At 42.3% G+C, this 1,153,433-nt stretch overlaps 10 protein-coding genes, 5 long non-coding RNA genes, 3 other non-coding genes and 4 pseudogenes across 48 annotated transcripts in view; 11 read left to right on the top strand and 11 right to left on the bottom strand.

Moving 5' to 3' along the window:
* CXCL13 (C-X-C motif chemokine ligand 13) overlaps positions 1–3,803 on the bottom strand; it is a 6,427-nt gene extending 2,624 nt beyond the window's left edge. The window contains exons 1-2 of the mRNA XM_061420563.1: positions 3,681–3,803; positions 1,969–2,101 (exon numbers count right to left, since the gene is read on the bottom strand). Coding sequence (XP_061276547.1) covers positions 1,969–2,101; positions 3,681–3,744 — 197 coding nt within the window. The 5' untranslated portion in view covers positions 3,745–3,803. The remainder of the gene's footprint in view (positions 1–1,968; positions 2,102–3,680) is intronic.
* Positions 3,804–57,387: 53,584 nt separating this feature from the next.
* On the top strand, positions 57,388–57,858 carry LOC133249177 (endogenous retrovirus group K member 7 Pro protein-like). Its single transcript, XM_061419241.1, has one exon. The coding sequence runs from the start codon at positions 57,388–57,390 to the stop codon at positions 57,856–57,858; it is 471 nt and encodes a 156-aa protein (XP_061275225.1).
* A 44,485-nt stretch (positions 57,859–102,343) lies between these two features.
* LOC133250114 (UDP-GalNAc:beta-1,3-N-acetylgalactosaminyltransferase 1-like) lies at positions 102,344–103,927 on the top strand (annotated as a pseudogene).
* Positions 103,928–140,085: 36,158 nt separating this feature from the next.
* LOC133249741 (uncharacterized) lies at positions 140,086–411,746 on the top strand. The gene is made up of 3 exons (XR_009737078.1): positions 140,086–140,104; positions 408,093–409,058; positions 410,918–411,746. It is a non-coding gene; the product is annotated as an uncharacterized LOC133249741 (long non-coding RNA).
* Positions 177,939–178,662, top strand: LOC133250016 (solute carrier family 25 member 16-like; annotated as a pseudogene).
* On the bottom strand, positions 286,984–296,469 carry CCNG2 (cyclin G2). 2 transcript variants are annotated; one of them, XM_061420549.1, is made up of 8 exons: positions 296,145–296,469; positions 295,018–295,155; positions 294,133–294,270; positions 292,446–292,696; positions 292,240–292,318; positions 292,061–292,159; positions 289,766–289,971; positions 286,984–288,420 (listed from the first exon to the last, which is right to left on the bottom strand). In XM_061420549.1, the coding sequence occupies exons 2-8, from the start codon at positions 295,153–295,155 to the stop codon at positions 288,297–288,299; spliced, it is 1,035 nt and encodes a 344-aa protein (XP_061276533.1). In that variant the 5' UTR covers positions 296,145–296,469; the 3' UTR covers positions 286,984–288,296. The 2 variants fall into 2 exon arrangements, with proteins under 2 accessions (XP_061276533.1, XP_061276535.1); XM_061420551.1 differs by lacking the exon at positions 296,145–296,469 and adding an exon at positions 295,248–295,338.
* On the bottom strand, positions 349,996–370,369 carry LOC133249742 (uncharacterized). Of its 2 annotated transcripts, XR_009737080.1 has the most exons (4): positions 370,132–370,369; positions 360,196–360,452; positions 356,164–356,820; positions 349,996–351,693 (listed from the first exon to the last, which is right to left on the bottom strand). It is a non-coding gene; the product is annotated as an uncharacterized LOC133249742 (long non-coding RNA). The 2 variants fall into 2 exon arrangements; XR_009737079.1 differs by lacking the exon at positions 370,132–370,369 and having other exon boundaries at positions 350,012–351,693; positions 360,196–361,050.
* On the top strand, positions 369,480–408,259 carry CCNI (cyclin I). 2 transcript variants are annotated; one of them, XM_061420561.1, is made up of 7 exons: positions 369,480–370,028; positions 376,580–376,736; positions 394,989–395,117; positions 397,889–397,963; positions 398,114–398,254; positions 398,810–399,040; positions 406,712–408,259. In XM_061420561.1, the coding sequence occupies exons 2-7, from the start codon at positions 376,623–376,625 to the stop codon at positions 407,153–407,155; spliced, it is 1,134 nt and encodes a 377-aa protein (XP_061276545.1). In that variant the 5' UTR covers positions 369,480–370,028; positions 376,580–376,622; the 3' UTR covers positions 407,156–408,259. The 2 variants fall into 2 exon arrangements, with proteins under 2 accessions (XP_061276545.1, XP_061276546.1); XM_061420562.1 differs by lacking the exon at positions 376,580–376,736 and having other exon boundaries at positions 369,495–370,028.
* Positions 411,747–413,442: 1,696 nt separating the features above from the next.
* On the bottom strand, positions 413,443–550,526 carry SEPTIN11 (septin 11). 8 transcript variants are annotated; one of them, XR_009737077.1, is made up of 11 exons: positions 510,634–510,825; positions 459,350–459,464; positions 448,757–448,952; positions 440,486–440,672; positions 436,430–436,591; positions 433,851–433,947; positions 432,296–432,464; positions 424,505–424,637; positions 422,339–422,526; positions 416,329–418,820; positions 413,443–413,600 (listed from the first exon to the last, which is right to left on the bottom strand). XR_009737077.1 is itself a non-coding variant. In XM_061420554.1 (11 exons), exons 1-10 carry the CDS (start codon positions 510,658–510,660, stop codon positions 416,372–416,374), a joined length of 1,299 nt encoding a protein of 432 aa, XP_061276538.1. In that variant the 5' UTR covers positions 510,661–510,825; the 3' UTR covers positions 413,443–413,600; positions 416,329–416,371. The 8 variants fall into 8 exon arrangements, 7 of the variants coding, with proteins under 7 accessions (XP_061276538.1, XP_061276542.1, XP_061276541.1 ...); XM_061420554.1 differs by having other exon boundaries at positions 416,329–416,396; XM_061420555.1 differs by lacking the exon at positions 413,443–413,600 and adding an exon at positions 414,165–414,252 and having other exon boundaries at positions 416,329–416,396.
* On the top strand, positions 439,189–439,713 carry LOC133250015 (small ribosomal subunit protein eS24-like; annotated as a pseudogene).
* Positions 550,527–550,595: 69 nt separating the features above from the next.
* Positions 550,596–558,557, top strand: SOWAHB (sosondowah ankyrin repeat domain family member B). Its single transcript, XM_061420552.1, has one exon. The coding sequence runs from the start codon at positions 550,973–550,975 to the stop codon at positions 553,304–553,306; it is 2,334 nt and encodes a 777-aa protein (XP_061276536.1). The 5' UTR covers positions 550,596–550,972; the 3' UTR covers positions 553,307–558,557.
* Positions 558,558–577,804: 19,247 nt separating this feature from the next.
* On the bottom strand, positions 577,805–577,876 carry TRNAA-UGC (transfer RNA alanine (anticodon UGC)). The gene has a single exon. It is a non-coding gene; the product is annotated as a tRNA-Ala (tRNA).
* Positions 577,877–632,770: 54,894 nt separating this feature from the next.
* LOC133249733 (uncharacterized) lies at positions 632,771–634,979 on the bottom strand. Its single transcript, XR_009737075.1, has 2 exons — positions 634,524–634,979; positions 632,771–634,252 (listed from the first exon to the last, which is right to left on the bottom strand). It is a non-coding gene; the product is annotated as an uncharacterized LOC133249733 (long non-coding RNA).
* A 6,576-nt stretch (positions 634,980–641,555) lies between these two features.
* On the bottom strand, positions 641,556–970,757 carry SHROOM3 (shroom family member 3). Of its 6 annotated transcripts, XM_061420517.1 has the most exons (11): positions 970,347–970,757; positions 854,936–855,090; positions 699,356–699,487; positions 682,365–682,496; positions 672,430–675,628; positions 664,904–664,977; positions 660,604–661,410; positions 658,857–659,363; positions 656,662–656,812; positions 646,512–646,784; positions 641,556–642,554 (listed from the first exon to the last, which is right to left on the bottom strand). In XM_061420517.1, the coding sequence occupies exons 1-11, from the start codon at positions 970,512–970,514 to the stop codon at positions 642,186–642,188; spliced, it is 5,967 nt and encodes a 1,988-aa protein (XP_061276501.1). In that variant the 5' UTR covers positions 970,515–970,757; the 3' UTR covers positions 641,556–642,185. The 6 variants fall into 6 exon arrangements, with proteins under 6 accessions (XP_061276501.1, XP_061276500.1, XP_061276503.1 ...); XM_061420516.1 differs by lacking the exon at positions 970,347–970,757 and having other exon boundaries at positions 854,936–855,331; XM_061420519.1 differs by lacking the exons at positions 854,936–855,090; positions 970,347–970,757 and adding an exon at positions 821,694–821,871.
* TRNAG-CCC (transfer RNA glycine (anticodon CCC)) lies at positions 714,155–714,227 on the bottom strand. Its single transcript has one exon. It is a non-coding gene; the product is annotated as a tRNA-Gly (tRNA).
* LOC133249732 (uncharacterized) lies at positions 839,990–863,121 on the top strand. Its single transcript, XR_009737074.1, has 3 exons — positions 839,990–840,458; positions 854,392–854,577; positions 862,591–863,121. It is a non-coding gene; the product is annotated as an uncharacterized LOC133249732 (long non-coding RNA).
* Positions 970,758–978,374: 7,617 nt separating the features above from the next.
* On the top strand, positions 978,375–1,061,700 carry CCDC158 (coiled-coil domain containing 158). 12 transcript variants are annotated; one of them, XM_061420528.1, is made up of 24 exons: positions 978,375–978,595; positions 985,281–985,323; positions 993,857–994,000; positions 997,813–998,030; positions 1,002,345–1,002,454; positions 1,002,568–1,002,895; positions 1,003,252–1,003,328; positions 1,004,263–1,004,373; positions 1,005,439–1,005,553; positions 1,012,657–1,012,776; positions 1,013,679–1,013,876; positions 1,015,477–1,015,959; positions 1,017,926–1,018,115; positions 1,019,920–1,020,072; positions 1,022,856–1,022,968; positions 1,026,283–1,026,411; positions 1,027,405–1,027,485; positions 1,028,249–1,028,374; positions 1,042,180–1,042,337; positions 1,046,978–1,047,037; positions 1,050,145–1,050,212; positions 1,055,487–1,055,645; positions 1,058,662–1,058,761; positions 1,061,442–1,061,700. In XM_061420528.1, the coding sequence occupies exons 3-24, from the start codon at positions 993,931–993,933 to the stop codon at positions 1,061,560–1,061,562; spliced, it is 3,288 nt and encodes a 1,095-aa protein (XP_061276512.1). In that variant the 5' UTR covers positions 978,375–978,595; positions 985,281–985,323; positions 993,857–993,930; the 3' UTR covers positions 1,061,563–1,061,700. The 12 variants fall into 12 exon arrangements, with proteins under 12 accessions (XP_061276512.1, XP_061276510.1, XP_061276509.1 ...); XM_061420526.1 differs by having other exon boundaries at positions 1,027,393–1,027,485; XM_061420525.1 differs by having other exon boundaries at positions 1,026,283–1,026,441.
* On the top strand, positions 1,021,497–1,021,603 carry LOC133250181 (U6 spliceosomal RNA). Its single transcript, XR_009737285.1, has one exon. It is a non-coding gene; the product is annotated as a U6 spliceosomal RNA (small nuclear RNA).
* Positions 1,061,701–1,062,898: 1,198 nt separating the features above from the next.
* Positions 1,062,899–1,069,165, bottom strand: STBD1 (starch binding domain 1). Its single transcript, XM_061420536.1, has 2 exons — positions 1,068,826–1,069,165; positions 1,062,899–1,066,326 (listed from the first exon to the last, which is right to left on the bottom strand). The coding sequence occupies exons 1-2, from the start codon at positions 1,069,019–1,069,021 to the stop codon at positions 1,065,518–1,065,520; spliced, it is 1,005 nt and encodes a 334-aa protein (XP_061276520.1). The 5' UTR covers positions 1,069,022–1,069,165; the 3' UTR covers positions 1,062,899–1,065,517.
* A 9,240-nt stretch (positions 1,069,166–1,078,405) lies between these two features.
* LOC133249176 (small ribosomal subunit protein uS12-like) lies at positions 1,078,406–1,083,669 on the bottom strand (annotated as a pseudogene).
* Positions 1,083,670–1,086,511: 2,842 nt separating this feature from the next.
* On the bottom strand, positions 1,086,512–1,121,161 carry FAM47E (family with sequence similarity 47 member E). 4 transcript variants are annotated; one of them, XM_061420511.1, is made up of 8 exons: positions 1,120,926–1,121,160; positions 1,116,042–1,116,393; positions 1,114,037–1,114,176; positions 1,107,268–1,107,418; positions 1,100,632–1,100,832; positions 1,094,189–1,094,344; positions 1,089,317–1,089,394; positions 1,086,512–1,086,908 (listed from the first exon to the last, which is right to left on the bottom strand). In XM_061420511.1, exons 1-8 carry the CDS (start codon positions 1,120,997–1,120,999, stop codon positions 1,086,828–1,086,830), a joined length of 1,233 nt encoding a protein of 410 aa, XP_061276495.1. In that variant the 5' UTR covers positions 1,121,000–1,121,160; the 3' UTR covers positions 1,086,512–1,086,827. The 4 variants fall into 4 exon arrangements, with proteins under 4 accessions (XP_061276495.1, XP_061276499.1, XP_061276496.1 ...); XM_061420515.1 differs by lacking the exon at positions 1,100,632–1,100,832 and having other exon boundaries at positions 1,120,926–1,121,161; XM_061420512.1 differs by lacking the exon at positions 1,089,317–1,089,394.
* On the top strand, positions 1,090,136–1,097,008 carry LOC133249728 (uncharacterized). Of its 2 annotated transcripts, none has more exons than XR_009737072.1 (2): positions 1,090,136–1,090,540; positions 1,096,738–1,097,008. It is a non-coding gene; the product is annotated as an uncharacterized LOC133249728 (long non-coding RNA). The 2 variants fall into 2 exon arrangements; XR_009737073.1 differs by having other exon boundaries at positions 1,096,723–1,097,008.
* Positions 1,121,162–1,153,433: the final 32,272 nt, after the last annotated feature.

Raw genomic sequence — 1,153,433 nt, 5'->3', positions numbered from 1 at the left:
TCACTACCGACTGCCATGAATTTTTCATAATTATTTGCAACTTTTGCTTATATATCTGGTTAAAATTCAGAAATGTAGACTCTGGTGAGAAGATAAATTTTTTTCACTTTAAAACAATTAAGGTTTAAGTAGAGAAAATTAGAGTGTATTACTTCCCCTGGTAGAGAGATGAGAGACTTGACTCATAACAGAGAAACTGGTAATAAAAAAACAGAAGAAAGCCTCTGTTCTCTAGACCAGGGGTTCCCAACCTCTGGGATCTAATACCTGATGATCTGAAGTGGGGCTGATGTAATAATAATAGAAATAATGTGCATAGTAAATGTAATGCACTCGAATCATCCCAAAACCATCCCCCAATGCTGGTCGGTGGAAAAACTGTCTTCTATGAAACCAGTCCCTGGTGTCAAAAAGACTGGGAACTGCTGCTCTAGACAGCCAGAGGAATTACTCCTAAATAGGTCATGACTATACTTCACATCTCCAAGTTGGAGGGCAACAATCACGGTTTAGTCAGAATTTTTATTGTCAATGATAGTACTGAAATGTAATGTCTTTCTAAAGAAAAATCCCTACTTATTTTTGATATCCCATGTTTCTTTATTACAAGTGAAGCACAACTAGTCTGAAACCCAAAGCCCTAATATCAAAATGGGACAAACAAAAAGCACTGTGCTTTGTCATTCAGTCGTGTCTGACTCTGTGCGACCCCATGGACTGTAGCCTGCCAGACTCCTCTGTCCATGGGGATTCTCCAGGCAAGAATACTGGAGTGGGTGGCCATGCCCTCCTCCAGGGGATCTTCCTAACCCAGGGTTTGAACCCAGGTCTCCCCCATTACAGGCAGATTCTTTATCATCTGAGCCACCAGGGAAGCCCAAAAAAAAGTAGCTGCTTACAAATATTTCCAAAGGTTAAAGCAGCCAAGGGAAGAGTTGCTAATGAAAGCCAAGCCAGGGCTGCCCTGAGAAGGATGCTCTGACTGTAGTTCAAGGTGCTGCGGGGCACCTTGGTTCATTCAAGGTGGATCCAGGAAGAAGAAATCACAGTTCTAGGCAGTGATAGTTAAAAGATCTACAAGCTCCTTTAAAAATAGTCAATCCAACATTTGCTGACCCTCTCCCATCTGAAAAGAAAGGGATAAACATCAGGAATAGGGAAATGAATAATGTCTGATTTCTATCTGTAAAGAACTTATTTTCTGATGGAATGAAAGAGAAAAACAGACAAACCAACCTGAATCTTTCAATACAATGATGCCGAATAATTACAGCTAACAGTTGCTGAACATTTATTACTCTGTCTGGCACTGTACTAGGGGCTTTACATGCAATGTTTGTCTCATTTGATATGCCGTGGAAAATGCCCTAATAAAGGAATCTACAGATGTCTCTGGGAGTACAGAAAAGGGCTTATTGAAAGAGGATATACCATCACAATAAAAGAAAATGTCTATTAAATTTCTTGTAGCCATTGCTGTCCCCTTAGCCTAATTTTTAAAGCAGAGTTAGGGGTTCACAGTTGACAGAACCTAAAGGATGATTCCATAAGATAGACAGACATTCTGACCAAGGACTGATATGGGTACTTATTCTCTTGCTCTTTAACTTCTAGGGAACAAATTTTCTGTTTCTGCTGGCAATTGGAGTTTGACGGAATAGAGAAGAATCTTGGTTCTGACCCTGTCTAGTGGTATGCCTCAGGGCAGTTAGCTAGCTTCCCTAAGCCTCAGTTTCTGCATTTGTAAAGGAATGGTAACAACAGATATACCTGAAAGGGCTCTTGAAAGAATACAGTGAGTGAATGTTCACGAAGCATGTGAGTTAGCTAGGACCTCACCCATACCCCTGCAAAGTATGTACTTAACAAGTTTTACTGATTCTCATTATTAGTTTGAGAATTAATTGCTAGTAATACTCCAAGTTAATCACTTCAAGGAAGCATACATTATTTTTTATTGCAACTTACATGATTTCTGTGTTTGGACATCCACGCCCACGGGGGATGATATTAAGTCTTTCAATGAGACTAATGGGGAAAAAGTTGACAGTCTTTCGAATGCATTTACACTTTAAGTTTGTGTTATTGGTCTCCAGAACACCTATAAACATAGAATCAGTTATTTTAATCCCTTTGGCATATAATTCACAACTAGAATTAATCGGTAATCTTTCATACTGTGCATTTGAAGATTTAAATATTTCAAGTCAATACTTCCACCCATATGCCTTTAGTTTGTGAATTTCTGCTTGTCTTGGCTTATTTTCAAACATTTTCTATCAAAACCTTAAAAATAAAATCAGCTTTTTAAAAATACAATACCTATTAAAATTTGTGACATCATTATATTGGTACTCAGGTGGTTGCCCATATAATAAAATTTGAGAATGGCCACTGTGGGAACTAATAACTCAGTTATAATTCATGCAACATAAAATTGATCAGTCTTCACTCCTAATACATAAAAAAACAGAAATGAACTAGTTAACTGAGTCTCCCAGAGCATTATCAAGTTTTAACCCTATCGAGCTCTTTCTTATCATTACCCCCTACTCTCCGAACCCGCCCTCTTTCTCTAAGGAAATACCATGAAGATATTTTTTGTTTTTGTTTAATCTGTTGGTCCTCTAACTCAGATGCAAATCATTATCAAAAACTACCAATTATAAACATTCAACTGTTTGTATTCAACAACAAAAAATGTACTCATTACTTTAATAGGTAACCTGTCTTATGCATTTCAAGGAATTCTACTTTCTTTAACCCTAGTGCCCACCACTCCGCTGGACACAGAATTGCAAATAAAGGAACCAGGCTCTAAAGGTGTTACACTTTAGTGGGGGAAACAAAGAAACAAAAACTAAAGTATCACAGAATGCTGTATTTCCCCCAAGGTCCAAACTGCATGAATGAGAACAGAGGACTTTGCCAGCAGCCATGGAAAAGCTTCATGGAAGGAGAAAGAGACGAGGGTCTTAAAGAATGAAATGACGTGAAACAGGGTTAAAATCAGGAAAAAATATCCCCACATTTTAAGAACAAAAACTGGTCCTCTGCACCTGAACGAAGTATCTTATCCTACACATGATAATTCCTGGTGGAATCTGATGATCCCTTCAGTTGCATAAAAATTTATCTTTTAGCTAGATATTTACCTATTTACACAAAGAAATCCTCCCCGTTTAGACTTGGAAGTCTGCTTCTTGGCAGAAGTGTGTACTTGAGGACTCCTGTTGTACTTACAATGTTTCATGTCAGAGCTGACCCTAAAACATTGTATTAGACTATCCCTGCAGGAGACCAACGGGTTGGAGTCAATAGCATTTGGTCAAAAAGGGGTAGCGTTGAGAGGCAAAGTGAAGACGAGATATTTGGAAAAAATGAGTTATAGGCAGAGAGGCATCTGAAAAAGGCCAGAAATAGGCTGCTGAGTGTCAGTCCCACGGACCTGGGACCTCCAGCATCTCCGCCTTCTCTGGACGACAGTCTTAACAATACAAATGTTTCCAGCCTCTAAGAGTTAAATCTCTGAACACCTTACTTTTAGAAATCTAGGAGCAGTTGAGCAGTTTCCCCCACTTCATTCACACTTCCCCTCATTATCTGATTGGAAAAAAAATTGAAATGGCTGAAGACCACTTGAGCTCAAAGCACAAATGATAACAAGCGAAGGTTCTCACCATGGACAGGAGAGAGGCTGAAGGCCAGCAGCATAAGAATCAGAGCTCCAGGGGTGAACCTCATTCTGCCTCAAGGTGGAGTTCAGACTTCAGCTTCAGATCCACACTGTGGGTTCTCAGCCCAGAGACTCCTATTTATTTAGACCAGTAAAGCCCTCCCACTGCCTTTGTCTCCAGGAGGTCAGCTGCATCATCAGTTTTAAAAGCTCCCCAATATGCTGAGCTTGCTTTTTTTTTTAAACCCCTCTTGCAAATTTTATGCATTTGCTTCAGAGCACTAGTAGTATAATAAAGTATTTCTTGAAAATGTGGACTCTAAATGGCAGGGATGTTGCAGGAATTTGGAGATGGAAGAGAGGGAAGTTTGGAGACTCCCCGGCACTCTCTCTGTAGGTTCACAATCAGGGATTGTGGCTTTGCTTGCTGCTCTCAGTGAAGGGTCAGTGGGCTGTCTCAATGGCATCTGAATATATCCTCCAGGAAATCAGAAACTTGTCAGGCACATCATTGTGTTTCTAGCACCTGCAAGCTTTTCTAACCTTTGATAGGTGCTCAGTAAATACTTGTAGACATAATGAATATCTCCTTATAGACAAATCCCTATGCTGACTAGGTTACTGTTTTTCTATCAGACTTTACCACACCTTATTTCACTATCTGAAATATATGATTATTTATGTAATCTCACCATCATAGAAGTCCTGGAAGAGGACAAGTGGGTATCCCCTCATAGATGTGGGTGTGTCTTGAAGGGAGGAGAATTTTAATAACAGCTCTGAAAAGGAGAATCTTTCTAGCTCTTGTATGCAAGGTACTGACCTTGAGAACCGGGTGTCCGTGGAGGGCATCATTAAAATTTCATCAAGTAACTGAACCTCATATTACAGTCTGTTTAATAAAGCATGTGTGCAGTTTGGTTTTGATCTGGCCAAATAGCCTATGGGCCTAATGAACCCACAGCTTTAACTCGCTTGTTAGAGCGCTTTGATTAAAGAAAAGAAAAAGAAAAATATGTGGGCAAAGGCTGATCTGTCCAGGAGCACCTCTGGGCTGCCTTGGAAGTCTACAAGTGTGGATGTGTGAACCCAGAAGCTTGGAGCCACTGAGAACTCAGAGGTTTGGTCCTCCTGGTGTGGCTTCCTAATTAATTAATTTGATTTTTGCTACTCAGCTCTGTGGATGTTCATCATGTTAGATGCCCCAGAGTGTATGGGATGGGGATGATAGTAATGACATACAGCCTTTGTATGCCAAGCAGTCCTCCAATTGGCCTAAATGACTGTGGTGACCAGGAACTCATCAGTCTTGAGTCAGCCCATTTCACTGTCTGGGCAGTTCTAGTAGTTAGAATTGGAGAAGGAAATGGTAACCCACTTCAGTATCCTTGCCTGGAAAATCCCATGGACAGAGGAGCCTGGCGGGCTACAGTCCACAGGTTTGCAAAGAATCACATACGACTTAGTGACTAAACAACAACAGTTAAAAAGTTCTTCCTTCTGTGCATATAAAAGCCACTTCCCTACTATTCCAGTCACTGTATAATACTAATTCAACCGCTTATCACTGTATGAAAACAATTGCTCTTTCATGTGTTGGGACTCCAAATATTTGAAGATCCGGTGTGTGAATTGGGCCTCCCAGGAAACAGATGCTGAGATGGATGTTGGAGAAGAAGAAATTTCTTTCTTCCTTTTTTTCCCCTTGTTGACTAACTCCTACATGTGTGTGTTAGTTGCTCAGTCATGTCCGACTCTTTGCAACACCATGAACTGTAGCCTGCCAGGCTCCTCTGTCCATGGGGTTCCCAGGCAAGAATACTGAAGTGATTAGCCATTCCCTTCTCCAGGGGATCTTCCTGACCTGGGGATTGAACCTGGGACTCCCATACTGTGGGCAGATTCTTTACTGTCTGAGCCACCTGGGAAGACCGACTAACTCCTAGGATAGATCAAAGTGGGGAAGAGACAGGAGTGGGTTTGCCCAGTGAGGCAACACTCGTCTGATTGCAACACTGATCTAACAGTCTGGGACAACTCAACGGGAGATCCCAAGAATAGACTGCCCATCAGATGAGCTCCATGGTGGGCAGAGATCCAGCCCTACCATCCCCTCTACCCCGACACTGGCATGTCCAGTCACTGGCAGGGGCTTCTCAGAAGCAGCACGGTCTCTGGTAGAAAGCTGAAGCAGAGCCTGAGGATGTTGGCAGCTGGAGATTGTCGGCTGACTGCACTTCTCCCAGGTGGCCAGCAAGGTGTTTCTTTGAGGGAGATCTGAGCAGTGAACTTCCAATGATCACTCCACAGGGCTGTGAACTGGATGTTAAGAGTACAAAGTATGGAGTCACCTGGTCAATGACTTTAGTTTGCTATGCCTCAGAATTATCAGTTTTCATATGAGGATAATACTAATTGTAAAGGATTTTTTTTTTGGAGAATAAAATTATGTAGTCTATTTAGAATTCTTGACAGAGTGCGTGGCACCTAGAATGTGTTCAGTTAATGGCCTGTCTACCCATCCATCCACCCATTCATCCATTATCAGTAGGTTTAACTTTCACTCTAAAACCCAAATCAACACATTTCAAAGGTAAATATCCTTTTAATCTATGACAGTTTGAAGCTTTCTCACCATATTTTTTCCAATCATTTATCTTCAGAAAGATAAACCACCAGCTGGATTATCTTTTTGAAATCTGTTCATCTTTTTCTTTGTTTCTCCTAAAATCATGACTGCCCCTCCTTCTGTCTCACTCACACACACTCTTGCATGTCTGACTCTCTCACACACACGCTCTTGCATGCACACATCTAAACACCACACTAGCCCAAATATAGCTTTGCCAATACAAAACAGAGGAAACTCATCACCTCCTTTGTCGTAGGCATTGTTCTTCTACTACTGCATCCCTTGGCTGAATAACATTATTCTGGTCATTTATATTGAATTTTCAGGGAATTATTTGTTTTTCTTTTGATGTGATCAATTTCTAACTATGTCTCATTCATTTCACTTGTGGCCACTTGTGCAATTTGAATTTGGGACCCAATGTAGGAGTTTTCCATTTGCCCCTGTTATAGAGATTGTATATCTCCTTGTCAGAACAAAAATGAGTGATGCTGACAGTAACAGGAAAAGCATAGGAACAAAGGTAACTGAAAGAGAACTCTGAATAAATCTAGGAAATTCCACAGTTGGCTCTTACTTAAAAAGGACTGTCAAGGAGCTAATTTCACAACAGTTCTAAAATCTGATTTTGTTCCTTTTATTGTCCAGAGTTTGGGATTTAGTGTATACTGACCAAAGAAACTTTCTACTTGCCTGTCCCTAGATCGGATTGGAGAATGGGCAGCTCTTTAGTAGCCAGATGGTTCTAGAAGTTTCAAGTCAAATTCTCCATGATCTCACTTACAACAGGGATATACATTTCAAAAACTTTGAAGCCAAGAAGAAAAAATGTTTTGAAACCATAGATTTAGGGCCCACGTGAAAATTTTTTATTTAAAAAGTAATTTTTGTAGATACCTTTGTTTGAAAACATAAAAACCTAACTCGGTTTATATCAAACCTGATTTCTTATGATCATATATATACAAACTTAGGGAAAATGAGAAAATGATAGGGAGGGTTTTTTTTTTTCTCCCTGAGTTTGAAATCAAACCAGATTTTCTCTCAGACCCAAGGAAAACTGGGTAGTTTTGAGTTATTGTTGTCTTGTCAGTTAGTCATGTCTGACTCTTTGCGACCCCATGGACTGTAGCCTGCCAGGCTCCTCTGTCCAAGGATTTCCCAGCAAGAATACTTGAGCCCCTTGGTACTGAAATTGTGGTCCACAGACTAGCATCATTCGCTTTGTCTAAGAGCTTGTTACAAAGGCAGAATCTCAGATCCTACATTTTAACAAGATTCCTAGGTGATTTAAATGCAACCTTAAAGTCTGAGAAGCACTGATCTATATTGCATGAGCCATATGCAATATACAAATTACCTGCAGAGAAATGTTTGCACAAATCCTCTCCTCAGGGTATGATACTCAGATCCCTTAGTGAAAGTGGACAGGACAGACAGACTCACTGATGGCTAAAGGCACATCACTGACAGGTACAAGAAGGGAATTCTCTCTCAAGATATCAAAAAGCAAAATGAGGGACTTGGCTGGTGGTCCAGTGGTTAAGACTTCACCGTCCAGTACAGGGGGTGTGGGTTTGATCCCTGGTTGGGATCAAACAGAGAACAGAAACAATATTGTAACAAATTCAATAAAGACTTTAAAAATGGTCCACATCAAGAAAAAAAAATCTTTAAAAAATAGCAAAATGTCACTAAAGAGACAGCATGATTGGTCAAAGTACCTACCAGTCTAGCTAGTTAAAGGCATTGATCAGAGGATCCAGGGCAGAGTTTAAAATGATTCAAGGGATAAAATTCTGGTAATTTTTAAGTAGCTTGTAATATCATAGGAGACAAATGCCATTGTGACCAAATTGAGAGCATTTTCTTTCATGCCATTTCAAAAGCAACTCGACTAGAAAAGAGAAACTTTCTCTATTAACTAGTGTTTTAACTTGCTGCACATCTGACATTTAGCATAGCAGGAAAGTATTGCAGCCTAGCAGGTAAGAGCTCAGGTTCTGAAATCAGACTCATCTGGGTTTGCATCCTGACTCCAAGACTTACTGCCTTATGCTGTCCCCATGGTTCAGTTCCTCTGTGCCATTGGCACTAGTAACAGTGATACCTTCTTGGAGAGACCTATAGGGGCTTCCCTGGGGCTTCCATGGTGGCTCAGCTGCAGGAGACCCGGGTTCAATCCCTAGACCAGGAAGATTCCCCAGAGAAGGAAATGGCAACCCACTCCAGTATTCTTGCCTGGGAAATCCCATGGACAGAGGAGCCTGGTGGGCTACAGTCCATGGGGTCGCAAATAGTCGGACACAACTTAGCAACTAAACAACAGCAACACAGGGAATCTACCAATGATGGAAAAGTGCTTTGCTCAGTGTTTGGGCAAACAGTAAGCACTCAATAAATGTTAGGTTTTTTACCTTTGTGAAAACACAAAAGTTTATTGTTTTCAATTTGTTCTATTGTGATAAGAACACAACGTGAAATCTATCCTCTTAATTTTTACATGTATGATACATTAGTGTTGACTATAGGTACAATCTGGCCCAGCAGATTTTCAAGTGCTTATTCGTCTTTTTTAAGAAGCAACTTTGGCTTAGTTTGTGAGTCAAGCTCCTGACATGAATTAAAATGTCACTTAGGTTTCCACTGGACACATGTGATTTCTTATATAAAGGTTCTCTTGCCAAGAAACTGTTCCCCACTATACACTTTGAACAAAAATACTGATCTCTTTTCCCTAAGAAGCCACCAGTGGAGGCTTATATTAGCTACAAATGTACTGAGGTTTTATCAATTGACTGTTTTGCCTTTTGCCATCATTTTCATCTTGACGGAATTGCTTATTACAGCCTGTTATAAGGTTGTTTATCAGAGAATCATTTCAATACCCGTATTTGAGGAAAAGATATTCTCAAAGGTAATTACATTCACATTTCAAGTTTTACTCAAATTCATCTCACACATAGTGAATCCCAGACAAATCTAAACTGTCTAAAGTTTTTTCCTCTGTATTCGGCTGGTGATTTTTCCAGAAGAAGACTGCTAGGTGGCGATGTTACTTACAAAACCAGCCTGCTGAAAGGGAAAGGCAGGCCCACCAGTAAAGATCCTGCCGTACTGACAAGAGGGATGTGTTGCCTGTTATTTCTGTGTTCAAAGCATTATCTGACTTTGGTTGATTGCTTTTTAAAGAAATTAAATATTGTGGGTTTTGAGACTTTCTTCATTAGGCTGAAATGTTCCTCAGAGAGGGGAGAAAAACCCCTAAAACTCTGAAGTAATCCAACAAATTCTGGGCCCTGTCCAACTTCTTGGCCCTGAGATTGCAAAATCAGATTGTGCATCAGTTCTCTGGCCTGCAGTCACGTTAGGCCCAGCAGCAGCTGAGTGTGAAGCTTCTGTGATTAGAAAGTTTTCTGAGAACAGTGAGGCTACCCCCTACCGATGTTAAAGTGATGGTCAAGTTTTCCAGCTCAGCCCAGTAAGCTGTAACAAAAAAGTCATTCTCTTTCTGCTGTAAAGATTCTATAATGAACATATTAACTCATCATCTGCTTTTTTATCTTTGCTTGTTGTTGTTGAGTCGCTAAATCATATACAACTCTTTTGCAACCCCATGGATTGTAGCCCACCAGGCTCCTCTGTCCGTGGGACTTCCCAGGCAAGAATGCTGGAATGGGTTGCCATTTCTTTCTCCAGGGGATCTTCCCAACTCACGGATTGAACCTGTGTCTCCTGCATTAGCAGGCAGATTCTTTACCACTGAGCCACCAGGGAAGGCCTTTATCTTAGCTATCAATACATTTATGTTATCACCATGTATGGATGGGGTTCTGGATGCTAAGAATAAAAGTCAACGGTTTCCAGAAAGAGCACCTTTATTTAACTTAGAAGGTTTTGGTGTATCACTCTGTAATGTCTGCTGTTCTACAGCCCCAGGTGTCTCTAGATAATCCTCTTGTCCTTATATTCCTTTGTCAGTGTCTCCTCTTTGTCTAACCAGACTTTAAGATTCTCTTCTCACTGTGCAGTCTCCCCCAAGGCAAGCTTGTCTCTTCCATACTTCCAATTTAGATGGACATCCACTCACATCAGTATCTATTCAATAGCCTGGTGGTCATGGCTACATAGAGGCTGCTGAGATTCCTCTAACCAATCATATCCCAAACTGAACTTAGTTTAAAATCTGCTTTACCTGCAGTATTCCAAGTCTGAGTAAATGATACCTAGTTGCTCAGAAACCAAGAAGTCATCTTTAATTCCTTCCTCTCCCTTGTTGTTGTTCAGTCGCTAAGTCCTGCTCGACTGTTTGTGACCGCATGGACTACAGCATGCCAGACTTCCCTGTCTTTCACTGTCTCTCAGAATTTGCTCAAACTCATGTCCATTGAGTTGGTGATACCATCCAACCATCTCATCTTCTGCTGCCCACTTCTCCTCTTGCCTTCAATCGTTCCTAGCATCAGGGTCTTTCCCAGTGAGTTGGCTCTTCAAATCAGGTGGCCAGAGTATTGGAGCTTCAGCTTCAGCATCAATCCGTCCAATGAATATTCAGGGTTGATTTCCTTTAAGATTGATTGGTTTGATCTTCTTGCAGTCCAGGGGACTCTCAAGAGTCTTCTCTAGCATCACAGTTCAAAAGCATCAATTCTTTGGCACTCAGCTTTTTTTTGGTCCAACTCTCACGTCTGTACACAACTACTGGAAAAGCCATAGCTTTGACGGTATGAACTTTTAATCCCCATTTTTATCTCCAAGAGCAGCCACTTGTATCTGGCTTTGCCTACTTTCCTCACTTGTATCACCACCCCTTACTCCAAACCACCATTGTCAGAACTCCTGTTCCATTCAGTTCAGTCTCTCAGTCGTGTCCGACTCTTTGCAAACCCATGAATCGCAGCACACCAGGCCTCCCTGTCCATCACCAACTCCCGGAGTTCATCCAGACCCACATCCATCGAGTCAGTGATGCCATCCAGCCATCTCATCCTCCGTCATCCCCTTCTCCTTCTGCCCCCAATCCCTCCCAGCATCAGAGTCCTTTCCAATGAGTCAACTCTTCTCATGAGGTGGCCAAAGTACTGGAGTTTCAGCTTCAGCATCATTCCCTCCAAAGAAATCCCAGGGCTGATCTCCTGGCCCATTAACTGCTCTCTTTCCATCTCCCTTCTGACCCATTTCCTACACTGCAGCTGGAATCATCTTTTCAGGACACAAAATTGATTATGTCATTGGTATTCTAGTAGCTTCTCACTGTCCTTATATGCATCAGCCCTTCTGTGGATCCTGGCATTCTCTGCAATTCCATCTCTTGCCTCACTCCCTCGCTCTCCACCCCACCTTTCAAAAGACAGACTTGAGGACCCCTTGCAATCCCTTTCACCACCACCACCCCCCCACTAGGAGTCTGAAGTTCACAGGTTAACACCTTTTTAAAGATTTTAATTTTGTATTCCAAATGAATACTTCCTTCATCATTGGCTGTACCTGGATATTAAAAGTTTTTTCTCTAGCCCTATTCCTATGGCTTCAGTTATATTTATTCTCAATAACAGTGTGTTGTACCAGGGCTGGAAATGATTTACAATGTTGTGTTAGTTTCCGGTGTATAACAAAGTGATTCAGTTATACATACATATTCTTTTTCATATTCTTTTCCATTATGATATATTACAGGATATTGAATATAGTTCCCTGTGCTATACAATAGGACCCTGTTTTATCTGTTTTACATATAGTGGTTTGTATCTGCTAGTCCCAAATTCCCAATTTATCCCTCCCCCCTTCCCTTTTGATAACTGTAAGTTTGTTTGCTATGTCTGTAAGTCTGTCTCTATTTTGTAAACAAGTTTATCTGTGTCATATTTTAGATTCCACATATAAGTAATACTATACGATATTTGTCTTTCCCTTTATGACTTACTTTACTTAAGTATGCTAATCTCTAGGTCCATCCATATCACTGCAAATAGCACTATTTCATTCTTTTTATGGCTGAGTAATATTCCATCATTTATATACCCGATATCTTCTTTATCTAACGTCTGTCAGTAGATATTTAGGTTGTTACCATATCTTGGCTATTGTAAATAGTGCTGCTATGAACTTTGGGATACATGTATCTTTTCAAATTAGAGCTTTCTCCAGATACATGCCTAGGAGTGGGATTGCTGGATAAAATGGCAACTCTATTTTTAGTTTTTTGAGGAATCTCCATCCTGTTTTCAGTAGTTACTGTATACCAACTTACATTCCCACCAACAGCGTAGGAGCATACCCTTTTCTCCATACCCTCTCTAGAATTTATTATTTGTAGGCTTTTTGTTTCATTTTTAATTTATTTTTAACTGGAAGGAGATTGCTTTACAATGTTGTGTTGGTTTCTGCCATACATCAACATGAATCAACCATAGGTATACACATATCACCTCCCTCTTGAACCTCCCTCCCACCACATCCCACCCTCTAGGATGTCACAGAGCACCAGGCTGAGCTACCTGCACTATAGAGCAACTTCCAATTAACTATCTATTTTACATATGGTAATGTATATATCTCAATACTACTCTCTCAATTCATTACACCCTCTCTTTCCTCCACTATGTCCAGACATAGATAATAGGATTATGAAAGTGAAAGTGAAGTCCCTCGGTCGTGTCTGACTCTTTGCAACCCCATGGACTGTAGCTTATCATGCTGCTCCATCCACGGGATTTTCCAGGCAAGAGCACTGGAGTGGGTTGCCATTTCCTTCTCCAGAGGATCTTCCTGACCCAGGGATCGAAACCGGGTCTCCCACATTGTGGGCAGATGCTCTACCATCTGAGCCACCAGGGAAGTCCTAACAGGAATATGGATATATATATATATATTTTTTTTTTTTTCTATTGCCTTGGGAGACTGACTTAAGAAAACATTGTTACGATTTATGTCAAAGAATCTTTTGCCTGTGTTCTTTTCCAGGAGTTTTATGGTGTCTTATCTCATATATAAGTCTTTAAGCCATTTTGCATCATTTTTGTGTATGGTGTGAGGATGTGGAATGTGGATATTTTTGAAGTTTAGAGTCGGCAGCACCCTGCCTTCCTTCTACGTTCGCGGTGGAGTGTCAGTCAACTTGTCACCGCCCCACCACCACTGTCACCAGCTTCCAACTCTACTGCATTGATGCTCTCTTTCTTGCTGTGTAAGGCATCTTGCTCAGACTCCATAACATCTTTTTGCCACTTTTTTGTTATTCAAATAATCTTTGCTCTGTGTATTGAAAAAATTCGGTATTTGTACAATTCAAAGCGCTTCTGCTCTCTCCCAGACAGTGAAAACTTTGACTAGAGGGGCTTGGTCTGGTAAGCGAGGCACAGTCTGGAAGTCCTTTACCTCCCCCGTTCCTCTTCCAGGCTTGTGTGCCTTGTCAGGAAAGGCAGACGAAGGCTGGAACCCTTATCTTCCATGGCAGGGTGGCAGTCCCCACCCAGCCTGTTATTCATCACTGCGTCTCTGTTATGGATGCTTCTCTCATTGTAGATTCCCGCTGTGTGGCAGGGCTGGCTCTCTCAGGGACACCCTGAGGAATCTCCTTCATGCACAGACGTAGCAGAGCTGACTCTGAATTAACTCCTTCCACAACTCTTCAGCCTCTACCACAGGGTCACACTCCATAGCCACTTGTTGCTGGAGTCACCTCATCCCACGCCAGCCCTTTTGGAGGTGGCATACTGGTGAGACAACTGAGCCTGGCTGTCTGCTGCAGAGTCCACTCAACCCGCAGAAGGTTAAAGGCTGTTGCCATGGCAACCAGTGAAAAAGCAGGCTGCCTTGCTGGTACCTCCTCTTTCAGCATCGTGTTTCCCCTTTCTCTAAGCTGCAACAGCATCAAGCACCCTGTCTGTTTAGTGGCTTGCCAATGTTCAAAAGAGGAGAGAGAAGAGCATTTTTTTATATACCTGGCAACCTTCTGAAGTTCTCTCCTCTCTCCTGGTCTTCCCCTTAAATTCACTGGAGGTGAGAGGAGGAGAGAGTGTTCTTTGATTATGTTCTTCCTGGTAGCCCTTGATCAGATGGTTGACCATGATGCTGGTGGTACTCTGGACATAGAATGGAGCTACACAGTGGATCCTGCAGGCTGCCCACCCAACATTCACTCTTGTATTTCCATTTTTTAACAGAACCCTATTGAATTAGAGTATTCAACCTCTTCCACATAGCCATGCTCACCAGATGAGCTATACTGGCCCTTAGGGGAAAAGCTTCCTTATCTTAAGCCAGTCATGATGATTCTACTTTTCTAAATCTGGGGCCTGAGAAAGACATTTTAACTCTTAAAATCGAGATAGTGTGAGTGGTGGCTTCTTCCTGCCTTAGGACGTTGTCCTCAGGCTTTTTCATGAGATCCTTTCATGAGTAGGCTATTCCAGGTGTCATATCCAGATTTAACAAAGACAACACATGGAGGAGTTCCTTATCAAAAGAATGAAGACATTCTTACTGTTTGAGACAAAAATCTTTCTTTATTGTTAGAGCCATTTTTAGCTGCATCTTTGGCTTCTTAAAAACATATCCTGATGGACCCATGTTCTTTTGCTTGCCAACTTTAGATCTTAGCCCACGTCCAGGACACCAGAGAAAATGCCCCAGTATTTCTTGTTATGGTACCTTCTGCCTGTGTCAGTGATATGCAAAAGCTTGCTTTTTTCCTAAAAAATATGCAATGATTTTTTGAGTGTGAGAAAGTCAATAAAAGGGGCAGCATGGCGTGGTCAATTCCTCATCCCTACCCAGGCTGAAAGACTGGGATGACTAAGAGGGTTGGAATGCCAAGTTAAGGAGTACTGTTAGTCGCTCAGTTGTGTCTGACTCTGCAACCCCATGGACTGTAGCCTACCAGGCTCCTCTGTCCATGGAATTCTCCAGGCAAGAATACTGGAGTGGGTTGCCATTTCCTGCTCCAGGGGATCTTCTCAACCCAGGGATTGAACCCTGTCTCCTGCATTGCAGGAAGATTCTTTACCATCTGAACCACCAAAGTTGAAGAGGCTGTGTGATAATGACTTTGGATACAAGCGTGCTTGTTTGGAGCCCAGGGGAAACTGTCTTAAGAAGTGGAATGGAGAACTGGGGAGAGGGCCAGTCCCTCTAAATGCCCCGCAGACAGTTGTAATGCTCTGAGACTCTGCAGGCTCAGGATGACAGACCAGTATCCTCATAGAAGGTCCTGGCAGGACAGCAGTGATGCATCTTGATACAAAGTCCAGAACAAATATTGCAACAGTTTTTGCACATCTCCCTGAAGCCAGTGGGGCGCTCTGTGGGGCAGCAGCCCTGTAGACACGTGGCAGGGTTAAAGGAGTACTGACATGTGCACCGTTGTGTTTATGGTCAGAGGTGCTGGCTTTCACATCTTTATACTAAATTTGTCTATGGGTCATGAACAAGAGAAGCTTAACTGATATCACCTCTTGGTTCTTTTCTATTTAGGGTGAACTCAGTTATCGTCATTAATTCAAGTGTCTATGTTGGGCCCGATGCAATGTGCACGAAAGACATGTGGTCCATACCTTGTGAAAATCAGCCCCAAATTTAGCACCTCTGTCGCATGCACTAAGCTCAGTGCATCCTGATGAAGAATCCAAGAGCATAAACTTGGATTACTTTCACTCAGGATGTCTCAGGGGGGTTGAAATGTTCTAATTCCAACATGTTTTCTTAATTATAAAGGATAAGCACTTTTAGCAGAGAACTCAAAAGCAGCTGCTGCCCACAGTAGATTAAATGAGCAGAAATTGGAGTTACATCTGAGGACCTTCTACCCGCCTCAGTGATACGCAAAAAAAAAAAAAAAAAGGCTTTGTTTTATGGGCACCAAAAAATAAAAGGAATGTGTTAGTCAGTGTTATAAAACAAACATTCTGGAAAATTAGAAGTTCTAATTTGTGATGTTTGCCAGTTTCCATGATGTAGATACTCCCACCATGGTCAATTTCAAGCTACCCAAGGGAGGTGGTAGAAGTGGAGTGGGGACTGACAAGCACCATTGGAGCATCTGCCCAGCTGCCTGTCCACAAAACCAAGAACTGTTTGTTTCTAGCTTTGGAAATGAAGTGTTTATTCTGTACCTTTAAAAAAAATAAAAGATCGTTGATTTATTTATTTGGCTGTCCTGAGTCTCAGCTTTGGCACTCAGGATTATTTTAGTCATGGCATGTGGGATCTAGTTCCCTGACTAGGGATTGAACCCAGGCTCCCTGCACTGGGAATGTGGAGTCTTAGCTACTGGGCCACCAAGGAAGTCCCTATTCTGTGCTTTGACATTCATCTTAGCAGGGCCTGGGCAGGCTGTGCTGCCTTCTGAAGGTGGACGGCCAGAGGGAAGTTCTGAAGCTGTGCCACTGCCTATAGTGCTGTGACAAAGCCGACAAACTGGACCATTTGATTCAAGTGTCAGTGGAGTCTCTGATCAGCCCACTGTCTCAACATTTTTTATTGCTGTCTCTGTGGCAGACACAAGTCAAACCTCATGATCTTGTTCTCCAGAGACATGGTGCTTCCCAGGGCCTTTGCCTTGAGCTCCTAGGACCCAGGTTCCAGGGCAGATGGAGAAGCGTGGCCTCTGTGAACCTAAAGCCAATTGTTGAAGAGCTCACTGTTCTGCTCCTCTTCATGACTCACTGGAGTCTCCCGAGATACTCAAACCAAACCTCTGTAACTCAAAATCCAGCACCCTAACCATTAGGCTGAGCCCCCAAGCACTTGTGCTACAGTGGGTTTGCCAGGAGGCTGATGTTGGTCTTAAGCAAAGGTATGCTGCTATGATGTGGTCTTCAGTATGAATCCCATGTCACACAATGGTGAGGCAGACCTTTTGCCAGTGCTCCAGAGAGTGACACTCCTCCTTGATCCCCTTCCCAGCCCAATCTCTGGTCTTTATGACTCCATGGACTGAGGCCCACAGTCTCCTCTGTCCATGGAATTTTCCAGACAAGAATACTGGAGTGGGTAGCCATTCCTTTCTCCAGGGGTTCTTCTCAACCTAGGGGTCAAACCTAGGGTCTGCTGCATTGCAGGCAGATTCTTTACCATCTGAGCCACTAGGGAAGCACCTATCTCTGTGTTAGGAAGATCCCTGTCCTCTTACTTCCAAGCACCTGTCTATCTGCTCCCACCTCTGGGGCAGCACTGATCCTCCCCACTCTTTGCTCGTTGCAGACAGAGCTTTTTGCCCAGCTTGTAATAACCATGATGACATGTGTTCCTTTATCCAAGGATACCCTTCATCTACAAACATGGCAAGGTTTTCACTGGAACCAGGAGATTTAGATGTGAGAGCTCATGGTTTTTGAACTGACTACTTAAGCTCTGATCAAATTTTCTCATCTACTATAAATGGAATAATACCTATCTTCACAGAGGAGCTTAAGAGCCTCTTGAAGAAGGTGAAAGAGAATGAAAAAGCTGGCTTAAAACTCAATATTCATAAAACTAAGATCATGGCATTCAGTCCCATCACTTCAAGGCAAATAGGTGGAGAAAAAGTAGAAATAGTGACAGATTTTATTTTCTTGGGCTTCAAAATCACTGTAGGTGGTGACTGCAGCCATGAAATTAAAATATTCTTGGTTCTTGGAAGGAAAGCTATGACAAACCTAGACAGCCTATTAAAAAGCAGAGATATTACTTTGCCAACAAAGATCCACATAGTGAAAGCTGCGGTTTTTCCAGTAGTTATGTACAAGTGTGAGAGTTGGACCATAAAGAAGGCTGACTGCCAAAGAATTGATGCTTTTGAATTGTGGTGTTGGAGAAGACTCTTGGGAGTCCCTTGGACTGCAAGGAGATTAAACCTGTTGATACTAAAGGAAATCAACCCTGAATATCTATTAGAGGGACTGATACTGAAACTCCAGTACTTTGGCCACCTGACGCAAAGAGTCAACCCACTGGAAAAGACCCTAATGCTGGGAAAGATTGAGGGCAGGAGAAGAAGAGGGTGACAGAGTCGATGGTTGGATGGCATCACCGACTCAATGGACATGAGTTTGAGCAAACTCTGGGAGATAGTGAAAGACAGGGAAGCCTGGCGTGCTGCAGTCCATGGGGTCAGAAAGAGTCAGACAGGATTTAGTGACTGAACAATAACAACAAGAACAGGGATGGGATGAGAAATTAATACGGGACTTCCCTTGCGGTCCATGGTTGAGATACCGCATTTCCAATGCAGGGAGCCTGGGTTTGACCCCTGACTGGAGAACTGCATCATGCATGCCACAACTAAGACCTGGCCTAGCCAAACAAAATATTTTAAAGATATCTTATTAAAAAATAAAAAATTAATTATGTGAAAGTGCTTCATAAAATATAAAATGGTTTTAAATGTTGCATGTTTTACTCTCTTTTTCATTGCTCCACTTAGACATTTCCATTAACTTTAATTCCTGAGGTCAGCTTCCTCAAAGCTGCATGAGTTTGTCAGCCTTGCTTTGGAAAGTTAGATCTCAAGGGACTATCCACCCATTCATTGTGACAGCATTAGACAAATCCCCAATTTTGGTGTGATGCCCCACAGAGGGCACATCCAGAAGATGATGTGAGGCAGTGGTTAGTGCTCCCTCTTAACTGTAAATTGAAGATGATTCTCTCTCTGTCTTTTCAGGCCTAGTTGGTGCTAACAGTGTTTGAGGTTTGAAACAGTTTTGTTTTGTCACCAAGTGATTCATAACAGCCACCACCAGGGAAGTGGAGCAAACTTTCAGTTCCTCCCAATCTCCTCTAGTGAAGAATTTCTTGTTTTGTTAATTGGGAAGAATGGATGAAGGCAAAGAGTTGCCTGAGATCACAAAAACCCAAGAGAATGATGAATAGAGCCTGGAGATAGGAGAGAAAGATCTAGGTGAAAACCTGAACTCTGCCCACGTGTTTGTAATTTATGAACCTCTCTGGATTTGCTGAGAAAAGAAGAGAAGCAAAAGGCAAAAAAGAAAGGAAAGATATACCCGCCTGAATGCAGAGTTCCAAAGAACAGCAAGGAGAGATGAGAAAGACTTCCTAAGTGAACAATGCAAAGAAATAGAGGAAAACAATAGAATGGAAAAGACTAAAGATCTCTTCAAGAAAATTAGAGATACCAAGGGAACATTCCATGCAAAGATGGGCACAATAAAGGACAGAAACAGTATGAACCTAACAGAAGCAGAAGATATTAAGACATGGCAAGAATACACAGAAGAACTGTACAAAAAAGATCTTCATGACCCAGATAACCATGATGGTGTGATCACTCACCTAGAGCCAGACATCCTGGAGTGTGAAGTCAAGTGGACCTTAGGAAGCATCACTACAAACAAAGCTAGTGGAGGTGAGGGAATTCCAGCTGAGCTATTTAAAATGCTAAAAGATGATGCTGTGAAAGTGCTTCATTCAATACGTCAGCAAATTTGGAAAACTCAGCAGTAGCCACAGGACTGGAAAAGGTCAGTTTTCACTCCAATCCCAAAGAAGGGCAATGTCAAAGAATGTTCAAATTACTGCACAATTGCACTCATTTACATGCTAGTAATGTCATGCACAAAATCCTTGAAGTTAGGTTTCAGCAGTATGTGAACCGAGAATTTCCAGATGTAGAAGTTGGAATTAGAAAAGGCAGAGGAACCAGAAATCAAATTGCCAACTTCCATTGGAGCATAGAAAAAGCAAGAGAATTCCAGAAAAACATGTACTTGTGCTCCCTTGACTACGCTAAAGCCTTTGACTGTGTTGATCACAACAAACTGTGGAAAATTCTGAAAGAGATGGGAATACCAGACTACCTTACCTGCCATCTGAGAAATGTGTATGCAGGTCAAGAAGCAACAGTTAGAACTGGACAGAGATAAATGAAATGGTTCCTAGGGCTTCACTGGTGGCTCAGATGATAAAGAATCCACCTGCAATGCAAGAGACCTGGGTTCAATCCCTGGGTTGGGAAGATCCCTGGAGGAGGGCAGAGCGACCCACTCCAGTATTCTTGCCTAGAGAATCCCCATGGACAGAGGAGCCTGGTGGGCTACAGTCCATGGTGTCACAAAGAGTCAGACATGACTGAGCAACTAAGCACACACACCACCAAACTGGGAAAGGAGTATGTGAAGGCTGTATATTGTCACCCTGATTATTTAACTTCTTTGAAGAGTACATCATGCAAAATCTGGGCTGGATGAAGCACAAACTGAAATCAAGATTGTCAGGAGAAACATCAACAACCTCAGATATGCAGATGACACCATCTTTGTGGAAGAAAATGAAGAGAAACTAAAGAGCCTCTTGATGAAGGTGAAAGAGGAGAGTGAAAAAGTTAGCTTAAAACTCAACATTCAAAAAACTAAGATCATGGCATCTGGTCTCATCACTTCATGGCAAATAGATGGGGAAACAATGGAAACAGTGACAAACTTTATTTTCTTGGCTCCAAAATCACTGCAGATGGTGACTGCAGCCCTGAAATTAAAAGATGCTTGCTCCTTGGAAGAAAAGCAATGACAAACCTAGGCAGTGCATTACAAAGCAGAGACATTACTTTGCTGACAAAGGTCTGTCTAGTCAAAGCTATGGTTTTTCCAGTAGTCATGTATGGATGTGAGAGTTAGACTGTAATGAAGGCTGCGCACTGAAGAATTGAACTGTGGTGCTGGAGAAGACTCTTAGCAATCTCTTGGACTACAAGGAGATCATACCTGTCAGTCCTAAAGGAAATCAGTCCTGAATATTCATTTGAAGAACTGCTGCTGAAGCTGAAGCTCCAATCCTTTGGCCACCTGATGTGAAGAACCAACTCATTGGAAAGCTCCCTGATGCTGGGAAAGATTGAAGGCAGGAGGAAAAGAGGGTGACAGAGAACAAGATGGTTGGATAGCATTACTGACTCAATGGACTTGAGTTTGAGAAAACTCCAGAAGATAGTGAAGGACAGGGAAGCCAGGTGTGCTGCAGTCCATGGGCTCGCAAAGAGTCAGACATGACTGAGTGACTGAATGACAACTGGATTTCTTCATCTTTAAAGTAGAGCTAATGATACTGTAATGTACAATTAGCTGCTCAGCCTCCAAAATTCCTTGTTTTGAAGAAAGCCTCTATTGTGTGAGTCTTGGGGGGCTGTAAGGTCTCATTTCCGCTCTAGAATCTAAAAAGGGTCTGGTACTCAGGGCATAAGACCCACGAGGGCAATCATACTATTTCCACCCATAATTTGGAGTCCTGAGAGATTCGAAGTCTGTGACTTACCTGGACTGTTCCTGTGGCAGGACCTTATCATGGCTCCTGCTGCCCAGCTCCTCATAGCTGTCCCCCGGTTCTACAGCCTTCTTTGGATTCCAGGACCTTTCAAGGTCCTTTCAATGATTTCTTTTCTATTCAAGACAGCGAGGATTGTTTTTGTTACTGTGTATATTTGTTACTGACAGCTTAGACCTCTGTGTAGACAGATACTATTTTCTTTTTATAGATAAGCACATTTGGAGCTCAGAGTTTAACTGATTGGTTAAAGAAGAACAAGCCCTCAAATCTAGGTGTCCTGATTCCAAAGTCTATCATTCACCATATATGTGTTGCACTCTGACTATGTGCCAGGCTCTTGCTGATATGAGAGACCTGGTACTGATAACACAGAGAAGAAACCAGTGCAGGGCTGTGCAGAGTGTGGTATCAGGACCCTGAAGGCATCAGGACCATTGGAGCACTTACACACATGTGGATTCCAGGGTTCCACTTATGGGTCAGGATGTCTGGGGGTCAGACTAGGGAAGTGGCATGTTTAATAAGCTCCCCAGATGATCTTGGTGCTTGCCAGTATTTGAGACTCCTTCCTAGTATTGTTGGTAAAGAATCTGCCTGCCAATGAAGGAGACATGGGAGATGCGGGTTCGATCCCTGGGTTGGGAAGATCCCCTGGAGTAGGAAATGGCAACCCACTCCAGTATTCTTGCCCAGAAAATTCCATGGCCAGAGAAGCCTGGCAGGCTTCAGTCCATGGGGTTGCAAAGAGTCAGACACGTTTGAGCACACACACCACCCTAATACTGTAGCACCAGCCATAAATAGTATGAGTGTGCTGCTGCTGTTAAGTCACTTCAGTCGTGTCCGACTCTGTGTGACCCCACAGATGGCAGCCCACCAGGCTCCCCCATCCCTGGGATTCTCCAGGCAAGAACACTGGAGTGAGTTGCCATTTCCTTTTCCAATGTATGAAAGTGAAAAGTGAAAGGGAAGTCGCTCAGTTGTGTCCGACTCTTCACGACCCCATGGACTGCAGCCCACCAGGCTCCTCCATCCATGGGATTTGCCAGGCAAGAGTACTGGAGTGGGGTGCCATCGCCTTCTCTGAGTATGAGTGTAAATACATAGTAATAGTATGAGGCAGGGTGCATTCTTATGGGTACACTTCACAAGGTATGATATAGCTTTTAATATGACCTTTTCAGTCATAAAACAAAAATACTGCCCATGTACTGGGAGTCAGGGACTTCCCTGGTGGCTCAGCGGTAGAGAACTTGCCTACCAATGCAGGAGATGTGGGTTCGATCTCTGGGTCAGGAAGATCCCCTGGAGTAGGAAATGACAACCCCTCTCCAGCATTCTTGCCTGGGAAATCCCATGGACAGAGGAGCCTGGCAGACTACAGTCTATGGGGTCACAAAGAGTGGGACATGGCTGAGCAACTAAACCACAGCAACTGGGGCGTGGAGAGTAGGACTGCACATATGCTAAGTCCTGCATTTCCATTGCTGTCTTAGTCCGGCCACACACTGAATTAGTGTATGTGATTTCTGCAGGAGAGGGGATAATCCTTTAGCTACTGTCTTGCCAACTGATCTTATGTTAGCTGTTTGGTTTTAAACCCAGTAACAGAAAAGGAGGGAATTGCAGTGTGCCTGTGTCCATGGAAAATACATTCTTTATGCTTTCCAGAGGCAAATTTATGATCAACATTTTGATCCTGTGTTTTGCTTTATTAAATTATTATACCATGTGCAATTCTATTTTGAATCATTTATTTTTTTAAAAAGAGGAATAATGCTTGTATTGGCTGAAATTAATGAACGGTTCAAACTTTCCATAAATTGCCTCTGTGAATCCCCCACGCCATCAGCTTCTTTGAAGTGGGATGGTAACTTGACTAAGCACTTTTGACCTTGGCCCACACATTGCTCTGCTGGAAGAAAAAGACTACGCTTTACCTTAGATTGCTTCTTCCTCCTTTAGAAACTGGTTTCTAAAGACAAAGTAGAGAAATTCTCTGAAAGGACATTTCTCACATGTATGGTAAGTAGCTGGAAGTTTATATATAAATTTTGGAGGTTAATCTCTTCTGCTTTAAAAATGTATCTTACCTATCCTGGAGCCACTCAATATAAAGGTCTCTGACTTGGAACTTCCCTGCAAATCCCAGATATTGTGATCACACTTGAATAAAAACTGTCATTTATGTGCTTCAAATATTAATAAATTGCACAGAGTACCAAAATGAGCCATCAGCTTGTGGTATATATGAAAAATCTGAATACAGGAAATGTATAGGCAAGTGTTTAAGAGAAGAAAAATGTGAAGAGTGCTGTTCTGATAGAGGCATTGGTAAGTATCTGCATGTTATCTATTGAACTGAATGAACGTCTCCCTAAATTCCTATGTCTATTTGATGGAAGAGATTAAGCCAGTTGAAAACGTGAACATTTATCAAACTCTTTATTGTAGTTGTTCAGTCACTAAGTCATGGCCAACTCTTTGCAACCCCATGAACTACAGCATGCCAGGCTCCCCTGTCCTTCACTATCTCCCGGTGTTTATCAGGTTCATGTCCATTGATGGTGATGCCATCCAACCATCTCATCCTCTATCACCCCTTTCTTCTCCTGCCTTCCATCTTTCCCAGCATCAGGGTCTTTTCTAGTGAGTCAGCTCTTCACATCAAGTGGCCGAAGTATTGGAACTTTGGCTTCAGCATCAGTCCTTCCAATGAATATTCAAGGTTGATTTCCTTTAGGATTGACTGCTTTGATCTGCTTGCTGTCCAAAGAACTCTCAGGAGTCTTCTCTACCACCGTAATTTGAAAGTGTCGGTTCTTCGGCACTCAGCCTTCTTTATGGTCCAGCTCTCACATCCATACATGATCACTGGAAAAACCATAGCTTTGACTATACAGACATTTGTCAGCAAAGTAATGTCTCTGCTTTTTAATGGGCTGTCTAGGTTTGTCATAGCTTTCCTTTCAAGGAGCTGCTGCTGCTGCCAAGTTGCTTCAGTCGTGTCCGACTCTGTGCAACCCCATAGATGGCAGCCCATCAGGGTCCCCCATCCCTGGGATTCTCCAGGCAAGAACACTGGAGTGGGCTGCCATTTCCTTCTCCAATGCATGAAAGTGAAAAGAGAAACTGAAGTCGCTCAGTCCTGCCAGACTCCCAGCGACCCCATGGACTGGAGCCCACCAGACTCCTCCATCCATGGGATTTTCCAGGCAAGAGTACTGGAGTGGGGTGCCATTGCGTCTTTTAATTTCATGCCCGTAGCCACCGTCTGCAGTGATTTTGAAGCCCAAGAAAGTAAAATCTGTCACTCCTTTCATATTCTCCCTTTTTCTTTCCCGTGAAGTGATGGGACTGGATGTCATAGTCTTACTTTTTCGAATGTTGAGTTTCAGGCCAGCTTTTTCACTCTCCTCTTTCACCCTCATCAAAAGGCTCTTTAGTCCTCTTTACTTTCTGCCATTAGAGTGGTATCATCTGCATATCTGATATTGTTGATATTTCTCCTGGCAATCTTGATTGGAGCTTGTGATCATCCAGCCTGGCATTCCATGATTTGCATATAAGTTAAGTAAGCAGGATGACAATATACAGCCTTGTCATACTTCTTTCCCAATTTGGAACCAGTCTGTTGTTCCGTGTACAATTCTAACTGTTGTTTCTTGACCTGCACACAGGTTTCGCAGGAGGCAGGTAAGGTGGTCTGGTATACCTATCATTTAAGAATTTACCACAGTTTGTTGTGATCCACACAGTCGAAGGTTTTAGTGCAGTCAATAAGCAGAAGTAGATGTTTTTCTGGAATTCTCTTGCTTTTTCTCTGATCCAGTGAATGGTAGCAATTTGATCTCTGATTCCTCTGCTTTTTCTAAATCCAGCTTAAACATCTGGAAATTCTCGGTTCATGTACTGCTGAAACCTAGCTTGAAGGATTTGGAGCATGACCTTACCAGCATGTGAAATGAGTGCAATTGTGTGGTAGTTTGGGCATTCTTTGGTATTGCCCTTCCTTGCGGTTGGAATGAAAACTGACCTTTTTGTGTCCTGTGATCACTGCTGAGTTTTAAATTTTTTCTGATATATTAAGTGCAGTGGTTTCACAGCATCCTCTTTAAGGATTTTATATAATTCAGCTGGAATTCCATCACCCCCACTAGCTTTGTTCATAGTAATGCTTCCTAAGGCTCACTTGACTTCATGCCCTAGGATGTCTGACTCTAGGCTAGTGACCACACCATCATGGTTATCTAGTTCATTAAGACCTCTGTTGTATAGTTCTGTGTATTCTTACCACCTATTCTTAATCTCTTCTGCTTGGCCCTTATCATTTCTGTCCTTTATTGTCCTATCCTTGCATGAAATGTTCCTTTGATATCTCCAGTTTCCCTGGAGAGTTCTCTAGTCTCTCCCATTCTGTTTTTCCTCTACTTCTATGCATGGCTCATTTAAGGTGCTTTCTTTTCTCTCCTTGCTACTCTGTCAGTCTTTTTAAGGCTCCAAAACACAGTCACCCTGAAATATCTGCCAAATGCCAAATCCATATCAAGCAGTTGCTATTTGACCTTGAGGTCAACAAGTAGAACTGTGATACAACTTTCAACTATTTCCTCCACCCCACCAATGAGCAAAGTCAGGCTCATGCAAGCACTTCTGTAAATTTCAAAATGTATATGGTCTATGATAATCAGCAGCCTTTCAAGCCACATGAGTATTAAATAGAAATTTAGACAGATTGAAAGTAAAAGTGGTTTAGAGGAAATTGCTTAAACCATGAGGGATAGTTTTCCATTCTGGTCATTGTAAAAGGGAACCTGATCGTCATGTGATTGACTTACCTACCTACACCTTCATTTAGTGGTTTTAAGGGTGGTAAGCCATGATTGCATAGAGTGTTCAGTTTTGCTTTTGTTTATATATGTTTGAGATGGGAGGGTTGGGGGTGAGCAGAACCTATGAAGTTATCCCCAGCAAAGAAATGGAAAAAGAGGCTGCATGAGAGCAGATGAAGAGAATGAGAATGAAGCCAGATCCACATTCCAGGCTAGAGAGAACCCAGAGCTCAAAGGACAGAATAGCCAGGCAGTTAGTTCGGGGAAGAAACTCCCTTGTTGACATATGCATGTGCCAAGGACAAATAAGAGAGGACAGGCTTAGAAATAATTCTTCTGGTGTGTCCTCTCAGTTGGCACGAGTATTACCGTCATATAACGTATAAGGTTGAACATCCATAAGGCCGACGTAAGCTGACTGGGGTAGGAAATCCTAATGATGCTTAGTTATCAGAAGTGACTCTCAGAGGTGGGCAGCAGGTTTGGTACCAGAATCCCTGGGGGTTGGGACCAATCAACTTCCCCCACCTGCCCCAAACATACTGATCCATCTTCCAAATTGTAGCTTGCCTTAGGGGTAAGAAACAGTAAAGTATGCACCCAAATTAACAGTAGAATTTGATTGTTCACTAGAATATTTTCTATAAAGACTACAGTGATGGAAAGGGGGAACAGCCTTCTTGGAAAATTAATGTTGGAATCAAGGGTGAAAATAGGAAATAGAGATTATGAAAAGGAAACAAAACACCCTCCCCCCACCCCCGTCATCCGTCCTGGTGCCCTACCTCACTTCAAAACCCTTTCAGGAGTGGAGATGGGGCTGAGAAGGTAGACACAAGTGCTTATGCCAGTCCTAACTGAGGGCTGCCTCCTCAATCCAGTTCCTCTGCAACCACGAGCAGAAGTTGTCCTTGGCTTGGCCTTCCATCCCCTTAGATCCCCCTACACTGCCATCATCCCCTTACATGACCCTGTTCCCCAGGCCACTGGACTGGGACTTCATGGTCCTTGTCCTTGGCGAGGAGTATCAGTAGATTTGAAAAGACAGAGCTAGACTTGAATCTTGGTTCTGCCACTAATTAGTTTTCATGGCCTTTGGTGTGTTACTTGCTTTCTTGACACTTTGGTTTTATGACTTTTAAAATGATAGTCATGGAAAAATCAAGTGAGCTGAAGTGAAGTATTTAATGCAGTGCCTGGCATAGCTAGCAAGCAGCCTTTGTGAAGATTCCAGTTAAGCAGGTACCGGTCTCCCTCCTTTAAGCCATTATTCTACCAATTACCCAACTCCACTGTTGCATCTTTAATCTTTAATCCAAAGATGCATTAAAGATTTACTGAGCATGGCCCTGACCATCAGAATAAGGCCCAGATTCCCTAACAGCCAGTCCCTCCCATCAGGAAGTCTCCACAAGCCTCCTATCCTTATCCATTAGAGGGCAGACAGAATGAAAACCACAGTCACAGGAAACTAAACAAACTGATCACATGGATCACAGTCTTGTCTAACTCAATGAAGCTATGAGCCATGCTGTGTAGGGGCATCCCAAGATGGATGGGTCATTGTGGAGAGTTCTGACAAAACGTGGTCCACTGGAGAAGGGAATGGCAAACTACTTCATTATTCTTGCCTTGAGAACCCCATGAACAGTATCAAAAGGCAAAAAGATATGACGCTGAATGAAAAAACTCCCCACATCAGTAGATACCCAAAATGCTACTGGAGGAGAGTGGAGAAATTATTTCAGAAAGAATGAAGAGAGGGAGCCAAAGTGAAAAGAGCACCCAGTTGTGGATGTGACTGAAGTTGGAAGTAAAGTCCAATGCTGTGAAGAACAATATTGCATAGGAACCTGGAATGTTAAGTCCATGAATCAAGGTAAATTTGGAGTGGTCAAACAGGAGATGGCAAGAGTGAACATCGACATTTTAGGAATCAGTAAAATGAAATGGACTGGAATGGCTGAATTTAGTTCAGATGACCATTATATCTACTACTGTGGGCAAGAATGCCTTAGAAGAAATGGAGTAGCCCTCATAGTCAACAAAAGAGTCCAAATGCAGTATTTGGATGTAATCTCAAAAATGACAGAATTATCTCTGTTCATTTCCAAGGCAAACCATTCAATATCACAGTAATCCAAGTCTATGACCAACCACTCATACAGAAGAAGCTGAAGTTGAATGGTTCTATGATGACCTACCAGACCTTCTAGAACTAATAACAAAAAAAAAATATCCTTTTCATCATAGGGGACTGGAAGGCAAAAGTAGAAAGTCAGGAGATATCTGGAGGAATAGGCAAATTTGGCCTTGGAGTACAAAACAAAGCAGAGCAAAGGCTAACAGTTTTGCCAAGAGAACACACTGGTCATAGCAAACACCCTCTTCCAACAACACGAGAGATGACTCTACATGTGAACATCACCAGATGTCCAATGTAGATTTCAGATTGATTATATTCTTTGCAGCCGAAGATGAAGAAGCTCAATACAGTCAGTAGAAACAAGACCAGGAGCTGACTGTGGCTCAGATCATGAACTCTTTATTGCAAAATTCAGACTTAAATTGAAGAAAGTAGGGGAAACCATTAGAACAATCAAGTATGAGCTAAATCAAATCCCTTAAAATTATACAGTGGAAGTGACAAGTGGATTCAAGGGATTAGAGCTGATAGAGCTCCTGAAGAACTATGGACGGGGGTTTGTGGCATTGTACAGGAAGGGGTGATCAAGATCATCCCCAAGAAAAAGAAATGCAAAAAAGCAAAATGGTTGTCTGAGGAGGCATTACAAATAGCTGAGAAAAGAGAAGTGAAACACAAAGGAGAAAAGGAAAGATATATTCATCTGGATGCAGAGTTCCACAGAATAACAAGGAGAGATAAGAAAGCCTTCCTCAGTGATCAATGCAAAGAAATAGAAGAAAACAATAGAACGGGAAAGACTGGAGATATCTTCAAGAAAATTAGAGACACCAGGGAGATATCTGGAGTGAGAAGTTGAGTGAGCCTTAGGAAGCATCACTACAAACAAAGCTAATGGAGGTGATGGAATTCCAGCTAAGCTGTTTAAAATCCTAAAAGATGATGCTGTGAAAGTGCTGCACTCAATATGCCAGCAAATTTGGAAAACTCAGCAGAGGCCACAGACTGCAAAAGGTCAGTTTTCATTTCAATCCCAAAGAAAGGCAATGCCAAAGAAATTTCAAACTACCACACAATTGCACTCATTTCACACGCTAGTAAAGTAGTGTTCAAAATCCTTCAAGCTAGGCGTCAGCTGTATGTGAACCAAGAATTTCCAGATGTTCAATCTGGATTTAGAAAAGGCAGAGGAACCAGAGATCAAATTGCCAACATTCTTTGGATCATAGAGAAAGCAAGAGAATTCCAGAAAAACATCTACTTCTGCTTCATTGACTATGCTAAAGTCTTTAACTGTGTGGATCACAACAAACTGTGGAAAATTCTGAAAGAGATGGGAATACCAGACCACCTGACCTGCCTCCTGAGAAATCTGTATGCAGGTCAAGAAGCAACAGTTAGAATCGGACATGGAACAACAGACTGGTTCCAAACTGGGAAAAGAGTATGTCAAAGCTGTATATTGTCACTGTGCCTATTTAACTTAAACGCAGAGTACATCATGAGAAATACTGGACTGAATGAAGCACAAGCTGGAATCAAGATTGGTGGGAGAAATATCAATAACCTCAGATATGCAGATGACACCACCCTTATGGCAGAAAGGGAAGAAGAACTAAAGAACCTCTTGATGAAAGTGAAGGAGGAGAGTGAAAAAGTTGGCTCACCATTTGAAAAATGAAGATCATGGTATCCTGTCCCATCACTTCATGGCAAATAGATTGGGAAATGATGGAAACAGTGACAAACTTTATTTTCTTGGACTCCAAAATCATTGCAGAGGGTGGACTGCAGCCATGAAATTAAAAGATGCTTGCTCCTTGGAAGATAAGCTATGACAAACCTAGATAGCATATTCAAAAGCAGAGACATTACTTTGCCGACAATGGTCTGTATAGTCAAAACCATGGTTTTTCCAGTAGTCATGTATGGATGTGAGAACTGGACCATAATGAAAGCTGAGCTCCAAAGAACTGATGCTTTTGAACTGTGGTGTTGGAGAAGCCTCTTGAGAGTCCCTTGGACTGCAAGCAGATCAAACCCATCAATCTTACAGGAAATCAACCCTGAATATTCATTGGAAAGACCGATACTGAAGCTCTAATACTTTGGCCACCTGATGCGAAGAACTGAGTCATTGGAAAAGACCCTGATGCTGGGCAAGATTGAAGGCAGGAAGAGTAGGGGATGATAGAGGATGAGATGGTTGGATGGCATCACTGACTTGATGGATATGAGCTTGAGCAAGCTCTGGGAGTGGGTGATGGACCGGGAAGCCTGGCGTGTAGCAGTCCATGGGGGTCACAGAATCAGACACGACTGAGTCATTGAACTGAACTGAACTGAACTGTTGCATCTAACTCTGAGGAATACAAGTATTTGTTTCTACCCAGTATCCTGCAGGACTGTGAGTTCCTGCTGAAAGAGGTCAAAACCTTATGGCTTTGTATTCCTCACACTGCAACCCGTACTGTCATCAGTATAAGTTCAATGAAAGTGTCTTGGATCCCCATGGTTCCTCTGCTGACTGAATGCATAAGTTAATGAATAAAAGGGGAATGGTGGTGGGGAGAAATGAAACTAGAAGTCTTTATTAAGTGAGTGGAATGTTCCAATACAGCATCCTTTTCTTGTTTTGACGGTTCAGCAGGGAAGACACCAGACTTACCGGATCTTATTCTGAATACTGTTGACTAGCTTGTGGGCAGAGGAAGTCTAGGCTGTGTTTACTTTTAAAGAGCTATACAAGGAAGCCTTGGAATTTCCACACGAGGCAGTTGAAATAGAAGTGACTAAGAAATAGAAGCCCCGTGCTGCCGAGACATGGCGCAGTTTCACATTATCTATCATCAGCTCTAGAGGTTGGAGTCTTCTTATATTTCAGCACCACCTACTGCATCTGGGTCTGCTGACGGCAGGTTCTCTTGATTTCCTTGCGAACACAGAGGATTTTTATCTTATTTCATTATTTTTTATTGAAATATAAATATATATACTTACAATATTACATTCATTTCAAATAGACAACATAATGATTAGATGTTTTTATATGTTGTGAAATGACCACCATGATAAACCTGGTTACTATCTGTGCCCATGCAAAGTTATTATAATATTATTGACTATAAGGTATTTTACATTCCCGTGACTTATTTATTTTATAATTGGGAGTTTATACCTCTTAATCTTCTTCACCTGTTTTACTCATCCTCCCATCTAACAACCAACAGTTTCTTCTCTGTATCTATGAATCTGTTTCTGTTCTTTTTGTTCAGTTGTTTTGCTTTTAAGATGTCACACATAAGTGAAATCACATAGTATTTGATAGTGAAATCAAATACAATATATAGTATTTCACATTTAGGTGAAATCATCATATATTATCTGATTTATATCACTTAGTATAATACCCTCTAGGTCCATTCATATTGTCAAAAATGTTAAGATTTCTTCTTTTTTAATGGCTGGGTAACATTCCATGTGTGTGTGTGTGTGTGTGTGTGTGTGTGTGTGTATTTACATACCATATCTTCTTTATACATTTATCTATTGATGGACATTTAGGTTGCTTGAATATCTTGGCTATTGTGTATATGCTGCAAAGATATAGGGGTGCATATATCTTTAAGAATTTATTTGTTTTCTTCAGGTAATAAATTTTACTTTACTCAGAAGTAAAATTGCTAGATTATATGGCAGTTCTATTTTTAATTTTTGAGAAATCTCCATAATGTTTTCCCTGGTGGTTGCACCCCACCACCAGTGCACATAGGTTCCCCTTTCTCCACATCCTTAACAGCAGTCGTTACTTATTGTCTTTTTGATAATAGCCATCCTGACAGGTGTGAGGAATATCTCACTGCAGCTTTGATTAGCATTTCTTTGATGATTAGTTATGTGGAGAACCTTTTCAGTGTCTGTTGATCATAGTTATATCTTCTTTGGGAAAATGTTTGTTTAGGTTCTTTGCCCATATTTGGATTGGATTGCTTTTTTTTTTTTTTGATGTTGAATTGTATGAGTTCTTTGTATATTTTGGGTATTAATCCCTTATCAAATATGTAATTGGCATAATATCTTTTTCCATTCAGAAGGCTGATTTTTAAAAAAATACAGTTTCCTTTACTGTACAAAAGTTTTTTAGTTTGATATAGTCCCTTCTGTTTACTTTTGCTGTGTTTCCCTTGCCTGAGGAGACATCAAAACATATTGCTGAGACTCAGGTCTAAGAACATACTGCTTATATTTTTGTTTAGCAGTTTTATGTTTTCAGGCATTTTATTTAAATCTTTAATCCATTTTGAGTGTATTTTTTTACATGATGTGAGAAAGTAAACCAATTTTATTCAGTTGCATGTAGCTGTCTAATATTCCCAACACTATTTATTAAAGTGACTGCCTTTTTGCCATTGTATATTCTTATCTTCTTTGTTGTAGATTAATTGACCATGTAAGTGTGGATTTATTTCTGGGTTCTCTATTCTGTTCCATTGATCTGTGTATCTGTTTTTGTGCCAGTACCATACTTTTTTTTTTAAATTTATGTAGCTTTGTAATATAGTTTGAAATCAGAGAGTTTTATATGTTGAGCTTTGTTCTTCTTTCTCAGATTGCTCTGGCTATTCAAGATCTTTTAAGTTTCCACACAAATTTGAGAATTATTTGTTTTAATTTTTGGAAAAATGCCATTAGAATTTGGATAGGGATTGCTTTGAACATATTGATTGCCTTGGGTAGTAAATTATTCTAATTCATGAGCATAATATATCCTTCTATTTGTTTCTGTCATCTTTAATTTATCAATGTCCTACAGCCTTTAGAATTCAGATCTTTCATCTCCTTGATTAATTTTATTCCGAGGTAATTTTTATGCAATTGTAAATGGGATTTTTTTAAAGTAATTTCTCTTTCTGATAGTTTGCTGTTAGTGTATAGAAATGCAACAGATTTCTCTACATTGATTTTGTATCCTGCAACTTCACTGAATTTATTTATTATTTCTAATAGTCTTTGGTGGAGACTTTAGGGTTTTCTGTATTGTAGCATCATGTTATCTGCAAGCAGTGAAACTTTTACTTTTTCCTTTCCAAATTGGAGTTTTCAAAATTTCTTTTTATTTTTTGTCTGATTGCTATAGCTAGGCTTTTCAATACCATTTTGAATAAACATAGTGAGAGTTGGCATGATATCTTGTTTCTGATTTTCGAGGGTACTTTAAGCTTTTCACTGTTGAGTATGATGTTGGCTGTAAGTTTGTCATACATGGACTTCGTCATGTTGAAGTATGTTACCTCTATACTCACTTAGTTGAGAGTTTTATCATAAATGGATATTGAACTTTGTCAGAAGCTTTTTATGTATCTATTGAGATGATCATAATTTTTATTTTTCAGTTTGTTAATGCAGTATGTCACATTGACTTATTTGCTGATATTGAAACATTCTTGCATCTCTGGGATAAACTCTACTTGATCATGCCGTGTGATTCTTTTCATGTATTATTGAATTTGGTTTGCTAATTTATTTTTTGAGAATTTGTATTATGTTTATCAGTCTGTAATTTTATTTCTTAGCAGTATCTTTGCTTGGTTTTGGTATCAGGGTAATGATACTCATAGATCAAGATTGGAAGCATTTCTCACTGTTCAGTTTTTTGGAATAGTTTGAGGAGGATAAGTGTTAACCTCTTGTTAAATATTTGGTAGAATTCACCTGTGAAGCCATCTGGCTCTAGGCTCTTGTTTCATGAGAGGTTTTTCTTGTTTTTTTTTAATTGCTGACTCAATCATTACTGGTAATTGGTCTGTTTATATTTTCTATTTCTTTATGAACTAGACTCTCTATTCTTAGAAGTTTCATACATTTCTACAAATTTATCAATTTCTTATATGTTGTTCAATTTATTAGTTATAATTGTCTATAATAATCTCTTTGATCCTTACTGTAACATTCTTGTAAAACTGGTTTAGTGGCGCTAAACTCTTTTAGCTTTGTTTGTCTGTACAACTCTATCTCTTCTTCAAATCTGAATTACAGCTTTGTTGGGTAGAGTATTTCTGGTTGTAGGTTTCTTACTTTCATCCTTTTAAATATATCATGGCACTCCTTTATGGCCTGCAAAGTTTCTGCTGAAAAGTCAGCTGGTACACAGGGATTTAAATCCCCTGTTTGTTAAATTCTCTTAAACTCATATTCAGTTGACTTGGCATGAGATACACAATAAGCCTTGTGTAAAAACCAGACCATGATATTGCATGACATTGCATGACCAGAGATTCTAAAAACCCTAGCTGAAACTAAACTAAAAACTTTAGATGAAAAAAAGAAAGCTGCCAACATTTTGGTTTTAATAACAGCCCTGACTTCCCTGGTGGCTCAGACGGTAAAGCGTCTGTCTACAATGCAGGAGACCAGGGTTCAATCCCTGGGTTGGGAAGATCCTCTGGAGAAGGAAAAGGCAATCCACTCCAGTACCATTGCCTGGAAAATCCCATGGACAGGGGAGCTTGGTAGGCTACAGTCAATAGGGTCTCAAAGAGTCAGACATGACTGAGCGACTTCACTTCACTCACCAAATTTAATCATCTTGTTCCTTTAAAAAACTTGGAAATATGATTCCATTGTGTCCCTTCGGGAGCAGGAAGAGCAAAGCCTAGCCCAGGGTGAGTCATCTAGGAGGCCATTGGTGCTGGCCTGGGCCTCATGTTACAAAATGTGTCCTTTAGACTTTCACCTTAACTTCAACTGACACCCAGGACAGAAGTGACATCCTTGTCTGTGACATCCTTGTCACAGACACCCAGGACAGAAGTGAAAGAAGCCATTTTCTTTTTCATGGAACTATGCAATTTTCTCATTATGATACTACAGAACCTGAATAATTCTTATCAACCACTTCATAAACAGTACAGTTATATTGTATTGTTTATATGTTTTACATGTATTAATTTATTAAATATAAAAACTTAAAATACACTCTGTTTTTGTAACCTTGTTTGCCAGTTATTTTACCGTAAATGTCCAGTTCTAAGAAAATATTCTTCTAGTGAGTGCAGTGCTCAGACGCTTAGTCGTATCTGACTCTTTGTGACCCCATGGACTGTAGCCTACCAGGCTCCTCTGTCCATGGGATTCTCCCAGCAAGAATATTGGAGTGGGGTGCCATGTCCTCTTCTAGGGCATCTTCCCACCTCAGGGATCGAACCTATGTCTCTTATGTCTCCTGCATTTGCAGGCAGACTCTTTACCACTCGTGCCACCTGAGAATGAGTATCTAATTATTAGCAATCATTAGTCATGGATTAGGTTTAAATGCTGCAGATCTGGTGCTCACCGGATGTGACAACTTCTCTTCTCCTGACCCTTTGCACTTGAATGCAAGGGAGATGGAGCAAATGAAGAATTTCCCCCACCATCAGTGTCAAAGACTCTGTTAACTAGACTACCTAGCTATCATTTTTGGTGTGCATTATGGGAAAAGCTCATAAAATGTGCCCCAGGATGTTTAGGAATCAGTACCACAGTTTCCTGGACAGTAATAGTAGCCAATGGTGTGAGCAAAGAAAGGCAATGCCAAAGAATGTTCAAACTACTGCACAACTGCACTCGTCTCACACACTAGCAAAGTAATGGTCAAAATTCTCCGAGCCAGGCTTCAATACTACATGAACCATGAACTTCCAGATGTTCGAGCTGTATTTAGAAAAGACAGAGGAACCAGAGATCAAATTGCCAACATCTATAGGATCTTTGAAAAAGCAAGAGAGTTCCAGAAAAACATCTACTTCTGCTTTATTGACTATGCCAAAGACTTTGACTGTATGGATCACAACAAACTGTGGAAAATTCTGAAAGAGATGGGAATACCAGACCACCTGACCTGCCTCTTGAGAAATCTATATGCAGGTCAAGAAGCAACAGGTAGAACTGAACATGGAACAACAGACTGGTTCCAAATAGGAAAAGGAGTACATCAAGGCTGTATATTGTCACCCTGCCTATTTAACTTATATGCAGAGTACATCATGAGAAATACTGGACTGAATGAAGCACAAGCTGGAATCAAGATTGGTGGGAGAAATATCAATAACCTCAGATATGCAGATGACACCACCCTTATGGCAGAAAGCGAAGAACTAAAGAGCCTCTTGATGAAAGTGAAAGAGGAGAGTGAAAAAGTTGGCTTAAAACTCAACATTCAGAAAAATAAGATCATGGCATCTGGTCCCATCACTTGATGGCAAATAGACAGGGAAACAGTGGAAACAGTGACAGACTTTATGTTTTGGGGCTCCAAAATCACTGCAGATGGGGACTGCAACCATGAAATTAAAAGACTCTTACTCCTTGAAAGAAAATTTATGACCAACATAGACAGCATATTAAAAAGCAAAGACATTACTTTTCCAACAAAGGTCCATCTAGTCAAAGCTATGGTTTTTCCAGTAGTCATGTATGGATGTGAGAGTTGGACAATAAAGAAAGCTGAGCACCGAAGAATTGATGCTTTTGAACTGTGGTATTGGAGAAGACTCTTGAGAGTCCCTTGGACTGCAAGGAGATCTGACCAGTCAATCCTAAAGGAAATCAGTCCTGAATATTCATTGGAAGGACTGATGCTGAAGCTGAAACTCCAGTACTTTGGATGTTTTGATGTGAAGAACTGACTCATTGGAAAAGACCCCAGTGCTGGGAAAGATTGAAGGCAGGAGGAGAAGGGGATGACAGAGGATGAGATGGTTAGATTGCATCACCAACTCAGTGGACATGAGTTTGAGTTAGCTTCGGGAGTTGGTGATGGACAGGGAGGCCTGGCGTGCTGCAGTCCATGGGGTTGCAAAGAGTCAGACATGACTGAGCTAGTGAGCCGAACTGAACTGAATGGTATGAGCACTAGACTGCTCTGCAGACCTTGGGATTTATCAGGATTTAAGTAAACATTTTTTAAAAGTTATTTTTCTTTAAATATTTCTGACCCACATGACCTTATGGCCCCTTCACATCCATGCTTGGAGAGAGATTTTAAATAGCCAGAATACTAAGATTGAGAGTTTCATTGAATAAAGAAGCCAATAGCTTTGGCAAAGCCTCTGCTTTTAGTGAACCAATAGGGAATTCTGGGGTACAGTGATGTTGCAGGCTGGTGCCCCAATACGTGTGACTAAAGGCACTCTTTTGGAAAGCTTGCAAGAAGTCATGGGCTCAGCCAGCTACATGTCTTTTCATTTTGAAGTCTTGGGAGAGGAAGAATTTTTAGAGCATATACTAGGTTTGGGACAGGTATAAATAATAGTTGTCATTAAAGCAGCTTTAGGATTCAGGGTGATTAGATTTGAGATGCTTGGATTACAATGCCTAGTATATCTTACTATTGCTGTTAAGTTAAACCCAGAGGAAAGAAAGTAGATCTGAGCATCCTACTCGTGTCCTCCCATGCGCCTCAAATGTAGACGTCCTTGACTGCATTTTCCATTTCCTTTCAGGCAGTCCTTTCCTGCTCACAGCTTTCCTAGGTCATCAGTACACTGGATATTCTGAGCCAATAACAATACTTCCCCTCCCCTCTCTCAGCTGATTCCTCAGCATTCTTGTGCCCCAGAAAGTCAATTTAAGCCATGGCTTCTGTCCAGTAAATTTTTCCATACTGTTAAAAATGTATCTTCTAAAGATAACTCAGATTTTTAGAAGGCATTGGAATGATTTAGAGTAACTTTATTTTCTCTCAAATTGTGAGGTTATTTTGATTTCAGTTAGCAAGTAAGGAAAGAGTATTAATTTCTATATTCTCTGCATACTAGAACAATATCAGCATAAAATTATAGAAGGCCTGGAATGGCCTTCTTCCCTATTCTTAACCCATATTCAGTTTCATCAGCTGTCTAATAAAGACAGGGTATGCTAGTGGATTTAAACAGGTGATACGAACAGAGCTGTGTAGTTAGAGAAGTGGTTGGAATACAAATTCTGAGTAGCCGTCTATTGTGGCCACACCAGGTTTTGAGTAATAATATATAAAGACTCCATGGTCAAGGAAAGGTCTTCCCTGTAGTTAAGTTCTACCCTGTAGCTCAGATGGTAAAGAGTTTGCCTGCAATGCAGGAGACCAGGGTTTTATCCCTGGGTCAGGAAGATCCTCTGGAGAAGGGACTGGCAATCCACTCCGGTATTCTTGCCTGGAGAATCCCATGGACAGAGGAGACTGGCAGGCTACAGTCCGTGGGGTCACAAAGAGTTGGACATGACTGAGCAACTAACATGAACACCAAGGTCATGGAACAGTATTATTGGTCTGTTCAGTTCAGTTCAGTTCAGTCGCTCAATCAATTGGCCTGTATGTTGGCTCTTAACTGGAATGTAGTATCCTGAATCAGTGACATGGGATGGCCCTTCACCATAGGACCCAAACTAAATCAATCTCAGTGGTATTCTTGGCCCATTTTTCGTGTGTCCTACCTTGGCTGCCACTTACTTAAAGGCAGAAAGTGGGAAATAAGGGGAGAGGGTGTGCTGTGTAGTTCTTTAGCTGGGTTTACTGAAACTCAAAACAGTGCAAGAGAAACCAGAACAAACTAGCAAGCAAGACAACACAGATAAACTATAACAACAAATAGCAACACGCAGCCTTGCCTTTGAAGAGTACATTTCAGGTTGGTGGCTCTCCTCGGTGCCTACATTACTTTTCCCAGGTGCCTTCCCATCATGGCCTAAAAGGGTCTTCAAGGGAGTGACTGCCTAGTGCTTTCTCAGCTGGTCAGGTGGGATGCTCCACAAATGCTCCATCATAATTTGTATGCCATTTGATCTGGGAAAATAACAGCAAAGCCCTATAGCCTTTGAGTCCTTTTCGCAACTGCCTCTGGTGTCCAAGGAAGGGACAACTCAGTATCACCAGGTACACAAGAAGTGCTGTCCAAAGGGGCCTGACTAAAGTGCTAAAGGGATAAAGGGGAAGGAGCAGCTCCTTCTGTAGAGGTTGAGGGGCACAGACAGGAACATTATTATTTCATCTCTTTCCTGTCTTTGCTGTCTGAGGCAATGGCTTGAACAGTGTATGCTTGATTAATGTTTCTCAAGTCATGAAGGTGGCAGGAACAAGGGAGCCAGGAGAAAACTGGCAGATAAAGGACAGAAAGGCATCTCTCAGGGACTTTATATTCCTGTCAAGCTGCATTCATCCCTGTTCAATTCCCAAAGGGCTGAGATTTGGGCTGAAACCTAGCCAGATGGTCCAGATGGACCAAAAGTGAGCTGTAAGAGCAACTCTTATTCTTCCAGATCACAGCCTAAGCTGGATGCTTTTCTAATGGCCTGCTTAATCCAACTGTGGTTCTTTCTTGGTCTTCTGACCTAGGGAGAGCTAAGGAATGAACCTGTCACAGTCTGAGTACTCCATGTATCTGGAGAGAAGTTTTTCAAGCCTTTGTTCCTTGCATCAAAAGCTCCCACCTGACAATACCATGATTGACGGTATCCTCAGCCATGACCTAGATATGAGTACAGTTGGCTCTCTGTACTTGTGGGTTCTGCATCCATGGTTTCAACCAACTGCAGATTGAAAATATTCAGAGAAAGAATTCCAGAAAGTTCCGAAAAGCAAAACTTGAATTTGCGGCTTGCCAGCAACTCTTTATGTAACATCTATATTGGGGATCATAAGTAATCTACAGATGGTTTAAGGCATAGGTTATATGCGAGTAGTATGCCCTTTTATATAAGGTACTTGAACATTTTCAGATTGTGGTCTCTGTTGGGGGAGTGGGTGAGACGGGGAGTGTCTTAGAACTAATGCCCCATGGATACCAAGGGATGATTGTATACCTTTCTTGAGTGTTGGAGGAATGGGGAGAAAGCCTTGAGATTTTCTGATGGTTGGATCACGTCTCACACTCTACGTTCCTTCTGTTGATTTCACTGTCTAAATTTTTATGGAATCTGGTGACCATAAACTCTCACCTGTCCTATATTAATGGGCTACTAACTGGAGCCTCTCTCTCTTCACTGGCTCTTGTACCAATACTCCACAAAATGCAGCAGAACCATTTGAAAAATATATTGATGTGATGTTGTCATCTCTCATCTATAACTTTTACTGTCTTGCTATTGCTTTCAGGATTAAAAAAAAAAAAAAAAAAAAACTCCTACCATGACCTGGAAGACCCTGTCTAATCTATCTAGCATCCTTTTCTATTCTCTTTGTCCCTCTGTCATGCTTCCCACATTCTGGGATTTTTTTCTACGTGGAATGCTCTCTCGCTCTCTCTTCTCCCTTCACTTTCTATGAGAGGATAAGTGAAGGATGAGCAGAAGTAAACTGAACAAACACAGCTTCCCCAGGAACATTTTTTCTGATCCTGCCACCCACTTCCTTTTAGGTCACTTTCTTTATTGTTGTGTGGTCTCTAAGAACCATGCTCTTTCTTTTGGAATTCTCGGCAATTGGAAATTATACATTCATCCAATAACCCACCAGATTACAAGCTCTATGAAAACAGGACTTGTTGTTGTTGTTCAGTCACCAAGTCGTGTCCAACTCTTTGTGACCCCATGGACTGCAGCACGCCAGGCTTCTCTGTCCCTCACCATCTCCTGGAGTTTGCCCAAGGTCATGTCCATTGAAATTGGTGATGCCATCCAAGCATCTCATTCTCTGTTACCCTCTTCTCCACGGGGCTTAGCTTGGTTTATCATTTGATGAATGAGTGGGTCAGCCTCAATATATACAGGGAGGGGGGTAGTTCTTGAGGGAGATCTTCGAAATATCAGAAGCATTCTGACTGGAAAAACAAAAGAAAGCCCACATTCCACCGAGTTTTAAAACTACTATGTTAAGGGAGTAGATGATAGCTTTTTTTTTTTCTTTTCTATTTTTCTACATTTTCCAGGCAGAAAAAATGGCAAAGCATTGAGAAAAGTAAGAATTGAGAAAAGGGCATTCGATTTGATGACTTGCTTCTCTTTCCTAGTGATGTTTAATAGGTGAGTTTCAGTAAAGTAATAAAAGCCAAAACTGCGAGCAGTTTAAGGAGTAGGAGGTAAAGAAATGGCAGTGAATATAGACAGTACTTGACAAGTTTGTGGGTAAAAAAGAGGAGAGACAAAGCCACCAACTTGAGTAAGTAGCAGAATCAACAGAAAATTGTTTAGTTGAATGAAATTTTTTATGATGATAGAGACAGAAAAACCTATAGACTGAAGGGGAAGAAGCAGTGGAAGGAAACTGGAGGTTTATAAAGTTTTTGTCCTGAGATAAGAGGAAGGTACATGACACCTGAGAGGTTGTTGTTGTTCAGTTGCTAAGTCATGTTCGACTCTGCAATCACATGTATTGCAGCATGCCAGGCTTGCCTGTCCTTCACTATCTCTGGGAGTTTGCTCAGATTCATTTCCATTGAGTTGGTGATGCTATCTAACCATCTCATCTTCTGCCATCTTCTTCTTTTGCCTTCAGTCTTTCCCAGCATCAGGGGCTTTTCAATGAGCCGGCTTTTCTCATCAGATGGCCAAAGGATTGGAGCTTCAGCATCAGACCTTCCAGTGAATATTTGGGGTTGATTTCCTTTAGGATTAACTGGTTTGATGTCCTTGCAGTCCAAGGGACTCCCAAGAATTTTCTCCAGCATCACAATTCAAAAGCATCAATTCTTCAGCACTCAGCCTTCTTTATGGTCCATCTCTCACATCTATACATGGCTATTGAAAAAACCATAGCTTTGACTATACAGACCTTTGTCAGCAAAGTGATATCTGTGCTTTTTAATACACTGTCTAGGTTTGTCATAGCTTTCTATGACAATGAAATTAAAAGACAGAGCAAGGATCTTTTAATTTCATGGCTGCAGTCACCATCTGCAGTGATTTTGGAGCCTAAGAAAATAAAGTCTGTCATTGTTTCCCCATCTATTTGCCATGAAGTGATGGGACCAGATGCCATGATCTTAGTTTTCTGAATGTTGAGTTTGAAGCCAGCTTTTTCACTCTCCTTTTTCACCTTCATCAAGAGGTTCTTTAGTTCCTCTTCACTTTCTGCCATAAGGGTGGTGTCATCTGCATATCTGAGGTTACTGTATTTTTCTGGGCAGTCTCGACTGCAGCTTGTGATTTATCCAGCCTAGCATTTTGCGTGATGTACTCTGCATACAAGTTAAATAAACAGGGTGACAATATACAGCCTTGACATACTCCTTTCCCAATTTTGAACCAGTCCATTGTTCCATATCCGATTCTAACTATTGCTTCTTGATCTGCATACAGGTTTTGCAGAAGGTAGGTTGGGTGGTTTGCTATTCCCATTTCTTGAAGAATTTTCCACAGTTTGTAGTATTCCACACAGTCAAAGGTTTTAGAGTAGTCAATGAAGCAGAAGTAGATGTTTTTCTGGAATTCCTTTGTTTTTCCTATGATCCAACAGATGTTGGCAATTTGATCTCTGGTTCCTCTGCCTTTTCTAAACCAGTCTTGTACATCTGGAAGTTCTTGGTTCACAGACAGCTGAAGCCTAGCTTGAAGGATTTTGAGCATTACCTTGCTAGCATGTGAAATGAGGGCACTTTGACCAGAAACTAGATAAAACAGAATATTACACAAGTTTTGTTGCCCAAGGAGAAAGGGAAGGTGGCAAGGAATAATCTCATAACATAGAAGGCATCTAGCCTTGTCTGCTGGGTTCATACTTGAGAATACAGAGGCATAAGTGACTTGTCAATGGTCAGGTAGCCTTCCAGTGACTACAGCCCAGGACTGGCTACCAACCTGTGTCCTTTCATGCTGCAAGGATACCCAGGGCCCTGCAGCTGAGGAAGATTGCCCTGCTCTGTACCTAAGAGATTGTTCACACTTTAGGTGGCAGATTCAAGAGGAGGCTTGTGTGTGTGTGTGCAGTCGAGTCTGACTCTTCGCAATTCCCTGGACTGTAGCCCACCAGGCTCCTCTGAATGGATTAAAAACCATGCTAAAAAGTGTTTGTGTAAAAAGTGGTTACTATTCTGAATAACAAAACTTGGGATATGCCCTCGCTGGAGTTCCCAAATTTCCTTTAAAATCATAATTTGTAACCTAATTCAAGAGGTATCGTTAGTAATACAACTAGTTGAATGTCTACAACCACTCTAGCCATTGTGTTTGTGGGTTCACGGGTGATTGGTTGATACATTTTATTCACTGCCATTTAAGAGATTTATTTACGATAAAGGGGAATGAGGAAACATGCTCTAAGATTGGGAGATGGAGGAATAGAAGACTCTGATATAGTTTTGGGTATTTTATGTGCTAGGGGGAAAACAAAAGCTACAAATTGAAGAACTTTCAAGGGCCTTGATTTTCACATTTCATATTCTAGGAACTTATTTTTATAATTTTCTAGAAGGTTATGATGGTAAATTTTATGTTATTTTTATTTTCTCACAATAAGATTTTAAAGTGGGGGGAAGGTATGGTATTGGAAAAAGAAACAGCAATGTTTTGCATTATACTTGGTCTCTTTTCCAGTCTATATTATCTGAAGCTACATTGCCAATTAGTGAGTCAGTTTTGTGCAGTGGTTCATCGTTATAACAGGTGTGCTTATTAATCCCCTGAATGGACTGGTAAACAAGAGATAGGGAGACACATTTATAGTCCTGGATGTTCTAGGAAATTCTAAATGTACATTTTCTAGTAAATAATTAGATTGACCCAGATGGCCACACACTTTTGGCTCTCCATAAACACTGCTGACACATATTTTAATAGAACTATATCAATAAGAAAGGTGGGCTTTCATCAAACTTGAGCTGAACTATGCAGAAGTCCATCTGAATCATAAACAAAGGTCTATGAATTTGACATATAGGCCCAGATGTTGAAGAGTATGTGGGATAGGAAGGATTTCCAGGAAGATATTGAAAAACCACATTCCCATCCTCACAGAAGTCTTTTCAAGTTTAGTGGGTTTTGTTCATTTTACTGGAAGCTCTGTGTGTGTGTGTGTGTGTGTGTGCTCAGTTGTGTTTGACTCCTTGCAACCCCAGGGACTGTAGCCCACCAGGCTCTTCTGTCCATGGAATTTCCCAGGCAAGAATACTGAAGTGGGTTGCCATTCCCTACTCCAAGGGATCTTCTCAACTCAGAGATGGAACCCAAGTGTCCTGCAATGGCAGGCAGATTTTTTTTTTTTTTTTTACCACTGAGATTTATCTTCTCTTCAGAAACATACATATCCACTTAGTGGACTATAATTTATCTAAGGCCAAACCTGGGTACCATTCTTTCATCAATTTCCCCACATCTTATGACCATCAGCACTTTCTTCTAATTCCCCAACACAAGTTAGAAAGTGACAACTGCCAGGACAGGTACAGAGAATTACTTAGTCCCCCTTATATACTAGACTGTGAGTCCTTTGAAGACAGACTCCTTTGTGTCTTACACAGACAAGATGGTCAAATATTTGTTGGTGCTGTAAGAAAGCAGCTGCTGCTGCTGCTAAGTCGCTCCAGTCATGTCCGACTCTGTGCGACCCCAGAGACAGCAGCCCACCAGGCTCCCCCATCCCTGGGATTCTCCAGACAAGAACACTGGAGTGGGTTGCCATTTTAGAGGAAGGGACAATTCATTTCAGCTCCTGTGTGAATGGAAGGTCAGAGCCACTTTTTCCTGAAAAGCCTTCTGAGTCGGCCCTGTAAGGATTTTCTTTTTTTCTTTTTTACCTGGTACAAACAAGTAAGAGAAATGTTTCTTTTTCTTTTCTTTTTTTCCAGTAGGCAGGGTGAGAATATGAATTTTATTTTGTTTTTAAGATAAAATACATCACCTGTTCATACTGCTATTTTCTATTCAGTTTCAAGATCATGGAGATTTTTATCTACATTGTTCTTTTTTATATATTTATTTATTTTTAATTAGAGGATAATCACTTCACAATATTGTGATTGTTTTTGTCATACATCAACATGAATTGGTATTAGGTATACATGTGTCCCCTCCCTCATGAACCCCACTCCCACCTCCCTCCCCATCCCACCCCTCTAGGTTGTCACAGAGCACTGACTTTGGGTTCCCTGTGTCATGCATGGAACCCCCACTGGCTATCTGTTTTACATGTGGTAATATATATGTTTCAATGCTATTCTCTCATTTCATCTTACTCTCTTATTCTCCCACTATGCTGGGAACAAACTCAGCTAGTGAGCAAGCATTTGGCATAGGAAAGATTCAAATATGTTCTGCCCAGAGCTCCAGAATCATCAAACACCAGTATTACATTCTCTCTAATGACCCAGGTTGAACATGAGTTGTGTTTGAAGTGACAGTCCAGCTACAACAGTGGTTTTTAAACTTTTATCTTTTGCTGCAGAACTTGGTCTTTTTGCAAACAAATTTTCACCCACAATCCCTGTATTTAGATTGATAGTGATAATGTTAGTTGCTCAGTCATGTCTGACTCTTTGTGACCCCCATGGACTGTAGCCCTTCAGGATTCTCTGTCCATGGAATGTTCCAGGCAAGAATACTGGAGTGGGTTGCCATTCCCTTCTCCAGGGGATCTTCCTTACCCAGGGATCGAACCCGAGTCTCCTGAATTGCAGGCTGATTCTTTAGGGTCTGAGCCACCAGGGAAGCTTAAGCCAGGTGGAAGTGCAGCTGCACAGGTGGCAGCAGGAGCCCAGCCCCACCCTCCTCCCTGCCCCCAAGACATTTGAGCCGCATCAGCTGAAACGCAGACTCAGCGCAACAGTTGGAAGCCCACGGACAACCTGATGCAACCTGGTAAAAATCCAGGGAAAATATGCTTATAAAGCAGAATGGACCCAGGAAAACCCCACACAGGCTCCGCACGGTCTAGAGCTGTTGCATTTCTGCTGCCCCTCCCCCACTCTTTGGGGAATGCGGAACTGTGGGCGCAGGATTGCATCACGGCCGCACAGCCTTTCCCCTGCCCCTCCTCCACTGGGGGCCTTTCAGCACAGGTTCTGCTCATCACACCTCTCGGAGTCAGTTATTTCTCTGGGGACGGGAGCTCTGTGTTGTAATTAGGAATTTAGGCTCTGAGTCTGCCTCCGGGCTCTAGGACTTGCTGGGTGCATTCTCTGGGGACGGGAGCTCTGTGTTGTAATTAGGAATTTAGGCTTTGAGTCTGCCTCCGGGCTCTAGGACTTGCTGGGTGCAGGAGCTTAAGCACTGCGTTCACTCTCAATTTGTCCTAAATTTGCCACTTGGTTGTTGCTGAGTCAGTCACGTCTGACTCTGCGACCCCATGGATTGTAGGCCGCCAGACTCCTCTGTCCATGGGATTTCTTCCCAGGCAAGAATACGGTTCACTATAGGGACAGTAATAGTACATGGTCTGTAGGGTTGTTGTAAGGATTAAAGAGGCAAGGACTGTAAAAACCTTGGAACAGAGCCAGGCACAGAGTAAATGTTTGGTAAATGCTAGATATTGATCTTAGGTGGCTTCAGCTTGCAATGGCTTGGAGCGGGGCTTGGGTTCCCAGCCAGAGGTTGAGGCCAGGTCACAGCAGTGAAAGCACCAAATTGTAGCCACTTGACCAGTGGTCAGTGACAAAGGCCCTGGTCCTTTGGCTTTGTAGAAAAGAATTTCCACAAAGATGAAAAGTAGTGAGGCAAGTAAAATATTTATTAGGAGGCAAAAGAGTATAGTACTTGTGGATAGATACACGGGCAGGCTAAGAAGGAGAGTCCCTGAGTCTCACCCTCATGGTGGTTTGAATCACTTTTAAGGCGTATTTCTTCTAGGATTCCTTTGGCATCTCTTAGCCAAGATGGATTTTACAGAAAAGGCATCTGGGTAGAGCATCCCTTGACAGAACTCTTCTGTGGCCTCCAAGAAGCCTTTCTGCACATGTGTGGTCAGAGGGCTCCTGACTTCATGAACGAGAAATTTGTGGTCTGGACAGGGCCCAGCCTCCTTGCCCTAATTGTTCTGCTATTCTCTCATGTTGGAGTTTCAACTCACAGGAAATGAACCCTGGGGGGCCCATCTACCTCCTGCCTCAATTAGAAAATCTACCTCCTGCCTCAATACCTTTAGGAGCGCAGTTCATTTGCCTGCATGATGCAGAAAAAGTAGCTCACATGGCTTGTTTCTTTTGCTCCTAATTTTCTGGGTCACCTGACCTTCCTTGCTGGCTTCAAGCCAAACGTGTGGTTGCAGCAGTCACAGCTGTGTGTATTCCCATGCATGCATCAGTTTGAGAAGCATTGGAGCTCATCAAGTGCCACTACTTTCCTCCTGCTCTCTGTGCAGCAAATCTTTAATGACGACTCCCAGAAACTTCGAGCAACTCCAGCTTTTGTGGGTTCTATAGCGCTTGCGTGCTTAGTCTTGTCTGACTCTTTGTGACCCTTTGGACTCTGTTCATGGGGTTTTCCAGGCAAGAATACCAGAGTGGGTTGCCATTTCCTCCTTCAGGGGATCTTCCCAACACAGGGATTGAACCTACATCTCCTGTATCACAGGCAGATTCTTTACCCACTGAGCCACTAGGGAAGCCCTTGTTGGTTCTAGATTTCCCCAAAGATACTTTGTTATTCAACCTTTATAGTGTCACAGCCAGGGTCCATGGGCAGACAAGGAAAAGCAGGAACCTCCAGACTGACAGGAAACCACACATTTTGGGTGATAATTTTCCTGGAAGCAGAAAAGAAAGGTGAAAAAAGGTGGGATCCTCTTGAGTCATGAGTGTATCCTGTTGCTCATTATGCTCTCATTACAGTAAATTTACCCTTGCAGCTAAGAAGTACCCATCAGGCACTAACGCCATGATACTTCTGATCTAAATTAAATGAGGATGAAAATCTCTCATCCCCTTGGGATGATGGAGCTGGGATGAAAATCAGGGAATACAATCCCCCCATCTCCTCCTTCCCCGGGGAATATTCCACCCCTTCATTTGTACACTTCTCACGACCAGCTTGCCAAAGAAGCCTGGAGCAGCTGTTCCTCACCTCTTCTGCCTGCTCGCCCTCTGACACCGTATCCTTGCTTAAATAAATTCTCACTTTACTTTCTTAATCTCCCTGCTTGTCTCCAAATTCTTTTACATAGAGGCAAGAACCTTAAATTCACCAGGAACAGTAGTTCTTTGAGCTGGACTTCTTTTTCTTGCATCATTAAACTTGTATTAAACAATTTCAGGACCCAGTGCCAAGGGGGAGCCTGGGGTGGCTTGTTCACAATAATTAAGGATTTGAAGGCAATGACCGCAGAGAATTAAATCAAGTGCAGGGCCCTTCTGTTGCATGTCCGTGAAGCAGACCCTGAGTACAAACGCCACCATCTTGAAAGCCTTTATTTTGTTTATGCCACAGTCCAGATGGGATATTCAGTTTACACAATGAGACTTCCCTGATTTTTATGCATGAAAGCTTGAATGACAGAAAGCATATAGATATTATATATGTGTGTGTGTATACAAAACACTTGTTTATTCCTTCCACAGAAAATAGTTGTAAACAAGAGGCAAGAGAGTTTATCTAAAGATCTAGATGACAGATTCTTATAGAATTAAGAAAATGATGTTTTCTCTCTGCTGGGGAAAGAGCTCAGCTCTTTTTCTTGGATTGTCTCGTGACATTTCATTTCAATGAACACCCCAGAATCTCATCTTCAGCTGGCCCCGGTGTCAGAACATGATCTCACTATTCTTAAAGGTGTTATTTGCTCGTTATTTATGAAGAGGTTGGCTGTTCATTGTCAGTACTTTTTTCACTGTGCTATGAGAGACAGCCTCATAGGAAATGAGCTGACACTACTGCTCTTAATGGTGACTCCCCCCAGAGGCAGATTAAATCCTTATCTCCCTCTCCTGAGATAAGGATTTAATTATCAATAGTTTATTGGGAGAGGCAGCAAAAGAGGGAAAAGAAGGCAGCCCCAAAAAAGTTAATTAAGCCAGCTATCCCAGCGATTGATTAGAAATGAATCACATCCAATGATTTACCAATGAGATACCATGGACCACCGAATTATCTCACCTGAGGGCCTTTAAACTCAACGCCCATCAGTCACTGATTGAGAATTGCTGAGGGGGTCTGGGCTAGATGCAGCCAGGGCACTCCGGGATGGGAAAGGTCTCAGGGACAGGCAGATGCTGGCAGCATCTGCTACATACTCAATATTAAGTTGGAAGGCAAGTCTACATTGCAAGAGAAAATTGGAAAGCAGACAGCTTTGGGTGCCAAGATCAGCACTACTAATTAGATGCAGAATGACATGGAGTAAGTTAGCACACAAGCCTGTTTTTCATTTATAAAATAGAAATATCTCCACTAACCTACCTTTAGGGTGATCTGGGTGATTAGAACTGTATGAAGCATCAGACATAACCATTTCTATCGAGAGTTGTCATTAAATTGTTTTTAAACTAGTGTTTTTCAAACTAATACATTCATAGCATTTACTTGAAAATCTTGTTAAACTGGAGAGTTTGATTCAGCATACTTGGATAGGGCATGGGGTTCTGTATTTCTAGCAAGCTTCCAGGTGATACGGATACTGCTGTTCCATGGACCATAGCTTATGCAGTAAGATTTTAAACCATTCTAAAAGTTCTTTTTAATCACTATATGTAGTAAACTGCAAAATGTTTTCTCTGAATCCTTTGAGTTTCATCATAGCAAAAAAAAGAAGAAAAAGTTTGATTGTGTTTGTGACAGCTGTTAGCCTTATATGAAACATAACCAGCTGGGTTAATCACCACTATAAACTTAACTGGGGTTCCCAGGGCAGTGTTACACAAGAGAGGAAGTGCAGAATGAAAAATATATAGGATAGATAAGGATTTCAGTGTTATGGGAAACTTAAGGGAAAAAAATTGCATCATTATTAGAGAATGAGGAAAAGGAAGAAAGCCCAAAGGCCTATTTCTAAGCAATCCATGACACTAATCCAAAATTAATGCAGTGTGCTTTGAGATGTCTCCTATGTACCATCCATTATGTGGTGTAGTTATGTACGAGAATGTGTGTGATGTTTATAATCTGTTGAGGGGAACAGAGATACCCACGCAAAAACTAAGCAGTAAAAATGTGAATAGATAGTTCTCCTAAGTAGGAGAGTTTTGTTAGGCACAGGAAGGGTATTTTGGTCTGGAATACCTAGGAAAAGTACAGTTGGAAGGGGGATTTCAACTGAGGCTTCAGAGGACAGGTGAGTCTTGGGTTCAAAATGGGAATGCATAGGGAAATGGTCATAACTAACAAAATGGTTTTAGAAAATGTGCCTCAAGGTATTGTTTAGGAATCGATGATGTCAGTAACAGGGCTTACTTTTGAACTGCAGCCCACAATGCACTTACTGACCTTCAGCTGAGGCAGGCAGAGGTCAAGAAACAAGTGGCCAATAGGTGTATCACACTAAGAATGTGAACATTGGAGTCAGATCTTGGTTGACACTCTAATTTCAGTAAGAACTAGCTGTGTGGCTTGGAAACACTGTTCACTCTGCATCTTCTTTCTTATCCATAAAATGATGGTTTCATGTTTCTAAATAGGATTGTAATGATCATTAAATGAGATAATCTGTGAGAGGTCGTACATGTGTATTCCTGAGCACAGGGCCTGGTTCATATTCAGTGTATGAAAAATCGTATTTTTAATAGTACGTAACATGGGCTGCCATCTATGGGGTCGCACAGAGTCGGACACGACTGAAGCGACTTAGCAGCAGCAGCAGCAGAAGCAACATAACCAAAGCAGAGAGGAAACAGGCCAGCAAAAGTTTGTTAAAAAGAAGAAAGAAACCTCATTGTGGTCACAGCTGTGTGCTGTGCTTAAGTCACTAAAGTCATGTCCATTGCGGTCACAGCAGTGCTTATGACCAGGAAGTTCTAGGAGGTGAAGGGGGTCACAAAGACTGGAGTACCGAGATACCTAGAAGCACATGGCTTCAGTTTATTCATCAATCACGTGCGTGCACACACCCCCTCCCTGCCCACGTACATTTTAATCCTTCCATAGAAGAAAAGGGTGGGTGAATGGCTGCTAGATGTGCTACCCAAATCCTCAGGAATAAAGATGGTATTGCCCCACCACACTAGGGGTTCCTTCTAGCCAAAGAAAGCCACCTTTCTCACAGTCACACCCCGTTCTTGGGTGGTCCGTATCCAGTGGCTATTGGTGCAGGGAAGTAAGCTGAGCAACAGTGAAGAACCCTGAAGCATGAGTCTATCTTCAGAAATTTCCACAGGGTTGACTGAAGCTTCATTTAGATGGCATCACATCTCAGTTCCTCCTTCTTCCCAATTCTGTTTCCTTCCCTTCCACAAGTGATGCACCAAAGGGCTCTCCCTAATAAACCTCCTGTACGGTCATCTCCATCTTAGAGTCTGCTTGCTGGAAAATCAACCTATGACAGGGGGCACTGCTGGTGATAACTGGAGGGTATGTAGCTCTTGGTTATATACGAGGTGGGAGTGTAGGTATCAAGATGATCACAGCTAATGAATTTGGTTGATATACTGACACAAGAAAATACATTAGCTGGTACCAGTTTCCACCATTGGAGAAATATGAGGGAAATACTGATTTTAAAGATAATAGAAGTGGGTGACTTTTCTAACTGTTGAGGCTTTGGAAAAAAGATAAACTCGGGATGAAAGGGAGAGTTTCTCATATAGAGAAGCTCTAATGTCTTTTAACAAAAGAGCTGAGAAAGTTGAAGACAAGACCCTGGAACTGGCTAGTTCATCAGAGTAGCCAAATTTCAATAGAGGTTAAATTCTCAACCAAGGCAGATCTGCTATGCCGTGGTCAGGGCCCTGCTTGAGTGAAAATAAGACCCTGACGTGTGGGATGGGCAAATGCATTGGACTGATACACTCCTCCCTCCCAATCTCAACTCCAGAGTCCCAGGAGCCCTACAGAAGTAGTATGCTCATCCCTAGCCATGGTTAGCACCTTCTCTTTTTCAAAAATGATGCAGAAGCTTTTTCCTTACAAGACAGCACCTCAGGATCTGGCCCTCCTGACCCACTTGGCCACTAGGTCTACAACTATAGGCTGCAGCCAACACAGCCAGAGGCATGCCGGGCACGAGAAGGGAGGAAAGGGACTATATCTCAAAGGATCTGCAGGATGTAGTCATCTTGTATAAACATGAAAAGTGAAAGAAAGTGGTCACTCAGTAGTGTCCAACTCTGCGACCCCACGGACTGTAGCCTACCAGGTTCCTCCATCCATGGGATTTTCCAGGCAAGAATACTGGAGTGGGTTGCCATTTCCTTCTCCAAGAGATCTTCCTGACCCAGGGATTCAACCCATGTCTCCCACATTGTAGGCAGACGCTTTACCATCTGAGCCACCAGGGAAGTCCTATAAACATGAAACTGGAAGATTATAGATGAGGTTGGTTTCAGTGGATGCTGGAATATTGCTTGAACCCAGAGTTTATCAATTGGAGAGACTCTTCTAGGATATGTGATTTAAAATTATGGCAAGGAATAGCATGAGATGGTGCAAACACTATCCTAGGGTAGCTCTGAAAAGCATGAAAAAAAATAATAGCTCACACTGAGTGGGCAAAGAAATACCAGAGTTGTCATGGAAGCTGGTAGACAAATAAAATAAAAGGCTGAGAGAACTACAAATGCCAGAGTGGGTACAGTATGTAATGCTGGAAATGCCATTATAGAATTATTATGCTCACTATAATAGGACATCTCCAACTCCCACGTGCTCACTGTGGAGGACCGGTGGTGGCACTTCACCATCTAAAGCCTACTCCGCCCTCCAACTGTGGGGGGCATGGTTCTATCCCTAATCAGGGAACTAATAGCCCACAAGCCATGGGGCATGGCCAAAAAGGAAAACTGTATCCCTGGGGGGAAAGAGGGGCAACTTACATAGTCCTACCGTGCCGGGAGCCGGTGAGGCATTCCGCTCGTGACAAAGGTCATGAGGAAGGAGGCTCGGCATACGCAAAGGCGGGATCGAGCCTCAGGAGTCCGCCTGGATATTCTCGAGCATTTTCCCCCAAAAAACCAGAGTCTGCCTACTTTATTGCTTTGTGCTCTCACCTCTGACTTTACTGGGGGCTGTCCCCTACCACCATCTCGCTCTCTCTGTCAAAGAGTTAACTTACAGCTCCAATTAATAAAGTTCCTGGGCAATTAGGAGTGTTTAACTCCAAACCCCTCAGATGGCTCTCTAACTCGCCTGACAAGTTTACCCGGACTCCTACAGCTATGCATACGATTGTTTACAGTCTCCCAGCCTCAAGAGGCACGGGAAGCTTAAGATATTCAAATAGCTTAAGAGCCTCTCAGAGAGTTAGAAACTGTCAGAATAAACTAGTAAAGGATTTCATTGATGAGCCAATGCTTGTTGCCAAGTTTTTCACATCCCCTGAATTGTATCCTTGAATATGTATTAATTAATAGTTGGTATGTAGAAAAAATTAGTAGTGGCCTTGGTGTTAGTAACTTTAGACCCTTAAGGTAATAAATTCTTTTCTTTGTTGTAAACCCATTACACATCCGCCCTATAGGAATGCAATTTTATCTTCGGAAGATGGCGCCAAACCTTAAAATAATTACTCTTAGAGAAAATAAGTCTTTGTTGATAAGTCCTTGTCAAGAGTCATAAAATGTTAGTAGGCCTTCTGGCCAGAAAATGATGTAAATCACCTAAACCATTTGTATACGGTAAATTTGCAGGAAAGAAACCCTGGTTTTTGATAAGAATCAAAGACTACTGACTTTGCATCCCCTATTATCCTCTATGTGTAACTTAGGGTATAAAAGCCCCTGTTAAAAATAAAGCTATGGGCCTTGCTCACCAATGCTTGGTCTCCCCATGTCATTCTTCTCCTTACCTTCCGGCTGAAGTCTCCATCTGAGCGTGGATATCCTCTGCGACCACTTATTTGCCTGGGCTTCTAAGACCCACTCGAGAAGGTGTCTAAGGTGGGACACCTTCCGCTATTCGAGAGGGCGCCTGCGGCCTCCGTGGTCAGAGCTAACCTGGTGTCACAAGTTATATTGATTTTCTGCATAAACCAAGCTACTCAGCCTCTTTTCTCCACTGAATTTTCCTACTGAGCTATCCTCATTCTATTACTCTTTATATCTCTAATTACCATTTGAATAGGTCGCCGACGCCGTCTCCCCTTCAAATACCCTGGATCAGCCGGGGCTGCTCCTCGGCAGGTGGCGCCCGATACAGGCGTTTCGAAGGTAAATCCCCAACCCCATTCCCCCAGTGTTGGGTTTTCGGGACGGATAGGACCCCACTTAGGGTGCTGCAGACCCCCCTGTAGAATAGACAGGGAGAGAGGAGTGGGAAGTGTTGAAAGTGTTGAAGAGTTAGAGAGAAAAAACGATTTCTAAAAAGGCTGACAAAAAAGGCCTAATCTTTTGATAGCTAAAAGCAAAATCTTTTACTATACTTAATTTTCTGACATGGGTAATACTGAATCAAATGAAAGACAGCTCTTTATAGGAGTAATTTTACAGTTATTAGGTAAAAGAGGAATTAAAGTTAAAAAATCTGCTATTCAATCATTTTTTTCCTTTGTACAAGAGCACTGTCCCTGGTTTCCAGACGAAGGCTCTGTTAACTTAGATGTCTGGGAGAAAGTAGGAAAACAGCTAAAAACTTACCATGCAGAACATGGCTCAGAAAAGGTGCCTAATGACGCCTTTTCCTTATGGAATATTATTAGAGATGTCTTAGACCCTGCCCCAGATTCAGAAAAAGTACATCTTAAAAGGGATAGTGAAGAAAATGCTGTAGTTAAACCTACCCCTGAATCTAAAAAAGTAACCTTTAAAGAGGAAAATGAAGTCGAAATTGTAGTTAAACCTGAAGAAAATGAGAAAAACGAAGACCCGCCTGACTATCGGCAACTAAGAAAAATGTTAGCAGCCATGACTACTCAGGAACAACTTAAAGATAGGGATGAGAAACAAGATCAGCCTTCCCCAAAAGGAAGAGAGAATTTAGACGAGATAACAGCTAAATATCACTCCGATGAAGATCGGCATCTCTTAAACAAAGATGCCCCAAAAGGCCTAAGAGAAACTTCCCCTGTCAGGCCATCAGCTCCAAAGAGTTTAAGGGAAACGTCTCCCATCAGGCTATATGCCCCCAGGGACTCCCAAGAGACCTTCCCAGTTAATCCATATGTAACTTCTGCATACCAAACAGTTCAAAGAGCTCCAGAGTACAGAGCAGAGAATATAGAACCTATGCCATTGCCACCTCCCCCCATACCACCTCCCATACCAAGCCGTACAGGTCCTATTAAACCCACATTGCTGCCACCTCCCTATCGAAGTGGGAAAATTCCAAAATCGATCCCACGGAGATGGGCCTCTTCTGCCCCTGGCGAGAAATTCGATCCCCAGCTTCAGGCTTGTTTCCCTTTAATTTTTGACAATGATGAAAGAGAACAAAAGGCTATCGACTGGGAGCCTGTTTCTTTTCAATTGGTAAAAGAACTTAAAAATGCATGTATTTCATATGGGCCTAAAGCCCCATATACGATGCAGCTAGTAGAAAATTTAGCAGGTCAATGCTTAACACCTCGAGAATGGAAATCAATTGCTAGGGCCTGCCTGTCCGGAGGATATTTTATACTTTGGAAATCTGAATATGATGATCTCACTCGTATATATGCTTTTTCTAACCAAAATGGAGACTTTACACATATCACTGAACCTATATTACTTGGTCAGGCCGACTACCCCTCGTATGACGAACAGATGAAATTAGATAGAACTGCTATACAACAGGTGGCTGATTGTGCCTTTACTGCCTGGTGCTCATTACCCGATGGTATGGCATCAGGTGCCGCTCTATCTGATATTAAACAAAAGTCAGAAGAGCCATTTGAAGACTTTGTCTCACGACTCTCAGAAGCTGTCCAGAGAATAATTTCTGATTCTGAGGCAGCTAAACTGTTAACAAAACACTTGGCCTTTGAAAATGCTAATTCTACCTGCCAGGCTATATTGCGCCCTCTTAGAAGAACTGGATCTTTAATTGATTATATGAAACAGTGTGCAGATGTAGGACCGTCAATGCTACAGGGTGTTGCGATAGCTGCAGCAATAACAGGGAATTCTTATCAGCAGGCAGTCCAGTCCTTTTTTACTAACAAGAATAAGCCATCACAAAGTGATCCCAATAACCAAAGCAAGAATGCATTCCCTAAAACTTGTTTTTCCTGTGGCCAGGAGGGACACACTTCTCATTATTGCCCTCAAAGAACACCCGGTTCTTATCTACCTAATCCGGCCCAACCAGCTGTGTCTGCTCCACAAAACCCTGCCCCCCCGCCCATGAATGCTAGGTCTCTTTGCCCTCGCTGCCAGAAAGGATATCACTGGGCAAGGGACTGCAGGTCAAGACTCCACAGAAATGGAGCCCTTTTAGGCCCCGACCAGCAGTCGGGAAACGGGTTGAGGGGCCAGCCCCAGGCCCCGACAACGATTGGGGCAGACTCACTGAATCCATTCATCCCCTTCGTTCCGTCGCAGAGCTCATCAGAGCAACCCCAGGCAGCACAGGACTGGACCTCAGTTCCACCACCTCAACAATATTAACACCAGATAGCCGCACTATAAAAATCCCTACAGGAGTTAAAGGTCCGTTACCGACAGGCCTGGTAGGAATTATACTAGGCAGAAGTTCTTTAGCTATACAAGGTCTTACAATTGTTCCTGGAGTAATTGACTCAGATTATACAGGAGAAATTCAGATAATGATTTCACCCCCAACTAAAACTTTCCAAATACATCAAGGACAGAGAATAGCCCAACTTTTACTCTTGCCTTATCATAATGCAATTGGGCAAACAGCCATCCAAAATGAAAGACAAGACAAAGGATTTGGGTCTAGTGACATGGTTTTTTGGATAACAGAAATTACTAAAAAGCGTCCTATGAAATCTATTCTTGTCAGTGGCAAGTCTATTGAAGGGCTATTTGACACAGGAGCACATGTTTCCTGTATTTCTGGGAAAGACTGGCCCAATTCCTGGCCCACACACACTACTGCAAATAACTTAGTGGGCATCGGGAGAGCTCCTGCAGTAGCCCAAAGTGCAAAAATTTTAGACTGGCAATTTGAGGATACCCGTGGAACATTCCAACCGTATATGATTCCTTCGCTGCCCTTCTCGCTGTGGGGGAGAGATGTGCTGTCTCAAATGGGCATGTTACTTTTTAGCCCTGATGATAAAGTAACTTTTCAAATGCTACAAATGGGCTATGACCCTTCAAAAGGTTTAGGTAAACAGCAGACAGGAATAACTGAGCCAATTTGCCCTGCTCCTCTAAAGTTCCGTGCTGGATTGGGGTATACAAATTTTTGATGGAGGCCATTGTTTTTGCTGCCGACCCCATTACCTGGAAATCTCAGGACCCAGTGTGGGTAGAGCAATGGCCTCTGACTAAAGAAAAACTACTGGCAGCCAAAGCGTTAATTTCTGAACAACTAGCACTGGGACATATTGAGCCCTCCAATAGCCCCTGGAATACTCCTATTTTTGTTATTAAGAAAAAATCTGGCAAGTGGCGACTTTTACAAGACTTAAGAGCTATTAATGCCACTATGGAAGACATGGGGGCCTTACAACCTGGGCTTCCTTCCCCAGTAGCCGTCCCAGAAGGATATAATATTATTGTAATTGATTTACAAGACTGTTTTTTCACCATCCCCTTAAATGCTGAGGATAAAAAGCGATTTGCCTTTAGTTTACCAGCAGAAAATTTTAAGCAGCCTCATTTAAGGTTTCAATGGAAAGTGTTGCCCCAGGGAATGAAAAACAGCCCTACTCTATGTCAAAAATTTGTTAATGCAGCTATAGAAGATATTAGGGCTAAATATGAACAACTGTATATGATTCACTATATGGATGATATTTTAATAGCTCACCCTGGTAGAGCTCATTTACAAACTGTCTTCCAAGATTTGACCCAGGCATTAACAGACAGAGGCTTAAAAATTGCCCCAGAGAAAATTCAAGTCAATCCGCCCATAACTTACTTAGGACGGGTTATCAATTCAGAAACTGTGACTCATGCCCCATTAAAATTGAGAAAAGATCACCTTGTTACTTTAAATGATTATCAAAAACTTTTAGGCGACATTAATTGGATCAGACCTTATTTAAAATTAACCACTGCTGAATTAAAGCCTCTTTTTAACATTTTACACGGGGATCCTGATCCAACTTCTAAGAGACAATTAACTGCTGAGGCTCAGGAGGCCTTAGAAAAAGTGGAAGCAGCTTTATCTGATAGCTATGTAAAAAGAGTTAATTTACAAACAAATTGGCAATTCCTCTGCCTGGCTACTCCAACACCACCTACGGGAGTTTTATGGCAAAACGGCCCCCTAGAATGGGTCCATCTCCCCGCCCAGGCTAAAAAAGTAGTGGCCTCTTATCCAGGACTGATAGCTACACTGATATTGAAAGGGAGAAAACGTAGCATTGAATTGTTTGGTAAAGAACCAGCAGAAATTGTAATTCCATATAATAAAGAACAACTTGATGCTCTTCTAATGTTTGATGAGGATTGGCAGATTGCTATCGGAAATTATTTTGGCCAAATTCTGCATCATTTACCTTCACATGTTTTGCTAAATTTTATGTCTAAACACCCGGTTATTTTCCCTGTTAGGTGTAAATACTCTCCCATCTCAGATGCTCAAATGGTTTTTACTGACGGTCTGCTAATGGCAGAGCTTCTATATTTACAAAAGATCAGCGTAAAGTTTTACATACGCAGGAGACTTCAGCCCAGAGAGCTGAACTCACAGCTGTTATAGAGGCTTTTGTTATGTTTGCAGAGGAGGAATTTAACCTTTATTCTGATTCTCAGTATGTGGTCAGGCTGTTTCCACACATTGAGACTGCGGTTCTACCCGAGAACAAAACTGCAATATTTCACTTGTTAACTAAACTGCAGCAGCAAATTTGGAAACGAAGCCGAGCATATTTTATTGGCCACATTCGGGCTCATTCTGGATTGCCTGGACCTTTAAGTGCCTTAAATGACCTGGCAGATTCACTAACTAAGGTCACAGTGGCTCCTGCTTTTGAAGAAGCCTGAGCTTCCCATTCACTCCACCATCAAAATGCTACTGCGCTAAGATATCAATTTCAGATTCCTCGAGAATCTGCTCGGGAGATTGTTCGTTCCTGTTCTCATTGTCCCACTACTATAAATAGTTTACCTATGGGAGTTAACCCTCGCGGTCTTAAACCTAATGCACTCTGGCAGATGGATGTAACTCACATCTCTTCATTTGCAAAATTGTCTTTTGTTCATGTAACAGTAGACACCTTTTCTCATGTTATTGTTGCAACTGCTCGCACAGGGGAAGCAGTTAAAGACGTAATACAACATCTCTTTACTTGTTTTTCATATATGGGTCTGCCAAAAGCCTTGAAAACTGATAATGCTCCTGCTTACACATCTAAGTCTTTTCAGGAATTTTGTCTAAAGTTTCAAATTAAACATAATACAGGCATCCCTTATAATCCACAAGGACAAGCCATTGTGGAAAGAGCACATCAAACGTTAAAAACACAAATTCAAAAACTAAAAGAAGGGGAGTTTAAATATAGTTCTCCCCATCATCTCTTGCAACATGCTCTTTTTGTAATAAATATCTTAAATACTGATTCAGCTGGAATGACTGCAATGCTTCGCCATTGGTGCCCGGAGCAATTGAATGTAAAACCATTAGTTAAATGGAAGGACCTCCTTTCTGGACAATGGAAAGGTCCCGACCCATTGTTAACCAGCGGTCGAGGATATGCTTGTATTTTTCCACAGGACGCAGATTCTCCAATTTGGGTTCCAGATAGATTGATTCGCCATGTCTCAGCCTCTCGGATACCGGGTTCCACGGCCGCCGCGACCCCGAAAGAGGAAAGGGCCTCCTCTGCCTTCATTCTCCCCGCCAGCACGGGAAACACCACTGACATCGGAGCAACTGACATCAGGGATCCCAGATGAGCAGGGAATGGATCCGCCCACCAAACAGATGTCTCAACTTCACATACAGGATATTGCTCCCTCCGATCCTTTGCCTCACAAAAGGGGGTCAGGCCGCCTGACTCAGGCGACCCGGAATGCCTCCATACCTACTTGGGGACAAATAAAAACACTCTGCCATCAGGCACGGGGAATAACCTCTTTGCAGGGCTCTCCAACCTCCCCTGAGAAGATGTTTATTGCTATGCTTGCCTTATTATCTTGCCAGGTAAGCGCCTCCTCCCCCACTCCTGAAAAGTATTGGGCTTACTTCCCAGATCCTCCAACCCTTCAAGTAGTTACCTGGAACAGTGACCCCCTATGGGTCCACACAAACCAGCCTCAGTTACTGGGAGGGTCATATACTTCCTATACCACAGACGGATATCCTATTAATTTCAATTTTACCTTCAAGGGATTAGCAGATGACCTTCCTGTTTGTTTCAACTTCCCCAGTGATATAGAAAGCTTTATTATTCCCCCTAAAGAAGGATGTGTCGGAGCCTCTAAAAAGGCAGTTCTGACTCATTCTCCGCCTCAGGTATTGAACACAGAGGGCGTCTAGCGCTTTGGATTTTACAGGCTCGTATGCCTGGGGCCCTTGATCCCCACGAACTTATAATCCATAGACCCCCTCTTGGATATCCAAGTTGTTATAATACCGAGGCTTCAGATGCCGTATGGAACACTATAGATGATCGTACAGGGTATCCGATTGGAAATCTTGTACTTATCGTTTAAGAGCTCATTATAGAATACCGGGAGGAGGGAATTACATGATTCAAGATTGGAGTAACTCAGACCTAGATAGGAGCCCATTGCCCCTTGATGACTTTCCCAGCAGATTTTATAATTGGAAGAAAGAATTGGTTTCTTGGCCATTAAGCATTACTAGATGGCATAATAATCGATTTGTTTCACCTATATTGTCTTATACAACTAAGAACAGAACGTTTTGGCAGCCAGAAATTTGGAGGGCCCTTGCTGCCACTGCTTCCATTTCCTTACTCCGTCCAAATAGCAATTCTACTTAGTCTGTTTTAGCTTGTGTACCCTCACCTTATGTTTTTCTCTTTACTAATGACTCCAAAAGACTAAATGTATACATGAATTATTCAGGTGGACCTAATATAGTAACTTGTGAACAATGTATGCTTTCATCTTGTTTGAACCCCCAACATAATGTTTGTTCTTTTGTTGTGTTGAAACGCCCACCCTATCTCATGATACCTGTGTCTGTGGATTCTTATTGGTATGATAATTACGGTTTGGCTGTATTGCAACAACTGCAGGATTTAATGCGAACACGACGGTTTGTGGGCTTACTTATCTTGGGAATAGCAGCTTTGATAAGTGCAATTACTTCTGTTACTGTGGCAGCAATATCATTGACTCAACAAGTACATACTGCTCAATATGTTGATTCTATGTCCAAAAATGTTTCTTTAGCATTGGAAACACAGGAAGCTATAGACAGAAAATTAGAGATGAGGGTAGACACCCTAGAGGAAGCAGTAATACATATTGGGACTGAATTGCAGGCTTTAAAGGTGAAAATGGCATTGTCCTGTCATGCTGACTACCGGTGGATATGTGTAACACCCCTGAAAGTAAATGAGACAGATTTTGAATGGGAAAAGATTAAAAACCATATTTCAGGTATCTGGAACAGCTCTGACATTGGCTTAGACTTAGGGAAACTTCACAATCAAATAGCAACCCTGGAACACTCCCGATTAGATTTTACTGCCGCTGGAACAGCAAATGATTTCTTCCATACTTTCTCTAACTACATTTCAGGAAAAAATATTCTGTCTACCTTCCTTGGCTATGCTACGATGGCTGTTTTAATTTTGCTTCTAATAATCATTCTTCCTTGTATTGTCAGGATTCTTCGGCAGAGCATTCAGAGGCTCGCGACTGAGCTACATCTGGCTGTTTTAAGAAATAAAAAAGGGGGAGATGCCGGGAGCCAGTGAGGCATTCCGCTTGTGACAAAGGTCATGAGGAAGGAGGCTCGGCATACGCAAAGGCGGGATCGAGCCTCAGGAGTCCGCCTGGATATTCTCGAGCATTTTCCCCCAAAAAACCAGAGTCTGCCTACTTTATTGCTTTGTGCTCTCACCTCTGACTTTACTGGGGGCTGTCCCCTACCACCATCTCGCTCTCTCTGTCAAAGAGTTAACTTACAGCTCCAATTAATAAAGTTCCTGGGCAATTAGGAGTGTTTAACTCCAAACCCCTCAGATGGCTCTCTAACTCGCCTGACAAGTTTACCCGGACTCCTACAGCTATGCATACGATTGTTTACAGTCTCCCAGCCTCAAGAGGCACGAGAAGCTTAAGATATTCAAATAGCTTAAGAGCCTCTCAGAGAGTTAGAAACTGTCAGAATAAACTAGTAAAGGATTTCATTGATGAGCCAATGCTTGTTGCCAAGTTTTTCACATCCCCTGAATTGTATCCTTGAATATGTATTAATTAATAGTTGGTATGTAGAAAAAATAAGTAGTGGCCTTGGTGTTAGTAACTTTAGACCCTTAAGGTAATAAATTCTTTTCTTTGTTGTAAACCCATTACACATCCGCCCTATAGGAATGCAATTTTATCTTCGGAAGATGGCGCCAAACCTTAAAATAATTACTCTTAGAGAAAATAAGTCTTTGTTGATAAGTCCTTGTCAAGAGTCATAAAATGTTAATAGGCCTTCTGGCCAGAAGATGATGTAAATCACCTAAACCATTTGTATATGGTAAATTTGCAGGAAAGAAACGCTGGTTTTTGATAAGAATCAAAGACTGCTGACTTTGCATCCCCTATTATCCTCTATGTGTAACTTAGGGTATAAAAGCCCCTGTTAAAAATAAAGCTATGGGCCTTGCTCACCAATGCTTGGTCTCCCCATGTCATTCTTCTCCTTACCTTCCGGCTGAAGTCTCCATCTGAGCGTGGATATCCTCTGCGACCACTTATTTGCCTGGGCTTCTAAGACCCACTCGAGAAGGTGTCTAAGGTGGGGCACCTTCCGCTATTCGAGAGGGCGCCTGCGGCCTCCGTGGTCAGAGCTAACCTGGTGTCACGGGTTATATTGATTTTCTGCGTAAACCAAGCTACTCAGCCTCTTTTCTCCACTGAATTTTCCTACTGAGCTATCCTCATTCTATTACTCTTTATATCTCTAATTACCATTTGAATAGGTCGCCGACGCCGTCTCCCCTTTGAATACCCTGGATCAGCCGGGGCTGGTCCTCGGCACTACCGCTGCTGCTAAGTCACTTCAGTCGTGTCTGACTACAAGTACTCAAACTGTATAATCAATAGAAGTCAAGGTTGACTTGTTGCAAGGTTGACAGCAGTTTCTCCAGTGTAGTCATGATCCATCACCCAGTTTCCAGGTCTGAACCATTTTTTAGGCCTGGAACCCAAAAGCTAAAGAGGTCAGATACTAACAATTTTGCAACACCATGACAAGTGCACGCAGTGATGATTCCCCTAATCTTTCCAGGTCACTACATAAACAAATGTACCTTATGAAAGAGGACCACTGGATAGGCTCTGAGTTAATATGATGCCCAGAGATCTGAAGCATCATCGTTTCTCCATTAAAAATGGAGCTATATGGGAGTCAAGTAATAAATGGATTCAATGGATAAATCAACATTTCAGACTAAAGATTTGTGTCTTCCTAATATGCAGGAAAATCATGTTTTTAAAATTTCTTTCTTTGATTTTCCTTTTCTTAAAAATTTGAAATGTAGTTGACATACAACATTATGTTAGCTTCAGGCATACTACATAGTGATTTGACATTTGCTTTCATTAAGAAAATCAACACAATAAATCTAATAACCCTCTTTGCTCATACAAAGGTATTGTAATATTATTGACCATATTCCGTAAACTGTGTATTACATCCTTGTGGCTTACTTATTTTATAACCAGAAGCTTATATGTCTTAATTCCCTTCACCTATTTCTTCCAACCCTGGACCCTCCTTCTGTCTGGCAAACATCCATATATTCTCTGTGTCTATGAGTCTGTTTTTGTTTTTTGTGTTTGTTTTTGGATTCCATATATAAGTGAGATTGAATGGTATTTCTCTCTCTCTCTCTCTGACTTATTTTGTAATGGTACCTGAAAGTGAAATTGCTGGATCATATGGTAGTTCTATTTTTAATTTTCTGAGAAACCTCCATATTGTTTTCCATAGTGAGTGCACCAATTTGCATTTCCACTAACAGTACACTAAGGTTCCCTTTTCTCCACACCCTCGTCAACATTTGTTTTGTTGGAGTTGTAATATTCCTCCTCTTTCTGGGACATCAGCCCTGGGGTATGTGTCTCACATCTCTGCCTCTCCTACCCATTTTGTTGTGTATCCTTCTTTATATCATTAGTTACGGAATATCTTATCTGCTAGTCTTCAGATCGTTCTCATAGATAGTTGTTGTGTAAGTAGTTGTAGTTTTGGTGTGCCCGCAGAAGGAGGTGAGTTCACGTGTCCCTACTTTGCCATTGTAGGGAACCTCCATTTCCCATTGACTAGGATGGTAAGAATCTTCTAGATTCATCTTTAAATTTTCTCATATTTTATGTCTTTACAATATGAAAGATTCCTTCAACTTTATATTTTAGGATTTTGTAAGCCTATTTTTGCAGTGATTTTAAAAATCAGCTTTAATATCTATTTTAATGTATAGTATGATATATATTCATCTGTGTATCTACCAGCCAATGAAGCTATTCCAATCAAGGTATGATATATTTCTATCACTCCCAAAAGTTCCGTCATGCCTCTTTATTATCCACATCCACCCAGACACAAGTAATTGTTGCTCTCTTTTCTGTCACTATAGTTTTCTAAGAGGTCACATAAAAGGAATCATGAAGTACCTATTTGTTGGTGTCTGGCTTCTTCATTCAGCTTGTTTTTTAAATCCACAGAGTGTGTGTCAACATACACATTGATTTTTATTATCAAGCAGTCTTCTATTGTGTGGATGTACCATTTGTTTACCCATCCATTTGTTAATTGACATTTGGGTTGTCCCTAGCTTTAGGCTACTGTGAACAAAGCTGCTATGAATATTTATGTACAGTTGTCTTTGTGTGGACAAGTGTTTTCATTTCTTGTTGGTATTTACTTAGAAGTAGAATGATGGGTCACATGGGAAATTTCAGTTTAACTTTATAAAGAACTGCCAAGTGGTTTTCCAAAGTGGTTGCACCACTTTATATTTGAATCAGAAATGTATAAGAGTTTCAGTTGCTCTAAATTCTCATCATTGGATATTCTCAGTTTTTGTTTCTGTTTTTAGCCTTCCTATGGATTTATAATAATATGTCATGGGTTAACATGTTTTTCCCTGATGCCTAGAACTATTGTGCACCTTTTCATATATATATATTGGCCATTCTTATATCTTTTTTAAGGGTCAAATTATTAGTTTGATTTAAAAACTGGTTCATTATCTTCTGATTATCCAGCTGTAAATATTCTTTATATATTCTGACACAAGTCCTTTATCAGATATATGTAAAGAATATATTTTCTACTAGTCCATGTGCTTCTTTCTTCATTTTCTTAGTGGTGACATTTGAATTACAGAAGTGTTTAATATTTATAGAGTCCACTAATCTTTCATATTTTATTCTTTACTGTTATATCTAAGAAATATTTGTCTACCCAGTCTGTGAAGATGTTTTTCTATGTTTTGCTGTAAAATTTTTTTAATTTTTGCTTTTACATTTCAGTTTATATTCAATTCAATTACCTTTTACACTTGGCATGAACTAAGAGTTGAAGTTCATGTTTTTTATAAAATAATCCAATTGTTCAAGCACTACTTATTGAAAAAACAATCTTTTTGTCATTGAATTACTTTGACACATTCAATTCCTTTAACAAATATAGGACTATTAAAACTGTTTGTTTCTTTTTATGTTTTATGGCTGTGTCTTTCAGAGAATTTGTCCGTTTCATATTAAGTTGTCCAGTTGTATAAATTTGTTCAGATTGCCTCCCTTTTATCCTTTTAAGGTCTTACAGTGACATTTCTTCTTTCATTCCTGATCTTGATCATTTGTATCTTCATTTTTTCTTGGCTAGTGTGATTAGAAGTTTAATAATTTTTCAAAAAACTGGATTTTGGTTTCATTGATATTTTTCCCTTGGTCTGTTTTCTATTTCATGATTCCATTCATATTCTTATTATTTCCTATATTCTACTTAATTTTGATTCAGTCTTTTTTCCTAGCTTCTTTTTTTTTCTTTTTTTTTCCCTAGCTTCTTCATGTGAAATCTTGCGTGTTGATTTTAGACTTTTATTCTTTTCTAATATAAGCCCTTAAAGCTCTAAATTTCCCTCTAATCAGTGCTTTATCTATATCCTACAAATTATGTTGTGTTGCATGTTCATTATTATTCAGGTAAAATATGTCCTAATAGTCCTTGTGATATATTGTATCATACATGTGTTATTTAGAAGTGTGTTGTTTGATTTGCAAATATTTGTGCATTTTCAATATCCTTCTGTTATTGACTTCTAACTTTTCTGTTGTGGTCAAAGAACACATTCCATATGATTTCAATGCTTTAAATGTCTTCGGATTCTATATGGTCCAATATATGGCCTGTTTTGGTGACTGATCCATGTGCATCTGAAAATAATATATATTCTGTTGTTTTGGGTGGAGTGTTCTATCAATGTTCTATAAATATCTAGATCAAGTTGCTTGATATTACTGCTTAATTCCTCTGTATTCTCATGGAATTTTCTTTATATTCTATCAATTACTGAGAGAAGAGAGCTGAAATTTTCCAGGTGTTGTTGTAAGTTTATCTATTTCTATTTCAGTTCTGTCAGTTTTTGCTTTGCGTATTTTTGAAACTATAACTATTTACATGCACATTTATGATTATTATTTCACATTTATAGTGAAATGACTCAGTTATCCTTTTGAGATTTTTCTTTTTATCTCTAATAATATTTCTTATCCTGAAGTATCACTCTAGTTTTCTTAAAATAAACCTTGCAAGGTATAAATTTTTAATCCTTTTACCAAAATTGCCAAAATTATTTATGGTAGATTTCTTGTAAACAGCAAATAGTTGGATTTGGCTGTACTCTTACTCATTCTACTGAGTACTTTGTGTTTTGTTTTATAGCTACATTAGGATTGGCCACATAAATCACACAAAACTAAGGGAGATAGCAATTTCTCTGTAACACTGAATGCAAGAAATATGTGCCTACTTTTCCAAAAAGTAATAGCAAGTTAGTTTCTTTTCTCATCAAGATTAATTAAGAGTACCAATACTCTCTGTTTTTATGACCCTCCTGCCCCAGTGGTTAGGAAAAATGGTGGAGACTGTTGGTTCTTAATACTTTGGGATGTCATTGCCATTGGTCTTTGCCCAGGCCCACACAGCTCAGTGGAAAGCTGCCAGCTTTGGTGAAACTTTGTTGTTCCCTCCCCCATTGCTGAACTGAGACATGGTCCCTCCACAGGAGACTGTAAGGCTGAGATGATTAGTGCTTTCCTTGGGTATCCAGGCAACCATCTTTACCAGGGATTCCATCATCTTTAGTGAACTTCATGAGAGTGAACTGGAGTCTTTTTCTCCTACTTATAAAGCACAGCCCTGAAGAAGGGAATGGCACCCACTTCAGTATTCTTGCTTGGAGAATCCCAAAGACAGAGGAGCCTGATGGGCTCAGTCCATGGGGTTGCAAAGAGTCAGACACGACAAAGTGACTAACACTTTCACTAAAGCACAAAGCCTTTATCTTTCTCTTCAAATTAGCTATCCTTATACATTTTGGCTTCTGCAGTTCAGGGGAGAAGGTTGAGGCTGGATGCAGAGAAAAGTAAATATTTTCTGATTTATTTTTTCCAAGAAGAGTCCATGCTGCTGCTGCTGCTGCGAAGTTGCTTCAGTCGTGTCCAACTCTGTGCGACCCCATAGACAGTAGCCCACCAGGCTCCCCTGTCCCTGGGATTCTCCAGGCAAGAACACTGGAGTGGGTTGCCATTTCCTTCACCAATGCATGAAAGTGAAAAGTGAAAGTGAAGTCACTCAGTCGTGTCTGACTCTTAGAGACCTGAAAGAAAAACCAAAAAAGTGCACAAGATACCAAATGAATCTCTCACCAATTCAACTGTTACATCTTCAGGGTAAACAAAGTCATGAGTCATTCTTCACTGAGTCATAAGAAAATGTTTAATAAGACTGAGCAGGGATAGACTCTTTTTATGAAAGCTTCCAGGGCAACCCAAGTCAGCCATGAACCAAGCCCAAGAATGTACTGCCCAATAATGGAAGGAATGACTGTGTTGCTGACCAGGGGAGAGTGGAATCGTGCTGTGATCTAGAGAAAGTCTTCCCTCCTTCCTTCCAGGAAAAGCCTGCATGGGTCACTCTCATGCTACTGTCTGCTTCCCTCTCTAGTGAATGAACTGTGTGTTCAGTGTTATTCAATTTCATGGAAACTTTGTGTTCAAGATCTAAATAGAGAAGAAAGCATGATGAAAAAGAAATAACATCCCAGTTTTTGCAGAGGATGGAGAGAAACAGCTGCAAAACAAAATACGTCTGAGGTGGCTTTCTGTCTCCAAGAGGAGATAAAATGAACCATGACCATGACCATGAAAGATGGTCATTTGCGTTTGTCAATCCTCATTTAAGCCATACTGAGCTTCAAACATCTGAGTTAAATTCACTCATTCCAGTCCATTTTAGTTCGCTGATTCCTAGAATGTCGGCGTTCATTCTTGTCATCTCCTATTTGACCACTTCCAATTTGCCTTGATTCATGGACCTAACATTCCAGGTTCCTATGCAATATTGCTCTTTACAGCATTGGACCTTGCTTTTGTCAGCAGTCACATCCACAGCTGGGTATTGTTTTTGTTTTGGCTCCATCCCTTCATTCTTTCTGGAGTAATTTCTCCACTGATCTCCAGTAGCATATTGGGCACCTACCGACCCGGGGAGTTCCTCTTTCAGTATCCTATCATTTTGCCTTTTCATACTGTTCATGGGATTCTCAAGGCAAGAATACTGAAGTGGTTTGCCATTCCCTTCTCCAGTGGACCACATTCTGTCAGCCCTCTCCACCATGACCTGCCAGTCTTGGGTAGCCCCACAGGGCATGGCTTAGTTCCATTGAGTTAGACAAGGCTGTGGTCTGTGTGATTAGATTGACTAGATTTCTGTGATTATGGTTTCATTGTGTCTGCCCTCTGATGCCCTCTTGCCACACCTACCGTCTTACTTGGATTTCTCTTACCTTGGACGAGGGGTATCTCCTCACTGCCGCCCCTCCTGACTTGAACATGGAGTAGCTCCTCTTGGCCCTCCTGCACCTGCACATCCACCACTACTGCGGGCAGGAATCCCTTAGAAGAAATGGAGTAGCCCTCATGGTCAACAAAAGAGTCAGAAATGCAGTACTTGGATGCAATCTCAAAAACGACAGAATGATCTCTGTTTGTTTTCAAGGCAAACCATTCAATATCACAGTAATCCAAGTCTATGCATCAACCAGTAACACTGAAGAAGCTGAAGTTGAACGGTTCTACGAAGACCTACAAGACCTTCTAGAACACCCAAAAAAGGTGTCCTTTTCATTAGAGGGGACTAGAATGCAAAAGTAGGAAGTCAAGAAACACCTGGCATAACAGGCAAATTTGGTCTAGGAATATGGAATGAAGCAGGGCAAAAGCGAATAGAGTTTTGCCAAGAGAACACACTGGTCATAGCAAACACCCTCTTCCAAAAGCACAAGAGAAGACTCTATACATGGACATCACCAGATGGTCAACACCGCAATCAGATTGATTATATTCTTTGCAGCCAAAGATGGAGAAGCTCTATACAGTCAGCAAAAACAAGACCGGGAGCTGACTATGGCTCAGATCATGAACTCCTTATTGCCAAATTCAGATTTAAATTGAAGAAAGTGGGGAAAACCACTAGACCATACAGGTATGACCTAAATCAAATCCCTTATGATTATACAGTAGAAGTGAGAAATAGATTTAAGGGCCTAGATCTGATAGATAGAGTGCCTGATGAACTATGGAATGAGGTTCGTGACATTGTACAGGAGACAGGGATCAAGACCATCCCCATGGAAAAGAAATGCAAAAAAGCAAAATGGCTGTCTGGGGAGGCCTTACAAATAGCTGTGAAAAGAAGAGAAGCGAAAAGCAAAGGAGAAAAGGAAAGATATAAGCATCTGAATGCAGAGTTCCAAAGAATAGCAAGAAGAGATAAGAAAGCCTTCCTCGGTGATCAATGCAAAGAAATAGAGGAGAACAACAGAATGGGAAAGACTAGAAATCTCTTCAAGAAAATTAGAGATACCAAGGGACGTTTTCATGCAAAGATTGGCTTGATAAAGGACAGAAATGGTATAGACCTAACAGAAGCAGAAGATATTAAGAAGAGGTGGCAAGAACACACAGAAGAACTGTACAGAAAAGATCTTCACAACCCAGATAATCACGATGGTGTGATCACTCACCTAGGGCCAGACATCCTGGAATGTAAAGTCAAGTGGGCCTTAGAGAGCATCACTACAAACAAAGCTAGTGGAGGTGATGGGATTCCAGTGGAGCTATTTCAAATCCTAAGAGATGATGCTGTGAAAGTGCTGCACTCAATATGCCAGCAAATTTGGAAAACTCAACAGTGGCCACAGGACTGGAAAAGATCAGTTTTCATTCCAATCCCAAAGAAAGACAATGCCAAAGAATGCTCAAACTACGGCACAATTGCACTCATCTCACACACTAGTAAATTAATGCTCAATATTCTCCAAGCCAGGCTTCAGCAATATGTGAACTGTGAACTTCCTGATGTTCAAGCTGGTTTTAGAAAAGGCAGAAGAACCAGAGATCAAATTGCCAACATCCACTGGATCATCGAAAAAGCAAGAGAGTTCCAGAAAAACATCTATTTCTGCTTTATTGACTATGCCAAAGCCTTTGACTGTGTGGATCACAATAAACTGTGGAAAATTCTGAAAGAGATGGGAATACCAAACCACCTGACCTGCCTCTTGAGAAACCTGTATGCAGGTCAGGAAGCAACAGTTAGAACTAGACATGAAAGAACAGACTGGTTCCAAATAGGAAAAGGAGTACGTCAAGGCTGTATATTGTCACCCTGCTAATTTAACTTCTATGCAGAGTACATCATGAGAAACGCTGGGCTGGAAGAAGCACAAGCTGGAATCAAGATTACTGGAAGAAATATCAATAACCTCAGATATGCAGATGACACCACCCTTATGGCAGAAAGTGAAGAGGAACTAAAAAGCCTCTTGATGAAAGTGAAAGAGAAGAGAGAAAAAGTTGGCTTAAAGCTCAACATTCAGAAAACGAAGATCATGGCATCTGGTCCCATCACTTCATGGGAAATAGATGGGGAAACAGTGGAAACAGTGTCAGACTTTATTTTGGGGGGCTCCAAAATCACTGCAGATGGTGACTGTAGTCATGAAATTAAAAGACGCTTACTCCTTGGAAGGAAAGTTATGACCAACCTAGGTAGCATATTCAAAAGCAGAGACATTACTTTGCCAACAAAGGTCCGTCTAGTCAAGGCTATGGTTTTTCCAGTGGTCATGTATGGATGTGCAAGTTGGACTGTGAAGAAGGCTAAGCGCCGAAGAATTGATGCTTTTGAACTGTGGTGTTGGAGAAGACTCTTGAGAGTCCCTTGGACTGCAAGAAGATCCAACCAGTCCATTCTAAAGGAGATCAGTCCTGGGTATTCTTTGGAAGGAATGATACTAAAGCTGAAACTCCAATACTTTGGCCACCTCATGCAAAGAGTTGACTCATTGGAAAAGACTCTGATGCTGGGAGGGATAGGGGGCAGAAGGAAAAGGGGACGACAGAGGATGAGATGGCTGGATGGCATCACTGACTCGATGGACGTGAGTCTGAGTGAACTCCGGGAGTTGGTGATATACAGGGAGGCCTGGCGTGCTGCAATTCATGGGGTCACAAAGAGTCGGACATGACTGAGCAACTGAACTGAACTGAACTGAGCTTCAGACCTGCACAGTGTCTAGCTTGGCAAATACTGAACATCACCATTAATATTGGCAGCACACAGACTAAGTCACTTCATGTTCGACTCTTTCAACCCCATGTACCGTAGCCCACCAGACTCCTCTGTCCTTAGGATTCTCCAGGCAAGAATACTGGCTTGGGTTGCCATGCCCTCATGGTTATGTAACAGATGAGATTACTTATAGCACAGTACATGTGTGTCACGAGGTACTTGCTTGCTCACGGGCTACTCTGTGCGGTACACCTGTATTAGTGTCACCATGAAAGCCCTGGCTGCTGCTGCATCAGAGCTACATTGGAGCAACATTATGGTTATATTATATGAAATTATGTTATGGCCATGTTATGGCCACCTTATGGTTATGCTATGGCTGCTGTGTCAGCCAGGAAAGAGGCTGTGTTATGGCTGCTGTGCCAGCCAGGAGAGAATAAACGTGCCTGTATTTCCTATGGCTCCTCGAGTCTTCTTCCAGCCTCTTAGCTCAAGCCTTGCCTATCCTGGGTTCAGCAACAGTGTGAACAGCAAGACAATTGGCATTGCGGACAGGATCAGCCAGACAGATACTATTCTCCATAGTGGCTGTAACAGTTTACATTCCCATCAACGGTGCACAAGCTGTCCCTTTTCTCTACGTCCTCTCCAACACTAATCTATTGGTTTTTGATGACAGCCATCTAACAGGTGCAACGTGATATCTCACTATGGTTTTGATTTACATTTCCTTGATGATTACTTGAGCACTTTCTCATGTACCTGTTGGCCATTTGTGTATCTTATTTGAAAAAACAAAAATCTATTCAGGTTCTTTGCCCATTTTAAAATCAGATTATTTGGGTTTTGGCCATTGAGCTGTATGAGTTTTTATATGTGTTGGTCATTAACTCCTTATCAAGATATGTGATTTGCAAATATTTTTCTCCCATTCTATAGTTTGCCTTTTCATTTTGTTGGTTGTTTCTTCTGATATAGTTATGCTTATTAATTTTTGTTGCTTGTGATGTTATATAAAAAATTGTTACTAAGACCAATGTAAACAAGGAGCTGTTCCCCATGTTTTCTCCTGGGGTTTTTATGATTTCAGGTCTCACGTTTTAAGCTTTTAGCTCATTTCAAGTTAATTTATTATTTTTTAATTTAAAAAATGTATTGAAGTATAGTTATTTACAATGTTGTATTAGTTTCAAGTATACAGCAAAGTGGTTCTGTTTTGTTTTTTTTTTTTTTGCTATACAGTAGATCCTTGTTGGTTATCTACTTTCTGTATAGTAATGTGTATATGGTAATCACAAACTCCTAATTTATCTCTCCTCCCTTTCTGCTTTGGTAACCATAAGTTTGTCTTCTGCGTCTGTGGATCTATTTCTCTTTTGTATGAGTTCATGTGAATTTTTTTTTTTTTTTTTTAGATTCTACATACAAGCGATATCATGTGGTGTTTGTCTTTCTTTGGCTTACTTCACTTAGTATGATAATCTCTAGGTCCATCTATGTTTTTGCAAACAGCATTATTTCACTCATTCTTTGGCTGAGTAGTATTCCATTGAATATACATACTGCTTCTTTATCCAGTCACCTGTCAATGGACATTTAGGTTATTTCCATGTTTTGGCTATCGTGAACAGTGCTGCTACGAACATAGGGGTGCATGTATCTTTTTGAATTGTAGTTTTGTCTAAGTATATGCCCAGGAGTGTGATTGCTGGATCATATAGTGATTCTACTTTTAGTTTTACTGTTTTCCATAGTGGCTAAACCAACTTACATTTCCACCAACAGTGTATTAGGGTTCTCTTTTCTTCACACCCCCTCCTGCACTTGTTATTCGTAAACTTTTTAATAATGGCCATTCTAGCTGGTGTGAAATGGTACCTCACTGTAGTCTTAATCTGCATTTCTCTAATGATTAGTGATGATGAGAATCTTTTTAGGTACGTACTTGCCATCTGTAGTCTTCTTTGGGGAAATGTCTATTAAGGTCTTCTGCCCATTTTTCAATTGGGCTTTTGTTGTTGTTGTTGAGCTGTATGATCTGTTTGTATATTTTGGAGATGAAGCCCTTGTTTATTGCAAAATTTGCAAATATTTTCTCCCATTCTGTAGGTTACCTTTTCGGTTTCTTTTTTCTAATGGTTTCCTTTGCTGTGCAAAAGCTTATGAGTTTGATTAGGTCCCACTTCTTTATTTTTGCTTTTATTTACATTGTCTTGGAAGACTGACCTAAGAAAACATTGGTACAATTTATGTCAGAGAATGTATTACCTATGCTCTTTTCTAGGAGTTTTATGGTGTCACATCCTATGTTTAAATCTTTAAGCTATTTTGAGTTTATTTTTGTAGATGGTGTCAGGCTGTGTTCTAACTTCATTGATTTACCTGCAACTGTCCACCTTTTTAAGTACCGCTTGCTGAAGAGATTGTATTTTTCCTGCTTTCTATTCTTGCCTCCTTTGTCAATGATTAATTGACTGTAGATGTGTAGGTTTATTTTGAGCTCTCTATTCTGTTCCATTTATCCATATGCCTGTTTTTGTACCAGTACCTCACTGTTTTGATTACTGTAGCTTTGAACAAGGCTGGAAGAGCTATGCCTCCTGTTTTGCTTTTTAACCCTCAGGATTGCTCTAGCAATTCACGGGCTTTTCCTAGATATTTTATTCTTTTTGATGTGATAATAAGTGGGGGTGTTTCCTTAATTTCTATTTATGATCTTTTGTTGTTAGTATATAGAAATGCAGCAGATATCTGTGTATTAACTTTGTATCCTGAAACTTTGCTAAGTTCATTGATGAGCTCTAGTAGTTTTCTGGTAGCATCTCTAGGATTTTCTATGTATAATATGTTATCTGTAAACAGTGACAATTTTACTTCTTCCTTTACAATTTGAATTCCTTTTATTTCTTTTTCTTCTCTGACTGTTATTGCTAAAACTATGTTAAATACAAGTGGTGAAGGTGGACATCCTTGTCTTGTTCCTGATCTTAGAGGAAATGCTTTCAGGTTTTCATGGTTGAGTATGATGTCAGCTCTGAGTTTGTCATATAAGGGCTTTATTAGGTTGAGGTATGTGGTCTCTATGAGCACTTTCTGGACACTTTTTTTAATATAATAAATGGTGTTGAATTTTGTCAAAACTTTTATCTGCATCTATTCAGATGATCATTTGGTTTTTGTCCTTCAATTTGTTAATGTGGTGTATCACACTGATTGATTTGTGTATATTGAAGAATCTTTACATCCTTTGGATAAATCCCACTTAATCATGGTGTATGATCCTTTTAATATATTGTTAGATTTGATTTGCTAGTACTTTGTTGAGGATTTTTGCATCTATATTCATCAGTGATATTGGCCTAGAATTTTCTTTTCTTATGGTATCTTTGTCTAGTTTTGATTTTATTATGTGGTGGCCTCATAGAATGAGTTTGGAAGTGTTCCTTCCTCTGCAGTTTTTTGGAAGACTTTCAGATAGAATTTGTGTTTGAAGCCATCTGGCCCTGGACTTTTGTTTGTTGGAAATTTTAAAATCACAATTTGAATTTGATTACTTATGATTGATCTGTTCATATTTCATTTCTTCCTGGCTGAGTCTGAGGAGATTGTACTTTTTTAAAGATTTGCTCATTTCTTCCAGGTTGTCCATTTTATTGGCATGTAGGTGCTCATAGTAGTCTCTTGTGGTCCTTTGTATTTATATAATAACAGTTGTAACTTCTTCTTTTTTATTTCTAATTTTATTGATGTGGGCCCTCCCTTTTTTTCTTGATGTGTCTGGCTAAAGGTTCAAGGTTCTCAATTTTGTTTATGTTTTCAGAGAACCAGCTTTTAGTTTCAATGATCTTTTCTATTGTTTTCTTCATTTGTATGTCATTTATTTCTGCTCTGATCTTTATGATTATTTTCTGTCTTTTGACTTTGAGTTTTGTTTGTTCTAGCTCTAGTTGCTTTAGGTGTAAGGCTAGGTTTTTATTTGAGATTTTTCTTGTTTCCTGAGGTGAGCTTGTATTGATATAAACATCTCTTAGAACTGCTTTTGCTGTGTCCCATACATTTTGGATCAAAATGTTTTCATTTTCGTTTATCTCTAGGCATTTCTTTATTTTCTCTCTGATCATTTCAAGCTAGCTTTTGTGAGTGGCGTAAGACAGGGGTCAGGTTTCATTCTTCTGCATGTGATTATCCTAACACCACTTATGAAGAGACTATCCCTTCCCTTGAATATTCTTGGCTCCTAAGTCAAATATTAGTTGACTATATATGTAAGGGTTTGTTTCTGGTCCCTTAGTCCTCTTCCATTTGTCCATGTGTCTATTTTTATGCCAGTGCCATATTACTTTGATTACCAAAGATTTGCAGTATAGTTTGAAACCAGGTAGTGTGATTCCTCCAACTTTCTATTCTTTCTCAGGATGGCTTTGGCTATTGGTGGTCTTTTGTGGTTCCATATGACTTTTAGGATTGTTGTTGTTGTTTTCTATGAAAATGTCATTGGAGTTTTGAAAGAGATTGTACTGATTCTGTGGGATGGCTTTGGGCAGTATGGAGTCTATGCTGTTAATGATTAAGCTTTGGTAGTTTTTCATGATAAATGCCAGAGCTGAAAGATAACTTTGAAGTTACTTGCTTCAAACCCCTCGTTTTATAGATTCAACTAACGGATGGTGAAAGTACTGCTGTTTACTATTTATCCTATCCTGGCTCAAATTTAGGCATCCCAACTCTCATCCTGTTTACTTTCCATCATTACTGAAAGAAGGCAGTGTGTAAATGAGACTCCCAACTGTGCTGGTTGTCTGCCAATCTCCCCAGATGCTCATTCCACCTTGCTTACTGCCCCAGGAAGCTGATGTACATAGGCTGCTTCAATGGGATCCCTTGCCTTGTGATTTCCAACAGAGTTTGACCATTGCAGGGGTGGGTAGGGGCAGAAGATTCAGGGAAGAGGGTGAAGCCAGGGTATTTATTCTAACAAGCTCTAGAGTTATTTATTGCTGCTTAACAAACAATCCCAAATTTAGTGATATAAAATTACTATTTTATTAGGCTCACTAATTTTGTGAATCAGGAATTCAGACAGAGCACAGTGGGGATGGCTTGTCTCTGCTCCACTATGTTTACGGTCTTATTTGGGACTCAGTGGTTAATGTGGCTTCACAGCTGGGAGCTTATTATCTAAAGATATGTCCACTCATGTGTCTAGCAGCTGATATTAGTTATTGGCTGGGACTTCAGCTGAATGTATGGCCAAAATACCTCCATATTGCTTCACCATTGACCTCTCCACCTGGGTGAGTTTGGGCTTCTTCACAGTATAGCATCTGGGTTCCAATAATGAGGATCCTAAAAAAATAGAAACATATTTGGGGGAGAATGGATATACGTATATGTATGGCTGAGTCCCTTCACTGTTCATCTGAAACTATCACAGCTTTGTTAATTGGCTATACCCCAATACAAAATGCTTTTAGTGTTAAAAAAAAAAAAACAGATAGAAGGCATGGTATTTTTATATTCTATCTTTGGGAGTTGCACACTGCCACTTCCATCTGTTGGTCAAGGCACACACAAAGCTCTGCGAAGATTCAACAAGACAGAATAGAGATGCCAACACTTTATGGAAGAAATATCAAGGTCAGACTGCAAGAAAAGCATGAGGGGTGGGAAAGATTTTGCAATCCTGTTTGGAAAATAACAGGTCACAAGAGTGAGATCTGAGGACTAAGTCTGTATACACAAATAAAGCTTAATTAGAAAGGCATGCTTAACAGGGAAAGAAGTACATTATGGAATTTATGAAAATGTAGAAGAAATAGTATATTATAAAACTGTTATTCAAGGTACACCCAGGGCTTAAAAATAAATAAATAATTGAATTTAGAACAGAGTCCCTAAAATAACCCACAGTTCTTCCTGTTCTTGACCAAATGAATGTTCTTGACCAAACTGTGTCCTCAGAAAGCACTTCTTTCCTCCCTGTTCCTGGCTCACTCCCTCTGGAAGAGGATACTGTGAGGACAACATGGGTGGAGAGATCTCTTGGAACAGGAAAGAAATTGGTCAGTGCTTCCCCTTTTACAACTGCAGTAATCTTGCCACAGTATGCAAAGCAGTCTTTGAGGGTAAGAAGGCGAGATCTACTTCTTCTGGAATAATACTAGAAAGAAACTGCTGTTTCCATGAAGGTTTTCAGAAGGTCATCAATAAATATGAAAGTCCTGAAAACAAGGGTCCACAAACGTATATAGCTCACTCTACGTATGAGATTTGTTCTTGCCTGGAGAATCCCAGGGACGGGGGAGCCTGGTGGGCTGCTGTCTATGGGGTCGCACAGAGTCGGACATGACTGAAGCAACTTAGCAGCAGCAGCAGCAGGTATGAGATTATAGAAGAAAAAAGATATTTAGGACCTATTTATGGCCCAACCCCATTATTCTACAGGCATGGAAATTGGAAATGAGGGGATAAGTGACACATCTAAGGTCCACACTGCTTGGACTTCTGCCATTTATGACAAAGCTGAAATAGGTCCCAACTCAAACTCCCCACCATTCTCAGAGGTATATATTTTAAATTAAAGTTTGTATTTTGAGATAATGCTAAATTCACATGCAGCTAAAAGAATAGTAGAAATCTCATGCTGTCCAGTTTCTCTCAGTGATAATATCTTGTAAAACTATAGTGCAATATCATAATCAGGATACTAACATGGATGCAGTCAAGATGCAGAACATTTCCATCACGGCAGGGGTCCCTTATGTTGCCCTGAAATAATCACACATACTACTTCTTGCCCCACCCCCTTCTTAGCCCCTGGTAACCATTCATTTGTCCTGTATTTCTATTATTTGTCATGTAAAGAAACTTATTTAAGTAGAATCATACAGTAAGTAAGCTTTTTGAGATCAGTGTTTTCCACTTGGCATAATTCTCTGGTGATTCACCCAGGTTGTTGTAAATCAACAGTTTGTTCTTTTTATCACTAAGCATTATTCCATGGTAGTATTCCAAATTCAGACTTACGAAGAGAGTATGGAAAACCACTAGACCATTCAGGTATGACCTAAATCAAATCCCTTATGACTATGCAAAGGAAGTGACAAATACATCAGGGATTAGATCGGATAGAGTGCCTGAAGAGCTGTAGATAGAGGTTCGTGACATTGTACAGGAGGCAGTGATCAAGACCATCCCCAAGAAAAAGAAATGGAAAAAGGCAAAACGGTTATCTGAGGAGGCCTTACAAATAGCTATGAAAAGAAGAAGCAAAAGGCAAAGGAGAAAAGGAAAGATACCCATTTGAATGCACAGTTCCAAAGAATAGCAAGGAGAGATAAGAAAGCGTTCCTCAGTGATCAAAGCAAAGAAATAGAAGAAAACAATAGAATGGGAAAGTCTAGAGATCTCTTCAAGAAAATTAGAGATACCAAGGGAACATTCCATGCAAAGATGGGCACAATAAAAAACAGAAATGATATGAACCTAACAGAAGCAGAAGATATTAAGAAGAGGTGGCAAGAATACACAGAACTATGCAAAAAAGATCTTCATGACCCAGATAATCACATGGTGTGATCACTCACCTAGAGTCAGACATCCTGGAATCGAAGTCAAGTGGGCCTTAGGAAGCATCACTAAGAACAAAGCTAGTGGAGGTGATGGAATTCCAGTGGAGCTATTTCAAATCCTGAAAGATGATGCTGTGAAAGTGTTGCACTCAATATGTCAGCAAATTTGGAAAACTCAGCAGTAACCACAGGACTGGAAAAATCAGCTTTCAATCCAATCCCAGTTCAGTTCAGTTTAGTCACTCAGTCATGGACTGCAGCATGACAGGCCTCCCTGCCCATCGCCAACTCCCGGAGTTTACTCAAACTCATGTCTGTTGAGTCCATGATGCCATCCAATCATCTCATCCTCTGTCGTCCCCTTCTCCTCCCACCTCAATCATTCCCAGCATCAGGGTCTTTTCAAATGAGTCAGTTCTTCCCATAAGGTGGCCAAAGTATTGGAGTTTCAGCTTCAGCATCAGCCCTTCCAATGAATATTCACGACTGATTTCCTTTAGGATGGACTGGTTGTATCTCCTTGCAGTCCAAGGGACTCTCAAGAGTCTTCTCCAACACCACAGTTCAAAAGCATCAATTCTTTGGCGTTCAGCTTTCTTCACAGTCCAACTCTCACATCCATACATGACCACAGGAAAAACCATAGCCTTGACTAGACAGACCTTTGTTGTCAAAATAATGTCTCTGCTTTTTAATATGCTGTTTAAGTTGTTCATAACTTTCCTTCCAAGGAGTAAGCGTCTTTTAATTTCATGACTGCAGTCAACATCTGCATTGATTTTGGAGCCCCCAAAAATAAAGTCTGACGCTGTTTCCACTGTTTCCAATCCCAAAGAAAGGCAATGCCAAAGAATGCTCAAACTACCACAAAATTGCACTCATCTCACATGCTAGCAAAGTAATGCTCAAAATTCTCCAAGCCAGGCTCAACAGTATGTGAACCATGAACTTCCATATGTTCAAGCTGGATTTAGAAAAGGCCAAGGAACCAGAGATCAAATTGCCAACATCTGTTGGGTCATTGAAAAAGCAAGAGAGGTCCAAAAAACATCTACTTCTGCTTTATTGACTATGCCAAAGCCTTTGACTGTGTGGATCACAGCAAATTGTGGAAAATTCTTCAAGAGATGGGAAAACCAGACCACCTGACCTGCCTCCTGAGAAATCTGTATGCATGCAACAGTTAGAACTGGACATGGAACAATAGACTGGTTCCAAATCGGGAAAGGAGTTTGTCAAGGCTGTATATTCTCACCCTGCTTATTTAATTTATATGCAGAGTACATCATGAGAAATGCTGGACAGGAAGAAGCACAATCTGGAATCAAGATTGCTGGGAGAAATATCAATAATCTCAGATATGCAGATGACACCACCCTTTTGGCAGAAAGCAAAGAAGAACTACAGAGTCTCTTAATGAAAGTAAAAGAGAAGAGTGAAAAAGTTGGCTTAAAGCTCAACATTCAGAAAAATAAGATCATGGCATCTGGTCCCATCATTTCATGGGAAATAGATGGGGAAACAGTGGCAGACTTTATTTTTGTGGGCTTCAAAATCACTGCAGATGGTAAATGCAGCCATGAAATTAAAAAATGCTTACTCCTTGGAAGAAAACTTATGATCAACCTGGACAGCATATTAAAAAGCAGAGACATTACGTTGACAACAAAGGTCCATCTAGTCAAAGCTATGGTTTTTCCAGTAGTCATGTATGTATATGAGATTTGGACTATAAAGAAAGTTGAGAGCCAAAGAATTGATGCTTTGAACTGTGGTGTTGGAGAAGACTTGAGAGTCCCTTGGACTGCAAGGAGATACAACCAGTCCATCCTAAGGGAAATCAGTCCTGAATATTCTTTGGAAGGGCTGATACTGAAGCTGAAACTCCAATACTTTGGCCACCTGATGGGAAGAACTGACTCATTTGAAAAGACCCTGATGCTTGGAATGATTGAGCTGGGAGGAGAAGGGGACGACAGAGGATGAGGTGATTGGATGGCATCATGGACTCAACAGACATGAGTTTGAGTAAGCTCAGGGAGTTGGTGAAGGACAGGGAAGCCTGGCGTGCTGTAGTCCATGGGGTAGCAAAGCGTCGGACACAACTGGCCTGAACTGAGTATTCCATGGTGTGAATGTGTCACTATTTAACCATTCACCAGTTGAAGAACATCTGGTTGCTTCCAGTTTCATGCTATTACAAATAAACCTATAATAAACATCATATTCAGGTTTTTGTGTGTAAACGTAACCTTCCTTTTGGGGGGATTAAATGCCCAGGACTGCAATTGCTGGGTTATATGGTAGTTGCATATTTAGTTTTTCAAAGAAACTGCCAAACTGTTTTCCATGGTGGTTGTATCTTTTATCTCCCCACCAGCAATGTGTGAGTCGTCTAGTCTTTCCATATTCCCACCAGCATCTGATATCATAGCTGTTTTTTATAGGTGTGTAGTACTATCTCTTTGTAGTTTTCATTGGCATTTCCCTGTAGACTAATGCTGTTGGCATCTTTTCATAGGCTTAGTAGCCATCTGATTCTCTTCTTTGGTGAAATGTATCCAAAGTGTTTAATACGAGCAGTGTATCTACCCACTCTTCCATTCATCCTTAGGGTCTTGTTTGCCAAAGTTCCTCTTTCACGAAAGGAAACAAAATTGGTCACCATTTTTGGCCCCACTGGCCTCTGTCAGCATTGTTAGCATGTCAAACTCTTCATATTTGACTAGCAAGCAAACAAAATAGCTCTACAACCAATCTGCTTGTTTCCCCACGTGGCTGGCTCTTTTCAAGTCTTGGCTTCAAGACTGCTTCTTCAGAAAGACCTCCCTTGATTCCTTAAGCTGATTCTCTGTTGGTCTCTCTTGTAGCTCGGTTTTCCTCCCTGATATGAACCCCAGTCTTCAGTTTTACTTATCGCTTTGCTTGTCACTGTCTTTGCCTACATCATCTTACATAAACACCATCCGTCCAGGGACCTTGTGTCTTTTCTCACTCGAAGCCTTAGCACCTGGGCTGAGCGCCAAGTGTGTAATAAATCTATAGATTTGCTGAATGAATGGGTACAAGTCAGTGTCACTTTATCCAGGTTTCAAGTTACCACAGACTTTTCCCCCTTCAATGTATTTCCTATCATTTCCCCTTTTTATTTACCTATAGTCAGCACCATCACCAGCCTTAGGATTAAGCTAAGACATACATCATATTTTACCATGTAAAACACTTAATAGTATGAAGGTCTATTTTAGATTATGTTGGCATTTAGTCACTAAATGTATTTCATGAATATTTAACATAGAAAAAATTTATTTAGTGTATTAATGTATGTTATTTGGGCTTCCCAGATGGTGCTAGTGGTAAAGAATCTGCCTGCCAATGCAGGAGACATAAGAGACACGGGTTCGTTCCCTGGGCTGAGAAGATAGCCTGAATGAGGGCATGACAACCCACTTCAGTATTCTTGCCTGAAGAATCCCATGGACAGAGGAGTGGGTTACAATCCATGAGGTCGCAAAGAGTCAGACACAACTGAAGTGACTTAACATGCACACACTTATGTTATCTGGTGCACAATCCAATTTCATAAACTCAAAATGTTTATGTATGATTGAATATATACAGGAATATATACTTTAGTTTCATAGACTGAATTGTGTCCCCTCCCAGATTTATATGTTGAAGTCCTAACTGTAGTACTGCAGAATGTGACTGTATTTGGAGAGGTATTACCCTGGTCACTCAGCTGCTAGAAAATCTGCCTGCATTGCGGGAGACATGGGTTCAATCCCTGGGTTGGGAAGATCCCCTGGAGAAGGGAATGGCTACCCACTCCAGTATTCTGGCCTGGAGAATTCCATGGACGGTATAATCCATGGAGTTGCAAAGAGTGGGACACGACTAAGTGACTTTCACTTTCACTTTAAGGTTAAATGAGGTCCACTCCAGTACTCTTGCCTGGAAAATCCCATGGATGGAGGAGCCTGGTGGGCTGCAGTCCATGGGGTCGCTAGGAGTCGGACATGACTGAGCGACTTCACTTTAACTTTTCACTTTCATGCATTGGAGGAGGAAATGGCAACCCATTCCAGTGTTCTTGCCTGGAGAATCCCATGGACAGAGGAGCCTGGTGGGCTGCCATCTATGCGGTCGCACAGAGTCGGACACGACTGAAGCGACTTAGCAGTGAGGTCATTAGAGTGTGTGCTAAACCACAGGTGTCTTTATAAGAAGAGGAAATTTAGATACAGATACACACAGAAGGAAGACCTCATGAAGACATAGGGTAAGACAACTAATTACATACCAAAGAGAGAGGCCTCAGAAAAAACAACCCTGCCAGCACCTTGATCTTGGACTTCGAACCTCCAGGACTCTGAGAAAATTAACTTCTGTTATTTACGCCACTCCGCCTGTGGTATTTTGTTACGGTGGCCCTATCAAACTGATGCAAATGATAATAATAGCAATATGTGATGGTAGAATTATGGGATTTACTATTTGATTCTCTTTTTTAATTTCTATAAAATTATCTACAAATTTTGTTATTAAAATTGTATTAATGCTACCCTACCCTGAGCCAATAGATGGAGCTGGTCTGAGGTGAAACAAATGAGAAAATAATAAATGAAGAAGAAACAAATTGGCTAATTAATCCCCTTGTCATTGAGGAATATGAAAATAAAAAATCAAATTCATAGACGAAGTTGCTTAAGCCTTTAAAGTCTTGGTCAAAAGAAAATGTGCTACTGAATGGTTGGTCCTCTGACCAGAGTATGATCACCCAGGTAAAAAGGGCTGCATCCCTTAAGGGGATCTTCAGTGTAGTCTATGGCACAGTGCTCCAGGGATGGTGTGTGGAGCTTCAGACCCTTGATCTGAGGCTCCCAGAACAAACTAACCATATACATTCCTTACAAGTTACTTGGAAACAAGTTCCAGACGCAGCTGCCCATGCCAAGAGGGATGATGGACGTCGGCTCTGGAAGTCAACCAGGCAGTAGAGTATGTGGGACTGACACATTTAACCTCTCACCTCATTAGCAGGGTCAGTTTGGTCATACATCTTCTTTCACTTCCTTGAAGAAATATAACTGGCCAAGAGTAGCCAAAGATGATCAGATAAAATCTGCTGGACTCAAGGACCTTCATCAACTGGGCCAATCCTCATTTCACAAGGGAGAAAACTAGGACCCCAAAATGCTCAGAGCAGGGTTCACAGTGCTCACACATGTGCATTGAGAATATTTATAGCAGTCTACCTCAGTCTGAAGTTAGAGATAAAGACTCCTCAGAGACGTACCAAGCCTAACATTTCTCATGCTATGAACAGCACTTTGGATTCCCTTGCTAGGCCTTGTCTAAGATCTCAGAGGGAAATACATTTAAGGGATGTTCCAAAATTAATTGCTTATCTTATGACTTTGGGCTAGAAGTTAAAATCCTATCAGTACTACATCTGGAAAATATAAAGAGATTGATTAACAGCTGGAGAAATCTCTACTATCACTGACAAGTAACTCACTCTCACCAGTGAATATTGTTCAGTGATTACTCTTTTGAAAGATTATTTCCTCTCCTCAGTGTGCACAGGTACAGGTACTGGTTTTACAGTACTCTGGAACTGACAAAGCAGGGAGCAGATTCATCTGAGATCCAGGTCCAAAGGATTAAATATGTACTTAATTACCATGTATTTCTACCATATATACTGTCTTAGGCCTTATTTAAAGGAAGTACAAGGATAAAGGAATAAGTGACACCAACAGAAGGAAACAGATGAATCCAAAACAGGGAACATTTTGAGGAACTGACTCATTTTCTGCAAAAAATACGATGGGGAAAAGTTGGGAAAAAGACAACAATATGCAAAAGACAGCAATCAAATGTGACGTGTAGACTTTATATCTGATGCCAAAGAATTATTAATAACTTGATTAGGTATCATCCTGTACTGTGGTGAAGAGCTGCAAACTAAAGTATGCAAAGGAGAAATGACACAATGCTTGGTGCTTACTTTGAACTACTTTGGCAAAGAAAAAGACAAAAGGGATAGTTAAGCTAAGATGGAAAACTTTGATAATTGTTCAATTAGGGTGGTGGGTAATTGTAATTCATTATTCTCTCTAATTTTGTTGATGTTTAAAATGTTTTGTAATAACCCTCCCGCCCTCCCCAAATTCATTGCTTGTGTTTCCAATGTCGGTGGGTTGATTTTCTCCTGATAATGCATTCATCTTGTGGTTCTGCTGCACCATAGGGCCTGTGAGTTCTTTGCATCTAAATGGGTAGAGGAAAGAAGAGAGCAGTGAAATTCACAGGCTCTTTTTCAAGGACATCCCATTAGCAAAAAAGGTGTCCTTTGGCTTCATCTAGATACAAAGTAGTTCCTAAGGGCACCGTCACTTCCAGCTTCTACACTAAGAAAATGGGGTAAAGCTCTTTAATGGATGGTTCATTGTCTCTGCCCCAGGTGGCTTCCTGTGACGCTTCCTCCAACCACCCAGGGATTCTGATGTAGTAGGCACATGGGCCTCAGTAAGTCCCACACAATACAGGGCTCTCCGAACATTTTCTATTTACTCTCCCAAGCTGGTACGTTCCACCTTGGGTCACCCTGTGCTCCACGGAGCAGATGGAAGCTTCTTTGCCTGTGGCTTCAAGTGGGGTTCACGCAAAGGTGGGCATTCCTGAAGGCTGTAAGATGAGGGGATGGAAAGGAGGAGACTGCGGAGCTGAGACTTTGTCCCCCAACTCACCCGCAGGCAGAATTACCACCCTGCAGTTTTGCTGGCTCTCTGTAACCCTTTCTGTCTCTGGATTCTGATAAACATTCCCTCCTCTCACTCCTTCCAGCCTAGGGCCAGTATCAATGCCCTATCAGAATATTACTTTATCCACGTGACTTCTGTATACCTGTCCACACCCTAATGTTCTTGCGGTTTAGACAGAAAGTTGTGTCCAACTCTTTGTGACCTCATGGACTGCAGTCTGCCAGGCTCCTCTGTCCGTGGGATTTTCCAGGCAAGAATACTTGAGTGGGGAAATTCTTCCCACTATTTCCTTCTATAGGGGATCTTCCTGACTCCAGGATTAAACCCGCATCGCCTGCATTGACAGGAGGATTCTTTACCACTGAGCCATCAGGGAAGCCTAACTCCCTAATAAATTGTGCTTTGATTCAATTTGCCTCAAATTTCCATCTGTATTTGCTGGGACCCTGGCTCATACACAGAGGATCTGTGGACAGCATTGTGAAACACCAGGTCAAGGCAGGACATGCCACATCTCCTGGGGAACCTGAATGACACATTGGAACTACAGGATGTCTAGTGCAGCTGGAGCAAATGTGAGGAGTGCCAGGTGAGAATGATGAAGTGAGAGGCATCCACACCATTGAAGGGCCTTTCTCCCACACTAGGTCTCTCTGACAGTAGCAGCAGGATTATTCAAAGAGGCTTTATAGTAACCGAGGTGAGAAATGACAGTGTCAACTGAAAGACAGGAAACAGACCAGAGAAGGAGAAAGTCAAGGTCTTACTCTTGGACTCTACCTGCAGTGTTACTAGAGCTGCATTGTGGACCAGTGAATCCACAAGCAAGAAAAAATCGCCTCTGGAGAGGGAAACAGAGGTGGTAGGTAAAGGAGGAGCCTAGTTTTAGGGATAGTACAAGTTGAAAGGCACTACCAGGACCATAATGTCCCTTATACCACAAATCTAACCTCTACATTGATCACCAAAATGTTAATCTCCAGTTTTGGAGGTTATTTTTCTCCCTCATCAGAATAAGATTGCCTATCATAGGATTATTTGTTACAGCAAAGAAAATGGAATTTTTGTATTAGTCAGCTTTCCTAGGCTACACTTGTGGCAAGTGAGAAATATCTAAAACTGGAAAGACTAAAAGCTAATGAGAAATATTATTTGAAAAACAGCATTAGTGACAGTGTTGCAGAGGCCCAATGTTATAGAGGGCTTTTCTAAAGTATTCTAAAGACACCCAATATATATGCCAAACTGGAAAGAATTCAAGACAGAAAGCTTATAATTCATTTAGTTGGCTGTGCCGGATCTTAGCTGCAGCGCGTGGGGTCTTTGATCTTTGTTTGGCATACAGGATCTTTAGCTGAGGCATGCGGGATCTAGTTCCCTAGACCAGGGATCGAAACCAGGGCCCCTGCATTGGAAGCTCAGAGTCTTAGTCACCGGACCACTAGGGAAGTCCCAAGACAGAAATTTTTATTTCCTCACTTTCTCTCATTCGCTGCTTAGAAACTGACTTTATTACCTCAAAGTAAAAAACTTGTATTTTTCTTCCCTGGTGCTTTAAACAGTAAAGAATCTGCCTGCAATTCAGGAGACCCAGGTTCGATCCCTGGATTGGGAAGATCTCCTGGAGAAGAGAATGGCTACCCACTCCAATATTCTTGCCTGGGAGATCTCATGGACAGAGGAGCCTGGTGGGCTGTAGTCCATGGGTTTACACACAAAGAGTCAGACATGACTGAGCAACTAACACACACTTCATGATCATGTATTGTTACACATTTGCATAATTATTTTCGATTAATTGCTTTGGGTTTTTTTTTTTTTTTGCTCTTTCTTCATTCTGCCTAGAGTATCTTTTGATCTTTTAAAACAGAATCCAACGTCTTCCCCAATGTTCATCGCAGCACTGTTTATAATAGCCAGGACATGGAAGCAACCTAGATGTCCATCAGCAGATGAATGGATAAGAAAGCTATGGTACATATACACAATGGAGTATCAGCCATTAAAAAGAATACATTTGAATCAGTTCTAATGAGGTGGATGAAACTGGAGCCTATTATACAGAGTGAAGTAAGCCAGAAGGAAAAACACCAATACAGTATACTAACGCATATATATGGAATTTAGAAAGATGGTAACAATAACCCTGTATACGAGACAGCAAAAGAGACAGATGTATAGAACAGTCTTATGGACTCTGTGGGAGAGGGAGAGGGAGAGGGTGGGAAGATTTGGGAGAATGACATTGAAACATGTAAAATATCATGTAAGAAACGAGTTGCCAGTCCAGGTTCGGTGCACGATACTGGATGCTTGGGGCTAGTGCACTGGGACGACCCAGAGGGATGGTATGGGGAGGGAGGAGGGAGGAGGGTTCAGGATGGGGAACACATGTATACCTGTGACGGATTCATTTTGATATTTGGCAAAACTAATACAATTATGTAAAGTTTAAAAATAAAATAAAATTTAAAAAATAATAAATAAATAAATAAATAAAACAGAATCCAAGGAGCAGGTATGTAAATTTTAGACAACATGTTACCATCAGGTTTGGCCCTAACGCTAGGGCATTAGAGAATATTTTGGCTTCCTTCATTAATGCAAGGTGGTCCTTTTGTGATTGGGAAAGTACAAGCCTGCTTGCCTACTTTGTGTTGTGAGTATCATGAGTTCAATAAGATTTTCTAAGTTTCTAGGGCTCCAAACACTAAAGAAAGTCTTTTCTACTGCTCCTTTCTATGTTATTTCAGTACTAGATTGGGGAGAGGAGTGATGGTACCAGCATCACTCTTCACTGGACTAAAGTTTGGTATATTTATTTCAAAACATGCTACATTTCTCATTTGAAGGTATCTTTTAAATCTTCAATTTGGCCAGGGTATGTAGCCTAATGGACATGTGCTTTTAAAAATTCAGGCCATGTTCCAAGCTGGAACTTAATTAGGATTAGAGAAGAAATTCAAACCATGTATCAAATTCATCTACTGAAAATGTCAGTACCTGCCCTACTTATAGCCCATGATGACTGGGCAGCTTTAGGTGATCATGCTTGGTATCACATGGCCAGTTGAGTACACAAAGATGGACACCCAGTGAAAGGGCCATCAATCCAAGAGCTAGATATTGATACAGCTCATCTTTTATCCAGGCCATGTTATAATCATGGTCTCTCTTGGGAATTTGAACTAGGAATTACTACCAAGGGGAGGGGATAAACAGCAGTAGCAGCAGCGGAAAGGTTAGAGTTAGAGGTTATAGATAAGAATTTACCTACTTACCAGAGTTACTGGTAAAACACTATTTTATAAACCTGAGGTAACCTTAGCAGTCAGAAGAGTCAAAGCAAGATACTATTCCTTTGTAATATTTCAGTCCTTTACTGTGTATAAAAAGGTTTGTTTAATGTCTAATATGTGATCTATTCTGGATAATGTTCCATGAATTCTTGAGAAGAATATTTTTGCAATGTATTAGGTGTAATGTTCTGTACTTGTTAGGTCTTGTGGGTTTAGAGTATTGTTCTAGTCTTCTATACCCTTGCTGACATTCTAAGTAATTGCTTTATCCATTATATAAAGTAAGATATTGAAGTTTCCAGCTATTATTGTTGAATTTTCTGTTTCTCCCTCTAATTCTGTCAGATTTTGTTTCATGTGTTTTATTTAGGGTTCTGTTGTTAATATAATTATTTTATTTTCATGATGAATTGACCTGTTTATGATCTTACAATGTCCTTCTTTTGCCTTAGTAACATTTTGTTGTCTTAAAGTCTATTTTGCAAGACATTTCTGTAGTCACACTTTCTGTCTTGTGGTTGACGTTTGAATATGTCTTTCTGTATCCTTTTATTTTCAATCAATTTGTACCTTTGACTCTAAAGTATATTTCCTGTAAACAACATACAGCTGGATATTGTTATTTTTCATCCAGTCTCTGCTGTTCATTACATTGTAAGTATTATTATTGATGTGGTTGAAATCATATCAGTTATTTTGGTTTTCTTTTTCTATCTTATTATTATCTTGTTCCTCTGATTCTCTTTTAAAACCACATTTGAATTTAAGCAAATATTTTCTAGGGTATAAATTAAACATTTTTAACTATTAAAAATGGAAAATATAGCCTTTAAAAAAAGCAAGAGGCTTTAACAGATGGCTTCTGCAAACTATTCAGCCATTCTCACCCCCCACAAAAATCACAAAGTGAAATTAGTTCGAGCCAGCCACATTACGTCACCTTGTCTTACCCAAAGTACCCGCTAATTCAAGGATTTCTTAAATTAGATATTCACCATACCTTTGGAGTACAGATTTTAAAATATACGTATAAAACCACATTTAAACATTTAAATGGAAAATAAATGAGAAAATACCTAATTACTCATCATTGCTTCTGGTCAACTCAATAGAATCACTGTTATCAAGGTATTCCCATCATTCCAGGCAAAAACAATATTTGAGGTTACTTACGAAAAAACTGTCGTTGTTCAGTCGCTAAGTCATGTCTGACTACTTGTGACCCCATGGACTGCAGCACACCAAGCTTCCTCGTCCTTCACTTTAAATGCTAATAAATTCATACACTCTTCTGTTTGAAACCTAGATGATGGACCACAATACAGTTTGGGTTCCTGGGAAACAAACTCAGAGATGGAGTCTAACATCCAGGATGTTTATTAAGAAGCACTCTTGAGATTCAAAAGTGTGGAAGGGAGGGGAGGAAGCAAGACTGAGAAAAGGGAGAGGTCTAGCTGTGATACAGGCTCAGATCGTCCCACAGGGAACCTCCGGAGCTAAAAAGTTCTTCAGAGATGTCCTAAGTGGGGACCAGATGGCCAGGTCTGTGTACTCCCTCACAGATCAGTCATGGGATGCAAGCCATGCAGAGAAGGAACATCCTTATGCTGGATGGGTCTCTGCACCTGAACTGCTGAAGGTCCTGACAGCTAAAGACTGTCTCATAAGGCGTCCAGATTTCCCAGGAGTATCCTGATTTCAAGCACTGAAAAATCTCAAGCAAACCATAATGGCTGGGTACCCTACTGTCTGCCAATAGCACTTAGGCAGCTGAGAAAACAAATCTTTCATTAAATAGCAGTGTCCATCACAACAGCTTTACTATTCCCTTGGATTTTAGGGACCTCATGCTGGAGTCCAGTATTTGCCAGAGTTGTTAAAAGCTCCAAGTGTTAAAGGTAATTGCTGTGTTTCCATGATCATACCGACTGAACTTGCTTAGAAGCAAGGAATAACCATAATATCTTCTCTCCTACCTCCCACAGATTGATGATCACATAAATTCAGATCATTTTGGAAAGGACTCAGTGGATCAGGAGACAATACAATATCGAAGTCTGATCCTCTATCAAGTTACTCTGCAGGTGTGTTTCCCCATGACAAAGTCTTCTCTGCTGTGCATTTCCTGCTCTCTGCTGGGCATGGCCTGTCCCTCTAAGACAGCCTGAAAAATAGCAAATATGCCTGGAAACAGTTATTAATATTATATGTCAAAATTTAGAAGAAAACAGCCTGTCATAATGTCAAGAGAGGACAAACTTTATAGTTAAAATTTGCCGTATCTCACTGAATTCGTGATATTTCAGTAACTAGTGATGTTCCTTACCATGCTTAAGTTCACAGAATTGATTTTGAGTTTATAATAATGACAGATGTACAGGTTGATAAAAGAACACGAAACAAAAACTAAATGAACCATTGATTGGTTGACATGTTACGAGAACACCTTTGGCCACAGAGGTGGGAGTTCAGAACAGAGTTTGACTCCCCTTCCTACCAAAGCATCCTGGCCTAGACCACTTCCCAGTGGTTGGTCTCCATTCAGCTCCTCATACTGAACCCAAGAAACCACTCTTTTATGCAATGTTTCTTCCTGGTGAACTGCAAGAGTTAGATCTGAGAAACTCAAGGAAGCAATAATCATTTACTAATAAATAGCTAAGTAACATCCAGGGGAGAACTTAAAATAATGCGCCTCCCAAGTAAACTAGCAAGTCAAGATGCTCAAAACACTTCATTGATGGTTCCTTAAATTCAAGCTTAATTGGCTACCAATAAATGAAACATTTCTATAGCTATGAGAAGACATTGTGTGTGTGTGTGTGTGTGTGTGTGTGTAGGCTTTTGGGAAATGAATATTGACAGGAACTTGTATTATCAATCTTGGGAAGTATGTGCAAAAAATAAAAACATTTTCCCTGTTTGTCTTCTCATTCTTAAGATGATAGATATCCAAATAATTTTCTATTGAAATAACTATGAATGTAACTCAAAATGGTAAGTATATCTACAAGGATGAATCTGCAATTTTCATTAGGTTAATGTTTTTGGTGGTGTTTTTTTGGTTATAGCCTTTCTTTTTCAAACCTATGATTCAAATAGCAGCATTAATTCTAAGACACAAACCCTTTTTAACAAATGCTACCCTACTGTTCATTCTAGATGTATGAATAATTCATCATAATCACTTCAGTGAAAAATGAGCCTGCTCATAACCTTCATTTTTAAGAGATGGAAAATGAATTGTAATTCAGTGAATTTGGAGAGCAATCATTGCTTTTAAAAGGAAAACTAAGTTCTGATATTATAATTATAAGGAGAAAAATATAGAATTGAAAATATTAAAAATTTGCATTTTGGGGTTAGATTATGAGAAACTTAGAATACTGCAAAACTGTTCTTTAACAAGAGCAGAGAACAATCTTGTCTGATGCAGGAACTTTTACTCATTGAAGTCTTTTAAATTTTTTTATATTGAAGTATAGTCGATTTACAATGTTTCAGGTGTACAGCAAAGTGATTCAGTTATACATATATATTTTTTTTCAGATTATTTTCTATTATGAGTAATTGAAAAATATTGAATATAGCCCCCTGTGTGATACAATAGGTCCTTGTTGTCTATCTGTTTTTATATAGTAGCATGTATTTGTTAATCCTAAATTCCACATCACCCCTTTCCCCTCCCCCTGCCCCTTCCCCTTTGGTAACCATGAGTTTGTTTTCTATATTTGTGAGTCTTTCTGTTTTGTCAATAAGTTCATTTGTATCATCTTTTTTAGATTCCAATGGTATTTGGATATGAGATATCAAATGGTATTTGCCTTTCTCTGACTTACTTCAGACAGTATAATCCTCTCCAAGTCCATGCATGTTGCTGCAAGTGGCATTATTTATTCTTTTTATGGATGAGTTGCATTCAGGTACCACATCCTCTTTATCCATGCATCTGTTGATGGATATTTATCTATGTCTTGGCTATTGTAAATAGTCCTGCAAATAGTCCTGCAATGAACACTAAGGTGCGTGTACTTTTCAAATTATGGTTTTCTCCAGATATATTCCCAGGAGTGGGACTGCTAGATCATATGGTAACTCTATTTTCAGTTTTCTAAGGAACTTCCATACTGTTCTCCATATTCATTGAGTTTTAAAGCTGATAAAAATTGAACTTTCTAAAAAGTTAATTTTGTTGATTCGTATCAAGCAATTATATATTGGGAAGGTTTTCTTTCCCTTTTTTAAATGTGGTAAATGACACATAACATAAAATTTACCATTTTAACCATTTTAAAGTATATGGTTCAGTGGTATTAAATCCATTCACGTTGTCATGCCACTATCACCACCATCCACCCTGTAACTCTCTTGATCTTGTAATACTGAAACTACATCTTTGCTTTTAAATAGTAAATCCTCATACTGTTCTCCCCCACAGGCCCTGGAAACCAGCATTATGCTTTCCATCTTGATGATTTTGACTGTTCTAAATACCTCATACGAGTGGATGTAAGTGGAATCATAATGTATTTGCTTTATGTGTGTGACTTGCTTATTTTACTTAGCATGAAGTCCTCAAGGTTTATTCATGTTGTATATACTTCTTTTTTGAAGCTGACTAATATTCCATTCAATGTGTACACCACGTTTTACTTATCCATTCATTTCTTAATGGACACTTGGGCAGCTTTCATGTTTGTCACAGTGAATAATGCTGCTATGAACATGGGTGTACAAATATCTCCTTGAGACATTGCTTCTCAATTCATTTGAGTGTGTGCCCAGAAGTGCGATTGCTAAATCATATAATTCCATTAAAATTTTTTTGACATATTATTTACCACAGCAGCTATACCATTTTATATTCTCATCAATAGTGCACAAGTGTTGCAATTTCCACAAATCCTCACCAAGACTTGTTATTTTCTGTTTTTTGATAGTAATCATCTTGAAAGTGAAAGTTGCTCAATCCGTGGAATTCTCCAGGCCAGAATACTGGAGTGGGTAGCCTTTCCCTTCTCCAGGGGATCTTCCCAACCCAGGGATTGAACCCAGGTCTCCTGCATTGCAGGTGGATTCTTTAACATCTGAGCCACAAGGGAAGCTCTAGTCATCTTAATGGGTGAATATATTATAATTCTCAGATGCAGGGATTCATTTAAAAGAAAACAGAGAAGGAAAACAATGAAAAAGCCAGTACCACATTTGTATAGTATCGATAAGAAAATGTAACTATAAAATGATTCAATTAATATTACTCACATCAATTTAATTATACAGTTGTCAGAGTAATGTGTAATATCAATTAAGAAATATTTGTAGCATGCAGATGGCTCTGTTTCTTAAAAAATAATGTCATAGGGCTTTTAAATTTGTATTTTTTAATTTAAAAAAGGGGATGTTATCTCACTGGTGGCTCAGACGGTAAAGCATCTGTCTACAATGTGGGAGACCCAGGTTCAATCCCTGGGTTGGGAAGATCCTCTGGAGAAGGAAATGGGAACCCACTCCAGTACTCTTGCCTGGAAAATCTCATGGATGGAGGAATGTGTTAGGCTACAGTCCATGGGGTTGCAAAAGAGTCGGACACGACTGAGAGACTTCGCTTATGTCTCCTGCATTGGCAGGTAGGTAGGTAGGATATTATCTCATACATTTGATTTGCATTTTTTTAGTTATTAGTCATGTTGAACATCTTCTCACAAACATATTGCTATATGTTTGTGAGATTGCCATGTATCTTTGTATATCTTCTTTGGAAAAATGTCTAGTCAATTCCTTTACCTATTTTAGATTGAGCGTTTTGTTCTTTTGTTGCGTTTTAGGAGTTATTTATATGTCCTAACTATGAATCCTTTATCAGATATGTGATTTGCAAATATTTTCTGCCATCCTGTGGACTGCTTTTTTATCCTGTTGATAGTATCCTCTGATCCACAAAGCTTTTCATTTTGAAAAAGGCCAATTTGTCTAGTTTTTCTTTCTTTCTTTCTTTTTTTTTAGTTTTTCTTTTGTTACCTGTGTCTTTGGTGTCATATCCAAGAAATCATTATCAAATTCAGTCATGAAACTTTTAGTCTACGGTTTCTTCTAAAAGTTGTATAGTGTTAGGTGTTAAATTGAGGTGTTTGATCCATCTGTCTTTGGTGTTGAGTAAAAGTCCAACTTCATTTTTTTTTTCATGTTTTATCTAGCATTCCCAGCAGTATTTGTTGAAAAGATTGTCTTTTCTCCATTGAATGCCCTTGTTGAAAATAATTTGGCCATATATGCCATTATTCCTGGGATTTCCATTCTGCTCCATGGTCTATGTGTCTTGTATACCAGTGCCATAGTGTTTTGATTACTGAAGCTGGGTGATAAGCTTTGAGACCAAGGAGTGTGAGTCCTCCAGTTTTATTCTTTTCAGGATTGCTTTGGCTATTTAGGGTCCCTCAAAATTCTATATGTATTTTTAGAATTGATTTTTCTGTCTCTGCCAACAGCATCATTGGGATTTTGAGAGGGATTGCATTGAATCTGTAGTTACTTTGGGCTTTATTGAAATTTTGATAATATTAAGGCTTCTAATCCATGAACATGAGATGTTTTCACTTATTTACGTTTTTATTTTTTTGAGCAAAGTTTCATAGTTTTCATTCTACAAGTCTTTCACCTCCTTGATTATGTTAATGTCTAGGCATTTTGTTCTTTTTGATGTTATTATAAATGTAATTATTCTTGTAATTTCCCTTTCAGATTTTTCACTGTTCAAGTATAGAAATGCAACTGACTTTTGTGTGTTGATTTCATATCCTACTACTTTGATGAATTTATCTACTAGTTTTAAGAACTTTTTTGTGAAATCTTTAGGATTTTTTTATACAAAAGATCATATCATCTGGAAACAGATAATTTAAACTTTTCCTTTCTAATTTGGATATATTTTATTTATTTTTCTTGCCTAATTTCTCTCACTAGAACTTCCAGTACTATGTTGAAGAGAAGTGGCAAAAGCAGGCATGTTTGTCTCATTCCTAATCTTAAAGAAAAAGCTTTCAATCTTTCCCTATTGAGTATGTGTTTTCTGTGGGTTTTTCACGTATAGCTTTTATAATATTGAGGTAGTTTCCTTCTACTCCTATTTCATTGACTGTTTTTATCATGAAAGTGTGTTGAATTTTGTCACATGCTTTTTCTGTATCAATTGAGATGATCATGTGTTTCTCCCCCTTCATTGTATTGATGTGGCCTATGATATTGACCAATTTTCATATGTTAATCTGTTTCTGCATTCGAGGAATAAATCCCACTCAGTCGTGGTGTATGATTCTTTCTATATGCTGCTGAATTTTGTTTGTTAGTATTCTGTTGAGTATTTTTGAATCAATATTCAAAAGAAATTTTGTGTAGTTTTCTTGAGGTGTCTTTATCTGGTTTTGGTATCAGGGTTATGATAACCTCATAGGATGAGTTAGGATGTGCTCCCTCCTCTTCAGTTTTTTGGGAAAATTTGAGAAGGATTAGTGTTGTTTAAATGTGTGGCATTTAAATTTATTCACTGGTGAGGTCATCTGGTCCAAGGATTTTCTTTTTCAGGAGATTTTTGATTACTGATTCAATCTCCTTACTAATAATAGGTCTATTCAGATTTTCTAATATTTTTATGTTTTGTGTTTCTATTTGTCCATTTTACCTAGATTATCCTCTTTTTTTTATTGGTATAGAATTGTTCATAGTATTCTTACAATCCTTTTTATTTCTGTAAAATTGATAGTATGTATGTGTTATTCGCTCCAGTTGTGTCTGACTCTGTGACACCATGGACTGTGTAGCCCACCAGGCTCCTTTGTCCATGGAATTCTCCAGGTAAGAATACTGGAGTGAATAAGCTATTCCCTTCTCCAGGGAATCTTCCCAAGTCAAGAATCGAATGCAGATCTCCTGCATTGCAGGCGGATGCTTTACCATCTGAGCCACCAGAGAAGCTCCCAGATTGATAGTAGTGCCCGCATTTTCATTTCTTACTTCAGTATTTTCATCTTGTCTCTTTTTTCTTAGTCCATTTAGCTAAAGATTTGCCAATTTTTAAAATCTTTTCAAAGAACTGACTTTTGGTTTTATTAATTTCCTGTTAATTTTCTATTCTCTGTATTGTTTATCTCTGCTCTACCTTTTTATTTGCCTCCCTTTGATAACTTTGAGTTTGGTTTGATCCATAGTTTAAAGTTAGTTTGTTGATTTAAGATCTTTTAAATTTTTTAATGTTTTTCTAATGACTAACCTACTGGGGTATTGGGAGAATGTAATTAATAACATACATGGATGCAAAGTATTTATAGCTATAAACTTGCTCCTCAACACCACTTTTGCTGTGTCCTATAAGTTTTCAGATGTTGCGTTTTCATTTGTTCCTCAGTATTTTCTAATTTCCCTTGTGATTTATTTTTTGATGCATTGATTGTTTAAACTGTGTTGTTTAATTTGTATAATTTCATGAATTTTCCAGCTTTCTGTATGGTACTGATTTCTAATTTCATCCTATTGTGATCAGAGAAGATATTTTGTATGATATCTATCTTTTTTAACCTATTGAGTTAATTTATGGCCTAACTTATGGTCTATCTTGGAAAATGTCCCTGTGCACTTAGGAAGAATGCATATAATGGAATGTTCTATATAAATCTGTGAGATCTAGTTGATTTATTGCATTAAGTTCTCTTTTCCTTACTTATCTTCTGTCTTTCATTATTATGAGACAGGTATTGAAGCTCTCCGACTATTATTGTAGAACTGTTTATTTCTTTCCAAGTCTGTCAATTTTTGCTTCATATATTTTTATTGCTCTTTTATTAGGTAAGGGTGCATTTGTAATTGTTGTATCTTCTTGCTATATTGAAACTTCTATTAATATACAATGTCCTTCTTTGTCTCTTGTAAATACTTTTGATTTAAGTCTATTTTGTCTGATCTTAATATGGCCATTCTAGCTCTCTTGGTTACTATTTACATGGAATATCTTTTTCCATCATTTGCAATCTGTTTTGTGTCCTTGGGTCTCAATTGTATCTCTTGTAGATAGCATGTAATTGAGTCATGCATTTTTATCCATTCTACCAGTGTCTGTCTTTTGACTGGAGTCTTTTGACAAGACTCTTTTGGCAAGAGTTTACATTTACAAATGTAAATCCATTTACTTTTAAAGTAGTTACTTATAAGATGAGAGACTATTTGAACCTCTGTGGTCAGAAGCAGCACTCAGCAATCAGAGCACAGATCTTCAATATTTGGAGGATAAGGTACTTATTGCTCATCTTGGTTCCTGCAAGCTGTGTGAAAGGAACACATATACAGCTGCCTGCCATGTAGAGGGAGGGTAGGGGTGTGGGTGGGTGGCAGATGCTCCTGTGCTAAGAGCTGAAAATGACCAAAATTAATCACAATTTACCTTAGAAGTCTTATCCAGGAAGTCTAAGCCTTCTACAGATCCCAGAGTTATAAAATATTTACATCAGAAAGATTCTGCCTATGCAATTGTTGGGAGACAGATTCCTAGGGTCCCCTGCTCTTCTCTCTGCTCAGAATCCTTTCTCCTGGGTGAAGTTATATTTAACTAAAATATTTTTCCTTTTCATTCAGACATAAATATCCTTCACTTGGCACTAAGGGAAAACAAATGTAAAACTTGTTTGCCATGTAAAAAACCAAGCAATTTGAGAAGCCTTATACATACATACAAGATAAACATGGTTCACTGTAATCATATCAAATCACAGTCCATTTCTTATTACTGATGAGGTTGGTGTTCAATTACCAAGCACAAAGAAAGCCGAGTGGAACCTCTGGATTGAAGCAGCATGGATATCCAAACAACTCATGGAGCTGGAATCAGTTACTTACTGAGTTTTACATTCTAAGAAAAGATGATGGAGAAAAATAAAGGTGGAAACAGTCTAACCGTGCAATTGTCTGCACTCTTAAAATTTGCTGCTTAATAAGTATTTGATAATGCAATCTAGACAACTTATGGAAACAAATGTTTTGGAAGTACAAGTTGTTTATATCCCCTTAGTCAGCAAATAAGAGTACCTACGGTGTAGTAGACACTGGAGATACAGAGAAAATAGGACAAGAGGGCAATCTCTGACCTCAGGGAACTAATAGGAAAAGTAAATAAATGAGAAAAACCCTAAAGAAGGGAACTCTGTAAATGAAAATAGGGTTAATAGCAGAGAGCTTGTCAGGAAAATCTGACTTTCTAAAAACAATAATACTTGATCAGAGTATAATTACATGAAATACTCTGAAATTAAGGCACTGGATGAAGGGTAGCATTTCAGGCTGAAGATATGTGTGTTTGGGAAAGTTGCAAGCGTTTTGGTATGGCAGGAGCAAATGGTGCAAATGGAAGTATGACAAGAAACAAAACTGAAGAGGCCACTGAACTCAAACCCCAAAAGGCCTTTTAGAGCACGCAATGGAGTCTTGTGCAATTCCGTAGACATAGGTGAACTAGGCTGTGGTTTATATGCAAAGCAAGGTAGGTTAGCTATTATTCACCCTTTCTGTTCTATCCAAGAATATATCTGAAACAGGGCAGGATGTGATCCTGTTCAAAGTTATTAACCAAGCAAGAGGAAATGGCTGAAGATTTGAAGTATTTATCTTAATAATAACTAACTTGTAACACCACGTTGTTGCTCATGACTTAGGCAATAAGTGTGCATTTGAGCTGAGACTGTTGTGGCTGTTGAAAAAGCATTAAAAGGATGACACAAGAGAATCAAGTGATGGAATTTGAGTAGTTGTATATTACCCACCCCATCCTCAGTTTCTTATATCATGTTTCCCAGATGAACCTGAGCAAGTGGGGAAGATGAAACTGGTCATGGGTCTTTTTCCCCCATATCCAACAGGGCTGACTCTGAGGAATCCCATCCTACTTCCCAACTCACCCGGACTATCTTTCCCTGCCCTCAATTTTCTCCTTCCATGTCTCACCCAGGATCATTTAGATTTTTTATCTACTTGCACTTTGACAAGAGAATGGAAGATTCCAGTCCTAATAAACCCACTAGGCAATAGCAGTAGCCTGGGGGCAGGAGGAAAAGGGGACGGCAGGGGAAAAGATGGCTGGATGGCATCACCTACTCGATGGACATGAGTTTGAGTGAACTCCGGGAGATGGTGATGAACAGGGAGGCCTGGTGTGCTGCGATTCATGGGGTCGCAAAGAGTCAGACACAACTGAGCGACTGAACTGAACTGAACTGAACTTGCCCTGCAGAAGACGCCACCTTGAAAAGGACAGCCCCTTAACTCGGAGAAGGCATCTCTGACCTTAGGATGTCAGTTCCCAAGGCTGCCTAGTCAGGGACTACTGTGTTGTGAGTTGAGTGGGTGTAGCTGGGAGGGAGGGATGCTATTTCTTCTGAGCCTCACATATCACCATCATTAGCATGGAAATCATCACTAACATGAACCTCCAGCCTTGGAGCTGTTGAATGTTCATGTATTCAGTTTCTCTCCTTTTGCAGCCTCTGGGCCTGCTGGCCATCCCTGATGTGTGAGTAGTAGGCTTTGAGCCAGTGAAGTGCTGCAGAGTGCTATTTAGGCATTCACACATGTCAGATGATGTGCTTTTATGCATTGTGAACAATTAGTCTGATAATGTGTCCTCCTGAAGCATCCAGCAAGGGCTAGAAGTGGATCAAGCTGTGGGCAGACAGGAAATGTGGAGGCAATAGCTATAGCGGAGGAGATAAATGACACACTGAAAGCTCTGATAAAAATACCCTCATGGAGGGACACCGGGCCAGGGCTGATTGGCAGGGAGGCAGGCAGGGTGGTGCCACCTACTCCTCAGGCCCCCTCCTGAGCCCTGCTGGGGTGGAGCCATGATCAGCCAAGCCCTGGGGCTCTGGCCTTGGCAATGTTCAGCTGCCCCACCAGGGCAAATCTTATAATTAAAGCATGGAATGTGAAGAACAGAATACTTCAGCTGGTACTTTAGTCTCATCTGAAATTCTGCAGGCATGTGTCTTATAAGCAGTATAAGCAGAAGCAGAATTTTAAGCCAATCTGCGAGTCTCTGTTTTTCAGTAGAAATTGCAAGCATTATTTTGACTGCTACTTGCTATCAAATGCTCAGTTCAGTTCATTTCAGTCACTCAGTCATGTCTGACTCTTTGCGACCCCATGGAGTGCAGCACGCCAGGCCTCCCTGTCCATCACCAACTCCCAGAGCTTACTCATATGCATGTCCATTGAGTCAGTGATGCCATCCAACCATCTCATCCTCTGTCGTCCCCTTCTCCTCCCGCCTTCAATCTTTCCCAGCATCAGGGTCTTTTCAAATGAGTCCTTTGCATCAGGTGGCCAAAGTATTGGAGTTTCAGCTTCAGCATCAGTCGAAAGCTCAGTTGCTCATATCAAATGCTCAGTTGGTGAAATTGAAGGTCTTTCACTCAGAAGAGAAAAATCAAGAAGAACCTGAGGCTTGCATGCTTCTGAGCTGCTGTGAATGGCCCCGGCACTCCTGACCACCCTTCCAACTAGGATGTCACTGAGATCCCTGAAATGGGGCCTCCTGCTGCTGTCCCTGCTGAGTTTCCTGGTGATGTAGTACCTCAGTCTGCTGGTATCAGTCTACAATGTGATCGAATGTGTGAACTGAATGTACTTCTATGAGTATGAACCCATTTACAGACAAGACTTCCACTTCACACTTCAGGAGCATTTGAATTGCTCTCTTCAAAACCCATTTCTTGTTATCCTGGTGACCTCACACCCCTCAGATGTGAAAGCCAGGCAGGCCATTATAGTTACTTAGGGTGAAAATAAGTCTTGGTGGGATATGAAGTTCTTTCATTTTTCTTATTAAGCCAACAGGCTGAAAAGGAAGACAAAGTGTTAGCATTATCCTTAGAGGATGAACACCTCCTTTATGGAGACATAATACGACAGGAGTTTTTAGACACATACAATAATCTGACCTTGAAAACCATTATGGCATTTAAGTGGGTAATTGAGTTTTGCCCCAATGCCAGGTATATCATGAAGACAGACACTGATGTTTTCATCAATACAGCAATTTAGTGAAGTATCTTTTAAATTTAAACCACTCAGAGAAGTTTTTTGCAGGTTATCTTCTAATTGGTAATTATCCTATAGAGAATTTTACAAAAAAAAAAAAACCATATTTCATACCAGGAATATCTCTTCAAGGTATTCTCTCCTTACTGCAGTGGGTTGCCTTATATAATGTCCAGAGATTCGGTGCTGAGAATCTATGAAATGATGAGTCATGTAAAACCCATCAAGTTTGAAGATGTTTATGTTGGGATCTGTTTGAATTTATTAAAAGTAGACATTCATGTTCCAGAAGACACCAACCTTTTCTTTTTACATAGGATTCATTTGGATGTCTGTGAGCTCAGATGTGTGATTGCAGCCCATGGCTTTTCTTCCAAGGAAACTACCACATTTTGGCAGGTTATGCTAAGGAACACCACACGTTATTATTAATTTGACATTCTACCCAAAGCCTAGAAAAGGGAGGGATATTTTGTGGAAAGTGTTAACGTTAGACTATGAAATCTCCAACGAAAAACTCGTGAGAAGGTCACGGTCTGGCTTACACAAAGCTGAAACTCATGTCAAGCCTAGAGACTGGAGGATTGCACTTGACCTGTGGTTTATTTTGACAACAATCAAGTCAAGCCTTTTAAAGGTGATATTCAGAGGAATTAAACATCTTATAAAGGAAGGGGAGGTTTTTGTTAATAAAATTAATAGGACCAATAGGACCAAACAATTTGAATATGTCATTCTATAGACTAGAGCTTCTTAAATGGGTTTCATTGAATTATAAGCTCATTTATCCATAATAGCAAAACAGTGTGGAGTATTATTCATTGAGCAATCTAGTCAGTTCAGGGTTTTGTGTATATCTGGATTACTAGTTTTTTTAAATATACCGTTCTGTGTAAAAGAAACTGAAGTTATTTCTGAACAAAATTTAATCTGTTTTTGGTCATTTGGAAAGTATTTCAAGATGTTGCAGTATTAAAGAGTTATCAATTATTATTTAATAATACTTAGAGTTTTGCACTTTATGGATGTGTGAATGTTTTGGTTGTTTCAATACTGTATAAACAGAATAAATTTCTTTTCCAATTACTTCAGTGATGAGTTTATGATGAATAGCTCCATTAATGTGTAGTCATTGTTGCGTATCAATAATCTCTTGGACTTTGATAAATATTTCACCAAGTTAATATAGAGAAGAGTTAAAACAAGAAGGTCAAAATTACTGTCTTGTTTTTAAAAACATAATCCCTGGTGTTTTTAGATGTCACTTCATTTGTCTTATTTTTCCTCCTGGAAATTCGGAGTAATATAGAATGCCAGGTAGCATATTTCCTTTAGGAAAGGACTCTGAAGCCAAAAAAGAAAGAACGAACATGATGGCCAGAATATCATGAAAAGGAGTATCCTATTTCGGTGCTTGAGTTGGAAAGAGAAGACTAATATTTGAGTTGCATTGTTAACTGCTCCATGTTTTTTCTCATTAGCAATCAGTTTGAGAATAAAAAAGAATAAAAAAAAAACACAAAACACTGTTGCTGGTGTTACTAGCTTCACATCAAGAGGAAAGCCCTACTATGTGGTCTAAAATCAATTCTGATTTCCATGTCATAGAGAAACACATTATTTCATAGGAGTGGTAACGTAGGTCACCTTCGACCTGCTGGTTGGTCCAAGAAGAGCACTCCTTGTCCCGGTATTCTTGGGGTTGTGCAGTTTCCTGTTATGTCTGATATGGGACAAGTGATTCTTTTTCTCTGGATTACATGATGGCAAAAGATCAAATCTGTTGGGAGAAAATGTGAACTTGAAAGTATATAGTCAGCTCTTAGAACATTCATACATTTGTAATTTTCCTGTAAAAAAGCTTAATTTGAATTAGAAGTGTTGTAATGTATGATTCCTTTATAACAAGGCTGTTTCCATTTCCCTCATCTCAGACCTGAACCTGTCACAATAAAATCATAAAATAAATGAAATATTCTGTGGAATCTTTCCATGCCCTTGCTAATTCCCACCCATCCAGGAGTCACTTTCTCTAAGACACAGATGGTGGTTATATTTGTAGGATTAGATTTGATTGAATTTGTGTAAGTTTATATTGGTGTTTGGGAAGCTAACTCAAAGAAGTTTTAAAGAGAACTTGTGAAATAAAAGATAGCGTCCCTTCATTTTTAAGACTAAAAAAAGAAGTAAAATGTGAATAATTGCCAAGTTTTAGAAGACTGTTCCTTTTCAACTACAGATTGGTGCTTAATTATCTAAAGAATTAAATGATTATGAAAAAAAAAATTACTCTCATGGGAATGGGCATTTGACCCTCTCCTTCCCTTCTTTGCTATTCAAGAATTTGGGATCACAGACGGAGAGGTTAAACTATATTTAGACTCTAGATCTTCGAAGATGGTATGTACTGAAGTGAAAGTGAGCAGTAGGTGATTGGCATTCTTAAAGGAGTTCTACTGTGTATGTCATGGTAGTGTACAGAATCAGCCACTTTTTTAAAAGCTTTATCTGTTTCAAGTGAGGACAATACACAGCTATTCGGAATCCCAGATTCATAAAAAGCTCATTGCTTTATGTTGGTGCCATATTCTGGAACCTAGATGGAAAAAAAAAAAAAAAAAGCCTTGAAATGCTGATGTATTGTGACATTGGGGGATTTTTGAACTCTTTCTAAGTTACACAATACAGTACTATTAAGAACCGTCCATCAAAGTAAAGATACCCCAGGGACCACCAACTAAGCAGTGAACAGTCTCTTGACCATTAATTGTGACTGCTAGTATTTGTTCCTTTTTATTTTTCTTTTAAACTTAAAACCCAACAATGTTCGAACAGTACCAGTCATCACAGGACTCAAAAATAAGAAAAGAAACTAAAGGAAAATGATACCCAGTTTTTCTCTTGTTTGGCAACAAATAAGCTTCAATTTATAAGGAAGTTATCTTCTAATGCATTAAGTAAAGCAGAGTGGCTTTTGAAGGAGAGTGCAAAAATGGCTGTATTGGTTAGGGTATTGGTCCATCCTAGACGGCTTGTCCCTGTGTGTTTCTAATAACTGGAAAATACCTAGATATAAAATGTTGTAGAAATTGTGGTCCCTGCATGGCCAATTCTTTACTGCCTGAGCCATCAGGGAAGCCCCAACTTCCAGATGTATGCATGAAGTCACATTTTAGTCAAGTGACATTTATACCAGACTGTTTATGCATCTTTCCAGACTGTTCAACTCCAATCTCAACCTTGTTCAGTGGTCACTGCTACTGTAGCCTCAACTCTAAATACTACCAGTCATCTCATCCTCTTCCGCGGCACAGCTTCCATGGTGCCATCATAACAGCACCTATAGAAGATCTCTTATCAGGGTTTAACTTAACCAGATTCATGGAGGCTCTGGCTCACTTGGTAGGTACTTGGAGTGGCCAAGTAACATAGTCTGGTGGTGTGGGTAAGTTACTCTTCTATAGGAAAATTTTGACCAATGGGAGGTAGAAGGGAGTTGACACATTTTACATCCTTCCTCCAGATTCCCTATAAGACATTTCTCAGACCCAGTGGCACTTTTCACATGGCCTTCTCACAGATGTCCTCTGTATCCAAGTGACTCACTATGCATTTTTGTGAATTTATAGCTTGCTTATTAATATACCAGTTTCTAGTATTTCTTTCCCTATTTCCTTTTTCATGTCCCTATGTTGCCCTGGGATGGCAATCTCTAGCATTGTGTTTGCATGCAAACTTTGCCACAGTCTCTTGTTTTGACAGCTAAGACACTTATACTTTCTGTGTTTACCTTAAGTTTGAATTAAATACAATAAGTATGTATGTAATCAACTTTTTATCCCTAGATTTCTCCAAGCTGGGAATGCCAAGAGTACCGAGTCTGTGGTAATAGAAAAGGGATAGTTTAAGTCCATTGGGTATTTAGCTATTCATTAAAGCCATTGCACCAAAGGCATAGCTTTTCAAATCTTGGAACTGATGTGGTAGCTCCAGGGAAAACAAACTTGGAGTTCCCTTCTAGCATGTAATAGGGTCCTTTACTTTGAGATACAGCTGATATTGGTATTAGTTTCCTCTTCCTATATACCAAGAGCAAAAGCTCCCAATTAGGGATACCTTGTAGGAGACTGCTGAATTTGGCGAAGAAAGTGTAATCTTGTCTGTTCTTCTTTCTTAAATGCATGTGCTTTATCAAGAAGTAAGAGACTTCTCTGGTGTCTCAGATGGTAAAGAATCTGCCTGCAATGCAGGAGACCCAGGTTCAATCCCTGGGTTGTAAGATCTGAAGAAGGGAATAGCTACCCACTCCAGTATTCTTGCCTGGAGAATTCCATGGATAGAGGAGCCTGGCGGGCTACAGTCCGTGGGGTTGCAAAGAGTCGGACCCAACTGAATGATTAACAATTTCACTATCAAAAAGTACAGTTTCAATGTGAATTTAGGAAATACCAATGGATAAAACCTATATAAACAAAAGTTTTTTGGAGTCCTCGATAAATTTTGAGTGTAAAGGAATCCTAAGACCAGCAAGTTAATAGATACCTCCAGAGCCCAGCATCAGAGAAGGCAATGGCAACCCACTCCAGTACTCTTGCCTGGAAAATCCCATGGATGGAGGAGCCTGGTGGGCTGCAGTCCATGGGGTCGCTAGGAGTCGGACACAACTGAGCGACTTCACTTTCACTTTTCACTTTCATGCATTGAAGAAGGAAATGGCAACCCACTCCAGTGTTCTTGCCTGGAGAATCCCAGGGACAGGGGAGCCTGGTGGGCTGCCGTCTATGGGGTCACACAGAGTTGGACACAACTGAAGCGACTTTGCAGCAGCAGCAGCAGAGCCTAGCATAATATCTGGAACAAAGGAAAGTCTTGTAGCACAGCCTTCTGGTGCCCATGTGGTGGCCCTTTAACCTACTTCAGTTAACCACTATTTTATGATGCTTCGCAACTTACAAATAGCTAATAAAGAGCAGAAATGCCAAGTTACCATGCATTGCTATGCTTATATATCTTCTTGCTAACAAAACTAGGGAAATTATTACTTTGAGATTTTAATGCTTCACAATTATATATCTAACCTCCTCTACTGTAAGACTTTTTAGTGTTTTTGATGCTGTTTTTCTTGGTACTCTAGTAGTGTAATAAGTTGCTTTCAACTACAAATAGCAAAGGTCCTGATCTAAAAGAGACAAATATTTGGAGTGTACTTTTGCCCAGTAACAAGAAACCCAGAAGTAGCTGGTTGCAGTGTTGGTTTGAAAGCTCCACAATATCATCAAGAACTACAGAGTTTTCTGTCTTTTCTACCAACCACAGGGGCTGGTCAGAGCTATAGGATGACTGCAGTAGCTCCAAGCATGGTATCCTCACCTGACAAAATCCAAAAGCAGAAAAGGAGACTGAGGGTCTCTTCCCTGGCTTCTCTCCTTTTATCAATTAAGGAAACATTTCCGAAATTTTTTCTTACGTTTCCTTGATCATGACTGGGTCACTTAGCCACTAATAAGCTAGTTGTCAAAGAGGCTGTGTAACCAAGTATCAGCCTCAAATGAGTAAAGAATCTGTAGGGGAGTTGAGTACCCACAGGGCAGGCAGTCTACAGTATTTGCCACAAAGGCACATTCATGTTTGTCGCATGAAATTCATGGGAATATATGGTTAAAAATAGACTGAAATAAAGGATGAGACAGTGACTTGGATGATGAATGTTTCTTGGGATGACTGGAGTCAAGTCAAAGAGTAGGACCATATCTAGATTACCAAATCCTCAGTGAGTTTGTAAGCATTTGGAAATTGAGGCAGAGGGAGGTTTCATAAGATGATAGAAATAATGACAGGCATAACATGACACTCCTGATGAAGGGGATCAGAACAGCTAAAGCTCCATGCTCTATCTGTGGACAGGGTAGAGCCGGGATGTTAATACTGAGTTCAATGCCAAATTCTGAGGTCTTCTGTGAGAATAAGCAGATTCCTCTCTAATGAGTGACCAAGAAATTAGCATGTCCAGGTTTCAGTTTGAGGAAAAAAGTATAGAAGTAGTCTGTTTTGCTGTGATGTATATAGGAAAGCTTATTTATAGGAAAAATGAGAGTTCCAGTCAGCAGTGGACACGGTTGAAAGAACAATATCATAAAGATGTGGCTTGGAGGGTGTAGAGAGAAGCAGGCAGGAAGGAAACCAGGATAAACACATGGGCAAAAATCAATTTCCGGCAAGATTTCTACTCCAGACCCTGGCAGGAGTTCAAGAGCTTGAGAAGTCAGGATAAAGAGGAAGCTTACGGATAAATTTAACCAGCTCTATAAGTTATGACCCTCTAGTGTCAAGTAAACCAACTGTAATTTTTGTTTGTTTGTTTTTAAAGTGCGATGATGTTGAACAGACTCTTGCCGTAAGAAGTCAGCTAGCCCTCAGAAAGTGACAAGAATCTAAGCCTGGTAAAGTGCCAGAACTCTCCTATCTCTGTTTATGTATGTCCAGATCATTTTTCTCTGTTCTCCTAGGCTTATTGATGGAATACAGCTACTCCACACTCCACACTTCTTAAGTTTACATTGTTATATTTCCAACCATCCACTCACATGCTGACTTAATTTAATGTTCTAGGAGAATATCTTATTGATCCTCATTGGGTTAGACAGGGTCTATCCAACCTCTAATAATGCCAGGGAGACAGAATTATATAAGTATGGCTTCTATGAGTTTATTCCTAAAATGGGAAGAAGGGACAGTTTAAGAGAAGAGGATTATTAAGTGCTATGCAGACATCACTGGAGAAGGAAATGACAACCCACTCCAATATTCTTGCCTAGGGAATCCCATGGACAGAGGTGCCTGGTAAGCTGCTGTCCATAGGGTTGCACAGAGTTGGAGGCGACTGAGGTGACTTAGCATGCATGCATCCATTGGAGAAGGAAATGGCAACCCACTCCAGTATTCTTGCCTGGAGAATCCCATGGACAGAGGAGCCTGGTGGGCTGCCGCCTATGGGGTTGCACAAAGTCGGGCAGGATTGAAGCAACTTAGCAGCAGCAACAGCAGCGTGCAGACACCACAGTTATCTATTATAGCACTAAAACCAGAAACATTTGAAATGATATGACTTGATATAGCTTTGTCTTCAGGAAACTCTGGTGACTACTGAGGTTGACAGTGGGATTTGAGTCTAACCTGTCCTTACATTAGATTTCCATTTCATGCAAAGGATGACCTAGAAAGAGAAGTCAAACATGGAACAGTTAAATCTAACTCCCAAGAGTTTGTCACCTGTGTCGCATAGAGGAGGAGTTCGGGTAAGAGAGGTGAAGGAGAGGTTGGAAGGAAGGGGAGAACCACACAGACACTAAGAACAGAGGTGATACTGACTCCTTCACCAACAGAGATCTCCGACTGGGCAGTCTTTCTACCACAGGGAAAAAAAAAAAAAATGCATGAGTCTCACTTTAAGGATCATACAATATAAATACTAAAGGCAGAAAATGGTATTTTGGAAGTGGTCAATAACTGACTCCATAATCCTGAAGGTTTGTGCATGCTCAGTCGCTTCTTCTTTTTTTTTTTTTAATTTTATTTTATTTTTAAACTTTACATAATTGTATTAGTTTTGCCAAATATCAAAATGAATCCACCACAGGTATACATGTGTTCCCCACCCTGAACCCTCCTCCCTCCTCCCTCCCCATACCATCCCTCTGGGTCATCCCAGTGCACTACACCCAAGCATCCAGTATCATGCATCGAACCTGGACTGGCATCTCGTTTCATACATGATATTTTACATGTTTCAATGACATTCTCCCAAATCTTCCCACCCTCTTCCTCTCCCATAGAGTCCATAAGACTGTTCTATACATCAGTGTCTCTTTTGCTGTCTCGTACACAGGGTTATTGTTACCATCTTTCTAAATGCCATATATATGTGTTATTATACTGTATTGGTGTTTTTCTTTCTGGCTTACTTCACTCTGTATAATAGGCTCCAGTTTCATCCACCTCATTAGAACTGATGCAAATGTTTTCTTTTTAATGGCTGAGTAATACTCCATTGTGTATATGTACCACTGCTTTCTTATCCATTCATCTGCTGATGGACATGTAGGTTGCTTCCATGTCCTGGCTATTATAAACAGTGCTGCGATGAACATTGGGGTACAGGTGTCTCTTTCCCTTCTGGTTTCCTCAGTGTGTATGCCCAGCAGTGAGATTGCTGGATCATAAGGCAGTTCTATTTCCAGTTTTTTAAGGAATCTCCACATTGTTCTCCATAGTGGCTGTACTAGTTTGCATTCCCACCAACAGTGTAAGAGGGTTCCCTTTTCTCCACACCCTCTCCAGCATTTATTATTTGTAGACTTTTGGATCGCAGCCATTCTGACTGGCGTGAAATGGTACCTCATAGTAGTTTTGATTTGCATTTCTCTGATAATGAGTGATGTTGAGCATCTTTTCATGTGTTTGTTAGCCATCTGTATGTCTTCTTTGGAGAAATGTCTGTTTAGTTCTTTGGCCCATTTTTTGATTGGGTCATTTATTTTTCTGGAATTGAGCTGTAGGAGTTGCTTGTATATTTTTGAGATTAGTTGTTTGTCCGTTGCTTCATTTGCTATTATTTCCTCCCATTCTAAAGGCTGTCTTTTCACCTTGCTAATAGTTTCCTTTGATGTGCAGAAGCTTTTAAGGTTAATTAGGTCCCGTTTGTTTATTTTTGCTTTTATTTCCAATATTCTGGGAGATGGGTCATAGAGGATCCTGCTGTGATGTATGTCAGAGAGTGTTTTGCCTATGTTCTCCTCTAGGAGTTGTATAGTTTCTGGTCTTATGTTTAGATCTTTAATCCATTTTGAGTTTATTTTTGTGTATGGTGTTAGAAAGTGTTCTAGTTTCATTCTTTCACAAGTGGTTGACCAGATTTCCCAGCACCACTTGTTAAAGAGATTGTCTTTAATCTATTGTATATTCTTGCCTCCTTTGTCAAAGATAAGGTGTCCATAGGTGTGTGGATTTATCTCTGGGCTTTCTATTTTGTTCCATTGATCTATATTTCTGTCTTTGTGCCAGTATCATACTGTCTTGATAACTGTGGCTTTGTAGTAGAGCCTGAAGTCAGGTAGGTTGATTCCTCCAGTTCCATTCTTCTTTCTCAAGATCGCTTTGGTTATTTGAGGTTTTTTGTATTTCCATACAAATTGTGAAATTATTTGTTCTAGCTCTGTGAAGAATACTGTTGGTAGCTTGATAGGGATTGCATTGAATCTATAAATTGCTTTGGGTAGTATACTAATTTTCACTATATTGATTCTTCCAATCCATGAACATGGTATAATTCTCCATCTATTAGTGTCCTCTTTGATTTCTTTCACCAGTGTTTTATAGTTTTCTATATATAGGTCTTTAGTTTCTTTAGGTAGATATATTCCTAAGTATTTTATTCTTTCCATTGCAATGGTGAATGGAATTGTTTCCTTAATTTCTCTTTCTGTTTTCTCATTATTAGTGTATAGGAATGCAAGGGATTTCTGTGTGTTGATTTTATATCCTGCAACTTTACTATACTCATTGATTAGTTCTAGTAATTTTCTAGTGGAGTCTTTAGGGTTTTCTATGTAGAGGATCATGTCATCTGCAAATAGTGAGAGTTTTACTTCTTCTTTTCCAATTTGGATTCCTTTTATTTCTTTTTCTGCTCTGATTGCTGTGGCCAAAACTTCCAAAACTATGTTGAATAGTAATGGTGAAAGTGGGCACCCTTGTCTTGTTCCTGACTTTAGAGGAAATGCTTTCAATTTTTCACTATTGAGGATAATGTTTGCTGTGGGTTTGTCATATATAGCTTTTATTATGTTGAGGTATATTCCTTCTATTCCTGCTTTCTGGAGAGTTTTTATCATAAATGGGTATTGAATTTTGTCAAAGGCTTTCTCTGCATCTATTGAGATAATCATATGGTTTTTATTTTTCAATTTGTTAATGTGGTGTATTACATTGATTGCTTTGCGGATATTGAAGAATCCTTGCATCCCTGGGATAAAGCCTACTTGGTCGTGGTGTATGATCTTTTTAATGTGTTGTTGGATTCTGATTGCTAGAATTTTGTTAAGGATTTTTGCATCTATGTTCATCAGTGATATTGGCCTGTAGTTTTCTTGTTCTGTGGCATCTTTGTCAGGTTTTGGTATTAGGGTGATGGTGGCCTCACAAAATGAGTTTGGAAGTTGACCTTCCTCTGCAATTTTCTGGAAGAGTTTGAATAGGATAGGTGTTAGCTCTTCTCTAAATTTTTGGTAGAATTCAGCTGTGAAGCCATCTGGACCGGGGCTTTTGTTTGCTGGAAGATTTCTGATTACAGTTTCAATTTCCGTGCTTGTGATGGGTCTGTTAAGATTTTCTATTTCTTCCTGGTCCAGTTTTGGAAAGTTGTACTTTTCTAAGAATTTGTCCATTTCTTCTACGTTGTCCATTTTATTGGCATATAATTGTTGATAGTAGTCTCTTATGATCCTTTGTATTTCTGTGTTGTCTGTTGTGATCTCTCTATTTTCATTTCTAATTTTATTGATTTGATTTTTCTCCCTTTGTTTCTTGATGAGTCTGGCTAATGGTTTGTCAATTTTATTTATCCTTTCAAAGAACCAGCTTTTGGTTTTGTTGATTTTTGCTATGGTCTCTTTTGTTTCTTTTGCATTTATTTCTGCTCTAATTTTTAAGATCTTTCCTTCTACTAACCCTGGGGTTCTTGATTTCTTCCTTTTCTAGTTGCTTTAGGTGTAGAGTTAGGTTATTTATTTGACTTTTTTCTTGTTTTTTGAGGTGTGCCTGTATTGCTATGAACTTTCCCCTTAGGACTGCTTTTACAGTGTCCCACAGGTTTTGGGTTGTTGTGTTTGCATTTTCATTCGTTTCTATGCAAATTTTGATTTCTTTCTTGATTTCTTCTGTGATTTGTTGGTTATTCAGCAGCGTGTTTGTTCAGCCTCCATATGTTGGAATTTTTAATAGTTTTTCTCCTGTAGTTGAGATCTAATCTTACTGCATTGTGGTCAGAAAAGATGCTTGGAATGATTTCTATTTTTTTGAATTTACCAAGGCTAGCTTTATGGCCCAGGATGTGATCTATCCTGCAGAAGGTTCCATGTGCACTTGAGAAAAAGGTGAAATTCATTGTTTTGGGATGAAATGTCCTATAGATATCAATTAGGTCTAATTGGTCTATTGTATCATTTAAAGTTTGTGTTTCCTTGTTAATTTTCTGTTTAGTTGACCTATCCATAGGTGTGAGTGGGGTATTAAAGTCTCCCACTATTACTGTGTTATTGTTAATGTCTCCTTTCATAATTGTTAGCATTTGTCTTACATACTGTGGTGCTCCCGTGTTGGGTGCATATATATTTATAATTTTTATATCTTCTTCTTGGATTGATCCTTTGATCATTATGTAGTGACCTTCTTTGTCTCTTTTCACAGCCTTTGTTTTAAAGTCTATTTTATCTGATATGAGTATTGCTACTCCTGCTTTCTTTTGGTCCCTATTTGCATGGAAAATCTTTTTCCAGCCCTTCACTTTCAGTCTGTATGTGTCCCCTGTTTTGAGGTGGGCCTCTTGTAGACAACATATGTAGGGGTCTTGTTTTTGTATCCATTCAGCCAGTCTTTGTCTTTTGCTTGGGGCATTCAACCCATTTACGTTTAAGGTAATTACTGATAAGTATGATCCCGTTGCCATTTACTTTATTGTTTTGGGTTCGAATTTATACACCATTTTTGTGTTTCCTGTCTAGAGAATATCCTTTAGTATTTGTTGGAGAGCTGGTTTGGTGGTGCTGAATTCTCTCAGCTTTTGCTTGTCTGAAAAGCTTTTGATTTCTCCTTCATACTTGAATGAGATCCTTGCTGGGTACAATAATCTGGGCTGTAGGTTATTTTCTTTCATCATTTTAATTATGTCTTGCCATTCCCTCCTGGCTTGAAGAGTTCCTATTGAAAGATCAGCTGTTATCCTTATAGGAATTCCCTTGTGTGTTATTTGTTGTTTTTCCCTTGCTGCTTTTAATATTTGTTCTTTGTGTTTGATCTTTGTTAATTTGATTAATATGTGTCTTGGGGTGTTTCGCCTTGGGTGTATCCTGTTTGGGACTCTCTGGGTTTCTTGGACTTGGGTGATTATTTCCTTCCCCATTTTAGGGAAGTTTTCCACTATTATCTCCTCAAGTATTTTCTCATGGTCTTTCTTTTTGTCTTCTTCTTCTGGAACCCCTATGATTCGAATGTTGTAGCATTTAATATTGTCCTGGAGGTCTCTGAGATTGTCCTCATTTCTTTTAATTCATTTTTCTTTTATCCTCTCTGATTCATTTATTTCTACCATTCTATCTTCTAATTCACTAATCCTATCTTCTGCCTCTGTTATTCTACTATTTGTTGCCTCCAAAGTGTTTTTGATCTCATTTATAGCATTATTCATTATATATTGACTCTTTTTTATTTCTTCTAGGTCCTTGTTAAACCTTTCTTGCATCTTCTCAATCCTTGTCTCCAGGCTATTTATCTGCGATTCCATTTTGATTTCAAGATTTTGGATCAATTTCACTATCATTATTCGGAATTCTTTATCAGGTAGATTCCCTATCTCTTCCTCTTTTGTTTGGTTTGGTGGGCATTTATCCTGTTCCTTTATCTGCTGGGTATTCCTCTGTCTCTTCATCTTGTTTAAATTGCTGAGTTTAGGGTGTCCTTTCTGTATTCTGGCAGTTTGTGGAGTTCTCTTTATTGTGGCGTTTCCTCGCTGTGTGTGGGTTTGTACAGGTGGCTTGTCAAGGTTTCCTGGTTAGGGAAGCTTGTGTCGGTGTTCTGGTGGGTGGAGCTGTATTTCTTCTCTCTGGAGTGCAATGAAATGTCCAGTAATGAGTTATGAGATGTCTATGGTTTGGGGGTGACTTTGGGCAGCCTGTATCTTGAAGCTCAGGGCTGTGTTCCTTTGTTGCTGGAGAATTTGCTTGGTATGTCTTGCCCTGGAACTTGTTGGCCCTTGTGTGGTGCTTGGTTTCAGTGTTGGTATGGAGGCATTTGATGAGCTCCTGTCAGTTAATGTTCCTTGGAGTCAGGAGTTCCCTGGAGTCAGGGTTTGGACTTAAGCCTCCTGCTTCCAGTTATCGGTCTTGTTTTTACAGTAGTTTCAAAACTTCTCCTTCTATACAGCACCATTGATAAAACATCTACATTAAAGACAAAAAGCTTCTCTACTGTGAGGGTCACTCAGAGAGGTTCACAGCGTTACATGGAGAAGAGAAGAGGGAGGAGGGAGTTAGGGGTGACCCAAATGAGATGAGGTGGAATCAATAGTGGAGAGAGTGGGCTAGCCAGTAGTCACTTCCTTATGTGCACTCCACAACTGGACCGCTTAGAGATGTTCACGGAGTTATACAGAGAAGAGAAGAAGGAGGAAGGAGACAGAGGCGGCCAGAAGGATAAAAGGGGGAATGAAAAGGAGGGAGACAGATCCAGCCAGTAATCAGTTCCCTAAGTGTTCTCCACCGTCTGGAACACACAGAAATTCACAGAGTTGGGTAGAGTAGAGAGGGGTTAGGGAGGAGACACAGGCGACCTGGTGGAGAAAAAGGAGAGTCCAAAGGGAGAGAGAGCAGTCAAGCCAGTAATCTCGCTCCCTAGTGAAAAATGGGTCCTGAAGATTGGGTTCTTAAAGGTACAAAATTGGTAACAAATACATAGAAGCAAAAATTAAAAATCTAGAGTAGAGTTTGAAATTTCAAAAATACGATGTTGTAGAAAAGAAGAAGGAAAAGAAAGAGAGAAAAAACGAACAAAGAAAAACAAACAAGGTCACGAGAATTAGAAAGAAAATACAGGTACAAAATTGATATCAAATACCAAAAAGCATAAATTAAAAATCTAGAGTAGAGTTTGGAATTTCAGATATACAATGTTATATAAAACAAGAAGAGAAAGAAACAGAGGAAAAAAAAAAGTCACAGAAATTATAAAAAAAACTATAGGTACAAAATTGATAACATATACCAAAAAGCTAAAATTAAAAATCTAGAGTAGAGTTTGGAATTTCAAAAATACAATGTTAAAGAAAAGAAGAAAAAAAAAAAAGGTCAAAAATTTATAAAATATATATATATGAAGTTTGCTGAAGAAGAAAAAAATAGGGTCTTTTTTTTTTTTGCAAAGTAGTAGGTTATAAAAGTGAAAATTAAAGGAACAATAGAGGACTTAAAAAATATTTTTTTTTAATTAAGAAAAAAAAAGAAAGAATGATTGTAAAAATAGTAAAAATATATCTAGGACTTTTTCTGGTTTTGTTGTGAGCATTGTGGGTTCAGTTCATTTTTAGCTAGTTCCTTGGTCCGACTTATATTTCTCAAGATCTATACGTCCCTTCCTATGTAGTCCATAGTAACCACAGGGTTTTAATCTCCGAGGCATTTCCCTCTGTTATAACTTCTTCTGTTTGCTGGTCTCTTCAGTGTCTGGTTTCCGCCCTGACACAAAGGGGACGGTAGAGGACACTTTTTTTTTTTTTTTAGGCTCACTTGTTCAGTCGCGCTGTGGGGAGGGAGGGAGGGATGCTGAAAACAAATAACACTGGCGTGCGCTCGCAATGCCTCAGCCACACTGGGTCTGCCCCCACTCACGGCTCGTGTAGCCACCCTGCCCACACTGCTCGGGCTCTAGGTTGTTCCACCAGGAACAATCCGAGGCCGGCCCTGGGCTGCATGTACCTCCCAGATCCAAGCCACTCAGGTTCAGGCACTCAGGTAGTCCTCAGAGGCGCAGACTCAGTTGGGCCTGCGTTTTGTGCTCTTCCCAGGTCTGAGCAGCTCAGGTGATGAGGTGTTTGGCGAGCGCCAATGCTGCGACTTATCGCCTTCCCGCCACTCGGTTATCTGGGTGTAAAACCGGCGCACCTTCTCAGGCAGATGTTGACCGTCCAGACCCCCAAGAAGTTTTGGTTAGCAAAGAAGTCTGCTTACAGTTTTATAGATAATGTCTCTCTGGAGCTGCGATTGCCCCCTTCCGGCTCTGGCTGCCTGTCACCGGAGGGGAAGGTCTGCAGCTGGCTATCTCTGTTCAGTCCTTTGTTCCGTGCCCAGGCCTGGCGGTGTCTTAGGTTAGGGCTGGCTTTTCGCGTGGTAGATATCCCACAGTCTGGTTTGCTAGCCCAAATTATTTCGCTCAGATAGCACTCAGGGTATTCAGGCCAGATTCTTTCTCTCAGCGATGCAGCCCGTGCCACGCCTCCCTGCCCAGCCCCCGCTTGCCAATGGCGTGTGCAGGCGTCTGCGCTGCTTCTCCGCTGGGGGAGTTACCGTAGGGCTCGCAATCTGCGAGTTTTAATTGTTTATTTATTTTTTCTCCCTGTTAAGTTGCCCTCTGTGCTTCCAAAGCTCAGCACAGATTCGGCAGTGAAAAGGTTTCCTGGTGTTTGGAAACTTCTCTCTTTTTAAGACTCCCTTCCTGGGACAGAACTCCAGCCCTCCCTCTTTTGTCTCTGTTTTTGTCTTTTATATTTTTTCCTACCTCCTTTCGAAGAGTTGGGTTGCTTTTCTGGGTGCCTGATGTCCTCTGCCGGCATTCAGAAGTTGTTTTGTGGGATTTACTCAACGTTTAAATGCTCTGTTGATGAATTTGTAGGGGAGAAAGTGTTCTCCCCGTCCTACTCCTCCGCCATCTTGGCTCCTCCCTCCTCAGTCGCAACTGTCACGTCCCATTGTTTGTGACCCCATCAACTATAGCCCGCCAAGCCCCTCTGTCCCTGGGATTTCCCAGGCAAAAATACTGGAGTGGGTTGCCATTTCCTCCTCCAGGGGATCTTCCCGACTCAAAGATCAAACCCGCATCTCCTATGACTCCTGCATTGCCGGCAGATACTTTACCACTGGGCCCTAAGGGAAGCCCAATCCTGAAGACACTTTTTAGTAAATACCATAGAGAAAACATCTTTTAACTTTAAATTTCCCTGGTGGCGCAACTGTAAAGAATCTGCCTGCCAATGCAGGTGACCCAAGAGATACAGGTTCAATTCCTGGGTTTTGAAGATCCCCTAGAGTAGGAAATGGCAACCCACCCCAGTATTTTTGCCTGGAAAATTTTATGGACAGATGAGCCTGGCAGGCTACAGTCCACTGGGCCTCAAAGAGTCAGAGACAACTGAGTGTACACACACACAAATATATTCTTAAACACGTGGGAGGAAATCATGTAGTAAGATAGCATGAAACAGTGGGGAAAAAAAACCTGGATTTGATATAAGTCAGACTTACATCTTTGTGTAAGACATTAAATAGGTCAGACTTGGAATTCTAGTTAGACAATTTGAGTTACCTTGAGAAATCACTTATTCTTTTTTTATTAAACAAGTAAACTAACAGAGAGATTAAGATCTTTTTGACTTAGGACTTCACATCGTTGTGAGGATCAACTAAATTGTCATAATAGCAGGGGGGAAATAACTGAACTCTATGCATATCACAGTAATCCAAGTCTATGCCCCAACCAGTAATGCTGAAGAAGCTGAAGTTGAACAGTTCTATGAAGACCTACAAGACATTTTAGAACTAACACCCAAAAAAGACGTTCTTTTCATTATAGGGGACTGGAATGCAAAAGTAGGAAGTCAAGAAACACCTGGAGTAACAGGCAAATTTGGCTTTGGAATATGGAATGAAGCAGGGCAAAGACTAATAGAGTTTTGCCAAGAAAATGCACTGGTCATAGCAAACACCCACTTCCAACAACACAAGAGAAGACTCTACACATGGACATCACCAGATGGTCAACACCGAAATCAGGTTGATTCTATTCTTTGCAGCCAAAGATGGAGAAGCTCTATACAGTCAACAAAAACAAGACCAGGAGCTGACTGTGGCTCTGATCATGATCTCCTTATTGCCAAATTCAGACTTAAATTGAAGAAAGTAGGGAAAACCACTGGACCATTCAGGTATGACCTAAATCAAATCCCTTATGATTATACAATAGAAGTGAGAAATAGATTTAAGGGCCTAGATCTGATAGATAGAGTGCCTGATGAACTATTGAATGAGGTTTGTGACATTGTACAGGAGACAGGGATCAAGACCATCCCCATGGAAAAGAAATGCAAAAAAGCAAAATGGTTGTCTGGGGAGGCCTTACAAATAGCTGTGAAAAGAAGAGAAGTGAAAAGCAAAGGAGAAAAGGAAAGATATAAGCATCTGGATGCAGAGTTCCAAAGAATAGCAAGAAGAGATAAGAAAGCCTTCCTCGGCGACCAATACAAAGAAATAGAGGAAAACAACAGAATGGGAAAGACTAGAGATCTCTTCAAGAAAATTAGAGGTTCCAAGGGAAAATTTCATGCAAAGATTGGCTTGATAAAGGACAGAAATGGTATGGACCTAACAGAAGCAGAAGATATTAAGAAGAGTTGGCAAGAATACACATAAGAACTGTACAAAAAGATCTTCACGACCCAGATAATCACGATGGTGTGATCACTCACGTAGAGCTAGACATTATGGAATGTGAAGTCAAGTGGGCCTTAGAAAGCATCACTATGAACAAAGCTAGTGGAGGTGATGGCATTCCAGTGGAGCTATTTCAAATCCTGAAAGATGATGCTGTGAAAGTGCTGCACTCAATATGCCAGCAAATTTGGAAAACTCAGCAGTGGCCACAGGACTGGAAAAGGTCAGTTTTCATTCCAATCCCAAAGAAAGGCAATGCCAAAGAATGCTCAAACTACCACACAATTGTACTCATCTCACACGCTAGTAAAGTAATGCTCAAAATTCTCCAAGCCAGGCTTCAGCAATACGTGAACTGTGAACTTCCAGATGTTCAAGCTGGTTTTAGAAAGGGCAGAGGAACCAGAGATCAAATTGCCAACATCTGCTGGACCAGTGAAAAAGCAAGAGAGTTCCAGAAAAACATCTATTTCTGCTTTATGGATTATGCCAAAGCCTTTGACTGTGTGAATCACAATAAACTGTGGAAAATTCTTCAAGAAATGGGAACACCAGACCACCTGACCTGCCTCTTGAGAAACCTGTATGCAGGTCAGGAAGCAACAGTTAGAACTGGACATGGAACAACAGACTGGTTCCAAATAGGAAAAGGAGTACGTCAAGGCTGTATATTGTCACCCTGCTTATTTAACTTCTATGCAGAGTACATCATGAGAAACGCTGGGCTGGAAGAAGCACAAGCTGGAATCAAGATTGCCAGGAGAAATATCAATAACCTCAGATATGCAGATGACACCACCCTTATGGCAGAAAGTGAAGAGGAACTAAAAAGCCTCTTGATGAAAGTGAAAGTGGAGAGTGAAAAAGTTGGCTTAAAGCTCAACATTCAGAAAACTAAGATCATGGCATCTGGTCCCATCACTTCATGGGATATAGATGGGGAAACAGCGGAAACAGTGTCAGACTTTATTTTTATGGGCTCCAAAATCACTACAGATGGTGACTGCAGCCATGAAATTAAAAGATACTTACTCCTTGGAAGGAAAGTTATGACCAACCTAGATAGCATATTCAAAAGCAGAGACATTACTTTGCCAACAAAGGTCTGTCTAGTCAAGGCTATGGTTTTTCCAGTGGTCATGTATGGATGTGAGTGTTGGACTGTGAAGAAAGCTGAGCACCGAAGAATTGATGCTTTTGAACTGTGGTGTTGGAGAAGACTCTTGAGAGTCCCTTGGACTGCAAGGAGATCCAGCCAGTCCATTCTGAAGGAGATCAGCCCTGGGATTTCTTTGGAAGGAATGATGCTGAAGTTGAAACTCCAGTACTTTGGCCACCTCATGCGAAGATATGACTCATTGGAAAAGACTCTGATGCTGGGAGGGATTGGGGGCAGGAGGAGAAGGGGACAACAGAGGATGAGATGGCTGGATGGCACCACTAACTCGATGGATGTGAGTCTGGGTGAACTCCGGGAGTTGGTGATTGACAGGGAGGCCTGGCGTGCTGCGATTCATGGGGTCACAAAGAGTTGGACACGACTGAGTAACTGAACTGATTCACATTTAGGAATGACCCAGAACTTGGAGGAGAAATGTTATATATGAATGAAAAGGGAAGATTGTCACTTTAGCTAATAGTTGCTTCTATAGCAGCTGAATGCCCTGGGGTTGGGGGTATGGATGGTGAGTACTGAAAGTACGGGACCAGTCTTACCCACACAGGTATCAGCTCTAAAACTTTATAAGAAGTATTTTTCTTAACCACCAAGCAGGCCTCTTTGCAGGATTTTTGGAGGCACAAAACCAAGTAGAAACACTTGCAAGCTTGCGTAGTATAGATGGGACCCACTTGGTCAATAATACAGTTGACCCTTGAACAACTATGGGTTAGGAACCCTGACCCTCCCTGCAGTTGACAATCCACACTTAACTTTACAGTCAACCCTCTGTATCTATGTCTTGGATTCTACCAATCACAGACTGTACTGTAATAATACTAATACAATACTAATAGTACTGTAATACTATTTAGTGGGAAAAAATCCATGTGTAAGTGGACCCATGCAGTTCAAACCTGTGTGGTTTGAACTAGATAAGGGTCAACTAGATAAGGACCTCACAGAACAGCCTGATGGTTTGGAATAGAGAATTTTGTCCTCAAAGACTGAATTTGTGGGGGGTAGAGAGAGGGGGAGGGAAGGGTGGGAAAGCCCACACCCAATGTCTCTGCACCCATTGTGCTCGGAAGCCTGTGAATGGGGATGATGTCCTATAAATAAGTGCTTGGGAACTTTTGGAGCCTACATCTGTTTGATCTAGAGGTCAGCTGGGCCACAACAGGAACATCTAAAAACAAATAGGCTTGTAGTCTACAAGAAAGAACCTTGCCCAGGGAGATCTGTTTGCTGGTCTCAGCTCTGCCAGGAGCTATTTGGGTTTGTTCAGGTGAGCCCCTAGAACCCACTTAGGATCAAGCCATGCATACTTGTTAAGTTTTCATTTTATATTTATAGTCAAGGATTTCAGGATCCTTGCTTAAAAAGTGAGATACTTGGAGTGGTAGAGCTTGAAATACCTAGGCCAACAGAGTCTCCTGTGATTCTCTGAAAAGTTTACTGGCCATAAATAGGGTCTTCTCTGAGAGTATTCCTCTCAAGCAAGTACAGTAGGACCATAGAACTCTCCTCACAAGATGCCTCAGGACACTCTCACCCACTCCCCCAACCACTACTCCATTTTAGTCCCCTTCTAGCACCCGAAGCTGTGGTGACATGAGTGGGGTGTTCACACCAAGATGTTTGGTGAATGATCTAACCACTGGACAGGGACAGGCCCATAAGTGCAATCTTGCTTTGTTTATTTTATAAAAGGAAAGAGGCAGGAAGGGTTGAAACAGGAGAACTGGAGAGGACAGAACATTATGTTTAGAACAAAGGCTTAAAACTCCACCGTGAGCCAAAAGGGGAATCCCACTCTTTTTGCATGAGACTAGTTCCTCTTTTACATATTTGAAACAACAGTATAATTAGCTGAGGACACTGAGCAACCTCAAGGCGTTTGGAAGTCCCCTCTGGCCCCCAATTCAAAAGGAGGCTCTTGATTTGGTTCAAAGTCCTGACCACGAATGTGCTGAATCAGGCTCTGGATGCCTTGTGTCTGCCAGCAGGAACGGGACTCTTGGAGGTACCCATTAGCAGGAAGCCTTATTCATTTTCTGGTAAGGAAAATAAAGGGAATGACCCTAAATTTTGGATTATACAAGCATGCTCAGATGATGGTCTGTCAACTGCTGGTTGTATGGTTGAACTTCTGCTTCAATCATTGCCAACTCTTTGTCAATCAAGGGGCTACATCCTCATTTTTAAAAAAAATATATAAACACACACACACACACAAAGATGCAGTGAAAGTCAGACCCAATGAGTTTTTTTTTTTTTTAAGTTTTTGAATATTTATTTATTTTGGCTGTGCTGGGTCTTTTTTTTTTTAATTTATTAATTTTAATTAGAGGCTAATTACTTTACAATATTGTATTGGTTTTGCCATACATCAACATGAATCTGCCACTGGTGTACACATGTTCCCCATCCTGAACCCCCACCACCACCACTTCCCTCCCCATACCATCCCTCTGGGTAATCCCAGTGCACCAGCCCCGAGCATCCTGTATGATGCATCAAACCTGGACTGGTGATTCATTTCACATATAATATTATACATGTTTCAATGCCATTCTCCCAAATCATCCCTCCCTTGCCCACAGAGTCCACAAGACTGTTTTATACATCTGTGTCTCTTTTGTTGTCTCATATACAGGATTATCGTTACCATCTTTCTAAATTCCATATATATGTATGAGTACACTGTATTGGTGTTTTTCTTTCTGGCTTACTTCACTCTGTATAATAGGCTCCAGTTTCATCCACCTGATTAGAACTGATTCAAATGTATTCTTTTTAATGGCTGAGTAATACTCCATTGTGTATATGTACCACTGCTTTCTTATCCATTCATCTGCTGATGCACATCTAGGTTGCTTCCACGTCCTGGCTATTATAAACAGTGCTGCGATGAACATTGGGGTACACGTGTCTCTTTCAATTCTGGTTTCCTCGGTGTGTATGCCCAGCAGTGGGGTTGCTGGGTCATATGACAGTTCTATTCCCAGTTTTTTAAGGAATCTCCACACTGTTCTCCATAGTGGCTGTACTAGTTTGCATTCCCACCAACAGTGTAAGAGGGTTCCCTTTTCTCCACACCCTCTCCAGCATTTATTGCTTGTAGACTTTTGGATTGCAGCCATTCTGACTGGCGTGAAATGGTACCTCATAGTGGTTTTGATTTGCATTTCTCTGATAATGAGTGATGTTGAGCATCTTTTCATGTGTTTGTTAGCCATCTGTATGTTTTCTTTGGAGAAATGTCTGTTTAGTTCTTTGACCCATTTTTTGATTGGGTCATTTATTTTTCTGGAATTGAGCTGCAGAAGTTGCTTGTATATTTTTGAGATTAATTCTTTTTCAGTTGCTTCACTTGCTATTATTTTCTCACATTCTGAAGGCTGTCTTTTCACCTTGCTTAGAGTTTCCTTTGTTGTGCAGAAGCTTTTAATTCTAATTAGGTCCCATTTGTTTATTTTTGCTTTTATTTCCAATATTCTGGGAGGTAGATCATAGAGGATCTTGCTGTGATTTATGTCAGAGAGTGTTTTGCCTATGTTCTCCTCTAGGAGTTGTATAGTTTATGGTCTTATGTTTAGATCTTTAATCCATTTTGAGTTTATTTTTGTGTATGGTGTTAGAAAGTGTTCTAGTTTCATTCTTTTACAAGTGGTTGACCAGTTTTCCTGGAACCACTTGTTAAAGAGATTGTCTTTTCTCCATTGTATATTCTTGCCTCCTTTGTCAAAGATAAGGTGTCCATAGGTGTGTGGATTTATCTCTGGGCTTTCTATTTTGTTCCATTGATCTATATTTCTGTCTTTGTGCCAGTACCATACTGTTTCGATGACTGTGGCTTTGTAGTAGAGCCTGAAGTCAGGCAGGTTGATTCCTCCAGTTCCATTCTTCTTTCTCAACATTGCTTTGGCTATTCGAGGTTTTTTGTATTTCCATACAAATTGTGAAATTATTTGTTCTAGCTCTGTGAAAAACACTATTGGTAGCTTGATAGGGATTGCATTGAATCTATAGACTGCTTTGGGTAGTATACTCATTTTCACTATATTGATTCTTCCAATCCATGAATACTGTATATTTCTCCATCTATTAGTGTCCTCTTTGATTTCTTTCACCAGTGTTTTATAGTTTTCTATATATAGGTCTTTTGTTTCTTTAGGTAGATATATTCCTAAGTATTTTATTCTTTCCATTGCAATGGTGAATGGAATTGTTTCCTTAATTTCTCTTTCTATTTTCTCTTTATTAGTGTATAGAAATGCAAGGGATTTCTGTGTGTTGATTTTATATCCTGCAACTTTACTATACTCATTGATTAGCTCTAGTAATTTTCTAGTGGAGTCTTTAGGGTTTTCTATGTAGAGGATCATGTCATCTGCAAACAGTGAGAGTTTTGCTTCTTTTCCAATTTGGATTCCTTTTATTTCTTTTTCTGCTCTGATTGCTGTGGCCAAAACTTCCAAAACTATGTTGAATAGTAGTGGTGAATGTGGGCACCCTTGTCTTGTTCCTGACTTTAGGGAAAATGCTTTCAATTTTTCACTATTGAGGATAATGTTTGCTGTGGGTTTGTCATATATAGCTTTTATTATGTTGAGGTATGTTCCTTCTATTCCTGCTTTCTGGAGAGTTTTTAATCATAAATGGACGTTGAATTTTGTCAAAGGCTTTCTCTGCATCTATTGAGATAATCATATGGCTTTTATTTTTCAATTTGTTAATGTGATGTATTACATTGATTGATTTGCAGATATTGAAGAATCCTTGCATCCCTGGGATAAAGCCCACTTGGTCATGATATATGATCTTTTTAATGTGTTGTTGGATTCTGATTGCTAGAATTTTGTTAAGGATTTTTGCATCTATGTTCATCAGTGATATTGGCCTGTAGTTTTCTTTTTTTGTGGCATCTTTGTCAGGTTTTGGTATTAGGGTGATGGTGGCCTCATAGAATGAGTTTGGAAGTTTACCTTCCTCTGCAATTTTCTGGAAGAGTTTGAATAGGATAGGTGTTAGCTCTTCTCTAAATTTTTGGTAGAATTCAGCTGTGAAGCCATCTGGACCGGGGCTTTTGTTTGCTGGAAGATTTCTGATTACAGTTTCAATTTCCGTGCTTGTGATGGGTCTGTTAAGATTTTCTATTTCTTCCTGGTTCAGTTTTGGAAAGTTGTACTTTTCTAAGAATTTGTCCATTTCTTCCACGTTGTCATTTTATTGGCATATAATTGCTGATAGTAGTCTCTTATCCTTTGTATTTCTGCATTGTCTGTTGTGATCTCTCCATTTTCATTTCTAATTTTATTGATTTGATTTTTCTCCCTTTGTTTCTTGATGAGTCTGGCTAATGGTTTGTCAGTTTTATTTATCCTTTCAAAGAACCAGCTTTTGGCTTTGTTGATTTTTGCTATGGTCTCTTTTGTTTCTTTTGCATTTATTTCTGCCCTAATTTTTAAGATTTCTTTCCTTCTACTAACCCTAGAGTTCTTCCATTTCTTCCCTTTCTAGTTGCTTTAGGTAGAGTTAGGTTATTTGTTTGACTTTTTTCTTGTTTCTTGAGGTATGCCTGTATTGCTATGAACCTCCCCCTTAGTACTGATTTTACAGTGTCCCACAGGTTTTGGGTTGTTGTGTTTTCATTTTCATGATTTTCTATGCATATTTTGATTTCTTTTTTAATTTCTTCTGTGATTTGTTGGTTATTCAGCAGCATGTTGTTCAGCCTCCATATGTTGGAATTTTTAATAGTTTTTCTCCTGTAATTGAGATCTAATCTTACTGCATTGTGGTCAGAAAAGATGCTTGGAATGACTTCAATTTTTTTTTAATTTACCAAGGCTAGATTTATGGCCCAGGATGTGATCTATCGTGGAGGTTTCCATGTGCACTTGAGAAAAAGGTGAAATTCATTGTTTTGGGGTGAACTGTCCTATAGATATCACTTAGGTCTAATTGGTCTATTGCATCATTTAAAGTTTGTGTTTCTTTGTTAATTTTCTGTTTAGTTGATCTATCCATAGGTGTAAGTGGGGTATTAAAGTCTCCCACTATTATTGTGTTAATGTTAATTTCCCCTTTCATAATTGATAGCATTTGTCTTACATGTTGTGGTGCTCCTATGTTGGGTGCATATATATTTATAATTGTTATATCTTCTTCTTGGTTTATCCTTTGATCATTATATAGTATCCTTCTTTGTCTCTTTTCACAGCCTTTGTTTTAAAGTCTATTTTATCTGATATGAGTATTGCTACTCCTGCTTTCTTTTGGTCTCTATTTGCGTGGAATATCTTTTTCCAACCCTTCACTTTCAGTCTGTATGTGTCTCTTATTTTGAGGTGGGTCTCTTGTAGACAGCATATGTAGGGGTCTTGTTTTTGTATCCATTCAGCCAGTCTTTGTCTTTTGGTTGGGGCATTCAACCCATTTACGTTTAAGGTAATTATTGATAAGTATGATCCCATTGCCATTTACTTTGTTGTTTTGGGTTCAAGTCTATACACCCTTTTTGTGTTTCCTGTCTAGAGAATATCCTTTAGCATTTGTTGGAGAGCTGGTTTGGTGGTGCTGAATTCTCTCAGCTTTTGCTTGTCTGTAAAATTTTGATTTCTCCTTCATATTTGAATGAGATCCTTGCTGGGTACAGTAATCTGGGCTGTAGGTTATTTTCTTTCATCAGTTTAAGTATGTCCTGTGATTCCCTCCTGGCCTGAAGAGTTTCTATTGAAAGATCAGCTGTTATCCTTATGGGAATCCCTTTGTGTGTTATTTGTTGTTTTTCCCTTGCTGCTTTTAATATTTATTCTTTGTGTTTGATCTTTGTTAATTTGATTAATATGTGTCTTGGGGTGTTTCGCCTTGGGTGTATCCTGTTTGGGACTCTCTGGGTTTCTTGGAGTTGGGTGATTATTTCCTTCCCCATTTTAGGGAAGTTTTCAACTGTTATCTCCTCAAGTATTTTCTCATGGTCTTTCTTTTTGTCTTCTTCTTCTGGGACTCCTATGATTCGAATGTTGGGGCGTTTAACATTGTCCCAGAGGTCTCTGAGGTTGTCCTCATTTCTTTAATTTGTTTTTCTTTTTTTCTCTCTGATTCATTTATTTCTACCATTCTATCTTCTACCTCACTAATCCTATCTTCCACCTCCGTTATTCTACTATTTGTTCCCTCCAGAGTGTTTTTTATCTCATTTATTGCACTATTCATTATATATTGACTCTTTTTTATTTCTTCTAGGTCCTTGTTAAACCTTTCTTGCATCTTCCAATCCTTGTCTCCAGGCTATTTATCTGTGATTTCATTTTGTTTTCAAGATTTTCAATCATTTTCACTATCATTATTTGGAATTCTTTATCAGGTAGATTCCCTATCTCTTCCTCCTTTGTTTGGTTTGATGGGCATTTATCCTGTTCCTTTACCTGCTAGGTATTCCTCTGTCTCTTCATCTTGTTTATATTGTTGTGTTTGGGGTGGCCTTTCTGTATTCTGGCATTTTGTGGAGTTCTCTTTATTGTGGAGTTTCCTCACTGTGGGTGGGGTTGTACCGGTGGCTTGTCAAAGTTTCCTGGTTAGGGAAGTTTGTGTCGGTGTTCTGGTGGGTGGAGCTGGATTTCTTCTCTCTGGAGTGCAATGAAGTGTCCAGTAATGAGTTATGAGATGTCAGTGGGTTTGGAGTAACTTTGGGCAGCCTGTATATTGAAGCTCAGGGCTATGTTCCTGTGTTGCTGGAGAATTTGCGTGGTATGTCCTGCTCTGGAACTTGTTGGCCCTTGTGTGGTGCTTGGTTTCAGTGTAGGTATGGAGGCATTTGATGAGCTCCTGTCGATTAATGCTCTCTGGAGTCAGAAGTTCTCTGGTGTTCTCAGGATTTGCACTTAAGCCTCCTGCTTCTGGTTTTCAGTCTTATTTTTACAGTATCCTCAAGACTTCTCCATCTATACCACACCGTTGATAAAACATCTAGGTTAAAGATGAAAAGTTTCTCCACAGTGAGGGACACCCAGAGAGGTTCACAGAGTTACATGGAGAAGAGAAGAGGGAGGGGAGAGAGAGAGGTGACCAGGGTGAGATGAAGTGGAATCAAAAGAGGAGAGAGCAAGCTAGCCAGTAATCACTTCCTTATGTGTGCTCCACAGTCTGGACCGCTCAGAGATGTTCACAGAGTTATACAGAGAAGAGAAGAGGTAGGAAGGAGACAGAGGTGGCCAGGAGGATAAAGCGGGGGATCAAAAGGAGAGAGACAGATCCAGCCAGTAATCAGTTCCCTAAATCAGTTCCTTTGTGTGTTCCGGACTGTTCTCCACAGTCCGGAACACACAGAGAGAGTCACAGAGTTGGGTAGAGAAGAGAAGAGGGAGTGAGGGGGAGGAGATAGAGGTGACCTGGTGGAGAAAAAGGAGAGTTTAAAGGGGGAGAAAGCAGTCAAGCCAGTAATCTCGCTCCCAAGTTAAAATGGGTACTGAAGATTGGGTTCTTCAGTTCACTTCAGTCGCTCAGTTGTGTCCGACTCCTTGCTACCCCATGAATCGCAGCACGCCAGGCTTCCCTGTCCGTCACCAACTCCCGGAGTTCGCTTAGACTCATGTCCATGGAGTCAGTGATGCCATCCAGCCATCTCATCCTCTGTCGTCCCCTTCTCCTCCTGCCCCTAATCCCTCCCAGCATCAGAGTCTTTTCCAATGAGTCAACTCTTCACATGAGGTGGCCAAAGTGCTGGAGTTTCAGCTTTAGCATCAGTCCTTCCAAAGAAATCCCAGGGCTGATCTCCTTCAGAATGGACTGGTTGGATCTCCTTGAAGTCTAAGGGACTCTCAAGAGTCTTCTCCAACACCACAGTTCAAAAGCATCAATTCTTCGGTGCTCAGCTTTCTTCACAGTCCAACTCTCACATCCATACATGACCACTGGAAAAACCATAGCCTTGACTAGACAGACCTTTGTTGGCAAAGTAATGTCTCTGCTTTTCAATATGCTATCTAGGTTTGTCATAACTTTTCTTCCAAGGAGTAAGTGTCTTTTAATTTCATGGCTGCAGTCAACATCTGCAGTGATTTTGGAGCCCCCAAAAATAAAGTCTGACACTGTTTCCACTGTTTCCCCATCTATTTCCCATGAAGTGATGGGACTAGATGCCATGATCTTAGTTTTCTGAATGTTGAGCTTTAAGCCAACTTTTTCACTCTCCACTTTCACTTTCATCAAGAGGCTTTTGAGTTCCTCTTCACTTTCTGCCATAAGGGTGGTGTCATCTGCATATCTGAGGTCATTGATATTTCTCCCGGCAATCTTGATTCCAGCTTGTGCTTCTTCCAGCCCAACGTTTCTCATGATGTACTCTTCATAGAAGTTAAATAAGCAGGGTGACAATATACAGCCTTGACATACTCCCTTTCCTATTTGGAACCAGTCGGTTGTTCCATGTCCAGTTCTAACTGCTACTTCCTGACCTGCATATAGATTTCTCAAGAGGCAGGTCAGGTGGTCTGGTATTCCCATCTCTATACAAAATTGATAACAAATATCAAAAAGCAAAGATTAAAAATCTAGAGTAGAGGTTGGATTTTCAAAAATACAATATTAAAGAAAAAAAAGTCAAAAAAATTATAAAATATATATATATATGAAGTTTCCTTTAAAAAATAGGGTTTCCCTTTTTTTTTTTCAAAGTAATAGGTTATAAAAATGAAAATTAAAGGAGTAACAGAGGACTTAAAAATTTTTTTTAATTTTTTTAAATTAAAGAATAATAGTAAAACTGGTCAAAATGAATCTAGGACTTTCTTTGGTGTTGTGGGCTGTGTGGGGTCAGTTCATTTTCAGATAGTTCCTTGATCCAGCTTATATTTCTCAAGATCTATAGGCCCGTTCCTAGTAGTCGGTACTAACTACAGGGTTTTAATCTATTGCATGTGTCACTTCCAAGGAAGTTCCCTCTGTTTTAGCTTCTGTTTGCTGGTCTCTTCAGTGTCTAATTTCTTCCCTGACTCAAGGGGGCGGTGGTGAACACTTTTTTAGGCTCACTTTTTCAGTCATGCTGTGAGGAGGGAGGGATGCTGCAAACAAGTAACACTGGCGTGTGCTTGCAGTGTCTCAGCCACACTGAGTTTGTCCCGCTCATGGCGTGTGTGCTTTCCCTGTGTACACTGCTTAGGCTCTAGGTTGCTCTGCCAGGGACTGTCTGAGGCCGGCCCTGGGTTATATGCACTTCCCAGGTCCAAGCCACTCAGGTTCAGGTACTCGGGTAGTCCTCAGAGGTGCAGACTTGGTTGGGCCTGCGTTTTGTGCCCTTCCCAGGTCCGAGCAGCTCAGGTGACCAGATGTTTGGCAAGTGCAGTCGCTACGACTTATGGCCTCCCCCATCCCTGCCACTCGGTTTTCTGGGTGTACAACTGGCGCACCTTCTCAGGGAAATGTTGACCATCCAGAATCCCAAGAAGTCCTTGTTAGCAATGAAGCCTGCTTGCATTTTGGTAGATAATGCCTCTCTGGAGCCACAGTTGCCCCCTTCGGGCTCTGGCTGCCCTCTCCTGCCTGGAGGGGGAAGGGCCGGTCTGCAGCCGGCTAGCTCTGCTCAGTCCTTTGTTCTGTGAGCTGGCCTGGCAGTGTCTTAGGTTAGGGCTTTTCACGTGGTAGCTATCCCACAGTCTGATTTGCTACCCCGAGTTAGTTTCCTCAGATTGCCCTCAGGCCGTTCAAGCCCGGTCCTTACTCTAAGCAATGCAGCCCGCGCCTCCCTGCCCAGCCCCCACTTGCTAGTGGCAGGTGCAGGCGTCTGCGCTGCTTCTCCACTGGGGGAGTTACCATTGGGCACGTAATCTGTGGGTTTTAATTATTTATTTATTTTTCCTCCCTGTTATGTTGCCCTCTGTGGTTCCAAGGCTCCCCACAGACTCAGCAGTGAGAGTGTTTCCTGGTGTTTGGAAACTTCTCTCTTTTTTAAGACTCCCTTCCCAGGACAGATCTCCGTCCCTACCTCTTTTGTCTCTCTTTGTTTTATATTCTTTCCTACCTCCTTTAGAAGACAATGGGCTGCTTTTCTGAGTGCCTGATGTCCTCTGCTGGCATTCAGAAGTTGTTTTGTGGAATTTACTCAGTGTTCAAATGTTCTTTTGATGTATTTGTGGGGGAGAAAATGGTATCCCCGTCCTATTCCTCCACCATCTTAGCTCTCATGAGACCCAATGAGTTTAAAAGAAACCTTGCTTGAATCACTATCTAAACATTTGAAATTATGAAATTACATTAACATATCATAACCTTAGTTTCTACCCCAAATCTTCATTCTGAGTATTGTCTATCTAGAGACTTATGTAGAGCAGCAAAGAAGTAAATGTTGCTTCCAATCATTTGAGAAATTAGATTTCATAGGGTAGAAAACTCGGGAGAAATTGACGGATAGAAGCAAGGCAACTTGAAAGGGACACCAGTAGACCATATGAACATAGTGGTGGGCACATGGACTCCTCCAAACGTGAAAGGGCTCATCTAGGAACAAGTGTGCATCCCTGGTGGAAGAGCAGAAACAACTGTTCTATCTGGGAGAAAAAGATAGTGTCATTTGGGGTACCACATCCAACTCCCAAGTTAACTGAGTCCCCAGAATATTGTTCAGTTGGCCGTACCCAAACAAACTTTTTGGCCACCCCAATAAATTATGAAAAGGGTAGCAAGAGATCATGGTTTCCCGTGAGGGCAACTGACATCACACTTTTGCTCATGTGTTCCTGATTCTTTTTTATTATCTATGTTAAACAGTATCCTCATGGGTATGCTATTTTGTATGAATCATCCCCAGAGATGACTGTGGGTCAGGTCTCCCTGATGGTCATCCAACCTTTTGCCCATTATGGTCATTATACCCACTTTGTTTAGAGGGTTAAGTGTGGTCACTTGATCTCTGCTCTTCCTGGATCCTATCATCCCCATCACTTTCAGGAAAGCATAACAGCATCTCTTACTGTCCATAACAGCATCTCTTACTGTCAGTTCTAACTCATAGAGCATATATTTCCATCAAGGTTGGTGCCCTTTTACTGGTACACTCATTATCACTTTGTTAAACAGAATGTCCTGCAGACCTGGCTTAGGAACATGATTAACTCTTATCAGTTCAGTTGCTCAGTCACGTCTGACTGTTTGTGACCCCATGGACTGCAGCAGGCCAGGCCTCCCTGTCCATCACCAACTCCCAGAGCTTGCTCAAACTCATGTCCATCGAGTCAGTGATGCCATCCAACCATCTCATCCTCTGTCGTCCCCTTCTCCTCCTGCCTTCAATCTTTCCCAGCTTTGGGGTCTTTTCCAATGAGTCAATTCTTCGCATCAAAACATCCAAAGTATTGGAGTTTCAGCTTCAGCATTAGTCCTTCCAATGAATATTCAGGACTAATTTCCTTTAGGATTGACTGGCTTGATCTCCTTGCAGTCCAAGGGACTCTCAAGAGTCTTCTCCAACACCAAGTTCAAAAACATCAATTCTTCAGCACTCTGCTTTCTTTATGGTCCACCTCTCACATCCATACGTGACTACTGGAAAAAAATCATAGCTTTGACTAGACAGACCTTTGTCATTGTTAAGTCTTTTGAAGTAGATCTGTTTTAGCACTATTCCTTCCTCAATAGGCTATCTGGGCAGTCCTGCCATCCCTACGTCATTCAATATGGGCTGTCGTTTTTTCTATGCTTCCAAAAGCCATCTAGCTCTGTCACTCAGTGTTCTTTCTAGGACATTAAGTCCTGTGTCAAGGGAGAGTTTGTTTATTTTGACCAAATCCCTCTTATCCAGATTTATATTCTTCCTCAGCTGGCCCTGGTGGCTCAGACAATAAAGAATCTGTCTGCAACACAGTCCCTGGGTTGGGAAGATCCCCTGGAGAAGGAAATGGCAACCCATTCTAGTATTCTTGCCTGGAGAATCCCCAAGGACAGAGGAGCCTGGCGGGCTACAGTCCATGGGGTTGCAAGAGTCGGACATGACTTAGTGACTACACCACTACAGGTCTGGTGGGCAGGAAATTAGGTGGGAACAGATGCTGAGGAGGGCAAGTGTCTTATCAGGCATGCATCTCATTTGAGGCTTCTGCCTAGTCTTCAAGGAAGGGAGGGAATTCCACCTTTGAACAAAGGGCATGAACTACTTCTAGAAGCCCAGAGGGCTCAGAGGGAACAGAAGATTCAAGTTTTTCAAGTCCATCTCCACAGATACTCTCATTCCAAATCTCAAAGTCTTATGTGCTTGCTCAGTCACTTCACTCATGTCCACTTCACTTTGAGACCCTATGGACTGTAGCCCCCCAGGCTTCTCTCTCCATGGGATTCTCCAGGCAAGAATACTGTAGTGGGTTGCCAGACCCTCCTCCAGGGGATCTTCCTGACTCAGGGATCCAAGCTGTGTCTCTCACATCTCCTGCATTTGCAGGCAGGTTCTTAACACTAGCACCACTAATCCATCCCTATTAGGGGCCCAACTTTGGTGCAGGATTCTTTTTTTTTATTTTAACTATTTATTTGGTTGTCCTGGGTCTTAGTTGTGGCACACAGGCTCTTCAATCTTTGTGGCAGCACATGGAATCTTTTAGTTGTGGCTCATGAACTCTCAGTTGTGGCATGTGGGATCTAGTTCCCTGACCAGGGATTGAACCCTGGCCGCCTGCATTGGGAGCATGGAGTCTTAACCACTGGACTACCAGGGAAATTCGTGATATAAGATTCTTGATGAGGCAGGAATTCAAACTTTTCTGAAGTTCTGCTTCTGATAAAATTAACTCCTGTGTTTGATTTTCAGCTATAGTTTAAAGACTAGGCTGAGGTAAATGAAGCCCCTAGGGTACAATTTAAGGAGGTGCTCATACTCAAGGTCATGCAAGTACTGATGAATGACCTTGAGTGTAAATTTTGTGCCCTGTGGACCTCTATTACCACCCTGGCCCTGACCCTGTTCACCTGTATCTGCCCTTCAGCTACAGAAGATATGGGTCTTTTTAAATGTTGTTGAGGCCATCTGACTCTTGAACCTTGCTTTTAAATCATTGATGAGTATATCTGAATCTGTCTTTCTTTCTTTCTTTCAGTTGCTAAGTTGTGTCCAATTCTTGCAACCCCATGGACCGTGGCCTGCCAGGCTCCTCTGTCCATGGGATTCTCCAGGCAAGAATACTGGAGTGGGTTGCCATTTCCTCCTCCAGGGGATCTTCCCAATCCAGGAACCAAACCTGGGTCTCCTGCATTGCAGGCAGATTCTTTAATGACTGAGCTATGTGGAATGAACATTTATTGCTGTCTCTACTGTAACCCCTCAAACGCCCAAAGCACTGTGCCAACTGAAGCATCCCCTTCCATCCCTACCTCATTCCAGTTAGTTTTAGCAATCCCATAGCTCCAGCATGCCAGGAACTATTACCATGTCACATTCTCAGTGCCATACAGACAGTGAGCAATCCAACTTCAGAATCTTATCCTTAGGGTCTGCTTCCTCTACCAACTGTCTTAGTTTGAGTTCCTTAGAAGCCGATCTATAGTGGGGATTTTTATGTGATTAATTGGGTGAGTATTCTTAAGAAAAGAGAATGAGGGAAGCAAGATAGAGCAGATGAAAAAGCTAAGCAAGAATGCGATCTCACTAGAGTCTCACTTAAGTGCAATCCTACAGGAATTCTGAAGCATAAATTGCACTGTAAAACTGGTTGCACCTCAAGGCAAGGGGACTGGCCTTTTATGCCCTGAGCTTGTCTTTGGCTAAGGTCTGGCCCAGGTGAGGGGCTGGAAAGAGGGAGAAGGGGTAGTGCAGCCTCCTGTGGGTTTCTGTTTGCCCAGAAGCAATTCTCTGGGGAAGGAGCAGCCATGAACTTCACTGGCCAACATTCAGAGCATCTGGTGAATGGGTGCACAAGCCAGTAAAGGGACAGAGCACCAAGAGGATCAAGAACACTATCCACCTTAGAGAAATTATCTGTGTGATTGAAACAGAGGGCTTCTATTATACCTGAGCTTCCCTGGTGGCTCAGATGGTAAAGAATTTGCCTGCAATGCAAGAGACCCGAGTTCGATCTCTCATTGGGAAGATCCCCTGGAAAAGGGAACAGTTACCCACTCCAATATTCTTGCCTGGAGAATTCCATGGACAGACAAGCCTGGCAGGCTACAGTCCACGGAGTTACAAAGAGTTGGACGTGACCGAGTGACTAATACAATAACACAATTATACCTGGACTATCAGAAACAGTACTAGTCACAGGACTTATTTCAGGCTTAACTCTGCCATTAGCTAGCTGGAGGACCACTTTGGCCATGTTGTTTGACCTCAGTTTCTAAATCTTTAAAAATTAAAAAGAAAATACAGCAGACTCAGAGTTTTGCAGTGATTTCTAACTTCATTGCTTGTGGTGAGTGGGATGGATGTGCTGTAGCATCACAATCACCAAGACTCTCATCTGTGACCCATTGGGCAGGGATACAGGTAGGAGGGGATGCAATGGCTCATGCAATGGACAGAGATATCAGGACAATGATAAGTTTAGGGACCATGGAACCTGTTGGTTAAGTGACACTGATGCTCTCAAGGAAGAAAATGACAGATTCAGTTCAGCTAACTACCAACTTAGTCTGAAAGCTAAAGGGCCTCCCCAAGCAGCCTTTAAAGAAAGATCAGCTTGAGAGCAGACTGTGATGAAAACCAGATCCAACATCTGGTTATACAAGAGCAGAATTATAAACTTGTTAGGGAGAGTACTATTTGCCACACAATAGGCCAATTATCAAGAGACAAGTTGTTGGGATAAGAAATAATGATTTTATCTGGAAAGGCAACAAACTTTCTTTGGGGTCTTGTGCCCCCAAAGAACCCTCTTGCCTGAGTTAGAATTCAGACTCCTTTTGTACTAAAAAGGGAGGGAGTAAAATCAAACAATTCCTGGTACCTCTCAGCCTCTGGAGGGCACATGTTAGTTTCTTCTGCCTGCAGTGATCACAGGTGGGTCTGGTTTAATGCTCATTACCTGGGAAGCAAGGTTCCTAGAAATGGGCTATTATGTATAATTTAAGCTTAGAGGCAACACCCCTTTAGATATTAACTGGTAACAGAATACAAAGGGTTCTTCTCTGTTACAAACTTACAGTCCCAGAAAATTGCATATGCTAAAGTCTGGTCCTATGAGAAAGGAGTGAGTAAAGACCTGTGATAGGAACATCTAGAGGGATGCATTTAAGAACTCCCATCCCCACATTCCCCTGAACACTCGGGATGGTAGATTTGCCCCATGGCTCCCTGGTGGAGCATATAGAACCCCCACTAGCTGGAAACATGCAAAGGGCTCACCTGAGGCAGATGCCTTGCTAGATAATGCTTGTCCTAAATGTTGATTCCATCTCTCTTCATGGCTTCTAGACCAATAATGAGGATCAAGAGCCAGCATGGCCCAGTTAAGGAGGTACTACCCATGCTTCAGGAGCCAGAGCAAGAGAAGGCTCTGTAGCATATTCAGATTTGGCCCTTCATCTCATTGCCATGGGAATAAGGTTGGTTGTAAAATGGGGATGGGTAAAAGTACCAGAGAGTCAATATTCCCAGCAGTGGTCCTCAATCAGTGAGGAACAGAGGCAGATGGGTGAATACCCCCAGTTTCCTTGTCCCTCAGTAGAATGCAGGTGCATCCCAGGCAGTTCTTTGAGGGTCTCTAGTGGGACTCAACCCCAGTTGCCCACAGTAGTAACCCAACTGCTAAAGCACCTGTTGTTTGTTTGTTTGTTTTACTCACTTCCCTGTCTCATCTTTTCTCTCTTCACTGTGCTTACTGGGATCCCCTCCAAAATAAACTAGAGCTTCAAATCCTTGTCCTGGCTTCTGCTTTCAGGAGCACCTGGTCTAAGACTAAGCTCGTAGTGTCAGGAATTCAATGAAGGAGGGGAAATAGGATGAGGTGAAGTGAAGAAGCAGGTAGAATCCTGCAGGGTTTATAGTACTTTATTTTTTATCTGATTTACAGTGCTGTGCTAATCTCTGCTGTACAGCAAAATGATTCAGTTATATACATACACATTCTTTTTGTAGTATTCTAAAAGCTTGCATTTAATTCTAAGAGCAATGGGAAGTCAGGATATGTTTTAAATAGACAGATATCATGAATAAATTTAAGTTTCTAAAATAAGATTATGCTGGCAGCTTTGAGGAGAATTGTTTCAATGGAACCATAGTGGATGCCGGAGGGCCAGTTATGGAGAAATGACGATGCTGAAGTGAGAAAAGTGGCAGTGGAGAGAAAAGAATGAGCTGATCCTAAATACCTTAGAGTTAAATTCTACAGGACTTGCTGATGGACTGGTTATGAAGACCAAGGGATAAAGACTGTGGCATTCATTGAAATGAGGAAGATGGGACATGGTATGCTTCAGATTAAATATATCTTCTCTATTCTTTAACTTTTCTGCCTAAATAGGTCCAGAGTCCAGGAACTTCTGGCCAGATTGAATTGGGTGGGGTGTGAGAGTTCAGTGGGTCTTCCCAAGTGGTGCTAGTGGTAAAGAACCCGCCTGCCAAACAGGAGACACGAGACGCAGGTTCAATTCTCTGGAGAAGGGAATGGCAACCCACTCCAGTATTCTTGCCTTGAGAATTCCATAGACAGAGGAGCCTGGCGGGCTACAGTGCATGGAGTTGCAAAGAGTCTGACATCACTGAGTGACTAACACAACAACAACAAGAGCTCAGTGGGCCCTGCCCGAACTTCTTTCAGAAGGTGGAGAGTTAAGTGGGCTGCAGATACCTGTGTTAATATTTTTTTTCTGTCCTACGTACTTCCTAGGTATAGTGATAAGACACAGTTGCCTTCCCCAAGTTCATGTTATTATATAATTACAATTTCTTCAGGACAAAAATAGTTGGAAACTTTACCTTGACTCTTAGCCAAGTTATTCCACACAGACTACTGGTAGTACATATTCTAAGAATGGGAAAATAATTACAAACTGACCATGTTCTCTTCATGCAGGAAGAGGAACAGTCGGTTTCCTGGATAGCACAGATGGCTCGTACATTATTAACCCTACAGGGCAGAAGGACACTAGAAAATAGTCCAGAAACCACTGCTTTCTAGGCAAAACACAGAAGTACTTCAAGCAGTCTGCCTCCCCAGCCAGCTGTTTAAGCCTCCCTCTCCACTGGATCCATGATATCCTGATTTCACAAGAAAGAAAGAGTTCCCTTTTCAACACTAGGGAAGACAACGGTCCTGCTGGCATCAGCTATCAGCCAACAATCACTTATATTTCAGTCACTAGAGATGTGGATTAAATGGATAGAAATTCTAGAGGCTTAGACATAGGAGTGGTGGGCCATTCAAGAAGCTCAGCTTCTGGAAACTTGTAGGCATTCACACATGTAACGTTCACTTCGGTGGATCACACCACCCATGGAGAGGTTGGGGAGAGAAGGGCTGCTGCAAGACAACCCCCAGTGAGCTGAGCACTTCAGGTTCAATCCCTTTCAGGATTTCTTTGCTGTGTGGTGCAAAATGGCTAATACTGAACTCCTAGATGACTAGGAAGAGGCCAAACACTTCCCAAAGTCAAACATGTGTTCTTATAGAGTAGCCTGAACATCCCTACGGAGAATCAAAGATTGTCCTCAATGCAGCCTGAATTGCCCAGACGCCTGCCCTCAATGGGGCTAAGATCTCATATCACCCATGGCCCAGTCAGTTGTTATTCACACTCTTTTCATTCTCTGCTACTGAAATGAGTATCAGAGCTCACATTTTATGGAACTGGACCAATCGCAGAATGACAGACCCATTGGTTACAACCCCAAAATGCAGCAGAAACTCAGGATGCTATTTAACTTCACCATAGAACAGATGGCGTTGCTAGGCATATCACGGACATGGCAGATGCTGGTCTTAGATCCCACTCTGCATCCCCCGATCTCTTCCAAGCTGGTCTGTGGCTGCAGTGGGCAGCCTCCCACCTCAAGCATCTTGTCTGAGCTGCTCTGCCTGAGGGTTTTCTCTGGTGCTAAAGGTGCTTGCCTGGAAGCTCCAAGGACTGAATACTCCTCGGGGTATCCCTCAACGGATGACGGATGGAAGTCAGTAGAGAAATACTGCAGCCCTCCCATCCCTGGGTAGGATACTTCTGAGGCATAGTATTGGCAGATGCTCAGTGAGTCCCCAGGGGAATTGAACCATGGTTGCTACCCAGTATCCTGCTCAACTGTATTGGCTTTCCTCCTGTGGTAAATAACACAGTGTCCTGATCCAGAGATTCAGACCAGCAACTCCAGATGTCAGCACCTTCAGGATCTACCTTAGTCTCACAATTGTCTCATTTGAGGTCCCACTCTTCCTGGGAAGCCTAGAGTCTGACGACTATGTGAGATGAGCGTACAAAAGTGTGACCATTTTGGTGCCATTCAGGCTAAGGCTTTGGGCAACATTTGCTCCAGAACACCCTCCCAGGCTGGGCTTGGCTTTGTTAGGCCTGCATCCAGCGTGACTGCCCAACCCCACGTCCCCTTCCCTTTTGCAGGCATTGATCCCTAAGAAACATCTTACACCCCAAACTCTGCCTAGAACCTGCTTCTAGGAAAAAAACAGTCTGCAACATTTTCCCCGTCTTTCTACTCACACGTTCACTTCTGCTCCAGACACCACAAATGTACACCACCCTGTACTCAAGTCTGGTGGGAACTCAGACTAGAACCAGAAGGAAAGAGAAGGGTCCTCCCTTGTTCCTGATCTCTCCATGTCTCCTGCAGCTCAAGTCCTCTTGACTTTTCTCTCGCCACTCCTCCCCACCTCCCTGAAAAGGTAGACTGGGGATGAGTAGCCCAGCTTGTTCCTTTCCGTTTGGGAGTGAGGCTGCCCACAGGAAACGTGTTTTCCCCCATTCCTGCCTCTGTCCGTTTTCTAGAAGTAACTCATGATTTAGAGTCCTATAGTGATCAGTGTTGCTGGAATAGCTAAGTGTCTAATTCTGGGCCTCGTTTTGAGATGCCCACTTTCCTGCAAATCTAAGCCACTTTTTCCCATACTTGGCTTTTCAGTAGGAAAGATGGCATTTTGCCTACCGCCTGCTGGCCCTTGTTCTGTTTATATATTAAGAATTCAGGCAGGAAAGAAAAACATAATTTGTTAGGTTCCACCAAACTCGGTCACTCATCTAGAGAACAAACTCCAGCTTTGTTGTGAGTCACCTGGATTGTATCCAGGCAAGGAGGGTGTGATGGCCGTGAAGGTGCCTCACTCTGATGTTCCATCAAGAAACCAGCTGCGGGGACTTCCCTGGTGGTTCAGTGCTAAAAATCTGCCTTGCAATGCAGGGGACTTGGGTTTAGTCCCCGGCTGGGAAACTAAGATCCCACATGCCATGGAGCAACAAGCCCCCAAGTCACAACTAGAGAGTCCACGGGCCATAAGGAAAGAAAAGATACCACAGGCTGCAACTAAGATTCAATGCAGCCAAATAAATAAATATTTTTAAAAAGAAAGAAACCAGCTGCAGAAAACATAGTTGACTGGCAACCCCAGCTGCTACCTTCTGGATCTACCATGGGGATCACCCAGAGGTCAGGGGTTCTGAGGCTTCCGAAGCCGATGACAGGGCACATCAGGAGTTCTGAAGCCAGCCAGTCCTGCCAGATGCAGGTTTCATCTCACAGGCAACTTTGGCTCCAGAACCACATCTGCCTGGTCACAAATTGTCAGAGCTGTACTGCAGGCTAAGAGGCTCTTACTAACCAATGCTTGCTTCCCTCTCTCCTTTCACAGGTGTCATGTGATGGTCTGAAGGCTCTCCTGCATACACCTGCTTCTTAGTAGCTTCTATACATCACCATCCCTTGACCGCCTGTACCCATTTTTGCCCTTCCCACACCCTTCCTCTCTCATAACCATTACTCTAACAATGTGTTTGTTTTTGTCTTTTGTTGTTGTTTTTCATTTATATTGCTTTGTTTTTTTTAATGAGGTCTCTTTATACACACCCATATCCTACCTAGAGAGATAGCCAGCTTTGGTCTGCTATGGCACTTCTCTCAATTTCTCTTATGCACAAGGAACCAGGGAGCTCAGAATGCACTTTTGGGATTCAGTAGGTGGAGGCAATGTTGCACGTTGGAGGAGAACTTCCCTGAGTGGAGTCTCCTTCTGCAAGTACCCCAGCAGGCAGAGGTCCACAGCTCTGGGCAAGAGCTATCTTGAGGACAGTGACCCTCCATGACCTCTGTCCTATGGGAAAGTGGCAAAAGATCATTTCAGGCAAAGCTCCTCATCTCTGAAGGAATGGTTTAAATGTCACTTTAGCTGTTTCACAACCTCCTCCAGAGAGAGTGTCCCTTCTGTAATAGACGAATAGATTCAAGAGGGGCTGGTGGAGCAGAAGGCTGGCTCTATCATTGAAATGAGAAACCAGAGTGGAGCTGTCCATGTAATAACTTACACATCCAGTAATGAACTTGGTTAGAGCAGCATCCTGTGTGGAGGGCAGCTTCCCTGCTATCTTCCATTCTAACCATTCAACCCAGTTCCCATCTGAATGGTGTCCCATAGCTTTAGTATTTTCACAGTATGCCCCTTAATCTCTTTGGCTTTGTTAACATTTTATCACTATTCAGTCTCCGCTTGAGAGAGTTGCCAGGGAGATGTTGTCCCTCCCCCTCAGCTGTCCATGCACACAAAGAGAGAGACATTCTTGCTCCAAGCTAGGTGCCATCTTCCCCATCTTATCGTGAGCAGAAAGAGCCTTGGCCACATGTTTCTTGTTACCTAATCATGGCCTGTGTAAAATTCAGATGTCTTGAGTTTGAATCTCCTCTGTTTCTTCTGAACCATGTATGTTTTTGGATTGATGGAACAATTTATGGAGAAGCAAGATCATCACCACTTGAATGTCATCTTAGTGTGACCACTGCGTGTTCATGTTCAAAGCAGACCAACCATAAGTAGAATATCTGGGGACTCTTGTTTCAAGGTTCATGGAGTATAGATCTATTAGATTTATTTTGATTTTGAATGATTTTAATCTGACATAATATTATTCCTAAACAGGAGCAAAAGTTATTGCGGTATCTCTTGTGTTCTCTAGACCAATCTCTTAATTTGGGGGCCCCCAAAGCAGACTATGGAGGCTAGAATGCAAGTTATTTAAGAGGTAGACAGAACCGTGATAGGACCATGGGGAATGGAAACAAGGAAGCAAAGTAACCAATAAAGAGCATATATCAAGCCAGAAACCACTGAGGGCAACTGGAGAGTAATGTCAAGCAGGAATTTTGTGCCCTAGTGGCCATCATAGTTTGTAGTTCACTGGGACCTTTTCTGTATTATCAGGCAAGAGTGCTCCTGCTTTGGAGACCAGGAGTTCTGAAATAGTGGAGCGATGAGAAGATGAGATTTGTGAGGATGAGATCCATCATGTTTCCCAGTGAGATATTGGAGATGATGATGAGTAAAGCCATTTCTGCTTCCAATTCTTGGCTCCTGGTCCAAATGTGCTCCCTGTTGGAGTCACCATGCCATCTAGAGCTCTCCCAATAGTATGTGCAGTTTATTCTGGAGCAAGGTACCTCATCTGAGCTGGAACCTCGGTTATGCCTTCAGTAACCCTTTCCAAAGCTCTCTGAGAGAGGCTGATTCTGGGTGGTGCAGTGTCGTGTACCTAGGGAATCCCATGATCAAGGCTCGCTCCCATATCTCCTTCACTGTAATAGGAGACCTTGGTCAGATACTGTGTTGTGGGGATCAGGAACTCTGTGATACTCTGGAGAGTGATGCAAAATGAGGTTCAGAGGGCAAGAAAGCACACCCACAGCAGGAGTGTCTTTTCCTGTGAGAGTGATTCACATGTTTTTCTGAGACAGAAGGGTTGAAGTGTAATTGATTTGCCTCCAAATGACTGGTTGGTCTCCTTGAGAAGAGCTCTATCTCAGGGGCTCAGTGTTGGTCTGTGTTGGCAGCAGGTTGGACATTCAGAAGCAGCAATAGCAGCAATGGCCTTTTGAATGAGAATCCATGTTGCTGGGTCCACTCATAGCCTCCTTGCCACTGTGGGCCCTCTGTCTGTATGCCTATGTGCTGTGTCTGGTTTGGCAAATGACAATGGTTAACAAACATCAATCAACTGGCAGAGTCATTGTGGCTCGATCTGGGGACAGGGGAAGCAACTATGACTTTTTATTGAGGTAACCACCATCAGCCTTCTTCTCATTTGTTTGTTCTTCTTCTTATAGGTAGTGATCAGTGCCCTCGTTGATTCTCCTGTATATTGCTTCTATGAATGCCATGTTCTGTTACATATCTCAGAACTCTCAAGGTCATTTCTGCATGGCTGTCATTCCAGCCTTGCCTGGCTTTGTAATAATCATGGCACCCTGACTTTTGCTGGTTGAGGGCTGCCACTTAGCCTCTTTTGCTTCAGGAACCCCACCGTTCCATTATCAGAAATGAGCCAAGATCTTTAAATGTTCTGCCTAATGTCTGTAACTAGCTTTCAGAAGAGTGACTATGGGGCTTTTTACTGAGGCTGGTGTCCCTCTTGCCAGTAAACTACTAATGACCTTGGTGAAGGAGGGTCTTTTGAACTGTTCCATGGGACATCATTTCATGTTTCTAGGTAGGTCTTTTATCATCACAAAATCGATTTAATCCAGTATGCCCATGGGCTGTCCTTGGGCTTTATTAGTTCCTTCTTCTACTGTCTGTTATTGCAATTAAGGTGTTTCAGCTTGACTCAGCATGGGCCCTTGCATTTTCCAAGCTTCTAGAAGCCACCATGGAGAAGGCGATGGCACCCCACTCCAGTACTCTTGCCTGGAAAATCCCATGGACAAAAGAGCCTGGTAGGCTATAGTCCATGGGGTCGTGAAGAGTCAGACATGACTATGGGGTCACACAGAGTCAGACATGACTGAAGCGACTTAGCAGCAGCAGAAGCCACCATAGAAGTAAGTTCACCATCCTCTGAAGCCCTTACCAGGGTGTTAAATCCAGTATCAGTGGTAGTACCACCAGTCAAAAAAAAAAAAAACAACTCTCCCTTATCTTGTCTAGTGACCTGGTTCTCTAGATCAAGCACTCTCAAGCTTAAATCTAAATCCATGGTGCTCTCCTGACCCCTGCCAGTTCTTGGCTAATTTGCACAGGCCCATTACCTACCTGGCTGTGTTTTGCTTAATCCCAGGTATCTGCCTGGCTGCCAGAGGAAAATGACAGCACACCTCTGTTGCCTTACGGAGGGTGGGGGTGGGCTTGGGATAAGAGGTAACTCTCTTTATAGGAAAGGGAAGGGTGGGCTAGCCACAATCTGAAGTCTCTAAAGAATTCAGGGGATATGAGGAATAACAAAGACCCATCCCATACTAACGGTCTCAAGTGTATACAACCAGGTCTTGACCTTGGTATAAGAGAACTGCCTCTGCTGAACATTCCGTCAGCTTTGTCCTCTGTGCTCACTGCGTCTGACTCTTTGCGACCCCATGGACTGTAGCCCACCAGGCTCCTCTGTCTATGGGGATTCCCCAGGCAAGAATACTGAAGTAGGTAGCCATTTCCTTCTCCAGGGGATCTTCTCGACCCAGGAATCAAACTCACGTCTCCTGCACTGCAGGCAGATCGTTTACCGCTGAGGCAGCTGGCTTCTTGGCAACTCTAACTATGAAATCCAGAGTTTGGTCATCTACTTCTTTTTCTCTAAGGGCTTGTGGAAGGCAGTAAGGGCCTTTGGAAGCTTCTGAAGTTCTCTGGAATCAATCTCACAATTGATTTTTTTTCCCCTTCACACTTTTAATGGGTTGTTCATTGCCTCAGCTTGTCGCTCTCTCTTTCTAGTGGCTCACTGTGACTTAGCCCCAACCAGACAGTGCTATTGTTGTTTTTATTTTCTTTCATATCTACCCATGCCTGCTTCTCAAATGGTTAAGATTTCTCTGGCTGGGAGAAATGCTACTAGAGCATTCGACTAAGTCAACCCGGAGAATACTTCAACAATTGGGCTGCTACCTGTGCACAGACAGGAGTCAGCAGACTCCCAGTCAAGGGCGAGATGGTAAGGACTTTGGGGCTTTTTGAAAACCAAACAGTATCTGCAACTCTCTTGTTTTAGTGCAAAACTAGGCAATATGGAAACGAATGCATGTGGCCAAGAGCCAATACAACATTAAAAAGAAGAAAATAGGTGGTTGCATCATTCCAACTCTATGACTCTGGTAAAGGCAACAGTATGGAGACCATAAAAAGATCAGTGGTTGCCAGGAATTTGGGGATGAATAGAAGAAGCACATGGGATTTTTAGGGCAGTGAGACTGTTCTGCCTGATACTATAACAGTGAATACATGTCATTATACCTTAGTCAAAAGACATTGAACACACTGCAGAAAAAGCAAACCATATTGTAAACTATGGCCTATCTTTAATAAGATTGAGCCAGTACTGCCTCATCAATTGTAACAAAAACACTGCCTTAATGCAAGATGTTAACAATAGGGTCAAGTTTGGGGGGAATGTGAGAGGATTCTGCTCGATTTTTCTGTATACCTAAAACTGCACCTTAAAAAGTCTATTAATTTTTAAAAACCTGAAGTTTAATTAAAGACTTTTGCATACAGATTAAAACAACAGCAAAACAGGTGGCAGGTGGAATCTGGCCCTTGGGACTGTAGTTTGCCCAACCCCCCCTCCCCAAACCTTCCCCCCCCACACACACACACCCGCCCCACATAGGTTGTCCATGTGTGACATAACAACCAGCATAAGGTTTGCATTGCCAGCAGGGAAATGAAGGATCCAGTTCCCACCACCTATCTTGCTTTCTCAGACCATCCTTGATACTATGTCAGTTCAGATACCCTGGGAAAGAGACACTGAGATGGAATTTACAGTGTAAGAGGCTTATGGGAGGAGCAGGTAACACCTATGAGAAATGGAGGGGGAGAAAACAGGATTGGCAGGGAAGGTTTTTGCACCACATTACATAGCCAGAGAGATGTTGGGCAACTCAAGGGGACTCTGGAGCCAAGATTATACCCAGAGGAGGTGGCTGCTCAGAAATGGCCAGGCAGGCCCTTGTGTTTGACCTGTACTGACCCACTGGCTGGGACCTGCTTCAATATGGGGTTAGATCCCAAAGCACTGCAGAGAGACTGTCAGCAACTGCTCTCCTCAGAGCTCCTTGGTAAGCTCTTTCTTGAAAGGTCTGAGATGGCATCCCCAGGGCTGTGGAGGGTGCCAGTTTCTCTCTTTTTTTTCTTTCCAATTTCACTGAGATATAATTGACATGTAACACTGTACTACTTTAAGGTATACCACATAATGATTTGGATATGTGTGTCTACTGGAGAATGATTACCGCAATCATGATTATGTAATACCCATCCTTTCACACAATTACAAAATTTTTTCTTGTTATAAAAACTTTTATGATCTACTCTCATAGCAATTTTCAAATATACAACACCGCAGTACTAACTGTAGTCACCATGCTGTGTATTACATCCCTGGGAGTTATTTATCTTATAACTGAAAGTTTATGCCTTTTTGACAACTTTCACACATTTTGCCCATGCCCTGCCCCACCCCCTCCTGTCTGGCAACCACACATCTGTTGTTTCTATTAGGTTTTTGGTTTTTTTTTTAACATTCCACATAGAAGTGATAGCATACAGTATTTGTTTTTCTGTTTGTCTTTATTTTACTTAGTATAATGCCCTCAGGTCAATCCAGGTTGTCACAAAAGTCAAGATTTCCTTCTTTTTCATGGCTGAATAACAGATGACCCTTGAAAACATGGGTCTGAACTGTGCTGATCTACTTATATGTGGATTTTTTTCAATAAATAACCATGAACAGAGAGGGCTGTTATACACAGATTTTTTAATTAATTTATTTTTTAATTGAAGGATAAATGCTTTACAGAATTGTGTTGGTTTCTGCTAAACATCAACATGAATCAGCCATAAGTATATATATGTCCCCTTCCTAATGAACCTCCCTCCCACCCCATCCCACCCCTCTAGGTTGTTACCTAGACAACCTAGTTGTTACCTACTCCGTTTGAGTTCCCTGAGTCATACGGCAAATTCCCGTTGGCTCTCTATTTTACATATGGTAGTATAAGTTTCCGTGTTACTCTTTCCATACATCCCACCCTCCCCTTCCTCCCCAACCCTGCCCCCATGTCCATAAGTTTGTTCTCTATGTCTGTTTCTCCACTGTTGCCCTGCAAGTAATTTCATCAGCACCATCTTTCTAGATTCCTTGTATATGCATTAGTATATGATATTTGTTTTTCTCTCTCTGACTTACTTTCTCTGTATAATGCACTCTAGGTTCATCCACCTATTTAGAACTGGCTCAAATGCATTCCTTTTTATGGCTAGTAATATTCCATTGTATATATGCTTCTTTATCCATTCATCTGTCAATGGACATCTAGGTTGCCTCCATATTGTAGCTATTGTAAATACTGCTGCAATGAACATTGGGGTACATCTGTCTTTTTCAATTTTGGTTTCCTCAGAATATATGCCTAGTAATGGGATTGTTGAGTAACATGGTGGTTTTATTCCTAGTTTTTAAAGAAATCTCCATACCGTCTTCCAGAGTGGCTGTATCAATTTACATTCCCACCAACAATGAAAGAGGGTTCCCTTTCCTCCACACACTCTCCAGCATTTATTGTTTGTAGACTTTTCGATGATGGCCATTCTGACCAGTGTATACACAGAGTTTTGACTGCAGGAGGTTGACACCTCTAACCCCCATGTTGTTCAAGGGCCAGCTGTTTTCCATTGTATGTTTTTTCACTTGCTTTTTACCCATTCTTCTGTCCATGGATGTTCCCGTTGTTTCCATGGCTTGGCTACTGTGAATGATAATACAGTGAACATGGGCATGCAGATATTTCTTTGACATAGGAATATCGTTTTCTTCACATATATACCCAGACATCAAATTTCTGGATCATAGAGTAGTTTTTATTTTTTAATCTCATGTATCTTATTTAAGTCTCTGTGTGATCATATATCTGAAGTGAATCTCTTATAGGCAGCATAATTGGATCTTTTCAAAAATCTATTTAGCCATGCTATATCATTTCACTGGAGAATTTACTTCATTTACATTTAAAGATGTTATCAATAGGAATGGACTTACTATTGACACATTGTTCATTATAATGCCTTCATTCTTATTCTTTTTCTCTTCCTTTGTAATTTAATGATTTTTCTGTAGTGGTATGCTTAGATCCCTTTTTCTTTATCTTTTGTGTATTTTTTATAGATTTTTACTTGTGGTACCATAAAGCTTATATAAAATATATTTGTAACAGTATATTTTAAGCCAATAACAACTTAAGTTTGAACACACAATATAGCTCTGTAATTTTACTTTTCCTCTTCCATGTTTTATGTTTTTGATAGTACAATTTATATCACTTAGCCTTATATAGCCATTAACAAATTATTGTGGTTATAGTTACTTTTACTACTTTTTAGGTTTTAATCTTCATACTAGATTTATAAGTGATTTACTCTGACCATTACAACATTAGAATATTCTGAATTTAACTATATATTTACTTTACTGGTGAGAGTTATTCTTTCATATGTTTTTCAGTTACTAATTAGTGTCCTTTAATTTCAGTTCAAAGATGTCCTTTTAATATTTTGTAGGGCAGGTTTAGTGCTTGTCTAGAAAACTGTCTTCCTTCAATTCTAAATCACAAGTTTGCCATGATAAGTATTCTCAGTTGGCAATTTTTCCTTGCACTTTGATTACATCATGCCACTCCCTTCCAGCCTGCAAAGTTTCTGCTGAAAAGATCAACTGATAGTTTTGTGAGGTTCCCATATATGTAACAAATTGTTTTTCTCTTGCTGCTCTTAAGATTCTCTCCTTGTCTTAACTTTAGTCATTTAAATCATAACATTTCTTAGCAGAGTCTCTTTGTGTTTTCTTATTTTAAATTCTCTGGGCTTCCTGGATCTAGATGTCTGTTGCCTTCCCCAGGTTAGGGAAGTTTTCAACCATTATTCTTTAGGTAAGTTTTCTGACCCTTTCTCTCTCTATTCTCCTTCTGGGATCCCTATAATGCAAATGTTGATCCACTTGATATTGTCCTGCTGCTGCTGCTGCTAAGTCGCTTCAGTCATGTCCGACTCTGTGCGACCCCATAGATGGCAGCCCACCACGCTCCCCTGTCCTTGGGATTCTCCAGGCAAGAACACTGGAGTGGGTTGCCATTTCCTTCTCCAATGCATGAAAGCGAAAAGTGAAAGTGAAGTCGTTCAGTCGTGTCTGACCCTCAGCGACCCCATGGACTGCAGCCTCCTAAAAGGTCCCTTAAACTATGTTCATTCTCTTTCTTTTTCTTTTTTTTGCCTGCTGATGAGATGAATTCCTCTGCCCCATGTTCATGTTTGCTGATCTTTTCTTCTACTTTATCTAGTCTATGGTCAAACTGCCTCTATTAAATTTTTCAGTTCAGTTATTATATTCTTCAGCTCTGTGATTTCCAGTTGGTACTTTCTTATATTTTCTCTCTCTCTTGAAATTCTCACTTTGTTCATGTATTGTTCTCCTGACATGGTGAGCATCTTTGTAACCATTTTTGGGACTCTTTATCAAGTAAATCACCTTTGTTTCATTAAGGTCTGTTTCTGGAGTTTTATCTTGTTCTTTTGTTTGGAAAGTGTTCCTGTTTATTCATTTTCCTTGACACTTTGTGTTGATTTTTTCACTTTAAATAAAACAGCTACTCCTCCCAGTCCTAAAGGAATGGCCTTATGTAGAAAATGAAACTTATCAGCCCTAGTCCTTAATTCTCTCTCAAATATTTGTGGTTGTTTAAACTGACTCCTTTGTTTTAGTGGCTCCCAATATTTTTGAGTGTACCAAGACCTGTCAGTGTCCCAGAGGGAGGATCTCAGGCAGCACCTACATGCTGGTTGATTGGAAGCTGGAACCTCAGGCAGCAGTTTCTAAAGTGTGCGAGTAGATCTCTTTCAGAGAAAGACTGGGAGCTGGATGTTTTTGTCTGCTCCCACTGCACTGAGTCCTAGGGGAGATAGCTGGTTAAGAGCTGATTCTTGTTGGCTACTGTCCGGTGGGACCTGTGAACAGGAGCCCCACTGGCTACCATAGCCATGTGATCAAAGAGTGCATCTTCTGGCCAAGAGACAGAAAAGTCAGTGCTCCAGACATATGCAAAAGCATCTTTCAGGAAGTTATTAGTGACCTGTAAGAGGGCAGAGAAAGGATCCAGAGATGGCTCCCAGTGGCCTCCCTGGTCTCCAGAGACAACCTCTGTCACCCTAGATGTGTGCTAAATTAGGAGATTAACCCTCAGGCTGTACTGTTTAAGAATGCAAATAGGCCTCTTTCAGGAAAACACTTCAGGATGGGCATTTCTAATTGCTGCCTCTGTACTGAGCCGATGGGATGTCCACGGGGAGTCCTCAGGGGTCTGTTAAGAACTGTTTGTTTGCTATAATCTGGTGCACCTCGTGGATGCAAGCCCTATTGGCTTTCTGAGCTAGGTATTTAGGGGGGCCTCCATAGCGCTTCCCTGGTGGCTCAGGTGGTAAAGAATCTGCCTGCAATGCGGGAGACCTAGGTTCAGTCCCTGGGGTGGAAAGATTCCCTGGAGAAGGGTATGGCAACCCACTCCAGTATTCTGGCTGGGAGAATCCCATGGACAGAGGAGCCTGGCAGGCTACAGTCCATGGGGTCGCAAATAGTTGAACACGACTGAGTGACTTTCACTTTCATCTCCCAGGTGGAAATATTAAAAGTTGGGCCACTTGATGTTGGGTCTAAACCATTCCACCTCAGGGAGAAACTGAAAATTGGAACCTCCCTTCTGATTGCAGGGTGGAGTTTATGGTGAGTATGTTTCATCCTGTCCTTTTTGATGTAGGTTTGTTTTTGTTTTTGTTTTTTTCCTTATTCACCTAATGTACAGGAGCCACTCAGTTTCTGGAGGTTTTTTCAGAGGAAATTGTTCTGTGTGTCTGTGGGAAAACATGAGTTCAGGAGCTTCTGATGTCACCATCTTGAATTGGAACAGTCAACTAAAAAATAGTCACAATATGAAAGTAGAGAGTTTTTTATTTTATTTGGTGGGATTGTTAAGAACTCCAAGCCCAGGAGACAGCATCTCAGTAGCTCTTAAAAAACTGCTCTGAGGAGGCAGGAGAGGGAGTCTGGCTACATAACAGTTTGCAACAAAGGGGACAGGCAATCTGAACATCAAAGATTATTCATAAGTAGTGAGAGCTGGACCGTAAAGAAGGCAGAACGCCAAAGAATTGATGCCTTCAAACTGTGGTGCTGGAGAAGACTCCTGAGAGTCCCTTGGACAGCAAGGAGATCAAACCAGTCAGTCTTAAGGAAGATAAATCCTGAATATTCACTGGCAGGACTGCTTGCTGACGCTAAAGTTCCAGTATTTTTGGTCATCTGATGTGAACAGACGACTCATTGGAAAAGTCCCTGATGCTGGGAAAGACTGAGGGCAGGAGGAGAAGAGGGCATCAGAGGATGAGATGGCTGGACAGCATCATTGATGCAATGAACATGAATTTGGGCAAACTCTGGGAGATGTGGTGAGGAACAGGGAGGCCTGGTTGTGCTGCAGTCCATGGGGTCACAAAGAGTCGGACACGACTGGGCGAATGAACAGCAACAACAGTAAGGAAAACCGGATATCAAGCTAAGGAATTTAGCATTCTTCTATATATGGGAAGACGCAAGCCTCTGGCTCACTGAATTCATTCCTTTCATATGCACTTCAGCTATCTGGGGCCAAATCCTGTTTCCTGCCCCCATAAGGGGTGGCAAGTGTGGGGCTGCTGCTTGCATCTGCTCACCAGCTCCTCAGCAATCATGGTGAGGGGTGGCTGGATCGCAGGCATTGTGTTCCCTTTGGGGAGCCCTCATTCACACTGAGAGGCCAGAAATCACTGGTGTCTGTCACATTTCTTGCCTACCAATATGGCAGGAAATATTGCATTTCACAGAACTCTTTGCACAGGACACCAGTTTCTTAAGACAGTCTCCCTCAGCCTTTCAACCAGAATCATATAATCCTAGATCTACTTTATAATTGAGGCAAAAACTACCCTTTAAAAGAATGAGAGAAGAGCAGCTGCAGGGGGCAGCAAAGACAGGGTAGACACCAGAAGTCACCATTTTTTTCTATTCTTTTACTAATGGAGGAAGCTTAAAATATTGAACGGAGGTTCCCTGAAGTCAAGAATTATCCTCATCTCTAGTCTCTTCTTTCATCACTGAGTGATGCTTTACGGTGGTTTATAGCTCATGATGTACTTTTCCCTCACCCAGTTTTTAAAATTATAGGCTGTCTTTTCTCCTGAGTGATCCAAATTTCCTGAAGCTGGGGCCTGAGTCTTAGTTTGGGTTTTCCTAAAAGCTGAACCTGAAATAAGAATTTGGGATGACATCCTGTATAAACTGCCCCACACCTGGAAAACAGGAGTGTATGAAGGGAAGCATCAGATAGGGATGAAGGAAGCGCCACCTTGAGGTGCAGTATCGAAGTCCATGATCCAGCTTGTCACCCTTCTGCAAAGGTATGCTTCTCAGTTGTTCCTGAAAAACAACTTAGCTCTTCCAAGCTGCACATAGAAAAGGGTCTGGACTGGCAAAAGCCAAGCTCCTCAGAAGTCCGGTGTGAGCCTGGGGAGCACACTGCCAGCATGAATAAGACATAAACAGCTCCTCAGGTGTGAAGTCATAAGTGGCTGAGAGCATGTACCATGGGCATCTGGAAACTGCTGTGGCACACTTGCCTAAACTGTAAATATTCAAAATAGGTCATTCCTTTGGTTTAAAACTGTTTTGTTTAAGCAGAACATAATGGTGCATGTAAGGAATGCCACATTGTCTGGATGTGAGCTGCCGCAGTGGCTTAAGGAATCAGAGTAAGTTCAACAGCTTGGCAAGTTAAGGTAAATGTGAGGACAGGGTATTCTGAAAGCAAAGCACAAGAGACCCTTGATGTATGTTTTATTCAAATCTGGCCCGACAATGGGGCTTTCTAAAGTTACTACCAGGATACCCCTAAAGACCCCTTGAGTCACTAATTGCACGACCAATTAAAATTTCCTTGTGTCCTTGGGGGCAGACTATTTTGCTTCATTGTCTGGCTTTCTGCTTGGTGCTGGATCCTCCCCTAGGGGCTTTTCCATTTGCCTGACAACCATCTGACTCTGAAATACAAGTATCTAAGGTCAAGATCTGGTCTTCCATCTTGACATGAAGAGAGAACAGTACCTACAATGGGCATTGCAGTATTTTGGAGAGGCCTCAAGAATGACTGATAGTCTACAGTTGGGTGTCTAGAATGACACCCTGTGAAGAACTGCTAGGCTAGGACTGGGAGATGGAGCACCAGTTTCTTCAGTCCCATTGCCCTGAGCACAGTTCTGTGTCAACACAACAGTGCAGGTTTATTCACCTAGGTTTCCTGATCACCATCCAGTACCTTCTCACACAGGAATGTTACACAGAGTTTCAGTTCAGTTCAGTTCAGTCACTCAGTTGTGTCTGACTCTTTGCGACACCATGAATCGCAGCACGCCAGGCCTCACTGTCCATCACCAACTCCTGGAGTTCACCCAGACTCACGTCCATCAAGTCAGTGATGCCATCCAGCCATCTTATCCTCTGTCGTCCCCTTCTCCTCCTGCCCCCAATCGCTCCCAGCATCAGGGTCTTTTCCAATGAGTCTTTGCATAAGGTGGCCAAAGTATTGGAGTTTCAGCCTCAGCATCAGTTTACTAATGTTCAAAACCCCTACAGCTTAAAGTATGAACCCATGGGACCTGAAAGAGTATATGGGTACAATTTCTGCCTGCATAAAGTAGACTGTAACACGATGTATGAACAAAGTTCACTGGACTGAATCAGGAGTTCTGGGACCCACAGCAAGTCCAGCTCTCAGAGATGACTTACTTTGGACAAATCATTTACTCAGATGCTCCAGATGAGGTTGTCAGTGTTAGAACAAGTGCCAGCAATCACTGATTACCAAATGGAGTTAAATAAAAACCAGTTTATAAGTATAAACCACTATTTTTAATAAGTATTGAGACTTTCTTGGTGGTCCAGTGGTTAAGACTTTGCACTCCCAGTGGAGGAGGTCTGAATTTGATCCCTGGTCAGGGAACTAGTCCCATCACTTCATGGGAAATAGATGGGGAAACAGTGGAAACAATGTCAGACTTTATTTTGGGGGGCTCCAAAATCACTGCAAAATCACTGATTGCAGCCATGAAATTAAAAGATGCTTACTCCTTGGAAGGAAAGTTATGACCAACCTAGATAGCATATTGAAAAGTAGAGACATTACTTTGGCAACAAAGGTCCATCTAGTCAAGGCTATGGTTTTTCCAGTGGTCATTTATGGATGTGAGAGTTGGAGTGTGAAGACAGCTGAGCACCGAAGAATTGATGCTTTTGAAGTGTGGTATTGGAGAAGACTCTTGAGAGTCCCTTGGACTGCAAGGAGATCCAACCAGTCCATCCTAAAGGAGATTAGTCCTGGGTGTTCATTGGAAGGACTGATGCTGAAGCTGAAACTCCAGTACTTTGGCCACCTCATGCAAAGAACTGACTCATTGGAAAAGACTCTGATGCTGGGAGAGATTGGGGGCAGGAGGAGAAGGGGACGACAGGGGATGAGATGGCTGGATGGCATCACCGACTTGATGGACATGAGTTTGAGTGAACTCCGGGAGTTGGTGATGGACAGGGAGGCCTGGTGTGCTGCAATTCATGGGGTCACAAAGAGTCAGACATGACTGAGTGACTGAACTGAACTGAACTGAACAGGGAACTAGACCTCACATGCCGCAACTTGAGATCCACATACCACAACAAAGATCAAACATTCTGTGTGCCATCACCAAGATCCAGTGCAGCCAAATAAATAAATACTAAAAATATATATATTGATATTATATTAATAAGAAATGAAAGTGAAAGTATGAGCCACTCAGTCATGTCCAACTCTTTGCGGCTCCCAAGGACTACAGCCTGCCAGGCCCCTCTGTCCATGGAATTCTCCAGGCAAGAACACTGGAGTAGGTAGCCATTCTCTTCTCCAGGGTATCTTCCCAACCCAAGGATCAAACCCAGGTCTCCTGTACTGCAGGCAGATTCTTTACTGTCTGAGCCACCAGGAAATAATCAGCACCCAAGGCCATTAAGTATTAGTTTTTAATAAGTAAAAGCATATTTAATAAGTATTTTAAAACCACTGTTTCATAATTATAAACCACCATTCTAAGTTATTTTCTTAGACTTATTTCTTAGATAGTTTAGTTTCTAAGAAAGTTATTTTCTTAGTTTAGTTTCTAAGCGAATCACCTAAAAGTTTACTGGGTTTATATTTTAGAACCAAAGTTGCTATGGTATAGTAGGTTGTTTTCTTTCTGTGGAACATAATATCTCTTATCTCATAAAAGTCCTCCCCTCCATCACCACCATTTCCATTTTAGTAGACCCCCAAAGCAGTGCATATAAGCCAGGGACCATCATGCTTTTGGCAAGCAGCACCTCCAAAGAAGAGGGATCCATACAGAAAAGATTGCTGAACTACAGTAAGGAATACCCCTCCCAAGGCAAGTAAAAGAGGTCACGTGCCTTAACCAGAAAGCAGAGATCCAAGAGGGTAGGGACAGTCTATGTCTTACCCACCTGTTTCCAGCTATGCTCATTCAGTATATGTTTGGGGCATAATCTATTTTGCAAGAGTTATTATTGTTCTTCAGTTGCTAAGTTGTGTCTGAGTCTTTATGACCCATGGACTGCAGCATGCCAGGCTCCCCTGTCCTTTACTCTCTCCCAGAGCTTGCTCAAATTCATGTCCATTGAGTTGGCAATGCCATCCAACCATCTTGTTCTTTGTCACTCCCCTTCTCCTCCTGCCCTCAATCTTTCCCAGCATCAGGGTATTTTCCAATGAGTTGGCTCTTCACATAGGGTGGTCAAAGTATGAAGCTTCAGCATCAGTCCTTTCAATGAATGTTTAGGATTGATTTCCTTTAGGATTGACAGGTTTGATCTCCTTACTGTGCAAGGGACTCTCAAGAGTGTTATCCAACACCACAGTTCAAAAGCATCAGTTCTTCAGTGCTCAGGCTTCTTTATGGTCCAACTCTCACATCTGTACACGACTACTGGAAAAACCATAGCTTTGACTATACAGACCTTTGTTGGTAAAGCAATATCTCTGCTTTTTAATATGCTATCTAGATTTGTCACAGCTTTCTTTCCAAGGAGCAAGCATCTTTTAATTTCATGGCTGCAGTCACCATCTGCAGTGATTTTGGAGCCCAAGAAAAGAAAATTTTTCACTGTTTCCACTTTTTCCCCTTCTATTTGCCATGAAGCGATGGGACCAGATGCCATGATCTTCATTTTTTGAATGTAGAGTTTGAAGCCAGCTTTTTAACTCCTCTTTCACCCTCATCAAGAGGGTCTTTAGTTCCTCTTCACTTTCTGCCATAAGGGTGCTGTCATCTGAGTATCTGAGGTTATCGATATTTCTCCTGGTAGTCTTGATTCTAGTTTGTGCTTCATCCAGCCTGGCATTTCGCATGATATACTCTGCATATAAGTTAAATAAGCAGGGTGACAATGTACAGCCTTGTTGTACTTTCTCACTTTGGAAGCAGTCCATTGTCCAAGTCCAGTTCTAACTGTTGCTTCTTGACCTGCATACAGGTTTCTCAGGATGCAGGTAAGGTGGTCTGGTATTCCCATCTCTTTGAGAATTTTCCACAGTTTGTTGTGATCCACACAGTCAAAGGTTTTAGTGTAGTCAATCAAGTAGACATAGATGTTTTTCTGGAATTCCCTTGCTTTTTCTATGATCCAGTGGATGTTGGCAATTTGATCTCTGGTTCCTCTGCCTTTTCTAAACCCAGTTTATGTATCTGCAAGTTCTCAGTTCACATACTGCTGAAGCCTAGGTTGACAGATTTTGAGCATAATCTTATTAACATGTGAAATGAGTGCAACTGTATGGTAGTTTGAACATTCTTTGGCATTGCCCTTCTTTGGGATTGGAGTGAAAGGGGAGCTCAACAGAGCCATGTATGCTGGTGTTTTGAAATGCGGTCCCCTCCACATTGCCATTGACAGAACCGGTCTTTCCTCTGGCCTCCCTGGGATTCGTACTCTTCTGAGACCTACACCTGTTAGTCCAACTCTTTCCTCTTCTCTGGTTTATGTTTGCTCTGCTTTGGCCTTTCAGCCTCTCCTCTCCTTCTTGGGGTCCTCTGTTAGTCAGCCTCTGATTGGGCCGATTAGCTTAAAGCGGCCCTTTTCCTCCCAAGAACTATGTATCTTTACCCATAGTTGTGGGACCCCAGATGTCCTAAGACTGCATGAATCAGTCACATGCTGATCATTTCTTCCCAGGAAGCCCTCTCAGAAGCTCCCCAGTTGCGGCTCCATCCAGCCAAGGTGTCTCACGGCTCTGTGAGCTCTGCTGTGTGATTAGACACTGCCATCTCCTGGTCGAAGCACTGAGCCTGGTCCCAGCTGGTCTGTCCCAGCAGTTAACTCTTGGGCTTGTTACGTGCTCCCCGTCTACAGTGCTAGCCAGAATTGAAGAGATACTCCTGACCCCACCTCCCCACATCTTATAAGCCTTATGACTTAGAGAATTACTGCTGGTATTGCCCTGTGTTGTTGTTGTTCAGTCACTAAGCTGTGTTCAACTCTTTGCAACTCCATGGACTGCAGCATGCCAGGCTGCCCTGTCCTTCACTATCTCCTGGAGTTTGCCCAAACTCATGTCCGTGGAATCGGTGATGCTATCTAACCATCCCATCCTCTGTCACCCACTTCTCCTCCTGCCCTCAATCGTTCCCAGCAACAGCGTCTTTCCCAATAAGTCAACTCTTTGCATGAGGTAGCCAAAGTATTGGAACTTCAGCTTCATCATCAGTCCTTCCAATGAATATTCAGGGTTGATTTCTCTTAGGATTGACTGGTTTAATCTCCTTGCTGTCCAAGGGACTGTCAAGAGCCTTCTCCAGCACCACAGTTTGAAAGCATCAGTTCTTCGACGCTCAGCCTTCTTTATGGTCCAACTCTCACATCTGTACATGACTACTGGAAAGACCATAGCTTTGACTATACAGACCTTTGTCAGCAAAGAGATAGATATCTTTGCTTTTTAATACACTGTCTAGGTTTGTCATAGCTTTCCTTCCAAGGAGTAAATGTCTTTTAATTTCAGGCAGTGACTGGCAGCAGTCACCGTCCGCAGTGATTTTGGAGCCCATGGAAAGAAAATCTGTCACTGCTTCCACTTTTTCCTCTTCTATTTGCCATGAAGTGATGGGACCAGATGCCCCGTGGGCCCATCTAAAATCCATACCTCCCTCAGAGTCCAAGTATATCGTCCCCATAGAGGGACATTGACTTTGGATCCAGACCTCATTGTTTTGTCATCAACTGAGCTGGTGAAATGAGTCATCTGAAAGGGATCTTAAAATGCACTGTTTTAATTTGGATGCATACTTGTCTTCATGTGGATTTCTAAGCAGTCTGTCTTAGTAACCAGGGTTAGATCAGGTTTTTATACAGTAGCTTTTAGAGTTAGCTTTCTGATGGATAATTCCATATAAATAGAAAACAATCTCTTGTGAAGTTGTTAATCTGTTTAGTAGATAAACTCCGCCAGGCATAAAAAGCCTACTTTGCCAAAAGAGAAACTAGCTAAATGGGATATTCAACATCTCTGTTGAAGGTAAGGAGCTGAGACCAAATGTGCTAAATATCCTCTGTCATCTAAACTCTTTAGCTGAACCTGTAGATACTATCCTCTCTCATTCTTCATTCCTAGACTTTCATGGCACAGGGGATCCTCATGGGCGGAGCTAGCTCTTTCCTGGCTTCCCTGGTGGCTCAGACAGTAAAGAATTTGCCTGCAATGAGGGAGACCCGGGTTTGATCCCTGGGTCCGGAATATCCCCAGAGAAGGAATTGGCAACCGACTCCAGGATTCTTGCCTGGAAAATCCCCTGGACAGAGGAGCCTGGCAGGCTACAGTTCATGGGGTCCCAAAGAGTCAGACACAACTGAGCAACTAACACTCACTCACATGGAATCACCAGCTCTATTTCAGGAATTCACTCAGGATCATAATAGGGAAAGATTTCTGTTCCTTTGGTCAGAAATAACCAGATACCCAAGGGCAGATATAGTCCCTGAAACCAAGCAGGCTTTCAGGAATTAAAAGAAACTGCCAGACGTGTGTGTCTAGAACTGGGTAAAATGAGCCTTTAGCCTGAAGGTCTAAATGTATAGGAAGTTCTTTCCAGCTTATAACAGATTATTCAGTAAACTTGGGACATTAAAAACTTTGCCTTAGCCTGTGTGGACCTCCAAGTCTATCCCGAACAAAAGAGAGATGGGAATTCATCTGGATCAGAGGCTTCAGTTAATCTGCTTAGTTACTACGATGTTGGGTATTAACTATACCCCATGCTCATTTGATTCTTTGAAGGACTGGATAAACTTTGAACAAGCAAAACAATTCTCCTCTGCACCCTTAATAGAGATTAATTTCAACTTACCTGCTGCCGCTTTCCAAAAGACTAATTGAGGAAAGTGGTATTTGTGAAGAACTGATTAGTGGTTATGCAGCACATCCAATTCTTGTTATTCTACATTCCAGCCTCAGATTGAAAAGAACCCTCATGTACTTGGACGATATTTTCTTGGCCTCTCACACAATCACGTTTGCTGTGTTATATTTTGGTGTCACGCCTTCAGCTTTCATCAAGGGATGCTATTTAAAAAAAAAAAAAGAAAGAAAGAAAAAACAAACCCAGGCTAATGAAATCCCTCACTGTCTTTGCTCCAGGAATATGGAAGAGGTTGCTCACTGTATCCCTTAGCTCTTGCTCTAAAAACGTCCTCATGAAAATTGTCTGACAAATTTGCCTGCTCAGAGAATCTTGGCATCCCTTAAGTAACAGGCATCATTTTTCCTCGGTTGATAAGAGTGTAATAAATAACTCTTCTGGTACGTTGCCAATCAGGAACTTAGAGCCTTATTCAAAGGTCAGAGATGCAGGCACCAGTGGGAGGATATGGCTCATCTAGCCCTGATGGGGTTGTTTCCTCTATGGGGTTGGAGACACCAGACACAGGAGGCTAAAACATCTTGCTTTGGGCTGCCCAGAATGAGATCTCAATTGTGAGGCTCCTGAACTAAGTGATCATCAGAGATCATTTTGGAGGAATCTTTCCCTGCTAGTCTATGAAGTTACTGATATTGGGGCTTGTACAGGGTACACCATCAAGGTCCCTAGCTTGTAGCTATGTTACACTCTCCATAAAGGCCAAGTTATTGGCCTATCCCCCACAGGTTTGTTTTGGTTTTGTTTGTTTTTGCCAAATATTGCAGGGAAGAGGACACTGATTTCTAGCTATTTGCAAATGTACTATCTCACATGTCCCTGGAATAATTATCTCAAGTTTTTCTCCTCACCTGGTCATTGCAAGCTGCTGCTTTTCTGTTACCGATCCAGCTGTCTCTTGGTGACCCCCATGACCGTCTTCCTCCCAAACTCAGGAAGGCAAAGCAACAATTACATGTCAAAAATGCCAGTCTTGCTACTCAGTAGCAGGATCAGAATTCAGACCAAGGCCCTTGAATCTGGGGCCCCATGGTAGAGGCTGCTGCCCTGCGTCCCAGCTGCTCAGGAAGAGATGTTTCCACAATGCCATTTTTGACACCAAGAGGATATTTGTGCATTCCCAGCACTCTTGTCTGTCTCCACATGGATCTCACCTCCACCCGCAGAAGTACTCCAAGCCTCCTTACTTCCCCTAGTCTAAAAATACATCTCATCCCTCACCCCAGAATTAACATGGAAATGTCTTTCCCCAGTACCTAGGACTCATGGTATGGCCTCATGGGACTACTGTGGTGTGGTCTTGTGGCATTGGGCTTCCCTCATAGCTCAGTTGTTAAAGAATCTACCTGCAAAGCAGGAGACCCCAGTTCATATTTCTGGGTTGGGAAGATCCACTGGAGAAGGAATAGGCTACCCACTCCAGTATTCTGGCCTGGAGAAGTCCATGGACTGTATAGTCCATGGGGTCGCAAAGAACTGGACACGACTGAGCGACTTTCACTTTTCACTTGCATTTGTGGTACTTTGACATATTTCCCCAAACCTGGATCATTCCACATTGACTATGGTTAGATTGTTATCCTACAAAAGGTCTCCTAGAGATGGATCAAGGTTTCAACAAAATAGAACTCCAAGTATGTAAATGTTTATATGTAAATCCAATACTTCCTACCTTAAGTATATCCCAGTATCAAACTATTATGTGATTTTAAATTGATCATTATACCAACTATGATTTTTTTTTTGGATCATAGTTTTGATTTGGATCATAATTTTTCAATTAGTACATTGACATAATAAGCAAATTCTAACACAAGAATGAACACTATTAATCTCCATCATAAGCTTGACTGCCATGACCCCCCCAACAGAGAGTATCCTTTCAAAGATATTCCAAGTCTATACAATTTGATTAATAAGTTTTTATTAAAACCTTGTAAATTCATGATGAAATTATTGAATTTTCTGTAGTAAGGTCTAACTTTAATATCTTGGAATGGGATACTTCCTTAGCAAGAGTAGCTGACATAATTATTGGCAACCAGCCTGTAAAATTACACAGATATTATTTATGAACTGGTCAGTTGTGGTAGCCCCATCATTTTAGATATCCTTTGCCTTTTATCACAGTCTTCTTGATTTCATACTTTGGCATGCATTTTCCAGAAGATTAAAATCTTTAACTTACCCTTAGGGCTTGATGAGTAAATGAACAATAATTATAAAATATACTTGATTAATAGAGTTCATCCAAAAGCAGAGTGGTGCTCAAAGTTAATTTATCTGGAATCACTTTAATGTCTCAAGTTGTGTAATATGAAAAAGCAATGTGGGTTGTGATTCTTATCAACATTTTGTTATTGCCTGATTAAATACCAAGCAAGCCCTAGATTTAAAGAGATGCCAGTTGATGATTAAAAGCAATCCCACTGTCTAATGAATTCCACAACCAAGTTAGTTTCCTCTTGAAATATATACTCATGGGATTAAAATCCCCTCAAAGCCAAGTCAGTGATGGAGCTACCATCTTGTCCCCACTATCTGGGACAAATAACCCTTGGTCTTCCTCACACTGGATGTTCTGGCAGGATAAGCAGGGAGGTACAGTAGCTCAACGACTCTTCAGTAGCCTTGCCAAATTTTCCTTAGAGTTGCACTCAGTTTAAGAAGCTTCCACGCAACCTTACTTCTTTCCACAGGAGATTAGACATGCAATGTAGCCTACTGGCTCTCTCAGCTTCATCCAGCTCTCTCTCCATTTTCTCTGATAGGCGTTTTCTCTAATGTCTGACTTCATCCATATATAGTGGGCTATGTCACATTCTTCAGGGTGTCCTTCATGCACTTCGTGTCTCGGGTCATGTCCTCATGACCTCAGATCCCTTTGAGCCAGACTGTAACCCTCTGGCTGCCACTCTGACCATCTGCTGATGACAGTGATTGTGTCCCCTAGGTTTCTGATGCTTATGCACTATTGCCTGCCTCTACTGTTTCAAAATCTGATCCTGCTCTTTGCTCCCAGTGGCGCCAGTCTTAGAGTGGCATCTCCTACTGTCAACTCTGGCTGGGGCAGCCACTACCGAACTTTTTAGTGATGCTGATGCCTTCCTCATTAGCTCATACTCAGTGCTTTGGTAGACAGTGTCTCCACCATGCCATCCTGTGAAGCAGTTTAGGCTGGCTGAAACTCTTCAAAGGACTGACATCTTTATCTGGTCATAAGGGACCCTGATGCTACCTAGGGTATGACTCGAGGGAACGACACAAGTGCAATAGTAATGAATGACCTGGAGGTCTGGCTGTCTATTTTGCTGTCTGTCCTCCAGCCGCATTCATACTCAATCCTAGTTGTACCATTCCATCCATTCAATCCAAAGAATTTGTGGGTTCTGGTTTAACCCAGTTTATGAAGGGCAATGTTGGCTGCATCGTCACTTGATATACCATGTTAGATGCTCTGTCTACAGCGAGGCCCAATAGTGAGCCAGAAGCTGTTTTTCAAACAGTAATTCTCTGCTGCAAATAACCTTGTCCAGAACCCTAGTAGACTAGGTTATGATTCTCCCATTGAGGCTTATGTGAATTCCCCATGGCATCCTTCTGGCCCAAGAAACTTCCTTTGGGGTAGAGTTCCCTTTCTCCCTAATCAGCCTAGCACTCCCCAGCTGGGTTATACTGTGACTGAAATCTAATTGACTGAGTATAGGTCTGGCAGGGGGTTGGGGTTCTGCACCATCATGAACCCCATTAATTAATCTTTAATAGGGAAGACTGCCCCTGGAGAGGGAAATGGCAGCCCACTCTAGTATTCTTGTCTGGAGAATCCCATGGACAGAGGAGCCTGGCAGGCTATGGTCCACAGATCACAGGGAGTCAGACACGACTGGGCAACGGAGCACAGGGAAGACTGGAAATGTTCTGCAGGATCATGGGTTCCCAGGGATCCAGGAATTTGAAAGTGACCCCATTCTGTCCCAACCAGAACCTTGACCTTGGTCTTCCATACTTGCCTAGCTGAGAACTGAACCTTCTTTGGAGCTCTGCTACCTTTATGATTAAGTCCAGGGCCTGGTCCTCCATTTGCTCTGCCTTCTGGGGGTGATTCAGACGGTAAAGAATCTGCCTGCAATATGAGAGACGTGGGTTTGATCCCTGAGTTGGGAAGATCCCCCAGAGGAGGGCATGGCAGCCCACTCCAGTATTTTTGCTGGAGAATCCCCATGGACAGAGGAGCCTGGTGGGCTACAGTCCATGGGGTCACAAAGAGTTGGACATGACTGAGCAACTAAGCACACAGTGCTGGTGAAAGAGAAAAGAGCCTCTTCAAAAGCTAAGTGTGAAAGCCAGAAGTCCTCTTTATAGTATCTGATTATGGATTAAACACTCAACTTTTGGTTATTTTCCCAAAATACTAATTGTGTTTAGCAATATGTGGTTAGTATTTCCCCATATTTCTCAAATGCCTGATCCAGGGCACCCACTAGTTCATTTCCTTCCATTTCACCATCAGTGAACTTTTTAACAATTTCAGCCTTTGAATAATTCAGCCTTGCACCAGGCGTTATCAGTACACTGCCTATCACCAGTGATGGAGTCTGTACTAGTTTTTAGAACTGTTGTAACTGCAAACAGGGCGGCTTAAAACAACAAGCATTTTATTTTGTCATAATTATGGAGGCTAGATCTGTCCAAAAGCAGTGTGTCATCAGGGTTATATTCCCTCTGAAGGCTCCTGGGAAGAATCCTTCCTTGCCTCTGAGTTTCTGATGGCTCCAGATGTTTTTGGCTTGTGGTAGCATCACTCCACTCTCTGATTCTATCTTCATATGGCCTTCTCTGTGTCCTCTTTGTCACTGGATTTACAGCCCACCCTAATCTACCATAATCTCATCTCAACCCTTAACTAAAATTATACCTGCAAGTACTGTTTCCAAATAAGATCACCTCCTGAGGTTCTGAATGAAGATGAATTGGGGGACAGTGTTCATCTCACCACAGGGTCCTCATGGCCAGCTGGCTGGTGACAATGTTTCTTAGCACTGACTTTCTTGGATCATTCCTGGGGACCCAACTTGCAACAGCTGGGTCCCCAGGGACATAATATGCTATTACTATGATACAAATAACAGCATACAGGAAGTTTATTAAGTGTTGCTCTTAAACTAAACACATGGGGAAGGGGTGGGTAGAAAGAAGGAATCGGCATAAGGGGAATTTGGACCACCCTTGGTTATATAGCTTCCCTGATGTCTCAGACAGTAAAGATTCTGTCTGCAATATAGGAGACCTGGGTGTGATTCCTGGATGGGGAAGATCCACTGGAGAAGGGAATGGCTATCCACTCCAGTGTTCTTGCCTGGAGAATTCCATGGACAGAGGAGCCTGGCAGGGCTACAGTCCCTGGGGTCACAAGACAGTCAGACACGGCTGAGTGACTAACACTTTCACTTTTCACTTTCATAGTTTCGAAAGGCCTCACCAGTGTTCTCGGGAATCTCTGAAGCAGAGAGGATCCCTTGCTGTGGTTCTGAGTTGGATCAAAGAGGCAAAGGCATTAATGAGTAGGATAATCGGTCATTGAATGTGGACTGTTCTAGGGAGACTGTGCTGTCAGAGAAACTGCTTCTCTTCAGGCAAGACTTCAAGACTGACAGCTGAACATTCTCAGTAGTGGGTGAAAAGTACTTCACTCCTGAAGTACTTCTGGGTGACATAGGACTCCACCCACTATACCTATCGTTGATCAAGATTAAAAATTAACTTATTTTATAAAATTGAAATATTTTAGGCTATTGTTTTCATTTCCAGAAAGATACACCAGAAGGGGGAAAAACCTAAGAACTCTTGAAAAGAAATGAATATTAGATGGATGAGATGACTGAAGGCAAGTTTTGAGACATACACATTGGAAGGTGGAGGGAACACTCACCCAAAATGGAAGTTGCTCCACCTGAAAACTGGGAGGATGGAGATTGCGCACTGGTGATAGAGGAGTTTAGGGGAAGGATATGGGAGATGCCTTAGCACCTCTTTCTCTGGTCTGTCTGTCTCTGAGAAAGGTATGTGCTCTCATTTGTTCTGCTTCTCTATACCATAAGCTTTTCAGGGGCTGGACCTTGTTAGGGAAACCTGCCAGAATCCAGCTTAGCCTATGCTGAGTGGGTAAATGTAACTTTGGGTGCAATATTTGCAAGTCTTTTTGACCAAAAAGCTAAACTGCATTTCTCCCAACAGCTTTATCAGCTTAAAAAAAAAAGATTAAAAAAAAAAAAAAGTAATCTCTACATCAACCTTTCTATGTCCCAATCTGTTCTGAAGTCAGGTGAAGAAGAGTGGTTCTATTCATAGGTCCCTCCTTCAAACTCCTACATGGTCATCAGTATTAGTGATGAAAGAAACACTTTCTTTTCCTTTTCACTTTTGAAACTCTAAAATGTTGCTGTAGTGAAAGTTGCATCTCAGTCCAATAACCATGTGTATCCACTCAGAGTGAGGCACAGACAATTGAGCCTACTTGAGCTTGAAAAGTAGGCAGGGACTGAAGAGTTTTCTCTCATCAGCTCTATAAATCATTTGACACAGATTCTAGGGCAAGCTTCCAGCTATGATTCCAAAAGCCACACCATAGATTTTCTTTTTAGATACAATCAAAATAACATTATAATTAGTTTCAGGTGTACAAGGCAATGATTCGATGTTTGTGTATATTGCAAAATGATCAACACAATAATCCAGCTAACATCTGTCACTATACATTGGTACAAAGAATTCTTTTCTTGTGATGAGAACCTTCAAGATCCACTTTACTGCTGCTGCTGCTGCTACTGCTGCTAAGTCGCTTCAGTCTTGTCTGACTCTGTGCGACCCCATAGACGGCAGCCCTCCAGGCTCCCCTGTCCCTGGGATTCTCCAGGCAAGAACACTAGAGTGGGTTGCCATTTCCTTCTCCAGTGCATGAAAGTAAAAACTGAAAGTGAAGTCACTCAGTCGTGTCCAACTCTTCGAGACGCCATGGACTGCAGCCCACCAGGCTCCTCTGCCCATGGGATTTTCCAGGCAAGAGTACTGGAGTGGGTTATCATTGCCTTCTCTGATCCACTTTACTAGCTACTTTCAAACAAGCAATATAGTATTATCAACTATAATCATCAGGCTATAAATTACATCTCCATGACTTACTAACTAGAACTGGAAATGTGTACTTCTTGGCCCTTTCACCCATTTCACTCACCCCCACCTCCACTCTGGCAACCACCAGTTTGCTCTGTTTCCATGAACCCAGGTCTTTGGTTGGTTGGTTGAAGATTCCACCTGTAAGTGATAACATATGGTATTTGTCTTTCTCTGTCTGACTTATTTCACTAAACATAATACCCTCCAGATCCACCCATGTTGTTGTAAACTACAAATTTTTATTTTTTTATTTTTGGATGAGAAGTATTCCATTGTGTATGTGTATATATGTGTGTGTGTGTGTGTGTGTGTGTATCTTTTTGAATAAGTGTTTTCATTTTCTTTGGATATATACCCAGAAGTGGAATTACTGGGTCAGATGGTAGTTCTCTTTTTCATTTTTGAGGAAACCCCATGCTGTTTTCAACAGGGGCTACACCAATTTACATTCCCACCAACAGTGTACAGTTTAGTTCAGTAGCTCAGTCATGTCTGACTCTTTGAGACTCCATGGACTGCAGAATGTGAGGCCTCCCTGTCCACCACCAACTCCCGGAGTTACTCAAACTCATGTCCCTTGAGTCGGTGATGCCATCCAACCATCTCATCCTCTGTCATTCCCTTCTCCTCCTGCCTTCAATCTTTACCAGCATCAGGGTCTTTCCCAATGAGTCAGTTCTTCACATCAGGTGGCCAAAGTATTGGAGTTTCAGCTTCAGCATCAGTCCTTCCAATAAATACTCAAGACTGATTTCCTTTAGGATGGACTGGTTGGATCTCCTTGCAGTCCAAGGGAGTCTCAAAAGTCTCCTCCAACATCACAGTTTGAAAGCATCAATTCGTTGGTGCTCAGCTTTCTTTATAGTCCAACTCTCACATCTACACATGACTACTTGAAAAACCATAGCTTTTACTAGGTGGACCTTAGTCAGCAAAGTAATGTCTCTGCTTTTTAATATGTTGTCTAGACAGTGTACAAGGGATCCCATTTATCCACATCCTTGCCAATGTTTGTCTTTTGTGGTCTTTTTCATGATAGTCATTTTGACAGATGTGAAGTAATATCTCATGTGGTGTTGGTTTGCATTTCTCTGATAATTAGCAATGTTGAGCATCTTTTCGTGTGTCCATTGGTCATCTGTGTGCCTTCTTTGGAAAAATGTCTGTTCAGGTGTTTTGCACATTTTAAATTGTGTTGTTTACTTTTTTGAAGTTGAACTATATGAGCTTTTTATATATTTTGGATATTAACCCCTTATCAGTAATATCATTTGAAAATATTTTCTCCTTGTCCATTGGTTGTCTTTTCATTTTGTTAATGGTTTCCTTTGCTGTGTAAAAGCTTTTAAGTATAATTAGGTCAAATTTGTTTTTTATTTTTGTTTTCTCTTTGGAGAAAGATCCAAAAAAGATCTTACTACAATTTATGTCTAAAACCTATACAGCATATTAAAAAGTAGAGACTTTACCAACAAAGGTCCATATTGTCAAAGCTATGGTTTTTCCAGTAGTCACGTACGGATGTGAGAGTTGGATCATAAAGAAGGCTGAGCACTGAAGAATTGATGTTTTTGAACTGTGGTGTTGGAAAAGACTCTTCAGAGTCCCTTAGACAGCAAGGAGATCAAACCAGTCAATCCTAAGGGAAATCAGTCCTGAATATTCATTGGAAGGACTGAAGCTGAATTTCCAATACTTTGGCCACCTGATGAGAAGAGCTGACTCATTGGAAAAAAACCTGATGCTGGGAAAGACTGAAGGCAGGAGGAGAAGGGGATGACAGAGGATGAGATGGTTAGATGGTATCACCAACTCAATGGACACAAGTTTCAGCAAGCTCCACAAGATGGTGAAGAACAGGGAAGCCTGGAATGCTACAGTCCGTGGGGGTCACAAAGAGTTGGACATGACAAAGTGACTGAACAACAACAAATCCCTACCTATGTTTTCTTCATGAGTTTTATGGTTTCCAGTCTTATATTTAGATCTTTAACTTGTTTGGAATATTTTTGTATACACTGTGAGAAAATGTTCTAATTTCATTCTTTTACATGTAGCTGCCTAGTTTTCTCCTCAATACTTAGTGAAGAAACTATCTTTTCCCCACTGTATATTCTTGCATTCTTTTGTAGGTAAAGTGACCGTAAGTGTGTGGATTTATTTCTAGGCTCTCTGTTCTGTTTCACTGATCTGTGTGTCTGTTTTTTTCCAGTACTATACTGTTTTGATGACCAGAGCTTGGTGATAGAGCCTGAAGTTAGGGAGCATGCTACTTCTAGCTCTGTTCTTCTTCAAGATTCTTTTGCCTATTTGGGAGTCTTTTGTATTCCAAACAAATTTTAAATGTATTTGTCCTAGTTCTGTGAAAAATACTGAACCACAAAAGACCCCAAATTGGCAAAGAAATCCTGAGCAAAGTGTCCAAAGTTGAAGGTATAATCCTCCCAAACTTCAGAGTATACTGCACTGTAATAAAAGCGGTGTGATATTGGCACCAGAATAGACATACAGATCAGTGGAACAGAATAAAGAGCCAGAGATAAACCCACACACCTATGGTCAATCAACCTATGACCAAGGAGACAAGACTATACAATGGAGAAAAACAGTCGCTTAAAAGGTGCTGGGAAAACCAGACAGCCACATGTAAAACAATGAGATTAGAACATTCCCTCACACCATATACAAAGAAAGATACACTCAAAATGGTCTTAAAGACCAAATGCCATAAAACTCCTGGAGGAAAATAGATGGAACACTCTGACATAAATCATTAACAATATTTACTTGAATCAGCCTAAGGGAAAAGAGATAAAAGCAAAAATATACAAACGAGATCTAATTAAACTTAAAAGTTTTTGCACAAAGGAAATAATAGATAAACAGCTCAATAACAACCACAAAAAAAAAAAACGCAATTTTTAAAAATGGACAGAGACCTTCTGAGAAATGTCTCTTCAGAAGACATACAGATGGCTAACAGGCACAGGAAAAGATGTTCAATAGCACTATTAGAAAAATGCAAGTCAAAACCACAAGGAGGTATTGCCTCATAACTGTCAGAACAGCTATCATCAAAAAATCCGGAAACAACAAATGCTGGTGAGAATGTGGAGAAAGGAACCATCTTGCACTGTTCATGGGAATGTGAATTAGTGCAGCCACAACGAAAAACAGCATGGAGATTCCTTAAAAAGCTAAAACTATAACAGCCATACGATCCAGCAATTCCACTCTTGGGTCTGTATCTGGAAAAAATACAAACACTAATTTGAAAAGATACATGCACCCCAATGTTTGTGGCAGTGCTATATACAATAGCCAAGACACAGAAGCAATCCAAGTGCCCATCAATATCTGACTGGATTAAGAAGATGTGGTATATATGACATAAAATATTACTTAGCCATAAAAATTGAAATACTGCCCCTTGCAGTAGCAAGGATGAACCTAGACAGTGTTATGCTTAGTGATATAAGTCAGTCAGAAGGGCAAAAACTGTATAACCCCACCTACAAATTCATATGTATGTGCAAAACAGACTCACAGATATAGAAAACAAACTTGTGATTACCAAAAAAAGAGAAGGAAGTGGGGAGGGAAATATTAAGTACATGGGATTAACAGATACAAACTAATATATATATATATAATAGATAAGCAACAAGAATACACTGTACAGCATGGGGAATTATACCTATTATCTTGCAATGACCTATTATGGCGTGTAGTGTGCAGTGCTAAATCATTATGCTGTACACCTGAAACACAATATTGTAAATCAACTATACTTCAATTAAATTTTAAAAATAAAGGACAGTAATGGATTGTAATGCACTGAATTATATAAGCACATACTAATATAAACACATTAGAGAAAAGAAAATGCCTGCCCTTATAGTTGAATGCTGCTGCTGCTGCTGCTGCTAAGTCACTTCAGTCATGTCCGATTCTGTGCGACCCCATAGATGGCAACCCACCAGGCTCCCCCATCCCTGGGATTCTCCAGGCAAGATCACTGGAGTGGGTCGCCATTTCCTTCTCCAATGCATGAAAGTGAAAAGTGAAAGTGAAGTCGCTCAGTTGTGTCCGACTCTTAGCAACCCCATGGACTGCAGCCTACCAGGCTCCTCCATCCATGGGATTGTCCAGGCAAGAGTACTGGAGTGGGATGCCATTGCCTTCTCCGTTACAGTTGAATATCAACTAATAAATGTAGAAGAAATGTGAAAAATACCAAACCATTTGGCAACCATTATAATGCTGATTGATTCAAGTAGGAATTGTCAATAGATGCTAGGGCTGGTGGGTAGATATTTGAAATTGGCCCAGGACCCCATTTCTTATTAGAAAACTTACCACAAAGGACTTTCCTGGTGGCTCAATGGTTAAGACTTTGCCCTTCAATGCAGAGGGTGTGGGTTTGATCCCTGGTTTGGGAGCTAAGATCCCACATGCTTCTCAGCCAAAAGTCAAAACATAAAACAGAAGCAATATTTTAACAAATTCAATAAAGATTTTGAAACTGGTTCACGTTAAAAAAAATTTTTTTTAATATAAATCTTCACTCAAAATACTTCTCAATTGCTAAGGAGGAAATGGCAGGCTTCTCCCTGTGTAAATTCACCAGACACCAACTTGAGCAGGTGATCAGAGTTAACATAGACAGTAGTGGGTGGGTCAATGTCATGTGCCTCCTGATGTGATAAACTGAGAAGAGCACACCATCACTTCTGAATAGTATTTTCTATCAGTGTTGACATCCTAATATAAAGCCACAATGCAACCATTCATAAGTAGGAGAGAGTCTTTGTATTCTAGATTTAGAAGTGAAGGTGCATCATGTTAGCAACTTGCTTTCAAGTGGCTCAGAAAACAAGTAATGGCAATAGATATTCATATAAAGTTGCTTACACAGCAAATACATTCATAATTGGGAAATCTTGATGAAAGGGATATGGCAGTACTTTACTGTCTTTGCAACTTTTCTGTACATTTGAAATTTTAAAATTTACTGAAATACCTTTTTAAAAATCATATTTGTAGTATAAAATGGTTTGATGATTGACATTTTGACAAGGAATTGGAAAAACAACTGCATAGATTTCTAGGTGGGAAAGTACATAAAAGTACTATTTCTTATGGAGGGCAGTTCGTCACTATCAAATTTTTAAAATGCATATACACTTTGACTCAGTAATTCTACTTTTAGGAATTAATGCCACAGATGTATACATCTATGAATATGGGATATACTTCAAGTTGCATAAAATGCAAATAATCAAGTACAAAGTTGTGTGAAAATATAACCATTTGTGTGAAAAAGGACCCATGCATGCATATTTACCTATAATTACTGATAATATCAGAATAGAAAAGAAGCTGGTGGCTAGGTGGCTAAAATTAAAAAAAAAAAATCGGATATAGGAGAGGTGGAGAATTGCGGCTGTTTTAGAATTGGTCTTAGATTCTACCTCTTCATGGGAGGAACTATAATTTCCCCATCCCTTGAATCTGGACCTTGGCCAGTTGAGTGTGGTAGAACTGACAGTGTGCCAAGCCTGGGTATTAGACCCATGCAATTTCCATGAGAACTTGCTCAGGGAATCTGGTTGGAAGATGAAATACATAGAATAGAGCCAATAACCCCAGCTGAGATCATTCTTGACTAGCCAGCACAAGCCAGTCACCAGACTAAGCCTAGCCAGGACCAAGTGAACTGCCAAGTTAAACCCAGCAGAACTACCCAGTGGACCCATTCTCTTGTGATCATAATAAATGGCTGTTTTAAGCCACTAAGTCTGTGGTAGTTTTTAATACAGCATTACTGTGGCAACAGATTATACCCAGCATGAACGCATTCTTATTGGGTCCTAAGTGAGCCTTGGTATCTAACATTACTTACATCCTGCTGCAAATCTAGAAGTACTCAATTTTTCCTTGTCTTCTTGGCAACCAGGCATGGGCACATGACTGGGCCCTGCTTTGCTGCATCCACTAATGTAAGTGTCAAAATTCTCCAGTGCCTTATTTCTTGGTGGTGTTGTTCCAGATATACTGATTGCGGAATTGCCACCCACATGAGGTCCTAGCCCTAATGCATTTATCTTCAGTTGACTCTTGTGGGGAGCTTTCAGCTCTGCCCCTATTTACACATTTTCTCAGCCTGATGCTTCTGCTCCTGAAAATAAGAAGGTATTAAGTAGCTCATGGAATTAAGTTTATTTTCTATTTACAAGGGCCAGTGGGCCTTTTTGCTTTTAAATGGAGCATCATTCATTTAGATTTCTGAAGTTGATTAGTCAGGAATTTGCTGGTGTGGACAGTCCAAACTATCACACTGGTGAAGTTAGAAAAAGAAGGTAGGAGAGAATTTTAGGAATGGGGATAGTATTAATGTTCCTCTATGTTATTTTCCTTTGAAACAAACATCTCAATTACTATGATACAGTACAAAGCAAGAGAGACATCATTTATTGTTGTCCTTTGCAATGGAAATACACTGTACCAAGACTCAAGTCCTAGCAACCTTTTACACTAGGATTGACCAGGATTCAACCTTTGAACTCTATCTTTAACCCATTACTTCAGGATTGTTTTGTAAATTTTAACTACTCTCACACTTTCCTGAAAAGCAATTTAGAATCCCATACACTGAAATGCCTTCTATTGTCCCTGAGAAAGTGCCTTGGACATGGATATATCAAGTAACTCTGGAAATCTTGAATCAGACAAGAAATTGGCTAACTACCAATTTTCCCATCTCTTGGCTAACTTTGTTTCCCAATTAGTTTGAGGCTCAACAGAACTAGGACCCTGGCTAAGTTTCAGCTGGCATTGATTCAATCTTTAAATCTCTCACATCTATCCTGTCTCATCCCACAGTTTAGGCCCTCATCTTTCAGCTAGATGATTACTGCAACATGAGACAAGATTGGAGGCAAGAGAGACCGAGTTTTTTCAGGGGACAGGCCTTCTGTGATTTGGTTTTTCTTACTTCCCACTGCAACTCCTCCCAATCCCAGGATAGAAAATAGACATTTGTCTGATTGTACCAATTATTTTCAGAACACCAAGCGCTTACATCCTGTTCCCTATGATTAGCATGCCTTCCCTACTTGAAAAATGTCTACTCATCCTTCAATTTTCAACTCAAGCATTACAAGCTATGTCCATCTCCAAGCAGAAAAGACTCTTCACCTTCTCTTATGGCCAAGCTATCCATTTAACCCTATCCCTACTGTAGAGTATTAACTTCCTTGTTGTCGCTCCCATTGTTCAGAGTTCTTTTGTATCCCCCTTACATAGGCTAATGTACTAGAGTACTCAGATTATGCCTATGGGCAGCCTTGGATAAATAACCAAGAAAAGAAAAGGGAAAAAGGAAGAGAGGAGAGAAGAAAAGAATCTGAAGACCCAGGGCCTCAATTCTCTATTCCAAAAAAAACTTGTAATGTTCATCCTCCCAACAAAAACATCCCTGACGTTTAAGAACCATACTTAGCAAAAGAGTGACAAGATGAAAATACATGACAGTTACTGCCTTAGATTTCAAAAATTACTCAAGGCATCTATCAATCACATTAATGAGTCCATTCTTCCTTATTAAGTATATAAGCTGAAAGGCTGGCAGCGTTTCATGGAAATTTTATGATCACTGGCGTCAGACATGGTTTAAATCTGGCCTTAGATAAATTTCTTGCCCTCTGTATCTCTCAGTTCCTTGAACTGAAAGGATTGTATTGCACTGCTAGCAATCTTTCATACATACATACACACACACACACACACACACACACATACATATCCTTAAATAGTTTTGTAACTTTTCCAGTGAACAGGCTTACAAGAGCAATGAATTGGGCACAACCAAGATTTTCATTACATGGAAAAGTGTTTTTTTTAATCACATTGTCCATACTATCCAGTTTTATATAGCATTTAAAGAATACTGAAGTATAACTGAATGTACTGACTTAGAAACCTGTCCATGTGTTCTTTCATAGGAAAAATATTGAACATATGCAATTACAATCTTATTGATCATCTTGAAAAATATCTGTATATAGAGGTACATGTATATGTAAAGTGCTTAGGGATACAATCATCAAGACCAAAGTGTGTAATACATGAAGGAGGAAGAAAGCACTACCAGAGAAAAATAATTTCAATAAACAATTCTATTTTAATTGATATAGTCCATTCAAGATGCCATAGCAAAATACCACAAATTGCATGGCTTATAAATGGATATTTTTCACAGTTCCAAAACCTAAAGCACCAGCATTGTCACATAGCAACTGCCAACCAAGAAAAGTTTACCCAGCAAAGTTATCCTTCAGAAATGAAGGGTAGATAAAGCTTTTCATAACAACCAAAAGCTGAGGGAATCCATCACCACTATACCTGCCTTACAAGAAATGCTGAAAGATGTTTTTCATATTAATATGAAAGGATGCTAACTTCTAATGTAAGCTTATGAAAGTATTCGTCACACGTGTAGAGGCTTCCCTGGATGCTCAGTGGTAAAGAATCCACCTGCCAGTGCAGGAGGCATGGACTCCATCCCTGATCTGGGAAAATCCCACGTGCCATGGAGCAACTAAGCCCATTCACCACAACTATTGAGCCTGCACACCCTAGAGTCCAGGAGCTGCGACTACGGAGTCTATGCACCCTAAAGCCCATGGTCCACAGCTAGAGAATAGCCCCCATTCATCACAACTAGAGAAAAGCAACAAAGATCTAATACAGTAGGTCTAGTGCAACGAAGGCCCAGTACAAAAATAAATACACACACATGCATCACACTGGTAACACTAAGTATATAGTCAAATTCAGAATACTTTCAATACTATAACCACGTAACTCTAGTATGGCAGTTAAAGGACCCTTGTGGCTCAGAACCTGTCTGCAATGTGGGAGACCTGGGTTCTTTCTATCCCTGGGTTGGGAAGATCCCCTGGAGAAGGGAAAGACTACCCACTCCAGTATTCTGGCCTGCAGAATTCCCTGGACTGCATAGTCCATGGGATCACAAACAGTCAGACGTGAGTGACTTTCACTCACTGCCCTACCTGCCAGTCAGTCAGTGCCCTGTCACTGCCCATTCTGGCCATGGCTAATGCCCTTGGGTTGTAATTTGACCAAAGCTCCCAAGGCAGCCCTGGTTTTGGCTAACCCATCTCGGCAGCTGGAACTTGGAGGGCCCACTGCAGTCCAGGACTTCTGGTTTTGCTTCTTCCTGGCTAGAGGTGTTGCAAGATGCTGTGCCAAAACACTTGCCCCTGTGGATCAAGTAAAAGTTTTATTACAAGCTCACAGTCAATGCTAAAAACATTCGGAAGTATTTTCTGCATTGCCTGCTATTTCCCAAAGGATGGATACCTTGGATTGTATTAATATAAAGGGATTATTGCAATGATGATCTGAATATTTCCCTATGGTGCAATCCAGTTTATCGCATTTGAGCATGATGGAACATTTACTACTACAAAGCTGAGTTTCTGGTCTGTACACAGATTAATGGCTGGATCTGTGGCAGGTTTAACGGCAGTTATCAGTACTTACCCTCTACACATGGTTATAGTACACCGAACACTCCAAGTGAAAGAGGAACATACTTATACAGGAATTAGTCATGCTTTCAAAATTGTTTGAGCAAAGGAAAGTGATTACCTTGTATTTTACAGAGGCCTGATACCTGCTGTATTGGGAATGGTTCCATAGGCATGTATTTGGTTGGTTGCTTGCTTTTTTCCTTCTGGTACCTTTCCTGTGCTCCTTACATTCTTGGCAGAATTTCTGATAACAGTAAGTCCCCTACATACAAACCTTCCATTTGCAAACTTTCAAAGATGTGAGTGTGTGTTCACATGTCCAATCATGTTAGTTCCTGTGTCTGGCGTGCATTGTCACATGTGTGCATCTTCTACAAGTGGTTGTGATCACGTGTACATCACTGTGTAGCACTGTAGAGAGTACAGTAGCACAGTATCTTTAGTTCAAGCCCAGGATGTCTAGAAGCAAGCATAAAAGCAGCGGTGATATAGCTGGTACTACTGATACAGCTGGTAAGTACTGTACTGTAAGATTAAAAATATTTTATTTTTGTGTTTTTAAGTGTATTTGTTTGCAAAGTTTTATAAACCTATCATAATACCGTACTACTATATAGCCAAATATATTAGTTGGGTACCGAGGCCTACTTTGTTGGACTTAACGAACAAACTGGACTTACCAATGTGCACTCAGAATGGAACTCATTCATTTGTAGGGGACTTGCTGTATCCTAATGTCTTTGTTTTGAAAACTCACAAACTTACATTGCAGTGGTGTTACTGGAACAAAAACACAGAGTCGTTGTATCCTACTCATCTGTTGTATTCTTTGGTAATTGTAGTTAGGAACTGCTCCTTCAGAATTTGAAAAGTGCCTTACCAGGAAGGTGACTATAAAGTATGTCTATGGACACCATGGAATTCAAAGGGATCCTGGTTTCTCTCTTAATTATACCCACTGTGTTCTTCCTCACACAGTGGCTTTTACAATACATGAACTTATGAAGCAGTTTTTTCACCTCAACTAAAAAAAGTTATGATTTCCTTAAACTCTTTGAGAGAAAAATGAAATCTTAATTTGTGGGAAGAACATACTTGGAGGGAGACATTTACCCTGTCACTGAAAACCACTGGTATTTTAGCACTTGATTTTTTTGTTCATCATAATCAAAAGTGCTTACTATGCTTTCTGATGCTGAAAGTTATACCTTGGAATATTGGGGGGGGCAGGAATTTATAAGCTGATGCTGGCTAATCAATAGGTTAATTGAAATCATTTAAAAGTATTATTTGGAAATAAGGTTAATTTAAAATGGGATTTAAGAGGTTGCCATTAAGGTTACTTAAAATATGAAAACAGAGCTACTATTATATGATCCAGCAATCTCACACCTGGGTATATACCCAGAAAAAACAGCTAAAAGATACATGAACCCCAATGTTCAGCACTGTTTACAACAGCCAAGACATGGAATACACCAAGTGCCCATCAACAAATGATTGGCTTAAGATGTGTTGTGTACATATACACCTACACATATGTATGTGTGTATATACATACAATGGAATTAGTATGGATTTCTCCAGTGGCGCAATGGTAAAGAATTTGCCTGCCAATGCAGGAGATGTAAGAGATGCGAATTCCATCCCTGGGTTAGAAGATTCCCTGGAGGACAGCATGGCAACTCACTCCAGTATTCTTGCCTGGAAAATTCCACGGACAGAAGAGCCTGGCAGGCCACAGTTCAAGGGGTCACAAAGAGTTGAACATGACTGAGCACACACACATATTAAATATATACATGCATACAATGGAATTATTACTTAGCCATAAGAATGAAATATTGCCATTTGGAGCAACATGAACAGATTATCATGCTAAGTGAAGTAAGTCAGAGAAAGACAAATATTGTATCACTTAAATGTGGAATCTAAAAATGATACAAATGAGTCCATATACAATACAGAAACAGACTCAGACAGAAAGGAAACTATGGTTACCAAAGGGGAAAGGGGAGGAGGAAAGGATAAATTATCAGATACAAACCAGTTCATATAAAATACATAAGCAACAAGGATTTACTGTATAACATACTGAACTGTATTCAATGTCTTGTAATAAGCTAAAATGAAAAGTAATGTGAAATATATAAAGTCTTTATATATATATTCAGTTTTTCCATATATCTGAATCATTTTGCTATACACCAAAACTAGTACAATATTGTAAATCAACTAGATTTTTTTTAAAAAAGTGTTACCTTTTTCTTTATCATGCTATTCCAAGCTTTTAATTGTAATCATGATGTTCAAAGACTGACATTGGTTCTTATCATAGACGGGCTTGGTTATATTGCAGCAGAATGAAGAGAATTGGAAATTTAAGGTATATAAAACATAGCTTAAAGCCAACATTGAACTATTATTCTTAATATTGCTCTTATGTAATTCTGCTGTACTCAATAAAAGGACATTTTCTCTTAATTTCCTTAATAAAAGTTGTATTGAAAAAGTAGCTGTGTAGAGAGACTTAACATGATAGCTCAGATGGTAAAGAATTTGTCTGCAGTGCAGGAGATCCAGGGTTGATCCCTGGGTTGGGACGACCCCCTGAAGAAGGAAATGTCTACCTACTCCAGTATTCTTGCCTGGAAAATTCCATGGACAGAGGAACCTGGCAGGCTACAGTCCATGGGGGTCACAAAGATTTGGACATGACTGAACAGCTAACCCACACAGACTCAACAATAAGAATTTTCAGGTATTGTGCAAATGTTATTTCCAGTTTCTATGAGTGATTTAAAGGTGTTTTTTAAAAGTCAGTGTATTTCCCAAAGGCAATAAAAATATTGAGTATCTTTGCTCTTGAAATAGATTAGTTATAGATTTGTTTTCATTAAATATTTTGGTATATACCAGATCATCTAAGTCCACTGTAAAATACCTACTAATATAGATATGAACATCAAATAATGTTTCTAAGCATTATGTCATGATACATCAAATAGTTCTTCCTTGTGAAAGAATTTTAGTGCAATATAAACTTAAGTAGAAATGCAACCCACTCCAGTATTCTTGCCTGGAGAATCCTATGCACAGAGAAGCCTGGCAGGCTACAGTCCATGGAGTAGCAAAGAGCCAGACACGACTGAGTGACACACACACACACAGAAATGTAAAACATGATTTGAATTGCTATCCTTTGTATTAAAATGGTTTAAAATGTGAGAATTCCACTTATTGTGTTGAGTTCTTTTTAAGTTTTATTATAAGCATGACAAAAATGCAAGGGAGAACAGTTATGGTTTAGGCTTCAGAAATAGCAATTTATAGTTTGCTAATGTTAATAATAAAGCTCAACATTCAGAAAACGAAGATCATGGCATCTGGTCCCATCACTTCATGGGAAATAGATGGGGAAACAGTGGAAACAGTGACAGACTTTATTTTTGGGGGCTCCAAAATCACTGCAGATGGTGATTGCAGCCATGAAATTAAAAGATGTTTACTCCTTGGAAGGAAAGTTATGACCAACCTAGATAGCATATTCAAAAGCAGAGACATTACTTTGCCAACAAAGGTCTGTCTAGTCAAGGCTATGGTTTTTCCTGTGGTCATGTATGGATGTGAGAGTTGGACTGTGAAGAAAGCTGAATGACGAAGAACTGATGCTTTTGAACTGTGGTGTTGGAGAAGACTCTTGAGAGTCCCTTGGACTGCAAGGAGACCCAACCAGTCCATCCTAAAGGACATCAGTCCTGGGTGTTCAATACAGGGACTGATGCTAAAGCTGAAATTCCAATACTTTGGCCACCTCATGCGAAGAGTTGACTCATTGGAAAAGACTCTGATGCTGGGAGGGATTGAGGGCAGGAGGAGAAGGGGATGACAGAGGATGAGATGGCTGGATAGCATCACTGACTTGATGGATGTGAGTCTGGGTGAACTCCGGGAGTTGGTGATGGACAGGGAGGCCTGGCGTGCTGCAATTCATGGGGTCGCAAAGAGTCGGACACGACCGAGCAACTGAACTGACTGACTGAACTGAATGTTAAAAATCGTAAGTTGAAAGTCTTATTTCTGCTTCAGTTTTTATTTTTTGCATAAAATATTTTTGTCATACCTTGGTAAGAAACTAGATAAACTGGTTTCATTTGCAAACTCTTAATTTTAAAATAAATATGTACCTTTGTATGATTTATAAGTGGATCTATACATAAAAATACATGCGTTCCTAGAACTATTTTGTATATTTTCATTTCTGGGTTACAATGTATCTAAATACTGTTATCAAATCCTTAGATAATTTAAATGTATAAAATAAGTATCTCAGGTTACCAATTAAAGGACTGCAAATTTTTAAAATAAAATTTTACATTCTGTGTCTGTTACAGAATACATAGTATATTAAAAATAAATTTTACTCAAAAAGGTCAAAGGACAAATATATGAATAGCTATAGCTACGTAAGTCTTAATAAAAAATATGCAATATAAAAAAGATGTAATTTGTGAAATTAAAAACGGAATGTGTTTGGGGGAAGTAAAAGGGTAGAGTTTTCATATGCGATCAAAGTTAAGTTGCTATCAGCATAAAATAGACTATTATATCTATAAAATATTTCAAGGAAGCCACGGAGTAACCACAATAAAAAAACCTGTAGTAGATAAACACAAACCTATAGGACACATACACAACATAAAGAGAAGAGTATCAAAGCATACCACTATGGCAGATTATCAGTTCAAAAGGAAGATAGCAAGAGACAAACAAAAAACTAAAGCACAGAGAACAGTTAACAAGATGGCAACAGTAAGTCCTGACCTACCAATAGTTACATTAGATGTAATAGATTATTCTCCAATCAAAAGGCACAAGGTAACTGGATGAATTAATAATTTAAAAAAAAAAAAAACTAGACCCAAACATAAGCTGCCTACAAGAGACTCTTCTGCTTCAAGGACATATGTAGGCTCAAAGTGATTTCATGCAAGTGGAAACTGAAAAAGGAGGGTTATCCTTATATCCAACAAAACAGACTTTAAGTCCAAACTGTAACAAAGAAGGTCATTGTGTAATGATAAAAGGGTCAACCCATCAGGAGGCTGTAAGAACCATAAATATATACGTACTCAACATCAGAGAACGTAAATACATTAAGCACACACTAATAGATACTGAAGCTGAAGCTCCAATACTTTGGCCACCTGATGCAAAGAGCCAACTCACTGGAAAAGACCTTGATGCTGGGAAAGATTGAGGGCAAAAGGGGAAGAGGGCAGCAGAAGATGAGATGATTAGATAGCAGCACTGACTCAATGGACATAAATTTGAGCAAACTCCACAATAGAGTAGAGAATAGAGAATCCTGGCATGCTGCAGCCCATGGGATCACAAAGAGTCAGACACGACTTAGCGACTGAACAACAACAGATATGGAGGGAGAAATAGACAACATACAATAATAGTAAGGGACTTCATTACCTCACTTTCAACACGTGGTAAGTCACAAAACAAGTCCCAGAAAATTTTAAAACATTGAAATTATACCAGCTATCTTTCCTGTTCACAATGGCATGACTAGAAATCAACAGGGAAACTGGAAAATTCAAATATGTAAAAATTAAAACAGCCTTGAACAGCCAATGTGTCAAAAAAGCAAGAAGTTAAGAAAATCTTGAAATGTATGAAAATGGATACATGTTCAAGGAGGGGAGTATATATTGAAAAATGCTTACATTAAGAAAAAAGTCTCAATTTATTACTCAATGAACTGAAAAAACAATCAAAGCCCAAATTGAGAAGAAAATAAAGATCAGGATGAGAGTAAATAGAGACCAAAATAGAAATTATCAATGAAATAAGAACTGGTATTTCAAAAAGAAACAAAACAAACCTTTACCTAGTCTAAGAGAAAAAGGAAGGTTCAAATATGACCAGAAATGGGAGATATTACAACCAATACTACAGAAATATAGAAGGTCATGAGCGACTACTCTAAGCAAAAATGTGCCCAAAAAACTGTGGAAACCTAGAAAATTAAGGGACCTGAGTCCCGCGGACTGCGAGGAGATCAAACCAGTCAATCCTTAAGGAAATCAGTCCTGATTATTCATTGGAAGGACTGATGCTGAAGCTGAAACTCCAATACTTTGGATGTTTTGATGTGAAGAACTGACTCATTGGAAAAGACCCTGATGCTGGGAAAGATTGAAGGCAAGAGAAGAAGGGGACAACAGAGAATAAGATGGTTGGATGGCATCACCAACTGGATGAACATGAGTTTGAGCAAGCTCCAGGAGTTGGTCAAGGACAGGGAAGCCTGGTGTGCTGCAGTCCATGGGGTCGCAAAGAGCCAGACACGACTGAGCAACTGAACTGAACCTAGAAAAGCTGGATAAGTTCTTAACACACTTAAACAACCAACCAAAACTACATAAGAAATAGAAAATATGAACAAACCAATAAAAAGGAGACTGAATCAATAATAAACACAGGAAAGCCCAGGACTGATGGCTTCACAGATGATTTCTACCAAACATTTAAAGAATTAATGCCAATCCTTCCAAACTTTTTGGGAAAAAAAAAATTTCTAAAAATGAAAACTCATTTTAAGAGGCTAGCATTACCCTGATACCAAAGCCACATAAAGGCATACAAGAAAACCACGGACCAATATCTCTGATGAATACAGATGCAAAAATTCTAAAGAAAATATTTTCAGACCGAATTCAAGAGCACATTAAGCAGATTGTTCACCATAACCAAGTAGGATTTACCCCTGGGATGCAAGGATGGTTCAACACAAATAAATCAATAAATGTAATACAGCACATTAATAAGTGAGAGACAAAAATCATAAATTCATCTCAATATATTCAGGAAAAGCATTTCAGAGTTTAACATCCTTTCAACATTAAAAAAACACTCAAAACTTGAGCATATAAGGAACATACCACAACATAATAAAGGCCGTATGTGACAAATCCATAGCTAACTTCTTATTCAATGAACAACATTTTAATGCTCAGCTAAAGCAGGTCTCCTTGCGACCCCATGGACTATACAATCCATGGCATTCTCCAGGCCAGAATACTGGCTCCCTGATACCTCAGTTGGTCTTTACCTATAATACAGGAGATCCCGGTTTGATTCCTAGATTGGGAAGATCCCCTGGAGAAGGGAAAGACTACCCACTCCAGTATTCTAGCCTAGAGAATTACATGGACTGTATAGACCATGGGGTTGCAAAGAGTCAGACACGACTGAGCGACTTTCACTTAAGGCAGGTCTGCTATGCTCAAGTCAGGGTCCTGTTTGGAAAAATACTATCCACATTTCCCCATCCAGAGTCCCTTGAGGGGGTTGGTTCTGCAGACCCCCTGAACTCTTAAGTACACAGAGGTGGCCCACTCTTCCCTAGTAAGAACTAGCACTTCACACTTGAGCACTGTCACTAAGGCCATCAGGAATGTGTGGGTACATGGGAAACCAGCATCGCTCAGAACTTCCTTCTCCTGCAATATGTGACTTTGTTTGAAAGTCAGAGCTGATAGTAGAAGTAGTGACATGGCTGGGATCATATCTATCCATAGGGCAATAGCCCCTTCTAGTAATCAGAAACTCGGGGTAAATGTCTAGGCCACCAGGCAAGTGGTCTAATCCAGCAAAAATACTAGCCAAAGGGGCAGGTAATCTAGAGTGTGTAGTAATGGAAGGAAAATGATGAAAATTATGTATGACCTTGGGACCACATGCAGCAGTGAGGGTTAGAGCTAGTCTACTGACCCTGTTACAGGTTTCCCCCCAAATTGTGACCACCTTGTACACTTCTCACATCTGTTTGAGTCCCACTTTAAGTTTATCCTTACCTGTCACATCTTCAGGATGGTTCTTGGACTCTATCTAGAAGATGCTATGGGCATCCCACCCACATTCAGTCGAACACTTTTTTAGCATCTCTGTCTCTCCCAGTCTCAGTATGCACTGTTTTCCTGGTGTCCACACTCATCTCTCCCGATGCCTGTCACTGGACTCTGGTCCTGGACATGTCGGCAAGTTTGCATCCTTGTGTTGGCCCTTATCCAGTGATTGCTGTTCAGCATGGGCCCACAGAAAGAAAGGAAACTCTGTGTAAATATATCCATATTTACACATGTATCGATTTAGTATATACACTTATGAAGTTATGCATTGTTAACATGAAATACAGGTTTATCAGGGCATCCTGTATTATGTGGGGCTTCTCTGATGGCTCAGTCAGTAAATAATCTGCCAGAAGTGCAGGAGGTTTGATCCCTGGGTTGGGAAGTTCCCCTAGAGAAGGATCTTATCTGGCAACCTACCTTTCAGTAGAACTAAAGGTTCCCACTTTCTCCCTCTCTCACGACCTTATTAACCATCGGCAAACAATTTGGCCAATTTCATAGCCCATTTGTACCTCAAAGGAGTATGTAGGTACCAAGAAGGGCAAGGTCAACATTGAGAAGTTTCCTAGAGGGGGTGATGCTTGCCTTTTTCAGAATGAGATGATAGCACCTAATTTATCGGGTCAGCATGAAGATTAGTTATGTTTATGTACATGGTAAATGGTATACATCTGAAAGGTTTAGCCATTTCTTATTTGGCTTTTATAGCATATCCATCTTATGGCATTTATTTACATGGCCCTCCTATTGCAAAGAATTTGAGTTGAATCTCCTTAGTTCAGGGTAGTGAACTAGTACACTGAAATGAGGGCTGTTATAGCTCAGTTGGTAAATCATCTGCCTGCAATGCAGGAGACCAGGGTTCAACTCCTGGGTCAGGAAGATCCCTTAAAGAAGGAAATGGCAACCCACTCCAGTATTCTTGCTTGGAGAATCCCATGGACTGAGGAGCCTGGCAGGCTACCATCCATAGGATCAAAAGGGTCGGACACAACTTAGCGACTAAATAACCACAACCAAGATCACCAGCAGTGTTGAGATGTGGTTCCAAACACCAGTCACAGAGGCACCACTGAGAAAATCTTGCCCTCCCGGTTCAATTATCTGCCTTGAAATCAATGCATATAGCAGCTCCTGAGAATCGAGGTTCCTCAAAGGAGTCTGGTGGTGATTTGTCATCCTCTACCCTCTTCCCATTAGATTTCCCTTTTACCATCTTAATGTTATCACCTTCTGACCAACAACTTTCTGCAGCAAAATTCATAAAGTCTGGGCAACAATCATCATGGCTCAGGTTTAAGAATGACATCAAGACCTTCTGAGCTAGTCGTCTATCAAGGAGAAGATGAAATGATGGTTCATTCATACAACACAGTACTGAGTAGTATGTAGTTCATACACAACACTTAAGGAATAAGCCACATCTTCATTGAAGAATGATCATGATATATTGAGTATAAAAGGAAATTACATTTTAAAAAGTACATTGTAATTAAACTTTTGCAAGTTAATTCTTATGTTTCTCAAATCCTTTATGTTCATTTTGCATTTGCTCAGTCGCCTGAACCATGACCTTAGGTGACCTTTTGACAACTGAACACCTGTTGAGAGGGATGGGGAGGTAGATAGTGAGAAAGGAGGGACTTTGAACCTCAAGAGAGAAATTCATTAAGCTTTTCTACAAAGAAGGTGTTGCTTTTCTAATTCTAAACTTTTGATATAAAAATACTCATTCTGACTGTTGCCACAGATGTTCACATTCTAAAGTATGCTGTTTTCAGATAGGAACTTAACACACTGTGTGCTTAGGTACTCAACTCCCATCACTGGCAAAATAGAGAAATGTATATCACCTGATTGTAACCCTGGCATCATTCCCTATGAGATGGTAACTCAGCAGAATTGCTTAAGGATTTTCAGGAGTATTCCTTGAGCAGTCATCACTGTAAATGTTCAAGTATCACCACAAGATGGCAGAAAAGGATTAATCATGGGACGCGGGTGCATGCTAAGCCGCTTCAGTCGAGTCCTACTCTTTGTGACCCCATGGACTGTAGCCCACCAGTTTCCTCTGTCCGTGGGATTCTCCAGGCAAAAATACTGGAGTGGGTTGCCATGCCCTCCTCCAAGGGATCTTCCTGACCCAGGGATCAAACCCGCATCTCTTATGTCTCCTGCACTGGCAAGCAGCTTGTTTACCACTAGCGCCACCTGGGAAGCACAGCCAGTGCCAAAGGCTCAGACCTGTAAGGTTATAGAAATCCTTTTCACTCTCCTCTCTGTGTGGTTGGAATTACTCTTATTGAAAAAACTTATTTAATCTTGGAAGTTATGTACTTAAACAAGAGCATGTGTTCATTATGGTTCAACCAGAAAAACAGCCAGTAGGAGATATATATTAAGGTATTGATTGCAAGGAAATGAGTTATACAGTGGTAGTAAGGCAGATCCAAAATCTGTTCAAACTCTGTCCACAGACATCTTGAGAAATGTCTCAGCTCTCAGATCATTTAAACTGGTTGAATCGGGCTCATAAGATTACCTAAAACAATCTACCTGACCTACAGACAACTGACTGTGGAACTTTAATTACTCCATAAATCACTTGCTTGTTTTTGCTCATGTTCAGTGATGTCCGACTCTTTGCGACCCCATAGACAGTAGCCTGCCAGGCTCCTTTGTCCATGGGGGTTTCCCAAGTTAGAATACTGGAGTGGGTGGCTATTCCCTTCTCCAGGGGATCCTCTAGACCCAGGGATTGAACCCTTGTCTCCTGCGTCTCCTGCATTGGCAGACAGATTCTTTACCACTAGTGCTTCCTAGGAAGCCCTACTCTATAAAAAGCTGCACAAAAACATCTAATGTTTAACTGAACAACTGGGGACTGTAGCCTGGCCAAGTTGACACACCGAAAGACCAGCATAGTCTACCCCTTGTCAATTCGGCACAATACAGCTGACCCTTGAGCAATGTAGGGGTTAGGAGCAGCCACACTCCGCCCATTCAAAAATGCATATATAACTTTACAATCAACCCTCTTCACTGCAGTTCTGCATCTGCAGATGCAACTAACTGGTGATCATGTAGTACTGTATGCATGTCTTCAGTACTGTAGTATGTATTTAGTGAAAGAAATCTGAGTGTGTGGACCTGCACAGTTCAAACCCGTGTTGCTCAAAGGGTCAGCTGTACATCACTTTAAACCATACTAAATCTTGAGTGACATCACCAAAAATGACAATGTAGGAAACTCCACTCTGTCCCCCAACAGAGGTCAACCATTAGGCAGCTATCCATGAACACACAGCTCTCGGAGAGCTCTGGGGCCCACTTAGCAGCTTTAGTAATACAGTAGAACAGAAACTTCAATGGTAACTACACAAAAAGAAAGATGCTTCCATCAATCCATCCCCCAAGCTGGTGTTGCCCAGCATGAAGTGCTAAGTCCTCAACTAGAGTTTCCCTTGCTGGGAAATGAAAGCAGGGTGAACCATCAGTTTCTGCAGCCTTTGGGGCACTGTACGAATGTCCCGCTCCATCCCACCCTGCCCAGAGACTGGCAGACCTGAGATGTAGAGACAGCTAGGAACAAAGGCAGCAGGTGCTGTCAACAACAGCCATGCAGCAGGAACAATGGTGTTCTCAGGGACCTGCTCTGCAGACAGACTCAGCTGACTTCACCACCGAAGAAGCTGACAGCCAGCAGCCTTTACAGAGCCCTGCAGATTCTACCCCACAAGAAGTTTTGTTGGCTGATGCAGCTACCCAAGCCCCTCCTTGCTGCCCTAGGGGAAGCTGGGACCCACACCAGCAGACACCCAAAAGTCTCTGCAGCCACACAAGCGTAAAACGCCAGCTGCCTGAGTTCCTCCCTGCCCTCACCAGAGACCAGCAGTTGGTTCGGGCTTGTTGTTAAGTCCCTCAGTCGTGTCCCACTCTTTGCCACCCCGTGGACTATAGCATGGCAGACTTCCCTGCCCTTCACTATTTCCGGAGTTTACTCAAACTCATGTCCATTGAGTCAGTGATGCCATCCAACCATCTCATCCTCTGTCATCCCCTTCTCCTCCTGCCTTCAATCTCTCCCAGCATCAGGGTCTTTTCCAGTGAGCCAGCTATCTGCATCAGGTGGGCTGTGTGTAAATAAAAGAAGCCAACCTGAATCCCCCCAGAATGACCCCCACTGCCATGCACACACTCAGGGCAAGCCCTCCAGCTGTACTCCTGAATGCCACCACCCTGATGCCTGTAATAAGCCTCCACAGCTGCATGCGTGCCCTGATTCGGGGCGTGTGAGCCACAGGTGAGTGCATGGGAGCCAAAGCCCCCTGAAGCTGCCTGTGGGCCTTCTGTACCTGGCTGGCACCACTGCGCCCACCTGTAGCGACCCCCTCCAGCCATCACCTGCACATCCCCAGCCCAACACAGGTCACCTGCCTCCACTGCAGTAGGTGTGACCTGGGCAAGGCTGACAGCCAGGGCCCTGTAGCTGCCAGTGAGCCCAGAGCTGGTCCCAAGCCTTGCTGCCCCATCACTATGGGTTGGTGATAAGACAGAGGTTTAAAGGCCTGCAGCTGGCGCCTTGCCACTACATGGGCACATTCTGTGGGCCCCCGCAACTGAGAATGTACCAAGCACTGGCTCTGCAATGAGTGCTATCTACTCTGGTCCCTGGCTGCCAGACACGGAAGTGCCCTTAGACCTCTGACAGTGCTGCAGCCTCAGAGAGTCCCTGCAGTGCGTGTCAAGGACCCATCAGTGATGCTGTGGATCCCAGCCAAAGAGATATCAAGCAGCAGAGGAATATGTTCCAGACAAAGAACAAGATAAAAATCCCAGAAGAACTAAGTGACATGAAATAAGCATCTACTCCCAAAGAGTTTAGACTAAATAAGACAAAGAACTTGGGAGAATGAACGCACAGAGTGAGAAGCTAGACGTTTTAAGAGTCAGAAAATATAAAGAATAACCAATTTAAGAATACAATAACTGAAATGAAATACACACTAGAAGGAAATAATAGTAGAGTAAATTAAAAAAGAACAGATCGAGTCATGGAAATCACTACCACAGGACAGAAAAAAAGAACAAAAAGAAATGAGGACAGTTTAAGAGACGTCAGGGACAATATCAAGGGGACTAATGTTTGCATGAAACAGGTCCCAGAAGAAGAAGGAAAGAGAGAGCCTGAGAAAATATTTGAAGACATAGTAGCTGAAAATTCCCTAACCAGGGAAAGGAAAGAGTCACCCACATCCAGGAAGCACAGACAGTCCCATACAGGATGAACACAGTAGGAAGACCCTTTGGCCCCCAGAATTGAGAGGTAGGAGCTTGAGCTGTACTGCTCTTCATCTCGCCAAGAGACAGACCACATCATCTCATGAGTCAGAATTGTTACAGGCATACCTGACTGACCATCAAGAAGCTGGGCTACTTTTACATGATGGGAGCAGGGAATAACGTATGTTAAGCCCAGGCGACCCTCTTGACCATCTCCTCAAACTTCCTTCCCTTGCCTCACTGTAACTCAGGTACGGTCAGCAGCTTGGGCTTGATAAGGACCCACTAGTGAGGGTTCAGACCACACTGATGATAGTTAGGGTCACACCACACCAATCTTTCGATGAGGTGAGAGCCAAGACTGAAGAGAATTTTGAGAGGAGAAGGGAGAAGACAGGTAGCAGTTGTGACACAAGATCAAGCCCCCCAAGGAGAGCTGTATGTCACCCAACTCACACACTCTGAAAGGGAGGAGTTGGGAACCATGATGGGCTGCTCTGCAGACCTGGTAGAGAAGTGGATCTGTGAGCGCAAGGGGGCCTCTGGTGACCATCAGAGCCACACCCCGTGGGCTGTTTCCAACCAGTGACCGAGTGCAGCAGGGACCTGGGAAAGATCCCTCCCTGGGAGACCTGGGTCTCCTATGGGCTCATTTCTGGTCTCTTAGTTGCCATTGATGACACCAAGGCACTCAGTATTGCAGCACAGTCTAGCTGACTTCCTATCCAACATTTATTCCCTCTTTCCTTCACAGGGTTAGACCTGCACTGTAATTGATGGCTCCTACAGATACTCCAGTTCCCTCTGAACTTCCACTGCAGGCTTGTTTCTCACCACAAAAAAAAAAAAAAAAAGGTTTCCAAATATCAATCCCCTCTTTGCATCTACACAACACAGATTACAGAACAGTATAAACATTTAGACCCCACTTAAAATACTAACAAATATATAGAAGACACCTTTATATCTGTATAACTTATGCCTGCAGATGCCCCCAAAGCTGCTCCATTCAGAGAGACAATGACCACCAGGGGAGGGAGGTAGCAGGGATACTCCTGAATGACCTCATCACTGTGGATATTCATTCACTCCATAATGAGGGGATAAGCCTGAGATAAGAATACTTCTTTCCCAAAGTTTGTCAAGAATAAGGATTAGGAGATAAGGGAACAATTTGCCAAGTTTCATCATATTTTCTTGAGTCCATTTCTTTTCGATTCTTCTGTTCTTGCCTTCTCATGTTCCACCATATGCAATTTCATTTTTCTATTGACCCAGACAAGCTACATCAGGGATGGTTGTGAGCTGTCAACTTGTGGCAGCCATCAATATCTCCATCCTGCCTCAAAAAGAGGCAGATCACTGAGCATCTGAAATTTAAGTCGCTATAGGACTCAGCCATCAGACCAGGGAAGCCAGGACTCAGATCTGTTTCTGTAGATAGGAGGCTCACTGGATCCAGGTTGACTGTTACCTAGGCAACTCTATAGATCAGTGCTAGCACAAGGGTTGATGTTAATATCCATGAGATTACTCAACTAATCCTCTCTTTGGCATACTTTTTTTTAAGCTTTCTCCTTCCTTGCTGTAAGTTTTATCATTTCTAGACAGAAGTCCTAGAAGTAGTAGTGGATTTCTAAATTTTCTTGACTTCATTTATTCATGACAGACTGTTTCCAAAGCACTACTAACTACCTCGTCTCAAAAATGGCACCTATGTTGGTAAACTCAACTGTAAGCAGGATAGCCATATGGACATAGAACTTTTTATATTGGCCTTAGAATAGATTTTCCAGCCTCTTTTGGGTTTTTTTTTTTTCTTTCTCCCCTGACCCATTGTGACTTAGTCTGAAAAGCCTTTAAAACACATTTCTACCACTTAAATCCCCAAATTTAAGTTGCAAATTGGTTTTAATACTGCAAACAATGGATAAATCCAGTTTACTCAAATACCCACATCTTTGTGATGGTCCAGTAAGCTCTATCACTTAGGATTGTTTTGCTTGCAAGTGACAGAAAAGCCCAATTATAATTTCCTTGAGACAGGAATACACTGGCTTACAAAATGAAGGTTCAAGGTGTTTGATCCACTTGAATCAAGACATTAGTTTTTCCAAGAACCAGACAGCTTTCTTTCCTCATCTCTCTTCAGCTCTCAGTGGTTTTTCACATTCACTCCTCAGGGTCCACATAGGGACCCACATGAGACCCCAGCCTCCCACCTTCCAGGAAGCCCTCCCTTTCTAACAACAGATGCTCTAGCCTTCATTATCATTCAAATATATTTTCCAAAAGGCCTTCTCAAAAACCAAAGTGGACCTTTCCAGCAATCTCTTCTTGGATTATAGGGGCTGATTACACAGCATGTCCCCCACCCTGGGTTAGTCATTGTGGACATCGTCTATGGGAGGGAAAGTGGACACTCTAATGAGCTAGTCATACCCATGACCAAGACTAACAGACTAGATTGAAACCAACTCACAACTTAGATGATTTCCTAAAACAAAGTCAGGGATATATGTGACTAAAAATGTGGGAATAAACATGGAGGAAGGATCTGACAAGTCTCTTCTCTAAAACACAAGCTCAGTAGGATGGCTGGCCTCTGAGTTCACACCTCCTATCTCCCTGAGGTGATCCCACTCTGAAAAGCCCAGGTCTAACTTTAACATTAACTCTCATCCTAAGGGCTTCCCAGGTGGCCCTAGTGGTAAAGAACCCACCTGCCAATGCAGGAGATGCAGGAGGCACAAGTTTGATCCCTGGGTCAGAAAGAGTCCCCAGAGGAGGGCATGGCAACCCACTCCAGTATTCTTGCCTAGAGAATCCCATGGACAGAGAAGCTTGGCAAGCTACAGTCCTTGGGGTCTCAAAGAATCAGGCACGACTGAAGTGACTTAGGATGCATACATTCATCATCCTTTGAGACCTGTTGGTTAGCCTCCATGATCAAGGGCAAGGAGACAAAGTCTTAACTACCATTTGGTATTGGTTTACCTACTCAACGACATGAAGTTCAGCTTTATGATCTATTTCTAAGTTAACTGGATAGGAGCAACATAGCTCAGCAACACCTAACGAAATTATAGATAAACTACAATAGTTACTGTGAGTTCTCTCATTCACGTGGCCCGAAAGATGACCCAATAACAAAATCTGCAAAACATCTCAGAATAAAGCTTGCATTGTATTTCCAATAACTTTCCCAACTACACATCCAGCCACTTGACCAGTTTTACAGAAGACTTACCGAGTTTAAACCTATCACACCAGGAACTGAGACATAGAACTAAGAGGGAAAATGTCTCAATTTCAACTACAGCTGGATCAGGAACTGTTAAACTAGTTGATAACTCCTGATCCCCTGGGCTGAAGGAAAACTTGAAGATTCAAACTTTCCCTCAGAGGTAAGCAGGTTTCTAAGCCTCTTGGGGGGAACTCAGCAGTTGGCAACACAGCTCTAAACTTCTTACACTTCACGCCCTATTCCAATGTCTACAGATCCATGTCCATACCAAGAGGGCCCCTGTAATAGACATAAGAGCCAGATGAGAGCTGGCAAATATTAATAGTTTGGGCACATGTAAAGGGAACTGTGAGACAGATACAGCCAAGGTCACTTTCTCTGTTCTGCCACCCTTCACTGGGTCCTAAGGAATCTCCTGTGAACCCTGAGGGCAGACCCTAGACTTGCACTCAGGCCTCTGACCCTCTTGCCCACCAGGAACAGGAAGGAGGACTTCTCCCTAACCATGAGGCAGGGTCATGTCCCATGAGTACCCATCACATGGAGGTGCTGCCCAAGGTTCCCTGACCTCCTTCAGGGAATGAGCTGCCTCATGTCCTGTGAGGTTATCACATGTTACACCCAACATGACTGTACCCTCAGAGGGCCTTGGTTTCTCCAAGGAAATCTGATATTCCTTTCAGCTCCAGACCAGAGAGGGAAAAAAGGCATTTAGTCGCATCACGTCATAACCGACAGTGAGCTTCCCACAATAGCTTCTGATATGTTAAATCGAGTATTTAAAAACACAACTAACTCTTGCCTTTTTCATTCCTCACACACCTTCTCTGCCAAGGTTTAATTTCTGCTAAGGACCTCAGATCTCAGACTTCAGGTCTTGATGCACAGCAGGTAGTATTCATAATGGTGCCGGATGAAATCGCCACATTCCAGTGCCACATGCGTGGATGTCGGCGGTGGCCACTCTGTCCTAACAGCCAGTAAATAACTGAGACTGAAGAGGAAAAAAATAGACGATCCTTCTTGGATGGTCTCAAGAGAGGGAGGTCCAGGGCAGACTGCGACCCCCTAGATTGGAGAGACAGGTAAACAGACGGAGCTCCTTTTCACATGAGCAGGGACTCAGGGGAAAAACCCAGGGAGAACCAGCAGAGGGAGGAAAACCTGAACTATACTTGATCAATTTCTGCAAGTTCAGTGCAGACACACTTGAGATTTAAAAACTACAGTGGGACCCAGCCATAGGAGGTCTTCAGAATATCATGAGATTTCCATGGACAAGTCAATGGGGTTGCAAACAGTCGGACATGACTGAGTGATTTTCACTTTCACTCTTCTCCACAGGACCTCAGCTGGGTTCCCACCACGAAAATCTGAGTACAATCTGCTCTTGTGTCTGGCAGGGAAAGGAGAAAAAGCCATTTAGAAAGGTCAGTGCATTCTGTTAATAAGACCTATGCTCAGGAAACTAGTACACCAGATTCTCACCTTCACATGAGAACTTACGTGACCCAGAGGGAAATACCCAACTCCAACTCACTCAAGCAGCTTGGTCCACCCTCAGAGGGAGAAAAACTACTGGGTAACTCTTGTGAAGGTCACAGTTCCAAAGCACAGAAACTGAAACCCTTAGACCTCATCCTATGATAAGGGAATACTTCTCCCATTTGTTACCCGACTAATCAAAGTTCTACTCAGAGTATTTTTACCCCGTACATCATATCTTGCTATCACACACACAAAAACTGCAAGGTATAGTGAAAGACAAAATGATATAATATAAAAGATAATGTGTTTTTTCTTCTATCTATTATACCCCCCTTTTCTTCTGTCAATCCTCTGCAAGGCATGGTTTCCACCACATGGGTATTCCTCAGAACAAGCTTTCCAGAGAAAAATCTACTCATAATGGGCAACACGTGGGCACATTGGACCTCAAAGTAGAACAAAATCCTGAGAATTTCAGCAACAAAACCAAATCATTCTTAATTCTACAGCAACACTAAGATATGAGACAGTGTTGAAATCTTAAATTCTATCAAGAAAATGACTTCATTATTACAAGAAAAATGAAAATGACTTTCAAGAATAAGTTCAAAAGCTATAACATACACCCAGAATCCTGCTCCAACAAGCCCTTCCTTTGGAATATTCTACAGAACAATCTTCAGAGCAACCAAAATGACTCTGAGATGCCAATATTTAGACTACAGATGGTCTCCAACTCATTAATACTACAGTTACACGTGTGTTCAGTGGAAACCACAGAATGAACCACTTTCCCTAGTCCCTGGAAGAAGAAAGTAATGAAGATATCCTGTAGTTGCTGAGTTAGTCAATTAACTGTACCATTTCCACAGAATGGATGAGGTCACAGTTCATTTACATAAACATCTGAACCTGACCCTGTTGAATCTACATACCCTGAGTGTGCACACCACAGATATATGCCCATCCCTGTGATGACCTGGAGAACCACTTCCTGAAGTTACAAAGCCTTAAGAGGAGTGGCTTCCTGAGCAGACAGTGCAGATAAGACAAGCCCCAGACTAGCTGGGAGAGGCCTTTCAGAGATACTCAACCTCAAGTTGAACAGGGTCATGTAGACTCAGCACAGTTCAACACTGTATTTCCTGTCTTCGTCTGACTGTTGTCCAAGATCTTAGCGGTTTAGCCTCATGTCCACTGGGTATATGATGCAGCTGGTTTCAAATCAACATTTCAATATCTGCAAGACCATAACCAAATTATATTCTATTATTTGGTATTTGGGTTATGAATATAGTACTGTAGCTCTGGAACAAAAGACAGAAGAGCAGCTTTTCTCACCATTTTACCCTGTGATCTGCTAGGAGAGGAGGTGCTTTCTTTCCCCACAACTTCAGGCCCTGCAGGATTAGTGGTTCGGAACCCCCAAAGAGGAAGACTTCCACCAGGAGGTACAGGATGGGATCCAGAGACCTAAAGCCATAATTGGTCAGGCTACGGACCTCATGCCAGGAGGCAAGTAGACCAAAGGAATGGTAAATAAAGCAGAGGTCACTGACCCTGAACATCATGAATAAACCAGCTTCTGCTACACAAAGGGGGACTGTGTATAGACTCGTTGGGATTAAGTGGCTCTGTTAGTGAGACTGGTGACAAGTACATTTATGCAGGAACCATCATGTGATTAGACAAAGTAGCCAAGTGCTTGGATGCTCTGTGGATATGTAATATATGTGTCCTCATATGAACAAACAGAGGGACTGGCAGAGGATCAAGAGGGATATAAAATGTGTAGTTAAAGAGGGAGATGAGTATCGATTGCAGTCTAGGAACTCATCATGGCAGCTGTGGGAATAGGGGCTTCTCACACTAATCACCTTATTGTCAATTTCCTTGTACAGGCTGGTTCCTCAAGTCAAGAGAAGAGAAGTGCACTCAACATGGGGCACAAGTGGTTCCAAATAGAATAGTGGTTCCAAAAGTGAACCAAGTAGACTGAGCAGATACTCGCTCCTCCTGCTGAATTGCTCAGCCCACCCAGAGGAAGCCTACAGACACGTCCACATGCCAGTGTTCCCTGTGTGTCTGTTCTGCCACAGGTCAATGCTGTGCAGGGCAGGCCAAGAGTCCTGGAGTAAGTGGCCCAGCAAGAACCCTCAGTCAGTGAGGAGAAGTAGGTGGCCTTCCCTTTCAGAGTCTGCTAGATCATTCCTCAGAATTGTTCCAGCAGAGGTGGCCCAAGTGACCCCCAGTGGTCATTCCACTCGTGTGTGTAGTGGTTGACCTGCCTTCCCTGATTTGCTTTCGAAACTCTGTGTTTCCTGGCATCACCTTCCAGGAATTGACTTGCACCCAAATACTCGTCTCTCCTGGTTGCTTTTTAGGAAACCTAACTAAGCAGAAGTGAATCTGAATTGATTGATGATAATTAAATCAGGTTTTAACCCAAATGTGACTCAAATAATTGATATATTTATCTGGGACTCAAAGGTAGAGGTCATTTCAAAGGTAGAGGTCATTTGGCCATTTAGAAATCAAGGATGCTATATTTTTCCTAGCCTAGTAGAAGAATCATAAGCATGCTAGGCCTGGCCTGTCTGCTTCTTGCCTGTCACATCCAAGTAATCAGTCTCATGTGAGTCTCATATGAGACTGATTACTTGGATATGCAGATGACACCACCCTTATGGCAGAAAGTGAAGAGGAACTAAAAAGCCTCTTGATGAAAGTGAAAGAGGAGAGTGAAAAAGTTGGCTTAAAGCTCAACATTCAGAAAACGAAGATCATAGCATCTAGTCCCATTACTTCATGGCAAATAGATGGGGAAACAGTGGAAACAGTGTCAGACTTTATTTTTCTGGGCTCCAAAATCACTGCAGATGGTGATTGCAGCCATGAAATTAAAAGACGCTTACTCCTTGGAAGGAAAGTTATGACCAACCTAGGTAGCATATTGAAAAGCAAAGACATTACTTTGCCAACAAAAGTCCGTCTAGTCAAGGCTATGGTTTTCCCAGTGATCATGTATGGATGTGAGAGTTGGACTGTCAAGAAAGCTGAATGCCAAAGAATTGATGCTTTTGATCTGTGGTGTTGGAGAAGACTCTTGAGAGTCCCTTGGACTGCAAGGAGATCCAACCAGTCCATTCTGAAGGAGATCAGTCCTGGGTGTTCATTGGAAGGACTGATGCTAAAGCTGAAACTCCAATACTTTGGCCACCTCATGCGAAGAGTTGACTCACTGGAAAAGACTCTGATGCTGGGAGGGATTGAGGGCAGGAGGAGAAGGGGACAACAGAGGATGAGATGGCTGGATGGCATCACCAACTCAATGGACATGAGTCTGGGTGAACTCCGAGAGTTGTTGATAGACAGGGAGGCCTGGTGTGCTGCAATTCGTGGGGTCGCAAAGAGTCGGACACAACTGAACGACTGAACTGAACTGATGTTCATTTAGGAGACAAGGGCAATTGGAACCCTGAAGATCAAAGAGATCAAACCTATGTAAGCAGAAAAATCACACAGAAACCAGAAAAACATGAATGCTTGGTTATACAAAGCTAAGAAGATGGTCAGGCTACAGAGGAAGAATTTCAGCACCTGTCCTTAAGTCCGAATGTTCTGTATGCAGATACAAGAATGGAAAGTAATAGATCTAATAGCACCTCAAATTACAACCAGACATTTGAAGAGGTAGGAAATATAAGGAAATCTCAAGAAAAGATCATAGGACAAAGGAAAGGAAGATCAAAGAAGGATCATGTCCTTCTTCCAAGAGTAGCCACAGACTCTGGTACACAGATCTGTCCTTTCAGTATCCATAGGAACCAAGCTTTGGACTTGATCTCTACTGCAACGGGAGTGCCTGGCATGTATCCCACAGGAAGTGTCTGCATAGCTAGTGGACCTCAGTGACTCCTTCATGAGCACCTGTTCTTTCCAGGTAGAGACTGCTTCCCATTCCCTTCTATGGTAGAAGAATGGCCCCCCAAGAGGTTTACATCCTAACTCCCCAAAGCCATGAACAGATTAGGAGACATGGAAAGAGAGAATTAAGGCTGCAGTTGGAATTAAGGTTGTTCATCAGCAGAGCACAGAACAGGAAGATTATCCCACATTATCCCAGCTGGAAGGTACAGAGTCCTAAAACTAGAAGAGGGAGGCAGATGAATCAGAGTAATGGAATTAAGAATCTAGACCAGCCATCACTGGTGTTAAAAACAGATGCGGCCAGGAGCCAAGGAACTCAAAGCCATTGTAGCTGGACAAATGAAGAAAATGGATTAATCTCCCATCTAAAACCTCCCAAAAGAATGCAGCCCTGCCTACTTATTCGTTTTAGCAAAGTGAAACTCTCCTCAGACTTACACACAAAATACTCTTTGTAGTTTGGTTCTACTTTGTGGAAATTGAAGTGTACGCATAGAACATCTAGAAGGAAAGAAAGAGGGTTTCTTCTAGATGAGAGAATTGGGTTGTCTGCAGAAAGAATAGGGAAAAACTACATGGTTTCAATCCCACACAGGATAAGTGAAAAAAATACAAGAAGGTAGGCAGCTAAATAGACCAAAGCAAGTGAACTGAGAGAAATGTGATACACTCATGTCTAGTAGTCCTAATATAAAAAAATATTACAAATAAAATGTTTAACGTAAAATGTCAAAGGCCTGGCATAGGTCATTTTTAAGTACCTAGTAAGCACTTTAAAAGCACTCAATTTCCTTGTAGCAGAATAGTCTCATTTCAAATTGAAGGACAGAAAAGATTAGAGAATGATGCAGAGTAGTGGCTTGCTTTCAGAAATTCTTAAATGCCCTGGTAATAGGAATGCATGAGAAGTTACTAAAGAATTGGAAAGTGCACCTACATTTTCAACATTCCACTCAAATTCCTCCAAATACTCACCCAGATATAATAGAGATCAGGTACAGTCTCTCAGAGAAAAACACAAGGACACTCAAAGTTTCCACAATCATACCAGACACTACACTGCTATGGTAGTAAAACAGCTTTCTCAGAGAACACTTCCAGCAAAGATGAGGACCTAGTGTTCTTGAGGAGTCGGAGTGGCTTCCCTGAGGGTAAGAATCTAGAAATGGCTAAGTAACCAAGAGCAGTGCAGTTTACAGCTCATTCACTGCACAGTGGATCATTCTCCCTATAGGAGTCTCCATCAAGTGCTTCTACTTTTGAAAATAGTTGTCTCTGCACAGAGATTAGATCTCCTCTCCAGATCTTCCCTTGGTAGAGAAAACCATCACTCCCCAATATTCCCTGCTAGGAAACCCAGGAGTTCAATCAATGAGTTTTCCCACAGTGGCTACACCCACCACCAAATTCTGCTGATTACACCTCCTACTCAGTGGGCCATCACTTCTGCGGGTGCTGCTAATGTTCTGCTGTGGTCCCTATGTGGGCACTGCATCTCTTCTTAATCTTTTCTGCTTCTGTTAGGTCCTTACTGTTTCTGTCCTTTATCATGCCCATTCTTGCATGAAATGTTCCCTTGATATCTCCAATTTTCTTGAAGAGATCTCTAGTCTTTCCCCTACTGTTTTCCTCTATTTTTTTTTTCATTCTTCATTTAAGAAAGCCTTCTTATCCCTCCTTGCTATTCTCTGGAACTCTGCATTCAGTCAGGTATATCGTCCCTTTTCTCCTTTGTCTTTTGCTTCTCTTCTTTCCTTAGCTGTTTGTAAAGTTTCTTCAGACAACCACTTTGCTTTCTTGCATTTCTTTTTCTTTGAGATGGTTTTGGTCACTGCCTCCTGTACAGTATTATGAGTTTCTATCCATAGTTCTTCAGGCACTCTACCAGCTCCAGTCCCTTGAATCTATTTGTCACCTCCATTGTATAATCATGGGGAATTTCATTTAGGTCATACCTGAATGGTCTAGTGGTTTTCCCTACTTTCTTCAGATTAAGCCTGAATTTTGTAATAAGAAGCACATGATCTGAGTCACAGTCAGCTCCAGGTCTTACTTATACTGATTGTATAGAGCTTTTCCATCTTTGGTGGCAAAGAATATAATCAATCTGATGTTGGTATTGACCATCTGGTGATGTCCATGTGTAGAGTCATCTCTTTGGTTGTTGGGAAATGGTGTTTGTTCTCTAGACAAACTTGTGTTAGCCTTTGCCCTGCTTCATTTTGTACTCCAAGGCCCAACTTACCAGTTATTCTGGCATCTCTTCTTGACTTCCTACTTTAGCATTCCAGTCCCCTATAATGAAAAGGACTTCTTTTTTGGGTGTTAGTTCTGGAAGGTCTTGTAGGTCTTCATAAAACCATTCAATTTCAGCTACTTTGGCATTACTAGCTGGGACACAGACTCAGATTACTATGATATTGAATGGTTTGCCTTGGAAACTAACAGAGATCATTCTGTCGTTTTTGAGATTCCACCCAAGTACGGCACTTTGGACTCTTTTGTTGACTATAAGGGCTACTCCATTTCTTCTAAGGGATTCTTGCCCACAGTAGTAGATATAATGGTCATCTAAGTTAAATTCACCCATTCCAGTTCATTTTAGTTCACCGATTCCTAAAACGTTGATGTTCACTCTTGCCATCTCCTGTTTGACAATTTCCAATTTGCCTTGATTCATGGACCTAACATTCCTGGTTCCTATGCAAATTGTTCTTCACAGCATCAGACTTTACTTCCATCACCAGTCACATCCACAACTGGGTGTTGTTTTTGCTTTGGCTCAGTCTCTTCATTCTTTCTGTAATTACTTCTCCACTGATCTCTAGTAGTATATTGGGCACCAACTGACCTGGGGAGTTCTTCTTTCAGTGTCCTATCTTTTTGCCATTTCATACTGTATGCAGGTTTTCCTGTATTAGGGCTTCCCTGGTGGCTCAGACAGTAAAGCGTCTGCCTGCAATGCAGGAGACCTGAGTTCGATTCCTGGGTCAGGAAGATCCCCTGGAGAAGGAAATGGCAATCCACTCTAGCACTCTTGCCTGGAAAATCCCATGGACAGAGGAGCCTGATAGGCTACAGTCCATGGGGTTGCAAAGAGTCTGACACGACTGAGCAACTTCACTTTCACTTTTTACTTTCACTGTATGCAGGTCAGGAAGCAATAGTTAGAACTGGACATGGAACAACAGACTGGTTCCAAATAGGACAAGGAGTATGTCAAGGCTGTATATTGTCACCATGCTTATCTAACATATATACAGAGTACATCATGAGAAACTCTGGGCTGGATGAAGCACAAGCTAGAATCAAGATTGCGGGGTATTACTCAGCCATTAAAAAGAATTCATTTGAATCAGTTCTAATGAGATGGATGAAACTGGAGCCTATTATACAGAGTGAAGTAAGCCAGAAAGAAAAACACCAATACAGTATACTAACACATATATATGGAATTTAGAAAGATGGTAACAATAACCCTATATATGAGACAGCAAAAGAGACACTGATGTATAGAACAGTCTTATGGACTCTGTGGGAGAGGGAGAGGGTGGGAAGATTTGGGAGAATAGCATTGAAACATGTATACTATCATGTATGAAACGAGTCGCCAGTCCAGGTTTGATGCAGGATACTGGATGCTTGGGGCTGGTGCACTGGGACGACCCAGAGGGATGGTATGGGGAGGGAGGAGGGAGGAGAGTCCAGGATGGGGAACACATGTATACCTGTGGCGGATTCATTTCGATATTTGGCAAAACCAATACAATATTGTAAAGTTTAAAAAAAAAAAAGATTGCCGGGAGAAATATCAATAACCTCAGATATGCAGATGACACCACCCTTATGGCAGAAAGTGAAGAGGAACTCAAAAGCCTCTTGATGAAAGTGAAAGTGGAGAGTGAAAAAGTTGGCTTAAAGCTCAACATTCAGAAAACGAAGATCATGGCATCCGGTCCCATCACTTCATGGCAAATAGATGGGGAAACAGTGTCAGACTTTATTTTTCTGGGCTCCAAAATCACTGCAGATGTTGACTTCAGCCATGAAATTAAAAGACGCTTACTCCTTGGAAGCAAAGTTATGACCAACCTAGATAGCATGTTCAAAAGCAGAGACATTACTTTGCCAACAAAGGTTCGTCTAGTCAAGGCTATGGTTTTTCCTGTGGTCATGTACGGATGTGAGAGTTGGACTGTGAAGAAGGCTGAGCACCAAAGAATTGATGCTTTTGAACTGTGATGTTGGAGAAGACTCTTGAGAGTCCCTTGGACTGCAAGGAGATCCAACCAGTCCATTCTGAAGGAGATCAGCCCTGGGATTTCTTTGGAAGGAATGATGCTGAAGCTGAAACTCCAGCACTTTGGCCACCTCATGCGAAGAGTTGACTCATTGGAAAAGACTCTGATGCTGGGAGGGATTGGGGGCAGAGGAGAAGGGGACAACAGAGGATGAGATGGCTGGATGGCACCACTGATTTGATGGGCGTGAGTCTGAGTGAACTCCGGGAGTTGTTGATAGACAGGGAGGCCTGGCGTGCTGCGATTCATGGGGTCACAGAGTCGGACACGACTGAGCGACTGAACTGAACTGAAGTACAATATCTAAGGACCAAATCATGGTTTTCATGTTGGCAAAAGTTGAAAGGTAAGTTCCTTTTTTTTTTTTTTTAACTGAAAAAAGAGAAACCTCTGTTAGCATCACTAGTAGTGGTTTGGTGAAGAGAGTGATGTTACACTTGGTAGGTGAATACTAACTCTAATACCAAAGCATCTTTGATCCACACTACACGTGCAGCAGCCTTGACAATGCATCTCTGGGTCTTCCTACTTAAGGGGGAGTAGTTGAGCCACAGCTCCAGCTGCCGCTCTATAAACCAGCTTCATGTAAAAGATACGGTGAATATATACTCATTTCTGGGCAGTGGGCAAAGGCCCAGCCATCTAATCAGGATCTGGGTGGAGAAGGACGGAAGATTAAACAAGATGTAGGGAAGGGCATGTGGACATTCAAAGTATGCAGATGTTCATATCCACTACAAAGTACCATCACAGAAGAGGCATACTATGACCAGACAGAGAAAATGTCTCTGCCTGTTGACATCAGCAAGCCTTCAATGGGCAAATGAATGCAGTGGTCATGATTGCAGACATGGGGGTACTTTAGCACTAAACAACAGAGCTAGACTTTCTCTAGAACATTTTGCCATTCCCTCTGAAAGTCAAACTGGTCAGGCAATGTTTGAGCTCTCAACATGGCAGGATTTGTAAAGACTGCCAGCCTATAACTTGTTAGCAAGCTAACTACTTCAACTACATGGAGGCCTTTCCATTAGAGAAAAGCCATATATGAAGCCACCCACGAATGGATTCCTAATCTTGATGTGGGTTAGTATTTCCTGCCTGTAGAGCCTCAAGCAGTACTAGTCTCTGGGGGCTTCTGCAATGCTCCAGCCACAGGCACATACCCTATTAAAGAACACACCTTACCAGTTACCAGTTCAGAAAAAAGAAAGTACAGAATGGGCCCCTGATCATGGAGTTCATGGCTCTATCACAAAAGAGCACTCGGAAGAGACTACCCTTTAAGTAGAAAGTTGAAAAAACTTCAGAAAGCTTGGTAGATGCACTAACTTAGGTAACCTAAGTTGTAAGTTTAGGATTGTCCTTTAGGAAGCAGCCTTTACAGTAAAGAGCATTTATGTGCTCTTGTATCCCTACTAGAAAGGCCTTTAGGGTCCAGTAATCAGGAGGTAAAACCTTGACCTGTCTACTACCCCTCACTTCAAATGACATGAAGGGGCATTTCATGAGTCATTGTTGTTGGCAAAACTGACTGATCAAGAGGCTGGGTTACATTTACATGATGGGAGCAGTGAGTAATGTGTATTGAACAAGAGTGATCCACTTTTCAAGTGATCAGACTTCCTTTCCTTGTGTCACTGTAGCTCAGATGCAGTCAGCTGTTCAGGCTTGAAAAGGGTCTACTAGTGAGGATTCTGGAGAAGGCAATGGCACCCCACTCCAGTACTCTTGCTGGAAAATTCCATGGACGGAGGAGCCTGGTGGGCTGCAGTCCATGGGGTCGCTAACTGTCGGACACGACTGAGCGACTTCACTTTCACTTTTCACTTTCATGCATTGGAGGAGGAAATGGCAACCACTCCAGTGTTCTTGCCTGGAGAGTCCCAGGGATGGGGTCACACAGAGTCGGCCACGACTGAAGTGACTTAGCAGCTTATCAGTGAGGATTCACGCCCTACAGATGATACTTAGGGCCACACCACACCAATCTTCAGATGAGGTGAGAGCCAGAACTCTCTTCAGCAGAGAGTTTTGAGGAGAAAATGGAGAAGAGGCCTATCAGTCCTGACCTAAGACCAAGCCCCCAGGGGGAGCTGTATTTCACCCCACTCACACCCTCTGAAAGGGAGGCCTTGGGAACCATGACGGGCTGCTCTGCAGACCTGGTAGAGAAGGGGATCTGTGAGCATAAAGGGGGCCTCTGGTGACCATTGGAGCCACACCCCATGGGCTCTTTCCAACCAATGACCGAGTGCAGCAGGGACCTGGGGAAGGTCCAACCCGTGGAGACCAGGGTCTCCTGAGGGCTCATTTCTGATCTCCCAGTTGCCATTGATGACACCAAGGCACTCAGTATTGCAGCACAGTCTAGCTGACTTCCTATCCAACATCCCTTCCTTCTTACCTTCAAGCGTTAGACCAGCATTAAGGTTATGGCACCTACCAATATTCTGGTTCCCTTTAAATTCCCACTGCAAACCTGTCTCTCAACACAAAAAAGTTTCTCATCCCATCTTGGCATTTGCCTCTTAGAGAATGTAAACCCACAGTAGAATTCTTCAAACCTCACCAAAATCTTAAGCAGCATATACAGGACAAAACTATATCTGAATATATTGTACCTGAAGATACCCAGTCACTGGGACAGTGACCACCCAGAGCAGGGGGGTGCAGGTGTAACTCCTGAATGACCTCATCACTGTGGATATTCATTTATCCTGTATTGATGGGATGCCTGAGATAAGGATACTCCTTTCCCAAAGTTCCTCGAAGATAAGGATTAGGAGACAGGGGAACAATTGGCCAAGTTTCCACCTCACTGTGCTTGGGTCCAGTCCTTTTGGGTTATTCTGTGCTTGTCTTCAGTTTTCATCAGGTGCCACTTCATTTTCCTATTGACCCACGTTAACTCGCAACCACCCCAGATGTAGCTGTCAACATGTGACAGCCATCAACATCCTCATTGTGCCTCAAAAAGAGGCAGACCGTGGACATCTGAAATTTAAGTGGCTAGAGGGACCCAGCCTGACCAGGGAGACTGGATCAGAGCTGTTCCTTTAGATCGAGGCTCACTGGATCCAGACTGACTGATAGCTAGGCAACTCTATAAGACCACAGCTAGCACAAACCCTGGTGTTAGTAACCATGACATCACTCAGCTCATCCTCTATTTGGCATCTGTTGTTTCTATTTGGGGGCTTCCCAGGTGGTGCTAGTGGTAAAGAACCCTCCTGTCAATTTGAGAGACTTGAGACATGTGAGTTTGATCCCTGGATTGGTCAAGAAGATCCTCTGGAGGAGGACATGGCAACTCACTTTCTATTTTAAGATTTTTTTCTTCCTTGCCTCAAGTTTCATAATTTCTAGACAGAAGTCCCAGAATCAGGGATGACTTCCCAAGTTTGCTAGACTTGTATTATTCAAGACACACTGTCTTTATAAAAATAGCACCATTATTTGTAAACTCAGTTATAAGTAGGATAGCCTTATGGATATCGGCTTTTTAACACTGGTGTTGGACAAGACTTGCCAGCCTCCACTTGAGGGCCTTTTCATTCTCCCCCTGCCCCATTGTGAACTTACTCTGAAAAGCCTTTAACATACATTTCTACTACATATCCCAAGTTTCTTAAGTTGCAAGTCGGCTTTCATATTGTAAACAATGGAATAATCCAGTTTATTCTAATACCAACATCTTTGTGATGGTCCACTGAACTCTGTCACTTAGGATTATTTTGTTTGCAAGTGACAGAAAACCCCAACTATAGTTTCTTTGAGTCAGGAACACACTGGCTCACAAAATGAAGAGTCTAGGTGTTTTGTCCACTGAGGCTGAATCAAGACATCAGTTTTTCCAAGAACCAGACAACTTTCTTTCCTCATCACTTCTCAGCTCTCAGTGGTTTTTCATATTTACTCCTCAATGTCAACATGGGGGACCCACACAAGACTCCAGCTCCCACCTTCTGGGAAGCCTCTCCCTTCCTAACAGCAAATGCTCTAGCCTTCATTTTCATTCAAATATATTTTCCAAAAGACCTTCTCAGAAAACAAAGTGCACCTTTCCAGCAATCTCTCTGGGTTGTAGGGGCTGATTAGACAGCATATCCCTCCCTGAGTTAGTCACTGAGGACATCATCTGTAGGAGGGAAATGGGACACTCTAAAAGTTGAAGCCAGTCAGACCCATGACTGAGACTCACTGGGACTGGAAGGAAACCAGGGAACAGATGGTTTCCTAAAACAAAGTCGGGGGTGTGTGACATAATGTGGCAATAATGTGGAAGAAGGATCTAGCATGTCTCCTCTCTAAAACTAGCTCACAATAGGATAGCTAGCCTTCTGAATTCACACCTGCTATCTCCCTGAGGAGATTCCCCTCTGAAAATCCCAGGTCTAGCTTTGACATTAACTATCATCCTTTGAGACCTGTTAACCTTCATGATCAAGGACAAGGACACAAAAAATCTTAACTACCTTTCGGTGTTGGTTTACCTACTCAAAGCCATGAGGTTCCATTTTGTGATCAATGTCTAAGATGATTTTGGATGGGGTTATCATACTGCAGCAATACCTCCTAAGGAAATTGTAGATAAACTACAGTAGTTACTGTCGGTTTGCTCATTCATACAGCCCCAAAGATGACCCAGTAATGAAATCTGCAATACATCTAAGGCAGAACAGTGACATTCAGCCGCTTGACCAATTTCAGAAAAGACTTGAGTTGAAACCTATGAGACAAGGAACTCAGGCATAAAGGTAACATAAAATTTCTCAGTTCCAACTACAGCTAGAACCATTAAAACAGCTTGACCCCATGGGATGGAGGCCATGTGAAGTTTCAAACCCTCCCTCAGAACTAAGGCTTTCAACTGTCTTTTGGGAACTCAGTGGTGGTCTAGGAGACTTAAGTTCCATGCCCAGTTCCAAAGTCTGCAGATCCAAGTCCAGCTCAAAAGGATCCCAGTAACAGGCATAAGGGCCCAGACAAGGCCTAGCGTATAGAATATCTCAGACAGTAGTAAAGATAACTTGAAACAGATACAGCTCACAGCCAAAGTTGCTTCCTCTGTACTCCCAACCTGCACTGGTCCCAAAGAATCTCCTCCGCACCCCTGAGGGCAGAGCCTCAACTTGCACTCAGGCCTCAGACCCTCTTGTCCACCATGAACAGGAACAAGGACTTCTCCCTGACCACGAGGCAGGGTCATGTCCCACATGTACCCATCACATGGGGATGCTGTCCAAGGTTCCCTAAGCTCCTTCAGGGAATGAGCTGCCTCATGTCCTGTAAGGTCATCACATGTTACCCCCGACCGGCTGTACCTTCAGAGCAGGGCACCTTTGCGTCTCCCGCAAAAGCTCGTCTTTGTTTCAGTCCCTGCACAGAGAGAACGAGAGCACACAGTCCACCAGGCTGTAACAGAAGCTATTCTGGGAGGAACCCTGCTGATATGCACAAATATTTTCAAAGAAAGTCATCTCTTTGACCTGTCTACTACCCATCACTCCAAACGACACAAAGGGGCATTTCATGAGTCCCTGTTGCAGGCAAACTATTGGCCAACTATTCCTTCTTTAGTTCTTCACATTTCTTTTATTTCAAGGTTTATTTTTTGCTGAGGAACACGGATCTCAAGATTTTTGATCATGGAACACAAGCAGTTAGTATATTGAAGCTGGTGGAAAAAGAGATTCCCACATTCCAGGGCCACATGCATGGAGACTAGAGGTGGCCACTCAGTCCTAACAACCAGTAAGATACTGAGAAGGAAAAGAAAAAGACAGTCCTTCCTGGATGCTCACAAGAGGGGAAGGTCCAGGGCAGACTGCTGACCCCTAGGTTGGAGAGACACCCAGGTGAATATTGGGAGTTGCTACACTTGGGCTTTCTAGGTGGTGATCATGGTTAAGAACCCACCGGTCAATGCAGTAGATGTAAGAGATGCGGGTTCAGTCTCTGGATGGGGAAGATCCCCTGGAGGAGGGCATGGCCACCCACTCCAGTATTCTTGTCTGGAGAATCCCATGGACAGGGGAGCCTGGCGGGCTATAGTCCATGTGGTTGTAAAGAGTTGGATGTGACTGAAGCCACTGAGCAGACACGTGCAGGCACTGCCCTTGTACTGAGAAGCCACAGGGAGAACCAGGAGGGCGAGAAAAACCTCGACCAGTCCCTGGAAGGGCAGAGCAGACACCCCTGAGATTGAAATACTCCAGGCACTGAAATACCCAGCTGCAGGGAGCCCCACAATCTCATGAGGTTTCCTTGCAGGACACTAAGTTCCCACAGCAACTGCCTGCAAAAAAAAATTAGCTCTTGTGTCTGGCAGGGATAGGAGAAGTGGAACCAACTAAAGGAGGTCATAGCACTCTGTAAAGAATATAAGAGAGCTTAAGGCAGATGGTTCTATAACAGAGCCTGGACCTACTTTTGGCCAAAGGCAGAGAAAAAACATCTTCCATGTTAGTCCCGACTTCCTGGCTCTAAGAAGAACATATTGATCTTAGTCATTCTGTACAAGCTCCAGAAGTGACATTTGAGAGGAACGCAGACCACTGTTGAAGTGTTCTCTAAAATGGTCCCCCAAATTGGAATCCTACAGATGTAGTTCTTCTGCAATAGTTTCTTGATTCCCTAACATTAAGTGGGTTAAGTACATGGCAGTTGCAACCTGCTCCCCTGAGAGTCTCCAAATCCTACTGGGAATAGGACTGACTCTAGTTCCCACGTAGCTCCTTTCTGCCCTGCCAGCATCCAGTAACGAGCGCTCCAATTCCATGGTGGGGGCTCTGTAGGAAAGGCAGGGGCTCTGGGGAAGACACCTGAGCTGAGCACACCCCTGTGAAGAGCAGGCCAGAGACTATGGAGAATTCTCCTGTTCACAGAGTCGCTAGATATGGAGGACTTGGAAATGCACCCCCAGATCTTCTTCAAAGAAGGGGTCTTCCAGCTGCTGAGCTGGATGGCAGCTGCCTCCAGTTCTCATCTCCCTCAGGGTTTGCTTCACCCCAAGGATGTGCCGTCCCCCTGACAGCCCACATCCAATCCCTGACTGCAGAGCCCAAATGACAGCCATTTCAGGCCACTGTGGGGCAACTCTAATGGGTCATATACATGTTGATGCCCCTCTGGGTCCAGGGTCAGTGAGGACCAACACTGCCAGTGTGAGTAGCGGGAGCTGAGTGTCCAGATCACCACACTCCTACCACTAGAATATTCAGTAATGGAAACTCTATACCTCTCTCTTCCATGAGACCTGAAATACTGTAGATGCGCTTTCTGCCCATGTAAACTTCATGGTGTCTATAAAACCACTCTCAACAAGTCAGAACTGGGCTGTACACTTAGACCAACACCCGAGCTCAATTAACTTAAGATATTTACCTCTCACTTCCAGACTTAGTAACATTTAGATTCTAACCTCCTAGGCTGTCAAAAAGAAAAAAAAAAACACCAGGATTTTACAGTATAAAAACTACTCTAACTCATATAGAGCACTGTACTAGCATTCTTAATTTTCCACCCTCTTGGGAAGAGCTAAAAAATTTATTCTGAATCAATAGAGACATCTCTTCCACAGAGATACTGCTAACAATCTGGATTCACCATGCATGTTTTGTTTTAATGATTGGCATGTCATTCTAATGAAAAGTCACTGTGCAAACAAAATGCACCTGGAGGAGCCTGGGATGCGGGGGTGGGACCCCAGTGAGTTCAGCTGTACACAGCACAGCACTGGGTGGCACTGAGCTGCAGTCTTCTGTTTCCCATCACGGGCCCCACCTCATGCTCCCGTGGCTTAATTTGCTGTACTTTATCCACAATTTTCCCCACGTGAGAGCATTGAATGAGCTCTGCTGCTGCTGCTGCTGCTAAATCGCTTTAGTCGTGTCCAACTCTGTGTGACCCCATAGACGGCAGCCCACCAGGCTCCCCCATCCCTGGGATTCTCCATGCAAGAACACTGGAGTGGGTTGCCATTTTCTTCTCCAATGCATGAAAGTGAAAAGTGACAGTGAAGTCGCTCAGTCATGTCCGACCCTCAGCGACCCCACGGACTGCAGCCCACCAGGCTCCTCCGTCCATGGGATTTTCCAGGCAAGAGTACTGGAGTGGGGTGCCACTGCCTTCTCCGAATGAGCTCTAGAGGATAAAAAACTCCCATGTCTGTGGAAGTGTTATATTTAGTAAATATCTGAAAGGTAGATGTATAAAAGACATTTAGCCACACACTGAATTCCTTCTGATGCCACATTTTTTTCTATGTTTAAGAGGAAAAGTTGAGTGATGAAAGAGCGTTGGACTCTGTGGGAGAAGGTGAGGGTGGGATGATTTGAGAGAATAGCATTGAAACATGTATATTACCATATGTGAAACAGATCACCAGTCTAGGTTCGATGCATGAGGCAGGGCGCTCAGAGCCGGTGCACTGGGACAACCCTGAGGGATGGGATGGGGAAGGAGGTGGGAAGGGGGTTCAGGATGGGGGACATGTGTACACCTGTGGCTGATTCATGTCGATGTATGGCAAAAGCCACTACAATATTGTAAAGTAATTAGCCTCCAATTAAAATAAATAAAAAATTTTTGAAAAGGTGAAAGAGTTGGTTTTTTGAAAAGGAATCAGACTTCTCAAGCATGGGTGCTTTCGAAAATGTGACATCCTCTGCTACAGTGACACTATATAGCCACCCGTCTAGGTGCATCCCATTGTTACCTAAGAGCTCGCTCCTCCTCCTCAAATCCTTGGCTCTGCTCTAGGCTTCAGAGGCTATGCCCACACTGAAGTGTTCTTTCTGTTAAAGAACTTCAGCTTTGCATTAGTACCCTGAGAGTCAGTTTCCTTTTAGCTTATGCTTCATTTTTTTCCCCTCCAAAACCACCTCCATCCATGGTTGTATAACCAGGATATCCTTTAGGGTTGAGGATTCCCAGCCTCTGGGATCTAATGCCTGATGATCTGAGGTGGAGCTGGTGTAATAATAGAAATAAAGTGCCCAATAAATGCAATGTGCTTTTAAAAATATAAATAAATAAATAAATACAGTGTGCTTGAATCACCCCGAAACCACCCCCTGCCTTTCCCTCCATTAATGGAAAAATTGTCTTTCACGAAACTGGGCCCTGGTGTCAAAAAGGTCAGGGACCACTGCCTTAGGCCATCATAGTCAACCACACCCCGCAAACCCTCCAGAAAGCTGCCCAGCTGAGACTTTCAACTCAGCAGCTCAAGGAACACAGCTCTGCTGTGTGATCCAGTGCTGCCATCTCCTGGCCAAAACACTGAACTCAGTCCTAGGATGTTAATTCCACACTTGACCTTTGGGCTTCCCGGGATTCCCCAGTCTGCTCTGCCAGCTAGGAGGGGAGAGGAACTCAGGTCCACCCACATCCCATGAGGCATAGAACATCTTACAGTAAATTAATAGCAGCTTGAACCCAGAAACCTCATTGTTTTTTTGATTCTTAAGTCATTTCCCTCACTGAGGAAGATGATCATTATATATTGATCCCCTGGTCAGAGGAGCCAAGTGAAGGGGTCAAGAGAAGTGCTCTCTGGCTTTGAGGTGTGGCCTTGCCATCACAGGGACTTCCCTGGTGGCTCAGATGGTAAAGAATCTACCTATAATGCTGGAAAACCAGGTTCGATCCCTGGGTCAGGAAGATCCCCTGGAACGGGGAATAACTATCCATTCAAGTATTCTTGCCTAGAGAATTCCATGGACAGAGGACTGTGGTAGGGTATCGTCCATGGGGTCCCAAACAGTCGGACACAACTGAGCAACTGACACTTTTTCCCTCACATAGAGTACAAGCTACAGTCAGGGTCCTTTGAAGGTAAAGTTGATTCCTGAATGATAACATATGGAAAACAGATACTTTGATGTAAAATCTGATACAAATACAGAGCATCTCTTATGGATCTGACTGCATAGGTGACTTCTGCTTCCTCCAAAGACAATGAAAGGCAGCATTTCATTACTACCTAGGATCAGAGGATCTTCTACCAGGTATCTATCTTAACCAAGGCTGAGTCTTTAACAGCCCACTACATATAAGTTCAGTTTGAAATGTAGGTACAAAGGACTTTAAAATAATTTTTTTGCACCACATCAGTAACATCAGGAATTTGCCATGCCATCATTGGACAAAAGTGGCTTAATGGCAGCACCCCCATGTATATCCAAGCGTCCATTGTAGATGAATGAGCCCAGGCTCCTCCAACTAGACTCATAGGCATGCCTGTGATCTAGGATTCTTCCAGGAACCTAGAAGTTCTCAAGATGGTTTATAGCACACTAATTCAAGAGACTAGATAGGCAGGTATGTTGTATTTCTTCCAAGACCACACAAGTCTGCTTATACCTCTTACAGAAATCTACCCAGCCTTAGAAAGCTCATCTCTCAGGAAATTTGGAATAACCAATTCTGAGCAGCAGGAGGAGGCTGGGCTTCTTTTCCATGATAGGAATAGGGAAGAATGTGTGTGGAAACACACAAGTTTGGGATCTCAATGAGATACTAAAGCTGTGATCCGCTTGGGTATGTCCTTACACTTCTTGCCCCATCATACTTGACACGCTCAGTAGCCCGGACTTGAAAGGGTGTGAATAGCAAGGATTCAGGCCCCTTATGATGCTGATTCTGGTCACACCAGACATTAGATGAGGTGATAGCCAGGAGTGACAAGAGTTTAGGCTGGAGAAGGAAGAAGACAAATATCAGTTGGGACTCAAGAACAAACCCCCCAAGGGGAACTGTATTTCATCCTCTGCAAGGGAGGCCTTGGGAACCATAATGGGCTGTTCTGTGGACCTGATAGAGAGGTAGATCTGTGAACACCAAGGTGGCCATTAAAGACCACGCCTGTTTCCAACCAATGACTAAGTGTAGCAGGGGCCTGGGGAAGGCCCATCCTTGGGAGACCTGGATCTCCTGAGGGGTCATGTCTGGTCTCTTAGCTGCCAAGGCACTCTCCACCATTTCTCCCTTCTTTCCTTCATAAAGTCATACCTGCATTGTTCTAACATCTCTCCTAGAGTCCTCCAACTCCTTCTCCTCAGTTTCCTTTATTTTTTTCTAAAAATTTTCCTTAGTGAATCTCATTTTGACACCTGCTCCTCAGATAACAAAAACAGTATACAATTTTGGGAGCTCAATGAAAGACTAAATCTGTTTAATACTTTCAGCTGTGATGACGAGTTTCTGTGTCCCTGTAGTTGTCTAGAAGGCTATTTCATTCAGAGTGAAGAAGATCATCTATCTAAGGCAGAAGAGGAGGCCAGGCGCAGCTCCCAAGTTACCTTGACACTACGGCTATTAGCTTTACCCCATACTGCTGTGTTATTTGAGGTGTGTGGGTCCTCCTTTGTAAAAGTTATTCTCTACCCCTTCCAATCCTAATATTGTGCTATTGGCCACATTACCACTTCACATTTGCACATGACCAATTATCCTGGATTCTTCTGTTCTAGTCTGCTCATTCTATCATCTGCCATTTCTCTCTGCCATTGACCTGATCAACTCATGCCTTTCCTGGGTGCAATTATCTACTTGTGGCCATCCCCCTCAGTGTCTACATCCAGCTACAAGAAGCTAATCACTAAGTATCAAAAAAAGGGGCTAGAGGAACTCAGACTGACCAGGGAAGCCAGGACTCAGATCTACACACTCAGGTTGGAAGCTTACTGGATCCAGGCCGATGGGGCCCTAGGCAACTGTATACCTTCAATGCAAGCACAAGGACCAGTGTTATTAGCCATGATGTCACTCAGTTAATTCTTCATTTTTGTTGGATGTTTCCATTTCAAGCCTTTTCCTTCCTTGAAAACTTCTGGACAGAAATACCACCAGAAGTGGTGATAACCTCCTAACTTTTGAATCATATCCCTCATGGCACTCTTTGAAAGCATCATCTTTATCAGATCAGATCAGATCAGTCACTCAGTCGTGTCCGACTCTTTGCGACCCCATGAATTGCAGCACGCCAGGCCTCCCTGTCCATCACCAACTCCCGGAGTTCACTCAGACTCATGTCCATCGAGTCAGTGATGCCATCCAGCCATCTCATCCTCTGTCGTCCCCTTCTCCTCCTTCCCCCAATCCCTCCCAGCATCAGAGTCTTTTCCAATGAGTCAACTCTTCGCATGAGGTGGCCAAAGTGCTGGAGTTTCAGCTTCAACATCATTCCTTCCAAAGAAATCCCAGGGCTGAATCTCCTTCAGAATGGACTGGTTGGATCTCCTTACAGTCCAAGGGACTCTCAAGAGTCTTCTCCAACACCACACTTCAAATGCATCAATTCTTCGGCGCTCAGCTGCCTTCACAGTCCAACTCTCACATCCATACATGACCACAGGAAAAACCATAGCCTTGACTAGATGAACCTTTGTTGGCAAAGTAATGTCTCTGCTTTTGAACATGCTATCTAGGTTGGTCATAACTTTCCTTCCAAGGAGTAAGCATCTTTTAATTTCATGGCTGCAGTCACCATCTGCAGTGATTTTGGAGCCCAGAAAAATAAAGTCTGACACTGTTTCCACTGTTTCCCCATCTATTTCCCATGAAGTGGTGGGACCAGATGCCATGATCTTCGTTTTCTGAATGTTGAGCTTTAAGCCAACTTTTTCACTCTCCACTTTCACTTTCATCAAGAGGCTTTTGAGTTCCTCTTCACTTTCTGCCATAAGGGTGGTGTCATCTGCATATCTGAGGTTATTGCTGTTTCTCCTGGCAATCTTGATTCCAGCTTGTGTTTCTTCCAGTCCAGCGTTTCTCACAGGGTGACAATATACAGCCTTGACGTACTCCTTTTCATATTTGGAACCAGTCTGTTCTTCCATGTCCAGTTCTAACTGTTGCTTCCTGACCTGCATACAAATTTCTCAAGAGGCAGATTAGGTGGTCTGGTATTCCCATCTCTTTCAGAATTTTCCACAGTTGATTGTGATCCACACAGTCAAAGGCTTTGGCATAGTCAATAAAGCAGAAATAGATGTTTTTCTAGAACTCTCTTGCTTTTCCACGACCCAGCGGATGTTGGCAATTTGATCTCTGGTTCCTCTGCCTTTTCTAAAACCAGCTTGAACATCAGGAAGTTCATGGTTCACATGTTGCTGAAGCCTGGCTTGGAGAATTTTGAGCATTATTTTACTAGCGTGTGAGATGAGTACAATTGTGCGGTAGTTTGAACAATCTTTGGCATTGCCTTTCTTTGGGATTAGAATGAAAACTGACCTTTTCCAGTCCTGTGGCCACTGCTGAGTTTTCCAAATTTGCTGGCATATTGAGTGCAGCACTTTCACAGCATCATATTTCAGGATTTGGAATAGCTCAACTGGAATTCTATCACCTCCACTAGCTTTGTTTGTAGTGATGCTTTCTAAGGCCCACTTGACTTCACATTCCAGGATGTTTGGCTCTAGGTCAGTGATCACACCATCGTGATTATCTGGGTCTTGAAGATCTTTTTTGTACAGTTCTTCTGTGTATTCTTGCCATCTCTTCTTAATATCTTCTGCTTCTGTTAAGTCCATACCATTTCTGTCCTTTATTGAGCCCATCTTTATAAAAAGTGGCAAATACACTGGTCAAGACAATAATTAAAAAGGACAGTCCTTTGGCTATAGGATCATTTCTTTTTTGTTGGCCTTGGCATAGCCTTTCCAGCTCCCTCTAGTGAATCCTCTCTTCTCTTCTCCTCCCCACCCCATTTTGAACTACTAATACATAGTCTGAAAGTCTTTAGTATTATGCTACTGCCTAACTACCCAAATATATTAATAAGCAAGTTGGCTTTGACATTGCAAGTGATGAAAAATTGGCTTATTCTGATACCCACCTCTCAGGGATATTCTACTGGACTCTAACTGTTGGGATGTTTTTGGTAGCAAGTGCCAGAAACTAATTATCTTAAGATAGGAATACATTGGCATGAATTGAAAAGCCTAAATTTAGAGTTGTCTCCACATATGACTGGTTCAAGTGGCTCCAACTTCTGGGAGGTTTGAATTTCCTCCTTGATGATAACAAGTATTCTACCTTGTTATCATTCATGTATTTTTTCCAAATGCTCCTCTTGAAAGTGAGTTGTTCATCGTCAGCAGTATTTCCTTGGGTTTATAATTAGTGAATAGATAGCATACCCATTTCTGAACTAGTCACTATAATCATGGGTATATGGGTAGGAAAATGGAATAAGCTGCAGACCTATGCCCGAGAATGACTAAGGTTAGAGGGAAACTGGGGAAATCATTTCCTAAAAGAAAATCACGGGTATGCACGTCTGAAAAGGTGGAAATAGATGTTGAGGAAGGATCTGACAAGTTTCCTTTAAGACTCAAATCCAGAATAGGATAACTAGCCCTCCAAGGTCACGACTCCTTTTTCTTGAGTTCTTACTCTGAGAATTCCAGGTCTGACATTAGTTATTATTCCTTAAGAACTGTCCAATTTACCTCCCTGATTAAGGGCAAGGGAACAAAAACAACAACAAAATGCTAGCTAGCCATTTGGTGTTTATATGCCTACTTAGAAACACGATGTCCAGCTTTATGAACTATTTCTGAAATGATTTGGGATGAAGCTATTATACTGAAGACAACTTCCTAGACAGCTAAGGAAATTGTGAGTATTAATGTATTCCAATAGTTACTGGAGGTGCTCTCCTACTTGACACCAACCCTGCTAAATGACCACCAACTGATTCTGCAGTAATACCTCCAGGGCAAAACAGCAATTGTATCATATGTTTAGTAAGTTTCCATTCGGCAAGATTCTAAAGACTTGTGAGTTGAAATCTATGACACATTGAACTCAGGCATATAGGCCATTGGTAACGTTTGTCAAGTCCAAGTGCAGCGGGGACCAAGAACTGTTGAACCAGCTGATTACATTCATCCATGGAATCTAGAGATAGCAACTTCAGGATTCATACATACCCTTCCTCAGACATAAGTGGTTTTTATACCCTCTTTTGGAGACCCAAATATCGCCAGCCCATTTTCTAGGCTTCTTGCACTTCATGTCATGCTCCATTGCCTAGATTCATGTCCACACTGAAAGGGCCTCCATGGTAGAAACAGGGAACAGCTCTGGAGACCACAGAAAACTCTGGAGACCGCTCAGATCTCCTACAATGGGCAGGGTAATTGATGGGTCCAGTCCATGCCCTGTGGTAGGGAAACTAAGGCAAGCCCATCTCTACAAGACACAGGACCCCAGTCTCAGGCAACTTTGAAAGATTCCCTATCAGCCTACCCAAACCTGTTGTACAACTTTATTAAGTCTGAGGCTTTATCTCCACCTAGCTTCCCTCCTTCCTTGCATGATGAGAGCTCTACTGCCTTCTGAGGCTCCTTTCTTCCTTCATAGGAGTTTCCTTCATTGAGGTTTTGCCCATCCATTTTCTCCTAGGATTTTACTTCCAGGATATCTCCAGTTTTCCCCTAACCTTAGCTCAAGACCCTATAAACAAGTCCCTTATACATCCCTCAAACCTACAGCTTTAGGTACCTGGCTCTGATAGAGACTGTGATCCTAAATTCTAAGTCTCTGCCTTATACAAAGTACAACCCATGCTGACCTATTCCAGTAGCTCACATCTGGAGATAAAGAAGTACATAGATGATGGGGGTGATTCTAAAGCACTGAGAAGATGAGATCAAAGTTATGGAGAGGCCAACAAATGCATTTCATGTTCTGCTCTAGTGTCTGTGGATCCATGTCCATACCAAGAGTCCTAGTAGTAGAAATAAATGTGTGGACTACATTCAAGGGCTGGTAAGTGGAAACAGCTCAGGCACAAGTGAAGAGAACCATAAAACAGATCCTGCTTATAGCCAAGGACAACTCCAGCCCCCCACTCCCTGTTTAAGTACCAGGAAATCTCTGTACTTGGTCAAGGCAGAGCCTAGAGTTGCACAGAGGCCTTGGGCCCTGTTGTCCACTAGGGAAGAACTTCTCCCTGACCACTAGGCAGTCATGTCCCAAACCTGCACCACCATGCTGTAATACAAAATGCTCTAACATGCTTCATCTCACCAGTACTGCCACAAATTTTACACGCAGTGTGGACATGCCTTCAAAGCAGAGCTCCCCAAATCTAGTCTTCTCAGGTCCCCAAACAGAGAGAACAGGAACATTTAGTCCTAGAGAACATTTAGTCCTCATAAGAGACAGTGTTCTGCCCAGATTAGCTTCTGACATTTAAAGTCGGATGTTTTAATAGACAGCATTTTTCATTCTTACCTTCCTTCTATAGCAAGGTTTAACTTCTTCAGTGGATGCAGATCTGACCGTTTTGGTTGTAAAAGGCAACCAGGTGGTATTCGAAATGGTAGAAGAGATTCCGCTTCCCACTTCTACAGATATTTGCTTGGTCATCACAACTCTATCCTAACAAGTTGGAGACCAAAACAAACAAAAGAATACCTTGTTCTTCTGGGATTCACATGAGAAGGGAAGACAGAGAAAACTGCAGCCCCCTAGACTGAGGAGACAACAGGTAATCAGGGAATCCTAGATTGTAAGAGGAGAGTTAAGGGGAAACCACAGTGGGGAGGATAATCTACACTGGTGTTGACAGTTTCTGGAAGTTTAATGCACCCAGTCTGAGAGTTAAAAACAGGGGGACCTAGCTGTAGGAAGCCCTGCAGTATCATGAGGTTTACTACCCAGAGATCAACGCGGTCCCCACAGTTAGGAACTAAGACACACCCCTTCCTGTTTCTGGCAGGGGGAGAGGCAGAAGGTTCATTTAAAACATGCCAGAGCACACTGTTCTTAACAAGGCCTGCCCTCAGGGAAACAAGTACATCAGAGCCTTACTTACTGACCCAGAAGGAAAATACCCAACTCCAACCCACTCAAGCCATCATGTCCCACCTACAGGGGAGAAAAACCACTGACACACTTGTGAAGAGCATAGTCCCAAGACACAGACTTATCAAAACCCTGATACCTAGTCATGTGACTCTGAACCACTTCTCCACACCTCACTACCACGTTACCAAAGTCGTACGGTAATTCCTTTAATCTGGCATATCAGTCTATCACTGCAAGGCATACAAAAGTTAAAACAGAAGAAAAAGCACAAATTTTTACATGGTCTCCCATTTTATTCCCCGACATGGTATGACTTCAACCACTTAGACAAAACCATCGTGACACCTACCCTCAGCTGGAAAAAAGAAAATCTCAAGAAAACTTACTCATGATGGCAACGCATGGTAGTGCATTTCAAAGTAGAACAAAATCCTCTGGGCGCTTCAGCAACAAAGCCAAGTCACTTCACTTCAACAGGAACACTAAGCCAGAAGATAATACAGAAATTTAAAGAAAGTATTACCCAAAGGTTTTGTAGAACAAAGAACTGACTTCCACAAATAAGTCCACAAACTATCATTAACATGCAAGGCTTAGGGACTTCCCTGGCAGTCCGGTGACTAAGACACGGTGCTTTCACCACACAGGGTGTGGGATTGATCTTTGGTCAGGGAACTAAGATCCCCTAGGCTGCTTGGTATGGCCAAAAAAAACACAAGGTTTAGAATGCTGCTTTAACAAGCCTTCCTTAGACTCCTCAGAACAGAAGCGACAGGTGAGAGGCCAGTATCGAGACTCTGGTCCCCTCCAGGGAGCAGTGCCAGGATGGGCACTGAACAACAGGAAGTGCTTCCATATTGGTCTGTTGTCTCCCTCTCTCCCATGATGACCTGCCTCACCTTCCACTTTCTAGTGTCAGTGACCCTGACACGAGATTCTCTGGAAAATTCTCAGCCTGCAACTGATTGAAATTTCAGAGTGTTCAAGAAGATGGTGAGTTAGTTCTCTTCAGACCAGAGCAAGGGACTTCAGGAGTCTACCTGGAAAGCATTGCTTATGATTAAACCTAAAGGCAAGCCTCTGCACCATGAGGGGTCAGGTTTCTAAGACAGGCATGTAGGAAGGCATTGTGTGAAGGAGCAGAGGCAAGGAATCTTACCTCCCACTTATTAGTCTTTTTTCTCCTCTAACCACGGGCTTATAAGGGAACCATGTTAAGGCCACACCTATCTAAGTTCCTGTCTATCATTTCTCTGTATCCCCTCAGCTCTGCTTTTTATGTGACTTCCAAGGCCAGCTCCCATGTTTCTTCCTGAACACTGGCCTTAGATTATCGCACCTGCCTTGCCTAAGATCCAGCTCTCCCTGAGAATTTACACTTTCCAGTCTCCGAATAAAGGGCATATAAACTAATCACTGTCAGAAATATGACTTTGAAGGTCCAACTCACAACTGATGTAGCTTGTAGTCTAGCGCTCCCCCGTGGGATCCAGGTGGATAACACAGAGAACAGGATTTTGCCTGAGATCAGCTGTCCTTGGCTTACATTCCAACCCCTATCTTGCCTCCTGTTCCTTCGATGATTTCTCCTGGGAATACTTCCATAATTACTTCTGTGCAAATCTTTCAAGATCTTTTTCTGAGGAGTCCAAACTAAATGACATTTCATCTCATTTAAAATTCATAACACTCATGGCACTTCTAGTTTGGGAGCTCTACTTCTTTATTTAGTCATTTAGAGAATGAACAGACTAGGAGTTTCCCTTTCTAGCTTCGGGCTTCAGAGAAATGCTTTAAGAAGCTGTCAACACTCAGCCCATACCTCCCTTCCATACCTCATCCCAAATTCAGGCATAACAGCGCCTGGTGATTTGACTGCCAGCAGCCAGGACTTGTGTCTTTGTTGTGAGGGGATGGGAGAGATGGGTTGTCTAAAGACAACCCAAGGGCCTGGGGATTTCTGTCACCCTGGTGACAAGCTTTAGTTCAAAAGGTACAAGTGAGACAGTATCAATACTTTGTTCTTTCCCTTGATTGGAATAACTGAGGTATGACCAGTACTGTCTCCAGAGGTCCTCTGCTATATGCCTGTTTGCCATCTATGGGACTCTGCTTGATGTCACAGCACATTTTCCCTCCTCTTGCCCATCCTACTTCACCACTTTATGGGGTTTTGCCTCATTATGTGTCCTGAACCTTCATGAATTCTCCCTCTAGGGTCTGCTTCTAGAAAACCCAAACTAACGCACACTCCTAATTTTGGCCAGTACTTTCTCTAAGTTTTACACACACAGCACCTGCCTCTCACAAGCTTCCACATATTCCACAGCAGTTCCATCTAAGCAGATGGTGCTGCCAACCACCTGGTCCCTTTGCATCTCAGCACCCTCTATGGGCTTCTGTTTTGTGCACAATGATGTTGCAGCAGAAAGCATGAGCCATTTTCTTTGATACCTGGCAGAAGAAAGTTGTGAATATATTGAGAACTGAAAATGTGTTGAAGTTGCTAAGTGAGTCCATCAGCTGCACCCTCTTCCCAGAATGAATGAGGTCACATCACATTTAAATGGACAAACATCTGAACCTAACACTGCCAGATCTATGAAGGCTGGGGTCTGAAAACAGTGAATATGACCAGCTCTATGATTACCTGGCATATCATTTCCTGGTACTTCCTTTGACTCTGTGGATAACAACAAACTGGAAAATTCTTAAAGATATGGGAATACCAGACCACCTTACTTGTCTTCTGAGAAACCTGTATGCGGGTCAAGAAGCAACAGTTAGAACCTTACGTGGGACAACTGACTGGTTCCAAATTGGGAAAGGAGTATGACAAGACTGTTTATTGTCACCCTGCTTATTTAACTTATATGCAGAGTACATCTTTCAAAATGCTAATCTGGATGAATCACCAGCTGGAATCAAGATTGCTGGGATAAATAAACAACCTCAGATATGCAGATACTACTACTCTAACAGCAGAAAGCAAAGAGGAATTAAAGAGCCTCTTGATGAAGATGAAAGAAGAGAGTGAAAAATCTGGCTTAAAACTCAATTTTCAAAAAAAAAAAAAAAAAAATAAGATCATGGCATCCAGTCCCATCACTTCGTGGCAAATAGATGGGGAAAAGGTGGAAGCAGTAACAGATTTCCTCTTCTTGGGCTCTAAATCACTGCAGATGGTGACTGCAGCCATGAAATTAGAAGATACTTGCTTCTTGGCAAGAAAGCTATGCAAAACTAAGCATTTTAGAAAGCAAAGACATCACTTTACCAACAAAGGTCCATATAGTCTTTCCAGTAGTCATGTATGGATGTGACCATATGTGGACGATAAAGAAGGCAGACTACCAAAGAACTGATGTTTTCAAACTGTGGTGCTGAAGACTCTTGAGACTCTTTTGGACATCAAGGAAATCATACCAGTCAATCCTAAAGAAACTCAACCCTGAATATTCATTGGAAGGACTGATGTTGAAGCTACAATACTTGGGCCACCCGATGCAAACAGCCGACTCACTGGAAAAGACCCTGATGCTGGGAAAGATTGAAGGCAGAAGAAGAAGGTGACAGAGGATGAGATGGTTGGATGGCATCACTGACTCGATGGACATGAGTTTGAGCAAGCTCCGGGAGTTGGTGATAGACAGGGGAGCTTGTCATGCTACAGTCCATGAAGTCACAAAGAATCAGACAAGACTTGGCGATTAAACAACAAATGGCCAAAATTAGTGCTATGCTTAGGGATCAAGCAAAAGTGTTGGTGGCCTTTATATCTCAGTTCACTTCTACCCTCTGGCCCATGAATAAACTAAATCAATACTGGAGAATGACTAGACAACTTCAACAAGTTCAGTTAAGTATTAGTCCTGGCTCCCAAATGGTAAGGTTTCCAGCAGTGCATTTGGCCTATTTCATATGAAGGGGCTGAGGTGAGAATGTACATAACACATGGGCAATAGCCTACCAGCCTGGTTACCAGTTTAGAAGGAAAACTGAAGGATCAGAGACAAGCAGGTATTGGTAGAGGAATATGGATTCATGTGGGAGAGAGCATGCAGAATGAAGATACTTTTATCTCATGTTAATAACACCAGAAAAGTTCCACAGGTCCTAAATAGCCAAAAATGTACAGTAGCTACTACCTGACATTCGCCAGCCTTTGAGTTGAACCATATGCTTGAATTAAGTGGTCACAGTAGCAGAGACACACTCTGAATATGTTTACACACTTCTCTTACTAGAGCCAGGCTCGCTACTGCCTATGGTCATCCAACCTGCCAGCAATAGACATCAATACTGAAACCCTAGATTGTCAGCATTCCTTAATCCCTTGAGTACCAAAATGCCACTCTGTGGCAAGTCAACTTCATTGAGTACCTTTCAATGTAGAGAGGGCCAGAAGTTGCCTCTCACAGTAATAAACATCTGTTCCAGGCAAGAGGTTGCCTTTCAGCCAGGAAGGCTCCATCAGCACCCCATCTTGGTGTTTATGGAATCAAAGAACTGCACATGTCACAGCTAACAACCAGAGGACCCAATTCAAAGCAAAGACAGCATGGGATAGTTCCTGAGATCCACTGGTCACTTCACATATTGAACCATTTAGAGGCTGCTGGCCTCAGTGTTAATACATCCTACTGGAATAAAGCACAAAAAGCAAAGTCTACCACCTCGAAAGCACGTCTCTGCATAGATGTGGTGCTATAGATGTGACATAGATGTGTGTGCTTCCTCCAGGAAGCAGTGCAGACACTAAATCAGAGGCCTAGATGGTGCTTTGTCTCCAAGAAGACAACTAAGCGGGTCCTAGAACCAGGGAGTACCTGACCTACCATCACTCCCAGTGACCCACAGGGGGACTTCAATTCTCATCCCTCCAACTCCTAGAACTGCAGGGTTATAGATCACTGATCACAAAAGGTATGTAGTCTTATCAAGAGACCCAGGATGGGATTCATTGAAATACAAGCTATAACCTGCAATCTGAGTACTTTTGTTCCCAGGAGCCAGCCTACAAAGAGTCACCATTTTGGCAACAAGAGCCATCAACTTTGATCATAAGGATGTAAGGCTGCTATTACAGTGATGACAAAGAATAATGTCTATTTAACTTAGGTGATCTAACTGGACATTTCTCTGTATACCCTAGGCCCAGTTGTAACTGAGTAGGTAATTATGGAAACCCTGGCCTGAAAAGAGAATGGTTTCTATTACAACAGATCCTCCAGGCATGAGGGATTCAGTCTTTACCACCATGACCTGTAGGGGTGATAACAGAGGGAGAGGAAAGAGAATGGCCAGTGGAGGAGGAGGTAAGTATCAGTTACCCTAGAGAGTAGTTCCAACAGTAAAGCTGTTATGCTGTGATGAGTTCTGCCTGCTCATCACCCCACCTGTCACACTCCTCTCAGGAAGAGGGGCCCACACACTGTGGAATTTCTTCCCAGATAAGTATGGAGAAGTGTATGTGTACAGCACAAAGGATGAACTTCTAGAGTTAAGAGAACATGCCACTCAACTCCCCCCTCAATGCAGAACCTGCTTTGAACATTGGAATCAGCTGCAATGTTTCAGGATCTGCTGTAGCAAATCAAGCCTGGGTTATTCTTCCTGGGGAGCAATTAACCAAAGACTGAGCACAGGGCAGTACTGGGGCGTCACCATTTTCGGCTATCCCTGCACCCATCTCCCTCTTAGAATGGCTGAGACTCTACTGCAGAGCCATGCTGCTGTCTCACACCTTGTCCTTCTTCTTTCTCTGGTGTTATAATGAAATGTGAAGGTGTTCTCAGCCTGCTCCTCTGTAGAGAAATAGTGGTTGGCTCAGATGGCAATGGTCAGGCTCTCTCGCCCCATGTTATCTCGTTCGTGCCTCACAGTAAACAATGACTTCACATGGTTATGTAACAGCTGAGACCTTCTATAGCAATGGACATACACATCATGATGTAATGGCTTGGCAAATTGCTACTTTTGGTCGTGTATACCAATATAAGCACCACCTGAAACATCCCTGGCAGCTACATCAGCCACTAAAGAATAAAGCATGTCTGCAGTTTCTATGAATCCTTGTATTTCCTTCCAGCTTCCCCACTTGCACCTTGCCTACCCTGAGTTCAGCAATCAGCAAGACAGTTCGTGTAACTGACAAGATTCCCAGCAGATAGAGGAGCCTAAGGCTCCAATGATTGGATGGAGGAAGCCAGTGCCCACCACATTATATGTGGTACCTGGTGGCCCCAATGGAAGACTGAGAGATGGTGGATGGGTCACCAGATAGCCTTGAAAAGGCATTACAGGCAGTGAGTTCCCATTTGCCAGGCAAACTGGCATATATACTGCTGCTGGCACAATGGGGTGGATTTCCCTGACTGCCCTGGAGACTAATACGGATAGTGTCCTCCGTGATGTTGTGCAAGTGTGTGAATTACAGAGACAGGAGGAAGAACTAGAATATTGTATACATACTCTGGAGCAAGAGATGTGTGACCTGGATGAAGCCAGCACCTCAGACAATGAGGTAATAAGGGGTGGTAACAATGAATGTTATGAGACTGTGGGTTCCTGCTTGTTTGCGAAGACAATCATACAGCAGCAGGTGAAACATGAACAGCCTTTGACCCGGGGTGGGCAGCCCCAAGGGGCCCCCAATGTGACCAAGTACACAATATATTGACCAAGTACCCAGGCTTACCCAAGTCAACTTGGGTAATAAATTTTGGCAGAAGCAAGGAGGACCCCTAGCAATTTGGCTATTGTGACTCTAGGACAGAAGAGTAGATGGTATTGTTTGTTCCAGAGATGAGATAGAACAGTTGGCATTTGTAATCACTCACCCCTCACTGAGACAAAGATTACAGAACCTTAGGCAATTCATGCAGGGGCCACCTAACCACACACATACCTTGGTGGAATGGATTACACTGCCATCTGCACTCTGTGGTCGAATGCAGGAGAACTCCCAGACACTGAGTAAGTGGCATAACTTTTCCAAGTTAACCCAAGTTGTGAGAGATCTGGGCATGAAACAGTCTGTGGTTAACCTAAATACTCAAGGCCCAAATGACGAGCGTTTTACAGGCAGCATTGAGACGCCATTTTCAACAATGCCCATCTACATTTTTCAGGTCCTTACCATATTCTTATGCCCTATGTGGGCCACACCATCTACGAGGTGACCTTGATCGTTGCAAGCTTGGGAGAAGTAGAAGGATAGTGGCAGACAAAGGGCATTAGAAGTGTGAAGACCCTGAAGGGGAGGCCAAGCTGGTAATGGCCCCATCTGGGTCCATCTGGGTCCATGCAAATGCAAATGTGGGCCTGTTTGCTGGCATCGGAGTTGACAAATAAAATTGATAAACAGCCCAATGCTATGCTTCTAGAGACAGGAGCAGCAATGTACCAAAGTGGGAAGCACCCACACAAGAGACACAGGCGGTTCAGTCAGAAGATTACATGGCACCCAAGAATGTTCCTCCGGATGCCCTTTTCCACTCCGAGTAGGGCTCAGGCAAAGGTACCTGCCCAAAGAGCCAGAGCAGTGACCAGAGGCCCCACGTACAGCTTGCAAGTCACTGGTCATCGGCTAATGTACAAAGAGTAATGGCTCTCATTGACACCGTTGCCATATGCAGCCTTATTTATGGCAAGCCAGAAGAGTTTCTCAGTCCTACTGCACGAAGTGATGGCCATGGTAACCACACAGTTAAGGTAAAGGCTATGACCTGGCCTTTGGAAATCGGATGACTCCCTGTGCGGTTGTATGCTGTGTTTGTGTCCCCGATCCCGGAACGTACTGTGGGGAATAGATGTTTTACAAGGCCTAATGTTGCAAACCACTGTGGGGGAATCTTGTCTCTGCGTGTGGTGAAGGCCTTTGCGAGGGAATATGCGAAGCATCCCCCCCAGTTACTGCTGGCACTCAGAGGGTCAGTACCATTTACCAAGTGGCCCTGAAGAAATAGGTGCCATAATTGCTGAGCTGGTGAAAGTGGGCATTGTATGACCCACTTATAGTTCGTTTAACCCTGCTGTGTGACCTGTTGGGAAGCCTGATGTTTCATGGTAAATGACTGTAGACTATAGAGAACTGAATAAGGTGGTGTCATCTATGCATGCTGCTGTGCCATTGATTCACGACCTGATGGACCTATTGACCACAGCATTGAGCACTTATCACTACATGATAGACTTAGCTAATGTCTTTTTCTCTATAGCTAAAGCTGATGAGAGTGAAGATCCATTTGCATTCACTTGGGAGGGACACCAATGGATGTTCCAGATACTTCCCCCAAGGGTACTTGCATAGCCCAACTGTATATCACAGGCTGGTTGCAGAAGACTTAATGAAATGGAAGCAGCCAATTTCAGTGAAACTGCTCCATTATATTGATGATGTGCTACTAACCTCTGACCCTCTTATGGATTTAGAACAGTGGGCACCAGAGCTTATAAAGCATTTGGAATCATGTGGGTGGGCTGTGAATGCCACAAAAATCCAAGAGCCTGGATTGTCCATCGAGTTCTTGGGCATTGTCTGGTCAGGTATGTCATGTCTGGTCAGATGTGTCATGACCAAAGTGATTGTAGATTGGGTACACATCTACTACACATTGGTACAAATTGTATTGGCATGTTGAATCTGCACCAAGCTCCCTGTTGGAGCTGCCATGGGGCTTCCCTGGCACATTCAGACTATAACTGTGACTAATTGGACCTGAAGACAAAGCACCTTTGGGTGAGATCAGAAAATGGGTGAATAGGAGGAGACAAAATGCCTGATTATACAAGATGTGAAGAAATGTCGGAGGTCACTCTTGACCCTCAGCCCTTCCTGCTTCTTCCACAACAGGGCAGTCTTCCCAAGAGTATTTCAGGTATCTTGCCACTGTGATCCCCCTGCCTAGACTTGGCCACAGCAAAAGTATTCTTCCAAGTACTTCATTCAGTTCAGTCGCTCAGTCATGTCTGACTCTTTGCGACCCCTTGAATCACAGCACACCAGGCCTCCTTGTCCATCACCAACTCCCGGAGTTCACTCAGACTCACGTCCATCGACTCAGTGATGCCATCCAGCCATCTCATCCTCTGTCGTCCCCTTCTCCTCCTGCCCCCAATCCCTCCCAGCATCAGAGTCTTTTCTAATGAGTCAACTCTTCGCATGAGGTGGCCAAAGTACTGGAGTCTCAGCTTTAGCATCATTCCTTCCAAAGAACACCCAGGGCTGATCTCCTTCAGAATGGACTGGTTGGATCTCCTTGCAGTCCAAGGGACTCTCAAGAGTCTTCTCCAACACCACAGTTCAAAAGCATCAATTCTTCGGCGCTCAGCCTTCTTCACAGTCCAACTCTCACATCCATACATGACCACAGGAAAAAGCATAGCATTACTGCCCTCAATTTAACCCACCAATCTTACTTTCTCCCTTACAGCAGAAACCCAAGTCTGTAAGACCTTAGCAAGAGTGTTTCCTCGAAACAACCCCTCAGATAGACTCTTCTCTTATGGATTTATTCTGACAGAAGAGTTGAAGACTGAATATAGCATGGGCAGTGGAGCTGTGAACACCATCTTCAACCCACACACTGGCACAGGAAGCTGTTCAACACCCTAAGACCTTCTGAACAGACCAGACTTGGCAATTAAGTCTGTTCTCCAAGGGGATTTGAGTCAGATCCTAGTAGGCTGACAGGTCATGACACAACAGCAATTCAGATGCCAGCTCAGAGTTTGGTGTGCCCTTTGTCTCCCTTTTGCCAGTTGGTTCTGAAACAACTGAAAACTGGACCATGAGTCAGACTACCTTGGTGACCTGAATCAGAACCAAGCTTGGGAGAAGTGGTACCCCTGAACCAGGCTGAGGGAAGCTTCTGCCATCAGCTGGAGTTGGTGAGCTTATCCCACACAAACTGGAGAGGGCACTACTCTGAAAACCAAAGCTGAAAACCAAACAGCTACATATGTCCTGTGAGTTGTTCTCCATCTCATTAACCCAGTTTCTCTTCTTCCCTTGGATCAGACAGAGGAGACACGGAGGTGAGCAACTAAGCAAGAACTCCCCCATATTTCAAAGAGAAAAGGAATTCTACTTCACAGGGACAGCAAAGCCACCCTGTGAGCCACATTTTCTCCCAGTCTCCCAACTCACATGCCCAACCCCACTGGCCAGTTCATGGGACCGCTTTAAGGTACTCTGGGTGCACATCTCAGTGGGTCCTGGGAAAGCAACGCTGACATCACTCACAGTGAAGCCACTGCAGTCAGAAGCCTGCTCACTGCAATTAGAAAGCCTGCAAACAGCAATGAAGACCCAAGGCAGCCAAAAGAACTTCCTGAAAATGGCAGAAATGAGAGGATCCGTCACTAAAATTTGACAGCATTCAGCAGAAGACAAATAACAAATCTCACTTAAAGCTAAGTGACCATTACTGGCCTGTTACACCAGAAAAAAAATTGCTCTAACACTAGATCCTGAGTTAGAGCTAAGAAGCTTTTATCTGTGAAGATGCTGAGGAAACAAAGCCAAGCAGGTCATCTTTCCTGCCAACGCCCCATCTCCAACCACTAGCAGTAAGCATGTTTAAGAATGACTGACCTCCAAATTTCTCTAGCACGCAGAACGTAGTCTGAACTTTTCTAGCAAGTTCTCTTCATGTTCATAGAGATCTTCTCCAATCAGTAGAGCACCTTGGGCAGTGCTTCCTACCTAGTTAGCCACAGGATAGCAGGTAATGTTCCTAGGTACACTATACAGCTCTCTCATTCCTCAAGAGCACTGGGCCTTCAGCCATGAGCAGCTTCATCTCCTTTCCAATCCCCTCCAGTGGGGTGCTACAAGTGAACGGAATCAGTAGATAGATCCATTGCACCTGGAACCTGCCTTCACCCATCAAGTTTGTTTTAACTGTTGCCACAAAAAAAAGACTTGCATGTGTTCCAAGTCAGAAAAGGCCTAAATGAGATGTTTGCCTGAGTTTTTTTCTCCAGGAATTTAGAGTCAGCTGTGTCTAGTGCAAGCGGCTAAGATTGGATGGGACCGACAACCTTCCAACTGGGCATGCGCAAGTGTCCAATTCCTAAATTTTTGATGTCAGGGAACCAAAAACTCAACCCTCAGGCCATTCTAGTGGCCTCATGCAGAGGCTTGTAGCTCAATTACTCCTGCTCAGAACTACAATTACCACGCCTTTCCCCAAGCACCTCCCCCAACACTCATTAAGCTCCAAGCCTCAGATGGTCCTGCTTCTTCATTCTTTATCCCATCAATACCCTGAGCCCTTGCCTTCAGGAAGGAATGTGAGATTTGAGAATGTGAAGGATTGTGAGAACTCTCTTTTCAGGACTTCCCTTGTGGCTCAGCTGGTAAAAAATCTGCCTGTAATGCAGGAGACCTGGGTTTGATCCCTGAGTTGGGAAGATCCCCTGGAGAAGGGGAAGGCTACCCACTCCAGTATTCTGGCCTAGAGAATTCAACGTTTTGGCTTACTGCCTGCAAATCTTGCAAGATCAACCTGGTTCGGTAAAAGGTCCATGTGGGCCTTAATGGCAAATGTTTGGAAAGTGTGGTACTAGAAATATTCTATGGGACTCGGTTTTTTGAGTAGCATGTTATAAATATCTCCTGTGTAGGCTCTGGATTTTAGCCATTCTGTCCTCTCCCCTTTGCTATTAAAAAACCTTATCTTAGACAGCTATAGCTGTAAGACATTAAGTCCTGTCACAGGCCAAAAACTTCCTCACCTTCTGAAATGAGCAATGTTGGTCATCCTCTGCAAAGTAACCTCTATATACTAATCCTGACAACTCTAGCATCTATTTCTAACCAGACAACTGAGGCTTGGGGAGGATAACTGATCTGCCAATAAGTTACACAGGCAGAAGATGGAAAACCTGGAATTCCAGCTCAGCCCAGGGTGCCAAGTCTTTTCTCCTCACTAGGTTATGTCATCTCCCAGCACGGCTCAGACTATTCCTCTGGAAAAGCAGCATCTCAAGAATTCCTATGTAGGATGGGTTTAGGTAGTGGTAGTCTGGTCTGCAGGGAAGTGCACTCATGGCTTGAAACCAAGTGTACATAGAACCATATTAAGCAATGACCAGAGGGCGGGGTATCATGGGAGTGGGGTGGCAGGATTCTTCAAGCCAATCTTTGGCATAATCACTTAAGGAACTTTGGAGACCTGGCATCCAGAGTGTAGCCATCTCTAGGATTTAGCCACTTTGAAATCTTTCCATAGTGAAATCTCAGCAACTTCAGTTCTCCAGTTTTAAAAAGTCCATTCCATATATTTTAGTCCTCTCTCAGCCACTTCAGACTCCAAAATTATAGTTTCCATAGTAGTAAATTAAACCTTAAAGTTGACAAGAAGATAAATCAAGGGAAGAGAAATTCAGAATGTTTTAGCTTTACTTCTGTCCCCAAATTAATGTACAGCCATTTGGTTTTTGTTAAGATCAAACATTCCATATACCTATGAGTATTAAACATTATGAAAGTGTAAGATGTCATAAAGTAATACCTTACTAAAATGTTAATTTTCTTTTTTAAAAGAATCTTAAATATTCAGTCTTTAATTAACCAATGCTTAGATAAATCCGTTCTGGCATATGGAAGTCTAAATTTTTCGGATTGTATATTTTTTACCCAGGGCTTTTTATCAAGATATCCATGCAGGCAAATTCAGATCTGGAATCAATTTATCCTGAAGATAACCATCACTTTAAAGGATATGTTTGTAATTGGCTAGTGATGAAGGACTGAAGATGTATTTAGTACATTTCTTGATTATTTTGGCCAAATTAAACATCCCAGGCCTGCTGTGATGGTTTTAAAATCCTCCATTCTGATCAACATGCCTATAAGAGACTAGTCTTCCTATTATGAGTTATTAAAATGTAGTTTAGTTACATTATCCCTTGTGAGTAGTGTTGCTGTCAATCCAACATAGATTCAGTAAATTAAGGAAATTCATTGGTCATGTTAGAAACTGAGCACTTGAAGTACTGATGGTCAGTACTCATTCCATATCGTTTAGTGACGTTTTCTTCAATATTTTGATTCTGCATGGATCTCTTTAACTGGAAGACAATTTCTTTACCATGAGTGTTGGTTTCTGCCATACAACAACTTGAATCAATCATAATATATATATCCCCTGCCTCTTGAGCCTCCCTCCAACCTCTCCCGCACCCCACCCAACCTGGTCATCACAGAGCACCAGGTTGGGCTCCCTATGATATATAGCAGCTTCCCACTAGTTATCTATTTTAGACATGGTCGTGTATATATATCTTCCCTTGTAGCTCAGTCAGTAAAGAATCTACCTGCAATGCAGGAGACCTGGGTTCAATTCCTGGGTAGGAAAGATCCCCTGGAGAAAGGCATGACAACCCACTCCAGTATTCTTGCCTGGAGAATCCCATGGACAGAGGAGCCTGGCAGGCTGTAACCTACAGGGTCGCAAGAGCTGGACATGACTTAGCGACTAAACCACCAAACCACCACAATGTATGTATGCCAGTGCTATTCTCTCAATTTGTCCCACCCTCTCCCCTTCCCCTGGGTTTTCCTGATGGCTCAGTGTAAAGAATCCATCTGCCAATGCAGGAAACACAAGTTCAATCCCTGGGTTGGGAAAGATCCCCTGGAGGAGGAAATAGCAGCCTCCTCCAGTGTTCTTGCCTGGAAAACCCCATGGAAAGAGAAGCTTGGCGGGCTACAGTCTACACTGTCACAAAGAGTTGGACACGACTGAAGATGAATGCATATGTATGTTTGTGGACTGTGCCCACAAGTCTGTTTCCTATGTCTGCATCTCCAGTCCTTCCCTGTAAATAGGTTCATCAGTATCATTTTTCTAGATTCCTTATATGTGCATTAATATTATTTCTTTTTCTGACTTACTTCACTCTGTATAACAGGCTCTAGTTTCATCCAACTCACCACAACTGACTCAAACTTGTTCCTTTTTACAGCTGAGTAATATTCCATTGTGTATACGTACCACAACTTAATCCATTCATCTGCTGATGAACATCTAGGTTGCTTCCATGTCCTGGCTATTGTGAACGGTGCTGCAATGAACATCAGGGTGCATGTCTTTGACTTTTGGTTTTCTCAGGGCATATGCCCAGTAACAGAATTGCTGGGTCATATGGTAGTTTTATTCCTAGTTTAAGGAATCTACATACTATTCTCCACAGTAGCTGTATCAATTTACATTCCCACCAACAGGGCAAGAGGGTTCCCTTTCTCTGTATTTTCTCCAGCATTTATTGTTCATAGATTTTCTTGATAATGGCCATTCTGACCGGTGTGAGGTGATATTCATTGTAGTTTTGATTTGCATTTCTCAAGTAATGAGCAATGTTGAGCATCTTTTCATGTGCTTGACCATCTGTATACCTTTTTTGAAGAAATATCTTTTTAGGCCTTCTGCCTATGTTTTTATTGGGCTGTTTATTTTTCTGATTTTTGCCAAAATGTAATTTTGCCTATTAAATCTAGTAAGATTTGGCTATAATTTTCTGCTAATTCTAATTTTTATTGGAGTATAGTTGCTTGACAATGTTATGTTAGTTTCTACCATACAGCAAAGCAAATCCAGCTATACATCACCCTGCTTATTTGACTAAAATGCAGAGTACATCATGCAAAATTCCAGACTGGATGAATCACAAGATGGAATCAAGATTGCTGAGAAAAAGATCAACCTCAAAAATGCAGGTGATACCACTCTAATGGCAGAAAGTGAAAAGGAAGTAAAGAGCCACTTGATGAGGGTGAAAGAGGAATGAAAAAGCTGGCTTAAAACATTAATAAAAAAAAAAAAACTAAGATCATGGCATCTGATCCCATCACTTCATGGCAAATAGAAGGGGAAAAGTGGAAGCAATGACATATTTTTATTTTCTTGGGCTCCAAAATCACTGCAGATGGTGACTGCAATCATGAAATTAGAAGACACTTGCTCCTTGGGAGGAAAACTATGACATCTAGGTTTATCATATTAAAAAGCAGAGACATCACCTTGTCAACAAAGGTCCATATAGTCAAAGCTATGGTTTTTCCAGTAGTCATGTATGGTCTTGAGAGTTGGACTATAAAAAAGGTTGAGCACCAAAGAATTGATGCTCTTGAATTGTGGTGCTGGAGATGACTCTTGAGAATCCTTTGGACAGCAAGGAGATCAAACCAGTCAATCTTAAAGGAAATCAACTCTGAATATTTACTGGAAGGGCTATTGCTGAATGGGCTTCCCAGGAGGTGCTAGTGGTAAAGAAGCCACCTGCCAATGCAGGAGATCTAAGAGACACAGGTTCGATCTCTGGGCCAAGAAGATCCACTGGAGGAAGGCATGGAAACCCACTCCAGTATTCTTGCCTGGACAATCTCATGAACGGAGGAAGCTGGCAGGCTACATTACATAGAGTTGGGCTTCCCTGGTAGCTGAGACAGTAAAGAATTTGCCTGCAATACAGGAGACCTGGGTTTGATCCCTCCATCAGGAAGATCCCCTGGAGAAGGGCATGGCTACCCATTTCGTGTTCTTGCCTGGAGAATTCCATGGACAGAGGAGTCTAGTAGGCCAAAGCCTGCTGCTGCTGCTGCTGCTAAGTCACTTCAGTTGTGTCCGACTCTGTGCAACCCCATAGACAGCAGCCCACCAGGCTCCCCTGTCCCTGGGATTCTCCAGGCAAGAACACTGGAGTGGGTTGCCATTTCCTTCTCCAATGCATGAAAGTGAAAAGTGAAAGTGAAGTCGCTCAGTCGTGTCCAACCCTCAGCGACCCCATGGACTGCAGCCTTCCAGGCTCCTCCATCCATGGGATTTTCCAGGCAAGCATATGGGAGTGGGTTGCCATTGCCTTCTCCGAGGCCAAAGCCTACAGGGTAGCAAATTGTAGGACATGACTGAGCAACTAACACACTGTTGCTGAAGCTCCAATATTTTGGCCACCTAATATGAAGAGCCAGCTCCTTGGAAAAGACGTTGATGCTGGGAAATATTGAAGGAAATAGAAGGGGGAGGCAGAAGATGAGATGGTTAGATAGCGTCACTGACTCAGTGGACATGAATCTGAGCAAACTCCAGGAGATAATGACGACTGGGGAGCCTGGCATACTGCAGTCCATGGGGTTGCAAAGAATCGGACATGACTTAGTGACTGAACAATAACAAATACATATATTCCTCTTTTATGGATTTTGTTCCCATTTTTAGATCACTATCACTTTTAGAGCTTTAAGTAAAGTTCCCTGTACTCTACAGTAGTTCTCAGTTATTTTATATATAGTATCAATAGTGTATATATGTCCACACCAATCTCCCACCTCATCCCACCCTCTTCTTCCTCCTTGGTATCCATAGGTTTGTTCTCTACGTCCATGTCCTTGCTTCTGCTCTGTAAATAAGATCGTCTATACCAAATTTTTCAGATTCCACATATGCTAATACACGAAATTTGATTCTTTCTAACTTACTTCACTCTGTATGACTGTCTCTAGGTCCATTCACGTCTCTACAAATCACCTAATTTCATTCCTTTTACTCTATTTGAGGTGTTGGCCTATGATAGATTAGGAACAAACCAGTCCTGCACCAGATAGTCTGAGACACTCATCTGGGGCATGCCAGCCTTGTAACTTATGACAAAATCACTGCTTAGAAAATTAACCATTTTACTCCTGGCATCCCATTAGGCCCAGGTTTTAAAATTTCCACCTCAAAATAGGAGAGTTATTGGGGAGAAAGGGTTTATTAAAGACCAAGTGTGTTTACTCAAGAAGCCAGTGTGTACTGGGCCCCAACCAGCCCAAAATTTCCAGCTCGACCTATCCTCAGGTAATTTCAGCAGATGAGAACAAAGCAACTAGCCTTGAGTGGAAGATATGGAAGGATTCTGTTGGTAAGTATCAATACCAACTCTAAATGCATCACCCTCAGTTCAGTTTAGTCGCTCAGTAATGTCCAACTCTTTGTGACCCCATGAATCACAGCACACCAGGCCTCCCTGTCCATCACCAACTCCCGGAGTTCACTCAGACTCATGTCCATCGAGTCGGTGATGCCATCCAGCCATCTCATCCTCTGTCATCCCCTTCTCCTCCTGCCCCCAATCCCTCCCTGCATCAGAGTCTTTTCCAATGAGTTAACTCTTTGCATGAGGTGGCCAAAGTACTGGAGTTTCAACTTCAGCATCATTCCTTCCAAAGAAATCCCAGGGCTGATCTCCTTCAGAATGGACTGGTTGGATCTCCTTGCAGTCCAAGGGACTCTCAAGAGTCTTCTCCAACACCACAGTTCAAAAGCATCAATTCTTTGGCACTCAGCCTTCTTCACAGTCCAACTCTCACATCCATACATGACCACTGGAAAAACCATAGCCTTGACTAGACGGACCTTTGTTGGCAAAGTAATGTCTCTGCTTTTGAATATGCTATCTAGGTTGGTCATAACTTTCCTTCCAAGGAGTAAGCGTCTTTTAATTTCATGGCTGCAGTCACCATCTGCAGTGATTTTGGAGCCCAGAAAAATAAAGTCTGACACGGTTTCCACTGTTTCCCCATCTATTTGCCATGAAGTGATGGGACCAGATGCCATGATCTTCATTTTCTGAATGTTGAGTTTTAAGCCAACTTTTTCACTCTCCACTTTTACCTTCATCAAGAGGCTTTTTAGTTCCTCTTCACTTTCTGCCATAAGGATGGTGTCATCTGCATATCTGAGGTTATTGATAATTCTCCCGGCAATCTTGACTCCAGCTTGTGTTTCTGCCAGTCCAGCGTTTCTCATGATGTACTCTGCATATAAGTTAAATAAGCAGGGTGACAATATACAGCCTTGACGTACTCCTTTTCCTATTTGGAACCAATCTGTTGTTCCATGTCCAATTCTAACTGTTGCTTCCAGACCTGCATATAGGTTTCTCAGGAGGCAGGTCAGGTGGTCTGGTATTCCCATCTCTTTCAGAATTTTCCAGTTTATTGTGATCCACACAGTCAAAGGCTTTGGCATAGTCAATAAAGCAGAAATAGATGTTTTTCTGGAACTCTCTTGCTTTTTCCATGATCCAGCAGATGTTGGCAATTTGATCTCTGGTTCCTCTGCCCTTTCTAAAACCAGCTTGAACATCTGGAAGTTCACGGTTCATGTACTGTTGAAGCCTGGCTTGGAGAATTTTGAGCATTACTTTACTAGCGTGTGAGATGAGTGCAATTGTGTGGTAGTTTGAGCATTCCCTGGCATTGCCTTTCTTTGGGATTGTAATGAAAACTGACCTTTTCCAGTCCTGTGGCCACTGCTGAGTTTTCCAAATTTGCTGGCATATTGAGTGCAGCACTTTCACAACATCATCTTTCAGGATTTGAAATAGCTCAACTGGAATTCCATCACCTCCACTAGCTTTGTTCGTAGTGATGCTTTCTAAGGCCCACTTGACTTCACATTCCAGGATATCTGGCTCTAGGTGAGTGATCACACCATCGTGATTATCTGGGTCATGAAGATCTTTTTTGTACAGTTCTTATGTGTATTCTTGCCAACTCTTCTTAATATCTTCTGTTAGGTCCATACCATTTCTGTCCTTTATGGAGCCCATCCTTGCATGAAATGTTCCCGTGGTATCTCTAATTTTCTTGAAGAGATCTCTAGTCTTTCCCATTCTGTTCTTTTCCTCTATTTCTTTGCATTGATCGCTAAGGAAGGTTTTCTTATCTCTTCTTGCTATTCTTTGGAACTCTGCATTCAGATGCTAATATGTTTCCTTTTCTCCTTTGCTTTTCGCTTCTCTTCTTTTCACAGCTTTTTGTAAGGCCTCCCCAGACAGCCATTTTGCTTTTTTGCATTTCTTTTCCATGGGGATGGTCTTGATCCCTGTCTCCTGTACAATGTCACAAACCTCAGTCCATAGTTTATCAGGCACTCTATCAGATCTAGTTCCTCAAATCTATTTCTCACTTCCACTGTATAATCATAAGGGATTTGATTTAGGTCATACCTGAATGGTCTAGTGGTTTTCCCTACTTTCTTCAATTTCAGTCTGAATTTGGCAATAAGGAGTTCGTGATATGAGCATAGGGTTAGAGAAATGGCAACCCACTCCAGTGTTCTTGCCTGGAGAATCCCAGGGACGGGGAAGCCTGGTGGGCTGCCGTCTATGGGGTTGCACAGAGTTGGACACGATTGAAGCGACTTAGCAGCAGCAGGGTAAGAGACCAAGATTTGGAAAGGCCCACAAGCAATGAAGACTGTAGCAAATACTTCTCCAAGAACACAGGGAGATGACTTAATGGGCCATAACCTTCAGCCCCATTGTTTTTGGAAACTTGGCTTCTGTTCAAGGACTCAGGCTCTGGCTAGTTAAGCAAGACAGGGTTCCACCACCAATTAGAGCTTTAAACACATCCTCCAACAGGGGGCACTTAATAACCATAGAAAAAGGAAATCTTGACTCAGTTATGAAACCTTGACTGCTTTTGTAAATTTGCCTGAAAACCAGATTGAGAGTGTGTGTTTGCGGGCATGCTCAGTCTTGTCTGACTCTTTACGACCCCATGGACTGTAACCCACTAGACTCCTCTGTCCACAGAATTTTCCAGGCAAATGGGTTGCCATTTCCTCCTCCAGGGGACCTTCTTGGCCCAGGGATTCAATTCTTGTCTCCTGTGTCTTCTGAACTGGCAGGCGGATTCTGAAGTGCGGATACTCTCATTTTAAAGAGGGAATGCTCTACCACAGTGATATTAAATGCAGGGAAACATTTTAAACTGGAGTCGACCAGAACATCCTTGTCCTCTAGACAACTGAAACGGAAAACAGGTAAGCAATGGCTGTCTGCTGAGCTGATTAGAAAGTTACCCAAGCCTTTTTTTTTTTTTTTTTTTTGGCTGCACCAGGTCATTGTTGCAACTCGAAGGTTCTTAGTTGCCTGACCAGGGTTCCAACCCAGGCCCCCTGCACTGGGAGCACAGAGCCTTCATCACCAGGGAAATCCAAAGCCCTCTTAGGACAAGAGGTTCATAGCTGTGGAACCTCTTATTCAGAGGCCTGAGGTCTCTGGAACCACTTTGGAGAGTTTCTCACATTATGAGTCCCATCATCCTAAAGGCCCTCTCTCTTAGTGTCCCTGCTCACAGGGACACAGTCATGAGACTCCTCTCAAAGAGACTGATCCAGAGAAGGAAGTCAGTGCATGGAGCCCATCTTAGAACATGGCAGCTACTTAGCGTGCTGAGTTTTATAAGAATTGATGAGAGTAAATGAAAACAAAATGTGAAATGTCAGCTCATGCTACATTGATTTGTAGTTAATAATGCACGCTTACCATCTTATCTATAATCTTTGAAAGCAATGGAATGCTATTAAAAGAACAAAGCAAAAGTTACCTGACATTTGGGTTTAAGAGAAATCTAAGCTCAAGATTGCCCAACAACTGTTTTTCTGGCTTCTCTTCCTCCCCTCTGTGACATCTGGCAGAGATTCTAAAGTCAGTGATGAGTTCAGAGGCACAAAAATACCTTGGTCTTTATAAATTCAGCCCAATTCTTCTCTTCCAATATTAGGACAAAGTAGACACCTTGATTCACACAGGGTTAAAGTTTATCAAAAAGGACTAAAATAGAGGCACAAAACTGTTACTTGGGAGAAAAGACATGCTAACAAGAAAATTAAGGAAGCAGCTAGGATACGGAAATAAAGGGGTCAACAGACTGGAGGTCATATGGAGACAACCATCGTAGTGGGAGTGAAGTGGGTAGAATTGAGTGAGCTGGAGAGAAGATCATTAAGTGAAACAACTAGATTACTTATTGGGGAAAACAAAGTGCATGGTATTAGTCACCTATTCACAAGGAAATTGAGTAGAAGCTTTCGGGAGTAAGGTTGAGTCAGGCTGAATGAGGTGTTTTGAAAACCATCCCAGCATCTCTTCATTCAATAAAACTAAGTACTTGACTTTGGAATGAGATCTGAGGTTCAAATTCCAGTACCTCTTATGAGGGAGACTGGGCAGTTGGCCTCAGAGCGTCACCTATAAAAGTGTATAACTGTCTGAAACTGAGGAATCGAGATTCATTTATCTGGCAGTGAGCCAGTACTTCAGTGTTTTCTCAGGTAAGTCAGAAGTAGAAACTGACTGTTGTAATACCTCAGAGTAAGATTTCTACATCAGTTCCAGTACATCAGGTGACAGCTACTGCTTGCTTCACTGAATCAGACAGGTATTCTGTAAAATGAATCTAAATCTTACTGTTCAGGAGAATTAAATACATGCATTTGTTAATCATAGATGACAAACATCAGACCTTAACTGGTTTATTGAAACAGCCCAGAGATCTTAGGTAGAGTTAAGCCACCAAAAAATGCAAGGGAAAGACAGCAAGATATGTTCTAAGTTATGACAGATCTATTCTTCCTTATATCTATTTGGTCATTTAGTCTGACACAAACATGTTCATGACTAAGCTCATGACATTTAACCCGTCATCTGGCCACACCAAATTTCTGTTCACATAATGATAGAAACCACACGTTACCCACAGTTGACATTTGAGTCAGTGTACACAGAAGCTGTGTAAGCAGACAGGACATTGTGATACAGGAAGTGACTGTTGTTTTAAGACAACTAGCTACTCACTGAGCAAGACAGGAATGACAGCTTCCCGACTATGTGTAGTTTGGGGCTAAGATTCAGTCTGATATTTATGTCTGATATTATTATTCAGTCTGATTTATTATAATACCTAACCCTTAACTATAACATTCAGTATTAGATAAAAGGTTTGTTCTACAGGCCCATGATAGCAAATCACTGTAAGGGCAATTTAATTGTGTACATAAAGACACTTCCTAGATGGAGAGATTGAGAAAGTGGCAAACTCTAGGCCTCCATTTTTTTTTTTAACTTAAGAAGTGTAAATAACCACTCTTTAGGAGTTACTAAAATCAACCAGTGTATAAAGCTTTCGGAACAATGGTATAAAGGCTCAGCTGCTGCTACTATTGTTTGTTCATATGCACAAATTTTATAATTAGTCATGACTCTGATCTACTGCTCACATAACCACCACGGTCCCATGTATTTGAGCAATGGACATGTGTATAGACTGTTTACAACACAAGGAAAATGGGGAACCAGAACTGTCAATACTCCTTAGTCTTTGTGCCATGCCACACAGCTTGAGGATCTTCCTGAACCTGCACCCTCAGCAGTGAAACTGCAGCGTCCTAACCACCGGGCCACCAGGGAATTCTTCCCACTAGAGTTTAAGGCAAATGGTAAAGCAAAGAATAGAAAGTGAACATAAGAGGTCAAGAGAGGTGAAAGAAAAGGTGATAAGATTAGGCAAGTGTGTAACTAGTAGGAGCATGAGACTGGAACCAGGAAAATGTTATAGAGAACCCAAACAAGAAGGGTCCTATGACCATGAGACCGACAGGGCGTTTAAGATCCCTGCTTGGAGTCAACTGCTAAAGAAGGGTAACTTCCGCTTATGTGAAACCTAGTAGGAATGTGAGCAGAAGCTGCAATCAGTGGGGAAATTCACCATGAAGTGCACTGAAGATAAACATGGTTTCCTCAGCCTGAAGAGGCTCCCATGTGTTCCTTGGAATGTTAACATTGAGTAGATTGGCATGTAAATGGCACTGTTTCAGTTGTCCTACTTTAAGATCATCTGGGAGTTTGTGTCTATTAATCTGATAAATCTTCCCCACCCCAGTGAGGTACAGAAAACTTCAACATTCTAAAACACACCCGATTCCAACAATGGGGATGGAGAATGAGAAGGCACCCAACAGCTAGCACTTCATGGATCTTCCAAACTCTCTCAACAGGTGAATCTGTTCATTCAAGGTTTTAAGTGTCCCCACAGAACCATTGGCTGGACATACCAGCTACCAACCAGGTTACAAACATTCAGGCTATTAATTTAGTACACAATTATAAACAAACCAGCTTTTAGGTTTGTAAACTAAGAAAAAGCCCATTGAATCATGATTTTCAGTATCTCTTTGAAGAAGCTTAAAATCAGACGGGGTCATTACCCATTTACCTAGAGCTTATATATTTTTGGATGAAGCAAAATATTGACCAGACTTCATCTGTTTGCATTGCCTGACCTGAGGTGACAAGCCAGGTATTTGACAGCGAGGACCACAGCAGATTGTTTCTTTCAGCCTGCTAAGTGTTGAGTCAAGTCAGATACAAGTTTGCCCAGTTATCTTAAAGCCTGCGCCCTTTGTGTATTGCTGGGGTTTAGGTATTTACACTGAGGTATTTTCAATAGGCAAGAGCAATTATATAAATGACATTTAAGAACTGCCTTCCATTCCATCAGAAGGTTCTAGCCGGTCTTTGATTTCGTCTTTGAGTAATTAGTTAAATGAGCTCCGAAACACAATTGGCATTTGCAGACTCATTTTAGACCTTTTTTTTTTTTTTTAACTGCCGAAGTAGTGGCCAAAGTTTAGCTTAGGAAAAACATCAGAAGTGTGTCTCAAGACTGAGTAGAAGGGACCACTGTTATTCTATGGAGTTTAAATTTCTAAATTTTTGAAAGAACAAAGTGCTGCCTATAAGAACAGTAACTTCTCAGAGGTTAAGGTAACTTGCCAGGTGGTAGTAACTCTTCCAGTTGCCATGAAATAATTCTTGGTTGTCTCTCTAAGAGCCTAACCGCTGATGACCCACAAACAGCTCTTGCTACTAGTTTGGCTGGTCAGTTGGCTCCTAGTCACAACTTGGCCTAGTCATTATACAAGCTAATGTTGAATTCATTTGGAAGGCGCTTTAAGTATTGTACATAATTTTAAAAACTGAGCCAGACAAAACTAGGCAGTGTTTGCTGAGATTCTTCACTAGCTTTACTATCAGCCACACGAGGATCAATCTAGCATATAGAGGCAGCAGAGTGAGGAGAAATAAGCATCTGAGCTTCCAGGTTAAGAGGAGTTAACAACACTTGGTAAGGTCATGGGATCCTGGCTTCCTTAGATATGTAATGTATATGTAAATAAGAGGCATATGTACATATATGAGGCATATAAGAGGCATATTTGCATATGTAAATAAGAGGTTAAGGCACCTCTTACAAGGTTAAGATCTAATTAACTAGGGATATTGCTCAAGGTTTAGTAACCAGATCAGCGATGTTATAGTAGTAATAACACCAAGTGATAAACCATAGTTATTCAAGTGTTTGACTCCCATTCATGAGTTTTATAGTATAGCTACAGGTCAGAGTGATGTTCCCATCTAGCTCTGATATAACAACGAAAGCTACAATTACCTCCATGTGACCTTGCAATTGGCCTCATGATCATTAGACCTGAGGATTTATTGCATCTGGAGGGTGGCTGGGCATTTGGCACAGAAGGTGTGACAAGGTGTGGACTGCTTGCTTGCAGATATGTTCAAGGTCTAGACTTTAAAATCTGTACCTCACCACCACCTGAGGATACCCCCAGTCTCTCGTGCTCTTCACCCTCACCGTATCTCCTTGATGTAGGTCTGAGGAACAGATACCTTCTGTCTTCTCCACCTTCCTGCTCCAAAGACAAAAGCTTCCTCTTGGGAAAGGTAGATGCTGCCAGTAAATATAAACACCTAGGGGGGGCGAGTGGCAGGGGAGCCAGGCCAGCTGTGCTAAATTCCAGTCCAGGCTGGATAAGTTTAACTTGAAAGAAGTTTTGAGTAAGGAGCTGTGTTGCAAGCGGAAGACATTCCCCCCCGCCCCCACCAAAGGAAACTTAGTTGAGTTAGATATCCATTTACACTGGTCCTTATACAGGTACATCATCTCTGGTCGCCTAAGAAGGTCCATACCCCTGTTGGTTTATGAGAAGTCTCCTTGACACAGCCCATCCTGAAAAGCACACTCCAAGCCCAATTTGAATGTAGCACAGTAGTAAGCCACATGGTTCCTCCGCTGTGAGGAGACTCTAGCCGGGTTTTGAAGAGGGGTGGAGGGTGAGGCCCTGAAGGTAGATATCAAGAGCCTAAGTACTTGATCTATGGGCTTCCCAGATAGCACCCGTGGTAGAGAACCTGCCTACCAATGCAAGAGACTTAAGAGATACAGTTTCGATCCCTGGGTCAGGAAGATTCCCTGAAGGAGGAAACGGCAACCCACTTCAGTATTCTTGCCTAGAGAATCCCATGGACAGAGCCTGACTGGCTATAGTCCATGGAGTCACAAAGAGTCAGACACAACTGAAGTGACTTAGCATGCAAGTACCTGATCTATAGATTACCACCAGCTCAAATATAATAAAAAGGACTTCCCTGGCGGTCCAGTGGTTAAGAATCCACCTATGGGGACACCAGTTCAAACACTGGCCCAGGAAGATTCCACCTTCCATGGGGCAACTGGGCCCATGCACCACAACTTCTGAAGCCCACGTGCCCTAGAGCCCATGCTCTGCAACAAGAGAAGCCACTGTGATGAGAAGCAAGTGCACTGCAACTAGAGAAACTCCACCTACAGCAACCAAGACCCAGGACAGCAAAAAATACATTACCCCCAATTCAAGTTGGAAAATAGTCAAAGATTTCAAAGGTAAGAGGTACTTGTATCTTCCCAGTGTCCTATCCATAGGATAGTCAGGAGTTACTAAAATAAAGCTGTGGAGTGTGTGCTTGGGTCCATATAATGTAGAAGATTCCAGGACAAAGTCTGCCAGCAATAATCAAATAAAGTTACTCCTTGGAGTATGGAAGACATATTGTGGGTGTAGGCTGGTGTTAAACACAAAGGCAGTCATTCTTACAAAGTCCAAGTAAACAGTTTATGTGATTCCAATATTCTGGTTCCTGGGAACTCTTGTTAAAGGGTTTGCACTCAAGTGACAGTATTCAAACTGCATTCTACCTAAGTCATTTTAGACTAGTGTATCTCTAAATGCATGCTCAGTTGCTAAGTTGTGTCTGACTCTGCAAAACAGATGGCAAATGAGGTTAAACAGTAGGACCCAAGGTTATCTTTTACCTAGTCTAACATGACTAGACACTAGCCATTGAGCACTTAAGATGGTGCTAGTTTGATGTGGTATAAATTTAAAACACATACCAAACTTCAAAAACTTAGTACCAAAATAAAGGCTTATTATTTTATATGTTGAACTGCATCTACTGAGTTAATACTAAACTTCAGTGTTCTGTTAATTTTTATTGGAGTAGTTGTTTTACATGCTGTGTCAGTTTCCGCTGAACAGCAAAGTGAATCAGTTGTATGTTTACATGTATACCCTGTTTTTTGGATTTCCTTCTTGTTTAGGTCACCACAGATCACTGAGTGGGCTTCCCAGGTGACAGCGGTAAGGAATCTGCCTGCCAATGCAGGAGACACAAGAGACGCTGGTTCAATCCCTGGGTCAGGAAGATCCCCTGGAGTAGGAAATGGCAACCCACTCCAGTTTCTTGCCTGGAAAATTCCAGTGACAGAGGAGCCTGGCGGGCTATAGCCCTTGGGGTCTGAAAGAGTCGGACGTGACTAAGCATGCGCACACACAGAGCATTGAATTTCCTGTGCTATACAGTAGGTTTTCCATTAGTTATCAATTTTATACATATTGGGTTGACCAAAAAGTTTGTTGTTTTTACTGTTACAATAATAACTCTAGTAGCAGTTAGTTGTCTTTAACTTCATTCAAAACAATTTTGTTAGATTGTATTGTGATGGCTGTCATATCAGCATGTATTTTAAAAAACTTATCAAAACTGATAAATTTATGTGTAGCCATTTTAATATTTAATATGGAATAAAAAAGCTTTATTACTTAAGAAAGGTAAAGATACAACTGAAACCCCAAAAAAAGACTTGTGCAGTGTATGGAGAATGTGCTGTGACTGACCAACTGTGTCAAAAGTGGTTTGTGAAGTTTCATGCTGGAGATTTCTCACTGCAATGTTCCACACTCAGGCCAGTTGAAGTTGATAACGATCAAACTGAGACATTACCTAAAAACAATCAATGCTATACCACGCAGGAGATAAATGACATAATATCCACATCAAATACTGAAAGTCATTTGCACCAGCTTGGTTATGTTAATTGCTTTGATGTTTGGGTTCCTCAGAAGTTAAGCGGAAAAAAACATTCTCAACCATATTTCTATATGCAATTCTCTATTTTAAAAAAATTCATTTTTAAGACAAATGACAGGTGATGAAAAGTGGATATCATACAATAATGTGGAATGGGAGAGATCATGGCACATGAATCACCACCACCACCAAAGGTCGGTCTTCATCCAATGGGGATGTTGTGTATATGGTGAAATTGGAAAGTGAAGTCGCTCAGTCGTGTCCGACTCTTTGTGATCCCATGGACTGTAGCCTACCAGGCTCCTCTGTCCATGGGATTTTCCAGGCAATAGTACTGGAGTGGATTGCCATTTCCTTCTCCAGGGGATCTTCCCAACCCAGGGATCGAACCTGGGTCTCCTGCATTGCAGACAGACACTTTATCGTCTGAGCCACCGGGGAAGTCCCTCTATTGTGAGTTCCTTCCAGAAAATCAATTACTTCCAACATGTACTGCTCCCAATTAGACCAAATGAAAGCACACTCAGTGAAAAACGTCCAGCGTTAATCAACAGAAAACACATAATCTTCCGTCAGGATAACACAAGACTGCCTCCCAGGTGGTGCTAGTGGTAAAGAACACAGTTGCCAGCTGTAAGAGATGAGGGTTTAATCCCTGGGTTGGGAAGATCCCCTGGAGGAGGGCACGGCAACCCACTCCAGTATTCCTGTCTCAAGAATCCCACAGATTGAGGAATCTAGCAGAGTAGCCCCGAGTCAGACACAACTGAAGCGACTTAACACGCACGCGCACTGCCAGCCAATCACTGGCTCCAGTCAGCGGGTCTCACGATCTAGTGTGTGAGGTGGGGAAAGGGGAAGTCACTTGACCTGGGTAGCCTCTCTCACCTCAGGCTTCTAATGGATTCCTGCAGAAGATACCAGCCATTCCTGTGAAACAGAATCACATCCCTGAAAGGGATGGTAAGCAAACTTGTTGGTAATCAAACTGCTTCATGGATCAAAGAATTCAGAGTTGTATCTAAGGCTCAGGTTCCTCTGTGAAAGCATTTTCTCCAGCTGTACCCCCATCCCATTTAAGACCTCAGACTTTTGATGTACCAAGAAACAGACATCATGGAAGCCATAAGACCCAGGGGGTGACTCAGTTCTCAGTTTGATACAGGAATAAAGAAGATTATGCCTAGATAAGGAGTTTCCCTAGGAGAAGCCCGAGAATTTGGAGAAGTGAAAGCCGTGACCACACTTACCAGCTTGAGGTGTTTCCCTTAATAGGAATGATTTTTAAGCACTCAAGTAGACAAGCATCTTTCAACAAGTATCATGTTTAGGCACTTTCAGAAGTATCATTCTCCCCAGCATCGTGGGCATTCTCTAGGCCAGTTTCGACAGTAGGCTAGTAGAAGATTTCTGCATCTGTTCTCCCCTGCTACTCCTACAGTGGGCTTCTATTTTGTCATGTATCAGGATTCTCAAAGTTTGAAGCCATTGGCTTCAATTACATCATCGAGTATTAGCCTCCTACATATAGGTTTATAGGAGGAGTGTCTTGATCACAGACAGCTGTCCTTAAGAAATCCCTCTAAAGAAAATAACAGCTTCTAAGGCACAGGTTTTAGCTCACCTGATTCCAATTTCTATCATTAAATTTTCTCACCTTTGACTATTTTCTTACTATACCCCTTTTCAATATTTAATACTTGTCTGAGTGACTTAATATAATTAAGATAAAGATAGTGTTCAACTAGACAGTTTGAGTTTCCCTAGGAGCTCAGCTGGTAAAGAATCTGCCTGCAGTGCAAGAGATCCCAGTTCAATTCCTTAGGTCAGGAAGATTCTCTGGAGAAGGGATAGGCTGCTGCTGCTGCTAAGTCACTTCAGTCATGTCCGACTCTGTGCGACCCCATAGATGGCAGCCCACCAGGTCCCCCATCCCTGGGATTCTCCAGGCAAGAACACTGGAGTGGGTTGCCATTTCCTTCTCCAGTGCATGAAAGTAAAAACTGAAAGTGAAGTGGCTCAGTCATGCCTGACTCTTATCGACCCCATGGACTGCAGCCTACCAGGCTCCTCGGTCCATGGCATTTTCCAGGCAAGAGTACTGGAGTGGGGTGCCATTGCCCTCTCCAAGGGATAGGCTACCCACTCCAGTATTCTTGGGCTTCCCTGGTATCTCAGACAGTAAAGAGTCTGTCTGCAATGCGAGAGTTCTGGGTTCAATCCCTGGGTTGGGAAGATCCCCTGGAGAAGGGCATGGCAACCCACTCCAGTACTCTTGCCTGGAGAATCCCATGGACAGAGGAGCCTGGCGTGCTATACAGTCCATGGGGTTGCAAAGAGTCAGACACAGTCGGAGCAGGTAAGTACAGCACAGAGACAGTTTGGTGCTAAGACAGATCTGGTGCTAAGAAATGATACATGGCTACATCCAACCTGCTGGAAAGGTAGCCATTGTTCTTTGGTGTCGGTGTTGACCAGCTCTAGGTGAACAGTTAATACTAAGAAACCAAAAAAATGAGTTGAACTCAAAGTGGCCTTGGCAAAACTGAGGAATTTTTGATTAAGGCCTTCCAAGTTGGCACTAGTGGTAAAGAATCTGCCTGCCAATGCAGGAGACACAAGAGATGTGGGTTCAATCCCTGGATCGGGAAAATCCCCTGGAGAAGGGAGTAACAACCCACTCCAGTATTCTTTCTTGCCTGGAGAATCCCATGGATAGAAGAGCCTGGTCAGCCACGGTCCATAAGGTTGCAAAGGAGTTGGACACACTGAAGTGACTTAGCACATACACACACAAGGGTTAGTCAGGGTCTGAGCTTATAAGAGCTGAATCCCAGACAAATTTTAAGAGGAGTCATAAGCAGAGATTCAGGCTGGACTGAGCACAGTGGCCAAAAAGCAGGCAAAATGCACATCATGCCAAAGCTCAGAGGGACATCCACACAGAAGTAGCCTAAGGCATGGCCAAATTCCCATGGGCAGAGTGAAATCCTGTACTATCCCGTGTCTTGTTGTAAAAGTTTACAACTGATGTGATGCTGTTTAACCTCTTCTCTCTACTCCCCAGTTACGGCTACAGCTACAGTTGCCTCCTCCTAATCCATCACACCATAGTTTGATATCTAGAGCCACATGACAGACCAGAAGCCTATGCAGTAACACCACCTATATAGAGACACCAGTTTCACAGGACTCAGCTGCAGTGGAGTCCTTTAATTGACTAGCTAATTAAACAAGTGAATGGCAATTGTGCTGCCCTGTGTTTCTAAGGTGGGAAAGACAAACTTCTCAGTACCCCACTGTTGGTTTGCTATTGGAGGTCAGTATTTTCTTTGCCAACAATCCAGTGAGGGAGGTATTTTGTAGCTCTGAAGGACACTTATGTATATAGGTTGACTTTGTTTCCATTTCCCTTGGTTTTTAGAGTGGTTGATAAAGTTTATAGAAAAGGAGGGGATTGGTAGACAAAGCATACACACCATGTATTTAATACCTTAAAATTCACACTTAGATTTAACCAGATCCTTGGTTCACAGAATTAAGTCACTGGTATACCAGCTTTTGAATTTAGAAGCAGAAAATTTCAACCATAAATAGGTAATTACAGGTGAGAGCTAAGATAAGTAGTCATAAAATTGGTTTTCAGTGTTAGGCAGCCAGAGAGAAGGGGCACGCCTGTCCCCAGGCTTAATCTTCTGGGAGGCCCCCACATGCTCTAAAACCCCTCAGACTCCTTCATTCCCATTTTAACTACAACAGCGTTGCTTGGAAAGGCTGGGACTCTCTCAAGATCCCAGATCTCCTGTCAAATTATATATCAAGCAGACTGCTGGCCCAGAAATACACATTTCCTGAGCAGGGTTATCTACATGAAGCCAAAAATTTTTCTCCTTGAACCTTGCTTCTTTCATGAGTACCATGGAAACAAGATAACCCCCTCCTGGTGAGGAAGACAAAGGTTTATGTCTTTACTTTCAGACTTTTTCTCCACCTTTCCACATTTTTCTTAAGGCAGTAGGCCCAGGTGTTCGATTATAGGATGATTTTTAGCAGAAATAAATGCATGTGGTTGACATACAGAAGCTTCAGTGGAATTTGCTATGTAGCAGTTGTAAAGTCAGTCAAGATAATGAACACAGAATGCTCTTGATGCGTCTGTCACAAAGATGCCCTTTATCCCCATGATATTCATCTTGATAAGCTCAAGGAAGCCTCACAAGCCTCAATGATCTAGGTCACCATCTAACCAGATGAGATTTCCTCACTGCTGCTGCTGCTAAGTCTCTTCAGTCGTGTCCAACTCTGTGTGACCCCATAGACGGCAGCCCACCAGGCTCCCCCATCCCTGGGATTCTCCAGGCAAGAACACTGGAGTGGGTTGCCATTTCCTTCTCCAATGCATGAAAGTGAAAAGTGAAAGTGAACTCGCTCAGTCATGTCTGACTCTTATCGACCCCATGGACTGCAGCCTACCAGGCTCCTCCAACCCATGGGATTTTCCAGGCAAGAGTACTGGAGTGGGGTGCCATTGCCTTCTCCAGATTTCCTCACTACCAACTGCAAAAGCCTCCCCATGACAAGTCACCTAGCAGATGAGTGCTTTCAGGTGAGAATATTTGACACTGAAAAGCCCAAGGTGAAGTGATACATCCACCCCCAACCTCCCCCACATCCAAGTAGAAGGTGTCAGCCCTCAGGTTTTTTATTTTCTTCAGATCAGATGATTGCTGTCAAAAGGAATGTGGTTACGACTAACTCCCTGGTAAGAGGAATTCACACCATGCTTGAATTTCACTTTAGTTCTATCCTTCACTAATAAAAAAGGACAATTTCCTTTCCTCAAAGAAGTCTAATTCAAAGGTGATAATCACACTTTTCTCCCGAGGCTTTCACCCAAGATAACTCAATTTCTAGAGCTGGGAGGAGAGAAGCAAGTTTTTCCTCAATTTCTGGTTACTATAACCAGGAGTTTCTCTCCAACAGAGCTTTTAGGATTTCAAATGAAGGGCAGATGAAAAGCATTTAGAAACTTCATGAAGAAATCAATGTTAGTGAGTTAAGTACAGAAGCTCTAAACCTGTCTTTCATTGAAAGAAGGCTTGTACAGGTGCAGTCGCTTAGTTGGAAATGTGATTTTCCTGAAGTATCTATTATGCTAGAGATTAAATAAGAATAAGAAATAAGTGACTTCTCAGAAAGATTTGCACATAAGAAACTTCAAAATTCAAGATCCTATCTTAAGCTACTCCAAGAACTAACTCCTTTAGAAATCTCTTTAGTAACTAGAGACATCCTTATTGCCAAGTTCAGACTTAAATTGAATAAAGTAGGGAAAACCACTAGACCATTCAGGTATGACCTAAATTAAATCCCTTATGATTATACAGTGGAAGTGACAAATAGATTCAAGGGATTAGAGCCTGAAGAACTATGCACAGAGGTTCATGACACTGTATAGGAGGCAGTGATCAAGACCATCTCCAAGGGGAAAAAAATACAAAAGTGCAAAAAGGCAAAATGGTTGTCCAAGGAGGCCTTACAAATAGCCGAGGAAAGAAAAGATGTGAAAGGCCAAGGAGAAAAGGAAAGATATACCCATTTGAAAGCAGAGTTCCAAAGAATAGTAAGGAAAGATAAGAAAGCCTTCCTCAGTGATCAATCCAAAGAAACAGAGGAAAACAATAGAATGGGAAAGATTAGAGATCTCTTCAAGAAAATCAGAGATACCAAGGGAACATTTCATGCAAAGATGGGCTCGATAAAGGACAGAAATGGTATGGACGTAAGTGAGTTTAGGAAGTTGCCATAAACTCCTAAGAGGCATTTTTCTATCTGCACAAGACAGGCTTCCCTTCTTTGCTGCTGCTGCTAAGTCGCTTCAGTCGTGTCCGACTCCTAGCGACCCCATAGATGGCAGCCCACCATCCCTGGGATTCTCCAGGCAAGAACACTGGAGTGGGTTGCCATTTCCTTCTCCAATGCAAGAAAGTGAAAAAATAAAGTGAAGTTGCTCAGTCGTGTCCGACTCCTAGCGACCCCATGGACTGCAGCCCACCAGGCCCCTCCGTCCATGGGATTTTCCAGCCAAGAGTACTGGAGTGGGTTGCCATTGCCTTCTCTTAGCGTTCCTCAATCTGCTTGCTCCAGTCTCTAGTCCTTTTTCTTTATTCAACCTTCACTTCTCAACTAAGCTAACCAAAACTTCCCTTGAGATCCAAGAAGTTTGGTTCTCTCCGCCCACCATCTCCCTCATCCTATCATAAGAGAACTTCTTAGGACGCAGTAGTCTGTTAAATTTTAGACTATATTTCCCCACCAACCTCAGACCACACCCAATAGCAGCAGACCAACCGAGGGCCACCACCACCGAACTTCCTCTTTTTTATACGCGAAGCCCTGCCTGCTTCTCATGTGTGGACCAATGAGAACGCTCGGAGGTATCTTCAGTTGTACAATTGGTCCCTGACTTCTCGAAGGTGAAATTAAGCCTCCGGAGGCCTGGGTGCAGAAGCTTCTGTTGTTTAGGCTTCCTATTTTAGAGGCACTGCTCACTCCTCCCGCCACCCTTTTTTTTTCTTTAACTACGTTGTAAAGGATGATGATGGTTTAATCACTAAGTCAAATCAATTCTTCGTGATCCCATGGACTGTAGTTCATCACACTCCTCTGTCCATGGGATTTCCCAAGCAAGAATATTGGAACGGATTGCCGTTTCCTTCTCCAGGGAATCTTCTAACCCAGAGATCAAACCGGAGTCTCCTGCTTGGCAAGCCAATTCGTTGTAAAAGACACAGTTCTTAAAGACATGGTTTAAGGAAATTAGAATCACAATTAATATGTGGCTGAATAAAAAAAAAAAATATGGCTGAATCATCTTCCCTTTTAGTACTAAGTCTTAATATGGAAGATGTTTAGTGTGCCTAGAGGAATTTCAAAAGAACTATGAATAGTTAATTGGTCAGACACAGGTGTTAGAGTCAAATTTCCTTACCTGCAGGCAACCCTAGTGGTTTTTATAGCCCACCTGTGTGTATCATTCATTTATTCTTCCATTTGCAAGTATTACTAAGAGGGGCTTCCCCAGTGGTAGCTGAGATGGTAAAGAATCTGCCTGCAGTACAGGAGATCTGGGTTCAAACCCTGGGTTGGGAAGATCCCCTGGAGAAGGAAATAGCAATACACTCTAGTATTCTTGCCTGGAAAATTCCATAGACAAAGGAGCCTGGCAGCTACAGTCCATAGGATTACGTAGAGCTAGACACAGCTGAGTGACTAGCACATTCCCCAGTGGCTCAAGCGTAAAGAATCTGCCTGCAGTGCAGCAGACACAGGAGACTCGGGTTCCATCTGTGGGTGGGGAAGATCTCCTGGAGGAGAAAATGGCAGCCCAGTCCAGTAGTATTGCCTGGGAAATCCCATGGACAGACGAGCCTGGCCGGCTACAGTCCATGGGGTCGCAAAGAGTCAGACACAACTGAGCGACTCAACACACACACACACGTGATTCAAAGAAAGTGAGGCTGTGGCCTAGTGGGGCTTTGGTTCTGTCTGTGCTTCTCAAGCAGTGTGCCAGGGGGTATAAGAATCTTCAGGATACACATGTTTCCGGAAAATCAACTCCACTTGTAGATTTGGGGGTAAAAAGTGTTTTAGGTTAAGAAAATAGCAATCCAAATCAACATAAATAAATGATTTAATTAACAAATAAGGGAGAAGAGACACATCTTCCTTGCAGAAGAATTTTAAATAACGTTTGTTCATACACCCTCATCCAGAAGCTAGAGTTTAACTCCCCTCCCCTTGAGTGTGAGCTGGACGTAGGGACTCAATTCCAAACAGCAGGGTAGGGAAAGGGGAAAATAATTTTACAGTGAAGAAATCTGGCAAACACTACCTTAACCAAATGACCCAGGTTAGCATGGTTATCGGAGAAGGCAATGGCACCCCACTCCAGTACTCTTGCCTGGAAAATCCCATAGACGGAGGAGCCTGGGAGGCTGCAGTCCATGGGGTCGATAAGAGTCGGACACGACTGAACGACTTCACTTTGACTTTTCACCTTCATGCATTGGAGAAGAAAATGGCAACCCACTCCAGCGTTCTTGCCTGGAGAATCCCAGGGACGGGGGAGCCTGGTGGGCTGCTGTCTCTGGGGTCGCAAGAGTCAGAAACGACTGAAGCAACTTTAGCAGCACCAGCAGCATGGTTATATTGGAGTAGCCAAAAAGTTCATTTGGATTTTTCCCTAAGATGTTATATTATGGAAAAATCCAAACAAACTTTCTGGCCAACTCAATATAAGATGTTAATATTAGGAAAAACTGGGTGAGGGGTGTTTGGAACTCTTAAGTGCTTATTCAACTCAGTCGTGTCAGGCTCTTTGTGATCCCACGGACTGTAGGCTGCCAGGCTCCTCTACCCATGGGGATTCTCCAGGCAAGAATAATGAAGTTGGTTGCTATTTCCTTCACCAGGGAATCTTCCCAACCCAGAGATTGAACTCAGGTGTCCTGCATTGCATGTATGTTCTTTACTGTGTGAGCCACCAGAGAAGCCCCCATGGAACTCTTTACTATCCTTGAAACTTTTTGGTAAATCTACAACTCTTCCTAAATAAAACATTTATTTAAAATAATAACAAGAAGAAAAGTGGAATAGATTGTAAAATTGCATGAATTTTTAAGATAAAATGTGAGCCTTCAAAGAAATCTTAAGCTTAAAGCAAACTGCTGTAAACTGTGCCTCTCCCCAACCTTCCCTGAGACACTTTTACATGTTTAGGGTAATAGAGAGCGAAAGTTTGACAAGCAGCATATTTACCTAGATGACTCACAAAGCTGCACAGAGCATGCTTGCAAGGGGGATAAGACTAGACGTGAGGGGTCAGCCAGAATCAAGGAAGGCAATAGGTCAATAGACAGCTACTTAGAAATTGCCTACTTATTCCTGTGATTACTACCAGTGCTTTCTGGGAAGTTACTGTTTTCAGCCATTCACTTTCATCTTGAGTTTTCATATATCTATAGTCAGGAGAAAGGAGATCCTCTCCCATGGTACAGCAGCAACCAAATTACCAAACACACTTGAGGAGAATGTGTTTTTAAAAAACACCTAGGGACTTCCCTTGTGGCCCAGTGGTTAAGATTCTACATTTCCAATGCCAGAGCCCCAGATTCAATTCCTGCTAGTGAAACTAACAGCCCACATGCTTTACAGCGTGGCCCCCCCACAAAAAAACCCTAAAAACAACAAAATACAATCTCACAGTCTCTTTGATGAGGGACAGGATAAGTCATGGTTAAGAACGTGTGTTTCAGAATGAAACACATCTGTGTTTCATTCTGAATTCTATTGTTTACTTGCTCTGTGATCTCACATTAGCTAATCTCTCTAAGCTTCTGTTTCCTCCTCATCTGTGAAACAGTGATAAAAATAGTGCTTAGTGGTAAGACTGTTGTGAGGGTGGATTAGTAATATGAATGAAAAGTGTCTAGAATAGATCATGGTACAAACACATACAGCCCTACTCTCACCCCACTACCTCTCTGTGCAACACTTATTGGCTCATCTAATCCTCACAACAATCCTAGTATGGATCCTTACATTCCACATGAGAAGGGTGAGCCACAGGTGGGTGACTCATTGGCCCAAAATGACAACATACAAGTGCATGCATGAAAGCTCAGTCACTTCAGTCATTTTCCAACCGTTTGCAACCCTGTGGAATGTAGCCTGTCAGGCGCCTCTGTCCATGGGCTTTTCCAGGCAAGAATACTGGAGTGGGTTGTCATGTCCTTCCTCCAGGGGATCTTACCAACCAGGAGATCAAACCTGGGTCTCCTGCAACTCCTTCATTGCAGGCAGATTCTTTACGGTGGAGCTCAGCTCAAACCCAAGCAGTCTGGCTCTAGAGTATCTGCTCCTAGCTAGCGCATTGCATTGCCTCTTCTGTTATCAGAAAGGAAGGAAGAAGAGTACACCTGAAACTCATATAAAAGTGTAAATCAACTCTACTTCAATAAAACACTTTTTTAAGAAGTAAATTTTTTTAAAGCAGGAAGAAAGAAGAAAGGAGACAAAGTGTGCTGGGAGGTGTGAAAAAAGAGATGCCTTTATAAAAGAGAAATGGCCAGCCCTACATTGCAAATGTATAAATAATACAAGCATGAACTGGCAACAACAGCAAATTCATGTCCAAGAGCCATATGGAATAGTAGCCTTTGCTTCTGCAGGCCCAAACATCAGTGAGAGCATTCTCCTAGAAGTTATGTCATAACATGACAAAAGAAAAGCCTAACGAATTGGAGAAGCCACCTCCCTCCATGCTTGCCCCAGTGCTTTCTCAGTTGATCTCCTGGACACGAAGCTCAAGCACCAGATATTCCAGTTCAAACCTGGGCACATGACAATCCTCACTGCAGAGAAGCCAGCCAACATTCCATAATTAATCATCATTCTTCGAGGCAAAAGCCAGCCCAAGCCTGAGGCAACATTCTTGAAGGCTGCCATTGCTCCCCAGCCTAAGTGGGTGACAGCTGTACAAACAGAGATCCAGCTTGGGCTCCTAATTTGCCCACCCCATCTCTGATTTACTATTCAAATATTAAAAGTTACCATCCTTTGAGTCCCTACTCTGAGCGAGGTCATCTACATTCTTTGGTTCACTTAGTCTGGCTTGATCCCCATGAGCTAAATATTGATGTTCTAATTTGTGAATGAGAAAATTCAGGTTTAGAGAGATCAAGCAACTTTCCCCAAGTTACACAGCTAGCGAGAAGCAGAACCAGGATTTAAACCCAGGTTTTTCAAATTCCAAGGCCTTGCTCTTAAGCATTAAATGAACCAATCGAGGTTGTCAAGAAAGTGAGTTTGAAGGGCTGTTGTTTGTTGTTCCGTGGCTAAGGTGTGTCCAACTCTTTGTGACCCCATGGACTGCAGCACATCCGGCTTCCCTATCCTTCACTATCTCCCAGAGTTTGCTCAAACTCATGTCCATTGTGTCAGTGATACCATCCAACTATCTCGTCCTCTGTCATCCCCGTCTCCTCCTGCTCTCAATCTTTCACAGCATCAGGGTCTTTTCCAATGAGTCACTTCTTCCCATCAGGTGGCCAGAGTATTGGAGCTTCAGCTTCAACATCAGTCCTTTCAAAGAATATTCAGGGTTGAAGGGCTGTAGGGGGTGGCAGAGCTATTAACATCATGTGACCCTGTTTTTCTTTTTTCCAGTGAGAGATCCATGACCCACAAGAGAAGACAAAATACTCCTCCTGCCATGGGAGCTGTCTTTAGGGTCAGAGGCACAGAGGGAAAAGATGTTGGGAAAGCACTCTAATTGTTATTTCAACAGCTTTACTTCAATTCTATTACTTTTCAACCAAAGCAAATTGCTCCAGAATCCTAGTCCTACCCACCCTTTTCCTTTCCTGTCTCATTCTCCCTTCCCACCCCCTTACCTCCTACCTAAAAAGGAAATAGGGTTTCTGCAGAGGATAATTCCAATTTTCTTCTCTTTTTATATTTATTTATTTGACTGTGCTAGGTCTTAGCTGCAACATCTGACCTTTTTGTTGTGGCATGTGAGATCTAGTTGCCCGAACAGGGATCAACCCAGGCCTCCTGCTTTGGGAGGACGGAGTCTTAGCCACTGGACCACCAGGCAAGTCCCGCAATTCCAGGTTTCTTAACTGGTATTCTGAGCTGGATGAATTCCAATAGGTTATTCACCAGAACCAACTGCCATCTCATTGTGTTCTGATGCCTGCCTGGATCCTGGACTTATTCTTTGGAGAACAATAGCAGCCAGGGGAACAGGTGGTGGAAAGCAGCTACCGTCCACACCAGCGCAGCAGAAGGACTCTGTGCTGGTGGTCTGCCCTGTGGAAGACTGGATTTGTTGCTCTCTGACTCATCTCAGGCATACCTCATTTTATGCCATTTTCATTTTTTACAAAGGGAAGGTCTGTGGCAGCCCTGCATTAAGTAAGTCTTTTGGCACTATTTTTTCCAAAAGCACGTGCCCACACTCTATCTCTGTGTCATATTTGGGTAATTCTCTCAATACTTCAGCCTTTTTCCTTATTATGGAAGTTAATGGTGATCTGTGCTCAGTGATCTTTGACATTGTATGCCATGCTAAGTCACTTCAGTCATGTCCGACCCTTTTCACCCCTGTGGACTGTAGCCCACCAGGCTCCTCTGTCCGTGGGATTCTCCAGGCAAGAATACCAGAGTGGGTTGTCATGCCCTCCTCCAGGGGATCTCCCTGACCCAGGGATCAAACCTGCATCTCTTAAGTCTCCTGCATTGGCAGGCAGATTCTTTACCACTAGCACCACCTGGGAAGCCCCAGTCTTTGACGTTACTATCTACAAAAAGATTAAGGCTCAGATAATGATTTGCAGTTGTTAGCAATATAGTATTTTTAAGTTGATATATGTACATTGTTTTTTTTAAACACACTTAATAGACTACAGTGTACTGTAAACATAGCTTTTATATGCACTGGGAAACCAAAAAAAAATACGTAACTCGATTTATGGAGATACTTTATTTCGATCATCTGGAACTGAACCCACATTATCTGCAAGGTATGGTTGAATAGGGCTGGTGTTGTTACATATACAGTTATACCATAGCATGTATTTGATCTTTTACAACATTAATTGAACCTCAAAATGTACAAACCTAATTTGGAATATAAACAGATGGAGAACTTTCCAATACCTTCCCATGCCTATGTTTCTATATTCCCTTTTAAAACTGGAAAGCAGCTGCAAGTGATGACCCTATGGATTATAGCTTGCCAGGCTCCTCTGTCCATGGGATTCTCCAGGCAAGAATACTGGAGTGGGTTGCCATGCCCTCCTCCAGGGGATCTTCCCAACCCAGGGATTGAACCCATGTCTCTTATATCTCCTGCATTGGCAGATGCATTCTTTACCACTTGTGCCTCCTCAGAAGCCCCAGCTTAAGCCCTTACTTCTCACTTAATCCTTTATTCTACCCTCCCAACTGTCTTCACTGCTTCCACAGTCCCACTCCACATTGCATCCACAGAAATTTTTCTAAAATAAAAAAATCCTTCTTTGGCTCCCATAATGTTTGGGATCAAGACAATTTATTCCACAGCCAAAAACACAAGTTATTATATTGACTGATCCAGTCTAAAATCACTCATTCAAGCACCATCTGAACACTGGCCCCCTTCAGTCGGTCCTCCTAGCATTTTTCCAATGCTGTTTCTTCTAGTACATCCTGCTGTCTCTATCACCTTTACCAGACACCCGGCTAATTCCCACTCTCCCTTCAAGGATCAACACATTTTTTTGTCTCCTTCAGAAAGCACTTCTTTGCTAGCCTTCCCAAAGTGATTCAGGAACCTCCTCATGTCCTCTCAGAACAGAAATGCTCTTGCACCTCTTATCACAACCTCACTGTCACCATCTGCTCACTTGTCTGTTCCTTCACCGGGACTGAGCTCATAGAAATTAGAATATCTTATTCTCTTTTGTGTCCCAGTCCCTGGAATAATTTCTGGCCAGAAATGGTTACTCAATTATGATTTTTGAAGGAATGAAGGGAGGAACAAATGACTAGCTTGCTATATCTAGAAAAAAATGGTACACTCAAATGATATAATTGAGGAGATTTAAATGAAGGAATTTGCCTGGAGAATCCCAGAGACGGGGGAGCCTGGTGGGCTGCCATCTGTGGGGTCACACAGAGTCAGACACGACTGAAGCGACTTAGCAGTAGCAAATGAAGGAGTTACCGAGTCCAAGCTCTCTCTGCTTACCACACAACAGCACAATGAAGAGAAGAGGTGTTGAGGCAAGGAATACAACTTTATTTGGAAAACTACCTGACCAAGAAGATGGCAGACTAATGTCACAAAATAACCATCTTATTGGGATCTGGATGCCAGGTTCTTTTATAGATCACAGATGGGGGAAAGTGAGGAAACAAAGTAAAAAGGCCATTAATCTTGCAAATATCTCCTAGAATGGCAAGCCTCGGGCAGGGAATGTGTTAATTTCTTCCTTCCTACCATCCACAGGTTGACAGGGTCCTGAACAAAGGCACTTTAACAGTCATGACCTGTATGCAGGTCAAGAAGCAACAGTTAGAACTGGACATGGAACAATGAACTGGTTCAAAATTGGAAAAGGAGTACATCAATGCTGTATATTATCACCCTGCTTATTTAACTTATATGCAGAATACATCATGCAAAATGCCAGGCTGGATGAAGCACAAGCTGGAATCAAGATTGCAGGGAGAAATATCAATAACCTCAGATATGCAGATAACACTACCCTTAAGGCAAATAAAGGTAGTGAAGAACTAAAAAGCCTCTTGATGAAGGTGAAAGAGGAGAGTGAAAAAGCTGGCTTAAAACTCAACATTCAGAAAACAAAGATCATGGCATCTGGTCCCATCACTTTATGCCAAACAGATGGGGAAAAAATGGAAACAGTGACAGACTTTATTTGGGGGGGCTTCAAAATCACTGCAGATGGTGACTGCAGCCATGAAATTAAAAGACACTTGTTCCTTGGAAGAATATCTATGACCAACCAGACAGCATATTAAAAAGTAGAGACATTACTTTGCTGACAAAGGTCTGTATAGTCAAAGCTATGGTTTTTCCAGTAGTCATGTACAGATGTGAGAGTTGGACCATGAATAAGGCTGAGTGCTGAAGAATTGATGCTTTTGAACTGTGGTGTTGGAGAAGACTTGAGAGTTCCTTGGACTGCAAGCAGATCAAACCCATCAATCCTAAAGGAAATCAACCTTGAATATTCATTGGAAGAACTGATGCTGAAGCTGAAGCTCCAATACTTTGGCCACCTTACACAGAGTTGACTCGTTAGAAAAGACCCTGATGATGGGAAAGATTGATAGCAGGAGGAGAAAGGGATGACAGAGGACAAGATGATTGGATGGCATCACTGACTCAATGGACATGAGTTTGAGCAAGCTCCGGGAGTTGGCGAAGGACAAGGAAGCCTGGCATGCTGCAGTCTGTGGGATCACAAATAGTCAGACACAACTGATCAATTGAACAATAAAGTTTAACAGTCAGGCAGAAGGGCAGGATTCTCTGAGGCAGGCCATTATGTATGATTATAATAACAAAAGCAACAAAAAGCAAGTCAAGGGAACACGGGTACACCCGTGGCGGATACATGTTGAAGTATGACAAAACCAATACAATATTGTAAAGTAAAAAAGTAAAAAATAAATAAATACAATAAAAATTAAATAAATAAAAAGAAACAGTTCCAACAGGGAGTCAGAACTGACTTTTCCTTACAACAAAGGGACTATTTGTAAAGGTGTAGACAAGGTAAAGGAAACCCATTAAAAAAAAAAAAAAAAAGGCATATCTATAGTAGGCACAAGGACCACCTCTAGGCCAGAAGTTAAAAGGATAAATAAAGTAGTTCTCAGAACACAGAGAGAGTCACTGAAGGGGAGGACCAGCTGAAGGGGGATGTGGACACATCCAAAACATAGTGACCTGGCATGATGGAAGCTGGGGGAATAAATACCTAAAGTCACTTTCCTCCCATCCTCCAATCACCTGCTGCTTCTTCTCACTAGCCAAACCAATCAGAAGCCAGAAGGCAAGAGATCCAAGGGTATAATCAGCACGGTCAACCTCTCAGGGCACAGAGCAGGGGATGAGGGTGGGGAAGAGACCTGGAAGTGCAAGTGGAAACTACCCAACACAGCTTCTCTTCAACGAAAGAGTCTTTGGCTGATTGGAGAAAAATATATCTTCTTTAAGCTGATAAGAGAATTGGCTCTAAGGAGAAATACTTTGATAAGCCAGTTGTGATAAATACATCAAAAGACTGACACCCAGGTTTCCTGCAGAAGCTACGCCTTTCTCTGGAAAATGAGGAAAAGGGAAAGGTAGTGGGATTGAATGCATTTGGAAGCAAGTTTAAGAAGAAGAGAGGGGATTTCCCTGGTGGTCCAGTGGTCAAGAACCTGCTTGTCAATGCAGGGGACACTGATTCGATCTCTAGTTCAGGAAGATTCCATGTGCCATGGGACAAGTACGACACAACTAAGCCCTTATGACACAACTACTGAGCCCTCGCTCTAGAGCCTATAAGCCACAATTAGAGAGTAGCCCCGCCCCCATTCACAACTAAAGAAAGCCTGCATGCATCAACAGAGACCCAGGACACCCCAAAACAAATAAATAATTAATTAATTATTTCTTAAAAAGCACACACCTAAAAAAAAAAAAGAAGGAAAAAGAGGAAGACGGTGGCTGAGGACAAGGAAGAAAGAAAGAATTGGGAGAAGAGAGAAATCGAATGGAGTTTTCCAAGAGAAATGGTGGGCATTCTCTGTGATCTCTTCCTACGACCATTATGACCCACAGTAAGAATTAGAAACATGACGATGACCTCAGTGTGAATGGAGTTCTTGTGAAAGTTAATGAATGGATTGAATGTGTCTCCATCAAGACTTGTATTGGGCTGCCACAGACAAGGGTCCAAGAAGACACTCTTCTTAGTCAAATAGAGAAGGAACTGGGGTTCAGAGAATTAAAGTGGCTGAATGAAGGCACAGTGTCAGAGGAGACAGCAGGACTCGCCACCTGATCTGACTCCAACTTCTAGGTGTCTCCCTCTACCAACCCACCTCCTTGCATTATGTCTCTGTCATGGACAGGCAGAGGTGGGCACTGGAGAAGACTCAGGTTTCCCTGAATATAGAAACTGTGACTACATAACTCTTATAGTTTATAGACACATACTAATCTAAGGGTTAGAATTTATGGAGTATGTACTCTATGCCAAGGGTTAACTTGTCTAATCAAAGTAACCAAAGAAAATTTCTGTTACTATTCCGCTTCACAGAGGAGCAAATAGATCAGAAAGATGAAGTGCAGAGTTTGAATTCCAAATTCAGACTCAGGCAATCTGTATTTCTAGATTTCTCTCAATCTGTATTTCTGTATTTCTCTCAACAGCAACCCTGAGTACATGTTTAAGCATTTGAAAAGCATTTATACCTTTCGATATGACAACCTGCACATCGAGGTAGTTTTTGAAGCTGAGTTGCTGCTGCTGCTGCTGCTAAGTCACTTCAGTCGTGTCCGACTCTGTGTGACCCCATAGACGACAGCCCAGCAGGCTCCCCCATCCCTGGGATTCTCCAGGCAAGAATACTGGAGTGGGTTGCCATTTCCTTCTCCAATGCATGAAAGTGAAAAGTGAAAGTGAAGTCGCTCAGTCGTGTCCGACCCTCAGCGACCCCATGGACTGGAGCCTTCCAGGCTCCTCCATCCATGGGATTTTCCAGGCAAGAGTACTGGAGTGGGGTGCAATTGCCTTCTCCGAGCTGAGTTGCTACCAGTTCCGAAATCCTATGGGTCTGTTACCACAAGTCTCCCTTGATTTTTAGCCCAATTCCTCGTGTCTTGCAAACCACAGTAGCAGTTGTCTTTTTCACATTTTCTCTCTGAAATAAGAGAAGCAGTTTTGGAATCCCACAGAGCTTCCTCAGGATCTATGTGTTAGAAAAGGCCTCCTGCAAGGATTTCGGTGACAGCCTATCTCAGCACTTGATCCTCTCTGCAAGTGCCCCTCATGTCCAGGAGTCAAAGACAGACAGGTTCTTTGAGAAACAGAAAAGAGGAAGCCTTATTATTCTCTATGATTTGTGTTCCTAACAGTCATTTCTCTGCATTCTTAGATTTTGGTAGTGTTTAATCCCACTCTTACTTCCTCCAATAGAAGTGATGTTCTGCCTTTATCTGGAATGTTCTTGATGGGTACCATGGTAAAAAACACTCGTTTAAGCTTTTCCTTGCAACACCTTATTCATGGATATTAAAGCATTTGTTAACACTGTCCTTACATTTTACATCATCTATGTTCTGATTATGTGGATTATTTCCACTGTATAGATAATAAAAAAATCATACTAAAGAGTCAGAAAGTTCAAGTCACTGGCAAAACTAGAACCAATATCCAGTGTTTCTGACTCTAGATGAGATTAATTCCTTCCCTAAAAATACCCTGGTTTGTTTTTTCTCCATTTGCCCAAAGCCATCATTACCTACAGAATAAATGTCAGTCTTTTACCAAGTACCAGTATCTACTAGGTATCAAATAAACCAGTATTTCATCACTACATGTTAAGGTAAGAGGGCTTCCCTGATGGCTCAGTGATAAAGACTCCGCCTGCAGGGCAGGAGATGCAGGAAACATGGTTTCGATCCCTGCATCAGAAAGATTCCCCTGGAGGATGGCATGGCAACCCATTCCAGTATTCTTGCCTGGAAAATCCCATGGACAGAGGAGCCTGGTGGGCTATAGTTCATGGGGTTGCAAACAGTCAGACACAACTGAGTGTCTGAGCACACATGTGTTAAGCTAAGGGGCCAGCACCAAGCTGCCATTGCTACTCAATATAGTACTGCAGGGAAAATGCATTTACTTTGAAGTCCAAAAGGGAAAAATCCGAATTCCAGCTTCATCATTGATTAGCTTTTAATTGGGGGGTAAATTCCTTCACATCCATGAGTCTTAGTTTTCTGTCACATGGTAGACATTACTAGTTGCCTGTCCAATAGCCATCCCCTGTCTTCTACCAAAAACCTGTCTTTGAGCAGAGCCTCCATGTGCTTAGGTAGAAACACTTGTTTTCCCAGACTCCCTCAGAGCCAGTGGTGCCCACCCTTATGTGACAAAGCTCGATTGGAGCAGTGAGTCATCAGCTGAGGGCTTGGAAAGCTTCACTTCCCCCAGTCAGTGCCCAGCCCTACATCCTCTCCCTACTCATTCCCATTTTCTTTTTCTTCAACACTAATTCATTTCCATTTATTTTTGCATTACATTCTTTCTTGGCTGGAATAACAAGTTAACTAGGTGAGAGTTCTTCCTTTCATATCAGCCAAAAGTACATTTCCAAAAACCCCCTCAGTGCTTCCCCTCTGAGCCTACTGAATCTAAACCTACTGTGAGAGACTGAAGCTTCTCCTGATGCGGTTTCAGAATCTCTCAATTATGGAGGAACAAGTTATACCATCTTCAGATGATCCAGATGCAGTTTCTTTATCTTTCTCTTCCTTGACTTGGTCCTAGAGATGTTCAGTGCCACCTCTGTAAGGAGATAAAGGAAAGCAGTCTATCTTCTCTTTGTCCTTCAGACCCACTCTCAGCTCTTTGCCCCGTGCTTTCTTACCCAGGAAATGGAATTGACAGACTGTATCAGTGAGGCTTTCCTACGTACTCTCCGGCTTCTGGTCGGGGCAATGGGGAACCCTCACAGAAATTAGAGGAAGGGCAGAGTATGAGGTCAGAATATTTTAGTGCCCAGGCTCCTACAGCAAACAAAGACACAGAGTCTCTCTCAAATCACCTTTTTCTACACAACTCTTTCCTTTAGTTTCCAGAAACCATATCCTCCTTCATCTCTTTGGGTCTAATTTAGTTACAACTTTGCTATTTCTGGCTCTGGCTCATTGCTCGGTCCCTTGTGCTTTCCCCACATCCTACCTTTACCTTTGAAATAATCCTTTTAGTAAACCCTCTTTGAATTATTCTAATTAGAATGTGTCATCTGTTTCCCTGAGAACACTGACTGGTACAGATGAGAACATCAAAACAGGCTCTTTTTGCTCCTAAACAGCACCCTCAGATGTCTCAGGCATCCAAGGTCCTCATTCTAAGGCACTGATATCCAGAACACCTCCTGCCACAGCCCAGGAACATGGTGGTCTCCAAACCCTATTCCCGCCCCATGCTTTCTTCAACCATGGTGAAAACTTAACCTTAATTTTCTGTATCCTTTTCCCAAGACCCTATCTTCCAGTGTGACAATTAATGAATTTGCTCATGGGTGCTGATACATTGATGAAAGAAGGCTAACACAATGCTTGTCTTACACACACACACACACACACACACATTACATTCACTACTCCTCTTCCTAGACAGTGCCCATCAGCCTTCATAGTGTGCATTCCATAGCATTCTATTACTGTCCCACATACTATAATTAATCAAACCTAAAGATGTACCTTAAAAGTATAGGCTCTGCTTCATGTCTTCACTGCAGAAAAGCCTCAGTTCAGTTGAGTTCCGTTCAGTTGCTCAGTCATGTCCAACTCTTTGTGACCCCATGGACTGCAGCATGCCAGGCCTCCCTGTCCATTATCAACTCCTAGAATTTACTCAAACTCATGTCCATTGAGTCAGTGATGCCATCCAACCATCTCATCCCCTGTCATCCCCTTCTCCTCTCACCTTCAATCTTTCCCAGCATCAGGGTCTTTTCAAATGAGTCAGCTATTCGCATCAGGTAGCCAAAGTATTGGAGTTTCAGCTTCAACATCAGTCCTTCCAGTGAACATTCAGGACTGATTGTCTTTAGGATGGATTGGTTGGATCTCCTTGCAGTCCAAGGGACTCTCAAGAGTCTCCTCCAATGCCACAGTTCAAAATCATCAGTTCTTCGGTGCTCAGCTTTCTTTATAGTCCAACTCTCACATCCATACATGACCACTGGAAAAACCATAGCCTTGACTAGATGGACCTTTCTTGGCAAAGTAATGTCTCTGCTTTTTAATATGCTGTCTTTGGTTGGTCATAACTTTTCTTCCAAGGAGTAAGCGTCTTTTAATTTCATGGCTACAGTCACCATCTGCAGTGATTTTGGAGCCCAGAAAAGTAAAGTCTGCCACTGTTTCCACTGTTTCTCCATCTATTTGCCATGAAGTGATGGGACCAGATGCCATGATCTTTGTTTTCTGAATGTTGAGCTTTAAGCCAACTTTTTCACTCTCCTCTTTCACTTTCATCAAGAGGCTCTTTAGTTCTTCTTCACTTTCTGCCACAAGGGTGGTGTCATCTGCATATCTGAGGTTATTGATATTTCTCCCTGCAATCTTGATTCCAGCTTGTGCTTCCTCCAGCCCAGTGTTTCTCATGATGTACTCTGCATAGAAGTTAAATAAGCAGGGTGACAATATATAGCCTTGATATACTCCTTTTCCTATTTGGAACCAGTCTATTGTTCCATGTCCAGTTCTAACTGTTGCTTCCTGACCTGCATACAGATTTCTCAAGAGGCAGGTCAGGTGGTCTGGTATTCCCATCTCTTTCAGAATTTTCCACAGTTTGTTGTGATCCACACAGTCAAAGGCTTTGGCATAGTCAGTAAAGCAGAAATAGACGTTTTTCTGGAACTCTCTTGCTTTTTTGATGATCCATTGGATGTTGGCAAGTTGATCTCTGGTTCCTCTGCTTTTTCTAAAGCCAGCTTGAACATCTGGAAATTCACGGTTCACGTATTGTTAAAGCCTGGCTTGCAGAATTTTCAAGCATTACTTTACTAGCGTGTGAGATGAGTACAGAAAAGCCTAGTTGATTGCAAATAGGTTACTGGTTTCAGGCTTTTAATGTTTTTAAAATTATAGCTGACTGGAACACGGAGCTTAGTTTACCCTGGGGCTTGAATAAATACATTTGCTAAGATTGGAAAGCACAAGCTCAGGAAAGACACTGAGTGAATACAGATTGTCACCCTTTCCCAGGTGCAGTCTTTATCTTTTCAGGCCTCAAAGCCATTTTCTCAGTGCACTCAGAGGATGTTGATTTCGTAAAGACTGGCTCACTCTACGTGAGAGAATAAGAAATGGATATGTAAAGCAGAATGCCAACTTGCTAATTTAAATGGGAATATATACATGCATGCTGTACGTTACGGGAACCAGGCAAGAAGTGTATCAGTCAGCTGCAAGTAACAGGAAAAATAAATGGATTAAACCATAAGTACATTATTGTTTAATCAACAAGAAGAGAGACCAGTGTCATCAATATCATTGAAGAGCTATACCCTTTAGCATGTTTATTTATGGCCTCATTGCTGTAAGACTGCTGCTACCCCAGATATCAGTACTGCATGTAAAATCAGAGAACAAATAGCGGGTTGGGGGAGAAGGGGAAATGCTTTCTTTTCATAAGGCTTTACCTTTTTGCCCAGTTAACTTCCCTGAAGCCCCATTGACCAGAATAGGGTTGCATGGTCACACCAGTTGCCAAGGAGGCTGGGAAATCAACAGTGCTCTAGCCACTGTTCTTTATATATATATATATATAATATTATTTATTTATGTTTGGCTGTGTTAGGTCTTCATTTGCTTTGCATGGGCTTTTTCTAGTTGCGGCAATCGGGGACTACTCTTGGTTGCCATGAGTAGCCTTCTCATCGCGAAGGCTGTTCTTGTTGCAGAGCACAAGCTCTAGACACGAGGGCTTCAGCAGTTGCAACACAAGGGCTCATTAGTTGGGGTTCACAAACTTAGTTGCTCCGTGGCTTGTGAAATCTTCCTGGACCAGGGATCGAACCCATATCCCCTGCATTGCCAGGTGGATTCTTATTCACTGCACCACCAGGGAAGTCCCTTTTTTCTTTTATTAATTTTTATTTTGTATTGGAATATAGTTGATTGACAATGCTGTGTTAGTTTCAGCTGTACAGCAAAGTGACTCAGTTATACATATATATACACGTGTATCTCAAATTCTTTTCCCATTTAGGTTATTAGAGTATTGAGCAGAGTTCCCTGTGCTATACAGTAGTACCTTGTTAGTTATCTATTTTAAATACAGTACTGTGTACGTGTCAATTCCAAATTCCCAATTTATTTGTCCACCCCATCCTTCCCCCCTGGTAACCACAAATTCTTTCTCTAGGCCTGTGAGTCTATTTCTGTTTTGTAAATAAGCTCATTAGTATCTTTTTTTTTAGATTCTGTGTATAAGCAATATAATATGATATTTGTCTTTCTCTCTCTGACTTATGAGCTTCTCAGGTGGTGCCAGTAATAAAGAACCTGCCTGCCAATGCAGGAGCCGTAAGAGACGCTGGTTTGATCCCTGGGTTGGGAAGATCCCCTGGAGAAGGACATGGCAACCCATTCCAGTATTCTTGCCTGGAGAATCCCATGGACAGAGGGGCCTGGCAGGCTGCAGTCCATAGGGTCACAAAGAGTTGGACATGACTGAAGCGATTTAGCACCCACTCCAACTTATTTCACTTAGTATTACAATCTCCAGGTCCAGCCACATTCTAGCAACTGTTCTGGAATGAGGGTTGGCATGGAGTAAGAGATATGGACATGCTTTGGAGAGTGTGGCAGCTGTGACGGTGTGCCACACCCATCTCCCTTCAAGGAAGTTTGCTATCCAGCTTCAAGGCAGGCAGTTGACTGGCAGCTTCGAACTGCAGTGCCTTCTGAGTCTGTCACACGTTTGAGCCGAGGCCAGGTTTTCTCCAGGTAGCCCCCAGCCAATACTGTACAAGCTGGGATTACCAGGGTCCATCCGGGTATGCCCAACACAGGACTCCTCTGACCTCTGTTCCAGAGCTGCCTTTTGAGTTGTTTAGAGACTTGTTCAGACGTTCATCACAGTCTGAAGCTCTTCCTGCCCAATCCTGCTTCCCCCACACTCCGCCCTACCTTTCATGGCCATTACCTCCCAATCCACCTCTTATACCGCTAACTCCACCTCAGGAGCTGAACTGCCTAGAGGAGCTGAGCTGACAGCAAAGGGCCGTGTCAGCATTTTTGTTCCCTGTAAGGAAATCTCCATGGAAATCAAACAATATTTGTGCTAAGAGAATACAGAATCAGAACAAGGCTACTCTGACTAATCCATTTTCACTGTGAAGACATTCCTAATGTGAGTGCTCTTTCTTTTCTCAGAAAGGATATCCACACCCCCAGCCTCCCCTGGTGAACACTGGCAACAGCTGGTCTCTGATTCTCTGACTCCCGCCTTTGGTTTCCACTCAAATCATTCCTGTTCTGTTGGCTCATTCGTCCTTAGCCATGCTGATTCCAACACAGAATGCTGTAGCCAAGCCCTGTTTTCTCCACCTTGGGACCCAGAAGACCTTGTTTTCCTTGTTAATCATTTGTTAGCTTACTTTGTTCTGCTTTAAGGAGAATTCTCCCCTCCCAGAGTCAGCTCCCTTCCATTACGTGTGGATTTCACAGTTTGAATTTTCAGAGTTCTGAAAGTACATCCTGCCACTCCCTTTTGCTTCATATGTAGTCCTGCTGTAGACCTTTAAAATAGCATCAGTTCTAGAGTGTGATTTCCTCTGAGAACCCCTCGAACAGCTTCATCTGTTGATTTGTTCATTTGACTTTCATTTCTTAAGCAGCTACTGTGTGACAAGCACTCTTGTAGGTGCTGGCCATATAACGATGCAGAGGACACAGGCACTCTCCCAAGAAGCTTCTGGAAACTGTTTCTAAGTTAAGCCAAGCTAGGAAAAAAAAATTGGAAGATATGAGGTTTAAGGCAAGGGAAGAGTGAATCGCTCATCAGAGCTTTGCTACAACATAAATATTTTAAGCTTTCCAGGCTCCACGAGACATAACATCAGAGATTTTTCAGACCAGCCTAGCCTCTCCACACATGATGGATATTAAATATGGATGTGTTTTATTTTCTGCTGGTCTACACTGCTCGCCAATATCTGGCATCACCCTCATATCCTCTCTGCTCAGAGCTACCTGCCTGAGATGGCCTTTCTCTCACCGGGGCTTGAAAAATAATGCAGCTGCCCACATGGTGCCTACTTCTACACCAGGCCCACCTGCAGCACAGCCCCAAGGACATCTCTGTTAAGTCTTTATCAGGGTCTTGGTTTCAGATGGTATCTGTGCTGAATGGTTTCACCCCATTTATAAATGCTTATCATTCCATTTCCCACCAGAGATGTTTATGTGATCATGTATCAGTTCTGTCTTTCTAAGTGAAAGTTAACAGAGATCAAGATAAACTGCATTGGGTGTGAGCCAGAGCTTAAAACAGACTCAACTGGATCACAGACCAGAGGTGGCCTTTCAAAAATGACAACCAGAAGTAATGATAATCCTCCAGCCTGGGATTTAAGAAACTCTTTCCCAGAAGATCAAAGTCTTGAGTTTCTCTAGCATTTTCTTCTTGACTTCAGAATGAGGATGACAAAGCTCCACTGGACCTCAGAAAGTTACAGAGCCCCATCCCCTCATTTTATAAGCAGGAAAGTCAACTCCAGAGCAATAGAGTAAATAGGTTAGGTCAGACAGCTGTCAACAATCTGGGGCTAAAACCCAAGATTCCTTATTCCCGTTCCAGGTTCTTTCCAACAGCTGGTCCCCGCTCAACCTGCCTGAGCTTGCTGGCTCTCACAGCAAATTCCTCTCCTTTCATATTTTAATCCTCTTTCTTTCATCTTTTTAAAAGCCTTTGTTGAATTTGTTACATTTCTTCTGTTTTATGTTTTGGTTTTTTGGCTGGAGTATGTGAGATCTTAGCTCTCTGACCAAGGACTGAACCCACGCCCCCCATTGCTGCTGCTGCTGCTGCTAAGTCACTTCAGTCGTGTCCGACTCTGTGTGACCCCATAGACGGCAGCCCACCAGGCTCCCCGTCCCTGGGATTCTCCAGGCAAGAACACTGGAATGGGTTGCCATTTCCTTCTCCAATGCATGAAAGCGAAAAGTGAAAGTGATGTCGCTCAGTCATGTCCGACTCTTAGCAACCTCATGGACTGCAGCCTACCAGGCTCCTCTGTCCGTGGAATTTGCCAGGCAAGAGTACTGGAGTGGGGTGCCACTGCCTTCTCTGCACACCCCCAGCACTGGAAGGCAAAATCTTAACCGCTGGACTTCCAGGGAGGTCCCTCTTTCTTTCAGTCCTTTGTCATCTGCAGCTTCCCTCTTCTTTCTCTCTCCACAAGAATTTTTACATTCTTTTTAGTCCTGTGTTTTTCCCTCTTCCTAAATTCGTTGTTTTTTCTGCCTTTGCTATCAGTAAAAGAAGAAAGCCAGTATGCATGTCTATGTTTGTGCCTTCCACATTTAGCACTAAAAAAAAAAAAAAAAAAGCTGGGTATATAGGAAAATTCTGAGCTATCTTTCAAATTACAATTCTATGAGTGTACTATAAAGCCAACTGGAAAAATAATACCAGAAAATTCCTGAGACTTAGTACTAAAGCACTTCTGAGTGGCAGTATAGGTTTTGAAATGATTGCATACGGGTCCTCAAGACTTCAAGAAAAGATATAAAGTCTCTGTAGGGGAATTACAGTCTTCTGTAATATAGTCAGATCAAACTGTAATGGATGATATTAGCTCTCTAGAGTAGCAATAGAAATCAGTGACCAAAGGGAATAAGTAGAAACAAACCTACGACAAAAATAACTAAGTCCCATCAGGTTATCTGGAGAGGGCTGCTTAGGGACAGGCTGATGGACCATATTTCATCAGCCCTGGATGAGACTGATGCTCAGAACCTCCCCAATGTTTGTTCTCAAATCGTGCTCTCCAAGCATGGACTTTCTGATCATAGTCAGTATCCTATGTATCCTGCTATTGGGAAGGGCATGCTTTGGATGGCAGGCATTAACATCCTAAATCCAAGGGAAATCATCTAAGACTAATTAATTAGTTGGTACCCCCACTTCCTTTCACTAAAGGCTGTCCTACTCCATGTTTTAGACTCTAGCTCTGGGCCTGCAGAGCTGAGGTACTGACCTTGAACTCTGGTAACCCCATGAAAGTGTTGCCACCATGAGCTCTGCTATGAAGTCCAGCCAGCTTCCCTCTTTAGCATTTGGGGCCCTGTCTAGCTTCTACAGTTGATAAAATAACAAATAGCATAATTGAGTGGATTTGACTATGGTTGGCTAGTCACCCTCCAAGAGTGGGCAATCTTATTGATTTAAAGAAACCAGGATTTATGGGTATTAATGATCTGAAGAAACAGATAATTCGTGCCACCTTCCCTTTGTGCCATCTTCTTCTAATAGCATCAAGAAAGGAAAGGAAAGTAGTCCTAAAAACCTGCTGAGGCCAGCCCGGGGGTAAGCAAACACACAGTCAGTCCTCTCTGCTCCCAGACAAAGGAGAAGTGCTTTTCATAGGATCCTTTCACTTCTTTCTTGAGCAACCCTGACTGTTCCTGGATCTCAAGAGTCCTGGAAACTGCATTAAAAAACTGTGTCAGGACTCTCCTGGTGGTATAGTGAATAAGAATCCACTTGCCAATGAAGAGGACTTGGGTTCGATCCCTGCTCTGGAAAGATTCCACATGCCATGGAGCATCAAAGCCCTCATAACACAACTGCTGAAGTCCGTGCACCCAGAGCCTGTGCTCCACAGCAAAAGAAGCCACTGGAATAAGAAGCCCACACACTGAAACTAGAGAGTAGCCCCCACTCGCCGCAACTAGAGAGAGCCCATGCAGCAACGAAAATCCAGTGCAACCAAAAGTTAAATAAATAAGTGAAATACTTTAAAAAAATACTATAGCTCTGTAGTAAACCTTAATAACTGACATGGGAAATCTCCACCCTATTCTTTAAAAGAAAAAAAGAACTACGTCATGGAGTCTCAAACAGGGCTCCTGCCCTAAGTCCAGTCGACAGCTGTTAGGCAGCTGCACTATTATGTTCTAAAGCTGCTTGATGTAAGATGCAAGGGGCTAGCTCTCTGATGCTATGTGGACAATACAAACCCCTGTGACAATAGCTGGCAGGTAACATATATCATGAAGACATCTGTGGCATGAGAAAGGACTCATACTGGATAACCTTTAGAGTTGTTGGGGTCTTTTTCCCCATAAAAGTTATGCATTCATTTGCTCAGTTGTGTCCAACTCTTTGGGACCCCATGGGCTGTAGCCCACCAGGCTCCTCTGTCCATGGGATTCTCCAGGTAAGGATACTAGAGTGGGTAGCCATTCCCTTCTCTAGGGGATCTTCCGAACCCAGAAGTCAAACTCAAGTCTCTTGCATTGTGAGCAGATTATTTACCATCTGAGCCACCAGGGAAGCCCAGTACTGTGTTTCCCCTTTTCATGACAAAGAAATGAAGCCATTCTTTCCTTCTCTTCCATTAAAAAAAAAAAAAAAAGGGAAAACAGAAAAAAAGGAAAGGGAAGAACCTGGTAACCTGTACAACAGAGGCATGGAGCCAGGTAAAATGGGACTGCCTGTTATCCCTCACCTCCTTCCCTGACCAGTTGTTCCACCCCAAAGAAAAAAGCATGAATGTCTTCCCCGGAGCAACCAAGATAAATGTCTGATGCTGGAGACAGGCCCAAGTCCAGGCACAGCACCCCTTCTGAGACTTGGCAGCATGTCTAGCCTTTGATCGCCTTTCCTTTGTGGGACACGTCAACCTTGCTCCTCTTTAATGTACAAGATGGGATGAGAGCTCAGGCCAGGCGAGTGTAGCTGCAGGCAGGGCTTTCTCCAGCACTGCGCAAGGGAGGTTTTTGCCTGCCCAGGCTCAGGGGGAGCAGCTGCAGCTGCTTGCCTGCCACATGCTATGGAAAGACCTTCAGTGTTCTGGTGGCTTAGCAAGCGTGATGCCCAGTGGAGGGCAAGCTGGGACTTGGGAGCCAGTGGAAGGCAGGCAGCAGGCTCCTTTCTGAGCCCAGCTGGTGTCTCTGCCCCTGCTATCCATTTCAGTGACACCTTTCTCTGGGTTCTTCAGGAATCTAATGATCCATCCATTCACTTTTTCTAAGTCAATCCTACTTCCACCCTCATCAAAATCCTCCAGCGCGAAAGTAAAGAAACTGTCACTCGTGAGCATTATGAGTGGAAGTGGAAACCCATATAACTTTTCAGGAGAGCAGGTCAACAACATATAAATTTTAAATATGTATTCCTTTGGAATAGACCCAGGAATTTCACTTCTAGAAAGGTATCCCAAAGAAATGACTAGATGGGTAAGCAGAAATGTATGTTCAAGAAAGTTTATTGCTGCTTTAATTAAAAATAATAAACATGGGACTTTCCTGGTGGTTCAGTGGCTAAGAGTCCATGCTCCCAATGCAGGGGGCCCTGGTTTGATCCCTAGTCAGTGAACTAGCTCCCACAAGCCCCAATTAAGAGTTCGCATACCAAAATGAAAGATCCTGCATGCCACAAGTAAGATCAGATGCAGCCAAACAAATAAATATTTTTTAAAACCACTGAAAACTTGGAAACAATGTAATTATTCACTAGAAGAGGACTTTAAGCAAATTACCACACGAGCATAAAATGAAACACTCCATAGTCATTAGAAATAAGTAGATCCTTATTAATTGACACTGGTATATGCCTCAATATATTGTTAAGTGAGTAAAGTGGGTTGTAGAAGAGTATATAGAGTAGGAGCCCACCTATGGGAAAAAAAAAAAAAAGGTTATGTATTTATCCTTGCCTAAAAAGAATGAAATTATAAATGCCATTAAGTTGACAGCAGTATCTCCGAGGTGTAGCATTGTAGGCATTATCCACTTTCTCTATATCGTTTACATCTACATGTGGTTTACATTTTTAGGGAGGAGATATACAAACAGAAAAGATATTTTGATGTATTTTTCAAAACCTTTCAGGAAAATACATTCAATGCCTTCAAACTGGCAACTTGCACTTGTAAAGAGCTTCGCAGTTTACAAATGCTTTTTTTTTTTTCTCCATTAACTTCTTCAGTTCTCACAGCCCTGGGAGGTAGGAAAGTCAAGTCGTAGTATTGTCGATGATAAGCAAAGCTGGACGTAAGTGAAAGTGGTGAAAGCAGACTCTGGAAGGAGAAAGAGCTGGGTGCCCTCCACTTGGGCCAGAGGCAATGGGAGGTTTTAAAGGGAGAGAGAAGATGAAGGGAGGGGAAGTGAGTGGAGGCTCAGTGAGAAAATTCAGTGTTGGTGACTGTGGATTTGGGCAATGTGTTTATCTGGCCACTATGGAAGTTAGGATTCTACCCCCCCCAACCCCAACAGAGACTGGGAGACAGAGACCCAGTCCTTCCTGATGGCTATGCGTCAGTGTAATGGCTTTCGGATCCTTTAGAAAGACCCTCCTGAGCTGTGGGAGGTACACGTCTCAAACCGACAGAAATAGGATTCACAATTCTAAACCTTTTTAAAGAAAGAAGGAAAGGGAGGTCGGGTGTCAGCTAGAACAAACAGAAGATTCTGTAGACAGCCCTGAGCTTTCTTTCCAGCATGCAAGGATGCTACGTTGCTTCAGTTGTGTGCAACTCTTTGTGACCCTTTGGAGTTGTAGCCCTTCAGGCTCCTCGTCCATGGGATTCTCCAGGCAAGAATGCTGGAGAGGGTTTCCATTTCCTTCTCCAGGGGATCTTCCCCAGAGGAACTCAAAAGGCAGCAGGATTGTCCCAGGAATGTGGCCTCGGGCTGCGAGAAGCCAGCTAAACTTTGGCCAAGTCTCTTAGTGTGGGATTTGAACACAGTGTTCTTGCCAAGAGTTCTTGCAGTTCTGAGTGTCTCTTTGCAGATTAAAAAACTAGTTCCCAGAGAAGTTATGGGGTGAGGGCCTTGGAGATGCACCCCACAGATCTCCCTTCTAGAAAGAACCACACTTTCCATAGCCAGGACAGCCTCCACCTGCAGCCCTTTCAGGAAGCCCCTGAGCATTTGAGCTGAAGCCACACTCTTCTTGAATAATCCTGTCAGTGACTGAGCACTGAGGGTGCTAGACCTGGCCACTCCCACCCAACATGGAGCTCTTCTAATGGGCAACCTGTGTTCCCAAGGCCCAGGTTGGCTAAGTCTTGTCAGATTTGCCAGTTCTAGGCTCTCCCTGCCCAACCCTTCTTCCTCCTCATTTCTCATTCACATCCCCCAGCGTATTTATTGCACTTTTTTTCTTTTTCTTTTTTATTGAAGGATAATTGCTTTACAGAATTTTGTTGTTTTCTGTCAAACCTCAACATGAATCAGCCATAGGTATACATATATCCCTTCCCTTTTGAACCTCCCTCCCATCTCCCGCCCCATCCCACCCTTCTAGGTTGATACAGAGCCCCTATTGAGTTTCCTGAGCCATACAGCAAACTCCCATTGGCTATCTATTTTATACATAGTAATGTAAATTTCCATGTTATTCTTTCCATACATCTGACCCTCTCCTCCCCTCTCCCCATAAGTCCATAAGTCTATTCTCTATGTCTGTTTCTCCATTGCTGCCCTGTAAATAAGTTCTTCAGTACCATCCTTCTAGATTCCGTATATATGTGTTAGAATATGATATTTATCTTTCTCTTTTGACTCACTTCACATGTGTTAGAATACGATATTTATCTTTCTCTTTTGACTCACTTCACATGTGTTAGAATATGATATTTATCTTTCTCTTTTGACTTACTTCACTCTGTATAATAGGTTCTAGGTTCATCCACATCATCAGAAGTGACTCAGATGTGTTCCTTTTTATGGCTGAGTAATACTCCATTGTGTATATGCACCTCAACTTCTTTATCCATTCATCTGTCGATGGGCATCTAGGTTGCTTCCATGTTCTAGCTGTTGCAAATAGTGCTGCAGCGAACAATGGGATACACGTGTCTTTTTCAGTTTTGGTTTCCTCAAGGTATATGCATAGGAGTGGGATTGCTGGGTCATATGGTGGTTTTATTCCTAATGTTTTAAGGATTCTTCCATACTTCGTAGTGGCTGTATCAATTTACATTCCCACCAACAGTGCAAGAGGGTTCCCTTTTCGCCACACTCTCTCCAGCATTTCTTATTTGTAGGCTTTTTGATGATGGCCATTCTCACCGGTGTGAGGTGATATCTTATTGTAGTTTCTATTTGCATTTGTCTAATAATGAGGGATACTGAGCATCTTTTCATGTGTTTGTTAGCCATCTGAATGTCTTCTTTGGAGAAATGTCCATTTAGGTCTTTTCCTCTGCACATATGACTTCATCTCAGTATCTACTTCCTGGGGCCCCAAAATAATCACATGTGGCTTGTCCAAAACTATACTCACAGCAAATAGGTGCTTAAATCCTGACTCACACCATAGTTTCTGAATCCCATTAAGGGGAAAACCCTGTTGGAGATACTTGAATTTTAACCACTCAAAATCTTGAGCTAAAGGAAAGACTTTCTAAAGGTAGAAATGACAGAATGAGCTAGAAGAAAACAGGGATGTGAGGGGCACTGAAAAGAGGATGGATTATCAGGGCCTCCCTGGAATGACTGAAATCATGCCAAATGATCTTTTAATTCCAACCAGAAGACTAGAGAACCCATGCAGAGGTGACGCCAGGATACTAACCCCATGCCTTGTACATATTTCAATGACTGTTTCTCACATTGCCTGGTAACTGACGTCTGCTTCTCCCTTTAGAGGCTGAGCTTCTCAGTGGTATGGACTGTGGTTTGATTCTCTATTGCATCCTCAGTGCTTAGAACAAAACTTAGCACATCATAGTAGCTCAATAATAGTTGGATTAAACAATTGAGTCTTAGCAAGGAAATAAGAGGATAGGGACAGGAGTGGGGTGATCATTTTTATAACCAGTGTTTACATAGGTACATATCAGGCACTGTTCCAAATTTTTTAACATGTATCATCATGTCATTCAACCCACACAGGAACCCCACAAGGCAATATTGTAGGCAGTGATATCTGGGAAGCAGACTCTGAGAGAAAGTTTAGGGTGCAGAATATTCATTAGGAAACAGCACTGTGATCAACACCTATGGCAGAGAAGGGAAGGAAGAAACAAGCTTGGGTGGAAGCAACTGAGCTGCAACACAGTGGCTCAAATAGTAAAGAGTCTGCCTGCAGTGCCAGGGACCCAGGTTCAATCCCTGAGTTGGGAAAATCCCCTGGCAGAGAGCATGACATCCCACTCCAGTATTCCTGCCTGAAGAATCCCATGGACAGAGGAGCCTGGTGGGCTACAGTCCATACAGTTGCAAAGAGTCAGACACGACTGAAGTGACTCAGCACCAGCACCAAACCAGCGGCCCAGTAGCAGCCTCAGCTACCCCATGTGCAGCTCTGGGACCAGAATGATCCAGCTGAGTTGTCCTATGTTGAATCAAGGTAACCAAATCTTTATATTGGATTAGCCAAAAAGTTCATTTGGATTTTCCTGTAACATTCTACAGAAAAACCCAAACAAACTTTTTGGCCAACCCAATAGGTCCTCCAACCTCAATCAGTCATCAGATGCAGGTCCTCCTAGGAGGGTATGACTTTGGGTAAGGTTGCTGTCTGGGTCAGTAGTCTCAAAGGGGCTGTCAGTTGAAGGCTGTGTGCCAAAAGCCCTCACAGCAGCTAGGGAATCAAGGCAGTACATTTTCATGTCTGTCCATCCATTATCAACCCCTTTATCCAGCTGAAAAAGCAGGCACAAACACTTTAATAGGGGCTTCTCTGGTGACTCAGATAGTAAACAAACTGCCTGCAATGCAAGAGACCCAGTACATTTCTGTGTCTGTCCATCCATCGTCAACCCATTTATCCAGATAGAGAAACTGAGGTGCAAACAATTTAGCTAACACTCAATCAGCTCAGACAGTGAGTGGTCAAACAAGGATCAAACCCTGACAGTCCACTGGGAGCCTGTGTTCCTGTTTAGTACTGTTACTCTTGACTGAGGCATACTCAATGATAGCAGTGGAAGTAGCCCTCCACATGCCCTAATAATGATGTGAAATCCTAACCTGGGAGAGAATGTGACTTCAGTCTTGCCTGCGTGGAGATTCACCTTTGTCAACTATGAATCGCTGTGATCAGGAATGGAAAAGACACACTGTCCGGTGTGGTACATGTAGAAAAACGTTGATACACGCCCTTACCCAGCATTATGCCAGACACCGTGAAGGATATAAAGGTTTACGAGAAGCTTAGGATTTAGGCAAAAGGATAAATCAGACACACGAAGTAATTATTGGGAAAAAAATCCTAGAACAGTAGAAAGTAAGTAGCAGGTGATTGCTAAGTTAGATAATGGTAAAACAGGCAAAGGGCAAGCAAACCTTTAACAAGACAGTCCTCTGCTGTTACAAACTCCACCCCCTTAACACTGATGACTGTGGGCCCTGGAATGCAAGATCATGATAAAGTATAACCTAAGTGTAAGAGGCACTTGATGTACAAGGATTGCAAAGGGCCCACAAACCTGAGTTCAAGTAAGTTTCCAGATTTTGATGAGACCTCCTTTTTTCTGCCACTATACAGCCTTGAACTTGACATTACCCTGTATGATGAAAGACATTTTAACTCCAGGGTGATTAAAGACATTTTAATTCTAAGTTTTTAGCCACTTATCCTTCATATGGGTGAGAGCACTTAAAAACTGAACAACAGGAGAATACTGTGGTTTACTTTACTGGTATTATCAGTAGGATTTCCTTTATAGGAACGTTTATTTTTTATTATTTCTTTCATTCCAGAACTGCTTAATGAGTACCATCAACACTGAGGTAGTAGTTTAGCACATGGTTTGGCAGACAGATGTGGTTTGAATTACAGCCCTGCTACTCACCATATCTGCGTCAAAGTACTTCTTTAATTGTTAGTTTCTTCATATGAAAAAGTGGGACTAAACAGTTCTTGTCTAGTAGCATCGTGGGAAGGACTAAATAATTCATGTAAGGTGCCTAGAACATATTAAATGAACAGTGAAATTATTTTTTACCAGTAACAACAACAGTAGGAGGCATTTGGCCCAAATACTATACTGGGTGCTGGAGCTTCAACAATGACAAGAAAGACAAACATTCCCTGCCTTTCCAGGTCAGACAGGTAAGATAAGCAGACAAACAAGGTATTAACCACTAGGATAAGAAAAATAGCAAGTTTTATAGAAATATGTTGCACTGGCAAGGAGAGGGAAGTTAAGGTCCAGAAAGATTTCTTGGAAGAAAACACATCATCAGATCCTTCAAAAATATTATTTGCTGTATATTATTTGGTTCTGGACTAGAAAGTAAGTTACATGAGGGCAGGGATTTTGCACGTTGTGTTTGATTTTGTAATATCAAGCCCTTAATGTGGTGCCTGACACATAAGAGGCATTCATACAGCTGGTGGTGAATGAGAGAACAAAGCCACTCCTACGGTGATAAGTAGGAGTTTTCCAGATGAGGAAGACAGGAAAGGTATTCCAGACAAATGCAGGAATGTGCAAGAAGTCACAAGAGGGAGTGAAAGCACAGTGAACGGGAGGAACTAAGACACAACCAGGTGAGATGTGTGTGGATATGGATACCATAAGAGATGAGGCTGAGAAGAGGCCAAATCAAGTAGGGTCTTGGAAGCTGTGCTAAGGAATCTGCACTTGATGCTCAAGAGCAATGGGAAACCAACAAAGATTTTAATCAAAGAAAGAGTATAATCTATGTGTGTTTCTTAGAGTTCATTGTTTATTCTGTCAATACACTAATAACTCAAATTTGAAGGAAAAAAATAGACACCACACATAAGCATCAGTTCAGTTCAGTTCAGTTCCTCAGTCGTGTGTGACTCTTTGCAACCCCATAGACTGCAGCACACTAGGCTTCCCTGTCCATCACCAACTCCCGGAGCTTGCTCAAACTCATGTCCATTGAGTCAGTGATGCCATCCAACCGTCTCATCCACTGTCGTCCCTTTCTCTTCCTGCCTTCAATCTTTCCCAGCATCAAGGTCTTTTCCAATGAGTCGGTTCTTCACATCAGGTGGCCAAAGTATTTGAGTTTCAGCTTCAGCATCAGTCCTTCCAGTGAATATTCAGGACTGATTTCCTTTAGGATTGGCTGGTTTGATCTCCTTGCAGTCCAAGGGACTCTCAAGAGTCTTCTCCAACATCACAGTTCAAAAGTATCAATTCTTCAGCACTCACTTTTCTTCATGGTCTAACTTTCACATCCATACATGACTACACATAAGCATAAGTAGAGGGGGAAAAAAAGTCACCTGTAATCTTACCACTCAGAGATAACCACCGTTTGACTCTAAATAAAAAGCAACCTGTCGCGGTTATCTACTGCTGTGTGAGAAACCACCACAAAAACTAGTGGCGTAAAATAACGAGTCTGTGGGTTAACTGGGATCAGTTGGGTGGTTCCTCCACTTCCTGTGACTTAGCTGAAGATGCTCACACAAGCTGCAGAGCTGAAACATTCCAAGATGGCCTCTCATTGCCAAGAGCCTCTCTCTGCGTGAGCTCTGACATTCAGTAACCCAACCTGCTTCTTTGCAGCTCAGTGGCTGGCTTCTAAGAAAAATAAAAGGGAAGCTCTTGAAGCCTAGGCTTGCACATGCATTGAACTTCTTCTACTGCACATTAGTAAAGGTAAAGCCAGGCACAAGGTTGGCTGAAGTTCAAGGGGAACGGACTCCAGCATTGATGTGAAGAGAACCATGTCTGCACAGGGATGAGAGGACTCATTGGCTATTGGGAAGCTATCTACCCCACATCCAATTTGCTGATCACAAAGTCAGTAAATCTGTGGACTGTTTCTGGTACAAATAATTAGAGAAACTCAGTTCAAAAGGGACAAATGCAAAACACATGGTTTGGCCATATAATAATCTGATAAGTGGGTTGCTTAAATAAACTTGACACTTGGCACGCATGCAAGGGGAAGTGGGAGGCAGGGGAGAACATCATATTATTTAGAATCCAGTGTGCATGTACATCGGAGAAGGCAATGGCACCCCACTCCCATACTCTTGCCTGGAGAATCCCAGGGAAGGGAGAGCCTGGTGGGCTGCCGTCTATGGGGTCACACAAAGTCGGACACAACTGAAGTGACTTAGCAGCAGCAGCAGCAGCAATGCATATACATGGTCAGTCGAGTCCGTCATGTCCAACTCTTTGCAACCCTATGAACTATAGCCCACCAAGCTACTCTGTCCATGGGATTCTCCAAGCAAGAACATTGCAGTGGGTTGCCATGCCCTCCTCCAGGGGATCTTCCCGACCCAAGGATTCAATCTGGGTCTCTTGCATTGCAGGCAGATTCTTTACTGGGGAAGCCCAGTGAAAGAAACTGAAGGAAAATGGCAGATCCTAGACCAAGAAAATGGTTAAAATTGTTGTGATAAATATTCTGGAACCAATACCTCTGTACTTAACCTGAATATTAACTCTTTTGAGTGTAACAGGTGAATGAAACATGTTATTTGTCCAATCTGGCTTCCCTAGGGTCAGATGGGTGGCAACCACAGGATCAGGAGAGCCACAGTTCAGCACCATTCACTGACGGAAGCAGTGAAGTATGTGCACCACATCCTGGGAAATAATAGAATCGAAACCTGAAAGGCTAAATCTCTTGCCAAATCAAGGGGCAAGGATGAGACCAAAATGGCAGCCTTTTCCTCACCTCTGCTGTGAATGGGTCAGGAGACTTGATTTTCAATTTTATTCCTATTATGGGAAGCCACCTTGTTGAGTGGACCAAGAAGGGCTTAATCACGCTCTTGACCTTGTCTGTGAGTATACTTGATAAAGCCTACAAAGGACAGTGCCTCTCAAGTCCCACTTTGATTCTTCATCCCATCACCTTCATCACTTCTTGGATTTCTGCAGGACTCCTGAGTGGTCTCTTCCTGCTCCACTCCATCTCCCACACAGCTGCCAGTTACTTCTTTTTAATACATATTTTGTAGCTCTAGGAAATGGCAAGGAAAAAAAAAAAGACCAGAGAGAGATGTGATGTTCTGATTAGGAAAAGACTTCTATGTCACAACATGGACTTTACCCTAATTGAGAGGTAGTTTTTCAGGACAAATTTGCATATTTGCATAAGATTTGCATATTTAAAAGGATATCAAGGCAGCGAGGGAACCAGAAGAAAGCCTTGAGTCTGACAGATCAATAAGATATGGTAGTATTCCTGCTGATAAAGAGTACAGGTCTGAACCAAGCTAGAGGAAGAATAGTGGCAACAGTAGATACACAGTATAAATAAATGGTGGCCTCCATGCAGGAGGCAAGAGGAAACAAGGGGTCAAAAAACCAAAACATTTTACAGAAGCAGCATTGTAACTCAATGAAGACTTTAAAAAAAATCTTAAAGTAGAATATATTGTCTACTACTTGCCAAAATTACTTGGTAAGAGGTTGAGGGTTACAGAGATTCTCCACCAGGAGGGTAGGAAACCATTTCCCTGTCTCCAGGGGAGAAGAAGTATTACAAGACAACCATATTCAGTACATCTCATTTTCTAACTAAAGAAAACAAAAGCCTACATACCAAACCAGCTGAAGACCCCATGCAAAAAAAACAAAAACAAAAACCTACTACTTGCTTATCAAGCCTAAAGCTTGGAAAAGAGATCAGAAGAGCCAGAAGCTGCCTAGGTCCAGAGTTGACACCCCTGGTGTGCATGTTCACCAAGTGACCTTCTGAAGACAATCTGGCTTGGCTGCAGAAGACTGTACACACCTGCCAACCTGAGCGTTCTGGTCTCCTTGGTATCTGTTGGCTTCACTAGAAACTAACAGGCATTCAGGCTAATATGTCACTCTTTCATTTAATATGAGTTCACCCCAGAGAGGTCAACTCTCCAATGACAGATGCAGTATCTCCAAGGCTCAGGGCCAAACTGCGGTGAGGAAACACTACCTGAGGGACTTGTAGTAACCAAGGGAGAGGGCTCTTCCCGTAGGCACTCCAGGCTTACCTCAAGCCTCCTCACTGAAATAGAGCACGCACTTTTTCACCAGAGTTAAAAATTAAAATGTGACTGCAAACACGGAGTAGCATTTGTTAATATTTTTATTTTGAGTTGTAATCTATTACTTCAAAAAGATTCACTTCAAAAGACATCCAATGGATGTTGATTTACCAGTAAAAAAGTCAGTCATCACTATGAGTTATAATACAGGATACACAATAAATTATATTTACATGCAATGACTAGACTATCACACACACGGTAAAAAAATACAGTATTTTATGTACATTTTTAAAGATTTACACTTTCATATACAGTTTATAAACTTTAAAAAAGTTCTCTGTACAAAATCTCATGTGTACAGAGTTTATAAATCCCTTTTCTTATGGCTGTACCACCACACAAATATGCTTAAAACTATAATACTACAAACACTTAGGTTTCTTTTTTACAGTTCATATTCTTGGCACCCATACACAATACCATTATTTTTGAAATGTGAATTACAAAGGAAATAAAACATAATCATGCAGACTTCTCTAAGAGAAGAAAATGAGATAAAATGTGCTACGAGATCAACATTTACCCATTCCATAGTTACCTAGTTCTGTTCAACCTGCTGCACTGCTTTCATACAAGTACATGCAAAACGAGCAGATTGTGGAGTGCTTTAAAAACATTAAAATAATACTACAGTCTGACAATACTTAAGCATTGGGAATGCAACTATCCAACTACTCTAGTCTGCTGCTTACTTCTGCTTTGGCAGAAACCTCAAAGAAATGAAGATACTACACACTAAAATCACAGAAATGTCAATATTCTAACTCCTACTAAATTTCTAAAGTCTGCATCAGAGAGTACATTGATCATTTAAAAGACAAAAACAACCGAAAAGGTGTTTGACAATTAAGAGTATATTCTCTGCTCTGAGAATGGGGGGGAGGGAGAGACCTAAGAGAAACCGTTAAAGGATCAGCCATCGTGCCTGCTAAGGCAGCACTTCCACACTCCCAATCTGTTTCCATAAAGACACCTGAAAGCTTTATAAAAAGTGGACGCTACACTACTCATCTTTTAAAAATCATCTTGAAAAGTAGTAAATTGAAGGTATCAGCACCTTCCCTCCTCCCCCAAGTAGCTAAAGATCAATGAGAAAAATAAAGTGCCAATGTCTAAAGTATTGTTATTATTTAAGAGGCACGAACCCATTTGATGGCTTAGGATTAAATATGAAAATAGGCCATATCTGATCTGAATAATTGACAGAAGGTAGGTATTCCAGAGTCGATGCAATTCCTGCCTGGATGGGGGTGGACCAGGAAGCTACCTACTCCATTTATTGCTTTGAAACCTGTACACACACTTAAAACTCGGGCCCAGGACAATGAGATTTCTAAGACGGAAAGCACAGTGTCTGTGCCACTTTGAAGCTGAAGAAGAACGTGCACTCTTGATCCCTGTGAGGGGAGCTGCTGAGGCTCTCTTCTCCACAACTCATGTCTTCACAAGAGTCCTCGCTGAAAGGAAAAACAAAGAAGAGAACCCCGTTATTTAAAACACACTCAAATGTCGCACAGGCAAAATTAAACTGCTGAACAAGTAGTTCTAGTCTCAGGATTTTTACATTCAAAATTTAAGCACTACAGAGACGAAATTTAACTTAGAAGGCCTTCCTAAAGGGAAGTCTATTGTAATCTCCTTAGAAAATACAGATTCGCTTAAGGGGTTTAAACTAATTACCTCTTGCCAAACTAATATTCTTTTACCAAGTAATACTAACTAGAATTCGAAAGTATTTTAAGCATTTTAAATCCAATGAAAAGTGAAGTGAAAGTATTAAGCTGCTCAGTTGTGTCTGACTCTTTGCGACCCCATGGATTGTAGCCTGCCAGGCTCCTCTGTCCATGGAATTCTCCAGGCAAGAATACTGGAGGGGGTAGCCATTCCCTTCTTCAGGAGATCTTCCCAACCCAGGGGATCAAACCCAGGTCTCCTCTACTGCAGGCACATTCTCTACCATTTGAGCCACCAGGGAAGCCCTTAAATCCAATAAATACAGACTAATGACAAAGTCCCATCACATGTCTTTCTCGCATCAATAATCTCATAACTGATCTTCTCAAATATCAAACCAAGAGACCAAGAAGCTATTAAAATGGTACTTCTGGTCTTTTCTCCCTACAGCATGAAATGGTCAAATTTAATAAAATTAAGTTCACTTTACTAACAAAAATAAATTCTGAACAAGACAAAGGCATCTGACAAAACTAAAAATATCCTCAGAACTCGGCTGCATCAGTGATGGCAGTTCCCTTTAGTTTCCAGTCATTTAACCCACAGCCTCTTCCCACAGTACCATTTTAGGAATTCATACTAATGTTAAAAGCCCAGAATGCTATTTGCTTGTTTTCTAACTAAACTGAATTTCAAAGAGCAAGGGAGATGGGAAACAATCAGTTTTTAATAAGGGAGGAATGAAATAAGTCAGAGAACAACAAATACAGTATGATGTCACCTATATGTAGAATCTAAAAACAAAAAACAGAACTCACAGATGCAGAGAACAGATGGGTGGCTGCCGGGGGTGGGGGGAGAGGGTGGTAGCTGATGATGGCCAAAAGGTACATGCTTTCAGTTACAAGCCCTGGGGAGGTAAGGATGTATAGGATACTGGTTTCTGTTGTTTTTTCATAAAGTTGGGGTGAGGGGGTAGGATGGTGTACACTTCCCAACTACTACCTATAAAAACTATTTCTGGTTAATTTTCTCAACTAAAGAAATGATGCCATAGAGGTGCGGGCTGTGATATACAAAAATCAGTCTTAGTCTGGGGAAGTCTAATTAGTCAAGGAACCTGCTTACCTTTCACTTTCATCAAAACACCCCCCCTCTGGTATTGTTGGCAGCTCAGGAACACTGTAATAGCTGTTGTGGAGGTTCTGGGCTGTGCGCCTTGAAACGATCCAAACCAGCTTCTTAAGATCTGGTTTGCAACATTCAGGAGAAGAATATTCGGCTAGGCATTTAGAAACTAACTCCCTCCAGTAAACAAACTCGGAGTCATTCACCTGAAAAAAAAAAAAATTTAACTGAAGAGGTTATGACAGTGGTTCCCAAACCTTGCTATACCTTGGACTTACTCCATGATTCTTAAAAAATACTGTGCCTGGCTCCCACCCCCTGATACTTTTACTTAATTGGTATGGGGCGGGGTGGGGGGGGTGTCAGCCAAGATTTTTTTAAAGCTCCCCAGATGATTCTTATATGCAGTCAAAATTTGGTAACCACTGCTTCATGCGAGGAGCACCACAGGTATAAATACTTCCAGAGGATTCGGCCTATTTTAAGAAAACACACTGCTTATAAACAACAGGTCTGTTAATACACCAATTATCAAGTATATTCTTTGATAGTCACAATGCAAAGGAATTTAACAGAATTTAGGTTTCTGTAACATAGCTTTAATTGGACTGCTAAAATATGCATTTACATTAAAATACCAGATATATATGAAAGGAGAAGTTGGAAATACAAGAGAAGAGGAATTTCCCCAGACAGGCACAGTTCCTCCACCACTGGGGAGTGCCCCAATTTATTTCAAGGAATCAATTTTCACTGAAGATTGTTTCCAAATAATACTACTATAAAAGGTTTAGATCCAAATTAATAAATTCGTCACTAAAATAGCAGCTGGAAGTCAGCTGTTAAAATGCTTCACGCTGCATGTACCTGACCACAAACGGATGAGGATTTTGTGTCATCTTGGCTTCCATTTCCACCGAATCCAGCCACATCTTAATCCCCTTGCAACGTGGCTTCTATCTTTCTCCCGACGTCACCTCCTACATCCCAACTAAGCTCCTTCAATTCTCATTACACTGGGCCTCTCACCAAAATTCAATACTCTTGACCACTTTCTTCTTGAAAACCTCTTTCCCACCTGAATGCTTGTACTTATGTACTTCACATTCCTTCACTTGGATCCTAACAGGGAAACTGCCAATACTGAAAACGCAGAGTTTTAACTGACCCCTAAGCAAGGGACTCTGAGGTTTCAACTAATATTCCTCGTGAGAAATTCCTAATCTCAATCTCCAACTATAATTTAGACTGGCAAGAATCTGCTAGACACCTACCTATCAGGCAGGTATGAAAGAAAGTGAAGTCACTCAGTCATGTCTGACTCTTTGCGACTCCATGGACTGTAGCCTACCAGGCTCCTTTGTCTATGGGATTTTCCAAGCAATAGTCCTGGAGTGGATTGCCATTTCCTTCTCCAAGTACCTAAAATCATACTCCTTTGACATTAACTTCTTTGAAATTTCCCTCAATGATGCCAGTATTCGCTACACCGTTAGGCCCACATCTTGGTCGTCCATGACTCCTTATTTCCATGCTTGGCCTCTAAAAACTAGAGTTAGATGCCCTTATTCCTGTTTGTGATTAGCACCTAGACATTCTATCTACAAACCTACCCTGAACTGATTCCCAAACTTTCAGTGTCTAAGATTCTTTTTGGTACAGCCAGGCTCCCAGTCGTCATGCCTCTCATGGTCTAGCTTACTTCTCTGCTAACCAAACTTTCAAGTACATCCTGTTTAGAGACACAGACCCTGCCTTGTGTTCAGTTCCATATTTCTCCAACCAGACCACCAGTTGAAGAAAAAGGACTGTGATTGTTTGGTTTACACCTCTTTCTGATTGAAAAAATTATTAGGCTGGCCCGACAAAGCAGTTCAAAAGCAAAAACGCAGTTGATGTTATTTTGGTAATGCTACTATGGGACAATGTCTCAGTCCTACAGATGTACTGGGATGCTGTTGGTGTATTTACTGAGTTAACTTCTTAGTACGCATTCTAGAACTACGTGTGCAGGACAATACAGACCACTGTACTACCAACTGGCAAGAAGACGAGGGAAGGGATGTCTGAATACAGAAAGCGGCTAGGCTAAGTGATCAGATTCCGCTCCAGCTTAACACTGTCTGAGTTGAAGCTGCATTTGGAGAAGAACATCAACACTTAAGATACAAAGAAAAAATGAATAAAAGTTAAGAGCCCCATAAAGTGTTAATAATGATTAAGTCACCACAGAAAAAATAAAACACCAGGAAGAAAGCTGCTATAAAGAACAAGTTCTGAAGATACTTAATTTACCTTGGAATGTTTTTTAACAAGCAGGAGAATTTCCAACAATTCAATGGATTTCAAAGTTTCTACTTCCAAATTGAGAAGGCACAAAGCTAGTATGGATGGCTACAAGAAAAAAAAGAAAAATAAATATTTTTTAATTCAAAATAGAAACTGAGATATATATAAGTAAGAAATTGACTTACTTTTGCTTTTGAAAAGGTAAGTCGGCAGCAGCAAGCTTTCAGCTGAGCTTCTAATTTATCAAGGCTCAGTATTTCTTTCCTATACAATGAAAAAGAAAGAATAAAATGTTTATTAAACTGGAAGGTATAAAAATATTCACTGGCATTCTAATTCTTTACTTACAGCAAAGCTAAAGTACAAAATTTTCATTTTTAATCCCACTGACCTTTCTGAAGTATGACAAAGTACGATAGTATGGTATAAGTGCAAAAAGTTTAAGGCAGTAGTAGCTTCGAATTCATAGTGCAATTTTTCTGAAATTATTTTTTCCATCCGCTTTATGTCAGAAGCAGTACATTTACATTGGCTAATCCGGATCACGTCATGAGTAGATGGAATATTGCATTCTTCTTCAACTATTCTAGCAGCCAGCAAAAAACAACAGACTCCAATGCAAGACAAATGCTTAGGTTTCACCTGAAAAACAAGGAACAAAAGGTTTCTTCCAACAATTGTCACTTTAACTTCGCAAAGCGGACACTTAAAATACCGTAATGAGCCCCTACTCTTAAGACAGAACATGATCAAACTGCTTCCTTGTATTTACCCTTACATAAAATTAAACTTAACTGTTTTTACATTTTAAGCTGTCTTAACCTCCCTTTAAAAAACAGAAAAAACATTTTGAGCATTTAATTTAAACACGGCTTAAAAAAAAAATTAATGCAAATTCAAAAGCTAGGTTTCTAAATACACTGTATTTCTAACTTACAAAACTCAAAATAGTACAATCTCCCCCAAAATAAATTAAGCCTAACACCAAGAAAATATACTTCTTTGAATATAAAAGTAACATAGTCATCTTTTTATCTTCTTATCTATTTAAGAATCATCCTATGCCTCAATGCAAATTTGCCCCCAGGAGAGCTACTGCATCAGATGTGCAGAGTGGAGCAGATGCAAAAGCTGCCATGGACAGATGGCTGCCCTTTTCTTTTCAGTGCCCTGAAAATTGACCCAGCAGCTGACAAGAATCCTACTGGCAGAAGAATAACATTTTTCTAACAGTTACTGATCGATGTTTTTTTAAATTTATTTTTAAGTGAAGTATAGTTGAATTACAATGTTATACATATATTACTGCTATTCAGCAAAGTAACTCCGTTAGTATACACACATATATACGAACATACATTCTTTTTCATATTATTTCCCATTCTGGTTCATCACAGGATATAGAGTTCCCTGTGCTACACAGCAGGGCCTCGTCATTCATCCATTTTGTAGACACCACTTTGCACCCGCGAATTCCAAACTCCCAATCCAAGCCTCCCCCGCCCCTCTGGCACCCCCCAGTCTATTCTCTTTGTCCTTCGTTCTGTTTCTGTTTCATAGACAGGTTCATCTGTGTCATATTTTAGACTCCGCAAATAAGTGAAATCTTATGAGTCGCTGGTAACTGTTAATAAGACTGTGGCTCCCTGCTTTGAAAAGGTTTCTCATAGGGAAGGCACTAGGTCACCTTTAACATACTGCTATACTGCTATTTGGCATGTTTCAGGTGTTTAAAAATACCTAGGCTTAACAGAAACATACTGGGAAATGAAAATATGAAAATCTTATTTTGAGAGCTGTGTAGATACAAAACACCCAAAAAAAAGTAGTTTTCATTGTGTCACATCTTCAAAGAAAAGTTATGTAGGAGATACATCAAAACCTAAGATACAACAATACACTGACTTTTGTAGTCTCTTAATCTGAACTAAAGATCACAACTCTGATCATTAAAAATGCTTATATATAATAACAAATACATTCATTTACCAAATAGTTACAGAATCCTTTATGCTAGGTATTGTGCTGGGCACCGGTTATTAAAAAATGAAGTTGTGTTTACAAAAATGATTAAATACCTTCATAAGAGCCAAGAATCTGTCTAGAATATTGACAGCCAAGACAAAAGTTTCAGTGCAAGATCCAAAAAAGTTGGTCAAACTCCTCAAATCTTCGACTTTGGCATTTCTCAATCTTGGACACAAAGTGTTATCCGTCTGCAATAAAAACCAAGAGCCAAAGTTTATGCCCGTCTTAGAACTAAAATGGGTAATACACACAGATTCAAAGAAGGTAATTGTTTCACTTAATCTTCAAGAATATGGGGGGCAGAGTGCCATCACTGAATCAAAGTGCTGCAGTTTTTCAGACAGAAAATGTGTATACATCACCAATTTTTAAAAATATACATCACATAATTGGGCAAATCACACAAAAAACATATATACATCATCAGACATTCAGCAACTCAATATACTTCTGGAAGCCACACTTCCAGAGGGTTAAATCAAACAGAATCCAATTCCCTTGTAATGGACACATAGAAGGTTCCTTGTTTCCTTTTATTAAAAAAAGAAAAACCACTTAGGAGTCTACAATACAGAAGTATTGCATAGGCAGAGGGTATTTCCACAAATGACCTGCTCAATTTCCAGGGACTCTCCCACTCAGAAGCCGGAGACTCGGGGTGTCACTTCTGAAGACACACTTCCCTAGAGTTAGCATCGCTCTCGTTCTTGCTAAGAAACAAAACCAATGACCCGGTATTAAGATTTATCGTAATATTCTAGGAAGATCGATTTTGGTCTTAAGAAACTTTGCAGCCTTTAATCCAGACTCAACTAAAATAAAGAAATAAATATGTGTCTGTGTGTGTATATATATATACACTCACATGTATTTTTAAAGTCACCTCCCCAAGCCCCGTTAGCGGCTGCCGCAAGATATCTTTCCTGGGAACTTACCTCCGGGGTAGCCTCGATCAAGCTCAGCCCTTTTTCTCGAGGCTGGAATCTCTGTTCCTGCTCTAGGTAGAGGTTCAACAATCCGAAGAGCTGGACACCTTCGCGACCGGCCAAGTACTCTGCTCCCAAATCCTTCATCTGCAGCAAAGACACCACACACACACAGTTCAGTGTATCCTGGGGTTGGCCGGGGTAAGCGAGGGAGAGCACAAAAGAGCAGGGGTTAATACCTCCAGCGAGGGGCGCACCAGCACACCCCGGCGAGAAGCGGGTGAGGGGACGAGTCACGTCCAGCCGAACCCGGCGGAATCCTCCCCCGCGACCAGGGAGGTGTGCAAGGGGGAGGGGCCGTGGGCACGTCCGCCGGCCAGCGCAGGGTCAGGCCGGCCAGCCCTGGTCTCCCGGCCGTTTCACAAGCAGGAAACTGTACCCGGGGCTGCGGTGTCCGAACGGCCCGCCCCACCTGAAGTCGTGGGGCCAGGGGCTTCTGCCCAGTGGACCGCACCCGGGGCTCCGAGAGCAGCGGATCCCTGGGGTAGGGGCTTTGCACAATGCGGGGGGATGGGGAAAGAAAGTCTCGCGACTGAACAAAGAACCGGAGGGAGGAGACTCCCAAGCCCCGCCCCTCCCGCGGAGCCCGGCTCCAGAAGCCCCTCTCGCAGGAGTCCAGCCCCTAAACCTTCCCCATGAGCATCGACTGCGCCTCCTCGGAACAAAACCGGAGTGCCGGAGACCTCGGTTCCAGAAAGCGCTGGCGGCGCGGCTCAGCCGATCGGGGTCCGGGGGAGGGCAGAAAATCCAGCCCGTCCCGTGCCCAGACAACACCTGTCCATCCATGCCCGATTCCGCAACTGTGCGGAGACGAGGAGCTGTCAATCCAAAATCCACCCCAACGAGCCCCCTGTGACAAAATGGGGGGGGGGGGGCGCACCAAAGAACTGCCTCCAGCTTCCTTGACACTGCACGCATCCCATCAGCATCTCTCCGCCCCCGGGTGCCCACTGCCCCAGGGCTGAGGGGCAGGACGGGAACTGCTCCCCAGGCTGAGGGGTGGCCACTCTGACATCAGTCCCCGCAGCTCCGACCAAGAACAAAGAAACTCTGCAATCCCGGTTGGGCCCACTCACCGTGCTGGAGCCGCGCCTCCACCGGCCCGCGGTGTCACGGTCGGAGGGGACTGGGTGCGGCGGGGGCGTCCGGACCAGTCTCCGAGGTCAGAGACCTGCCGCTTCAGCGGTCCCCCCGGACCGGCATCCGACCCTTCCCACCCCCTGCCACCGGCGCTTGTGGCCTCACAGCCCCGGCTTCATCCTGCTGCCCGCGCGCCCACCCTCCTGCTGGGGCGCTGCACCGGCCCCTTTAGCCCAGGCCGACTGCGGGCTCCACCGCCGCCACCGCCACCGCTGCGGATGCCGAAGCAAACCCCTTGTTTTTGTTTTGAGTTTCCGACGCCCCCAAGGGGGTGGGGCATGTGACTCCCCGCGGAGGGATCCGCCGCTGTCGCAGCAGACTTGGAAAAAGAGTCCCGCCCCTAAGCGTCTGTCTCCAGTCAGCTTTGTGGCTTCCTCGACTCGCTATGGCTTTACCGAACCAATCCTCCCTCTCGGTTCCAGGGCGCAAGATGGAATCTGGGCACCGACTTTATTCGTCGATTGATCCCAAAAAAGAAAGAGAGGGAGTGTTAGGAGCGAGGGGCGGAAGGAGATAGGTTGTGGCCGCATCGCACCTTTTAAAGGTCCCCGATTTGTTTTGTTTTCGCTGTTTTGAAAAGTCCGCCCAAAGTAGCCAGTTCCCTGATTGGATACTGGTGGGGCGAGCAGAATGCTGAAGCTCCGATTCAATCCCGAGTCTCGATTGGCTAACTGATTAGCCCTTGGGCCCTCTGATTGGTTGTTACCGTATCTTGCGCCTCTCTCTGCCTTGGGGGCCTTAGTAACTCTGAGGTCTGGATTGCGCATGCCTGAGTGGACCACTTGAGAGGAATTACTGACCTACCCTCGGGTCTGCGCATTCCTTCCCGCATTTCCCTCAAGCCCCTTGCCTGCACCGGTCTGCGGAGAATCTCACGTTGGGCTCTCACCTCCCCGTAGAGCTGAAACAGCTAGCCTTTGTGACAACCTCTTCCACCACGGGAGGATTTTTCTCCGTTCCTTCTTTGTTTTGTCCTTCAGGTCCATTTTGCATCAGTCAAATTATTGTAAAAATTTTCAGTATTTACTAGTAAAATGCTATCATCTTTGATTTAAAGTTTTCCTACCAAAAGGAAAAAAAAAAGATTTGTAAAACACGATTGGCAAAAAGAGTTGTTGAAACAGGGTGATGCATACAAGAGGGTTTGTTATTCTAGTCTTTATATTTGTGTGTACCTTGAAATTTTCCTGTAATAAAAATAAATATTCAGTGAAAGGACTTAAAAAGTTACCTGTGCACACTGATGGTGGCAGGCAATTGTCTTAATAATAGCACACCTCCTGAGGTTGTACTGTTGTTTTAATGAAGACTTGGAGAGGCTTCTTGGTCCTTGGTCACCTGTAAATTATCATTTATTGTCCATTATAATTAGACTTGTTACTAAGACGAGACACTTCTCTTAAGGCGGGGCAAAAAGCAAAGCAAAGAATGCCTTAGGCCGGAGAAACTTTCACACGGAATATCTCTGAGAGATGTTAAGATGCTCCCCTCCAACATTTATAGTTACTTTCTTTACCTTCTCTTGCTTCCTCCCTGGCCATCTGCTCAACAGGCAAATCAGTAATAGCACATTCTCTTGTTCTACTCTAAATAATAATCAATTGGCCCCTAGGAAGTTGTTTTTCTGCCCTTCTGTATGTTTTCTGTGAATTGTTTGGTTATTTGTAAAATATGGGAAGGCATGTGACAGATTTCACAACAGCTTGCTCTTTTTTCCAGAGCAGCTAAGGAATTTTAGAAATAGATCCCTTTGCATATAAACCAGGGCTAGACATAGCAGCACAGAGCAGCTGCGGGGAGGCCAGCTCCAAGAACTAATCCTGCTATTTCAGAGTTGTGACTTTGTTCACGGTTTTGGAAAATTAATACAATTACATTAAGAGACTGCTTGTGATTAGCAGTTTCCATAATTTTATTCAATGTGTGTTTGATCTATAAGACTGAAAACAACTTTTGTCTGATATAAACTTGCTGGAAATCTATGCTGAAAAACATAAAAGAATGCATGTAACTAACATGGAAAATAGAACTAAGGTTAGAATTACATATATATACATGATAGCTTGTTTTACAGTGTACAAGGAGACTCAGCAAACAGTTCAGAGAGACATAAAAGAGCCGAATGGAAAACATGCACCATGAAAAAGGAGAGTATGCTCTCCTTGAACATGATGGAGATTGTGGACTTTTCTTCAAGTAGAAGGGGAAAGATAGAAGAGGAACATAAAATATAGAATAAGTGATATGAAGCAGGAAATGTAAATCTTCTATGTGGTAGAAGACTTTTTAAATAATAGAGAAGATATAAGACAAAAAGGAAGAGATGGAGATATTGACCTTTGCCTACATCACTGTTACAAAGGTCTACAAAATGTATAGAAACAGTATAGACAATGTATACTATTTATAATTGTGGTTTTATGTGTCTTCTAACAGGCAGCTTCTTGAATGATAAGCGATTCTCTCCAGAAAGCTTTGTAAATGGTGTTGAATTTCCTGCTCTTTAGAGGCCCTGTTCAGTATAGAAAAGACTGATCCAGTTGTCCGATATGGAGCCTCTTGTCCATTTTAGTCCACTTATCTTTTTAAGATAAAGGAAAGCAATCATTAAAAAATAATTAGTCCAGTATTAAATCTTCCTTAAAAAAAAACCTTTTAAAAAATTTATTTTTAATTGAAGGATAATTGCTTTATAATATTTTGTTGGCTTCTGCCATATGTCAATATGAATCAGTCATAGGTATACATAGGCCCTCCTCTTTCTTGAACCTCCCTCCCACCTCCCACCCCATCCCACCCCTCTAGGTTGTCACAGAGTGCCAGTTGGAGTTCCCTGAGTCATACAACAAATTCCCACTGGCTATCTATTTTACATATCGTAGTGTTTATGTTTCCATGTTGCTCACTCCATTGGTGCCCCCCTCTCCTCCGCACCCCCTGCCCCACATGTGCCCACAAGTCTGTTCTGTATGTCTGCATCTCCACTGCTGCCCTTCAAATGGGTTCACCAGTACCGTCTTTCTAGATTCCATATATATGTGTTAATATACAATATTTGGGGGGAAAGAAAAAACAGACCTCTTTTTAACAATGATTATCTTCTGGAATAGAAAATGATACAAGTCTTCTCTTTTTACTCTGCTGATTTTTCTAGATGTTTGTGAATTTTTTTTAATTTTCTTAATGACAGCCTTTCTCCAGGCTCTATTTGTCCTTACCACATTGACTTACTTTACTGCAGCTTTAAGGTAAGTCGCTCACTCAGTCGTGTCCGACTCTTTGTGACCCCATGGACTGTATCCCACCAGGCTCCTCCGTCCATGGGATTCTCCAGACAAGAATACTGGAGTGGGTTGCCATTTCCTTCTCTAGGGGATCTTCCCGACCCAGGGATCAAACCCAGGTCTCCCGCATTGCAGGCAGAAGCTTTAACCTCTGAGCCACCAGGGAAGCCCTGCAGCTTTAGATCTTAGGTATTAAAGACATTCTCCTCTAGGCTAATCAACCTTTATCTATCAGCTGCCTTTCAGTCTTTCCTAAGCTTTCTTAAGGGCAACTTTTCTACATTGTGTGTGAATGCAAAATAGGGAATCAGAAATCCAGCAGTCCTCAAGAAGGGGATTGAGGGGATGTGTCTCATTATAGACACGTGGTCTACAGCATAGTGATGGGGGTGCAGTTGGGTTGGGTGATACTCTATGCCCCATGAAGGCCTGACAGGGAATCAGCCGTCCTCAGTGACATCTGAAACTGTAAAAAGAGAAGATGGGCACAGAGCAGGAAGTAAACAGCAGCAACACCCACGTAGAAACAATGCCTCCCTTCAGCAAAACCTTGACTGGTGAGGAGTGTCCTTCAAACCTACCCACATTTAAGTTTCCACCTTGAAAAGAAAATAGAACATCCCCAAGCAGCTGCTGCCCTGGCTTCCCCAAATGCCTTAAACGTGACTTCCCTGAGCTTTGTAAGACATCAAAATTCCCACAGATCTATCTAGATAGCATCTTTCTTCTCAGAAATGAGAAGTTTTAGATAATACATCCTACTTTTATAACAGATGTTGAATGACTACAACACTAGATGCCAGACATGTTACTAGGGAGAGATAGAAAAACAGATAAATAAAACACAGTCCCAGAATATGCCCTGGTGTATCTAAGGTGTAGGGCAGATGCTCTAGAAGGTGATTGGAATGCCTGATTTGAGACCCAACTTTCCTATTCACTGGAGATAGTACCTCGAACGCTTTCAATAATTTGCTTTGTCCAGAGTGTCAAAAGGGGGATTACCATCATACATGGGACTTTGCCAATGCTGTGACTTCAGGAAGAAAGCAAAGTGATCATCCCTAACCTCATCAAAGGAATCAGGTAGAAAGCAGCCCTACGAGGGAAAGAAATTCAGGATCAGGATGGGAATGCTGACAAAAGACCCCATTTCCCCTTCCCCTCCACTCACTATGTCTAACTCCCTGCCTAGGCTGTTTTCTGTCCTTGAGGGTGGTTTGCAGTTCCAAATTTCCAATGCTTAGATTAACCTTGCTAGCAGAACCTATAAAGGAAACAGGAATGCTTGTCAGAGACAGAAGCATTGGAAAAGCCTAACCTAACTCGGGGTGCCATCTTGAAGTAATTTAGATCTTTTAACCAAGATTTCATTTTTGAATCTGAATTGGAAAGAATGAGACAATGTATAGGCAGACAGTTCTTTTCTTTTCCAAGTAATCAGAGACTAAATCAGTGAAGGGCTCATATATTCTGCTTTCTGACTTTCTCATGGACAAGACTTCAAATCTGAAATTAGCAAATCCAATGTTCTATTTATCCCATAGTGTTTTGTTGCAGTTGTGTTTTAAAAATAGAAGTATGTTGCATCTTTCCGAGGGAGTGTCTGCTTATCTCTGTAAGGGTTCAGTTCAGTTCAGTTCAGTCGCTCAGTCGTGTCCGACTCTTTGTGACCCCATGAAATGCAGCCCGCCAGGCCTCCCTGTCCACCAACTCCCAGAGTTCACCCAGACTCACGTCCATCGAGTCAGTGATGCCATTCAGCCATCTCATCCTCTGTCGTCCCCTTCTCCTCCTGCCCCCAATCCCTCCCAGCATCAGAGTCTTTTCCAATGAGTCAACTCTTCACATGAGGTGGCCAAACTACTGGAGTTTCAGCTTTAGCATCATTCCTTCCAAAGAAATTCCAGGGCTGATCTCCTTCGGAATGGACTGGTTGGATCTCCTTGCAGTCCAAGGAACTCTCAAGAGTCTTCTCCAACACCACAGTTCAAAACCATCAATTCTTCAGCACTCAGCCTTCTTCACAGTCCAACTCTGACATCCATACATGACCACAGGAAAAACCATAGCCTTGACTAGACGGACCTTTGTTGGCAAAGTAATGTCTCTGCTTTTGAATATGCTATCTGTAAGGCTTAGGGATATTTATTCACACGTTGATGTGCTCGGCCTTCCCAGGTGGCACTGGTGGTAAAAAACCTGCCTGCCAACGCAGGAGACATAAGAGACGTGGGTTCAATCCCTGGGTCATGAAGAGCTCCTGGAGGAGGGCATGGCAACCCACTCAAGTATTCTTGCCTGAAGAATACCGTCGACAGAGGAGCCTGGGGGGCCATAGTCCATAGTGTCGCAAAGAGTCAGACACGACAGAAGCAACTTAGCACATACTCACGTTGATGTGCTCAGCTTTGGAACTGGGGGATTTATCGACACTGTAGGGGCTTCCCCAGTGTCTCTGTTGGTTAAGAATCTGCCTGCAGTGCAGGAGACCCTGGTTTGATCCCTGGGTTGGGAAGATCCCCTGGAGAAGGAAATGGCAAAGCGCTCCAGTATTCTTGCTTGGAAAATCCCATGGACAGAGGAGCCTGGCAGGCTACCTTCAATGGGATCACAAGAGTTGGACACAACTTAGCAACTAAATCACTAAACCACTACCACCATCAATACTGTAGAAACCCTGTGAATGACAAGGCTTTTTCCAGGTTAGCCCCTGCCAGCCCTGCTAGCTTGCAAGTGAGTGGTACGAATTATCTCTGAAACCAGAGAACTCAAAGCTCACTTGCCTGTATGGCTGACTCTTGTCTTTAGTATCCAGAGCACCTTCTGTTATGTTGAAAGTCAACTGGGATAAATGGGGTAGCCCTGACAAGTTGTGGAAAGACTAGGTCAGAGCAGGTGCAACTGAGAACACAGCAATTCCTGAAATCAGAGCTGATTATCTCAAAATGGTGGGTCTGTCCCAAAGCAAATATATTTGAAGTAGCCCAGGCTGCACTCTGGGACATTGTACATTATTATTTACATAACACATTCCTCTTTTATGATTTGTCCCAAGAACTATAACCTAAATCAGATACTTCCTGTCTTTTCTTGACATCACAGAGCTATGGGAAGTTGACACAGAAAAGAATCATTTCAGAGACATCTGTTGAAAATATCATCTTATTTCTAAAGGAAATCTTTATTTTCTGTGAAAGTAATTATCCCTTATGTTGATCCCAAATGAAGAAGCAGTTAACATTTAAAGTGATATGAACAAGTAACATAAGCTTAAATTTTGCTTTTGTTAAAATTTTTTTTAAGTGTCTTCAAAATGAAGGTTTTTATTTAACTTCTAAAAAGAAAGATTGCTTTATTTCAAGATTCTCAGGTCTGTTTAATTGCATGTATTATTATGTTTTTTCAACAGAATTCTGAACAAGAAATTATGGCTGCATGCAGGAATGGAACTAGATTTTTTTTTTTTGGTGATGAGCGGGGAGGAGGATTGAAACTTTACAATGCAGAGGGGGTCTCTGTAGGAAAAAGAGAAGAATTTAGAAATGCAAATTAGATATGAAAGTGAATATTTACTTTAAATGAGACAAATCCAGAAAAACTACATTTTCAAAAGCTGACATAGACTCGTGTTCCAGCTATCTGCTGTTGTGTGATGAATCATGCAACACTTAATGGCTTAACCAACAACAATAGATGTATTATCACCTGCCATAGTTCTGGCGTTGGCTGAGCTCAGCTCGCAGTCCTTGTTCAGGGTCTTTCATGAAGTTACGTTCAGATGGTGGCTGGGGCTAGAGTCTCCTTGTGGCTCACTCCTTATGTGTCTCCAGTTGATACTGACTGTGGGCTGTGACCTCAGCTAAGGCTGGTGGCTAAAACTCCTACTTACATGGCTTCTCCACATAGCCTTTCTACTTCCTCATGCCACGGTGACAGAGCTCAGAGAAAACCAGGTGAACACTGTATCTCCTTTTAGGAACCAGACCTGGCAGTTACATAGTTTCTACACTAGTTTTATATTGCTACTGTGACAAGCTACCACAGATATAGCAGCTTAAGACAACATATTTACTATTTTATAGCTCCAGAGCTCAGAAGTTTGAAACTGGTTTCACTGAGCTAAAATCAAGGCATGGACAGAGCTGTATTCCTATTAGAGGCTCCATGGAAAATACATTTCCCTGCCTTTTCCAGCTTCTAGAGGCCACTGCATTCCTTGGCTTATGGCTCCATCCTTCATCTTCAAAGCCCACATTGTAGTCTCTTCAGATCTTTCTCAATTCTGACTTCCCTGCCTTCCTTTTACACTTATAAAGATCTTTTAATTACATTGGGCTCACTTGGATAAACTAGGATACTCTCTCCATCTCAAAGTCAGGCAATTCCATCTTGGGCTTCCCTGGTGGCTCAGATGGTAAAGAATCTGCCTGTAACTCAGGAGACCTGGGTTCAGTCCCTGGGTCAGAAAGATCCCCTGGAGAAGGGAATGGCAACCCACTCTAGTATTCTTGCCTGGAGAATTCCATGGACAGAGGAGCCTGGAGGGCCACAGTCTAGTTGGACATGACTGAGCAATTAACACACACACACCAAATTCCATCTACCTCCCACCTTGCCATGTAACATGACAGGTTTACAGGTTCTGGGGAAGAGGACATGGACATCTTGGGCAGGGGGCATTATTTTGCCTTAATCAACATTCCTTCAGTCACAGCTACAAGTCTGCTCATGTTCAAGTTTCAGGGGGAAAGAATATAGACTCCGCATCTTAATGAGAGGCATGTTGATTACATGGTGAGAAGAGCTTCTGAGATGTGAGATACTGTGGAGATAGTCAATGAAAAGTAAAATCTTCCACACTCACAAACATCAAAGATTGAGGAAATTCCATGATAATTTGTATTAATAAATTTCCTGACCTATGGCTATAAAACTTTTGGTCAATAGTTTTGGCTGCAAATTTTCTGATCACATCTTCATAAGAATATTGTAATATACTTTTCTATGGAGAAAACAAATTTTAGTCTTCCCTAGCATGATGGATCCATTTTTTTCAATCATTGCTATATTAACATATTTCTTTCAGGTTTACAGCTCATTATTGATATCATCTTTCAGTGTCATATCTTTTTGCATTTTCATACTGATATGACACTGAAAGATGATATCAATACTTTGGCCACCTGATGCAAAGAACTGACTCACTGGAAAAGACCCTGATGCTGGCCAAGATTGAAGGCAGGAGGAGAAGGGGACAACAAAGGATGAGATGGTTGGGTGACAACACTGACTCGATGGACATGAGTTTGAGCATGCTCCAGAAGTTGGTGTTGGACAGGGAAACCTGGCATGCTGCAGAACATGGGGTTGCAAAGAGTTGGACACAACTCAGCCACTGAACTGAACTGAACTGAATTGATATCATATGATATTTTAGAATTGACATCTGAGAAAATTTTTATCAAAATTTTTTCATGTTTAAGCTGTAAAAGTTCAGGTCATCAGTGAAGGCTGGCCACACTCATGATTAGCTGATATGTTTCCTTATTGAAGAAGCATATTTTGAGCTTTATGTTATCTTTGTCAACATCAGTATATCAAATCAACAAGAGATTTCAGTATTCTTCAAAATATTGTGATTCCTTCCCCTTCAGTAATGAGACTATCAACCAATCCAAGAGATCATCTATTACTTTTATTAGAAAGTCCCCTCTTCTTTTTAGGGAAGGACCACCTTTAGAATGATCTGGAAAAAAAAATTAGTGTCTTGATGTGCAAGTACATTCTGTTGTTTTATCATGCATTTCTATCACTTTTATTTCATATCTCAATTTTTTAATCAGAATTTTATCTTAGATCTTAAATAAAAATACAGATGTCAAAAGAAGCATCTTTCTTTTACATTCAAATTAGAGGTTTGTAATTTCTCAGTTGTTTTATTGGAATATTCCAAAATGTGTTTCTAAATTTCAAGTAAAGTGGTATGTCCCAAACTCAACTTCCCTTTAGCCAAATTCCCAAAATACTGGTGGACCCCAAGCACTTCCAAACACAAGGGAAAATGGTACAGGGAAATTTGACATGGAGAGAAGCATCAGTCTTGACTGCAGTTAAAATGTCTTACTTTTGGAAAACTCAAAAAAATGCATATGTGAACACTCTGCTATGGCCCCTCCTGAGATCTCAGAAAGAGTATGGGCAATGAGGAGCCCAAAACTACATGTCACTAGCTTCACAATAAATCTACACTTGGTAATAATTAGCTATCTAGCACTGTACTGAGTGATTTACACAAAATGACGTAATTGTAATGCCCACAACACACAGAGATGCAGACATAGAAATCCAGAGAGTTGAAGTAGCTCGTCCCCACAGTCAGACAGCAGTGGAGTCAATAGTCAATAGCAGACAGTCTGACTCTAGGACCCACATTCTTAACCATTACTTTACATAGTGATTCTGGTATGCAGGAAGAAGGAGAATAAAACTGCAAATTGGACATAAGCTTGATCCATTTGTCTATACTTTCTATTAAATTTACCCAAAATGGTTGTGTCAGTAGTTTACATTAAACCAAGGCAATTTGGATTTGGATTTTTTATTTATTTTGACTGTCATGTGCACAGGCTTTCTCTAGTTGTGGTGAGTGGGGTTGCTCTGTAGCTGTGGTGCATGGGTTCTCTTGTGGAACATGGACTCCAGGGTGCGTGGGCTTCAGGAGGTGGCAGTGCATGGACTCAGTAGATGCCTCATTGGCTCCAGAGCAGAGGTTTAGTAGTTGTGGCACGTGGGCTTTGTTGCCCCTGGCAGATGAGATCTTCCCAAACCAGGCATCAAACTAGTGTCCCCTGCATTGCAAGGCAGATTCTTAATCCTTGACCACCAGGGTAGTCCTGGATTTGGATGTTTTATTAGGATATTTAATCAATGAACTATACACCTGCATGCTTTTGTGTGTGTGTTTTCTCTTTTTTTCTTTTATAGCAAGTGAATATATTTTTGAGAAATTTGGTTTCTCTCTACCAAGCAAATCTACCTATCCAGATAGAGACCAGACTTACCAGGATTAACTGCTCTTGCCCTGGAGTTTTGAATTAACATATTCCTAACAAAGCAGGCCAAGTGTTTCAGCATGGTTTTACCACTCAAATCTCAAGAAAGCTGGTAGGAGAAGACTAAAAAGAAGTTTTCTTTTCTGCCTTCCTTTAGATATTCCAGGAAGATGTCTAAAGACTTTTGAACGTCACATGAGTATGTCATGTGAGTAGTTTGCAAATGTCTAGGCACCAGAGGGAAATTGCTATTGTGTTCCTATGGGTCCTGCTAGGGGCTATTTCGCAGTTGTTTGAGCTGTTTTCCATCTTATGACATGGAAGCTTTTTTTTTTTTTTTGTCTTTTTATCATTGAAGATTATAACCAGCAAATATTTTGCCCTATCACAGCTGGTTCTTCTCTTATGTTCTCACCTGAAAACCATCCTTTTAGATGGAAGTCAAGCCCCTGTGATCACTCCCTGCTAAAAATAACAGGCTTGAGCTTTACAGCCTGTGTTGGACAGGAGGGTGGAGATGGGGAGGGGTGGAACAAACATAATACCCAGAAGTTACCAATTTACTTCTGTTTATAGTGCTGTGCAATGTTTGTAAGTTTTTATGATGGACATAATAATATTATCTCTAGAGCTTCTATTTAAACATTTTGGAAATGTGTTGACTCTTTCTGCACAAAGATTAGCCTCCTAAATATTCAGATTTCCATAGCCATGTGTTTTATAAAGGCAGACCATGCTGCTTTTCAAAAGTTTTGTTGCTTCTTTTGTTTATTTTCATAAACATTATCTAGGCACCTACTCTGTTGAGGCACAGTGGTGGAAATTGGAGATGCAAAGTGACTATAGCTGGAAGCTGCCCACAGGGTGCTCAGAGCCCTAGGAGGGGACAGCCCGATTGGCAAATAACATTATAGTGTGATCTGTGCAACCATATAAGTGTGCAGAAAGCATAGCAACAAGATAGGGAGAGAATAGTTATCTCAGTCGGGGGAGGGAGATTAGATAAGTCTGTCCAGAGGAGGAGATTCTTGGCTGCTTCTAGAAAAATTGTTTCTACTGTGTGACTGTGTCTTCTCCCTTCAACTCAGAATGTTATATTCATTTTTTAAAAGGAATTCTGCTCTGAGAACAGATTAGCAGCATCTGAGCCACTCAAGACTACATGTTGCTAGAACTTGCATCTTCAGAATGTACTTTTAACATGGGCATTTCTCAGATATTTGTGAAATTCATTATCCTAACTAAAAGCACTTCATGTTATATTTTGTGACTTACTTTGGCTAAGTTGGAATATTTCCATTTCCCTATAAGTGGATTATTTAATATATTTTATTAGATTTAATATATTTAAATTATGAAGCAATTAAAACATATTACAGAAAATATGGAAAAGGGAAACAATTACATATAACCAAACAATCTAATACAACTAACATTATTATGGTGATGTAATATCTTCTGGTCTCTTTTCTGATAGATATTTTAATTATATCATGAAATATACAAGAGAGTGTATATGTATAGTGTGTGCTTACTTTAAAGGCCATTGATGAAACAAGGGATTGTTTATCCACCATCCAAACTAAATAATTGAATAAAATCTGTACCTTGAACCCTCTGTATACCTTGCTCGGACCACATCCCCACTCTCTCTCCCTAAAAGTAGCCCTAGGAATATTTTCAGTTAATCATTCCCTTACTTTTAAAAATAGATTACTGGGAAATCCCTGGTGGTTCAGAAGTTAAAACTTCCCCTTCCAATGCAGAGGGTGCAGGTTTGATCTCTGGTCAGGGAACTGATCCCACAAGCTTCAGGGTGCAGCCAAAAAAGAAATAAATAAAAATAGATTACTTTACATGGATCCCCCAATAATATATTGTTTAGTGTTTGAACTTTATATAAGTGGAGTCACATGGAAAATACTTTTCTGTGACTCCTTTTCCCCCTTAACATTAAGGTTGTTAATGTCGTTTGTTAGCTTGGGAGAGGACCTGAGTGGGAACCTGCCTGAGAATAAAGGTGCTGTGAGCTTTTGCCACCCTCTCCCACTGCACGTTATGTTTTTGATCTTCATCCATGTTTGCCTATAGCCATAGAAATTGTTCTTGCTATAAAATATTCCATCCTTTTATACCACACTCTATTTATCTGTTCCTATTGTGAATGGACTTTAGAAAAGTTTCCAGTATATCACTTTTATAAAAATTGCTGCAATTCATATTTCCCTTCCATCTCCTTATGCACACATCTAAGAGTTTGTCCATAAAAGATAGCCAGAGATGAAAGTTCTGGGTCCCAAGATATGTACATCTTCAACTGGACGGAGCTGAGTAGCATTAGTTTCCAGCAGTTCTTTGTGAGTTTCTGCTGTAACACAGTTTCACCAACATGTGTTAATTATTTTCATAAAACTTAAAAACAAGGGTCAGAGTGACTTATACCTTTGTATCCTCCTCTTTACATAAAGCCAAGTACAGAAAAGATGCTCAGTAAAAATTCTCTGGTTTCTTGATTCTGGAGAATACATTTTATCAAGTTAAAGACAACTATACTTAAACATACAATTGCTATTTTCATGTATAGGAGAAAGCTTTGCTTTTATTTTTAGATTAATATATACATATGTAAGGAGTAGGAAATGACAACCCACTCCGATATTCTTGCTTGGAAAAATTCCATGGACACAGGAGCCTGGCGGGCTACAGTCCATGCAATTGCAAAGAGTCAGACATGACTGAGCATTTGTCAGCAGCAGTAGCATACATATATATAAACATATATTCAGACATATGCACACAGAGAAACACATAAAAACAGAAATGCTTGTTTAGTAACACAAAACATGGGAGCAAGGAAATAGTATCTTTTCTAAAAAGAAAGAATTCTGAAATGTTTCTACCTTGCACACACACACACTTACAAGCACTGTGAGTAGGCGTGTGTTGGTGCATGTGTGTATGAGTGTGTGTACCACCTTTGATATTTGCATCTGGGAATAAAATGGGTTTTAAAACACTGTCATTTGAACACAGTAATCCATTTCAGAAGCTTATCATTTGGAACCACTGATTAGAGGTTCTTAACTGTCAATTTGTGTAGAAAACCAATTAAAAAGACACACTTTAAAGTGAGCTTAAATATACACCTATCCAACAGAAATAAGGATTTGGTAAGTTACTTTAAACTCTAAATTTACTTCTTCCCTATCTATAACAGATTTTCATCTTCCTACCATCCCCAGAAAATTTTTTTTCAAATGTTGAGCTTTTATTTTTAAACCAGTTTTGTTTAGCTTTGGCCATGCCATGCAGCTTGCAGGATCTTAGATCCCCTACCAGGGATTGAACCCTGGCCATGGCAGCAGAAGCACAGAGTCCTACCACAGAACCACCAGAGAAATCTCAGACCAGTTTTGCTTTTATATATATGTGTGTGTGTATATATATATATATACACACACACATATATACTTTTATTCATTTGTCAAGGCAATCAATTTCAAGATAAACTGAGGTTTTAAGGGTAAAAATTGTGTACTAGTATAATTTCAACATATTTCAAAATCAAAATATAAAAATTTAAATCATAGTTCTAGAAAAGGAATGAAATAAGATTTTTTTTTTTTTTTTTGGCTGTACCAAGAGGCATGTGGGATCTTAGTTCCCCAAGGAGAAATTAAACCTGGAAGTGTGGAGTTTTAACCACTGGACCACCAGGGAATTCCCAAGAAGTCATTTCTTACAGTTCAAGTGCATAATTTTTATCTAAAGTATAAACAGCTGCTACATGATAATACATTAAAAAGGGTAATACAAACATTTATTATGTAATAATATTAAGAATTATTAGAAAAACAATTCTTTTCAGATAACTCAATTGCATAGAAGTTGCATTCCATCAGTTAGGACACACAATAAAATAAGCAGTAGAGAGTATAAGCTTTCCCATTTCACACCTGAGGTATTCTATTGGATCGAAGGTTTATAGTATTATATATGTTTATTTTCATAGGTAACACTTCATGTTTTTAATTAAGCAAAAATGAAGTGTCTGCACCCTATAGGGCCTGAATAATCTGGATAATTATGAAATCCACATTGCATTTTGTACTGTACAGACTTTAACTTCACTATAAATATACATATGCCTGACCTCAGCTGTCCAAGAGTGGAAAGACCTTGCAATGTGAAATCAGCAGACTCAGCTTTGAATAGTGTTCCTGATACGTACTCACTGAGTGACTTCTCAAAGTCTCCACTCCCACATTTGTAAAATAGGATAATAACACCTAACTATCTCACGGAACTGAGATAGTGAATGTTGTTTTTGTTGTTTAGTCACCAAGTTGTGTCTGACTCTGAGCCAGGCTACTTTGTCCATGGGATTTCCCAGGCAAGGTACTGGAGTGGGTTGCCATTTTCTAGTCCAAGGGATCTATCCAACCCAGGGATCGAACTTGCATTTCCTGTATTGTTGTTGTTGTTCAGTGGCTCAGTCCAACTCTTTGCAACCCCATGGACTGCAGCATGCCAGGCCTCCCTGTGGCAGGCAGATTCTTTACCACTGAGCCACCTGAGAAGCCCATAAATTGCCTTTCATCATCGTTATTCAGTCACTCAGTCATGTCTGACTCTTTGCAACCCCATGGACTGCAGCATGCCAGGATTCCCTGTCCTTCACCATCTCCCAGAGTTGCTCACTCATGTCCATTGAGTCGGTGATGCCATCCAACCATCTCATCCTCTGTCATCCCCTTCTCCTCCTGCCTTCAATCTTTCCCAGCATCAGGGTCTTTTCCAATAAGTTGACTATTCTCATGAGGTGGTCAAAGTATTGGCAGCTTCAGCATCAGTCCTTTCAATGAATATTCAAGGTTGATTTCCTTTAGCTTTGACTGGTTTGATTTCCTTGCTGTCCAAGGGTCTCTCAAGAGTCTTCTCCAGCACCATAGTTTGAAAGCATCAATTCTTTGGTGCTCAGCCTTTTTATTGTCCAGCTCTCACATCCATACATGACTACTGGAAAAACCATAGCTTTGACTATGAGGACCTTTGTAGGCAAAGTAATGTCTCTGCTTCTCAAAATGCTGTCTAGGTTTGTCATTACTTTTCTCCCAAGGAGCAAGTGTCTTTTAATTTCATGGCCATAGTCACCATCCACAGTGATTATGAAGCCCAAGAAAACCAGTCTGTCACTGTTTCCATTCTTTCCCCATCCATTTGCCATGAAGTGATGGGACCAAATGCTATGATCTTTGCTTTTTGAATGTTGAGTTTTAAGCCAGCTTTTTCACTCTCCTCTTTCACCATCATCAAGAGGCTCTTTAGTTCCTCTTCACTTTCTGCCATAAGGGTGGTGTCATCTGCATATCTGAGGTTATTGATATTTTTCCTGGAAATCTTGATTCCAGCTTGTGCATCATCCAGCCCGGCATGTCACATGATGTACATAAGTTAAATAAGCATATAAGTTAAATAAGCACAGTGACAATATACAGCCTTGACGTACTTCTTTCCCAGTTTGGAACCAGTCCATTGTTCCATGTCCGGTTCTAACTGTTGCTTCTTGACCTGCATATAGATTTCTCAGGAGGCAGGTAAGGTGGTGTGGTGTTCCTATCTCTTTAAGAATTTTCCAGTTTGTTGTGATCTACACAGTCAAAAGCTTTAGTGTAGTCAATGAGACAGAAGTAGATTTTTTTCTGAAATTCTCTTGGTTTTTCTATGATCCAATGGATGTTGGCAATTTAATCTCTCATTACTCTGCCTTTTATAAATCCAGCTTGTACATCTGGAAGCTCTTGGTTCACATACTATTGAAGCCTACATTGAAGGATTTTGAGCATTACTTTGTTAGCATGTGAAATGAGTGCAATTGTGTGGTACTTTGAACATTCTTTGGCATTACCTTTTTTTGAGATTGGAATGAAAACTGACCTTTTCCAGTCCTGTAGCCACTGCTGAGTTTTCCAAATTTGCTGGCACATTGAGTGCAGCACTTTAAAAGCATCATCTTTTAGGATTTGAAATAGCTCAGCTGGAATTCCATCACCTCCACTAGCCATTGGTAAACCATAAAATGGACAGAGGATGAGACAGTTGGATGGCATCACCAACTCAATGGACATGAATTTGAGCAAACTCCAGGAGATAGTGAAGAACAGGAAAGCCTGGCATGTTGCAGTCCACGGGGTTGCAAAGAGTCAGATACGACTGAACAACAACAACGAACCATAAAATGCTAAACAAATATAAATTATTATTTTTGTGGAGGGGTTCATATTCCAGCTTTATTGTTTAATATCTGAATGACTTATATGGCAAGCTACTTAACTTTTTTAAAGCCTGTTTCCTCACCTGAAAATGGCAGTTTGGTGAGAATTAAGTGAGACAATAGTTTAAGCACAGTGTATGTGGTAAAGGGCTCAGTAAGGCTAAGTATTATTTCCTATTGTTACTTATTTTGTTACCCATTTCAGGAGGAAAATTGCTTTAAGTTGTTCTCCCAATGATTATAACTAGCCATAAGATCAAAGACCTATGCTTGGGATAGACCTGAATTTTTTTTTTAAAGAGACCTGAATTTGATAGCTCACAAGCTACTCCAGAGAAAGAGATCATTTCTCTCTATAGAGCTAACTGGCCAATCTGAAAACTAACCTTTGTTTTTATTAGGCAGCTGGGTGAACCAACCTGGACATGAACTGCGTAAACAAATTTCACATGCCAAGAATATTGTCACAAAGCCCAAGAATCAGCATCAGTATAATGTGACAAATATTACACTCATAGAATGTTTGGATAAGAATTAATATTGCTTGTTTATTTCATAAAAGGATACTTCAATTATGACCTATTTCTTTCTCTTTGCTTTTGTTTTCATGTCGCCTGTCCTTGCAAATCTGTACACCATCTTTCCTTACCACTCATTTCTACAACCACATGGCTTTGCCTGTCCACCCAGTTGCCTTTTTTGCCATGTTTTTCTGAACAAAGATGAACAAAGTGGGTCACCATGGAAAAGAGCCATGTGCTGCTTCTCACAGGCTTAATTCACTTTACTCACTGCCCTAGAGGTCAGACATTTCCAAGATATTTATTTATGATCCCAATACAGAGGAGGAACATGCCAGGGAAACCAGACAGCTGTATGGACAATTCTGGCTCCAAATGATGCTAGCCCTTTGTTTAATGGCTCCATTAAGCAAAACAAAACAAAAACCTAAAGCAACACACAACTGAAAAGTATGAAGTTTTTGGTGTGCTGTAGCATGTGACACATAGAACAAGAGAAATGTACACCAAGTAGTTATCATGTTCTTCCTCCCTCGGTATACAGTAGCAGTGTGTGTTCCCAGAAGCCACTGAATCATAGCGACTGCTGATCTTATCCCAACCACTTGCACAAGTACTAGGAATCAAACACCTGTTTATTTGTTAATGCGACCGAGGGAACTCGATCACTGGGTTCCAATGACTCTAAACTATATACACGCATTGTATTTCAGACCAAACATATTTCCTTTCATTCGTGGGTTCTTGGTGATCATTCCTTACTTGAAAAAAATCAGCCAGATTCATATGCTGCTGATAATTGCTTTTTTGTTATTGTTCTCAGGAAACAATATAAATTCTCTACAAATGCTATCAGCCAATTTGTAAGTTTTAGGAATTGTATGTGGTTTCAATAATTGACTTAGCATTCCTTAGGGGTGCAAGAGAATCAAATAAAGGCATTTACATTAGACCATATCCTAATAGAGGAAATACAATATTAGCATACACATTATGGGCTTCCCAGGTGGCTCAGTGGTAAACAGTCCTCCGGCCAATGCAGGAGACTCCGGAGACAAGGGCTCAAGCTCTGGGTTTGGAAGATACCCAGGAGTAGGAAATAGCAACCCTCTCCAGCATTCTTGCCTGGAGAATTCCATGGACAGAAGAGCCTAGCAGGCTACAGACCGTGGGGTGGCAAAGAGTAGGATATGACTGAGTGACTGAGCATACATGATGCACACTATAAATTAATTATAAATTCTGACCTGTCCAATATGAGGAGAAAGAAGGTTTTCCCTCCTGCCCACAGAGAGCTTATTTGGGATGTTAGGCATGGGGCCAGTATAGAAAATATAGGGGTTGCTCTCTGAGTTAGATGTCAGCTCTCACCATACCTGATAGCTTAAAAAAAAAAAAAAAACACAAAAACATTGATAAGGAGAAAAACATTTACTTTGGCCCAATAAACACTTGATGAACAACTACTCTGTGCCAACCACAATGAACAATGAAGAAAAGAGAAAAAAAAGACACAGACCTTTACAGGTTGGTCAAAAGGCAAGTACATAAATAGGTCACTCAAATGAAACATAGTAAATACTGTGACAGAGGTGAGCACAGGGCCATAGGGGTACAGAGGAGGGGCTAGATCTTCTTTGCTGAATTTCAGAGTCACTAATTCAACAGTCTACTGAACGTCATTATCTTCTCAACACATTCAAAGCAGAACTCAGAAACTTCCATTCAAATAACTTTCTTGCAACACTGCTATATATAAAACAGATAACCAACAAGGACTTCGTGTATAACACTGGGAACTATAAGGGAAAAACAACTGAAAAAGAATATATATGTGCATGAGTATATATTTCTATATTGTTTACATATATATATGTGTGTGTATATATGTATAACTAAATCACTTTACTATACACCTGAAACAAACACAACATTATAATTCAACTAACTTTTGTAGAAAGTAAATCAATTAAATAATTTCAAACAAACAAACCAAATAACTTTGTAGCATACACTGCAGGTGCCCTGTTCATTTTCTCTGGCCTCCAAAGTCAGCTCTGCCTGTATGTGAGAACAGCCCTCAACCAATGACTGAGTGGGTAGATACATAACCCAGCTCTTTCCTAACTCATGTGAAATAACTCTGCTATATACTCTACAGTAGTCTCATTGAATCTCTGCCCATTAAGGACTGTCATGGTAAAAATAGGTCAAGTGAAAAGTGTTAGTTGCTCAGAGTCTGACTATACAGCCCCATGGACTGTATAGCCTGCCTGGTTCGTCTGCCCATGGGACTCTTCAGGCAAGAATACTGGAGTGGGTTGCCATGCCCTTCTCCAGGGGATCGTCCCAACCCAGGAAACGAACCTGGGCCTCCTGCATTGTAGGCGGATTATTTACTGTCTAAGCCCAGGTCAAGTGAAAGGCCCTGGAAATTCCTGTCTTTACCAGGATTGTAAACCAAAGCAATACCTCATATCTGATGGGACCTCAGAGCTGAGCACTACCAGCAACGATTTAACAAAAAACAGGGGTGTGAACCAGAGAATAGGTAAAACCTCGGGAAAATTCAGGGACCTATGTGAGATTCCTATGAGTCAAATCGTATGTTGTGACTGTATGTATGGATTGTAGCACGCCGGGCTTCACCATTTCCCAGAGTTTGCTCAAACTCACATCCATTGAGTCAGTGATGCCATCCAACCATCTCATCCTCTGTCATTCCCTTTTCCTCCTGCTTTCAATCTTTCCCAGCATCAGGGTCTTTACTAATGAGACAGCTCTTTGCATCAGGTGGCCAAAGTACTGGAGCTTCAGCTTCAGCATCAGTCCTTCCAATGAATATTCAGGATTGATTTCCTTTAGGATTGACTGATTTAATCTCCCTGCAGTTCAAGGGACTCTCAAGAGCCTTCTCCAACACCATAGTTCAAAAGCACAAATTCTTTGGGACTCAGCTTTCTTTATGGTCCATCTCTCACATCCATACATGACTACTGGAAAAACCACAGCTTTGACTATACGACCTTTGTCAGCAAAATAATGTTCATGCTTTTTAATATGCTGTCTAGGTTTGTCATAGCTTTTCTCCCAAGGAGCAAGTGTCTTTTAATTTCATGGCTGCAGTCACTGTCCACAGTGATTTTGGAGCCCAAGAAAATAAAGTCTGTCACTGTTTCTACTGTTTTCCCATCTGTTTGCCACACAAATATTATTCAGCCAGAAAAAGGAATGAAATTGGATCAGTTGTAATGAGGTAGATGAACTGAGAGTCTATCATACAGAATGAAGTAAGTCAGAAGGAGAAATGCAAATATTGCATATTAACACATATGTAATCTACAAAATGGTACTAATGAACATATTTGCAGGGCAGGAATAGAGGTGCAGACATAAAGAATGAACTTGTGGACTCAGAGGGAGAAGAAAAGGGTGGTAAGAATTGAGAGTAGCATCAACATATATATACTACCGTGTGTAAAATAGATAGCTAATGGGAAGCTGCTGTATAGTACAAGGAGCTCAGCTTGGTGCTCTGTGATGACTTAGAGGGGTAGGATGGGGGGATGAGAGGGAGACTCAAGAGGGAGGGAATATATGTATACATATAGCTGATTCATACTGTTGTAAAGCAGAAACTAACACTACATTGTAAAGCAATTATGTTGTCATTGTTTAGTCTCTAAGTCATGTCTGACTCTTTGTGACCCCATGGACTGTAGCCCACCAGGCTCCTCTGCCCATGGGATTTCCCAGGCTAGAATACTGGAGTGGGTTTCCATGCCCTCTTCCAGGGGATCTTCCTAATCTAGGGATCAAACCTGTGTCTCCTGCATTGCAGTCAGATTCTTTACCCACTGAGCTTTCGGGGAAGCCTAAGACCAACACTGAGTCCTCAATAAAGCTCCACACTCCAGGGGATGAGTCGGCTACCACACAGCATCACTCTGGTCAAAGTACTCATTTCACAGCCAAAGAGGTGCAGCAGGCAATTCACCACTCATCATACAGCCCATCACCCAGAAGCAGTCAGCTGAATAGAAGAGTAGAGTAGCCTCCTGGACTCAAAATGCCAGGTGAAGGATGGGGTTCTAGCTTACAAGATGAAAATGCTCTTTGAATCCACAACCAGGTGCTATCCACCCCACTTCAGTAACCAAAATAATGTCTTCAGGGATCAAGGAGGAGAAGTAACTAGATCCCCTCAATATTACACTTAATGACCACTTACAGAGGTTTTTGTCTCCATTCTTGCAATTTTCAGTTCTGTCGATGTAGAGGTTTTGGTGCCAAAGGGCAGAATATTTTTGCCAGGACTTACAACACTGGCTCCATTGAATTAGAAGCTGAAACTGACATCTGACCCTTTGGGACTTTTTGTACTACTGGCTGTGCAATTTATACTACTGAAATGACTGAGCCAGGTTACTGAGGAAAAATTGAGTTGCTGCCATACACTGGGGGCTGGGAGGACTACATGTTGAACCCAAGGGGGTTCTCTGAGGAGCCTCTTAATGCTTCCATGTACAATAACGAAATACAATGGAAAACTACAGCTGTAATATAAAGTCAGGACCGCTGAACAGTCAGATGCTTCAGTATTAAAAGTTTAGATTACACTCCCAAAGAATCCTTATCAGCTGAGGTCCCACCTGAGGACAAATGAAAACTAGAAAGGAAGAGAGAAATAATAAATATCAATTATGGCCTTATGACCAGTTATAGAAACAAAGACTATGGCAGCTTTGTAGATTCTCTTCCTTGCTTATTGTGAATTGTGTTTGTGTATGTATACAGTTAAAGACAGGTGATTTTATTCTCTCTCCTTCTCCCACTTATTATTTTACACAAGTTTTGCTGGAGATTAGCTTTACAGTTTAGTCTTCAGTAGAAGAATATTCTGGCTTCCCTGGTAGTTCAGTGGTAAAGAATCTGCCTGCCAATGCAAGAGATGTGGGTTCAATCCCTGGGTCAGGAAGATCCTCTGGAGAAGAAAATGACAACCCACCTCAGTACTCTTGCCTGGGAAATCCCATGGACAGAGAAGCCTGGGGGGCTACAGTCCATGGGGTAGCAAAAGAGACATGACCTAGCAACACTAAACCACAACAAAAGACTATTCAGGCAAGGCAATGGCTGAGTTTGACACAGTCCAGAGGTGGGTAGTTGTTTCAATGATTGTGAGCGAGAAGGAAAATGTGTCTTCATTTATATATAGGAATTGAATCTTTTTGGGTGGAAATATAGAAGATGTATACATGTAGTTGGGTCATTATGGATGCCGACTGGCCAGGAAGCACAGTGCAGCAGTTACTAAGCCATTATACTGTAGCTGCAAGTGCACGCTTCTATACTCTGCTTAATGATGCTGGAACAGGAACCCAAATCACATTTGTGCTTTGCAGCTGGCTTCCTGTTAGGCACCACCACGGGTGCTCTAGAAGGACACTGCAAGGCTGGAGGATAATGAACTGACTTTCTGCATGTGTTTTCTGTCTGCTTTCTGTGCCTTTGAACTGTGCTCTTACATCATTTCTTTACCCTAGGAGCATAATTCTTTTTCCTCCATAGTAGCAGCTTAACTCAGCTGGCTGTTTTTCCTGTACTGGTAAACACCATCCTCAGGTTGTTCCACTTTAGAGACAATGGCACTAGTCAGCAGGTACCTCCTTCTCAGGGATTTGGCTCCCAGCCTAAAGGGCTCCTGTTCCAAACTCAGAGACACTGGCACCAACTGAGCAGGCCCCAAGCTCTGAGTCTCTCAATTTCAGCTTCATGGGCCCCCACCCAATTTTCTAAGTTTTAATAGTTCCAACCTCTTCTCTTTATTTCACCAACCTAGTAGCTGTCTCCCATTGCGCTTCCCGAACAATTTAGCAATTTCCTTTTGCCTTTTCTGTTACCTAGCTAGCAACTTTGTACCTGGTTAACAATTCCTTGTGTTAAATGTTGGTGCAATTTCTATCTCCTGACAGGATACTGACTGATATAGACACCTTCCCAGGATTCCTTCACTTGCTCCCATCCTCCACTCCAGGTTGGAAATTTTTCTCCCATTTTACTGTTATTAACAACAAATCATCACAGAATTTTGTGATTGATTCCTAATATCCCAGCTAAATGGAGAACTTGCTACTCATCTTGACCTCTCTCTTTCCCAACATATTGTCTAGAAAATAGAGACAATCTGTGATTATTTATTGAACGAGAGAAAGAATAATTCAAGAAGATTCCTGTGGAAAGATGACAGAGGAGAGAGAGGGAGGTTGCCACTAGACCAGTAGCTTGCCCATTTTTTGATCTCAGGAGTTCTTTACAGAGTAGTGTACTGGTAAATGTTTAATAAACATTTTTTTAATCTCTATGTATTTCCTGATTTCTGTTTATAAATACGTTCCCCGTGTCCAATTTTAAGTCATCAATATGATGCTACTGAACTCAGAGTTGAAAAGAGATGCTCACCTTGGCTGCTGGGAGCCAGTGCCAGCCAGCCTGTACACAACTGCTTCACACTCAACCTCTCTGAGGACCTTGAAGAACTTTAGTTTATGTGGATTATATCGATAAATACTTACAGCATTAGAAATTAGAACTGAAATATTCTTTAAATTTTCACTTGTAAATTCTATCATAAATAACAATAATAATCCTACTACTTATTAGCCTAAATGCCATTTTTAGAAAGCATTTTTACAAAACAAAAACCAGTTAGTGCAAAAAAGGAGGTGTTGTTTTACATTTTGGCAGTTTTCTTAATGTCTGGATTCCTCGAAGACTTCTCATATCTCCTCAAATATTCATTCCATTATCATATGTTATTTTAAGTATATGAAGAAAATCTGGCCCAACACAGATATGTTATTAGAAAAGAGAGGAATACACACATTTTAATAAACCTTTTAGATAGTTGTCAATATTTTTCATTGATGCTACACTAAAACTCAACGAGCGGCCGTTTTCTAAAGGTTAGTTATAATGTGGAATCTGAAACCACAAAATGAGCTTTTAAACTCAATCACGATAAAATCCACTGGTCTAGCTTGCATTTTGATTGGATCTTTTATTGAGCATGAAACATTGGTCATTTGGAAAGGATTGCTTCACTGAGTTAGGCAGATCTTCAAAATGTTAACATAGTTCATTATATAGAAACAAAAATTCCATTCACTAATATCACCACCAATCTCATTAGTAAAGTCCTTAAGGGTTGGAAAACTATCAGGCTACAAGCTTCCTCAAATTCTTATTTTCACTCCTATTTTTCTCATTGGCAACAAACACTGTCAACTGTTTTCCATGAAGTGACAGTTTCATTTCATGCATTTGTAGTGAAATATCTGCCAAGTGCCCGAGTGTGAATAACCATAGTTTTTCTATCATTTTTTTCCAAGTGAAAATGATGTCCCATAAGAAAAGCAGCTAGTTCAGCTTCAGTCTCAAACAGCCACACAACTGCTTTTACTCAAGACAACTACTCTATTCTTCTGTGTGCAACAGAAATGCTTCATGCATCTTTCCCATTTTTTAAACATAGAATAAATGTTTAACCAAGTGTCAAGATTTAATAATATACATTATTTTATTGCTCCATCAAGGACATTCTTAAAGGAAACTGGCTTTGTGTTGGGGTGGGGTGGGGGGAGGGGGTTTGGTTTTCACTGCGTGTGCATGACAATAAGAAAACAATGACTTCTAGTACAATTTGTGACTGCTGCCTTGAGTCACACTGAGATGCCAGCAATTTTAACCACCATTGCTTTCCACTACTGGTGCAGATGTCAACCATAAATAAGATTGTACCATCTTAGCACTATAATAAAGGTAATTTTGACCCCACAGACTCCAGAGAGGATCTGGAGATCTCCCTAAGTCCACTGACCACACTTTCAGAAAGTGTTGCACAAAACAATGAAAAAACCACAAGTCATTTTGCATATATATAAGCCCCCATACCAATATGAAAGACAGAACATTTCTAGAAAAGGTATCTCCCCAGGTCACTATGCTGGAAAGAAAAGGAAAGAAAGAAAGAAAAGGCTTATTGAGAGCTGTATTAATCAAGGGAATTCTGTCCACGGTTTCTCCTGAGGAGGCAGCTCTGGGCCGCCACGACCTACCATGAGCCCTTGCGGCTCTTCCGTTCACACCCGTCATCCCTATTACCATTCAGCTTGGACTTCGGACTTCGGACAGCTAACATAGAGACTCATAAAAAGCAAGGTGCTATGAGGACAGTAATATAAGAGCTCCTCTGAAACCAAGATTAACTAGCTAAATCAGATTCCTTTCCACAATGTAGAAGGGGGAAAAAAGAAGAACAATCAGCCAGGTGTAGGTGGGGGGAAAAAAACCACCCAGATAAGAAATGGTTCAGTTCAGTTCAGTCGCTCAGTCGTGTCCAACTCTTTGCGACCCCATGGACTGCAGCACGCCAGGATTCCCTGTCCATAACCATCTCCCAGAGTTTACTCAAACTCATGTCCATTGAGTCGGTGATGCCATCCAACCATCTCATCCTCTGTCATCCTCTTCTCCCGCCTTCAATCTTTCCCAGCCTCAGGGTCTTTGCAAATGAGTCAGTTCTTCACATCAGGTGGCCAAAGTATTGGAGTTTCAGCTTCAGCATCAGTCCTTCCAATAAATCGTAGTCAGGGCTATAAAAGGGCGGTGCACCTGTGGTTATGACGCCCGGCTTCCACTGCAGGGGCACAGGGTTCAATTCCTGGTGAGGCAAGTAAGATCCTCAGAGGTGCACGGTGCAGCCAGAAAAAAAAAAAAAAAAAGGCAAAACCAAAAAGAAAAAATAAGCAAAAATCTGAAATTCAGGTCAAGTTGGGAAGACAAATAAAATTACCACTAAATTAAAAAAAAAAAAAAAAGGTCACAGACATTCAGAAGGTATAAGCTAAAGCTACAAGAAAGGAGACAAAATGAGTGAAGAGAAACAGCGAAGGAGGGAGAAGGGGGCTGAATAGACCATGAGCAAGTAGGTCAGCAAAAGCAGTAAATACAAAGAGGAACCAAGTCACCTAATAGTGTAAGGTCAACAAATTTCTGCTACTGAGTGGCTAACAAGAAAATCCAGTTCTTAGAGTTGCCAAGCCAGGCCTCAGCTCTTAGCTGAGATTCCTTCTGTCTATTAATATCCTTCCAAAACCCCACTGTTTAAAATAATAATAACTTGACTCTGTTCCTTGTATCCAGTGGAACTTAATTACCACCTAACTACTGGGAAGACATCATTCTAGATGCTTTCACATCATTATCTCAGTTTTAAACCATATTTCTTGACTTAAGCATAAGTACCAACAACACTCCCACACATCAGGTGAGTTGGGAATTAGCAAAGTTGATGTGATTTTCACGTTCCATCAGCCATAAAATACAGAGGCCACAAGCCAGAAGAATTTGTTGCTTTTTCCTCCTGGTTCAAAATGAGAAAACAAACTATAGAGCATTAAGATGATAAGAGAAAAGGGTGTATCAAGTTGAGATTCCTTTAATTATAATTTTTAAATACAGGTGAATTAAATTAAGCAAACAAGGGGACTATAACACTGCAGAGGGGACTCAGAAACATAATGGGATGCTCAGTCTCAGAAGAGCCACGCCTGAATTTCTTCTGGGGCTCTCTGTTTCTCTCTGTGTAACCGTCGCATTGTTCTGTTCCTGCACCCTGGCTTTCTCTGTTGCCCAATCTGTCTGGCAAGAAGTCTACCCACACCTCCTGAGTTTGCAGGTCACCACTCTACCTCACAAGGAAATTGAATTAATCTTCTCCTCCCTCTCTTTTTTCTTCCCTTTACTCCTCATTCACCTCAATTCCATATTTATAGGGAAAGTGCTCTGATTGTTCCAGATTGGGTCAGATAATCATCATTGGTACAGTGAACTGCAGCTGAGAGGCAGAGTGAAGGAAGCACCATATATGAAATGAAAATGATCGTAGACTAGCAAGGGGGTTGGGGGTGCTTGGTCTGGTCTTAACACTGTGGATCATCAGAATGGGGCAGTTGGGTAGAGGGTGGGTGCTTATTGTTAGTTGACTGATTCCAAAGAATGACCACTACAAAGGGTTAACCATTTGTCTCCACCACGTTAAAACAAAACAGCTCTTAAGTGATTCCAAATGGATATGGCTGCATCTCATGATGTCCTTGGAAAAGGACATTTGAGAGCCACTACCATCAAAAAAAAAAAAAAGGCTGCTGATCTCCAGCAAAGTCAAAATGTATTTTGAGAAATCTCTCCCTTTGCAGATTTCCTCCTACCATGTACTTTATGATCTCAGCCACTTCATCATTCAACATGGGTAGATCATCCCCTACATAATACCCTACATCTCCGACCTGTTCTTTATTTTTTCCTTTCACTCAAGCAAATCTATCTGTTCTGTATTATACTCTTTTGCTCCATTATAGTAGCTGCAAAAGTTACCTGTGTTAGAGCTTTAATGGTCTAATACTGTTAACCATCCCAAATAAAAGAAATGTAATAAACACACAGATATAAATATAAGAAGCATAATTTCTTACTTTAGAGGAGTGGTTCTGATGGTAGCAATGACCTTGGACTAATTTAAGAAAAAAGATACATTAAGAAAGAAGGTCCATCACTGGGCGTATTACTTACAATACAACCCATTTCTGCTAAACTGTGGGGCTTGATACTGCGTTCTGTTTCCTTTCCAAACTGGTAATCTTGTTTTCCAGACCTCGTTTGTAACTGCTGTCTCTGTGCTTTCAGATTATAGCCGTAATACTGTGCTTTTTGTATAATAAATGACATTGTAAACCAGAGGCACTAAACACAAAATCCTAATGAGGCTGCATTTGTGCAACAGCTTCTAATGCCCTAAAGAATGAAAAAAAAAAAATCAGTTTTTAATGAGCCCTTTAGAGAGTTTTCAAAGATGAGCGGTTTCTAAAATTTGCAGTTCCTGTCCTCTTAAAATGCAGATATACAAATGTCCAGTAAGAGCTGTTTTTTTTAAAGGAAACATTAGTGTTCATCTGCATTTTAATAAGTATTACGCTACTGTCAAAATATTTTCAATTAAAAATTAAGTAGTACCCACCGCTTTCAACTCTCTTCATTTAAGGGGCTGCAGATCATCGTAGAAATTGACCTACTTAATCTAAAATTCTGCCTGTAACGATGGTACAGTAACCAGCAAGAGGAGATTATAAATTATTCTACCAGACCTTCCAGCTCACTCTGTCAGCTATAAAACCTATCTCCAGATCTTACGCTTTAATTTTTCTCTCACATACAAAAAGGCAGTGGGTCTCGATGGTTGGACAATGGACTCAGTAACCAGACTTCCTACTTTCAAATCCTTCAGCCGACAGTTGGGAGATTTGGGGAAATTTGCTTGAGTTCTCTGTGTCTCAGTTTCCTCACCTGTAAAATGAAGGTAATAGTAATTTCTATGGATATATTATTGTGACAATTAAGGCCAGGACTGAGGCTTCATTCTCTATCCTTGTAGAGGCCATCTGAGCAAGAATCCTGCTGAATCAGTTTACTGAAAATTTCCCACTCTTCAAAGTTTATCATTCTGTCCTGCCTTTAGCAAGAATTCTGTCAACCCTTCTCACATGATTCTACTTAACGCTGATGATTTCTCCTAGTAATTTTCCATACACTAACCCCCATCCTCCAACCCCCATCCTCCTGCTTGGCTATAAATCCCCGCTTGTCCTTATTGGAGTGGGAGTTGGGTCAGAACCTCACTGAGTTAGCCTCCCGGGAATGAAATCTGCCTGCCTGTCGTGAATAATTTTTTCTTTAACACTGCCCTGTCTTTGTCTTTAAATAAGCAACCATCTCTTGGGCAGAGTGGGAGGAGAGGCACGTTTTGGAGATGGCTCCAATATTTTAATCTTGTCTCTAATAATCTAACCTCATTTATTAATATTTAAGGTGTTGGTGGCAGAACATTCATGCCTTAGCTACATAGGAAACTGGAAAAGAAAAATGTGGTTGTTTAGAGGAATCAATCTGTGAGGAGAGTTAGGAGAATGGACAGCAGGAGCTACCCTCACCATAAAAGCTGGTATTGTAAGAAAAATATGTTTAATTTTAATAAGGGTGGCATTGATGTTGTTCCTTATCATGTCATCACAGTTCATTTGTTGAAATGCATGGATAAGGAATGCAATGGCTGAATCTCTTACCAAACATCTGATTGGAGGTTTGCTCAGGATGATTGCCCCAACAGTAAGATCAACAGTTTCCCCCTTGAGAGTTTTTATTCCACTATTCTATTCTATAATGAGAAAGGGAAACATTTTTTTTTACAGAAATAGCTTTTAATGATGCCACAATTGTGCTGAAAATGCTAAAACACACATCATTCATGTAGCTACATACATATTTATGTTCTATTCTGTCAGTCCATTCCCCACAGAATATCTCTTAACTGCCAAAAAATAGTCACTGAAAGGTCACATTGAAAAACCAGTCTGTTCAGTCTTTAGAAGAAAAATGGAGAGAAGGTGGGGTAGCATACTCAGTGTATGTGTGCTCATAGATAGTAGAAAATGCTGGGGTCTTTTGAGTTTGTGCAAACCTATGCAGGTTGTGCTGTGCACTGTCATGTCCGACTTTTTGCAACCCCGTGGACTGTAGCCCACCAGACTCCCCTGTCCATGGAATTTTCCAGGCAAGAATACTGGAGTGAGTTGCTATTTCCTCCTCCGGAGGACCTTCCTAACCCAGAGATCAAACCAGCAGCTCTTACAACTCCTGCATTGGCAGGATTCTTTACCACTGCACCACCGCAGACCTACATAATATTCCTAATCCTATGCTAGACAATGCATCTAGGAGGTTACTCTGTAACCTAAAGAAACACCCGTGTTTAAGATTGGCTTTTATAGATGAAGAGCCTGGGAAAGGGGTTCTAGTACATGTACTTTATTGAGTGAATATGTTCTTTAGAAAAAGCTGGAGGGGGGAAGAAGCAGTATGGGAAAGAGCTGAATGAGGATATCTTCCTAGGTTGAGTCTGGGAAGGAAGATGAAAGAGAGGAAGTGAGTCAGTCCTGGTTATTCTTGGACTGGGATACTCCAGTGAAGTGGCTCCACTTGGCCAAGGTCAAGACTCTGGAGAAAGTCACAGGGATGAGCCCTCGAAGCTGTGAAGGGTGTCTGGGCTGGGCTGCAATGCATACCACATGGCTGTTCATTGTTCTGTGATGATTTTTAACACATGACGATAGGAACTTCATTTTGTGCATTCTTTGTATCCCTGGCACTTATCAGTGCCTAGCACATGGTAGGTTTTTAATAAGCTGTTTCCTTCACTTAAATTACATGGAGAGCCTCCTATTGAATTTACATAGTGACTTCTCAAAAGAGCCATCTAAATTCAGATTTGCTTTTGACTCCTGTGGAATACATTGTGTTTTCCTTCATGCCCTTGTCACCACCCTGGCTGCTTACATCGGCCAGTCTCCTCTGCAGATCAATGGGAGCGGAAGGAAGTGTGGTCTTGTGGTTGAAAGAGTAGCTAGCTTGAGAACCCGGAGATCTAGCCTCATGTCTTATTGGATGCTTTAAAGAAGTCACTGAACCTCTCAAAACTTCCCACTTGGGGAAGGGAGACCTACACGGTCTGTCTTACTTCCGTTTAGCTACTTCTGTCTGTTTTACTTTGCTGTTTAGGTTAAAACCTTTAATGTTACACATTGTGAATGAGAAATCTCTAAAGCACCTTCCTGCTGGAGAGAGAAATCTGGAAGTTGTGATGTTTAGAGAACGGATTCCTGGAGTCCTAGAATCCTGAGATGCTGGGCTTGCATGCTCTGCTGTGGGAAGAAAAGAGCTAAGATTCCCTGGTGGTTCAGCGGTAGAGAATCTGCCTGCATATGTAGGAGACGTGGATTCGATCTCTGGGTCAGGAAGATCCCCTGGAGAAGGAAATAGCAACCCACTCTAGTATTCTTGCCTGGGAAATGCCATGGGTGGGAAGAGCCTGGAGGGCTACAGTCCATGGGGTCTCAAAAAATTCAGACATGACTTAGCGACTAAACAACAACTAGCTTGTCTTGGCTCATTCACCTTAATGCATGTGTGCTAAAGGACCTCATTTGGTAGCTACAGATGTATGAAAGTCATTCAGTTGTGTCCGACTGTTTGCAACCCCCATGGACTGTAGCCCATCAGGCTCTTCTGTCCATGGAATTTTCCAGGCAAGAATACTAGAATGGGTTGCCATTTCCTCCTCCAGGGGATCTTCCCAACCCAGGGATCGAACCCATGTCTCCTGCATTGCAGGCAGATTCTTTACCGCTGAGCCACCTAGGAAGCCCAGATGTATAGAAGTGGGCAAAGAGGGACGTGAGGAGTGGAATCTGATGAAGTTACTACCAAAGGGACATCACTCCCTTAATAGAGAGGCTGTTGCTCCTCTTCAAATTCCTCTTTAACTCTCCTTTAGATTTCAACCAACATTCTCGTAGATGTGGAGAAATTATCTGGTAACCATTTTCTCCCTGTCTGCAGTCAGATGACTGCACACCCACTGAGTAGGGATCTGGCTCATGGTCAAGAAAGTCCAAACTTTTCAAAGGAATGGAAATAGGTTGCCAAAAATGATGGTATTGAAACTGTAACTGAGGGTATTAAATCATTGAAAACTAGGGAATAAGGACCAATGAGGAAAGCACAAAAATCTTGTTGCGGAGGATATATAAATTCAAACACTCCAATGGAATTAATAGCCTAATTAAATTGTTTGCTCACAGATGACATCTAGATTAAACTATGAATTAATGAAGGCTTTTATAACCACAAATTATACCTGTCATTTACCTCATGGATAATCATCTGGCTCAACCAGAGCTGAGGAAAGTTGGACTTGGGGGGAAAAAAGAGGAACTTTGGAAACTGATTTGGGGAGAGGATTTCTGAAGCTGACTCTGAGTGTGTGTGTGTGCACGTGTGTGTGTTCACTATGAACACAGCTAACTCTGTGAAGCGGGAGGGAAAGCTGGGGTGGGGAGGCAGAATAAAGAGGCATACGATACTTTAGACATAAATAAACAGAAAGTTCATAGACCTCTACAGATAAATCTTCAGTATTTCAAAAATTCTCCTACATTATTATCTATTCTCTTCTCAAGGGCTAAGTAGAAATCAGATACTTCTCTCTAGAAATTGATGCTTACAGAAGAAAACTGCACAACCCCCTTATTATACAGTGGGAGAATCGGATGGAGAACTCTATTAACCTGTCTACTGCACCATGGTAGGGCTGGATGGTAAACAGGTTTGGGGAGAGGAAAGTTGATTTCTGTTGGCTAGTCCCTTCTCATGGATGGGGATCTTACCACTCAAGAGATTTCATTCCTTCCTTATATCACATTCACAATCCAAATCTTCTCCTTTCGTAGCCTCTAATTTGCCTCAGAGAGCTTACTGCTCAGGAATGGGTATAGAGATACCAACAAACAAGTAGGACATTTGAGATCATCCTGGCTTAGTGTCAGGGCTCTAGGTCTGAAAAAACATCAAGGAGAGAGGGAATATGTAGAAATTTAGCAGTGGCATCATAGTTATTTTTCTTCTCGTTCCTGGGCACACAGGAAAACTTCCTAGCCTCCCTCAAAGTTCATTTGTGGCCATGCACAGGGTTTGGCCAACGAACGGGAAATGGAAGTGATGTGTGTCATTTCCAGCTTTCAACACTTGAGAGCATGTGTGAATTCACTCAACCCCTGCTTTAGTGTCTGAAAGTCTTGTGTTCCAGGTGGAGTAGCTGTAAGGTGAAAGCCGCCTGCATTTGCAAGTCATCACTTGGAAGGAAGCTGCCCGGAAAAGCTGCTGAACCTGCAGTAGGTTCAGCACATGTGAGTTGGGTGAAGTTTGAGGAGCTGTTTATTGCTGCAACAGAACATAGCTTCTCCTGACTAATACCGGAAAGGATACAGAAAGAGGTATGAGGAAGGGCTCAGAGCCGTCCCTGCTCGCCTCACCACTTCCCAGAGCCACAAAGAAAGGGCCTGTCTTCTGGAAAAGGAGGCATTAAAAAATATCCACAGAAGGTGAACTTGAATATACTTCTGTATTGTCTTTTTAAAAATATTTATTTATTTATTTGGCTGCCCACCAGGCTCCGTTGTCCCTGGGATTCTCCAGGCAAGAATACTGGAGTGGGTTACCATTTCCTTCTCCAGTGCCTGAAAAGAGAAAAGTGAAAGTGAAGTCGCTCAGTCGCGTCCGACTCCTAGCGACCTCATGGACCACAGCCCACCAGGCTCCCCCATCCCTGGGATTCTCCAGGCAAGAACACTGGAGTGGGTTGCCATTTCCTTCTCCAATGCATGAAAGTGAAAAGTGAAAGTGAAAAGTGAAAGTGAAGTCGCTCAGTCGTGCCCGACTCCTAGGGACCCCATGGACCGCAGCCCACCAGGCTCCTCCGTCCATGGGATTTTCCAGGCAAGAGTACTGGAGTGGGGTGCCATTGCCTTCTCCTTATTTGGCTGCACTAGGTCTTAATTGTGGCATGTGGGATCCAGTTCCCTAACCAGGGATCAAACGCAGGCCCCCTGCACTGGGAGCACCAGGGAGGTCCCTCTATACTGTCTTTTACAATAAAAATATACTTCTTGTGTCATTTAAAAAATTTTTTTAAAGTAGGAAAAAAAGGTTTGGGGTAGCTTTGAGAAGAAAGCTTTGTGGTAAGGAATTTGGAAGACTGCCACCAGCCCTCAAAAATGTCTCTTGCATTTATATAAAGATTTATTTGGGTTACCAAGTGCCCGTTTGAAAAATGACTCAGTGAGGCAGCATAAACAGTGAATTCCTGCAGTGGTATGATTAAAATCACAAATGCTGGTGGTTGCTGACTGAAGACACTCAGCCTGGGTCAGGTCCACTGGGCAGATTGACAGCATAGAACGCCAACTCACTCTGGGTGGAAAAACCTGACTTTTGTTCCCTCACAATGATAAGCAACAAGACCCAAAACTCTTTCAGTAAAATGGGATGGTTTGTGTTATGAAGTGTATTTCTTGCAAGTAGCCTGAAGTGCTTTGTAGAAAGAGAATGTTAAATAAGATAGTACCTATTAACTAAGTGCTGCTGACACAAAAGATGTGGGATGACTACTCTTCTGAATAAATCATAAGAAATCAGAGAAGCTGGTTTGCATGCATCCATTGAAACATCAGTTCCCTGTTCTCTAGGAAAATGAACTTCTTTGTTCATGCTGTCGGTGACACCAGGAACTGAATGAGACAATAATGAAATCAGTTTCATAAATTCTGCTTCATAACCTTGGTAGCCCCATGGGGCTTAGACACGCCCATCAAGTCTGCCACATAAACATACCTTCACAGTTGAAACATTATACACTACCATGTGCAAAATAGCTAGCTAGTGGGAAGTTGCTGTATAACACAGGGACCTCACCTGGTACTCTATGATGACCTAGAGGGGAGGGATGGGTGAGGGGGGGTCAAGGGGGAAATATATGTATGTGTGTATAGATATAGATGTAGATATAGATATAGCTTCCCTGGTGACTCAGATGGTAAAGAATCTGCCTGCAGTGCAGGAGACCCAGGTTTAATCCCTAGGTCAGGAAGATCTCCCAGAGAAGGGAATGGCAACCCATTTCAGTTTTCTTGCCTGGAGAATTCCATGGACAGAAGAGCCTGGCTGGCTACAGTCCATAGCGTTGCAAAGAGTCAGACATGACTGAGCATCTTCCACTTCATAGCTGATTCATGTTGTTGTACAGCAGAAACCAACACAACATTGTAAAGAAATTATCCTCCAATTAAATTTTAAAAAATCACCATACAAAAGTACCTTCACAGAAACTTCTATTTGTCACCAAATACTCAAGAGAAAGAGGCCCAGATAGAAAAGAGAATCTTGAGTTCTCCTCTCACCCCACCCCTTGACTTCCTCTGCCACCTACACTTCCTAAACCAGGACAACCTCTGTTGTCAGTCACCGAGTCTCCTCAGTGATCAATTGTTCACACATGGGTAGGAACACGGTGAATTTTCCCTGTAAGCCTTTTATCTCTCATTGTGGGGCCATGTCCGTTTGACCCTTGTTTGGGGGATTAAAGGCCTATGAAATAGCATGAGGATTATTAACAGGTTGATCTAGAAATGGAAACTAATCAAGATCATTTCATGCTGTTGTGGTGGGGTAAAACAATCACAGCTCTGCCAGTTTCTCTTCTTCAAGTCATCTCACTCTCCTAAATGGAGACCTAGAAGGCTTCCAGGAGGCCTGTCCCCATGAGACTGTTGGCGGTGGCCACACTTTTTCCCTTGCCCTTCATAGATTTCTCTAGAACATCCCTTCTTCTAACTCCAGGCCCTCCCTTTTCTTAGCCTCCTGAGCAGGAGTTTGGGCTCCCTTCCCTACTTTCAAATTTTAACATTTCCCCTTCCTATGCTTTTGGCTCAGACAGTAAAGAATCCTCCTGCAATGCAGGAGACCCAGGTTCAAGCCCTAGGTTGGGAATATCCCCTAGAGAAGGGAATGACCACCCTCTCCAATATTCTTGCCTAGAGAATTCCATGGACAGAGGATCCTGGCGGGCTACAGTCCACGGGGTCACAAAGAGTCGGACATGACTTGAACGACTAACACACACCCTTCTTCCAAATTTTAACATTTCCCCTTCCTAGGCTTTTAAAACAGAGCTGGATACTTCACTTTTTCTAGGAAGCTTGATTTTGTTTTCACTATGGAAATATATTTTCATCCCACCTCTTTTCTGAAATTTTGTAAGGCTCTGATTTAATAAGGAAATGCCCTAGGTCACTCAGTATAATAACTTGAGTTTGTTATTATTTTTTAAAGCCTCATTTTAGGATTCACTCATTATTAAAGGGCCTCAGAGTTCCCAAACTCCCCAATCAAATGTGTACACATATCATCACACTCTTTTCGCATATTGTGAGGACACTTTCATTAAGCCTGAGTAATTATACTGAAGTTAAATTGGTCTGAAAGAACAGAAACTGTGACTCACTCAGTACTTAGACCCAATTCTGACTTACTCTGATAAAACAAGTATTTGTTTTTGATTCTCCATCTGTTTCTGTGTTACATCTAATTGTCTCCAAAAATGATCTGAATTTTTTAGAAAATTCTTCCTAAGATTTCCATTGAGTAAAATTGATTCATTGCCTATGTTGTAAATTTTTAACTAATTGAAGTAACAAATAGCAATTCCTTTAAGTTTTCTAAGTTTTTATTTTGGGAACTAAAACTCCTAAAATTAGATGGACTGCTGCTGCTGCTAAGTTGCTTCAGTCATGTCTGGCTCTTTGCGACCCCATAGATGGCAGCCCACCAGGCTCCTCTGTCCCTGGGATTCTCCAGGCAAGAATACTGGAATGGGTTGCCATTTCCTTCTCCAATGCATGCATGCATGCTAAGTCGCTTCAGTCATATCCAACTCTGTGTGACCCCATGATGAGCAGCCCACCAGGCTCCTCTGTCCACAGGATTCTCCAAGCAAGAATACTGGAGTGGGTTGCCATTTCCTTCTCCATTAGATGGACTAATGGGTGGTTTTTTAAATTTAAAATATCTTAATGATATAACTATTGAATATAACCATCCTGATGGTTTCTCTGTTGCAATTTTAAGTTGTTGATGCTATTTGAGTAGCTTGAAACCTTCATGGATCTTGAGCAATGTACAATGCATTGTAGGTTGAACATTGATGTATGTAGTATCATTTATAACCAATAAAACAAGAGGCTGTATTATCGAAATATTTAGGGTCATACAGAATAATACATAGGGTTATGCAAAAACTGGACTTAGCCTGAAGTTTCCTCCCCTCCATTATCACACTAATAACATGGGATGTTAACTAGGAGGTACAGCAGAAGAACTGGGGTTTTTTTTTCCTCTATGTTCCTCTCCTGTGAGTGTTGAAAAACCATGAAATGGTCAAAAAGGAGACAGCAGGGACTTCCCTGGTGGTCCAGTGGTTAAGAATCTGTATTTCCAATGCAAAGGATATAGCTCCAATCCCCAGTGAGGGAACTAAGATCCCATATGCCGTGTGGCAAGGCCAAAATAAAAAAGAATAAAGAGAAATTACATATTTTAAAAAGGGAGATGGCAAGAGAGGTTAGAAAAAACAGAAGTTGCAAGAAATACAAATTGAATAGCGTATCCCTTAATTAACCAAATAAGTGAATGCAGTGGAAAGTGAAGTGAAAGTGGTGTAGACTCTTCATAACCCCATGGGCTATACAGTCCATGGAATTCTCGGGCAAGAATACTAGAGTGGGTAGCCATTCTCTTCTCCAAGGGATCTTCTCCACCCAGGGATCGAACCCAGCTCTCCCACATTGCAGGTGGATTCTTTACCAGCTGAGCCATCAGGGAAGCCCAAGAATACTGGAGTGGGTAACCTATCCCTTCTCCAGCAGATCTTCCCAACCTGGGAATCGAACCAGAGTCTCCTGCATTGCAGACGGATTCTTTACCAGCTGAGCTACTAGGGAAGCCCAAATGCAATGGGGGTTTCCTTTATTAGTTTGCTTGGGCTGTCATACAGAGTACGTCAGATTGGGTGCCTAATCAACAGAAAATTATTTTCCTGCAGTTTTGGAGGCTAGAAGTCGAGGATCCAAGTGTTGACCTCGTTGGTTTCCCTTGAGGTCTCTCTCCTTGGCTTGTAGTCTGCCTTCTCTCTCTGTCTTCGTATCATTTTGCCTCTGCACTTGTCTGTGTCCTAATTTCCTCTTCTTAAAAGAACACAAGTCATATTTGATTAGAGCCCACTCGAACAGGCTCATTTTAACTTGATCATCTATCTTTAAATAGGTGACTTTAAATCTTGTCTTTGAATATAGTCACATATGAAGTACTGGAGGATAGGACTTCAACATATACATTTTAGGAGGTACCAAAGCTCAGCCCACGACAGGGTCCTGTCCAAGCCATCTGTTGAAAACCACCAAAAATTCCATTTATCCTATGCAAATCATCTTTTTAAATGCATCAAAGAACTGAGAGGTTAAAAAATTATACATATACACACATGGGCCAAAACCCAAAGTGAAATGAGAAACTAGCCAAATAAACAAAGCAGTGAAACTGGTTTCACTTTGAGGGCACTTGTCAAAACCTGGTGACTTTAAGCACCTTAAGTTTTGATTTTTCTGTAATTTTAAGGGAGCAAAGAGGAGAATAGAACCTACCCAAAGTGAGGAGTCTAATTAAAGCGCCCCTAAACCAAAGGGATGGACACCCAATGTAAGGTGAACTAGAAATAAGCCAGTCCCCTACTCATGCACCAGTTCATGGGATCACAAGGAGAACTGTCACACTTAAACCATGGCATTGAGTAGAGGGAAAATTATTCCTTCTAATCATACAGTTACAAACCAGCCTCAAGTAGTTCTCTAGCCTGTATTTATAATTCTTCTGTTGCCCATAAACCCATAAACCCTAGAATTTAAACTAGTCTGAGCTTGGTCTCACCCCAAGGTGTCTGGCAGAAGTGTTCTGTTATTGACTGCTGGATAAAATCCATGTTCCTCCCAACTTGGTATCATACACCAGCAGGATTATTGTACTCACAGAGTCTCCAGGTTAAGAATTTGGAAAAAGCACAACACAGACAATTTACTTCTTCCCCCAATGTATCTGTTGGCTATCAGAGAAGACTTGAAGACCAGGAGGTGACTCCAAGGCTAGAACTGTAATTACCTGTAAGCTAGTTTATCTGAAGTTCTGGTGGTTGATACAAGTTGTTGGCTAGGACTTCAGCTGAGAATTCTCTTGGTGAAAATACCTAGATTTGATCTTTCCATTGGCTACATGGGCTTTCTCACAGCATGGTGGCTGCTTCAGAGTGCAACACATCTATAGACAAGTAGGGTTAAATTGTTCTGCCTTTTATCTCCCAGCCTTGGAAATCACATGGAATCACTTCCATGGACATTACAGATCTTCCCAGATTCAAGGAGAAAGAACAATGACTTCGTTTCTCCATGGGAGGAATGTCAAAGTCACATTGTAAGAAAAGCATGTGGAATGGGAGATATTGTGACTGCTATCTTTGAAACCTAAAATTCACCATCCAGAAGGATATGAACCAATAAAAAAGATACCAGCTGACAGTTTTAGAATTAGCCATGAATTCCAAGCCAGATATATAAGAGGAAATCCAGGCCTAGATATATCATAGTGTGGCAATCCAAAAACAAAGAAAATATTTAAAAGTCTATCCTTCCCAGGAGTAACAATTACACTAACATCACACTTCTCAGCAATATATGAGAGTCCTAAGGCAGTAGAATAATGTCTTCAAAGATGTCATCCTGAAATTATAAACCTGGCAAAACTATCATTCAATAATGATGATGAAACAAACACATTTGCAAAAACAAGAATATGCAGAGTTTATCACCAATATATCTCAACAGAGGATGGTCCAAAAGATTGAAAGAAGAAAAGTGAGTTGAAATGGAAAGACTAAAATGCAAGGATGAATGGTGAGCAAAGAAAGTAGACAACTCTAGATAAATATTGACTGTGTATTATAAAATATATTCATATCACATATAAATATATTTAACTATAAAACAAATATACCCAACATAAATCAGGAGAGGGTAATTGAGTAAAATGTTTCAAAGATCCTCCTCTTGTTTAGGAGGGAGTTAAACATTCAGAAAACTAAGATCATGGCATCCGGTCCCATCACTTCATGGGAAATAGATGGAGAAACAGTGGAAACAGAGTCAGACTTTATTTTTGGGGGCTCCAAAATCACTGCAGATGGTGACTGCAGCCATGAAATTAAAAGAAGCTTACTCCTTGGAAAGAAAGTTATGACCAACCTAGATAGCATATTCAAAAGCAGAGACATTACTTTGCCAACAAAGGTCTGTCTAGCCAAGGCTATGGTTTTTCCAGTGGTCATGTATGGATGTGAGAGTTGGACTGTGAAGAAAGTTGAGCGTTGAAGAATTGATGCTTTTGAACTGTGGTGTTGGAGAAGACTCTTGAGAGTCCCTTGGATTGCAAGGAGATCCAACCAGTCCATTCTAAAGAAGATCAGCCCTGGGATTTCTTTGGAAGGAATGATGCTAAAGCTGAAACTCCAGTACTTTGGCCACCTCATGCAAAGAGTTGACTCACTGGAAAAGACCCTGATGCTGGGAGGGATTGGGGGCAGGAGGAGAAGGGAATGACAGAAGATGAGATGGCTGGATGGCATCACCGACTCGATGCACAGGAGTTTGAGTGAACTCTGGGAGTTGGTGATGGACAGGGAGGCCTGGCGTACTGTGATTCATGGGGTCACAAAGAGTCGGACACGACTGAGCGACTAAACTGAACTGAACTGAAAGATACTATTGCTGCTGTTGTTTAGTTGCTAAGTCATGTCCAACTCTTTGTGATCCCATGGACTGTGGCCCTCCCAGCTCCTCTGTCCACGGGATTTCCTACCACTGAGCTACCAGGGAAGCAAGATGTTATTGGGTTGGCCAAAAAGTTCATTTGGGTTTTTTATGTAATATCTTATGGGACAAGCCTGAACAAACTTTTTGTCCAATCCAGTACATGATAACTTTCTAAAGTCACCACTAAAATAATAGAAATGGAATGAATAAGATAAGAAAAATCACTCAAGTATTCAAAAAAATAGTCAAGACAGGAGGAAAAAAAACATAAATAGTGGGAGACATTATCTAAAATAACATCTTAGAACTAAATCATTCTGGTAATCTCAACAAATATAAGTAAATGGGCTAAATGCTCCATTTAAAAGAAAAAACCCACAACCCAGCAGACTACATAACAGCAACAAAATCCAGCTATGAGCTGCTTACATGTTTGCTGGCTCTTCTCAACTCTATCCTGCCTGGCTCTGGGGTCAGCTCTATGCTCTGCATCCCTGGAAATCTTTCGCGGTCTAACTTCTGCTTGGGTTTGGCCAGCAGCAGATAGTGGTAATAGACCACAGGTCAGGAGAAGAACGAAGTAGGGTATCAGTTCCCCTCGTTTCCCTCCCTGCCAGGACAGTGTTTTTCAGTGGTTGTGTTATCTCTACTGAAGACCACTGATCCTGCAGGTGCCCCTCTCCCAGTAACAGTTTATACTGGGTTCCACTATTACTGTTCCCTTTCTTTGACCTTTTTGTGCTTATTCCTGTTTCTAGTGCCTGGGTATGTCACCGTCTTTTATTGGTTCCCTTAATGCTGTCCACACCTCTGTAAAGAATTTCTTCATTAAATTGTCTTCAATTAGCATTTTGAGTGCACTGCCTATTTCCTGCCAGGATCCTGACTCACAGAAGGAGACACACCTAAAACATAAGGATTCTAAAAGATTGACAGTAAGATGTTGAAAATGTTATAGCATGCAAATACCAACCCCCAAAACATTAGACTTTAAGATGAAAAAACAATATGAGATAAGAGATACATGATGAAAAATTCAGTTAGTCAGTGATAGAGCATTACTATCATAGCATCAAATGATATGAAGTGAAAAAAATTGAGAGGAGAATTAAATAAATCTTTCAAACCTAGAGTAAAAAAGATAAAAATGATCTGCAAATAACAATTTGTTTTTTTAAAGTACACTAAACATGGAGACTTCCCTGGAGGTCCAGTGGTTAAGACTCCATGCTTCCACAGAGGAGACATGGGTTCAATCCCTGATCAGGGAAGTAAGATCCCCTATGCCATCCAAAAGGAAAAAAAAAAAAAAAGTACACCATACATTTGAATAGCTTTATAAAAGGCATTTATTTTTCTAATTTTATGTTTTTTAGAGTAATATAATCCTTAGTTTGTATTTACCTGAGCAGAAATTGGTTGGCAGCAGAGATAGGAAAGCAAAACTGTGGAGGTGGTCAGAAGAAACCAGTTATACCAGAACACAAATGGACAAGAAAATGGTAATTTATGATAGAGAAGCTAAAAATGACTAAATAAACAAATGGAAAAATGTTCAACCTCACTAGCAAAGAAACAGAAAATAAAACCATACATTATTTTCACCGATAAAGTTAACAAAAAGTTCTTTTAAAATTAGATGTAATACCCAAAGCTATCTAGGATAGAATAGACACTGCTATGTGCTGCTGGCAGGAGTAAAACTTAAGTTATTTAGCTTATGACAGTTGACCCAATAATTCCATTTCTGGGAATCTAGAAAATAGTTTGAATTAATGATAAAGATTCATGTACAAAAAGGGAATGCTGTTGATAATATACATATTTTTTAAAATAGGAATGCTCTTCTCTTTCTTTTCCCCTTTCCATATCTTTCTCCCTGCCATTCAGTTGTTCACTTCTTGAGCAATTCAACCACAAGCCCATTAGATTGAGGCTATACGAGGTAGGTGTCCCTGTGGGTGAGTTGGGGGAAAGCCATGGTAGCCCTTGTGGAATGGCAGACAAGCACTGGAGAAGAGGGTCACTGTAGTTCATTGACTCAGCTCAGAATGCAAGAGCCCCAGCAGTGAGAGGAGAGCATCTGTGGGAGGGAGAGAGAGAGCCTAGAGCAGGGTGTCATAGCCCAGTCAAGGTGAGGAGGGCATTTACATGGGTGAGAGTGTGGTGGCTATTAGGGAAAACAGTTGCATATAGGGGATTGATCAAATAAGTAAATATACTGAAGATAAGGAAGCCAGGTTTCTCATTTCTAGAGAAACAAGTTACAATTATTACAATATATACAGGCAGAACATAAGAATGAGATATTGGCTTAGAATTGGGGATATTGTTGTCAACTCCTGGCTCTTATAAAAATAGATACAAAACATAAAAATAAACACAGATATAAACACATGTATGTATACATACATAGTCTGTTATGAGTGTCTAGGAACAGTGTCACCCTTATAGCAAGGAGCCCACTAGTGCCTAGATGTTGGTTTCTAAATATTCTTTTCCAGTAAAAGGAACCAAGGCTCTTGAGAGAAACAGATGAGTCCAGTGCTGGGGCAGGGAATGTACAATAAGACTGGAGTATCTCTGCCAGAAAAAGTGAGGGTGGGTTCAGAGAGTAATGGGAACATTTCTAAAGACACATAAATCATTGACGAAGCTACGAGTCCATACTTATTCAAGTGATATAAACAATTGGATGAATTGACTCTTTGAAAAGAAATGACTCTTTAAATATTCTCTAAGTATCTCCATACAAAATATTTATTATTTATAAGGGGGAAGAAAAGTACCTGTGCACTGGAAAAGCCTGGCAGACATCACCTTCATAAAGTTATCAAAGTTAATATCACCAGTGATGGGGCAAATTGAAATCATGTATCTGATAGGGTGCAATGAGAGGAATACAGCATTGCTTCTGAAAAACACCTACCAAAGATGCATGATTGAATCCAATTGTGAGGAAAGATCTAACATACTCACTTGGAGGGGCATTTTATAAAATAACTAACTTGTAATCTTCAAAAGGATCAAGGAAATGAAAATCAAGGGAAAGGTGAGGAACTGTCCTGGGTTGAAGGAAACTGAAGAGACCTGACAACTAAGCATAAGGATTTATTCTGAACTAAATCTTTTACTATAAAAAAATATGGTTTTTCCAGTGGTCATGTATGGATGTGAGGGTTGGACTGTGAAGTAAGCTGAGTGCCAAAGAATTGATGCTTTTGAACTGTGGTGTTGGAGAAGACTCTTGAGAGTCCCTTGGACTGCAAGCAGATCCAACCAGTCCATCCTAAAGGAGATCAGTCCTGGGTGTTCAATGGAAGGACTGATGCTAAAGCTGAAACTCCAATACTTTGGCCACCTCATGTGAAGAGTTGACTCATTGGAAAAGACCCTGATGCTGGGAGGGATTGGGGGCAGGAGGAGAATGGGACGACAGAGGATGAGATGGCTGGATGGCATCACCAACTCGATGCACATGAGTTTGAGTGAACTCCAGGAGTTTGTGATGGACAGGGAGGCCTGGCGTGCTGTGATTCATGGGGTCGCAAAGAGTCGGACACGACTGAGCAACTGAACTGAACTGAGTGGATCAACATTACTTTCTTAATGTTGGTAGTTGTATTAAGGAAAATGTCCTTGTTTGTGGATATTATACACACTAAGGCATTTAGAGAGACGAGATGATTAAGCATCATGTTGGCAACTTATTCTCAAATGATTCGGGGGGGGGAGTTATTTGTTCTATTCTTTCAACTTTCTCTAAACTTGAGATTGTTTGCAAATAGTTTTTAAATGTAGAAACAATCTAAATATCAAATAGACCAGTTCCATAATCTGGGTCCAACTTCTCTAACTTATCTGTCATCGATCCACCAGGCACCCATCCCAACATTCAATCACCCCATCAATGATCTCACATACTACACATGTAGTTCAATTTGGCTTGACCATATTTTGTCTCTTTACACGGGTGAATAGGTTTTATTTCCTTCAAAATTTGACTCAAAAGACTTCCCCTAGAATATGGTTCTCTCTTCCTCAGTGTGATTAGTTGTCCCTTCAGCTCTCACAGCATCTGGGGCTTCTCTTGATCTTACAGGGTGCACTTCTCACTTATCATCATGAATGCACTCAATTCTATTCTTGCCTGAGCTTCTTGAAACAGAGATTATGTCTTCCTTCCTTTTTTTTTTTTTTTGGCCACATGCAAACATTCCCTGAACCAGGGATGAAACCTGAGTCCCCTGCAGTAGAAACACAGAGTCTTAACCACTGGGCCACCAGGGAAGTCCCAGGGACTATTATTCTTTGTCCAATAATCCTCATTGTCTGACATTGAGTAGGTTCTCATAAAACTTTGTGAAATCAAAGGATAAACAAATAAACTCGTCTTCCTGCAAATACAGTCAGTCCTTCCTTCATAATCCATTCCCAATGGAATAGCCAGACTGACTCATGCCTCTTTCTCCTGAAATGTCTCTCTAGGGCTCTCTACAAAGCCTAACATTATGCCAGTTGCAAAAGGAAACTGTTCAGATTCACTTTCATTGAGCAGGCTATGAAGGGTGAATTTGGAGCTAAGAGGCAATAAATTAATAACTAACATAGAGTATATAGTAATTCTTTTAGGATTTATTAATTAATAGAGTATAAAGTACCAAAGACTCTAACTTCAGAAATCCCTTCAAGTACGTTGATATTTTATTAATTAGAACCAGATCTATAAGAATCACAGCATGTATCTGAGCCACTGTGCTTTTTTAATAGACAGATACTACTTGATAAGCCTACGGATTTGGAAATCTCTGACACACCAGCAAGAAGATCACCATTGCTGAGTGTGGACAAATTGAATATCTTTGACTTGTAGGGAAAAAAAACTTCTGATTGTATATTTACAGGACTCTCTTGAGGATTAAAATACTTAACCCATGTAAAAAAGAACTCAGGATAGCAGTCAACACAGAGCAAATACTCAGAACATATTAGTTGTTGATTTTGTAGTTCTTACTGATTGGAGCCACATTCTAAGTATTTATCTGTTTGGCTGTGCCAGGTCTTAGTGGTGGCAGGCAGCACCTTTGGCTGCAGCATGTGGATCTAGGTCCTTGGCCAGGGATTGAACCTGGGCCCCCTGCATTAGGGGCATGGAGTCTTAGTCACTGGACCACCAGGAACTCCCAGAGTCACATTTTAGAACCACATGATATTAGCAATATTCTAGAAATCTTAATCCCTCCATAGGAATGGGGGAACCTGGAATTTGAAGACAAGTTAGGTGACTGTTGAAATAATCTTGGCCTATGAATGGCACCCCACTCCAGTACTTTTGCTTGGAAAATCCCATGGATGGAGGAGCCTGTTAGGCTGCAATCCATGGGGTCGCTAAGAGTCGGACACGACTGAGCAACTTCACTTTCCCTTTTCAGTTTCATGCATTGGAGAAGGAAAGGGCAATCCACTCCAGTGTTCTTGCCTGGAGAATCCCAGGGTCAGGGGAGCCTGGTGGGCTGCCGGCTATGGGGTCGCACAGAGTCGGAAACGACTGAAGTGACTTAGCATAGCATAGTTAAATCGGGGTGGGGTAGGGGGGGAGTACAACAATGAGAACAGAAAGAAAGAACTCTGAGAAGTGAGTTTAAGAAAAAAATAATTGAATTCAGAAAGTAATTGCAGTTGAGGGGTCTAGAAAATGGAGGCATTTAAAAATAACTTCAATAATTTAAACTCTTGAGATCAAGAACTATAGATTCCATTGGAAAAAATACTGACAAATGGGAGGAAAAATCTACTTGAGGAGAGTGAAATCATATTGGATTTGAGGAAGAGGAGATCATTGGAAATCCAAGTAAAATATTTAGTCTAATTGGAGAGATAAAGGACTGCACTTTAGTTAAATGAATAGGACAGCAAGTATATAAAAATTATCTGAATATAAGTAATAAAGTAGTAACAATTGATAAGCTTTCTGCTTTAAAAAAATTGTTATGGGAAAAACCAAGGTTTGACACATCAGGAACACCCAGAGTTAAATTGTAGGAGAAGGGAGAAGAACCAATAAAGGAAAAATGTTCTCAGAAGCAAGAGGAACACAGGCTAGAGCCCTGCTATGAGCAAGATACACTATGTACTCTGAGAGGCAAGATTAGACATGAAAGCAGGCCATTATATAGACTACTTTTAGTAACCTGATGATACATGGCCATCTGAGGAATGCAAAGAAAGCTGATACAAGACCTTCTTAGTAAAAAAAACAAAGAAAAGAATGAGGCAAGGCCATTTGCTGAGAGAGATGGAAGAGGATGTGATTGAGTGCTTAGTTGTGACCTTGTAAGAAAAGATATGGAAGTTTTGAGGAGCGTTAGTGGCTCAGCTGGTAAAGAATCCACCTGCAATGTGGCAGACCTGAGATCGATCCCTGGGTTGGGAAGATCCCCTGGAGAAGGGAACGGTTACCCACTCCAGTATTCTGGCCTGGAGAATTCCATGTACTCTATTGTCCATGGGGTTGCAAAGAGTCGGACATGACTGAGCGACTTTCACTTTCTTTCTTTCTATAGAGTTGTGAGCAAGGATGAAAAAAAACAAAGGATGGCATGCTCCCCCAGGACTAGTGGGCGGGAGAACTATTACCTTTCCCAGGCCTGGAGAAGAGGGAGGAGAGAGCACTTACCCAGAGAAAGCTTTTGGGAGAGGACCCCTTGCAGGAGTTGTGGGCCTTTAGGTAAAGGGATATAGCCAACCTGCAAGACTGGTAAGGAGGAAGCTGGGAGTATAAATGATCTGACCTCATTTTCTCTTGCCCTGTAGATTTCAAGTAAAGGTTGAAACCTTTGGTATCTAGAGGACCAGGGAGCCAGATTGTTGGAATCTCATGGGACAGCTTCTTATGGCACGTGCATATGTACATGCTAAGTTGCTTCAGTCATGTCTGACTCTTTGTGATCCTATGGACTGTAGCCTTACAGGCTCCTCTGTGCATTGGATTCTCCAGGCAAGAGTACTGGAGTGGGTTGCCATGCCCTCCTCCAGGGGATCTTCCCAACCCAGTGATCAAACCCAAGTCTCTCACGTCTCCTGCATTGGCAGGTGGGTTCTTTACCAATAGTGCCACCTGGGAAACACTTCTTATGGCACAGAGGAGGGTAAAGATGGTGGGAAATGGATCCAGTGAGACTTTAAAAAGAGTGGAGAAGTTTAAAAAGAGTGGAGAAGGTTTGGCAATGCCACTGTTAGAATGGAGTTGCAAAGAGTCAGATACAACTGAGCGACAAACACACACACACACACACACACACACACTGTCAGAAAAGGGATGGGGAGCCAAGAGATGAAAAAAAACTGCCAACCTTCTCTAGAAGATCAGATTGATGATAGTCAATACTTTAAAATAAAGGTACTTATAGCAGAAATCAACACAACCTTGTAAATCAAATATACTTCAATAAAATAATTTTTAATTTAAAAATAAAATGAAATAAAGGTAGTTATTTTTATATTATTACAAGGATCACATGTAGTCATTGTAGAAAATTTCAGAAGTATTAAAATCAAAAAAGAAAATGAAAATTACCCCAAATCCCACTCTTCAATGGTAATCACTTCTAATATTTTTGAACACACATCCATTCTTTTTTATACACACAAAAAAATTTTAAAACAAAAGGAGACTACATTGTACGCCCCTGAAACCATCTAAAGTTCTTTGGAAATAATAATAAACAGAAACCAAATCAGATCAACTTAAGTATTGATTAATTAAATGTTTATTGACTGCCTACAATGTATAGAGTTTCATAGCACTTAAAAAGATAGATTGTGATTTTATGGAATTTACATTCTAATGGAGAGAGACATTCAGTTCAGTTCAGTTCAGTTGCTCAGTCGTGTCTGACTCTTTGCGACCCCATGAATCGCAGCACACCAGGCCTCCCTGTCCATCACCAACTCCCGGAGTTCACTCAGACTCACGTCCATCGAGTCAGTGATGCCATCCAGCCATCTCATCCTCTGTTGTCCCCTTCTCCTCCTGCCCCCAATCCCTCCCAGCATCAGAGTCTTTTCCAATGAGTCAACTCTTTGCATGAGGTGGCCAAAGTATTGGAGTTTCAACTTCAGCATCATTCCCTCCAAAGAAATCCCAGGGCTGATCTCCTTCAGAATGGACTGGTTGGATCTCCTTGCAGTCCAAGGGACTCTCAAGAGTCTTCTCCAACACCACAGTTCAAAAGCATCAATTCTTCAGCACTCAGCTTGCTTCACAGTCCAACTCTCACATCTATACATGACCACAGGAAAAACCATAGCCTTAACTAGACGAACCTTTGTTGGCAAAGTAATATCTCTGCTTTTCAATGTGCTATCTAGGTTGGTCATAACTTTTCTTCCAAGGAGTAAGCGTCTTTTAATTTCATAGCTGCAGTCACCATCTGCAGAGATTTTGGAGCCCCAAAAAATAAAGTCTGCCACTGTTTCCACTGTTTCCCCATCTATTTCCCATGAAGTGATGGGACCAGATGCCATGATCTTCATTTTCTGAATGTTGAGTTTTAAGCCAACTTTTTCACTCTCCACTTTCACTTTCATCAAGAGGCTTTTGAGTTCCTCTTCACTTTCTGCCATAAGGATGGTGTCATCTGCATATCTGAGGTTATTGATATTTCTCCCGGCAATTAGTAAGCAAATAAATTATACATAGTATTTTAGGGGGTCATAAATGATGTAAAAGAACAAAGTTGGGGCTGGGACTTTTTTGGTGGTCCAGTGGCTAAGATTTCGCCTTCCAATGCAGAGGGTGTGGGTTCAATCCCTGGTCAGGAAGTTAAGATCCCACATGAATTGTGCCCCAAAAAACAAAACATAAAACTATAAGCAGTACTGTAATGAATTCAATAAAGTCTTTTTTAAAAAATGGTCTGCATCAAAAAAAAAAAAAAAACCTTTAAAAAGTAAGTAAATAAAAAAATAAAGCTGGGGAAATGAATAGAAGCTAATTCAGTTGTCCAGGTGAGAAACAGTGGCTTGGATCAGGAAGAAATAAGGGAGGAAGAGCTTGAGAGCTGGATTCTGGATGTATTTCCAGCAGAGCAGACGGACTCACTGATGAGGGCACACAGGGAGTCCAACTGTCCCTTCAGATGCACCTGCTCCTCCCTCCTGGGCACTGGTGATCTGACCTCCGTGGACCACACACTTCGACTCTCCTATCCTCCTTTGGTTGGGTTCAGACAATGAAGTGAACTGGAGGGCGGGAGACCAAGACAGAAATGTTTATTCGCCTGACACCTGCCCTGCCAGGCTACAGTATGGCAACACTGCCCTTCTCTCCTGTCAGGCAGCTGTCTAGGACACCACAGCTCTTGCTGGTTCTGGTAAACCCTGCTCATCCCTGCTTTGTTCCGGCTTTGGGTAGCAATGGCTTCCCACAGTGATCCCTTTTGGGTGCTTCATCATTCCTTATTACTTTCCCTGACCACAAGGACTTCCCAAGTGGCTTAGTTGTAAAGAATCCACCTGCAGTGCTGGAGATGCAGGAGACATGGGTTTGATTCCTGGGTCAGGAAGATCCCCTGGAGAAGGAAATAGCAACCCGCTCTGGTATTCTTGCCTGGAGAATCAAACAGACAGAGGAGCCTGGCAGTCTACAGTCCATGAGGTCACAAAGAGTTGGATGTGACTGAGCAACTGAACAACAACACCTTTTAGTGTGCTAATTGCATTCTGCCAGGACTCTGAGTGACACAGGATGTGAGAAAAAAAGAATCAGAGATGACACCCAAGTTACTGGTCTGAGCAGCTGGAAGAAAGGGTTGTTATTTGCTGAACTGAAGGAAAACTTGATAGTGTAAAAATGAATTCATGGGAAAGACAGGGAGTAGCTCACAGAATAGAATCAAAGGCAGAAATACAAAGGAGTGGGTTGAAGCCCCTGGCCTGCCTAGAGCTCAGGATGGAAGCTGGCGATGATTGATCAGAGCTTCTAAAGGGGAAAAGGGTTCAAAGCCTTTCATTGAAGGGAAGAGGCCAGATGTAGGCTCTAACTGTTTAAAGGTGGGAACAAAACTATTGATGACTGCTTGCCTGGGCTGTAGCATTTAGCATGCTTGAGGCCTTGAAGAAACTTGATACTGCTAAACTTCCTTCAGTGCATGAGACAACTCTTTGACAAAGAATTACTCAGTATATAGGTTATCGCAGAGTCATGAAAAAGCTCAGCTATATGTATATGTGTAACTGAATCACTTTGCTGTACACCTGAAACTAACACAATATTGTAAATCAATTATACTACAATCTCCAGTACTTTGGCCACCTCATGCGAAGAGCTGACTCATTGGAAAAGACTCTGATGCTGGGAGGGATTGGGGGCAGGAGGAGAAGGGGACAACAGAGGATGAGATGGCTGGATGGCATCACTGACTCGATGGACGTGAGTCTGAGTGAACTCCGGGAGTTGGTGATGGACAGGGAGGCCTGGTGTGCTGAGATTCATGGGGTCGCAAAGCGTCGGACACGACTGAGCGACTGAACTGAACTGAACTGACAATATAAAATAAAAATAAAAAAAGAAAGAAAACTTCAAAAATCAAAATAGATGACAATGAAAAATAGATAAATAGGGAATTCCCTGGCAGGTCAGTGGTTAAGACTCTGCACTTTCACTGCTGAGGGCACGGGTTCAATCACTGGTTAGGCAAAAATATAAATAAATAAAAAGAATTAGCCCAAAACATCCATAGAGTTCAGGCTGAGAACCCCTTCTCTGTATGAAGGTTGCCAAGGACTGTTTCAGTTCTTTTTTTTTGGCCGTGAGGCATGTCTTAGTTCCTCAACTAGGTATGGAACCCATGCCCCCTGCAGTGGAAGCAGAGTCTTAACCACTGGGCCGTCAGGAAAGTCCCTGTTCTCCAGTTTCTATGTCTTAGAAGCCAGGTCAGATTATGCTAGATACAGGGCCTCAAACTTTATTGGAAACCAACTTTTAAAGTGACTGTGGCGAATATATGGGTACTGTCCGAACAGGCTCAGTAAACAGTTGGAAATTTTTGTCTGAGAGCCTGGAGCTGAACTTGACAACACGATGGCCAAGTGCAAGTGGGCAAACAGACACAAAGCCCCTCCGTGTAGTGCAGGTTTATTAATCACTTAAACAGAGTATTCTGTATGTGCTCAGTTTGCAACTGAAATTAATAAGGCTGTAAATCACATTACAGCTTTCAAACTCATGCAGGAATCTTTCCAGGGAGCGGAGAGCTATGGCATTGTCTAATGACGGGTTCTAAAGCAGGCCTACCAAGAAGGCTGCATTCATGGGCCACAATATGCTTTCTGTGTCCCAAGGATTCTCCTGGGACAGCCTGACTTACCTGGAGGAGGTAGACAGACTCACTGGAGAAGGCAGGCTACGCTCCAGACGTGCCTTTGTTCTTAGCACAATGGTAAGTCTGAGAACCCGGGCCTGGCCCAGGGCCAGGGAGGCTCTGAGAGCAGATTAAGAAGGTGCACTCTGCCAACGAGCCTCAGGGCTTAGATGGCTCAGTGGTTTCCTAACATTCTGCCAGAGAGAAATATTTTTCAAAGTCAGAATTTTTTTTTCTTTTTTGCCATTTGGAGCTAGAAAGTTTTCTGTTGAAAATAAACATGATTCATGTCCCAAGAAAGCTCCGTTCTAGAGAATGCTACAAACTTCCTTGACTGACATATCTCCCCAAACACTTAGAATCTGATTTCTGATTCCCAACTCCGAGGTGATGGTTCTTCCCTTTATTTTCCTGGTCCAGGAAGACCTGAATCCTCAGGAGGAACCAGTCTTCGGGGTAGAGAATATGCAGCTGTGTCCCAAGAATTTGAATTCCAATTATTAGAAAAGTGTGATAATATGATGGTTTCCCCCGTCTCATTTTTGCTACCTCTGGAAGTCCCCTAAATTTACTCAAAAGTATTTCCCTGAAGCTATAAAGTCAGGCTTTTCCCCCCTCCTTAAGACAAGAATGTTTTAACTGTAAATATGAATTCTACAGAGATTGTGCTTGAGTACTACAGTTAACCCTGTCAAATTAGTTCTGTAATTCAGTAAACTCCATTAACTGATATTTTTCTATCACAAATAAATATGTAGGTGATTTCTTCAGATATGTATGTTTTGAACTTTATGCATATTAGCAATCAGTTAATGTGATAAGACCATTAATTCACTCACAAAATTGTTCTTAACCCATAAGCCTAAGCAAAGTTTATTTATACTATTATTAAATTGCTGTGGGTGTGCATGTATTATACATATACATATACATAAAAATTTGTGAAACACATGCAATAAAGTACAGTCATCACAGTATTGGAGTTTTTTAACTTAGTCTCACTTTTTACAAGTTACATTTAGTATTCATATGTTTACTCTTATTTTATAATATGGAAAAATGACATCCTTGGGGCATTTTCTCCTTCAAATAATGTAAATATCCTGTGAAATATTATGATATTGATTATTATCTTTGTCAGCTTCTGCTTTTCCTTCTTTACATTGGTTTATTCTTTCTGGTTACAAAACAGCTAAATTAAAATGTAAGTTTATGACAAATTTCTGTTAAACCTTGTATACAAAAATCGTAGTCTTTCTTTCACACAGTAGGAATAACTGAAATTCCTAGTAAATGCACACACAAAAATATATCATTAAAATCTTATTAATTCACTACAATAGTCACTTCGTTCACTTCAAAATGTAGCCTTCAGATTACCAGCAGATGCAGGTGCTAACATGTAGGTTTAGAAACTTACCCCAGAAATTCTGATTTAGTTGGTCAGGAGTGGACCCAGGAATTTGCTTTCTTTTTTATTTTTTCTCTCAGTGTGGTAAGTAGCACTCTTACAACATCTTTTTTACATGTGTGGGTTTTTTTCTAACTTAATTGAGGTATGATTGACAAATAAAATTGCAATATATTAAAAGTGCATAATGTGATTTGATTTCACTTTAATTGTGAAAAGATTCCTACACTCAAGTTAATTAACACATCTGTTACCTCACAGGGGCTTCCCAGGTGGCATTAGTGGCAAAGAACCCACCTGCCAATGCAAGAGATGCAGGTTTGATCCCTGGATTGGGAAGATCCCCTGGAGGAGGAAATAGCAACCCACTCCAGTGTTCTTGCCTGGGAAATTCCACGGACAGAGGAGCCTGGCAGGCTACAGTCCATGGGGTGGCAGAGAGTTGGACATGACTGAGCACGCGCACACACACACACACACACACACACGGCTTATATCACTTAGCATAATTCCCTTCAGGTTCATTCACGCTGTCACAAAAGGAAGGATTTCCTTCTTTTTTTAAAAGGCTGAATAGTATTCCTGCATGTGTGTGTGTGTGTATGTGTGAGTATCACACATACACACACACACACATTTTCTTTATCCATTATCTGTTGTTTAGACTCTTAGCTTGTTTCCATACCTGGCTATTGTGAACATTGTTGCAATGAACATTGCTCTGGCTAGGATTTCCAGTACCATGTTGAATGAAAGTAGTGAGAGTGGTCATCCTTGTCTAGAAATCTGTATTTTAAGAAAATGACTGCATTGTATGCCCAATGAAACTTAAGTACCATTTATTTAAAACATTTCTGTTGTGTTCCTTTGGTCATTTGAAATAGAGAATTAATTTCATACCTAATTTTGATAACTTAATAACTTTATATTCTTATTTTTCTTCAAAAGAGTTTCTAAAACTGTATAGATTTCAAGCCCACAGAAACCTCAATCTACTCCTGCTGTAGGTAAATTTGTAATATATACTTTTGTGTTTCTAAATGATATCCATGGGTAATTTAAGAGAACATGATGGAAAACATGCGAGATTTCAAAAGGAGATATGAAAAAGCAGTGTTCAAAATAAGAAATAAGCCAGGGATTAAATGTACCACATGTCCAGAAGCTGATACCAATTTACAAGCATCTACAGCTGCCAATTCTTGAACATGAATGCGTGAAAGCAGCAGGCAGCAATTATCTGGTCAGGGGAGCAGCTGACCTAATTCCTCCGAAGGATCATCCCCTGGTACCAGTTATGGTAGTTGGTCAGACGATATTCTGCAACAGATGTTTAACTCTTATCATCCCAGGACTAACTCTGTTCAGCCCAAATTTGGACTTGAGTTAAAAACATAAAAAAGATGATGTCTTTTCTAGATCTATTGGTCACCTTTCCACTTACTATCCATTCTAAGAGACTGCCTTCTACGCTTTGGTCATTATTTCAGATGAATCTACTTTCCTGGTTACAACTGCTTGAACCAGGTAGACAGGATTCAGACTGAGCTGACTGGATGTTCTCAGTTCAGAAGCTGGACCAAAATATAGAGATTGAGGCTGTTCATATTGTGCAGAGGAGCTCTCAGCTGTGGGAATGTTGGTGCAAACATGATGCTGTGGCAAATAGAAGCCTCGTGTGAGAATTGGTGAGGGGGAGTGAACCTCAAAAAGCCGTAGAAAAATCAAAAATGCCTGGAGTAGAGGAGAAGGAACAAATGGATACACCCAGAGAAGCAGAGATGAGAGACCATCTGATCCCAGAAGCTATTGGATGACTTTCTCATTCCTGTGAAGCAGGACTCTGTATTCTTCAAAGTATAGATATCCTTCAATAAATACCCTTTCTACCTCTACTTAAAATGCTGAGTTGAGGGAATTTCTGTTCCCATCAGCAGAGATCCCTCATGGAGACAATGGTGTACTTATTAGCCTCCGTTTTCAGAGTAGTTAAGGAAGGAAGCACGCATCCTGTGGAATGTGCTAACGTCTGCAGGCTTCCTGTGCGATGCAGGCAGAGTGCTGAAGCTCGGCCTGATGAGCATCAAGGAAGCAGGAGGTTGAGGGTCAATAGGGCATGAAGCTAGAATAATGAGGACCCCGAACAGGAAGGCTCCCTACCTACAAAAAGTAAAGTGAAAGACATTCAAAAGTATGGAGATTTTAGTTACATTAGCAAAGGGACACATTCAGCTTCAGAGTCTTACTTGTATTGGTTATATCTTTAATATGTTATAGTGTTAATGTACATTCAAGGTATAGTGGCTAAAGAGTCATAATCTGGCTCTTTGTGACAGTACAGAGGTTACACTTTTTTGCAGGGAAGTCAGCATGGTTAAAACTCAGTATTAAAAAAATAAGATCATGTCATCTGGTCCCATCATTTCATGGCAAATAGAAGGAGAAAAGGGGGGAACAGTGACAGATTTCCTTTTCTTGGGCCCTAAAATCACTTCAGATGGTGACTGCAGCCATGAAATTTGAATATGATTGCTTCTCGGTAGGAAAGCTATGACAAACCTAGACAGTATGTTAAAAAGGTCCATATAGTTAAGGCTATGGTCTTTCCAGTAGTCATGTATGGATGTGAGAACTGGACCATAAAGAAGGCAGAGCGCCAAAGAATTAATGCTTTTGAATTCTGGTGCTGAACAAGACTCTTGAGAGTCCCTTGGACTACAAGGAGATCAAACCAGTTAATCTTTTTTTTTTTTTTAACTTTACAATATTGTATTGGTTTTGCCATATATCAACATGAATCTGCCACAGGTATACACCTGTTCCCCATCCTGAACCCTCCTCCCTCCTCCCTCCCTGTACCACCCCTCTGGGTCATCCCAGTGCACCACCAAGCATCCAGAATCGTGTATCGAACCTGGACTGGTGACTCATTTCATATATGATATTATACATGTTTCAATGCCATTCTCCCAAATCATCCCACCCTCTCCCTCTCCCACAGAGTCCAAAAGACTGTTCTATACATCACTGTCTCTTTTGCTGTCTTGTATACAGGGTTATTGTTACCATCTTTCTAAATTCCATATATATGCATTAGTATACTGTATAGGTGTTTTTCTTTCTGGCTTACTTCACTCTGTATAATAGGTTCCAGTTTCATCCACCTCATTAGAACTGATTCAAATGTATTCTTTTTAATGGCTGAGTAATACTCCATTGTGTATATGTACCACAGCTTTCTTATCCATTCGTCTGCTGATGGACATCTAGGTTGCTCCCATGTCCTGGCTATTATAAACAGTGCTGTGATGAACATTGGGGTACACCTGTCTCTTTCAATTCTGGTTTCCTCAGTGTGTATGCCCAGCAGTGCGATTGCTGGGTCATAAGGCAGTTCTATTTCCACAAACCAGTTAATCTTAAAGGAAGTCAATCCTGAATACTCTGGGAGGACTGATGCTGAAGCTGAAGCTCCAATACTTTGGTCATCTGATACAAACAGCTGACTCAATGGGAAAGACCCTCATGCTGGGAAAGATGGAAGGCAGAAGGAGAAGAGGGCAACAGAGGATGAGATGGTTGGATGGCATCATCGATTCAATGGACATGAACTTGGGCGAACTCTGGGAAATAGAGAGGGACAAGGAAGCCTGGCTTGCTGCAGTCCACAGGGTTGCAAAGAGTTGGACACTGCTTGGCAACTAAACAACCACAGCAGCAGCATAGTTATGACTACTGCACCTTGGACTGAGATCAGATCAAAAAGTTTTGCTTTACTTTTTTCTTCCTACCTGCACCCCTACCCCACTCCAAACACTAGTAAGAATATCAGGGGAACTAGGATGGACATTATGCATCTGCCAAAATGCCAACTGCTAGCTCTTTTATTTTTTATTTGTTTAAATTTTAAATTTTATTTTGGGCTGTGCTGGGTCTTCATAGCTGCCCTCAGGCTTCCTCTAGTTGTGGTGAGCAGGGGCTACTCTCTAGATTTGGTGTGTGGGCTTCTCATTGTGGTGGCTTCTCTTGTTGCAGCTCTTGGGCTCTAGAGCGCAGGCTCTGTAGTTGTGGCAATGAATGGGACAGCTGCCCCGAGGTATGTGGGATCTTCTCAGACCAGGGGTCATATGCATGTCCCCTGCATTGGTAGGTGGATTCTTAACCACGGGAACACCAGGGAAATCCAGCTGTTGCTTTTTATAAACAATTTTTTAATAGATCTAGATCATATTAGTGTGGGGCAGAGTTTGCTAATCATCTTCTCAATATCCTTTATCTCCCATACTACTAATAACAGTTTAAGCTTGATGCAAACATACCCAAAGACTGCATAGGAAATAGAATATAAGCAGAACTGATGTATGCAACTTCTGGGCTATGTGCTTCTTCACTCTTACCCCTCCAAATGGGATGGCTTCAGTATGTGATCGTGAGCTAGCTAATTCTCAAGCACAAAAATGAAGCTAACTCCCTAACGATGGGAAAGCAACAAGATGGACAAGGCTCTATATGATAGGGCCTCTGGTGTTTGTATTTTTGAGTATGTTGTTTCAACAGCCTAACCAGTGTCCTAAACAACGCCATCATTATGCAGGCCTTCAGATGATTCTCTCCATATATATTGGCACCTGACATAAATCTAGGAGACAAGCACAGAATATTTCTAGAGAGATGATTGACATCCCACTCTACAGTGAGCCTATATCAAGGGCAGTAGACCGAGGTCTGGGAGTTGAGACAGATGTGCTAAGCCTTCCATAGGATCTTAGAATAAAAGAGTATTTAACAGTCCTTAGAAAAGTGGGAACTCTAAGTATGTCCTAAGAATACTTCTGGAAGTGTGATAAGAGGTACAATTTTAAGTAAGTTCAATATGACTAAACAAGGGACTTCCCTGGTGGCCCAGTGTTTAAGACTAAATTCCCAGTGCAGAAGGCAGTTCAATCCAGTTCAATCCCTTCTTGGGGAACTAAGATCCCACATGGAAAAATTAAACAAGAAGATTAAATAAGGAGAATAAGAAAATAAGGAGAATAAAAGCACAAAATAGTTGACAAGTTACATAGTTTGCTGATGATGATAAATTTTTTTATGATGTTTTGATGTTTCCCTCAGGGAAGAAATAATTTGGGATCTCCAAAAATGTATAACCTAGTAAAGACTTGGAGAAGGCAATGGCACCCCACTCCAGTACTCTTGCCTGGACGATCCCGTGGACGGAGGAGCCTGGTAGGCTGCAGTCCAGGGGGTCGCTAAGAGTCAGACACAACTGAGAGACTTCACTTTCACTTTTCACTTTCATGCATTGGAGAAGGAAATGGCAACCCACTCCAGTGTTCTTGCCTGGAGAATCCCAGGAACGGGGGAGCCTGGTGGGCTGGCGTCTATGGGGTCACACAGAGTTGGACATGACTGAAGCGACTTAGCAGCAGCAACAGCAGTAAAGACTAGAGGCCAAGGTCCTATTAGAAATGCAATAGGAAGCTTTTGCTTTACTTAGAAAAATTTCAAACCAGGCCACTGGAAAATGGTAGACTTGCCTATGAGTTTGGGGCCATTTGCTTCCTTTCTATCTGGTCTACCTCCAATTCTGAAGAACAGTAAGTACAACAAGCCCAGTCCAACACTGGGCCAGATAAAAAACGCCTTCTGAATTAAGAGCTCTATGACTTCCTGGATAATTTCATTCCAGAGGTATACAGAAATTTCTAGTTTTGTTGCACAAAATATTTGTATAGTTGTTCCCAACTTTCCCTTAAAATCAGGATCACTGCATATATCCCAAAAGGCATATACTTGTTTTTGTAACATTATCTCCTGGCTTTGTGGTCACTTGATATGTAGTCCAAGGCCTTGTAGAAGGGCTTCCCTGGTGGCTCAATGATAAAGAATCTGCCTGCAATGCAGGCAATCCCTGGGTCAGAGAGATCCCCTGGAGAAGGAAATGGCAACCCTCTCCAGTATTCTTGCCTGGGAAATCCCATGGACAGAGGAGCCTGGTGGAATACAGTCCATGGGGTCACAAAGAGTTGGACACAACTTAGCCACTGAACAACAACAAGGCCTTGTAGACAGCTGATGCTCAGTAAATATTCAGCTATTTGTTTACTGAGTCAGAAAGAGTTTCACATAACTCCAGCTTTTACTAGTAAATGTAGCTGGCAAAATCAGCTGAAACCAGCAACAGTCTATACCATACCATGCCATGTTTCGATTGTGCCTTTGAGAAATGATTGCATGCTGAGTCTCAAAGAATTTGCTGCTGCTGCTAAGTCACGTCAGTCGTGTCCGACTCTGTGTGATTCCATAGATAGCAGCGTACCAGGCTCCCCCTTCACTGGGATTCTCCAGGCAAGAACACTGGAGTGGGTTGCCATTTCCTTCTCCAGTGCATGAAAGTGAAAAGTGAAAGTGAAGTCGCCCAGTCGTGTCCTACTCTTTGTGACCCCGTGGACTACAGCCTACCAGTCTCCTCCGTCCATGAGATTTCCCAGGCAAGAGTACTGCAGTGGGATGCCATTGCCTTCTCCCAAAGAATTTGAAAGGTACTTAAAATTCACTTTTTAAAATGCCTAGTCTCAGAAGAAGAAACAGAGACTCTACCAAAATGACATCATTTCATCGACTTACCAGGAAATACAACGTGGAGTGGTGTTGCTCTGGCCAGGATACTTCATCCCAGGAGATAATTCTTCCCAGGAGCTTCTCTGAGGGTCTAATTTAGAAAAGAGACTTGACAAAAAAGCTACTCTGTTGCTGCTGTTGTTGTTGTTCAGTCACTCAGTCATGTCCCACTCACCCCATGGACTGCTGCACAGCAGGCTTCCTTGTCCTTCACCATCTCCCAGAGCTTGCTCAAACTCATGTCCATTGAGTCGATGATGCCATCCAACCATCTTATCCTCTGTCACCCCCTTCTCCTCCTGCCCTCAATCTTTCCCAGCATCAGGGTCTTTTCCAATGAGTCAGCTCTTCGCATCAGGTGGCCAAAGTATTGAAAGGACTATAACACCAGCCAAGAGAGGGCCCCTTCTTCACTTCACACCGCCTTTACCTAGACCAACGTAGACATTGACCACAAGGGACCGGATCCAACATCAGTCAGCCACTGAGAAGGGACGATTGTAAGTCCAAACTCTGAGACAGTGACCCCCAAGTGTTGTGCCGAGGTCAGTACACATCTGAAGAGAGCCTGCAGGGCAGCTGTGCCAAAGGAACCAAGCAGATAACAAAGAGATGGGATTCTTTTGAAGACTGGCAAAGAGATCAATTGAACTCCTCTAGGACCTGCCAAGAGAAAAGAAGAATTTGGAGTTCTGGAGGAATTGGGGTGCCTCCAATTATATAGGGGGAGCTCAAAGCCAGAAATTACTGTTGTCATTACATTTACCCCCCAAGCTGCTGTGGAAGATAAGGATACACACTAACTGCAGTGTACTTTACTGAATTTGTTTTTACTGAATTTTTAAATGTAAAACATAGACTTTTACATTACATGTTTATAATAAATGTATACATTTACTCAACAATACAAAAAATAGAGTATTGAGTAGACACTCTACCCAAAAAATCTTTTGAGAACCTTTCCCATTGTTGGTTTTTATACTAATTTAAGGCTTTTCCGGTGGCTCAGTGGTAAGGAATCCAGCAAAGCAGGAGACGGAAGGAGAAGGATTCCATCCTTGAGCAGGGAAGATCCCCTGGAGGAGGGCATGGCAACCCACTCCAGTATTCTTGTTTGGAGAATCCCATTGACAGAAGAGCCTGGTGGACTACAGTCCATGGGATCACAAAGATTCAGACATGACTGAAGCGAATGAGCATGTGTGCACTGTAACTCTTAATGTTAGGCATAATTTTAGTATTATGATAAAGGATCCTGGCATTGTTAGCAGGGAAAATTACATTTTTGTCTCACTTCCTCTGTTTAATGTATACCTAACTTATTGTGGCTCAGTTTGATCCCTGGGTTGGGAAGATCCCCTGGAGAAGGGAAAGGCTACCCACTCCAGTATTCTGGCCTAGAGAATTCCATGGACTCTATAGTCCATGGGGTCACAAAGAGTCAGACAAGACTGAGCAACTTTAACTTTCAACTTTCCTTTCAACTTATAAAAATCAACATATACTCCCTAACATCATTTTATAACTTCAATTTTAATTTAGCAACTAATGAGAAGTTGGTGAATAATCCCTTGGCTTTGGAACAGTTTTAAAACTAAGGCAGTAACATATTTTAAAGTCAGGTAACGAGATACTGATACATACAAGATGTATAAATATAAAAACAACGTTATTAGTAACATGGGCTTGTTTTTTTCATGTGGACAAGATTCCATTTCTATGACCTTAGCTGTAAATTTCTATAGTAGAGAATATGGTGCATATATTATAATGCATGTGGGAGTAGCTGTCAAAGGAAGCCTGTTCTATATTCAACAATTCTCTGAGTGGAAAAAAAAAACTGACTTGGCATTCAAATCAATCTTTTAATATTCATTACTGATTTGTATGTACACTGTAAATTCCTGATAGTGGTCAGGAGGCCAAGTTACAATGGACTTATAAAAATTGATCAGTGGGCCTCTCTGAAAGTCTTGATGGAAAAGTTCTGATATAATGGGAGAAAGGGAAAGTCCATAGAAAACTGCAGTTTCTTTAGCATAAAGCTTGATTTCTCTCACAATACTTCTCCAGCATTATTTTTTTCTCCTTACCCAACACTATTCTTAAACATTCAGAAGACATTTTGGATTCAGGAATGGAAATTATAGAGTAGTGAATTTTGAGTATGTAATTTTTAACTCTAAAATGCAGGTGGTTATATGATTTATGTCAAAATAAGCTGATCATTTTCTAAGATTTAAGTCAAAATTAGCTGGGTTGATGCAAAGAGTACCTTGTATGGTTAGATCTTTCAGAGACCTGGGTTTGATCCCCGGGTTGGGAAGATACCCTAGAGAAGGAAATGGCAATGCACTCCATTATCTTGCCTGGAGAACCCCATGGGCAGAGGAGCCTAGCAGGCTACAGTCCATAGGGTCGGTCCAAAGAGTAGAACACAACTGAGTAACTCAACACTTTCACTTTCACTTTGGATCTTAGTTTCCATTATCATGGTTCAAATGAGCAATATATTAAAAATAACTCTCTGAAATATGCAAAGGAACATAACTAAAAGGGGATCATTCCTTTGGAATGGAGTACTTAGAGAATTTATAAATATACCTCCACGGGCAATCTTTCAAGGCAAAGTAAGAAAACTATCAATATTTCTCCAAGATGGTTTAAGTATAACTTTATTAAAAATAGAACAATTACATAAACTATCAAAATCTCCTATCATTGACATATTTGTGTTGATATAAAAGAAAATATAAGAAACTGATTTTGGTAAAACCTTTATTTGGTCTTTCATGCTATTAATGAAGCCCTTCTCTGAAGATGGAATTCACACTTGACTGAGTTTGTAGGATGATCAGTATAGCAACAGGAGATAGAGGAGAAAGAGAAGGAACACAGAGAAACACTGATGCATTGAATTTTTCCTTTTTTAGGAAACTAGCTTCTCCTCTGAATGGTGTTGATGTCTTTACTCACACAAAATCTGCTCATCAGCTGCTGCTGCTGCTGCTAAGTCACTTCAGTTGTGTCCAACTGTGCGACCCCACAGACAGCAGCCCACCAAGCTCCACCATCCCTGAGATTCTCCAGGCAAGAACACTGGAGTGGGTTGCCATTTCCTTCTCCAATGCATGAGAGTGAAAAGTGAAAGTGAAGTCGCTCAGTCGTGTCCGACTCCTAGCGACCCCATGGACTGCAGCCTACCAGTCTCCTCTGTCCACGGGATCCTCCAGGCAAGAGTACTGGAGTGTGTGCCATTGCCCTCTCCGGTTCATCAGCTAGAACTCACCAAACCACCTAGTGGTGTTATCCACCTGCTGGGTGTTTTGAAGCTCACAAATTATATCCTGCTGTTCTTAAGAAGGAAAGCTGAAAATGTGCTATTATCTAGAGCCCGAACTTTAGCTCCCAAACTCTCTTACCTTGCTTTATATTTTACTAGCAGGTCTCAGCTCCTATATATTTTGCAAATCTGGTTCTGCCTTCCTTGGCAACTTGTTGCACCCCTTGCTCTACGGGTGTTCTAGATTTTGCTCTTTCCCAGGTGGCGCTAGTGGTAAAGAACCCGCCTGCAAATGCCAGTGATGCTAGAGATATGGGTTCGATCCCTGGGTCAGGAAGATCCCCTGGAGGAGTGCATGGCTACCCATTCCAGTCTTCTTGCCTGGGGAATCCCATGGACAGAGCAGCCTGTCAGGCTACAGTCCATAGGGTCGCACAGAGTCAGATATGACTGAAGCGAAGCATTGTTCTTCTCTCCTGGTAGGCTGTATCCATAGATTTACATTCCATATCACTTTCAGATGGCTTCATAACACTCCCCAGCCCACTCCTTATCTGTGTCATGTCCTCAGTGGGGACTCAGACTGAGTAGGTTAAAGAAAAAGTTGGGACCATTGCATTTTTAAATTCTGAGGCTCCACAAAAAAGTTTCCTGCTCTGTGTTAGTTACAAAGAGAAATAGCTCCACCAGCAAGATTGAAACAGTTTTTCTTATGCATCAGCAGCAAAGAAATGACACTTGAACAATATTTATACCTTTGGAATCACCAAGTCCAGCTGGTCCACAAACTGGTTTCTCACCCTCATTTTTGTCTTCTTTCCTGATGTCACATTTCACTGTGGTAGGAGGTATGACTAAAAGGAAACCTTGACGGCTTCCCCTGTGGCTCAGTTGTGGGGAATCTGCCCGCCCATGCCGGAGACGTGGGTTTGATCCCTGGTCCAGGAGGATTCCAGATGCTGAGGAGCGGCTGAGTCCATGTGCCACAACTGTTGAGCATGCACTCTAGAGCCTGTGAACCACACTACTGAGTTCATGCACCGCAACTACTGAAGCCCATACACCCTAGAGCCCGTGCTGAGCAACAAGAGAAGCCACCGCAATGAGAAGCCTGTGCGCCGCAGCTAGAGCATGGCCCCTGCTTGCTGCAACTAGAGAAAAGCCGGTGCAGCAACGAAGACATATCACAGCCAAAAATAAATAAATACAATTTTAAAAAGGAAATCTTGAAATAAGGCATCAAAGGGAAGAAAAGAGAGAAAGGTCCAAACGGGAGAAAAATACTTCTCAAATGAAAGTCATTTCGAAATATGTGAAAGGCAGATAGAGGGCAGGAGGAAAAGGGGATGACAGAGGATGAGATGATTGGATAGTATCACTGACGCGGTGGACATGAGTTTGACAAACTCCGGGAGTTGGTGATAGACAGGGAATCCTGGCGTGCGGCAGTCCATGGGTCACAAAGAGTCAGACACAACTGAACAACTGAACTGAACTGAATTACTGAAAACACATGGACTAAAAAAGGAAAACACTGAAAGGAAAAAATATAATGTTAATAAAAACTATATTTGTCATTTGTCAAAACATGATTGAAGATCAAGCATGATAGACAAATATTCCAACAGACATTTCCTAAATGAATTATAGTATTTCATGGGAACACCCCACCCTTGATGTTCAAGGTTATATTGCTCACAGAGAGCTATTGGTTCATCTTCTTTTTTAACTTTTTAATTTTCTTTTTTACCTTGTTATTTTATAGAGAAGTAAAGCCAATTAACAATGTTGTAATAGTTCCAGGTGGACAGCAAAGGGGCTCAGTCATACATATACATGTATCCATTCTCTCCCAAACTTCCCTCCCATCCAGGATGCCACATAACATTGAGCCCAGTTCCCCGTGCTATACAGTAGGACCTTGTTGGTTATCCTTTTTAAATACAGCAGTATGTACACATTGATCCCAAACTCCCTAACGACCCCTTCCTCCATCCTTTGCCCCTGGCAACCATAATTTCTTTTCTGTGATCTGTTTCTGTTTTGTAAATAAGTTCATTTGTATTATTTCTTTTTAGATTCCAAGTATAAGGGATGTCAAACAGTATTTCTCCTTCTCTGACTTACTTCACTAGAGTATGACAATCTCTAGACCCATCCATATTGCAACAAATGGCATTATTTCATTCCTTTTAATTGCTGAGTGATATTCCATTGTATATACGTACCACATCATCTTTATCCATTCCTCTGTCAACAGACATGTAGGTTTGGTTAATTTTCCTAAGTCCAACAAACTGCTTAGTATGACATTCAGGGCCATTTGTGATCTGGACCCCAAGTTGTCATCTTTGTAGAGGGTAGTATAATTTCATGTGTTGATTTCATGTGTCATCTTGGGTCAGCCATGATACCCAGATACTTGGTCAATGATTATTTTGGAAGTTTTTATGAAGATTTTGTTTGTTTTGGGATGAGATTTATCAACTAAGTTGGTGGACTTTGGATAAAGCAGATTACCTTCCATAATGTGGGCAAGCCATATCCAACCAGTTGAACATCTCAATATAACAAAGGCTGAGCAAGAAGGAATTCAGCCAGCAGACTACATTTGGACTTGAACTGCAGCTCTTCCAGAGAGCTGCAGTATTCCTCTGCAAATTTTGGACTTACCAAGCCTGCATAGCCATGAGCCAATTTCTTAAAATAAATCTCTCTCTCAAAATCCCTCTATATATATAGAAAAAGAGACACAGATGCAGCCTCTTGGTTCTGTATCTCTGAAGAACCCTGTCCAATACAGGTAGTGATAAGACTGTAGACTCTATAATTGGAATTATATGGATTTAAGATCTGGCTCTGCCATTTACTAACTGCAGAATATAAACTGGGAAAGTTACTTTACCTCTCTAAGCCCATTTTCTCTGTATAAAAACAGGAGTAAAAACAGCCCCCTCGATTCTTTAGCCATGGCCAGATTACATGTCATGAAACTTAGATCTCTCTACTCCTTTGTTTCTGCTGCTCACTGGCCTTTATAAATGTTTTTCTGTGCAGTGAGCAAAATGGTTACTTTTCCCTCCATACCTGCAGTGGTTTTAAAACTATGTTCACAGATTCTTTGATACTCTTCCCTTCAAGAGTATCTCCCCTCCTCTTTACTACAGGCTGGATTTACTGAGTTGCTGCTGCTTCTTTTTTTTCTTTTTAGTATTTACTTATTTAGTTGGCTGTGTTGGGTCTTAGTTGCATGTTGCATCATGTCAGATCTTTCCTTGTGGCACATGGATTCTCTAGCTGTGGCGCAAAGGTTCAGTAGCTGTGGTGCAAGGGCTTAGTTACTCCCGAGCATGTGGGAGTTTAGTTCTCTGGCCAGGGATCAAACCCACGTCACCTGCATTGCGACGCAGATTCCTAACCACCGGATCATCAGAGAGGTCCCTATTGATTTGCTTCTAGTAAACAAAATATGGCAGAAGTGACCGTAGAACATGTCCCACATTAAGTTATAAAATGACTGCAGTTTCCATCTGGGTCTCACGCTCTGTCTCTCTCTCACCACCCGTGCAGTCACAGGCGACTGTGGTCACTTGAGCAGCCCTATGGAAAGGTCTAGTGGCAGTCTGAAGCCTCCTGCCCACAGCCGACACTGAACCTGAAAGCAGATTATCCAGTCCCATGATGACTTCAGCTCCTGTCAACAACTTTGTTGTAGCCTTATGAGAGATCCTAAATCATAACCACCCAGCTAAGGAACTCACAGTTCTTGAGCCTCAGAAATGGTTTGAGATACTACATACTTATTGTTTTACACAGCTAAGTTTCAAGGTAATTTGATCAATAGCAAGTAATTTATGAAACTCCAGTACTTTGGCCACCTCATGCGAAGAGTTGACTCATTGGAAAAGACTCTGATGCTGGGAAGGATTGGGGGCAAGAGGAGAAGGGGACGACAGAGGATGAGATGGCTGGATGGCATCACTGACTCGATGGATGAGTCTCAGTGAACTCTGGGAGTTGGTGATGGACAGGGAGGCCTGGCGTGCTGGAGTTCATGGGATCACAAAGAGTCGGACACGACTGAGCGTCTGATCTGATCTGATCTGAATGCCACATTCAAGTCTATAAAAGCCTTTTCTGACCAACATAAAGAATTTCTCCTCTCTGTTTCTTCCCTTGTACAAGGCAGGGAGCTCATGGAGGGTAAGCCATTTTTAACTCTATTAAGTGGGAAAAAATAACCAAACTCAACCCTGGTACATAAAGGGTTAGAAAAGTTAAGCCAACAATTAGTGTTTTCTATGTGTCCTATGCTGGTCTAAGCCTATTGTAAACATTATCCCATTTAGTCCTCATAAAAACCTAGGAGATATACTATTATTATTCCGTTTTACAGTTGATGAAACTGAGGTGAAGTTACAGAGAAGCTGGTTAATTTGCTCATGATCACACAGCTAATAAATATTGAATTAAGAAATGAATGAATACAAGTTTCTTACAAACAGGACCACATATGCTTCTTTGAACCTCATACAGTTTCTAGCCCAATATTCAACTGGGTCTCAAATATTTACTAACTCACTGTCTGCTAACAAAAGAAGCTGATGTATGTGAAAAAGAAGTCTTGGAAACCCTGATTGTGGATAATTTAAATTGATTTCCCAAATATAATTCTTTTCCTTCAGTGAGAAGAAATAAGGATTACAGTAAATATATGCTGTGACGAAACTAAAAACACACTTTGGAAGATGTTTACCTGTCTCTCCATACCTCCCACATAAATGGTTCACAAGAAATAATGTGTATTGGTAGTTTGATTACGTAAGATACACAAAAATATTTTTTGGTGGTTCAGGATTCAAAACAGTTTGTGAGAGTAAAACAGTGTTATTTTAATGGTGTATTTTCTTCCCAAGAACTACAAGGAAAGAATGTTTCTACTGAAGTCTTTTTGATTTATAAATTTCAAATAGCAGCTTCTGGGGCTCCTTTTAGGAAAGCGTGCAACCAATGGTCCCTCCTGGTGAAGTCTTTCTCAATAAGCACTTATATACCAAGAAACCTAAAGCAAGTTTTTATTCAGAGTTGGTCAAACTCTGGACGGCAGCTTGTGGTTTCCTATTTTAGAACTTTTGACTTGTTTTCTCTGAGCACTTTCTCTCCAGTTAATAGTAAGTAGGAGGTATAAACAAACGACAAGTACCTACTGTATAGCACAGAGAACTATATTCAATATCTTGTAATAACCTATAATGGAAAAGAATTTGGAAAAGAATATATATATATGAAACCAAATCACTTTGCTGCATACCCAAAACTAACACATTGTAAATTAACTACACTTCAATTAAATAATAGTGAGTAGGTGGTCTTTTATATTATTTGGTGAATGTGGATTCCTTTTCTCTTAATGTCTATTTGACATTTAGAGAATGTCAAACTTTACATTTGTTTACTTTACTTTTTACTCCTTTACTCCTCTTACATTTTCTCTGTAGAGATTAAAGAAAACAAGTAATTTGGAGGCTGTAAAAAGGATCTTGAAGCTAAACACTAAAGATAAGTAATTATAAGGACATTAAATCAGTTCTTTTGATCTTTTGGGGTTTCTCTTATAGGATGGTACCTTCATAAATTGTCTGCTGAAAACATTACCCTAAAATTTCATTTAAGACAAAGGAGACTAGAAATTTCTCTCTTTAAAGATTAAACAAAGCCTTATCTTCTATATTCACAAAAAGGTAAGCAGCCTGTTTCTAATTATTTTTCTTGAAAGATTATAGATAGCAAACGACTTTGCTCCTCAACTTGTCCTAGATTTCTGGAGGGGGGTCTCACTTCACACTATACTGCATTTCAGAGCAGAGCTTTTATTTTGACAGCACTCTGCTTCGCAGCTTCCTCCTTACTCTGTCACTCTGCACTGGAAGCAAGGCACGTTTCTATTTCAAGATCCCATATTTTAGTCATGAAATAAAACAAATGTAAGAAAATGTTAATAACCTGTTTTCAGGCAGAACTCAACTCTCTAGAAACACAAATATGAACTACTCACTAAAAACTTTTGTTTGAATATTTGTTCTAAGCTTAAAGGCAAGGCAAAAATAACCAGAGGGTGAGTATTTTTGTTCAGACTTCCACACAAGCCAGAAATACCCGTAGGGGAGGCAGTAAAGACTGGTAACTAAAAACACTTCAGACTCCGGAGTAAGACAAGCTGGAATCCTGGCTGTGCCTCTCCAAGCTGTGTGACCCGTCTTGAGGATTTACTTTACCTCTTATTTTATTATTGCTGTTGTTTTTTACTTTTTACTTTACTTCTTTATCTTCTGAAAAATGGGGATGACAAAAATACCTATAGTAGAGGACTGCCGTAGGAACAAACACAAGAGAATGCAATAAAAGTGCTCAGTGCCTGGTACATAGTGAGTAATCAATATATTTCATTTATTAGTACTTAACATGCAGGAGCTTCCCAGGTGGCTCAATGGTAAAGAATCTGCCTGCTAATGCAGGAGACTTGAGTTTGATCCTGGGTGGGGAAGATCCCCTAGAGAAGAAAATGGAACCCACTCCAGTATTCTTGTCTGGGAAATCTCATGGACAGAGGAGCCTGGCGGGCTACAGTCCATGGGGTCGCAAAGAGTCGGATTCGACTGAGCACACACACACACCATGTGCAGAAAGGTAGTTTATTATTTGGGACAAAATATTCCTAAAAATTTTTAATTGAAAAAATATGAATTCCCTATCAATACAGTAGTATTAACTTTTTCTTTATATGCCTTATTTTCTCACAGAATTTCAAAGACTTTTCATTTGTTATAACTTCAATTCATTTTAAAAAATGATATTAGTTATTAATAAAAAAGTGATGGTAATAAAATGTAAATTCTTGTGAATGCATAATGAAGAAAAAGAATGTCCATATTTTTTGTTAGGACAACTGGAACAAGTTCCTTACTTACCAATTACTTATAACTACAGATTAAACTGTCATTGGCAATCTCACAGACAGTAAGACAGTTTTATTAAAACTAAGTTTCACAAAGGCTATGTAATGAAGTAAGAGCTCTTAAATACTCTGGGTTAAATTTTAATTGAGTCAAATCTTCTGCCAAGCACTTTGGCAAACTGGTATTCATCAAAAGCCATAAAAATGCAAATAACCCAGAAAAAAGTTACATGTGAAGATGTTAATTGTTCTTTTTGTTTTTTCCCTTGGTTTTTTGGTAACGGCTTTATTGATATATAATTCACATCTCAGATAATTCACCCATTTAATGTGCACCATCCAGTAGCTTTTAGTAACTTAGAGTTTGCAACCATCACCCCAATCAACTGTAAAATACTTTCATCAAAAAGAAACCCCAAAACTTTTACTCATCATTTCCCAATCACATCTCCATTCTTAAGCAACCACTAATCTACTTTCTGAGGTTTCCCAGGTGGCACTAGTGGCAAAGAATCTGCCTGCCAATGCAGGAGAGGTAAGAGACATGAGTTTGATCCCTGGGTCAGGAAGATACCCTGGAGGAAGACATGGCAACCCACTCCAGTATTTGTGCCTGGAGAATCCCATGGACAGAGGATCCTGGTGAGCCATGGACCAGAGGGTCATAATGAGTCGGACATGAGTGAAGCCACTTAGCACCTGCACAATCTTCTCTTGTCTATAGATTTGCCTATTCTGAACATTTCATATAAATAGAATCATTATGCTAAGTAAAAGCAGCCAGCCACAAAAGACCGCACATTGTTTACAACGGTTATCCATGTTACACCATGTATCAGTACCTCCTTATGGCCAAATATCATTTCACTGTATAGACATTTGACCATGCATTCACAGTTGTGTGTGTTGTCTGTGTTGTCTCCCTTTTCGGTCATGATAAATAATGCCCTTCTGAACATTTACATACAAGTTTCTGCATGGACATGTTTACATTTCTTTTGACTACATACCTGGGAATGGAATTGGTATTATTCTTACAGTACTGAAAATCATAAGCAATTTCACTGTCCAACAAAGAATGGTATTATGCAAAATAAATGTTGCCTATGTAGAAGGAAGACCATGCAGCCATACAGACCATGCAAGAAAAAGGATGTGAGTGTGCTAAGCCGCTTCAGTTGTGTCAGACTCTGTGCAACCCTATGGACTGTAGCCAGCCAGGCTCCCCTGTCCATGGGGATTTTCCAGGCAAGAATATTGGAGTGGGTTGCCATGCCCTCCTCCAGGGGATCTTCCCCAATCCAGGGATTGAACCTGTCTCTTCTGTCTCCTGCATTGGCAGGGGGGTTCTTTACAGCTAGTGCCACCTGGGAAGTCCGGGGTAAAAAAAAAAAAAAAAAAAAGCAAAGTACGACCTTCTTAAAATCCTTTCTGGGTTTCCCTTCCCTGTTCTGTCATAGGGACCTGCCCTCTGCCTCTGACCTCAGAGCTCTCCCCCTCAATTCTCTGAAGACCAGCCACACTGCTTTTAGAGATTTTTTAAAATATCTAAGATCCAGAGTCTTTGCATTTGTTTCCTCTGCTTGTATCACAGTTTCCCCACTTTGATGACCACTGGTTTCAAGTATCATCTTAAATGTCTCTTCCTCAAAGAAACCTTCTCTGATATCCCTAACTAGTCTAGGATTAGGTGTTTCCATAGCAGCCTGCAATTTTCCATCTTAATACTGCTAACTGTTTATTCAGTCAGTGATCAAGTATTGAGAGCCTTTTACATGCAGGAATACACGGTAAAATAAAACATGCAAGACCCCAGACATCCTAGACCTTATATTCTACAGAGGGAATGCAACATACAAGTAAACAAATCACCCTACTGGGTGATTTTAGTTAATGATAATTAGCTCCACGGTTTTCCTCTGTGTTTGGATAGTAAACTCCACGGAGGTAGAAGCTATTTGTCTTAGTTACTTCCAGTTTGCTAGAGCTTATTAGCACCTAGCTGGCTGAATAAGCTAAAAACAAATTTAAGTGACTGTTAAAAACAGGCATATAAAAAACAGAAATGGAAAACACAAATGTAACTACTTCTGTAAACAGTTCAGTTTGAGGGTTTTTTTCCTTTTTCAAAACTTTCTGTAATTCTACTATTCTTTTTATAACTACAACAATTTTAAAAGATAAGCAAAAAATCACTAAAGTCCGTAAAGAAACCCCAAATAAAACACATTTATATGTTATCACACACTCATTAACAGACGTGGTAGTAAACCTACACTGAAATACTCAGATGCGTTGGTTAACAGTATAGAATTTCCTTGGCGCCTTACCAAGTAGGTTCCCGGCTGCCAGCAATGTAATTTACAAAAAAAAGGTGCTTAAGAATATGCCCCCCGCAATTTCCCCGATCTCTAATACACTTGAGAATCTCCCTACCCTGGACGTGGCAGCAAAAAAAAAACAAAAACAAAAACAAAAACCCTGAAATTCTATTTTTCTGTCAACGATGAGAAGAGAACACAGAACTTTTTGCGAGGTCAACAAAGAATGCAAGACTTTTACACAACAGATCGCCGGCTTTTCCCCAAAAGATCCTTTTACAAGCCCCAAAGACAAAAGATGGGCTGGTAAAACTAGGTAGCCCTAGGTTTGGCCAGGAGAGCATCCAGATAAAACCCCACCCCCTACCAGAGCACTCAGCCTGGTCTTTCTTTCCCCCGGGCGCATGCGCAGCGCACTCTCCTGCCTCCGCACGCCTTTTCCAGCGAGACGAGGAGGCGCTTACGTCACCATGCCGTCGAAGAGAAAACCCTTCCGCTGCTCCACGGGAAAACGAGTCCACGCACCTTTAGCTTTCCTTACCCCTCCTCCTACCCCAATGCCAAAGACTTTCCCAGCCCGTTGCCAACATCCCAGCTTTTTGCCGAACTTCTGAGTATGTTCGTTGGACGGAAAAGGCGGCGGAAAGGGAAAAGTGGGAGGATGAGAGACCAGACCAGGGTTGTTTACGGAGAGCGAGCGAGTCTAGGAATCGGTCCGCGAGGGCGGAGCCGAGGAAGCCGGCACTTCTTTCTCTCTTCCCCTCCCTCCCCAGCCTTCCCCGCGAGCGGACGCGGCATCGCCTCTGTCTCGCTTTTTTCTTATTTTTCTCCCCCCTTTCCCCTTCCTTTTTTTTTTTCTTTTCATTTTTTCCCCCTTCCCCCCCTTTCACCATTTCCCCTTGGAGGCGCTTCCCCTGGGCAGGGGCAGAGCCGGTCTCACCCCCCGCCTCTCCCCGGCCCCCGCCGCCCTATGGCGAGAGGGAACCCCCTCCCCACCCGGGCACAAGCGGCGGCGGTTGGAGGAGCGGGACCGGCGGCGGCGGCCTCAGGTCCGGGGGCGTCATGGAACTAATTCGCTGACCAACCCACCGGCTGCAGCCGTGCGTCCCGCTCGAGCGCCAGCTCCCGCGCCCTCCGACCCGCTTCCCCCTCTTCTCCCTCCTCAGTCGGCCCGGTCCTGGTCCCGCGCGTCTCGTCGCCGCGCGCAGAGGAAAATGAGGTGGTAACGGGCCCCCGGATGACCCCTCGTCACCACTTTGAGGTCTACAGTTCTGCCGGGGAGGAGGAGGAGGAGGAAGAAGAAGAGGAGAAGGTGAGGGGCGGGGACGGTCCCCGCCACCCGCGCGCGACCCCCTCCAGCGCCGCGCGCTCCGTCTGGGAAATCTGCCGGACACCCCCCACCCCACCCCTCTCACCAACAACTCGGCACCTGCCCAGTTTGGAAACAGCTCCGCTGGGTTCCCTTTCGGGCCAATTTTTTCCGTCAGCGCGTAACTTTTTTTGTAGCTGCAGCAAATCGCCTCCTAGTGCGCGTTCTAGGCTCCGCGAGCCCGGGGGATACACAAAGAAGGGGACACACCCCCAACCCTAGACCTCAAGGGGCCCGGGGGAAGATCGTTCACTTTGCAAAGCAGGCGGTGCCGGGGACGGGACGGGACGGGGCGGGGCGGGGCGGGGTGGGGGGGCAGATGATGGGGAGAATCTACGGGAAGGCGGGGGAGAGGAACGTTACCCTTGGTTTTGGGTGGTGGGGAGATCTGGCGAAGGAGCTGAGCTTAGAGTTTGCACCCTAAGGGCAGATAAGAAGACCGAAAAGTTGAAGAGGGCGGAAGGCCCTCTGCCGAGCTAGTGATTCCACTGCAGATCGTTTGGGTAGGAGTTGAGAATTAGATACCAAAGTAGTGGAAGAGTATCTTTCCGGAGGTAGGATGGCATTAGACTGGAGATCTTTGAATGTCAAAAGTATTCAACTTTTATTCTGTCGGTGAGAGCCACTCAGCGTTTGAACAACAGCAGTGTGACATGATGTTAATAGTAACACTTGTTGAGGCTTACTATTGGACAAGCATGGTTCTAAGTGGTTTGGAACTTACTGAATCTTAACAGGGGTAGGTGGGTCAGAAACATTTTACAAATGAGGGAAACTGAGGCTCCATAAAATTAATTTTTCCTACTAGATGACAGCCAGGACATGGTGGCCAGAATTCCATCCTAGACAGTTTGACTGTGCTGTACAGTCTGTATCTCGGAAAAAATTAAAGTAGTGTTATCTGCTTCTAGCTTTTCCAGGTCATTTGTGGCAGACAAAGTAGAAGGGAACAGACAAGGAAGAATGGACAGGATTCAGATTTGCTAGTCTGGGACCAGACATGAGAAATTCCGAGCTTCTGAACTAGAAGTTTCTAAATACTGATGAAGAGCAGACCAGTAGAATCAGCGTGTTTGGGGAAGGTGCACTTGGATGGTTTGCAGTTAAACTGAGTTAATTGAGTTTTCATGGCAGTGTGACATACTGGTTTAGAATAGAACTCTCAAATGTTTCTTGGTTAAGATTGGAAGCTTAACGGTGTGTACGTGTTTTATTCTGATTGTATGCCACAATCAAAGGTGAAAAGTATTCACCTTTCTGTGCATGTTTCTTCGTCTTTAAAAGAGGCTTAATAAAAATACAAACTTAATAATGTGCTTCCCTGGTAGCTCAGTCCGTAAAGGCTCTGCCTGCACTGCAGGAGACGTGGGTTTGATCCCTGGGTCCAGAACATCCCCTGGAGAACAGCAAGCCCATGGAGTTGAAAGAGTTGGGCACAACTTGGTGACTAAACTCCCACCACCAAACTAATACCGTTCTTTGAGTTTGAGGAGTTAATATGGCAGTATTTTGAACAATACCTGGCCAAGTGATAAGCACTTAACTATTTTTTAGCTAAGCACTTAATAAGTGTAAACTATTATTATTATTTATTTAGCACAGTGCTGAACTCTGGAGAGTGTTTGCCATCAAGGTTAATAGGAGAGACCATCCTACAGATAATCAGTTATCACAGTAAAGTTATCCACTTCAGTAAACTTAACATTGATACTTTTACTTTTGTCATATCTGTTGGAATTCTCATTATATCAGTTGACCCAAAAGTGACCCTCTCTCTACAGGATCCAGATATTGAGTTTATATCTTATCTGCAATAGCCAGATCAGATACTGCAGTTTCACTTTTCTGTAGGTTGGAAAATCTGGAACATCCCTACGGATGTTCTCCATGCTTGTATTATTTATATCCCATTTTTTTGAAGTTTAAGGAAATATGACATCTTTGTTATGTTTCCCTGTTGTGTTTTGTTTTTTCTGTTGATATGGTGTAGGGCTTCCCTTGTGGCTCAGCTGGTAAAGAATCCACCTGCAACACAGGAGACCTGGGTTCAATCCCTGGGTTGGGAATATCCCCTGGAGAATGGAAAGGCAGCCCACTCCAGTGGCAGAATTCCATGGACTGTATAGTCCATGGGGTTGCAAAGAGTCAGACAGGACTGAGCGACTTTCACTTCACTTCGTGGCGTGTTACATTGATTTCTGAATGTTAAACCAACTTTGCATTCCTGGGCTAAATCCCACTTGGTTATGGTGTGTAATCCACTTTTTATGTTTTCAGATACAGATTGCTAGTATTTTGTTGATGAATTCTGCCTCTGTATTTAAAAGAGATATATATTGGCCTACAGTTTTCCTACTGTAGTCTTTGGTTTTGGTAGCAGGATCATAACTGGCCTTATAAAATGAGTTGAGAAGGGCTCCTCCTCTTTATTTTTTGGAAGAGTTTATGAAGAATTTGTCTTAATGTTTCTGTAAATGTTTGGTAGAATTCACCAGTGAAGCTATTTGGGCATGGGGTTTTCTTTAGTTTGTCTTACTAATTTTATTTTATTTTATTTTTGTCTTACTAATTTTAGAAAGCTGGCAGATCCTAGTGAGCCACCCTGGTGAGAGTACCTAAAGGAATGAAATAAGTTTTGACAAGAGATAATTAATTACTGATTAAAATTAGGTTTAGAAGAAGTCTTAGAACCTCAAGGGTTGAGTCTGTATCCAGTATAGGTATTTCTTCTAAATAACCTCTTGACAGGTGATTATCTAGTTTACACTCGTGTTTCTGAGGTTGATATTTATGTTTACTTTAAATGAAATTATAGTGAGTCTGTTTATCTCAGATTGTGGAGAATTTGAGAAAAGTACCAAGGCAACAAAATTGGAATCTCAGAACATCTCAGCAGAGTATAACAGTAAATGGAATTTGACACGATGACTTTGTTTAAAGAAAGAATGCATTTAAAGTCCTGAACAAAGATGTAATGTTCTCCCCCAACCCCCAAAAAGGCACCAAAAGCCCCCAGCACAATGAGGCGGGGAGGTAGAGAAGTTTGCCTAAGAGTGTACCTTAGAAAGTCTTAAGAGTTTTAGCTGAGCATAAATTTTGTCTCAGTAATTCAATAGTTTCTTTTAAAAAAGTAGCTAGTGATCTTAGAGGGCATTAATAATTAAATTGGTGCTAATTTTGAAGAGCTAAAATCATGTCACATGAGGAACTCTTGAATAGTTTTTCATTTCTGCAGAGGATGAACTGATGAGCACGATAACAGCCTTCAAACATTTGAAGGCTTGATCTTTGAAAGAGATCAGACTTGGGTTTGTTTTGGTTATAGTTTTTTGGTTTTGGCCCCAAGGGCTGAAATGAGCCTTTGATTCTATTTCTGTTTCATCAGGATGCTGCTGTGGGCCCAGTGGGTTACGAAAACATGATATTGATGGATATGATTGCAAAGGAATTTATAGGGAAGATAGTTCTTGGAAGAAATTACCTTTTAGATGGATCTTTCAGGATAGTCTTTCAGGATAGTTTCTATTTTCCACTAAGTTACTTAACTTGTTTCTTTAAAAAGCGCTTCATGCTTGGTATAAAAAATTTGCAAAAATCCAGAAGTTTAAAGAAGCAAAAACAAAATCACTGTCCTGTTAACCAGAGGTAGTTTGCAGTAGGTTAAGCAGTAAGTTAGTGAAATATGTGGGGTGATTCATAGGGAAGAGGATATTAGCTAGAGTTGGGGCAGAGGGAACACAGAAATTGAAGATTAGGCTTGTATATTTTGTTTTTTCAAATTTTAATTTTTATAAAAAATTAGGGACTTTGTTAAAACTAGACATTAAAACATTTTTTTAAAGAATCCCTGGAATCTGAAGCAAATAGGTAATACAGGTACGTAGTTGATAAAATGGAATAGTTATTCGAGGTCTTCAATGAAAAACAGCATTCCCCTGCTGCTTGACTTCCCCACTCTCTTCTCTCCTCATTTCCTAGAGGTTTTCTCATTCCATAGAGGTTAACCACTCTTAGCTTTTTCTCTTGTTATTTAAAAACTGTACTTTCAAATAACTACTGCTGTTTTTTGATGTTTGAGTTTTAGATATTATTTATGTTTTCTTCTGAAATATAAAGATGAGGCTCTCTTTCTGCCTTCTAGCTCCCTCATCCTACCAGTGTAGTTTTATCACAGTGTTTGTGTTGAAATCTCTATTCAGTATTTTCATTATTATTGCTTTGTAAATATTGTGGTATATTATTATATTTCAGTTCAGTTCAGTTGCTCACTCGTGTCTGACTTTACAACCCCATGTACTGTAGCACGCCAGGCTTCCCTGTCGATCACCAGTTTCTGGAGCTTGCTCAAGCTCGTGTCCATTGAGTCGTCATTGATGCCATCCAACCATCTCATCCTGTTTCGTCCTCTTCTACTCCTGCCTTTAATCTTTCCCAGCATCAGGGTCTTTTCTAATTAGTCAGCTCTTCACATCAGGTGGCTGAAGTATTGGAACTTCAGCTTCAACATAGTCCTTCCAATGAATATTCAGAACTGATTTCTTTTAGGATTGACTGGTTTGATCTTGCAGTCCATGGGACTCTCAAGAGTCTTCTCCAATGCCACAGTTCAAAAGCATCAATTCTTTGACTTTCAGCTTTCTTTATGGTCCATCTCTCACATCCATATATAACTACTGGAAAAACCATAGCTTTGACTATACGGACCTTTGTTGGCAAAGTAATGGCTCTGCTTTTTAATATGCTGTCCAGGTTTTCATAGCTTTTCTTATTATATTTTCTTATATTTACTTTCTTGCATAATCTCTTTTTCTGAATTTAATAACCTTTTTTAGTTGCTTTGTTGTTGTTCAGTCACTAAGTTGTGTCCAACTTTTTGCAGCCCCATGGACTGCAGCATGCCAGTCTTCCCTGTCCTTCACTATCAGCGGGAGTTTGCCCAAAAAATCTATCTGCCAGTGCAGGAGACTCCAGAGATGCAGGTCTACCCCTGGGTCAGAAAGATCCCTTGGAATAGGAAATGGCAACCCACTCCAGAATTCTTGCCTGGAGAATCCTATGGTCAGAGGAACCTAGCTGGCTACAGTCCATAGGGTTGCAGAATCTGAGCATGCATGCACATACATGTCCATTGAGTTGGTGATGCCATCCAACCATTTCATCCTTTGTTGCCCCCACCCCCTTCTCCTCCTAGCCTCATTCTTTCCCAGCATCAGGGTCTCTTTCAGTGAATCGGCTCTTCACATCAGGTGGCCAAAGTATTGGAGATTCAGTATCAGTCCTTCCAGTGAATGTTCAGGGTTGATTTTTTTTAGGATTGACTGGTTTGATCTCTTTGCTGTCCAGGGGACTCTCAAGAGTCTTCTCTGGCACCATAATTCGAAAGCATCAATTCTTTGGCAGTTAACTTTCATCAAATCTAATTACGTTTTTTTCACATCCTTCCACAGTGTCTCCAGTTTTCTACATACAGTTAAATCTCTGTGGTTTTCTTTTTTTTTTTTTTTAACTGTAATGTAGGAACATCTCTCAGACTCTCAGATGCTTTGCGCTGATCTAGACTTTGCTTTTTAGACTTGCTCATTTTAGAGTGCCAGTTAACGTTGCATGCTAAGTCACTTCAGCTGTGACCGACTCTTTGCAGCCCTATGGACTGGGGCCTGCCAGGCCCCTCTATCCATGGGATTCTCCAGGCAAGAATACTGGAGTGGGTTGCCATTTCCTCCTCCAGGGGATCTTCCGAACCCACGGATCAAACCCATATCTCTATGTCTCCTGCATTGGCAGGTGGATTCTTTACCACTAGTGCCAGTTACCTTACTGTTGGGCTTTCTAGATTGGCATTGTCAAGTAGAAATTACTGCCTTGATAGAAATGTTCCTTTGCCGTACTGTCTGTCCAGTGCAATATTCACTGTCCACATGCAGCTGTTTAGTACTTGAAATATGGCTAGTGTGACTGAGGAATTTTAACTTTATTCATTTCTGATTTTAATAGCTACTTGTGTAGCTAGTGGATACTCTGTTGGGAAGCACAGTTCAGGATGGTTTCATACTTAAGGGGATAGTTTCATACTAAGTGGAAATGGTTTTTTTTTTTTTTTTTAATGAAGAGACTGTTTAGCCCTTATCTGATTAGATTTTAAACAGGAATATTTGGGACAACTAGTTCTAAAAATTTCTAGTTTAAAAAGCCTATGACTTAGTTTTGACACATTGATGTTTTGATCAAAGTCCAAAGATTCTGTCAATTATATGGTCATGTTTTTGTCTCTCTATAACTGAACTTCAGATTTAAAGGGAGAATGTTTTAGATAACTGATGATTATTGTAAACATTTTAATATATGGTATTTTAAAGAGTTGTAAAATCCTATATTGCCTCATAACATTTTTATTTTATGAATTGCTTAATAAGTACCAACATATTTATACAATGCTACACTTACTATATATGTGTAATTAAATATAGAACATTGTTTTATATTTGCTTTTATAGGTAGCTACATCAAGCTGGGTGGCAGGCAGATCCATAGGATATCATGAAGTTTCCAGGGCCTTTGGAAAACCAGAGATTGTCTTTCCTATTGGAAAAGGCAATCTCTAGGGAAGCCCAGATGTGGAAAGTGAATGTGCCGAAAATACCTACAAATCAGGTAAAGATTTCTCTCTCTTCACTCTAGATAGGTGGCTTTTATTACCACTATTATGTGTAACAGTATCTTGACACTGAATTGGAGAAATATGTATATAAATATGTATATTATAAAGATATTCTTTATATGAGAAAAAATGAACTGTTTGCTATTTTGTTTTATCTGGGTTACACCTTTAGGAATATAAGTATGTCCCTTCCCTTTCCTTGTAGCACAATACTTAGAGTAGGAGGCCTTCTTTATTTCTAGGTACATAGCTCACCTTAGAGGCTGAACATAATCACATCCTTATCTTTAGTGATCAAAAACTTTTTCCTTCATAAATATTAGTAGAGAATTACATAACCTACTAAGGTCGTGTCAGTGTTGAAAACTTCTAGAAAGATAATCACCAGCTTACCTCTTAATTACTGTTGGCTATATGCCTTTTGCTGAGCACCGAAGAATTGATACTTTTGAACTGTGGTGTTGGAGAAGGCTCTTGAGAATCCCTTGGACTGCAAGGAGATCCAACCAGTCCATCCTAAAGGAGATCAGTCCTGGGTGTTCATTGGAAGAACTGATGCTGAAGCTGAAACTCCAATATCTTGGCCACCTCACGCGAAGGGTTGACTCATTGGAAAAGACCCTGATGCTGGGAGGGATTGGGGGCAGGAGGAGAAGGGGATGACAGAGGATGAGATGGCTGGATGGCATCACCGACTCAATGGACATGAGTTTGGGTGAACTCAGGGAGTTGGTGATGGACAGGGAGGCCTGGCGTGCTGTGATTCATGAGGTTGCAAAGAGTCGGACACGACTGAGTGACTGAACTGAAGATATGCCTTTTCTCTTAGAAATTTCATATAATTAGAGTTTTTATTTTTTTAACAAATAGCTGTGAATATGTCTACTCTCCAAAATTTACTGGTATAACATGAGAGTGAAAAACTTGGCTTAAAACTCAACATTCAGAAAATGAAGATCATGGCATCCAGTCCCATCACTTCATGGCAAATAGATGGGGAAACAGTGGAAACAGTGTCAGACTTTATTTTGGGGGGCTCCAAAATCACTGCAGATGGTGACTACAGCTATGAAATTAAAAGACGCTTATTCCTTGGAAGGAAAGTTATGTCTAACCTAGATAGCATATTCAAGAGCAGAGACATTACTTTGCCAACAAAGGTCCGTCTAGTCAAGGCTATGGTTTTTCCTGTGGTCATGTATGGATGTGAGAGTTGGACTGTGAAGAAGGCTGAGCACCAAAGAATTGATGGTTTTGAACTGTGGTGTTGGAGAAGACTCTTGAGAGTCCCTTGGACTGCAAGGAGATCCAACCAGTCCATTCTGAAGGAGATCAGCCCTGGGATTTCTTTGGAAGGAATGATGCTAAGACTGAAACTCCAGTACTCTGGCCGCCTCATGCAAAGAGTTGACTCATTGGAAAAGACTCTGATGCTGGGAGGGATTGGGGGCAGGAGGAGAAGGGGACGACAGAGCATGAGATGGCTGGATGGCATCACTGACTCGATGGACGTGAGTCTGAGTGAACTCTGGGAGTTGGTGATGGACAGGGAGGCCTGGTGTGCTGCGATTCATGGGGTCACAAATGGTCGGACACGACTGAGCAACTGAACTGAACTGAACACATCGTTTATCCCTAGTACCTAGCTTTGTGCTTGGGATAAAGAATATGGCGAATAAATTTTCAGTATGTGTAAGCAAATGACAGTATCTAAGCTTCCCTGGTAGCTTAACAGTGAAGAATCCCCCCTGCAATGCAGGAGACTTGGGTTCAATCCCTGGGTTGGGAAGAATTTCTATCCCCTGGAATAGGAAATGGCAACCCACTCCAGTATTCTTGCCTGGAGAATTCCATGGACAGAGCAGCCTAGTGGGTTGCAGTCCATGGAGTCATAAGAGTCGGACATGACGTAGTGCTAAACCACCACACCATAGGTTATTGATGTCTATGTGCTTTTTCTAATTCCAGCCTACTTTTATCTTCTTTCCCACAAGCTGAAGAAATACATGTTTTGCTTTTAGTGTTACTTAATTGTTGTTTAGGGAAGGAAAATTAGTTAATCTGAAAGCCTTTTATACTAGGACCATTTGCATGTGTTATCAAATACATTTAATATCTTACTTGATCCTTTGAGGGCTTCCCTTATAGAGTCCATAAGATCGCACACACTTGATCCTTTGAAAAAGGCAGTAGTCCCAAATTGCTCAGGATTTCAAATAGTAAGTAGTAGAGTTATAATTTTGAACTTGAGGCAGTTTTCTTCCCATTATACTTTTTATTTTTATATGCTTGTATGATTCAGTCATTCAGTAAATGTTTAAGTATGATATTCTGAGCACTGTTCTAGCATTGGGGATACAACTGTGAGAAAAACAAATTTCTGCTCTTATGTTCTGACATTCTAATAAGCCTCAAAGCTTTATTACATCTGCTTTTAAAACCATTTTTTTCTCCTATTATCTCAAGTCAGCATGCAACCAGCATGCATGATAAACTTTTATAACATGGTCTTTGAAGGTGATTTCTATCAAGATGATAGTATATTGCTATATTGTCACTTATTCTGACCTATTTTTATAGCTATTTTAACAGATATTATTAATGTGTAATACCAGAGAACAGAACAGGATCAGAACTTCTAAGACGGATCTTTTTAAGGTTTTGCCTTTGGTAATGCCAAGTAGAAGCCCTACTTAGTGTTAGTCACTCAGTCGTGTCTGACTCTTTGTGATTCCATGGACTGTAGCCCTCCAGGCACCTCAATCCACAGATTCTCTAGGCAAGAATGCCGGAGTGGGTTGCGATTCCCTTCCCCAGGGGATATTCCCAATCCAGAAATTGAACCTGGGTTTCCAGCCTTGCAGGCAGATTCTTCACCATCTGAGCTACCAGGCAATCCTAGAAGCTCTACTTAGTTCCTGTAAAATGTATGTGGGCTTAGTCTGATGGTGATAGGAAATAAGATAGAGATGGGAGTGAAGAGCTATAGGGGCTTGAGCTGCTTGACAGAAGAACCTCAAGGACACTTACCTGTTCTAATTCTTTTATTTTCTTCTGCAACTCTCAGGGACTGGTTTTCTACTTCCCTTTTCACAATTTCTTCTAACTGTGATTTCCCTCCTTTTTCACTCTTTGTGTAAGAGAAATAGTCTTGTCTCTAAACCAATTTTTTTATTTTGGGGCTTTTTTTTTTTTTTTGGTGCTGGTTAAAGCGGAAAAATAAAATATTTTTAAGCTTTTTCTCCTCTAGTTTTCTTCTCCCCACCTCTACTTTCACCTAAACACTACTACAAGGTCATTTTCTTAAAATTTTCATCTCCTGTCTTACAGTTTAGGACAGAGTAGAGTGGTCACGCAAGAATATATTACACATCTATCACTTCCCTTCAGTTTGCTTCTACAACACTCTGTTCTTCACATATGATAGCACACACTATTATAATTTCCTGATGATTTGACTTAAGTTTCAGTTCAGTTGCTCAGTTGTGTCCGACTCTTTGCGACCCCATGAATCCCAGCACACCAGGCCTCCCTGTCCATCACCAACTCCCAGAGTTCACTCAGACTCACGTCCGTCGAGTCGGTGATGCCATCCAGCCATCTCATCCTCTGTTCGTCCCTTCTCGTCCTGCCGCCAATCCTTCCCAGCATCAGAGTCTTCTCCAATGAGTCAACTCTTCGCATGAGGTGGCCAAAGTACTGGAGTTTCAGCTTTAGCATCATTCCTTCCAAAGAACACCCAGGACCCAATCTCCTTTAGATGGACTGGTTGGATCTCCTTGCAGTCCAAGGGACTCTCAAGAGTCTTCTCCAACACCACAGTTCAAAACCATCAATTCTTTGGCGCTCAGCCTTCTTCACAGTCCAACTCTCACATCCATACATGACCACAGGAAAAACCATAGCCTTGACTAGACGGACCTTTGTTGGCAAAGTAATGTCTCTGCTTTTGAATATGCTATCTAGGTTAGACATAACTTTCCTTCCAAGGAATAAGCGTCTTTTAATTTCATGGCTTTAGTCACCATCTGCAGTGATTTTGGAGCCCCCCAAAATAAAGTCTGACACTGTTTCCACTGTTTCCCCATCTATTTGCCATGAAGTGATGGGACCAGATGGCATGATCTTCGTTTTCTGAATGTTGAGCTTTAAGCCAACTTTTTCACTCTCCTCTTTCACTTTCATCAAGAGGCTTTTTAGTTCTTCCTCACTTTCTGCCATAAGGCTGGGGTCATCTGCATATCTGAGATTATTGATATTTCTCCCGCAATCTTGATTACAGCTTGTGCTTCTCCCAGCCCAGCGTTTTCTCATGATGTACTCTGCATATTAGTTAAATAAGCAAGGTGACAATATACAGCCTTGACGTACTCCTTTTCCTATTTGGAACCAGTCTGTTGTTCCATGTCCAGTTCTAACTGTTGCTTCCTGACCTGCATATAGGTTTCTCAAGAGGCAGGTCAGGTGGTCTGGTATTCCCATCTCTCTCAGAATTTTCCACAGTTCATTGTGATCCACACAGTCAAAGGCTTTGGCATAGTCAATAAAGCAGAAATAGATGTTTTTCTGGAACTCTCTTGCTTTTTCGATGACTTTAGTTTACTGGCATATAATTGGCTCACAGTAAATGTTTGTTAAATGAACGTTTATTATCATTTTTTTATAATTCATTCAGGCTAGAGAAGTTCTTTTATATATTAATAGTACTTTCAAGTACACAAAAATTTTGTTACAAATTCAGGGGAAAAAACTGAAGACTGGTTAAAGTGACATGTACTTTCAGACATACTTTTTTTTAATAGATACAAAGATAAATCTGCCTCAGACTGTTTATATAAAGATGATTTTCATTAGAATTTTGAAAATCTAAGGATCCTTAAAGGCCATCTAATTTTGTGTTTCCAAATGTAGGATCTTGAATCACTGGGCTCCTCGGTGTATGAGAATCACCAGGAGGTGTCCTGCAGATTCCTCTCCCAGACTACTGGACTTGGGTGGCAACTATGGGAATTTGTATTGTAAAAAACATCATGGTTTTGTTATAGCTCAGTTGGTAAACAATCCGCCTGCCAGGAGACCCCAGTTTGATTCCTGGGTAGGGAAGATCCACTGGAGAAGGGATAGGCTACCCACTCCAGTATTCTTGGGCTTCCCTTGTGGCTCAGCTGGTAAAGAATCCGCCTGCAATGTGGGAGGCTGGATTCAATCCCTAGGTTGGGAAGATCCCCTGGAGAAGGGAAAGGCTGTCCACTCCAGTATTCTGGCCTGGAGAATTCCATGGACTGTGTAGCCCGTGGGGTTGCAAAGAGTCGGACATGACTGAGCAGCTTTAACTTCACTTTGTTAATATGTGTTAGGTCTGGGAAATACTGATTCGGTCTAATCACATAATAAAAAAAGTTTTTTGACATCTCTGATAAATGATCCTCTACTTTGTCTATTCCACCGTAGAAAAGCTCTACCAGTTATTGGAGATTTTTTCCTGAATTGAATCTGAAAACTGCTTCTTTCAGTTGGCTATCTGTTGGTTCTAATTCTGTACACTGAAGCAGTACAGGATAAGTTTGTTCTCTTTTGTCTACTTATAATCCTTTTAAGCTTGAAAAGTCCTCTCTTCCAATTATATATCCTTTGTTCTTGAACCATTTTTCACTTGACAAGGTTTCCCCTTTTTACCATCTACTTTTTTCCCCTCTGCATACACTCTTTTTACCATGTTTCTTAAATCATTGATATTCAGGTTGTGCTCATTAATAAGCAGTGGAATGAAACTATTACCTCACTTTATCTTGGCTTGATAATTTCATTAGTATAGCCCTAAATTAAAAAAAAGAAATTGTTTTGGCAGTAATGTCTTGTTGTTGGCTTATTATACTGAACTTGTTTTTAAAACCTTTTCTGTTTTGTTTCTCTGCTTTTAAGTAGAATTTCCCTTATCCTGGATGTACTTTTTAAGTTTTTGACTTAGATGCACTGTTTCATATTTATTCTTAAAATTTTAAATTGTTGACGTTTATCTGTTGATAAATTGATGCTGGCCTATTTTTCTAGCTTTAAAATTATTACCTAATATATTGGAGCTTCTCTGGTGGCTCAGCAGTAAAGAATCCACCTGCAGTGTGGATCCCTGGAGAAGGAAATGGCAACCCACTCCAGTATTCTTGCCTGGGAAATCTCATGGACAGAGGAGCCTGGTGGGCTACAGTCCTAGGGGTCACAAAGAGTCGGACACGACTTAGTGACTAAACAACATCATCATCTGATATATTCAGTTCAGTTCAATCGCTCAGTCGTGTCCGACTCTTTGCGACCCCATGAACTGCAGTACGCCAGGCCTCCCTGTCCATCACCAACTCGAGTTTACTCAGACTCATAACTATTGAGTTGGTGATGCCATCCAACCATCTCATCCTCTGTCATCCCCTTCTCCTCCTGCCCTCAATCTTTCCCAGCATCAGTCTTTTCAAATGAGTCAGCTCTTCCCATCGGGTGGCCAAAGTATTGGAGTTTCAGCTTCAACATCAGTCCTTCCAATGCACATTCAGGACTGATTTCCTTTACGATGGACTGGTTGGATCTCCTTGCAGTCCAAAGGACTCTGAAGAGTCTTCTCCAACACCACACTTCAAAAGCATCAATTCTTCGGTGCTCAGCTTTCTTTATAGTCCAACTCTCACATCCATACATGACTACTAAAAAACCCATAGCCTTGACTAGATGGACTTTTGTTGGCAAAGTCATGTCTCTGCTTTTGAATATGCTGTCTAGGTTGGTCATAATTTTTTTTCCAAGGAGTAAGCGTCTTTTAATTTCATGGCTGCAATCACCATCTGCAGTGATTTTGGAGCCCAGAAAAATAAAGTCTGCCACTATTTCCACTGTTTCTCCATCTATTTGCCATGAAGTGATAGGACCAGATGCCATGATCTTTGTTTCTGAATGTTGAGCTTTAAGCCAACTTTTTCACTCTTCTCTTTCACTTTCATCAAGAGGCTCTTTAGTTCTTCTTCATTTTCTGCCATAAGGGTGGTATCATCTGCATATCTGAGGTTATTGATATTTCTCCCGCAGTCTTGATTCCAGTTTGTGCTTCCTCCAGCCCAGCGTTTCTCATGATGTACTCTGCATATAAGTTAAATAAGCACGGTGACAATAAACAGCCCTGACATACCCCTTTTCCTATTTGGAGCCAGTCTGTTGTTCCATGTCCAGTTCTAACTGTTGCTCCCTTACCTGCATATAGGTTTCTCAAGAGGCAGGTCAGGTGGTCTGGTATTCCCATCTCTTTCAGAATTTTCCACAGTTTATTGTGATCCACAATAACAGTCAAAGGCTTTGGCATAGTCAATAAAGCAGAAATAGATGTTTTTCTGGAACTCTTGCTTTTTCGATGATCCAGCAGATATTGGCAATTTGATCTCTGGTTCCTCTGCCTTTATCTAAAACCAGCTTGAATATCTGGAAGTTTATGGTTCACGTATTGTTATATCCTGGCTTGGAGAATTTTGAGCATTACTTTGCTAGCGTGTGAGATGAGTGCAGTTGTGCAGTAGCTTGAGCATTCTTTAGCATTGCCTTTCTTAGGGATTGGAATGAAAACTGACCTTTTCTAGTCCTGTGGCCACTGCTGAGTTTTCCAAATTTGCTGGCATATTGAGTGCAGCACTTTCACAGCATCATTTTTTAGGATTTGAAATAGCTCAACTGGAATTCCATCACCTCCACTAGCTTTGTTTGTAGTGATGCTTCCTAAGGCCCACTTGACTTCACATTGCAGGATGTCTGGCTCTAATATATTAACTTTGTCATTTTTGAACCATCTGTAGATTTGGTAAATAAATACATCTGTTTTGCCCCTAGGTTGGTTTTTTTCTTTTCCTTAAGTAAACAGTTTTCTTAAAGTATATATAGATCATAGAGTGTACAACTCATAAATTTTCACAAAATGACACTAACCACATTACCAGCACCTTCAGAAGCTCTTCTTATGTCTTATATTTACCATCATCTATCTTTTCCCCACAAAGAAACATTAGCCTATATATATCAGAGATTAGTCTTTCTTTGTTTTGAATTATATTTATATATGGAATAATAAAATATGTCCTGGGCTGCTTTGCTCAGCATTATTATTTATTTTATTTTTTTTGTTGTAACATCTCATCATAGGGATTCATTTATCCATTCTTCTATTGATGGTCATTAGAGTCTTTTTGTGTATGTCTTTTGGTGAACATACTTGTACATTGCTGTTGAGTATGTTCTTAGAAGTGGAAATGCTAGAACCTAGAATATGTGTATTCTCAGGTTTAGCAGATACCACCAATTGTATTACTTACCCCAGTCGTTATACCACTTTTACACCCCATTTTTTTCTTTTTACTCTTACAGCAGAGTATGAAAGTCCCAGGTTGCCCTGTATCCTTGTGAACCTTGATATTGTCTTTTTCATTTTAATTATTCTCTCGTGAGTGTGTTAATAGTGTCACATTGGGTTTTATTTTGCATTTCCTGGGTAGCTAATGAAATTCAGCTTTTCATGTGCTAATTGGCCATTGACTATCTTTTTTGGTGAAATGTGTGTTCACATCTTTCACCTGGGTTCTGTTGATTTCCTTTTTAAATTGTTAGAAGTTTTTTGTTTTGCAGGCTCTGTGTATTATACATATCTTCAGCTCTGTGTATGTTGACTTTTGATAAATAGAAGATCTTAATTTTTAATGACCAAATATCAGAAATTTTTTCCTTTTTGCTTAGTCCTTTTAAAGAAATGTTTGCCTCACCCAAAGTAGTAAATTTTTTTTTCCCTTTGTGATATGATGTGAAGTAGGAGTCAAAAATAATTTTTCTCCATTTAGAAAACCAGTACTATTGATTAGAAATACAGTTTGTGCCACTGCTCCATAATGTATTTTTGTTATTAATGACGTGACTGCTGTATATGAGTAAATACATTTGTGGGTCAGTTTCTTGCCTCTCTTCATTGATCTCTTCACTTCTCTTAAATACCACACTGCCTCAGTTATTGTAGCATAATAATGTCTTTGGTGGCATATACTTTTTTTTTTTTTCCTTAACAGTTGTCTTGGCTGTTTAAAGCCCTTTGCTCTTCTGTATGTATCAATACTTTTAATACACTTGCCAGTTTTCAAAAAACAAAAAAATTGTGGGGTTTTGGTTTTACTGAATCTGTAGATTGATTTGGGGAAGAATGAACATGTTTATGAGTCTTCTAATCCATGAACATAGAGTATTTCTCCATTTTTCTTTAAAGATGGTCTTCAGTTTCTTTTAATAATGTTTGATAATTTAGGTTTATTCCTGGGTATTTGAGACTTGTTGAGGCTATTACAAATGGTATCATTTTAAATTTTTTATGTGCTTGCTTCTGTATGCTGGTGGATTTTTATATAGACCGTACTAAATTAACTAACTTAGTAGTTTGCAGAGTCTCTAGGATTTTCTGTCTAGTATACTCTGTCATGTCAAATGTGAATAATCGTGGTTTTATTTCGTTCTTTCCAGTCCTTACAACTTTCTTTTTTTCGTGTTTGTCAGAATTAGCTAGGGTTTCCAGAATACTGCTGAAGTCTCCATTTGAGGAGAAAGCTTTCAATGTTTTACCATTAACTCTACTAGTTGCTATATATTTTTTAATCTTTATCAGACTAAGAAATTCCTTTCTCTGCCTTAGTTTGCTTGGAGTTTTTTTTATGAATAAGTGTTGAATTTTTATACATCATTGGATTTTATTAACATTTTGGCTAGGAGTCTTCCATCTAAGGTCATGGGTAAGATTGGTTTGTAATGCCTTTATTAGATTTTCATGATAAAGTTATGCTGGCTTTGTAAAATGAGTTGGGAATTATTCCTGCTTTTTTTCCCCCAGTGCTCTCCATTTGTTTAAATTGATACTATTTCTTTCTTAAATGTTGGATGGTTTCACTTCAAAGCCCCTGGGGCCTAGAGATTTATTTGTGGGTAAAACATTTACTAATTAATATCTTTGGTAAGTATGAGGCTAATCGGATCTTCATTTAAATGTTGTCTCAGTTTTGGTGAATTGTGTTTTTTAAGGAATTCATTTCATCTAAAGTTTCAAATTATTTGTATAAAGTTATTCAGAGTATTCTCTCTTTAACATTCCCTTTTTTATTCCTTAGTTGGCATGTGGTTTTTCTTGATCACTCTTTCTAGAGGTCTGTCAGTCTTGCAGTTCTGTTGATTTTTCCCTATTGTACATTCTTTTTTTTTTTTTTTTTTTTTAAGTTTTGCTCTTTTTCCATTATTTTTACTTTTTTTGTATAGTTTTCTGTTCTTTATCTTGAGATATAGATGCTTTATCTCAAGAGAAATGTTTTCTTTTTTAATTCATTTAGTGCTATAAAGCATCGCTGTCTACTCTTACTGAGTTTGTTGTTAGATTTCATATTAGGTTCTTAATTTGAGTTGTTACATGTCTCAGTTCTAAAATTTCCCTTTTGGATTTTTTATAGATTTCATTTCTTTAGTGAACGTTTTCATCTTCTCATCTGTCTTCCTTCCTCTCTGTGTATCAAGTCCTTTTCTGATAATGCAAAGACCAAGATCTTTGTTGTCCCCCTTTTTTTTCTCCCTTGTTTTTGATTACTTGGTTCTTTGTCTTGTCATGCCTGGTTATTTTTGATTGGTTGCTGAACATCATGAGAAATTGTAGAGGCTCTAGATGTTTTTTTTTTTCTGCAGGAGGGTTCAATCTTCCCAGTGCTGGGCAAACTGAAGAAGAAGCTTGAATCCATTGAAGGACTGTGCTGATGGGAGGCTGGGTTGCTGTTGAGTATGGCTTCATCTATTTCTGGTTGTCTCCAACTTCTAGAGAGTAGCCAAGGATTCCAGCGGAGAGCTTGGAGTGTTTACTAGTGCCCTTATTCCTGGAAGGGTGCTACATTCTTCCCTGAGCTCATTCTTACTTTTCAGAGACTTTCTGCTTAGCCACTTAGAGCCTTGTCCTTCCCAACTTCAGAATTTCATTCAGAAGATTAATTAAGAGGAAAATCAGCTGAGTGTCACATTCAGATTTCTGACCCTCCCTCTTCCCGCTAGGTTCTTGGCTCTTCAAGTCACCAAATTTTGACTCTTGCCTTTTAAGACTCCCCAAAACCTTGTTGGTTTCTTTGCTCATACTTTACAGCTCTAGCCATACTCACAAGATGGGCAGATGCCTGAAAGGAGAAGCTATGCAGAGTGTTGACTCATCTCTAATTGTTGCCTCCTCTCTGGAATCTCGGCTCCTCAAGGCCTGGCTGTCCTAGCAGTTCTGATGCCTTTCTGTCAGTGTTAGTGGCCTTTTTAGCTGTTCTCAACTAGAGTGTAGGTTTGCTGCTCCCTACTCAGTCATAGCCAAAAGCAGTAAGGTGATTTTTTTAAAAGGTATTGAACAGTCGTGACAGGAGATGATGTGGGAGCACAGGAAAGTACTTAGCCCAATTTGAGTAATCAGGAAAAGTGTCTGGTAGGAAGTGATGGTTGAAAAAGCTCTTAAAGGATAAATAAAAAAGCAAGTAAAAGAGCAAGAAGTGTGTTTCAACCAGAGGGAGCAGTGATATAAAATACCATTACAGGAGTAAGGAAGAAACCCTAGATAGACGTACTGCTCTTGCGCATTTTAAGGCAGAAAGGGATGGAAGGTGAGTGAGGCTGGAGAGGTAGGTCATAGAGGGATTTGCATGCCCTGCCTGGGGGATTATACTTCATCTTTTAGGTAATGGTGAACCTTTTAGAGTTTAAAGCTAGACAGAATTTGTGTTTTAATAATCAGAATAGCAGAAAGCTCTGTGTTTTACCATGTTGAATCAAACCATTATAAATTCTCTTTGGGATTAGTTGTTCAACAACTATACTGAATTCTCTTAACCCTATTTGAGCAATCCATATAAGAGAAAACAGATCTCTTGATTAGGAAATATGAGTGAGTCTTTGCAAACTGATCTTTTGTGGGAGTTTTTTGGTTTCTGTTAGTTTTGGCTAGTAATGATAATACTAGCCATGCAAGAATGCTTTCTTGGCTCCATTCTCAGATTTTTTAATACAAAGTATGTTAAAGTCCAAAGAGTGTCATGTTTTCTTTCATAATTATTTGCATTATAATTGGTTTGAAAGAACTATTTATAAGTAACATTTTGTAAATTTGTTTCTTCTGGCATCACAAACCACTGGGTATTTGTAGAGGAAGGAAAGGACAAAACTAACGTTTAACTGCTGTTTGCATTCTCTGTGTTTCACACAAGTTAAATCACTTAGTTGTAATATGTAAATCTCTATTTAGCTATGTTCTCGTGTGTTCTACCTCTCCTTACAGCACATTATGTCCTCCTCCTGTGAGACTTCTTACATGTGTTATTTGTTAACAAATAACATGATGTCAAACACGGATAGTCACATTATGTGACTATCTGTAAACATAATGTCAAACACAGATAGTCACATTATGTAATGTAATCTGTTATTTAGGGATTTTTCCCCCCTATATCCGACCTGAAGGTATTGAATTAATGCTGTTTTTGCTCCTTATTGCTCTTCTAGATCACTATTCTTTCACTTCCCTAAAAGCCTACCCACTTTCATCAGATTGTATCACCATCTGCCTCTCCTTGTATTAATTTATTTCATTTTCATTGAATTGTTCGGATGGCTTAATTAACATTGCAATTTTTTTTTTTTGCATTTTTAAATAAAAGCTCCCCTTTGTAGAAATTTAATTTCTCTTGAATGTTTAATTATCTCCATCTAAAAGTTTTGTGGCTGCTTCAGTTGGTTCCCAGGGACCTGTGGGGCTCCTGGTCCAGCTCCTAAAAGTAACACCTCACGGCTCTGTGGAAAATGGAATATTTTAAAACCAGTACCGAGGGACTAGCTGTAGGGCTGTGTCTACTTCTCCCACCTCTAGAGAAGCCATAGATCCAGACAGTATTTTGCTGACTTTTTCAGACTCCTTCTGTGAGAGTGAGGATCCAACTGCTGGCTTTAATATCCTGGCTTTAATAACCTAACTCCAGGTTCCTCTGTCAAGTTGGAAAGTAGTCTCTTTAGGACGTTATTTTCCTGTAACCCGGTATACCCCAAGCATTTCAAGCCCACAACTTCAGTCCCATGAGCAGCTTTATGTTTCTTTTTGATTCATTGAATTGTATCACTAGTTGTTAGAGTATCCATTCTAGCGGTCTTTTCCATTCACCTTGATTTTTATTTGCAAATCTGAGGAGCTTAACACTAGGTTATTGTGTTGACATTAGTCCTGTTGACATTAGTTGACTCCAGGTTGACATCAGTCCTGTCCTTCAGAGTAAAGTTCACAGGTTTAAAATACTTAGTTCTTTTCCTTGCCTTGTGAGTGATCACCCCCTGCCCTCACTCTTAAGACACAAGGTAGTTGCTGTCTTCTCTTAGAGCCTTTTGTCCTGCACCCACACTGGGCCAGGCGCCCTTCCAGTGTCCCCCCTCACCCTGTGCATACCTCTGTTCTCACGTTACCGTATTTTATTAATGATTTCTGATTGTTTGCCTCATCATGAGGCTTTGCTTTAAAGTTCAAACAGGGAGATTGTCATTCTTCATTGTATTCCCATGGCCTGTTGTATGATCCACACTTAATGTTCATTATTATGAACTGAGTTAAATGTCTTGAGTATCAGATGTTTTCAAATTATTGTTCATAGTCTTAACACCACTTTGGTGGTGAGATATTAATATAAAAGGTTGTAAACCATCTTTGTCTCATTTTCTTGTCAGTATTTCTTGTGTAGTATTCTAGAGTCAGTTTTTATATAACAAAAGGAATTGACCAGGAGGCAAATATATATGGCAGCTAACCATCATAAATGCCAGTGATAACTGAGTTTAGAGCTAAATATAAAAATTATGTATGTGTGATTAGTTGGTTTGGCCACAAAGAAATACTTTACTTTTGGGGTCAAAGCTGAAAATTGACAGAGGAGTTGGAATAAAGGAAACTGGCCAGTGCACTATCAGAGGTTACAAGGAGCACCTGGCACTGTTCTTGCAACACTAAAGAAAACCAAGAGGAAGGAGAGAAGGAATTCTAGCTGAAGTGCCTATTTGAGGAGATCCACTGTCAAGATGTACAGCCTTTCATACTTTAATAACTCTTAATGCATCTCTCTGTGATAGAGGAATTAATTTCATAAAGTTGACTCTGAGTGATCAGGAAAAAGGTTTAAGCTGTGGTCTCTGTGCTTTCTGAGGAATGAGATGAATAATATAAAGAGATTTCCATCCAAAATGGTTATGATGGTGAATCCTGCAGTGCTTAGGTTAAACATTTACTTGTTTGGAACCTTCACTTACTGAAAATGGTCTTTTCCACTAATCACGGAGCCATTTCTGTACTTTTGTGTGTTTACCTGACAGCAATACTTACCCACTCCAGTGTTCTTGCCTGGAGGATCCCAGGGACGGCGGAGCCTGGTGGCTGCCGTCTGTGGGGTCGCACAGAGTCGGACACGACGGACGCAACTTAGCAGCAGCAGCAGTACTTACGTATATCTGTTCTATTTATTAGTAGTAAATTAAGTATTACTAGGTTTGTTTTGTTTTTATGGTTCCTATAAAACTGAAGAGTAAATAAATATTGCTTTAAAGTATGTACCTTTTGAAAATTAAGCCTGAATCCAAAACTTAAAAATAATATGTAGGAAGATTAAAATGATAATAGTGTTTGTATAGTAATCTCTAATGATAAATTCAGATTCATTTCCCCTTCAGTATCCTTTCATCTTTAAATGTATATTCATCTTTTGTCCCTGGTATCTTTCATTTATTCCTGTTGACTTTAGTTTTGTTTTTAATGGACTATCAATCTGTTATCATGGCCCATTTAAGATAGTTTAATGTCTGTTTGCTGCCTTAGAAAGAAATTCTCTTATTCTTACTAAATTTTCTTATTCTCAGGAATTGAGAAAACTTAATTCCAAAATTACTATAGTTTGTAACAATGTTACCTAAACTTTAAAACCTTAATTTGATTATATAGATTTGTGGTGTGATGACATCGTGAAAATTTTATTTAATAAATAAGAGAATACTGGATATTGATTTCTATTAAATGCTGTAACTAGTACACTGCAGTTCAAAACAATCAATTCTTAGGTGATCAGCCTTCTTTATGGTCCTACTCTTATATTCATATATGACCATTGGAAAAACCTTAGCTTTGACTTTATGGACCTTTGTTGGCAAAATAATGTCTCTGCTTTTGAAGATGCTATCTAAGTTAGTCATAGCTTTTCTTCCAAGGAGCAAGCGTCTTTTAATTTCATGGCTGCAGTCACCATCTGCAGTGATTTTGCAGCCCAAGAAAATAGTCTGTCATTGTTTTCATTGTTTCCCCATCTATTTGCCATGAAGTGATGAATCCGGGTACCATAATCTTAGTTTGTTGAATGTTGAGTTTTAAGCCAACTTTTTCACTCTCCTCTTTCACTTTCATCAAGAGGCTCTTCACTTCCTCTTTGCTTTCTGCCATTAGGGTGGTGTCTTCTGCATATCTGAGGTTATTGATATTTCTCCTGGCAGTTTGGATTCCAGCTTGTGCTTTATCCAGCCTGGCATTTCGCATGATGTACTCTGCATATAAGTTAAATAAACAGGGTGACGGTAGCCTTGACGTTCTCCTTTCCCAATTTGGAACCGTTGTTCCATATCCGGTTCTAAGTGCTGCTTCTTGACCTGCATACATGTTTCTCAGGAGGGGTATAAGGTGGTCTGGTATTCCTATCTCTTTAAGAATTTTCCACAGTTTGTTGTGATCCACACAGTCAAAGACTTTGGCATATTCAATGAAGCAAAAGTTAGGTATTCTGGAATTCTCTTGCTTTTTCTATGATCCAGTGGATGTTAGCAATTTGATCTCTGATTCCTCTGCCATTTTTAAATCCAGCTTGAACATCTGGAACTTCTCAGTTCACATACTGTTGAAGCCTAGCTTGGAGAATTTTGAGCATTACTTTGATAGCATGTGAAATGAGTGCAATTGTGCAGTAGTTTGAACATTCTTTGGCATTGCCTTTGGGATTGGAGTGAAAACTGACCTTTTCCAGTCCTGTGGCCACTGCTGAGTTTTCAAATTTGCTGGCATATCGAGTGCAGCACTTTCACAGCATCATCTTTTCAGATTTGAAATGGCTCAGCTGGAATTCCATCACCTCCACTAGCTTTGTTCATAGTGATGGTTCCTAAGGCCCACTTGACTTCACCTTCCAGGATGTCTGGCCCTAGGTCAGTGATCACACCATCATCATTATCTGGGTCGTGAAGATCTTTTTTGTACAGTTCTTCTGTGTATTCTTGCCACCTCTTCTTAATATCTTCTGCTTCTGTTAGGTCCATACCATTTCTGTCCTTTATTTTGCTCATCTCTATAGACTTGTGTACTCTGGACATTACATATAAACATGATCATATAATACATGGTCTGTTGTGACTGTCTTCTTTCACTTAACATATTGTTTTCAAGGGTCTTCCATGTTATGGCATGACTGTACTTCATTCTGTTTTTTAAAAAAATACATTTATTTATTTAATTTGACTGCTCCAGGTCTTAGTTGTAGCATGTGAGATCTTAGTTGCAGCATGTGGGATCTAGTTCCCTAACCAGGAATTGAACTTGGGCTCTTGCACTGGGAGCTCAACGTTTTAGCCACTGGACTACCAGGAAAATCCCAGCACTTCATTCTTTTTTGTTGATGAATAAATTTCATAGTATGGATATATCACACTTTATTTATATCCATTTATCAGTTGATGGGCATTTGGGTTGTTTCTGCCTCTTAACTATTATGAATAGTTACTGTTGTAAACGTTAGTGTACAAATACTTGTGAACATTAGTGTACAAATACTTGTTTGAATACTTGTTTTAAAATCTTTTTTGTATATGCCTAGGAGTGGAATTCCTGGGTCATATGATAATTCTGTGTTTAAACTTCTGAGGAGCTGCTAGATTGTTTTCTGAAGTAACCGTACCATCTTTCGTTCTTAGTAGGTGAATGAATGAGGATTCTAATTTCTCCGTATCCTTGCCAGAATTTGTTGTTACTAATTTTTTTTATTGTAGTCATTTTTGTGGGTGAGAGGAGATACTGCCTTTTGATTTTGATTTGCATTTCCCTGGTATGTAATAATGTTGAGCATCTTTTCAAGTGCTCATTGGCGACTTGTGTATTTTCTTTGGAGAAATATCTATTTAGACCCTTTGCTCATTTTAAAATTTGGTTTCTGTCTCTGTTAAACTCTCAGGAGTCTTTGCATATTCTAGATATAAGTACCTAATTAGATATATGATTTACAAACATTTTCTTCATTTTGTGAGGAACCATTTCACTCTTCCCATCGTTTACATGTTGTTTGCTTTTGAAAAGCTGAAGATAAAATAAAGATATTTGCTTTGTTATGACTCTGATAGTAACTAAGTCAACTTTGTACTCCATAGCCAAGTTACACGAGTTTTATATTTTCTATAGTTATACTGGAATGACTTAAATGATAGATTGAGAAAAGAAGTACTTGGGACATTTTTAATTCTCTGATTTCACATTAAAAAAGAGCAATGCTTCATTTACTTTAAAAACTGTGTGAATGACTCAGTTATTTATTTACCAAAGTAGCAGAAGGGTATATATTTGTAAAGTAATTTAAAGTGAGCTGTATCACCCGAAAGTTGATACCCTTTTTTAGCTGATTGAGATATTGATTACTGTGTTATATCAGCATAGGGTTCTTAACTGGGGCCAGTTGTGCTCACCAGGCGACATTTGGAAATGTCTGGAGATATGTAGGTTGTTCTGCTGGAGAAGTATCTAGCATCTACGTAGCTTCGCTGGTGGCTCAGAATCCACCTGCAATGCAGGAGACCTGGGTTGGGAAGATCCCCTGGAGGAGGGCATGGCAACCCACTCCAGTATTCTTGCTTGGAGAATCCCATGGACAGAGGAGCCTGGCTGGCTACAGTCCACAGGGTCACAAAGAGTCAGACACGACTGAGCGACTAAGCACAGCACAGCAACTAATACATAAGGTTTTATCTTCCTTTATCTCAAGTTTGTTAGATTTTGAATAAACTTAGAAACATTTTCTAACATGTAAACACATATTCCATAGCATTTGCTAACCTTTTATAAGTGAGAATTGCAAATATATCTTGATGATAACTTGAAACTTATTCTCTTTTATTTTTTAATTGTTCCCTTATAGAATGTTTCTCCATCGCAGAGAGATGAAGTGATTCAGTGGCTGGCCAAACTCAAGTACCAATTCAACCTTTACCCAGAAACATTTGCTCTGGCTAGCAGTCTTTTGGACAGGTTCTTAGCTACTGTAAAGGTAAATATTCTAGAATATACTTACATACAACTTCTGTTTTAATGGTTTATATGCCGCACCAGGGGCAATTAGTAGAATATTCTACAAGGTGGAAAGGAATGGAAAACCTTCTTAAAGATAAGATATATATCTGTAAGAAGACATGATGTCTTCTATTATTGCTTTAAGTCTTCAGAAATGTTTCCGATTATATTCTGTAAGTATTCATAGCTTATACTTAACCAATGAAATTTATGTCTTTCTTTTATAGCATTGGTAGAAAGTTTAGTCATCTTTTTAACACCTTGAATACTAGTTGTGAATAGTGAATCAGACTAGAAAAGTATAATAAGCCTATTGCATATTTTTCTGTCACTACTTATTTATTGAATCTCTTTTTTGTAGTTTTCTGAACAGCATATAAGTACTTTCTAGCAGCATACATTTGGAGTATAACAAGATGAAAACTGAACTGTTTTACATAACTTTGGTGTTTTTTTGTTCAGTGGCAGTATTACAAATAAGTTTTATGTTATCCCTATTGGTATATCATTGGTTATATGATGTGAAGTCAGTCATGGAGGCCCTTAGCAGATCTAAAGCAGAAAGTCAACATTTATTCAATAGCAAGACATGAAACAAAAAAGCAATTCAGTTATCGTTTGTATCCCTAGGAATATATATATGTTGCAGGAACTATGAGTTCAGTGCTGAGGGTACTGTATTTTTTGTTATTTGGTATAACAAATAGAAGCCAAAGAATTATGGAATGGAAGAATTTGGATGGCCACTCAGTTACCTTTTTATGTTTCAGACCTCTACTTTTGAGAGACTTAAATTATGATGATCCTAATTGCCTGAAGTCTGGGTTAACTGAGATGCCAACAGTTATTTCAGCATCAAGTCCTCCTCCCCTCTCCCTGTTCCCCTGCTGTAGCTAAGCTCCCTTTCACAGAGAAAGATACCATGGGGCCTGATGTTACTAGCATCAGATGCTTACTTAGAGATGGCTAATCTATATTGAAACAATTAATTTAAAATGTATTCATAGTTTAAAGGTGCTTAAAGCAGACCATAAAAAGATTGCAACAAGAATGGAGCCTCAAGTCTAGCTGTGCAGAAAAAGGTGCTATGAACTTTAAGAGTACGGACCTTGAACCTTATCCCAGACCTACTAAATCTGAATCTCTAGTAGGTGAAATCTGAACATTTTTATTTAAATAAAGAAACTACATAGATGATTCTGATGTACATCCAGGATTGAAAATTACTGTCTGTTTAAACAAAAAAAACCCCACATATTTGCTGTTGGGGTTCTTTACAGTACTAAGTTTACTCTTGGTGCCCTTGTTTTGGGGATTTCATTGCCTACCCAGAGTTGCTAACTGTTGGACTGTCTGTAATGAACTCTGATTTCCTCAAGGATATGGAGTTGATACGTTGTTACACAGGGAGAAATAAGAGAACCTGAAAAACTGTCAGAGCCACAAGATCTGACTTCACTTTCTGGATCACTTGTGGTATCTCTGTTAACCTCTGAGACTGTTTTCTCATCTGTAAAGCAAGATATAATATTTATGGCAATGTTTTCTAAACATAATATTCTGATTAATATTAATGATTACTTTAAAATATTGATAGAATTGAACTGGCTTTTATTTCTCATATGGGCTTCCTTGGTAGTTCAAATGGTGAAGAATCTGCTTGCAATGCAGGAGACCTGGGTTCGATCCCAGGTCGGGAAGATGCCATAGAGAAGGGAATGGCAACCCACTCCAGTATTCTTCCCTGGAGAATTCCATGGACAGAGGGTCCTGGTGGACTACAGTCCATGGGGTGCAAAGAGTCAGACATGACTGAGCAACCAACCCTTTATTTCTTATACAGGAAGAGGGATGGAAGATTCCTAGACTGTATGCTACTTCCATTGAGGCATTGGTTATTGACTGGCCTATTTATTAAATAATTAATCAAGGCTAAACTATCATGATTATTCATTTGGCCACACCATATAGCTGTGGGATCTTAGTAACCCAACCAGGGATTGAACCCAGGACACGGCAGTGAAGGCACCAAATCCTAATCACCGGACCTCCAGGGAAATCCCTGTCCTGATTATTTAAAACTGAATTGGCAGACTCTTACTCTACCAGTTGGGTAGAAAGTTATTATAGATACGGAAAACAGGCAAACTCGAGCCCTCCTAAGGGTGTCAAATCTAAGAAAGATTTTCCCCACCGTGATTGATTCTGTATATATTTAGGAGCCTTTCATTCTTATCATGGATTTGAATATATAATTTTTTGGGTGAACGTTTAATTAGAAAATTTGCTAGCATGTCACTTTGTAAAGTATGCAATATAATAGCCTTCATTTTATATTCCTTTCTTAATTCCCCTAACATCTTGTATGTTAATCTTAACTGATATGACAGATAAAATAAAACCAGCTTTAAAAATACACAAATATATTTTTAATTGGGGGAATTTTATAAGTAAAAAAATGTCTTCTAAAATCAAGCTCACCTCTGATGGATAGAAATTAGCTTTGGCTAACTAGCATTGGTTGAACTTGGAAGAGAATGATCTTAGTATTTCCGTAGAGTGTGTAATATGGCTGGGGTTATAAGTTATCTCTGATCCTAGAAAGCAGTGAATGAAAGCCAGATTAATTTGAATTCCACAGGGTTGTGTGCATACTTGCCTCGTCTGCATATCTAGTTTCCAAAAATAAACTCTTTTTAACTTTTTGACAAATCACTGAAGTTGTTTTTTCTCTCTTCCTTGTTTTAGGCCCACCCAAAATACCTGAGTTGTATTGCAATCAGCTGTTTTTTCCTGGCTGCCAAGACTGTTGAGGAAGACGAGGTAACTATTTTCAAGATTAGTCATGTCTCTTTGTTGAAAGTTTTATCCGTTTATTAGCTTGTTTTCTGTTTACCAAAACAAAAACTGAAAAAACGAGTTAATTTTTTTCTGTCCTGCCCTCCCTGCCTCCTCCCCTTTTGCTTTGTCTAGAGAATCCCAGTACTGAAGGTGTTGGCAAGAGACAGTTTCTGTGGCTGTTCTTCTTCTGAAATTCTGCGGATGGAGAGAATTATTCTGGATAAGTTGAATTGGGATCTTCACACAGCCACACCATTGGATTTTCTTCACATTGTAAATTCACCTGAAGTCTTTCAATTTCCTACTTGAGTATATAGTCCTGTTTTAGTAACTTGAAAAGTAGATTGCCCACTCTTTTTGCGGGGACGGGGAGCTGCACTGAGTCTTTGTTGTTGCTTCAGCTTTTCTCTAGTTTTGGGGAGCAGGGGCTGTAGAGCGTGTGGGCTCAGTAGTTGTGGCTCCTGGACTCTAGAGCACAGGCTCAGTAGTTCTGCTGCACGGGCTTAGTTGCTTTTACAGCATGTGGGATCTTCCCAGAGATCAAACCCATGTCTCCTGTATTGGCAGGCAGATACTTTACCCCTGAGTCACCAGCGAAGTCCTTTTTTTTGTTGTTCTGATTTTTAGGAAAAGGAAAATTACTGCAGTTAGCCAAGGAAAAAGTAGAAATTAAGATATATGTCAAATCACTGAAGCTAAAATTGCAAACTTAGAAATTGAGTAATACCTGAGATTACATGAACTTCTGTACATAGCTTATCTAGACATTTAAGTAACTAGAATGATGTTCTTGTGATTTAATTTTAATTTTTTTTTTTTTTTTTTTAGTTCCATGCCATTGCAGTGTCAACTAGGCCTCAGTTACTTTTTAGTTTGCCCAGTCTGAGCCCATCTCAACATTTGGCATTCCTTACCAAGCAATTACTTCACTGTATGGCCTGCAGCCAACTTCTGCAGTTCAAAGGATCCATGCTTGCCCTGGCGATGGTTAGTCTGGAAATGGAGAAACTCATTCCTGATTGGCTTCCTCTTACAATTGAACTGCTTCAGAAAGCACAGGTAGGTGTCAGTCTAATTAAATGGCATTCATTTGTCTCTTACTGGGAAAATAGGGTTAGCAGATAGTTATAAAAGTAAGATATTTTTAATCTTGTAATGGCAGCTTATTTTTAAGGGCAGACGAAGTATTATTACACACTTTAAATGTATAGGTTAGACGTCTTTTTTTCTCTTTTAAAGCCTAGACAGTATTTTCTCGATTCTTTTCATCCCTCCTCTAGGTGGTGGTGGTTGTTTAGTCACTAAGTCATGTCCAACTTCTTTGCAACCCCATGGATTGCAGCACTAGGCTTTCCTGTCCTTCACTATCTCCTGGAGTTTGCTCAGAATTCATGTCCACTGAGTCGGTGATGCTGTCTAACCATCTAACCTTCTAGGTTGCTGAAAATCTTAATCTTAAAAGATAACTAAGATTCTTGCTAATATAGTCTCCATTGATTTTGTATGAAGAACCTTACTACCTATTAGGCTTCATTACAGTACTTCTGTAGTTAACTCATTTTTTTTAAAAGATAAGGCAAAAACATAAACCACAAGAAGTTGCTTTTTAGACAAGCAGATAATTTATTGTTGGCTAGAGAAGGAAGTATTTGGCAAATAGAAAGTATATTCCTGAAGTTCCAGGACTTTCTGAAGTAGTTGCCTAAGGTTGGTGAGTAGCTTTATCTGCAAATTGATATAAAATGTTTGAGGTTGGTTGAATTTTTATCAACTATCTCTATAAAAACTAAAAATTTAGTGGAGAAAATTCTCATTCAAATGAAAATTTGAAATTCAAATGAAAAGTTAATAATGGTTACTCTGTTAGCAACTATTTGGAGAGGATCCTTACTGGTTCTGTTCATGGCATTAAATGGAACCTACGAGTTTAGATCTGCTGCAAACCATACCCCTTAGCCAAATGAGTCCCTAATAAGACTTTTGAGCCTACTTTCCCTTTTATATGTCCCTGTTTGTTCTCATTTGGCAATAGTTATTCTGATTTGTTTTATTAAATTTTATTTAGAGAAGAGACTGCTAAATTCTGAGCATAAAAACATTATGTAATATAAAAACCAACTTCAGCAAACAGCTGCAATCTTTGAGTTGATAAAACTTATTAAAGAATTCTATAAAATAAAAATGAGAATAATACTTGAATTTGGTATTTTGTAAGACAGTAACAGTTGATAGATACAAGCTGTAAAAGCTAACAGACCAAAAAAAAGTTAGCAGACTTATAAAATATACTTTAGGGCAGCCTCTCAGCTCTGAGAATTTCATGCTTTAGTTTGTGAGCAGAGAAGGGCTATCTTTTCATAAAAAGAATGATGATAATAGAGCAATATATCAACTAGAGCTCTATTCCTCTTAGCTGTGTTTTATTCTGCTTTAGCATAGCCCAGCTTGTTCTCCTTCCCTGCGACCCATGATATTAGTGTAATACAGGCTGTTTCTCCATACACAAGGAGATACCTTCTTTTACTTGCATTTGTTACATTGAAATAATTGAGAAATGTTTTTTTCTATTGAAATAATGCTATAATGAAAATAAACCCTGGGAGATAGTTGCTAGTTAGTGAGAATTTTTAGAAAGTAACATCAAAAACTACCACTTAAGGGAATAGTGTGACACAGAGCACTTATTTTGCCTACCTTGAGTGTTGGAAAAGGAAGTTGAATGTTAATCATTTACATTAGACTCTGGAAGTGGGGGAAGGGACATTAAGAGAACCTCCTACATTTTTCATCTTTATTGGAATGAAGGACATAGCTCTAAATGCCTCCATGACTTTGTTTCTGTGCCTGTTTCCAAGTTAGTGCAGAGAAAATTTGCTATGTGAAGAGTTACTAGCAGTGAGAAAGGACAAGCTTTGAACCGTAAATAAGAATATTGTAAATAACATGTATATTCTGTAGCTTTGATGGCTTGTTCTTTGCTGAAGAACATTAGAGAATATGCTTATTCTCTATTGTAAGTCTTCTGGTGCTAAAAGAAAGTGTTCACCAAAACTGTTCTCCCCAGGTATTATTATAAGCTTGGAATTTGAAGGAACCTTCTTAAAAATCAGATTATTCAAACTCTTTATTTTATAGCTGCAGGGCAGAGAACTTGGGATTTTCTCAGAGACACACAAAACTTGGTAGTAAAGAAAACTAGAAAAACCCCAGTGCTTTATCTATACCATAAAAATCTTGAAGATTGTAGTCCAGTGGTTTTCAGTGTTTTCTTTAGAAATAGAACTCTTCCTCACCCGCCTCCCCCCAAATCTTGTACACGCACAATTCCCAAATCCTAAATAGTAAAGTATTACTTTGTAATATGTGTTTGGGGCAGAAGCCTATCAGATGCAGTCCTATTCAACATGGCCTCTTCTCTTTCATAAGCTGTTTGGACATAGTTTGAAAACCACTGTTCCATTGTCTTATATATGTATATAGTTATGTTACATTTATTGAGAAATCTATGGTCAAGGTATTGGGGATACAGTGATTCCAAAAAAAGTCTCTGCTCCATGTAGTAGTCAAGTTATAATGAGGAAGACAGTTAAAAACACACATAAGATCACAAAACTTCAGAGAGTTTGAGACTTGGTCTTAGCAATTCTCTGAAATCCTAGTGGCCCAAATCTGTGCTTAGTCGCTCAGTTGTCTCCAACTCTTTGCAACCACATGGACTGTAGCCCGCCAGGCTCCTCTGTCCATGGGATTCTCCAGGCAAGACTACTGGAGTGGGTAGCCATTGCCTTCCCCAGGCCCAAATATGAGTGGCTCCTTATTCTTTAAGACAGTTATTTTTGCTAAGTTCATCTCTGTTCACATAGGAACACTAAGTCTAGTATCTTTGTAATTAGACCTGTGACAAAGCCATAGTAATATCAGATACTCCTCCTGGATTTCTAGTTGTTGTATAGGAAGTTCTTGCATCAGATTGCTAAGATGGTACCGACATTACTTCTGACATGTTTCCCAGTGTCGTGGTTTGAGAGGACTGCTATTGGTCCATCACAGGCGTCCATGCTGTGAGGGGCCCCATTGTCAGCAGCTCTGCCTGTGTTCCCTCTGAACTTCAGACAAAGTACAGGGAGTGTTTCCTGGTTTGAAAGGCAAGCCTTCTCTTGTCTTTTCTAGTCCCCTCACCCACTGTACTGCCACATCACCACCCCTCTTACCTCTTATGCTACCTTTTGGTCATCATTTTGAGCTGGCCAACCCTCTTTCTTCTTACTCCTCTCATTGCTCTGTTTCTGTGGCTGTACTCATGTTCTCCTCTGATTGATGCCATCTGCCTTGATAATCTCAGGATGTTAAATCTCCCCAGATGAGCTTGGTGGTCTTCCTGTCCCTAAAGCGATAAAGCATCTGCCTGCAATGCAGGAGACCCGGGTTTGATCCCTGGGTTGGGAAGATCCCCTGGAGAAGGAAATGGCAACCCAATCCAGTATTCTTGCCTGGAGAATCCCATGGACAGAGGAGCCAGGCGGGCTACAGTCCACAGGGTCGCAGAGTCAGACACGACTGAGCGACTTCACTTAACTTTAACTTCCTGTCCCTAACCAAGGTCCCTAGTCAAAGTATAAGTTTACCTCTGTGGTGTAGTGTTAAGAGTATGGAGTTCAAGAAGCAGGCCCTCCCCACCAGGTCTTCTAGTCCTTCCTGAAGGTGCCTCGAGTCTGACTCCTTATGGCACTAGTGTTTTCAGGGCTTTGGGTCCATCTGAATCAGTTACATAATGCTATTCCGATCCCCCTTTCCCATCAGTAACCTGTTCGGCTGTCTGCTCTGTAAATGTTCAAGGCTATTTGCCTTACCTCCTTGGTAAGCTGAATTACAGTTCTGTTTGTTTTTCTAGCAAGGGATACTTGAAAATAGTTACCCTTGAGGGAGATGGTCGTCCTAAAAAATAACAATAAATGTTCTCTTGACACTCTGCAACTAGAACATGTTCATTTTAAATCATTCTATGTTAGAGAACTTGTCTGGTGTCTAAAGTTGCAGTAATTCCAGTATATATGCTTATTTTGTTTCTTCCACTGTATCTTAGCAAGGGCCATATTTTATTTTCTTAGAACAAACTCAGGTTGCAATAGAAGGAATTTATGTTGATGAATTACTTTGGACAGAGGATTTAATTTGGGTAGACCATCATTAGATGGTCTGTGTGTGCTTGCATGCTCCGTTGTGTTCAACGCTTTCTGACCCCTGGATATAGCCTGCCAGGCTCCTCTGTCCATGGAACTTTCAGGGCAGTACTGAAGCTGGGTGCCGTTTCCTACTCCAAGGGATCTTCCGGACCCAGGGATCACACCCGCCTCTTGCGTTTCCTGCATTGGCAGGCAGATTCTTTACCACTGCACCACCTTGCGAAGCTTCATTAGATGGTAGCAGTTTGTAAAACCTTCAGTGTCTTTCTAGCCCTGTTTTCTGCCAGTCCTCACATTTACTTACTACTTCCACAGAGAAAGTTTTTAGTGACACAGTCTTCTTTTTACTTGAAAAACATGTTTTTCTTCAGGCTTCTTCTGTGATACTATGCCCAGTGACTAAGGCATTAGAATATTTGTGATATTTTTACTTTTCTCGGCCATTAGTGTCATTCATTTGTTGAAGAACAACATAATAAACTGGGTACTTACTTCTTAGACATAATTTTTTTTACACTGTAGTCTTCTTTCCGTGTCCCAATTCCTTTTTCTCTGTTACCTGTCTTTTGGAGGCTATTTGAAGAAGTGGGGTCCTGGCCTGGAGTACCAGGTGCCTTAAAGAACTCTGAAGCCCCATCCCTCTCCTGTGTGCTTTGTTCCACTGTCTTTGTTTTTTAATTTGGCTGCACTAGGTCTTATTTGCAGCATGTGGGATCTACTTCCTTCACCAGGGGTCAAACCCAGGCCTCCTGCACAGTCTTTTTAGCCATTGGACCACCAGGGAAGTCCCATTCCACTGTTTTTAGCATGGCTTAGCTTGTTTCACATCCCTGGGACATGATAAGCCTTAGCCTACAGTTATAATCTTGAAAGTTATTATATAACTTTTTTTGTTTTAAGAGAAAATAAATTCTAATACTAGTTAATAATATCTTGCCTGTTAGGGTGTTAGCTAGAGCCTTTCAAACTAGGGGAAAAAAATTGGTGAACAAAATACATATGAAAAATGGTCATTTTCATATGTAGTTTCTGGTAATTTCAGACACTGTTACATTTGTACATGATGACTAACACTAGCCTCTCATCTTTGTATACTTTCCTGGGTAATAGGTAATGAGTTTATTTTAATGCATTGTATGATTATTTAAAAAATTTTTGGCCACACCACCCTGTAGCATGTGGGACCTTAGTTCCCCAACCAGGGACTGAACTGTCACCCCCTGCATTGGAAGGTGGAGTTTTAACACTAGACTGCAGGGGAAGTTCCAGCAAGGAGTATATTTAGAGATAAAAAGTTTTGTCACCAAATATGTTCTTGCAGAGCATGTTATTTTCCTTTATTTTCTCTGTGGTGTTGCAAAGTCATACTGTGTGCTACAGGGTTTTTTAGGTATGAATAAGAATTGGTTGAGAAATGTCCAAAGATACCTATAGAATACATCAGCCTGAAAGTGATCGCTGGTAGTTAGTCAAGATAGACTTCCTGGAGGTGGTGGCAGTTAGCCAGACCTGGAAGGAATACATAATACAGTTTCAAAAGGGTAAAGTAAGAAAGGGCAAAATTTGTGCAGAGTAGAGAGCATGTTTGTTTGAAAGGAATACAGAGCACAAATTGGGATATGTTAGGAGGAAATACAGAGAAGGCAATGGCAACCCACTCCAGTACTCTTTTGCCTGGAAAATCCCATGGACAGAGGAGCCTGGTAGGCTGCAGTCCATGGGGTCGCAAAGAGTGGGACACAACTGAGTGACTTCACTTTTACTTTTCACTTTCATGCACTGGAGAAGGAAATGGCAACCCACTCCAGTGTTCTTGGCTGGAGAATCCCAGGGACGGCGGAGCCTGGTGGGCTGTTGTCTATGGGGTCACACAGAGTTGGACACGACTGAAGCGACTTAGCAGCAGCAGCAAGAGGAAATAAGACTGGAAAGGCTTCCCAGGTGGCACAGTGGTAAAGAATATGCCTGCCAATGCAGGAGACTCAGGTTCGATCCCTGAGTCAGGAAGATACCCTGGAAAAGAAAATGGCAACCCACTCCAGTATTCTTGCCTGAAAAGTTCTGTGGACAGAGGCCTGGGGGCTATAGCCCATGGAGTTGCAAAGAGTTGGACATGACTGAGCACACAGCTCACACAAGACAGGAAAAGAAGGTTGGGTCAGATTGTGGAGAGCCTTCTTAATTCCGAACTAAAGAAGTAGATTATTTCTGGTAGGCATTTGGGGTGCTGAGGAATTAAATAGAGGAATTAATTTAAATTTGTGTTGTATAGGAATTTTGACTAAGGCTATAATTGTAGGGAAAGTAAGGCAGAAAGAGACTAATTAATTTAATTAGACTCTATCACAAGATTTTGAAGGCCTTCCATGTAGTCATTGGTGCTAGAAACTTAAATAAAAATCAATATGATACAATGGCTACCTCTTGGGATCTTATAGTCTGTAGTAGAAAAGTGTAAATGGTTAAATAGATTATTCTAACACAGTGTGGTAAGTATGATAACAGCTTGATACAAAAACGGATGATCCTGGGGTTTGGGGTTTGGGAGGGATAAGGGAAGTCAGGGGTGGCTTCAAAAAGGACTGATACCTGAATTATTCTGAAGGATAAGAAGGAGTTGAATTATCCTGAAGGATAAGGAGTTAGTGAAACTTCCTCATTAAACAAAAATCTTAGCAAAAATGTTTTTTGCTAGTGCTGTCAAGCCTGCTATTTGCTACAGAAATACAACTTGTGAAAGGTTTTCATTTACTCTGTTTAAAAAAAAAAAGTTGTTCAAAAATTCTTAGACAGCCTTCCCCATCCCTTATTTAAATTTTTTCTTGCCTCTGGCTGCTTCTCTAAATTCTTAATGGATTTTGTTTATCTATACATTGAATGTTAGTCACTTAATTGTGACTGACTCTTTGCAACCACATGAACTGTAGCCTACCAGGCTCCTCTGTCCATGGGATTCTCCAGGCAAGAATACTGGAGTGGGTTGCCATTTCCTTCTCCAGGGGATCTTGAACCTGGGTCTTCTGCATTCCAGACAGATTGTTTGCTGTTAGAGCCGAAAGCATGTGTATGTATGTGTGTGTGTCTGTGTATATAGATACACACACATATATAATATGTATCTTTATAATATATATATATATAAGGGAGTATATATATTAATATCTAATCATCTGTATTTTGGTCTTCACTAAAGACGTTGGAGGAGGCAAAGAGGGTGAGGTGAAAGGCCTTCTGGACAGGGGAGATAGCCTGAACAAAAAGCAGATGTTAGATATGTATCAGTGAAAAAAGAATAATTTCTACTTTCATGAAGATGTCCAGCATATAATTGCAAATAGAGAATTCAAGTTCCAAAGTGGTTTATATTATAAATACAGATCTGGACACACATTCTAAAAATGATGGGTTAGGCTGGAGGAATTAGATGAGTTGGAGGTAAAAGATGTGAGGAGAGAAGCCTTGGGGGACGGGGCATGAGGAGAAAAAGTGGCTAGCAGAAAGGACAGAGCCACCTCCACTGATTATTTTTCTTTCTCGCCTGGCTCAGATGGATAGCTCCCAGCTGATCCACTGTCGGGAGCTTGTGGCACATCACCTTTCTACTCTGCAGTCTTCCCTGCCTCTAAATTCCGTTTATGTCTACCGTCCCCTCAAGCACACCCTGGTGACCTGTGACAGAGGAGTGTTCAGATTACACCCCTCCTCTGTCCCAGGCCCAGACTTCTCCAAGGACAACAGCAAACCAGAAGTGCCAGTCAGAGGTCCAGCAGCCTTCTGCCACCATCTCCCAGCTGCCAATGGGTGCAAGTATGCCTCTGCCAAACGCAAAGTGGAGGAAATGGAAGTGGACGACTTCTACGATGGGATCAAACGGCTCTATAACGAAGATAACGCTTCCGAAAGTGTGGGTTCTGTGTGTGGCACTGATTTATCACGGCAAGAGGGACAGGCTTCTCCTTGTCCACCTCTGCAGCCTGTTTCTGTCATGTAGCTGCAAGAGTTACCTTCAAGTGCAAACTAAGGTAGACGACTCGGGATGGGAGCATGGAAAACCAGGATAGGCTACGTAAGGTATATATCTTTTCAGGCTGATTTGAAATGAGCCAGAGGAAAAAACCCAGTTGATTTGTATGACTAATTATAATTCAACAATATTTAAGCACTTAAAGACCAAAAAAAAAAGTCTAAAGATCAAAAAAAATTTTAGTAAAAAATTCCTTTGTAGTATTTGTCAGTTCTACCCTTTTCTCTGCTAAAATGTAACGTGTAGATTGCCTTGTGTCAGAAACTCACATTCAGTGTTTTTTTTTAAATTCCAAAATTCCTAGCTAGCAAACCTTGTCCCAGAATCCTGATTTAATTTTCTTCTTGCTTTTGCTTGCTTCTTTGAATACTAAATGAATTTTATGCATGTTGATCTATGGCCTGTTGATGAGGAAACCCTCAAAGTTTATTTTTAGCAATCTAGTGAACAAATTATTTCAGTGTGACAGCCATGTTTAATCCATGATTCAAATACAAATTAATCTGGAAAAGGTACTTCAAAATTGCCCCATACGAATCAGGTGGTAAAAAGGACCCCTGTTACCATTGTTGATTTTTGTCTCCTTTCAATTTCTAGAGTTTGAAAATAAAATTATTTTCAGTTTTTGTTTATCTTAAATTGAAGCTTAAAAGTGGCACGTGATTAAGACACTCTTGGGTTTGTTGAAAGGATTTTTGACATTTGTATAAAAATTTGTGATAAAGACTATATCGAGGTGCTCACTAAAGAAACGTAACAGCTAAAGTTAGGTTTTTTAAACTGCTCAGTTCACTCATTTATAATCAGCAGGAGAGACTCTCTAGATGTTGGGGCAGCTCTGTGATTGGGATCTGTAACATGTATTAACTGAATTCAGTACCCTAGTTTTATGTTAAGCCATTAGGATTTTTCTTGATCAGTTAATCCCCCTGCCTCCCCAACCTACCTGTATTTCTCTTAATGACTTCTGGATTCTGAGCTCCCTGTGCAGTCTGAAGAAGGTATTGCAGTCAGAACCATGTACTGATGATAAAAGCCACTGGTAGCAATAAATGTTGTCCTTAACCTTTTTATCTTTTTTTTCTGCTTGTGAAGAGGTACAAATTCTTGATTGGTTAAGCACTGCTATTTCAACTATAAAAGATGATAAAAATACTAATATGCTTGCGGAAAATAAAACATAAAGGGGGGAATTAAATGTGACTGAGTTTAGGGTTTGACATTATTTTTCCTTCCTTATATTTTCTAACTGGTGGGCTGTGACCTTCCAAACAATAAATTCTTAGCTTAAGGAACTGTGAGGGCAGGCATTTCCCTTGTCTTGATAACCTGTCATTTTTAACCCACTGATTTTGCTCTGGTTTAGCAGACCACAAGTATTCTCCAGTCTGCATTTGACTTTTAAATTCTTGTGGTAGGGTTGGCTACCTGCTACAGTCCAATCAAGGGGGAAATGTCTCCTGACATCGAAGTACAAGGGAGTGAATAGGACAAGGTTCAGCTTCTGACATATCAAATATAAAGCTTTCCAATATCATGAAGTTTTGTTGAACATGTAACTGTAACTTCTAAAGACTCAAATTATTGAAATTAGTCTATAAGCTCTTAACAGGAGAATGTCTCGTAAGCCTATTAGTATTTTGAGGTTTGGCCACTAGATGGTGCTTTTAGAAAAACCATCTTTTTAAGTTTCAGGAGAAACTGGGCTTACTGTGACGGAATGAGCAGTTTAAGCCCTCACCTCTTGTTGCTAAACATCAGCATCATGTGCAGCTGTAAGTTCACGTCACTTAAGCCATGGGAGGCCTGTGCACGTGGGACTGATGGGAAATTACCAAGATCTGCCATGCTGGGACTTAGATGTGGCTAAGTATGTCTCAACACAACAAAAACATTCTAAAAATTAAAGATCCTAATGTTTGGTTAAGTTGTTTGGTCCTGCACCCTAGAAATACGTTTGGGAATACTTGAAAATAGCCAAGTCCCAAAAGCTTGCTGCTTTTATTTTCAGTTGGATTTGACCGATCATAGGACAGAAGGCGATGGCGACCCACTCCAGTACTCTTGCCTGGAAAATCCCATGGATGGAGGAGCCTGGTAGGCTGTAGTCCGTGAGGTTGCGAAGAGTGGGAAACGACTTAGCCACTTCACTTTCACTTTTCACTTTCATGCATTGGAGAAGGAAATGGCAACCCACTCCAGTGTTCTTGCCTGGAGAATCCCAGGGACTGAGGAGTCTGGTAGGCTGCCGTCTATGGGGTCGCAGAGTTGGACACAACTGAAGCGACTTAGCTTAGCAGTAGGACAGAAGATGGAAGTATAGGCTTAAACGTGGTAAAGCTAGGAACAAGGAGTTAAACTGACAGCTTCCCCTCACCGTATTAAGAAGTTTACAGACCTTCCTCTATTTACAACAGAGTTAAATCTTGATAAACTCATAAGTTGAAAATATCCTTAAATCAAAAATGAATTTAGTGCACCTAATCTACTAAACACCATAGCTTATGAACCTCGTCCACCTCAAGTGCTCAATACACTTAACATTAACCTCCAGTTGGGCTGAATCCATTTAACACAAAGCCTGTTCTACAACACAGGAATCAGATATCCTGTGAAATGTGTTGAATCCTGCCCTTAAGTGGAAAACTGGTTCTAAGTCTGTCAGTTATTTTCCTTTCATGAGTGCATGGCTGACTAGGAGCTGCTGCTGCTAAGTCACTTTAGTCGTGTCCAACTCTGCGACCCCATAGACGCAGCCCAACAGACTCCTCCGTCCCTGGGATTCTCCAGGCAAGAGTACTGGAGTGGGTTGCCATTTCCTTCTCCAAGGCATGAAAATGAAAAGTGAAGTCGCTCAGTCGTGTCCGACTCTTAGCGACCCCATGGACTGCAGCCCACCAGGCTCCTCCGTCCATGGGATTTTCCAGGCAAGGATACCGGAGTGGGGTGCCATTGCCTGCTGCTACTGCCCAGCAAAGAGTATCCGTACTGCATATGGCTAGCCCAAGACAAGATCCAAATCCAGAACTACAGTTTCTTCTTAATGTATATCACTCACACCATCACGAAGTCAAACCATATTAAGTCAGGGACCTTCTGCAGTGGTTTGCGTGATGTAAGACCCATGTGTAGTACAGAGACATGCCTCTCCCTGTGCCACCTCTGGGTCGTTGACAAGCTGTCCTAAGAGGTAACCAAGAACATCTTACCAGATAGAGAAGTTTAGATAGCCCACCACTCTAGGTTTTTCAGGTTCTAGGAGGCTGAACCTCTCCATTTCTCTCAACTCAAAGTATGAGTTTCATGGCACATCCAATGTCAAAACTTTTGACCTTACTATGTTATATAACAGTAGGCCAGTGAACTTAAAACTACTGAAAAGCAATCAGTGTGTTTTGCTTTTTGGAATACTATCTCTTGCAGTTTAGCCCAAAAAGGGCTTACCTCTTACTCCCAGTTTGCTGTATGAGGTATACAGAGACATGCAGTTGATAGCATGTGGCTACATCCCCCAGTGCCTAATGTTGGCCTAGTGTAGTATACAAGTATTTGGGGAGAGGAAAAGAGTGGGAAGACGGATGGATATAAAGCAAGGGCAAGGAGAGCTAGAGCTGCACCTCTTCAGCATTCTAAAAGCCCTGTGCAGGGCATGGTTAGGCAGAGTGTAGAACGCTATTGTGCATCCTACCCCCGTCATACCCAAAATTTATTTATTTTTTTTTTGGACAGGAACCAACCTTAAAGTAATAGCTTCATGCCTCTCGGTGCCATAATTTGCAAGAAAAAAGCTTTTCTTTGGTGCCAAGAAAGTTTCCGTAGTGGACTGACAGGCCGTTTCAACTCACAGTACTGCAAATAACTGATTTGAGGAAGACATGAAATCTTCATCTGTACCTCCAACGATGCTCCACTAATGATCAAAAGATCTCATTTATTTACAGCTACCTGTCAGAATAGGCAGGTTGGAAAAGGAGGTGAGCAGATACCCAGGCTTGCAATTAGTCTTTTCATATTAACACATTCAGCCCTAAGGGTGCCACTTGTTGGCTAGGGACTGATGTGAAAGCTACATGGTAACAATCAACAAGGACTAAATACCACAGTCTTAAGGATTCAAATGCAAGGATCTTCAAAGTGAGCCATGTTGCCAACACTGTCTCCAAGGTGGAAAGATGGCAGTCATCTGCAAAGCAAAAGGTTTTGCATAGAACTGCCATTTAAGTACAGTGAAAATTACTTAGTTTTTCAGATGTCCAGAACTGTTTACCCATACAGGACAATGATAAGTAGAAAAGTCAAAATAACTAAGAAGGAAGCTTAGGTACAGTCGATGGGAAAAAGTACAGTCGAGCCTACTGGTATGATGACCTAATTTTATCTCACTCAGCTCAGTGCATACTAATTCAGAAGATCAGGTTTCTCCTTTATACATGTGCTGTGCCAATCTCAAAGAGATCATCTAGGATACACTTTGAGCAATAAGGCAGAGTCTGTAGCTGAAGCAAGGTTTTTTGTTTTTTAAAAGACTATGAAAAATAAAAAGCCTGTTATCAAAATAGGTTCAGCTGGTTCAGTTCTCCCTGTTTTTCAACAATCTACTTTGGGACAAGCGAGTAATGTTTATTTTTCATCTCTCTTAGCTGGTCAGCCAAGAGAACTTGAGAACCTACCAGTTTTATCAACACTTGAGAAAAAGAACCTGAAGTAAACGGGAGGTTAGCTGTGTGCTTGACCTGTGCTGTCCATTACCCACGCTCCCTAGATAATTGAACAGAAACCAACCTGGATGGAACAGCCAGCTCTCTCACCCCTCCCACTAAGATGTCACCATTACACTTCTCTAGCCTGAGGCCTAAAAGGGGAACAGCAGTAATAGATTACACATTTCTCTACTTAAGGACAAAAATACTGCCTAATTTGAGTTTTAAATATTGCTCAAAAAATGTCTTTACAATCTGACACAAAATTTGTTTTCAAAATGAGTGACAGGGTAAAGTTGATATTAAAATAATGAAAGGAGCTTAAAAATAAATCCAATTATTGTGCTTAGTAATCAACAGTGGTTTCACACAATAGGATGTCTGTGTTCAACTTACAAGACTGATAGTATGTCATGCTGTAGCATCAGTTAATGAGTTGATACCCACCCATCCATCCATCAAACCACTGATCACATCTTAGCAGATTTCTATCCTTGCAGATTATAGTGTAATATGGAGGGGACGGCTCTCAACTCATATTTTAACTATTTAATGGCTCAAATGAACTTGATTTTAATAACACGTAATAACAGTGTCTAAGTAAAGGAAGCCTCTCACCAGTATGCTTATCCAGTTAGACTAAATAACCTCTTTCCAAGAATCAAATGATTCAAGAGGCAGGCACTGTTGCTTCATCATTTCACCTTTCAACCAAAGCATATGTTTACCATTCTTAAATAAAGCAGGGAACTCTCTTAAGGATCTTTACCAAATGCAACTCATGCCACCAATATCCATCTGCTATGGGGCTAAAAAATGATGGAAATAAGCAAAAACTATTGACGAGAAATGAAAAGGTAGCAAACTGCACGTTCATGCTTAAAATAGAAATGAGTTTGGAAATTGCACCTTGACTACAAAAATTGCCCCTAGGAGGTGACTGCTGACAAAACAACCTACCCCTGCATCCAGCCCGTCACAAACGAGTCAACATCAGAAGTCACTGACTCCACAGCCAGAAGTGTGTGTGTGTGTGTGTGTGTGGGTGTGTGTGTGGGTGTACTTGAAGCAATTTTCAACATTTTTTTTTTCCTCATTTGGCAAACGTGGAGAAAGCCACCTGGCTGACTGGCAAACGTGCATGAGAACCATTGTTTACAACGCTCCTGTTGTCTGGGACAGGATATGTACTTGGGGGTTTGTTTCCATGGTCCAGGACACAAAAACTGGACATGTGGTAAAGAAGAGCTTCACAATAAATAAAAAGGCAAGCATGGGCCAGAAAGTTATTTTAACGTACCTTTAAATATAAATTGAGTCCCAGAGGCAGAAAAATCACCTACCCAACACTGGCACATTTTAAACATGATTAAGACTTGCAGGTCAAAATCCCAGTGACAGCACTGGGATTTGTTGCTGTATTTGAGATGAGGAGAGCATCTTAAACACAATTCTGTGGCTTAAATGTCACTTAACTTTCCCCTTGAGCTTAAAATTGGCATAATTTTGATACCAAAACTAAGTCTGAATAACCAATACATAAAACAAACTGGCTAAGTAGAAAAAAAATTTTTTTTTTCCAAAACAGAATCCCAAACCCCAAAAACTTATATATAGGATGCAGGTAACAGAAAGAGTCAAATAAAACAACAGTGGTTCCTGAATTTAAAGGAAGGATGCCCACTTCTCTCTCTCAAGAGGCAGACGATCAGCTGAAAAATAAAAATATTGTATCAATAGAACACTCCAAATTTAAAACTTGCAGCCATCTTTGTTCATGCAATATCAAATGTTTAGAAAAATACCCCAAACTTCAAAACAACCCATCAAGCTACCAAGAGGAAGGAAACTGTTGCCCCAATGTTACGACCTGATGGATGGTTGAGGGTCCTGATGGGACTGTTCAGAAGGTCACTCATGGGACAGAGGTCTGGAGTTTACACGAGATCAAGTTTGTGGACCCTCAGAGTAGGGTCCATGCTGTCTTCAGTCCATGAGTTCTTGGGTCAGCAGCTTCAAGAACGTGAGAGCTAAGCAAGATCCCAACACATGGCTACTTTGGGTTTTGGCCCAAGTTCTCTGTTTCATTCAATTTCCTTTTAAGGAGTATTATTAAGTATTACTGTTTTTGGTGACGATAAGTCATTTTAGTAACCACTATGGGCAGTGGTTTGTAAACAGACATTGACAAATACAAACAGCAGTGCAATATTTGACCCAGACTTTAAAAGAACAGGAGGCGATGGTGGAAATGAGGTAACTCTTCCCCAACACGTGTGAACAGACAGCTCCTGCTCTTCTAATGCTCTATGTCCATTAGGAGAGAGTAGGGCTTGTCAACAGGATGGTTACATAAAGAAGAAGCTACAGAAGAGAAAAAAGAAAGGTTCAGATTCAAAGTTGATTCTTAAAAGGCTTTAAAATAAAAAAAAGGAGCTTCTCTACAACAAACTGAAGGAACAGTGGTGTGTCAGTAAAAGGATGATCAGTCGAGGTGGGGAGCAACAGCAGTAGAGCTGGCACCAGAGGCCGAGGAAGAAGAGGCTGCCTTGGATGGGGCGGTGGGGTGCTAATCAGGGTAGAAGGGGATGGGAATGGAGGACAAAGGGTGGCAGAGACGGTGTATGAAGTACAGAATACCACGTGGCAAGCGTCTTGGAGGAGCTGGTGCTGCCCAGATGGTAGCATTTCAAGTCCAGACAAAGCAGGAAAGCATGAGACACTTCCTTCCCTATTTCTTTTATCCAGTATTATAAACATGTGTACATTTGTGTATCAAACAGTGACTAAAAAGAACTCACAAAAGGGCACACAATGTTTGGGTAAAAATATATTTTCCCCCACTTTATGTTCTTGGCACTAGTGATATGCATAGATTACCTGTCCACCACGCTCCTACCTCCACAGATACCAAATGACCGAGCCAGTTTGCTACGGGATTACTTTCATACTTGAAAAAAATGATATGCTTCACACCAATACAATTGTTTTAGTTTTTTAAAAAAGACAAGTGTCTAACATGCAGTTTACATATATGACAATTCTGCATTAACACTGAAAGGAGATTACACAAGTTTTAAAAAACACATTGGTTATTTTCCAACAGCAAAATGACAGTGATCTACAACTACAGTTTAAGGCATATCAGCATATTTTAAAATTAAGGAATAGACAAAGTTCTAATGCTGTTCACAGCTTAATCTTCCATTTATTTAAAAAATTCCCTTCATACCTACATACAATCTAGACTTTACGTCAATTCCCCCTAAAGAGTCATCACATACGTATCCTGTCAATGGAACCAAGACTTCTGGAAGTTGAGACTTGACAACTTCAGACACTTGCAAATGGCAAAGCAAAGGGATCTCAATGCACAGTTTTGGTAGGACCACACAGAGACAGTATGACATGAGTTGGTAACAGCTGAAAACCTGATTCAACAGTCTGTATTATGAAACACCGATGGATATGTCAAGCAAGTGAGGAAACCAAGTCTGTCTGTTTGAGGTGCACAAGATATGAGGTGTTATTGCTGGTGAGATCACAAAGCAGAGAAGGAAGATGAGTAACCTGTGCCCAACATTCTGTTAAATGTTCCCCTGGTTAAGGTGTCCTTTCTGGACAAAACCTTCACCAATTAATAAAGAGCCTAAGCTGGGAAAAGGTCGTCTCTCAACTGCCTGTAAATTCGCATAAGTGCTTTTCCATCACATCCTTCTTGAAACTGTTACAGGTATCTAAAGTCCAGAAGAAGCAAAAGCATGGTCATAATGGTTGAACAAAAGATCTGGGGAAGGGCCAGCAAGAGCTGTCTTGGCAAAAAAAAAAAAAAAAGGTGATCCCTGGTCGTAGTTAGCACAAGGGAAAGATCATTAAACCAGGATCACCAAAAAACTAAGCAGTCATAAAGGCAGTGTAATATGAAAAAAACTTTCTCTTGTTTTTCTCTAGTGGAAGGTAGTAGTTTCTCATTCTAGCTTTACTTACACAGTCAGAACCAAGGACCCTCTGGGACTTCCCTGGGGGTCCAGTGGTTAAGACTTCACACTCTCATTGCTGAGGACTCAGGTTCAATCCCTGGTCAGGAAACTGAAGTCCTGCAGATCACATGGCACAAGCAAAAATAACAACAAAAGAGAACCAAGGACCTTCTGTAATATCCAATGAACCCACAACACTATGTAGAACACAGACTGGGATTGATAATTTCTGACTTCCACACTGACACCAAGGAAAAGTCAAATCTCTGTGTTTCTTGTGAAAAAGAGAAATGTGAGCCATTTAAAACACAGTTTTCTTTCTTTTAAAAAAAGAAAACAAAGGCTACTCCAACCAATACCTCCCTACCCCCATCCAGGAAAAAAAAAATAATTCCACCTATCCCATTTGTTTCTCTAAAAAGCCAAAAAGATCTCAAAGGTTTCTTACTACTGTACTTACATGCAAAGGCGAAAGCACATCCAATTAGATTTGAGGGTATCATTTACTCCGTGCAGAGCCAAGGACTACTGTGAAAAAAGGCACAGATACAGAAAGAAGAGAGGGCAGCAATAACAAACCAAACAGGGCTGGGGAGCAGGGGCAGAAAAAAGTTCAGAAGCAACGCAGTTTAAAAAAAAAAAAAGCTTTTATACGTTTCTTTTGACTTTTTATTCCCTGACTCTCCATGATTTGTTTTTCTGTGAAAAATTTAATGGGGGAAAAAATCAATCAACAATCTTGGAATCAAAAAGTCAGCTGGATGCCTTTCGCGGTTGGGCTCACTTTAAAAAGGCTTTAGCGATGCATGTAAAATGGTCATTTTCAAGGGATGCATTCTTAGGATTTGGAAGTGTATTTCCTGTTACAAGGCACAAAAATGAGCACACAAGCAATGACTGAAACAAGCATACAGCACTAGTATTCAAGCTTCTGTCTGGTGCGCAGCGTCTGAGCAAATTCAGCCCACGGTTAGAATCAGCATGCCACCTGATGTCTGGCTGCTGCACAGCTAGCTTCAGACTAGAATCATTCAAAAACAAAAGCAGAAACACTGATCCAGGAGCTTCTAAAGCCTGTCTTTATACCTCTATTGCTGCTTCTGGTTTGCAGTTTCTATCCCAGCTGAGTTTGAGCTTCCATGAAAACTGATTCCTTGCTTTGCCTAATTAAGCCTAAATCAGTTCATGGAAGCCCATTCCTTCTTTCCCTAAGAGTTGAGGATAAAGAGAAGGTTGAAAATTTACTGAAATCAACTAGAGACTATTTAAATTTTTTTTTAAAAAGTGTGTATGTGTGTTCTGTTCACTTTATGTATGACTTAATGAAGACCCTTCACCAGGGGATCTTCCTGACCCAGCGATTGAACTTGGGTCTCCTGAATTACAGGTGGATCCTTTACCATCTGAGCCACTAGAGAAGCCCATCTAATGGATGACTAGGGAGGGCCAAAAGGAAAACGCAGGGGTGAAGGGTCAGATTCATAAGAAATGTTATTCTTTCAAGTAAGAAGTTGGAGACTATGGAGTCAGAAGCTGGGAGTGTTTGTTTTTATGGGGGTGGTGGTGGGATAACTAAGAAACTGAAAGGATAAGCTTCAAGAAGGAAAAGTATAGAAAAGAAATTAGGTATGCTCCTTTCCATACAAATCTGGAATATGTAGTCTATGTCCTGAAATGTGACTAATTCCTAATTCTTGTTGATGGGACAATGGGTCTTAAACGTAGAGGGCAGGTTGAGCGAGTCTTGGTGAGGCCATTCCTTCAAGACAACTGGATTTGAAAGATCAGATGTTCTATTCCTTCATCCCTCTTTTGGCCAAATATCAAAATATGCAAGGAAATTGGGATGTGAAGTTGGATTTCTGCTTTCTTGACTCATGGGTTTGTGTTATGTCCCTTCCCATTTCTATCTTAAAATGACAAAATCTCCTCAAACTTGTGCTGCAAGATGATACAGTTTATAACAAATTCTCTATTTTAAGTATTTCTGGAAAATTTCTCCTCGGAATTATTGAAAAATGTTACTCAAAGCACTGATATCCTGGAATCAGTCATTAGGCCCTCGCCCTCAGCCTACAGAGAGCAGATTTAGGTGTGTTTATGAAAAGATGGGGTATTGTTAGTAGCAAACAGGTTGCAGAAAGCCCATTAATTTTAGTAGAAGACTCTTCTACTAAGAACGTTGTATGATCAGCCTTGGAGAGGGCTATCTGTGAGAGGGCCAAGGCTGCCCTGACACAAGTAAATATAATCACTGATTTCTTATTACAGGCCAACTTGGCTAGGACTTAAGATAGGGGTTCAGACATGTTTTTAAAGCCATAAGAGGAGACAAACCAGTCTGAACAGATCCACAATCCAGGCCAAATAATGTTATTATAGTAATAATTTAAAAAAATCCATGCAAGGGTAAAAGTCAGGTAAAGCTTACCCACCGTTCTGCCTACATACAAAGCTACCTTGGTTTGGGGCAGGTGAGGAGAAGCAGCAGAAGGCGTTCAGAGCCTTTCCATCATGGAGATGAATAATCAAGAAAAGCAAGTTGTCAGGGCTATTCAGGTTTACAGTTCAGCTGCTGAGGTGATGAGAAGTTTTCCTGTCAGACGTACATGGAGGAATTTAGCCTCCTTCCCTTGGTCCCAAGCAACACTCGAGTCACAGGACAGGCATGCTTGCTGCCGCCACTCTGAACAGGCATAAACGGCAAGTCATTTGCGTTTCCAGAAACAAAGTCCCACTGCACATAGCTTTTGCTGTGACTCCCTTGTTCTATCATTTTCCACCCCCCAACAACATTCAGCAAAATGAGTTAATAGTTATATGGTGTCTGGGGAAGGGGGAAAAATAAAAATAAAAAAATAAAAGGACACAGATGGCAGAGATACAATATTACTGCAAAAGCAGGTGAATGCGGACCATCCTTGGCTTGCCAGGCTTTATGTGAAGCTTGCACTGCAAGTTAAAAAACAAAACAAAAAAGTTAGAAATAATAATAAATTAAAAGAAGGAAAATTAGGAGCGCCAGCACCAGCATTCGGTGATGGTGAATGCTCATGCAATGATTATGGAATCGACAGAAATTAAAACCAAAAATTTGAGTAAGCTATATACTACATGACAAGCAAAAGCAAAATTTTAATACTGAATTAAAGAACACATGGTTAGTTTCCATTTGCAGGTCATTCAGAATTCATGAGTGACTTCTTGAAACCATTACATGTTCTACTGGGAAGATTTGCAGTTTGATTTTTCATTTTCTCAAATAACACAAAACCATGATCTATTCAATTTGGGCATCACAGCAGTACTGAATAGGAGCTGAAAATTCCATTTCTGAGCTGCTAGAGTCAGAGAATAAATAAATATACAATAAATGTCTTTGAACAAATAATTTGGTGGTTGGAATATAGTGGATGGAGGACATGCTATTGATCTATTTGGGAGGGGGAAAAAAAGGACGATCATTATATGGTTACAGCTATAGCAATGCCAGGAGCCTTCCCCCTCTTAGGTATAAAGCAACACCAAGTTCAAGATCCACACGTCTAGTTTTAGGCAAACCCAAAACATGCAACTTCATTCCTTAGCAAGAATCAAAATATGTTTTAAAAAAGAAAAAAAAATGAGTGGATGATTCTGTAAACTGTCATTATCAGATGCCAGGTATAGTTTTAAAATGAGATTTTAAAACTTTCTTTTTGGAATGGATGCGTCTTTAAACCCCCAAACTGCCGGCTGGCAAAGTTTTCAGAAAAGATGAACACTGTCTACTGAACAACTTACCCTCGGGCACTCCCACCACTGAGGTGTAGCCGCGAGCAAGGAAAGTGACTTGGTGGCCAGAGATGGCAGGAGGTGGGGTCCAGTTAAAGGCAGTACCAGGGTTAGTTCTACCTTGTCTGTAATCTTAGGACATGTTATGTGCTCTCATGCCACTACAGGTCAGGGAGGAAGTACAAAGCCTTACCTACGTTAAAGAGGGAGCGTGTCATTAGAATAGAAAAAAACAAAGAATTTCAAACTATTAGAAAAACTTAGTTAAGCTCTGAGGTGGAAGCATAGCAGGTGAATAAACACGCATCTCTTTTTACATTTTATCCCTCGAACAGCTCCCATGCTCCTCCTCCAGCTACACAAGGAGGAAAGAGCCTCCCATGTATTTTCAAAGTACTGTTCTAGTTCCCCTGGTCACTGTCTGTCTGTGGTCCTCTCTAACCAAAACTCTCCACTGGCAGTAAGAGAAGTAATTTTTTTTCCCCACTTTTACACTTCCGGCCTCCAACTGGCAATTGCTTTCACTGTTCAAATGGGAAAGTGAGCTTAAGTTCCTAGAAGAAGTTACCAAAAAGTTCGTGCTGTTGTCAGGCACAAAATCTGGTGACTCTTACACACCAAATTAAGTCTAACCCTATTAATAATAACTGAGAATGTATAAATAAGGCTAAAATAGAATTCACACACACTTCACATAAACTTGAAAAGCATTATAAATTTCTAAGGCCCAAGGCTGGGAAAAAAATAACCTAAAACGTTCTAAAGGATAAGAAAAACCTCCTTACATGGAGAAGTCTGTTATTAGAGAGACTGTTGAAAATGGAGGCACAATGCTCATCAGCTCTTGGAATATTTATTGCTTAAAGGCACATCCAGTATAAATGAGATATCCTTGGAACACTGCTGGTCTTTTATAAACATTTTTAGTCCTAAAACATGTACCTTTATGCACTTTGTGCTTCAGGGTAAGAAAACTTGACTTTGGGTTTCCTAAAACATGAGTCAGCAGCTTTTTTCTATTTCGTTCATGCCTATAGATGTGTGTACACACACACACACACACACACACACACACACACACACACACAACCTATTTTTATCCTGGGTTGGTTTGGATCAACAAGGGTATGATGCCAAATGGCTTTCGTTGTGTCTTCCCTAAAGGAATCACCAATCTCTGACTGCATGGGGATCGTCACCATTAGTGACCGACACTGCCCCCAACGTGTAGAGCGACTACAAAGCGCATTCTTCAACTGGATTATAATCTAGGCAGCTGTCACTCAGAATTAATACAGCATGACTCAATTTTCAGCCCCTGGAGTCCTTCGATCGCTTGGGTCTGTACCAACCCCATTCAACACCACAGCTCACCTACACTGACTACCTTCTATTGCTTAGAAAATCTGCTTGCTCCCCTGCTCCCTTCACACATTGCTTGCTGGCTCAGAGCTTGGAAAGTCAAGGTCTGCAGAGGAGAACTGCAAACTCTCTGCATGTCACTGGAGCAGTGCATGTTGGTTTCTACCACAGACAACATAACAGTATTCCTTGCGGGGGCAGGTCTGCACACTGACCAAGATGAACACCTCACTGCCGTGCTCACTGTCCACTGATCAGACCTGACGACTGCGCAGGCTCCAGCCTGTCTGCCATATTACATCTAAGAACGTAATTTTCTGCCTTCTCCAGTACCAACATTTTTAGTGTTTACTTAGTTGTCAGCCTCTCCCCTGGCACCTTAGCATCTGAGGGTGGAGAGCAAGAATCCTGAAACATGCTCTGAGTTGGCTCCTCACTGCCCTCAGAGGGTCATGTATTAAACAAAGAGGGTGGCACCCATGGGCTCACCACCCGGCCGCCACTAAGGTTTTCTTCTAAGGTAACTTACTGACCACTGTGCTTACTGTCAGACCAACAGTAATTGTCATAAAACAGCACCCTTGAGTCTTTCAGGTGATTTCCATAAAGCTTCAAATTACAGGAGAATTTCAAGGCAGGCCCAAACCCCCCATGGCTTCAGGCCACTGCTGCTGCAATATCATAGGGAGTGATAACTCAGGAGCAGAGTCTGACCCCTCAGCACATTAAATCAAGGCTATATTAAAAAGAAATTTCTTTGTGTGTGTGGATACAGGTATGTCTTGAGAGCTGGTGGAAGTGTCTTAATAGGATGGGCATTTTGATTTCATTTTCACAATAAAACAATTCATCATCTTGTTCAGAGGAAAACTAGTGGCCACTGGCAGTTCTTCTGAATCTTTCATTTTGGGAACAAGACGGTCAATGACTGGCTTCTCAAGCCTTACAAGAGAGAATAGAAAAATAATTCTAACAATCATAACTTTAGGATGCTCTTTCATCCAGAGCCAGGAGGATTGTCTCCAGAGAGTAGTGAAGAGAAACACACTGTCTTCTCGAGAGTCCTAGTATTGGTGCAGAAGATGCTACTGGAGACGACAGGTGGCTCCAGTCCTGATTGCTTGATCGTGTGGTCAAGTTTTAGACATGAGTGTTTGTGTACCCTTTAGATATACTTTAAAAACCTTTATCGTCTCCCCTGCACTGTAGAGAAAATACTTGCTTTTATCTTTCTGGTAACAGACCAGTTTCCAGTCTGCAAATGGGAAAAGTAGAGACATGCAAGAGGAATAAACTGTTAGAGAGCCCCGCTGCGTGGGGGTGACACCGCTTACTTTTTCTTATCCTTGTCTTTCTTGGTTTGCTGGGCCCCAGACTGTTGGGCCTGGGATTGGAGCAACTGGGCGGCTGCCTTCTTCTTCTGGAAATTGTTCACCTCCTCCTCCAGCTCCTTCTTCTTGTCTTCCACTTTCTTCTTCTCTTCTTGGTGTGTCCGCTTGAGGAGGTCGAATTTCTCGTGGAGCTGAAAAGGAGAGGAGGAGAACAAGCTTGAGGGAAGGGCTGGGATGCTTGCTGGTCTAAGGCTGCTTGCATATGTTCAGAAACACACACGTGGTGCTGCCTGTGGTCCAGTTCCCAGAGGGGATCTGGATCTAGGGCTGAACCAGGCAGAGGTCTGAAGAGCATCCTGTGGAGCCCTGTGCTCTATTGAGACTTGGATCCCTTAGGACTAAGAGAAATCTCTGTGCAGTTTTTCGGATAACAGAATACAGTCATCGTAAAAAGCATAAAGAAGAAAATTAAAATCATCCATGCTCCTAGTAAGAAACTTACCTAATGATAAGAGTAGTTCTTTTCAAAATAGATAATACATATTTACTTGGAGACTTATATAATGACTACAGATAGACGTATACAGACTATTCAAATAAAAAGAGCATGTAGAGAAATTTCTGAACCTTGACAAACTAAATTTAGAAAAATAACACAATGCAGAAACAAAAACAGGGGGAGAGGGAAGAAGGGCGGGTGGGGAGGCAGGAAGAGAAAGGGAAGGAGGGACGGAGGGAAACGTCCTCACTGAATGATTCTAGATTTTTTACCCAGCATTCACTTGATACTTAAAGCCAACAGCAAATAAGGCTCAACTTTCCTTTCTCTGCAGCAAAACTATGTTGAGTACTTAGCTATTAAGTAAACTCTAGGTTTTTCATTATCTACCATCAAGGCAAACCTATGTCTTTCTCTCAGTGGGATAAGTGTTACTCAGAAATCCATGAGGCCCGATTCCAATTGATGTCCATACAAACAGACTCATAAATTTTAATGTACCTCAGTTTATCTTTTAACAGGAGAAAATGAGTAATATTCATTAAGCTATATCAGCTAAAGAATTGGGTCATTTTAAAATCTGAACAGAATTGATTCCTTCATTCTAAACTCTGAAAACTCTTACTGTATTGAAAACATTACTTAAGATGAAAACAAATTACTCATTACCATGTGAAATAATTCATATGTCTGAAAATGTTCAGTTATTTATTTTACAATATACTATGCATACATTTAGCAGTATATTTAGGGTATTATGTATAAGAAACAAATACAAATAAAAAGGATACATTTACATTTAATTAAGTGATCTTAAAAGCTTCCACACTACATTAATCTGCTGCTGCTACTGCTGCTAAGTCACTTCAGTTGTGTCCGACTCTGTGTGACCCTATAGACGGCAGCCCACCAGGCTCCCCTATCCCTGGGATTCTCCAGGCAAGAACACTGGAGTGGGTTGCCATTTCCTTCTCCAATGCAGGAAAGTGAAAAGTGAAAGTGAAGTCGCTCAGTCGTGTCCGACTCTTAGCGACCCCATGCAGCCTACCAGGCTCCTCTGTCCATGGGATTTTCCAGGCAAGAGTACTGGAGTGGGGTGCCATTGCCTTCTCCAACATTAATCTAATGGCAACTAAATTAAGTTCTTGGTTTAATTTAAATAATAGGGGCATATATGTTTATATAATCAAATATATGTTTATCTGTGCAGTTTTAGGCAGATTTTGTGTGCTTAAACTATTTTAAAGTGGTAATGATTTAGTGTGTGTGCTTAATTATTAGAAAGAACTTCCATATCAAAAGTGATAGACCAAAAGCTCTAATTTGTATTTTAAGAAACTTCTCAAAATAAAACTAATATAATCAATAAATACTGCTTAAAAATTTTTTTTAAAGAAATAAAAAAGAAATCCAGAAAGCAGTTACCCTGGCCTGGAACTACAAGGGCTTTGGGATCAGGCCTAGAGATATAAGATCTAGCTTTAGTCTTGGCTTTGCTGCTAAGTTGGTATGTGACTGCATAAACCCCTTAATCTTTAGGACACTCAGTGTTGCCATCTGTGAAACAGGAATGAGACTGGCTGTCCTGCTCTTCACACCAGGCTGGTAGGCCACTCCTCTGATAGAATACACGTGGCAAGTGCTTATCTCCTCTGTCTCCCCTGGCTCACCTCTTTCTCCGCCTCTTTAAGTTCAGCTTCTTTCTCCTTCACTCTCATGACAAACATCTGTCTCATCTCTTCTTCTTTCTTCTGAAGTTCTCCCAGAAATTCATTCCTTTTGGCTTCATATGTCTCCTGAAGACTACTCAAAAGCCACAAACCAAGGACAGTGTTGTGAAGTTGCATGATAAGACATTTCAGTTCAAACAATTTCTACCCAACTGCTTCCTCAAAATAGATAAGGCTGCCGCTTACCAGGTTCAGGGACACATAAAATGGCACCATCTTTTTTTAATTATGTGAGGATCAGAAAGACAAGTGTATAGGAACCAGAGATGTGGCAGTAAGCACAGAATAGCACTAATGCTGATGTTGTTTAGTCGCTACTCTTTTGGGACCCCGTGGACTGTAGCCCACCAGGCTCCTCTCTCCATGGGATCTCCCAGGTAAGAATACTGGAGCGGTTGCCATCTCCTTCTCCAGGGGATCTTCGCCATTCAGGGATCAAACCCGAGTCTCTTACACGGGAAGGTGGATTCTTTACCACTGAGCCACTAGGGAAGCCCCTAGCACTAATGGGATGCCTCTTACTGCCCAGGCTGTCTGCTGTGTATATTCACACAGGGTCAGCCTGGGCGGGCCGGTGTCTCCCAGATGAGTACCAGGTGGACACTGAAGACATGATTAGAATTTTAGAAGGTTAGAGGGCGTGTGGGGAGAGACGTGCATTGGCACTGGAGCCAGACAGAGCCATCAGAGCTGGTTTGGGGTTCACAGCAGTTTACTGACTGGTCTGAGGAAGGGCACAGCCTCGCAGCTCAATGTTGTCTACATAAATGTGAATACAATGCCTTCCAGGGATATGATTATGGGAGGTGAATGTGGGCAGACCGAGAAAAGCATCTGACATAACATTAGTGCTGGATAAATGTCATCTCCCCCACTCAGCTCCCTCCAACCCCCCAGTTTAGAAAACAGACTCAGTGAACCATTTAAAGAGACAATAGTATATCTAAAGATATTATAGAAAATTACTACTCTTCAAGTGATATTATGAATTGTAAATAGAGCAGGGAGGAGTTTTACTTTTATTTTAAACCTCATCCACCTCCTGACTGTCTGCAGAACTTAGGGCCCAATATTTTAAAGCAAATGCCATGGACTCAGTTTCACCTCCAAATCAGAACAAATATATTTACAGAAAAAGCACCGTTGGTGACACAACTTAGAAAAACAGACACCCACACCCACTCACACAGAGAAACATTTGTGGGTAAATTACTATTTCTAGCTCTCCCTTGAACTATCCCTAGAACAAGAGTTGTTACAGTAACACAGGTCTGCAGAGCTGTCCACCTTTACCCAGGGACCACTTTCATCCATAGAGCTGGTTCCAAAATGCAGAGCAGCTGCGGATGACCCCAGGCTCCATGTGGAGCCACCCCAGCATTCACACTTGTCCATGCAGAAGGAGGAAAAGGACATGCAAGTTCGGGTGCCCCCCCCCCCCTTGCAGGGGAATAGCAACATACTTACAAATATCTTAATTAGGTTTGTTTCTATTTCTATAATCAGTGCTCTTACTGGCCGCTGAAAAAATCAGTTCTCCTGCCCTCAAGTGTATCAACACTACCTACCCAGTAATGGACAATTAGCAGTCTCAAGTTTCTGGAGGTATATTTGGCTTTCACATTATCTTAGAACACAAAAGCAAGTGTAGCCAACATTAGTGCTGGCTAACAATAGCAATATTTGGACTTGACATTTAAACTCTACAGCCACAGATACAGAGAAATGCATGGGATAATAAAGGTACAAAATAATTTAGAAATTTGATTTTGTTTGCTAGCTTCCAGTAAACTCTTCAACAGCATTACTTGGGTCAGAATTGCCAAAGGCAGAGGATAACCTGTCCCTGCTATTAAATTTTGGGAGGGAACCCAGTTTTTGTTGATTTTAAGATAATGAATATGTCTCCCTTTCCTAACAAGCAGTGGAACACCCACTGGGTTTGCCAAAAAGTTTCATTTGGGTTTTTCTGTTAAGATGTTAGGGAAAAAATCCAAATGAACCTGTTGGCCAAGCCAATATTATAGAAACACTATCAAGAAACATGACCCAGAATGTGTTCCAAAGACCACTAATTTCAAGAAATCTTCAAAAGAAGGGATCCCAGGTTGAAAGAACAAAAGGAAGGTGCAATGTGTGACCCTGACCTCTCTTTAGGAGAGCCCCAGAGTGCAGGGGCTCCCAAGACCTGCAGCACGTCAGCACTGCCTGGGTAGGTTTTATTGGACTTTTCTAAACTCCACTCCTGGAGATGCTGTCTCAGGATGTCCGACAAAGGCAAAGCAATCTGTACTTCTTAAATGCTTCCAGGTGACTGGACAGTAACTAGTATGCCAACCAAGGCTTAAGTGCTCTGAAAAGGCCTTTAGTTTCCAAACAAAACAAAAACCTGTTTAAACTGATTAACTTAGAGCTCTCCAAATCTGTTTCATCATGGAAAGTTTTGTTAAGTGACCCACAGAGAGAATCTCCTTTGGGTAACACTACTAGGAATTCTGAGAACTCTCAAAATGACTCTGCCTTCGCCAGTCCCATACACAGCCTAGCCTAGGCTCCCGTTTTGGGAAATCCATTTTCAAACTGAGTCATGACCCAGTCGAGGGACTTAACCCATCTGTTAAAAAGTTTAGAGACTAGGACAGAAAGAAAAAAAAAAAAAATGCAGTGCAAACACGAACAGCAGATATTGTTTCGTGCAATGTGTATACTGGATCATGATATAGAACGTATTTCATAGTCAAGTTTGCGGCCCCAAGTTGGAAAACGCGTATCCCAGAGAAAGGATAGAGTGATGCTGCTGCAGCCAGATGATCTGAACACTGGCTGCTTATGAGACGGCTGCATCCGGGGACAGGAAGCGGCTCTGGAGCTCTGACACTGGAGATGACAAGCAACATGCTGGAAAGAGAAACCCCACTCCAAGGAGTCCAGTGCAGTAAGTTTCTTAGATATGCATTCACAGATGACACTCCCCAGGCACGTGCAGAAATCCATGTGTGAACGAGAGACACTGGACAGCCTCCCCAATGCCTCCAGCCAGTGAACCCCAGTCTAGAAGGAACTGGCCCTACAGTATATCCACTCAGACACCTAAGGGGATGACACCTTTTGCAATTTTTAGCCCTTCCAACTTCATTTGTAATTGTACTTACTAATACACTTTTCCAAGGGAGAAGTGAACAATATTTTCATGAGGCTTTAAGCCAGCCTGAAACACAGGCTTTTCTCTTCTCATTTCCTCTCAACAGGTCTGAGTAGAAGATGGCTCTGCCCACGGAGGTCAAGGCAAAGGAGAACAAGCACTGACACTCCGGCCCATCCTTCACTCAGGGTAAGTCACGCAGCGCAGCTCTCCCCGTCAGGTCTCGTGGACCACCAGGGGAGGGCAGGCTGGAGTCCCACACGTCACCGCGGTTAGTGGAGGAATGTACACACGAAAATGCGTCATCCTCACAACCACACTGGGAAGTGGGTATTATTAGCACCACACGTTTCATAGATGGAGAAACTCAGACACAGAGGAGCTCAGTAATCTGTGCAGGTCACACAATGAAGAAATGACGGAGCTGGGACAGGCGCCTCGGCCACCTAGCTCAGGTGGGAGCTCACCTCCCACGGCCGGAGAAGCAAGGCTTTGGTGCTCCTAAAAACAAAGACGTCTCAGGGGGCTGCAAATTGTGTGGCCTCGAGAGAAGGGCAGTAAAGCAGCACTATATAGGACCTGACAGGCAGAGCGCAGGAGAGGGTGGTGTTTGGAGGCGTGCAGGAGAGCTGGGAAGAGGGCAGTGGTGTCCAGGAGACGAGCGGCAGAGACAAGACCCATCCCCTCGTCTGTGAACAGCCCGCGCCCACTTCTTCCCCAAATGCCAGCCAGAAGGGGGCCCGGGTATGAGGGACCTGAGTCCTGGGAAGGCACGGGTGCTCTGGCTGGAGTGAAGCATGAGCTCCAAGGCTGCAGGGCAGCAGGTGGGAAAGATGCGGACCAGAACAAGCAGGAAGGGACTTTCCGGGTGGTCTCCAGGCTCCCAGTGCAGGGAGCCTGGGTTCGATCCCTGGTCAGGGAACTAGATCCCACAAGCTGCAACCAAGACCTGGTGCAGCCAAAATAAACATTTAAAAACAGAAAAAGCAGGTTGACACCTGGAGATGTGTATGCATAGTGACAGAGAGAAAGAGTCTGCCACAAGACAAAAGAGACAATACTCTGAATGCAGGCAGGTTGAAGGACAGTACCAGGCACAGACTCGGCTTCTGTGCCAGGGACTCACTTCCAAGGCTCAAATGTGGCCTGTCCCTGAACTCACCTGGCTCCTGGTTTGGTGTAATACTTAGGGGAGCCGCCACTCATGAGCCTCGGCTTTACAGACCTCTCTCTATTTTATGAATGCGTGGTATAAACACAAGTGGCGCCCAGAGGGGAGGGTGGCCTTCACTGTACCCCTGAGAAGGAATTCTCTACTTTGAGAACATAAAAGCCCGGAGTCCTTCACTGATACTCCTTCAACCTCACCCTAAACGCACAGGGAAAAAATGTCTTCTCTGAGCATCCAGGCGTGATGACTTTGATGGTGAAATCCCAGGAAATCCCTCAGATTAACTGTGGCTTTTGCTTTTCCTTAACTGTGTCATCGTTCACGCAGTGAACCCTCAGGGTCAGGCCCACAGGAAGTGCCCAGGAGGCTGGAAACTCCTCCAGGAGAGAGGCTGGGCTCTTTGTAAAGTGGTGGTTTCCAAGGAAAGGAAAACCAAGTTCATTTCGCCTTACAACCTGCCAAGACTTGTGATTCAGAGTTGACTTTTACATTCCAAGGATCTTGCCTGCACCTAGAGGGCCACCTGAGGTTGAGTGAGTGGGTCTCCAAGAGGAGAAACTGCTTCTAGGGTTCCCAGGAACTGAGGTGATGGGAGATGTTTATTTATAGAAGGTCTACTTCTGTTTCTTATTTTCTTATACAGGGAAGACAGTAAAGGTTTTGGTGATACAGATATATTGGGTTGGCCCAAAAGTTCACTGGGGTTTCCATACCATCTTACATAAAAACCCAAATGTTTTGGCCAACCCAATATTATATATTTCCTGCTTTTTTGTCCTCAAAAAGGAACCCTCAGGCCAGTAGAAATGGAACCAAATGGGGAAGGGGAGATGTGTGAATAAAGCATGTTCTCTCCAAGTCTCAAGGACCTCCACCGCCGGACTGGGAGGCCGAAGCAGTGGGCTGTGAAAACCACAGGATACTGGCCTGGGACGGCCAAATGCAAATGAGAGGGACAACTTCAGTGAGTCCAGACTCCTGCATCTTCCCACACATAGAGAAGCACTAAATTCCTTCACTTAGGTTACCTAGTTTTCTTTAATTAACAATGATCACTGCCATCTATGGGGTCGCACAGAGTCGGACATGACTGAAGCGACTTAGCAGCAGCAGCAGCAGTTCAGACCACCTGCCCTTTGTGGCAAAACTTCTATATAACCTGATGGATCCTCCCCTCATCTCCTCAGAGCAGTTCTCTCAGGGTTACTTGAGATGCTGTCTCCTGGGCTTGAAGTCCCACCAAACATTAAAACATAACCCTCCACTTTTAGGATGGGAATATCTTTTTTAGAGCCACGCAGCCACACCTGTTCTTTTCGTTAGGGCTTCTGGCTGCTTCATCCTCTAAGGGTGGAACTGAACGACTGGGGCAGAGACTGCACTGCTCATAGAATCCACCGCATTGATGTCCTTGGGGGCACATTCTGGAAAAAGTACTCCTACCAGATCTTACTATCCCCGGATCCAGCCCAGTTCCTCATTTTACAGATAAAGAACCTGAAGCCCAGACAAGAAGTCCGGTGGTAGCAGGACCAAGACTTGAACCCAGACTGATGCCCCCTCACCCTTCAGCACTGTCTGGGTTTGAATGAGAGTGGAGGCATATGGGTCCCATTGTTCTGTGGTTCCTTCTGTTCCATGTCTATGTGGGTGGCGGGGCGGGGAGGGATGAGGAGAGAAAACCTCTATGAAAAAATAAAGATGGCCTCTGCCACTATCAACTACCATTTTCCTCCAGCTTAATAAGCAGGACTGTGTTGAGGCTATTTTGGGGTCAAGTTTCTATCAGCTGAACCTGTATACACAAAAAGGGATCCTCTATGCTGCCTCAGAAAGCACATTCCCGTGGTGGAAGACGGTCAGTTTCACAAGCCCCCAGGGCAGGACTAAATGGTGCAAACCTGGCTAAAAGTGAACATCTCAGTTAGAAGCCCTTTGTCTGGGGTCTCCACTCATTCTCACAGGATACACAGGAGCACTCTACCAGGAAACCATCCCAGATCTCACAAAACTATCTCTAAAGCGATTCCAAGAAAATAACCTCCTCCCATCCTAAAGGCAGCTCAGATCCCAGGGACAGTCTGCCACACGGCACGCAGGCTGCCTCGGGCATATTTTGGGAGGTAAATGTGTGGCCAGCTGGCTCCTAGACATCCAAGTGTGAGTTACAGGTCAGCCACAAAAGCAAAGGAAAACAGTCTTTTCCAATGAACTGTAGCCCCCAATTGGTACAGCCATAGAACAGACACCTCGTATCACCTCAACTCAAATCCCCATTAAGAAACTACAAGAGGGACTTCCCTGGTGATCCAATGGCTGAGAGTCCACCTGCCAGTGCAGGGGACACAGGTTCCATCCCTGGTCTGGGACGATCCCACATGTCTCAGGCCAACAGGTCCTGAACCTGTTCAGGCAACTACTGAACCGGAGCGCCCCAAGTGCTGAAGCCCGTGCGCCTAGAACCAGTGCTCCAAAACAGGAGAAGCCACCGAAAGGAGAAGCCCGTGAACTGCAACTCGAGGGCGGACCTCGCGCAACACAACTAGAGAAAGCCGGTGTGCAGGAACAAAGACCCAGCACAGCCATAAGTAAGTAAATACGTATTTAAAAAGAAAAGAAACTGTATGAGTTTAGTATGGAAAAGTGATTCTCTCCTGTACCAGGAGGTGGCGAATCTAGCCCAGCAGCCCACCTTCCTCTGCCTGGCTGACCCTTACCCACCACTGGGTTCTCACCGGGCCTGGCCTTTGCTGGGCCACTAACTCTCTGGCTCACAAAACCTGGGATGCAGAAGTGCATGGGGTTGCAAAGAAGCAGACATGACTTAGTGACTGAACAACAACAACAAAACTCTGCATTGATCTCCACACTCTCCGCTTCACATTTTTCCTCTTCATCTCCATCCATCAACGGTGTGGGGAAATACATAACAGACATTCTGTAAGTTATTCCCTTTCCTACTCACTCGTGTTCTTAGAACTGTATGGATTCACTGAAATCTAGTAAGAGCACTGCCAAAATAGGACTGCTGGCAAGGTTCAACCTTAAATCTGTCTGGCAAAAATGAACAGGGCCAACTGTAATGAGCAGCAACACCTTTGTAAATGCCTGAACCAGGTCCTATGCTTCTGTGAGTGTAACAGGGTTCAAAACTCACGCCCATCACTTCCAACTTGGGCAGGTTGTGGTGCCTTCGCTTCCTCGACTGTAAAATGAGGATGCAGGAATGACATCAGGAACATCAGTTACTCGAGGTGATACAAAGTGGTACTGCAATGCCGGGCAATACGTGCTGTTAATCTGCCCTCGCCTGACCCCCTCCCGCTTGGATATCTCAATCCAGTGAGTGTTTCTGTGATGCACCAGCACATCTCAGAGACTGCTGCCTGGGGGAGCTGATTGCTAGGTGCCCGCATACCTGAAGGGCTTGCTGTCAGGGTCAGTGTCCTTGAAGCCCATCTCCTCGAGCTTACAGCGCCGATACAGTTCATAATGGCGGGTGTGAGTCTGTTCTCGTAAATCTTCCATGTTCACACGGATCAGCATCTCTCGGAGTTTCACAAAGTCACAGTGGTTTTCATTCTCCACTGTGAGAGATGGGGAAGAAGGCAGGGAGGGTTCTCAGCAGCCATGTCATTAAGATCTGAAGTGATGCTTCTGAGATGTTGTCACCATGGCTACTGAAACCTCTGAGGTCTCAAGGTCACCCGAGGATCCTCTACTGGATCCTCCTTCCACCCTTAACATAGACAGGATTTCTGACATCGGTGATGACTGTGACTGATGATGAGGGTGACCGCTGAGTGCATACTGACTGCTGAGTGCAAGGCACCCTAGGAGGAGCTCTGCAAATACTGTCTCGACTCTGTAACAATTCTGCCAAGCAGGCTACGTGACTCCTGCCCCCCAGATGCAGAGCATGGTTCTGATGAGCAGGCTGACCTCCCAGACAGATGGAGCAGAGTCTACATCCAGACCTTGTCACATCTGGCAATTTCTACCCCTCCATGCTGTCAGGACCTGTACAAGGCAGCTTTTATGTACCACCTCCTTTAATTTTACCAACAACTTGTTGCTGTTGTTGTTCAGTCACTAAGTCGTGTCCGACTCTTTGCAACCCCATGGACTACAGTACACCAGGCTCTCCTGTCCTTCACCATCTCCTGGATTTTGCTCAGATTCATGTCAATTGAGTCAGTGATGCCATCTAACCATCTCATCCTCTGTCACCCCCTTCTCCTTTCCATCAACAACATGAAGAACGTCTTCTTATTGCAAAGAATTTAGGAAGATTCATAAACACTAGAATTTTCCTAAACATCTCAAAGGTACTGTGGTTTCTCAGTTCTCATAGATTTGCTGCCTTTATTCAGAACAAGAGGACTGATATATCTTAAACTGATGAAGGAACTTTCTTTCTGCAGCCACCCTACTTAATCCATAGCATTGGATAACCTCCTTCACAACACACAAGGGCAGGCAACAGAATCAGAGACCTCGCCCAACAAAGTGACACAGGAAAAAATATCTTCAGGTTAGAGACTGTGGTCATGTTCCCAAGTGCCAATTACAGGTCACTTATTCTCATAATTCTCAGATACTGACTGAGAAAACATTTCATTAGAAGACAATTTTTCAGGAGATAATGGAGAAACAAGTATCATGTTTGCAAGAAACTGTTTGCAGCTTTCTGATACTTGGCTGATGAAACTGGTTCAAACTCCCAGGGAAGAACTCTCTTCGCTCAGGAATTTATAGTAAATTCCCCACACCACCCAGCATTCCTGACGGGCTGCCTCGTGGGCACAAAGCCTCTGCAGACACTTCTCTCTGTTGTGTACTGGCCTCCCCATTTCTTTCCTTCCTCCACGACTGCCAGCGGCCCCCTTCCATCCACCCATGTCGAGTTCCCGCATGGTCACTCTGGGGGTGACAGCTGAGGAGCGCCTTTGCTGTGATGCCCACGTACATACCCTGCACCACACCCCAGGGGTACTGCCTGGCCTTCGCCATCTTGTTGCCGATCTTCACCTCTTCGGTGCTGCCGACCACCGCAAAAGGGAGGTGGACCTGCCAGCAACAGAAGACAGAGTGGTTACCCTCCCCAAGCAGCAAAGATGGGCCCCCCATGCTTCCACACGCCCCCTCCTCCCGCAGGCGTCTCCTTGGGGCAAGAGGAAAGGCAGAGTGAGGGCAGACGAGGGAGGGGGCTCAACAGCCCAGTGGGGGTAGGTGTCATGGATCCGACCCTCCTGCCACCAGCTCCTGAAGCTCTGACGTGCGCTAGACTCCGGGGCAGACGGGAGTCTTTGCAATTATATGTATGGTAAGTGAGGGAACTCCAGTGTCTGACAGTAGCCACTGATGTATGCTCATCTATGTGATTAAGAGCACTTGATGTGAGGCTGATTAAGAATAATTTTTTAATTTTATTTACTTCTAATTCAATTACACTTAAAAGGAAGCAGTGTGAAACAGTTTTCCCTTAATTACAACTTTATGGTTTTGGTAGGACTGCACTTCACTTGGCATCAAATTCAAATCTTCTAAAAAAAAAAAAAAGAAGAGGAAGAAGCAGTTATGTCAATGTGGACGTAGACATGAAGGAAAATTACTCTTTTTGGTACTTTTTTCATACTGAAAAACTTTGAAGTATGAGAGGAGTAAGTTAGGCAGGTGTCCAAGTTGGGATGTATGTAACTGTGAAATGTACATTCAGGAATTCCCTGGTGGTCCAGTGGTTAGGACTCTGAGCTTTCATTGCCATGGCCTGGGTTCAATCCCTGGTCAGGAAACTAAGATCCTGCAAGACTTGCAGTGCAGGCAAAAAAAGACAAAAAAAAAAAGAAAGAAATACACACACACACAGAAATGAAATTTTTGACATATTAGGTTAAATAAGTTCTTAAATTTATCTTCTTACTTTTTAAAAATGTGGCTACTGGAAAATTTTAAATTCCTTGTGTGGCTCATATTTTATTTCTATTGATCAGCGTTGCTTTTGACAGGTGATCACTGTACAAAATTCAATTGAGAAAATTACTGGCTCAGGCTTTGCCCCCAGACTCACCTTGAGCAGAGCTGCTATATAAGATACCAGGCTGTACCACGCTCTGTGCCACGTTGGTTTATTTGGTAACTATGGCTACATTCTGGGGCAAAAACAGTGATTCCATATTTTTCCTATTGGCAGGTAAGAATAACATTTGAAATGGCTGATCTTGGATTTATTGCTGATAAATAATAAATCAGTAATTATTTACCGATTTACTGCTCCCCGATGCAGGGTCCTTCTGCTACAGATAAACTGAGAAAGATGATGCTTTTAAAGCTGGATCCTCTCCCACAGAGAGCCTGGCAGAACCCTTGGCCCAGGCTGCCCAAGTGCTATTCTGTCTGGTGCTCATGGTACTTATATTTTCCAGTTGATTTCTCACTGTGGACGAAGGGAAGAAAGCACATCTTCTTCCCCAGCATCTGGAACTGCAGAGTGTTCCCTAGAGTTGGGGCACCAGGACCCTTGCAGCCCACACTATGATGTCGCGACCTAGGAAACCACCTGCTCCGTCAGCGCTGAGGGACAGAAGCCGCCACTGGCCCCTAGGATAACCTTCTTTCACATGCTCTCGTGGCCATTTCCCAGGAAGCATCTCTCTTGGGTTTCGTCCAAGGACTCCAGACCCTTTACTATCCTGGCCACAGCAGCACGGCAGCCAGAGGGGCTCACACAACTCAGGGTGAGCAGACCCGGGTGAAGCAGAGCTGGGCTGCCTCTGCAGCAATGAGATCCTTCAGTGTTAAAGGCAATGCTTTCCAGAGAAGGAAAACATTCTATTCCCTTCCAAAGTCCTGATCATAGTGGGGATGACTAGAGGGATTGATAATAGCCCTATCCAGAGAAGTCCATATGCTGAACAGAAGGAGGAAGAAGCAGTTCTGAGGAATTACTCTCATCTCCTAATTACGACGGCAAACAGCACAAATCGGGTTGAAATTTCGGTTAGGTTGAAATCTCAGTGTTACTATTCACGAGATGGCTCTCACCAAATCATTTAATTTTCTAGCTAAGCTTCAGTATGACTTTCTTTACATAAAATGTCCAGAAGAGGCAAATCTACAGAGACAGGAATGTACAGACTGGTAGTTGTCAATGTCTGTATATGCAGATGTGCTAAGTCCCTTCAGTCGTGTCCAACTCTTTGCAACACTATGGACTGTAGCCCACCAGGCTCCTCTGTCCATGGGATTTTCCAGGCAAGAATACTGGAGTGGGTTGCCATGCCCTCCTCTACGGGATCTTCCCAACCCAGGGATCAAACCCGAGTCTCTTATGTCTCCCGCACTGGCAGACAGGTTCTTTACCACTAGCGCCACCTGAGAAGCACCCACCAATGGCTGGGATGGTTAGAAGGCTGACATCTAGAAGGTACACGGTTTCTCTCTGGGGTGATGGAAATGTTCTAAAATTGATTGTGGTGATGGTCACACAATTCTGTGAATACTAAAAACCACTGCGCCACCATCACGGGATGGTCCTTACATGAGGACTTACACTCATCGTTGCGTTAATCTCTGCCACCGTTTCTTCATCTGTAGGGAACTGATAGATCTGGACCCCGTTGCTGACTAGTTCACTCATGATCTTACTCTTGAATTTGTGCAATTCGTTCTTGGCAATGGTGTCCGCTTTTGCAATTATTGGAATGATGTTCACCTGTAAACCAAACACAGCCATTTTTATTTAATTCCAACATGAAAAACAGACAAATGAATAAAATATAGAAAACACAGAAATGGAAATTGTACAACTTCACTTAGAAAATATAGAGATGATATTGAAAATTGCACTTTCGACCTAGATGCAAAATTCAGAAGATATTCGATAACCTTTTAATTCCATCTCTGAACACTTTACTTCCTCCCATCTGGCACTGAAAGAAAGCATCCTTGTAATTTCCTCTTCTATGCCACCTCATTCTTCCTTACCGTGTAAAAGGAAGTGTTACTCTATAACAAAGAAGCCTATTCTTTGAGTAACCAGCCACTCCTCTGTGACTCCTCCCAGCTACTTTAGGAGCTTGATTTTTGCATGTTTCTAACAGTCTAATACCAAGGTTTTTGGTAGTTAGAATAGTGGAACATTCAGCTCTATGAGGAGAGCATCCTTTCTTTCTTCTGATGACCTGAAAATTGCTAGGAACAGGGAACCTAAGCATTAACCAAAACAAAAATGGTTTCACCTACTTTTAAATTTTTCAAAATCACATCAACTAATTCTCTTGAGAACCAGCTTCTATCAGATTACTTTGTGCCAGAATGAGACCTAGTGCCAAAGACAAAACTCGCTTTCAGAGCATCGGATACAGAGAGCTCGGGATTTGACAGCAAAGGCAGAAAGCCCGGGACAAGGCCTGAGGACCCTCCAGCTCCAGCCCTAAAGCCCAGGGTGGGCCACTCTTCTCCTAGCTTGCCCTGACACTGTCCATAAGGCACATTTTTTGAAATTCACTTTTAAAGAATAACTTCCTTCCACTCCCTGTTTGGTACAAAGGTTTCACTAAGATGCTATTGACATCTGATACCGAAGCCAGGTCAGTTGAAAAGGGAACAGAAAGTGGTCCCAGCCAGAGAAAAGAGAGACTTCTGGGAGGTTTTCTGGGTCATGTCCGCATTCCTTTGCTTCTCCTTTTATCCCAAGAGCCAAATCAAAAATCCCTGATAAACCAGAATGAGATGATCCACTGATGGAAAAAACCTCTTCTTCCCTATTCCTTTACCACTCCTAACCTTATCACGCGTGGGCTCCCTCCAGCAAGTTGGAGGCTGAGGCAGACATCACTGAGGGCTGGTGAATGTCTGAATCAGGACCTGGGCAACAAACTCCTCCCTGTTTTTCATATTGGCTAACTTTTGTGCACATTTGGTATTCGGTTAACACCAACATGCACAAAATGGCAGAGGGTCATACTTTCCTGGCCAATTTGATGAGAGTAGACAGAAGAACCAAGCAAATTTAGATTTAAAATCTCTTCTTCTTCAGAAGAAGGTGCCTGGAAATCTTTTCTGAAATTATATGTTTGCCTTAATTCTTCACTTCACTAGTACCAACAAACCTTTGACAACATCATTTTCAAATTCTCTCCAGCATTACTCTACAATAATATTAATCCTTTGAAAGCGGTTCAACTTGCTTTATAGTGATGGCTTTGTTTTTATTAACTGCATTTGCCTTTTCTTTCCCCTTTGAAATCAACTCTACGAAGCATAATCCTATTGTTGGATATCACCCTGACGTGGTCTACAAGCTCTGCCTCAGTGAGGAAGCCACCTCCCTCTGCCTGCCTCCCAGCCCTGCTTTCAAGGACCTGAGAGTGCAGGGAGCAGGGTCCCCCTGCCCATGACTCCTCACCCTCAATGGCTCACTGCAGCTGAATCAAATGAGGTGAGGGAAGGTTTCTATTTATTCTCCCAAGAATACTCTAGCTGCAGGAGTCCTTTCTGGCTGGTAGAATATGTTTGTGTAAAGCAGTGCGCGCCTGTGCAGGCTGGGGCCTGGGGAGCCTGGCATGGTATCAGCATGCGGGCCTCCTGTGGGCTGGTTCAGGCAGAGACCTTGGGGACAGGCAGATCTTCTCAGCGGTCTCTATTATGTCCCTCCAGGGAGAAAGCATCCTTTAAACAGAGTTGTTGGACAGAAAATAACACCCAACAAAGCCCCGTAAAGATACTAGGACTTGTTACTGATCTCAAAAGCAGGTTAGAATCTAAGAGGAAACACTAGAGCAGAATTCTGTGATTGTTCTTGTTGCCATTTGCTGCTGCTTTATTTCACAATGTATTGTCTTCCTACTTATTTCAAAATGAAAAATCAAATTAGTCGTCAAGTACATCATCAAATGCGGTCAAACTTAGCAGCCCTTCTCTCAAATGTTGTGAAGGAGAGAGGTTACACATGTGCAAAGATCAGGGGTCAAACGCATTCTGAGACACTACTTCCTTTGAACACATGGTACAGATCTGTTTTAAAATCTAAGAAATTAGACCAACCTTATCACATAGATAAAGAATTAACACTTTTAAAAAAATTTTTAAACTTTAAGTTAAAGCCAAACCTATACAAACCCTTCAAAGAGAGGTTTAAAGCAAGTTTTTTTAAAAAAATAAATCGTGAATTACTGTTCAATCTCCCTAAATTTAACCCTTCCTACGACCCTTTAGGTGTCTCCACTATCTGATTCCCCTACCCTCAACAGAGCACACATTAGTGCTAATTTAAGAACTGAAGCTCTCTTTTCCTCCCTGGCTGCTTGAAGATCAGCCGCCATCACGAATGACGCAGCAACTATCCGGACCAGTAAGTTCACGACCAACCAACTACTTCAGCAGAAACAATGTCCTTTACCCCAGAAAGGCAATAGTCCCTAAGACAGAAATTCAGGAAAAACTGGCCAAAATGTCCAAGACCAAATGTCATCTTTGTATTTGGATTCAGAACACATTTTGGTGGTGGTGAGACAACTGGCTTTGGCATGATTTACTGTCATTCCTTGGATTATGCGAAGAAGAATGAGTCCAAACACAGGCTTGCAAGACACGGCCTGTATGAGAAGAACAAGACCTCAAGAAAATAGTGCAAGGAACACAAGAAGAGAGTGAAGAAAGCCAGGGGGGCTGCAAAGGCCAGTGTTGGCGCTGGCAAAAAGTGAGCTGGAGCTTGGACGACAGAAGGAGTAAAGATTCTGCAATGACTCTATCTGTGGTGATTGTACAGATTTTTCATGAAAGAGAAAATAAATGAAGACCTCTTACCTGAAAAAAAAACACAAAAAACTAAAGATACTTTGTAATAAGCTACATCATTTTGCTTTGTCCTCTGTCCAATATCTAGAGGTTTTGAAACATTTTTTTTCATATTGTTAAACCTTATGGTTCTGTAAGCCAGTGAAAATAAATACAGGGTTAGGAAGCAGAGGTGGGGATGAACAGGTGGAGACTTCTAGGGTAGTGAAACTACTCTATTTGATACTCTAGTGATAATTACATGTCATTATAAATGTGTCCAAGCCCACAGAATGTACAATATCAAGAGTGAACCCCGGTGTAAACTATCGACTTGGGGTGACAGGGACGTGTCAATGGAGGTTTTTTGATTGTATTAATAACAAATGCACCATTTTGGGGGGATATTGGTAATGGGTGGCTATGCATGTGGAAAATAGGGAATCTATTGAAAATATCTGCACTTTGCTCTTAATTTTGCTGTGAACCTAAAACAGCTTCCCTGGTGGCTCAGATGGTAAAGAATCTGCCTACAATGCGGGAGACCTGGTTTGATCCTTGAGTTGGAAAGATCCCTTGGAAGCGGGCATGGCAACCTACTCCAGGACTCCTGTCTGGAGAATCCTCATGGACAGAGAAGCCTGGTGTGCCATAGTCCATGGGGTTGCAAAGAGTTGGACATGACTGAGCGACTAAGCACACACAAAACTGTAAAAAATAGTCTTTAAAATAAAACACCAAATTACACCAAAAGCAGAGGTCCCCTGGGGCCTCTGGACAAAGGTGATCTTAGGGGAGAGTGGACGGCACCTAGAGCAGCAGTGAGTACCTTACTGTCCAGCTTCTTCATGGTGACCAGGTCCAGGGACTTGAGCGAATGGCCAGTGGGGGCAATGAAGTAGAGACACGCGTGGATCCTGGTGTCATGGTAGTTGAAGAGAGAACGTTTGATCTTCAGTTCCTCTTGCAAGTAGGCCTCAAACTGGGCATCGATATATTCCACGATCGGCTTGTAGCTAGAAGGCAGAAGACGGTTATTAAAACACATTTTTAAATCAGCATGTCGCTAGTCTCAAACTCTTTGTACAGTCCTCCAGGAAAGTCCTTAGTGGTTCCCTGTTCTCTAAGAGCTAGAGTCCAAGCTCCTTACCTTGGCAGCCCAGGCCTTTGGCCATATGACCCCTAAACATCACCCCAGGCTCCCCTATCCTTCTCCTTCCTAGTTCATGCTTTCTGCCCCGCATGGCAAGCTCCCGCCTGCCTCCAGGCCTGTGCTCATGCTAGATCCCCACCTGGAATGGTCTTCTTCCTCTTAATCTCCTGGCTAACATTCATCCTTTTAAAACAGCAATTAGAAATATGTAGGATACACTGTCACTGCCCCCATGGCACCCATGAAGGAATTGCTAAGAGACTGTGGTATTCTTCCCTGCTGGGCCAAAACTGAGCCTCAAAATCTGTCCCAGTAAAGTGACTTTGACAGGCTCTCCCAACTGACTGGCATTGGTGCCCAGAGTGAAACTCCTCTGTGGTTTTAGGATGTGGCACCATCTCTGGCTGGCAGCCTCTCCCTGCTCCTCTGCCCAGTCCTTCGGGGAAGAGGGCTAGCTACTCTGTACTCTCAAAAAGCCCTGCGCCTGCCATGACCTCATCTATAAATGGAAGTGCCTGGTCTATTAGGATCAAGGTTCCTTCCAACTCTCAATTTTATGATTTGAAGGTAAACTCTCTTCTCACCAAATCCTAATTCAAATCTATTTTGAATAATTACGCATGACTCTATGAACTGACCACAAACACTATCATTAATAGCATATGCGGGATATATATTCAATAAATCACATGTTCTCCAGGGACAAAGTAGTTCATTAGGTCACTATGGAAAAGCCACGAATTCTTCCAGGTCTCCACAGGGACTGCTCAGAAGCTAGTGTCAGCACCAATGAGATGGGTGGATTAGGAATGAAATGGGTTAATCCTTCCCCAGACTTACTACCTTGCTGAGGAATGATTTAAGCTTTAAGAAAAATAAAAACCTCTCAACACTCAACTTGCAAACCCATAAATTAAACTGAAATCCCTGAAAGGGAACTATAAATCTTTTATAATGAGGATGACAGCAGATGTCCTAAAAGAAAAAAAAAAAAATTTATGACCAAAACTGAAAACAGAAAAAAGTTTTCTTCTATTTTCCTTTGGTGATTTACTACAATCCATTGATTCAATCTGAGCAAAGCCTCTAGAGGTTTAAAGAAAAAGTAGACTGTGCCTGAAAAAAATCCTTAACATAATAGAAATCCCAATGAATTCCAATAGAAAGGATGAACAAGCAATAAGATTCTTCTACATGTTCCAATTTTAAAATATAGGCAGGTAGGGCTTCTCTGGTGGTTCAGTGGTTAAGAACCAGTACAATGCAAGGGACACTGGTTCGATCTCAGGTCCGGGAAGATCCCACATGCCATGGACCAACTACCACGCCATAACTACTGAAACCCGCATGCCCTAGAGTCCGTGCTCTGCAACGAGAGACGCTACTGCATGAGAAGCCCACACACCACAACTAGAGGAGTCCCTGCTTGCGGCAACTAGAGGAGACTCTCACACAGCAACAAAGACCCACTGTAGCCAAAAAAATAAACCAATACATAAATTAAAAATGTTTTTAAATATAAGCAGGTATTATATAACAATATTAATAATCATTATTATGATAGGATAGTTATATAAAATGGTGGTTAGAAGCATGGACTCAAGTCAGACCAACTAAGATCAAACTCCAAATCCACAACTTTCTAACTTGCTTTGGACAGGTTACTAAACCTCTCTGTGTTTCAATGTCTTCACAGGTAACATCAAGAACAAAAATATCACCTATATCAGAGCTAATGTGACAAATAAGTGAGCTAGTATATGCAAAAAACTAGCACATAAAAGTGTGAGATTTAACTATTTCACAGTAATTTAATAAACCACAAATAAGAGAAAAGCAAGCCTCAGTTTTCAAAAAAGACAGGAAAAAAAAGAAAAAGGAACTTTGTACTGACCTAGATCCATGGTAACTCTTCTGCCACTGACTCATGCCCTGTAGGGCAGTGGCCCAGGCCACTTCAACGAGGCCCACTCATGCCCTGTGAGTCCAAGGCCAGACTTCGGGTCCCCTGACACTGAGGCAAGTGCTCGGGGAACCAGGGACCCCCCAGCACCCTCTGAGCCCAGAAGGAGGAAAGCAGCTCATGGTAGTTGCTCCTTCCTATCCCCGCAGTTCCTGATTTGCAGTTTCCTAGCACCTCCCCCAACAGTGGTCCAAGAATGTTTCTTCTTTCTAGTAATTTCCTTTCTGCCTTTGGTCTTGATTCTGTTCCACCAAGATTATGGGAGGCCTTGCACCTCTCCTTTTCCAGTGAGGAACGCTTTCTGCCCTGGATTCAGCATCTCCGAAGCCATCTGTGGTTCTCGGCTTACGTTTCAGGCTTCCTGCTGCCTTCCCCTGTTTAGGAGTTTGGGCCAATCTTTTCAATCTCCTTTTCCCTGTATGCGGTTTCCTTGGAAAATCACATTTCCTCTTATGTTTCACTTAACCAGATCTCTTACCTAAGTTTCAGAACTCCATCCAACTGCTTACCAGATATTTCCACTTGCTCTTTTAGCTAAGTGCCCAAAATCACACTTCGTCTTGTCCCCAAACCCTACTAGCCCGTATTCCTTAGCTCAGCAGATGGCATCTCCATCCACACCACTGGCCAAATCAGAATCCTAGGTTCAACCCAGAGACTGATCACACAGAGCCTACCTCCCACACATAGCCAAGCACAAGATCCCATCTGTTCTAGCCTCTAGAGCATTATAAACAAATATATGTATTTCAGGAAAACTATTGACCAAAATCACTATTCCCTGCATTCCACATTTAATTGTGTTGATGAAACAGCCTCTCTTGATGCATATAGTAAGTCAGCCTAGTGGCTCTGTTCTCCCTTCACATCCTTCAAATAACCCCTGCCCTCTCTCCATCTCCTGTCCACGTGTGATCTACACTCAAAGTCACAAAATAAGGAAATTTCATCCTTATTTTTGCCTTTTGCTAGTTTCCATTCTTATAGCGAGGATACCTATTTATATTCTGGTTTTGCCAATTCAAACTTCTTTGGATTGTAGCCATATCAAGCAGAGGAAAGGGGGCAGGTAAACCAAATCAAGTCGTATGTTTTCACATAATTTCCTTTTAAGGCATGAGGATATCCCTTTTTATCCTCCACTCTTTTTTTTCCCCCCATAAATATACAGCCATTAAAAAAAAAAAACACACACACACAAAAAATTGACAGTGGTTGACCCTAAGAGTGATAGGAAAAAGTATTGTATACAAAGTTTTCTAGCCACCCAAGGTACCCACTGATCATGCTTGCAAAATAGCCCATGCCATTGTTCAGAGACTGACTCTCTATTTTGTATATGAACAGATAAAAGATACCTGCCATATATTTTCCTCTCTCTTGCTATCTATTAGCCAAAGCTAATTTTCCTTATCCTTCTACTACCTCTACCAGAAAGTGTGACTAAGACAGAATTTAAAGATCAAACAGACCACTCCATTACCACTTTATAACTCTGATAAAGATTCGGCGAGTTTGAGGAGTCTCTCAGTGGGCTTTAATTAGCCATGCTTTTTGTGCTATCATCATAGTTTGTAAGACGCTACTAACATCCTCCCATCTCCTAAATATGCAGAATATATATTCTGCAGCAGAAGTAGAAGCATTCTTCCAGTAGAAGAATCTACTATAGCAGATTGCGATTTCCCTTCTCCTCTAGACCTCTTTCCTTCTTCACTGAATAGTAGAGACAGCAGAACAAGAATGTCCTTAGACCACAAAGAGTTAATCATGCTATTCAACAAAACAGGAGACCTTACCAGACCTCTCTTCCTGCCTCCTTCTAGCTAGCCTGGTCCAAGGCAGACAGTGATGCAGGAATGCTGACATGTCCAAGGCCTACATACACAAACTGGGACATTCTTGAAGTCTTGCGTCGATGGCAGAAAAGCTTGCCTAATCCTCAAAGTAGTAAAAATAATCATGGGTTTGGAGAAACAACACATCCCTTCGCATATGTTTACATACTGATACAAAAATGCATACCCCACTTCCAATTTTTTTGATGGAAGCAGACCCTATCTGAATGAGTAGTGTTTTTTTGTTTTTTTTTTAAACAAAAGGCATTTGGGTTTATAGTCAACAGTGTCAACAATCCTTCTGGAGCACAGAGTTCTAAATGCCACTCAAAGAGGTTATGCAATAGCTGTCAAGAAATTTCAGAAGAAAAAAAAAATATTTGGTATCTAGGTTAGGTTAATACCACACTTCCTCTCTTCTAAGTCTCCTTGGAAACTATTATTTGACCCAAATGAGTCAGAAATTTTCTTAAAGAGGCCTCCAGCTGCAAATGTGTGGGTCAGCCTTGTACTGGCCACCTGCTGCTCAGGGCTGGCGAGTGAAAACCCACCAGAAGGGTAGGAAGTCACCATTTAAAGGAGAAGTAAAAAATGTAGTGGCAGTGCTGGGGCGATGACGAGCAGGAATAGCTCAAGGAATCTTAGCAGCAAAATGCGCGAGGATGGTTCTCATTCCCTCCAGAAGGCATCCCGAAAAAGTCCGGCTGCTGCCTGACCATCAAGCAGTGCACACGCCTGGCATTCCGCAACCCCAGGGAGAAACCTGCACAGGTCAGAGACGGAGACCCGCCTTGTTTCGATGGGTCCTCCTGACCACAAGAGGACCAGGAGCCCCCGGGCTTGCTTCCCGGCTCCCATAATGCACTTGTGCTCTTCTGCTTGTCATCAGGGTTTTCTCTTCATCTGTTCTACTGAGCATGACACACAGCATTCAGACAAGAACCTCTCCATCATTCCTTGGAATTGAAGTCATAAATCAAGAGCAACTGCTCAGCTGCAGGAGCTGTGCTTAGCTGATCCCCACTCAACACAATGTACAGATAGTCCATTTTGACAGATGCAAAATAAAATCTTTCTTACTGTGTCTAACAATTGCTCCTGTTATTCCAGGCCAATGTTTACTGAAGAGCATATAAACTGCTCTATAGATAAACTAGAGCTCAGTGCTCAGCTAGAGCGTGCATTAAATATTTCTCTGTCATTACTATGGGTACATCTTTATATCAGAGACAGTTAAAATGTATCTAGACAATACACAGCTCTAGATTTTTAAAAAATGGTTAAAATTCCTCTTTAGAAAACACACACATATACCATACACAGTTCAGAGGAAAATGAAGCAAACAAAGAAACAAAACCTGGTATGATACAAGTGAAGTGTCTGAGCCCTAAGCAAACAGACTGTAACTTAAAGTGCTGGTTGTCTTATTCCCATTAAGTTGTCACTGCACAAAAATGTCTCTAGAAGCCTCCTTCTAGAATTATCTTTGGGCCTGGGACAGTTTAACTTTCTCAAACTTCTTCTGGAGAATGAACATAAATATTTAAAATAATCATAAGGGATTCAAAGATTAGTGAAGAAGATGAGTGGTCTTGAGATGAATGCATGGGCGCAAACCAGGAAGGTTTAAAACTTAAACACCTCCCTCAAATAAGGACTACAGAAACTCAAAGAGTCGAACTGGCTTGGCTCTATCAATTGAGAAGGTTTGTTTTATAAAAACAAAACTTCACAGTATTACTTTATAATTAGGTGAAGTTTTGTCAACCAGTTTTAGTGAATACATAAGATGGACTTACGGGCTACCCTGGTGGCTCAGCTGGTAAAGAATCTGCCTGCAATTCAAGAGACCCCTGCTTGATTCCTGAGCTGGGAAGATCCCATGGAGAAGCGATAGGCTACCCACTCCAGTATTCTTGGGCTTCCCTGGTGGTTCAGCTGGTAAAGAATCTTCCCACAATGCAGGAGACCTGGGTTCAATCCCTGGGTTGGGAAGATCCCCTGGAGGAGGGCATGGCAACCCACTCCAGTATTCTTACCTGGAGAATCCCTATGGACAGAGGAGCCTGGTGGGCTGCATGCAGTCCATGGGGTCACAAAGAGTTGGACATGACTGAGTGACTAAGCCCAGCAAGACTGACTTATTGCTAATAGCTTCTGTCTACATATAAACTATAGGATCAAAATTTTGAAGGAAAAAAAAAAAAGACATTTTATTTCTTAAGCAGGTTAAACATGTCTGTTTTCTACACTGACAAAGACGTTTGTTATAAATACATTATCTGGTTAGCTTAACAAACCCTCGCTGGATAGAGAATGATCTGAATTCCTCACTAGGCTCCACTGAGACCACACTCATTATTCAGACTCAATGTGGCCATTCTGCACCCAGCAGGCCACCCAACTGTGAGCAGCCTACAGGAAGACTCAGACAATGCATAAAGGAGCCACAGTGCTCACACCACAGCTCCAGCATCAGTAGTAAGATCCTGAGCCGGCTGGAGATCAGCTACGATATTTCCCATTGAGCTTTCACAAACACGCTTTCTTCACTTTGGGTTTTAGGAGCGGATACCCCTGGCTGCCAAAGCCATCAAAATACAGGATTACCCCCTATGATTACCACACCCCTTCTCCAGGCTCAGCCATTCACAGCGCCCTTCCTTAGACCCCACCTGAAAAGAGATCGTGTGCAGATCCCACTCTGAGACCTGAGAGTATCTAGTGTCATTCTCTTAGAGTGAGATAAACTGCCAAGGACCCATAGCTGGTTATTGGCAGAATTCAGACCACAACCCAGGTCTACTAGATCCTGGGCTCTAGTTTCTTGGGCAAAATCATTATTGACTCCAAGTTTTCACTCAGAGCTATAGGAATTTGGGGATTAAGTCAAATATCCCAATCTGTCTCAGTGACTAGGAGAGCATGAGTACCTGCATGCATGCTAAGTCATTTCAGTCGTGTCCGACTCTTTGTGACCCTATGGATTATAGCCCGCCAGGCTCCTCTGTGCATGGGATTCTCCGGGCAAGAATGCTGGAGTGGGTTGCCATTTCCTCCTCTAGGGGATCTTCCCAAGCCAGGGACTGAAACCGTGCCTCTCATACCTCCTGCGTTGGCAGGCAGTGTCTTTACCACTAGCACCACCTGCGAAGCCCTAGGAGAGCAGGGCAGATGCTCATTCCAAACTCCTCTTACTTTTTAATGCCTGGTTTTTGTTTTGTTTTCTTGGCAGAGTTAAAGTGACAACATCAACAACAACAAAAAACAAACCAGAAACCACATTCCCCAGACCCTCTTGCAGCTCGTGTTCAGATGTGGCCTACTTTCTGCCAAGCAGCTGCAGCCATACGAGACCTGGAGGCAGGGGGCATGTCCCCCAAGGCAGAGGCCACACACAGGGAAAGGGGTTCTTCTTGCAAGTGGTGATGAAGGCATTCGGTTAATAGGAACAGATTCAGTGGAGGTTCTGGAGACCTGTCCCCAGCATCACAGGTACCAAATATATACAGTAATTTGTGGCAGGAGTTCCATTAACCCTAGATGTTTCTCTAGACTGCTTTTCTAGATGGGAAAGCCCCCAAACCTGGTTCCATGACTTTTCCAGGAAAATATCATAAGCTAGCTTATTCCTTCTAACAAATCCCTTTTCTGCTCATACTAGCTGGAATCACGGAGAAGGCAATGGCACCCCACTCCAGTACTCTTGCCTGGAAAATCCCATGGATGGAGGAGCCTGGTAGGCTGCAGTTCATGGGGTCGCTAAGAGTCAGCCACGACTGAGCAACTTCACTTTCACTTTTTCACTCTCATGCATTGGAGAAGGAAATGGCAACCCACTCCAGTGTTCTTGCCTGGAGAATCCCAGGGACGGGGGAGCCTGGTGGGCTGATGTCTATGGGGTTGCACAGAGTCAGACACGACTGAAGTGACTTAGCAGCAGCTGGAATTACATCAGCTGGAATTACATCAGCTGATTCTGACCTCAAGAACATTCTAAGAAAATTTCTCAGAGGGCAACAATGTCTTTTAGGTGACAGGAGACCGAGCCCTACAACGAGCGAACATTTAGTCTTTGTATTTACCCAGGATGAGTCTTGTTACCTCCTCATTCATTTACATCCCCACAAAATCCCAAGATGTACCTGTCATCTTTATTGATCTGATCTCCAAATCCCACGGTGTCAACGATGGTTAACTTCAGCCGCACATTGCTTTCCTGAAGCTCATAACTTCTGGCTTTTAACCGGACACCTGGTTCATTGTGAGTCGCTGGGTCACTTTCAAATTTCGTGTTGAATAACGTGTCCATTAACGTGGATTTGCCGATGCCCGTCTCACCTGCATGATCACAACAGAGAAATCAAAGAAGGTGTCAATGCCTCTGAGACATCAGTTCACATCAGCAGCAGTGTTTTTTTCTTTTTTTTTTAAATCATCGTGTTAGAAAAAATTTTTGAAAAGTCAGTCTCACCAGATATCCCACCACAAAAAAAAAAAAAAAAAATAGTTCTTTCCATGTGTGATCTATGGACTACCTCTCTAGAAATGCTTTAATGGATTTCAAAAACCATTCGGCAGAGAAGATCTTGAATTTATAGATCAAGATGCTCTTTTTTACCTCTGAATAGAGAAACAGAACTTAAAAGCTTGCCTGTGGTCAGTCTGTGGTCATTTCAAAGATATAAACTGTAGCTCTTCCTTCCCTAAATGTTGGCATGCAAAACTATGAATATAATTGTACTTAAAAAAAAAAAATCTATATTGCTGAGTTTCTGTTACTAGGAAAATGTAAGAGACTGATTGCATTTATATTGAATTATCTGATACCATCTAATGTTGTGGGAAAGAATTACATCTTTTTCAAAACAACACTCTTAACAAATAACAACAAAAATAACAAACCCAGCTACAATTACTGAGCACTTACTTTCTACCACGTCCTGTGATAAGAGCTTCCGATGTACTATCTCATTAAACCCTAGTACTAATTCCTGTGGAATAAATACTACTGTTTCCTCCCTTTTACAGATGAGGCATTAAAGCTTAGATAAGGTTTAAGTAACTTGTCTAAAGTCATATTGTTAAATGACAAAGCCAGGTTTCTAACTCGGGTTTGTGTGGTTCTAACACCTACATTCAACCAATTCTGACATTGTTACAGAGAAAACTGACTGCCTAATATTTTCAGGTATGGTTATGAATCTGTGAGAATCCTTTATATTATCTCCATTTGCATTTCCCAATTCAGGAGACGGCAAGCATTTGTTAGATGCCCTGGTATTCAGGCTGATGTTTGTGACAATGAAACTGAATGATGTTAAATGACCTGCAACGATGGCCTGATTGGTTCACATTATAGTTCAAGTCATCAGGTTTCACTGAGCCTCTAATATATGCAAATCAGAGTGGCAGGTATTATACTAAACCAATCAAATGGTAAGACCCAAATGTGGAGCCATGGAGAACTTTAACCTCCTCTTTAAAATAAAGCCAAGAAAAACTTTCTCTTGATACTAATTCTTGAGTCAAAAATAGTTGGCAATGAAAAAGAACCCACCCACTTCTGTGGCCGTGGCTGAGTGTGTGGGGGTAGAAATCAAGAAACATGATCTACAGGAATGCATTTTTTAAAATAAAATTTGGAAAATTTCCCCAATTAGATTTTCAGCTCAATTTAAACATACCAGTATACTCTAGCCCTTTCAACAAATCTCAATCCCATGATGTTCCTAGGGACAATATCTTGCATCTGAAGGGAGGGTTGCTGTAATGCCTTTTAGGAAGGTGACAATTCTATCCGAGAAAAAAAGAGCTCTGGGATTGGCAGCCTTAGGGCAACTTTCCCATTGAAAAGACAAAATCCACTTACTAATTAGAAGTTCTGTATTACTCATTGCTTTCCAACATAGTACAAAAATGAAGTAGAACGGAATTTCTCTGTAACTGAGCTTTCTCTAATTAGAAGCCTTCTGTGGTTTGCCACTGACTACCATGATTCATTTGTAGGATAAAAGTTAGTCAAGAACATTTGCCCAACTCTTCAGCTTTACCCATTGGACCTGATACACCTAAGATCAAAGAACTTCCTCCTTCATCAGTCTTCATTCAGCCAGTATCTTTTCCAGCTTTGTGCCAAGTGTTGGGAATACAACAGTGAACTGGCTGGAAATGGTGTGCTGCCATAGCGTAGAATCTGATCTGGAACATGCCTGAATACCAACCAGACTCTGATTTACTATTATGGAATGGTATTTACATGTCTGCCATAACCACCTTCCTCTTACAAGCAAGACCATAGTTTATTCCTTGGCCCTTGCTAATGACCACAGGTAACTGGACCAGTGCTACCCCTCTGCTGCCCCCTGGGGCACCCCCAGGGCTGCACCCATGGAAGTGCAATTATGACGCTGAGAGAATGCTCCATATTGAACAGTGATCTGTGTATCTAATCACACTTCTCTCTTTGGGACTTTGAGTCTGCACACAGCATGATGGCACGAGAAAGAAAAGATATACTAAGAGAAGTGAATAAGCAGATGCCATGAGGCTATAAATAAACAGAAGACATGTTGTTGACAGACCATTAGCCAGGCATATAGGAGAAAGAGAGCAGACAGATACAGTAGACGTTAGTATCTGAAATTCATTCATTTATAATACTTCAGTATTTACTATGTAACAAGCACAGGTGCTGGGGATAAAATGGTAAATAACAGTAGCAACTGAAATGTCTTGAATTTCTGTGATATCCTGCATGTTGTTCAGAATCTCCATGAAGTCTGGCTGTGTAGCAGTCGAGACTGTTTCCTGTCTTCCTTACTTTCTTTAATATTCTAACCAAAAAGACCCATCAATAAACATAATCAAAAGTAGGCTCTGTTTCCTAATGCTCAACAAGCTCATAGCCATGATTGGTAACTTAACAAAATAACTCGAGCAAAATAAAGTTACTAAGTAATGGATACAGAAACAAAACAGGGTTTTCACTCATAAGATACAGAGAATCTGAACAGCAATTCAGTATTGAAGGTACTCCAGTCATTTTAAGTACATGAGTATCTTTCTCCATACAGCAAACTTCTTTTCAGAATTTACTGGAGTGGGTAGCCTTTCCCTTCTCCAGGGCATCTTCCCCACCCAGGGATTGAATCCAGGTCTCCCGCATTGCAGGTGGATTCTTAACCAGCTGAGCCACAAGGGAAGCCCAGAGTAAAGACAAAGGAAGAACCCCAGAGCTACCTTCTAAAATTTCCTCTATAAGGTCAAGGTTCTGACAGTGGAAAAGTGACCCATCTTCCTTCCATCTCTTTCCCTCAGCACAGCAATAAAGACTACAATTTACATGGCAAGAATTCTAGGTTACCTGGACAGCACTGAAATCACCATTTACTAAGTTGAGAATTAGTTAAGCATATGTGAATCAAGAATATGATGCTTTTTTTTTTTTAAGGCAACATAATTTTAATTATTTGCATTAAGGTGGACATTATGAACAATTAGCATTCCAGGCCCTACTTACAGCACAGGGTTAATCAACGGGTTGGAAAAACCGCTGTTCTCTAAATTTCAGAGTGCTTAGCTTTCCATTTCTACGCTCTGTGCTTTGAAGAGCCCTAATTAGACACCGCTACCCTAGCAGCAGTGCAATTCACCAAAAGTATTTCACGAAGAAATGACAGTTTGGGGAATAAAAGGAATTCTAGAGAACTAGGAGAGCTTTCCAATGCGTTCATTGTTGAGGTCAATCTCTAGCCTCAGAAAAGAAGGCATTTTCTATACTTTTAAGGACACACAAGAGCAAAAAGGCTTCTTTTGAATTGAGTAACTGAAAGCCTACCTGGCGTAGGTTCCAACTCAAACCCAACAACCGCAACAATATTTCGAGACAATTAATGACTAACAGCAACTCTAAAACATCTCAGAACACCTGGCTCCGAGGAAGCCTTCCATAAAAAGTAACTGAAAAGTGGTCATAGTGATCACTTATACTGAGATTTGCCACTTTGGTAGATTTTTCTGAGTCTGTTGTTTATTCTGTGATAAGGTCATCTGCCTAAACAGTTGTTAGATAACAGGAGATTTACTCTTGAAGTGCTCTCTGGGGCTTCTGCTTCTCCTGCTCCTGCCAGTGCTGGTAAGCTGGACACACAGCACAGTGGCAGGCAGGTCTGCCTCTTCCATTCTCCTCTCAGGCTTACATAAATCTCAAGCTCTAAGCTGGACACTGTTAAAAAAGAAAAAGGAAAACAAAAAGAGCACAGAGGAATGTATTATTAATTAGAAGGTAATTACAAATAGTTGATCGGTGATTCAGCATTTTTACTCTGATTGCCAAAACTGGCTACTTGGATAATTATTATTATATCTACTCAAATAGCTGTGAATGAAGGTCTGTCTGTCTCCTCTAAACAGTCGAGGTTTTATTCTTGGATGGAGCCAGATAATCAGAGAGTTATGTTGTGTTATTTTAACTCCTCATAGAATCCCATTTGATGAAGCACACTTTGGCTAATACCACCAGGGACTTGGAAGACCTGCATGTGACCCTCAGCATCGCATGCCTCAGTGACCCCCAAGTAGGGGAAGCTCAGGAACCCAGGTTTAAATGGAGGGACAGCCACATATGTCTTTTCTGAAAATTTACAAGAGACATTTCTCCAGGTAAACTGTGCTTCATCTGGAGGAACCTGTTTTTACTTTACAGTTCTATAAGTCTGTCCTCATTAAATGTTTAACTTGTGTTTGGCACATTTGTGTTTAACAAATATCCATAGACTGATTGGGCCTCCCATGCTCTGGCCACACCAGCTAAGAGATGAATGTGTTCCTGAGAGAATCAACTCCTACAGGCAGATCTGACGGCTTTGCTCTGACTCTAACCGTCACTTTGTTTTCTGGGGTTAATTTTATCTTTATTCATTTATTTCTTCATTCCACCCTTAAACCACTTACACCCTTTCCTGGAAAAGCAAGCTGGGATAAAAACGTTTAAGATCTGATTGCAAAATTCCACAGCTAATGATGACACTATGGCCTTAGCTAAAATGATCTTAAACTCGTCTGCTTCCTATTTCTCTTCTGCCATTCTCTCAAAACAATCAGTGAACTTATTTTCTAAAACTCTGCTCTCAAAATGTGCTATTAATGTACTTTGACCCTACTTTGAACTGGCTGCTCTTCAAAAGCCGGGATGTCGCAGTATTTATCCCTCTGTGTAGGTGCACAAAGAACCACATACAGCAGATCAGTGGTGTAGCTTCTCACAGAGCTGGTGTCATTTTGGAAGGAGAATGACAACGATCAATAAATTTTGAATTGTGAAAACAGGCTGGGTACTAATTTAGAAATACAGTGTGGGTAAGAAAGAAAAGTTTATTAAAAAGAATGAAATAACGCCATTTGCAGCAACGTGGATGGACACAGAGAGTGTCATAGGGAATGAAGTATCAGACAGAGGAGAAATACTGTATGACATCCCTTATATGTGGAATCTCAAAAGAAATGATACAAATGAACTTACTTACAAATCAGAAAGAGACTCACAGTCTTACAAAACCAACCTATGGTTGCGGGAGGGTGGGGGGAAGAGATCATTAGGGAGTTTGGGAAGGTCCTGTACATACTGCTATATTCAAAACAGATAACCAGCAAGGTTGTATCCATTGTACAGCACATGGAGCTCTACTCAATGTTACCTGCCAGCCTAGATGGGAGGGGTGTTGGAGGAGAATGGATACAAGTATATGTACTGCTGAGTCCCTTTGCTGTTCACCTACCACAACTAGAACAACACTGTTAACTGGCTATACCTGAATACAAAATAAGAAGTTTAAAGTTTAAGAAAGACATGCTTTATTTAAACTGAAGTACAGTTTTGGGGATAAACTGGTGTGTTACAGGCAAGATGGAGGGTAAGAGAACTATGAACCCGTGGCTGTCTGATACCTGATTTAGCATCAAGAATTCTCTTCCCGACTTCAGTGGTTGAGAATCTGCCTGCCAGTGCAGGGGACATGGGTTTGATCCACACGCTGCGGAGCAACCAAGCGCATTCGCAGCAGCTACTGAGCCCGCACACCTAGAGGCCATGCTCACAGCTAGAGAGGCCACCACAGTGAGAAGCACACGCACCGCAGCTGGAGAGTAGCCCCCACGCGCCGCAGCTGGAGAGTAGCCCCCACCCGCCGCAACTGGAGAGTAGCCCCCACTCGCCGCAGCTGGAGAGTAGCCCCCACGCACCGCAGCTGGAGAGTAGCCCCCATGTGCCGCAGCTGGAGAGTAGCCCCCACCCGCCGCAAATGGAGAAAGCCACGAAGAGCTAGTGCAGCCCAAAAAAAAAGAATTCTCTTCCCAGTTAAGTGAACACTGCTCTCCTGCTCTCTGTTACACTTCTCTCCAGGACTGAGAGAGAGAGGCTCTAACAATATTTAATTCAGTGCCTCTAAAACTAAACTAAGTGCACACCAGGATTAATTTCTGCCCTGGTTTGTTTCCTCTCTCTTTGCAACCTGTAGGCTCTTGCCACAAAACAAACTTACGATTCTAAGACCTTTTAGAAAAACATCAGCTTCCTTACTAGGATCATAACTTTTTTTTCAGTCTTTAATTTCCTTCCATATCTTTCACCCAAAATAATGATGCTGTAAACACCATGGGTGCGCATACTGTGTAAAACACATAAATGCACAGTAGGATGACAAGGAGAAGAGAAAGTAGCATGGATACTCAAATATGACACCCACTTCTCTAAGTGGCTGTCAAAACATTTGGATCAACTAGAATGCTTTTCGTAGACTCTTACTTTAGAAACAGAGCATTAATTGACACTGAGAACTGTCTTCTTCTACAGATATTTTGCTGTAAAGTATTTGTGAAGGGATTTGATGTGTCTTATCCTCTGAAGAGAAGTACATTTAACTTAATGCTGACACTCCCTGTTTCTCAAAGAACTAAAGCTTGTTCCAACCAAAGGACTCCAAAGTGCTGTGCAAAAGAACCCGGATTGCTAGATATACGGGCAGAGAAGGAGGGGAAGGACTTACTATGAAGTAAAAAAAGGAAAATGTGAAAAACAGAACAGCATGATCTCATTTGTATAAAACCAAAACAAAACAGCACTTACCCAATCACGAGAGACCTGTTTATTATCTGCCCAGTGTGTGTCTCCCCATGCTCTGCCTGCCTTCTGCCCACGTCTCCTCTTCTCGGGACCCTTGTGTGTTTCAGGGTAGATAAACCCCATCTCCCACCTCGGGTGGGTGGATGACTCAGGCCTGGTGGATCAGACAATCCCGTGACTATTGAAGAAGCTGTGTCAGGAATGGCTGCTTCTTCCCCCTGAGGTTGCTAAGCTGGCGACACCGCCGGCGGCCATACCACCTCAGTGAAGAAAAAGCCCAAACACAGGAAAAGCCACACAGAAGGGAGCAGGATCGGAAACTGGAGACGGAGCCCTGGAAATCCTCTTTGAATTCCTAGACCAGGCTGTTGTTAATTACACAACGCAGTATAGGACCTTTGCAGTGTGTTTTAGGGTTGAGGAAGAGCCTTAATTCAGTTTAAACTAGATTTCTGCAACTCTCGGTGGAAAATTTCCTAATCCAAGACCAGTCAGAGAGAGGTGCAACACTGCTGGCTCTGAGGATGGAGGAAAGGGTCCAAGCGTCAAGGAATGTGGGCAGCCTCTAGCAGAGGGGAAAAAAGGAAGTGTCTTCTCCCCTTGAATTCCACAAAGGAGCACAGCCTTGCAGAGGCCTTGATTTTAGCCCTGCGAGACACATGTTGGACTTCAACAAAACTGACATGCTCAACGCTCTGTGGTGACCTAAATGGGAAGGAACTCCAAGAAAAAGTGGATACATATATACCTGTGGCTGATTCACTTTGGGGTACAGTAGAAACTAATAACATTGTAAAGTAACTACACTCCAATAAAAATTAATTTTTAAAAATTAATTAATGAAAAAGCTGTAAAATAATAACTGGTGTTGTTTTCAGCCTCTGAAAATAATTTCCAAGTGTAGGAAGTTTCTAGAAGGATTCTACAGTTTTATCTCTGTGGAATGAAAATGAGGGTGGTAGGGGAAAAGTAGGGATACTTTATAATTTTTTAATTAGAAATACGCATTATATTAGAGCAACCCTTGTGGCTCATATGGTAAAGAGTCCGCCTGCAATGCAAGAGACCTGGTGGGGAAGATCCCCTGGAGGAGGGCATGGCAATCCACTCCAGTATTCTTGCCTGGAGAATCCCATGGACGGAGCAGGCTGGGGGGGCCACAGTCCACGGAGTCACATAGAGCTGGACACAACTGAGTGACTAACACACACACATGCATTATAATGGACTTCCCAGGTGGCGCTAGTGGTAAAGAACCCGCCTGCCAATGCAGGAGACATGAAAGACTTGAGTTCGATTCCTGGGTCAGGAAGATCCCCTGGAGGAGGACATGGCAACCCACTCCAGTATTCTTGCCTGGAGAATTCCATTGACAGAGAAGCCTGGCGGGCTACAGTCCATGGGGTCTCAAAGAGTCAGACACGACTGAAGCAACTTAGCACTCATAATATTAAGTAAGTGAAAAACTAATTTTAAACGTGGTTAAGAATGGAGTCCAAGGGGTCTCAAAGAGTCTGACACAACTTAGTGACTAAACAACAACCAGGAATGGAACCAGAGTAAAAACCTAAGAATCTCAGGAATCATCACCCACCCAGGAGAATCAGAATACCAGCTGCTTTCCAAATGCAACAGCACAGCATGGATGTGTCTTGTGAGGAATTCCAACTAGTATCATTAATTGCACTAGTAACACAATGGTGAGCCAACGAGCCAACACTTGCATAGCACACACCAGGTCAAACCAGATCCTTCCAGTCTGGTTTCACTGGACCAGACAGCAGGGGCTGGAGCGTAACTCTCAAATGCATTCTAGAAGCTGATTTTGAAGGCAGGGCTGGGGGAGACAGACAAGAGAAGCCAGAATAGTAATTGGCCTACAATTTAGCATACTTTTCAATAGAAAAATCAACAAATTGCCAACAAATCACTATGCTAATGAAGAATCGCTCTGCTCTGCAACGAGCATTTAGCAGAAGAGAAAAGACAACTCATTTATGCCACTCTGTAGAGCAAGCTGCCATTCCAGGGGGTCCCCTGCTGAATTTTAATGTGGGGAAAACAGAAACAAGGAGAACTGGCGGCTCTGCTCATGTTCCTCTCTGGTGCTCGAGCCAGAACGCCAAACAGTGAGCTGGCTGGGGGTCAGGTTGGCGGTGGCTTTCAACACCCATGCAGATGCCACATTCAACATGCCCCTCTCGAAGATTTTAGGAAGATATCTACCCCTCCCTCTCAACAACTGACTTCCACTGAATTCTCTGCTAAATTCACTTCATTTTACTTAGACAAGAGAAGTAAGTCAGGTACATTCTGCTAAGCTTACTGTAGGGAGGAGACATACAGAATATATATTGGCTACAGGTAGAATTCCTTTTAGTTTGTCTTGAAGTCTATACCCAGAAGACAATGGCCATGAAACAGTGTAGCCCGAGCCACTTCACTGCTGGGCAGCCTGGTCCTCCATCAAGAGTGACAGGAAAGCTGAAGCAAAGGCCATTATCTATTTCAAGGACACGTCTGCTTCCAATCAACAGGAGAGTCCTGTTTCTACTTTCCTCTTTTTCTCCACCTTCTTTCCTACCTTCCTCCTCTTGGTTTAAAAAAAGATATGCCTAAAGAAGAAAAATACCGAGACCAGAAGCATAGGCCAATACATCACACTTAAAGGCTATGAATAAAACATACTGGAGACGCAAACACTTAAGTCAGATCTCTTTGGCCTTTTCCCATTTATCTACCAGGAATAAACGGAGATCAATTTCAGATTCCAATTGAAAGTCTAAAGGTTAATTCAATAATTCAGGTGGAAAATTTATTTCAAGTATAAAATAGGATTTAAGATTGTCTTTTACTCTAAAAGCAAAATTTTAAAGTATTCTCAGTTTATCAAAGTGGTTAAAGTAATTGCAGATTTTACCTGCAGTAGGTAGAAGCATATCTTTGAAAAGATTTCAATGGAGATTACTACTGCAGCCTATTCAGAAACCCTGGAAACAAATTTTGAAAATGCTTTTGAATGATCTTCCTGTGTATGTGTATCTCAGTTCCTTCTTTCAACTTCCTACAGTCCAGTTATGGGCTTCCCAGGAGGCTCAGTGGTAAAGAATCCGCCTGCCAATGCAGGAGACACAAGAGATGTGGGTTCTAGTATTCTTGACTGGAAAATTCCATGGACAGACAAGCCAAGTGGGTTACAGTCCATGGGGGTGTAAAAAGTTGGACATGACTGAGTACGCACAGTCTAGTTAGGGTCTAAGCCCCTCCCCTATGAAAAATTAAAATTTTCAACAGCAATATTAAACTGATCATTCCTTGACTATTTGACATAAATAAAAATAACACTCTGAGTAACACCACAAAACTGACAAAGCATTTTATCTAAATATGTCTGTATCTTTGAGTTGGCCAAAAAGTTTGTTCAGGATGAACTTCTTGGCCAACCTAAGAACTGTGTGACATATGTGGAGTGGAGATATTATTATCTTGCTTTACAGATAATAAAAGAGTGAAAATATCATTCCCCTTATTTCCTGAAACATGCCCCTCTGACAGTCACCTGCCGACACCTAAGAGTCAGACTCGCTGCTCAGCAGCAAGCGATGAAGTCACTTACCAACACACAGGATGTTGAAACAGAATCCTTGAGAAGTCGACTTGTTGACCAGCTGGTCGGGGAGACTGTCAAATCCAACATGGCCAGAAAGGGATAAGTTTCGAAGCTCTTCATTCTGGAATGTCAGAGGGGAAACATTTGAGAACCCATGACAACACCCCCTGGGCACCCCTCCCTCTCCCATCCTCTCTTCTTGGCACATGGGGAAAAAGGCGACCCCTCTGTGCCCACTCCCTCCATGGCTTCTACACAACTGAAGCTACCAACTCTGGAGCCATACTCTTTCCACAAAATCACAGCGACTTGCAAAGCACACCGTCTCCCTCCCAAGCAGCTCAGGTATGCTTATCGGTGCCCCAGTTCAGGGGAAATACGCCTCCCAGAGGCAGCTGATACCGACATGCTCTAAGTGACACCAAAACTCCAGTCCTCTGACAGCCTCAAGCGCACAAGAAAACTTTTCAACCCAGAGGGAAAAAATAAAGGACTCTCTTCCAGACACAGGAAGGAGCTTTCAGAAGCTCACAGTGGAGGATGCATTCCTGTTACTATGCAGAAATTCTGTAACCACCATATTGAACACATTGAAAATGGCGCAACACAGGGCTTGGTTCCTTCTCTAGCGTGAACTGGACAGGTTTGGGGGGCCTCCTTGCTCTCCCCCACAGGCTCTGCACTCCCCACGCCTGCTCAAGAGTCTACTGAAGGAGAATGGGTGACTTAGGCTGTATTATTATATGGTGCTAACTTCCTCCACTATTACTCCACTCCACTATCTACTACTGCGGGCAGGAATCCCTTAGAAGAAATGGAGTAGCCATCATGGTCAACAAAAGAGTCCGAAATGCAGTACTTGGATGTAATCTCAAAAACGACAGAATGATCTCTGTTCGTTTCCAAGGCAAACCATTCAATATCCCAGTAATCCAAGCCTATGCCCCAACCAGTAACGCTGAAGAAGCTGAAGTTGAACGGTTCTATGAAGACCTCCAAGACCTTTTAGAACTAACACCCAAAAAAGATGTCCTTTTCATTATAGGGGACTGGAATGCAAAAGTAGAAAGTTAAGAAACACCTGGGGTAACAGGCAAATTTGGCCTTGGAGTACAGAATGAAGCAGGGCAAAGGCTAATAGAGTTTTGCCAAGAGAACACACTGGTCATAGCAAACACCCTCTTCCAACAACACAAGAGAAGACTCTACACATGGACATCACCAGATGGTCAACACCAAAATCAGATTGATTATATTCTTTGCAGCCAAAGATGGAGAAGCTCTATACAGTCAGCAAAAACAAGATGAGGAGCTGACTGTGGCTCAGATCATGAACTCCTTATTGCCAAATTCAGACTTAAATTGAAGAAAGTAGGGAAAACCACTAGACCATTCAGGTATGACCTAAATCAAATCCCTTATGATTATACAGTGGAAGTGAGAAACAGATTTAAGGGACTAGATCTGATAGAGTGCCTGATGAACTATGGACGGAGGTTCATGACACTGTACAGGAGACAGGGATCAAGACCATCCCCATGGAAAAGAAATGCAAAAAAGCAAAATGGCTTTCTGGGGAGGCCTTACAAATAGCTGTGAAAAGAAGAGAAGTGAAAAGCAAAGGAGAAAAGGAAAGATATAAGCATCTGAATGCAGAGTTCCAAAGAATAGCAAGGAGAAATAAGAAAGCCTTCCTCAGCGGATCAATGGGATCAATGGAAAGAAATCGAGGAAAACAACAGAATGGGAAAGACTAGAGATCTCTTCAAGAAAATCAGAGATACCAAGGGAACATTTCATGCAAAGATGGGCTCGATAAAGGACAGAAATGGTATGAACCTAACAGAAGCAGAAGATATTAAGAAGAGATGGCAAGAATACACAGAAGAACTGTACAAAAAAGAGCTTCACGACCAAGATAATCATGATGGTGTGATCACTCACGTAGAGCCAGACATCCTGGAATGTGAAGTCAAGTGGGCCTTAGAAAGCATCACTACGAACAAAGCTAGTGGAGGTGATAGAATTCCAGTTGAGCTATTCCAAATCCTGAAAGATGATGCTGTGAAAGTGCTGCACTCAATACGCCAGCAAACTTGGAAAACTCAGCAGTGGACACAGGACTGGAAAAGGTCAGTTTTCATTTTAATCCCAAAAAAAGGCATTGTCAAAGAATGCTCAAACTACCACCCAGTTGCACTCATCTCACACTCTAGTAAAGTAATGCTCAAAATTCTCCAAGCCAGGCTTCAGCAATACATGAACCATGAACTTCCAGATTTTCAAGCTGGATTTAGAAAAGGCACAGGAACCAGAGATCAAATTGCCAACATCTGCTGGATCATCAAAAAAGCAAGAGAGTTCCAGAAAAACATCTATTTCTGCTTTATTGACTATGCCAAACCTTTGACTGTGTGGATCACAATAAACTCTGGAAAATTCTGAAAGAGATGGGAATATCAGACCACCTGACCTGCCTCTTGAGAAACCTATATGCAGGTCAGGAAGCAACAGTTAGAACTGGACATGAACAACAGACTGGTTCCAAATAGGAAAAGGAGTACGCCAAGGTTGTACATTGTCACCCTGCTTACTTAACTTCTATGCAGAGTACATCATGAGAAACACTGGGCTGGAAGAAGCACAAGCTGGAATCAAGATTGCCAGGAGAAATCTCAATAACCTCAGATATGCAGATGACACCACCCTTATGGCAGAAAGTGAAGAGGAACTAAAAAGCCTCTTGATGAAAGTGAAAGAGGAGAGTGAAAAAGGGGTTGGCTTAAAGCTCAACATTTAGAAAACTAAGATCATGGCATCTGGTCCCATCACTTCATGGGAAATAGATGGGGAAACAGTGGAAACAGTGTCAGACTTTATTTTGGGGGGCTCCAAAATCACTGCAGATGGTGACTGCAGCCATGAAATTAAAAGACGCTTACTCCTTGGAAGGAAAGTTATGACCAGCCTAGATAGCATATTCAAAAGCAGAGACATTATTTTGCCAACAAAGGTCTGTCTAGTGAAGGCTATGGTTTTTCCAGTAGTCATGTATGGATGTGAGAGTTGGACTGTGAAGAAGGCTGAGTGCCAAAGAATTGATGCTTTTGAACTGTGGTGTTGGAGAAGACTCTTGAGAGTCCCTTGGACTGCAAGGAGATCCAACCAGTCCATTCTGAAGGAGATCAGCCCTGGGTATTCACTGGAAGGAATGATGCTAAAGCTGAAACTCCAGTACTTTGGCCACCTCATGCGAAGAGTTGACTCATTGGAAAAGACTCTGATGCTGGGAGGGATTGGGGGCAGGAGGAGAAGGGGACAACAGAGGATGAGATGGCTGGATAGCATCACCGACTCGGACGTGAGTCTGAGTGAACTCTGGGAGTTGGTGATGGACAGGGAGGCCTGGCGTGCTGCGATTCATGGGTTGCAAAGAGTCGGACGTGACTGAGCGACTGAACTGAACTGAACTTCTTCCACAATGCTCAGTGCATTCTGTGGGTATTGGAGATCATCTGTAAAACCCTTCCTTCCCAGGGAAACAGAGGCTACCTATGGTCCTTCAATTAAGAACCACAGTTATGGTATGGGATTCCAGAAACTAGTTATTGAAAGTCTTCCTGGTGTCTGGCTATGTTGCCAATGAGCTTTATACTCAAGATACTGAATTTGGGGTAAGAAAACGAGCCTCAGAGTTCCATTTTTAAATAAAGAAGGGAAAACCTTGCACAGAATCAATTGGTCAATAGTTTTTAAAAGACGGTCTTCGTTATCCTCCTCTGTGTGTTACACAATAATGAGAGTGATGTCTTTGAATACTCAGACTGAAACTCCATTTCCAAGTCGTTTCAATCACTAAAGAGGAGAAACGTGACTCCCTAAATGTTGGGATTTCAGTGCAACGTTTTATGGACAAAATGACGTCTAAGGGCCTTGCAAGCACTAAAATTCTGATTCTGTGAAATACGGTTGGAAACCACCACCACTCCCCCTGAATACCATGGTGGCAGCTGCAGGTTTGAGGTCACTGGTACAGAGAACAGATGCTGAGGCTATGAATAGCCTCCTTGAAACCTGCCAGCAGTGAATATGAGACTCGAGAGTGGGCTCTCATCCTTGACAAGGATGGCCTGGCCGACAGCGCACCCAACAGCTTGGGGAGCGGCCCCTGGGGGGCAGCAGCTCTGGTATCTGGCCAGGCCTCCCAGCACCACCACGGGGCCCCAAGGCTACCACCTGCCCTTTCCTCTCCAGATACCTCAAAGGTTCAGGCAGCAGGTATTTTTAGGGTGTTTACCACATCCGCCAAGACTGAAGGAGAAGATTTGAAACAAGTCTGGGTTATATTTAGAACTCTTTCCATCACAGCTGTTCAGCGGCTGCTGTGTAGCCGGCGAGGAGACACCATCATACCAGCCTCTTTCCTGACGTACCACCGCCTTGAGCAGGCAACGAGCAGCAGGAAAGGAGACCAGGCAAGGAAGAACTATCTCCCTACACCCCCTCTCCTTTTTTGCCACAATAATTCTTTTAATTTCTGGGGCGGGGGAGGAAAGAGTGGTTTATTGCTCTGGATTCTGGAGGGTTGTTGGGTTTTTAGATTCAGATATGCACCCAGGAGCCAATCCGGGGAAAGAATCAGAGTTAGTAATTATAGCTCTCATCCCAGAACCCAATGCTCAGCATCTCATATTCTCACCATTTCCAAAACACGAGAAACCACCCACACACCCACTGAGTATTTTTGTACCCACTGAAAACCACATACAAAATGAAAGGTTATAAAACAGTTTGGTCTTAAATTTTTTTTTTACTTTGAATTTATGTCTTCAACATCTCTGTCTTCTTTGTCATATAAAATATGTAAATTTTATAATGCCACTTCAAAAGTCCATTAAAGGACTGCCCAACATTAAAGGAATCTTGAGGGCTGTTGCCCAGCAGTGGGTGATGGGGCAATGGGAAATGGGAGGCTCCTCCTTTGGTTCACGAACAGGCTTAAACACTAAAATCAACTGCAGGATATGTGAGGGGAGTCTATTTAACTCATACACAGCAGCTGAAATGAATTCCTGCACTCTGCATCTCATAGTACCATGCCTGTAACTTTATGCCTTAGCTGCCTAGACCCAAAGAATGTGTGTGGGGCTCGAGTCTAGATATGATCGTGGGGAATCTCAGATATTCTCATGTCTTTACTGCTATCATATATTAGCAACGACTCAGAATTTTCTGTCTAGTACTGAGCTCTGTCTGCATTCCAGTTCTGAATTTCTACCCCAGAGGCAGTTCTCCTAGGTTTTCCTACTTGTACCTTAAATCGCTGTTCACCAAACTTGAAATCATCTTCCTTGATTGCAAACCCACCCCTACTCCAGGGTTTCCTACTACTCTTAATGGCACTAATCTGTGCCTGAGTCCCACCCATCTCATTCATTCCAAAGTGTTATTAATGCTGCGCCCTCCTCCTCTTTATTCTCACTAATTCAACAGCCTTCCAACCGGTCTCCTTGCTTGGATCTCACTCTACTTGGCTGCCAAAGGGATCTTGGTACTCAAAGGCCCTCAATCCAAACTTCTTACTCTGCCTTCTCAGGAGCTTCTGTAGGCTGATATCAAATCTCTATTCCTATCAAATCTCCCATTCCTCCCAGAGGAGGAATGCACCTTCCACTGCAGTTAAATGGAATTACTTATAGTTCCTGGGAGAGCCCCTGGTTTCTCCTCATCAGACTTTATTCATATTATGATATTTCCTCTATCTGGGAGGATCTTATAGCCTCCAACACATCCAAACCTTCCAGATCCCATAGAAATTTTATCTCCAATTTTGTCTTTACTGGGCTTCCCTGGTGGCTCAATCAATAAAGAATCTGCCTGCAATGCAGGAGACCTGGGTTCGATCCCTGGGTCAGGAAGATCCCTTGGGGAAGGGAATGGCTACCCACTCCAGTAGTCTTGCCTGGAGAATTCCATGGATGCAGGAGCCTGGTGGGCTACAGTCCATGGGATCGAAAAGAGTCAGACATGACTGAGCGACTAACACACATCCTTGTCTTGACTATGAAATCTCAGGGTGAATTTCAGTAAACATTCCCTTTACCAATAAAAGGAAAAATGATTGGATAAAGGTGCCTCGAGCTATCTGGCATTCCACCACCATATGACGGCTAACACTTATTGATCAAGGTTCTAGGAAAGCCCTAAACATGAATGAACTAGAGAATTTAACAGTTCTATGAGGTAGTTAACTATTGTTACCCACTCTCCACTGCCAGATGAGAAAACAGAGGCCCACAAAGTTTATTAACTTTCCCAAGGTCATACAGCCAATAAGGTGAGAAGCTGAAAAGTGGACCCAGGAGGTCAGATTCCAGAGTCACTGTTAACCACATGATGATCTAAGTTCCTAGGTAGTTCCTAGGTAGACAATACAGTGACTTTAGCCACTATTGAAAGCCAATATATTAAACTAGAAAGAAAAAAAAAAAAAAATTCTAAAATAACTCTAAAATAATTCTCTGGCAACCATAAGAGGTGGAAGTTGAAAATTAGAATTGGCAAAGTAGCTCTTAAGTATATTTTCACGGGTCCTGGCAATGCTGAGACTTTGATTTTTTTCATCTACGGCACATGAAGCCAATAATAAAAGGCTTAGTTTGGACCATTTTTGAGATGCAAGTGCCAACTTGGAGCCACCAAGCAAGTAACTATAAGACCTTAATTGATTCAGTTCTCCATTTGCTAATCTACCCAGGGAGGGGCTATACTTGGATGATTTCTAGGCCCAATCCATCCTGAAATGAGTTATGACTAAATTCTATAGTATAAAATAACCAGTCTTTAACACAACAACCTCATTTTTCTCTTCCCAGATCATCGTGACATGAACACCATTATTCATTTATTCATTCAAAAAAAAAACACTGCTCAAAGCACTAAGGGAACAAAAATACATTACTTTTGTTATTCACTGATAAATGCTCTTCCTGCCCTTCAGAGGCTTACCGTGTAGTAGTAGAGATAGGACACAAGTAGTATTAAGGATAAGAGAGATAAGTACTATGGGATGACAAAGGGAAAACAGGAGCTTTTGGCTAGGGAAATTCAGGGGACATCTTTCAGGAAGGCTGGAGTTCTCCAAACCTACCAGGAAAATTAAAGTCCAGCTTGCAGAAGCCTGCCAGAAAAACACTATCTTCTGCCCAAAGGGTTACTTTACTAGGAATGTGGGTACTCTGAAGATTACAGTCAACAAGTTTTGCAGAAGATGTCTAGCTGACTTCATTATGGAAATAATTATAAAACAAATTACATAAGAATGTGCACCAACACCTACATTCTGAATGCTGCTTTAAAATATGTTCCACATTTCCAAATCTTGCTTAGCCAAAAGTAGGATGGCACAAAGCTTGGAGTCAGACAGCCATGGGTTTGAATCCCTACCTGTTTTAGTCCCTGTTCCTCCATCAGTAAAAATGGTCCACTTGGCAAGGTGGCTGGGAGGAACTAAGGAAATGGTACATATGGGAGAGCCAGCATTTAATAGGTTGTCAGGAAACCTGTGTTTCCTTTCTCTGAATTAGGTGGGAGGAAGAGAGGAGTTCTCCTATTGCTGCTGGGCCCCCAAAGAGTCAGAGATAACAGAGGACTTTCACTTCACACTTCATGCTGGGAGACTCTGCAGATGGGCAAAGCCCTCAGACTACTCAGGGAGGAAGAATCACTAAGGATGAACAAAGAGGGGAAAAACAGAACATGGAAGAAAGAATGAGACTCTAGCATGAAGAAAACCCACCCTAAATAGGATGTTCATTTACAAAGCTGCAGGAAAAGCCACAGAATTCCATTCCTGTTTGCAGGCATCAACATCCTCCAGGGCTGGAAACCATTAAGGATTCCTCAGCTTCACTCTTCTATTTTAGCCCAGCCCACACCTTCTTGAAATTAACAAACTGGCTGTGCCCAGATGGATTCTATTCACCATATTCAAACTGAAGGGGTAGCCCAAAGTTACCGGGTTCCTTTTAAAACCAAAGCCTTCAATAGATGTGGTTAGTAGGTAGTCAACATCTGCCGATCTTAATCAGCCAGTGGGAGTGGGGGAGCATGTTACCAAGTTGATATGTTGTGTCCGTTTTTGTGTGTATTGAAAACAATTAGACCATTTTCCGGGGTGTTTTTTGTTTTTTGGGGGGTTTTTTTTGCCTTTAAAGACATACTACAATTGAAGTTTAGAAAGATTCTGCCTCTTTTATTTTTTTTTAATTTAAGAGATAAAATTTTATTATGTATTAGACAGCTGGAAATTACATTGTTCTCAAAGCCTCATTTTATGGAGAATTAATTTTATTGATCCAAGTCAATCTCCAAGTTTATGTTTCCTCATCTGTAAAATGAGATTTAATCAAATGACTTCTAAACAATGTCTTTGGTTTGCTAATTCTAAGATTTCTTGAGTTTGGAAATCAGAGATGCATAAATCTGTCATTCTGCTTGAGGAAAGGCCAACACAGGGCAAAAACTTCTTGTAGTACATCTTCCCTTGTCAGATCTAAGATGGCTAAAGTTTTACATAACCCTTAAAAGGGAGTTTCTGTCAGTTACCCTGGTTAACTCCAAACATAACAGAAATCTGTGTGTGTATCCCCGTGTTTTCCACATATATTTTTCATTTTCACTTGCTTAACTATGGACCCACTCCCTATAACTGTCCTGCTTAAAAACTACCTTTTTCTTCAGCTGTATCTGCAGTCTCCCAGAAATTTTTTGAAAAGTAGATTTATAGCCTCAAGACAAAACAGAGAAAATTCTTCTATGTAAGTTAATCATCTGTCTTCATGAAGCAAATCTTATTTTCATGCTTTCATTCATTCAACAAATATTTATTGAATACTAGCATGTGCTAGATACCGCAGTAAATGCTAACGTGATGATGGTGAGAAAACAAAGCATTGGTAAGTCATGGAACACATGGGACAGACAGCAATGTTAATCAAATAGTCACAGGGATTTCCCTGGTGGTCCAGTGGTTAAGATTGTGCACTTCCAATGCTAGGGGCACAGGTTTGATACCTGGTCGGAGAAATAACATCCCGAGCTTTGCAGCTCGGCTATTAAAAATCAAAAACAGTCACAAATGTATAATCATAAGCTATTGAAACTACAGGATGCAATGCAACCTTCCAACTCATGTGATTAACTATCCATCCAGTGGATCAACCAGCTTCTAGGATATAAAAACATGTATTTAGTCTGCAGTACTTTTCAATATTAATTTAGTAGACAACTCCTTAAGTACAGCTGACTTGCAAGTCTTATGTATTCAGATGAATACAAGGAGTCATTTTGCCCAGCATTGCCTGATGGGAGGAGGTAGAAACAATGAAGGCTCGAGTCTTAAGAAAATGAATGTCCAATTTTAAATAGAGCTGGGATGGAACCATGGGGCATACTCCCTTTACTTTGTTCCCATAAAGAAGATGTTCACTCAGAGGAGAGGTACATATTCCTTCATTAGTCTTTTTTTTTTTTCCGGGCTCTGTTTCGGTAGGACAGATGCCACCCAGCTCGAGACAGTCAAAGAGAAGAACCTGTTTTCCTCACACAAAACCCTTGACTGAGCACCAGCCATTTCCCAGTATTTGGAGAAATCCTGGCCTCACAAACTGCCCAAGAAGTAGGTTCTACCCAAGTGCCTGACTGTTTATTTTTGTAAATACATACATTTATCTAAATACATTCTAGAGAGCATTCAGCTGGTTTCATATTCTCTTGTAAAGAAAGGAAAGTTAGTGGGAAGACGGGAAACGCCCTTGGTTCTCATGCAAAAAAGGAAAACACTGGAATGCAAAGTATCAACCCAAACCACAACTATGAAGCCTGCCTTGGGCTGTTTTGAAGGCTAGGCATGGCTAGGGTCACTTCCATAATATGAAATAATATAAAACATCTGAAGCATCTCATTACCAATGGGGATCACGTTCTTTAAGGATGACTTGGACAATATTTGCTACTCTGCTTGTCATCTATACTATAAAATCCCAAAATCAGAGCCAAGAAAGCCTCCAAGGAAATTGTCTCACACTAGCAGCAGAAAAGACAGCCAAGAAGAGGGGACTGTCCAGAGGAAAACCATAGGAGGAAAGAACTTGAGAGCATTCAGCAAGAGGTAGGGACTGAGAAAAAAGGCGTCCAGGGGCCAGTCCCCAAGTCACAGAGCCAGGGATGCCAGCTCCAACTACCAACCCAGGAGCCACCCTTGAAACAATACCAAATAACCAGAAAAGGTCTTGATTAATATTAAGTAACTGCCCCAGTATCAAGTACCATGTCTAAGCAACTGTCTCCAAAAGACTCCTAGCAGAAGGACAAATTTTGCTTTTCCAAATCCTAACAAAACTAATACAGTGGAAGGGTTTTCTCTGGGGACTGCAGGATTATAGGGAAATTTTACTGCTATGTTTCCGTAATATGAGAATTATTATTTTAAAAAACGCTCACATTTTTATAGCAGAAAATAAATATTAATAAGATTTTAAAAATCAGGAAATGTGAGTGACAATAATAAAAATCTTTTCAAAGGGGCTAAGGCTACAATTTTATTGCAGCTAATAGATGGGCCTGGAGTGCTGTGATTCATGGGGTAGCAAAGAGCAGGACACGACTGAGTGACTGAACTGAACTGAACTGAAGATAAAATATGAGTATTTATTTTTTATAATAACCGAACCAAGTCACATAGAAAGCAATGAAGAGTAAGCAAAAATATCAGAATAAGACAGTAGAAGGTACTTGACACGTGAAGTCAGGAGACTTGGGGCAACTCTACCATTGTTTATCTGGGTAACATGGGGTAAGTCATTTAACTTCTCAGCTTCAGTTTTGCCAACTTTTAAAAAAAGTGAAATATACCTAACTCACAATGTTGTATGAGTATACAGCACAGTCGTTCCAATTATACACACATACACAGACATATTCTTTCTCGGATTCTTTTCCATGATAGATTACTATAAGATATTGAGTATAATGAAGGAAATGGCTTCAACTCTGTCCAGTATTTCTTGCCAGGGAAGTCCCATGGACAGAGGAGCCTGGCAGGCTACAGTCCATGGAAGCACAAAAGAGTTGGACGCAGCTTAGAGACTGAACCGCCATCCTGTGCTGTACAATAGGTCCTTGTTGTCTGTCTATTTTACATGCAGTAGTGTGTATCTATTAATCCCAAACTTCTGATTTATCCCTCCTGCCCCTTTGGTAACCATAAGTTTGTTTTCTACGTCCTGAGTCTCTTTCTGTTTTGTAAATAAGCTCCTTTGCATCACTTTTTTAGATTCCACACACGTGATGTTATGTCTTTCTCTGTCATATATCTTCACTTACTTCACCAGTATGACACTGACTAGGTCCACCCATGCTATTGCAAATGGCATTATCTCCTTCCTTTTTATGGCTGAATAATATTCTATTGCATATATATGCCACATCTTCTTTATCCAATACTCTGTTGACGGACACTTAGGTTGCTTCCATGTCCTGGCTATTGTAAACAGTGCTGCCAGGAACACTGTGGAGCATGTATCTTTTTGAACTATGGTTTTATCCAGATAAATGCCCAGGAGTGGGATTGCAGGATCATATGGTAGGTCTATTATTAGCTTCTTAAGGAACCTCCACACTGTTCTCCACAGTGGCTACGCCAATTTTGTCAAGTCGAAAAGAAACTAGCTCACCAAGCTGTTGCAAGAATTAATTAACATAATTCTCTATCCTCAGCTCTTTTGACACACTTTTCTTGGATGACCTCATCCCTGCCCACGATGTTAGTGACCAATCAGAGGCTAACAACTCCCTAGTCACAACTTGCTGCCCTGCCTCCTTCCTGGGCGTCCATAGTCCATAGTCCAGGTACCTCAAAGCCAACATCGAAAGTGGAATGCACCCTACCCCTGATTCTCAATTCACATCTGTCCTTCCTCTTATTTTCTTGGCAACCTCATCTACTCCAGGGTAATTAGACACCTCTAGAATAACATCTGGAGAAGGCAATGGCACCCCACTCCAGTACTCTTGCCTGGAAAATCCCATGGATGTAGGGGCCTGGTGGGCTGCAGTCCATGGGGTCACTAGGAGTCGGACACGACTGAGCGACTTCACTTTCACTTTTCACTTTCATGCATTGGAGAAGGAAATGGCAACCCACTCCAGTGTTCTTGCCTGGAGAATCCCAGGGACGGGGGAGCCTGGTGGGCTGCCGTCTATGGGGTCGCACAGAGTCGGACACGACTGAAGCAACTTAGCAGCAGCAGCAGCAGCAGAATAACATCAATTAGTGTGCATACTGTTAAAAACCTACATAAATGTATAGGCCTCCACCCCCTTGTAGATAAACCCTCTACTGTCCTCCGAATTAGACGGTGAAGACTTCGGGAAGCTGTCAGTCTCGGGTTAGATTTTCTCCTCTGCGCCTAGATGTAATAACCACCCATCGCCCTTTTTTGGCTGAACCTCACCCACCCAGCACTCTTCCCTGACAAGAGTGCATCCATTCCACCAGCTGATTTCTATTTCTGAGCCTGGAAATTCATGACTCGGATGGCCCTTTTTTCCTAACATTACCCCCGTTAGACCTCACCCAGATTTGTATCCAGTGTGATGTCTCGCGGAAATTGTATTTTCCGACCTTCTCTTTCTTAGATAAGGAGGCAGGTCCAGAGGGATGCACGGGCTGGGTGGAGGGGCAGAGGGGCAGGGAATACCCACCGCTCTGGCACCTGGCCCACCCCATCCCCCTCCATGAGGGTTAGAATGCACACCGCTGCTGAGTAAAGCCCGACAGCACAGGCCTGAGGACATGCAGCCCTTGCCTTCCTCCACCCAGGCCTCCTGTTCCTCTCTGTCTTTTCTACATCCTCCTCTCGAAGAAAACAGTCCTTGCCCACACTTCCTCCAACATCTTGCTGCTTTCTCTGTGATGAACGGTCTCACTTTTGTCCCATTCGATATCAGATCTCTCACCTTAACCACTGGGAAATACCCTGCTTGAAAGCAGACCCCAGAAATGGGTATCTGAGGTCAACAAACCCCCCAGCTGCTACCCACAGTCCTGGGTCCTGGGGAGGTGGGGGGAAGGGCAGGGGAGTCGGGTGAGGTAAGCCGGAGTCGGTGGGGTACTGGCTTATTAGTAAAACAGCCTTGCAGCCAGGAACTACCAAGTGTGACACCCCCAAATTGCAAAAAGGGGCAGTACTTTTTCTTACAATGTTTCTTTTCTAGAAGCCCGTGTAAATTCTGAAGGGCTAAACCTAACTGGATGCCAAGAATTAATGACAACAGCAAAAGACCTTTTCTGAAGTTTCCAAAGACCGATTTTTCTATTTGAGTCAAAGTGACTAATGCCTGTAAGAGCTTAATGTTACAAAGTGCTGATCAGCAGAAAGTCTCCTGTTTGGGAATGAAGGGGCCCACATGTGCATTCCAGGGACTCTCACAAATTCAGCAGTGCTGGGGAGGGGAGGGGGGGGGAGGTGGGGAGAGCAATGTGACAAGAAGGCCAGAATACTCAGAAAGGCACGATCTGATTAGAAACACATGCTACAGCTGCTCCCTCACACCACTCTGTCTCCACTCTCACCCCGATAAAGAGAAGCCCTTCACTCAGCCAACACCAAGGAAAGCTAAAGAAAAAACCCTGAAGGAGAGTCACTAACCATCTCCAAACCCTCAGCTTTCCAGTGGGATCCCAAAGAGCCCACCACCCTCTCCCAACATGTCACCTACCTTGCAGGGGAGAAAATCATGCAAATTTACACAGCTGTGTGGTACTTTTTTGGGCCTTCAGCCCTGCCTTTTTCGCTTCCCAGGTGGCGCTAGGGCTAAAGAACCCACCTCCCAGTGCAGGAGATGTAAGAGACAGGGGTTCGATCCCTGGGTCGAGAAGATCCCCTGGAGGAGGGCACAGCAACCCACTCCAGTATTCTTGCCTTGAGAATCCCATGGACAGAGGAGCCCAGCGGGCTACAGTCTATGGGGTTGCAAAGAGTCAGATACAACAGAAGCGACTGAACACACACACATACCCTGCCTTTACAATATGCTAGATCTTCCAGACAAGCTTTCTCAAAACAGTGATGCACGGGAGGTCTAAGATAATCAAGGGTCCAGATCACTTGGAAGTTTCATTCTCAACTCTGTATGTACAGTTCTCCTCCTCGTATTCATACATCAATTCCTCTATTCTTCCTGTCTGAGAAATAGTGTGGCACGGTTCACATACTTCTATTCACTGAACATATTCATCAGCAAAAAATGAAACATGGATGGGACACTTCCTTCCCTTTGCCACCATTTCTATCACCGGATATAAATTAGCCACTTCCTTTCTGAAAGACATCATTTATTTCTGTCCCTGTCTGATAAACGGAAGGGGCTTTCAGTGACTGTAAGGACCACGTAATGGCAGATTCTGAGAAACTGCCACCCAAGTTGGTTCTACGGCAGTCATAAAAGCACCAAGGATTTCCTCCCTAAGCATCTTCAGTCATTCAGCCAGGCTGATCTGGAACATCTTTGCATGCCTGCTAAGTCACTTCAGTTGTGTCCGACTCTTTGCGACCCTATGGACCCTGTAGCCTACCAGGCTCTTCTGTCCATGGGATTCTCCAGGGAAGAATACTGGAGTGGGTTGCCATGCCCTCCTGCAGGGGATCTTCCTGACCCAGGGATCAAACCTGCATCTCCTGCACTGCATGCAGACTCTTTACTGTTGAGCCACTGGGGAAATCTGCAACATTCTTGAGGGAAAGGATTCATTTCTAGGCCCTGAAAATTGAGAGACTGTACCAAAAATGACCCAAGAGCCTGTGAAGATGTGCTTAGGAAATAAACATACAAATTAACATCTGTTATCACTCTGCCAATATTACTAAAAAATCCTGGCCAAAAGCCTCAAGCCTTCCTAAGATAAATGTAGCATCTTAATCTCAGCCCTGGCTGAAATGTGATCAGGATGCAAGGGAGGTTGTCTGCATACACCTGGGGTGTATCTTAGTTTCTTATTGCCATGCAACAAATGCCCACAAACCTGATGGCTGGAAACAACACCTATTCATCAGCTCTTGGTTCTGTAAATCAGAAGTCTGGGTATGGCGTGGCTGGATTCCCTGCTGGGGGTATCACTGAAACCAAAGCACTGGCCAGGCTGAGAAGCTTGGCCAGGGCGGGGACGGGCAAGACGGGGCTGGGGAGGTATAGAATTCCACTTCCAATCTCATGCAGGTTGGGAGAATTCAATTCCTTGCAGCTGTAGGAGTGAGGGCTGCCTCTCCTCGCTGAACGTCAGCTGGCGTTGTACTCAGCTCTAAAACAGTCCTTGTGCGCTAGTCACCCACAGTCACTAGCCATATGGCCACCTATCTTCCAAGGCAGCAACAGAAAACCCCTCATGTCCCTCTCATATTTCAAATCTCCTTTTTCAGAAAGAGTCCAGTCCTTTTTAAGGGACTGATTGAGTCAGATCCCCCCAGGAAAACCATATCTTAGAGTCAACTGTGCCATAACATAAGCTCATCAAAGGAGTAATTACCCCCTCATACCCCCAAGTTCTGGGGGTATACAGGGCATGGAAACCGAGGGCTCGGATCATGGGGCCACCTTAAGATTCTGCCAACCCTCTGTGCACTAAAATGTTCCTATGTTCTCCTGTGTCATTTTAAGATAGAATAAAATAATGAATATTAGCCCTTCCCTAACTCAAAACACAACTAAGTCTCCAGGGAGGAAAAACACAGAAATTGGTTAAAAAAAAAAAAAAAAAAAAAGTCATAGTAAACTAGATCTCTATCAGGTCACCAAGGCATTTCCACCCTCGTTTACAGCAAAAGTGATAAGGCAGCTAACAAGGAACTAGCCGGAGAGTCGCTTTGCCTTTGGAGGAAGTCTTCCCCAACAACAAAAGCAAACTCTGCAAACCTTTAGGGGGGCTGCAACATCACAAGAATTCTAGGAAATGCAAAAGTTTTTTAAGGAACTTAAGCATTATTCAGGAGAAAAGTCATTTAGACAAAACAGAAGATGACTGTGACCTGTTTGCTGATGAAATACAGAACAAAGGTTATCAGGGGGAGACAGTGGAGAGCAACATGGACCATGGCAAGAAAGTAAGGCTTGTCATAGAGGGGTCAGACCTCATCTAGCTCATGATAAGATGAAACAGATTTGGTGAGTTGCAGAGATAGTCAAAGCTATGGTTTTTCCAGTAGTCATGTATGGATGTGAGAGATGGACCATAAAGAAAGCTGAGTGCCGAAGAATTGATGCTTTTGAATTGTGGTGTTGGAGAAGATTCTTGAGAGTCCCCTGGACTGCAAGGAGATCCAACCAGTCCATCCTAAAGGAAATCAGTCCTGAATATTCATTGGAAGGACTGATGCTGAAGCTGAAGCTCCAATACTCTGGTCACCTGATGCAAAGAACTGACTCATTGGAAAAGACCCTGATGCTGGGAGTTTGAGCACGCTCTGGGATTTGGTGATGGACAGGGAAGCCTGGCGTGGTGCAGTCTATGGGGTCGCAAAGAGTCAGACATGACTGAGCGACTGAACTGAATTGAACTGAGCTGAGCTGCAGAGACGGAATGGGGATGGAAGGAAAGAAAGAAGTGGAATCTGTCAGGGGAGGCAGTAGGAAAAGAAAGAGGTCCCATGGGCATGGAAATCAATGAATTGGGAAGAGCAAAGAATAATTCAGTGTAGAGGATATAAAACTTTAAATAAATCTGGCTCACATTTTAGTCTATTGGAAATAACCCTTAAAGTGAAACATTACAAATACATATCTAAGCAACACATAACTAAACACATGTCCAGGATCTGTCACTGGGTGTCCCAGTGCTGAGGGAGGAGGAGCAAACACTAGATGATCACATCATGAGAGCAAGAAAGATTTTTCTGTTTCCTACCCCCCAGTGCTCTTTGAATAGATCTTCCCACCAGAGCAGCGGCTCAAGGGATCTTGGATACAGTACTGCCTGCTAGCCAAGGTTTTAACCCAGATTACCAGCCTGGGCAATCATCCAGTGGTAAGCTATTTGATGCAAACGTCCTTCAGAACATTAAAAAAAAAAAAAAGGTGTATCTTGCAGAAAACCTAACAGACTCCTTTAACTATGGCTACAATTTCTGCCATCCTAATCAAACTAAAGCTTTCTTATTTCTTCCTACTCTGTTCTCTTTCTCAAAAAAATAGAACCAATTAACCCCTAAAATAAATAAATACTCCCACCAGCAGAACAGACAATTTTCTGCCTTCTAGAAGACATACATCATAGAAGAGTCTGCTTAGCTCTAAGAGAAAGTTGGTGCAGAGTTTTGTTGTTGGTTTTTTTTCCCCCCACACCTATTGCTGTGCTTAGGAAAGCAGACCCAAAAGGCTCTCAAAAGTTTCCTCTTGTTGGATGGCTTTAGAGGCTGGCTTTCTGGCCTTGATCAGCTAATGCAAAACAAACCTTCTTTTCACAGGCTGTCACAGAGGAATGTTCCCACAGTCCCCTCCGCCCCTCCACTGCCTCTTAAAGAGCCATTTTCATTATCATCATCATCACGTTATTTCTGAAGAATCAACAAGAACCCAAATCAGATACTGGGAAACCTCTGCTACATCCAACAATCTGTTACAAAATCCCATCAGCTTTCAAAACCAGATGATAAAATACATTCAACAGCGAAGGTTATGTTTTCTCGATGTTGTTCCCACAAAGCCCAAAGGGGCTGGGTCGGCAACCCAGATGCATCACTGAGACGGGGTCCAGTCCCAGTTCAACGCTCCTAGGTTAACAGATGAAGAATCGTGGGATCTGTGAATGGGAACGTGTTTCTGACAGTCTTTGATAGCATGATTACAGGGCAGCATTAAGCTGAAATCGAAACTTGAAAGACTGTAACTTGGCAAGAGATCCTTGCTGTAATTCATACGTTCTGTAGGAAGGAGAAACTGAGAAAGTTCAATGAGACCCGGGGTGAAAGAATTAGCAAAAGTCTTTGGCACTGATCCAAGTCGCTGCCATTAACCTCTTCCAGAGCCTTAGTGGTTCATTAGAATAATTATTATTCACATAGTGAAAATGAAAGGCAGGCAGGGAAAATAAGTGATAATTACACTGGCAAAAACAAGAAGAGCAACTTTGGCCCTCTGGAGTTGAGAAAGATCCAAGCCTCAAATCCCTCCCACATAGAGAGGGTCAGACTATATATCTTACTGTAATCATGGCTACACAGAGTTAAACCCCTTTGGCCACAATTTCACCAACTGTACATACTTAGGTTGGTTATTACCAGGAGTGGGTTTTGTGCAGTGCGGCAGCTGCAACCACGAATGTAAGGAAATAAGGCCTGAGAGCTCTACCCCAGGATTCCTTCTCAGTCCAACTTCCTACCTACTCTTTAGCCCAGATATTAATAATTCAGAAGGCAGTGTGACAGCCCCAAGTCATCTGGCTGCTCGCATGCCCAAATACTCAAGAAATAAACACTGTAAAACCAGCTCTATCTGGACAGTGGCGTGAACGAAGGTTTAATCCTCAAGAAAACTGCACCTCCTTGTTCATCTCCTATTCTGGGATCAACATGGAAAAGTCGATTGATATCTTTTAAAAGTATGAATTCAAAGCTGCCTGGAATACCTGAATCATTGTTGTTTAGTTGCCAAGTTGTGTCTGACTCTTTTGTGACCCCATGGACTGTAGCCCACCAGGCTCCTCTGTCCATGGAATTCTCCAGGCAAGAATACTAGAGTGGGTTGCCATTCCCTTCTCCAGGGGATCTTCCCAACCCAGGGTTCAAACCTGAGTCTCCTGCATTGGCAGATGGATTCTTTACCTGCCACTGAGCCACCAGGGAAGCCCAGAATAGTGAAGGTTAAAAATTCAGAGTAGGAAAAGCGGAAACAGGCTCTACCACTCTTTTAGCCAGAGAACTACAAGAAAGTTCGAACATTTCCTTTGATCAATCAACCAAAAATCAATCACCAAACACATACACAAAGACCACAACGCTAAGTACAGTTTAGCAGAAATGAATGAGATACATCAAGGCTGCCATACTTGGACTGCCCTTCAAGCTTTTCAGTATCATCCTCCTTCCACTACAGCCTGTGGTTTGAACACTAAAGAATCGGCTTGCAATTCAGGAGACCCAGGTTCAATCCCTGGGTCGGGAAGACCGCCTGGAGAAGGAATTGGCAACCCACTCCAGTACGCTTGCCTGGAGAATTCCATGGACAGAGGAGCCTGTCCTCTAACTTTTCACTTCTCTTTTCCACTGCAACCGTCACTTAAGTAATAATTTCCTAGCAGTTCTGTGCCACACACCATACCTAGACCTTTAAAACATCTTCCCATTTATTTAATCCTAACTCTGTGAAGTAGATACTTTTGGCTCCGTTTTATAGATGAGGAAACCACAGCTCAGCTGAAAAGCAGAGGCAGCATTCAGACCAGTTTTTCCAGATTCCAAGTCTACCACCACCTACCTAGACTTTAAACTGGACAGCTGACTCTTTTCAAAGTATACTCAACTCTGCATGGAGAATGTCTCATCCTCAGTTCCACCTGTCAAATCCTACTCATCCTTAAAGCCCCAGGCAAGATGCCACCTACTTCATTAAGCCTTCCCTGTTCCCTGAATTAGACACCATTGCTCTCTATTCTACAAGCAGTCACTGTAACTGGGTCATCCTGTACCTAGCACCATACTTAGTTTTCCACTGGTCCAGGCCCCTGGAAGAATGCAAATTTCCTGAGGACAGGAATCCCATCTTATGTATCTTACTTTGAACTTCACTTACCATAATGTCACCCTTAGCCTGGTCTGTGTTTTAGGATGAACAAATGCAGAGAATCAGATCTCACAGAGTTAACAGTCTTCCCCTGTCTTTCCCAACCAAAACAACTGCCATGCAAGAAGGAGCATTATTTCAAGATGGGGGATGTGTGATGGAGGGAGTGAGGTTGAAGACAGCCCTTGGGAATTAGAAAAGATAGACATTAACACTTTGGCTACATTTGTCAGTTTAATCCCTTGCCAGCACTTTGAAGGCTTCCCTGATAACTCAGTTGGTAAAGAATCTGTCTGCAATGCAGGAGACTCTGGTTTGATTCCTGGGTCAAGAAGATTCCACCGGAGAAGGAATAGGCTACCCACTCCAGTATTTCCTTGTGGCTCAGCTGGTAAAGAATCCGCCTGCAATGCGGGAGACATGGGTTTGATCCCTGGGTTGGGAAGATGCCCTGGAGAAGGGAAAGGCTACCCGCACCAGTATTATGGCCTGGAGAATTCCACGAACTTTATAGTCCATGGGTCGCAACAAGTCGGACATGACTGAGTGACTTTTGCTTTCAGCACTAGGAAGCAACTCATTGTGCATGAAGCTAAACAGTACAGGGCACTTGGTCTCAGGAAATATATATATTTATTTATATAAATATATGTGGGCTTCCCTGGTAGCTCAGCAGTAAAGAACCATCCTGTCAGTGCAGGAGATGTGGGTTTGATCCCTAGGTTGGGAAGATCCCCTGGAGGAGGAAATGGCTACCCACTCCAGTTTTCTTACCTGGAGAATCCCATAGACAGAGGAGCCTGGCGGGCTACAGTCCGTGGGGTTGCAAAAGAGTCAGACACAACTGAGCAACTAAACAACAACAACATATAAACATATATACACACAGATAAATATATATGTGTGTGCCAGGCACCATCCTGAGCACTTTGCATTGATCTCACTTATCTCCCATCATCGCCTCTGATATAATTCTCATCTTATAGTTGAGGCAACTGATGCTCAGAGATGTAACTGCTCAGGGACACACAGCAAGTAAGTGATGGTTTAAAGCCAAGCAGGCTGCTTCCAAAGCCCTCACCACTGCATTAGCAAGGCCTGAGAGCCGAGAAAAGCAACTTCTGGTCAACCTTTTATAAACCACAGAATGGTACATGTGTGTTGGCCACTGGGGGACAGCCACAGCCTCACACGAGCACATTATACTACCATCTCCTGAGATCAGTAAGGGCCGGGAAGGCAGGCCTACCACAACACTTGTGCCTGAACCCGCCTGGTGGAGCAGGGAGAGAAAGTGATGGGGAGACTTCGGGAGGGGGCAGGGTGGGTGGGTGGGAAAGCAGGCAGCAAGGGGAGAAAGGATCTGAGAAGAAATGCCTTTCCATCCCCGGCTGTTGAGCACGTTCTTGTATTTCTTAGAAGGAACACATCCAACGGGGAAGATTATAGGTTAAAGTTAAGCAGCCTACAGCCATCACTCTCTTGCTCACCTGAAAAGCAGCAAAGATTATCCAGCCTCCCTTCTTTGTTTTCTCTGGGGATGCTAGAAAAACCAGCTGCAGAGAAAGAGCAACCGAAGCTTACACAGAAGATGCAAAGAAGATGCATCAGAGGCGGAGAAGAAAGACAGGATGCCGTCAGCAGTCCTGACGGATTAAAACCACATGGGTCGCATGCCGGATAAGCTCCCCTCACTTCCTCCTTAGCCTCTCGGAGAGCGCTGAGGAGTGCACACACGCATGGCTGGCCTGCCACAAAGCTTTCGGGAACAGGGCACAGCGAGCATTTTCTGGACCCCTGCTACCATATGCAAGGAACCGGCGAGACACCAACCTCACTATCCTAAAAAGAGATGCCCCTTTGGGGATGAGAGAACATTTCCAGATTCATTCCCTCATCCTGTCCAGAGGGGAAGGCTCATCGCCTGGGGATTTCAGATTAGACGAAAGAGAAAATGATTATCTCCTGACTTATCAATGGAATGCCATTATCCACTTTGTCTGAGTTTATATTAAAAAATAAAACTTTTAAAACTAATGACAATTTTACCCTCAGGGAAACTAACATGATTCTAAAGCCCACCCTGAGCTAGGCATTCGTTGGCAATTCCACTTAAGATTTACTTCGACTCCCCATTCTGAAGACATTTTAATTGCACCCACGTTCCTTTATACCCACTTGTCTGCGGCTCACAATTTGGAACACATGTGGTATCAACACAAGACACCTGCTTTTTGATTTCCTAACAATCCATGAGGTTATTACTAATATAGTATTAGTTAATACAATAACAGACCCAAGGAAACCATACTCAGATGTCATATATTTAGACAATAATATTTCCGCAAGTGCAACAAATGGCAAAGCATTCTAAAATCAGATGTTAATAAATTCAAATGCACATATTATTTAATATCATTTTCTCCCCCTCTGATAAAAGTTGTTGGTTGCTTCCTCTTAAGCTTTTTCGTATGGTCTAAATTTCTGTCCCACCAAATACGCTTTCTTTACTTACAATACTATAATCTTCTTTCCATCTCATCCCACATTATATCATGAAGCTGGACTTTAACCAACCTTAAAACAAGTAAGCACCCACACATAAAAAGCTACTTTAGCCATTACACCAAAAATCCTCCAGGGCTTGCAACCAGACGCGAGCTAGGAGCCACTTCGAATGACAGCAAGTACCATTTCTCTCTGCTTTGGTTTCATCTTCTGTAACACAGATGAGGGGACAGGGGCTGTTGGGGAAGGGTGCATGAACACTCTCCAGTTCTTAACACTAGTTCTTATCACTCACAATGGGGAAAGAGAAGAAAAGGATGCCAGCACCCACAGAGAGTAGATATCAGGCTCCAAAATAAAACCCAACTAGAAGCAATCAGTCATCAAAACAGGAGTAAACAACATGAAGCCAAAGGAGAAGACACAACAGACAGAGGAATGGATCCAAGTCCAAGTCAAACAGAGTGTTACCCTGTCCAAGAAGCATGACTTTAGTTTTTGAGACCACAAAACCAGTCTATTATCTAGCAGAAAGCAAAACAACCATCCAGCCCTTGTGGGCCAAGATCAACATGACACAGAAGGCCGTGGGGGCCACTGCCACCAAACCATTCCCACACCAAGAGCTCTCACAACTCTGGCCCCACATTTGAGCTTGAGTTTCAGATTTTCCTGATTCTTACAACAGTGACGGAATCATAAGCCTTAGACCTTAAGTGAACACAAGCATAGGAAGTGAAAAGTAACTGTGATGGATATAGTTACAACTCATGTATCCAAACAGGGGTTTTTTAGACTGGAAGGATTCAAGCGCTCCAAGCCAAAAAAGCAGAAGAGACTGAATGAGGGAAAAAACAGTTTCATTGTTTCCCCAACTGCTAGAAACCAGAGCTCTCTTTAAATTATGTCTATAAAATATCCTTGGGAGAAGGCAATGGCACCCCACTCCAGTAGTTTTGCCTGGAAAATCCCATGGACGGAGGAGCCTGGTAGGCTGCAGTCCATGGGGTCACTAAGAGTCGGACACAACTGAGCGAGTTCACTTTGACTTTTCATTTTCATGCATTGGGAAAAAAAATGGCAACCCACTCCAGTATTCTTGCCTGGAGAATCCCAGGGACAGGGGAGCCTGGTGGGCTGCCATCTATGGGGTCACACAGAGTCGGACACGACTGAAGCGACTTAGCAGCAGCAGCAGCAACATAAAATATCCTTATCATGTAAAGATAATAGAACACATACCAACATATCTAACACCCAGCCCAAGAGACAGAACATCATGTAAAGCTTTGAAGCTCCAGAGTCCCCCACATGGAACAGTATTCCTCTCCCTAATGCCCACCACTACAGGCAAACACTTTTCTTGAATTGGGTTAAATCATTTTCTTCTAGTTGCTGTTGTTTTAATAGTGTTACTTTATACACCACTATCAGCACATAGGAAGAGTCCTAACTTTACCATAAGGAAAGTGCCCACTTTCTTCTCCAAACCATCTATCAGGAAATTCAACACTCCTCCCTAGAGGGAAATGAACGAGGATACAGAGCAGGGAGAGTTACTTTAAAGCAGGGTGGGAGGAACTGGGAGGTGGAGATTGACCCACATACACTTACTGATGCTATGTATAAAACAGATGCCGAAAGAGAACATAGTGTGTAGCACAGGGAACTGTCTCTAATGCTCTGGGGCGACCTGAATACGAAGAAAGTCCAAAAGGAAGCGGGTGTGTGTATGTGAATAGCTGATTCACTTTGCTGTACACTGGAAACTAACACAACAGTGTCAAGCAACTATACTCCAATAAAAATCAATTTAAAAAAAAGTTAAGTAGTTCTCCAAGCGTGGTCAGAGACTTTCTGGCAGCTTTCCAGGAAACTTTTAAGGGTATACAAGTTCCTTCTTTTCAACCACAGTATCTATGAAGCTGGAACTTCTTCATGTACTTCAACCAAAACAATATATTGCATCAGAGTAAATGAAAAGCAGACCTGAAGACCCAGCTGTCTTCTATTAAGTCCGCATTAAAAAGAATTACAAAAGTGTAAAACAATGCATCTCATCTCAGTGACTGGCTTGAAAAATTTACATTTCATAAAACCATTATTTATGTCAACAGGCAATACAATTACTGTCACATAAAATGAATTAATAAGTAATTTTTTAACATGTAAAAAATTAATATACAAGTGGACTGAAGTTGCAACAAAGCCCCATGGTAATGGCTACGGGGAGCACTTTGTTTTGACATAAAGTATGCAACTAATAAAAAAACAGGTCCCAAACCGCCCGTCACAGGATGCACTTGGAATGGCAGAGAGCTTCCAGACAGTGTCCTGTGTCGTCTGCAAGGCATTAGTTATTCTCGAGTCCACAGGCTGGAGGTGTGCACGTGTGCAGCACCAACAGTAACTCGAGCTGTGTTATGTAGCTGTATTATGTAAGTCTTTCATGAGGACTTTTTTTTTTTTTTACAAAGGGTGACTCACCATAAATATTCAACTGCATTGAAGACCCAAGTTAAACTGGATTCATTGCATCTGAAGCTCCAAAACTGTTAAGGTTTTTTCCACCATAGTCAGTGACCAGGGTCCCAAACATGAGATCAGCAATTGGAAAGGGATTTGGGCTTTCCTCTGCTGGGTCATGGGAAACCAAAGAATTTGCCTACAAACTACCTATCTAGAACACCTCTGTTCTGCTGTCCTTGGGTTTGTCGTATGAACAGAAGTCAGAGGATTTGGCTCCTGTTCTGAGTCTCTGGGCTGTAAGCAGGTCACTGACTCTCCTGGGTCTTGGCTCCCTTCTCTGTACACTGAAAGAGCTGGATGAGATGGTTTCTTTCAAAGTCATTCCTGCTTGAACGCTCTCTGAAAACCCAAAACACAGAAATCTGCAGTGGTGTTCAGTTTGTCCTCCACAGCATCTGGACAGGGCTTGGCGGAGAGTCAGTGCTCAACATGGGTCACTGAACTGTCAACAGTCTACAACTACCAGCACTAAAGGGGCAGGCTCAACAAGGAAGAGGAGGCAGGGAGAGTCCACACGGACAGCCAGGATGCTTTAATCCTGGTTTCAGCAGCTAGGGTCAAAACTCATGGACACGCTGCCAATTCTAGATGGGGGAGAACCTATTCTTGAGGCTTAAATGGGGGACTACATCTGGGTGATCAAAGGGACATGGCCATGGTGAGAAAACATGACCGAAAGCCAGCAGCAGTCTCCCTGGGGCTCAAATAAACTTTTCTATTTTTCTAGAGACCGCAGAGATGTCTTCATCTATAAGGGGAGGTAAAAGTGATATCAATTCACCAAAACTCTCAGAGATAAGAATGTAAGATTTCCCTGAGGCACAATGAAATAGTAACAGGACCACCGCCCTGGAAACAGTGACTTATTGCTTGAAATCTATAAAATAGCAAACATTCATAAGGTACCATCTATCCACCAGGCACTATTCTCAATGATTTCCACACATTAAAGTTTACATCCTCAGAACCCTGAAAGTTAGATAATATTATCCTCATTTTACAGAGGTGGACATTAAGTCATAAGGATACAAATAAACCTGGCCAAGGTCTCATAGGAAATAAGCAAGAAAACCTGGATTTTTAACCTGTGGTGTTGGAGAACTCTTGAGAGTCCCTTGGACTGCAAGGAGATCCAACCAGTCCATTCTGAAGGAGATCAGCCCTGGGATTTCTTTGGAAGGAATGATGCTAACGCTGAAAGTCCAGTACTTTGGCCACCTCATGCGAAGAGTTGACTCATTGGAAAAGACTCTGATGCTGGGAGGGATTGGGGGCAGGAGGAGAAGGGGATGACAGAGGATGAGATGGCTGGATGGCATCACCGACTCGATGGACGTGAGTCTGAGTGAACTCCGGGAGTTGGTGATGGACAGGGAGGCCTGGTGTGCTGCAATTCATGGGGTCACAAAGAGTCAGACACGACTGAGTGACTGAACTGAACTGAACTGAACAGTAGGGAATTATATCAGTGACTCACCTCAGCACTAGTTCCATATAAACAGATTGTAGTTTCCTGTTTGCTTGCTATGTGTCACGTTTTCACTAAAGTAGGCTATGGGACTCCCCTGGTGGTCCAGTGGTTAAGACTCCATGCTTCCACTGCAGAGGGCTCGGGTTCAACCCCTAGTCGGGGAACTAGGACCCAAATGCTGTGTGGTGTGGACAAAAAAAATTGTTTTTAATTAAAATATAAACAAAGTAAAACAGTATGTTTGGGTCGGCCTGATGAAATACGTGCTGAGGTGGGGAGTGGACTGTTGATGAGGAGCCCTGGGGAGATGGCCATGCTCTGAGTGTCCCCTCTAGTGTGTGTGGGTCATGTATTACACACGCAGGGCTTCCCTGGTGGTCTAGGGCTTAAGAATCCTCCTGCCAGTGCAGGGGACCTGGGTTCGATCCCTGGCCAGGGAAGATCCCACAGGTTGTGGAGCTCACCCATGAGCCAGTTCTGAGCCCTCGCTCTAGAACCCAGGCACCTAGAGACTGTGCTCCGCAACAAGAGACACCACCATGATGAAAAGCCCATGCACCACAACTAGAGAAAGCCCACACGCAGCAATGCAGACCCAGCACAGCCAAAAAATAATACATAAATCTTAAAAAAATTAAAAAAAAAAAAACACACACACGCAGACAAGGTTCATCCAGTCCCCTTGCACCACAGCAGCATGTAGTTTACCTGAGGCCTGAGTAAAGGGCTGCTGGAGAGCCAAGCCAGGGCTCGGAAGGAAAATAACCCATTCGTCACCTTGCAGACCCTTCATTGGCGTCAGTGGCACTAATGGTACAGAACCTGCCTGCCTATACAGGGAGACGCAAGAGATGCGGGTTCGATCCATGAGTCAGGAAAGAACCCTGGAAAAGGAAATGGCAACCCACTCCTTAGGTTTCTTGCTTGGAGAATCCCATGGACAGAGGAGCCTGGTGGGCTACAGTCCATGGGGTTGCAAAGAGACACAACTGAAGTGCCTTAGCACACAGACACACACACACACACACCCTTTGCAGAAGGTACCAAAGCCTGCATAGAAAAGCAGGGCCCCCAGAAGGGAAGTGGCTTTTTTTTTTAAGGGTGAAAAAGCCCTTCAGAAACTTCTCACTCCCACTGAGAGCAACGAACTTCAGCCTTGCCAGCAGATGCTTGATAGAGCCCAGTTTCACAGCAGAACGGCCACGGTCATCAACGATAAGGACTCATCATGTGTCATCTTCACAAGTACTTTATTATTAAAAATGTGTAACAATCACATCTAATTGGTCCTGAGGTCAGAAAACAGTGAATTCAAATCCTGGTCCCATTTACTTACTTACTTTGGGAAGGTTATTTATCCTTCTTGAGGCTGTTTCCTCATTCGGAAAATAATACACCACCTGCCCAGGAGTTTATCGACGAAACGAGATCATGCATATAAAGTGCTTAGGCACAGTGCATGCTGTACAGTGAGTGTTCAACATTATCACTCATTATTTTCAAGAAAATACTTAGATCGATAAAGCTGGAAATAACCCAAGTGAAATGAACGTTAAAATGGGATCTCTTCCCCCTCAATCAACACATTTCTAACTCAGAGACCCCATCACTAACTCAAGGCCTCCCTTGCTTGTCCTCCATCTAGTCCAGTGTGTACTGAACTGCTAATGACAAGTTAGGTGTTAACTGTCTCATAAAAGTTTCTTCAAATCACAGAGCATTAAATGCCTGTGCCCCTCTAAAAGGCCTGGATCTTGAGTTCCTTGTCACATCTTAGGTTCCAAGCTCTTCCCTTTCTGTCTCCTCTTTGAGTTGTTTCTAATTTATTAGTTCAGGACATCTCCCACTGGATGAATGGACTCTGTTTCTCAACAGTTGCTACATTCTTGTCCCCTTTAAATTACTGAGCAAAAGACAAAACAGTTGTTAAACATAATTAAATGAACTTCAGTGAAAAGGGAGCTCAAGATTTCCCAAACAAGACACTTAAATACAAACCAAAAAGAAGATGGTGCAATTGAAGCTTCAAGACACCAGAAAGAAAAGTAAAGATACAAGGCAGACTGAGAGGAGATTATTTCCACATATAAAAAGGATGAATGTCAACAGGACAGAGAGAAATAGCCCAAGTCGGGGGGCAGAGGAGGAGAAGGCAAGGAGGTGAAGAGGTCATTCACAGGGAAATGAAAACAAATGCCCAATGGCCACCCAAAAAGAGGTTCAACCTCACTACAACCATGGTAGTTAAATACTATAACCAGCTAGAGGTTGCTGTTTTATCTTGCAGAGCCATTGGCCATCTTTATTAAGAATTACTTTAGAAAAGTAATTAGGTCCCCATATTTTAAAAGGCCCATTTTTTACAGGGCTGCATGACGCTGGACAGAAAAAAGACACTGTGACAGCCACTTGGCATTTCACACCCAGACCCTCACTGGCTTATTCTCATCTTTTTTTTTTTTTTTTAAGGTGGACCATTTTTAAAGTCTTTATTGACTTTGTTACAACTTTGCTTCTGTTTTTTATGTTTTGGTTTTTTTGGCCACAAGGCATGTGGGATTTTAGCTCCCTGGCCAGGGATCAAACTTGTATCCTGTGCACTGGAGAAGTCTTAATCACTGGACTATTAGGGAAGTCCCCCAATCTTCCTTTAAGATAAACAGTATACTACTGAATAGTCCTGAAGTTGTCCATTTTCAGATGTTTTCCTTTTTCCCAAGTGAATACTACCCCTCTAAAAATCTCATAAAATCTTGGCATGTTCCTAAATGTTTCACTGCACCCAGCCAACATTTAAAAATCATAACTAAATAGTATTTAGGGGAAACAAATGCTTCAGTATTTTGTTCCAGACAATGCATAAAGTGATTTAAATTTTGAAAGTAATTAGTGTTACCTTTCACCCACATATATCTTGGGCAGGTCTACAGGAAGTCTGTGGTGCCATTTTTAATGGGCTTCCCAGGTGGCACGAGTAGTAAAGAACCCACCTGCCAACACAGGAAATGTCAGAGATGTGAGTTCGATCCCTGGGTTGGAAAGATCCCCTGGAGGAGGGCACGGCAACCCACTCCAGTATCCTTACTTGGAGAATCCCATAGACAGAGGAGCCTGGTGGGTTACTGTCTATGGGGTCACACAGAGTGGGACACGTCTGAAACGACTTAGCAAGCAGGCACACACTTATCTTAAATGTGTCAACTACAAACTGGCACTTGCCAAGAGCATTTGCAGTGATTGAACAAGAAGGGCATCTGCTATATTCCTCTGCGGGGATTGAACTCTATGCTGCTGCAGCTGGCAACCAATCAACAACCCCGAGGGGAACTCAGGGTGGAGAGTGAGATACTCTGTGCTCCACGGAAACTGGTGGAACGGGTCTTTAGATAGATATTTTCAGGAACTGATTTCATGACCCAAATCCTTGCTTCTCTTCCAAATCTAGAAGAGCACTAAATCCCTTCGTGGTGACATCAGCTCCTTGTGACTAGCAGGAAACCTTTTGTAAAGTAAGTGCTTGATTACACTGAACTCCCTGCCTCACCAAAATTTTATATATTGACCTTTCCCCACTACTTCTTTGGGGCTTCTCTGGTGGTTCAGTGGTAAAAAAAAAAAATCCGCCTGCCAGTGCAGGAGATGTGAGTTCAATCCCTGGGTCAGGAAGATTCCCTGGAGAAGGAAATGGCAACCCACTCCAGTATTCCTGCTATGATAATCCCATGGAGAGAGGAGCCTGGCCTACAGCCTATGGGGTTGCAAAGAGTCGGACACGACTTAGCGACTGAACAACAACGCTACCTCTTTGGAGCAGTATCTCAGAGCTATCTGAGGTGCTGTCTCCCAGGCTACAGCCCTCATTTTCCCACAAATAAAACTTAACTTGCAACTCTCACATTGTGCATCTTTTTAGTTGACAAATGATAGACTTGGGTAAAAACTCTCTGTAATTGATACAAAAAGTAAAACAGCATGGCTGCAAGTCAGTCGCAAATAAAAATCCCAGCTCTGCCACTTCTGAGCTGAATGACTTTGGGGCAGATGACTTCTAGGTCTCTTTGCCTTTCATTGAAAAGTATGGATAGTGTGTACATCATAGGCTTGTGTGGAGAAGGCAATGGCACCCCACTCCAGTACTCTTGCCTGGAGAACCCCATGGACGGAGGAGCCTGGCAGGCTGCAGTCCATGCGGTTGCTAACAGTCGGACACGACTGAGTGACTTCACTTTCACGCACTGGAGAAGGAAATGGCAACCCATTCCAGTGTTCTTGCCTGGAGAATCCCAGGGACGGGGGAGCCTGGCAGGCTGCAACCCATGGGGTCACTAACAGACACGACTTCACTTTCACTTTCACTTTTCACTTTCACGCACTGGAGAGGGAAATGGCAACCCACTCCAGTGTTCTTGCCTGGAGAATCCCAGGGACGGGGAGCCTGGTGGGCTGCCGTCTATGGGGTCGCACAGAGTCGGACACGACTGAAGCGACTTAGCAGCAGCATAGGCTTGTGAGGTAGGAGCATGGCGGCTACAATGAACCACCAGAGAAGCCCCAAAGAAGTTAGTGGGGAAAGGTCAATATATAAGATTTTGGTGAGGGTGTTGTTCAATGCAATCAATAGGAAGCGTCTGGTACAGTCTTGCCTACTGTAAGCAGTTCCATTGTAAACAATATTTAAAATGTTTTTCCCTATCAATTCAATGTCAACTCAACTAGACATTTAAGGATGCCTATATAAGAAACACATATAGATTTCATACACAAACTTTAAAAATGTAGGTATTTATTGTCCCAATGAATCCTGTAGTCTCATTTCCACAGGATAAAGACAATCATGAATAACCACCTCACGCTTATTATTGCTAGAACTTTCGCCAACCACACTGGCAGCTCTCTGGAAAGTAATAAGTAATAAACATGAAAAGACTGAAAGCAGCCCACCAATTTCCACACAGAAGCGCTTCAGGGATCACTGTATACATATAATTTCAATAATTAGGAAAAACACGCCCAGAGGCAGGCCCTGAATGCAATACCAAAGAGAACCAGCTGTACCATTCACGGAGGCCGCCTCACCCAGTCACTCTGCAGTGTCTTCTGATGAGCAGGAATAAATTATATTACGCTTTGTCAACCCCAACTGGGATGGCCTGAGCAAACCAGGGCTATGAAAAATTGAGCAGAGACAAGAAACAGGTAAAGTGAAAATTAAAATCTTCAGCCCACTGCATCTGTGTTCACTTCCCAGCCCTCTACAGCTTCTTACTGTCAGGAGCTCAACCGTTAAATAACGATGACTGAGAATTCCTGAGAAAAATTGAGTGGATCGTTAAATTCTTTGTTCTGTCACCTCCTTCTAGGATGTTCTACCACAGCAATTTTTACTGGTTAAGTCCTTCTACATTAGGCAGAAACCTAGGCCTGTTATGGCTGAATTATTTTGAAATGTTTACTGAGGATCTCTTTTGTGCCAGGTACTATTCTCTACTGGATTTAAGACACAAAAATGAAAAGGTCACGAAAATTGTCATGGTACAACAAGGTATCCGCTTATTATGGGACCCAAAGATAAATGAGAAATGAGTCTTCCCAATTCTGCCTGGACGAGGGGAAAGTTAAGAGGCCTGGAGAGTCTTGCAGGATGAGAAGGCGTAGAGGATGGAAGAGCCAGGGAAAGGCATTCCCGTGATGTGCAAAGACAAAGTTGGCATGGAGATGCAGCCTCATAGGGATTAGGGGAGGAAAGCCTGCACCCCAAAAAGAATAGAGTAGCAAAGGGCAGGTATGCAGAGATAAAGTAAAAGATTCAGCCTCTCTCATACCTTTTTCCTTTGGAAAACCTTTTATACCAATAAAAGAAAAAAAAAAGAAGTTAGTCACTCAGTTTTGTCTGACTCTTTGCAATACCGTGGACTGTAACCCACCAAGCTCCTCTGTCCACAGAATTCTTTGTGGGGGAGAAGGGGAGTCATTCCCTTCTCCAGGGAATCTTCCAGACCCAGGGATCAAATCCGGGTCTTCTGCATTATGGACAGATTGCTTACCATCTGAGCACTAGGGAAGCCCTATATCAGTAAAAGGACTCCTTAGTTCTACAGCTCATATACAAGTACTATGAAATGAGTTAAGAACTGAGTAAAAGTGTGGACCTGAAGAGTCAAAACGAGCTGAGATGTCAGAAGTGAATTTCTTCTTTTTTTTTTTTAAGCTTCTTGAAGCTTTTTTTTTTTTTTTTAATTTTCTGCTTTTCCCACCAAGACCTAAGTTGTACAAACAGGTGTAAAATTCTGACCTCATGTAGTCCAAGTCCTTTCTGCTTTCTTTGCCACGTGTTTTCCAGTTGTGTCCCAGTCAGTGCATCACTTTCTTCTGTGACATATCAGCCATAGGTGGCAAGAGCACTTGGGAGACATGGGGACAGTGGGGAGGCAAGCGTGCGGGGAGCAGCGGGCTCCCACCCCAGCTGAAAGCCCTGCAGAACAGCCTCGGCTGGGGGATGCACAGGGAAGGAAGGTCATGGCTGTACCAGCCTCCTTGCACTCGGCTGGCAGCTGGAGCTACCTTCTAAGATGAGGAAAGCCTAGGGGCTCCCATGGAGAGTGAGCATTTAAGAATAACTAACAGGTTCAGGACAGGGAACACGTGTACATCCGTGGCAGACCCATGTCAATTCATGGCAAAACCAATGTAACACTGTAAAGCAATTAGCCTCCAATTAAAATAAACAAACCTATATTAAAAAAAAAAAAGAATAACTAACACCCAGGCAAGGTGTCAAGTTAGGTTAAAAGTTCTCTAACCATCATTTTCTCTTGGCGAGTGGAGGAAAAAAAAAAATCAAGAAGAGTTGAATCACCTTTCATTCTTCCATTTTTGTCATTAATTTGGTATTGCTTGGTTTTGATACAGCAGAAATAAAAACAAAAAGGCATCAAACCAACAGATCACCTGGGTCCAGGCTGCTGCTGCTGCTGCTGCTGCTGCTAAGTCACTTCAGTCGTGTCCGACTCCATGAGACCCCACAGACGGCAGCCCACCAGGCTCCTCCATCCCTGGGACTCTCCAGGCAAGAACACTGGAGTGGGTTGCCATTTCCTTCTCCACAGAAGTGAATTTCTAACTAATCCTCTGATTCAGAGGAGTACAGAAAAACCCCATTTCCAAGTTGCTCTTTGTGGTGGCTCTCTCATATTTATGCAGCTGCAGTGCACGCTGACCTTTATGAGCCATGAATTTGGTAGTTTGGCTTTCTCCTATTGCCTGGATCTGGGGTGGATTTCTTTTTTAAAATTTCTTAAGAAAAAGGAATATACATTTTCAATTCCCTTGATGCCTCAAGTCAAAAGATTTATTCTATTTTGTCAGAGGTCTGAAATATTATTGAGATCACAACATCTCTCAAGTAACAATTTCAGAGTTAAGCTTAAATGTCTCATTTTATACTTATTTTCAGAATCTGCAAAATGCCAAGATGCCACTTCTTTTACAGAAGTTGGTTTGACAAAGGCAATACTCAGTGGATTCGATTTAGAAAACTAGCAGAAGAAAAAATCTAAAGTTTAGAACACTGCTTTCTGTGGGCCCACTCACCACCCCCCATCACCACTACCATGGCCAAATACAGTTAGGATTAAATTACAGTAACAGGGCAATGTTTCCAAAAGTTTCGAATCCTCAATACAAGTTGTAACATTACTATGACTGCCTATCAAACTATACTGCTGTGGACCAAGGCTTCCATTCCAACTGGCTTCTGTTGGCCTGAAAACTTAGACAAATCTAGCATCTGACTTCAGCTGGACAGTCTTTTCTTCAAGGCAAGGGAGGCTTTTCAAGCCAAATATAACATGTGGAAGGAAGACTGTTCCACGTGTGCACAGGGAGCTTTCAACCCACATCTCTCAGTAAAAGTGTCCCAGCAGAAGAGTGCTTGAGCCGGATAAACCGAGAAGGGCTAAATGGTCAGTGACCATGGAAAATGCTAAGGATAGTTTTAGAAGACTGGAAAGATAGCCCAGTATAAGCTGGCCCTTGAATAACCCAGGGGTTAATCCTCATATAATTTATAGCCAGCCCTCCATACCAGTGGTTTCTCTGCATCCTTGGATTCAACCAACTATAGATGTATAGAGCTGCAATATTTACTATTGAAAAATATCCACTTCTAAGTGGACCTGTGCAGTTCAAACCCATGTCGCTCAAGGGTCAACTGTACTTAATCACCCTTTTGTCAAGTTACTATCCTGACTCACAGGAAACTAGCATTTTCTTAGTTTAAAAACAGCTGAAATCAACTAGTTCATGTGGTTGAACCCACCAGCAGGAAATAGGACACAATTAAAGGTAATTAACTGCCACATTTTTCTTTAATTTTATCTTTAGCTGCACTGGATCTTTGTTGCTTTGTGTGGGCTTTCTCTATTTGCGGCCAAGTGTGGCTTCTCTTGTTGCGGGGCACAGTCTCTAGAGCGCACAGGACTCCGTAGTCGTGTCACACAGGCTTGAGAGCACAGGCTCAGGAGTTATGGCACACAGGCTTTCGTTGCTTCTCGCCATGTGGGATCTTTTCAGACCAGGGATGGAACCCGTCTGTCCTCTGCACTGGCAGGCAGATTCTTAGCCACTGCGCCACCAGGGAAGTCCTGCCACATTTTTCTGTTGATGATCCAACTAAATTTTTGCTTCTTATAACCACTGGGCTTTACCACGAGCAGTGGTAAAGAATCAGCCTGTCAATGCAGAAGACGCAAGAGACTCAGCTTCAATCCCTGAATCAGGAAGATCTCCTGGAGCAGGAAATGGCAACCCATGCCAGTATTCTTGCCTGGAAAATTCCATGGACAGAGAAGCCTGGTGGGCTGCAGTCCATGAGGTCACAAAGAGTCAGACACGACTGAGTAACTCAATACACACAACCATTAGGGAAAAGTAGTCTTTTGGAAAGAAGGGAATCAAAACTCAAAAAAACCATCACAGAAATTTTTATCATAAAAATCTTCTGATGATCAGAAGCCTCAGAAGTTGTTTTCTAAGTATTCTGTTCACCAAGCATCTGCTTTTGTTTGTCTGATTGTCACAAATAAGTCCTAGAAGATACATTTTCCTCCAGGCAGGAAGAAGAGAGGAGAAGCTGGTGTGCTGGCTTCCTGCTGGGCGGGGAAGGGTAAATGAGAAACTTCAGTCTCAGCTGAACTCCCCAGAACTCGACTTCCCATCTCAAAGGCAGGCCCTGATGAGGTGACCTCTAAAGTCCCTCCTGGCTCCAGCACTAACAATTTCTTGGAATCTGGTAACAGACCTTATTCTACCTGTATCCACTTGCGTTTTACATCATCCTACTGCCAAGCTCATAAATTATTTCACAGCCTGCAAGGAACAGCCATTAACTGTCACTGGACCTCAACCAAAATGAAAAAAAGAAAAAAAATCCAACCCCATTCACTATGTATAGCAAATATTTTCGCAGAGGAGTATTTGCATCGGACACCACACTCTCAAGAAGGCCTCCCACTCCCTCCGCCGTGGATCCTGGTCATACCACCCAACTCTGGTTCTATTTCTCCCAAATGGATCAAACCTGTCTGGAGAGATCCTGTGAAGGACACAATCTACAAGTTTTGCTGCTGCCTTAAAACTATGCAGACATTTTCATATCAGAATTCAAGGAAGTGCTTCTGTTTTAAAAACCAGCATATTTCCCACACAAAGTGCTTTAATTGCTCAAATGTTAAAGCATTCTAAAAGACGTACCAAAACAAAATTTTAAAACTTGAATGATTTCTTTATTCAAATACAAGAAAAATAAATGAATTATTTCCAATGGAAATCAGACTGCAAACTGGCAGGCACAGCCCATGAACATGTGTATGTGGCCCACACAGTATTTTAAAATATTTGATTCAGTTGCCAGCATTTTCAGATGGGAAGATTGCACCTCAAATTCTTAAATGTCCATCTTCTTTTGAAAAATTGAAAACTATGACATCTCTAACACCCTCATTTCAACAGCTAAAACCAAGAGGTGGCACATGCTTGGGCATTTATAGTAATTTAATTGAAGAATCGGAGCGTTGTCCCTTTTGGTACTTTTTTTCTCTCAAATAAATGAACCAAACAATGAAGCTCCCCATGGTCAAAGATGGTTTGATGCACCAGTATCTCTCCCCTACTATCTCACCATGTCTCCCCCTTACTGTGTCTCCATACCATAAATAATTCACTCCAGGACAAAATTGAGGCCCGGTGGTTCGGATGGCAAAGAATCTGCCTGCAGTGCAGGAGACTCGGGTTAGAACTCTGGGTCAGGAAGATCCCCTGGAGAAGGGCATGGCTACCCACTCCAATATTCTTGCCTGGGAAATCCCATGGACAGAGGACCCTAGTGGGCTACAGTCTATGGGGTCGCAAAGAGCCGGACACAACTGAGTGACTAACACTTTAAAGACTGCTAGACTGCTAGTAAACTACAGTAAACCATGGCTCATAACTATTTTAAAGAGAACATGTAAGGTAAACTTCTATTTCTTATTAGTGTTATGGTTACATTAAATTTGACATTTTTCTAATGGTAATTAAGTATAAGAATGCTTGAGATCTAGATTATATGAATTTCTTTTTCAAGGCATGTTATTGCTAGATATGTTTATGTATTATAATATATATAATACATGAAAAAAAAAATAAAAGAACTTGCTACTCTTGCTAATCTTATGTCCTCTTTACTGAAAATAGTTGCTATATTCTCCTAATCAGGTCACAGTCATTTTAAAAGCCTTAATAGTTTGTCTCTATCCTGCATGAAAAGGACAGAGCAACTGATTTGACAAATCATTTCCCTAAATCTTGCCCTACCATGGATTCAAGTATCTCTTGTCAAGTGGAGATAAGGAGGCTCATTTCATGGGAGTATTATGTGCAAAATGGCATAAATCTTGACTCCTGGCAACATTTATATGTAGGGTATTAACCAGCTATTCACTGTCTCCACAAACCATGAGACAAAAAACTAACTGGACTAAGCAGAGATGTAGATGATGAGATCAGACAAAGCTCTTCCCTCCCTCCCAGGAATGTGGATAACAAAAGACCAAGGGAATACAAAGGGCAGACTCAGAGACAAGGAAGAGGAACAGCATCCTGTTGCAACACCGGGCTTGCAGTTGTTCAAAATGTTGCTAACATCTTTAATAGCTCTTCTAAAGCATATTATCTTTCTCCATCAAAGGACAGCTGAGCCAAGGCCTGGGAGCATTTCTGATGATACGAGATCCTTTTACCATCACAAATTCATTCCCCTTGAATCCTGAGATCATAAGTATAGGGTTCCAAATTTAGAATATACATATGCTGCACTCTATCCTAAGGAAGAAAATCATTATTAGCCCCTAAATTGAACTACAAACACACAGCAATAATTCTTGCTTTATGTTGTGAAGGAAAAATGCACTTTTAAGAATCATTGATGCCAGCACTATTTCCTTCAGTGTGTCCATATGACCAAAATGTGCTTGCGACAAGGGTTTCTTTTATAAACAGAAATATAAAAAACAAACAGGCATTTCCTGTAATAATCTCCACCAGTAACAGGCATCGATTTTCAGCCCCAAAGATACAATTTTCACAAATGACTTCTTCATACTCTTATAGAAACATTTCCCTCCAACAAGAATATCTGCAAAACTGCAAGCAGACTTAGAAATAATGTATCTGCTCTAACAGAGATCATAAGAATCTGGCATTTTGAAAAGTAGGTAGGCATGACAGAGGTCTGTTTAGTGAAAGCTATAGTTTTTCCAGTAGCTATGTAAGGATGTGAGAGTTGGACCATAAAGAAGGCTAAGGGCCAAAGAATTGATGCTTTTGAACTGTGGAGCGGAAGAAGACGCTTGAGAGTCCCTCGGACAAGGAGATCAAACCAGTCAATCCTAAAGGAAATCAACCCTGAATATTCATTGGAAGGACTGATGCTGAAGCTCCAATACTTTGGCCACCTGAGGCGGAGAGCTGACTCATCGGAAAAGACCCTGATGCTGGGAAAGATTGAAGGCAAAAGGAGAAGAGGGCAGCAGAGAATGAGATGGTTAGACAGTATCACTGACTCAACCGACATGAATCTGAACAAACCCCAGGAGATAGTTAGTGAAGGACAGGGAAGCCTAGTGTGCTGCAGCCCATGAGGTGAAGAAGAATCTGACATGACTTAGCAACTAAACAACAACAACACAAGGAGTGACTTAGCGCTGCAAGCTTTAACTTAGCAAATCAGTCCATCTGGCAAGTGTGACAGACAGCTCTGGGCTCAATGTGAGCTCCCATCAAGCTAGACTCTCTGCAACCAAGTGATGGGAGGAGACTGGGCTGAAGAAAAAGATCCTCACCTTCCTTTCCACCTTTTCAGATCCTATGACTCTATAGTGCTGCTGCTGCTGCACTGCTGGCATTCAATTAAGCTCAATGATAAATACCGTATGTGAACAATGTTGGACTGTTTAAATTACCCATGAACTCAAAGTTCACAGTAGGCACAGGTAAATAAGGCCTGGTACAGTGACTGTTCAATCTCTGGGCTCAAGCTTGGCTTTTTTCTGATTATGATAGTGATGACATGTTTCAAGCATACAAAACATAACACATCTGTATACTCATTACCTAGCTTCATCAAACCATAGCTTGTCCCATCCATATACTTCAAGTCTTTTTTTTTTTAAATCATAGATACATTTGAAGATCCCTGAGTACCTCTCTGATACCATTCCCCTACTTCCCCAGATCACCTTCTTAGTTTTTAAAACAAAATGAGATTGGACTGCACCTGGAATTTACTTCAAAATAGTTTGAGGGACTGATGGGTGGGGAAGAGAAGAGAAAAGAAGAACTAGATGAACTGAGACTGGTCTGGGTGATGAGAGAACATTACAATGAACACTTCCATCCCTACTCTGTCTATGATATTTTCTTCAACAAAAAAGTTTTCTAAAAATTGAGACAGACATCAGGTTGTAAATATCTCTAGACTATACTCCTAAAGGTTCACTATTCAGCGCAATAGCCACATGTAGCTATTTAAAGCAAATGAATTAAACCAGACAAAAAATTTAATTCCGTAGTTGCAACAGCCATATTTCAAATGTTAAACAGCAACCTGTTTAGCAGCTACCATACTGATCAATGCAGTAGGAGAACATTTCCATTGTCATAGAAAGTTCTACCTGACAGCACTGGTCTGCAGCCTAGGGTGGTATCTGGAATCTCTATTTGGTAAGAAGAGGTATAACCAATAGTCAGAAGACTTGGCCTTAAGATCATCAAGTCTGAGTCCTGATCCATCAAAACAGGGGCTGATGGGCTTGGATCAAGAATAATATCTAATCAAACTACCTCACAATGTTATTTCGAAAATTAACTTTCACCCATTGAAATCTTATCACAGGAAAAATGTATGCAATCGCACAACTTCAACTAGGACATCACTGCTGTCTGTGCAGTTGAGTTTAATGGCAAAGCCAATGTGCAAATTAGCAACATTTCAAATGCATATTTTGAAATATACATATATTTTGAAGACCCAAAAAACCAACAAAACTGAAAAATGATTCCAGTTTTAGTTTGAAAAAAGGAGAAATCACACATTTCAGCTTCCAATTTATTAAGTTTCTCCTCCAACTACCTTTATTTTAGAATAGGAAAACAACTTTTCACTTTTTAAAAAAAAACACTTAATTTTCTCATGGTTGGGATTAAAAATTAAATCAAATTACTGATGGAAGATTACCTAAGGTCAGTGGGAAGAATGAACACAAAAATCCAGGCTGATGACTATGGGCTAAGCTTTCATCTATATCTAATGAGGTAATTTCTTCTTCCCAGACAGACTGAGTACATCTTTATTTTTATTTATTTACTTTTTAATTTTGGGCTATGCCATGTGGCAGGTGGGATCTTCATCTCCCCAAACAGGGATTGAACCCAGAGCCACGGCATTGAGAGCACCCAAGTCCTAACCACTGGGCCACCAGGGAATTTCCCTTCAAAATTTTTAATCTCAGTGACAGGGAGCTCCATATGCCAAAAAAGATTTTTGGTTCTGGCTTGGTTTAGTGGGAAAATGAAAAGGAATAAGATTTTAACATCTTCACTCATGCATGGTACTGGCCCAGGCTCAGTGTCTGTTGACTTAATGAAACAGGGAAACAGGAAAGACCTTTGAGGAATAAGAAAACAAAATCCTTAAAAAAGAAGAAGTAACATTTAGCAGTATTCCTAACTCCGCAATATGCCTACATAAATCTCTGTTAGAGAAAGTCCCTGAGAATTCTCATCTCTCTCGGCTCTGACTGGGTTATAAAATCCAGTTTAGACTAAGGTCTCTTTAGCTTTAAAAGTCAGCTTTGGAACGGCAGCTAGTGACAACAAATTAATTATCAGTCATTTCAATGGCTGATCTTAATTTCATATTCTGCCTTAAGTTCATAAAATACCTTAGCATTCTGTTTTCTGAATCAGGAAAACTTGATTACCAGCAACTAAAAGACTTCTCCAGAGGGCCAAAGAGATAAATCTGTGCTTCAGGACCAACAAATATCCCCCAGGGGAGAAGTGATTCAAAGGTTGACTAAGGATTGGAAGAGTCTGAAAACAAAGAAGTACCTAGTCTCTGATTGCCCACCCACACAGAAAGTCAAACCACATCTCAGGGTAAGAGCAAAGGCGACAAGTTTGGTGAGATTTGGAGAATCAATCAGTTTGGCTTCTATGTTTCCAAATATCTCTTCCACATCAGAAACCACCTCTGAGCTAGGCTTCTACAAAGAGCCAGGATGATTTGAAGAATTATCCTCAGAACTCTCGGGTACATACATAAATTAATCTGGGCCCTTAAAATCGCCCAACATTAATTAATGAAAAACTCTTTCAAGAACTGCTACCTCATTTTTCCAATCTTTGCGGACAGTGTAAGCTCCCAAATTTCTCTTTGTCAAAAAGTTTTAAGCTTTGGCCCAAGTTCACAGCCCAGGCATATATCAAAAACACTTTTTCGTAGCCGAGTAATATTGTAAAATAGATAGCAAGTGGGAATTTGCTATGTGACACGGGGCGTTCAACCTAGTGCTCTCTGACAGCCTAGAGGGGTGGGATGGGGTAGGGAACGGGAGGGAAGTTCACAAGGGAGGGGACATATTCACAAGGGTCATAATCACAAGGGAGGGGACGTATTAGGTATACCTGTGGCTGATTCATGTTGATGGATGGCAGAAATCAACACAATATTGTAAAGCAATTATCCTCCAATTAAATAAATAAAAAGGGACATCATAAGGAAAAACAACACACACACACACACATCTTCCCTCATACATTCTGTGTCTAGTTTCTAGGTAACAAAATATATGTCACTGACTTGAAATCAGTATGATAAACAAATTACAGCACAAAGTAGGCTCCATACCCTCAGAAAAAGCACCTGCAAACTGGGGAGTGTGAGAATTCCATCCCAAGGATCTAGGGAGGAAAATCATAGAAAAGTTTAGGTGACGGAGAGGTCTTTTTCCTAAGACCAGTTTTTACAGAAGTTTGAAGTCTGACCTCTAGTTCCTAAGACCAGTTTTTACAGAAGTTTGAAGTCTGACCTCTAGTAAATAGTAAAAATCTGATAATAGATCAGTTTGTTGTGAACCTATTTTTTTTTTTTGATGTCCAGAATGCTTTGTTATGTTACAAAAGTAACATGCAAGCTCCCTCATCTGCATAAAGCAAAAAAAGAGACCCAAACCAGGAAACAAGGTGTTTTCGCCCAGTTTTCCCCAAAATGCAGAAACCTGAGACAAGAGCGTGTGTGCACGCAGCTATTTTGAAAAGGGATCCCAAGGAACAGGAGTGGGGACCTGGAATAGTTTAATAGGGAAAGAGGAACACCATCTTAAAGGATGGAGCCAGTCATTCCTGTGGGCTGGGGCCCACCTGGAGCCTCCGAGGAGCCCTATCGTGTTTCAGAATTGTCCAACTTAGTAACAGAAGAGAGAAGTATTTCTCTACCAGCTTGCATCCCCAGCAGTCAAATGTGGGCCCACGGAATGGTAACAACCTTGGATATCCAGATTTGTACATAGGTCAGAGTAGGTAAGCAGAACCCAAGTGGCTACAGCAGAAAAGCTTAGGGAAGAAAGCTGTAGAGATGAGGTCTATGCCTGCCAGAGATCAGCACAGCACAGCTGGAATTAAAATGGACTGCATTACTGAAAGCACCTGGTGTACTAACTCATTTAATCCTGTAAACCTTTGAGCAAGGTACTGTAATTATTTGGGGCTTCCCAGGCAGCTCAGTGGTAAAGAATCTGCCTGCCAATGCAGGAGATGCAGCAAACACTGGTTTGATCCCTGGGTCGGGAAGATCCCCTGGAGAAGGAAATGGCAACCCACTCCAGTATGCTTGCCTGGAGAATCCCATGAACAGAGGAGCCTGGTGGACTACATCCATGGGGTCACAAAGAGTGAGACACCACTGAGCGCGCACTGTATTTCTTTTACAGATGAGGACTGAGGGGTAACCTAAGGTCATAAAGGAGGTCAAATGGCAGAGCTGATACCCAAAGATTCTTCCAGCAGTCTGGCTCTAGAGCCCACATTCTTAACCAAAATGCTGCATACAGTCCTCCATCCAAGTGGTCTGCAGGGACCACATCAGCAGCTGGGTGAATCTAGATACGTAGTGCAGACTACACTAGGCTATTCTATATAAGGGGCTTGAGCATCCGCATATTTGGGGATCCACGGGGATCCCGGAACCAGTCCCCACGGACACCAAGGGACAACTGTACTAGTATCTCTCAGTGGAGAGAAAACAACACAAAAAAGAAGGGGGTCATAGATGTATTTAGAAACAGACAGGCCTGGGAAAAAAAGACTGATTTGGAAGCATCCTAAGGGAAATCAGCCTATCAAGCAGCTGAAGTCCTAATGGCCTCAAAACCAGTTCCCAGAGAGTACAGTCCCAGAGCTGGGGCCACGAGAGAGCAGCACAGAAGGTCTCTGAGAAGGTCACCGCCCATCCCTTATCTGGTGATGAGGCTACTTGGAAGTTCACTGTGAAAGAACAGGCACAGTCACACTCTCAGCCTTCAGTTCATCCTGGCTGAACACTTTCTCCCTCTCTCTTCAGTTTACAAAATCCAGCAGGAATCACAGAAATCAAACTGACCGAGAGAAATCACTACCGACAGGGAGACAATTTTACAAAATAAGGACACGTGGCTGTCCAGAAGACGCCCTGACTAGGAAGGGGAACGTATTAGTCACTCAGTTGTGTCCAACTCTTTGCAACCCCATGGACTGTAGCCCGCCAGGCTCCTCCATCCGTGGTATTCTCCAGGCAAGAATAGTGGAGTGGGTTGCCATTTCCTTCTCCAGGGGATCTTCCCAACCCAGGGATCAAAGCCAGTCTCCTACACTGCAGGTAGATTCTTTACTGTCTGAGCCACCAGGTATGGTGAAATCTCGCTATTGAACACCACCACTGGCCCTTCCTAGGCGAGGGTTGACTTCCCCCATCCCCTCCAGCTTGGCCATGTGACCAGCAGAGCCCCTCTGTGCAGAAGACTATCCACCTCCATCCTGCTGAATTTAGAAATGACCATTTATTTTGGCCAGTGAGGTTCACAGTGGAAGTGACTCATCTAAGAGCCTGGAAAGTCAGTTCAGGGTTCAGCCTGCCTCTTTCTCCTCTGCTGCCAGACTGGCAACGTCCAGAGGAGAGGACAGGACACTCCCTCAGCTGGGTCCAAGGGTCAGTTCAGCATGGAGCGGATCTCAGAGGAAGGAACAGACAGGGATTCTGCGTGAGAAACAAACCTCTGCTGGGTAAGCCACCAGATCTTGGGAGCAGTTTGTTTACCTCAACAGAACTGAGTCTCCCTGACCAACAGGTGTATGCATGTTGGTTAACAGCCATGGGTTCCAAAGCCAAGTTGTCCCACTAACTGGTTGTACCAGATCAGGTGAGTGACGACTTCTTTGTGCCTCAGTTTCCTTGATTACATTACTTCTTAGGAATTGTGAGGATTAAAAAAGAACTGTCTTGACAATAATTTAAACAGAAAACATTTAAAAAGTCAAGATGCTGCACAGGTTTCCTGTACAGAGAAGTTGTGAGTTAAGCCTTTTCCTTGCAACAGCAGGTCTGAGTAAATTTAATGGGCACCCTTAATGAGATTCATGAAGTTTATACTGGCATGAAAATGGTACACAAAGGGAGATGAATGAAAAAGGATTAAGTCTTAGGAGGACTCTGGGTTTTTTTTATTTTATTTTATTTTAGTTCTACCAATTTATTGCTACCAACCCATAACCCTCCACCCTCATGCACACATGCTCAGTCATGTAACCCCATGGACTGCAGCCCAGCAGGCTCCTCTGTCCATGGACTTTTCCAGGCAAGAATACCAGAGTGGGTTAGGACCCTGGTTTTTAAGACATGGGTCGGGAAGATCTCCTGGAGAAGGAAATGGTAACCCACTCCAGTATTCTTGCCTGGACAATCCCATGAATGGAGGAGCCTCGTAGGCTACATACAGTCCATGGGGTCGCAAAGAGTCTGACATGACTGAGCAACTTCACTTTCTTTCTTTCCTGTCTTCATAGGATCCAATGGGTTTTTAGTTTTCTTTACGGACAACACACAATCTGAAGTGGGAGGAGTCCCAGCATTCTCCCCACCCCACCCTTTGGGACTCAGTTGCTTCAGGTCTAAGACTTTAGTTCTGCCTTTTGAGGAAGAGCTCAATACAGATAACTAGACAGGGGAAGACCTGGTGATTCTGTTACTGGATCCCTCCCCCTCTCCCTGCCCTTCCTCAGGCTTCCTCTGTTCTTTAAGGGCTAGATTTGGCCACGAAAGGAATCAACTCCCCTGAACCTTCCCTGAAACCTGAAGAATTAGTGTTCTGAAGATTTTCAGTGTCTTCTATCAACCCAGTGCAAGAATCTGGGATACTGTAAGTTGTGGGGCGGCAGGATAGCATCGAAAATACTGGAAATGCTGTGTAGTCAATACCATGTCCCAAAGAATGTACCACAAACGTGATGTGATCTCTTTCCATCACCTCCCCAGCCTCCTATCTGTCTACCAATCCCCCATCTTGAATGCTGATGCCCCTGCTACACTGGATTTAAGAGGCTCTGCCTCACCTCAGAGCTTTGCACACGCTGTTCCCTTGGCTTGGAACACTTTTCCCCACCTCGCTTTCCTTGCTAAATCCTAGTGCTTATTCATCTGTCAGATAAATTTGATGAGAGCAGCAGGAACAGCATCTCAAGTACTCACATCATAACCTCAGCACCTGCACAAAGAAAGTGCCCATGAAATATCTGATAAAGCAGCTGGATTAGCCAAGATGAAGCCAGATAAAGCAAGAATGACTACTGATGCATTAGGGTGTTGAGAGTGGTTTTGTTTTGCCACTTTTAACCGATCTGTATTACAATGATTCTACTTCTACGAGGAAAAAAAAAAATTAGAAAGTAAAAAAATTCATAATTTCTTTCCAAAGGAATCTTAGTCATCAAAAGTAGACACATTTTATGTCTATTTTCACAACAATTTTAACATAATAATTTTTTTTTTAAAGGCAGGAATGAAGCTGCCCCCTGTCAGACACCAAAGATGCCCTTTTGGAGCTTGAAGTCATTGCTACTTCTCCAGTGCAGCCTGGCCCCTCCATCAATACATCACACTCTGTCCTGTGCCATCCTAGCCCAGCAGATAGACAAAGTACATCTACACAGCTCAACCTCCTGCATCCTTTGACTTGAGTGCCATGCTCACTCTCATTGGCATGGATCCAGAAGAGGTGGCTCTGATGCCTGGTCATTCAGGCAACAGACCTGATTTCTACCTCAGGCCAGGCCTGAGACAATGCAAACTTGCTTCTTAGAGCACTAGGATTCTTTTAGAAACCTGTTTCACCTTAGCACCAGTTCTGTTTCTCTTTGTTCAACAGCAGCTGCACTGATGGGCTGCCAACAGGCCTGAGTCGGTAGAAGAGGTATTATTTAGTTGGAAGGGAGTTTTCTGTCAATCTGGATTAAAACAAACTAACAAACCCAAAACAGAAGCGGTATCAATTATATTGCAAAGTAGTTCTCCTTGGGAAAAAGGATAGAAGCTTTAGATCTACTGGGTCTTTGTTTTAATAATGGTTCAGCTTGGCTGACCCCGGGTGAGACAGTCTAACTAAGGCTATGAAAGACAGTTCCCCCAAAATGATAAAATGCAAGAGCGGTCCCTACCCTGCTCCTCCCCCAACCAAGTGTAGGCCCTGTAAAGAGAAAGAGAGGCACAGAAAACTCTGTAGCTGGCTCCACAGGGAGTCAAAACCCAAGCATCACTATCAGTTGTGGTACCATCAATGAGTGGCAATAGACACTGAGTCTTCTGGTAATTAATCAAAGCAGGCCATCCAAATCATTCATTCTTTTGTCTGGACACAGACATACGGTGGCCCCTGTGAAAGCACTAAGCATCTGTTTCCTTCACTATATGAACCTCCAATTAGTCACATAGGGTCTTCCCAGGCACATAGTTTGGTTTATTTATTTTTTACATATATCCCCCCTGTTTTGAATTTCCTTTCCATTTATGTGACCACAGAGCACTGAACAGAATGCTATACAGTAGGTTCACATTAGTTATCTATTTTATTGTTGGTGTGGTTTAGTTGCTCAGTCACGTCTGACTCTTTTGTGACCCCATGGACTGTAGCCCGCCAGGCTCCTCTGTCCATGGGATTTCCCAGGCAAGAATACTGGAGTGGGTTGCCATTCCTCTCTCCAAGGGATCTTCCCAACCCGGCGATCAAAAACACGTCTCCTGCACTGCAGGTAGATTCTTTACCACGGTGTATATATGTCAATCCCAATCTCCCAATTCAACAGTTTGGTTTCTTAGTAACAGTTTATATGGTACGGGTTATGCTTGCTGGTATAAACCTCAAAAAAATGGATGAAAATAACACTCTAAGTACTGTTATATCAGGACAATGGGATTATGAGTAGCTTTGGTCTTTTAATCAATTACTTGGGTCAATTTTTCATTGTGATGTAGAGACATCATTTCTAAAGATTTTTTTTTTTCATTTCTAAAGATATTTTAAAAGACAGAAAAATATTCCACAGCTTTCAAAAGATTTACTCCTTCTGCAACAACCAGAGAACTTCATGTAGGGGCCACATCCTCAAGTCATAAAAATGGCAATTTTACAACAAGGGAAAATAACTTTTCACTGCCAGTCCTCACCCTCCGGCTGAAGACAGACCATATCTTAGGAACTGCCTATAATAACCCTCAAACAGATAACACTCAAACAGATAAGATCCTTCACCTGCATCATAGCTATTCACTCAGCAATAGGCACATGATTTCCTTTCTCCCTAAATGGCTTACATACTCTGTTGAAATTTGTTTCTATAATACACACGGACACTAAATCTTTCAGAAAATAAAAGCTCTAGGTAAAAAGGAATTTCTCGGTTGTCCACTACTGTATCCCGAAAAGTACTGGCACAGAGAAGGTGTTCAATAAACAGTGTTAAATGAGCTAATGAACAAACATGATTTTCTATTCCTTTGGGTACAGTGAATAAAACAACAATTAAACTTGTTTCTTGAAAAAGTTTCTTGATATCATAGAGGACTCTCCACCACTGGAAAAGTTTAACACTTCTATTAGGGATAACGCAGAAAATATTTCTGCATTGCAGAGGAGGCTGAACCAAATGACCTCTAAAACCCCTCTAAACCCCCAGACCCTATAACTTGATGAACACCACTGGGTAAGAGGATCAGTTACTTAAAGCCTCTTCCCAGGTAGAGTGAATTACCATGCTCTGATTAAAATAAAGATAATAGCTGCCCTGGGACTTGGATGCCAAAATACTAACTCATCCAAAATGTGGACACATCCCTAGGGAAGAAATGCTCTTGCTAATCACCAGTCACACTCTGGAAACAGCAGATGTGCCTCAGGGGCCTCTGAGACCCTAATACAAAAACCACGCTTGGGAAAATGGCGAAGCTAGGGGTCGAGATCAAAATGGAAATAAACAGACTCACACCAGACTGAAGCTCCTGTTGCCCAGCCAACAATAAATCCACTTGAGACGTCTCAATTTAGCCTTGAAATTAAAATGGATATAACTGAATATAACCACTTCAGAAGACAGAAAATACTACCTCTGATATGTAAAGATTCTTGCTCAGTAAAATGTCATATTTACTTGGGATATCAGATTAAGATATTCAAGTCCAAGAATGTCAGTCTCAAGCTGAGAGCAACTTATTTTGACTGAAGTTTTCTTCAATCTGAACAGAGGCAGTTTGTAGGAAAAGGAGATTTGTTCATGGTTTCCTAAACAACTTAAAAAAACAACAACTAATTCTAAAGGAGTAACTGAGGACATTCCATTCACAATCAACTTTGGAGTAATTCTTTTCTCTCAACGCACCCTTCCCTTCTTTTGTTCAAATCACAGACTAGATAAGGGAAAAGGAGGGGGCAGCGAATTCTACCATCAAGGACTCTATATGAGACCTTGGGGCTGGGTTTGGAGAATCTTTTGCATTCACTGGGGTTGTTTTGAAGACCTAAGTGCAAATACTACACTAAGACAGTACCTGAATGAACAAAGTGAAACCATTCAACAATTCCTTGCAAGTTGCATGAAAAGACTTTGTAACTTTGTAGTCAACTCCTGATCACCCCTACCACAACTTGATCCAAAAAAAAGTCCTCTGTTTTCAAACTGTAAGTAATTTAATCTTAATTCTAGTGACAACAGGGAATGTGCAGAGAAAGCAGGCACCTCCTCTGTGCACATATACTTTGTAAAGTCGCCTCTGTTTTTGAATGAGCAAGGTCTTACACAAGAATTCTGAGGGATTAAGTTCACATCTGGTTGGCAGACCTGGTGTTGGATATGATTACGGCCACACAACTGAGTCTTAAATCCACATACTGTTCCTATTTAGCTGACATATATGAACTAACTAATTTATAGAAAATGTGCAGCAAATTATTTCTTCCACCTCCCCCTTGCCCCAAGAATGCACCAGTAATAGGTGTCACTGAAAGACATCCTCCCCCTACACACACAGAATATTTGCATTCCTAGCCACTGTCCAATTATCTTGTTATTTTAGTTATCTGAATCACTGCTCTGGAAATGAGAGAGAGAGAGAGAGAGTGTGTGTGTGTGTGTGTGTGTGTGTGTGTGTTAGGGAAGGGGTTGGGGTAGGGGGATGGGGGCAGTAATTTAACCAGATGAACTTGACCTCTCTGGACCTCAATTTTCTCACCAGAAAAATAAAGGGATCAGCCCAGAGACTGCAAATTCCCTCAGTAACAACAATCTATGACCACTAATTATCAAGAGGAGACCTGAATTCTTAAGAGTATGTCATTAAATATTAGAGTTTAAAATGCCTACAAGACCCACAGTTACGCTTCAATACGACCACTGCACATGTTCCGAGGGTGGAGAATACCTTTGAAAACATCTCTGGCAGCTGAACCACCAAACCAGGTTAGAACCCGGAGAGGGACTCCGCTAAATGATGGGGAAGAGGTGCAAAAAGAGAGGGTATCTGGGGGAGGAGTTGCAAGAAGAGCCGGGGCGGGCGGTGGGGCTGGGAGGGTGGGGGTAGGATCTGAGAGCACAGTCTTGCATTTTGCACTTCTGGGCTTTCAGAGCTTCCAGGATCTCCCGGAGACTTGGGTCTATATACCTACAAACCCTCTGCAGCCACCACCTGCAGCTACACAGCGGTGAGCAGGCGAAGAAGAGGAAAGGAACAGGCGGTGACAGAGCGGGAAGAGCCTCTCTCAGAGAGCCCACAAGCCCATGGGACGAAAATGGACTTTGAACAGCGACAAAGAAAGGGGGAAAGAGAAAGAAAACGGACTCCGCCTTCCCCACCCGGCTCTTCTCCTATCAGTAAAAAAAAAAAAAAAAAAGGGGGGGGGTGGGGGGGGAGGCCGCCGCCGCCCCTTCCCTTCGCCCTTCACCCGGGATGAGGAGCCCGGCTGAAGCCGCGCCCTTGAAGTCCCGCTGCCGTCCAGGCCGGGTCCGGAGTCGCCCACTGAGCCCTGCACCCCCCGCCCCGCCCGCAAACTCGCGGCCTGAGCATCCCCTTCCCTCCCTCCCTCCCCGGCTCCCTCGTCCCAGTCCCGGGGCACCCGATTCTCCACGCACCCGCCATCCCTTCCTCTTCCCGCGCCCCCGCCTCCGGCCTTCCAACCGCAGAGCGCTTTAAGACTTTCACCCATCCGGACAAGGGGGCCCTTTGAAAACTTTGTCTGTGTATCTAGGGCTTTTGTCCACATCCTGGGCAGGGCCCGGTTACCGGCGTGGGTGCCGGAGGGTGTCCGGAATCTCTGAAAGCTGGGGAAGCCACCACGGAAATCCCTCTCCTTTATTTTTGAGCCGGTTTCTTCCACCCTAAGACACGGCGCTTGGACTAACAATTCCCACGCCCTGGTCGCTCCTCGGCGCGGGGGAGCCGGGAGGAAACCCCCGCACCCGGCGCCTTTCTCCACCGCCACCAGAGAAAAAGTGTGCGCGGGGAGAGGGAGGCCGAGAAACACCGTGGCCAAAACGACCCTGTTAAAAGAAGAAAAAAAAAAAAAACCAGGAAAGGGGTCCTTTTTTTCCCACATCCCCAGAACCGGGGCGATCCACAGTTGCATCACGTAGTAGCCGAGCCTCCCGGCTCCTCGCCCTCCCCTTCGCCCCAGACGCGCGCCCAAATTCATGCACACTCCCAGAGCCACCGCCGCAGCCGTCCCGCGCCCCCGCCCCGGCCCCCGGGGTCCCGGCCGATACCCTCCGGCCAGCGGGAACCCCCCACCCCCACCAGCGCCGGAGGAGAGGCGGACGAGGAAAGCGAGGCCCCGGCACTCACAGATGGTCTCCCCACGGCTACGGCCATCGCGGCGGCGGCGGCTCTGGTTGCGCCCGGTTGCTCTCCGCCAACACTAGCGGCTGCTGCTCGGGCTCGGGCTCCGGCTCCGGCTCGCCACCCCCGCGCCTCCCTGGCGGCTGCGCTCTGCTTGCGCCCAGCTCCCGCGCGCCACCAGCAGCATCTACTGCCCCCACGCCGCCGCCCCTCCCGCTTTATTAGAGCAACATGGCCACCCGCCTGGAAGGGACCATTTGCTTCCCCAGGAAGGGGTGTGAGCCGGCGCGCCCAGGCTGAGGCGGTGGGAGGGAGGAGGATGGGCGGGTCTCCAGCCCCGGTCAGCCAGCCCTGGCCGTCGGGCTCGCCCTCCCCGAAGGGAGCGATCGGCTCCGAAAGGACCCGCTCCAGTGCCACCCGGAGCACCCTCCAAGCCTGTGCGTTGCCCGCCACCCCCCGTTCCACCACGTGCTGGAGTCCGAGTAAAAGCCTGGGCGCAGAGGTCCCAGCCCTGGGTCCCGCCACGCGCTTCCCCAAGCTGGTAGTTGGAGCGCCTGCGGAGAGGGAGACGGGGCCCTGGGGCGAGACAGGTCCACGCGGACAGCATCTCGCCGAGAGTTAGCCCCATGGCAAGCACGCCCTCCTAGGAGGAACAGGCTTGAAAGGGGAGTGGGTCACTAGGGAGAGCGGCGGGCGACCGAGGTGGTGTTGGACAGACCCATGCGAGGGGAGAGTTGCCCCTCCACAAGTCTCTCCTAAAGGAGAGACTCAAATGCAGGCAGCTGGAAGCTGTCACTGTAGCGTGCGGCCGGGTAGGCGACCCCACCGAAGAGGAAGAGGCCGGAGTAGTTGCAGCCGTGCACCGCTAACCACCGCCTGCCAGAGAGGAAGAAAAGGACGCCCCAGCCGGAGAACGAAAGCAGCTGCTGACTGCCCTAGAGCGTGGGGGCCGAGGCCTCCCCTGGGTGTAACCGGAGAGCTGGGCACAAGTGAGATCGCTGGAGACCCGACCCCACGACCCGGAGGCGGGCGCGCGGGGCGGCGGCGGCGCCAGGCGGGTGACCCTGGAGCGGGCGCGACTCTGAGCGCGTGGGACTGGAGACTGCTTTGCGGTGGGGAAGGGTTTTTCCGGGAGGTGTTGGAGCATTGCTGCGTGTCTGTGCTGCGGGAAGAACGGCAGAGTCCCGCTGCACGCGGGGTGGCGCGGCGCCTCGGCCAGGGCTGGAGTGGCGAGGTGGGGCTGGGGTGGCGAGGTGTGTTTGGGGTGCTGTAGATTACCGCGGCCCCTCGTGGAGTCGCGGTGGCGGGGGTGGGGGGGCCCTGACGACACGGTGATCGAGGATAGCGACCGGTGGGGGAAAGGGAAGCCGCTGGATCCTAGCGCAGGGAAGGTGTGGTAAGGCTGTCTGTGATCAGCCCACGGGATTGCGCCCTTGAGGAAATCCTGGGCCTATTGAATTAGTTGAAAAGACAAACCGCCTCTTCAGACTGGGGCGCCTCAGAGTCTGAGCTGAGACTTCAACTACCCGGGTTTCTCGGGGCCTTGGGTTTGCCGCTCCAGCTGTCTCTGCCCCCAAGGGTGCAGGATTCAAACTGGCTGCGCCACCTTTGCCTAAGTGTTGAGTGAGCTCTGGGTGCGCTTCCCGCTGTTACGAGACAGACACTGGGTTGTCCCGGGAGGGGTTGAGGGGCTAGAGACAACCCAGGCTGAAGTCCATCCGCAGGGTGCCCATGGGACCGCCGGGAATGAGAATACGATGAAAGAGCTCTCAGTGAAAGGGCTTCCCAGGTGGTTCAAGTGATGAAGACCCCGCCTGCCAATTCAGGAGCCACTGTTCCATCCCAGGGTGGAGAAGATCCTCTGGAGGGAGAAATGGCAATCCACTCCAGTATTCTTGCCGGAAAAATCCCACGGACACAGGAGCCTGGCTGGCGAGTGAAGGTGAGGTTGCAGAGAGTTGGACACCACTGAAAACACACACACTGGATGAAAGAAAGATGAGCAGCTCCTGTCTGTAGCCCAGACCCTGAGAGCACAAACCTCTTCAGTTCTGACCAGTGTCTTCCCCTAGGCTTCAGATCTTTGTAAGACAAGACCACCAATTTATGTCAAGCAGACATGAGGCACCCTAGGTACTGAGTTAGGATTACCAGGTGCATGGGTGCTGTGCAAAGGGAGGGGGAAGAAATACTTAATCCGCAGCTCTTTGTGGTATATGGACATTGGGTTCCTTCTCCTGGAGGGAGGATTTAAGAGCAACACTGCCCTGAACCAGAGGGCAGGTCCCTCCACAAGCTGCCAACCCCATAAGGGCAGCCGCAAACCAGCCCTCCATTTTGTGTTATATTGACCAAACCAGACTGCAGGGTCTTATTAATTGTTTTTAATTTTATTGACTTATTTTGTTTGCAAATGCTTATATTGAAAGGGGCCAAAGGTAGCTCAGATGGTAAGGCGTCTGCCTACAATTTGGGAGACCTGGGTTCGATCTCTGGGTTGGGAAGATCCCCTGGATATGGAAATAGCAACCCACTCCAGTATTCTTGTCTAGAGAATTTCATAGAGAGGAGCCTGGTGGGCTATAGTCCATGCGGTTGCAAAGAGTCAGACATGACTGGGCAGCTAAGCATAACAACAACTACAGCCTGACTACCTAGATTCAAAATCCTGGCTTTACTGTTTGACAGCTGTGTGACCTTGGGCAAATTACTTAACATTTCAATGCTTCAATTTTCTCAGCTTTAAAACCTGTTTAGTGATCAGTCCTTCCTAATAGGGTTGCTAAGGGCTTAGATTACCTTTTTAATTCTGCCCAGCACTGTGCTAGCAACTAAAAAACTATTTTTTAATGAGGATGCCTCTCTGGCTCTTAACCAGTACATAGTCTGCTGAGAGACAGATGTTGAAGAACTCTAATAAATAGGCCAAAGCCTAGAAAAGATATTCGAATTATGGGATTTTAAAGCATAGAAGGAGCCATTCACTCTGCCTGTCAGAACAGGAAAGGCTTCACCAAAGAAGTGGAGGGGAGAGGGCAAGGAAGACATTCCAAACAAGGGATGAGAATGAGCGAAGAGTCAGTGGCTTCAGGGGTAATGATGCTGTGGCGAGGATAGGTATTGGCATTTGCTAGTACATAGGAGCGTAGAGGGAGCCTGGTAGAGTGGGGAGCACACAGCACTCCATATTATCACTTACCAGCTTTGTCACATTGAGCATGTTAGCCTTTCTTCATCTCATTTTTTTCCTATTGCAAAATAGGGTAGTAACAGTGAGTCCTGATGCAGGATATCCATGTTCCTGCCCCCAAGAGAGCCTGAATGTAAAGGGCTTTCTTTCCCTTAGGTTCAGTTAGCTGAGTTCGGGCAATGGGGAGCAACAGCAATACAGCAGAGGAGTCTGGTTACTTATTCCTCTAGGCTCCTTTGCTATGGTGTGACTGCAAGCTGGCTAATTCTGAAACTCACAGTGACTAGGTTTTTCTAGGGTAACCCAGGGTAACCTGGAGGAAGAATGGCAATCCACTCCAGTATCCTTGCCTGGAAAATCCCATGGATGGAGGAGCCTGGTGGGCTGCAGTCCATGGGGTCGCTAAGTTCAAACTTTCTGGAAACTTTTGAGACTGAAAAACAGCATTGGTACCATTAGTAACTACACTAGAACAATAGGCAAAAACCAGGACTTATGGTCACCCTAGCTATTATTATAAGATGTTATTAATTGAAAGATGATCATACTAATACACATCTTTTACTGGACTATGAATGTCTCAAGGCAAGAGTGCTTATTTGTGTTACATGAAGTCTGATATATTCAGTAAATGTTGAGCTGTATTAGAATAGAGATGAGACTATTCCTTCTCCAGGGGATCTTCCTGACCCAGGGATCAAACTGCATCTCTTACATCTCCAGCATTGGCAGGTGGATCCTTTACTGCTAGTGCTACCTGGGAAGTCTGCACACACCAAGTCTGATACATTCAATAAATGTTGAATTATATTGGAATAGAGATGAGGCTCGGAGAAGGCAATGGCACCCCACTCCAGTACTCTTGCCTGGAAAATCCCATGGACGGAGGAGCCTGGTGGGCTGCAGTCCATGGGGTCGATAAGAGTCGGACACGCCTGAGCGACTTCACTTTCACTTTTCCCTTTCATGCATTGGAGAAGGAAATGGCAACCCACTCCAGTGTTCTTGCCTGGAGAATCCCAGGGACGGGGGAGCCTGTTGGGCTGCCGCCTATGGGGTCGCACAGAGTCGGACACAACTGAAGCGACGCAGCAGCAGCAGCAGAGGTGAGGCTAGGGGTTTAAAAAACCCGTTATTGCCATGCTAAGGATTTAGAAAAGATTTCCTGATGCTGGGAAAGATTGAGGGCAGGAGGAGAAGGGGCGACAAAGGATGAGATGGTTGGATGGCATCATCAACTCAGTGGACATGAGTTTGAGCAAATTCCAGGAGATAGTGAAGGACAGGGAAGCCTGATATGCTGCAGTCCATGGGGTCACAATGAGTCGGACACGACTGAGGGATTGGACAACACAAATACAGACAGAACGTAAATTAACAGTTACTCGGGACTGATGTGGTAGAGAAGTAATAACTAAGTAATATCTAAGGGGTATGGGATTTCTTTTTGAAATGATAAAAATGTTCTAAAATGTATCATGGTGACATGTAAGGTTCCAGTTGTTCTGTTCTGTATCAGCAGTAAGTATATTCAGTTTTTAAGTTTTTAGTCATTCTAGTCATTTTTCAGTGGTACCTCAGTGATCTTTTAATTTGCATTTCTCCAGTGACTAATGGTGTTGACAGTCTTTCCATTTGCTTATTTTCCATGCATATACCTTCTTTGGGCTTCCCCAGTGGCTCAGACAGTATAGAAACTGCTGACAATGTGGAAGACTGTGGTTTAACCCCTGAGTTGGGAAGATCCCCTGGAGAAGGGCAGGGCAACCCACTCCAGTATTATTGCCTGGAGAATTCCATGGATAGAGGAGCCTGGTGGGCTCCAGTTCATACGGTCGCAAAGAGTCAGACTGAGTGACTAACACTTTCACTTTCATACCTTCTTTGGTTATGTGGGGTTTTTTGCTGTTTTTTTATTAAACTGAGTTATTTTATTGTTTATTCTTATGCTTGATGTATGTTTTACACATATTTCTATGGTTTGTCATTTCATTTTCTTCAGTTCAGTTCAGTTCAGTCACTCAGTTGTGTCCGACTCTTTGCAACCCCATGAATCACAGCACGCCAGGCCTCCCTGTCCATCACCAACTCCCGGAGTTCACTCAGACTCACATCCATCGAGTCAGTGATGCCATCCAGCCATCTCATCCTCTGTCGTCCCCTTCTCCTGTCACCAATCCCTCCCAGCATCAGAGTCTTTTCCAATGAGTCAGCTCTTCGCATGAGGTGGCCAAAGTATTGGAGTTTCAGCTTTAGCATCAGTCCTTCCAATGAACGCCCAGAACTGGTCTCCTTTAGAATGGACTGGTTAGATCTCCTTGCAGTCCAAGGGACTCTCAAGAGTCTCCTCCAACACCACAGTTCAAAAGCATCAATTCTTTGGACGCTCAACTTTCTTCACAGTCCAACTCTCACATCCATACGTGACCACAGGAAAAACCATAGCCTTGACTAGATGGACCTTTGTTGGCAAAGTAATATCTCTGCTTTTTAGTATGTCATCTAGGTTGGTTATAACTTTCCTTCCAAGGAGTAAGTGTCTTTTAATTTCATGGCTGCAATCACCATCTGCAGTGATTTTGGAGCCCAGAAAAATAAAGTCTGCCACTGTTTCCACTGTTTCCCCGTCTATTTCCCATGAAGTGATGGGACCAGATGCCATGATCTTAGTTTTCTGAATGTTGAGCTTTAAGCCAACTTTTTCACTCTTCTCTTTCACTTTTATCAAGAGGCTTTTGAGTTCCTCTTCACTTTCTGCCATAAGGGTGGTGTCATCTGCATATCTGAGGTTATTGATATTTCTCCCAGCAATCTTGATTCCAGCATGTGCTTCTTCCAATCCAGCGTTTCTCATGATGTACTCTGCATATAAGTTAAATAAGCAGGGTGACAATATACAGCCTTGACGTACTCCTTTTCCTATTTGGAAGCAGTCTGTTGTTCCATGTCCAGTTCAAACTGTTGCTTCCTGACCTGCATACAGATTTCTCAAGAGGTCAGGTCAGGTGGTCTCATCTCTTTCAGAATTTTCCACAGTTTATTGTGATCCACACAGTCAAAGGCTTTGGCATAGTCAATAAAGCAGAAATAGATGTTTTTCTGGAACTCTCTTGCTTTTTCCATGATCCAGCGGATGTTGGCAGTTTGATCTCTGGTTCCTCTGCCCTTTCTAAAACCAGCTTGAACATCTGGAAGTTCATGGTTCACATATTGCTGAAGCCTGACTTGGAGAATTTTGAGCATTACTTTACTAGTGTGTGAGATGAGTGCAATTGTGTGGTAGTTTGAACATTCTTTGGCATTGCCTTTCTTTGGGATTGGAATGAAAACTGACCTTTTCCAGTCCTGTGTCCACTGCTGAGTTTTCCAAATTTGCTGGCATATTGAGTGTAGCACTTTCACAGCATCATCTTTCAGGATTTGAAATAGCTCAACTGGGATTCCATCACCTCCACTAGCTTTGTTTGTAGTGATGCTTTCTAAGGCCCACTTGACTTCACATTCCAGGTTGTCTGGCTCTAGGTGAGTGATCACACCATCGTGATTATCTTGGTCGTGAAGATCTTTTTTGTACAGTTCTTCTGTGTATTCTTGCCACCTCTTCTTAATATCTTCTGCTTCTGTTAGGTTCATACCATTTCTGTCCTTTATCGAGCCTATCTTTGCATGAAATGTTCCCTTGGTATCTCTAATTTTCTTGAAAAGATCTCTAGTCTTTCCCATTCTGTTGTTTTCCTCGATTTCTTTGCAATGATCGCTGAGGAAGGCTTTCTTATCGCTCCTTGCTATCCTTTGGAACTCTGCATTCAAATGGGAATATCTTTCCTTTTCTCCTTTGCTTTTCACTTCTCTTCTTTTCACAGCTATTTGTAAGGCCTCCTCAGACAGCCATTTTGCTTTTTTTGCATTTCTTTTCCATGGGGATGGTCTTGATCCCTGTCTCCTGTACACTGTCATGAACCTCCGTCCATAGTTCATTTTCTTAATAGAGCAGAAAATTTTATTTGGTGGAGTATAACTGACTTTTTTTCTTTTATGGATTGAGCTCTTGGTGTCTAAGAAATCTGTCAAATCTTTGTTTTTTTCTAGAAGTCTGTAGTTTTTGTCTTTACATTTAAGTCTGTGCACAGTTTTGAGTTAATTTTTGTATATGGTGTGAGATATGGATGAACGTTTATTTTCTCACATATGCAATTTTTCCAGCTTCACATATTGGAAAGATTATCCTTTCTCCACTGAATTGCCTTTCTACCTTTGTCAAAAATTGATCAAGCATATATATGCTTGTCTAGACTAATTTCTATTCTGTGTATTGGTCAATGTGTCTATCCTTTTGCCAACACCACACAGCCTTGGTTTCTGTAGCTTTCTCATAAGTCTTGAAATGAGGAAATATGAACTCTCCAACTTTATTCTCTTTGAAAATTACTTTCACTAATCTAAATTGCTTGCCTCTGTATAAGCTTGTAAAATCATACCAAAAAATCATGATGGGATTTATTTTGGATTGTATTAAATCTATAGAATCACTTGGGAGAATTAACATCTTAACACTATCGAATCTTCCAATCCATGAACATGGTATTTATTCCCTCTGCTTGCTTTTTTTTAATATTTTAATTTCATAATACAGATTTTACACATATTTTTTTTTCCCAACAGTTTTATCAAAATACAATTCACAGGCCATCTGGTTGTTGTTCAGTCACTCAGTCGTGTCTGACTCTTTGTGACCACATGGATTGCAGGACACCAGGCTCCTCTGTCTTCCACTATCTCCCAGAGTTTGCTCAAACTCATGTCCATTGAGTCGGTGATGCCATCCAACCATCTCACCCTCTGTTGTCCCCTTCTCCTCTTGCCTTCAATCTTTCCCAGCATCAGGGTCTTTTCCACTGAGTTGGCTTTTCATACCAGGTGGCCAAAGTATTGGAGTTTCAGCTTTAGCATCAGTCCTTCCATTGAATATTCAGGGTTGATTTCCTTTAGGATTGACTGATTTGATCTCCTTGCAGTCCAAGGGACTCTCATGAGTCTTCGCCAGCACCACAATGCTCAGGTTTTTTTATGGTCCAACTCTCATATCCATACATGCACATATCATACAATTTACTCATTTAAAGTATACAATTCAACTTTGTTTTTAGTAGATTCACCAGTTCCAGTCTCACAATTTCCTCCCTTTGTTTTCCTTCAGTCCTAAGGATGATTATGATTCCTAATTTTATTGGTCTTTGGGTGCCTTGCCATCCTTATTTGTTTGGCTTCAGTGCTTCTCACATTTTAGTACATATGAGTCACTTGGAGATCCTGTTAAAATGCAGATTCTAAAATCAGTAGGTCTGGGGCAGGAGCTGGTGCTCCTTGGGTCCATCAGTCTCCCAGGTGATGCTGACGCTGCCGATTTGGTGATTATACTCAACTAGGAAGTGTTTATAGTTCTACCCTTTATTTAAGAGGTTTTTTGTTCATTAATTTTTTTTATTTGAAACATCTGCTGTAATGCTTTCCCCCCCACCATGGAGACTTTGGTCGCTATATAAGGAAACAAGAAAAAAGTTGATATTGTCATTCATGAGCTCAATTTCTTTCCCTGTTATTGAAACAATTGGTTAAAAATTCATTCTAGGCAATGTTAAACTTACCAGTAACTCAAACTCTGCCCTGTTCCTGTTGCTTTTTTACTATTTGAAAATCAGGACAATATTAGCCCTTCTTCAGTCCTTGGCATTTCTTATTTTTCTCTGGTTTTCCAAAGCTGACTGACACTAATCTACAATCACTTATGCAAAGTCTTTCATGGATAATTCATTGAGGCCTGGAACGTTTAACTCACTTAAAGAAAGCAATTGGTTGCTCACTTACCACATTGGATTTCAGTAACCTTTTAATCACGTTAATACTACATTTTTCATTTTAAAATTATTCTCTCTGAGAGAGGAAATGAAATTAAAGTTGGGTAGCTTTTACTTTTCTCTGTCATCTGATAGCATTATATCATCAGCATCAATAGGTGACTTTATTCTCCTTTTCACCCTCTTATGACAAGTATTACTTAAAAAGGAAGAAACAATTTTTGAAAAATTCTTGATTTTCTTTTTAAAAGCAAAATTAAGTCTGTAAGTATTAATCCTTGTAGGCTTGTGCTACTCCTTAATACATGCTCCTTTTAAAAATCTAATCTTATTAAGGAGCATTCTGTGAAATGATCTGCTCCCTGGAGTATGATGACTTGGCCTGCTGGTCACTCTTTGGCAGCCAGCCCCAGAGTTGGGTCAGTTCCCATAGTTCTGGCATCTCTAATTCTCAGATAATTCCTTTCTCCCTGTAGCCAATTATTATAATATTAGTTATTACTCCTTTTTTGTGAGCCTAAAAATTTACATAGTTGAAGTCCCTTCAACCATTAGATATTGACACTGGATTAGAACAGATTCATACATGCTGCTGCTGCTGCTGCTAAGTCGCTTCAGTCGTGTCCAACTCTGTGTGACCCCGTCCCTGGATTCTCCTGGCAAGAACACTGGAGTGGGTTGCCATTTCCTTCTCTAATGCATGAAAGTGAAAAGGGAAAGTGAAGTCGCTCAGTCATGTCCAACTCTTAGCAACCCGATGGACTGCAGCCTACCAGGCTCCTCTGTCCATGGGATTTTCCAGGCAAAAGAACTGGAGTGGGGTGCCATGCCTTCTCCAGATTCATACATACATACCTGTATATTCGAGCAGCAATATCACTTCTACATTTTCACCTTTTGTCTCAGCCTGTTTGCAATCCATCATTCTACCATCATCAATTTCTACCAGCTGAATAACTCTCTGGCCCATGAGATTCCTCTGCACTGCCATCTCTCTTATTGTCAACTCCTTCCTTTTGAATGAGGTAAAATTTTCTCTCCATATTTCAATCATCTATCAACATCTTGATTCCTCATCTATCAATATTTATTAGATTACTTTCATTTCCTTTTGTTAATTTATCTGGCTTGAGGGCATTGCTCAGCCAGTCCATCCTAAAGGAGATCAGTCCTGGGTGTTCATTGGAAGGACTGATGTTGAAGCTAAAACTCCAAAACTTTGGCCACCTGATTCGAAGAGCTGACTCATTGGAAAAGATCCTGATGCTGGGAAAGATTGAGGGCAGGAGGAGAAGGGGACGACAGAGGATGAGATGGTTGGATGGCATCACTGACTCAATGGACATGGGTTTGGGTGGACTCTGGGAGTTGGTGATGGACAGGGAGGCCTGGCATGCTGCGATTCATGGGGTTGCCAAGAGTCGGACACGACTGAGCAACTGAACTGAACTGAAAGTTCAGTCATGTGGGAAGGGGAGAGGGTAGGACTGTACTCCTAAGATGCAGTTGATTGTTGACAGAATCTGCAGTTTACAGAATGGAGTCAGTATAGTTCAGCCACATGACATCATAAAATATGTTTGGCCAAATGCACATGAAATGCTACTCAACATCACTAGTCTTTAGGGAAATCCAAATTAAACCACAATTATTTACCACCTCCTAGAATGGTGAAGGAGAAGGCAATGGCACCCCACTCCAGTACTCTTGCCTGGAAAATCCCATGGATGGAGGAGCCTAGTAGGCAGCAGTCCATGGGGTCGCTAAGAGTCGGACACGACTGAGCGATTTCACTTTCACTTTTCACTTTCATCATTGGAGAAGGAAATGGCAACCCACTCCAGTGTTCTTGCCTGGAGAATCCCAGGGACGGGGGAGCCTAGTGGGCTGCCCTCTATGGGGTTGCACAGAGTCAGACACGATTGAATCGACTTAGCAGCAGCAGAATGGTGAAAGTTAGAAAAAATTGGCAATACCAATTGTTAGGGAGGATGTGTAGTAACGAACTCTGATGTATTGTTAATGAGAATGTAAAATATACAACTACTTTGGGAAACAACTTGGCAATTTCTTACAAACATTAAATAATAAGTCATATGATTCAATAATTCCATTCAGAGGTACTTACAAGAGAGACAAGAACTTGTACCCACAAAAAGAATATTCATAGCAGCTTTATTCATAGTAGTCCTGAAATGGAAACAATCCAAGAGTCCCTCAGCAGTTTAATCGGTAAATAAATTGTGGGCTATCTGTACAATTGGATACTACTCAACAATAAAATAGGGGCTTCTCCAGTGGCTCAGCGGTAAAGAACCCACCTATAATGTGGGAGCTGCAGGAGACATGGGTTCGATCCCTGGGTCAGAAGATCCCCCAGAAGAGGGCACGGCAACGTGCTCCAGTATTTTTGCCTGGAGAATCCCACGGACAGAGGAGCCTGGCAGGCTATGTCCATAGGGTCCCAAAGAGTCGGACATGACTGAAGCGACTTAGCACAGTCAAAATAAAATAATCCACAGATAATGCAAAATGTGGATAGGTCTCAAAAGCATTATGCTGAATGAAACAAGCCAGACACAGAAAAGTGCATACAATATGATTCCATTTATATAAAATTCTAAAAACCCAAAACGTACTTATAGAAAGCAAAATAGTGATGGCCTGGGGTCTCAGGTAGGGTGGATTAACTTGAAAGGGCACAAAAGGAATTTTTGAAGTAATATGTTTTAAATTCTTTTCTTAGAGCCAAACTGATGGATCTTTTTTTAAAATTAATTAATTTACTTTTGACTGTGCTGGGTCTTCATTGCAAGAGTTGCAGCTAGAGGGGGCTACTCTTTGCTGCAGTGCGTGGACTTCTCATCACGGCTTCTCTTGTTCTAGAGCATGGGCTCAATAGCTGTAGCCCACGGGCTTAGTTGCTCCATGGCATGTGGGATCTTCCCTAGCCAAGGATCAAACCCATGTCCCCTGCAATGGCAGGTGGATTCTTAACCACTAAACCACCAGGGATGTCCCCAAAGTGTTCTTTATTATGATTGTGGTGGTGATTACATGAGTGAATTAATTTGTCACAGTTCACTGATCTCTATACTTAAAATGGATATGTATTATTGTCTATCAGTTATACATAATAAAATTTATTTTTAAAATTATTGTACCAAGGTAGCCATTGTTATGTCAAAAACTATAAGAGTAGGTCTCTTTTGTCTATTTAGATTTATTGAATATCTACTCTGTTAGACATCAGGCAAGGTATTTTGCATGCATATTTCATTTAGTCATCACAACGTGCTTAGTCACTCAGTCGTGTCCAGCTCTTTGTGACACTTTGCCCTGTAGCCTGGCAGGTTTCTCTGTCCATGGAGTTTTTTGGGCAAGAACACTTGAGATGTTTGTCATTTTCCTTCTCCAGGGGGTCTTCCCGACCCAGGGATTGAACCTGTGCCCTCTGTGTCTCCTGCATTGCAGACATACTCTTTTCTTGCTGAGCCATCGGAGAAGCCCAAGTTATCACAACAGCCCTCTGATAACTGCTCTATTTTACAGATGAAGATAATGAAGCACAGAGACTTTAAGAAAATTGCCTAATGTCAAATTATCATTGTGGCATTAGGAAGTGGCAGAGACTCCATCCCCACCTTAACACGCACATCATTCTTCATGCAGCTCTTTGAAATTTTACTTACCAAGTGTGAGAGAATCACCAGCATTACTGAAACACTAGGGAACATAAGGTTTAGCATTTGAAGGAGAATCCTCAGATATGAAGAGACAGTTAGGCAAACCTAACTCTGTTGTTACTGAGGGTATGTTTATCACAGCTTGGAACACCTCCATATATGCACTCAACATGCCTCACTATTGTTGTTTCGCTACGTTATTTCACCTGACCCTTGAGACTCCCTTCCTTCCTGCTGCCACTATCATATCGCACCCAGGGTCTGCTGATCCCTTTTAACACTCTGATCCCAATCCAGACAAAACCCCTCTTTAGGACCCCTTTGCATGCTTTTCTGTTTGTTTTTTTTTTTTTTCCGTGTGTGCTTAGTCACTCAGCCATGTCCAACTCTTTGCAACCCTTTGGACTGTAGCCTGCCAGGCTCCTCTGTCCTTGGGATTTTTCAGGCAAGAACACTAGAGTGGGTTACTAGTTCCTTCTCCAGGGAATCTTCCTGACCTAGGGATCAAACCTGCATCTCCTGTGTTTCCTACATTGCAGGCAGATTCTTTACCCACTGAGCCATATTGTTCCCCTTTAGCCTAACAGAACTGAACAAAACTTAAAACAAACAAACGAAAAAGACTTTAATGCTGCTGCTGCTGCTGCTGCTAAGTCGCTTCAGTCGTGTCTGACTCTGTTCCACCCCATAGACGGCAGCCCACCAGGCTCCCCGTCCCTGGGATTCTCCAGGCAAGAACACTGGAGTGGGTTGCCGTCCGACTCTTAGCGACCCTACAGACTGCAGCCTACCAGGCTCCTCCGTCCATGGGATTCTCCAGGCAACAGTACTGGAGTGGGGTGCCATTGCTAGTGGAGTACAAAAGGCAAATAAGCAAAGTGGATAATTATGATTAAAACCATCTGACTTACAAAATATTCTTACCATCTGTTAATTAAATGTTTATCAGTCATGTATTATGGGAAGAAGAAATTATTCACTATAAGACGTGTGTATAGTTTATCATTTCTGTTAAAAGGAGGATAGAAAAAGGCTCCTAAAACAAGTGTGCATAGAATGTCTTCAGAAGGAAGGATGCACAGGAAATTTCACAGAAGTGTTTGCTTCTGTGAAAGGGCATATGGGGCAGGTGTGGGCCAAGTTAATAAACATTGTGGGTGCCTCATCCATATCCATTTTACCCAAATGCATTTGGAAAACTGACTTTTTCTCCAGGGATGTCTCTGATTGATATAAATATGGTTCCATTTTCTTGACCTGTTACATGTGACCCAATTTTGTCTGGTGAAATGAGAGGATAGTATTGCTGCAAGCTTCTGGAATTATGCTTTTTCACTCTTAGGAGAGATTAACATGACGCTTGCCTGGTGGTTCAGACAGCAAAGGATCTGCCTGCTAATGCAGGAGACCCGGGTTCGATTCCTGAGTCAGGAAGATCCCCTGGAGAAGGGAATGGCAACCTAATCCAGTATTCTTACCTGGAGAACTCCACAGACAGAGGAGCCTGGCAGGCTACAGTCCGTGGGTTGCAAAGAATTGGACATGACTGAGCGACAATCGCTTTCACTTTTCATCAGCTTTTCTGCTGGACACAAACAAGGGAGAATGAAGCCAACTGTTTCCATTTTACAACTATGCAAGAAATCAGCCTCAGGCTGAAGCCCATGAACTAGAGAGCAAAGTAGAAAGACAGGAAAAATCTGGTCCTTGATGATACTGTTAAGCGGCTAACTCAACTAACTCTTCAACCCTATCTTGCATTTATTTGATAAATGAACTGATACATTTCACTATCATTTAAGCCAGCTTTGGTCAAGTGTCAAGTTTCTGCCACTTGTAGCCGAAAACAATTAATGGAGATGGAGACTGTTTACCTTCTATATACTTTCTATCTTTTCCTTTTTAAATTATGTGCATGTACATCTACTTAAAAAGATTGTAAGAATTTACTGTGTTCCAGGCATTGAGAAATAGAGTATTCAAGTGCCCTTTAATCTTAAAATCTCTTTAAGAGATTTGCTTCTTTCTCCTCAATGAGGTCAACCATCCCAACTCCTCTACAAGGAAGATATAGATTTACACTTCACAGAGTGAATACAAGTTGGACTATATGAAACTGACATTTTTGTAGGTCAAGATGATCAAATATTGGCAATTTTACAGTATGAATCACTAAACACAGTATTCACATAGAAGAAATTATACATAAGTTACACACATTACTAGGCTCATCAGACTCCCATGCCAATGCCCTGAATAAGCTTGGCCATTAATCAACTTTCCCTTAGGCTTTCCCCAGTTGCTGGCTGTTTTCATCATTTCTACCCCTAGATCTCAGAGAATTGATGGCAAAAGACCAGATCAATACACATTCATGTTGTCTACTCCTTTTTTTTTTTTTTTTAATATATATTTTCTAGTGCCTATCATTCCCCCTGGCTGCTGCTATTCCATGCTTTCTACTGACAGAGAAAACCAAATCTTCCCAGCAGGAGTGCTCTGAAAAAGTGAAAGTGAAAGTTGCTCAGTTGTGTCTGACTCTTCGACCCTACGACCCTACGGACCATTCAGTCCATGGAATTCTCCAGGCCAGAACGCTGGAGTGGGTAGCCGTTCCCTTCTCCAGAGGATCTTCCCAACCCAAACCCAGGTCTCCCACATTGCAGGCAGATTCTTTAAAAGCTGAGCTACAAGGGAAGCCCAGGAGTGCCCTATCCCTGCTAATATGCAAATTGGCACATGTATCTATAGCTCACAGCATCCCTTTTCCTTCCCAAAGATGCTGATCCCCAGACCCTGCCCTGTCACTCGTCTGATGGTGAAGCAGAAAGTAAAAGAAACAAAAAGACACTAATATATCATGACATAGAGTATTGGTTAGCTGCTGCTGCTGCTGCTAAGTCACTTCAGTCCGACTCTGCGATCCCATAGATGGAAGCCAACCAGGCTCCCCCATGTATTGCTGCATAAAAAATTACCCAAAGTGTAGTGACTTAAAACAATAAACACTGATTATCTCACAGTCTCTGCAGGTCAGGAAGTCAGAAGCAGCATATCTGGGTGGTTCTGCCTCAGGGTCTCTTATGACATTACAGTCATGGTGTTGTTGGTTGGGGCTGCAGTCATCTGAAGCCTTGGCAAGGGCAGAAAGGGATGCTCCCAAGGCGGCTCACTCAGATGCCTGGCAAGCTGGCACTAGTTATTGGTGAAATGATGCAGTTCTTTCCCATGTAGATGTCACCATAGGGCTGTTTGAATATCCTTGTAATAAGGTAGCTGACATTCCCCAAGTAAGTAATCCACAAGAGAGAAGTAAGCCAAGTGGAAGTTATGAGGTAGACAGTTAGGAAAGTCACACACACACTCTGCAACATCCCATTTGTTACCAAGTTATCTCTATTCAATATAGGAGGTGACCACACAGGGGTTACCAAGAGGCAAGAATTGTAGGGACTATCTTGGTGGCTGATGTAGCTGTAATTGTCTCCATTTCACAGATGAGAAAACTGATGCTTGTAGGGTCTATAGATATGTCAAAGTCACACACTTCATGAGAATTTGGTAGATGCTGATGGGAAGCCAATGCAGGCTGACTTTCAAGCCCAAGCGCTGGTTTCTGTCATCCTGCCCCTGACATACTACCCCAGAATGACTTCACATTGCTTTGTCACCATTAAATTAGTGTTTAATTATTTTATAATTTTTCAGTTTTCTTATAAGGCTATACATATGATAGACCTTAAGTGAATAGTTACTTACATATACATCCAATAAAGTAACTTTTAAAAGTAAAAGGATTAACACCCTTATTACAAAGTGTTTCAGTAGCAAATTATATTAATAATTGTTATCATTATTAAGGGAACTGGAAGAGTGATTGGACAAGAATTAGACTGATCCTCACGGAGAGGATTAAGGAGGAAAAAGAAGCTAAATCCATCGATTCTTTTTAGGGTTAATACAAAACTGAGTCTGATCACCTGTTTTTCTCTGATCCTTATTATCATCAACCTTCCCTATCAGATAAAACAGATTAACCAGAATGTGACTGAATTTAAATGTGTGATCAATTCTTCTCTGGTTCTATGCAATGACAAAGTTTATATTTGTGTTTTGATTGAAAACTTTTTTGTTTACTTTTAATTTTTGTTTAGATAAATTACATATGTGTATACATACAATTTATTTATAAGAATTTTTAATAATCCAACCTCTCAGAGAAAAGCACATTAATACACTTTTATGTTTTCTCCTAAAACAGTGATTTTTTTAAAAAATTGAAGTGTAGTTGATTTACAACGTTATGGCAGTCTTTGCTGTACAGCAGAGCAACTCATTGCTTTGCCAACAAAGGTCCGTCTAGTCAAAGCTATGGTTTTTCCAGTAGTCACATATGGATGTGAGAGCTGGACTAAAAAGAAAGCTGAGTGCTGAAAAATTGATGCTTTTGAACTGTGTTGTTGGAGAACTCTTGAGAGTCCGATCCCACCAGTCCATCCTAAAGGAAATCAGTCCTGAATATTCATTGGAAGGACTGATACTGAAGCTGAAACTCCAATAATTTGGCCATCTGATGCAAAGAACTGATGCAAAGAACTGACTCATTGGGAAAGACCCTTATGCTGGGAAAGATTGAAGGCAGGAGGAGAAGGGGACAGCAGAGGATGAGAGGGTTGGATGGCATCACCCATTCAATGTACATGAGTTCGAGTAAGCTCTGGGACTTGGTGATGGACAGGGAAGCCTGGAGTGCTGCAGTCCATGGGGTTGCAAAGAGTCAGACACGACTGAGCGACTGAACTGACTGACTGAAAGTGACTGTTATACACATATAGACAAACTTTTTTTGTACTCTTTTCCATTATGGTTTATCACAGGATATGGAATATAGTTCCGTATGCTATACACTAGGACATTGTTGTTTATCCTTGTATATGAAATAGTTTGTGTCTACCAACACCAAACTCCAGTACATCCCTCTTCCTCCCCATCCCCTTGGCAACAGCAAGTCTATTCTCTATGTCTAAGAGTCTATTTCTGTTTTGCAAATAGGTTCACTGTGCTATATTTTAGATTCCACATATAAGTGATATCATGTATTTGTCTTTCTCTTTCTGACTTACTTCACTTAGTATGATAATCTCTACTTGCATTAAAACAGTGAATATCTTTATATAAATAAGGTGATGCTAAAAATAGTACTTTATCCTTTTTTTTCTCCTTAACATTTTTATATTGTTGAAGATTCAAGAACATTGCTTTTTAAATAGCCCCTTGATTATTTCTGATTGCAGAGGTACTATGACCTCTGCAAAAAATTTGGAAATTTCTGAAAAATACAAAAACAAGGATCACTCACAATCCTACCATTCAGATAGCCATTGTCAGTATTTCTTTATATTCACTCCTAGATTTTTCTCTACACATATTTACATATATAGATAAATATAGTGTTAAGCCATGTCCGACTCTTGCGATCCCATGAACTGTAGCCTGCCAGGCTCCTCTGTCCATGGAATTCTCCAGGCAAGAATACTGGAGTGGGTTGCCATTTTATATAGATAAATACATATTTGTAAAAACAAAAGGGGTATTTTGTTTTATAGTCACCTTTTCACTTAAAAGTATATTAGAACATCTTTCCATATTAATGCATTAATACAAGCCTTCATTACATTTTTGATGAGCACAACTACCCATTGATATCTAGATTATACCTATATTTCATTTTTATAAATAAGCCTGTGGTCAATAATCTAGCACATAGATCTTTCACTACTCATTGAGTTATTTCCTTAAAATATATTCCAAGTAGTGATGTTGATGAATATTGTAGGGACTTGAGAAAAACCCCTCATCTTTCGCCTCCTCTCTCTGCCTCCAGTGCTTCGTAATAACTCCCTCTACATTTCAGGAGTCTTGTAGAAATATCTCTGGTGCTTCTGGGCTTTGCAAGTCCCTATGCTCCAGAGGAAGCCCAGGGGCAGGGAAGGAAATAGAGGCAGGCAAAAAGTGGGCAGCTGACTGGGTGTGAGCATTGCCCCTCTAGGTGCACTGAGCTGAGGGGCTCTGGAGCATGGCATCCACAGTGTCTGCTGTAGTATTGCTAACCTGGTTTTATGTTATGTTTTTGTTTTTAAGTTTTTGGCTACTTCCCTTGGCATGTGAAACCTTAGTTCCCAGACCAGGAATCGAACTCTTATCCCCTGAATTGAAAGGTGGAGTCTTAACCACTGGACTGACAGGGAAGTCCCTAACCTGGTTTTTAAGTTAAATAAACTTGAATTCAGGAAGGTTACCTGCCCAAAATTACATTGTAAGTGAGTGGCAGAACTGGGGATCTATTTAGTGTGACTACAATCCCATACTTCTTGCTCTTTCTAAATCACGTTAATGTTGTAGGTACACTCTGGATATTTTGGAGTTAATCCCAGAAATTTGGAGCTAAGAAATACATTATACATTTTTGAGTCCGTTCCTTAGGATGAGAACTCAGGAGTCAGGAAGGCTTATTAGCCTCTAAGTCTGAGATTGTAGAGCTGGATGGTTTCAGAGTAGGATCAACTCTGCAGACTGCCATACACGGCTCCTTCCACAACAATGCACAGCCCCGCTCTGTAAATATATTAACTCATTAAGAAAATTAAAAGATACATATTATCTACTTTTATTTCAAATCTAATATACATTTGAAAGTTAAAATTACAGAATCGCCTCATTTCTTCTAAGTAGTATCAAGAGCCCTGTGTCTACTGGAATCTTAAAGATTATTCCACATTTGATTATTCCTCTTCTTGCTGCCGCACACTTTCTCCAAGGAAGTCATTTCCCAAATAAAAGTGTTATAGCTGAAATTAAATTAGCAATTAAAAATAAATGAACTACTTGCTATAGTCTCTAGGAGCCACTTTGTATGAACTAAAGTGTTATTCATTTAGCAAACTAAAAATCACCCGCATAATTTTATTTATATTCACCCTTTCCTCAGGTGCTATGAACAGGGACTTCTGTAGCTTTAAAATATGAGGCAAGTAATCTAAGATGTTTTCTCTAGTGCAAAGCACACTATAAAGACCCATCATAAGACTGTAATGGCAACCATTTAAAATGCAGGGCGAAATGTCATTACACCATTTTTATCATTTGATGAACTAATTGAAAGAAGCACAGTGGGATTCCCCTGGTGGTCCAGTGGTTAAGAATCCACCTGCCAACTCAGGGGAGATGAGTTCAATCCCTAGTGTGGGAAGATTGCATGCCACAGAGCAACGAAGCCCGTGTGCCACAACTACGGAGCCTGTGTGCCCTAGAGCTCATGCTGCACAACAAAAGAAGCCGCCATAATGAGAAATGTGCATACATACTGCAACCAGAGAGGAGCCCCTGCTCACCACAGCTAGAGAAAGCCTGCAGCAGCACTGAAGACCCAGTGCAGCCAAAAGTTAATTATTTTTTTAAAAAAGGAAGCACAGTAATTCTTATCTAAAATTACACTAAAATTAGACACATTGCTTGTATCTAGAGGAGAACAAATAATTTTATTAAAATTTTAGCTTGAAAATTAATGCCATATGTGGGGATTCTGATTTAATGCAAAATCACACTAACAATACAATTCCCCATAAGGAATCCAGAGACACTGACTAGTTTCTTTATTATTTTTGCAGTTTTTAAAAATCCTCATATTATTTTTACTCATTTTATAAGTATTTAATTTATACTATGCAACATGAATTGCTGTGAAGCTTCCTCCTTCTGTTCCCTGACCCAGTGCCACAAAGAGCAGGATGTAACATTCTTCATTCTTATCTTATTGGAGTCATGTAATTTTTTCATAGTGGACTTTTTCTTGTCCCTGTATGCACGTGTGCTCAGTCACTTCAGTCGTGTCCGACTCTTTTCGACCCTATGGAATGTAACCTGCCAGGCTCTTCTGTCCATGGGATTCTCCAGGCAAGAACACTGGAGTGGGTTGCCATTTCCTCCTCCAGGGGATCTTCCCGACCTAGGGATTGAGCCCATGTCTCTTATATCTCCTGCATTGGCAGGTGGGTTCTTTACCACTAGCACCACCTGGGATTTGCTGGAGTCCCTGTATAGTCTTGAGTATTTCTGCCATCTTATATGTGAATTTCCAGGAATGTTCTTCTTCCTATCTAGGAGAAGAGGGAACAACAACAACAAAAAAAAGACCAAGGAAGAGAGGATGCTGCAGAGCTTTTCAAAAGAATCAATGTATTAAAAATATTTATTTAAAGAAATAGAATATGTTACATTCATACACATTTGGATAACAGCAGCTTCTTTGTTTCAAGATCCAGAGATGAGTTTTCCCCTGATGGAAATATGTAATACATAATCATAAGGCTAAAAGAGAGTCTCTAATTTCATCTTTTCACCTTCAGACAGACCTATCCCTAAGTCATTTTGGGTAGATAGACTTCATTATTTGTGAAAAGGTTGGTAAGAAGAAAAGTGTCTTTTGAAAAGTACCCTTAGTAAACATTTATATTGTAAAGTACAATTCAACTCTAAAAATGTTACATTTTATCTCTCACTTTGAGAAGTGCCTCAAAGTAACACAGTTGCTACTTTCTGTCTGTAGTCAAGATTCTGTACTAAGTACCTTTCTGCAGTGTTCTCAGACTTCTTAGATAATGTCCCATTCAACAAATGTTACCTTCCCCAGAGCTCTCCAGCAAATCTTCAACACCAAATGCGTGTCCAACAATTCCATTCAAATCTGACACGACACAGACACCACAGATTAAGGGCTCAGTTCCCAAAGACCGCCCCCACTTCAGACCAGCTACAAATTCAGGGGGTCATCTGCACTTCTTATGGGCCAGCCTGACTACTAATGTGAGGGTTTCTACGACCCCTCTGCAAGTTTGACAATTGGATCAAATGACTCATAGCACTTAGGAAAGCACTATACTTAGAATTATTATTTTATTATAAAGGATACAACCCAGAAATAGCCAAATGGGAGAGACACATAAGGCAAGGCTAGGAATAAAGGAAGCCTGGGGAGCTTGTACCAGCCTCCTGTTACATTGATATACTCACCAATCAGGAAACTCTCTGAACCTCCTTAGAGTTTCTATCAAGGTTTTATTACAGAGGCATTATTGATTAAATCATTGGTCATGTGGTTGGACTCAATCTCCCCATACCATTACCACTCCTCATTCTCTGTTCCCCCCAATCACCAGTAATCTACTTTCTATCTCTATGGATTTGCCCATACTGCCCATGACATATAAATGGAACCATATAATACGTGGCTGTGATCGGCTTCTTTCACCTGGCACAATACTCCCAAGTTTCATCCATGTTGTAGCACATTATCAGTAATCCATTCCTTTTTATTGCCAAATAATATTCCATTGTATAGATGTACCACATTTTTTTAATCCATTGATCAGTTAATGGGCATGGGCTATTTCTACTTTTTGGCTACTGTGAATAATGCTACTATGAACTTTCACATACAAGCTTTTATGTGAAATGTGTTTTCATTTCTCTTGGATATATACCCAGGAATAAAGTTGCTGTGCAGTATGGTATTTCTATATTCAATCTTTTGAAGAGCTACAAGATTGTAACAGGAGCACCATTTTACATTCCCACCAGTGGTGTATGAAGAACACTAGATCTTGTATCTCCCCCCACCTATGAAGAAATTAAAACTCTTGCCCTAGGCCCAGTTTTTTAAAACCTGGGAAGAGATTTTATTTGGCCTGGCCTGGGTCAGATGCTGACCTGTTTTCTCATCTCTGTTGTTAGAAAAGGGTCATGTAAAATATGGTTTTCCAGCTTATGGCCATGGGAAGGAGTGTTTCCCTGGAAAGGGATGTACTGCTATACAGAAGGCCTGCACAGGGACTTCCCCGGTGGTCCAGTGACTAAGACTCTCTGCTCCCAATGCAGGGGGCCCACATTCAATCCCTGTCAGGGAGCTAGATCCCACATGCTGCAATTGAGACCCAGCACAGACAAATAAATAAATACATATCTTTTTTTTAGATGCCTGCACAGAAACCTAAGATGTAAAAATAGTGCTGCCCCCTAAGGGGAACTGTCACTGTGTGGGAGCATTGGGTTGATACAATGACTGGGAGGATGCCTCTGAGGTTTAGGTGGCATCTGGGGCCTGGAAGCGTAAATCCCCTGAAACAAAGCAGCCTCACTCAATAAAGAGTTGTCCTGCCCAAAGGCCAATAATGTTCCAGTTGATCAACTCAGTTCTGTAATAACCAACTCATCATTTCTTAGTTGGGAACATGCCTACTCAAAATTTTATTTGCCAGCCTGCCTTTGTAACTAGATGTAGCTATGTGATCAAGTTCTGGTCAATGACATGGAAGTGGAAGTGATGTGTGTGGCAGCCGAGAAGAGTCCTTACAAAAAAGTGTGCCCTCTCTTTGCCGTTCTTCCTTCCTGCAAGCTGGGATGAAGATATGATGGCTGGTACTGGAACAGCCATCAGACTATGGAGTGGAAATCCCATTTTAAGAAACAGTGGAACAAGATGAGAAGAAAAGGATGATCAGAGATTGTCATACACACTCTGGGCTGAGTGTGGTTATATGGGAAGAAATATACTTCTATCTTAATAAGTCACTATTTTCTGTCATTCTTAGCTGAACCAAAGCTAATCTAATATAACTGTGTCCTACATGCCAGGCACTTTCTCTGTGTACCAAGTACCATTCTGTGAAAACACTTTAAATGCATTAACTCAATGTCTTCTCATGTCAAATCAATGAGATAAGTACTTCAACCTACAAGCCACATTTTGAGATGGAAAAACTCAAAACTTGAGGCTCAGAAAAATTAAAAATTTGCCCAAGTTCATCACAGATTTTACATGCAAGACACAACCTCCAGAGCCCATGTCTGAAACTATCACACTAAGAAAACAACAGATGAACGACTCCCAGAATACACTGATGATGAGAAAATGCAAATAACAGCAATATATAATTAATAAGCAGGAGAAACTATAATCAGAACCTCAGCTATCTCAATATAACAGTGACCATGCTGCTGCCGCTGCTGCTAAGTCGCTTCAGTCATGTCCGATTCTGTGCGACCCCATAGACGGCAGCCCATCAGGCTCCCCAGTCCCTGGGATTCTCCAGGCAAGAATACTGGAGTGGGTTGCCATTTCCTTCTCCAATGCATGAAAGTGAAAAGTGAAAGTGAAGTCACTCAGTCGTGTCCGACTCTTAGCGACCCCATGGACTGCAGCCTACCAGGCTCCTCTGTCCATGGGATTTTCCAGGCAAGAGTACTGGAGTGGGGTGCCATTGCCTTCTCCAAACAGTGACCATGCATAAAAAATAGGCCTTTTGAATTTGGGAGGGAAATCCAACTATCTGCAAGTGTGTATTTGCCAAGCATTTTTGTGACTGACAGACTTTTGAGTAGAATGCTAAATTAGAATCTTTAGCACTCTTTCAATATGTGACAAACTGCAGTTTATAAATATCAAATTTTAATAAGTTATTTAGTAGGTTACTAAGCAGCCCTTGGTTGTATGCAAAAACGAAAATCTGTGGAATTACACATCCCTCACATATAATGAGTGAAGACTGTGCATTTGTTAAATTTACAGTCTGTCAAGAGGACCTACATACCATACCTTGTGGATCATTCTTATAAAATGCTATATGCGAAATTAAGCCTCTTGCTTGAAATTTGTAGCCCTTTATATGTCATAATTGTTTCATATATTTCTATATCTGTCAGATTAGTCTGAAATTTAGGACACAGAATTTTATGAGAGGATTAAATTCAGTTAACACTTGCAACACCCCCTACTTGCAGCTGTGGGACACTGGGGATAAAATGATGAGTGAGAATGATTCTTATCATCTAGAAACTCACAATCCACTAGGGGAGACACTGACAAGACAAGTGGAACCAAGTGAGATGGACCTTGAAGGTATGTTCTAAAAGGAGAGAGGGAAAAGTGATTCTTTGTGCCTTTCGATATTGGGGAAGGCTTGGATAATCCTTAGAATTCTGCCAAATGGAGAAGAGAGAAAACACACTGAGAAAAAAAGTTTAAAAACAAAAAAAGCACAAAGCTATAGGAAAAATGGAACAGTATTAGGGAATGACAAGTAACTCAGGGCAATTTATTTATTTAAAGTTATATGCATGTACTACCATACTAATGACATTGTAAAGAAAAGAAAGTGAAATCACTCAGTCATGTACAACTCTGTGAGACCCCATGGACTATAGTCTGCCAGGCTCCTCCATCCATGGGATTTTCCAGGCAAGAATACTAGAGTGGGTTGCCATTTCCTTCTCCAGGGGATCTTCCCAACCCAGGGATTTAACCCAAGTCTCCCACATTGCAGGCAGACTTTACCATCTGAACCAGCAGGGAACATGTGAAAACAAATATAAATAGAACTTCTAAGGAAAAAATAAGCAATTATAAAGATACTGCTAATTATGAACATGGGCTTCTCAGGTGGCTCAGTGGTAAAGAATCTGCCTGCCAATGCAGGAGATGCAAGAGACAAGCATTCGATTCCTGGGTCAGGAAGATCCCCTGGAGTAGGCATTGGCAACTCACTCCAATATTCTTGCCAGGAAAATTCCATGGACAGAGGAGCCTGGCTGGCTGCAGTCCATGGGGTTGCAAACAGTCAGACATGACTGAGCACCCACGCAATCATGAACATGGTAATATTAAGTAGTTTAAAAAGTGAGAACTAAAAGCTCATTAATTTGTTTTCTAGTTTTGCAATGTTTAACAATAAGAAACTAAGCAATTTATTTGTACTTATCTGGGTGCTTTATTTTTCCAGGAGAGAGTTATACTAGCAAAGGTTGTGAGAACTAATAAAAGCTTTATACTCTACTGGGGAATCTTTATGAGCCATCCCTTCCATAAACACAAAAATTAGAGTCACACCAGATTCTATTTATACTTTGCACACACACACACACACACAAAAAGATATGGTTAATCATAATGGCATTATCAACTAAAACTTCAAACCCCAATATATGCTTAAGCAGGAGCCTGTCATTAAAGATGGAGACTGTAAATCTCTATTTCAAAGGTTCTTTAACCATAATTTAAATTTTGAGGGCCAGTTTTTGTCATATGTGATTAGGAGTTTATTGTCTTAAGTCTAAAATTGCTGAAGGCTCACATTAGATGTAGCCCCAGTCCCTTGGGCTGACTGTATTATTTTCTTGGCTTAAAGTTTAGTATTGTCTTTAATTCATAGTTTCTTTGTGAGAACTACTATTATTTTTTTGTGTTTGGGTGTACTGGATCTTAGTTGCGGCTTGCAGGATCTTTAGTTGTGGTAAGCAGGATCTAGCTTCCCGACCAGAGATCAAATCCAGGCCCCCTGCACTGGGATTGTGGTGTCTTAGCCACTGGACCACCAGAGAAGGCCCAGTGAGAATTATTTAAAATTATTTTCCTTCTTGGTTAAGATTAATTTGAAACTAGATAAATATCATCTGTAAAACTACTCCACAGGCATGTAAATAGCAATAAAGTGACAATATAACCTGAGAGCAAACAGCAAGGATGCCACTCTCAGACTCTTCCAGTTGTAGAATATTCCTTAGGGTACTTCCCTTACTGCCCAAGACATGAGGTCACCCAAGTGAAAACAGCTGTGTCCATCTGTAGCTTGTGGGGCATCTCCCTCACCAGTACATGAATGCAATGAGCACAGTACCAGAAACACAGCAGACATTCAACACACATAAAAAAAGTAGATCTTTGTAGTCAGGTCTCGAAGACCTTGATCTTATAAGCAATTAAGAACCACTGCAGAGTTGTTTTGGAGTTTTGTTTATTTATTGTTTTAGCAAGAAAGTGAGTTATCAGATCTGGTTTTTAGGCTTATAAAGTGAGCAGCAGAGTGGAGAATGGGCTGGAGTTGGAGAGGAAAGAGTAGAGGCCAGGAGACTGGTAAGGAGGCTAATGCAATGGTCCAGGTGAAAGATACAAGAACCTGAACTATGGCAGAGGCCAAGGGAATGGATATGAGATAAAGTTCAGGAGATGGGGTTGACAGCACTTGATGACTAATTGGAGTAGAGTCAGGGGGTGAGGAAAGTGTTTGGGATTAATTCAAATTGTCTTGTTTGGATGCTTGTGAGCTCAATAACACAGGAGGAGTGAGTTTGGGGGAAGCATGATGAAGGCTGGTCTGGACATGATGAATTTGAGCCTGGAGAGACCCAGCAAGAAGCAGGCAGTGTGAGACTAGAGTTCAGGAGGAAAGCCCGGGGGAGTTGGTGATTTGGAGGTGATAATTAAAATAATATTTGATAAGATTTCTCCCAAGAGGAGGATATATTTGAAAGAGGGATCCATCCTATCACTTCTTAGCTTTAGAATTATTGGCCACCTGTGATCTAAAAGATGAAATCCAAATGTCCTTTTTTTTTTTTTTTTGGCCCTGTTGCATGGCTGTGGGGTCTTTAATTGCCTGACCAGGGACTGAACCCAGGCTACATCAGTGAACGTGTCGAGTCCTAACCACTGAAGGGCCAGGGAATTTCCCAAATCCAAATGTCTCAATCTGATAGTCAAAACCCTGCCCAGTTTAGTACCAGCATATCTCTTGCTCAGTCATTTATTCAACCCACCAGCCTTGATAAAGAACCTGGCTATACCATGGTATATGCTAGAGACAGAGAGATAATAAGTCTTGGTTGTTGCCTTGGCAGGAGGCAGGGGTCTACTGGGGAAGAGACACTAAAACAGACCATTAGGCATGTAGTTGCTCAGCTGTGTCCAACTCTTTATAACCCCATGGGCTATAGCCTGCCAGGCTCTCCTGTGCATGGAATTCTCTGGGCAAGAATACTGGAGCAGGTTGCCATGCCCTCCTCTAGGTGATCTTCCAAATCCAGGGACTGAACGCAGGACCCCCACTCTGCAGGCAGATTCTTTACTGTCTGAGCCAGACCAGGGAAGCCCAAAACAGACCATTAGCTTTCGATCTCATAGGGTTGTGGCAAGAGTTAAGTGAGTTTATATACATAAAGCCCTTAAAATGGTGCTGAATATGCAATTACTATTATCATTATAGGAGAGGCATATACTAGAGCTGGTGGTGCGGCTCCCTTGACTGGGCAACCACTGAGCCGAATCTTGAGGGGAATTTAAGCTAGCCAGGATAAGCAAAGACCTGCCTGAAAGTCTTCCTGTTTCCTTGTGTAGTGGGTTGAATAGTGGCTGCCCAAAATTTATGTCCAAATCTCTGGACCCTGTGAATGTCACTTTATTTGTAAAAAGGTAAGGATTTGCAAATGCAAGTAAATTCAGGTTCTTGTGATCAGATCATCCTGGATTATCTGAGTGAGCCCTAAATCCTAAATCCAAATCTTATAAGAGATGGAAGAGGAGAGACACAGAGAAGAAAGACCAGGTGAAGATGGAGCCAGAGATGGGAGTGAGGTGGCCACAGGCCAAGGAATGCAGGCAGTTACCAACTGTGGTGCTGGAGAAGACTCTTAAGAGTCCCTTGGTTGGTCAATCCTAAAGGAAATCAACCCTGAATATTCATTGGAAGGACTGATGCTGAAGATGAAGCTCCAATACTTTGGCCACCTAATATGAAGAGCTGACTCATTAGAAAAGACTCTGATGCTGGGAAAGATTGAGGGCAGGGGGAGAAAGGAGTGACAGAAGATGAGATAATTGGGTGGCGTCATCAATTCAATGGACATGAGTTTAAGCAAACTTTTGGAGATGGTGAAGGACAGGGAAGCCTGGCATGCTGGAGTACGTGGGGTCTCAGAGTCGGACACAACTGAGTGACTGAACAACAACAACATCCAGGAGCTGGAAGAGGGAAAGGAGGATTCTCTCCTAGAGTCTCCAGAGGGAGGGTAGCCCTACCCACAACTCGATTTCCAATGTCTCAGCCCCTGAGCTGTGATAGAATAAATCTGTTATTTCATGACACCCACACCCCAGTTTGTGATAATGCATTCTAGCAGCCCCAGAAAATGAATAGATCATGCTATTCTGAGTCCTCTCCACAACTAATTCTTTGTCAGTGGAGAACACAGTCCTACCTACAGAACACATGATCTTGTTGAGGGGACCACATGAAAATGAACAAATACAGAAGTTATTGTTAATAGCAGAATGTTAGATGCTGTGCAAGTTAAGTGCAAGAACTGTGTATCCAATTGCTCACTTGCCATCTCTACTTAAATGTCTAATGGACATCTCAAAGCTCACTTTCCCCAAACAGAAGTGCCTGGAAGTGGAAGCTGATTTATCCACATGGTCAGGAAAGCCCTCTGGGAGGGGGTGACATCTGGAGGAATGATGAGGGTGAGCTAAGACGGTGACCAAAGGCGAGCGGTTCAGAGCAAGGTGCTGGTGTCTTGTTTTGTTTTAGGAAGGAAAGCAACCCTTGGGGATGAAGAGAGGAAGAGGATGAAGACACAAGGAGAGGGGCAACAGAAGGAGTAAAGGTCCCGTGGAGGCAGGGGGTATGTGGGGCTCAGGTGAGAGAGCAGATCAGGGGTCAGGGTCTTTGAAGGGAAATAGTAAGAAGAGGGCAGGGGCTAAACGATGCTGGCTCTACTCAAACTTTCAGGGTCTGAAGCCTGGCTCTGCCACTTACTGGTGACGAAATAGTAGGAAATTACACTATTTGGATCTTGAAGCCTTCCACTATAAAATAAAGATACTACTAGCTCCTACCTCATAGAAATCTGTTGGGAGAAATAAATATATTCATAAGTGTGAAGTATTTGGCTCCATGTCTGGCACAGAGCATAAAATCAATGTCATTATTACTACAGAGATCATGAGAAGAAACACCAATTCAGAGTCAGAATGTGAGCACTGGAAAGAACTTCAGAATTATCTGTTCCAATTTCCCCATGAAGAAATGGAGGTCCCAAAAGTTTGTACATTGGCCAATTTAGAGATAGTTACATGGAACTTCCCTAGTGGTCTGGTGGTTAAGACTCTGCTTCCAATGTAGAGGCTATGGGTTTGATCCCTGGTTGGGGAACTAAGATCCCATTTGCTGCGTGTGGCCATACATAAATAAATAAAATTTAAAAAGTAAGGCAGAGTCAAGACTACAGTAGTTACTTGAAAGTCTGTGCCTTTTCTAGCTGAGCATCACAGACAGATTTGGGAATCTTAAGAATGTAGGTGGTAAGTGAGTCTGGGAAAACAGACAACATCCTTCAGGTAGAACCCAGAGAACAAGCAAAGAACATGGAAAGAAGAGTTAACAAGGGAGAGTCAGAGTTGGGTCTGAGAGGTGAGAGAAGAACCAGGAAAGAGTAAAGATTGTAGAAGCCAAGACAGAGATTCCAAAGGGAGAGAAAATAGTCAACTGTGTCAAGTACTCCAGAGAGTTGAGGAAAGATTATGCCTCTGGTACAAAATGCTAGATTTGATGTCAACTTGATGTGAGCACCGATTCCACAGGACACTGAGCTCTGAAACTTGATTTTCCTATACACAGAAAATCAGAATATACATGGAAAATCTGTTGACTCCTTTAACAAACTTTTAGCCTGTATCTTGTAAAGTTGGCAATGGAGGGAGACTTTCCAATCAGGGAGGGTTCAGTGGACCTTCCTCCAGACCCTGAAATTAACCTCATTCTTGGGGTGTCTCACCCTAAGGTAAATTACAGCCACAACAGCAGACTGGCCTTAGCAGGACAAACCAGGATTTTATAGTTCCTCTCATTGCCATAGTATGGCTGAGATGGGTCAAATATTTAAGCAAGATACTAAAGATTAGATCTCTAATGCTGGGGCTAGTTATAGATCTTTTTTCTTCTCTTTCTAGGCTCCCTCCCTGTGTGTGTGTGTTTGTGTGTATGTGTGTGTGTGTTAGTCGTTCCATCGTGTCCAACTCTTTGTGAACCCCATGGACTGTAGCCCACCAGGCTCCTCTGTCCATGGGATTCTCCAGGCAAAAATACTGGAGTGGGTTGCCATTCCCTTCTGGGATCTTCCCAATCCAGGGACTGAACCCAGGTCACCTGCTTTGCAGATAGGTTCATTACTATCTGAGCCACCCGAGGAAGCCCCGGGTTCCTCCATAGAAAAATTCAAATAATCCCATAACTTTTAAACGCCATTTCAACGCTCAAGACTCCAGCTCTGACCCCATCCTTGAATAACTGCCTATTCTAGATCATTCCTTAGGTGGCTAATGTTCATCCCAAACTTAACCTTTCCAAAAGGGAATGCTTGACTTCCTGTCCCCAAATCAGATCTTACCCTGATAGTTCCAATCTTGGTGAATTTATATTCAACCCACCAGCACATTCTCCAGATCTCAGTCCTTCTCTACATCCAATACCTTGCCATTCCAAGCTACCACCATCTCTTGCCTGGCCCTCTGCAACTGTCTCCTAATTTTGTTTCTACTTTGCATCCCTGATAATCTATTATTAACACAGCAGCCAGATATTTTGTTATACATAAATCACATGCAGCTCTCTTGATTATAACCCCCAATAGTCTCCCATCACACTTAAACTAAAACCCAAAACCCACTAGGTCTTGCAAGACCCAGATTCTGCTCATGGCTAAGACTTCTCATCTCATACTTTCCTCTCTCATTGTGCTCTAGCTTAGCCTCTGGTTTTCTCTGTTCCTCAAATACACCATTTGTTGTTGTTCAGTCGCTCAGTCATGTCCAGCTCTTTGAGACCCCATGGACTGAAGCACACCAGGCTTTCCTGTCCTTTACCTTCTCCTGGAGCTTGCTCAAACCTATGTCCATCAAGTCAGTGATGCCATCCAACCCTCTCATCCTCTGTCATCCCCTTCTCCTCCTGCCCCCAATCCCTCCCAGCATCAGGGTCTTCTCCAATGAGTCAACTCTTTGCAGGAGGTGGCCAAAGTATTGGAGTTTCAGCTTTAGCATCAGTCCTTCCAAAGAACACCCAGGACTGATCTCCTTTAGAATGGACTGGTTGGATCTCCTTGCAGTCCAAGGGACTCTCAAGAATCTTCTCCAACACCACAGTTCAAAAGCATCAGTTCTTTAGTGCTCAGCCTTCTTTATGGTCCAACTCTCACATTCATACATGACTACTAGAAAAACCATAGCTTTGACTATACAGACCTTTGTTGGCAAAGTAATGTCTCTGCTTTTTAATATGCTGTCTAGGTTTGTCATAGCTTTTCTTCCAAGGAGCAAGTGTTTTAATTTAAAACATATATGTAATTTTTAATTTGTCAGTTATACCTCAATAAAGCTGGGGGAATATAATGAATGCTTGATGGGAATTTTCTGTTGGTCCAGTAGTTAAGAATCTGCCTTCAGTGCAGGGGATGCAGGTTTGATCCCTGGTCAGGGAACTAAGATCCCACATGCCACAGAACAACTGAGCCTGAGCACTCTGGAACCTGTACACCACAACTAGGGAATCCATGTGCTGCAACAAAAGATCCCGCATAATGCAACGAAGATGCCAACACAGCCAAATAGATAAATATTTTTTTAAATAGTGTATGCTTGGGCAACTCTCCCCAATTAAAAAACCAACAACAGTTTCTTTCCTTGTTAGGAATATACTTGATAATAAAGCATAAACAATTATAAACACTTTTTTTTTCTTTTTTGATAAGAATTTTGTGAAATAAGACAGAGAACAGACTTGTGGTTGCTGGGGGGACAGTGGGGAGGGAATGGATGGGGAATTTGAGGTTAGCAGATGCAAACGGATATTTTATATAGAATGGATAAACAACAAGGTCCTGTTGTACAGCACAGGAAATTGTATATTCAATATCCTGCGATAAGCCATAATGGAAAAGAACATGAGAAAGAACATATATATGTATATAACTGAGTCACTTGCCTGTACAGCAGAAATTAACACATTCTAAATCAACTATCCTTCAATAAAATAAATTTGAAAGAAGAGCTTGGTGAGATAAATGTATCAGAATTCTTGTGCTCATATGACAAAAATTTATAGCAGTTCTACAACCAGCATTTTTGCGTGTGAAGTGATACGCTTTAAGCATCCGAACTATCAATCATAAAGCGTAAATAAGAAAAGAAAATGAATTATCTTTTCATTGTGAAAATTTTGATTAAATGATCAAGAGTATATACTAAATAGAAAAAGTTGTCATAGAAGTTTATTGGGCAATTAATTTATAAACACATCATGCTAATTTATATGGAATTCATGGCATTTTGCTAGCTTTCTATAATATCACATTCAGTTCTTGTTTGATTCTTAAAATCTTTTGGTCATACCCAGCAGCATGTGGGATCTTAGGCCTCTGATTAGAGATCGAACCCACACCCCCTGCTTTGGAAGCAATCTCTTAACCACTGGGCCATTTGGGAAGTCCCACATCACACTCATTTCTGACATAACATTAGTTAGTCCTTCTGAAATGTTTTCCCATCCTGCTCCCCTCTCCTCCACCTTCACCTGACTGTCTCCTCATCACTGAGATCTCCACTGATTGATATCTTCAAAGAGAGACCTTCCTCGTCCATCCTGGCCAGAATAGCTCTCCAGTCAATATCTTATCACTTGGCCCTTGTACCTGATCACTGACATTTTCTTATTTATTTTTGTGTTTATTTTCTGTCTTTTCCCTACTGGACCTAGGTTTCCTAAAAGAGAATCTGTCTGTTTGGTTTATCATTGCATTCCAGCTCCAGCAAAGTGCATATATGGTAGGCCCTTGATAAATATTGATGAATAAATTAATGACTAAAGGCTCAGGACAGGAGAAGAGAAATAAATGCAGTGAGCCCCATATCATTAGATCATCTGACTTGTAAATTAGTGCCCTTGACCTCAGCTTGTAGTCCAGCATAAAAATGCTTTCCCCTGGCTATTTCAGAGCACCCTGGGAAGTATCCAGGCTTCTGGAAGTCCAAATCTGAGATAGAGAGAGGAGAATGAGGAAAAAGGGTGGGGGCGGTGAGGAGGAGAAGAGAGAAGAGAAACAGAAGGGGAGGGGGAGAAGGAGGAGAGAGAGAAAGAGGGAGGGTGGGCTAGCACCCTGGGGGTCTCTCCTGCCTTTTGTGGTGCACCTTAGCTCCAGCTTTAACCTGGAGGGTTGACACTGGGCAGCTCCACCCTCTTGGGTGGAGATTTCCACTCTACAGCCACAGTAGAAGTTTGGACAGAAGGCAAAGAACAAGCCCATCAGTATACATCCTACAAAACATACGTATATATTAATAGCAAGGAGAGCTACTTCCTACAAGACAATGATCTCTGTCCTACACACTTCCCATACTTGTTCTGAGGATCAAATAAAGGAGAATAAGCTGGAATGTGACACGCATTCGTGAGTCACTATACTACACTGTTAGCTGAGCGATTGCTCCTGGCAAAATGCCATTTGTGTTACTCATACCGTAGTACTAAAGATTTACGTCAGTGATTCCATGGTATCCTCTCACTCCTAGATGACTTCACTATCCTCATTCAACACCCCAAGTCACAGTTCTGTGATGGATCTCCTCCAAAGCCTCTCACTTCCACTACATGTGGTCAGGCTCTTAATCTCGTCATCAAGCCTAAATCATTTTATCTTGAAAGCCTTAAGCCTCAAGACCTAAGAATATCTGATGTCCTACTTACAGTAACCTAAACTTCTAGCTCTATATACACTTACTGCCTTGTACCTACTTTTCAACCCCACCAAGACGTCCTCAAGTACCTCCTCCCCATCTCTTAGCCCCCTAATTAATGCAATAGCCATTTTTCTTCTTTCTGTTCTCAGTGGAGGAGTGGCTCTCTATCCTCTCCCAGGGAATCTCTCCATCTGAACTCTGGACTCCAGCCCCACCCCCACACGCTGTTTCATCAATTATTTACCCTCTCCTCTAGGTCTTTCAACTTATCCTTTCTTGGCTTTTTTCCCTCAGCACATAGACATGATCATATCTCTTCTAACAACTACCAAAAACAGACCTTAGGTTACATGATCTGATAGTCTCCATATCTAGAATTCTCTTTCTCCTCCTTTTTTCAGGGTCAAATCTTTCTTCCTGCTAATCACTCCACACCCCTCCATAACCTGAAATCTGTCCTCAGCATTCTCCAGAAACTGCTCCAGACCTGGCCCCAGTGACCTAACAGGCTAGGGTCACATTTCACCTCTTATCTAACTTGGCATCAACTCTAAAAGGCTGCTCCCCCTTCTAGTTCTGTGCTTCCTTGATACCACTCAGGGGTGTTCCCCTGCCCCCTCCAACTGCTCCTTCTAAGTCTCCTAACAGGTTTATTTCCCTTTTTCACCCTCCACCCCCTTCCCTTCCCACTGCTGGCATATCTCTTTCTAAGCAATTTTATCATCACCTGTGGCTTAAATGACTGCTTGTATACACTAACAGCATACATTGTTGGAGCCTCCAATCTATATGGCCAACTGTCTTTTAGACATTCCTGTTTTTAAGGCCTGTAGCCATTTCAAACTTAGTGTGACCCAAGCTGAACTGATCATCTTTCTTGTTTCCAGAACTGACTTTTTGTTCTACATTTACTCTTTGTGTATATGGTTAACACATCCATCTAGCGAGTTGGCCAGGTACATGAAAGGAGCCAGCTTGTTCCTTACCTCCGACTCCTCTGGCTCCGGATCCTATTGACATGGCCCCATCTCTCCAATCCATCCATTCGTCTCTTTCTCTAACACTGTTGAATGTAGACCTTTTGGCCCCCTTTTCTGGATTATGTCAGTCATTTCCAGACTGTACTTCCTGCTGGCCTCCATCTCCCTCCTCCAGCCTAAAGATTTGATACTGCTTTTTTTCCCCTGTGTCATTGTTATTCAGTTATGTCTCTTTTCCTTCAGTGTCTTTTTCAAACTAAAAAGGAGTATATTCTTATTGTAAAATAGCCAATCGCGTATAAGGCTGTAAAGAAAAAGTTAAAGTTACCCTGATCCAGACCTCAAATCTTACTCCCAAATACACTTGCATTTCTTCTACTTCAACTTTTTTCTTTTTTTTTCCTAAAGTTTTTATAGGTCTTTCTTTTTTTGGCACACTGTGCAGCCTGTGGGATCTTAGTTCCCCAAGCAGGGATCCAACCCACGTCCCCTGCAGTGGATTCTTAACCACTGGACTACCAAGGAAGTCCCTCTTCTACTTTAAGAGGCACTTTTTTCCCCCTCATATTTTAATATCTCTGAAATCAAATTGTATCATACAGTCAGTGTTGTCTGAGATTTGATTAAATACATTATTGCTCTGCAATGTGCTATTTTTACTTATTAATATGGGTCACGATTCCAAACCAGCACTTATCTCCAGGATGCTCTTTCTAAACATCAAATCTGGTTGGGTCACTACCCTCCCCCAAATTCTTCAAAGCTCCCCCTCCTTAGCCCACCTCCACTTCCTAGGCCCCTCACCATCTGACTCTCTCCTACTTTTGCAAGTTTTGTTTCCAGCACATCTTCACACATCCTCTTCCTCAAAGTCAAGGATATGTATTTGCAGTTAGTTCCCCAAATAGACTCTGTTGAGCCAGATCTTGGTGCTGTTGTACCTTTGTTTCCTCTGCCTCTTCCTCACCTCTTCTACTCCAAGTTGCCTCTTACTGGAAAACTGTCCCCGATCCTCTGCAAGCTAAGCCTGAGTTCTTCCTTTACGCACTGTCTCTCAGTTTCTCCAGCATCAGATGCATGTCTTTAAGTTACTTAACACACAGGTTTAAGCCTCTTTTACTTGTTGCTTCCAATAAATCATTAGCTCTCAAGTACGTGTTCTTCTTTATACTCATTTCCAGCAGTGCCAGGGCAACATAAAGTGTTAGTTGATCGGTTGTGTCCAGTCTGTGCGACCCCATGGACTGACCATGCCAGGCTCCTCTGTCTAGGGGATTCTCCAGGCAAGAATACTGGAGTGGGTTGCCATGCCCTTCTCCAGGGGATCTTCCTGACCCAGAGATTGAATTTGGGTCTTCTGCTTTGCAGGCAGATTCTTTACAGTTTGAGCCACCAGAGAAGCCCTCTGAGCTACTAGGAAAGCCCAACATAGTGCCCCATAAATATTTCTGGAAACAATGAACTGTATATGAGGGAAGCATAAAAATGTTCCCTGAGATATGGTGAAGAGCATTCTTATAGACCATCACCTTAACCTGGGACAAGAGAGAAAAAGGAGGAGAGAAGGGGGACTTCCCTGGTGGTCCAGTGGCTAGGACTCCATGCTCCCAATGCAGAGGGCCTGAGTTCCATCCCTGGTAAGGGGACTAGAGCCCACATGTCTCAACTAAGGGTTTGCATGCCATGACTAGGACCTGGCACAGCCAAATAAATAAGTAGATATTAAAAAGAAGAAAAGAGCGAGGAGAGAAAGTCTGGACATTAAACCACCTGGGCACCCAGAAAGCTAAATAATGGGGGTTTTTCTTCCTTTTTCCCCATTTTCTACTCCTCCAGCCCTAGTTGCACCCTCAACCAAAGATAATCTGATTTCAACAACCATGACTTTGATGACCCCTTCCTTTCTTTCTAGTCTAAGTGCTTCAAGTTCAAACCTCTATGTCATCACCCTCTCTTGCCACAAGTACCCTATCCAGTTTTGAAAAGTACTAAAGGGGGATTCTTTCCACTTGCCACCCTTCAGTGCCCATCTGAGTTTTCCGTTTGTCTTCCCTCCTGCCCCAGGTGTGGATACACCTGGCAGGTCCATCAAGACTCCATTAGGAAAAAAAAAGAAAAGAAACTAAAGTGCAATACAAAACATTTATTTTAATAACTATTCTAAAGGCTTGAATATCTGGGCTTCCCTGATAGCTCAATTGGTAAAGAATCCGCCTGCCATGCAGGAGACCCCAGTTCGATTCCTGGATCGGCAAGATCCGCTGGAGAGGGATAGGCTACCCACTCCAGTATTCTGGCCTGGATAATCCCCATGGACAGAGGAGCCTGGCAGGCTGCAGTCCATGTGGTTGCAAAAAGTAGCTTTCACTTTCAAAAGCTTGATGTTAATGTGGAGACCTCAGTGGGAAACACTTATCCCCTCTTAACCCTGTTTTGGGTTCAGATTCAAGAAAATGACAAAAATAGACAAAAATGTTTCCCAGTTCTTCTTTCTGACCTAAATAATTTAAAGCCAAGGGTTCCAATTCATTCATGGAAAAGTACCAGGGTATGTTGGAGACTTAAACCAAGCTCAGCTAATGTGACCTATGTGTCAGTCAGTAAAACTGGCCCACGATAACACAAGTTGACAATTGTGAGGCCGAGATACTTTCAATACCTTCCCTTAGCAAAAAGGACAGGGGCTTATGAAACAATTAAAAATAGGAGAGCAAAAGAAGAAAAAGTGGAAAGATGAAGGGAGTACAAGAAGGAAGACTGGCACTGATGTGGAGGAGAAAATAGGAAATATGGCCAGCAGAGGATATAAAAAATAAGCATATTTGCTGTTACAGTTGGGGTGAGGATAAACAGTCACAACAGAAGGAAATAAGAAGGCAGCTAAAGAAAAGAATGGGAGAGGGCAGGGAATCAGATAGGTAAGTAGATAAAACAAGAAAAGTATTTGGGCCTGTGTATAGCTGAGCGCCAAAGAATTGATGCTTTTGAACTGTGGTGTTGGAGGAGACTCTTGAGAGTCCCTTGGACTGCAAGGAGATCCAACCAGTCCATTCTAAAGGAGATCAGCCCTGGGATTTCTTTGGAAGGACTGATGCTAAAGCTAAAACTCCAATACTTTGGCCACATCACGCGAAGAGTTGACTCATTGAAAAAGACTCTTGAGGCTGGGAGGGATTGGGGACAGGGGGAGAAGGGGACGACAGAGGATGAGATGGCTGGATGGCATCACCAACTCGATGCACATGGGTTTGGGTGAACTCTGGGAGTTGGTGATGGACAGGGAGGCCTGGCATGCTGCAATTCATGGGGTCGCAAAGAGTCAGACACGACTGAGTGACTGAACTGAACTGAAAGACTAATAAAGAAACAGAACAGGACCAGAAGGATTATTTCAGGATGAACATGTGGACAGGTAAAATGTAGAAGAAGCAACGGTTAGGAAACACGCTGTAATTCTACTGTCTTGAAGAGGCCAAGATTTTCATACTAGAGTTTGTCAAGATCTAGTCTACAAATGGGACTTCCCTGGTGGCTCACTGGTAAAGAATCTGCCAATGCAGGAAATGCAGGTTCTATCTCTGGGTCAGGAAGATCCCTCGAAGGAAAAAAATGGCAACCCACTCCAGTATTCTTGCCTGGAGAATCCCCATGGACAGAGGAGCCTTGTGTCCATGGGTCGCAAAGAGTTGGACACGATTTAACAACCACAAAGTCCATGCATGGGTCGCAAAGAGTTGGACACGATTTAACAACCACAAAGGCACACAGGCAGTCTACCAGTCCCTGGAAGTAGGAAGTTTACAGCCCCTCAGTGGAGAATGAGAGTCAAGCTGAATGCTGGGGACAACCTGGTGGAATCCAGCCAGCCTGTACTGCTCTCACATTCTGAATGCCTGGAGGAAATGTGACATTTGGAGGGAACCAACTTCACCATTTGAGCCAACACAAAAGAGACTGTACAAATCTCTTCTGTTCATAAATTTTGGAGTAAATAAGAGCAAGGGCACCAGATAACTTAACTGTCCATTTCAGCTACTAGGGAATTCACACATCAAATTTGATTTTTTTTCAGCAGCTTAGCGTGAGACTGCTAGGAAGGAAAAAGGCCTTCCTGTAACCGACCTGTAACCTTCAGAGTGATTTCTCTTTTCAGTGCAGATTTTGGGCGTATTCGGACCCCTAGGAGCAAGCGTCCGGAGGAGTCGCCCCAGGGGTTATCCCGAGATCTAGATGGGCTTGCTTTGGAAGCGAAATTTGTCCCCCACCCCACCCCCCCGCACCTCGATGCTGCCTCCGGGTATCTGAAATTATTAGCCTACAGCGTTAAAGTAAGGTGTGTTTGGAGAGATCTCAAGACGCTGGTTAATTTGCACCTTTTCCCCCACCCAGCGACTTCAGCGCGGACTTACTCTAAGAAAGGAGCGGGCGAGAACAGCTCTTCTATTGTTTTCATTTCCTACGTGGCCGAAACCTAGAGGAGCGGCGGGTCGCCTACCTGCCTTCCCGCCCCGGGCCGGGAGCGGCTGCGCGACCGGCCGCGCGGTTCGTGGCCGCCGCCGGGTCGCCGGCCACCTCACCTATGGCGCTTTCTTCCCGGTTCGGACCCGCCTGACTCATCTGGGATGGGTGGCAGGGGTGGGGGAGACCTCACAGGGCGGAGGGACAGGAGGAGGCGGGCCAGGCCCTTCCCCCAGAGCCGGGGAGGAGGCGTTGCCAGGGCGCAGGTGAAGCCGGCTCCGGCCGATCCCGGGAACTTTCGCCGCGGGGAGTCGCGGCGCGCAGGGCCGGCCCAGGGAGCCGCTCTCTCCCACCTGGGCGGCGCGCGGGGCCTGTGGCCGCGGGGAGCCCGCCACCCTCTCGGCACGTTCTGGGTCTGCCCGCAGGCCGCGGCTGATGGAGGCGGGTGGCGCCACTCTGGGCGCAGGTGACACACTCCAGGCCGGGGTTTCCGCTGGCGCGGGAGAGCGCCGGGAGGGCGAGACGCAGACACCTCGGGGTCGGGGGACGACGGGGCCGCGATGGCCCGGGAGCTGAGCCAGGAGGCCCTCCTGGACTTTCTCTGCCAGGCCGGGGGCCGGGTGATGAACGCCGCCTTGCTGAGCCACTTCAAGAGCTTCCTCCGCGACCCCGACGCGCCCCCCAGCCAGCAGCAGCGCCGCCGCGAGCTTTTCAAGGGTTACGTCAACTCGGTCGCCGCAGTGCGCCAGGACCCCGACGGCACCAAGTACGTGGTGCTCAAGAGGAGGTACCGGGACCTTGTAGGGGAGGAGGAGGGGCTGCGGCGACCCCGCGACCCGCCCGCGGGCGCCGCCCCTGCAGGGGGAGCTGCGCCCGGCTCCCCGCTCCCCGCGCGCCGGGGGGAACACCCGCCGCAACCGCAGCCGGGGAGGCGGATCCGCCGTGAGGAGGCGCCAGCAGGTGCCGCAGCCCCGGTCGCAGACGCAGGTTGCAATGGACTCCCCGCGGGCGGCGCCCGGGAGGCGGCGCGGGGAGGCGGCAGGCCGAGGGGCCGCTCCGGACACCGGGCGCCGGTGCCCGCGGCCGCTGTGGCGGCGGCTGCTCAGGACCGAGCCAGGTGCGCGGCGGCAGAGACGCAGGGCCGCTGCTGCTGGGAATGCCTCCAGAACGGCCTGGGGGGGCTCCCGGACCCCGCCACCGCCAGCGCCAGCGCCGCGGAGAAGCTGGCCCAGGACGACCGCGGGGCTCCCAGGCCGCAGTGGGAAGGTGTTTCCGCGGAGCCCCCGCCAGGGCCTGCCACGCCCCGCTCGCCTCCTGCCACCGTCGAGGCTGCTGCACCGCCCGCTGTCTTGTCCAGTCCCAGTCCCGCAGGAGATCCTCCCGCGCCGGTGACCCCGGGCTCCGTGCACTACTCCACTCTGCAGCAGCAGCAGCAGCGCACTCGCGAGTGGGTAGCCAGACACCCCCAGGTACCCGAGACCCGGGACCACGGCCCAGTCCGAGCCTGGTCGGTGCTGCCAGACGACTTCCCTCGGCTGCCCTCGGAGCAGGGCTCCTGGGTCCAGGAATCTGAGTCAGCACCCGCGGAACCCCCTCCTCCTTCTCAGTCTCTCGTCTTTCCCACTGTTTCGGAAGTCTGGCCCGGGGATTCTCAGCTGGCAGTCTTTCGCAGCATTCGTTGTCAGCTGTCCCTCCAGGATTTGGAGGACTTCGTGGAACAGGAGAGCCATGGCAGTGAGGAGAGCAGCAGCGGCCCCAAAGAGTCCCCTGGAGGTTCCGAAGACGGGCTGCGTCTGGCCCTGGTAGCCCCAGATGGGAGAAGACTCAGGAATCCAGCCGGGGCTCCTCCAAAGGAGGCCAGGCCCACTAGGAGCCCCCAGGGCCTCAGGAATGTAGGGGATGCTCACACCTCTCAGCCGGTCTCCACAGGAGCTGATGGTCCTGCAGGCGACCCCCAACCTTTATCCTGGCCAGCTCCCAAACTAAGGAGATCCCTAAGGAGGAACTCCAGGGCTGGGAGAGCCAAATTGTCCTCCTCTGATGAAGAGTGCCTTCAGGAGGATTTGCTGAAAAGGAGCCGGCGCCCACCCCGGTCCAGGAAACCCTCCAGAGTGGGAGCCATGTCCAGCCCAAGGGTGGATGCTGCATTGACACTAGAACATGCAGACATTAAAGCTGCTGCTGCCGCTGAGCGGAATCATCCACACAGCTGGCAGGTCCCTGGAGGGGACAGGCTCTCGGCCTTGGTCCCCCACAGATCTTCGGAGCACAAGTCATCCCTTGTCCCCCTCGATGCCAGGGAGCATGAATGGATCGTGAAGCTGGCCAGTGGCTCTTGGATTCGGGTGTTGAGTTTGTTCTGGGAGGACCCCCAGCTGGCTTTGCACAAAGACTTCTTGACCGGGTACACTGCCTTGCACTGGATAGCCAAGCATGGTGCCCTCAGGGCCCTTCAGGACTTGGCCTCAAGTGCACAGAAAGCAGGGGTTGCTCTTGATGTCAATGTGAAGTCCAGCTGCGGGTACACCCCACTGCACCTTGCGGCCATTCACGGCCACCAGGGGATCATCAAATTGCTTGTGCAAAGGCTGGCATCTCGTGTAAACATCCGGGACAGCAGTGGGAAGAAGCCTTGGCAGTATCTGACCAGCAATACCTCTGGGGAAATATGGCAGCTACTGGAAGCCCCACGGGGCAAGCCCATTTTCCCCGCCTATTCGTTGGTTCGTAGCTCTTCCCCCACCAGGAAGGTCAAGAGCCAGGAAGTATCTCGACATGTCACCCGAAAGACTTCCTTAGCTGCACTCCTCAAAAGTCAGCACACCAAATGGAAGCTGGCCAACCAGTATGAGAAATGCCCCAATCTGAGGGAAAGAGAAGAGGACAGTGCCTGAGGGGAGCCCCTCTCTCCAACATGGCCTCCACACCCCCATCCTTGAGCTATTCAGTGAGAGAATCCAGGGAGAGTGGAAAAATTGCTGAGGGGTTGGTTGAGAGGTCAAGTGAGATGGCCTGCCTGTTTACCTCCCTTTATTCTGTGTCAGCACATCCTGGGCCTTCAAGGTCATCCAAGCTTTCTAATGGTGAATGTAGACAAGAGTCAGGTGCCTAAACCTGGGTGTTCTTCCCCTTCCTTTGCCACCTGGGCACAGGTGGCCACGCCATTCTCCCAAGCAGCCACCCCAGGCCTTGGCTAAAGAGGGAACAGATGTCTAACAAGAAGAGAGGCAATTCAAGGAACTGACAAGCCTCAAACAAAATCCTCTCGCTGGCTAGGAGCTCTCTGGCTTCCATTCATTTGGAGAATATATCTTGGCTGAGAGGAAAAGTACCAGGTTTGAAATCAGATGGTTCCTCTTCTTTCCTCTCTCTCTCTCTCTTTTTTTTTTTTTTTTTTGCATTCAAATCGGTGCAATAAAATTATTACTGGAGAGTACAAGTTGCACTAAGAGATTCATCTACCCTATCCTCAGGTTTTCCTTTTAATGCGATCTTTGGTGGCCAGTGCAAGAAAAGATTAATGCCTCTTTTCAGAGAAGCAGTTGGGTAAGATCCAGTTGTGACTGACATTCAGGCCCTGCTTTTAAAAAAAAATCAAAACTAAGGGGAGCTTTCCAAATGTAAAAACTGTATGGCTCATTTGCATAGTGACTGAAACCATCTTTTATGGAAACTCCTGTGACAAATGGCAGAATTAGCATTAGTAGTTTTTAGTAGGTCTGAATGGCCAATATTCATACTCATGAAAAGAGAAATGATTTTGTTCTGGGGATGCAATAAGGGTTGTGAGGTGAATGCATCCCCACCAGGAATTCTCTAAGCTGCTAAATATAATTTTATTTGCACTAAACTCGTTGCCAATTAAGATTAAATATTAGCCTTGAGTTAGTGCTGTGTCTAACAGGAAGTGCTCTTTTATTTGTTTGTGATGAGACTGATCTCTGTGGATCCATGGAATAAAAATGACTAGTTAATAAACTGCAGCAGGACATCAAGATTTCAGAATGTCAGTTCAAAGAGAGTTGCAAGGTTAAGTGTCCAATTCGAAATAGTTAATTTTTTATGGAGATATTTTTATGTGCTGTGGCAATGATGTTGTATTTTTAACGTATTTTTGTGTTTCTTCTGGCTCCCCCCCCCATTAAAATATCAACAGATATTTGTAGTTTATTGTTCTTCAATAATGCTGATTACTGTTAACTTTCTTCTTTACAAAATTGTGTCTCAGTGAATGTCAAATATTTTTGTTTCTTTGTAGTTTTACTTTATAATTTTGCTGAAATAAATATCTTTCTGTTCTATTAAAAAACAAAAAACAGGCAGAATAAATGAATCTAAGTATTACTTTTCTCCAAAAAGGCCTATACTCAGGATGAAACTTTAGCAAATCAAATCAAGAAAGCTACAGGCACAGATGGCAGGTGTATGGTTAGGAGAAATGAAATTTTTAAAGATAAAAGATAAACACTTATGTGAATACTCTAGTAAACCCGGTGATCTCCAAGGGTGGAAAAAATCACAAAAATGTCAACTTCTTTTAAAAATCAAGGAAATGTTTTTACTTTACCATGTTGTTATCACAGTGTCAATTTATTCAACAAGTATGTTTTCATTAGTGCTGTGGAATTTATAAAGGTGAGTGGGAAACGACTTCTCCCCTCTTGAACTTAAAAAATCTAACAAGAGTTTTTGCTGGTTGATTTATACCATACCTTTCTCCCAAAGTATCTTTTGAAGTTGCATTATATTAGGTATAAGCTTTTGAAATGAGACAAAGGAAAAAACAAAAAGATGCTACCAGGAATGAGGACAAAACCACTGCAATGCAAGAAGAAAGTTTTTTTCAAAGTGTCGTAAGTACAAAATTAAGTGCTCCAAAGGGTTTCTGAGGAGACTCCTTTGGGCTAGGAAAATTAGGGCGGGCTGCTGGAAGGCCAGGCATCTTTAGGTGAATGATCTTGGCTTTCCACAGAAACCAGCTGTGTTGGTTCTACCACATTCTTGACTGGCTGCCACTGTGATTTCATAGCACAGCATTGACTGATTGCTCAATGGTTAGAACACAGTCCCAGGTTCATTCTTAGGAGGATCCATCAGGTCCCTCTGTCCACACACCACACCTCTCACTCTGATCAACTTTCTGACGTGGTTAACATGTATTTGGGGAGAGGGTGGGGCAGAAGAGGGTTTTGAGAGCAGAGGAAAGCACAGACCTGATGGAGTCACTCTTTTGCTCATGTCATAAAGCACAGACTAGGAGGACTGCCCGGGCAATCTCCTCCCGGCCTCTCTCTTCCACGCACCCCACACTGACGCCTCACCAAACTACCGGAGTGCGAATGCTCTTACCCTCAAAGTTTCTGTCCTGGTGCCGAATTCTTTCAGCTTAGAGTGTCTTTTGCTTCTTTCCTGGAGATAATGTGTGTTTCATAGGACAGCTCAGAGGTCGATGCCTCCGTGAAGACAAAGCTTGGGGATGTATTTGGAGGACACGTAGCTGCTCATGACTGTGCGGGGTATGTGGCATCTGCGGTGTGGCAGCCTGTGGTGGTGTGGAATAAGGTGAGGATGGAAAGGGAATGTAAGGTCAAGTTGAAAAAGATCTTTTATGATGTGTGTGTGTGTGCTTAGTCGCTCAGTCGTGTCCCAGTCTGTGACCCTTTGGACTGCAGCCCACCAGACTCCTCTCTGTCTATGGAATTTTTCAGGCATGAATACTGGAGTGGGTTTCCATTTCCTCCTCCAAGGGATCTTCCCAACCCAGGGATTGAACCCAGGTCTCCTGCACTGCAGGCAGATTCTTTATTCACTGAGCCATCAGGCTTCCCTGATTTTACATGTCAAGACAAATAGTCATAAAAGAGACTTCCCTCATAGTTCAGTGGCTAAGACTCTGTGTTCCCAATGCAGGAGGCCCAGGTTAGATCCCTGGTTGGGAACTAGACTCCAATGCCACAACTAAGACCTGGAGCAGCCAAAGAAGTAAATAATTCTTAAAAAAAAGCCTATTAAAGATAAAAAGAAAAATAGGCATTTTCCAGAAAGCCAAGGATTGTCCAATCTCCTCCAGAAAACCTTAGTGTAATCCAAGTATGGAAACTTTCCTAATGTCTTAATTTGAAAGCAAATAAGTAGAGACAAATTGAAGTACTGTATAGGATGTATTCAATTTTGAAGTTTCCCTTTCAGATTTTCCTTGCCTTTGATGTTAATGCTGCTTTGCTGGCAAATAGGGGGAGGCAATAAAATAATTTAAGAAATAAAAATTTATTATTAGAGGCAAACATTAGAAACTGGTGATAATCTTAGCTCAACCACTTGCTTTTTTGTAGATAAAATTGTAAAGTGGTGAGTTTTAATCTTATATGTAATATCTACTGTACTGTTATTTTCTGCTAGCAAAACTGCTTTTGGTTCAACATTTCAGGATGTTCCACACAGCATGCCTTGACTTCCAGAGGATTTGATTTCCTTAATGCATTTTTTAAATCAAGTAAGGCATTTTTTAAAGTAACAACTTTTACCTATATTTAATAGTTCACATACCATACAATTCGCCTATTTAAAGTATACAGTTAAGTGGTTTCGAGTATGTTCACAGAGTTGTGCAACCATTACCACGATAAATTCCTGTATATGTTTGAGAACTACTGACCCAGGGAATGAGGAGCCACTGACAGTTTAATGAAGACACATATAGACTAGGGTAAAAAAAAAAGAGAGAGATTCCTCTTGCTGCAGCCAGGGAGACAAACTAGAAGCAAAGATCAGTTAGGCTATTGTCATGTCTTAGTTTCATACTGGAAATAGGATTGTTGACTCCATCAGCTGGATGAGGTGAATAAGTTTGAATGTCTAAGATGAGGAAAGAAAATTTTAGTTGGAGGGGCTGCCTTACTTGATTAAAATCAGAAAAAATTAGGTAAGCCCCAGAAGGATCTCTCCATTTCCTCTCATCTCAATGCCCTAGTTCAGTGACTAGACCTCTTCATTACTGTGATGATGGTCGAGGTTCAAGTTGGCACTGACCTAAGAGTATAAATTCAATCTCTGTATAGGCTGTTATACCACAGCAGTATTAGTGTGTGTGCTTGTGTTCGCTGACATCAAACAAATAATTTAAAATGTGTGACGAAAGGGTAGACTGTGTAGTATTTAGGGTCGTGGCAATGAGCTAGGGTGCCTGGGTTCCTGTTCTGGCTTGGTCAACCTTTAACTTCTTGGTTTTCTCATTTTTAAGATTTATTATTATTATTATTATTTGAAGATCAAGTGAATGAACACAAAGTCTTTAGAAAATATCTGGTACATAGTAAATCCTCAATAAATGTTGGCTATTATTATTTTAAACACCATTCAAAATATACAGTTCACTTAAAATTTCCATCCATGCTAAAGATAAAGAATTCTCTAGTTGATTAAAAAGGTGCTACAAGAATAAGATTTGCTGATAAAACCAAACACTTTTCCTTGTTTTGGATATAAAAAGAACTTTTATGTCTCATTTCAAATGAAAAAGATCTTTCAACTGTCTCTCGTGTGTAACAATCATGAGCTATTATGGTATGTCATTAAACAAAATTAGGTTTTAATTGAAGTCATGTAAACTTATTAGCACCCATCGAATTAGCAGCTCTGGTTTAGTCTGGAATAGAAACCCAGGCAGAGGTCTGAAGGGGTAAGGCTTATGGGGAGTCAAGTGTGTGTCTATGTAAAGCTACCATCACTCGGGAAATTTGAAATATCTAAATTCAACCATGCAGTAAACTTTACCAAAATTCCACTAACCTGGTCAAGATGAAGTCTCACTGATTTGAATTAAAAATTACTGACATGTTGAAATATTCTTCCTCTTTACTCTAGCACTTCTTGATTCCTAGCTCCCAAGTTGGCCTCCTCTTTTCTACTTTTAAGACTTTTTTTTTAAAGGCATTACTGTATGTAAGTTATGCCTCAAACAAGAAAATGATAGGACAAATAAGGAGAAAGATATTTTTGAAGTTACATGTTGGCGTCAAAGCCAGAATTCTGTTTTTAGAGTGTCTAATTCTTCCATGTGTTCTATTTCTCCTTTTGAGAAGAATGAAGTGACAATGAAAATTGCTCAGTCGGGTCTGACTCTTTGCAACACTCTATAGAGTCCATGAAATTCTCCAGGCCAGAATACTGCAGTGGGTAGCCTATCACTTCTCCAGCAGATCTTCCCAACCCAGGAATCGAACTGGGATCTCCTGCATTGCAGGTGGATTCTTTACCAACTGAGCTACCAGGGAAGAGTGAATATTCCCAAATCTGCTGCTGCTGCTGCTGCTAAGTCGCTTCAGTCGTGTCCAACTGTGTTCGACATAGACAGCAGCCCACTAGGCTCCCCCATCCCTGGGATTCTCCAGGCAAGAACACTGGAGTGGGTTGCCATTTCCTTCTCCAATGCATGAAAGTGAAAACTGAAAGTGAAGTCGCTCAGTCGTGTCCAACTCTTCGTGATCCCATGGACTGCATGCAGCCTACCAGGCTCCTCTGTTCATGGGATTTTTCAGGCAAGAGTACTGGAGTGGGGTGCCATCGCCTTCTCCATTCCCAAATCTAGCAGGTATTAATAGGTATTTTAATGCCATCACACTTTCTGAAACCATAATTGTTACTCTTACAGAACTTTATTTACTTAAATAAAACCAGTTCAGTTTATATTCTTACACCATAAGATTTATTGCTTTTATTTGAGATGTATCCAAGATTCTTAATAAAGGAAGGCATCTGCATGAAGCAGCTGACCAAGTGACCATGAAAACTCCTAATCCTGGGACCAATCTGTGACTCTTTGAGAAAAGGACACAGACAGAAGTTGTATTAGGTGCCACCTCACCGTAACTCTATGTCCCTTATGTGAGTGTCACCTTACACGTTCTGTGGTCTCTTGGGTCCAGGTGTTTTCCTGCTAAAAGCTTCTTTAAGACCACCTGGAAAAGCAGAGTGAAAGAACAGGTGGACTAGTATTACCTGGCAATCTCGGATCGTGGGCACAGGACTGTTTTTATTCTACCAGAGTTAATGTTTTCTCTTTATTGTGGTAAGCATCTGACTCAAATTCCACTTTGGAGATGTTTCCTCAGGTTCAAATTCCTTATGTCTTTATTTTCTATGAGTTAAGAAGAGAAAATCCTTATCCTTTATAAATTTAAAGCCACAGCATCCAGATACTGGCTTATGATGGAAATTGGATTTGCAGTAATGAACTGTTGGTGTTCCTTAAAAAACAAAACAACACAAAACTACAATAGGAAGTTTACATAGACATTGTTATATTTTGTGATGTGGCAAGGTACCACAGTACTCCCATTATCTGGTAGCTATGGGAAATGGATTGCTTTGAATAATAAATTATTCTATTTCATAAGAATTTCTCACATGTACTTCACATAATTAATAGTTTAAGAAAATTGAACTATAATTAAATACACTCAGCACTAAAACTGAACACAAAGTAATTTATGGTTTCAAAAAGCCATACAAGATCCATAATGCTTTGTGATTATTACTATAAATATCAATTATCTTTGCATTTAAATACACAGAACTAAAGTCAGTTGATGAAAGGTTGGGTTTGATAAATTTTACATCTATTTTCATATTTTTAAAGAATTTTAAAATCATATAAATGATACACGTTTATTTAAAAAAAAAAATCAGATAACACAGATAAAAAAAGAGAAAAAGAAAACCAAAACTTACCGAATTTTACTACCTTAGGGTAATCACTGATGATATTTTGGTGTGTATCTTTCCAGAATTTATAATAAAAATGAAGCTATACTGTGCATAGAAATTACCAGCCTATTTTATTGCTTAATATATTATTATTTTTCCATTTGAATTGGGTATTATATACTGAGTGCAAAGTCAAAGTTTAGGTCTTTAAATGGCTCAAAGTGGGGCAGTTCAGAATTCATCTGTAGACCAGATTTTGCTTCAATGTCATTTCCTTTCCCATATAGGACTAGATCCTAAAGGTATTAAGTTTTAAATCATTTTAAAAATCATTCTTTGCATTCATTTGACTCGAAGCGATGATTTTCTTTTGTTTTTCAGCAGATTTTTTTTTTTTCTTTTTGCCCAGTGTTCTGGGTGCATGACTTTTTAGGCAGGAGGTCCCTCCTCCAGGAGACTGGTTGCCTGCTCCTGTTCATGGCAGGAAAACAAGAGGGTTTTGCCTGTTACTGCCCGTCTCAAACCTGTGATTGTTCTGTTTGCTTGTGGGGTAGTGGAGATGTGAGTCAGGTGTGAGCCAGATATGACTAAAGAACATTTATCAATATTGTGCTTGATTGTTACTTAAAGTGGGCTGGATCTACCAGTATCACTGGTCTTTTTTTTGATAGCTAGGGAGAATATTTTAGAATGACTTTATCATTCAACATAAGAATGGGGAAGGGAATATAGTTATACCAAAGGCTTTTTTTTTTTTTTTTCTGATTGTATGCATCTTTTACTTAAAGAATTTCCTGAAGATGAAATTTGCTCCTAGTTTTTTATTTTATATTAATAACAATAAAAAAATTTCATAGTTACAAAAGATATACTCTAAGGAGTAATAAGTTCTAATCATTTTCAATCCCATCAATTACTTTTACTTTTAATTTACTTTTAACTAATGCTAACTAGCATGCATATTTTATTTTATCTTCCACTATTCTCATTAACAGCATACTCCATATATTGAAGCAATTTTACTAGCTTTTTACTAGCAATTTTTACATTTTTTAATGGCCAGGAGGTATATCACTATGTTAATATATAATAGTTTGCTTAGCTATTTCCCTACTTTTTGACATGTGGATCATTTCTCACTATAATAGTACTGATATATCTTTTTGAAAATAATTGTGTGGTCCTTTCATTTCTTGGCTATTTTCCCAGGTGCAATTTAATAGCTTACATTTACATTTACCACTTTGAACTTCAAAGGGATTGAGTCAAAGTGACATGAGCAAGGAAGTAAAAACTAAGGAAATCTGAGTAAACTATAGACTGCAAATAATGAATCAATGTTGGTTCATTAATTGTAATAAATGTACTATACCTATGTAATATGGAAAACTATGTTAGGGGATATTTTAATTCTATGTGCTATCTGCTGAATTTTCCTGTAAATCTAAAGCTGTTCTTGAAAAGCTTCTTAGTCAAAAAAAAAAAAAGAAAAAGTATAGAGCAAAGATGGTAAAACCTTAACAGAATAGGAGTAAAGGGTAAATAGTTCTTTATACAGTTCGTGCAGCTTTTCTCTAAGTTTAATTTATTTCAAGCCAGAAATTTAAAAATATAACTGATTATCCCTTTTTTGGAACCACATCTATCCTAGATGCTCACCAACAGTTAATCTTGCAATGTAATAAGGGGGGTTGTTATTATTAAATAAAATTGGTTCCCACCAATGGGAATCTCAAATGGCCTGTTACTAGGCGGAATCTGGGTTCTCCACAACTGGGAAGGGGACAGGTCTGACCAAGGATAGCCAGAGGCTGAATGTCTCCTGGCCAGGTAAATAAAGATGCAAGTGCCATCCAACAGGTATATCCCAGAAGCCATTTGAGTTTTAAAAATGTATCTTGAGCCTCTGTCCCCTCTGGTATCAGTTTTCAAAGGACCCCGAATTCCTGGTAGTCTGTTGCCCACCACCTCCTCTCTAACGACTCCCCCACCCACCAACTTCATAAAGGTACTGTCTGGGGCTGGGAAGAGGTGGACCTGCATGTATGGACCAATACTTTAGCTTGTGGTTTAAAAAAAAGTATCAAGAACAGCAAAAAGATGAGACTTTCCCTGGTGGTCCAGTGGCTAAGACTCCATGCTCTCAATGCAGCGGGCTTGGGTTCCATCCTTGTCAAGGAACTAGATCCTACATGCTGCAACTAAAGATCCCACATACCTCAAATAAAAGTTTTAAAAAGATCCCACAATTAAGACCCAGTGCAGCCAAAAAAAAAAGCAACAAAGAGCAGTTAACAGATTTAATAGTTAACTGCAGTAAACAGATTTTGTTGAAGCCTTTTTTTTTTTTTCCCCTTACAAGCTCTTCTTTGTGGGTCTAACACTTGACCAATCATTGCACTTGAATTACATGTCTGCTGGAGAAGTAGAACAGGGCTGGCTACAAATGCAGTGAAATTCCCTTTAGAATTAGGTGAGCGCTTCCAGCACAGATTTCCTTTTCCTTTCATCACCGACTCCAAGCAGTCAGACATGTACTTGGCAAGGGTTGGGATTGTGATCACATGGAATATTTGGATGTCCCTCTTTCTCACCTCCAGGGCATCTCTGGGAGAGAGGAGTCCCTGCCAGACAGCCAGAGTCTCACTGCACTGTCCAAGTTTTAAGATGATAAAATTACACTGAAGTGTGGATGAGATGTTATCATTGTTTATCTAAAGTCTAAGTCTAAACAAATGACTGAATAGCAAAATTTCTCAGAATTAGGAAAGAGGGTTTAAAGTCGTTCTTTAGCTTGTTTTTTTTTCTTTTTTTTAATGTTAAATTTATCAAAGGAGTCAGTTTAGAAAAGATAAGTGACTGTTCACCTATTGTATTCTTGTCACAACATGACAAGACACAAGGCATTTGTCTGAATTGAAAACATAGGCATTTTCTCTATTTTTTCCTCAGTTCAGTTCAGTCACTCAGTCATGTCCGACTCTTCGCAACCCCCTAGACTGCAGCACGCCAGGCCTCCCTGTCCATCACCAACTCCCGGAGGCCACTCAAACTCATGTTCATTGAGTCAGTGATGCCGTGCAACCATCTCATCCTCTGTTGTCCCCTTCTCCTCCTGCCTTCAATCTTTCCCAGCATCAGGACCTTTTCCAGTGAGTCGGTTCTTCACATCAGGTGGCCAAAGTTTTGGAGTTTCAGCTTCAGCATCAGTCCTTCCATTGAATATTCAGGACTGATTTCCTTTAGGATTGACTGATCTCCTTGCAGTCCAAGGGACAGCAAACTAAGGTGAAGTGCTCTGTAAAACTTCCAATTTGGGCATGTCCCTGGTGGTCCAGTGATTAAAACTTCGTGCTTCCAATGCAGGGGATGAGGGTTATATCGTTGATTAACCTTGATCAACTAAGATTCCACATGCTGCAGGGCAACTAAGTCTGCCTGCTGCAACTACTGAGACCATGCACTCCCTCTGGAACCCCTTGTGCCACAGTTAGAGAGAAGGCCCCTTGGCCACAATGAAGTGTCCTGCATGACGTAACAAAGATCCAGAATGCCCAGTGCTGAACGAAGACCCAATTCAGTCAAAAATAAAAAAATTCATTAATTATAAAAAAAAATAACCTTCCTATTTGGGGTCATTGATGTCCCCAAATTACAGTTTGGTGAATTTTGCAGAATTCATCTTTCATAGCAGAGCTCATTACAGCTGGCCACTTCTGAACTAGAAGTAGGTCAAGACCTTGGAAGATGATGGAAAGCAGGTTTTCTCACATGTGGTCTGTGGCTCATCTGCATCCTTACTTTGCTTGTTAGATAAAAATGATGGATGCCTGAACTCCACCCCAGATTTAACAAAGGCAAATCTTTGGGGCCTGGTCTGGGAAATCTCTCTCAATCCAAAGGCTCTGGTGATTACTATGCTCACTGAAGTTTGAAGAAGAACTTTGCTTTACATTCCTCAGGCACTGTATAATAATTAGAAGTGTGGAGAATTATAGTGGCAAAGAATCTGCCTGCTAATGCAGGAGACACAAGAGACTCGGGTTCGATCCCTGGGCTAGGAAGATATCTTGGAGGAGGACATGGCAACCCACACCAGTATTCTTGCCTGGAGAATCCCATGGACAGAGGAGCCTGGCAGGCTACAGTCTATAGGGTATATTCTAGATACTAGTTTCTTATCAGATATATAAGTTCCAAATATTTTTTCCCATTCTGTTGTTATCATTCAATTCTTAATAATATCATTTGAAACAAAAATGTTCTAAGTTTAGATATAAAGTGCAATTAATTTTTTCTTTGGTTGCTAAACTTTTAATATTGTATTTAAGAAACCATTGCTAGGAATTCTCTGGCAGTCCAGTGATTAGGACTCCACACTTCCATTTCTGGGGACCCGGGTTCAATCCCTTGTCAGTGAATTAAGGTTCCACAAGCTGCAAGGCATGGCCAGGGAAAAAAAGAAGCCATTGCTCATGAAGGTTTACTCCTATGTTTTCTTCTAAGAGTTTTGTAGTTTAGATCTTACATTGAGGTCTTTGACTGATATTGAGTTAACTTTTGTATATGACGTGATGGTGAATTTTGTGTCAACTCGACTGGGCTAAGGGATGCCTAGATGGCTGGTACAACCTATCTGGGTGGATATGTCAGGGTTTATCCAGAAGAGATTAGCATTTCAATCGATATACTAAGGAAAGAAGATCTCCCTCACCAAAGCAGATGAGCATCTTTCAATCCACTGAGGCCCTGAATAGAACAGCAAAAAAAGGGAAGGGCAAATTTACTCTTCTGTTCAAGCAGGCACGTCCATATTTTCATGCCCTTGGACATTAGCACTCCTAGTTCTTGGACCTTTGAAATCAGATTGGATTTATACTATCAGCCCCTGCAGCTCTCAGACCTTTGGATTCTTACAACATTAGCTTTCCTGGTTCTTAGTCCTTTAGGTTTGGACTAGAACTGCAGCCCTGGCTTCCCTAGGCCTCCAGCTATCCTCCAGCTTGGCCGCCATAATCTTGTGAGCCAATCCTTCATAATGAATCTCTTTCTCCAACATCTACATATATCCTATTGGTTCTTTTTCTCTGGAGAATCCTGACTAATGTAAATAGGGTTCCAATTTCATTCTTTTGCACATGAATATTCAGTTGTCCCAGTACTGTTTGTGTAAGACTATTCTTTTTTCCAGTGAATTGTCTTGGCACCCTTGTGGAAATCAGCTGACCAGAAATGTAGTAATTGATTTCTAGATTCAAGATTCAGTTGCATTGATCTATACATCTATCTTTACACTAATACTTCACTGAATAGATTACTAGAGCTTTATAATAACTTTCAAAATTAGAAAGTGTGATTCTAACTTTGTTCTTTTGCAAGAATGTTTTGTCTATTCTGGGTCCCTGGAATTTCCATATAAATTTTAGGAAGTTTATAAATTTCTGCAAAGAAAAAAAAAAGGCACATGGGATAGGGAGGACTTCCCTGGTGGTCCAGTGGTTAAGAATCCACCTGCCGGTGCAGGAGACAAGGGTTCAATCCATGCTCTGGGAAGATCCTACAATCAACAAGGCAACTAAGCCTCTGCACCACAACTACTGAGCCAGTGCTCCAGAGTCCATGAGCTGCAACTACTGAAGCCCGTGCTCCTTACAGCCTAGTGCTCCACAACAAAGAGAAGCCGCCCTAATGAGAAGCCCAAGCACCGAAACTGGAGAGTAGCCCCCACTTGCTGTGCCTAGAGAAAGCCCACACGCAGCAATAAAGACTCTTCAAAGCCAAAAATAAAATAAAAGCAAATAAATAAAACCTTAAAAAAAAAAAGCATGTGGGATTTCAATAGGCATTATCTATTGATCAACGGAGAGTATTGCCATCTCAACAATATTAAAACTTCCAATCTATGAACATAAGATGTCTTTCAATTTATTTAGGTCTTTCCTGAAGCATGAGCCCAACCCTATCACTTGAATCCTTCTAGGTTTCTAGAAATATGTTGGACCTTTTCAAAGCTTCCTGTGGATATCTTATTGCCTAGCTTTTCCTTCTAATTTTTTGGTCAATTTCTTGTTTGTCTCAACTGTTATCACTACCTTGGGCAGCTGTGATGTTAAATAACTGCTGTCGATTGTTTTTGACAAGTGTTCCTGTGGAAAAAGCTGTTCTGAGTCAGATCAAATAAAGACAAGTCCTTAGAACAGAGTTTTCCAGGGAACTGCCTGACATGTCAAATAATGACAATTCCCTGAGAAAGGTTTTCTAGGGAGTTGCAGCCCCCTTCTTCCCCTTCCAGTGGCTGCCAAGATGCTGGTTTTCACTGTGAATGTGGTGCCATTTGTTTTCAAGTCTATTGTGGAGCTGGGGAAAAGGGGAAGGAATGAGGCAAGGTAAAATTCCACAAAGTTCAGTGTTGTACTGACATTCAGCCATTTGTTAAGAATAAATCCTCCCCTGTGGTCAGTTTCCAGAGTTCTGTGACAGTTTTCTTTGACAGTTGTTGCCAGTGTTCACGCTCTTTTTATGGAAGAGCAACTTTTCATAGGTGCTTCCCCCCACCGTCCCCACTATTGTCACTGCCTCTCCAGTTCTAACTTGCCATTTATTTTTGAGGAAATCACTTAATTTCTCTGAACCTCTATTTCTCCATTTGGGAAAAGATGAAGATAATAATTCCCCAGAATATCATAAAGATCAAATTACACACACACACACACATCAGTCCACTGGGGAAGCTACAGAAAACCACAAACACATGAGTGTAATTGCTGTGTCCCTTGTTGGCGAGGATTCAAGTTCTCTACATTCTATCCCATGTCAATCCCACTTCTTTAACCTTTCCTGGTGTGTGAGTTCGTCTCACTATTTTTGATTGTTCAATCAATGTACCACTTTACATAGTATTGGTTATTGAGAATTGTCTCTCTCACCCCAGTGTCTAGACTATGAGGAGTCAGGAAAGCTCCTTTATCTCCCTTTGCAGCAGAATGAGCAGTGTGTGTGTGCATGTGCAGTAAGTAGCCTGCCTGGTTCCTCTGGCCATAGGATTTCCCAGGCAAGAATATTGGATTGGGTTGCCATTTCCTTCTCCAAGGGATCTTACTGACCCAAGGATTGAACCTGCATCTCTTGTGTCTCATGCATTGGCAGGCAGATTCTTTACCACTAGTGCCACCTGGGAAGAATGAAGAACAAATCAAAAATTGCTGAAGCAAACAGAAGTAAAGTGATTTGTCTAAGGAACCCACCCACTCCAGTATTCCTGCCTGGAGAATTTCATGGACAGAGGAGCCTGACAGGTGACAGTCCATAGGGTTGAAAAGAGCTGGACAAGACTGAAAGGACTTAGTGTGCACACAGCTAACAGTTTGTAGACTCAGTACTGATTACCTGGCCTGAATGACTTGCTATTTCCATTATGTCGTTTGGTATCCCCAAAGGTTAGGGAGTGGGAACAACAGAGTTCTTTTGATACAATTTATTCTCCATCATATGTGTTATTTTTAGAGACAGTGGGGAAAGATGGGTAATCTGACCCAAAGCCATTAAGATAGAAGTAACATTTTATTTACAACTGATGGACTTTCAGTTTCAGCTTAGAAAATATAAGTAAGAAACTGATTTGACTTCTTTAAATTCTTGATTACTGGGACTTCCCTGGTGGTCCAATTGTTAAGACTCCATACTTCCAATGAAGGTGATGTGGGTTCCATCCCTGATCAGAAACTAAGATCCCACATACCACATGGCACAGCTAAAACAAACAATTCTTAACTACTTAGTTTATTGTCAGTTGCAGATGAGGTTTACAAAGGGGACTAAGAATTTCTCCTGGAAGTCTATAGCTACTAAGTTGCTATGGATCACTATTACTTTCTTCCTTTCAATCCATAAAGTGTGCATCATTGCCCAAATAGTACAGATAATTATTGCACAGTTACTTTTTGACCTAGTGTGACACTGTTTGGCCTTAATTCACTGGTCCCAATGTTCATCACTGGTGCTTTTTATGCCACAATTTTTTCTTTATTAAGTTTACTTTATTCCTCAGTTTGCTGAGTGTGCCTTAGAGTAGTTTTTACAGAAATGATATAAAGGTGGTAGATCTTCTTGGCCCAGGAATAACTGGGAATGCATTTCTGTTGGCTTCTGGTATGAACACCTCAGCTGGACACTGAGGCTTGGATCACAGGCCCTTCCCTTTCAAGGTGTGGATAAAGGTATAGACATTCTGTTTATTAGTAAAGAGCTGCAACATTTCAGAAGTGCTAGAGGAAAAATCTGTTTAGATTACAAGAGGGCCAGTGCAGAAAGCCTTGGGCCCTGGTTTAAGACTTTTAAATGCTTCTGACGGTATTTATTGATGTCTTTAAAAGTCTATTAAGCAGTAGTGACTCAGACTGAAGGATGTGGACAGAAGTTGGAACAGTGTTCGATTTCCATGGCAACAGGAGTAAAACATCCCCAAATAAACTGCCCTCCCTTTGTTGTAGTTGCAGGTTCAAAGGTTCTCAAATACAAAGATCTGAGGTCTAGTCTCCTCCCAACAATGGAAAGGTAGGGAGGCTGAGGCCTCGTCAGACCCAGTGGAAGACAGAGCCCAGTGTTCATTAACTCTTGCAGTGGATCCTCCAAGCAAGGCCAATAAATGCCAGGATAACAATCCATGTTCATTTCTATGACATAAGCAATGCATACGGCTTAGCATACCACACTAATAATAATAATAAATAATAGCTGCCTGGAGAATCCCAGGGACGGGGGAGCCTGGTGGGCTGCCATCTATGGGGTCGCACAGAGTCGGACACGACTGAAGTGACTTAGCAGCAGCAGCAGCATGTTCTAAATATTTACACATCTTAATTCATTTAATTCTCATGACAACTTTAGGAGGCTATCAATCACTTTTATATCATTCCCATTTTATGGATGAAGACATTAAGGCAAAGAAAGGACAAATTGTTAGCTCAGAGTTATACCCTTAGCAAGCAGCAGAGCTGGCAATAAAATTGGTTGAGTCTGCTGTTGAAGAATCTGATTCTCTCCACCATACTATATTAATATAATAACATAATAAAAACTTTATCAATGTAAATATATTTTTAAACAATTTTTTAAAAAGAATCTTTGGCCTCATGCACAGCATGTGGGATCTTAGTTTCCAGAGGAGGGATCAAACCTGCACCCTTGCATTGGAAAAATGGAGAATTATCCACTGGAATGTCAGGGAAGTCCCAACATAACTGAAATCCTTTTTACCTGAGTTGACCTGCTTCTTCTCCCTGCTGTTAAATCACCCTTTCCCCTTTTGTGACAACTTCTGTTACTCATAAACACATTTCTTAAAATTGTACATACTGTGAAGGGGTTTAGATGAGATAATCAGGTTTCCTCTAACTAAAATCCTGTGATCCTGTGAGATTTGTTGTAAAGAAAGATGTTATGCCTATGACAGTCATCCAAATAAACTGAAGTGATAAAATATATTAGAAATGCTGAGGGGAGACAGGTGCACTCACATATGACATAATTCATTCATTAAATTTCTTTTAAGAGCAGTTTGAATGTGTCTGTGTGTGCTTGCATGCGTAGGTATAAAAATCTGGTATTTCCACTTTTAGAGGATTACGTCAGTTAGGAATGTTGTGGCCGTAAATAACAAAAATCTTGACGGGGCTTATGATGGCTTAAATGTGTAGGGGTTTATGTTGCTGGCCCAGCACGAGGTCTGGAGGTAGGGTTACTGACAAAGTGTTCCACATCCAGCCTTGTTCAGGTTGGACCTCTGGGACACTCTTGCTTTCTTGTCTAGTCACAGGAAGACTACTTTTGGCAGCCATAGATGTCTACCATCCAGACCCCTTGGTGCGGAAGGAGAATTCACTGGCAGCCTGTCTTTCTGGATTCCTGGATGGTGTTTGTGTTGCTGCTGCTGTTAAGTCGCTTCAGTTGTGTCCGACTCTGTGTGACCCCACAGACGGCAGCCCACCAGGCTCCCCTGTCCCTGAGATTCTCCAGGCAAGAACACTGGAGTGGGTTGCCATTTCCTTCTCCAATGCATGAAAGTGAAAAGTGAAAGTGAAGTCGCTCAGTCGTGTCCGACTCTTGGCGACCCCATGGACTGCAGCCCACCAGGCTCCTCCGTCCATGGGATTTTCCAGGCAAGAGTACTGGAGTGGGGTGCCATTGCCTTCTCCGGTGTTCGTGTTGAGCAGGCCCATTTCTGCAAGATGTTTGTCAAAAGGACATTAGGGGATGGGCGACAATTGAATAAGGTCTGTAGATTAGAATATAGTAATGTCCTTTGGCCACTGGATTCGAAGAACTGACTCACTGGAAAAGACTGTGATGCTGGAAAAGACTGAAGGCAAAAGGAGAAGGGAGTGGCAGAGGATGAGATGGTTAGATAGCATCACCCACTCAATGGACATGAATCTGAGCAAACTCTGGAAGATAGTGAAGGACAGGGGAGCCTGATGTGCTGTAGTCCATGGTGTCACAAAGAGTTGGACATGAGATTGAACAATAACAACAACAACAGCGAATCAAAGTTAATTACTTGATTTTGATAATTGTACTGTGGTTATGGGGGGAAAAAAGTCCTTGTTTTTATTTTTAATTTTTTGGCTGCACCGCACAGCTTGTGGGACTTTAGTTCTCTAGACAGGGTCTGAACCCACGTCCCTTGCACAGGAATATGGATTCTTAACTCCTGGACGACCAGGGAAGTCCCCCACATATCCTTGTTTTTAGGAAGTACATACAGAATCTTTAGAGCCAAAGGGACATTATATCTACAACTCAATCGCAAATGGTTAAGGAACAAGTGTAGGAAAGAACGGTAAGCAAACATGGTAAATGTTAATATTTGGGGAATCTGATATACAGAAATTTTCTTTTATTTGCAACTTCTCTGTAAGTTTGGAATTGTTTCAAAATAAAAAGTGAAATATATTTAAAAAATACTCAGATTCAAACTCAGTCTCACAATACTTGTGAATTTGTTAGGGATAGTTAGCGGAAACATATGATAAATTGTTAGCTGTTTCAGTTCAGTTCAGTTCAGTTGCTCAGTCATGTCTGACTCTTTGTGACCCCATGAATCGCAGCACGCCAGGCCTCCCTGTCCATCACCAACTCCCGGAGCTCACTCAAACTCACTTCCATCGAGTCAGTGATACCATCCAGCCATCTCATCCTCTGTCGTCCCCTTCTCCTCCTGCCCCCAATCCCTCCCAGCATCAGAGTCTTTACCAGTGAGTCAACTCTTCGCATGAGGTGGCCAAAGTATTAGAGTTTCAGCTTTAGCATCATTCCTTCCAAAGAAATCCCAGGGCTGATCTCCTTCAGAATGGACTGGTTGGATTTCCTTGCAGTCCAAGGGACTCTCAAGAGTCTTCTCCAACACCACACTTCAAAAGCATCAATTCTTCGGCGCTCAGCCTTCTTCACAGTCCAACTCTCACATCCATACATGACCACAGGAAAAACCATAGCCTTGACTAGACAGACCTTTGTTGGCGAAGTAATGTCCCTGCTTTTCAATATGCTATCTAGGTTGGTCATAACTTTTCTTCCAAGGAGTAAGCGTCTTTTAATTTCATGGCTGCAGTCACCATCTGCAGTGATTTTGGAGCCCAAAAAAATAAAGTCTGACACTGTTTCCACTCTTTCCCCAACTATTTCCCATGAAGTGATGAGACCAGATGGCATGATCTTAGTTTTCTGAATGTTGAGCTTTAAGCCAACCCCTTTTTCACTCTCCTCTTTCACCTGCATCAAGAGGCTTTTGAGTTCCTCTTCACTTTCTGCCATAAGGGTGGTGTCATCTGCATATCTGAGGTTATTGCTATTTCTCCCGGCAATCTTGATTCCAGCTTGTGCTTCTTCCAGCCCAGCGTTTCTCATAGAACTCTGCATAGAAGTTAAATAAGCAGGGTGACAATATACGGCCTTGACGTAATCCTTTTCCTATTTGGAACCAGTCTGTTGTTCCATGTCCAGTTCAAACTGTTGATTCCTGACCTGCATACAGATTTCTCAAGAGGTCAGGTCAGGTGGTCTCATCTCTTTCAGAATTTTCCACAGTTTATTGTGATCCACACAGTCAAAGGCTTTGGCATAGTCAATAAAGCAGAAATAGATGTTTTTCTGGAACTCTCTTGCCTTTTTGATGACCCAGCGGATGTTGGCAATTTGGTCTCTGGTTCCTCTGCCTTTTCTAAAACCAGCTTGAACCTCTGGAAGTTCACGGTTCATGTATTGCTGAAGCCTGGCTTGGAGAATTTTGAGCATTACTTTACTAGTGTGTGAGGTAAGTGCAATTGTGTGGTAGTTTGAGCATTCTTTGGCATTGCCTTTCTTTGGGATTGGAATGAAAACTGACCTTTTCCAGTCCTGTGGCCACTGCTGAGTTTTCCAAATTTGCTGGCATATTGAGTGCAGCACTTTCACAGTATCATCTTTCAGGATTTGAAATAGCTCCCCTGGAATTCCATCACCTCCACTAGCTTTGTTCGTAGTGATCCTTTCTAAGGCCCACTACCCTTACTTAAAAGTTTCGCTACTGATTGATCTAATGCCTATAGTAAATTGCTACTCCTCAACATAAATTAAAAACAAAAATCCTGGGACTTCCCTGGTGGTGCAGTGGTTTAGAATCTGCTTTGCAATGCAAGGAACACCAGTACGATCCCTAGTCTGGGAAAATCCCACAGGCCTTGGGGCAACTAAGCCCTGTGTGCCACAATTACTGACTTCGAACCTAGAGCCTGTGTTCTGCAACAAGACAAAGCACTGAAGTGAGAAGCCCGCACCCTGCAACTAGAGTGTAGTCCTCACTCACCACTACTAGAGAAAGCCCCTGTGCAGCGTCAAAGACCCACCACAGCCAAAAATAAAAATTTAAAAAAACCCCAAATTCCATTTTTAAAGCCCTAATCTTACAAGGGGCTTCCTTGGTGTCTCAGACGGTAAAGAATCCACCTGCAATTTGGGAGACCTGGGTTTGATCCCTGGGTTGGGAAGATCCCCTGGAGGAGGAAATGGCAATCCACTCCAGTATTCTTGCCTGGAGAATCCCATGGACAGAGGAGCCTGGTGGGCTACAGTCCATGGGGTCACAGAGTCGGATCATGACTGATCAACTTTCACTTACAAGGGGAAGTTGGCAGGAAGCAGAACTTGTTCAGGTGTACCCCTGCTGATGCACCTGCCTCCGTTTCCCTCTGCTCACCCGTGGACCTTACGTCCAACCTCTGGGCTCTGTGGTCCCACCCTTAGTTCCTTTCTGCCAGCCCCTTTGGTCTTAGTGCTTTGTGTTTGCCCAGGCTGAGGACCTTGAATCTCCTCTACATTAAACTCCCATTCTGATTATGTCTTTGCCAGATAGCTTTTAAATAAATTCCTTGCCTAACCCTGGACCCTAGAAGCCACCACTCCCTCCTGTCCATTGGTTCAGCAAAGCTTCAGCCGTCCTATCCTCCCATCCCCAACCTGGAGAGAAACAAAACCCTTGTGTTCATCCCTTCAACAAATACTTACTAAAAGTCTACTGAGAACCAGGCACTGTTTTAGGCCAGAACAAAACAGACCAAAGCTATGCCCTCATACAGAACCTAAATTCTCGTGAAGGAAAGCAGAAAACAATATAAATAAGCCAAGATATAAGGAAAAGGCAACCCGCTCCACTATTCTTGCCTGGGAAATCCCACGGAGAGGGAAGCCTGGGGTTATGCAAAGAGTCAGACATGACTAGTTACTAAACAGCAACAATAGTTTGATAGATGGGGATAGACTCCTACCGAGAAAAATAAAGCTTGCCTTTTGGAGCCCGAGGTAGAGAGAGGTTCATTGTGAATCTTGAGAGGTGACCAGAGAACACTTTTCTATTAGGAGAAACAGAATACCTATGACACCAAATCAAGCTGGTACAAGTGATTAAGTTCTTTCTAGAGAGGAGAAGTGTAATTGGACCTTCTTGGAAAATAAGTGATAGGATCATCTGATAGTAAAGATAAGAAGTACCTCTCTGAGAGCTGACATCCTGATTTCCCTCTGGGTGGCCTGTGTGCTGCTACTATTGAGATTCCAGGGATGGGAAGATCCAGGGTGTGATTTGCTGTCTTCACCAAGGTAGTATGTGCTGCAGTTTACAAAGGCATTTACAACACTGCATAACTGTTCCAACCGGTTCTAATCGTCAGCCACATGATCAGTGTTAGGGTCGGGGCTGGTGTTTGGTGGAGTTTGGACAGAGCGATTGTCAGGAGGACTGGAAGAAATGGAACTTCTCTGTCGAGGCTCCTCCTGCCTCACCCCTACTCCAGCCTCAGCCCCTAAATATTGCAGAGCCATCCTTAGGTTTCCCTGTACCCCTCATCCTGCTTGACCTTCCGCCATAGCAGAGATAATGGTCTGTTCCAAAACTGTATCCACTCCAATATGACATTTCATTAAAAAAAAAAAAAAAAAAAAAGGCAGGGCTTCCCAGGTGGCTCAGTGGTAAAAAACCCGCCTACCAATGGAAGAGACAGGGTTTGATTCCTGGTCAGGGAAGGTCCTACGTGTGGTGGAGCAACTAAGCCTGTGTGCCACAACTTCTAAACCTGTGCTCTAGAGCCAGGGATCCACAGCAAGAGAAGCCACCACAGTGAGAAGCCCGAGCACCACAAATAGAGAGTAGCCCCTGCTTGCTGCACTAAGAGAAAGCCCTCGAAACAACGAAGACCTAGCACAGCCAAAAATAAATAATTAAAATAAAATTTAAAAATTCGGTCTTTCATGGTAGGGAATTGCAGAAGCAAAATAATCTGCTGAAACTATCTCATTCTTGGCTGTTCTCAAAGTTGAGTGTTCACATCAGACACCTGGGGGCATAAAATGATGATTCCTGGGCCCCAGACCAGATCTACTTAGAATCTCTGCAGTGGACCCAAGGAGCTGGTGTGGTCATGAAGATGGAAAATCTCTGTCCTTTTCCATACCTTGGGTATTCCAATGGCTTTGTAAAACAGGTATCACTTTCTACACTGCTCTGGTGGCTCAGGTGGTAAAGAATATGCCTGCAATACTGGAGAACCGGGTTCAGTCCCTGGGTGGGGAAGATCCCCTAGAGAAGGGAATGGCAACCCACTCTGTATTCTTGCCTGGAGAATTGCATGGACAGAGGATCCCAGTGGGCTACCATCAATAGGGTTGCAGAGTCAGACGTGACTGAGTGATTAACACTTTCACTTTTCACTGAGAAGACACACCTAGAAACTCATTAGCCAAACTAATTCACAAGCCCCATCCAAATCTCTGAATCAGAATCTCCAAGACAGAGAGGCCTGGGAATCAGTCTTTTAAATCAGCCCCTTGTATTTTTTTTCCCCCCAATCATCAGAAAAGTATGATCATGCTCCTAGATGATTTAAAAAAAAAAAAAAGAAAGAACAGGGAAGCCATCATCAGTCTAGCAGAAAACACACATCACAGATAAACTATGAATGGCTACCTTTGGATTAAGTATCCAATTCCAGTTCAGTCTGCTGTGGCCAGTTAGGATGGGGTCACATGGTATAAAATATGACCATTTATATCATGGAAAGAAATGCCAGGAGTTCTGGAACATAACAAGGACGACAAAAAGCAAAGGTAGGACTTCCCTGGGGTCCAGTGGCTAAGACACCAATGCAGGGGGGCAGGATTCAATCCCTGGTCAGGGAATTAGATCCCACATACCTCAACTAAAGATCTCACATGTTGCAACTAAGACCTGCCACAGTCAAGTAAATATAGAAATATTTAAAAAAAGAAAAGAAAAGAAAGAAGCAAAGGTGTAATCTAACTTCTAAGTAAAGGTTTGAGTGGTTTTCAGTTTATTGCAAATGAAATTGGCAATTCCAAGATGAATGAAGTGAGAAAGGATGTGAAATAAGGGGAGTTTGTGCTGGAAACCAAGTACAAGTAGAGGTCACAGTCTGTGTTCTCAGCGGTGGACTTCATGTTCCCCTTTGCTTGCACTGTCCTGAGTGGTTCAATGACTTTTACAACTAATGGAGCTCTGCCCTAATCGGAACAGTTGCTCAGAAGCCAAGGAAACGGATACATTATGGAAACTTTGATTCCAGGATCCCCATAAAATTCCTAAAAGTCTTGCCAATGATGAAATAAGCTCTGAATATAAAAGTAGAGCCCACTTCAATCCAGTGATTACCTGCTACAATGCCAAACTATTTGGCCCCAAGATATGTCATGTGGTCTTCTAGGCCAATTTTTTGGGTTTAGGACCCTCACACTATTAAAAAATGAGAATTTAAAAGCTTTTCTGTGGGTTATATTTATTGATATTTACTGTACCTGAAATTAAAGCAGAAATCTTTAACATTTTAATCTATGTATTCATTTTAAGTTAACAGTAATTAATGTGTATGTTGACTGCCAAAGAACTGATGCTTTCAAATTGTGGGGCTGGAGAAGACTCTTGAGAGTCCCTTGGACTGCAAGGAGAACAAACCAGTCAATCCTAAAGGAAATGAACCCTGAATATTCATTGCAAGGACTGATGCTGAAGCTGAAGCTCCAATACTTTGGCGAAGAGCTGACTCATTGGAAAAGACCCTGACAATGGCAGAGATTGAAGGTAACAGGAGAAAGGGGAGGCAGAGGGTGAGATAGTTAGATCGCATCATCCAATCAATGGACATGAGCTTGAGCAAACTCCTGGACATAGTGAGGGACAGGGAAGCCTGGTGTGCTACAGTCCATGGGGTCTCAAAGAGTCGGACACGACTCAACAACTTAACAATGGTGTTGACATAAATATTTTTCAAAAAAAATTAATCAATAAGACTGTCATTGTTTTACATTTTTGGCAAGTATTGTTAATGTCTGGCTTAATAAAAGACAGCTGGATTTCTCATATCTGCTTCTGTGTTCATCAGGTATGACATCATATGTTCGTAAGCCTCTAGGAAATGCCAGGGAATGTGAGTGAAAAAATGAGAGTGAAAAAAGGCGTCCGTGACTTCCTCAAAAGTTTTGGGGGATTCTCAGATGTCCCCAGACTACATTCTGTGAATTGGTGCTCTAGCTATTGCAGTGAATAGAAACTGGATTCACAAATTATTGAAAAACATAAATTATTTTTCCTTCTTAAACCTAAAGTGTCTTGGTTGATTCTTAACCTCTTAGTCTTTAGCTTCATAACTCTTTCCATCCCCTCACTGAATTCATTTTCCACTGCTAACAGCATCTTAAAATAATGAGTTAACATTTATGCAGCAGTTTTTACATGCCAGTAAGAAAGAAAGATAGTGCTAAGTAAGTCATGTCCGGCTCTTGCAAATCCATGAACTGTAGCCTGCCAGGCTCCTCTGTCCATGGAATTCTCCAGGCAGGAATACTGGCGTGAGTTGCCATTTCCTTCTCCAGGGGAACTTCCTGACCCAGGAACTGAACTCAAGTCTCCCGCATTGCGGGCAGATGCTTTACTGACTAAGCTACAAGGGAAGCTTCAAAGCGAAAGTTGCTTAGTCGTGTCCAACTCTTTGTGACCACATGGACTGTGGAATATTCCAGGCCAGAAAACTGGAGTGGGTAGCCTTTCCCTTCTCCAGGGGATCTTTCCAACCCAGGAATTGAACCCAGGTATCCCTCATTGCAGGCAGATTCTTTACCAGCCGAGTCACGAGGGAAGCCCAAAAATGTGGAGATGCCGGGGATTGAACCCGGGACCTCATACATGCAAAGCATGTGCTCTACCACTGAGCTACATCCCCTACCCTCTGTATGCTAGGTCGTAGACAAAGCACTCTACATGCATTATCTCTTTTCATCTTCAACCTGTGAGATGTTAGAAAAATATATATTTAGTTTCTGTCTGTGGTTCCTGGCACAGAGCTTCTAAAACCATTGACATTTGCTAAGTGATAAGAGCACCCCTCTCCAGTACTCTTGCCTGGAAAATCCCAGGGACGGCGGGGCCTGGTGGGCTGCCGTCTATGGGGTAGCACAGAGTCGGACACGACTGAAGCGACTTAGCAGCAGCAGCAAGAGCACTGGGAGGAGCATCTTTTGTTGAAAGATGTTCCTAAATCCCTTGGAATTTCCTGGGTAACAGCAGTGTCTTTTGTTCTAGTCAGGTGGCCCTGGGTGGGCTCCTGCACGGGGCCTGGTCACCAGAAAGATCAAGCCACAATCAGAAGCTTGGAATTTTCAGCCACATCCTCCATTCTCCAGAGAAGGAAGAGGGCTGGAAATGGGTTGATGATCAATCATGCCTGCTTGATGAAACCTCCACAAAAGTCCCCAAAGGACCGGGTTCTGAGAAACTTCTACGTTGGTGAATGCATGGTGATGCTGGGGGAGGGCACACCCAGAGAGGGCAGGGAAGCCCCCACGTATCTGACCCTACACATTCCTTCCTTCTGGATGTTCACCTGTAGCCTTTATCATATCTTTTTACAATCGACTGGTCAACAGTAAGTGAACTGTTTTCTTGAATTCTCTGAGCTGCTGTAGCAAATTAATTGATCCTGAGGGGGGAGGGAGTCGTGTATAGTTCATCAGTCAGAGCACAGGGAACAACCTGGACTTGTGATTATCATCTGAAGTGGGGTTGGGACAGTCTTGTAGGACTGAGCCCTTCACCTGTAGGAGTCGACAGTATTGTTAGGGGAAGCACACTGATTGAAACCACCCACCCTGGCCAGGTACCATAGTAACCATTGGCATGAGTTGTTTTATGACAGGAGATCCTGGTAAGAAATACGGAACTAATGAGCCACCACCAACCGGAAGAGTTCGGGAAAGGTTGAAAGGAGACACTGCATGTCTGTCCACTTCCCAGAATTCCTCTCGCTAGCATCCATCTTGGCTGAGCGATGCCTGCGCCACCAGGAAAGACTCTGAATTAGAATGATTAGCCAAAAACCACCTGGAAACGAATCCCATCGCCATAATACCTGAGACTGCAAGCCACGCAGCAGAGCAGTTCTCCTGGGTTCCCTTACCCTACTGCTCTCCACCCGGGTGCCCTTTCCCAATAAAATCTCTTGCTTTGTCAGCACATGTGTCTCCTCGGACAATTCATTTCCGAATGTTAGACAAGAGAGCAGTTTCGGGCCCTGGAAGGGGTCCACCTGCCTGCAACAGTATCTCCAGGCAGAGTGTCAGAACTGAGTAGGGTTGTAAGACACAGAACTGGTATCACAGAGAATTATTTGGTGTGGGAAAAACAGCCACTCATCTGGTAGCAGAAGTTTTGAGGGACTTCCCCATTGGTACAGTGGATAAGAATCTGCCTTCCAATGCAGGGACACACATTCAATCCCTGGTTCAGGAAGATTCCACATCCCAGGGCCAGTGGGGGTGGAGGTGGGGGCAGCAGCTAAAATCTGAGCACAACTCCTGAAGCCCCTGAGTCCAGAGCCTTTGCTCCACAAAAAGAGAAGCCACTGCAATGAGAAGCCCAAGCACTCAATGAAGAATAGCTCACTGAAACTAGAGAAAGCCTGCTCAACAGCAGGACCCAGCGCAACCAAAAATTAATTAAAAGTGAAATAGATTATTGTGAATTAAAGGAAAAACGTATTAAAAAAAATATTCTGAGTGTGGCAATAGTGTGAGACTAAGGGAGACACAAGGAGGAAAACTGAGAGTGTTTTCTTTTTTTTTTCCCCCACAATCCCTGAAGACAGTTTTATCCTGGGGAAAATTATTATCCCTAATTTACTGATGGGGAAAACAGGTCTGGAGAAAGGCAGCAACAGGCTCCGAATTACAGATCAAGTAAGTTAAGAAATTAGGATTCTAACCCAGGGAAGCCCCTGTAGTGAAGGACAGTGAAGCATTTATTGCAGGGCACCAAGCGAGGAGTCCTGGCTTCCCTGGTGGCTCAGATGATAAACAATCTGCCTGCAATGCAGGAGACTTGGGTTTGATCCCTGGGTCGGAAAGATCCCCTGGAACAGAAAATGGCAACCTGCTCTGGTATTCTTGCCTGGAAAATTGCACGGACAGAGGAGACTACAGGCTACAGTTCATGGGGTCTTGAAGAGTTGGACACAGTGGAATGACTAACACTTTCATTTTGAAGCAAGGACTCAAGGACAGTTGGTGATTAAAAGACTCTGAACTCCACAAAGCTTGCAGGGAAAGGTTTTTAAAAACAAGATAAGGGAGGGGGGTGGTATCAGCTCAAGTACATACTTCTGACTGGTGGTGAGGTAATTGTGGGAATCAACATCATCAGCCTTCTGGTTCCAACTGGTCTGGGGTCTTCATCCTTGTGGGCGGCAGACAGTTAACTTCTTCCATCTGGTAGGGGTTTCAGTATTTGCAAAACAGCTCAAAGGACGTGACTCAGAGTATCATGTATAGCCCTCGAGGAGGAACTAAAAAGTCCTTCACTTTGTTTAATGGCTGAACTGTTATTATTTTGTCTTGCTTGACTGTTTTCCTTTCTGCATTTTCTCTTTCCTCTGATTAAACTCACTTTGTGGAACTCAGGGAAGGCCTACAAGGCTACAGTTTTTCTACAGACTAGGGGCAGGCAGAGGACAAGGAGACTGGGGGAGTCTGTTCCAGGAAAACCCCATAGAATCCTGCTCAATTACAATTTTATGCATTCCAAGTGCATTTTAAATTGTTTTAAGTTTTTAGAAGTTCAGCTCAGGAGATTACATGTCTATTGGGAATCCTTCAATTTGAAGTTTTCTGTTTTTCTGTGTATTCATCAGAGTTGCTCTATAATCTAACTTCAGAAAGTTTTCAGTCTTTGGCTAAATATTGGTTTTGGGGAAACCTTTTCTTAAACATACTTTGCATTTGGGAGGAGTATTTTCGTCAATACTGTTTTTTTTTTTCTGGCCACACCATTGTAACAGGAAGGAAAGGGGCAGGGCACAGCTTTTGAAAGAATGACATAGCCCAAGGACACAACATAAACCAGTTAGAATCAAGTGGGACAAAGATGGCAGAAAAGACTAGACCTTGATCCTCAAGCAGCAAGTGAAATGACACAACCAGAGGTGCCATGACAGTTCCAAGGGGCTGTCAAAAGATCAAGGAGTGGGTGGTGGCCCCAAACCTGGAAATATACCCCTTCCCCCAAATAGTTGGAATAATCCTCCCACTGATGCTGAAGTTGAAACTACAATCCTCTGGCCACCGGATGCGAAGAACTGGCTCATTTGAAAAGACCCTGATGCTGGGAATGATTGAAGGCAGGAGAAAAAGGGGACGATAGAGGATGAGATGGTTGGATGGCATCACCGATTCAATGGACATGAGTTTGAGTAAACTCTGGGAGTTGGTGATGGACAGGGAAGCTTGTTGTGCTGCAGTCTATGGGGTTGCAAAGAGTCAGACACGACTGAGCAACTGAACTGAACCAAATCCTCCCACTCGTTAGTATATAAAATTCAGCTCAGTTCAATTCAGTTGCTCAGTCATGTCTGACTCTTTGCAACCCCATAGACTGCAGCACGCCAAGACTCCCTGTCCATTACCAACACCCAGAGCTTACTTAAACTCATGTCCATTGAGTCGGTGATGCCATCCAACCATCTCATCCTCTGTCATCCCCTTCTCCTCCCACCTTCAATCTTTCCCAGCATCGGGGTCTTTTTCAAATGAGTCAGTTCTTTGCATTGGGTGGCCAGAGTATCGGGATTTCGGCTCCAGCATCAGTACTTCCAATGAATATTCGGGACTGATTTCCTTTAGGATGGACTGGTTGGATCTCCTTGCAGTCCAACTGACTCTCAAGAATCTTCTCCAACACCACAGTTCAAAATCATCAATTCTTTGGTGCTCAGCTTTCTTTATAGTCCAACTGTCACATCCATACATGTCTACTAGAAAAACCATAGCTTTACTAGATGAACCTTTGTTGGCAAAGTAATATCTCTGCTTTTTAACATGCTGTCTAGCTTGATCATAGCTTTTCTTCCAAGGAGCAAGCATCTTTTTCATTTCATGGCTGCAGTCACCATCTACAGTGATTTTGGAGTCCCCAAATTAAAGTTATGGCAGAAAGTGAAGAGGAACTCAAAAGCCTCTTGATAAAAGTGAAAGAGGAGAGTGAAAAAGTTGGCTTAAAGCTCAACATTCAGAAAACTAAGATCATGGCATCTGGTCCCATGACTTCATGGGAAATAGATGGAGAAACAGTGGAAACAGTGTCAGACTTTATTTTTTGAGGCTCCAAAATCACTGTAGATGGTGATTGCAACCATGAAATTAAAAGACGCTTACTCCTTGGAAGAAAAGTTATGACCAACCTAGATAGCATATTCAAAAGCAGAGACATTACTTTGCCAACAAAGGTCCATCTAGTCAAGGCTATGGTTTTTCCAGTGGTCATGTATGGATGTGAGAGTTGGACTGTGAAGAAGGCTGAGCGCCAAAGAATTGATGCTTTTGAACTGTGGTGTTAGAGAAGACTCTTGAGAGTCCCTTGGACTGCAAGGAGATCCAACCAGTCCATTCTAAAGGAGATCAGTCCTGGGTGTTCATTGGAAGGACTGATGCTAAAGCTGAAACTTGAGTACTTTGGCCACCTCATGCGAAGAGTTGACTCATTGGATAAGACTCTGATGCTGGGAGGGATTGGGGGCAGGAGGAGAAGGGGATGACAGAGGATGAGATGGCTGGATGGCATCACCGACTTGATGGACCTGAGTTTGAGTGAACTCTGGGAGTTGGTGATGGACAGGGAGGCCTGGCATGCTGGAGTTCATGGGATCACAAAGAGTTGGACACAACTGAGCCACTGAGCCACTGAACTGAACTGAACTGAAAATAAAGTCTCTCACTGTTTCCACTGTTTCTCCCTCTATTTGACATGAAGTGATGGGACCAGATGCCATGATCTTAGTTTTTTGAATGTTAAGTTTCAAGCCAGCTTTTCCAGTCTCCTTTTTCATGTTCATCAAGAGGCTCTTTAGTTCCTCTTCCATTTCTGCCATAAGGGTGGTATCATCTACATATCTGAGGTTATTGATATTTCTCCTGGCAATCTTGATTCCAGCTTGTGCTTCATCCAGCCCAGCATTTCTCATAATGTACCCTGCATATAAGTTGAAGAAGTAGGGTGACAATATACAGCCTTGACGTACTCTTTTCCTGATTTGGAACCAGTCTATGGTTTCAAATGTCCGGTTCTAACTGTTGCTTCTTGATCTGCATACAGACTTCTCAGGAGGCAAGAAAGTTGGTCTGGTATCAAGAGATGGTGTTTCATCTCTTGAAGAACTTCCCACAGTTTGTTGTGGTCCACACAGTCAAAGGTTTGATATAGTCAATAAAGCAGAAGTAGATGTTTTTCAGGAACTCTCTCGCTTTTTTGATGATCCACCAGATATTGGCAATTTGATCTCTGGTTCCTCTGCCTTTTCTAAATTCAGCTTGAACATCTGGAAGTTCACAGTTCACGTACTGTTGAAGCCTGGCTTGGAGAATTTTGAGCATTATTTACTAGCGTGTGAGATAAGTGCAATTGTGAAGTAGTTTGAACATTCCTTTGCATTGCCTTTCTTTGGGATTGGAATGAAAACTGACCTTTTCCAGTCCTGTGGCCACTGCTGAGTTTTCCAAGTTTGCTGGCATATTGAGTGCAACACTTTCACAGCATCATCTTTTAGGATTTGAAATAGCTCAACTGGAATTCCATCATCTCCACTAGCTTTGTTTGCAGTGATGCTTCCTAAGGCCCACTTGACTTAGCACTCCAGGATGTCTGGCTCTAGGTGAGTGATCACACCATCATGGTTCTCTGGGTCATGAAGATCTTTTTGTATCATTCTTCTGTGCATTCTTGCCACCTCTTCTTAATATCTTCTGCTTCTGTTAGGTCCATACCATTTCTGTCCTTTACTGTGCCCATATTTACATGAAATGTTCCTTGGTATGTCTGATTTTCTTGAAGAGATCTCTAGTCTTTCTCATTCTATTGTTTTCCTCTATTTCTTTCCATTGATCACTGAAGATATGAAATTACCCAGCCTATAAAAACTAACTGCACCACATTTCATGGCACACTTGCCCTCTGCGATGGCCCACACTCTGTCTGTGGAGTGTGCTTCTCTCTGAATCTGAATAAATCTACTTCTTACTTATCACTTTGTCTCTCACTGAATTCTTTCTGTGATGAGATATCAAGAACCTGAGCTTCATTAGGTCCTGAAACCAGGTACTGTGTATTTTGACTGGGTTTTCATCCCAGACACGTGGGTTCAAGTCCCAAGCAGGGTTTTGGCTGGGTTCGAGTCTCAATCTGAGGTAAATGGTTTCACCATGAAGCTTGCAGGAACCTAGTTCCTGACCAGGGATTGAACCCATACTACCTGCATTGGAAGCCTAGAGCCTTAACCACTGGACTGCCAGGGAAGTCCTTGTTGTTAATGGTGTTCTACTCATTTGTAGTGGGTTGGATAGTGTCATTTAAAAACCCAGGTTGGGATGTGATCTTATTTGGAAATGGGCTCTTTTGCAGATGTAATTAAGATATGGCTTAAAATGGTATCATACTGGATTAGGGTGGGTCCTAAATCCAATGAATGTCCTTAGAAAAGACAGAAAAAGACACAGTAATGTTGGGAAGGTCCATCTAGTCAAAGCTATGGTTTTTCCAGTAAACATGTGTGGATGTGAGAGTTAGACCAAAAAGAAAGCTGAACACTGAAGAATTGATGCTTTTGAACTGTCATATTGGAAAAGGCTCTTGAGAGTTCCTCAGACAGCAAGGAGATCAAACCAGTCAATCCTAAAATAAATCAGTCCTGAATATTCACTGGAAGGACTGATGCTGAAGCTCCAATAATTTCACCACCTTATGTGAAGGACTGACTCATTAGAAAAGACCCTGATGCTGGGAAAGACTGAAGGCAGGAGGAGAAGGGGACAACAGAGGATGAGATGGTTGGATGGTATCACCGACTCAATGGACGTGAGTTTGAGCAAGCTCAAGGAGTTGGTGATAGACAGGGAAGACTGGTGTACTGCAGTCCATGGGGGCACAAAGAATTGAACATGACTGAGCAACTGACCTGAACTGAACGTAGGGAAGAGGGCTTTCCTGGTGGCTCTAGAGGTAAAGAACCTGCCTGCCAATGCAGGAGACATAAGAGATGCCAGTTCAGTCCCTAGGTTGGGAAGATCCCCTGGAGGAGGGCAGGGCCTCCCACTCCAGTCTTCTTGCCTGGAGAAGCCCATGGACAGAAGAGCCAGGTGGGCTATGGTCCATGGGGTCACAAAGAGTTGGACACGACTAAATCTACTTAGCACACAACCCAGGAGAGAAGGACATGCAACGAAGGGGACAGAGATGCGAGTTGGCTGCCACTGCCAAGGAGCCACCAGCACGAGGCAGGGGCAAGGAAGGATTCCCCTTCAGACTTCTGGACTCCAGAACAGTAAGAGAAATTTCTGTTTTTTCACATCTCCCAGCTTGTGGTACTTTGTTACAGCAGCCCTAAAGAACTAATATACTAGCCTTCGAGATCTGGCCCCAAATTGACCTCCTTTCTATGGCCTTCCCTCGTCATTTAAGATATAACTATTTCTCCCTCCTCTGAACCCCAAGCATCCTTGCTGTCTGCACCATTCCTGAGGACTCAGGGTTTTATTGTGTATGTGTCAGCTTCTCCAGAGAGAAAGTTTGGTTTTTAACCCTTCCTTGAGTCTCTGGTTATTTCCTAACTCAGTGATGTTGTTGCAGGAAAAGTGGAGAGCAAGAAAAGGGTCGTGTCCCAGGTCTCAGGCGAGTTCCTGGGATGGCTGCCAAGTGAGGGTCCTTGGCTTCACGCAGGAAGGAATTCCAGAGAGAGCCGAAGTAGAGTGAAAGCATGTGTTTATTCGAGAAGATACACACTCCACAGACAGAAGTTTGCACTGTCTCAGACAGTGAGAGTGGACCTGAAATACGGCCTTGCCGTGCCAAGTCACTTCAGTATGTCCAACACTGTGCGATCCTATGAACTGTAGCCCTCCAGGCTCCTCTGTGTGTGGGATTCTTCAGGCAAAAATACTGGAGTGGATTGCCATTCCCTTCTCCAGGGCATCTTCCCGACCCCAGGGAAAGAACTGGCGTGTCTTACTTTTAACCTGCAGTGGCAGGTGGGTTCTTTACTACTAGCATACCTGGGAAGCCCGAAATATGGGGTGGTTTGTTTTCATGGGCTGGGCAATTTCACAAGCTAGTGAGTAGGAGGTTTATTCCAACTATTTTGGGGCATAAAAGTGAAGTCGCTCAGTTGTGTCTGACTCTCTGCAACCCCATGGACTATAGCCTACCAGGCTCCTCTATCCATGGGATTTTCCAGGCAAGAGTACTAGAATGGGTTGCCATTTCCTTCTCAGGGGATCTTCCTGATTCAGGGATCAAACCCAGGCCTCCCGCATTGCAGGCAGACACTTTACCCTGTGAGGCACCAGGGAAGCTCTGATTTTGGGGAAGGGGCGGAGATTTCCTGGAATTGGGTCACTGTCCCTTTTTTGACCTTTAATCATCAACCTCCGAACTGTGAAGGCACCCGAGGGTATGATTTATCTAATGTGTTACGATGAGCTCATACTGAGGCTCGCCGTCTAGTGGAAGTTGACTTGTCTGCCATCTTGGACCTAGTTAGTTCTAACTAGTTTATGTCACGCCCTCAATGGTTATCATTCTTTTAAAGGTTGTGCCCTGCCTCCTTCCTGTCTCAATATATATTAAGCACATATATTAAGTCCTTAATATGTGATTGTTGAATATAGTTTCCCCAATACTTTCTTCTCATTTAATGAATCCATTCAACAAATAATTATTGAGTGCCTACATTGTGTCAAACATTTTTTCTTACCTCTGGGATAAATCTGTGAACCAAAAAGACAACATTCAGTCCTTATGAAGCTTACTTTCTAATGAGAATGTAAGTTTCTGTGTTGAAATTCACATGCCCTAGTTGCAGGTTTTAGACTAGTTTCTGCAGTTTTTCGTGTCTCTTTCTTGTCCAGAGCCAGTTTCTAGTACTAGGACTATCCTGGCATCCTTTCAGATCTTCTCCTTGACTGCCAAGGACAGAGAGGAGGGGGTGAAGTGATTTGAAGAGCTCTCAGTTCATGCAGAAAGTTTCTCTCTCATAAGCCATCCTTGTCTCCTGAGCTTCTCTTTGCCCACTGAAACATGCTTGTAAGCTGTGTTGGAGCCAGCTTGTGGAGACCTTTTTTGTAGTCTGGATGCAAGCTGAGAAAACAGGAAGGCACATGCAAATCTGGGCACAGTGTTAGCTTTGATCTAGTACCAGGCAGGCGGCTGGTGCCCTTTTGCCAGGATCTGTGGCTCATCAGCTGTCTTCCATTGCTGCCAAAATAAGGGATTCTTGCCTTTCTAAGTGGGTACAAATTCTAGGCAGCAGGACCACAGGTGTGGGATAAGTAGGGTGTATTTCCTTTAGGAGAAATATGTAAAACAAAGAATGGTGTTGTTCTCTAGTCTTATTTTGATGTTCAGCTCCAAGTAAATCTGATGAGAGCCAGTTGCTCTGTAGCTAACTGAAGGGTGGGGGCTGGTGACTGTACAGAGAGAATGGCAGTGTGTCAGTCAACCTTCCAGTAGGCAAATGCATGTTTATAGATCCGTGTGTGCATGCTCAGTCGCTCAGGTGTGCCCGTGGGACACACAGAATCTATGGGATTCTCCAGCCAAGAATACTGGAGTGGGTTGCCGTTTCCTTTTCCAGGGGGTCTTCCCTGACCCAGGGATCAAACCTGTGTCTCCTGCCTTGGCAGTTGGATTCTTTACCACTGCGCCACCTGGGAAGCTCCTTGTATAAAGATTAATGCTTAGTTATTTGAGAATGTGGTGAAATACACTCAGAAACTGTTATTGGGAGGAAGTAAGATAAATTAACACAGACTTTCTAATATGTATTTTGTGAGCATATTTCAAAAGCCTTAAAGTATTTATCCTCTTTAATCAAGTAATTTTATTTTCAGGAATTTATCCTGAGGAAATAATCTTATATTTGTGCCAAGACTTATTCAGAAAGATCTTTGCAGTGTTATTTACAATAATGAGAAACAGCACAAAGGTTCAACAACAGAATTGGTTGAGTTAAAAATGTTACCTCTATGTGTTAGAATATGAGCCATTAAAAATTATATTCAAAGGTTGAAAAATGTCCATTTTAAAATTAAGTGAGAGTTACATGTACAGGAGGATTAACTATGGTATTCTGTGTTCCTTGGGGGTATGATGGAAATTTGTGATAATAGAAACTAAAATATTCTCAAAGAATGTTTACATCTAATCTCCTCCTCCAGGGGATCTGATCTTCCCAATGCAGGGATCAAACCTGCATCTCTTATATCTCCTACATTGGCAGACAGATTCTTTACCACTAGTGCCACCTAGGAAGCCCTTACATCTAATGGAAAATGCTTATAAGGCATGATTGAGTGGAAAAAACAAATTATTAAGCAGTATGTATTGAGATAGGGTAGGATTCCATAGGATTTTAGTTTTGTAAAACAAACTAACCTTTCTGTTCATTTTATATATTATATATATACATATATAATGTTAACAGTGGCTGTCAACGGATGGTGCAAATACAGGACCTGCAGATTTTTTTCTCTCACATTTCTTTATATTTTGAAACATCTATTTAAAAAGCATGTAATAATTTTTTATACAAAAAAAAATTAAAAGGGAGGAGAGCCTTTTAAAAGAAGAGCGGAGAGTCCAACAGGCTTCTGAATACTGTTTCATAACTTACTGGCTACATAACCTGGGGCATTTCTTTGACTTCCTAAGCCTCAGTTTTATGTCTGTAATAAGGGAAAAAGTTCCCTACTTTGTGGGGTTTATATGAAGATTATATAAAACAATGCAGATAAAGCTTTTAATGTGATATTCTAATAGAGTGAGGCTTGGTAAATGTTATTTTAATAAAACCTGTTTGACTTCTGCTGTGGTCATGATAGCATAACTGGTATTGGTTAGCCTCCCTGCAGTAAATAACTAGAAAACTGGACAAAGTATGTAAAACAACTGTCCGCAGGCATTGAACAGCAAGCACTCAGAACTCTGATTCCTGAGAAAAATAAAACAAATTTGGTGAGCCCTCTGATTTCCCAGGCTTTCTGGACGATAGTACAGGGGAGAGAAGCTGCAAGCCGAACGTAGCAGTCTCACTGAAGTGAGGAGACAGATATATAAACAAATCTGAGTTTGTGCAGGTTGAGGCAACTGGAATTTGTAGGGCAAGCTCCCAGACCAAGTGAAGGTTTACAGAAAAAGGGCTTTTTAAGTATATTCTTTTTTTTGTTGTTTAGTTCCCAAGTCATGTCCAACTCTTTGTGACCCCATGGACTATAGCCTACCAGGCTCTTCTGTCCACAAGATTCTCTAGGCAAGAATACTGGAGTGGGTTGCTATGCCCTCCTCCAAGGGATCTTCCTGACTCAGGGATGGAACTCGAGTCTCCTGCATTGGCAGGTAGATTCTTTATTGCTGAGCCACCAGGGAAGCCCATAAGTATTCATGCTGCCAAGTCACTTCAGTTGTGTCCAACTCTGTGCGACCCCATAGATGGCAGCCCACCAGGCTCCGCCGTCCCTGGGTTTCTCCAGGCAAGAACACTGGAGTGGGTTGCCATTTCCTTCTCCAATGCATGAAAGTGAAAAGTGAAAGTGAAGTCGTTCAGTCATGTCCAACTCTTCTCGACCCCATGGACTGCAGCCTACCAGGCTCCTCTGTCCATGGGATTTTCCAGGCAAGAGTACTAGAGTGGGGTGCCATTGCCTTCTCTGGTAAGTATTCTTAGGATCCCCTTAAGTCTTTGCCCAAATATTAGGCTGTACATGTGTAAAGTGAGACTCCATAAGCTGGGCACATAGAATAATTACCAGAGAAATAAAAATTACCGAGAACTTGCAAAATAAGCAATAACTGAAGCTTGGAGAGGGTTGAGAGACATTCTAGTTCCAATTAGTCAGAACTCAGTAGACCCTAGAGATGCCATACCTTAGGAGCAAGGCTAGAGTAGTCTGAAAATAAAGGGGACTTTAGATCCTCCTAAGAAGAGCTTGAAAATAAACCTCAAAAAGACCAAGCTGATCCTCAACTAAATTAACTGCCTCCAAGAATAAAGCTCAGCACTTTTTAAGGGAAAGCAGAAAATCAGACACTCAACAACATGACACAAAATCCAGACTCTGGTAAAAAGATTACCAGATATGTGGGAAAACATGAAAATATGATCCTTAGCCAGGAAAAACAAGTTAGCTGAAACAGATACATAAATGACAGAAATGATGAATTTAGCAGACAAGGACTTAGGGAGAGCTATTGTAAATATGTTTAAGGATCTAAAGAAAAACTCAGTGAACACAATGAGCAAGTGTGTGTGAGTGTTTAGTCATGTCTGACTCTTTGTGATCCCATGGAATTTTCCATGCAAGAATACTGGAGTGGTTGCCATTCTCTTCTCCAGGGAATCTTCCCCACCCAGGGATCAAACTTGAATCTCCTGCACTGGCAGATGGATTCTTTACCACTGAGCCACCTGTGAAGCTTGAACATGATGAGAAACATGGAAAATAATAATGAAAGAAACAAATGTAACTTCTAGACCTAAAAATCAGAGATGCATAAATCATGGGATGGGCTTAGCAGATGACTGCACACAACAGAAGAAGAAAAAGGGCTTGAAGATACAGCCCCCCAAAAAGTTCAAACTAAAGCTCAGGAAGAAAAGGAGAAAGAAAATTAGCATGTACATACTTACATACATACAGAAACAGAACCCCAGTGACCTGTGGATCAATATCAAGCAATCTAACACATGTAAATTGAGTATGGGAGAGATATTTAAAGAAATAATAACTGAAATTCCAGATTTGATTTTAAAAATATATACTTATCAAGAGATGCAATAAGGTCAGCAAACTCCAAACAGAATAAATAGGTACAAAGAACCACATCTAGATATATCTTAATCAATATTCTGAAAACCAATGGTAAAATACCTGTATTAAAAGCAGCCAGGGAAAGAAAGACACATTACATTCAGGGGAACAAAGATAAGGTTTTCCACTAACTTTATATCAAAAATAATGTAACCCAGAAGACACAGAGTGGCATAGAAAGAAAAAATTATCTGAGAACTCTAATATGCAATGAACATAACCTTTAAAAATACAGGTGAAACAAAGATGTTTCTAGACAAATAAAAGCTAATTAATAGAAAGTAATTATTGCTTGCATTATAATAGCTAATGATTAAAATAAACAGCTGCTGCTGCTGCTGCTGCTAAGTCGCTTCAGTCGTGTCTGACTCTATGCAATCCCATAGACGGCAGCCCACCAGGCTCCCCCATCCCTGGGATTCTCCAGGCAAGAACACTGGAGTGGGTTGCCATTTCCTTCTCCAATGCAGGAAAGTGAAAAGTGAAAGTGAAGTCGCTCAGTCGTGTCTGACTCTTCGTGACCCCATGGAGCCCACCAGGCTCCTCCGTCCATGGGATTTTCCAGGCAAGAGTACTGGAGTAGGGTGCCATAATAATTATTACCTATAATGCAAGAGATAGAAAAGGAAGTTCTTTATTTATAAGGAAAAAATACCAGCTTTACACAAAGGAATGACTGTCACTGAAAATCGTAAATATGTGGGTAAATTTTTTTCATTAAATTTTTCTTTAAAAATAATTGAGTTTTTAAAGCAAAAGTAATATCAATATACTTGTGATCAATAATTTTATGCAGCAGTTCAATTTGATGGTAAACTGTGATAAGGTAAAGATGCATATTGTAAACACTACAGAAACCATTATAAAATTTTAAAAGGTGTACAAACTAAAAGAGAAGATTAAATGACATATTAAAAATACTCAGTTTAAAAGAAGGCAGGAAACATGAGTAAAAAAGAACAAAGAAGAAATGGGACTATTAGAAAACAAATACAAGATGGTTCATGTAAAAAATACATCAACATTTGCATTAAATACAGACGGACTAAGGGGCTTCCCTGATTGCTCAGTGGTGAAGAATCTGCCAGCTCATGTAGGAGACATGGGTTCAATCCCTGATCCAGGAAGATCCCACATGTGCAGAGCAACTAAACCCATGCACCACAACTATTGAGCCTGTGTTCTAGAGCCTGGGAGTCACAACTACGGAAGCCCAGGTGCCCTGGAGAACCATCACAATGAGAAGTCCTCGCACCACAACTCTAGAGGAGCCCCCACTCACCACAAGTAGAGAAAAGCCCTCATAGCAACAGAGACCCCGTACAGCCAAAAATAAATAAATAAAGTATTTTTTTAAACAAAAAAAAATATATAAATGGACTAAACATATCAACTAAAAGCAGAAATTGTTATACTGGAAGAGGACAAGATTCACATAGGTTGTCTAAAATAAACACACTCTAAATATAAGGACAGAGTTTAAAAATAAAAGAATGAAATAAAATATACCATGCAAAATGTTAATCAAAATAAGGCTATATTAAGGGCTATATTTGAACTTCAGGACAGGGACCCTTATCAATGACAGAGGGACATTTTATAATGATAAAATGGTGAATTCATTACAAAGACATAACAGTTCTAAATGTTTATTCACTTAGCAACAAGAGCTTCAAAATCTGTGAATTAGGAACTTCCCTTCTAGTCCTGGGCTTCCCAGGTCGGGCTTCCCTGGTAGCTCAGATGGTAAAGCGTCTGCCTACAATGCAGGAGACCTGGGTTTGATCCCTGGGTCGGGAAGATCCCCTGGAGAAGGAAATGGCAACCCACTCCAGTATTCTTGTCTGGAAAATCCCATGGACTGAGGAGCCTGGTAGGCAACAGTCCATGGGGTCACAAAGAGTCGGACACGACTGAGCGACTTCGCTTTCTTTCTTTCCCAGGTGGTCCTAGTGGTAAAGAACCCGCCTGCCAATGCAGGAGATGTAAGAGACTTGGGTTCGATGTCTGCAATATCTAAAATCAATATCTAACCCAACACTGGGTTGGGAGGATCACCTGGAGGAGGGCACAGGAACCCTTTGCAATTTTCTTGCCTGGACAATCCCATGGACAGAAGATCCTGGCAGTCTATAGACCATAGGGTCGCAAAGATTTGGACACGACTGAAGCGACTTTGCATATAGCACTGGTAGTCCAGTGGTTAAGACTTCACGCTCCTAAATCAGGGGCCTGGGTTCCATTCCTGGTAGGGGAACTAAGATCCTGCATGCCACACTGCACAGGCCAAAAAGAAAAAAAAATGCATGAGGTAAAAACCGATAGGATTAAAAGAAGAAATAGACAAATCCACAATATTCAGAGATTTTAATACTCCCCTCTATATAATTGATAAAATAAGCAGATAAACAATGGACATCTATTTCTGCTTTATTGACTATGCCAAGGCCTTTGACTGTGTGGATCACAATAAACTGTGGAAAATTCTGAAAGAGATGAGAATACCAGATCACCTGACCTGCCTCTGGAGAAATTTGTATGCAGGTCAGGAAGCAACAGTTAGAACTGGACAGGGAACAACAGACTGCTTCCAAATAGGAAAAGGAGTACGTCAAGGCCATATATTGTCACCCTGCTTATTTAACTTATATGCAGAGTACATCATGAGAAACGCTGGGCTGGAAGAAACACGAGCTGGAATCAAGATTGCCAGGAGAAATATCAATAACCTCAGATATGCAGATGACACCACCCTTATGGCAGAAAGTGAAGAGGAACTAAAAAGACTCTTCATGAAAGTGAAACAGGAGAGTGAAAAAGTTGGCTTAAAACTCAACATTCAGAAAATGAAGATCATGGCATCCGGTCCCATCATTTCATGGGAAATAGATGGGGAAACAGTGGAAACAGTGTCAGACTTTATTTTTTTGGGCTCCAAAATCACTGCAGATGGTGACTGCAGCCATGAAATTAAAAGACGCTTACTCCTTGGAAGAAAAGTTATGACCAACCTAGACAGCATATTGAAAAGCAGAGACATTACTTTGCCAACAAAGGTCCATCTAGTCAAGGCTATGGTTTTTCCTGTGGTCATGTATGGATGTGTGAGTTGGACTGTGAAGAAGGCTGAGCGCCGAAGAATTGATGCTTTTGAACTGTGGTATTGGAGAAGACTCTTGAGAGTCCCTTGGACTGCAAGGAGATCTAACCAGTCCATTCTGAAGGAGATCAGCCCCGGGATTTCTTTGGAAGGAATGATGCTAAAGCTGAAAGTCCAGTACTTTGGCCACCTCATGCGAAGAGTTGACTCGTTGGAAAAGACTCTGATGCTGGGAGGGACTGGGGGCAGGAGGAGAAGGGGACGACAGAAGATGAGATGGCTGGATGGCATCACTGACTCGATGGACGTGAGTCTGAGTGAACTCTGGGAGTTGGTGATGGACAGGGAGGCCTGGCATGCTGCGATTCATGGGGTCGCAAAGAGTCGGACACGACTGAGCGACTGAACTGAACTGAACTGAAGGATATATGATTAATTTGAAAACACTATCAAGATGACTTAATTGGCATAGATGAAATGTTATACCCAATTGTGGCAGAATACATATTCTTTTTAAGTACACATAGAATACTCACTGAGAGACCATATGCTAGGTTGTAAAATGTCTCAGTAATTTTAAAATAAGTATATTTTTAATGACAATGTAATTAAATGAGAAAAGTATACTTGTAAAATCTCCAAATATTTGGAAATTAAAGAATACATTTCTAAGTAACCCATGGGTCGAAGAAGAAATTATAAAAGAAGTTAGGAAATATCTCGAGTTGAATGATGATGAAAGTACAAAATATTAGAATTTGTGGGATTCGTTTACAGCAGTGCTTAGAGGAAAATTCATACTGTTAAATGCTTATATTAGACCCAAAGAAAAATTCTAAAATCAATATCTAAGAATTCCACTTAAGAAGGTAACAAAGAAGATCAAATTAAACTCAAAGTTAAGTTAGAAGGTAGGAAATAAAAAGAGCAGAGATCAATGAAATGAAAATTGGGCAAAAATAGAAAAATCAAGTGAGACAAATATTGGTTTATTTTAAGAATCAATACAGTTGATAAACCTCTAGCTGGACTGAGGAGAGACACAGGTTACCAGTATCAGAAATGAAAGAGGGGATTTCACTTCTGACTTAGAGCATTTATTATGCCAGCACATTTAACAATTAAGATGAAATTGAGAAATTCTTTAAAATACAGAGACTGCTATACAGAGTAAAGTAAGTCAGAAAGAGAAAAACAAGTATCATATAGTAATGCCTATATATGGAATCTAGAAATACGGCACAGATGAAACAATTCGCAAAGCAGAAAGAGACACAAGCATAGAGAAGAAACATGGACACCAAGGGGAGATGTGGGGTGGGATGGACTGGAAGGTTGGGATCGACGTATGCACACTTCTGTGTATAAACAGATAAAGAGGACCTACTGTGTGGCACAGGGAACTTTTCTCAATGCTCTGTGGTGACCTAAACGGAAAGGAAACCCAATAAAGAGGGGGTATATGTATACGTATAGCCGATTCCGTTTGTTGCAAATCAGAAACTAACACAACTTTGTAAAACAACTATACCCCAGTGAGACTAAAAATAAACTGCAAATAACTGAAACATAACAAGAAAGGCAGTATTTTAGAGTCTGGTTACGAGGATTCGCAACTCTGCTCTTCCACTTATCAGCTGTGTGAATTTGGGCAAATGCCTTAATTTTTCTGTGCCTCGGTTTCTTCCTCTGTAAAATCAGGATAATAGGGTTTTTCTAAAGGTTAAATGAGTTATTTTGTAAAGTAGTGCATAGCACTACGTAAATGTTAGCTTTGATCATTTCTTAAATCTTAAATGGTTTTTCTGGATTGAGACTTATAATTGGCTCTGATGGCTCAAATAAGAGAGATTTGGGGTTAGTGCTAGAGCTTTTTTTGGTCAATAAGATGGACTATTAATGGATACAGCTAGAAAATTCATATATGGAGTTCAAAGTCTATTGGCAGTTTAAGTTCAACATAGGAAATCAATCGACTTCAAAAAGTAAAAAAAAAAAAGCAAAGAAACAAATCCTGATGTAACATAGTCCCCTTCGCCATGACCCCCCTACCCCCTGACATCACTCCCTTCCCCACATAATACTTGACAGCGAAAAGGTTGACCTCATGGTGCGTTGGGACAGAGATGTGTGTTCAGCAGTCAAAGTACAGCTAAAAGTGGCTGTTGGAAACTGGAGGGCTTCCTGGGTCAGCTGGCAGATGGAAGGAAATACAGCTTATCTTCTACAGTTTCCAATCAATTAGGAAGGAGCTTCTCATCCCAGTTCTGAAATACTGGAAACGTTTTGCCCATCCAATTTCCTGCTTCTGATGAGCCCCAGAGTCTGAGCCAGGCCATGCACAGTCTCAGGTCACGGCTGTGCAGTGGGCCTGCCAGCCTGCTCCCATCCATCATACTGAAAGCCCTGGCGAGAGGCCCAGGGCTCTCTGCCAGCAGGACTGGCAGCCAATGACACGCCAATGGCCGAGGCCGGCTCCTCCCTAGAGCCTCTGCCTGCTGCCTGAGGAAACCAGAGGTGGTCTCCTCGCATGCCCTGCTCAGCAGGCTGTGGTCCTCCTCCTTTGCTTTGTGGGGACTCAGTCTCCACCAACCATCAGTTGGGTGGCAGTGCCTCAGGCAGAGAGGTGAGCCAAGGAATTATCCACCGCAAAGGAACATGAACCCAAGCTGAATTTGAACATCTGTTTCCTATGTAACGCCCTTCAGAAAGCATGGCATTGTTGGCTTTCCAAATCAGTTCCCGGCAATCCAGGGAAAAAATAAACGATATTAGTCTTTGCAGTAAGGCTGGGTCTTCTCCGAGAGGACAACAGAACTTCTCTTTGAACCTTGTGGCTCAGCTGGTAAAGAATCCGCCTGCAATGTGGAAGACCTGGGTTCGACCCCTGGGTTGGGAAGATCCCCTGGAGAAGGGAAAGGCTACCCACTCCAGTATTCTGGCCTGGAGAATTCCATGGACTATACAGTCTATAGGGTGGCAAAGAGTCGGACATGACTGAGCGACTTAAAAAAAAAAAGTGATCACACAGACAGTTGTCCTGGCAGGGTCTGTGAATGTCGCTCTTCATGAGAACCCTGCTGAACTTCTCTAGGGAAGGGAGAGAAATAGGCAGGCACTTGAAATCTTCAGAGAACTGGGGCAGGGACTAACTCCTTAAGGCAGAGTATAGCAGTCAGTCTAGAGTCAGGACCTGCTGACCTGGTGAACATCTCATGGCCAGAGATTTCATGGTCATAATGACCAGGGCACTGGCGTGAGGTTACACAGGCCCTGGAATTTACGAGCCATGTGACCTTGGGCAAGTAATATAACTTCAAGGAATTTTTAATGGTCAAACGGAAATAATAATGCTAATTTATGAGGATATTGTGTAAAATAATGACCCAGTACTTAACAAAGCACGTAGATAGCCTGGTGTTGAGTAGATGCTTAGTATTATCAGCTATTTTTATTATTGTCATTATTAGGTTTACATCATCAACAGTTAATCCTCATGAATCCTGTTTGGTACCTTCATTTTTACAGAATACTATAGAAATATTCTGATATAGTCAGTCTTCTGCGAAACTCATGGCAGATCAAAAATACCTGTGAAAGGGACCTCCCTGGAGGTCCAGCAGTTAAGACTCTGTGCTTCTACTGCAGGAGGTATAAGTTCAATTCCTGGTCAGGAAGCTAAGATCCTGCATGCCACATGGTTTGGGGAGTTGGGGTGGGAGAACAACTTGAAAAAAAGTTCCAGAAAGTTCCCAAAACCGAAACTTAAATTTCTGTGAGTTGGCAACTATTCACATAACACTTACATTGTATTTACAACTATTTATGTAGCATTTACAGTGTGTTAGGTATTATAATGGAGAAGGAAATGGCAACCCACTCCAGTGTTCTTGCCTGGAGAATCCCAGCGACAGGGGACCCTGGTGGGCTGCCATCTATGGGGTCGCACAGAGTTGGACACGATTAAAGTGACTTAGCAGCAGGTATTATAAATAATCTAGGGATGATCTAAAGTACACAGGAGGATGTGTGTTATATGCAAATACTACTATTTTATATCAGAAACTTAAGCATCTGTAGATTTTGGTTTCTAAGGGGGCCCTGGAAGCAATTCTCCAAATCAGGGACAACTGTATATAATATTACAGAAATAGTCAGAAATATTCTCTAATAGAAGATAAAAATGCATGTTGGGTTTTCTTCAGAACATAGAAATATGTAATTCTGCCTTCAAAGAATTTATGTCCTAGGAGATTTAAGATGGTCTAACACAAACGGTGATATTCGCTAGTTTATAATGGTGGGAAGTCAATTAGGAGGGGAAAGTTTTAGGAAGGAAACTGGAGAGTAGGGCCTCAGTAGCCGAAATGACCATTCTACTGCTTTCAAATTCCATCTATTCGTTCACTTAAGTCATTTAGTTATTTATTTATTCATCAAATGTGTTAACCAGTGTTTGCTAAGGGACTTTCTATGCATTAGCCATTAACTCGCAATATGAAAGGCCTGGAGTGTTGCTGTCATGGTATGGAGTGGGAATTAGGGCCTGGTAGTGAGATTTGAAATGAGACACTTTGGTCAGCAAATTTGTTTTTGTTGATAGAGAGTGGTAGCCCCTAAAGAAGTTTTGAGGAGGGTAAAAGCTGGCTACTTCCGGGACTTCCTTGGCGATCCAGTGGTTAGGATGCCACACTCCTAATTCATGGGGCCCAGGTTCCATCCTTGATTAGGGAGCTAGATCCCATATGCTGCAACTGAGAGTTCTCATGCCATAACTAAAGATCCCACATGCCGCAAATAAGACCAGGTGCAACTAAATAAATAAATAAATATTTTTAAAAAAAGATTGGCTATTTTCCTATATTTCACTTCAAGGTTATAATGAAAGCAAGTTTCAGACCAAGTCCTGCCACATATACTGACATAAGTAGATAAATATTTGCTAGTCAACACACACAACAGTTCATCTAACGGTTCTCGGAGCTTAAGTCCAAGATCTCAGCCCTTTGAGGTGTTTCCACTAGTTGCACGGGAAAGGTTTGTTCCAGGAAAGCATCTATGGTTTCTAATGGGCACCAGACAATCAGAAATTCTCACAAATCAGTACCTCATCATGGAACCAGTTAGCCTCAGATACCCTCAGTAAAGATCTGGGCACAGGCCTCGCTGGATTTTTATACTTGATTTGTGGAAGGATAGGGATTACTTTTATTATTTTCTAGCCACTCTATCTACTTAGAATTCCTTTAATTTCACCACTGAAAGCCCATTTCTAACATCAGTTATGTGCATTAAAATATCATTACTGGGACTTTCCTCGTGGCCCACTGCAGGGGACACATGTTCCATCCCTGATTGGGGAACTAAGATTCCCACATGCCACTACCTTTTACCTTCCTAATAAAAACCCATTTCTGACACTGAGTACAGCTTTTGGAAAATAATTGGTTGTTGATTGAAGTATGATAATCCAGATACTGGCTCTAGAGAAGGACACTTTGATGAAATGCTAGCTGCCCGATGCTTCACTGAGCTTTCTTGGTTAGTCCAAGGATTTTGGCTTAAGAAACACACATGTAATATCACATTGTAAACACTTACAAGTGTGCTAAGTCACTTCCATTGTGTCCGACTCTGCAAACTTATGGACTGTAGCTCAAGAGGCCCCTCTGTCCTTGGGGTTTCCCAGGCAAGAATACTGAAGTGGTTTGCCATCCCCTCCTCCAGGGGATCTTCCCGACCCAGGGATCAAACCCACATGTCGTGCATTGGCAGGTGGGGTTTTTTTTGTTTTGTTTTTAAACCACTAGGGCCACTTGGGAAGCCCTGTAAACAAATGCTTTAGAATAAATTACAGACACTAGAACACCTGGTGGAAAGAGGACTCACAGGATGATCTCAACATCCTTTGAGAACTGACCATCAGTTTCCTGGGCCAGAAATTTTTGTCCTCGAAGCACAAGAGGAAAGCTCAAATTAAGCATCTTAGGGAGCCTGATGTATAAAACCAGAAAGGCAATGTATTTGCTTACGGTGAGATCTCAAATCATTGTGCAGCTTTAATTTTGATGGGATAAATGCATTTTCTCCTTGGGCACTATTTCAGGGGGAAGTTATCATCACCAAGTTATTTGTTGAATATTGCAGTTTGAACTAGAGGCTGTGGTTAGCTCATCCACAACAGGTACAGATCTGCCGGAAGTACTTGAATCTCTGAGGGAGCATGTTGGAATGCTTTATGTCTGGTTTTCAGGACATCCTCCACGCCCACATTTAGCCGTACCTACCATTTTGATCCCTGAGCCAGGAAGATCCCCTGGAGAAGAAAATGGCAACCCACTCCAGTTTTCTTTCCTAGAGAATTCCATGGACAGAGGATCCTGGCGGGCCACAGTCCATAGGGTGGCAAAGAGTGGGACACAACTGAGTGATTAACACGGTTTTGACAGAAATACCCACTTCCAGTTACACTTTAAAACCCATAACCCTGGGACTTCCCTGATGATCTAGTCATTAAGAATCCACCTCTGACGCAGGGGACTTGGGTTCTATCCCTGGTTGGGGAACTAAGATCCCACGTGCCTTAGTGCAACTAAGCCCAAGCACTGCAGCTAGAGAAAGCCTGTGTGCTTCAACAAAGCCGGGTGAAGCCAAAACACACAAACAAAAAGTCTATAGCCCCTCCAGACTGATTCCTCTGCCCTTCCCTGCCCTACATTTATGGCTTTGGCTGGAACCAGAGCCCGGGTGTCACAGCCTCTGGGCTGAAGAGGGCAGCTGAGTTGGATCCAGGAAGCAGGCAGGGTACAGGCCTCTCTTGACCTTAAGGAAGAAAGCAAGAGCCTTATCAGATCTACAGGACTGGCCAAGTGGTTCTTCCTGGGGGTATGGGTACAGACCCAGAGGAAAGGATTTCAGAGTTTGCTTGAAAAAACCCAGACTGTGTGACCTCTGTCAGCACTTAATCTCTGCGGGCAGGGAGTCCTGACAGGCCCAAGCTGCAATTCCATGGCCTCCAACCCTCGTAGTAGCCGGTAGGTTTACATTCCAGGTGAAAAAAACACACTTCTATTTAGCACACTTTGCCATTAGTTATCATTTTTGCCCGACACCCCACTCTGCACTGGTTAGCTTGAGCATGATTGTTCTAAATCAAAGGCTGTTTCCCCTGCAGAAGGAGGCCTGGGCACACCCATGGCTCTCTACAGCAGCTTTTCTGAGTTCCCGTTCCCCTTCTGTCCATCTTGGGAACTGTGTCAGCATTTGGGGTTAGAATAAGAGAGTGGAAGGTGGGGAATTCCCTGGCAATCCAGTGGTTAGCATTTGGCGTGTTCACTGCCTGGGTTGGTTCACTGGTCATCAAACTAAGATCCCACAAGCTGCTCAGTGTGGCCAAAAAAAAAAAAAAAAAAGTGGACTGTGCTGTTTTTATTATTTAAACTGAATGACTAGCTCCCTTACAAAAGCTCTCCCGGAAGCGGAAGAGATGGAGCTGAAGGGCAGACAGACCCCGGTGAGCCTCTCCATTTTCTTCTCTGCCTATTAGTGCAATGCTTTCCCACCTGGTTTCCCTGCTGCTCTGCCTTCTGCAGTCCTCCCAGCTCTGCACACTCCTCTCCACACTCCTTTTCCTCCCTCTTCAGAGTTGGGCTAAATTTGGAGAGCTGCCTGGAGTCCCCTTCCCAGGAATAGGGGCAGGAAGGGGGCACCCAGGACTGCTTCCTACCCACAGGGGAATCGCTCAGCCAGAGTGCCTTTCAAACTCTGACCTGTGCTTCTGACCTCTATACCCTGGTGTCCTCCCTGGCCCCAGGTTCTTGCCACTTAGCTCAGGGCAGGCAAATTCAGGCTTTGGCTCCCAGACAACAATATTTGAGCCCAGGAGAGCCTGCTTCACTGCACTGACTCTCCTGGGCTTGAGATGCTCACTGTTTTCTTCCCCGTAACTCCGCACACTTCCTCCTCCCCATTTCATTCTGTTCTCAGTTTTCACTCTCTTTGGAAGAGAAGTGCGGTTCTAACTCCTCCTGTGCGACGCCTGGTACACGGATGGCTTCTTGCTTTCAGCTTCCTGGCTCTGCTGCAGTGACCTTTGGAATTTCATGGCTCCCTGCCACAGACCTCCCTTCTTCCCAGCATCTGTTTAAACACCACGCTTCCGGTGGCAATGCCCTTTGCCTTTCTAACCTTTTTGTCATCTGGCTCCAAATTCCAAAGGGGATTTTACTGCCCGTCAGGTCAGAAACCATGCCCTGTGGCTGGAAGAAAAGCCTTAATAGTACATTTTCCTTGGATACGGGGTTGCCAAAATCTTAAAGGCTGGCACTTGGGAAAATTTCAAGACTTTTCCTCACAAGCTGAACAAAAAACCACAGCCTGTAGCCCAACGTTCGATGCTTTCCCGCATGAGGGCCAGTTTGCCTGCAAGCCTTTCCTCCAGTCCACCCTCCCTTCCTTCAGCTAACACTTGAACTTTATCCAGTACCCTGGCTTCCTGGACTTTGCTTAAGCTCTTACCTCTGCCTGGATCACCTTCCCCCACTCCATCTTCTATTTCTGCATGGCACAATTTCTACTATTTTCTTTTCTTTTTAAAAAATATCTATTTATGTAGCTGGACCAGGTTTTGGTTGGAGCATGGGGGATTTAGTTCCCTGCCCAGGGATCGAACCCCAGTCCCCTGCATTTGCAGCTTGGAATCTTAGCCACTGGAACATCAGGAAAGTTTCTCAACTATATTCTAAGTATTAATGCCCATGCCTAAAAGTTTTCCTTGGTCCCTTCCCATCTGACTTAATCTCTCCCCAAAACCCCTGCCCTTCTATTGTGTTATTTTGAACTATAGCTTTCTTGATACAGCTACTGAGATATAATTCACATACCATCTATTTAAAGCATACAATTCAATGGTTTTTAGCATAGTCACAGAATTGTGCCACCATCTCCACCATCAATTCTTGAATATTTTCATCACCTACCTCCATTCCACACTTTAACTGTCACTCACCAATCTACACCCCTAAACCTTTCCCAAATCTTCTCCGGCCCTAAGCGACCATGGTCTACTTTCTGTCTCTATAGATTTGCCTATCAGGACATTTCATATAAATAGAATCATATTGTATGTGGTGTTTTGGAACTGACTTCTTTTAATTAGAATAGTGTTTTCAGCACTACTTCATCCAAGGGGCATATTTTAAAAACATTCTAACATCTCTGAAATAAGAGTACGTCTTCACATCAAGGCTGTGTATAGGGTAATTAGCAGTAGTCTTTCTCTCTTAGTAATGTCTAAAATAAGGATGCACCTTCCAATCAAGGGCATCAAATTCAATGAAATGTTTTATGTCTCTGCCTTACTGCCTATCACAATCTGCTTTATAGTGAACTCACTTGTTTATGAGCTTCCCTGGTAGCTAAGATGGTAAAGAATCTGCCTGTAATGCAGGAGATCCAGTTTCAATCCCTTGGTCAGGAACATCCCCCGAAGAAGGGAATGGCAACCCACTCCAGTATTCTTACCTGGAGAATTCCATGGACAGAAGAGGCTGGTGGACTATAGTCCATGGGGTCGCATAGAGTCAGACACAACTGAGCGACTAACACTTGTTTGTGCATCTATCTTGTCTTGTAACCTATAGGCTCCAAAAGGACAATATCTTTTAAAGGATGTAGCAGAGTACTTGGCTTTCAAGAAATGCTCAGTAAATATGAAAAAAGAGCTAATGCTATGTTCAGAGACATAGTCTCCAATAACAACACAACAGAGCAGGAGAAAGGTACAGATCTTCATGCATACTTGTTAAGAATGAAGTGTTCTTACTGTTGTAAAGTTTCTGGTGACTGATATCATCTGAGCACCTGTGTGCCAGTTCCTGTGTTCTGAGAAGAGAGTGTTACAAAGATGGTCATGTTCCCACTCCTACTGCTACTGCTAAGTCACTTCAGTCATGTCCAACTCTGTGTGATCCCATAGACGGCAGCCTACCAGGCTACAAGCCTACCAGGCTACCCCATCCCTGGGATTCTCCAGGCAAGAACACTGGAGTAGGTTGCCATTTCCTTCTCCAATGCATGAAAGTGAAAAGTGAAAGTGAAGTCGCTCAGTCATGTCTGACCATCAGCAACCCATGGACTGCAGCCTTCCAGGCTCCTCTGTCCATGGGATTTTCCAGGCAAGAGTACTGGAGTGGGGTGCCATTGCCTTCTCCGTCCCACTCCCAAGGAACTCATGTTTTGAAAAGATATTTATATAAATGGTTATACAACAGGGAGGACAGATAAATGTGGCATAGGGGCTGCCAATGCTATGAGACAGAGGTGGAAGAGAGAGAGAGAGAGAGTGGCATCTGTACTTGAGGCAGGAGGCAGATGCCACCCCCTACAGGGTAAAACAATTACAGATTCATGAAATGTCAAGACAATATAGGACAATTAAGGGAGGAGACTGGGCCCTGCCCAGACCACATATTCTCCATGAAGTCAGGAGACTTCTCTGACCACACATAACCAGAAAAGGCTCCTTGCAGGCCAAAGGGGAGTTATGTCAAGGGATGTTCTACCCAGATGTCTTTTCAGTAAAATCCATCTTGGCTAAGAGATGCATGTGCACACACAGGAGGATCCTGAGATCTACCAACTATGGACCGTGATCCAGGCAAATCAAAGTGATTGGCCACAGGAAACCCGGAAGAAATATCCCATAAAAGTGATTCAAACAGCCATGAGGGCGTGACTCAGTTGCTCTCTCTCTCCCTGAGTCTGCCCATGTGTCTGTCCACATGGACTGTACTCTTTTCCCTTCTAATAAATACTTTACTTGCTTCACTACTTTCCATCTTTGTGGGAATTCTTTTCTGCAAAACCAAAGCGCCAGGGCCCTTGTCACTGACCATTGGTGTAGTGGCTAGGATTTGGTGCTCTCACCGCTGTGACTTGGCCTCAATCTCTGGCTGGGAACCCAAGCCCCACTCCAAGCCATTGGAGACCAAGACCACCCAAGATCTTACTTAACTCTTAAGCACCTAGAATATGGGCTTTATAGTCTGACAATCCTGGGTTTTGCCATTTCTCTGTAAACTCGGCCATGATAGTGAACTCTCCATGGCTCCATTTTTTTTTTTTTTTTAAAATGTATTGATTTATTTGGCTGTGCTGGCTCTTACCTGTGGCCTGTAGAATCTAGTCCCCTGACCAGGGATTGAACTCAGGCCCATTGCACTGGGAGCTCAGAGTCTTAGCCACTGGACTACCAGGTCCCCATGGCTCCATTTCTTTATACAATGGGCATTTAAAAAGTGTGTATCTCTTATAGCCATTGTAAGAGTCAATTGAGACAATGAGTGTAAAATACCTGGCATATTAGTAAGTGCTCAAATAAATGATAATTATTCTTGTGAATTTTATTTATTTATTTACTTTTGGCTATGCTGCCAGATCTTAGTTTTTTTGATCAGGGATTGAACCTGGGCCCCAGCAGCGAAAGCACAGAGTCCCAACCACTGGACTGCCAGGGAATTCCCTCTTGTGAATTTTAGATCATTAAACCTTTGGGGATTTTAGAAGTTATTTAATCAACCCTTCTCCTGTACACCTAACTTTATGCTATAGGATCAAAATAGTACGTGGTTTAGTATTGTGGAGGAGGAGGTAGGAGCAGGCTTCCTGGAGGGGAGATGCTGGAAGACTGAGAGACGTTAAAATGTGGAGAATTTTCACAAGTGAGATGGGCACTTTGAAGGTGAGTTTGAGGAGGCCTGTTCCTCTAGCCCAGCCCACTGGCTCTCCTTTTCTTCTCCCCATTTGCAGCCACTTAGTGTATTTTAATGGAGACTTTACATTTACATATGTAAACTCTGCCCTGTATTTGAGCGGTTCTAGGCAGGAAAGTCTCAGCCGAACGTGAATGACAAGCTCTGATCCTTCTTGTTGTGTATTATTTTTCCCTTCTCAGCAAACTTTTCTCTGGACTGTCAGGGGCTGAGCTTGCTGCATTTTCATTCCTCTAGTATGATGCGCAAAGGAGTCTTATGTAAGTGTTTTTGATTTTCTTTTTTTAACTTTTTCTTAATACTAACAAGAGTTGTTGAATGAAAGAATGACCATTGAAATATTAACAAGAGTTGTTGAAAGAAAGAATGAATGACTATTGAAATACTGACAAGAGTTGTTGAATGGAAGAATGAGTAACTATATATTCTGAATAAATAATGAATACATTAACGAATAGTTACTGGGTGGCCTTTAACAATAGGCTCACCAAAAAAATTACATTTATTTTCCCAAGGAAAAATCAGGTGTAGATGAAAGCTAAAAGAATTCATTCATTTATTAACATTTCTTTTCAGTTTTAGGAATAATATTTCACTTATATCAGTTTAATCAACAGAGCTAGAATGATTCAGTTTATATAGTTGGCTTCTTTCCTGATAGGTGCCTGGGAAACAGTGTTTTTTAATTTTTTTTTTCTGCTAGTATACAGACTAATAACATTGTTAGTCCTGTGGCTTCCAAACTATGTCTAAAAGAAGATGTTGAAAGATACACCAGGCCAAGAAACACTTTTGGAAACCAAGTCTATGCTCTTTTCTCCCGCTGGGTGTAGAGCAAGGTGGTCTGGCTCCAAGACCTGCTTATGGAATTTAGGCACAAGCGATAAGGTCTCCCTGGGAGCTCCCACCCATCCTCTAATCTGTTTAAGATCTTGATCAAAGGTTTGTAAATTTCACCAGGATCTGAACCTTTTGAAGGTCCCAACCCTTCCTGCCCTTCCCCTCCTTTGTAACTTTCTGTCTCTTACAAAATCCTTTTCACTTGGGTTAATGATCAGTTACTCAACAAATATTTGTATCTAGAACCAGTTTTTGTCTCTTAAGAATTGACAGTCTTCGTGGAGAGATAAGTTAAAGACAATTAAACCGTGTGATTCAGCAATTGTATTTCTGAGTATAACCCAAAAGAATTGAAAGCACAAACTTGAACAGGTATTTGTATACCCACATTCATAGCAGCATTACTCACAAGAGCCAAAGTGTATAAACAATCCAAATGTCCACTGATGGATGAATGGATACACAAAATGTGGTACATACAGGGACTTTCCTGCTCGTCAGGTAGTTAAGAATCCACCTTGCAATGCAGGGCACACAGGTTCCATCCCTGGTTGGGGAGCTAAATCCCACAAGCTGAGGAATGACTAAGCCCGAGCTCTGCAACTAGAGCCCGTGTGCTGCAAAGAAAGATGCCACATGACACAATTAAGACCCAAGGCAGCCAACTAGATAAAAACAAATAAAATGTGGTATATAAATACAATGAAATACTATTCAACCTTAAAAAGGGAGGACATTCTGATACATGGATGAATCTGGAAGGCATTATTCTTGGTGAAATGAGGCCAAAAGAAGAGGACACACAAGATTCCACTTATTTGAGGCACATAGAGTAGTCAGATTCATAGTGACAGAATAGAATTGGTTGCTAGGGGCTGGGGGACGAAGAACGGGGAACTAGTGCTTAACAGGCATGTGGTTTCAGTTTGGGAAGATTGAAAAGTTCCGGGGATGGATGGTGGTGCTGGTGGCACAGGTATGTGACTGCACTAAGGCCACTGAACTGTACCCTTAAAGTGAAGTCACTCAGTCGTGTCCAACTCTTTGTGACCCCATGGACTGTAGCCCACCAGGCTCCTCCATCCATGGAATTTTCCAGGCAAGGGTACTGGAGTGGGTTGCCATTTCCTTCTCCAGGAGGTCTTCCTGACCCAGGCATTGAACCTGGGTCTCCTGCATTGTAAGCAGACACTTTACCGTCTGAGCCACCTACTAGAAATAGTACCCTTAAAAAATAGCTGTAATTGCTAAGAAGGGCTTCCCTGGTGGCTCAGTGGTAAAGAATCTGCTTGACAACGCAGGAGACGTGGTTTGACCCCTGGGTTGGGAAGATCCCCTGGAGAAGGAGATGGCTACCCACTCTAGTATTCTTGCCTGGAGAATTCCATGGCAGGGTATAGTCCATAGGGTCCCAAAGAGTTGGACATGACTGAGCAACTAAACAGTGACAACATTGCAAAGAGGCCACATGACTCGAGCAACTCCGTCTGCTCATCTACTGAGTCCACTGATAACTTTGTCTCTTCAGCTCCTTTTCCTTGGCTGGTCTGGAGGCTTTCCTCTCTCTTGGCCCTCAGTGTTGGCCTATGGGGACTGTTAGGGAGGTTAGCCTGGTTAGTGCTGTAGGTTAGTGCTGTAGGAATCCTGCAGCCAGTATGTGGGTTGCTGAGGTCTGGACTGGGACAATGTGCAAAGAGTCTAGGCATACAGGCTGAGGCTTGAAGCCTTTACAGCTGTCATTTAGCAATGCAGGTGTGAGACGATGGGAGCCTGCATCAGATGTGGGGTTGAAGAGATGGAGCGAAGTGTAGAGATTTGCGAGAGCTTAGTGGTCGCCGACAGGAAGAGCAGCATAAGGAGAAAGAGCACTCGAGGCAGACACCAGATTTCTGGTTTGGGTGACACGGTGGATGAGAAGGCTGCTGCTGAGAGGTGGTTACAGTGGGTCGAAAGTTTTAGGGGAAACAAAGACGTCTGTTTTCTGTTTTTGGACATGCTGAGTTTAAGGGGCTTGCAAGATATCCAAGTAGCCATTTATCTTTATTCTAAAGGAAATAGCAGTTTTAATTTCATACAAAGAAGACTCAGAAGGATCCATTAGAAGAGCAGACTGAGACTAAAAAAAAAAAAAAGGGAGAAAAGTAATGTTCAGAAATCTTCCAAAGAGAATATAGGACCAGATGTGCAGCTTGAATACTTTTGGCATCTTCCAGTACAAGTCTGATTTCTGATTTATGTTTATTTTCAGCAAATAACCCACACTCAGTTTGCTTCTCTTGGTTCTCATTAACAAAATCACTGATTGGGATCCAGAACTAGTTCTGTGGTCTTGCTGATTGAAAGCCAAGCCATGATTTTCAGGGCTTAAAAGGAAAGAATAAGACCCTTTAGTTGTTCCACATTATAAAATGCAACCCCCTAATTTTATCTCATTGTGAATGGTTTCTTTGTTCTAAGCTTGACTTGCCTTCAAAAGGATTTTCATTGGGGAGGCATTTCTATTATTTAATTTGCTTTGTTTTTAGATTATGCATACCTCCCATTTTACATCTATCATCACTATGGCTGCAAACTTCAGACATTACTTCTGGGATCAGTGATTGGCCTTGGCTTTTCCTGCCTGGCCCTGCTTTCTCAAGGCCCTTGCAGGCTTGAAGATTCAACCACATAAATCATCAAGCTTATACCTGAGACCTTCCTCCATCTGCCTAAACTTGGCTCAGTTTCTCTTCACACGCTAGGCGTCCGTCTTTTGAGACCCCGTGCAGAGAACACTGAAGACAGAACATCTGGGTTCTGGATACTGTCTCACTGCTAGTCAGTCTGTGTGACAAGAAACAGTCTTGCTTTTGTGTACTATGTTGCAATATACCAGGTACTTTTGTGTGTGTTCAATGGCTCAGTCCTGTCCAGTTCTTTGCAATTCCATGGATTGTAACCCACCAGGCTCTTCTGTCCCCGGAATTTTCCAGGCAAGAATACTGGAGTAGGTTGCCATTTCCTACTCCTAACTCAGGGATCCTCCTGACCCTGGGATCCAAACCACACCTCTTGCGTCTCCTGCATTGGCAGGCAGATTCTTTACCACTAGTGCCACCTGGGAAGCCCAAGGTACTTTTACATTCTTTATTACATCATCACCTCCTGGGCCTCAATTTCTTCATCTGTGAAATGGGGATAAACATATGTGCTTATCAGAACACTTGTAAGGATCATGACTGATGAGATACAGAGTTCACAGGAAGACATCAAACATGATTTTAAAATATATACAGTATTAAATTTACAGCTCATGTTTCTGAAACTCCTCAACAGTTATTCTCCTGGTCTTCTTTCCATCAAAAGTAACCGGCAGCTCCTATTCCAATGCTCTTTTTAATATTAGCTATAGTAAGCCTGCCATTCATCAAGTTCTTACCAGGGTAGATTATTATTGCATTAAGAATCCCTGTTAGGGACTTTCCTGGTGGTCCAGTGGCTAAGACTCCTCGTTCCCAACGCAGGGGGCCCAGGTTCAATCCCTGATCAGGGAACTAGATCCCACATGCTGCAAATCCGGCAGGCCACAAATAAGATTACACATACTGAAACTAAGACCCAGCACAGCCAAGTAAATAAATATTAAATAATAGAATCCCCATTTAGTTCGCAGTCTTGAAAGTAGGTACAAATATGTCCATTTTGCAGATAAGGAAACAGAGGCTCAGCGAGGTGAAAGTAACCAACCCTGTTTCACACAGTGAACACGTGGCAAAGACAGGATTGTAAACCGGGTTGGCTGTGAATCTGGACTTCTGCTCTTAATCATTACCATTTACTGACTCACTCAGCTCTCCACTTTTCAGTTTAGTTTTTCTTTTCTATATACTCTCTTGAAAGTGAAAGTGAAGCTGCTCAGTCGTGTCTGACTCTTGGCAACCCCGTGGACTGTAGCCCACCAGGCTCCTCCGTCCATGGGATTGTCCAGGCAAGAATACTGGAGTGGGTTGCCATTTCCTTCTCCAAGCTCTCTACTTTTCAAAGCAAACTCTTCTTTCCTTCTTCTTCCTCTGCCTCCCTCTATCTCTTTCCTAAAAGTAACTTTACTTCCAGGCCTTGAAAACGCCTATTTTGGAAACCACAAGTTCATAAAAGAAACCTGGTTGGTGTTCTTCACCGACTTGGGGCCAGACGGAGGTGAGGGGGTTAATGGACAAAGGGAAAGCATGTTTGCCATGTTTGCCTCACCCTGTGGTCTTTATCCGGACAAGAGATGCCAGAGCAGCGGACCAGGTCTCGAGAAGAGAAGTGGATCCTCCTCTGCCTTTCAGCTGCCCACTCCCTGGACTCCTCCTTTTTGACTTTCAGGCTTTCTACCCCAAATCTTGTATGACTTGGGGGCTGGCCAGAGGTGGGAGGGTTTGGGAGCCCAGCCGGAAAGGGGGATGGGGAGAGGAAGAAGATTAAGGAAAGAAAAGCAGCTGGAACTCATCTCCTGGGGACTGGCCAAGAAGGAGGCCCAGGCCCTGGGAAATCTGCTTGTCTCCTGTCTCCTGTTACACAGCCCCCTCCCAGCCTCCTCTGCAGCCTGTGTGACACAGGACTTAGCCCACTAGTGGCGGCTCCCAATAGAAGGTGCTCCCGCTGTCCGGCAGATATGGAGACCCCCCCTGGGAGAGGAGACGTGCTTCCAGGCTGCAAGGAGCTCCTTGCCAAAACGGAGAGACATCCTTCCAAGTGTCAACACTGCAAATCAGAAAATTAAACAAATCCCCGGGTGGGCAGGACTGCAGTCAGCAAGGCAGTGTGGTGAGCAAACATGTGGGTATTTAGGGATGGGAGGACAATAAAGGTACTGATCTCGATAGAAGGCGAAGTCTAAACCTTCAGTCTTTTCTGCAAAACTCTGGTCTCCAGAGGAGCCCAGCAGAGGGTAGAAGCTGGTGCATAAGGGAAAGAACCATGGAAGGAATTTGACGGAATGAATTTGGGGTGAGAAAAATCCTCTGGAGGATCTTAAAGTCATTCCAAGCTTGTTTTCAATTTAGAGAAAATTAGGTCATCCTGGAATCATCCTTGGTCTGTGCATGAGGTCAGGAGAAACTATTTTTGAAAATAGATTATGTCATGTCACTTCCCTGCTTGAAGCCACTGGAGTTTCCGTCAGAATAAAAGTAAATCCCAAAGTTCCTGCCGTGGCCTGCAGACTTCATGACAGGTTCCTGCTGATCTTTAACACCTCATTTCCCATCCAACCAGCTCCAGCCCTGCTGGCCTTCCTAGGTTCTGAGAACTTCAAACTTAGGGCCTTTGCATCGATATTCCCTTTAGCTAGAAGTGTCCCTGGCCTCTGCTTATGATAGTACTTTTTAAACGACAGGTCATGACCCATCAGTGGTCAGTGAAATTAATTTAGTAGGTCATAACCAACTTAAAAAATATTGTAGAAAATGGAGAATTCTTAAAGAGATGGGAATACCAGACCACCTTACCCACCTCCTGAGAAACCTGTATACAGGTCAAGAAGCAACAGTTAGAACTGGACATGGAACAACAGACTGGTTCCAAATTGGGAAAGGAGTACATCAAAGCTGTATATTGTCACCCTACTTACTTAACTTATATGCAGAGCACATCATGAGAAATGCCAGGCTGGAAGAAGCACAAGCTGGAATCAAGACTACTGGGAGAAATGTCAATAACCTCAGATATGCAGATGACACCACCCTAATGGCAGAAAGTGAAGAGGAACTAAAAAGCCTCTTGATGAAAGTGAAAGAGGAGAGTGAAAAAGTTGGCTTGAAACTCAACATTCAAAAATGAAGATCATGGAATCCAGTCCCATCACTTCATGGCAAATAGATGGGGAAACAATGGCAGCAGTGACAGACTTGATTTTCTTGGTCTCCAAAATCACTGCAGATGGTGACTGCTGCCATGAAATTAAAAGATGCTTGCTCCTTGGAAGGAAAGCTATGACCAACCTGAAAGTGAAAGTGAAAGTCACTCTTTGCAACCCCATGGACTATACGGTCCACGGAATTCTCTAGGCCAGAATAGTGGAGTGGGAAGCCTTTCTCTTCTCCAGGGGATCGTCCCAACCCAGGAATCAAATTGAGGTCTCCTGCACTGTAGGCAGATTCTTTACCAACTGAGCTATCAGGGAAGCCCCATGACCAACCTAGACAGCATATTAAAAAAGCAGAGACATTACTTTGCCAACAAAGATCCATCTAGTCAAAATTATGGTTTTTCCAGTAGTCATGTATGGATGTGAAAGTTGGACCATAAAGAGCTGAATCCTGACGAATTGATGCTTTTGAACTGTGGTGTTAGAGAAGACTCTCGAGAGTCCCTTGGACTGCACAAGGGATCAAACAAGTCCATCCTAAAGGAAATCAGTCTTGAATATTCATTGGAAGAATTGACGCTGAAGCTGAAACTCCAATATTTTGACCACCTGATTCGAAGAGCTGACTCCTTAGAAAAGACCCTGATGCTGGGAGAGACTGAAGGCAAGAGAAGGGGATGACAAAGGATGAGATGGTTGGATGGCATCACTGACTCAATGGACATGAGTTTGAGCAAATTCTGGGAGATGGTGAGGGACAGGGAGGCCTGGTATGCTGCAGTCCATGGGGTCACAAAGAATCAGACACAACTGAGCGACTGAACAACAACAAGAAATATAATAGAGAATATATAATAAGGACTTGTCTTATGAAATCTATGTGGATACATATATTCTGGATTATGATATAAAGTAAAATTCTTACTAGTGAGTCTGAGTCCTTAAACTTTGACAGTCACTAGCTCAGGAGTTGGTTGTACATAACTCAGGCTTTTATTTTCCTAACAGGGGTAACTTTGATTTACAAGAAGCTTTCTCATCTCTTTGGAGAACCACTACTATGAATGTTTGATAGAAATGAATTGATCCTGGCCTCAAAAATGAATCAGATCAGATCAGATCAGTCGCTCAGTCGTGTCCGACTCTTTGCGACCCCATGAATCGCAGCACGCCAGGCCTCCCTGTCCATCATCAGCTCCCGGAGCTCACTCAGACTCACGTCCATCGAGTCAGTGATGCCATCCAGCCACCTCAAACTCTGTTGTCCCCTTCTCCTCCTGCCCCCAGTCCCTCCCAGCATCAGAGTCTTTTCCAATGAGTCAACTCTTCTCATGAGGTGGCCAAAGTACTAGAGTTTCAGCTTTAGCATCATTCCTTCCAAAGAAATCCCAGGGCTCATCTCCTTCAGAATGGACTGGTTGGATCTCCTTGCAGTCCAAGGGACTCTCAAGAGTCTGCTCCAACACCACAGTTCAAAAGCATCAACTCTTCGGTGCTCAGCGTTCTTCACAGTCCAACTCTCACATCCATACATGACCACAGGAAAAACCATAGCCTTGACTAGACGGACCTTTGTTGGCAAAGTAATGTCTCTGCTTTTGAATATGCTATCTAGGTTGGTCATAACTTTCCTTCCAAGGAGTAAGTGTCTTTTAATTTCATGGCTGCAGTCACCATCTGCAGTGATTTTGGAGCCCAAGAAAATAAAGTCTGACACTGTTTCCACTGTTTCCCATCTATTTCCCATGAAGTGATGGGACCAGATGCCATGATCTTCATTTTCTGAATGTTGAGCTTTAAGCCAACTTTTTCACTCTTCTCTTTCACTTTCATCAAGAGGCTTTTGAGTTCCTCTTCACTTTCTGCCATAAGGGTGGTGTCATCTGCATATCCGAGGTTATTGATATTTCTCCCGGCAATCTTGATTCCAGCTTGTGTTTCTTCCAGTCCAGCATTTCTCATGATGTACTCTGCATATAAGTTAAATAAGCAGGGTGACAATATACAGCCTTGACGTACTCCTTTTCCTATTTGGAAGCAGTCTGTTGTTCCCTGTCCAGTTCTAACTGTTGCTTCCTGACCTGCATACAAATTTCTCAAGAGGCAGATCAGGTGGTCTGGTATTCCCATCTCTTTCAGAATTTTCCACAGTTTATTGTGATCCACACAGTCAAAGGCTTTGGCATAGTCAATAAAGCAGAAATAGATGTTTTTCTGGAACTCTCTTGCTTTTTCAATGAGCTACAAATGAAAGCCTACTCAAACGTTGTTGGAAAAGTTTTTTTTTTCTAATAAAAGAAGCTCTAGTTGGCATTGTCTATACCGCTCCTTCCTGCTTTGAATGAAGATGTGATTCCTATAGCTGTTATGGATCTGCAGCCATATTTTGATGATGAGGAAAAGTCCTAGGGACTTCCCTCGTGATCGGGTGGCAAAGACTCCATGCTCCCAGTGCATGGGGACCAGGTTCCAGCCCTAGTCAGGGAACTAAATCCCATGTGTCACAACCAAGAGTTTGCATATGGCAACTAAAGATTCTGTGTGCTACAATGAAGAGTGAAGATCCCACATGCCGCAATCAAATAAATACATAGATTTTTTTTTTTTTAATAGAGAAAGTCCTAGAAAATCAGAGCTGCTGGCTCTGATAATTGGGAGTTCTACTAGCTTTGTTCATGTCACATTTGTTGATATCCCAGTGGCTAAAGCCAAGCTCAGAGAGCTACACAAGACTGATGATACCAGGAAACATGATTCATTGGAGCTGTTACTGTAACAAGCTACCATTCAGTTTCTCAAGACACTTGATTTCCATCTGTTGGAATATTGTTATAGCATATTCATTTTATTGGAACAAGACACTTCACAGTTATCTGCTTTAAAAAAAATCATTGTAGTAAATATGTAAATGTGTGATATCTAAAATGGACAAAGTACCCTTTTAGATGTGGCATCTTGGTGCAGGGCACAACCTGTATGACTATGCCTAGTGGCCCTAATAAATCTTATCAGCACACTTTGATTGTTTATGTGAGGGTTAGGTTCAAGTTTTATGTGTCATTGGTGCTTCACATTTAATAGCGTGCCTGACATTTTAGGAATATTTGTCTTCTGTCACTTTCTCCAAATTCCTTTTGCCTACTACAGAGCTGCCAGGGTTAACTTTTTAAGCAAAATAACAATAGCAACAAGTATATTTTGAGCTAATATATTTTCTAATATTCCAGACACTGTGTTAAGTATCTCATTTAATACTCACAGCTACTTTAGGAAGCAAGCATCTTTATTATTCCCATTTTATGGGTGAGAAAGTTGACATTTAGACATATTATGTGGTGGTGATGATTTAGTTGCTAAGTCATGTCCAACTCTTGTGACTCCATGGACTGTAGCCCACCAGGCTCCTCTGTCCATGGGATTCTCCAGGCAAGAACACTGGAGCGGGTTGCCATGTCCTTCTCCAGGGGCTCTTCCTGACCCAGGAATCGAACTCAGGTCTCCTGCGTTGCAGACAGATTCCTGTAATCGGGTATATTATTAATATGTGCATGAAGACCAAGGACCTCATTGGGGATGTTAGAGAATATATATGTAGACCCTGTGTTACTGTTTCTTGTTGCCCTTTAGTCTCTAAGTCGTGTCTGATTCTCTGTGACTGCCAGGCTCCTCTGTCCATGGGATTTCTCAGGCAAGAATATCGGAATGGGTTGCCATTTCCTTCTCCAGACATATTATGTAGCCTGTCACAAATTTGCCAGGTAATACAAGGCAAAGTAAAACTGAAATTCAGGTATGTTTGCCTCCAAAGTACATTGGGCATCCTCTGAATAGTATTTCTTATAGTGATCTCTCTGGATCACCTCCATCAAAATTATCTAAGGTTCTTGTTAAAAATGCAGAGTCCTAGGACCCATCCTAGACCTACTAAAGCTTGAACTTTTTTTTGTAAAACTAAAAAAATTTTCATTGCAAGATAGTTGATTTACAATGACATGTTAGTGTCAGGTGTACATACAGCAGAGTGATTCAGTTATATATATGTATATTCTTTTTTAGATTCTTTTCCCTTATAGGTTATTACAAGATATTGACTATAGTTTCCTGTGCTATAGGACTTCCCTGGTGGCTCAGACGGTAAAGCGTCTGCGTACAATGCAGGAGACCCGGGTTCCATCCCTGGGTCAGGAAGATCTCCTGAAGAAGGAAATGGCAATCCACTCCAGTACTATTGCCTGGAAAATCCCATGGACAGAGGAGCCTGGTAGGCTACAGTCCATGGGGTCGCAAAGAGTCGGACACGACTGAGTGACTTCACTTCACTTCACTTCCTGTGCTATACAGGAGATCCTTCTTGATTATATTCTTCTCCAGCCACTAGGGAAGCCCCATTTTATATATAGTAGTGTGTACATATTAATCCCAAATTCCTAATTTATCCCTCCCCACTTCCCCTTTAGTAATCATGTTTGTTTTCTATGTCTATTTCTGTTTTGTAAATAAATTTATTTGTACCATTTTTTAGATTCATATGAGTGATATCATATGGTATTTATCTTTCTCGTCTGATTTACTTCACCTAGTATGATAATCTCCAGGTTCATCCATGTTGCTGCCATTGTATTATTCATTTTTTATAGCTGAGTAATGAGTCTGAGTGAACTCCGGGAGTTGGTGATGGACAGGGAGGCCTGGTGTGCTGTGATTCATGGGGTTGCAAAGAGTTGGACATGACGGAGTGACTGAACTGAACTGAACTGCATATTCATATATATATATATATATATACACACACATATATGTCTTCTTTATCCATTTAACTGTAGATGGACATTTAGGTTGCTTCCATGTCTTGGGTATTGTAAATGGAGATGCTATGAATATTGGGCTGCATATGTCTTTTCAAATTACAGTTTTCTCCAGATATATATCCAAGAGTGAGGTTGCTGAATCATATGGTAGTTCTATTTTCAGTTTTTTAAGGAACTTCCATACTGTTCTCCATAGTAGCTGTACCAATTTACATTGCCACCAACAGAGTAGGAGGGTTCCTTTTCTCCACTCTATCCAGCATTTGTTCCTAGACTTCTTGATGATGGCCATTCTGAGTGATACCTCTTTGTAGTTTTGATTTGCATTTCTCTAATAATTAACGATGTGGAGCATCTTTTCGTGTGACTGTTGGCCATCTGTATGTCTTCTTTGGAGAAATGTGTATTTAAAGTTTCTGCCCAATTTTTTTATCGGGTTGTTTGTTTTTTTTGATATTGAGCTGTGTGAACTGTTTGTATATTTTGGAACTTAATCTTTTTTTGGTGGCATCATTTGAAAACATTTTCTCCCATTCCATAGGTTTTTGTTTTGTCTTTGTTTTGACTCAATGGTAAAAGAATCTGCCTGCAATGCAGATGTAGGAGAGGCAAACTTGATCCCTGGGTCTGGAAGATCCCACCACGGAGGAAATGGCAACCCACTCCAGTATTCTTGCCAGGGAAACCCTAGGAGCAGAGGAGCCTAGCGGGCATGGGGTCGCAGTCAGACACATACACATACACATAATAATCTGATACTTGTATTAATGGTGAAATAATCACAATAAGTCTAGGTAATGTCTGTCTCCACACAGTTACAAAATAATTTTTTTCTTGTGATGAGGACTTTTAAGATATACTCTCTTAGCAAATTTCAAGTATGCAATACGATATTATTAACTGTAGTCCCCACGCTATACATCGCTTCCCATCACTAGTTTTATAGTCAAAAGTTTGTACCTTAATAAGTCTTAATAAATGTTTTTCAATAAGGTCAAATGCTTTAAAACAATAATAGCTCTAATGTAAAAATCACAAATTAATAATAAACTAGACCTTATATTTCAGATTGTACCAAAACAAACAAACAAACAAACAAAAACACACAGCCACTTAAATAAAAGACAGGAAATAGAATGGAGTAAAAAGTTGTTTCTCAACTTATAAAAAACATTCAAAATAATTTATTCTAAATGCTAATATTGAGAGTAAATATAGATTCAAGAAGAGTTACTTGTTTTTATTTTATTTTTGTTATAGAAAATCACATATACACAAAACTAGAAACTGGCACACTGTCTATCATCTAATAATTACCAGCATTCTGCTGTTTTTTCAAATGATTCCTGTTTTAAAACACTTTTATTAATTCATAGACAAAGGGCTACAAGCAATTAGGTTGATTAGAGAATACCCTTCTTCTTCTTCTAAGTCACTTCAGTCGTGTCCAACTCTTAGTGACCCCATGGACTGCAGCCCACCAGGCTCCTCCGTCCATGGGATTTTCCAGGCAAGAGTATTGGAGTGGGGTGCCATTGCCTTCTCCGAGAGAATACCCTAGTGTGTAATATTGGAAAACCAGCCTTGGTTTGAAAAGAATGACCTTAGCAGCTATTATCTAGTCATCAGTGGTGAACACCTAAAGGCAAGAATCAACAGTTTCCCACTCTAAGCATCTTTTGGGGAGGAGTGAAGTGTGTGTGTGTGTGTGTGTGTGTGGTGGGATGGAGAGGAGGTGTCAGGAGAGATGTCTCATACTCCCCTGGCCTGGGTGCTGGGCTGGTAGCTGGAAGGAATCAAATACCCTTTGCTCTTCTGCTCCAACTCATTAGTGGCTGGTTGAAAGCTAGATAAGAAGAGTGATGATAATTGGGCTAGAAGTTTCTCTGAAGGGAAATGGTATCAAAGGTTTTGACTGGATTTTGACAAATTCACAATGAGTCTTACATTTAGGCTTCTGAGGACGTCTTCTGAAAGCAACCCAATTATGTTGCTTTGTGAATGTGTAATTTAATGTAAACACTAAAAATATTCTACAATTTGTAGCTATTTGGCGTTTATAAATTTAAAAAAAATATTCTGAGAGTTTCAACAAATAGAAGAGTCCTCGGGTGCTCTTGATCCCTGCAAGACTCCAGTGGTTAGAAGAATTCAGAAAATGTTGCTCTATTCTATTCAGCGTTGATCTGGGGGGTTTCTTCACAAGTGGCTCCCTCTGAAGCTGGTGGAGATAGTGGCAAAGTTCGAGTTAGGTCCAGGAGTGGCAAAAAAAAAAAAAAAAAGGAAAGGAAAAAAAGATCAAGAAGCCTTTGGGTAAGGAGGGAGAAGACATTTGGTTGGAGAAACAATACCGAAAAAAATAAAGAGAGACGGGGTGGACATACTAAGACCAGACCTAGGAGAAACAGGAGGAGTTCCATGGTCTCTGGGTCCACAACAGGAAATCTGGACTTTAATTCAGATTTGTGTGTGTGTGTGTGTGTGTGTGTGTGCCTTTCTTAGAAAGGAGAAACCAGGGAAGATACAAAGCCAAGGTCTTATTAATTACATTTTTTTTTTTTTTTAATCTTGAAAGCACTTCCCAGGGTGCCTGCCCTAGCGGGATGTTCAGGGAGAGCTTGAGTTCCCTTGTTTTAGGAGAAAAGCCCTGTCACTTCCTTCTCCCCTCACGCCAGGCAGGCAGCTCTGGTAGCTCTCAGATCCCTGGAAGCGATACCCAGCTTCACGGTCAGGGGAACAAGGAGAGGAATTCAGGGTTTCCTGGTAGGTGCGCTGACCCGCGAGGGGAAGCAGCCCCTTGGCAAAGCAAGGAACAAGAATTGCTGGTAGGTTCACCCTCCCTCCCCAGAACCGGGGAGGGTTCTGGAGAGCTGGTGGTGTTCGGGAGAAAGGGGGGCCTTTGTGAAAAGTGTAACTAACGTCAGCGGGTTGCTCGGAATGACTGCTCCCACCGCGCGTTCAAGGTCTCCTCCTGGAAACGCGAGGACTCTCTCTGCGGGACACCGAGGGCCTGTTAATCTCAGCCGGTGAAGAGGACTGGCGTCTGGGAGACTCGCCAATAGAAAAAGCCCCTGGGGCTGCTTGCTAACGAGCTCATCCATCCAGGCAGGTTAAATGACCGGCAACTGGGTCGCCCGCAGACACAGCTGAAGGTTAGAGAGCCAAACCTGTGTGACCGTAACCGTGACGGTTTCTTCTACACGTGATTCACAGTGGGGAGGGCGGGAGAATAGACTAGAAGGGAGAGAATGCCTCTTTTTCTTTCTTTTCTAGTAGTGGGTGTGGTAGAGCCTGAGCATCAAGTCAGAAATGTATTTCTCAGAAATCTAAAGTGTCACAGATTTAATTCTTAATATTTCAAAACGATTTTTGACTTGCACCATCTAACTAATTTCATTGATTATAAGATGGCAAGCCTCTTGTTAGTGAATGAACATATGGTCTTGGGGGTGTTCCCCCATCCCCCCAATATAGGCAGAAAACAGAACGCTGGGATTTGCTGTCTGACAAGTATATGCGATCTTTGGCATCCTTTTTTCTGTTTATGCATTAAGAGAGGCCACATGGAAATGTGGATGAGGCATGGCATTCCAAGATGTCAATAAATACCAAACACGAAAAACTAAACTACTTGTTTGGGATGAATGCTGTTCTTTGCCTCTTGGTTTCAACTCAGAAAGTTGAGAAGGAAGGGAGGGAGAGGGGCAGGAAGGAAGCCTCTTCAGAGGGCATGCTGTAATGCGTTCCTGCTTTCCACGCGCACTCACTGGTGACTTTCTTCTTTAGAACTCTGTTTTTATCTTTGTTCTCTTTATACCCTCTTTCAACATTTTTCAGCTTAAAAATGGGTGAGGAGGCATGAAGAAGGTGAAGTACTCAGTCTGGGTCCCCATATGACCCTGGTTTCAAGGAGAGTTTCTTTAGCCCTTGGGTAAAGAATCCACCTGCCAACGCAGGAGACACAGGAAATATGAGTTCCATCCCTGGGTCGGGAAAATCTCCTGGAGAAGGAAATGGCAGCTCACTTCACTATTCTTGCCTGGAGAATTCCATGGACAGAGGAGTCTGGTGGGCTACAGTCCATGGGGTCACAGAGTGGAAAGCGACTGAGCATGCGTACTACACCCCTGGCGCAGGTTTAATCCCCCACCCACTCCCTCAGGCTACTTCCTCTCCCATTCCTGGGCTTTCGCAGGCACAGAGCCCCTCTTAGGGTGGGCAAGGAGCAGAAATACCATTTGTTTCTGGCCTCATGGACATCAAGGGCCTCACATATGGCCTTTGGGCATCATCTCCAGATGAGTACCCACATGGGGTCACTGAATTTGTGCATACATGTCAAGAGCATTGGTTTATTAAAGGATCTTTAAAACACACCACCATTCGAATTCTTGTAACTGTTTTGGCATGTCTTCATTTCAAAAATAGGCTCAGAGCGCTCACTGAAGTAATTTAGGCCTCTTTCACCCTCTGTGAAAGTGCACCGAGGTGCGCTGTCATCCAAAGCACAGAGTAATCGTTCCTGCACACAGCACTATCCTCGTTGAACTATGGTGGGGTGTAGAAATTCTTCGCCTGTGAATATATATATTCGTCTCCACTTAGAAGCCAAAAGAAGATGACGGAGTCTCCGTCGTAGGCGCACCCTTGGTCTCCAGGAAGATTTTCTGCGCTCTGTTCACAGCCTTCTCCGGAGCCGCCAGTGGAGTCTGTGGGTTCGGGGCCGAGGTGGCTGGTCCCCGCCAGGCTCCATCCTCCCTGCGCCCTGCGCCCCCTCACGCAGGTCGGCGCGGGGTTTCCTTACTCTGTTCCCTCCTTCTCGAAGGACAGCCGCACCACCAACCACAGACGGCCCTTGTTAAAAGGAAACGTGACGAACCACGGCTGTTTCCCCTTTGAGATAATGCCCACGCCCGGAGAGGTGCCCAACCTGGGGTGGGTTATCACAGAGGGGTTTAGATGGAGCCGGCGCTGGCGACCGCGTCCAAGCAGCCCAGAGGAAATGCGGGCTAGTTAGAAGAAGAAAACGAGGTTGGGGACCTTGATAGCGGCTTTTCATCTTCGGATGCCCTAGAGTAGCCGAGGAGATAGGGGAAGGGGTTCCCGGTGGGAGCAGACCACGGGCTACTGGAGAGGACCACTGGTTACTGGAGGAGACTGCGACCTGCGGAGGGAAGGGCAGGGTCGCCTCCCTCCCCGGTCAGTGCCGCCACCAGAGTCTCGCTCCTGCGGTCACGGTCACGGAGACTATCCCAAGGGCCCGGGGGCTGCGCTGCCAGCGCCTCGCTAGGGCAGGAGGATCCAAAGGTAAGGAACGTGGGATTTCCCAGGCATCCCGAGGCCCGCAGGCCTGGGAGGAGATAGACGGTGGGAAGAGAATTATGCCAGGAGCGGGGGTGCTAGTGTAGACCTTCTAGACCTATTCACCGAGGGGGGTCGGCGCACAGGAGTGTAAGTCAGTGTTGCCACGGTTATTTATTTAAAGATGATTATCTAGGAAGGCCAAGCACCTGGAGGAGGGCAGGGGGACAACTGTGTTTTTCTCACTGCTGTCTTACTGCCATCTAGAATAACTGCTGGGAACTAGAATGGGAGCGTCCACTGACTTAAATGCCTATGAAATATATTATGTACGTATGTACAGTATATATGTATAGTGTGTATATATTAGTGTGTGTATATACCTTATATCGGAGAAGGCAATGGCACCCCACTCCAGTACTCTTGCCTGGAAAATCCCATGGATGGAGGAGCCTGGTAGGCTGTAGTCCATGAGGGGGGAACAGTTGGACATGACTGAGCGACTTCACTTTCACTTTTCACTTTCATGCATTGGAGAAGGAAATGGCAACCAACTCCAGTGTTCTTGCCTGGAGAATCCCAGGGACGGGGGAGCCTGGTGGGCTGCTATCTATGGTGTCACACAGAGTCAGACACGACTGAAGTGACTTAGCAGCATACCTTATATATATATGTTCATATATATATATATATATATATATTCACATATATATGAAGTCATCTGACCCTTGGCATAATTGCATATTAGCCCCATTTTACAGACGATCAAACTAAGGCTTGGAGTGATGGAGTAGCTTGCACAAGGGCACATAGTGAACCTGGGTTTGTATATAGGCTGTCTGGCTACAAAACCTGTGCTTTAAGTCTAGATGAGAAATAAATTTTGAAATGAGAAATTGATTTACCAGAGAGAGTGGAAAGCCTTCAGAGATTGGGGAGTGCTTGAGTTTTTCTTAGGATGAAGGATCTTTGCTTTTATGCTCACATTTCTGCTCTTCCAGCAGTTGAGAGTAGGACCCCTAAAAGTCTCCCTTCTGTTTTGGATTCCTGGTTCCAGGAGAGTTGGGCCAATTGCCTGTCTTACTGAATTCTGGAGCAGGTGGCTCAGGTACCTTTTAAAAATATATATTTATTTATTTTATTTTTGGCTGCATCGGGGTTTAGTTTAGTTTAGTTTCCTGGGCTTCTCTCTAGTTGTAGTTCGTGGGCTTAGTTGCTCCAAGGCATATGAGATCTTCGTTCCCCAACCAGGGATCGAATAGGCATCCCCTGCGTTGGAAATAGGATCCTTAACCACTGGATCACCAAGAATGTCCTGTCTCAGGGACTCTAGTTTATAGTATAGTGAATAAAAAGGGGAAAACTAAGTTCTAGTATCTTTGTATAGAATGATATTCTGGGTAAAACAAAGAGGTGAGGCCAAATTCAGCTGGACAAATAAGAACTGAAAGGAGTTTGTTTTTGCCCACTCTGAGTTATTTACATTTCCCCAGTAGACTTTTCTAATCTCCTAGATACTGAACTGTTTTCTTTGTCTAGATCTGTAGAAGGGGATGACAGAGGATGAGATGGTTGGGTGGCATCGCCGACTCTATGGACATGAGTTTGAGCAAGCTCTGGGAGTTGCTGATGGATAGGGAAGCTGGCATGCTGCAGTCCATGGGGTCGGAAAGAGTCGGACATGACTGAGTGCCTGAACTGAACTGTACGTGAAAACAGAACTGTAACTCGTTCGTGCATGTGTGTGTGCTAAGTCTCTTCAGTCATGTCTGACCCTTTTCTACTCTATGAATTGTAGCCCGCTAGGCTCTTCTGTTCATGGGATTCTCCAGGCAAGAATACTGGAGTGGGTTGCCATGCCCTCCTCAATTCATTCATACTAAGGTGCAAATTGGAGAAGGAAATGGCAGCCCACTCCAGTGTTCTTGCCTGGAGAAGCCTGGTAGGCTGCAGTCCATGGAGTCGCACAGAGTCGGACACGACTGAAGCGACTTGGCAGCAAGGTGCAAATAGCTAATAGCATTTAATTTTCAACAAGCATTTAATGAGTCTACCCTGCAGGATAGATAGGTGGATAGAAGGAATGGGTAGATTAGTGATAAAACAAGAATAGTAAAATGTTAGTAGTAGAATCCAGGCAGGGAACATATTGTTTTCACTGCAAAATTCTTTATTTTTTGTTGATTGTTCGAAAAATTTCAAGGCCTTGATAACTATATGGGAAAGGGGAGGAAGAAATACTGGTAAGGAAAGAAATAAGACAGATCCTTGTCTCCAACGAGCTTTTAGTCATTAGAGAAGATAAAGTGTTAATCGCTCAGATGTGTCAGACTCTTTGTGACCCCATGGACTGTAGCCTGCCAGACTCCTGTGTCCATGGGATTTCCCAAGCAAAAATACTGGAGTCGGTAGCCATTCCCTTCTCCAGGAGATATTCCCAACCCAGGGATCGAATCCCAGTCTCCTGTATTACAGGCAGATTCTTTACCATCTGAGCCACCAGGGAAGCCCAGAGGAGATAAAGCACATACACACAAAAAACTGAGTTCTAACGCTAAGATATTTTGAGATCAGAAGTCAGGTTTTTTACCTTTCTCTATGCTCTCCCTTCCTGCCTGCCCCCGTCCCAAGCAGTGGATATGGCTGAATGCAAAAAGTAGGAGGAGGCTGTAGCTCTTTTTGGCTTTAAATTTTTTTTTTTAATTTATTTTTGGTTGTGCTGGGTCTTCATTGCTGCCTTCTCTAATTGTGGCGAGCTGGGGGCTACTCTCTAGTTTCGGTGTTCAGGTTTCTCATTGCAGGGGCTTCTCTTGTTGTGGACTGTGGAGCATGGGCTCAAGGCTCACAGGCTTCTGCAGTTGTGGCTTGGGCTTAGTTCCTCCACGGCATGTAGGATCTTAGTTCCCAGACCAGGGATCGAACCCGTGCCCCTCAGCATTGGCAGGCAGATTTGTAACCACTGGACCACCAGGAAGTTCCTTGTTTTGGCTTTTATGTCAAAAAGTCCAGACTCTTAGGAGAAGGAAATGCCCTAGAACAGAAATTCACCCCTAAAAGAGCAGAGAAGAAGCATTACTTCCTAATCCCTCGGATTATTAATAGAAAGAGATTCAAGAAACAAAGTGGCTCTGCTGGCCTGCTGGTTCATGCTAAGAAGTAGTTAAGTGCTCAGATTAGAAATGATTGGTTTAGGAGAAAGTAACCACCTGCTTCTAATTTATTGATCAGATTAGGACACATTTGACAGTGATGAGGGTACTATCAATAATTATACCAGGGCGGTAAGCATAAGGCCTCCCTGGTGGCTCAGGCTGTAAAGAATCTGCCTGCAATGCAGAAGACCCAGGTTTGATCCTTGGGTTGGGAAGATCCCCTTGAGAAGGGAGAAGCCACCCACTCCAGTATTCTTGGCTGCAGAATCCCATGGACAGAGGAGCCTGGTGGGCTACCGTCCATGGGCTCGCAAAGAGTCAGACACGATTGAGCAAACTTTCAGTTTCACAATAAGCATGAATCTAAACTGGCCTGGCCCAGATAAACTGGGATGTATAAACTGGGAACAGGGGCTGCCTCAGGAAAGAACTGAATATCCTAAGCAGGGCGTGTGCGCATCAAGCACTGGTCCGGAAGGGGCCCTGCAAACAGAACTGATGCATGGAGTCCCAGTGGTATCTTGGGTAACAGTTAATTGATGGTGTTCTCCCCTCCCTCTGGGGCCTTTGCTTAAGTTCCCTGGAACCTTGGCATAGCTCAGGGTGATGCTGGGGGAAGGGAGTGGGCCTAGAAGTCATCAAGATAAAAATGAATATTACTCATCTATTCACTAAACTTGGAAGATGAGAGAAGGGATAACTAACTAGACGGTAATAAACTACAAGTCTCATAAGAGCAGGGATCATGTCTGTCTTGTTCAACACCTAGCAAAAGCATTTCAAAGTCAACTTTAAAAAAACTATTTGCTGAATAAATGAATGAATGAGTGAATGAGGTAAATCTGTGCCCTGGGAAGAAAGGCAGTGTTAATAATAGAAACAGAGACAGGAAGTGAAATGGGTTTAGAAAGGAAGATAGTTTTGGTTTGAAAAGCCTTGCTTTGAGGGGCCAGTGGTATAAGCTCAGTATCTAAATGTGAATCAGCTGGGCAAGTGCAGATGGAGCTTTAAGACTGCGGTCGGTGCTGGGCTTGGGAGCCAACTACATGTTGGTAGTGAGTGTCATGGAATAAATTCAATCATTTAGGAAAAACAGAATAACACTGAGCTTTAGGGATGGGGGGCTTCCCTGGTGGCTCAGATGGTAAAGAATCTGCCGCAATGTGGGGGACCTGAGTTCAATCCCTGGCTCAGGAAGATCTCCTGGAAAAGGGAATGGCTACCCACTCCACTATTCTAGCCTAGAGAATTCCATGGACAGAGGAGTCTGGTGGGTACAGTCCATGGGGTTGCAAAGAGTTGGACATGACTTAGGGGTAGGGGGAGTGAAGGAAACAAAGCCAAAGGAGACAAAAAGGAACAATCAAGCTATTTGAATTTCAATAAGGTCAAATTTAAGTCAAAGGAGTGACTCTCTAAGAGTGGAATATAATTCCCAGGAAAGGTGGGATGGAAAGGACTAGGCCACCTCAGTTAGCAAGTAAACATTAACCACTGAGGAATGCTGTTAACTGTCTCCAGTATCCATTTTTAAATTAAGTTTTAGTAATACAGGACCTTTGCCCTCACTGAGTTCCCCCTACCCTGCCCCATGACAATTTATTTCAAAACACTTTAAACATAAAACAAAAAGAATTTTACAATGAACAGACATAGACCCAGATTCTACCACTAACATTTTACTCTTTTTGTTTAATCACTAATCTATCCATGCTCTCTCTCTCCACCCATCCATTTGTCTATTTTAGTTTTTGACAGTTTCAAAGAAAATTGCAGACATCCCCTATATCCTTCAACATACCTGTTATCAACCAGAATTCAGTATTTATTTTTTCTTTTGATGTAAAATTCGAATACAATAAAATGCACCAGTCTTAAGAGTATATTCACTGAGTTTGCCCCAAACATTTATTATAGAGGTTTTCCAAACACACAGCAAAGTTGAAAGACTTTTATAATGATCCCTTACTCATCAACTAGATTTTACCATTAATATAAACATATACTTGCTTTATCATACTCTATCCATTCATCTGTTTTTCTAAATCCATTAATCTATCTCATTAAAAATTTTTGTTTGACATTCTACAGTTCTTATTTCATGCTGGTCACACAGAAGACTGTGTTTCCTAGACTCCACATTTTTAGAAATGACATATGGTTTCTTCTGATAAGCAGTATCACTATGATAAAAAAAAGTAAAAGAGAATGTGTAAGATCCCTATATCCTGTTTTTAATTAGAGGACTGCTTTACCAAGTTGCGTTAGTTTCTGCCATACCACAACGCAAATCAGTCACAATATGCATATTCCTCCCTCCTGGGCCTCCCTCCCACCCCTCTAGGACATCACAGAGTGTCAGGCTGGGCTGTCTGTGTTACACGGTAACTTCTCACCGGTTAACCATTTCACATGTGATTGTGTATATGCGACGATGCTGCTTTCTCCATTCGTCCCATCCTCTCCCTCCCTCATTGTGTCCATAAGTCCATTTTCTACATCTGCGTCTCCATTCCTTCCCTGCAAATAGGTTCGTCAATACCATTTTTCTCAAGTCTGTATAAATGCCTTAATATATGATGTTTGTTTTCCTCTTTCTGACTGACTTCACTGGTATGACAGGCTCTAGGTTCATCCACCTCTGCTGCTGCTGCTGCTAAGTCGCTTCAGTCATGTCTGACTCTGTGCGACCCCACAGATGGCAGCCGACGAGGCTCCCCCGTCCCTGGGATTCTCCAGGCAAGAATACTGGAGGGGGTTACCATTTCCTTCTCCAGTGCATGAAAGTGAAAAGTGAAAGTGAAGTCGCTCAGTCGTGTCCGACTCTTGGCGACCCCATGGACTGCAGCCCACCAGGCTCCTCCATCCATGGGATTTTCCAGGCAAGAGTACTGGAGTGGGGTGCCACTGCCTTCTCCACATCCACCTCACTAGAACTGATTCAAATGACTGAGGATTATTCCATTATATATGTATGTGTGTGTGTGTGTGTGTGTGTATATATATATATATCACATCATTTTTATCCATTCATCTGTAAATGGACATCTAGGTTGCTTCCATGTCCTGGCTATTGTAAACAGTGCTGCAGTGAACATCAGGGTATGTGTGTCTTTTAGAACTGTAGCTTTCTCAGAGTATATGCCCAGTGGTGGGATGGTTGGGTCATATGGTAGATTTATTCCTCGTTTTTAAGGGCTCTCCATGCTGTTCTCCATAATGTCTGTATCAGTTTACACTCACATCAGTAGTGTAGGAGGGTTCCCTTTTCTCCATACCTTCTCCAGCATTTATTGCTTGTGGATTTTTTGATGATGGCCATTCTGACTGATGTGAGGTGAAACCTCACTGTGGTTCTGATTTGCATTTCTCTAGTAACTAGTAATGTTGAGCATCTTTTCATGTGTTTATTGGCCATCCATGTGTCTTTGGAGAAATGTCTGTTTAGCTTCTGCTTATTTTTTTGATTGGGCTGTTTGTTTTTCTGATATTGCACTGTATGAGCTGCTTATATATTTTGGAGGTTAATCCTTTGTCAGTTTTTTCGTTTGCAATTATTTTCTCCCATTCTGAGGGCTGTCTTTTCATCTTGTTTTAAGGTATGTAAAGTCCTTCTTTCAGGGAAGACTAGGAGATGGGCATTTCTGTCTCTTCCCTTTGCACTGAGCCTGAGGGTGATAGCTGTTAAGAACTGTTTCTTGTTTACTACCGTCCTGTTGAGCCCATGAACAGACACCCTGCTGGCCACCAGAGCCAGCGTGGGATGTGTCCTCTGGGCAGCTGCCATGAAAGCCAAGATGCCAGGTGTGTGTACAACATCCTTTCTATGGAGATGCTGGTAGCCTGGAGCAGGGTAGAGGAAGAGCATGGAATGGTTCCCACTGGTCTCTGGAGATGATTGCGATAGGCCCCCACATATGTTGGATTAGAAGCCTGACCCTCAAGCTACAGCTTTTAAGATCTGCAAATAGGCCTCTTTCACAGAAAGATGGGGCTTTTCTGTCTGCTGTCTCTGTGCTGTGTCCTGGGTCAGATAGCTAGTGAGTCTGTGCAAGCGCTTTAAACACTCTTCTTCCTTCACTGTAGCCTTATGAGTCTTAGGGACAGGAAGCCCTGCTGGCTTTCAGAGGAAGGTACTTTGAGGGGCCACTTCTTAAGTGGAAGTCTTAAAAGTTGGGGCACAAGGTGTGTAATACAAATCCTTTACTCTTCATGGAGAAGCTAGGAGTTAGGAGTCCCCCACCCCCAGTTGTTGTCAACTACACCCTGGTGGAGTTTGGTGAGACGGTGTTTCAACCTCTCTAGCCTGTTTCAATGTGTGTGTGTCTAAGAGTTGCTCGGCTAGTTTGGGAATTGTTCTATGCGTAGCTGTAGATTCAGAGGGAGGAGGTAAATTAGGGAGATTCCTACGTTGCTGTTTTGAACTGGATTCTATTTTTAAAAATCTATTTGTTATAGCAGCTTGAGCTACATCCTAGCCATAATAAAAAATAATCCCTGGGAGTTTCTATCATTATGATCTCCAATAATTGTATGAAGGATAAAAACCAGTTACCTATTTTGTTGTCATTTGCTGTTGTGTCAGACTCTTTGTGACCCCACGGACTGACTATAGCCCGCCAGGCTCCCCTGTCCAAGGGATTTCCCAGGCAAGAATACTGGAGTGGTTTGCCATTTCCTCCTCCAGGGGATCTTCCCAGACCAGGGATTGAACCCACATCTGCTGAATTGGCAGGAGGATTCTTTACTACTGAGCCACCAAGGAAGCTCAGTTACCTATTTAATTAGTATCAAATAACTAATTTGCCGTAATTTCTCACTTTTCCTCATCACTTTTTTTTAAACTGAGGTATAATTAACAATCAGTATTATGCATAGATCTTAGATGTTTAGTTGGAAGAATTTTGACAATTCCATATACCTGTATAACCACAACTCAAAGCAGTATATGGAATATATCTGTCATCTTAAAGGTTCTCTTTTGTTCAGCTTGAATACATCAACTTCTGTTCATCCCCAGGCAATCATTTTATCATTTCTACCATTACAGATTAGTTGTGCCCATTCTTGATAGTTTTGCCTGAATTTGATAGGAATGGAATCATATGTGTAATTTCTTTTGCTTAACATAATGTTTTCATCCACATGGTTACATGTATCAATATTCTTTTTTTTTTTTTAAGAAATGGATTGGTAATATTCTATCATATTAATATACTACAGTTTGGTTATCTGTACCTGTTGATGGAGGTTTGAATTGTTTTCAGTTTTTTGATATTGTGATTCAAGCTGCTACAAACATCTTTTTTGTGGAGATATACTTTAATTCCTCTAGAGTAACTACCTAAAGGTAGAACTGCTAGATCATGGGGTAAATGCATATATATAATTTTTTTGTAAAGAACTACCAAACAGTTCTCTAAAGTAGGAAAAGAATGTGGAAGAACTCCATTTGCCCCCCCACTAAGCTGATCTTAGTCATTTTAGTGAGTGGGCAGTGGAATCTCATTGTGTTTTAAATGTCTGTTTCACTGAGAATTTGTAGATGTCCATCACCTTTCTGTGTGCTTATTGGTCATTCATATATCTTCTTTTGTGAAATGTCTCATTACTTCTTTTGCCACTTTTTTGGGAAATTTATTTTATTTAGTTATTTTTGCTATTCTGGATCTTCTTTGCTGCACTCAGGCTTTCTCTAGTTGCAGTGTGTGGGCTTCTCACTGAGGTGGCCTCTCTGTTGTGGAGCACAGGCTCTAGGGCACATGGGCTTCAGTAGTTGTGGCTCCTGGGCTCTCTAGAGTCCTGGCTCAACAGTTGTGGTGCATGGGCTTAGTTGCTCTGTGGCATGTGCGATACTCCTGGACCAGGGCTCTAATCTGTGTCTCCTGCATTGGCAGGCGGATTCTTCACCACCGAGCCACCAGGGAAACACTGCCAAACTTTTAATTTGATATTGGGGTATAGCCAATTAACAATGTTGTGATAGTTTCAGGTAGACAGCAAAGGGACTCAGCCGTATGTATACATGTATCCATTCTCCCCCAAACTAACCTTTGCCAAGCTCTTTAAACTGGGTCATCTTTTTATTGCTGATTTGTATTCATGTGTTATGCATATTTGTATTTGTGCATGATGGACAGAAGTCCTTTTGTTAGCTACCTCCCAAGGATTTTTTAAAAATATGTATTGATTTTGCCATGCCAGGTCTTAGTTGTGGGGGATCTTGGATCTTCGCTGCAACATGCAGGATCTTTAGTTTCGGCATGTGGGATCTACTTCCCTGACCAGTGATCGAACCTGGGCCGCCTGCCCTGGGAGCAGGGAGTCTTAGCCACCGGGCCACGAGGGAAGTTCCCCTCCCGCTGATTTCTGATCAATTCGATCTGAAGAGCTGTGGTTCTGCCTTTGTTGGCAGGCACATTATAGACCTTCTCAGCCATGCCAAAGCACGTATCCAGAATAATGGCACACATGCACACTTCCTGCTGTACTTCTCAAAGATGCTTTTCTCTTAGCTACCTGGGGAGGCACATTATTTAACCGCATCTTGAAATTATTTCCTTACTTATTCCTAAGCACATTATTCTTTAGTTAGCTTTTAACTGACATTTGCAAGATGGCCTTACAATTTGTTGTTCAACCCTGTTAATATATCACCTTCAAGTTTTACTGTTCAAAAACCAAGAAGTCTTTGGTAAGATTTGTAAATGGAAGATGTGAAGGATCTGCATCCTTACGGTAAAGAATACGTTTCTATTCAGGGTTTCAAACATGGATTAAAGTCATTATTCCTTAATTTGAGGAAAGTTTCCTCAGAGTATTAAACAATAATATCAAAACATGTCTAGTGATGTAGTATTATTATGTTGGTGTAAATGTAATTGTGGTTTCAGACCGAATTTTAAATCATTATACTTAGGCTCAAACACATCTTTATTAAGCAAAATAGGAACCATTACAATCAACACATTTTTTGCCAATGAGAAATAAGTTGGTTTATTCTTGTAGCATAAAATTCTGTGCTTTGGGATTTGATGAACTCTTGGAAAGCATTTTCTGCTTCCTGCTGGTTGTAGAAGTGTTTTCCCTGCAAAAAGTTGTCAAGATGCTTGAAGAAGTGATGGTTGGTTGGCAAGAGGTCAGGTGAATATGGCTGATGAGGCAAAACTTCGTAGCCCAATTCGTTCAACTTTTGAAGCGTTGGTTGTGTGATGTGTGGTCAGGCGTTGTCATGGAGGATAATCGGACCCTTTCTATTGACCGATGCTGGCTGAAGATGTAGTTTTTGGTGCATCTCATCACTTTGCTGAGCATACTTCTCAGATGTAATGGTTTCACTGGGATTCAGAAAGCTATAGTGGGTCAGACTGGCAGCAGACCACCAAACAGTGACCATGACCATTTTTTGGTGCAAGTTTGGCTTTGGGAAGGGCTTTGGGGCTCCTTCTCAGTGCAGTCACTGAGCTGGTCATCACCGGCTGTGGTATAAAATCCACTTTTTGTCACACGTCACAATCTGATTGGGAAATGGTTCCTTGTTGTTGCATAGAATAAGAGAAGATGACACTGAAAAATAACAATTTTTTTGATTTGCAGTCAGCTCATGAGGCACCCACTTATCAAGCTTTTTCACCTTTCCCATTTGCTTCAAATGCCAAACAACCATAGAATGGTTGACATTGAGTTCTTGGGCAACTTCTCTTATAGTTGTAAGAGGATCAGCTTTGATGATGGCTCTCAGTTGGTCATTGTCAACTTCAGATGGCCAGCCACTGTGCTCCTCATTTTCAAGGCTCTCGTCTCCTCTGCAAAAATTCTTACTGCACTGTACATTTGTTAGCAGTTCCTGGGCCAAATGCTTTGGTGATGTTGCAAGTGGTTTCCACTGCTTTAAGACCCATTTTGAACTCAAATAAGAAAATGGCTTGAATTTGCTTTTTGTCCAACATTTCCATTGTTGTTGTTCAGTCGCTCACTTGTGTCCGATTCTTTATGACCCCATGCACTGCAGCATGCCAGGCTTCCCTGTCTTTCACCATCTCCTGGAGTTTGCTCAAACTCATGTCCATTGAGTTGGTGATGCTATCCAACCATCTCATCCTCTGTCACTCACTTCTCCTGCCCTCAATCTTTCCCAGCATCGAGGTCTTTTCCAGTGACTCAGCTCTTTGCATCAGGTGGCCAGAGTAATGGAGCTTCAGCATCAGTGCTTCCAATGATTATTCAAGGTTTTTCCTTTAGGATTGACTGATTTGATATCCTTGTAGTCTGAGGGTCTCTCAAGAGTCTTCTCAACACCACAGTTCGAAAGCATCAGTTCTTCAGATCTCAACCTTCTTTATGGTCCAGCTCTCACATCTGTACATGAGTACTCTCACATCCATACATTTCCATAGTCTAAAATATATATAAAATAAACAGCAAGTAGTAAGTCATTAATAAAAAAAATGTAGAGTGAGAAATATACATTAAAATGATGTATAACATAATCACACTTAAGAATATATTCCAATATCAAATGGCAAATTTCAACAATGCAAAACCGCAGTTACTTTTGCACCAACCTAATAAACTGAGTTGATTATTCAAGTCATCATTACGCTTTTTGAGTAAATTTGGGAAATGTCTATTTACATCCTAAGCTGAAATTTACCTTCTGCCCACCTACCTGCACAGAATCCTAACCTTGGAAGGGATGTCAGACCATCTTCTTGCCTTTTAATAAACTGCTTCCAAATCATATCATACCAGGTAGACCTATATTTTATTTTTTTAATTGTCAGGGAAGAAGATTAATGTTCTTAAGTTCTCAGTTCAGTGCCTATGAGTCCTCTTTGTTGGGTTGTTCCTTCCTATCCCCTCAGTGCCTGAAAAATAAAGCAAATTCCTATATTCTGTTCTCATTAGAGAAGGGAAACAGCTCTCACTCACTCTTATACATATTACAGATTTGGAAAGTCATCCTGTACCTGTCTCTCTCTTTTTGTATGCGCTTGAATGCAGTGAAAATTTTTTCCTAAACTGGAAAAAAGAAACTCAACTTTACACTCAGGTCATCTTCCCTTCTAGCTCTTTACTCATTCACACTATCCTAAGTTACCCGCCGCCCCTCCCCCCCCCCCCAAAAAAAGAAAATTGGACTCATTTGGGAAATGAAAGAGCAGAGAGATGACAACTGTAGAGTGAGGTAGACAAATACAGAGAAAGAAAGGTATCCATGTGGAGACATATCTGGAGATGGACAGATTCACAGAGGTGTGCCGAGGCAGAGGCAGCAGGCACAGAACTTCTGCGCGAGCATGTTCAGTCATGTCTGACTCTTTATGACCCCGTGGACTGTAGCCCGCCGGGCTCCTCTGTCCATGGGATTCTCCAGCCAAGAATACTGGAGTGGGTTGCCATTTCCTCCTCCAGGGGATCTTCCGACCCTAGGAGCGAACCCACGTCTCGTGTCTTCTGCATTGGCACATGGGTTCTTTACCAGCTGAGCCGCTGGGGAGGTGCCCCAAACGTAAACTAGTTCTCCAGGAACCAATACGTGCACAGCGCAGTCTCCGTGCAATGTGAGGATTTTAGAGATCTTCTAAACTTGATCCACAGTGCGTTCTTCATGACAGAACTTCCACATGCTCTTAAACAGGCCTCATTCTATCGCTTTAGGTGTTTTGAGGAATATGAATGTGTGCCACACATTTAAAGTAAAGTGAGAAACTGCTTTCCTTTTGATACCTTCTTCAAAAGATAGGAATTGTCCATTGATGTTTTTTTATCATCAGAAGAATAGTTCTTACAGAAACAACAACTACACAATTCTATATGATACCAGAAGATAATGTTAGGGCAATGATCTAGAAGAATAAATCTGTACCAGTTACCAGTTATCAGTTTATCGCCTCTTAGCTTCACAGTCACCCTTTGCTCTGCGTCAGTGGGCGGTCACTTTAATCACCTTCACAGTGAGTGTGATGCTGGGCTTTCTCAGTAGAGGGCGCTAGAGGGCAGGCGAGGACTACCCTGATGTCTGGGCTGCTGCCTGGTGCAGGCGTGGCGAGGGTGTGAGGACATTTGATGGAGTTCGGCTCCATCCATGGGTCGCCTCAGTCTCAGCTCTGTGGTCTAGAAACTACACACCCTGAAGGATTTCTGCTTGCATCCATGTCCCAGAGGCATTCTGCCAGCACCCACCCCCAGACCCTGTGCAGATAACCTGACTCACAGGCCACTGAGCGGCCACCCCCCTCTGTAGACCCCCACTCCCTGTGCAAAGCTATGCTGTGGGTTGCCTCCTGCCTGCCCAGGGACTGCAAACTGACCTCTGTTCTGGGAAAACCAGCAAACTTCTCTGGTGTCAGTGGACTGAGTTCTCCAAGGAGCTCTGAATCCCAGCCTTTGTGAGGGAGGTGGCGGGGCTTTCCAAGTTTATCTTTCCTTGGTTACTCCTCCATAGCTCAAAGGTATTTTACAGAATTTTGTTATATTCAATAGACACTTGTTTATCAGAATTCAGTAATTTCTTAAACTTCCATGGGTAAAGCAATAGCAATACTGAGGTTTTAGAAAGAAATGCAGCTACTTTTCTACACACAGAAGATTTGAGAATAATTTTTAGAATGACGTAAGGGATAAGGGAACTGGTTTCTTCATTCACAAATTTTTCTTACCTACTTTCGATTTTGCTTTTGAAATCGGGTGATGGCATCTTTTACTTCTCAAAGGAAATGAACATAGTTTTGTTTCATTAGCTTGACTGTCAGATTCAAGTCAAGAGAAATTTTAACTCATAGATAGTATGAAACTAGTGGTAAAGCAATAGAGATCTGGGTGTGGTCCCCGGTGGGATGGCAGTCATGATTTCAGGTTAGTACAGGTATCATGTATGTGCTTGGGACAATGGCTCAGATGGTACAATCTGCCTGCAATGCAGGAGGCCTGGGTTCAATCCTTGGGTCAGGATGATCCCCTGGAGGAGGGCATGGCAACCCATTCCAGCATCCTTGCCTGGAAAATCCCATAGACAGAGGAGCCTGGCAGGCTATCGTCCACTGCTGCAGAGACATGACCGAAGTGACTGAGCATGCACGCACAGGCATCATGACAGCACTTCAGATTAGTGACATTGTGTGATAAGCTGATTCCTTCAGGGGAAAAATAATTAGTGCACTTGAGCCTGAATAAGAACTTGCATGTGTGTGTGTGCTTAGGCGTGTCCGACTCTTTGTGACCCCATGGACTGTAGCCCACCTGGCTCCTCTGTGCATGGGATTTCCCTGGCAAGAATACTGGAGTGGGTTGCCATTTCCTACTCCAGGGGACCTTCCTGACCCTGGGATCAAACCAGCATCTCCTGCATTGGCAGGCGGATTCTTTACCACTGAGCCTCTTGGGAAGCTCTTAGGAAACAAATTGAGGGGAGAGTGCATAGGGGGAAAAAACCCTACATCACAATCCTGGGGATGATATAATCACAGGGACAATATTAACTCATAATGATGTAATTCATGAGAGTAAATGTGACAGGGCTTTGAACTTCTGGGATTTTTATGACATGTATTTATGCTAGTCTAATTGTGATCCTAAACGACAGGTGTAAGAGGCTCTTGGATGTGAGAATACCTTAGAATAAACTGGGGAACTTGTTCACGTGCAGGTTCCCAGCTACTTGGTTGTGTCCCAGTAACTGGCCTTTTAATCAAGTACCCCTTATTCTGATGAAGATGCTGACTGTACTTTGAGAAACCATGACTGAGTTAGTGCCTGAATGAGCTCCCTTAAGAAAAGTGGAGTTTAATTTAGAAATAAGAATAAACTGAAGCACTGTTCATGTGTCCCTGATACTAAAATGGCCTTTATCATTTTATTCTATGCTTCGTCCCAGAGTTCAGGCAGTAATGAATACCCTGTCCCCAATAACCTGTTTCTGTGTAGAAAGGCCCCCTCATGTTTGATTTGCCTGGCCATGTCTTGCTGGAGATGGAGAAGGTATTTATGGCTGAAGTTCTTCCTTTTTCCTCCCAGCAGTAAGGTGAATAAAACTCATTTTGTTTCAAGAAAGGAAAATAATTCCAATCCAACAGAATAAAGCCAATAATATCATGGAAAATTAAAGGGAAAAGTTTGGAATCATGTTAAGAATAAAAAGCTTCCCTGGTGGCTCAGATGGTAAAGAATCTGCCTGTAACTCAGGTAACCCAGGTTCGATCCCTGGGTCAGGAAGATCCCCTGGAGAAGGGCATGGCAACCCACTCCAGTATTCTTGCCTGGAGAATTCCATGGACAGAGGAGCCTGGCAAGCTATAGTCCATGGGGTCACAAAGAGTTGGACATGACTGAATGTGGTGTTGGAGAAGACTCTTGAGAGTCCCTTGGACTGCAAGGAGATTCAACCAGTCCATCCTAAAGGAGATCAGTCCTGGGTGTTCACTGGAAGGACTGATGTTGAAGCTGAAACTCCAATACTTTGGCCACCTGATGCAAAGAGCTGACTCATTTGAAAAGACGCTGATGCTGAGAAAGATTGAGGGCAGGAGGAGAAGCGGACAACGGAGGATGAGATGGTTGGATAGCATCACCGACTCAATGGACAGGAGTTTGGGTAAACTTCAGGAGTTGGTGATGGACAGGGAGGCCTGGTGTGCTGCGGTTCATTGGGTCGCAAAGAGTTGGACACGACTGAGCGACTGAACTGAACTGAGTGACTAACACTTGAGTGAAGAATAAAAAGCCAGCATTTTTTAAGGTCTCCAGAAAAAAAGCCCAATATCTTAATAAAACATGCCGGAATAAGCTGTATGTGTGCTAAGTCGCTTCAGTCATGTCTGACTCTTTGAGACCCCATAGACTGTAGCCTGCCAGGTTCCTCTGTCCATGGGATTCTCCAGGCAAGAATACTCGAATGGGTTGTCACGCCCTCCTTCAGGGAATCTTTCCGACCCAAGGATCGAACCTGCATCTCCTGCATCTCCTGCATTGCAGGCAGATTCCTCACCACTGAGCCACCAGGGAAGATCCCAAATAAGGTAGAAATCATATTAGGAATGACTGTGATCTACCTTTTAAACTCAGAAGTGACTCTGGATCAGATAGTAATAATAGAGTAATAGGAAAACTGGGATGTCCCAAGCTGGTTTCTGCTTTATATGCCCCAAAGAACCTCGGTTAAGCCCTCATTCCTCACCTGAATAGACTCTTGGGAGCTGACCCAAACTGGCTAATGTTCAAGTCTGAAAACTAGTTGCACAAAACAAAACCTAAAATGATCCCCTGGAGCAAAAGAAAAAAAAATATTTGGTTTCGACAGTGCCTCTGGGAGGAACTCCAGACACTTTCACTATGGACCCTCCCTGCATTCTTTGGGGTTAAGCAGCCACCACAAGAAGCAAAACAGCATGAGAAAAGGCTGAGTCAGATGACATGTAGCAACAAGCCCAGGCACTCCTCCAAGGGCCCAGCAAGTCGGAGGCCTCCCAGTGTTGTCCTTTCTTGGAACTTTGAAGGCTTCTTGAGTTACCAGCAGCAAGGCCATCCTTGCTTCTCATGAGATTTACTCTCTCTGAAAGGATCGCATCCACAGGGACAATTATTGATTGAACGAACATTTCTGATGATGTCATTTGTGTCCTGAGATCTTGACCAACAACTTGCTCGTGGTTGCTGTGCTCATGATTTTGGCTGAGGATACTCTTTGGAGGGAAAATGTGGCTTCTACTATAGATGATTGTTTTTTAATAGTGGGGAAAGAATGTGAAATAGGAAAGGGATGAAGAATAGGCTGATTTTCTAGTTAAAGTTAATAATGAAACATGTATTAGAGATTCCCTCTCATCACAGCAGACGTCAAGTCCTGTTATAAATAGCACATCCACTTGCAAATTAATTTCATAGTCACACTTGGTTGCTCACTCCTCTCACATCACAGAACAACATTTCAGTGGAGCAAAAGAAGGGATACCGTCCTCAGAGTGTCAGCACTTTTGGGTGCTTGGGGTGCCCTAAAGCATCACCTGCTGTTCTTCTCTGGGGGTCACTTACTTTGACATGTATCAGAGAAGTGATGAAAAAAACAGAATGTGTACAATGTTCCCAAATGCTTAAGGAGAATTTAGAAGAGTGCAGGGGACTTCCCTGGTGGCTCAATGATAGGCCCCTGCCAGTGGGGGAGACATAAGTTTGATCATTGGTCCAGGAGGCTCTCACATGCCGCAGTGCAGCCGGGCCTGTGCACCTCAACTACTGAGCCTGTGCTCTAGTCCTAGAGCTCCTACTACGGAAGCCCTCATGCCCTAGAACCTGTGCTCCACAACAAGAGAAGGCCTCTCACCGCTGTGAGAAGCCTGGATGCTGCAGATTGCTGCGACTAGAGAAAAGCCTGCACCAGCAGTGAAGACCTAGCACAACCAAAAATAATAAATAATGAAATTGGGAATTTAAAAGTGATGGGAATTGGGAACCCCAACCCCGAATCCCCTGGGGAATTTCACTAATAGCTGCTGGAGATACTTGCTGGTTACCTTTAACCTGCTTTGACCTCAAGACATCACCGAGTGTCAGCAAGACACCCCGATTGGTTAACTACCAGCTGGAGTTGCTCTCAGGCTCCTGTGTTGGCCTAATTCTGATGAAAGGTCAGTAAGAGGCACTGTTTTTTACTTCAAAATGACCACACAGTATGGCTGTTGCATGCTGTCCCCGGCTCTACTAATTTCCTGGGAGTCTGGAGCCTTGAGATGCGAGAGAAGCTTTTGAAAACATTCCTGGGAAAGCAAGGTACAGTCTTGTAATGCAGTCTGACAGTGTAAAACCCCCAAAGAATGTAGCAGTGGTTTTGCGATGGTTCACAAGAAGTCTGTGGGTGGCCTATTGATTCTAAGTTCATCAAAATACATCTGTGTCAGGGACCAAAACTACATTTTTGAAGTGCTTAACCAGAAATTTTTCACTAATTAAACTGTACCAAGATATTCTATGAATTTTACTCTCCCAGTTCTCTAGGACTGGCTGCTATCGTACTTGTAGCCCAGATCAGCACAGGTGGCCCCCAGCTGAGGATTCAACTTGAAAGCACAGCTAGGGATGTACCACCTGCTGCGTGCATCAGGCTGTTGCCATCTCCAGCAGCTGACGACACAGCCGGGTCCCTGGCCCATCACCCCCGTCCATCCTTCAGTCTATCTTAACAGGCTTACAGCTTGGGCTCACGAGGGTCCTCTCAGATGTTGCTATTGAAGCAGAATAGTGCAAAATCCATCTCCAGAGTTTAGGGAGGGGATTTTTCATAAGTGTGGTTGATGAGTTTGACATTTCAGGAGAAGAAACTTTTGTGAAAAGCATGATTAAAACAGCCTGCTACTGCATCTCACTAAATAAGCTGGATTTAGCTCAAATCTCATAGCGGGACAGCAGAAACTCAGTTTTGAATTGACTTGAGTTCCAGTTTCCTTGTCAACAGGTTGGAGTGTTGGCCTCATCAGTGGACTTTAGCTTTGTCTCTGCCCCAGGGATAAAGACCAGCAGCACTAGGGAAGGCTGTGATGACCGTGGTGCACAAAGCCTTCCTGGGAAGGAGTGTGGTGTTCCGCTTGTTGCAGGGGTAAAGTGGTGAGTTGCCAGCAGTGGCGGCTGGGACTTTTCCATACTCAGTTTAAAACAAGTGCTGAAGCTCAACTCACATGTCAGGTAAGAAAAAAAGTCTCCACACTCAAGGTGACTGTCTTTGGAATTCTTGGTTTCATTAAGGTTCTCACAAAATACAAAGCTCAAACATAACTGTCTACATCCACCACAGAACAGAATCAAGTAAGTGGTTAGCACACAATGATCTTTTTCATTTTTAAAAATATAAATAACAGTGTTCAAGGTTGGACAATTTTCTCCCGTGTGTGTGTTTCTCTGTAAGGCGTTATGTCGCAGGCCCTTCACTGATAAGTACGCCGTACTTGTCGTCAGGAAGCACTGCCCACAGGCAGGGAAGGCCACTGTGGATGCGGTCCTGAGGGTGACACCCACGGATCCGTGTTGCCTCGGCCTGTGAAAACTAAGCGATCAATCAGACACCCTCCGATCAGTTCTCACAGTTTCATTAATTTTCTTTCTACTACAAAGTAACAATAGAAAGGGGGTCACCTCCCAGTGGCATGCAAGCTCTCGGGAGATCAATCATGAAGGGCAAGAAGGAGAAGGACAGGCTTTTTCCTGGATGGAATTTTTTCCTTTTATCCAGAAAAAAACCCCCAATAACCCACAGAGCTTAATGGGTGGCTTGTACTGAAACATTTTTCAGATTAAATAGTGTTGAGAGAAGGGGTAGTCTTTTGGGTGGGTACTGGAGAAGAGGTTAAAGTGGGGAGGTCACCGCTGGGAAAACACCACTGCCAGTCCAGCCCCCCACGGGAGTCACATCGCTGGCGAGGCCTGGGGGCAGAGCCAGGGCCCCCGCCTTGGGCACGAAGTCCGAGGGAAGGCTCTCTAGCAGGCACTTGACCTGCTCCTGGCCCAGCTTGATCTTGTCATCCAGCTCTCGCTGCTCGATGAGGAGTGTCGACTTCATTTTCACGAAATGCCGGTAATCTTGGAGCTGCTCTTCGGAGAGGTAATTGGCCAGGATGTCCAGCACCACGCGCTCCCTCCGATCCACGTTCTCCTTGAGCTCCCGGGCGTCCTCGTGCTGAGCAGACAGGACCTTCCTCTTCTCGTTGAGTGAGCTCTGCCAGGGCGAGATGAGTGGGTCAGCAGAGGGCCAGTTTTGGGGGGTGGGGAGAGAGCCACACTGCCTGTAGAGAGATTTTTTTACAGGACGGGACAATATCTAAGATGCTATTTCAACTGTCACTCTTAAGTAGGGAGGCGCAAGTGTTTTGAACATCAGCTTATTACCCTTATGGTGCTTATGTATGGTCCAGCTTTAATTAGACAGGCATTACATTCAACTGGCGGGGGTAATGGCTTTACTTTAGGCTTCTAGTCTTAAAAGGACAATCAGGATTCCACTTGTAGGGGGTCCTTAAGAGTAGTCAAAGTCCTAACAGCATGAAGTAGGACGGTGATTGCCAGGGCCTGGGGGGTGGGGAGAGTGGAGGACTTGTTTCAATGGGTATAGAGTTTTGCGAGATGAAAAAAATTCTGGAGATCTGTTGCACAGCAATGTAAATATACTTAACACTACTGAACTGTACAGCTACAAATGGTTAAGACAGCAAATTTTATACGTGGTGGGGATGGTTTAGTCGCTAAGTCGTGTCCAACTCTTGTGAGCCCATGGGAGGTAGCAACCCAGGTTCCTCTGTCCATGGATTCTCCAGGCAGGAATACTGGAGTGGGTTGTCATTTCCTCCTCCAGGGGATCTTCCCGACCCAGGGACTGAACCCTCACCCCCTGCATTGGCAGGCGGATTCTTTACCACTGAGCCACCAGGGAAGCCTAGGTGCTGTGTGCTCAGTTGTCTCAGACTCTCTGTGACCCCATGGACTGAAGCCCACCAGGGTCCCCTGTCCATGGAATTTTCCAGGCAAGAATACTGGAGTGGATTGCCACTTCCTTCTCCAGGAATCCAGGTTGGGATCATCCCACCCCAGGGATCGAACTCGTGTCTCTTGTGTCTCTTGCACTGGCAGGTGAATTTTTTTTTAGCACTGAGACACCTGGGAAGTCCTTTATGTAGTTTACCATAATTAAAAAAATTAAAGGGGAAAAAAAGGCCAATTATCAAGGAAGTCAAAGTTATGGTTTTTCCAGTAGTCACGCATGGATATGAGCTCTGGATCATAAAAAAGGCTGAGTGCTGAAGAACTGATGCTTTTGAACTGTGGTGTTGGAGAAGACTCTTGAGAGTACCTTGGACTGCAAGGAGATCAAACCAGTCAATCCTAAAGGAAATCAGTCCTGAATATTCACTGGAAGGACTGATGCTGAAGCTGAAGCTCTAATACTTTGGCCACCTGATTCAAAGAGCTGACTCACTGGAAAAGACCCTGATGCTGGGAAGGATTGAAGACAAAAGGAGAAGCCGGCAACAGAGGATGAGATGGTTAGATAGCATCATCAACTCAACAGACGTGAATTTGAGCAAACTCTGGGAGACAGTGGACAGAGGAGCCTAGCATGCTGCACTCCATGGGGTTGCATAAAGTCAGACCTCACTTAGTGACTGAACAACAAAAAAACTAATCCTGATGTATTCTGCAGGTGAGCAAGCGCTTATGTGTACTTAAGAGTATAGATGGCATTTAAGTGTTAAGTTGAGCTCAATTCTGGAACAGCTCATCTTCCTCTAAGTACTGCTCCAGTGTTCCCTATCTCACAGACCTGCAGCATCCAGCCAGGTGACCAAACAGGAAATATGGAATTACCTTCTGTTCTGTCCTTACCCTCATCTAACATGCCCTGCCTGCTGATTCAAACTCATGCTCTAAGTCACTCCCTGTTCTTTATCCCCAAGACAATGGTCTAAATTAACAGCCTAAACCTATCTTTCTAGAAGTCTCCCCATGGTAACATCCTTCTCCCCACTCCCGATCAGGTAATGAAATGAGTTCAAGGCTCTCCAGGCTAAATTCAAAAGTACTGACCCACAGGTCTTGGTGAGGATTTTCTGCACTGGATTCTACTATCCCTCCAGACCCACTCTCCTAGCCTGTCTCAATGTCTGGTGAAGCTGAACCCTGCTGGGTGCTGGGTTCGGCCAGTGGCAGCCACGGCAGGGGACTGGGGGTGGGAGAAAGATGACACTGAGGCCTGTACTCCTGGCTCTCTCCTTGCCAGGTGGCAGTGGCTGAAACCTCTCCTCCAGAGCTATGGCTAAGTTCTGATAAGGGCCCCTTTCTTCTGCTTCTCCGGGTCCAGAGGTGATAATGGCTTCCCCACTGATGCTAGCCCCATGGGGACTGGGCAGCTTCATTATCCCTTCTTGCCTGTATGCTAAGTCGTGTCCAACTCTTGTGACCCTATGGACTGTGAGCCTACCAGGCTCCTCTGTCCATGGAATTCCCCAGGCAAGAATATTGGAGTGGGTTACTGCCCTCCTCCAGGGGATCCTCCTGACCCAGGGATTGAACCCATGTATCTTACGTCTCCTGCACTGGTAGGCGGGTTCTTTACCACTAGTGCCACCTGGGAAGCCCTTCCTGGTCTCCTTCAAAAACAAGTCAAGGAATCACTCTATGCTCTAGACATACCAACCACATGTAACTCAGTTCCTCAACATGCCATGGTCTGCCTGGGCTTTGTCCATAACATTCCTTCTAAATGGTGAAGCTTTTCCTATCAGTCCGCCTGGCATAAAGAAAGCCCTCTAGACGCCACTCAAGCGGCCCTCGTGTGAAGTCCCTCCTGACCCCAGCACCACATAAGAGTGCTCCCGTGGCCCTGAGTTTATCACTGCGCAGCAGCACACTAGACACAATCGCTGCTTCCACACTGGTCCTCCTCACTGGTGAGTGCCTTCGGTGGAGGGGCTGTTTTTACCCAGTGTCAGCCCCAGCACGCGGAGCAGCTGGAATTTGACAGGTTCTTGTTCTCTGCTGGCTGGATGGAAGGAAGGCGGGAGGGACAACACTTTGGAGGCAAGGACAGTTAGTTTCTAGGGAAACTGTCTGGAGGGAACAAAGGCCTGGCACATACGCACAGGTGGGCACTGGTCCAGGGTGCGGGTTTGGGGTCCTGGGCGCTCAGAGTCCCATTCCTAAATGCTTACCATCTAGATCTCTTCTAATCTTTCAAAAATCTATTTGCCAAGACATACCTTTCCTTTTAAGGCAGTACATTCGGAGAAATGATTGGGAAATCCCTAATTTCCAGGAGCCAGGAAGCAAAAGAGCTGCCTCTTACTGGCTGGAGTGCTGGTCAGTCGGCATGTACGTGAAGTTACAGCTCTGTTTATTGTCTGACCTCTTTGGTAAGTAAGTCCCATGCGGGCGGGGATCTGACTGCTTTATTCAGAGTATCCCAAGTGCCTACACCAGATGGTGGCCTATACCAGACACAGAGGAAATATCTGCTGCATAGATGAGCAGGTGAAGAATGCTCTGTAGCTCTGCGATGAAGTTCAAGGAGGTGGATAACGCCTGGGGACCATAGCAGGACTCCTGTCCTGGCTGCGTCGCTTACGTGCCTCTAGTGAGAACTCCTTGAGGCTGCGCCTGCAGCGTCTACGGCCAGTGCCTGACCCAGAGGGCGCCCTGGGATTCTGCGTCACGTCACCACCGCTGTCGTTCCGTTCTTCCAGTGAGGGGTGCGGTGACGACAGGGGGTACGTCCTCCCTTGGCGTCCCTGGCCCCTCACCTGCAGTTTCCCTGGAGCCTGAGCTCATGTTCCTGGGCCCTCTCCTCATCCCCAGTAGCTTCGTCATTCCTCTCTTGTTTTTAATGTCCATCTTCATTATGCCTTTTGCCTTTTTCTGGGACAGAAAGGAAGGAAAGGAACTCTGGCGCCCACATTTCTACTTTTCTAGTAAGTATCCTTGAGGCTGAGGTGTCATGACATGACATCCTGGCATGGGAGCTGCCTTCCCCTCTCTGCCCTGCTCACCTGTATGCCGGACCCCCTTCCCTGCCCCAGGAAGATGGTGGTCTTCTCTAGGACTCCTGTCTCACCATACTTCTCTATGTACATGGGACTCGGGGGAGGCAGGGAGGAGACTTGAAGGGAGCTGCTAGGCCGCCTACCCTTTCCTCGTTACTGGCGTCTTCACCAAGGCCGCTGAGCACGTTCTCCACGCGGGCCAGGCGCCCCGAGAGGGACAGGAGCAGGTTCACCACCTTGTCCAAGTCCCCGATGAACATCTTGTACTTGTCGATCTCGTTGGGCTTGCAGAGCTCACTGATCCAGGCCTCCACCTCCTCCCCCAGGGCGTTATTGAGCTTGATGTCCATCAGCAGGCTCCCCTTGGCTTCCTGGAGGGTCTCGAGCTTGTGGGTGAGGCTTCCGATCAGCTCCGCCTGTCACAAGAGAGGAGACACACAGCAAAAGTTAGCCACCAGAGTGGTCAGAGGTGACAAGATCCACTTCTAGTTGCATCCTTCCTGTCTTTTTTTTTTTGATGCTCAGCTGAAGGCCCTCCTCTGCTCTGTATGGACTGGCCCCAACCTTAGACCACAGTCTCCTTTCCTTTCTCAGAACCTATTCAGTCCTCATAGGCTACGCACGATCACACGTCGCCTTGCAATGTTGTCCAGTCATGTCGTGCTGTGCACAACACTGCCTTCCCAGCTGGTTTGTTCACTGCTCACTTTTAAAAGTCTTTTCAAGACATGTTCTCATTTGATCCTCACAACAATACCACAGGCAGGCAGAATATATATTCTTGTTTAACAAACAGAGCAGCTGAGAGTCAAAGGAACCAGGGATTTGCCTGCGATTACAGAGCTGAGTATTAATCACAGACACCACTCGTGGAGCAATTACTATGAGCCAGACATGGTGAGGAAGTCTACAGATTATCTCCCTGAGCCTTCCCAGCGGTCTTGTAGGAGATACTCGCTCATCTATGCAGTGCACGAGGGGAGGAAATCGGACAGTGTGCTGAGTTTTAATCGGCAAGTGAGCATTAACCAGTAAGTCTGTCCTCAGGTGTCGAGTTGAGTGGTGAAGAGGAGGGAGAACTCTTCTTCGGAGCTTCTACTGAACTTGGCTCCCTAATTTTCTCAGGCTCCTTCAGTTTAAGTAGGGTTCACAGATGTCCTTGAAATGTCCAAGTTCTGGCTTGAATTAAAGGTGACAGGTCAGTGGCAGTCACCAGGTGAGCGGGGTTCAGTGGGTAAGGATGGGTCAAAGAAGGCTGAACAGCCACCGGGGTCAGCATCTAGCCCGCTCAGTCTTCCCTCTGCGGACCCTGCCTTTTGTATTTCGTTTCTTAGCTTTAATTTTATTGGAGTCTAGTTGATTTATAATGTTATGTTTCAGGGGTACGGCAAAGTGTTTCAGTTACACATAAACCTTCATTGTTTAGATTCTTTTCTCATATAGGTTTTCACAGAATACTCAGTAATGTTCCCCATGCTATACAGTAAATCCTTGTTAGTTACCTATTTATAGTAGTGTGTTTATGTTAATCCCAAGTTCCTAATTTATCCTTTTCCCCCCACGTTTCCCCTTTAGGAACTCTAAGTTTGTTTTTGATATCTGTCAGTTTCTGTCCTCATTTCTGTTTGTTCTGTTTCGTGGCAGCAGTTTCTACCATTCCGTCTTCCAGCTCACTTATCCATTCTTTTAACAACAGAATAATTGACTCCTTCAAGCGTATTTTTCATTCCTGTTTATTTGTATTGTTGCTCTGTTCATCTCTGTTTATTTGTTCCTTAAATCTTCTACTCTTTGTTAAACATCTCGGGTATCCTCTTGACTTGCGCCTCCATTCTTTTTCTGGAGATCTTGGATTATCTTTGCTATCGGTACTCTAAATTCGTTTCCAGATAGGTTGCCTCTCTCTACTTCACTTAGTTGTGGGTTTTTATCTTGTTCCTTCATCTGGAACATATTTCTCTATCGTCTCATTTTGGCTTTCTGTGTTTGTGGTCTCCACCTCTTAGGCTGCAGAATCACAGCTCCTGCTGCTGCTAGTGTCTGCTCCCTGGTGGGTGAGGCTGGTCCCGGGGCTTGTGTAGGCTTCTTGGTGGGAGGGACTCGTGTCTGCCCCTCTGGTGGGCAGGGCTATATCAAGGGGTGTGTTTAGAGGTGGCTGTGAGCTCAGCCTGTCTGCTGATGGGTGGGGCTGTGTTCCTGCGGGTTGTTTGGCCTGAGTGTTCCAGCACTGGTCTGTAGGCTGTTGGGTGGGACCAGGTTGTAATATCAAGATGGCAGACCTCCAGGAGAGCTCACACTGATCAATAGTCTCTGGGGCCTCTGCCACCAGTATCCTTGCTCCCCAGTGAACCACAGCTGACCCCTGCTTCTCCAGGAGACCTTCCAGGACTCACAGGTAGGTCCAGTTCAGGCTACTGTGGTGTTACTGACCCAGTGTGCGTGAAACCTTGTGTGTGCCCTCCAAGAGTGGTGTCTCTGTTTCCCCCAGTCCTGTGGAACTCCTGAACTCAAGCCCCACTGGGGGTTCCTCCTCCCGATCCCAGACCCTCAATCTGGAGAGCCTGATGTAGGGCTCGGGACTCTCGCTCTTGCAGGAGAATGTCTGTGACATAATTATTTTCCAGTTTGTGGGTCACCCACCTGGCAGGTATGGGGTTTAATGATGTTGTGAAAGTGTCCCCCGCCTCCTTCTGTCTTACTGAGGTGGCTTCTTTGTCTTTCAATGTAAAAATATCTCTTCTGGTAGATTCCAGTCTTTTTGGTCACTGGTTGCTCAGCAGTTAGTTGTGATTTTGGTGTTTTCATGAGAGGAGGCGAGCTCAGGTCCTTCTACTCTGCCATCTTTCCCAGAACCGAGGGGCTGCTTTTAGTTTGGGTGCTGGCTGTCTCCTTCCCCAGCATGTGCTGGCCGCTGTCCCCTTGATACGCGCTGTGCAGATGCACAGGCCCATGCACACTCCTGAGGTGGGGGGGGGGCAGTGCTTGGGGCCTGCTCTGTTTTGTTTTTCAAAGACACCAACGTTAGCAGAAGAATCATAGGTCTGCCTGTACAGGAGCTGACGTGAACTCTGGGCTTCATGAGACAAGGATGGACAGAATGAGAAGAAAATGCCTAGAAGTGATGCAGGGAGGCTTCTGCAGGAAGAACCATCTACATTCTGCATTTTGATTTCTGAAAGCTGTTGGCGGGGCTGTAATGTGATCGTCAGAGCCCAGTCAGATCGGCTAATACCAGCATCACTGAGCAGTCACACCAATCACTCCTGACCCAAAGGTTGCACATTTGGATGGTATTTGAATTTTTCATTTTACCAAGCCCTTAACATGTGGAGATTTGGATTTTAAAATGTAGTTAAAGAGGGCTTTGAATAACTGAAGGTAGCAAGGGAAAGTTGGCTGTATTCAATAGCCATTTCTCTGCCAGGCAGATCTTTTCAAAAAAACCTACCAACTTATACCCATGGAATTCAATGAGGAGAGAGGGGAGAGGTGTTTTGATTTTTTAAAAATAACTTACTAGTCTCTCAGGAGCTAATTAATTTGCAAAATCATCGACATATAACCACTTCTCATCTGGCATAAACTGTTAACTCACCTGCCTAAGCTGCTGTTAATAAGGGTTCTCGCTGGAAACATAGTTTAACAGCCCCTCCCTCCCACCTTGCCATCTGCAGGCTGAAATCCTTCTGGGCCTGGTCCGCCTCCTCACGGTTCCAGCACCAACGCAGACACTGGACCAGGAGTCAGGAGATCTGGCTGTGACAGAAATTCATTCTCAGGCCAGTCACTCGACTTTTTGTATCTGTTTTTCTCATCCACAGCACGGGCATCCTAACGTCTGCCTGAAAATAACCATTCTGTTTAGTTACAGAGCTCTTTCTCTGTGCCAGGCACCATTTAGGCACTTTCCTATTTTCAGTTACTACCGACAGCAGCCCAGTGAGATGGGCGCTGTTACCCCCTTTTACTGATGAGGAAAGTGAGGCGGACATCAGTTATGTCACTTGCCCAAGCTCAGGCAGACAGAAAGGGGCAGCACTGGGCTTAGACCCAGGTCACCAGCTGCAGGATTCAGGCTTTTTGTTGTTATGTTAAAACAGCTCAGAGGAATGTTGTGAGGCTCAGGTAAGATGAAGCAAGCACTTTGGAAAATATAAAAAGTGTTACACATTTAAGTTGTTCCTCTTTTGTGCTATGGTTAAAATTAGGTAGCCCCTTGAAGAACATATACCAGTCACTTGGGTAGATGACGCTAGGGGAAGATAGCCAACCACTCCCCACCCCCAACACGGTTTTGCCTTCTGCTCAGGGGACTTGTGCTGACAGGGTTGCCAATAACGTCACTACACACACAGTCAGCCTCGACCAATGGCCTGTCTTCATCTAAACTGAGTAATTCAGGACCTTAGGGCTTCCCAGGTGGTTCAGTGGTAAAGAATCCATCTGCCACGTGGGAGACCTGGGTTCGATCCCTCAGCTGAGAAGATCCCCTGGAGGAGGGCATGGCTACACACTCCAGTATTCCTGCCTGTAGAATTCCATGGACAGAGGAGCTTGGCGTGCTATAGTTCGTGGGATAGCAAAGAGTCGGACGTGACTGAGCAACTGACACGGCCCATGGCTAGGGTTTGAGGACAGAGAAATTTAGGCTCCTGCTAGTAAAAACTGGGACTAGTTAAAGACATTCAACTTGAGGATCCAAGCAGCAGCATGGGCTGTTCTCTTTAGCTGCGTTTCACTCAAGAGAGAAGTCGGGGTCGGTTTCTGTCCTGAGCAAGTCTGCATCCCATGTTGGTGGCCTGACAAAGCAGAAAGGTCGGGGGGGACCCACTGCCAAGGCAGATACTCTCCAGCACGCTCTCTGTCAACAGTGGTTCTTGTTTTCTCTCAGGAAGGCTTATGACCAGAACGCCGTCACATTTACCTAGTTTGATCTCTTGGTTCTGAGATCTCTTGGTTCCTGGTAACAGGAATCTCTGACATACAAGAAGAAACATGATTAAATTCCTCAAAATTCAATGCAACTCATCTTCCTCCCTCCCTCTGCTTTCCTATTTCTGTTACAACAGTCCCCTCAGCCAGGAACTCCGGAGTCAGCCCTCTTTCCTCTCTTCCGTGCTCCATGTGTAATATTAATCTGCTACCAGGTCATCCACTTTTACTTCCTCTTTTGAAAACTGAAATCCATCAGCTTCTCACTGCTCCTCCTACACCTCCCTCTCTGACCTGTATCATCACGTTCCTGGGCAGCTGTAACCCTTCCAACTACCCTCTCTTCCTACTGTCCGAGTCCACACGTAGCTACTAGAGACTTTCCTGGATGTAAATCTGCCACATCTCTCTCCCTGATGATAAACCCCGGGAGGGGGCTGATGGCGGGCAGATGTCAGAAGCCCATGTCAGGCCCCCTCCCCCATTCTTACAGCTAACACCCTGACCCCGCAGAGGGCTCTGCAAGGTTAACTGGCAGCTCGCTGGGGAGGGAGCAAGCCTGAAGGATGACCCAGACGGGGGTGAGTTTCCGGTTTCTCCCCCTTTTTATATTCTAGCTCTGCTCTGGGAATAGCCTCAACACTGAACAGCAGAGATGGTATGGGAGCAAAACGGCTGAAAGAAGCCCCGCCTTCTGTGGGATAAAGCTTGTAGCAGAAATCCTGTTCTTCCCCTTCCTTCTCATTTTTTCCTCCCTTTCCCAGCCCCGTTCCCTGAGGCGACTCTCCTTGCACAGCCACATGGCGTGAGCACTTAGAACTCCAAGAGAAAACCCTTCTTTCTGTCTAGAGGAACTGGGAAAATGACCCCATGGACTGAAACTGTAAGGGGGTCTCCCCACTATTTCTTTCTCTTATTGAGGGGAGTCCCATGTAGACAGTACAGCCATGCAGGCTGCTGTGACGTTGCGAGAACTTGTCTTTCTATTTCTAGCCAGAGGTACAGGAAAAGGGGCCTCTGGGAGCCAGAGGCTGGAGGGGGATGGGAGGAGGCATGGGAATACTGGACAGGAGAGAGCAGGAAAGGGAGACCCCCTAACTCTGGGTCGGAACTGCCTAGGTCCTGGCTCACCCAGAAGCTGTACGTGTGGGACAGACCCAAAGCAGCACAGCTGAGGCTTTCAGGACTGAACTGTGACAGAACAACTCAGCCGAGCCCCCAGCTCAGCCCTGAAAGGTGCCCATGGGGGACAGACACACAGGAGACAGTAGAGGTTCTGAAAACTGAACTGACACCGGGACCAACACCCAGGAGTGGGACAGAACTTACAGCCTGAACCTCACTAGGCTGACTGCTTGCTAAAAAGAACAATGAATCCACATTCTCCAGAGGATTTTCACAGAACCCAGAGTCTCACAACATAATACTCAAACATTCAAATACCATATTACCCCATATGAAAAGAACCAGTAAAATGTCAGCAGCTCTCAGGGGAAGACCACCAACAGGTGCTAACCCTGAGATAAACAAACACTGGGACTATCGAAGCCTTTAAAAAACTTTTGTAACTATGCTCCATGGTAGAAGTAAACACTCCTGAAATGAACAGCCAGAAACTACAAAACAGTAACTGAATGGAAATTTTACAACTGAAAACTGGAATATTTGAAATTAAAAAAAAAATCACTGGCAGAATGCAGGAAAGTCAGTGAAATTGAAGACAGATCAATAGAAATAATCCAATTTGAACGAACGGACAGAAAACATCAAAAACATGAACAAATAGTTTCAGACTTGCAGGGCCATATCAAAAGGTCTAATATTTGTGTCACTGAGTCCCAAAAGGAGAAAAGGTAAAGATTAGCATGCTAAAAAAAAAAAATTGAAGACATACTGGCTAATAACATCCTGAATTTAGTGATAGACATAAGTATAGAATTAAGAAGCTTAGCAAACCCCAACAGGACAAATGAAAAAAATAAGGCCCATGCACATCATAACCAAACTGCTAAAAAAAAATCAAAGAAAAATTTGAAAGCAGTCAGATAAAAACAACACATTCCATATAAAACGAACAAGTATCCAACGGCTGTGCATTTCTCATCAGAAATGATGGAAGCAAGAAGAAATGAGACATTTTTACAGTGCTGAAAGAAAAGAATAGTCAACCCAGAATTCCATATCCAGTAAAATAAAAATTCTTTAGAAATGACAGTAGAATATGGACATTCTTAGATGAAGGAAAACTAAAAGAATTTGTCACCAGCAGAAAAATGCTTAAAAACAGAAACATTAAAGGAAGTTTTTCAGGCTGAAAGAAGACAGACCAGAGGGAAGCTTGGAACTTCAAGAATGAAGCAAGAGCAACAGAGACAGGCAGTTGAGAGTCATCTGGGTCACTACTGGTCTCCTGGGGAAAGCCAGTTCTAAGAAACAACAGATTTTTTTTGAAATATTCCACCAAGTCTCTAAGCCAAAGTCTTCTGGCCTTCAGAACAGAGAATCATGGGATCTGGTTAAGCAGATCTTTGTCTAACAGATATGGCAGGGTTTAGCCAGTTAGAAGTATTAAACTGTCTTTAGATTTTATGTCTGTCAGAAGTTCACACAGTGAGTGTTTTATATTTTAAGTAATACTTATATAAAGTATGTTAGTCGCCTAGTTGTATCTGACTCTATGTGACCCCCATGGACGGTAGCCCTCCAGGCTCCTCCGTCCATGGGATTTCCCAAGCAAAAATACTGGAGTGGGTTGCCATTTCCTTCTCCAGGGGATCTTCTTGACCCAGGAATTGAACCCAGGTCTCCTGCACTGCAGGCAGATTCTTTACTGTCTGAGCAATATTATAATTCATCATCCAGGATATATAAATAAAAAGTATGTTAAAGGAGAATGGATTCAAAATGCTAATTTTAAGTTTTAAAATATTAATAAATCAGGACCATAGTTTCCATTGACACTTAGTGAGTTCCATGCCAAGAAATACACGTTAGGTTGTTATTAACTTTAAACATTAGGGAGCATATTATTGCTTTGCAGAATTTGGTGGAAGGCTATACTCGGCCTCAAAGCAATCTTGACCAAGCATCATGTTTTAAAACCATCCTTAGAAAAGCTTGTTATATATCAAGAAAGTGACAAGTGAAAGTGAAGTCACTCAGTCATGTCCGACTCTTTGAGACCCCATGGACTGTGGCCTACCACGCTCCTCCACCCATGGGATTTTCCAGGCAAGAGTACTGGAGTGGGGTGCCATTTCCTTCTCCAGAGGATCTTCCTGACCTAGGGATTGAACCCGGGTCTCCCGCATTGTAGGTAGACGCTTTACCGTCTGAGCCACCAGGGAGAGAACTGCATTTCAACTTCATGCTGAATCTATTAATAAATGCCTTCAACAACATCAATTAAAGCCTACATATTTCCTGTTTCCTGACCAGATATATAAATGCAAGTCACACACACATATTCTATTACACATTAATAAACCTGCAGTTTATTAAAACAATCTCATAAGGTTCTCCACTGTCACATGATAAAATCCAAATTTTAGCATTTCAGACAAAGCCCCATGTGACCTCCATGACCTCCTGCCCCCATGAATCCTCCCCATTTCATCTCCTTCCTGCCATTTATGGCCTTTCTTGGTTAGCCTCTAAATTTGGTAAATTCTGATTTAATCATAATATCAAGCCTCCTGGAAGTATCTCCCTTCAATACATACTAGCTCCCAATGCTTTTTCACACCTCTGCCTCTTCTCCCGGGCTACACCCTTAGTCTTGAATGCCCCTCTTCTCTTTCTCTCCTGACTCACTCTAATTAATTCAGCCTAAAATGTGACAACACAGGCATCAAAGCAGTTTTGTGTAAATTAAGAAGGTAATAAAGCACTAAGTAAAAAAAACACAGCCCACATCTGGGACTAAGACTTGCTCGACAAATAGTACCTAACGTCATTTCCTGTGAGGATTAATCCCCTGGTCCTTCAGTTCTCAGTCTAAAAATACTTCTTGTCACATAATCCTTAGAGTGAGAGGGTGATGATAAAGTGATGAAAAAGCAATGAAAAAAATAAAATTAAGATGGGGAGGAAAAAGCAACAGATAATTTGCCACACTGCTACTGTAGGGCAGGGTATGTCTACATGCAAAAAACAAAACAACTGTAAGATATTCGGTTAAAGATGTTATGGCAACTTGATATTTATAAGAGTGTTTCTATAGCGCCCCCTCTTTGGGATAAAAATAGACAGACTATAGCAAGGTGGTTTCTTCCTCCAATCCCATTGAATGGGGGCCAGGAGACAGGCTATGGCGTGGACATAGGGAGGCCCTGGGCTAGGAGAACCTGTGTTACCACAGCAGCTGCATTGTGTCAGCATGTTAGCCATGCGCTGTGAGTCAGAAGAAGGGAGAATGTCACTGACGGAGGTGTTTCTAAAACCCCTAAATCCTCCTGCCCCATCGCTCCTTGCTCCCACGGTCTATATCCTCTGGTCTCATTCCAACACATAAACAAGAGAGCTTAGGACACATACTATGGAATAAATGAAACAGAATCACATGAGAAGCTTTCCTGGAACTGGCACCACTGAGAAGCACTTACATTCCTGGCTCAGCACGAGGCGAGTTTTTCAACAAAGAGCCCTTTTCAGCAGACTGGCCTGAGACGTATGAAGAGCTATAAGCAGAGAGGCAGGCAGCCCCTCTGGGGCTGTGGGGAAAGCAGCCGGGCACAGCTGGGCTGAGATCTCCAGGGCATGTGGGAAGACACCAGCATCACGGTCATTCTGAAAGTGCTTTACATTTAAAATTTCTGTAGGAGCAGCAAATGCTAACAACTCAATTCTAACACTGTGCTTTCAAGCTTTTCCCTGTGGTACAGGGGAGGGGATCTAAAGAATAATACTTCCTTTTCTCGAAGTATCTTTTGACAATCAGTCTCTTTTTCCTTAAAGTTTCTAGACTTCCTAGTTTCCTTTTGACCATGAAACACGAAATGAAAATGACATAGACCACTGGCATTGGTTGGTCAACTGCTGAGAACAGTGTCGGGATCCCCGTGTTGAGCCAGGAAGCAGGGGACCTACCTGGGTTCTAGTCCTAGCTGTGTGACTTGTAGGAAATCCACCTTAATCCCTCTACCCTTCACTTTTGCCATTTGTAAAAAGGACAATGACAGGACAGCTGTGAGGCAACTGCTCCAAGCGCCTTGCACGTGGAGAATCTCTGATGGCTCCACGAGGCTGGTGATGTCACAGGCCTCCCCCCGGCCCCCACCCGCCGCTACTGTAAGGCACCAGTAAGCCTGCAAGAACTACCTTTCTGGGGGAGCAGAACAAAGTCCCCCATTCTTTCTTTACCTTCTTTTCGTTGATGTCTGCCTGCTCCTCTTCCTCGTTCACCTCTTCTGGCATAGCTTTGATTTTGTTGAGAAGCTCAGCCTTGGGAGCAGAGACGCTGTAGTAGGCAGGACAGTTGACCAACACGCCCACTGCTTCCTTGTCGTCACTCCTGGGTCAGAGAGAATAAGAGTACAGCCACATGCAGCTTCATTTCACCACACGTCTGTCCATTTGGAAACACGTAAAAAAAAGTTCTGGGTGATATCTTCCCAGGGGTTAGGATGACCTAATAAATATTTACGATTGACTGATCACGATGTGTGGGGCTCTTGAAGCCAGAGTACTTGGGATGGAAAACCACTGAGGGCCACATTACGATAGGGAGTGGACTGTGGACGTTTAACCTTTCTGCATGGTTCTCCTCTTGTGATAAATACCAGAATGACACTAACTTCCTGTTTCACAGAGAGACAACAGGGAGCCAAGACTTAGTCAACAGGACAGTGTTTTCAAGGTGCTACACCAACCTCAGGTTTTAGGTTAATTATTTCCTACTCCTCCTTGGTTTCCATAATGTGTCTGATGCCTACTGTAATTGTTGCTTGGACATTTACCAGTTTTCCTTTTTCATGAACGCTTGAGGCTCTAGGTAAGCCTGAGAAACCTGGAGCTTGCTGGTCAACAATGAACACATACAAAAAGTAAAACCTACTCACTGCTTACACAGCAGGGGGGTTTTCGAGGATGGAGGACAATCTAGAAACTGTGGACCTGACAACTACGGTCTTCGTTTTACTATAATCAAGCTGTCTCTCACACTCTATAGGTAAGACTCTCAGTTCAGTTCAGTTGCTCAGTCGTGTCTGACTCTTTGCAACCCCATGGACTGCAGCATGCCAGGCTTCCCTGTCCATCACCAACTTCCAGAGCTTGCTCAAACTTATATGCCATCCAACCATCTCATCATCTGTTGTCCCCTTCTCCTCCTGCCTTCAATCTTTCCCAGAATCAGGGTCTTTTCCAGTGAGTCAGTAGGTAAGACCCTACTCACTGAATAAAGGACTCTGTAGGCATAATTAGTTTTCTCGGACATAATCTTGTGACATTATTTAACATCTAAACCACCATTTTACTACGGAATCCAGAACCACCAGAAGACTGTTTTCACTAATTTCCCAACTGGTGAGGTTATTCCTCTAAAAAATATAGTTACATTAATCCAGTTAGTGGGGGTGGGGAAAAAAACCCAAACATGGTAAAAAGTTCTTCTGATATGCCCTGCCTCCCCACATATTCATTGCCTTACAAATGGGCTTCTTGGGCATCTTATCTGATTACCTGAAGCCCACAGTGGCTATCTGCAGTCTCACATACAACAGGACTATGCTCACTTTAACCAGAAGATGGCGCACATCATCCTTCTGAAATCCCTCAGGAAGCTTTCCATGCTGCCAAAGCCACGTGAGGATTTCACTTCTAAACTTTTGTTCTCAGAGATAATGCCAGGAAATGCTTTTCTAAGAATGTATATGTCAACTACTCTGGTCTTCCTATTGCGAGTGTCTGGAAGACAACCACCCATGGTGAACCGACTGACACATCCATAAAAATTCATCTGTGGGTCCACAGGGGACCCAGTGGACTGCCCTGCACATTGTGGGTGCTTAAGAAGTGTTTGCTAAACACATGGCCCTGGATAAGTCACTTCCTGTTAGTCTCTGTAAGAGACTGAAAGAGGAGGCTGGACAAGGTTACCGTTTAAGGCTTGGATAAAGTGATCAGAGCTTCTGATAACATAGCGGACAGCCTGGAAACACCACGTAGTTCTTCCCTTTCTCCCCTCCCCCACAACTCAAAACACAGTGTTCCCATAATTCAGTTAGGATCAGTTGGAAATTTCTAAAATGCAAGCCCAAATTTAGATGAAATGCTCTCTGATTTTATTTGTTGGTGGTCTTGAAGCCACCAACTGTGGAGTTCCAGCCTGTTGATTCATATAGTTTTCATTGAAAACTTGTAAGAAAATAAAAAAACACTCTAATCTCTCCCATAGTAGCTTCAAGGAAATCAAACATGCAAGAAAATACTGCAGTAACCCAGGAGAAATCAAAAGAAGGAAAAATACAAACTGCTCATGATCCTCTCACCGGATCATCACCCCCTCGGAAGCACTTTAATTTGAAGTCTGTTTGGGGACATTGCCAGGGACTTACCTCTTGGTCTCACATCCTGGGAAGCTGATGGTTTTCTGCACGGCCTTCTTCTTTACGCTGTTTTCCTTCAGCAAATTAACATCTCGAGGAAACAAACCTTCCATCAGGTCCATAGTTGTCTTCATTCTGGAGTCTGGGTCCAAAATGTCTGCCAGAGATTTGTCTTGGTGGATAATTTCCTTGGCTAGCGTCTCTGTCCTGATGTCTTCTGAGGTCTTCTGAGGACCAGAACTGACATTCTTTTCTAAACCTGCAGTCCCAATGGCTGGCTCGTGGATGAGGCTGTGGGTCTGCATGGGAGGTGGCTGTCCTGGGCTTGGCTGCTTGCTTAGAGACCCAGCAGGCTGGGGCAGAGCACCCGTGGTGGAGGGCGGGTTGGTCTCCTTGGCCTCGAAACTCTTGCCTGAAGTTTGCGATCTGGAACCCAGCAACTGATTATCAACCGGATGGGCTGCACCGGCCATGCACCTTTCCTTGGCAACTGTCACCTTGGCAAGTTTGCTGGAGCTGTCAGGGATATTCAAAAAAAGAGAGGGGTGACAGAGGAGTCAGCAGAGGGTGAAATAAGACAGAGACACTGGCACAGGGGTGCACCTTTCAACACGTAAGGAGATTCTGAGGTTGTTATCCCCACAAACAGCAGGTTCAAAAGGGTCACAGAGAGGCTTTTAAGGCGGGGTGTGTGACTTTCAAGGGGGATGTGACGTTTTTAAGGGGGATAGACTGAATAGGAGTTCAGTTTTGGTGAATGTTGCTCTCAGATTCCAGAGCTTTATGAAAGTGAACCGAGGATAATGTTCACTTTATCACATAATAGTGGTGTTTAGAGGAAGTTACCACAAAGGTGCTGATGTATCTTCAGTGTTGTCCTAGGGAGGTATGTGTTGGGAAATGCTCCTTCCCCATTCTTCTGGCTTCCAAGAAGAGGTTTTCCCTAAACACTACTGACCTTCAGCCTTCCTCTTCATTCCTTTCTATGGATACAGAGTGACTCTGCAAAGAGAAGCGGCCCACAGCCCATTCCTAGTCCAGCCTCTTTTTTAAAGTAAGGCTGCCTCTAGACTTGCTTTGGCATGCTCACACGTGCTCACTGTGTGTGTGTGTGTGTGTGTCTAGCACAGCCTGTGACTAGTGTCAGGAGACTCACTTATACTCAGACAGAAGCCATATTCTCCAGGATCAGCTCTCTCAGTAATAAGAGTGATTATTTTTGTCTTCTGTATGCCCTTTCCTTTTGCCTTATTTCTTCAATGATCAGGATTTGGACTCTCTGAAGCTGCCATGCCCACAGAACTAAACCTGGCCTCCTGGGTTCTGGTTTCCATTTCCACTAGTCTCACTCCTCAGCGCCCAAGGGCTGCTAGCATAGTGACTTGTTGCTGTGCTTACTTGTGTCTGACTTTGTGACCCTGTGGGCTGTAGCCCGCCAGGCTCCTCTGTCCATGGACTTTTTCAGGCAAGAATACTGGAGTGGGTTGCCGTTTCCTCCTCCAGGGAATCTTCCCCACACAGGGATGGAACCCGCATCTCCTGCATCTCCTGCACTGCAGGTGGATTCTTCACTGCAGAGCCATTGCGGAAGCCCTGCATAAGGACTACCCAGGTCAAGAGAGGAAACAGTTCTGTCATCTGGTGAAACTGACATGGCTCTCCAGGGGCCAGCAGAGGCAGCTCAGGGCAGCCTGGAGTGTGGAAATCTTACCAGGGTGGCAGACCCTTCTCCACTGGCAGAGGGCTGCGATCTCACCTGGCACGGGGCTCCAGGTAGCCCTCCTCCCACTGGGCCGGGCACATAGCTTCGGGAGGAGGCGGAGGGAAGTGGTCCAGGCCCTGGGCCAAGGATGCCTGGCTGGTTGTTGGTGGTGGGGGCGGCGGCGGAGGGGGCAGCAGCAGCTCATCGCAGCGGGGGCTGGAAGTGGCGGTGGGGCGTGGGTCCCTCACAAACACCTCGTCGTCCTCGCAGTCCTCGCGAGGTGGCGGGGAAGCCAGCAAGGCCGACTCGGAGATCCGGAGGGAAATCCTGCCCGGAATGCCTGGGGCCCCGAGAGGCGTATCCGGGTCGGAAGTGCTGCTCGAGCTGGGGGCATCCTGTGGCTTGGGGTAGTGCTTCAGGGGGTCCTCGGGGAGGCTCTCCTCTCTGACTATGTAGGTCCGCTTCATCCAGGGCGGGGAGGCCCGCATCCCTGCGCGCTCTTCCGTCTTGCGCTCAGGGCTGGGAGGCTGGGCCGGGCTGTGGCCACTGCCGCTTCTGGGGGTCCCGGCTGGTGTGGAGGGCTGGGCTGCAGCCTGTGAGCAATAGCTCGAAGGGCCAGGGGCAGACAAGACCGAGCTCAGGGGTGCAGCCCTGGCGTCTGGAAGATGCCCATGAGCTCCCGAGGACAGTGGCAGAGGGCAAGGCGTTCTGCTGGCCTGTCTCGGAGGGTCCAGCGGCCCCGGACCCCCGCTGGGAACAGAGGCACCACCACTACCTGCTTTGCAGCCCGAATCCCCCCAGTGAGGGCTGGGGTGGTGCCTGAGCGCTGGCATCTCTTCACGGCTGGAACAGCTGAATGGCCTGGAACAGGATACAGACATGTGGGTTAGTGCTGATGAAAAGGGGCAAACGCTGAGCCCAAGGTGCATTCCACAGACGGGAAAAGCCTCTGATGGGGAGAAGGACCCCAGAGAAACTGCACACTGCTTCCCCCTGGCTGCTCAAAGAACCTGAAAATTGCAATGCAACGGCGGGACAGGCATAAACTCCTGCAGGAAAATGTCACAGGGCATTTCTTTTTATTAATTCTCTCTCATCCCCCTTCCTCCATGCAAGGCAGCATTTGAGGACAGGCTTCAGGACATTTCTTCTGGTCCTTTTAGACCAAGTTTGGGAACCAGCTCCTGACTTCTGGGGGAAAGAATGCTCCCTCATTCTCTTGCCAGTGAGCCCCCATGGGGGTGGTCTGTTTGGAAAGTATTTGCATGGGCTGCTGATTCCGCAGGTTTTATTTACAACTTTCTCTTGGATTCCCAGTGTTTTCATTTCTCCAAATGGAAAGAAAGAAAGAAGTGTCTCACCTAAGGAGCTAATAAGCAGTTACCTCTGGAGAAAGAGACTGACAATAATGAGCAAACAGAGAGCATGGTGGTTTAAACAGCTGTCCTCTAGGCTCCAAGGAAAAACCCAACAATTTCCAGTACTTTTGTTATTGTGTTTGAAAGGCAAAAAAGGAGAACAAAACAAAGAAAACACGTCTGCAGCCCTGCCTGCCCGCCATGCAAGAGTTAATGTGAGGATTAAAAAGTCTCCAGCAAACATCCATAGTTCGTAAACCCCACATCTGTAGCTCCCTGACTAGTGTGCAAGTGAATCTGGAGAGCAGATGGTACTCTTCATTTCACAGACCCGCATCCTAAGGGGGCTGTGGCTCGGTCCCCAGTCAGTCAGCACAGTCCTGGCCACAAAATCATCTAAGGCCAGATGAGAGTAAAGCAGCATAAAGAAGGAAAAGACCACAAAGAACCCAACTAGCTCTTCTGCTGTTATTTTCTCTTTAATATAAAATGTAGTAAGGTACCCATCTTCCGCTTAGATGCAAACCCTCCCTCCCACCACAGATCTTTTCATTTATAGGCAGCTTCTTTATCAGGAACCTCTCAGTATCCAAGAGTGGCTATTCTGTCCTTCTTGGCGGGTTCCCAAATGGGTCCACGAAAAACGCAGGGGTGGGAGATTCGCTGAGGGTGCTCTCTATTCCCATGTCTTATTCACTTTGGGACCTCCAGATCCGGGCACAAAGTACCTTCTCAATAAATGTCTTTTGAACAATGTCTCTTTTGCCCGCTGCTATTTAGATCGTAGGGCATGAAATATTTCTGAACTTAGCATCCTCTAATAGGACATGGAATAACTGGAATCTGATGTTTTAAGGACTAATTCATGTTGTAATTTCATATTGCTTTAGGGGAGACGTCACTAAAACACACAATAAAATAATGTGTATCTTTTAAAGATCCAGCCAAAATAAACCTTGAAATAATGTTTTTAGTTTATACTTAATATTCTTTTATAGAAACTACACTTAAACTGTATATTTTTGAAGATAGTAGTTTAGTTAAATGCTTAGTTTGATTGAGAATACTTCTTCCTGGGGATTGTTTTCCAAGAATAAAAACTAGTGTCATAAAGATTTTGTTTCAGTCTCTTTTATAATCGAGGGTGAGAGAACGAAGTTTGATTAGTCTCATTTTCTTCCTCATAGCATTTTTTAAAATATGGTTAAAAAAATCCTATAACATAAAATTTACTACTTTAAATTCATTTTAAAATGTTCAGTTAAGTATATCCATATTGTTGCAAAACAGACCTCCAGAACATTTTCATCTTGCGAATCTGAAGCTAGGTAACTAGCAAGCAACAACTCTTGTCCCCACTCCTCCAGCCCTTGTAACTGCCACTCTGCTTTTGTACAAATCTGACTACTTTAGGTACCTCATACAAACGGAACCGTAAAGCATTTCCGACTGGCTTATTTCACTTAGCATAACGTCCTCAAGGTTCATCCGTGTTGCAGGCTGTGACAGCATTTCCTTCCTTTTAAAGGCTGAACAATATCCCAGTGTGTGCACACACCTCATTCTGTTTATCCACTCAACCACCTGTGGACAACTCAGTTGCTTCCCCCTCTCTGCTATCATGAGTAGTGTTGCAGCGAAGACGGGTATAAAAATCTCCCTTCAAAACCCTGCTTTCAATTCTTTGGGTTTATACTCAGAGGTGGGGTTGCTTGGTCATGACAGATTTTTAATTTTTCAAGGAACCTCCATAGTGTTTCCTATGGCAGTTACACCACTTTGTAATCCTACCAATGGTGCACAGGGGTTCCAATTTCTCCACATCTTCCCCAACACTTGTTAGGTTTTTTTGATTGTAGCCATCCTCATGAGAGTGCTTTTGACTTGCATTTCTCTGTGGATTAGTGATGTGCAGTATCTTTTCATGTGCCCGTTGGCTATTTGGAGGAATGTCTATTCAAGTCCTTTGTGTAATTGAGCAATTTGATTTTTTGTTTTTTTTGACTTTAGTTTCACCTTAGACTTTAGAATAGTGCTCTTTTGGCAGAGCTCTAGTTCTAGTCAACCTTCTCTTCTTTCTAGCTTTGAATTAAGGCACCCAAACTAACGTCCTTAGCCTCACCTTGACTCCTTGCTTCACTTTGAGAAGAGCTACAGGAGCAAAAGCAGCTATACAAGGCTGCCCTTGGCAGCGAAGGAGGTAACTTAATACTTACTTCCTGACCATGCTGGCAGTTACTAGGCTGAATTATGGAGAAGATGAATACAGAAAAAGAGAGAAACAATGACTGAGTGAAACATAATAAATATTAAAGAACCGGCCTAAAAAAAACAAGCGAGATTAACTATATGACCATCAGTAATAACCAGATTACAGTAGACAGTCCTACAATGCTGCATTAAAACTACATACAGACACGTGGTTCAGAGGAAATCCTCTTTGGAAATCCCTACTCGTTAAGCTCCAAGTGAATAGTCCAAAGATCCTACTTCTAAAAATTATCCATAATATTTTTCTAAGGAGAAATGATTTCGAAGGCAATAAAAAAAAAAAAAAAGACTTTCTTGCTGTCTTCTAAATGCCTACAATGATTGGTCTTATGTGAAGCTGTTCATGAATGCTTGTGCTTATTCAGAGACCTGATCCTGTGGGTCACAGCCAGAAGAGATCAGCCACACCAGAGAGGACCCACGTGAGAAAGTCAGAGGACATGCTGGAGAAGAGCACAATCATCAACCATTCTGATGTAAACACGCGAGAAGTCAACCACCGCCTCAACAGCACATGTTCAAAACCTATTCTGAATAGTATCATTCTTAGACAAAGTCATCTGTGGATAAAAAGGTTTCCCATAGCCTAGACAAACTGAAAAAGGCGGCACAAGACACCATGAAACATCATAACATCTTAATTCAATTTCTAGTAGAGATGAACAGAAGCATTTAACTCCAGCAGCATTCATGAGGCAAAGAGCATCATAACTATAGACACATACCTGGAACCTGGGCCAGTCAAATAACACGGATCCTTCATGAGACCAAAGCTACTGTTTTCCCCCAAAAGCACATCCTTAAAACAGAAGAGAGGCACAGCGTTAGTACCAACAAACGGTGTTTAAATTTACCAAGGGGGTGGAGGTGTAAAGGAGATGAACATTTATTGGTGGTCCACTCTTTATTGTCAGGCTCATGGCGGCATTGTTACATACTAACCCATTTTATCCTCAAAGCCTCAGGAAGTACTGTTAACCCCACTGCATTGATGAGGACACACACCCAAGAGGTTAACTTTTCCAAGGTCACAAGTGGTAGAACCTCAGTCTATCTCACTGGGTGCCTCTCTTAACCAAGACATTTTCTAAACAAGAGAAGTCTGATAACAATTACCTTCAGAGTTCAGAAACAACTGCTATATTTGAAGTATAAAGATGAAAATTAATTCAAAGGGCAAAACTTTTGAAATAGCAACAGGGAAATACGGGAGATGACAAGAAAAGGAGAGTTTACTACATTTAGCAAAATCCCAAGAATCAGATAGGAATCTGGCTTGTAATCAGGTTGATATACATTCTTTCTGGGAAAAACATCTCATCCACATGTCATATCAGTAACTCTGGGGACACTTCAAGGGTAGTCATTTGTTTCTGTTTTTAATATGGGTATATAATGGTTTCTGGTGGGTTATAGGTCAGTTTTTGATAGTGTAAAATCAGGTCATACGTACAGGTTCCTGATGAAGACAATGATGTTGCTCTTGATAAAACTCTCAATTATTTATGATAACAGGAGTCAGGTAGAAAACAAGAAAATTAAATCCACAGGTAATCCATAAACTTAATTTTAGCATTTCCCCCTTTATTCTGTCCAAAGGGCTAATTGCTTTTCATCCCCTTTCTCTTTTTCTTTCCTGCTCCTTCCCCCCAATCAGTGATAGAGGTACTAAAAAGCAAGAAGAGCCAGAGGTGGGTGGGAGCAAGCCCAAAGAAGAAACAAACCTGAATATTATTAATAACCACAGCTTCCCCTTACTGGGCATTGACTGTGTGTTGGATACTCTGCCAAGTTCCTTATGATCCTCAAGTGAAGTGCCTGGAGTCATGTCAGGCACCTGACATTTCTCCTGTAATTTAATCTATAACAATGGGGAGCAGGGCGGAAACTGCAGCAGCAAGGAGCTGGGATTCAAACCATGATTTCCTCAAAGCCTAAGGGTGATCTTTAGAACCTTAAGTTGAGAGGTGGCTGAGTTGGATGCAATAAAATATCAATGCTTTGAGAAAAAAGAATTCCATGCGTCTCTGATTTGCTCAAGTATCATTAGATGGAATAGGAATTCCTACTCTTCACAAAACCTTACAGCCCATTTATAACAAGCAAGGACCTACTGCACAGTACAGGAAATTCTGCTCAATATTCTGTAATAACCTAAATAGGAAGTGAAGTGAAAGTTGCTCAGTCGTGTCTAACTCTTTGCGACCTCGCCTGACAGACTTCTCTGTCCAGAGACTTCTGCAGGCAAGAACATTGGAGTGGGTAGTTGTTCTCTCCTCTAGGGGATCTTCCCAACCCAGGGATCGAACCCTGGTCTCCTGCATTTCAGGCGGATTCTTTACCAGCTGAGCTATCAGGGAAATCCAGGGAAATAAATGGGAAGAGAACTTGAAAAAGAATAGGCCCAAGACAAATTGCCTTGCTATACACATGAAATCAACATAACACTGTTAATCAACTATACTCCAATATAGGGGAAAAAAATGTACACATTGTTCAATGAGAGAAAAACAAAACAAAACCAAACTCTTATGGTCTCTTTAAAGTCTTTCTCCACTCCACTCCCTCACTGACAAGAATATTCAGCTTCACCAGTTGTTAACTGGAAAAGCCTCTGCTGCTGCTACTGCTGCTAAGTCACTTCAGTCGTGTCCGACTCTGTGCGACCCCATAGACAGCAGCCCACCAGGCTCTGCCGTCCCTGGGATTCTCCAGGCAAGAATACTGGAGTGGGTTGCCATTTCCTTCTCCAATGCATGAAAGTGAAAAGTGAAAGTGAAGTCGCTCAGTCGTGCCCGACTCCCAGCGACCCCACAGACTGGAGCCTACCAGGCTGTTCCATCCATGGGATTTTCCAGGCAAGAGTATTGGAGTGGGGTGCCCCTAGGTCCCCTCAAAGCTAGTAATGTTCAAATACATACTTCCATTCTATTACTTCCTTTAAATTACAGCATGAGCTTGATATTTATGAGGATATGCATAAAATAAAGGAACTGAGAGCCAGTAATAGACAACTGAGAGAAATTTTTACATCTTCTGTCAATGGAAACACCATTTGGACTGAAGGGAAATTCCTTCCCAACCTAGTAGAAAACCCAAGGAGGATGCATTCCTGCTGCACATATTTGCTTTGATTGGGTAAGTATGCACTGCCAAAGACTACTTGATTTTCTATAAACTGGTAAGCAGTATAAACTTCTATGACAATTTAGGAAAAAGCAGTGGCTATGGGGGATACAGAGTGATACCACTCATTAACTGTCTTTTTTTTGGTCTCTAACTTTGTTTGACTGACTGAGAAGTACACCAGTTCTTATTCTTTATTAGGCACCCTACACTTAAAACTATAAACTTAAATCCTAGCAAATTCTGATTCTCACTCTTTGAGTTCTGAATTAAGATATCCTAATATCTCTACGACCAATAAAACATGAAGACAATATTCATCTACCTTGGAGTATCAAGTATCTGCTAAAATGAATTAGAAATTTTAAAAAATATTATTTAAGTAGTAGTAATTGATAAATGTTAAAATGAAATCAATTCACTGGCTAGAGTTTTCAGATATAAGATGTTTAACTCTCATCTCTCAGTCTTTTTTTATACCAGGAGGCAGCACGGTATAGTGACTTAAAAACCTCTGGAGTTAAGACAGTAGGGAGTCAAACCTCACTTCCACCAGGTAGGGCAAATTCCTCAGTTTTTCTATGCCTTAGTTTCCTCATCTGTAATATGGGAATAACAACAGTATTTCCTCCTTTGCATAGATGTAGGATTAGTTTTATGCTTATAAAACACAGTGACTAGCACATCGTGAACATTTAGTTAATAGTAGCTATTTGCAATTTCACATTTTGTGGAAAGTGATTGTTACTTATCTCCAAGCTTGAATGGGTACTTGTTGAGAAGTACTAAAAATGATTGGCAAGCTGTATCCTACAGAATCGAGACTATTAACCAACATTGTGGGGTTCCATGCAAATTTCCTCAGCAATGAAATGTTTGTCACACCTTCACATGGTGAACGTGTCACATACAAGAAATGAAGATCTTTGAAAACACAGTGAGAACCAGAGAAGACTCTACCTCAACATCTGGGGGACAAAAAAATACCCCACCAGAAATCTCACTTCTCCAAAAGATTTCTTTTTATAGCTTCTGCTATATTTTAGATCTATGCATTGAATGGGTATAAATTTCCATCTCCAAGGCAAAAATGTTTGAATTTTTTCCAGCTGCTTTGCAGGGCCTACCTAATTTAAATCAGTTAAGTTTTCTAAAGTGTCTTAGAAAACAGAAAGCAGCCAAGAATTTGATGGGCACTTCAGCTGCATCACTAATATTCATTTGTTCTGCAATTACACTTTTCAAATTAAGAGGAATTAAAGGAGAGGGAACAAGGGGTGGTTTGTTCAGAGATGACCACAGCTGGCTAAGGGGCTGGCCTGGGTCTGCTGAGTGTCTGAGCAGGTCTTAGGCTATAAGTGGCAGCAGCCTTCTGCAGCCATCATTTCAGACCCAAGAACGACCAAATTTTATAAACAGAGAAATCAATTTCTGCGCTGACCTTGTTTTGCAAGCAGAAACTATCCTCACTAATGGACCTTTGAAACGGAGCTGAATCCTGGTCCAAAGCTTGCAAAATCCTGTGCTATTAGCATCTGGCTGGCAGGAACAAGCTGCAGTTGTTTGGGAGGCTATTGACTGAGCTGGCACCAGAAACAGACTCCATATTTTCGGTTTAACTCAGGCAGACGGTTTAGTCTCTACAGGGTCACTTAATTTCTCAGAGTTCTCTCAAGCTGAGATGAGAAAAATCCTTATTTAACACCTTCACCAAAGCTTAATGACAATGGTAAAAGTTCCTGGACTTTATTCAAATAAATAATAGTATCTTGAAATAATAACCACAATAATTACGTGGAGACTAGTTTTGTTTTTAACTAGTTCTACAACCAAGGAAGACAATGGATATATGAAGAAGATGTAAGGGGCAGACCTTGCCGGGGAATAGGTCTCAGGGCAGGCATGGTCAGACTGCTGAGCAAGGGAATGCAGGGGGAAAGCTGAGAACAAGGTCTTGGTGAAACTGCCATCTGGGGGTGATAAACTATGTTCAGAATCTGCAGGAGCAAAGCAGCAATATTTCACGTTGAAATATTCCATTCCCCCCATCACATCCCCCACTTTCTAAATATGGCAGTCGCTATATTAAAGAGGACATAAATAATGTTGTGTGTTTAGCTATCTCTAGAAAGTTTTTCAAATAATACCCAAGAATTGGGATTTAATTGGGATCATTCTTCTATTCTGCCTATGTTTGAGCTCTATTTCCCAGTTTATCAGGTTTAAGAAATATTTGGAAGGGAAGGCAAAATAATATTCAGAACCATCCAACCACTTCCCCAGAAGAGAATAATGACATGTAGCGAGGAATTAACAACAGAAGAGGATTTGGTTTTCACCTAAACATTTCTATTTTCTTTAGAACATGGGGAGAGAAATGAAAATGCTTGCCCTGCTATGTAGTGAGCCTCTGAAGCCTATCAAACTAGCTGGAATGGCATGCTACATACATGGACCATGTTTTTTCTTAGTTCTCGGACCAGGGATCAAAACCGGGCCCCCTGCAGTGGAAGCATGGAGTCTTAACCACTCACTGGACCACCAGAGCACCTACATATATGGATTGTTCAAGTGTTCTTAGAGGTAGGATAAGCACTGGAAATTAGCTCTGTTCATCATTCCAAGGGGAGAAAAAAAGCTATTGGAGGCTTATGGAGGATTGCTTCTATAGATTCTATGTGGATGTGTGTGGGGGTGGTGGTGGTTTATACTGGGGAGAAAATATTTCTTAAGAGAAAGTGTGTGGACGGGAGTGGTATTTTCCCTCAGAAGGCTGTGTGTGTTCAAATCCCTTCTCTTTCAAGAGATGCTCTTTCAGATCCCCTCAATTAGAACTAATCAGTGTCCCTCCCATAGCATGTTATTTATGATCACTCCCAAAGCACTCACCATTTGTGTTATCTGTATATAAGTACATATTCTTTGCTCAATTGTAACCCCCAGAAAGGCATGACCTTTATTTCCCTTTATGTTTCTTTCAAACCTATAATGCAGTCCTGTTCATAAAACATAGGCTCTACAAATGCTTGTTAGATCACTGTACTCTCTACTGGAGAAAAGAGACTCTCTGAAGGGTCAATGGAGGGGTGTTCTCCCCTTGTGGTAAAATATATGTGACTTCCTTGTATCTTCTGATCTGGGAAGGGAATCATGAGGTATGCCACCGAGCTGCAGTGCAAGTAAAGCCTGGAGACAGGCTATGAAGTAGGGAAACTAACAGAGCCCTGGGAGTCAGAGTGCTTGGACTTTATTCCCAGCTCTCCTAACATTTCCAGGGGAAAGTTCCTCATGATGTATCCACAGCTGGGAGACTTTATGAGAAAAATCCTTTAATGTGAGAATTTGAAAGTCTGGCATTCTCCTATCTCGTCAAGATAATATAAAGAAAGAGACAGAGATATGAATTTGATATGGATAATATGGGCTTCCCTGGTGGCTCAGACAGTAAAGAATCCTCCTACAGTGGGTTCCATCCCTGGGTTGGGGAGATCCCCTGGAGGAGGGCATGGCAACCCACTGCAGTGTTCTTGCCTGGAGAATTCCCATGAACAGAGTAGCCTGGTGGGCTACAGTCCATAGGCTTGCCCAGAGTCGGACACACTGAGAGACTAAGCACAGCATGGCACATGGATAATATATTCTACTACACAGGATTATTTTGAGGATTAATGAGATAATAAATGTAAAAGTGGGGCTTCCCAAGTGGTGCTAGTGGTAAACAATCTGCCTGCCAGTGCAGGAGGTGCCAGAGATGTGGGTTCGATCCCTGGGTCGGGAAGATACCCTGGAGAAAGAAATGGCAACTCACTCCAGTATTTTTGCCTGGAAAATCCCATGGACAGAGAACCCTGGTGGGCTACAGTCCATGAGGTTGCAAAGAGTCGGACATGACTATGCATGTATCCACTCCTAAATGTTAAAGCATTCTGAGTTGAGGGCCTGGAACTCAATAACAAACAATGATCAAAGTCAATAACAATACCTATTGTGTTAATGCAAAAGTCCAACAGAAACAAAAGAGGGTACCAAGATAAAAATCGTTAAAATACTAAGACACAGCTTCTATTGCACGAACTTGGGGGGCAAAAAAAAAAGCAAAACAAAAATCATGAAAGATAAAAAGATATCCCTAACTTTTCCTAATGTAATTCTTACACTGAGAAGTGGATGACACTAAAATATAATTTTTACACGTACATACTGCAGTCCATGGGGTCACAAAGAGTCGGACACAATCGAACAACTGAACAATAAATATAATATGCACATACTACTTTTCACTTTCATGCATTGGAGAAGGAAATGGCACCCCACTCCAGTACTCTTGCCTGGAGAATCCCATGGACAGAGGAGCCTGGTGGGCTGCAGTCCATGGGGTTGCTAAGAGTCCGACAGGACTGAGTGATTTCACTTTCACTTTTCACTTTCCTGCATTGGAGAAGGAAATGGCAACCCACTCCAGTGTTCTTGCCTGGAGAATCCCAGGGACGGGGAAGCCTGGTGGGCTGCCGTCTCTGGGGTCGCACAGAGTCGGACACCACTGAAGTGACTTAGCATAGCATAGCATAGCATATATACATATATGTGTAAATATATTATATACAGTTGTCTTCGAGTGCTGTGCTCAGTCACCTTTGACTCTCTGCAGCTACAGGATCCCCTGGGATGGATAACAAAATCTCCCTGATGCTATGTAAAATGGCATAATATTTGCATATAACCTACTTATAATGCAAATACTATATAAGTAATTGCTGGTGTGCTGGCAAATTCAAGTTTTGTTTTTTGGAACTCTCTGGAATTTTCCCGAATATTTTCCATTCCAGTGCAAAACCAGAAATGAGGCCTACTATGTGTGTGTATATGTATCTATAGATACACATATATAGATATCTATATTGACATATGTTTCTACATAAGACACAACTTTATAGATACCTATGAATATCTCTATTTCTGTAAGGATCTCATCAGATAGGGGCACTGAGAAAGACTCCCCTTAGGAAAACAAATGCTGCTCTCTTGCACGCTAAAGAAAAACAAAGGGGGAAGGAGGGGTTAGAGGAGTCGCACTAAGGCTTTGCGGACTGAAGCGGTAGTGCTAGGATCCGCTGGCTGCACGTACCTGGCGCTTGTCGGCGGTGGGAGATGACCGGGACCTCATGTGGACAGGGACAGCCTGGACGTCTGAGCGCTCCAGCAGGTCCTCAGCCGACATGGACTTCGCGGCCCTCCCAGCTGTGGCCCCCCACGGGGAGGGTTCCCCTGGGGTACCGTTCAGTCTCTGGGGGCCCTTTGATCCATTGTTAGCTCCACTGAGCAGTTCTCTCGGCGCTGAGTCCCCGCGGTGCCTTTCCCCAAGGTGGCGGCCGCTGGCAAACGAGCTGCTGCGATCTCGGGGGCCCCGCTGGGTCTCCCCAGTACTCCCCACCACAGTGGCTGGCAGAAGGGCGGTCTCCCTGCGGGGCGGCAGGCTGGGCTCCCGAAGCGAGCAGAGACTGGAAGCCGCGGTGAGGCCCGGGCCCTCGGGCTGGAGGTAGGTGCTCTGGGTGCGCTCCAGCAGCCGCCCCGGCTCCTGCAGGCCACAGCCGGCGCCCGCAGGCCGCTTGCCGGTCTTGCGCTGAATGTAGTCGGCCAGTGCGCTCTGCTGGAACTGCTTCAGCTCAGGCCCCGACAGGCTGAGGGTAGAGCAGGCCCTGCCGTCTCGCTCGAAGATGCGGCGCCGGTCAGTCACCGAGCCCTCCATGAAATGCGGCCCCTTCCTCGGCGGCCCAGGGGGCTCGGGCTCGGGTTCCTCCGAGACCCCCACCTCGTGCATCTTCTCGGGCTCTGAGTACGAGCGCTTCTTCTGCTCGGTGGTCAGATGCCGGCGCGGGCCCCTCCGGGCAGCAGGGGGCGCGAGGCGGGCAGGGTCCCCCTCGGCCGGGGTCACGCTGTGCCGCTCGCGCGGGGTGTGCGGGGAGGCGGAAATCGGTGCCTCCGGGCTGCGCAGCCCTACGTGGGCCGAGGCGGGTCGCAGGCGCCAGGGCCTGGAGGCCACAGACGTCCCAGGCTCGAGGTCCCGGCGTCGGAAGGACGTGGCTCCCAGGACGCGGGACTGTGCATCCTTGATGCTGTTCCGGTAGGCGCGGCTGAAGGGGGCCTCCTGCACAGTCGACTCTGGCATGCGGGGCCTGTCGTCCGACCACATGGCCTCCTTCTCGGCCTCGCTGAAGAGCTGGAAGCTGCTCTGGCTGCGGAGCAGACGGGCGTCCCGCCTCGGGGGCTCTCCACCCCGGAGTGGGGCACCCCGGCCACCCTCCACAGCCCGCCTCGACTGTTGACCACACGGCTGCCAGGAAACCTCTTCTGACTTTGGCTCCCCGTTTTTGAAGTGCTGTTCTCCATTGCCTAGGGGTTCAGTGAGTTCGGAAAAATGTATACGGCCTTTAGTCTCCTCCGAGTCATTCCCCAAAGTATTGGAGGCTGGGAGTGTCCTGTGGGGCCTGTAATTATAGCCGTAAGTAGAGCCGCCGGCACTCGGGGGTCTCTGGCCAGCCTGCTCTCGCTGCTCGATCTTGGAAACCTTCTCCAGCACGGAGCAGTGGGGCTTCCCGTACTGAAAGCCCTGCAGAGCCGAGGTGCTGCTGGAACTCAGCCTCCTCCGGCCCAGACTGGAGGTCTCCTGTGGGGATGGGGAGGGCGGCTCTTCATACGTTGGGTCTGAACTCTGGAAAGAGGCCAAGGTTCTCCCCTCGGGCCTTGGATAGGACACCGACCTGTCCAGCTGGCTCTTGTGATCAGCAACAGCAGTCCTTCCAGACTCTTCTCCCTTGGCATTGACTGCACAGGTGGATGAGCCTTCCAGGTAGACTTCCTGGGCTGCTGCTCCGAGATCCAAGCTGCTTTGCCTTCTTAGACTCTCAGGAATGTTCTGGAGGGAGGAGAAGGCAGCTGCAGTCTTGCCAAAGCTGCCTGGCATACTCTGGCCCAGGCTGCCTCCGTGGAGCCTCCCCCGGAGGTTGGCATTGTGGTCTTCATGGGAATCCCCCTCCCAAGGCTCTGAAGGCAGGAAGGATCTCTTGTCTTCACCCACTTCCCACACCTGAGCCTGAGGGGATTGGAGGCTGTGGTAATTAGAATATCTGTTGCCCTGGGTGCTCTTTCTCTCACTGGGATGTGGGCTGTGGCCTTCTAGAGGTGTGAGAAGTCTCTTCAGGGAGGTCTCCTCCTCGTTCTCAGGCACTGAGGGAAAATGGACTTTATAGGGGACACATTTGGCTGAAGTTTCAGGTTTCCTCTCTACTAGGGACACTGAGTCCCGTTCTAAGGCCTGGCAGAAGGCGAAGCCAGGCCTGCTAGATCCGTTTTGGTTCCCATTCTCATCAAGGGCAGCCATTCTGTCGCACGCTCCCTGAGGAGGTGTGTACCCACCCTCCTTGGCCAGGGCAGGGTAGAGGGTACCATTTCCACTCACAGAAGGCCGGGGCACCTGGGCGAAGTGTGGCTCCAGGGAAGGTACCGGGTAGATGCCAGTCGGCAGCAGAGGTTGGCCGGGCTGGGCCTTCTGGGTATAATTGTGCTTGGGCTTCACTGGAGGGCTGTTTTCTGGGCTCTTCTCTAGCACAGTATGCAGCTGTTCCTCTATGAAGGGAGATTTCAGGGTGCCTGCAGAGTTTGCTGGAGGTCGGCAGAACCGTTTCTGATCTAGGCTAGACCAGGAGCTGGGCCTCTCTCGCTGCCGGAAGGCTGCATAACTGTCACTCCGAGCTGGGGGCAGGGGCGCACCCACTTTAGGAGGCAAGTTGTCCACAGTGGTCTCTAAGGAACCGGGACACTGCTGGCTCCAGGAAGAGGGTGGTGCACCTTTGCCCCGAGGAACATTATGGAATTTATTGTAGCCCTGACCATCAGTTGAGGCTCGGGTCTCCCTACCTTGGAGAAGCAGGCCTGAAGAGTTCACCTCATACTCTGCTGAGACCCCCCTCCGGGGGTCATAGACTGTCTTAACATAGCGAATATCTGCCTGCTTCATCCCTTCTAGGAGGCCACCTCGAGCAGAAGTGGTGTCCATGGAGCCCGAACGCTCCCGGCCAGAGACGCCAGGGGGTGGATACTCGAGGATGCTGGAACTGGTGGAGAAGGAGCTGTAAGCCGAATCTCTCTTGCTGTGGAGGTGGCTGAGCTGGTCAATGCTGCTGGTGGACTTGGCCGGGGAGAGAAGGTGGCAGGGTGGGTATCCCCCGCCGGCCTCCAGGCTCTCCATGCTCCCCTGGGAGCTGCACCGGTCAGGGCTCTGCCTCAGATATGCGTGGTCATAGCCGGAGAGGTCACTGGTGGAGGAGCTGGAAGAAAGGGAGGCAGGGCAGTCAGCGGTGAGCCCTGATTGTTCAGTAGGCTTCCAGGCACAGGACTAGCTTATAAATGGACTGTTGTGCAAGATGTTTGGTTTCTGGAAGGGTGGGTAAAAGGACCATATTTGGGCCTTGCTCGGCCTCCCTACGTGTCATCACTAGGAGTAACTGCCCAACACCGTAACCTATGTGTCTCTAATTAATCACCCAGGCTCGCCAGGGGAGAAGTGGGGAGCAGGAGGACACCACGTGGGCCTTTGGGCTCAGGCAACACGATGATATACTGTGTTCTGTGCCGGAAGTGACATTCTGCACGTGCCCAAAAAATGAGAGAGGTGGGCAAGGAAAGCGGAGGGCGAGATGAGTTAGAGGGACAGAGACTGACATTTTGTGTCTCTTGGGGCGTCTGTGGGAAGAAGGGGAAAGCTTAGTAAGAGACCAGGCACGCGGATGGCTGAGGGAGACTGTGCACATGTCCCCGGTTTTAGTTAATATCTTTCCTTTTTATGGAGTTGAAGGGCTACTCCCTGGCAATCTTCCTGGAATTTCCACTGTACAAGAGACAATTTGTTTGTGGTAAGAAAGCCAAACACAAAACTGAATGAGAGAATACTCAGAAAAATTGAGAGCTAGCAAAAGTGGATGAGAGAGGAAAAGCAGACTGGCTAAGAAGTCTTAATCACGGGAGGCTCTCAGGTGCTGGGAGACCATCACCCATGGACAACTTCCCAGAGTCTGGGCAAAGCCTCATACGCTGGACAGTAAGACTTTTTCCTTCACTAGCTCCTCCAAAAAGTTGCCATAAGACAGAATTACTTATAGCTACCTTTAATTATAAACCCCAAATATACTTCACCCAGCATGGGCGAGAGAGAGTAGAGATATAGGAAGGAATAAGTAGCTCAAAAATCAAACAGCAGTCTCAATAGTTCAAACATTTGTGATTCACTGTTCTCTAAAGAGGGTTTCCCTGGTGGCTCAGCGGTAAAGAATTTGCCTGTAATGCAGGAGACACAGGTTCGATCCTTGGGTCAGGAGGATTCTCTGGAGGAGGAAATGGCAACCCACTCCAGGATTCTTGCCTGGAAAATCCCATGGACAGAGAAGCATGGTGGGCTACAGTCCATAGGGTCACAAAAAGAATAAAGAAAACGAAGAGTTCTTGCCTGAGGCTTTTCATTTTTAAATGAATAGGCATTTAAACACTATTAAAATCCATGGAGCTATTATTATATTTCTAGATGTCATATAAGTAAATATGGTGTCTTAATGGCTGAGTAGGTGATAATGCTTTGCTGGACTGTCTCCAGAGTATACGGGAGGAGACTAGAAGGATCATATTCTGAGTCAAAACTGGAGCAGAATTCAAGGAAAAGAAGACTACATTTTCAGCAATTGCCCCCCCAGAATAATATTTCTTTTTCAGGGCAAGTAAACTTACTGAATGGAACATCTTGCTTTGGCAGGGACAGGTATAAATTCAAGGAGGAAGGAAGGGTTAATCTCAACCAGATTAGGGAAGCCAGTCCTGGCACTCCATGTCACGGCATATATCACTACCAGCATTTACCCCCCCACCCCCAAATGAAGAGGATGTGCTGAAGATGCACATGACGTGACTGAGGATAATCCCCTATGACCCACTTGTGCTCCTGTTTATCTCCTCTAACAGAAGACTCAGAGTTAATACTTCAAGGGGACACGGAAGCAGTAGATTCCACAAGGGCTGTTTTTGCTCACCAATTCCATGCAGGTGGTAGACACTACTTAATCCTCCTCCCCACTGCTAAGAATTTTAGCAGTCTTTCACTAAAAGGATAAGCCAGATCTAATTTAGGAACATGTGAAAAAAAAAAAAATCAAAGTGAATAAACTGATGGGTTAACTGAAACACTGCTGAATCGGAGGAAATGCCATCGCAAAATACAGATGGATCTAGAAACATGAACTCACTGGTAAACGTATCTCGAGCCAAGCAAGGGTAGAGTGGGTTCCGTCTTGCGGCCAAAGGACACTTAACCCACCAATCCTCAGATGGAATGCATCCCATGAGGACCATTCTTACTCTTCACTGCTACTCAGGAAGGGCTTTGTCTCCCCAAATTCTCATTTCCAAGCTGCCTGGGGACTAAGACCCAGTGACCTATGCCATGCCACGGAGTGCCCTGACATCACCCTGTATCAACAAGTTCTTCTACCACATTCTGGAAGCAGTCATTCTGATCACCCCTGCCATTCCTGCTTCCAAGATGGCACTCTTACAGATGGCTGCCAAGAACCTGACATGCAGGTCTTCAATCCTGCAGCAGTTCCAGCCCACACAGAGACATCCTTACTCTCAAGATGAGTGTGTCAAGCATGTCAGAGTTCTCACTGTGGTCTGACGACTTCTCTACCCTCGTTTCCCATTGCTCTCCTCCTTGCTCACTGCACTCTGGCATAATGGCCACTGATGGCCTCTCAAACCCATGAAATATGTTCCCACATCAGGGACTCAGGGCCTTTGTACTCACTGTTCCCACCATAAGGAATGCTCTTCACCTGGCTCACTCCCTTCCTTTATTCATGACTGCATCGGAGAATACTTCCTGCCATTCACTATCTTAAAAGTACCTCCCCTCTCCGTATTTCTTGCTGCTCTGCTTTATTATCTTCACAGCACTTACTACTACTTGATATTACATCACCTCTGTTTAAAAGTATTTCCTAAATACTTAAAACATAACAAGGAGCACAAAACAATTATATGAAAACATTTCCTAAGGTGTACTACCAGAACATTAATTAATTCCTCAGATGATAAAATATGTCTGGAAAATACTGGGCTGCTGCTAAGTCACTTCAGTCGTGTGCGACTCTGTGCGACCCCATAGACAGCAGCCCACCAGGCTCCCTCGTCCCTGGGATTCTCCAGGCAAGAACACTGGAGTGGGTTGCCATCTCCTTCTCCAATGCATGCAAGTGAAAAGTGAAAGTGAAGTTGCTCAGTCGTGTCCGACTCTTAGCAACCCCATGGACTGCAGCCCACCAGGCTCCTCCGTCGATGGGATTTTCCAGGCAAGAGTACTGGAGTGGGGTGCCATTGCCTTCTCCAGGTAAGGTAAATAATTGTAATTTAAGACATCCGAGTCCTTAATAAATTTGTTCATGTGATATTCTGCAAGGCAAATATACTAAGCAGTGCTTTAAGTTTTTTTTAATGTAGACCACTTTTAAAGTCTTTATTGAATTTGTTACAATATTGTTTCTGCTTTGTATTTTGATTTTTTGGCCACAAGGCATGTGGGTAATATCCCACATGTTCTCTGACCAGGGGTTAAACCCGCACTCCTGCCCTGGCAGGCGAAGTCTTAACCACTGGACCACCAGGGAAGTCCCAAGCAGTGATTTCTAAACTTACATGACCCTAGACAGTTTTCCCCAAGGAGCATCTAATGGATTATCATTCCATGGAACATACCTGGGGAAACAATAAATACTACTTTTTGATGTCTTGCTCAGTCTTGCACTCTCAATAACTAAAAATTATCTCAGACATAGTAGGTATTCCATACATATTTGTTAGAGGAATGAATCAATGAGCATGTACTGGTTCTTTAGTATTGTGATGGTGTTATTTCAGCCTCTTGGGAGGGGACTAGACTACAGGATTTTTTGGAGGTTTTTCCTAAAGTACTATGTACTTTAGAAGTCCTAATACTTTAGGACCATTGTGAGATTTCTGTAGGACAGCAGAAGGACAGTGACAAGGATCTGAGAGAAAGCAGCTGGAACACAGTTGCAGTGAAATTTCAGATCTGAGCCAGTTTGCAGGCGGTGAAAATTACATATCTTCTGTCTCTTTGAACGTCTCTCTCCCTCTCTCCTGCCCCTCCCCATCCCTTGAGCTCCCTCTCCTTTTCCTGCTTCTTAATGAGAAACAGATCCACATATTTAGGACGAGGCTGTGTGAACGCTGTCACAGGGATGCTGCCCACCAGACCACTAGATGCCACTGTGCCCCTCAGAAATGTACCAGGAGAGCTTCTCCAGCTACAGCTGCCAAAGGGCAGCCCTTATGAGCAGAGCTCAGAGCTGCGAACCCAAGGCATGGAATGAACAGACCACAGGATGCTTTGAGCTGGGGTAGAAGAAAATCCACATGGATGTGTCATTTTGGGGTAACCCAAGCTTTCCTTTCTCCTCCTGTACCCCCACCCAGAGATTTTGTGTTGACAGTCATTGTGTCAGGGAAGGCTGCTCCGAAGCTTGCATTAGAGGGCAGAGTGGTAGGTCCAGTGCAGGCTCCATCTGCCTAAACCCCTCTGGAGGGTGGGATGAGGAAGAAACAGCAAGTGGAAAAGCAGAGCCTGTAGAGTATTGCACTTCTAATGTCAACACTGCGACTCTCCTGGGGCCTCTGGAAGCTCACCATAGTTACTGTGGGCAGTGACTCTAGGCACCAATTGCAATTGTCTTATTTCTGTCTTCAGCCCAGTGTATATTTAGGTCATAGTATGACTTCAGATTTAAGGGCCTCCTAAGGTTAATGGGCTTCCCTGCTGGCTCAGTGGTAAATAATCCGCCTGCAATGCAGGAGACCTGGGTTTGATCCCTGGTTTGGGAAGATCCCTTGGAGAAGGGAATGGCTACCCACTCCGGAATTCTTGCCTGGAGAATTCCATGGACAGAGGAGCTTGGCAGGCTCCAATATGGGGTCTGACATGCAGTCGCAAACAGTGGGACACAACTTAGCAACTGAACATCAACAAAGGTTAGTGGTTAGGAGGGGTACCCTGTTAATACTCCTGCATTTTATAAATGTGTACTGGTTCATGCCATTAACCTCGTTCATTATTATGTTTCACTGTGTCTCTGACAAGTTTTCAGCCTTAATTATTATAATTACTTTTCATAATTACTGAGTGCTCACTATGTTCCAGGAACTACACTGTCTTACATCTTACTTTGTTTAATCCTCACTATGATCCAATGAGATATATATTATTAATTTCATTTTACAGACAAAGAAACCAAGATCAAAGCGGTTAAGTGCTTTGCTCAACCTTATGCAGTAGGTAATGAAACTGAGATTGAAACTGAGGTCTGATTTATAAGCCCAAGTACCTCACCATCTGGTGTCACTTCCACAGCTGGGCCCCCGCATCTAACCTAAAAGCCTGTAACACGGCCATGCCCACAGAGCAAAAGCACTGTGCCTCCACGTGAGCCCTGCTGGGGCTGTGTTCCTGGAGCACACAGGGCTCAGACGGTGAAATTTTTTCAGAATTACGGGGAGCGCTGTGGGCAAGGGAAAGGAATGTCTGTAACAAGGAGGGCGATCAAAAAGTATCCTAACAGGCCATGCCCACCAGTCAGAGCTCTAGCATTTATTTGGCCCTTGATCTGAGCAGACGTGGGTCATGGGGATTCTGAGTCTCGGCCTCACCAAATGTGTAGCCACCATCTGTTTGTTAAGTAATCCTTCCAGCAACATCCTCCCCTCCCTGATACTGACCAGCATTTTGTGCCTGGCCACTCAGTTGTGTCCGACTCTTTATGATCCCATGGACTGTAGCCTACCAAATTCCCTGTCCATGGAATTATCCAGGCAAGAATACTGGAGTGGGTTGCCACTTCCTTCTGCAGGGGATCTTCCCAACCCAGGAACTGAATCCGCGTATCCTGTGTCTCCTGCATTGGCAGGCGGATTGTTTACCACTGGCACCACCTGGGAAGCCCTCCTGCCTCACTACTAATAACCTATATCCAAGTACTTCCAAAAAGTGGTAAGCAACAGGGCCTGCCTCCCTGGCTTCAGGAGATGGACTCCAATTTGCATGGCTCCAAGTCTGAAGTAAATGCAGGGGTGTCCTGACTTCATTCTTTAATAGGTCTGGGGCGGGGGGCGGGTCAAGCTTGGCTCCCTTCTCCTCAGTCCCCTTCAATTGTGTCAGGTCTGATTACTGTAATAAATCCCTTCTCCTGCATCACTCGTGATGGCTCTGCTTTTTCCAGACTGGACCTTGACTGCTGGAGCAATAAGACAAGCAGAAGAAAGATGACTCATACAGCTAGTATAGAAGAAGTACATGAGGTTATGGGCAATGGCTTTGAAACCTGGCTTGGATTTGATTCATGACTCAGGTACTGAGCAGATGTTTGAGCCTGGACAAACCCATCTCTCCAGCTTCAACATCCTGTCCTATGAAATGGAGTCAAGAAGACTATATCTGTTTCAAAGGTGCATACGAAGGACCGCATGAGATGATGTACATACTGAACAGTCCTCAGTGTGTTAACTGCTTTGACTGGAGCTAAGTTGGATAACTGGCTTTAACAGAGAGAGAAAAACCAAGTGGGAAGTTCAAACACTGAATAAAACCATTCAGATAAAAAATAGATACCTATTTGACTAAAAGGATGTGAAGCATCAAGGGAGGGAGCCGTCCGTTTTTCTGCTATAGTGCTATGGTGTGTAATTGAGAAATGTCTGATTGAGGATCAATAAACCCCATAAATATCTCAAATGGCTAGTCATTGTTCAAAATAACCCTGGCCTCTCTCCACGCTAGTCTAGCCCAGAAGGTGATGACTCATATGCACGTCAGGGCTTTTAAGACGATGCGGATAGTGGGTAGAGAGACTTAATACTTGGGGTAAGTAAAAGAAAACAATCCTTTCTGGGAACAGAGCATTTGAAAGCAAACTGCACCCCCACCCCCAGGTCTCAGCTGTGGTCACTTACCTGGAATGGTAGCTCTGGGGCCAAGGCGTGCCAATCGTGCCCTGAGATATCTGCATCATGCTGGCATCGGGTTGGTTCTCCCCAAGTTTGGTCGAGTGCCAAGAATGAGGCCGGCCTGCAGGTTCAGTGCGTCTGGGGAGACACAGCACACGAACGCCCGTGTTAGGAGCAGTCGCCACTGATCTCTTCACCAGTGAGATTTATGGACTTGGAAGCAGAGACTGCTGTGTCTCAGAGATGGAACACAGTCGAGTAAATACTGGAAAACATCTTACTGTTCATTTCTCTTACTAACCATTGTTTTTTTTTCTGCTTTATTATTATTTTTATTTTCCTTTTCATTTCGACATGATTTCAGTTACATACAAATATTGCAAACTTAAAGAATTCCTGCATAAACCCTTGTGCCCTGTTGAGAGTGCAAACTGGTGCAGCCACTATGGAAAACAGTATGGCGTTTCCTTAAAAAAAATTTAAAATAGAGCTACGATAGGATCCAGCAATCCCACGACTGGGTATTTATCCAAAGAAACTGAAATCAGGATCTTAAAGGGGTATCTGTACTCCCGTGTTCACTGCAGCATTACTCATAATAGCCAAGATATCCCCTAAGTACACACAGAACTGACAAAGCTGAAGGGGAGAAGTGGGTGTTCTTCAGACTGCACGGCTGGAGGTTGAATTTGGTAGGGAGGATTACACTATTGTACAAGTTCAGAGTCAGAGAGTGGCTGAACTTTATTTTTGACAAAAAAAAAAAAAAAGTGAGATGTTTACCACTGACTTCAGGGATTTCTAGACTGAAATCTCAATGGTGAGAAGAGAGGAGGTACCCTGAAGTAGCATGGAGCTACCCAGGCTTAATATCAGCTGGTACACCTCCTTCAGGAAGGAGCAGACATCTTGCTGAAAGTTCTGAATCAGACTCTGAAGCAGGAAAGGCGGCTGTGCAGAGAACAGTGAAGATCAGTGGAACTGTCTCATCTAGATTAAGTGAAAAAAAATTCTCTATGTGCTTTTAAAGACAACAGTAGGCTCTCTTTTAAATCAGGGGTCCCAGACCCCCGGGCCATGGACTGGTTACTGGTCCATGGCCTGTTAGGAGCCAGGCCACATGGCAGGTGGTGAGTGTGTGAAGAAGTGAATCTTCACCTGTGTTTATAGCTGCTCCCCACTGCCTGCATTACAGTCTGATTCTGCATTACGGTGAGCTGTGCAATTATTTCACTATGTATCACAATGGAATAGTCATAGAAATAAAGTACGCAATAAATGCAATGTGCTGGAATCATCCTGAAACCATCCCCGACCCCCAATTACTTGGGGAAAAACTGTCTTCCACAAAACTGGTCCCTGGTGCCAAAAAGGTTGGGAACTGCTGTTTTCAATCTAAGCTGTCCAGACCGCTCTTCAATTTCCTTCCCTTTCATTCGAGGGGCATCCACAGACACTTTCTACATGGCAGCCATTATGCTGGCACTCAGGTTACAAAGTATCATTAGACGCAAATAGCTCACAGAGTAGCAGAAGTGACAGCCAAGCAGAGCACTGTAATACACTGAGATGGGGTCCCTAATAGAGATGTGTACAAGGTGCTCGGTGTACTCAGGAGAGGGAGTCACTGGGGGTTTCACAGTTAACTAAGCCATGAAAGATTTCTCCAGATGGAAGGGGATGGGAAATGGAAGGGAAGCACATCCAGGTAGAAGAGACAGCATGGCAGATGCATGAAAATACAGAAGAACATGGTACAAACAGCTTACATAAGTGGAGACTAGATGATGAGTGAGGGGGAGGCAGCAGATGAAGATGAAGAGGATCCAGATCTCAGCCGGCCTCACTGAAGGCAACAGACAGTACCCTATGGAACTGGAGGCCACTGAAGAACCTGAGCCAAGGAGGGCCATGTTCAAATTTGAGTTTCAGGAAGATACTGCCAATAATGAAAATACATTTGAGACAGAGAGAGGATTGGAGGCTACTGGACTGGCCACGGTAAAGAGATTAAATAAAGACCCAGCACTAAGGCAGGAGCAGTGAACTTAAACAGACAATAGATCTAATGCCTAGCCTAGTGAGCACCTGGATGTGGCTGGCACAGAAGAGTACAGTCCAGGAGGAAGGATGGCCTTTACGTAGCCTGAGCTAGAATGGTAATATTCCTCACCTATATAAAGAACTGTGAGATGAGGGGCGGGAACAGAGTGCGGAAGGAGGGAGACAGTGGGGTGTGCAATGTGAGGTGCCTGCGGGGTTGCAGTGGGGGACAGGAGGCAGTGGCAGCTACAGGACTGGCGTCTGGGCAAAAGGTAGAAACTGAGGAGGCACGAAACACATGGCCTTTGAGAAAAGATGAGCTGCTTGGGCAGAGTGCCTAGGAGACTGAAAGGAAGTCCCTTAAAGATAGGCCTCTGAGAACTGTCCCAATTTGGGGGTGGAAGGGGGCTGGAGGGGGCTATCAAGAGGCTTCCAGAGGAGCAGGAGGGAAACCAGGAGGGCGTGGGCATTTCACAGAATCCCCCAGTGAGAGGGTGGGGAGAGCAAGGAACTGCCAAGCATTCCAGCTGCTACAGAGAGGCTACTCTGGTGCCGGTGCCTGCAAGTGCACGTGACTGATGGCTGCTAAGTCTCTGCGATGGAAGGACAGGGAAGAGGCCTGCGTAGGATCAGGCAAGAGGTGAGGGAAGGAGGCCGTCAAGGCTGTATACTGTCACCCTGCTTATTTAACTTCTATGCAGAGGACATCATGAGAAACGCTGGGCTGGAAGAAGCACACGCGGGAATCAAGATTGCCGGGAGAAATATCAATAACCTCGGATATGCAGATGACACCACCCTTATGGCTGAAAGTGAAGAAGAACTCAAAAGCCTCTTGATGAAAGTGAAAGAGAAGAGTGAAAAAGTTGGCTTAAAACTCAACATTCAGAAAACAAAGATCATGGCATCTGGCCCCATCACTTCATGGGAAATAGATGGGGAAACAGTGGAAACAGTGGCAGACTTTATTTTGGGGGGCTCCAAAATCACTGCAGATGGTGACTGCAGCCATGAAATTAAAAGACAGTTACTCCTTGGAAGGAAAGTTATGAACAACATAGATAGCATATTCAAAAGCAGAGACATTACTTTGTCAACAAAGGTCCATCTAGTCAAGGCTATGGTTTTTCCTGTGGTCATGTATGGATGTGAGAGTTGGACTGTGAAGAAAGCTGAGCGCCGAAGAATTGATGCTTTTGAACTGTGGTGTTGGAGAAGACTCTTGAGAATCCCTTGGACTACAGGAGATCCAACCAGTCCATCCTAAAGGAGATCAGTCCTGGGTGTTTATTGGAAGGACTGATGCTGAGGCTGAAACTCCAATACTTTGGCCATCTCATGCGAAGAGTTGACTCACTGGAAAAGACCTTGATGCTGGGAGGGACTGGGGGCAGGAGAAGAAGGGGACGACAGGGTGAGATGGCTGGATGGCATCACCGACTAGATGGACATGAGTTTGGGAGAACTCCAGGAGTTGGTGATGTACAGGGAGGCCTGGCGTGCTGCAATTCATGGGGTCGCAAAGAGTCAGACACAACTGAGCAACTGAACTGAACTGAAGAGGTGAATGAGAGAGAAAACGGATATAGCAATGGGAGGTAATTCTTTAAAGAACTTGGCTCTAAAGGAGATAAAGAGGGTGGTAGCTAGAAGGCTGGGGCTTCCTTAGTGGCTCAGGGTCAATGCAAGAGGCATGGGTTCGATCCCTGGTTGGGAAGATCGCCTGGAGAAGGGAATGGCTACTCACTCCAGGATTCTTGCCTGGAGAATTCCATGGACAGTGGAGCCTGGCAGGCTACAGTCCACGAGTTACAAAGGGTCAGACACGACTGAACAGAACAGCTAGAAGGCTAGAAGGGGGCCAGGGAGTGTTATTGCTGTTTTATTTTAAATGATGAGAAGTACGAGCAAGTCTATATGAGACAGAGAATGGATGTATGTGCAGCTGAAGAGAGGTTGCCGCTCCTTAAGACTCATGAGGAAATAGGAAAGGACAGCATTCCAGAGCACACGAAGGGCATGAAGGACATGAAAAGCATGACTTCATGTGGAAGAGAAGCCAGATCCATTGGGATGAGAAAGGAGGAGGTCAGGTGGTGCTCATATAAAAGAGGGTGGGAGGACAGCTGAAAGGACTGAACTTCACAACCACTGTCCTCTAGAGGGACGAGTGAGAGGCTCGATGCGGTGGGTGGGGATCAAGGGGCATGACAGGTGAGGACTGAAGTGCTGAAACTGCACTAATGATATTGAAAAGATTTAATAACTAAGATATGTTCTCTGCTCTTAAGCTTACATTCTGGAGGGGAGGGGTACCAAATGAAGTATTTCTCTAATACATAATAAACTATAAAGAAATAATTCTTACAGTAAAGATAAAGTGCCCAAGACTTGCAATGCCAAGACAGGACACTCACCTTGGGAAGATGCTTCTCCAGAGTAGACTGCAGAGGTTGGCTGTTTGCCTTGGATTAGGGGTGGGAGTTTCCCTTGTGGCTCAGCTGGTAAAGAATCCACCTGCAGTGCGGCAGACCTGGATTTGATCCCTGGGTTGGGAAGAGCCCCTGGAGAAGGGGAAGGCTACCCACTCCAATATTCCAGCCTGGAGAAATCCATGAACTATATAGTCCACGGGGTCACAAAGAGTTGGACAGGACTGAGCAACTTTGACTTTCAGGGATGGAAGTGTGTGTGGGGAGGATGCGTAGATTTCATCACAGTTGTAACACATTAAGAACAGGATGCTTGTGAAACAAACAAATCGATAGGTCCTGAAAAACACAGCCCTTTCATTTGGATGCAGAACATATGTTGGGAGGTTTCAGAGATAAATCTGTTTTACAATAGTCTTCCAAAATATGCAATTTAGAGATGACATGAGGAAAAAGAACAATGAAAAAGATGACCAAAATACAGCCCACCAACATTCAGTCTGAATAAAGAGCAATTTGGTAACATTCAGCAAGACAATTTTTAAGTAACATATTCATCAAAAGACTGAAACACAACCTAAATGCCTATCAACAGCAGACCAGTTAAGTCAGTGTGGTACCTCCATACAATGGAAGATGCATGTAGTCATTAAAAGAACTATACATGTTGACTTGGAAATAGCTCCAAAATATATGGTAAAAGAAACAAAATTAAGACACAAAACTGTGCATACAGTATGCTGCTGAACATGGGGGAAAACATACTTCTGTTTATTAATGTAAAGAATATTTCTGGAAGAATTCTTGAGAAACTAGAACCAATCAATGACTGCCTCTGGGGAGAAACATTTATTTTTCAAGTATTTCCTTTTGTAACTTTTGAATTGTATACCATGTACATGTGTTACCTATTAAAAAGCCAAGTATTAACAACTCATTTTTAAAATAAAATTCACTGTACCTGGAGATAACCAAAAAAGTCGAACAGCTGTTTACTGACCTTTTCAATGATGCAAGTAATTTAATAAGCATTCCTAAAGAGCACAGCGTGCTTTACCTTTTAGGATCACTTTGATCTTAAAGAAGATAAGCAAATATTTTCCTAAAGCACATTACATCATGAGCATATCAATAAGAGTCAGAGGACCATTTAATTTTAAAATTGAGCAAACTAAGTTTTGTGTGTGGGTGTAATTCAAACAAAGCCCTTGTGTTGCATTCCTAACCACAAACAAGGAAGCTTCATTGCGTGGGATGGGTAGGCTGATGAAACTGGAACTAGGCAAGTGACATAATGTCCTTCTTAGATGATTTTGTCCTAACACACAGAGAGATTTGAATGCAAAGCGTGTTTTGGAGAAATTTACAATAAACTAGTTGATGTCTCTCGAGCAGTATTCACTCATCTCCTTCCATGTGCCTTCTACCTTGCTGGGACTGTGGTTTTCGTTCAATTTAATTCAGACTTAAACTGAAGAAAGTAGGGGAAACCACGAGGCCATTCAGGTATGACCTAAATCAAATCCCTTATGATTATACAGTGGAAGTGACAAATAGATTCAAAGGATTAGATCTGATAGAGTGCCTGAAGAACTATGGACAGAGATTTGTAACACTGTACAGGAGGCAGTGACCAAAACTATCCCAAAGAAAAAGAAATGCAAGAGAGCAAAGAGGTTGTCTGAGGAGGCCTTACAAATAGCTGAGAAAAGAAGAGAAGTGAAAGGCAAAGGAGAAAGGGAAAGAATTACCCAACTGAATGCAGAATTCCAAAGAACAGCAAGGAGAGATAAGAAAGCCTTCTTAAGTGAACAATGCAAAGAAATAGAAGAAAACAACAGAATGGGAAAGACTAGGGATCGCTTCAAGAAAATAAGAGATACCAAGGGAACATTCCATGCAAAGATGGGTACAATAAAGGACAGAAACAGCAAGGACCTAACAGAAGCAGAAGAGATTAAGAAGAGGTGGCAAGGATACATAGAAGAACAACTCAAAAAAGGGCTTAATGATCCAGATAACAACGATGGTGTGGTCATTCCGGAGTGTGAAGTCAAGTGGGCCTTAGGAAGCATTACTAGGAACAAAGCTAGTTGAGATTATGGAATTCCAGCTGAGCTATTCAAATCCTAAAAGATGATGTTGTTAAAGTGCTGCACTCTATATGCCAGCAAATTTGAAAAACTCGGCAGTGGCCACAGGACTGGAAAAGGTCAGTTTTCATTGAAATCCTGAAGAAGGGCAATGCCAAAGAATGCTCAAACTAACACACAGTTTCCCTCTTTGCATATGCTAGCAAGGTAATGCTCAAAATCCTTCAAGCCAGGCTTCAACAGTATGTGAGCGGAGAACTTCCAGAAGTACAAGCTAGATTTAGAAAAAGCAGAGGAACCAGAGATCAAATTGCCAATATCCACTGGACCATAGAAAAAGAGAATTCCAGAAAAACATCCACTTCTGCTTCATTGACTATGCTAAAGTCTTTGACTGTGGGGATCACAACAAACTGTGGAAAATTCTTAAAGAGATGGAGATACCAGGCCACCTAACCTGCCTCTAGAGAAACCTGTATGCTGGTCAAGAAGCAATTGTTAGAACCAGACATAAAACAATGGACTGGTTCCAGATTGGGAAAGGAGTACATCAAGGCTGTATATTGTCACCCTGCTTCTGCTTATTTAACTTATATGCAGAGTACATCATGCAAAATGCCAGCCTGGATGAAGCACAAATTGGAATCAAGATTGGTGGGAGAAATATCAATAACCTCAGATACACAGATGGCAGAAAGTAAAGAGGAACTAAATAGTCTCTTGATGAAGGTAAAAGAGGAGAGTGAAAAAGCTTGCTTGAAACTTAATATTCAAAAAACTAAGATCATGGAATCCAGTCCCATCACTTCATGGCAAATAGATGGGGAGACAATGGATACAGTGGCAGATTTTATTTTCTTGGGCTCCAAAATCACTACAGATGGTGATTGCAGCCATGAAATCAAAAGACAGTTGTTCTTGGGAGAAAAGTTATGACAAACCTAGACAGTGTATTCAAAAGCAGAGACATCACTTTGCTGACAAAGGTCTGTCTTGTCAAACCTATGGTTTTTCCAGTAGTCATGTATGGATGTGAGAGCTAGATCATAAAGAAGGCTGAGCGCCAAAGAATGATGCTTTCAAACTGTGGTGCTGGAGAAGACTCTTGAGAGTCCCTTGGACTGCAAGGAGACTAAACCAGTAAATCCTAAAGGAAATGAATCCTGAATATTCACTGCAAGGACTGATGCTGAAGCTCCAATACTTTGGCCACCTGATGTAAAGAGCCGACTCACTGGGAAAAAACCCTGATGCTGGAAAAGATTGAGGACAGGCAAAGAGGGCAACAGAAGGTAAGATGGTTGGATGGCATCGCTGACTCAATGGACATGAGTTGGAGCAAACTCTGGGAGACAGTGAAGGACCAGGGAAGCCTGGAGTGCTGCAGACCCCTCTTTGGGGTCGCCAAGAGTTGGACACGACTGAGCGACTGAACACCACCACCACCTTAATGTAGTACAACTGGACCTCAGGGAGGTCACAGATGGCCTCAAGGAGTTTATAATCCTACTGGGGAGCCTTGAATGGGCGAAAAAATATTAAACAGCATCAGAGTATTACTCATTCACTCAAAAAATACTTCGGTGCCAACTGAGTGCCAAATATCATTCTGGGCATTTTCTCACGTAACCTTTATGCTCTATGATGTAGGACACTTATGAAGTCTTACTCTTCCTCCCAGCCCTCTCCACCCATTTCTCTTCTCCCTCCATCTAATCTCTGTGGTTAATTTCTTATCTATCTTTTCTAGTGATTTGTTATGCAAATACAAACAGAAACAGATCTCTTTCACTCCCTTCACAATAGGAAAGTTATATGGTGCTCTGCTGCTGCTTTTTAGTTGCTCAGTCATGCCGACTCTTTGCGACCCTATAGACTGTAGCCCACCAGACACCTCTGCCAGGCAAGAATACTGGGGTGGGCTGCCATTTCCTATGCCAGTGGACCTTTCTGCCCCAGTGGATCTTTCCGCCCCAGGGATCGAACCTGTGTCTCCTGCAGCTCCTGCACTGGCAGGCGGATTCTTTACCACTGAGCCACTGCAATTTGGTAGTTATTGCTAAATTGCTCCTTTTATGCTTTAAAGGGGAGACAAATAACATGAATAATTAAATGTCACTGTGCAAGTGATTCTTAGAGGAGATCATATCTTCTTTAGTATAGAAGAATAGATTATTTGTATTTGAACAAAAATGCCTTTTCAGGCATTTCCAGTTTATGGGAAAATGATGTACCTCAAACACGAAACCCATCATCTTCCAAAATGTTTAAAAAAAAAAAAAAAAGGTGGTAATTGTTCTTTGGCAAAGGCACTGCTTTTGAGATATCCTTTAGCCCTTTTCAGCATCCCTCACCTCTAGTTTCTGTGACTACCGGGCTCCTCAAAGCTATACTTCAGATTTTTTGGATTCAAAGAAAAATCTAACAAGCAAACCTTTGCAAGGCTTTCATAATTGCCTAACCTCTGTGTCTTTAAAAAGTGGCTCAGTGGGTAGAAAGGTATGCGTTAGGTAATATAACCCCATAGCAACACACAGTCCTTTCTGGAAAGAGAAGTTCTTTTTAAATGTCACATCCTGATAATATGCCCTGGGGACTTTTGGCTTTGGCTACTGAATCACAAGTAAGAGTGAAGTCTAACATCTAAAATTTGCATAAAAAGTAAAAGCAGGATCTTTTCTTGTAAGAAGCTTTACCCCATTCTTCCACACCTGTTCCAACATCCTCTCACTACTAGTTTATCTCCTCCTCACCCTTCATTTTGAAACATTTTTAAGCTTAAATTTTATTGATGACCACACAAAACTATTACCATAAAAAAAAGGGACTAGCCATGGGGGTGGGTCGGTGTTTCTCACTTAGTCACCAGTGGGTGATAATGCTGAAACGTCTTTTCTCACTATGCCCTCTTTCTTTCGTCCTCCCCTCAACTCTGACATCTACAGAGAAATCAGAAGTCAACTCTCCTTCCCACACTTCACAGTCTGCCCATAAGCGATGGCAGAGGTTGACACTAACAGGATCTTTGTTCTGTAACAGCATTCATCTTTGTTTTTCTTTGCCTTTCAAATACAACTACAGTATAATAGCATAGAATAAATAGATAAGCATAAGCTCTAATTAACAACAGTTTCTTCTTCGAAACTCTCAACTTGGAACTAGACATGTTTTTGTTGGAGGAAGGAAGGAGGAACTGGTTTTTACTGATTTCTTCAGATATCAGACACTACAAGTTAAATTTTTTCTTCCCTACTTCTTCTTTGTGCCATAGAATATGTTTAAAGGGTACCCTTTACATCAAATACCAACCAAGCTATTTCCAAAGCAAGCTAATTCATTTTTATCCAGTGCTAAAGTATGAATTAAATTTCATTTGGCAAAACAAGGAAAGAGGGTTTTTGGTGTGTGTAAGGTAGAAGCCTTATCTTTTGGTAGTGACTTTTTTCTAAACACCATTCAATTAAAAAAATAAAAGAAAGAAATGCTCCGCAAATCTCCGACACTGAAGACACGATTCTCTTCTGGAGCAAGTGTTATGCATTGTATTAGGTTTTTCTCTTCTCTATACCAGTTTCTCTTCATTTAGAGGAAGAAGACACAAATGAGGAATTAAAGGCAACAATAAAACAAACGAAAGAATAGAAAGCATTAATTTTAGATAAGAACCTTAATCAATGGTCAAAAGAAGGATCTATATTTTAAAATCATTCCAGGAAAGAATGTTCATTAAATTTTTCAGATATTATTGAAACTAGAATGAAGAGAATAATGAAAGTTTTAAGGCAAAGAGGCTGAAAACTTTATGAACACTTGCTCCAGCCCTTCAGTTCCTACTTGCTAACATTTCCACGATAAATTTTACAACAAGGAGGAATTTCATTGCTACCACCATTCACACATAACCTGACACTCTGGGGAGAAAATAATAAAACTTGGAAGAATGCTCTCTCTTATTCACCTTTAAGTGAAAGAATGCCAAATAAAACTTGAAAAACCAGCCCTGGATCCTTCTCTCTCTATACGTGCTTTATAATCTAAGCAGTTCATTTTCCTTTTTACCTTTTACATGGTACAATAATAAAAATAAATAAATATTCAAGTCACATTGAGATCCAGGACAAGACCACAACCGGTGCAGCCACCTGTTCTTTGCCATATCATATTTTCTTTCAAGTAGAAGCATCCCTGAGGCAAAGCACTGGCACAGCTCTGAATAAAATTTTCGAATCAAAGACTGTATAAGGATACAAGCTGAATTTGAATTATTGTGAATAAAGGAAAAGATAGTCAAATATTTACGCCTTCCATTGTGATGGATGTCAATAAGGGCCACTCAAACAACCTCAATAAACACTTCTTTCATGCAAACTCAAAGTTAAAGGAGAAGACTATGCCTTTCCTTTAAAACTTTAAAGTTGCAGGTTCCTTTTCTTTATACAAATGTTGGCAAAGAGAATAGAGAACTTGGTTACAAGTACATAGATAAGTAGCCATTCCTTGTGAGAAACAGAAATTATTACTCTGAAATTCCCTGGGGAAATGGGGAAGCAAAACCACGAAGTTACACAACACAAAGCAATTGCTAACTTGAAAAAGATAAAAATCACTCTAAACACATACATCATAAGAAATACAGTGACTGTACACGTCGGAGAGGGAATGACTGAAAATTCCCACAGGACTATTGATAGTACACGGAATAATCAGAGGTGCTCAAATAATGAGAACTTACATGACAATTTAGAGAAATGGGCTTAAACTTAATACAATATAGCACAACATCAATAGACACCTGTGAAAGGCTTGTCAGCTGAGAATCCTGCAATGCAAGATTCTAAATCTCACTCTAACATAACCGTGGGCTTACCTTGTGGCAAAGAGAAACATTCTAGATAACAATCCTCTGGCCATCTGCATGTCATACTCAGGAGTGGGATAAAAAGCCATTGCACTCTACTACTGCTCTTTCTGCTTCTTCTGGGGCTGCCACAGCTCCTCAGTGATGCCAGCATCTCCCATCAGACAGCTTGAACCACCCAGAACTCACTAAGCTTCATGCAAGTGGGAGGGACTCATTTCCAGCCACCTCTGTAAATTGCCAATTAAAACTCAATTCCTGCTCTCTAAGAGGGAAGAAGAGAAACTGACCCTTAGTAACTTCTGAGAAGAACCAGCATCTTAGACAGCAGCACGCAGCTCAGGAATGCCAGAATTCTATTCTGTGGGCAGGAGGAGGAGAGGAGGAAGGAAAACCATCTGCTGATAAAATGCATCACACTGTACTCAGGAAGTTTCCTTTTTAATTGATCTTCTCTGAACCCGAGCCCTCCTCCACATCCAAAAATGCCACTGTCTGCAAAAATGCGTGTTAATGGCGTTAAGCTTCCCACAGTTTGGGAGACTAGTGAAGGAGGTCCTATACCAAACATCCACTGAGGTTTCCTGAGACACACTGATGGGGACAGAACTCACTGCCAGTGGAAGTGTAAAGTACCTGCTGAGCTAAACTTGCTGCCCAAATGAGAAGGAATAAAGAGTCAAAGCCTGAGTTTCTACGGCCCATTCATCTCAACAGAGCACATATCACCATGTATGGCAAGTGAAGTGAACTCGCTCAGTCGTGCCCGACTCTTTGCGACCCCGTGGACTGTAGCCCGCCAGGCTCCTCTGTCCACGGGATTCTCCAGGCAAGAATACTGGAGTGGGTTGCCATTCCCTTCTACAGGGGATCTTCCCAACCCAGGAATCGAACCCATGTCTCCCGCATGGCAGGCAGGTGCTTTATCCTCTGAGCCACCAGGGAACTTTCACTTTCATGTATGGTAATAAGCACTTACTAATTAGATGAGACGGTCATTACAATGATGATGGTGACTGGTGGTGGAAGGTGAGGAGGGGACAAGACGTTTACGGAGAAAGCACTGGCTTGGAAAATCTTGAGTTTTAAGCTGGAACATTTTGTCTCTTGAACTAACTCACTGGACTACTCTAGCCTGAGGCTTGACAGAATTTAGGTAGAAGTTCTGCCAAGATAAGTTAGATTATAGGATTCCTACTGACAGGTTGGACAAGAGAATTCGGGATCCAACCAGGAAAAGAATAGGACTGGATCTGTGAGAATATTAACCCCTGGACCACTAAGAGCTTCACTTTCTCTCTAACTTGATGATTTAGCGGGTCCCTATATATACCTGGAAGGAGGGAGTTTTTGTTATTTCTCTTATAAACAAGCAAGAAAATCATTTCTATTTCTCCATGAAAAAGGAGCTATCTATATATCCATGACCCCCTCGACCTGGAATTGGCTCATGACATAATCCCAGCCCTCTTCAATTTCCAAATTGGTGTAGGCTTCCACAGCCTGTCAAGAATTAGACTTGCTCACTGTCCACTACTAACCTTCCACCTCAAAACCTGTAGACTCCTAAGATGATCAGCACATCATTTCTGCTCTCTCTAAAGACATCAGTGTTTCACCCCTTCCCCTGTTTCAAAACAGGACTTAGCAAAGAGATCAAACCAATCAATCCTAAAAGGAAGCAACCCTGAATATTCATTGGAAGGACTAATGCTGAAGCTGAAGCTCCAATACTCTAGCCACTTGATGTGAAGAGCCAACTCACTGGAAAAGACCCTGATGCTGACAAAGATTGAGGGCAGAAAGAGAAGTGGGTGGCAGAGGGTGAGATGGTTAGGTAGCATCACTGACTCAATGGACATGAATTTGAGCAAACTCTGGGAGAGAGTGAAGGACAGGGAAGCCCAGCGTGCTGCAGTCCCTGGGGTCACAAAGAGTCAAACACAACAGAGCGACTGAACAAACAGACCACAGCCAACTTGAAAGAACTCTTAATGGCCAAAGCTGGAACAAGTTGAACAATAAAATAAATAACCCACAGAGTAAAATAATATGAAGGAGTTCTTACTTATACAGATAGTCGAATAAATAAATAAATGGAGGAAAAGAGAGCTCTTCCTTACAGAAGACATCTAATTAATAAAGGTAGAAGGAATGAAGGAAACAGACTCATCTTTAGAACATTACAGTAATAATTGTCACAGGCAATATCCATTGACAGATGCTAAAAATCAGTGGGAGATAGTTTGAGGAGAAACAATCTTTGCAGAGCCTCAAAACTACCTCCCTGCTACTGAAGATATGTGTCAACTGCAAGGAGACCAACAATGACTTTACAGTGAAGAAACCTCACCTTTAACCAGGAAACAAAGGTTAACATCACCAGTAATAACACATATTGACACCACGTAACACTGGAAATGACCCACTAAAAAGGACACATCATTTCTGTGGTATTCTTGCCGAAAATGCTTAACCTCTATCCAACCATGAGACACCACCAGACAAACCGAAATAGAAAACATTCGACAAAACAATGGGTCCATACTCTTCACAAAGTGTCAAGGTCATAAAAGATGAGGAAAGACCGAGGAAGTATTGTGGATTAGAGAAGACTAAAGGAACATGACAATTAAAGACAATGTGGGATCCTGCATGGAAAAAGGACACTGGGAGGACGGGTAGGGGAGGTGATATCTGACTAAAGTCCATCAAGGGTTATAGTCTGTAGTTCCAAGTACTACACCAACACTAAGTCCTTCGTTTTGATATTTACATTGTGGTTTTACAAGATATTAACATTACAGAAAGCCGGGTGATGGGTGGATAGAAAACCTCTGTACTATTTTCACAGCTTTTCTGTGAGTCTAAAATTATTTCAAAATAAAAAGTAAAAAGCAAAACAGGCAGGATTTGAGATCTGAATAAACTGGATGAGAACCAGACCAATTTCCAGGTTCAGTCCTACATCAGTAAAACGTGGGTTGCAGAGATCTAAGAGCATAGGAAAGAATATGGGTGGACTATTGTAGGGGCTTACGATATACCTGCAGAGATAAGATACATACACATGTGAAATCCTTAGAGGACAAGTAGAGTAAAAATTCCGGCCAACAGGACATGAGCAGGCATGACCTTTTCAAAAGGAAAAAGTCTATCTGCTCCCTTCCAGTCTCCCTTCATACAGACCCACCATCATGAGCCAGTTTTGACCATGAAGATGACGGCAACCCCAGCTTATTTCAAAGATAATCTCTTCATGGTTATAAGCACAGTCTCTGCATGGTTAGGACACCACCTAGATATACATTTAGGTTTGTCTGTTTTATCCAGCTGTTAAGGGTTGTTTTATGAAACACTTCAATTGTTTCAAACTCAAACCCAGGTCTGTGTGATCCCACTGTTCACGTTCTCAGCCCCCATTTAGTCTCAGTTCTACCTGCCTTCATCTACCTGTTGAAAGGCCCCACAATTACCCGCAAGTGTCTGATGGCAGAAACTTAAAGGAGTCACACTCTTTAATCTCTTCTCCCACCCTCACCTGTTCTTGATATGTCTCTTAAATTCATCTCAAATCTGTCTCATCACCTCTTGCTAAGTTCCAGTCTTGATCATTGTCTGCTCAGGCCAGTAACTTCCTAACTACGACTTTCTGGCCTGAAATCCTTCAACACTGATGCTACATTAACCTACACATCTCATTGAGTCTCGTGAAATAAAAGGCTCTGATCCTCTACATTCTGAAGATCCTAGGAGGCTGAAGGGAATAGAGATAACCCTAGGGCTTCTGTTTCTTTGGGCTGTCCCTGGGCTAACCTTACACCAGCGGCTTCTCTCATAGATGGAGGCCTCTGCACATCTCGGCCTGTCCTCATTTGGTATGTTCAAACTGCTTTTGAATCTTTTTTTCAAACGAAACCTTACAAAGAATCCTCATATAAACATCAGATACAAATATTGTTTGATTATATAAAATATATTTTATGTATAGTTGCATATTCATAAAATGGGTCACTGAATAAACCTAAATTTATGTTTATTTATAATCCAAGCTCACACGTCTACATGAAAGAACTGCCCCTAAACTGAAATCAGGATAACTGACAGCAATGATAACTGATATACTGAGTGCTTATGATGGGCTGGGTTTTATGTGCATCAGCACTTTCAATCCTCTCAGCAACTGAATGGAGAAGATTAGTAATTAAACACATTTTACATATTGGAAACAGAACTTAAATAACTTGCCTGCAGTTATATATATAGATATATTTTTTTATTGCTTATGGTTGCTTTACAATGCTGTGTTAGTTTCTGCTGTACAGCAAAGTGAATCACATACACATACGTATATCCCCCCTTTTTGGATTTCCTTCCCATTTAGGTCACCAGAGAGGACTGAGTATAGTTCCTCATGGAGGTTCTCAATAGTTATCTATTATACGTGCGTGCACACGTGCAAAGTCACTTCAGTTGTGTCTGATTCTTTGTGACCGTATGGACTGTAGCCTACCACGCTCCTCTGTCAATGGGGATTCTCCAGGCAAGAATACTGGAGTGGGTTGCCATGCCCTCCTCCAGGGGATCTTCCCGACCCAGGGATTGAACACATGTCTCTTATGTCTCCTTCGCTGACAGGCAGGTTCCTTACCCCTAGGCACCACCTGGGAAGCCCAATCTCCCAATCCATCCCACCCCATCCTCTTTGCCCCTGCATTATATATTAAATGGCAGAATTAAGATGTGAATTCCGGTAGACTGATTCCATGGACCCCATCTTACTATATTATACTGCCTTTCATGCTGGCACACAGACTTACGTGACAGTGACGAAAAGGATAAGAATGAGAACATCATCAATATACCAGCACCTAATATTTACTTCACCCGACAATGAGCAGGCTCTGTGCTAAGTGCTTTGAATATCTCATCTCCTTGAATCCCCACAACTGTCCTATGAAGTAGGCTGTTATGCTAACTGCTGAGTGGAGTCAGTGTGAGCTCAAACTGTCTGAATTTGAACACACCACCTCCTAACTAGATGCCTTTACACTTGTGCAAACCTCACAGCACTGGGGTGAGAATCTGATGAGGTACGCAAAGCCCTAGGACACAGGAAGCACAGATAAGTACTTAGAAATTTTCATTAGGCCAACTTTGTAATCTCAGGACATTTCTCAATTAGAGAAATTTTCAATGAGTATCAGCTCAAAGACGAATCCACCTTGTACAATGTAACACACGAGTCATTTCCAAAGTGTAGGACATTGGCCCATCTCTTTGAGAGTTTTTAATTAGTTTTAAAAACAGCTGTGAATGTATTTTTTAGATATTTGCATCAAAGGATTTGAGGGACCCCTCAGATTACCTGCCAGGAACCTGATGCTTCTTCAGAACCTAGTTTGGAAACTGTCATCAGGATAGTTATCCTTCTGAATTCCGAGCTTCTGCCTGACCTCCTCACCTCTCTCTCTCTCATCTGTATTCGTGACCAGCCTCAGCCCTCATTCCCTCTTCCCGCAGCCAAGTCCCTCTTCCAGACCACTCAACAAGGTCCTCCGTGCCTCTTACCTGTGCTTCAGCCGAGGTTTAACCCCTCCTGACCATGCTACTTTTCTGTGCTGGGGGTCAGAGGTGAGGTGCTCTGGGCCGAATGAGTCAGAGGTGCCAGTGTCTGCAGGGCCCGGGTCTGCATGTGCATCTCTAGAGAAAAGAGGAAAACAAGAAGTTGAGTGTGGTGGTGTTCACGGGCAGGGTGGATAAACAAATCCAACATGGACAAGGTATGAGAATTCACTGTGGAGCTGGCGCGGAGCAGCGCAGCTGAGCGTAGAGGTCTAAGCCTGCACCTACCCAGGTACTCTGTACTGGTGGGGGTTGTCACCTCCCCATCTGTGTTTCTACAATAAGCAATAAGGTGTACTTCCCAATCTCAGATTTCTAGATTTTTCCAACCAAGCAGGGAGAAAGACTCTTTTGACCATTATGAAGAAGAACCCACCTATAATTCAGGATCTGCAGTGAATAAGTGAAAAACTTGAACTCACTGAAGGAGGTGGTTTCCTGAGACAAGTTTTTGCTGCCTCCCGACCCAGGGTAACTGGAAGGACAGCAACTCCCAGAGCACCAGCCCTGGCTCCGTTTGCACAAGCCAACGCTCGAGTCCAAGCTATTCCAGATTGTTTAGATTCCACTGCGCTGGAGGCAAGCCTTTTGTGTGTCCATTTAAATCTACCCTCCCACCCCCAGTCCCTAACACCATTTCCCTAACACTTTTCCTCCACACACCCAGGGAGCCGGAGAAAAATGTTAAGCCCCAAGTGGCCAGTGTGTTCCCCATGGGAACAGATGCACTCTCCTGTGGAGAGTCTTGGGTTCTTAATTTCCAAACACCCTGTCTGCACCTTCAAGGTCTGCTCTTCATCAGTGAGTCTGTCCCTGCATCAGACTCTGAGGCAGGTTCGCCACACTGGGTACCAGTGATACGCTTTCATGTCTCTTTGAGAGCTGACCAGTAGACCCCGCACTACATCCTATAAGCAGGAATCTGAAGAAGGCGCAAATGCCTGCGGTTTCTCTTCTGCACAGGCCTTGGGTGAGAAGTGGTGGGATTAGGCATGGTATTGATTTCTTTGTATTTCAGGACAGGGAGGGAGATGATCAGGCAGTCAGCAGGGAGTCTCCACTTCGAAACTTTTGTCTAGTTTTATCTAAGTGTAATCGCCTCCTTTGTTACCTTACTTTTCTCAACGATTTGAGGATGCTTGACTTGAATATATTCAGTATTCCCCTAGACCGGAAGTCTGAAAGCCTGGTTGGGGTCCTGTCACTTGTGAGCCGAATGACATTGGGCAAGTAAATGGTGAGCCCCGGGCTCCTCATGGGGAACCTGAGAATATGGCAGAACCCACAGTGTAGGAGCCTGGCCCTGGAGTCTGAGTCAAGTCCCGGCCCCAGCCACTGAGCAAACTCTGTGACCTTGTCCTCTCTGTGCCTCTATTCTCGGATCTCTGAAATAGGTGCAAAGGAACAATGGCTTTCATAGCATTGTTGAGAAGTGTTGTGTTAGTTGCTCAGTCATGTAGGACTCTTTGCAAGCCTATGGACGGTAGCCTCCATCCACGAAATTCTCCAGGTAAGAATACTGGAGTGGGTTGCCATGCCCTCCTCCATGGAATCTTCCCAACCGAGGATCGAACCTGGGTCTCCCACATTGCAGGTAGATTCTTTACCATCTGAGCCACCAGAGAGGCCCAATTCAGGTAAAGCACATAGAATAATAATAATGTCTGTACCTATTCAGTTCAGTTCAGTCCAGTCGCTCAGTCGTGTCCGACTCTTTGCGACCCCATGAATTGCAGCATGCCAGGCCTCCCTCGGAGAAGGCAATGGCAACCCACTCCAGTACTCTTGCCTGGAAAATCCCGTGGACGGAGGAGCCTGGTGGGCTGCAGTCCATGGGGTCTCGAAGAGTCGGACACGACTGAGCGACTTCACTTTCACTTTTCACTTTCATGCATTGGAGAAGGAAATGGCAACCCACTCCAGTGTTCTTGCCTAGAGAATCCCAGGGACAGCGGGGCCTGGTGGGCTGCCGTCTCTGGGGTCGCACAGAGTCGGACATGACTGAAGCGACTTAGCAGCAGCAGCAGGCCTCCCTGTCCATCACCAACTCCCAGAGTTCACTCAGACTCACGTCCATCAAGTCAGTGATGCCATCCAGCCATCTCATCCTCTGTTGTCCCCTTCTCCTCCTGCCCCCAATCCCTCCCAGCATCAGAGTCTTTTCCAATGAGTCAACTCTTCGCATGAGGTGGCCAAAGTACTGGAGTTTCAGCTTTAGCATCAGTCCTTCCAAAGAAATCCCAGGGCTGATCTCCTTCAGAATGGACTGGTTGGATCTCCTTGCAGTCCAAGGGACTCTCAAGTCTTCTCCAACACCACAGTTCAAAAGCATCAATTCTTCAGCGCTCAGCCTTCTTCACAGTCCAACTCTCACATCCATACATGACCACAGGAAAAACCATAGCCTTGACTAGACGGACCTTTGTTGGCAAAGTAATGTCTCTGCTTTTGAATACGCTATCTAGGTTGGTCATATCTTTCCTTCCAAGGAGTAAGCGTCTTTTAATTTCATGGCTGCAGTCACCATCTGCAGTGATTTTGGAGCCCAAAAAAATAAAGTCTGACACTGTTTCCACTGTTTCCCCATCTATTTCCCATGAAGTAATGGGACCAGATCCCATGTTCTGAATGTTGAGCTTTAAGTCAACTTTTTCACTCTCCACTTTCACTTTCATCAAGAGGCTTTTTAGTTCCTCTTCACTTTCTGACATAAGGGTGGTGTCATCTGCATATCTGAGGTTATTGATATTTCTCCTGGCAACCTTGATTCCAACTTGTGTTTCTTCCAGTCCAGCGTTTCTCATGATGTACTCTGCATTTAAGTTAAATAAGCAGGGTGACAATATACAGCCTTGACATACTCCTTTTCCTATTTGGAACCAGTCTATTGTTCCATGTCCAGTTCTACTGTTGCTTCCTGACCTGCATACAGATTTCTCAAGAGGCAGGTCAAGTGGTCTGGTATTCCCATCTCTTTCAGAATTTTCCACAGTTTATTGTGATCCACACAGTCAAAGGCTTTGGCATAGTCAATAAAGCAGAAATAGATGTTTTTCTGGAACTCTCTTGCCTTTTCCATGATCCAGCAGATGTTGACAATTTGGTCTCTGGTTCCTCTGCCTTTTCTAAAACCAGCTTGAACATCAGGAAGTTCACGGTTCACGTATTGCTGAAGCCTGGCTTGGAGAATTTTGAGCATTACTTTACTAGTGTGTGAGATGAGTGCAATTGTGCGTTAGTTTGAACATTCTTTGGCATTGCCTTTCTTTGGGATTGGAATGAAAACTGACCTTTTCCAGTCCTGTGGCCCCTACTGAGTTTTCCAAATTTACCTATTCAGCACTCAGCAAATCAGCTCCTATAATTATATGTATCCTGCGGAGTTGGTATCAGGCTTCTAGATAATGTCTGTTAACTGTCCTGCATACTGCCTACACATGGGGTATCTGCTTAATTAATGCATCATTTTCATTATTGTCTTCAACCTTCATTTTAGAACTCCTTTCAGCCAAGATCGTTATGTAAAACAGACACAACTAAAAGACCTAATTTATGCTGGAAATAACAGCAAAAAGAGCCTTGTCTGGAGTTAGCACATCAGAGCCTTTTGCAGAATTCATCATGTGGTCTCTAATTAGGTTTCTCCTACAGCCCTAAGCCACAAGAAAAAGCTCTGATGTGCTAACTCTGGACAAGGCTCTGTTGGCCCCAGTGGCCATCTGATTTAAGCTGAGGTGGAAAGTAGACTCAGAGGCATCTTATCAAATCCATAAACGTAAAGATGACACAGCACATCCACAGCCAGCCATTGGTAGAATCCATTTCGACAGCAAGCTTGACTTTCTGGCTTTCCTCTAGACCCTGCTGCTGTCCATGGAAGAAAACAAGAAAGACCAGGCCTAAGCTTTCACAAAACCTTTGTGGCATTTAATAACTTCCTCATTTTGGGGCCTAAAACACAGTTGTTGGCTCTGCCCTCTCTGAATATGGCCGAGTCCTTTTCTCTCTCCTTAGCCCCTACCCCTCTCTGGGAAGCACCAAGGGATGGAAGGTCCAAGGTGCAGGCTGTCTGGAGTGAAGGGCTAGCAGGAAGAGCAGGCAAATAGGAAAGAGATGGAAGCAAGAAGAACAGGAGGCTGTTTCATCTTTTTAAGGATCTTTTACGCAGGATTCTTCTCACCCCTAGCAGAGACCAGCACCCCAGCAATGACCTCTGGGGGACCAGGCTGAGGTTAACAACCGGGTGTGAGGGCTCAGAAAACCTGGGTTGCATGTTGCTGATGGTGGCACCCAGGCTAAGTCACAGCACAGCCTCCCTGCCAATCTTCACCTCCCCGGACCCTGGGTGGCCTGGCTACGAGGCTCCCGTGTGGGCTGCCTGGATGCTCGACACCAAGGAGGAAGCAAGGTTGAAAGGAAGGCAGGAAGGATGACCAGCATGCAGAACACACGGGACAATAAATAAACACTTTTAAACATGCTCTAGTGAAAAGAAATTCCATAGTGAATCTTGCTGGCCAAACTGGTGAGACGTTTTTGAGGGTTGTTTTTAATATTGTTTCTTACTACTGTCCGTCTCAGTACCACAAACTATGAACAAGAAAACAGAAATCAGAGCTGACTTGAAAGATTTACCAGGGGCCAAAACAAAATGATTGTGATGCACTAGCCCAGTGTCATCTTTCTTCGCCAGATAAGAAACAAGAAATCCAGGCCAACCACCTACATATTTCTACTTCCTACGCTAAGTACATTCATATTCCCAGCCCCCACTGTTCATACATGAATGTGAGAACTGGACCATAAAGAAGGCTGAGCACCAAAGAATTGATGGTTTCGAACTGTGGTGCTGGAGAAGACTCTTGAGAGTTCCTTGGACAGCAAGGATATCAAACTAGTCAATCCTAAAGGAAATCAACCCTGAATAAGGACTGAAGCTGAAGCTCCAATACTTTGGCCACCTGATGAGAAGAGCCTTACTCATGAGAAAAGACCCTCATGCTGGGAAAGACTGAGGGCATGAGAAGGGGACAACCGAGGATGAGATGGTTAGATGGCATCACTGACTCAACGGACTCAAAGAGTTTGAGTGAACTCTGGGAGATGATTAAGGACAAGGAAGCCTGCTGTGATGCAGTCCATGGGATCACAAAGAGTCAAATATGACTTAGCCACCAAATAACAGCACAGTTCATAATTTATGAATATATACTAACTGCTTCACTATTTGGTATTTAAATGGAGTCCTTAACTGCTTTCTGAACTGAGCTTCAGCCAATACTGAAGAAGCAGTTCCAGATTGCCCTGTTCCTGTAGCTCTCTTGAACTCCAAGGGGAGGTGTCTGGGGAGGGTCTCTCCAGATCCCTTTAGCTCCTGATTTCTACTACATTTCCATGAGGATGGGCAGAGGGGGCTCCAATCTCTTTAGCGTGGGCTGTTACAGCCTTGAAGAGCTCAGTTCTGACAATCAGCAGTTTTCTTCTTTTGGTTGTGTTTTGCCTGGGGAAGCTTCCTCGACAGCCACATCCACTCCAGTCCCCCTCCAACCCAGGGGCCAGCGCCATCTTTAAAAAGAAAACTAAATGGATTATGTCATTTCTAATAATAAAACTTGTATAGCTTCCACATGCACTCTGGAGAAAATCCAAATTCTTATACAGAACAATATAAAGAACAAGCCTGCCACGCTCTCCACTTCACACATGCAATTCCCTCCGCCTGGAAGTCTTCCTCCTGATTCTCCGCTTGACCGGCTCGTCCTCAGCCTTTTGCTCCAGGGAGCACACCACCTCCTCAGAGACCATTTCACCTGCCTCATACAGTCTCTGCCCAGCACCTGGTCTTTCCTGTCATTGCACCTGGCGCCACAGGTAAATGTTTATTTCCACACGGATTGCACTGGACAGAAAGTGCAGCCAAGTCAGGGTCCACGGCTGGCTTTTCTTCAGTTTTGCGCTTTTAAACCATTACATACCCAGGGCCTCAGTGAGTGGCTCGCGATAGGCACACAATACAGATTTATAGAAACAATCACAGTTGACTGTAAAGGGAAAAATTGTGTGATGCATCCAAAATGGAGCTCTATGCATTTGGGCATTTAAAGGCATTAAATTGTTTACGCGTTTAGGGAAAGCTGGGGACCTCTTTTAGTCACTTTCTATATAAAGTTATGAGGGCTTCCCTGGTGGCTCAGCAGTAAAAAAAATTCACCTGCCAATGCAGGAGATGCGGGTTCAATCCCTGGGTTGGGAAGATTCCCCCTGAGGTGGGCATGTAACCCACTCCAATATTCTTGCCTGGAGATTCCCATGGACAGAGGAGCCTGGCGGGCTACAGCCCATGGGGTCACAAAGAGTCCCACTCGACTGGCTGCTAAACAACAATATGTAAGGTTGTGAGTTGATTCCTTTGTAAAGTAGAATTCAGCTCTAACTGTTGGTCCCTGTCACAACAGCTAGCTTTTGTGGAGTAGACATGAGCAGTGCTGGGGGAATACCCCCTTCGCCCAACAGTTGGCCCAGCTCAGCACCATCTTGCTGCCTTATGTTTCGAAACCACCAGAATGCTTTTTGAGATTAAACAGACAGAAGTGCATTTATACAGGGCTAAGTTGTCCTCAGAGTCTCCTAGAGAAATTCCTTTGGATTTAGGCAGGGTGCCTGCATGTATTCATTTTCATAATTTGCTCTGTGAAGTTGCGTTTGTGGGTGCCTGGGTCTCTATGTTCTCTTTCTGCTGCTCCAGGTCCATCACGCAGGAAGCTGCATGTCATCATCTTTGCATCCTGTTTCCAGGCCTCTCCTCGGATCAGAACCTCAGGTTCCCGAGCCCCTTTCTTCCCTTCAGTCTCTGGGAGGCAGAGAGGGTCTGGATTCTCCGCCCCTTCAGTGTGTGGCAGAAGATACTAAGAACCCATGCCCTCTGGCTCAGATTTCTGCTCTTAGCCTAAGGCAGCTGTTCTTTGTTTGCTGATGACTGGGCATCTATCAAAGGTGTCAGAGATGTCCTCAATGAACTGCACTCTCTTGAAAAGCCCCTTGTTTCTATTACTGATCTTTTGGTTCCTATGTATTTAGACAGAACCTTTTGGGTCACTGTCCCTTCATTCTTCCCCTCTCTTGGGGCTTCCCTTGTGGCTCAGCTGGTAAAGAATCTGCCTGCAATGCCGGAGACCTGGGTTTGATCCCTGGGTTGGGAAGATCTCCTGGAGAAGGGATAGGCTGCCCACTCCAGTATTCTTGGACTTCCTTGGTGGCTCAGATGGCAGAGAATCTGCCTACAACACAGGAGACCCAGGTTCAGTCCCTGGATGAGGAAGATCCCCTGGAGGAGAGCGTGGCAACCCACTCTAGTATTCTTGCCTGGAGAATCCCATGGACAGAGGAGCCTGGTGGGCTACAGTCCATGGGGTCCCAAAGAGTCAGACACGACTGAGCGACTAAGCACAGCACAGCAAAGGGCATGCTTACAGTGGAACGCACTGAACAGGATACAGGCCTGAGGCAACACAGAGTGAACTTCTTAGATGGTAAGTAATAATTTAAAAAGCAAGTGAAGTGCAAGTCTCTCAGTCGTGTCTGACTCTTTGCAACCCCATGAACTATACAGTCCATAGAATTCTCCAGGCCAGAATACTGGAGTGGGTAGCCTATTACTTCTCCAGGGTATCTTCCTGACCCAGGAATCGAACTGGGCTCTCCTGCACTGCAGGTGGATTCTTTACCAGCTGAGCTACCCAGGCATCCCTTTACTTGTTCTCAAAAAAACCTCTTCCTTCTGTTCACCCACCTTGGTTTGGCAGTATGGTTATTACAGGAGGCCACGTATAACCCTTCAGCCGTGCACAGAGGTGCTTTGTAGGTCTCGGCCCTGTGTCTACCTGTACCTCCTGTGCCTCTTGTTGACGCTTTTTCTCACTTGATTTCCCCTGAAACCTCCCAAATGGAACAAGTGTACAACTTACAACACTAACATTCAGCATATTTCTGACTCTTTCCGAAACCATAAGCCTAACTATCTCCAGATCTTAAGCCAGTGACCTAGATGCCAGCCTTGCAACTGGAAAAGGGTGGGTAGGGGAAAAAGCCAAATGACTAGCCAAATCTTTTAACCTACCTATTAAATACTTAATCTGCGTCATATTTACTTTTGACTGCAATGCTACCACCTCCAGGGCCCTAAGACTAGTCCAGGGCAAGTGCATAGGAAAACCAAGGGCCCTCATGCAAGGGCTTATATTAAACTGGTGACATCTTTACCACTGGAGTGTATTGTCCTAGACACAAACACTCAAGAGTGTGACCTTAAATCAACACAGTAAGTGGCAGGCTGCATAACTTGTATGAACAATGAGGATTCCACAGCCAGCTGCTTGGGTTCCTGTTCTGGCTCTGTCACCTCGCAGGTGTCTGACTTTGGGCAGGTCACTCAGCCTCTCACGCCTCAGTTTCCTCCCCTATAAATATTAAAATACGCATATCAAAGTGTAGTTGTGAGGCCTGAATGAATATGTGTAACACACTTAGAACGGTGCCTGGCAGTGTTTCCTTCTTACCAATGGCAAGGAAATTTACATTTCTTGGACACATGGTGTGTACCAGATACTGTGCTTTAATAGGTTATTAATCTTATTGTTTGAGACGGCAATGATCCTCATATAGATAAAGAAAGCAAAAAGAAATAAGACAAGTAGAAAGCAGTCCGGCCGGAGACCACACCACCCCTCACGCAATGCCTGAAGGTCCCAAGACTGTGCGTGCTTTTTTCTTAGGCATCAGCCACATGCCAATCCACATGACCATTTCTGCCACATGACCCTTTTGCCATTCATACATGACAGAAAGCAATGAATGAAGACAAAAGACCAGAAAAAGTACCAAAATGTTACTACTGGGTGATAGGATTAAGGGTGATATTTTTTCCCCCTTTTCTGTATCTTGCAAATTGTTTACAATTAACATTTATGACTGTAGTTATCAGAAAAAGTAAAATCAGCCTTAATTTTTTTTCCCCTCACTAGAATGAATCTCAGCCTGATTTCTCCATATTTTTAAAGGAAAATCTTTGTAGGGAAATGGAGTGGATGTACTACCCTGGGAGTAAGTCTGGGCAATGGAAAGACTTCATGCCACTATTCCATCTGAGCCCTAGGACCTCATCTGTAAAAAGGGGACAGAGTATTATCTGCCTGGTGACATGGCTGTGGGATCTGGTAAGCCTGGCACGTGATAACCACAAGAAGGGAGCTATTATCATTTGATCCAAGTGGCCTACATGAGAGAGATGAGTACGGGAAGGCACCCAAGGGGTGTGACAGGATGCGGGTATAACCATTGGCTCTTTCATTCCTTAAAGAGGGCAACTGCAAATGTCCAAAGCATTTGGTGAGAGATATAAATGTCACAGTTCTCGCATATAAGAACAGGAAATAAAAGGCGTTACCTGGGCCCCTTAGGAACAGACCAGGGCAGAAGGCCCAGCAACCAGCGTGAAAGAAATGGTTTCTGGAGTATCAAAGCTGACAGTATCAGCCTGAGGATTCTTCTACAAGCCTCGTTTCAGCAGAGGGAGCTTCAGGCGCTGAGCAGGGATGGGACTCGGCGAATGTGTATGCATGGCTGTTTTCAAAACACGATAAGGTTGGGCCCAGGTCTTTTTAGATCCCGGAGTCCTCTCACCTCAGGCTTTAGGGAGTGAGACCCCCTATCCTCCTGCAAGTGGGAGGGGATGACAGACCCTGGCTCTGGAAGGGAGGCGACTGCAGTCTGTGGGAGGTGGGGTTTCTTCCTCCCATGCGTGCTCAGTCATGTCCAATTCTGTGACCCCATGGACTGTAGCCCACCAGGCTCCTCTATCCATGGGATTCTCCAGGCAAGAATTCTGGAGTGGGTTGCCATTTCTTCCTCCAGGGGATCTTCCTGACCCAGTGATCGAACCCAGGTCTCCTGCATTGGCAGGCAGATTCTTTACCACTGAGCCATCAAGGAAGCCCTTCTCTCTTCCATCTACATGCAAGTAAGTTGCTCCTGTCCTAGACCTGCATGGAGAAGAGGGATGGACGTGCAAAATGTAAATGGAGGTGGTCATTCATCGCAAGAAAATAGGTCCCTGGCTAAATTTGGCAACAGCTGAGGGATCTTAGCAAAATGGAACTCACCCCCTTGTTTGTGGGGGAGGCCTAATCCTTACTTTGCCCAAGAGGATTATTGGGTCTTAGAAAGAAGCTCACATGCACTTTTTTTTAAGCTCGTGCCAACTGCATTTGTGTCCACAATATCTAAGATTCGTTCTGCTTTTTGGGGCAGATAATAGACATTCCATGCTCTTTACATCCCTCCAAATCTCAAACCTAAATGTTTCCAACCTCTGCTATCACCCAAAGTGGGACTCTGTCTCCCAAGCTTTGCCCCAGCTGTTGCTTTATATTCTTTGGAAGTATATTTTAAATGGAAGGCAAGGTACCCAAACTGCAGTCAACTTGTGGAAAAGTAGGTGTCTGTGGATTTTAATATATCTTTTCAAGGTGTTTGTAACTATGGTTCCACTGGCTAAGTTTCTACTCATCCCCATCATTTTCCCTTTCCTTCCGTTACTATGTGCTGTGCTATGCTAAGTCACTTCAGTCATGTCCGACTCTTTGCAATCCTATGGACTGTAGCCCACTAGGCTCCTCTATCCGTGGAATTCTCCAGGCAAGAATACTGGAGTGGGTTGCCATGCCCCTCTTCAGGGGATCTTCCTGACCCAGGGATTGAACCCGTGTCTCTTATGTCTCCTATACTAGCAGGCAGGTTCTTCACTACTAGCGCCACCCGGGAAGCCCAGCACCTGAGTAGGGCTTTACAAAGTATTTTTACATAACGAATTCAATCCTCATAATAAGCCTATGAAGTGTTTTCCCTCTTTCATAGAAAAAGGCAACCGGGGAATGGGTAATTTAAGTAAATTGCTCAAGATCACAAAGACAGTGGTAAAGCCACGACCCCACACACTATAAGGCTCGGAAGCATGCCCTTAACCTTGATCTGCACATCATCTAGGGGCTCAGATACTTGTAGGCGGAGTGGACTGTAGAATAAATAGAGCTGCCTGACTCCAGGAAAAGCATGACAATTCTTCCGGTCCTGGCATCCTCAGGAGCCACGATCTGTGGTGCCTTCTATAGTAACTTCTCACCTTCACCAACAGGGCTGCTTAATTTCCACCTGCAGTTACAGTTCCTGTTTCTGGGGCCAATGGAACTCTCAATGAGTAGGAATCTGGGCCTCAAACAGCTTCTGATTTGAAGCTTCAAGACAAACTCTGAGCTGGCTGTGCTCTCCTCTTGAACCTTTGGGCTGCCCACGATCCCTAGGTTTCCTGAGCCTACCTGGTCCTCCAAGCTGAAGGAAAACCTGCCATGGACACCAATTCCTTCCAGACCAGAGCCTGGTCTTGTTAACGTCCCAGGCATAAACAGATGGTACTGGGCACAAAAGCTAAAACAAAAGCAGGTGGGAAAGTGAGTGGTCATCTTCTTCCAAATGGGCACAGCAGGTCCTACCCCCTCGCCTGGGCACCAGCACACAGAAGGAGGTGCCAGTGGGTAGGGGCTTGGCAGGTCCACCCCGGGCCAGCTGAGAGCAGGAAATACCCTGTGAGCCGCACATCACCCCTGGTCTCCCCTCCCACTAGAATGCCAGCACGCCAAGCCTGGGAAAAGTACAGAATCCACGACAAAGAGAAGGTACTGGACTGTGACCCCATGCCACGAACCAGGGGCGGATCAGCGGCCTCCGCCCCAGCCAGACCTGGCTCAGTGGGGAGGCGGCCTCCTCTCACTACTGAATTCCAGCTGCTGGTGGTGAAGAGGTAACCATGGGAACCAACACAAAGGGCTTAAGTTGAGTGAAAGAGGCTGGAGGCGATGGGGAAGCAGCAGAGGGACCTTCAAGTGACAGTCCTACGATTCTCCTAGCTTTAGCCCAGCACAGTTACTATGGATCAGACTAAGAGACTAGTGGAACCTGAACAGAGCCAAGCAGCCTCTAGGGGTCAGAGACAACCAGAGAGCTGTAGGGTTTCCCTCCAGATTTCTTTTCTCCCCTTCAGAGTGATGCCCCCAAAGCTTCATCCGCCAGGACTTTTGCCCTGAGATAACATGGCTCACTTGGGTGGACAAAACTGGTACACGGTGACATTCCTTTAAACACAAGCAGCACTTTGCAAAGAGGTTCCTCTCGTGCCCCCTGGCTTCAGCCTGTTGTCCCAGCAGCACCTACTCTGCTTGCTGAGGGGCTTCCCTGGTGGGTTTTACACAGACCTGGGTGGTTGAGGAACTGGTCCGGAGGTTGGCTGACAAGCTACACTATAGAAGACAGCCATGGATGCTGAGAACGTTAAGAGAGCATCTTGCATAAAAACCTGTACTCTGGTGAGGTGGGCTGGGAATTCCGTGAAAAGGCTCATATCTACGTAGGGAATCATGTCTGTATACTTAACTACCTTCCCCTCAAGGCATATTATTTTAATTGGCCAATGTGACTTTATGTGTCTTCATTAACTCAGAAGGGTTCTCAATCTACCACTTGGGATTTTTTCTTTTATAAAGTTCTAACTCAGGGTTCTCCAGAATCTGGCAGTTGAGGAAACGCCATGAAAATGGGGAATATAAAATATCCCGGGGCAATAGTTTAATGTTCCTCTTAATTTTTTAAAAATATAGCTGATTTATAGTGTTGTATTGGATTTAGGTGTACATCAAAGAGATTCAGTCATATATATATTCTAACATATATAATGGAGCTAAAGCTCCAATGCTTTAGCCACCTGATGCAAAGAGCCAACTCACTGGAAAAGACCCTGATGCTGGGAAAGATTGAGGGCAGGAGGAGACGCGGGCAACAGAAGATGAGATGGTTGGATGGCATCACGGACTCAAATGGACATGAGTTTGAGCAAACTCTGGGAGATAGTGAAGGACAGAGGAGCCCGGCGTGCTGCAGTCCATGGGATCCAACAACAATATTCTACCAGATACACACTAGTATACACATAAAATAGATCACAAGGATCTACATTTCTCTCACTTTCAGGGCTTGTGGTACACTTCTCATCTTTCCTTGCTGGTAGAGACCAAGATAATACTGCACCTATGTCAGCCCCTACTAGGGCTTTACAAAATCTCAACCAAATCCACATTCTTTGTTCACAAGTCACAGAGGGCCGCTGACAGGAAGACTTTTGAGGGCCTGGGGAAAGACCCTGACCACATTCACAAGCGTGTCTCCTGTGAGTCCCCCTCCACAAGGTAGAAAGTAGATCCATCAACTATTTAAGATATACATACTCTCCATCACTGGTGCTCACCTGCACACCGCCCAACATTGTAGCCTGAGTGCCACTTACTGGTGTTACTTTCTACCTGCAGTAATTAAATCTTAAGAGTAATTTCACCTAAAAGGGAAAGGCAAATTCCAGGAGATACTGAAGGACAGGGAAGCCTGGCGTGCTACAGCCCATGTGGTCGCAAAGAGATGGGCATGACTTAGCAATTGCACAAGGGCAACAAGAAGAAGGGAAAAGTAACTGGTATCTATTAATAACCTCCTCAGTTGAGAGGCAAGATCTGCGGGGTTCCAACCCTGGCACCTCCATGCCCTCAGCAAGCTAGTTCATCTTTTCTGTGGTTTTGGAGTTTTCTCACCTTTAAAGGGCTCAATAAGAGTGCCTACCTCATACAAGCATGAGGAAGATACAAAAAGAGTCTCAGACAGCACCTCTTAGCAGGGACTCGATACATATTAGATATTAATTCCCACTAGGTGCCAGGATAGTTATTTGTATATTTTAATCCTTAAAACAGCCTAATCTGATCATATATATTAACACTTCTTTTATCACCATTTTACAGATATGGAAACTCAGGCTTAAAGAATTTAAGGACCTACCCTAAATAACTAGGCAGTAAAGCTCAGATTTAGGAGAAGGCAATGGCACCCTACTCCAGTACTCTTGCCTGGAAAATCCCATGGGCGGAGGAGCCTGGTAGGCTGCAGTCCATGGGGTCTCGAAGAGTCAGACATGACTGAGCGACTTCACTTTCACTTTTCACTTTCATGCACTGGAGAAGGAAATGGCAACCCACTCCACTGTTCTTGCCTGGAGAATCCCAGGGATGGGGAAGCCTGGTGGGCTGCCGTCTGTGGGGTTGCACAGAGTTGGACACGACTGAAGCGACTTAGCAGCAGTAGCAAAGCTCAGATTTGGGTTTCCAGGTGACACTAGTGGTTAAGAATCCACCTGCCAATGCACGTAGACATAAGAGATTCAGGTTTGATCCCTGGGTTGGGAAGATCCCCTCAAGGAGGGCACGGCCACCCACTCCACTCCAGTAATCTCGCCTGGAGAATCCCATGGACAGAGGAGCCTGGAGGGCTGCCGTCCAGTGTCACAAAGATACGGACACGATGGAAGCAAGTGAGCACGCATGCACCCAGAGCTCAGATTCAAACCCAGGCTGCTCTGTTTTCATAGCCTAAGACCCTTCCACAATTCTATACTGCCTTTCTAGGAGACCATGTTGTTGTAACTAAAAGTAAGGATAAGAAGAAATTCTGATGTCTAAGAAAACAGCATCAAAACAAAACAGGATTTTAAATCTCCACCTTAAGCAAGAGGCTTTTTTAAACTAGTTTTTAAAATTAAAAAAAAAAAAATCATTTATTTGGCTACACTGGGTCTTAATTGCAGCATGTGGGATCTAGTTCCCTGACCACGGATTGAACCTGGGCCCCCTGCATTGGGAGTGCAAAGTCTTAGCCACTGGACCACCAGGGAAGTCCCTAAAGTTTTTTTTAAACTAACAAAACCAGCCTAAGAGAATGCTTCTGCCCCGAAAAAAAAAAAGCGCATAAGAAATGGGCACACATTCACACAATCAGGGCAGCTGTGAACCTTTGGGTGTAAAACGTTTTATTATTCATCACCGAATTCCCAGGGGTTAATATGTTCTCAGTAAACGTTTGGTAAATGCTTAGGGAATGAGTTAAATCATTCTAACAACAAAATGCTTCTCTTGGACTTGGCAAAGTTTACATTGTCTTTCCCGAACACTTTGCTGAACCTAAATAATTGAAGATTAATAGATTAAGTAAACTAGTATTATATTTACCACTCTGTACAAGGTATTTTACTGAAAAATCCAGTTATATAATGTGTCCCTTAAAAAAAAAAAGCACAATATTAATTATATAGAGATCATTTTTCTTTCCCCTACTTCTTTGGAAAGAGTTTATAATATGTAAACCTTTCACCTGGATTCTGTGAATGCTGTGAGCCTGGTCTGATAGTTCAGTTTCAACTACTCTCATGAAATCCTCAAAAACAGAGGGCTTTGCCTAGCGGGTATTTTCTCTTTGAGGTTTACATTTGATAGCAAAGCAAAGCCCTAGTGGTACTTTGATCAGGTAAGCAAGAACTAAATTTAAATTCCCTACAACCTGGGAAAAGAACCCATTAAAATGAAGATACATATAATGTTAAGGATATTTGTTACTATAAGATCCTTGATAATCTTAAATAAATGAGGTGGCTTTTACAAAAAATGGAAATCACTTTCTCATTAACAACAAAACCACATATTTATCACAATACATGGAATTATGAGGGGACACTTACCGAGTTCTTAACTAAGCTAAATACTTTGATTATCTAACAATTCTTAAAACCCTATGAAGGAGGTATTTCATTACTGTCCAATGGCTCCGGGTTCAGATGCATTTAATAACTTACCCAGAGTAACATACACCTAGAGACAGAGATGAGATATATACTCTTGTCTATCTCTAGGAATTATGCTCTGCTTCGAATTGAGCTAATGCTTCGAGTACAATAAAATACATGTCTCAAATGCTCAGTTCAATGGAGTTTGATAACTGTGTAACAATCGTTCAAATCAAGACATACAACATTTCCATGGCTCCGAAAGTCACCTCTTGCCAGTCAAACTCTCTCGATCCCCACCCCCAAGCAACCACTAACATCCATAGTCATAGATTAGTTTTGCCTGTTCTAGAACTTCATAAATAGAACTGCTACATATTCTTTTGTGTCGGCCTTCTTTCAGTTTAACATAATGGTTGAGGTTCATCCCGGTTCTTGTGTTTATCACAAGCTCACCCCTTTTGATTGCTGAGTGGTATTCCCTTGGTGTGGCTGTACCACAGTTTATCTGTTTTCTTATTGGTGGACACAGGGTTGTTCTCAGTTGTTGGCAATTATGAATAACATTGCCATGGCCACTCTGTACAAGCCTCTTTGTGGGCATCTGTTTTCATCAGTTTGGGTAAATAGCTGGGTGTGGATATGTTGAGTCATAAGGTTGATGTATGTTTAACTTTATAACAAACAAGTTCTTAACCCCTGTACTCTATTCCCTCAAAATGGCACTAGCTTATTGACATGTTTGATTTCTTCTCTTACATGACGAATTCCTTGAGGACAGAGGACCAATCTGCAGTTGCCGAGCCTCCCACATAGCAAATGTTTGTCGAACAAATGAACGATCATTGTTCATACTCCTATTCCTTCTCTGGGTGTTACCAAAGCATAAGAAAACATGCTTGGCATGCATGGAGAAATAGGACAAGCTGAAGGGTTGTGAGGTGGGGGTAAAAGAACCAGCCAGCTAGGAGACTCCTGACTTGCCTGTTTTTTTTTTTTTTTTTGACATGACCTTTCCTAGAAAGTAAATCCCTCCCAATGATCCTGCAGGGAGGGCGAGGGGTGGCTATTCCTGATCAAGTGACCACGGAAAGGGAGGAAGGTGTCGCTGCAATTGAGGTCACATGGTGGTTAGGATTACAGGATACTTCTGTCAAACAGGAGGGTGGAGGAAGCAGCAACCCATGAAATTCTAGTGGCAGAGCAGGAGCTCAGGAGGACGGCCTCCAACACAAGTTACAGGAATACTTGGTTTTGGTGAAAGTACCACACCGTTTCTACATTGGAAACAGAAAGTCAAGAACACATTTGGAGGAGAAAGTAAAATGTTCATGTAAAAATGTAATCAGACTTAGGGTTAGTTGCTCAGTTGTGTCCAACTCTTTGTGACCCCATGTAATATATATAGCTCGCCAGGCTCCTCTGTCCATGGGATTCTCCAGGCAAGAGTACAGGAGTGGGTAGCCATTCCCTTCGCCAGGGGATCTTCCCAACCCAGGGATCGAACCCAGGTCTTCTGCACTGCAGGCAGATTATCTACTTTCCAAGTCTTGGGAAGCAGAACTTTTAATTTCCATAAATCTGTTCATTTACTTGAAATTATGGAACTTATGCTACAGTCAACCTAGAACTTCTTAGAAAATAAATAAATCACTGTTTATTTTCTATCCATCAACAGAAAAGGACTGGCAAGTCCTGGGGGTAAATTTAAAATCTTTTTAGCCAAAGGAAAAAAAAATTTTTTTTTTAACATAAATCAAAACAGGGCTTTGCCACATCCTGAGCTCAGGTGCTTCTGAGGCAATCTTTATTTCCCTTGATTCCAGGTTGCTGAGGACTGAAATTTGTTTAGAATTCCTTAATTCGGGGGTTCTGAGAAGTGACCTTGCCTGCCTTTATCCAAACAGTATTGCACCAAAGCCATCCTAGGCAGATGGATGTTTATCCTATTCTTAAAATCTCCAGGGAAGTAAATTCTCTACAACATCCCTTGGTAACCTTCTCCAGGGTTTTATCAAGTGTACAGCAAGGAAGTTCTGATGCAGAAACCAATAAAAATATTAACTCTATGAACCTAGTTACCAGCACTGAAAAGGCGTATGTGTTTGGGCACTTTGCCTTCATGGTAGAGATGTATTTACAAAACAGGCTATACAAACAGAAACCATTTGTCTGGAGCAGATGTGGGAAGTTGATTCAAGAGAAACTGCCACAATAAATTCCGTCCCATGAACCATGTGAATAAGTTATTGTTGGTTATAACATTTTTTAAAGTATAAATTTATTTCCTTGTCAATTCCTAAACCAGGTTTGTTAGCAATTTTAAAAACTCCAATACAGCTGCAAAGTTTTCAAATAACTAGGCTTCCATGAAAAACTAGGCCTTGACCAATCGAACGTAAATATGATTGTTAAGGACAGTTTACTTCTGTATATGCCACTTTTCTGCCATGATCATGAAACACTTTTGTAATTAAAACAAAATTTTTTTAAAGACAAAAATTAACCATCGAAATTAATTAAAATGTAAACCAACTTCCGGTGAGATTATTTGAGGCAAGATTAAGCATATGTCTGACCAATGTGCTTTTTGCTGGAAATGATAATTTACCTAGCCTTAAAATATTAACTAGTTAGAAATAGGAGACGCACAGAACTATCATCAGAAGCCCCTGTGCTAAGATTTCCTGCCTCACCCTGACATCTCAGAGCAATCTCTCCATGGAGATTATATACATGTGGGCTTCTATTCCCTTCCTCTCAAAAGCCTCCATGCACAAAAGTGCACCACAACAATAACACGATTAAAAAAAAAAAAAAGTAATGCCAAAATACATCAGAGAGAAGAAAAAGCCGGTCACACCTCCCCCACCGGATGCTGGATGTATTGAAATTTCATTACCTCTCCTCCACCCCTCAGCAAAGCACTTTCCTCTCTCTGGCAGCTCACAGTAAAGCGTGTGTCAGGTATCATTTCATTTTCGTGATTTAATTCCTGCAACATGACAGTGGGACACACCTTTAAAAAGAAACTGCCTTAAGAGGTGGAACAAGTGCAAGGGGGGAGGGGCAGGCATGCGCCTCAAAGGCACTCTTGGGATCTTTCCTACAGAAACAAATCCAGTAAAACCAAGAAAGGCCAGTCGTTCTAAACTCAGTAGGAGCCCTCGTAAGAAGCAATTTATCAAAATTAAAATATTTCACAGATCATTTCTCCTGAAAAGTTTTCATGCTGTCAATAATCTGCAATTCTTTTCCTCTTGGAGTAGCAGTTTCTGCCTCCCTAATAAAATTATTTAAAAAAAAAAAAAAAGGCCAAGGTCCAGGAGTGTCAGGAGGACCCTCGGAGGGCGCCACCTACCCCCATCAGGCCGGCCGCCGGCAGAGAAAGCCCGCCCGAGGACTTATCCTTGCAGAGAGGGTTCTTCAGAGTCGCCGCGGGGACCGAAATAGACACCCTTTAGAGAGCAGAAGGCTGGGTACCTGCCTTCCCTCCGCCCCGCCCGGGGAAAGCGGACCCGAGTCCCACACTCACCATCACCGCTCGCCGGGCCGCGGTCGCCCCCCGGGGCCGCGCGGGGCTCGGGGCCGACGCCAAGTTCAAACCTCGCCGCCGCTCGGAGGAGGCGGCGCGGGGCATCGCCGGCGGGGCCGGGCCGCGCTTAACAATGGGAGGCTCGGCCGCGCCCTGCGCCCCGGCTACAGCCGCGAGCCCGGGGCGCGGGGCTGCTGGGGGTGAAGCGGGGCGCCGGGCCCGGAGGGTGCGGAGGCGCCCGATCACCACGCCTACCGGGCCGCCGGGGCCGAGCCGGAGGGGCCGCGGTCGCTCCGCGCTCGCTCCGCGCTCGCCACCAGGTAATCGCACAGGAAGCCTCGCCGATTGGCCCGGCCGCTCAGGACGGGATTTGCATTTCAATGGCAGCGCTAGCTCCCTAAGGTTTGAAAAAGGATTCCCGGCTACAGGAGCCGGGCTCCGCTCGCCGCCGCTCCGCCGTCCACGTCCTCGGGTCCTCGTGGTATTCAGGGGGCCGACTCACACACTCGGGCGCTGCTTGATCGGTTCACAGTCAGAAAGGTGTCTTAACTCCACCTCCCCGCCCATTTTGAAGTGAAGGGGGGGATCCCAGAACAAAATACCCACTTCAAAAAGCCCGCGCTCGCTTTTCAGGGGCTATATAGTTAGTAATTGATCAAATGAAGCATGAATGAACAAGGTAAAAAGTTCACATCTTTAAAAAAAAACAAAAAACAAAGCTCGCATTACATGGAAAATAGCCATCCTTTTTCTCCGTGTGTTCTTTTTCCAGTATAAATCAACTGGAGAGCTTCAGGTTGTTTCTGATAGCTAATGCTGTTGAAACCTCCCTTCCCAGTTCTTTTGTTTCCTGAGCATCATCTCTAGATGAGGAACAGGTGATTATTAACAGGTTATGACTGTAATCTTACAGGAAATTCTGGATTCAGCTTTGCAAACTTTGGGGTCTTAGGCAGTATACACACCTGAATTTATTTTGCACTGACATAGAGGTACTCCTTTAATATTCTTAAGGAGGGTATGGTGCTATTTTCAGTTTCATCTTTCTTTAAAGGCTCTTCCAGCCTCTAACAGAGGTGGGAAAAAAATTTTTTTTTTCTGTAAAAAGTGCGTTTCTTAATGACTTTCACATGCATCTCCAGGGATCAACAGTAAGGTTTGAAATTGGCTTTATTTCTTCTCCCTCAAGCAGAATGCCTGTTAAAATTTTATTTTATATATAGTAGTTTTTAATATATTATTTTATATATATCAGGTTCTATATTTAGGGTGATAAACACACATATAGACCCAGAAAAGAGAATGTCTAATTAGGTAGGAACTAGAAACCTCGGTTCCCATAGAGTTAATATTATTTGCCTTTACTTGGCTGTGCTTTTTATAATATCCTGGCACAATGCAGAAGAATTGGGGGCTACAAAAACTACTAAATAAACCTCTTTATAGATATTTTCAAGAACAGGATTCCCCCTCCCCCAAGGTATTACCCCCCTCCCCTTGAAGTTGTATTTTCTTTGCATCATGGTATCACTGCTGCTGCTAAGTCGCTTCAGTCTCGTCCGACTCTATGCCATCCCATAGACGGCAGCCCACCAGGCTCCGCCGTCCCTGGGATTCTCCAGGGAAGAACACTGGAGTGGGGTGCCATGTCCTTCTCTGTCATGGTATCACAGGCATGTACAAATATATATACACCTGCCACACAGCCAGAGGAGTACCCACCCACATTGTTGCTAGGTGTTAGAAGCAGGGAGGCTAATGTTGCCTGTTCTGTGTCCTAATGTCCTGTGGGGATCTAGTTTTAGGTGGAAGCAGATGATGCTCAGAACTTAAGCTTTAAACAAGGTGGTCAGTCCTTGCTGCTTAGAAAGCACATTGCAGCTGCCGCCATGTCAAGGAAGTAAGGCGTATTAACTGAGGACGCAGCCAGGAGCTCTGTAGGCAGAGGAGATAAGACCTCCTCCCCTGCTGCCCTGCTACCTTGTTTCCTGAGTGCCCAGGGTCAGGTGAAACCTTGTAAGGCTGGACCAGATTCCTCTACTCTTGTGCAAAACATCACTTTAAATTGGCGATTCAAAACACACTGTGGCCACTGAAAATAAATGCATGGTTACCAAAGGGGAAAGGGGGGAAGGGATATATTAGGAGTTCGGGATTAGCAGATACAAACTACTATATATAAAATAAACAAGGTCCTGCTGAAAAGCATAGGGAACTATATTCAATATCTTGTGATAACCTATAATGGAAAAGAATATATATATATATATTTAAACCACTTTGTTGCACACTGGAAACTAACATAACATTGTAAATCAACTATACTGCAATTAAAAAAAAAAGTTTTAGAAACACTTTAGATCCAATTTTTACCTCCCACATAGACTTCATGACACCGGTTAAATCCATCACTATGACAGGAATTCCTGGGCTTCCGCTGTACCACAGGTTCTGGAAAAACACTTTTTACTTCTACCTATAATTTAGATGTATTGCCAGATACTTGTAGATAAAAGGAAAACAAATTATCTCCTGGGATCAAAGGTGAGATTGGAAATGAAAAAATCTACACAGCAATAGAAAATTCGGCAAACTGCGCTCTGTTTGAGCTAGGAGTAAGTTCCCTCACCGGGTCCTTCAGTTCCCCTTCAAAATGGCCCATCCCTTCCTCCCAAAGCATAAATGATAAATGACTGTAAACCAGTTACACGTATCAGGTGTATATATGGATAAATGCCAAGACGGTTTCTGTCAAGTCATGCTGCCTTTTAGTTCCGACATCAAGATCACTCCCAGAAATAGTGCATTACACTAGAATCCAGAGCGTTTTATTTTTTCTAGTGAAAACAGATATACTGATCAAGAAATAAAGCTTTAAACATGCTACAATATTTTACGAGGGGGTAACAAATATGAAAAATACACAACCTAATCTTAGAGAAAGGGTTTGCTTGGCCAATCCGCAACCTGCTGTTTGCATATTTTTTCTTTTGTTTAAAGTTATGATTCTTTTAAACATCTTTATTATGATATAAGGCTTCCCAGGGTGGTGCTAGTGGTAAAGAATCTGCCTGCCAATGCAGGAGACCAGACGCAAGGGATGAAGGTTCAATCCCTGGGTCAGGAAGATCCTCTGGAGTAGGAAATTCGACTCTAGTATTCTTGCCTGGAAAATTCCATGGGCAGAGGAGCCTGGCAGGCTACAGTCCATGGGGCTGCAAAGAGTCGGACACGACTGAGCAACTAAACACACATGCATTATGACATAATTTACGTACCATATGGTTTACACTTGGTCAGAGGCACATTTTTGCCCTTTCCTCCCCAACTTTCGCCAATTCCTTTTCTTCCCACCTCTCTCTCTTAAAAAAAAAAAAAAAAAATATATATATATATATATATATATATATATATTTGTTGTGGACCATTTTTAAAGTAGTTATTGAATTTGTTCCAATATTTCTTCTGTTTTATGTTTTGGTTTTTTGGCCAGAAGTATGTGGGATCTTAGCTCCCCAACCAGGGATTGAACCCTCACCTCCTGCATTAGAAAGTGAAATCTTAACCAGTGGATCACCAGGGAAGTCCCTTCCCACTTTTCTTAATTAGTTTAACCTGCAAACCCAAATTTCAATTTGAGTTAAATATGATAACCTAAAAATATTTAAAATCACATTATATTAATCTATACTGATTAAGGACCTGACACAATTCGAATGGTCTGATTCATTCTGTATACACATTTAAAAGTTTGTCTTTCCACTACGATTATCAGGTCTTATTACTAAGGAGAAACCTGTGAGAATGAGTGTCTTTTTCAAACAAAAAGCTTAAGACATTTAGGATTACTGCCATATGTCTCTAAATTCCAATCTCAGCAGTTATTCTTTGAATTTTTAAATTTTAATTAGTCTAATACATTTAGTTATATCTTTAAAGAAACTACATATAGAAATCATATATGTGATTTGGATTTGAATTTATTTCACAAATTTAGCTTCTTTTCTATATTATGGTAATAAGTTTTTAATATATATTGTACTTTCTTAAATGTCACTTAGGAATAGTCAGTTATTCAGGTGGAGGTGGGGTTAGTCACTCAGTCATGTCCAACTCTATGTGATCCCATGGACTATAGCCCGCTAGGCTCCTCTATCCATGGGATTTCCCAGGCAAAGATACTGGAATGGGTTGCCATTTCCTTCTTTAGGGGATTTTCCCAATCCAGGAATCAAATCCAGGTGGCTCACAATGTCGGCAGATTCTTTACCACCTGAGCCACCAGGAAAATCCAGTCAACCATTACTTCTTACCAATTCAGTTTGGCCTTTTTCTATTATTCCAAGTAAATAAAGTTTTCATATGAAGAATGTAAGTATTTGAAACATGACTCTTTGCTAAATAGTAACAGTAACAGCAACTATAAGCTCTTGCCATAGCTATACAATAAATTCCGTTTCATCGGTGCTCTTCTTTTGGATGTTGACACCTTAGAAAAACAGTGTCAAAATCTGTTGAATATTGAAAATCAGAAATAATACTCTTGATTGATTCAGAGAGAAAATATTAGGAAGAACATATGGGGTCCTCCCTTCTCAAATGGCTATTTATTTGGGTTTAATGTGAACTTTTCATAACTTCGAATGTTACATTCACTTTGGCAAATATTTTTATTTTTTTGAACCACTCACAGAAAAATGTGAAAAACAAGTGAACAACCATCCTAACTGAATAAAATGTTAAAATGGATATTGAAAGTAAGGAAATACATTTAAGACTGCTTTAAACCTGGGAAAGACTTTATTTCATGAAGTGATGATTGTAACAGGAAAGGGGGAAACCCTATATACTTTCAGCTTCTCAGAGTTAGTTACCCTCTCTCACAGAGACCTTTCTCATAAATAGCCCAGTAAGCCTGCAAGTCCTCGGAGCTGACACTTTCCTCACTCTCTCTCTTTGTTGAAGGCATCTTCTGCTGCTAGCAGCTGATTCATACTGACAAGAGCACCTCTGTGTTTCCTGCTGTTCTTTGTAGCCTCAGGACCAGGGCCCCAAGTAAAGACCTTTATGCAACCTAGTTATTACCAAGAAAGCTATTTAGAATCTTGCAAAGGTCAGAACCCAAGGAAAATAGGGAAGGACTAGGTAGGCCAAAGTTCAGTTACTATCTGCGACACTACAAATGCATGTCCATACAGCATCCCTGGTGGCTCAGATGGTAGAGAATCCACCTGCAATGCAGGAGACGTAGGTTCAGTCTCTGGGTTGGGAAGATGCCCTGGAGAAGGAAATGGCAACCCACTCCAGTACTCTTGCTTGGGAAATCCCATGGACAGAGGAGCCCAGCAGGCTGCAGTCCATGGGGTTGCAAAGAGTTGGACTTGACTGAGCAACTAAGCACACACACAGCACTCAACAGCAGCAAGCATGGTTTTGTGGGTCAGCTGTAGGATCCAGTATCAAATCTGTATGCTGCTAAGTCACTTCAGTCGTGTCCGACTCTGTGGGACCCCGTAGACGGCAGCCCACCAGGCTCCCCTGTCCCTGGGATTCTCCAGGCAAGAACACTGGAGTGGGTTGCCATTTCCTTCTCCAATGCATGAAAGTGAAAAGTGAAAGTGAAGTCTCTCTGCCATGTCCGACTCTTAGCGACCCCATGGACTGCAGCCTACCAGGCTCCTCTGCCCATGGGATTTTCCAGGCAAGAGTACTGGAGTGGGGTGCCATTGCCTTCTCCTTCCAATCTGTATAGGTCTAAACAGAAGCGAAATGAAGAACAGAACTAGCAGAAGGACAGTTTTTGTCGGTGAAGGAAGACAGCAAAATGGAAATATAAGAGATAAAGGCCATTTTCAATGTTAGCAGGGAAGGGTGGTTCACTGATTAAGCAACAGGTCAGCAGCTTCAAGTGATACTGGAGACAAGGATTGACAATATTCTTTCTAGTTTGAAAGACTAGAAACACGTCCTGGAGACTGGAAACAACCTAAATGTACATATAGAAAATGGTTAAATTCATTGTGAAGCATATCGTGCAGCATTTAAAAGGCAAGAGGCAGACCTATACGTAGTGACACAGAAAAGACACAGTGATTAAGGAACTTGCCCGGGGTCATATGGGTACTAAGACAGAGAGCCAGGACTCACACCAGGATGGAAGAGAGCACAGCTCAAAGTGTTAACCACAAATACCTACTTAACAGGCTCATGGGGGGATTCATGGTATGATGCAAGATGTATATTGTCATTTTGAAAGAATAGAGAAGCATTTCCTGTACTTGTTTATGTCATTATAATTACCTGCTCCAATGTAAGGTGATCAGTATACAGTACAGTGTAAAATCTGTAATAGGATAACATGCTTTTCTTTTTAAACATTGATATTCCTAATTTAAAAATGGATAATATTCTTTATAAACATTCAAGTATTACAGAAATAACAGATATAGAATGAACGTCCCATGTAATCCTAAATTGCTCCCCAAATCATTATCCATTGTTGGGTGGAAATTCCTCCAGCTCTTCTCTTTTATGGATGCTGACATGTTATCATTTTGTATGTTAATATTAACATATTTTTTCCAATAGATGATCACACTGTTTTCTAACATGCATTTTCATTTAATAATTTCAGACACCTCTCATGATGAAGATGAAAGAGGAGAGTGAAAAAGTTGACTTAAAACTCAACATTCAAAAAACTAAGATCATGGCATCCAGTCCCATCACTTCATGGTAAATAGATGGGGAAACAATGGAAATAGTGACAGGTTTTATTTTCTTGGGCTCCAAAATCACTGCAGATGGTGACTGCAGCCATGAAATTAAAAGATGCTTACTCCTTGGAAGAAAAGCTATGACCAACCTAGACAGCATATTAAAAAGCAGAGACATTACTTTGCCAACAAAGGTCCATCTAGTCAAAGCCATGGTTTTTCCAGTGGTCATGTATGGATGTGAGAATTGGACTATAAAGAAAGCTGAGCACTGAAGAATGGATGCTTTTGAACTGTGGTATTGGAGAAGACTCTTGAGAGCCCCTTGGACTGCAAGGAGATCAAACCAGTCAATCCTAAAGGAAATCAACCCTGACTATTCACTGGAAGGACTGATGCTGAAGCTGAAACTCCAATACTTTGGCCACCTGATGCAAAGAGCTGACTTGTTACAAAAGACCCTGATGCTGGGAAAGACTGAGGGCAGGAGGAGAAAGGGATGACAGAGGATGAGATGGTTGGATGGCATCACCGACTCAATGGACATGAGTTTGAGGAAACTCTGGGAGATGGTGAAGGACAGGGAGGACTGGTGTGCTGCAGTCCATGGGTTGGACATGACTGAGCAACTGAACAACAACAACTCCATGTCAGAAAATACAGTTTCATTTTATTTCCTTTAAAAGTTGTGTAGGATTCTCAGAACTTTCTAAGCTCACAGAAGAGCTTAGATAAGAGAATTTTCCCATTTACCTTTTCCTCTCCACCTCTGCCTTTTCCTTCTCTCTCCTTCATCCATTTCAGTTCAAATACCACTTACTAAGTGCACCTGCTAACTGCAAGGTATGAAGCATACAGGATGGATGAGGTTGTAGTCTTGACTTCAAGGAGCTCAATTTACTGGGAAACTCAGATATCTAAAGAAATTATTTCAGTAGAAGGTGATAAGGATAGTTAGGTCTTATGGTCAAGAGCATGAATTGGATTCAAGAGCTTGCTAGCAGTATGCGAGGTTAATTGATCTCACTAAGCCTTAGTTTTTCCTCTATAAAATAAGAATAATTACACCTCCCATTGGTTTTTGCAAAGATTATATGAACCAATCATTCAGTGTGTGTCTCTGGGAGGCAGGAGTAACTGTGAGATATTAATGGTTCTTATTCCCGCCAATGGATTTCCTCATAGTCCTGTCTTTCCTCCCAGTTAGTGTCACTGACTGACCAAGGAAGGGATGACTCAGCAGAATTTTTATATCATAAAAGAATCCAGACTTAAGATCTGAAAGAATACTCAGTTAGAGCCAGTTTTTCTCCAAAAGACATTACAGCTTTCTAGAATGAATAAAGAAGGGCAAGGAGAGTCAGAAGGGAAGTGAAGGGGAGCTAGAAGCTGGAGCCCCTCTAAATGCTACCCAATGCAAGATGGAAGCTCCAGGTAGGTGAAATGATTTGAGAGCAGAAACTACGGGGGTTCCGATCCCAAGCAAAAGCCTGGAGAATTGGCTCAATCCAAGAGCTGCTGGGAACTCAGCACAGAGGAGGAATCAAAGAAATGTCTATGCAGTACAGCTGGGCAGGAGAGAGGCTCAGGCTTTCACCAATCCTCCTAACCCAGAGTGGTCCAGGAGAAGCAGAAGGTGTCTGGTAAACCCAAGGAGGGCACAGGTGCCTGATGGATCTGAGGAGGCTGCAGACACCACTACCCCAACTTGGATGTGATCAGACATGTCAGACACCAGCATGGGGAGATGGTGACATGGAGACCAAAGGGACAACTTTATCCAACTTCCCTACAACATACACACACACACACACACATACACACCTGGACTTTGTCTAAGCACCTCACAACTCAGCTGCAACCTTAGGAGCTGGAAGAGATGGGTTGGCTGACACTGCTTGTGTCTCCTTGCTGAATGAGGTCTCAAAACAGAAATTATAGTCTATTTTTTTTTTAAGGAAACAGATACATTTCTCCCATAATTGTGTTTTTGGCTCAAGATTTGTAACCACTGCTGCTGCTGCTACTGCTGCTGCTAAATCACTTCAGTCGTGTCTGAGTCTGTGCGACCCCATAGACGGCAGCCCACCAGGCTCCTCCATCCCTGGGATTCTCCAGGCAAGAACACTGGAGTGGGTTGCCATTTCCTTCTCCAATGCATGAAAGTGAGAAGTGAAAGTGAAGTCACTCAGTTGTGTCCAACTCTTAGCGACCCCGGACTGCAGCCCACCTGGCTCCTCCATCCATGGGATTTTCCAGGCAAGAGTACTGGAGTGGGGTAACCATGCAAAATGCTCAGCCTTATCCCCGTGCCTAGCACACAAGAGCTCAAACATAGTATCTCTTTTTATCTCACTAAATAGATGTATGTGCTGGTAGCAAATAGAGGAGAGGAGATTTATGTCCGAGAAGGATGTAGAGAAGCTGTTTGAGACAGGTTCTGTAGGATGTACACGAGCTCACTTGGGTAGGAAGAGAGGAGGAAAAGGTCAGGATGGAACACGTTTAAAGGTCCTGAAGTATCAAATAGCACAGACCGATTGGGGAACCGGAAGAAACATGGCAGGAATGGGCAGGTGGCGAACAGCATAGCTACAGAGGCAGATGGTAGCAGAGGAGGCTTTTAGATCACTTTCAGGATTTAGACTTTCCTTTGTAGGCAGTGAGAAACACTTTCCGCTAGTGTCATGATTGGATCTGTACCTTCAAGAAGTCATGCTGGTGGCTTGTGAAGGATGAACTGAATGGGAGGTGATGGGCTCGTTGATTTTTACCACTAGGGTGGGTTCCCATTCCTGTGGGTTCAGTGTTGCATCGTGGTTAATACTGCAGTCTCTGGGAGGAGAATATTCAGATTTGAATCCTGGCCATAGCACCTACTATGTGACCTCAGGTGGTCATTACCAGCTCCCTGAAGCAATGTTCTCTTCTATAAAATGAGAGCTAAAATTGAACCTGAGTCATACACTTGCTGGACTTTTAGATGTAAAACTTTATATGATACACTTAGAAGAATGCCTGGCATAATGCCTGCCTATTCAATGTTCAGTCAGTTCAGTTCAGTCGCTAAGTCATGTCCAACTCTTTGTGACCACATGGACTATACAGCACACCACGCTTGCCTGGAATTTGGCTTCACCATCTCTTGGAATTTGCTCAAACTCAGGTCCATTGAGTGGGTGATGCTATCCAACCATCTTATCTTCTGTCGTCCCCTTCTCCTCCTGCCTTCAATCTTTCCCAGTACCAGGGTCTTTTCCACTGAGTTGGCTCTTCACATCAGGTGGCCAAAGTGTTAAAGCTTCAGCTTCAGCATCAGCCTTTCCAATGAATATTCAATGTTAGGCTGTACTTATAATCACAGTTAACTTTGCATAGAGGAGAATGATGACCATGCCAGAGAATGATGGTAAAATCTTCAGTTCTGGATATTCATTTCAATTTTGGTCCAAATTTCATGGGAGAAAAGCCACTTTGTAAATTCACTTGTAAAAAGTGCTCAGGTCAAGCACAATTCAAACAATGAAATCTCACTAGCTTAAAAGTGACTATAGTCGTGCTGGCAAAAGGGTTTTCCCTTTTAAGTCCTAAAGCTCCAAACAGGATTGACGTGAACTGTGAACAGCTGCCACCTCCCATCAGCGGCAGCAACCTTCCGGAAGAAGGTGAAGTGTGCTTGGTATGTGAAGGGGAAAAAAAAAAAAGACATGTGATCTAGGTGACAATGAGAACTGTCAGCCCAGAACCCTGAAAGTTAAAACTCCGGAAGTGACGGGTCCTTAAGAGCATGGGTTCAGCTGGAGTGCTTTCAAATACCAGTCCGTCCTTGTCACCAGGAGACTGGGGAGGTGGAGTGGCCAAGGGCAATCAGGGCTAAGCCAGCCAGCATTCTCAGCCTAACCTGGGCCTGCACACAAGCGTGAACATTGTTTTCTATCAAGGGAGCTGAGTGTCTGCATTGATGGTGCCTAGGAAGCCTAAGAACTGAGGATTGAAATCTTTTCTGGGACATAACCCAAAATGTTTTGATGAAAGGTGTAAACCTTATTTTTTTTTCTTTCTAGAAAAATATTAATAAGTTAATGAAGATATAGATGAAGATAAATAAGGACTGGGGAAAGGTGTGAGGAAAGGGAGGCATAATCAATTTAGGGATGCAATGCAGTGCAATTTCTGCCATTGGTTTGCGGCTTGTATTTTAACAAGGACTGCTTCCTTGTCTGAGTGCCTGCGTGGTGGCCGGGTGGGGAGAAATTGCCACTGAGACAATGCAGGAGATAAGAGAAGAAAAGGAAGAAAGACTGGGCAGCGTAGACTTGAGAAGAAAACAGCTGCATGCCTACGGGGCCATAGGAGGGGCGTTTTATGGTCTAGTTGAGTATCTGAATCTAATCATATGTAATATATAAATACAAAGCACAACTGGAAACAAAGACAGGTGATACTGTGATAAACTGCATACATATTGAACAAATGGTTTCTAGAAATGTAACTTGGCGCTTCCCTGGGGGTCCAGTGGTCAAGAATCCTCCTTGCAATGGCAAAGGCCAGCTGGTTCAATCCCTAGCCCAGGAAGATCCCACATGCCTCAGAGCAACTAAGCCCGTGAGCCACAACTTCTGGGCCAGTGCTCTAGAGACCTCAAGTCACAGCTACTGAGCCCACGCACTGTAGTTGCTGAAGCCTGTGCACCTAGAGCCTGTGCTCCGCAACAAGAGAATTCACTGCAATAAGAAGCCGGAGCATGCACCAAGCATGCTCACCACAGCTAGAGAAAGCCTGCTTGCAGCAATGAAGACCCAGCACAGCCTCCCCCCATCAAAGAAAATAAACAAATAAATCTTTTTTCCAAAAAAGAAATGTGTCTTAATGTCTAAAGGCACCATGATATTTCACTACTTACAAACTCTTTTTTATTGTAAAGAGCTCCTCCCCTGACAAAGAGAATTCATCAAAAACACCAACAATTATTTCTTCATAATGATACAAAACATCAACAAAACCAAATTATTATTCTTTTAATTGATTTGGTCTTTCTATCATATCCAGAATTTTAGGCCTTTCAAAAAGGACATCTTATTAATAGCATCAAGACATCTATTCTACTGACTAGGTTTTCTTCCTAAGTTTGTATTATAGGAAGTCTTGAAAGTGAAAAGTGAAAGTGGAGGTCGCTCAGTTGTGTCCAACTCTACACAGTCCATGGAATTCTCCAGGCCAGAATACTGGAGTGGGTAGCCTTTCCCTTCTGCAGGGGATCTTCCTGCCCAGGGGTCGAATCCAGGTCTCCTGCATTGCATGTAGATTCTTTACCCGCTGAGCCACAAGGGAAACCCTAAATATACATAAGTATTTTAAATATTTAAATGACATCAACATTGCTAAACGCTGCTTTAAGAACAACCCACGGTGCTACAAAAGTATAACTTCAAGAGATAAAAACAAGAAAGGCTGTTAGGGTAAAACCAACCGGAATTTTTAAAATGTAAATGACTTGCTTTGATAATTTACTGTTAATGAAATTTAAGCAGCATGGTATTTAATGTCTACATATTTTTTTAAAGGGAGTTAAATCTCTTAGGTTTGTTTTTTTTTTTAATTACCTTATCTTCATTTGTAAACTTATTTTTGAAAATAAAAGTTTTCCACTAGCTAGTGGGCAGCTTCATTGTTTTTGAAGTATTGGGGTCTCTAGCTCTCCAAATAAAAACAAAGAAATGCAGCTTCTGTTTACTTTTTTGGCAGTCTCATTTTAACTACTGACTTAAGCCAATTTGTCTCCCCTTATTTTTTAAAAAAGCTACAAACAATGTGCTTTAAAAAAAAGAGTCTAGTCACCAAGCACTATGATTAATAGTTCATTTACTAGGCTCTTTTTCATTTGCCTCAAGTCACACAGTTTTATTTTATACTTTCACATGTAGATTCCACTAAGAGGAAAAACGTTCTCTGCTTTCCAGCTTGTTTGCTTTTAAGTACAACTTTCTCCCAGCAGGTGTTCAGGAAACTGTTCTACTCCAAGCCGGATGTCAGCATTATTCAGCATACTTTAGTTGCTCCTGCCTAGGAACCAGAAGATAAGATGGGGGAGAAAATTTATTTTTAAAGTTCTTATAATCAGCACCTGTGGGAGGTGTCCAGAGGGTGGTTGATTGACCAAAGGCAATACGATAGCAGAGTCCTGGGCAGGTCCTTGCAGGCTGCTGGCTGCCGTTTCTCACTGGTAGACCAGAAACAGCTGAGCGTAGCCTATGAGTAATAGTACCAGTCACCATCCATTTTGTGCCCAGTATTAGTTTTACTCCTGCCTCGGGATTTATATACCTTATTTCTAATTTTTACAACAATACCTCAGGGTAGCCATTTCTAGTCCTGTTTTACAGAAGAGAAACGGAAGCTCAGATTTTATGTAACTTGCTAAGGTCAAAGTGTAGAAGGGGCAGAAATGAAGAGTTAAACAGTTGCCTGACTCTGAAGCCTAGGCCTTGTGCTCACACCATCCTGCATGACCAAGAGAATGCAGGCCAAGCCACTTTCACCAGAGGACGAGGTCTTGCTGTTTCCTAGAGCAAGGGTCACCAACCTCTGGGATCTAATGCCGGATGATCTGAGGTGGAGCTGATGTCATAATGATCGAAATAAAGTACATAATAAATGTAATGCACTTGAATCATCCCAAAAACATTCCCTCCACTCCCATCCCATCTATGGAAAAACTGTCTTCTACAAAACCAGTCCCTGGCACCAAAAACACTGGGGACTACTATTGTAGAGGATGAAGGAAAATGGGCACATTTATCCTGTGTAGGTAGAGACTTTAGTGCCATTCAGAGCACCAAGATAAAGAAAGCTACTTAAAAATACTTTTTGCCTATATGTCTAGTGGAATATGAGGAAAGCCTCAGATCACTCCAAAATATTCTTCTTTCCCTTGAGTAAATGGAAAGTTACTATATTTTCCCCTTAAAAATTGTGCTTTTTCCCAAATGAAGGACATTTCACTTTGCTTGATTCCATCCATACTGACTCACTGACTTTTTTGTCAATGAGTCCAGTAATTACCATTTTGCAAGCATGCCTTGGTTTCCCTCCTTAGCACTTGACTCACATTTTCCATTGTCTGGATGGAGGTTCCTTCTTCAACTCCAATTTCTACTAAGGAAATTCTTGCCAACCTCTCAGGACCTGCAAAATATAGTCTTTACTCAATGAAACTTCTCTTATTCTTCAGTTCAGTTCACTTCAGTCGCTCAGTCGTGTCCGACTCTTTGTGACTCCATGAATCGCAGCACGCCAGGCCTCCCTGTCCATCACCAACTCCTGGAGTTCACTCAAACTCATGTCCATCGAGTCGGTGATGCCATCCAGCCATCTCATCCTCTGTCGTCCCCTTCTCCTCCTGCCCCCAATCCCTCCCAGCATCAGGGTCTTTTCCAATGAGTCAACTCTTTGCATGAGGTGGCCAAAGTACTGGAGTTTCAGCTTTAGCATCATTCCTTCCAAAGAAATCCCAGGGCTGATCTCCTGCAGAATGGACTGGTTGGATCTCCTTGCAGTCCAAGGGACTCTCAGGAGTCTTCTCCAACACCACAGTTCAAAAGCATCAATTCTTTGGCACTCAGCTTTCTTCACAGTCCAATTCTCACATCCATACATGACCACAGGAAAAACCATAGCTTTGACTAGATGGACCTTTGTTGGCAAAGTAATATCTCTGCTTTTCAATATGCTATCCAAGTTGGTCATAACTTTCCTTCCAAGGAGTAAGCGTCTTTTAATTTCATGGCTGCAATCACCATCTGCAGTGATTTTGGAGCCCCAAAAATACAGTTCGACACTGTTTCCACTGTTTCCCCATCTATTTCCCATGAAGTGATGGGACCAGATGCCATGATCTTCGTTTTCTGAATGTTCAGCTTTAAGCTAACTTTTTCACTCTCCTCTTTCACTTTCATCAAGAGGCTTTTTAGTTCCTCTTTACTTTCTGCCATAAGGGTGGTATCATCTGCATATCTGAGGTTATTGATATTTCTCCTGGCAATCTTGATTCCAGATTGTGCTTCTTCCAGCCCAGCATTTCTCATGATGTTCTCTGCATACAAGTTAAATAAGCAGGGTGACAATATACAGCCTTGATGTTCTCCCTTTCTTATTTGGAACCAGTCTGTTGTTCCATGTCCAGTTCTAACTGTTGCTTCCTGACCTGCATGTAGGTTTCTCAAGAGGCAGGTCAGGTGTCTGGTATTCCCATCTCTTTCAGAATTTTCCACAGTTTATTGTGATCCACACAGTCAAAGGCTTTGGCATAGTCAAGAAAGCAGAAATAGATGTTTTTCTGGAACTCTCTTCCTTTTTCCATGATCCAGTGGATGTTGGCAATTTGATCTGTTATTCTTAACCAAAAGTAATTTCTCCTACCTCTGAATGTTAAAAAATACAGCATTGAATCATCTTCTATAGCTCTTATCACATTTTACCTTGAACAGAGCCACTGGTGTCATTAAATAAAAATCTCCCCTCCCAGATTAGGTGTGTTAGGAAAGGGATTACAACTCCTTCATCTCGATGCCCAAGGTGCATGGCACATGCTGGTACTGGGTGAATTAATGCTTCCAGGTCATTACACCCATGCCCATCACCTTGTTTTTATGAGTCCATGTTGTTTTTGTTCTCTTTGTTTATGTTAAGTCCTAGTCTCTTAAAACGTTTCCCCAACCTTTCTAGCCTTCCCCCCAACTCTTGGAATTTATAGACTAAAGTTTTGGTACTTATACACAGCTTGGAAGCATTATTTGTTTTAATACAGAGTGTACGCTCTGTATTACGTCTACTCCTGGGAGCTAATATCTATCTGGATGATGCTATTATTGATATTAATAAACTTTGTCACTTAACAAACACTATGTCTCTCCACTGAGTGCTTCACTTACCTTATCTCATCCTCTACAGAACTCAAGGGTTGCCTGACTCTGTTTCTTAGCCTGTAACAGCCTTCTCTAGTGTAATATACTCCAGGGTTCTGACAACTAGATGGACGGTTAGATTCTAAAAGGCAGGGACCACATCCTTCTTATCCATGTCTGTTGCAGGGCATGGTAGAGGATGCATGTGTGTATGCTCAATCGCTTCAGTCCAGTCTTGTGTGACTCTTTGCAACTCTATGACTGTAGCCTGCCAGGCTCCTCTGTCCATGGGATTCTTCAGGCAAGAATACTGGAGTGGGTTGCCATTGTTCCCCTCCAGGGATCTTCCCAACCCAGGGCTCAAACTGGAGTTTCTTATATTTCCTGCATTACAGATAGATTCTTTACACTGAGCAACCAGGGAAGTCTCATGGTACAGAATAAATCCTCAATAAATGTTCCATCAGAGTTTTGGAACTATAGTGAGTTAGCAAAACAAACAGTGCTTTAAAACTTGTTTTTTAAAAAATACCAGTGGAAATTTCACATTACTAATTGTCAAGTGAGAACACTTCCTCTATCAGTTCATTAAATGGATGAGTTTTAGGCAAAAGAATGAAAGCCAATGCTAAGCATCTTGTCTTTAAGCTTCCCTCCAGCTTCCTGCTGGCACCCCGCCTTGTTTATCTCTGGTCTATATTCACATTTGTGTCTGAAGAGAGCATCGGTCTCCTCTTCATGAGCTGGAATGAATGAAAAGATCTGATGGGAACTTAAAAGCTCCCCCACAGGAAACTGTCCGAGCCGTGATTTACATCCTGGTTTTCTTATTAACTAACTGCCAGGCTTCAGAAAACTGGAGCCAACCCAAATGGGGACCCTGGCAGCTGGCATGAACCGTGAGACCAGAAACCAGCGAGTCACAGTTGCTAGAGAGTGGAGGGAAAGGGGAGGATAGGAAGGGCAGGAGGACGTGGCTTCTGGAAATTTACTGGTGCTCCTGGTAAGGAGGAAGTTTCTCCATGATTAGAGGACAACTCACGTCTTTGATCCCCATGTTAGGGGGAGAGTCAGAAAGGCCAGCCTGCTAAGGGTTTAAGAACCGGATTTGCTTTCTTCCTCACCAGGGCTTCCCTGGTGGCCCGGTTGATAAAGAATCTGCTGCCAGGGCAAGAGATGCAAGAGACATAGGTTCGATCCTTGGGTCAGGAAGATCTCCTGAAAAAGGAAATGGCAACCCGACTGAGAGACTAACAATCAATCACCTATCTTAGGATGTGTAGGAGAGAAGAAAAGATGAACGACCTAGAGAAATGTAAACAAGGGATGACTGTTCATGGAAAACAGCTATCTTTCACATTACCTAAGAAACACTTGAAAATTTTGACTTCCTGACATACCAGGTAATGCAGACATTGTACAGAACCAGAAGACTCCATCTTTTCAATTCCAGTTTAAAAATAACAGTGGTGGTGGTGTTGGTTTAGTAGCTAAGTTGTGTCCGACTCTTGCGACCACATGTACTGTCCTGCCAGGCTCCTCTGTCCATGGAATTCTCCAGGCAAGACTACTCAGTGCTTCACCATTTCCTTCTCTAGGGGATCTTCCTGACCCGAGGATCAAACTCACATCTCCTGCATTACAGGCGGATTCTTTACCACTGAGGAACCAGGGAAGCCGGAAAAACAATAGTAAAAGGGAGAGATGGGAGTCGTCCCTTCATGGGTACAGAGTTCCAGTTTTGCAAGATGACATTCTGGAGAACTGCTGCACAATAATATGAATATACTTAACTACTGGACTGTACATAATGGCTGAGGTGGTACATTTTTAAAAAAAATATTTATTTTTATTTATTCACTTATTTGGCTCTACCAGGTCTTAGCTGCAGCATGCAAACTCTTAGTTGTGGCATGTAGGATCTAGCTCCCCAACCAGGGATTGAACCCAGGCCCCCTGCACTAGGAGCGAAGAGTCAGCCACTGGACCACCAGGGAAGTCCCAAGATGGTAAATTTGATGTCATGTTTTTTTTAACCACAATTAAAAATCTTTGAAAACTTAAAAAAAAAAAAAAAAGGAAAAATAACACAACCAAATATATTGCAAAGAAGAAAATAAATTACAGCTCATTTGGCTGTCTTATCCCCCTTTTCTTCTCTTATCAAGTTGCCTGGTGAGTGAAAGTTGCTCAGTCATGTCTGACTCTTTGTGACCCCATGGACCCCATGGAATTCTCCAGGCCAGAATACTGGAGTGGGTAGTCTTTCCCTTCTCCAGGGGATCTTCCCAGCCCAGGGATCGAACCCAAGTCTCTCACATTGCAGGTGGATTCTTTACCAACTGAGCTATCAGGGAAGCCTCTTAGTTATACACATATATTTTTTCTCTTTATGTGGACAAAAGCAGGAAGCAGAAGAGAAATACATAGGCATTTGCAGAAACAGAGATCTTCCTCTGTCTTTGGAGAATATCTCTTTTTGAACCACTGGCCAATAGGATAGTTTAAAAATTACATTATGTGTGATAGGGGATGGCAAAGAAGCTTTTGAGGTTCAAAGAACAGATGACATTAAGTCTTTACTCAACATGCTAAGTTGCTTCTGTCGTGTCTCTTTGCTACTCCATGGACTGTAGCCCACCAGGCTCCTCTGTCCATGGGGTTTTCCAGGCAAGAATACTGGAGTTGGTTGCCAGTTCCCACTCCAGGGGATCTTCCTGACCCAGGAATCGAACCTACATCTCTTATGTCTCCTGCACTGGCAGGGGGGTTCTTTATCACTAGCACCACCGGGGAAGCCCAGTCTCCATCAGACTTTGTTTTAGAATCAAGTCCTTCCTACTCAATTCCCAGACAAAAGTCTGATGGAAACTCATAGAGCTAACGATTAAGGACAGAGAGGCCAACAGGAAAAGTAAGGAGTCGAAATTTCTTCCCTTCTTGATTCTTATCCCTACCCCCCAACTCCATCCCCCCTCCCCCATTTTTTTTCCTCTTTCTTATCCAGTTGGGAGACTAAGCTGTTTATATTGACTGCTTTGACTTTGGGAATGGACTGTTTTTGAATCTGGCTTGGTTTGCAGTTTTTTTTTTTTTTTCTTTTGGAGATGGGTGTTTGTTGATCAAAGCGACAAACAACAATGTTGTTTTAATTTATGCTTCCTTTAGTTCTGCAAATTTGGGGAGGAGGGCTTTTTTATAAGAGGTAATGAGGCAGAATCTTCTTAATGGCAAGGATATTTTCTCACCAAATTAAAACCCATGTATGCTTAAAAAAATAATGAAATAAAAGTAGCTTTTCTTTAGAGAGTAAATAAATCTTAAGGCAGGAAATTTCCCACACAGTTTGAGCTTGCTGTTCCTATCAATACAGGCTGGGGAAGGGGATAAACAAGACATTTTCTTTTCCTTTTTTTGTTCCTAACTTGAAGTAACAGAATGATTTACAGTAAGAAGAGTCTGATCAAAACATTTAAATTGTAATGCCAGAGAGAATTAAAGAGAAGGGCCAGTGGGGAGAACAGTTAGGAAGTGGAGTGGATGGGCCTTGTTAATTTTGTGTGGACCCTTCTTTCAAATCTCTTTCCTGATACAAGCAGCCATGTTTCTTTGCATCCTGCCCATAAAAAATCTATTTGACTCATTACAAAATATCTAAGTTACTTTCCAAATAAGATGCTAACTTTGTTGTTGTTGTTGTTCAGTCGCTAAGAAGTGTCCAGCTCTTTGTGATCCCATGGACTATAGCCAGCCAGGCTTTCCTGGCTAACTTTTTGAAAGTGTATAAGTCAGGGATTTTTAGAGACTCCATAGATTCTTGCAACCATTGCCATAATCCAGCTTTAGGATATCTTCATCACCTCAGAAAGTTCCCTTATGCCTAATCCCTGCTCTCACCCCCAACGTCAGGCAACTCCTGATCTGTTGTTTGTCTCTACAGATCTGCCTTTTCTAAATATTTCAAATAAATGGAATCATACAGTATGTAATTTTTTATGCCTGGTTTCTTTCTCTTATCATAATGTGTCTGAAGTTCTGCTACAATCATCTGTATACAAGTCTTTGAGTGGACAGACAGAGGCTCTGTTACTTTGGATTAAATGTAGGAGGTGGTAAGAAAAATCAAGAGCTCAAGGAAGATGCCCAGATTTCAAGCTTAAGCAACTGGTTGGATGATGACATAATTCACTGAAATGGGGAAGGTGCCTCGGTACCTCATGTAAGTGGAAAGTGAAAAGTGAAAGTGTTAGTCGTTCAGCTGTGTCCAGCTCTTTGTAATCCCATGGAAGTGGAATCATACAGTATTTGCTCTATTTGTGCCTGGCTTACTTCACCGAGCATAATGTTAAGTTATGCGTACATACTACGTTTTACTTATCCATTCATCTGTTGATAGACACTTGCTTGAGTGGCTTCTACCTTTGGCTACTGTAAATAATACCCCTACGAATGTGGGTGTACACATATCTCTTCCAATCCCTGCTTGTTTGCCATTTACTTTCAAAAAATTTCAAGATATAAGAGTTGGAAGATCTTTGCCATACTGAATCAGGTGGGAAGCGGGCAGGGCACAGACTTCAAAAGAATAACATAGCCCTGGCTTCCATGGTGGCTTAGTGGTAAGGAATCTGTCTGCCATTTCAGGAGACATGGGTTCAATCCCCGCTCTGGAAAGATCCCACAGGCCGAGGAGCAATTAAGCCCACAATTACTGAGTCTGTGCTCTAGGGCCCAAGACCTGCAACTACTGAAGCCCGAGTGCTCTACAGCCCACGCTCTGACATGAGAGAAGTCACTGCAATGAGAAGCCTGCAGCCTGCACCCCGCAACGAGAGAGTAGACCCTGCTCACCACAACCAGAGAAAGCCTGTGTGCATCACTGAAGGCTCATCACAGCCGAACAAACAAAAAAGAATGACATAGCCTGAGGAAAAACAACATCAACTAGCTAGAATCAGCTAGGGCCAAGATGGCAGACGAGTTGACTTCCTCTAGACCTTGAGCCTCAGTACGAGCTCATTGCAACACATCAGCAAAGCTAAATGACACACCCCAGACTCCATGACAGTTCCGAGGCCAACAGTAAAGGTGAAAAAGTGAGAAGTGGCCCAATTCCTGGAAATCTCCATCCCTTCTCCCAAAGAGCTGGAATACTCCTCCCACTCATTAGCCTGTGAAATTACCCACTCCTATAAAAACTGATAACCCCATACCCTGGTGCCACTCTTACCTTCTAAGATGACCCACACTTTGGAGTGTTTCTAAATTAATCCACTTTTTATTGATCTCTTTGTCTCTCACTGAATTCTTTCTTCCATGAGACATCAAGAACCTGAGCTTTATTAAGCCCTGAGACCGTCTGTGATCTCAGTTAAAAGACAGTGGGTTCAAGTCCCTTTCTGGGTTATACCTTTTCAATACTTTAACTCAGGAAAGCTGTAATAATGTATCATCATTTGAATCAGGTTAAGGTGATCAGGTTAAGATTGTAATTACAAATATTACCTGCACTGAATGAGGCCAAAACTTTCTCCAGCTTTAAGAGATACTGAGTTTCACTGGACTTTTCTTAAACTCTAGACCTATAATTCAGCAAACTGTTCTTTTTTCCTTTTTGGGGATTTTGATGATACCACCTTGAATTAATCAAAACTTGAGGCTCAAGTTCCTTATAAAATTTTTCCAATAATCTGTGGGGTCCTGTGCTCAGTTGTGTCCGACTCTTCATGACAGTCCCTACTTTGTGAGGTAAGGATTCAGTGAGTTTACAGCTCTAAAACCACATTCCGTGTATATGTGTGTGTGTGTGTGTGTTCAGTCACCCAGTTGTGTCCAACTCTTAGAGATCCCATGGACTGTAGCCCACCAAGGCTCCTCTGTCCATGGGATTTCTCAGGCAAGAATACTGGAGCAGGTTGCTATTTCCTTCTCCAGGGGATCCTCCCAACCCAGGGATGGAACCCATGTCCTCCTGCGTCTCCTGCATTGGCAGGTGGATTCTTTACCACTGAGTCACTTGGGAAACGTGGGGTCCTGAAAGTGACCCAGTTCTCTGCTTTTGTGATAAAAGTGTTCACTGGCACTTCATAATGTGCTTAAAGTTTTCTGTGGTTCATCAGGTCAGACCGGTCTGCAATGAGACAGTTGAATTTACCGAGACAGCACTTATCAGGGAATGAAGTTATGACATGGGGTCAGGATGTCACACCTGATGGCAGAGAGAGAGATTAGACACACACCGGCAAACTGCAGGAGAGGTTTTGAAGGAAGGCGCAAACACAGTCCTAGTTGCACTAACTTGTATTTTACTCTCAAAAACACCACTGTTCTCCGCATACAGAGCATGCAGCTCTTGGAAAATAACAGTACAGGGCAATGTTTTCACTCTACCTAGCTCGTGAGAGACTGCTGAGAATTGCTAGGAAGTAAGTTAATAAAATCAGCAAGCTTAGATAGCCACGAAGGTCAGACAACAGCATTCTAATGGTAAGAGATGTGGCAAAAAGCAGTGAAATCCACAGAACAGTCCAGCATGCCAGGAAAGGAGTCAATCTCAACATTGCTGGAGGGAAAACCACATGGGCCTGGGCCTTGGGAACATGCTTCCTGCAATGGCTGTTCCTTCTGTTCGATTCCAAGCTCTATGCCCAGGGCGCAGAGGGAAAGCCACAACTTCCTGGAATACCTTCCAGAATGCCCCACCCTCCACTGGAATGGAAGGTGGGACAAGAAATTAAACACAGGGTATCAGTGGCAGGGAGATAAGAGATTTAAAAAAACACCACCACCAAAACCTGTACCCTAGCCAGGCCACACACATGAATTAAGTGCCTCATAGGCAGAGCTGTGGCCACTTGCAGATTTGGGGGTTCTGATGTGAAAAGCCAGCTCACTGAAAAAGACCCTGATCATGGAAAAGACTGAAAGCAAAAGGGGGAAGCAGAGGATGAGATGGATGGATGGCATCACCAACTCAATGGACATGAGTTTAAGCAAGTTCCAGGAGATGATGGTCAGAGCAGCATGGCGTGCTGCAGTCGATGGGGTCTCAAAGAGTCGGACACGACTGAGCGACTGAACAACAACAACACTAATATAAGGCCCGTGGGCAGAGGCTCATTTTTACTCAAAGCCCTCAGAGGTCTTGTTATACAGGCAGTAAATCTATCCTGCCTACCTTTGGATGGCATGGTCAGCTGTGGACTCCCAGGGGAGAACTGCAGAAACCCAGGCCCTTCTTTAGGAGGGGGGATCATTCCCTCTAAATCAGTTAATTCTCACTTTAGTCTGTACCTGCAAACCACTTGGGAGGCTTATAAAACCAGAGGGCCAGGACCAACCCCAAACCAACAAGTCAGAATTTGGGGCGATGATCCTGTAGTTAGTTATAAAGGATCCACAGATGATTCTTATGTGCAGCTAAGGAATCACAGCCATCAGTCAACTTGGGCTTCTAGTTGCATAAACTCAAGAGGAATTATCAATCAACAATGTATTGCATACATTTCATAAGGTGAAACAGAGGTTCCTCTCAAGAAATATGACTTAGGAAGCTCTATTAGTTAGCTAGGGTTGCTGTAACGAAATACTTGTCTTAAGCAACAGAAATGAATATTCTCAGTTCTGGGTGCTAGAGGTTCAAGAATAAGATGTCAACACATTTGTTTTGTCCTGAGGCCTCTCTCCTTAGCTTGCAGGTGGCCACCTTTCCATTGTGTCCTCGTGTGGTCTTTCCTCTGTGTTATCCCTTAGTGCTTCTTTGCATGTCCAAATTCTTCTTATAAGGACAGGAGTCAGGTTGGATTGGGGCTCACTTTAACGGTCTCATTTTAACTTAAGTATATATTTAAAGGCCCTATTGCCAAATATAGTCACATTCTGAGATATTGAGGGTTAGGACTTCAATATATGAATTTTGGGGGTAGGGGGGTGGAGCCACAATGCAGTCCATAATATAAGTTCTTCAGATGACAAGGTGGCTATCCTAAATAAATTCTTTGACTTCACAAATACCAAATGTTTCATTTACTTAAGAAGTCAAAATTTCCTGATGACTAAGCAAACCCATTAAGAAAAGAGTAATTTTTGAAATTATGTGTATGCTGAGCATCCCACATGGTAACTAAGGGCTTACAGAGAGAACACTCTTTTAAATGGCCAGAATTAATGCCAGGAAGTAGCTCACCTATTTGAAAATCTGGCTCATTATTTTCAACTGCTAGGAAACAAGTGCCAGACATATTCGGTATGTGTAACCCAGATAAGAAATTGTTTGAACAGTCTGACAAGGTGTCTCAAAATGGCAGCTTGGGTGAAACAGGTGTCATGACTCTGGTTCCTATAGAACCGAGAAGGCAAATGGACTAAGCTGAACCTGGGGGATTGGAGTAAGTGCCTGGGCCTTGCAGAAAGTGGGCTCACTGTTCCTTGAGCTCCAACTTCTAAAAAAAAAAAAAAAAAAGGCCATCTGGAATTTTCACATGAAAATTTCCAGTTTTCAATGTTGAAAATGAATTCAAGTAAAAAAAGCACCACCATTCTGTGGGCCAAATAAAACATAGCTTCAGGAGAGTCTGGGCTGCTTTGCTTTTGGTGTAAAGCCATAGCGTGACCAGGTTCTAGTCTTGACTTGGAAGCTGTGTGACTCTGCTATCAGTTCATCTGCAATTCATCTTGAAAAATATGAGATGCCTTATGAGAGTTGCATGAAAGTCAGGTACACAATTCTTTCATTCTCTGTTGGAAGAAATGCAGAGTCCCCAAGTCCAAAAAGATTTCAAGCATGGACTCAAGAACTCCTAAGACCCTAGCATCTGAATAGAAGCAGGCCAATTTCACTGGCTCCTTCCCTCCTTCAATTAGTTTCAAGCCGATTGAAGATAACCTTTCTTGGAATGGATTTAGTTAGTTGAAAAGTTTTGATTTGGAACTAATACTATATACTAATATACTAATGCAAATTTAGGGCTTCCCCAGTGGGTCAGACAATAAAGAATCTGCCTGCAATGAAGGAGACCTGGGTTCAATCCCTGGGTCAGGAAGATCCCCTGGAGAAGGGAATAGCAACCCAGTCCAGTATTCTTGCCTGGAGAATCCCATGGACAGAGAAGCCTGGAGGGCCACAGTCCATGAAGTTGCAAAGAGTCAGACACAACTGAGCACACATGCATGCAATGCAAATTTATTGAAATAATGCATTATTTCAATAAATACTTTCTAGAGTTCCAGAGATTGATGCGTGTTAAGTTGCTTCAGTCATGTCTGAACCCTGCAACCCTATACTGGAGAATACTGAAGTAAGTTGCCATGCCCTCCTCCAGGGATCTTCCCCACCCAGGGATCAAACCTGAATCTTTTATGTCTCCTGCATTCGCAGGCGGGTTCTTTACCACTAGCGCCACCTGGGAAGCCCGTCAGAGATTTATACAGTGACTTAAATCAACAAACCTCAAAATCCCCTTTCAGGAGAAGATACCCCTCGAGAAGCAAGGGCTAACTATCCACTGCGGGCTAGTTAACAGAGCTCTACCCAGGAACCTAGGGACATAGCTCTGGGCTCATCTCTGAAAAACCAACTCTCTGAATTAATTTCTCTGATCTTTGGTTTGACTATAAAGTTCTTGGGACTTTTAATCCCTAAGATCCATTATTCTAGTTACCAAAATTAAACTATTAATTCTCAGTTCTGCAACCAGCTATGAGGCCCTGCTGCTAAGTCACTTCAGTCGTGTCCGACTCTCTGCGACCCCATAGACAGCAGCCCACCAGGCTCCTCCATCCCTGGGATTCTCCAGGCAAAAACACTGGGGTGGGTTGCCATTTCTTTGTCCAATGCAGGAAAGTGAAAAGTGAAAGGGAAGTCACTCAGTCGTGTCCGACTCTTAGCAACCCCATGGACTGCAGCCTACCAGGCTCCTCCGACCATGGGATTCTCCAGGCAAGGGTACTGGAGTGGGTTGCCTTTGCCTTCTCCGTATGAGGCCCTAGGAAACGACAAAAATCAACTTGGTTAAATCACTTTAACCTGTGTCTAAGTATTCCAGTCTTATCATTGCCAGCTAGAGAACTTGATCATGTTGGATGGGTGTCAAAACTCAGTGTAGAAGCACTTAGATGTTTTCAAATGCAGGGAGTTTTATAAATGCATAGAACACAAGTGGCAAGGGATAATTCTTGAAGCCACAGTAAATACAATTCTTTAGCGGGAAAATATTTTTGAAATCTCTGGCTTTAAAAGCAACCGGATAGCTCTTTGGTCTCAGCGGCAGAAGCAAGATGACAAACGAACGTCATTGCTTGGAAAGAGTCAGAATAAGATGCACACGCTGTGCCGCCGCTGTGGCTCTAAAGCCTACCACCTTCTGAAGTTGACCTGTGGCAAGTGTGGCTACCCTACCAAGCAAAAGAGAAAGTATAAGTGGAGTGCTAAAGCTAAAGCTAAAGGATGAAATACCACAGAGACTGGTTGAATGAAGCACCTAAAAATTGTATACCGCAGATTCAGGCACGGATTCCGTGAAGGAACAACACCTAAATCCAAGCGAGTGGCTGTTGGGTTTCAGTTCATCTTAAGGATTTCCACGATTAGTCGGGCAATAAATGCTCTGTTTTGTTTTTTTTTAAGGAACTGGATAATTAAAAGTGATGCTGGTTTTAAAATTTCATCATGGACTGCTGTGATAGGCAGAACTCTAAAGATGGTCCCAAGACTTCTGCTCCCTGGTTACTCGATCAAGCATTAATTTAGATACTACTGGGAAGAGAGTGTGCAGACGCAGTTATGTTTCTAAGTTGAATGACCTTAAGATACAGAGATTATTCAGGTGAGTCTGACCCCATCAGATGAGTCTTTTTAAAAGCAGTAAGGAAGACAGAGAGATTTAAACCAAGGGGCATGGAAGTCTAGGGAAGTGGGTGAGAAATCAATGTATTTTGCAAACTTGAAGATAGAAGGGGCCATGTGAGAAAAAGATACAGGCTGCCCCTAGTGCAGATGGGCTACCCAGCTGGCTCAGTGGTGAAGAATCTGTCTGCCAATGTAGGAGATGAAGGAGATATGGGTTGGATCCCTGGGTCAGGAAGATCTCCTAGAGTAGGAAATGGCAACCTACTCCAGTATTCTTGCCTGGAAAATTCCTTGGACAGAGGAGACTGGAAGGCTATAGTCCATGGGGTTGTAAAGAGTCAGACACAACTGAGAAACTGAGCACACACACACTAGGAGCAAAGAACTGCTGTAAATGATAGCCAGTGTGGAAACCACAGGAACTGAACTGAACCAACAATCTGAATGAGTTCAAAAGTGGATTTTTCCAAGAGCCTCCAGATAAGAACCCAGCCCAGGTGATATTTCATTTCAACCTTAAGACCATAAGCATAGAACTCAACTGAGTCATACAGGACTCCTGACCTGTAGAACTATGAGCTAATATATTTGTGCTGCTCTAAGATGCCGTGTTTGCAGTAATTTATTACACAGCAATAGAAAACTAACACATTTGTTGCCAGTAACAAATGTCAAGAAGGTTGTGAAGCCACTGGAACTGTATTGTAGGATGGTGCCATGACTTTGGAAAATAGTATGAAAGTTTCTTATTAGGCAAACATACATCTACCTTATGATCCAGCATCTCATCTAAGAGAATGAGAACATATGTCTACAAAAGGGCTTGAACACTAATATCCACAGTAGCTTTATTCATAATAACCCCACACTGGATACAGCCCAAATGTCCATCAACAGGAGGATGGATAAACAATGAACATAGACAACACCACGGATGAAGTTTAAAAACATTATGTTGAGTAAAAAACGACCATACAAAAGAATACGTACTGTGTTATTTCATGTATAAGCTTTAGAAGAAGTAAATCTAATCTATGGTGAAATAAATCAGAATACTGGATGCTTGGTGGGTGGGGGATGGACTGGGAGGGGGCATGGAGTTTATGGGGGTGATGAAAATGGTCTGTCTTAACAGAGGTATAGATTACACAGGTATATACGTTTATCAGGACTCTGAAAATGGAACTGTAATACTGAAGCATACCTTTCAGCTTGTAAATGATATCTCAATAAAAATATATTGAAAAATAAATTTAAAAAAATTCAAGCCTGTAATGTTATAGACTGGTTGTTATTAAGGTGTTAATTGGTGGATCAGATGGTAAAGAATCTGCCTGCAATGCATGAGACCCAGGTTCCATCCCTGGGTTGGGAAGATCCGCTGGAGAAGGGAATGGACACCCACTCCAGCATTCTTGCCTGGAGAATCCCATGAACAGAGGAACCTGGAGGGCTACAGTCCACGGGGTAGCAAAGAGTCGGACATGACTGAGCGACTAATACTAGGAGTATCCATTTAAAAGCACAGGGGGGAAGAATTAATCAGAGGTGAGGGCATATGGCCCTCTGAGCAGCTAGATGAAAAACTGTTGGGCAGTGAGAATTATCTTCAGTTCAGTTCAGTTCAGTTGTTCAGCTGTGTCCGACTCTTTGCGACCCCACAGACTGCAGCACACCAGGCCTCCTGAGGACCTCAAACCACTTCAGAGACTCAAATTGTCCTGTAAGAACCTACTATAAGTTTATTTTATGCCCAGGTCCAAAATGCTAAAATGGGCTTCCCTGGTGGCTCAGATGGTAAAGAATCCGCCTGCAATGCAGGAGACCTGGGTTCAATCCCTGGGTTGGGAAGACCCCCTGGAAGAGGGCATGGCAACATACTCCAGTATTCTTGCCTGGAGAATCCCCATGGACCAGAGCAGCCTGGCAGGCTGCAGTCTGTGGGGGTCACAAAGAGTTGGACACAACTGAGCGACTAAACACACACGAACAGCATAGAAGCCAATGGGGCTGCAGTGACCCAAGCAGAAAGGTCTCGGAAGGGAGCTGAGAGTACAGGGACAAGTGGGAAGTGCCCTGAGACTCCCGTATGAGGGAGATGGAGCTTCAAGCTCTCAGATCTGATGGCCAAGGGTCAGCAACCCACAGGGGTGGCCTCCATGTGACAGCCAGCACTCTGGCCTCCAAGGCCTCCGGGGATATTGCTGCACACCTGCATTCCTGGTCTCTTTAGTATCAACACACTGGGGAATACACAACACATTGTGATGGGCTGCTACAGGTCTTCCTTTTACTGAAGTATAGTTGATGGATCAATATAATATTGTATAAGTAACAAGAGAACAATGTAGTGATTCGAAATTTTAAAAGGTTATACTCCTACAGTTATTATAAAATATTGGCTATATTCCCCATATTGTACAATATATCCATGCAGCTTATTTTATACTTAATTGTTTCTACTTCTTAATCCCCTACTTCTATACTGCCCTTCCTCCCTTCCCTCTCCTCACCGGTAACTGCTAGTTTGTTCTCTGTGTCCATGTAAACTCGTCTTTTCTTAGTTGGTGGAGAGGCTTCTCAAAGCTCATAAAAATGTCATTGGATTCTGCAGACTTACACTTTGGTACTTGGGAAGGGACTTTAAACAGAGCCAACAATTGTAGGCTAAAATTTTCTGTTTGACTGACATGGGTTTAAACCAAAATGACCAACATGAGAAACTGTGTTTTAAAATGTGGGCTGCACTTTTTCTAAGGGGCTCTAATGGTTATACAGTGGTGTGTGTGTGTGTGTTTGTGTGTGTGTGTGTGTGTGGAGGGGGAAGTGTAAAGTAGTAGAGCCACTTGATTGTCAAGGTGTCTTCGATCTGTTGGACTCTGTCCTTAAAAAGTTCCATGTGTATGTGGGAAGTGATTGGTACTCAGCCCTCTCCAGAGCAGAAGTCAGTAAGGTCGCATGGGGAAGCTGTGCTAGGGAGAGGAGAGGGGAGCTAAAGGATGGGCCTTGAGAATTTATAATGAGAGTTAAAATGAGACCAGTTAGTGAGAGCGGGCACTAGAATCAAACTTTCAGGTAGTCAACCGGAGAAGGAAGAATGGAATCTCGATGATATTCTTTCTTACATGGGTCTTTTGTTTGTTTAATCATAACAATGATTTGGAAAAACTTTGCTAGTGAGTCAGTGATGGGTTTGGCTACATATACCATAAATCAGGACTTCCCAGGTGGCGCTACTGGTAAAGAATCTGCCTGCCAATGCAGGAGACCCAAGAGACATGGGTTCAGTCCTGGGGTCAGGAAAATCCCCTGGAGGAGGGCATGGCAACCCACTCCAGTATTCTTGCCTGGAGAATCCCATGGACAGAGGAGCCTGGTGGGCTACGGCCCATAGGGTCGCAAAGAGTCAAAAATGACTAAAGCGACTGAGCACACACACTATAAACTAGTTACAATGCCCTAATTATTTCTAAAAAAAAGTTTTACCAGGAAATGATGCAAAATGACACTGAATCCACAGGTTTTGTTCTTTTATGTAAGTGTTAGGTATCTGACTTGTCAATTTTGCAACCTGATTGATTTTGATACTAAGCAGTATTTGATATTTTGGCTTTGAGTGGAGCTGAGACTATTCACTCATTTTTCCATCCAAAGGTACCAACATTGGCCATTACTTGGATCCTACCAGTTATGTGTGCATGTGTATGCGTGTGTGCGTGCGCTTGCACGCACGCACACACACACACACACACACACGGGTTAGAAGGGGTTCCTGCAGGAATGCTTACTCTTACCACACAGTTAGAATTCATTGTTCCTAGCTTGTGTCCCTCACTTGAAAATGAGGTCTTTGGGTGAATGCAATGGTTTGTCTTCTTTATCCTTTATTCTTAATACCTAACAGAGTATCTGACACATAGTTGATGGAAGTATTTTTAGTTTTGCTATTTCCTGTTATGTTCTCTATGGAGATGAAAAAACAGCCCAGGTTTTTCTTTTTCTACAAGAAGACACACATTCATGGCTCAATCTCAAATCCAGCCACATAACCTTTCCTTGGCTTTTGTATCTTTAGACCCTGCCCCGCCCCCAGCAAGGTTCTTTCAGAAGTGAAGCAAGAGTTTCTGAACAACCTGGTGAATTCCAATTAGGGCTGCTGCTGCTAAGTCACTTCAGTCGTGTCCGACTCTGTGCGACCCCATAGACGGCAGCCCACCAGGCTCCCCCGTCCCTGGGATTCTCCAGGCAAGAACACTGGAGTGGGTTGCCATTTCCTTCTCCAATGCATGAAAGTGAAAAGTGAAAGTGAAGTCGCTCAGTCGTGTCCGACTCTTCGAGACCCCATGGACTGCAGCCCATCAGGCTCCTCCGCCCATGGGCTTTTCCAGGCAAGAGTACTGGAGTGGGGTGCCATTGCCTTCCCTGCCAGTTAGGGCAGGGAACACAAATCACCAACGCTTGGGGTTTGAACACCTGGCATTTGGGTGGCCAGCTCCCCTCCTTCACAGTCTGGTGGGTGCCAAGCACTTTCCTAATTTTCACATCTTGTGTGACTGTGGGGATATATTATCAAGTGTGCAGAAAAGCCCTTGGTCACTGCAAAACAGGTTATCAGCTTCACTTCATGTAGAAAAGGTTCAGAGGTGAAGGGAGATATCTGAATTGCAAACCAATGGCTTTCCAACAACCCCACGAATGTACTGAACTCTACAAAAATAGGGCCGATTCCAGGACTGCCCCATGTGACCAGAAGAAAAGACCCAGGTGGCCACAATCTGAGAACGCGAGTCCTTGGAAAGGGTCCTGAAACCAGTACAGTCTGCAGGAGACCAGGTATAACTCAGTCTTGACTTGTCAGGCTTGGCGACAGTCTGTTCTCTGTGTTTTGTGTGTATCAGGAAACCTAATAGTTACAGAGCTGAGAAACAGGCTTCCTCTATAATTAGTGCAACAGGCCAATGGATGTCACTGTTGCACCATGGAAACCGAATCTCAACCCTGATGGGACTTGGAACAGCAACGCACTCACTGCTTGGTTACTTTAACAGAGCAGAGAGCACCTTGAACCAAACGGAAAGTACTTCAAGTGGATGGTCAGATGTTGTGATTTATACATATATTCGATCACTCAGATCTTCACTTGCAGTTCCTGGCTCACAGCTCCCAAACTCTTGGAATTTCCTAAGTGACAGGAGCTTACAGGTGTCTCTTATTAGGTTAACGAGGTCTGGTTGCCAATGCAGACAACCTTGTGATGAGAGGGTTGGAACTTTCGGTCCCACGCCTAGACCCAGAGGGCCTGGAGGTTGACTTCAATCACCAATGGCCAGTAGTTTAGTCAATTGGGCCTATGCAATAAAGCCTCCATAAAAAAAGGATGTGTGTGTATGTGTGTATTGGAGCTGGGGGGAGTGGCGGGGAGGTTTCAGAGAGCTTCAGGCTGGGGAGCACATGGGCCTTGGGGAGGGTGGAGCACCTGGAGAGAGGATGGAAGCACATACCCTCTACATGTAGCTTGCCCTGCGTGTCTCTTCCATCCAGTTGTCCTGAGTTACAGTCTTTCACAATAACCAGTGATCTAACAAGTGAAATGTTTCTCTGAGTTCTGTGACCACTCTAGCAAATTCACTGAACCCAAAGAGGGGTCTGAGGGCAATGCAGGGGGACCCCGGTTGAACCCCTGGGTTGGGAAGATCCCCTGGGGAAAGGAATGGCAACCCTTTCCAGTATTCTTGCCAGAAAATCCCATGGACAGAGGAGCCTGGCCTGCAGTCCTTGGGGTCGCAAAGAGTTGAACATGTCTGAGAGACTAACACACAGGTAGCAACCTGGACTTGTGATTGTCATTCTGAGTGGGAAGGGATCACTACAGCCTCCCATTTGTAGTGGATAGGTCAGAAGCACAGGTAATCGCCTGGGCTGCATCTACTTCTGACGTGTGTGTGTGTGTGTGTGTGTGTGTGTGTAGGAATGAACCCTTACCTACGGATCTGATGCCATCTCTGTGTAGTGTCAGAATTGAGTTGAATTCTCAGACTTCCGCTGGTGTGGAGAAATCCCCACCACACACACACGCACATACTGAAATTGGAGTCAGAATGCCAAAAGAGATGGTAATTAACATTCCACTTTTAATTTTTAGAGCTAGCAATGAGCAGGTACATTTGGGTTAAGGCAAAACATTCAAATTAAGGCAAATAGCTTTGAACAGAGTAGGGACCTATGGGTGAATGTGTCTGTCACCTGCCTATCAGGGGAAAAGCTGAAAAAACAAATCAAACCGAGTCCTTGGACTTCAAATATTGGGTTTCTTCCACTCCACATAACTGCCTTTCACAATTAAACAATGTGCAAAATTATTTTTAAAATACATAAGCTGATACTTACAGTGAGACCTCTCATCATATCAATGGCCTGGCATAAATATTTTGGAAGGAACTTCTAATCCTCAACCTGAATAATGAAAGCCTCCTTGTTTTCCAATGACCCGAGAGAGAAATCCCAGTGGCATTTCCTGGCAGTTCTTAATGTCTTTAGAGCTGTCACAGGTCACAGGTTATAATCATTCTTGGGTTTTCTGATGATGAGAACTGTCACTGCTGTCAGACAGGCTTAACTGGCCTTTGGGGACACTTTCTTAAAATATAAGTAAACTGGGCAACTAATCCTATACTTCTGTGTGTTGGTTCTTCTAGGAGCCTTGAAGTCTAGATTTGGAGAAGGAAAGGTTAAGGGAGCAATCCTGGAGAGAAGTGACACAGGAATTTCTTTGTGTTTATCTTAAAGACATCTATACCACTCAATATTTAGCCCAGTAACCATCACCCCCATTTTCTGGCATATAGTCATTCTTGGTCTTGGGCACATTTAATATTTTCAGATAGAAATGATGGGAGATCATCTTATTGACCCAGAATTTATATATATATATTCACAAACTATATTATATTATTATATATTTAGTGATTTAATTTATATAGTTAATGATTACACATTGATAATTATAAATTTAGTATATATATAAATTACCGAATCATTTAACAAGTATGAGTTATACTCATGTCCCTGGCCATGAGTCTGAAAAGACTGACAATGGACTATGGGCCCCAAGACTTCACTTGTAGGTGCCAGGAATCTGAGATTAAAGCTGCCACTTAGGTAGGTGCCACTGGTATGTAATACTTGGTAGGCTGTTTCTTTTTCCCTTAAACAATTTGGAATGCACTAAAATGATACACAGACATCGGTTTAATTTTCAGTGACACCAGTCACTCCTCTATTTAGTAAGTACTAAGCACCCACTAAGTATAAAGGCCAGTGGTAACAAAGTTCACTTCTTTCTGACTGAAGTAATTTTCACCAGTTTAATCCACACATAGCCAAAGCCACACAGCAGGACAAAGCAGAAGTTAAGACAGCCAAACAGAGCTCAGGTCACTAGCTGTGTGACTTTGGGTTAACCACTTTCCTCCTCTGGGTTTCAATGTTCTCATTTGCAAAATGGAGATAAGAAGTTGTTGATATGACAGCATATTACAGTGGTTACCTTCACTCGGTTATTTTCTACATGCTAGACCCTGAGAGTGGCACCTTAAAACAAATGTGACTGGCAGTCATCCTGACTTGCTCCCTCTTCCTCTACTCTCACACCCAAAGAGTCACCAAGTCATGCAATCTTATCTCTGAAAGATTTCTCAAATCTATCCCCTCCTTCCATGGCCCTAGTTCCAGCCCTCATTATCCCTTGGCCTCCTAACTTGGCCTCCCTGCTTTCACTTTTGTGCCCCTTAAATCCATTTTCTGCATATTGACCACAGCAATCGGTTTAAACAAAAGCATGCTACTGCCTCACTAACAGCCCGTCAGTGGCTCTCCACCTTCCTGACCATGAAATTCTCCAGGCAAGAATACTGGAGGAGGTTGCCATTCCTTTCCCCAAGGGGTCTTCCTGACCCAGGGATCAAACCTGGGTTTCTTGCATTGCAAGCAGACTCTTTACCATCTGAGCCACGAGGGAGGCCCAGCAAAAAGCATAAGCTCTTAGACTGGCAAACAAGGTCATCCTGTCTATCTATCCCGGATTTAGCATCCCCTGCCCAATACACACACACTCTCTAGGCTGCTTTTCATTTCTGCATTTTGTTTATGCTTCAGTGTTGCAACACTGAATTACACCTCTGTTCATCTTTTAAGACTCAGCTCAGTTTAGGCAACTCAGGAAAGCCTTCTCTGATGCTTTTGCTTTCTTGGGTTACCTCCCAAGCTAGGTCAGGCGCTCTCTCCCCTGACCATCTTCACATGCTTGCAGCTCCTGTACGTGTCTATTTCACTGCATCTGTTTGGCAATTTATTTATTAGTATTTCTCCCTTACTAGACTCTTCTCCATAAGGACAGAAAGCATGTCTTCTTCATCCTTCTGTCCCCATCACCTGGCACTGTGCCTGGCACACAGCTAGGGCTCAGGAATAAGTGAACGTGGCAGTGAAAACAACAGTGTGAGGCCTAGGCCATGCTTTTTGTGCACACCATGCTCCATCTCAAATATGCCCTATGTCTGAAACACTGGTTCTCAACTAGGGGTAATTTTGCTCCCAGGGGGACACTTTTCAGTGCCTGGAAACCTTCAGGCTATCACGACAACGGGGGTGAGGGAGTGGTGGCGGCGGAGAGAGGGAATGTGCTTCTAGCATCCAGTGGATAGAGGCCACGGATGCTGTCTAACAGTGCCTAGGACAGCCCTACCACACAACCCACAACGGAGAATTATCCAGCCCCAACTGTTAATATTGATAAGAGCCCAAATTGAAAAATCCTGCTCTAGAACAGGATCTGGAACATGGAAGATCTCAATACAGGATTCCTGATGCTGGTGCCAGTGGCAGGAATGATAATCATGATATATATACATCATATAATTGGACAGCATACTGTTTTCAGTTTATTGAGCAGTTCTGCATCATATTCACTCACTTCACAGCATCAGACCGGAGGGAGTTCCATTCTACTTTTACAAACACACTTTACATAAGGCAAAGTCCAGTGGAGTATGACACATGCCCTCTCTCTCCTAACACACACGTACACAACCTACCTGCTTCAGGCCTCCAACCCTGAACAACCAGCTAGAATGCCTGGACCATGTGGGTAAATCTGTTAGTTCACCAGCTATGGTGTTGTTGAAATACACACACACACACACTCAAAAGTATTTCATATCTTGTGTGAACTCATAACTTGAACACCCTCTCCAATAAGGCCTGGCCTCCCTGGGATCGCAAGGGAAGTGTAACAATGAAAACTTTCAAGCTGTCAGGTGAGTTTTTTTTATTAGCCATCTGACACAGCACAGGCGAGGCAGTAGCCTGTGACATGGCACACAAGCTGACCCACTTCTCAGGGAATGTCGTCCAGTCAATGACACATATACTAGAGTTACTTAATCATCTTGGGCGATTCTTTTCATCCACGTGTATTTCACCCTTGAGAGTTTGGAGATGAAGTGCATGGTGAAGGAGGCTGCCTAGAGGTAGCAAAACCAGGACGTAAGTTCTAAATTCACCAGAGTGACCCCTGCTTATAATTCAGCTGCATGACCCCCTGTCTGAACCCTGAGGCAAATTTATGATCAGTTTCTCATGGTTATCTTCAGCTCCTCTTTCAGCTGTCCTCTTATCAGTCCAGATGTCTTTTTGCTTTTGAGACAAGCCATTTTTCTTGTCTTACCAACTCCCTTTTTTCTTTATCTATTCAAATTATTAAACTGCTAAAACTGATTGCAAACTCTGGATATGTTCGTCCTTGCTTAATACACACTGGCATAGAAGTGGTGGGATCCATCTTTTTGGTAATTAAATTTAACACTCAACTCAGCCTAGAATTTCCAAGCTGAGATGAGGCATCCCCTTCTGCCAACACAAATCATATGGTGAAACCCTAACTTTCAATAAAGTAGCTTTGAGTCCTAATATAAGCAGGAATGACTTGCTTTATTCTTGAAAACCCTTTCAATTCTGAAATAATGGCTTTGTCCACCATTAAAACCATATCCAGGTAGAAGTTCAGGGGAGGTGAAGCTGGACTCTGTAAAGTTTCCCTTGCCAAGGACCTGATTTGCTGGATAGATAATCAACATCCTAAACTGATGTGTTATGATGGAAAATTTCCCCTTGGCTACAGTGCCATTAAACATTACCTTAAGGGAGTTCAAGTAAATGTGCGATGAAGAGGCTTCTGTTGGTTAAGCCGAGGATGTGGTATTCCTTAGCTTGAGCAATTAGCTCATTTAGAATTTAAACAAACAGAAAATGCAGCACTAGCCTGCTGATAGGTTTCTGGATGGCTTGTGAGCTACCCATCCAACTATCCTCAAGGTGGCAAAGGCATTACCCACTGATGTGCACGGGTGCACTGATGTACCCACGTGGTGGGAAGCCTTTTCCAGCTCAACAGTTCCCTAACTTCTTACTTATTATTAGTAGTAGTTTCGTCACTAAGTCACGTCTGACTCTTGCGACCTCACAGACTGTAGCCTGCCAGGCTCCTCTGTCCATGGGATTCTCCAGGCAAGAATACTGCAGTGGGTTGCCATTTCCTTACTTATTATGTGGTGTCAAAGACTGAATGTTTGTGTCCCTTGCCAAATTCATATGTTGAAACCCTAACCCCAATATGGTTGTACTTGGAGATAATGGCCTCTGAGAAAGTAGGGTTAAACAAGGTCATAAGGCTGAGGCCTTAATTTAAAAGGATTAGTGTCCTTCTAAGAGACACCCGGAGAAGGCAATGGCACACCACTCCAGTACTCTTGCCTGGAGAATCCCAGGGACGGGGGAGCCTGGTGGGCTGCCGTCTCTGAGTCGCACAGAGTCAGACACGACTGAAGCGACTTAGCAGCAGCAGCAGCAAGAGACACCAAGGGAAGACACAGGGAAGTCTGTCGCACTGCAGTCCATGGGGTCACAAAGAGTTGGATATGACTTAGCCACTGAATAACAACAACAAAAATAACAAGAGAACCAAAGAGCTCATTTCTCCTTTCTCTTTCTGCTACACTTTTGCATGTACCCAGGAAAGGCCACAGGGAGATACAGAAGGTGGCCATCTACAAACCAGGAAGAAAGCTCTCACAAGAAGTCAAGACTTGCTGAAACCTTGATCTTGATCTTGGACTTTTCAGCTTCCAGAACTGTGAGAATATAAGATTCTATTGTTTAAGCCATGCAGGCTATGGTATTCTGTTATGGCAGACTGAGCAGACTAATACAGATGGTTATTATGAACTGTTTTAAGAAGTGAACAACGTACCAAGGTTGCAATAATTACCATCCACAGCAATCACCTAATAACTGTTATTGTGTACATCACAGGTCATCAAAATACTAGATTTTAGGAATTAAGAAAATAATCCCACTTACAGTTGCATCAAGAATAAAGTATCTAGCAATAAATTTAACCAAGGAAGTGAAAGACACATACACTGAAAATTGTACAGTCACTGATGAAAGAAATTGTAGAAGACATAAATAAATTGTAAGATATTCTGTACTCATGTACTGGAAAAAGTAATAAAATTAATATTGTAAAATTTCCATATTACCTAAAGCCACTGATAGATTCAATGCAATCCGTATAAAAATTCAATTGGTATTTTTCATAGAAATAGAACAAATAATCCTAAAATTGTATGGAACTACAAAAGACCCCAAATAGACAAAGCAATCTTGAGAAGGACAAGCTGGAGGCATCACACTTGATGATTTTAAACTATATTACAAAGCTATTACCATAGCATATAATATACTATAATCAAAACAGCATGGTGTTGGCATAACAGCAGACACACAAAGGAACAAAATGGAAAGCTCAGAAATAAACCCATGCATATATGGCCAATTAATTTGTGACAAAGAGCCATGAATATACAATGCAAAAGGAAAATCTCTTCCATAAGTGATGTTGAGAAAACTGGACAGGCACATGCAAAGAATAAAACTGGACCAGTATCTTACACCACACACAAAAATCAACTCAAAATGGACTAAAGACTTGAACATAAGACCTGAAATCATAAAACTCTGAGAAGAAAACATAGCGGGTAAGCTCCTTCACATCCGTATAGCAAAGATTTTTAGATTTGACACCCAAAGCAGAAAAAAACAAGCAGAACTACATCAAACTAAAAATCTACACAGCAAAGGAAGCCATCAACAAAATTAAATGACAACCTATGGAATGGGAGAAAATATTTGCAAATCATATATCAGATAAGTGGTTAATATCCAAAATATATGAAGAAATCATACAACTCAGTAGTAAAAATCCCAAACAATCCAGTTAAAAAATGGGCAGAGGGTCTTCCCTGGTAGTCCAGTGGCTAAGTCTCCATGCTTCCAATGCAGGGGGCCCAGGTTTGATCTCTGGTCAGGGTAGAAGTTCCCACATGCCACAACTAAAGATCCTGCATGCCACAGTGAAGATGGAGGATCCTGCATGCAGCAACTAAGACCCAGCCCAGCCAAATATATAAATAAACAGAGAAACTGAACAGATATTTTTCTAAAGACATACAGATTGCCAATAGTACATGAAACAGTGCTCAGTATCACTAATTATCAGGAAAGTACAAATCAGAATCACAGTGAGATCTCTTCACACCTGTTAGAGTGGCAGTGTGGAGGTCCCTTAAAAATTTTAAATAGAGCTACCATAGGATCCAGCAATTCCACATCTAGGTGTTTATCTGAAAGAGATGAAGGCACTAACTTGAAAGGATACCTGCACTTCCATGTTCACTGTAGCATTATTTACAAGAACCAAAGGAGGAAAGCAATCTAAGCATCCACTAACGGGTGAATGGATTAAGAAGTCGTGTACATACACACAATGGAATATCATTCAGCCAGAAAAAAGAAGGAAAACCTGCCTTTTGTGACAACATGGATGGACCTTGAGGGAATTATGCCAAATGAAATAAGTAAGGCAGAGAAAAACAAATACTATATAATTATATAATCTCATTTATAAGTGAAATTAAAAAAAAAAAACAAAAACCTCATAGATACAGAGAACAGATTGGTGATTGCTACACACAGGGAATAGGGGGTCTGGGATGAGTAAAATGGGTGAAAGTAGTCAAAAGGTACAAAATCATAAATATAAAATAATTAAGTGCTGGAGATGTGATATACTGCACAGTGACTTAGTTAACAATACTGGATTGTGTATTGGAAAGTTGCTAAGAGAAAAATAAAATTTAAAAGTTCTCATCACAAGAAGGGAGAAGGCAATGGCACCCCACTCCAGTACTGTTGCCTGGAAAATCCCATGGACGGAGGAGCCTGGTGGGCTGAAGTCCATGGGGTCGCTAAGAGTCGGACACGACTGAGCGACTTCACTTTCACTTTCCACTTTCATGCATTGGAGAAGGAAATGGCAACCCACTCCAGTGTTCTTGCTTGGAGAATCCCAGGGATGGGGGAGCCTGGTGGGCTGCTGTCTATGGGGTCGCACAGAGTTGGACATGACTGAAGCGACTTAGCAGCAGCAGCAGCAGCAGCAGCACAAAAAAAGAATTGTATCAATGTGTGGTGATGAATGTCAGCTAAACTTATCGTGATCATTTCACAAGATATACATACATCAAATTATTATGTTGTACACCTAAAACTAATACAATGTTATATGTCTATTATATTTAAGTTTTTTAAAATGCTCACTTTTAACTCAGGATTTATTTTATGTCAGATGAGGAATCAACTGACAATTAATCTTATATATACACTACTTTTTATTATTATCATTTTAATATATTTATGGATCATTTTATCTAATTTGCAAGAAAAGATAATTTATCTTTCATGACATTATCTTATATTTATGTAATACATTTTTCCCAAGAAGTTCAAAGGATTTTTCCCAAAACTTCTCACTGGTTTTGATTGAAGCCCCAGGATCTGGGCAAAAGGCTGATTTCCATTGCCCTAGTTTTCATTAAAAATCATTTTGCTTTCTCTTGGTATTTGATGAGAGAAGCAGCCCTTTGATTTGGGGATCTTTTTAAAATTGACTTTGTTCTATTTTAATCCCAACTGCTCCAGGCATCATTAGCTCATCTTAATAGAAGTTTCAATTTCCTTTTATCCCTTTGAGCTTGGATTCCAATGTCCTCAAAGCAGCACCTTTTAATTGGCCTGGAAAAGGTCACCGTTTCAAGGAAAGGAAGCCATATCATACATTTTACAGAGTCAATGAGGGTCTCTGAGATCAGACAGGGATGGTTGCAGAGGGGGGATTCACCCTCCAGCAAATGTTTAGTTGGCATGTGATTACCTCCTAAACATTTTCAATGTAATGTTCCATATAATTACATATACCCACTCTTATTTCAACACATTCCCTGCTACAATTAATTGGCCTTTATTTAAAATTCATTTGTCTTTAAGATTTTGTTCTCCTTTTTTAGTTTAGCCAGTGGCTAAGGGGCAGTGTTAATTTGGACAGTGGTTTTTCCTTATATGTAATAACTTTCAGTGACACTCTCCTATACAGACACCCCAGTCATACGCTTTTTAGAAAATGATACAAGGACACCTAATGTATTCTCCTAATAAAAGGGCATCTAATGTATCAGATCAGATCAGATCAGTTGCTCAGTCGTGTCCGACTCTGTATAGATCTGATGTATTCTCTGCCTTCAGGAACTCCCTACCACATGTTGTCTTGTATATTCTAGCAGTAATTTCTCCAAAGTCTAAAGTGTAATCAAATCTTACATATACATGGACACAGTTTACCATCAAAGAAAGTTTTTGAGGGAAGCCTCCCTGATTACTTTACTTTCTTCTAGTGTTACAAAAGCTAATCTGGATCTAGAGTGGGTACCTAAATCCTGCAGTGGAGGAGGAGGTAGTAAACCTTGCAAGGATCTGAAAGAATTCAGAAACTTGACTCCATCGGGGCAGCAGTAAGGAAGGGAGGAGGAGAGCTGCTGAAAAAAATCCTAGTCTTTAAGGGGCTAGCCTTCCACTTCAAAGACTCACTGATGTAAAGAAATACTCTACAATATTTCATCTCTTTAATTATCAAGACACTCTTAAGAACCCTCAATATTTGGTACCTTAGGAGTCATTACTCAGACACTTATGAAAATTAAGCATTATTTTTTCCACACAATTCCTATCTTACAGATGGATCATGGATACATATTATGGAAAAGTAGTATATTAGAAGGACAATAGAATACACAATACACCTACAATACATCTAAATATCTAGGTCCACAGGTTTCTTTTTTCTATATTATTAAAAAAATAAATTGATAAAGTGATTTTTTAAAAACAAACTTTCCAGAATAAAGTTCCTTAGTGTCCCCTTCTTTTGAAGAGTTGGGTGGAATTCTAAGTTGAGTGAACCTAATAGAAGTAGACCATCAAGAACAAGACAAAAAACTGTCCTCATCTAGTTTGCACTGAAGCACTGTGCTCTGCTACATTCACCCACAAAAGAGAGTGACGTCGACATTTGGGAACACAGTCAAGGAAGAGAGACCTTAACAGCCTAGATCTCTGGATCATGACATGGAAATAACAGGTGAAGGAATTCAGTTCAGTTCAGTTCAGTCACTCAGTCGTATTCCACTCTTTGCGACCACATGAACCGCAGCACGCCAGGCCTCCCTGTCCATCCCGGAGTCTACCCAAACCCACGTCCATTCAGTCAGTGATGCCATCTGACTATCTTATCCTCTGTCATCCCCTTCTCCTCCTGCCCTCAATCTTCCCCAGCATCAGGGCCTTTTCAAATGAGTCAGCTCTTTGCATCAGGTGGCCAAAGTATTGGAGTTTCAGCTTCAACATCAATTCTTCCAATGAACACCCAGGACTGATCTCCTTTAGGATGGACTGGTTGGATCTCCTTGCAGTCCAAGGGACTCTCAAGAGTCTTCTCCAGCACCACAGTTCAAAAGCATCAATTCTTCGGCACTCAGCTTTCTTTATAGTCCAACTCTCACATCCATACATGACCAGTGGAAAAACCATAGTATTGACTAGACGGACCTTTGTTGACAAAGTAATGTCTCTGCTTTTTAATATGCTGTCTAGGTTGATCATAACTAAAGACTAACTAACCTAGAAAAGATTTGGCAGAAAAATGTTAAATGTCCTCAAAAGGTCAGAAGATGGTGAAATGGAAAAACCATTCAATATCTTCTATTTGGTTCAAGAAGGATGAAAGGACTGAAGTTATGATGGAATTAGTATAAAGAAGAATACCACTGTAATTTGAAGTGGTCTGAAAATGAAATCGTGTGCTTTGGTACTTAGGGGTTCACTTTCCCAGACAGTGTTCAAGTACAGGCTGGCACACCACTCTAGTGAGCTGCTGTAAAATGCGTGAGACAAGAAACTGAACCACCTGCATTTTCAGTTTGCTTCTAACCCTCAAGTTCTATGAAAACGTCTGCCTTGGGGAAGATTATTTGATGCAACAAAATTAGGTACAGCCAAATAATTCAAATACTAACGGTTTCAGGGATCCAGGATGTAGGATTTGTGTAGGCTTTCCTACCACAAAGCTGGAGCTATTTTATTCCATTAAAATAGATTGAATGTTAAACCAGTCTATTTGTGCGTGTGTGCTAAGTTGCTTCAGTCAAGTCTGACTCTGTGCAACTCTATGGATCATAGTCCACCAGGCTCCTCTGTCCCTTGGATTCTCCAGGCAAGAATACTGGAGTGGGTTGCCATGTCCTACTCCAGGGGATCTTCTCTACCCAGGGACTGAACTCCCATCTCTTATGTCTCCTGGGTTGGTAGGTGGGTTCTTTACCCCTAGTGCCACCTGGGAAGCCCGTACTTGACTTAGATAAGACAAAGCAAAACAACAAAGTCCTCTTAAGGATGCTCCACCGAGACTGTTTATCTACACTCATCTACTTATATTGGCTCTTCTGAAATGTCTGTGTGGGTTCTGTTGGGAGGAGGGATGCGGGCTTTATGCAGCCGTCATGTCACTCAGCTGGGATGTGGAGAAGGCTCCTCCACTCCCCGGAAGAGCCTTCAGCAGCTCCTCCCTGAGGGCCTCCATCAGTAGGGGAGGAACTAAATGAGGTTTGAGCCCTGAGAAGCATCATCTGACTGTTGAGAGGCAGTGGGTCAAACCCAGACCACCTAGTGACCTACAGGGAGGGGATGAAGAGAGAAACAGCAGAAAGGGAGGTGTTTCTTCAACAACTCTCTCTTCGTGCTGGTTATTTGTGAAGTGTTAGTCACTCAGTAGTGTCCGACTTTTGCGACCCCATGGGCTGTAGCCTGCCAGGGTCCTCTGTCCATGGGCTTCTCCAGGTGAGAATACTGGAGTGGGTAGCCATTTCCCTTCTCCAGGGGATATTCCCAACCCGGGGATCAAACCCAGGCCTTCTGTATTGCAGGCAGATGTTTTACCATCCGAGCCACCACTTCACAGGTATTTGTGAAGTGCATCATAAAGAGAAGAATTAGAGCTCATCTTTACTAACTGTTACTCCACAATAGACCTCCACATGATGCTACAGAGACCACTTCATATTAATCCATTTAGGTAAAAGACTTGTAAAAGAGATAAAGAGATGGTGTGTTGCTAAAATACACTTAAAGAGCCAGGGTTCAAGTTCTGACTTTCTACTTTCTAATCTTGAGCAAGTAAATTGCTTAACCTCTCCAGGTCTCAGTTTCCTTGTCTATAAAATGGGACTAGGAACAGTGGCTCGCTCTCCCTGAGTACTAGATAAACGATAGCTCCTGTTACATTCACAGAAACAGAAAATTGAGTCCCTCCTGAACTTGCCTCTCCTTGAGTCCTGTCCAAGACACAAAAGGAACAATAGAGGCATTGAGCTAAGAATCTAGGTCACATCAGACCTGTGGCTTTGCTGATTGGAAAAGAACATGAACCCAGACTGGGGCGTGCTGAAAGGGAAAGTGAATCCTATACAACTTTTAAAGGAAAATAAAATGAAACTGTATTTTCTGACATGGAGAGGTGTCCAAAATTATTAAATGAAAATGCATGTTAGAGAACAATGTGATCATCTATTGGAAAAAAGGATTAATATTAACATACATAATATTATGTATGTTAACATACATATGGTAACACATCAACATCTATAAAAGAGAAGAGCTGGAGAAATTTCCACCCAACAATGGATAATGATTTGAGGAGCAGTTTAGGATTACATGGGACATTCACTCTATATCTGTTATCTGCTGTATCTGTTTATAAAGAACATTATTTATTTTTAAATTAGGAAAATCAATGTTTAAAAAGAAAAAGCACACTATCCTATTACAGATTTTACATTGTACAGTATACTGATCACCTTCCACTGGGACAGGTAATTATAATGAGATAAACAAGTACAGGAAATGCTTCTCTATTCTTTCAAAATGACAACACAATGCATTTTAGAACCTCTTTCATCACACCATGAGTCCACCCATGAGCCTGTTAAGTAGGTATCTGTGGTTAACACTGTGGGCTGTGCTGCCTTCCATCCTGGTTTGAATCCTGGCTCTCTGTCTTCGTAACCGTAGGACCTTGGGCAAGTTCCTTAATCACTGTGCCTCAGTAACTTGACCTGTTAAATGGGCCAACTGTAGTACTTCAATGGGGTATTGTAGGTATGAACTGAGATACTCTAGGAAGCACTAAATAAAGAGTTTGGCTGTCATTATTTTATTCCTCATTTAGAGAAAATTGTGGATTCCAATGATACCTTTATCTCAAACAAAACAGCAAACTTCCCAGAATCCTGATATTCATCCCCAGTGGTGCCTCTGTAAGACTGGGATTTTATCACTTAATTCATAGAATGTTGCTGTTATCTTCCCATGTAGGCTTCTTATCCCAACATATCTTTCCTAGAACTGATGGATTCAGCTCTTTTGAGCTTTCCTGCTATCTCTTACGGTTTGGCTTAAATGGCTTCAGTAGCTTCCCACTGTTGAAAGCTTAAATGTCAAACATCTTCATCTGTCCCTTCATACACTGGCTTCATCCTACCTTACATATATATATTTTTTCTTTTTTTAGATTCTTTTCCATTATAGATCATTATAAGATATTGGGTATAATTTCCTGTGTTATACAGTTGGTCCTTGCTGTTTACCTATTTTGTAGATGTTAGTGTGTATCCAAATACCAAGTGTTAATTCCAAATTCCTAATTTATCTCTCCACCTCACATCATACCTTTCTTATCTGTGACACAGTATTTCTAACACAAACCCTCTGCTTCAGCCACACTGTTCCCTGAGAACCATAAGAGCACCCCTGATTCTGAGCTTTTGCCACAGGTCATTGTCTACCCCCTCACCTGTTAACCACCTCAGCTCAAGATTCCAGCCAGTAATACTAGATTCAAGAAAGCTGGCCTCTCACATCCACGGTTACCTCTATCTTGAAATCTTAGAGCATCTGACATCCTGGTCCACTCTCACTGGAAACTCAATTATAGTCACTGAGGGAGGTATCAGATGTAAATTCAACAAGCGTTTATGGATCAGACTTTGGGAATTGAGAGATGAAGAACACAAAGTCCCTATCCTCACTGAGCCCGTGTTCTGTTAGAGAAGATAGAATGTAAGCAAATGGTCGTGTGGCCAGGAGTGGCCACATGCTTTGTCAGAGGCATATGCAAGGAACAACGGCGGCCCGAAGACCGTAGTAGTACTGTTAGTTGCTCAGTCATGTCTGACTCTTTGTGACCCCATGGATTGCAGCCTGCCAAGCTTCTCCTGTCCATGGAATTTTCCAGGCAAGAATACTGGAAAGGGTTGCCATTCCCAAAGACAAGAGACAACCACAGAAGAATGAATCAACATTAAGGGCTTCTCTTTCTCTCTCCCAACCAGATTTGTCCTTCCTCTGATCAAAAGCACAGAGCTGGATCTGAAATGTGTTAAGATCCTGTCCTACTTAAGGTCCCCAAATGACAGGCTCTGACTGGTTTCTCCTCTCTGGTACCAGCCTCTCCCTGGAGTATATTTCCACCTTCCCTGCTACTCAGTTCACCCCTGTCTGCCTATTTGTTTGTTTAAAATGTGAACCAACTGGTCAAGTACAGTAATCTAATTCTGCATTTGGTCTGAGGCCAACGCATTGAGGGCATTCAATAAATAATGGTGCTCGGTGTGCATTTCCTAGATCCTGGCTATGTAGGTCTGAGACGGCACTGGGATCCCAGGTGGCCAGCTTGAGAGAGGTGGTGGATGAAGGGTGGTAGGAGTCTGGAGGCCACGAAGGCAAATGTGTTCGGATTGTCTGACACAGAGATTATACACCTGTGGGGCTTGCCGAAGTGAAACCTACACATGCAAATATTATTCTACTGAATCGGTTAGGGTGTGACCTTCTTCCTGACATCATTTTCCCAGATTCAATCTGGGTAAAAGTACATCAAGGCCTTACTCCCTATGAGCACACAGACCAGTGTTTACTTGTCTTCATTAAGGGAATTCTCTTTCCTGTGAGTGGGTGGTTCTGGGAGGGGCAAGGCAGGATTATCTGGGCAGTCCCAAAGGAGGAAGAGCATGAAGAAGACAGAAAATCCTCAGAATAGAATTTCCTTGACAATGTAGGTCCACCTAACCATCAATCCATTCATTCTTCTTATCTATCTACCAAGAGATTGGTGGTGAAGCTATAAAGATGAATGACATAAGTCCTCCTGGTTCAAGGGAGACACTCAAGAAAAATTTATGGAATTAATGATTTAAGAATATGCATTAGTTTTACTTTGATTACCATTTCCTACTGGAGAACATTCTGTACTTTCTGTATGCCACATGTTATCAGCCCATAGTTAACAGAGGCATCACAGCCTGCGTAAAAAGGATCTTCCAGCATATCCCCTACATTCCTGAATTTAGATCCCAAATTGCCTTATTTTTAATGTTCTTCCCTATGTCTTCTCCCAATCTCCATTTATGATTCTACTGACTGATCTACTGTTTGGCTTCTCCAGGCTTCTGAATGATAATTCAAATACTGATTGCTTTCAGGCTACACTGGTTCCAACTTCGCCTCGAGCTCTCCCTTCTAAGCCCAATTGTCTCAGACAGCAGGGGGCTGGAGAGAAGTCAAGGGAGTTGGCTCCATGTTCTAGCTAGATCACCTGGCTGGAGGGCAATCTGGCTTGTCTGGCTGCATCTCCCATTCCCCATCTGTAGAATGGTGATGAGGCCAACTGGCCCAGGGATCGAGCAAGGGTTGGTGAGCACATAACTGGAAGGGATGATGTATCCAAGAACAAAGCAACATCATGAGGTGAAATTCTGATTTTATGGTTCATCAATACCAAGTCTCATACTGTTTCTGGCTTTTCTGCTTCTGTGATTTTTGGCACGTGACTTCTAAGGAAGACGTCCGGATAACGAGCACAACTCGTCTTCTCAAGCACAGACTCCCATATATAGAATGGACTTGGCACAAATCGGAACACCCGGGTGTAGCTGGCTGCTAATCAAACACCACCAGCAGGTGAACAAGAACAGCACCTGGTTTGGAGAAGCACTTCTGAGGTGGGAGAACATTTTCTAAAGTGTCACTCAGAGCTGGATTCAATTAAACTACAAGTTTGAAAAGAACTCATGCTACAAAATGAGAAATCCCTCTTGATGCTTAAAGATGCAGAATCTCAGCAGAGTACAGCTACCACAAAAAGAAAGACAAAAACCACACACACACATAAAGACACCAGTGAATTATTTTGTTTCCCTTGCAGAGTATACAAAACAAATTCTTTGATCATGAAATGTGGAAGTCCCTTTAAAAGAAAACTCCCTTTTCTATCTGATTGTAATATCTGGCAGCCGACAAATATGTTAGTCATGTACACAAAAGAACAGCTAAAATCCAAAACAAATACTGCTCTCATAAGTGGAATAACAATCGGCAAAAATCAATGTCCAGTAGAGTATGGACAACTGTAGTTGTTCCTCTATTGCAATGTTTAAGCTTAAGAAGGAACAAGCAGCTATTTCTATTAAAAAAAAAGAAAAAGAAATTTTCCAGAAATAGAATTCTTCTCGAAGAAAGGCCATTTAACCTAAAATCATCCCCCAGGTTGCTGGAAGATGCATTCAACACCCATGTTGGTCTTGTGTGCCACGCAATACTTTCAATTTACCTAATGGAATAAGTAAGAGTACTTTCTGCTGTATTACTGCCTTCACATTCGCCACCTCTCCCCAGAAGCCCTCACGGAGGAAAGTTGACTAATAGGAAACAGAGGCCAAGGGCTGCCCTCACTTACGGATTTTGCCGCCTTCTCGAGTTTTGGGTCCCAAGCCTGGGGAACATCAGAGCCAGGCAGCCGCCCTTGCTTAGCACCATATCCGAAACAAGCCAGCAACAAGATTGGGATGGGAGAGGAGGACAGCCCAGAGGGAAGAGGAAGAGGCTCTTACTCACCATCCACTCAGAGCTGGCACTGGTTCTAAAAACAACAGCACTCCCCCACACAGGGGCACCTCCCCGCCGCCTTGCCTCAGCTCCCATTTGCAGTAACAGGCTGTGCTGCGGGCAAGAAAGGAAGAGAGCTGGACGAGGGGAGATGGCCAACAGGTGGGAAACAAACCAGAGACCCCAAGCACATCTCAGAGAAATATTCGTTTCCTTGGGGGCGCGGCGATTCTAGGGGCTTTTCAACAAAATGTAAACCCCTCCAGAGCAGGGACCGGGGAGTTATACACGGATTGATCAGGTACTCAGTACAGGGCTATGGGCTTCTGCTTAGCTATAACCAGAACCTCCTGCCAAAGGTGGGAGCAGTTCTTTGAGACCCAAGTTATGGAGGTTTCTGAGACCCCCCTCCTTCAAAAACCTGGCTTCTGGCTGCTTCAAGGGTTGTTGTTGTTTAGCTGTTGTGTCCTACCTCTTTGAGATCCCAAGGACTGTAACCCACCAGGCTCCTCTGTGCATGGGGGTTTTTCAGGCAAGAATACTGGAGTGGGTTGCCATTTCCTTCTCCAGGGGATCTTCTCAGATCAAGGATTGAACCCGCATTTCCTGCATTGGTAGGCAGATACTTTACCACTGAGCCACCTGGAAAGCCCTGCTTCTAGGGTACTGCCTTATTCTTATTCACTCTCTTCCCCTAAAGCCCATTCCAGTTTCTATAGAGACAAGGGTTCCTAGGTTCATAGAGTTCTGGGTTGTCTGTGTCACTCATGACCTAAAACCCCTCTCTCCTCAAGAGGTCAGTTTGAGGATTGGCAAAAGCTATAAAATTTTCAGAAGTAGTAAATATACCATCTCTCTTGATCTGATCCATGGGGACTCATTCCTACAATCAGACTGCAGGGGAAGAAGATCTGAAGGGATCATTTCATTTCTACCTTTTTTAATTTCCTTTAAAAAAATTTTCAGTCATGTCACCTTATTTCCTCAAGGTAATTTTCAAGTTTTGCAAGTGAAGACTCAAGAAAATGAGACAGGATGGTCTTCACAAACGACTCATGGTATTTAAAGTATTGAACCTACCTGGCCTGATCCCATCGCATGATAGACAATTAACCTTTAACTTGATCCCTTGAAAGAATATTTTGACTAAAAGAATTTTTAATTTCTTTAACACTTTCGCCCACAGTATGAAAGCAATCCAAGCACTAAATATAACTAGTGGCCCAGCAATCCAACCACTTTCTCTTTTTAGGAGTAAATGGAGCATGCAATATCAGACAATTCATTTCTGAAGTTTCTATGCATTTAGTGCTATAAAAAAAACTAGGATCGACAAAAATAGAGCTTGAAGTCTCTTGTTGACTCACCTAACAGGCTTGGCAAAAGCTTTCTCTGACGTTCCCAAGAAGACAACTTCTTAGGTGTCCAGGTCCCAGTCACTCCACCCAACCTCCAATCCCAATTCAGGCTAGGGGGTGTTGCCTAGTTCCCCTGGGCTATCCAGATGCCACTCATTGCAGAGATTCAGAGTCATTAAATCCTGCCAGACTTGACCTGGAGACCTGGGAGGGGAAAGGCATTAGAAGAGGCACTGAACCCAGAACCTTGCATACTCCTTTCAAGACTCAACAACACACACTGACTTAGCAAGGTTCCTCCAGTTCCTGGCTTTGATTCATCATCCCCAGGCTTCATAATGAGGGTGTCTCCCCAGCACAATTGAAAGGGTTTTGCCTCACTTCCAATCAAGGACTTCCCACAACCTCTAAAGTTTGGAATCATCCTAGAAAACATAGGTTCATCATTTGGGGCAGAATTTCTGCCTTCATAGTTGTTTCTCCTTTATCAAATCTCTCATTGGCCAGTGGAGTAAGTGACTGTGAGGTTGCATCAGCTTCTAAAGCCCTATCCTTCTTCTTAAACTAACATCAACCTCTGTAGAGGCCACATGGAGAAAGGAAACACTGAATTTCACACAAGAAAAGGAGAGAAGGAGGACTTTCCTGGTGGCCCAGTGGATAAGAATCTGCCTGCCAACACAGGGTACACAAGTTCGATCCCTGGTCCAGATAGAGTCTATATGCCTCGGGGTAACTAAGCCCATGCACCACAACTACTGAACCCACATGTCACAACTACTGAAGTCCGTGCACCTAGAGCCTGGGCTCCACAACAAGGGAAGCCGCAGCAATGAGAAGCCCATGCACTGCAACCAGAGAGTGGCTCGTACTCCTCACAACTAGAGAACAAAAGGCCCAACAATCAAAAATAAAAATTAAAAAAAGTACTTTTAAAAAGAGGGAGAGAAGGAGCCTGAGTTATTCAGAGTGGTCTCATTCTTGAGATGGTTCCTTCCCCTAAACATAATGATACTTCTCTTGTCCTCATTTTTGCTACCAAGGTCCCATTCCTGATTACATTACCAGGGTGAGGCCAAGACCTCAAACTTTGTTTTCATTAGACCTAGAAAAACATGCAACACCGAGAGGCCTTCTCTATCAGTGCAAGTGCTGGGGTTCAACCCTTCCAGGGACATTTTTCCATGACATAGGATGAAGTGAAAGTTGCTCAGTCATGTCCGACTCTTTGCGACTCCATGGACTGTTCAGTCCATGGAATTCTCTAGGCCAGAATACTGGAGTGGGTAGCTTTTCCCTTCTCCAGGCAATCTTCCCAACCCAGGGATGGAACCCAGGTTTCCCACATTGCAGGCAGATGCTTTACCAGCTGAGCCACAAGGGAAGCCCATTCAGAAAAGCACTGTCATATCTTCTTTCTTGTGAAAACTATTGGTTACTTAAATAAAACTGTATGTTATACAGAACTATCTTTTTCCCCATTCAGGAGTGAATACAAATACTATAATTCTAGGGAAATTATAGGCAAATGGGATTGCTAGGCAGATTAGGAAAAGTGACTTTAAATTAGTAGTAATTTCAAGGATGAAGTAAAAGCCTGCTTTTGAGTCTCTACCTATACTTTCTGTGAAAATAACTACACAGGATGTCCATTAAATACTTATTAACTTGTTTCCCCTTGGGTTCCTAATGGTCAGAGTATTTGTTAAACAACAAATGAACTTGCCCTTAAAAATCAAAATTAAACACTGTATATCTATACTTTCCTTTTGGAAAGCTTTTGGTATTTTTTGACCTGACGGCTAGTAAATGCGATGGTTGATGGATTGGTTGCTTTTATTACCTTCCAGACAGACTCTTATTTTAGGTGTGGTCAAAGTGAAAATATGAGGAGTAATAAGCTCATAGGAGTAGTCCTTATCCTGTAAATTAGAACAGCCTAGCAGTCATTGGAAGTGCCCAAGACTGGAATTGTTGTTTTAATCTGAAAATGACAACACAGAACACAGCCAACAGGCATGCAGCACTTTATCATGGGTGATGCAGCTTTAATTGGTATGTAGAAGGCATACCTATGGAATTAGTTCTTGGAGTATAAGCCAATCAGATCACTTTCAACATTTCTCAATGTTTAGTTTCATCTTATAATTAAGTAACAATGATCATTTCCTGGCAGCTAATGACTGGCTAGAGGAGTTAGAAGCTTCATTAGGTTTATAATTTATTAAATTCTAAGCTCCTCCTCTGCAGTGTTTCAAAAAGAGAAAGCAACCTCAAATTCCAAAATGATTAAAGACAACCTCCAACCATATTTCATATGTATAAGTGTTCACTTGTTCGTCAAAGGCTGACTTTATTATTTTCTGAGTTTAAAAAAAACAACTGTGTGTTATTATATAAGCAGGAAACAATGATGTTGATGTAGATTTGACAGAGATCTATTAAACTATGTTAACACACATAAATGCATACGCTAAAACCAAAGTAGAGTGGATAGCTCATGCTTCCTTTAAGATTCTTTCTGTGACAATTTCAAACCATTGACTATTCATTAATTTGAGCAGTAGTATACTCTTTTACTTCTTGCCCACGTTTTATGCATTATAACTTTTGTGCACTTTTGTATCAGCACTGGTTTTATCAAATGTCATCTGCTTTTCTTTTCTGGAATCTCCTTTTCACATGCTTTGTGATAAAGGATGTTGAAGAGCTGGTTTCTGGAGCTTTCAGACTGCCTGAGTTCCAAACCCAAACTGCCATGTAAGCATGATTTTTGTTATTTGGGTGAGGAGAGCTATAAAATTTGAAATTTTGCTGAAATACAAGCATTTCCAGTACAAACTGTGTTGCAAGATTTCAATGGTAAGTTAGTTACCTGGATTTCAAAGAGTGCAATGTGACCTTTTTGAAAGGCGTATGACAGTCCCTACTTTGTAAGGTAAGGATTCAGTGAGTTATTATATTACAGCTCTAAAAACACACTCCGTGTGTATGTCTGTATATGTGTGTGTGTGTTCAGTCACCCATTTATGTCCAACTCTTAGAGACCCCATGGACTATAGCCTTCCAGGCTTCTCTGTCCATGGAATTTTCCAGGCAAGAACACTGGAGTGGGTTGTCATTTCCTCTTCCACGGGATCTTCCTGACCCAGGAATCCAACCTGGATTTCCTGCATTTCCTGTATTGTAGGCGAGTTCTTTACCATTGTCCCACCTGAGAAACTCAAGCAGCACACTAAGTGCTCTGTAAATGCTGGTTTTTCATTATTATTGCCTCATGTTCTACTTGGTTCTGCTATAGGAGACAGACCCAAGAAACTAGTAGAAGTGAAAGTTGCTCAGTCGTGTCCTACTCTTTGCGACCCCATGGGCTGAATAGTCAATGGAATTCTCCAGGCCAGAATCTGGAGTTTGTAGCCTTTCCCTTCTCCAGGGGATATTCCCAACCCAGGGATCAAACCCAGGTCTCCCTCAATGCAGGTGGATTCTTTACCAACTGAGGCACTAGGGAAGCCCAAGGATAATTAGGAGTAGCATGGATAATATCAGGGTGACTCTGTGAAAGCTTAATCCCCCAAGTAGACACTGTAGGTCAAATTTCCTAGGAATGTATATTAGTTTTGATTCACCATTCTAAAACCTGAGACTAGGAGACTTTCTAGCAATCTTAGTAATGGTCCTGCCTCATGACAAAATCCCCAGCTAAAATGGTCATAGAAACCATCCATGTTATACTGAGTGAAGTAAGTCAGACAGAGAAGGAGAAATCATATGACATCCATTATATGTAGAATCTAAAACCAAATGATATAAAATGAACTTGCTTTCAAAACAGAAAGATACAGAGATCAAATTTATGGTTGCTGGAGGGAAGGATAGAGGGAAGGGATAGTTAGAAAGGTTTGCATGGACGTGTACACACTGCTATATTTAAAGCGGATAACCAACAAGGACCTACTATATATATATAACACAGGGAACTCTGCTCAATGTTATGTGGCAGCTGGGATGGGAAGAGAGTTTGGGGGAGAATGGATACATGTATATACATGGCTGAGTTCCTTCACTGTTTACCTGAAACTATCACAACATTAATTGACTATCAGTTCAGTTCAGTCACTCAGTCGTGTCCAGCTCTTTGTGACCCCATGAATCGCAGCACGCCAGGCCTCCCTGTCCATCACCAACTCCCAGAGTTCACTCAAACACATCCATTGAGTCGGTGATGCCATCCAGCCATCTCGTCCTCTGTCGTCCCCTTCTCCTGCCCCCAATCCCTCCCAGCATCAGTCTTTTCCAATGAGTCAACTCTTCCCATGAGGTGGCCAAAGTACTGGAGTTTCAGCTTTAGCATCAGTCCTTCCAAAGAACACCCAGGACTGAATTCCTTTAGAAAGGACTGGTTGGATCTCCTTGCAGTCCAAGGGACTCTCAAGAGTCTTCTCCAACACCACAGTTCAAAAGCATCAATTCTTTGGCGCTCAGCTTTCTTCACAGTCCAACCCTCACATCCATACATGACTACTGGAAAAACCATAGCCTTGATTAGATGGACCTTTGCTGGCAAAGTAATGTCTCTGCTTTTGACTATACCCCAATACAAAATAAAAGCTTTTTTTTAAACTCTGGCAAATTTTCAATAAATGTGTGCGTGTGTGCTAAGTCGCTTCAGTCATGTTCAACTCTTGGTGAACCTATGGACCATAACCCTCCAGACTCCTCTGTCCATTGGTTGCTCCAGGCAAGAATACTGGAGTGGGTTGCAATGCCTTCCTCCAAGTGATCTTCCCAACTCAGGGATAGAAGTTCCAAAAAAAATAAAGAAAGAAACCATCCATGTGGATACACTTACCACTTTATCATCTCCTGCTCTCTCTTCAACCCACTGCAGTCCAGCTGTCATCCTCAGCACTCCCTTGCCACTGCTCCTCTCACAGTCACATCATTCTCTGTTTGCCAAGGTCAGTGCTTTGTGATCATCTCATGAGATCCCTTGGCAGCAGCATACAACACACATGGCTATTTGCTCCTTGAGAAACACTGTCCTTTCTCGACTTCAACACCACCACACCCTACTGAGTTTTGCCTCCCTCCAATTTACTGACAGTTGCTTTTCACCTGCCTTTGCTGAGTCTTCTTCCTCTCAAGCTTGCTGTGCCTTGGGGTTTGGTCTTCACATCTTTTCTCTAGTTACACTCTCTCTGATGAGTGAATCAGGTCCTGCGACTTTAAATAAACACTTTTTATATGTGGATGACTCTCAACTTTCTCTTCTCAGCTCTGACCTCTCCCCTGGACTCCAAATTCTTATATACAACTACCTACCCAGATATCTGATTGGCTTATCAAAAATTCTATGTTTGAAAGGACTTCCCTGGTGATGCAGTGGCTAAGACTCCACACTCCCAATTCAGGGGGCCCAGGTTCGATCCCTGGTCAGGGAACTAGATCCCATATGTCACAACTAAGAGTTCACATGCCACAGCTAAAAGACCCTGAGTACCACAACTAAGACCCAGGAGAGTCAAATAAATAAATATGTTTAAAAATATCTTTGAAATAGAACTCTTGCTTCTGCTATTCCCTGGCACCCCCACCCCTATCCTCCAAACCTGCTGCTTTCCAGCTTTCTCCATCTTAATTCCCTCTTTAACCTTTTATTCAGTCCCTCGGTAGGTTGCATGAGTGTGTGCATGCTAAGTTGCTTCAGTCGGTGTCCAACTGTTGTAGCCCACCAAGCTCCTCTGTCCATGGGATTCTCCAGGCAAGAATACTGGAGTGGATTGCCATGCCCTCCTCCAGGGGATCTTCCCGACCCCGAGATTGAACTCGCATCTCCTGCAGCTCCTGCATTGCAGGCACATTCTTTTACCACTGAGCCACCAGGGAAGGTTAGGTGATGCTATCTCAGAAATCTGTCTCCAATCTCAACACTTCAGCCATCTCCACTGCTACCCTCCTAGAAACAAGCTACTACCACATCCTCAGATTAGTGTAACAGTGTCCTCACTGGTCTCCCTGTGCCTACACATGCCCTTATATAGCCTAATCCTCAGAAAGGAATCTCAGTGTTATTTGAAAGAAATCAATTAAAATTTTTGTTTTCTGACATGTACACACTGCTATGGGCTTCTTTGGGGACTCAGCAGTAAAGAATCTTCCTGCCAGTGCAGAAGATGATCTCTGGGTCGGGAAGATCCCCTGGAGAAGGAAATGGCAACCCACTCCAGTATTATTGCCTGGGAAATCCCATAGACAGAGGAGACTGGTGAGCTACAGCTCATGGGATTGCAAAGAGTCAGACATGACTGGGTGACTAAACAATGACAAACTGCTGCATGCATGTGTGCATGCTAAGTCGCTTTAGTCATGTCCAACCCTTTGTGACCCCATGGACCGTAGCCCACCAGGCTCCTCTGTCCAAGGGACTCTCCAAGTGAGAATAATGGAGTGGGTTGCCATGCCCTTCTCCAAGGGATCTTCCTGACCCAGGGACTGAACCTCGATCTCTCTCATTGCAGGTAGATTCTGTACCATCCAAGCCACCAGGGAAGCCCTAATACACTGCTATATTTATTTATTTGCTTATTTTTGGCTGTGCTGAGTCTTCGTTGCTACATGCGGGTTTTCTGTAGAAATACCTTACCTATCTTATTTACCACTGCATTTCCCATATAGAGGGAAACGCCTGGCTGGTGGTGGGTACTCTACAAATATCTGTAGAATGAATGAATGATTTCTAAGTGTAAAAACAGCGGGGGCAACGCTTTAGTTGTGGCACATGGGCTCAGTGGCTCCAAGGCCTGTGGAATCTTCCCGGACCAGGGATAGAACCCATGTCCCCTGCATTGGCAGGTGGATTCTCATCCACTGGCCACCAGGGAAGTCCCTCAAAGAAATCAATTTGATAATATTGTTGCCTTGCATAAAATCCCTCAGTGGCCTCCTGCTACACTTGCACCACAATTCAGTTCCTTACTGGGGCCTATGAAGCCCTTCACCATGTGGCCCCAGCCTATGTTGTTCACGAGGCTTCAGCCATACTGGCCTTTCATTTCCTCCAACAACCTAAGATTGCTCCCACCTCAAGGCCCTAGCTCTTGAATTCTCCCCCTGCCTGGAATGCCCCACACCTCCATATGGCAGGTTCCTTCTTATTTAGGTTTTAGTTCAAAATTCACCTGACCTTCTCTGACCCTCATACCTCAGGTAGCCCACCAATCTCTATCATATGACCCTGTTCTATTTTTTTCACAGCACAAATTACTATCTGGAGTTATCTTCTCCACTTATTTGTTCACTTGTCTATTATCTACATGATCCCATGAGAATGTAAGGTCTATGAAAACAAATACCTTACCTATCTTACTTACCACTGCATTTCCCATACAGAGGGAAACACCTGCCTTGTAGTGGGTACTCTATAAATATCTGTTGAATGAATGAATGAATGAATGATCTCTAAGTGTAAAAGCAGTCTGCAAATTCTATATAATGACCCACTGGAATTCAACAACCAATCCAAATAATTTAGGAATTCATCCTAAATCCTTGTTACTGCCACCATCATCTACAGAATACAAACAAAAGAGAACCCTATACTGGAAGGAACGTCTGCCCAGGGGACATCTCATTGCCATGATTTTAAGACCTAAAACTTAGGTTTCTTAACACATTGCTGCTGCTGCTGCTGCTAAGTTGCTTCAGTCGTGTCTGACCCTGTGCGACCCCATAGACGGCAGCCCACCCAGGCTCCCCCGTCCCTGGGATTCTCCAGGCAAGAACACTGGAGTGAGTTGCCATTTCCTTCAATGCATGAAAGTGAAAAGTAAAAGTGAAGTCGCTCAGTAATGTCCAACTCTTAGCAACTCCATGGACTGCAGCCTACCAGGCTCCTCTGTCCATGGGATTTTCCAGGCAAGAGTACTGGAGTCTTAACACATTAGAACTAACTAATTCATCCACATGTCCCCAAAGACATGGCTATTTTGTTGATTCTTATTCTGGAGGGTCTGACTCAGGCCCCAGGTTTTAGACAGTTTTTAAGCTTTACATGAACCCTAGGATCTCCCCTCCTCCGTAGGCTGCTCTTCAGGAGCTCTTGATTTACCTCCTGGAACTAGTCAGGAAGCCAGAAGGAAGTCTAAGAAAAATGTTAGAGAAAAACCCATGCCAGCATCTGCCAAAGTGATGTGAGCTTAACAATAACAAACAATATAACACGGGCAAATATAGACTATGTACTGTGACAGGTCTATAGAGTTCTGAGAAACACAATCATAGACTCATCATTTGTGGAAATAACTCATCATTTGAGCTTTTTAGACAGATTCCCAACAGTCTGAATTAAAATCCCAAAGTTCTGTGCAGACGGTCTGTGATTACAAATTCAAGAAATGATGAGACCAGGCTGATGGTGGCCACAGCAAAAGATAGCATTCAACAATGATAAGGGCAAACTTACAATGCCTGGGAAAATAATGAAGCTCTTATTATAATGGAAAAGTATATAGTGAGAACAGGGCTTTGGCACAGACCAACCAAATTTCAAACCTCAGATCCGTCATGAACCATGTGATCTTGGAATCTGTTTCACCTCCTTCAACTGTAAAGAGGGACCAGTACATCTACCTATCACGGTTGCTGAGATGATCAGAGATGAAGCAGCAAAAATGTCTGATATCAACTCCACATAAATGGAAATTATAACTACATTATAATTCTACCTAACTTACACTGAAATTATATTTCTAAATTCCACCAACTTCTTTTTCTTTTTTTCCAACAATTTCTTAATTGCCATTTCTTAACTGAAAACATTGTTATCAGAGATTTTTTTCAGCGCAACTTGGAGGTGAATAGCAAGCAGAATTTAAAACAGGCAGTGGGTATGTATATTTAAGAAGGATGGGGAACACGTGTACACCCGTGGCGGATTCATGTTGATGGATAGCAAAACCAATACAATGTTGTAAAGTAAAAAATAATAATAATAATAAATAAATGATAAATGGTTAAAAAAAAAAAAAGAAGAAGGACTAGTTTAAGGAAGCGGAGAAGGCAATGGCACCCCACTCCAGTACTCTTGCCTGGAAAATCCTGTGGATGGAGGAGCCTGGTGGGCTGCAGTCCATGGGGTTGCGAAGAGTCGGATAGGGCTGAGCGACTTCACTTTCACTTTTCACTTTCATGCATTGGAGAAGGAAATAGCAACCCACTCCAGTGTTCTTGCCTGGAGAATCCCAGGGATGGGGGAGCCTGGTGGGCTGCCGTCTCTGGGGTCGCACAGAGTCGGACACGACTGAAGCAACTTAGCGGCAGCAGCAGTTTAAGGAAGAACAGTTTAAAGTCACTTTTTAGTGGAAATGAAGAAACAAGGAACATGTGTGGAACTCAAACTTCAATATCAACAATTAGTGTTCAGACAAGTTGGATTACTTTTAAGGGAACAGATGATCCACTGTCACTAAAGAGGCAAATTTTAAAATAATCTCGACCTAGAGATGGAAAATCCCATGATTATTTTTACCACTTGGAAGCACTGTTCACTTGGAGTGATTTTTCTTTCTTTGGATTTCCTAGTGTTGTGGATTGCATGATTGAGGATTAGCCCTGGGGGCTACTGTTGGCCCTACTACTGCTGCTGCTGCTACTGCTAAGTCTCTTCAGTCATGTCTGACCCTGTGTGACCCTATAGACGGAAGTCCACCAGGCTCCCCTGTCCCTGGGATTCTCCAGGCAAGAACACTGGAGTGGGTTGCCATTTCCTTCTCCAATGCATGAAAGTGAAAAGTGAAAGGGAAGTCACTCAGTAGTGTCCGACTCTTAGCAACCCCATGGACTACAGCCTACCAGGCTCCTCCATCCATGGGATTTTCCAGGCAAGAGTACTGGAGTGGGGTGCCATTGCCTTCTCTAGCCCTACTACTACCTCATCACAACTCTCTTATGCTTTAGTCTGAAATCTACATGATGCCTTCCCTGCCCTCAAACTATAAGAAGTTGACTCCTGCACAGTTATGAAACACCTCTAAGTACACTCTACCCCTCTGCTCCACCTCCTTCATTAACAAAAAGGAAGGTTGGACTTCCCTGGTGGTCCAGTGGTTAAGAACCCACCTTGCAGTGCAGGGGACGTGGGTTCGATCCCTGGTCTGGGAAGATTCCACATGCCTCGGAGCAACTGAGCCCGTGTGCCACTACTAGAGAGCCTACCCATTGCAACTATGACCCAAGGTAGCCAAATACATAAATTTAATACAATGAAAGATCGAGGGATTTTTCTCCAGGTAAAGCCATTTGAGTGACACCCAGACTCCACTGAGCCTTCAACAAAGATTTAGTGACCACCTACTCTGGCCAGGCACTGTGCTAGGCTCTGAGGGGAAAAGGTGAACAAAATGAACACAGTCCTTGCTCCCAAGTTGCTTAAAGTCTTTTTGTTGTTGTTCAGCTCCTTAGTCATGTCTGACTCTTCATGACATCATGGACTGCAGCAGGCCTAAATTTATAATACCATGTGGTTGGTTGTAGGTTAAACAAAGATGAGAATACTCACCAAATTTAGAAGGGGGAGGACGAGCACTCTAGAGAAGTAACCTGTGCCAATGTGGGAGGAGAGAGGAAGCATGTGTGCTTAGGCACTGGAAGTGGATTGGAATGTGAAGCTGGAAAGAAGCAGCCGGTCAGGTACCAGGCTGGAGAAGAAAATCTTGCATACTGTGTGTAAATCTTGACTTTTATCCCAAAGGCAATATGGAGTAAGTTATTCAAGAGAGGGATACCCAGAAGGAAAGGGAGGAGGGGAGCAAGAGAGGGAGGAAAGGGAGAGAGGTTATCATTGTTGATAACAGGAAGATTTGTCTCAGGTCCCCCAAAGAAGAATGCTCTTGTGTATTTCATTTTGGCATGGCTGCATAACCAAGTGGCAAGCTATCCAAGGTTATTTGGGCTTTGTTTTTTTTTTTGGAAACAAATAATTTAAGGCCTACAGTTTTTCATGGAAATTTTAAACCATATGTTTGATAGCACTTGTGAGAGCTGGACCATCAAAAGGCAGAATGCCAAAAAACTGATGCCTTCGAACTATGGTGCTGGAGAAGACTCCTGAAAGTCCCTTGGACAGCAAGGAGATCAAACCAGTCAATCTTAAGGGAGACCAACCCTGAATATTGACTGGAAGGACTGGTGCTGAAGCTGAAGCTCTAGTATTTTGGTCATCTGATGTGAACAGACGACTCATTGGAAAAGTCCTTGATGCTGGGAAAGATGGAAGGCAGAAGGAAAAGAGGATGAGATAGCTGGATGGCATCACCAATGCAACGAACATGAACTAGGGCAAACTCCAGGAGGCCGGGTGTGCTGCAGTCTACCGGGTCGCAAAGAGTTGGACATGACTAGGATACTGAACAACAAGAACAAATGAGAATTTACTGGGGGGTGAACTTACTGAACCTGTAACCTTACCATCACTATAGTTTGCAAATTATTGTGGCTTCCTAGGAAGGCAAGGATTTGATTGATCATCTCTAATACTGGAACTGCATCCCAGAGGCACTGAATGTTTAGGAAGGTGACATGAAACTATTTCTCTCTACTCTCCCTATACCATGCAAGGATGCCTGAATTATTGAGCAAGGTTTCCATGTCAGCTTTGGTCAAGAGGACCTTTTCACTTCCAACAATGATGTATATTAATATCACTGTACTGAGGTTAATGTGGAGACAATACCATAAATCATATACTATTATTCCTTTTAACTCAGAAAACAAATCCCTTACAGACTAGTTCAACTCTTTTTTGTTTTTTGCAAATATACCAACTCTCACCTAGCTTTAATTCAAACAATCTTTCCAATACTCAATTTTATTATTAAATCCAGAAAGGATGTGAGGTGGTTCTGAGACATGCAACAAATACAGTTTACTCCATATTAGTTCAGATGTACTTTTAACACACTGATTCACGTCAAACACTTGGTTCACATTCTGTCTAGCTTCTTCAAGCCCAGGCCAACTTAAGAAACACCCTCTAGAAAATGTGACCCAGGATACCACATTTTAACAGGGAGTGGTAATGGCCCCTGCTGGGAATTCTCATGTCCCTCATCCACTCTTGGAAACCTGAACAACAAAACAGACTCAAGGCTTTTCCGAAGTTACTCAGCCTGGAGCGAACGTGGCTCACGCTTAATCTCCTGGGAAACCCAGAAACTTCCCAAGAATGAAGTTACCGCGACAAAGCAGGCAGCCGAGTGAACCCTGGGGCTGTAATATCCTTTCTTTTGCAGACAACAGCGCTTCAGTGTCAAAGCCACAAGACCAAGGGCGGGCGCAGCGTCCAGAAGAAAGCCTCTCTCGGGGACTCTCGGAAGCCCATCACAGATGGGCAGGCCTGGACGAGAGGGCAGAGGCCCGCTGAGACCCCGAATGCAGAGCACTGTCTGCAGGGCTTATCCTTCCGGCAGTCTCATGAGACGTGAAAGGGATAAGCGAAGGTTTATAACACTTGTACTTACGTATTAAAACTACCAGGTAACTCTTTTAGAATGCCCATGTGTCTCCTACATAAATGTATATTTTTAAGATATTTGAATAGGGAAAACAGAAATTAGCTACCTTTGAACTCCATGTACATGAATTACAAATATTAACAGTCTGGGAATCAAAAACAAAACTAAACAAGAGTTCCCCTCAGAACTGGACCTAAGCTTTCTCCACCCTATAAAGAAAAGGCAGACTCCTCAGAGAAGGTACCTCTGAGCATCCAGGGAAATTATTTGCTCCCTTCCCGCCCACCCCCTCCCCAAAGTTCTCTTATTTCAAATTCCAGGAGTGTTCTTTCAGTTTCACACTCCCAGCTCACAAGGCCGAAAAACACTTTGTGTTTCATGCAAATCTGAAGCTAAATAGGAAACAAGGCAAAAAAAAAAAAAAAAAGAAAGATTTTAAAGCATAATTTTAAAGACCATAGTTCTGTATCTTGTTTGTCAGTTATCAGGAAAAAAAGGTCTTTATTTAAAAAATGTTCAATTGGATAATTTTTAAAATATCACCGTTCTTAAACATTTGCAACCGTTGGGTGAGAAAATGTAGAATGTTCTTGCTAAGTCCTTGAAAAGGTCCAGGTCACCATTTGGACTACACCGTATATGAGGAATTCTAAGCGGGACCCCAGTGCTTTCCCTCCCCTTCCCTCCCCAATAAGCTCTGTAGCTAGGAGTTAAGCTTTATAAACTGCTAAGTGACCAGACAGACAGACTGGCTCTGCAAGGTAGTGTTTCCAATTTGACTCATGCTTATGGTCTTTGACCTTAACAGTTATTTGTGGTCCAAGTACCATCAGACATTCTGAAGGATGGTGTACTCAGTGATAAGCTTAGACATTCAGACTTGGGTTGACTTCTTGCCTTGCTGTCTGCAGACGTGGGAAAGCAGGAGATATGTGCTGTAGAAAAGGAAGGAAGGAAGAGAAAAGGGAAAGAAGAGAAATAACCAAAATATATTTCTTGAAGACCAAGTATCACAAACTTGAGTCATTTAAGAAGTTAAAGGCAGAAAATACATCTTATACAGCGCTCTTTCCACTAAAATAAACAAATAGAGCACTAAGAGAGTAAACAAAGGCAAACCGTAAATCAAAACCTTCTGCCTAATGCATTCCCCAGGTTCATTTCAGACAGCAAATGCCAGTGAGAAATGGGTATTCAGGAACCCAGACACCACAGAGGTGAGTCATTTTCATTAGAGAGATAAGATCGCCTGGCCCTCTTCAGTAGCTTTAATAGCTGAAGGCCCTCCATCTGATTCTGATTCTCAAAAGCATAAATTGAGAAGGGAAAACTCCTCTGGTTTTAGCCATCATTACCCACAATTTAAGCAAAGATAGCATCTGCTCCGTTGCTAAGTCATATCTAACTCTGGGACCCCATGGGCTGTGGCCCGCCAGGCTCCTCTGTCCATGGGATTTTCCAGGCAAGGATACTGGAGTGGGTTGCCATTTCCTCCTCCAGGGGATCTTCCTGACCCACAGATTGAACCCCAGTCTCTTGTGTCTCCTGCATTGGCAGGCGGAATCTTTACCGCTGCGTCACCTGGGAAGACCAAAGACAGCACAGGGAATTATAAAAATATTCAGAGCCATCAATAAGATTCACCATCACATGCATTCTTTGCTGGCAGACTCAGTTCTTCACGGCTTCCTTCCCTCCACCAAAGGAAAAATATGCCTTCCTGGTCCCATCTTTTGGTTCCTTCTCAAATACCTTGGAATATAACGTCTATTTGCTTAAAGAGAGTTCCGGAGAGCTAGAGAAGCTTTATCTGCCTGTGGGAAAGGGAATTAGCTGAACACCTAATGGAAACTTTGGTAGGAGGACTATGGTGAATGGTTAAATATTTACAACATAAGAACCAGTTCATCTGAAAACAAATGTACAAGTGCCTGGCTTCGTTCCCTGTCTCAGGAATCAAGAATGTTCCCTTGCTGAGAGCCTGCCATTTTGTTGACATTCGAGTAAGAATTGACTTCAGGAAAAGAGGGTGGGAGTGAGCACAGGAACAACAGTCCTGCAAAGCGTTATTGTACTAGCTGAGTTCATGTGATGTAACTACCCTTTAAATGACAAATTCCTAAAGAAGAAATGTCTAGGAAAAACCATGGATAATTTTGACATTAAGTACTGGAGTGCCCCCATGAAAACTCATCAGTCTACTCATCTAAATGTCCCTAACCAAATAGGATACAAAGAATGTAAGAAGATCTAAATTATATCAGATCTAAACAAAATACTGAAGCTATATTCTTTAGGCACCTGAAACCTGTATCCCACCTAGGGTGGAAGGAAAAAGAAATCACAGGGGAAAGCTTCACTCAAACCACTGTATAAATAACCCCCAAGACTCAACATCCCAAGTCAGCTTTGGTGCAAGATGGTGGTTTGGGGATTAGGAAAGTGTGCAAAATGCTTCTTATTAGAGATCCTTCTCTGTATTGTTGGTGTTTTGTCTCATTCAGTGTAAGTCAGTTGAACTCTGAACTGAGATTTTGGGAGCATCAGTTGGACATCCTCAGGTATCTTGCCAGAAACAGCTCACGTGAACTGGCATTTGCGGTTCCTAACTTACTGGTGACAGGTGTAGGCCAAGTGTGAGGCTCTCCAGAGGTGCTAAGACCCCGCCCTTGATTGACAGGAGGCTTAAAACATACAAACAAATATGGCAATAGGAGGCTCTTGGAGATGCAAAATTGAATTGTTGTTGTTTAGTCACTGACTCTTTTTGCAACCCCATAGACTGTAGCCTGCCAGGCTTCTCTGTCCATACTGGAGTGGGTTGCCATTTCCTGCTCCAGGGGATTTTCCCGACCCAGGGATCGAACATGCATCTCCTGCATTAGCAGGTGGATTCTCTACCGCTGAGCCACCAGGGAAGCCCAAAAACCAAAGGAGAAAACCACAAAAATCCCATTGACATCAGCTTTACTTTTCTGGATTTTCTCCATCAAAAGAGACTATCTGGTGCTTTGCACTCCCTTTCAAGGGCTGAATGCTTAACGATTCTCCATGGGGTCACCCTAGTTCCTTCACATCACATAATGGTGTAGATAAGGTGCTATTTGCTGGCAGAATCTTAGCTAAAAGGGCTGAGGACTGACCCAGGGAAGAATGATCCTTCATTTAATCATCTGCTTGTGGGACGGAAGTGACTGCTGAATGATTTCAAAGATTCATTAAAGATGGGGAAGTGCCTCCAGGTTATGATGAAGGACAGAGAGTTATGGGGTTCCTTAGCCTGGTGACCCCACACTCCCACCTTCTCACTGCTTCTGATGCTGGCCATCTCCAGAGTCTTCGGTCCTTTCAGCCCTGCCTCCTTCTCCTACTTGCATCTATTAACCCCCTGCAGGCAGGCTTTGGAGTTCACAGTTGTTCAAACTACTCTCTGTCAAGTGACAAACCCAGCTGCCTCTCCTCAGTGTCCCCCACCTCCTTCAATATGGGCACTGCTAACCCCTTCTGCCCCTTCAACTTTCTCCCTTGCCTTCCAGAACAGCCTGTTCTCATTACTCCTCCTTGTGGCATCTTTGCTGTATAGATCCTTCCTCTAAATCCCAAGGTACACGGCCCTCCTCTCTCCACCGCTTCTGCTCCCTTCTGCAGGATCTCATCATTCTCATCTGTAATGATCACCTTTCTGTAGATAATTCCCAAATCTATATACATTGCTTCAGACTTTTTCTCTGGCTTTGTCCCAATTGCTTACTGGACACTTTCATAAGTAGAGCTTTACACCAGTTCAAGTGTATCCAAATGAAAAAGCCCCAGATCCCCCTCCTGAATTTCTACTAACAACTTCATGATTCAACAAGTCAATCATTTCCAACATCACTTCCAATTAGGGATCAAATCCAGCATCCATCCTGACCATCTGATGCTTTTCATTCCTAGTATCACCATCCTAATTCAGGTCTTAGATGGCACATATGACATGGCAAGTGGGGTAAAAGGTCAGTAATCCATGAATCTGGGTAAAGGATACATGAGTGTTCTGTGAGCTATTCTTACTCCTTCAAATTTTCTATAATTTCAAAATTATTTTCAAATAAACAGTTAAAAGATTTTAAAGAACTAAATCCTCATATCTGTATTATTGATAAGCATGGAAGCCCTGCACACTGCAGAGAATCAAAAAATATTTGAGGAATGAATGTCTAGTGCAAAAACCTTCTTAAATTTAGTACCTGCTTAGCCTTCCCTGGTGGCTCTAACTGTAAAGAATCTTCTTGCAGGAGACCTGGGTTCAATCCCTTGGTGGGGAGGATCCCCTGGAGAGGGAAATGACAACCCACTCCAGTATTTTTGCCTGGAGAATTCCATGGATTCAGGAGCCTGGAGGGCTACAGTCCATGGGGTCACAAAGAGTCGGACACAACTGAGTGACTAACACTTTCACTTAGGTAACATTTATATTCATGGCATTCAACTTTCCATGCTTTTGAACATCCTATTCCTAAATTCAGCTCAAATCATACTAATCTGAAGATAAATTTGAGGACTTCATAAAACAACATTTATATATACAAATATATATATTTACTATAAGCAAAATAATATATCCACAAACATATATGTGTTTATTAGTATTAAATTGTCATTCTAACACCTATTTTAGTGCTAAAAAATCAGCGTTCCACAGGACTACCCAGGTATTGTAAACTTGGCTATCGTTTTTCCTTTTTAATTATTTATTTATTTGGCTGTGCTGTGTTTTAGTTGTGGCATGTGGGGTCTAATTCCCTGACCAGGGATGGAACTCGGGCCCCCTTCACTGGGGGCATGGAGTCTTAGCCACTGAACCACCAGGGAAGTCCCAACTATAAGATTCTATGTGCTATGTATATTACCATATGTGAAATAGACGACCAGTCCAAGTTCGATGCATGAAACAGGGCACTCAAAGCAGGTGCACTGGGACAGCCCAGAGGAATGGGGTGCGGAGGAAGGTGGGAGGGGGGTTCGGGATGGGGGACACTTGTACACCCATAGCTGATTCATGTCAATGTATGGCAAAAATGACCACAATATTGTAAAGTAATTAGCCTCCAATTAAAATAAATAAATAAATTCTTTAGAAAAGAAAGCACTTTGGTTTTGTAAAAAAAACAAAAAACTTCTATGCGCTACTTGGTGGTTAAACAAACAGAATAAATGTGAGCCAATTCCTACAACTCAAAACATACCATCAGGCCGAGACTACTATACCTTGAAGTGAAGTGGATTGAAAGTCACTCAGTTGTGTCTGACTCTTTGTGACCCCATGGACTATACAGTCCACGGAATTCTCCAGGCCAGAATACTGGAGTGGGTAGCTTTTCCCTTCTCCAGCCACTATACCTTAGAGAACTAAATTCTTTGATAAATCAAACAAAAGACCCCAGGTAGTTAAATTCCATTTCTGTAACGCAGTGAGGTAGTCAAACATAGCACAGGTCTATAAGGTTGAAGTCTGAAAAATCTGACTGTGGTCTTAGATAACAAGAACTTTCTTTAATCCTTTTATCAGTGTATTATTATTCTGACAAAGCATCCTCACCATGTCACCAGCTTGGACAGAAAAACATTCAGTTAAAATATGTAAATATCATAAAAACACCGACACGGGCTATTATTTGAAGCAAATAAATTATTCAGGGAAAAATAGTAAAATTCACTCTACCGGGTCAGCTCTGTAAACACAGCTACATTCTGCTGTATAATAATAACAGCTGCAGCAGCAGCTGCCATTATGAACCTCACACTATGTGCTCTGCTCAGTTCTCAATGTTTCATATGCCTTCAACCCTCTTACTCATCCCTCATATTCTATGAGGTGGGTACTAACTAGCCTTACCTTCACTTCACAGATGATGACATTGAGGCATTTTGGTCAAGGTCTAGTCCAAAGTAGAACTAGGTTTCAAACACTGTCAACTGGCTGCAGAGTCTGTGCTCTTATTTAGATAAAACAAAAATTACTCTCATTCAACTGTGAAGGTGATTTTTAAATACACATTCACCTAGCTTTGACTTCCTGAGATTTCCTACCAGTTCATATTATTTCTATTACCTATTTAACTTTACTATCGATTGTAGCTTAATTTCTTCATTGCGTGCATACAAAGTCACCTCAGTCATGTCTGACTCTTTGTGATCCTATGGGCTCTAGCCCACCAGGCTCCTATGTCCATGGGATTCTCCAGGCAAGAATACTGGGTTGCCTTGCCATCCTCCAGGGGATCTTCCTGACCCAGGGGTTGAGCCTCTTTTGTCTCTTACGTCTCTTGCATTGGCAGGTGGGTTCTTTACCACTAGCACCACCTGGGAAGCCCCAATTTCTGCATTAGGGAAACCCAATTGGTAGGCAATTGGTGACTACAGATGGTGACTGCAGCCATGAAATTAAAAGATGCTTACTCCTTGGAAGAAAAGCTATGATGAACCCAGACAGCATATTAAAAAGCAAAAACATTACTTATCCAACAAAGGTCTGTCTAGTCAAAGCTGTGGTTTTTTCCAATAGTCATGTATGGATGTGAGAGTTGGACTATAAAGAAAGCTGAGGGCTGAAGAATTGATGCTTTCGAACTGTGGTGTTGGGGAAGACTTTTGAGAGTCCCTTGGACTGCAAGGAGATCCAACCAGTCCATCCTAAAGGAAATCAGTCCCGGATATTCATTGGAAGCACTTATGCTCAAGCTGAAGCTCCATACTTTGGCCATCTGATGTGAAGAACTGACTCATTGGAAAAGACCCTGATGCTGGGAAAGATTGAAGGTGGGAGGAGAAGGGGACGACAGGGAATGAAATGACTGGATGGCATACTAACTAGATGGACATGAGTTTGAGCAAGCTCTGGGAGTTGGTGATGGACAGGGAGGCCTGGAGTGCTGCAGTCTATGAGGTTACAAAGAGCTGGACACGACTGAGTTACTGAACCGAACTGAACTGAATTGGTAGGGAAAGAAACCAGATTATTGTTTTTAAAACAGGATTTATGATCCAGGAAGCAGGAAATGCAGGAGGGTTGATCCTTTCAGAATTCCAAGCCAGAATATTAGACTCATAAACTCTCACAGCCCCACGGGATGCCCAAGTCCCTTTTAGAACAAGCCACCAAGCCGCTGTTTGACTCTGACTCAAGGCCTCTTCTATTTTCAAACAACTCTAATTGTTGGAAAAGTCTTCGTAAGGTCAAACCTGATATCTGCCTCCCTGTAGTGCCTGTCCATGGGTCCTTATTCTGCCCTCTGGAGTCTAATCCTGCTTTTGCACAGTAATCCTTGATGTATGGAAAGGGAGGCAGAATCCTTTGAGTTTTCTCTACTTTAAGATAAATATGCCTAGCTGTGATGAAGTTGGAACATTAGATTGGCATGAGATTCACAAAGTGAAGGCTTTATTTTCCTCACTTAATGCACTGTTCACATCTTATTATCTTCTATTCGTTTTTATTCCAAGCCACGTCATGTGGCTTGTGGGATCTCAGTTCCCCAACCAGGGAATGGAAGCCAGGCCCCAGCAGTGAAAGCCCTGAGTCCTAACCCCTGGATAGCCAGGGAATTCTCACTACTCACATCTCACAGGTATTTGAAATTGAGGGACCAGACAGTTCTTTGAATCTACTGCCTGATTAAAACTTCAAATCCCAGCTAGTCCTGCATTTTACAGATTCAACTCAGTTCATGCTATATCTATCCAATATCTTTCAGTTGACTGCATAATTATTGGAAGAAGAAGGGTTGGTCACGAACACCTTTCCTTGGTCAAGCATCCTCCATGCCAGGGTGCCTCCCCGTGGTCCCTTCCCTTCACTCCTTCACATGGCGCTGCCAATGGGTTTGTGCTCAATCCCCTCTACAATTCTTAGCTGTAAAACAGCCTCAAAGCAGCAGGATGATGATTTATTTTCAACTTCAAGCAGGATTTGTAAACACCATGATAAACGAGAAGAGGCCCCCAAACCGCATTCCTCTAGCAGGTCCTCTTAAATGGAAACACACTGCGTTTCAGCATCACTTGGCATAAATCATTCGTTTCAAAGCAGGGCTGAACTTCCCCAGCGTTCCTGTTGAGCACCTTTCTCATCTGAAGCCCCAAAGCGCACATATCAGTCGAAATTACGGGTAACTGACCTGTACCTGTGTTCTAGAAGACTGGACAGCATAGATTTCAAATCCATTAACTACACTTTTGGTTGAAAGTTGTTCTTGCAATATGCACTAAGTAAAGGAACTTTTTTAGGAAACAGATGAGTTTAGACATGTTTTCAAATGTGCTTGACTTTCCTGTGGTCTCGATCTTTTCTCCCTTAATGGAGCATTCATTCCCCACACTGCTCCCCTTCTCAGCCAGTTTTCTCCTGGGCATCCTGATGAGGTCAGTTCATCTCAGAGCCAACAGGCATCTCTCTAGGGATGACACAGAGATGAACTCAATCTTTTCTGGAGAAAGGGAGGGATTGGCAGAGGTCAACTGCAGAAAAACCATCTGGATCCACTCACAGCCCCACTCCTGAAGGCCCCCAGCTCAGGACACAACCCACCCATGAGTTTCCTAAACCCCGGACCAGCATCTGCAAACAGAACTTGGCTTGTGGCATGTTTCAGTTGGCCTGCTCTGTGTTAGTATACACGGTGCTTTCAGTTTGAACACTTAATCATCATTTGGGATCTTTCACATAAAAATCCAGATTTCTGGCAACACTGGGTCTGCATTCCTTCATAATAATAAGCCATCAGATTTGAACATCCACTACTCCCTTTAGAGAATGCATACTTGCCCCAGTCCTCACCATTCCCCACTGTGTTCTCAGGAAAAGGGCTCTTTACATTTTGTAGTGGCCCACTTCATTCACTTGTGTTTCTTCCTTGGTTGGTTCTAAAGCCATTTAAGTTTGCAAGCCTGGTAGATACTCTGTCAAAGACTATCAAACTTGCTTTCCTATCTGTAAAATACTGAGGTTGGCCTTCCACCTCCAAGATTATATAATTCAGTGGCTTGTTGAGCAAAAGTACTATCATGTCGTTCTTGATCCCACTTCCTCAATGTATGGAGGAGGACACAGCATGACCAACGACAGCTGTGACTGAATGACCATCTCCTCCAGCCCTCCTCTCAGATATGGCCTTTCCCTGAACCTCGGTGTGGCCCTCTCTTTCTTGCCATCATAACAAGAGGAGCCAAATGGAAGTTGAAGATGAAGTTCCAGTTTGAATGGTGAGTTCCATCCAAGTCCTAGCTGATTATTCTAACTTTCATGCCAGCTTGCCCATCAGCACTATGTTCCCTGGACCTTCTAACGGCTTTTTGGCAGAGCCAAGGAAGGAGACATTAGTGAAACAGAGAAAACACTTCTCATGTATTATTGCTGCATGGGAACTTTCGAGGTCACAATGTGCTGAAATAATAACAGCTCATGGTAAATGCTTTATGTGAGTTATGCACAAGTGTTCATAAAGCACAAAACAGCATTAAATAACTCCTTTCTTTGGCAAAGAGGATGGTCAGTGGTTACTCAAGGTAGAGAGTTGAAGACTTGGAGATTCAACTTTCTCACAGTGAGAGCCACACAAGAAGGAATGAGCTGACTTGTCAAGTACTGAATTCCCTGACCCTGAAACTATGCAAGGAGAGGCTGGATAAGCCTCTGTCCTGTAGGAGTTTCCTGCATTGGACGCTGTGGTGGGGTGGGGCTGGGGTAGTGTGTGGGAGTCCCCTCCAACCCCACATGCTGGGAGTTTTCCCTCTGGGTGTGTGTTTTTGCCTTTTTCTTTTCTATAACTTGGAAGCCCACTGACTTAGTTTACACACCTCACTAGATGCTAGGATGACTGATATTACATGGAATAGGCTCCAACTTGGTCAGTTATCCAACAGTGTTTGTTTTAAGAAGAACCCAAATTTATAATTTTGTACTTTTCAGAGTCTTTGTGACAAGGGACTAAATCTTGCCTGAAATAAATGGCCTTACCACACTGAATTATTTTTCAGTATAGAAAATTTAATAATACAGCAACTGATATAAAATGTGAAGCCCACTAAAGCAAAAAGAAGACATTTTAAAGCCCGACTCCAAACCGTTTAGAGGCTATTCCCAGGTGGTGCACGGCAGAGAATCCTCATGCCAATGCAAGAGATCCTAGAGGCAGGTTTGATCCCTGGGTTGGGAAGATCCCCTGGGAAGGAAATGTCAACCCACTCCAGTATTCTTGCCTGGGAAATCCCATGGGAAGCAGAACCTGGTGGGTTACAGTCCATGGGTTTGCAAAGAGTTGGACATGACTGAGTAACTGAATATACACACACACACACACACACAAATTGCTCTTGGGCAAAATGCAGTTAAATTGTTCCAAAAATATTCCAGGAAGAGGATGTATCTTATTCAACATGTGACTGGTTCAGCCTGTATTGTACAAACACATTTTCACGGTCAAGTATCTAGACAATGGGTAAAGAAAGTAATCATTCCTTCAGGTATCCGCTTGAAACTCCAGAAGGTGGGAGCAGCAAAGAGACACTGTAAGGAAATCGTCCTTCTTCAGGCGGAGCAAGAGGCCGGGCACATTTGTGTATCTGCTGTAGAGTTCCTGGTATGCCGTGCCCGCTAAGTAAACATTAAAGAACTGCTCTCCACCCAACTTAATGGGAACCCAAGGGCATTATGACCTTAAGCAGTGCTTATCGATGGAAAGCAAACAGAAAAACATGAAGCAGGTTGCTCTACGCAGAGCCAGGAGGTCTCCTAGGCAAAACCTGGGGGTCTCGGTCCTTTGAGAAGGCCAACATGCCCTTTTAGTGCTCACAATATATTTCCAGGGATGATTTAATATTTACCTCACTTCTCCTCTCTTTTGCTAAATTGACTCACAGAAGAGGTCCTTCCCTTTTGCCCTTTCACCTCTGCCATCATTCTTAGGAAAAAATCTAGCATTCCCGATAAGAAATAATCCAAACAACAAGATCGTTTGAATTCCTCTGAAACCAATTCATCATGTAGTGTTAAAAAATAAATCCTTCCCACTCTCCAAGTAAAATAATCAGGACAGAAACACAGACTCAAGAGAGAGAGTGAGCAGCAAAGTTAATTGGAATGAGGGAGTTGAAGCCAGGAAGGACTTCAAAAATCACCTTGAATTTCTGGATATTTCCAGATAGCAGTGTGGTTGCACAACAGTGTAAACATGCTTAACAACAATAAATTATACACTTAAAAATGGTTCAAATGGCTGATTTTATGTTCTCTATATATCTCAGCCTGTTTGGACTGCTATAACAAAATACCATAGATTTGATGGTTTATAAACAAGAGAAATTTATTTCTCACAGCCTGGAGGTCAGGAAGTCCAAGATGAAGGCACCAGCGGATTCTGTGTCTGATGGGAACTCACTTCCTGTATCACAGATGGCTATAATCTCACACAGCAGAAGGGCTGAGAGAGCTCTCTGGGGTTTCTTTTATAAGGGCACTAATCCCATTCTTGAGGGCTTCACTCTCATGACCTTCTCACCTCCAAAGGCCCCACCCCCTAATACCATCACATTGAGGATTAGATTTCAAAATATTAATTTTGGAGGGGCACATATTCAGTCTATGTCAGGATACTTTACCATGATTTCTTTTTAACATTTTTGTTTTATTTTTATCTTTATTACTACGTTCGGTTTTCTTTGGGTTAACGCTTTTTTTTTTTTTTTTGGCTGCCCAGCATGTGGGATCTTAACTCCCTGACTAAAGATGGAACCCGAGCTCTCTGAATTGGGAGCACAGATTCTTAATCACTGGACCATCTGGGAAGTCCCAACCATGATTTTTTTAATGGGGAAAAAACTCACCCTCAGGCAAGTCCTTCTCCCATCCCCATCTACGAAGACAAAGCGGTTGAGGAGGTGAAACCTCTTAACGGTTTTTCGTTTGAACAAGAGCTACTGAACCTGGTTGGGAGCAACACCTCACATCACCAATCAACAGAATATTAGCCCCACCTCAGCTAGGTTTGGAGTGGGCTCATCCGCTCTTGAGAAGTGGCTCACAGCCTCCCTAATATGGAATTTTTCAGGCAAGAATACCAATGGGTTGCCATTTCCTTCTCCGGGGGATCTTCCTGGCCCAGGGATTAATCCCGTGTCTCCAGCATTGCAGGCAGACTCTTTATGATCTGAGCCACCAGGGGAGCCCTTAGAGTTAATTAATTTATTTGGCTGTGCTGAGTCTTAGCCACTGGACCACCAGGGAAGTCCCTACCAAGAGCATTTTAAAATAAAACTCCAGGTTACAGAGCATAACATGGTAACATCAAAGATGGGTTGGAGTGGGGGTGGATCCCTCTGGAGAACACGTAGAAAACAAGAGTCACTGTAGGAGTGTATCAAGATATATGGCTATTTGAGAAATGTATGAAAGTAGGTGACATAAAACAAAGGAGTGCAGTTATTTCTGCAAATAAGGATGTTGAATCTCCAAATTTCACATTAATACATACAATACTAACCAGTCTCTGTTTTTTTATACTTCAATTTCCTCATCTTCAAAGCAGAAAAACCCTCAGAACCTACGGTCACCTCTTCAGAAAGCCAAAGTCACCAAAAGTAAATACCTGAGGAACTGCTACACAAAAACAACCTTTCCACAAGATGCTGTAACCTAACTCATACCGCGATGGTCCATTACTCAATGAGAGCAGAAAAATAAACATTTTCTGAAACGAGGGTGGTTTTCTTTGGCTAGACAACCACCATATGGCAGTTATTTTCTGTCCCCATTTTATAATAACGAAAGATTGCACGGGCTTATTTCTTTGGTTTGACAGATGATGGTCAAGTGTAGCACTGAGATTATACCCTCAGTGCCCTGTGTGAAAGAAAACAACGCGCCATCAATTTTCCTCGCAGAAAACGCTTCTCCTTCCTTCTCTGGGGGATTCTTCAAAGCCCTTTGGCCTCTGCCCTCCAAAAGATAAATAAAAATAAAGCCAAATGGGTACCAGGTGGCAAAAGCTGCCTGAAACAAGTTTGTGAACCTAAACTCAAGGCTAGTAAGATGTTCACAGCTCAGTACAAACCACTGGGGGAAAAAAAAATTAATGCTGTCTCTTTTGTTAACTTCAGACTCTTGAATGGTGTAGGTATATGAACATTCTAGACAGCCTATTTAGTTAAGCGTTAGAAAGACATAGATGGACATAAAGACTCACTTGCCTGTTAACACTGTTCCTGCTATTTATTCCAATCTTGATGAGGATACTTGAAAGGAAAGGAAGAGTTTACAACACTATCTGGCTTTGCACATATAAAAAAATGGGAAGATTTGGGAGAATGGCATTGAAACATGTGAAATGTCATGTATGAAACGAGATGCCAGTCCAGGTTCAATGCACGATGCTGGATGCTTGGGGCTGGTGCACTGGGACGACCCAGAGGGATGGTATGGGGAGGGAGGAGGGAGGAAGGTTCAGGATGGGGAACACATGAGAAATAAAGGTTTTTTAAAAAAAAAATAAAAATAAAAAAAATAAATAAATAAAACTAAAAGAGGGGAAAAAAAAAAAAGCTTGATGTGTTGTTAGTTTTCTGAGAGCTGAATGGAGGACAGTCATCTCATTTCTGGAGGACGTGCTCAGCCTTAGTGAGCCAAGGAATCATTTTCCCAGGCTCTCAGGATCTCACAGCCCATGTACACTGTTTCTAGAATTTGGTTCTGTCCATTAGTATCCTCAGGATCACAGTCCTACCTTTTTTTTTTTTTTAAATATGTGCAAAGCCTGGTGTGCATGCTTCAGTCCACCAGGTCACAAAGAGTAGGACACAACTTAGCGACTGAACAACAACAGCATGATAATCCTATATTCACTTTTTAAAGGAACCACCATACTGTTTTCCATAGCAGCTGTACCATTTTACAATTTCACCAACGGTGCACAAGGATCCTCTTGTCTTGCTTTTTTGATAGCAACCATCCTAATGGGTGTGAGGTGGTATCTCACTGTGGCTTTGATTTACATTTCCCTAACAATTAGTGATGGAGAAGGCAATGGCAAGCCATTCCAGTACTCTTGCCTAGAAAATCCCATGGATGGAGGAGCCTGGTAGGCTGCAGTCCATGGGGTCCCTACGAGTCGGACACAACTGAGCGACTTCACTTTCACTTTTCACTTTCACACAATGGAGAAGGCAATGGCAACCCACTCCAGTGTTCTTGCCTGGAGAATCCCAGGGACAGCAGAGCCTGGTGGGCTGCGGTCTGTGGGGTCACACGGAGTCAGACACGACTGAAGCGACTTAGCAGCAGCAGCAACAATTAGTGATGTTGAACATATTTTCATGTGTTTACTGACCATTTGGATTTTTATCTTCGGAGAAGAGTCTTTTCAAATCTTTTGCTCTTTTTAAAAATCAGATTGTTTTGCTGTTGAGTTCTGGGAGTTTTATATATATATATATATATATATATATTTATATTCTGGTTAATATCCAGATATGTCCATATGATATACATCCATATTATCATATATATATGAGGTATATCCATATATGATATATTCTGGATATTAATCCCTTATCAGATAACATAATTTATAAATATTTTCTCCCATATCCCTGAGTTTTTTATTTGAGATCTGAGAATCTGCATCTCTAACAAGTTCCCCGGTAACACTGACAATCCAGGGGCCTACACTTTGAGAGCTACTGCTCCAAGGCAATATTGTTAAACACTTCACAACCTCACCTAAACATCACGTTATCATTTTTGTTTTACAGAAGATGAAATGGATACTCAAAGGAGTAAAACTTGCCCAGGGTTATTCTAACAAGTGGGAAAGCAGGGACCATCACCCAGTCCTCCCGACCTAGCATCATGCTGCACCCATCTCTGCCACAGTAAGTCAAATCGGTTCACCCGAGAATACACGCTAATGACCAGGACAATGGACTTGAGGGGACAGGTGGTGCTTTGCAAGCTCTGTCTTTCTTTGCTTAAGTCAGGACTAAATTTCTGGACATCTTTCCTGGATGTTATGTTCTGGCTTCATTAGGATGAATTGATAAATCGAAAGGAATCTACAGCAAGGAGGAAAATGGTGGGACACGGGGGTGGACACGGGGTCTAGTGTGGCTGGACCAGACGGACCTGATGAAGGAACTCGCTCAAGAGCCAGGCGTTTGGCTTTGGTACATTAGGCAAGTGTTGTGCCTTCCTCCCAAAGCTGTCTGTGTTTAGACATTTCCCTGATTGCAGCCTTCAGCCAGGATCACCACTAGCCCAGAGGGGCCTTTCTTTGTATGTAGGAGGAAAAAGCACCCGAGTGCCTGACCAGGTCTGCTGGGGTGGTGAGTTTCTGTCCCTGAGACCTCTTTGACTGGACACTACTCAGTGAGCAGCTAGAGATAAAGTGTGATAAGGTACAGAGAGATACCCCTGATAAAGGTTAACGTTACTATTGCTTTAAAGGCCATATAAGTTTAAGGGTTAGTCACTCAGTCATGTCCAACTCTTAGCAACCCCATGGATTGTATGTAGCCCACCAGTCTCCTTTGTCCATGGGATTCTCCAGGCAAGAATACTGGAGTGGGTTGCCATTCCCTTCTCCAGGAGATCTTCCTGACTTAGGGATTGAAGCCTGGTCTCCTGCATTGCAGGAAGATTCTTTACCATCTGAGCCATCAGGGAAGCCCAAAAGGGAGTATATATATGTATAATATGTATATTTATTAGTATATATAAAAGGGAATATCTATATTAATAAATACATAGAGAGAGGGAATATATGGACTCCTGATTAATCACTTCCATGGATAACCAAGGGCTGGTGGTAACCTTATATCCATGACAGCTCTAAGTATTGAGCGTAAAAACAATTCATAGTTTAGTGAATTCATCAACTTTGGTGTATACTTCATGTCATTACTTACACCCAAACCAGTGACCTATTCTGATGTAAAGCTTGTTATTTAAGGCCAGCCTTGAAATTCTATCCTTATTAAGCATGAGAGAAAAAGAAAAATCCACCCCTCATAGACACCAAGCCCAACATATTCTTGCAAAACCTGGCGCTTTGTGTTAGACTTCACAGCTGCAAAGCAAAAGTGTGGTGGTTCGCAGGCATTTCTAAAGAGAAAATGTGGGGATCCCCGGATGAAGATGGGGGCTTTATTCGTCTTCAGATGTTGACATTCCCCAGAGCCACCGCAACAAAAACAGAAGTAAGATGCTAAAGGAATTCAGAACCTTCCTTTGCTATCCCAAGCCTGAGAATCTTTTCAAATTTAAATGAATATCTGTCAAACTAATTAAGAGAAGATGCAATGCTCTCATTCTGCGCTCATTAGAGGACAACTTACAGGTCATAAATTCTGCAGTCAGTGGGAGTGAATAGGTCTCTGCTCTCTTGCTCAAGATTCCCGGCTTTGTTTATTTCCAGTTTAGCCTGTTCATCTCCTAGACTCAGAGAAACTACAAAACATGTCTTATATCAAGTTTTAATTCCTTAAGACAGAAATGGATAAGTTTATGATGAGATGTTGCAACTGATGTTTTTTAATCAAGAAAACTTGGAGGAAATGAAGAGAAATTATTTATATCTGAGTGGCATCCTTTGTTTCCCCCAAGACATTTTATATTTATGAGCAGATTTCAACACACACACACACACACACACACAGAGTGTTTCCCTGATTTTTGCAGCTTCTGATATTGAGACTCAATAAACTAATTTGGTAAAATACACTCACACTGTGTCAGAGTGTGTCAGACTCTGGGTAAAGATTAACATTCCAAAACCACTTCCTGTGTTTATCGGACTCTTGCCAGCTACCCAGCCCAATACTATGTATTTAATTTAATGCATACATATTTAATTAATAATGTGGGTAACTCTGCAGGCAAAGTTTTTACCCCCATTTTACAGATAAGAGGATTAGGAGCAGTTATCTTGCACCACACTGGTAAGCAGCAGTCAGTAGAAAGCATGATGCTTAAAAATATTTGGGACTCCCTTGGTGGTCCAGTGGTTAAGACTCCGCCTGCCAATCTGCCTGCAGGTGACATGGGCTTGATCCCTGGTCCAGGAAGATTCCGCATGCTGTAGAGCAACTAAGCCCATGCACCACAACTATTGAAGCCCTAGAGCCCAAGTGCCTGTGCTCCGAAACAAGAGAAGCCACCGCAAGGAGAAATCCTCTCACTGCAACTAGAGAGTGGCCCCTGATCACTGCTACTAGAGAAAGCCTGGGTGTAGCAACGAAGACCCAGCACAGGCCAAAATGAATACATTTAATATAGTCCTCTTGACAAATTCTTGGAAATCTGAAATGATAAAGAATGAGTCTGTATCTAAACTGTTATTTTTTAGAAAGAAATTTAACTGGAGCTATTAGAATTTCCACTGAATATCTTTAAAGATGGGCTTCCCTGCTGGCTCAGATGGTAAAGAATCTGCCTGTGACGTGGGAGACCCAGGTTCGATCACTGGGTCAGGAAGATCCCCTGGAGGAGGAAATGGCAACCCACTCCAGTATTCTTGCCAGGAGAATTCCAAGGGCAGAGGAGCTTAGTGGGCTATAGTCCATGGGGTCGCAAAGAGTTGGACACAACTGTGTGACTAAGCACAGCACAGTCTTTAAAGATACACTTCAGAAAACAAGGATTTCCCATTTATTTAAAAGCCTACATGCTTTCCTTATTTTTTCTATCCTCTGGGATTTATGCCACTAAAAATATATTGTTCCTTTCTTCAGCAATTCCATTAGGCTTTCTCCCTGGGGTCACTCGGCTGAGTTGCACAATGCCTCAGCCACGTGGGCAGTTTTGTTTGACCATTTCCTTATGATTTCTTCCTTTTGCTACTTATATCAGATTGTTATCATTTCTGCTTAACCAAGTTAGAGAGATGGGTTACACTCACTTGCTCTCTGTCAACACACTAATAGTTTAATGGGATGCTCTGCTCAGTTGCTCAGTCAGGTCTGACTTTTTGAGACTCCATGGCCTGCAGCCCAGCAGGCTCCTCCGTCCAGGGGATTTTCCCAGCAAGAATACTAGAGTGGGTTGACCTTTTCTCCTCCAGGGGATCTTCCCAACCCAGGGAATCGAACCTGGGTCTCCTGCATTGGCAGGTGGATTCTTTACAGCTGAGCCACCAGGGTAGCCCCACCAGCATACCACTGAGTCACCAGGGTAGCCTCATAGTCAATGAGATACAGAATTTGAGGCTATGATTCTGATCAAATTCAAATCTAATTTGTGGTGTTCATTATTTTTCAAAGTCTTCTTAGAATTTCTATAAAGTGAGAGTCACTCAGTTGTGTCCAACTCTTTGCGACCCCATGGACAGTATTCTCCAGGCCAGAATACTGAAGTGGGTAGCCTTTCCCTTCTCCAGGGGATCTTCCCAACCCAGAGAACGAACCCAGGTTTCCTGCATTGCAGGCGGATTCTTTACCAGCTGAGTCACAAAGGAAGCCCAAGAATACTGGATAAGGAGAGTTATTCTCTCCCATAATCAGGCAATAAAATGGGGCTTCAAAAACCCCTTTTCTGAGCTGAATGTCACTGACACGTTGTTGTTTCCTGAGTAAATCTCGGCCCTCCATTGCTCCATTCATGCTTTTAATTAAGGTTTACTCTGATAATGCCACGCTGACCATCACCTCCACGGCAGCACCCACACTGCTGAAATCAGCATGAAACAGAGCCACACATTCCCTCATACTGATGCTCTTATCACCATGGGGACATGACTTTTACAGCCTATGTTTCAGTTGTAGAAGAGGATACTTAAATCAAAATCAGTTTAATGTTTATTGGCAAAGCTTTGTTGAACACTGAATCAAAAGTGTATCTACTTTGCCCTTGGAGAATTGAACTCCAAAGCCACATTACATTGATTTTGACATTTTAGAGACAAAATGTATCTGAGACATCAACTAGTTCATATTTTTAATTTATAGATGAGTAAATCCATATCATTACACTTTCAAGTATTTAGTCATTAATTTGAAATTCAATCTAGAGCAAATAGAACAGAATTCTCAGATCTTTTATTTTGAATATAATATCACTTCTGTCTTATAAAACTTACAATTTTAGTGTTTCTACATTCTATTCATCTCCCTTCCCACTACTGCTTTTAGGTGGTTATGATTTCAAGTTTCAGAGACTGTCCAACAATTACTAACATTAATCCTTGAAAAATAATGACTTCTAATATGTTCAAGGCATTCCTTAGATGAATCGTTCTTATTTTAACATTTTAAGAAGAAAATTTAGGCTTTTGAGAGATCATTCTGATCAAGTGCCTCTGTTTACTGGAATAACACACAGGCAACGTAGCTATTTCACTAATAAGGAAGTATGTACCAAAATGACATATCAGGCTCTAAAGCAGTCATGTGTCTTTATGCAGGAGGGCAAATGAGATATGTTTCTAGGAAATAAATGGAAAAACCAACGTCCTCTGTTGAGAAGGGAAGGAAAAGTAGGCTGGGGAACTACGGAGCCTTCCCTGTCCCCACCACCTGTCTTTCTCACTTCTTCCCTGGGGATGGTGGGAGACTCTCCCAGATCTCTCCAGGGAAGCATGTGATTCATTCTGGGGAGGGAAGGTATCTGTCACACACTGGTAATAAAATTTATGAAGCCAAAAAAAAAAAAAAAAAAATCCACCGAAGCTGTGAACTCATCTCCACCTGTTTATGCACAGCATTTTGATCCTATCCTGCTTTAGGGACAATAAATATAACATGTCAGGAACTTGGCACACATAGAGCCAGAATATATTTGATACCAACATGCCTTAGAGCACGGTCATCTGCAAGTATTACACCAGCTAAAATTGTTGAAAGCATCCTCTTTCAAGGCAACAGGAAACTCAAATTCTAATATGTGTCCCATGTTGCCTGAAGATCAGGATGCATCCGAGGCCTGGGAATCCAAGCTGTTGATCTTATTCTAGCATTTCACACGGTCATACTGCATAGAGAGCCAAAGGATTCGGTGATACATCAATAAAGCTCTGTCCTGCTAATTACAAAATATGTGTCTTTAAAAGATGACTGTCTCAAGGAACATGAGGAAAGATTAGGCACTTTCCCACCACATTAGATTTAGGCAAGCTGCAGTGGCTCCAATCCATCAGTCTCAATAGGCTACATGCCAATAAAAAAAGTTCAGAAAAAAAAAAAAAACCCTACCATTTATCAAGCACTTACTTTGTGCTAGTGACAAGCATTGGCACATTTAATCCTCACAATCACCCTCTGAGGAAAAAACCATCATCCTCATTGTGAAGATAAGGAAACTGAGGTGCTGGAAGAGAAGTGATCTGTCCAAAGTTCGAGAATCACACAGAGCCAGTGACAGAGCCAGGATCTGAATCCAGCCAGTCTGGCTCAAGATTCTTCTCTCCAGGGACATCCCTGGTGGTCCAGTGGCTAAGACTCCGAGTTCCCAATGCAGGGAGGCTGGGCTGGATCCCTGCTTGGGGAATTAGATCCGACATGCCACAACTAATACCCAAATAAGTAAATAAATTAATCTTTTCTAAGAGTCTTCTCTCTGAACTCATATCACATTTGCACAATGAGTTCCACTGACATAACTGAAGATGTGCTAACATTCATCACCATGAAACGTAATTTGCTTTCCTGCAGCCTGACCAAGAGGGATTCCACCTAAAAATCATTTTGTATCATTGGTTGAGTTTATTTATTATAATTAAATTTACTTCTGCTTACTATTTACCAATTTACTGCCACTAGGAAGCCTACATACTAGAAGGTAATCTTTCAAAGACAAAGCAAAAGTTTTTGAAAGAGAACAAAAGCAGGAAAGCTGACACAGGGCTGTGGCAGTCATTTATCATGAATTTATATAATTTTATAGCCTTCAATAAACACAGTGAAATGCATAGCAAAATGTGGATTAACTTTATATCTTGCAATTTAGAAATGAGTAAAATAAAATATGGTAGGAAAAGCCCTTTGTCCAACCTTTTCTTTTTGAGATGATATGATTCCTATCGCACTTTTTAATTTTTTTTGAGTTAATCTTAGACTCACTGAGGACTTTTTGTATCATGAGCAGCACTTATCTCAGAAGTTGAGTTGGAAAGTACTCAAATCAATAGTTTGTGAAACAATGGGCTTCCCTGGTGGTTCAGTGGTAAAAAATGGGCTTCCCTGGTGGTTCAGTGGTAAAAAATCTACCTGCCAATTCGGGAAACACAAGTTTGATCCCTGATCTGGGAAGATCCCACGTGTCGAGGAGCACCTAAGCCTGTGAGCCACAGCTACTGAGCCAGTGTTCTAGAGCCTGAGAGCTGCAACAACTGAAGCCCTCTCACCCTAGAGCCCTCTGAAGCCACCGCAATGAGAAGCCAGGATATAGCAACTGGAGAGTAGCCCCCACTTGCTGCTACTAGAAAAAAAGCCCACAGCAGCGAAGACCAAGCTCAGCTGAAAATAAATAAATAAAACTATTAAAAAATAGATAAAATAGTTTGTGAAATTAAGATAATCAAAGAAAACAGAGGAGAAGGAACGAAAGGAAAGTTCTGTGATTACTCTTGGATGGCTCCACACTTGGCAAGAGTTGGAAAGACCAACCCTCCCTCTCCTTGAAAAAGTGTTGAAACCTGACAGCACTTCCTCACCCAACATCCCTCTTCGGCTCCTTCCCTTATCACCACAGAACCACAGACGGCTAAACCTCACTAGTTGAAAAATGAACACTCAGTTAATCCAGTTGTTGTTTTTTTTTCCACCCACAATCTTCCAAGCCACCAGCCTGATGATTTTTTGGACCAAGGTGCCTGATAATTTGAGAGTTGTGTAGAAAAAAGACAGCCCAGACTAAACCTATTAAAAGGATTAGCAGTTGTTTCCCTATATAGGCAGAAGAAAATAATTTCAGTTCTCAGAAAGCAATTGGAAGGCTAATTTCTCCCTGAAAGAGACAGTCCAGTATTGGATAATAATCACCTGATATTCCCAACAGCATTATTTAACTCAGGATTTCTCAACTTGTGCCATGTAGGCCAGACAATTCTGTGTTGTGGGGGCTGTTCTGGGCACTGTAGGACCTGACCTCTCTCCACTAGAGCCAGCAGCACAACTTCCCCACAGTGACAACCAAAACTATCTCCAGACCTTTAAAGGTCCAGATTGGGTGGTTTGGGGGTGGGGCCGTGGGCACGAAACCGCCTCCAAGGTGAGAACCGCTAAATTTGTGACTATCACCGAATTCTCTTCTTTCTCTGTCACAGCAAACAAATTATGGATGGTTCATTTTAAACATTTTAAAAACTTCTCTTGGACTTCCCTGGAGGTCCAGTGGTTAAGACTCTGCACTTCCATTTCAGGGGGAGTGGGTGTAATCCCTGGTCAGGGAACTAGAGTCCCACATGCCATGTGGCCAAAAAGAGAATGAATAAATTTAATAAATAAAGTAATACACAAAAGTAGCTTTTAAAAAAGCTTTTTCCTTTCTTTCTCAAAGGCATAGTAGATTTCAGAGTAGTACAAAAGACAGACTTTCCACTTTTCCTAGTCTCTGATTCTCATGGTTGCTTCACAGGGATTGGGTGACAATCAAGGACAATAATAAATGGGTGTGCTAAGTTGCTTCAGTCGTGTCCAACTCTTTGCAACCCCATGGACTGTAGCCTGCCAGGCTCCTCTGTCCATGGGATTCTCCAGGCGAGAATACTGAAGTGGGTTGCCATGCCCTTCTCCAGGGGATCTTCCTGACCCAGGGACCGAAGCGGCATCTTTTGGTCTCCTGCATTGGCAGCTGGGTTCTTTACCACTAGCGCCACCTGGAAAGGCCCAGGAACAATAAGTAAAGTGAAGTGAAAGTCGCTCAGTCGTGTCCGACTCTTTGCGACCCCATGGACTATACAGTCCATGGAATTCTCCAGACCAGAATACTGGCGTGGGTAGCTTTTCCCTTCTTCAGGGGATCTTCCCAACCCAGGGATCGAACCCAGATATCTCGCATTGCAGGCAGATTCTTTACCAGTTGAGCCACAAGGGAAGCCCAATAAGAGCTTATACCTAAATGTGTCTTTCTTATCCCAGGCACAGTAACAATGTTAACTGCTGAATTCTCACCACTCCCCTTCTTACAGGTGAGAGATAGAAGCACAGTAGTTGTTTGTTTTCAGTTACAGGGCAGCATAAAACATTTTTAATTTGTGAAAGCATAGCATTTATAAAAATATCACACCTACGGGCGATGAAAACTGGCACGACCATCAGGAACATTCCAGAGCAATGACCAGAGTTACAATCACTATCTTATCGAGACCGTTTCTTGATAAGGAAAATGAAGCATACCTTCTTTGGGTGCAACTGGATGAGAAAACCACATGCTTAGTAGGAAATATTCTTCATTGATTTAATAAATATAAAATATCAAATGTAGCTTCACAGTTGACTGTATATCCTAGAAAAACATCTCAGTCATGTGAAAACCAAGAGTACACAGTGCTCGGCCTTCTTTCAGTGGCTCCTATAGACTAATGGTATGCTTCTCTATCCCCAGCGTAGTCACCCTCGTCTCCCAAGACACCTCAGGAAGCAGCAGGGGTGTCTGGGACCTCCATTCTGATTCACGTAGCACGCACCTTCCTCTCCTTGGGCCAATATTAGGAAGGTAACGTTGCATACATTCACCACCTAACAGATGCCAGCCCAAGGAATAATCAAAGTCTGTAAAAGCAAACCGTGTCTTTTCTCGATGTCTGAACACTGGCATTAATAACAAGGATGGCAGCAGCAACAACGGCCACTTCTACCACGTGTGACCAGCATGCTGCCTGCCAGGCTTTATGTTCATTACCCCTTAACCCTCACAACAGCTCTGTGAGCTGAGTCATATTTCCCCCACTTTACAGATGAGGTTCATAAAGGTAAGTATCCTGCCCAATGTGATAGAAAATACTGACTTGGTATTCAAACCCAGGACCATTCAACTCCAAAGCCTGAGCTATTATCCCATGGTGACAAGCATAGGGAGACAGAAAGAACCCGTCTTAAGAGTAGATTGCCCGTCTACTCTTAAGAACAGAACAAAAAATACTTTCTCCAAAAGAATGGGGAGGGACTTGCCTGGTGGTCCAGTGGCTAAGACTCTTGGCTCCCAATGCATAGGGCCTGGGTTCAATCCCTGGTCAAGACACTAGGTCTTACATGCCACCACTAAGCATTTGCATGGCACAACTAAAGATCCCACATGCTATAACTAAGACCTGGGCAGCCAAATAAATAAATATTAAAAACAAACAAAAAAATAAAAAGAATGGGGAAAGGGTTTGAGATACCCTAGGTTTATATCATTTTACTTTAGAAAGAACGTGTGTGTGCTTAGTCATGTCCAACTCTTTGCAACGCCATGGACTGTAGCCCGCCAGGCTCCTCTGTCCGTGGGATTCCCCAGGCAAGAATACTGGAGTGGATAGCCATTCCCTTCTCCAGGAGGTCTTCCCAATCCAGGGATTGAGCCCAGGTCTCCTGCACTGCAGGCAGATTCTTCTCTATCTGAGCTGCCAGGGAAGCCCCTTGAAAGAATAAAAGTGATGAACTAGCTGTCTGCAGCTGGGCATTGTTTTCTTGTAAAGACTGACCATCCACTGCAGGAGGCTGTGCTGTACGTGAAACGAGAGGAACCATGTCCTCTGATACCACCCGATCATTCTCTGGAGGGACCCAGCTCAAGACCAGTGTGTTCTCCCTCAATCGCAAAAGCAACTCTTAGAGCCTTCTTTTTAATCTTTAACTATAGGCTCATATAAGGAACTTTTTATGGTTACTCAACAGTTAACACCTTACTACACACCGTGTCAAAGTTCTCGAGTTTATCAGTCTTTGCTGGGAAGCCAGAACCTTCCGCTGAGCTGCTGAAGTTAAAAAGCTAGGAGTGATTCTGACCATCTCCTGCTCCCTCATCCAGAGAGCCAGCCTGCTACCTGCTCTACCTGTTCTACCTTCTAGATGCCCATCCCGCCACTTGCACCCCTCTCCTTGCCATAGCCTTAGTGCAGGCCTTCACTATTTCTCACCTGGACCAGTCCTCGCCCACTAATTTCCATTCCTCTAGACTTGCCATCTTCAAAACTACCCTCCAAAATGTAGCCAGAATGGCCCCTCCCAAACACAAATCTGATTTTGCCCCCATCTATCATTTTTTAAAAACTAAAACATAGTTGACTTATAATATTTCAGGTATATAGAAAAGTGATACAGTTATATTCAGTTATATATATATGTGAAAGTGAAGTCGCTCAGTCATGTCCGACTCTTTGCAACCCCACAGACTGTAGCCTACCAGGCTCCTCTGTCCATGTGATTTTCCAGGCAATAGTACTGGAGTGGATTGCCATTTCCTTCTCCAGGGGATCTTCCCAACCCAGGGCTCGAACCTGGGTCTCCCACATTGTAGACAGATGCTTTACTGTCTGAGCCACCAGGGAAGTCATATACATATATATACACATACATATGTATATATATATATATTATTTTTCATATTCCTTTCCAATATAGATTATTACAAGATATTGAATATAGTTCCCTGTACTATATAGTCAGTCCTTGTTGTTTATCTATTTTATATATAGCAGTTTGTATCTGCTAATCCCAAATTCCCAATTCGTCCCTCCCCCTGCCTTTTCCCTTTGGTAAGCATCAATTTGTTTTTTAGGTCTGCCAGTCTGTTTCCATTTTGTATATAAGTTCATTTGCATCATTGTCTTAGATTCCATGCGTAAGTGATATCACACGATATTTATCTTTCTGCTAACTCCACTGTGATTATCTCTAGATCCATCCATGTTGCTGAAAATGACATTATTTCATCTCCCCTGATCTACCTTTTAAATTCCTCATTAGCTTCCCATCACCTTCAGGGTCCTGTTAAAACTTATGAGGGTCCTCGCGTATGTCCTTCAGTCAAAAAACAACAAATACATTCAGACAGCCCACGAGGCACCTTGTGCGAATTAGACAAAGTCCCTGCCAACTCCAGGGGGTGCAGCTTCTCCAAGGAGCAAAGCCCAGGTGGGATTTCAGCCCTGCTCCCACCCCATCTCTGTCCACCCCTTTTGTGGGTCACAAGTGCACGATCAGCCGTGCAGCCCTGACATAAGGGTCTTTTCAAGCACCTCTTAGTTTACTTTGTTTAGAACACCTCTACCTACTAAATCTCTCTACCTACCTCCTGTTTGCCATTCTGATAATCAAGACAATTATCCTTTTCCAAGAAGCGTTCACCTATCCTATGCGACCAGGATAACTTTGTCCTAGTGTGCCTGTGATAGACTTTCCTATCCATTTCCTCCAGTAGACGCTGCATTCTATGAAGCCAGAACCCTATCTTTCAGATCTCTGTGCCTAGAAAGCCTAGCACAGTGCCTGGGAGACTGCAGACCAAGAGCTGCCAAATGTCACATGAACAATGCCTCTTATTTTCTTAGTCTTGTCACCGAGTAAGACCCTCAGCAATTTGGAGATTAGGCTACAGGGGGAGTCTGCTTCCTCAGATTACATAATCCCTACTCAAATAACCAGAAGCCAGACCTCATTTAGCAATCATTTCATTAACCTATGATTAAGAAGAATCTTAGATTTCAACTTCCTGTCCTCTCTGTGGAGTAAACTAATACATCTGTCTTTCACTATTATGTCTTTTACTGGATTCTCCACCATCATTATCATATCCACTTCCCAGACTTTGGGCTCCTCTGGTGGCTCAGATGGTAAAGAATCTGCCTGCAATGCGGGAGACCTGAGTTCGATTCCTAGGTTGGGAAGATCCCCTGGAGAGGGGAACGGCAACCCACTTCAGTATTCTTGCCTGGAAAACCCCAAGGACAGAGGAGCCTGGAGGGCTACAGTCCATAGGGTCACAAAAAGTCGGACACAACTGAGCAACTTTTCACTTCACTCCACTCCCAGACTTAACAAGAGCCATCCAGCTGGATGGCAGGTGGGTGTGCTGGAGGGTAGGGGAATTGGAATTAGTGGTACTTTCTACTTTCTCTAGTGTTTGGATGTTTTTGGAATAAAAGTGAGTGAAAATAAATACTAAAAATTAAATAAAGAGGGGCTTCCCTGGTAGTCCAGCAGTTGGGACTCCAAGTTTCCACTGCAGGCAGCGTAGGTTCTATCCCTGTTAGGGAACTAGAATCCCACCTGAGGGCGGGTCAGAGGGCAAAAAAATGAAAAGAATCCCACGTGCCACATGATATGGTCAAAAAATAAAAAATAGTTAGCCATGTTCACTGAACCACAGGCTCAGATTCATGTATTTCCGCCTTTCTTGGGATCTTCTCCACGGGTCCTGTATGGCTCTCCCATTTGGCCTGTCCTTCAGGCCAGGCTGACTTCATGCATGACTCTGCTCAGTTCTCCTGCTCACACCCTCCTCAAACCGCTCATATATCCCTTCCTGACACAAGTCCAGAATTCTCTTCTCTATTCAAGCCAGACCACAGGAAGCAGAACCTGGAGACTTAAAATGTCTGTCAAAAGTACTTGTATATCTGAAATCTAGCTATTCTATTTGTGAAAAATGTATTTCAATAGGGTGCGAGCCATTTTAAGAAGGACCGGGCAGATACCACACAGTTCTGCTCCGAGGTGTTATTATATTCCTGCTCACAACTTCTCTAAGGGAGCATGGCCCTGCCCAAGCCCCTGCTGCAGGTGTGAGGCCGGACCAGCTCTTCCTTGGCCATAAGCAGAGCCATTCATGTTGTTGCCCATGGAAGATGGACCCAGGGCCCAGGGCATGAGTTAGAAAGGTGATGAAAGCTGGAGAGCTGGAGGATATGTGGCCCATGGCTGCGTGGTGAGCGAGCACCACACACGAGCGGACATGGGAGGACAGACACCCGGAAGTTGGGGGAAATGCTTGGTGGACTTGGTGGTTGTCATTGCAAGTGACACTGAACCTACAGAGAAATTTAAGCAAAAATGGGAATTTCTCGGGAAGGTCAAGGAGGGAGACAGTCCCAGGAATTGTAACTATTTTCAGGTTCTTCCTTATGCTCATCTTTTTGGATGTGTGTATATCTGTGTGTCTGTCTGTCTGTCTCAATTTCAATGTTTTTCTCTTTCTCTTTTTCATATATATACTTTTCTCTACACTAAATAGGACTCTTCTTCAGTGTGTTTGTGTGTGTGTGCTAGGAGGGTGGATATGGATGCAGAAAGTAAGCATGCAGCAGAGAACTTCAGTTTTACTTCATCCCATATCAGTCCAGTCACTCAGTGTATCCAACTCTGTGACCCCATGGACTGAAGCACTCCAGGCTTCCCTGTCCATCACCTACTCAAACTCATGTCCATACAGTTGGTGATGCCATCCAACCATCTCATCCTCTGTCATCCCCTTCTCCTCCTGTGTTCAATCTTTCCCAGCATCATGGTCTTTTCCAATGAGTCAGTTCTTCACATCAGGTGGACAAAGTTTCAGCTTCAGCATCAGTCCTTCCAATGAATATTCAGGACTGATTCCCTTTAGGATGGACTGGTTGGATCTCCTTGCAGTCCAAGGGACTCTCAAGAGTCTTCTCCAACACCACAGTTCAAAAGCATCAATTCTTCAGCGCTCAGCTGTCTTCACAGTCCGACTCTCACATCCATACATTACTACTGGAAAAGCCATAGCCCTGACTAGACAGACTTTTGTTGGCAAAGTAATGTCTCTTATTTTTAATATGCTGTCTAGGTTGGTCATAGCTTTTCTTCCAAGGAGAAGTGTCTTTTAATTTTATGGCTGCAGTCACCATCTGCAGAGATTTTGGAGCCCAAAAAGATAGAGTCTGTCACTGTTTCTATTGTTTTTCCATCCATTTGCCATGAAGTAATGAGACCAGATGCCATGATTTTAGTTTTCTGAATGCTGAGTTTTAAGCCAACTTTTTCACTCTCCACTTTCACTTTCCTCCAGAGGTTCTTTAGTTCTTTGCTTTCTGCCATAAGGGTGGTGTCATCTGCATATCTGAGGTTATTGATATTTCTCCCTGCAGTCTTGAATCCAGCTTGTGCTTCATCAAGCCTGGCATTTCGCATGGTGTACTCTGCATATAAGTTAAATAAGCAGGATGACAATATACAGCCTTGATGTACTCCTTTCCCAATTTGGAACCAGTCCATTGTTCCACGTTGCTTCTTGACCTATATTCAGATTTCTCCACAGGCAGGTCAAGTGGTCTGGTATTCCCATCTCTTTAAGAATTTTCCAGTTTGTTGTGATCCACACAGTCAAAGGCTTTGGCGTAGTCAATGAAGCAGAAGTAGATGTTTTTCAAATTAGCCACTTCAAGAAAGAGAAAGCTCTGCCTTCTCTTAGATTCTGTATAAAATCTCAGGGAAGATTCTGAGCTGCTGGGCTTGGATACACTCTTATCTAAGACAGGTCTTTATGACTGTTTATTTAATGGTCATGATCCCCTTATTCCTCACAAACATAATTCTGATCCTATGCTCAGAAAGCTGGATGCTTCCACATCCCCAAGAAGTAAATCTTTCTTCATCAGGACTTCCCTGGAGGTCCAGTGGTTAAGACTTTGCGTTCTAATGCAGGTGGTGTAACTTTGATCCCTCGTCAGGGAGCTAGGATCCCACATGCCTCGGGGCCAAAGAACCAAAACATAAAACAGAAGCAATATTGCAACAAATTCAATAAAGACTTTAAAAAGTTTATTTTTAAAAAATCATTCTTTATCTACATTCATCATGGTACTCTGACTCCCACGTCAGGACTACTCTAGCAAATCAGCTCTGACCCAAAGGAAAGCTTGTAGGAAAGTTTTGGGGAAGATGTTCCTCAGTTTTGCTAAAATACACCAAACTGGGACTCCTTCCTGCCTTTGGACAACGTTATGCAAAGACATGATGCCTGGAGTCACAGCAGCCATCTTGTAATCATGAGGGATGAACCTGAAGATTAAAATCATCATGCAAAGGACGGTAGAATGGAAACAGGTAGAGCTGGAACCTTGATGACATCCTATGCCATTCAGTTAACCCTGGAACCATATCCATTAGGAAGCCCATCTAAAAGGAGAATAATGGAACTAATGTTCAAAGTCAACTGAAATGAGGGACTATATAGTCCAAGGAGAAAGTGAAGAGCTGCCTACTTGCTGAATCATAATAAAGGCTGGTGGTCACACATCTTACTATGTGTCAGGCAGTGTTCTAAGTGCTTTATATGTATTACTTTATTTAATCTATGCAACAACCCAACAAAATATCAATAGATACTTTAATTATTCTCTACTTTTAAGATTGGTAAAACAAGGCTCAGAACCATTGAGGAATTTGTCCAACATCACAAATCCAGCAATGCCAAGGTGGGAAAATCACTGAGACTCTCAACTCCTCCACACTTAATCATCACATTAAACTTGGAAGTGTTCCTGGTTTGCTGCGACTGGATTCCTCAAGCTTCACTGCTACCCTTCAAAAAAACATCTTTTTATTTGAGTTGGTCTGAGTGTGTTTACCCTTACTGCACCCAAATGTTCCCCCAGGCACCAGCACTGGCCAAACTGGGGCTTCCTTTCTCTGCCCCTTAATAACTCTGTGAGTCTCAGGGTCCATTCGTTAAATGTACCGTTAAATGGTGGTGGTGGTTTAGTTCCTAAGTTGTGTCCGAGTCTTGAGACACCATGGACTTTAGCTTGCCAGGCTTCTCTGTCCATGGGACTTCCCAGGCAAGAATACTGGAGTGGGTTACCATTTCCTTCTCCAGGGTATCTTCCCAACTCATGGATTGAATCCACATCTGCATTGGCAAGAAGATTCTTTACAGACTGAGCCACCAGGGAAGTCCCCCACGTGTTAAATGTTTTAAAATGTTCAGTATCCAAATCCCCACTTTAAAAATCCTGACTTAGTGGGATTTATGGTTCCCTGATTTGCTCCTTCCCTAATTGTCATGTGGCCAATATTAGTTTAAGGTCTTTTAGGGGTACTGTTTCTAGTGTGATAGGACTTATTAATTAAAATATTAATGAGACTTAACAAAAGATGAAGCTGTTGACACTGCCTTATTATATCCTCACCTCTAATTTTATCTGTTTGTAACTTTTCAAAGTTTTTGCATTAAGTGGCATCCTGCATTCACATACATCTCTGTGCCTCTGTGAGATTAAGAAGGCATTTCTATGGCCCTACTATTTATTCAAGTCACACCCTCATTCCCTCACTTATTCAACAAATATTTGAGTATCCGCCATGCCCCAGGCACTATTCTAGGCACAGGTATCAACAGTTTTGTTCTCTGCCCTCATAGAGGGCAATAAAGTGTAATGATATGCCAGATCTTTTTTTTTTCCCCCTCTAAATCAACAGGAGTGCTACCACAAATGAAAAAGGTTCATAGGACTAGATAAAGCAGTTGTGGGGCACATTCAAATAGGATTTAAGGGTGCAGGTCCTGCTGGCTGACTGCCTGGGTTCAAACTCTCTCCCTCAATTGCTCTCTCACCATATGACCTTGAATAGTTTCTGAACTGGTATCACAATTGTTTAATAACTTGATAAATGGGGATTAAAATTGTAGCTTTGTCCATAGGCTTTTTAGGAGTGCATGTTTATCAGTTATTTAAAATATAAATTCATACAAGTATTTGTTCAAAAGGAAAAGCAAGCTATAGTCTATTCCTACCCGCTGATCATGACTAAGCAACTCTGCATCAAGTAGCAGTGATATGACAACACCCTGATATTTGAATCTGTAAACGGGAGCACAGGACTGCTGATATTGGGAGAATAGGGGCTTCAGGCACCCGGACCAGCGTCACCACTGCAAGACCAGGGTCACCACTGCAGGAAAATGACCCATCTGACCCCTAAGTCGAACAGAGGTTCCACAATCATCTATTTCTTGCTCTCAGAATCCTTAAGATGTCGGTTAAAGAAAATTTACAGTGACTTTCCCTGCAGAATTTAGTTTTCAATAAGCATATCTTGAAAGAAAGCAGAATCACAAACTTGGAAGAGAACTTAAGAAACCAAGCTGCCATCCAAATGCTTGAGAACCCCTCTGCCCACTGGTTACCCAGCCTCCACTGGAATGTTCCCACTGCCGAGGGTACACATTTTTAGCCTCTTCCTTTACCCATCATCTCTAGTTACCATCAAGAATTTCCTTTTATTGTCCCCAAAACCACTTTTCCTGATTCTGGAGCAAGGATAAGATAACCCGGATTCTAAATGATGGCCTTCAAATGCTTGGAGAAGAAGATTCCCTCTCTTCTAGTTTCTGAGCTAGTCACTACTTGACCTGAGTTCCTACCAAAACCCTTCAAAAGTTCAAAGGAGGAGACACAGAGGTGTGTCCAAGAAGATAATTTTGAAAGAGGGTTCTCAAAGCAGCCAGGAAAACCAGTCTTGCTTCTAGGCTCAGAGGAGAAGGAAAAGACATGAATTCCTTGTTTTAATTACATCTGCACTAAATTCCTCCCCATGTGGGATCCTGTGGCCTGAAGGAGGGATCCATATCAAAACTCAAACATGAGTACATTGCGAGAGCATGTGAATTCAGTGGATTACAACAGGATTTTTGTAGCTGAAACTTAAACCAAATGTATCCAAAGACACCTAACCCTAGACAGTATGAACTTAGTGTTTTCCTAAGAGAGATAATGCTATAGTTTAAACAGGCTAGTTTTTAAAAAGTAAGCCCTCATATGTTTGAAGATATAGAATTGGGACCCTTTTAGATAATAAAATCGGACAGCTAAGGGGCTGAGTGTGGGAGTTTAATTCTCATAATGATGATCAGCTTTAATCAGAACAACACTCTCTTCTATATGCTCACATTATCCTATCTTTAAATCCTAGGTGGTGGTAATAATAAACAAAGGAACAATGGCTAACATTTATAGAAGAATTTTTATATGGTAGGCACTTAACGCTTCAAACAACTTATTTCATTTAAACCCTGTGACAGCTCTGTGAAGTAAGTCCTCGTAGGGTTCACTCAGAGAAAAAGTCAAATGCTTTGTGGTGGTACAGAGGGCCCTGATCTTTGCCACCACTGCACTCATCTGGTTATTCCTTTCACATGCCATCTATACTGCCCCCAGGGCCTTTGCACTTACTGTTCTCTCGGTTTCTATCTTCTTCCCCAGCTCATCCCCAGGCTTAGGTTCTCACCTTCTTCATGTCTTATGTCGTCTTCCTTCATCACCTTCCTCGTAGGCCTTCCCTCACCACCCTTCAGAAAATGACAATATCGCTTCTGCTTATATTCCCTGCTTTAGGTTTTTCCATAGCAGTTATTTTATAACCTAGTTATTTAGGGGTTTGTCTGTCTTGACCAGAATGTATGCAAGGATTTTTGTCTACTTTTGTTCACAACCCTAAACCCCCAGCATGTGGAACACAGCTGGCATGCGGTAGACACTGCATAAATACTTACTGGTTAAATTTTATACATGAGGCAATCAGTACAGAAAGGGTAAGGGGTCATGCTTTTCATAGAAAGACTAAGTTAAACTCAGAGTATACATCCTTTCCCCAAGAGTTGGTCACATTATTTTTGACCATCAGGGCAATATGTTAGATCTGAATAATACTTCCAAACAATACTAGCAATCAAAAATGTAAAGAAGTACTCCACATGTGTACTATATTCATGAGTTCTATATGTGTAGGAAAAATCACTTGTCAGAATATTTTTTGACTCTACAGGAAATATTTTATCTGACAAGATTTGAGGATATATATATTTATATCCTCTTCAGGTTTTTAAATGAAAATATAAATACTTAAGACATATTAGTCACCGAAGCCGTCTCTCTTTCAAATACCCTGGATCAGCCAGGGCTGGACCTCGGCAGTGGAATATAGAAAAATGATATAGATGATCTTATTTACAAAGCAGAAATAGAGACACAGATGTAAAGAAAATATGGCTACCAAATGGAAAAGGGATAGGGTGGAATGAATTGGGAGATTGGGATGGACATAGATACACTACTGATTTTATGGATAAAATAGATAACTAATGAGAACCTCATGTGAAGAGTTGACTCATTGGAAAAGACTCTGATGCTGGGAGGGATTGGGGGCAGGAGGAAAAGGGGACGACAGAGGATGAGATGGCTGGGTGGCATCACCGACTCGATGGACATGCGTTTGAGTGAACTCTGGGAGTTGGTGATGGACAGGGAGTCCTGGCGTGCTGTGATTCATAGGGTCGCAAAGAATCGGACACGACTGAGCAACTAAACTGAACTGAACTGAATGAGAACCTACTGTAGAGCACAGGGAATTCTCCTCGGTGCTCTGTAGTGACCTAAATGGGAAATAAATTAAAAAAGAGGGGACACATGTACACATATAGCTGATTCACTTTGCTGTACAGTAGAAACTAACACAACATTGTAAAGCGAGTATATTCCAATAAAAATTAAGAAAAGAAAATATAAATGCTTAAATATATAAAGATTTGAAAATGTATATATATATTCATTCTCATGAAAACATTTTCCCAGAGTTGTACAACCGCAAGAATGACAGCTTATTATAGATGCCATTCATTCGGGGATCATTTCCCGAGTTCCTTTTATGTGATTATATTTAACCTTCCTAATAATGCAGAAATCCAATTTGCAGATGAGGAACTATGCTCTAACAGGTTGTGCACCTTCCTAAAATAGCCCAGTATGGGGTAGAATTTAGAATGGGATATAATTCTTTTGTCTCCATCTAGAACGCCCACTCCTGCACTCACAGCTGCTGGTTAGGCTTCAGGTATTTAACATTTTACAGGCGCTTCTATCCTGAGGAAGGAACTCAGTTACTATAAATGGCTAACGAGAGCCCACCAACTGAAAAACTAAAAGCGATATATATTACTTTCCTCTCTCTTTTCCCAAAGTCTACTCTTACACAGATTTTTAGAGACTTCTAGTGGAGCCCCTACATTGTCACAGTAAAAGTAGGGTCTTTGTCTGAAGTTCATTTCACTCACTAAACATCCAGTTTTATAAAGCTCACATTATTACAGAGGGGAAAAAATGCAGCTGCTGACAGGATCGCTAAGAGCAACAAATACCAGGAAAATCTCAAAAGTCTGACCACTTTTTTTTTTCTTAACCAGAGTTTTGCCAATGATTTCGCCACAGCTTTGAAAGCTTGTTTTCACCTCTACCCTTTTCCAAAAGAGAATTCCACCCCAGGGGAGAGAAAAAAATTAAGACCTCAAACCAAGTACAAATTGCTCATTTAAAAAACAGGAATTAAGAATGTGGGGGCTTTTCTTCCTTAAAAGCTCATCACTCTGTAGAAAGAATTCAAACTCTGTCTTTCTGAGCAGTGGAGCCAGTTTTTGGGTTTTGTGTTAGTTAATTTTAATTAAAAAAAAGAGGGCGGGGGGCACCATTCTTGAGAAGCTGTTGCTATGAGACTTCCTGGGCCTCAACAGATGGCCACAGAGCAGTTCTCAGCCCCAGCTCCGGGCTCTGAAGCCCTCCACTCAGGCATACCATTAACATTCCTGAAATACTTTCGGAGGCAAATGCGGGCCAGCCGCCTTCAGACTGGCTCACCCGCAGCTCCTGGGCCGGCCTCCCTGGCCACTGGGCCTGGGCTGAGATTTGTTATAAATGAATGATCAGGCCTCTCTAGGAAAAGGCCACAGCACAGATGCTGCCGTCAGTGGATGCTTTGGACAAACTTTACTCACACACCCCTGGAGGTTTTGAGTCCTTCAGGTGAGCAGGTGGGTGCACATGAGTATGCAGACATTCAAACATATGTGCACGCACACACACACATATGCACAGGCAGCTCACTCCACACCCAATTCAGTTCATTGTTGGGAAGCCTCTGACCCCTCCGCATCATAGTGGTCCAGTTGAGAGCAGCAGAGTTTTGGACTGAAGCCTTTTTAGTCTCCAGAGTTGCTGAGGAAGAGGCTTAAGCATTCCTGATTTCTCCTCCGACAGAAAGGAAGGGAGAAAAGCAAAGCGGGGCGGATTCTACGTTCACACTAACTTCTTGGTGCTGCTGGACAAACCATTCTCCATCATCACTTTTCTTGCTCTTCCAAACTGGGATGATGATACTGACCTACATGCATCAGAGACAGGAACTGATGAACCTGATTAATAAACAACTGTGAAATCACTGCATTAGTATCAGTGAATAAATATCATACGACCAGCCTCCGGTGCTGCCAGGGAAGAAGATAAGGAAGGAACTTAGAGATGGCACTTCAGGCTCTAATCGTAGGGGCCGCCGCCCCTGGAGGGCTGGTATGGATTACCGACCACAGGTTTTGGTGGAAAAGGTCTCCCAGTACCCGCATGGGTCACTAAGGAGCTTTGGAACTTGGAAAAAAACAAGTGATTCTCAACAGTCACAGCTTTTCAGGGTGGGGCTCATTTAAATTCCATCTCCTGAGTTGTCGCCACAAAACCAGGTCTGGAGTGTACAAGCAAAGTCCTACCGAAGTGTCTGATGCCAGTGTCACTGGATCACTTGACGGGACATCAGAGCCATCCCACCAGTTTCATTTCACAGACGTTCGTTAAGAGCGATCTCCCTATGATATCAGATGACAGGCCACAAACACCGCACCGCCACCATCATCTGACGTTCATTTTTAAATCCAATCTGTGCAACTAGGAACAAAACGACTTGAGATTGCTTAGGTTCCCACCTTCCAAAATCACCCATCTGTTCTGACCTAAAGCTTTCCTCTCATCTCCAAGTTGTGAACATTAGGATTGCTGGAAACAATTTAAAAACACAAAACAAAACATGCCTTTTAGAAGCTCAGCCTAACAGGAAGTGCACCTCTTTCCTATTAACCAGGGATGTTTTCATGAAGCCATCTATAGTGAGGTGGAGATGAGGACTTTTTCCATTTGTCTAGGGCTATGGTGAACTCCGGGAGTTGGTGATGGACAGGGAGGCCTGGCGTGCTGCGATTCATAGGGTTGCAAAGAGTCGGACACGATTGAGCGACTGAACTGAACTGAACTGATGGAAGCCCATCCAGCAAAGGGAAGTCTGGCCCAGTTGTTCAGATTCTGAGCTCATAGTGCCCTTCATCCTCACCCGCCCCAGTCAGAAAAGCCTGGGGTAAAGGCTGGAATCTGGGACTCTTTTGAAGAAGGAGAGGAGAGACAGAGGTGAGGGGAGGGCAGAGTCTGACTTGGACGGTTTCATTTGCATAGCTGACCCTTTCTTGAGCAGAGCCACTGGGGCACACGCAGTGTGTCTGGCAGGCAACAATACTGTGCCTCATTGTGTGTCCTCCAGAACACTAGAGGGGTCCATGCTCATGGCCCCTGTGGACGAAGGAGCCTGGCAGTCATTCCACAGCTCCTGAAAGGAGACACTGGGGAAAAAAATAAATATAAGATACTTAATCCCCTGTCCCAATCTAACTCTAACAATGCTGTTCTTGGGATGAAATATGTGTGTGTGTGTGTGTGTGTTAGTTATTAACCATTGTGTTAAATTAGACATTCAGGGGTCCCCTTATACTCTGTAGATAGGTACAGGGTTTTCTACACTAATATGAAATATGCGGGTTTTGTGACTTTACTTCCTTTTTAATTAGAGCAGGTCAGGAAGCAACAGTTAGAACTGGATATGGAACAACAGACTGGTTCCAAATAGGAAAAGGAGTACGTCAAGGCTGTATATTGTCACCCTGCTTATTTAACTTATATGCAGAGTACATCATGAGAAACACTGGGCTAGAGGAAGCACAAGCTGGAATCAAGAGTGCCGAGAGAAATATCAATAACCTCAGATATGCAGATGACACCACCTTTATGGCAGAAAGTGAAGAAGAATTAAAGAGCCTCTTGATGAAAGTAAAAGAGGAGAGTGAAAAAGTTGGCTTTAAAGCTCAACATTCAGAAAACTAAGATCATGGCATCCAGTCCCATCACTTAATGGCAAATAGATGAGTAAACAGTGGAAACAGTGGCTGATTTTATTTTTCTGGGCTCCAAAATCACTGCAGATGGTGACTGCAGCCATGAAATTAAAAGATGCTTACTCCTTGGAAGGAAAGTTATGACCAATCTAGATAGCATATTAAAAAGCAGAGACATTACTTTGCCAACAAAGGTCCATCTAGTCAAGGCTATGGTTTTTCCAGTGGTCATGTATGGATATGAGAGTTGGACTGTGAAGAAAGCTGAGCGCTGAAGAATTGATGCTTTTGAACTGCGGTGTTGGAGAAGACTCTTGAGAGTCCCTTGGACTGCTGGGAAATCCAACCAGTCCACCCTAAGGGAGATCAGTCCTGGGTGTTCATTGGAAGGACTGATGTTGAAGCTGAAACTCCAATACTTTTGCCACCTGATGCGAAGAGTTGACTCATTTGAAAAGACCCTGATGCTGGGAAAGATTGAGGGCAGGAGGAGAAGGGGATGACAGAGGATGAGATGGTTGGATGGCATCACTGACTCGATGGACATGGATTTGGGTGGACTCCGAGAGTTGGTGATGGACAGGGAGGCCTGACGTGCTGCAGTTCATGGGGTCGCAAAGAGTCGGACACGACTGAACGAGTGAACTGACTGACTGAGAGGTTTTGAAATTAGCTCTCTCTTCCTTTCTGTTTCTTTTTATGACTCTGAGGTTATTATGGACAGTGAAAATTTTTAAGATAGTGATTAGGGTTGAAATGGTATTTATCCCTCCCTATACAGCAATGACTTATCCTTAAACCAGGAAACCAACTTTGATTTATACATTCTCTAGTTTGTAATTCATAGGTGAAGGTAGCATTTTGAACTTGAACTCAATGCTAAATATTCAGTATTTATTTAACTTTCCACATTTACTTGTCCTTTAATCCCTTCAATATTTATAATTCACTTAATATCTACCTACCAACTGATCTGATTTTTCAATCATCAGCAACCATCTGTACTATGGGGCACATACATTATATTTTAAATGATTCTGTAGACTTGCATGATGATCACATTTCAACCCATGGGCAATGTCATTTCTGATGCTTCTATTCATCAGAGCAGCATTTTTAGTATTTATATTTAGTATTACAAATACACTGATCTTATTACAGGAAAATGTCTTTATAAAGAATAGTTAGCTAACAGCTGAGAAAGATGGAGACTTCCGACTGCCTATAAATAATGAAAGAAAAAAAACATATTTCAGGATGATTAACATAGATCTTGAGTACATGGTTTCTGAATGTTTATCGCCTTGCTTTTCACCACCTCTGTCTGTTCTATTCCTGTTTACTGGTTAAATGGAATCATTTAGAAGTGGGGAACAGCTTCCTCCTATCTTTGAAATTAATATGGTGGGGAAAGTAGCCTCAGAACCTCTTTGGATTTATAAATGGATCTTCACCCATATACAGAAAGTTTTCATTAAAAAAAAATAAAATTTTTCTTCCTTATCACAACAAGCAGGCAAGGGTGTAAGCGTTTGTCCACACCACTAGTCGTTTTACGAACCTTGGGTTACTAAACCCTATACAATAAGAGTATGCTGACACCAATCCAAGAGGAAGACAGGATGGCCCCGAAGTATCTGTCGATCAACATAAATGTACATAAAATGAAGTCATAGCAGAGCTTAAGCTTAATCAGAATCATGGCTTAATATTCCAAAGCATCTCACTGTGACTCAAAGTTAAGTCCTTCTGTCTAGAATTTGACTTTCTCTGGAAAATAAAGGTGAGGGGAAGTGAGCCAAGCAGTACAATCAAACCCCATGCTGGAGTGAAAGTCACTAACTCCTCCGTGCTGAGCAAGCCTTAAAAAGAAAAACCGCTTTCCTATCACAAGAGGAAAAAGTTAAAGACAGCTTTAAAAAGAAGTGGGAATGAGAATTAAATGATAGCTCCTAGGATTGCACGGTTGGGAGGAGCCTATGGCACAAGCATATACATTTGTTGGCCTTGATGAAAAGTTACTTTATTCTACCATCACTGGAGCGCCTCATCAAATAGGAAGGAGTGCACAGTGAGGTGCCAGCTGCCTGCAAGGGTGACAGTGGTTTGTCAAGTACCCACCCCCTCACCATGAACATCTTTATTTCTGCCTTGGTATCATTTTGCCAGCACATCTGACACTCAAATCACTTACAAATTTCACCATAAGAGCCTAAACTGAAACAACTCCCCAGACCTTCTTTAGTTTACCTGCCCGATACAAGCATTTATGTCGAATTAAATGGAGAAATCCGGTCGAGAAATACCTGGTTTAAAAAGGACTTACCTTAAGGAAGTCTAAGCCGGCATTTCCACTGTCCTTGATTATCTGTTGGACATCTTCGTCCAGCATGACACGGGGCCAAGCCGGCGGCCCGAGGGGGCTCAGGGGCCGCGGGGAGGTAACGTAGAGGCACGAATCCGGCCCGGAAAGAATCCCAGGGAAGCAGCTCCGGGAAGGCTAAGGCGAGAGCTAAGACACAGGTGTCAGACACCACCCAGGCACCTCCGCTGGGAACCTGCAATCAGGCGGCTGCCCTGATTAGCCAAGTACAAAAGGCAGTTCGGATTACTGCCCTCCTCCCAGCCAATCGCCGGCCTGCCTGCCTGACAGCGGCGGGCACCCTGATGTCAGGGGAAGGACACGCGGCCAGAGCCCAGAACCGGTTTCTGGAGTGGCCGCGGGCACGCCGGCCCCGGGCAATCGGGGCCGCGCTCTGCAGAAGCTGGCTCGCTGTTGCAAACAGAGCTCGTGGCAACGGGTAAGCCCTCTCCTGCCGGTCCCCACAGAACCACGATGCGAAGACGGTTAAATGGAAGGGAAGGACGATAGAATGAATGGCGCTGGGGGCGTCACTCATAGGGCGCCCCTGTCCGCTCTTCCTCCCGCCCCTTGCCAGTCCCCACTCGGGTTTCTGGGCAGCTGAATAAGTTCAATTTTTAATTAGCTATAGTTTTTGCAAGCAACAGTTTCTCACAGAAACTAGGAGGAGTGGAAGGAAACTCAACAGAAAGGACTATCTTTCTATTGTCATTGTTTCCGAAGCATAACGTTCAATACTGTTCAACCCTGGCAGACAAAAATTTATAAAAGGCCGTTCTCATAAAAAAACAAAGCAACAGCAGTCAATGTAGTACACTGGAGTGCCACGCGGCTCACCTTTGTGTGTGCAATCTTGGCAAAAAGAATTTCACTTAAACAGATCATCTGAGTCTCTGAAGCAGCAGGCCTCTGCAGCTGTATGGAGAAGCAGTGCTTGATTCAAGTTTCGGTATTTGCCCCAGACTGTAGGGGTCAGCTTAACAGTAACCATAGACACAAAGAGAGAGAAAAGGAATAGGGCACACAGAAAGAGAAAGACTCCAAGTGTGTCTGCATTCGTGGCTATGCAAATGCATTTTCATTAGTTTACGGCCGCCATGGTGGGAAAAAACAAACCATGGATCCACATGTAATCTGCAAACCTCCTTGCTACAGAAACTTGAAAAGACGTCCGGATTCTTTTTTTAGATGTGGAAAGAAAGAAGGAAAGGGAGCACACACGCACGCATGCACACGCACGCGCACACACACACACCCCATTCTGACATCACAGGCGGCATTATACTCTAAATACAGTAGTCATCTCTACTCCAGACACCAAGAAAGTCTGAAGCATCCTTGAGGATGTCAGTACATTTCAAAGGTGAAACTAACTGCATTTAGAGATTGTTCCTGTATTAACTAGCAGGACTGTCCCTCCAGAATGCTCCACTTGAATTCCAGAGCTATTTCTATTCCTATAATATGAAATCTAAGGAAACAGGATTGAGGCAGGTGTGAGATGGGAACAGAGGTGGGAGTGGGACAGAGAACCCTCTTTCAGGAGAGAAAGCTCCTCTAGATCTTACACCTTGGATGCATTCCTTTGAAAGTAACCTTTTTTTTCTTTGCAGAAGACAAAATTCTTTTTATCTTCTTTAAAAACCTTTAATTTTATTTTGGACTATAGCTGATTAACAACGTTGTGATCGTTTCAGGTGGACAGCAAAGGGACTCAGCTATACATAAACATGTATCCATTCTCCTTCAAACTCACCTCTCACTTAACAGGTTGCCACGTAACACTGAGCAGAGTTCCCTGTGCTATATAGTAGGTCCTTGTTGGTTATCCGTTTTAAATGTAGCAGGGTGTACATGTCCATCCCAAACTCCCTAACTGTCCCTTCCTTCCACACTCTCCCTCTTCCCCAGGAAGGCAAAATTCTTATCCCAGTTTCATGTTTTCTTCCTCGACCCCACAGCCTCCCCAGACACCACAGCTACTCTCTATCACAGCTACTCTCACCAAACCAGAGTTCAAGGGCAGCCAGGCCACAAAATTCATTTTGAATGTGTCAAATTTAACAACCTGCTACTGCTGCCCAGGCACTGGTCTTTCCAGTGCACATGACAAATGGTTCTACTTGACATGCGTTTTTCACAACCAGCCATCTAGTACGGGAATGCCATGCCCTCCACCAGTGGAACATTCCCACTGGTTTAAAAGAGCCAGGAGTCCACCCCCTCTTCATTTCACCAGTAATTTTTTTAGTCTAGTTCTGCACAACCTAAGCTCACTTCAAACCTACTCCCATTCAAGCTGCCTGTGACAATATGCTCAACAGATTAGTGGCTCCAGGAATTATGTCATTGCATATGTCCTCCTGGGTGACACGTTACATTAGGAGAGATGATATCATTACGTAGTTCTTTAGAGAAACTAAAAAGAGCAGGCAAGTAAAGAGAAAAGATTGTACTGAAGCAATCAAATCACCTGTCCGTTCACAAATTATGAGATGGATAAGGGAACCATTGTTATATTTACAAAGAATGAATACCTATGTAGTATTACACTGAACCATACAAAACTATCAGTATTTGACAATTTTTGGTAGACTACGACGGCAATTTCATGTGATTCAACCTGTAGCAGAACTATAGTCAAATACTATATAACTAGGACTTAATTATGTGACAATGGGTGCTATGTTGTATTCTCTAACCATCGCAATTCTATAATGTAACACTGTGATTACCATTACAGTTTTACAGATGAGGCAAGGGAAGCTTGGGGAGGCTAAGTAATGCATTGAACACCTCACAGCTAGCAAGCATTGGAGTGGGGATTCAAACCCTGATCATCTGCTCACAGAGCCTATACTTTGAACCACCCCCATCTCCCCATTACGAAGGAAAATTTGAATTCTGACTGTGGCATTCACTAGCTTTGTGACTCTGGGCAGATTATTACAAAACTTCTCTAAGACTCAGTTTTCTCTCCTCTGAAATGGGATTGACAACAAACTTACCGGATATGAGGACCGAACGTGCTGACGTAAGCAAAGCACGTAGCCTAGAGGAAGAGCTCATATGTTACCTCCTTGTGGTGGAAGGAACAGGACAGTCACTCTGCCACCTTCACCAGGACCTGAACTGACAGCGCACGGCGTGTTCTCATCACCCTTCGGTGGCGCAGCGGCCACTCACGGGCAGAAGGACAGTGCAGCCTGCGTGCTCGCGTCTGGAAGCGCCGCTCTTCGGATTCAGTGATGGTTACTCTGGCAAAGAGGAAGTCCTTTACGCTGGACTGTGCAGCAGCCGCCCCCCCCCCAGTCTGGAAGAGAGACTCTCCACACCATGTTGGTCCCCCAGATCTGACTCTCAGCCCCGTCTTGTATTTCCTGCTCCCTCTACTTCAGATTTCTACTGAAAATCTGCAACACTTTCACCGACACCTTAGACTTCTCATTTATCCTCTCTTAGCTTCTTTAGCAATCAGCTGTAGAGGGCTAGGCAATCCATGCTGAGAAGTACTGATGATCCAACCTGAAAGTGGAGCTGTAGAACCCGGGAGGCGGGAGGCTTGACTTTTGGCTCTGCCACTTACCTGCTAAGTGACCCTGAACGAGTCATTTTTTATTTCTGGGTTCTAGTCTTCACTAACCTAGAACATCGCTAAGTTTCTTCCCAGTACTAATATTTGTGGTGAGGAGGAAAAAAAGAATATACTAGATGAGTTTTTGAAGAAACGTGAGTTTTCCTTTTTCCTTTTCTCCAAGAGCTAATAGCTCATCTTCTCAGGCACATCCTGTTTCCTTCTGATTACCTTTTAAACACCCACAGGCAGGAGGATTTTCTGTCACTCTGTTGATAAACTTCAGACCTAGATATTTAATAGATGGCCTTGATTTCAGAACAGCAGACTGCCATGGTATTTGTCCTTAATGAGTCACACATGTCCTTGTAGGGTACTCGTTTGTGGTTAGAGATGGGGGTCTATGGAAAGAAAGCCTCACTAAATAATGAAAAAAATGTAGTTTTCTTATTTTCAACTTCTTTGGGTCTGCATCTGTGCTTAACAGTTACACTGTTCTCCAGTAGTTGCAAGGTAGACTCATCCACTATGTCAGGTAGATTTGACGCCTATTGGGCACTTACTTGCCTATACTTTTAAGGCACAGCCCAGAAGCTCAAAGTTCTTTCACGGAGTATGATTTTTAGAATTAGATGTTTGTCCTCAATAGCCTGTGATAAACCATAATGAAAAAGAATGTATACAAATGTATAATGGAATTATGCTATACAGCAGAAAGTAACACAACATTGTAAATGAACTATACTTCAATAAAAGATAAGATGAAATAAATAATAAAGGCATTTCCCATAATCTACCCCCCACTGCCGCAAAATTTATCCTCAATACTCCCAGGAGGAATTGAAAGAATTTTATGAATGGAAGAAATGGAAGCAGACACTTGTCCTCTGGTCTGCTTGCTTTCCACAGAGCACTCACCACCTAACATACTGCATACTTTACATATGTATAATGTTCATTATTCCTTTTCTCTGCTCATAGGATGTCAGCTCCATGAGGACAGAGGTATGTCAGACCATGGCTGAGTCCCAAGCACCTAGAGCAATGACTGGTCACATATTAGATGCTCAATAAATAGACTTTGTAAAATCATGTAAGTGATTCAGGTTAAACTGTGCCCTATACATCTCACTTTTAGAAATCACACTGTGTCATCAGCAAGAACAGTCATGATACAAAATATCACAGCTAAGGCGAGAAAAGTGAACAAATGTGGGTTCAGAAGCAGTCTAGTCCAATTCTGCAAATTCCCACATAGAGATTCCAGACTGAAAGAAAACTGGGCAGTAAGCCTAGGGAGAAACTTAATAAGCTCAGTTTCTTTTTTCTAGTCCATTTTCCTTCAATTTCATGGGAAATTGTATTTGGTGGAGAAAACTCCCAAGTGTGTCTAAAGGAGTCAGATCCTGAAGGACACGCCAAGGGAAGTGAACACAGAGCAGCTGAGCCATGCTCACTTTGTGTTCAAGTGAGCATTTTTCAATCCCAATTTGACCGAATGTTGACATCAAGGTTGATGAGTAATGCCCACAGGCCTCTGAGTGTCACAAAAGATGTCAGTTAAGTCCGAAGTGTTATAACGCAATACCTTTCCTGTGCAATAATTGCAGGACACAAATTATTTATGATACAGAAATCAGAAAGCATGATATTTTCTCATTGCTAACATGACTGATGAGAGTCACCTTTCTTGCATTTAAATCTCTCTCCTTCCTTTTGTGCTGCCTCTGACCACAGAGACCAAGAGGCCTGGGTTATCCTATCACTCTTAGTCTTTCTCCTGTCTTCACGTTCTCTAATTCTTTGGGGGGAACCAAGGTATTTCAGCACAAGAATATTAGTGGTCACAAGGTAGTAAATAAAGGTATTGGGCTTGGGCATCCCTTCAAAGTCCCAATATCCCCAATGGGGAATACCAAGCTACCATTTAGTGCTAAGAATAACAGGCAGAGGAATTACATTTGGGTTCACATTTTACCCTTGAGGATAAAAAGAAAACTCTGGAAAAGAGCATGCTGAACACAAATTACAGTATTCTTTATTATTATTTTTTTTTTACTTTTTATTTTATATAGTAGTATAGCCAGTTAACAATGTTGTGATAGCTTCAGGTGAACAGTAAAGGGACTCAGCCATGTGTATACATGTATCCATGCTCCCCCAAATTCCCCTCCCATCCAGATTGCCATATAACATTGAGCAGAGTTCCCTGTACTATATAGTAGGTCTTTGTTGGTTATCCATTTTAAATATATCAGTGTGTACATGCCTATCCCAAACTCCCTGACTATCCCTTTCTTGCATCCTTTCCCCCTGGTAACCATAAGTTCATTTTCTAAATCCAAATTATGGTATCCTTAAAGACTCATCATGGGCTTCCCAGGTGGCTCAGTGGTAAAGAATCCGCCTGCCAGTGCAGGAGACACAGGTTTGATCCTTGGGTTGGAAAGATCCCCTGGAGAAAGAAGTGGCAACCCACTCCAGTATTCTTGCCTAGGAAATCCCATGGACAGAGGAGCCCGGCAGTCTATGGGGTCACCAAGAATCAGACACGACTGAGCCCACATGCATAATGACTCATTTAAATCTCTAGGAAAATTACACAGCTAAAATAAAAACAATGAGTAACAGGCAACAATACAGACATATACGTATTTATCAGCAGTTTCTTAGCAGGGTGCTTATTTTATATCAGGGAGAATATGAAGTACTTGACATATTTTACCTCTTCCAACAACCCTACTAGGGAGGTACTATTTTTATACCCACTTCATAGGTGAAGAATCTGAGGCACCAAGAGATTAAAAACTTGCCAGGATCACAAAACAAACAAGTGGTAATAACAAGGTTTGAACCTGGGCAGCCTGATTTCAAGGAACATGCTCTTAAACACTACTGTCTACGCCAGATCTGTCGTGACTTAGAAGTGGGATGTGGATGGCACGGACAATGTCGAGGAGTTTGGGGTATTTTTCCAGCTGCCAGATTTCTCCCTAGGGAGAATGCCATACCGCCCCCAGCCACATATCAGCCGAGTATATCAGTTTAATGGCGCCAGCCAGCAGTAAGGAGAGAGGCTGTCAAGCAATTAGCCTGATGATAATTTGGTATAATAAAACCTGCTTTAAATCATAATTTAAACAGACAGTGTGGAGAACATTCTTCCTTTCTCTTTCTTAACCCTCCATCTTGTCTACAGTCTCAAAAGGCAGTTTGAATCACACTGGGGCTGGCAAACCCACCCTTCTGGAAAAAAGAAAAAAAAAATGTGACAGAGACACATACAGGCAGGCAGGCAACACAGTGTGCGGTCTACTTGGGTACCTTTCCACTGGACTACATGGCCTCCTCATAAAAATTAGCAAACGATGTGCTTTCTTGTTTAATCGCTAAGTCGTGTCCAACCCTTTCAATCCCATGGACTGTAGCCCACCAGGCTCCTCTGTCCATGAAATTCTCCAGGCAAGAATACTGGAATGGGATGCCATTTCCTTCTCCAGGGGATCTTCCCAACCGCGAGATCAAACCCAAGTCTCCTGCATTGGCAAGCGGATTCTTTACCACTGAGTCACCAGGGAAGACTTCTTAATTCTTCCACAAGAATATGATAAATTTCAGTTCTTAATCAGGAGCAAAATGAAACTTACTGTATTCAGTATCTGACTAGGAGTTCATGCTTCACATTATAAGGATTGGTGGTGGTGGTTTGAAGGCTGACATTAAGTATCTAGGTTCTTTGATTTTTAAAACAATTTAATGTTAAAAGAATCTGCCTGCAAGACAGGAGCCACAGGAGTTATGGGTTCGATTCCTGGATCAGGAAGATCCCCTGGAGGAGGGTATGACAACCTGCTCCAGTATTTTTGCCTGGAGAATCCCATGGACAGAGGAACCTGGCAGCCTACAGTCCATGGGGTAGCAAAGAGTTGGACATGACTGAGTGACTGACACTTTCACTTTATCTATCTTTATTTACCTAATTTCCTGGGCTTATGAGAACACTGTCGTGTACGAATATAGTGTATGAATATAGACAAGAGGCATATTTAGATGTTGAAATCTGGATTTGGACTTTTTCTCTCTCCCTGGAAATTTGTGCAGCGTGGAAATGGGATTAGAACAGTGGCAGCTACAGAATTTGCTACAGGGGGGGCTCCCTGGTGGCAAGTGGATTGTGTAGAGGTTGCAGGGAACTTATCTTGAAGCTGCGGTCTGCGTAGTAAGTTCACTGTTTTCACTTACACCAGAGCCATTTTCTAAAGATCCTTTCAGTCATCCTTAACAAGATTGAGAAAACATCAATGGTTTGTAGCAAGGAATATTATTTTATTGGGTGGGCAACTAATGCAAATTACTGGGAGGTGGAAAGGGGAATTAAAGCTCCACTGTCTGCCAATACCACCCTCGAGTTGCCACCTCTAGAGAGGATGGGCTCATTCACCTGATGCCAAATGACTGGAAGAGTAGCAACAATAAAGGGAGCTAGAAGGCTACCTATTCAAACCACCAGACAAAGCTCTCCCAGGGGCTCATCTTTTCAGCAAATGGGGAAAAGCCGATGGTTTATCATTACTTCTCATGTAGAATAATATTCTATGCAAAAATTCCCAACACTATATATATAATCTTTTACCTCAATAGCCACAGTGAGACTGACTATTTAAACTCCAGAATCAGATTGATTGGATCAGTTTCTTCATCTACTTATGGTAGTTCAGAAACTCAACTGACATCTGGTGAAATACCCAAATTTATAAGGAACATCTGTTTCCAGATTGAGATCTGAACTCTTAACATCCAGGATTACCAGTTCCACAGATAACCAGTTCAGTCAGGCATGTGACCTTTCCTCAAATCAATACCTGTTACTTAAGAACTTAAGCCATTTTTAACTCTGTACAGTTCAGTGGTTTTAAGTGCAATCATGTTGCTATGCAACCATCACCAGTACCCTTGTCCAGAACTCCTTTTGCCTTACAAAACTGAAACTCTGTACCCATAAAACAATAACTCTGTCTCCCTCCCCCAGGTCCCGTAACCACTATTCTACTTTTCGTGTCTCTGAACTGGACTACTCTAGGTATCTCATACAAATGGGATCATAAGTATCTGTCTTTTTGTGACTGGCTTATTTCACTTAGTGCAACATGCTCAAGATTCCTCAATGTTGTAGTATGTCCAAATTTCATTCCACAGTCCATAGGGTCGCAAAGAGTCGGACACAAATGAAGCAACTTAGCACACACACGTGTGTACATTTGGTTCGTTGAATAAGCTTTTAGGCTTCGAAACTGTAAGAGAGGGAATAAGACAATTTGCTGAAATCTTAAAGCTGTGGTTCTTTAGGGTACATCAGAACCACCTGGAAAGCTTGATAAACCATTAGTTGCAAGGTTAACACCCCAGCCTTTTGGAGGAGGGCCCCAGATCTTGTACTGCATAGCAGGTCCTGGCTAGTGACCACACTTTGGAGAACTACTGTAATCCACCCAGGGTTGAGCCTGAAGGATTCCAATTACCAAAGACTTCCCATAGTACAAAGTAGCATAGTGTCACTTTACCTTAATCCATTCATCTGTTGATGGGCACTGGGTTGCTTCCATGTCATGGCTGCTATAAACAGTGTTGCTACAAAATTGGGTACATATATCTTTTTGAATAAGCATTTTCCTGCCTTAGACAGGAGATTTGGAGTTATAGAGGGAAGGAAGCATAGAGCAGAGTAAGAAATAGCAAGAAAGTCCAACCCTTGCCATTCTAGGGCATTGTAGGAATGTGGGAGAGACTGGTGGTAAGTCATACTGTCAGAACCAAGTTCAGGTTTCACGTCTCTGGTCTCAGGGAGAACAGGGCATTCATTCGAAGAAAGAGGGGAATATCCAGGGTGTGAAGGAATCTTGGCTCTGTTGCTCCACTAGAGACTCCAGGAGAAGGTCACTGTAAAGGAAGCCTGGCTCCGCTCAATTTAGATGGATGTTGGATGCCATTCCAGTAGACTTGGAATGAGGCAGCTATGGTGGGTGAAATGGGTGAGATGATGCTGGAGTGGACCCCTGGGCTAGGGGATGTTGTGATGGAGAACTTAGCAGATGCTAAGGTGTTTGAAGCTAATGGAAGCAAGACTGCCTATGCCAGTGGGAGGTTGCCAGGGCTCTCCAGGGCATTGCTGAGGCAAACACTGACCATGGATTCACCAGCTGCAGAATTCTGCCATGGAGTTCAGCAGTGACAGGCAAGACTGCAGACAGAGCCTAGCGAGCAGGCAACAGTGTGTCCAAAGACCCGTACTTGCCACTGCCAAACCCCTAGACAGTATTTTGGTGAAACAGTTGGGCAGTGAAGACAGAGGATGACATCGAAGAGAGGGAGCATTTTATGTTAAAGCCTGAGAAGTACCTCAATGGACTGATTATTCAAATGATTAGATCAGGATAACTTTTAACTTGACTAGGACTAAAATTTATTGTTTCCTTGCTAACCAGCAAGTGTGAGATTGTGAGGAACATCAGATTAAGTTTTGTCAGAATAAAAGGCAACCCTTGTACACTGTTGGTAGGAATGTAAATTGGTGCAGCTACTATGGAAAACGGACTGGTTCCAAATTAGGAAAGGAGTACGTCAAGGCTGTGTATTGTCACCCTGCTTATTTAACCTCTATCCAGAGTACATCATGCGAAATGCCAGGCAGGATGAAGCACAAGCTGGAATCAAGCTTGCCAGGAGAAATATCAATAACATCAGATATGCAGATGACACCACCCTTAAGGCAGAAAGTGAGGAACTAAAGAGCCTCTTGATGAAGGTGAAAGAAGAGAGTGAAAAAGTTGGCTTAAAACTCAACATTCAGAAAACTAAGATCATGGCATCCAGTCCCATTACTTCATGACAAATGGATGAGGAAACAACGGAAACAGTGACAGACTTTATCTTTTTGGACTCTAAAATCACTGCAGATGGTGACTGCAGCCATGAAATTAAAAGATGCTTACTCCTTGGAAGAAAAGCTATGACCAACCTAGACAACATATTAAAAAGCAGAGACATTACTTTGCCAACAAAGGTCTGTCTAGTCAAAGCTATGGTTTTTCCAGTAGTCATGTATGGATGTGAGAGTTGGACTGTGAAGAAAGCTGAGTGCTGAAGAATTGATGCTTTTGAACTGTGGTGTTGGAGAAGACTCTTGAGAATCCCTTGGACTACAGGAGATCCAACCAGTCCATCCTAAAGGAGATCAGTCCTGGGTGTTCATTGGAAGGACTGATGTTGAAGCTGAAACTCCAATACTTTGGCCACCTGATGCAAAGAGCTGACTGCTGCTGCTGCTGCTGCTAAGTCGCTTCAGTCATGTCTGACTCTGTGTGACCCCATAGATGGCAGCCCACCAGGCTCCCCGTCCCTGGGATTCTCCAGGCAAGAACACTGGAGTGGGTTGCCATTTCCTTCTCCAAGAACAGTACAGACTACTATACATAAAATAGATAAGCAACAAGTGTACACTGTATAGCACAGGGAATTACCTGCATCATCTTGTACTAACCTGTAATGCGATATAATTTGCAAAAATATGGAATTACCATGCTGTACACCTGAAACTAGCACAATGCTATAAGTTAACTAGACTTCAATTAAAAAAAAAATTTAGATAAAGAACCTGCCTGCTTTTTTCCCTGTATATCTAAGTTGTAATGTGACTAGGGTTGTTAGATAAAATCAGGGACATACTTTTATTTAAAAATTATTTGCTCATTGAAATTCAAATAAAGTGGGCATCCTGTTTTCTGATGTGCTCAATCGGCCGACCCTACATGGGACATACTATTGCATGTATATGACTTCCCTAGTAGCGCAGATGGTAAAGACTCTGCCTGCAATGCAGGAGACCTGGGTTCAATCCCTGGGTCGGGAAGATCCCCTGGAGAAGGGAATGGCAAACCACTCCAGTATTTTTGCCTAGAGAATCCCATGGACAGACCATGGGGTTGCAAAGAGTCGGTCACAACTGAGCGACTCACACACACCAAACACTGCATGTATACATATGGGGATAAAGTTATTAGAGTGTCCCTGCATCACACTGCATACTTCAACCCAGGAATCTAACTGTTAACAGTCTTACTACTGCGCCAACTGAGGGCAACTGACAGAGCTAAACCCAGACTTGCATATACTGGGTTTCAAGCTCATGTTAGCATTTCAGGAACAGTCAAGTAGCAGAGAAAAAAAGTTTAGGATAAAACCCACCCTGCAGACAATTCTACAAAGAGGCAATCCATCCTGAAACATACCCATCACTTTCTTTACACTATATTCAAATGAGGATATTCACATCTGAATTATCACAATACAACTTTTGGATGATTTCCAAAGTTGTGAAACGAACGTTTTTATTAAACTTTTTATTTTGTTTTGGGGTATAGCCGATTAACAATGTTGAGGTAGTTTCAGGTGAACAGCAAAGGGATTCAGCCATACATATACATGTATCCATTCTCCCCCAAACTCCCCTCCCATCCTGGCTGTCACAAGTTCATGAAATGAGCATTTTAATTATACTGTCAAGATAGCTGATGTATCTTCTAACCCTCATCCCCAGGGCCCACCATCACTGGCCACCAAGGCTTCCTGCTGACTACCCGGAGTCTTCAGGGGGCTAAGTCAGCCACATAGGCTGAAGGGCCAGCATCAACCTTACAAGGATGACGTCACCTTCTGTCCATGATTGCTGCTGCTGCTGCTAAGTCGCTTCAGTCATGTCCGACTCTGTGCGACCCCACAGATGGCAGCCCACCAGGCTTCCCCATCCCTGGGATTCTCCAGGCAAGAACACTGGAGTGGGTTGCCATGATTAGAAGGCATCTAATGACAAGATCCACCTATCCATGTGAAAGTGAAAGTCCTCAGTCGTGTCCAACTCTTTTCGACGCCATGGACTATAGAGTCCATGGAATTCTCCAGGCCAGAATACTGGAGTGGGTAGCCTTTTCCTTCTCCAGGGGATCTTTTCAACCCAGGGATTGAACCCAGGTCTCCCGCATTGCAGGCAGATTCTTTACCAACTGAGCTATCAGGGAAGCCCAGGAAAGTGCTGATCAATTGTCACAGAGATAACAGCATTGGGAACACATTCCTTTATGGTAAGATACTGATAATCTGCGCAATCACTTTTAAAAATATGAATAATAGCTTTATTTGCGGAGAAGGCAATGGCACCCCACTCCAGTACTCTTGCCTGGAAAATCCTATGGACGGAGGAGCCTGGTAGGCTCCAGTCCATGGGGTCGCTAAGAGTCGGGCACGACTGAGCGACTTCACTTTCACTTTTCACTTTCATGCGTTGGAGAAGGAAATGGCAACCCACTCCAGTGTTCTTGCCTGGAGAATCCCAGGGATGGCAGAGCCTGGTGGGCTCTGGGGTCGCACAGAGTCAGACACGACTGAAGCGACTTAGCAGCAGCAGCAGCAGCAGCAGCAGCAGCTTTATTTGTGTACTTGGGCCCAGTTGCTAAGTTGTGTCTGACTCTTTGTGATTCCATGTACTGTAGCCTGCCAAGTTGGGTTTCCATTTCCTCCTCCAAGGGATCCAACCAGTCCAGAGATACAACCAGCATCTCCTGCATCGGAGGCAGATTCTTTACCACTGAGCCACCTGGGAAGCCCTGCTGTTTTGTATCAGTGTAAGATGGTATTGTTCTCTCAAAGGACTTCAACTGTTCTATGTCTTTGGAGCTTTGCAAGTCATCCGCCTGCAAGGTTCTGAGGGAGCAAGAAATGGAAAGGCAAATTTGAATAACAAACCAGGAAAGAGGTGTAAAGGAACAATTCCTAGGAGAGATTTGAGAGACATGGGGTGGGGTGTGCAGAGAACAGTGGGTACTGAGATGGGGAGAAGCAGGGGGCTTCATTAGGGTGCTGGTTAGGACAGAGAACAAACACAAACTGCATCTTCTTTGGAAGTTGGGTTAGTCCACCCTGCAATGGACAGAGTCTTCTAGGGCTACGGCTAAGTACTCACAAGTTTAGCACTAGCATTCAACCTCATTTAGCAAGCATCTGCTATTTGGGAGAGAACTGATAAAAAACGGTAGATGTTCCAACATCTCAATATTAATCATGTATTTTAACCATTGAAAAATTATAAAACAAGACTTTCCTGGTGGTCAAGTGGTTCACAATCCACCTGCCAATGCAGGGGACACAGGTTTGATCCCTGGTCCAGGAAGATTCCACATGCCAGGAGGTAACTAAGCCCATGCACCACAACTGCTGAAGCCCAAATGCCCGAGAGCCCGGGATCCACAAGATAAGCCATTGCAATGAGAAACCCATGCATGATGAGTAGCCCCCACTCGCTGCAACTAGAGAAAGCCCATGCGCAGCAATGAAGACCCTGTGCAGCCTATATATATATATAATAGAACAAACTGTGATTGGAATCAAGTTACAAGGGTCTTTTGCTTTGTTTGGAAAGAGTAAAAAATGATATGCCTGTATTCATATCATAATAACCATAAAACCTCCGTCACTTCTCCCTTCTTGCTGTGTTGTTTCTATTTTTATTGGCATGTGGACTTGCTCCCATCAAATGAGCTAGACAAGATGGGAGGGTTAATTTATTTAAGGGAATGTGGATAAACAATGCTGAGAAAACAAAAGGCACCAGTGAGTACTGTCTTTAAAATAAAACAAATAAAAGTGGTGATGGAACCCAATCGTGGTTGCCCAGGGGCTGAAGAATTCATGCTGGTATTGGGGTTTGAGCAACCACAGAAAACCAGCTTGCCTGCTCCTCTGAACACCTACTGACTCAAAAGCCTGGATGTTCATGTAAGACAGGCTGGAGCTCAAATTCAAAATGTGTTCCCTTGGCCGGGCTACCCTATTAAAAAGTTTGTTTCCTCTTCCATATAATAGAGTAATAATAATACCTATTTCAAACACATTACATTTATCTTGTGATTTATTTCTATTCTTATTACATCAGCTCCACCTGGGATCATCAGGCATTAGGTCCTGGAGGTTGGGGACCCCTGGCTTAGAACATCCAAAGCTAACAGGTGAGAGCTTGTTAAGAATTATTTCTTTAGAGGTGGCAGGCTAACTAGTAAATCAAAATTGATTCCTAGAGATAACATTTTGCATTTGACACAAATTAACCCACTTCTTCAGAACTTACTAAAATCTTACAAATATGAAGGCTCGGTGGGCCAGTTCAGTCACCTCATGTATATTCAGTGTCAAGTGTCCCCATACTTTTATCCCATGTCCTTAATTTTAAAATGTTAATTCCAAGAAATTTTCATTCTAATACCACTCATGTCATCTGCATTTAGGGGAAAGGATTGGGGTGCCATGAACTATGACACAAAAGAGGAGACCTCTCACTATTGCAGGACTGTTCCAAAACAAAATCAAAGACAAGCCTTTTCTGAACATTCTGCTGAAAGGTCTGGAAGTTACATTTGCAACTCTATGATGTCTCGTAAACTCACAAGTGTGCACAGAGGAAAAATGAAAGACAGATTAAACAAAGGAAAACACTGTGGGTCTTACATTTCTGAACGTGAGCTTATTTTTCTGTTTGTTAGGATCTTGTGGAATGACTTGGAGTTTCTGACCTCTGCCCCTGATTTTGAGACAGTGATGGAAAGGGGATGAGGAGTCATGAAGCAAAGGTTGAAAGGGCCCCGAATCCAAACACACTCATGGGGATGCAGCAGACACCCAGAGTTCCCACAGGCCCCCGAGGGCCCCCAGGCCTCATCCAGTCCGCACTGTTGTTACGAAGGAGTCAGATGGGAAATTGTGTAAACAGAGTGACGCAGAGGCCATTCCTGCTTAGTGACCTGGACCAGGAAGATCTATTTTTAGAAACTGCTGCAAGCCATCAGGCCCTTGGACAGAAGGCAGACCGAACACTATTGCTATTTTTGAACACTACTGTGCACTGGGGTTGTGTTCAAAAATGTTTGTGAAAGAGCTCCGAGAAGACAAAAATCATCTCCAGTCTCTATTTAAGGTTGAAAATCTGAATTTTGAATTTCACTTACACACCACGGCCAAAAAGAGGCATGGAGCTAGTCTTTCATCTCGAGGAATAACCATGGAATCGCTCAAATTGACACTGATCCCATCATTTGAGGTTCAGTGTGGGCCAAAGAGACAAAAAAAGATCCACAGGAATGACTTCACAGCCAGAGGAAGTCTGCGGCGCGTCTCCCAGCAGCGCAGGCTGTGTGCTTCAGGGGACGTTAGAATCACTTGGCCAGTTCGCTACAAAAACAGGCTCCCCCCCTGCCCCAGACAGTCTGATCTGGGGGATGCAGGGATTTGCATGTTAAACAGGCACCACAGCTGATTTTGATGCAAGTTGTTTAAATGTGTTTCACACATTGAGGAATTGTTATGGGAAGATGACATGATACATGAAAGATGATGAAGAACGAGAGGGGAGAATCATCACATAAAACAGAAACACACCAAATTATCAGTTCCTTGCACCGAGGAAGGAAAAGCCATAAGATGAAAGGAAAGAGCCTGGCCTTGGAGTTGTCACAGGGGCCCTGACACGGCTGACTTGTGTGTAAGCAAGCTTGGCTTCTCTTCCTAATTCTGTGTCTCTGGTCCTGGAATTTAGGTGGTAAAAATCCACCTGCAATACAGGAGACCCTGGTTCAGTCCCTGGGTTGGGAAGATCCCCTGGAGAAGGGAGCGGCAACCCACTCCAGTATTCTTGCCTGGAGAATTCCAGGGACAGACCATGGGGTTGTAAAGAGTCAGACACAAGTGACTTTCACACTCATTTCCATTTCTGGGTGCCTCGACTTCCATAAAGCAGGCAGCAGTTTCTCCAGAAAGATCCCTCGGGGGGTCAGGAAAGGTGCTTTGTCAGTGACCTCTGACCCCCACCATCGTAAAATTCTCTTCCATCTACAGTCAGCAGCAGGTGACCTTTTCCCCTTGCTTTCTTCTTCTGACAAATTTGATTTCAGTCCGGTTTGGGTTTGACTTTCACTGGCGGGAAACATAAGCCCATCCCTGCTCCCTGAATCACGCTCTCTTGCCACATTTTCTGGACTCTGGGGCAGGGAAATTGGGCGAGATGTAAGGAAGAAAGCACTTCTCTTAGTGAAGGATGCAAATGCCTCCTCTCACAGGCACTGGTTTCACTGGCTGACTGAAGGGAGGCGCGGCAAGCCCAGGGCCCACGTTTTTTCCTTCACACGTATGGTCTTTATTATCCCAGCCTTCATACAAAGCAACGATGATCGTCTTCACTTCCTAAAGGAAACAAAAGGAAAGCAGGGGGCGAAGGCAATGGGCCCAGCCCTCCCAGTAAGGGGCAGGTTGCTGACCAAGTCCTGCTCGATTGGCAGCCAGTGCCCATAACCACTGCACAGCACTGCCGTGGAACAGGGGACTGAAAAAGGAGTCCCAGCCTCCAAATGACAGGTGACAGCAGAGGCCCTGACCCTGGTGAGGCTTCACTGGGGACCTAGGAAGCGTCACCAAAGTTGGGCTCCCAGGACCTAACCCCAAGGGAGGGCTAGAGAGCTACCTCACCCAGAGAAGCACGGAGTGGGGGTGCACGAAAAGGGAGGAGGGAGCCGGTCAATCTCATTTTCCAGAGGGGAGAAAGCCTTCCAACAGGATCCTTCTTTGGTGAAAGGTGTGGTCAGTTTGGTGATGAGACTCTTGACCATAAGGGAACAGGGGTGGCAGCAAGAAGGAAGGAGCTCAGCCTGCCCGCTGCAGTGAACTCTTTTTTTTTTTTCTCAATTTAAGCATGCATTTGTAGGTGCTAAGTCGATTCAGTTGTGTCCAATTCTTTGTGACGCTAGGGACCATAGCCCACCAGGCTCCTCCGTCCATGAGATTCTCAAGGCAAGAATACTGGAGTAGGTTGCCATGCCCTTCTCCAGAGGATCTTCCTGACCCAGGATCAAACCTGCATTGGCAGGCGGGTTCTTTACCACTAGCGCCGCCTGGGAAGCCCTTTCTTTAAGCACAGAGGTTTATTGGGTCACACAACCAAAAGGCTAGGCCCTGACTAGATCAGGGCTTCCCAGGTGACTCAGTGGTAAAGATTCCACCTGCCAAGCAGGAGATGCCAGTTCAACCCCTGGGTGGGGAAGATCCTCTGGACAGGGAAATGGCAACCCACTCTGGTATTCTTGCCTGGAAAATACTATGGACAGAGAAGCTTGGCAGGTTACAGTCCATGGGGTTGCAGAGTCAGACACGACTGAAACGACTAAACAGCAGCAGCAGCAGCAGCTGACTGGATCAGTCTGGATCCAAGGCTCAAATAAAGTCATGAGGAATCCATCTGCATCCTTGTTTCGGGGTCTCTCTGAGTCGCCTTGACTCCCAGATCGTGAGTCACCATGGAATGGTAAAGGTGGTTCACGGCTGGCAAGCTTGCAGCTGACCAGCTTTAAAAACCTCAGCTGGGGACTCCTCTGGCAGTCCAGGGATTAAGACTCCACCCTTCCATTGCAGTGGGCACAGGTTTGATCCCTGGTCTGGGAACTAAGATCCGGCTTGCTGTGAGGTATGGCAAAAAAAAGAAAAAAGAAACCCTCAGTTGAGAGAGAGTACACACCCTCTCCAGTGACAAGATCCATAACAGTCAATGTTTATACAGCAGCTTACGACACCAGTGAGGGAGAGATTGCTGTTACATCCATTTTACTGATAATAAAACTATGTCAGAGGTTAAGGCACTCGACCAGCAACTGCTAAAGCTGGGATCCAAAGTCCGGCAACCTGGCTCAGAGGCTGTGCTCGCATCCATCCACTGGGCCGCACAGCTGCTACTGGGCACATTTTTGTTTTCATTGGGTATGTTTTCCTCCACAAACATTCACTGAGTACATATCATGTGCCAAGGACCATTCCAGGCACTGGGGATACCACAAGGAACAAAATCTCTGCCATTGAGAAGTTTATCATCCAATGAGAGGAAACGAAATGAGTAACTTTATGAGTCTATGTCTCATAAATGAAAATAAAAAGGGTTGGAGACATGTAGGAAGAAAGCTGCAGTTTGTTTTTTTTTCTGTGCCATGCAGCATGCAGGATCTTAGTTCCCCGACCAAGGATTGAACCCATACCTGCTGCAGTAGAAGTGCAAGTCTTAACCACTGGAATACTAGGTAAGTCCCCTTTTTAATTTAATGTAATTTGGGGGCTGCAGCTGCAATTTTTAACTGGCTGTACAGGGGAGGCTGACATTTGAGCAAATACCTAAAGGAAGCAAGGGAACAAGTCAAAGGGTAAAACTGATTAAAATAACTTTTTTTTAACTAATTTTTTTTAAATGTAAATAATACTCAGCTGCTAGTGAAAAACAATGGTTCTCTTTCATCTTTTGCTCCTTTAAAGTCATGAGGGTGAAGAATGGAAGGTTACAAAAACATCTCACTCCAGGGACAGCTCCACGAAAGGGGATTTTCCATGTCAAAGGATTTGTTGACCTCACTCATTTATAATCAATAAATACCAATGGCTGATTCCCAAGAGACACCTTTAAGGAAAGATTCCAAAAATCCTTTCAAAATAGATAGCCAATGGGAGTTTGCTGTATGACACAGGGAACCAAAAGCTGGTGCTCTGTGACAACCTAGAAGGGTGGGAGGCGAGGGAGGTGGGAGGGGGGTAGAAGAGGGAGGGGACGTATGGATACCTGTGGCAGGTTCATGCTGATATATGGCAGAAACCATCACAATGTTGTAAGGTAATTATCCTACAATCAAAAATAAAATATTTTTTTAAAAGGCCAGAGTCACAGTCTTCATGAAAACAATGTAGCAACCCTCCCATATATAAACCATAAACACACTGATCAAGCAACCATCCCAGGGATAATTTCACACATTCTGCTTGCTAAGCCAACACAGCATCAGATAGGAGTTTGACAGCATAATGGGGAGGGAGTGGAGAAATGGCATCTTTCAAATGCACCAATGAATAGACAATCTGGCAGCAAGTGGAAAGAGTGATGGGGGGCTCTAGATCAGTGGGCCGCAGAACAAAAAGTGTTAGTGACAGAAGCAGAAGCAGAGTAAGGCTGGTCTTACGGCCCTTTACTAAGGACACACTAGGCTCCTCAAAACTGCCACATGCTAGGTAGGATGCCAGAGGTTTAACAGGACTGTGAGAAGACAGGTGGCTCAGTCGTGTCCGACTCTTTGCAACTCCATGGACTGTAGCCTCTGTCCATGGGGATTCTCCAGGCAAGAATATTGGAGTGGGTAGCCATTCCCTTCTCCAGGAGATCTTCCTGACCCAGGGATCGAACCTGGGTCTCTTGCATTGCAGGCAGGTTCTTTAACATCTGAGCCACCAGGGAAGCCTTATAGAGGAAAGAACCTTAGGGGTCATGTCTAGCCAACAGACCCAGGGGTTCCCAGCCTTTGAAAGCTAATCACCTGCATGGGGTTTTTAGTGTTTCTAAACCTATGCTTTAAACCTCTTGCCAGGACCTTACTAGACCACGTATGATCTTGAAGCACATATTATAATTAAATAAGACATAACATTATTTAATTCCTTAGCATTTGGGCTTCCCAGATGACACTAGTGGTAAAGAACCTGTCTGCCAATGCAGGAGACATTAGAGACATGGGTTTGATCCCTGAGTTGGGAAGACCCACTGGAGGAGGGCATGGCAACCCACTCAAATATTCTTGCCTGGAGAATCCCATGGACAGCGGAGCCTCGTGGGCTTCAGTCCATAGAGTTGGACGTGACCGAATCGACTGAGCACATATGCACAAGACATAACAGGTTTCTAACAGTGGAATTATCCCGAACAGGACAAAACTGCCAGGATCCTCAAAGCTCGGATGTACCATTAAGGACATGTGTAGTGACTGGCTTTCAACAACTCTTTCTAGAAACCATTTCTCTATCCCTGGGTCCCAAGAAATGGGGGACTGATGCTAAGACTATACCAAGTGTGATTTTTAAAAACCAGGGATGGATGAAATCAATAAAACAAGCTCAAGTGCTTGTTTCACTGAGGGTTTCTTTTCTTTTTTAAGAACTTTATTATTGGAGTATAATTGCTTTACAATGTTGTGTTAGCTTCTGCTGTACAACTAAAAGAATCAGCTGTATGTATACATATATTCTCTCCCTCTTTAGCCTCCCTCCTACCCCTCCTCCCATCCCACTCCTCTAGGTCATCACGGGGCACCATCTCTAGGGACCTCTAGATGTTGTCTTTGCATTGTACACCTCATTAGATAGAATGAGTTCGATGGCGTCAAGCCATCTTTCTTTCTCGGTTGGTTTCTCGGGGGCACCATCCAGAAATGGGATGTAGAGTGAACACAGCAACTGCAGTGTGATGGCTATGGTGCCACCCACTCAAAACAGTGGCCCCAACACCTGCCAGTAAAAATGAGCTCCCAGGGCGATGGCACGTGATAACAGCTTGGGCCACAGGTGTTCTCTGGAGGGCCAGACAAGTGTGCCCCTGCCCACGCCCATGTGTCACTTGATGAGCTTTTTAAGAAGCGATCGTGAGAAACAGATCCCATAGAAATGCAACAGCAAGAGCCACTGCTGGAGCAGCCATGCCCTGCAGGCCTCTCTGGGTCCTGGGAGGTCCAGAGACCTCAGCAGGGCTCTGTTTTTGCACCGTGTTGTTGTTCAGTCGCTAAGTCATGTCCGACTCTTTGTGATCTCAGGGACTGCAGCACACCAGGCTTTCCTGTCCTTCACTATCCCCTGGAGTTTGCTCCAACTTCCATCCATTGAGTCGGTGATGCCATCCAACCATCTCATCCTTTGTCGCCCCCTTTGCTGCCCCCATTCTTGAGGCTCTGCTCTACTTGCTGCCCTTCTCGATTTACTTTTTTTCTTTTTTTTGAATCACACTTGTTACGTATTACGTCTGGCGTTGTTATTATTATTATTTGGCTGTGCTGGGTCTTAGGTGTGGCATGCGGGCTTCTCTTTCGTTGTGGCACGTGGGCTTAGTTGCTCTGTGCAGCATGTGGAATCTTAGCTCCCTGACCAGGGATTGAACCTGAATCCTCTGCACCGGAAGCCAGATTTTTAACCAGTGGACCCCCAGAGAGTCCGTTGATTTGCCTTGTTGATTCTCCTGCTGCTGCTATTCTCATGACCCCTTCATATCTGCGTATCTTTCTTCTCCCTCTCAGTTTCTAGCCATTCATTGTTTCTCTTTATCGTTTTGACTTACAGCTTAAACCAGTGGTTCTCAAACTTTACTGCCTATTAGAATCACGAGGGCAGCTATGAAAATGTCCAACACCAAGCTACCCTCTCTTATCAATTAACTTAGAATCTTTGGGGGAGCCAGGCATCAGTTCTTTTGGTATTAACTTCTTAGGTAATTTTAATATGTAGTCAAGTTTGAGATGGACTATTTAAGCCATTTTTTTTGTTTTGCTTTTTGGTCATGCTGCCCATCCTTTGGGATCTTAGTTCCCTGACCAGGGATTGAACTCAAGCCCCCTCCATTAGAAGCACAGACTCTTAACTACTGGACCACCAGAGAAGTCCCAACTTTAAGCCATTTTGATGCAAGGATGCAGAACTACAAATTGGCTCATATTCTAAATCAGCATCATCCAAACTTATTTGTGCTAACTAATGTGCCCACATTTAGAACTGGGAGAAAGGATTTCCACCATAACTTTTGTGTGATCTCAGCCTGAGACTTCATACCCTTTACAAAGGCTCAGACAGATACTTGAGTGCCAGTCATTACTGGTTGGGCATGGAGGGGTGACTCCTGCTTGGAATACATTTGTCAGAAGTAAGACCATGTTATCCCAGGAATGAAACATGGTCTTTTACCATCAAACCCCCTTCATAGGGAACCATACAGCATTCCTTTGTACATGGCTAGTGTTCAGTGCATAGCCTGTGAGCATATGTAACCCAATGAATAAAAATAGCAATTATCATTATGTGCCACAAGAAAAATGTCCCTTTTCTCATTACAGTAAGGGAGTCTTATTGCATACCTCTCAGGAAACCTAATAATGTGTTACATGAATTTTCCACGGAAAGGAACAACTGGTTAGGAAATCAAATACTAGATTTCTAGACAGTGACATTCAAACCTAAGACTCCAGGCAAGCCAAAAACTGCTCTGAGTCTGGTCCCAGCAGGATTGAAATACCTCCTCAAAGCATACTGAGCAAATTCCCATGATGCCAGGCCTCCTGGAAAAGTTTCTGGGGGTCGAAGGCCACTGCAGCTGCCTCCTTCCCATCTTCTCAACCACTTGCTCAAGTGGAAAAAATGCTTAGAGGGTAAGTTACCACAGTTCTCAATTCTCCTGACTCCACCTCTGGGGAACCCTAGTCCTGGGTCCTCTGAGGGGATGCAAACTGTACTGCGGTTTGGGGTTTGTGTTCATGTCCCAGGTATCTGCAGCCCTTGCCCAAGTGAAAAAGCGCAGAGAGTAGAAGAGCGAAAGGACAAGTAAAGTATGGGATCGGGCAGCAAGGCGAGAGGGTCATCGCAAGGGTTGGAGAGGCAGGGAGGCTGGAGCTGCGTATAAGAAGCTCAGAGCTGTCCCTACTGCCCAGGGATGTCCTCAGGAGGCACTGGTTCTTGCAATCCCCCACCTCCACAGAAGACTCAGCCACAGAGCACAGCATGAGGCCCCCTTTTATATCCTGAGAGACAATTCTTGGAACTTACAAGGGAGGAGGGAATGGCAAACCACTCCAGTATTCTCGCCTGGGAAATCCCATGGACAGAGGTGTTCATGGGGTCTCAAAGAGCTGGACATGACTGAGCAACTAACACAGGCACAAGGGACAAAAATCTTTCTCATGTGGCTTCTGGGTCCAGGTGAGATAGAAGAGGCCATATTTGTTGTCGCCGAGTGCCTGGAGCTTTAAGAACAATTTTGCAACTGTCTATCAAAAGAGTACTGTTCCTGGACATCCCTGGTGGTCCAGGGGTAAGAATCTGCCTCCCAAGGCAGGGAACACAGGCTTGATCCCTGGGTCTGGGAAGATCCCACACGCCTTGGAACAGCTAAGCTCGTGTGCCGAAACAAGAGAAACCACCACAACAAGGAACCCACACACCGCAACTAGAGAGCAGCCCTGCTCGCCACAACTAGAGAAAGCCTGCTTGCAGCAATGAAGACCCAGTGTGGCCAAAAAATAAGTAAATAAATAAGTCAATTAATTAATTTTTTAAAAAAGATTATTGTTCCGTTTCTACTTGTCCTCAGCTCCTGCCTGTCCACCCGAGAGTTATCTTTTGACATCATGATTTTCCCTAAAGGTCACATCTTGTGCTCAAAAACACTACCTTTTCAAATTACTCAGCCTGTGCTACATACATGTGCCCATATAACCTAGCCATTTTTAAGTTTCATACACCAGGAGATGAAAGACACTTGTCTCAGAGCTCCCTTCAGCAGTCTGAGGGTCCTCTTCCGTATTCAGCCTCCCACCAAGGAGCTCTGATGTGTTTCAGAATCAGAGTGATTCCTACTCAAGTTCTCCGGAGAATATGGTCTTTTTCTCTGAATTCTCATTCCAAACTTGGGCCTTGTTGGTACTGTCTTTCAAACTACATTTCCTCTGAGCAAAAAGGGTATAATCAGAAATTTAAAATCCCTATGCCCTCATTTACACAAGCAAGTCAAATTGGTGCATTAAATAGGACAATCATAAGAAAATGCTTCCCTAGTGGCTCAGACAGTAAAGAATCTGCCTGCAATGCAAGAGCCCCAGGTTTGATTCCTGGGTTGGGAAGAGCCCCTGGAGAAGAGAATGGCAACCCACTCCAGTATTCTTGCCTGGAGAATTCCATGGACAGAGGAGCCTGGCGAACTACAGTCCACGGGGTTGAAAAGAGTTGGACACGACTCAGTGACTGACACACACAGGGAAATGCAGTCGGGGATTTCTCAGGTGGTCCACTGGTTGAGGATCCACCTGCCGATGTGGGTTGACCCTGGAAGACTCCATATTACCCAGAACAACTAAGACCATTCACCACAACTATTGACCCTGTGCTCAGAGCCTGGGAGCCACAATTAGTGTAGCCCACGTGCCTAGAGACTGCTCTGCAACAAGAGAAACCACCGCAATGAGAAGCCAGGGCAGCCAAAAATAAATAAATAAATAAATTTACCAAAAAAACCCCCGGAAACTTAATCTCAGAGGGATTGATCTGAGCTCTCGGTACCATGACCAGTACACAGCAGAGCTGCGATTGGAATCCCCATGACATGGACTTCTCTTCCCGAGCTGTTTGTTATCTCATATCTGAGAACTGGCAGCTTGAGGCGGCACAGGCTGGTTTAAAGACAGCTAATATATAAGAAAAAAAGCACACAACAGATGTTTTTCATGCTCTGGGAAAGTTTCCACCCTCTCTTCAGACTGTGTTGCTTTAAAAATAGGGATTTACATTTCAATTTGCTTTTCAAAGCTCTTAATGAACTATTTCTTTAAATTGTTTTGGTTTCAAAAAGATGTTAGGTGGTTAAGCAAAGTAAGACTAAGATGCTTTAAGAATATAGCCACTTTTTTAAGGGAAAAGAGTAAGGCAGGTGTGGGGGCAGGTAGGTGGCAAAAATGTGTGCAGAACATGAGGAGGGGATAGTGATAATATGGAAGAAAGTGTTTCTTTCTTTCTTTTTAAATAAAATGTAACCATGAGTTGGAAAAGGAACTGATTTGCAAAAATTCCTTTTTTAATGAATAGTTATTGGAACTAATTTTGTATTCTTTAGGAGGACCTTTAAAGCACGGCGCTCATTACCAGATTCTTCTTACAAGATCACTGACTTGCAAATCCTTGGCGAGTTACAGTCTCACAACTCAATCCAGACATAAAAAGGTCACGGAAACCTGACACGGAGGTGGCAGGTGTGGGAGCCACCCATCCCATTCCATTCCAATTAAGTCATCCGCCCGGTTATAAAAAGAATTATGCTGCTAACCCTCAGAAATGTGGGATGGTCTGCTCTGGGAAGCGTGGGCCGAGGGTGGTGGTGAACTTAATTTCATCACCAATTTTTGTTCGGATGGAGGGAGCAGCTGTAAGGCAACAAATAGTTTTATTTCCAGAGGCTAATGGAGAGCCTCTAGCCAGCAGGGTGCACAGAGCAGTGAGACGCATTTCCTCTGAACTACCCAGGAAGTTCAAGGTCAGTGGGGAATCTAGTTTTTCCTAGATGAGTTAAAAATCAGTTTATTTGGTTTTTCTGGGTTTGTTTTCGCCTGTTTTTTTTTTTTTTTTTTTAATTTTCAACTTTTTTTTTAACCCTCAAAGGCTTTTATTTTACTTTTTATCTTTTGGTGGTGCCAAATGGCATCTTAATGCCCTGACCAGGGATCAAACCTGTGGCCTTGCATTGGCAGTGAGGAGCCTTAACCATTGGACCACCAGGGAAGTCCCACTGCCTGTTTTTTAAGCATCACAAATATTTCCAAGGCAAAAGGCAGCTGGGTGAAAAGCACTAGCTCACTGCTTGAGATGCCAAAAGCTCCAAAACCTACTCCTCAGAGACCTCCATGTTCCTTTAGGCTACTTGCATGTGGCCTTGGGCAAGTCCCTACACATCTTTGGAAGCAGTTCCATTATGTCTACCTCCAGGCAGCACTGTGGGCTGAAAGGGACAAGACCCAGATTTTCACCCTGGCCCCTGCTAATTCTGATGATTCGATTCAGGACATGAATCTGAGTCCAAACACAGGGCAAGTCACGAAGCCTGGGAGTACTTGTATTTTAGACAAATGACTATTGTTTGCTTGTGTTTTACAAAGTCACTCTCCTTTCTCCTCAATCTCACTTTTCCGTAAAATGTGATCTTCTTCTACTACTCCTTCTTCTCCTCAAACATATATATTCAGTCAAATAAAAAATCAACAGTCCCAGGAGTTCCCTGGCCCAGGTTCAATCCCTGGTCAGGGAACTGAGATCCCACAGGTCACATGGTGCAAATAAAACGTTCCCTTCTAACATGTAAACTAATCAGTTCAGTTCAGTTCAGTCACTCAGTTGTGTCTGACTCTTGGTGACCCCATGGACTGCAGCACGCCAGGCTTCCCTGTCTATCACCAACTCCCAGAGCTTACTCAAACTCATGTCCATTGAGTTGGTGATACCATCCAACCATCTCATCCTCTGTTGGCTCCTTCCCAGCATCAGGGTCTTTTCTAAGGTGTCAGTTCTTTGCATCAGGTGGCCAAAGTATTGGAATTTCAGCTTCAGCATCAGTCCTTCCAATGAACATTCAGGACTGATTTCCTTTAGGATGGATTGGTTGGATCTCCTTGCAGTCCAAGGGACTCTCAAGAGTCTTCTCCAACACCACAGTTCAAAAGCATCAATTCTTCGGTGCTCAGCTTTCTTTATATTCCAACTCTCATATCCATATGTGACTACTTGAAAAACCATAGCTTTGACTAGACGGACCTTTGTTGGTAGAGTAATGTAAGCTCATAGACTAAACGAATGGGAAGGGGAGAAGCTATTCCAAATTTGCAGGGATAGCAGGAAGATTCAGGAGTGAGATTTCATTTTAAAGGGGGCTCACTATTCCCCCACCCTCTGTCTGCCATTCCGAATCATACATGCTGCCTCCTATGCCCAGAAAGGCCACTTCCCCATACATCCTTCCCATTCAATGGAACCACTGCTGCTGCTAAGTCGCTTTAGTCGTGTCCAACTCTGTGCGACCCCATGGACGGCAGCCCACCGGGCTCCCCTGTCCCTGGGATTCTCCAGGCAAGAACACTGGAGTGGGTTGCCATTTCCTTCTCCAATGCATGAAAGTGAAAAGTGAAAGTGAAGTCGCTCAGTTGTGTCTGACTCCCAGCGACCCCATGGACTGCAGCCTACCGGCTCCTCCATCCATGGGATTTTCCAGGCAAGAGTACTGGAGTGGGGTGCCATTGCCTTCTCCTGAATGGAACCACTAATCGTGTGCTATGTTCTAGACAGTAAAATGGGCTTCTTGTAACAGGCAATTTATTGCAATACAGAAACAGACTCACAGACTTAGAGGATGAACTTATGGTTGCCAGGAGGGAAGAATGAGCAGAAGGAAAGTTAGGGACTTTGGGATGGACCAGTACACACTGCTGTATTTAAAATGGATAACCAACAAGGGATTATCCATGGATAACCAACAAGAGATAGCACAGGGAACTCGGCTCAATGTTATGTGGCAGTCTGGATGAATGAGGAGTTTGGAGGAGAATGGATACATGTATATTTATGACTGAGTCTCTCTGCTGTCCACCTGTACTGTCATAACATTGCTAATCAGCTATACTCCAATACAAAATAAAAAGTTTAATAATAATTTTAAAAAAGACATTGCTGCTGCTGCTGCTGCTAAGTCGCTTCAGTCGTGTCTGACTCTGTGCGACCCCATAGATGGCAGCCCACCAGGCTCCCCCATCCCTGGGATTCTCCAGGCAAGAACACTGGAGTAGGTTGCCATTTCCTTCTCCAAAAAAGACATTGGGAGGCAGCAAAAATATATATATAAAAAAGAGGCAATTCATTTCACAAATACACAATTTCTTTTCAAGTGTTCATTCTTCAATCACCAACACTATATAGTGAATGTACATATTTCTCACTTAATTCTCACTACAATCCTTTGAGGTGAGAATCAAATGAATTAAATGACTTGTTTTCCAGGCAGCATCAAGCCTGCGTCACCATCTCACATGTCCTTTCTCCTAGAAAGGATGCATTCTACTTCCCAATGACTTACATGAGCCTTGCAAAAAAATTATAAAACGTTTACCATGAAAAATACCCCCAAAACTTTTCTTTGCTAAACCAACCATGGATACCAAACTTAGGAGTAGGATAATATTTGGCAAAGTTAGCACCTTAATGCAGAAGTTTGGGAGGTTGGATTTGCCAAGAAAAACGGGGGTTGGGGGACATTCTACTGAGGTTACAAATCCACTGGTTACAAGGCCTTTCTAAGGATCTGATTCAGGACAGGAATCAGAGTTCCAACTCAGGGTGAAACCACGAGATTAGATGCATCCCCAGCAGTTAACCTTAACAGTTTGTTCTGAAAGGGAAATGTAGCCTCCGATTTTTTAAATTTAAAATGTAGGTGATCTGCAAACAGCAGTGAGTACTCCCTGTGCTGAAAGCACCTTGCATCTCTCCAGGGGTTTAAATGAAACTGGAAGACTCCTTCCTCTGTCTTTGCTTTCCATTCATTCTAAACGTTAGTGGCTCTAGGACGTGCATCACACCTATCTGCCAAATAAAGTCTCCGTTGGTTTTAGAGAGGGTCTTGAGTACTGACTCTTATTTGCGTACCTGTCTGCTTTCCTAATTTACATCCTTTGTACTGTCCTTCCTTCTTCAGTTTCCCTTCAACTGTTTGTTTTCCTTTTCGAAGGTCTTTTCTTTGGCTCACTTCACATTGCATCATTTCTTCTCCATTTATCCACCACTAGCTGCAGACCTCTGTGTACTCAGCAGCAGACACATTCTCTGTCCTAGAACATCTGTGTCACCCCGTCACTCCCTCCTCCCAGAGGACTAAACCCTGGCTTCTTTATGGGTCAGCAGATCTCCTAAGGCCATTGACCCACAACTCACTTGAAACTCTGCATTTCTCTTGTCACTGTAGCCTTTTAAGAAGGTGTTTTTACTTTTGATTGTTTCTGGTCACTGGGTAAGACACTCTCAAAACTTATATAAACATCACTACCCTGATCTGCATTCTTGACATATTTATGATAGATGAGGAAGCCTGCCAACCTGAGGTGTTGCCCTTGTCCACCCAAAACTAACTTTAAGAGAAAAGGAGATAGGTAGAGATGGAAATGCCGATAAATATACATTTTCACTTACACAAATGATTTCTCCAGGAAACAGATTCCCTGATCACGTTTCCTGGAAGCCATATAGATCTTTTTTCAAAAATACAAAGATCACTTAGGAAAAAAAGGAAAGCTAGTCAATAAAATGGGCTTCCTGGGTAGCTCAAATGGTAAAGAATCTGTCTGCAATGCCGGAGGCCTGGATTCGATCCCTATGTTGGGAGGATCCCCTGGAGAAGGAAATAGCAACCCACTCCAGTATTCTTGCCTGGAGAATTCCATGGACAGAGGAGACTGGTGAGCTACAATCCATGGGATTGTAGAGTCAGACACAAGTAAATGAAATATCACAAGTTTCTCTGTCAGAATCAAGTGAGAGGAGATGACATTTCTGGACATGACATGTGCCAAGATATAAAGGTAAGACCTCAGGAAAGCAACAGCTCTACTAAATACAAAGCCAGATTAATCCAGAGTATAAGGGCGTCTACCCAGTTCTCTGATGTAGGGGCGGAATGTCCATCCACGTCTACTAGCGCACATTCATAAATCCCCATCTCTATATATGTGCTTCCTTGAGAGCTCAGTTGGTAAAGATGTATGAGGAGTAAAGACTACCTTCTTTCGGAGAGTTCAACTTTAAAAACCAACACATAATAGATGAGATAAGACATATTCAAAAGGCATCTTAGAGACAAAATGTTTCCCACAGCAAAAGCACAGAGTGCAAGGACTCTTAAGTAACCTTATCGATCCATTAACATATCTAAAGAAAGAATGTGTCAATCAGAAAGGGGATTCGGAGCGGAGGGCAGAGAAGTCACGAGATGGGAGAAGAGCGCTTTGGCAGAATGCTTCCCTGCTGTCCAGAGGGGAAAGGGCCCTGATTCAGCAGCTCGGGCATCTGGCCCGCATGGCAGATGCGTTCCTCGTGGAAAGATGGGCCACCTGGCCAACAGCGGGGAGGCCAGCACATTCTGGCGCCTCAGACCCACTCTTCAGCCTGAGATCAGCATGCAACCTCCTGACCTAGTTATGGTCAGACTTCCTATTTCATTTTCCTGTGGTGATAAAGTATACTGATTCTTGGTCACCTTGGGATATTTATTCCACTTAGAGTTGTGTTCTTCAAAATGAGCTAATGTGTTGACATTCTGGTGTATGTCTTTCAATGATGTGAATTAACATTCCTAAATTCCACGAGAGGGTGAGGGTGGGCTTCTTGATAACCAGGCACCCAGCATGTTCGGTAATAGGACAATAATCCATATCACCGCTGGCCTCTAACCTAATTCAGAAGAATAATGAGCAAACAGTGCACATTTTCTATGTACTTAGATTTTGTACATTAAATCTTCACAATTCCCTTGTGAGGCAGGAATTATTATTTCCTATTATTACTTTATAAAAGAGAGCCTGAGGTCACACAATTTGCAAACGACAAAGCCTGATTTCAATCCCAGGACTGTCTGTTGCCTGTTCCACTAGACAAAATAATTCAAACCTTGTGTCACCATCAACTAGAAGGCATAACCGGAAGCCAGCATGACTACTGTTCACAGCAGGAAACAAGACAACCCTCTGCAGAGGTTAATCGATAACCAGAGTCCTGTCAAAACATTCTGAGTGTGGATTCCGCCATCAGTCCTCAACAGATACATGCTAGGGCTCTCAAACTGGCTTTGGGTTCCAATGTCAAAGTGAGTTCAAAGCTTTCAACACTCTCTGCACGTATGGAATAGGCCAATGGTTCTGAACCTTCCTACCCATCTATTTGAGAAATCGGCCACCGTGTTCGGAATGAATGCTTGCTTTACTCAAATACTGACCTACAAATAGTGCCTAGAGTTGGCCAAAAATAATAAAAATAATAGCAGCAGCATCTGTTGTTACCATGTAGAGTATTTCATTATGTTGCTCTAATCACTTTGTAAAGTAGCTATTTTAATCCCGATTTAAAAATAAGGAAACTGAATCTTCAACCAGGCTAAGTAATTTCCCAAGATCACATGGGTAGAAGATGACAGCCCTAGAATTTGAACCCAGGTCTGATCTGACTCTGGCGCCTATGCTTTGAGCCACGTTGCGTCACTGTCCACCAGAGAAGCAAGGTCTAGTTAGAAGGCCCTGAAGAGAAACCAGACCCAGCCCAGCACACTGCAGAGAGTCACTGGAGCCTGGGGACACAGTGGGACCACACCCACAGCTGTTATTTTTTTGTGGTTGGGAAGAGCTGCTTTTCTCCTCAGCACAGCCTCAGACAGTGAACTTAGAGGAATAAATGAATGCAGGAGTGAATGGAACTCTAGGACAGCGGTTCCCAACCTTCCTGGAACCAGGGACCAATTTCGTGGAAGACAATTTTTCCATGGACCAGGGATGGAGAAATGGTTTGGGGATGATTCAAGTGCGCTACATTTACTGTGCACTTTATTTCTAATCTGGGCTTCCCTTATAGCTTAGTTGGTAAAGAATCCGCCTGCAATGCGGAGACTCCGGTTCGATTCCTGGGTAGGGAAGATGTGCTGGAGAAGAGATAGGCTACCCTCTCCAGTATTCTTGGGCTTCTCTTGTGGCTCAGCTGGTAAAGAATCCACCTGCAATGCAAGAAACCTGAGTTCGAACCCTGGGTTGGGAAGATCCCCTGGAGAAAGGAAAGGCTACCCACTCCAGTATTCTGGCCTAGAGACTTCCATGGACTGTATAGTCCAAGAGGTTGCAAAGGGTTGGACACAACTGAGCGACTTTCACTTTCTTTCTAATCTTATGCCTCCACTGACTGTTCAGAAGCCCAGGGATTGTAGGCCTCTGACTTAAGAAACTATGTGAGGCCTGATGAGAAGACCAGCTTACTGTTGACATCTTAAAAATGGCATGGCTTGATTAATGACTCCTGAAGTTCCAGCCAACTTAAACATCCTTAAATATTATAACATTTAGTTGCCATGTGAGGTAGCCAAAACCTGATTAATGAAGAAATACCTAAATGTGTAAGCCCAGGACTTAGTAGGTCAGAGTAATAAGGCTCAGGTGGCCTGGTGAAGTGGGACCAGAGCATCTAGACTCCTCTGTGGCTCGTCCACTTACCAGCCTTCAGTGACCTGCTTAACCATCTTGCCTATACAATGAGGATAATGATAGCTATCTCACCAGATTCTGCACAGACTAAATGAACATAGTTATATATGTTAATGTAAAACATCTCCAGCAATGCTTGGTTTGACATAATGATTGCAAAAAATGTTTTAACTTCCTTCCACAGGTAATTCCCTCCACTAAGAGGTGTTCTCCTGGAGCTAGGAAGCTTCTAACTTTAAGGCATCATAAACCAATCACAAGGCAAACCTTTTCCAACAAAGGAATCACTATCACAACCAGAGAAACGAAACAAACCAAAGCAGGAATTCACTTGTTTTGATGACATCCTCTACCCCTGGGGGTAGGTCAGGTAAGTGGAATGCTCTCCAAGTCTCCAAGCCTGGGGCTGTCTCTGGTCCCACAGGGAGGCAACACCTCATAGAGCTCTGACCACATCGGGGATCAGGGTCACTTTCCATCAAGCCCAGAAATGTGGAAAGTACCGTGAACTCTGCCAAGCCAACACCTGCTGGGAAAACTAGGGTTTCACAAGACAGACATATCTAAAATGTCTTCACAGGCCACAAGATGGGCAAGAAAAAAGGAAAGTTACGTGGTGATGGGGGGGGTGAGGTACCATAAAATCCACACAGCGAGGTTTAAAGAATAGGCTCTTTACGGGAGGAGGAGGCGCAGGAGGAACCTTGGCGCCCACCCGTCCTGCCTACCTGCGCACCACCAGCCGCAGAGTCTTGTAGGATCCTTTCACCAAGGAAACGGCCTCCCTCCGGGAGCTGCTCAGTGCCACCTCGTTGATGTTCACCACCTCGTCCCCAGCCCGAAGTCTGGAGCTCACCAGGTCCGCTTTGCCCCCTTCTTTGATCTGCTTAGAGAGAGGAGGATCCACAGGTGAGCAGCCTGTTTCCCGCAGAGCCCGCCCACTGCCTGTGGCCACGCCCACTCCCACAGTTTGCATCCAGAAGACAGGGATGACCTCCTGTCTCCACACCTTCCAGCACCCAGCACCCAGCAAGCCACAGAGGGCATTCAGAAACAGAGTGAAGGGCTGAAAGAACTCGATTTCCACCCAAAAGCCACTCACGACCTCCATCTTCAGCACCCCCTCCAAGTCCCTCAAAGCAACTATTTTATTCCTTTAGAAGAAGTTGACTTCTTCTTACTTCATTTTTTTTTGGGGGGGGGGGTTGTCTAAAATTAATAAATAATAAAATAAATAAATAAAATAATAAAATAGCCCTCTTCTGCTATTTGGGGGCTTCCCAGGTGGGGCTAGTGGTAAAGAACCTGCCTGCCAATGCAAGAGATGTAAAAGACACAGGTTCCATCCCTGGGTGGGAAGATCCCCTGGAGGAGGAATAGCAACCCACCCCAGTATTCTTGCCTGGAGAATCCCATGAACAGAGGAGCCTGGAGGGCTACGGTCCATGGGGTCGCAAAGAGTCAGACACGACTGTAGTGACTTAGTGCACACACACAAAATTATAACTCACTGGATAAATAAGTGGTGGTGGATCCAGACAATGAAATATTATTTAGCACTAAAAAGAAATGAACTCACAAGCCATGAAAAGGCATGGAAGAACTTTCAATGCATGTTAATAAGTGAAAGAAGCCAATATCAAAAGGTTACGTGCGGGATGATTCTAACTCTATGACATTCTGGAAAAGACAAAATTATGGAAACAATAGATCAGTAGTTAGATAGACAGGCAGAATAGACAGAGCACATAGGATATTTAGAACGTGAAACTATTGTGTGTGATACTATAAGGTGGGATACATGACATTATACCCAAGACTGTACAACACCAAGAGTGAGTCCTAACATCAACTATGGACTTTGGGTGATAAGGATGTGTCATTGTAGGTTCATCACTCGTAACACATGTACCACTGTGACAAGGAGATTGGCAATGGGAGAGGTTATGCAAGCAATCAAGGAGGGGGGATACATGGAAGCTCTCTCTACTTTCTGTTCAACTTTGCTGTGAATTTTAAAACTGATGGAATTCTCCAGGCCAGAACACTGGAGTGGGTAGCTGTTCCCTTCTCCAGGAGATCTTCCCAACCCAGGGATGGAACCCAGGTCTCCCACATTGCAGGTAGATTCTTTACCAGCTGAGTCACCAGGGAAGCCCGAACAGAAAATTACCTCACTGCAGCCACTGAGTTAACACGTGTAGTGTTACTCAATCAGTTGTGTTTGACTCTCTTTGAGACCCCATGGACTGTAGCCCACCAGGTTACTCTGTCCATGGAATTCTCCAGGCAAGAATACTGCAGTGGGTTGCCATTCCCTTCTCCAGGGGATCTTCCCAAGCCAGGGATCAAACCCAGGTCTCCTGCATTGCAGACAGACTCCTTACCGTCTGAGCCACCAGGGAAGCCTTTTTTATAAAATAAATGAAGTAAGAATCCTAATTCATTCAACAAAGTGATTCAACATTTGCTTTATGCCAGAAGTTGTTCCAGGAGCTAAGGCTTTAACAGTGGGCAAAACATACAGAAACTCTTTCTCTTCTGGTGCTTAAGGCAGAGGCAGAAAGCAAACACTAAACAGAGTAAACAAGTAAATGATGTTAGAAGTTGATGAAGCTGTCTTCCCTGGTGGTCCAGGGGTTAAGAATCTGCCTGCCAATGAAGAAGACACAGGTTTGATCCCAGGTCTAGGTCCAGGAAGATTCCACATACCTTATAGATATGCTTGAAGTACCCCACTCCAATACTCTTGCCTGGAAAATCCCATGGGAGGAGGAGCCTGGTGGGCTGCAGTCCATGGGGTCGCTAAGAGTCGGACATGACTGAGTGACTTCACTTTCACTTTTCACTTTCATGCATTGGAGAAGGAAATGGCAACCCACTCCAGTGTTCTTGCCTGGAGAATCCCAGGGATGGGGGAGCCTGGTGGGCTGCCGCCTATGGGGTCCCACAGAGTCGGACATGACTGAAGCGACTTAGCAGCAGCAGCAGCTGGCTAATAAGTGTTCTGTGCATGTTTAAGGTGGGCTAAGCTAAGTTCACAATAAACTGTGGAAAATTCTGAAAGAGATGGGAACACCAGACACCTGACCTGCCTCTTGAGAAACCTATATGCAGGTCAGGAAACAACAGTTAGAACTGGACATGGAACAACAAACTGGTTCCAAATAGGAAAAGAAGTACGTCAAGGCTGTATATTGTCACCCTGCTTATTTAACTTATATGCAGAGTACATCATGAGAAACACTGGGCTGGAAGAAGCACAAGTTGGAATCAAGATTGCCGGGAGAAATATCAATAACCTCAGATATGCCGATGACACCACCCTTATGGCAGAAAGTGAAGAGGAACTAAAAAGCCTCTTGATGAAAATGAAAGAGGAGAGTGAAAAAGAGTTGGCTTAAAGCTCAACATTCAGAAAACGAAGATCATGGCATCTGGTCCCATCACTTCATGGGAAATAGATGGAGAAACAGTGGAAACAGTGGCAGACTTTATTTTTTGGGGCTCTAAAATCACTGCAGATGGTGATTGCAGCCATGAAATTAAAAGACACTTACTCCTTGGAAGAAAAGTTATGACCAATCTAGAAAGCATATTGAAAAGCAGAGACATTACTTTGCCAACAAAGGTCTGTCTAGTCAAGGCTATGGTTTTTCCAGTGGTCATGTATGGATGTGAGAGTTGGACTGTGAAGAAAGCTGAGTGCCCAAGAATTGATGCTTTTGAACTGTGGTGTTGGAGAAGACTCTTGAGAGTCCCTTGGACTGCAAGGAGATCTAACCAGTCCATCCTAAAGGAGACCAGTCCTGGGTGTTCATTGGAAAGACTGATGCTGAAGCTGAAACTCCAGTACTTTGGCCACCTCATGCGAAGAGCTGACCCATTGGAAAAGACCCTGATGCAGGGAGGGATTGGGGGCAGGAGGAGAAGGGGACAACAGAGGATGAGATGGCTGGATGGCATCACCGAGTCAATGAACACGAGTTTGGGTAAACTCCAGGAGTTGGTGATGGACAGGGAGGCCTGGCGTGCTGCGATTCATGGGGTCACAAAGAGTTGGACACGACTGAGCAACTGAACTGAACTGAACTGAAGCTAAGTTCAGTAGGTTAGATGTATCAAATGTATTTTTGACTTAATGATATTGTCAACTTACAATGAGGGTATTGGGATATAACCTTATTGTAAGTCGATGAAGACCTGTATATATATATATGTGTGTGTGTGTATTTTTTCTTTTCACAAAAATGACATTATGCTACACCCACCCCCTCGACCATCTTTTGGCTTTTAACAGAGAGCCATTAAACTGAGGTGATTAAGAGTTTGAGGCGTCAAACAGGTAATTTAGGTAAGAGAAAGTCACTTATTCTCTGGAGTCTTCAGACTCCCACGTTAAACAGGAGACAGCAATAGCAGTAGTGCAGGGAGGATGAATGAGATAAGCCACCTGAATTGGTGAACACGGTTCCAGCTCCCAGATTATGGTAAGATTTTATAAGTAGTAGCCATTGTTTTCAAAAGTCATATATATCATGAAGATACTTCCTTTTATAGCAGATCCTATGATAACATCTTGGTACAATTCATTTAGCCATCCTTTCTTGTTGGTCATTTCCCCCTGCCTTTCTACCCTTTTCATCCCACTAAACTTCCCCGCCAACCTCTTGAAGATTCACTTTCCCCCCAAACATACTAGGCACACTCTAACCTCAAGCCGTACCCGAGTGGCTCAGTTACCCTCTACCTGGATCACTCCCCACTACACAGCACCAGGGTCACCTATGAAAACTGCAGTATTCCCTCATGGTTAAGAGCTGGGGCTCTGGAGCCAGATAGTCTGGCTCTGAGGCTTCCCAGCTGTGTGACTTTGAGCAGTTTATTTAACCTTACGGTGCCTCAGTTTCCTCTTCTGTAAGGTGATAGGGTTTACCACAGAGTCTGTCATGAGGATCAAGTGAGTTCATCAAGAAAAGGGCTTGGCACATACTGTGTGTGTGTTAGTCTTCCAGTCGTGTCTGACTCTTTGCGTCTCCATGGACTGTAGCCCATCAGACTCTTCTGTCCCTGGAATTCTCCAGGCAAGAATACTGGAGTGGGTTGCCATGCCCTCTTCCAGGAGATCTCCCCAACCCAGGGGTTCAATAGGATGTATTCAATAAAGTTGATGTCTATCAACTATCCATCCTTTGAGGCCAAGTTTAAATCCCATCTCCTCTAAGCCTTTTCTGATCTCTCATAAATATCCCCTGACTCTCTTGCACCTGCAATCTGTCCTTTAAGAAGTGTCCCCTCACCCGCCCCCTGCCGCATTGTTGGGGAAGCAAATGAATAAAATACTACATAAACTGTGAAATGACATTACAGCAATAATAAACTAAATAGATAATTTACCAGATAGATAGTTTATTATTGTTATACTACTTGAACACAATGCTTGTGGTTATCACACTCTGTCTTTCGGCACAGCTATTTAAGTCTGTGCCTGTTCCCTGCCCACAGTCCCACCTTATCCCCAGCTTGGGCTGTGAACTCTGAAGAGAGGAACTGACTCCATCTTTACTTAGCCCAGAATGCCTCCCCAGGGGTTTGCACACAGGACCTCCTCGTGCTGGTTCATTCATTCAGCCAAGATTCACTGAGTATCTACTGTGTGCCAGGTATAGAACTAAAAGCTGAGGGGACAATGATGAACACCACAGGCACAACAGTCCTATTTAAGTCCCAGTTTGTAGAATTAAATCTCCTCTCTGCTACTCTACTATTTGCCAATATTTTCAGTAAGATGAGAATGAAATGAGGCCTAGGAAATAACCGATTTCTTATATTAAAAAGGAAGTCAAGAAAAGCTCATTTGTACAGTTTATATGATGTTTTTCTCATGACTGATTTAAGGTGAAAGTAAACGTTACCAGAAAGAATGGCCTAAAGAGTTTCATTGTTGTTCACTGTTCTGATAAACTATTTCTATAACCCTTTGTATTTAAAGAGTTTCTCATAATCTCTTGACTTTGAACAGAGCTTTGAGGCTTAAAGTGCTTACTTTTTAAAAAATTTATGTTTTTTAATTGAAGGATAATTGCTTTATAGAATTTTGCTTACTTTAAAAAAGTTAGTAAAGATAATTATGTATAAAACTGAAAAAAGTTGGGGCTGGGATGATTTTTTGGAATGGTATGGCTTCTCAGGTGGCTCAGATGGTAACAGAATCCACCTGCAATACAGGAGACATAAGAGACGCGAGTTCAATGCCTGGCTTGAGAAGATCCCCTAGAGAAGGAAATGGCAACCCACTCCAGTTTTCTTGCTTGGGAAATCTCATGTACAAAAGAGCCTGGCAGGCTACAGTCCATGTGGTTGCAAAGAGTTGGACATGACTGAGGGACTAACGCTTTCATTTTCACTTTTTTTACCAACCATTAGTTGGGTACTTGTTTTGATTCTCAAATCTCTCTAGACTCTCTGATTGATTCATGCTCTCTTCAGATTTCCTCACTGGAGATGACTTTTAGACCTTTCCTCTAACACTAATCTTTTGCATAAGCCTTCACCCTATATTTTCAGTTTCTTTTTTCCTCTTCCTCGTTCTTCCTCCAAATACCCCTCCTCCATCATGAAACTGCCTTATCAACCCAGATAGAATCTCTCTCTTTCTCCTCCACACCATTTCTGCCTGCCTGGAGACAAGCCACAGCTCTGCCTTTGTCATAGGTATTTCTGGCCATGCTCTGTCCCCTCTTCTGGGTTTTAAACTCCTGGAAGTCAGAAACTTCTGTTCACAGATATTTTTTGAGCATGTACCAAGAGTCAGGCACTGTTCTAGGCCTGGGGAAAAGTTAAGGAAAGAAGCGTACTTTACATTCTTCTTTCCTGGAGTTTACATTTTAGCATATTCTTTCCTTTTGTTAATTGAAGTATAATTGTTTTGCAATATTGAGTTAGTTTCTGCTGTACAAGGCAGTGAATCAGCTATATGTCTACATATATCCACCCTCTCCCTCCCACCTCTCCCCCATCCCACCCCTCTAGGTCATCACAGAGCACCAAGCTGAGTTCCCTGTGCTGTACAGCAGGCTCTCACTAGTTATCAATTTTGCACATGGCTGTGTATATATATCAATCCTAATCTCCCAATTCTTCCCACCCTCCTCCTCCCCCCCACCACATGTCCACTTGTCTGTTCGCCACGTCTGTGTCTCTATTTCTGCCCTGCAAATAGGTTCATTTTACCACTTTTCTATATTCCATGTTATATGCATTCATGTACAATATTTGTTTTTCTCTGACTTGCTTCACTCTATACGACTGGCTCTAGGTCCATTCAGTTTTTAATATAGTTCATATCTTTGCATTAAAAGCCTGATGCCTGCACGGAGGCAGTTCAGAGGACACGGTAATAATGGTGGTTTAGTCACTAAGTCGTGTCTTGAGACCCCGTGGACTGTAGCCCTCCAGGCTCCTCCGTCCATGGGATTTCCCAGGCAAGAATACTGGAGTGGGTTGCCATTCCCTTCTCCAGAGGATCTTCCCAATCCAGGCATCAAACCCAGGCTTCCTGCATTGCAGGCAGATTCTTTCCTGCTAAGCCACCAGAAAAGCCCCTTCAGAGAACATATAGTGACCCAAACAAGGCTGAGTTCTTTCTGTTCTTTGGGTGCTTCAATTCATCTATGTACTTAACTCTCCCTGGAAGGTCAGGCAGTTTGCAGTGAGTCAGTAGAGTTCAGGAAGTTCTGCTTGATGCAAGGATTCACCCAGGGGTTCTATTCCAAAAAAAAAAATCAAGTCCCAGTCGGTCCAAGTGAGGCTGGAATTGAGCCAGCTGGGCACAAAATACAGACCCCTCATCTAATGCCTTTTGACTAACCACATTAAGGACTGCCATCTCAGTCTGTGGATTACCTGGGACCCCCATGTTCCCCTCTTCCTCGTCTGCTACTGGTTCTGCCACCTTCCTATTTGGTAGCATCAGAGTCAGTGGATATTCTACCTGTTGGTCACTCAGGTAGTAAGCCTGATTGCCAAGGAAGTGGAAACTATTGGCCAAGACAAGACTGAATTCACCTTAATCAATATGGTTGACTCCATTTATTATCACAAATGAGAAATTGAGATACTGAGATGCATTTTCTGATGCACTAACAACGTAATTGATTTCTAATCTACTGAGGCTGACTAAATGCATAAATCTTACATTTATATCAATTAGTCACAGTATTTTTTCAGGTATGTAAAAAACAAAACCTTATTTTTATAGAGTTCAATTTCTATGTCAGATACTAACTTCTGGGGGAAAGTCAGTCCTTTCTATCATTTTTTTGTGCATTTTGGTTAAAACCCATCCTATTCAAAACTTCTCTCCTCCCTGTATTTTTTTCAGGATGTGGCAACTGGTTCAAGGGAAGATCGCGGTCACCTGATGTTGGTGGACAGCCTGGCCTATTTTTTTAATTATTATTAAAGTAGAGTGGTTGATGACATATTATTAAAGTATGTTGTCCAAGCTCTGCTGGACAGCAAAATGACTCAGTTACACACACATATACATTCTTTCTTTATTGTCTCATCGATTACGGTTTGTTGTAGGATATTGAATATAGTTCCCTGTGCTACACAGTAGGACCTTGTTGTCATACTGTTTATCTAAAATCATTATTATGACTTTCTAAAAAAACTTATATTTACAAAAGGTTTAACAATAATTCTCTTGAACTATTCATCAAAGAGGATTATACTTCTAACCTCATGCCCTGCTGATACTGTCTGTCAGCAAGACTCAGTGAAAGATGAAGCTTATTATTTTAAACCCTTGGACCAATACTGGAGCAGCTGAAGAGGTCACTGGCGTTGTTTGTTCAATTTCACCTGCAGAGACTTTACTTATTCCAAGAATGTGATGGTCAACAAGTTAAATGACTTCAGATAATGTACCTTGTACAACTGGGTGGGAAATCCCTAAGCTAACAAGGAGAGAAGGCGATTATACATCTGGAAAATTAGAAGGCTTCTTCTCTTCTCAAATTCTAAATGCATCCACACCTTTAGGATTAAACTAACTTTCCTCCTATGACCATGTAAGGAGTTGGTTTTTTAAACATTTATAGTCCTTTACATTTCAATACATTTAGCTCCTGACATAGTGCCAATCAGGGCTTCCCAGGTGGCACGAGAGGTAAAGAATCTGCCTGCCAATGCAAGAGACAAAAGAGACTTGTGTTCGATCCCTGGGTCAAGAAGATCTCCTGGAGGAGAGCATGGCAACCCATTCCAGTATTCTTGCCTAGAGAATCCCATGGACAGAGGAGCCTGGTGGGCTACAGTCCATCGGGTTGCAAAGAGTCAGACACGACTGAAGCGACTTGCAGGCACGTAGCACCAATCATAGTAAGTGATTAATAAGCCTTTGTTGAGCACATCTGGAGAAGCTGATTTTAAATAAATACAATACCAGGTGATACATTCATACATTCAAAACATGATACAGGCAAAATATAGGTAAAGGGGAGAGTTGTGTGTCTGTGTCAGCAACTGGATGTGGGTTGCAGAGGAGCAAGAAGTCAGACCTGGGGACTTCCCTGGTGGTTCAGGGGCAAAGAATTAGCCTTCCGGGGCTTCCCTGGTGACTTAGTGGTAAAGAATCCACCTGCCTGTGCAGGAGATATGGTTTGATCCCTGATTCGAGAAGGGATCTTCTTCACATGCATCTAGGCCCATGTGCTACAACTACTGAGCCTGTGCTCTAGAGCCAGGGAACCGCAACTACTGAAGCCCTCACACCCTAGAGCCTGTGCTCTTCAACAAGAGAAGCCACCGCAACGAGAAGCCGGCGCACCACAACTAAAGAGTAGCCTCTGCTTGTTGCAATTAGAAAAAAGCCTGCTCAGCAACGAAGGCTCAGCACAGCTGAAAAAAATATAGAGAGAAAATAATAATGAAAAAGAATTAGCCTGCTAATGTAGGAGACACAGGTTTGATCCTTGGTCAGGGAGCTCGAATCCCACACACCCTGGAGCAATTAAGCCCATGTGCCACAACTACTGAGCCCATGTGCCCTAGAACCCGAGCTCCGCAACAAGAGAAGCCAGTGCAATGGGAAAGAAGCCTGTGCACTGAAACGGGAGAGTAGCCCCTGCTCGCCACAACTAGAGAGAAGCCCATGTGGCAACAGAGACCCAGCACAGCGAAAAATTAATGAATTAAAAAAGAAAAGTCAGGCCCTTCCTTTCCCCTCTCCAAGACTCTACCCCCTGCAGCCCAGTCTAGATGCACAAGCATGAAGCTGCCCTCTGGGTCCTGTGTTCCTCTTCTCCCGGCTTTGTGCCCTCCAAACGCAAATACCGCGACTCTATGCCCTGCCCCCCAGCCCTGTTCTCCGTCTTAGGTCATCACAACAGCATCATCTGCAGCATCTCTAGGATCAGAAGCACATCGTGGGCAGCAACCTGGTGATCCTCTTGCAACTTCAATTAGATCAGGTCACCCTCCTCTGCAAGACCCTCGTCTCCACACTTGGAGCAGAAACCAGAGCTCTCCCAGTGCACCACGGCCACTGCTGGGTTTGGCCGCCTCACCTCTCCACCTCCTGCTGTTCTCCTTCCTGCTTACTCAACTCCAGCCCAAAGCCCCCTGAGGCAGGTGGAGTTTGTCAGGCAAGCTCCTGGCTCAGGCAGGCTCTTGTACCTGTTGTTCCCTCAGCCTTCAATGCTTTTCCCTTGAGTCATCCCTTGCCCATCCTCTCACCTTCTCCAGGTCTTTACACTAATTCAGCTTCTGCAGGAATTTCAGCCTCTTCTCTTCCTTCCCATCTTTCGTTTTTTCTTCAGCACTTCGGTCATGATCCAACTCACTATACTTTTAACTTCTGTATCTTGTTGATTGTCTCTCTCCCCCATGTCGGCTGCATGGGGACAGGGACTTGGGTCTGTTTTGTTCACTGCCATGTCCCCAGTGCTCAGGACTGCATGGGGGACATAGGGCTGCTCAGTATTTATTGTATAAGGGAACATCAGCACTGCTAGCAGCTGTTGCATGCCTTCTGTGTTTTGGTAACTTTTTTGCATCATCCGAAAAGTCACAAAGATTCTGTAAGATACTATGATCTCCTTTTGCTATAAATGCAAACAGTAAAGACTCAGAGGGGTCAGATGACCTGCTCAGGGTTGCAGAGTCAGTTACACTGCAGAGCTGGAGCTGAAATTCAGAGCCCACACTCGCCAGACTGCTGCCAGGAGAATTCCCCAGGTCTCTATCCCCAAGCTAACACTTCTTCGTTTGTCTGCCTGATTCTTCACACACCCAAGAAAACAGTCACCCCACACTCCTGTGTCCTGATCGTTCTTTCAGGGATCCTAGGAACTCTGGAGCTATGATATGAGCTCACAGGTTCACAGCTTCCACAGGACAAAGAGTTGGCATTGCAGTGCCCCGGCGCAGGGAGATGGCCTGGCCAAGTGCAGCTGAACATGTAACGGTTTCCATTTACAATTCTATCTGGGGTTTTAATTAAAATCAAACTCTTCTAGTAGACATCAACCACAATTGAATTTCACCTGCACTCTAATGTCTGAGTTCTTGAGTGATTTCTTTTCCTCTCCTGACTACTTTCGTTCCTGGATGGTGCCAAGAAAGGAGTATGGGGAGAACAGAGGACGTCAACAATTCACAGTCAATCCAGTGAAATACACAATTTGTTTGCTGTTTTGTGAGAAGAAATAAACTCTCCATAAGTGGAAAAATTATATCAAAGGAATAACAAACTACAGAAAGATTAGCAAATAAGTAAAAAAATATTGTTAAGGATCTTTCAGACAAAGCTGTTGGAGCACTGCTTTTTATTCACTTAGAATTGTCATTATAACTTGGTGGGCATTCTTGGTTTTAGACTGTACATAAAGTAGGAACAACCAGATAAAGTGAAATTTTCAAAGTTCCTCCCAGGAACTGTATGGGGCTCTGAGGTCCTATGAAATGAGCAAGCACTTCTCGGACCCCAGAACTAACCTCGGGACTTAAAACAGAGAAACATCCCCTTGAGTTGCCCTGGGTGACATGAGAGTACAGGTATGATTCTTCCCTTTCTCATCACCTGCTTCTCATCTAACCCCAAATCATTAGGTTTATACTGTTGAAAACTCCCTTTTCCAGTTATAAACTGATGTGTATGGTAGTAGAAGAAAGAACACTGGGTTAAGAGTCAGGAATGTGCTCACTCAGTTGTGTCAGACTCTTTTGTAACCCTATGGACTGTAGCCCGCCAGGCTCCTCTGTCCATGGGATTTCCCAGGCAAGAATACTGGAGTTGGGTACCCATTTCCTCCTCCAGAGAATCTTCCTGACCTAGGGATTGAACCTGAATCTCTTGGGTCTCCTGCATTGGCAGGTAGATTCTTTACCTCTGCACCACTTGGGAAGCCCAAGAGTCAGGAATCCTGTGCCCTAATCCAGACTCTGGCCTTTTTTATCTGTGGGTTCCTGGATGAGCCTCTTATCCATAACATGACCTGTTGGTCATCTATTTCCACTTAAGATGACCAATAAGGAAAATTCCAGTTTTATTTTGAATTGGAATACATATACACAGCTTCCCAGGTAGATTTGTGGTAAAGAGTCTGCCTGCCAATGCAGGAGCTGCAGATTTGATCCCCGGGTCGGGAAGATTCCGTGGAGAAGGAAAGGGCAACCCGCTCCAGTATTCTTGCCTGGGAAATCCCATGGAGGGAAAAGACTAGCAGGCTACAGTCCATGAGGTCCCAAAGAGTCGGGCACGACTGAGCACACACAGATACAACAGCTACTACTTAAAATTATATAATCACATTCTTCTGTTATTTTCTTTTTCTTTTTTTTTAATTTATTCAGCTGCTCCGGGTCTTAAGTGGCAGCATGTGGGATCTTTGAACTTTAGTTGCAGCATATGGGATATAGTTCCCTGACTAGGGATCAAACCCAGGCCCCTTGCATTGGGAGTGCAGAATCTTGGCCTCTGGACTGCCAGGAAGTCCTCATGTTTTGTTATTTTCTAAATACAAGGTATATATCCTTTACTTTCCAAGGTTCATCAGTTGGATGGAAGGAAGATAGAGGCAGGGCGTGTAAGAACTGGGGGCTCAAGAGGTAGACCACATGGGTAAGAATCTTACCTCCTGATAATGGGCATTCTTAGGCAAAATATGCATCATCTCTTTAGCCTCAAAATGGAAACAAGACGACAAACCACACAGAGTTAGTGTAAGGATCACATGAACTAACGCAATGGGGTGTCCTTACACGTAGCAACGGCTCCATAGACATGTTTCCCGAATTACAGGGTTTTGAGGTTTTATTTAATAAGTTTAATACTTTTCTGATTGTTTCCACCACAAGAATATAATTACAACTGCAGAGACCAAGGGGAAGACATTTGCTGGGAGGAGGAGAGAAGTTATTTACTTAAGAACAGGAGTCAACTTGATTTATAAGTGAAATAGGAGACAGTCTTTCCTTTGGAGGGAAGCTTTTATTTCAGAGAAGGGTCTCAGGGCAGGAAGTTACCCAGTGACACCTTATGAACCATCCAAATGAGATGCAGCCCCTGAAAACCTAGATGTGCCCACAACTCTTGATTTACTGCTCATAGGGCGGAAAGAACTGATTTCTAAGTTAGGGTTTAAGTCAAGCTTCATGAAGCCATCTGAACCACTCAAGGGTCATTAACTTGCAGTTGTGGAGGTCAGAAGTCTAAAATGGGTCTCACTGCGCTAAGACCAAGGTGTTGTCATAGCTATGTTCCTTCCAGGGGTGGAGGGCTCTAGGGAAGAATCCATTTTCTTGCCTTTTCTAGCTTCTAAAGGCTGCCTAGTAGCTCTTGGCCTCTCCTCCATTTTCCAAAGCCAGCGTTCGCCAGTAGAGTCTTTCCCATGCTGTCTCACTCTGACACTGATTCTCCTGCCTCCCTCTTTCGTTGATGAGGACCCTTGTGATTACACTGGGCCCACCCAGATAACCTGGGGCTTCCCAGGTGGCTCAGCGATAAAGAATCTGCCTGCAATGCAGGAGACCTGAGAGGAAATGGCAACCCACTCCAGTATTCTTGCCTGGAGAATCCCATGGACAGAGAAGCCTGGTTGGCTGCAGTGCATACGGTTGCAAAGAATTGGACATGACTGAAGCGACTTAGCAAGCATGCATGCACCCAGATAACCTAGAAGAATCTCCCCAATCTCAAGTTCAGCTGAATAGTAATCTTAATTCCATTTGCAATCTTTTTTTATTTGTCTGTGCTGGGTCTTCGTTGCTGCACTCGGACTTTCTCTAGTTACAATGAGCGGGGGACTAGTCTCTAGCTGTGCACAGGCTTCTTACTGTGGCGGCTCTAGGCGCACAGGCTTTAGGAGCTGCGGTTCCTGGGCCCTCGAGCACAGGCTCAGTAGTTGTGGCTCACAGGCTTAGCTGCTCTGCGGCATGTGGGATCCTCCTGTACCAGAGATCGAAACTGTGTCCCTTGCGTTCTTAATTGCTGGATCACCAGGAAAGTCCCACCACCTGTGATCTTAATCCCCCTTTGCCATGCAATATATCTCCTGGTTTAAGATGTAGGCAACTTTGGGAAAGGGGCATTATTCTGCCTATCACAACCACTAACTAGCTCTGTGATGATAGGCGAAATTATTCCTTTCCTCTAAATATCAGTTTACTTTTTGGGAAAATAGGGAAGGTAATGATGATAGCACCTACCCCTAGGAACTACTGAGAGACTAAAAGTAAATTATGATAATGAATGAAAAGGGGTCCATAAATGTTAGCCTTTATCATCATCATCGTCGTTTACGGGGGAAGTAGGTCAAGAGGTTATGCACACTCAGTCCTCCCCTCCGTATTGCATGCGGTAGAATGAGCCACATCAGAGGCCTGGCCTCCTGCCTCTCCCCCATGCTTCCTTCGCCCTCCCCTGGTTCAGGACAGTGAAGCAAGAGCAAGCACCACGACTTGACGGACAAGGGACTACTCCCCTCCAAGTGGAGTCCTTTGAGCTTCTGGTGTTTGAACTAAGCTAGCTCTCACGTCTTAGAAAGAGACTTGTGAGGTAGTTCTAGCCCCAGACTAGTTTCTCAGAGTCCCTTGAATGCATGGAGAAGCCCTGGGAACCCCTGGGCTGTAACAAGAGCAAAACTCGTTCCTGAAGGGACAGGTGTCTGTGTGCCTCCGCGTGAATCCGAGCCTTCTCAGAAAGTGCACTCGGTTTGTTTTCCCTCTCAGTGAAGTCCCTGAGCCCCTTCAGTTATTCTGTGTCACACCCCAGCGAACTCCAAGGAGCTTCAAAGAGGGGAGGCACTGGGCCTGTCCAGAGAACAAGAGGCCAAGGCTAATTGGACCTCAGTCCCCCATTTCTGCTCCATTCAGATCAAAGACTTGGGCAAGTACTTTCTTAAACTTCGAGGCATCTATTTATATTTTACCTGATTTCTCAAATAGTATCAGGAATCAGCCTGGTTATTCCATGTTCCTAAGAAAGATTCTTTTAATTGCCCCATTTGTTTACATTCAACCTACAGTGTTTTCATTCATTAGACTGATTCTGCTGTATTTATTCATGGAAATATACTATATTGTATATAATATACACACACGTATAGAATATATGTTAAAATGCACATATACAGAAAATGTTTATATAAACCACCTTACAAATGAGAGGAGAACTTCTCACATTAACCACATCAATGAGGAGCTTGGATCTTTGGAAAATAAATAAAATCTACAAATCACATGTGTATTTCATGTATTAATATTTCATAAGTATACAAAGTAAGTTCACTTCTTATCATCAATAAGATAGGAATAAGAATCAAAGGCCAATAAACATATATACATGGACATACATATGAAACATACAAGCTTCATCTCATTTTACTTTTGCTTTCTTTTTTCTTTTTCTATTTAGTTTTTTGTGGGGGGAGGCACCATGTGACATGTAGGTTCTTAGTTCCCTGACCAGGGATTGAACTGGCACCCCCTGCAATGGAAGCTTGGAGTCTTAACCACCAGACCACCAGAGAAGTCCCCTGTCTCATTTTAGATAACAATTTCCAACTATTCCTTTGTCAAATTTATATCAAACTTTCTGACATACTAAGATGATTTAGTTTCACCTTTTTTTCCCTACTCCTGGCTCTGGGAGAAATTTTAGTGATCAAAAACTAGAATCAGGGGACTTCCCTGGTAGTCCTGTGGTTAAGAATCCACCTTCCCCCCACCCCCGCCAAAAAAAAGAATCTATCTTCCAATGCAGAGAATACCCATTCAGTCCTTGGTCAGGGAACTAAGATCCTACATGCTGCGGGGCAGCTAAGCCCAAGAGCCACAACTACTGGGTCACTGCAACAAAATATCCCATGTGTCACAACTGAGACCTGACACAGCCAAATAAATATATTAATTTTTTTTTAAAAAACTAGAATCTGTGGCAGCAAGAAGAAAAATGACTAATGTCTAGATGATTTGAATGTTTGAGAATCCATGCCTTAAAAAATGCCATAGCTATCAAACCTCTAGCACTTAGTAAAAATGCCTTAGCTCTACTGTTTGAGAGCTTCAATGGAATCTAATGGTTCAATCTTAGGCCAGATATCCAGATAAAGCTTGTATGTTTCATATGTATGTCCATGTAAGAAAAAGAAACATAAAGAAAAATCCACCTGAATCAGAAAAACAGTTGTTATTCAGTCGCTAAGTCATGTCTGACCCTTTGCAACCCCATGGATTGTAGCCCGTCAGGCTTCCCTGTCCTTCACCATCTCCCAGAGTTTGCTCAAACTCATGTTCATTGAGTTGGTGATGCCATCCAACCATCTCATCCTCTGTTGCCCGCTTCCCCTCTTGCCTTCAAACTTTCCCAGCATCAAAAAACAGTATTTAACCTATTTAAAACATTTAATTTAAACTTATGAACTTTGTTTCCCAAAATTTTTCAAAGTTTCTCCTAGGTTTTTAGATTTATGATATTAAGAAAGCTTTAGCTTGCAACAAGCAGAAATGTAGTGTGACCAGAGTGGCTATTCTTACTGCTATTATCTTAGAGGAACTGACTTCTTTGTCCCTGTAAAAGAATTTTCAAGAGTGGCTGATCTAGAAGGACCCTGAGTAAGAAAAATCATACAGGCTCACCTCTAGTACAAGATACTGATAATAATAATATTCTACTAGTCACTGTTGTGAACTACAAACGTTTTCAAGCTGCATGACATTCTGAGAGCAGAGAGAGACCTGAACAGGAACCAGTCAAACGATTTCTTAACCCAGGAGTTCTGAACAATGACTTGTTTACTTATCATCTACCAGAGCCATATAGAGGTTAAGCTCTGAAACCAGACTGCCCAGGTTCAAATTCTGCCTCCATGCTTAGAAGCTATGTGACCTTCAACAAGTTATTTGACCTCTGTGCCTGTCTCCCTGTCTGTGAGATAATGTTGATAATACCTGTCACAGGATGGTTGTCAGGATTAAGTAAATGTTTAGAAAAACGCCATTTAGAAAATACCCAGTAATTCTCAATTTCTCTCCATACCTTATATTCTCTTCCAAAATATTAGGAATATAAATACCTCTTTTATATGCCTCACAGGTTATTTTAAAGGTTAAGATTAGAAAAAGTTTATAAAACATTTGAGACACGGTACTCTAAACTATTAGAGTGACTCTACGCTGATCTGGAAGTTGGCTCAATAATTTTAACCATCCCTAAAAGAAAGCTTCTGATTAGAAGCCAGACACCAGAACTGCTAAATGCTAGAAATAAAACAGAAGCAGCAGCATTAGCATAAAGGCAAAAGAAGAAAAAACAGAAAGAAGGAAAAGAACATCTTTGGTCTGCCTACTGTCTGTTAGGAACTTGACCTGTATAATATTTAATGTTCACCAATACTTATGAGGTAGATATTTTGCTAACCACAAAACTAAGTCCCAGAAGTTAAAATAAGCTGCCCAAGGTCACAAAGTTTTAAATAGCAGAGCCCAAGTTCAAACCCAGATCTGTCCAATGCCAAAACCCATTAAACATTCGCCCACTCAACTATAAAACAGGTAGCACCCCCACCCTTTCAAAAAAAAATAAAGCTGCTTGTTGTGTTCCTATAGCTAAACAACAGAGAAGGCCAATGTGACATCAGTGATTAAGGAGAGTGACATGCTGATCACTATAGCCCTCGACTCAACTAGTGAGCAACAGACTCTAGGGAAAATCCTTGAAGGGGGACCACCAAACAGCAGCTGGAGCACTGCAGCCCTCCCAGGAGTCAGTCTACCGTGCTTGGCTGCATCCGCAGAGATGGCAAGATGAATAGATAATGGTGCAGAAAAAATATAAATATGTGTTGCTTGAGTGGAAAAATGAATGAAGGAAAAGTACAGAGAATTCCCTGGCAGTCCAGCAATTAGGACTCTGCGCTTCTAGAGCAGGAGACATGGGTTCAGTCCCTGGTCCAGGAACTAAGATCCCGCATGCCACACTCCAAGATGCTATGTGACGTTCAACAAGTTATTTGACCTCTCTGTGCCTGTCTCTCTGTCTGTGAGATAAGGTTAATAATACCCTTCATAGGATGGTTGTGAGAACTAAGTTAATGCATGTACATATTAAAAAAAAAAAAAAGATATTTTGTTCTTCACAAAATACTCAAATTTCCAGTCTTTCTAACCCTACCCTAGCCACCGCCAGCTTTGAACTGCCTGCTGCCCGATTCCCACCTGCTAGGATGCTGCCTGGTCACAGTCGTCTGCAAACCCTCCTCCTCATCCCCTAGATCTTTAGCCCCTGGCTCACTGTCAGCCTCTCACCAATGTCACTCCTGCCAGCACACATGATGCATGCAACTTCAGATGATCCTCTGTCCTCCTTACTCCCTCCTCCAAGCCATCGTGGATACTCGCTTAGTCCCTAATTGTGTCATTCAGTTCAGTTCAGTTGCTCAGTCGTGTCCAACTCTTTGCAACCCCATGAATTACAGCACGCCAGGCCTCCCTGTCCATCACCAACTCCCAGAGTTCACTCAGACTCACGTCCATCCAGCCATCTCATCCTCTGTCGTCCCCTTCTCCTCCTGCCCCCAATCCCTCCCAGCATCAGTCTTTTCCAATGAGTCAACTCTTCTCATGAGGTGGCCAAAGTACTGGAGTTTCAGCTTTAGCATCATTCCTTCCAAAGAACACCCAGGGCTGATCTTCTTCAGAATGGACTAATTTGATCTCCTTGCAGTCCAAAGGACTCTCAAGAGTCTTCTCCAACACCACAGTTCAAAGGCATCAATTCTTCGGCCCTCAGCTTTCTTCACAGTCCAACTTTCACATCCTTACATGACCACTGGAAAAACCATAGCCTTGACTAGACAGACCTTTGTTGGCAAAGTAATGCCTCTGCTTTTCAATTTGCTATCTAGGTTGGTCATAACTTTTCTTCCACGGAGTAAGCGTCTTTTAATTTCATGGCTGCAGTCACCATCTGCAATGATTTTGGAGCCCCCCCCAAAAAAGTTTGACACTGTTTCCCCATCTATTTCCCATGAAGTGGTCTGCAAACCCTCCATAACCCAATTCCAAGTGGCAAACCCTCCATAACCCAATTCCAAGCACCCCACTCTCTGATCACCGCCTCCTTTCTTTCTTTCTTTTCTTTTTTGTAAGTTTTATTGAGACATCACTCATATACTATAAGATTCAGCCTTTTCAAGTGATCAGTTCAGTGGTTTTAATATATTCATAGAGTTGTTCAACCATTACCACCATCAACTTTAGAGTATTTTAATCACTACCCACACAAAATACACCACACCTATTAGCCTTCATGCCCCCTCATTTCTCCCATTGCTCCCAGTCTAGGCATCTCTGTGTATATATTTAACTATTTTGAGTATTTCATATTATATGATATATGGCCTTTTATGCCTCATTTCTTTCCATTAGCATGTTTTCAAGGTTTATCTAAATTGTGGCAGAATGAAGTACCAGAATTTTATTCTCTTTTATTGCCAAATAATGCTTTATTATATGTATATGTTAGTTTTTACACATTTATTAGTTGATGGAAATTGTGTATAAACTTTTTATGTGATGAAAGCTTTCATTTCTCTTGGGTCTGTGCCTAGGAGTGGAATTGCCGGATCACGTGCAAAGAGTCGGACACAACTAGCGACTGAACTGAACTGATGGTAACTTTAGGGCTTCCCAGGTGGCTTAGTGGGTAAAGAACTTGCCTGCAATGCAGGAGATGCCGGAGATATGGAGGAGGGCATGGCAACCCACTCCCAGTATTCTTGCCTGGAAAATTCCATTGACAGAGGGGCCTGGTGGGCTACAGTCCATAGGTCACAAAGAGTCAGACACGACTGAAGCGACTGAGCACAGCACAGCATGGTCACTTTACATTTTGACATTTTAAGAAGCTACCGGACAGCCAATTTTCTAGTAACATCTTATCCCATCAACTGTGAATGAGAATTCCAATTTCTCTACAATCCTCCTCGACACTTGTTGGTGTCTATCCCAGTTATTACAGGCATCCTGTTAGGTATGAAACGATACCTCATTGTGGTTTCGATTTGCATTCCCTCTGCTCTCTTTTTAGCTTGTTTGTTCTAATACTCTAACTCCAACAATTTTTTTTTTAAATCCCATTCATTTTTCCTATGGTGCTTTCACTGCTTCTCTCCCATTTCAAAGAAGTACTCACTTCCTTTCTTATCTATCTTAATGTCCACGGGCCATTTATATAATCAGTTATTTGTATAAACTCTCAGCTTTTTTGCTCTTCTGTTTCGTCCTCATACTCATCTGTCAAAACCCCAGGCTTGGTTGAATCAAGCTCTCTATCAATGTCACACTTTAATTTGCACCGATGCAAGAAGCTGGTCTCAGTTTAAATCCATGACCTTCAACCTCAAGTCAGCCCTTAATGTTACTTGGCAATGCTCAATCCATTCACTTGTCAATCCCCAAAGTCACTCTTTCCTCTTCTTCCCTGGTTAATTTCATAGCTTTGTCAGCTTCAATCTTGCACCACCATCCTCACACTGACTTAGCTTCCTATTTCACCAAGAAAAGAGATGCAATCAGAAGACAATGCCCCCAAATTTTGCCACCACATGGACTTCTCTATTTACTTTATCATCCTTTCTGTTACTAGGGCTGGACTGGCGATAGTGATAGGCCCTTTTGTACCCCAAATCTCATCCTTTGTCACCCTACTCATGTACTCTATTCCAGCAACTGTTCACTCTCAGGTGTGATCACATTTTCTCACTCAACTGGATTATTTTCATTATTGAAAAAGTTTCTATTATTTCTCCCATCTTAAAAAAAAGCAAACCTTCTAATCCTACATCTTCCTCCAGCTTTTCTGGAGGAAGATGTAGGATATTCATTTTTTTCTCTATAGTTTTAACTTTAGGATCACATGTGTAATTGCCTGCTCTTAGGAGAAGGCGATGGCACCCCACTCCAGTACTCTTGCCTGGAGAGTCCCATGGACAGAGGGCCCTGGTAGGCTGCAGTCCATGGGATCGCTGAGGGTTGGACACGACTGAGCAACTTCACTTTCACTTTTCCTTTCATGCATTGGAGAAGGAAATGGCAACCCACTCCAGTGTTCTTGCCTGGAGAATCCCAGGGACCGGGGAGCCTGGCGGGCTACCATCTATCGGGTCACACAGAGTCGGACATGACTGAAGCGACTTAGCAGCAGCAGCAGCAGATATTAATTTAGCATCTCAAATATTACAAGCCTAAAATTAAACTATTGTTGTTCCCCTGAACCAGCTCTTTTATGGCAAATAGCAGCACTGTCTTCAATTTCTCAAACCAAGAACCTTAAGAAGTCTCTCTCACATTACACGTTGACTCTATCAGCAAAGCCTAAATTACCACCTCAAAAATATGTTCCCAATTTCATCACTTCTTGCCAGTGACACTGCTCCTGACCAGCTCTGACATTTCACCATCTCTTATCTGGATATTTAGTGGGATCCTAACTGGCATTTCTGCTTCTGCCCCATCTACTCATTCCACATCCCTATGATATAATGTATTTTCTTTCTTCCTATCTTTTTAATTTTTCCTAGCTTTATGGAGGTATTATTGACTTATATGTAAATGTAATGTGCATAATGTGATGATTTAATACATGGTGTCCCATAATGTTATTTTCAGCATAGCAGCCAAAGAGATCACTTTAAAACTAAATCAAACACATCACTGTTTGGCTTAGAACCATCTAATGCCTTCTCAGCCCACTTAGAGTAAAAGCTCAAGTCCTCTTAAAGGCCTTCAAGGCCCTGCACAATCACACAATCTGCCCCTCTCTATCTCCTTGTCCTTTCTCCCATCACTGTCCCTTGGGCTTACTCTACTTCAGCCACCCTGGCTTTGCTGAGATACCCTGAATTATCCAAGGATACATCTACTACATGGTCTTCGCCCTTGATGGACTTTTGTTTGGAACATCTTCCCCCAGGCAGCCATATGTTTTACTCCCTCCCCTCCTTCAGATCTCCTGTGTTTTTTAGAAGTTTAGCAAAGGCTGTTCCAAATCAGAAACTTTCTGAGGCAGCAAGGAGAAGTTGGAACAGGAAAAAGAAGAGAACAGAAACTGGATATTTAAACTTTGAGGAGGTTCTCCTAAAGGCCAAGGTCTTGTTACTTATAATTTGACTTAATATTCACAACCTGCAAGATGAAGATGGTTATATATCCATTTTACAGATGAGCTAACAGAGACACAGAGGGATAAAGTCAGAACCCTTAACAAATCTCTGGTCAATGGTGGAACTTGGTATCTAATCAAAAAATCCAACCTCAAAACCTTTCCTTGGCCCATGAGATCACAGATATTCAGCTTCCTATGTAGTTGAGAACAAGTTGGGAATGGATGCCCATTACGGAATTCAAATATTTGCAATAGTAAGGAAATCAATATGGCTTATTTTCACAAATTCTTCACCTTGACTCTACCCTAAAATGAAACTTCTGTGTGCTCAACTGTGGGTTAATGAGATTCCAGAGATTCCTGGCAATCTCTCAACTAATCGTCTAGGATCACTTTTGCATGATAAAAATTCCATCAAGTGGTTCACTGCATGAGGACTCTGGCCACAAATTTACTCCTTCCAGTTGCTGCTAAGGAGGCATAAATAGAAGGTCCTGTCAATGAAGGAAATGGAAGGAAAGTAATTTGTTAATGGCTTTACTCCACAACGCCATTTCTAATAGCCCATGCTGGGTGGCCCAAATATTTAGAAATCCATGCTCCATAGACCTTTGAAGATGAGTGGCAACCCTGGGCCTCCTGCAGATGCCTGAGGAAGCTGGGGGTGTCTGGCTCCCCCGTAACTATGCTGCCATAACCCACCCCCACATTCATTATCTTTCAATTATCAGCTTGGCATTTCTTCCTCCCCTTGGCTTATTCTTCTCTCCTGACCTCTGACTTAAGTATTTGCTTTTCCCTGTCTGGAATCCTTGCTCAAACTAACTTCAATCACTCAAAACCTGCACTGTGAGGAAGGAGATGAGTGTGGGGGAGCAGTGACAACCAAGAGACTTAACACGGAGTTGTTTGCACCAGGCCTTCTGGTCAACCTCTCCCTTCTTAGTTAACAGTGATGAGTTACTCATTAAATGACCATGAACCGGCAGCAAGAGGCTGGTTTTCTATAAGCAGTAAATCAACTCAACAGAAAGGCTAATTTAAAATGTCTTATCCATTTCGGTCTCTACTTCCTATAGTTGAAGTTTAGGGATTAAATGGCAGTCAGGACACTATGGAGCAGTCCCCTAAGTCTTATTAACTGCCATCAGTATAATGATAAATTCCAGCTGGAAACATTTCCCAGGTGCTAATTAGTCTAAAGATAATCAATTTAATGCAGATAAAAATCTTGAGAGGTCAGTTAGTATTGCACCCATTTTGCAAAGGACAAATGTGAAATATTTGGACTTTGCCACAAAGTCCAATATTAATTATGGGGAATTTAGACTCAGTTTAAGGCCAAATCCATTAGGCAACACATCTTCCTATGGCTGGCAACATCCAATGAAAATATTAATTTCCTTCTACATGCACTGGTATCTTCCATTGTCCACACCCTCCTAGAAGCCAGCTGATTGAGGAGACTGAGAAGTGAAACCCACAGGGGTCAGCCTCCTTGGGGAGGGACCAGGACTGGCCTTAGGGCCATGATGATGGAGGACAAAGGGCAGAGCACCCATCAGAGATTGCATTTCTCTTGTGACCATGGTGAGAAGCTGCAAGCTAAAAATGCTGACCTCCCAGCAGTGCTGCGTAATGGTGACAAGTTGCCCTTGGGTGTCCTGTCACGGTCTAGGCTCCGTGAGGACACCATTCTTTGGCCAACTTACTGTGTCTCCAGACAAGTCTAAATCCAACTGGCTTGGGCTACATCTTTGTGTTTCAATTGACAATGACAACAATAAAGACTTGTCGAGCGTCTGCTTTGCATCAGTCATTGCGCCGGGTCCCAGGGAGACAGGGCTCCAAAAGTGAGACATGGCATGGAATTCTCAGTTAGGGGGAAACAAACAGCTAAACTGACAATTCATCTGCTATGTACGTGTTATGATCAGAGTAAGCATATATATTTGAACCTGAGAGCTCCAATAGGGATTGTGCCCTACCCCTAATAGCTTGGAAATGCAAGAAATATGTGTGTTTAATCTGTAAAAATCAATGCACAATGGGTCAGAGTAGAGACAAGTAAAGAAAAATGAAGGAGATGTAATAACCCCTAAAGCACCACCTAGGTCTGAAATCCTGATTCAGATAGTAGAGAATCCGCTTGCAATGCAGGAGACTAGGGTTCGATCCCTGGGTTGGGAAGATTCCCTGGAGAAGAGAATAGCTACCTACTCCAATATTCTGGCCTGGAGAATTCCATGGACAGAGGGGCCTGGTGGGTTAAAGTCCATGGGGTCGCAAAGAGTCAGACACAATGGAGTGACTAACACATACACATACACACACACACACACACACACACCAAAACAAAACAGCCATCAGGACCTGCTATATGAAGAAAGATAAAGTTGGGCCCTAATGTTTCCTGTGTATGGAAAATCAACTGCAGGAGGCTCTCATATTTGAGGAAATTATTTTATTCCCAATGGAACTGGACGTTAAAGTGTTTATACTTTCTAGCTACTTACTATTAAAAAAGGAAGCCATCAAGAGCAAGTTGGCAGAGAGAGCAGGGTTTGGTTCCAGTGGCCATCAACACTGACCTTCCTAGAAAGGAATGATTTCTTTGACGGCCTTGAAAATGGCTTTCAGGATTCTTTCTGTGCAATGAAGTGGGAAGTAATTACTTTTCAGACATTTTTCAAATGCTGGCTAAATTGGATGGCTGGAGAGGACCGTGTGCTTAGGGCATGCTGTCATTTGGTGATCGCTGAGTTCTCTACTGAACACTTTTGGGCGGGGGGAGATTGCCTGCATTTAATCCTTAAACTGACCCCATGAGGATAGTATGGTTATGATGAACAGATGTGGAAGCTCAGATTATGGTGATGTTTCTGAGCTTTTTTGCATCACAGTATCTCCTCCAGGGCTGAGAAGACCAATCTCTTGGCACACATGTACACTATTTTTTTTTTAACATTTGTTTATTTGGTTGCACTGGGTCTTATTGCAGCATGTGGGATCTTCATTGTGTCATGCAGGATCTTTCCTTGCAGTGCTCAGTCTCTCTAGTTGTGGCGAGTGGGCTCCGAGCACGCAGGCTCAGTTGATGCACATGGCTTCGTTGCTCCGGATCTTAGTTGGTCAGGATCTTAGTTCCCTGACCAGGGATTGAACCTGCATCCTCTGCATTGCAAGGTGGATTCTTAAGCACTGGACCACCTGGGAAGTCCCACATGTACACTATTTGCGGTGCACTGGAGGGAGAGCTTGAGTTGAACAGGGTTAAGTATCTTGCCTGGGGTAAGAAAGTGGCTGAGCTGAGTTGTAAACCCAAGGCTGTGACTACCAAAACTGGGCTCCTAATCACTATCTTATACTACACTGTATCATCACGTTATATATACTGTGTTACAAATTCTCACAAATATCTCCAAAGATGAATTACATTTGTCTTTATCTTCAGAGCTCAGTCCCTCTACAATGCCTGTGTTGGAACATTGGACACACTCTCATTTTATTGGGTTATCCCAGTAGATTATATTTTCTTCAGCTTTTAGGATTCATCTTGTGGGTGCTTATTGCTTATTCACCTAGAATGTCAGGTTCAATGTCAACTGAGAAACAAGGAAAAGCAACTAAATATATTAAGGATAACAGAACAAGACACAAGTTTTAATCCCATGGCAACTGCCCCCATTTCAGTGGTATTACTGTCAGTCAAGCAATGAAGGAAGCAAGAAGTGCACATCTATTAACAAGACCATGGAGGATGGAGAGTAAGCTGTGGCTGTGAGCTGCCCATCCCGCTGCTGATCCAGGGTTTGTTTCAGGAGCCTAGAACTGTTATGAAGCTGATTCCCCAGGGAAAAAAGGGGAATGGACACAAAGTTGCAGTACTACCTATTAAAAGTATTTTACCCGGTGTTAACCCAATACCTCTTTAGTCTGTGCCTTAGAAAACCAGTCCATTACTGGCAGCTGAAATAATTCTCATTTACCACTAAATGCCTTCCCATTTGTTTTGCAAGCAGGAGCTTTTTCAGACAAGACCTTTTTTTTTTCCAATATTAAAAATAAGAGGACTTCCCTGGTCCCCAGTGGTTAAGAATCTGCCTGCCAATGTAGGGGACAGAGGTTCAATCCCTGGTCCAGAAGGATTCCACATGCTATGGAGCAACTAAATCTGTGCACTACAACTACCAAACTCAAGCTCTAGAGCCCAAGAGTCGCAACTATTGAAGCTCATGTGCCCAAGAGCCTGGGCTCCACACAAGAGAAACCACTGAAACGAGAAGCCTGAACACTGCAACTGGAGAGTAGCCCTCACTCACTGCAATGAGAGAAAAGCTCAAACACAGCAACAAATACCCAGCACAGCCAAAAACAAAAGAAAAATAAATAAATAAATAAATATTTACATAAATATAAGTAATAAAAAAGAAAAGAAATGTGAATCTCTGAAGAAAAAAGGGAATATTCGATCTCAATATATCATCACTCAACTCAAAAGAATTGGACCAGGAGCCCCAGTAAGAGAGAAATCATGCCAAATGTGTTTCCAAGAACAAAACCAATAAGAAATTCATTGAAGTATATTGTCCTGTTTCATTTGTGCAAAAGTTCTATTTCAATATTAAAGTTGAGCAAATGGTTCCAAATCAGATGACGGTAGTCAATACCCAGAGCTAGATCAAAACTACTGAATAGTAAGGTTTATGCCATAACTAAGAGATTTAAAAGAATGAGAATTATGTAAACTTTCCCCCTTCCTCCAAACTCGACAGAGAGGTGATTAGAAAAAAAAAAAAAAGCTTTGCTTTTGCTGGACTAGAAGAAAAACAAGAAAAAGAGCAAAAGAGTAAGTCATTGATCAGGATGGCTGATGCCAAGTTCAACCCTCGGGATAGAAGGTTCTACAGAAGAACTGCAGATCTGGGAGCAGGAAGACTTGTCCCTCCACTCTCCTTGGAGAATCTTGAACGGAAACATTCTCACAGACTGTCCTGTGCCAGCATGCAGGGCTACAACAGAGTGGCAGTGACCACAGGGCAGGTCCATCCAGAGAGCCCTCTGAGACAGACTGTCTATGTCCCCCTCCACATTTCCTGCAGCATCAGAGCAGCACAGAAGAGAGGCAGACATCTCCTCATTGTTTCTGTTCTTCCTTCCCTGAGATAGGGAAAGAGTTTGGCAGAGAAAAAGCCAGTGGGCTGGCTTATAGTCTCATGGTGGATAGACTGGGAAGCCTCAGTACAGGGGTAGCCCACAGACATCAGCTAGAGAAGACTCTTGAGAATCCCTTGGATTGCAAGGAGATAGAACTAGTCAATCCCAAACCTAGTCAACCCCAGGTTGATATATGAACCTTGAATGTTCATTGGAAGGACAGAGGCTGAAGCTGAATCTCCAATCTTTTGGCCACCTGATGTGAAGAGCTGACTCATTGAAAAAGACCCTGATGGTGAGAAAGATTGAAGGCAGGATGAGAAGGGGGCATCTCAGAGGATGAGATGGTTAGATGGCCTTACTGACTCAATAGACATGAGTTTGAGAAAGCTCCAGGAGATGGTGAAAGACCTGGAAGCCTGGGGTGCTGCAGTCCATAGGGTCTGGAGGGACTGATGCTGAAGCTGAGGTGACTGGGCTGGGAGGTGGGAGGGAGGTTCAAGAGGGAGGGGACACATGTGTACCTACGGCTGATTCATGTTAACGTACGGCAGAAACAAACACAATATTGTAAAGCAATTATCCTCCAATTAAAAATAAATAAACTTAAAAACTTCTAACCTGTGCCTTCCAGAAAATAACAATAAAAAAAAAAAGGATCAGGATTTAAACCAGAAATAATTGTATTATCTTCAATTAGAAAAAATTTTGATTTCTATTACCAAGTAGAAATTAGGGCTTATGAATTAATTCAAGTATAGAGAAATAAAATGACTTCTTAGCTCACTGACATTTGTGTTGATAAAAATTTTCTCTATATATACGTTTTAATGTAAATTCACTGTTACTATTTTGATTTTATCTCAAATTTCAGATTGAGAGGCTTGATGTTCTCTTAAAGGAGTTTTCATCCTCAGGACAGGAATCAAAGGAACCTTTGTCGGGAGATGTAGTGGTGGGCATCACAGTGGCCACCCTAGCATCCACTTCATCCTTCCTTCACTTCGTTCACTGTGAAGCGGCCATGGTGACTACATTTCCGAATGAGCCCACCTCCATGATGCAGGGACCGGGTCAGGAGAGCCAAGCTCCAGCTTGCCAGCCCATGATGTTTCCCAAGTCTGAGGGTTGGTTACGGGCTATCAGCCAGCGGTGGGGACTGGTCTCCTCTCTCTGCAGATGGACATTGAAACAGGGAGCTGGCCTGAGTTTGAAATTGACACCATAGAAGGTAAAGAAAAGATGCCTGGGGCTTCCCTCGTGGTTCAGTGGTAAAGGATCCACCTGCCAATGCAGGACACAGGGTTCAATCTCTGATCCAGGAAGATCCCACATGCCTCAGAGTAACCAAGCCCCTGAGCCACGACTACTGAGCCCATGATCTAGAGCATGGGAGTCACAACTACTGAGCCTACAAGCCACAAATACTAAAGCCCACAGGCCCGAGAGCCCATGCTCCACAAGAAAAGCCACTGAAATGAGGAGCCTGTGTACCGCAACTAGATAGAAGTCCCTGCTCGCCATGCCGCAACTAGAGAAAAAAGCCTGTGCAGCAATGAAGACCCAGTACAGCCAAAAATAAAGAAATAAATAAAATTATTTTTTAAAAAAAGGAAAGATGTCTGACAAGTTACTAAATCAAATCAACTCTGAGCCGACTGCTTCCGACCTTCCAGTGCTGAGTCAATCTGTCTGTTTTTTGTCTGACATGGTTAGAGTTGGGCTTTGTATCTCATGCAACCAAAGAACCCTGAAATGTTGCGGTTGGAGAGCAGACTTTCTCAGCTCCTAAATCTGAACGTGTGAGTAAAGCAGGGCCTCGCAATAATTACCTCGGACTTTCATGTCTTTTGTTTAGAAGCATATTCAATGAGAAAAAAACAACAAAGGAATAAAAGCAAATTCTATGAAGTGGAAACCCCAGTGTGAATGTGTGTATTTGTATTAGCCACTCAGTCCTGTCCGACTCTTTGGGACCCCATGAACTGTAGCCCACCAGGCTCCTCTGTTCATGGAGTTCTCCAGGCAAGAATACTGGAGTGGGTAGCCATTTTCTACTTCAGGGGATCTTCCCGACCCAGGGATTGAACCTGGGTCTCCTGCATTGCAGGCAAATTCTTTAATGTCTGAGCCACCAGGGAGGCCCTTGAAAATCCCAGAGTATCCTTTAATTTCCCGTATTTATCTTCCCTCCAACTTGTGGCATCATTCTCGCAGGGACCTCTGCATAATGGATCTATCTTGCTTTCCCTTCCTCCCTCTTCTTTTCTTTCTTAAAGACAGGAGGAGAGGAAGAAGGGTGGGAGGTGGAGAAGGCAGAATGGGGAGGGGGAGAAGAAGGAGAAACAGAAAGAGAGAGGAGGGAGGCAGGCCAGCTGACAGTCAGGCACCAGCTTTCTGCTTCTGATTATGTGCATGGAACATTCTTTATTAGCTCTTATGTAAAAGTCAGAATGTGTGAGACCATTGTTAGGGGTATTGGGTAACTCCAAGGGAATAATCCATTCCACAAATTCCAGCGACAACTCATGACCAGGTGATGCAAGCAGGGCACAGTGCACACTGTTTGATCCCCAGGAATATCAGGGCTGGCGGCTACAGGATTATTATATCTCACTCACCCCTTTCCCTCTCACGTACCACGCCTAGGCTCTTCCAGGCACCTCCCAGGCCAGAGTTTAGAACAAGCCACTGGGCGGGACGCTTATCAAAGTACAAACATTGACTTTACAAGGTGGCAGTTAAAAATAACCTGCCAAAGGCCCCAAGTGCGTCAGGGAAGGCCATTGTCCTGTGTGGTATACCCAAGACTTCCTCCCCAAGGCCTCCTCTCCCACATTCTTCTTCTTCTCTATTAAAAAAAAATTTTGGCTGCACCCCACAGCACATGAGACCTTAATTTCCCAACTATGAATGGAACCTGTGCCCCTGGACTGCCAGGAAAGTCCCAAATTTTTTTAAATTGAAATATATTTGATTTACTATGCTGTGTCAAAGTGTACAGCTGCTGCTGCTAAGTCGCTTCAGTCATGTCCGACTCTGTGCGACCCCAGAGATGACAGCCCACCAGGCTCCCCCGTCCCTGGGATTCTCTAGGCAAGAACACTGGAGTGGGTTGCCATTTCCTTCTCCAACGCATGAAAGTGAAAAGTGAAAGTGAAGTCGCTCAGTCGTGTCCGACTCTTCGAGACCCCATGGACTGCAGCCCACCAGGCTCCTCCGTCCACGGGATTTTCCAGGCAAGAGTACTGGAGTGGGGTGCCATTGCCTTCTCCAAGTGTACAGCAAAGTGATTCAATTATACATAATATATCTATATATATGTTCTTTTTCATATTCTTTTCCATTATGGTTTATTACATGATATTGAATATAGTTCCCTGTGCCATACAGTAGGCCCTGTTGTTTATCATTGTTTATAATACAGTATGTAATATTGTTTTTAATATAGTATATAATATGTAATACAATTATTTATATATCGTTTTCTAATCCCAAACTCCTAATGAATTCCGTACCCTCATTCCCCCTTTGGTAGCCAAAAGTTTGTTTTCTACATCTGTGAGTCTGTTTGGTCACAAGTTTCTGAAGAAAGTTCTGTAAGTAAGTTCATGTGTGTCACGGTTTAGACCCCACATATAAGTGACATCTTACGATATTTGTCTTTTTCCTTCCAGCGTGCTTCACATGGTAGTACACATTCTTCTATTTCCTTTCTGTGGCTGCAAATTGACAATCTTCAAAGGGGGCCACTGTCTCTAGGATGTCAGATTTTTAAGTTTCTGCCCTCTCCTATTATTCTTTGCTTTTCGGGATAGCAGATACATCCCAGACTGTCCAGTGCACAGAGTAGTAATGCACAGGAACCTACTAGCATTTCTTTATTGATCGATTTACTAGCATTTCTTTATTTTTACATCTAGAGGTCACCAATCACTGCAGATGGTGACTGTAGCCATGATATTATTATTATTATTTTTTACTATGACCAACTTTATAAACATCAATATGACAATTTAGATGAAATGGACAAGTTTCTTTTTTTTCTTTTTTAAAAAATTAATGTATTTTAATAATTAAAATTTTATTTATTTAATTTTACTTACTTTACAATATTGTAGTGGTTTTGCCATTGACAAAGATACATTGACATGAATCAACCATGGGTGTACATGCATTCCCCATCCTGAGCTGCTCTCCCACCTCCCTCCCCATCCCATCCCTCTGGGTCATCCCAGTGCACCAGCCCTGAGCACCCTGTCTCATGCAATAAACCTGGACTGGCAGTCTGTTTCACATACGATAATATACACGTTTCAATGCTATTCTCTTAAATCATCCTACCCTCGCCTTCTCCCACAGAGTCCAAAAGACTGTTCTATACATCTGTGTCTCTTTTGCTGTCTCGCATATAGGGTTATCATTACCATCTTTCTAAATTCCATATATATGTGTTAGTATACTGTATTGGTATTTTTCTTTCTGGCTTATTTCACTCTGTATAATAGGCTCCAGTTTCATCCGCCTCATTAGACCTGATTCAAATGTATCTTTTGATGGCCAAGTAATATTCCATTGTGTATATGTACCACAGCTTCCTTATCCATTCATCTGCTGATGGACATCTAGGTTGCTTCCATGTCCTGGCTATTGTAAACAGTGCTGTGATGAACATTGGGGTACATGTGTCTCTTTCAATTCTGGTTTCCTCAGTGTGTATGCCCAGCAGTGGGATTGCTGGGTCATATGGCAGTTCTATTTCCAGTTTTTAAGGAATCTCCACACTGTACTCCATAGTCAGCCATGATATTAAAAGATGCTTGCCCCTTGGAAGAAAAGCTATGACAAACCTAGACAGCATATTAAAAAGCAGAGACATTACTTTGCCAACGAATGTCCATATAGTCAAAGGTATGGTTTTTCCAGTACAGATGTGAGAGTTGAACCATAAAGAAGACTGAGCACTGAAGAACTGATGCTTTTGAAATGTGGTGTTGGAGAAGACTCTTGAAAGTCCCTTGGACTGCAAGGAGATCAAACCATCAGTCCTAAAGGAAATCAGTCCTGAATATTTATTGGAGGGACTGATGCTGAAGCTCCAATACTTTGACCACCTGCTGCAAAGAGCTGACTCATTAGAAAAGACCCTGATGCTGGGAAAGATTGAAGGCAGGAAAAGAATGGGGTGACAGAGGATAAGATGGTTAGATGCCATCACCGATTCAATGGACATGAGTTTGAGCAAGCTCTAGGAGTTGGTGAAGGACAGGGAAGCTTGTCGTGCTGGAGTTTATGAGATTTTGCAAGGAGTCAGACACAACTGAGCAACTGAACAACAACAACTAAGAGGCATGTGGGTCCTGGAAAAAGGTACAGTGTCCAGACTTAGTTTCAGATCATGAAGCTGACAATGAGGTCAGGAGGATGTCTGAGGCTAAAGCCAGGGCTGCTTGCTATGGAGGCAGCACGGGACTAAGGCTCAGGGCATGGCTGGCAGAAAGAGCAGAAGATGCTAGAGAGTATTTCCAAAAGTGTTATGGGGGAAATGCTCCTGTTGAATAATAAAAGGTTGGATCATAGTATCTGTATTGAAGCAAAGATGTTTAGAGTCAACACCCTTCTAGTTAGAGCTAAATTAGAATAGGCTCTGTCCTTGGAAAAATGATATTTAAGAACCTTGAAAAACTGTACTGAGAAAACTCTCAAAACTCTACATTAAAAAAAAAAAGATCCAATTGGAAAATGAACAAAAAGCATGAAGAGACACTCAGACGAAGATGATATGTGATGGTAAATAAGCCCATGATAAGGTGTTCAACATTGCTAGCCATTCTTAATGGCACCCCACTCCAGTACTTTTGCCTGGAAAATCCCATGGACGGAGGAGCCTGGTGGGCTGCAGTCCATGGGGTCGCTAAGAGTCAGACACGACTGAGCAACTTCACTTTCACTTTTCACTTTCATGCATTGGAGAAGGAAATGGCAACCCACTCCAGTGTTCTTGCCTGGAGAATCCCAGGGACGGGGGAGCCTGGTGGGCTGCCGTCTATGGGGTCGCACAGAGTCGGACACGACTGAAGCAACTTAGCAGCAACAGCAGCAGCCATTAGGGAAATGCAAATTGAGACCACAGTGAGGCTCTGTTATATAACTAACTAAAATAAAAAATAGTATTAATGACAAATGCTGGTGAAGATATGGAGAAATATACATATATTGCTAATGGGGTGAATCTAAAATGCTTAAGCTATGCTGGAAAATAGTCTGGTAGTTTCTTTTAAAACTAAATATACACTTGCCACATGACCCAGCAATTACACTCCTGGGCATCTATCCCAAGGTAATGATAACTATGTCCACATAATAACCTGTACACACAATTGTTCATGGCAGTTTTATTTGTAATAGCCCATAACTGGACTACTTATAGCACGGGAAACTATATTCAGTATACTGTGATAAATCACAGTGGAAAAGAGTATGAAAACGAATATATACGTATAACTGAGTCACTTTCCGATACAGCAAAGATTAAACACACTATTGTAACTCAATTATACTGCAATAAAAACTTTTAAAAAATAGCCCATAACTGGAAACAACCAAAATACCCCTCAGTAGCTGAGTGGTTAAATAAACTGTGGTGCTACCCGCTAAGTCACTTCAGTCATGCTTGACTCTTTGTGACCCTAAGGACCATAGCCTGCCAGGCTCATCTGTCCATGGGATTCTCCAGGCAAGAATACTGGAGTTGTTTGCCATGCCCTTCTCCAGGGGATCTTCCCCACCCAGAGACTGAACCCTCGTCTCATGTCTCTTGCATTGACGGGTGGGTTCTTTACCACTAGCTCCACCTGGGAAGTACATCCTGTAAAAAATTTCATAAACAGAAATCTCAATTAGAGTCCAAAAGGGGGAGCTCTCATGCCGGGGACAACAGTTGGGCCCAAAAGAAAGACGGGAAACTCCTTTCTTTACCGGCAAAAACTCTGTCAGTGAAAAGCCAGGGACTCTCTGTTTACTGTAGCCTTCCCGACTTCCTCTTCCTTCAGTCAAAGTGTTCTCCTTCCCTCACCTGGGGACTTGCACGGGGCTCACCATGGTCGTAGACTCTGAAATGCAATTTTTTGCTGATACTAAATAAACCCATCTTTGCTGAAGAAATATCTTGCAGTCTCTTTCTGCTAGGTCAACAATCCATACCATAAAATACCACTCAGCAACAAAAGGGAATGACTTGTATACAACATTCTCAAGATGACAGAATTAGCAATGGAAAACGTGAGTGGTTGCCGGAGTGAGGGGTGAGGGGAGTGATATGATAGAATGAGGGGGATCTTTGTGGTCATGGACTAGCCGTGTATCTTGACTGCACTGGTGAGTAGAGATTTTATATATGTGGTAAAATGTGATGGATTTATACTCACGCATTTGTACCAATGTTAAATTCCCAGATTTGATAACACGCTGTAATTATGTAGTTTGGGGCAACTGGGGGAAGAGTTCAATGGATCTCTTTGTACTATTTTTAGTAACTTACCGTGAATCTACTTTTTTTTTTTTAATATATTTTTTGAAACCCTACCTCGATTTCTGGTAGGCAGATAAGGCAGATGCTGTGAATTCTGTGGTTTGGGTTCCCCAACGTCCATTCACCAACGGTCTCCTGTTCATTGTGCCCACATTTCCCTTTTGGCCACTCCCAGCCCAGAAAGTTCCCATGAAAACAGGTGACCTGGGCCTGCATGCTCCCCTGAGCCAGGCCGATCTGGACTTATCTTGGTGCTGGGGTGGAGATGGTTGCTCTTTGCACTGGACTCAGATCTGGAAGATTGGAAGTCTGGAAACCACACAAGGGGGCTGTCAATGGCACTGCAGCCTGGAAAGCGTGAGTGAGAAATGGAGAAAGAAATCCATTTCTGAGAAAATTGTTTGACACCTGCATCCAGTCATGCCTGCCTTTGGACAGTTCTGTTTCTGAGCCAACACGTCTCATAAATTTGAGAGCAGGCAGCTCTTTGCAGCTTACCCTATCACCTGGATATTTCACAGTTAACGGGGTACAGGGAGAGAAACGCTTCCACCCTTTCATAAACAAACGAACTCTCAGTGGCTGCTGTCATATCAGTGGAATTCCTGGAAACGGTTCTCTGGAAATCCTGGCCATAAATCTATTGAAGCAACCATAAGACTAAGACCTCAGGTACCCAGACCTCCAACCTGGGTACCTGAGGGGCAAGGCAGAGAGAGCTCATGTTTCATTAATTAAGGGAGAACATTGATCCCTCAGTTAGTAACACAACTATGTCTCTACTCTTCTGGCCAAGTGTCTGCTAAGGATATTCATCCCTATTTGGCTCTATGCTTCCTTTAGTTAAATGCCTGGTCCTTGGCCATCTGACCCGTGCCTTCCTGAAACTTCTGGGACTTCCCAGTTGCAGAACGGAAAGGACTCGTGTCCGTCATTGCCCTCAGGCCCTGTGTGCTGTCTCGCGTTGCTGTCACTCCTCTGCACACACACCTTCCTCTTCGACTGGCTCCTGGCCTTCCCCCGACCTCTCTGTCTTCTCTTTGGTTTCTTTGGCTGACCTTCTCCTTTCGTCCTGCTTCTCAGGTTCCACGCCCTGCCTCCTACTTGTCTCTACACTCTAACTGGAAAATCTCAAAATCTGGGATTTCGCTTAACCCCAGGATGCCCGCGAGTCACCAGGCCAGGCCTGTTTCCTGGGCTTCAGACATATCAACAAGGCCTCCCTCTGGCCCTTCAAGTTCAGCACGTCAAAACCGAGCAGAGCCTTTATCCCTTCCACCACCCTCTGTCTATAGCCCTTCCTTCTCTGTCTCCTGTAACCAGCCAGTCACCCTGGGCTCCCTCTTCCTCCCCGTTCCTTCCTTCTCTGCAACCTCCATCTGCTCAGCAGCCAAGCCCTTCAGGTTCTAGCTCTCACAGCTTCCCCAACACCCTCCCCTGCTCTGACGCCCCATGTTTGCTATCTGGCTTGTTCCACCAGTCTCCCAGCTGGTTTGTACCCAGGCTTCTCCACACTCCTAGCCTTGGGCTGGTTATACTTGCTGAAAATCTCGCCTAGGCTCCTCCTGGCCTTCCGAGTGAAAAACAGCTCTCTCGAGGTTGTGCTTGCTGCGTCTCTCCTGGCTGCCCCCCACCATCCTCACACACAAGCCCTCTGCTCCAACCCTTCTGGTCCGCCGGCAGTTCCCCAAGTGCACCCTTAACTCAGCAGCTGACTCCCACACTGGCCTTCAAGCTCTGTTCTCTTGGGTGTCACTTCCCACGGAAACCCTTTCCAAGGTGTCTTGGCTGAGTTAGCATCATGTGTAATCATCTTGACTAACTTCACTGTTATTGCTGTTGTTATTACTAAATTTGGAGGTAATGTCTGTTTTCCAAGATTTCTATGCTTATTGTCTGTTTTAATTAAAAGAGTAGTTTACACGCACAGTAAATTTACCCTTCTTGGTGTATAGTTACATAAGTTTTGACAAGCACATGCAGTTGTATACTTACCATTACAAGCAAGTTTTAGAGCAGTTTCCTCTCTCCCAAGAATTACTCTGGGCCCTTTGTAATCAACCCCTCCTTCCTGGCAACCATTGCTCTGTTTCCTGACAGTATGGTTTTGCTTCTCTTGTTGTTTAGTCGCTAAGTCATGTTTGACTCTTTGTGACTCCATGGACTGTAGCCCGCCAGGCTCCTTTGTCTATGGAATTTTCTAGGCAATACTGGAATGGGTTGCCATTTCCTCCTCCAGGGGACCTTCCTGACCCAGAGATAGAACCCACATCTCCTGCATTGGCAGGTAGGTTCTTTACCACTAGCACCACCATATGTATATATACACACACATACTATTGCTATTAATATACCTATTAATATAAAATATAAAATCAATGTATAATAGAAAATATAAAATAGATATTATTATACCTATTAATAGACATACAAAATCTTTTTAATGAAACATTTGAAAGCTTTAGGCATCATGACATTTATCTCTTAATAGATTGCATCACTGACTCAATGGACATGAATTTGAGCAAACTCTGGGAAATAGTGAACAGAGGAGACTGGCATGCTGCAGTCCTTAGCTACTGAACAATAAAACTTTAATAATATGTCTCCTAAGAAAAAAGACATTCTTATATAAATTACCATTATCATACTCCAAAAATGTAACATTAATACAATAAATTATAGAGTACATATGATATAGAGTATGTTGTTATATATTTGCTAAGTCCAACCCCACTGACTGTAGCCTGCCAGGCTACTCTGTCCATGGAATTTCCCAGGCAAGAATATAGGAGTGGATAGCCATTTTCTTCTCCAGGGGATCTTCCCATCTCAGGGGTCAAACCTGCATCTCCTGCACTGTAGGAGGATTCTTTACCATTGAGCCACCTGGGAAGCCCATAGAGTATATATAACATAATATGTAATAATATGATAAAGAGTAGATATTCAAACTTTCCAAACTTCCTAACGATGACATTTAAAGCATTTTTTTTAAAATTCAGGACTCAATCAGGGTTCATTCATTGCATTTAATTATCATATTTCTATAATCTCTTTATCCTGAAAGAGTTCCCTGGCTTTTTCTTCTTTCTTTTCTTGATATTGACATTTTTTAGAGTGTCCAGGTCAGTTTCATATATCGCCCACAAATCTGGATTTGTCTGACTATTTCCCCATGATTAGATTCAGGTTAAACAAGCTTGGCAGGAACTAACAGGGTAGTACTGTGTCCTTCCTCATGCATCATGTCAGGAGGTACATCGTGACATTTGATTTGATGACCATTGTCCACTATCACTTTGACACTTGGTTAAAGTGGAGGATTGTGACTTACTGTGATTTGTGATTCCCAAAAGTTATCAATAGGCCTGTGAGCCCTTAGCTGTTAACTGAAGGAATGAATGAGACTTGTGAGTTACAGTGGCCTGTACTGAAACTAGAAAATTTGAAGGTTTGACAAAATATGCAATTTCTTACCAACCATATGTATCACCTCTTATTAATTATGGTCATCACTGGGGTGCAGTGACTTTGCCATCCCCACTTCTGCAATGTTGTGCTCTACACAAAAACATGCAACCTGCTGTGCAAGTGGAGTGGTATTGGCTTATCTAGAACTCAGCTGTGAGCTTAGGAGCCTTGGAGCGTAGTTCTCAGGACGCTGTATGAGACAATTAAAAATAAAGCAAATGATGTCTTATGGACTTTAGCAACATTATTTACTTCAAAGATATTTTAAGTAGGTCCCAGCAATTTGGGCCAGAGTTAGTTAATATATTTGTAATAGCAACATTATACAATGTTAACTCTAAAAATTCTATGTTTATCTTTCAATACATACTCAGCCTTGCTTAAACTTCCAGGGCTTACTGCTATAAGTCAATTTCTGTTCATTATATTTAATCATGGGTCACTATTTTTGTAAAGATTCTCAACTTTAATCAAATCCTAAAGGGAATGTCAGAGATTAGATCAGGAACGATTTAAAAAATAAAAGGCTCTTGTTATAGAACTAAATACTAATGAAGCCATGTGATGCCAACTCTTCTGAGTTGAACAGCAGCTACAAGAAGCTACCCCAGATCCCAAAGTGATGGACCCTGTCTGCTTTAACAGAAGTGGTCAAGCCTCACATACGATGAGAATGCCCTCCTATCATTTGTGGTTCCTAGTTCCAGGTGCCCAGATACCGGGGGGAAACCTGTAGTAATTTTTCTAATTGGCTTAGTCTGAGTCAGCATCACACACTGAATGAGGCACAGGCGTAACCACACTGGTAAAAAGAGCTGATGAACTCCCCTTTGCTTCATTGTTTACAAGGTACCGCATACAGCTCATGGACACTTGGGTGGCGTTAATAGAAATTTACTGAGTAGAAAGCAACCCATAGACAGCCTCTGGAGCACTGTATCCACTACTAGACGTCATTCCAACAGAGACTGCGGGCAGCCTGGATCACATCAGAAGAGTCTCCTCTCACAATGGTGTTAGGCCGGAAGTCTTAGGGGCCAAACCGCCTGGTTCAAAGTCAGGCTTTGTGACGTACTAGCTGCAAACTCTGGGCACGTTATTTAACCTCTCTGTGGCTCACCTATAAAGTGGGGATACTGCTCATTTCATAGGGTTGTTATAAGATTTATATGAGTTAATAAATATAGGCTGCTTAAAACGACATCTGGCATATTATATATATATATATAAACCAAAAAATGTTGATTCAAAAAATGTTGATTATTTATTATTTCTAGTGTCATCATTATCACCATCATCTTCAGGAACAACTGGTGAGAAGAAAGCAGGGGACAATATAAAGGAGACATGTAGGGACATGACTGGTCTCTTCAAAGTCTTGAAATGCTGCCAAGAGGAAGAGGGATGAGATGATTTCCATGTGGCTCTGGGAGCACATACACTACATCAAAGGGTATAAGCTACGGGAATTCAGAATCGGGCTCATTACACAGGGAACACCATTTTAGTGGTTACAGTTGTCTGAAGATCAGAGGCTTGCTCTATCTGAGAGGTATCCTAGGTTACCAGGGTATTCAATCCGACCCCAGATGGTCCTTTGGGATTTAAGAATTAACTGGAAGACTGAATCAGATGATCCCAAAGAACCTAGGCCTGTGGGTCTATCCTTAAATATACCATTAAAGCATCAAGCAGAATTTTAAAGAATAGGTAAAATATAAGAAGCTCTATACAAATTAAACAATGGTTCAGAGACTTCCCTGGTGGTCCAGTGGCTAAGACTCTGAACTCTCAATGCAGGGAGTCTGGGTTCAATCCCTGGTCCGGGAACTAGAACCCACATGCCACAACTGAGACCCAGCACAGCCAAATAAATAAATAAGTAAATATTTTAAAATAAGCCTCCTATGTTGCAACAGTGTCACACCTTACATCTCCCAAATCTACTGGTCATTCTTACCATTTCTACCAGATACTCACACAAATGGGAAAGAGTTTCAGTAAAGAAATTTCAACTGAATAATACATTCAGATGCACCTACAAAAACAAAAGAAGTACTCTATCTTATAGGAGTTTAATTTCTAAAATCTGTCTGGATATGCAGCAAAAATCACATACAGACAAAACTGTGCTGAGAAATCTAGGGATATGCCACCTGAGCAACTGCCTCTTTGTAAGCCCAGCACAGTATCCCCTGCTGTGCTGGGAATGGGCTCTGCTTTTCTGACTAAGCACTGAATAAAAGACTTGAATTTAAGTGCCAAGTTCTATGAAAAACATATGTATTTAAACAGTTCACTTAGTCAGGGGGAAGAGATATTTGTTCCTTGGGGAGGTTCAATGAGATTCATGTCACCCACACCCTCTCACGTTAGGATGTATACTCAGTGAGTGGAAAGTCAAGCTGAATTTGTTGCAACTTTCATATTGCTATTTTTCTATTTCTTTACCTTTTTTCTACTCATCCAAGTGCACAGAGCAGCAGTTGCTGAAGGTAAGTGCATTCCTCTGAACATTTAGGAGCAAGCCAGGACTTCTTAGTCAGCAATCATTCTCATTCAGTCCACTCTCTGGCCCCTAGAAATGAACCTGTTATCCAGCACCCTCCTTTCTTCCAAGAAAGGCATGCCTTTCTAAAAAAAAAAAAAAAAAAATTATTTACCTGACTGTGCTGGGTCTTAGTTGAGGCATGTGGGATCTAGTTCCCTGACCAGGGATTGAACCCTGGCCCCCTGCATTGGGAATGTGAAGTCTTAGCCACTGAAACACCAGGGAAGTTCCAAGGCAGCCCTTCTTTGAAGGGTTTCACCCTTCCCCCACTGCAGTCTGTGATTCTAGGGTGCCACCAGTCACAGTGCCTCACTGGCCACCCGAGCAGCATGTGACTTCAGTCAGTCCAGACAGAAGCCTCCCCTGGGATTTCTGCACTTGCAACCAGAGACCAGTTCTCAGCCTATGGGTTTTAGGAAGACAAACAAGCAGAGAGAAGCAGTGTTGAGAGATGAAGAGAGCATTACTGGCTCCAATCCTGCGCTGGTTCCAATAATTGCTGCAGTCCTGTATATTGTCACCCTGCTTATTTAACTTATATGCAGAGTACATCATGTGAAATGCCAGGTTGGATGAGGCATAAACTGGAATCAAGATTGCTGGGAGAAATATCAATAATCTCAAATATGAAGATGAAATCACCTTTATGGCAGAAAGCAAAGAGGAAGTAAAGAGCCTCTTGATGCAAGTGGAAGAGGAGAGTAAAAAAGCTGGCTTAAAACTCAACATTCATAAAACGAAGATCATGGCATCTGGTCCCATCACTTCATGGCAAATAGATGGGGAAACAATGGAAACAGTGACAGACTTTATTTTCTTGGGCTCCAAAATCCCTGCAGATTGTGACCTCAGCCATGAAATTAAAAGATACTTGCTCCTTGGAAGAAAAACTATGACCAATTAGACAGCATAAAAAGCAGAGACATTACTTTGCCAACAAAGGTCCATATTGTCAAAGCTATGGTTTTTCCAATAGTCATGTAGGGATGTGAGAGTTGGACCATAAAGAAAGCTGAGTACCAAAGAAATGATGCTTTTGAACTGTGGTGTTGGAGAAGATTCTTGAGAGTCCCTTGGACTGCTAGGAGATCAAACCAGTGAATCTGGAAGGAAATCAGTCCTGAATATCCCTTGAAGGCACTGATGCTGAAGCTGAAACTCCAATACTTTGGTCAACTGATGCAAAGAGTTGACTCATTGGAAAAGACCCTGATGCTGGGAAGGATTGAAGGCAGGAGGAGAAGGGGACGACAGAGGATGAGATGGTTGGATGGCACCACCGACTCAATGGATACGAGTTTGAACAAGCTCCAGGAAATAGTGATGGACAGGGAAGCCTGGCGTACTGCAGTCCACGGGGTTGCAAAGAGTTGAACTCGACTAACTGACCTGAACCAAGCCCCTGCCCTCCCTGTGATGACCCAATAGAAATCCTCATTTTGCTTAATTGGGTTTACGTCACTTTCAATTAAAGAAATTTCAAAACAGCCCTCAGGAATTTGATTTCTTGATCTGCACTGATCTCAATGTTCTCTAGGTAAATGAGAGTCCACAGAAAGAGGCTTGGATGCCTGGTCTCATACTTGTTACAGCACAGGTTCAGAAATATGTTCACTTCCTGGCAGTATCCATAGAGCTCTGCCAAACATGAAGCATTGTTTCAAATCCTTTCAAATTATTTAGACTATCTAATCCACAGAAGAAAGGAAAGCAGGGAGAGAAAAATGAAAGACACCCTGAGTGTTAATGAAAATACACTCTGCATTTGCCTCTGTCTTTCAAAGTCTTCAGAAAAAGGCTCTCATTTAACAACAGCAAACATTTTCCGGGTGCCTGTTCTGTGTAGATGCTCATGTGGGATGGAGGAGACCATCTGCATGAATACATGCAGCCCCTGCCCTCAAAGGACTCAGCACCCAAAGGATTCTCGAGTTTGAGCCTCTCCCAAATTTACTTCTAACAGGTTCATTGATTCTTTTTCTCCTATTTATCAGAAATGGAGATAATTTGATATTTGATATGATTTCTAAGAGTCCAGCTCTCACTCTTCAGCAGGAACACATGTACACACAATAGCAAAATAACCATCTTGCAATTTCTGAGAATTATTCAAGAAGATATTTCCTTGTAACTTAAGTAAATCATTTTCAAAGTTGTCCTGGATTTCAAAAACAAAAACCTGAATTAAGGAATTTTTCCACATCCTGGGATCCTGGGATCTCTTGCTGCCATAATGTCTGAAAATAAACCCTAAAATTCTCTAGTAAATCAGCAACTCAACCAAGAGAAATGTTTTCAATTTCATTTGCATGAATCAGAGTTCTAAGTCTTATCTTCTTATCCAGCGCATCATCTGAAACAATGGTAAGTTTAGCCAGAGGGGAATTCTAGAAGCCACCCAGCCAGGGCTTAGACTAGTAGAGTCAAGAACAGTCAGCCAGGAATGCGGGGTTAGGGATGTTCTGTACTTGGGATGCAGTTTTCCTGCTGGGGCTGGGGGAAAAGGGAGGAGGCCTCTCTGGACATCCTGTCTTTAACAGTCCAGGTAATTTGCCTACACACCTGTTCAATGCCCACTGCGAGTAAACTGGGGTGACTTGCCAGTCCCTAGACAATAAGGGTGTGGTACAAAACAGGCAGACACACAAACTCTTCTCCACCTGCACCAGTGGCAGATGTGTTTCACTCACAGAAGCTCAGACTCCTTTCCTAACAGGGAAGAACCAGTGGTTGACACTTTGAAGAAACCTCACTGATACAGTTGCAATGGTCCTTGGGGTACGAAGTGTCTAATCCCTTTGTAAGATTAGGGGTGAGGAATCACCAGGAAACCTGTTTAAAGACAGTTGTATGCATTTTTAAAAATTAATTCTTATTGGAATTAGTTGCATTGCAATGTTGTTTTGGTTTCTACTCTACAGCAAAGTGAATCGGTTATCATATAGATATATCTGGGCTTCGCCAATGGCTCAGGGGTAAAGAATCCACCTGCAATGCAGGAGTTGCAGGAGGTGCAAGTTTGATCCCTGGGTCGGGAAGATCCCCTGGAGGAAGGCATGGCAATCCACTCCCTTCTTCTTGCCTGAAGAATCCCATGGACAAAGGAACCTGGTGGGCTATAATCCATAGGGTCTCAAAGAGTCAGACGTGACTGAGTGACTAACACCCACACACAGCACACCAGGGCGCATTGAGTAGAGTTCTCTGTGCTACACAGTAGGTTCTCATTAGTTATCTAATTTATACATAGTATCAACAGTGTATCTACCTCAATCTCAATCTCCTAATTCATCCCTCCCCTGAGGACAGTTATAATGATAATGAAATGAATAGAAGTCTCATGAGGGTGTGGGGGGCAGAGAATTTCCTTCAGTGAGAACATCAATAAGCCATCATTGAATTCTGGATATGATGACAGTTTGGCTGGAAATAAAACCCTGTGCTGGCTAGCTCAGAGGAAGTTCCAAGCCTCCCTGGGTAACTTTGTTTCATAGACTTCCCTTTCGTTTGTGGGGCTGGGACTGGCATTGGAGATAGCAGATGTGATTCATAAAAGGACCGGGACCGGAAACTCAGAGAACTAGGACTGAAGATCAAACTCAAATGCATTTATCAACTGGACTTTCCCCAGGGACTGGCATTGGGAATGTACACTGTGGCTTTGTATTTCTGTGATGTGCTTACTTCATAATGTCTATTGTTTAGTTGCTAAGTTGTGTCCGACTTTTTGTGGCCCAGACTTCCTTGTTCTTTACCATCTCCCAGGATTTGCTCAAATTCCTGTCTATTAGCTGATGGTTCGGGTTTTCTTTTTTAAAAAATGATACTCCTTTATTTTCATCTACAGTGACCAAAGCGCTGTTACCCAAAAGTGTCAGTTGATCCAGGCCATTCAGTGCAGGGATCTCTTCCAATGACCAGGTTTGGGCTCCGGTAAAGCAGGTAAAGCAAAATCTGATGGCCTTGTAATGTCCTTCACCCTTGAACATCTCAGCTTATAGCTTCATCTACTCTCAACACAGGGAAGCAATTGGGCAAGGACATAGCATGATGTGGACTTTAGAAACTACAGTTTCATTAAAGGAAGGATGGATTTTAGGGGAGCATGATTAAAGACTAGAAAATTTATTACAAAGCTATTGTATTTGACCAGGCTAAAGATTAAGAGAGAATGAGTGAGAGAAAAGATTGGTTCTCATTTTCTTTCTTTTGCCTAGTGTTTTCTTTTCTGTCTTTCCTTATGCTTTATTTTAATTGTAATTGGGTTATTTATTAAAGGTTTCCTGAATAAAATTTCATGCTTCATATTTTATTGTGATGTAACTTACATACCATAACATTTTAAATACCAAAAATTCATCCTTTTAAATTGCACAATTCAGTATACTTAAATTGGATGCCGTCATCATCACTATCTAATTTCAGAACATTTTCATCACCCTAAAAAGAGACCCAGTATCCACTACTGGTCACTCTCCATGCTCCCCTATACCCATCCCTGGACAAACACTAATCTTTCTATCTCTTTGGATTTGCCTCTACTGAACATTTTATATAAATGGAGTCATACAATATGTGAACTTTGGTGTTTGGCTTCTTTCAATTAGAGTAATGTATTTAAGGTTCATCTTTGTTGTGGCATGTATCAGTATTTCATTCCTTTTCATGGCTGATTAACATTCCATTGTATGGCCACACAACCTTAGGTTATCCATCAACAGGCAGCTAACAGGCAAATGAGTTTCCCTCCCCACTTTTGAGGAATTATGAGTAATGCTGCTATAAACATTCATACAAATATTTTGTGTGGATATATGTTTTCATTTCTCTTAGATATTATTTCCAAGAGTGGAATTCCTAGTCTCCGGGTAACTCTATTAACTTTCTGAGGAACTTCCAAACAGTTTTACAAAGTGGCTGCAAAATGCTGTTATGCTTCATGCACATGTGTGCTGAGTTGCTTCAGTCGTGCCCAACTCTTTGAGACCCTACGGACTGCAACCCTGAACCTCCTGGCTCCTCTGTCCATGGAATTCTCTGGGCACGAATACTGGAATGGGTTGTCATTTCCTTCTCCAGAGGATTTTCCCAACCCAGGAATCAAGCCTGAGTCTCATGTCTTCTGCATTCGCAGGTGGGTTCTTTACTACTAGTGCCACCTGGGAAGGCCATTATGCTTCATATTCCTCCCTTAAACACTTAGCCAGTGAATTGCTTTCAGAAATTTTTTAAAAAGTCAATTAAGTTGCTTCTTGCTTCCCATCACTATTTGGTTGATTTTTAATGTGGGTCATTGGTCCTCAGTCCACTCTAGTGTTCTCCCTGGCTCCAGGAACTGCAGCAGCAGAACTCTGTAAATGATCAGTTAATGACCACACAGTAGTGGGCCATTTTTCAAAGATCAATGTCCGACCCAGATAAGAAAAAGCGAAGTCCCCAAGTCTTTCAAAATGTCCCTCTAATCCTCAGCACTTTTTCAGGGCCTACCAAGCAAGGTCAGAGATTTGTCTCTGGATGTTTGCTAAAGACAATGAAGTCATTTTCTTTTAAAGGCTTTACTTCAGCAATTACCCAGCTCTCTTTTCCCCCTTGAAGTTGTTGTTGTTCAGTAGCTAAGTCATGTCTGACTCTTTGCCATCCCATGGGTATGCCAGGCTTCCTTGTCCTTCACTGTCTCCTGGAGTTGCTCAAATTCATGTCCATTGAGTTGGTGATGCTATCTAACCGTCTCATCCTCTTCCATCCTCTTCTTTTGCCTTCAATCTTTCCCAGCACCGGGGACTTTTCCAGTGAATTGACTCTTCATATCAGGTAGCCAAAGCATTGGAGTTTCAGCTTCAGCATCTGTCCTTCCAATGAATATTCAGGGTTGATTTCCTTTAGGATTGACTGGTTGGATCTTCTTGCAGTCCAGGGGACTCTCAAGAATCTTCTCCAGCACCAAAGTTCGAAAGCATCAATTCTTTGGCGCTCAGCCTTCTTTATGGTCCAGTTCTCATATCTGTACATGACTCCTGGAAAAACCATAGCTTTGACTATATGAACTTTTGTTGGCAAAGTGATGTCTCTGCTTTTTAATATGCTCTCTAGGTTTGTCATAGTTTTCCTTCCAAGGAGCAAGTATCTTTTAATTTCATTGATGCAGTCACCGTCTGCAGTGATTTTCAGTTCAGTTCAGTTGCTCAGTCATCTCCGAGTCTTTGCAACCCCATGAATCACAGCACACCAGGCCTCCCTGTCCATCACCAACTCCTGAAGTTCACCCAAACTCACGTCCATCAAGTCAGTGATGCCATCCAGCCATCTCATCCTCTGTCGTCCCCTTCTCCTCCTGCCCCCAATCCCTCCCAGCATCAGAGTCTTTTCCAATGAGTCAACTCTTCGAGTGAGGTAGCCAAAGTACTGAAGTTTCAGCTTTAGCATCATTCCTTCCAAAGAAATCCCAGGGCTGATCTCCTTCAGAATGGACCAGTTGGATCTTCTTGCAGTCCAAGGGACTTGCAAGAGTCTTCTCCAACACCACAGTTCAAAAGCATCAATTCTTCGGCACTCAGCCTTCTTCACAGTCCAACTCTCACATCCATACATGACCACAGGAAAAACCATAGCCTTGACTAGACGGACCTTTGTTGGCAAAGTAATGCCTCTGCTTCTGAATATGCTATCTAGGTTGGTCATAACTTTCCTTCCAAAGAGTAAGCATCTTTTAATTTCATGGCTGCAGTCACCATCTGCAGTGATTTTGGAGCCCCCCAAAAATAAAGTCTGCCACTGTTTCCACTGTTTCCCCATCTATTTCCCATGAAGTGATGGGACTGGGTGCCATGATCTTAGTTTTTTGAATGTTGAGTTTTAAGCCAGCTTTTTCACTCTCCTCTTTCACCCTCATCAAGAGGCTCTTTAGTTCCTCTTGAAGTAACCACCTTTAAATGTGATCAATGAAATAGAAATATTGTCTTTCCCTCAACTGGAATTGCAACCAGCTTCCCCTTCTCCCACAGTCCTCCAGCACAGCTTTCTCTTGTATTTAGCGGGGGTTCTCTCCTTTCATGGCTATCAGTTCAGTTCAGTTCAGTCGCTCAGTCGTGTCCGACTCTTTGCAACCCCATGAATCACAGCACGCCAGACCTCCCTGTCCCTCACCAACTCCCAGAGTTCACTTAGACTCACGTCCATTGAGTCAGTGAGGCCACCCAGCCATCTCATCCTCTGCTGTCCCCTTCTCCTCCTGCCCCCAATCCCTCCCAGCTATAGCACACATGAAAACATCTAGTAAGGAGCCATGAAAGACCCAACAGTACAAGAGCCCCACAGAGGGTCCTCTGAGGTCAACAGAAGTCCAGAATGAGCTTCTGACACCAAACCAACCCAACTGCTCCAGCTCCCCAGATGGCAGCTGGGGGCTCAGAATCGTTAAGGTAGCTTAGCACCAGGCTGGACTGGGGAGGGTGATACCCTGCAAAGCATCAGTACATTTTATAGGACTTATTCACACTGATGTTACTGTTTGGGTACTTTTAAGGAAGTGCCAATGAAGTCAATCATGATCAACACCCCTTCTTTCTTCCCTGCATTTTAGCCAAATATCAACTATTTCTCGCCTTCAGTTCTGTTCAGTTCAGTCTCTCAGTCGTGTCTGACTCTTTGTGACCCCATGAATCACAGCACCTTAGCCCCTCCATAAATTTCTCCCTAGTGAGTAACAATTCAGGTCTGTGATAGGTCTTTACTGAATTTTCTGCTAATTCTCCCTCCCTGAAATGCTTCACCCACTTGTAAGAGAAACGTGTGACCTAGCATTCAAGGCAGCCTCCCTGGACCCAGCCCATTAGGCCACAGTAGAGTTTCTTTCCCCTCCCCATTTCCACTTATTTTGGAGGTAATCTGGGTAGAGGCTCCCCCCAACGGCCACCAAATTCAAAGGTTAAGCATTTTCCCTCTTTGTCCCTTGATCCTCAAGCACCCTGCAAAGGGTATGACCATTAGAGCAAGCATGTGAAAATGGAAAACAAGGGAGTTTTGAGAAAATAGCCCACACATTCCAAATCCCAGTTTTCAAAAGCTGCTGCTTTCCTTCTTTATTCTGTTCCTACCACTTAGCAGGAAGCATAGGAAAGAAGGAAAAGGATTTTCTCTGAAAAATCAAAACCCAGTTCAAGGCCTGCCTTCTCTTCTCTCGTCTGTAGACACCCTTCCCAGGAAGAACTGGAGCACCGCAAGCATCTGTGCAAGTTCACGGCCAACCCCACTTCAGTCACTCCTCACCGACGTGTAGAGTGCATCTCAGGAAATGAACTGGTGCCAGAAGGGAGGGTAAGCACAGCTTCCAGTTGCTCAAAGCATATGGCGTATGCCTAAACCACTGAACAACTTCACCCTGGTATTTACATGTCCACTTCCTTCTAGTACTATGTGCCAACACTTTAGCTTGACCATATCTTTTAATTTTAATTTATTTGGCTGAGCCAGATCCCAACAGTGGCACACAAGATCTTAGATCTTTGTCGTGGCATGCAGGATCTTTAGTTGTGGCACGTGGGATCTAGTTCCCTGACTAGGGATCAAATCCAGGCCCCGCTGCATTGGGAGTGTGGAGTCTTAGCCACTGGACCACCAGGGAAGTCCCTTGACTCTACCTTTTTATCCTTTCAGTCTATGTCCACCTGCCCCATTCAGACAACCTCTGTCATTGGAGAGACGTGTCCTCTAGGTCCTTGGAGAATGGTGATCTTCCTATTTAGGCCTCACACTACCACCCTAGCCTACGGGTGAAATTCCTCTGTTAAAGTTCATCCAACCTGCACAAGAAGCAGGTCCCTGGCCTTTGCCCCTAGGGGTCCTGGGAGGAGCCTTATCTAGATTCTGAAGACAGATCTCTTATTCTACTTCTGCAACTGAGTTGCTATCTCACTCCATGGTCCACCTCCCATCTCCTTCCCACCCCTTCCCAGCCCGCCTGGCCGGGGGCCAGCAGCCAACCAAGGATTAGTATCCCAACCGCCAGATCTGTCTCTCCTTCCACCGTTTGTAAATAGGACACACTGGTACAGAATGGTAATAAAAGGTGTTTTATTTGAAATGTATTTTCCTGGGTGAGCACTGCCAGGCCCCCCAGACCTCAAATCCTCTCAGACCCCAGAAGAAAGAAGTTTCTGTGAAGCACACAGCTGCCTTTCTGCCGTGTAGCCCTCAGCTTATCACAGGCAAGAACTTGGCAGGTATTCTTCCGAGAAGCTGCAGCCATGATAGATAAAGCCTTGGGGAAGGGTGGTGTGTCTGTGTGTGTGCGTGTCTATGTGTGTGTGTGTGCGTGACTGTGTCTATGTGGATAGTGGGTGGGGGGGCCAGTGCTGAATGGTGGGTCTATACCTTCTGCGTACATATTGGAAAAATAGGAAAATCCTGATCATAGTGGCATAAGCATCATTCTAGGGATATTAAACCTTGGCTTCTTAGAAACCGCTAGAAGCAGGGGTAATCTTAAGCCGTTTGCCTCCTCTATCTTGTATCACGGTGTAAATTGGGGGATTTCAGCACATCCTACCTGTGGTAGCAAAGAGCAGCCAAGACTCTTGTCTTCTGCTGCCACCTGGTGTTTAAGAGAAGAAAGTCTAAATTCATGGAGTCACCTTGGCAATGAGAAACCAGCATTTTCTAGCAAGAAGAGACCTTGAGTGCCAAGCTGCTTCAGTCGTATCCAACTCTTTGTGACCCTATGGACAGTATGTAGCCTGCCAGGCTCCTCTGTCCATGGGATTCTCCAGCAAGAATACTGGAGTGGGTTGCCACTTCCTTCTCCAGGTAATCTTCCCAACCCAGGGACTGAACCCAGGTCTCCCGCGTTGCAGGCAGATTCTTCACACACAGGTTAGAAATGCTAATTCTCAGGCAGCACCTGCCCAACTGAATCAGAAACTCTAGAGGCTGGGCCTGCCACTGGGCTTGCCCGGGGAACACACCCTCAGGGTATTCTTATGGTTTCAGGTTTATCTGTCCTTTTGTTTATTGTGGAGAAGGCAAAATATACAAATATGTGGTTAAATTATTTTTACATAAATGGGATCATAAATGGGGAAGAGTAGCATACGCACACAGAGAAAATGGACACTATGGCAGTACCATGAGAAAACTAAATCATATTCCATAAGGTGGCTCCAGAGGTAAGGAACCTGCCTGCCAACTCAGGAGACACGAGAGGTGGGTTCGATCCCTCTTCCTCCTTGGAAGAAAAGCTATGAACAACCTAGACAGCATATTAAAAAGCAGAGACATTACTTTGCCAACAAAGGTCCGTTTAGTCAAAGCCATGGTTTGTCCAGTAGTCATATATGGTTGTAAGAGTTTGACCATAAAGAAGGCTGAGGGCTGAAGAACTGATGCTTTCGAACTATGGTGTTGGAGAAGACTCTTGAGAGTCCCTTGGACTGCAAGGAGATCAAACCAGTCAATCCTAAAGGAAATCAGTCCTGAATATTTATTGGAAGGACTGATGCTGAAGCTCCAATATTTTGGACACCTCATGAGAAGAACTGACATCTTAGAAAAGGCCCCGATGCTGGGCAAGATTGAAGGCAGGAGGAGAAGAGGATGACAGAAAGTGAGATGGTTGGATGGCATCACCGACTCGACGGACATGAGTTTGAACAAGCTCTGGGAGTTGGTGATGGACAGGGAAGCCTGGTGTGCTGCAGTCCATGGGGTCGCAAAGAGTTGGACACGACTGAGCGACTCAAACGAACTGACTAAATGTGCTCAATAACCTCAATAAGGTGGGCACTATTAATATTGCCATTTATCATCTAAGGAGTCTTAAGTTCATAGAGCTTGTAAGTGGCGACGTACTGCCTGGCCTCACGACTTGAGAGGTCTTTATACCATCAGGGTCACCTTAGATTAATGGAACAAGACTATTATACTCTCATGTCCAGAAGAGGGCACTAGGGTTGATTTCAATTCAACTCCACTGTTCAAAGAACAAAGCATTTGTATAGTATCAAACTGTTTGAGTGTTAGTAAAACTGGAAGTCCATAAGTGTATATTCTACAGCAGCAGTCCCCAACCTCTTTGGCACCAGGGACAAATTGTCCTTATGGAAGACAATTTTTTCCACTGACCCAGGGGGCAGGATGGTTTCCGGATGATTCAAACACATTACATTCATAGTGCCCTTTATTCTACTGATTCATCAGCTCCACCTTAGATCATCAGGCATTAGATCCCAGAGGTTGGGGACCCCTCTTCTACAGGGTGCATTTGTACCCTGGGGTAGAATTGACCAGTTCTGTACCTTTCTGTACCTCTATTAGCAATGATAAAATCTCATTGCTAATAGAGCCTTCATACAGTTCTCCCTACCCCAACCGTCCAGGGCACTCAGAACATACTGAGGATAGCTGACTGGTACCACCACTATGCAGTGATGTGTTGTGGATGCTACTTTAATGATTTTCAACAGGAAGAGAGTGGTGAGAAAGAGTACTCTTCGAGGGAGAATGGATCAGACTTTGGGTATGGGGATTATTGGGTAAAAATTTTGAAAAAAAAAATACAATCAAACGTTATACTTGGAAAATTGCTTATTGTTTCTGTAATACAAAGGGGTGAGGTTTCTTTTTCATGTTATCAAAAGGAATTTGGAAATTTGAGGTCTAGGGCTTCCCTGGTAAAGAATCCACCTGCCAAAAGAGGAGACACGGGTTTGATCCCTGATCCTGGAAGATCCTGCATGCTGCAGAGCAACTAAGCCCATGCATCACAACTACCCAACCTGTGCTCTAGAGCTTGGGAGCTGCAACCCCTGAAGCCCATGTGCTCTGCAACAAAAAGAAGCCACCACGGTGAGAAGCCTGAGTACCACAGCTAGAGAGCAGCCCCTGCTTGCCGCAACCAGAGAAAAGCCCGTGAGGAACGAAGACCCAGCACAGCCAAAAATAAATAAATAAATAAATAACATTATCTATGTATATATATAAAATTTGTCCTCCGCCTTTAAAAAATTTGAGGTTGGGCTCTATCTTATTTAAACCAATTGGCTACTCTACACAATATTTTATGTTACAGAGCATCAAGATTTCTCTTGTTCATCTTCTCCTTTCCGCATCTACTTCTACTCTCCTGGCACAAGTTCTTGTTTGCCAGTTTCTATTTTGAATGTAGGATAGAGCCAAACCCAGGGAACAGACTTTAGTATTGTGCTCTAAGCTGAGTCAGAACAGGAGTGAATATCTACTGAGATGCAGAAAAAGCATTTGGTAAAGATCAGCACCCTCTGGGTTTTAAAAAAAATTTCAGGAAATTAGAAATAGAAAGGTACTTCCTTAAACTAATACAGGATACGTACAAAAATTCTTCTATAAATATCATGTATGTGCTCTGTTGCTCAGTCGTGACCGACTCTTTGTGACCACATGGACTGTAGCCCGCCAGGCTGCTCTGTCCATGGGATTCTTCAGGCAAGAATACTGGAGTGGGTTACCATGCCCTCCTCCAGGGGATCTTCCTGACGCAGGGTTTAGCATTGGCAGGCAGGTTCTTTACCACTGGCACCACCTGGGAAGCCCTTATAAATAGCATATCTTATTGAATTTACAAGATCACTAGCTAAAGAGTCAATACACAAAAATCAATTATATGTGTATAATATGTATATATACATATATATCAGCTACAGATAGCAATTTTTAAGAATACTATTTTTTATAGCAAATCAAGCACCTAGGAATAAATCTAATGAAATACGTATAAGATCTCTACACTGATTCCTACAAAATACGCAGATCACAACTGCTATTTCCTGAGCACCTATTTTGTGCCAGGGCTTTATATATGATGTAATTCTTACAACCAGCCCACGAAGTAGGGCTAGATGAGGGAAGAAAGTCTCAAAGATAATCTTCCCAAGGCCACAGCAGCTAGTAAGTGGTCGAGCTCTGATTTCTGCCCAGACCTCTGCAACGACTGTGCTGTTTCTATGATGCCATGTGGCTTCCTGCAATTAGTACAGACTGATGTCAGCTGTGAACAGGCATTTCTCGGCTTTACTTTGTTCATTTGTACAATGAGGGAGGCTTGGATGCTTTCTTAGATTTCTTCCAGCTCTAAAATGTATGATTTTATTTATTCATTTTGGCCATGCCTTGCAGCCTGCAGGACCTTAGCTCCCTGACCAGGGATTGACTCTGTGCCCCCTGCATTGGGAAGGCAGAGTCTTAACCACTGGACTGTCAGGGAAGTCCTTAAAATGTATGATTTTAAAGAAGTAACTTTGTCTGTTCATATCATGCGCCAGCGCTGATTACTGCCAGAGACATTTCTTCCTGCATAAAACTGGTTAGTAAGTACTGGTGTCTCCGTTTCCATCACACAAATGCACGACGTAGGTTTGCTGAAACTGCCTTCTATGGGACTCAGATTTCCCCTTCTTCAGTTTCATGGGTTACAGTGAAGTCAACAAGAGTGTAATTTGTGTTTGCATAAAACCAGAACACAAAAGAAAAGATCCAGGCATTATTGAGCATTCCCATACCGAAAGGGCAAAGTTCAGTTTTGTTAGTTACTCTCATAATTCAGCAAATATGCCTCTTATCCACTGGTAATATCCCAGTGCCAAATCTCTCCAATGTTCCCTCTGCTTCCAGGAGATAAGCAGAAACCTAATTACTATATGGTTAAATTAGAATATATTTGATTATTAAGGAGGTGAAATTAAGGGAACAATAATTCAACCATGCAATTTCTGAACTCTGTGTTTGTCATTCACAAAGAAAGAAAAAGTTCACCAGTCTTCCTGAGTGCTATTTAAACAAGGAAGATTTCTCCTTCTTACTCTTCCTCTCTACTATATATCTATCTGTCCATCCATCCACCTGTCCCTCCATTCACCCATCCATCCATTTCCACATGTATATATATATATATATCCATATTCCTTGAGCTATCTATCCATTTGAATCTTCAACCACATCAAAAAACAATGTAGGCATACAGCTGGGAATTGCCATTAGTACAAAGCAGTCACCCTATCTGTGTGAACTCCCTGGGAACTGAAACAAACACAAAACTGTACAAACACAATCTGTTGTTGTTTAGTTGCTAAGTTGTATCTGACTCTTTTGTGACCCCATGGACTGTAGTCCGAGAGGCTCCTCTGTTCATGGGATTCTCCAGGCAAGAATACTGGAGTGGATTGCTATTTCCTTCTCCAGGGGATCTTCTGGACCCAGGGATCAAACCTGCATCTTCTGCATTGGCAGGTGTATTCTTTACTACTTAGCCACCAGGGAAGCCCTCTAACTCATTGTACAAATGTGAAACAAAAACCTGCCCAAAGAAACAGCCTATCTCTGATCATATAAAATTAGATTGTTATGTCTCACGACCAAGGTACACATCTGCGTGACCAGAGTCAAGAGAACAAACTAGAATTCAAACCAGAGGAAAGAACTGAAGACTGCAAATCATACTGAAGTGAAGTGAAGTGAAATCACTCAGTCGCGTCCGACTCTTTTCGACCCCATGGACTGTAGCCTACCAGGCTCCTCTGTCCATGGGATTTTCCAGGCAATAGTCCTGGAGTGGATTGCCATTTCCTTCTCCAGGGGATCTTCCCAACCCAGGAATAGAACCCAGGTCTCCCGCATTGTTAGACAGACGCTTTACCATCTGAGCCACCAGGGAAGTGCAAATGATACCACTCTGTTCCAAATCCCTGAGTGGTTCCTTATCTCACTCAGAGGCAAAGTCCAAGTCCTTGAGTTGGCCACAGGTTCCAGTGTGGTCTGGCTACCCACCTCCATCCTCCTTGCTTGCTCTGCTCCACCCACTCAGGGCCTCTTTCCTGATCTTCTGGCATGTCCTACTAGGGGACCCTGGAACTAACAGTACCCTCTGCCTTGAATGTTCTTTCCTCAAACATCTGTGTCATGCACTGCCTTATCTCCTGGTCTTTCTATGTCTATTTCACTGTTTGCTTGTGTTTTTTAAACTCTGGTCTTTACTCTTACCTTTCTTCCTACTTATTTTGAAATAATAAATTGCTGTTTAAGCCACTAAACGTAGGACTTATTTGTTACTTAGCAATAGCTTGTAATAGCTTCCCTGGTGGCTCAGACGGTAAAAGCGTCTGCCTACAAAGAGGGAGACTGGGGTTCGATCCCTGGATTGGGAAGATCCCCTGAAGAAGGAAATGGCAACCCATTCCAGTGTTCTTGCCTGGAAAATCCCATGGATGGAGAAGCCTGGCGGGCTACAGTCCATGGGGTCTCAAAGAGTCGGACATGACTGAGTGACTTCACTTTCACTTTCACAATAGCTTATTGAAACACAAAGGAAAAACGGTTTCTCTACAAGTAAGCTACTTCAAGAAGTTCCAGGAGAAGTTTTAGTTAGCCCAAACATGGTGCTGGGGTTAAGAGTTGTTAAGGTGTTTGACTGATAGGCTGTGAAATCAGAAATCAAAGACTGCTAAAATGAGTCAAGACGTATTTTGCTCAGAAAGCTGAAATGACTTGTTGAAGATCACGGAGTAAATAGGAACAGACCGAGGAAGAGAAGGGACTTCCCTGGTGGCTCAGACGGTAAAGTATCTGTCTACGATGCGGGAGACCTGGGTTCAATCCCTGGGTTGGGAAGCTCCCCTGGAGAAGGAAATGGCAACCCACTCCAGTACTATTGCCTGGAAAATCCCATGGACAGAGGAGACTGGTAGGCTACAGTCCACAGGGTCGCAAAGAGTCGGACACGACTGAGCGACTTCACTTTCTAGGAAGAGAACTGGAGCTTTTCTAACTGTCACCTCATCATATGTTTATTTATTTGTTCTATGAACATTTATTGAGTACATTCTTTATGTATGGCACTGTGCCAGGAGCTAGGGACACAGAGATGGCCCTTGTCCTTAGGTTACATTCCATTAGGCGACATAGACCTTAAGCAATAAATTACTTCATTTTTTTTTTTTTTTGGTTTGTTTAGTTACAGCTGTGATAAGAGTCATGAAGGGGAATAAGGTGACTTTGAGAGTTTATCATGGCGAGGGGTTCTGAAACAGTCTGGGGAGAACAGAAAGAGACAGTTTAGAGATACCCAAAGGACATCTGAAAATTCACTGAATGATGAAGGGAATGGAAACATTTCATGCAGAACTAGAGGTGTGAATCATTTCCACTACAACTTCTTCTCAGGTATCATGGTGTTCCCTATTCTTGAATGCCTGGGTCAGCAAGATAATTAGTAGATAAGAATAGCAAGTGAAAATACATAGAAAAAAAAGAGAAATAAAGTAAGAGTGGAGTTTTCCCAACTGAGAGATTTAACAGGAAGGCCAATTAGTCCAAGAAGAGGTGGGACACCACGAACACTGAAAGATGGGAATTATTCAAGCTGTTAACAAGTGGTTTGGGTTATAAACCACCAAGAGAAAGGGTCTCACTAGGAATTCCTGTGCCTCCAACACTCCACTGTAGCTGGCCAATGTTTGTCCAGTGTCTTTATTAAGTTCGCCTACTACACAAAGGCTCAGGTACAAGAAGTAATGACATCTCTGGGGCGTGGGTAAGAACTGATCAGTGTGGATTTCTGGGGTCACTACCACACCTCACTGCTGACAACATCCCTGAGGATGGCTCATCCAACTCTCTAATGTTGCAGTGCTTTGATCTCTTTACCAGGAATCCACGTGATTCAGACAATTGTGCCCATGGCAGATCTAGACCTGTTGTCCTGCTGTTATGTTGAAATGCTCTAACCCTTAAACCTTAAATTCTTTCATTCCAAACTCTGAACACACCCTCCTTGCCTCCTAATCTTGCCACATGTTCTCTACGCTGTGCTCATCACACAAGTTCTTTAATCTTAACCATATCTTTGGTCCATTGACACCTCCATTTTCTCCCAAACTACTACTTCCTTCCTGCTCTCAAGTCCTTTGTTACCACACCTGGTCCACTATCTTCTCATCGTCTCCATCTGTCAGCACTACAGCTGTGTGCCGTGTGCTTCTGGTTTTGTATCTAGGCTGCTGAGTGCTGAAGACAGTGATACCACAATATAGACGGTGCCACAGAAATACGGTCTCTCACCGAAGCTGACAATCAATGCTGCTCCTATTCCTCATGTGAGCCATACACGCCCACCATCAACATTCACCAGTCTTCTCAACCACCTTGTCTACTGTGTCTCCCACATCTCAGAAAATAAGAACCCACAATGCCAGAACCACATCAACTTCCTGCTTCTCCTCCAGCAGATGGGAGGTACAGAGCCAGTGATGAATTCAAGTGCAAGTGACTTATTGAGACTTGTTTTGGGGAGAAACCTGTAAGGGAGTGAGGGAGGCAGGATGGCACAGATGTTAAGATGTGGTTCACTCTGACCTCTGTGCTCAGCCTGATTCTTCAGGCTGAAAATGCCACTCCTGGGCATTTTCTGCTCCTTTCAGCAGAAGGCAATTTACCCTGGAAGAGTACAGCAGGGAGCCGGACAATCAATGCTCCCAGTAGCTCAGGGTAGGGGAACACCAGTCCAATCAAGGGGACCTGGGCACAGGACCCACCACAGCTCCTCCAGCATCCAAGCCCACAGCCTTACCTGCTTGGCTTCTCATTGCTGAATTCCTGTGTCACCCACCCCTCAACACACGTCTAACCCAGGTGAATTGTCACCACAGCTCTCATTACATGGTCAAACTCTAGTTTAACCATCAGCTTACTCATTTGATAAGCTTCCAGACAGTGGGGGCCATCCATTCTTCTCAGGATCCCTGGTGCCTAGTACACAGAAGAAAGCTGTCCTGAACAAAAGTTTTGGACTCGTATGTGGTTCTAATAACAGGCATTTCAATCAGGTAGGTGGTAAGAGTTTGTTGTTGTATTTTTTTGTTTGTTTTTTGTTTTTAAAAAGAAGAGCCTTTTATCAATCAGATTGCATAGATGACAAACTTCAGCAGCCGCTTCAGATAGTTAGGGAGTTTGGGATGGACATGTACACATTACTATATTTAAAATGGATAATGAACAAGGAGTTACTGTATAGCACAGGGAATTCTGTTCAATGTTATGTGGCAGCTGGATGGGAGGAGAGTTTGGGGTAGAATGGATACATGTATAGGTAAGGCTGAGTCCCTTTGCTATGCACCTGAAATTATCACAACATTGTTAATCAGTTATATTCCAAAATAAGATAAAAAGTTAAAAAGAAAGAAGTGGCCTTGAGCCATGACCTTCATTTGCCTAATTTTCTGCCTGGCATTTTGGGTCTCAAAGGCCATAACACAAGTACCACTGAGAGCACCACACAGAGGGCCCCCCAAAGGGCCCCTACAGCACCCAGCCTCAGGATAAGAAACCAAGAAGCCAGGGTTTGTGGCTGCTCCCCTTGTACAATGATGGGGGACATCCCCTCATCATGAGACTCCCACCGCAGCCACTTCTTACACCACGTGTATGGCAGTCTCAGCGTGTTCTTTTCCCTATTCACCCTCTTGCTACTTTTAACATCAGGGCCCTGAAATGCTTACCATCTAGGAGAAGGCGCCTCCATTTCTCCCGCCCAGCGGTCCTCTCACTTCATGGGAAAGCATGGTTACCCGACCCAGAGGTGTTAAGTGATCTTGCTTGACAAACTGGAACAAACCGGCAGTGCACAACGCTGATTCGGCCTCTGCAGTGCTACAGGCAGCCAGCCACACACAGGATCAAAACCCAAGGGCAGTGCGTACATCTCCCGTCCAGGTCTCCCTGCTGCGCTCCAGGAGGGGCTGAAGACCCTCAGCTAGGACTTGGCACAGCCACGTGTGGAAAGGGGCAGTGCTGCCTATGGCCTGGACCCCACCACGACTGGAGTCGTGTTACTGTGCTGAGATGTTCCCACGTAGATCAGCAGGCCTGATCCAGACACTCAGTGGGACCCTGACTCACATGTGCCTGAGTGTACATGTGTAGGGCAGGGGTGGGATCTTCCCCTGTTCCAGAGATGTCCTTGGACTTCCCCTGGCATGTGTGCTGTGTTTCAGTAAAGAGTGACTGATCATCCATCTGTCAAAACCAAAACCAAACAAAACCAAACAAAACAAAACCACCCCAGTTGCAATCCTCTTTATCTGTTGTGAAGAGACACGCATGTGGGTTAAAGGTGTACAGACAACTGAAGGATGAATATGAACAAAATTCAAAAAGGCCCCAAAGTTTAGAAGTGGGCTTGAGAAATTTGGCAATCATTTTTCTATTGAGAAAGAGCTAGTCCACAAGGGAGGAAAAAAATCAATCCAGGTCACACACCAGCAGAAATCAATTTAATTAGGGAGGGGGCGGTGAGCACAGAGAATGAGAAAAATAAACCAAGGTCTACCCACACATTTCAAAAATTCAGAACAAGGACCATAAAAAGGATGACATGACCACAGCCTGCAACAAAACAGTGAATAGTTTCATTTTCATGAAAACCAATTAAGGTGAAAAAGGGAAAGGAGGTCGCAGAGATGGTCAAGGTCAAGAGAAGAACCAGGAGGAGGAGGACACATGTACCTCAGTCTTTTCACTCTCTCACCCTGGCTGAACCCACTCAGCCCCCGGCCAGGACAGCAGATCTGTCAAGCCCACTGGAGCTCTCCTGGAGCTCTTTCTTCATCCTCTCCTGAGTAATTTAGGCTGATGTCATTACCATCAGTGACTTGTGCAAAATTCGAGTTGCCAGATTTAAGACAATCCAAATACAATTCCCAGTTAAATTTGAATTTAAAATAAGATAATAGATGTATTTTTTTAGCAGAAGTATGTCCCATGTAATAGTTGGGACATACTTATACTAAAAAATGAAATAAAATTCTTGTTTACCTGAAATTCAAATTTAAGTGTCTTGTATTTTATCTGGCATCTCCACCCAGAATCCTACCATCAGAACCAAATTGTATTGGTATTATGCATGCTAAGTTGCTTCAGGTGTGTCTGACTCTTTGCAACCCTATGGACTGTAGCCCACCAGGTTCCTCTATCTGTGGGGTTTTCCAGGCAATAATACTGGAGTGGATTGCCATTTCCTTCTCCAGGGGATCTTCCCGGCCCAGGAATCAAACTTGCATCTCCTGCACTGGCAGGCAAATTCTTTACCACTAGCGCCGTCTGGGAAGTACTTCTAGCAAAATTCTTACATAGAATGTGACCTAAATAGTAGAAACCCTAAGCTCCTGTGGACAGGATCTTACACAAGATTTAATCAAATATTGGGTTGGCCAAAATGTTCGTACCATAAAACTCAAACGAACTTTTTGGCCAACCCAAAATTTTCATTGACAAATATGGGAGCTTGGAAACATTAAACGAGATTCCCTCTTGGGAGGCAGAATCAAGACAAGAATCCATGTGGCCTGTTTTTCTCCCTCCTTCCTCTCTGACAAGAATTTTCTTTTCATAAACTTTATATATAACACAAAAGCTTCAGGGACTAAATGGTGAAGTGGATACTAAATTCTAAAATAATTTTGTAAAGTTGAAACAAATAAAATGAGTCAAGAGTATAATAAAGAAAGGGTTAGGCTTTGTGAAATCTAACTTTATAATGTACCTTTTGAATCTTATTTTGAAAGTCTGCAATCAATTACTTTTCAATCAGTCAGTCACCCAGACCTTCCGAATGCACACTTGGTCCAATTCAAAAGCTCCACAAAACAGGCTGAGTCTCTTCAGCACATCCATCACTGGGCTAAAAATGCCTGCCTGCCAGCAGAAGCCTTCCAGCAGACACCAGCCAACGCAAGGAAGGTGGGAGGAAGCGAATGAAAAGAGCAGCAGCTCTGAAAGAAGAAAATGTTTCCTTTGCCCAGTGTGTATCTAGGGGCTGGGGGATGCTTCCATTTACTAAGGAGCCCTGTTGTCATTTGAGAAGCACATTTTAATGCTGAAACCTAACAGGGACTCTCACCTAGCAGCAAACTGGGTCCTAGATCTAGGCCAGGCTCTTTGATCTTTAGAGACCTTTTCGTTAAAGAGCCCTCATTTTTTAGGAATGAGATCTAAAGTGCATTCTCCTTTTTAGGAACTCCCACAGTTTTAAAGGCTTCAGTGGACAATTCTGATGTTCACTCACCATATGGTGTTTTCCCAAAATTAATGTCCAAAGGAGAAAGTACAGCCAAGCTTGGATCCCAAGGTCATCCACGACCTGCATAAAGTCTGTATCAGTCTGGATACTTGCCTATCAATAACAAAACACCCACTTAAAAGCGGCTTGAATGATGTGCTTGTTTTTGTTTTCCCACATGATAAGTCCAGAGATGGATGGTCCTGGTGTTGTTTCAGGACCTCCCCAGTGTTGGGGCCCTGGGTCAACTTTCCACCTATTTTCTCCACCTGTGCCTCAATACTACAAGATGGCTACAGCAGCTCCCTGTAAGATAACCTTGTGCTTGAAATCCAAAACAGAAAGAGATTTTACTTACTAGATTTTTTTTATCATCAAAGAGAAAAATCTTTCTTCAAAACCCCCAGCAGGTATCCACTTGTGTCCCATGACCAAAGCTGGGCCACATGCAAGGGAGTCTAAGAAAACAGGAATCCAGGATTTTTAGCTTTTATGTAGGGAGATGAAGGCTCTGACATCATCAAGGGGTATACATTGCACACTAGTGTCCTGCCATCACTGCCGGCCCCAAACATCACCCAAGTCCTAAAAGTCTTTGCAAACTGCTTCATCTCCTGAGTTCTCTATGTTTATTCATGACACCAGCAATCTTTCTGTCACTGCTCTGGAGACCACCAATTCTTTGGGGTTCCTTCCTTTCCCTAATTCCCACAACCAATCAGTCTCCATGTCTTAAGGATCATCCATCCCTTCACAGAGAGTCTTCTCTCTCTTTTCTCCTTTTCGTTCTAATATAGCATATTGACTCAGATGCTTATCACTTCATAGCAAGACTGAAGTGCAAAAGCCACAAGACTATTCTGCCCTCATCCTATATACCACATTTAAAAAACTAAGTTTCTTGTTCAGAAAACTTTCAATGAGTCCCTATTAATCACAGAAGATACTCCAAAACATTTAGCCTAATCATTAAGGTCAGCCACGATCAGTTGCGATGGTTAAGAAAACTGACTCTGCAGTTAAATGACTTGTGTGAGATTTGGCTATTGACAGCTCTCTAAGGTTCTGTTTCTTCATTCATAAAACGGAGGTGATAATAATACACAGCATACACGGTAAGTGTCAAGCAATGGTAGCTATTATTTTTGCTCTTTTTTGTTGTTGTTACTAAGTAGCAGGCACTCTACTCTGAATTAGATGAATGGGCGGGTAATACACGGTGGCTGCCCGCAATGAGCCAATTTCAATTGCTGAAATAAAGTCCAACCTTTCCATTGGCTGAATGTACCTCTAATCTACCACTCAACAACCATTTTATAAACTGATTCTTTGTCTTTCTCTACTTGACTAAGGAGAGTACCAAGGTTAGCACCATTTTGGGCCTAGCTCATTCTTCAGGAGAGCTTCTGTTAAAATCCCTAAACCAGGACTTCCCTGGTGGTCCAATGGTTAAGAATCGACATTGCAGAGCAGGGAACATGTGTTCAATCCCTGGTCAGGGAACAAAAATCCCATATGCTATGGAGCAACCAGGCCTGAGGGCCACAGCTACTGAGCCCTTGAGCTCCAGGGTCTGCCTGCCAAAACTAGGACCTGATACAGCCAAATAAATAAATTAATTTAAAAAGTAATTTTCTTCTCCCCAATGGCAACCCACTCCAGTATTCTTCCCTGCAAAATCCCATGGACAGAGGAGCCTGGCGGGCTACAGTCCAAGGGGTCACAAGAGTCAGACACGACTTAGCGACTAAACTACCACCAAATAAAATAAAACCCCTAAACTTCAATTTGTCCTCAAGAAAAACTTCATTTGCTCTGAGGCCATAAACCCTGGCTCATGTCTTGATTTATTCTCTCAAAGCAGTTTATGCTTCCTTCCGAAGCTGTTAACAGTATGTCTTTATCTTTATCCAGCATCTATGCAACTTTGAAAAACTGAAATGAAAAGACATGGTGTCTCTTTATTTTGTTAGGTCACAGTTAGTTTCCATAAATTTTAAGCATCAGAGATTAAAAGTCACACCAGGGATTAAATGGACACACAATTTACACTCTTGTCACATGTGATGGTCTTGTGACTTAGCATTTTCATCTTTACATTTCAACTCCTTTTTTTCTGATTTTTACTTACTTTAAAAAAAATTTTGTTTGTTTATTTTTGGCCGTGCTGAGTCTTCATTGCCGTTTGCAGGCTTCTCAGGGGCTTCTCTTGCTGCAGAGCGCGGGCTCTAGGGCGCGCGGGCTTCAGTAGTTGCCGCACGTGCCCTCAGGAGTTGTGATTCCAGGGCTCCAGAGCACAGGCTCAACAGTTATGGCACACCGGCTTAGTTGCTCTGTGGCGTGTGGGATCTTCCCGGACCAGGGATCGAACCCATGTCTCCTACATTAACAGGTGGATTCTTTACCACAGAGCCACCAGGGAAGTCCCCTTTTGTTTTTTTAAATTTTTATTGGAGTATAGTTGTTTTACAATGATGTATTAGTTTCTACTGTATAGCAAAGTGAATTAGCTATGCATTATATACATATACCCCCCTTTCTTTTATTTCCTTCCCATTTAAGTCCGCACAGAGCACCAGAGTTCCCTGAGCTTACAGTAGGTTCTCATTAGTTATGTATTTTGTACACAGCGTGAATAGTGTAAACGGGTCAGTCCCAGTCCCCCAGTTCATCCCATCCCCCTCAACTCCTCTTAATTTGACCTCTTTTGTCATAATAGCCATAATAAAAGACAATATTGCATACAATAGCAAGATTGCAGTCTCATTCTCTGTTTTTTTTTTTTTTTTTTTTTAAGGTATGTCTTTAAAGATAAGTTGGACCTATGCCCTGCTGATACATTCTGGCCACAAAAGAATTCCATGCAGTGAATGCTTCTTTTGCCCTCTGAAATGATCCAAGCAGTGAAAGGCCAGGAGAATGCCTCAGTTCACTAAGTTCATTAGTGGCAAAGTGCCGGCAGGACCCGAGCCCCTGCCTTTCCTCTTGCCTCCAGAGGCAGGCGAGTTTCTCTGTTTCTCCAGGCTGTGCAGGAACACTTGGTGGTTAAGGACACTGACCCTGGCACTAGACCCCCTGGGTTCAAACTATGGTTGTGTGACCTTGGGGAATTCTTTAACTTATTTGTGCCTGAGTCCTTCACCTACATTGAGAACGAAAACTGACCGAGCTCAGAGGATTGCTGTGAGAATAACATGAGTTAATATATGTAATGTGCTCGGGGCACTGCCTGACACATGATTAAGAGCTCTGTAAGTGTGAACTGTTGTTATTACTAATACTCTTTCCCTTAGCTTGGCCACTTGTCAACAGTCTTGATGGCTTGCTGGAACACTTCCTAAACATTCCCCCAAAGCACTCTATTCAAAACCTCAGGCCAGCCTATGAATCAAACCAATTTCATTCTGTAGAAAAGAGTCCCAGAAGAAAAATGGGGAATGCTGGATACGGTGGGGCTGATGCTTTATCAGGTTCTTCAGAAGGCTGGACAACAGAAATGCAAACTGTTTTGCTTGAAGGGAATCCATATTTTATTTCTCTCCAATGAAACAATGTTCTCCTTAAGAGTCAAGCAGCATTCCTCTCACTGCCTACTCTTTATAACCTCCTACTCAAATATACATGCCACTAAGAAAACCGTTCAAGTCTGCACAGTTCAAATAGCTTTGGCTCAATAAAAACCAGACTTCTGACAAGCTCATTAATCCAAAGATCTCAATCCTAAGGTAATGTTCACTTATTAAAGTTATAACTAGAACACTCATATATAAATATACTACTATGATGAAAATACGATCTATTTTAAAAAGTCATTCTAGTGGTACTTTTTCTCACTTAGTGACCACTTAAAAAATAAATACTATAATTTATACACTTAAACAATTTACTTCCTTTACTATAAGTTCTTTTTACCATCTTTAATAATAAGTCTGACAGTCCAATACCAGAAACTAAGAATAGGTTGAAAGAAGCAGACTGTAACGTCTTCATAGTTTCAGGATAAACAATGCGATTTACAAGGCACATAAAATACATGATGACAAACCTATTAAAATTCTTTTCACCTAAAGACTATAAAAATACTTTGGCTCGGTTATCTGTGTTTCAGGCAAGTGGCACTAACGAAAAGCAAAAAGACCAAAAGAAAGAAGGATGGCAAAGAACTAAGAAAGCACAGACCCCAGAATAATCTGAAATTGGCTCCAGCTATCCTTTGAGAGTTGACTGACGGAAACAGGGAACCTCTGTTTCCACTCTATAGATCCAGTTCTTAATGAATACTGTCTGTGTTCCAAGCGCAGTAGCAAAATAATAAATCAGAGTGAATTCAACGTAGGTATGACCTACTCGAAGAGACTAAACACTTAGTGCATTCACTTTCTGTGGTTCATAACATGTGTGGGCGCGGGGGCTGGAAGGTTGAGGTGGGACGAAGAAGGACTACCACTGACGCTCCTGCACTGTTGGTGGGAATGTAAACTGGTGTGGCCAGTATGGAAAGCAGTATGGAGGTTCCTCTAAAAACTAAACAGAGTTACCACATGATCCAGCAATCCTACTCCTGGGCATCTATCTGAACAAAACTATAATTCAAAAGATACATGCACCCCTGTCCCTGTATTCATAGCAGCACTATTGACAATAGCCAAGACATGGAAACAACCTAAATGTCCATCGGAAGATGAATGGATCAAGAAGATGTGGTGTGTACACACACACGCACACACACACACACACAGACACACACACACACACACACACACACACACACCACTAGCACCGCCTGGGAAGCCCATGTATGTATGCATATACATATATGTGTGTATATATATATATATTCACATACAGCATGAATGGATCTACGGATTATCTTACTAAGTGAAGTGAGACTAAACGAGAAAGACAAATACCATACGATATCACTTACATGTGAAATCTAAAATATGACCCAAATGAACTTACCTAGGAAACAAAAACAGCCTCACAGCCATGGAGAATAGACTTGTGATTGCCAAGGGGGCAGGGGACCAGGAGGGATGGATTGGGAGTTTGGGATTAACAGATGCAAACTATTATATATAGGATGAATAAACTGCGAGGTGCTAATGTATAGTACAGGGAACTATATTCAATATCCTATAATAAAACATAGTGGAAAAAATATATATGTATGACTGAGCAGGAAGAAACACATTGTAAATCAACTATGCTTCAATAAAAAGACATATGATTAATATGATGGCTTAATATAACACTTAATAATGAAGAGATTTCTAAACAAAAACCTGCCTTTCTCCTCAGCAATTCTACCCCTAGGGTACATATCCAAGAGAACTGAAAATATATGTCCACACAAACATAGCCAAAAAGTGGAGATAACTTAGATATCCATGAACTGATGAATGGATAAATGAAATGTGGCATATCCATACAATGGAATATAATTTAACAGTAAAAAGAAACGAAGTAGTCACCCATGCTAAAACATGGATGAACCTTGAAAACATCATGCTAAGTGAAAGAAGCCAATCACAGAAGGCCAAGCTATATACGATTCTCTTTATGTGAAATGTGCAGAATAAGCAAATTTATAAGGATAGAAGGTAGATTCATGGTTGCTAGGAGAAGAAGGGAACAGGGAAAGTCATAAGCAGAACTCCAGAAAAGGGAGTAAGTGATAATGGGTATAGGATTTGGGGGAGAGAGTAATGAAACGTTTTAAAATTGATTATGGTGATGGTTGTACTACTGCATAAATAAATTAAAGGGGTGAATTTTGTGATATGAAAATTATATTTCAGTAAACCTGTTCATTTAAAAAAAATTTTTATTGAAGTATAACTGACTTACAATGTTGTGTTAGTTGCAGATGCACAGCAAGGTAAATCGGTTTTGTATATGAATTGTTGTGGTTCAGTTGCTCAGTCGTGTCTGACTCTTTGTGACCCCATGGACTGCAGCACGCCAGGCTTCCCTGTCCCTCACCATTTCCTGGAAGCTTGCTCAAACTCATGTCCATTGAGTCGATGATGCCATCCAACCATCTCATCCTCTGTTGTCCCCTTCTCTTCTGGCCTTCAATCTTTCCCAGCACCAGGGTCTTTTCTAATGAGTCAGCTCTTCGCATCAGGTGGCCAAAGTATTGAAGCCTCAGCTTCAGCATCAGTCCTTCCAATGAATATGCAGAACTGATTTCCTTTGGGATTGACTGGTTTGATCTCCTTGAAGTCCAAGGGACTCTCAAGAGTCTTCTCCAACACCACAGTTCAAAAGCATCAGTTCTTCCGTGCTCAGCCTTTTTTATGGTCCAACTCTCACATCCATACATGACTACTGGAAAAACTATAGTTTTGACTAAACGGACCTTTGTTGGCAAAGTAATGTCTCTGCTTTTGAATATGCTGTCTAGGTTGGTCATAGCTTTTCTTCCAAGGAGCAAGCATCTTTTAATTTCATGGCTGCAGTCACCATCTGCAGTGATTTTGAAGCCCAAGAAAATAAAGTCTGTCACTGTTTCCATTGTTTCCCCGTCTATTTGCCATGAAGTGATGGGGCCGGATGCCATGGTCTTAGTTTTCTGAATGCTGAGTTTTTGTTTTTGTTTTTTTTTTAATATTTTTTTGATGTGGACCATTTTTAAAGTCTTTATTGAATTTGTTAGAATATTGTTTCTGTTTTATGTTTTGGTTTTCCAGCCACAAGGCATATGGGATCCTAGCTCCCTGGCCAGGGATTGAACCTGCACCCCTTGAATCGGAAGGTGAAGTCTTAACCACTGGACCGCCAGGGAAGTCCCTGAATGTTGAGTTTTAAGCCAACTTTCTCACTCTTCTTTTTCACTTTCATCAAAAGGCTCTTTAATTCCTCTTCAATTTCTGCCATAAGGGTTACAGATAAATATATCCATTCTTTTTTAGATTCTTTTCCCATATAAGTCATTACAGAGTATTCAGTAGAGTTCCCTGTGCTATATATACATCCTTATTTTTAAAATGAAAATAAATTTCCCAGTTGATTTTTATGTATTTATTAATGGCTGTGCTGGGTCTTTTTTTTTTTTTTTTGCTGCTTGTGGGCTTTCTCTAGTTGTCATGTGCAGATTTCTCATTCTGGTGGCTTCTTCTGTTGTGATGCACAGGCTCTAGGGTGTGTGGGCTTCAGTAGCTGTGGCTCCTGGGCTCTAGAGCGCAGGCTCAGTAGCTGTGGCACACAGGCTTAGTTGTGCTGCAGCACGTGGGATCTTCCTGGAGCAGGGATGGAACCCTTGTCCCCTGGACTGGGAGGCAGATTCTTAACCACTGGACCACCAGGGAAGTCCTAGGTCCTTGTTCCTTACCTATTTTATATACAGCAGTGTGGATGTGTCAGTCTCAATCTCCCAGTTTATCCCTCCTTGCTCTTCCCCTCTTGTGATTCTATTTCTGTTTCATAAATAAATTCATTTGTACCTTTTTTTTTTAAGGCTGCTCTTTTAAAGCTGCTTTTCTCTCATTTTTTTTTAAACTGAGTAGATATTTATTACTCAATACAAGTGACAGGGTTAATAGTGAAGTATATATTAACTACACAGACAGTATATAACATACACAGTAGACCTTGGTCCTTCACAAGTGATATTCTGGAAATATTTCCAAATCACCAAATGAATGATTACCACTAGGGCTGAGGTATTGTACTACGACAGAGGGGCAGGGGGGGTGTCAGTCATTTTGGAATCTACATGGATTGTGACCCCAGGAGTCGTGCAGAGCAAATTCTGCTTAGCCAGATATGGTGGTCCTGGCTACCATTAAGACACTAGCATGTGCTCTTATTCCCCTGGATCTCCCCCTGCCACCGCAGCACCACCAAAGAAGCAATTCTTTTTTCTTTTTCCACTTTACAAGAATTATTGAATATGTGTCAATAGATGGGGATACAGATAATGGTTGGTCAGCCAGGCGACAACGGTTTATTCTTAACAGGCATCGCCAGCACTCATGAGGATCTTAGAGTTCCATGATCAGTCCCCCGCCCCCACCACCCCTCACCCCTGTCTTGATCCCATCTCATTCAAATGTTTACAAAAGAGGTTCCAACATGTGGTTATGAACTGTTAATCTTATTTATAGGCAAATAATCTTTTTCTGCATATTTTAACCATCCTTTTCAAAATATACTAGTTGCTGTCTGCTCTGGCTTTTATGAATTTCCAATTAAATATGCAATCTGCTGTGCTTTTGCAGTAGATATAGTTAGCATTGCAAATACTTATGCTTACTGAGCAAACACCTGTGTGCTCACTTCCACCATAACCCACAGAGATGGAAGCTGCTGACCTTTAAGCAAATGGCAGTGCATACATATTTTCTTCTGTAAGTCACTGAGTGTGGGAAGTAACTAGTCACATCCAGAAAATTCCATTTGTGTTTGCGTAAGGGGTAGGAAAGCAGAAAAAATGGAGATGGCCCAACTGCTGCTCTGTTAGAACCTATGCAAATGAATCATATGACTATGTAGGACTAATTTCCCCAAACCATTTGTTTTGTTTAGTTTCTTTAGTTTGTTTTCTTTTGTTCTCTGACCACGAGGCACGTGTGATCTTAGTTTCCTGATCAGGGATCAAACACACGCCCCCTGCGGTGGAAGCACAGAGTCTTAACTACTGGGTCCCCAGGGAAGTCCCTGCTCTACTTATATTTTACAGTTATTGAATTATTATGATCCATCTCAGACATATAAGGCATAAAGAATCGTGAAGCATACCATTGCTTACTACTACCCCACATGAGCAATAAATGCATGTGGAGCCCCTGCTATTGCTGCTAAGTCACTTCAGTCGTGTCCGACTCTGTGTGACCCCATAGATGTCAGCCCACCAGGCTCTCCTGCCCCTGGGATTCTCCAGGCAAGAACACTGGAGTGGGTTGCCATTTCCTTCTCCAATGCATGAAAGTGAAAAAGTGAAAGTGAAGTCGCTCAGTTGTGTCCAACTCTTAGCGACCCCATGGACTGCAGCCCACCAGGCTCCTCCATCCATGGGATTTTCCAGGCAAGAGTGCTGGAGTGGGGTGCCATTGCCTTCTCCAGTGGAGCCCCTGACCACATTATTATCTCCACTCTTGATTTTCAAATGGTTGGGAAAGGACAAAAAGGTGATGCATAATTCAGAAACTGCAGGGCAAAACATGAGTGACAGCCAAGCTGACATTCAATAAAGATACTGCCCTTTAGAGTCTGATACAAAGGGATTACCTGTCCAAAGTTAACCCCACTCCCTGGAATCCACACTGCCAGGATATCGCAAATGCTCACCACTATGTTCTCTTTTAAGCTAAAACACCAAAGCTTCTATACAGAGATGAATAGACATCCCTTCCCATTCATGGTGGATAGCCCCATGAAAACACCATGAGTGGTTCTATCTCTGAATATTCATTTCTGAAATGAAATGTTCCCAACATACAACACTTCTCTCAGAAATGGCCTATAAATTTTTCTACTTATTTTTAGGAACAAAATATTCATTTAGGAGTTCATCTACTTTCTAATCCATCTTACCAACTCAAGTCAAAGGAAGTTTTTTTTTTTTTTTTAATATTTATTTATTTATTTGGCCCTGCCAGGGGTTAGTTGTGGCCAAGGATCAAACTCGGGCCCCCTGCATTGAGGGTGCAGAGTCTTAGCCACTGGACCACCAGGGAAGTCTCTCAAAGAGAGTTTAAATCTTCCTTTTCAGTGGAAAAACAAAAACAAAAAAAACCCCATATTTGCAGGAAAAAGAGAAGGATACAAGGTCAGGGGAGCAAGAGATGGTTGACTGCTAGTTCAACATAACTCCAAAATCCAGAGAACACACAGGACATTGAAACAATATGGAAAGGCAACCACAGTGGGTTTCCTATGTGATCTGAGAGTTTTTCTATTATCCAGTATTTACTGTGTATTTATTTATCACATTAGATTCTCTCTCCTAACAGACCTGAGGGAACAGGACACTGGATGGTTAGATGTTAGCCAGAGGATAGAGAAGAGGGGATCAAGGGCTTGAGTACTTTCTGGATACGACAGGCCTGGTGGAGCAGCATAACTTGGGTCCTAGAAGGGGAAGTGGTGGTGGGGGGGGGGCGGGGGGCGGTAAGGGAGGGAGACCAAAGGACTAACCCTGCCTGTTTTCTCAAATGTCAGGCCCATTGCCCAGGCTCTGAAACTTCAGTTGTAATCATGGCCCTCTTCTAACTAACTTTGCTGCTAACAGATGCTGAGTCTCCAGGTCACTACAGCTCAACCACATTTTTGCAATTTGAGTAAAACCCCTGGTAATAGAAAGGAAAGTTGAAGGGCTGTTCCTGTGCAATTATAATCAACTCTCCCAAGAGCTGTTTTGTTTTTCTTTTTTGTTGGTTTGTTTGCTTTCCATTTGCGTCATCTTTCTATGTGCCCTGTTCATAATGAGTTCAGTGTTCCCTTGATATAAAAGAACATGCTAACTAAAGGTTATGGACAGAAAAAGAATCATTCCTCACGCCTCATGTGTTCTTTGCCATGCTCTCATTTCTCATTTCTTTCCAAAAACAACTATAGATGACTTCATAAGAAAGAAAAAAGTATGTATGCATATATATGTTTTATACACACACACACACACACACACACACACACACACACTCGGGCTTCCCTGGTGGCTCAGATGGTAAAGAATCTGCCTGCAATGTGAGAGACCCAGATTTAATCCCTGGGTTGGGAAGATCCCCACGAAGAGGGCACGGCAACCCACTCCAGTATTCTTGCCTGGAGAATCCCAAGGACAGAGGAGCCTGGCAGGCTATATATAGTCCATGGGGTCGCAAAGAGACACGACTGAGCGACTAAGCACAGCACACATGTGCTCACCTATATCAATTATACCAACTATTTACACATGTATGTTAAAGTAGGAAGATATGATAAAGTTGAAAGAAAAGATCATGGTAATGATTTTAAAATTTGTAAAACTTAATACAGTCACTATAAGTGAGCATTAAGAATAGTTTTGAGCCTCCAGACAATTCAAGGCAAAGGCAGAAAAAGGTCAAGTGATGCACAGTCTTGCATCAAGTCTGAGTTTCCTAGGGGAGCTGTCCTTTCATCTTCCATATACCACGTTAAACCAAATCTTATTTAGTTTAGGAGATGACGCTCCCAGTCTCTTCAGCCACATAAACTAGTTAAGATTTATTTTATCCTTATTTTTCCAAACACACAGGAACTCCAGACTCAGAAACTGTAGCCAAATCTACCCCAGCTCGTCAGCAGTCACGCCGAAGAAACTCATAGCATGTTCCCAGAAGCATTATCTTGATGCAATAGGTTATACACGGGGGATTAAGAGATGAAAGACGAGGCTACATATCCTAACTCTTAATCTTCTGCTATTTCTGCTTAAGAGAAGGAAAGACATCTCAGTAAAATGAAACAAAAATTACACACAGCAAATATCTGAGACAGGACAAAGGATTATATAGTTAGATCATTTGAAAGTAAGTAAAGTTGATAACCAAAAGTTCCATGGACTTATTTACAGCTCATCTTTAACCAAGAAACAAAACAAAATAGAAAGGCTCAGTTAAAAAGAAAAAAAAATAACCCAATGTCTAGAGATGAAATGGATTTTGTTGCCACTAAGCTGTTTTACAAGAAAAGCAGTAATCTGATGCTCAGAGGCCAAGTCTCTTTAATAATGGATGGATCAGCCTTTAGAAAACTATAGGAAACAGATCCTAGATCAGACCTCCTGTGTATGTTGGAGGTCCTATAATTGAAGGAAATGGCTTTGGGAGTCTAGGAAAAGACTAAAGAGATCATCTTTCCTTGTGTATGAAACACATCTAATTAGGTAACTGACTCCTTCAAAACCAAAATACTCTAAGAAACTGCTGTCTTCAGATTCAGATCCCAGAGTCCCCACCAAAGTCTCATTTTCCTCTATATGCTGGTGCTCAGTATACTGCCTCATTCTGCTAGCATAGTGGCTCTAAGATTGTTTTGCATGCCCATGCAGTTCAACAGGTTTAAGTGAAACAAAATATAATTGCAATACAAGCAAGATTGTTTCATGTGATTTCTAGAATGAAGATTTTGTTTGTTTTTAAAGACCAGTACTTTTTTTGTGTTGATTAAACCACATGGATCCCAGGGAATATTGTAGAAAACACAAGGAGAATTCACTACTGAATGTTTTCTCATTTACTGTAAAAATTTTCCCCCACTACACGCTGTTAGATTAAAGAAGTCTGGGGTGAACAATGAATCTGCAGTTAACATACTTTACTGAATCTGTCCTTCTGAAAAACTTCATTGGGAAAGTTAAGTGCTATGTATAAGTTCAAGTGATTTGCTGGAGATTCCTTCACATTCTATTTCATCTTGTAGTTTTTAATCTGAAAAGCTAATATTTACTTTATAAGCTTCCAAAACATCCAGTAAGCATATACTCAAAAAGTTATATGGTAAACAGATTTTATACACCTTCTGCATTTAATATTTTATTTTATAATACATTTCTTAGAGTTTCCAAACACTAATTTGATTATATTTTTAAAAATTCTATAAATTGTTAACTCTTTCACAATTGACTATGGTAAAATGCAGAGGAAAAAGTTCTTTGTCTCTGACCCAGGAGTCTTATGTCCTTGTGGTTTAGTTGCTAAAGTGAAAGTCGCTCAGTCGTGTCCAACTCTTTGCGACCCCATGGACTGTAGCCTACCAGGCTCCTCTGTCCATGGGATTTTCCAGGCAATAGTACTGGAGTGGGGTGCCATTTCCATCTCCAGGGAATCTTCCCAACCCAGGGCTCGAACCTAGGTCTCCCGCATTGTAGGCAGACGCTTTACTGTCTGAGCCACCAGGGAAGTTGCTTAGTTGCTAAGTTGAGTCCAATTCTAGTGACCCCATGGACAGAGGAGCCTGGCAGGGTACAATTCATGGGATTCTCCAGGCAAGAATACTAGAGTGGGTTGCCATTTCCTTCTCCAGGGGATCTTCCCAACCCAGGAATTGAACCCAGGTCTCCTGCATTGTAGGCAGATTCTTTACCAACTGAGCTACAAGGGAAGCCTCACACCTATTAGGATAGCTTGTTAGTAGGGTAAATTCTCAGATCCTTCCCAATTCTCAACAACTCTCACTAAATTATCATAACACAAATGTCATGCTGAGACCTAGATTAACAGATTATTTTCCCTTTCCTGTTCTCCAAATTAGGGATGTGTGTTAATGAACATGACAAAAATCTTGCCTTTGTCTTCTATTTATCACTTCTTACGGAATAAAGTCATGTTTTATATTTTATATATGTATATATCCATAATGCTTTATATTGTTACGGTTACCATTATCTAATTCCATAACATTTTTTAATCATCCCCCAAAGAAATCTTGTACTCATCAGCAATCACTCCTTAGTCCCTTTTTTCCTCTCATCCCCAGCAACCACTAACCTGCTTTCTGTTTCTAACCTGGACCTTCCATACAAATGGAATCATACAAAGCGTGATCTTTTGTGATCAGTTTCATTCACTTAGCATCATATTTTCAATGTTCAGCCATGTTGTAGCTGATATCAGTACTTCATTCTTTTATATGATTGAATAATAATCAATTATATAAACATATCATATTCTGTTTATCCATCAGTTGATGAACAGTTAAGTTTTTTCCCCTACTTTTTGACTATTTTTAACAGTGCAGCTATAAAATTTCATGTACAAGTTCTTGTGTAGATTTAGGTTTACATTTCTCTTATGTAAATACCTATTGTTGTTGTTCAGTTGCTCTGTTGTGTCCAACTCTTTGTGATCCCGTGGACTTCAGCACATCAGTCTTCCCTGCCCTTAATCACCTCCCAGAGTTTGCTCAAACTCAAGTCCATTGAGTCAGTGATGCTATGTAAACTTCTCATCCTTTGTTGTTCCCTTCTCCTCCTGCCTTCAATCTTTCCAGGCACTGGGGTCTTTTCCAATGAGTTGGCTCTTTGCATGAGGTGGCCTAAATATTGAAGCTTCAGCTTCAGCATCAGTCCTTCCAATGACTATTCAGAGTTGATTTCCCTTAGGAGTGACTGGTTTGATCTCCTTGCAGTCTAAGGGACTCTCAAGAATCTCCAATACCATAGTTCAAAAGCATCAACTCTTCAGCACTCAATCTTCCTTATGGTCCAACTCTCACATCCATACATGACCACTGGAAAACCTATAGCTTTGACTATACAGACCTTTGTCAGCAAAGTAATGTCTCTTCTTTTTAACAGGATGTCTAAGTTTGTCATAGTTTTTCTTCCAAGAAGTAAGCATCTTTTAATTTCATGGCTGCAGTCATCATCCACAGCATTTGGAGCCCAAGAAAATAAAGTCTGTCACTGTTTCCATTGTTTCCCCATCTATTTGCCACGAACTGATCGGACTGGATACCTGATCTTAGTTTTTTGAATGTTATGTTTTAAGCTAGCTTTGGGTCATGTGGTAACTGTGTTTTTGAGGCACTATACCCAATTATTTTCCAAAGTAGCTACTTCATTTTACAATCCCATCAACAATGTATGACTGTTTCAGTTTCTTCACATCCTTGCCAGCACTTGTTATTGTCTGCCTTTTTCATTATGGTCATGCTGGTGGGTATAAAATGGTACCTTTGGGAGTTTGATTTGCATTTATCTGATAATTAATGGTGTTAAGCATCTTTTCATATGCTTATTGTCCATTTATATATTTTTCTTGGAGAAATGTCTTTAAACATTTTGCTCAATTAAAAAAAATATTTATTTCTTCATTTTTGGCTGTGCTGGATCTTTGTTGCTGCAGGGGCTTTTCTTTAGCTTTGGTGTGTGGGCGTCTCATGTGGGATCTATCTGGACCAGGAATCAAACCTGTGTCTTCTGCACTGGCAGGCAGATTCTTTACCACTGAGCCATCAGGGAAGCCCAAATTTTTTGCTCAGTTTTAATGGGGTTATTTGTCCCTTTTCATTATTGAGGTTTTGGTTGGGTTTTTTTTCCCCTGGTTGAACTGGGTCTTCATTGTGGTACACTGGGTTCTCAGGCATAGATGTCCTGCAGCATGTGGGATCTTAGTTCCCAGACCAGGGATCAAATCCATGTCCCCTGCATTGACAGATGGATTCTTAACCACTGGGCCACCTGGGAAGCCCCCATTGTTGAGATTTAATAGTTCTTTTTTTTCTTCTTTCATCTTTTAATTTCAGCTTTATTGAGATACACTTGACAGATGTAATAGTTTTTTCTACATATTCTAGATATTAGACCCTTATCAGATACATGATTTGAAAATACTTCTCCCACTCTTTGGGTTGTCTTTTCAGTTTCTTGATACTTTCTTGTGAAAGCAAAAGTTTTTAATTTTGGTTAAATGAATTTATCTATTTTTTCCTTTTGCTCACTTGTGCTTTGTGTGCCCATCTAAGACACCAGCCTCTAATCCAAGGTCAGGAATATCTCATAATCTTTTTATATTGAGATACAATTTACATACCATTCTTGGGGACTGTTTTTTATTGTGAATTTAACAGGTACACCAAAAAGTTAAATGTAAATATATAGTTTAATTATTATAGAACCGTCCCCAGGCCAAGAAACAGAATACTGCTAGCACCTAGAAGGCCTCTTCGTGCCCCACCGCTGCTTCCCAGGCCTAACACCGTGGCAAGACTGTGGTTCTTGAAGGCAAGTCCCAAATCAGATTCACCTTTGCATTCAAACAGAATTCATTACAGTGCTTGACAGCAGGTATTGTTGAGTAAATTAGCAAAAAAATGGAAAGTCAGTTAGTTTACTAATAGCATCTCCTATAAAGTTTTGATTGGTGAAGATATTTAAACTATTGCACAAAGCTTTGTTTCTCGATCTGTTTTTGTCTTTTGTTTGTTTTGCCCCCAATTCATTTTAGGTACAGGATACATTTTGATCAATTAATGGCTGACTCTAGGTAGAGAAAGGAAAATAATAATATCAAAAATCAAATGGCTAAGACTTCCTTGGTGATCCAGTGGTTGAGAATCTGCCTGCCAATTAAGGGGTCACAGGATCGATCCCTGGTCCAGGAAAATCCCACATGTTTCGGGGCAATGGAGCCCAAGTGCCACAACTACTGAGCCCTTGTGTGGCAACTGAAAGCCTGGAGCCCATGCTCAGCAACAAGAGAAGCCACCACAAAGAGAAGCCCTCACACCACAGCTAGTGAGTAGCCCCTGCTTGCCGCAACTAGGCCCACGTGCCACAACAAAGACCCAGCACATCCAAAATAATAAAATACAATAGTTAATGTTCAAGCTAGATTTAGAAAAGGCAGAGGAACCAGAGATCAAATTGCCAACATCCACCAGATCATAGGAAAAGCAAGAGAATTCCAGAAAAACATTTACTTCTGCTTCAGTGACTAAACTAAAGCCTTTGTGTAGATCACAAGCAGCTGTGGAAAATTCTTAAAGATATGGGAATACCAGACCATCTTACCTGCCTCCTGAGAAATCTGTATGCAAGTCAAGAAGCAACAGTTCGAACCAGAGGTGGAACAATAGGCTGGCTCAAAATTAGGAAAAGAGTACCTCAAGGCTGTATATTGTCACCCTGCTTATTTAACTTCTATGCAGAGTACATCATGCAAAATGCCAGGTTGGATGAAGCACAAACTGGAATCAAGACTGCTGGGAGAAATATCAATAACCTCAGATACGAAGATGACACTACCCTTATGGCAGAAAGCAAAGAGGAACTAAAGAGCCTCTTGATGAACGTGAAAGAGGAGAGTGAAAAAGCTGGCTTAAAACTCAACATTCAAAAAACTAAGATCATGGTATCTGGTCCCATCACTTCGTGGCAAAGAGATGGGGAAACAATGGAAACAGTGACAGACTTTATTTTCTTAGGCTCCAAAATCACTGCAGATGGTGACTGCAGCCATGAAATTAAAAGATGCTTGCTCCTTGGAAGAAAAGCTATGACAAGCCTAGTGAGTATGAGTGTGTTAGTCGCTCAGTCATGTCCAGCTCTTTGCGATCCCATGGATTGGGGCCCTCCAGGCTCCTCCGTGCATGGGATTTTCCAGGCAAGAATACTGGAATTGGTTGCCATTCCCTTCTCTAGGGGATCGTCCCAACCCGGGGATTGAACCCAGGTCCCCCACATTGCAGGCAGACTCTTTACCATCTGAGTCACTAGGGAAGACTAAGCCTCTGGACAGAGTATTAAAAGGCAGAGACATTACTTTGCCAACAAAGGTCCGTCTCGTTAAAGCTATGGTTTTTCCAGTAGTCATGGATGGACGTAAGAATTAGACCATAAAGAAGGCTGAGCGCTGAAGAACTGATGCTTTCCAACTATGGTGTCGGAAAAGACTCTTGAGAGTCCGTTGGACTGCAAGGAGATCAAACCAGTCAATTTTAAAGGAAATCAACCCTGGATATTCATTGGAGGGACTGATGCTGAAGCTGGAGCTCCAATATTTTGGCCACCTGATACGAAGAGTTGACTTGTTGGAAAAGACCCTGATGCTGGGAAGGTTTGAAGGCTAGAGGAGAAGGGGATGACAGAGGATGAGAGGGTTGGATGGCATCACCGACTCAATGGAAATGAGTTCGAGCAAATTCCAGGAAATGGTGAAGGACAGAGAAGCCTGGCGTGCTGCAGTCAATGGGTTGCAGAGAGTCGGACATGACTGAGCAACTGAACAACAACAACAGATAATTGTAGGCTTCCCATATGCCTGAAGCCATGCCAAGCAACACGTCAGTCTTTACAACACCCTTAAATGAGATGTGTATTTTTCTCTCCCCCTGTGACCCTCCCTATCTTTCACTCCCCATTCTTTTGTTTTTACCCATAGGAGCACCAGGTCTTACAATGACTAAGTAGGTCACATAGCTATCAAACAGCAGAGAAAGAAAGCAAAACAAAGCAATCTGACTTCAGAGCCTACGTGATACAACCCTCAATCCTTCCCAAGTAATTCTGATTCCCAAAGTACCTGAGAATTGCCCTAAATCTGATAGAAAAAAAGATGCTCACTGAATTCCTGGTGAATTTCTCAGATTTTTCTCTCCGATTTACAGCTCCTTGGAACAGGAAGTGTTTGATAAATGGTGTGTGTTGTAACACACTTTCTTATTGTGATCTTGGACCCATTCACATGTCACTTTGTGATTGGGATTTTAGGCACTATGGGGGAAAAGTGAAAATGTTAGTTGCTCAGTCATGTCCGACTCTTTGCGACCCCATGGACTAGAGCCCACCAGGCTCCTCTGTCCATGGAATTCTCCAGGCAAAAATACTGGGATGGGCTGCCATTCCCTTCTTTGGGGGATCGAACCCAGATCTCTTGCATCTCCTGCATCGGCAGGCTGATTCTTTACCACTGTGCCACCTGGGAAGCCCCTAAAAAGGCACAGACACAACCTTTTTAGACATGTTTCCTGTCAACATAGGACCTTGACAGCCTTGGCAAATTTTTGGACCAGCTTTTCTTAGGTGGACAACCAGGACTTGACTTTCTGTTTATGGCAGAATTAACACTTTCTGTTTATGGCATTCCTGACAGGTGGTCACCCGATCATAGGGTAAATTTGTCTCATTTACGGCACACAAAAGTGAACATATTAGATGAATTAAATTCAGCTTGAAATGTGGCATGCTAAATTGCCCCTGGTTGGCTTGGTGGCAGTGCTCAACAAAATAATGAATTCAGTCGGGGCCCAGAGAACATATCTTTTAGTAAAAGGCTTCTTGGCATTTTCAGCCACGTTTGTTAAGTGGGGGTACATTTTCTAAGAGCTTCAGTAGCAGCTGAAGTTGGGAGCAATCTATTTTAGACCATGCCAAGTCAGACCTGTTACAGAGACTGTTCTATACAATGTGGCAATGCAATCACATTGTTTAGCTCTGCAAAAAATTCTCACTCCTTCAGAAAGGCCATTTTTAAAATTACAACTTATCTTGACTATATGTCAATTTTTTCTTTTTATCCTTGTGGTTTTCTTAACAATTATTTTGCCATCCAAAAGTGTTCCTCTGATTCATGGTTAATTTTATTTTAGTTTGGACAGTAACTTGCTTTCTAAGTACTGTATTAAAAGGATTGTTCCATAGAGAGAATAAGATTTTCTGTCTCTTAAAAACTGGCTTTTAAGTGTCTAGTGCTTTGTTGTTTTCAAAGTGTGTTCATACACAGAAACTCACTTGATTCTCACGGAAACCCTATGAAGTAGACAGAGAGACACAGTACAGTAGGTAACTTGAAGTCTGGGGTCAAATCACTTAGTCTAAATCTCTTTCCTTTGGTGCAAAATGGGGTTAATGATAGGAGTTACTGCATAGATGTGTTGTAAAGATGAGTTCCAGACATCCTGGAATGTGAAGTCAAGTGGGCCTTAGAAAGCATCACTACGAACAAAGCTAGTGGAGGTGATGGAATTCCAGTTGAGCTATTTCAAATCCTGAAAGATGATGCTGTGATAGTGCTGCACTCAATATGCCAGCAAATTTGGAAAACTCAGCAGTGGCCACAGGACTGGAAAAGGTCAGTTTTTATTCCAATCCCAAAGAAAGGCAATGCCAAAGAATGCTCAAACTACTGCACAATTGCACTCATCTCACACGCGAGTAAAGTAATGCTCAAAATTCTCCAAGCCAGGCTTCAGCAATACGTGAACCGTGAACTTCCTGATGTTCAAGCTGGTTTTAGAAAAGGCAGAGGAACCAGAGACAACATCCGCTGGATCATGGAAAAAGCAAGAGAGTTCCAGAAAAACATCTATTTCTGCTTTATTGACTATGCCAAAGCCTTTGATTGTGTGGATCACAATAAACTGTGGAAAATTCTGAAAGAGATGGGAATACCAGACCACCTGACCTGCCTCTTCAGAAATTTGTATGCAGGTCAGGAAGCAACAGTTAGAACTGGACATGGAACAACAGACTGGTTCCAAATAGGAAAAGGAGTACATCAAGGCTGTATATTGTCACTCTGCTTATTTAACTGCTATGCAGAGTACATCATGAGAAATGCTGGGCTGGAAGGAGCACAAGCTGGAATCAAGATTGCCAGGAGAAATATCAATAACCTCAGATATACAGATGACACCACCCTTATGGCAGAAAGTGAAGAGGAATTAAAAAGCCTGTTGATGAAAGTGAAAGTGGAGAGTGAAAAAGTTGGCTTAAAGCTCAACATTCAGAAAATGAAGATCATGGCATCTGGTCCCATCACTTCATGGGAAATAGATGGGGAAACAGTGGAAACAGTGTCAGACTTTATTTTTTTGGGCTTCAAAATTACTGCAGATGGTGACTGCAGCCATGAAATTAAAAGATGCTTACTCCTTGAAAGCAAAGTTACGACCAACCTAGATAGCACATTGAAAAGCAGAGACATTACTTTGCCAACAAAGGTCCGTCTAGTCAAGGCTATGGTTTTTCCAGTGGTCATGTATGGATGTGAGAGTTGGACTGTGAAGAAGGCTGAGCCCCGAAGAATTGATGCTTTTGAACTGTGGTGTTGGAGAAGACTTGTGAGAGTCCCTTGGACTGCAAGGAGATCCAACCAGTCCATTCTGAAGGAGATCAGCCCTGGGATTTCTTTGGAAGGAATGATGCTAAAGCTGAAACTCCAGTACGTTGGCCACCTCATGTGAAGAGTTGACTCATTGGAAAAGACTCTGGAGCTGGGAGGGATTGGTGGCAGGAGGAGAAGGGAACGACAGAGGATGAGATGGCTGGATGGCATCACCAACTCGATGGACGTGAGTTTGAGTGAACTCCGGGAGTTGGTGATGGACAGGGAGGCCTGCTGCTGCTGCTACGTCGCTTCAGTCGTGTCCGACTCTGTGCAACCCCATAGATGGCAGCCCACCAGGCTCCCCCATCCCTGGGATTCTGTGGGCAAGAACACTGGAGTGGGTTGCCATTTGAGGCCTGGTGTGCTGCAATTCATGGGGTCGCAAAGAGTCGGACGCAACTGAGCGACTGAACTGAACTGAACTGAACTTCATAGGTAGACAACCAAGACTTGACTTTCTGTTTATGGCAGAATTAACACTTTCTGTTTATGGCATTCCTGACAGGTGGTCACCTGATCGTAAGGTAAATCTGTCTCATTTACGGCTCACAAAAGCGAACATATTAGATGAATTAAATTCAGCTTGAAATGTGACATGCTAAATTGCCCACGGTTGGCTTGGTGGCAGTGCTCAACAAAATAATGAATTCAGTTAGGGCCTAGAGAACATATCTTTTAGCAAAAGGCTTCTTGGCATTTTCAGCCACGTTTGTTAAGTGAGGATACATTTTCTAAGAGCTTCAATAGCAGCTGAAGGTGGGTGCAATCTACTTTAGACCATGCAGTTATCCTCTTGTGGCCAAGTCAGACCTGTTACAGAGACTGTTCTATACAATGTGGCAATGCAATCACATTGCTTAGCTCTGCGAAAAATTCTCACTCCTTCAAAAAGGCCATTTTTTAAATTACAACTTATCTTGATTATATGTCAATTTTTTTCTTTTTATCCTTGTGGTTTTCTTAACAATTATTTTGCCATCCAAAAGTGTTCCTTTAATCCATGGTTAATTTTATTTTGGACAGTAACTTGCTTTCTAAGTATTGTATTAAAAGGATTGTTCTATAGAGAGAATAAGATTTTCTCTTAAAAACTGGCTTTTAAGTATCTGGTGCTTTGTGATTTTCAAAGTGCTTTCACACACAGAAACTCACTTGATTCTCATGGAAACCCTATGAAGTAGACAGAGAGACACAGTACAATAGGTAGCTTGGAGTCTGGGGTCAAATCACTTAGTCTAAATCTCTTTCCTTCAGTGCAAAATAGGGTTAATGATAGGAGTTACTGCATAGATGTGTTGTAAAGATGAGTTAATACTGAGCATTAAGTTTAGGTTCATATTAAATACTAATTACAAGTAAGCTAAAATTTTTGTTTTTAAAAATGTTTTAAAATCTATGTGTGCCAATGAAGAGTGAAGTTTAAACAAGATATTTTAAGAATTTTACCAGATGAAACTTAGTTGGTGATGCTGATCTCATGGAATGAGCTGAGAAGTGTTCCTTCCTCTATGACTTTAAAAAAAAAAAAATTTGAGAAAGATAGGTGTTAACTCTTCTCTAAATGTATGCTAGAAGTCACCTATGAAGACATCCTGTCCTTGTCTTTTGTTTATTGCTGTTATTTAGTTCCTAAGGTTTGTTTGACTGTAGCCCTCCAGGCTCCTCTGTCCATGGGGTTTCCCAGGCAAGAATCCTGGAATGAGTTACTATTTCCTTCTCCAAAGGATCTTCCCAATCCAGGGAATGAACACACATCTCCTGCATTGGCTTAGGACCTTTAAAATTACTGATTCAATTTCATTACTGGTAACTGATCTGTTCATATTTTCTATTTCTTCCCGGTTCAGTCTTGGGAGAATATTTCTTTCTAAGAATTTGTCCACTTCCTCTAGGTTGCCCATTTTATTGGCATATAGTTGTTCGTAGTAATCTCTTATGATCCTTTGTATTTCTGTGATGTTGGTCATAATGTCTCCTTTTTCATTATTATTTTATTGATTTGGACCCTTTCTCTTTTTTTCTTGATGAGTTCAGCTAAAGTTTAATAAATTTTATTTATCTTCTCAAAGAACCAGCTTTTATTTTCATTGATCTCTTTTATTCTTTTTTTTAGTCTCTATTTCATTCATTTCTGCTTTGATTTTTATGATTTCTTTCCTCTACTAACTGTTGCTCTTCTTCTTCTAGTTCCTTTAGGTAGAAGGTTACGTTATTTATCAATATTCATATCAGTATTATTTTAATTGCCAAGATATGGAAGCAACTTAAGTGTCCATCAACAGATGAATGGATAAAGAAGATGTGGTTTATATACACAAGGGAATATCACTCAGCTATAAAAAATGAAAATTTTGCCATTTGCAGGAGCACAGATAGAGGGCATTATGCTAAGTGAAATAAGTCAGACAGAGAAAGACAAATACTGTGTGATACGATTTGTATGTAGAATCTAAAAAATAAAACAAACTAGTGAATACAACAAAAAAGAAGCAGACTCATAGATATAGAGAACAAACTATGGCTACTAGTGGGGAGAGGGCAGGGGGAGGGGCAATAGAGGGGGAGGGAAATAAGAGGTACAGACTGCGTGCATGTGTTCTAAGTCACTTCAGTCGTGTCCAACTCCTTGTGACTCTATGGACTGAGGCACTCCAGGCTCCTCCAAACTGGTTAAGTACGAAATAAGCTACAAAGATATATTGTACAACATGGGGAACTTAGCCAATATTTTATAATAACTATACACAGAATACAATCTTTAAAATTGTGAATCACTATTGTACACCTAGGACATATAACATTGTGTGGCAGCTATACTTCAATCAAAAATATAAATAAATAATCTTAGCTGGCCAAAATATTAATAAATATATATACAGGCTTCCCAGGTGGTGTTAGTGGTTACGAATTCACCTGCCAATGCAGGAGATGCAAGACATGAGGTTTCAATCCCTGGGTCAGGAAGATTCCCTGAAGTAGGAAACAGCACTCCACTCCAGTATTCTTGCCTGGAGAATCCCATGGACAGAGGAGCCTGGTGGGCTACAGTCTGTGGTGTCACAAACAGTTGGACAGGACTGAGCAACTAAGTGTGTGTGTGTGTGTGTGTGTGTGTGTGTTAATGCCAACCTTTAGCACAAAGGTTGGCACAAAGCACAATTGCAACAAATAATTATTTCCTTCTATTACTCCCCTGGCAGAGAAGCAAAATACTATTTTAACAGTATTTTACTTTCCTTTAAGCCTGTTTGTCATTGCCTCCACAGCCCCAAACATAGGCATTTCTTACTTGTCTATTATTATTATTATTAAAATATATAATTAAACAAGCAAGCAAACTAGAAGAGATTCTTTTAGTACCTTTAGGTCTTAGTTTTGGTTGCTGCTGTTCATTTTATTTAGTTTAATTATTTTTTGCAAGGCTTCTGCTGATTCTAGACTTGGACTCATTGTTACTATTACAAAATGAATGTTTTAGATCTTTCCCAGGTGGCCCTAGTGGTAAAGAACCCACCTACCAATGCAGGAGACCTAAGAGACGCAGGTTTGATCCTGGGTGGGGAAGATCCCCTAGAGGAGGGCATGGCAACCCACTCCAGCATTCTTGCCTGGAGAATCCCATGGACAGGGGAGCCTGGCAGGCTACAGTCCATAGGGTCACAGAGTCAGACACATCTGAAGCAACTTAGCACAGCACAAGATTAAATGTGTCATTATCATCGACTGAAAGCCTAATGCATCCAGGAAACAACAGGGCCCGCTTTTATGCATTAGGTAAAAAAATATTTCAGGTTTCATGGTGCTTAGGCTGCTCTGTTGCTGAGGACGTCAGTCTACAAGGCAGAGGACAGTTGGTTCCCAGAACTGCTGCTGTGACCAAAATCTCTGTCTCATTCCTAACAATCAATTGTACCATGCCTTGAAAATTCACAGAGCAAGTTAGGCCAGACCATGAGAGAAAAACAATTTTGCTTTCAGTTTATCTGATTAGGCTGTGATAATACCCTCTACAGACCTGTCCATCACCGCCTCACTTAGGTCAGACAAGAGTCTGACCTGAATGCGGGGGTGACAGAGGGCAAACAATGCCAAATTCAACTTTAGCTGATCTTTGACAGAAGGAAAAAAATGTTTTTCAAGGAGCCTGTTGAGAGTACCACATGAATCCCACATTTTTCATTTTTGACAAGTTAGATCTTAGGTTAACACTTTTTGATATAAAATAGAAAGCAAAACACACAGCAGAGACAGACAGATGCTATCCAGTTTCCCAGTTTCTGCTCCCAATCTCTTCCCTGAATTCAATCTCTTCTCTGGATCCACTTAAAAAATTTATTTCCAAAAGCAACATTTTCTTACCTAAGGAATAGATGTTTTTCCAGAAGAAAGAAACCAACTCTATTCAGGCTTTTTAATACATGATATATTTAATTATTTAAAAAAATTTTCAGTTATTAGGAAAAACTAAAATTATGCTCACCGAAGCCCAGGAGTCTTATACTTGTCAGCAATCTAATATTCAATGGACTTCAGACTATTTTGCATGATTAGTTGATTTCTGTGTCAGCTCAGATCCTCTGAGAAACAGATGCCAAAGTGGAACAAGGTGTGATAGACACATATTGGGGGAAACATCTATGGAAGATAAAGGGGAGGAGGATCAGGAGTAGGAGGGGAGAGGCTTCTGACCACAGTGCAGGTCTGACCCCTGTGAAAGGAGACAGGGAAGGAAGGTGACTGAGTAGGAGGAGCTTCAGCCTGCAGTGCAATTCTGAGAAGGTCTGATGGGGAGCCCCCAGAGCAGAGATCAACTGTCATAGCAGGCATCAAACAACAGGCACCAGCTAGCATATATACACATACTAGTTTGGATAAGCAAGTGATGTGGATCAACTCTGCTAATAAGATTTAAGTAAAGTCTTGGCCTTTTATCAAGGGAAATTAAAGAATCTACAGATCTTTGAAATATTCTAGATACTAATTCTGAATGGATGCTAATTCCTGAAGACCCAAAACACCACCGGAGATCAGTATTCAAAGAGAAGGCCTATAGCAGTCAGGTGATACTTGAGGTTTGAACTCAAATCTACCTTACAGGACTTCCTACCCATAAGGAAATGGTTATGACCTTAGATCTTGAGTGTATAATTGCTGCAAATACACTTGGAAACGGATCTAGTCTCCATACTGGAATGTGGGAAAATGCTGTAGTAAGGCCAAATGGTTGCCAGGATTAATGCCAACATCAGAGACTTAAAAGAAGCAGGTGTGGCAATTCCTAACATTTCCATTTAACTTTCCTGTTTGGCTGTGCAGAAGACGTACTCATGTTGGATAACGCAGAAGACGTACTCATGTTGGATAATGCTTATAGATTATTTTAAACTCTATCAGGCAATGCTGATTGTCATTGCTGTTCCTGACATGGTAACTTCACTTGAGCAAATTAACACAAGTATCTGGCATCTGGTACACAGCTCTTGATCTAATTTTTTCCCTTCAAACAATTATCAAGGAACACAAGTCTCTTGCTTTCTACTAATTCTTTCTACTAAGAGGGACAACAGTATACATTCACTGTCTTGCCTCAAGGCTATGTCAACCCTTCTGCTCTATGCACATCATCTCTCCACGGTCCCCAGAAGTCTTGACCATCTTGATATCCCACAGAACACCCCATGAACATCACATGTGACTCCCTCACGAATGATCCCATGTTAAATTGCTCCTCAGGACCAGAGAGTAGTAAATCTCTTCATGCTTTTCCCTGTATTAAATTTCCTCTGCTGACATAATCAGTGTAGATTCTATTTCCCTATTTGACACTCCAATCCCACTTCCCAAATCAAAAATTATGGACCAAATGCTTAAACCAAACAATTATTTATCCACAGAAGTCTGAGTTTCTCCATAAACTCAGATATCTTTTGTATGATTGATATAAGTATCACAGGAGATATTCAAACAAATTTTACCACTGGTTTCACAACTCCTTTTGGCCCCCTTCTATGATTCTGGAGTAAATTCTGGTCCTTTGACTAAGTTCTTATTGTCTATGGTGCAAAAAGCATGTTGTGGGCTGAATTGTACTGACCCCCATTCATAGTGAAGCTCTAACTCCCAGTTCAGAGTATGACCATATTTGAACATAGAATCTTTAAAGAGGTGATTAAGTTAAAATGAGGTTGTTAGAATGGGTCCAAATCCAATATTGGATTGGAGAAGGAAATGGCAACCCACTCCAGTATTCTTGCCTGGAGAATCCCATGGATGTAGGAGCCTGGTGGGCTACACTCTTCATGGGGTCGCAAACAGTCAGGCACGACTGAGCGACTTCACTTTCACTTAATCCAATATGTGTGCTTGTGTGTGTGCGTGCTCAGTCATTTCAGTCATATCTGACTCTTTAAGACCCCATGGACTATAGCCCACCAGGCTCTGCTGACCATGAGATTCTCTAGGTAAGAATATTGGAGTGGGTTGACATGTCCTCCTCAGAGGATCTTCCCAATCCAAGGATCAGCCTTGTGTCTCCTGCATTGCAGGCAGATTCTTTACCATTGAGCCACTGAGGACGCCCCCAGTACAATATGACCGATGCCTTATAAGAAGAGGAAATTTGGACACAGAAAGAGACACAGGGATGTGCGCGCATGTGCGCGCACACACACACACACACACACACACACAAAGACCACCTGAGGACACAGTGAGAAGACCACCATCTGCAAACCAAGGACGGGGGAGGCCTCACAGGAAACCAAACCTGCCACCACCTTGCTGTTAGACTTCTTGTCTCCAGAACTGGAAGAAAAAACTCAGTTCTTCAAGCCATCCAGTCTGTGTGTGGTATTTTGTTACTGCAGCCCTAGCAAACTAATATGTCGCTTCTGGTGTAAAGACGTAATATGGTTTTTAAAACCTTCAATAGAAAGAGACATACGGTCACAAGACAAGGTTGATGGTGTTTTTCCTGTGTGTCCGTTTTGGTGCTTAGTGCATCTGTGTTTTTACTCCCTACTCCCCACTGTCTTTCCCTCTTTTGACAATTCCTGCTTTGTTTTGTCTTGTTGTGAAGGAGGGGGTTTTTATTTGACCCTCTCTTTCTCCTTCCTTCCCCCAATATTCCAACGAACTAGTTAATAGTAATGATATTTACATTTTATATCTTATACCTAAAGTCACTTTTAAATTTATCTAGCCCTTAACACTTTCCTGGGGATTCCTAGGTGGTGCTAATAGTAAAAAGTCCGTCTGCCATGCTGGAGACACAAGAGATGTGGGTTCGATCCCTCGGTCGGGAAATCTCCTGGAGAAGGAAATGGCAACCCATATTCTTGCCTGGAAAATTTCATGGACAGAGGAGCCTGGCAGGCCATGGTCCATGGGGTCACAAAGAGTCAGACACGACTGAGCACACACACATACACACAATGCTTATCCTTGGGCAATATTAAAAAACTTTTGGTAATGGCTGAAATCCATGCACACATAATCCAGAAGAATTCTACACACAACTTCTAACTCAAGTATAAAAATCCCAATGATAATGAATTAGAAGTATGCCTCCATATGATAACAAACATACAAATTAACCCTCTTTGATCCTCACAGGAACCTTGTGAATTACAAGGAATAAGTATATTATCCATGCTTTACAGATAAGGAAATTGAGGCCAGGAGACATTGAGTACAAGCTAGGCTGTAAGACTGTGAGGAGGAACGTGGGTACCTGCTACAGGGCCCCCAGCTCCTTTCCACTGCTCTTAATGCCACTCACAGGAGTAGTCAAGAAAGCTGAGACCCTAACGCTAGCATTTGTTAAACTGTCTGGACATCACTTTAGCCAAAGCACGGAGAAGACACAATGCAGGTAGGAGGAGATTTTACAGTTTTCTGTGCCGTGGCCTAGACGCCACCATGACTCAGCAGCAGTGAAAGGGAAAAGTGGATCATGGCACCATATCTGGCTGCGTGAGATTTTCCCCCATTGATTTTTTTTCCTCCATCCACTGCTCCGACTGATCCTGTCTAGTGAATGAGGCCTGACGGCAAACCCAAGCCTGCATAAAAAGCTCCCTGCTGCCGCGCTGTCACAGCCGCTCAACCTAGGCTCGCAGGAACTTGGGCAAGCGGAAGAATCCTTTGTCTTCAGACTATGACAAGAGTGGAAAAAAATCCCAACTATTCGGCTGTGTAGCATCATTCAAGCATGCTTTAATGGAGAAGGTCTAATGAGGAATGCAGCCTTTGAAAAATCGAGCTTTAAAAACTCCCAGAGCATTCTCACTGTACAATTCTACACCATTAACATTAATAGGATTCAAACTACAAACCAGAGATTATGTTACCCAGTTCGATGGCCACGGAGGCTTCTTTTCTTTACTGGTTATGTTCAAAGAGATCTTGGCCTGTTATAATAATCAAATGTGCAGGAGAAAACATCCCTTCTCTTCCTAGATTCTATAAAAGAATAAAAGAAAAGCCAATTTTCAAGTCCCAAATGAGACGCAGCTGCCCCAGACCCCTCCATACCCCCCTTCTTTTCCTGCTGTTGACCTATTAATAGATTCCTGCTCTTGAGTTTATCTCAGCTTTCCAAGGGGAGCTGGGCCTAAAACCAGTTTGAATAGTTTTTGAAAGTACCCAGAGGCTCTTTCCAAATACAGAGCACAGGGTTCTGGCAGGTAAAATTCACTTATATTTTTTTCCTCTACAGTTTCTTCCAAAGCAATTCAAGAGCATTCACTTCCAACACTGTCCTGCATGCATGCTTAAAATGTTACCAATTTAAAAAAAAGAAAAAGGCAAGGAAGGCTAAAATGCACTTCAGAAGTGTGTTTGATGGGAGATTTATTTCATGTGTGAGTTATATCTCAATAAAACTGTTTTTGTTTTTAAGCATATGTGTAGGTGGGAAGGGGAGAGAGAGATAAATATGATTGAATATAGAGTGCTCCTGCACTGATGGGGCAGTGGTAATGGGAAGTTATTGCTTAATGGGTATAATTTCAGTTTGGGAAGATGAAAATTTCTGAGGATGGACAGTGGTGATGGTTGCAGGACATATAAATGCACTTAACACTCGTGAGTTATACACTAGAAAAAATGGTTACAATGGTAAATATATGTATTGCATATTTTACCATAGTAAAAAGTCATCATTTTAAGTAACAAAAACCATTACTACATCAAGACTACATGTTTATCGTAGAAATCTAGAGAAAGAAATGAAAAAAGAGGAAAATATAAATCACTTAAAATACTATTATCTAGACACAACCATTTTTAATACTTTTGTATAAATAGCCTCCCAAATTTTGTCAAAAACAAATAAATAAAACTCAGGTAGTACTCGGTGCATTATTTAGCAATTTGCTTCTCACTCAGTATGAGCCTGGTGGGCTGCAGTCCATGGGGTCACGAAGAATTGGACACGACTGAGCGACTTCTCTTTCACTTTTCACTTTCATGCATTGGAGAAGGAAATGGCAACCCACTCCAGTGTTCTTGCCTGGAGAATCCCAGGGACGGGGGAGCCTGGTGGGCTGCTGTCTATGGGGTCGCACAGAGTCGGACACAACTGAAGTGACTTAGCAGCAGCAGCAGTACATATATATATTTTTTTCCGTGCTTAGATCAGTAGATTTACAGGTAGAGTTAGCCTTTCATATATGCAGCTTCAACCAATCATGGATCAAAAATATTTGAAAAAAAGATTCCAGAAAGTTCCATAAAGCAAAACTTGAATTTGCTGCATGCTGGCAACTATTTGAATAGCATTTACATTGTACTTATAACTATTCACAGAGCTTCCCAGGTGGCACTGGTGGTACAGAACTCGCCTGCCAATGCAAGAGACATCAGAGACACAGGTTCAATCCCCAGATCGGGAAGATCCCCTGGAGGAGGGCATGGCAATCTGCTCCAGTATTCTAGCCTGGAGAATCCCATGGACAGAGAAGCTTGGCAGGCTACAGTCCATAGGGTTGCACAGAGTCAGACACGACTGAAGCAACTTAGCACACAGTACACATTACTATTCACACCTCATGTACATTGTATTAGGTATTATGATTAATCTAGAGAAAATTTAAAGTATACAAGAGGATGTGCTTAGGTTATATGTAAATATAAGGGACTTGAGCTTCCAAAGATTCCAAGAAAAGGTGCTGGAACCAGTTCTCCCTTAAATACTGAAGTGAAGTGAAGTGAAGTCGCTCAGTCGTGTCCGACTCTTTGTGACCCCATGGACTGTAGCCAGGCAAGAGTACTGGAGTGGGGTGCCATTGCCTTCCCCAGAGGATCGTCCCAACTCAGGGATCTAACCTGGGTCTCCTGCATTGTAGGCAGATGCTTTACCATCTGAGCCACCAGGGAAGGGCTTAAATACTGAGGGATGACCCTGTGTGTGTGTGGGTGGGTGGGTGTACACACTACATCTGAATCATCATTTCTAGTGGCCCCACAGATGTTAGACATTTAGGTTAGTCCTCTTTTTTTGCTCTCTTACATAATATATCAGTGAACATCCTTGTACGTGCATCTTGGATGATTTTATCTTTAGGATAAACCCAGAGTTATACAATTGCTGAGGATGCACATTTTTCAGTTAGCCCTTGGTGCTCTCCCGAAAGGGCTTCCCCAATGTCTCAGATGGTCTGAACTAATTTGTATTCCCATGGATATGTGTGAAATTACTCTCTCTCATCTTTCTTCAAAATTAGAGTTTAAAAAAAAAGTTCTTAGTGAAATAAATCAGACAGAAAAAGACAAATACTGTATATTTGCACATTTATGTGGAATCTAAAAAGTAAAACAAATGAACAAATACAACAAAATAGAAACAAACTCACAGAAGTAGAGGACAAACTAGTGGTTAACAGAAGGGAATAGGGTGGGGGGAGGGAGCAAAATGGTAAAGACAATTTATGCAAACTACCAGGTATAAAATAAATAAGTTACAAGTTTGTAATGTGTAGCACAGAGAATATAGTCAATATAATAACTTTGTATAATCTATAAAATTACTGAATTACTATTTTGTATGCCTGAAACTAATATAATATTGTGAGTCAACTATACTTCAATTGTCAAAAATTCTATCTCACTAAAATTTTTATTTCTTTAAATGCTAAGGAGAATAAACATTTTTCCTAAATATGCCACAACTCTGTTATTCTTTTCTTAGGAATTGCATGTTCATATCCCTTGCCAGTTTAGCTTTTGTATGGATTTTTTCCTTATTTATATGTAATAGTCCTTTTATATTAAGAATCCTACCTGTATCATATCATTTATCATATCATTTTAGTTTATGGAGCTTTTGCCATATAAATATTTTCAAATATTTTATCAATTTAAAATATTTATCATTTTATTATTCAAATGCATTATCTTTTCTTTCCCTTATAGTATTTGCCTTTTCTATCATACTTTCCTTCCTCCAAATTATAAAAATATTTATCTATATTTTATTTTAAAATATGACATAATAAAGGCCATATCTGAAAAACTCATAACTAATTTCACACTCAATGATGAAAGCCTGAAAGCTTTTTCTCTAAGATCAGGAATAAGACAAAGACACCCATTTTCGGGACTTCCCTAGTGGACTGGTGTTTAAGAATCCACCTGCCAACGCAGGGGACATGGGTTCCATCCCTGGTCAGGAAGATCCCATGTGCCACAGGGCAACTGAGCCCATGTGCCATGACTACTGAAGTCTGCGTGCCTAGAGCCCATGCTCTGCAACAAGAGAAGCCACCACAAGAGCCACACACCACAACGAAGACCTAGCACAGCCTAAACAAATAAATTTTTTTTTAAAGACACCAATTTGCACTACTTCTGTTCAGCATAATATTGGAAGTTTTAGCCAGAGCAAGTAGGCAAGGAAAAGGAATAAAAAACATCCAAACTGGAAACGAAGAAACAAAATTATCTCTATTTGACCTGACCTTAGATGTAGAAAACCCCAAAAGTCACACACACACACACACACACAGAATTAATAAACAAATTGATCAAAACTAGAGGATACAAAATTAACACATAAAAATTAGCTGTATTTCTAAACCTAACAATGAACAAACCAAAAAGGAAATTAAGAAAACAGTTCCAGTTACAACAACATCAAAAAGAAAAATTCTTTAGGAATAAACTTAACCAAGGAGGCTAAAGACTATACACTGAAAACCGTAAAACATTACTGAAAGATTAACAAAGACATAAATAAGTAGAAAAACAGCCCATGTTTGTCTATTGAAAGACTTAGACTTGTTAAAATGTCAATACTACCTGAAGAGATTGATACATTCAATGCAATCTCTATCAAAATCCAATGAAATTTTTGCAGAAAAGTCCGACCTAAAATTTACTTCTAGATTTTCAAAATTTTTAATTACAAAACTATAGTAATCAAAATAGTGTTGTCTATATGTTTGTCTGTATGCCAAGACAACACTATTTTGATTACTATAGTTTTTTAATTAAAAGTTTTGAAATCTAGAAGTATGAGACCTATAATTTTGTTCTTTTTTTTAAAAAAAAGAGTTTTTGGCTATTTGTAATCTCAGGGGATCCCAAATAGCCAAAAACTGTTTTTTTTTTTTAAACATATAGACCAGTGGAATAGAATAAACAGCCTAGAAGTAGACTACAAATGATTTTCTGCAAGGGTCTAAGACCATTCAATATTCAAAAGACAGTCTTTTCAAGATATAGTGTTGGAAAAGCTGAATATTCACATGCAAAAGAATGAAGTTGGGCCTTTACTTTACACTACACACAAAAGTTAACTCAAAATGAATCAAATAAATATAAGAGCTAAAACTATAAAACTCTTAAAAGAAGATACAAAGGAAAAGCCTCATGACATTAACTTTGCTCATGATTTCTTAGGTAGAACACCTGAAGTGTAGGAAACAAAAGAAAAAATTGTGTGCTTCATCAAAATTAAAAACTTTTGATCATCAAAGGACACTATTAACCTGGTAAAAAGGCAATCCACAGAATGGGAGAAAATATTTGCAAATCATACAGCTGATAAGGGATTAGTATTCAGAATATATAAGGGCTTCCCTGGTAGCTCAGCTGGTAAAGAATCCACCTGCAATGTAGGAGACCCTGGTTCAATTCCTGGGTTGGGAAGATTCACTGGAGAAGGGATAGGCTACCCACTCCCTTATTCTTGGGCTTCCCTGGTGGCTCAGCTGGTAAAGAATCCTCCTGCAATGTGGGAGACCTGGGTTCGATCCCTGGGTTGGGAAGATCCCCTGGAGAAGGGAAAGGCTAAGGCCCGTCTAGTCAAGGTTATGGTTTTTCCAGTGGTCATGTATGGATGTGAGAATTGGACTATGAAGAAAGTTGAGCACCAAAGAATTGATGCTTTTGTACTGTGGTGTTGGAGAAGACTCTTGAGGGTCCCTTGGACTGCAAGGAGATCCAACCAGTTCATCCTAAAGGAGACCAGTCCTGGGTGTTCATTGGAAGGACTGATGCTAAAGCTGAAACTCCAATACTTTGGCCACCTCATGCAAAGAGTTGACTCAATGGAAAAGACTCTGATGCTGGGAGGGATTGGGGGCAAGAGGAGAAGGGGACGACAGAGGATGAGATGGCTGGATGGCATCACTGACCTGATGGACGTGAGTTTGGGTGAACTCCGGGAGTTGGTGATGGACAGGGAGGCCTGGCGTGCTGTGGTTCATGGGGTCGCAAAGAGTCAGACACGACTGAGCAACTGAACTGAACTGAACTGAACCCACTCCAGTATTCTGGCCTGGAGAATTCCATGAACGATATAGTCCATAAAGAACTATAGAAGAACAACAGCAAAACAACCTAATTTAAAAATGGGCAAAGAAGTTGAACAGACATTTCTCCAAAGAAGATGTATAGATGGCTAACAAGCTCATGAAAAAATATTCAACATCACAAATCATTAAGGAAGGCAATCAAATCCACAATGAGATACCATTTCACACCAGTTAGGTGAGCTGTTTTTTAAAAGGATGAGCAGGAGAGAAGGAGAAGAAGAAAAGTAACAAGTCTTGGCAAGGATGTGGAGAAACTTATTTCATTATTTTGCATGTAAATTTTTAATTCACTAGGTTTTATTTTGGTATTACAAATGAAGTGGAGCCAGTTTTTATCTTTCCTGGTCACAATATTATTATTAAATAATCCTTCCCTCCCTTCTTGTTCCTGCTGATTTAAAGTTTCTCTTTCATCATAAACTAATTCTTTTTTTATGTAGTGAACCCATTTCTAAATTTTCTGTTTTGTTCCATGGTGTCATTGCCCAATTTGTTCCTGCCTCATACTTCAAAGTATCTCACTTTAAGGTATAATTTTATATGATACAAAATGCACAGATCTTCAGGACCCAATTCAATGAGTTTTGGCAAATACCTACAGATAACCCATACTACTATTAAGATATAAATGTTTCAATCACCCAGAGAGATGCTTTGTGCTTCAGTCAGTCCCCAACCATTGAGTTTTGCCTGTTCTAAATATTCCTGGACATGGGATAATTCAGTATGCACTCCCCTGTGCTCTACCTTCTTTCGTTCAGCACAATGTTTCTGTGGTTGATTTATGTTGCACATACCTGTAGTTTATTGCTTTTTATGGTTGAGTGAATTCCAGTGTGTGGATATGCCATATTTCTTTACCCATTTCCTATTGGTACATATTTAGATTGCTTCTAGTTAGGAGCTATTATGAATACAACTGCTACAAACATTCCTGTGCAAGTCTTTTTAGAAACATACATTTTCATTTTCCGTGGTGCACCAATGACTTAGAGATTTAAGATCCTGATATCTGACTACAAGGCAGGGCACTCTTCCTTTGGAGAAGATCCTAGAATCCACGACCTAGGTTCTCTGAACATGCATGTTAGGTCTCTTTTCCTAAGCTGTCTCAAGAACAACTTTTTAGGTTGTCCTGACTCCCTAAATAATTCGGGCACTGCAGTGTTTTCATTAAAGCTTCATTTGGTTGTCTTCCTCTACTACTTTAAATTTGTCAGTCAAATCAATACTGAGTGCTCAACATGGTAATATCTATTTTGTGATTCTTCTTTATTCTCTTTCTCCTTTATTTTTTTTCCTTTCTATAACCAGAATAGAAGTATTTTTTTTCTTTACAATTCAATGATTTTTAACACAAAGTTGTATACCCATCACTGCCATCTACTTTCAGAACATTTAATCACCTCAAAAAGAAACTTTATACCATTTATAATTACTCTCCACTTCCACCCCTAGGCTTCAGTTCAGTTCAGTTCAGTCGCTCAGTCGTGTCTGACTCTTTGCGACCCCATGAATCACAGCACGCCAGGCCTCCCTGTCCATCACCAACTCCCGGAGTTCACTCAGACTCACGTCCATCGAGTCAGTGATGCCATCCAGCCATCTCATCCTCTGTTGTCCCCTTCTCCTCCTGTCCCCAGTCCCTCCCAGCATCAGAGTCTTTTCCATTGAGTCAACTCTTTGCATGAGGTGGCCAAAGTATTGGGGTTTCAGCTTTAGCATCATTCCTTCCAAAGAAATCCCAGGGCTGATCCCTTCAGAATGGACTGGTTGGATCTCCTTGCAGTCCAAGGGACTCTCAAGAGTCTTCTCCAACACCACAGTTCAAAAGCATCAATTCTTCGGGGCTCAGCCTTCTTCACAGTCCAACTGTCACATCCATACATGACCACAGGAAAAACCATAGCCTTGACTAGACGAACCTTTGTTGGCAAAGTAATGTCTCTGCTTTTGAATATGCTATCAAGGTTGGTCATAACTTTCCTTCCAAGGAGGAAGCGTCTTTTAATTTCATGGCTGCAATCACCATCTGCAGTGATTTTGGAGCCCCCCAAAAATAAAGTCTGACACTATTTCCACTGTTTCCCCATCTATTTCCCATGAAGTGACGGGACCAGATGCCATGATCTTCGTTTTCTGAATGTTGAGCTTTAAGCCAACTTTTTCACTCTCCACTTTCACTTTCATCAACAGGCTTTTCAGTTTCTCTTCACTTTCTGCCATAAGGGTGGTGTCATCTGCATATCTGAGGTTATTGACATTTCTCCCAGCAATCTTGATTCCAGCTTGTGCTTCATCCAATGCAGCGTTTCTCATGATGTACTCTGCATATAAGTTAAATAAGCAGGGTGACAATATACAGCCTTGACGTTCTCCTTTTCCTATTTGGAACCAGTCTGTTGTTCCATGTCCAGTTCTAACTGTTGCTTCCTGACCTGCATACAGATTCCTCAAGAGGCAGGTCAGGTGGTCTGGTATTCCCATCTCTTTCAGAATTGTCCACAGTTTATTGTGATCCACACAGTCAAAGGCTTTGGCATAGTCAATAAAGTGGAAATAGATGTTTTTCTGGAACTCTCTTGCTTTTTCCATGATCCAGAGGATGTTGGCAATTTGATCTCTGGTTTCTCTGCCTTTTCTAAAACCAGCTTGAACATCAGGAAGTTCATGGTTCACATATTGCTGAAGCCTGGCTTGGAGAATTTTGAGCATTACTTTACTAGCATGTGAGATGAGTGCAATTGTGCGGTAGTTTGAGGATTCTCTTAGGCAATCATTAATCTCCTTTCTGTCTCTACAGATCTCCTCTTCTGGACGTCTCACATAAATGGAATTATATAATATGTGCTTTATTGTACCTGGCTTCTTTAACTGAGCCTAATATTTTTGAGGTTAATCCAGTTGTAACATGTATCAATATTCAGTTCTTTTTTTATTGCTAAACAGTATTTTATCATATAGCTATACCACATTTTGTTTATCCAGTTCATGGGCATTTGGATTTTTTCCACTTAACAGCTATTGCAAACAATGCAGCTATGAACATCTGGAGTATGTCTTTTTTCAAAAATGTATTTTATTTTTAATTATTTGTGTGCCAGGTCTTAGTTGCAACATGTGGAATATTTTCAGTTGCAGAATGGGAAGTCCCTGAGTATGTCTTTGTATTGACATATGTTTTCATTTCTCCTGGGTATATACTGGGTTGGCCAAGCAGTTTGGGTTTTTCCATAACAGCTTACGGGAAAACCCGAACGATCTTTTTGGCCAACCCGATACTTAGCCGTCTAATTGTTGGGTGATACAGTAACTCCATGTTTAACATTTTAAGAACCTGCCATCTGTTTTTCCAAAGTGACGGAACCATTTTACATTTCTATCAGCAATAAATGAAAAGGTATGTTTTTAACCTTTATGAAATGACCAGCATAAATGGGACAAACCAAGGAATTCTAAGAAGAATGCATCTTTTCCCCTGCATGAGAGATGGAAGGTTGGGAGTTGATTTTCTTCTGTACTACTTTCTGAATCTATTTTCTATTCCACAGGCTCCCTGGAGCTAGAGTGGGCATGCATGTGCTCAGCAATCAATGCCATGGGGTTAGAATGAACACTGACTTGCCAAGACCTCCTTCATTATGATGAAAAGCCCCTCCCTGTGTGCACACACACACACGCACACACACAAACACAACTTTTTTTTTTTTCAAACACAACTTTTTAAAATGCTTGTTAATTTCCACTACTACAAAGACAGAAATACTTATCTTCCTTATCTTCTCTCTTTTTTTTGATAGACGATGTATTTATTGCTCTCTTACTCAGAGTTCAGACTACTATAAACGTACTTTAGCTGAAGGAAGTAACAACGCCTTTTGCATTGTTATATTCAAATAGGAACACAGAGGATAGAAGACTGGAAGCATATTTAGTTGATCTTGAGCTGCCAATTTCATATAGCTGACAACCTGAATTATATGACATAAAATGCATTCATTATTCTATCCATTCAAGAGTAAGTTGAGGTTTAAGGCAGATTAATGGCTGTCACATGGAGCTACTGTTTGTCAGTCTTCAGTGAACTCAAGCAAAAAACGAGGAAATTGGGAATGGACAACCTAGGGAGCCAAACTATATTCATATGGTGGAGAAACAGCTCCAAAAAAAAGCAGCTTCTGGTACTGAATTTGGCAGTGGTACAAGCTACACCAGGAAACTACATTTCAGTGTTGAAAAGTTATTCTGTTATTTTGGGGTTGGGGTGGGTTGGAAATTATATTTTATTGCTTGCTTAGGTGCCAAACTTCATACCACTGACAGATTATACTGTCAAATATTCTGGACTGAAAAATAGTATGTTGTCCACCTTGCTTCTTGTGCTGTGTGTATGGAATGAATTGAGAAAGAAAAGAAGCAACATAACTAACATTCTAGAAAAGAAACTATGCTCAGAGACAAAAATCAGATCCAATTTTCTCTGTCTGTTCTGCTCAAGAACCACATTTTCTCTAACCACTCACCTATAGAACCTGAAGAATAAAAGGACCTATGGAACAAAAGACGGACTGGATCTTCCTCTCAGAGGGGAGGGGAAAGTCTCTTGCGGCTTGATTGATACAGAAAATAGAAGCCAGGATGAAAACAGTGAGGCTCACCAACCCATTCAAAGGAGAAAACTGAGAAAGGCAGGCCCATGGGGAGCGGGCAGAAAATGAAAGGGAGACTTGCAAAACATCACATCTAGGAATGAATTTCTCCTTTCCTTAGCACCCAAGAAAATACTAGGTCTAAGGAAGTATGAGGTTCCTCCTGCTTGAATTCCAGAGCAGAGTGGAAAGAGATTTACATTAGATTTTAAGTTCTGGCTTTCACATTAGTAAGCATTCCCTAAACAGTGGTTATTTTAGTTTAGGTTTCCCCAGTAGCAGACTCTGAGACAAGAATTCAAATGAGGGGCTTCCCTGGTGGTCCAGTGGTTAAGACTCTTCCAATGCAGGGGGCACAGGTTCGATCCCTGGTAAGGGAACTAAGATCCCACATGCCATGCGGCATGGCCAAGAAACAAAAATAAATAAAAAATAAAATTAAAAACAAAAGAATTCAAAAGCAAAGAGTTTCTCTGGGAAGTAAAGAAAGCTCAGAGCGAAAGTGGGCAAAAGAGATAAGAGAAGGAAGGCAGTCCCATTTTCAAGCCAGCCATCACCATGGGCAACCCCAGGGAAAAACATCACCTCCCTTTCACCTCATTCAAGGGATGAAAAAGCTGAGATCTTCACTCAGTCATGGGTTGAGAGTTGCTCTTAGAGTCATTAACCAAAGGAGGAGGCAAAAGAAAGTCCACAGGCAAAGAAATCAAGATGCTGACAGTAGCAAAGTGTTGGTCGCTCGGTCGTGTCCAACTCATCACAACCCCATGGACTGTAGCCTTCCAGGCTCCTCTGTCCATAGCATTCTCCAGGCAAGAATACTGGAGTGGCAGCCATTCCCTTCTCCAGGGAGAGTCCAGCCTTTGTAGCTTGTGTTTTGAGATCTTCTTAAAATGTTGAGATCTTTAGAGTTTAGTATCTGTCTCAACCAGGTTTCCAGGAGCCAAGAACAGGCGAGGGTTAAGGCCACTTGGTGGACACTCCTCCATGAAAGACCATCTGTTGTGCTGCTGAGCTTATAACCAGGTCTCTTTACCAAGTTTCAGTGGCATGAACTTAAAACCTCCCAGAAAATCAGCACTCTACCAGTTTGAAACTCAAAACTGATCGTGATTCAAATGTAGGTGTTTTCATCAACCCGCCTGGGGTCAAACCATTATCTTTCCTCCACCAGTTTTCACCCTTTGCAGCCTCTTTTCCCTCACTCTTCCTTTCAGTGTTATGTTTTTATCCTCTATGTTTCTGAAAAGAACAGTGGGCTAGATGACATATTGTATTAGTTTCTTATTGCTGCTTGTAACAAAGTACCCTGGAATTGGGTGGCTTCAAACAACAGAAATGTATCATCTAACAGTACAGGAGATCCTAGCTCAAATGGGTTTTACTGGACTAAAATAAGATTTCAGCAGTGTCATGTTCTTTTTAGAAGCTCCAGAGGAGAGTTGCTTCCTTGCTCTTTTCCAACTTCTCAAGGTCACTTGCATTCCTTGGCTTGTGCCCTCCATCAGTCTGACCTCTGCTTGCATCTCTCTCCTCTCACCTACAGCCTGTGCTCCACGACAGGAGAAGCTACCACAATGAGAAACTGGAGCAACACAACAAAGAGTAGCCCCTGCTTGCCACAACTAGAGAAAGCCTGTGCAAAGCAACCAAGACCCAGTGCAGCCAAAAATAAATAAATGGAAGGAGAAAAAGGAGTTGGCACAAAAAATCACCTGGAGTTTAATTAAATGCAATTGGCCCATCCCACCATAAGTAGAGACAGAATCATGGTGTGATATACTGTCTCTTCATGCCCTGCATTTAAATTCCATCCAAGGTCCTTTCTGTAACTTACAAGGTCCTCTTTGATCTGACCCCTGACTTCTTTGCATTTTGATGTCACACTACTGCTGCTGCTGCTGCTAATTCGCTTCAGTCGTGTCTGACTCTGCAACTCCATAGATGGCAGCCCACCAGGCTCCCCCTCCCTGGGATTCTCCAGGCAAGAAAACTGGAGTGGGTTGCCATTTCCTTCTCCAATGCATGAAAGTGAAAAGTGAAAGTGAAGTCTCTCAGTCGTGTCCGACTCTTCACAACCCCATGGACTGCAGCCTACCAGGCTCCTCCGTCCATGTGATTTTCTCTTGCATACTACTATATACTAAAACTATGTCCCTTCCAAAATTCATATGTTGAAACCTACTCCCGTAATGTGACGGTATTTAGAGGTGGGTCCTTTGGGTGGTGATTAGGTCATGAGGATAGAGCCCTCATAAATGGAATTTGTGCCATTATAAAGGAAACCTCAGAGAGTTCCCTTGCTCTTTCTATCATATGAGGACACAGTGGGCAGATGCCATCTATGGACTGGGTAGTGGGCCCTCCCCAGATACTGAGTCTGCAGTGCCTTGATCTTGGACTTCCCAGCCTCCAGAACTGTGAGAAATAAATTTCTGTTTGTAAGTCACCCAGTCTATGACATTCTGTTACAACAGTCCAAACAGTATAAGACACCTACTCTGCTCCCCAATGCCTTTCTTCATGTTTCTAAAACATTCCAAGACTTTCCTTCTTCAGCCTAACTTATAAACCTCTTTTACATCTGATTTCTTATATCGTATCCACCAGGTTTTAACTCAGAAGTCATCTTATCAGAAAACTCTTCTCTAATTACCCTATTTAAAGTAAACCCTGTTCCCCATACCTTCTACCCAACGGATACTACCATTCTGGAATCCATCTTTCTTTTTTTGTAATAAGTAAGTAAGTAAGTAAGTGAAGTCACTCAGTCGTGTCCGACTCTTTGCAACCCTGTGGACTGTAGCCTACTAGGCTTCTCCGTCCATGGGATTCTCCAGGCAAGAATACTGGAGTGGGTTACCACTTCCTTCTCCAGGGGATCTTCCCAACCCAGGGATCAAACCTGGGTCTCCCTCATTGGAGGCAGACGCTTTAACCTCTGAGCCACCAGGGAAGATTGTAATAACACTGACCAATTCTGAAATTATCATATATGAACATGCTTTCCACTAGTCTATTTCTACTACACTATAAGCTCCACAGGAGCAGGGAATTATCTGTTCAGGTAGAAACTATCAACAATTATCCATTTAGGCCATGATACAGAAAGTCAGTCAAGTATCATCTTTGTTACGTGAGTTGACAACTTTGATATCTACTACTCTCCCACCAGTCCATAATATCACATCATAACTAAACTTTGGATGTGTTTTGTCATTTCTAAGCACCGTTGTATAGTTTAATCCTTTGAATAGTTATAACAATTCCATTAGGTGAGAATTTCCATCTTTAAAGATGAGGACACAGGTTTAGGAAAGCTATGTTACTTGCCACAGTGACACAGCCAGTTAAGACTATGGTAGAAATGAAATTTGTTTATTTTCACTCCAAGCCCTACAGTGTCTGGGATGTGTATTTTGCTATCCTGGACAGCCTTGATTAAAATGAAAAGAAAAAAGATAACATAGAAGTTATAACCCTAAAGCAATACAGATATATCAAAGGGCATTTAAAAATAAAGACTTTAGTTAGATCTCATAAATCTCTAAGGTAAAATGCAGTTCAAGTTCGAGAAGGATATAATGAATAGATGTATGAATGGCTGAGGAATGAAAAAAAAAGTACATGACCTAAGAGGAAATTCAGGCTCAGATGCCCAGGACAGAGAGTTCTTCACATTAGTCTGTGAAGTTAGAAAAGCCTCCTCTGAAGTCAGGAAGGAACTGTCACTTCCATTCTATAGATGGAGATACGCAAGTTCTCTTTTGCAGAGATAGTCATTAGAACAGGGGAGAAACAGTGCTCAGATTTAGCAGAGAGTCTTTGCCTCACTTCATTTTGTTGATAAGGGCCCAGGATGTCAGAGCACGAGAGATGGGTGGGACGAACGGAGTGGGAGAACAGTGACTCTGCAGCTCTTTAGATCAAGATGTTTGATGTTTGAAGTACCTCAAAAGAAGAGAAGTGGAAAAATCTGTCTGTGGGTTAGTTAAGATCCAGAATGTCCTTTGGGGTTTTGCTTTTTCAAAGATTGATAGAAAGTCTCTCGTTATGTGTTTCCAATCACATTGTGGATTCACTAAGATGAAACCGAAAGTATGTATTAAATTGTGTTCTTGGCATAGGAGGCAGTGCCTTGGGAAGCTATAGTTTTAAAGGAAAGCAGAGTTCTCACAGATGCAAAGAGCCATCTGGCACCCCACCTCAGCATACTACTTGAAGAGAAGGTATTTCCAACAACATTGACAGGATCACAGATTTGGTCTTTGTCTAACAACACATAACACTTTAAGCAGTTTAGATAGTTTATAAGTGGTTACATCAAAAATACAAATTTTCCCTTTTTCTCCCAGTCAATTCAATTCAACAGACATTGAACCAAACATTACATATGTGCAAGACATCATTAAATTGAAAGTCAAACTCAACCAATTTATCTTATACTCTAAAGCAGCATTTTCTAGTAACATGTTTGCACATTGCCCTTGGATATCTTTCTAACAAAGACTTTAAAGAAGATCCTTTTTAATATTCATTTGTCTTCTTCATTAATACATTTTCATTTTCATCATTTCTAAGCTTACTCCTTGGAAGGAAAGTTATGACCAACTTAGATAGCATATTGAAAAGCAGAGACATTACTTTGCCAACATAGGTCTGTCTAGTCAAGGCTATGGTTTTTCCTGTGGTCATGTATGGATGTGAGAGTTGGACTGTGAAGAAAGCTGAGCGCCGAAGAATTGATGCTTCTGAACTGTGGTGTTGGAGAAGACTCTTGAGAGTCCCTTGGATTGCAAGGAGATCCAACCAGTCCTTTCTGAAGGAGATCAGCCCTGGGATTTCTTGGGAAGGAATGATGCTAAAGCTGAAACTCCAGTACTTTGACCACCTCATGCGAAGAGTTGACTCATTGGAAAAGACTCTGATGCTGGGATGGACTGGGGGCAGGAGGAGAAGGGGACGACAGAGGATGAGATGGCTGGATGGCATCACTGACTTGATGGACGTGAGTCTGAGTGAATTCCGGGAGTTGGTGATGGACAGGGAGGCCTGGCGTACTGCGATTCATGGGGTTGCAAAGAGTTGGACACGACTGAGAGACTGAACTGAACTGATGCATAGTTTAAACACTGTGGATAAGAGAAAAAAAAGAAGGGAGAAAAGGAGGGAGGAAAGAAAAGGAAAGAAATGTCCTTAGCTTCCAAAAGTTAGCAGCCTAACCAGAAACACACACACAGTTTATTTGCTATGGCAGAAACCATCTTGGCAAATAAATTAACTTTATTGTGTCTCAGTTTTCTCTCTGTGTAATGAGGAAGTTGAATAAGATGATTGCTGAGATTCTTTACCGCTCTAACATCCTATAGGCCATTCAACATTTACTGAGCAATTGTTGCATGTGAAATGGAAAGTATTTTCCTAGAAGAAACAATATATACAGCCTGAGTAAAACTCTTTGGGCTTTAAAGTGATTATAATTTACTGGCCAAGTGCAAACAACTAACTGTACTAGAAGATGGCGTGAATAAAGGTGCTGGGGACACAAGAGGAAGACTTGATACAAATTCAGGACAGAAGGGGATGGAACAATGAGAGACCAGACAAGCTGCTTTATGGACAGCAGAGAGATGAGGCTACCCTAGTATGAAGGGTAAAGTGTGTTAAAGGAAACAGCAAGAACAGTAGGGAAGGAAACTCAGAAAATACTGGCTATTTTAAAAGGTCAGTAACAAGCTAATCAAGCTCGGTTCTTGGAAAAAGATGGAAAAGGTGACTTTGGGATGAACTAAATCAACCAGCCCAAGGTCCTGAGGGAACTGCCTAGAAGCCAATTTCACATTGAATTCAGAAACCAGGGCTCATAAACTCATAATTCTTATTTTATGCAGAAGAAATGGACCTAGAGAGATTGTCTGGCTGATGTTGGTGTGTTGAAACTGAGGATCACTAAGGAAGCTAGAAGGTGGTAGAGTGCTCGGCGTGGACAGATGGATATAGAAAAACCAGCAATGAGGAAATCTCAACATGTTCATCCAGACAATTTAAGTATGTTCCCAATGAATCATTTCCCAGCCTATGGACTGTTTCTATTTCTACTTCTCACAATGCAGTGAAGCAGTACATTTTATCTTAAAATGGCAGGTTGATTAGGGTGTTTCAGATGATTGTCTTCAGAGGAAGAATTATGAAGAGGATTCAGGGATGAGCTCATATCATTGAGGCTAGAAAAATCCAGTGAAAGAATCCATTTAATATCTGAGTAGTGTCAGACACCAGGAAGCCAGGGGGCATGTGTTTGAGGTTAACCTCTGATGTCACCTAGCAAACACACTCCCTTATATATCAAGAATGGAAAGATGGGGCTGAGCTGGAATGGTGAGCTAAGCCTTGGTAGGGGAAGGCTGTGACTTTGAGAGGAAGAAAACGATGGTGGTATAGGTGGTAGAAGCAGTTTCAGAGAGGGAGGGGTAATGATGTGGAAGATGGAACCAACAGCCAGCTGATATCAGGAAGTCTGTGTCATAGTCCACCCTGGCATTGGCACAGTGACCTCGCGAACACAGGAGGCAGGTGGCAGGTATGGAGGTTGCGTATGGACCCAGTAGCATGGGCCCCATCCTCACCAAGGCTGATTTAGCTATCAATGCTGCCAAAGGTTCAACTGGCCAGCAAACAGAGACAAATGCTGAACTTACCTGTTTCAACATCCCTCATAGAAACCAATTACCTACTTGGTGACAAGTTGATGACATTGGACCTTTTCTACTCTGGAAGGGGCAGCTGTTCCTCTGGACTGGAACTGACACATATTCCTAACCATAAGCCTTCAGTTAGCATTGATATTTGGGCGGGGCTTACAAGTGTTTGATCCCCTCAGTAGGATCCTACATAACATCCCCTCTGATCAAGAGATACACTTATAGTAAAGGGGGTTGGCAATGGGCATATGTTGATGGGATCCACAAGTTCTGTCACTCATGAGAGCTGCTGGCCTGGTAGAGCAACAGGGCCATTTTTTGAAGGTCTAGCTGTGGCTGGCATATAAGAGAGTCCAGTCAGAGCAAAGATACCTCTCAGGGGTAGGAATCAGGAACGTGTGCTCCTCATATCAGTGACATAAGAGTCAATAGCTGACCTTCAATCCTGAGGCCCAGGATTTTTTTAACACACATGAAAAAAAAAAATGCCTTTCCTTTATTTGTTTTCTACAAGTGACATCAGAGGCTAAAAACAAAGGATCCGGTTAACAGGTGTTAGCACCAAGACTCCTGCCTGTGGTAGCTTCTTAGACACTCTGTCCTCCAGCCCAGCCCTTTGAGGTATCCAATTTTTTTGAACAAGTACAATCATTTCCAACAACAGGGCCATTCAGAAACACTTCATTAATCCACAAGCTCTTCTGAGAGGATCTCTGCTTTACTGCTTCAAGGAGCTCTCTGCTGGTGACAGCTTTTCTGTGTTTGTCGAAGGATAGTCTAGTTGCCTTCAGGTTAATCTGTTTCAGGGGCTCCCCAGGTGGTGCTAGTGGTAAAGAACCTGCCTGCCAATGCAGGAGATGTGAGAGAGCAGTTTCAATTGCTGGGTTGGGAAGAACCCGTGAAGCAGGGCATGGCAACCCACTCCAGTATTCTTGCCTAGAGAATCCAATGGACAGAGGAGCCTGGCGGACTACAGTCTATAGGGTCACACAGAGTCAGACATGACTGAAGTGACTTGGCACACACACAATCAGTTTCAGTCACCAATCCTTCAGAGGACCCAAGGATCCATTGAAGTCAGTGGGTGTTTCCTTTAGGATTTCCCCATATAACTAAAATAAGCTTCCTTTCCCCTCCTTTTCTTCCCTAAGGCTGAACTGGCCTGCTCATACTCCCTTTTGGTTGGGATATATGTTTTCATCTTCTTAGACAATCTTAGGCCATGTAAGCACATGAAGCAATGTGGAGGTTTTAATCCTTTGTAGTACAGTCCACGGGGTTGCAAAGAGTCAGAAACCACTGAACACTTGTCAGCAGCAGGACCAGTGCACACAAAAAAATATCTCTCGCTAGGTGAAGACACCCAACAACACTTTCTAAGAAATGTCAAGTGACCCTTCCTTTTAGGGTTCTGAAACTGCTTACAGGAGTTCCGACACCTATTTTGTGCTTAGTTGTTCAGTCATGACTGACTCTTTGTGATCCCATGGACTGCAGCCCGCCAGGCTCCTCTGTCCATGGGGATTCCCCAAGTAAGAACACTGGAGTGGGTTGCCATGCCCGCCTTCAGGGGATCTTCCCAACCCAGGGGTTGAACCCAGGTCTCCTGTGTTGCGGGAGAATTCTTTACCATTTGAGCCACCAGGGAAGCCCAAGAAATTTGGAGTGAGTAGCCTATCCCTCCTCCAAGGGAGCTTGCTGATCCAGGAATCGAATTAGGCAGATTCTTTACCAGCTGAGCTACTAGGGAAGCCCATACCTATTTTTAGGGGACTTTTATATGACTAACATTACATATAAAATTTTATTTATTTTTGGCTATACTGGGTCTTCATTGCTATGTGGGCTTTTCTCTAGTTGTGAGTGGAGGCTACTCATTGCACTGGCTTCCCTTGTTGTGAAGCACATGTGCTTTAGTAGTTGTGACATATCGGCTCTAGAGCACAGGCTCAATAGTGTGGCACATGGGCTTAGTAGCTCCATGGCATGTGGGACCTTCCTGGCTCAGGGATGGAACCCGTGTCTCCTGCAATGACAAGTGGATTCTTTAACACTAAGTCACCAGGGAATCTCCAGGACTAAGATTTTTTTAAGTTTGTTTTCCTCTAATAAATTTAAAAACATATACAATAAAGAGATTAATCCCATATTTTACCCAGATCATAGCTCTAGAATCTAGACAGAGCCAAATATTAATATTTGGTATCCATGGTGACTGAATAGCAGAGGACCCTGGAGAATCAGGATGTCTGGATTCAAATTCCAACTCTAGCACTTTCTACCAGTCATGAGAGCTTCAGAAAGCTGCTCAAATTCTGTGTCTCAGTCCTCATGTATAAAACTAGCTTCATAATATCACCTTCCTCATGGAGTTGTGAAAATTAAATGAGTTAACACATGTGGATCTCTTGGAATAGACCTTGGCACCTAGTGGGCACTCAGTACGTGCAAGCATTTACTGGTGGTTGTTACTGGTTGTTGTTGTTGGTTGTTGTCTAGTTGTTACTTGACATGATGAATCCTAGGGGCAGGTGTTTCCCCACAGCAGGTGGAACTGTTCTCAGCCACAATACTGCATGAGTCATAATAAAATCATGCTGCCAACTTCCTGAACTATTGAATTACTTGAGCGTCTACATACAATCCTTTTTTTTTTTTTTTTTTGCTTTAAAGCTACCCTTTCTTTTTGAAGTTCACAGATTACAGAGGCTCTTTCCTCAACTCCACCTTTCCTTTTCAAGGACATTAAATCCCAAAGAAAGCAATTTGGAAATGATTTCTTTTATTGCCACCCTTTTGTAGCTCCTCTTCCCCCAGTCATCCTTCCATCTCATTTGTACCTAAAGAAAAATGATACTTCATTCATTATATTGTCATACTGTGCAGCTTATAATTATATAAGTGTACGTGTCTTTCATATCGAAGATTTAATGTGTACTATGCCTTCCCTTGATTTCCTTGGTGGTGCAGTGGTAAAGAATCCGCATACCAATGCAGGAGACTCAAGTTCGATCCCTATGTTGGGAAGATCCCCTGGAGGAGGGCATGGCAACCCATTCCAGTATTCTTGCCTGGAGAATCCCAAGGACAGAGGAGCCTGGCCAGCTACAGTGCGAAGGGTCACCAAGAATCAGACACGACTAAGCAACAGAACAACGATGGGAAACTGACACACATTCCATCTGCAGAGATCTGCCCAGTATCCTCACCTCATGGGACTCTGCCTCCCTGCCCACACTGCTCCCTGCTCTGTATTGTCTTTGATTAGTCATTCAGTAGAAGTTATCAAATACCTACTCTGTGCCAGGCACGTCTTGGAAATGCAAGATGAATAAGACATAGCTTTTTCATTTACTCAACAAATATTTGTGTACCCAGGCTCTGAGTTAGATGTGGTAGAGATGGGAAAAAAAAAGTCCCAGGCTTTCAATAGGCTTTTAAACTTCTGAGAAGACAGTTAATGTAAATTTTTTAAAAGTATGATTTGTTGTAATAAATGTATGGTACAGGAGTACAGAAGAGAAACCATCTAACCTAGCTTAATGAAGTCAGAAAAACTTGAGAGAGAGGAAAAAATAAATCCTGGATGAATATGAGTTTGCCAGACAAACAGGATAAAGAGAGAGATTCAAGAGCTTTGAAGCAATGTGGCACTTGAAATCTGGCTAGTGTATATGAGAAACAGAATTTAAAATTGCATTTCATTTTAGGTGTGTGTGCTCAGTCATGTCCGATTCTTTGCTACCCCACAGACTGCAGCCCGCCAGACTCTTCTGTCTATGGGATTTCCCAGTCAAGAATACTGTAGTGGGTTGCCATTTCTTTCTCCAAAGATTCTTCATGACCCAGCAATCTAACCCACATCTCCTGTGTCTCCTGCATTGGCAGGCAGATCCTTTACCACTGGGCCACCTGGGAAGCCCCATTTCATTTTAGTTCCTTTTAATTAAACTGGAAATAGCCACATGTGGCTCTTGGCTACCATGCTAGACAGAGTGGATTGCACCAGACTATACCCCTGAAAAGGAAGGAGACTGTCTTCTCTATACTCTTTCTCCACTTCTTACTAACTGGAAAGCAGATGCTGTGACAAGTCATCTTAGACCAGCAGACAGGACATCACCCCAGGGATGGAAGTAAGACAGTAGAAAGGACAATCTTTCAGATTAGCTTAAGTTCACCTTGTCGTCGGAGAAGGCAATGGCACCCCACTCCAATACTCTTGCTTGGAAAATCCCATGGATGGAGGAGCCTGGAAGGCTGCAGTCCATGGGGTCGCTGAGGGTCGGACACGACTGAGCGACTTCACTTTCACTTTTCACTTTCATGCATTGGAGAAGGAAATGGCAACCCACTCCATTGTTCTTGCCTGGAGAATCCGGGGGACTGGGGAGCCTGGTGGGCTGCCGTCTACGGGGTTGCACAGAGTCGGACACAACTGAAGTGACTTAGCAGCAGCAGCAGCACATTGTCGTGTGAAAGAGACATCAATTTCTGTATTGCTTAAGCTATTGTTGTTTTGGATCTTTATACAGCAGACAAATTTGTATCCTAACACAATGTCTCTTACAATAATGAAAAGCAATAGTCATAATCTTGCTAAGATTTTTTTTGAGATTTTCCTGTGTATAAGCCCCTGTGCTAACTGTTCTAAGTGCTTGCATCCCATTTAATCTCTGCACATAATGATAAGGGAGATAATTGTTTATTCCCATTCTGCAGATAAAATGAAGCCTCACCAAAGTGGCTCACTAGTGGTAGGATTAGATCTAACAGCAAACCATATTCTAGGGAACAGATACATAATATCTTTTCTTTTTTAAGGTTCAAGTCAGCTTTTATCAGCTTGACCTTTGTTTCCTCTTTCTTTAAAACTTATTTATTTGTTTGTTTGTTTGGCTGAGCCAGGTCATAGCACACAGGATCTTCAAACTTCGCTGAGGCATGTGGGATCTAGTATCCTGACCAGGGATCGAACTTGGGCCCCCTGCATTGCAAGTGCTGAGTCTGAGCCACTGGACCACCAGAGCAGTCCCATACATAATATCTTATCATTAAAGAGCAGGAAAATTGAGTGTAAATTAGAGTTTTAAAATGCAGAGATGACATTTATGTCTGTGGCAGACATACTCAGCCATCTACCCAACACCTGTTACCTCCCTCTTCCTGAAAACAGAACCTCAATTTGTTCAACTAGTGGGTGGAGATTCTTTGACATCAGGAAGAGCAGGTTTCCACTGCAGAACCCAGGAGAGAAATTCTGAGTGGTCTAAACTAGTAATAGTAGTTTCATTCCCCTTGGCCAGTAATTGGTCTAAGGACAGGTAAGTGGCACAGTTCTGATCAATGAGATGTAAACACAAGTTTGATAGGGAGGGTGACCCTTTCCAAACAAAGAGCCACAAGTCTGCCCAGAATGAAGATGCAGTGATGGAAGTGTGGCATCCATTTTGCAACTTTAATGATAAAAGCCAACACTAAAGAAGGCAGAGTGGAAAGCTAAGTGAAGTTCTTAATGGCATTATTGAGCTTCTCCTTGTCTGGACAACCTAACTCCAGACTTCTTTTAAGATGAAAAGAACGAATCTCAGTTTTCTTAGGTCACTATCAATCAGGTTTCCAGTTACTTACAGCTGTAAGCCTTCCTGATACACATATCAGATCAGATCAGATCAGTCGCTCAGTTGTGTCCAACTCTTTGCGACCCCATGAATCACAGCACGCCAGGCCTCCCTGTCCATCACCAACTCCCGGAGTTCACTCAGACTCACGTCCATCAAGTCAGTGATGCCATCCAGCCATCTCATCCTCTGTCGTCCCCTTCTCCTCTTGCCCCCAATCCCTCCCAGCATCAGAGTCTTTTCCAATGAGTCAACTCTTTGCATGAGGTGGCCAAAGTACTGGAGTTTCAGCTTTAGCATCATTCCTTCCCAAGAAATCCCAGGGCTGATCTCCTTCAGAATGGACTTGGTTGGATCTCCTTGCAGTCCAAGGGACTCTCAAGAGTCTTCTCCAACACCACAGTTTAAAAGCATCAATTCTTCGGTGCTCAGCCTTCTTCACAGTCCAACTCTCACATCCATACATGACCACAGGAAAAATCATAGCCTTGACTAGACGAATCTTTGTTGGCAAAGTAATGTCTCTGCTTTTGAATATGCTATCTAGGTTGGTCATAACTTTCCTTCCAAGGAGGAAGCGTCTTTTAATTTCATGGCTGCAGTCACCATCTGCAGTGATTTTGGAGCCCAGAAAAATAAAGTCTGCCACTGTTTTCACTGTTTCCCCATCTATTTCCCATGAAGTGATGGGACCAGATGCTATGATCTTCATTTTCTGAATGTTGAGCCTTAAGCCAACTTTTTCACTCTCCACTTTCACCTTCATCAAGAGGCTTTTTAGTTCCTCTTCACTTTCCGCCATAAGGGTGGTGTACATAAGGATACACATATATGTACACCTATCTTTTGTTTTCTTAGGAAAGACAAGGAAAAGTCACACAGCTTACAGTGCTGTTTTGCACACTCTCGGCTGCCTGCTGGAAGCCAATTCCACCGGCTCACCCACAGTAAGACTTGTTTTGTTGCTGTTGTTTAGTTGATCAGTCGTGTCTGACTCCTTTGTGACCCCATGGACTACAGCCTGCCAGGCTCCTCTGTCCATGGCATTTCCCAGGCAAGGATACTGGAGTGGGTTGCCATTTCCTTCTCCTTTTCCTGACCTAGGGATCAAACCCATGGCTCCAGATTCTTTACCGCTGAGGAACTAGGGAAGCAAAAATCATTTCAGTCTCTCTCAAAACACCTATTTTGGTGAGATAGGAAAACAGACCTTAATAGGTAACATAGTTCAGGCAAAATGCATATTTATCTCTTTCCCACCCTTAAACTAAAAAGAAATTTCCCCTCAATTAGAAATGTTTCTTCAAGAATGCCTTGATATGTAAAGCACTTATATATTCTGTTGTTTTAGACTGTTAATATTCTGAAATTGTAAAATAAATTTCTGTTATCTTTCTTTTTTAATTTATGTTTTAATTGAAGGAAATGTTTGGCTGAAACCAACAAAATTCTGTAAAGCATCCTCTGTAAACTTCCTTAATCTCTGTAGTTTTAGAGAAAAGCAGATGCACTAAACTTAATGCATTAAGAGGATTCATTCAATGGGTATACCTTGCCACACCAAACATAAACGAAGAATTGAGGCATGTTACAGAATGACTAAAGTTTAAAAATGGGCTTAAATGATAGATAAATACAAGAGGCAGAAATACTGTTTTGCTCTTGAATTATACTGGAAACTGATTTATTCTATAATTCTAAGTGTGCAGGAAGAATAAATAATTTTTATGCAATCAATTATCCAGAATTTCAAACAAATTCTAAAATCTTTTGGAATGCTAGATATAACACTTTTAGTTGAAAGGAGAAAGAGCAGATATATCTCTAGCCATATGTTAAATTTGTTGTTTTTGTCCAGTTGCTCAGTTGTATCCGACTCTAAGACTCTATGGACTGCAGCATGCTAGGCTTCCCTGTCCTTCACTATCTCCTGGAGTTTGCTGTGTTACATGTTAAATAAAGATGCACATATACAAATATATACCATGCCACCACCTTAACTACGGGGTTAATCTTTAATCTGATTCATAACTGAAAGGATCATGTGGCAGCTGGTTTTACACTATTTCATTCACAAAAAGAGATTATCCATTAGACAAGCACATTTTCCCCTGGAATTTCACGGCATAAAGGCGCCAGACACATTTTTCTTTCAAACACAAAGCTATGCAAAATATTTCCAGATATAATCAGAAGGGTATGAAACAGCAAATTAAGCGTCAATCTTCAGCATTATCTGTTTTTGAGAGATTTGACAAAAGTTGAAAAAACAGTTTGACTAAGGAAAAAAACATTGGAAAAAGCAACATACCTTAGAGATGATTAATGGTTCCCCATGCTCCAAACCACCTTTCAAAGTAAAACCCCAGGGAGCTCCTCCCTGCAGGAACGCTTCCAGATAAATGTACCGTCCCCTGGAGGTCCTGTTAGGGGTTAGTGTGCCACTGGTCTCATCGAAGTTCTCCGTAGTCCTCATCATGGCAAACACATGATGCCTCGAGTTAAATTTTAAACGCCTGAAGCAGTTTCAGGAGAATGGTGTTTAGCATTATGCCATCCTTCACAATCCACGCTGGCCAAAAAAGACGTTTTCAGAAACCAATTCTTTAGGGTGTAAAAGGTTCTTGTGAGCTTAACTCCAAGATGCTGAGCCAGGAGGATTTTTCACTTCAACGTTTCTGAATGCAACTCTCCTCCTGGAATTCCCGGTTCTCACTAAAGCCCCGGAGGGGTGTATATCTCTCCACTCCGTTAAAAAAAAAAAAAAAAAGAAACAAACATCTTTCACTGTCACTCGCCAGACTGCCTCTATTTCACACACACCCACGCCAAATTTTTTTCAGCAGATTATACAGAGAAACTTAAAGTCCTCTTACAATATAGTGAGAAAATTGCAAAAACTCAACTGCATACCTCAATTTTGATTGATTAGCAACCCTTTCTTCCTCTCTGAGTCAAATTTACCATCACAATAGCCTCCCATCTTCCCAGAAGTAGCTTTAAAAGAAGCTACTATGCTTCTGCTAGCTTCAGAAGTTTCTAACTTGTTCCAAACAGATAAGCTGTGCTGAAACTTATTTGTCTATGTTTTTCAGCAATAAGTTCAATCTGTTTCTTGAAAAAAAAAAAAAAGTTTTTCCAGGATGTAGAGAAAAATGGAAAAAAGCATGGTAAATTAACTTCCCTGGAAAAAATATCCAGGCGGCAGCTCAGTCCTTTTTTTGGTATTTTCAGTGATGAGCAGCCACTACTGCAGCCAAGGCTGTACTTGCCTTTTCTGAGAGAAAGAGTAAGGAAGTGAGAGGAAAATGGATTAAGGCAAACAGAGCGACCGCAACCTTTCTGCACAGTAAGCGCTGCTATGTGGAATTCAGTTCCCCACAAAGACCCGACCAATCACAACAGTCTTTCACTTGATAAACCGTAGACAGTTAAAAGTACCGTACTCATGGCTAATTAGCAAGTAGTAAAATAGTTGATGGACTCACCCCACCTTGTTCCAATTAAAGCAGAATCCCTGGAAGTGAGACACAGGCATTGACATTTTTAAAAAAACCTCTGGGCAATTCTGCCCTGAGGCCAAGTTTGCAGAGCTTTTTGGTAAACATTTAAGTGTCAAGGTGGTAGCACAGGGCTTTATTTTGTTCATTAGAAGAAAGTGCCAAGTAAAATTTATAAATGGCTTCTCATCTTGAAATAGGACTCTCCAATCAAATTTCTCCTTGTTTGATTCAGTACAAACAGGTCGCAGGCTTTCTTCTATATTGTAATTGTTCTCTACTCCAAGGCTCTTTGTTATCCATTCTTTAACTGAAAAGAAATACTTGGTGTCTGGCAAGTAATAAGCACTCAAGGTGGAATGTTGTTTGGATTTCAGGTTAGCAATGGAATTTTGTAAAAGAAAAATCTCATTTTAATGTAATGATAGTATTTTAGTGAAAACAAAAGGTGTACAAAATGAAAGTAAATGGTAAACATTGATTCTTAAGAGTAATTTATGCAATTTTTATTGGGGCTTCCCTTTACAACTTAATTTATAAATAAAGAATAGAAGGTGAAATCTTGACTTTTCTTTCACTCCATTATTAAAACATATATGTATACAGAGAGAATATTTAAATAAAAACCAAGGTAAATGAAGTTTCTTTCTGAAAAGTATTTTTGTGTGTGTGGCATTTACAGTCTTGCTCCTGATTCATTTTGTAAAATATGGGATTTCATAGAATCAACGTTTAATATTAAAAGTAATAAAACCAAAAACAAGATGGAAAGGAAGTAAGAACACGTTAAGCAGTGAAGAAAGAACTCAGGGCTTGTGGGCTGATGAAACCTCTATTTTATATAATCACCAAAAGTATTTGACATAAATATTTAATGAAACTTGATAAATAATTTGAAAAATAAACCATATAGAACCTGCTGGACACAGTGTAGCAACTGATAGATCAGGGTTAGAATAATTTTTCCCCTTCTTCCATTGCTCACAATCAAAGAATGTATGCTTGTTTTAAAGGTGAGTGCATAGAGGCCATGAGAAGCCTAAATAATCTGACCAGAGTCATCCTGCAAGTAGCCTTCTTGTTGTTGTTCAGTCACTAAGTCATGTCTGGCTCTTTGTGACCCTGTGGACAGGCTTCCCTGTCCTTCATTATATCCCAGAGTTTTCTCAAACTCATGTCCATTGGATCAATGATGCCATCCAACCATCTCAACCTCTGTCACCCCCTTTTCCTCTTGCCCTCAGTCTTTCCCAGCATCAGAGTCTTTTCCAGTGAGTCTGCTCTTTTCATCAGGTTGGCAAAGTATTGGAGTTTCAGCTTTAGCATCAGTCCTTCCAATGAATAGTCATGACTAATTTCCTTTAGGATTGACTGGTTTGATCTCCTTGCTGTCCAAGGGACTCTCAAGAGTCCTCTCTAGCACTACAGTTTGAAAGCTTAAGTGGGCATAAAATTAAAATCATTAGACCCTTAGGAATGGACTCTCAGTTTAAGGTAGGTCTTTTGCATTTATGGCTAAAGGAAAATTGTTTATGTGGCCAGCATTGCTAATTCATAAGGATAACTTCTGTTAGGGCATGTGACTTGGACCCAAACTCTAATTAGAGAATGAAATTGGACCCTCTCCCCTCTCTAGACAGAGAAAAACAACCCTATTGTCTCAAGGTGCTGACGGTGAAAGGAACCATGAATACGAATGTCTTTGACCTTGCAGACCCAAAAGGGTCTCAGGACTTCCCAGGATACTCAGACTACATTTTGAGAATTTCTGGCCTCAACCAGGTACAGCCATACCTGAAGCTATCCCATTTTTACCAGTTTGGTGAGCTTATAAACACATGTGTACTTTTTCCTTGAATAGCTGGAGTTGGGTTTCTGTTGCTTGCAACTGAAAGAGTTTCGAGTAAACACAATGAAACCCTTCATGGTTTTTCCTAGTTTAGGAAAAGGTTTAGGGAAGCTTAGTGCTGTCTCATGGGGGGCTTCCCAGGTGGCGTGGTGGTAAAAACCATCCTGCCAATGCAGGAGACTCAAGATATGTGAGTTCAATTCCTGGAGCGGAAGATCCCCTGGAGTAGGAAATGACATCCTGCTACAGTATTCTTGCCTGGAAAGTTCCATGGACGGGGGAGCTTGGCCAGCTACAGTCCATGGGGTCACAAAGAGTCAGACATGACTGAACACACACACACACACACACACACAGACGCACACAGTGCTGTCTCACAGAGGTAGCTTTGAATGTTGTTTTCTGTTTTTCCACTTCTTCTCTCCTTCTTTGTGCCTCTAAAGTAGAATTACTTTTACTTTCTTATCAAGTTCTTCCTTCATAATAAATAGATTCCACATACCTCACAACTTTCTATCTCTGTATGAAAGATTCCCAATATTGTAATTGTTCATCTTGCTGTTACTGTAATATGGCCCCAGAGCAAAAAATAGTTCAATCATATTGACTCTCCTGTTCTTCTGGAGTGCCTATTCCAAACGTGCTTCTAAATGTCACTTGCTTAATCATTGTTCTGATTTCTTAGAAATCATGCATCACTCTATTTGTTAACATTACTTAAGGAAAAATATGTTCTTTTCAAAATATTCACTCCTTAATTTTCTCATAGTAACCTGTGTGTCTTTCTCTTTTGTTTTAGCATTTTAAGTGTAATTTTTAAATTATTGGGTGTTTTGAATGCCTTCAAATTTAGTATTTCAAAGACTGAAAATTCACTGGGTTGTCTCTGAAAATAAAAAAACTCAGAGTGACATCTAGTGGCTCTTCTGGCTTACTAAATAGTCATCAAAGGAACTGTACACAGTTATTAAATTGTACCTTTGGAAGGTTATTTAGATTTTCTTAGAAAGAATGTCTCAGAACCATCCCAAATAGACAAAATCAACCTTATTTTAAACTTTGCACAGTCTCTCTAGGCAACCTTTCAGAGGCAAAAAAAAAAAAAGATCTCTTCATGTGTCTCTTTCTTAAGGGTTAGGAAAACTTCCAAGCCGACCTTCCCTCACCCTTAAATGCCAAGAAGGCTCACCTGAAGACAGTCACTTGAAACGAGGACTGCAAGAGGACTGGAAGCCCAAAGATTAGTTAAAAATAGTCAAGATGCACCGCTAGAACTGCCCCTGAAGCAGTGTCCTAGCTCTATACAATGTGGATACTCCAAGTTGGGGTTCCCTGAGAAAGGAGAGAGGGGCCATGGATGCTGGATTTGTGGTTTACCTCACCAGCTTCACTCACCATCCTGAGGGCTGTTACAAAACTGTCAGAGCACAATCAGTTCACATCTTTCGGGGATGATGAAAATGCCATGTCTTGATCAAAGATGTAGTCTCACAGGTGAACAGCTGGTCCTTGAACAACATGAAGTTTAGGGGCACAGAATCCCCTCCCCCTGACCCATGCAGTCAAAAATCAAAATACTTAATTTTATGGTCAGCCCTCTGTTCCCTCAATTTTGTGTCGAGGAGTCAATCAACTGCAGATTGTGTAGTACTGTAGAATTTATTTATTGAGAAAAAAATCCGAGTGTAAGTAGACTTGTGTATAAGTAGATCAAACTCTTATTGCTCAAGGGTTGAATGTGTATCTATGAAACCACATCAAATGGTACACTTTAAATAAATGCAGTTTAATGAACAGAAATTACACCTCAATAAGGTCAACTTAAAAAAACTCAAGGGACTTCCCTGGTGGTCCACTGATGGTTAAGATTCCACTGCAGGGCGCACGGGTTTAATCCCTGATTAGAAAACTAAGACCCCACATTCTGCATGGCACAGTAAAAAAAATAATAAATAAGATAAAATAAAGTTTTAAAAATACAAGAATCCCATCAATAAATGAATGGATAAACAAAATGTGACGTTTTATACTATCATTATTTTATATATATATATATCTCACACAATAGTGGAACATTAATTCAGCCTTTAAAAAGACAACAATTTTGATACATACATGGATGAAACTTGAGGACATTATGCCAAGTGAAATAAGCCAGTCACAGAAGGACAAATGCTGTATTATTCCACTTATATGAGTTCTTAGAAGAATCAAATTGGTAGAATCAGAAAGTAGAATAGTGGTTGCCAGGGGCTGGAGGGAGGGTGAATGGAAAATTAGAATTTAATGAGTACAGAGTTCAGTTTGGGGAAATGTTCTAGAGATAGATAGTGGGGATGGTCACATAAACAATGTGAGTTTAACTGAACTAAACACTTAAATGGTTAAAATGGTAACTTTTATGTTAGTGCATTTTACCACAGTAAAAAGTGTTTTTTTTTTCCAAGTACTTGTAACAGGTAAAGAAACGTTGTAAAATATGATGCTGTAATTAATCAGTTCATCCCTCCACCATGCTGAGCATGGTTGTGGGTGGATGTCATAGAAATTGTCGAATGCATAAAGAACCAAATAATAATACCTGATCACATATACTAAACATTAGATACCTGGCAAAAAATTATAACTGTTATAGGAATTATTGTAGTAAGTTATAATTCTAAAATCTGGTAGAAATATATCCATAAACTTATGAGAAGTGGAGGATTTTAATAAAAATATAGTTCAGCAGAACCCGCAGTATTAAGATCTCAAATGATAGTTTTGATAAAATGCATTAGTTTATTTTGGAAAAACCAGAGCCTGCTTCAAAGACATTAGTGACAATGGTGGTTGACCTCAATGACAGAAACAGCCTAGAGGAGAAAAGGCAATCTGCTCAGGCCAATCTGGCCTTTTGGCTGAATTTTTTAAAATTATTATTATTTTTTTATTGGCGCATATTTGTTTTACATACACTGGTGTGTCTTATTCTTCAGTACACCAAGCACATGCTTGGGAAGCTCTGTTCTACAACGTGGCTCCTCCCTCCAGTCCTCCAGATCTCTGCTCAGTGTTACTTTATCAATGCTGCTGCTGCTGCTAAGTCGTGTCAGTCGTGTCCGACTCTGTGCAACCCCATAGAAGGCAGCCCACCAGGCTCCTCTGTCCATGGGATTCTCCAGGCAAGAACACGAGTGGGTTGCCATTTCCTTCTCCAGCACAAGAAAGTGAAAAGTGAAAGTGAAGTCGCTCAGTCCTGTCCGACTCTTCAAGACCCCATGGACTGTAACCTACCAAGCTCCTCCATCCATGGGATTTTCCAGGCAAGAGTACTGGAGTGGGTTGCCACTGCCTTCTCCGACTTTATCAATGAGGCCTTCTCAGACCACACATGAAATGGTACCTCCTCTCTCTAACCTCCATACCCTATCTCATCTACACTTATCCCCATCTGATATATTTGAATTTGTCTCTCTGCTCATTGCTCATCTTCTACAAGAGTGTAAACTCCATGAGGATAGGAGTTTTTTTGGTTCATGGCTGTATTTTCAACACCTTTGCATGTTGCATATCAGGTCTCTATGAATACACGTTCAAATGACTATGAATGGTATAGAAACTCTGGACCCCTTCCTTTACCTCTAAATTTTTTATTTTAAAAGCTAAGAATCTCTTTTAAATTCAGTATCAGAAACATACCATGAAGTAAAACTGTAAGGCACTTCAAATGAAAATAATTTTATAATAAAATTTTAATGTTCACACATATATGTGGGTTTAAATAGTTTTATAGTGTTCTAATAAACATATTTCAATTAACAACTTCAAAAAGAATAAAAAAAGGAACTTTCTTGGTTCTTAGGGTCCAAATATAAACATGAGACATAAATGGAAATCACATATTAGGTAACTAAAACATTTTCTTGCCGTAAGAACACAGTTGTGCTTTAACAGAATAAAAGTCTAAAACAAAAGAACTAAAAATTGCTTTCTGTCTAGCCACAAAATTTAAACCATTCACCCTTCCATTAAATACTCTCATTCCCTATTAAAATACTTGATTCTATACGCAAGACTGTCCAAGTCAATAAATTTATATTATAGGTACAATAAAAAGCGATCCTTTAGTGGTATTTAATACTAATTTTATGAAAATTTAAAACTACATTATGTAACGTAGGATTTATTAGTATTTCCAAACAACTCACACATAAAAAGTTATTCGCTGGAGATGTCCTCATAGTGCCACTGCTAATAGCATTAACGCTGACAGGTGGCATCCATCACACTCAGGCCCTTTCTGGATTTCTTCCATCCGAGCACTAATTTAGGCAGTACGGATAGGCTTAAGTGTGTAATCACAGTATATGATAAGTTCTATATATTACAGAGATGACGACAGAGCAACTGAATCACAGCGGAAGAAAACTCTCCGGAGGCGAGAGGGTCAGCTATTCTGAGTACACTTCTGAACCTTGCAAAACATTCCCAACAGAGGATCAGGATAAGCAAAGGCAGAGAGACAAAGGGGAATTGAGAGGTAGGTTGGGGCGGGAGGGGCCACTGTTGGAAGGAGGGCGGGAGGCCTGACTGGCAACGCCAATATTGACTTAATTCTTAGATTGTGAATACAGACAGGATTTATGCGGGTCGGTAAAGAATTGGGGAAGATCCTCTGTGGAACGACTTGGAGAATAGCCTGGGGCGTTCGGGTGATGGGGGGCAAGAGCAGGACGTGGATACCGGTTAGGAGGCCGCAGATAAAGAGAATGGCCGTGAGTGGCAGAGAGTATAAGTTGGAAGCCCGAATCGGGGTCGCTTGTGGAGTAGGGCTGGCAGGATGTGATGCCAAGCAGCCCCCTTGGTCAGAGCTGCTAGTATGGAGACTCTGGGCGGGCGGGGGGTGGGGGAGAAATGGCTCTCGGTTGCCCGGGCGACGGCGTCTAGGGGCGGAGTCTGGGGCCAGAGACGGCCCCACATGGTTAGTTCAGCATTCCCCCCGGCCCCCTCCCCACTCTCGGGCGAGGTGCCCAACGGTTGCCCCCGAGGCTCGCTTGGAGCCGGCAAGGCGCGAGCCCGAGCGCACGGGGAGCTGGCGCACGGGTGGGCGGGGCTCGGTCCTGCGTCGCCGCCGCCGCCGCCGCCCAGTCGACGCAGGTGCGGCCGCCGCGCCCGCCGGCGCCCCCGCGGGGATGGGGCCGGTCTCTTAGGATGAGGCGTTGGTAGCAGGTACAAGGGCGGGCGCGACCGGGGGACTGGGTGAGGAGGTGGGTCGTTCGCCAGAGGCCCTGAGGCTGCGCATCTTCATTTCTGGAACCTTCCAGATCTTTTCGTTTGTTTTGCACATGGTGGATGCCCAATAAATTGTTTCTTTACCAGAAGGGACTGCCGTTGTTTTCAGGAATCACAAGACTTCCGGGGACTGTGGCTGAACTGTAGGACTAGAAATAACAGGATCCTGTTGTTGTTCCAACATTACTGCTAACTCCTGTTCCTACCCAGCTTCTTTGGCAGACGTGGCGGAGGGGGGTGGGGTGGGGGTGGGGTGGAGGAATAGGGAAGACACACATCATGAGTAATGTGTAACCTTGGACAGTCTAATCCAAAGGAGATTGTATTAAATGCTGTGCAAGGGCCCTCTCAGCTGGAACCCTGTCTGTTAAGTGAGGAGTCTGGTTCTGCATCATTATTAGTATCTGTCAGAAACAGTGGGTTCTCAGATGAGTCCACCGTCTCCCACAAACCTCTGCTCCCAGTCCCCACTGAGGCTGTTGTTCCGGGCTGAGTTCATGCGTCTTTATTTTTTTTCTTTTTTAAATTATGAAAGTATAATAACATTTACAGGAGACGTGGACAATACAGAACAAAATTAATACATAGTTCCACTGTATAATTATTTTTAAGTGGATAAATTACGATTTTTAGTCGGAGTTTCAGCATCAATTTCAGAATCAAGCTCTCAAAAATTAATAGAATGAATAGATAGAATAGCCAGAAAAATAGAAGGATATAATAGACCTTGCTGCTGCTGCTGCTAAGTCGCTTCAGTCGTGTCCGACTCTGTGTGACCCCATAGATAGCAGCCCACCAGGCTCCACCATCCCTGGGATTCTCCAGGCAAGAACACTGGAGTGGGTTGCCATTTCCTTCTCCAATGCATGAAAGTGAAAAGTGAAAGTGAAGTCGCTCAGTCGTGCCCGACTCTTAGCAACCCCATGGACTGCAGCCTACCAGGCTCCTCCATCCATGGGATTTTCCAGGCAAGAGTACTGAAGTGGGGTGCCATTGCCTTCTCCGTAATAGACCTTAAGCCTTTATTTTTTAGGGCTCCAAAATCACTGCAGATGGTGATTGCAGCCATGAAATTAAAAGACGTTTATTCCTTGGAAGGAAAGTTAGACCAACCTGCTGCTAAGTTATTTCAATCGTGTCCGACTCTGTGCGACCCCAAAGACGGCAGCCCACCACGCTCCCCCGTCCCTGGGATTCTCCAGGCAAGAACACTGGAGTGGGTTGCCATTTCCTTCTCCAATTATGACCAACCTAGATAGCGTATTAAAAAGCAGAGACATTACTTTGAAACAAAAGTCCATCTAGTCAAGGCTATGGTTTTTCCAGTGGTCATGTATGGATGTGAGAGTTGGACTATGAAGAAAGCTGAGCACCAAAGAATCGATGCTTTTGAACTGTGGTGTTGGAGAAGACTCTTAAGAGTCCCTTGGACTGCAAGGAGATCCAACCAGTCCATTCTAAAGGAAATCAGTCCTGGGTGTTCATTGGAAGGACTGATGCTAAGCTGAAACTCCAATACTTTGGCCACGTCATGCAAAGAAGAGTTGACTCATTGGAAAAGACCCTGATGCTGGGAGGGATTGGGGGCAGGAGGAGAAGGGGAGGACAGAGGATGAGATGGCTGGATGGCATCACCGACTCAATGGACATGAGTTTGAGTAAACTCCGGGAGTTGGTGATGGACAGGGAGGCCTGACATGCTGCAATTTATGGGGTCACAAAGAGTTGGACACGACTGAGCAACTGAACTGAACTGAACTGAAGAGCCCTGTGGTGTTCATGCATCTTGGTGTACTTTAAGAGCAAGGGAAAGTAGAAGAAAAGTGAAGTTGGTTGTTTCTCAGGGTCTTTTGACTGGCATCCACTTCTTGCTTCCTCTGTAGCCACCTATTCAGGAAAGGAAGGCTCAGCACCTTCCACTGTCCCAGAACTCAGCGGGGCAGGACTGTTTACTCTGTGTAAAGTCATGGGGTGGAAGTGGGGGAGTGTGGGAGACGCCTGGTCCTCCCAGCTCTATTGTTTCTAGATTTATACAGTTATCTTTATTTGTCTTGTGGGTAAAATGGTTTTTATGCCCTGGAGACATTTTTATACTCCTGAATTGAGGGTAGAAATTGACAGTTTATTTTGTATATGCAGACTCCTTACCACTGTGATTTACAAAGAGGACTCAGTGTTGTCTATTTAGTATGTTAGGGCCACTCACATCCATAGTTCATTAAATAGGGCCTCTGTGAACCACCTGTTCCCACACTAGAAGCCCTCGAATGATTTGGTATAGTAGGCTAAATAAGGGCCACCCAAAAATATCAGGTCCTAATCCCTGGAACCATAAATATGATAAGCCAAGAAGGTCTTTGCATATATGATTAAGTCAAGGATCTTGAACTAGAAAGGTTATCTGAGTGGATCCTAAATGCAAACAGTAGAATTCTTGAGGGAGGCAGAGGAGATAAGACAGGGAAGAGGAAACTGCATTGTGAACACAGCAGAGTGATGTGGCCACAAGCCAAGGAATGCTTCAACTACTTGCTGGTGGAGGCAAGAAATGGATTCTTTCTTTGAGCATTTGAAGGGAGCACAGCCCTGCCAATACTGGGATTTCAGCCCTGTGACTGATTTTGGACTTCTGGCACCAGAACTGTGAAAGAATAAATGGCTATGGTTTTAAACCACCAAGCTTTTGGTAACTTGTTATGGCGATTATAGGAAACTATTACATACAATTATGCTTATAAGTCACATAGAATCAGGCCTGTATTGATGAATGTTTTAAAGCTTTCCAGCTGGGGCAGTGGCAGGTGTTATAGTGGAGACCATTGAGTGTTTCCTGAACCCTGTACATCCTAAGGAAAAGATTTAAGCAGAGAATTTGGTGAGAAGGGAAAATAAATTAGTTGCATTAGAAAGAGATGGCCTAGCACTAAAGCAATTTTCTTTAAACTTTCTTTGTATTTCTATTAATATATCACTGCATTTGCTCTGGTTAAGAGAATATAGGTACAAAATGACTTAGGTTTGGTCCTTAGCTAAAATGTTGTTGGAGAACTATCATGTGTATATCAAATAAGAGTTACAGACACCTGGAAATTGAGTTATAGGTTCAATCCAGGAGAAAAGAGACAATGCTAAAATGGTTCCATAAGGAAGTTAAAAGCAATCTCTAGTTATCTTGAAATTAAGACACTGCAATATTTAGGATTAGGATGCAGGGGGAAAAAAAAAAGTGTTCAGATTTAGTTGATTGACTTCTGGGTCCCAGGCAGCTAATTTGCATCCCTATTCTTACTCCACAAAGCATTACAGAAATGTACAAAGAATAGCCAATCTGCTTTATTTTTGAACTACTTTTTTGAGGTTTAATTTGCTTACCATAAAATTCATCAATGTTAAGTATAAAATCCAATGATTTTTATTAAGTCACCATGGTTCAGTTTTAGAACGTTTCCATCACCCAAAAAAGATCACTTGTACCCATTCGTAGCCAGTCTCCATTCCCAACCCCAGCACCAATCTGCTTTTGATCACTGGCCTGCTGCTGCTGCTGCTAAGTTGCTTCAGTCATGTCTGACTCTGTACGACTGCATAGACGGCAGCCTACCCCAGGCTCCTCCGTCCATGGGAGTTTCCAGGCGAGAGTACTGGAGTGGGTTGCCATTGCCTTCTCTGATCACTGGCCTACTTTAGAGTTAAGGTTTTAATTCCTCTGCAGGGACTACTCCAGTGGCTTCAAAACTGACCGCTGCGTCTACTCAGCATATTTCCCACCCAGCCTCTGGAAGATTATATGCCTCTTGTTAAAATGCTCCAGTGGCTTTCCGTTGCAATTAGAATAAACCTCCAAGTCCTTAATGTAGCTTTTTCAAGGACCCATGAACTCTACAACCAGCCAACCTCACCAGCAACTTCTCAAGATAATTTAGGAAAGGAACTCCTAAAAAGCACGGTGTTTCTTTGGACACAGGACACAGCCGGCTGTCTGTAAGCAGACCTCCCGTTCTCCCTGGACTATGTGTAGGCTCCACTAGCCTCCTCCCTGGCGGTCAGTGAACACATTGTCTTTCTTATCTCCAGACCTTTGCCTGTGGTACTTCCTCTTAGGGTCTTCCCCAGTCCTCTGCAGAGCTGACTTTTTGTCATTCAGCTCACATGTCACTTCAGGAAGTCCTTCCCTGACCTACTAAGTAGCCTCAACTCAACTCTGTATGTTACTACTCTGTGTTATTCTCATCATTGCACTTGACCACTCTCCAAAATTATATTTTTGATTTATTTTGTTAATGTCTTTCTCTGTTAGAATATAAGATCCACAAGGGCAGAAACTTGATTGGTCGTGATCTTACAAAAGCTCAGTCTCTAGTATTTACAGAGGCAGTATTCGTAGTGGCAATACACTGTAAACCATCAAAATGCTACTAAAAGCAATTAATAATTACCAGAGGCTTACTGTGTACCAGGCCTTGTGCTAAGTGTTTTATATGCATGGATGATTTAATTAAATTTTACTACTTTTGATGTGGGAAGAGTGAGGAAAGTATGTCCTCGAAATACAGTTCCCCACATTAAATGATGTCTTTCAGAGGCATTGGGTTGTGTTCTTTCCCTTATTATTCGAATGTTGATTTTAAGGCTGGATCAGTGTATGTTGCTACCAACTACATAGTTTTGAATCTCTTTCTCCACTTCACTGAAAACTAAACTGGAGACGGGTTTTCAGGGAAGAAAGGAGGAAGAAATAGAGTGTAAATAAAGGAGGGTCCTGAACGAGCAGGGCATGCTCAGGATACAGCTTTGAATGGACACTGTGCGCCAGGGGAGTGAGGATGAAGGAGGTGAGGCTGAGAGGTTGGTTAGGCCAGATCGTAAAGGGCTTTGAGGGCTAGTCTTAGTTTAAGCTGTTATTTTTGAGCAAGTTGTGGCAGAATAGCTCCTATGTTAAAGGAAGATTGTAAGAAACTGAAACTTAGGAGGATCGTTGTGAGGGATTTTGTAGCAGGTCTAGTAAGAGTTGGTTAAAGCATGAAAGAATACAATAGAACTAAAAATAACTAAGCTGCATATGCCAGGATTCCTTCCTTATAACTTACGACCACATTTAAGTCTCCTTCACTGAGTTAAAAGGTATTACTCAACAGAAGGTGGAGTTTGAATAAATGGGTAACAGAAGAAGACACTGAAATGTCTGACTTGGAAAGCTGGCTTTATGGTATCACTATCTGAGAGCATCCTAGGAAATAGGTTAGGTAGGAATGCAAAGAGACCAGATTTGGGATAAAGATGAATCTAGAGCCCCCTCAATTTTTTTAACAACAAAGCATGAAATTTTCTGGAAGCAGTGGAGTTACCCCTGTCTGGCTTTGCTGACTGGAATCACCTGTGAGAAGTCATTGTATTTGGGGTCATCTTTTTGCTGAAGTTTCTCCATACGAAATCATAGAATATCCAGATTGGAGAGGATTTTACAATTCTAGTTCAACACTCTGCCAAGAGAGGAAAGCCAGTGGCAGTTGTCATTTCAACAAATGCTCATCCACTTTCAGCTTGAACACCTCACAAGGAGGTCCACTGTATATATATTGAATGTGCTCCAGTTTTTAGAATGTCCCTTTCCACTCTGAGCTAGAACCTGTCTCCCTTTACTTCTGTTCATTAGTCCTCATTCTGCACATAGAATATCATCATTCTTTTTTTCAGTTGACATTAAATGATATATAACATTATGTTAATTTCAGATTATTACATTATGATTTGATATTTGTGTTGTCATTCATTTTTCCAGTAAGGCAGCTGCTCACTTAGAGTCCACTGAGATATTCCAAAATTCCTAGTTGTTTTTCTCAGCTACATTGCTTAAGATTTATAGAACTGTTGCTAATTTATAGGTAGAATTTCCTCTACTCAGTAACTTTTCTAACCAAGCACAAGAGCTGTTACCTCGTCAGAGCATCTCCAAGCAGTGAAAAGCAGTTCAGGGGATCTATTTAAGTTAGTTTGGAAGTACCTAGAGAAAGGTTGGAAATGCAGATAATGGGTCTGTTGGTTTACTTGCTGCCTTATCTTGATCATGTCAGTGAGACCTGTACAACAAGATTAGCATTGGACCAATAGAGAGCATGGGCTTCCCTGGTGGCTCAGAGGGTAAAGAATCCACCTGCAATGCAGGAGACCTGGGTGCAATCCTTGGGGTGGGAAGATCCCCTGGAAGAGGAAATGGCAACCCACTCCAGTATTCTTGCCTGGAGAATCCCATGGACAGAGGAGCCTGGCAGGCTACAGTCCCTGGGGTCACAAAGAGTCAGACACGACTGAGTGACTAAGCACAGCAAAGTAGGGAGCATATAGATGAACATGTTCTGTTGTATAAACTTAGTGTAGAAAAGTGCCACAGGTGCTGTTTTAAGTGCTAGAAATTTAAAATGTCAGTACTTTCATATACAAGATAAACGCAAGGGAGAATTCGAACTTTTGTTGTTGCTATTGTAGGTACGTGTTTTAGGTGTTGTCAAGATCTTAAATGATGAAAATGAACTTGCAAGTTGAACTTTTTGAAGGTAATAAATTTTAGATAATGAAGTAGTGTATATATTAATAAGCAGATTTTAAAATATTTTCTGTTTTTCAGGTGTTAATAGGATAAGTGAAAATAAGAATATCCAGATTTTAAGGTATTTCTTGTTTTGCTTTGGGTTATACTTAAGAATTGTGACTAAATAAAACTGATAGCACTAATTTATTTTATCTGCAACTAATTTTAGAGCCTGAGGTCTTAAGCTTGATCAATGCCTAGGCTAGAATATCTAATATAGTAAAGTTATAAGGGGTTTGTCTCTGTGGTTTTCAAATTCTGCTCAGTGGAGCCTTCTGTATTCCATAAAGGTATTTGGAGGGCAGAGAGGAGGGTGTGTAGTCAGGTGTCTGAAGGTTCAATGAAAGGCTTCCACTCCTTAAAAAAAGTTTGGAAGACACACCCCTAACCTCATTTAGTAATGGTGGGAATTGAGGCTCAGAGACGTGAATAGATTTGCCAATGCTTTCACAGGTGACCAAAGGCAGAATTACGATTCTAAGTTCTGTTTTTCTTCTGGGCTGCCTCCTTCCAAAATGGTCTCATGTACTGGTGATGTAGAATCTTACGAACTTAATTCTGTATTACGTTATAATGGTCCCTCTGTGTACTCAGTGCATTCTAAACCCACTTTATTTTCCTTTAGAGTACGTATATGAAACGTACCTTCTTTCTAGATAAACAGAAAGATATGGCCATTTATTATGGGAAAGTGAGCTGGTATACACTGCTTAAATTTCAAAAACAGTGTTGTTATTCTTGGTTTACTATTCCATTATGTAGTGCTAGTTTCCTATAGATTGAGGCAACAGGATAGTAAGTCTGATGAGTTATCTCAGGTAATTCTTATTCTTTTGTGGTATATACTCTGTATCTATCTTATAGTCTTACAGAGGTTAAATATTGTTCTCAAGGTCACATAGGTGGTAGATCACAGAGCTAGAATTTGAACCCATGAGTGATGTGAAGTTAGTAGTGAGAACAATAACTCAGGCAATAAAGGTTTTATTCAGAAAAAACTGCTCTCTTCATTGTGTTTCTCAGACTGTACTGGCCCAGACATGTGATATATGGATTAGTCTTAGTCTTCCATGGTGGCTCAGATGGTAAAAAGTCTTCCTGCAATACAAGGACCTGGGTTCAATCCCTGGGTTGGGAAGATCCCCTGGAGAAAGAAATGGCAACACACTCCAGTATTCTTACCTGGAGAATCCCATGGACAAAGGAGCCTGGCAGGCTATAGTCCATGGGGTTTCAAAGAGTCAGATAAGGCTGACTGACTAACACACTAGAGTACCTTAGGATTTCCTGGGGAAAACATACCTGCAGACTGGTTCTACAAGAGTATGGACTAGCTTTATAAAATCACCAATCTCAGACTTCTGTGAAAGGTAGCACCCTAAGGGCTTGAGTCATTCATTGATGAATCCAGTAATCTAAATGTAACACACATTGTAATTGAAAGTGAAAGTTGCTCAGTCTTGTCCAGCTCTTTTCGATCCCATGGACTATACAATCCATGGAATTCTCCAGGCCAGAATATTGGAGTGGGTAGCCTTTCCCTTCTCCAGGGGATCTCCCTGACCCAGGAATCAAACTGGGGTCTCCTGCGTTGCAGGTGGATTCTTTACCAACTGAGTTATCAGGGAAGCCCACATTGTAAGTAATCTTTCCAAATCAAAATAGATCATGGATTCTGAATCAGCTTACTATGGAGACAGTCACATTCTATCACAGTCACAGTAGAGGGCTACGTGGCATAGCCATACAGAAAGAAATCAAGGTGAGGACTGGTCACATTAGGGAAAGTACAGGTGTACAATCACCACAGATTTTGGAAGCCAAGGAGAAGAGGTGAAAACCCAGGAGATAGTTTTAAGTCCCTTAGCTCAACTGTGTAACAAAAACTAAAGCCTGTAACCTTCTTTTCCTCCAAAAGTCCTCTTTTTGTGGTCTGTGGCCTCTTTTAAGGCCTTTTCTGCAACATTCTAATTAAATAACAAGAGTAGAATCTTTACCTAGCTATTACTTGTCAGAAATTTAGGCTTCTTTCAGTGTGAACCTGTTCATAATTTTAAACCAGGCAGAATTGTTCTTAATGAATCTTGGCATACTAGAAGAGGCCAAGATCTCATCTGTGTGCTTTTATCAGAGGTTTAAATCAAACACATGTAAGTTCATGTTTTGATCCGCAAATCAACAAAGTGCAGCATTTTCACAGTTTCATGACTTACTGAGACAAAAAAAAAATTCTTTTTCCAGAAATCCTTAGTAATTTATTAAGTTTTATGCCCGAATATAGGAATAAGGTTACAATTCTTACAATGCAATGAAAATAAATAATGAATGATTTGACCAGTTTAATGATTTGGTCAGTCTAAAACAGTGAAAATCTAGATTACAAATAATTTTTAAAAGACATTTCGTTACTCTGTATACATAAAAATAACTAGCAGCATTGGCAAGTAGACATACCTGTTCTGCTTATCTTGATTGTAGATTCTGTTTCTTTCTTGATAGCCCAAAGTCTGCTTTCAAGCAGAGTGGATTAGTGTATGATCTCCTAATGCTGGGCTTTGATTCCACCTGCCCTACTCCTTCATGCTTTGGATCTATGTCTAATTTATGATAACATTACTCAATAATTTACATTTTCTTACTTTTATCATCCTGAAGAATCCCCAAGTATATCATTTTAGTGTGTAAGCTAAGTTAAACAGCAAACATTCATGATAAAACTTGTTTAAATGAGAGGTTTTTTAATTCCCCAAATAGCAATTTCTTCTATTTAGAACATTTAAATTGCCTGGCAATCTTGAGTAACATTCCATTTGTTAGAATTCTTTATGGAATGTTTCCCTGCCACTTATTTCCTAAAAATGATAGTATAAACATATTAAGGTAGAATTTAATCATTGTTTTGACAGATGGCACCTCAGTAATCTAAAAGGCAAAAGTGTAAGTGTAATAAAAACGAATTCTGTTCAACAGCAAAAATTCTTTTTAGCTCAGAAGTGTTTAAAAATAACTTTTAACACAATGCTTACATTGTAAAAATGATGAGCAGTATGTTCTGTGTAATATTCCTCTTTCCATCATTTTGATAGTTCTTACCTACATTTATTTTTTAAAGAATTAGGATTCTGATTCATTAATGTGATCTATTGTTTTTCTGTTTTTTAAATTGTTTTTCTGTTTTCTTAATTTCTGCTTTTATCTTTATTAAGTCCTACCATGTGCTTTTGTTACATTACCCCCTCCCTTTTTGTATTAGAAATCTGTTTGTGTTACAGATCTAATTCACTTATTTTCATGTTTTTTTTAAAAATTAAAATAGGTGTTTAAGGCTGGGAATTTTCTTTTTTGCATTGCTCTAATGTATCTCAGATTCTGATATGTAGTGCTTTCATTGTCGTTTTTTTAGAAATTTAAAAATTTCTGTTTATATTTCTTTTATCACACAGAGTTATTTAATACAAAGCCTTTTAATTTTTAAGTGGAAAGGCTTTTTTGCTTTTGGGGTTTTACTTTTACTTTCTCATATTACATTGTGACCAGAGGGAGATGTTTGTCATTTCTGTTTATGGAAGCTGCTAATCTATTATTTGTGTCCTAGAGTATGATTGAGTTTTGTGAATATTCTATGTGTACTTGAGAGGAAGTTATATTCTCTATTATTAAAATATAGTGTTCAATGTATATCTGCAAAGTCTACCTTAATAATTATTTCTAAATCTTTTATATTCTTACTTATTTTTTCGCTGCTTGATCTATCTCATGCTGAGTGATGTGTTAAAGCCTCTCATTATTATTGTTTCTAGTTATTATTGCATTTCCTATAATTTATGTTTTATCTAAATGATTGCTGTGTTATATGGTACATAGAGTTGGAGGTATTGTTATTGTGGAATGAAGCATTTAACTTAAGTGCCCTTTGTCTTATTTAATACTCATTGGCTTGAAGACTGTTTGGTCTGATATCAGGATTTTAACCCATGCTTTTTTTAAAAAAAAATTTATTGATGTATATTTGATTTACAATGTTGTGTTAATTTCTGCTATACAGCAAAATTATACATATATATTTTTTCATATTCTTTTGTATTATGGCTTATTATAGGATATTGAATATAGTTCCTTGTGCTATACAATAGGACCTTGTTGTTTATCCATTGAATATATAATAGTTTGCATCTGCTAATTCCAAACTCCCAATCCTTCCCTCCCAGTGCTCTTCCCTTTGGCCACCGTGAGTCTGTTCTCTATTTCTGTGAGTCTGTTTCTGTTTCATTGATAACGCTCATTTGTGTAATATTTTAGGTTCCATGTATAAGTGATATCATATGGTATTTGTCTTTTTCTGACTTACTTTGCTTACTATGATAATCTCTAGGTCCATTCATGTCGCTGCAAATGGTTTTAAATTGTATATATACACAAGTATTCTTTATCCATTCATCTGTCAGTGGGTCAGTGGACATTTGGGTTGTTTCCATGTCTTGGCTATTGTAAATAGTGCTGCTGTGAACACAGGGGTGCACATCTCTTTTTGAATTACAGTTTTGTCTGGATAGATGCCCAGGAGTGGGATCACTGGATCATATGGCTACTCTAGTTTTTTGAGGAACCTTCATACTGTTTTTTATAATGGCTGTACCAATTTACATTCCTACCAACAGTGTAAAAGGGTTCCCTTTTCTTTGCATCCTCTCCAAACTTTATTGTTTGTAGACTTTTTACTGATGGCTATTCTGATTGGTATGTGGTAGTACCTCATTGTAGTTTTTATTTATAAATATCTAATAATTAGTGATGAGCATCTTTTCATATGCCTGTTGGCCATCTATATGTCTTCTCTGGAGAAATGTCTATTTATGTCTTCTGCCCACTTTTGATTGGGTTGTTTGCTTTTTTGTTATTGAGTTGTATAAGCTTTTGTATATTTTGAAAATTAATCCTTTGTCAATCACATCATTTGCAAATATTTTCTCCCAGTCTGTAGGTTGTCTTTTCATTCTGTTTGTAGTTTCATTTGCTGTGCGAAAGCTTATAAATTTGATTAGGGCCCATTTGTTTGTTTTTGCTTTTATTTCTATTGCTTTGGGAGATTAACCTAAGAAAACATTGGTATGACTTTATTAGAAAATATTTTCTATATATTCTCTTCTAGGAGTTGTCATGTCTTATATTTAAGTCTTTAAGTCATTTTGAGTTTACTTTTGTATATGGTATGAGGATGTGTTCTAACTTCATTGATATACATGCAGTTGTCCAACTTCTTCAGCACTACTTGCTGAAGAGACTTTTTCTGATTTTATATTCTTGCCTCCTTTGTCAAAGATTAATTGACCATAGGTAATTATGGGCTTATTTCTGGGCTCTGTTCTATCCCATTGATCCCTATGTCTGTGGCGAGGGTGGGGGGTGTGTGGGGCAGCCAATACCATGCTGTTTTGACTACTGTAGCTTTGTAATATTGTCTGAAGTCTGGGAGGGGTATGCCTCCTGCTTTGTTTTATTTTCCTCAGGATTGCTTTGGCAATTCTGGGTCTTTTATGGTTCTATATACATTTGAAATTATTTGTCCTAGTTCTGTGAAAAATGCCTTGGGATATTAATAGGGATCACATTAAGTCTGCACATTGCTTTGGATAGTATGGCTACCCCATGCTTTTGTATTGAATTCATTTGCCTAGCAGATCATGGTGTCACTTTATTTGATGTTTTTTTTTTTTTTTTTTAATCAGTGCCTTTTAGTTTCCTCTTATGTACAGCACAGAGTTGAATTTTTTTAAGAGCTAATTTGAAATTTCTTTGAATAGTCAAGTCCTTTCAGATTTACTGACATGACTGTTGTGTTGGCCTAAATTCTGTCTCATTGTTATTACATTATTATCTTGTGGTATAATTACTGTGTGTTATATTATGTTAATGTGTTTATTTGGTGTTTCTTCTTTTTTTAAAAAATTCTTTTGGCATTTAAGATTTTTATTTTTATTCCAGTTGTTACCTTTGCATTAATGCTTTCTATACTATACCCATAACCCCTCCAACTTTTTTTCTTATTTAGCCTTTTGCTTTTTGTCAATTTTAAATGGTACCTTTTACAAGCAGTGGCCCTCTATTTCCCTTTTATTCTCTCTTCCCATCTTTAGTTGTAGCTGTTCTCTCTTGTCACACATATAATATTTATTTATTATTTTTCCATGCCATTACCCTTCTCATATTTTAGTCTCAACTCTACAATTGAATATTTAAAATGTTCATGTAAGTCTTTTTTTCAGTGTTCCCAGTCATCTTTTTTTTTTTTTAAACATAATCCTCCCTTTTCCCAAGTTTTATTTTGAAAAATTTAAAACCTCTGGAAAAACTTTGGTTTTACACCAGCTGTTACCAGGTTGCCACATTTGCTGGTCATCTATTGGTTGGATGAAGCTTCACTCCCTCTGGTAGATTCATCAAAAGGGGCGCTTATGTACAGTGTTCTGGCACATTCAAAACTGCTTTTCCATGCTTTTGTATCTTTTGATCTTGGCTGGATATAATAGGCTTGGTTTGTACTTTCTTTTTCCTTATATTTCTTGAAAATGCTGCTGTTCTGTTGCCTTGATTTGTATGTTGTTTTTGAATAATCTGATGCCATTCTAATCTTTTTGCCTTTATAAATTACTTCATTTTTTTTTTTGCCTGAAGGCCCTAAGGATTTTTTTCATAATCTTTAACATCTTAATGTTGTTTCGATAGGATGTATTTCAAAGTTAATCATTCTTGGCTGATTTTCCTTAGTCTCAAAAAATGTGTAGATTTGGATCTTCCTTTATTTCTAGGATGCTTCCTTGGATTATAGTTTTAAATAATAGTTCTATTTCATTTTTTGGACTTTTTTTCTTCAGGGACACCAATTATATTCAACCTCCTTTGCCTGTCCATTTCTTTCACTTCTTCTCCAACCCTTTTTTCTTCTTTATCTCAGTTTTCATCCTCTTGGTTGTTTTCCTGATTTCCTTCAATGCCTTTATTAAGTTTACATTGCAGTTTATTCTCTGGTCTTTGTAATTTGGTCTTCATTTCTGATATAATTTTGTGTTTTTCTTCTCTCTCTTTCCTTACTTTAATCAACTCTCATTTTGTTTCTTCCTGATGACTTGCTTGTTTTCTTTGTTTCTTGTCCACTTCTGTTCTTACATTTTACAATTCTTATTCAAGGGTGACTTGTCATTATTCCCAAATGCTTGTTTGAGAATATTTAGTTCAGCTTTGAGTGTTGTGTTACAGCTTTCTTTGAGTTCATGTTTGTTGTTGGGGAGGGTTTGGGGGACTTTTCATGAGCAGAAAAGATTTTATCCACATTTTATGATATTTTGTGTAAGTTTTGTATGGATGTGATCTATTTTTAACTATTTTCTGTTTATTTAGTGGACAGGACTATTGGTCTGAGAGAGCTGTCTTCCAGGCATTCTCTTTTATGGATGGTGGGGGAATATTAGGTGGGAGGGGTAGAAGGAGCACTGGCATATCCTGCTTCTTTTTGCTTCTGCTGGTTCCTAAAATTTCCCCTCTCATTTCCTTCTTCCCTTTACTGCCACATCTCCAGGGGAGACCATGTCTCCCCCGGAAACACTCTTCTCTGAGGCTGACACTCCTAGCACCCGCCCACTTTCAAGCCCTAACTGCACAGCCAGAGATTATCACGTTCCAGCCTGTGCTTAGTAACCTGGCTCTTTTTGTTCACTTTCTGGGGGCCACTCTGTGCTTCCTCTCGGCCCTCTGCTCCTTTTCAGTCTCTTTAGCCTCTCCTCTCCCACTGTCCACACCCAGAGGCCTGTAGTGCTGGTCGGTAGAGTATGGGAGCACTTTTGGAAAAAAATTTCCCTCTGCTAACAGATAATTTGAAATCTGTGGCATTCTCTGTCTTCTGGGAATGCTAAAGGCTTGGAGCCCATGTGCTTTTATTTGTTTTTGTTGTTGTTGTTGATTTTATGGATATTCAGAGGATAAGGAGAAGATTTGGAATCAGGCCTCTACCAGTGTTCTTCAAACCCCAAAGCCCCCTCTTGGCCTAATCTAAAATTATGAGCACTGTTTGATATCCAAGAAGTTTTTACCATTTATTGTGCTCACTCAGTTGTGTCCAGCTGTTTGTGACCCCATGGACTGTAGCCCAGCAGGCTCCTCTGTCTATGTGATTTTTGAGGAAAGAATACTTGAATGGGTTGCCATGCCCTCCTCCATTACCTTTTATTAATGATTTCAAATTTGAATTTTCTTCATAATTTGTGACTTTTTACTGAGGAAGTGCCTTCTTTCATTATTTGATAATGTAACTTATGAGAAAGATATAAGAAGAGAAAAAACTCTACCTCAGATCAGAGTGCTAATAATTGTAGTAATTAAAAGTGTTTCTTATTTTCGGGTTGTCTTTAATAAACCACGTGGCCATTAAAATCAACAAGTTTTACAATAAGATTCTGTTCACTTACTAATTTTATGTAATAATAAAATATTTCTGTGTAAATATTTTCCTGGTGAAAACCTGTTATTAAATTTCAAATGTGAATATAGTCATTTCCTCCTCTGTGAACTTTTTTCACATTTTACCTTATTAATAAAGACTAAATCCCTGTCTTTTATAGATAAGAACTAAAAGAACTAAATAGGGAAGCATTCATATTTCAAGATCTCTAAGAAGAGGTAGCAAATATTTAATATGGAACAAAAACCTTGTGAACCCAAAAATGAACATCTTTTGCCAAGCAGTGGCATCCCATCCAATGCAGGTATGTGTTTTTTATAAAACGAAAATGGGAGAAAATTAGAACTAAGCAGCCTTCATAATATTCATTCAAGCCACTGTGTTTTAGTATGTTTTGGTTTAACTGTGCAGGTCACAGACCTTGTTCATGAATGATAACCAGATTATTTATAATTCTGCTTTATAAGGAAGAAGTTGTTTAATCTTTTAAAAATAGCATGTCTATTTTTTAGCATGTGTTTACATTATTTTCTGGTTTGAAGACTGTTTCCATGTTGAGGCACTTCCGCACATGCCGTTTTTCTAAATGCCTTCTCTTCCTTGGTCAGCCCCAGGCCCCAGTTCTGCATCATTTTGACTTCTTTTCCCTTACACCTCTCCCCGCCACATCCAATCAAGTACGACGTCCTGCTTTCTCTAGTCTCAGAAAAGTCTCTTGAATGCATTTTACCTCTCCATTCCCATGGCTACTGTTCAGGCTTCCCATCGACTCTGATGAAAATTATGTCAGCAGATAGCAGACGGAAGACAGAAACAGGTGGAATAAATAGGTGGCACTTAATACAGAAAATTTATAACACAGGTGTTAAAAGAGCCAAAAAGGTTCACAGGAGATGAGAGAACGCAGAGATCAACCACAGCAGGAAGCTGCTACCAGCCTCTGGGCCAAAAGGACCCTGAGAATAGGAACTGTCATAAGGTGTGGGTGGAAACAGGAGCTGGAACCACGGACTGGGTTGCCTGCTGGAGACAGACCCACCACTCACTGCCAGAAGCCCGTTTGAGGCAGGAGAGAGGAGAGTCCCTCAGCTTCTGTGAACATTGTGAACCTACCAGGAAATGTGCTGGGAATGGGGCATTGGAAGGATGGTCTCCACAGCATATGGCAGGGAAGGGACTCTGTGGCAGTCAGGCAGGTGACTGTACAACCCTGTCTGCTTTCCCTTCATGTCTCTCTCGTCTGAAAGAATGCAGCCAGAGTTCATTCTGAATTACAGGTCTGTTTTTCCACTGGCCTGCTTACAGACTTATCTTCACATGCTTATTGTGTAAAAGTTTCTGCTCCTTAGGATGCTCATGCCGTTGGCACCTCCATCTTACTAGATCCATCCACCCTGCTCATTCCCCTTGCTCACCTCCCCACCTGCATGATATCCATCAGCCAGTGGGGGCATGGGCTTTTAGCTCATGGACTGTCACTCCCGCCCCAGGCACACCATCATCCTGCAGTGTCATTGTCCTCATGGATGACCATCTAAGGTCTCAGACTCATGGCTTCTGTACTCTAGTTACTCAATCATTTGATCTGTACAGCAAAAGGCAAAGGAGAAAAGGAAAGGCATACCCATTTGAGTGCTGAGTTCCAAAGAATTCCAGAGAGAGATAAGAAAGCCTTCTGCAGTGATCAGTGCAAAGAAATACAGGAAAACAATAGAATGGAAAAGACTAGAGATCTCTTCAAGAAAATTAGAGATACCAAGGGAACATTTCATGCAAAGATGGGCATGATAAAGGACAGGAGTGGTGTGGACCTAACAGAAGCAGAAGATATTAAGAAGAGTTGGCAAGAATACACAGAAGAACTATACAAAAAAAGATCTTAATGACCCAGATAATCACGATGGTGTGATCACTCACCTAGAGTCAGGCATCCTGGAATGCGAAGTCAAGTGGGCCTTTGGAAGCATCACTACGAACAAAGCTAGTGGAGGTATTGGAATTCAGTTGAGTTATTTCAGATCCTAAAAGATGGTGCTGTAAAAGTGCTGTGCTCCTTATGTCAGCAAATTCAGAAACTCAGCAGTGGCCACAAACTGAAGAAGGTCACTTTTCATTCCAGTCCCAAAGAAAGGCAATGCCAAAGAATGTTCAAACTACCATACAATTGCGCTCATCTCACATGGTAGCAAAGCAATGCTCAAAATTCTCCAAGCCAGGCTTCAACAGTACAGGAACCAAGAACTTCCAGATGGTCAAACTGGATTTAGAAAAGGTAGAGGAACCAGAGATCAAATCAATAATAGAAAAAGCAAGAGAGTTTCAGAAAAACATCTATTTCTGCTTTATTGACTTACCAAAGCCATTGACTGTATGGATCACAGCAAACTGTGGAAAATTCTTAAAGAGATGGGAATACCAGACCACCTTACCTGCCTCCTGAGAAATCTGTATGCAGGTCAAGAAGCAGGAGTTAGAACCAGACATGGAACATCGGACTGGTTCCAAATTGGGGAAGGAGTATGTCAAGGCTGTATATTGTCACCTTGCTTATTTAGCTTATGTGCAGAGTACATCATGCAAAATGCCAGGCTGGATGAAGCACATGCTGGAATCAAGATTGCTAGGAGAAATATCAATAACCTCAGATATGCAGATGACACCACCCTCATGGCAGAAAGCAAAGAGGAACTAAAGAGCCTCTTGATGAAAGTGAAAGAGGAGAGTGAAAAGGCTGGCTTAAAACTCAACATTCAGAAAACGAAGATCATGGCATCTGGTCTCATCACTTCATGGCCAATAGATGGGGGAACAGTGGAAACAGATTTTATTTTGAGGGGCTCCAAAATCACTGCAGATGGTGACTGCAGCCATGAAAATTAAAAGACACTTGCTCCTTGGAAGAAAAGCTATGACCAACCTAGACAGCATATTACAAAGCAGAGACATTACTTTGCCAACAAAGGTCTGTCTGGTCAAGGATGGTTTTTCCAGTGGTCCTGTATGGATGTGAGAGTTGGACCATAAAACTGAGCACCAAAGAATTGATGGTTTTGAACTGTGGTACTGGAGAGGACTCTTGAGAGTCCCTTGGACTGCAAGGAGATGCACCCAGTCCATCCTAAAGGAAATCAATCCTGAATATTCATTGGAAGGACTGATGCTGAAGCTCTAATACTTTGGCCACCTGAATGGAAGAGCTGACTCTTGGAAAACACCCTGATGCTGGGAAAGATTGAAGGCAGGAGGCGAAGGGGACGACAGAGGATGAAATGGTTAGATGGTATTGTCGACTTGATGGACATGATTTTGAGCAAACTCTGGGAGTTGGTGATGGACAGGGAAGCCTGGTGTGCTGCAGTTCTTGTGGTCTCAAAGAGTTGGTCACGACTGAGCGACTGAACTGCTAACAGCTACTCACTTTCCTATCTTGGATCTTATTGCCAAAAACAGTTGGGCTTCTAGAATCCAGCCTGCTATCTTCTAGCACTCTCACTCTCTTATTCCTACAATACTTTTTTTTTTTTCTGTCTGATAAAGGTAGTGGTTCTTAATTGGGACTCACACTGTACTTTTCCTGTTCCACCAGACCTGGAATCAGCCATTTGCTAAGGAGCCCTGGTTCCTTTTAGTAGGAAATAGTAATCACACACCAGGATCTCGTGTGCCTATTGCTACTGAAGTGACACTGTGTCTGGGAGTGTTCAGTGTCTTAAAATTGGGAATTAGATTTCTTTTTTTTAAGTTCATACTGAAAACTCGAATTCAGATACAGTACCATAGAGTTACTATACAAACAAACTAGTTACTATACATACTAGTTACTCATACATACTGAGTTACAATACAGGCTAGTTACTTCATAGTCATAGATGCTTCAAGGCTCATTCAACACAAGTATCACTTGATCACTAGCAAGTAAAACTTCCCCCTCCTTCCTATCCTGCTCCTCCTTTTTACCTTGTGCCCTTCTCTCTCAGAGCGACTATCACTTGTCTCTTTTCCCCATGAGACCTTGAGCTCCTGCAGGGTTCAGTAAGGGCATCACCTGGGATAATTGTTCACCACAAAATTATTTTATTATTCAGTTAATTGGTTAATCAATTCTTTAATATTTAGGTTCTTCAAGTCCATTTTTTATGTCATCTATTCGTGGAACAATAATTGAAAACACATCTTCAACTGGGACTATAACACAAATTCCTTTTTTCCCTAAATATGAAGTGGAACTTGATTCTCATAGAAAAGTCATTCCTTACCCTGGAAAGGAACACATTGAGCGTGTTTTGGAAGAATATTCACATCAAGTCAAAGATTTGCAGAGAAGACTAAATGAAGTGAGTTGCAAATTGATTCTTTTGCTGTGCTCTTGGTGTAATCTTAGTGAAACTTGGATAGCTCAAAGTGTTATGCTTAATGACATTCAGCTGTTATTATAATTAATAATTGGTTCAAGCCTGCTGTGCTGCTATCATGATAGCAGGTTTTTCTTTTCAAAGTGGTGGTAGGGGATCGGATTTTAGATGTGTGTGTATACGTGATAGCTAAATAGTGTTTAGAAATTAATGCATAAACACTTCAAGTGGACCTTATGTAGAATCAAGCTGGATTTAGTCAGCTTTACAACTGCATGTTGGATCTGAGCAGTCTATAGCTTAGAGTCAAACTTGCACAGACGCCTTTATAATCTAACTTTTCCCTGTGCATTTTAGCCTCTTCTGCTACCTGCTCCTTATATATATCCTCCATTCTAGCAGTATCAAGCCACCTGCTCTTCCCTAGATGTACCATACAATTCTAGACCCTCATGCTTTTGCCAGATCATTGCCCCTTCTCTACCTGTCTACCTGGCAGTTCTTACTCTCAGTCAAGACTCAGCTCAAGCGTTTTTCTCTGAAACCTTTCCTCTGGACACGGGTAGGCGTGATTTCCTCTGTACAGTTATTGCTCCTTGTGCACACGTCTGTTGTAGTATTTAGTGCTTTTTATTGTATTACCAGTGCATTGTTCTGTCTCATCAGACTGTGTAAACACTTAAGAATTCTACAAGTTTATTAAGTGCTGAAAAAGATGTATCACTGTGTTATGTACAGAGGATGCAAAGATGAATAAGATAGGACTCATAAGTTCATAGTCTCGAAGGGAGGTGGCATATAAACACTGACAATACTTTATGATAAGTACACTAATAGAGATGGATTGATGATAGATAGGTGGGTGAGGCACAGAAATACCAATGAGGAATAGAAACAATGCCTTAATTAATTTTCCACATCTGTCCTCTGGCAGACTATGTGACACTTGACTGGCTCCCAATAAATTATTAATAGTTATATCAGTAAGTAAATAACAGGGTTATTTGGAGCCATAATATTTATCACAAACCTCCCATGTAACAGATATTATACTAGGTATTGGACATATAAAGACGGAAAAGATGTCTCCTTTTTATGTGCATGTTTACAGTCTCATGGCTGAGGTATTTAACATAGAAAGTGATAGTGACAGGATATGCCTCAGTGGGGTAAGCACTGATGCTAAATCTAATCAATGCTTTATCTTACTTGCCTCTTCCACAACATTTGACACATATGACAGTTGTTTTCATCTTGAAGCACTCTTTTCTCTTAGGTCTCTTGGAAGCACACTCTCCTAACTTTCCTCCAGCTCATTCTTTTTCAGTTTTCTTCTTCCAACAAAACCCTCCATAGACTGTAATAGTGATTTCCATGGCTTCTGTTGCCGTGTAGACTTCAGTGCCTGTTCAGTTTACACACCTGGTCAGACCTCTTAACTGGTCTCCACACCCAGTTAGTGTACCTGTGTTCCTCCTGGACGTTTCTGCTTGAAAGTTTTCTCAGGCTCCATAAACTCACCATTTCCAATTACACACCTGATTTTCCCCAAGCCTTTCTTCTAGCTTTTGTGTGGCGCTACATTTATACAGTTGCGGAGGGCAAAAACCTGATTCATTCTTGATACCTCTGCATTTTCCCTGACATGCACTTTACTGCCAAGTCTGTCCAGTGCACCTCATATATTTCTCAAATATGGTTTCATTTGCACTGTTACATTCCAAAGTTCAGACTATAGCCATCACCTGGACTATTAGAGAAAAAGATAGAGGGTCCCACCTTATAGTGGCTATATAAACACTGTGAACTGCAGAATCAGGTAGTCACCTTTTCTGTTTCCTTTGCTGTGTAGTTTTTGTTTTTCCTGTGGTTCCCAATTGCCTTTCTTTTTCCTTTATACTATTTACCTTTATCATATCCTTATTAAAAAAATCATATGGGTTTTCTATCATACCTTCCTTTAACCTAGGACTCTTTAGTTCTTTAGTCTAGATGGGTTTTTTCTTAGGTCTGTTGTATAACTAAAAAAAGTTTAAAAAAATATATTTTCTTGAGATTATTATCACTACTTTCCTGGTTGGAGCCATGATTTCCAGGATTTATTATTTTCCTTTTTCTTCTTTCTTGATTTATTTCTTCATTTAGTCAGAACACATCTTTAGAAACTTTAAGAAAAAGTATATGGGACATACATTGTGTGAATTTTTTTCATCCTGAAAATGACTTAAGCTGGATAAAGTTGAAAGTTATTTTCTTTCAATCCTTTGAAAATATTGTGTGCTCTTGCAGAGACTGAGAAGATGTCTGTCTGATTCTTGTTCCTTTGTAGATGATATTTTTTTACTTAGTTGAGATTCATCTTTGGAAACTTTAGGGTCTTTATCTCTGAAATTCCACTATAATGTACATAGGTGTAGATTTTCGTTTTTTTCATTCACTGTGCTAGCCCGAAAAGGGACTCAGTGGACCCTTTTGATCTATAGATTTGTGCCTTTCAGTTCAGTTCAGTCGCTCAGTCATGTCCAACTCTTTGCAGCCCTATGGACTGCAGCACACCAGGCTTCCCAGTCCATCACCAACTGCTGGAGCTTGCTCAAAATCATGTCCATCAGGTTGGTGATGCCATCCAACCATCTCATCCTCTGTCATCCCCTTCTCTTCCTGCCTTCAATTCTTCCCAGCATCAGGGTCTTGCCCAAGAGTCAGTTCTTTGTATCAGGTGGCCAAAGTATTGGAGTTGCAGCTTCACCATCAATCCTTCCAATGAATATTGAGGACTGATTTCCTTTAGGATGGACTGGTTTGATCTCCTTGCAGTCCAAGGGACTCTTGAGAGTCTCCTCCAACACCACAGTTCAAAAGCATCAGTTCTTCGGTGCTCAGCTTTCTTTATAGTCCAACTCTCACATCCATACATGACTACTGGAAAAACTGGAAAAACCATAGCTTTGACTAGACAGACCTTTGTTGGCAGACGTCTCTGCTTTTTAATATGCTGTCTAGGTTGGTCATAGCTTTTCTTCCAAGAATCAGGCATCTTTTAATTTCATGGCTCTGAAGAATTAAATTTTTTTTTTTCCTTTGACAGTTTCTTTCTCTGTTTTCTCAGTTCTCTCTTTTGGAAGCTCCAGTTGTCTAGGTTGAACCTCTGAATCTCTTATTTTTTCTTTCAAAAATTTTATCTACTTTTTCTACTTAAAGGGGCATTTCTTGACTTCCAACATTTCTATTGCAACTTTTTAGTTTTCTGTCGTATTTTTAATTTCCAGGAACCCTTTCTTCTCTGATCATAGTCCTATTCTTACTTTATAGCAAAAATGTCTTTCAAATTTCTCTCTAATACAAGTTTTTGGAAATGTTCTTCCACTGTTGCATTATCATTTTTTGTTTCTTTGAATCTTTTTTTCTGGGTATTTTCTCATTTGTTTCATCTTGGTCTCTTTTTTATTTTGTAATCTTCCTTCAAGTGTTCAGTGGTTTTTGGCTTTTTGTTCATACTCAAGAATGGACAGTAGGGGGAAAAAAAACCTGCTGGCAATCTGTCTATGGGAAGAACTTGATGGCTTTACTTTGGGATAATTAGATGGGATGTCAACTGTTACTCTGGGAGACCTCTCAGTGCCTGATTTTAGAGATCTTTGTGAATTTCTTTGTAGTAGAACACCTTGATTTTTGAATGGTACTTATCTGCTGCCAAGTTTTTTAAGTCAGTTTGAGGTGGGGGTTGACTTTTCTGTATACACAATTTCAACCACTTCTATCCTCAGGAATAGAGTTTATTCCTGTCTCTTTCTTGAGCTATAAGTCAGATTTGTTCTAGAAATGATGTTTTGGTTATAAAGTAAGTGGAATGAAAGGGGTATTCCAAAAATCTATGTTAGAAATGATTAATTAGGCCCCAGACAGTGGTGAAGGGGGAACGAAGTACACATAAGAACAAACAATTGAGGGACTTCCTGGTGATCCAGTGGTTAGGAATCTGCCTTTCAGTGCAGAGCACATGGGTTTGATTCTTGGTCAGAGAACTAAGATCCCACGTGTTACGGGGCAACTAAGCTGGCAAGCTGCAACTACTGAGGCCTCTGCTCTGGAGAGAAATTCACACACCACAGTGAAGAGCCCACGCGCCACAACTAAGGCTCAATGCAGCCAAATAAATATTAATAATTTCTTTAAAAAGACACAGAATTTTTTTTAAAAAAGTAAATGATTGGTATATAGATTTTTGGAAATTACTAGCTATAAGGAAATAGGTTCCTCTGATGAAGACTAATTTGCAGGACACTTTTTTTCCAGAGCAATGAATTGCATGAGAAACAAAAGTTTTACTTAAGACAATCAGTCATTGATTTGCAAACAAAACTTCAAGAGATGCAGATGGAGAGAGATGCCATGGCTGACATCAGGTTGGGCTTCTTTACCTGAAATTATTTTAAAATTTTACTTTTTCTAGAGTAAAATCACTTGTGTGAATCTGAGTTTTATCAATATTATTTCTTTTCTTTCATTTATTTCATAGACGAAGGGAGAGTCAGTCCCAGGAGGATTTACGAAATCAGCTTCAAAATACAGTTCATGAACTTGAAGCTGCCAAATGCCTTAAGGACGATATGCTGAAAGATAGCAGCACACAGATAGAGCAGCTAAGAAAGATGATGCTTAGTCATGAGGGAGTGCTTCAAGAAATCCGATCAGTCCTAGTTGACTTTGAAGAAGCCTCAGGCAAGAAAGTATTTGAACATGACAGCATGTCTACCATCCACTCCCGAAACATGGCCTCAGCTATTAGTAAAGTCCTAAGAGAATTAGACACAGAGATTTCTTATCTTAAAGGGAGGATATTTCCAGTAAGTGGTGAGAACACTATGTCAATTTTATATTAAAATTCATTAAGACACTAGTATAAGGCATATAATTTTCTTAAACTCTTCAAAGTAAGCCAAGTTCTCATTTTTGTTCTCTAAAATAGTGGAAGTTACTTCCAGAGTGGTCTTTCCTAATAAAGGGAGCTAAACTTGTCTCATGAGTTTCATGAGTATAACCACTGTAAAAGATTTAATAAAATACAGTGATAGAATGTATCTGATTTTAGTATTCCTTCTATTTGTGTCTTTCTAAAGCATTCCTTTAGTTAGAAAATCTCTAAATTTTCCAGGCTTTAGATTTACCAGTTCGTCAATCAATATTTCTTTTTTATAACCAGGTAGAGGATCAGCTTGAAGCACTGAAATCTGAATCACAAAACAAAATGGAACTACTTCTTCAACAACATCAAGATCGGTAGGTTTCTGGCTGAGGTATAGAAGATCATAGTGAAACTATAGCACAAGTCTACGATCTCTCTTCAGCAATTCCAATATCTAAAAAGCTCTAAAACACAGATTTTTTTTTCCCCCCATAGATTTGTAGGAAACTCATGTTAATGAAAAATGTATTCTGACACTTATTTGAAAAGTAGGGAAGATGTCATTCAAGACTGTTGTAAAAGGTGTTTGAATTAGTGATGAGGCTCAACTCCCAGTCCAACATGGGCAAATGGGGATTCATAGCCAAGAAGCAGGGTGAGGGGGTCATTGGGTGGAAAATTACTTGGAGGAGGCATGGGGTGTGAGGTTCTCACTAAACTGACTTAGCAAAGTTCTTACTAAGCCTAGGCTTCTAAGTGCCAAGAGGCATCTGACTACAATTTGGTCAAGGTTAGATACTATGTCAGTTTTGTTGGCAAAACCTAATCTGAGCTAATGTTAAGCTTTTTATAGTCTTCATGATTTACTGTGAATATTTAAAAACCTACCATTGCATTAGTGATGTCTGGCTTCTGAGACACTTTCATAGATCTCTCTTGGGAAGTCACATGATACTTAATACTATTCTTTATTACCATCATAATATTTTTTAAAAATTCTGAATTCCAAAGCCTGACTGGCTCCCAAAGGATTTGGATAAAGGATTCTGTATCCAGCTTAAATACTTGTCATCAGTTCAGTTCAGTTGCTCAGTCGTGTCCGACTCCTTGCAACACCATGGACTGCAGCATGCGAGGCCTCCCTGTCCATCACCAACTCCCAGAGCTAGATACTTGTCATAAAAAGAATAATATAGACAAAGCTAAAACAAAATACCAAATATGAGTGTTGAAAATCATTAATTTTTAGAATAATTCATTATTAGGCAAAATCTGTATCAAATAACTATCACCACATTCTTTCTATAGGATTGAACAGTTAATAAGTGAACATGAAGCTGAAATAACAGGACTCACCGAGAAAGCTAGCAGTGCTCGGAGCCAAGCCAACAGTATCCAGAGTCAATTGGAAATCATTCAGTATGTGTGTCCTGGTGGTTTGAAGTTGATAGCTATTTATCTTCATTTTATTTTTTGATTTTTGTTCTAAGATCTTTTTTTAAAATGCTTAATAGTTGATTCTACAAGAAAGTGAAACTTTTGTAACATTCAAGTAAATGGAAAAGATTATTTAACATATGGATAATACTTTATAACCATATTAGAAGTATTATGGCAAGTATTTGGGCCTCTTGGGGTTTGGATGTTTTAATTTTTGTCTACATTTCAACTGATTGGATAAAACAAACACACACTATATATCTGTGTGTGTGTGTGTGTGTGTGTGTAGATGGGCTTCCCAGGTGGCTCAATAGTAAAGAATCCACCTGCCAATGCAGGAGACACAGGAAACATGGGTTTGATCCCTGGGTCAGGAAGATCCACTGGGGGAGGAAATGGCAAGCCATTCCAGTATTCTTGCCTGGAAAATCCCATGGACAGAGGGTCCCAGAGGCTATAGTCTATGGGGTCACAAAGAGTCAGACATGACTGAGTGACTGAGCATGCACATGTGTGTAAATATATATAAATTATACATATAAGTCAATGGGTTTGCAAGGAGTCAGACATGACTTAGTGACTAACAACATACAAATAATTTTATAATTTGCATTCCCATGTTGAAACTTTTTATATGGACATTTTCAGTCATACAGAGATAAAATTGTAAAATGAACTCCTGTGTATGCATCATCTATGTTTAACAGTTAACATTTTGAACTTAAGCCTTTAGTAACCAATTTGAAAGATAAAAGACTAGTGGCTATATTAAATAATTAGTGAAAGTACCTAAAAGCTAGAGCGCCCTTAGGTATCACACTTACTCTTAGTTTGCTAATTGCCCTTGTTGTTCAGTTGCCAAGTCATGTCCAATTCTTTGTGACCCTGTGGACTGTTGCACACCAGGCCACCATCTCCCAGAGTTAACCCAAGTTCATGTCCACTGAATCAGTGATGCCATCCAACCATCTCATCCTCTGTCATGCTCTTTTCCTTCTGCCTTAGATCTTGTTTGCTCTTATTCCCTCTTTAAACCCTTCTTAGAGAGCAAGCAAGAAACCAAAACTCAATGTATATGCGCCAACTCAGTGACCTGGAATCTACTGTTTCTCAACTACGTTCTGAATTAAGGGAAGCCAAAAGGATGTATGAAGACAAGGTGAGTTTAAATTTTGCTGTTCTGCTTCCAGAGACTATTATACACAGAATCAATTAGATAGTTTTTAATGGTTTATTTGAAAATGAGGAATCAAAGCAACCATTTAAAAGCAGTTTATAAGATGGATGCTAAATATCTACATGTTAAATTATAAACAGTGTTTGCCCAAATCAGTTCGTTCTTAGAAAAGTTTCCTGCATACTTCAAGCAAGTTTCTAAAAAATTAAAGGATAACATCATTTAAATTACTGCTACAGTGTTTAGCTTTTGCAAGTACTTGGCACCAGCTGATCTCCCCCTCCCACTGAATACTTTAGGCTATTTCTTTCCTTACGTCAATTCCCCCTTATTAATCATTGTAAAGCTTACAAACTGAATTCACTTCAAGATTACTCTGAATAAAAAATAATTAGCAAGCTAAATCTTTATCTCTTATCACACGGTTCCTATTAAAACTAGACATTAATTAATATTTACTACAGTATTCTGTTCTCTCAGTTTCCATAGCTAAAAAGAAACTATTTTCATTATCAACCAATCTTTTGGAGCTTAGGTTTTTGTTGATTTCAAGGACACAAAATAGTATCCTGTTTTGTGAATACCACCTTTCACCTCCAACATGCCCTAGTTTGGAAGATAAATCCTTTAGATAATCATCCTACCTATAAGAGAACCTCAGGTCTAACCCCTTATAGCCAATTTTTTTACTCCTTAGTTGATTGGGAAAAAATAGAGTATAAGAAAGCTGACAGATTTTCTTTATAACATAATCCAGTTCTACAGGGTAATGGTACAAGGGGAAAAGCTCCTTATGGGAAGAGGCAGTTGAAAAATTGCAGCACTAATTCTTCCAGATATTTTCCTGCCTTTGGGCAACCCCTCCTTTCATTATCACTGTCACCCCTGTGCTGGTCACAGGAGGGGGCTCTTTCTCCTCGGTTCTCTAGTTCAAGACTTCAATTTTAGTTAGTTGTTGCAGAGCTAAAAGTAGGATAGAAAATTTAGACATGATCTTGCTATAAAGGTCTAAACAATAAAGAGTAACATGAAACTGTATAATCTCAGTTTTGAGATTTGGATCCTCTACAGGGGCTTTCAAACATTTTTGATCTCTACCCACACCAAGAAATCTAGTTTTCCGTATGATCTAGGGCACGCAGATACAATCGAAGTACACTTCACAAAACAATACTTACGACACTGGCTTTTTTTCTTCTCTTCAGATACTGATTTGACGCCCACTAAAATTGATTTCACGTTTTCCTGGTGGGTTGCAGTGTGAACAGCACTGCTCTCGAAAACCTCTTCCTTAGCTCTTGGCCTTGATTCTTCTGGGGGGTCATTTCAACCACTGCCACCTAGAAGTAGCCTTCAGGAGCCTTAGACTTCTTAAAGGCTAAATCCAAGAAACAAAAGCCCAGACAGAAATATTTGTTCTTTCCTGCTTCTCTGAGGCCTGCCTTTTGTGTTCAAGTTCAGGATGGACTTTTCCCCTGAAGATGGAGAACAGGAACATCCACCCCATTCTGGGCAGATCAAGCCTATACAATGACTGATATTCATCATACTCAACCCATTCTGAAAAGATTTAATTTTCATTGTTTATTGACAAACCCTTTGAAAAGCCACAAAATACTAAATAGTAAGACTTGACTCACCTCTCTATCTTACATAATTTGAAATTAATATAGCTTTCCATTTGTAATGTTGCTTGGAAACAGCCTCTTCATAAGCTGTCACCCAATTGTTTGCTAATCTGCATGTTTCTGATGTGTAACACTGTGCTGATCAACCTAAGTTTGGGCATGGTAGGAGATTTTAACAAATACTGACATCTTAATGGTACAAAAATAGTTTTTGTTTTTATAAACACCTCTCTCTTTAGCATTGTAGAAGCATTAGCCCCAGATAAATGACTGAAACCTTTTATATGAGGGTTTTGAGGTCATATAGATGCAAACATAATACTAAAATCATTGTCTTACCTTGCTCTATTGTAAACAGTTGATCATGAAGAATTTTTACAGTCTTAAACAGTCAACATTATTGGAAAAAAGGGGGGTATATTAGTTTAATTAATTTTAATCCAGATCACTGAGACTTTTAGTAAAACGTATTAAGCCTAATCGAGTTGGCACCTAGGATCTCTATCAGATCAGATCAGATCAGATCAATCACTCAGTCGTGTCCGACTCTTTGCGACCCCATGAATCGCAGCACGCCAGGCCTCCCTGTCCATCACCAACTCCCGGAGTTCACTCAGACTCACGTCCATCGAGTCAGTGATGCCATCCAGCCATCTCATCCTCTGTCGTCCCCTTCTCCTCCTGCCCCCAATCCCTCCCAGCATCAGAGTCTTTTCCATTGAGTCAACTCTTTGCATGAGGTGGCCAAAGTATTGGAGTTTCAGCTTTAGCATCATTCCTTCCAAAGAAATCCCAGGGCTAATCTCCTTCAGAATGGACTGGTTGGATCTCCTTGCAGTCCAAGGGACTCTCAAGAGTCTTCTCCAACACCACATTTCAAAAGCGTCAATTCTTTGGTGCTCAGCCTTCTTCACAGTCCAACTCTCACATCCATACATGACCACAGGAAAAATCATAGCCTTGACTAGATGAACCTTTGTTAGCAAAGTAATGTCTCTGCTTTTGAATATGCTATTTAGGTTGGTCATAACTTTCCTTCCAAGGAGTAAGCGTCTTTTAATTTCATGGCTGCAGTCACCATCTGTAGTGATTTTGGAGCCCAGAAAAATAAAGTCTGACACTGTTTGCACTGTTTGCCCATCTATTTCCCATGAAGTGGTGGGACCGGATGCCGTGATCTTCATTTTCTAAATGTTGAACTTTAAGCCAACTTTTTCACTGTCCACTTTCACTTTCATCAAGAGGCTTTTGAGTTCCTCTTCACTTTCTGCCGTAAGGGTGGTGTCATCTGCATATCTGAGGTTATTGATATTTCTCCCGGCTATCTTGATTCCAGCTTGTGCTTCTTCCAGTCCAGCGTTTCTCATGATGTACTCGGCATAGAAGTTAAATAAGCAGGGTGACAAAATACTCCTTTTCCTATTTGGAACCAGTCTGTTGTTCCATGTCCAGTTCTAACTGTTGCTTCCTGACCTTCATACAAATTTCTCAAGAGGCAGATCAGGTATTCTGGTATTCCCATCTCCTTCAGAATTTTCCACAGTTTATTGTGACCCACATAGTCAAAGGCTTTGGCATAGTCAGTAAAGCAGAAATAGATGTTTTTCTGGAACTCTCTTGCTTTTTCCATGATCCAGCGGATGTTGGCAATTTGATCTGTGGTTCCTCTGCCTTTTCTAAAACCAGCTTGAACATCAGGAAGTTCACGGTTCACATAATAGTAACTTGCTTTAGTCAAGGAACACTGAGAGATGATTATCCTGCCATGTAAATACATATTTTAATGTACTCTGACCTGAAAAGCATTTAAAATACATGGTGTAAAAAAAAAATGCATGGTGTAACTAAGCAAAGAAGATCAGACACATTAATGAAAGTATTTTATTTTGTGTTCATGAAAATTTCTATTGTTATGAAATGTTTTTGTTGTGATAAATTGAATGTAGAATTAAAAAAAAAACACAGATTCCTTTGTTTAATTTCTTTTATTTTCATTTACCTTGACATTTAATAGGCTAAAGCCTATTAAAACCTTAAAATCTTAAATCAAATCTTAAAGTTGTATTTTTCCACTGCTGCTGTACATTTAATATATACAATATATACTGCCCAAATAACAATAAGGAAAAAATACAGCTATGATTAAAAGCGAGATTTGTGGGAAGAGAGACTTATGATTTAAGAGTATATTGATATTATACATCAACATATTTTATGAGAGGCAGGCAGTGTTAGTATTTTCTCCTGAGGGTCAGATTCCTTCAGAAAAAATATTTATTATTTTTAAAAATTGATTACATCACAGGTCTGAACAACTTTCCCAACTAGAATGCATAAGTATAGAGAAAACTTGTTTAGCCAGACAAATGTCTCTTCAGATAAGCAAAAGTATTTTCATACTGATGAAAAGTGATATTTCAAAGAAGACTGTAGACATAGCTTTCAGACATACAAAAGTGTCTTACTGTAATATTTTTCTATTCTTCTCTTTCCATTTTAGGAGAACCTCCAGAATTCCCCTTTACGAATTTGGACCAGTAGAAGCTGTCACTATTGGCTCTGTAGATTTGGCTTTACTCTTAACTTTCGCTTTTTGATAACAAAAATATCTCACAGTCTTGATTCTGAGTTTACTTTTCCTACTTTGAAAGCATTTGGGGCTGAACTTCCTACTCAAAAAGTGAAGTTGTAGTAGCACTGGCTGGAGCTATACCCTGTGCAGGGAGATTCTATGCAAATCTCTGCATAGTTCTGCCAATGCACCTCTATGCTGACCAGCAGCATTCCTTAATATCCCAGAACTGTGTATTTTTGAGCACAGAAAACGAGATAACAATTTGGCACAATTGGTGATATCTAAAATCACTGTACGATTATAATGAGATCCCAGTACTTATTTGTCCGGTGATCCAAAACAAAAAGTAGATTCATAGATGGTGAAAGGGAAAACCAGTGCTGCTATTTAAAAAGAAACGAAAAAGAAAAGAACTAATACATCTCAGATGTCAGTATTTATTCTCAACATTTTAAAAGGCTTTTTCTTCATAGTGTTTTTTTACAGCTGTTTGTATCAGCTCAGCTGCTACTTCAATGGTTTTCCCTTTCACTCTCCATTTATCTTTTTGATTGATTAATATAAATATTTTTACTTTTAAAAAGTGAAAGGTAAAAGCAGAGCTATAGCAGTTGAGTCAGTACTGACAACTACAAAACTAATGTTCCTGCGGGGTCTGGAGGAACGTCTGATACTTAGATGGAAAGATACAAGTTGATTCTTTTTCTTTTTTCTTTTCAAAATTTGGTCTCATAAAATTTAACATTAAATGATTATCCAGAATTTCTTAAAAAGTGAAAACAGACATAAAATAGCAAGTCTTAATTTAAGCTTTTAAACCACACAAATACTTTGCTCAAAGATAGAAATGGTTTTACACCAGACTAGGAGTCTAAAATGTTCGTTTTAGTCATATGAGTAACTTTTAAAATTGAAAGCATTCTTGTTAAATTTAGAGCTCAAATATGGTTCCTTTGAAAATACAGAATTTCAGCTTTATTAATACTGATCTTATGTGAAAAAATATTAGAAGCAGAATTGAAAGGAATTTGAAAGATCATCTATAATACTTTTTTCAAATTATAGATGTATAATTTAGACTCAAATTACAGACTCAGAGAGCTTATGTGACAGAAGCTGGTTCAGAACCAGGCTGTTTGACTCTCAACCAGATCATATTGCCTTTCTGATCACATTTGTCTAACCATAGTAAGAGTTGATGTTTTTTTCCCTCAGTATTCTTAATGTCTGTACTAAGTGTGCTGAGTTAGTCTTTCCTGATAATAGTAGAGGTGAAGAGGTTGTTTCAGCTGATAGTACTCATTTGTCTTAGGAAGCTGCTTGTGTCCCTGAGGATGAATTGTTATAGGAGCACAAGAGTGAAAGCAATTTTTTATAGGTTTGTTAGAATCTATGAGCTCATTTCTATCGGTCATCTAATGTTTTACCTAATTCCTGTGAAATACTTTTTTGTATAAAACATGGGATCAATTACAAAGTCAGTTTTGAAATATATCCAATGTAAATATTAACATTTATATTCACATTCCTGTAGGTTGTGATACTACTCTGTTGGTAAATGTGAAACTATTTGATAGTCCTGTATTAGTATGCTCTTAAGTCATGTATGTATGTATGTAAATAAAGACATATATATGTATACACACCCATCTATGTATTCATCCTTACCATTTATCAGAGATAGTTACATATACATGTTTATATGTAATATAATTAACATATATGCACCAAATTAATAAATGAAGATCTTAAATGAACTTAGACCAACTTAAAATAGTGTCACGAAATGTTAGTCTTGCTCGTATGTTCTCTAAGAAGATTTAAGCACAGTTCCATCCAAACCAGTCAGTAAGTTTTATTCTCGACTGGATTTGGAAGCCTATTCAGTAGATGCGTTAGAAGTAAGGAATATGTAGCATTTATGCAGACATGAAAGGTTTGTTATTATTGGAAATTGGTGATGAAATGTTATTGTAGGTATCACATTAAAGATCAGGTATCACTATATAACACTCAGTATCAGTAGTTTTTCATTACTTTAATATCTGGGACTAAGTAGTGAGTTTATGTAGCTGTGCTCAAATATAAACTCAGAATCTCCATTGTCTAAGATCTTAACCTCGTAGCCTGAAGCCCCAGGTTAAGAGCTGTAGAGATGATGTTTACAGCGATGGCCCTTCTGGCATATGTCATAGAAATGCATGGTCACACAGATCTGACAGCTGCCTGTCTGTAAGAGAGAACTACATCTATACAGTTCTTTAAATTAATATTCTTATCCCATTTGATAGTTAGAAAAAATGAGAATTGTATTATTTTATATATATATATATATATATATATATATATATATATATATATTTGTGTATCCTTCCAAAATAGGGTGACTAACAGTGACAATAACTATAAACTTGTTACCATTCATTGTTTTATAGTCAGTGCCTTTATTTTTGAAACTGATGTTCTGAAACAAAATAGCACTTCTAAGTATAATATAGTTAATTTGTGTGGGCTATGTAGAATATTCTTTATGCCACATAAAGCTTCCTTAAATACCAAATTATAGAACTCATTTTCACAGAAGATAGATTTTGAATAGTGTGATCATGAGAGTGACATATTACAGACAATGGCTAAATCTCACAGTACCAAGTATTTCATTTTGGTCAATTTGTCTGGCTGAATTCTACATAGATTTTAAGTTTAGAAAACTTTGCAAAATACATGACAATTTTGTCTACAAAATACATCACAAAATGAACTCTTATTTTTGCCCCTCAAATGATACCATTGCCTCAAATAATACTGTTTGTTTTCCAAAGACTATATTTATTTTATATTATTCATTGACGTAGTCAGATTGATTTGTGCTTTCCTTGTAGATAGAAGAGCTGGAGAAGCAGTTAGTTCTCGCAAACTCAGAGCTAACTGAAGCACGGACGGAACGTGATCAGTTCAGTCAGGAATCTGGAAATCTGGACGACCAACTTCAAAAGCTCTTGGTAAGAAGGTGCTCTGAAATATGAATGAGATTAATTCTGGGAAGTTTTACCACAGTATTTCACAAAACTAGTTTAAAATTCCAAATTTTACAACATGTCTGTACATTTACACACAACACAGCATCCTGGACACTATTCAAGTTTTACGTGTGAAATATAATATTGTATACTTTAAGCACAACTCTTAGGGCTTACAAGTTGGGTGAAGGTGATCTTTGAACAGCCATAGTCTTTCCGTTAGGTACTGTGTTCTGCTAAACTGAAGTAGGGTTGAGCGTTCATTTCAAAGCCAAACAACATTCAAAACACATACAAATCATGTGTAAAGAAAAGTTAAATGCAAATTTAGGTAAGAAAATTTTTGTAGGAAGAGAAGAGGATTCCGACGGTAGTGAAGCAGCTTCTGCCCTCCGTTAGGGGTACTACAGGCTGAGAAATTTAGGAAAGGCGATGTTGGTACCCCTTCCTGTGATATTTTTTAGGGTTCCTGTAGAACAGGATTCTCTCCCCACCAAACCTTACCTCAGGCTACAAGGCCCTCAGCTGCCAGAGAGTCCTTCACAGGCTAACCGGGGCTTGATCAGCACACACTCAAGGGAGAGCTGACTCTAAAACTGCGGGATAATCCTCACTTCTCTCCCTCCTGTTGCATGTTTCCCAGCATCCTCATATCTAATCTGGGGTCTAGTCCATTGAGAGTTACTTGTAATGCTAGAAATTATAAGTAAACAAAATGTTAGTTTTCTATGAAATCATTGTTTTTTATCTAAAATAATTAAGAATCCAATTCCAAATCGAAGTCTTGTCAAATCACATAGAAACTCCAAAGATGATGTAAGGAGAAAAAGAGTTTGAAAACCAATGTGTAACACGAGGGGGAAGGCTGACGTCCCTTCTTGTAGGCCGACCTACATAAACGAGAGAAGGAGCTGAGTCTGGAGAAGGAGCAGAACAAGAGGCTGTGGGACCGGGACACGGGCAACAGCATCACCATCGACCACCTGCGGCGGGAACTGGACGACAGGAACATGGAGGTGCAGCGCCTGGAGGCCTTGCTCAAGGCCATGAAGAGCGAGTGTCAGGGCCAGATGGAGCGGCAGGTGAGGCCGGGCCTCCCCCGGTGAGAGCTGTGGGCTCTGAGAGCAAGATATGTAAACTGGGTGTTTATTTCTATGGTTCCGACCTCTTGTTAAATTTCAGATGTTAAACTTCATCTCGCTTTTGTCCATTGTTGAGTAATGAAACTCCCATCCAGTGGCCTTTTCATTTCACCTGGAAATTGGTAACCTAATAATTCCTAGTAATAGAAAAGCATCAGACCATAGGGAGATCTGAGCTTCATCTGAGATCTGTGGCTCAGATGTAAAAGAATCTGCCTGCAATGTGGGAGGCCTGGGTACGATCCCTGGATTGGGAAGATCCCCTGGAGGAGGGCATGGCAACCCACTCCAGTATTCTTGCCTGGAGAATCCCCACGGACAGTGGACCCTGGTGGGCTACAGTTCGTGGGGTTGCAAAGAGTCGGACACGACTGAGCAACTAAGCACATAGGGAGATCTGAGGAAAAGCAGTGTTGAAGGTTTCCAGTAGATTTTTTTGTTTCCCCTTCCCCAGAGAGGCTTTTCCCTCCTTACCTCCCAAACTGATGAGGAATGATACATACGCACTCCAGTTCAGCACACCAGGAGTGACATGTGGAGTGCTGTGTGAGCACCAGTGTACCTTCAAGACAGGAAGGACATAGTTTCAATGCCTGCCATATTTGCCATGGAGACACAAAAAGCGTCCCACAAAAGAGCTTCCTCAAATGAAAAAGCAAACCAAAGGGACCACCCTTGGCCGAGACCCAGGCAAAGCCATCTTCCTATTCTCTGGTCCAACCTGGGCAGGAGGAAAGCTGCAAGGAGCACGTGGAGGTCAGAATCTTGCGCTGTGCTGTGCCGAGTCGCTCAGTCGTGTCTGACTCTGCGACCCCATGGACTGTAGCCCACGAGGCTTCTCTGTCCATGGGATTCTCCAGGCAAGAATACTAGAGTGGGTTGCCATGCCCTCCTCCAGGGGATCTTCCCAACCCAGAGATTGAACCCAGGTCTCCCGCATTGTGGGCAGATTCTTTACCATCTAAGCCACCAGGGAAGCTGAAGAGTACTAGAGTGGGTCGCCTATCCCTTTTCCAGGGGATCTTCCCAACCCAGGAATCGAACCAGGGTCTCTTGCATTGCAGGCAGATCCTTTACTGTCTGAGCCACCAGGGAAGCCCAATTAGAATCTTACTCTTCTCCAAACAAGGACCAGAGAATGTGAATGTACATTGGATAAAAGCCATCATTCACTTTTCCCTCAAAGGTAGAATTAAGGAAGAGGGAAACAGAAAGGATAGCTGTCTTCACTCTTACCCACTTTCCACTGTTGCCAGTGTCATCCTAATATAAATTGCCGTGGAAAACTTCCTCAGAGGACACTAGCCAAGCTCGTCCCCACCCTACAACATCATTCTGGATGAGCATTGTTATTTAATTAAGGTCTCTCCACCTTGATCTAATTAACACAAGTTTGTCTGCTGTCTGTATGAAGTTCTGAGAGCAAAACAGTTGGAGGTACTGTCATATTCATGATTTCACTTTCTTGAGCTAACTTGTCAGATCTCTTGAGACCTCTCCCTGTCTGCCTAAATCCATGAAATTCTTCTTTAACAATCAGATGGCAGCCATTCAAGGAAAGAATGAAAGTCTAGAAAAAGTGTCCTCCTTGACTGCTCAGCTTGAATCCACCAAAGAGATGCTCCGCAAAGTGGTGGAAGAGTTGACAGCCAAGAAGATGACCCTGGAGAGCTCGGAGAGGACCGTGTCGGACCTGACAGCTTCCCTCCAGGAAAAGGAGCGAGCCATCGAGGCCACCAATGCAGAAATCACGAAGCTGCGCTCCCGGGTGGACTTGAAGTTGCAGGAGCTGCAGCACCTGAAGAATGAAGGGGATCACCTCCGAAACGTGCAGACAGAGTGTGAGGCCCTCAGGCTGCAGATGGCAGAGAAGGACAAAGTGATCGAGATCCTGCGACAGCAGATTGAGAACATGACGCAGTTGGTGGGCCAGCACGGGCGGACGGCCGGTGCTATGCAAGTGGAGAAAGCTCAGCTGGAGAAGGAGATCAATGATAGGAGGCTGGAGCTACAGGAAGTTAAGGTCTGTAGAGTGTCTTGGTGGTTTAGCTTCTGAAATATCTTTTTTTCTCCCATAAGTCTGACCTAATTGACCAGAAGTAGGTTCTGTGAAGATAGTTATAGACACTCCAAAATTGTTTGCAAGTGTTTTTGTCAGTGTGCATGTGTGCTTTTGTGAGAAAGTTTTCCACACTTTTCTTAAATTCCATAAGTGGCCCCCAAATGGTTCAGAAGTGCTGATACAAAAGAGAAAAATCAGAAAATCCAGCTTCTTTATAAAGTCTGTCCTGATCCCGTAGTTTGAGAAAGCATTTTGTCCCCATTCAGACAGACCTAAATTTGAACCCCGTCTCACCACTCGGTAACTGTAAAGCACTAGACTGTTTGCTGAATGTTCGCGTCTATGTCTGTAAACCAAAATACCCCGAATCTTGTTGGATTATTTGAGGCTTAAATGAGAAAGTATATATCAAGGATTTAGCTTGGTTCCTGGTCTGTGAAGACGTTTAGAAAATATGAGTTCCCTTCCTCCATTCCACTCTCCACCTGAACCTTACCGTACTGCGTTTGTACCTCTTACAGCCTGGGTCACATTCTCTATTACGCTGTGTATGCGCACGCACGCACACGCCTGGGGTATGTGGTGTGTGCGTGTGTGTGTGTGTGTATGTGTAAATAGCAATTTCTCCTCTTCCCTGTAAGACTGAAGATTTCTTCAAGCAGGGCACACATCTTCATCTTTGTACCCCTGCCCCTGACTTTGTGCCATGTACCCAGAAGGTGCTCAGTAAATATTTATCAGAATTTAAAACTATTGAATGAATTTTTAAAAATTCAGTTTTCCCAAGCTTTATATTACTTTTATCTGCCATGGTAGCTAGTAGGAAACAAATCACATGTAATTAATTTTTTCTTTCAGTTTTGTTGGAATATAATTGACATACAATACTATATGAGTTTAAGGGATACAGCATAATGGCTTAATTTACACATATTGTGCAATGATTACAGCAATAAGATAACATCTATCATCTCATATAGATACAAAAAAACAATATTTTTTCCCTTATGATGATTTATGACAAAGAAAGGATCTAAAAATCAGCAAAGGGGAAAATTCTCCCAAAGGAAACCAGGCATAAGCCTCCTCCCCTGCAGCTGGGCACAAGATGCTTAACCCCGCCATCAATAAGTTGTGACAACATGTGTCAGATGTTGCCAGCCAGGGGGTTCATCAGAGGCTCAGTGGGCAGAGTTTTTATACTGGGAGCTGATCGTATAGGCTGTCCTTACCAGGGAGGGGAATAGAGTCTTCTGAAAGGAAAGCAAGGGTCCAGCGTAAATTGTTTCTCTTGAAGAACAGTTTTTAGGCAGAATGGGTTAGACTGATGGGACCCCCCTCCCCAAATTCAAATTTTCAGTACCTCCAAGAACCACCCTGACTAGAAGCTTTCATCGGGGCAGTGGTCAGGCTCTCTTCCACACACCACCTTAGCTCCTGTAGCAGCCCCCTCCCTGTGTTCATTCTCCACCCTCTCACCTTTTCAGTTCTTTTTCCGTCATTATTGTCATCTGGTTATTCAATATTTGTTGTTGTCTGTCTCCTTTCACGAGAATGGAAAAACCCTATGAGGACAAGGACGTTGTTTACTGCTATACACGGCCAGGGCAGGGGGAGCCTGGTGGGGGAGCTGCCATGGGAGTAAAACCTGAGTAGGTGCTCACCTAGGGCCTTACCTGCACACCATCCTCAGCGTGTAAAATGGAGTCTGGCACAGTTAGGTGCCCAGTATGTTTTCTTTTTTTTTTTTAATGAATGAATATATAGAATAGGAATAATGAAGGGCTGTAGCCAGTGGTTCTGGGAATTGGTATCTATGGTTAAAAGAAAGGTAAAATACTCCTTTCGTTTTCCCACTTCTTATTGCTGCTTTATATTTTATTTTTTTATTTGTTGCACTGTCCTTTGTATTTATCCCTACATTTAGATTTTGAAAGATAAAAGAGATGCAAAGATACGGGAGCTTGAAGCCAGAGTGAGTGACCTGGAATTGGAAAAGGTGAAGCTGGTGAACGCAGGCTCCGAGAGGCTCCGTGCAGTGAAAGACATCAAACAAGAGAGAGACCATTTATTAAGTGAGGTGAAAGCTAGTAGGAATGAGTTAAACAGTCTTACAGGTACGTTACTCCAGTTCAAACTCTGCCGAAAGTAGGAGTGCTGTCAGTGGCGTTCCACGAGGATACTAGGACTGTTGTGACAGAAGGGGCCCTCATCCAGTGATACAAACATGGATAATTATGCTGTCCCTGCGCACGCATCTCATCACCTGAAACCCTGACACTTCTCCATGAAGTGCTCCCAGAGTGTGCACTCATTAACCATTAACTTTAGTCAGCCCACAGTGTCCGTGAAATTCTGCACTGTGTTTCCAAGGGGAGAGTGAGAGAAGTGGAAACCTTGAGTCCTCTGAGTCAGATAGCTTGATGAGAGGTGTAGTAATGAAGCCGCACATGTAAATAGACTTACGCAAATTTCTTGGAGATGAAAATACCCTCAGTTCACTGTTAGTATGGTACAGGTGTTGTCTACTTCACATGCATACACACATACACGCACACGCATGTCAGTGATTGCTGAGCATCTCCTATGCCAGATGCTGAGACAGGCCCTGGAAAAAACAATGAGGCTCCACGTTAGTTGGAAGCCAGACCTGTGTAGAATGTGTCACATGCGGTGGGTGAAACACAGTGGCTGGGTGGTGGGTGCAGATGCAGGAAAGGGAGAGAATCAGCCTCCTGTCGCCGGTGATATCTGGGTTCGATGGAGGAATAGGAATTTGGCAGGTAAAAAGGAGGTAGAGGGGCAGTCCAGGTGGAGAGAACATTATGGACAAAAGCAGGAAGGCATGAAGTAACACAGTGCAACCTCAGAAACACTTAATGGGAGTAGAAGTACAAATGAACAAGAACTAAGAAATGAGGCAGAATGGATAGGGAGAGCCAGACAGTGTGGAGCCAGCGATAGATACCAAGTAAGAGATTGTTGTCACCAAATTTACATTTTAGAAGGACAGAGTCAGCAGGTGAGAAGAGAAAGGCAAGCCTAAAGGAACAGAGGCCAGCCAGCTAAGGAGAGTTTTGCAGTGGTCCCAGGGAAAGGTGATGAAAACCCGAACTGAGGCATATAATGAGAATGAGAGGAGAGGGAAGACTTAAGCAAGTTTTTGGAGATTGAATCAACAGTAAATGATCAGAGGGGTTGTGTGTGTGCTTCTGATTTTAAATTTGTAGTATTGGGAGAACAATGATACCAACATCTGAGAAAACGAAATCAAGAGGGGTTAACTTACTGGCAGGAGGGTGAGGCAGTCAGTGTAAGACCATTGGTCTGGGGGCACCAGGGCATCCACATGAAAATATCTGGAGAGATGGGGTTAGATCTCAGCAGAGAGGTCTTGACTCTGCTTGTTCCCTTTATAAGTAAATCTATCATATATAAATAGACAAATGTAAATAAATGGATAGTTGAATATGTGTGTGTGTATTCTTGTGTATGAATGATGAATGCCAGGTATTTTGATAGTTACTGGAGATAAAAAATCAGGTAAAACATGTGGCAGTGTCAGGTTACTTACCGAGTCATGGAGATCCATCTGCCTACAAATGGTGGCCAAATCTGTTGTGGTGGGTATGATTATCCAAGAAGGTTTAAGAGGAAATAGATGTGAGCCAATTTCACTGGCTGGAAGAAAAGCAATGACTAATAAGAGTAAAACAGGACGACCCACCCGAGCAGATTAAAAGAGTTAGATCCCTGAAAATGTGTATGTACATCTCATTTCTGTAACAAATGATGATGTAACTGAGTGGGGTCTCTTTCAGCTCCAAAATTCTGTGATCATTAATTACAAATAAAACAAGCTTTATAACAATGGAGTAGAAAAAAAATTAACCAACTATTATTGCTTATCATGTTGTACAGAGGACTATGAAGTCTTAAAAAGGAATTTTCGAAACAAAAGTGAAGAAATGGAAACTACTACAAATAAGCTGAAAATGCAATTAAAATCTGCACAGTCTGAGCTGGAGCAAACAAGAAATACATTAAAGTCAATGGAAGGATCTGATGGTCATGGTATGCTTCAATAGATCTTTTCCTTTTGTTTTTAATTCCCTTGGTATAGATTTAATAAAACACAAACTGGATTCATTGCCTTCCACTTCTTCACAGTGAAGCATGTGTGAGAGACATACAACAGTAGATATCACTGATGGTTGTCATATAGCAGTTATAATTCCTAGTGTTTTTGAGGGAAATTGACATTTGCTTAATTTATTCCTTAAGTATCGGAACCTTTCTTTTTCTTTAGCTATTTCAGTAATTTCTAACAAACTTCAATGTCCATCAGTTCAGTTGCTCAGTTGTGTCCGACTCTTTGCGACCCCATGAATCACAGCACGCCAGGCCTCCCTGTCCATCACCAACTCCCAGAGTTCACTCAGACTCACGTCCATCGAGTCAGTGATGCCATCCAGCCGTCTCATCCTCTGTCGTCCCCTTCTCCTCCTGCCCCCAATCCCTCCCAGCATCAGAGTCTCTTCCAATGAGTCAACTCTTCGCATGAGGTAGCCAAAGTATTGGAGTTTCAGCTTTAGCATCATTCCTTCCAAAGAAATCCCAGGGCTGATCTCCTTCAGAATGGACTGGTTGGATCTCCTTGCAGTCCAAGGGACTCTCAAGAGTCTTCTCCAACACCACAGTTCAAAAGCATCAATTCTTCAGCTCAGCCTTCTTCACAGTCCAACTCTCACATCCATACATGACCACTGGAAAAACCATAGCCTCGACTAGATGGACCTTTGTTGGCAATGTAATGTCTCTGCTTTTGAATATGCTATCTAGGTTGGTCATAACTTTTCTTCCAAGGAGTAAACGTCTTTTAATTTCATGGCTGCAGTCACCATCTGCAGTAATTTTGGAGCCCCAAAAAATATAGTCTGACACTGTTTCCACTGTTTCCCCATCTATTTGCCATGAAGTGATGGGACCAGATGCCATGATCTTCGTTTTCTGAATGTTGAGCTTTAAGCCAACCTTTTCACTCTCCACTTTCACTTTCATCAAGAGGCTTTTTAGTTCCTCTTCACTTTCTGACATAAGGGTGGTGTCATCTATGCCAATTAATTGTTTTTTAGGAAATGTTGATATAAATACAGATCACCAATAATTTTCATTCATCAGCCTTTTTTTCACGTTTACTATCTTCGTAAACTGTGTGCCTATGGCTATTTGTCCATTCCTGTCTCCTTCTCTGAGTTGAAGATGGGAGGGTGCCCTGGGAATTGAACTGCTAGGATGAGGGGTCCCTTCTCACTGCTTTACACCTATTCCCTTTTCACCTCACTGCCCATGTTAATTCAGAGGAAGGTTAGTTGCTATTTCCTATTATTCCTATCATTGTTAACATGGCTATATTAGCTGACTATACGAATAAATATTTAACTAAAGACTACATTTTCTATTTCTTAATATTTTCTCATGTCAAAAGCTTTATGTTTGTGCTCACTTCAACAGCACATATACCAAAATTTGAATGATACTGAAAAGATTACCATGGCCCTTGCCCAAAGATGGCACAGAAATTCTTGAAGTGTCCACATTTTGTGTGGTCCTCAGAGATTCAGCTCTGTCTTTGCTGGTAAACATAAACAAAATGGTGGAGTATGGAGAGCTCACTCCAGAGGCCCATCTGGGGTCTGTTCCCTCCTCCCCATCCACTAGACAGTCTCCTCATGTGCTCCAGGCCTCTCCACAACTCCCCCAGTCCCATTACAGTTGTTAAATTAACTAGGTAACCCTGTATTCACTCTCAAATTAGGATCATCTTAAAATAAAGAATTTATTAAGAAAATTACCTTTGAAGGCCAAGCATGATGCACGTAATCAGACCAGAATTCTTCAGAGTGGTGAGCAAATGATACCAGACTTTTGCTCTATTAACAAACCAGTGAACTGTGCCTGTATTAACCCTGGTCTGGACAGTTTAGCTACAGGAACTATATCTTGTTAGCATGAAGTCAGACCTTTCATGCTCCAATACTTTGTTTTTAAAGAATGCCACATTTTCTTTTTCTTTTTAACCTCTAAGCTGGACATAACTCAAAAGCAGTGGCATTTTCAAACCTCTTTTCTCAGCTGGTTTTAAGAAACAACATAGGATCTCAGACTGAATTTCCAAACAGTGGTGAGCTTTACTTATCTTCTCAGTGACCTGCCATGTCTTAAGTCTTCAGGGCCTTGCCTCCTGTCTAGAACCTTCTCATCCTGTCACCAGTTTCAGTAAAATAATCACATATATGCTTATATGGCCAGTTTGACTTTTGAAACAATAGTGAGTTCTGAGTACATGGCAATACCCATGACAATGGAAATTGAATGGTTTGTGTTATCAGTGGAATCTTTTAAAAGATCAATGATAGTAGATGTCTTATGTGGTATTTTATATATGAGTTTCTAGAAAGTTATTTTAGTAAAAATTCTATTTATATTTCTCATTGTATGACTATATATTTTGTGTATATATTTCCTATATGTGTAAGTATGAATTTGGTCAGTATTATTTATTACCATTGGAGATATGGCAAATTACGATGGTCAATAAAGTTAATTCTAGCAAGGAATCACAGAACATCAGCATTTACATACGTTTCTCAGCTCAAAACCCCTGAGTAATTGCTGAAAATTGTTGTATCCCAATATTGTGAAATCTTTTGTGAACACTTTCTTGAAGTGATCCAGGTGCCTTAGAGGAATCTTACACCTTTTCATAGTGTTTGAACATCAAATTATAGTCACCTCTCAAAATTTAGAAACTTTAAAAACTAAGACACAATTTAGTTCCTTTTTTTTCCCCCCAGCTATGAAAGTGGCAATGGGGATGCAAAAACAAATTACAGCTAAAAGAGGTCAGATAGATGCCCTTCAGAGCAAGATACAATTTTTGGAAGAGGCAATGACAAATGCAAACAAGGTGAGTCCCTGTCCTTGGAGTGGGGGAGGCCAATGTGTTTACTCATTAGTAAACTACAACACAGAGTAAGACACAGAGATACAAAGTACAGTGGAAACAAGGCAAGAGGTTATTCCTAACTGAGAGAATGAGGAGACGGTTCCCAAAGGAACATCTGAGCAGGACCTTGAAAGAGCTAGTGGTTTTTTTTTTTAATAACTTCTCTGGAATGAATTTTATTTTCTTTTATTATTTTCTTCCTTGGTCTTCTTTTGTTATTTTTTACATGTATCTATTCTTTTTCACAGAGAAGGCAATGACACCCCACTCCAGTACTCTTGCCTAGAAAATCCCATGGACAGAGGAGCCTGGTAGGCTGCAGTCCATGGGGTCGCTAAGAGTCAGACACGACTGAGCGACTTCACTTTCACTTTTCACTTTCATGCATTGGAGAAGGAAATGGCAGCCCACTCCAGTGTTCTTGCCTGGAGAATCCCAGGGACGGGGGAGCCTGGTGGGCTGCCGTCTATGGGGTCACACAGAGTCGGACACGACTGAAGCGACTTAGCAGCAGCAGCAGTATTCTTTTTCGAATTCTTTTTCCATTTAGATTATTACATAATATTGAGCAGCATTCGCTGTGCCATACAGTAGGTCTCTGTTGGTTATCTATTTTAAATGTATCAGTGAGAACAAACATATGGATTCCAAGGGGGAGGGGTGAGGGTGGGAAGAATTAGAAGATTGGGATTGACATGTATACACTTTTGATACTATGCATTAAATAGATAACTAATGAGAACATACTATAGAGCCCAGGGAATTCTACTCAGTGCTCTGTGGTGACCTAAATGGGAAGGAAATCTAAAAAACAGGGGATATATGTATACATATGGCTGATTCGTTTTGCTGTACAGCAGACTAACACAACACTGTAAAGCAACTCTACTCCAATAAAAATTAGTTTAGAAAGAAAGAAAAAAAAAAGTAGTATGTATATTCAATCTCAAATTTCCAATCTATCCCTCCCCCGACCCCTTCCCACCAGTAACCATGAATTCCTTCTCTAAGTCTGTGAGTCTGTTTCTGTTTTGTAAATAATTCCATTTGTATCATTTTTTTAGAATCCACATATAAGTGATATCATACAACATTTGTTTTTCTCTGTGTGACTTCACTTCACTTAGTATGATTATCTCCAGGTCCATCCATGTTGCTGCAAATGACATTATTTCATTCTTTTTAATGGCTGAGTAATATTCCATTGCATATATATATCACATCTTCTTTATCCATTCATCTGTTGATGGACATTTAGATTACTTCCATATCTTGCCTATTGTAAATCAGTGCTGCAGTGAACATTGAGGTGCATGTATCCTTTCAAACAATGGTTTTCTCTGGATATATGCCCAGGAGTGGGATTGCTGAATCATGTGATAGGTCTAATTTTAGTTTTTTAAGGAACCTCCATATTGTTCTCCATAGTGGCAATTACCAGTTTACAGTCCCACCAAGAGTGTAGGTGGGTTCTCTTTTTTCCACACCTTCTAAGGCATTTATTGATTGTGGATTTTTTGATGATGGCCATTCTGCTGGTGTGAGGTGTTACCTCGTCATAGTTTTGATTTGCATTTCTCTGTTAATTAGATGTTGAACATCTTTTCATGTGCCTCTTGCCACCTGTATGTCCTCTCTGGAGAGAAGTCTGTTTAGGTCTTCTGCCCATTTTTTGATGGGATTGTTTCTTTTCTCATATTAAGCCACATGAGCTGTTTGCAAATTTTTGAGACTAATCTTTTGTCAATTGCATCATTTGTACATATTTTCTTCCATTCTGTGGCTTGTTTTTTCATTTTGTTTATGATTTCCTTTGCTGTGCAAAAACTTTTGGGTTTAATTAGGTCCCATTCATTTAATGCCATTGGAGTTATAATTTGTTTTAATTTCCATTACTCTGGGAGATAGATGGAAAAGGATATTGCTGTAATTTATGTCAGAGTGTTCTGCTGATGTTTTATAGTGTCCGGTCTTACATTTAGGTCCTTAACGTATTCTGAATGTATTTTTATGTGTGCTGTTAAAGTGTTCTGATTTCATTTTCTTACATGAAGCTGTCCAAGAGCTAGTATTTTAACTGCAAGAAGATACTCATGGTAGAGACAGAGTGATTATAAGCAGAGCATATTCAGTTCCACTCTAATGAAACAACTGTGTTCCTAAAATCACACTATGCAAAATCGTGCAACAAAAACCACCACGGGACTTGTGGGAGTGGTGGGATTAGGAGCACGACACTGATGCACTTCATCAGTGACAAAAGAAAAGTAGGAACCTAATGAAAATGGTAGCACAGTTTTACACGGTAAATGCTTAAGAGACACCTAAATACTACAATTAGAATGGTCCTTTATCCTAAAATGACCTGAAGTTTGCTTGTGAACGTGTGCATTGAAGAATTGCAGTGTGATAGTTGTTAAGAAGGGGTAGAAGGTAGGTTTCTCTGTGACATAGGATGTGGCTCATAACACAAGGTAAACTGAGGGAGCTAATTGTTTGAAGAGTGTGTATGTTTGTTTTTTGTATTTCTGTGCAACTCTCCTTAGCTGGGTGCTGTTTTCTGCACTGACCTAGTATTTCTCATAGATGAAACCATGCATTAGTAAAGGGGAAATCTGTGTTGTGCTCAAATATTCCCTGATACATCAATCAGGGAATAGTCAGTCTTTGGAATAGACTTGCACTTTCAGAAGAAGAGTTACAATAGAACTGACCATAATGCCAATGAGAAGGTAAACAGCATACATAGAAAATGAGGGCAACTAAAGCAGTTGCTTTTCCCCTTCCCCAAAATGCTGCAGTGCTTTTTCAGAATGAGGCTAAATATTGACAAGTATGCACATACATTTGTTATACCTCTCACTGGTCTTTCCTGGTAGCTCAGTGGTAAAGAATTTGACTGCAGTGTAGGAGACACCAGATACGCGGGTTTAGTCCCTGGGTCAGGAAGATCCTGGGAGAAGGAAATGGCAACCCACTCCAGTGTTCTTGCTTGGGAAAATCCCATGGTCAGAGGAGCCTGGCGGGCCACAGTTCATGGGGTCACAAAGAGTCAGACATGACTAAGCAACTGAACGCACACACAGTCATTACATGGACTTATTTGCTGTGTCTTTGTTATTTACCACTTTTTTCTCCCGTCCTGCCATAAGTTCCAAATAGGCAAATAATGGAAGAGTAAAATTAACAAATCTAGGATAAGAGAAATGATGTGTGTGTGCTTCAGTATCTACATCACCATATCATTTCTGATATTTGCTCCTATATAATTGTAGGAGAAGCATTTTCTAAAAGAAGAGAAGACAAAATTAAGCCAGGAATTGAGTACTGTTTCAACAGAGAAAAACAAGATGGCCGGAGAACTAGAAGTCCTGCGATCTCAGGAGCGCCGATTGAAAGAAAAGGTTGCTAATATGGAAGTTGCTCTTGATAAGGTGGTTATTAACTAAATACATACAGTAGTTAACAACTAAACAGGAAAGCTCCATGTTGACAGACACCAAATCTGTCAAATTGGATTGTGTCCCAGTCACCTCACACAAGGAAGAACTGTATCCTGTAGAGAGGGCTGAGCTTTAAGAACAAATCATGATGCATACTTTTTACAAAATTTCTCTTTTTTTTGCTAACATGAACATAAGAGCAGTAAAATACAAGATGTGAGTTGCTTCTGGTATCCTCTGTGGCCTGAATAATTTAAAATACCACCAGTCTAATTTACCTTCAAAGAAGGACTTCAGTACTTGGTAGAATACAGTCTGTTAATGATACCAATAAAAAGATGAAGTAATGCTAATGTGTGGCACTTTGTGGAGTTCAGAAAGTGCAGGTAGAGAATGCAGCTTAATGACAGAAGATCAGTGATGACACTACATTTGTCCTTGCCATATATTGTAGAGGAGGAATCTCTCTTTGTGTCACCTGCAAACTCTGGAAACCTGAAAATACTGTATACCGAAACTAGTCCTTGCTTCTTGAGACATCAGAGCCTCCGTGGTGACAGAACATGGTCTGTGTTCCCAACTATGCAAACTTAGGTCTTAGAACATGATATATGGGCTCAATGAATTTCAGTTGTGGTTATCTTTATGCAAATATTTTTACCATTGCTAAAGCTGTTTGCTCATTTCATCCATAGTTCATTCATTCTTTTACGTAGCCTTCACCTACTAAACGCCATATAGATGCTGGGGCTACAAAGACATGACCTCCAATAACTCTCAGTTTTCTGAATAAAACAGATAAGTAAATAGATAAATGTAATGCACTATGCTAGGAATGGAGGGAAGTTTCCTTGAAGAGATGGTGACTCTGCATGTATACGTTAATAAAATAAAATTGCACGAAGAATGGAGGATAAACCACATGTGGTTGCTTGATTGTAGGCATCTTTGCAGTTTGCAGAATGTCAAGATATAATACAGCGTCAGGAACAAGAATCTGTGCGCCTAAAGCTTCAACACACATTGGATGTAAAAGTAAGGTCTTTTGTTTTCATTAAATAGTTATTTAAGCAAAACTTAAGCCTTGGTTTGATATACTTTTAGGTTTTCTTATGTATCTTAGATGCTTTCAAGTGTACTTTTAACATTATCTGATATTAACAATTATAAAATCTATACATTGTACCTACTATACCTATCCTTTTCCTATATAGTAACACGTTGAAGCATCATGCTTTATGTTAGGTTTATATTGCGTGAAGGAAACACAGAAGTACTTACCTTGGGGAACCAGAGGTTTGCATACAGGAGGCGGTCAAACGTGTTTGACTTGTTTGGAGAATAGCAAAAATGAGGTAATTTGCATGACAAGTCAGGTGTGCTTTAAAAATAGTACATTTTCCACTGAAATAGATTTGTTTTTTGAGTATATTTTAGAAGTGCAGACATACTTCAAAGTCGCAATACTGGATACCTTCCCATAGTTGGAGAGGAACCTTCTCAGTAGTATGTCAGAACTGGTGTGGAGTGTTTGGCCGAGTTAAAACCAATGTAGTAGCCTCTGATTGGAGATGCCGCTTCCCACCTGGAATGCTTACATCATTCTCAAGTGTGAAGGCCTCTTGCTAAGCCCAGCATTAGTCCCCAAAGAATAACATGCATCTTGCTTAATACTTTGGCTTCAACTTTTTAGGGGTTCAACTTGTAAGACTGAAATTTATTTGCAAAAATACATTTTGATTTCACAATTCCAGCTGTAGGTTGACAGTTATTTGCTCACATGTATACTGTCTTCCAGGAACTGCAGGGCCCTGGATACACCTCAAATTCTGCTGTGAAACCACGCCTTCTACAACCATCACCTGCTGCTCGTTCTCATTCCAATGTTCCATCTTCCCAGTCTACAGCCAGCTTCCTGTCTCATGTAAGTCACTTGTCTTATAGTTTGTGATGCAAATGGCATAATATGTAAATAATTGAGAAGAATTTCATTTAAAAAGTAAACCTATAGTTATGACATTTTCAGTTTTTAGAATTTAAATTTATACAGACCAGGTGAACAGAAAGGTTTTTCTTTCTTTGGTATTTTCTCTAGGAAAAAAACAAAACATGAAATAGTGATATTAATGTAAACAATAATTATTAAAGTAAATTATTTAGTAACCTGTATTGATATTTTTGTATCATAAGCATTCAGTGTACAAAGCCAATGTTGAGATGGCTAAAATAAGCATCACTTCAAATGCCAAAAGCAAATTATTTGTATTGTAGTACTTTACTAAGATGAAAATGATTTGCTGTATATTATCTCTTCATGACCTATATGTAGACTTATTTATAATCATAAAGATTCTATTAATATTAAATTTGTTACTCTCTTTAGTTAAAATATTAGAGAGTTTGAAATTTTTTTAGTTTAACCTTTTGTACTATTAAAGCTTAGGAAAAAATATGCACAGTATGAAATTCAGATTTTCTCTTCTCTGAAGTTATGTGTATTTGTCGTACCACTAATCCCTTGCAACCAGTATTCAGCTCCAGCTCCAAAGAAATGAGACGTATTTCATAAATCACTCATGAAAATCCATTTCATTAGTTGATAGTCCTATTGTAGGTATAGCAACAAGGTCACCGGTAGCCTACCAGTTATTCTGCCTGTGCCTTGAATATAAAGCATGCACTGTAGAATGAACAAGTTGAAATGGACTCCTTTCACGTACACGAGGTATATGACTGATAAGCTGTCACACAATAACATTCTTTTGTCAAACAAAAGAACATTATTAATGGTGGTAGTGGTTGGTGGTTTAGTCACTAAGTCGTGTCCACCTCTTGAGACCCCGTGGACTGTAGCCCGCCAGGCTCCTCTGTCCATGGGACTCTCCAAGCAAGAATACTGGAGTGGGTTGCCATTTCCTTCTCCAGGGGATCTTCCCAACCCAGGATTCAAACTGGGGTCTCCTTCTTTGCAGGCAGATTCTTTACCGACTGAGCTACAAGGGAGCCCAGTATTATTAATATTAGAAGTTAAACATGGTTCTCTCTGGAGACTGGAAATTGGAGGTGGGCAGAGGAAGGGAAGAAAATTGCTGCTTTTTAAGTGTCATAAATCATTTTGCTTTTAAAACTATATGCATGTTACCTTAATAAAAATTAAATTAAACCCATCTCTCAGTGAACTTAATGACAAAGAACAACAACAAAGCATATTTGACCAGGAGTCACTGGGACTTAAGATGTGTCTCTAACTTCTTTGTGTGACCTTGGAAATTGAGTTAAATAATACTGTGCCTTTTCATCTCTAACGAGGAGTCTGGACTATGGATCATCTCTAGGGTTTTCTGAAGGATCAGCTCTGAAATTTCATGACTTTTCATTACCCAAAAGCCAGGCTAGTAAGATAGGCTCTTTAATACATAGACTATACTTGATTATAAAGAATCTCATCCATCACTGAAAAAGTACTAGTCATGAGTCTATTAAATTAAAAACTTGAGTTATAATTCTAACAGCAATAATGAAGTGTGTTTTCTTTTTTTTTTTTAATTTTTTTTAAACTTTACAGTATTGTATTAGTTTTGCCAAACATCAAAATGAATCCGCCACAGGTATACCTGTGCTCCCCATCCTGAACCCTCCTCCCTCCTCCCTCCCGATACCCTCCCTCTGGGTCGTCCCAGTGCACCAGCCCCAAGCATCCAGTATCGTGCATCGAACCTGGACTGGCGACTGGTTTCATACATGATATTATACATGTTTCAATGCCATTCTCCCAAATCTCCCCACCCTCTCCCTCTCCCTCTCCCTCTCCCACAGAGTCCAAAAGACTGTTCTATACATCAGTGTCTCTTTTGCTATCTCGTACACAGGGTTATTGTTACCATCTTTCTAAATTCCATATATATGCATTAGTATACTGTATTGGTGTTTTTCTTTCTGGCTTACTTCACTCTGTATAATAGGTTCCAGTTTCATCCACCTCATTAGAACTGATTCAAATGAATTCTTTTTAATGGCTGAGTAGTACTCCATTGTGTATATGTACCACAGCTTTCTTTATTCATTCATCTGCTGATGGGCATCTAGGTTGCTTCCATGTCCTGGCTATTATAAACAGTGCTGCGATGAACATTGGGGTACACGTGTCTCTTTCCCTTCTGGTTTCCTCAGTGTGTATGCCCAGCAGTGGGATTGCTGGATCATAGATTGTCTTTAATCCATTGTATATTCTTGCCTCCTTTGTCAAAAATAAGGTGTCCATATGTGCGTGGATTTATCTCTGGGCTTTCTATTTTGTTCCATTGATCTATATTTCTGTCTTTGTGCCAGTACCATACTGTCTTGAAAACTGTGGCTTTGTAATAGAGCCTGAAGTCAGATAGGTTGATTCCTCCAGTTCCCTTCTTCTTTCTCAAAATAGCTTTGGCTATTCAAGGTTTTTTGTATTTCCATACAAATTGTGAAATTATTTGTTATAGCTCTGTGAAGAATACCATTGGTAGCTTGATGGGGATTGCATTGAATCTATAAATTGCTTTGGGTAGTATACTCATTTTCACTATATTGATTCTTCCAATCCATGAACATGGTATATTTCTCCATCTATTAGCATCCTCTTTGATTTCTTTCACCAGTGTTGTGAAGTGTATTTTCTGAATAGATTGTTAAGCCTGTTTTATACAATTAATTTCTTCCCTTAAAAATGTTATTATAAGTATATTTATTATATAATTTTACACATTAAATGTAATATACATTCTTTGTTCTGTTCACTGATGTGTTCTGAGTACCTAGAAAAGTATCTAACATGTGGTAAATATTCAGTACATATTTGTCTAATGGATGAATGAATTCATTGTACTGATAAAATATTGGGTTCAGGTTTTCATTGTTTCTACTGACAAGTCAGGTTTAAGTCTTACTGTTGCTTTTTTGAAGGTAATTTTTTTTCTCTGACCATTGTGAAGATTTTGGTTTAAGCAGTTTGAATGTGATGTGCCTATCTGTATTCTTCTTTATATCTCTTGTGAGTCACTGATCTCCCTGGATTTGGGATTGATATCTTTCACTGATTTGGGGAAATTTGTATCTTTTATATTTTTGATTGTTTTTTTCTGCCCCATTCTCTTGTTTCCTTCTGAAACTCGTACTATTAAATAACTTTACTTTTTTAATTGCTGTGTTATAGCTCCATTGTTTGAATCCCGTGTGGAACTGTAACCATTGTTTCTCTTGATTTCTAGTCATATTTTGTCTGGTATTTCTGCTTTCTTTTTTTCAAGACTTTATTTTTTAGAGAAGTTTTAGATTCACACCAAAATTGAAAGGAGGATACAGAAATTGCCCATATACCTCTTGCCCCCACACATGCATGGCCTCCCCATTATCAGCATCATTCTCTCTAATGATACATGTGTTATCAAGGATGAACCTACATGGACACATCACAATCACCCCAAGTTCATGGTTTACCTTGGGGTTTATTCTTGGTGTGGTACTATTCTGTGGATTTGTACTAGTGTTTATAAATGTCATTACCGATTCATGGGGTCGCAAAGAGTCAGACACGTCGATTGAGTGACTGAACTGAGCTGATACATATCCATTATTATCATATCATACACAGTACTTTCACTGTCCTCTCCTAAAATTCTCTATGCTCTGCCTACTGATCCTTATCCTCCTTCCACACCGGGCAACCACTAATCTTTTATTATCTCCTGGTTTTACCTTTTCCACAATGTCACTGAGTTGGACTCATACCATATGTTGTCTTTTCACATTGGCTTCTTTTACCTAAGCAATGTGCATTTAAGCTTCCTCCATGTCTGTTCATGGCTTGATAGTCATTTATTTTTAGCATGGAACGGTAATTCATTGTACCACAGTTTGTTCATCTACTGGAGGGTACTGGGGTTGCTTCCAGGGTTTGGTAATTATTAATAGAACTGCTGTCAACATCCACGTGCAGTTTTTTGTGTACATATGTTTTAAACTTCATTGGGCAAATACAGATAGCATGATTGCTGGGTCATATGGTAAGAATCTGTTTAGTTTCGTAAGAAATTACCAAACTGTCTTCCAGGGCGGTTGTACCATTTTACACTCCCACCAGCAGCGAGTGAGAGTCCCTCTAGTTCCACAGCCTCACCCGCATTTGGCGGGGATTGTATAATGCAGCGGTTTCCTGTGAAAGGGTGCATTCATTCATTACGTGTTTTAAAACCTTGCATGTCTGAAAATACCTTTGTTCTTCATTTATATCTGATTGATACACAAAATGCTGCTGCTCTTGTGCTCTTTTGATTCCAGGGCCTGTGTATGTGACCTGTTTGTTTCTCAAAGCTTTTGGAGTCCTTTCTTCATCCCTAGTATTCATTTCTGGGTGATCTCTGCCGGGGGTCTTTTTCCCTTCACTGTATAGGCGCTCTTATGTTCTTTCCTCTCAGAAATTTTCTTGTATTATTTATTTGATAACTTTTCTCCCTCCACTTTTACAGTTCTTTCTGGAATTCCTGTTAAGTCACCTATTAGGCCTCCTGGATTTAGTCTCCAATCTTCTTTAATTTTGGCTTTCAATTTCTATCTCCTCGTATTTTATTCCCAACTTTTGGGAAGACTCCTTAACTCCGTCTTCCAAATACCTATTGAATTTTTTTTTCTGAATATAATTTTTTTTTAATTTCCAGGAGACTTTTTTGTTTTTTAAATCTGCTCTTTATATAGTTTTATGTTCTTTAGTGGATTCAGCGGTACTTTCTCATTTCCATTTAAAGCTATTAATTTCAGTTTTTCAGTAATCTCTTGTGTTACCTGAATTATTGCTGTTTCTTCAAATTTATTTTTTTCTGTTTGTTTTGATGTCTGTCTTTCATGTTGGAGCTTTCCTTCACTGTTTGCTAATCACTAGCTGTCCATTCATATTTAAAATTGAGGTCCTAAAAAATTAAAAAATTGAGGCCCTAAAAAACTAATTAAAAGCACTCGGTAAGGTTCGCAGGATTTGTCAACTAGTAGATGGTTAGGCAATGGCACCCCACTCCAGTACTCTTGCCTGGAAAATCCCATGGACAGAGGAGCCTGGTAGGCTGCAGTCCATGGGGTCGCTAAGAGTCGGGACACGACTGAGCAACTTCACTTTCACTTTTCACTTTCCTGCATTGGAGAAGGCAATGGCAACCCACTCCAGTGTTCTTGCCTGGAGAATCCCAGGGACGGGGGAGCCTGGTGGGCTGCCGTCTATGGGGTCTCACAGAGTCGGACACGACTGAAGGGACTTAGCAGCAGCAACAGCAGCAGATAGGTATTAATTTTTAACTAAGGGACCCAAAAACTATCTTACTTTTTTCTTGGTCCTGTCAATCCCACTACAGAGAGAATCTCTTACTACTGATTTGTTGATACAAATCTGTTTGCCAGTGTTGTGAAGAGCTGAGTGGAACAGGGAGCCTGGGGTACATGTGTATCTATATAGTCTTATTTATTATGCTTATATTTTCAGTTTGCAGCCTTACTTCTGCCATGCCAGATGTCCTCTTAGAGTTTAAATTCCTTTGGTCCAACCTCACCCAGTGATTAAGCCTCTAATTTTATTTAGAGGAAAAGAATGAATTCTTACCCAACCACATGGGGAGAACATCTGGTATTCTCAAAGCTTCTGCCATAAGCTTTTAGCCAGTCCTCCCGTTTTTGCTGCCCTGTGCCTTCCCCTGACCTTCAGAAGTGCACGAGGCCTCCATTACTCGAATCTTTCTTGCTGGTATACTCTGATGCAGAGCAGTCCTCTGTTTCTTGGCTACTTCTGTGCAGGTCCTTAATGTTTTAGCTTCTTTGTTCCACTGAATTAGCTGTGAATTACCCATTTGCTTTTCATCTCCCCAGATTTTATCATCATTACTCATCTAATATTATCTCTCTTTTCCTCTTTATCCTTGTTAATTTCTTTAGTGTCATATTAGTGACACTAAATGGAATAAATGCCAAGTCTAACGTTTCAAAGTACAACAAAAGTAGAATATCACTGCGTGAATTGTTCTGCATTGCCCCTTTATTTCATTTCATTTTAGTCTTCTTGTACCATGAATCTAACAATAGTCATTATTTACTGAACACCAGGCACTGTACGATATTCTTTCTATACATTATATAATTTATTCCTCACAACTACCCACATGAGGTAAGTGCTGTTATTATAACAATTTCTCAGAGAAAGAAACTAAGGCTTGGAGAAGCTAAATGAGTTGTACAGAGTTCACACTCCAAAAATACAGTTGTGCCGAAATTTAACCAAGATGGCCCGAGTCTAGAATTTGTCTTCTTAATTAGTTTGCTGTACTGATTATGTACACCACACAGTTGAATGCTATTTATAAAAAAATAATTAGATGATGCTGTAAATAAATACTTTACCTGAACTAATTGTGTATTTCATTAGGTCCTTGTGACTGAGGATTATACCATTTCAGGGGTCCAAAAACATTAAAAATTATCCAGTTGATTGCCCTAGTGTTATTAATAATAGAAGAGAAAATGGTAGAATTGGAAAAAAAAAATTTTTTTTTAATCTGATTGATCCAAGCTCAGAAACCAAGAACATGTGTGTATATATGTGTATGTACATACATACATGGAGAAGGCAGTGGCACCCCACTCCAGTACTCTTGCCTGGAAAATCCCATGGACGGAGGAGCCTGGTAAGCTGCAGTCCATGGGGTTGCTAAGAGTCGGACACGACTGAGCAACTTCACTTTTCACTTTCATGCATTGGAGAAGGAAATGGCACCCCACTCCAGTGTTCTTGCCTGGAGAACCCCAGGGACGGGGGAGCCTGGTGGACTGCCGTCTGTGGGGTCGCACAGAGTCGGACACGACTGAAGTGACTTAGCAGTAGCACATACATACATACACAGATACACACACATAATTGGTAGCCTGACACAGAAGCATTCTAGATTAAAGTTTTAGATAAACATTATTTTAGCATTTAATATAGAATAATTCCAGGATAATATAATTTATTTATATATCAGATTCCATACACATGCACTGTAATTTGTGCTAGCTGTGCTTGATCTATGATGTGAGCAAGATTTTCAGAAAGACTTTATATAACTTTGGTTTCCTATTCACCCATTTTTAATATACAATATAAATAATATATTTATATTCTAAATAGTATATTCATATTCCATTTTTATTACAATCTTCTGACAGGAATATAAGTATTATAGGAGATGGATTTGGTCAGGCATTCTTAAAATAGAATAGTCTGATTCAAACTGAATGAGATCAAGCTTTTATTTTTAGCTTTTTCATTTATCTTCTATCTTTGGAGAGTGGAGATAGAATGTGTTGAGAAGCACACACTCTCCTAGACATTACTTATCTTAAGTTATAACTCATGTTTGCCTGTAATGGACTCAAGGCCATTAGAGAGAACAGTATTTGGAGAAAATGGAGGTGCATTTGAGCTATAATTTGCAATTTATTTTTGAAACAAGTCGGACATAAGACAATTTCAGAGTCAAAATGTAATAGGAAGCTAATCAAATCACAAAATAAACCTTAAGTTTAACAATAACAGTATAAGCTCATATTCATCCCTTGAAATCAAAAAGCTTGTATAAGTTTTAACCTGAAAATATATGTCCCCTAGAAATAGCCTTAATGTATATCCTAAGGGTCAAGGGATTGAAGTGAAGGAGAGCAAGATTCTTTGATGGGTTCCAGTAACCTCATGAAGAACTTGTAAGTAGCTGTTTCTTTATCAGCCAGACAAGATAGTCATAACCAGCCATACATAACCAGCCACTCATATGTAAAGAATGTTTTTAAATCATTCATTTCCTAGCTATTTTCTAATTTTTTAAGTGTATTCATGTTATAAATCAAAATTTGTTCCATATGAATTAAACAATAAAGTATTAAAAATAAACTTTTTAATGAAAAGTATTACAAGTGAAAGCATTATAAGATTTACAGACATGAAAAGGAATAATTGACTGTTTTGAGTAAATGAAGCTTAAATCAGAAGCCACCATAAACTAAAATGGAATCACAAACTAGAAAAATATTTCTAGCAAACAAAGGGTTAATATAAAATATAAAGAGTTTTTACATACCTGGAAAAAGATAGCATATATTCTAAAAGAAAAATATAGAAAGGACATGTATATAGTCCAAAAGAAATGCATATAGTCCATAAACATGAAAAATGTTCAAGCTCATTTATAATCAGCTAATAATTATTACATATTAAAGCTAAAACAAACAACTTTATGTATAGAATGGTCAAATGGCAATGGGAAGCGTATGGTATAACGGCCACTTCCTGTCACACCTTACTGATAAACATGTAAATTGATATGACTTTATGTTGTCACTTTTACTTCCAAAGTTCATGATTTCTTTTTGTTTTAAAATTAATAGACTTTTTTTAGAGTGGTTTTAGCCTTACAGAAAACTGAGCAGAAAATAGAGAGTTCCGATAGATTCTCTTTGCTGTCCTCCTCTCTCCCCCCAGCTTCCTCTATTACCAGCATGTTGCATTCATGTGGTACATTTGTTAAAATTGTTAAACCAATATTGACACATTGTTATTAGCTAAAGTCTATAATTTTCATTGGGGTTCACTTCTTATATTGTGGGGCTTCCCTGAGGGCTCAGTGGGTAAAGAACCTACCTGCAATGCAGGTGACACAGCAGACATGAGTTTGATTGCTGGGTCGGGAAGATCCCCTGGAGTAGGAAATGGCTACCCACTCCAGTATTCTTGCCTGAAAAATCCTATGGACAGAGGAGCCTGGCAGGCCAGAGTCCAAAGGAGAGCAAAGAGTCAGACACTACTGAACATCACGTGCTCCTCATATTGTACATTTTGTGCATTTTGACATATGTATGATGATTACATTATCATGTATTACTTGTATTACATTACATGTATTGCATGTCTTACAATACATGTAATACATTACATGTCTTACAATACATGTAATGCATTACATGTATTACATTACAGTATTATACAGAATAGTTTAACTGTTCAAAAAATGCCCTGTGCTTCACCTTTTCATCTGTTGCTCCCTTCCCCCGAACCCCTGGCAACCAGTGATCTTTTTACTGTCTTCATATTTTTGTCTTTTCCAGAATGTCATATAACCAGAGTCATCTAGCGATAGTCTTTTCAGATTGGCTTCTTTCACTTAGCAATATGCTTGCAAGATTTTTTCGTATCTTTTCATCCTTTAATAGTTAATTTCTTTTTTTACTGAATAATATTTCGTAGTATGGATGTACCACAGTTTATCCAGTCACTTATTAAAGGATATCTTGATTGCTACCAAGTTTTGGCAAGTTATGAATAAACCTGCTATAACATCAATGTGCAGGTTTTGCATAGACGTAAGTTTTCACCTCTGTTAGGTGAACGCTACAGAGCATGGTTGCTGCATTTTATAGTATGAGCATGTTTAGTTTTGGAAGAAACCACCAAACTGTCTTTCAAAGTGGCTGTACCATTCTGCAGTCTCACCAGCAGTGAACGAGAGTTCCTGTTGCTCCCCATCCTTGTCAACATTTGGTGTTGTCAGTGTTCGGATTTTAGCCTAGATAATAGGAGTGTAGTGTGATATCTTATAGTTTTAATTTGAAATTCCTTAATGAAATATGATGTTGAGCATATTTTCATATGCTTATTTGCCTTCTACATATTTTTATAGTGAGATGTCTATTCCACATGTTTGCCTATTTTTTAATGTATGTTTAAAATTTTTTCCTACTGTTGAGTTTTAAGAGGTTCTTTTTGGAGGTATATTTTAGCTACCAGTCTTTTGTCACTTATGTGTTTTGAAAAGATTTTCTGTCAGTCTGTGATTTTTGTTTCCATTTTTTTTAAACTATCTTTTTGCAAGGAAAAGTTTTTAAGATTAAAAAGTCCAACTTACTGATGCTTTTCTTTCATGGATCATGCTTTTAATTTGTATCTAAAAAGTCATCATGAATCCCAAAGTCATCTAAATTTTCTCCTGTATTATCCTCTAGAGTTTTATAGTCTGGAATTTTACATTTAGGTCCATGATTCACTCTGAGTTAATTTTTGTGACAAATATAAGGTCTGCATCTAGATTCATTTTTGTAATGCATGTGAATGGCCAGTTGTTCCAGTACCATTTGTTGCAAATGCTGCCTTTTCTCTACTGAAATACCTTTGCTCCTTTGTTGAAGACCAGTTGACTATATTTGTATGGGACTGTTCCTGGGATCTTTATTTTATTCTGTCCCATCAGTCTATTTGTCTATTCTTTTACCAGTACTGCACTCTTATTACAGTAAATCTTGAACCTGGGAAATGGCAGTTCTCCAACTTTGTTCACCTTCACTGTTGTCTTTCCTATTCTGAGGTTTTGGCCTTCCCATATACGCTTTAGAATCAGTTTGTCAGTATATCAAGGGGAGCATCGTAGCTAGACTGCACAGCTAACCCTGATGACATCTTCTTCGTGACTGTGTCCTGGTACTAACACACTATATACATTGTCATGTTAACCTTTCTGGTTACTCTAAATCTGTAAATATGAAACATGTAAGATACTTCATGTGTTTTTATGCTAAGGGGAGAAGGAAGTGGAAACCAGCCTTTTTTGAGTACTTACTATGCATACATTAAGTACTTCTCATTCCTTATGCCATCCTTATAAAATAAGAGTTATTTTCCCCATTTTTACAGATTAGGAAATGGAGACTAAAAGAAGCATTTCCCTTGTTATAATGAAATAAACTTTATGAATTTGTTTGTAGGTTATTACACTGATAATTTATAATAAGTGTCATGGGCTTAAAATTTTTTAATAACAAAGCTTATTAAGTAAACTTCCTAGTGGGCAGAAGATATGAAGGTCCAGGTGTTATATTGAGATTTCAAGGTTAGAACTGAAGTGACTGAATATTGCAATAAGATAAGTCTTCTGAAGTTTTATTCCACATCAGATATGAGGTCCACCAGGGCTAGGACAAGAACAAAGCCTGTGTTTGGTGAAACTGGATCTGTTTATAAGCAACAAATGCTTTTATTCATGATTAAGAAACTGGTTCAGCATATACAGTATATGGGAAGTCTCTGTACCTTCTACTCATTTTTGCTGTGAACCTAAAACTTCTCTAAAAGTAAAAGCTATTAAAAATGGTTCACATGTTTGTATATTTTAAATCAATAAAATAAAATTTAATGGAATCTTAATTTATGAAACTCTGAACTCATCATGGTAATTTCTCAGTAAGATGACCATCAGTAAACTGGTAGAATCATACTTACCACACATTCAGTTAGTTAGAACTCTTGACATCTTCAACTGGATATTTTATGTGGTTTATCAGTGGAAATAGGAAGGGAAGGACAATGTGAGGGTTATACCAGTAGCATCAACACTTGATTGGCATGGACCCTAGAAAAGTAAAGCCTAAAGAACAAAAATTTTGCAGTGTTTATCCTTCAACAACCTGTATGTCTGGCAGGTGTCACTCTACCTTGGGTCAGACACTTCTGGCTAAAATTCCTTTATGATGCTTTAGCCATGAGTATCCTCCAGCTAAGTCCACCTGCTCACCAGGGCAACCTCTGATTATTATTCGGTTTTCTCTCTTTTTGTGCCTGTTGGGAACATCTGTGCTTCTTTTTATATTATAAATATTCATTGAGGAACACTAGCTACCTGAAAAATCTTTTAATATTATTCCCCAACTAACATAGTTTGCGGAGAAGGCAATGGCAACCCACTCCAGTACTCTTGCCTGGAAAATCCCTTGGATGGAGGAGCCTGGTGGGCTGCAGTCCATGGGGTCACTAAGAGTCCGGACACGACTGAGCGACTTCACTTTTACTTTTCACTTTCATGCATTGGAGAAGGAAATGGCAACCCACTCCAGTGTTCTTGCCTGCAGAATCCCAGGAATGGGGGAGCCTGGTGGGCTGCCATCTATGGGGTCGCACAGAGTTGGACACGAGTGAAGCAACTTAGCAGCAGCAGCAGCAGCAACATAGTTTGAAAATGTTAAATGTCTCTTTCCTCATCAGTAAAGTGGTGGCAGGGGGGTAGATTCACTCATTGCTAGAGGGTCCCTTACTTCTAACATTCTATAGCTTTGTAAAATTAGTTCATCCCTTAACAAATTATTGAAATTATTTTACCTGGATATAGTTATAAATATTTAATGGCATGGTAAGATGTCCATACCATATTGTTAAAGTTAAAAAAAATTGTTAATGATTTCACTATGTTGTAAAAAAGGAAAAGGAGATTAACATATATAATACAGTGTTATTAACTAAAGTACAGATTTTGTTCAAATTTCACAAAATTTTATGCTAGTATCCATTATTTGTTTTTATATCTTATTCAAGATTCCACATCGTATTTAGTTGCATTGAGTAGCTTCAGCTATATGCAACAAATTCTGGTAAATTCTCTTTTCATCTTTTTTCTGTTACAAATATTTTCTAATTTTCCTTGTTACAGCTTCTTAGATACACCCATCATTTAAAAGTGGATATTTAATTTCCACATGCACAGGGTTTTAAAAATATCCTTGATATTAATTTCTCATTTAAATGCTTTCTTCTCTGTAATTACCTTCTGTGTTTTTTCAGTCCTCTAACTTTATTGAGAGTAATAAAGGCTCAATCAGTGGCTTTATTAAAGAGCTAAATCAAAAGATCTCTCTTGGCTAAACCAAAGATCTCTCTTGGTAAATGTCACATTGCACTTGAAAATATGTGGGTTATTTTCACATACCTTTTGATATTGATTTCTAACCATAATTCCACAGTGATAAGAGAACAGACTCTATAGTTCCAATACCTTTAGACCATGAAATTTTTCCACCTTGTTTTATGTCCCTGGATATGTTCCAGTGCCTCCTAGTTTATAGTCTATGGGAACTTAAATAGAATTTGTATTCTAAATAGATGTGTATAGTTTAATCCTGTATAGTTTAGTTTATATATGCTGCTAAGTCACTTCAGTCGTGTCCGACTCTGTGCGACCCCATAGATGGCAGCCCACCAGGCTCCCCTGTCCCTGGGATTCTCCAGGCAAGAACACTGGAGTGGGTTGCCATTTCCTTCTCCAATGCATGAAAGTGAAAAGTGAAAGTGAAGTCGCTCAGTCCTGTCTGACTTCTAGCGACCCCATGGACTGCAGCCTACCAGGCTCCTCTGCCTGTGGGATTTTCCAGACAAGAGTACTGGAGTGGGGTGCCATTGCCTTCTCAATAGTTTATATATACATATGTATAAATAGGCATGTACATGCATGCTAAGTCACTTCAGTTGTGTCTGACTCTTTGTGACGCTATGAACTGTAGCCTGCCAGGCTCCTCTGTCCATGGGATTCTCCAGGCAAGAATACTGAAGTGGGTTGCCATGCTGTCCTCCAGGGGATCTTCCTGACTCGGGAATTGAACCTGCAGCTCTTAAGTCTCTTGCATTGGCAGGCAGGTTCTTTACCACTAGCACCACCTGGGAAGCCCGTAAGTAGGTATATGCATATATGAATTAGATATAGCACTGTGTTGATTGGATATTATTGATTTATCTCTGAGTAGTAAGATTACAGGTTTTTTATTTCCTCTTTTTCTTCTCCATAATTTACCAGTTGAATTAATTTTATAATAGGAAATGGCATTCAAATCTGAAAAAAACAAAGTGTCCTTGTCTTGTGAATTGTTTTAATTCAGCACTCTATGAAACCTAACGCAAAGGAAGATCCAACGAGGGACTTGAAACAGCTTCTCCAGGAGTTGAGAAGTGTGATCAACGAGGAGCCAGCCGTGCCTCTGGGCAAGAGCGAAGAAGACGGGAGAGCACCATCTCTGGGGGTCTCCTTTGTGGCTGTGTAAGACTGAATGTGCTTCAGAGTGGGAAAGTGTCCCTCAACAGTGGTTGGCCATCACGTTGTCTACGTGGGAGGTGGAGGTTACATTAACTTTGAGGGGTATGGGGACATTACCAGGAAAAATGATATGAAAGTAGAGGAGTTAGCAGAAGTGAAACTACTTGATATCGAGAGAAAATATTATTTGTTCTATTCAGAAATTAGGGCGAAGTGTGACCCAAAGTTACATTCATACAGTAATTTATAGTTCCCAGCAAATTTCACATCCATATTCTTACTTGATTATCACAGCAACTGTTTGAGACAAGACAGAGCAGGATTTATTTATCCCATTTTAAAAATAAGAAAACCACAAGTTCCAAAAGGTTGACTTACTTACAGCCACGTATGGTGGAGCTAAAACTTGAACCCCGAGAACTGCGTACTCCTCAAATATAAACTAATTGGAAAGCTTTGGCTCTCTAGGCATCCATGCCAGTGACTTAAATTAATATGAAGTCAGATCCAAAAAGTGATTCAACCAGTCTACCAGCCACTGACTGCATGTACTTACAGAAATCAAATAGTGTTTTAAAATTTTAATGTATGCTATTATTAAATTAACTTAGAGGATTTTAGCACACTATATATACTATATTATTAGCATTACACCATTAATTATATGTTGTTAGTATTATAACAACCCACTTTTGTAACCTTTGTTTCTTGGTTATATAGCAAATATCTCAAAATCATACTCTATGACATAATGCTTATATGTAAACAATCTCCAGTTTCTTTAAGATATTCAGGTAGTGTTTATTAACTTGAGGTAGCAAAATATTAATTGGATTTGTCTGTTTTACTAATAATATTTGTTAATAGTTCAGTTCAGTTCAGTCGCTCAGTCGTGTCCGACTCTTTGCGACCCCATAAATCACAGCACGCCAGGCCTCCCTGTCCATCACCAACTCCCAGAGTTCATTCAGACTCACATCCATCAAGTCAGTGATGCCATCCAGCCATCTCATCCTCTGTCATCCCCTTCTCCTCCTGCCCCCAATCCCTCCCAGCATCAGAGTCTTTTTCAATGAGTCAACTCTTCACATGAGGTGGCCAAAGTACTGGAGTTTCAGCTTTAGCATCATTCCTTCCAAAGAAATCCCAGGGCTGATCTCCTTCAGAATGGACTGGTTGGATCTCCTTGCAGTCCAAGGGACTCTCAAGAGTCTTCTCCAACACCACAGTTCAAAAGCATCAATTCTTGGATGCTCAGCCTTCTTCACAGTCCAACTATCATATCCATACATGACCACAGGAAAAACCATAGCCTTGACTAGATGGACCATTGTTGGCAAAATAATGTCTCTGCTTTTGAATATGCTATCTAGGTTGGTCATAACTTTCCTTCCAAGGAGTAAGCGTCTTTTAATTTCATGGCTGCAGTCACCATCTGTAGTGATTTTGGAGCCCCAAAAAATAAAGTCTGACACTGTTTCCACTGTTTCCCCATCTATTTCCCATGAAGTGATGGGACCAGATGCCATAATCTTCATTTTCTGAATGTTGAGCTTTAAGCCAACTTTTTCACTCTCCACTTTCACTTTCATTAAGAGGCTTTTGAGTTCCTCTTCACTTGCTGCCATAAGGGTGGTGTCATCTGCATATCTGAGGTTATTGATATCTCTCCCGGCAATCTTGATTCCAGCTTGTGCTTCTTCCAGTCCAGTGTTTCTCATCATGTACTCTGCATAGAAGTTAAATAAGCAGGGTGACAATATACAGCCTTGACGTACTCCTTTTCCTATTTGGAACCAGTCTGTTGTTCCATGTCCAGTTCTAACTGTTGCTTCCTGACCTGCATACAGATTTCTCAAGAGGCAGGTCAGATAGTCTGATATTGCCATCTCTTGAAGAATTTTCCACAGTTTATTGTGATCCACATCCTCAAAGGCTTTGGCATAGTCAATAAAGCAGAAATAGATGTTTTTCTGGAACTCTCTTGCTTTTTCCATGATCCAGTGGATGTTGGCAATTTGATTTCTGGTTCCTCTGCCTTTTCTAAAACCAGCTTGAACATCAGGAAGTTCACGGTTCACGTATTGCTGAAGCCTGGCTTGGAGAATTTTGAGCATGACTTTAGTAGCGTGTGAGATGAGTGATAGTAGTAAAATATTAGTGATTGTCTGGATACCTAACATAACATTGCATTCTCTGAATCACGTCAGAAACATCCCCTTGTCACTCTATCCAAGAACACTTATATGTGCAGAATACTTTTTTAAAAAAGTTCTCATGCATTTTACTTATTTTTTTCGATTTTTAAATTGAAGTATAGTTGGTTTACAATGTTGTTTTAATTTCTGCTGTATCGCAAAGTGATTTACTTATAGATCCACATACATTCTGTTTTAAATATTCTTTTCCATTATGGTCTATCATGGGATATTGAATATAGGTGTCTATGCTCTACAGTAGGGCCTTGTTGATTATGTATTTTGTGTATAAAGGCTTACGTCTGCTAACCCCAAACTCCCACTCCTTCCCTTTTCCACTCTCCTTCTCCCTTGGCAACCAGCAGCCTGTTCTCTGTGTCCATCATTCTGTCCCTGTTTCATAGATAGGTCAGTCTGTGTCATAGTTTAGATTACAGATACAGGTGATATCACGTGGTATTTGTCTTTCTCTTTCTGACTTGTTTCACTTAGTATCATCATCTCTGGTCGCATCCGTGTTGCTGCAGATGGCATTACTTTGTTCTTTTGCTGACTAGTATTCCACTGTATGTATGTACCACGTCTTCTTTATCCATTTGTCTGTCAAAGGACAGTTAAGTTGTTGCCATATCTTGGCTATTATGGATAGCAGAGCACTTTGGTTGTTGTCATAATTCTATAATATGCTTTCACTGGGGCAGTATTTATTAAGCTCATTTGACCAATGATTACATTGACATAGATTGAGTTGCCGCCTCCTAGGAGACAAAGAGACAAAGTCAGAAGTAAACAAAGTAAACATTAGAGCCCCTGGCTTCCAGAACTAATCGTTCCACAAGATTACCATGACTTCCCTGATCAAATTCCATCACTTCAACCACTACAGATGTGCTTGACTATATTGGACTCTGTTGAACATGAATATATTTGGCCCCTGCCTTTAGATAATTTATGTTAATTTGCTATAATTCTACAAATGACCTTGTCACCAAAGCCTAAACTCAGCCTAGAGCTTTTAAAGGTTCAGGAACAAAAGCATTTCTAGGTTGACAAACTCCATGGGTAGCCCTTTGCAAAACTTGATTGGAGACCTAAAATCTACTCTTGTGCATTAAGGAAGAGTTAAATACATATGAGCAATTGATTCTAAAAATACATGGAATCTGGAAATTATTCTTTGTATAATTAACTGAGGGTTATATTTATCTATAGAAAGATGATAGAGTAAGAGATTGCATTACTGAATCAAGCCTGAGATTAGTGATATGCCATAGGTAAGAGGAATCTGAGATTCTGAATCTTATTAATTGCCTAAGAATTGTACATGTGACCAGATAATTGGGGAAGTCTGGATAGTTTAGATGGGAATTGATGGAAAGCCTTAATAGAGTTTAACTGAAACAAAAAAGGATTTTAGTGAAATAGACTAAAGTAACTTACTTTCTAGAAGTCAGCTTAATAGGCTTTTCTTTTTTTTTTTTTTTTGCTGCTGTTTACCCAGATGAAGATATTTCTGTGGTATGCCATTCCAAAAATGGAATACTTTTCCTACAGTTACAATAGCTTACATAACTTTCGAGAAGAAGGTGGTCTCAAAGGAAGTTGCAACAGCCTCAATATAGGGTTATAAGAACCTTACTGAAAACAGTCCTATTTTTATCAATAATCTAATAGCTGAATGTTTAAATGAAACCATTAAAAAGAGCATTAAAAAGAGAGATTACATCCATAACCCCTAAACAAAAACAATTTCTGAGAACTGTCTTTAGCCAAAAAGGAGAAAAGCTACTCTTAGTTTGTTACTCAGTCAGACACAGAAGGCATTGCCTGCAGGTCTTCAGTCGGAGAAGGCAATGGCACCCCACTCCAGTACTCTTGCCTGGAAAATCCCATGGACGGAGGAGCCTGGTAGGCTGCAGTCCATGGGGTCGAGAAGAGTCGGACACGACTGAGAGACTTCACTTTCACTTTTCACTTTCATGCATTGGAGAAGGAAATGGCAACGCACTCCAGTGTTCTTGCCTGGAGAATCCCAGGAATGGGGGAGCCTGGTGGGCTGCCGTCTGTGGGGTCGCACGGAGTCGGACACGACTGAAGTGACTTAGCAGCAGCAGCAGGTCTTCAGTAGCTCCCAGCATCTTCTGCATTCAACACATGGTTCTCAGACTGACACTGAAGTATCTCCCTAGCTGGTCACCAGCCTGCTTTCCTCCTGTACTGAGCTCTGGCCAAAATGGACTGCTTCTGATTCCCAGAGGGGTCCACGTCCTTCTGTCTTCAAGCTTCTCTCCATACATTCTCTCCACTGGGAAGAGCGAGCACCCCAATCTCACTGTTTTGAATCTGCATCTGTCTAAAAGCAGTATTCAGAGGAACAATTTGGTTTGATCACTAAGTTAAAATAACATCACATAGTCTTTAACTTCTCCCACCCTCTGCCAACAGAAGCAACAACTCATTAAGGGAATCCACTGAAGGCAGCAAATCAAGTGAAACTTTTAGCAGGTAAGAAACCATCTGACCAGCCCCTGACTTTCAAAATGTCCCCTTTACTACTATTTTTCATTCATTCATTCATTAGAATATCGTTCACTGCCTGTGATGTGCCGAGTTCTGTGCTAGGCCCATGGGATGTAACGGCAGGTGAGACACACATGGGCCCTGTCCTCAAGTTGCTTATAGTCGTAGGGTCTATTTATTGACTGACTGCCAGGAAAAACTTTTATCTTTCTATTCTTACTGCTTATGAAAAAATAGCGATATTAGAGTCCTGTTTATATCATAGAGTATGAAAATGAATTCTAATGTTTAAATTCCAGTTAGGCAAAGAAAGGCCTATTCATTACTGTATCTTTCAGTTCAGTTCAGTTCAGTTCCGTCGCTCAGTCGTGTCCGACTCTTTGCGACCCCATGAATCGCAGCACGCCAGGCCTCCTTGTCCATCACCAACTCCCAGAATTCACTCATACTCACGTCCATCGAGTCAGTGATGCCATCCAGCTATCTCACCCTCTGTCGTCCCCTTCTTCTCCTGCCCCCAATCCCTCCCAGCATCAGAGTCTTTTCCAATGAGTCAACTCTTCACATGAGGTGGCCAAAGTCCTGGAGTTTCAGCTTTAGCATCATTCCTTCCAAAGAAATCCCAGGGCTGATCTCCCTCAGAATGGACTGGTTGGATCTCCTTGCAGTCCAAGGGACTCTCAAGAGTCTTCTCCAACACCACAGTTCAAAAGCATCAATTCTTGGACGCTCAGCCTTCTTCACAGTCCAACTCTCACATCCATACGTGACCACTGGAAAAACCATAGCCTTGACTAGACGGACCTTTGTTGGCAAAGTAATGTCTCTGCTTTTGAATATGCTATCTAGGTTGGTCATAACTTTCCTTCCTTAAGGACACTTAAAAGTGTCTTTTAATTTCATGGCTGCAGTCACCATCTGCAGTGATTTTGGACCAAGCATTTTGCCTGCTTTTCTGTAAATATTTGTTTGTGAATGAATTAAAGCAGATAGTTTCTTACTGTCCCTACTGTTTGATCAATATTCAGTGAACTTGAATCTTTATAAATACAGCTTTCTCTTAGCCTAAAAGAAACAAGTTTTGATTGTCTTCTAACCTAGGTGTGTAACATTACACTCACTCATCCTGTTAATAATATCTGCAGCCATCTATTATCTGGGTGTTTTTGACTTATCTCATTTAGTCTGTCTAATCATATCTATGATATAGGCATTATTATCCCCATATATAGGTTAGAAATGAAGATGCAGCTTGCCCAGCAATTTACCAAGGTCATACAGCTTGTAAATAAAGGAACCAGAATTGAACTCAGTTCTAGCCTGCTTCTGAGCTCAGGCTTATAACCACTCCTGGTTCTGCTTCTGGGTACCTGGACAATCAGGATGTTGGCAAGGTTACACTCCTTTTAGAAGCCCTTGAGATTAATGCATTCCCTTCCCTTTCTCTTTTAGAGCTTCTGGGCCTCTAGCGCTTTGTTCTTTGCACTCTTTGCCTTGTGGCTCACAGCCTCTGGCGTGGCATCCTCAAGTCTTCTGCTGGGATTGTCACATCACCCTCTCTCTTCTGTGTGAAATCTGCCCCCTGCCTTCCTCCTGTAAAGAGATTTGTGATGCCATTTAGGTAATGTAGGTGTGTCTCCACATACTCCAGGACAGTCTCCCCATCTTAAGACCCTTGATGTAATCACATCTGCAGTCTCTAGTGCCATGTAAGGTAACATTCATAGGCTGTTGGTATTTGGACAGATATATTTGACAATCATTATTCATCCCACCACACTGCTTTTAAAGCCACTTTACCACTCTCATGTACCTTTGTGGTAGCCCCTACTGTGTTCAGTGTGGATGTCTTAAATCTCTAGTCTCTTGTAAGTTCCAGTCACTTCTGTGAATGAGTTTCAAATTGCTCTGCCTGAAGCACACCTCAGACTATGGTCCCAGCGCCAAGACCTTCAAAGGCTCCCCATTGCCTAGTGCAGCAAGAACAGACTCCTTACCCTGATAATGAAGACTGTACAACACAGCCGTGACCTTTTTTCCCAAGGCTTTTCTCCTAATATTCTCAAACATTTTGGTCTCAGAACAGACACCTTGCCCTGATAATGAAGACTACACAATACAGCCATGACTTTTTCTAAGGCTTTCCTCCTAATATTCTCAAACATTTTGGTCTCAGGACCCCTTTGCACTCACAAATATCACTGAGGATTCCAAAGAGCTTTTGTTTACGTAGATCATTTCTATTTTTAGTATTGGAAAATAAAATTAAATTTTAATTAAAAAAAATTAAAACAATTTGATACTTAAAGATAAGCAAAGTAAGTATATTACAGGTTTCTATAATAAAATAGTTTATTATGAAAAATAACTTTTCAAACAAAAAATCATTAAGAAGACTTCATTTTACAGTTAATGCGTGGCTTAATAAAAGGTAGCTATATTCTCATACCTGCCTCTGCATTTTTCTGGTATGATATCAGATATCATGGAGGCTCTGGGAAACTCCACTGTATACTTATGAGAGACTAAGAGTTAAAAAGAAAATAATATCTTAGTATTCTAATAAAATTAGTGTTGACCTCACAAACCCCCTTTTCAAGGGCACCACTTTGAGAACTGCTGTCATAATATTTTCAAACTGGTATCCAACCCACAGAGAACTTTGTGGTTTAGTTCAACTTACTGATTTAAATAGGTCTGATAGTTTTGTAAAGTGACACTTATTATTACCAAGAGAGGTTAGTTTTTTCCTTGGTTTTTAAATGAGTCATTAAGAGTGCATCTGTTAGAATACATGAGAGAAATACTGGGTTTTATACATATTATTACAAAAAAGAATTTTGCAACCAAGATTATATGTTATTACATTTTCATTCTGAAAAATGTTCATAGGCACTGAATACATAAGGATGACATAACTCTGGTTCTCCCTCATAGGGTAGTTTAGGACTTCTGCAGTTTAGGGTCATGGCTACCATCTTGGGTTTATACATTAAGCCATCACTTTTGCCTTCAAGTTTGTTCTTGTTGATAAATCTTGGCACTGAATTTGAAAATGGAATGTTTTTGCATGACCATCCTTATGTTTCCAGAGAGCCAGTCACGTTACACGTAGCAGAGTTGGAAGATCCGCCTGGTTGCTTTGTATTCCCATCTGCAGGTGAGTTTTTAATGAAAGCACAAAAATTGGGCCTGCTTAAAGCTTACAGTGGATTCCCTTTCACTTGCTGCTGGTCCCCTCATTTTTTATACTATGTAACTTACTAATTATGTTGTTGATTGGGTGTCACCTCCTGCTAGACAGATCTGCACACGGGCAAATGACTTTAGTGGTTGGGAAATACCCCAATACCCAGAACCTTCCCGGGACATAGCAGGCCCTTAAGTAATTCAGTAGATTATTCAGTAAAAATATTCAGTAAATAATTTCTGAATGAGTGAAAAGAAAAAGATATGAGACAGATTGTTCTCCATACACTTTCCAAAGACAAAGTGTGCTTTAGAAAACAAAATAAAGGAAGAAATTGAAAGATAGTAGAATCTGTTGAAAAACAAAATGGCACAACTCAAACTAGAAATGGAAAAAAATAAAAATTAGGATAGGAGGGGCTGAAATCATAATCAGGGACATGACAGACCCCTAGAGAAAATTGCAGAAGAGGAATTTTTAAAACTAAGAAATGTGAAAGATAATGGTAGAGTATAGGTTGCATTTGGAAGGTGAAGGCAAACCAGCAGACACATAATCAGCCCTCCTATGGAAGAAGACAAAATAAATGGAAAAGAACAAAACTGAAAATGATGGTTATTCAGTGAAAGTTTACTATAAATCTGGACAGTAATGTAAGTAGGGAAAATCGAGGTGTGAGGTGAAATAGAAGGAGTTTCCAGGTTTTCTTGTCTTTTGTAGAAGAATGTAAATGTATATCTAACATCAAAGCAATATTCTTAAATAAATTCTACTTCTTAATTTTAAAATTTTTAACTTGTGACGAATCTTTATGAACTAATACTATATTTTGAACAAAAGAACACTTGTTTGAAGTTGAACAGGTTCCTTAGATTTTACTTCAGTTGTATGTTTATACTTTTACCGTTTACCCAGCATATATCCTTGCTTTATTAGATTAATATAAGTGAATGCTTTTACCTTTTTTCATAAATTGTGAGTACCTTAGAACATGTTAACTCCATTTACTTTCCTTCCAGCTTACACAGAATCGTTGTCACGTATTTTAATTCTAAAGGTAAAATACCATGAGGGGTCATTTCCACTGTGTTGTGCCATTAAAATTCATCTAGACGCACACACACATTCACACTTTATCTCGTGCCTGCTGTCATTTTACTTATGCCTTTAATGTTTCCTTTAACATATTCTCCCAGTTTCTGTTTGTCTAAACTTGTCTTTATTTTATCCCCACTTTTGAGAAGTATTTTTGCTAAGTATAGGATTCTAGATTAACATTTTTCTTTCCTTTTGAGTTTTCCATTGTTTTCTGGCTTCCAGTGTCTCCACTAAGAAGTCAGCTCTAAATTTAATTATTCCTCATTTCAATGTAACGTGTCATTTTGCCCTCCTGGAAGTTTTAAGATTGTTTTTTGTCTTTGGGTTTGGGTTTATTTTCTGGCAGTTTTTACTGATACACCTAGGTATGGTTTTCTTTATATAAGAAGAACTTGTTTGTGGTTTGGAGTAAATGCTGTTGAATCTGGGTAGTCTCTGCCTCCATCATCCAGACCTTGCGGGTCTATGCCTGTTATCTGTATTTTTTTTTCTTGGTTTCCCGCCATGTCATTTTGACTCCTCGTGTTGTTGTTGTTCAGTCACTAATTTGTGTCCGACTCTGCAAACTCATGGACTGCAGCACACCAGGCTTGCCTGTACTTCACCATCTACCAGACTTTGCTCAAATTCATGTCAGTAGAGTCAGTGATGCTATCCAACCATCGCATCCCCTGCTGCCCGCTTCTCCTCCTGTCCTCAACATTCCCAGCATCAGGGTCTTTTCCAGTGAGTCAGCTCTTCAAATCAGGTGGCCAAAGTATTGGAGCTTTAACTTCAGCATCAGTCCTTCCAATGAATATTCAGAGTTGATTTCCTTTGGGATTGACTGGTTTGATCTCCTTGCTGTTCAAGGGACTCTAAAGAGTCTTCCCCATACCACAATTTGAAAGCATCAATTATGCAGCGCTCAGCCTTCTTTATGGTCCAACTCTTACATCCATACATGACTACTGAGGGAAAAACCATAGCTTTGACCATACAGACATTTATCAGCAAAGTGATGTCTCTGCTTTTTAATATGCTGTCTAGGTTTATCATAGCTTTCCTTCCAAAGAGCAAATGTCTTTTAAGTTCATGACTGCAGTCACTGTCTGCAGTGATTTTGGAGCCCAAGAAAATAAAATCTGTGACTGTTTCCACTTTTCCCCCTTATATTTGCTAAGAAGTGCTGGGACTGAATGCCATGATCTTGGTTTTCTGAATGTTGAGTTTTAAGCCAACTTTTTCTCTCCTCTTTCACCCTCATCAGGAGGCTCCTTAGTTTCTCTTCTCTTTCTGCCACTAGAGTAGAATCATCTGCATAGCTGAGGTTGTTGATATTTCTCCCAGATATTTTGATTCCAGTTTGTGCTTCATCCAGCATGGCATTTCATACGATGTACTCTACATATAACTTAAATAAGCACATTGACAACATACAGCTTGTCATAGTCCTTTCCTAATTTTAAACCAATCAATTGTTCCATGTCCAGTTCTAACTGTTGCTTCTTTACCTGCATACAGGTTTCTCAGGAGACAGGTAAGGTGTTCCGGTATTCCCATGTCTATAACAATTTTCTACAGTTTATTATGATCCACACAGTCAAAGGCTTTAGTAGTCAATGAAGCAGAAGTAAATGGTTTTATGGAATTCTCTTGCTTTCTCTGTGATTGAACAAATGTTGGCAATTTGATCTCTGATTCTTCTGCCTTTTCTAAACCCAGCTTGTACATCAAGAAGTTCTCGGTTCACATACTGCCGAAGCCTAGCTTGAAGGATTTTGAGCATAACCTTACTAGCATGTGAAATGAATGCAGTTGTATGATACTTTGAATATTCTTTGACACTGCCCTGCTTTGGGATTGGAATGAAAAAACTGACCTTTTCCAGTCCTGTGGCCACTGCTGAGTTTTCCAAACTTGCTGACATATTAAGTGTAGCACTTTTACAGCATCATCTTTTAGGATTTGAAATAGCTCAGTTGGAATTCCATCACCTTCACTATCATTGTTTGCAGTAATGCTTCCTAAGGCCCACTTGACTTCGCACTCCAGGATGTCTGGCTCTAGGTGAGTGACCACACCATCGTGATTAGTCAGGTCATTAAGACCTTTTTTGTATAGTTCTTCTGTGTATTCTCCGCCTCTTCTTAATATCTTCTGCTTTTGTTAAGTTCTTACTGTTTCTGTCCTTTATCGTGCCCATCCTTGCATGAAATGTTCCCCTGATCTCTCCAATTTTCTTGAAGCGATATCTAGTCTTTCCCATTGTATTATTTTTTTCTACTTCTTTACATTGTTCACTGAGGAAGGCCTTCTTATCTCTCCTTGGTATTCTCTGGAACGCTGCATTCAGTTGGATACATCTTTCCCTTTCTCCCTTGCTTTTGCTTCTCTTCTTTCCTCAGCTATTTGTAAAGCCTCCTCAGACAACTACTTTGCCTTCTTGCATTTCTTTTTTTGGGGGGGATGATTTTGGTCACTGCCTCCTACACAGTGTTACAAACCCCTGTCCATAGTTTTTCAGGCACTCTGTCTGCCAGATGTAATCCCTTGAGTCTGTTCATCAAGTAGTCCACTGTTAGGGACAAAATCATAAGGGATTTGATTTAGGTCATACCTGAATAGACTAGTGGTTGCCCCTATTTTCTTCAATTTAAACCTGAATTTTGCAATAAGGAGCTCATGGTCTGAGCCACAGTCAGCTCCAGGTCTTGTTTTTGCTGACTATATAGAGCTTCTCCATCTTTGTCTGCAAAGAATATAATCAATCTGATTTTGGTATTGACCATCTGGTGATGTCCATGTGTAGAGTCTTCTCTTGTGTTGTTGGAAGAAGATGTTTGCTATGAGCATTGTGTTCTTTTGTCAAACCTCTTTTAGCCTTTGCCCTGCTTCATTTTGTACTCCAAGCCCAAATTTGCCTGTTACTCCAAGTATCTCTTGACGTCCCACTTTTGCATTCTAATCTCCTATGATGAAAAGGACATCTTTTTTTAGTGTTAGTTCTGGAAGGTCTTGTAAGTCTTCATAAAACTGGTCAACTTCAGCTTCTTCAGCATCAGTGGTTGGGGTATAGACTTGGATTACTGTAATGTTGAATGGTTTGCCTTGGAGACGAACCGAGATCATTCCTGTCATTTTTAAAATTACACCCAAGTACTGCATTTCGGACTGTTTTGTTGACTATGAGGGCTACTCCATTTCTCCTAAGGGGTTTTTGCCCACAGTAGTACATATCATGATCATCTGAATTAAATTTGCCCATTCCAGTCCATTTTAGTTCACTGATTCCTGAAATGTCCATGTTCACTCTTGTCATCTCCTGCTTCACCGTGTCCAATTTACCTTGATTCATGGACCTAACACTCCAGGTTCCTTTGAGATATTGTTCTCTATAGCATCAGACTTTACTTCCATCACCAGACACATCTGCAACTGAGCATCATTTCCACTTTGGCCCAGCCACTTCATTCTTTCTGGAGCTATTAGTAATTGCCCTCTTCTCTTCCCCAGTAGCGTATCAGACACCTTCAAACCTGAGGAGTTCATCTTCTGGTGTCTTATCTTTTTGTCTTTTCATACTGTTCGTGGGGTTCTCATGGCAAGAATACTGGAGTGGTTTGCCATTTCCTCCTCCAGTGGACCACATTTGTCAGAACTCTTCACTATGACCCATCCATCTTGGGTGGCCTGCAGGGCTTGGCTCACAGCTTCACTGAGTTAGGCAAGCCCCTTTGCTACAGCAAGGCTATGATCCATGAAGGGGGTCTCCTCATATGCTTGGTTATTTTTATTGTATGACAAACATATACGAAAAACTGTTTCAGACTTAGAAAATGCTTTCAGGCTTACAATAACATTGCCTTCTTCCAGAGAAAATTCATGCTTGTCTCTGGTACTCAACCATACCAGCAATCCCAGATAAATTTAATCCAATCAGTAATTAAGCTAATTTGAAGATAGACCTCAGGACCCACAAGGGCAGACTCAGTTCCTTATTCCTAGGATGTACCCCATTTCGGTTCCAATTCAAGGTCTTGGGTTTCACCAGAACACACCCCACCCACATGATTGGAAACATTTGAGAGTTTGATTTTTTGAGAGGTGTAGCATACTATTTTTAAATAATTCTGTCCTTTTACTTTTGTCCTTATAAAATTTTAGGAAGTCCATCTGTGAAAAATTCAGCTTCCCGTTCATTCCATTCTTCTCCTAAGAAGTCTCCAGTTCACTCACTCCTGACTAGTTCAGTTGAGGATTCCATAGGTTCCTCACCACAATATAGATCTACCAAACCTGTTCATTCACCTGATTCTGTTAAAGGTAAGAATCACCTGATTTCACTGATGAGATTAATTGTTTTTCTACTCTGTGATTTAAGAGTTCTTTTTCATAATTGGATTTAAGAAAGTTTCACATGGTGTTCTTATAGGTACACTCCAATTAATGCTGTGTGGTGGGTGTGTGTTTAAGTGGGTCTTATTTATTTATTTGTCTTAGTTAAATAAATAATTATTAATGCACACATACACCTTAGTAAATAAACATAGTAGATATTACAGATAAATATTATCTCTTTCTCTGACATGAATAATGATCTTTTTCTCTATAAGCTTTTGGGTCTTCTTGTAAATGCTGAAAATGAATGACTTTTCTTAGTTCAGTTCAGTTCAGTCGCTCAGTCATGTCTGACTCTTTGTGACACCATGAACCGCAGCACACCAGGCCTCCCTGTCCATCACCAACTCCCAGAGTCCACCCAAACCCATGTCCATTGAGTCGGAAATGCCATCAAATCATCTCATCCTCTGTCGTCCCCTTCTCCTCCTGCCCTCAATCTTTCCCAGCATCAGGGTCTTTTCCAGTGAGTCAGCTCTTCACATCAGGTGGCCAAAGTATTGGAGTTTCAGCTTCAACATCAGTCCTTCCAATGAACACCCAGGACTGATCTCCTTTAGGATGGACTGGTTGGCTCTCCTTCCAATCCAAGGGACTCTCAAGAGTCTTCTCCAACACCACAGTTCAAAAGCATCGATTCTTTGGCGCTCAGCTTTATAGTCCAACTCTCACATCCATACATGACCACAGGAAAAACCATAGCCTTGACTAGACGGACCTTTGTTGACAAAGTAATGTCTGCTTTTTAATATGTTATCTAGGTTGGTCATAACTTTCCTTCCAAGGAGTAAGTGTCTTTTAATTTCATGGCTGCAGTCACCATCTGCAGTGATTTTGGAGCCCAGAAAAATAAAGTCAGCCACTGTTTCCACTGTTTCCCCATCTATTTGCCATGAAGTTATGGGACAAGATGCCGTGATCTTAGTTTTCTCAGTGTTCAGCTTTAAGCCAGCTTTTTCACTCTCCTCTTTCACTTTCATCAAGAGGCTCTTTAGTTCCTTTTCACTTTCTGCCATAAGGGTGGTGTCATCTGCATATCTGAGGTTATTGATATTTCTCCCAGCGATCTTGATTCCAGCTTGTGCTTCAAATTATGTCGGTTTTCTGTCTCTGTAAGTGCAAGTATCTGTTATACAAACTTACCAAAGTGTCCTCATTTTTAAAATTTTGAGTTCATTTATTATTAATAAAGATAGGTGATAAAAAATGATTTGCTTTAGAATAAGCCTGAAAAAATGAAAGGGACATTAAGTATATAAATGCTGAACTGAGCTTGAAATGTTTTTCCTCATATATGGTGTCAGTGCTCTCTGGTATCATTCTCTTTGATAAGAGGTAAATTAGCCAAGTTGTTGCATCATTGTTAAGTCAGTTCCTGGTCTTTTGAAATTCTATGCCTAACATATTTTTAGATCCTTTAAAAAAAAATCAGGACTTAATCATAGCTTTTAGCACATTTTCTTTTTTTGTCATCTTTTTCTGCATCTGGGTCCTCCTTCATCTCTTATACTTCTAAATTCTTTAATTAAAAAAAAACATTGCTGTGCTGTGTTGTGCTTAGTTGCTCAGTCTTGTCCAACTCTCTGCAATCCCATAGACTGCAGCCTGGAGAAGGGCATGGCAACACACTCCAGTATTCTTGCCTGGAGAATCCCATGGACAGAGAAGCCTGGCAGGCTACATTCCATCATGGGGTCCCAAAGAGTCAGACACAACTGAGTGACTAAGCACAGCACAGCACAGACTGTAGCTAACCAGGCTCCTCTGTCCATGGAATTCTCCAGGCAAGAATACTGGAGTGAGTAGCCATGCCCTCCTCCAGGGGATCTTCCCAACCCAGGGATCGAACCCAAGTCTCGCCCATTATAGCTGGATTCTTTACCATCTGAGCCACCAGGGAAGCCCAGTTACATCATGATGACAACAGTGATTATTGCAGGAGCAGAACATTGCTGCTGGTCACCTCATTATTAGTTTGTGGCTACATAATGGAAGATCCCCTGAGGAAGGGAATAGCTACCCACTCCAGTATTCTGGCCTAGAGAATTCCATGGACTCTATAGTCCATGGGGTCGCAAAGAGTCAGACATGCCTGAGCAACTTTCACTTTCAGTAGCATGGCGTTTTCTTTTTTGCTCCCTGTTGTCAGATATTTGTCAAACATGTTTTACATTATTTACGTTAAAAATCTCTCAATGAGAAATTATTTTTAATTCTCTTAAACAAAAATAATTCCTAGATGATTGCCTTTAAAATCATCTTTAAAAAGTAAAAGGGTGTTTTCTTGACAGAAAAATGAGGTATCAAAATATTTTCAAGATTATACAGCAAGTCAGAGACTAAGCTTGAAATTAAAATCTTGTGATTGACAGCCAGTATGTTTTGGAGGTTGACAAAGCATAGCGTACTTATTTGAGAATAGTTCCCAGGCTTGTAGCACCTCCTCAGTTGCAGCTGCCACATTTATTCTAGGTTCCTTGTGGCCGTGTCAGCGTCCATACTGCTCCTGCAATATAATACTGTCCTCATTCAGGTGACAACAACTGATACGGGCACTTGGCCTCAGAAATTCAAAAATGTTTCCAGGGCCAGTATTAAATCTCGCTCCTCCAAACACTAAGTTACTGGAACTACACAGGTTTGGAATGAAAAGCTGTCATTTAAAATGTAGGACCTATCATTAAACTTGAAGTGTTCTTCCCACTCATCCCACTTAATGCTGTGTGGTTACAAACTAATAAATCAGATTGGTTTGAAACAAAATCATATAAGCTAGTATTGCAATATTTGGATACAGTATTTCTTTATTTTAAAATAGTGGTTTAAAGCTTCCATTATATTAAAAGAAAGGTTGTTTAACCCATAATTGGAAGATTTCTAAAATGAAATATCAAATAGACTTTTAATATCACATCTAAGCAATTTTCTAATAGCTTCACAGTCTCAGCCAATAGAAACAACCGGAAAGACATGCAGGAAGCTCCAAACCAGACTGGAAAGCTTGCAAACTCTGGTAGAAGATTTACAGATGAAGAACCAAGGTACGGTGCACGTTTTTGGAGAGCTCATCCTAGCTCAAAAGAATACTCAGCCTTCCTTTCAGGTTAAGCCTCTTATCTGTAGATCCACTGAAAAGGATACACAACAGGCAATTCAGAAACCTCAGGTCAGAATGTAAGAGTCTTCACCATGACTAATGCCTCGATTAACAGGGTGACCTTGGGCAGGTCGCCTTAGCCCTCCTCTTTCATCTAATAGGGATGATAATATTGCTGACCAGCCCTCAGCAGGACACATGTTCTGAGTGGCTGAGTTCACGTGACACTTTCCCATACGCTGTCTTTCTTACCCTTTCAGGTCTGTAGATGAACATTTGTATGACAGTAGCGAGCATTACTCTTGCCTAGAAAATCCCATGGGTGGAGGAGCCTGGTGGGCTGCAGTCCATGGGGTCGCAAAGAGTCGGACATGATTGAGCGACTTCATTTTCACTTTTCACTTTCACGCATTGGAGAAGGAAATGGCAACCCACTCCAGTGTTCTTGCCTGGAGAATCCCAAGGATGGGGGAGCCTGGTGGGCTGCTGTCTATGGGCTCGAACAGAGTCGGACACGACTGAAGCAACTTAGCAGCAGCATCAAGCATAAGGTGGCAGTTAATAGCCAGAAAACAAAACAACAGTATTTACCCTTATAGAAGATTTAAATTACCATGGGCAGACTGTGCCACCCAATGAATCACTAAATAAATAAAGATAAACTATGTCTAAATGTGGACTTCCATACGTCTACATAAACTAGAGCTATTTGAACAAGAAATTGTTGTACTCTGCAGATGATAGACAACTTCTGGGACATGAATTCTAAGTGGATGTTCCCATGAATTCAGGAGGCTATCATGTTTTATGATTTCCTGATATAAATCCATGAATCCAGGAGACTTTGTCAGAGAGAAATTATTTTTGGAGTATACATGTTATTCTTATTTCATCTCTAGAAAATAATACAATCTTGTCAGATGGAAAATAATAACTTTCAAAAAATCATTTAAAAATAAATTTAACCTTATTATAATAATAGTTGTTATTAGCATTTATTGAGCAGTTATCAGCTGTGTGCCAGGCGCTGTGTGCCAGCCCCTGTATGCAGCGTCTTGTCTGTGAGCTTCACAACACTGGGAGGTGCATGCTAATATCTTGTCATTTGGTAATGAGGAAGCTGAAGATCACAGTCAGTCAATAAGTTCGAAGTCACACAATGAGTAGTGGAGCTGGGAATTGATCTCTGCAATTTTTGACTCCAAAATCCACATTTTTAACATACTAAAAGCTAAATTGTTACTAAAGAAAATCAACAAATTCTTTTTGATAACTCCAGGTGTCTGTGTATGTAAACATAAAAACATTTGATTTTAAGTTTATCATAACTTTTTAGAGGAAGATTCATTATCTTATTGGCCCCATTTTTATTCACACTTTGACTTATATTTCTGACTATCTGACTAATCCTACCATGTAATAATCCAAATGGAAAACATGTCATATTGGTTAAATTTTTTTCTAATCTTTTTATTGGATGCATTGTCTGGATGACATGTCTCTTGGAAATTATGAAACATATTTTGGAGAGAATGTGGGGAACATTTATCAAAATTGAAAGTACATGTATTCTCTGACCCAGAAACTCCACTTCCAGCAATTTATTCTGCAAGAAAAGTTGCACACACAAAAGTCTGTTTACAGAAGTATTTCCTATAGCATTGTTTATAAGCAAAAATAAGGAAGCAACTTTAAAAAGTTTATTTATTAACATGTTGGTACATCCACACAATGTAGTACTGTACTGTCATAACAAAACATGAGCTGAACTGGAAAGATATTGACATTTTAAGTGAATGAAAGCAAGCTGCAGAACGATTTATACCACATTTCCATTTTTGTAAAGAAGACTTCTGTCTGTGTGTGTGTGCATATGTACTTGTGAAGATATTCATTAAAATGTTTATAGTGATGACCTCTTGCCTGGAAAATCCCATGGACGGAGGAGCTTGGTAAGCTCCAGTCCACGGGGTCGTTAAGAGTCGGACAAGACTGAGTGACTTCACTTTCACTTTTCACTTTCATGCATTGGAGAAGGAAATGGCAACCCACTCCAGTGTTCTTGCCTGGAGAATCCCAGGGACAGGGGAGCCTGGTGGGCTGCCGTCTATGGGGTCACACAGAGTCGGACACGACTGAAGTGACTTAGCAGCAGCAGGGAGAAGGAGGTTCAATACACTGAGGGAATAAAAACAGAATGATTTTTATCTCTCTATGTACCCTTCTGAGGTGTTCAAATTATTAACAATTAGTATGTATTACTTCTGTAACAATAATTATCATGTTATTATTTATTTGGCCACACAGTGCTGCTTCCCTGACCAGGAATTGAACCCATACCCTTGGCAGTGAACGCGCAGCATCCTAACCATTGGACCATCAGGGAATTCCCTATCATGTTCATTGAAAACAACTAAAAGAGCAAAGATTTACCCTCAGCTCTGTTTCATAATTAAAGTCTTTTTTAAAAATGTGCTACTTTGCAGTTTTTAAGAACTTTTTGAGCTCAGCATGTATCTTTTCTATGGTAACAAGCTGACCTTTTAAGAAATACATAATAGAAGTATGTATTTAAAGCCTGAGTATATGTTGCTTTTCTAACTTTGTTTTATCAACATTTTCAGCAATGTCTTCAATGATCAGAAATCAAGAAAAGAGAATACAGAAAGTGAAAGACCAGGAAAAAATGTTACTAAAATGATACATTGCTTGCCTATTCTTTACAGAGAGATGATGCCCGATTAATTGTGGTGTTACTTATAATTAATGCCCTGTGTACTTTTTTCTTTTTATGTGAAAATTTAATAAAAGATATCCTATCCTGTCCTGTAAGCTCTATTTTAAAATAAACTATTCTTGAATGCTCTCTTAGTAAAACTTAAAGCGGTACTAGCTAGATGTGAATGTATCTTACAGGTATCAATCCATGCTAATACCAGTATGTTGGAATAATTGCATTTTTTTTTATAAATTATTATCTTTATAGGTGCTGAGGCAATAGTCTTTTTTTTTTCAGCTTTACATGAAAGTAAAAGATGGAGTATAATGTCCAGACTGGAGAACTCAATGGCACCCCACTCCAGTACTCTTGCCTGGAAAATCCCATGGATGGAGGAGCCTGGTGGGCTGCAGTCCATGGGGTTGCGAAGAGTTGGACACGACTGAGCAACTTCACTTTCACTTTTCACTTTCCTGCATTGGAGAAGGAAATGGCAACCCACTCCAGTGTTCTTGCCTGGAGAATCCCAGGGACGGCAGAGCCTGGTGGGCTGCCGTCTGTGGGCTCGCACAGAGTCGGACACGACTGAAGTGACTTAGCAGTAGCAGCAGCAATGCCCAGACAGAAGGACAAACTCCAAGGTCTTGACCGGATTCCTTCTGTGACCCTGAACTCAGTGTTCTGTCAATATCAGTGAGTGTTATCACAGAACAGAACACTGGGGCCTGTAATCAAAACTTTTGGAGAAGTTTCTCTTTTTGCATATTAATAGCTAGAGGGAAAGAGATAAAAGACTCGCTATTCTTCAGCCAGTGGGTAACTTCTGTAGATCAAATGGATTCAGTCTGCCCTAAGTAGTGTTTCATAAATGAGTGGGGTTTGTATGTGAAATACTTTGCAACACCAATACCCAGTTCTCTGTGGACACCAACTAGTGTCTGTGAGTCAATTCAATTCTGACACTAACTACCTGGAATTAGTGTCCTATTCTACAGACTTAAGAGCCCAGTCCTTCAAGGCTAGGGCTTCCCAGCTGGCCCAGCAATAAAGAATCCGCCTGCCAATGCAGGAAATGTGAGTTCGATCCATGGATCAGGAAGATGCCCTGGAGAAAGAAATGGCAACCCACTCCAGTATTCTTGCCTGGGAAATTCCATGGACAGAGGACCCTGGTGGGCTACATTCCATGGGGTTGCAGAAGAGTTGAACACAGCGACTAACCAACAACAACCCACAAGACGGCCCCTGCTTTATCGAAAGTCCTGGGCCACCTGTAGTTTTTGACTGGCTATAAATTGGGGAGTTCCCACATCCCCCTCTAAAGTTTCAATAATTTGCTAGAACTGATCACAGAAGTCAGGAAAGTGCTTAACTATTATGTTTTATTATAAAGGAGTAACTCAGGAACAGGCAAACGACAGGTGCACAGAGCAAGACACGGATGGGGGTGTGCCCTCTCAGGGCTCCCAGCCCCTTGATGGATCCTCCCACCCAGAAGCTCATTAAGTGCCATCATTCAAGAGTGTCTCCAGAGCTTCATCTCCAGCCCCCTCCCCAGCCTGGAGATTGGTATGTGGGGCTGGAAGTGGCAAGCCTGCGGTCCCACTTGGTCTTGTGGCCAGCCCTGACCTGAGGCTGTCTAGGGGCCCCACCTAAGTCACCTCACTAGCAGAAACTCAGGCATGGTCTAAGGGGCCTCATAATGAATAACAGAAGATACTACCATCTCTTGGGAAATTGTCACGAACAAAGACCAAATGTATTATACTATAGGATGGGAACCCAATGAAAGACCAGAACAAATACAAAAATGTTTCAACAGAAACAATTCACAGAAGCCAGCCTGTCCAAAAAAAGAGCCTGTGTTCCCCTTCCCCAGTACAGACGTCCCTGAGAAACTGCGGCCCTGCTAATGGTTCTGTTTCCAGCAAACCCCCCACCCCCTGGCTCCAATCTACGTCTAACTGCCTGACCGGGTCTCACTAATGACACCAGGACACAGCCGTCTGGGGCACCTTCTGGCCCCGAGTTCTAGTGGAGTCTTTTATTTCCCTTTCCACGAACTGGTTACAGAGGAGAGAGAGGTCCTAGGGGACAGAGGAGCCGCAGGACAGAGGCCTGGGTGACGATCTGCAAGGAAAGCGGCCTCTGGCCAGGAGCGCCCACTGCTGTTTAGTGAGCAGGGAGTAAGCGCCATGCGGCCTGTGACAGCAGGTGATGCTCGGCCAAATGCGTGCAGATGCCAGGCCTTCCCACCGCCCTCCCACTTCTCCCTCTAAGCACATCTGATTTTAAACGAGTTTCAAAAATGTAAAATTTAGTATTAATATGTATCTCTTAAATCAACTGGCTTTACTGAAAGATTTTTACTTCATCAGATAAAATGATAGCTAGTGACAGAACTCTCAACAGGTTTTTACTATAAATTGTTCTACCTTTAACTTTACCTAATAGAAACGCTTTATTCTGTGTAGTAAAGGTCAGTGTCTTCTGAAGACCTGACTGGAAGGAATATAAAATTCCATTATGAAGTTTGTAAAAAACAAAAACATATATATATGTGTGTGTGTGTGTGTGTGAATTAAAGCAAAAGTATTCTGAGCCAAAAAAGTTACTGAAGCACTTTCTCACACTATTTTCAGTTGAGTTTATGCTCTTCTTAGCAAAGACCATCCAGGATTAAATGTTGTTTTGCCAATAAATATTACACTTAATAAAAAGTTGTTTTAACATAGAATTTTCAAGTACAGGCATGCATAATATCCTCCCAAACAAAGGCAAAGTTTTTTAAAAGAAATATTCTAAAACTTTAAAGGGAAGAGAACAGTGTATATGCCTCTTGATGTTTGCTTTTTTTTCCTGTGTCATTAGTGAAGAAAAATATTAGTATTTTATTTTACATCTAAGCAGTTATGGTACTAAGGCTTATACAAATAATTCAGACATTTAATAAAGATACTAAACTCAGGTTTTATTATTTTTTTTTCAGTTATAATGGCAAAGTTTAAAAGGTTGTTTCTTCCCAGGGCAAAGACGTGTTTCTGTATCACTCTCCTGTTACAGTTTCGTTTCCCAAGATTGTCACCAACATGGAGAGGGAAGACAGTGAAATGATTGCTGTGGGACCATCCATCTGTGAGCCCAAATTTGCTGTGAGACGAGCAGCAGTGGGGCAAGACAGTCCTCCAAAGGCCCTTCCAGGAAATGATGGGGCGCCCCACCCTCCAGTGGCCTGTGCCGTAGCCCCCAGCCCTCTAAGAGGCATCAATCAGGCCACCTTGCTCAGCATCCACCATAACCCCCTTCCTGTTCTCTTTCCTCTTGGACTGCTCCCAGTAACAGACTCTGATTAGGCCCCTGTTTCTACACCAGCCTTTGATCATTAAGACAAAAACATACTTGCTACTGTCAAACCATACGTGGCAAGTAAAATCAAGCAAAAAAAAAAAAAAAACATTGGGAAGTCTTAACGTAATGCTTCATATCCTGGCTAATCACATCTAGTGACCACACATTTTCTCATCACAGTTCCATATGGTGCTAATGATTTTTAAATATAAAATGTGTAAGAGAGCATTTATTTCTCCAGCTGCACCAGTAGGAAATCTGCCCTTTTTGAATAAGGCTTGTTTTACTCCCCTGGTCTAAGAATCACTGAAAGGCTCAAGTCTAAACCCTGCACAGTTAAATTGGTTTCTGTGCTCCCTGACCACTGCGCACTTAGCCAAGCCACTCCCCAAGACGACCAAGCCCTAAAGTAATGATGGATCAGCATAAATCCATCCAGCAATGCCACAGGAAATGCCATGCTCACTGGAAGCACTATCTACACATTAGACAAAAGCCACTAGCAAATTTGAAACAAGTCTGAGGGGTTAGATTTGAAGTTACACTTCCTTTATTTTAAACTATTCCAGGTGCTGCACGACCTTAGCCCCTTCCATGTTCTCCCGTAGCCCCTCGGCCATTTGTCAAAGCAATTCAGTGAATCCCCCACCACCTGTGAACCACTTTATCCTCATGACCAGTCTCCAAGAATCTATTGCTGCATTCTTCCCAACGAGCAACTTCTCCGTTCTCTACCACCACAAACTTCCACTCCACCACCGTGTCTGCCGGCAGGGACACAGAACGAGACCAGAACCCATCCCTGCTACACTGGAGTGGGATGTAAGTGTTCCATCTCCCAAGACTCTCGTGGTCTCCAGTTACGGCAATGAACTGCACACCAGCACTTGTGATATAATGGACCTGGAACCTGACACTAACTTGACGACACTCTTTCTGACCTCTTGCTTCCACCAGCATGCTTCTGTCCCAGTCCTTTCCCTGCTTAGAACTTAACACTGGAGACCCAAGACCGTCACCCAAACCAACATCTCCCCAGGACGAGTGCCGGGACACCATCTCCCAGTCCTCATGGTTAGCCCGGGTCTGACTGTCCGGCTCTGCAGGGCTCACTTCTTTCGCTCTGCCCAGGAGCAGGTTGCTGGAGGGAAACTTCTCTGCCAAACATGGAACTGCTTTGGAAGGTGTCTCTTGGCCTTTTTGCAATCCCCGTTCTCCCATAGGAGATCCAAGGCTTTCGTGTCTTGAAATGTCAGAGTTACCAGTCTCAGAGGTAGTTAGAGATTCTGTGTCTGGAAATGGGCCAGAAGGAACATGCACTCTTGAACTATCAGGGTTACCAGCTTCTCCAGAAGGACTCTGCTGTCTCCATGCTGCTCCCGGCAGGTCACTGGGACCTTTGGTCTCAGAAACCAAACATCCATTGCTTTCTTGAAGATGCTCTTAAAAAAAACAAAAGGAAAAATGTAATAGTGTTTGGGCAGTTCAGTAAGTTAGGTTGAGGAAATAGGTTTAGTTATTAAAGACTCCACTACTAATCTATCTGCAGTTCACAAAATTTGTCTCTATTAAAATCAACTACTTAATTACCTAGTGTGTTCCTAGCGTCGTGCTCTAAGAACACACATATCCAATAATAAGGGGCTTCCCTGGTGGCTCAGATGGTAAAGAATCTGCCTGCAATGCAGGAGACCCAGATTCAATCCCTGGGTGAGGAAGATGCCCTGGAGGAGGGCATGGCAACCCACTCCAGTATTCTCGCCTGGAGAATCCCTTGGACAGAGGAACCTGGCAGGCTACAGTCCACTGGGGTCACAAAGAATCAGACATGACTGAGTGACTAGGCAAAGCACATCCAATAATGAAAGGCATATCCAGGAGTGCCAGCGTACCAGCACAAGAGTGTAAACAAGGTGGCAAGCTGTAGAGGCGGACGTGTAACCCTGTCATGGTCCTGGATCTCTGCAGTGCAAGCCATACTGGCATGCAATCAAGTCATTTGGCTCCTATCATCAAAAAATGCTGTCCAGCCTGTGTGATGAAGAGCTACACAGTTACCCTGCAAACCAGAAGAGCACGCCTTCCCTCCCAGGGACTGTGTGTGGGTCAGGCATCGGTGGTCACAGTGTGGACAGGCCAGCAGCAGCTGTCACTCTGGCAGAATATGAAGGACAGCAGTGCATCCCTGGGCAAGGGGTGGAGGTGGGGGGACAGGGCTGGATTCTCCTTGCCAGCGCCGTGTGCATTGGGAGCCTCTTCAACAAAACACAGGCTATTGAGTTAAAGTAACTTCCCTGGTGGCCCAGAAGGTAAAGAATCTGCCTGCAATGTGGTAGCTGCTGCTGCTGCTAAGTCGCTTTAGTCGTATCCAACTCTGTGCAACCCCACAGACAGCAGCCCACCAGGCTCCTCTGTCCCTGGGATTCTCCTGGCAAGAATACTGGAGTGAGTTGCCATTTCCTTCTCCAATGCATGAAAGTTAAAAATGAAAGTGAAGGCCCTCAGTCATGTCCAACTCTTCGAGACCCCATGGACTGTAGCCTACCAGGCTCCTCCGTCCATGGGATTTTCCAGGCAAGAGTACTGCAGTGGGTTGCCATTGCCTTCTCCAACAATGTGGTAGACCCAAGTTCAATCCCTGAGTTGGCGAAGGAAATGGCAACCCACTCCAGTATTCTTGCCTAGGAAGTCCCATGGACAGAGAAGGCTGGCTGGCTGGCTACAGTCCATGGGTGTCACAAAGAGTCGGACACGACTGAGGGACTAACACTTTAACTGGAAACTCAGCTTACTTCTTGGCCACCTCATTGATAGTCCGCATAGCTCCCTACAAGATCTCCAGAGCCATTCAATCAGTATAGATGGGGGATGGGAATGGGAAGAGGGAGATCTTGTTTAATTGTCACTTTTTAATGTGGGGTTGGAAGTGAGGCATAAACAAAAATTACTCTGAATTCCCAATCTCTCCACCTGAAACAGGAAGCTGGCTTTCAGGGAAAAGAAGACCAATGAGACAGAGAGGCAGATTTATCAAGTGGCTACACACGAACACCACGCCACTAAAAATAAAGTTTACAGATGTCATTTTCACTAGGCTGGAATCCAGGGATGGGCAGCTTGCCAAGGGAGGGCGCTGGAAGGTAAGTTTTTCTGCCGAGTCTCTTATTTGCCCAGCACATGGGGTCTAAAGCGTTGACGTCTGAACCTAGATGTCAATTCTGTTCCTCGGAGTTGGGGCCGCTACTAAGTGTGCCTCTTCCCTGGGGTTTTAGACAATCGTGCCTTGCTCCGGTGAGCATGGGGGAGCGCCGACAGCTCCGAAATCTGCTGCCAGCGAGCCGCCCCAGGGTTTTAGCTGAGGCCTTCATGGCCAGACTCCAGCCTGAACTTTGCCTCCCTGAGAGAGGCGTCCAGAGAGCGGGGGTGGTCATTGCTCCGGTGTTCCCAAACGCGGTTCTTCCCTGAGGTGAGGGATAGGAGGACATGAGGCTATGGCATTGGGACTGAGACGAGACAGTGTCCCTGCTCGGACAGACGCGGGAGGGTCGGAGGATCTCTTAACCCTAAGCACCCCTTTCCGAAGGCCCGGAAGGGGCGCCGCCGCTGCAGCCGTCTGCACTGCACCAAGCGCCGCCGACCGGAGGAGCCCATCCCCGCCGGAGGAGCAGGGGCAGGAGCCAAGGGCAGCGACTCGGCGGGGCGCGCCCCTTGACGAACCGTCTGGGCATCTTCAGGGCCTCGGCGGGGGCGAGCACCCCGCTCGGAGCGTGCGCACCAGCCGGGGAAAATGCGGAGCGCGGCGAGGGTCGCGTTCAGAGTAGAGGAAGCTAGTCCCCGGGAAAGGATTGCTAGGAAAGCTCCAGGTGGATCCCTCCCGCTCCCCCGAGGAACTTCAAAGCCCCCTGGCAGATCTGCCCAGGAGACACAAGGAGGAAGAATACCTGGTTTGGCAGAAGGTCCGGGGCTCAGTCCGCCGCGGCCACCGCCCTGATCTCCGCCCGGAGCCACAGCCTCCCTTGGGGGGGCGTCCTTCCTCTGCTCCGCATTCCCCTCCTTTCCCGAGTCCCGCAGCAGCCAAACGAAAAGCGCTCCGGCCAGACCCCCTCCGACCAGCAGGGCGGACCAGACGGCGCCCATGACTGAGAGGCCGCGGCTGCGGGAGACGACGGCGACCGAGACGGGGGCTCAGGTCACGCAGGAAGAGCCACACCTCCCCAGCCCGCTCCAACCTTTTACGGTCCCCCCGGTGGCGGGCGCTGCCGCGCGGAGCCCAGCCCTCCGCCACTAAGACTCAACTTTCCCAGCCCCGCCCCGCTCCCCGCCCCGGGGCTGCAGCCCGGGCTCCGGCGCGGCGGACCCGCGAGCGCCCCCCTTCTCCCTCCCTTTCGACCCCGCCAGTGGCCGGCGGCTGGGAGCACACTGCGCCGAGTTCCAAGTGCCTCCTGCGTGCGCAAAGAACCCAAGGGCGCACGGCTCCAGCGCGCTAACCCACGCCTGCCCCGCCGCTTTCCCTTCCGGCTCCCGCGGCAGTCAGGCCCAGCTCTCTGAGCCGGGCATCTCCTCACAAACAGTAGCAGTGTGGCCTCATAGAGGCCTTCGATTCCAGGAACTTAGAATCGGAAGAGGCTGTGTTATGTCGCGGACCAGCCGGGCTGGGGCTAGGATGGGAGAGGCAGCTTGGTCGGGTGGGGTGGGGAATACCCGGAATACAGCGGGCGCGGTGGAAGCTTCATAATGCCTCCAGTTAGCTGCGCTTCACCTCCCCGAGCCTCCGCCTCCCCGCCTGTAAAAGGAAAGGGTTGGACTGACACCCTTCCATCTATATATGCCCGTTACTTCTACCGCATCCAGTCATTTTTTTCTTCCTCAATTTCTTTTAGAGTGCGTGGTTGTCACAAAATGCGCGCCTTCCTGGCCGGACAGGAGGTTGCCCAGAGGCCAGCCTTTACAAATGGCCTTATTAATTAAAAAAAAAAAAAAAATTGCAACCATCTTTAAGCGCTGTCGGTGTGCCAGGTGTTCAATGTATGCATAGACAAATGCATACAGAATAAGGATCCTGGAACTAAGTTATATACACATTTCTTTCTAAATTCACACCTCTGCCGACCTGATGGCTTCACACACCGATTACCAGCTATTGGTTCCCATGTTTGTATCTGCAGGGTGAGCCTTTTCCTTGATCCACACAAGTGTGGCTCAGCTGGTAAAGAATCCGCCCGCAATGCGGGAGGCCTGGGTTCGATCCCTCGGTTGGGAAGATCCCCTGGAGTAAGGGAAAGGTTACCCACTCCAGTATTCTGGCCTGGAGAATTCCATGGGTTGTACAGTCCATGGGGTCGCAGAGTCGGACACGACTGAGCGACTTTCACCTTTCACACAAGTCTACACCCAACTACCAAGGCCACAGCCGGCAGACATCCGCCTTGGAATAATTACTAACACGTGGCTCTTATAAAACAGATCATTCAAAGGCGCCCAGGCTCAAGCCGATAGCAGCCCCTGACGGGCAGCGAGACTCAGCTAATAGTTACAGGTGCTAGCGCCTTGGCGCACACAGGTCACAGCCCCTGCCATCAAAACGGAGGGGTGAGGAAGGGGACCGCACCAACCCGAGCTCCTGGCTAGTGCTGCATGCTAAGTCGTTCAGTTGTGTCCGACTCCTTGCCACGCTATGGACTGTAGCCCGCCAGGCTCCTCTGTCCATGGGATTTTCCAGGCAAGAATACTGGAATGGGTTGCCATGCCCTCCAGGGGGTCTTTCCGACCCAGGAATCGAACCCGTGTTTCTTATGCCTCCTGCACTGGCAGACGGGTTCTTTACCACTAGGGCCACCTTGGGAGCCCCCGGATGCTATGCTAGTAGACATCTCAAACCCAATTCACTCAAATCTGACACCCCCAGACCCACTACTTGCTCTGACTTCCTCATCTCGGTAAATGGCAACCACATTTCTCCTTTTTACCTCCTCTCAAAGTAGGCAGTAGCAAAGTCTGCCTCTTTATTCAAAATACATTCAAAGTTCTTCTCTCCAAAGTGAGTGCCACCCTTCCCCACCCCCTAAATTCTCCAAGCAAGGCTTCAGCAATATGTGAACTGTGAACTTCCAGATGTTCAAATTGGTTTTAGAAAAGGCAGAGGAACCAGAGATCAAATTGCCAACATATGCTGGATCATCAAAAAAGCAAGAGAGTTCCAGAAAAACATCTATTTCTGCTTCATTGACTATGCCAAAGCCTTTGAGGGTGTGGATCACAATAAACTGTGGGAAAATTCTTCAACAGATGGGAATACCAGACCACCTGACCTGCCTCCTGAGAAATCTGTATGCAGGTCAAGAATCAACAGTTAGAACTGGACATGAAACAACAGACTGGTTCCAAATAGGAAAAGGAGTACGTCAAGGCTGCATATTGTCACCCTGCTTATTTAACTTATATGCAGAGTACATCATGAGAAACATCATGAGGCACAAGCTGGGATTAAGATTGCTGGAAGAAATATCAATAACCTCAGATATGCAGATGACACCACCCTTATGGCAGAAAGTGAAGAAGAACTAAAGAGCCTCTTGATGAAAGTGAAAGAGCAGAGTGAAAAAGTTGGCTTAAAGCTCAACATTCAGAAAACTAAGATCATGGCATCTGATCCCATCACTTCATGGCAAATAGATGGGGAAACAATAGAAACAGTGGCTGACTATTTTTGGGGGGCTCCAAAATAACCACAGATGGTGATTGCAGCCATGAAATTAAAAGACGCTTACTCCTTGGAAGGAAAGTTATGACCAACCTAGACATAGACAGTATATTAAAAAGCAGAGACATTACTTTGCCAACAAAGTTTCGTCTACTTAAGGCTATGGTTTTTCCTGTGGTCATGTATGGATGTGAGAGTTGGACTGTGAAAAAGGCTGAGCGCTGAAGAATTGATGCTTTTGAACTGTGGTGTTGGAGAAGACTCTTGAGAGTCCCTTGGACTGCAAGGAGATCCAACCAGTCCATCCTAAAGGAGATCAGTCCTGAGTGTTCATTGGAAGGACTGATGTTGAAGCTGAAACTCCAATACTTTGGCCACCTGATGTGAAGAGCTGACTCATTGGAAAAAACCCTGATGCTGGGAAAGAGTGAGGGCAGGAGGAGAAGGGGACAACAGAGGATGAGATGGTTGGATGGCATCACTGACTCAATGGACATGAGTTTGGGTAAACTCCTCGAGCTGATTTCGGAGAAGGCAATGGCAACCCACTCCAGTACTCTTGCCTGGAAAATCCCATGGATGGAGGAGCCTGGTAGGCTGCAGTTCATGGGGTCGCACAGAGTCAGACAGGACTGAGCGACTTCACTTTCACTTTTCACTTTCATTCATTGGAGAAGGAAATGGCAACCCACTCCAGTGTTCTTGCCTGGAGAATCCCAGGGATGGGGGAGCCTGGTGGGCTCCCGTCTATGGGGTCGCACAGAGTCGGACACGACTGAAGCGACTTAGCAGCAGCAGCAGCCATGAGTTGGTAATGGACAGGGAGGCCTGGCGTGCTGCAGTCCATGGGGTCTCAAGGAATTGGACACAACTGAGTGACTGAAATGAACTGAACTGAACTCTTTATGGACTCTTACTAATTGCTTCTTATAAGACTATTATAGATCAAATTTTTAATAGAATTTTATAGAATAATTTAGGATTATTTCATCTCCTTTTGTCAAAGTGAAACATGTCATACATAGGCTGTTTTTAAGTTTTATAAACTCAAGGCAATAGAGTGATTTTACAAATAATATGAAAATCTCTGAACATTTCTCTTTTTTTTCCTCACTGATAACTTTAGCTACTGCTTCATCACTTAGTTTTTTTTTTAATCAATGTGCTAATGAATGAAATTCCAGAAGATCTATAAAATCCTAGAATGCAAGTCCTTCTATTCAATTCTGATACATAGAAGGCTCTTAGTCAAGGTTGATTGTTGTCATCAATTACTATTTCATTTATTAAAAATATAAGGAAGAAAAACATAATTCTCCCCAACTTTTCAGAATTCTGTTTACATTGTAAAAAGAATTGTATTAGGTTTATCATGCAGCATTTTTAAAGAATATTATTTATTTGGATTTTCTAAACTTAAATGTTGACTCATCGATTTCTTTGTTGCTGTTTTTAGAAAAATATATTCCACTCACTATCATATTTGTTAAAAGTCTACAGCCACATACTCTAAAAACATTCTTACAGCACTAACAATACTGTATTTACCACTATACAATTTCAAAATAATGCTTTTTGCTTCTACAAAGATCTTGAAGCCTAGCAAGATGGAAAGAAAAAAGGGTGGCAGATTCAGTAGGATGAGGGAGGAAAATGATGAGTTCTGTCGAGACAGGTTCAGTTTGAGGTACTATCAGGACATCAGGACTGGGGGTCTATTGTTTAAGAAGAGGGTCAGGGCTGGAGATATTGGAAATTCCTCACAGGGAGGTGGCAATTAAATCATGGTAGACACTAATATTCCAGAGGGAAAACAAAAGAATAAGCCTAACGTCAGCCCTTGGCATAATTGCAAGAAAGATTGAAAGGGTGCCTCCATATTGCTACTTATTTGCAATTATGTCTTGATGATATGTTTTAGGGGCCATAATGAAGTGCCCATTTTCTCACTGATTATTATTCTATTAAATGGAGTATAAATAGACATAGATGGATATTTTAAAGTTATTTATATATTATATATTTAAGTTTATATATATATTTATAAATAACCTCAGTTGTGTCCGACTCTTTGTGACGCTATGGACTGTAGCCCCACCAGGCTCCTCCATCCTTGGGGTTTTCCATTCAAGAATACTGGAGTGGGTAGCCATTTCCTTCTCCAGGCGATCTTCCTGACCCAGGAATCGAACTCGGGTCTCCCGCTTTGCAGGCAAACTCTTTACTGTCTGAGCCAACAGGGAATCCTTTATATATATAAATATATATATTTAAGTTTATATAAAATAAATATACTTGTCACCAGCAAAACCCCGCTGGAATCCCCAAGAAAAACAAAATGGAACCTAGGTGATACGGTCTAACCTCTTCTATTACTTTAGGTAACTTAGTCTAGCTTCCCTTGCCTACAGAGGGCCACAGGCAAAGAGCTTGCATCTGACACATGCGGTGAGAGTGCACCAGCCCAGGACCGCTGTGCGTGATGGTGGCAGGGCTTGTGCAGAGACACCAAGTGAGCACTGCAGTCTGAAACAGCACGGCTGAGCCTGCCTAATGAGAACTCTACCCCTCCCCCTCCCCTCCACTCCCCAGTGTCAGGACCCTATAAAACTGCCTTGCCCACAGGGAGAGCTGTGCTCTGGAACAGGAGCCCTTACCTCCCCATGCTCTGATCAAAGAATACAATTTCCCTTTGCTTCTACCAAGCTTTCAATCTTATTCTGTGGGCCCATAGCACACAGAGCAGGAGGATCCTAGCTGGGGCCTGACTCCAGAGGGTGGATAACATATACATGTATATATACATTTTTCTCCTTTAACTTGTACAGGAAAAGATTGCTCATTCCCAGGCCCTTGTTGCAGGGCAGGGATGAAAGAGGGTGGGAAGGAAAAGCTAGGAAAAGAGAGATTCAGGAGCTTTGTTTGCAAAGTCAGGTACAGAGAACAGTGGGGGAAGGTGGCGTGGGGAAAACGGGGTTATCACTCAGCAGAGCCTCGTGGATAGAGGGCTGAGAAAAAAAAACAATTGGATTCGGCCTCAAAGACGTCCTTGGTGGCTCTGCAGTGTTTGTGGAGGTGGGGGCTTGCTTTGGAAGACTGAGGGGTGAAGGTGATGAAGGCTGACTTGGAGGGAACCCTCACTGGAAAAACCTGGAGGCTTAGGGTAGGAGAGAAATTGAAGTATCACTTGAGAAGAGAACCAGATCCAAGGGAAGCTCTTCTAGCCTGAGAGACACCTGGCACATTTGTAAGCAGGAGCGAGCCAGGGGAGACCTGCAGGAAGACATGAGGAGGAAGGACAGGAAGTCCTTGGTGGAGATTCCATGAGGATGAAAGGCAGGGTCGAGAACACCAGTAGAAGGGGCGGCCTCGGAGGAAAGGAGGGGAGGAAACAGGCAGGAAAAAAGAAAAGAAGGAATGAAAGAAACATATTGAGATACAAAGGTGGCCATAAGTGAGGTTACCTATCAGCTAAATGAGAGAAAGGAAATCCAGGCATAGTTTTAAGGGAAGGAGAGCTGGTAGGAAGGAAGTGGCTTTGGGGAAGAGGTTGCCTTGGGAGTCCTGTGGATTCTTCCATCACAGGCCTGTTGCGTTGCTCCCTACCTGTCGCTCCCAGTGCCCATGCCCCCATTCAGACCCCACCTAACCTGTCCAGACCATACCATCCTCCCGCACCTCCCTCCCCTCTGGTTGCAATCCACTCAGCAGCCACTCCTGTTTAATCCTCAATGCACAGCTCAGAGCAGAGCATCTTCTCTGTCTATCAGGTTAAATCCAACCCCATTTCAGCCTTCAAGGTCTCCATGACACAACCCAACAGGCCTTCCTTTTACCGTTAATCTATACTCTAGCCCTATGGGCACTCTCTTGCAGGAGCCTTTGCTCATTGGTCTAGACATTTCCCCAAAGCCAAGTCCTTCCATGAAACTTTTCCCCAGCCCCTAATCCTAGCCCCAGACCCAGCCCCCAGATTTATATGCCATTCTTTTCTTTGAACTCTGAATACATATTGTAATACTCTTAGAGCAAACTTTGAGCTTTTCTCTTATGGTATAATTATTTGTGTAGTTTATCTCATCCTTGTGTTAGATCGTACACCCCTTGGGGGTCAGAGTTTGTTTATTCTTCGTATTCCCCAGAATGCAGAGTCTGTTATGTAATAAGCATTTCTATTGTCTTTGTTCATTGAATGCCTAGTACATATTGGCCCTGAGCTAAATGCTTTATAAGGATGATCTCATGTTAAATCCCTGAGAGGAATAATCTGCCCAAGGTCAAACAGCTGCTAAGCGACCAAGCCAGGATTTGAACCCAGTGTTCTTGACCTCCCAGGACTCATGCTTGAAACTCTAGCTACGTTGCCCCCTAATACTTTTAAATCATGTCCAAATTTCAAAGCTTACATTTTGCTGCGAGTGTGCAAATTTGGATGTGTGATACTAGACAACCCCCCTGGTAGTATTCCAACATTTATGGTAAATTTAGCCTTGCTCTTGGTTTTTAAGTCCTCTCCACAAGCCCTCACCTTGTAGGAGAAACATCTCACCACCAGCACCTGTCCATTGCTGTCAAGCCTCTGGCTCCAGCTACTCCACATAACATTAACCACAAGTCAAACCTTTCTGCAAAGCAGTCAACATTGGAGTTGCCCAGTTTCAGATTTCACAGGGACATTTTCCAAATGCAACTGTTTGCAAACCTCTGACTCATCTTGGTTCCCAGAATAGACTCAAGGCTGAGATCTCTTAGGTTGAATGATGAAACCCTGAGAGCAAAGGAAAACCTGTGTCAGGAGAACAAGTTCACTACGTAGAGAAAAATAAAGTTAGATTACTACTTTGTACCACGTAAAATGGTGGACTCCAGATGGAATGAAGTCCTAAATATAAATGCTTAAACTACTACTAATAGAACAAAATCCAAGAGACTGTCACTGTAATATTGCATAATGTGTGTGCGTGCTTGCTCAGGTGTATCTGACTTTTTGCAACCCCATGGACTGTAGCCTGCTAGGCTCCTCTGTCCATGGGATTTTCCAGGCAAGAATACTGGAGTGGATTGCCATTTCCTTCTCCAGGAGATCATAATGTGTGTGCCTGAGTGCTAAGTCGCTTCAGTCGTGTCCAACTTTTTGCAACGCTATGGACTGTAGCCCTCCAGGCTCTGCTGTCCATGGATTCTCCAGGCAAGAATACTTGAATGGATAGCCATGCTCTCTCTTCCAGGGGATCTTCCCAACCCAGGGATCAAACTTGAGGTTCTTCTGTCTCCTACATTGGCAGGCAGATTCTTTACCACTAGCGCCACCTGGGAAGCCCAGAGAATCTTAGTAGAAGAGGCCAAAAAATTTCTTGACCTCATCAAAATAAGGCTATCTGGTCAATGAGATAGCAGACAGCAGACAGCAGATAGATTCATGTGGGGAGCAGATTTTTGTGTTGTTAAAACTGACAACGCATTAATATGTGTATATATGATGAACTCATACAAACTGATCCAAAAAAAAAGGCATGAGATCCAGTATAAAATCAACAAGGGATGCTTTTACCTGGTGCCAGGAACATAATAGGCACTCAGGGTAATTTTTGGTTGAATAAATGAATGACTAACAAAAAGACACGAAAATGCTCAAATTTATTAGTAGTCAGATAAATGAAAATTAAAGCAATGATGTTACACCATCTTACATCCCCCTGAAAGGCAACTATTAGAGAGATGTGATGCCACTGATGTGACAAGAAAGGGAAAGACATTCAGTTGTGTCTGACTCTTTGTGACCCCATGGACTATAAAGTCCATGGAATTCTCCAGGCCAGAATACTGGAGTGGGTAGCCTTTCCCTTCTCCAGGGGATCTTCCCAACCCAGGGATCAAACCCAGGTCTCCCAATTGCAGGCAGATTCTTTACCAGCTGAGCCACCATGGAAGCCCAGTGGCTACAGTAAACAGGGACAAATAATCTGGAGAACAATCTGGAAGAATTTTGTGAAATTACGTATATGTATACCCCCGGACCCAGCAATCCCACTCCTGAGCATGTATGGCCCAGAGAAACTTTGGACAAGACTGTAAGGGGACACATGTGTTATTTGGGGTAATGGTAAGTTCAAGGCCACGTAGCTGCCCATCATGGGCAAATAGTAAGTAAAACATAGTGGATGCTGATAAAATGCTATGAAGTCATTAGGACAATGAACTTGATCTATACAGCAATGTAATTAAATCTTAAATACATATTAGTGACTAAAATGTAGGAAGCAATAATATTTCTAGTACAATAACATTTATGTACATTGAAAATATATATATGCTCTCGTAATAACACTCTTCAGGTTTAAAAGTGTAGGTTTAAAGCCAATTCTTTTTTTAAAATTTTATTGAAGTGTAGTTGATTTACAATGTTGTGTTAATTTCTATTGTACAGCAAAACATTCAGTTATACATATTCTTTTCCACTATGGTTTATCATAGGATATTGAGTATAGTTTCCTGGGTAGGACCTTGTTCATCTGTTAAGGTCAGTTCTTAAACGGATTAAAGGTAGTATCTCTGTTGGGTGAAAGGATAGGAATGGGCTTTGGAATAAAGGGGAATAAATAAGTAAATAACCAGACAAGGGCCTTCACAGACCAATGAGAAGCATAGCTCTGAACGAGGATTTCTCAAACTTGAGTGAGTGGAGAAAGCACTGGCGATTAAGGCAAAGTTTGAAGTGACCATTATCTGGTTTCTTGTCTTCTGCCTCTTTTCAGTATTCTTCTTTAACTGCCTCCTGCTCCCACCCGACCATGGCACTGTTCACGTATTGGTATCTGATAAAATGTGTCAAAAAGAAAGTTGATGTATCACCAATACCCAACAGTGGATTTGCTTGATATTTTAAAATCTGGAGGGAGAACAAACTAAAGGAATAAATTTTTCAAGCAAGAATTGTGTACACTGGGCACCTGCCTAGGATGGGTAGTGAGGGAAGTGGGGCTTCTCCAGCCCTCCTCATCAAAATATGCAGAACCACCTGCCCTAGGAAGCAGGTTCTCCTACCATACAGCACAAGGAAGTCTGCTCAGTGTTATGTGACAGCCCAGGTGGGAGGAGAGTTTGGGGAGTTGCTGGTCTTAGACTATGACATACATACTTAGATATGTATGGAGGAGTTGCTCTGCTGTATACCTGAAACCATTACAACATTGCTAATTGGCTATACTCCAATAAAATAAAAAGTTGAAAAAAAGAAAGTAAGTCCTATGTTTTTGCTTATGCACAAGGAAAAAAATGGGCTAAGTCACAAAGAAATACAACAGACCAAAATCATTTCTTAAATGGTCAAAGTCACCAATAATAAAAAAAAATTAAAACAAGATACCAATTTTTGTCTATTATATTGGCAAAGATTTCTGAAAGACAAAACCAATACTGGCAAAAATGTTTTTTTAAAAAAAATATCTACAGATTCAACTTGTGAAAGTAGGAAAAGATACAAACTTTCTGAAGGGCATTTTGGGTATACAAAGCCTTTAAAAAAAAGCCAGAATAAATAAGGAAATTTGTGTGTGTGTGTGTGTGTATACATATGTATATAAACTTTGACAAAACAATTCAGTTTAGGGGAATTTTGAGTGAGTAGAGATCAGAGATAGTGCTAAACATCCTATAATGCACAAGCAGCCTCTCAAAACAAAAAATAACCATGTCCCAAACATCAGTTGGGCTGAGGTTGAAAAACTGTCTTATGGCATGTGATACAAGAGAAGGCAGGGAGGAAGTACAATGCCTTTTATAATCTCGTCTTGGAAATTGCACTTTGCCACTTCTGACACATTTTATTCATTAGAAGTAAGCAGGTAGGGACTTCTCTGGTGGTTAAGAACCCTCCTTCCAATGCAGGGGACACGGGTTCCACCCCTGGTTGGGGAACTAAGATCCCACAGGCTGAGAGACAATTAAGCCCGCAAACCACAACTAGAGAGCCCACATACTGCAACTATTGAGATCACACAGTCAAAAAGAAAAAAAAGTAAGCAGCCAAGTACAGCCCACCTTCAAGAAGAGAGCTTAACTCCTCCAAATTTCCTTTGCAGGAAAGAAAATCAAACAACTTGTGGACATAGTCTAAGACCAGTATAGCCTGTCCTTCAGATACAAATTATTTATGTTGATCTCACCTGCAAAATACACTCATCCCCTTTCAGACACACCCACTTTTAGTCCAAGCTGGCAATGTTTATTCCAATCCAGTTCTTCAAAAAACTTTGCAGATCTCCTATGAATCTTATTCAGTCCACATCATTATTCAAGAGCCAAATCCTCAAATCTCTTTACAATAAGCCCTTCTCAACCTTGAGAGTCTGCTGAAGAACAACACCCTCCAATTTCTTAGATGCTCCATTGTTTGATTAAGACTGTGAGGCACACTAAAAATTTCATTAGAATTTTGTCTGCCTAAATGTCCTCTGAAGCATCATCTTTGATCTTTATGAGATCTTAACAAGGGATTTGACAATAACATCCTTGGATTTATCTTTAGACCATGTTTTCCTGGCTGTGTCCTTTGTGTGTCCTTTTGGATTTAATCTTTGCTACAAATCATTTCTTAATTTAAAGATCAGTTGTCATGTGAGAAGGCCAGGAGTTTTCAAAACCATGAAGTCCTGATTGCTTTTAACTGTCCTTTTGGCTTAATTTGCATTTTACTATAAGCAGCAAGAGACCAGGCCATACCTTCAACACTCTGTATAAAAATTTCCTTAGACATCACCATTCATCAGGTGCTATTCTACTTTCCATGTTACTTCAGGTGACAGTGTGGATAAACCTCCTGCTATTATATCACAAGGGGCTTCCCAGGTGGCTCAGTGGCAGAGTAGCCACCTGTCAAGCAGGAGACACGGGTCTGATCCTTGGGTCAGGAAGATCCCCTGGAGAAGGAAATGGCAACCCACTCCAGTATTCTTGCCTAGGAAATTCCTTGGACAGAGAAGCCTGGTGGGCTACAGTCCATGGGGTCACAACGAGTCAGACACAACTTGGTGATTAAACCACCATTGCAGAAAAAGGAGACCAGTTCTCCCAATTTCCAATTGTATTTGCCTCATTTTCCTGCTAGTCTTCACCCACAGCCTCCTTAAAGTTTGTGGGGCTTCTGCTAACCGTTTCTTCAGAATTCTTCTAGCTTAAACCTATTTCTCAATTCTTCTCCTTTCCACATTTTACATTCTTGTTATAGCATCCTACTTCTAGGGACAAAAATCTATTAGTTATCTGTTGCTGCACAACAAATAATCCCTAAGTTTAATGGTTTAAAACAACAAGCATTAGAGTCATTTTTATGGGTTAGGAATTCAGAAACCTCTTGACTGGGTGATTCTGGCTCAGTATGTCTCGGATGGTTGCAGTCAGGATGTCAGAAGGGGTTGCAGTTGCATCCGAAGGCTTAATGGGGCTGGAGGATCTCTTCCAAGATGGCTATTTGCAAAAGGCTTTATTTCCTTGCTGTGCGGGCCTTTCCTCACAATATGGTAGCTAGTTTATCCTAGAGCAAATGACTCAAGGGAGAACAAGGAGAAATCCACAATGCCTTTTATGATTTAGTCTCAGAAGCGACAATTCATCACTTCTCCCATATTCTATTCCTTAAAATCAAGTCTACACAGCCCACACTCAAGGGGAAAGAAATTAGACAATGCATTTTGAAGAAAGAGTGTCAAATAATTTGTGGGCCTTTTTTGAAACAGACACAATCCCACCAAATCAGAGAGTCCTTGGGATTTTTCTATAAAAATCTCATGTCTTAGAGCTGATGAACTGAGAGAAAGAAAAGAAATGATCCTTTAATTTGCTAAATTAAAATACCATTTGTTGCTAAGACTGATGAAGCCAGGCAATGATTTATGAGCAAGCTTTTACATTTCTTTTTTTTTGGTATATGAAACTTGATTACTATTGTGCTTTCATCATCAAAATTCATGATCTTGGTCTTTCTTCCTTGCCTTTGTTTAAAGCCAAAAGAGAGACATTGGCTACTTTGACAACCTGAAAGTGGACTCCAGGAATGTCACCAACAGCATGACCTTTGCGACCAAATCCAGCAACCAGAACTTCATCATTTTCCTCAATAAAATTCAAACAACCATCATTGGGTTCAAAAGGAGTGATTTTTTTGCCATTCTTGATTAGCTGAACCCTGACACACTTGTGATGGCAGAATTTGGCTGTTTGGTTTCAACCCCTACTTTTTCCAGCACAATTCCCTTGGCACCACCAAAAGCGTGGGCCTTCAGGGTTGTGCCCAAATGGGCTTTATTGTACTGTTTATCACGCTACTTCTGGTCTCGTTGGGGGGTACGGAGCTTCCTGGCAATACAAAGACCACAACATTTGCCCGTCCTGCCGGTGCCACGGGCCTGAGCGAAAGAGCTACATTTCTTTATATATTCTGGTATGCTGAAATTATTTTATAATAAAGAATTACTAATAGCCAGAGAAAGACAGAGATCAGGTTGAAGGAAATGAGACTGAGAGCAAAGGAGTGAGAGGGAATCTTTAATGTTGTTAGAAATATTCTATATTTTGATGGTGGTGGTGATGGTCACATGATTTCATATAGTCAAATATAGAAGAATTATACACTTAACATGAATAACTTTTATTATATGTAAACTGTATCTTCATAAAACAAATTAAAAAAAACTTTTTAAAATACCATTTGAATTCACAGCTTTGCAAAGTCTCTTATGTGAAGGCAGAGTATTGATGGGAAATAGTGAGACCCTAAATGCTGAACTGTGACCATATGGAAATGTTCAGATGGCTTCACGTTCCCTCACCTCCCAACCCTATGAAAATATGTTGCTTGGATTGCCTGTTGCAGGGAGTACAAGTGACTGATGGACCCAGCTGCTACCCCTCAGGATCTTTCACCCTCTCACCAAGGTCGTGCTCTCTTGGGCTGCTCCCAGCCAATGACTGAGCATGCAGACCTACCAAGGCAGGCCTATTTTAGCAAAATGTGAGATGCCTCCTCTTGTCAACCTTGACTTGAGGTCTCCCCATTGGCCTGGCCAAACTTTTACTTGAATTGTGCTGGAGTCAAAATTCTTCCTACTCAAGTCTTCTTTTTCCTTCCACAGGGAATCACACATGCATCAGAATCTAAAGACTCTCTGTGTTCTCCTACTCCCAACCCCAGTAAATCTCTCAAACGTCTAATGCCATTTTGTCATTTGCTCCTTGGTAGATGCAATGACGGAGAAGGCAATGGCACCCCACTCCAGTACTCTTGTCTGGAAAATTCCATGGATGGAGGAGCCTGGTGGGCTGCAGTCCATGGGGTCACTAAGAGTCGGACACGACTGAGCGACTTCACTTCCACTTTTCACTTTCCTGCATTGGAGAAGGAAATGGCAACCCACTCCAGTGTTCTTGCCTGGAGAATCCCAGGGACGGGGGAGCCTTGTGGGCTGCCATCTACGGGGTCGCACAGAGTCAGACACGACTGAAGCGACTTAGCAGCAGCAGCAGCAGCAGCAGCCCCAATGAACAAGGCTTTGAGCAAACCCTGGGAAATAGTGAAGGACAGGGAAGCCTGGCATGCTGCAGTCCACAGGGTCGCAAAGAGTCGGACGAGATTTGCTGACTGAACAGCAATAAAGACCCAAACGAATGCACCCTCCTTGTCAGAAAATTTCTCCCTACTCCCCTCTGTGGTGAGGTTTTTCCCACGTTGCATGAAGACTCCTAAAATGGTTTTTGTGGAAATAACCCAGAAGGAGGTTGGGGTAGACAATTCTTTTTATTCTTCACCCCTAACACCCTCCCCTGACCCCCAGCCACTGACTTGAATCCTACCATCAGTAGGAGACAGTTTATCCCAGCTCACAAAAGCAATTATTAAATTTTCAAGAATTTAGTGAGCTGGTTGTTAAACACAGTCATTATTAAGACTTAAGGGGACTACCGTGGTGGTCCAGTGGTTAAGAATCCACCTTGCAATGCAAGGGCCTTGGGTTCCATCCCTGCTCAGGGAACTAAGATTCCCACATTGGGCAGAGTGACTAAGCTCACATGCTGTAACTAGGGAGTTCATGGGCCAAGATGAAAGTTCCGCATGATGCAACAAAGATCCCACGTGCTGCAACTAAGACCCGACGCAGCCAAAAATAAAATAAATAAATTTAAAAAACTTAAATACACTTACAATTAAAATAAATTATATTAAAGCCAAATGGAATAAAACTCAAAAATTCATTACTTCCTGGCTATTGACCCCTTCTTTGTTAGCATCTACGCTTCTGAGGTTATTTACATCTATTACACTTGGGAGTTGGAAATAACATATAATGATGTGCTACACGTACTACTCTTTGGATTTTGGAGGCCAGATTTAGATGTGCTGTTTCAGCTCATTTCTTTAGTAATCTGAGAGGCTGCCAGCTTGGAGGGTGGCCTGAAGTGAGAGGAGGCTTTCAGATGGTCCAGAAATCTCTGCCGTCTGACCCAGAGAAGCCAGAATGCTTGAAGCACCTGTGGCACAGAGAGCTGCTGAATGGAGCTTTGGCACGGCCAGAAAGGCGAATCAGAGCTCAGGCCCCCAGGGCTTTGCAGCTGAGCTGTGAGCTCTGTGGCATGTAACCACTCTCCTTTAGAAGAACCAATCTCAGCTTGTTGCTCGGCGCCGGCTCATACAGCAGCCTGATCATGAGACCTTAGGTAACCAAGCAATTGGTGCTCATCGTCAACGGGGGGTCATCTGATCCCCTAAGCCATAAAGTCAGCTAACATTTAGTGCGTGTGCACCGTGTGCCAGGCTCCGCTCTAAGCACTTTACTGCTAGCTTTCCTTTTAATCCCCACCCCAATTCTGGGAGATGGTACTGTTGTTATTGCTACCATCCCTACGTTAGACGAGAACACTGAAACAGAGAGGAGATGAGCAATTTGCCCCATGGTCATACAGTTAATAAGGAGCGAGCTGGGTTTGAATCAAGGCTCCACAGCTCCAAAGTCCACAGATTTAATTACCAAATTATATTGTTTCTCATAATCAGATGACAGTTTTCTATTTAGGACTGGGTTTGACCAGAAATTGAAGACACGGTGTGCCCACTCCTACCATACTGCCATCTTCCTCAGCCTATATGCCTCACCTGGGGATGTTCTTTAAGTCCGGGTAACGAAACAGACAACCTCCACAATATGATGGCAGCAGCCACAAGTGGACTGCTTAGATACTCTAGCCCAACTCAAGGGTGGCCCTGAAGAACAGCTGAGAAGAGGAATTTTCGAGCAGACAGAAATGTAAGCATTTTATCCTGTTGACCACTTTGCCTGAAAGGAGAAATAGCCTGAGGAGAATGTGTCACCAATTAATGGTCAGCAGCTGATGGCTTAGCTTAGAAGCCAGAGACTTGGAAGGATCATGAATGCAGGGCTGGTGATAAGGAGGTTTGGGAGAAGAGGTAAATGGTGGATTGCACAGAATGGATCAGAGTATGAGGGGATTTGGTTCTTTGGGAATATGCACCCAAAAGACTCCACTATAGAGGAAGCACTAAATAATCAAGGGAAAAGTTTAACCTAGCCTCTGCATGCCAGCCCCCTTCTTTCTCCAGGAGCACCAAGGTTGCCCAGAGATGTCATAAGCAAAGTGGGCATGGAGGCAGAAATGCAGACTCCGGATGAAATATCTTAAATTCCGTTCAGTAAGGTTGATCTAGCTACAGCTTCTGCAAAATAGTTGTCTGGCAATTAAAACCAAATTTGAGTCCCTGGTATAAATCAGGCTTGAATGTAACAAAGCCAAGAACAATGTGTCCAGGGAAATAAGTGAATTCTCTCCAGACCACCCCCAACACCTCCTCCACTCAACACTTGAAAGTCAGAATTATGGGACTGAATGCCAAAATCCTGCCCCAGCTTGCCTAGTACAACTGGAAGCCTCCTTCTCTATGCTTGCAGGCTGAGCAGCTCTCCCTTCATGGCTCCCATGGGCTACGATGCAGGAATGTATAATGAGCTGAAACATCAAGGGAGTCTGGGAAAAGTGGCCTTGCTAGAAAAGCAACTAATTCTGGAGTTGGATTTGCTTTCCTGCTTAACAAACTTCTGCCCACACCAACATTCACAGACTTCCTGAATGCTTATTCACCACTGTGGTATCCCACTCAACACTGAAACTCATTTCACAGCAATAGGCTGACACTATGGGCTCACTGCTTCTCTCATATACTCCATCACCCTAACATGTCTGGACACATAAAGACTCATTTACAGCTACATTATTGAAATGGGACCATGACAGTCCCAGAGGATGAAAGGTCATCCATCAGCCAGAGATTTTGGATTTGAAGACATATATAGTAACTGATAAAACTTTGGGAACCAATATCCTTTTTGCATTTTTATTTTTTGACTGCACCATGTGGCTTGCAGGAGATCCCAAACCGGGGATCGAACTCAAGCCCCCTGTATTGGAAGTGTGGAGTCAATCACCACTAAACCACCAGGGAACTCCCCAATAGCCTTTTAATAAACCCCTTTTGATTAAATTATCTAGAGAGAAAGATCTAGAAAGATGCATTCCAATGACTAAAGAGTGGTTATTGCACACTCTACAGAAATTCTTTGTATTTTTTAATGTTCTTTTCGCTAATCTATATTTCCTAATTTTCCCTAACATAAGCATTAACATTTTTAATAAAAATATTTTTAAAATTTAATCTTAATAATGTTATCTTGAGTTTCCATTAAACTTTATGATCCATGACCTTATGAGTACACATTTATTATCAAGACTAACATGCCAAAAAATGGGGAAAAATCCTCAGTAAGCTGAATTCAAGTGAAAGAAGATTATATTGTAAAGAAAAAGTAAAGGAGATATTCACTGAAAGCCGGGAAAATAATACTCTGGAAAAATGCAAGAAAGTATTTTGGCTTTCTTAAGGTTTTATTTATTTTTACAAATAGTTGATATAACTCTGTAATATTGACAATGCTACAAAAATGTTAGAACACCAAATATGAATACTGATCTCATAGTTGATAAGATATATAAAATATTGATTAACTGAAGCAGAAGACCATTCTGAAATGTTTACAAGTATTAGTTATAAATTTTATGGATGCTGCCAAGTCAAAGTTGTACATTTGTGGGGGGACATTCATCATACATTTTGTTTAATGTTTAACAAGAGAGAAATAGCTAAGTAAATGAAAACTGTCTAATCATCTTCCCAAGATTCATCTATGCTTGAGTTATTTTATAGGACTGTCTCTGGTTACACTCACGTTTACATTCCTTCTTCATATACATCTTCTCAAGGAACTAAAAAAAGAAAAAAGACCAGAGAAGCTAAAATTGGCAAATGAAAATTGTACGGTCTGCTCAGAACCAATACCATACCTGAATTCACAATCTCATACTCCACTGTATATCCTTATAGTACTCAACATCTGATGTTGATGACTAGACCATGCTAGATGGTGGACTTTGGAAGGTAGGTGCATATCATCAGAAATGCCGAGATTAATTCACACTCATTTTATGGCTAAGTCCAGCTCAGCCCAGCTCAGCACAGCCTTGTACTGCTCATCTCTGCTATTAAAGGCCTGGACCTCTGTGTAGCTGAGGGAATGAAGCTGTCAGTAATGCACAGAGCAGTTAATCCAGAAGCAGATACTGGAATGTGTATGTACCTATGTTCATGTAACATATATGAATGTGTATATACACAGAAATTAGGGGAGTGAAAAGAGAATAAATGCTCACATATAAATTTAAGCAATGACTAAAGGACTATATATATATATATATACAATTTACAATAATAGAGTTCCTCCTCTCTTTTAGTTGAAATCTTATGGATAAAATCAAGGATATAAGATATAAGAAAGGGAGAAAATATTCCAGGGTTTTGACGTGCAGGTGTTCGCATGGGACTCAGCTATAGCCAGAGGCATCATCTCTCTTCAGTTGATGCAGCTAAAAGAGTAGCCAGTGATTCAGGCATGCTTCTTTTTGCCCAAAATTGAATTAAATGTTCATCAACAGAATGGATTAAATGAACAGGAGAAAAAGCAAAATGAAAAAACAAATCTCTTGCCACTAAGAATATTCAGAAAAACTATGAGTCATCATAATATCAAGATATCCAATTACAACATATATATGTGTGTGTGTATATATACACACACACACACAAACACACAATCTCCTTGGCAAGAATATATATTAATCTGTCTGCATGTATATAGATATATATATACACATAATTATATTTAAGCTAAGTACAAGGTTGTATGTATTATATAATCTATACAATTATATAATCATGTAAAATATATACACATATTTTATATATTATACATATAAATATACTTATGTAGGCTGTATATGCAAATGAGGCAGTTATTATAAATCCATAAATGTGTATGAGTACATTACTACATCTAGTAGGCCTACAGTTGATGCTCAGAGCTAAAGGATAGATTTCATTGCTAGTTCTATAACAGAGTCTTTTAGCCCATTGGTCTATGTCACACACTAGACTTTCCCCTCACATCGCCTGATTTCACTCTGAATCAGTCTGTATCTGAGCTTGATCAGAATACCTATTTGCCAGTGTGGTGTTGTTTAGTTGCTCAGAGGTGTCTCTTTTGTGACCCCATGACTAGCCCACCAGGCTCCTCTGTCTATGGGGTTTCCTAGGCAAGAATACTGGAGCGGGCTGCCATTTCCTTCTCCACCATTTGCCAGTCAGTATAAGTTATTGTTTGTTCTATCACTCTTGGAAAAAAGAAATCCAGTATCGTGGTTCCAGGAAAGTCTACCATCTTGGCTGCGTGGCCTCCTAAAGACTCCTCGGGCCGAGTGCACACAGGAGACACTGGACAAGCTCAGAACTCATCAGCCGTGACTCAGGCCCCAGGCCGGCCTGGCTTCCTGCTGTGGTGACAGGCTGGTCTAGGGACAGAGCTCCAGGCTGCCGGCCCTCCTGCTCAACCGTCTGCTCTACCAGCCTCCCGCCCCACTCTTGTCATCTTCCAGGACAGTCTCCACGTGGGAGGTAGCAGGGGCAGCTGCACAGGCTCACAAAGTGAGAAAAAGACAGAAGAGCCCTCAGGGATGTCCGGGAAGTGACCCTTTGGCCTAGTCTGCATCCTCCTGTACCCTGCATTGTTGTTCAGTCGCTTAGTCGTATCTGACTCTTTGCAGCCCCATGGACTGCAGCACACCAGGCTTCCCTGTCCATCACCATCTCCCAGAGCTTCTCAAACTCATGTTCATTGCGTCAGTGATGCCATCCAACCATCTCATCCTCTTCTCCTCCTGCCCACATACAGCACAATAGTAGTACTGTGACTCCCAGCTCCAGTTGGTCCTGACCCCAGCATGGCTCCTTGACCTTAGAAGTGGAAGTGAGGGAGACAACATTCCTGGAGGATTCAGTGTTTTAGCAGCAGCCTCTCTCCCTGCACACAGATCCCTTTCATTTGGTCCCATTAAGGCCAAACCCAAGGAAGGTGAGTCAACAGGAAGCAAACAGGCAGAATGAAAAGGGCAAAACAACAAACGCCATCTGTGGGCCCCTGTCTGGGGTAAGCACACCCTTTCTCCAGGGCTGAGTCCTGGTATGTGCCTGGAAAAGAAGTATTTCATCAGGGCACTGACCCCTTTCCCATTAGCAACTGTGAGCCCCTAAGCGGGTCTCTCCAAAATGACCCTTTACTCACACTCGGCATCCTGTAGCCCCTGCTCAGAATAAAATTCTTAAAGGCAACAGCTCCATGAAGGTCCACAAGTAACTCCTCCTGAAAGAGGGTCCACAGTTTAAAAAACAGTCAGCTGTCAGAAGCTTCATGTCATACTTGTCCTAATTAAAAGCACTGAGCCCTTTATCAAGTACCTCATTTTAAACTACTTCCTTTTCATGTGGGAATATGTGTATAAATAATGTTCAGAAGTTGATGACCACAAAGGTTTTCAAAAGATACCCAACGTTCCTTTCCCTGGTCTTTTTCTTACTCTTGTATTAAGGATAAGCAACACATTTTATCAATTAGATAATTATTGACCTAGGATGTCTAGACTCTATTTGAGATTAATAATTGTGATACTGTCATTTATAATGTGCTATGCTGTGCTTGGTCACTCAGTCACGTCTGACTGTTTGTCACCTCATGGACTATAGCCCACCAGGCTCCTCTGTCCATGAGGATTCTCCAGGCAAGAATACTGGAGTGCGTTGCCATGCCCTCCTCCAGGGGACCTTCCCAACCCAGGGATTGAACCCAGGTCTTCTGCATTGCAGGTGGATTCTTTACCATCTGAGCCACCAAGGAAGCCCGTGATTTATAATAAGAAATATGTATTTGGTCTTCTTCCCATTAATGGTACAGAGCTCCTAAAAGCCTTGAAATTTCTTAAGTGATAAAAGCCACAGAGGTGAGTTTTTCCTTATTTATAACAAGCACCTTTCAGCCACGACAGAGTTTATCTTAACGAGGTCTTTTTGGAAACCCCCCAGATAGCTACAAGATGGGAGTAGGTTGCCAGGGAAACCAACCATGTAATTAGAGGGTTGGCACTTTCAGCTCCAACCTCAACCTCCTGGGAGGGGAGAAGAGCTAGAGTTGAATTAATCAGGAACAGCCAGTGATGTAATCAATTAAAATCGCTCAGTCATGTTCGACTCTTTGTGACCTCATGGACTGTAGCTCAACAGGCTCCTCTGTCCATGGAATTCTCCAGGCAAGAATACTAGAGTGGGTTGCCATGCCCTCCTCCAGGGGATCTTCCCAACCCAGTGACTGAACCTGGCTCTCCTGCACTGGAGGCAGATTCTTTACCATCTAAGCCACCAGGGAAGCCCAGTATAATGAAGCCTCTGTACAAATCTAAAGAAGGGGATTTGGCAAGCTTTCGTGTTGGTAAGGATGTGAAGGTACCTGGGGAAGGTAAGGGAGCTCTGAGTCCTGCCCACATACTGTGCCCTGTGCATCTCTTCCATCTGGCTGCTTTTGAAAATACCTCTTTATAATAAACTGGTAATCTTACTAGATTGTAAGTAAACTGTTTTCCTGAGTTCTGTGAGCTGTTCTTGCAGACGATCAAACCCAAGGAGGGAGTCATGGGAACCTTTGATTTACAGCCACTCAGCCAGAAGCAGGGGTGACAACCTGGACTTGAGACTGGTATTTGCAGTGGAGGCAGTCTTGGGGTCTGAGCCTTTAAACTGTGGGATCAGATGCGTCTCCAGGTAGGCAGTGTCAGAATTGAGTACAATCGTAGGACATCCAGCTGGTGTTGGAGAATCAGAAAACTGCTTGGTGTGGGGGAAAAAAAAACCTCAGCACGTTTGCTGACCAGAATTGAGAGTGGTAGAGGAAGAAATGGGAGTGTTTTCCTACTCAGTATGTATCTGCAAGTTTTAGAATTAACTCCAAAGGGCGTGATAAAAAAAAAAAAAAAAAAAAGATTTGATCCAGTCCCAATGTCTTCAGGGTATTCATGCATTCATTTGGTTTTTCTTCAATTTATTTGAATTTATAATCTTGGTGTAGAAGTTATCATTGTAATTCAGTTCTTTAAGGCCATTTCACTTTCCAAATGAATTAAATTAAGAATAGTCAAAACTCGTGTTTCCAGCAAGACAGCCATGCCCTCATGGTGACTGGCCCTCAGCAGCACACAACTGCATACATGTCTTGTGAACTGAGGTGCATAGCCAAGTGGCATCACTTAAAGTACACAAGATATTCAGTCTTCAGGTATTATAAAAGTGTGATTTACAAAAGTCATTACAGAACAATTCCATTGCTTTGAGTCCTTCCTGTGTCTAAACTGCCTGATAAACAGTCTTTTACTGTAATAGTTCTATAAACCACATTTCCAAAATTTAAGTATTATTTCTTTTTCATGAGTTGACTGTAACTATTATGACAAGTGTCTTTACTGGCTTTCACCATTAAGATAAATCTTTTTGTAAAATTATTTAAGTCCTTAAGAATATGTTTCTTGGGACTTCCCTGGCGGTCCAGTGGTTAAAACTTCACCTTTCAATGCAGGGGGGTGAGGGTTCAATCCCTGGCCAGGGAGTTAAGATCCCACATGCCTTGGGGCCAAAAAGCCAGAACATAAAACAAAAGCAATATTGTAACAAGTTCAATAAAGATTTTAAAAATGGTCCACATCAAAAAAATCTTTAAAAAAAAAAAGAATATGTTTCTTAAAAGAGAACTTCTAGACACCTTAATCAAAAGTTTCATTACTGTTTTTATTTTTAAATATTTAACTCATTGAGGATGTTTGGTTATTTTTTGAAAGTAAACTGGAACCGTTTTATGTCATATATTCAGTCAGTCAGTTCAGTCGTTCAGTCATGTCCACCTCTTTGCAACCCCATGGACTGCAGCATGCCAGGCTTCCCTATCCATCCCCAACTCCTGAAACTTGCTCAAACTCATGTTCATCAAGTTGGTGATGCCAGCCAACCATCTCATCCTCTGTCATCCCCTTCTCCTCCTGCCTTCAATCTTTCCCAGTATCAGGGTCTTTTCCAGTGAGTCAGTTCTTTGCATCAGGTGGCCAAAGTATTGGAGTTTCAGCTTCAGCATCAGTCCTTCCAACGAATATTCAGGACTGATTTCCTTTAGGATTGACTGGTTAGATCTCCTTGCAGTCCAAGGGACTCTCAAGAGTCTTCTCCAACACCACAGTTCAAAAGCATCAATTCTTCGGCACTCAGCTTTCTTTCTAGTCCAACTCTCACATGCATACATGACTACCAGAAAAAACATAGCTTTAACTAGATGGATGTTTGCTGGCAAAGTAATGTCTCTGCTTTGTAATATGCTGTCTAGATTGGTCATAGCTTTTCTTCCAAGGAGTAAGCGTCTTTTAATTTCATGGCTTCAGTCACCATCTGCAGTGATTTTGGAGCCCCCCAAAATAAAGTCTGGCACTGTTTCCATTGTTTCCCCATCTATTTGCCATGAAGTGATGGGATCAGATGCCATGATCTTAGTTTTCTGAATGTTGAGTTTTAAGCCAGCTTTTTCACTCTCCTCTTTCACTTTCATCAAGAGGCTCTTTAGTTCTTTGCTTTCTGCCATAAGGGTGGTGTCATCTGCATATCTGAGGTTATTGATATTTCTCCCGGCAATCTTGATTTCAGCTTGTGCTTCATCCAGCCTGGCATTTCGCATGATATACTCACAGGATGACAATACACAGTCTTGACATACTCCCTTCCCGATTTGGAACCAGTCCATTGTTTCATGTCCAGTTCTAACTGTTGCTTCTTGACCTGCATACAGATTTCTCAGGAGGCAGGTCAGATGGTCTGATATTCCCATCTCTTGAAGAATTTTTCAGTTTGTTGTGATCCACACAGTCAAAGGCTTTGGCGTAGTCAATTAAGCAGAACTGGATGATTTTCTGGAACTCTCTTGCTTTTTCTATGATCCAGCAGATGTTGGCAATTTGATCTCTGGTTCCTCTGCCTTTTCTAAATCAGCTTGCACATCTGGAAGTTCTCGGTTCACATACTGTTAAAAAGCCTGGCTTGGAGAATTTCGAGCATTACTTTGCTAGCGTGTCATATGTTAAACTCACATAAATTTAGATAGGCAGCTCCAAAAACTGTATGACAAGAAACTCTGCCTAATATTATTTATTTTGAAGCTTATATATAAGCATCTTGGGCTCATAAATTCATGTCATGTTTCCCATTTGAAAATAAGAATTTCATACCCAGTTCTAGAAAAGATAAAACACTTTCTGCCTCAGCTTTCCAAGCAAAAGGAGGTAATTGATGAGTGACTTTTGAATGAATGAGTAGCCAAACTTTTATAGCATTTTATGTTTTTGAAATGTTTTTACAATGTTATCTGGGAGAAGTTTTGAATCTGCTGATCCAGAGAAGAGGATCACAAATATTCTCAGGAGAGTCCTGTATAAGCATTGCATCAAAATTTCCAAAATTTCAGGACTATAGTGAGCATCTTCTTCCATCAGGTCCTTGCTCACTAGAGATGGGCAGGCACACAGCTTACCTACAGTAAAACCAGAACGTATCCTTGTTGTGTGTTTGGTGCTTTGTAACATCAAACAGTGCTTAACCTTTGTCCCTTTTCTCTCAGAGAGATCCTGCAACTCTGCTGAATGGCATAAAAGTAGTTTTTTTTTTTTTTATCACAATTTTAACATTCATTCATTGCTGATTAAAAAACAAAACAAACAAAACAAAACCTCACATTTTCACTCAAAGAGAACTCATGACATTATATCCATTCTCAACTGAGATGGTCCTACCAAGTCACACCACCCTTTGAACAACCAATTTATCCATGGACTCAGGAAGAGTAGGAGGACAATGAGTGGTTGCCCCATCTTTAGAGACATTGTGTCTACCATGAAGCTAGGAGATTTCAAGTCTTGCTTATTACATATTCCTCATAAAATGACTTGGCTTTCTCATTGTCAAATTCAATGCGCAAGTTACAAGACTTTCAGCAGCCTCTGAATTTCTCCAGAGACTTTGACTCAATATGAAGTGGCAGTTGCTCTAGGTCAGTTGATCAAGTCTCAGCATACACACATACCTGCTCCTGTAGCTCCTTTTTAAAATTCTCATCTTGAGCTTTACGTAAGACCTTGGGGTCAACCAAAGGCTCATCAGCTCTTTGCTTTTTCCACAACTTGGGGTTCAGATACCATGCTCCATATCTCATCTTCACCCACTTTGGTTTATGAGGTTTCTGTACAAATAACATAATTCCCAATTTCATTAGTTTGTTCGGTTTGTCATTTCAATAAATCTAAAATTAAACTTGTGAAAATGGTACCATTTATTTTTAATTTATGCTTACTCCTTTCCAAGGCATTTTATGAAGTGTCAGTAGGCTTTGATTTTACAAACATGAAAAGTTTACGACTGAGAAAATAATGTGGTAGGTAAGCATGGCCTTCAATTTAGACAAACCTGGACTCAAATCCAGCCCTCTCCAACTTAGTAGCTATGAGACCATGGACAAGTTACTCAAATTCTTCATTTGTAAAATAGAGATAATAGTTATCTACTGCCGGGGTCCAGCCCCGGCTGATCCAGGGTATTCGAAGCAGGGACGGCGTCGGTGACCTATTTATTTAAATATTTTATCAAAGATATAAAGAGTAATAGGATGAGGACAGCTCAGTGAGGAAATTCAGTGGAGAAAAGAGGCTGAATAAACTTCCAAAGCAGGGAATTTACGTCACCTACGAAGACCGCAAGCGTCCTCCCGTTCTCCCAAAGGAGAGGAGACACTAAGGACTCCCCGGTCGGATCTTAGAAGCCCAGGCAAAATTAGTAGGCTTGACGAGCTTCCCCGCCTCAGAGGAAAAATTCAGCTAGAAGGTGAAAGAAAGAACGACATGGGGAAACCAAGTTTCGGTGAACAAGGCCCGCACTTTATTTTCCAAAGTAGTTTTTATACCTTAAGTTGTGCATAGAGGATAATGGGGGAAGGGGTGGAGTCATGCAAGGACAGCGGTTCCTGGTCCTAATCGAAGCCAGGCTTTCAAACTTATCATATGCAAAAGTTCAGGTGAATTACATCGTCTTCTGGCCAGGAGGCCTGTTAACATTTTAAGAAACTTATCTTTCTCTAAAGGTGATTATTCCAAAGTCAGGCACCAGCCTCCAAAAAAGCATTGGACAAAGCTGCATTCCTATAGGGCAAAGGTGAGGTGGGCTCAATCAAGAAAAGAATTAACTCAAGGGTCCAAGGTTACAAACATTGAGGCTACTACTTACCTTTCTATACACCCATTATATCAATCAATACACTGCCAAGGACACAGTAGGTAAGGAGTATGGAGACTTAGCAGCAAACATTGGCCCAATAAGTGAAAAACCCTTCACCAATACAATTTCTAATCAATCTTTTAACTACTCAAAGGAATCTGTGTTTAGACAGTTTAGAATATCTCCTGCCTCTCACAGTTGGGAGGCTCTGAACAATCACATGTGGCCGGAAAAACCTATTCAGGCAGGCTAGAGGATTTCCAAAGGAGTTTGTAGGTTAAACACTGTCACACCCAGGAATTATTAACTGGAGCTGTAAGCTAACTCTTTTTCAGAGAGAGGTAGTGGGGGACAGCCCCCCGTAAAGTCAGAGGTGTAGGTGAAAGCACAAGCAGAAAGTAGGCAGACTCTGGTTTTGGGGGTAGATGCTCGAGAACTTCCAGGGAGACCCCTGAGGCTTGATCCCGCCTTTGCGTATGCCAAGCCTCCTTCCTCATGACCTTTGCCACGGGCGGAGCTCGCTCCCCGCAATCTACCCCACAGGGTTATTGGGAAGAAAAAATGAAAGAACTATGTAAAACAGCTAGAAATCAAATATTTCAATGAAGGGTAATGACCTTCAATAGTACTCAATCAAAATAATGGTATTAACCTATTAGTCCAGCTCTGTGTTCAGCTTTGTAAATGGTACATTACTTTTGATCCAAATGCTATCCAACACCACCAATCTCTTGTCTCTTTAATTGAAAGAGAGAAAGGGGTAGAAGAGATGTTGTCTTTCTTTCTCCTATGACTCAGTGTTACAACAAAAAGAGAAACTTTTCTGGACAAATATAAAGAAAAGAAAGTAGATCTGCCTGAAGCAGACTGTAGGAAAGAGGATTCCCTGGAAATGAGCTTGAAAGATCTGTGGATTGATGGGAATATCCTAACATGGGGTTGCAGTGATGGCTGCACAATTCTTTAAATGTGAAATCATTTAAATGTGAAATCACTAAAATGGGTGAATACCTCAAAAATACATGTGTAATGTAAAATGTTGACTATTTCAGTGTTATGAAATAAAGTCTTCATGTTGTAAAAAAAAAAAAGAAATGAAACTTTTCTTTCCTACTAACAAGCAAGAGAAACAAAGGAAGGAGTTAATAGCCATAGAGACAGCAAACCAAGTCTGTAAAAGTTAAGCAATTGCAGTTTTAACTGTTACTAATCTGTAGAATATGCAACTAGATTTGTCCTTCACAAAGTTAATTCCTTAATCACTTTCTGACTTGATGTGAACTGTATCCTTTATGTGATCCTGCATCTGGCATTTTCTCCCCCACACTCTCTTGTAACACTCCCCTGTAGCATTCTTCATTTCAGGAAGAAGGTCACCAGTCGATAACTTTGGAAGAGAACAGACCCAGTTACTGAGTTTCCTGATGCCAGCTGTGGCCCTTTTGAAATTTTTGCAGAAGAAAGAAAAATACAAGACCTCCACTGTTTTCACCCTTATCACCTACCCTGGCTACAAGTCCTGATTCTAAGACCTCTCCCTATTCCCCAGGAAAGAGGGCACAGCTTCTGAGGCACTTACCTCCCATGTTCCCTCTTTGCTTGGCAAAGAAATAAAGTGACTCTCTTTCCTCCAAAACTCCGTCCCCATATTTCTTTTTGGTATTGGTGCACAGAGGGCCAGTATTTTGGCAACATCAGTTCATCTGTTAGTTCATAGCCCAGTGCTGTGATGCAATACCCACTCATTGTCTCATCATGGAAGGAGGTCTAATGTTTGCACAGGACTAAGAGATATGAAACACAAAGATCCTGCTCCTCCCTCTTCTCAGGCTTCCCTGGTGGCTCACATGGTAAAGAATCTGCCTGCAATGCAAGAGACTCGGGTTCAATCCCTGGGTTAGGAAGATCCCCTGAAGAAGGAATGGGTACCCACTCCAGTATTCTTGCCTGGAAAATTCCATGGACTGAGTCCCTGGGGTCACTCATATCTAAACTATGAGGTGGAATGTGTGGGCCATTCTAGAGTCAAGCCAGAAACACCTGCCTGAGGAAGACAGGATGGGACCGAACACACAGGAGGGCAATCCCTTCTCAGAGCTGGATTCAGCATTATGAGTTCCATTCCAACCCTCCTGACCACTTTATTATTTCTAGAGCACCTGCCACATTGCTGCCTCAGCACCTTTGCATTCACTGTTCCCTCTCCATAGTGCTTTTCCCCAAGGCATCCACACGGCTCACTCCTTATCTATTTCAGGTCATCTTTTCAGTTGTGTCTTCCCTGACCACCCGGTTCAAAAACTGTAACCCCCATCACAATACTGCTTGTCTTCTTTCCCTGACTCATTTTTCTTAACAGCAGTTATTACCACTTGATATGCTAAATATTTTTTTTCTTTGTGGCTGTGCTGGGTCTTTGTTGCTGTGAGTGGGATTTCTCTAGTTGCAGTGAGCAGGTGTTACTCTCTACTAGTGGTATGCAGGCTTCTCATTGCAGTGGCATCTCTTGTTCACAGCATGGGCTCTGGAGCATGCTCAAGCTTCAGTAGTTGAGGTTTTGGGCTCAGTAATTGCAGCTCTAAAGTATAGACTCAATAGTAGTGGCGCATGCCTTAGGTACCCCACGGTATGTGGGATGCTCCAGGATCAGGGATCAAACCTATGTCCTCTGCATTAGCAGGTGGATTCTTAACCACTGGACCACCAGGGAAGTCCTAAATATTTTTCTGATTGCTTATCTCACCTCTCACCTTCTAAAATGTAAGCATCTGAGACTGGCATCTAAAACAATACTTAGGACACAATCGGTGCTCATTAAACATTTGCTGGATTAAAATTAGGTCTCTTAGGCATTATTGACATTTTGAGCTGGGTAATTCTTTGTTGAGGGTGGGGGGAGGATGCTGTCTTATGCACTGCAAGAGGTTCAGCAGCATTCCTGGTCTCTACTCGCTAGATGTCCATTGCTCTTCAGTCACTAAGTCCTGTCTGACTCTTTGTGACCCACGGACTGCAGCACACCAGGCTTCCCTGTCCTTCACAATCTCCCTGAGTTTGCTCAAACTCATGTCCGTTGAGCCAGTGACGCCATCAAATCATCTCATCATCTATCATTCCTTTCTCCTCTTGCCCTCAATCTTCTGCGGGAAAAAAATTAGAGAATTTAAAGACATAGCAATAGAAACAGAGAAGAGAGAATCAAAACTGAACAGAGCAGCTGTAATCTATAAGACAACTTCATGCAACCTAATTTACATGTGATTGGAGTCCTGGGAGGGGGTTGAAGGAAAAAACATTTGACCATGTAATGGCCAAAATTTCCCCCAATAGTTGAAAACTATAAACTCATAGATCAAAGAAGCTTAGTAAACCCCAAGCATAAAAAACATGAAGAACTAAATACCAATGTGTATAATAATCACACTACTCAAAATCAGTGACAAAGATAAGAATGACATAAGATTTAAACAATACAACCAAGAAGACAGCGGGGCATCTTTAAAGTACTGAAAACAAACAAAAAACTCTTGAATCTAGAATTCTATACCCATAAAAATACCTTTTAAAATGAAGGAAGAATAAGGATAGCTTCAGACCTAGAAAAGCTGGGAGAATTCATTGCCAGCAGATCTACACTGGCTGAGTGTGACGTGTATATAAAGTGTTAGTCACTCTGTAGTGTCTGACTGTTTGTGACCCCTATAGGTTCACTATTTGTGAACCTGGACTATAGCCTGCCAGGTTCCTCTATCCATGGGATTCTCCAGGCAAGAATATTGGACTGGGTTGCCATTCCCTTCTCCAGGGGATCTTCCGGATGCAGGGATTGAACATGGGTCTCCTGCATTGCAGGCAGAGGAGATATCAAAGAAAGGTATTAAAGGAAGTCCCTCAGGCCAAAGGAAAATGATACCATGTGGAAATCTATTTGAACTTTTGCACAGTGATCCTCCATCTGCCAGTCAAAAGTTTGATTTTGGCAATAAGCACCATGCTTTATAAAGCAGTATTTGTGCAATTATTTGTAAGTACAGGGACTTGCGCAATTTCATTCAGCTCAGATTCAGAACAAGCACTGGTTCAGGCCCCATGTGCCTGAACCATGTGGATATAATTTGCCTGCCCAGGATCATTTTATACTTTACACTTTAGAAAGATGAGTGGAAAATGGAAAATTTAAACTGCTGATATTAGTGACAGAATGCACAGTTTTCATAAATTTTATGCAACCCAGTCAAGGGTGGAAAACATCATGAGTGTAAAACTAGGTCAGCTGATTATGTTCAATTATAAACGGCAAAGTTACTGTGTCAAAAACATTGGAAAAATAGTATCAAACCTGGAGTAGGGAATGGCAACCCACTCCAGTATTCTTGCCTGGAGAATTCCATGGATAGAGGAGCCTGGTGGGCTACAGTCCATGAGGTTCGCAAAGAGTCAGACACAACTGAGCAACTGAACACGCACTTAGTATAAAAGACAGAAGGTAATTATTATCTTCACTTTCAGAGAAGCAAACTGTATAACCACCTCACCCCACAACTCCCACATAGGCACTGGAATCTGCTGTCGGACTGGCACAATTTGACTTGTAAATATAGAGTTGCCCTAACACATTGTATAGAAAGGTTCTTAGGGGTTCATAGTACTTCCTTTTGGAACACAGCCTGTTTTTTCTACTGTTTCCTCGTTCTGTCTTCACAGGAAACTGGTGCTGGGAAACTGAGCGATTTGTTAATTATCAGGCAAGCATGTGGTCAAGAATGATGGTTTGTGGTCAAAAACACCACCATAAAAATTCAAGAATTCTATGGACAGGAACAGCGTCCCCAGTCACTGACTGCAGCATTTTACTCTTATAATAGTAAACATATTATAGTTTACTATAAAAACATGTATAGTTCTACTGACTACTGGAATTTCAACATGTAAAACGCATGAGATAAGTTTCAACATATAAAACAAACCGATTGTTTCAATACATAAAACACATAAAAAGAACTAATGACTCTTCAGATATCACCAATAATGCTAAATGGCATGCCTTGTTTGTATAACTGACTTCATTAGATGTATTAAATATTCACTCACTTAACAGATGTTTATTTATTAGAACAAATATTAAACATCAAAGAATTTTGCAAAAATTTTACTGAAAAAGGTCAGTGCCTTCTGAGGTACCAGAATTCAAGAACATTTAACATTTTGATATAATTTAATTTTCTTTGACTCTCAGTCTTCTCCCTTTTTTGCAATTACCTGTGGTTTCCGAAGTCTCTGCTCACAGTCTAGTTTCTGGAACAACTGTGGTTCCTGCAGTTTATTTAGCCCACTCCTTTTCTTTAGCTCCAGAGGAACTTTGCTGGGTCTTATTGTGTGAAGCACATTATAGCATGGTTTGCTCTGATAGTTAATGTCAAACTGTCTCAGGATAAACTCTTCATCAATGTTCAGGCTCCCCTGGAAGAATGCCACAGGGCATGAGTCAAGGATAAATGTCGAAATGTTCCTTCTTCTTTCTTTAATCTAAAGGAGGTGTTTGGCCATGACTGGAGAAGAGAGAGGTAGTTTAAAAAAGAGGTGGAAAACGCTCTTGTAGGAGAGAAGAAGGATTTGGGGTCTGGAGAGTTTTGTCAGTGGGCTGAAACAACTTAGGACCTATAAGAAGCAGGGAGTCCTGAGGGAAATAATGGGGCTGTGGAAAATTCAGTCTGTTTGATTAAAAGCAAACATTTCTAACACATTATAAGAGTGGCATCTCTAGAGGTATTCTCCAGACACGTCTATAAATGTTAGTGTTTGATCTGCCCACAGCCGTTATAAGGTTATAAGGGAAGCTGCCCTGTTTGGGATTCCTACTGAAGCCATGATTTGTGCACAGAACAAACCTTCTCTTCCCTCAGCCAAAACTGGGAGGAGCAGAGATGGGCACATTTAGAGCGCCTAGTCATCCACAGGGGCTTCTCAGGTGGCTCAGTGGTTAAGAAAAAAAAAACCCGTCTGCCAATGCAGGACTCACAGGAGACTCGGGTTCAATCCCTGGGTCAGGAAGATCCCCTGAAGGAGGAAATGGCAACTCACTTCAGTATTCTTGCCTGGAAAATCCCATGGACAGAGGAGCCTGGCGGGCTACAGTCCATGGGTTGTAAAGAGTCAGACACAACCGAGCAATCACACAGCACGCAAATATCTGTAGGCTGATCGTGGATATATGATGTGGCTAAAAGATAGTTTACATTTGAAGGATAGTAGAATATAGCATCCCAAAATATGCCTCTGGCCCAAGGGTTATTTTGAGCTGCTGATTTTAAGAAACAGCAGACAACACAGGAAACAATCTAGAAACAGAGTAGAAGTCACCCTTTAAGTGAAATTTACATTAATTAAAAAAAAAATCTGATTGTAAGGGTGTCTCCATCTCCATTCTAGGAGGAAAAGGAAGACTCTAAATTATATTATCAGTGTAGAAGGCACACATTTAAATCTTCACAACAAATCATAATCCTGTTCTCCTCTTTTTCCTGGTCACCTCCCTAGTTACTGACTCCCCACACTTTTTTCTCTTTTGTCTTTGGCTGAAGATGGTGTTTGAGCCTGAATTCTAACCCACCTAGGAGAGTTAATCATTTTTCCCTGGGTATCTTCCATGTATACATGAGGTATACTTGTTAATAAACTTCTGTTTGTTTTTTAGTTGTTAATCTGTCTTTGGTTATAGAGATCCTGGAGAGAACTTAGAAGAGTAAATTATTCATCCCTCCCCTACAGAGTCAACACAATCCCACTTTGGAATATATAAGTTGGGGAACATAGAGGATGAGGTCATTAGCAACTGAAGCTGATGTTGAAGTGAAACTTACAGAGAGGGATCATTAAATAGAGTCAGGGGTATAAACTCAGCTGAAATAATATTGAAAGAGAAACAGAGCAAGCAGAATCAATGAGGTCAACAACAACAACAACAAAAAACATGGAAGGAAAGCGTAAACTAGTGCTATGGAGAAAATACCACAGGGTAATGTGATAGGGACCAATGTAGTATGACAGATAAAGATGCGACCTTGGTCATAAGGGACTGAAAATGAGGCTGGTCATCAGAGCACCTAAACTATTATCCTGCTGTTGCTGCTGCTGCTAAGTCACTTCAGTCGTGTGCGACTCTGGGCGACCTCATAGATGGCAGCCCACCAGGCTCCCCTGTCCCTGGGATTCTCTAGGCAAGAATACTGGAGTGGGTTGCCATTTCCTTCTCCAATGCATGAAAGTGAAAAGTGAAAGTGAAGTCACTCGGTCGTGTCCTACTCCTAGTGACCCCATGGATTGCAGCCTACCAAGGCTCCTCCATCCATGGGATTTTCCAGGCAAGAGTACTGCAGTGGGTTGCCATTGCCTTCTCCAAACTGTTATCGTAGAGTTCCTTAAATTTCCTGCTGAAAGAAGAATAGTCTCCAGGAGTAGAAATGGGAGAAGAGGAAGAGCTGGAAATCAGGCAATCCCATCCAGCCGGACTGTAGACAAGCAGAGGTAGAGTGGGCATCAGTGCGTAGAGTGCTTTCTTGTCCCTAGTCCACTCACCCTCTGGGAAGCCTCCCTCCACCACTCTCAGTCAATCTGTTGCGAAGGCTGGACGTGGCCATCTTTTGACCTCAGGGTAAGACATATGACCTTGGACTAGCCAATAATCATATTCCATCTCCTTATTCATAGTGGATAATTCACGCGTAGGTGTGACCCAGGTTTTTCCCCTATGAGATAAAGGTTAGAGTGGTGGGATTTAAGTTTTGAAAATTTAGTGACTACTTTGGCATCTCTTAGGGAAAGACTATAGAAAAGTGTAGTCAGATAGAGGGGAGCAGCCAAATGATAGGGAGAATGCCTGAAAACATTTTAACACCCAGATACAGCTGTGCCTGAAGCTCCTAAGATTTCTGGATGATTCCCTTTTCTCCCTTAATCTAGTCTGAATTATACCATTTGCCAAAGAATTAGTCCTAAGTAATACATTGACTAAAACTGACTAATGCACTCAAAAAATGAGGGTGGGGATGGAAAATTCTAGAAGGTCTTAAATCCAGGAAACGGCATCAGGAATCTAGACATCTAAGGGGACTCAAGGACAGGAATAGGTACTAAGGAGGGCAAGAAAAGAACTTGATAACTGAGTCAAAAGTCTTTTCATGTCAAATACTTTTTGTAATGACTGTAGTCAAACATAGCTTTCAAAGTACTTAAAGATAAATATAACCAAGAAAGATTTATATGATCTGAAGAGAAACCCGAGTATGCTGGAAAAGATCAAAGGCAGGAGGAGAAGCGGATGACAGAGGATGAGATGGTTGGATGGCATCATCAACTCAATAGACATGAGTCTGAGCAAGCTTTGGGAGATGGTGAAGGACGGAGAAGCCTGGCATGCTGCAGTCCATGTGGTCACAAAGAGTAGGGCACGACTAAGCAACTAAACAACAACATAACCAAGAGAAATGAGGTGAAGAAGGAGTGAAGGATACAAACCTCCAGTTATATGATGAATAAGTTCTGGGGAATCTAATGTAAAGCATAATGACTATAGTTAACAATACTGGATTACATACTTGAATGTAACTATGTACATTCTTATAGTTACAGTGTTCGTTGCTCAGTCCTGTCTGACTCTTTGTCACCCCATGGACTGTAGCCTGCCAGTCTCTTCCTCCATGGGATTTTTCAGGCAAGAATACTGGAGTGGGTTGCCATTCCCTTCTCCAGAGGATCTTCCTGACCCAGGGATAGATCCCAGGTCTCCAACATTGCAGGGAGACTCTTTACCATCTGAGCTACCCAGGAAGCTCCAAATTTAATTTTGATGAGTAAATAAACCTAAAGTGTTAGTTGCTCAGTTGTGTACAACTCCTTGGGACCCAATCGACTGTAACCTTTGTCCACAGAACTCTCCAGGCAAGAACACTGGAGTGGGTTAGTTCAGTCAGTCAGTTCAGTCGCTCAGTCCTGTCCGACTCTTTGAGACCCCATGAATCGCAGCATGCCAGGCCTCCCTGTCCATCACCAACATCCAGAGTTCACCCAGACTCACGTCCATCGAGTCAGTGATGCCATCCAGCCATCTCATACTCTGTCGTCCCCTTCTCCTCCTGCCCCCAATCCCTCCCAGCATCAGAGTCTTTTCCAATGAGTCAACTCTTTGCATGAGGTGGCCAAAGTATTGGAGTTTCAGCTTTAGCATCATTCCTTCCAAAGAAATCCCAGGGCTGATCTCCTTCAGTATAGACTGACTATTCCTTCAGATACTCCTTCAGAATATCCAGTCCCTTGGATCTCCTTGCAGTCCAAGGGACTCTCAAGAGTCTTCTCCAACACCACAGTTCAAAAGCATCAATTCTTCGGCGCTCAGCCTTCTTCACAGTCCAACTCTCACATCCATACATGACCACAGGAAAAACCATAGCGTTGACTAGACGGACCTTTGTTGGCAAAGTAATGTCTCTGCTTTTGAATATGCTATCTAGGTTGGTCATAACTTTTCTTCCAAGGAGTAAGCGTCTTTTAATTTCATGGCTGCAGTCACCATCTACAGTGATTTGGAGCCCCCAAAAATAAAGTCTGACACTGTTTCCACTGTTTCCCCATCTATTTGCCATGAAGTGATGGGACCAGATGCCATGATCTTCGTTTTCTGAATGTTAAGCCAACTTTTTCACTCTCCACTTTCACTTTCATCAAGAGGCTTTTGAGTTCCTCTTCACTTTCTGCCATAAGGGTGGTGTCATCTGCATATCTGACGTTATTGATATTTCTCCTGGCACTCTTGATTCCAGCTTGTGCTTCTTCCAGTCCAGTGTTTCTCATGATGTACTCTGCATAGAAGTTAAATAAGCAGGGTGAAAATATACAGCCTTGACGTACTCCTTTTCCTATTTGGAACCAGTCTGTTGTTCCATGTCCAGTTTTAACTGTTGCTTCCTGACCTTCATACAGATTTCTCAAGAGGCAGGTCAGGTGGTCTGGTATTCCCATCTCTTGAAGAATTTCCCACAGTTTATTGTGATCCACACAGTCAATAAAGCAGAAATAGGTGTTTTTCTGGAACTCTCTTGCTTTTTCCATGATCCAGCAGATGTTGGCAATTTGGTCTCTGGTTCCTCTGCCTTTTCTAAAACCAGCTTGAACATCAGGAAGTTCACGGTTCATGTATTGCTGAAGCCTGGCTTGGAGAATTTTGAGCATTACTTTACTAGCATGTGAGATGAGTGCAATTGTGTGGTAGTTTGAGCATTCTTTGGCATTGCCTTTCTTTGGGATTGGAATGAAAACTGACCTTTTCCAGTCCTGTGGCCACTGCTGAGTTTTCCAAATTTGCTGGCATATTGAGTGCAGCACTTTCACAGCATCATCTTTCAGGATTTGGAATATCTCAACTGGAATTCCATCACCTCCACTAGCTTTGTTCGTAGTGATGCTTTCTAAGGCCCACTTGACTTCACATTCCAGGATGTCTGGCTGTAGATGAGTGATCACACCGTCGTGATTATCTGGGTCATGAAGATCTTTTTTGTACAGTTCTTCTGTGTATTCTTGCCACCTCTTCTTAATATCTTCTGCTTCTGTTAGGTCCATACCATTTCTGTCCTTTATTGTGCCCATCTTTGCATGAAATGTTGCCTTGGTATCTCTAATTTTCCTGAAGAGATCTCTAGTCTTTCCCATTCTGTTGTTTTCCTCTATTTCTTTGCATTGATCACCGAGGAAGGCCTTCTTATCTCTTCTTGCTATTCTTTGGAACTCTACATTCAGATGCTTATATCTTTCCTTTGCTTTTTGCTTCTCTTCTTTTCACAGCTATTTATAAGTCCTCCCCAGACAGCCATTTTGCTTTTTGCATTTCTTTTCCATGGGGATGGTCTTGATCCCTGTTTCCTATACAATGTCACTAACCTCATTCCATAGTTAATCAGGCACTCTATCTATCAGATCTAGGCCCTTAAATCTATTTCTCACTTCCACTGTATAATCATAAGGGATTTGATTTAGGTCATACCTGAATGGTCTAGTGGTTTTCCCTACTTTCTTCAATTTCAGTCTGAATTTGGCAATAAGGAGTTCATGATCTGAGCCACAGTCAGCTCCTGGTCTTGTTTTTGCTGACTGTATAGAGCTTCTCCCCCTTTGGCTGCAAAGAATATAATCAATCTGATTTCAGTGTTGACCATCTGGTGATGTCCATGTGTAGAGTCTTCTCTTGTGTTGTTGGAAGAGGGTGTTTGTTATGACCAGTGCATTTTCTTGGCAAAACTCTATTAGTCTTTGCCCTGCTTCATTCCGTATTCCAAGGCCAAATTTGCCTGTTACTCCAGGTGTTTCTTGACTTCCTACTTTTGTATTCCAGTCCCCTATAATGAAAAGGACATCTTTTTTGGGTGTTAGTTCTAAAAGGTCTTGTAGGGCTTCATAAAACCGTTCAACTGGAGTGGGTAGCTGTTACCTTCTCCAGGGTATCTTCCCGACCCAGGGTTTGAACGTGGGTCTCCAGCATTGCACCATATGCATGTATAAAATCATCACACTGTATACCTTAAACTTATACAATGTTATACATCAATTATATGTCAATACAGTTGAGGAAAAACAAAGAGCCACTTTAAATAGTACAGGAAACAACAGCAATATGACATATAAACATTTACACATTGGCTGCAAGCTTGCAAACTTTCCAGAAATTTCACCTACAAGAAACATTTTCATTCCACATGGTGGGAGAGTCAAAAGATGCCTTTATGACTTTGTCTATTTGACTGAGATTTATCCAAATGCTGAGCAACTAACACTTTTTTTTTTTAACAAAAGCAACTTTGAGTTCAAATTGTAAAAAGTAGGTTGTAAGTATTACTAGTAACTTACAAAGGCAGTAGCCCAGTTGCAGAAGTCGCTAACTCCTTGGCGTATGTTTTCATGAAGAAGCAGACCATCCTTTTGGAGCAAACCTGTTTCACTTGGCTTCCTTTTTTCATAAAGCCATTGGCATGGATGTGACACAGGACTCTTCTTGGGACTAAAGATAATGAAATCATCAAAGAATTATAATATAAGATGCCATGAATCCAAGTGGATTTCAAATAGTATCTTGGGGAGGAATTCATAATTGCACGTATTTTTAACAGTCTCTTGCAAGCTCATACAAATTATGTGTTAATATTTTCAAAGATCATATTCTCATTATCAATATCATAAAGACAAGTATACCATGTTATTCAGAATAATTAAAGTTGATGTAGAATTTTATCATTGCAAGTTAACTTTTTTAAAAATTATGAGTACCATTTATTAAGACCTGTGTCAGGTAAAAACATAAATTATAGTGACTGGAATCTTCCAAAGTCTTAGACAATCTTGACAAGCAGGAGACATCCTGACTTCTCTCTCCTTCAGCCTTAAAATTTAGCCTGTTAGTAAATCTGCTAGATTTTAATTCTGTCCCCTTCTCTGGCCTGTCACAAAATGTATCTCTGCATCCTTCTTAAGGCCCAACTGCCAATTCCTAATCCATTCTCTACACTGTAGCCAAAACTGTCATTTCAACATATAAATTTGGTCTTATCAAATGCAGGTACATTGCATCCTGGATTAAGCCTCTTCAATAGCTTCTTTTAAAAAACTGAGATATAATTCATACATCATAATATTTACCATTTCAAAGTACACAATTCAGTTGCTTTCGTATATTTACAAAGTTGCATGACCATCACCACTAATTTTGGAACATCTTCATCACCCCAAAAGAAGAAGCCCCATAGCCATTAACAGTCACTATTTGTCTTCCCTTCTCTACCATTCTCCCTGCTCTTAAACCACTAATTTACTTTCTGTCTCTGTGGATTTGCCTACTCTGTATATTTCATCTGAATGGAACCACATATAACCTTTTTTGTCTGGCTTCTTGCACTTAGCATAATGTTTTCATTTCATAGATGCTGTAGCATGTATCAGCAGTTTATTTCCTTCTACACTTGAATACTATTCCACTGTATAGATAGACTACATTTGTTTATCCATTAGCAGTTGGTTGATGGATAGTTGACTTGTTACCACTTTTTGGCTATAATGAATAATGCTGCTATGGATATTCAGGTACAAGATTTTGTGTTCAATAGCTTCTTTTACTTCTACGATAAAGATCTAAGTCTTAACTCAGCTTTCAAGACTCTTCATGGCCTGCTCCTTGCCCATCTCTCCAGATTCTTCCAAAATTACCACCCTTCCACACTCTCTGAGCTCCAGCCATAGTGGCCTCTCCTCAGTTCCATGAACTCATCATGCTTCCTTCCACCCAGCCACAGGGCCTTTGTATATGTTATTCTATCTGACTGCAATGCTGTCTCCAACCCCTTACCTCCCTTATGTCTCAACATATTTTCCCTTTCTCAGGGAGGCATTTGCACAGTCTGACCCCAGAACCCATACTTTATTCAAAGCATCCTGTACCTTTCATTCATAGCACTTATATATTAATTCATCCACTCAACAAATATTTATTCAGTTCAGTTCAGTTCAGTTCAGTCGCTCAGTCGTGTCCGACTCTTTGTGACCCCATGAATTGCAGCACGCCAGGCCTCCCTGTCCATCACCAACTCCCGGAGTTCACCCAGACTCACGTCCATCAAGTCAGTGATGCCATCCAGCCATCTCATCCTCTGTCGTCCCCTTCTCCCCCCGCCCCCAATTCCTCCCAGCATCAGAGTCTTTTCCAATGAGTCAACTCTTCGCATGAGGTGGCCAAAGTACTGGAGTTTCAGCTTTAGCATCATTCCTTCCAAAGAACACCCAGGACTGACCTCCTTTAGAATGGACTGGTTGGATCCTTGCATTCCAAGGGACTCTCAAGAGTCTTCTCCAACACCACAGTCCAAAAGCATCAATTCTTTGGCATTCAGCTTTCTTTATAGTCCAACTCTCACATCCATACATGACTACTGGAAAAACCACAGCCTTGACTAGACGGACCTTTGTTGGCAAAGTAATGTCTCTGCTCTTTAATATGCTATCTAGGTTGGTCATAACCCTCCTTCCAAGGAGTAAGCGTCTTTTAATTTCATGGCTACAATCACCATCTACAGTGATTTTAGAGCCCAAAAAATAAAGTCTGACACTGTTTCCACTGTTTCCACATCTATTTGCCATGAAGTGATGGGACCAGATGCCATGATCTTAGTTTTCTGCATATTGGGCTTTAAGCCAACTTTTTCACTCTCCTCTTTCACTTTCATCAAGAGGATTTTTAGTTCCTCTTCACTTTCTGCCATAAGGGTGGTGTCATCTGCATATCTGAGGTTATTGATATTTCTCCCAGCAATCTTGATTCCAGCTTGTGCTTCTTCCAGCCCAGCATTTCCCATGATGTACTCTGCTTATTAGGCAACAACTATGGCTTCCTTACTGGCTCAGATAGTAAAGAATCTGCCTGCAATGCAGGAGACTGGGGTTTGATCCCTGGGTTGGGAAGATCCCCTAGAGAAGGAAATGGCAACACAATCTAGTATTCTTGACTGGAGAATTCCATGGACAGAGGAACCTGGCAGGCTACAGTCCATGGGGTCAAAAAGAGTCAGGCTGAGGGACTAACACTTTCACTTTCACGTGCCAGGTACTATTCTAGGCATTAGGATTCAGCTGTAAATAAAGTTAAGAACCAGGACTTCCCTAGTGGTCTAGTGGTTAAGAATCTGCCTGCCAGTGCAGGGAACACAAGTTCGATCCCACATGCTGGGAAAGAACTAAGTCCATGTGCCATAACTATTGAGCTTGTGCTCTAGAGCCCAGGAGACACAACTACTGAGACCTGAGCACCCAGAGACTATGTTCCGCAGCAAGAGAAGCCACTGCAGTGAGAAGCCAAAGCTCTGCACAAAGGGTAGCCCTTACTTGCTGCAACTACAGAAAGTCTGTGCAAAGCAGTGAAGACCCAGTGCAGCCAAAAGTAAAATTAAATATTAAAAAATATTTTCAAAAATAAATAAAGTTAAGACCCTGTCCTTAGTCATGTCCGACTCTTTGCGACCCCATGGACTATACAGTCCATGGAATTCTCTAGGCCAGAATACTGGAGTGGGTAGCCTTTCCCTTCTCCAGGGTATCTTCCCAACCCAGGGATCAAACCCAGGTCTCCTGCATTGCAGGAGTATTCTTTACCAACTGAGCCACCAGGGAAGCCCTCACAATTGATAGGGAGACACAGCAAAGAGATAAAAAAAAAAGTATGTGTGCGTGGTACGCACTGCGTTGCTTCAGTCATGTCTCTTGGCAATACTATGGACTGCAGCCCACCAGGCTCCTCTGTCCATGGGATTCTCCAGGCAAGAATACTGGAATGGGTGGCCACACCCTTCTCCAGGGGATCTTCCAGACCCAGGGACTGATCCCTTGTCTCTTAAGTCTCCTGCATTGACAAGTGGGTTCTTTACCACTAGCACCACCTGGGAAGCCCCAAACAAATATGTACCAGGTAACTGTAAGTGATTTAAAGAAAAATAAACCAGGGCAGGAAGGATGGAGAGTGATGACAGGGGGCTGTTTATACAGAAAAGGCCTCTCTACTAAAGTAATATTTGAGCAGACCCAGAAGAAAGGGACCAACCCATGTAGATATCAAACATGCAGCTACTAGGCTGATAAGAACAGCATTGCAAAGGCCCCAAGGTCAGAGCTGAGAATATATGAGAAATACAAAAAGGCCACTGTGACTGGAGAGGCGTGATTAAAGGATACAATAGTAGAGGACGAGGGCTAAGAGATAACCAGAACCTGATCATAAGGGACGTGAGAGGCAAGAATAAGGACTCTGGATTTTACTCTGAATAAGTAAGCAATTATAAAATTTTGAGCATAGGATTGATATTGTGCGACTTACGTTTTTTGGTTTTTGTTTTGCAGAATCACTTTAGCTACTGTGCAACGAATAAAACAGGGCATGGGTTGGGGGCTGGGTGGAGGCCATGAGACTAGTGGAAGCCATTCCAATAATTCCAATAATCCAGGCAAGAGATGATGGCACCTCAGAACAGACTGACTGTAGTGGAACAGACTGACTGTAGTAAAACAGACAAGATTCCAGATATATTTCAAAGGTACAGGCATTAGGATTTTTTTTTTGGCAGTTTGCAACCATTGTTTCAAAAGCCACTGAAAGAATGGAGTTACTACTTACTGATCTGGAGGAAACAGAAGGGGGAGTAGGTTTGGGGAAGAAATTAAGATTTCAGCTTGGACTTGTCAAGTCTCACATGCTAGTTATATGTTCAAAGGAAAATGTTAAACAGTTTCTTGTATTAACCTTTTTTTGTTTGTTTGGTTGGTTATTCACCAAACTACTGGTCTCAATCATGATGAATAAAAGGGCTTCTACCATAAATAATTTAAAAAGCCATTCTGGGCTAATCAAAACCATTCAAGTTGTCAGCAGTTTTCTTCTCCCACAGCTCTCCTAGAGTAGTGTAGACACAATCAAATTCCCTCGATTGCTGATAATTTGCATCCATTTAATGAAATAAGGAGCTTCTGGTGGCTCAGATGGTAAAGAATCTTCCTACAATGCAGGAGATCCAGGTTTGATCCCCAGGTTGGGAAGATCCCCTAAAGAAGGGAATGGCTACCCACTCTAGTATTCTTGTCTATAGAATTTCATGGACAGAGGACCCCGGCAGGCTACAGTCCATGAGGTGGCAGAGAGTTGGACATGACTAAGCAACTAACACTTTCACTTTCAATGAAATAAAGCCTTCCCTGGTGGCTCAGTAGCAAGGAATCCGCCTACAGGAGAAGGGGTTTGATCCCTGGGTCAGGAAGATCCTCTGGAGAAGGAAGTGGCAACCCACTCCAGTATTCTTGCCCAGGAAAATCGGGCAATGGACAGAGGAGCCTGGTGGGCTACAGTCCATGGGGTCGCAAAAGAGTCTGACACAACTAGGCAACTAAACAACAACAGATTAAACACCACTAAACACTACTCAGAGCAGGACCCACGGATCCTTTCTCTCCTTCTCAGGAACTTAATTACTTTTGCTTCTCTTAATTATTGTAAAGATTCTTAATTAGTCCTAAAGTAAAGTGAAGAAGAACTAAAGAGCCTCTTGATGAAAGTGAAAGAGGAGAGTGAAAAAGTTGGCTTAAAGTTCAACATTCAGAAAAGTAAGATCATGGCATCTGGTCCCATCACTGCATGGTAAATAGATGGGGAAACAGTGGAAACAGTGTCAGACTTTATTTTGGGGGGCTCCAAAATCACTGCGGATGGTGATTGCAGCCATGAAATTAAAAGATGCTTATTCTTTGGAAGGAAAATTATGACCAACCTAAATAGCATATTAAAAAGCAGAGACATTATTTTGCCTACAAAGGTCCATCTAGTCAAGGCTGTGGTTTTTCCAGTAGTCATGTATGGATGTGAGAGTTGGATTGTGAAGAAAGCTGAGCACCGAAGAATTGATGCTTTTGAACTGTGGTATTGGAGAAGACTCTTGAGAGTCCCTTGGACTGCAAGGAGATCCAACCAGTCCATCCTAAAGGAGATCAGTCCTGGGTGTTCATTGGAAGGACTGATGTTGAAGCTGAAACTCCAATACTTTGGCCACCTGATGTGGAGAGCTGACTCATTTGAAAAGACCCTGATGCTGGGAAAGATTGAGGGTGGGAGGAGAAGGGGATAACAGAGGATGAGATGGTTGGATGGCATCACTGACACAATGGACATGGGTTTGGGTGGACTCTGGGAGTTGGTGATGGACAGGGAAGACTGGTGTGCTGTGGTTCATGGGGTCGCAAAGAGTTGGACATGACTGAGCAACTGAACTGAACTGAACTGAAAGTATTCTAAAGATGAGAAGCTTTGAGAAGGTAACCACAGAGAGTCACTGACTTAATGATAGTTCGTCTTAGAATTTTTCCACTTCACGATAGTGCAAAGCAATAGTCATGCAGAAGAAAATGTACTTTGAATTTGGATTTATTTTCCTGGGCTGGTGATATGCCGTGATGACCCTGTCTGGTGATGCTGGGCAGTGGCAGTGACCCATAGTTCCCCACCAGCCATGTGATCATGAGGGACAACAGCTAATATACTTACGACCACCCTATATCCACACAATCAACATTTTCCTCACCTTCAGTACTGTAGTCTGTCTATAAATTTTGTGAGATAGTCAATACTTTATTATACAGTAGGCTTTGTGTTAGATGATTTTGCCCAATTGTAAGGCTAATGTAAGTGTTCTGAGCATATTTAAGGTGGGCCAGGTTAAGCTATGGTATTTGGTAGGTCAAACATATTGCATGCATTTTTGACTGATGGTATTTTTCATTTATTATGGGCTTATCATTGGAAAAGACTCTGATGCTGGGAGGGATTGGGAGCAGGAGGAGAAGGGGACGACAGAGGATGAGATGGCTGGATGGCATCACTGACTCGATGGACGTGAGTCTGAGTGAACTCCGGGAGTTGGTGATGGATAGGGAGGCCTGGTGTGCTGCGATTCATGGGGTCGCAAAGAGTCAGACATGACTGAACGACTGATCTGATCTGATCTGATCAACACAATCCCACTGTGAAGTCGAGGAAGATTTGTACTAGAATGTTTCATCAGGGGACAGGAATGAGCAAGAGGTTAAGAACCATACTTACAGTCCCAAGTAGACTTGGGTCGAACGTTTTTTTAAAAGTTTTGTGGGTTTTTTCATTCTTTTCCTGATGCCCTGACAATAGGCCCATGTGTCTTCCAGCTTCTTGTCAGGATCCAGAACTTCCAGCACCTTTAATAAGAGCTACAAACAGAAAACAACTTAGGAGAAAAGAAAGATGTACTGAAAAGGGGGCTCTCTGATTCTCAAAGATAACAGATCAACATATCCCTTCACTTTGCCTTTCTAGTTGGTCGATACCATTCATCAGTTCCGGTGCAAATATGGTGCTGGGTGCTGCCAGTTAATGCCCATCAGCTGGACATTAGCTGTGTAGCCTTTTTACTGAAGTTTCCATCTCCTCTAGATAGAACAGTGACTCTGGGCCCATTTGGACCCCAGTACCTCCCTGAGAAAAGTACTTCTAGAGGGTGTCTGTGGTTTTTGACTGCCTACCATCCATTCAGGGCTTCCCTGATGGCTCAAACAGTAAAGAATCTGCCTGCAATGCAGGAGACCCAGGTTTGATCCCTGGGTCAGGAATATCCCCTGGAGAAGGAAATGCAATCCACTCCAGTATTCTTGTCTGGGAAATCCCATGGACAGAGGGGCCTGATGGGCTATAGACTGTGGGGTCTCAAAGAGTTGGACATGACTGAGCAACTAACACTTTCACTTTCACCACCCATTCATCCTCCTATGAGTAACAGTATCTAGACTTTTCTTTGGAAAATCACCTCTCCCTCCATTCTCAGTCCTTGTGGTCTGAACTGGCCTGACAGCTCTTCACACCACAGCCTGGCCTGGCCAGTCAGGCCTACGGTGACTGGCTAACCCAATGAGACCCAGGGAAATTAGGTCATGAAATTTTCCTGGAACCATGCAAAGATGTATTGTTTTCCAAAGTAAAATTGACATCTAGAGTTGCTGGTGGCAACCACGGCACCACAAGAAGAGATCCTGCTTCAGAAGGAAGACAACACATCTATTTGATGAGGTCAGATATGAGAATAAAAACCACAGTTCCATGTGCCCTCTAAGGATGCGTGCAGAGGATCTCTTTGTCACAGACTCAGAAGCTCTGATCCACGGGAGTGTAGTGAAGGAAAGCCCAGGGGGCAAACCACTGATTACAAATTCCAGTTGTAATGAGAACCTACTGTAGAGCACAGGGAACTCTACTCAGTGCCCTGTGGTGACCTATACGGGAAGGAAGTCCAAAAAAGAGGGGATATATGTAGGCATATAGCTGATACACTTTGCTGTATAGCAGAAACTAACACAACATTGTAAAGCAACTATGCATGCGTGCGTGCTCAGTCACTAGGTCATGTCCGACTCTTTGCGACCCTACGGACCATAGCCCACCAGGCTTCTCTGTCCATGGGATTCTCCAGGCAAGAATACTGGGCCGGTTTGCCACTTCCTTCTCCAGGGGATCTTCCTGACCCAGGGATTGAACCCATGTCTCCTGCCTCTCCTGCACTGCAGGTGGATTCTTTACCAATGAGCCACCAGGGAAGCCCATGCTAAGTATATAGGAGCTGAAAGTCAAAGAATCCTGGGACATTGATGACACATTGCAGCTGCTGCCCAGCTCTGGTCCTGGCAATCTGGTGAATTTTCCTGTGACTTTTCAGGTGCCCATCCATTAATAACTTCTTATGGACACCTCCCAAGACCAGGCTAAAATGACAGAAGCAAGACTGAACAATTCCTCCACTGTTTTCTCCCCACAAAAGACTCACAAGCAAAATTGACTGGTAGAGCTTCAGAGGTAAAGAAGTCAAACATTTCTGGGTTGCTGAGCCTTTATAAATTGGCTGGCTTCTTGGCGGTATGGTGCTGTCATCGGCATTTCCTGAAAGGCTGCTCCACACCCCAGAAGAACTCTCCCCAGGGAGACAGTCATCGTCCTCACTCCTGGAGGGAACTCCCTAGGCATCTAAGGAGCAACATTCTCCAGGCCCCATGGAAGGCCCACCCACAACCCCAGGACAGGAGGTCACCTCGGTGGGCATGTCTTCTTCCAGGTCCGGATAAAGAGCCAAGGGGTGCAGGGTCAGCTGGGCCTCAATGGCTGCCAGGAATGCCTTCCGTGCCTGCTGGGCTGGCGAGAGCTTGGAACACAGGGCTGCGTGCCTCTTCTTAGGGGCAGGTGGGGGAGCTCTGTGATAAATTTGGGGGAGAAGGCCCTCCCTGGGGCCCAGAGTGGCCAGACCTTCACAAGGCGGGCAGCCTCTCCTGAAGTCATCCTGTCCCGTTCTCACGAATCTCCACCGCCGGCTGTCCAGGGACGTGGGACCTGGCAGCCCGCCCTTGTGCTCCATGAAGCACTTGGAGGGCAGATTCTCTCTGTACCTGCAAGACATCATGGCAGTAGTCTGACCACAAGGGTGAGCATGGGAGAAGGAGTTTTCGAGGAGGCTGGCCTCTACCTGTGTTAGGGGAGAGTTGGAGGAAGGGAGGGTCATGTGAGAAGGCAGAGTTCCCATACTCCTGGTTCAGGGCACATTATCACTGGTCTGTATGACCCTCTCTCCTGTTTCTTTATTTGATGTTATTCCCATGTTCCATCCTCACTGCCCCCTCTCCACAGGCACAACCACTCTAACAGATTTGGAATGTACCTTTCTGTTTGCAGGGGCTTTCCTGGTGGCTCAGACAGTAAATACTCTGCCTGTATTGCAAGAGACCTGAGTTTGACCCTGGGTGGGGAAGATCCCCTGGAGAAGGGAATGGCTACACACTCCAGTATTCTTGCCTGGAGAATCCCATGGAGAAGCCAGGTGGATTATAGTCCATGGGGTCACAAAGAATCAGACACTACTGAGTGACTAACACTTTCACTTTTCACTTCTGTTTGAAGACATCCTTATAAGACCTGTATTGTTCTTTTGTGTCCATGTATCCTTACTGTACATAAATGGTCTTATTTTGTTACTTGTTTACAAAGCAAGATACCATGAAGGCCTATCCATGTCACTCTGTGTAAATGTAATTCATTATTATCACCTGCAGTCACCAGCTATCCCCTCTCTTTCTGAAGGATACTTATAATTTATAACCCCTCCTGGACTCTGTCTCATCCTTTAAAGGGACACAGTGCAGTGGGAAGAACCTGGACATGGTGACAGTTCACCCCCACCTGGGCTTCCCTGGTGGCTGACATGGTAAAGAATCCGCCTGCAATGCAGGAGGCCTGGGTTTGATCCCTGGAGGAGGGCATGGCAACGCACTCCAGTATTCTTGCCTGGGAAATCCTACGGATAGAGGAGCCTGACAGGCTACAGTCCATGGGGTCACAAAGAGTCAGATACGACCGACTGACTAAGCACAGCACAGCACCCCCAACTAGCTGAATGATGTTCACCCTACATTTAATCTTTGTGGGCCTTGATTTCTCCTCTCAACTCAGTGGGGTCAAGGGCAGCAAACTAACTGTTCATGTGCTTTATCAGGCCCACAAACCCATCATTTGATCCCCTTTGTGCTTTAATAAGAATCATAATAGTTCACATGTAAGGAAAACTTTCTATATAACATGTGCTGTGCTCAATGCTTTACACGAATTAATCTCATAACAATCCTATGAAGTAGGTACTAACATTATTCCAGATAAGGAAACTGAGGCACAAAGAAATTGAAAAACAAAACAAACACTTGTCAAAGTTCCCACAGTTAATAAGGGGGAGAGCTGTGATTTTAATACAGTTAGTGTGACTCTGGAGAAAGGTAAGAAAGGTGTTTATATGTGAGAGCTTCTGACATATAAAAAAGCTCATACAAATAATGTGGAACAAAAATCAGGAGCTCTGGGAACACTAGGTCCACCTTTCCATGGAGCCCCTATTGGTATAGTGGCTGCCATCTTTAGACAAGTCCTGTGCTCTCTTATTCACAGTCTCCATTGTTCCCTACTACCTTATATGCAACCTGCTTCACACAGCTTTTTTACCCCATCAGACAGTTATTTGCACTGAGTTTTTAGGGCAGGAAGCTAAGATGGAAGAGATCTATGGACAAATAGAAAGGAAAATGAGACCTGGATAATCTAATATATCCAGCCATTGCCAAAGTCAGGACTTGGCATTTGAGCAGCTTAATGGCAGGTCTCTCATTATCTTAATACATCACATGGCACTAGTCAGATATTTCTATATTATTGGTGTCTTTCCTTGAAGCCTCTTCCACCTCCAGGCCCCTTTCATCTATAATGACCCATTACAGTAAATCTACTTCTTGTCACACTCATCTTTATAGGCACAAAACATTTTAAGAGATTCCAGCTTTATCCTTATCCTTTTCTTGTGAGTCCTGGAAACTTCTTGCTTGCTGTGCATGCATGTGTGTGTTTTAAGGGTTTAACCCATCTCTACTGTGAAAATATAGATGAGAGGATACAAAAATATGAGTTTACAAGTTGCTCTTTGCAATTAATAAATCACTCCTAAATAGCTAAGTGGTGGGGATGTTGAAATTCTATCTAACGTTGAGATTTGATGACCCACTCAGCATGACTTGTTAGCAAGTTACCCTCTATAGTACCAAAGTTCTTAACGACCCAGGAATCAAACCGGGGTCTCCTGCATTGCAGGCAGATTCTTTACCAGCTGAGCTACCAGGGAAGCCTGTAGCTACCAGGGAAGCTTGTAAATGTGTTTCCCACACATTTACAACTAATTCAAACATCCAAGTGCTTCATAAAATCAAATCTGATGACCAATATTTTTACTCAAGCACAGTCATACGACTCAAAATGGGGAAAGTGTGGCAGCTAGCTCAAGCTTGATAGAACATTAGAGCTGGCACAAACTTTGAAAGAAATCTAGTCTAACTTCCTCACTTTTCAACGAGGAAACGAAGTTCCAAAGAGGTGAATAAGGGAACCAGTCTGGCTGGAGGACTTTGCCTCACTTTGCTTTTCATAGCTGATAAACTTGCCTCTCTGCATTCTGTTAAGTTCATGAAAATTTTTGCTTAACCCAGAAAATAATGCAAGAACATTTTTCTAAGCATTTACTATTTTCACAGTCACTATATGATACTCGGATATTTCCATCTTTAAGAACTGCAAAAGAGTATTGGGCATTTATCCTAAAGAAACGAAAACTTATCTTCAAAACAAAGTCTGTACACAAATGCTTATAACGGCTTTATACGTAATAACTAAAAACCAGAAACAAACTGAATGTCCTTCAACAGGGGAATGGAAAAATGATGGATAAACATCTGTGCCATGAAATATGACTCAGCAGTAAAAATGAACCATTGATGTACGCAACATCTGGGATGGGTCTCAAGGGCTTCTGCTTAATGCCAAGGAACCAATCTCAAAAGGTTTAATATCTTCATAAAAGTATTATTCTATTTATCTAACATCCTCAAAAGAACAGAATTCTAGATATGGAGACCAAATTAGTGGTTGCCAAGTGGTGTGAGTGGTAAAATGAGTGAAAACTAAAGCATGGCATGAAGTGGCTCCCTTGTGGTAAGGAAACAGCTTTGTATCTTGATATATACATATAACAATATTTTACTGAACTACACATACACACACACACATACACACACACACACAAGTACAAGTGAAAACTGGTGAAATTCAAGTAAAGTCTACCATCTAATTCATACATATACACAGTGCTGATTTCCTGCTTTGGTAATGTACTATGGTTATGCAAGATGGTACCACTGCCAAGCATCTGAAAGAGGGTACATGGGACCTCTGCACTATATCTGCAACTTCTTGTGAGTCTATAGTTATTTCGGAACAAAAAGTTTGAAACTGGGGGTGGGAGAGATTCTCAGAGGAGTCCACAAACTCTAACATGTATACAGTGCATATATGTGGCAGTAACTGTTTTACAAGTGCTAAGTCACTAAATCCTCACCGTTTGTGTGTTAGTAGCTCAGTCATGTCCAACTCTTTGCGACCCCATGGACTGTAGCCTACCAGGCTCTTGTGTCCATGGCATTTTCTGGGCAAGAATACTGGAATGGGTTGCCATTTAGCAATCCTAGAAAGCTCATTCCTTTTACTGTTCCCATTTTACAGTTAAGAAAACTGAGCCCAGAAAGAGCAACTAATTGTCTAAGGTCACCAGTCAAACGAGGAAAACTGGCCTTCACCTCCAGCCTTGCTGATTGTAGACTTTGGAATCTTAACCACCACATGGCTGCTGCCTCCAAGAGCGCTGAATTCCGTTCTCATAAACAGCTCAAGGAACCAGCCAAGGCAAAAAGCCTCGGGTTCCTGTCTTGTGCAGTGATGCCAACCATTTATAATGGCAGCTGACCAGCCCAGGGCCTGAGGCATACCCCCCAAACACCAGCTCGGCTTAGTCACAGTCACCTGCTGGGCGGGGAAAGAATTCTGGTGCGACCCCTCAAACATCCAGACCCCTCACACTGGATGTAGGATGCAGGCGGCTAACCCTGAGAAGAGTGGGTTGCAGGCTAAACCATTTTCTGCAAAGCACTCTTCCGCCATCAGTTTCCCATCTGGAGGTGTGTTACTCAGTAGTTCAGTTTTGTCCGACTCTTTGTGACCGCACGGACTGCCAGGCTCCTCTGTCCATGGGATTCTCCAGGCAAGAATACCGGAGTGGGTTGCCATTTCCTTCTCCAGAGGATCTTCCTGACCCAGGAATCGAACCCGTGCCTCCTGCATTACAGATAAGGAATCTGCCTCTAGAGAACAGTAAAGAGCGTGGCACGAGCTGGTTATGTTCTATTCGATCATTTAGGTGCGGGAGACCTAAAAAGGAGGGAAGGAAGCCGGGTCCTCCGCGGCCATCCGCCACCCCCCGGCCCCGACCCCAGCAAGCACGGAGCGCAGGCGCCCCCGCGCGGCACCCACGGGATGCGCCCTAGCTCGAGCGCGCGCTTACCTGGGCCTGCAGGTCCTGCCCACCCGCATCCCGGCCCGCGGCGCCGGCGGGAACAGCCGACTGTGGTCAGCCATGGTCCCTCGGCCGCCCACCCGGCCTCCGGTGGTGTGTGTTCCTCGCCGCTCGGGTCGCTAAGAGACCCGCCGAGCTGTGCGCTGCCCAGACTCGCCCGGGGCGCGGAGCAGCCCAGGCGCCCCCTGCTGCTACCGGCGAACGAGCGACCCCGAGGCGTCTCTGCGCCCCGCCACCCCCAACCCCTCCTCCAACGCCTGGAGGCGTGGACAGTGGCAGGGGAAGCTCGAAGAATCGGGTTCTTGGTTAAATTCTGTGTGTGTGTTTTTTTAATCTGTTGTGATTAAATCTATCGGGATTTCATCTGTTGGGGTCAGTGTTCATGCTTTTCTTGCACACCACCGGTTCAAAAACTGTATTGAAGGAAGAAAGCAGCTGGGGGGAGAACAAAGGAAAGAATGGAAAGAGAGTGAAAGGAATAGACTGACTTGTAATGGTGGGAAGGCCTTTTAGCACGGAATGTTTTTCTGGAGGTCCCAGAAATCCGTAACTCACCGCCTCTGTAAATCGGGGGCTGTGCACTGGTAACTAATCACCAGCTGGTTCCCAGAGTCCCTCCTAGCTCTTGTGTTACTTGCTCCTTCTGCCTGGACTCACTAAAGCAGTGAAAATGCCATCCAGTTGGCCCTGGTAGGCAGATGCCCTCGTAAATATGGATTGCATGAGGATGTATTTTGGGGTTTGCTAAGTTCTCTTGCTACTTCTGAGTGTTCCTGATTTAAATAGTAAGCCTTGCTTCTAGAGAAAATAGCAGCAAAACATTCTCTTCCAAAATTACTTTTTGCGGCCATTTAAAGATGAGTCTTCTCTTCAGACTCTCCCGGGAATAAATTAGCGTCACATCTGGGCACCTGTTAAATATCTGGATGGTAGTAAAGGTGCCCCAGCTGTCTCTAATTTCAGCATCTTCACCTGCCATGTGTGTTCAGCTGTCTTTTCTGGGCACAGTGAATGCCTTGGAGTCCCACCACTTGCGATAACCCATAACTCTGCTGTTTAATAATTAAGCACACAGGGACTCCCCACCCCAATGGCTAAGACTCTGCATACCCAACACAGGGGGCCCAGTTTGCATCCCGGGTCAGGGAACTAGATCCCGCATGCTGCAACTAAGATCCAGTGCAGCCAAATAAATAAATGAATATTTTTTAATGAGTTCTTTAAAAAATTATGCACACACATACACCACTCCCTGGCACATTGATTTTCTAGCCTGAAAACGGGGGAAATAAAAGGATATAAGAAGTAATAACTTATAGGGTTATTGGGAAATTCAGTGAGATGATGAATGTAAAGCATTTAATGTAGTGCTGGCAAGTAGGAATCACTCAAGAATTACTGAATATGATTATCTCCGGGCTTCCGTGGTGGCTCAGATGGTGTGAACTGGGGATAATAATATTTGCCCAGCTACTTCACAGGGTTGTTATAAGACTTAATGTAGAAAGCTACAAATGTAATCATGATAAGGGGTCCTCTTAGTTGTTTTTATTATCTGTGAGAATACCTTTAATATTGTTGGATTGCAAATTCAAACGTTTACTACTTTGAGGAAATAGGATTTCTCCCTAGGACTGAGGATTAGAGTCATGCCCACCTTGCCTTTTGTACTGTGCATGGCACACGGTAGGTCATCATTCAACAAATATTGTCTGTTATGGCCTTCCTAGGCACTGGGGATGCAATGGGGAATAAAACAGACTTGGTGTTTGTCATCCTGTTACTTAGTTTGTAGTGTTGTGTGAATAAGAAACCACTTGTTTTTCATGACTCTTGCATTCTCACAAGTTGATATTTGCTTCATGTAGTAATTTTGATTTCATATCTGCTTAGTTCAGTCCAGTTGCTGAGTTGTGTCTGACTCTTTTCAACCCCATGCGTGGACTGTAGCACACGAGGCTTTCCTGTCCATCACCAACTCCCAGAGCTTGCTCAAACTCATGTTCATCAAGTTGGTGATGTCATCCAACCATCTTATCCTCTGTTGTCTCCTTCTCCTCCTGCCTTCAGTCTTTCCCAGCATCAGGGTCTTTTCCAATGAATCAGTTCTTCATATCAGGTGGCCAAAGGATTGGAGCTTCAGCTTCAGTATCAGTCCTTCCAATGAATATTCAGGACTGATTTCCTTTAGGATTGACTGGTTGGATCTCCTTGCTGTCCAAGGGGCTCTCCAACACCACAGTCCAAAAGCATCGGTTCTTTGGCACTAAGCTTTCTTTACAGTCCAACTCTCACATCCATACATGACTACTGGAAAAACCATAGCTTTGACTAGACGGACCTTTGTAGGCAAAGTAATGTCTCTGCTTTTTAATATGCTATCTAGATTAGTCATAGCTTTTCTTCCAAGGAGCAACCATCTTTTAATTTCATGGCTGTAGTCACATCTGCAGTGATTTTGGAGCCCAAGAAAACAAAGTCTCTCACTGTTTCCACTGTTTCCCCATCTATTTTCCATGAAGTGATGGGACTGGATGCACTAAGTTTTTTTTTATTTCACCACATCCCATGCCTTAATTAAAGTCATTACTCAGGGAATCTCTCATTCATTCTCTTCCCTTCTTTCCCTTTTGCACCACAAAGGAAAAATGTGTTACATATAGTAATCTAACAAGTAGATGTTTTTTAAGAGGAAGGATGGAGACTTCCCTGGTGGTCCAATGGTCAGGACTCCTTGGTCTCAGTGCAGGGGGGCCAAGTTCTCTGGTCAGAGAACTAGATCCCCAGGCCACAACTTAAGATCCTGCCTGGACTTCCCTGGTGGTCCAGTGGTTAAGAATCCTCCTGCCAATGCAAGGGACCCAGGTTCCATCCCTGGTCCAGGAGGATGCCACTTGCTATGGGACAACTTAGCCCACGATCCACAGCTACTGAGTCTGCACTCGAGAGCCCCCACACCCACGGCAACTACTGAGGCTTGTAAGCCTAGAGCCTGGGCTTGCAACAAGAAGCCATGGCAATGAGGAGTCCACGCACCACAACGAGAGAATAGCCCCCACTTGTCGCAACTAGAGAAAGCCCACGCACAGCAGCAAAGACCCAGAGCAGCTACAATATATACAAACACAAACAAATAAATTAAATTCTAAACAATAGTTTAAGGTGGGTATTTGGAAATAAAATGATCACACTCTCTGCCAATAAGGCAAGAAAAAAACACCATCATCCTTACTTTTTTTTTAATTTGGCTGCACCAGATCTTCATTGCAGCATGTGCAGGTAATCAAGAGAGAAAACAATCCACAGAATGGGAGAAAATATTTACAAATTATATATCTGATAAGAGTATAACATCCAGAATATTTTTTCAGAAAAACTCCTACCACTCAATAACAAAAAGACAAATTAAAAAATTTTGGCAAAGGACGTGAATAGATATTTTCCCAAAGATACACAAATGGCCAGTAAGTACATTAAAAGATGCTCAAAATCATTAGTCATTGGTGAAATATAAATCAAAGCTACAATGAGATACTACTTCATGCCAACTAGGATGGCTATAAAAACAAAGAAAATTACATAGATTAGCAATGATGTGGAGAAATTGGAACATTTGTGATTACTGCTAGGAATGTAAAATGATGCAGCCAATTTGAAAACAGTTGGACAGTTCTAACATGGACTTACCATGGGCTTCCCAGGGGGTGCAGTGGTAAAGAATCCACCTGCCAATGCCTGAGGTTCAAGAGATGCTGGTTTGATCCCTGGGTCAGGAATATCCTGGAGGAGGAAATGGCAATCTACTCCAGTATTCTGGCCTAGAAAATTTCATAGACAACGTAGCCTGATGGGCTACATACAGTCTGTGGGGTCACAAAGAGTGAGACACAACTGGAGTGACTGAGCATTCACCACCCATAAGACTTACCATATGACCCAGAAACTCCACACCTGGGTATATATCCAAAAGAGTTAAAAACAGGGACTCAGATATTTGTGCAAAATGTTTATAGCACCATTATTCACAGTAACCAAAAGATAGAAACATCTCAAGTGTCCATCAACAAGTAATGGATAAATAAAATATGATATATACATGCAATGGGATACTATAAAGCCACAAAAAGAAGGAAATTCTGATACTGCTACAACATGTATGAACCTTGAAAACATTATGTTACATGAAATAAGCCAAGTGCAAAAGGATACATATTGTATAACACCACTTATATGAAATATATGGAGTAAGTAAATTCCCTGAGACAGGATTTAAGTTAGAGGTTACAAGAACTCAAGGAGAAGAGGAATGGGGAGCTATCCCTTAATGAATATGAAATTTCTGTTTAGGGTGAGGAAAAATTTTGGAAATAATCTTGATGGTTGTATAACATTATGAATGTAATTAATGCCACTGAATCATACAGTTTCAGTTCAGTTCAGTCGCTCAGTCGTGTCCGACTCTTTGCAACCCCATGAATTGCAGATCGCCAGGCCTCCCTGTCCATCACCAACTCCCGGAGTTCACTCAGACTCACGTCCATCGAGTCAGTGATGCCATCCAGCCATCTCATCCTCTGTCGTCCCCTTCTCCTCCTGCCCCCAATCCCTCCCAGCATCAGAGACTTTTCCAATGAGTCAACTCTTCACATGAGGTGGCCAAAGTACTGGAGTTTCAGCTTTAGCATCATTCCTTCCAAAGAACACCCAGGGCTGATCTCCTTCAGAATGGACTGGTTGGATCTCCTTGCAGTCCAAGGGACTCTCAAGAGTCTTCCCCAACATTACAATTCAAAAGCATCAATTCTTCGGCCCTCAGCTTTCTTCACAGTCCAACTCTCACATCCATACATGACCACAGGAGAAACCATAGCCTTGACTAGATGGACCTTTGTTGGCAAAGTAATGTCTCTGCTTTTGAATATGCTATCTAGGTTGGTCATAACTTTCCTTCCAAGGAGTTAGCGTCTTTTAATTTCATGGCTGCAGTCACCATCTGCAGTGATTATGGAGCCCAAAAAAATAAAGTCTGCCACTGTTTCCACTATTTCCCCATCTATTTCCCATAAAGTGATGGGACCAGATGCCATGATCTTCGTTTTCTGAATGTTGAGCTTTAAGCCAACTTTTTCACTCTCCTCTTTCACCTTCATCAAGAGGCTTTTTAGTTCCTCTTCACTTTCTGCTATAAGGGTGGTGTCATCTGCATATCTGAGGTTATTGATATTTCTCCCGGCAATCTTGATTCCAGCTTGTGTTTCTTCCAGTTCAGCGTTTCTCATGATGTACTCTGCATAGAAGTTAAATAAGCAGGGTGACAATATACAGCCTTGACGTGCTCCTTTTCCTATTTGGAACCAGTCTGTTGTTCCATGCCCAGTTCTAACTGTTGCTTCCTGACCTGCATACAGGTTTCTCAAGAGGCAGGTCAGGTGGTCTGGTATTCCCATCTCTTTCAGAATTTTCCACAGTTTATTGTGATCCACACAGTCAAAGGCTTTGGCATAGTCAATAAAGCAGAAATAGATGTTTTTCTGGAACTCTCTTGCTTTTTCCATGATCCAGCGGATGTTGGCAATTTGGTCTCTGTTTCCTCTGCCTTTTCTAAAACCAGCTTAAACAACTGGAAGTTCACGGTTCACGTATTGCTGAAGCCTGGCTTGGAGAATTTTGAGCATTACTTTACTAGTGTGTGAGATGAGTGCAATTGTGCAGTAGTTTGAGCATTCTTTGGCATTGCCTTTCTTTGGGATTGGAATAAAAACTGACCTTTTCCAGTCCTGTGGCCACTGCTGAGTTTTCCAAATTTGCTGGCATATTGAGTGCAGCACTATCACAGCATCATCTTTCAGGATTTGAAATAGCTCAACTGGAATTCCATCACCTCCACTAGCTTTATTCATAGTGATGCTTTCTAAGGCCCACTTGACTTCATATTCCAGGATATCTGGCTCTAGGTGAGTGATCACACCATCATGATTATCTGGGTCATGAAGCTCTTTTTTGTACAGTTCTTCTGTGTATTCTTGCCACCTCTTCTTAATATCTTCTGCTTCTGTTAGGTCCATACCATTTCTGACCTTTATCGAGCCCATCTTTGCATGAAATGTTCCCTTGGTATCTCTAATTTTCTTGAAGAGATTTCTAGTCTTTCCCATTCTGTTGTTTTCCTCTATTTCTTTGCACTGATAGCTGAGGAAGGCTTTCTTATCTCTTCTTGCTATTCTTTGGAACTCTGCATTCAGATGCTTATATCTTTCCTTTTCTCCTTTGCTTTTCGCTTCTCTTCTTTTCACAGCTATTTGTAAGGCCTCCCCAGACAGCCATTTTGCTTTTTTGCATTTCTTTTCCCTGGGAATGGTCTTGATCCCTGTGTCCTGTACAATGTCACGAACCTCAGTCCACAGTTCATCAGGCACTCTATCTATCAGATCTAGTCCCTTAAATCTATTTCTCACTTCCACTGTATAATCATAAGGGACTTGATTTAGGTCATACCTGAATGGTCTAGTGGTTTTCCCCAGTTTCTTCAATTTAAGTCTGAATTTGGTAATAAGGAGTTAATATTGACTGAGCCACAGTCAGCTCCCAGTCTTGTTTTTGTTGACTGTATACAGCTTCTCCATCTTTGGCTGCAAAGAATATAATCAATCTGATTTTGGTGTTGACCATCGGGTGATGTCCATGTGTAGAGTCTTCTCTTGTGTTGTTGGAAGAGGGTGTTTGCTATGACCAGTGCATTTTCTTGGCAAAACTCTATTAGTCTTTGCCCTGCTTCATTCCGTATTCCAAGGCCAAATTTGCCTGTTACTCCAGGTGTTTCTTGACTTCCTACTTTTGCATTCCAGTCGCCTATAATGAAAAGGACATCTTTTTTGGGTGTTAGTTCTAAAAGGTCTTGTAGGTCTTCATAGAACCGTTCAACTGCAGCTTCTTCAGCGTTACTGGCTGGGGCATAGACTTGGATTACTGTGATACTGAATGGTTTGCCTTGGAAACGAACAGAGATCATTCTGTCGTTTTTGAGATTGCATCCAAGTACTGCATTTCAGACTCTTTTGTTGACCATGATGGCTACTCCATTTCTTCTGAGGGATTCCTGCCTGCAGTAGATATAATGGTCATCTGAGTTAAATTCACCCGTTCCAGTCCATTTGAGTTCGCTGATTCCTAGAATGTCGACATTCACTCTTGCCATCTCTTGTTTGACCACTTCCAATTTGCCTTGATTCATGGACCTGACATTCCAGGTTCCTATGCAATATTGCTCTTTACAGCATCGGACCTTGCTTCTATCACCAGTCACATCCACAGCTGGGTATTGTTTTTGCTTTGGCTCCATCCCTTCATTCTTTCTGGAGTTATTTCTCCACTGATCTCCAGTAGCATATTGGGCACCTACTGACCTGGGGAGTTCCTCTTTCAGTATCCTATCATTTTGCCTTTTCATACTGTTCATGGGGTTCTCAAGGCAAGAATACTGAAGTGGTTTGCCATTCCCTTCTCCAGTGGACCACATTCTGTCAGATCTCTCCACCATGACCCGCCCGTCTTGGGTGGCCCCACAGGCATGGCTTAGTTTCATTGAGTTAGACAAGGCTGTGGTCCTAGTGTGATTAGATTGACTAGTTTTCTGTGAGTATGGTTTCAGTGTGTCTGCCCTCTGATGCCCTCTTGCAACACCTACCATCTTACTTGGGTTTCTCTTACCTTGGACGTGGGGTATCTCTTCACGGCTTCGCCAGCAAAGCGCAGCCACTGCTCCTTACCTTGGACGAGGGGTATCTCCTCACCGCTGCCCCTTCTGACCTTGAATGTGGAATAGCTCCTCTAGGCCCTCCTGCGCCCGCACAGCCACCGCTCCTTGGAGGTGGGGTTGCTCCTCCCCGCCCAGCCCCTGGCCTTGGGAGTGGGGTAGGTCCTCCCGGCCTCCGCCCCTGACCTCGGATGTGAATGGCTGTGACCAGCACATTTAGCGCTGTCATACAGTTTAAATCATACAGTTTAAAATGGTTAAAATGATAAATTTTATGTTGTATGTATTTTGCCACAATTTTTCAAAATTGTTTTAAAAAATGCAAAAAAAGAGAAGAAAGGTTGAAATTAGTAAGCTAAGACTCCAATTTAACAATTCGGGGAAATAGCCAAATAAACTATAAAAATAGTACATTTTTCACACTGAGAAAAAGAAATCAGACTCAAAAGAGTATGTACTCTTTGCTTCCATTTACAGGAAGTGTTATGACAGACAGAATTAAGTTACAGTGATAGATGTTGGTATTGTGGTTATTTGGGGTAATTGATGGAAAGGAGACAGAAGGGAGCCCGCTGGGAGGTTGAAAATGTTCTGTGTCTTGATCTGGTGGAAGATACATGGGTGCACATATGTGAAAATTCAATGAGCTGTACCCTGCAGCCATGTGTACTTTATTGTGTATGCTGTAAATGACTAGAAAAGCAAAAAAGATGGAGTGTTTTCTATCAAGAATATAATCCTGGAGAATTCTCTCTGCCATCATCACACATAGAAGCCAGGATCTTGGGAGTCATAGAACACAAAAGTCTGCAGACTTTCCCCTGCACTTCTTCTGTGATAATCCTTTGGGGGAAGGGTATTTTAAATATTTAACAACCAGTAAGGCTTCCCAGGTGGCACTAGAGGTAAAGAACCCACCTGCCAATGCAGGGACATAAGAGATGGGGGTTCAATCCCTGGGTCAGGAAGATCCCCTGGAGGAGGGCATGGCACCCCACTCCAGTATTCTTGCCTGGAGAATCCCCATGGACAGAGGAGCCTGGCAGGCTGCAACCCATGGGATCGCAACCCATGACAGTGCACACATGCACACACATGCAAGGCATATGCAAGAACCAATCAGGGGACTTCCCTGGCAGTAAAGACTTTGCCTTCCAGTCCAGGGGCTGTGGGTTCAATCCCTGGTCTGGAGCTAAGATCCCACATGCCTCCTGGCCAAAAATCAAAACATAAAACAGAAGCAAAATTGTGACAAATTCAATAAAGACTTTTTTTTTAATGGTCCACATCAAAAAAAAGAAAAGAAAGAAAGAAACACAAAAGAACCTATCGGGAAAGTGGCAGCCAGGTTGCAACAGCAGGGTTCTAGAGTTCCTGGCCAGGCCAGGCATATATATCCCTTTAGTTGTTGATTTTGGATGGAGGGATGGCTCCTAGGAAGTGGCTGAGGCAGTCAGGGCACAGCAGTTACTAGGGACGGCTCAGAGCAGAAACTATTGACCAACCAACTCAGCGCTTTGACAACCATCACAGTCTTAAACTATGTTTGCTGGCTGGATATCAACTCTCTCCTTCACCCACAGGATCTCCCTAGAGATTTCCCTCCACAATTTCACACGTGGTTTCTTAAAAACTTCCACCAATTGAGTCTGCAAGCCAAATCATAATGAAAAGGAGTAAGGCGTGACTAAACCACTTTATCACTTGGTCAGTGGCATTGAGTATAATGACAAGCAGGGGCTTACAAATAAAACAGATGAGGTTGCTGCCCTCAAGAGGCTATGGCTCAAAAATAAAGTGAAAAAGAGACTATGGCCAGATGGATGGATGGCCTCCAGAGCTCCAGGAGGCTGCTAGATTTAAGGAGATACCTGAGGCATCTACAATAGGCTAGACACATTCTAAGGAAGATTGAAGAGATGTCTACTTTTTGGAGTATGGAGAAGAAAATGGTAACTCATTCCAGTATTCTTGCCTGGGAAATCCCATGGACAGAGTCTGGTGGGTTAGAGTCCACGGGGCCGCAAAGGAGTCGGACAAAACTTAGCAACTCAGCAGCAGTAGCAGCAGACCATAAAGGGCAGATGGTACTTGGGGATGTGCTGCTGGAGGATGTAACTGGTACTAGTTATTACGGAGAGCAGTCTGGCACAACTTAGTCAAGTCAAATGTATGGTGTGCTTACAACCCTCTGCCTATTGATTGCTCACCTGTCCCTGCTCTGCCCTGAAAGCTGCAAGATGCATTTGGGAATGTAGCAGACAGCGCTAATAGGAACGGGGGAAGGGAAAAATTCAGCTATTTTTCTTTCCCTCTGTCTCCAAGAAGGTATAGTATCTATATGTATTTTTCCTCCTCTGTCAGCTTCCACTGGTCAGCCCTGATATGATTCCAGCTTCCTTCAAACTCAGGTTCCTATGCAAGTAATTCTTGCAGTTTGGATGTGGCAGGAGCCTTCCTGCTTTTGCTAATGTCTCAGTTACCTCATCATCTCTGTGACATGTTCTTTGCAATAAAGTCCCTTGGTTTTGCATGCTTAGAGTGGCTGGTTTTCCTGGTCGGACCCAGACTGATACATATATTACCTACACTCTAGCATTTCTGCCGCCAGGTATTACTATTCTGTAGGAATCCAGAGATTCTCACCTGTAAGGGAAGATGTGTGAGGACATTTGTCACAGCATTATTAGCAGTATCAGTGAGTTGAGGGCAATGTGCATGCCCATTTCTGTGATATGGATGGGTAAAATGGATGGATAACTAGGTCCCAGATGCAACAGTATAGATTTACTCAACTACATGGTTAGATTTCTAAAAAATGCAATACTGGGTAAAGAAAGAAAGAGAGTTTTTTTTTTTTTAACTACAAGATGATTTATATAAATTAAAAATGTATGCATACAGGACTTCCCTGGTGGTACAGTGGATGAGAACATGCCTACCATGCAGGGAACATGGATTTGATCCCTGGTCTGGGAGGATTCCACATTCCACAGGGCAGCTAAAGCCCCTGTGCCACAGCTACTGAACCCGTGAGCACGAGAGCCCAGGAGCCACGACTAATCAGCTGAGTGCTGCAACGACTGAAGCCTGTTTGCCTAGGGCCTGTGCTCACAAAAAGAGAAGCCTCTGCTGCGAGAAGCCCGTGCACTGCAACGAAGAGCAGCCACAGCTTGCCGCGACTAGAGAAAGCCCGAGAGCAGCAATGAAGACCCAGTGCAACTAAAAATAAACAAATAAATTTAAAAATTAGAGTTAGTACAAAAAATGTATGCATACAAAACAAAGTAGACATTTTACAGAACGCACATAGTGAGCAGGATATACTTTAAATACTCAAAAATGATTGCTTATGGAGAGGGCAGAGGAATAGTGGAAAATGGAGAAGAAAAGGAGTATATGAATGAATGATTAAGAGAGGGCCTTGTACACCCAACTGCTAATAGAACATCATGAATTAAAGATTAACCAATGTGCTGTACCTGAAGCTGAAAAAAGTTGCCAGAAAGTAGTTACTAGATGACACTGAGACATAATTTCCAAGAACACACTGTGACTTGTGGAATGCTGAAACAAAATCCGCTCCAAAGCCAAGTTGCTGCTGCTGCTGCTGCTGTTAAGTCATTTCAGTCGTGTCCGACTCTGTGCGACCCCATACACGGGAGCTCACAGACTCCCCTGTCCCTGGGATTCTCCAGGCAAGAACACTGGAGTGGGTTGCCATTTCCTTCTCCAATGCATGAAAGTGAAAAGTGAAAGTGAAGTCGCTCAATCGTGTCCGACCCTCAGCAACCTCATGAACTGTAGCCCACCAGGCCCCTCCATCCATGGGATTTTCCAGGCAAGAGGACTGGAGTGGGTTGCCATTGCTTTCTCCGAAAGCCAAGTTAGCTTCAGTAATAAGAACAGCACGAGACAGATGGTGAAGCAAAGAAATAGTGACAAGTACTGGAGAAAGTGGGGGTGCTGTCAAAATTCCACAATAAATTTATGCAAGGCTAGCTCGAAGAGAATTCTAGGTCTGAAATTTTTGTCAGTTGTACTCAAGCATAAGCAGAGATTATGATTTGGAGTCTCACAGCTAAATATAAACGATACCAGAAATTTCTCCTCCATGCTTTTTAAAAATGTTTATTTATTTATTTGGCTGTGATTTATCTTAGTTGTGGCACACAAGATTTTCATTGCAGCACACTGGATCTTTTAGTTGTGGCATATGAAGTCTTACTTGTAGCCTGTGGGATCTAGTTCCCTGACCAGGGAGCAAACCCAGGCACCCTGAATTGGGAGCATGTAGTCTTAGCCACTGGATCACCAAGGAAGTCCCTCTCTGACAGCTTTTAAGGATCAACTATGGCCTTGAAGAGTGAGCTGCTTTCTCAAATGGGGCTCAGATTATGATCTATGCACTAAAAAATTGGAAACAAGAAACATTTGGAGTGTCTTACAGAGGACATGAAATCTCACCAATGTAATTAAAATCTGGGATTTCCCAGGTGGCTCAGTGGTAAAGAATCTGCCTGCCAATGCAGGAGATACAGGTCTGATCCCTGGGTGGGAAAGATTCCTTGGAGGTAGAAATGGCAACTCACTCCAATATTTTTGCCTGGGAAATCCCATGGACAGAGGACTCCAGGGGACCACAGTCCACGGGATCACAGAGTCGACCACAACTGAAGTGATTCGGCACGCACCAGTCCCCTCCTTTCTGGATTTCCTCCCCATTTAGGTCACCACAAAGCATTGAGTAGAGTTCCCTGAGCTCTACAGTAGGGTCAGTCCCAATCTCCCAAATCATCCCAGCATGCCCCCTTGGCCTCTTAGGCTCCAGACATTTGTTCTTTAGGTCTTTGTTTCTGCTTTGCAAATAAGTAACTGGAAAAGTTAAATTGTATTTTGCTCATTCATTCTGGTGTTACTCCAAATATAATTAACTCCCTCTCAGGAATTAACATATTTGATGGTGTTTATTTGGGCTTTTACACAATTGCGCATAGCTATGCTAAGGAGATGTTTGTTAAGCTGAACTGAATCTTTGTTTCTATAGACTGTGAAGCCAAAGAAGTGATTCAAATAAAACAATAAGGCATTATGGACTTATTAGATTTATTAGGCTCATGGCTAATGACATGAAGAGATGAAGATAATCACTCAAGCTCATGCAAGCAATTAGTGGGGGCAATCACATCCTGACCCAGAGTTCTACACTTGAGACACCCAGAAAAATATTGACTCATAAAGCAAGCTGAAGAAGCAATTTAATATAGTGACTAAGACCAACCCAGGTTTGAATCACAACTCCATCACTTAACCATGTTCGGCAAGTCTCTTGCAGTTTCTATGCCTCAGCAGTTTCTTCTTCGATAAATAGATGTAGTAATAGTCTATGTTGTAAGGCTGTTGTGGGGATGCAGAATGGAAATGATCTAAAGCTGTGTTCTCCAATAGAAATACAATGCAAGCCACAAATGTGAGCCATTTATGTAACTAAATTTTCTAGCAGTCATATTTTAAAGTAAAAAAAAAACAGATAAAATTAACTTGAATAACATATCTTATTTATTCCAGTGTATCAAAATATTATTTTAACAGGCAACCAGTGTAAAAATATTAATGAGATATTTTACATTTTTTTTTCATACTGTCTTTTAAATTTAAGCACATCTCAGTTTGGACCAGCCACATTTCAATTGCTCAGGAGCCACATGTGGCTGGTGGCTATCCTATTGGGCAAGACAAATGTTAAAGTAGTGTCAATCGCTCAGTCATGTCCTATTCTTTGTGATCCTATGGACTATAGCCCTCCAGGTTTCTCTGTCCATGGGAATTCTCCAGGCAAGAATACTGAAGTGGGTAGTCATTCCCTTCTCCAGGGGATCTTCCCGACCCAGGGATCAAACCTGGGTCTCCTGCATTGCATGTGGGTTCTTTACCATCTGAGCCACCAGGAAAGCCCAAGACAAATATTGAGTATGTAGCCAAGTTCCTGGCACAAAGGCAGCACTCAGAGTACTGACTCAGAAACATTCCCTGGGCTTATCCACAGATTGGTTGCATTCCTTACTCTATTATAAGCATAGAAAATATTTCTTAGTCACATAAGCCTGAAATCATGTACTTCCTCCATTTCCGTTATACTTGTACTGTTTACTCCAGGGAATGTTTCCTTTTCTTCCTTCTGATGTGAGCAGAGGGTGGTTAGCTCTGTTAGCGTTTTCAGATTAGGGACTTTCCCTGAGAACCAAGAGGAAGAGTGTAGCCTCCATAAAGGATTTCACAGGACTTTGTCCTATTAAACAAACTGCATTCAGCTGGGTAGATATTTAACATGCTTTTATTACCACTGGTATATGCCTGGAGTCAAAATTATATTATAAAATTTATTTCTTTGAACCTGACATGGGTAAACACCTTCCTTTTATCCTTCTCATTACATTTCTCCTAGACCCTCTTGGTAATCTGGCCCCCAAAGCTACAATTAATTCATCTGAAATGCCTCTTTTATGTCTGCTTATGGTGTCATTTAAAGAGGAGGGCATGGCAACGCACTCCACTATTCTTGCCTGGAGAGGAGCCCCCAGCTCTCATCAACAGAGGAGCCTGGCAAGTTACAGTCCATAGAATTGCACAAAGTCACACACAATTGAAACAACTCAGCACATGGTATCATTGTTGCCTTCACCTGCTGAATGCCTTCACCGCCTGGTGATCAGTAGGCTGAGCTAGGAACCCTCCCTTCTGCTAGTGGCTAGCCCAAAGATAAATGTGGAATGAGGAGCCAGACTCCCCATAGCCCTGGACAGATCTCTTAGAAAGCCCACAAGGCAGTATCCAGCTGTCTTAGAAAGACAGCATTTATATTTGTAGAATGGTAGAAACAGATTCCCCAGGCAAGATCAAAATGAGACAGCAAAGCAAACTCTGTCCCTAGTCCCTTAAGGATGAGTCAGGCTTGGAAACATGAGCCTAAGCCAGGGTGACCTGGAGACACTCAGCCTGAGCTAGGTCAACCTGGATATAGAAAAATCTTCAGTCTTGGCAAGCGCAGACTAATAATGCCATAACCTTCCTTCAGGCTTCTCAGGTTGACAGTCAGAACCTTCCAAATCCAGCCTGCTCACACCATTCCCTTACGTCCCACTCCTTCTCCCTCCAATTACATCGTTCTACTTTCTATTTTTCCCTTCCACCTTCTCTCTTTCTTATGTTGCTCATTTTGTGCACGCGTCCATGCTCAGTTGCTCAATCGTGTCCGACTTTTTTTGACCCCATGGACTGCAGCCCTCCAGGCGCCTTTGTCCATGGAATTCTCCAGGCAAGAATACTGGAGTGCATTGCCATTTCCTACTCCAGAGGATCTTCCCGACCCAGGGATCAAACTCGTGTCTCCTGCATTGGCAGGAGAATTCTTTACCAACTGTGCCACTTGGGAGGCCCCTGTTCTTATGGTACCCTTTACCTAAAAATCCCTCAGTAGTTGGTCTCCACCTCTGTCTTTGAAATCCCAACTCTAACCATACATATTTCCAGAGACAGAATCTTTCCTTCCTACTTTTACCTCCAATAGAGCTCCCTTGATACTCCCTTCTATTGAGAATAAAGATTTAGCATTTTTATTGGACACTACACACACCACCCCTTCCCCATTATGTAGCAGTCACTCAGGTACAGAGAATGACTGCACCCAGCTCTAATGATTGATAGGTTGCTAGAAACTACATTAATTGAATTTTAATTAAGATAAATTGCTAGGAACTACTGTAATTGAATTTGACCTATGACTGGTTCAGGTATAGACAGCTACCCAGCCCAAGTCCACCTGTGCGTGGCATTCCATCCGGGTCTGGTTCAGCTTGATCCAGTATTTGATGTAAATTCAATGGCTGGGGGAAAAAAAGACTTTTCTCACACCCTCAATGGTATTTATCATTATAATTTTTTATAGAAGTATAGTTGACTTACAATATTGTATTAGTTTCAGATGTGTATCAAAGTGATTCAGTTTTTTTTTCAGATTATTTTCCATTGTAGATTATTACAAGATACTGAATATTATTCATTGCATTATATATATAGTAAATCTTTGCTGCTTATCTCTTTATAATTTCTATCCTTAGAATGACTGGACTTTACTTTCTGTGATACTGACAGTATATGAAACAAGACTGAGACAGAGAGGCATCTAAAGGACTAAAATTAACCCTGAGTCATACACACCTTCGCTGTTCTTCATACTAGGTCAAGCCAGCTTTTAACTAAATGTGGACTCTACCAGGCTGTAGCAGTTTCTGTGTTCTCACTTCACCTTTGATCATCTAATTACATGAAATAAAGATAATGGAGCAAAGGTCCAGACTTGGTCAGCTCAAGGTCCCAAAACATCTAGATTGCTACAGAAAATAAGGAGTATTTATAATTGTGTTTACACTGGGGTGAATCATCTAAGTTCTGTTTGTTATCACTATTTTCCTTTACAATTCTTGTGAAAGCTAGAAAGTGACTTCATCTGAATAACCAGCCTGACAGGTTTCTGTCAGTGTGCCACTTTATACAAAATTCAAACTGAATATTCCACTTTGTCTCAGTGTCAGAGCTTATATAGAAGAGTGCTGAGAGCATGAACACTAGTGCCAGGCTCTACTGTTTTCCTGGAGAAGGCGATGGCACCTCACTCCAGTACTCTTGCCTGGAAAATCTCATGGACGGAGGAGCCTGGTAGGCTGCAGTCCATGGGGTCGCTGAGGGTCGGACACGACTGAGCGACTTCACTTTCACTTTTTACTTTCATGCACTGGAGAAGGAAATGGCAACCCACTCCAGTGTTCTTGCCTGGAGAATCCCAGGGACGGGGGAGCCTGGTGGGCTGCCGTCTATGGGGTTGCACAGAGTCAGACAGGACTGAAGCGACTTAGCAGCAGCAGCAGCAACAACTGTTTCCTAGCTGTACAATTTCAGGAAAGTTATCTAAACTCTCTATACCTCAGTGTTGTCATCTGTAAAAATGAGACCAGTACCAGCACTGACCTCATTGGATTTTTTGACGATTAAAGGAGTTATTATGTATAAAATGCCCGACGACTTCCCTGGTGGTGCAGTGGTTAAAAATCCACCTGCCAGTGCAGGGGACACAGGTTCGATCCCTGGCCCAGGAAGATCCCACATGCCACGCGGTGACTAAACCTGAGCACCACAACTGCTGAGCCCATGCTCTAGACCCCAAGTTCCACAGCAAGAGAAGCCCCGGCACCGCAACTAGAGAGCAGCAGCCTGGATCGCCGAAACTAGAGAAAGCCCGCACATAGCAGTGAAGACCCAGCGCTACTGGGGTCCAGCCCCGGTTGGATCCAGGGATTCCCTCAGGAGGACGGCATTGGCGAAAGAATAGCAAAAGGGGAGAGAAAGAGGCTTGATCTAACTGGTTTACGTGGAAAGCCAATAAAATTCATGACACAGAACTTGTTCTGACCACAGAGGCCACAGACGCCCTTTCGAATAGCTGAAGGTGCCCCGCCTTAGGCACCTTCTCGAGTGGATCTTAGAAGCCCAGGCAGGTAAGTGGTCTCAGAGGGCCCCCATGCTCCAAATTAGTCATCCTGAAGCAAGAACAGAGAAGAAAAGGAGAGAAAAGGAAACAAGAACGACACGGGGAGACCAAGCCTGATGAGCAAGGCCCGCAAATTTATTTTCAAAGGGAGCTTATATACCCTAAGTTGTACATAGAGGATAATAGAGGGTGCAGAGTTATGCAAAGTCAGCAGTCCTTGACCGTTATTGAAACCAGGCTTTCTTTTCTGCAAACTTATCGTATACAAAGGCTTTAGGTGATTTACATCATCTTCTGGCCAGGAGGCCTGTTAACATTTTATGACTCTTTGTTCTGATAAAGGTTAGTTAACCAGAAAACTTATTTTCTCTAAAAGTAATTTTTCTAAAGTTTGGCGGCACTCTCTGAAAGCACTAGATAAAGTTGCATTCCTATAGGGCAAAGGTGCAGTGGGCTGTAGCAAGGAAAGAATTTACTACCTCAAGGGTCTAAAGTTGTTAACACCAAGGCCACTACTTATTTTTTCTATATACCAACTATATTAATTAATATACTCCCAGGGACACAGTGGGTAAGGGATATGGAAACTTGGCAGCAAGCATTAGCTCAACAATGAAATCTTCTACTAGTTCTATTCTAATAATTTCTAACTCCCCAAGAGGCTCTATACTATTTGAATATCTTAAGCTTCCCATGCCTCTCGCAGTTGGGAGACTGTAAACAATCATATGCATAGCTGTAGAAGTCCGGATAAACCTGTCAGGCAAGTTAGACAGCCATCTGAGGGGTTTGGATTGAAACACTCCTATTATGCCCAGGAGGCTTATTAACTAGAGCTCTAAGTTGATTTCCTTCAGAGAAAGGTGGTCGGGGATAGCCCCCCGTCAATGTCAGAGGAGTTGGTGAAAGTCGTAAAATAGTAAAACAGACAGATTCTGGTTTGGGGGTAGATGCTCGAGCAGATCCAGGGGGCCCCTCGAGTCCTGATTTGCCTTTGCATGTCAGGTCCTCTCCGCATGACCTTTGTCAAGGGAGGGAACTCCCGTGATGGCTCCTGGCACAGTGCAGCCAAAAATTAATTCATTAATATTTTTTAATTGCCTGAAACAGTGCCTAGCATGTAATTAAGCTTCCAGTAAATATTAGGGCTGTAATTCAGAGGATTACTGAAACAAGGACTTTAAATAGAACTAACCAGTGAATTGCAGTGATCTGTGAATCTGGAGAGCCCCAGAGCAGCTTTATTAAACAGCAGGACACGGTAACAAAGAGGGTGACATGAAACTCAAAACCGCTTTCTTTTCCCTCAGGAGGCTGACGGGCTCTCTTGAGCCCTGCACTGAGAATCCATAGCTGTGCCCAGTGACTAGCTTCATAGTCTTGGGCAGATTCTTTGAACTCTCTGAGATTTCCCTGGCCTTTTTTCAAATTTAAAATTGGGATATAATCGCTCCCTCATGGGAGTACTAAAAAGGAAAGGAGACTGTGGAGACTGCCGCCCACTGTCCCCGGCACACAGGGGAGGCCTGGTCCTCCTCATGACCGCCTTAAGCTTATCCAGGATCGACAGCTTGAAATTATATTTTAAAACGATTTCCCCAAAATGAAATTGTTCTTCATTTAATTTTACTGTTTGAATCAGCCACAAGACAATTCTAAAGAAAGACTAACATTAGGCCAAATGAAATAATGATGGGGAATCATTTAAACAATTTCCAGTGGTTTTGAATAATAATTTAGTAATTGTTAGTAAGTATAATAATAATTATAATAATATATAATAATAATAGTAATTAATTAAATAGTAATTTAAACAAATTCCAGTGGTTCATGGGAGTTTTCACCATGTGAAAACTATTCATACAGATACCCACACACAAAGATTTGAACTATTGTTTAATTGACTTTATAATTTAACCTTTTATTTATTTATTTTTTTTACTGTGAAATTCTTATTTTATTTATTTTATTTTTAAAATTTATTATTATTATTTTACTTTACAATATAGTATTGGTTTTGCAATACATCAACATGCATCTGCCACAGGTGTTCCCCATCCTGAACCCCTCCTCCCACTTCCCTCCCCATACCATCCCTCTAGGTCATCCCAGTGCACCAGCCCCATGCTTCCTTTATCCTGCATCGAACCTGGACTGGTGATTCGTTTCTTATATGATATTATACATGTTTTAATGCCATTCTCCCAAATCATCCCCCCTCTCCCTCTCCCACAGAGTCCAAAAGACTGTTCTATACATCTGTGTCTCTTTTGCTGTCTCGCATACAGGGTTGTCGTTACCATCTTTCTAAATTCCATATATATACGTTAGTATACTGTATTGGTGTTTTTCTTTCTGGCTTACTTCACTCTGTATAATAGGCTCCAGTTTCATCCACCTCATTAGAATTGACTCAAATGCATTCTTTTTAATGGCTGAGTAATACTCCATTGTGTCTATGTACCACTGCTTTCTTATCCATTCATCTGCTGATGGACATCTAGGTTGCTTCCATGTCCTGGCTATTAATTTAGCCTTTTAAAAGAAAGTCTCTAAGTTATTTCATTTGTACCTATTCAGCATTTCTGTGTGTTAACTTTTTAAGGAGGCACAAAAACCATTTTTCTGGGACTTCTTGGTGGGCCAGTGGTTAAGACTCCACACTTCCCCTGTAGGGGAATTAGGATCCCATGTGCTGTGTGATCATGGCATCTGATCCCATCACTTCATGGTGAATGGAAGGGGAAAAAGTGGAAACAATGACAGACTATTTTCTTGGGCTCCAAAATCACAGTGGACAGTAGCCATGAAATTAAAAGACATTTTCTCCTTGGAAGAAAAGCTATGACAAACCTAGACAGCATATTAAAAAGCAGAGACATCACTTTGCCAACAAAGATCCATATAGTCAAAGCTATGTTTTTCCCAGTAGTCATGTATCGATGTGAGAGTTGGACCATAAAGAAGGCTGAGTGCCAAAGAAGTGTTGCCTTTGAACTGTGGTGTTGGAGAAGACTCTGAAGAGTCCCTTGGACAGCAAGGAGATCCAACCAGTTAATCTTAAAGGAAATCAGTCCTGAATATTCATTGGAAGGACTGTTGCTGAAGCTCCAATACCTTGGCTGCCTGATGAGAAGGGCCAACTCATTGGAAAAGATCTTCATGCTGGGAAAGAGTGAAGGCAAAAGAAGAAAGAGGAGGCAGAGGATGTGAATCTGAGAAAACTCCAGGAGATTGTGGAGGACACAGGAGCCTGGCATGCTACAGTCCTTGAGGTCACAAAGAGTTGGACACAACTCAGCGACTCAACAACAACGACAACAACAGTACTGCCTGGCATGGCCCAAAAAACCAAACCAAAACAAACAGAAAAAACAATTTGTCTTATCTGAGTGAAGCTTCTTGACTTTTGTAAAGTTTCAGATGAGAGCATCAGCAAGTTTTATCCCTCCTTGTAAATCTAATTTCTATCCTATATAGAATACTTTAGAATGGTGATAACATTTACTGAATACTTACATAGGACCAGGAACTTTATATGCTTCATCTCATTTAATCCTTAAAACATCTCCATCAGGTAAGTACTATATATTATTCCATTTTATAGATGGCACACAGAGAGGGTAAGTAATTTGCTTAAGGTTATGGGGCTACTAGACAGTGAAAGTAGAATTCAAACATAAATGGCCTTCAGTGTCTACTGACCATGTTGAACTTTATCTGAGCCCTGTGCTCTAAAAAAGCAATTGAGATATCTCCTGGCCTTTCTGCATTCCAGCTAATATCAAAGTACCACCCTGCCTATGGGAAATAAGATTCATCATCACCCTTCCTCAGGACTCTCTTGTTTACCTGTCTCTACAAAACTCCAGACCTTCTTTCTTTTTTTGAGACATTAATCTGTCCTTAATGAGCATTTTCCCCCTTACAATAGCCTAAAGAAGATGACATATTTACTTTTCCAGTGTGTTTTGTCTTCACATCACAAATCTACCCACTCAGGACAAGACCCCCAATACCTGAGAAAATAAAATCCAGTTTGGAGAGTCTTCAACCACAGTCAGGTAGGTAATGCCTTTTCTGGCAAAGTGGCCCACACACATTTCATCCAACCTGTCATAATCAATTCAGAATTCTTTACCAAAGGGAAGAGAAGACAAATCCCTGGGAAGATGGGAGGTAAACTTACTTTATAGAAAACGAAGACTGCTTAAGTTGTCTGCTGTTGTGAGTATAAACAGATTTGAGGTTTTGAAATCAGATCTCCTTTCCCCAAATCACTTTCTCTCCACACCCCCCATCCCCGCCCCGCTGCTTTTCTCCCTTCCAAAATGTCACCCAAATGCAAAAGTTCTCAATAGAAAGCTTTAGTAAAATTCTTGAGCAGCATTTACTAGCATCCATTATGTATCACTGTACTACATTCTTCCTTGGTGGCTCAGAGGTTAAAACGTCTGCCTCCACTGTGAGAGACCCGGGTTCGGTCCCCGGGTTGGGAAGATCCCCTGGAGAAGGAAATGGCAACCCACTCCAGGACTCTTGCCTGGAGAATCCCATGGACAGAGGAGCCTGGTGGGCTACCGTCCACGGAATCGCAAAGAGTTGGACACGACTGAGCGATTTCACTTTCTTTCACTTTCACTACATTCTAGGGTGCAGAAATAAGTAAAATCTTGCTCTCATAGAGTTCACACAGAAATAGAGTTCCAGGGGGACTTCTCTGATGGTCCTGTGTTCAAGACTCCGTGGTCCCAATGCAAGAGGTACAGATTTGATCCCTGGTCGGGGAGCTAAGACCCCACATGCCATGTGATGTGGCTAAAAAGTATTTTGAAGAAAGAAAAGAAATAGAGTCTCAATTTGGGTATATTCCATTCTAAAGCTCTCTCTATAGGATTGATTATTGAAAACACATTGGATGAGGACAGCTAGAGAGGGAGTGCTTTAGAATAATGAATAATACCAAGTACAGAGATGACTGAGACAAAAGAAGTTTTCATTTTCCCTAAACTAGAACCCTGAGATTCCTCCCACCTTAGTCAAATTTTGACATTAAACTTTCAACAGATATTAAGAACCTTCTATGTTCCGGAACCTTTCCGGGCACTGCAGAAATAATCACAGGGTTGAAACTTTCTGTGCGTCGGTTTCTCCATTCTTATACCATGTCAAGAGTAAGCCACATGTATAACACAATGAAAAGTCCTATCTCCTCTTCCACATAACATTTGCTTTCAATTTCCAGGAGGGAAAACTTCAGGATGTACAGCAAAGACCTCGATCTCATTCCCAGAGGTCTATCATATCTGGTACTGTTATACTTTGTTACTTCCTCAAGATCCAGAAAAAAAAACTTTCCTTTCTCTTCTAATATTACCGTAGGTGGTAAACAAAAAAACAAAAAAAAATTATTTTTTACAATATTCTTTGGGACAATCTTTTGTTTTTTCAATTTAGTTTATCATTGCTCTCTTCTTTTTTTTTAAGTTTTTTTCTTTTTTTTTTAATTGAAGGATAATTACTTTATAATATTGTGTTGGCTTCTGCTATACATCAACATGAATCAGCCATAGGTATACATATGTCCCCTCCCTCCTGATCCCCTCTCCCACCTCCCACCCCATCCCACCCTTCTAGCTTGTCACAGATTACTGAGTTGAGCTCCCTGTGTCACACAGCAAATTCCCACTTGCTATCTATTTTACATATGATAATGTATATGTTTCCATGCTATTCTCTCAATTCATTCCACCTTCTCCTTCCCCTACTGTGTCTGTAAGTCTGTTCTCTATGGCTGTGTGTCCATTGCTGCCCTGCAAACAGGTTCATCAGTACTATCTTTCTAGATTCCATACGTATGTGTTAGTATACAATACTTGTCTTTCTCTTTCTGACTTACTTTCACTGTGTATAATAGACTCTAGGTTCATCTACCTCATTAGGACTCAAATACATTCATTTTTATAGCTGAGTGATATTCCACTGTACATATGTACCATAATTTCTGTATCCATTCATCTGTTGATGAACATCTAGGTTGCTTCCATGTCCTACTATTGAAAAAAGTGTTGCAATGAACACTGGGGTAAATGCATCTCTTTAACTTAAGGTTTTCTCAGGGTATATGCCCAGTAGTGGGATTTTGCAGAGAAGGCAATGGCACCCCACTCCAGTCTCTTGCCTGGAAAATCCCAGCAGTCAATGGGGTCACTAAGAGTCGGACACGACTGAGCTACTTCCCTTTCATTTTTCACTTTCATGCATTGGAGAAGGAGATGGCAACCCACTCCGGTGTTCTTGCCTGGAGAATCCCAGGGATGGGGGAGCCTGGTGGGCTGCCATCTATGGGGTCGCACAGAGTCGGACATGACTGAAGTGACTTAGCAGTAGCAGCAGTAACAGTGGGATTTTGGGGTCAAATGGTAGTCCTATTCCTAATTTTTAAAGGAATCTCCATACTGTTCTCCATGGTGGCTGTATCAATTTACATTTCCACCAACAGTGCAAGAATGTTCCCTTTTCTCCACATCCTTCCTAGCATTTATTTGTAGACTTTTTAATGATGGCCATTCTGACAGGTGTGATGTGATGCCTCATTGTAGTTTTGATTTGCATTTCTGCAAAAATGAACACTGTTGAGCATCTTTTCATGTGTTTGTTGGCCACCTGTACGTCTTCTTTGGAGAAATGTCTGTTTAGGTCTTCCATCCATTTTTTGATCGGGTTGTTTGTTTTTCTGTTGTTAAGCTGCATAAGCTTTTGGAGATTAATCCTTTGTCAGTTGTTTCATTTGCAGTTATTTTCTCCCACTCTGAAGGTTGTCTTTTAATTTTGTTTGTTGTTTCCTTTGCTATGCAAAGGTTCTTAAGTTTAATTAAGTGGGGCAATCTTGGCTCAGGCAATAAAGAATCCACCTGCAATGCAGGGGACCCAGGTTTGATCCCTGGGTCAGGAAGATCCCCAGGAGAAGGGAATGGCAACTCACTCCAGTATTCTTGCCTGGGAAATCCCATGGACGGAGGAGCCTGGTGGACTATAGTCCATGGGATCACGAAGAGTCGGACACGACTGAATGACCAATACACACACACGCAAGTGGGGCAATTGTAATAAAGCTCTTAGTTAAGATAAATTGGGGAAATGTCTAGAGGGGAACAGATATTGTAGGGTCATTCATCAGCATAGTTATGTCATCAACAACAGTTATCTAGGTTTGGGGCACTGCTGTTTCTCCTTTATTACAGAAATTATGGCCCATTAACAGGACACATGTCATTTCTTAGCAAGGGCTTTAGCTACACTCAGCATTGTTATAGATGTAATAGCAGGTAATATTTAACTTTTGGTGACAGTAAATAGAGAATTTGAGAGGCATTCAACATTAGCACAAAAAGTCTGGGTTTATGCTGTTGACCCCCTCGAGATTCTGGTGCTTATATAGGAGCATCCTTGACAAAGCTGGGGTGCAGGGAAGGGGAAAAGAGGAAAGCTAAGGAGATGATCAGAGAAATATCCCCTGACGTCAACAAGCTGGATGCTGTTTGAAAGGACTGGAGGCTCAATTTAAAAAGTGGTATTTTGGACCATCTAATATTAAGACTTTATTTCAGGTAAAGGATTAGGCCTTCTCAGTCCCCTGAAGGCATTATATTTGGTTAGGACCCTCATTCCTCTTTTAAAAACCACTTTATTGAGGTATAATCAACCTATGAAAAGCTGTACGTATTCAATGCATACAACTTGATGAGCGTGGAGATAAGTATACACCCACAATTAGTATGATCTGTGCCACAAACATATCCATCTTCTCCAGAAGTTTCCTCCCACCCTCTTTATTATTTTATTTTCTGTGTATGATAACATAAGATCTGCCTTCAATGTTAACTATAGGCTCTATGCTCTACGGTAAATATCTAGGACTTATTTATCTTACATAGCTGACACTTTGTACCCTTGTGTGAATACCTCCCTGTTTCCCATCCCACAGCTCCTAGTAACCACTATTCTACTTCCTGGTTCTATAAGTTTAACAATATTAGATTCTTCATACAAGTAGTATCACATAGTGTTTGTCCTTCTGTGACTGGCATATTTCAAGTAGCCCAGTACCCTCCAGGTTCATCCATGTTGTCTCAAATGTCCTTTTTGAAAGACAATGATATGTGCATACCACATTTGCTTATCTATCCAGCCATCCATGGACTCTTGGATTGTTTTCATGTCTTGGCTATTGTGAATAGTGCTACAGTAAACATGGGAGTCCAGATACCTCTTTGAGATCCCGATTTCAATTCTTTCATTTATAACCCAGAGGTGTGAATCTTGGATCATACAGTAGTTCTAATTTTAATATTTTGAGTAGTATCTATACTGTTTACCTTAGTGGCTGCACCAATTTGCATTCCCACCATCAGTGTAGGAGGCATCCCTTTTCTCCACATACTCTCCAGCATTTATTATTTGTAGACTTTTTGATGATGGCCATTTTGACCAGTGTGAGGTGGTACTTCACTGTAGTTTTGATTTTCATTTCTCTAATAATTAGCGATGACTAGATGCTCTAATAATTAGGCATCTTCTTTGGAGAAATGTCTGTTTAGGTCTTCTGTCCATTTGTGGATTGGGTTGTTTGTTTATTTTGCTTTTGAGTTGTATGAGCTATTTGTATATTTTGGAAATCAAGTCCTTGTCATTCACATCATTTGCAAATATTTTCTCCCATTCAGAGGGTTGTCTTTTCATTTTGTTTATGGTTTCTTTTGCTATGCAAAAGCTTATGAGTTTGATTAGGTCCCATTTGTTTTTGTTTTTATCTTTTATGTTTTGGTTTTATTTCTATTGCCTTGGGAGATTGACCCAAAAAAAACATTGGTACAATTTATATCAGACAACATTTTGCCTATGTTCTCTCTTAGGAATTTTATGATGTTATGTCTTCTATTTGTGTCTTTAAGTCATTTTGAGTTTATGTTTGTGTATGGTGTGAGGATGTATTCCAACTTCACTGATTTACATGCAGCTGTTCAACTTTCCCAATACCACTTGCTGAAAAGACTGTCTTTTCCCCATTGTATATTCTTGCCAAGATTAATTGACTGCAGGTGTGTGGGTTTATTTCTGGGCTCTGTAGTCTCTTCCATTGATCCACATGTCTGTTTTGTGTCAATACCACACTGTTTTGATTGCTGTAGCTTTGTAGTATAGTCTGAAGTCTGGGAAGATTATGCCTCCTGCTTTGTTCTTTTCCCTCAGGATTGCTTTGGTAATTCTGGGTCCTTTAAGGTTTCATATAAATTTTAAGATTATTTGTTCCAGTTTTGTGGAAAATGCCATGGATAATTTGATAGTAGTGTAGCGTTAGTCACTCAGTTGTATCTGACTCTTTGCAAACCCACAGACTGTAAGATTACCAGCCTCCTCTGTCCGTAGAATTCTCCAGCCAAGAATACTGGGGTGGATTGCCATTCCCTTCTCCAGAGGATCTTCCCAACCCAGGGTCTCCTGAATTGCAGGCAGATTCTTCACTGTTTGAGCTACAGGTAAGACCTATGGATAATTTGATAGGGATTTTATTAAATCTGTATATTGCTTTGGATAATATGGCCATTTTAACAATGTTAATTCTTCCAATCTAAGAGCTTGGGATATCTTTCCATTTCTTTGAATTATCTCCAAGCATTTAAGTTTTTTACCTTCTTGGTCAGGTTTATTCCTAAGTATTTTTTAATGGAATTTTAAAATGTATTGTTTTTTTACATTCGCTTTATGATACTTCACCATTAGTGTAAAGACAGGCAACCGATACAAGATTAACATACAGAAATCAGTTGCATGTCTTTGCACTAATGGTGAAGTTCTAGTAGTTTTTGTGTGGCATCTTCAGAGTTTTCTATATACTGTAGAATTTGGGTACTTTTATTTTTTTTCCTTGCCTGATTGCTGTGGCTACAATTTCCAGTACTGTGTTGAATAGAAGTGGTGACAGAGAGCATCCTTGTGTTGAGGACCTTCATTGGTTTGGTTTGGTATTGTTCCTATATCACGGTGGCTTGTGGAATCTCAGTTTCCTGATCAAGGATTGAACCTGGGCCCTGGCAGTGAAAGCACCAAATCCTAATCACTGGGCCTCCAGGGAATTCCCAAGGACTCTCATTGTTAAATGAGCAATTTCTTTTTATGGTTTCTTTTAGATATTAGCATGCCAGGTAGATCCCTTCAGGCTGTCGTCTATTGTTAAAGAGTCTGGAACTAATTCCACGATATCACCCAGCGTAGGTTAAGGAGTAGGCTTTGTTGACGAAAAGGAAAACTCACAATACCAGGGCCAAAGCTGCTGGGTAGCTTCTCCCTACCACCCTCTCTCATATACCCACTCCCCACAATGGATATCTCCCTTCCAGTAGGGCAAGTGTGAGAAAGTGACCTTTATTCCCTGTAAGGGAATAAATGGATTGCTCAGTGTCAGGCAGGCAGGGTTTAGGGCACTGGCTCTCTACTTGAGTTGATTAGGAATGCCAGTCATCCTGCAGGCTTCCCTGGTAGCCCAGCTGGTAAAGAAACCACCTGCAATGCAGGAGACCACAAATTCATTCCTGGGTCGGAAAGATCCCCTGGAGAAGGGATAGGCTACCCACTCCGGTATTCTTGGGCTTCCCTGGTGGCTCAGGGATAGGCTACCCACTCCAGTATTCCCTGGTGGCTCAGATGGTAAAGAATCTGCTTGCAACTCGGGAGACCTGGGTTTGATCCCTGGATTGGGAAGATCCCCTGCAGGAGGGTATGGCAACCCACTTCAATATTCTTGCCTGGAGAATCCCCATGGACAGAGGAACCTGGCAGGCTAATGTTCACAGGGTCACAAAGAGTCAGACATGACTGAGCAACTACGCACAGCACATAGCACATATCCATCCTGCACCTGGGGACTTTGGGATGTACATGCCTGTGGGATATGCAGATACTCAGTCCCATGAGGAAGTAAGGAAGGCTTAGAGCAAGTCACAGTCCCATGGAAACTAGAATGTTGAGTGCCATCTCCCTGCTGAGAGAATGAAGGAGCTCCTTTTTGTTTTCTCCCTGAAGAAAAAGATGCTAGACCTTTCTAGAATTCCCTACCATCACTGAATTTTCCAAAGATCATATTCCAAGGGTGATTATCCAAGGGATAATCCAAGGGATATGAGGAAGAAAAAAAAGTCCTTGGAAGTAGTAGTTCATATCTCCTTCTTGTACTCTGCCTCTCCTTATAAAATTCCCCTGTGATTTGCACTTTTATTGAAGTGAAATCCACATACCATGAATCTATTTTAAAGTGCACAATTCAGTGACAGTTGTATAATTGCCTTGTTGTATAACTACCATCTCCAGCTCCAAAACATTTTATCAGCCCCAAAGAAAACCTCATGTTTTGCATTGAACAGTCATTCCTTATTCCCTCCTGCCCTTTCCCTGGCAACCACTGATCTATTCTCTGTCTGTAAGGATTTACTTACTCTGGATATTCTACATAAATGGAATCATACAATATGTGACCTTAAGCATCTGTCAACTTTTACCTGACATATTGTTTATAAGATTCACCCTTGTTGTAGCATGTGTCTACTTCATTCCTTGCTGTGCTGGAATAATGGCCCATTGTACATATTCCTATATTTTTGTTTATCCGTTTACTGGCTGATAGACATTTGGCTTGTTTCCACCCTTGGCAATTCTGCATAGTGTTGCTATGAACATTTGCATACAAAGATAAGTTTCAGTACCAAGTTTCAGTCCTTTTGGGTACATAGCTAGGCATGGAGTTTCTGCAACATATGGTCTGTCGGTGTTCAACTTTTTGGAGAATGGTGGTGAGATCTCTGTCTCCTCTGGTTTAATTAGAAATGCAGAAAAACAATGCTGCTCAAGATAGCTTGTAATGCAGTTGAAGCAATCCCTTATGAATATTCTGAAACATTCTTCACTGAGGCTAAAAAGAGAGTGTGTTTGCTGTTTAGCAGAGAATTGGAGATGTTTCTAAACTGATAGCTAACAATCTTCTTTGAAGTTGGACCTTTACAGGAGGCTTCTGATTGATAATGTCAGAGACTCAGGAAATGTGGTCAGTGTGGTGGCCAGAAGTCCTGCAGGCACTAGGCTAGAGGTGAAATACAGCTCTTATATTTATCCTTTCTATAGGTTAATACCTTGGCCCCCACCCCTACCTTTAGCACACCCTGTACCCAGCCAAACACATCCTCTCTGACACTCACGAGGCCCCCTCTTTACTGCCCATCCTACTCCCACCCAGAGACAGATACTGAGTATACTTGACTTTCTCATTTAAAACAACTTCCAGTCATGCAATACATCATTAAGGAATACCTGTAAACTCTTCAGTGGTTTACTTAGTGCTGATTTCATAATGTGCAGGAATCAGACAGCCCTGATATTTCATAATATTCTGGCTTTGCCACACCGAGAGTTGAACAGCTATCTAAACACACACCCCAACTCTCATTTGCTTCTAGAAGATACCTCCAGACTACCTCATGACATCAGACTAGAATGCTTTTCACATGACCGCATGCATTGAGGATTGTGTTTTTAGCCAGCTTGTAGTTGAGGGGAACCTGGAGCTCATTCCTGGCCTGTAATTCTAGTCCATCAAGTCCAGGCAAGCAGAAGGACTCTGTCTCTCAAACAATGAATTCTGATCTCACTGCCCCTCCTGGTTGCCCATGTGACTGAGAATGTTGGTACTGCCACAGCTTTTCCACCAATTTTCACTGTTTCTGTTTAGCTCTCAATAAATGCGAAGCCACAAGTTCCAAGCAATGGTTATGGGGCTAAGAGTTTAAGTGTCTGACAGATTCAGCTTTCAAAACTCGTTTGCTTCTTACAAGCCATGTGACTTTGGACCACTTTGTCAACCTCTCTGCCTCAGCTCCCACATTCTTAAAAAAAAAGAGATAAAGTATCTACTTCATGGGACTTTATAAGGGCTAAGTGAAATAATGTAAGTCCAGGATCTAACAGTGCTTGGTATATGTCCAAGCAGCAGATAGAATTGTTGACATAGTAATCATTTTTTCCCCCAAAGAATCCATACATTTTCTTTCTTTTTTTAAGTTATTTATTTCTGGCTGTGCTGGGTCTTCGTGGTTGCACAGGCTTTCTCTTGCGGCCAGTAGGGACCACCTTCCAGTTGCGGTGCTTGGGCTGCTCGTTGCAGTGAGTTCTCTTGCGGCAGAGCATGGGCTCCAGCATGCTCAGGTATGGTAGTTGGCAGCATGTGGGCTCAGCAGTTGTGGCTTCTGAGCTCTAGAGCACAGGCTCAATAGTTTTGCCCGTGGGAGCTTAGTTGCTCTGTGGGCTTAGTTGCTCAACGGCATGTAGGAATCATCCCAGATTAGGGATCAAACCCATGTCTCCTACATTAGCAGGTGGATTCTTTACCACTGAGCCACCAGAGAAGCCCCAGGGTAACCATTTTTCCCCCAGTATTTCTTTTTCCCTCTTTTGCTCCTCTGCTTTCACTTACTGCCCACCCCCCACCCCAGTCTCAGTTAGAAGAGACTCTGCTTGTGGCTTCAGGGGAAGGAAGGGAATAAGACAAAAATGTTTCCTTTTCCTAGTTGTTGTGTTTCAAATACTCTGCAGCTTTAGAGGAACAAAGAAAAGAAACATGGAAAAAAAGAAACATTTGAAGAGGGAGAATCTCATTTTCCCATAAACCCCAAAAGAATAAAACCCAAACCCAAACCAAACAAACTAGAAAAGATTCCCCTCACTTGGGGCACAAAGATGATAACAGAGAAGCCATAGGGTTTCCTGGCTGGAGGAGGCAACAGACAGACCACGGACAACGTCCCGGCTTCCCCTGCCCTGGTTTGCTATGAGTGTGATAGCGTAAAAATGACAAAGACGCTCTAATCCACGAGCCTGTACCTTGTCTTAAAAGAAGTTGTGTAAATGTGAGAAGTTTGGGATCTGGTAAGGGGAAAGGGAGGAGACAGAAATTCTTAATTATGGATCCCACATTGCTCTGGGTTAAGGATGCTCCACAAACATTTAAAAATAAAAATATCAGATCACTAGGGTGTGAAGGTACATTTTCTAGATCACCTTCAAATTGCAGTAAGAAAGCTAAGAGTTTTAGAAACCTCTTAGAGCTGGCCAGTCACAAAGCAAGCAAGGCCTAGGGCCACTTGCGTTCTTTTTCAAGCTCCTAGAATAATTAATAAATAACAAAATACGGTGTTTCAGTTATCCATTATGGCATAACAAACCACCCCAAGCAAAATGTAGTTGCTTAATACACAGCCACGCATTTGGCCACATCCCAATTCTGCAATGTGGGTGGGGCTCACAGGGACGGTGTATCATCTCTGTTCCATGTGGCATATGCTGTGGTCATCTGGGAGCTTAGATGGACTGTGAATCCTCTCTTCTTCTCCAGGGTCTCTCTCCATGTGGCTTCTCATCACCCAGAGGTGAAATCTGAGCTTCTCACATGAGAGTTGGGGGACTTCCCTGGTGGTCTAATGGCTAAGACTCTGAGCTCCCAATTCAGGGGGCCTTGGTTTAATCCCTGGTCAGGGAACTAGATCCCATGTGCTGCAGCTAAGCGTGCTCATGCTACAACTAAAGATCCCACATGCCACAACAAAGATTGAAGATCCTGTGTGTGCCACAACTAAGACCCGGTGCAGCCAAATAAATTAAAACACAAAATGAACAAAAACCAGATGGCAGTTAGACCCAAAAATGTAAAGGAAGGAGCTACCTAGACCTGGGATGGACACTCCTATCAATCCCACCACCCATTCTACTGGTCAGAGCAGGCCAGCCCAGATTTAAGGGGAGGGGAACTAACACCACTTTTAACTGGAGGAGCTTCAGGAGCCTACAAAGAAAGGAAGAGTTGTTGACAGTCACATTTAGAGACTATCTTCCACACAAGATTGTAAAAACTGCAGTGCATTTTAAATGCTTACGTTAAGCACATCAACACTTTTCACACAACCATATACAGTTGACTATATAATTAACCTGTTTTGTGTATAATAACAATATTTTAAATTTAAGGTGGGGCCCAAAGAGTATTGCTTCCTGACTCAGAGTCTGTTGTTCTGGAGCCTGTCTTACACTCTTTGCAGGAAGTTCTTTTTCCTTCTGAGTCCTGAGTGATTGTGTAATTTGTAGCAGGCACCAATAATCA

The sequence above is a fragment of the Bos javanicus genome, chromosome 6 (genome assembly GCF_032452875.1).
Source record: "Bos javanicus breed banteng chromosome 6, ARS-OSU_banteng_1.0, whole genome shotgun sequence".
NCBI lineage: Eukaryota > Metazoa > Chordata > Mammalia > Artiodactyla > Bovidae > Bos > Bos javanicus.
The sequence above is the reverse complement of the archived record's forward strand: the minus strand, read 5'-3'. Positions and strand labels throughout refer to the sequence as shown.

Bases quoted from the DNA above. Each gene is read 5' to 3' on its own strand.
- SHROOM3 (XM_061420516.1), bottom strand. From the start codon at position 855,318: ATGGAGGTCGTGAGTGGCTTTTGGGTGGAAATCGAGTTCTTTCAGCCC. The intron at 675,629-682,364 runs GTAAGTGACCAC...CCTTTCTTCCAG, and splicing joins CCCCAGAGCTACCATTCCAG to CTCCTCCACCAGTGACCTCT. The intron at 646,785-656,661 runs GTAAAGAAAGAA...CTCTTGTGACAG, and splicing joins CAGACATCAACGAAAAGAAG to GCGGAGCTGATCGGAAGCCT.
- CCNG2 (XM_061420549.1), bottom strand. From the start codon at position 295,155: ATGAAGGATTTGGGAGCAGAGTACTTGGCCGGTCGCGAAGGTGTCCAG. The intron at 289,972-292,060 runs GTAAATTAAGTA...TTTTTTTTTCAG, and splicing joins TTGTTAAAAAACATTCCAAG to GTGAATGACTCCGAGTTTGT. The intron at 288,421-289,765 runs GTAAGCAGGTTC...TTTTCCTTTCAG, and splicing joins TGTTTTGATGAAAGTGAAAG to CGAGGACTCTTGTGAAGACA.
- CCDC158 (XM_061420524.1), top strand. From the start codon at position 993,931: ATGGAACAAAAACCTTGTGAACCCAAAAATGAACATCTTTTGCCAAGC. The intron at 1,003,329-1,004,262 runs GTAGGTTTCTGG...TTCTTTCTATAG, and splicing joins CTTCAACAACATCAAGATCG to GATTGAACAGTTAATAAGTG. The intron at 1,027,486-1,028,248 runs GTAAGGTCTTTT...ACTGTCTTCCAG, and splicing joins AACACACATTGGATGTAAAA to GAACTGCAGGGCCCTGGATA.
- STBD1 (XM_061420536.1), bottom strand. From the start codon at position 1,069,021: ATGGGCGCCGTCTGGTCCGCCCTGCTGGTCGGAGGGGGTCTGGCCGGA. The intron at 1,066,327-1,068,825 runs GTATTCTTCCTC...GTTTTTTTTAAG, and splicing joins CGGACCTTCTGCCAAACCAG to AGCATCTTCAAGAAAGCAAT.
- SEPTIN11 (XM_061420554.1), bottom strand. From the start codon at position 510,660: ATGGCCGTAGCCGTGGGGAGACCATCT. The intron at 440,673-448,756 runs GTACATCTTGGG...TCTGCCTTCTAG, and splicing joins CAGATCAATAAAGATGACAG to CTACAAGCCGATCGTGGAAT. The intron at 424,638-432,295 runs GTATGCGGGCAC...GCTTTTGAGTAG, and splicing joins CCTGACAGCAAGCCCTTCAG to TCTTCAGGAGACATATGAAG.
- SOWAHB (XM_061420552.1), top strand. From the start codon at position 550,973: ATGGCCCGGGAGCTGAGCCAGGAGGCCCTCCTGGACTTTCTCTGCCAG.
- FAM47E (XM_061420511.1), bottom strand. From the start codon at position 1,120,999: ATGGCTGACCACAGTCGGCTGTTCCCGCCGGCGCCGCGGGCCGGGATG. The intron at 1,116,394-1,120,925 runs GTAAGCGCGCGC...GATGTCTTGCAG, and splicing joins GGCAGGACCTGCAGGCCCAG to GTACAGAGAGAATCTGCCCT. The intron at 1,114,177-1,116,041 runs GTGACCTCCTGT...TTCTGTTTGTAG, and splicing joins AAGAAGACATGCCCACCGAG to CTCTTATTAAAGGTGCTGGA.
- CCNI (XM_061420561.1), top strand. From the start codon at position 376,623: ATGAAGTTTCCAGGGCCTTTGGAAAACCAGAGATTGTCTTTCCTATTG. The intron at 397,964-398,113 runs GTAACTATTTTC...TGCTTTGTCTAG, and splicing joins AGACTGTTGAGGAAGACGAG to AGAATCCCAGTACTGAAGGT. The intron at 398,255-398,809 runs GTAAATTCACCT...TTTTTTTTTTAG, and splicing joins CATTGGATTTTCTTCACATT to TTCCATGCCATTGCAGTGTC.
- LOC133249177 (XM_061419241.1), top strand. From the start codon at position 57,388: ATGGTTTTTTGGATAACAGAAATTACTAAAAAGCGTCCTATGAAATCT.